Raw genomic sequence first — 1,153,433 nt, 5'->3', positions numbered from 1 at the left:
TAGGTTACCTCTTGCTGATTCCATTTTGTTCACCCTCCCTATTTATTAACTTATTATTGTTTTTCTCTTTCCTGAAGTATTTTGATATTATCTAGATCTCTCTAGATTTTTAAATCACCTATTGACTTATTTAGTTCAAAATTAACTTAATATTCATGAAACTAAGATCATAGAATAGTACAACACTATAATGTCAACCCCGATTTCTGCATTCCCAGTGAGAAAGAGTCATATTGCATGTAAGTAAACACTTATCCATACAGCATGATTTCATTGACTTCTGGGAAGATACTCTAATTCCAAACTAACTTTTCTCCAACCGATATGTGAAATCCCTCTAACAGAGATCAATCTTCTATATGCCTCAGTGAGAAATAAGACTTCAAATGTCTCCTTGGAGAAGTAATATCTTGAGTTCAATTCTTCTTGGACAAAATTAAATAACAAGTCCTTTGAAGACAGTAAGAGCTTGAAAGGGAAAAGTAATGGATCAGATAAGCTGGAAAAAAGTGAACAAAACATAAATCTGGTGTGAAGAAACTTTGAATGTGTCCGAGTTCTCATTTAAAACACCAAATCTATGGCTTTATGAAGGAAAATGTCTTAGAGGTGAAGCACAGAAAGCCAGGTAGAACTCACCCATAGGATGATTGTCAACCACTGCCTGTTAGAAAATCACCAGCAGTACTGAATAGAAATTCAGTAACCATTTCATCACCATAGACAGAAAGAAACCCAGAGGGTAAGGCAATCACCCAATATCACAGAGGTAATTAGTAGCAAATATGGAACTAAAAAATATTCTCTTTTGCCAACATTTGGTTTTGCAATACACAGTAAAAAGTTATTCACTTTGCTGAGATTTTTTTAATCTAATAACAATAATAAACCATAATAAAATCACAAAAGCAGAATGATATAAAATATACTTCTCATTTTAATGTTTGGGCTTTGAAAACTCAAAAAGCTAGATTTGATTTCTGGCCTTGAATTACTTATCTTGCATAAAAACCTATTTCAAGATGATGGGCTGAGCATATAACTCAGCTTTCCCCTGCCTACCTAAATGTGTAGTATTGATAGAAAAAACATATTTTTGAATACCTAAGGCTTTTGTGGAATGCTGGAAATGAAATTCTTAGTGGACAAGAAATTTTGAGGGATATCAGACATAAAGAAAATAAATTGCATATTATTGAATAGTAAAATCAAAGTGATAAGGGCTTGAGAGAAAAGTATGCATAATTAATATAGAGTATCAGGGACCAAATTTATCTTCCCACTTGAAACAATAACAAAATAGACAATATACATAAAACAAATGTCAAGATAATGGACATTAGAAAATAAAGGATAATATTCACTGAGAGAATAAAACAGAAGATAAATCATAGAATTGCTCATGGAGCAGGAAGGAGAAATCCAGACTCTTGTAACTGCTCTAAATTAAGAAGATTGAAGCTGAAAGTCCAAATGGCTGTAGGAACTAAAGTTCACAGTGCAGAGATATGTGAGGGATTCTTCTCAAATGGATTTATAGGTTCAGGCAATCCCACTGAAAAATCTTAGTAGATCAATTGGATAGTATAGAGAGTACAGAAATAGATTCACACAACTATTGTCAACTGACCTTTGACAATGGATGAAGAAATTTCAATGGAAAATTTCTTATCAACAAATAGTTCAGGGAAAGTTAGATTTCCATAAACTGAAGAATGAACTTTGATCCATACCTCATACCTCATAGAAAATTTAAATCAAAATGGATCCTAGACCTATATGTAAAACCAAAACTTTAAAACTTCTAGAAGAAAACATAGGAGAAAATCTTTGTGAGCATGATTTAAGGAAAGAATGTTTTAATATAGCACCAAATACATGATTAATAAAAGAAAAAAATGGTAATTTGGAATTTATCTAAACTAAAACCTGCTACTTTTTGAAAAGACATTGTTAAAATGATAAAGCTATGCAACAGATTAGAAGAAAACTTTGCAAATTTGACACTTGATAAAGGATTTTTATCTAGAATATACAAAGGACTTTTAATATTCAGTAATGAGAAAACAAACAATCCAATTAAAAATGGGCAAAATATTTCAACTGAAAGTGTAAAGGTTAAAGGGCTCACCATACCAACTAAGAAGTGAGGTAATTCAACCTCCGATATACTGCATATGAGAGTGTAACATTGTGCAATGCCTTTGGAAAGCATTTATGTGCCCATCTACCCTAAAATATAGTGACATAAAGAAGAACAGCCATCATCTTAGGATGGAGATCGTGAAGCGGTAGGTGGAAATACAAATGTGAGCAAACTTTTGGGGGTGACGGATGCGTTCATTATCTCGGCTGTAGTGATGGTTTAATATGTACTAAACATCGAAGTGCACATTTTAACTATGTGCAGTTCAATTTATATCAATTAAACCTTAATAAAACCACTTTTAAATAACTGTGTATGGAACTATAAAATTTGTAGTTCGGTCAGTTTGATACGACTCCTGGAAAACAGCTTAAATAGATGAGGGTTTTATTTTTATTTTTTTCCAAGATAAGAATTTCAGGTAGGGTCCCAGGGTGTCATTAATGTGGGAGTTTTCTTAAGGTTTTTGTTCAGCTGTTACTGCTGTTGTGTCTTTTCCTCATAGGCGCAGGAATGTACCTCTATCTCCAGGAATCAAGAGCATGTCACAGGAGTTCAAAAAAGAAAAGTACAGATTTTCCACAGTCCACAATGGGATTACATCCTGAGAAACCCACTGTAAGTTGAAAATATCGTAAGTTAAAAATACACTTAATACATCCAGCTTCCTGAATATCATAGCTTCTCCTAGCTGAACTTACATGAGCTCAGAACACTTAACCTTATCCTACAGCTGGGCAAAATCATCTAACACAGAATGTATTTTATAATAAAGTGTGGAATATCGTATGTAACTGATTGAATACAGTACTGAAAGTGAAAATCAGAGTGGTTGTCTAGGTACAGAATGGTTGTAAGTGTATCCATTGTTTACCCTGTGATGGTGTGGCCGCCTGGGAGCTGGGGCTCACTGTCACCTCCCAGCATCAGGAGAGGGTTTCCTACCACTTATTGCTAGCCAGGGAAAAGATCAGAATTCAAAATCAGAAGTACGGTTGCCACTGAATGTGTATCTCTTTCACATCAGCCTAAAGACAAAACAGTTGTTAAGTCAAACCATTTTAAAGTTGGGGACCATCTGCAAATGAAAAAGGGGATAAGCCTGTGCCAGCTGACATTTTAAGCAGGCTTTCCCGTTTCTGTACAGCTCTTTGGCCAAAAGTTTGTCCGACAGCAATCTCTCTCAAAAGAGAGTCTGTGAAATATAGTTTTCATTTTCTCTGTTTAGCTTTACACATGGCCTCTCCAAACTAAATTGAAGTTTTTATAGTTTCTATTAGTAATGAAGAAAGCGAGAATGGATAATAGATTGCCCACTAGCAGTGTGCGCCAGAGGCACCAGTAGTTCTTTTCATAAGAAGGTGTGGATACAAGAGAGAGAAAAGTTCTCGAGGTCAGGAATATTAAAGTATATGTGGTATGATTCCTGGAGAGTCCAACCCTGCATATTCTCTCCCCATCTACCTCTGTCCTGACAGCAGTGTTACATGTGTGCACCACACACAGTGGGTAGCTGTGTGATTTGCCGGGGAGAACGGACAATGTCTCCTGTAGCCTGCCATACATGGGGGGTAAATGTAGCATCCCATCTGTTAACAGATAGCGAAGCACCCCCCACCCAGTACCTGCAACCCCCCAATCTTATTTTCCATTAAAAAATCCAGAATACTCATCAACTAGAATGCACTACCTTTCCATCCAGTACCCCCAAATTGATGTCAGAGGTCTGAGGGGCAAAATCAAGTGAGACAATGGGTAAGAAGCACCAAATGACTGAAAACAGCCACTACCATGGATAGAACAAGAAATTCAACAAATGGCAGAAATCGGGCATATTGAAGTTGAACTGATTTTCATTAGTTCTTTTTTCCATTATAGGTTATTACAAGATATTGAGTAGAGTTCCCTGTGCTATGCAGTAGGTCCTTGTTGCTTATCTATTTTATATGTAGTAGTGTTTATGTCTTAATCCCAAACTCCTAATTTATCCCTCCCCTCGCCTCTCATAACCATAAGTTTGTTTTCTATGTCTGTGAGTCTATTTCTGTTTTGTAAATAAGTTCACTTGTATCATTTTTTAGATTCCACATATAGGTGATATCATATGGTATTTGTCTTCCTCTATCTGATCCACTTCACTTAGTATGATAATCTCTGGGTCATTAGCTTTCTTTTTTTATTTGTTGGTAAAGTGGAATATTTCCTCACATTGTAAAGAGTGTTAAATATTTATCCTAAAGTCCTAAGGAACATGTTAAAATATATAAGGTATTCAATATTAAAAAGTATTTTATGATGCATTAACAATTTCAAAATCAAAAAAGAGAAAGTATTATAAATAGCTAGATCAACAATAAGATTATAGCCAGAATGAAATTATAAAATTTATACAATCTCCTTCAATTTATGCCAATGTACTTCTAAAAGCATCATAAATGAAATGAGAAATGTTCTCAGAAATAATAAATTATCAAAATTGGACCAGGAAGAAATAGAAAACCTGAGGGAAGTAATGATTGTAGCAACAGTTGGAAAGATAATCAAGGATCTTACACATGCGATCCAGATCATTTTATAGATGAAACTTGCCAAGTATCATCAATGGACAGTTCAATGTTACATAAAATGTTCCCCAATGTCAAAAAAGAAACAATTTTTGGTCCAAGCAGACAAGGTAAATAGTCAATAAACTTATCCACTTTTGAGGTATAAATATGATCAGAATATGATAATTTAAGAAATAATGGTCACATACATATTTCTCACTTTCAAAAATGTCTTGAAGAGATTTTAGGTAAAGCTATAAATAAAAATATTCATTCCTACTTAAATCAACATGCATTTATTGCAGTTTGTTTAAATCTAAAAGTGCAAATGGACTTGGAGACAAGATTCAGGCTAGTTCTGCAGGATAATATGAGCTACAAACATTTTCTCTTGAGATGACAAAGTAGATGTGAAAGAAAATATATATTTGCTTCCAGAATGAGTTAGCTTTGAAATTATTTGTTTTATTTACATGTTGTTAAAGATGTGTAATTTCTCTAACTGGTGTCAATTTGTATCAGGAGCCAATGATAACTGTGAAGTTGGCTGGTATGATTTATAACTAGCAGAGCCTTGCAACAAGCTTTGAGTAAGCCTAAGTGAACCATATCAGATTTGTTCAGTAAAGCTGTGCTAATAGATTTTTGAAATCTGTGGTATGTCTCTGTGAAACCCAGTGCGGAGGATATAGTGCCTGTCATCTATGGTTATAATTTGAGAATAAATGCAATACTGAATCAAAATTGAATTATGAATGCAGAGGTTTTGTATTTGGTGGTACATAAAGATATTTTTAAAGGCTCAGTACAGTTTGCTAGAAATGATGTATTAATGTGGGGAAAATGAAATAATACTAAACAGCAGTGTTTAATGGGCAGTCATGTAAGGAAACAACTGGAGATATCAACCACAGATGTTGTCAAGTCTCAAAAATGAGAAGAAACCAGAAAAATAATGATTAGCAGATAACACATAGAATACTGTAATGGATATCATCATATTTAAACTCCTGATGCCAATGTAAGCTTGCTTTCACTAGAAGCAGAATTGATGGCTGGTAAAATTGGTTCATTTTCCAACTTTATAAATATTTCAGAATCATTTTCCAGATTGCTTTTACCAGTTAATCCTGTCACCAGGCTAGCAATGCAAGAGCGTCCACTTTTCTGCATCCTGTCCAATGCTTGATACTGTTAGACTTTGTGTGTGTGAGCCATCATTATGGTGTGAAAATTAAATCAGTGTTGCTTTTAGTTTCATGTCTTAGAATATCAAGTTAGATGGGCAGTTTTATGCATATGTCAACCTACACAAATTTTTTAGTCATAAAACCTGACTATTTTTCTAACGGTTTGTGGGTATTTTTACTGTTTAAAAAGATCTTCCCTATATTCTGAATACCAATTCTTTGTTGAATTTAATGTAAATATATCATTTCACACAGGTACTTCTATTTTAATTTAGTTTTTCATTTTGTTGGTCATGCATATTTTTCTTTTAAGGAAGATGAATTTTCACATTTTATTTTCTCTCTTTTTTTTTGACAAACAAGTACCTTTTAACATGAAAAGAACTCCTGCAACCAATTCTAAAAGAATGAATGCATCATAGGGATAAATGGGCAAGGACACAAAGACAATTTGCAAACTACAGAAATGGTCTTCTGAGAGCTTTTCTTTCTTTTTTTTTAATTTTTTTCTTGTCATATAAAAAATGTGTAATGTTATAAACAAAACACATTTTTTAATAGCTGTGGACATTTTGCTGAGTGACAATACTGCCTGAGATGCCCCTAACCCACCCATCTCCCCAGATGCCTTCCTCATTAGAGAACTTTCCCCTGCTTCTCAGAGATGAAACAAGAGGCCAGCTCTCCTTTTCCCCCATTGTTTAACTACCATTTTTTATTACTGTTGTTGTAGTAAGAACACTTAGCATGACATCTACCCTCTTGACAAAGTTTTAGGTGCACAATACAGTATTGTTAACTACAGGTACAATGGTGTACACCAGAGCTCTAAAATTCATTCACCTTCGTAACCGAAACTTCATACCTGTTGAACAGTAACTCCCCAGGTCTCAGGTGAGCACCATTCCACTCCGTGTGTCTATGTGTTTGACTGCTTTGGATACCTCCTAAAAGTGGAGTTGTATTGCATTTGTCTGTGTCTGGCTTATCCATGTTGTCGCATATGGCAGGCTTTCATTTTTTTTTTTTTTTTTTTTACATTCCTCTAAAATTCTTTATTTTAGGGCAAAATGGTGCAAAAGGGGACTTATGTTGAATTTCCGAAATCTGGGATAGATTTTTTTTTTAATAGATCTTTATTGGGGTATAACTGCTTCACAATACTGTGTTAGTTTCTGTTGTACAACAAAGTGAATCAGCCATATGCATACATATATCCCCATATCCCCTCCCTCTTGAGCCTCCCTCCCTCCCTCCCTATCCCACCCCTCTATGTGGTCACAAAGCACCAAGCTGATCTCCCTGTGCTATGCGGCTGCTTCCCACTAGCTATCTATTTTACATTCGGTAGTGTATATATGTCGATGCTACTCTCACTTTGCCCCGGCTTCCCCCCTCACTATGTTATACACCTCAGACTAATATAATATTATTCATCAACTATACCTCAACAAAAAAATAATTTTTGCCAGAAGGAAGACCATATGAGGATACAGTGAGAGTCGTCTACAAGCCAAATAGAGAGGCCTCAAGAAAAACGAGCCCTGCTGGCACCTTAACCTCAGACTTGCAGCCTCCAGAATGAAATAAATGTCTGTGTTTAAGCCACCCAGTCTGTGATGTTGTTAGGGCAGCCTGAGCAGAGGAGGACAGACTTTGATACAGAGCAGCGGGGTTCTGCTGTAACAAATACCTAAAAATATGGAAGCAGCTTTGGAAGTGGGTGATGGAGAGATGCTAGAAGAGTTTTGAGGTACGTGTGAGAAAATGCCTGGATTGCTGTGAAGGGACCCTTGGTAGAAATATGAACATTAAAGGTGAGTCTGGGGAGTATCAGAAAGAAAAGAGGAGAGCTGTAGATAAATCCTCTGTCTTCTTTGGCGGTACATAGATAATTCTGAATGTTGGTAGAAGTACATGATGAGTTCGGAGACAGAAATGAGGAACAGCTTATTGGAAACGGGAGAAAAAGGCCGTCCTTGATAGGAGGTGGCTGGGAACTTGGCTGAACTGAGTTTCTGTGTTTTGAGGAAGGCAGAACTTACACAATGAAGCTGGATATTTAGCTGAGGTTTCTCAGCTAAGTGTCAAAACGTGGTCTGCCTTCTCCTCACTGCTTTCAGTAAAGTGTGAGAGGAAAGAGATGAATTGGAGAAAACGTTAAGCCAAAAGGAACTAAAACTTGAAGATTTACGACATTCTCAGCCTATTTATACTGTAAAAAATGTGAGTGTGCTCTGGAGCCTTGTAAGACTTTTGGTCCTTTCCAAAATGTCCATGGACCTATTTGGTCCATGCCCAATGGTTTTCGGCAGGACCAAGTATCAAGGACATTTTGGTGTGGACCAAATGTCTTATGGATAGTGTGGACAGAACCAAATGTCTCCTAACCATTCTGGAGAGAAAGCCTAAGGACTAGCACTAAATAAAGAGATTACAGGATACTACGCATGGAAACACTACACTTGGACTAAAGGACACAGAGACCAGACAAGCGGAGGAAGGCTGGTGGACTTCGGGGGTTCTGTAGGCTGGCATGGTAGAACCAGTTGGCAACAAGTTTGCCTTATTCTTAAAGAAAAGAGAAGAAGGGCCCCAAGGCCACTCGGAGTTTAACAGGTCTAAAGGCCAAGGCTCCTCCATTTGAGAGGGCGGGGCGACCTCCTGCGTTTCAACCTGCAGGCTGTCTCTGGCCAGTGCTTTAGGAGCAAGGCTGCCACCAAGGCTGAGGGGGCCAGGCAGCTGCCCCCATGAGCCTGACAGGCCATATCTTCCCTTCACACCCGAAGGTCACACCCCCCACACCAAAGTCACCCACACGCTAAGGTGCCCAGTTCCCTTTGGTCTTTGCCGGGTACAGGTCACAGCTCTGGCCTTTCCAGGGCTGCAAGGGGGCATGTGGCTGGAGGTGGGTGCTGTCAAAGGCCAGGAGATGCTTTGGTTCCTGGGGAAAGTCGCCTTTCCCAGGCAGCTGGCTCTTTGGCTTAGGGAGTCCCATGGGCTGCAGAATGGGTGCCTCTTAACATCCTAGGCGGCACCCACCTCCCCCCTGGTCTTGCTCGCCAGCACCCACTGCCGTCTGGAAGTCCGAAGCGGGCTCCTTCCTTCCAGGTCGGCGCCCCCAGGTCACAGGGAGTCTTGCAGGGGGTCAGGGCGGGGCGCAAAGGGGGAGGGGTCACGTGGCCGCCCTGGCGCAGCAGGAGAACTTGCGTTTGTCCGGCATCTTCTGGGTGTGCCAGGGCACGCTCGCCCCACCGCCATCCTCAAGCATCCTCTGTACGCGGGAAGGGGCGCCAGGTCCCGCTCGGAGCTCTGAGCGCAGGCTCGGCCCTGTTGCTGGGCATCCCTCCAGCGGGGGCGGCCGTGGGAAGCGGGCCCGCAGCCTTGACAAGGCTTGCTCCCCAGCAGGCGAGAGATGATGCTGCTTCGGTTCTGCCAGGCGGACACCGTGGCCCGTGCTCTGCAGGCAGTGAGAGGGCAGTTTCTTCCAGGCAGGTGGTGGCCAGCCCTCACCCCGCTCTCCAAGTGATACATTAATGCATTATTCCTAAAGGATTATCAAATTAAGAAAAATAAGATAAAAGAAGGTATGTGATTCAAAGTTCTGTAATTAATCATCAAATAACTAAAAATGGAAAAGTTAAAAAATGGTTATCTCTGGAGAATGGACCTGAAGCAGGGGAGGGAGGCTGATAAGGAGGGAGGCTGATAACTTATTTTTTCAATATCCCATTTTTTTAAAATTGTTATTGCCCATACATAAAGCAGAATGAAAGGCAAGTTATAAATAATGGGGAAGAAAGTTTCTCCTCTACTTTTATATACCTGAGTTAGCTAATTTAACTTCACTTTATTTCTTTTTCTTAGGTGTACAATCATTTTATTTATTCTTTTTATTCATCATCCAAACTTTTCTTATTTCCCCTGTTGCTTAAGGAAAACACATTGTTTTAATTATAAGTTTATTTTGCAAGTAACCCAGAAAACATCTAAATCATAAATACATCCTGAACAGCGAAACACTTTTCAGCTAAATGAAAATTATTAAATAAAATTAGGCATGACAATCAGAATCATCACTCTCTAAAAGTTATGAATGATCTAAGCATTTTCATGACGATTTTCAATTAACTTCCATCTAAATATTTCTTCTGAAGCTGCTGTCTTTCACGAAAACAATATTCAGAATAAAATTCAAAATGTTTACTAATTAATGTAAACATTTCTGTCTTATTAAACTAGTTGTTTTTTGTATTTTTCTTTAAGTCCACGAAAGAGGTGTAGTATGCAGGCACCATTACACAGTATATTGATTTTATGGGCTAGCTTCATTTCAAGCACTGGCTCAAAGAGAAAATTCTTTCTGAGCATGAATCAGCAAACTTAAAAATAAGTGTTTGGATCAAATCCATTTCCGAATCAGAGATTTACATATTTTTCTGTTTCTGCATCTTTAAACATAGCTTCACTGAACCTAGAGACCCATATATTATAGTTTCAAATTTTATTTGTAATGACAAAGAAAAATATATTATTACTATTACACTGGAAAGGAGAGAATAAATAGGTTCTGTCTGAAATGTGTATGTGATGCTATATGAAGGATATCATATACAAATGATTAAAATAAAATGGAAGTAACTTAAATTGTTACAGGTCAAGTAACTTATTTATAGATTTCCCAGTAGAAACAATGGTTAAAATAATGTAATATGCATTGACCAGAAAAGCTAAATCAAACTACAAAAGACTGAGATAATGGACTATTTTATATTATTCTGTGCAAACATCATTTGGAACTACCAAAACCAGAGACTTATGCACTAATATAGATATCACAACCACGCCTGCGGAATGGTACTGGGGTTGATTATGTAAATCACAGACGTATATAACAGGATCATAATTATTGACAATTACTTAGGCTGAAGGAGAAACAAAAAAAAGTTGGTTTTAGCAATTACATAAAATCCCAAGGTTTTTGAAATATTTGCTGTAGGTAAGAAATTATGAAACCTGGATTTTATGCCATTGAAAGACATAATAATTAGAAAATATGTTTCTATGGGTGAATAATATTATTTTAACATTTTATTATCAGTGTAAATTATTTTCCTTTACTACTGACTAAATAACTTTCAACCATTTTTGAAAATAACTTTTATCATTAACTATCAAGAACTTGTCTAGTTTCATTTAAGGAAATGGTTCCAATACTTCAGCCTTAAAATTGGTGTTGGCTGTGAAATATTGGTGAAGCACACAGAAAAATTCTTATGAATGAGAGAGGGCATTATGAGGCTATTTTTGTTTTTACGCACTGAGATAATTCGTTTTTCTTTTGTCCTTTAATCTGTTAATGTAACATGTTACACTGATAGTCTTCTAATGTATGTCTGTCTTTAGGATTTTTTGCACCTCTGGTCCTAAGGAAGATTGCCTTTAATTCCCTCTGTTGTTTTTCTTGTCTCTTACTTGGCTCATTTTCTGAGTTTTTATGTTTTACATGTGAATTGATGACTGGCTGAGTTGGTGGTTCCTGTGAGGCTGGGTTGAGGGGTTTTCACTTCGTGGAAACTGGTTTTTGCCTCTGCTGAGCACTTGGAAGAGCTCCCACTGGAATCATTGTAAATTAATGATCCTGCTTTGGTTTTGATGGGCTTTACTAATAGATAATCTCAAACCCCACGTCATTACAAGCACAGGCCTGTATTTACAAATTCTTAAGTAAAAAAAAAATATCCATCCAAACTCAGGCAAAACAGACACGTTTGTATATGTACATGTTTCCATTTGCTAGAAATGAAGACTTTTTTCTCTCACTGTGCTTTCACTGAGCCTGTATTTCTCCAAAGGTCTTGCTTTACATGGGAATGGAGGGGAGTTCCCATCCCCTATTCGTCTCCAACTCCTCACCTTGCATGAGCACCAAAAACCTTGCCTTTTGTCACCCATGTAATTCCCCAAATCCCACGGCTCCATATTAGGCAAATACCTTGAGAGTCCAGGCACACTGTGAGCCTCCCAGCTTCGCTGCACATTAGGAAATAAAAACATTTTACATACGAAGGTAAAAAGTGTCGTAACCTGGCACTGCCATTCCCGAATTCTATCATCCATGTTGAAATTAGTGTTATTGAATTCAGATTCCGCTGCTCACTGCTCAAAAGCCATAAATTGGAGAGACAAATTTTAGTAGAAGGGAAAAGCTCTTTAACCAGAAAAGATGGCAATCTGAGGAGAAGTTGCACTTGTGTCCTAAGATCAACTCTGAAGATTCTGCTCAGCCATGACAGTTTTTAAGGGAGAAAAGGGGGAAGAATGTCAGTGAATCATCGGCAGGAGGTTGAGTTCTGCATCATTTTCCATCGTGTGCAGACTGGCTGACTCTTTCTTCAGATGTTATCTTGCCCACGTGGTCAGCCTGCAGAATTGCTAAGGGGTCTGTTGTGGTACAGATCTACTCCTTCTTTTTCTTTTCTTAACAAATTATTTAATAAATTTAAACAAAAACATGACCGACGAACAAGCAAAAAACTCCATGAACGAATTAGTTCTTCATGTAAGAAAGGGAAATGGTCAGGAGTTTTGCATTCCCCTGATTTAATAGCCAATTCTGAGCTCCCTTAGACAATCATTCATGAGACAGCTTTGAGCACTGGTTCAGCTTTCACAACAGGACCTCTGATTCTCCTGGTCTCGCTCTTGAAGTGAGTCTGATCTCGGTGCTACAGTCACTTGTCAACATCAAATGAGACCCCTGCCACCTACACAGTACCTACCTTGTTCTATGTCTTCTTTTGTTCATTTATTTACTTTTTTAAAATTTTTATTGAGGTATAACTGATTAACAATGTTGTGTTAGTTTCTGCTGTACAGCAAAGTGAATCAGTTATACATATACATATATCCACTCCTTTTCAGATTCTGTTCCCATATAGGCCATTACAGAGTACTGAGTAGAGTTCCCTATGCTGTACAGTAGGTCCTTATTAGTTATCTATTTTATATATAGTACTGTGTATATGTCAATCCCAATATCCCAATTTTTCCCTCCTCCCTCCTTAACCCCCGGTAGCCGTAAGTTTATTTTCTATATCTTTCACTCTATTTAGTCATTCTTTACTTAATTCTTCATTCTTACTTCTTTTAATCTAGGAAAAAGAGTCAACAGGTTAGACAAGGCATGGTGTACGTTCAGGAGAGCAAAAGTCAGGAGTTAAATTGCCTAGTGGTCTCATTCCTATAATTAGGTTCTTTCAAGTTTAGAGGGGAACAGAAATGGGCCAACAGGAAACGGGCAAAAGAGCTGCTTTCATTAGGAAGCTCTGTTCCATGGAAATATCTTCCATTGTTACCTCTAGCTAGATGAAGCCAGCCAGTACCAAACTTCAGAAGATTCTGGTGCCTTCTCGCCAGGTCACCCCTTATCCCTTCATTGAAGGGAGTGATCTCTGGACCTTCCCAAGGAATATAAAAAGTAGAAATTTCTCAGATCTTACCCTGTAAATCCAGTCTAACATCACCTATTCCCTGAGACTTTAGAGACCTTCCTATAATGTTACTGCCAACTAAAAGTTGTCACTTGCCATCTGCCTCTACAAGAATTAGGTCAGTAACCACTGCATCTGCTGACCTTCAACACGCCCTGAAAGGAGTTCAGGGTGGAGATCAGGAAGGGGGCACTCTGTACTCTGGGAAAAACTGGCAGAACTGGCCTTCAGATAGTTAGATATTTTCAGGACACGATTTTAGGAACCCAATTTCTTGCATGTCCTCAAATCTAGAAAAACACTAAAATTATTAACGGAGACATCTGCTTCTTGTGACTAGCAGCAACCTTGTGCCAAAATGTGTGCTTGGCTTCACGTCCCCCCTTCGCCAAAATCACATGTGTACTGACCTCACCCCCACCCCTTTGGAGCAGTTCCTCGGAGCTATCTGAGAAGCTGTCTCCTGGGCTATAGTCCTCATTTTGCCCCAAATAAAACTGAACTCAACTCTCATCTTATGCATTTTTTTCAGTCTACACAACACTGAAGATACACTGATGTCTCAATCTTATTTACCATAGGGCATCGTTTTGTTCAGAGTTCAAGGTGATATCACAGCAGTTTATTAGGCAAATTCTGTCTTTCCTTTCCAGAACACTGAATTTTTAGCCAGGATCAAGTCCATTTCTCAATGTATTCTCCCTTATCTAACCTTATGTATCTCCTACTCTTGTTCAACTTCCTTTAAAGATACATTTCTCCAAACATGTTATACAGGTTCCTTCCAGTACATATTTAATAAGCTTTATTTTTCTCATTTATGGCAGGAGTATTAAGATACTTTCTTTTTTTTTTTTTTTCTGGAGCAGAGACAGTACTCCCAATTTGGGTGATGCTGTATTCTCATGGTGGTTATTTGCACAAAGAAGTGTGTTGGTTTGGAAGATCTTGAGAGGAACAAGCTTTATCATGCAATATGTCTACTTCAGGTGGAATCACTATGCAGTCTGCAGACAAGGAAACCTGGTTTTTTTAAAAAAAATTATTTTCTGGAAAAAGAGGAAAAATGTTACTCTTAGTCAGGAAGTTTTGAGAGGATTTGGATATTCATATTTCCCAGATGTGTGCACTCAGAGGTTATTATTCTCAGACTAAAGGTCCCTTTCCAACCCTAACAGGGATCCAACTTTGATATACTGTATCCTCATGACTTTAGATTACTCTTCATCATTTATAATTAGATCCTGAAGCTGCTATTCAGCAGGGTCTGACCATTAACTCTAGAAGATAAGACTTTCCATTAAAACATCATAAAGACACTCTCATATACACAGCGTGATCTAAGTTGCTAATTAATACTTCTGAACATGACAGTTTCTTTTTGCAAAGCCCCAAGCGCCATCAAAAGCAGCTTTTTTTTTTAACATCTTTATTGGAGTATAATTGCTTTACAATGGTGTGTTAGTTTCTGCTTTATAACAAAGTGAATCAGCTATACATATACATATATCCCCATATCTCCTCCCTCTTGCGTCTCCCTCCCACCCTCCCTATCCCACCCCTCTAGGTGGTCACAAAGCACCGAGCTGATCTCCCTGTGCTATGTGGCTGCTTCCCACTAGCTATCTATTTTACATTTGGTAGTGTATATATGTCCATGCCACTCTCTCACTTCGTCCCAGCTTACCCTTCCCCCTCCCAGTGTCCTCAAGTCTTTTTTAAAAAATTTATTTTATTGAAGTATAGTTGATTTACAATGTTGTAGTAATTTCTGCTGTACAGCAAAGTGATTCAGTTAATATATTCCCACTTTACAGAGGAGAAAACTGATATAAAGAGAAGTTGAGTAACGACTCCTGATTGTAGCCCAGAATTTTGGCGTTTAACACCATTTTACTCAGCTGCCCTGATAGACACTCTCGAATATTCCTCACAAACTCCCAGTATAGTATTTATAGTCTAAATGTGCCCTCACCATGTTGCTTCTTTACTTGTTTTTTATTGATCAGCCCCTTGCAAAGCCTCTCAGCATCTGAGCTGCTAATTGCTTATCAAGGACGACAGATGAGATGATGACATCCGGATACAATTTTCTTCATTCTTATATCAAGACAACTCTACTTCTAAAAACAACTTTATTTTTGTCTTTGTCATAAACAGGTTGGTTAAAACAACTTCACTTAAGTCATAAACAAGTGGATTTGAAATTATATCAAACCACAACACAACAATTTCAAAAGAAGATTCCTTGGCAGACATTGTAGCTGAATGTACTCTTAACTTTCCTCTGAATGTTGAGGCAACAAACGAGGGACAGAGAGAAGAAAGCAGGAAGTAACTGGAAGTGAAAAAGAGAGAAATCACAAAGGGAGACGTACAATCAGGGTCGATTATTATTCAGCCCAATCACTTCATCTACTTTAAAAATAGCCTTTAAAAATAATCTTTTATGTATTCTGTATATTTTCTTTGGGGCTTCATATTGGTCAATATTCTGATGCAAGAGAACAGATTCTACCCTAGACAATTAGAATTGAAGTATTTTATTAGAGCATGTCAGACGGCTTACAGAATTATTGAGATGGCTGAATAAAACTCTGTAGGGTGAGATTCCAGAATCTATTCTCAAGTCTATACTGCAGAAACAGGCTGCTGAAGGAGCTGCTTCTCCTGCCCTCATCAGGAGGCTGTTTGTCAAATCAGGAGATGTCCCTTATTACACACACAGAGACACAGGGCTGCCCTGGTCTGAGCTGCTGAATAAGCTAATTTCTGGTTCCAGAAGGCATCACTGTGTTCCAGTCAGGAAAGCTCAGGTGCAAATTCAGAAGCTGCCACTATAGCTTCAGGGTGCCACACCATCATTTTCTACTATCATGAAGTGATTTCTGCTAAATCAGCAAGACCGGGAGACACGGTATGTCTCCAGAACCATTCCACATTTGCTCTAACACACACTGATAAAATGCATGCCCAGTATTCCATTTATCTCAGCTCCAATTTCAAGCCTCATGTTATTGCATCTGATGTGGAACCTGAATCAAACTTGGATCACCAGCTGAAAATGAATTGGAGGGATTTTTGTTTTAGCTTTCTGCTCTCCACATAAAAGGGAAGTCATAATAGAAGAAAATTGGAATAGATATTCTGAGCCAGAACACCATAACTGCATTAGATATTGCCCTTACTTCTCCCTGTTCCTCTTTGAAATTTTCAAACTTTTTTTTTTGGTTATACAGGAAGTTATATATTTCATCCTCTTTGAGCATGGGCTCCAGGCCTAGCACATTCCTACTGTAAATAAATGCTTAATAAATATTTATTCAATAAATTGATGTGAGTGACATACTCTTTGAGATTTGAAAATGCATTTTTATCATATAAAAATAGGAAAATTTTGGCCTTTCTGCTTACTTTCTTTATGGAATTCTTCTCAATATGAAGAGTCATCAGCTGGAGGCTTTCCTGGAATTCCTATGCATTTGGGAAATTTGTTAAAGGTTAGGGTAGATTTAACAGTATTTAAGAATTCTGTTTGCATAAGAAATTGGGCAGCACAAGAGTAGAAAATGTTCCTAGAGGACAGAATGGTCCAAACAATGCAATTCATCAAGAAATGATCCACAGTTTTCAAAGTGGGATAGTAATTATGAATATAGCCTGGTGGCTATAATTCTAATCTTTCTTTATCCAGCCCTCATGGGCACATAACTGGTTCCTAGGAGGAAGAAAGATTGTAATTAACAGCTGCAACAGCTGTTTTCATAGAAGAGAGACAAGCAAACAAAAACCTGTAAAATTCTGTAGCCCAAGCAATAATGATTCGAAACATAATGTTACATAAAATGCAGAGAGATGCCCTCTTCCAGATCTCCAAACTTCATCTCAGACCTCCAAGGAATGAAGCTCCTTACAAAAGGGAAGAGTCCTGAATTAGAAAAAATATCCAAAAAACGTCCCCCCCAAAAGGGAAATTCACAGTAATATCACTTTTTTCTCTTTTTTGTTTTAATAATTGGTAGCAAAAAAAGTTTGTCTCCCTGGCTTTATCTATGCATGGTTTCATACTGCTGTGGCTAAGAGTTGGTGGTTGCTCCTGGAAAACTGGGTACTTCACAGGGTTTATAACCGAGTTAGCTTTGGTGAGTAGATGCATGTGTTTTTGAACTTATAAGTAACCAGCAACTCTGTCAAGCTATTCACCTCATTGGATCTTTGGTGGAGTCCTCAGTGGGTAACTGATATCCATGAGTGTATTGGGTTTTTTCCCCCAAGTATAAAGGGCATCCTCCAGATTGAGCCTCATTAATGAGACTAATAATGGACATATATACTTGCAATCCTTGAGGGCAATCCTTTGCTCTCTGCTCTAAACTGGCATAGGTCTATTCTAGTTATTTCTCCTTTCAGGCACAATAGGAAAGGAAATGTAATAGTTAAAGTTCTGCCCACTGTGAAGTTTTCCTTCTCCATAGTCATTCTGGGATGCCTTTCAGCCAGAATCTAATACCATGAAATGCTTGGGATTCCTTCTTGTCTGTTAATTGTCACAAAAAAACCTCGCATGAGGTCTTAGATGTAGGTTGGGGAAGAGACAGCAGACGAACAGGATTGGGAAGACATGTTTGAAGCTGGGAAAACTGTTCTTGAAATTCACTTGGGAGTTCAAAATCGTTTTAGGTCTTATCTTGATAATAGAATACTATTGGGCACTCATAATTTATATGGCCAGTCATATAAGATAATGATAAATTCATGACATACAGATAGGTAAATGCTCCTATTTTCCTGAAAACCATTGCTGGTTTTTCAGTCTCTCTCAGAGACTAATAGCAAGAGTTCTTTCTCAAGAGGAGCCTTTTTTTTTTCATCATCAACAATATATTTATTAATTTACTCAATCTTCAAACGTGCGAAGTCTCAATTGTTTTTAACTTTTTATTTTATATAGGAGTATAGTTGATTAACAATGTTGTGTTAGTTTCAGGTATACAGCAAAGTGATTTAGTTATATTTATATATACATGTATCTATTCTATTTCAAATTTTTTCCCCATTTAGGTTGTCACATAATATTGAGCAGAGTTCCCTGGGCTATACAGTAAGTCCTTGTTGGTTATCCAGTTTAAATATAGCATGTGTACATGTCAATCTCAAACTCCCTAACTACCCCTCACCCTCACCCTTCTCCCCCGTAACCATAAGTTTGTTCTCTAAGACTGTGAGTCTGTTTTTGTAAATAAGTTCATTTGTATCATTTTTTTTTAGATTCCCCACATAAGCAATATCATATATTTCTCTTTCTGTCTGATTTACTTCACTCAGTATGACAATCTCTAGGTCCATCCATTTTGCTGCAAATGGCATTATTTCATTCTTTTTAATGGCTGAGTAATATTCCATTGTATATATGTACCACATCTTCTTTATCCATTCCTCTGTCAATGGATGTTTAGTTTGCTTCCATGTCCTGGCTATTGTAAATAGTGCTACAGTGAACATTGGGGTGCATGTATCTTTTCAAATTATGGTTTCCTCTCGATATATGCCCAGGAGTGGGATTGCTGGATCGTATGGTAGCTCTAGTTTTAGTTTTTTAAGGAACCTCCATACTGTTCTCCATAGTGGCTGAACCAGTTTACATTCCCACCAAGAGTGTAGGATGGTTCCCTTTTCCCACACCCTCTCGAGCATTTATTGTTTGTAGATTTTTTGATGATGGCCATTCTGACTGGTGTGAGGCGGTACCTCATTGTAGTTTTGATTTGCATTTCTCTAATAATTAGTGATGTTGAGCATCATTTCATGTGCCTTTAACCATCTGTATGTCTTCTTTGGAAAAATGTCTGTTTAGTTCTTCTGCCCAGTTTTTGATTGGGTTGTGTGTATTGACGATATTAAGCCACATGAGCTGTCTGTAAATTTTGGAGACTAATCTGTTGTCAGTCACATCATTTGCAAATATTTTCTCCCATTCTGTGAGTTGTCTTTTCATTTTGTCTATAGTTGCCTTTGCTGTGCAAAAGCTTTTGAGTTTAATGAGGTCCCATTTGTTTATTTTTGTTTTTATTTCTGTTACTCTGGGAGATGGATTGTAAAAGATATTGCTGTGATTTATGTCAGAGAGCCTTCTGCCTATGTTTTCCTCTAGGAGTTTTATAGGATCCGGTCTTACATTTAGGTCTTTAATCCATTTTGAGTTTAGTTTTGTGTATGGTGTTAGAGAATGTTCTAATTTCATTTTTTTTACATGTAGCTGTCCAGTTTTCCCAGCACCACTTATTAAAGAGAATGTCTTTCCTCCATTGTATAGTCTTACCCCCTTTGTCATAAATTAATTGACCATAGGTGCATGGGTTTATCTCTAGGCTTTCTGTTCTATTCCATTGATCTATATTTCTATTTTGGTGCCAGTACCATATTGTCTTGATTACTGTAGATTTGTAGTATAGTCTGAAGTCAGGGAGCCTGATTCCTCCTGCTCCGTTTTTCTTTCTCAAGATTGTTTTGGCTCTTCAGGATCTTTTGTGTCTCCATACAAATGTTAAGATTTTTTGTTCTAGTTCTGTGAAAACTGTGATTTGTAATTTGATAAGGATTGCATTGAATCTGTAGATTTCCTTGGGTAGTATACATTCTGACTATATTGATTCTTCCAATACAAGAACATGGTATATCTTTCCATCTGTGTGTGTTGACTTTGATTTCTTTCATCAGCATCTTATAGTTTTCAGAGTACAGGTCCTTTGTCTCCTTAGGTAGGTTTATTCCTAGGTATTTTATTCTTTTTGATGTGATGGTAAATGGGATTGTTTCTTTAATTTCTCTTTCTGATCTTTCATTATTAGTGCATGGAAATGCAGCAGATTTCTGTGTATTAATTTTGTGTCCTGTATCTTTACTGAATTCATTGTTGAGCTCTAGTGGTTTTCCGGGAGCATCTTTAGGCTTTTCTATGTATACTATCATGTCATCCGAAAACAGTGACAGTTTTACTTCTTCTTTTCCAAATTGACTTCATTTTATTTCTTTTTCTTTTCTGATTGCTGTGGTTAAGACTTCCAAAACTATGTTGAATAATAGTGGCAAGAGTGGACATCCTTGTCTTGTTCCTGATCTCAGAGGAAATGCTTTCAGCTTTTCACCATTGAGTATGATGTTAGCTGTAGGTTTTTTATTATGTTTAAGTATGTTCCCTCTATGCCCACTTTCTGGAGAGTTTTTATCATAAATTGGTGTTGAATTTTGCCAAAAGCTTTTACTGCCTCTATTGAGATGACTGTATGGTTATTATTCTTCAGTTTGTTGATGTGGTGTATCACAGTGATTGATTTGTGGATATTGAAAAATCCTTGCATCCCTGGGATAAATCCCACTTGATCATGGTGTATGTTCTTTTTAATGTATTGTTGGATTCAAATTTGCTAGTATTGTGTTGAGGAACTTTGCATCTATGTTCATCTGTGATATTGGCCTGTAGTTTTCATTTTTTATTTTTTGGTATCTTTGTCTGGTTTTTTTTTATCAGGGTGATGGTGACCTCATAGAATGAGTTTGGGAAGTTTCCTTCCTCTGCAATTTTTTGGAACAGTTTCAGAAGTAAAGGTGTTAGTTCTTCTCTAAACTTTTAATAGAATTCACCTATGAAGCCATCTGCTCCTGGACTTTTGTTTGTTGGGAGTTTTTTAATCACAGTTTCAATTTCAATACTTGTGATTGGTCTGTTCATATTTTCTCTTTCTTCCTGGTTCAGTCTTGGGAGATTGTACCTTTGCAAGAATTTGTCCATTTCTTCCAGGTTGTCTATTTTATTAGCACACAGTTGCTTATAGTAGCCTCTTATGATTCTTTGCATTTCTGTGGTGTCAGTTGTAACTTCCCCTTTTTCAATTCTAATTTTATTGACTTGAGTCCTTTCCTGTTTTTTCTTGATGAGTCTGGCTAAAGGTTTATCAATCTGGTTTATCTTTTCAAAGAACCAGCCTTTAGTTTTAATGATCTATGCTAGTGTTTTCCTTATTTCTATTTCATTTATTTCTGCCCTGATCTTTATTTCCTTCTAATAACTTTAGGTTTTGTTTGTTCTTCTTTTCTAGTTTCTTTAGGTGTAAGGTTTGGTTGTTTATTTGAGATTTTTCTTGTTTCCTGAAGTAAGATTATATTGCTATAAACTTCCATCTTAGAACTGCTTTTACTGCATCCCATAGGTTTTGAATCATTGTGTTTTCATGTTGAATTCATCAATTACAGTTTTCCTATCCTGGCCCTCTGTTCTGGTTTCTGCTAGTCTCTGCTCAGCAGTATGGCTCAAAATTTCTGAGACAACAGAAGCAAGAACAACTACAATCCTTCAGCCTGTGGAGTGGAAACCACAATCACAGAAATTTAGACAAAATGAAACAGCAGAGGAACATATCCCAGACCAAGGAACAAGATAAAACCCCAGAGGAACAACTAAGTGAAGGGGAAATAGGCAACCTTCCAGAAAACGAATTCAGAACAATGATAGTGAAGATGATCTAGGATCTTGGAAAAAGAATGGAGACAAGGATTGAGAAGATTGAAGAAATGTTTAACAAAGACCTAGAAGAACTAAAGAACAAACAAAGAGAGATGAAAATTACAATAACTGTAATGAAAAAAAAAAAAAAAAAGCACTAGAAAATCAATAGCAGAATAACTGAGGCAGAAGAATGGATAAGTGACCGGGAAGACAGAATGGTGGAAATCACTACCACGGAATAGAATAAAGAAAAAAGAATGAAAAGAAGTGAAGACAGTCTAAGAGACCTCTGGGACAACATTAAATGCACCAACATTCACATTACAGGGGTCCCAAAAGGAGAAGAGAGAGAGAAAGGACCTGAAAAAATACTTGAAGAGATAATTGCTGAAAAATTCCCTAACATGGGAAAGGAAACAGCTACTCAAGTCCAGGAATTGTAGAGCGTCCCAGGCGGGATAAAACCAAGAAGGAACCTGCCGAGACATATAGTAATCAAATTGACAAAAATTAAAGACAAAGAAAAAAATATTAAATGCAACAAGGGAAAAATGGCAAATAACATACAAGGGAAATCCCATAAGGTTATCAGCTGATTTCTCAGCAGAAACTCTGTAGGCCAGAAGGGAGCAGCATGATATATTTAAAGTGGTGAAAGGGAAGAACCTAAAACCAAGAATACTCTACTCAACAAGACTCTCATTCAGATTTGATGGAGAAATCAAAAGCTTTACAGACAAGCAAAAACTAAGAGAATTCAGCACCACCAGACCAGCTTTTCAAGAAATGCTAAAGGAACTCTTCTATGCAAGAAAGAGAACAGCAACTTAAAACAACCTTGTACATATACAGATTGCTATATCAAAATCTCATGGGAGGGCTTCCCTGGTGGCGCAGTGGTTGAGAATCTGCCTGCCAATGCAGGGGACACAGGTTCGAGCCCTGGTCTGGGAAGATCCCACATGCCGCGGAGCAACTGGGCCCGTGAGCCACTACAACTGAGCCTGCGCGTCTGGAGCCTGTGCTCCGCAACAAGAGAGGCCTGCGCACCGCGATGAAGAGTGGCCCCCGCTTGCCACAACTAGAGAAAGCCCTCGCACAGAAACGAAGACCCAACACAGCCAAAAATTAAATAAATAAATACATTAATTAATTAATTAATTTAAAAAATAAAAAAAAAAAACCCTCATGGGAACAGCAAATCCAAAAACTACAATAGATACACACACAAAAAACAGAAAAAGCAACCCAAACACAACACTAAAGATGGTCATGAAACCATAAAAGAAGAGAACAAAAGAGGAAGGGAAGAAAAAAGACCTACAAAAATAAACCCCAAACAATTAAGAAAATGGTAATAGGAACATATATATCAATAATTACTTTAACTGTAAATGGATTAAATGCTCCAACCAAAAGACATAGCCTGGCTGAATGGATACAAAAACAAGACCCGTATATATGCTGTCTAGAAGAGACCCACTTCAGACCTAGGGACACATACAGAATGAAAGTGAGGGAATGGAAAAAGATATTACATGCAAATGGAAATCAAAAGAAAGCTGGAGTAGCAATACTCATATCAGACAAAATAGACTTTAAAATAAAGACTGTTAAAAGAGACAAAGAAAGACACTACATAATGATCAAGGGATTAATCCAAGAAGAAGATATAACAATTGTAAATATATATGCACCCAACATAGGAGCACCTCAATATATAAGGCAAATACTAACAGCCATAAAGGGAGAAATAGACTGTAACACAATAATAGTGAGGGACTTATCACCCCACTTTCATCAATGAACAGATCATCCAGACAGAAAATCAATAAGGAAACACAGGCTGTAAATGATACATTAGACCAGATGGACTTAATTGATATTTATAGAGCACTCCATCTAAAAGCATCAGAATACACATTTTTCTCATGTGCATATGGAACATTCCCTAGGATTAAGCAAATGCTGGGCCACAAGTGAACCTCGGTAAATTTAAGAAAATTGAAATCATATTAAGCATCTTTTCTGACCACAACGTTGTGAGATTAGAAATAAACTACAGGAAGAAAACTGTAAAAACACCAACACGTGGAGGCTAAACAATATGCTCCTAAACTGAAGAAATCAAAGAGGAAATCAAAAAATACCTAGAAGCTAATGAAAATGAAAGGAGCCTTTTTCATTATTGAAGGGAAACATCTTTGCTCCAAGAAGCCAGAAGTCTTCACTGATTATCCTATTGGGATTTGCTGTGGTCTACAAAGAATCCCACACTTTAATGTCCGTTGAATAATTATAAACACTTAGCAATGGAACTCTTCTCTGTGATCCACCTGGAATAGCTTTTCTTGATCTGAGTCCTATGTAAAGTTTGGGAACATATAGGAAATAAGTTAAAACGATAGCCAACTATGACATTTTTTGCATTCATAATTCAAAAAGACCCTTCATATTATGTCTCTTTCTTAGTATTAGGGAACATAAAGTTCATCAATGTGTTCTTTGCTTTATAGGATTAATTCTGTGTTACTTAAGACATAAAATATCCAAACCTTTATAATGTAGCAGGCTCCTGTATTGTGGGATTTATGCCTATTTATTTATGTCTGTGGATAACATAGACACATGGTCTGCCACACATGTGCCTTACTAAGTCATATAGCGTACCTGGTATTTCCAACTTTCCAGGAATGGCATTAAGAGGTTAAAAGCCAATGTGTATTGTATTCTGACACTATGCAAAGGTATTGATTTATCCATGAGATAAAATAGTAAGGTTAAAATTTATCCCTGAATAGGTAAAAGAAAACTACTTCCATTATTTTCTCCTTTACAAAATGGAAGAAAAAAATCAATCATATACAAGACCTGTAACTGCATCAAGGTGCACAAAAAGTAATAAGATAAACAAAATAAGACAAACAGAAAAATCCATCACCTGAGCTCCTTGGCCAAACCCTCACTCTTGCTAGTGAGCCATAATGGTAATCTTGGTACCATGTAATTATTTTGCTCCCAGCCAGTGTCTCATGTCCTCTGAGAATTTGTAATGTCCTACCTTGTTCAGTCGCAATGACTCATACAAAAGGCTAAAAGTCATTTTGAGAATATCTAAAAGGGAGACTCTTTACATCAACTTGTATTGGAATTGTAACAGTCTTCTTTACATAAGTAAAGTGATCCAGCAAATAAGAGACATTACCAGTGAGCTACAGCAACATCTGGTCCCTCTATCCGATATAAGTGTTTCACTCCTGCATGTCAAAGCACGTACAAAATGTCTTCTAGAGCCAACTGTATCTAGACATTGTTAAGGAAGGGTGGTCCTGCCTCATGGTCCAACCTGGACAATTTGATATGTTACAAAGCCACCAGAATGCAAGAGGTTTAGATGGATATGGGATGGTGAGTTGGACCTAGCTACATCCACATTTAAAATAAATTTAAGAATGCTGAAATGATAAAGATTTTAGAAAAAAGAACTCATTGGATTTTTGTTGTTCTTAAAACATTTTACAAGCACTGATACCATTAGAAACTATAATAAAATACCCTTACATGGTGCTGATTTGCCATGAGAGGGGAGTTAGTATACCTGCCTGGTGTCAATGGCAGGGGGTCATGGGATGTTGTTGACTTCATACTGCAAGAGAAATTCTCCAGTTTGGCAAGGGAGTAAATCATATTCAAGCAAGAGAGAAACTGTATTATCAGGTAAGATGGATGAGCTGCCTTATTGGATAAGGAAAGATCATTAGGAGCCTTCAGAGATATTCATGCCCAGGGATGATCTGAACCTTCTAACCCTCTCATGTAGCTCCAACCTCATGACAAGGGTCTTCCTCTTCCATCAGTGCCCCGAGTTTCACGTTAGAGAATAGTAAGGATAGGAGTTGAATTGATAATATAATTCAGCCAACTCCAAGTTTATTTTTGGGCTACCGCAGCACTGTGAGAAGATATAAGATGCTTTCGACACAAGTATAATTTCAGATCATTCCTTGAAATGAGAATTCAGAGGTTGCTACTTATCACTCTTTTGCTTTGTGTCAAAAAAGGTCACAATACCCCATATTTCTCAACTCCTGCATACCATTAATAATATAACAACTCTGTGATCCCCCCAGAGCCTGACTCTCCTTGTTTACAGAGACCACCACCAATAGCTTTGTTAGTTGTTTTATCACAGGGTGATACCACAGTGGCCAGGTATTTTTAGTGTGAATTTGAATAGAGTTTCACTGTCTTCAGCCCCATTCTTCAAAAATACCCCACATCTTCCTGATTTCTTATAAGGACATCCATTATTGGTTTACTTTCTTCTTGTTGTTACTTGCTTGGTTTTGGCTATAAGTAACAGAATTCAACTTGTCTAAGTAAAATAGACTGAGTCCTCACAAACCTGATGAATATTTGGAGAACAGATTTGGAAATGAGGAGCACCCAGTTCGGCTCTACAGACTGAGAAGTAGGAACCGCAATAGTAGTCTCACAGCAGAAGCCATCCTGTCAGAAAGCTGGCACCAGAAAGACAGGTGTGCGAAGCATTTTCAGTTTCTTGATTGTTTTTTTCAGGTCAAGATTCAAATTCAGAACAAAGTCTATGATGGTTCTAATATCAGTCAAATTGTATTTGTGCCCTAGACTGAATTCAAAGGAGCACAAACAGGGCTTCCCTGGTGGCGCAGTGGTTGAGAATCTGCCTGCCAATGCAGGGGACACGGGTTCGAGCCCTGGTCTGGGAAGATCACACATGCCGCGGAGCGGCTAGGCCCGTGAGCCACAATTGCCACAATTGCTGAGCCTGCGCATCTGGAGCCTGTGCTCCGCAACAAGAGAGGCCGCCATAGTGAGAGGCCCGCGCACCGCGATGAAGAGCGGTCCCCACTTGCCGCAACTAGAGAAAGCCCTCGCACAGAAACGAAGACCCAACACAGCCATAAATGGATAAATAAATAAATAAATAAAATCAAAAAAAAAAAAAAAAAAAAGGAGCACAAACAATTCCTTTGAAGTAGCAGTCCCCAAACTTTTTGGCATCAGGGACCAGTTTCATGGAAGACAATTTTTCCATGGATGGGGGTGGGGGCGGGGGGGGATGGTTCAGGCCGTTATGCGACTGAAGGGGAGCAATGGGGGAGCGGCAGATGCAGCTTCGCTGGCTTGCCTGCTACTCACCTCCTGCTGTGAGGCCTGGTTCCCCGGGGTTGGGGATCTTTGATTTAAAGGATATCGGGGGCTTTTAGGAAGTGAATATTGAGTAAAGTAACATTCACTGAACCTAATTTAACTTACAGATGTCACCAAGAATGCATGAATTTTACTTATTTATTTATTTATTTATTATTTATTCATTTATTCATTTATTTATTTTCCAGCCACACAGCTTGGCTTGTGGGATAGTTCCCGACCAGGGATTGAAACCGTGCCCACTGCAGTGGAAGCACGGACGGACTGCTAACCACTGGACCACCAGGGAATTCCCATCATTTTATCTTTTTAAAAATATATGTACTCTATGTGGTTTTCCTAGAGTTCTCAAATATAGTATTTAAAGAAATGGTTTTCAATGATTAGTGTGTATAAAAATAACTGGCATATTTGATAAAAATGCAAATTTCAGAGTTGCATTCTTAGAGAATCTGATTCTACGTGTATGACGTGGGGCATTTTTCTTCACCTCTAATTATTAATTTGAAAAAAACACTCGTATTTGAATTAGCATGAAAAGAGAAGCCATTTTCTTTATTAGGGTGTTCAACTATGATCTTAGGACAAAGATTGAAGACAGCTATTCTGGTCCCCAAAGAATCTTAATGGATATCCTAAGTTCAGATCTTTCATTTTACTGATGCTGGCCTAAGGCAGTAATAAATCATGTTTCAAACAGTACACTGAATAAAAGAAACTACAAATACCCTTGGATCAATAGCCTGGGGTTTTATCATTATACTATAATTACTAACATAATTTAACTCTAATGCCATCTAAAATTGAGTTTAATTACCTAAAGAGAACAAAATGATGGAATACAGCATATGAGCTAAAAATTACAAAAGTTATTTTGACAAATATAGACCTACAGTGGAAACATTTTCCTAACTAGGTTAGACAATTAGATAGCCACTTGAACTTCACATTAGCAATCTGAAATCACTAAAGCATAAAAGGGTAGGCAATAGCTTTGTCAAATGGTAAATATTACTGGGATGTTGTTCCATAAATTTAAAAACAAAAACCTCCTTTTTTATCTTCCATCATCTGGCTACCGCATAATAACCATTTTTATTTTTTAAATTCTACTTTGACTGTATTTAGTTTTAATAAACTTCTTATTCTTTTATTCATCTATTGGCAAAAATCCTTGTTATTTTACCACTGAAACTTTATCTTTACCTGATGCATTTATGTCATCTGCCTAAAGGGAGAATGATTGAGACTACTTAGTAGGAATGGCTGAAATTTCTACAAATCAGTTAAAATATTTTATTTGAATGTTTTTTTATTCCTTGATTTTCAAATATACTGCAAATATTTTCAATAAACTGTATTTCAAGCTAATGGTATCAATATAGTAACCTAAATAAAACAGTAAACTGAGGCAAGCTCCAATTACCTGAAATTGAGGTCATTTGGGGATAGCAGAGGGATTGCAATTTGGGAAACACATGCTGTAGCGAACTACAGGCAAGTTCATTTAAGGTTTGGGTTGGGCTGTATTTACAGGCAGGGAGTGCAAAGAGTGGGGAGTCCAGCCAGATGTCAAGCAGTAAATTCATTGGCTTGAAGATTCAGAGAGATTCTTGGTGGATCTTCATGGGTCAGGAGATAATGCTTGGTCTTCTGTAAACCAGGCATTTAATGGAAATCAGTCTCTTAAGTTCCATTCCTCTGAGGGCACAAGCATGAGATTCTCCATTTCATATCCTCCAGTTCCATTCTGGATTGAAATCCTATTACATTTTCCCCTTTTCATCAAGAGTTTTCGCAGAAAGCATTGCTGATCAACCATTTCGTTTAAGCGTTGTTTTCCTCCTTTTCCCTTCCTTCCTTCTTTCCTTCCTTTCTTCTTTCTTTCTTTCTTTCTTTCTTTTTCTTTCTTTCTTTCTTCCTTCCTTCCTTTCTTTCTTTCTTTCTTTCTTTCTTTCTTTCTTTCTTTCTTTCTTTCTTTCTTTCTTTCTTTCTTTCTTTCTTTCTTTCTTTCTTTCTTTCTTTCTTTCTTTTCTTTTCTTTCCCTTTTATTCTATCAGAGACATTGTTAGATAGAGTACATGTCCCTCGAAGCTGAGGAGGACCACCTTCAGGTGTCTTGCCCCACCAAGGAGGGAAATGACAACTGGATTTTACTGACTTCTTTTGAACAAGAAATTTCAGAAACCAATTTGAATCAAGGTAGCTGAAACAGAAACAAAGAAGTCTAGAGATGGCATGAACAGACTTGGCAGTTGTGGATTGGCTGGTGTCCTTTGCTGATTTCTCAGAAGAGCTGTAAATTCCTGTGAGATTAGGTTGTTTCCTTTATGAGCTTGTGTTGACCACCTATATTTTGTCCCTGATATATGTCACCTCATTTTAGTTTGGTTTCACATTTCCCCTTTTTGAGCAAGTACCTATTAGTGTGTTTGATCACCCAACATATTGCTAAGCATTTCTTCTGCATAGACTTCACTTTTTGACTGATCAACTTTTTTTTTGTTTATTTTTCTACACCACGCCATGATTGGACATCTTTCTTCAGGGTGAGAGAAGATTTTGGAGTTAGTAGCAATCAAAAGGCCACATTTGAGCAACTTCTTATATTGGGTCTAAGTGGAGGGTCAAAGCAGGAAGACTTTGTCAAAGACACAGGTTTTAGATATCATTTCAAAACACAGGACAAAGCATCAGTCTATCGGGCTTCTTATTTTTACAAAGACTGGGTAAACAAAAACTGACTACTTTAAAAATCACAACACAAAATAAAATTACAAATAGGATAAAGAGACCAAACTGTAGTATAGATCTAAACCATGATCCCAATCCTGTAGGTAACCAGCTCAATAAATCAAAATTACAAGGTGAATCAGATTGGATTTGTTGTAGCCAATGAGCTTTGCTCTTAGGTGTTATGTATTTGAACCTTGACTTCCCCCAAAATATTACTTCAAGTACAACCAGTGGTGTCGACTACAGCACAGACACCTCCTTGTTCAGTCAAGAGATAACCAAGGGCTATCCTATTGTCAAGGACAACTTTGGCCAGAGAGTCTATGGAACTTTGTTGGGGAGCTATTACTTTAACAACAGATTCTGTAATATTGTCAAGAGTTAAGAGATTCTTGACCATCACCTCATTTGCAATTACTCATAGCCAGAGGAGTAGGGATCTGCCAAAGGAAGAAAATTTGAATCAGTGATGCCTCCCAGCAATTTCTCTTTGAGTCTGTGGTTCTTAAAACATGACAGTCATAGAAGCCAGTGAAATGTAAGGGTCTGTAGGCCACATGGCTGGTTTTATTTTGATTACACTTGCCTTGTGTCCTGTTGTGCAGAACTTGGATACAATATTCCCTTGGTTTGGGATTCTTAACCAGAAACAGGAAAATAGACTTCCAGAGTTAGAGGTTGACATGATACAGAGGAGACTGAGTTTTTCCAGGGAAACTGAAGCTATAAGATTGCCAGCATCATGGAAAATCCAACAGTCATTTGGATGTTGGATTACCCCTCTCTGCAATGGACTGAGATATATAAAAAATGGAATCATCTTTCCAGGCCAGAGAAAGGCAGAAAGTGGACAAAAGAATCATAAAAGACTTTCATGGTATAAGAATTCAGAAAATAGTTTCAGGGAGGAAAGGAGGAATGGAAAGAAACTTTTTTGTTCCCACATCTTGGGAGGAAGTAGTTTACCTCCATGTCAGCTACTTCTCTTCCTAGTTCATTTGATTTTGAGACTCCAGTGTTTGCATAGGATCAGATGTCAAGTGGAGTGTTCTCTAGTTGTGAAATATATACATCAAAGTACTTTCACCTTGTGATTTGACAGTGGGGTCAGAGGTCAAGAATATTTGGTAGGGTCCTTTCTATGAATCTCACTTTTGCAAAAGCATCAGAGTAAAACAATAACTGTCTGTAAATGACAATAGATGTTAAAATGCCCATAGTTAAAGATATGATGATAAGAATTCACTATTATGGAGTTGGCAAGGACATTTGCTTATTTCTGTGACACACATTTTAAGATTATAACTGGAAATATGACTGATGATGTTATACAGGAACTCATCAGATTTTAGGAACTTTATACAATTTCTACAACACATAATAGTAACATGAATCCATACAAATATAAGCTAAGAAGATTTAGCATCACTTCTATTTTGATAATGCTTCCCATGTAATTTAACATATCGAATAAACCTGATTGGCTTCACATTTTATCAGATGAGAGACATATATTTTGAGATTTTTCCAGGGACTCTCTGGGAAATCTCAAAGCTAATTTGAAGTAAACAAACAAACAAACAACAAAAAACTCCTTTTAGAGTTAGATTTTGGTAGGTTGTCAAAACATCAAAAGGTTTAAACATTTGAATAAATAGGATCACAAATCATTATGAAATAATACTTAATTATCTATTTAACCAAAGTGACAATAGAAGATGTTAAAGGCAAATATAAAAGGTTACATAGTTTGTGAACAAAGTTTAGTTTTTAAAATATTGAGAAGACTGGGTTTCCTTAAGTAATGAAATATCTGATAAAGACAAAATAAAGCACAGGAAATTATTTTGATAAAACACAAAATCTTTGCTTTCTAGGCAGATTACTTAAAAGGTAAAGAAAAACTTTTCACAATTGCTAATCAAAAGCAGATGAATAGTCCTAAAAGAGTTATCCATTAAGCAAATGAAAGAAAATTAATTTCCAGTTTTACATAAGTTCTCTGCTTATATTGAAACTTATTTATAAAATACTTATAATAATTTAACTCAATCTTAGCTAGCTTGGCCACATAGGATTATCTCTCTTTCTTTTCTTCTATCTCTTTCTCTCTCTCCCTTCACAACTTTCTATTTCCATTTAGTTTGTTCTTTGTTCTCCTTATTCTCATTCTGAAATAACCAGCTTTACTTTAACACAACTGTACTTTCTTTTGCAAAAATACATCTCCTTTTCTTAGCCAAAAATATATTCTACTTTTCTTGCATACAGAATTATTTCCCTGACTAGTTCTACTAGTTTTATTATACATGTTAGAATTCTTAACTCTTAGAAATATTAATTTTAGTGGAAAGTAAGAAGCAAGCTATTGTGGACTGACAAATTTATAAAAACATTTTATAATCTTTAAAAATATATTCTTAGAGTAAATTTTTCAATGTGGCAAAAAACATGTTTAATATACAGAACTATCTTTAGTTCCTCTGTAAAAAGAAACCAAATGTGGATAAATCAATCAGTAATTAATATTTTAGTATATTATTTAGCTTGGAAATGATCTAGATATTCAATGAATATGTCACTTAACTTATTTTAGTATAACTTTAAAATTTCAGGAAACCAAAAAGATTTGGAAAGTAATTTTTAAGTAGACATACTGTAAAGCACAATTATTGCTGAAAAGTCCATTTGCAAACTTTCATCTTACATCTATCTAATTTGTTTTTAACAATTATATTTAGATTACTCATGAACTTTTCAGGAAACATGAAACAGCTAACCATCATTTTAAGTTATTTTTCTTGCTGAAAAATTCCATAACATACATAACATGATCTTATTTGAGTTTTAGTAAACCTAGGTAGAATAAAAGTTTCAAGTCTGCATTATACTTAATGCTGATAATTCTAAAGACATGCCTGTTTTAATTTTTAAAAAAAACCCTACATTAGCTTTTATTAACCAAAGATAATTTCAGATCATGTGAACTTGAAAAAACAATTAGGCGAGTTTCAATATTTCTGAGACCCTAGAAATACTTAATTGATAAGCTCTTATTTTTATTTAAGGCAATTAAATAGAGCTCTTTTACAAATTAATTTTTGGCAATACCATCCAAAGGTAGAAAAATATCACGTCTGTGACATGCGTATAAAGATACCTTTGTCAAAATCTTGGCTCTCTGTTCACCAATGCTGAACAGAAATACAGAGACAGAGTTATGGAGGAGAAAGAAAGAGTGGCTTTATTTCTTTGCCGGACAAAGAGGGAACACAGTAGGCTAGAGCCTCAAGAACTGTGCCCTGCTCCCTGGGGAATAGGGAGAGGTTTTATCGTCAGAACTTGTGGTCAGAGGTATGTGATAAGGATCAAGACGGTAACAGTCTTGCATTCTTCTTTCTTCTGCAAAGTTTCAAAAGGGTGGGCTTGCTGATTAGGGTGTGTGCAGGGTCTCAGGTCTCCTGATCTTGATGAGCTTCTCTGGTCCCTTTAATCTTTCCTCAGGTGGTTTCCTGGCTGCTCCTCCCTTGATTAGCGACTGTTCAAATCTGCCCTTTGGAACTCAGGGAACTTCATGGAGGCTGAAGTCTTGCCTACAAGAAATGGGGGACAAAGAGGTCTCCATGCCCAGGAACCCCACCGGACCCTGCTTGGCGTCAGTACATTGAAACATACAGACAGAGGCCAACAGAGATCTCATAGCTTTCATTTAAAAAATTTAGCCATGAGACAAGTACAGTAATGCAAATGTCACTAGTAACAGTTGGATCCAAATCGTGTTTTTGGCAGATGGAATAAGTTAAGTTTACCTGCTCAGCTGGCTTAAACTTCTAACTAATATTTATGGGGAAAACTCAAGATTTTTTATTTGTCTAAATTTCAAATAGCGTTTTTTTTTCTTTCTGATAAGAATTTCCTCCCTGAAGTTTGCATTTCAAAGAGAAGGCCTAGATAAGAGATCCTAGAGAAGACCAGGTAGAATATTTACATCTCAAAGGCATAGGGAAAGAATGAAATTTCCTCCAAGAGGACTTTTGTTTCTTAAGTCCGGATTTTGTATAATATCTGCAAGCATTCTGAGATAAATAGGGGAGGTTTGGGGATTAGAAGAAAGGGTAGGTGGGTTTGAATTGCTTCAAGAGCTGCATTTCTGTTCTTGCAAAGACTAGATTTGTAGGACAAGTACAGTTGTTTTTAATCCCTCAAGGAATTGTGTTGCCATTTAAATGACATTATAGGTTGATCTATCTATCCAACTACATTACCTTCAATTTGCTTCTTTAGATCAGGGAGAAGATCTTCAACTAAGATGAAAATCAAAAGATTCCTATGTTTTGAAATTAGAGCTTTGCCTTTGGAATTCACAAAGACTTCAGAATGTTTTTCTTTCCATCTAGGTACATGGTTTTGAAACAAAGCAGGACCCTGTGGGGCTCCTGGGCACAGAAACTTTTCCGTGTCCCCTGTTTCTTGTAGGAAACAGACTCCAGCCTGCATGACCTTCCCTGAGTTCCAAAGGGCAGATTCTTGAACAGTTGCTAATCCAGGAAGGGAAGGGAGGGGATTCAGAGACAAGGGAGGAACAGCCAAGAGAGGGTCCTGGTTTCACCTCAAGGGATACACATAACAATGTCTTTAAGCTCTTTATAGAACCAAAACCCAACAAATGGAAGATGTTAGCATTCTTCATCCAGAGAAGACCACCTAAGACCACATGAAAGGAACCAGAGAGGCTCATCAAGAATATTACCTGAGACCAGATTAAAGGAGTGCAGACCCTGTGTACACCTTAATTTTATCAGCAATCCCACTCTTGAACATTTGCTATAAAACTTCTCATCAAACTCACCTGGGTTGGGACACATAGTTTTCTAGGGCAAGACCCCACTGTGTCCCCCTTTGCCTGGCAAAGCAATGAAGCTCTTCTTTTCTACTTCACCCAAAACTCTGTCTCTGAGATTCGATTAGGCACTGGTGCACAGAGGCTGAGTTTTGGTATCAGTTTCATTTTGCTTAGGGGAGAATACCTAAACAAACAAAAAAAATTCTATCAGGTTCTGAAAATCAGCTTCCAGTTTAGCTAACTTCTGACCACAGAGCTACTTTAAAAAAAAAAAAAAAAATCTTTCAAATATTTTGTCAGGGTTTAGCTGACAACAGTTAAAGAGTTGACAAACAGTAAATATTTCTGGTAGCAGTGAGTGACCCATTGGTCTCAAGAGGTGTCCCCAAAAGGTGAAAAGAACACTAACCTCTCAAGGCTCAGAGTCACTCTCAAAGATAACCAAAAGAAAGAAAGACTTAAGACAATTCCCCTGAGGGCTGGCAATAATTGGTGGGACCCTAGCTGAAATGGAGTTAGTTCAACCCATATTTCTGTCTAACCAAATCTATTTGCAAATGGGGTACAACCCACATTTCTATCTGGCTATATTTTGGGTCCTCCAACCTGACAGTTGCCAAGCTAAGTTCTCAGGACATGAGATAAAACAAACAAGAAAGCAGCAGCTGTCTCCAGGAGAGAAAGGATCAATAAAAAATAGGTACAGATTTGGAAAGAAGAGTCAATGTGAAATTTTACCTTCTCTTGACTGGGGACTACAGACAATGATTTGGGAGAGCTGACCCAAAGAATTCTCACCCTTCACTGTCTTCTGCCCATTTTCCTAGGATTCCATCTGCAAGCTCTAGAATAAGTAGGGTTTAAAGTGAAGACTGTATCTCTGATATCTCCTAGAATTTGGCAAGATTTTCTATTAATTTTAATTCTAGTTTCCCTTTGGCTGTTTAAGGGAATAACCTGTAGCAGTTTAACAGAGTCTCCCTTGGAGTCTGCATAACCCTGAGAGGACCCATAGGCTGGACTTTGAGAATAGATATGAGGGTGTCTGTAAGGCCATTAACTTGGTGGACTTTTGTTTATGGTCATGTAGACACTTTAAAGTCGAAAGACACTTTAGACAGAGGATTGGTAAAACAAATACTCAAATAAAGGAGAAGAGAGGGGAAGAGTAAGAGTTACCTAGTAGTCTTTTGTTTTAGGTATTTCTAGTATCTTTGATTTTTCATTAACCTTTTGAAATGAATCTTTCGGTGCAACTATGTTGGAATTTTGGAGGCTTTGGATACTTGTACCTGCCCATTAAAATAGGTAGGTCATTTTGTTTGATTTGGAAACCTTGTTTTCAAGTGAACTTCTTAAATAAACAACCTTGTGTAGTTGGAACATTCCTAATAATAGCCATTGTAATTCTAGGTTATATTTTAGTCTTGCTCTCAGTAAAATCCACAAGTTTAAATATAAACCAAGCACTTCCTAATTCAGAAACCAAAAAAGTGCTCACCAGAAGGACAATCTCTTCTTATCTAAATCCTGAATAAAGTTGGAGAGCTTGACCAAAAAGAGGGAGTTCAAACTTTGAGAGGACACTCACCAAACCAGAAGCAAAAGACTCAAAAAGCATTGAGTGCAAGGGTCTCAGTGTGGGTACCTCGCTCAGATTTGATTCTGAGGGTTGTCATCCCCCTGGGGGATCATCTCCTTCAGATCCCACTTTCTAACACCATTGAATGTCAACCTCAATAAAGAGGTAAACTGAGGCAAGCTCAAGTTACATGATTTTGAGATTATTTGAGAATAACAGAGGAACTGGAATTTGGGAAACACATGCTGTAGTAAGCTACCGGTGAGTCCCTTGAGGGTTTGGGTTGGGCTGTATTTACAGGCAAGGAGTACAAAAAGTGGGGAGTCCAGCCAGAGTCTAAGCAGTAAATGTGTTAGTTTGAAGATGGAGAGAGATTCTTGGTGGATGTTCATGGATTAGGAGATAATGCTCGGTTCTCTGTAAATCGGGCGTTTGATGGAAACCAGTCTCTTGGTTCTGAACTCAGAAGTTCAGTTCTTCTGAGGGTGCACGCATGAGATTCTGCATTTCATATCCTCCTGTTCCATTCTAGATTAAAATCCTTTCACAATATTGTTTCTATAAACAGTTTATATATTTTATTCAAACTTCTGTCGCTGAGAGGAATATGTATGTATACACATAACATAGGATTATATATTATAATATAATGTATATTATATGTAATGCAATATTTTAATGTAATATATACACATCATATATGATGATTTTACTGCAAAATATTCCTGTGGAAGGGATGATGCCACTTATGTGTACAGTTTAACAAATAATTACAACTTGAACATCCGTAAAACCCCAACAGAAGAAACAGAATATTACCAATACTGTATAAGTCTCCTGGGTATCTGTCCCTGGAAACAGCACATTTGCTCCCCCCAGAGGAAACTATTCTTTTGGAATTTACTGGCTTAAAATGAAGAACAGTGCTCATTTGCTGCATTTAGGATTTGTAGGCTGTTTTTTAATAGTTGCATATTATTCTTTTAGAAGATATCCATGAAAGTAATGATGGTTATCATTTATTAAGCCCATGGTATGTGTCAACTTATTCTAAGCCATTAACATACAGAATTTCATTTCACTAATACAGCAACTTTCTAAGGTAGGTCCTTATGATCCCATTTCACAAATGAGGAAACTGAGGCTTAGATAATTTGAATGAGTGCCTAAGTTTATCAAAACAGGAACTGTTATGTCTATTGTCACAGCCAATGTGGTACTGGACATGATAATAATGCCCATTGAGAAACACTCATTTTAATTGAAGAATCATTTTGCTGCCTAGTATCACGGGATGTTTTTAGGTAAATTACCAAAGTGAGATATTGAATTGGAAAAAAAAAAAAAAACAGTACTTCATTGATTAGATCAGTAGATAGCTGAGTTAAAATTGATCAACTAAATGTGCTTCCCTGTAATCAATTTAAAATTTTCCACTTAAAATATTCACTCAAAATATGCCACAAAATATTAGAAGAGATTTATTTTTTTAAACTAAACACTTGATTACACTTTGCTTTCAAACAGCTTTTAATTTACCAGAGATAGATACAAATGCCAAGTAGATAGATTTCTTTTAATACATCAGAAAAGTAAAATGATGTAGATGATGTGAGAGGGAGTTTTCAAGTCTAAGTTCAGTGACATTTTATTAGCAGCTTGACATTGGCCATGGTGGGAGGATTTACACCACAGAAACTGGCAAAAACTAAAAAATTGGGCATTTCCCCCATACAGGTGGTTTCCTAGCACTTATTTTTGATATGCCAATACTTTGTATATAATTTTGTAATAATTTTTTTTTTTATATTTACTAAACTGAATAAGGTTTAATTCAAAATTAAATAAAAGGACCTTCCAATGTGTTTTGGTGACCAAAGTAAATTTATATTTTAATGAATATAAAATAGTTTTCTCCTCAGTAAGTAGATGTAAATGACTGATCTCTGTTCGGAGAAACTCAGAAAAAAGTCATTTCCACTCCCTAGTGTCAGCCTCACATTTTTGGTGAAGGAGAAAGTATCTAGTATGTTTTTGGGAATAAATTGTAATTGAATATATTTTTGTCTCTATCTTTTTAGAGCACTTTAAGATTCAGAGCACAATTAAGAAGGCACCCATATAGTCACTGCCCACACATACACACACAGCTTCCCCCACTACCAACGTCCTCACCAAAGTTGTAAGGTTGTTACAGTTGATAAACCTATACTGACACACCATCATCCAAAGTCCATAGTTTACATTAGGCTTCACTCTTGGGGTTGGACATTTTATGGATTTGGACAAATGTGTAATGACATGTATCTATCATTATAATATCATACACAGTAGTTTCACTGCCCTAAAAATATTCTGTGCTTGACCTATTTATCCTTCCCTCCTTCCAACTCCCAGCAACCACTGATCTCTTTACTGTCTCCATAGTTTTGGCGTTTCCAGAATGTCATATATTTGGAATTATACAATATATAGCACTTTCAGATTGGTTTCTTTCACTTAGTGATATGCATTCTCTCTATATAGAATCTTCTTATCCATGAACATGGAATATTTCTCCAACTATTTAGTTTTTCTTTGATTTCATTCATCAGAGTTTTTAGTTTTCCTCATACAGATCTCATACATATTGTGTTAGATTTATACTTATGTATTTTTTTGGTGCTAATGTAAATGATATTGAGTTTTTAATTTCAAATTCCACTTGTTCATGGCTAGAATATAGGAAAGCGATTGACTTTGTAATAAATTGTAATTTTAAAACAACTGAAATTCCTTTAGAGAAATTCTCATGTTTCTGTAGATTAAGTTAGACAGCTTAGAGAGAAGCTGAATCCCTATGTCAGCAGTGACCTGTCCCCATCATCATTGTTATTCCATCAACACAAGGACATTGGGCTGAATGTTTGAGGGAGAAAACCATGCAAAGTGGCTTCTGCCCTTACAATTTATAGCCCCCAAGTTACAAACAGCTAATTTTTTTTAATTGGGGTATTGTTGTTTTACAATGTTGTGTCAGTTTCTACTGTACAGCAAAGTGGAGTTCCCTGTGCTATACAGCAGGTTCTCGTTAGTTATCTATTTTATACACATTAGTTAATCAAGCCCAATGTCCCAATTCATCCCAGCCCCCCTTCCCTCCTTGGTGTCCATACATTTGTTCTCTACATCTATGGCTCTATTTCTGCCTGGCAAACAGGTTCATCTGCACCATTTTTCTAAATTCCACATATATGTGTTAATATATGATATTTGTTTTTCTCTTTCTGGCTTCACTCTGTATGACAGTCTCTGGGTCCATCCACATCTCTACAAATGACCCATTTTCATTCATTTTTATGGCTGAGTAATATTCCATTGTATATATGTACCACATCTTCTTTATCCATTCATCTGTTGATGAGCATTTAGGTTGCTTCCATGACCTGGGTATTGTAAATAGTGCTGCAATGAACATTGGGGTGCATGTATCTTTTTGAATTATGGTTTTCTCTGGGTATATGCCCAGTAGTGGGATTGTTGGGTCATATGATAGTTCTATTTTTAGTTTTTTAAGGAACCTCCATACTGTTCTCCATAGTGGCTGCACCAATTCACATTCCCACCAACAGTGTAAGAGGGTTCCCTTTTCTCCACACCCTCTCCAGTATTTAGTGTTTGTAGATTTTCTAATGATGCCATTCTAACTGGTGTGAGGTGATACCTCATTGTAGTTTTGATTTGCATTTCTAAAATAATTAGTGATTTTAAGCAGATTTTAATGTGCCTCTTGGCCATCTGTATGTCTTCTTTGGAGAAATGTCTATTTAGGTCTTCTGCCTATTTTTTGATTGTTTCTTTTGTTTGTTTGATATTGAGCTGCATAAGTTGTTTGTATATTTTGGAGATTAATCTTTTGTCAGTTGCTTGATTTGCAAATATTTTCTCCCATTCTGAGGGTTGTCTTTTTGTCTTGTTTATGCTTTCCTTTGCTATGCAAAAGCTTTAAGTTTAATTAGGTCCCATTTGTTTATTTTTGTTTTTATTTCCATTACTCTAGGAGGTGGGTCAAAAAAGATCTTGCTGTGATTTATGTCAAAGAGTGTTCTTCCTATGTTTTCAACTAAGAATTTTATGGTGTCTGGTCATACATTTAGGTCTCTAATCCATTTTGAGTTTATTTTTGTGTATGGTGTTAGGGAGTGTTCTAATTTTATTCTTTTACATGTAGCTGCCCAGTTTTCCAAAAACCAATTATTGAAGGAACTCTCTTTTCTCCATTGTGTATCCTTTCCTACTTTGTCATAGATTAGTTGACATAGTTGCATGGGTTCATCTCTGGGCTTTCTATCCTGTATCATTGATCTATATTTCTGTTTTTGTGCCAGTGTCATACTGTCTTGATTACTGTAGTTTTGTAATATAGTCTGAAGTCAGGGATCCTGATTCCCCCAGCTCCATTTTTCTTTCTCAAGATTGTTTTGGCTATTGGGGGTCTTTTGTGTTTCCATACAAATTGTAAAATATTTTGTTCTAGTTCTGTGAAAAATACCATTGCTAATTTGATAGGGATTACATTGAATCTGTAGATTGCTTTGGGTAATATAGTCATTTTCACAATATTAATTCTTCTAATCTAAGAACATGGTATATCTCCCCATCTGTTTGTGTCATCTTTGATTTCTTTCATCAGTGTCTTATAGTTTTCTGCATACAAGTCTTTTGCCTCCTTAGATAGGTTTATTCCTGGGTATTTTATTCTTTTTGATGTGATGGTAAATGGGATTGTTTCTTTAATTTCTCTTTCTGATCTTTCATTGTTAGTGTATAGGAATTCAAGAGATTTCTGTGCATTAATTTTGTATCCTGCAACTTTACCAAAGTCACTGATTAGCTCTAGTAGTTTTCTGGTGGCATCTGTAGGATTTTGTATGTATAGTATCATGTCATCTGCAAACAGTGAGAGTTTTACTTCTCTTTTTCAATTTGTATTTGTTTTATTTCCTTTTCTTCTCTGATTTCTGTGGCTAAGACTTCCAAAACTATGTTGAATAATAGTGGTGAGAGTGGACATCCTTGTCTTGTTCCTGATCTTAGGGGAAATGTTTTCAGTTTTTCACCATTGAGAATGATGTGTCTGTGGTGGGTTTGTCATATATGGCTTTTATTATGTTGAGGTAAGTTCCCTCTATGCCCTCTTTCTGGAGAGTTTTTATCATAAATGGGTGTTGAATTTTTTCAAAAGCTTTTTCTGAATCTATTGAGATGACCGTATGGTTTTTATTCTTCAAATTGTTATTGTGGTGTATCACATTGATTGATTTGTGTATAATGAAAGTCCTTGCATCCCTGGGATAAATCCCACTTGATCATGGTGTATAATCCTTTTTTAAAAATTAATTCATTTATTTATTTTTGGCTGCTTTGGGTCTTCTTTGCTGCATGTGGGCTTTCTCTATTTGCGGTGAGTGGGGGCTATGCTTCACTGCAGTGTGAGGGTGTCTCATTGCAGTAGCTTCTCTTGTTGTGGAGCACAGGCTTTAGGCACATGGGCTTCAGTAGTTGTGGCACATGGGCTCAGTAGTTGTGGCTTGCAGCTCTAGATCACAGGCTCAATAGCTCTAGCACATGGGCTTAGTTGCTCCATGGCATGTGGGATCTTCCCGGACAAGGGACTGAACCCATGTCCCCTGCATTTGCAGATGGATTCCTAACCACTGCACCACCAGGGAACTCCCTGGTGTATGATCCTTTTAATGTATTGTTGGATTCTCTTCTAGTATTTTGTTGAGGAATTTCTGTCTATATTCATCAGTGATATTAGTCTGTACTTTTCTTTTTTTGTAGTAGCTTTGTCTGGTTTTGGTATCAGGGTGATGGTGGCCTCATAGAATGAGTTTAGCAGTGTACCTTCCTCTGCAATTTTTTAGAAGAGTTTGAGAAAGACGGGTGTTAGCTCTTCTCTAAATGTTTGATAGAATTCACCTGTGAAGCCATATGGTCCTGGACTTTTGTTTTTTGGAAGATTTTTAATCACAGTTTCAATTTCATTACTTGTTATTGATCTGTTCATAGTTTTTATTTCTTCCTGGTTCAGTCTCGGAATGTTGTGCTTTTCTAAGCATTTTTCCATTTCTTCCAGGTTGTCCATTTTATTGGCATATTGTTGCTTGTAGCAGTCTCTTATGATCCTTTGTATTTCTGTGTGTCTGTTGTAACTTCTCCTTTTCATTCTTAATTTTATTGAATTGAGTCCTCTTCCTCTTTTTCTTGATGTGTCTGGCTAAAGTTTTATCAATTTTGTTTATCTTCTCAGAGAACCAGCTTTTAGTTTTAATGATCTTTGCTACTTTTTTCTCTGTTTCTATTTCATTTATTTCTGCTCTGATCTTTATGATTTCTTCCCTTCTACTAACTTCTTTTTATTTATTATTTATTTATTTATTTATTTATTTTTGTTGTTCTTTCTTTAGTTCTTTTAGGTGTAAGGTTAAATGGTTTATTTGAGATTTTTCTTGTTTCTACAGGTAGCAATGCATTGCTATAAACTTCCCTCTTAGAATTGCTTTTGCTGCATTCCAGCTCTTGGTTATTTAGTAGCATATTGTGTAGCTTCCATGTGTTAGTGTTTTTTTACAGTTTTTTTTTTTTTTTCCTGTAATTGATTTCTAATCTCATAGCATTGTGGTCAGAAAAGATGCCTGATGTTATTTCAATTTTCTTAATTTACTGAGGCTTGATTTGTGACCCAAGATGCAGTCTATCCTGGAGAATGTCCTGTGTGCACTTGAGAAAATAGTATATTCTGCTGTTTTTAGATGGAATGTCCTAAAAATATCAAGTAAATCTATCTGGTCTATTGTGTCATTTAAAGCTTGTGTTTCCTTATTTATTTTCTGTCTGGATGATCTGTCCATTGGTGTAAGTGAGGCGTTAAAGTCCCCCACTATTATTGTGTTACGGTTGATTTCCCCTTTTATAGCTGTTAGCATTTGCCTTATGTATTGAAGTGCTACTATGTTGGATGCATATATATTTACCATTGTTATATCTTCTTCTTGGATTGATCCCTTGATCATTATGTAGAGTCCTTCCTTTTTTCTTATAACATTCTTTATTTTAAAGCCTATTTTATCTAATATGAGTATTGTTACTCCAGCTTTCTTTTGATTTCCATTTGCATGGAAATCTTTTTTCCATCCCCTCACTTTCAGTCTGTATGTGTCCCTAGGTCTGAAGTAGGTCTCTTGTAGACAGCATATATATGGGTCCTGTTTCTGTATCCATTCAGCCAGTCTATGTCTTTTGTTTGGAGCACTTAATCCATTTACATTTAAGGTAATTATCGATATGTATGTTCCCATTGCCATTTTCTTAATTGTTTGGGGTTTGTTATTGTAGGTCTTTTCCTTCTCTTGTGTTTCTTGCCTAGAGAAGTACCTTTAGCATTTGTTGTAGGGCTAGTTTGGTGGTGTTGATTTCCCTTAGCTTTTGCTTATCTGTAAAACTTTTGATTTCTTTGCCGAATCTGAATGAGATGCTTGCTTGGTAGAGTAATCTTGGTTGTAGGTTTTTCCCTTTCATCTCTTTAAATATTTCCTGCCACTTCCTTCTGGCTTGCAGAGTTTCTGCTGAAAAGTCAGCTGATAACCTTATGGGGATTCCCTTGTATGTTATTTGTTGTTTTCCCTTGTTGCTTTTAATATTTTTTCTTTGTATTAATTTTTAATAGTCTGATTAATATGTGTTTCAGCATCTTTCTCCTTGGGTTTATCCTGTATGGGACTCTCTGCACTTCTTGGACTTGGGTGGCTATTTTCTTTCCCATTTTAGGGAAGTTTTCATCTATAATCTCTTCAAATATTTTCTCAGACCCTTTCTCTTTCTCTTCTTCTTCTGGGACCCCTATACTTTGAATGTTGTTGTGTTTAACGTTGTCCCAGAAATCTCCGAGACTGTCCTCAGTTCTTTTTCATTCTTTTTTGTTTATTCGGTTTCCATGGCAGTTATTCCACCATTCCATTTTCCAGGTCACTTATCCATTTTTCTGCCTCAGTTTTTCTGCTATTGATTCCTTTTAGAAGATTTTTAATGTCAGTTATTGTGTTGTTCTTCACTGTGTATTTGTTCTTTAGTTCTTCTAGGTTCTTGTTAAAAGTTTCTTGTATTTTCTCCATTCTACTTCTGAGATTTTGGATCAACTTTACTATCATTACTCTGAATTCTTTTTCAGGTAGACTACCTATTTCCTCTTCATTTGTTTGGCCTTGTGGGTTTTTACCTTACTCCTTCATCTGCTGCATATTTCTCTGTGTTCTCGTTTTGTTTAACTTATTGTGTTTGGGGTCTCCTTTCCACAGGCTGCAGGATTGTAATTCCTCTTAGTTTTGGTGTCTGCCTCCAGTGGGTGAGGTCATTACAGTGGCTTGTGTAGGATTCCTTGTGGGGGGACTGGTGCCTGTGTTCTGGTAAGTAGAGCATGATCTTTTCCCTCTGATGGGCAGGACCACATCTGGTGATCTGTTGTGGGGTGTCTGTGAGCTTAGTATGACTTTAGGCAGCCTGTTGGCTAATGGGTAGGTTTGTGTTCCTGTCTTGCTAGTTGTTTGGCATGAGGCATCCAGAACTGGAGCTTGCTGGCCATTGGGTGGAACCAGGTCTTGGTGTTGAGATGGAGACCTCTAGGAGAGCTCTCCCTGATTAATATTCTTTGGCACTGGGAGTTCTCTGGTGGTCCAACATCCTGGACTTGGCTCTCCCACCTCAGAGGTTCAGGCCTGTCCCCTGGCCGGATCACTAAGACCCTACAAGCTGCATGGCATGGAAGAACAGGGAAAAAAAACGAACAGACAAACAAAACCTCAAGACAAATGGTAAAAGCAAAACAAAACAGACAAAAACTCACAGACACACACACACACACACACACACACACACACACAAAAGAGAAAAAAGAAGAGAGAAACCAAACAAATAAACGAACCTAGAAACAAAAACAAACATTACAAACTAAACTAACAAAAACAAAAAAAACAAAACAAACCAAAGCAGAAATCAAACTAAACAAAGGCAAAGAAAGTGTAAAACAAATGAACAAAAACGATCAAATAAATATAAAACAAAAGAAAGAAGAAAACAAAAGGAAAAAGCACAAAACAACAAAAAGTAAAATAAAAATAGAAAATATTGTTAAAAAAAGATAAAAACAAAGTAAAACAAAGAAAAAATGAAAAGAAGGAAAAAACACAATATAACAAAAAGTAAAGTAGAAATTGAAAAAATATTAAAAATAAAGGCCTAAAAAGAAAAGAAGAAATAAAAATTAAAAGAAAAATAAAGAAAAGAACAACAGAACAAAATGAAAAAAAATAATAGTAATAATATTTTCCTGGGGCCTCAGCTGTCAGTGTCCTTGCACCCATAGTGAGCCACAGCCAATCCCTGCCTGCCCAGGACGTCCTCCAATATTCTAGGTAGGTCTCTGGACCTGCTGTGGCCACTGAGGGGCCAGCTCAGACTCTGATCTGGTGTTACTCCCACATGTGCTTGCCCCCAGAGCCCACAGTTGCCCCCAGAGTCCGCAGCCTCAGTGGTGGGAACGCTTGCTGTCTATTCAGGTGTTCCACAGGTGCAGGGTTTACCAAGCCAATTGCGGGGATTTAATCCACGGCTCCTGTGGCTGCACGGAGATATTACCCTTCCTCTTCTTTGGTTGCATCATCCCTGGAGTTCAGCTTAGGTTTTGTGGATGTGGGCCACCCTCAGAGGTCTGTTCCCCACCCAGGCAAGAGGGGGCAAAAGCAGTGGCTGGTTAGGGCTTACTTGCTCACTCATCCCAGGGGGAGCAAAGGATAGGACAGTCACAATTGACATGTGCGGGGAATGCCTGAAGTGGCAGAGGCCAGAGGGAAGATGCAATAGCCTGAGGTGTGCCCTGTGTTCTCCTGGGGATGTTGGCACTGGATCATGGGACCCTCGGCAGTGGCAGGCTGCACAGGCTCCTGGGAAGGTGTGGGCAGTGACCTGCGCTTGCTCACAGGACCTTTGGTGGCAGTGGTGGCAGTGGTAGCCATCACACCTGCCCCTGGGTTCTGAGATAGCAGCTATGGCTCATGCCTGGCCCTGGAGCTCATGTAGTTGGTGCCCTGCTGTCTGTGAGTGCACAAAGAAAGAAGCTCCTATGGCCGGCCTGCCCCTCTCCTCATGCACTCCACCACAATGGTCCCTTGCCTCCCTGGCAGTCCCAATGTTCTTCCCGGACTCCCTCAGCTGTGGCACACTAGCCCCCTCAGGCTGTCCTCACGCAGCCAACCCCAGTCCTCTCCCAGGGGTCTGACCTCCAAAACCCGAGCCCCCACCTGCCCCAGCGGGTGAGCAGACAAGCCTCTCAGGCTGGTGAGTGCTGATTGGCACCAATCCTCTGTGTGGAAATCTCTCCGCTGTGCCCTCAGCACCCCTGCTGCTGTGCTCTCCTCCATGGCTCTGAAGCTTCCCCCCAGCCACCTCCCATCTCCGCCAGTGAAGGGGCTTCCTAGTGTGTGGGATCTTTTCCTCCTTCACAGCTCCCTCCCAGAGGTGTTGGTCCCATCCCAATTCTTTTCTCTCTCTTTTTTGTACGTTTTTCTTTTGCCCTACCTGGTTAGGTGGAGATTTTCTTGCCTTTTTTGGCAGTCTGAGGTCTTCTGTCAGCGTTCAGTAGATGTTCTGCAGGAATTGTTCCATATGCAGATGTATTTTTGATGTATCTGTGGGGAGACGGTGATCTCCAATTCTTACTTCTCTGCCATTTGAAGGTTCCCCCGTACTAATTCTTAAATGTTTCTAATTTTATTATTGAAGAACATTTTCTCAGATGTAAAATTAAGGTATAGGTTCAGTCAACCTATATTGATTCAATATTTTTTAAACATTATTGTATATTGAGCATGAGATACTAAAAAACTATACACAAACAAGATACAGATACTGTCTTTCTGTGGTTTAGTATCTAGTAAGAGCCTTCAGATTACATTGTTTAAATATATTCTTATGCATAATGTGTCATGCAGTTTTGTCCAGACCCACACAATTTTGGGAGGGAAGAGTACATTGTTAATATTTATACTGGGGTAATAGATGTAAAATGGGATTTTAAGAAAAAAGAAAGAAGTAGAATATCTGCACAGATACAGTACCAATAAGCAAGACATACATGTCAGATTTGGAAGTTTTCAACTTTAACTGATGCTGTCAATTTAAGCAGGAGTTAACCAGGTAAAAAGTGGCTTAAAGAACATTCTAGAAACATTCTCAGTCAAACAGGAGATAAGGAAATAAAGCATTTCTATTATAATATAAATCAATGCAATAATTCAATACATTCTTCATTGAGAAAGTCTCTCTCATAACTAGGTAGATGTATATTTTTGCGTGTATACGTAACAAAACATATAATATATTTTTAGTATATAGAGTATATATTTTATATATATGTGTATATATATATATATATATATATATATATATATATATATATTATATACAGGTGTCAATATGTATACACATATTATGTCCTGTACTGCAGATGCAGTGAACTCTTCCAAATACTCAAAGAAGCTATTTTCCCTTTAGGCTCTTGGTCTTCAGATATCTTCAGCATTTGGCATGGAACAGTGCTACTCAGAGGTGGTCAGTGAACCAGTCTGCTACCAATCCATCTATGAGGCTATAAAGAGCTCAAGCCAATTGAAAAATTGTTTGACACTTGCACACATCAACACTCACAAGTTTAACATCCAAGCTCTAACCCAACGAGACATCACTTCACTGTCATTGAGAAGAGTAAAGTAACCCTCAGTTCAAAGAGAGACTAGAGAAATATGTCAGCCAAAACTAAAGAATAGGAACATACAGTTCCATTAAAATGTTAATGCTTAAAATCTTAGCTACATGTCTTCTAAGCCTGTCCTACCTATTTGGCTCAGTGCTAAGTCAAAAATGAGCTACCTTTATCAATCTCCCCACACAATTGTTTAATTTCAGGTAAAAAAGAAATAGTGCCAAATGCTTCAGTTTACCAATTCATGTATGTTGTTTTCTTTTTGAGTGACAATTTTTCAATTTCGTAGACTCTTTAGTCTGATTCAAAGAAATAGTTTTTAGAGTTACTGGAATCAAAATCATTCTTACAGTATCATCAGAACAAAGACTCTGGACATCCTTGGTCCAGACTCATTTATTGAGAGCACATTACCTTACTTGTGGGCATGGCAGATAGGTGAACTGATATTAGGGATACTACAATAGTTTTTGTTTCTTTTGACATATAAATTGTTTCTTCTAAAACAAGTTTTCAGTTGGCTAAGGAAGAAATTTCCTCTTGTTTAGCAGAGACATTTGGTTGAGGTTGGTACTTGTATAATTAAATCCAGGGGAAGAAAAGCAAACCTATATAGTGAGAGGAAAGGAAATAGTTTTAACACTAAGATTTGGACATAACCTTTAGGAGATGACCCATGAATAGATCGGAAAGATTTTCAAAACAAACCTATTCTATTAAGATAAATTAACAGGATATCTGGATTAAGTATAAGCTTAATTTTCTCATTGATGGTAATGTCATTACTACAGGAAGGAATCTGTGGATGAAGTTTAAATACTGATGTAAATGAACAAACAAACAAACAAATAATCCAAATATAAAGAATGAGGAGAGGGACACTGCATTGGAAAACAACTGCTTTATAAAGGAAGAGAAAATATTTGGTAGTTCTGGCATGTAGAATCAGCACCTTCAGTTGAAGGAGACAGCACGCATGAGGAAATAGCACTAAGGACTTAGGAAGCAGTAAGAATGAGTATTTACAGTCTTAAGTCTGTGATTTTGAACACAAGACAAAACACATTTAATAACGAAGGTAAATTTACAAAATGTGATCTCACTGGATGCCTCTGCAATGAAGGGCATAAAAAGACAGGGATTTTAAAGCAGAAAACAAGTAGATTCTAAATAATAAATTGAAATTTATCCAAACCTTATGTCCCTACTCCTGAACTCGTAAATATTTGGGAAGGTACTTTCGAATATGAGTTAAGCTTTCACCAATTTCAGGGACAAGATTTACTGTAAGAGGATTACTATTTTTTATTGGTAGTATAATTTTATTTTTATCTTCAAGTTGGATAGTTTGAAGAATCTGTATTACACAATGCTTGAAACAATCTTAATAGAGAGAATGACACCATGGTGTTAAAATCAGGGTGGTGAAATTGTGAAAATTTGGGATTCTGAACAAGTCTAAGAATCTAAGATGTGGGGAAATTAGTGATAATCAAATGTATTAGTAAATGTGCATAACACATATGGTTACTGTGAAGGGTTGAATACTAAAGAGGAAGTAGAAACAAAACGACTGGTTCTACTTTTGAAAACACTGATGAGGAAATATTTGACCAAAAAATAGAAGAGTTAAGTAAATTCAATCCAGAAAAAGTACTCATAACTTGGGCTTTATAGGTCTGACTGTCTCTTTTGTTAAAGAACTTTGCTGTGATGACTTGGAAGAATTTAAAAAGGGTAAATACTTTTAGGAGGAAAGATAATTTGGAAACTGAAGAGAAATTCAGCTGTGAGAAAAATATGGGAAATAATTGTGCAACATTAACAAATAAGTAAAGATCAATAGTAAGACACTATTAAGAAAATACAAAGGTAAACCATGTACTGGGAGAAAATATCCTGACAAAGGAGAAATATTCTGGACACCTTTATCAGAAAATATTCTAACAAAGCTGTCCAGAATATATAATGACAAAATATTTTAAATATGAATCTCATTTTTAACTTAAAATAACTTTTACATTTTGTTTTGTTTGATTTAATTAGTATACTTTAGTATCTGAATTCATACCAAATCAAGCATATAGTGACACTGTTGGAAAAGGCAGTCTTTTGTGCATGCAGACTTTTTTTTTTTTAATTCTTTAAAAAAATTACTTTATTGAGATATGATTAACATAACACTGTGAGTTTAAGTTGTATGATGTGTTGATTTGACACATTTAGGTATTGCGATGTGATGACCACCACCTCTGTGCATGCAAGTCTTTTGATCCTCCCACTGGGCAGCATAAGAGTGGGACTCAGCCTGGAACACATCCTCAGCAAAAGATAAAGAGACCTCACAACCTGTGTGGGATAACCACCTTGTGTGGGATTATCTTTCCCTGTTTCAGAGTCAATGTGTGCTCCTTTTTTCTGCTTAAGTGTGTGTGTCAAATTGCACCTAGCCCACCCCATATACTCTGTCCCCTGCCGGAAGGGGACAGGGTCCTTTATTCTGCTACACAAGAGCCATGTGTTCCTTTCTGCTGCCACTGGAAGAGACCCCATGTCCATGGGGGACCAAGGTCCTCTACTGAAGCTGGTCTTGCTCTGTTACTTCTCTCTGAAAATAAAGCTTTTTTCCATCCTGTGCTTGACTGTGCTGTGTGTTCCTCAAGGACTCTAATACCAAGATGCAGTGGGCAGAAGTGTTCAGACTTCTGCTCCTGGTGATAGACAAAGGATGCCACTTGCATGACAGTTATACTATGATTATAATGAAAAGAAAAGAAATGACTACATAAGAAGAATTACACACACAAAAAAAGTTAAAAATCTAAAGAAAATTTTGAAGGTTTCTAGCCCCCTAAATACATGGCCTCAAAGATTCTGTGGTATTGTATGAAGAACATCTTGTGGTTGAAATGAAAGTTTGGGAATTAAAGTAGAGGAAACAGAAAAAGAATATGTAGATAAACTTAGAAAAGGAGTGATTAATATTTGTGTGTGTGTGCATGTGTGTGTCTGTGTGTAGAATAAACATTTTCTAGTAGACGTAGGGAAGATATGTTTTTCCAGGTAAACTTTGAAATAAAGTTTAAAGTAGCAAGTTTCAACAGTGAAATATGTCATATGATATTTTATAGCATCTAATTATTTAAATAATAATGATGATCATGTTTATCATTAATATAACTGCTGTTATCAATAGAATAATGACATAAAAGTCCTCATTTGGAGAGGAATAGTGAAAGCAGCTTTTTTGCCCCTTTCCTGTTTCCTTATTCTTGTTCCCCTGTAACCTTAAAAGAACCTAATCTAAGACTGAGAACACTAGGTAATGGAACCTAACTCTTGACCTATGATCTACAGAATGCACCCAATACCTTGCCTAACCTGTTGATTCTTTCCCTAGATTAAAAGAAGTAGGAATGAAGAACTGAGTAGTTAAAAATGACTAGCTTTCTGCTTCTAGCAGCCCCTTAGCAATCCTACAGGCAAACCACACAGGCAAGATAGCATCTGAAGAAATCGTGAGGGGTCAACCAGCCTGCACGGGCAAGATAGCATCTGTAGAAATCATGAGGGGTCAGACAGCCTGCATGCAATGGAAAATGACCCAGAGCTTGACCTCCTGCCTTGATGATTCACTGAGATTCTTTCCCCTTATCCCCTTTAAAAATTGTCATGGCTGAGCAGAATCCTGGGAGTTGGTTTTGCGGACATGAGTCTGCTTCTCCCCAGATTGTTGGCCTTCTGGTTAAATCAACCTTTCCTTTCTACTAACACTTGCCTCTCGAGTGTTGGCTTTTCAGTGGCAAGCAGCTGGACTGGAGTTTGGTAACAACAGATTTATAGAATTTCAATTTGAATGTGATCATACACCTAAAGCGCTGCAATATGCCATTTCTCCTATTTGAACAAGTGCAAAATATTTCCAAGTACCGGTAAATCTTATTACATAAGTGAATCTCAAATGTGTCTATATTGTCCCTTTTTAAAAGTAAATACACACTATACAGGTATAAATTACACACCAAAAGCCCCCTGTAAGTGGCGGCTTTTTACAAAGTATATACCCATGTAACCACCACGCAATCTAGTTATAGAACACATTTGTCACCTCAGAGTTCCCTTGCGCTCTTTTGAAATAATTTCTTAACCCAAACAGAGCAAACAGTGTTCTAGTTTCTTCCACTATAGATTTATCCTCCATTCCTAGAATTTTATCTAAATGATTCAACTTTACGTATTGTGTTTTTGTGTAAATAATCATCAATTTTATCTATTTCTTTGACATTTTCAAAGAATCAAGTTTTGATTTTATAATTCCCTATTTTTGTCCATTTATCATTTTATTATTTTCCCTTCACATTTTACTTTTTTTGTTATATATATATATGTATATATATATTTGGTTGAATTCTTATCTGCAAATGTGAAGGGTAAAACCCCAAAGGGGTGGGAAAAAAATAACTAGGGAGCCATATAGTAAACAATTTACAGAGTTCAAAGTTGGGCAATGTTCAAATTTTTACCAGTGAGAGTAAAGAGACCTTATTGAAACCCCAGGGCACTTGGTGGTGGTGTCAAAGAATAACACCTTAGTAATACAGCTAAATTAGCACCAGAATAAAGGATAACCTAAAGCGTCACTAGCAAATCTTTAAAACAAAGTTGAGAATAGAATCAAGCTACTCTGCAGGTAATTTAAATGACTGCCAAAACACACTTCAACCTTCTTTAAATCAAGATGTGCAACACCTTGGCTATAGGATATATAGGATATGATATCCTAGGATATATAGGAAAATTGTTAAAAGAGAAGATCCTGAGTCCTCTTCACAAGAAGAAACTATTTTTTCTTTTCTTTTTATTGTATCTGTATAAGATGATAGATGAAAACTAGACCTATTGTGATAATCATTTTGCAATATATGTAAATCAAACCATCATGTTGTATACCTTAAACTTACACAGTGATGTATGCCAATCATTTCTCAGTAACACTGGGGGAGAAAAGGGACACGTTCCAAATCCAAACATTCAACAACTTGATATTCATTAAGTTACTAAATATTCTAGAAAGCAGGAAAATGTGACTCATTACCTGGAGAAAAAAAAGTGAATATAAATAGACTCATAAATGATATAAATGACATAATTAGCAGACAAAGATTTAAAACAGCTCAAGATTATGCTCAAGATTATAAAGGAAAACATGTACATACTGAGAAAAAAATGAAAGATATTTAAAAAACCCAGATGAAAATTCTAAGGATAAAAATATAATATTTAAAATTTAACAAAAAAATATCATTGGAGACACTTGCTACAATACAGACACTGAAGAAGAAAATATCACTGGACTTGAAGACATAGTTATGGAATTAATCCAAAATGAAGCACATAGAATGAAAAGATAGAAAAAACAATTGGTGTTTCAGTGACAATATTACATGTTTGACATATGCATAATTGGCATCTGACGAGAAGAAGAAACAAAAGAAAGTGAAAAAAAATCTGAAGAAATAATGGCCCAAATGATTCCAAATTTTAGAAAAATTATAAATGTACAGATTCTAGAGACTCAAGATAAAGGAAAATCACACCAAGTCACACCTTAATCAGAGTGCTAACAAAAATGAAAGCAAGAAAACTTTCAAAGCCGCCAGGAAAAAAAAAAAAAGACAGTGTAACAAAGATAAAAATGGTGTTAAACTTCAGAAAAATAGAAAGAGTCAGAATATAAATAAAATATCTTTAAAGAATTGACAGAAGAAAAATACCTAACTCTAGAATTCTAAATTCAGAAAAAGTATCCTTCAGATAGGTAAGCAACTTAAAAACTTTAAAAAAATAAAATAGGAGAGAATCCACTTTTCAGATACTGGCTCTGTAAAATATGTCAAAGTCATTCAGGGTAAAAGAAAAACTATCAGGCGGAAATTTATATTTTCGCAAAGAAATGAAGACTGGGAGAAAGAATAAATACAGAGGTATAAAATACGGTTTTTGTTTTTTTTTAACTTTTAGATAGTAAAAACAACTTTAAAGTTTTAAATGCTGTATAATTTGTATAACACATGTAGAACTAAAAGGCATGCTAATATAACATAAATAATGGGAAGGAGAAGATGGAAGCATATAGTTTGTAAAGTTCTCACATTACACATGAAGTGGTATAGTAGTTGGATCTATAGTAGTTGTTGGCTCTAGATTGTGAAAATTTAAATTTTTATGTTGTAAACCCTAGAACAACCAATACAAATAATACAAAATTGTATAAATATAAATCCAATAATTTAGATTAAATATAAAAATAAAATATGCAGTTAATCTAAAGGAAGGCAACAGAGAGAAAACTAAAGAAAAAGATGTGACAGACAGAAAACATATAAGATAATATGCTAAATGTCAATAATTTTGATACATACATTATATAAAAATGGCTTAAATATTACAAATATAAGGTAGACATTGTCTAAATGGATAAAAATACAAGACCCAACTATATTATGACAAGAAACACAGTGTTAATATGGACAAAGAAAGTTTAATTTAAAATAAAATAAAATACACCATAAAAAAATTAATCATAAAAAAGCTGGAGTGGCTATATTAATTTCAGATAAAATAGATTTCAGAACAAAGAAGATTACCAGAAATAAAGCATTAATTTAGCAATTATAAGAGGGTTAATTTATAAAGAAAACACAGGTATTCAATGCTCATACAACTAATAATGTAGCTTCAAAACACACAAAGCAAAAGATTACAGAAAAGAAAAGAGAAATATATAAATATACACAATTAGAGTTTGAGATTTCAGCCCTCCTCTTTCAGTAACTGATAAAACAAGTAGAAAACTACTAAGTATATGAAGGATAAGGACAACACCATCACCTAAACTGACCTGATTGATCTTTATAAAATGCTACATTCAATACGGGCCAAGAATACAGTTTTTTCAATGCACATTCAATGGGACACTCACCAAAATAGGCTACAGGCTGGCCATAAAATAAGTATCAGCGAATTCAAGAGTTTGAAATCATACACACATTTTTTTCTCTGACTACAAAAGAATTAAATCAGAAATTAAAAACCGATATTTGGAATATCCCCAAATATCAGAATTAAACAACATGCTACAATAACATGAGTTCAAATAAAAATTTCTAAATGAAATTATAAAATATTTAAATGAATTGAAATGAAAACTGACATATCAAAAGTAAATTCTTGTGTTAGTAAAGACTGAAAGTCTCAAGAAGTAGCTAAGAAAATGAAGCTCAAATTACAATTTTTGCAGAAATCTGATAGCTAAATCTAACCACATGGTTAATTAAAAAAAAACTCTTTCTATATAGCCTTTCTTCACAGATATTGGTGAATACTAATATCTGATATTCAAAACAACATTAGAAAGTCATCCAATATTTTAAATGCCCTACTTCTAAGGAGGACTTAAGTATGCCCTGTCCGTCTGGGATTCCTTTGATTTAGCATGAGTTCAGGTTAATAGTGTTTGTCATATTATAAATGTTTTTCATATAAGCCATAGTTGGTTAAATTTGTTTAATGGTAATGCTTCCCAAAAGAGAGATGCTTAACAATGACAACACCACCAAAAAGAAAGTAAATAATTTTATATGCAAAACATAATTTAACTCACGAATTTGCTTATATAGAATGTTTTTAGTCTGTTGATTATTAGGAGAGTTTATTCCTTCTGCTGACTTGATAAGGGATCCTTTCTCTCTCTTATTTTTTCTTTCTTTGTTTCTCTCTTTAAATTTTAGTTTTCTCTTTATTTCCACTTCTACAACATAATTAATTTTGTCAGGTTATGTGAATCTTACTGATAAACCTCACCTTTTAAAATTAGCCAGCAAGCGTCATTGAAACAGATCTGCCTCTATGCTGCCATAGTGGGGTGTGCAGTTCTGGCTGAGTCTCTCAGAGGGGGACTGAGGCTAGAAACCTAGCATACTTTCTACCACTACTTCCAGATTCCTTTACCCTAGATGTGGGATTTTTTACTTGTTTACAATTTAGCAACTGTTACTATCCACATAAATGTAAAATAAAGATGTGTTAACTTGAAAGACCAAGTTTGGCCATTCTCCTGATTTATGGAGCGATCTGGAAGAATAATTGGATGACCACAGCAATAGAATGAATGCCCTGTCAGTGGGAACCAGCATACAAAAATGACACAATGCAGACATTATGGAGGTGGCAGCAGGTAATACAGAGTTCTAGTAAAGCTATTGAGTTCTTCCTCCAGGGCTTTCTCTGATCTGGTTATTGAAAATATATTTAACCCTTTTGGAGTGTACAAATCCCTTTAAAATTTTTTTGCATAGGTAAAGGAGAATAGAAGAAAACCTCAGGAGAAAAATATATTAATTTTCCTGTTAATTTAATCAGGAAATGGATTGAGCCATTAATTTGAAAAAAATTAAGTAAAATGAAATGAAACAAAATGAAATAAAATAAAATAATAAAATAAAAGAGATGACCAGATACACTCCTGGAATTGTAGCAGTGGATCATAGTCTTATTCATCTTTCTTAGTGTTGTAAGGGGCATAGAGACATATTTTAAACATATCCCGATTCTAAATATTATGATGTCAATGTGGGCTTTGCAAATGTATTAATTTTTTAAATCACTGGTAAATGCCTTTCTGTACTGAGCTGGTTGGCTTTGTGCACCTCACTGTATTTTCCTGTGCATTCCCTTCTGTGTTGTGATTCTTGCTCAGGCCATCCTGCTGTTTCTACTGCTATGAAGTGATCTGCTCTAAGAAGACAAATATTTCTTGCACTCTTGTTAACTTTGTTGCTCTTAGAGCTGCTACCGTAAATCACTTTCTTAATCTAGCAGGCAATCTTCCTTGTCTGATCACTTCACTGCTCTTTCTGGGAGCAACACCAAAAACTCCATCCTGCCTTGCTGTAGCTTCAGGATTCTATTCTTAATAAAGAATATTGACAAAAGGAACTATTTCTGCCACAGGAGGGCCAATGTAATAGCGGAAAAGAAAAAGAAAGTAACATATTTCTGCCCTTCCTCTGATTACTAGATGCCATATTTTTTTCTCTCGGATTAGTCAGAAATTAACCCATGATGGTCCTCACCCATTGCTTTGACTTCTGTTGAATTTCAGCTAATATAGGGATTATTTAAATGTATCTGGTTTAGTCATACTTATGTGACAGTGCAAAACATTCATTTATTTCTCATCCGCAATAGCCTCCTTTCTGAGCCCCCAACCCCCTGCCCCTGTCATGCTGCACTGCTGAACGATGTGTTCTCTACTTCAAAGTGATCTTCCAGGATTATCTTCCAAGACTAGGCACTTGGATTATATTAATATATCAAGAAGACACGATGTTTTCCCTGGGGTAGTTCATTTTCTACTTAGGATTGAGAAATGAACTTAAAGGACCAAATAGAATATTTACACATGTGACAAATGCTAATAGGAAACAACCAAATTACTAAATTAAATAATAAAATGATGGGGTGCAACTTCTGGTCAGATAGCATTGAGTAAAGTCCTGAAGAATATGCCTGACTAGATTTAAAAAAAAAAAAAAAAAGAGCCCGCAGGGCAAAGGCACAAGCATGAAAAAAGTCATGAATGCCGTGTTGAGAAACAAAGAAATCGTATGAAGTTTCCTTGCCCCGAGATGTAAAAAAATCCCGTGACAAACAAATAGAGGTTTTAAAATATCAGTCTGATGAAACCATTGTAAATGATTAATTGAAGCACTTTTGCATTGGGGGCTTTTTTACTTCGTTTCTTCTGTGCAATGCGTATTTCTGTTCGAAGTGAAACTTGGCCAGTGTTTGCGTGAACTTAAAGAGAAAACCTGAAGTTGTGTGGGTTAAAGAATTAGTTAAATAAGTTCAACGCTGTTAGAGATAAATCCTGACACTCACTCAGGGCCTTTGGTGAGTTAGTTCATCAACACTGAGAAGTGTGGCTAAGCTTGTCACACAGAAAGTTTATTAAGGGGAGAGTCTCCTCGGTGGAGTTATCAGGAACCCAGACTGACGCTGGCTGTGCCTCTTCAACATTTGACTTCTCAGATCATCTTAGATTGAAACAAAGCAAAACAAAACAATGAAAAGCATTGTCAAATGGATGGAGAGGAAGAGGAGAAAGGAAAGAAGTAAGCAAGCAGTTTTGGGAGGGGCTTGGCCTGGAAGTGGATTTCGTCACCTTTTCCCACATCTCATTAATTGAAAATTCAGACACATGATCACACCTAATGGCAAGGAAGCATAAAATATAGTCAACTGTGTGCTTAAAAGGAAATGTCTCTGACCTAATAAGCAACACTAGTTTTTTGTTTTGTTTTGTTTGTTTGTTTTTGTCTGTAAATGCAGCTGGAATGTTTTCTGCGGCCAATAATATTTTTCAGGATATTCTGTATTAAAAAAAAATAAAATTTGCATGCATTCTTTTAGATTCAGAATGTTATTAAATGCTATTCAAAATCATCAATAGATATGGAAAGAAACAGTTTATGTAAAGTGCCATGGATTAGTCATACAGACATGGTGTGTCATTACATTATGTGACAATGAAAATATGGAGCTTATATCATTTTTTCTTTTCCAGTATAGTTTCTTACAGGATATTGAATATAGTTCCCCGTGGTATACAATAGGACCTTGTTGTTTATCCATTCTATATATAATAATAGTTTGCATCAGCTATCTTTACATGTAGCTGAATTCATTTTTTGTCTCAGTTGTGAGTATCTGTGTTTGTGTGCTCACGATATTGACTCATTTGTGTTATATATAACTGTAAGAATAGAAAGGTGAATACAGAGTAACTTGACAAAGGTAATTTTTCTCCTCCCTCTTTGTTTGTTTCATTGGGACAGACCTTATTGTTTACAGGTTACAAAATTTATATCAGAAAATGTACCACTAGGAAACACTATCAAAGATCCCTAGTTGGGAGAAGGAAATAACGAGTCTTATTCAGATCACGTCCCTAGCAAATACAGTTAGGTATTTCATTTCTCTTCATCAATAGTCTTGACCTGGTTTCCTGTGATATGTGAGACAGTCCAAGTGTTGTATTTAGTTCTATTTATTTATAGAAACCAAATGTGTAATTAACGTGCCTCAAGGAGGTGAAATAAGTGTCAGTTTGAGCATATTAAGTGTCATCTAATCAAATTTCATGAATTAATGTTTTCAATGAGCCATGTTTCCTGGAGGCGTATTGGCTAAGGTGAAAAGTAGAAATGCAGATTAATTGAAAATCAATTTTTGGAACAGAGAATGGGCTCTTAGGTAGTATCCCATTGGCAGGTAAGCTTAAATGCTTTGGAAAACAAAAGGAAAGTAATGATAAATACACAACATTCTTAGCCATCATTCATGTGTAACAGTCTATAATTTCACAATTATTCCTAGGTCTGTAATTATTTGTGTTTATGTTGGCAAACATATTATTTGGTTTTGAAAACTGTGCTACTGATTATGAGGTTTCTGAATATTTATTTTGTAGTATCTATCCAATTGCGACTATTTATCATTTGTAGTTCTGACCCTGTAAATTCAGGATTTCTGTATCCTCTTGGGAGTATTCTCCTTTTCATGAGACATTTACAGTGGAGGGGCATTAAGATGAAACATTTCATTGAAAGGGTCATTAAACATCTAAATTCATAAGCAAGTCTATTTAAATAATACTATAATCTCATGTTCATAAGTACTAGAAAAATCCTCAAAGACGTATTATTACTAGAAGTAACAGGAAATATATGTTTAAAATGAACTATTTTATTCAATGAATTAGGATGTAAGACCTGCAACATAAACTGAAGGCCATCGAGTTTTGTAATTTTCATACCTAGCTGCACATCAGAGTATGTTGGTCCCTGGAAGGTTTTATTCAGTAAGACTCTTTTCGAGGCCAGAAATCTGTATTTCAAGTGATGACAAAAATTCTTCAGATAATTCTGACATAGCCAGTCTGTGTAATTACATTCAAGAATGGCTGTTCAAGAATAAATCTTTCATTTTACCTACAAGAAAGTAATATCCAAAAAGAATAAGACCCCAGGTCAAAAACCTATTTTTAATTTCGACTAATTTCTTAAAGTTTTAGACCTGGGTAGGGGGTGGGGGCAAAGTTGGGTACCAGCTACTTCAACAGGGATGACAGCATATACTCTAAAATACTTTAGTGTGCTACGTCTTTTCTTTATATATTTGTTAAGTCAACATTTTAAAAAAATTTTAAGTGCTTGTTTTAAAGTTGAAAATATGCATTATTAATTTATGAACAGGTGTTTAGGGTCAAAATTATATTATTCCAACTTTACGCTTCACACTTCAGCCTTTACACTCCCTACTTCACACTTCATACTCGTCAATTTTTAGTTCCAACCTCCCAGTTTTGATTTCTCAAATGAGATAATGTTCCAGGAGTATTATTCCTTTTATCTACCCTCATATCTACATGGAAGTGTGGTTCCTAGTATTGTCATGTCTTGTATTTCCACGTGTATCATAAATCACATTTTATATTTTATTAATTTTGGGCTTCTATGGTGACTCAGTGGTTGAGAATCCGCCTGCCAATGCAGGGGACACAGGTTCGACCCCTGGTCCGGGAAGATCCCACGTGCCACGGAGCAACTACGCCCCTGCACTACAACTACTGAGCCTGCGTTCCAGAGCCTGCAAGCCACAACTACTGAGCCCGTGTGCCACAAGTACTGAAGTCTGCATGCCTAGAGCCCGTGCTCCGCAACAAGAGAAGACACCGCAACGAGAAGCCTGCACACCTCAAGGAAGAGTAGCCCCTGTTTGCTACAACTAAAGAAAGCCTGCTCACAGTAACGAAGACCCATCACAGCCAAAAATAAATAAATAAAATAAATAAATTTTAAAAATATATATATGTTTTATTAATTTTATTTTTGTTAGTTCCTTCCTAAGAATGTTATGAAAAGAAACAAAAAATACACAGTCTTTTACAGTTACACACATATTTACATTTCTGGCATCTTTTTTCCTTCCAGTAGATCCACATTTCTGTTTGGTCTTGTTATCCTTTAGCTGGAAAATATCTTTACCATTTCTAATGGTGCAGGTCTTTGGGCAACCAGACCTCTTAGTTTTCATTTGTCTGAAAAGGGTTTTATTTTACCCTTGATTTCAAGAATATTTTCACTGTATATAAACCTTGGGTGGACAGAACCTGGTTTGTTTTCCTTTCTTTCTTTCAACTTTCAAACTATCATTTTATTTTCTTTAGGCCTCCGTTATTTCTGATAAAGAATAAGTAAGATTCTTATTCCTGTGTTCCTGTATGTAATATTTCTTTTTTTTCTCTGAATGCTTTCAGATTATCTTTGATTTTCTACTGAGTGTATTGGATCTACAATTTCATTCATTTCTGTCGTGTTTGGGAAATAATTTTACATTGTTTCTTCAAAAATGTTCTACCCTATTCTCATGTGCTTCTCTTCCTGGAAATATTATTATGTGTGTGTTTTATTATGCCTGACAGTTGCTGGCTATTCTGTTCATGTTTCTCTCAGTCATATCTCTCTCTGGTATTCAGATGTAATTTTTACTGTATATTTTTTACTGATCAGTGATCAAGTCCACTGGCTCTACTCTCACCCCTAAGCTACCGTGAAGCATGGGAAAATTTTTTTAACTCAGTTATTTTCAGTTTTAGAATTTTCCTTTTTTTATGGATTCCATTTCTCTCATGAGATTACATATATGTGCACTCATTATTTTATTTTGTTTAATTCTTTGAAAATAGTTGTAGAACCAGCTTTACTTCTTTGAACTAAATAATAGCGGCTTTAAACTTATTGTCTGCAAAGCCTAGCATCCAAGACATTGTTGATTTGAATTCCATTGACTGATTTATTTACTACTAGTCACATAGACTGGTTTCATTGCATATCTAATTTTTTACATTATTATTTTGTACTAAAATTTTTTTATGATACATAATAGAGACTCTAGATTCTGTTAACTTCCCCCAAAGTATATTTATTTTCTTTTGGTAGGGAGTTCAGTTACTGGTTGGTCACCTTGCCCTTAGATAGGCTCTGTTAACACTTTCCTTAGAAAGATCTGTACAAGGTCCAAGGTGTTTCTCAAGTCCTCTAACTTGTAGCACTCTGTCTCCACACCTTGTCTCTCCTGTGGGACTTGTCAGGGCTTGGTTTTAGCTGTGTTAGGGAAGGTACAGTTCAAGCCCTACTAGTTCCTCATGCTTACTCATAAGCTGTGGTCTTTCTGGTGTCTCAGCTGGATGCCCAAGATGTGAAGGAAGTGGCAATGAGATTCCTCCACTTTCACTGGACTGGGCTACCAACATCTCCCAACGCGGTCACCTCTCCCACCCATTTCATTCTCAATCCTACAGTCAATGCTGTTGAGTAAATACTATAGAGTCTTCCATTGTGTATGTGAGTCTTGGTCCTTGGCATAAGACTTGTTAGGAAACCTCAGGCATGTTTGTGGGAAGCCACTTTGCCTGGCTCCCTCTCCTTCAGTGGTCTTATCTACAGAGTCCAGCTGCTTGAGCACCCATAAATTCTGACCTCTCCCTACTGGTTGCAACTCAGCTATTGTGGCTCCTGTTGGAGACTGGCTTGCTGAGCCATCATAGGGAAATTTTCTGCTGGTAGAGGGATGATTGTGGAGCAAACCTCCTGAATGTCCATGCTTCCAAGATTTGTGGTTGTATGTCCCTGCTGTCCAGTTTATAATAACTATTGCCCTATGTACATTGTCGGATTGTTTATTTGTTTACAGTGGAGGGTCTAATCCAATACTGTTACCTGAAAACTCGTTTCACCTCTTGGTGGGTGTTGAACCAAAAGACACAACCAATCCAAAGTTCAGGAGAAGGAAGGATTTATTACTTGCAGCAAATAAGGAGAACACCAGGGATCTTTCCCAAAGCAGTGTCTCTCCAAACAACAAAATAGGGGAAGATTTAAGCTAAGGGTACGTGCATATTCATGAAAGGGCTTGAGCAGAGGAGAATTCAGCATAGAATTGGGGCAAAGGTTGACAGAGTCTAAGCTTTAGTTGATTGAAGTCATAAGGGTCAACATGCTCATTCTATCCTCCACCTGGGTAGGGGTGTCCTTAGTTCCTGCAGAGCTCAAAGACCTGTATCAGATTGGTTTGTACATCCCTTGCGGGGGAACCAGGACTCTGTTTTATTGCTGAATTATTGTTTCTTGACTGCTTTTTCTTTGTTCTTGTATTCCCTGACTTCCCTTGAGATCATGGATTACTGAGACCTATTCAAGGGCAAGCACTGAGGCCGGGTTTAGATCACAAAATGGCTTAGGTCAAAATGGCTCCCCTTATGTCAAGAAAGCCATTCCTGGTTCCCTTTCTCTGGGGACCCCCTAACCTATCTGCTTGCAAAATCACTCTATTATATTTGGAAGTGAAAACTCTGTGTTGATATGTAATGTTTGGTATTAACAAACAGAAAAAATACTAAGACTTAATTTTAGCTCTAGAAGAAAGTAAAAATTGTTTTCAAATCTCTCAAAATAAAAGTAAAATTATGACTTACATAAATTCAGGACAGAAAGAGCACAGGTCCTTGTATCTTCATCTTACAAGAAGATGTCAATGGATGATGTTTACAGTTATCTAAAATTAATAATGCAATTAAAAGTCAACTGAAGTTTGAAAATAACATAACTATTCTGTATTGAGTGGGATGAAAAAAGGGTGTACAGAATGATTTTAATAAGATAGACTGTCATTTTTTGTTATAACAAGTCAATAGTTGCCATCTAATATTGATATCAGGAACTAGAACTCTGGAATTCTTTCTCATGGAAGTAACCATGAGAATTATTCCTCATTAATTGCTAGAATAGAATATTAGTAAAGGAAGATGGAAAAAATAAAGAGGACACTCTTGCTCTTCCTTATAATGAATTAAAATTTTATAAAACACTGTAAAAACCTATCCAACATTGTATATTGGATAAGCATATCCATTTTGGCATCCATTTATCACATAATAATTTGTTACTTCTGGGTTAGATGATGTAAAGATCCTACATTTATTTCCTATTTTATTTTTTTAAATAATTTAAAATTCTTTGGATGCATGACTTATATTTATGTTCAGAAAACACAGGGTCACACAAATATTAAGCACAGTGTTTGGTTTGGACTTTTTGGATCTCACTTTGTGTTTGTTAACTTGCCTTTTAAGAGTGTATATGCAGGATGTAGGTCTGCCCAAATGTTCCTCAACCACCCCAGGGCCCTGGTAAGTCACTGTTCCCAAAACACCCAAGGGCATTAAACTAATCTCCCAATGCTTCAGCCAAATATTTATTGACGACCTTTGTCTGTTTTTACTGAGGATTAAAAATTCTATACACTGCTAGTGAAATGAAAATGCCTTCCTTGGTGTGGCATCCAACTTATATCCCCAGCTAGCTCACGTGAGCCTCTAGACCTACTTTACATTTCCACGTTTGACTCTGGAGTCATCTTGTAAATGGGACCCCTGGTGGCTGGCCATTGCATCTAACAGAGTGTTGTGAATCTGAGTTCCATCTTCTTTACCACCAAGAATTAAAATTGACACATACAAGAAATATGGTATAATAGGTTAGTGTCTGAGGATACCATAAGCCCTCATTACTTTGGGGATACATTCTGCATCTGAAAAAGGCAGTAAAAAGAGCATTCTCTGTGAAGATGACTTGTGATACCATCTGGAAAACGGCACGCTAAATCATGCTTCAGAGCTTTGTGGATTGGCAATTATTCAATTACACTTGTTCTACTATAGAGTATGGTTATCTTTACACGTGGAGTTCTACCATAGGTTGTAAACATACTACAAAATAAAGTGAACAAGAACATTTAACATCCTGCTCTTTTCTGTTTATTGTGTTTTCTATGTACTTTTGAACTTTATTTCTTTGCAAACGTGCTGACATTGCACATTATTTATAAAATTGCAGCTCCCAAACTTAAATGGAAATGTTCATTTTCAAAAGATGATCATCTTGCTTAATTTCATTTTACACCACTTCACATTTTATGACACAAAATAAAATATCTTAGAATAACACAGTTATGAATCATTTAGTGTCTAGAGTATATGAACATAATTGTCATCTAAGGCAATAGAAAATACATAAAAGAATCTCTCATAACTCAATGGACTTTTCTTAAACCCTACAAATATTTCTGTTTTGGAGAATACTATATCATGCAATAATGAGCAAAAGAATATAGATTGTGTAATTCAAGAATCATTTCCATAAAAAACACCTGAATTCAGACCTGTTTGGTTATTTAGTGGAGGAATAACTCTGATTATTAATATAGGGAATGTTTAACATAGTAGGCAGGTCATCCTGATGTATTCATCTGTGATAGGATACATTTTACTTTGATATTTTCCTGAGTTCATCTCCAAGAGAAAGGTAATTAAAAATAAAGATGCAATGCTTATTCCCATCACAAATCACACTTTATTGTACACACAAAAGTATGAATATTGTACACATACATACTTTTAGATACACATCTAAAGGGTATCCATTATAAATTTTTATGTTGTACATGAAGAAAAGTGGGTAATATTCCAAATAGGTAATAACTTCACAAATTGTATGGAAATGAATGACACAGGTGTGCTTGGGCTCCTTATTTTGGATACACACAGCAGTGAAATTCATCACTTAGGAAGTTCTTTATTCAAATGCTTATAAGTGCAGAAATCTTCAATCAGAAATGCCCCCCCTTCTTTTGTTGGTTTTGTTATTAACATAGAAAAGAAGTGAATAACCAAACCAAAATTCAAGGGGCATTAGTACTTCCCAGTGTATTTTTTTGAAGCCCAAGGTTAACACTTGGAGCATCTGGGGGTCTATAACTCAGAACTTCTTTCTCCTCCTCTTTTTCTTTTCCAGGGTCTCTGTGCATAGATGGGATTAATTGGGGGACAGATAATTCATCCAATAATAATGAGTTGTTTTGGAATTAAGTCTTAAGTGCTGAGGATTGCTGTGGGGAGAAAAAATACCACGATACAATCAGGTAAACATTTTTAAACTGTGTGTCCCTTTCTTCAAACGAATGTTCACTTGTAAGTTCAAAGTGTGCGTCAGCTGCTTTGGCTGAAACACGAATGGGATTTCTTTTACCTTCCTCACTGCACCTCTTAAACTTTATCAGTGTTCTCTGAGCAGAGTAGGACCCATAAGGGAAAGGAATCTGAAAAAGTACAGATATACACATATATATAGATAGATAGATAGATAGATAGATAGATAGATAGATAGATAGATAGATAAACTGAATCACTCTGCTGTACTCCTGAAACTAACACATTGTAAATCAGCTATACTTCAATTTAAAAAATAAATACATAAATAATTTATAAAAAAACAAAATCACTGAAGAAAAACATGAACATTAATTATTTAAATGCTCAGTTTTAGTTCCATAATTTGTAATAAGGAGATAATAATAGCTATTTCCTAATGTTAGAGTAAAAATTAAAATAAAAAATGAATTTTAAATGTCCCCACCAATTCCTTAAAAATAACAAACTCTAAATAAGTGTTAGTTTTCTTCTTCATATATTTGCTGACATAGAAGACTGCCCATAATACGATCACATAGGATCACAAGGTAAAGTATCCTCATTCACTGAAAACAATGAGGTAGACACTAAGAAGTATGAACTTACATTGTCACATAGCTCCAGCAATACATTGTAGTTATTTACTTGAGCAGGCTAGACACTTGGAAGAACTAAGAGGCACTCAGTCATCCAGTTATTCATTCATTTATTTATTCAGTCATTCATTCATTCAACAGCTATTTATGGAGAATCTGCTACATGGCAGGCACTGTGTGAAGTTCTGGGGATAAAACAGTGAACAAGGCAGACTTGCTCACCATTCATAGAAAAATGAAAAAGTAGATTGAACATACGCTTTAAAGTGTGTACTTACTAAACAAAAATAGTGTACCTCATAATTCACAATCTGATTCATGATTTTCAATTTTAAACACAAGTGGTCACATAGAAAGACACAATTGAAATAACTGAAGTCCTTTTCCTTTGTCTTTATAATCACTGTGCTATTGCCGTTTACTGCAAATCCACTGTTTAAATGCAAGAAAATGTAGCACCACAGGGACTAGAGGCAAAATTGTGCCTTAAGTGAGCTCAAACAAATGCAGATCTTGATGAATTTACTCTTTAAAAAATGTGTATACTTTTAAAAAAGAAAAATCTGTGTGATTCAAGCATAACTGTATAACTGACAATTTTCCACATTAACTTCCTTGAAGATTACATGTAAAAGAGAGTGTTTATTAAAGCATTTATAATAAAATAAGTATTATTTTAAAACACATACATATATATATGTATGTGTTTTAAAACAACACATTTGTTTTATCACTGACTTTATTTAAAATCACCAGTCACTGACTTTATTTAAAATCACCAGTGTATGTTGATAACATAAAGACAACCAATGTTCAGTTGGTTTCATTTTTGTTCCTGAATTCTCTATAGGATATGTGCTATCTTGTTGCCTGCACCCAGGAAATATATCTCCCATCACCTCAATCTTGGCATGCCACTGATGACAGGCACTTAAGAACCCCTCCTTACTGTTGGGAAAGATATGGGATTGACTGGTAAATGCTTTAGTATGTCAGAGGGACCCAATGAGCCTTAAACAGCAGTAGGATTAAACTTCCCTACTGACTCTAACCCATTCCCATTAAACTGTAGTGCAGCAAAATGATTTCCTTTTTTAAGCTGATCTAATGCTAAATCATAATTTGATGATCTCATATTGTATCAGTGGTAAGGAAACAATACCCAGTCGCGCTCCTTATTTTCTGTTTATGTTCAGGACGAAAGAAGAAAGTCTCAATACATTCGTAGTCATTTCTAGTCTTCAGGTAATTGTATGTAACACGACAAGGAAAAGTATTCTTTCTCATTCCATGAGTTGGATGTGGGCTGGGCTGAACAAGAGAACTGTCAACTGAAAAAAAATTGCACGACGTGAGTGTTGTAAGTTAAGTTTTATTTGGCACAAAATGAAGCCTATAGCCGGGGAGACAGCATTTCAGAAAGCTCTGAGAAACTGCTCCAAAGAAGGTCAGTATATGTGTGATTTTGGTGAAGGGGGAATACATGCAATAAATAAAGCACACATTTTTTTGCAATAGGTTGCTGCGAGTCTCATGAAGGTTACTGCTAGTCACAAGAGCAGACGTCACCATGAAGGGTTTTAGTGCTTTTCTAGATATGAGGAGATTTAAAAATTGTGCTCATAAAATCTTCTTCTGAAAATATCTAACTATGTGAAGACCTGTTCTGCCAGTTTTTCCCAGAGCACAGAGTGCCTCATTCCTAATCTCCACCCTAAACTCCTTTCAGGGGGTGTTGAAGGTCAACAGCTGCAGCGACTCATAATTTAATATTGTAGAGGTAGATGGCAAGTGCCAATGGCAAGTGCCAATTTGTAGGTGACAGAACCAACCCAAATATTCAAAGAACCCAGTTGACAATCTGTGTCTGTAGCCAGAACTGATATAAATTATGTAACCCTAAAGCACTGTAGATGAGAATGAAGGTTTCCGTCGATAGGGATTACAGTCTGGTGCAGAGGAAAAGGTAGAACTGAAGAGAGTAATGGAGGTATGCATGGGGTAGAACAGCTCCTGGCAGGAAGTTTGAAATGCGCAATTTTAAGTGTGGAAATATTCCCCATAAATACAAGAACACAAGAGATATGCTGAAGAGACCAAAGTAATTATTAGTAATTAATGGAATATTTTGTAGATTTATACTATTCTCTATAAATGGGCTGAGAAAGATATGGGTCATGTTTCAGAAAAATTATCCTATGATCTTAGTGATTATGCAGATGACTTTGGACACTTTTGGAAAGAACAAAAAGTAGAGATTATAAGGGTGTGTTTCTTCTGATCCTGTGTGGCAGCAGATATTCAGACAAAATTTCAACCTGGTACATTCAGAGGAAAGTTTTTCACACTAAGATAGGCTATTTAAAATATTTTCAAACTAAAAAGCTACTAGATTTAGAATGCATCAACACTCTTTTTCCCCCTTTCTTTAAAGAGGCATCAGAACTGTACAGCGTTGGTCTAGGATAGAACCAAAACACTTTGATGTGTTTAAGGTGGGAAGAAAAGTACATTTTCTCTTTGTAGTTCCATGGTTTCAACCTAATCTGATAAAGAGAAGATTTTGAGCATTTGTATTTTCCAAAGTTGTTACAGTTAGCAAGAATCATACATATTCTTAAAGTGAAACTTAACTAGAGAGACTTTACAGACAACATGATGGGAAGTCTGTCTATAAGAGTAAGGAAATGGAGGGTTGTGGTGTGGATCTACCCTATCTGCCTCAAAATTCTCACCCTAATAACCATGCTCAAATTCCCCCTCTGTGCTCCAACGTGGACTAAGAGTGTGGCTCTCCTCCCAAACTCATCCCTCTCACTCTATCAATGGATCAAGTGTGAAAAAGTGAGTGGAAACACCTGAAGTAGCAGCCCAATGGGTCCCACAACTTCAGTATATGTAGGGTCAAGACATGGCAAAATTTGTTGTGGAATGTGATGTAAATATAGAAAAGTGGTCAGTGAGATGGGGGGTATGTGATTCTTGGCATCCAAAGATAAGAAACAAGCAACATCTCCATGAAGAAATCACAAAAAAAATACACTGATGAATTTTCTGACCTGAAATGTGGTGTTGATCCTAGGAAGAGACCTCCCACCATCACCACCACTACCACACTAAGTGGAGAGGCACTCTCTATCCCTCTCTACTCACTAAGCCAGGAGGGAAGAGTATCCTCACTTTAAATCTATTCAAAGCATTCCTCTAGGGAGAGTCTTCTAAAGGCCCGAATGTCCCCTCCCTCCTTCCTGGGAACTTAGCCCACTTTCTTCACTTCCTCCTAACCTCAGTGTCCTAACCTATACCGAGGAAGGAAATAAAAGTTTCAGTTGTCTTTGGTAAGGAAGGGGGAAGAGACAAACCCTTTGTTATTGCAATCATGCAAAGAGTTCAGATGAAAGAGATGTTTGAAATTAACAGGAGAAATGATAATTCACCGTATAGAAGCATTTATTGCCATTGTTTTAAGGGACATGAAAATCCTAAAACATACCCATCATTTCTACTTCTGGTCCACTGTGGGAGAACCAGGATCAGGTAGGTGGGGGAGAGCAGTGTTGTACAAATACAAGAAGACCTTAGGTAATAAAAAAGATAGAGAGTTCCCTGATGCCTAGCAGAGGTAGATATTGTGTGGATTGACAGCTAACTCAAAGGGAGATTTAAAGCAAAGTTGTGCAACGTCCTCTGGACTTGGTTATGTATATATCATCATCTAGTAACAAGATTTCCTTTATGCCTGTGGAGTGTAATTTTGCCTCCAAAGAATTATGTGCATACCCAAGGTTATTCATAAACAAATGGATTATCTTTCTAATAGTCAAGAGATTTTCAAATTTCTGAAGAATCATCACAGATTCAGAAAAAAATAGAAAAATTCTGCATATTAGGAAATAAAAAAAGAACACAGAGCTCTAAAAATTTGAAGAATGGTAAGTCTATATTAAGGGTCTATAGTAAGGGTCTTTATTCAAATAATATCAGTTTTTTTTTTAAAAAAGCCTCCTGGAAGCTTTTCTGAAAAAAGCTCCCCTAAAAGGCTAGTCACCCACCACACACTTATGGTTGATTAATTTATGACAAAGGGGGCAAGAATATAAAATGGAGAAAAGACACTCTCTTCAATAAGTGGTGCTGGGAAAACTGGACAGCTACATGTAGAAGAACAAAATTAGAACACTCTCTAATATCATATACAAAAATAAACTCAAAATGGATTAAAGACCTAAATGTAAGACCAGAAACCATAAAACTTCCAGATAAAAGACATAGGCAGAACACTCTTTGACAAAAATCATAGCAGTAGTTTTTTTGATCTGTCTCCTAAAGCAAAGGAAATAAACAAATGGGACATAATTAGATTTAAAAGCTTTTGTACAGCAAAGAAAACCATTGACAAGATAAAAAGACAACCTACTGAATGGGAGAAAATATTTGCAAATGATATGACTGGTAAGAGATTAATACCCAAAATACATAAACAGCTCATATAACTCAAAAGCAAAAATAATAATAATAATAATTTCCAATTAAAAAATGGGCAGAAGATCTGAATAGACATTTTTCCAAAGAAGGCATACAAATGTCTAACAGGCACATGAAAAGATGCTCAACATCTTTAATCATCAGGGAAACGCAAATTAAAACCACAGTGACATATCACCTCACACCTGTCAGAATGGCTATCATCAAAAAGAACACAAATAACAAATGTTGGGAGGATGTGGAGAAAAGGGAACCCTCGTGCACTGTTGGTGGGAATGTAAGTTGGTGCAGCCACTATGAAAAATAGTATGGAGATTTCTCAAAAAACTGAAAATAGAACTACTACATGACCCAGTAATTCCATTTCTGGGTATATATCCTAAAAAAAAAAGGAAAAGAAAAAGAAAGAAAGAAAAGAAAACACTAATTCAAAAAGATACATGCACCCCAATGTTCATAGAGCTTTGTTTCCAATAGCCAAGACATGGAAGCAACCTAAGTGTCCATCAATAGATGAATGGATGAAGATGTGATATATATAGAAATACAATGGAATGCTACTCAGCCATAAAAAAGAAGAACATTTATTTCCATTTGCAACAATATGGATGGACTTGGAGGGTATTATGCTAAGTGAAATAAGTCACAGAGAAAGACAAATACTGTACAATATAACTTATATGTGGAGTCTAAAAAATAAAACACAAGTAAATGTTAAAAAAAAAAAAAAAAGAAAGAGACTCACAGATATAGAGAACAAATTAATGGTTACCAGTAGGGTGAGGGAAGGGGGCAGGGGTAAGATAGGGGTTGGGAATTAAGAGGTACAAGTTACTATGTACAAAATAAATAAGCCACAAAGATATATTGTACAGCATAGGGAATATAGCTAAGATTTTATAATAACTATAAATGGAGTATAACCCTTAAAATTGTGAAACACTATCTTGTACACATGTAACTTATATAGTATTTACATCAACTATACCTCAATTAAAAGAATTAGATAATTTGTTGTTTTGACAAATGTTTTAGACACAATTTTTTTATATTTACTTTTAAATAATAAACAAATAGTCTGACCAAAATAAAGCCTTGTCAGTTTTGAAGAAGGACTAAATTAAGTATAGACTTCTATGAAATAATTTACAAAATTCTGTGATTCATATTAAAATATTATATTAAATGCTGTGAAGCAGGATGGAAGCTCTCAACATCAGGGTCCAGAGTATCCTAAGTGTTGTGCTCCTTATTCACAACTTAATTAGTTAACTTTCTGTAATTTCATTTAAAAATTGTATAATGATGAGATTAGTAGTGAAAAGTTTGGTTTTGGGAAGGGGAAATTAATGGCAGACATCTGCATTTGTTTATTTTGATCTGTAATAGTCCTAGGATTTACTTGAAATTTATCAACTGAATAAATGCAAATTGTAAGTCTCCTAAATACTGATTACCTCATGAAGACTAGAATGAAATTTGAGACTAAATCATGAGATTTCTGCAGGGTACTCTATAATCCAGCTGGTTTTTTTCTGTCATCATTATCATCACAATGATCGCAACAAGCACAATCAAGAACTACCTCAAAAATAAATTAATTTGCAAGATATTCTTATATTTACAAATCTGTGTTAAGGGCAAAACCCACTAAAGAAAATGATTTTCACTAAAAATTCTTTTGAATCTAATCTTAGAGAAAATAAGCTGGACTATATGCTTGTAAGGTATTTACTATTTATACTTCTAAATCAAGAAAGAGGTAAATTTTAAAAACCCAGAGAAGGTCAGCTTATATTAATAAATTGGCATTACACTTTCCCAGTAGTCTAGTAAATTGAATTTAAGTGGCAACAGGATATTTGAAAAGTGCTGAGGGAGGCCGCATGATAAATAGTAGGCAGATGGGGCTTTTGTGAGGGTTCTTAAAGTGTTCCAAGAGTGTATAACTTTTTTTTTTAGTTTAACATATATACTCCTCACAAAGTATGGAAGTACTCTCCCTACTCACTTAGAACCTAGAAGTGAAAATGTAATTAATGTAATTAAAATTAAATGGCACTATGCAGCATATGATGTCAATAGTATAATACTACTTAAGTTGTTTCATGAAAAAAAAAGTCAAATAAGTTAGAGAAACACACTATGTTAGAATATCATCATGAGGATATGCAATGAACGTGACCATATAAAATGGCCCAGAAGACCTCCAGCTAAAAAAAAGGAAAAAAAATAATAAACTTGTGTAATTCAAATTTTTCCCTGCCCATTTTTTTTTCCACAGTTTTAACTGTTGAAACACACTTTGGAAAATGGTAGTAGTATAATTTAAAAGTTTAACTCTAAAATGTTATGATGTTGGGGAGGAGAACTCACAGCGGTAAACTGAAGGCGTTGGACCCCACTTTGATATAACATGAACCGAATGGCATCATTGTGGGAGTGGAGAACGATTGGATGTAACAGTCACTCCCTTCCACAACTTCTGTTGGTTTTGCCAGTTAACAGAGAAGGCCTCCCCGGGAGACAACTGTACTCTCCCCTCACCTGAATTCCCCACTCTATAAATAGGGACAATTATTGTAGATGTGTCCCCCTTATCTTTAATTTTCAGTTGAGATTGAACTCCTGCAGAAACAAACATAATGGCCCAACGTCACTCCTTAATCAAAAGAAGGTAAAGGTCAGGATAACTTCAAAACTAAATATTATTATTTGAAAATCAAACACACGTGTAAGAATAAACATAAGAATATTTTAATTTCATTTGATCAGTATTCAACTAATCTCTAGTCACTTTACTGTTGTCATCCTGCATAAACATGGGATTTTCTTATACTTGCTTATTCTAGACCAAGACTCACCCCACTTGATTAAAAATAAAATTACTGAAAATCTAGATCACATAAAACCATATAGTTTATTTGTAAATGAAACTTTAATTTGGTTTTGCTTTTAAAAGTCCCACGTGATACTGTTTTGCAAGAAAGAACATTCAGTTTTCCCTGCCCTTAAAAAAAAAACACCACCACCACCACCACAACAAAAAAACAAACAACAAAAAACCCAAACTATTTTCTTCAAAGCTTCTTAGTAGAAAAATATACTATGGTATTTATAACGTAGAGATGGAAATGTAACCAGAGGAAACCACAAACACCTAGATGCCCTTTCCAGGAACCACCTACCTGTAAAGCTCCCAAGGCACAACAAAGGCTGCTTTTGCTTGTCATGCTTAAACCTTCACAAAAATCCAACCAAATGGCCCTTTGATTCCTTTTCTCTAAGTTCTTAACAAATTCTAGACCTATAGAACTTATTATCTCAAAGGTTGAATAAAATAAAAAAATAAATACATAAATAATCTAAAAAGGTATCAGCAGATGAAATGGTATTTATTATAAGGCCCTGAAGCACACTTTTGTGAGTCAGTTAGGAAAAAAAAGGAAATGAAAAGAGCAACTAAATAAAATGAAGGAGAAAAAGCAGAAACAGAAAAATCTCCACACTCCTGTTTACCTCACTAGGAGATTGGAATAAGTTAACCAACAAACATGATCCCAAAGGGAGAGTAGAAACCACAAACAGGTTTAACTTTCACCTTTCTCCTCCTGATAATCGCTCTATCCCTAAGTGAAATAGCAGAACCTAATCATGTCATGGATCCCGGTCATTAATCTTCTGACCAAGAAGGCCTTACCGTTCCCTTCAGTTTGATTAAACTTTAGACAGCTTTGTTCCTGATTATAGGCCCCAGACCTCCATATTCTTAGAGCTTTTACTTTGGAAAAAACTTACAATTGTAAACTGTATTTTAACGCCTCTGTGAGATGTAAATCTTCTCCCAGCCTCCTGCCAGTTGGGTTGGCTTTACAACCCAGGAACGTTTTTCTCAAGAACTTGGAAGCCATCCCTTTGAATGTAATGATCAAGAACATAGGGCCCCTCTCTTCCTATCTTTGTGAGAGAGGAGAACCCTAACTTTGGTCACTGCCAGTTAACAAACACAACTGGCCAATCCCATTGACCAAGCTCCCCACTAATGTCTTTCTGTACTTTTCCACTTACTCACTCCAGTGCTTAAAATCTCTCCTCCCTTTGGTTTCAGCAGAGTTGAGTTCAATCTCTCTCTCCTATTTCAATAGTCTGGAACCATCTCCCTTGCCTGTTTAACTCTACAATTTTTTTTCGCACTTCCTCCTTGGGAATTGAGAGGGGTGTGGCCAAATTTGACCTCCTTCTAAAGCCAAGAATTGACAATAAGTATCTGTGAAACCAAAATTTCTTGTGATAACTTTGAAAGGAAATAGTGACAGAAATGTTCTAAGAAGCCAACGAAACAAAAAAACTCTGCCCTTAGTTTGGGAGTTATTTCAGCACCACCTCTTACTCATCCAGTAGCATGCTCTACACTTGCTCAGAATCAAGCCAGTGGTGTAGATAAAGAGACAAGTTTTCTTTCTGCTGCTATCTTAATTGGCTCATAAGAACATTTTAGCCAAAATAATTGTATGTACATTAGTTCAAATATAATGAAAGGTGTGTTATTGAAAAGCAAGGAGGTATTTACATATATATATGTATACGTTATACAAGTATGTTATAGATATATGTATATGTTAGATATCCATATACAAATATGTATATTTAACTATGCTCATTGGCCAATAACTTAAACAACTGAACCTTAATTATTTCCCCTTTACCCTCATACCAAGTATCTTAGTCCATTTGGGCTGCTATAAGAGAAATACCACCGACTGGGTGGCATATAAACAATATAAATCTATTTCTCATGGTTCTGGGGGTTGGGAAGTCCAAGATCATGGCACTGGCAAATTCAGTGTCTGGTGATGGGAATTCTCTGGCGGTGCAGTGGTTAGGACCCTACACTTTCACTGCTGAGGGCACGAGTTCGGTCCCTTGTTAGGGAATAAGATCCCACAAGCCTCTGCGGTGTGGCCCCCAAAAAAACCAAAAAACAGTGTCTAGTGAGAGCCCTCTTCCTGTTTCACAGATGCCTATATCTTGCTGTGTCTTCACATGACGGAAGGGGCAAGGGAGGTTCTCGGGGTCTCTTTCATGAGGGTTCTACTGTCATGACCTAATCCCTTCCCCAAATCCTACCTCCAAATACCATCACACTGGGGATTAGATTTCAACCTACGTATTCGGGGGGGAAGTAGGCACTAACATTCAGTCAAAAGCACCAAGCGGTCAAACTTCATTATTTCTTTGACTATATTCACGCAAGGAAAATTTAAATATGACCTCAATTATTGAATCCACACCGCTGTATCTGACATAACATTGTTCAGTGTTTTGCATCTTTTTGTTCATTACCACTACTCTACAGAGCGTTTTTAGACATTTTTTCCCCTAATTGTCTAGCTTCCACTGTGAAATTTTAATACCACTGATCTATGGTATATCCGTTTATGTACTCTGATCCTTTGAAGACCACAAGCCATTGTGATACCCAAGATATGTTTGTCCCAAAGAAAGCATTTTTGTCTCCTTGAAGGTGATATGACTCCCTTTGAGAATGCATGGTTTAAATAATTATTTTGATAGGGTGCAAATCACACTGTTCTCTATAACACTACTAATATGAAAACAAAATCTATCTCTGCCAATTAATTTATATGTGTATTATGTATACCTCATTACTTTCACCAATTTAAAATGCCATCTTAGTTTACTCTGGTCAGGCAGGAGGGCTGGTCATGGGGGAGGTGACGGAGTTTCAGATCACCCTTGGGTAGGACATAATTTGGTATGGTTTATGCCTGGAAAATATTATCAAAATGCGCCCACATATAATTGACAATGACCATAATAAAAGCAGTTAAAGGGTCTCAAGAAATATTGCGAGGAATAATTAATCCCTAAAAAGCAGTTTTGGTCATTCATTATCATCTTCATTCACATCTGTTTCATTATATATGTCTTTTTATATGATATTGAAGAAAAACAGATAATTTTCTATTCACCCTGGAAAGTCCCACAGTATGTCAGTAATTTTCTTCAGAGTTGTTAATGAGAGGCTTTAAATTTCAATAAAGAATGTGCTTCCATTTTGGAACTCATGAAGAGTTTGCACCAATTCATTCCCAGACAATATTTTATGACATCATTATACCAAAATTTTCACTAACCTTTACTCAAATAATTCAATAAGAAAATAACTCTGTAAACAGTTTTCTTGATCCTTATAGAGTCAATTAATTAACAGCAGTCTTTTTTTTTAATTGAACCACTAAAATGTTGTGGAATCCACAGGGCTCTTTTTAATAATTTCATTATATCAGTGCTTCAGTCAGAATGAATTAAACTAATGAGCCTATTAATGTCATTTTAAATTACATTGTGATGTACATTTATCTTTTTAACACATAATTTAAAACTATTTTATTTGTAGTACTTTGCCACAATGAAAGTCTGGTCTGCAAGTGAAATGAGATATTTAGAAACTGATTTTAAACGCTTTGGTAAAAAAATCCATGAAACAGTAAGATAACTTAATCAAAGCAATTTTTTTTTAATTTAAATTTTTAGATGATTGTCTTGGTTCTGTATTATCTCTGTATGTACAAAATATGGTAAAGTAATATAAGAGAAAAACCATGATTTAATATTAGTTAGGTATTTATAAAAATGATATGATTTTACATAATATTTAATAATAAAATATTCCCCTTAAAGACATTTACAATAAAATCCAAATCTTAAGGTTCTGATAGTACATTTAGTTATTAAATGTAAGTACATGGAAGTTCAAGCAAGTGAACACTGACATACTGCTAAGGACAGGGATTCTTGGGTCAAGTTGCTGGGTTTGAACTTGAGCTCTGACCTCTACTGTCTAGATGACCTTTGGCTAATAATAATTAGTCACTACTTATTCTCTTTACCTCACTTTCCTACTCTGTGAAAGATAGATACTAATAGTGTCTAGAAAGTAAGAAACCGGACATAAAAGAGTTGCAATTTTATTATTCCATTTATATGAAATTTTAGAGCAGGCCAAATTAAACTGTGACTGAATTCAACATAGGTAACTCTAAGAATTGGGATTGACTGGAAAAAACAGTAAGTTTCTGGAGTGAGGAATATGCTGTAGGTACTGTGATAAGGGTGTGTATTATATGGAAGAATGTATTTGTCAAAAGTCATCAAAGTTTGTCCTAAAAACCTCTTAATTTCATTATATGTAAATGATACCTCAATATTTTAAAAAATATGATAATGGTAAAAAATATTCAATATAAATCCTGTCCAATGTAGAGTGAATGTATCATAATAATCAAACCATCAGTGACCGCCCTGGAGGAAAAGGCTTGGGTGGCCCTGCTTTGCTATTATGATGTTGGCAATTACTAGCTTTCAGCCCAGCCTTCCTTCTTCACTCCACAAGTATTTTTGTGTGCCTTCATGGGCAGATACATCGAAGTTGAACAGGATATAACACCTGGCTTTAAGGAGATAAAAGTGGAGCTAGTGTTGGCATTTCTTAGTTTGCCTCCTCATCTGTAGGAAAGTTTGAAGCTTGTAAGCACTCTTCAAGCTTAAGCTAAGTGAAAGAATTTGTCATTCATTAAATAAAAACAGAGCTAGTCTGGATTTAGGTACATCTGTACCTAGAGACTAAAAATGTGGTATTTTGGCTAATATTGTCCTCCATCCATCTCTCAGCTTTGTTTTTCCTTATACATTCTTTCTTTTTGATCCTTTCATAAGGACAGGGAAAAGTGTGGCAATCCACTTACTGACACACAAGTATTCATTTTAAGGAAAGAAAGACTATTTCTCCCTAGACATATGTCAAAACATGTGTCAGAAACGAGATATCCTGGCTGTCTAGCCCTATCGTATGGATGGTGGGTAGGATTATCTTCACATAAATCATGTGGAATGGATTTCCAACACCAGGAAAATAGATGAAGGGGCACTGATTACACCAGAACAATGTCCAGGTACAGCATCCACAGGGAGGCAATGAAGTGTGGAAAACAGATACTGTGCAGCCTAAATGCCGGGTACAACAGCATGTTGTGTAATTTATTTACTTAAAATCTTGGTGCTTTGGTTTCCTTATTTTAAAAATGTAAATTATAAGGATATTTACCTTATAATTAGAAAAATAAGTTAAAATATAGAATGTTTTAAATGGTATCTCTCACTACAAAAATGTTTGATTGATGTAAAATCAAAATTCCATACTATCTTGGTTAATTAGAATTATTGTTATTTTCTTTTTTTAAAAAAAATATTTTATATTGCAGGATAGTTGATTAACAATGTTGTGATTGTTTCAGGTGTACAGCAAAGTGATTCAGTTATGTATATACATGTATATTTCTTATTCAAATTCTTTTCCGATTTAGGTTATTACGGAATATTGAGCAGTGTTCCCTGTGCTATACAGTAGGTCCTTGTTGGTTATCTATTTTAAATATAGCAGTGTGTACAGGTCAATCCCAAACTCCCAATCTATCCCCCACAGCTTCCCCCCGGTAACCATAAGTTCGTTCTCTATGTCTGTGAGTCTGTTTCTGTTTTGTAAATAAATTCACTTGTATCATTTTTTTTTAGATTCTACATATAAGCAATATCATATGATATTTGTCTTTCTCTGACTGACTTACTTCACTTAGTATGACAGTCTCCAGGTCCATCCATGTTGTTGCAAATGACATTATTTCATTCTTTTTAATGGCTGAGTAATATTCTATTCTATAAATGTACCACATCTTTATCCATTCATCAGCTGATGGACATTTAAGTTGATTCCATGTCTCGGCTATTGTAAACAGTGCTGCAATGAACATTGGGGTGCATGTATCCTTTGGAACCAAGTTTTTCTTTGTATATATGACTAGGAGTGGGAGTGCAGGATCATATGGTAGCTCTATTTTTAGTTTTTTAAGGACCCTCCGTACTGTTCTCCATAGTGGCTTCACCAATTTACATCCCCACCAACAGTGTAGGAGGTTACCCTTTTCTCCACACCCTCTCCAGCTTTTATTGTTTGTAGATTTTTTGATGATGGGCATTCTGACTGATGTGAGGTGATACGTCATTGTTGTTTTGATTTGCATTTCTCTAATGATTAGTGATGTTGAGCAGCTTTTCAATTGCCTCTTGGCCATCTGTATGTCTTCTTTGGAGAAATGTCTATTTAGGTCTTCTGCCCATTGTTTGATTGGGCTGTTTGTATTTATGATATTGAGCTAAGTGAGCTGTTTGTAAATTTTGGAGACTAATCCATTGTCGGTTGCATTTTTTGAAAATGTTTTCTACCATTCTGTGGGTTGTCTTTTTGCTTTGTTTATGGTTTCCTTTGCTGTGCAAAAGCTTTTGAGTTTAATTAGGTCCCATTTGTTTATTTTTGTTTTTATTTATGTTACTCTGAGAGATGGATCAAAAAAGATATTGCTGTGATTTATGTCAAAGAGTGTTCTTCCTATGTTTTCCTCTAAGAGTTTTATAGTGTCCGGTCTTACATTTAGGTCTTATTTTTGTGTATGGTGTTAGGGAGTGTGCTAATTTCATTCTTTTACATGTAGCTGCCCAGTTTTCCAAGCACCAATTATTGAAGAGACTGTCTTTTCTCCATTGTGTATCATTGCCTTCTTTGTCATAGATTAGTTGACCATAGGTGCATGGGTTCATCTCTGGGCTTTCTATCCTGTATTATTGATCTATATTTCTGTTTTTGTGCCAGTACCATATAGTCTTGATTACTGTAGCTCTGTAGTTTGGTCTGAAGTCAGGGAGTCTGATTTCTCCAGCTCCGTTTTTTCCCTGCAAGATTGTTTTGGCTATTAGGGGTCTTTTTTGTCCCCATAAAATTTTAGGATTTTTTATTCTAGTTCTGTAAAAAAATGCCATTGATAATTTGATAGGGATTGCATTGAATCTGTAGATTGCTTTGGGTAATATAGTCATTTTTACAATATTGATTCTTCCAATCCAAGAACATGGTATATCTCTTCACCTGTTTGTGTCATCTCTGATTTCTTTCATCAGTGTCTTATAGTTTTCTGAGTACAAGTCTTTTGCCTCCTTAGGTAGGTTTATTCCTAGGTATTTTATTCTTTTTGTTGTGATGGTAAATTGGATTGTTTCCTTAATTTCTCTTTCTGATTTTTCATTGTTAGTGTATAGGAATGCAAGAGACTTTTGCATCCTGCAACTTTACCAAATTCATTGATGAGCTCTAGTAGTTTTCTGGTGGCATCTTTAGGATTATCTATGTATAGTATCTGTCATATGCAAACAGTGACAGTTTTACTTCTTCTTTTTCAATTTGGATTCCTTTTATTTCTTTTTCTTCTCTGATTGTCGTGGCTAGAACTTCCAAGAATATGTTGAATAATAATGGCGAGAGTGGACATCCTCGTCTTGTTCCTGATCTTAGAGGAAATGATTTCAGTTTTTCACCATTGATAATGATATTGGCTGTGGGTTTGTCATATATGGCCTTTATTATGTTGAGGTAGGTTCCCTCTATGCCCACTTTCTGGAGAGTTTTTATCATAAATGGGTGTTGAATTTTGTCAAAAGCTTTTTCTGCATCTATTGAGATGATCCTATGGTTTTTATTCTTCAATTTGTTAATATGGTGTGTCACACTGATTGATTTGTGTATATTGAAGAATCCTTGCATCCCTGGGATAAATCCCACTTGATCATGGTGTATGATCCTTTTAATATGTTATTGGATTCTGTTTGCTAGTATTTTGTTGAGGATTTTTGCATTTATATTCATCAGTGATACTGGTTTGTAATTTTCTTTTTTTGTAGTATGTTTGTCAGGTTTTGGTATCAGGGTGTTGGTGACCTCATAGAATGAGTTTGGGGGTGTTCCTTCCTCTGTAATTATTTGGAAGAGTTTGAGAAAAATGGGTGTTAGCTCTTCTCTAAATGTTTGATAGAATTCGCCTGTGAAGACATCTGGTCCTGGACTTTTGTTTTTTGGAAGATTTTTAATCACAATTTCAATTTAATTATTTGTGATTGGTCTGTTCATATTTTCTATTTCTTCCTGGTTCAGTCTTAGAAGGTTATACTTTTCTAAAAATTTGTCCATTTCTTCCAGGTTTTCCATTTTATTGGCCTACAGTTCTTGTAGTAATCTCTTATGCTGCTTTGTATTTCTGCAGTGTCCATTGTAACTTCTGATTTTTCATTTCTAATTTATTGATTTGACTCCCCTCTGTCTTTTTCTTGATGAGTCTGGCTAAAGGTTTATCAATTTTGCTTATTTCTCAAAGAATCAACTTTTAGTTTTATTGATGTATGCTATTGTTTTCCTTGTTTCTATTTCATTTATTTCTGCTCTGATCTTTATGGTTTCTTTCCTTCTACTAACTTTGGGTTTTATTTGTTCTCCCTCCTCTATTTCCTTTAGATGTAAAGTTAGATTGTTTGAGATTTTTCTTGTTTCTTGAGGTAGGATTTTATTGCTATAATCTTCCCTCTTAGAACTGCTTTTGCTGCATCCCATAGGTTTTGGATTGTCATGTTTTCATTGTCATTTGTCTCTAGGTATTTTTGATTTCCTCTTTAATTTCTTTAGTGTTCTCTTGGTAATTTAGTAACATATTGTTTAGCCTCCATGTGTTTGTGTTTTTTATGTTTTTTTCTCTGTAATTGATTTCTAATCTCATAGTGTTATGCTTGGAAAAGATGCTTGATATGATTTCAATTTTCTTAAATTTACCGAGGCTTGATTTGTGACCCAAGATATGATCTATTCTGGAGAATGTTTCATTTGCACTTGAGAAGAAAGTGTAATCTGCTGTTTTCAGATGCAATGCCCTATAGATATCAATTAAAACTATCTGGTCTATAGTGTCATTTAAAGCTTGTGTTTCTTTATTAATTTTTGGTCTGGATGATCTGTCCATTGGTGTAAGTGAGGTGTTAAAGTCCCCCAATATTATTGTGTTACTGTCATTTTCCTCTTTTATAGCTGTTAGCACTTGCCTTATGTATTGAGGTGCTCCTATATTGGGTGCATATAAATTTATAATTGTTATATCTTCTTCTTGTATTGATCCCTTGATCATTATGTAGTATCATTTCTTGTCTCTTGTAACATTCTTTATTTTAAAGTCTATTTTATTTGATATGAGTTTTGCTACTCCAGCTTTCTTTTGATTTCTTTTAGCATGGAATATCTTTTTCCATCCCCTCACTTTCAGTCTGTATCTGTCCCTATTTCTGAAGTGGGTCTCTTCTAGACAGCATATATACAAGTCTTGGTTTTGTATCCCTTCAGCCAGCCTGTGTCTTTTGTTAGGGCATTTAATCCATTCACATTTAAGATAATTATTGATATGTATGTTCCTAGTACCATTTTCTTAATTGTTTTGGGTTTGTTTTCATAGGTCCTTTTCTTCTCTTGTGTTTTCCACTTAGAGAAGTTCCTTTAGCATTTGTTGTAGAGCTGGTTTGGTGGTCCTGAATTCTTTTAGCTTTTGCTTGTCTGTAAAGCTTTTGATTTCTTTGTCGAATTGAATGAGATCCTTCCTGGGTAGAGAAATCTTGGTTGTAGGTTCTTCCTTTTCATCACTTTAATTATACTGCGCCACTCCCTTCTGGCTTGTAGAGTTTCTGCTGAGGAATGAGCTGTTAACCTTATGGGAATTCTATTTTTTGTTATTTGTCATTTATCTCTTGCTGCTTTTAATAATTTTTCTTTGTCTTTAATTCTTGTCAATTTGATTACTATGTGTCTTGCAGTGTTTCTCCTTGGGTTTATCCTGCCTGGGACTCTCTGCGCTTCCTGGACTTGGGTGGCTATTTCCTTTCTTATGTTAGGGAAGTTTTTGACTATAATCTCTTCAAATATTTTCTTGGGTCCTTTCTCTCTCTTTTCTCCTTCTGGCACCCCTATAATGTAAATGTTGGTGCATTTAATGTTGTTTCAGAGATCTCTTATTCTGTCTTCATTTCTTTTCATTTTTTTTCCTTTATTCTGTTCTGCATCATTGAATTCCACCATTCTGTCTTCCAGGTCACTTATCTGTTCTTCTGCCTCAGTTATTCTGCTATTGATTCCTTCTAGTGTATTTTTCATTTCAATGACTGTATTGCTCCTCTCTGTTTGTTTGTTCTTTAATTCTTCTAGGTTTTTGTTCTTTAATTCTTCTAGGTCTTTGTTAAACATTTCTTGCATCTTCTCGATCTTTGCCTCCATTCTTTTTCTGAGGTCCTGGATCATCTTCACTATCATTATTCTGAATTATTCTTCTGGAAAGTTCTCTATCTCCACTTCTTTTAGTTGTTTTTCTGGTGTTTTACCTTGTTCCTTCATCTGGTCTTCTGCATTTTCATTTTGTCTATCTTTCATAAATGTGGTTTTCATTCCATAGACTGCAGGATTGTAGTTCTTTTTGTTTCTGCTGTCTTCCCTCTGGTGGATGAGGCTATCTAAGAGGCTTGTGGAAGCTTCCTGATGGGAGGGACTGGTGGTGGGTAGAGCTGGGTTTTGCTCTGGTGGGCAGAGCTAAGTAAAACTTTAATCCACTTGTCTGCTGATGAGTGGGGTTGCGTTCCTCCCTGTTGGTTGTTTGGCCTGAGGTGACCCAGCACTGGAGCCTTCAGGCTCTTTGTTGGGGCTAATGGCGGACTCCAGGAGGGCTTGCACCAAGAAGTACTTCCCAGAACTTCTGCTGTCAGTGTCCTTGTCCCTGTGGTGAGCCACAGCCACCACCTGCCTCTGCAAGAAACCCTCCCACACTAGCAGGTAGATCTGGTTCAGTCTCCTATGGGGTCACTGCTCTTCCCCCTGGGTCCCAGTGCGCACACTACTTTGTGTGTGCCCTCCAAGTGTGGAGTCTCTGTTTCTCCCAGTCCTGTCGAAATCCTGCAATTAAATCCCACTAGCCTTCAAAGTCTGATTCTCTGGGAATTCCTCCTCCCGTTGCCAGACCCCCAGGTTGGGAAGCCTGCCATGGGGCTCAGAACCTTCACTCCAGTGGGTGGACTTCTGTGGTATAATTGTTCTCCAATTTGTGAGTCACCCACCCAGTGGTTAGGGGATTTGATTTTATTGTGATTGCGCCCCTCCTACCATCTCATTGCAGCTTCTCCTTTGTCTTTGGATGTGGGGTATCTTTTTTGGTGAGTTCCAGTGTCTTCCGGTCGATGATTGTCCAGCAGTGAGTTGTGATTCCGGTGCTCTCGCAGGAGGGAGTGAGCGCATGTCCTTCTACTCCACCATCTTGAACCAATCCTGAATCTGTTGGGAGTTTTTTAATCACAGTTTCAATTTCAGTACTTGTGTTTGGTCTGTTCATATTTTCTATTTATTCCTGGTTCAGTCTTGGGAGATTTTACTTTTCTAAGAATTTGTCCATTTCTTCTAGTTTGTCCATTTTATAGGTGTATAATTTCTTGTAGTAATTTCTTATGATATTTGTATTTCTGTGGTGTCCATTGTAATTTCTCCTTTTGTATTTCTGATTCTATTGATTTGAGCCCTCTACCTTTTTTTCGTGATGAGTTTGGCTAAAGGTTTATCAATTTTGTTTATATTTTCAATGAACCAGCTTTTAGTTTTATTTATCTTTTTTTTGTTTTCTTCGTTTCTATTTCATTTATTTCTGTTCCAATTTTTATGATTTCTTTCCGTCTGCTACCTTTGGGTTTGTTTGTTCTTCTTTCTCTAGTTGCTTTAGGTATAAGTTTAGGGTTTTTTTTGTGATTTTTCTTGTTTACTAAGGTAAGATTTTATTGCTGTAAACTTCCCTCTTAGAACTGCTTTTACTGCATCCGATAGGTTTTGGTTCATTGTGCTTTCATTGTCATTTGTCTCTAGGTATTTTTGGATTTCCTCTCTGATTTCTTCAGTGATCCATTTGTTGTTTAGTAGCATACTGTTTAGGCTCCACGTGTTTGTGTTTTTTAGAGTTTTTTTCTTGTAGTTGATTTCTAATTTCATAGCATTCGTGGTCAGAAAAGATGCTTGATATAATTTCAATTTTCTTAAATTTACTGAGGCTCACTTTGTGGCCCAGCATGTGGTCAATCCTGGGGAACGTTCCATGTGCACATGAGAAGAATGTGCATTCTGTTGCTTTTGGATCAAATGTTCTGTACATATCAATTAAGACCCTTTGGTCTAATGTGTCATTTAAAGCCTGTGTTTCCTTATTGATTTTCTGTCTGGATGATCTCTCCATTGATGAAAGTGAGTTGTTAAAGTCCCCTACTCTTATTGTGTTTTTGTCAATTTCTCCCTTTATGGCTGTTAGTAGTTGCTTTATATGTTGAGGTGCTCCTGTGTTGGGTGCCTAAATATTTACAATTGTTATATCTTCTTGGGTTGATACCTTGATCTTTATGTAGTGTCATTCCTTGTCTCTTGTAACACTCTTTATTTTAAAGTACATTTTATCTCATATGATTATTGCTACTCCAGCTTTCTTTTGATTTCCATTTGCATGGAATACCTTTTTCCATCCCCTCACTTTCAGTCTGCAGGTGTCTGAAGTGGGTCTCTTGTACACAGCATATATATGGGTCTTGTTTTTGTATCCATTGAGCCAGTCTATGTCTTTTGGTTAGAACAGTAGTCTGTTTATATTTAAGGTAATTATTGATATGTATGTCCTTATTGCCATTTTGTTATTTGTTTTGGATTTGTGTTTGTAGGTCTTTTTTCTTCCCTTTCTCTCTTGTTCACTTCTCCTGTGATTTGATGACTAACTTTAGTGTTGTGTTTGGATTCCTTTTTCTTTTGTGTGTGTGTATCTATTATAGATTTTTATTTTGTTGTTACCATGAAGTTTTGATATAGCAGTCTATATATAAACAAGATTGTTTTAAGTTGCTGGCCTTTTAATTTCAAATGCATTTCCAGTATCCTCCTCTTCTCACATTTGCTGGTTTTGATATCATATTTGTGTATGGATTATTTCCTACCTTAACTATATGTTTGCCTTTACCAGTGAAATTTTCCATTCAAAATTTTCTCTTTTCTAGCTGTGGCCTTTTCTTTTTTTCCTAGAGAAGTTCCTTTAGCATTTATTGCAAGGCTGGTCTGGTGTTGCTGAATTCTTTTAACTTTTCCTTGTTGGTAAAGCTTTTGATTTTTTCATTTTGATTAATTCAGATTAATTTGAATGAGAGACTTGTTGGGTGGAGTATTCTTGGTTGTAGATGCTTCCTTTTCATCACTTTAAATATATCATGCCACTCCCTTCTAGCCTGCAGAGTTTCTGCTGAGAAATCAACTGATAACCTTATGGATGTTCCCTTGTATGCTAGTTGTTGCTTTTCCCTTTAATATTTTTTCCTTGTCTTTAATTTTTGTCATTTTGATTATTGTTTTTCAGAGTTTTCCTTCTTGGGTTTATCTTGTCTGGGACTCTCTACACTTCCTGGACTTGGGTGACTGTTTCCTTTTCCATGTTAAGGATGTTTTCAGCTATTATTTCTTCAAATACTTTCTCAAGTCTTTTCTCTCTCTCTTCTCTTTCTTGGACCCTTATAATGTGAATGTTGGTGCACTTAACATTGTCCCAGAAGTCTCTTAGACTGTATTCGTTTCTTTTCATTCTTTTTTCTTCATTCTGTTTGGTGGCAGTGATTTTTCACCATTCTGTCTTCCAGGTCACTTATCTGTTCTTCTGCTTCACTTATTCTGTTATTGATTCCTTCTAGTGGATTTTTCATTTCAGTTATTGTATTGTTAATCTCTGTTTGTTTGTTCTTTACTTCTTTTAGGTCTTTGTTAAATATTTCTCACATCCTATGGATACTTGCCTCCATTGTTTTTCCGAGATCCTCGATTATCATCACTATCATTATTCTGAATATTTTTTTCAGTGGGTTGCCTATCTCCACTTCACTTAGTTGTTCTTCTGGGGTTTTATCTTGTTCCTTCATCTGGGACATATTCCTCTGCCATCTCATTTTGTCTAACTTTCTGTGATTGTGGTTTCTGTTCTACAGGCTGCACGATTGGAGTTCTTCTTGTTTCTTCTGTCTGCCCTCTGGTGGAAGAGGTTATCTAAGAGTTTGTGCAGGCTTCCTGATGGAAGGGACTGGTTCCTGCACAGTGGTGGGTGGAGCTTGGTCTTGTCCCTCTGGTGGACAGGACTGTGCTCACGAAGACTTTAAGCTGCTTGTCTGCTGATGAGTGGGGCTGTGTTCCTGTTGGTTGTTTGGCCTGAAGTGGCCCAGCACTTGAGCCTACAGTCAGTTGGGTTGGGCTAATGGTGGCTTCAAGGAGGGTTCACACCAGTGAGTACTTCCCTGATCTGCTGCGGCCCATGTTTTTGTCCCTGCAGTGAGTCAGAGCTGCCACCCTCCAACCTCTAATACTAGCAGGTAGGTCTGGCCTAATCTCTTATGGGGTCACTGATTTTTTTCCCTGGGTCCTGGTGCACACAGGTCCTTTTGTGCTCCCTCTAAGAGTGGAGTCTCTGTTTCCCCCAGTCTTGTGTAATTCCTGCAATCAGACCACACTTATTTTCAAAACCAGATTCTCTGAGAGCTTCTTCTGTTGCCAGACCCCCAGGCTGGGGAGCCTGATGTGGGGATCAGAACTTTCACTCCTGTTAGAGAACTTCTGTGGTATAATTATTTTCCAGTTTGTGGGTCGCCCAACCAGTGGATACGGGGTTTGATTTTATCGCAATTATGCCCCTCCTACCAACTTTTTGTGGCTTCTTCCTTATCTTTGGATGTAGGGTATCTTTTTTTGGTAGGTTCCAGCATTTTTTTGTTGATGGTTGTTCAGTGGTTAGTTGTGATTTTGGTGTTCTTGTGAGAAGCGTTGAGCTTACTTCCTTTGACTCCCAGAATTATCATTATCTTCATCTTCATCTTCACACTAGTAGCCAGAAACTAGAGAAATAAATTCCTCAGAAAACTGTGAAGTTGAAAGCACGTTTCTGAAGAGCAATCATACTGAGCAGACCTTTATTCAAAGTCTCTGTTATTTCTTTGTCATTTATGTTTTTTGAATAACATAAAGATTCTGATGTTGTATCCCCTAAACATTCCAGTTTTGGAAACATTATCAAGCTATATATAAACGAAAGTGCAGTGTGTTGTAACAGCTATGAAACTACAGATATAAAACAGATAAAGTCTTGGTTTGTGGCAGGATGAAGTTTATTTCAATCAAAATTACAAGTTAAAATGTAGCATCTCAATATCAAGCTATATTTAGCTAAAATTTCCTAAAGATGAGTTATTATTAGGGGTTTTAAAATACTGAGATATCATAGGAGTCTTTTTTTTTTTATTCCACTATGGAATATGGTTGTATTTCTAGAGCAATTTGGAAACCTAAATATCTCAGGAAAGTCCATTCTCTCTGGTCTCTTTATAGAGTTGCATAGAAATAGTTGGTCACTGTGATATTTTGTTTTATGTTTTAATAGCAATTGTGAAAGCATATGTATCCCAGCTGACTTCTTGGATTACATCTTGTTAAAAAGCAAGAGTGCTTTACACCCCACTTCATGCCACAGGTAATTTCCTTTGGCTCCTTAGAGAGTCCAGCAATTTTACAGTTTTTGCTTGAGGGAACCACTTCTGGTATTAAATTAAAACAAAAATAAAGCACCAACAAAAAAAGTCCACTCATTTTTCAAAGTTACAGCCATCCAAATACTAGCTCTGGTCAAACACAGACCAGCTGTAAAATCTAAATGAAGGGCTAGAGTCAAATATTTCCTAATTGCCTGTTTTTCAATACCATCTGTTCACTTGCTGCATTTGGTTATGTGCCACTAAATATGTAAAAATAAGTTAGTTACACTATATTACTCCAAAAAGATGCCATGTGTTTGTAAAGATCATGGAAACTGTTTATATTGGCTTCCAGAAATATGTTAAAGAAATAAAAACACATTTATCTGTGAATGAATTTTAAATGTCTCCCATTTCTCTTTATTTTCTGCTTTATTTCAGTTTATTAATATGTAAAGTATTGGAAATAAGGAGGTTTACTTTGAAATACTGTACAATATATGACATTATCTATGATAGAAAAATAATCATTGCCACCACTGTTGCACAATGATGCTTTATTGACCCTCAAAGGCTCTTGTAGTGTTCTGTTCATGGCTACCACTGGGAGAAGAGTCCTTTCCGTTCAGGTGTGACCAACCTCTGACCAGTTGAAGTTGGAAGGTAAACTTGAAACTAGTGTTCATCTCCATGCAGAAGAAATAGTTGATGCTTGAACCACTCAATTAATTCATACATCTTTGTGTGTGCATACAAAACAAGTGATTAAAACAATGTTTATTCAGCCACAGAAATAATGTTTTATGTTGTTCTTTTCTCAAAGTAATGAGAGATCAATTTTGTTGCAACAATCGCAGGAGACTTATTTCCTTTTTCCTGGACATGAAGTTAATTAGGGAGAGGGGAAAGCTAATAAAAATAATTGAGTGCTTACCAAATGCCAGCTACTTATCTAATATCAGGTATAGTGCTAGAAACGTATGGAGGGATTAAACCCACAGGCTTTGGAGCCAGACGCCATTCAAATTAGAGCCAACTTGTATGGTGAACTTAGGAAGTTTCTTATCCTCTACAGGCTTTATTCCCTCAAGTATAAAATAGAAATAATACTGTCACCTGTTTTAAGTGATTTCTGTAAGAATTAAATAACATACAGAAATATTGTGTCTAAAATGTATTCAATAAAGTGTTTGCTGTCATTACTTCACTGTTATTTGGTTTAACTCTCACAGCTAACCTGATATACATACACACACACACACACAATCACACGTGTGTGTGTGTATATATATATATATATCTTTATATACAAATTAAGGAAAGTGAAGTCCAGAAATTAAAATGACTTGACCAAGTTATGCAGCTATAAATGATTTGAACCTGAATCTTTAAAGCCTATTGGTTTTTCATTTCATTACATGTTTGCCCACTTCTCATTTTCTGGTGTCTGTTAGGCAAGGATTGTTCTCCCCACACCACTGTGCAGCTCATTGTGTAGAAAATGAACAGACTGTTCACAGAAGGAACATTAAGCTCACAATTTTAGTGCACCTCACAATCACATTATCATTTTATAGTTACTTCCTCTATCTGCTGGGCACAGTATAGGAACAAAAAGAATTATCCCTACTTAATTTTTAGAACATACTGAAAAATAGGTATTTTTTTCATTTTATTTTACAATGAGGATCACAGAAGGCAAGTGATTTGTTTATGATCAGACAACCAATGTGTAGAATATCCATTACCAGAAGCCACGTCCATCATTTTCTAAAGTTTATAATATAATCATGAAGCAATACTGACCCCCATGTGGGTCTAGCAAATAAAGTCAGATTTGTATTTTCAGAATCGCTTCTGCCACATGAAGTGTCACATTTAACTCGGAGAGAAATTTTACTGGGTGATACAACATATAATTATGACTTCCAGATTATCTGGCTCCAGTAAAAATATTAAATAAATGGAAAGTTTAAAAGACTATTTCCTTTTCTTTGATCTCATTAAGAGCAATCACAGTAAAACTGTGGCAGTTTTCTGATAGCTTTGAAGTAAACTAGCCCTAAGGATTGAGATAAGCAGCATGAAATGCTGGACTTGCATAGCTTCAGAGAAGTATTACCTATAAAAAGCAAAATCTAGGCTTATATTCTGAGATATGATTACATACAAAGAATAAGGCAAGGATTCCAGTCCAGATACAGCCCTATGAATTCTGGATTTGCTTAGCCAGACCTTACAATTGTATATGCCAATTCCTTTCAATAAATACATGTAACATTGTAACATTGAATAACTAACTCATGCGTGTCTTAAATTTCTATGCCATTAGTTCTGTTTCTCTGGTTGAATCCTTCCCAATGCTCCAACCCCCTTTTAACTCAGTTGAGTCTCCCTAGTTAGAACAAGAAAATTATAAAGAAATTTGGTACCAAAGAGAATCTAGATAGTTGTTTATTGTGTACAGAATAGTGGATGGGATTCCCAGTTGATGAACATAGATAACACCCAGACAAACTAGTTACAGATGTTATCTTCCTTTCCAAATGTCTGGTTTCTATTGGGTTATCAGCTATTCTTCTTTAATGGAGAAAACACAAAAAGGACCTTTTTGTTCTAAATAATCATGAAAATGTCATGCTGAATAATATGTCGGCACATTCAATGAGAAAGAATCAAAAAGAGGTAAGTTTTTGGCAATTACCAGATGCAGTGGTGTCATTTTAATTTATACCCATTACATAAAAAAAAAAAGAAAATTCACATTGCTTACAAAAGATAAACCAAAATAAAAGTTAAATTAAGTCGTAATGAATGATTTAACATTTAAAAAAAATTCTAAAAATACATAAAGAAATATATAAAAGTGTAAAATCATTGTGCCTATATTTCTCTCACCTTAAAATTAATCATATTATAAGCGATAAACACACACACATAGTCATATATAACTGCTAGTGAGGGATGAGATCCAGTTATCCACATTTTTTGTCATTTAAAGTAAATTATTTAATAGTCCCCATTTGGTCAGTTATCTACATTTTTATTTTGAATTTTAAAGCAAGCATTACCTCTTTTATGTTTAGACTGTGCAGAGAATAAACTAAACTTCAGTTATTTTCATATGTGTGTTAAACAAAAATTTTCCCATGTTGCATTCTAAGTCAAAGATCCCAGAGAATTCCAATCATTTGACTACTATTTTTTATAATATTATTTTAAAATAACAACCAGAAGCTGCTTAGATCATTTACATCATCTAACATTTCTAGAATAATCTATGTTATAGGCCTATCGCTAGTTCATTGCCTTCTTGTTTAAAATTATTGGGCTTCCCTGGTGGCGCAGTGGTTGAGAATCTGCCTGCCAATGCAGGGGACACGGGTTCGAGCCCTGGTCTGGGAGGATCCCACATGCTGCGGAGCAACTAGGCCCGTGAGCCACAACTACTGAGCCTGCGCGTCTGGAGCCTGTGCTCCGCAACAAGAGAGGCCGCGATAGTGAGAGGCCCGCGCACCGCGATGAAGAGTGGCCCCCGCTCACCGCAACTAGAGAAAGCCCTCGCACAGAAACGAAGACCCAACACAGCCATAAATAAATAAATAAATTTAAAAAAAAAATTGTTGAAAGGTCACGTGGATGACAATTCATATATAAGAAATTACTTTTAATACTCAACATAAGTATAAGCTATGTATAGTACTGTTTTATTTGCATTGTTTATTTGTATTTAGTTCATGATAAGGGGAAACTTTGTGTATCCTACAGTAGTCTGATTTTAAGTCTTTTGATATGCTTAATATTATTTTTATAAAGAATTAATAGTTGGCACAGAATGAAACATCTGGAATCAGCTTTGGCACTGTGATGTCCACATTCCACCAGGTGTAAGATATTTGATAACTTTCTCCATCAGCACACTTTTCCATGAGCCAGTCTGCAAACACAGAGATGCTGAATATTGAAAAGCGTCACCCAGGGACTATTCTATTCCCACTCCAGCTCCTCCTCTCTTTTCTCTTCCTACTAGGTGTTTGTATGATTTATCTTGGGCACTTCTAACAACACTACCAGGAGAAATTTGACTGATCCATGAGAATCACTTATATAAAACTTAGAGACTTGTGAAAGGAAAGAGGCTTTCTGAGGAATAAACAATAAATCTATAAAATTTATGCATATACACTTTCCTTCTAGAAGTAGGCATCTCAGCCATAAGGAGATAGGTGGTTCATGTATCACTGGTCATTGGATAATCTTCTTTACCTCAATAAAAGCAAGAGCAAAACCATCACCAGTCTCCAAAGAATTGATGAGTACACAATGCTGGTGTCCAGATAACTTGGAGTTGATGTGCCCAATAGCTAAATCAGTCCACTGTGGCATCATATCCTGTTTACGGAGGGAAAATTAACGCTCACATTCCCAAACCCCGACTCTTCACTGGTTATCAAAGATTTCAGATCAAGACCATGGACGATGTTTCTTTCCACCCAAAGTCCTTGCCTTTGGGAATCCAATGGGTGAGAGTGGGGGTTATCTGGTTTCTAGTGTAGTTACCCAAGGTCAGCTAAGTACTTAGGCTTTGCAATCCCTCGACAGCTGGGGGTGCTGAGGACTGTCCCTTTGGTAGTACATTCCCACTGTCTTGCCTTAATCCCCACAGCAATGCTCCCCAGGGACTTGTTAATGACTTCCCCTTTGGGGGAAACACATGGGAGCCAATGGGTCTGGAAGGATACATAAGGAAACTGGATGGGCCTAAGGAAAGTTTCCAGAATGATCCTTAATGTGGGAGCTTACCAATAGCTAATTCTCTGGGACAGAGGCGCAAGAAAGCTAGAGAAATAGGGCCAAAACCCAAAATAGAGGTAGCATTTTTATAAGAATGGGACGTGTTGTTGAATATAGTAGCAGAATAGTTTTTAGAAGTAATCAGCTAGGAGATTGGAAAGAGTAGTCATCTGGAGAGAATTGCCTCTTACAGATCAAAACTGTTAATTCTCATTCCAAACATCTGCCATGCAAAGTTCCTTGGACTGGAAGAAGGGTACCGTTTTATTGGCTCAGTGTAAACATGCCAAAATAGCAGTTGAAATTATTTATTGTCACCTTTCCTGATGGCTTCAAAAGACTAATCATTGCAAACAAACATGTGGGTAGAAAAGTCCACCAAAGAAAGGCAATCAACACTCAGTTCCTCCACCCAGACAAAACTAGAAAACTAGGTGTTTGGGAGGGTGGAGACCTTGAGGAATCATGCACCCTCTCTATGTTTTCATAACTGATTTTAACTTAGTAGGCAGATGGGTGGTTTCCATTGCTTAGATGAAGGGCAGCTGGGTGGTCACAAGTGGAACAATGATATCGTTTCAGGTGGTTCCAGAGCTACTCTCTTATGTTTCTAGAGATCACATATGGTGACAACACTGTCTGTCGGGAATGAGAGAAGGTTAATAGTCAATGAGGAATAAAAGCTCAATTGTTAGTTATAAAACAATGCCAACCCCAGGAATTGGATGGAGGATATAACATCTTTATCACTCTGTTCTTATCCTTGATTCAATTAATTATATCTCCTGATAAAAAGGGCTTATATTTGAGTATTCCTTAAGATCAAGGGTTGACTGGGCAAAGACAAAGAGGATTTTCTGCAAGACTAATGACCATGACAATTCTCTCTGCATTGCTCAGTAAGCAGTCAGCTTGTCCTATTACCAGGAGAATCAGTAGGAAAATCTGTGAATAGTCTCAACATCCTTCAAGGTTTTCCAGTGACATCAGTGCAACGAAGGAACATCTGGTGCCCAAGCTCAGACTGTTATTTTACCATTTTTAAGGACACTCAAATACTCTCTGCATAAAAATACAGAACATATTTTGGGAAACTTTCTTTCTTGGAGAACAGCGTTATTTCTAGCTCTGTCTGGTCCAAACATTCCTCTCCAAAGGATGCCAAGAGAAAAGGGAACCGTTTTCTTCATCCTGTTGGTAACTTTCTTCTTGTAATTCTAGTTTCTAAGTATGACCCTGAGGTGTTGTCTGAGCCCTTCCCTCAGCATATGATAATAAATCCATCATTATATTACACAAAAATTGCAATGAATTTCTCTCAGCTTCTCAATTCATTTCTAGACAGTAAGAAGAAGGAGAATGATGATGAACAGTGTAATGTATTCCCTCACACTTTTTTCATGTTCTTTGACCTTAGCAATATGATACACATTTATAGATAGCTATATAGATACATAGATATATAGATATAGATAGATATTTCCTAGACAGTGAGTAAAAGGATTTACATATAAAACACATTTTGTGGCTTTGAATCTATAAACACCCACTAATGTGGTCTTTACAAATTCTCACAGTCAGTAAAATTTTATGCTCTAAATTAGCTCATATTTAAACAACACTAGCATAGTGATATATGTACATACCAATTAATACAATTCATGGAACATGACAATAAAAATTACTCAAATTTCTAATAGCAAATTGTTTATACTAGTAACTTCATCATGATTTCCACAGCAGGCTCGCGAATCCTGGAAGTTTTGGTCTTGACTGTCAGAGCCAGGCAGAGACAATAAAATGATCCTAAATAGTGACTTTCTTTTCGTCAACTAAAAAGAAGCCCAGATTCTCAAGCAAATTTGTGTTCTTGAAGTTGTGGAGAGAAAATATCAAGATTGCTAACTTATAAGAGAAATACTTCAGGTTCCTGAATTTATTGAAAGCATAGATTTAATCAATAGGTTTGTATTATACATGAGTTCCAAAATCTAAGATGAATGCCCAGAGAAAAACCTGACAAATTTGAGAGGACAGATGTTTTAACCTCTATACAGTATTACTTCTAGAGCAGCATACAGAAAATCATTAAAATAGAATTGTATTCTTTACCTGAATCTGTGAAAGATTACTGAAAGGTATCTAATTCAAAATTCATGTCAACAGTTTCCCAAATTTCCTTTTTCCACCCAATTTTCTTGACAAAGATCTTCTGAAGCTTCTCATTGATCTAAATCCCAGCTCAACAATCTACGTCTCATCTCACAAGAGTGCTTTTCCTCTTTCTGCCTCCTAGCTCTTTCAAGACCCTTTTGTTAAGTTAAGCAACTAGTCTCTTTTCCATTAATTAAAATAACTTTTATTCAGAATACCAAATAGTGATGAAAAACAATCAGACTGATACAGTGATTTTAGAGGTCAGTGGTAGGAGGTACAACTCTTAATGTTCACATGCAATTTTTTTTCCGTTCCCACGTATATTTGTTACCTGATAACTCTCTGATACTAAGGAAGGAAGGTGAGAGAGTAAAAGTCTAAGAACATGTGATTATGTGGAAAACCAGCACAGCAATAACCTCTTCGTATCAGCATTTCCCTGCTTCTGCCATACATTGCATGACCGTCCATGACTATTCTGGGAGAGAGATTTATTTTCCTTCCATAAGTGAAACTCAGAAAGTAGTATGGTTTTTATTATCTATATTGAAATTCCCCATGATGTTTTACCTTGAAAAGCAAGAAGCATCTTTTCTCTTCACATGTATTCAGTAAATGCAAGTGCAAAATGGAAGATATAATAAATATAAGTTCAAATTGTTAAAATAATTTTTGTTAATTGAAATAAAATAAGGTGGGTTTAAAATATCTGGAAAGAAAGCATTCCTACACTATTTGTTGAGGTTGTAGGCATAGCTGCCTGGGAATGGGATTCAGTCTGTTATCTGCCCTTCTCTGGGGTTATTGGCGTATTTGGTTTCATGAAAGGTCATGGTCACAGATGTGATTTCCACTGGTATCCATGAATGATACTAGGATTTAAACTGTGTAGTTAGATAACTGTAATGCTAAGTGCATTAGTTTGGACCATTAGAATCCACAAGAAAACTGGGGATACATTCTTAACACCATACTGTGTCTGTTTGCCTTTACCTTTTGAATGAACTTAGATGCACCTCTTTGGACGTTACCCAGAAATTTACCACTCATAGTGTTTGCCATCACTCACCCCATTCCTCAGAAATAAAATTTGATTATACACATGCATTTTATATCTGCTTCAAAGGATTTTAAACAGTTCTAATGTGGTTACCAACACAAAAATTTCAGTATTTTATGAAACTTCAAAATATTCTGTTTTTTCTTGCTTTATATCACAGTTCAGTATTATAACTGTCAATTTGCTCCATGCTTACTTGTACCATTCATATCATCTATTTATTGTCTTTTCCTTGTCTTATAAAACAATTTGGGACAGGTAAAGTAGAAGTCTTACTATATACATTTCTTAACTCCTTCCCTGTGTTTTTCTCATCAACATTTACTGAAACCAGTTATGAAACCAAGATGTTTGTCATCTTGGCATGCTGTCACGTTCATCTATGTCACTCTCTTCTGATAGTGTTACAACCACAGTTTGACTGTCTAAGCCCTTTGATCATATCATCTAAATGCATTATTGCCACAAACATTATATTCAGTCACTAAAAAGTTTTGTGATGCTTTATGTCCAAAAAAATAAACTAAAATTTAAACATTCCAAAATTTTAACAATTTTGAGCATAAGACCATGAAAGATTATTTGGTAAAAAATATTCTAAGATTACAAACAATAAAAATCATCCTGCACTTATATATGAATTGAAGTCAAGAAAGGTTAACATTAACATCCTATGGAGGCCATACTTTTTGGCAAATGTCAAACTTACCTTTGTTTAAAGACAGTCATTTTTTAAGGGAGAGTATTTTAGCATAGAGGCACAACAATGGAATTTCTGAACATACAATCAGAGTTTGCCCTTTGATTAGCTCTTTGGGTGCAAATAAGTTTCTGTTTTTAATAGAAAAGACCTAAATACTATTATTCTTAGAATTCTCATTATTTTAATTACAGAAACTATGATATGTTTTCCCAAAGGTTAATTTGCTTTAGAATTTGTAGCTCAATTCTTTGTTATAGAGTATTCCAATTTCCCCAGAGTGGAAGTGATACTAATAAAAGAAAGGATGAAGAAATTTAAAGTTACAATTAATTAAATATGTAAGTCTACATATTGGAGCTTGTAGAACAGTTACATCTTTTAGCTATTCAAACTAGTTTGAATGGAAAGCTGATTGAATCTATGTGCACATGTTCTAATAATAATCGCTGCTGAAGTCAAATAGTTATTCAAACCCTTTGCTTATCTTTAATTGACTCTATAGTGTGTGATCCACAGATGTTATCTCACCAGGATTTTTTAAGTTCCCAACTCCAGCTCATCCCCTCCACCTACCTAATAATATAACTTGCCTCACACCTAATAGAAAAACCTGAGTTTTTCACATATCCTGATCTCCTCTCAGTATTGCAATAAATACACATGTACCATTTGTAAAATTAACTTGAAATAATATCTGGTCTCTGATCTGCGGTTTTGGTCGAATGAATATGGCCTTTGTTTCTAACAAGTTCAAGCCCTTTTTTTTTCTTTTCTTTTTTTTTAAAATTGAAGTGCAGTTGATTTACAATGCTGTGTCACTTTCATGTGTCCAGCAAAGTGATTCAGATATATATATAATATATACATGTAATATATATAATATTCCATAATATTCTTTTCCATTATGGCTTATTACAAGATATTGAATATATTCCTTGTGGTATACAGTAGGTCCTTGTTGGTTATCTATTTTATATATAATAGTGTGTATCTGTTAATCCCAAAGTCCTAATTTGTCCCTCCCTCCTTCCCCTTTGGTAACCATAAGTTTGTTTCCTATGTCTCTGAGTCTATTTCTATTTTGTATATAAGTTCATATGTATCATTTTTTTTTAGATTCCACATATAGGTGATATCATATGCTATTTGTCTTTCTTTGTCTGACTTACTTCACTTAGTATGATAATATCAAGGTCCAAAAGTGTTCCTTTCTCTATGTCTTTAAATAGCCTCAAGTTGTTCATATTTTTAAATTGATTAACTTAAACATCTTTTAGTAACTAGTTGACCTCTCATTAAAACTCCTTGAAAGAAGGTTTACTCAGAACCTTCACGTGCTCTTATTTTCATACTCTTCCATTTGGCTCCCACCCTTGCACTACTCTACACACAGGTGGCCTGAAATTTACAAAATATTCTCCAATCTTTTACATTATACTACTCCTCCTTGATTCCTCTGAAGCATTTGGTGCCTCAGATCAACCATTACTTGTAAATTTCTCTTTCGTCCTCTTAAGATATTATGCACTTTGGGTGCTCTTGATATATTTATAAACTTCTTTTGTGAATCACTGTCTTTCTTTCCTTTGCTACCCTCTAGATCTTAGTGTCCCTAAAGTTTGAGTTCCTTTGTGTTAAAATTAATCTTCAAAACTCCAATTAAGCTTTTATAACTCTTAAATTACAAACAGATGTTGATTAAATCTACTGTTATGACTTAAATTTACATTGGTTTCTCCTTTACTTTCATGTCTCCAGAACTGAGAAATGTTAAGTATTCAGATCAAAATTGCTCACCAAGTACTTAGTGATGATTCAAAAGAATAACATTAGATGAAAATAAAACAACACAGAAAACAAATGTTCAGGAAAACTTTACAAACTAGATTGACAATGGATTTCTTAACTGTAACATGGATGCTAGAAAATGTAGCAGTAGTGCTTTGAACATTGTAGATAAAATTATTTTCTACCAGGAAAACTCAGCCAAACTATCATTCATGTGGGAGGAGTTTAAACAAGAATGGCAGATATATGATCATTTAGAAAGTTGATCCTTGCAGCTGCCTTTGTTAAGAAATTGTTGAGAATGTATTCTGGCCTATTGAGACTGTTAACAAAGAAGACAAATCTAGAAACCAGGTAACAGTGGCCCTTACTATCAGTAAGTTCCAAGGAGACAGCGTGACTGCAGGTTAGAGAACAAAGTTTTAGTGAAAGAATGGAGATTGAAAGAGGAGTGTCTCAGAGGGAAAACAAACAAACTCAGAAAATGAGAAAGTTTGACTGAGGGAGCAGAACATAAAATGAAGACATGATAAGAATAGTCCCAAAAGAAGATTTTATAAGATGGGCAAAAATCAATAACACTATTACCCCATTACTACTGCTACTACTACTACTGTCTTCAAGACAATCTATGAATAGAGTATGAGACAAATTAAATATGACCATAATAGTATAAAGTTCTCTGGTATTTATTTCAAAATATAGAGTCAACTTATGGAGAAAGAACAAAGGAATCCTACCATGGAGTGTACAAGTAAAAGTGCAGGTGATGAAAGGTGAGATGTGAAAGTGGAAATGTGGGAACTTGTACATCAATGATAGCCTCATCTTATAAAGTGGAAAGACAAGCAATGCCAGTAAATATTGACCTTAACATAATCGGGATTTCATATATATTTTAAAATCAAAAGCGTAACTAAAAGATTAATTAAAATAATATATCATATATATTAAATACCTGTCAAAAATTAAAGTAAAAATATACATTGGACATTTAAATTTTATGGAGCATATTTTTATGTATTGATGTGATACATAAGGTAAGATCTTTTAAAGGAGATAAATATAATAGGACTTATTAAACAGATATCACCATGGATGGACCTAGAAAATATCATACTGAGACAGAGAAAGACAAGTACTATATGATTTCACTTATAATATGTGGAATCTAAAAGAAATCATACAAATGAATCTATATACAAAAGAGAAACAGACTCACAGACAGAAAGCAAACTTATGGCTACCAAAGGGGAAAGGGAGTGGGGAAGAGATAAATTAGGAGTTTGGGATTAACAGGTACACACCAATATACATAAAATAAATAAGCAACAAGAATTTACTGTATACTGTATACAAAGAATATACAAATCAATATTCACTGCAAAGTAAAGGAGCTGTTACAGTGGAGGATTACTGGACTGAATGTCAATATTATGACATAGTATGAGTGTGTTTCATGTTTGGTAATTGCAATCATTGTTGCTTTTGTTGTGGTCATCCATGTACAATGCTTGGTGTCAGTCTATCTCTTGTAAAAATAAAATACAGTGTGTGTGTATGAAAAAAAAAAAGAATTTACTGTATAACACAGGGAATAATATTCAGTATCTTGTAATAACCTATAATCAAAAATAATCTGAAAAAATACATATAAATGAATCACTTTGCTGTATACCTGAAACTAACACAATATTAACTATACTTCAATAAAAAATAGTAATGGCACATTTATTTTGCCCATTATACAGTAGGATATGTTTATTCTCTGTTTTCTTTTTTTTTTTCTAATAATATTTCTCTGAACTGCCTGCAGCCACTGGGAGATCTTGTTTTGGTTTGGTTTGGTTTGGTTTGGTTTTATGTAGTGATAAAATCAAACACGGTCCAATGTAAAATCCACTCTGCCTTGGTGTTCTGCTCTTCTCAAGCCTATAATTATTGATACATTGATTCCTGGTTCAACGTAATGGCAGCACACTAAATACTCTCTCAACAAAAAGAGTCAAGCATAAAATAATTAGGATTTTACTTACCAGCAACAGTAAGTTTTTAGATGTGTAGGAATTAGATCCCACCTCTTCAAAAGTGTCCACCCACTTATACAGCCAACTATTTCAGGTAGAACAGTTATTTGTCGATCAGGTTCTTCGTACCTACAAATGTATCATACAGGCCATCATGCCCATCATTTTAAATCACTCTGTGTCATAAGGATGTCACCATAAGACAAACGTCCCATTCTCAGAGAAAATGGTGTTAATGCACAGAGATAATTTGGATTTGGAAACTGAAGTTACATTTCAAATAGTCAATTTTAATAAAGACATGAGAAAGTCTTTTTTAACTTGGCTGCCCTTTTGTGGTAATTTTTTTTTCTTTTTTTTTTTTTGCAGTCCTGAATGAAGCTCTCTTATTTCCAAACACTTGGTTATTTTCTCACCATGGGAATTTCTGTCACAATCTACTTATAACAGTGACTAATTTAAATTCAGTCCTTTCATCTTTTTCTAGGCTCCTGATGGCCTCCTCTAATATCATTAAACCGTTTTGGCAAAGCTACATATAGATTTCTGTTTTACTGTAACACGTTTCCACATTCTCATCCTCAATGTATCTCCAAATTAGAGAAGGACATCCTATTACTCACGCTTTGAAAATATGATTTGATGGCTGACCAACATTTTAAAATCTTCTCTACAGCCAACAAAAATGATAACCATCATTTTTGCCATCTCTTTACTTTTCTATTAAGGTGAAATTTCATTAAGTGCTTCTACATTGTCTTAAGAAAACTGAAAAGTGAGAAAGTGAAGAAAATCTTTATTAAGAAAGCCTCAGTATCCCAAACGCTACTCCTTGTTGACAGTGTTATGTACAAAGTATGCAGAATATTTAGCACATAAGGTATTTTCATTTTATTTGTTAAGAAGTTTATAGAAAAAATGGAATTTGCCAGAATTTACATTTGCATTGTGTGCCTGCCAAACATGCAGATGGACGAACAAAGTCTAGTTTGTATTTGGACAAGATATCAACAATCTTGTGTCTCATGTTTGGTGTAGTTTTATTATAATCCTCATAGAAATCAAGAAGATTACTTGAAACTCCACATTTCAAAACAAAGAACCTAAAAGCAAGAGGATAATTTTTTAAAATGTCTTCCCTTTTTTTGGCCATGATTCAACAACAAGCCTAATAAACTCCAGGGAACATGGTTATGGGTAAGTCCCCTACATACGAACGAGTTCCATTCAGAGAGCACGTCTGTAAGTCCAAACTGTTCCTAAGTCCAACAAAGTTAGCCTAGGTACCCATTTAACACAATCAGCTAGATAGTACTGTACTGTAATAAGTTTATAATACTTTTCACACAAATACATAAAAAACAAGCAAACACAAAAAATAAACATTTTTAATCTTACTGCACAGTATCTTGAAAAGTACAGTAGTACAGTACAACAGCTGTCATACAGGGGCTAGCATTGAGTGAACAGGCAAGAAATAAAGATACTGTGCTACTGTACTCTATACAGTACTGTACAGTAAAGTACACAAAAGCACAACCACTTGTAGAGGATGCACGCACATGACAATGTATGCCAGACACGTGAACTAACAACTAGATTAGACATGCGGTCGCACGCTAGCATCTTTGAAAGTTCGTAACTTGAAAGTTCGTATGTAGGGGACTTACTGTGTTTGAATTGAGCAAAACAAAATAACAGAATACCTTAATATTTACTAGAAAAGGCATCAGAATTACTCTGATAATTTAGTAGTTTTTATGACTGTTTTTTGTTAGTTTTAATGTGGCTTACATTTTATTAAATGTGACTTTGTTATGGTAGTTCCTTTAGATATTCTTAGTAAAGGCTGACATTTTGCAAATTAAAAAATATATATTCATATAATTATATTAATTTATATTCAAATACTTCACACATATCTATTATGGTATCAAAATATGTTTGAAAATCTTACAAGTGTAGTTGTAATCACCTTTTTCTTTACCATTAATATTATTTTTATTTGAAGAAATAAGTGCTAGCATTTTCTACTTAGTACCTCAGAATATGTTATTTTTACATTGTTTTGTCTTTTCAGTGTAAGCACATTATGTTTTATTGGTTTTATTCATTTATGGGAATTGCAAATGTCATCAATTCTAATTTTCAAAACACATAATAGTGACCTCTTGAAAATTTCTAGTAGATTAATAAATACTTTATTATTAGAGCTGCACGGAATCTATTCAAAATGTTACTGCCATGCAAGTATTCACTACTACAGATTAGATATTTGCATTGTTTTAAAACATTTCTATTCCGTACCTAAGTCAGAAGTTAAAAGTTAAATGATGTCTGTATACTTTTCTAGTAAATTAGTTTGTATTACAGGCACATTTTTCAGTATGTTATGTAAAAGAAAGAAACCTGGTAGATATTTATAAACAGTGGTGCTAAATGCATTTTTAATATAATTTATGGATCATTGTTTAATGTAATTTGCAAATATATCATGTTACATTTTTCATAAGTCGTATCCTTAATGTATGGAAAGCATAAATCCGTGGTATAAGGAGAACTACGGGTGTTGCTTCTGTAAATAATACAAACAAACCTCAATACTTTGATAGATTTATAGACAAATGTCATTGTTCTGAAAGAGAAGAGAAACCCCATGTGCGCTAAATTAGGAGTAAAGTACAGACTGAAAGTGAAAACCTGTGCTTCCTTTGAGATTGGTGAGAAAGATAGCAGGCATAAGGAGGAGGGAATGAGAAGGGACTTGGGATTTGGAGCACGTGATCACAGACAGGAGAGAAATCCGGAGAGATGATGTACTGAATCTTGCATGCTAATCGTACTGATCTGAACATTCAACACGCATCCAATGTCATTCTCTCTAAATGACTGCCCAAACAATTTTTCCTCAAATAGATCATAAACCTTTTCTGCTGAGTGTTTAAAATAAAGATGAGATCAACTTCTTTCTTCCTGTGCATTCTCCCTTTGTTTCCTTATTTTATTTTTTTAAACAACAGCCATTTATTTATTTTTAAATTTACTTATTTATTTTTGGCTGTGTTGGGTCTTGGTTTCTGTGCAAGGGCTTTCTCTAGTTGCGGCAAGCGGGGGCCACTCTTCATCGTGATGCGCGGGCCTCTCACTATCGCGGCCTCTCTTGTTGTGGAGCACAGGCTCCAGACGCGCAGGCTCAGTAGTTGTGGCTCACGGGTTTAGTTGCTCCGCGGCATGTGGGATCTTCCCAGACCAGGGCTCGAACCCGTGTCCCCTGCATTAGCAGGCAGATTCTCAACCACTGCGCCACCAGGGAAGCACTGTTTCCTTATTTTTTATAAGCTTTAATGTTGTGTACAAGAACTATATTCATCGGTAATGACTGATTCAAAGATATCATGGTTTCGTTTTGTTTTAAATGTTATTTTTAAATAAAATTTGGATATATTTAAGGTGTACAACATAATGTAATGATATATATGTATATGTATACATAGTGAAACGATCGTCACAGTCAAGCCATTAACATATCATCTCACAGTTACATGTTTTCTGTGGTGAGAGCACCTGAAGCCTACTATATTAGCAAATTTTCAGTATTCAGTACAGTATTATTGACTGTATGCATCATGCTATACATTAAATCTCTAGGCTTCTCCATCTTACATAACTGCAACTTTGTACTCTTAAACCAGCATCTCCCCATCTCTCCCACCTCCCCTCCCCTGATAATCACCATTCCACTCTCTGCTTCTATGTATTTTTTAGACTCAACATATAAATGAGATCATGCAGTATTTTCTTTCTGCGTCTGGCTTATTTGGCTCACTAGTCCTCCAGGTTCATCCATGTTGTTGAAAATGGCAGCCACTCTTTGTTTTTTGAGACTGAACTATATATATAGATAGATACATAGATAGATAGATAGATAACAGCTAGTTAGCTAGCTAGCTAGCTAATACATAGATAGATAGATAGATAGATAGATAGATAGATAGATAGATAGATGATAGATATAGAGAGAGACAGGATGTTTGGTTGTTTCCATGTGTTGGCTCTTACGAATTGTGCTGCAATGAACATGGGGATGCAGCTATTTCTTCAATGTACTGACCTCATTTCCTTTGGATATATACCCAGAAGTGAAATTGCTGGGTCATACGGCAGTTCTATTTTTAATTTTTTTGAGGAATCTCCATACTGTTTTCCACAGTGGCTGTTCCAGTTTACATCCCCGTCAACAATGTACAGGTTCCCTTTTCTCCACTTCCTCACCAACACTTGTTATTTCTTGTCTTTTTGATACTAGCTATCCTAGTAGGTGTGGGGTAATGTCTCATTGTGGTTTCATTTGAATTTTCCTGTTGATTAGTAATGTTGAGCACCTTTCCATGTACCTGCTGGTCATTTGTATGTCTTTTTTGCAAAATTGTCTATTCAGATCCTTCTCTGATTTTTAATTGTGCCGTTCATTTTTTTGTGCTTGAGTCCTGTTATGTTGCTTATAATTTAAAATCTTAAATTTATTTAAATGTACTCAGTTAATTTTATATGTATTTTCACATTTAATCTGATATTTAAATTACAGAGAAAAATGTTCACATGATCATTCTTTATAGATAAATCACACAGCAATGACTTTCTACTGTATGAAGGGTTTCATCCTATGTTTGCAGTCACTTCTCTTTTGATAAATTGATGGAACCCACAGGTATGATTCAAAGGATGGGCTTGATGAATTTTCCCAGGGATCATTACCTAATTTCTCTCTTATTTTATCACCAATATTTATAATATGTTGTGTTTGCTTTGTCATGATTTTATTTCTTTTGTAAGACCCCAAAGAAGTTAAACTGAAAAATGGGAAAAATGAGCTTTAGCTTGATTCCCTCCAGGCCTGCATTTGAAAAGGAGAGATCCTGATTCATGGGTTACATTGGGGTCTGTTGAGCAGTTTCAGCCTTGCTTTCTCTTACTGAGGGTATGTGATTCCTTTAGAGTCTCAAAATTTAGAATCTTAATCTCTGAATTTGCATAATTTAAAAAAATCTATAGAGTTAATAAGATATACAGTATCACACTACCAATATTACAGAAAACTGTACATAACTCCCCAAACTATTCCCAGAACTTGGAAGGTTAATGCATCAGGAACTCATTACTCAGATCTGTCAAAGGCCACAACAGAAATTCAGTGGTAGCTGATTGAAAAGGGGAGAGAGAAAAATCATCCCTGAGATGTTGATCAGTCCTCTCCAAATGTCCAGAATCCATAACATCTGAACTCAAGTCAACTGGAGAGAAATCAGTAAAATACAGAGATTAATATGAACTCTCATTATACAGTCACCATTTGGGGCAGAAAATTTAATTTTCAGTTCTTGTTTCAAAGTTTTTTTGTTCAGTGGTATTTTCTCTTTGAAATATAAGTAAAAGTGAGAAGGGCAATATCTCAGCCTGGCATGTGACAATCCCACAATTCCTCCAAGCTCTTTCCACCTTTTGGCTTTGTGATACAGCTAATCTCAGACTGACCTTGTGGGAACACATGTTACAGATGTCAGAGTATATGAGTGTGTGAGAGCCCAGACCCTTTGCCATGCTACTGATGAAGGCAAAATGTAAACGTAGCCCTTATATATTTGGGGACCTTTTATGAAAGGAGATTAACTTTTTACAACTATTACAACATTATTCCTTCTTCCAAATGGAAATTTTTAGTAGATTTATTATATTTTTGCTCTATCCTTGTATATTGGGCAGATATGTTTATTTTTTAAAGTTATCGTTGAAAAAGTAGCCACAACATGACCTGATAGAGATTACTTACTGCACATCACTAAGAGATCCTAGAAAGTGAGCTGGTTATAGCACAGAGGGAATATGTAAACTACCTCTACTTGTGGGGAAAAAGTGGAGTGCAGGAATACTAGACTAACCGGATGGCTGATTTTTACCTATAGCCTACTGTCTGATCTTTCTTTGGTTATTCATTTATTTATTATTTTATTTATGTATTGAACTTCATTTTATTGAAGTATAATTGATTTATAATGTATTAGCTTCTGGTGTACAAGAAAGTGATTCAGTTATACATAATTTATATATTTTTTATTTTCTTTCCATTATGGTTTATTACAAGATATTGAATATAGTTCCCTGTGCTACACAGTATTTCCTTGTTGTTTATCCATTCTATATACAATAGTTTGCATCTGTTAATCCCAAACTCCCAACGAACCGTCCCCCCCACCCTTCCCCCTTGGCAACCACAAGTCTGTTCTCCATGTCTGTGAGTCTATTTCTGTTTCATAGATAAGTTCCTTTGTGTCATATTTTAGATTCCACATATAAGTAATATCATATCATATTTGTGTTTCTCTTTCTGACTTACTTCTCTTAGTATGATAATCTGTAGGTCCATCCATGTTGCTGCAAATGGTATTATTTCATTCTTCTTTATGGCTGGGTAGGATTCCACTGTATATATATACTACATCTATATATAGTATAGATGTAGTACATTTATCCATTCACCTGTCACCTAGTGTCTGATCTTATATTCTTTTATTTATACAATCCCCTGAGTTGTAGTTGGTAATGTGGACATCAAAGCAGAGACTACAGTTCCTGGCTGTAGATGTGGCATTGTGCCTGGTGTGAGATGAGGGGAGTGAGGGGGATAAATGTGTGCTTATCCTATGCTTCCTCTTCCCATTTCCACAGACTGAGACCCAGAGCAAGAAGCCAAACATCACACTTAAGACAGCAGAACACATGTATCCAATTGGTCTTTGGAGTAAAACTCAACCTAGACATTTCTGTCCATCAACGTTTGAGGAGAGAGAATGTAATTTCCACCATATTTAATTAGACTGAAAGGTACACACAAAAGTCATTTCAAATACATTGCCTGAAATTAAATAATATGGATACATCTAACTGCAAAAAGACTGAAGAATAGATTGGTGGTCGCCAAGGGTGGGGTGGTGAGAGGGAGGTGGGAATTATGGGTGAAGGAGGCCAAAGGGTACAGACTTCTCATTTATAAGATGAATAAGTCCTGGGGATGGTGAATACAGCTTACAATATTACATTGTATATTTGGAAGTCCCCAACAGAGTAAATTCTAAAAGTTCTCAAACACACAAAACTTGTGACTATGTGAGGTGATGGATGTGCTAACTTTATTGTGGTAATTATTTTGCAATATGTACATATATCAAATTATTATGTGTACGCCTTAAACTTACACAATGTTATATGTCCATTATATCTCAACTAAGCTGGGGGAAAAAAAAAAAAAAGATTGGGATACATAGTCAAGGATCTCCTGGTGCTATTTGCATACTTTAGAGGTTAAAATAAACCCACAAACCACTCACTCTAACATTACATGTAAAATGAAAGTTAAGTTCCCTCTTTATCTTTTTAACACGTTCACTTCCTCCTACCCAGACTTAATTTCTCTACCAACATTGTTTTGTATTCTCACCATGCATTAAAATTTCTAATCAGTCCAAGCTGACAGAACAAAAAAGCAGTTCATATATTTCTTAGATCTGTTTGAACAGATTTAGACTTAGCTTTGAAGTCGGCATACAAAGATATTTTGTTTGCCATATTCCTTTACAGTGTTTCACAGTTACTATCTTATACATGATTAATAATTTTTATATAGAATTATTTCCTGCTTCTAGATGCAGTCAAATGATAAAAATACATCTACTGAATTCCGGAAAATCTTCTAAAATACCTCAGAAAATGATTTATCTGTTTTTATATCTGTTGATCAAAACAATGGTGATGGTGTGTTTTTTTTTTAATTAATGAAATTAGAAAATATTTACTACAAACACATCAATGCTAAATCTTTACTGAAAGAAAAATTGTACATAAGTAAATATATTTAAGCCAGCAGCACCACAGAGTAAATCAACCAGAGTATAGTTTTAGAACATTTCTAAATGGGTAAAGATATAACATTCAGATGCCTAAATCAGGAATAAGAACACTATTTAAAAAATAATCTACATAGTCTCAGAAGACTCTCAGAAGAGCCTGTTTGTAAAGAGGGTTTGTAAGACCAGTTCTTTAGTTACAGAAAAATTGACTAAGATGTCTATGTGACAGCAGGACTTGGTCTACACATTTTAATTGCAAAGCTTAATAAATAAAAGGGAAAAATTATTTTTTATCCCTCAAAACATTTTTGTTTATAGCTGAAATAAGCCATTAGAAGAGGTTAATAGTCACTGATACAATGACTGCAAGAAACATTTAACCTTGGTAATCATAATATTTTACAAAAATAATTTATTTCCCCTGACACAATATTTCTATATAAGCAGCATATACCTGGTATATCAGTGTCGCTTAAATCATTAAGTGTTAGAATAAAACATGCATAAATATTTCTGTCCAATTTTTCTTTCAATATTAAAGACAGTAAGAGAAACAAATAAAAAGCAAAGAGGTGGCTTAAAGGAGGTCTGAATGTTTTAAACTTTGTTATCACGTGTGTGTGGTAGTGAAACAACCAGGAAGCATGACACAGGCAACTTTAATAAAGATGAGTGTAAATTTTCTTAATACAAAATCAGTAATAGCTAAACATTACAGCATTTTAAATAGTCACATTCTAGTAAGTGTAGAAAGAATGTTCACTATAATTAGACATATTACTTTAATATTTGTTTATAACCGTACACAGGTAAGGATTTTGTATCGCACAGAAAATTAAATTTAAACTGGGCTCTTGGGTTCATTTGCATTTTGACCTTGGCCACATTACTGGCTTCTGTGAGACTCAGTTTTTGTTGCTGTTTTTCATGTAAAACGTAGGGAAAACAATCTCTAACCTGCAGCATTTATTTTAAAACGCTTATTATCTGCCAGATACTCTGCTAGATGCTAAGGAGATACAAAATGAAAGACTGATCCTGACTTTAAAAATATTATATCCCAGAGAGAAACTATGACTGCAGCATAGTGTGACGTGTGTCGCCGGATAACACTCCACACTCTGCACTGTGTGTTCAGGAAGGGAGGGAAGATCTGCCATCAGACTGGGTCAAGGCGAGTCGTGGCGGAAGGTTCTTTGAAGTATAGCCTGAAAGCAGTGGGATGAAGAAGGGGAGTGTATTCCAGGTACAGGAAAGAGCATCGGTAATGTCAGGGAGTTATAAAATGACATGGGACATTCTTCTGGAATGAACAGAGAGAAAAGAAGGAGAGGTAAGGACCGATGATGGGAAACAAAGCATGGGGAGAAGGCACCAGCCAAATGATGAAAGGCTTTATGTTCTAAGTCAAGCACTTAAAGATTACCATGATGGACTGCAGTTAGAATATGAAGGCATGTTTGCATTTTACAGAAATGATTTTGGTACAGTGTGGTGATTGTTTGAAAGATTGTGAAAATAAAAGCGAGAAGTGCGATTGAGAATCAAATCTGGATATTTAGGCTGAAATAGGTAGTAGAATAACAGAACTAGGGACAGTGGGAAGGGAGAGAAGATGAAGAAAACGAAGTTGAACAAACAGGAGAATTCTCAGACTCTGGTGGATGATCAGGCGGGGGACAGAAGGAAGGATGGAGTTTTCTGAGTCTTTAGCTTGGCTGACTGCAGAAACAGGGCAATTCATAAACATGACAAATACAGGGAGAGTGGACATTTTGGGGGAAAGATCATCTGGCTTCAGATTTAAACATATTTATTTTAGCTTTTAATGAGACAACTCAGTGGATATGCCAGATGGGCTTTGGCTCAGAGGACAGAATCTGACGTAGATTTGGAGCTGTTGGGAGTTTTGGTTTATATGTGCTAATCAAAAAAATCGTCCGGCTGACGTCATCCAGGACGAACATATAGAGAACGCAGAGCTCTGGGGAGGAATGGTGAATATGAGACAAGTAGAAATAATAAAAAGATTTTTTGTGATGAATAATTTTTTTTAAAACTTGGTTTATATCATAGTAAAGAATAAAAATATCTATAATTGGGCATATATGTAATTGGTATGTATGAGTAAGCATAAAATACTATTAATATATAGTATATTTATTGATAATATATAAATGATATGGTGTGTGTGCCCATGTACATGTGTGTGTATGTGTGTGTATTATATATATGTTATATTTTACATATGTATAATCGCTACATTGCTACAGGTCTAGAGTAACTAAAATTGTGCTTGTAATGGTCATACATTTTTTTAAAACAGAAAACTTTTTAGATGTTTCATTTTATAATGAAATGTAGGAAATATTAATTTAAAAACAAATATAAATTGTATTTGGAGAAATTATTTAGACTCGCCATTTCATTTCTTTAGTTAGCTATAGATTTGCTCTATCTTTACTCTCCTAGCCTCAAAATTATTTTGACTCACTATTCCCTTAAATGGAATTCTCCCTTTCTTCATTCCATTTCACCTACTTCAGACATCTTTGAAATATATGTTGTCGTAAACATCCCATTGATCAGAGCAAATATCAGACCAAATCTGATCTTATCTTACAGAAAATAAAAGAATAATCTGGCATAAATAGAACTTAATAGTCTATTATTAGTTTGTATTTGACTTATTTTTTAAAAAGTCAAAATAATCAAAGAGTTTCCCAGATATCATAACATACAGTGATGAATTTTCACTACATTCACCAAATGAATAGATCAAAAGAAAATAGTATTATTCTATACGTGCCTTTTATGTGTACTGAATGAAGATTTACTGCATGATGACCAACAAATGACTGCTTTGTGTGTGTGTTATGATCTAATAGCCATAGACATCTGAGTGCACAGCTTCAATAACTGAGTGATAAAGGCAGGTTTGCCTGAAGTCTTCAATTAAGGGAAAAAACATATCCTTCAGGTCATTTCTGGAAGAACAGAAAACTGAATTGCAATTAGACCTTTCACTGGGAGAAATAGCTCAATCTAACTTCATTTATAAATAACAAAAGGAGCAATGATAGCAAATTATCATCCATCTGTGCCAAGAAAATACAATGAAGAAGGTGACCAGAGAGATTAAAGACAGCATTGGTGTGTGTTCTAGGATGCCTAAATGAAAACCAAGTACTGTATGCGCTGTGGACACTTAAACTTTGTTTCTTTCTCATTAAAAAAAATCAAAACTTTTTGAGGATACTTTTTAATGACAATATGCTATGGTACATTTACCTTTTTAAAAATATATTCCTTAATTCCTTTGATTTAGCAGAGATATAAAGAGATATCATTACTCAACTCGTGTGACTCAATTTCTGCCTCTTTTTTTTTTTGGTATTACTGATGTACATTTCACTTTTTATGTATGTTGTAAACACCAGTACATTACTACTGTTTTGAGTTTAGCAGTCGATTAACTTTTAGAAAGATTAAAAATTTTAAAAATAAATTTATCCCTGCTTTGATTTTGCCATTCCCAGCACTTTCCATTGCTTGTGTAGATGAAGTTTCTGTCTATAATATTATCATATTAATATGATATAAGTTTGTAATATTCCTTCAGCCTGAAAAACTTCCATTAATTTCCTTGTAGTGCAGTGCAGGTCTGCTGGTAATGAATTCTCTCTGTTTTACTTCATTGGAAGAAGGCTGTTTTTCTCCTTCAATTTTGAAAGGTAGGAAGAAAGTAAAAGATGAAAATTTGAAAGAAGAATATAGGTTGGTAGATTTTATTTTATTTTTCTTTCAATGCAAAATGGTTCAGTCCACTTTCTTCTCATATAGTTTTTAACAAGAAGACTTCTGTAATTCTTCTGCACCATTATTTTTCTATTCTTTCTGAAATTTCAGTTGCATGCATGTTAGACCATTTGATATTGACTGGCAGCAATATGATCTATTATTTTCGTTTCTACTTTATTTTCTCTTTTGTTCTAGTTTGGGTAACGTTTATCTGCATTTCTTCAATATCACTTATTTTTCAAACTTCTTCAGGTTCCCTGATTAAGATTATGATAATCTGAAAGACTTTCAGGAAAAGAAATTGAAAAAAAGATCGTGGCTATTCAATCTTTAAAAAAATAGGATTGAAATTTGATGAGATACAAAGTCAAAAGAAGCAGAATATATTCCAAGCAGAATATAAAATTAAAGTACACCCATACATATTGCAAAATATGTAGAATTCCAAAGACTAGCAGAAGATCTTAAAAACATCAATATAGAAAAGAGAGATAGCATTCCAATAAAAACAAAATAGGGGAAATATTATAGAAATTATTAACAGCACCATCTCAACAGCAACAATGAGTATCTTGCCTTTTATCTCACTTCTATAATATAGATTCTAAATCTTGAGAAAAGACATTTTTGGCTTCGAAGTACTAACAAAAAAAGAACCACAGAGATGAGAAAGCTAAATGTATTCAAAGAAACTTTTTTCTCTCAAATCAAATTTGCTCTGACAAGACTATGTAGTACAGCTTTAAAAAAATGCTATTGTAAATGCGTCTAATGTAATATGACAAGACCAGAGAAACCGGATGTAAATTTACATTTTTGAAAATGTTTGTTGCTTCGCATGATACATTTAGTGTGTACAACTCCATTTGTAGTTTTTATTTTTACTATTTAAGTTTGGAAATGATGTCAAATTTTTGTATTTAATCAGTGTGTTTTCTTCAGTGATATATACTGCATTACACATTGATGTGTATATCAATATATACTGATACGTGTTACACTTACTCATATAAACACATAAATAATAGGGGGTGAAAACCATAGCCTTTGCATTCTCTATAGCCTCTACAGACAGATCTGATCTTAAATGCAAACTTGTAATGTTGTGATGTACAGAAATGGAGAAGAGTATTAAAACAAATTTAAGGAATTTTTTAAAACTAACTTTTAGGTCAGAAAACCTATGTTTGAATAGCTGTGTTGATAGAACATAAGTTGGTACATCCTGCCCAAACAAACCCTCTGGGCCTCTCTATCAAAGAAGCAAGTGGGGTGATGGAGGCTGTAGAGGATGAGGTTGAATAGCTCTTCCAGGATGGACTTTAGATTCATCATGTGAAAAATGAACGTTTCTTTTCCTTTCAAACTTGCTTCTCCTTCCTTGTGAAATATTTTACAAATCCAGACAACCATTCATTTAGTCAATCAAGCTAGGGGGTTATATAATTCACAAACTGTTCCTGACCATTCACCTGCTCTTGGCAAATCTTATCAATTATTGCCCTGTCTACATGTATAATAGGTCTCAGAACTGTTTTCTCCCACTATCCATTTCCATGTATAGGATACTGCTTTAGTTGAGGTTCTGGTCTTTTTCAATTACCCATAGATATCTCTCTATAGTTCAATTTTCTTTCCACAAACATTTAATCTTTATTATGCTTTCCGGGTGAGTTTTCTGAATTAAAATTTTGACCATTCAACTCACCACCATAAAATCTCTCATGGTTTTCTACTATCTACAAGATAGAATGAAAATCTGTAGCATGTTTGGGCATTTCTCTTTTATTTAGATTATTTACTGATATTCAAAGGTTTAATCTCTCCCATTTTGGAGTTAGTTCGTTATCCTAGAGCACTGAGTTTCCTCATTGTGTTTTTTATTTAGAATTCACATTTTGCTGTTGTTAAATTTGAAATGAAAGTCAAAACACCATAGATAAAATTACAGAGAAGAAACCAAGTAGCTGTTAAATGAATGTAGATAAATATCTTCATTTTTCTAATGATGAAAAATGCCTGACTATATGAGTACATTTGTATGGCCATCATTAGGGACCTCTTCCAATGAGGTGCTGTTTTTAGCTTTACCTTATCCATCTCTGCCTGAGGAAGTGGAGCATAAGATGGGAACTAAGACCCCTCAAAGTAGAGTCAGGATGTATAATGTTTAGGAACTGTGTTTCTGGACTAACACTTTTGACGTTTGCCGACATCATTCATTACTTACGTGAACTTCACTGAGTTACTGAAACTCTCCTTATACCTTTGATAACTGTGACAATAATAGTATCCGCTTCATAATGTTGTTTTGAAGATTGAGTTAATACATGTAAGCAATTAGAAGGTTGCCTGGATGGTAATAAGTGCTCAGTAACGTGACGTATTATCATCATTATTATATTTTAAAACATTACACATAGCTACTGTATCAGTCAATTGTATGGGTAAAATAAGTGCATTTTTAAGATTTAAAAGGACTCAAAACAGTTCATTTCCTAAATTTATTGCAGGAAGGTAGTAAGGAGATGCTGCAGCAAACGACAGGATGGACCAAAAAAAAAGAAGACTAGGGTCCAGAAAAGTGTGGAACTAAACTAGAAAAGCATCCCAAATGGCAGCTGAATGGCTGAGAAAATAAATACCATATTGAAGCAGAAAAATGGATGGTGAAAGGAGGTTGGATTCAGCCAATAGAGAAGACTCAATAGGAGTTCATTAGTTGGAAAGTTTGGGGAAATAGTTGGCTAATATGTAGATATGTATTTCATGAAAAAGGAATGTAAATTATTACTTCTAAAAAGTATATCAGAGAAGACATTTCTAAAATATATTACTTGGATCCATGATGAAAACTTTTTACATAAATATATTGTAAATTCTGTTTATATTTTCTTACCTTTACACTAAAACTGAAGATAAAGGTATTGTTATGCTGTGTTTGAAGGGCATGATGTAAGTCACCAACCTAGAAAACATAACATTATAATATGGATTGCAGAAATTAAGAGTTGGGAGCAGGGGAACAAAGCTTAAAAAAAGAGTAGTGTTCATATTGCCCTAATCTTTCAAAATAGGGAGTCAAATGATAATTGATAGAAGTTAAAATATAAATGAAACAAATTATTAAAAAATTTAAAGCAACCAATAAATAAATTAAAATAGGGATATAAATATGATCGGAAGATGGTTGGCAGGAGGAAAGGTGAAAGAGAAAATAAATGAGCTAAGTTCTCATCTGTTATACCAGTAAAGTAATAGCTAGTATCTCAGATTGATAAATCAAGCACTTATGGGAAAGCATATTACTGTGATATATAGTGGTAACTAACAGAAGAGTGACCTAAAAAGTCAAAAGAAGTTGGGGGGAGAACCGTAGAAGGCATTGGAAAGTGATAGTAGCAGGAAATGGCTGTATCTTGTTAAAGCCATTCTGATTTTTTAATGTGACTGTATTGTATACCAAAGGATAATAAAGCAGATAATATATTAAAAAATAAAAAATTAACACCATATGAAAATATATTTGTTCACATCAGCAATCAAATAATTATTAAATTTAAAAAAATTACAGTGAGATTATTTTTGTATGTGTTTAAAATAACAAAAAATTAAATCATAATGTAAATAAGGGGCTGGAAGTGATAAGATGAACATCCCCACACAATCTAGTGGAAACATGTCAAATAATCACTTTCATAAAAACTTAGTATTAAATATCAAATATTTTTAAATTACCTCTATTTAAAAATCTATCCCAAGTAAATAATAGAAACTTGAAGTCAAACTAAAGAACAAATATTAATTGGAGTTTCATTTTTATTGCAGTTTCAATTTTAAAATTTATGCCTTGATTTCAAAATTTTGAAATATAAAAATGCACTATGGAGTCAAGGAATTCAGATTACACATTTGGAAATTGAAATATAATAAGAAGTTAATTTTAACTAAGAGAAAATCCAAGTCAATTAATAATTTGTCAAATATCAATATCATCAACTCTTCCCTCTTCATAATATTTATAACAAAATAAATAAAACCCTATGATTCTTAAGTCATTATATTTCTTGGGGTCAAGAAAGTTATTTGTGTAGATGATGGGTCTCCAGGATGTACTTAAGCCACAGCAAGTAGTTATTAAGCTACTCTTTTTAAGTATGTGGTAGAATATAATCCCACGAGGAAAGAGAATTAGTTATTCTGTTCTCTCTGCTGAATTCTCAGGATCTAGTTAAGTGTTTTCCTTGGCAGGTGTTCATTAAAGACTTGTTAAATCAATGAGTTAATTAACATATCACTTAGAACTATTTCTTATTTTTCCTTTCACACTGGGGAGAGTGTTTTAGCGACCAGAGAAACAAGGAGATGGTCATTCAATGTATACTTTACTACGGCTGCTAAATCATTAAGGACACCTACTGTACCTACAATATTTTTTGAGTGGCTGGCTTTCTTTAGTCATTAATGTTTTAGATGCTAAGGAAGCCATGAAAATGTGAGGCTCCAAGAATTTACTGAAATACGGGGTATGTAATTGACACTTCCACAATCCATGGGCTAGGTAGGAACATGAGAAAATTACATTTACATCTACAAGTTGTGAATAACCAACATGGGTTCCAGGCTGGTTTTAGTTAAAAGGTGACAGACATTTTCCTAATCTTCAGAATAATGGTCTAATAAATTAATGTATTCATTTTATTTTTTTGCCATTTAAATTCTAAACACTTCAAATGTATTTGTTGTTTTTGTGCACATTCACTTAATGTATTAGCAGCTTTATGAAACTCTGTATTATGTTGAAATCAGAAAATTAAAGTCGCCTCAGTGGAAAATGTCACAAGGAAAATTTAGAACCTGCTTAAACTGGGCAGGCTTTGTGAGATATGATGGAAAATAAGATATTTAATGTACTATATGTTAATCAGTTTTATTATTTGTAGTCACATATTGCACATTTACTAAAAATCTCCATCTACATTTACTAAAAGTAAGTTGGAATATTAAAATAAATGTGATTGATGCATTTTGGATGCATGCGTTATTATTTCATCATGATGCATATATATTTGAAAAGTTATAATGTCAGAACTCTGCATTTATCAAAAGACTCTTCATATCCTGTGGACTTTTTATTCCTTTTCTTTTTTCAAGACAGTTAATAAAAAGCAGGAGAAAATTCACAGCCAGATATATCACAGCAGCTAAGGAAAAGCAAACAGCTGGTACATAAACATGGTTGTAGATTCATTAGGTCATGAATATATATTCACACTTATCTGCCATTTCAAGGTGAGAAAACTTTTAGTTATTGTCAATGCCACAGTGTTGCAATAGCTCATTGGGCCTGAAACTGCTTGAAATATTATAAACAAGACATCGAAGGCATCCTTATGGGGAAAGAGGAAACAACTGCAGCTGAAGCCAGGAGAAAATAAAGCTACCCATATGGCTCTATGAAACCACTGCCAAAAAAAAAAAAATTCCCAGAAAATGTAATTTCTTTATTATAGGGGTTGATTATTATTCTAAGTACTCTGAAAATAATTCTCCTTTATCTGGAAATAGTTTAAGAATATACTTCTCTTTATCTGACTCAATATTAAGCCCATACTCATAGAACTTAAGTATTGTATGTGCTAGCATTTAAAGAGGAGGAATAAGCATATTTAACTGAACTTAAGACAACAAGAATGAATAAATATTTACTTAAATGCCCACAAATTTTTGGAAAAGTGGAAAAGACATGGTCTTTTAACATATTATGTACATATATTTTTGTATGCTAAAAATAAAACATTTTTCTTAAATCCCTAACTAATACAAGGTGTACAATGTGCATAGAAATTAATAAGAACATAGTTTTAAATGAAAATATGAATCAGTATTAGTTGCAAATAATGGCTTGGATGACCCTTAGAGAAATTTATATTATAGAGTAATTTCCTGGGAAATTACTTTTTCTGACTTTCCACTGTTTAACAAGAAACAAATCACAAAAATGTAAGTATATTATTTTAATTTATTTTTCAGTACATAAGAGGTTCCATATTTGTTTCTAAACATCTATTGATAAAATACATAACAACCTCATGATTTCTAGAAAAAAATATAAAATACCATGTCATGTTGTTGGATGAAACTAGGCTCTGTCTACAAGTTTAACTGACAAAGCTGGTCTTAATTCTACCATATCTGAAACTACTCCACATTTACTTACGTATTTGTTTCAGTTCCCTCCATGGTTTCATTCTATTCTTTATACCATGCAAAATAGATAAATTCGTTATGATCCTTATTTACTTATATTCTAAAATTGACTCCTACAGGTTTCATATTAACTTCCTGAAGGGGACTTTAACTCAATTTTCTTTTCCTATTTCAAATCTTTAATTTAGATGTTGGTATTCTAGAAACAAAAATTCAGATGATTTAAATTCTAATGCATTTTATTTTGTTGTTAACCTATAGGCAGCTCTGAATACAGGATGTTTTAAAATCTGTTGTTTTCATGTTTAGTGGACATAATGATTTTACTGGTTTTTTGCCCCAAAATATTTAGTTGAGACATATGAAAACTAATATTTTATCAAAATAATACAAGTATGTTTACTATTGAGGAAAAACTTAGTTTTGCATCTAAACCTATTAAATCAAAATATATTTTTCTTAAAAATAAAATTAAACACAATTTTGTCTAATTTTACTCAAAAATTATTTGGCATCTCTTATTTGTTATGGTAACTTTCAAATAAATATTCAATAAGCTATTTTGGTTCAAGCCAATTTTGAATTATAGTTTGTACCACTGTGAATATTATTTTTGGTCCATGAATCCAAAGAAGTACATTATTTCTGGGTCACATTTCAAAGATATAAATTTCATCAGAAGAGTTCATTCTTCTGTTAAGTTTTAAGCTGGTACTAATTTTAGAGTATGTATTTTTAGATAACTTCAGTTTTATTTTAGGTTTGTTTTTTCTCCAGTTGTGGGTTTTTATTTTTATTAGTCAATTCTTCTGGTTTTCTGATTTAGAAATCTTGATACAGCAGTCATTTTCTCATTTATAAAAATTTTACTGAAAGCAGCTTTAAAAACATCTCTTATTTATTTTTTTAACATCTTTATTGGAGTATAATTGCTTTACAATGTTGTGATAGTTCTGCTGTATAACAAAGTGAATCAGCTATACATATACCTATATCCCCATATCTCCTCCCTCTTGCATCTCCCTCCCACCCTCCCTACCCCACCCCTCTAGGTGGTCACAAAGCACTGAGCTGATCTCCCTGTGCTATGCGGCTGCTTCCCACTAGCTATTTTATATTTGCTAGTGTGTATGTGTCAATGTTACTCTCTCACTTTGTCTCAGCTTACCCTTCCCCCTCCCCGTGTCCTCAAGTCCATTCTCTACATCTGTGTCTTTATTCCTATCCTGCCCCTAGGTTCATCAGAACCATTTTATTATTATTATTATTATTTTTAGATTCCATATATATGTGTTAGCATACGGTATTTTTTTTTGTCTTTCTGACTTACTTCACTCTGTATGACAGACTCTAGGTACATCCACCTCACTACAAATAACTCAATTTCATTTCTTTTTATGGCTGAGTAATATTACATTGTATATATATATATATATGTCACATATTCTTTATCCATTCATCTGTCGATGGACACTTAGGTTGCTTCCATGTCCTGGCTATTGTAAATAGTGCTGCAATGAACATTGTGGTACATGTCTCTTTTTGAATTATGGTTTTCTCAGGGTATATGCCCAGTAGTGGGATTGCTGGGTCATATGGTAGTTCTATTTTTAGTTTTTTAAGGAACCTCCATACTGTTCTCCATAGTGGCTGTATCAATTTACATTCCCACCAACAGTGCAAGAGGGTTCCCTTTTATCCACACCCTCTCCAGCATTTATTGTTTGTAGATTTTTCGATGATGGCCATTCTGACCAGTGTGAGGTGATACCTCATTGCAGATTTGACTTTCATTTCTCTAATGATTTGTTATGTTAAGCATGCTTCCATGTGTTTGTTGACAATCTGTATATCTTCTTTGGAGAAATGTCTACTTAGGTCTTCTGGCCAATTTTGGATTGGGTTGTTAGTTTTTTTGATATTGAGCTTTATGAGCTGCTTGTATATTTTGGAGATTAATCTTTTGTCAGTTGCTTCATTTCCAAATATTTTCTCCCTTTCTGAGAGTTGACTTTTCGTCTTCTTTATGGTTTCCTTTGCTGTGCAAAAGATTTTAAGTTTCATTAGGTCCCATTTGTTTATGTTTGTTTTTATTTCCATTTCTCTAGGAGGTGAGTCAAAAAGGATCTTGCTGTGATTTATGTCATAGAGTGTTCTGCCTATGCTTTCCTCTAAGAGTTTTACAGTGTCTGGCCTTACATTTAATTGTTTAATCCATTTTGAGTTTATTTTTGTGTACGGTGTTAGGGAGTCTTCTAAATTAATTCTTTTACATGTAGCTGTCCAGTTTTCCCAGCACCACTTATTGAAGAGGCTGTCTTTTCTCCAATGTATATTCTTGCCTCCTTCATCAAAGATAAGTTGACCATATGTGTGTGGGTTTATTTCTGGGCTTCCTATCCTGTTCCATTGATCTATATTTCTATTTTTGTGCCATTACCATAGTGTCTTGATTACTGTAGCTTTGTAGTATAGTCTGAAGACAGGGAGCCTGATTCCTTCAGCTCTGCTTTTCTTTCTCAAGATTGCTTTGGCTATTTGTAGTCTTTTGTGTTTCCACACAAATTGTGAAATTTTTTGTTCTAGTTCTGTGAAAAATGCCATTGGTAGTTTGATAGGGATTACATTAAATCTGTAGATCGCTTTGGGTAGTAGAGTCATTTTCACAATGTTGTTTCTTCCAACCCAAAAACATGGTATATCTCTCCATCTGTTTGTTATCATCTTTAATTTCTTTCATCAGTGTCTTATAGTTTTCTGCACACAGGTCTTTTGTCTCCTAAGGTAGGTTTATTCCTAGGTATTTTATTCTTTTTGTTGCAATGGTAAATGGGAATATTTCCTTAATTTCTCTTTCAGATTTTTCATCATTAGTGTATAGGAATGCAACAGATTTCTGTGCATAAATTTTGTATCCTGCTACTTTACCAAATTCATTGATTAGCTCTAGTAGTTTTCTGGTAGCATCTTTAGGATTCTCTATGTATAGTATCATGTCATCTGCAAACTGTGACAATTTTACTTCTTCTTTTCCAATTTGGATTCCTTTTATTTCTTTTTCTTCTCTGATTGTCATGGCTAGGACTTCCAGCACTATGTTGAATAATAATGGCGAGAGTGGACATCCCTGTCTTGTTCCTGATATTAGAGGAAATGCTTTCAGTTTTTCACCATTGAGAATAATGTTGGCTGTGGGTTTGTCATATATGGCCTTTATTATGTTTAGGTAGGTTCCCTCTATGGCTACTTTCTGGAGAGTTTTTTTTATCATAAATGTGTGTTGAGCTTTGTTGAGAGCTTTTTCTGCATCTATTGAGATGATCATATGGTTTTTCCCCTTCAGCTTGTTAATATGGTGTATCACATTGATCGATTTGCATATACTAAAGAATCCTTGCATTCCTGGTATAAACCGCACTTGATCATGGTGTATGATCCTTTTAATGTGCTGCTGGATTCTGTTTGCTAGTATTTTGTTGAGGATTTTGCATCTATGTCCATCAGTGATATTGACCTGTAGTTTTCTTTTTTTGTGATATCTTTGTGTGGTTTTGGTATCAGGGTGATGGTGGCCTCATAGAATGAGTTTAGGAGTGTTCCTCCCTCTGCTATATTTTGGAAGAGTTTGAGAAGCATAGGTGTTAGTTCTTCTCTAAATGTTTGATAGAATTCGCCTATGAAGCCTACTTGTCTTGGGCTTTTGTTTGTTGGAAGATTTTTAATCACAGTTTCAATTTCAGTGCTTGTGATTGGTCTGCTTATGTTTTCAATTTCTTCCTGGTTCAGTCTCGGAATGTTGTGCTTTTCTGAGAATTTGTCCGTTTCTTCCAGGTTGTCTATTTTATTGGCATACAGTTGCTTGTAGTAATCTCTCATGACCCTTTGTATTTCTGCAGTGTCAGTTGTTACTTCTTTTTCTTTTCCTTGTTTCTGATTTCAGGGAAAAGCATCTATTTCTCACCTTTAAGGGTGACGTTAGTTTTGTTAGTTTTAGGGGGGTTTTTTGTAGATGTTGTTTATCAGGTTGAGAAATTTCCCCTCCACTCTTAGTTTGCTGAGAGTTATTTTCATGAATAAGTGTTGACAGAATTAATTTTTGAAAACATCAAAAGACTGTGGAATAATGAGTACTCAAATAGACTAAAATTAGATGAACAAAAATGTAATTAAAATACTAGAGAAAGAAGAACTCTTCATAATGAATTTGATCATCAGCAGACATTTTCTCCCAAGTGAGAATTTGCCAAATCTCTCTGTGGTAGGTCGATCAGATTTGCCCAGAAGGACAATCTCTATTAAGGGAAAAAACGATGTTAAAATCTTCAAATTTACTTGGGACTAGCTGGAGAGATTGGAAATTAGTCAGTCCATAAAACAGGCTGAATTTACCCCAGCACATTTTATGAATCCTATGGTGGCACATGAGGTGAGGTGTCTGGGCCAGAAAGATGGAGTGAAATCACCCACAGTGTCACAGTGTTTACCATACACGTTTTCTCTGATCCAGGGGGCAGGGGACTCAGGAAGTGCTGGCCACACAAGCATAATTAGTCTCTCCCTTAAGGCATAAATCAGGTTGTGAAAATGTGTAGGATGAGGCCAGAGAGCTAAACTCAAAACCTGTAGGGAATGGAATGGGGTCTTCTATAATCTGTTAGCTCTGAGGAATCAGAAAGCCACTGTGCAATTAATCCAAATCCTGAGAAGAACCTACCCTTAGACGCTAACTCAGTAATCTCCCACAGGAGTAACATTTGCAGATAGGAAATCCACTCTAGATTAAGCGCTAAAAACAAGAACCCAAAGATACTGAGAGTGAACAAAAGCAGGCAGGCCACGGTTGGCACTAGGATGAAGGGAATGTCTCTGAGTGAATTTCCAGTTTTTACGAATTTTAGCCTCAGGCAGGCTGCTGGCAGTGTTACTTGGATGGCTAAACCTTCAAAAGAAAATGTGAAGGCTTTCTGGCATGAAGAGGAGAACAGGATCTGAGACAATTACAGGGCTGAGCGATGAGAGAGAAATCCCAGAAAGGTTAGAGCCAAAGGAGCACCTCCAATCTGTGTATAAACACTGTCTAAATGCCTGGATCACCCTTGAGCCACACAGATATGGGGCACGCACTGAGCAGCTAAGGATTGGAGAACTGAGCTTAGGTCTGACCTTCGTTATAAGACAGTTTCCTATTTGAGTCGAATCAAGGTAACTGCCTGCTGAAACATACCAACAAAATCAACAAATGTTCAATATTTTGATGCTTCTGGCAGCCTGTCTTTTAACATTTTTGGCTTCAATTATGATGCTTCTTTTTGGTTATATTTTAAGTTTTGCAGGCTCAATTATTGTGAAAAAATATGTAACATTATTCTGAAATCAAGACATACACAAGAATAATTAAAGCATTTTATAATTTGCCACTATGTATTAAGCTACAAAAATGCACACTCAAATGGATATTACCTACATTGATGTATTTATTTATATGTGTAGAAGTTTTGTCACTATAGTATTTGTCTCTTCAGGCTGTTTTGCTGCACCAGAGACGATTTTGCATGCCATTTCTTTTGGGACTGCCAACTTTCATCAGGACAACACATGAAGCATATTAAAATACAATCTGATACATTGAGATGCATACAATATGAAACTTCACATACAGACACATTCACTATTTGAAGTATTAAATGCAGTCTGTGCCACAAACCCATGGATTTTGATGATTTCTATTTCACACAATTCTTGACCGCCCCCCAAATTATCTATCTATCTACTTATGCATCTTGTTCAATGTTAAAACTTGAATTATAGGTATAGTCAGACAAGGAGAAAATACCCATCATAAGGATCAATGAAGTGAATAGTACACTTAGAGTTTATACAGCTTGTGATTAGAGCAATTTTCTACAAAAGCATTTCTAGGTCCATGCAGTTAATTTTTTTCTCGTACACTACCTGCATAATTCCAGAGCCTGGTCCTAGAGATTACATTTGCATGGTGAATGTATTTGGCCCTGTGTCACAATGCTGGGTGAGTCGGCACAGTGGAGGGCAGTTTCTTTAAATGGAGATGGTCAGCCACATACTGCAAATCCCAGAAATAGATCCTACTAAACAAGAAGGGATAGATTTCCCACCTCAGTGTTTCCTCAGTGTGACCCCAAAAGTACCCATGCTTACTCCAATATCAGCCAGTATGGGAAAAAAGGCGATGGTAAGATAAAACATTAAGCCGTAGTAGTCTTTAGCATTTGCATTTAAAATAGCGCTTTGGCAAATTTTACAAAAACGTATGACTTCTGTGAAAATATCCAGAGCTCTTTCTGAGCTTTAAAAGAAGCCCGTGCAAATGAAAGCCCCAAAGTTTGAGTTTCATTAGCTTCATTGCAAATTCATCGTTACATATCCTTTGTAAAGCATGGTCAGAAATTTGTGAATTACTAGTTGAAATCCATAATAAAGACACCAGCAGAATAAAAACAAACAATTTTGTACATATCTTCAAGTAGAGAGCAGAGACTTAGCAGAGGGTCAAAACGTATATTTTTCTCATTGATCAATGGAAAACAGAACAAATTAGAATTCCTAAAAGTGCACCTGTGTGGAAATTATTAATCTGTAAATAGTAAAACCGCACATTTACAGTATTTTCAGGTCTATTTTATTTCAAACATTTTGAAAAAGAAGCAAATAGTTTGGAAACTTAAAATTGTTCCCAGAAAACCTCATTAATTAAAACTATCTTTATATTTTATAGTATTTTTTTGCATTGGCTGAGGGAAAAGGAATAAAATGACTTTGCCTGGTACCCAAGGGTTTCTCCTTAAGCATTCAAACTTCTATTCAACTGATGCCTTTTGTATTTTCTATACTTCAGCCAAATTTGTTTACTTTTTATGTGTGCACCATGTATTTTTCATCACCCATGTTCTTTCTTCTTTTTGGAGTATTTTCATTCTTTTTTTGGAATAATTCCTACCCTCAAGAACCAACTCTTCAATAAATCTTTCTCTCCATCCTCAAGATTCATGTGATACAATGTATTCTTTTCTTTTTTTAATGACAGGGAATTTATGCCTTCCACAAGAAGCTCATCACTCTTACAAATTGCAAACTCATAAAGATAAAAGACTACATATTTTCACTTTCATATCCCCTATTTTACCTTGCCAGTGCCATGCAAAAATATCTAGGTAATTATTTGTTCCACAACAACCAAAATTATACTGTGTATATTAATAAAAATGACATTGTTATGAAAAAACCTAATGTGGACCTTCTGTGCGTCATCTCTGCACCACCTCAGAGGGCCACCTCTGTTCTACATTCCATGAAATCTTCTCTCTTCCTCCTATTTCTCTAATTAGATGCCCTAGTTTACATACTTGAAGATTATTTTGCTATAAGAAAAAAACATATAACTAACAATATTTTCTGCACTGTGCACATTTATTTTCCTTTATTTTTATGTTTAGCCTCAATACACTGACCTAGGTTTTTTTTTTATAAACTCAGTACAAAATAACAACAAAAAGAACCCTTATTTAAAGTAGTAATCTTGCAGAGTATAAATGGAATGCCCCCTTATCTCATAAATCATCGAGTACCACAAGAATGTGAGAGAATGATATACAAAATCCATCTTTAACAGAACAAGATGTAGGGAAGTTGCAAGCAGGCTAAAGAGAACTCCTAGATGATCAGATTTCAGAGATATCTGGCAGAAAGTTCTCTAAAGGAGGCAGCACACGTGGGAAGAAAAATAACCATCCCTTGTTTAGAGGAATGGGACTATGGTCTGAGGGCTGATGTGGGCTTTCCTAGACAGATTTACTATGAAGGAGGAGCTGGAAAAGTTAGGATGAATGAGAAATCCCTTGGATAGGCCATCTTTGTAGGAAGCTGTCTGTTGCTGAGTATGATGAAAGAATGAATTATGAGTACTCTTATATCTGAAGATACCTGAAGGCAGAGAGTGATAAAAGTAACACGAATTCACACATATATCTTGTGTCATAAATAACGTCACTGAGAGCTAAAGAAAACTTCTCTTATTCTTGGAAACTCGTTTAATAAACTTTTCTATCATGGAATGATTTGATTAAAAAACTAAATAGCCTGTTTCAACTCTGTATCAGGCAGTTTTTTCCTTCTTCGTGTGTTGTTCAGCAGTTAGGGGCATGGCCACTCTGTATTTTTGTATATTATTAAGGTGTCCTTCTGACATTTAAACACCATTGCCCCACTCCTATCAAGTGTTTTGGAGAAAATTTTAAAAATTAATTACTGTAAATGGTTAGTACTCTACCTTTGTAAATGAATTTTTAGCACTGTTTATCATCATCATTAGTAGTAGTAGTAATATTATATCAATAGAAGTCTAATTAATAATATAAGCACTAAATAAGTTTAGTCAATAAATATGTTTCTTTAAATTAGAAAGTCACATGCATTTAAAGTAAACCACATATTTGTATGTGGCAGGAATTAGGAAAAATACATGTCTTAGACTATGAGTTATAGTAAAGCAGTCATTAGGTGAATTGAAAAATTGTGTAAACCACTTACTTTATTCACATGACCAAACCTAAAATTTTTAATTCATTATGCTTGATTTCAAACTGTTTTAGATTGCTAGTTGACTTTTGTTCACTACTTGCTGCATTTTAAAACAAAATGTAATAATTTATAGATTATTCTTTTGCATTTTTGTACTTCCGTTAGTAGAGGTGATTTAGAACTGACTATATTTAAGAAGTGAATGTTTTTAATGTTCAAAAGGGAATATTTAAGTTTTGTTGACTCAATCGTTTAATTGTAACAATGTTCATTTTAGAGATATATCCTCGTTTGGAAAAATATCACTGAATAAGACATTACATTCAACGTATGCAATACCTACTATATCAGTAATGACAGCATTTACTGAGCTTGGTAAGTAGCCCTTTCAGGACACAAAGCACAAAGCAATGCTTCCTTCATATTCTAATAAAAGCAAACTTGATTTTGATCCTTTGTTTGGAATAGTGGAAGTGAAAATATGGCCTTTACATTCACAAAAGCCTATTGTGTGCTGGAGAAATAATACCACAGCAGAGCCAATTGCAAATGCAAAGTGAAAAGCAATACGAAGAAAAGCAAAATTCAGCTATGCTTGAAATGTTTGAAATGCAGTCACTATGAGAACATATATTAACAAGTGTGCAATTGATGACTGACAGATTAAATGAATAGTTCTTACACATAAAGGAAAACAAATAAAGCACAATAAAGGAGCATGTGCCCAGTCAAACTATTAGGATGAAACACATGCAGAGTCAGTAGGTTAGTGTAGTGTGTGTGTATGTGTAGTAAAGTTTCCTAATCTAAAGCTCTGGAAATTTTAATCAGTACTCAGGGGATGACATAAAGGAACTCAATTTAAAATAAAGGTTGCCTTCTAATAATGCACTTTGGAAAAATTGGCATAGAGTGAATGTGATTAGTAAATTAACTAAAACTAAATAATCACCTATAAATTGTTGATTAAAATGGATTTTGAATAGCCTTATTCTAATCATGGTACCTAGAGTATAGTTCATTTTACAGGATCATTTTAGTAACTTAGTCAAATATATTTTATCTGTATGGGCTGTATATTTCCTCTCTGCCTCACCAAACCCACTTTCCACAGCTCTCTCCCATGCCCTGTGCTGAGAGAGACTGATTTTAGGGAATACATCAAAGGAACGCTTTGCTCTTGGCATCCAAATGAACTAACAAGGGGTACTAGCAAGAAATCAGCAATGGGAGTGGAGTTATTCCTGGAATGTTTCCTCTCAATCCATCATCCCTGAAACTTTGCTGCAGATTGGCTAAGTTTTTGTTTGTTTGTTTTTAATGAAAGCTACAACTAATCTGCCCAGGTTCTGATAACATCGTGCATAAGAGTGGATTCCCTTATTGCAAGCTTAAGCTCCTGTGCTAATCATTATTAGCTGTCTCTTACCCACACCTGCACCATTTTAAAAGTTTTCTTTATTAAGCTGAAATTTCAAGGTCAGTGTCACTTATTTCCTGATGAATACACTTAAAAAAATTTTAAAAACCTTGTTAGTAAGAATGAAAAAAGTATTTATGGGGCCTAAAAATTTGAATTGCTGAGAAAGGATAATCTGTCAATATATGTCTCGTCCTCTTTGGGTGATGGAGTGCCTGGTCAATTGCTTAAGATGATCCAGTCACGTTCTCTTGGGGGATAGCCTTATTAAGCGATCATTGCTGGAATTGGAAATGCCACTTAAGAGTTTGCTAGTGTCTATGTTTACCAAGTACAATTCATATTAATATGAATTCCAATGTAGGTTTTTTATTACAGAGTATAAGTCATGAAGCAATAGTTAAAGGTTTTCAGGTTCTTTATAATTATATATATGTATTATTCCCTGAGAGTTAGCTTAGTGTGACATGATATCTTGATATTCCTGAGTCTGATAAATTCTCAGTCCACAGTCCAGAGAGAAGTATGAGATTTAAACAGTTAATAATCAAAACTTATTAGTTATGCTTTAACTCAAGTTATGTCACACTACAAAAGACCAACTAGACAGATAAGTTCCCTTGGTGTCATGTCTTTGAACTTTAATCACACTTTAACATAATTTTTAAACATTCAATATTTTCTACCTTTTATTTTTTCTGTAATATAGCAACCTAACTATCTATAGCAAAGGTAATTTACTAGTTTATACAAGCAAGTCATCTCCTGTAATTGTGCTGATTTAAAATAAATGAATAACTAAACTAAAAAAACTAAAAATAGAGTTACCATATAACTCTGCAATCCCACTCTTGGGCATATATCCAGAGAAAACTCTAATTCAAAAAGATACACGTACCCCAATGTTCATAGAAGCACTATTTACAATAGCCAAGACATGGAAACAACCTAAATGTCCATGAACAGATGAAAGGATAAAGAAGATGTGGTACATATATACAATGGAATATTACTCAGCCATAAAAAAGAATGAAATAGTGCCATTTGCAGCAACATGGATGGACCTAGAGATTATCATACTAAGTGAAATAAGTCAGAAAGAGAAAGTTTTATATATATATTATATATATATATATATATATATAATATATATATAAAACTGAATCACTTTGCTGTAAACCAAAAACTAACACAATATTGTAAATTAAATATACTTCAATAAAAATGGTAAAATAAATGAATAATACATTTCCAATAAAGAGTATAATTTCTGTTCAGTAACAAATATAAATTTTAGGAAGTATCCATTTACAAGCGTACATTATAAAGTTAAAAGAATACCCATACAAAGTGGGTCAGTGTTCATTCCATGAGTATTATACTTTTTCCTCAAAATCAATACATCAGTATCTATGAATAATGTGTGGTTGACCCTGCCCTGGACTCTGGGCATCTCTGTGGACTAGATAAGGAAGATGGCTAACGTAAGTTTGTTTTTTCATTAATTTTATTAATACAATTAAGTACTTCCTATGTTCCATACATACATGCCTGAAATATGTTGAAAGCACAAAGATAAATAAGGCATTTTATTTTTACTCAAAGTGACAAAAATCTAAGCACCAACCATCCCTGTAAAAGAAGGCAGGGCTTTAGGGGTATCATTTTATGTCTAGTGACAGTGCTCCTGCATACGTTATGTAAAAGTATAATCAATGTGTGGTGATATAACTATGTACCCTTGATGTGAAATCTCTTGGGAATTCCTTATACATAAGAAAATGCAGTTGTTTCTTTGAAGAAAGTAGTCCCTAACATCATAAAGGTCCCGAACAACATAAAGTGCGTATTCCTGAGACAGAAACAGACTTTAAGCAGATAAGCATGCATCTAATGATGTAATTTAATGTTAAAACATCCTACAAATAAACAAGGGGTGCTTCAAAGCATATAAATTAGAATTAATGTCAGTGCAGGTGTCAGAGAAACGAGTCTGGAAAAGAGCAAAAAGCTAGGGTTGGAAAGATGAAAAAACAACAAATATGTGATGACGGAGGTAAAAATGAAACACGCTACATGCAATAAATATAAGATGTTTGACGTTAGGAGAAATGGAAGATAATTGCCAGGAACCTCAGAGTTCTATTAAGTACTCAAAATAATGACCTCGTACCGTGAAACTTTATCTTAATGGTTCTAATTCCCTCTTTAATTTTCATTTTTAACTGACCCATAGCTTTTACTGAGATATAAAATTTAAAAAATATGTTAATTACTTCCCAGAATTGTGATTTCTCAATGAAATACCTAAGGAAAAAAATCATTTGTTCTCCCAACTGCTATGGTAATAAAAAAAATTCCAATATCAAAAATTTTCATGTACTTTAAAAGTCTCTCTTAGGCACTTTTGAGATTATTTGAAAATCCTTTCAAAGCAGGTGCAAAAACCTAAAGAGCCATTATCTTCATCACTCAGCAAGATTTTTATGTCTGTAACATTGAAAGAAAGCTGCAAATTTGATTTGAGTCTACTTTACAAAATCCTAGGAGAACTCAGTTACCACTCAGTGTCATGCCTAGCATAAGCTATTTTAATCTCAATTACATTGATTATCTCTTTTCTGACTTTGAGGGATTTCACTTAAAGTCATGTCCATGTGCGTACTCTCAAAACTTTCCTTCCTTTTATTGATAAATAAGGGAAATGATGGTTAATGAAAGCAGCATTATTATATAGGGCAGAAGGATTAGTATCTAAAATGTGATACCAGAACTCTACATTGCTCTAACATAATATAGTAAAATTCTGTTTGAATAAAAATTACAACTGTTCTTAGCAATGGACTACAGGAATTTGTCATGAAACTGACAATGCTCAAACATTGCTGTTGTTTATATATTTTTGCCATCAGATTATACTAAGAAGATAGGAAACCAAGAACAACTGAGTCCAACTCTTCTATATGTCACCTGCAGTACCTATAAAGGTCTTTTCTTTCTCTTTCCGATATCTCAAGGTTGTCAATATTCCTGTTCTGCTAGAAAATGACAATCTTTACTAACTTAAGCTTGTGACTACACTAATTATAGAGCAGATAACAGGCCAGTTTCCTGAAAAGATTTTGCAGGTTTTATTTTCAAATGAGTAGGAAAATCCTATATTGTATTTATCATACCTAATTAATGAGATTTCTTACATAGTTTAGTTGTACATTTGATATATCCAATCATGTCCTTTTAGGAAAAGGATATATTCTTAATCCTAAGCAAATAACTACATGGCCATCAGAAGTAAAGAAACAAAATCTAGATAATTTGGAAAACATTTAAATATATGTCTTATCATTTTGAGATATTTTGTAGATGAAGTCAATTAGTATTCATCATTCTTACATAAATTTCATTAAATATTTTCCTGAAAATTTATTAGCTTATAAACATCAATAATCATTTTAGTAAGATAATTTTATTTAATTCTAAGGGCTAGTTGGAAATAAATGTTTTAGTTCTGTTTGTATCATAATAATCAAATATATTGTGGGTTATAGATAAAGAAAATATAAATGGATTTTTTGCATACACTATTAATAAAAATTTTACTGTATTTTAGTCCATTTAGCCATAGGTAATTTATTCTTGTTTTGTCAATCTTGAATTATGCGGTCTATTTTCATGAAATCTGCTTCTGGACTAAAAAAATCTGAGAACACTGTCTCCTAATACTGTCTGAAAGAAGCCAGTTCATGGTGATACCATCTTAGACTTGGAAGCCTGTGTGAATGGTAGAGTGCTTAGGAGGAGATATACTTAATCTTAAAAAATACATGTTGAAGAATTGAAGGTAAAATATTGTGATGTTTCAACTTACTTTCAAGTGGTCCAGTAATGACAAAATATATCTACCATATTTAGATATATACAGTGATAAGGAGCCAATATATTAAAATATGTATTATAATAAAATATACGTGAAACTAGGTAATTGGTATAATAATATTTATCCTATCAGTCCTCAATTTTTTCTATTTATGAAAATTTTCATAAAACACTGGGTAAATAATTAGAAGATAATATAAAAATAAGTTGAATGTTTCATATAAATTGCCATTAGAGATACTTTTTATTTTTTGACTCCATTGAACAACAATATATTTTATTTCAAATACTGGCTCTCTTATGAAAAATCATTTTATCTATCACTGGTTGGTTAAGTTATTCTCATATGCCTTTGTTGTAGAGTTATTTTAGGTCTTACAATAAATGTAATATATTACTTTAAATTACAGCATAAATTTATTTTTGTTTATTTTTTAATTTGTTATTTTACATTGGAGTCTAGTTGATTAACGATGTTGTGTTAGTTTCAGGTGTACAGCACAGTTATTCAGTTATACATATACATGTAACTATTCTTTTTCAAATCCTTTAAATCATGTAAATATTTACTTTTTATTTGTTTACCATAACCTCGTACGCTACATATTGTGCATAGAGAAGCTGGAGAATGTTGACTTAGATTAAGAGAAGACAAAAAATTGGTGTAAACATAAGCTCTGGGTAGTCAAACTGTTGTCTTTTTAAATAACTGGATATAAAAATTCTACTAGAAATAGAGAATTCTAATGTTATATTTTGCTTCCAGGGTTATATATCTTTCTCTTTGATGTTAAGAACTTATACCATTAAAATAATTTAAGATTATCTTGTGTGGTTACAGGGCTAAAGGAAATAGTGGACTCTTTTTTTAAAGTTAAAAATATGAGGATGATTAGGTTTAAATTCCCACTTTTAGGTGTAAATAATATACAAGTAATATAGGTTAGTGTATGCATATGTATATATTTAAAATTATATTATAATTTAATATTATATTTTAAATGTTATATTTTCAAGATAAAAGGTAGAGTAAAATGCAAGAAAAAAAACATTCAGCAATAAGTTTTGCTGAGAGAAAATGCTTAGGAGACAGGTATCCACACTTATGTTGTATTATACTAAGATATCCTATGCTTGTATGTGCATTATGAAAAATCAGTTGTTGGGTTAGGTGATGACTTCTCTCTTTGCCAATAGGACATAGCTGGTAGCAGAAAGAATCAGTAGTTGAAGAAGAAAATATTAGAGAGATGACTTCACCTGCTAGTTGTAAAACAGTTGGTTCTTTCTATCAGGTGAGATATGAAAAGATGTATTTTGGTGTTAGAAGTTGAGGATTTGTAATACATCTATTTGTATGGAATGGTTTTATCTTACCTGAAATTCATTAAATGCCCAGATTTCTGAACCACACAAAGTGAGAGTTTCCATAGTACTGGACTCGAATTCTAAATTGAATTTCAATTGTTTCTATTTATAGCTTAACTTTAAAAAAATGGAAAATATTGCTTTTCACTATATATTAAAGTTCAGATATTTGGTACATTTCCACTTTGGGTTCATTTGACACAAAATCTCATTACTAATGTCTACTTCCTAATTACCCACTTGAGTATTAATTTTATTTATAAATTTATATTTAGAAAATTTTATCTAATAACTGTCTTAAACTTCCCAATACCATGGAATTAAAATATATATTTTCCCTATGTGGCATAGATAATTTTAGTAGAGTAATAATTTTATTATATAAAAGTATACAAAATAATAAGTTAAAACAATTTTTCAGATCCTACACTCACATTCACTAAAAATAAAATAGTAAAAACAGTTAACAGTTTGGAGTTTATACTTCCAGATATTTTACATGTGTATGTGGATGTGGGTATATTTATTTAAATATAATATATAGATAATGTTTAGAGTATTATACTTTAGCCTATTATATTACATAACCTATTAAATAAAACAATATTATTCAATATTAATTTTTCACTTAGAAATATTTCTTGTGACTCTTTCAATGTCCATGGATGAAAATCTATTTTACTCTTTTTAAAAGCTTCATGGTACTACAAAGCATGGAGCAGGACATGCTTTCTCTTTGAGATTTGTTATAATATTTTGGATCGCTGGTTATTCATCTTGTGACTGAGCATTGCCACATAAGATTAAAGTCCATGTTTGGTGTGCTGTTAACTGTTTTGTTAGTCCTATTTTAACTTAAAAATGTGAATGAAGAATGATCATTGGAAATGTCATTAAAATAATGTTTTCATGTGAAGTGAAGCCTCAGTGATGATCATGGTGTACAAATGAAGCTTCCGTAACAATTCAAAATTTTTTTAAAAGGCAGGAGAATTTAGACATCACATGTCACTTATAAATCCAAATATGACAAACTTGAAAAAAGCACTGGTACTATTTCAATATTATAGATAAGCTTCTATTGGGAATTTGGTTTCAGCACATAATTTGTGACATTAAATCAATGAAACAATTATAATTTAACTGTTATATTAGTATTCATATATTAGTTATATTAGTATTAATTTGTAAATATGTTTTGATTTCATAGCTGCATATATACCATAACAGTTTATATATAAAGTACTATTATATTTAATAGTTTAATAAAAATATTTGTAGGATAAGTAATTCAGAGTAATTTGACTATTTTCTTTAAAAGAGGACTTACCTTATTCAACTTTAAGAGATATTGACAGAAAACAGTCTCAACAAAAATTACATGATATCTACTTACTGTGTACTGAACATCTTGTTTCCAAGAATATATGCAACTTTTATAGTTTAAAATTATTTAATATCAAATGTGAAAATGAAGACATAGCTGGACTTTTCAATGAAATGAAAATTAAAAGAGTTAAACATAAGAAAAATTTTCCAATGTCACTGATGATCCACTTGAAATTATAGATTATAAAAGTCATTAGGGCAATGGCAGCATATTTTGTTCACCATGGTTTTGCCAATGTCTGGAATATTATAGTTGCTCAATAAATATCTGCTTAAAATAAATATATAGATGAATGCATATATAAGTAACTAATGGATTATTTCATATTGAATATAAATGTATTGTTTTGCTTGCATAAAAAGTACATTTTGATGAAGAGCAATTTGAGTGGATCCCTGAAGAACTGGTCTTGAAATTAAGACATTAAATTTCTTGAAAAAATCTGTCTAAATTTTATGATAGAGAAAGTTCTTTAAAGCATTTAATTGTATACTTTTGAGCAAACATAAAGTAACCAGCTGCATGCACTTATAAAAAATTCAGGAGAAAGACAGGACTTCCATAATGGCAGAGGAAGGCCCTCCAAAAATCTATATCTCTATAAAAGCCATGACAAACTAGCAAAAAGAGTCAAAATAAACTTTTCAGAACTCTGGATTTAACCAAAGTCTTGCAACAACCTAAGAAGTGGTTATTTAATAACAGCTAAATCTTTATAGAAACAACTAAATTTTTGATATTTTAACTTGAGCTAGTCCCATCTTCTCTCCCAAGGTACATAGTAGCTTTCAAATGACAACCTCACAATCATGAAAGCTATGAAAACTAGCAGCCTAGTAACCATTGGAGGGGGCAGGCCTTGTATGCAGCTAATCCAAAAGCCCCATCCCTGGAGAACTGCCACTATCTGACATTTATGGAAACACACTGTAAAAATCCCATTCCCAGGCCTGATTGTCTGATTCTGCCTTGTTCAATGGAAAAAGTTCTCTCCCTCAGCAGTTGCTGAAAAACTTAGTGACAGTTATTTAACCTCACAGCAGACTAAAGCAATGATACCAATTAGGACAAACAAGAAGAAAGTAAAACATTATAAGGAAGATAAGAGAAATAAGATATCCATAGTAGTTTTGAAAAGTTCCTCATTTTCCTAGGGATCTAAAAGGCCATGTGCTTGTGCAAGGCCGTGTGTATGCCAGAAAATCTCAAAGAAACACTGATGCTTCACTTGTGGCTGACTTTGAAGCTCTATGCAAACAGAAATTAAAGACTAAAGGAGAGCTGAAAACTGCCTACATGATCTCAAATCAGAAATACTACATCTTGACAAAGTTTGGAAGACTAATTGATTCCAGGCATTTAAGTGAATCTCTGTCCAGTCACTACCTAACCACTAAGCAAAATGAGCAGAGACTTCAAGTAGCCATAAATGTTAGGGAATACAGATTTTATGGAATCAGTTCAGGAAGGTCACTAGACAGACAGTAAAAACAACAACAAAATCAGCACCACCAACAAAACATAAGGAAGAAGGAGAGTCTGATATCTACACTTGCCAATTACATTATCTAAGACATCTAGTTTTCAACAAAAATTTTTTTTCAATAAATGCTAAAAATCATTAAATTATGTTCCATATCAAGTAAACAAAGCACTCAATAGAAACTCCCTAAGGAAGAACAAATGTTGGACTTACTAGACAAAGATTATGTTAACTATTATAAATATGTTCAAAGAATGAAAGAGAATCATATCTAAAGGATTAAAGGAAAACATGAATTGATATCTCACTAAATACAGAATACCAGTAAAGAGAAAAAAATTCCAGAAAAGAACCAGAAAGAAATTCTGGGGTTGAGAAGTACATTGCTAGAAGTCCCTACAAAATTCATTGAAACCTGTTCCTACAATGTGATGGAGCCCTCATGAACAGGATTAGTGCCTGTATAAAAGAGGACCCAGAGAGCTCCTTCATTCCTTCCACCAGGTGAAGACATGAGACGATGGTTATCCATCTATGAACCAGGTAGCATGTCCTCACCAGAAATCAAATCTACTATCACTTTGATCTTGGACTTCTAAGACTCCAGAACAGTGAGAAATAAATGTTTCTTGTTTATAAGCCATACAGTCTATCATAAATTTGGTATAGTAGCCCAAATAGACTAAGACATATAGTAACTGAAATGTACAATAATCACAAGAGGAGTTCAAATCTCCAACACAAGAGACTTAAGAAAGAACAAGCATATAGACTAAGACATATAGTAACTGAAATGTACAATAATCACAAGAGGAGTTCAAATCTCCAACACAAGAGACTTAAGAAAGAACAAGCATACTTGAAAATAGGTCAGTGGAGATTATCAATTCTTAGGATGAGAGAGAAAAAAGAATGAAGAAAAAGTGGAGACAGTCTCAGATGTCTGGGGTGCACCACAACATGTACCAACATGCAGACAATGAGAATGACAGAAGGACAGCAGAGAGAATAAGAGAGAAACTATATTTGACAAAACAATAGTCAAAAACCTCCCATATTGAATGAAAAGCATGATTTATACATCCAAGAAATTCAAAACCTCTAGTAGTATGAATTTAAAGATATCCACACCTAAATATATTATAGTAATATATAAATATATTATATATATTATTATATATAAATATATAGTAATATATAAATATATTATAGTCAAGCTCTCAAGAGCCAAAAAACAGAGACTCCTAAAAGCAGCATGAGATGAGAGACTCCTCACTTACAAAGGATCCTCAGTAAGAATAACAGCAGACTTCTCATAAGAACCATGAAAGTCAGAAAGAAGTAGGATGACACATTCAATTTGCTGAAAGAAAAAGATCATCACCAAATCATTCTATACCCAGCAAGCAATCCTTCAAAAATGAAGATAAAAGTAAGATAAATTTAAAAAAATAATGAAGAATATATTTCCAGGAGATTTGCGCTATAAGAAATTCTGAAAGGAGTCTTTCAGGCTCATATGAAAATATAGTTGAAAGTAAGTTCAATCTATTAAAAAAAATACAGATCATTGATAAAGTAATTATAGGCATAGCTCGGAGATATTGTGGGTTCAGTCCAAACCACCTCAATAAAGCAAATATTGCAATAAAGTGAGTCACATGAACTTTATGGTTTCCCAGTGCATATAAAAGTTATGTTTACACTTTAATATACCCTATTATGTGTGCAATAACACCATGTCTAAAAAACTATGTACATACCTTAACTAGAAAATACTTTATTGTTAAAAGTTGCTAACTATCATCTGAGCCTTCAGTGAGTCATAATCTTTTTGCAATTGTAACGTCAAGGATCACAGATCACCATAAAAATATTATGAATAATGAAAAATTTGCAATATTGTGAGAGTTACCAAAATGTGACACAGAGGCATGAAGTGAGCAAATGTTGTGGAAAAAATGGCACCAATAGACTTGCTCAATGCAGAGTTAACATACACCTTCAATTTGTAAAAAACACAATATCTGCAAAGTTCAATAAAGTGTAGTACAATAAAACAATGTGTGCTGTAGATAAACAGGAAAAACAGTATGCATGTGTTTTGATTTTAAACTTTTCTTCTACTCTCTGGCCCAAAAGACAACTGCAGAAAGCAATTACTATAAAGCTATGTAGATAGTTTATAAAGTGTATAAAGATGTAATTTGTATAATAAAGGTAACACAAAGAAAGCAGGTAGGGAATGAATCTATTTTGGAGAAAACATTTTATATGTTATGGAAATTAAATTGGTATTAATCTGAACTATATAGGTTTATGTAAAGATGTAATTATAATCCCAAGGCAACCACTAAGAGTATATCTCTAAATATATAGTAAAAGAAAAGACAAGGAAATTAAAATGGAGGATGAGAAAATGTTTATTTATCATGAAAGAAGGCAGGAATGTAGGAATAGAGGAGCATATAAAACCCAAGACATATATCAAACAAATAGCACAATATCATATACAGTCTTTATCAGTAATTTCATTAACCTTAAACTGATTAAACATTCCAATAAAAAGTCACATATTGGCAGAGGAAGAAAAAATGTTATCCAAGTATATATTATGCCAGGGAAATACCTTAGATTAAAAGTCACAAATAGATTGAAGTATAAAGGAAAGGAAAAGATATACCATGCAAATAATAAACAAAGGTGAGCAGTAGTGGATCTATTAATATAAGGCAGAATAGAATTTAAGAAAAAATATTACTAGGATCAAAGAAGAACATTTAAATGATAAATCATTTTAAATGATAAAAGGGTCAAACATAAGGAAAATACAGCAAGTATAAACAGGTATGCACTTAATAACAAAGTTCTAAGATGCATAAAGCAAAAACTGAGTGACTTGAAGGAAAGGATAGAAGATTTAACAGTAACAGTTGGAGAATATGGAAAATTAAAAAAAAAACTAAATAACTAATGGGTCAGTGAACAAATCACAAGGAAAATTCAGAGAAGAAAATAAAAACACACCCCAAAATTATGGAATGAAGCCAAAGTGTCCCTTAATGTAGAATTTATAGCTGTCAACACCTATATTAAAAAGGAATAAAGATAACAAAAAATAATTCTCCCCTCTTTCACCTAAACAAAATATAAAACACAGAGTAAACTAAACTCAAAGCTAACAGAAGAAAGGAAGCAAAACCAATTAAAGCAGAAATAAATTAAATGAGAAATAGAAAAACAATAGTGAACATCAATAAAACCAAAAGTTAGATCTTTGAAAAGATTAACAAAATTGACAAAATTTTAGCTTGACTAACCAAGGAAAAAGAAAGATTTAAATTACTAACAAACATTGGGAATGAAAGAAGGTACAACTCTAATGACTTTACAAAAAAAAAAAATATATATATATATATATATAACGAAATACTATGAACAACTATATGTTATATATATATATATACACATCTATATATAAAACATCAAAATGAAATGTAAAAATTCCTAGAAAGACACAAAATACCATAACTACATCAAGAAGAAATAGAAAATCTGAATAAACCTACTAAATGTAAAGAGAGTTAATAAATAATTTTGAAAATTCCCATAAAGAAAAGTCCAAGTCTGATGGCTTCAACGGTAATCTCTACCAGACATTCAAAGAATATTTAATACAAATCTTTATATATTATTCCAAAAATATAAAACAAGTAAGCTAATTTCATGGGTTACATGGTAACATTAATTTTGGTGTTATCCTGATACCAAAATAAAACAAAGGTATCAAATGAAAAGGAAGCTACAGAACAATATTCTTTAAGAATATAGACAGCAATCCTCAACCAAATCCAGTAACATATCAAAAGGATCATACAGCTTGATCAAGTGGGATTTATCATAAAATTCGAAGGTCCATTTATCCTAAATCAAGTATCATATTATGGAATAAAGGACAAAATCCACATGATTATCTATATAGATGCAGAAAAAAAATTTTTTGACAAAATACACCTTTTACTGTTAAACACTCAAAAAACTAAGAATAGAAAAGGACTTCCTTTACCAAATAAAGATCATGTATAGATAAGCCACAGCTAACATCAAATTTAATGGTTAAAGGCTGAACGTTTTTTCTGTAAATAGAGAGCAAGACAAATACCTACACTCTCACCTCTTCCATTTAACATTGTATTGGGAATTCCATACAGGGAAATGAGGCAGGAAAATGTTTGAAAAGACATCCAGATTCAGAAGAAAGGAGTAAAACTATAATTATCTATAAAGTGATGCATACAGTCTTGCATACAGAAAATCCTAAAGAAACCACGAAAATACCATTAAGACTAATAAGTAAGTAAATTTACAGAATATAAGTTCAATAAACAAAAATCATTTGTATTTTTATATAGTAGCAATGAAAAGACCAAGAAAAAATCCCATTTAAAATAGCATCAAAATTAATATAGTACTTGGGAATAAGTTTAGCAAAAGAAGTGAAAATCTTGTTTATTGAAAACTACGAAACATGCTTGATTGAAATTTCTGAATTTCTAATTAAAAAATAATTTTAAAAATATCAACATAATGGAAAGCTACCACATGTTTATGAATAAGAAGAGTAGGTATTGTTATTATGGCAAAATTTCCTCAATTGATCTACAAATTCAATGAAATTCTTCTTAAATAATAATAATAACAATAATAGTAATAAAAAGTTTAGGATGAAATCATCTTCTGGAAGATTTTGATGCCTGTTCCTTACCCTGTTTGCTAGGTGAATTTCAAGATCCCCTATTTGCCAATACCAAAATATTACCGTATCTTTACAGATGATATTTATCAGCGTTTCAGTCCTCAAATTTGAACTGAATTTCCTCACACTGATTTTGCTGGTGTAGTCTTGATTCAACAGCAAAGAAGGTAAGATATTCAAAATCATCATAAGACCATTCATCTACATGCAGCAAATTTAGTTTGCCTCTGTGATGAAAACAATGTAAAATCACTGCTTGAAAAGTCCCTTTATAATCTGCTTTAAAGTGTCACTCAAAAAGTAATGATCCATGATAAAAGCAACAAATCCTTTTTAAAATCAGTTGATGCTAAAGACAGCTTTTCATAGCTTGTGGAAAATTTACAAACCACATCTATCATTTTTAAAATCTTAACAAAAAAGAAATAAAAATGATAGGTTGTTTCATTTCTCTTTAATAAAGAGGTTCAGGTAACAATCTTCCAATTGGTAAAATTTAGTCATGAATGTATCATATACTGAAATCTAAAGACATTTCTTATGAGATTATTTTTATTTTCTCTTTTTTTTGTTCAATAATGAGAAGAACAATTCAGTATAAGAACACCTGGAGCTTCTACTGATCTGAGGTTGAAAGGAAAATTGTCTGTTTCTTTAATTAGCTCTAATAGCTTCTAATAGAGGTAAGTTGTGTAAACAGAGGTGCTAGGAGGGGGGGCTAAAAGCAATTTACATCAGTGTCAAACACAAACTATGCCTAAAGGCTTTGCTTTCTAATAACTCAGACTAAGTTAGGAAGATCTAGTAAAATTAAACTTGTATATAAAACCAGATTCAGATTAAAGAAAATTTTATTTTTTACATCAAAGAACAGGCAAGTTTCACACCTGAGAGTGGTTGCTTTCAAAAATATATTTAGGTAAGTTTTATTTTAATAACCACAGTATTAAATACTTTATTTCCTTAATACATAAAACAGTAAGCACATTTCATATAACAGTATATTATTGGATTATAGATGCAAGAACATCCATTCTGCCTGGAGACACAGCTTGATACACACAGAGTGGTTCGTTCTTGACTCTGATGTTCTTTGATTATGAACTCCTATTAGGTTGGTCTTGGAAGTGGAAATTTGAACCCTAATTTTCAAATGCTTTCTTTTAAATGGAATTTGCATTTGCTTCTCCTGGAAGTCAAAATTCACTTCTAAACCAGGACCACATTGCCCCATTACCTTCCCCTGGCTTAATGAGGGTTTTAGATTCTGCACCCCTGCTTATCCACTGGCCAAATGCTTAGTCTTACTGTGGAAATACTGATAAAATTATGTTTTTTAGCAGGCTGTCTTCCTTTGCAGTGCAAATAACCATTGAGAGCATCTGTTTTAAAACATCATTTTGTCACTAATTCTAAGTATTTTATAAACATCATATACTGGTTTTTAATAAATAGGGAACAGAAAAACATAGCAAATGAAACTGTAATTCTATTAATCCAATATACAACTAAAGAGGGATGTTGGTTGTTCTAAAATGACATCACTATACTGTCACTTGCTGGCTTACTAACACCTGTGAGATTAATTGCTTGAATTTATTTCTGTAAGCCTCGGTTTCAGAACTCTGAAATGGGGAAATAATAATACACAATTAAGATTATTCCATCTATGTTCTTAGTTGTTACACCGAGTAAATATTCAATATGCAGCAGCTATTCTTTATCTCTCTTGTGATTACTTGTTACATAATGCAGAGACAGGAGGTGGTTCTGAGAGGACAAGGAAAATACAAGAGTAAGAAAGGTAATTAGTAAAAAATGCAGTTGTATATTGAGTGAGATACAAGGAGAACAGGAAACAAAAATAGATAAAAATAATGGTAAATAGGCAGAGAGACTTTTGGAATAAGATAAAGAAATAAAGAGTTATTGAGGTTTAGATAAATTAGGCAGATAAAAACAAGGAAAATAGAATTCTGGAGAAACAATCTCAGAAAAATAAGAAGTCAGTGAGAGACTATGTAGATACAGAATTGATTTACATTCATAAAGATTAATATTTAAGTGACTGAATTTTAAAAAATTTAATATCACTGATTATACAATTACTTTAATGCAGATTATTTCCATTTATTGTGAGTGATCACAGCCATAAGTCTAGTAATCATCTGTCCCCATACAAAGTTATTAAAATATCATTGACCATATTCCTTATGCTGTATATTATATCCCTATGGCTTATTTATTTTGTAACTGGAGGTTGTATTTCTTAATTCCCTTCACCTATTCCATCCCAGCCCAACTCCCTCCACACTGGAAACCACCTTTTTGTTCTCTGTGTCTATGAATCTGTTTTCATTTTGTTTCATTTGTTTTGTTTTTTAGATTCCAAATATAAGTGAGATTATACAGTATTTATCTGTCTCTGACTTATTTCACTTAGCATAATACCCTCTAGACCCATCCATGTTGTCACAAATGGCAAGATTTAATTTTTTATGGCTGATATTTCATTATATGTGTATAAAATATATGCACATCTTCTTTATCCATTCATCTATGGGTGTACAGTTAAGTTGCTTCCATATCTTGGCTACCATATCTTGGTAAAAAAATGTGACAATGATGGTTGGTTAGCATATAACTTTTTGAATTAGTATTTTTGTTTTCTTCTGGTAAATACCCAGAAATGAAATTGCTGGATCATGTGGCAGTTCTATTTTAGTTTTTTAAGGAACCTCCATGCTGTTTTCCATAGTGGCTGCACCAATTAACAATTCCACAAACAAGGGAGCATCCCTTTTTCTGCACATTCTCACCAACATTTGTAATTGTTGTCTTTTTGATGATAGCCATTCTCACAAGTGTAAGGTGGTATCTCATTGTGGTTTTGATCTTCATTTCCCTGATGGTTAGTGATGCTGGACATCTTTTTATGTGTCTGTTGGCCATTGGTATGTCTTCTTTGGAAAAATGTCTATTCAAACCCTCTGCCCATTTTTTAATAGGGTTGTTTGGGTTTTTTTGTTGTTGAGTTGTATGAGTTCTTTGTATATTTTGGATATTAACCCTTATTGAAGATATTATTTGTAAATATCTTCTCCCACTTAGTAGGTTGCCTTATTGTTTTATTGATGGCTTCCTTCCTGTTCAAAACCCTTTTAGTCCCTTTTATGGTTTCAGACCATACATTTAAGTTTTTAATCCATTTTTAGTTTATTTTTGTAAATGGTGTGAGTTTGATTCTTGTGCATGTAGCTGTCCAGTTTTCCCAACACCATTAATTGAAGAGGTTATTATTTCCCATTGTATACTTTGCCTCCATTATCATAGGTTAATTAGCCATATACTTGTGGGTTTATTTATGGGCTCTCCATTAATCTATATGTCTGTTTTTGTGCCAGTACCATACTGTTTTGATTATTGTAGAATTGTAATATAGTCTGAAACCAGGGAGTGTGGTACCTCCAACTTTGTTCTTATTTCTCAAGGTTGTTTTGGCTATTTGAGGTCATTAGTGGTTCTGAACAAATTTTAGAATGATTTATTTTAGTTCTGTGAAAAATGACATGGGTATTTTGATAGGGATTGCATTAAATCTGTGGATTGCCTTGGGTAGTATGTACATTTTAACAATATTTTTCCAATCCATGAGCATCATACATATTTCCATTTATTTGTGTCATCTTCAATTTTTTTCATCAGTCATATAGTTATTAGTGTACAGTTTTTCACCTCCTTAGTTAGATTTATTCCTAGGTATTATATTTTATTTTTTTGGATGCAATTGTAAACTGGATTGTTTTCTTATTTTCTCTGATAGTTCGTTGTTAGTGTATAGAAATGGATCAGATTTCTGTATATTAACTTTTTATCCTGCAACTTTCCTAAATTCACTTATAAGTTCTAACAGTTTTGTTTGTTTGTTTTTTTTTTTTTTGGTGGTGCATTTAGGATTTTCTCTGAATAGTATCATGTTATCTGCAAAAGGTGACAGTTTTATTTCTTCCTTTTCAATTTGGAGTCCTTTTAATTCTTTTTCTTGTCTGATTGCTGTGTCTAGGACTTCTAATACTGTATTGAATAAAAGTGGTGAGAGTGGGCTTCTTGTCTTGTTCCTCATCTTAGTAGAAATGCTTTTAGCTTTTCACTATTGAGTATAATATTATCTGTGGGTTTGTCATAAATGGCCTTTATTATTTTGAGGTATGTTTCCTCCATACTCACTTTGTTGAGAATTCTTATCATAAATCCATGTTGAATTTTGTCAAAAGCTTTTCCCACATGTATTGAGATTATCAAATTCTTCAATTTGTTTGTGTGGTATGACATGTTGATTGATTTGTGGATATTGAATCATCCTGGGATTCCTGGGATAAATCTCACTTGATCATGGTATCTGATCCTTTTGATGTATTGTTGAATTCGAATTGCTAATATTTTGTTGAAGATTTTTTCATCTATGTTTTCCATAAATGTCATCAGGGATATTGGCCTATAGCTTTCTTTTTTAGTGATACCTTGGTCTGATTTTGGTATCAGGATGATGCTGGCCACATAGAATGAGTTTGGAAGTGTCCCTTCCTCTTCAAATTTTTGGAATAGTTTAAGAATAGGTGTTAAGTCTTCTCTAAATGTTTAGTGGAATTCTCCTGTGAAGATTTGTGGTCCTGAACTTTTCTGTTAGGAGCTTTTTGATTACTCGTTCAATTTTACTACTAGTAATCATTCTGTTCAGATTTTCTATTTCTTCCTGATTCAATCTTGGGAGACTGCACATTTCTAAGAGTTTATCCATTTCTTCTAGGTTGTTCAATTTTTTTGTGGTATAATTTTTATAGTAATATCTTATATATTTGTATTTCTGTGGTATTGGTTATAAGATTTCCCTTTTCATTTCTGATATTATTTATTTGGGTCCCCTCTCTTTTTATCTGGATGAATCTAGCTAAAGGTTTATCAATTTAGTTTATCTTTTCAAAGAATCATATCTTAGTTTAATTTATCTCTTCTATTTTTTAAGCTCCATTTCATTAATTCCCATTCTTTTCTTTATTATTTCCTTTCCTCTACTAACTTTGGGTTTTGTTTGTTCTTCTTTGAAATAAATATTTTTAAGGCAAAATGATATTTCTCAGTATATTTAAAGATTACATTTTCTTTTAAAGCATATATTAATTTACTTAGCTACTTCCAAAATAACTTGGACTATGTCAATAAATAACACATGCTGTAATGTCATTCTTCAGCTTATGTATCTTTGCAATTAAAAATTAAGCCACTTTGATTTGTAATATATAACAGGAATAATTATGACCTCCCAACAAATACTTGTATCTTGTGAAAAATAGTAGCTTCCCCAACAACACTGCTTCACTATCATGCATCTATGATAAATCAGTTCTTGTTTCAGAAGGAAAGGCATATACTACAGTGACCTCAGAGGGAGATAAGCACAACTGCAGTTCATATACCTGACTCCTCTGTGTGCCTACAGATAAACCTCTGCCAAGGTGAAGTAGGAAGGAAATAGAAAAGGAAGAAAAAGGCAGGAGAGACCAATTTTTCTTATCAATTCCATTAACAAAATATAAAGATCAGAATCTGAAGTCAGTAGACAGTAAATCACTTGTTAGCTAACTTCAGGCTCACAGAAGCTCTATGAAAGATTAACATACAAGAATTCCTTTTACTGCACATACACAGATTAGAGATAAAGTAAAGATTTCTTCCAAAACCTTGCTGAAAAATTAATGAGCATCCAGATAATAAGCCCATTTTCCCCCCAAAACCAAATCAGGAAGTTATTTTCTCTCACATTAGGAATACAAATTCAAAGTGGAACCAAATATTTAAACTACAGCTATATGATTCCAATTCTGTAAGTATTCCAATAATTTTATTATTATGAGAAAAAAAAACAACAAAAAACCCTAGGAATATCTCCTTCATATAATGTTTTGAAAGCACTGTTGAATAATTGACTTCAATTCTAACTAAGGGTTAACATTTTTGGCCCTTACATTGAAATATTATGGTTGTTATAATAAGATCAGTAATGCTTATCAATGGAGAGTTAGGAATCCTAGATTTCTTAGGAAATTTTAAAAAATATATAAATGAGGTCAAGTGACATTTAAATAATTTTGAAGAAATTTGAAAATAATCTCGTAAGATTGTCTCCACAGCAATTGTTAAGGAAGTAGAGAAATTCATTGTTTTGAAAAATTTAAGAGGAGAAAAATGTAATGTTTTGAAATCTAAAACTTTGATCTCTGTATTTCTCAGAAACAATTTGATATCTAATTATACATTAAATTTTTGTTACATTATAATCTTTTTACTCTTTTTGAAATATGTAATTCCTTATTTTTTATCTCTTCCTTGAAACATTTGTACTTTATATATTTTAATACTGCATTGCTCATGATAATAGCAAAATATTTTAAAAGAAATTGTGCTCTAATTTGTCCAATAACATAAAGTCTAAGTCTAGATTCTTTATAGGAAATATTATTCAAGTGACCTGATTCTTTCCCTGGCACTAGAGGTAGGCACATGATCCAAAATGGGCCTTTTGTACCCTTGGTCACAGTAATTTTTCAGGGATTGGAATGAATTGGGTCATGGCCCAAAATAATTCTTTGTTCCTTTACAACATTTGGAAAGTGGTTCTCTCTTTTTGATCAAAGATATGAACAGAAAGAGAAATCTAGACCTGATGCCAAAATATTGACCAAAATTCATCTGTACTTGAAACCGGAAAACTGGATTTTCAGTTTAACTAAGTCACTAGATACTCTATTTATGTAAGCAAAATTGATTTGTCTCTTATTAATGAAAATCATTATATAATATAAGAGGAGTTAAATGTGGAATTCCAGGATCATCAGCTGAGGAGTTGGAAAGCTAACTTTCTTGGTTTGTTTTGATTTAAGAAATGGGTGTGTCTCCATCCTGAACCATCTAAATGAAGTCATCTCTATGACAGATAAAAATTTTTTAAACTTGTATTATTTTATAAAAAATTGATTCCCAAATTATCATTCCTGTTAGGCATCATCTATATTTCCAAATGAAGAATGCCATTGTACCTTACATATTTTGGTAAGAACAGCTTCCTTCTTAGAAAAGCAAGAAATTTGGCTCAAAGAGATCATCACGGTCCTTGCACATCTTGGCTTTTGTACAAATGCACTCTTTGTAAAAATAGCATACAAGAGACAAGTTGTATATGTATCTGATTCCTCTGATCAAGAATCTTCCAAACCACTCTTCTCAGATAGTGATAAAGATAGTTGGTGAGCACAGTATCTTCTTTAACTTCCTGTCAGTGGCTTTGCCAACCCACATGAATTGTGGTAGATTTATAGTGTATCAGTAAATGAGCGTAAACGACCATCAGACGATTCATCTTTATGGGGCTGGAGTAGTTTGTTATAAAAATATAACAAAGGCCCTTGACTGATTGCTTAATATTCACTTAGTACCAGTGTGAGCTTGGTTATATACTTTACTAGTAAACTTAGAGATCTCTATGTTACAATTGAGCAGACCATACCCCGTTTATACCGCTTCTACTCTCTTGCAGAAGAGCTTAATATGTGGATCAATGTATTCTTAGAATATTTGTTGTTAATTTCAGCTGGCAAATGCAAGCACCTTTATATCATTAGAAACAAAGTTAAAATAAACATATGCATAGGAATCTTTCATTGTCCCTTAAGCATATCTGTGTAGAAAAGCTTCAGGCAATAAAGAGTTAAGTGCTTTTTTTTACTAAAAATATTAGGCTGTGTCAATAGCAATGGGAAATCAAGCTATGTATATTTTGGTATTATAAAAAAAAAGAGATGAATATTCTAGGTGCTTTTGTGTATAATGATTATTTCTCACTATGCAATTCTTAGAAAGGGGAATGGATTAAAAAGAGAGATTAGAAAAAAGTTAAAAAAGCAAATAAAGAGATAAAACATCATAAAGAAAGTGATCTGATGTTTCTAGAGCTGTCTGTCTTAACTGGAAGTTTCCTTACCATGCTTTATTGTGGAATCAAAGTGAGTTGACTTTCTGAAAATGTTGCGATTAAAGATGAAATAAGTCACTGGGACTTAAGTATCTCTGTATACAAAAAGCTTATATCAATGAAGATGTGAAGTCATTAGGATGAGGCTTATAATAGTCATGAATATAAACAGGTAAGAACAGTTCATGTATATGGTTTGGAGAGAAAATGAGATATATTAGGACATTAATACTATGTTATCACTGCCCGGTTTTTTATCAGGATTCAGTCAAGGAAACAGAGACACTCTGAGTGTTATGGGATAAAGATTGTACTATACTAATTTGACCTCTCCTATTTGTGGATGGAGCTTGGACAGCACAAGGCTAGAAGGGGAAGTAGAGGAACAAAAAAGATTCTAACTGGTCCATGTGAAAAGACTTCTACCCCCATATGTGGGTTTGGAATGGAGAAACTCATGGTGAGATCTATGGGAAGGTGCTGTCTCAGGGTAGCTTTATCTCTGTGGGTCCACAGCTAAGCATATGGTGGTGGGCTTGGGGTCCCTGTTGGTCAGCAAGTCTAGCAGTCAGAAGGAAGGGCTGAAGAGATAATGTAGAGGCTGGAACCCATTGGTGTGTGGTAATCTTCAGTAGCGGCTCCTGCTTCACTCCTCTTTTCCAAATCTCATGCACATTTCTCTTTTGGCCAACTGTCACCTAGAGCCTTACAAGGAAGGGGCCTCTGGAAAACGCACTTCCAGCTTAACCAAATCAACAGAATGCAAATTATGACTAATGTTCTGGTCCCTTAGAATATCAAGTTGTCTAAAACCCAGACTTTAGAACAGGAAATCAAAGAGAGTATACAACCTTGAGAAATGTGTACATAATGACACATATTCAGTAGAGGAGATATACAACATCTTAACTTGACTGAATAAAACCCATTTTGACCAAAATCTTGGTGTTTATATAGGCATGACTTTTGATTGTGACTAAGAAAGGGTGGCCCATAAAAACTGACTCCAATATAGAACAATGTGTAACACAAGAGCAAATTACAAATGATTAAAGGGGAGCAGTTTTCCTAACTAGACAGAGAGAAGCTCTTGCATTTAGCAGTGAAGCGTAAAGGATGAGTGAACAAATACAAGGAGACTGAAATAGATGAAAGATACGATCATTAGCAATAGCAACAGGAACTAAAGAAAAGTAGCAGCCATTACAGTTTAAAGAAATTAGTGCATAGGGAATCCAGGAGGCCCTGGGACCAATAAACTTTTAAATATCACTGCCTCAGGAGAAAACTTCTAGCTTGGGAGGACAATACAAATTCCAAGGACAGAATAACAAAACAGAAAATCGGGACAGAGCAGGACATTGCCTTTAAATACCTTTTGCTAAAATACTTGAACAGTTCTTGATAAAGAGAAATGAGCAACTCAGCAAGAGGAGGGCTATTAATATATCATAAAATAAATATGCATATTAATTAATATACATATTAATCTTTTGGTTAACTTATGATCATTTCATTATAGCGGTATTGCCGGTTACTTCAGAATTTGCATTTAATTGTTAAGCGCAATTTAAGTCATCCATTTGTTGTTAAAATAGAAATCCTTTCATCCAAGTGGAATCAACTATTTGGAAATAATCTTGTCATCCTTATTGGTGACTGCTAAAAAATTGGCACATTTACAGTTTACTGAGCTGACTCTTAAACATGAACTGGCCATAACAGGTGTTTCTCCTAGAAAAGTTTAATTTGTGGTGCTGCATAGCATCAGTTGGAATTTGTCATACATTTTCAACTCTTCAAACCCTGTCCCCCCTTTATCACAGTGGTTGGAAGGCTAAAACTACATTCGTCAATCTCCCTTGAAGCTAGTGTTCAGTGTTTATTTAAATTTTAGAAATAAAGAACACTCTCATGGGATTTGAAAGTTTAGCTTAGGCCATTTTCTTGCATGACTGATGCCTGGCAAGGAAGACCTGACATATATGAATATTCGTAGCTGGTTTCATACTTTTGTATTTAGCTATAAGTTTCATGGATGTGAAGCAAACGTATAAATCTTCAGGATTTATACCTGAAGATTCCTTACATTCTGTGTATCCAACCCTTTAACCAATATTGTAACCACAAAATTCCTTGTATTAAATTTTTCCTGGTTGAAATACCTGAAGTGGATTCTTACACTGTTTTTTACATTATACTCTGACAGATACCAAGGTGCCTCTTAGAACCATTACTTGATCACATCTATACTGGAATCTAATAAAACACCACAGGAGAAACTGAATTATAAATTTTTAATATAACCACTTGATTGAGAAAAGAAAACATGTCTTGTTGGATTGTGAGATTGTGACTATACAGTAATACATTTTAAAAAACAAAGGGACCTGAGATCATCGATACCAGGGTTTGCCTTAAACATTTGTGTGATCTTGCCTTAATTGCTCTAAATCATCTGCACTTAAGAAATAAGATGAGGCATGTGCAAACATATTGGAGCCATCCTATCAGCAACTGAGTTACTTGTAATTATGTTTGAAGTTATATAAAGGTAATGCGATAGTACTTCTCACCCTAAAAAAGTACGACTATTTTGATTCTGAAATTTTTTTAAAAAAGAAAACAAATAAGGAAAAAGTAGTCAAAATAAATCAGTTATTTGTGAAAAACTGATCTATCATCTGTATTTTTCTTATCCCTGTAACGTTTTATTTATGTTTAATGTTAATGACTCACTCATTTTATATTGTGGATAGTCTTATTTAAAGCAGAATATGGTATCCAAATTTGCCTTACTCCCTGGCTTTGTTCAGTTTAAATTAACCCTAACTCTATTCAATATTCTGTAATAAACTAAATGGGAAAAGAATCTGAAAAAGAATGAATATGTGTATATATGTATAACTGAATCTTAAGCTGTACACCTGAAACTAATACAACATTGTAAATAAACTCTACTCCAATAAAATAAAATTTTAAACTGTCAAAAAACTCTTTATTAACTAAAGGTTCACTCTGCCCATATCCTGAGCGAGGTAGTCAATACATTGACAATGTCATACACAGCAGCTGACAGGCTCTGAAATTTGTCTTGCTGATGATCTGGTTACACATAAATGCACCGCCTTTTCCTCCTCTCCTTCATCACTGCCCCTTCTTCATACATGTGGCCACATCAGCATGACTGGATTTCATCCAGCCTTGATATCCTTGCTCAGCACTTATATGCTTAAATTCTGCCACTGCACCAAGCAGAAGAGAGCTGGCTGGAGCCCTGACACACAATCCTTATTTTCCAGTCTCCCCCAAATTTCATTTGTTTGGCAGCTGCACTATTCAAAGCAGGCAGATCCACCAGCTCTTCTCTAATTCCAAGCTTTGCTTGCTGCGTTCTCCCTGTACCATAACTCACCCATCTTAATGGGCCTCTTTAGTTCTCCAGCACTGCCTGAACCAAGCCAGAGATAAGCATGACCGCTTAGAAACAGCACAGCTCTGAAGTGCCATATTGTTCTGCCAGAAAGGGCCTCCTTAGTCAAGTTACCTTCATCTGTCTTTTTGCTACTAAATCCCATCTACTTCAATGTCTCTTTTTCCCCTTCTGTTAACATTGCATCTGAAAGCCAAGGTTTTCTTTGCTGGACATGATGAAAGCATTTTAGTTTTCCTTTTCTGTCACATTCCACAGATCTCATAAATCTTACACTCTTTGAGAGCAACATAAGTGACTTTCAAGCATATTAAAATTTATTTAGGCAGTTTTTTGGTATGTGTAGCTTTTTATTCTGAAGTTTATACAAAGTTAAATAATTATCAACAGAAAATATCTGACTATTTCACATGCTAGGATTAAAAGAAATATGGATTGAAAGGACTTCCAAGCTGTTCTACGACACGCAAACTCTTTATAGTTGTCCATTTCTCAACAAATCTTCCTGCCCTGCTATTTCAATGAAAACAGCCTCTCCAGAAGTTTTACATAGATCAAAAACATGGGATAAAGAAGTGTTAGGTTTTCTCTTGTCTGTAACACCTACTTGCTTCACATATTTTTCTTCTGAAAGGAAAAATCCCCTTATTATATATTAACTGCTATCAATCATAATGAGTACTATTTAAAAGATATATTTTACATACTAGGAATTAGTCTTGCTGGCACATCTATAATGAGTAAAAAATTTAAAGCAGGAAAATATTTATTTAGGAAAAAAACATGCAAAATAAATGAATGCTTATTAGTTGTATATGAATATCCATTACAACATAAATATTTATATAATTTAAAAATAATCCTGTGTAAATTCTACTTTCTTGGTATTCTTTTTGTATTTTTCAAAAGTCAGTAAATTAGAAAAATAATTTATATGGTTGTATACAACCCTGAAATTCTGTAGTTCTATGAGTCCATGATAAGCCCAGATCTCATACACTTAATTCAGTAAGTATGCCTCAAAAGATTGTGTCGTGAGAAACGATCATTTGTTCTCATCATTCCACTCAATTGTGCAATTGTTTTACCTTGAAAATAAACATAATATAAAACTCTCATAAAAAATTTTAAAAACCAAATAAAACATCAGATTATTTTTAAAGGAAAGAAAACTGAAAGTTAAGAAGACTTCCAAAAGGCTGAGCACACTTTGAATGTATTTTTTAATGGAAAATTTCCAAGAATAATTGATCTGTGTAGTGGTGTGTAATGAAAAATAGTATTTATGGAGTCAGGAGCTATTCCATCTTGTTTACCACTATATTCCCAACACCAAGAAATGCATCTAGTACAGAGTAGGTGCTCGATATGTATTCATTAAACACATGAATGAATCTATAACAAAACAAGGGAATCATTTAATATACCCTGCTCTTGAATATCGTTAGGTATATAACTAATGCTTTATAATTTAATTACTTAAATTGCCTGATTATTTTCCCTTCAGTTCTTTAACTTACGTGCAAGTCACGGCATTTTGTTCCTGATTTGCAAAGAATTGACAAAATATGTTGCCAAATACAACAGTGATTGTGTTAGCAGAAGGTTTAGGTAGAATAGATCTAAAAGTCCTCATTTGTCTGCTTTTATAAAGCATCACAGTATTGTATTTCAGGTGAAATGTGTAATCATTTTTCTCTCTAGTTCATGAAGAGTCATTCAGAAGGATAAGAATAATTGACACACTACAGCTTGAAGAGTGGTTCCCTACCTCAGGTATAAAACTGTTTACACAGAGACATTGCTTGATATAAGCAATACTAAAGCTTTTTGCAAAAACCATATTAAAGACGTCTAGGAAAAGAAAACTTGTAGAATAAACCTTTTGAGAAACAGTTATTAAACACAAAATGTACATTTCTAAACTACTTTTATATGATAATCTAACTTTTAATGTGACTAGTGATTTTGAAACAAGGTTAATACACTTAAAAGGAAGTCATGAATGTTTGTTCATATTGTAAAATTGAAAGTTTAAAGCTCCTTAAAGAAGTCAGATTTGCCTCAGTGATACGAAATTAGGGTGGAATGGGAGAAGTAATTATAAGCTGATTCATTTTACATTACTGGCAGGTTCTGCTTTCCATATTTTCTCATCTTCCTTCACTTTATTCTCAGGGAAGCTATAACCGCATTTCCCAAATCAGTGTTGTCCTTACAAAATTTGGATTGCAAGGGTATGAAGCACCTTCACTTATTTATAATATCGTACACGGAATAGAAACATCATTTAACAAGGAGGTTAAATGTAAATAGATGAGGTATAGAAGTGAAAACTAACTTTAAGATGTCACACCAAAAAGTAAGTAAATAAGAGAACCGCTTTCAGATTAAAGAATCCAATAAAAATAAAGCTACTCATTGATCTGTTCAGTCTGTCATTGTTTTATTATTTTTTTGAGACACACTTCATGGATTCTAAATAAAACTCTTCTCTAGCAAACCAGTGTTTAAAGAACAAAAACAATTTGATGAATCAAAATCCTCAGCGTTCCAACAATCAATATAAGAAACCTTCCACATGCAGTGATTGTGTAATTTTGTCAGCTGTTTCAAATGGTCTTATTCAAGAAATTTTGACAGCAGGACAGTCAGTGGGGAGCCACACCAACTGCTGGCAAATCATTCCCACTCATCTAGTGGTGAGAGCTAGTAAAATGAATCACAGCATTTAAAATGATTTAAACAGGGTATATCCAACTTGGAAGACTATAGTTTTTAATGGCTACTTATCATTTACAAGTATCTTGAACTGTCCAAAAAAACTGAAGGTCATTGGATTTTTAATTTTCACTGAATTTTTACAAATCATTACTTTTAGCATAAAGCAAGTTTGCTTGTGGATGACAGCAATGTGGGGTGCTTATCTTTTGGTCATATCACATTATTTATACGAAATTGCATATTTATAAGAAATTGCACTTCCACTTTTAATTAAGGGTCGGGCATGTATAGATTCATTTAAGGGTTATACTATAATGCTAAATGTTATAAATATTACAACTCATGAAAGGTTTCTATAAAAAATTCACTGATTTAAAAAAATAACAGTAGATGGCTTAAAAAACAAATTTATTTTTATAAAACAATAGAGCTGTGAACTTAGCCACTCTGCAACTGTAATGACCTCAAATAACAAAATATTTGACTGATTCATCAACCTTACGTATAGAGCCTGCCACCCTAGGAATAAAAAAGAATGGTTCAATTTCTTGCCTTAACACATGTTCTAAAACAGAGAACTGTTGTGAGGTCTTTAGTTTGAAAAAGTATTAAAACTCCACCAACATTTTGGTGTTTGTTTAACACTGACGAAATATTGGACATGAATAAAAAGTATTGGAAATGCCAGTTTGGGGTTCTCTTTTAATGGGAGGCAGCATCCTATAGTGGATAATGTTTAAATAGCACAAACAACCTTAGTTTAAGAGCAGCTGCAACACTGATAAACTTTGACTTTTTGATCAAGTACTCTTATTTAATCTCTCCTCTTGGTGCCTTCACTTCCCTTGGTTTAAAACAAAATAGGGTCTACCTCAAAATGTTATTTATATAATACTACACAGTGCACTTAGAGCTGAGATAGGCATCACTCTATACACACATATATAATGCAATAGAATTTATAATGTATATGTGTGTAAGTTTATACATATGTGTGTATACATACTTCTCCAGATTATGTTGAACTTTTATAATTTTGATCTTATTTAGGAGAATTTACTTTATTAATAAACTTAATACAATAGACTAAATATTACTGTCATCATCACATCTTTCAGATTTTCCAGGATTATCTTTATTTAAAATATTATTTTCCATCGCTCCCACACTTGTCACCATTATATTCACACCAGTGAGATTTGTAAGCCTTGATTATTACAAACACCAGTGCTATGGTGGAATAAAAATTAAAATTCAGTTGAAAAAATAACATGTAGATAAAATCAATGACTATAGTGTAGTCCTATTTATCTTTTCTATTACAGTTTGTAAATGGTAACATTTTGTTTTCACAGAACACTGAATCATCCAACACAAGGATTTCTAAGAGCTTTCATTTGAAACAAAAAGAGCTCTGCCTATCGCGATTCTAGTGTCTAAAAAGGATTACCGGGATGAAATAAAATTAAACAGCTTGTTCCATTGAGTATTTAAGAATGTCTATCATAGCACTGATAAGAGTTAAGTATGAATAGGAAGAAAATCTCTCAGGTAGTTTTTAGAATAAACAAGAAGGAAAGCCCTTGAGCTGTAGTGCTGAATGCTATCCTAAGGGGCCTTTATTTTTGCTCAGGGACTGTCAGAAACACTTCATTCCTGCACATACGATAAGTCAAATTTAATAACACTCTTCCTATAAGAAATGAACCTAGAGAGTGAATTAAATAAAATAGAGATTTCCTTTGTGCTGAAGTTGCAATGTAAGACAACACAGAAAATATCCACATGCTTTCCTGGATCTTCTACACCTGCATGCTTGGCAGGACATCATATATAAATATAAATGAATATTTAAATCAAATCACAAATTGTGAACACAGTTAATTTAGTTGCTGTCATATCTGTCTCAGAAAAACATGTGGGAATGAAAGTATTCATTGTCTTGTAATTAAATAAAATTAATATTATAACATATTATCATGGAAACATGTTCTAATTATTTGTTAGTAATTGCTTTAAAAAGTGTGTGTTAGAAAACATGTCAGCTTCCACTTGAATTTTTATTTCTAATTGAGAATTATAACTTTCCATTTCTGCTTCTTAGCTGTCTATGGTTCAAAAAATGTTTTACTCTTCTAGTTTGGGTTATACTTGAACACTCTGTGATACAACAGACATTCAAACAGAGTTGAAAATATATTTTCCACTGAGGGTTATCAACTGAAGAAAAAAGGGCAGATCCTATTGAATAATAAAAAAATATTTTAAAAGCCCAGAAAACTAAGTAGGGAATATAAATAACACTGTTCCCCACCTGATCTGACTACATTTAAATTTTAAAAAATATTTTATGACAAAATTTTTGTACCAATTAGTGTAAATGTTTCAAATATTAAAATAAAATTAGAAATAAGAAAAAAATTTTAATTTCTAACACATAACTTAGAAAAATTCTCTAAACAGTTCCATGTACATACTTTTTCACTTTTCTATGAATAGAGATGGCATACAAGAAAAACATAAATTTCAAATGGTCAGGTTAAAATTTGGTTGTTAGTATCAATGAGGTTATCTCCAAAAATAGTTTGCTATGTTGTATATTTGTTTTTCAAAATAGCACTTATAATAAGTGTAAATTATTTAAAATAAGCAAGTATAAAGTAATGAAAATATATAAATTTCAGTAAATAAAGAAATTGAATGCAAATAAATATATTTTACCCGCTCTCAACTTTCATTTAGGAGACTGATATCACTTATATGTGGAATCTAAAAAAAAATGATACAAATGAACTTATATACAAAACAGAAATAGGCCCACAGACAGAAAACAAAGTTATGGTTACCAATGGGGAAGGGGTGGAAGGGATAAATTAAGAGTTTGGGATTAGCTTATACATGATACTATATATAAAATAGATAACCAACAAAGACCTACTGTATAGCACAGGGAACTATACCCAATATTTTATAATAACATATAAGGAAAAAGAATCTGAAAAAGAATATATATGCATATTACAACTGAATCACTTTGCTGTACACCTGAAACTAACACAACATTGTAAATGAACTAAACTTAAAAAGAAAAAAAAGATGCTCTTCTTCTGGGCCACTGGAACTATATAATGAAAAATATTAATTGTCCCTACCTAATTTTTGTGAGAGCCTAGCTTGATAAAATACATTTGAGCTTTTATATGCCTTTGAGACTTGGCTGAGGACAATCTCAAAATAGGTATTCTTAAAGAACTTAGCTTAAACTCTTTGCTTTATGAATAAAATGATATCTTGTAAAGAACACTGAACTATAGAGAAAAACAGCAAGGTGAAATGCCAGAAGTGGAAACGGAGAGGGGCTGTAAGAGAGTTTATGGAAGATGTCATAATCGTTCCCATCCTTCACTGCCTCTCTGTAATGAGTTACACATTCACCCAACTTTTCCATCTGCCTTTGTAGTGGATACCAGTAGAGTAAGCAGGGTATCAATTACCACCCCCTTGACCATGTGACTTGCTTGGACAATAAAATGTTAACAGTTATGATATAAACAGAGGTTTTAAATGTGCTTGTATTGTTTGGCTTAGTCACTTGGTCTTCTACCACCTGCCATGAAAAGAGCATGCCTTGGGGTTAGTCCCCAGAATGAAGAAGATAAACTAAGAAGAAGCCTGGGTCTAGCTGAGCCCAGCTAAGACCAAATGAGCCTAGTTGAGATCAGCCAAACTGCAGCCAACCTAAAGATCCATAAGCCAGAAAAGTGAATGTTTGTTGCTGCAAGCCATTGGGCTTTGGGATTGTTTGTTACACAATATTACCAGAGCAAGAGCTGAGTAATACAGTTTGTACGGCTCTGCCTGTGTTTGAATTCTAACTACACTATTTTCAAATTGAGTGATATTAGTTAAATTGCTGACATTGTACATTAGGGTACTTTTTTAAGAGAGAGAAGCAATAAGGGTATCTATAAATAAGATAGATAAACTTAGAAGATTGTTGTGGTAATGACATGGGTTAAGGCATATAATGTGTTTCAAATAATACCTGGCATGTAAGTGCTCATTACACGTAAATAAGTTACAATTCTTAATAAAGTCTAAAATTTCATATAATTTCACCTAGACTGGTGATCCTTATGTAAAAAAGAACACATATATTAACCTTTATTGTGTAAACATAAATAGAAATGCTAACTAACAGTTTTTAGGTTATAAACATGTGTGTGTGAATCTCTAAATCTCAGCTATAACTGCTAAGTAATTGAATTACCTACAATGGCTCAACATTTTAATATTTTCTGACATTATAATCTTATAGAGAACATTAAATTAGATGGCCACAAATAGTTGGGTAGAGTAGGATTTTGAAAATATGAATGGAAATGTATCCAAATCTGTATTATTTTCCTATTGCAGCTGTAATAAATCACTATACACTTAGTTGCTTAAATAATACAAATTTGTTATTTAATAGTCAGGAGGTAGAAGCCCCAAATGGGTCTGACTGGACTAAAGTCAAGGTGCCCTCAGGGTCACCTTCCTTCTGGAAGCTCTACATCAAAATCCAATTCCTTTCCATTCCATCTTTGAGAGGTGGCCTGCATCCTTTGACTTGTGGCCCACTCTTCCATCTTCAAAGCAGCACTCACAGCCTCCATCTCTCTTCTGATTCCCTCTCCCACTTTAAGGTCCCCTGTGATTACATTGAACTCACCTGGATATAATGCAGAATAGCCTCTGTTTTAAGGTCGGTTGATTAGCAAACATAATTCCATCTGCACCTATTTGCCTTTGCCCTGTAATCTAATATTCACAGGCTCTGGAGGTTAGATATAGATATCTTTGAGGTGGGAGACACCATTCTGCCTAACAAAAATACTCAGTTTAACTTCTAAGGATGAAATAGTAATAATATCCAATTCCACCTATTACCTGTTGTGAAAAACAAACTCATTGACACAACAAAGTGTTCATTTTGTGACAATATAATATTTCTCTGTGTTGCTCTATATTTAAATCTTCATACGTGTTATTTTCTGAATATTTTCATGTGTTATTTTCCACTGGGGTGCCTGTGCATATTTGTCTGAAAAAGAATGTTCCAGTGTGCAAATCTGCACATCTTTTTCTACTAATAAAATCTTTCAGAAAGTAACATTATATGTTTTATGTATTTTATATATAAATATATATATTTTCCTATTGAGAAAACTTCCCCACAAGAGACGTGTTTTTAAATTGGCTGCCTTGGGATTAAAAAATCAGTACACAATTGGGAGATTGGAACTGACAAATATACACTATTGATACTATGTATAAAATAGATAACTAATGAGAACCTAGTGTATAGCACAAGGAACTCTACTCAATGCTCTGTGGTGACCTAAATGGGAAAGAAATCCAAAAAAAAGAGGGGATATATGTATACATATAGCTGTTTCACTTTGCTGTACAGTAGAAACTAACACAAATTGTAAAGCAACTATACTCCAATAAAAATTAATTTAAAATATTAGTACACATCTATTCTTTATCATGGCTGTCCTGTTATACAAGCTTTTATTTTCAATCCAATATTTTTTACCCTCTTATTCTAATACTAACCATCCTACATTGTTGTAATAAAAATCCCTTTTTTATAAACTAATTAAAATTCCATTGGGTAATTTTTGTCCAATTATGGCATTTAGAATAACCCATATGAGCTTCAGTAGAAATGTGAAATCTGTTAAGAACCTATATTTTTATCCTTTTATTTTCTTATTATTAGCAAAGTTTGTGTTTTCATATTGATTTTTCCCCCTTGAATTCTAGATAAAAAATATTTTACAGAGCAAGTAGTGAAATACATTTTAATTTGTTTTTAGGACATAGTTAAATATGAAAGTAAGATAAAATTATTTTTACATAAATGTGATTTGCAGTTCAGCAATATGCAAAGAATCAAGGAAAAATCTTAAGACATAAATCTTTTCTTTCTTTCAATCTCTTAACCTTCTTTTTAGGAATGTGTTATGGGGAAATAAAGTTATTGAAAGTTGGAGGGATCCCTTACTATCACAATCATTATTAGGCTTTTGAGTTCTGGACATCACCTGACAGCAAAATTTTGTAACGCAAAATCCCCTTTTCCTACCCTCGTGTAGATATTTTGCAATATGTCAAAAAACTATTAGATTTAATATGCAGCTACAGTATCATTTAGTTCTGAAATGCTGAGAGAACAGTTGACTAAAAATTATTTATTAACGTGACCATTCCAAACAATGTAAGGATAAATCCTGCTGACAGAGGGGCTTTGCTAAAGAAAATTAACAGTGTCAGCCATGTCACCTCGGAGATGAGAGACAAAGAAAGGTAGCTGTGACTCTGAAGGTCACAAAACACCAGTTATCCTGAGTTCCTAACAGCCTGGGCCCCTGCAAGTGACAAAAACAACATGACTTAAAAAGAACGCTAAAATCACTGAGAGTAGAACAGAGCCCTTTTGAAGGGTTTTAGTGCCTAGGGTGGCAAAATTGGGACGATTATTGCAGATTTCTGTCCTTAAGGTCATTCCACTTATTTCTTTTTAAAGGCAAAGAATAACTTTTAAAGAAGGTGGCTACCAGACAGAGTTCAACCATAACATTGTCGGTCTTCAGGTTTCAAAAGGACAGACCCATTTTAAAAATATCATAGTTCCTCAACTTGTTCTTAAAAACAAAATGCTATAATCATTTAGGTGACTTTGAACTTATTACCATTATCTTCTTTATGCATTTGTTCCTCTTTGCTATTAAGATCCTCTAAGGGAGAGTTTCCTTCCTCTGCTCTCAGCTAGTTCTGATCTATCTTGCAATTTTCAGTGTTCTCAACTTTATAGGGCTTACATTTATGGCTTTAATTTTCAGTGTCATGTTCTTTTCAAATACCAATAAAAACTAGCTTTAAAAACACAAAAGCAGGAAATAGTTGACTATGTTACTTTAACTGACCTATCTGAAATAGAAATAAAGGAGTTACCAATAATTGCTCATTTTTGGACCAGGAAAATAATAAGAAAGAGAAATAGTTCTGATGGTAAGTTGTTCATGCTACCTCCTAATAAACTTGAAAAGATATTTTAATTCCAAATGTATCTGAAGGAAATTTAAGCTTTATAAGCAATGGCTGCCAATTAATCATATTTATTTTCATGAGAAGAGCCTAGACAAAGCAGAATGTAAAATACAGTGTAGATGAAAATGAATAGTCAGAGCGCAAGCTATTTTCCTGTTACTCCCTTGGGCAACCTGAAGTGAATTATGGCCAAAATAACTCTCCAAACATATTATTTTGAGAATCAGAAAACACAATCGCTTGCCATGCCATTGCATGTTTTAGTTGAAAAAGTTTTGTTAGATGACATCATTTGAAATTAATAATGACAGTAACAGTAAATGAAAGGCCCTGGAGCATTCAAATTTTTCTGTAACTTTTAAATGTGCACGATCATGACAGTATTCACATGTACAGTTGGAGGAAGGATGTATTTTGACAAAAGACAATGAAGTGTCTTTGCTTGGAAACTATCCTTCAAATAATACCGCTCAGGCATGCCACCTTGTATTTTTTTGAAATATATGATGAATAAAAGTTTAAGGTTTTGCATGATTTATGTCACAATATCCACACACTCTTTCCATCACTTATTTCAGTTTAAGTCCAGAACCACTCATTTCATCCTTGAGTCAACAAAGCATGTGCATGCATAAAGCAAAGGTAAACTTAAATAGAACTGAGTTCACTTGGTCTAAAAATATGCCTCTTATTTCCCAGTTAATTCTTTAATATTTTTCTGAAATAAAAAAAAATCCAAACCAATTGACACATCTTAGTGTAAAACTGTATCTAGAAGGATTTTTGTTCATTCTTTCCCTGAATATTCACTTTCATTAGTCAAAGAAGTATGTTGATTCTCCTGACACACTTTCTAGACTAAGGATGTAATTTATATGTCCATCAGCACTTGGTCAAAATTTCCTACTTGCCAGTTTCCTTCTCAAGGTGCAGCTGTTGTATCTCAAGATACAATGGCCTCAATTCTTCTATGACCAAAAACACCTTTCCAAAATCACAGGTTTTCCCTCCCAATATTATACAAGTGGTATGTTAGAAAAGCAGAAATCCCTCTCTGCAGGAAATTTGAAACTATATTATCAAATCACAGACTGATGTGAAAATGGACTCAGAACTGTTTATTCTTCTTCCCGCACACACAGCTAGATTACATTGATGTTAAGAGTGGTCATGCACTGTGATTGAGAAACACAATATGAGTGGGAGTGTTGTGTACTATTTCTAGGACTGACCCGTGAAACTTCCTGTACCCCATCGTCCGTGCATTTTCCCTCTCCTTCGGACACAATCCAATGTGCATGAAAGCCCAAGGGTTGAAAAACACAGAGCCTCAAGATAAAAGAAACCCTGATTTGTAAATTACTACTAAGAAGAAAAACACAAGCTAGTCAGGAACACAATTTTGGAATTTACTTGAATGATAAACCTCACTCACGTTTGAGTCTTTGTACATTTATTAGCGCAGCTAACATTCCATGAACTTAAAACAAAACCTTATACCAAAACTTAACTGGAAATGGCTTGCTGCCTTTACAGTCACCTAAAGTGTGTGTCATTGGCTTCGTGGTTGGATGACAGATGGTAAGAAAAGAGATATTGCAAATTGTAAAGCTGAAGATCTGTTATATAATGGCGGAATATTCAGTAAAACTATTGCCCATAAAACGGTTGACAACTTTCAAAACAGACTATGTGCCTACTAAGCCTGACTTCAGGGAAATTGAGTGGAAAACAAAATGTGTATTGGCTATGATCTGAAGCTTGAGATCAAGGAAGAGTTGACTGGTTTTCAAACATAGATAACAATAGAGGAAATATAGAAATAAAGAAATTATGGGCTTGGAAAAGCCACCAACCACTTCTGGATACAAGTCAAAAGATGATATGGAATTGGAAAAGGCTTAGCAATAAAGACCCAATAAGACTCCTTAGTTGAACAAACATCTTAGTCCTGAGACAAAGACCATTCAATCTAATACTGACATACCTGAATCTTTTCCTTCAGTTTACCTCAAATCAGCCAAAATTAAGGGGAAGAGGAAGATAAGATTAACGAATCAAATAAATAAAGCAAACCTGAGAATTATGCACCCAGAGCACTTTGTGTAATTTTACATGCACATTTGAAATGCCTGCAAGCAAACAGATCAGAAACCTACTATGTTTTGAATGACCTGTTTTGGCAAAGGAAAAACTAAACCAGAAAAGAATGCTTTGACATTTTTACTTCAAATCAACCCTTGGTGTTCAGAGTTGCACAAGTAGGAAGAAGGCTGTAAAAACCATACTCTACCAAATAGGTAATTATTCCAAATTACACCCACTTCAGATGTAGCTTTAAAGAGTAAAAAAGAAAGAAAAATCTGTCAGAAAGAAGAAAAAAAAAAGCAAGCAATCATGAAGAACAATGTATAAGGAGGAAAATTAGGGATGGTCTCATTAAGGTGATTTTCCAACAATCAAAGCAGAAGTTTCTACAACACCTGCACTGTAGGATTTTACTATTGCTCTAGAAAAATGATTTCAGTGTGTCTCTCATTCTTCATTGTTCCACATGAGAATTTTTACTATGGTCTTACAGCTCCTGCTCCTCAGGCATGTAAACTGAGACATGTGAAAATCACATAAGATGTGTCTTTGTTTATAGGTTGTCAGACAATCAGTAATTCACTGAGAACAAAGAGACTGCCTAGCGATCTTGAGCTTTGGGTTGGGTGCAGTAATTACATGTCTTTGTTCCACTTCCTGAAAAGAGATTCACTTTTGTCCCATATTTGGGAACAAGAGTGAACCCTGTATTTTGTGAGCAGATGTGTTGACTGTGGCAGAGACAGGCTCTGTGTTTACTGGACCCATTTCCTCTTTGTCTGTAGCTGGAGAACCAGCTACAGAATATATGCTGGCCTCCTTTGCATTCGGATCTGATTAAACTATAGTCAATATCATATAAACAGAATTGATGTGAACTGGCCTCCAAAAACCTCCCATGTACACTTCCCATAATTTTTATCTTCTGTCAGCTTAATTCAGAAAATATGGCAACTTTGAAAACCACACATTGAAGATTCTGGGCCTAAGAGTTGGAACTGCCTTGTTCCTTGTAGTGTCACTTTGAGAAACACCCATTTTATACTTTATATGAGTAAAAATCAATGATAATATAAATAATATAAATAAAATACATAGCTACAATAAAATAATAAAATAAATAATAGAATACACTTCTTCTGTGTTACCCATGTGTTTTGTGTTCTTATATATGTTTATTTATAATCTTCCATTTTTACCTTAGCTGATTTATGGAGGTCACTGCCAGACATATGAAATTCAAAGATATATAATTTGTGGTTATGTCAAAGTTATCTCTTATGATATATGTATAGGTTTAATCCAGTTTGTTATTCCATAGGTATTTTCAAATTAATCTACTCAATTACACAAATGGTTCTGATTTTTTATTTATGTGTGATACTGGGCTAGCATTGGAGATCAGTGAATAAGACCAAAATCTTGTCTTGAAGAAGCTTAGAACCTAATGTAATTCAGATAAATAAAAAATAATAAGAGAATGTGGTAAACGATTGATAGATAAATATGCTTAGGCTGGAAATAGGTAATCAAGGTCTTCAAGTTTCTGTCATGGCATTACTCACTCAGAAAAAACAGAAGGTTGAATTCGTTTGGGGTAGAGACAACAAGTTAAGTTTTGGATGCACTGTGTGGAATTATGTATTAACATTGAAAGTATTAAATGGAAATATTTTGTAGTCTCTCTGGAACTCGGAAATTGGTCTTGACTGAAAATAACTATGCACCAGAAATGAGTGCAACAAGTACATAGAAAACATAACATAAAAACTTGCTTGGGGAGGAGTGACCAAGGTGATGGAGTACAAAGACCCTGAGCTTACCTCCTCCCATGGATACACAAAAATTACAACTATTTACAGAAGAACTATTAATGAGAAAGACCTGAAGACAAGCAGAATAAATCTTCTACAAGTAAGCATATAAAGAAGGAACCACAACAAGAGAAGTAGGATGGGAGGAGATACAGTATAGTAAAGACCCATAACTGCAGGTGGGTGACCCACAAACATAAGGATAATCACAAATGCAAAGTTTCTCACCAAGGAGTGAGGGGTCCCATCTCCACATTGGGCTCCCCAGCCCAGGATTCCTGAACCAGGAAGATAATCCCCTAGAATATTATGCTCTGAAGGCCAATGGGGCTTATTCTCAGGAGAACCTAATGGCTATAAGAAGCAGAGACTCCACACTTAAAGGGTACACACAAAATCTTACATGCTCTGGGACCCAGGGTAGAAGCAGTAATTTGAAAGGAGCCTGGGTCACACCAACCTACTAATCTTAGAGAACCTCCTAAAGAGGCAGGGGGCAACTTAAGCTCATCCTGGAGACATAAATGTTGCCCTGTGCACAAGCCAGGATCTGGCAACTAACTGAAGTGGGACCAGCTGTGCCTACCAGATCATGCAGAGTAGTCAGCCCACTACAGCAGAAGGGCCCATGCAACCCCACAATGGGGCATCTCTAGAGCATATAGCTTTGGTTACCAGTGGGGAGTATATTGCTGGAACACATAGGACATCTCATAAAAAAAGGCCACTTCTTCAAGATCAGCAAAATTAACCAACCTACCAAATATATAGCAATAAAGAGCAAAATAGTGAATTAGGCAAAATGAAACAACAGAGGAATAAGTTACAAATGAAGGAATAAGATAAAACCCTAAAAGAAGAACTAAGTGAAGCAAAGATAAGCAATCTGCCCTATAAAGTGTTCAAAATAATGATCATAAATACGTTCAAAGAACACAAAAGAAGAATGATGAACAGAGTGAGACGTTAGAAATGTTTAAAAAGAGATTAAAAAAATATAAATAAAAACCAAACTGGAAAACAGAGTAGTGGAAGCCACTGAAACCAATAGAAAAATGAAAAAAAGAGTTTTAAAAATTAGGACAGTTTAAAAGACCTCTGGTACAACACCAAGTGTACTAATATTCACATTACAGGTGTTCCAGGAAGAGAAGAGAGAGATAAAGGGGCAGAGAACAGATTTGAAGACATAATAGCTGAAAACTTCCCTAACCTGAGAAAGGAAACAGACCTCCAGGTCCAGGAAGCACAGAGAGTCAGAAACAGGGTCAACACAAAGAGGATCACACCAAGACACACTCCATTTAAAATGGTAAATATTAAAGATAAAAAGAGAGAGTATTAAAAGCAGCAATAGAAAAGCAATAAGTTACGTAGAGGGAACTCTCCAATTGCCATGAACTGACTTTTCAGCAGAAACTCTGAAGGTCAGAAGGGGGTGGCATGATATATTTAAAGTGATGAGACCTACTACCAAGAATACTCTACACAGCAAGATTTTATTCAGATTTGAAGGAGAGATCAAAAGTTTTAGAGAGCAAAAGCCAAGAGTTCAGCACCATGAAAAACGCTTTACTAGAAATAAAGAACTATATCCACTATGTAAAGTGAGGGGACACACAAAATGAAAAGATGCAAAATGTGATGTCAAAACAATAAATAAGGGGGGGTTAAAATGCATGGTTGTTATAATGATTTCAAACTTAATGGATCAGCAACTTAAAATAATCATATTGATAGATAATAGATGATAGCTAGTTAGATAGATAGAGATTGCTATATGCAAATGTCATGGTAACAACAAACTAAAAATCTATAATAGACACACACATATAAAAGAGAAAGGAACCCAAACACAACACTAAAGATAGACACCAAATCGCCAGGGAAGAGAGCAAAAAAGACAAAAGGGACGAAAAGGAACTACAAAAATAACCCCAAAACATTTAACATAATTACAATTACTGCATACCTATCAATTATTTTACCATTTTAGTTTTTGAAGAAGAGTCTTTTTAAACGTTTTTTATTGAAGTATAGTTGATTTACAATATTTCAGGTGTACAGTAAGTTGATTCAGTTATATATATATATATATTATTTTTCAGGTTCTATTCTATTATAGGTTATTACAAGATATTGAATACAGTTCCCTGTGTTATACAGTAGGTCCTTGTTGTTTATCTATTTTATGTTTAGTAGTGTGTATCTCTTAATCCCAAATTCCTAATTTATCCCTACCCCCACTTTCCCTTTTGATAGCCATAAGTTGGTTTTCTATGTATGTGAGTCTATCTCTGTTTTGTAAATAAGTTCATTTATATCATTTTTTTTTAAGATTCTACACGTAAGTGATAGCCAGTGATATTTGTCTTTCTCTGTTTAACTTACTTCACTTAGGTTGATAATCTCTAGGTCCATCCCTGTTGCTGCAAATGGCATTATTTCATTCTTTTTATGGCTGAGTAATATTCCATTGTGTGTGTGTGTGTGTGTATATATATATATACATATATATATATGTATATATATATATATATATATATATATATATATATATATATATATCACATCTTCTTTATCCATTCATCTGTTGATGGACATTTAGGTTGCTTCCATGTCTTGGTTGTTATAAATTGTACTACTTTGAACACTGGGGTCCACATATCTTTTCAAATTAAGAGTTTTCATGCTTTCCAGATATATGCCCAGGAATAGGATGTATGGTAACTCTATTTTTAGTTTTTTTTAAGAAACCTCCATCCTGTTTTCCATAGTGGCTGCAGTAATTTACATTCTCACCAACAGTGTAGGATGGTTCCCTTTTCTCCATACCCTCTCCAGCTTTTATTATTTGTAGACTTTTCGATGTTGGCCATTTGGACTTGTGTGAGGTGATACCTCATTGTAATTTTGATTTGTATTTCTTCAGTAATTAGCAATGTTGAGCTTCTTTTCATGTGCCTGTTGGCCGTCAGTATGTCTTCTTTGGAGAAATACCTATCTAGGTCTTCAGCCAATTTTTTTTTTATTGGGTTGTTTGTTTGTTTTTTTATATGGAGTTGTATGAGATGTTTGTAAATTTTGGAAATTAATCCCTTCCTTGTTGTTTGCATCTTTTGCAAGTATTTTCTCCCATTCTATAGGTTGTCTGTTTTGCTTATGGTTTCCTTTGCTATGCAAAGACTTATAAGTTTAATTAGGTCCCATTTTTTATTTTTGCTTTGTTTCCATTACTCTAGGAGATAGTCATTATTTACTTTAAATGTAAATGCCCTATATGCCCCAATAATGAGATATAGAGTGGCTCAATGCACGTAAAAACAAGACCCATATATAGGCTGCCTACAAGAGACTCACTTCAGATCTAAAGACACATGCAGACTGAAAGTGAGAGAATAGAAAATAGTATTCCTTGGAAATGGAAATGAAAAGAAAACCGGGTGAGCAATACTTATATCAGACAAAATAGACTTTAAAACAATGATTGTAACAAGAGAGAGAAGGACATTACATAATGGTCAAGAGATCAATCCAAGAAGATATAAAAATTTTAAAGATCTATGCACCCAACATAGGGGTACCTAAATATGCAAAGCAAATATTAACACATAGTTAACATAAAGGGAGAAATTGACAGTAACACAATAACAATAGGGAACTTTAACACCTTATTTACTAACAACTAAAGGATCAATGAAGAAATCAATGAGGAAATTAAACATATATCTAGAGACAAATGAAACACAATGATACACAAGCTATGGGATGTGGCAAATGCAGCCTAAGGAGAAGTTTATCATGATACAAGCCTACTTCAGGAAACAAACAAACAAAAAATTTCAAATAAATAACTTAGCCTTACACCTAAAGGAACTAGAAAAAAGAACACAAAATGTCAAAAGTTAGTAGAATGAAAAAATCATAAAATCAGAACAGAAATAGAGACTAAAAAAATAGAAAAGATCAATGAAAAAAAAGAGCTGGTTCTTTGAAAAGATAAACAGAATTAATAAATCTTTAGCCAGACTCATCAAGAAGAAAAGGAAAACTCAAGTAAATAAAATTAGAAATGAAAAAGGAAGTTACAACTGACTCCATAGAAATACAAAGTATCAAAATATTACTATGAAGAAGTATACCCTGATAAAATATACAACTGAAAAGAAATGAAAAAATTCATGGAAGTGTATAATCTCCCAAGACTGAACAAGTAAAAAATAGAAAATATAGACATACAAATTACTAGTAATGAAATTGGATCAATAATAAAAATAACTCCCAACAAGCAAAAGTCTAGGACCAGGCAGCTTCACAGGTGATTTCTATCAATCATTTAGAGAAGAGTTAATGCCTATACTTCACAAACTATTCCAAAACTAGTGCAAAATGCAGAGGAAAGATTATCATCACATCAAAAAGAATAAAATACCTGGGAATAAATCTAGCTAAGGAGGTAAAAGACCTGTATTCAGAAAACTAGAAGACAAAGATGAAAGAAATTGAATATGACACAAATAAATGTAAAGATATACTCTGCTCCTGAATTAGAAGAATTATATTGTTAAAATGACTTTACTACCCAAGGCAATCTACAGATTCAAGGCAATCCTTATCAAAATACCAATTGCTTTTTTCATAGTGATAGGAAAAAAAATCATTCCAAAATTTGTATGGTAAAACAAATAACCCCAAAGAGTCAAAATAATCTTGAGAAAGAACAAAAACTTGAAGTACCACATTTTCTGATTTCATATTATACTACAATAAAACTATAATAATTAAAACAGTATGGTACTGGCACAAAACAGACACATAGATCAATGGAAGAGAATAGAGAGCCCAGAAAAGAACACACTCTTATATGGACAATTAATCTGAGACAATGTAAGCAAAAGTATACAATAGGGAAAATACAGCCTCTTCAATAATTGGTGGTGGGAAAACTGGGCAGCTACATGTAAAGAATAAAACTAGAACATTTTCTCATACCATATACAAAAATAAACAAAAAAATGGATTAAAGACTTAAATGTAAGACTGGAAACCATAAAACTCATAGAAGAAAACATAAGCAGTACACTCTTTGACATTAGTCTTAGTAATATTTTTTGGATATGTCTCCTCAGGCAAGGGCAACAAAAGCAAAAATAAACAAATGGGGCTACATCAAACTAAAAAGCTTTTGCACAGGGTTGGAAACAATCAACAAAATGAAAAGACCTCTTACTGAATGGAAGAAAATATTTGCAAATGATGTATCTGATAAGGAGTTAATATCCAAAATATACAAACAACTCAACATCAAAAAAACAAACAACTCAGTTAAAAAATGTGCAGAGGACCTGAATAGGCATTTTCCAAAGAAAACATGCAGATGACCAACAGGCACATGAAAAGATGCTCAACATCACTAATCATAAGGAAAATGGAAATCAAAAACGCAATGTGATATCACCTCACACCTGTCAGAACGGCTATTACCAAAAAGACAACAAATAATAAGTGTTGGTGAGGATGTGGAGAAAAGGGAACCCTTGTGCACTGTTGATGGGAATGTAAATTGGTGCAGCCACTATGGAGAACAGTATGGAGATTCCTCAAAAGTTTTAAAATACCACTGCCATATGACCCAGCAATTCCACTCCTGCATATTTATCCAAAGGAAACCAAAACACTAATTAGAGACGATATATGCACCTCTATGTTCATTGCAGTATTATTTACGATAGCCAAGATATGGAAGCAAGTTAAGTGCCTGTCAATAGATGACTGGATACACATACATATAATTGAATATTACTCAGCCATAAAAAGAATGAAACTTTGTCATTTGTGAGAATATGGGTAACCTACAGGGTATTATGCTAAAATGCTAAATGAAATAAATCAGATAGAGAAAAACAAATCCTGCAAGATTTAACTTATAGGTGGATTCTAAAAAAAAAAACATATGAACAAACTAGACTTATTGTGGTGGTCATACTGAGATGTATAGAAATGTCAAAATACTATGTTGTGTAACAGGAACTAACATAGCATTGAAGGTCAATTACTCTTCAAAAACAAATAAACAAACAAACAAACTTATAGAAAAAGAGATCAGATTTGCGGTCACCAGAGGTGAGGGTAAGGGAATGGGAGGCAAAAGGTACAAACTTCTAGCTATAAGAAAAATAACTACTAAAGATGTAATATATAGCATGATAAATATTATTAACACTGCTGTATGTTATATGTGAAAGTTGTCAAGAGAATAAATCCTGAGTTCTCATCACAAATTTTTTTCTATTTCTTTAATTTTCTATCTATATGAGATGATGGATTTTCACTGCACTTAGTGTGATAATCATTTCATGCTGTATGTAAGTCAAATCATTTTGCTGTACACCTTAAACTTACACGTACTATATGTCAATGATATCTCAACAAAACTGGAGGAAAACGGACAAACTTGCCCAATGTTGTCTTGTAATACTTGTGACCGCCTCAATACTGTTATAAATGGATATAAACTAAGATGGTTTTCCTTTAAATCTGATACTTGATTCCTCAAGTATCTGACCTTAGTTTCATGAAACTGTCAAAGTTGAACAAAAGAAAGTTTTTAAAGGAACGCTATAAAATTATTTATTTCCATTTGCGTTGTGTACTCCTCGAGACACGAAATACTCTCAGCAGTACTATTTACTACCATCAGCTCCGAAGTTTGCTGGCCTTGGAGCCCACATTGTTCTCCCTCATCCCATCTTCTTTATCTCTTGAACACCAGTTACCGGTGATCTACTAAAACTTCGCTGCAAATTTGTCTATTTTTACAGACAAATAAACATAATAGCACCTAAGAAAAATCAGAGGAAGCGCAGTTTTTCTATCCCTGAGAGAATTACTGAAATTAACAAGGATGCTGATCGGAGACAGTTGGTAAATGTAGTAGTGGCACAACATGTATGTTAAGAAAATGCTCATATGAAATCACATTAAGGAAAAGACAAAATTGTGAAGTTTTTATTGCAGCAAATGCTAACAAGTCTACTTCGATTTGAAATCCAGTAAAGAAAAAAAAAACCGTAGAAAGAGTCCAATATATATTTGAACTATATGTCATGAAAGAGACTGTCCATGTAGAACACAGGCATTAATTTTAAAATGCGAAATGCATTCATCAATTTTGCTATAACGTGAATCTAATCTAATGTCATTGTGAAGCTATCTAATGGTTTAAGTAGAATGAGTCCTTTATAAGGTAACATCTGTGGCTGTATGAATACTTTCAGATAGTTTAGGCAGAAATGTGCTGGCTCTCCTACTGTCTGTTTACTCTTTCCAAACCCAAGGGAAAGGTTTTACTAAGATTTATGCATTTTATGTGGTTCTAAAGGATTTCACTACTTATTTACTACTTGGTGAGCATCATTATACATTTATTATTATCAAAATATGCTCTGGCAATTACATACTGTCTGGTGATATTTGGGGATACTTCATATATAACATGTACTTAGCTAATGACATTTCTCAGTTCTATCATTCATAGAAATTTCTATAACCTCTCCCTCATGAATGGCAAGAGAGCTCTTTATGAAAAGGGGAGAACTGTTTATTTGTACCTCATCAATAGAGTTGCCTGTAATTTGCAGTCTTTTTACTGACACGTTCAATTTTTCAAAATAATAGAATGTAAACTCACACTCTATTTATGCAATTTCAGGATACTAAAAGATTCCTAAAATAACTATTATACTTTCAAAACACATATGAAATATAAAATTATAAACGTTTAACATTTTAAAATAAAAATAGTTAAAAAGCTGTGTGTCACACTCTGTACTTCATTCATATCTGATTTCACTTTGAGGTATGTTAATTGAAACATTACTTTGAGAGCTACAATCATCAATATGGTTTTGGTATTTTTTACTACCAAATCTGTTTCCAATTCTGTCTCTGAATTATCCAACCTGAACTATACTATACATATAAAATTTTAAAATACATATATTAAACTTAGAACAATAATCTGTCAATTTCCGTGCCGTAACTAGTAATTTTGTGTTTTTGACACGGCATAATATTCTGTGATTAGCCAAACTTCAAAGTTATAACAGTCTCCTAATATATCTATTATAAATTAATAAACTGCTATTGAATCTTCATCTCATAATGTTGCACTTACCAATGTTGTAAACATGCATTAATAATTGATACTCAAAAGAATAATAATGTTTATAACTGTGTAAGAGAGGTGGAACCCAATTAAATTAGACCTCTACTCAGGAAGCTTCCACGGTAGCAGAGATACATACGGGAACAGGTACGCTGAAGAAATACATTTATGTTACGTTTGTTGATAGTCTACAACATCTTTTATAATTAGCAGTGATAACACAGAAAACTGAGGTAAAATATGACTGAAATATCTGAAACTATTTTATAGAAGTGATAACTTGTGAGCTGTAACTTGTGGATTGATGGACTTCTGACAGGCAGGGTTCTTGGGGAGAACATTTCAGTGAGAGGAAATAACTAGGAACAACCTTCCTTTGATCTTCCAGTGCCAAAAATACAGTGACAAGCCTCATAAGGTCAAAGTCTCTAATGACCTTTATATACTTTTGCTAATCCTAAGGCATTGACAGACTGTGAGAATGTTAAGATCTGACAAGCTGCATCTAAGTGTACAAAGTTGTTAGACAATTTTCAATGCAGGTAAATAAAATGAATTAACCTGGGAAGGGTAATTCTGAAAATTGAAACATAGGTTATTAGAATTGGGAGGAACCAGAGGAGTTTGGGATTAACAGATACACACTACTATATATACAATAGATAAACAAGGACCTGCTGGATGGCACAGGGAACTATATTCAATATCTTGTAATAACCTATAATGGAAAAGAATCTGACAAAGAATTATATATAAATATATAACTGAATCACTTTGCAGTACAGCTGAAACTAACACAACATTGTAAATCAACTATACTTTAATTAAAATTAAAAAAAAAAACCAGGAAATTCCCTGGTGGTCCAGTGGTTAGGGGTCCATGCTTCCACTGCAGGGGGCATGGGTTCCATCCCTGGTCAGGGAACTAAGATGCCACATACTGTGCAGTGCAGCCAAAAATAAAATAAAATAAAAAAATAAAAGTAAAAATATAAAACTTTATTCTTTACAAAAGTCTTTTCTACAATATCCTTTTTAAGACGTTCTGACAATCCTTCTGTACTTCCTGTGATATCATTTCATCTCCTTCCTTATTGAACATGTATATATTGACATACAGCTATGTAAAGTTGGGCATACAAATAGGAGTAAGATATTGTTTTTGCTATATGCAAACTGGGAGATTTCAAACAAGTTGCTAAAATACTGTTCAATATAGAAAGAATGATGAAAACTTTGCCTTTCTCTGTACCTATTCCATTTAAGCCTGTCACTGAAATTAGCATATGAAATTATGAGTACTATTTCCTTGCTTCTTTAAGGTACAATCTGTATTATTTGAATTTACACCCTCAAGATATAGCATTTGCCTATCACATAGTACATGACCCATAAATATTAGTTACTTGACCTAATCAACCTGCAATAAAATAAGTTTCTATCTTAAATATGATGAATACATATCTTGAAAGGAAAGGAGCAAAATATAGGAGAAGGTCAGTCTGTACTGAAGGAATATTGTGTACAAAAGAGCAGTGGCTATAAGGAGTATTAACAAGTTAACACTGAAGAGATATAATCTGTTAAAAACCTAAAGTAATAGTAAGGATGGCTACTATTCCAACATATTTGGAATAAATTCAACCACAGAAAACTTCAGAACATTTTTTTTCTCCATTCTCAAAGCGTTTAACACAATTTTCTTTTTTAATTTTCTTTTTTGTCTCTCTTTTTTTCCCTTAACAGCTTTATTGAAACATCCCTGACATATGAAAACTGTATATACATAAGGTGTACATAAGTGTATATGTTGTGAAAAGATCACCACAATCAAGCTAATTAACATATCCATCAACTCTACATAGTTACTGTTTTGAGCGTGTGTGTGTGTGTGTGTGTGTGTGAGACATCACCATTTTCCTAAAGTATTATGCAATATACGTAATATGTCAAATGGCTCTTTTATGAATTGTTTCCTCTTGTTATTGTAGAACGGTATTCTAAAAATATTATAAGAATTACTTTGCTAACGCCAGAAAGTTTTTTGTTTCCCCTTAGGGAGAGACAAATTAGAATATCAAACTAATTATGGATTAGAAAATGTAGATAACATGAAAGTTTTGATGTACGGTGGAGAATAACTAGAAGGTTGCCTGTGATCCATAGTTGGTGTTACAGAACATGAAATGTCAAAGAAAGAAAAACATCTTGGAATTGACAAAAGAAATCTTCCCCCACTTTTTATAAGGGTTTGCCATGATGGGTGAGAAGAGTCATTTGGAGGAATCTAGAGAAGATAGTATCATTCTCTGACAAATTTGGTCCTTTATGTGACATTTATGGGTATGGTGCTTAGCAAATGGCCAGTAAAATTTTATTATATTAGCTAGAGAGCCTCTACCTCCATGGTACCACCATATTCTAAGAGTTAGCGATATGGGGTCAGGTGTGGGCTACAAAACAGCATGATATTTTCAGAAAACAGCATGGTGACTTCAAACCAGTTAGATTTACTAGAAAAAAATATGCAAGGTGTAAAGAGTGAGAATATAAGCCTGAAATATGTCAGTTGCTTGATGGGTGTGCAATGGGTGTGCTATGTATGGGTGTGCTGTGGATGCATGTTATGTGGATGGGTGAGTTATAAGTGCATGTGCTGTGACAAGGAGTTTTGTTTAAGTTGACACTTTACCACTGGGTAGGAATTTTTCAGGAAAAGAAGATAGAGACGGGCCACATAGAGAAGTTGCCATGAAGGAGACTACAGACCACAGAAATCTTTAGTTTCTCCGAGGAATTACATGGAGTACTATATAGCCAAAGAGTAAAATGTCCCAAGAATTTAAATAGGTGATAATATGAAATAGGCTATTATTTACTTTCTGGGGATCCTAATATTATTTCAAGTTGAGAGAACACATGTTAATTTCATTTTTTGGAGTAGTCTAAAATTAATATTTTGCAAAAAAGACTAATAACCTCCAAAATATTAGTTCATATGGTTTTCTCCATTGCTGATTGTTGTAGATACACTAAGAGCTTAAAAAATGCTACAAAGTATTTTGTTACCACCAAAGCTTTCTCTATAAAATTTTAAGTTCATTGAAGGCACAGACTCAGGCAGACTATAGCTGTTTGCCCCTTACCTGACATAATATATAGTACATATTATGTACACATATATTAGCATATATCTGTTCAGTGACTAAAACAATGGCTTTTCAACGGTGAGTTAAAGAGAATACGACAAAAGTGTACAGTTTGTCTGTACTTCAGTTTTGTTTTGTTTTGTTTTCTCATCTAAATTCTTGGACCTAGCCTCTGTATTTAACTTTACCTCTGCACTTATAATTCCTTATGGTAATTGTCTGTTAATTCATCTCTCTTCTATTTTAGACTCTAAACTACTTGAGGAAGCCACTATGCATTTTCGCTGTTATAGTTTCTAAACAAGAGAGCTGACATTTATTGTTAAGGTAAATAAATTATAGCTAAGCAATTATAGTTCAAATCATAACTAAGTAATGGAATGAAGGCAGTGAAAAGCAAATAGTTTTTAAAGGACTCTTAAGCTAAACAAATGATTTGATTTCAAAAAACATAACTTAAGGGGGAAACAGTTTTGAGAGTCCAAGGGACAGGAGATTAAATAGTTTGAGTCTTAGTGTATAGTGATCCAATCTACGCTCACATGTCCTCGCCATTGAGCATCCAGAAGTATTTGAGGAATTAGAAAGAATTTACTTTTTTATTTCCTAAGAGAAAATTTAAACCAAAAAATGATAGTAGGAAAGACGTTACAGCAAAAGTACGTGCCATTCATGCATATAAGGCCAGTCCTATGCATACAAGAACACAAGTACACGTACACAAGCACACACCATAAAAACTTCAATGAATCAGATTTCAACTGACTCAGAGGCAGCTGGTTTTAGAAGACATATGGGACTTGGAGTCAGAACCTGATTTAAATTCTGGTTCTACCATTTTTTTCAACTTTATTGAGGTATGGTTAATATGCAAAAATGTGCATATTTAATGTACACATTTTGAAGATGGTTCTGTGGCTTTAAAGAGAGAAAAAAGAAACCTCAATTTTCTCTTCTAGATAATGGAAATCCAAGTACTTCTTGGATATTTATGGGGATTAACTATAGCAATACAAGAAAAGTTCTAATACAGTGGCTGAGTTAAAGAAAGATCTCACTAAACATTAATTCCAATATCTATCCTCAAATAGACTGGCCTATTAGTAGTTGTAGATCCAATAATTTGTTGAACAGAACTTGAAAACAACAAAATTGAAAAGTTGGTGACACATGTGTCTAAGAAAATGTATCCTGATGGACCCCTTAAACTAGGCAAGGTGTGTAGACACTTGTGCACGTATAAATGCCCACCAGAGGCCATCCACTGTGGAGAAGACTGTCGATGTATAATGTGGCTTTCGAGGCAGGGGTGGAGGCTTTGTGTGTGAGCTTCCCTCCCTTGAGCTGTGTTGTCTACCAACACTGCTGAATGAATGCATGACCTTCCAAGGGCCAAGTCCAGCACTGAGCTCCAGATATGCTGCCAGGGGGCTGCCTGGTTCAAGTTGTTTATAGTGAACCCCTCCTGCTCCCAACCCCTTAATACCATAGACAAATATTACAGATAAGAATAAGTCTCCCCTTTCCACAGAGCTTCTGTCAGCTCGATGATCCCTTATCCTTTGCTATATTTTCCAGGACAGCATCCTTTGTGTTCAGGAAGCATGTTGTGTGGCAAAAGAACAAGACAATCACACTGTGCTCTTAATTTCATTGACAGCACGTGCCCCATTACCCAGAAGCAGTAGCCTTGCTCTTGTCAATGAAATCCCGAACTTAATGTCATGTTACCTAATAGGCCTTTATGAATAGTATATAATGGTATAATACATGATAATATATATGGTATCATATAGAATGATATAATAATATGTATATATAATAATATATGATATTTGATATAATGTATATATAATATCAAATTATAAGCCATAAATGAAGGATTCCAATTGTATGCCTTCAGCCCTACTATTTCTTCAAACTGCAGAATACTTACAATACCTATTAGACATTCAAACCTTTATACCTGAATGACCTACCAGCAGCCCACATTCAAAGCTTTGAAGTATGAATCCAAAGGACACTGTAGAGCCACAAGGCCAAGACAGAATTATCAGCACAGGCATGAACCTCCTACTTTTCTTCCATCTGCACGTCCCAGCTACCTCTCTTTTTCTTCTACTAGCAGCCCCAAATGAGTAAACCAGTATAAAATGAATTAGACAGACTCCTGTCTTGTAATACAGAATATTTTGATTCAGAGGGTCACTTCCATCTAAAGATGCTTTCCAATTTCTTCTAAGAATTCAAACAGATATTTTGGGAGATGATAACACTCCATGATTATTTCATGTTTCTACATGGTCTGGTTCCCTGAGAAAAATGTATTAAAATCTTCCTCGGAAGCTAGAGATAGTGTCTCCTTCCAGTTCAAAGGACAATTGTTTGCTGACCAATTTAATAAAGATAGAGAATTTATTATATTTATTGTAATACATAACATTTATTATATTTTATATTTTTTTCCAGGAAAGTAAAGTCTCCTTTTCCTTCTCAGAGAAAATATGTTTACCTTCCAGAGTAAAGATGCCTCTTTTTCTCATTTTTGGGGAGACTGGGTAGGTCACTGGAAGCCCTAGGTAAGATCCACATTTCCTGATTTCCGAGTTCCTCTATGTCAGACCCCCATGGCATGTGCAGGTACCTCCTGCCCCTCACTGTGTGCCTTTGTGGGGATCAGGGATTAGCAAACCACTACCAGATATGGCCCTGGCTGCTGTTTTGATCGTGAGTTATAACTGGTCTTTGATACAAGGTTCTCAAGTTTTTTCAGGATGTGTATGCAACACTGGCAGGCTTGCAAGTTAACTTGCAAGTAAGGAGAACTCTCAGGCCCTTCACAATTTCTGACTCAATGCTCACCTTTAGGAGGCCTTCCAGATCCTTCCAGATGTGATCTTTATGCCCATAGGATTTTGTCTCTCTTAATTCTCTAATCTCTCTCTCTCTCTCTCTTTTTTTTTTTTTTATTATTGTCATTAGCATACTCACCTAATGAGTATCTTAGGCTTATGGCCTAATGAAACTCTTCCAGCAGCAAGCTACCGCACACAGTGTCTGGTCCTTAGGAAACGTTCAATGGGTGCTGAGTTTTATTCATTTAAATCAAAGTAGACTTTGAAATGTTTTTTAAAAGTCTGAAATTTTCTCCTATTTTGATATTTCCCTCATTTTCACTTTTCTTTGAGTTTTGGGCACTCCAAGGTTATATTTCTTTATATCCAATACTTTTCCCCCATACAGTCTGTCATACAGAGTGAAGTAGGTCAGAAAGAGGAAGACAAATACCATATGCTAACACATATATATGGAATCAAAAAAAAAAATTGTCATGAAGAACCTAGGGACAAGACGGGAATAAAGACGCAGACCTACTAGAGAATGGACTTGAGGATATGGAGAGGGGGAAGGGTAAGCTGAGACAAGGTAAGAGAATGGCGTGAACATATATACACTACCAAATGTACAATAGATAGCTAGTGGGAAGCAGCGCAGAGCACAGGGAGATCAGCTCGATGCTTTGTGACCACCTAGAGGGGTGGCATAGAGAGGGTGGGAGGGAGGGAGACGCAAGAGGGAAGAGATATGGGGATATATGTATATGTATAACTGATTCACTTTGTTATAAAGTAGAAACTAACACACAATTGTAAAGCAATTATACTCCAATAAAGATGTTAAAAAAACAAAAAACAAAAAACAAAAATTTTAAGAGCAAGGAGCTTTGTATTTACTAATAGTTATTCCAATAGCATCATGTTTTCCAAATCTTTTCTTGTTTTAAATCGGAGTCAATGGTTTTTCATCCTAATCAGTCTTTTCTGATGTAGCCATAATGTGGAGCTATTTTATCAAATTTTTATTATCTAAACAGGTTATTTTTTCTGATTCATGTTTTTATGCATTGCTTATATGTGTTTAAAGGTATGCTGTGCATAAAAATCCTCTTATTAACAAATATGTTTCTATGAAAGGGTTTGAATGAGGCACCTGGAAGGATTAATACAATATTTATTGACTAAATGTTTTAGTAGTAACATTTGACCAGTAGTTTGCTTTGTATAAAAGATTATGTCATCAAGCATATCATTATACCACTTACTTAGATGCACATTAGACTGGAAACCCTATGAAAAAACAAATATGTGTAGTTAAAAGTATTATAATTTTCTCTCAAGATACTTTTTCTTCTGTTTTAATTTTAAAGGAGCCATTCTTTGTATGTTTGACTTCCTGCTGTTTAAATAGGCTGCTTAATCAAAAGTTTCAAACACAATACACATACTGAAAATAAATCTGTAATAAATCTTTGCACTTCATTCCATTTATGAAATGTTATCCATGCTGTAGTTTTTTCATACAAAAAAGAATATCAATATTCTGAAAATGAACATATTTTCAATAATGATCCAGTTTTCCATAAGTAATATTTCCATTTTGCTTTTTAGTTGAGTTCCACACAAGATACTCAATGAAAAAGCACAGGCATCTGTGATTGACTAAGTATTTGACTATTAAGTGTGTGTTTGTGAGTATGAGTATGTTAGAGTGTGTATGTGACTCTGAGTGTGCTGTATGTGTGTGTGTTTTACCTCTTTAACCAGCAAGGAAAAAATTTCACCTAGAGTTTGTTGTTGTCATTTGGTTTATATATGAGAAATACATTTCACTTTAAGAACAAGTCACTACAAACAATCTTCACATAATCTACAAAATAACTTATTTTTGCTGGCTCAAGAAAAATGTCACATTTACTAATGACACTGCAATAATAATGTTAAACCTTTATTTGGCTGGTTGTACCCTGTGACCTAATAAAACTGTCTTCTCTCAACTCTTTAGGCTGCTGCTGTGTTGTAAGTGCCCTTGTGTCTTCTACACAAGCACGTTCTTTCCTGATGACGTTTACCCAAGCTTAAATGTCCACTACTTCATTTCCAGAAAGAGAAATAACTTACCCTTAAAGTTCAAACGTAAAACTTATCATTAAGTCCCAGGAGGTTTCACTGATTTAAATAATGATCAGATATGAGGTGTTAAATTTGGGTAAGAACAAAGGCATCCACAATTTAATATGAATTAAATTACTATAATTTATAAGAATAACTCACTGAAATGATTTTGATATGAAAATTTATTACCTTACAGTATTTATTTGCTGTCTCCTATACTACTCTTCTCTGGTTTAGTTTGATGATAATATATAGATTTAAATCTCTTCCAAATTAACTTTTCCACAGGGCTGCCATAGGCTTGGGCTATTTTGTTCTGTCCCATTAAGGTGTCATTCTACCCAGCATGCATCCCTTTGGCCAAGGAGTCACCATTCAACCCTCCGGTTCCCATACACCCAGCTCAAACCCATTCTCCCATGCTTAATTTTCCTGTTTCTATCAGTGGCTATTCTCTTAACAATATTTGAACATTTTCTAGGTTGGAAAGCTTAACTGCATCCTTATACCCTATTTCTTAATTGAAGCATCTCTTCCAAGGGCAATTTTTACTCCACCCTCCTTTGGAGTGGACATCTTTATTCAGTCCCCCATCACAAGACCTGGAGAGACTTACTAGCATTATGTTAGTTTCCTGATCCATGAACACGGCGTAAGGGAAAACTCTTCTGTTTCCCCTCTTCTCTCAATGCTTCACTTCTGAAACCAGATGTGTGGATTCTCCCACACATCAAGTCATTCTCTGATATCAGCTGGGTGTCCTATAATTTAACTCAATTCTGACATGATCTCCCTGGAGTTGGCATCAGATTCCGCAGGTTAAGTCAGTCGCACATGACTGCCCCACTGCAGGCACTAATCCAAAGTCCAGCTTGTCCCATGGGCTGCATGATCCCCCACTCTGGCTCATTAATTTGCTAGCATGACTCACAGGACTCAGGAAAACAGCTGACTTATTAGATTGCCAGTTTATTACGTAAGGATACAGTTGAGGAGCAGCCAGATGGAGGAGATGCATAGAGCAAGGGTGTGGGGAGGGGTGTGAAGTTTCCATGCCCCCTCCAGATGTGCCATCTTCCCAGCACTTACATGTGTTCACCAATCTGGAAGTTCTCTGAACCCCAATTTTGGGGTGTTTTATGATGGCTTCATTACATAGACGTGGTTGATTAAATCATTGGCCATTGGTGATTTAATTCAATCTCTAGCTCCTCCCTCCTCCCCAGGGGTTGGAGGTCAGGAGTAAGGCTGAAATTTCCAACCCTCTAATCACATGAATGGGCAACCAAGGCCCCTGCTTAGGGCCTTTCCAAAAGTCACCTCATTAATATGAACTCAGGTGTGACCTAAAGGGGCTTATAATGAATAAGAGAAACCTTAATTGAAATTCCAAGAGTTCTAGAAGTCCTGTGCTAGGAATGGGCACAAGGACCAAATACATATTTTTTATTATAAATCACAATGTCACAGGTGGTATATTTATCCATTTATTTAGGTCTTCTTTGATTTCTGTCAGTAATGTTAAGTAGTTTTCAGCACTGATGTCGCACATCTTTTGTCAGATTTATTCCTCAGTATTTCACATTTTTGAATCTATTCTGAGTGGTATTGCTTCTTTATTTTAATTTCTGATTGTTGCTAATTTACAGAAATACTAATTATTTTTAAAAGTAATCTTGTATCCTGCAACCTTGTTAAATTCACTTAGCTTAAGTAGTTATTTTGATACATTCTGCAGATTTTTCTACCTAGATGATTATGTTGATTACAAATGGAGAGAAATTAACTTCTTCCTTTCCAATTGGACAACATTCATTTCTTTGCCATTCCTTAATGCATTGTCATTAAGAATCAGGCAAGAATCTCCAATACAGTGTGAAATAGAAATGGTGAAAAAGCAAACCCCTTGCCTTCCTCCTGCTCTCAGGAGAAAGGATTCAGTCTTTCATCTTTAAGTAGGATATTAGCTATAGATTTTTAGATGATGCCCTTTACCAGGTTGAGAATATTCCCTTATATTATCAAAACTTTCTCCTTCAGCTGTTGACATTAACATGTAGTTTATCCTTTCAATTTTTTAAAACACAGTGAAATGCATTGATTGATTCTTAAATGTTAAACCAACTTTGCATTTTTTGAGATAAGCCCTATTTGTAAATTGATCTGTATTTTTGTTTCTCGTATGTGTTTGTCTAATTTTGAAATCAATGTAATATTGACCATAAAAATGATGTTGAAATTATTCATTCCTCTTCAATTTTCTGCAAATGTTTAGGTAGAATTCCATTTTTTTATTCCTTAAATGTTTGCTAATATTTATCAGTGAAGCCATTATGGTGTGGAGTATTCTTTGTAGGAATGTTTTAACTATAGTTTCACTGTCTTTAAGAGATGTAAACTTTTGTTTCTTCTGCGAGCTTTAGTAGCATTTGTCTTTTAAGGAACATGTCCATTTAAGTTTCTTAATATATTGGCATAAGGTTGTTCAAAATAATCCCTTGTTCTTTTAATGCCTACACAAGCTGTAATGATGTCACCTCTCATTGTAAATATTGGTCATTTGTGTCTCACCTCTTTGTTCCCTGATTGGTCAGGCTTGAGGTTTACCAATTTTATGGATTTTTTTTCAGTTGGCTATTTTTATTTTCTAATTATTCAATTTCTCTTTGATATTTATCATTTTATTTCTTTTGCTATATTGCTTGCTCTTTGTTTTCTAGTTGCTTAGTTTGGAAACTGAGGTCTTTGACTTGAGACTTTTCTTCTTTTCTAATGTAGGCTCTTATTCTATACCTATCCCTTTAAGTTCTACTTTAGCTTCACACTATAAATTTTGATATGTTATATTTTCATTTTCATTCAGTTTAAAATATTCTGTAATTCTGCTATTGGCTTCTTTATTGACCCATGGATTATTTAGAAGTGTGATATTTAGCTCCTACCTATTTGAGGATTTTCTAGAGTCTTCACTGTTATTGATTTCTAATTTAAATATATTGTGGTCAGAGACCATATTCTGCATAAATTTAATTTTTTTAAATACATGGAGGTTTCTAATGGCTTAGAATATGATCGACCTTTAAGTGTCTCATGTGCAATTGAAAGTAATGTGGATTGTGCTGTTGTTTTTTGGGGTATTCTAGAAATATCAATTAGGTCAAGTTGATTTCCAGTGGTGTTCAAGTCTTCTATATACTTATGATACCCTGATAATTTTTATAGACTATTGTTCTTTCAATTATTGAAGCAGGGATGTTGAAATCTCTAACTATAACTGAATTTTACTATTTCTATTTGTGGTTCTATTGATTTTTTCTTAATTAATCTTAAAATCCTCTTCTTAGGCACATAAACAATTGATTGTTATGTCCTTTTGATGCTCTGGCACAGTTATTATTATGCAAGACCTTCTTTGTACCTGATAATATTCTTTGTTCTAAATTATAATGTTTCTATTACTAAAATAGTCTCTTTAGCCTTCTTTTGTTTAATGTTAGTGTGGTATAACTTTATCCATCCTTTCACTTCTAATCTACTTTTTCTTTATATTTATATGGGTTTATTTTAAAGAACATATATTTGCGTCTTGCTTTATGATCTGGCAGTACTCATTCAGTGTGGTTCTTAAAATAATTTACAGTCTTATGATTATTGATATGATTGGTTATGAATTTACTGTTTTTCTATTCGTGTTCTGTACATGTTCTATTTTTCCCATCGGTCCTTGGTTTCTTTCTTTCTCTCTTTTTCTGCCTTGTTTTGGATTATTTTACTTATAATCTCTTTTATTTCCTTTGTTAGCTTATTAGCTTAACTATTTTTCATGCATGTTTTGTGTTTGATTTGGGATTTACGGTGTTCATTTTAACTTCCCACTGGCTGTTTTCCAGATATATTATCCATAATATAAAAACCTCACAATTGCGTATTTTCATTTCTCCTCTCCTGCCCTCATTGTTATGGTTGTCATATATGTTACTTTCCATACATGATATAATCCCCACACATATCTATTTTTTGCCTTAAGAAGTCAATTTTTATTTAAGAAGATTTAAGTAACAAAAAACTATCTTTCATATTTGTATACATATTTACCATGTCCTTCATTTGTATTTGAAATCTAGTTGCCATCTGTTGTCAGATCCTTTCTGCCTTTCCTTTACCGTTTCTGTAATGCAGTCTGCCGTTGGTGAATTTCAATTTTGTATGTCTAAAAAATGCTATTTATATTAAAATATACTTTGCTGGATGTAGAACACAATGTTAACAGTTTTGTTCTTTTTATAAAAAAGAGGAAGGCCAAAAATAAAAGACTTTGCAGATGTCCCTCTGCAAGTGATGTCTTTTTTTTTCTTTTTTTTAAACATCTTTATTGGAGCAAAATTGCTTCACAATGATGTGCTATCTTCTGCTTTACAACAAAGTGAATAAGCTATACATATACACACAAGCCCATACCTCCTCCCTCTTGCGTCCACCCCTCATCCCACCCCTCCAGGTGGTCACAAAGCATCGATCTGATTTCCCTGAGCCATGCGGCTGCTTCCCACTAGCTATCTATTTTAAATTTGGTAGTGTACATATGTCCATGTCACTCTCTCACTTCATCCCAGCCCACCCCTCCCCCTCCCTGCATCCCTAAGTCCACCCTCTACGTCTGAGCCCCCATTCCTGTCCTGCCCCCAAGCTCTTCAGAACCACTCCTTTCTTTCTTTTTAGATTTCATATATATGTGTTAGCATACAGTATTTGTTTCTCTCTTTTTGACTTACTTCACTCTGTATGACAGACTCTAGGTCCATCCACCTCACTACAAATAACTCAATTTCATGCCTTTTTATGGCTGAGTAATATTCCATTGTATATATGTGCCACATCTTTATCCATTCATCTGTCGATGGACATTTAGATTGCTTCCATGTTCTGGTTATTATAAATAGAGCTGCAATGAATATTGTGGTACATGACTCTTTTTGAATTCAGTTTTTCACCATTGACAACAATGTCGACTGTGGGTTTGTCATATATGGCCTTTATTATGTTGAAGTAAGTTCCCTCTATGCCTATTTTCTGGAGGGTTTTTATCATAATTCTGTGTTTCAAATTTTGTCGAAAGCTTTTTCTGCATCGATTGAGATGATCATATGGTTTTTCTCCTTCAATTTGTTAATATGGTTTATCACATCGATTGATTTGTGTATATTGAAGAATCCTTGTGTTCCTTGGATAAACCCCACTTGATCATGGTGTATGATCCTTTTAATGTGCTGTTGGATTCTGTTTGCTAGTATTTTGTTGAGGATTTTTGCATCTATGTTCATCAGTGATATTGGCCGTAGTTTTCTTTCTTCGTGACATCTTTGTCTGGTTTTGGTATCAGGGTGATGGTGGCCTCATAGAATGAGTTTGGGAGTGTTCCTCCCTCTGCTATATTTTGGAAGAGTTTGAGAAGGCTAGGTGTTAGCTCTTCTCTAAATGTTCAATAGAATTCTCTTGTGAAGCCATCTGGTCCTGGGCTTCTGTTTATTGGAAGATTTTTAATCACAGTTTCAATTTCAGTGCCTGTGATTGATCTGTTCATAATTTCTATTTCTTCTTGGTTCAGTCTCGGAAGGTTGTGTTTTTCTAAGAATTGCCCGTTTCTTCCAGGTTGTCCATTTTATTGGCATATACTTGCTTGTAGTAATCTCTCATTATCCTTTGTATTTCTGCAGTGTCAGTTGTTACTTCTCCTTTTTCATTTCTAATTCTATTGATTTGAGTCTTCTCCCTTATTTTCTTGATGAGTCTGCCAAATGGTTTATCAATTTTGTTTATCTTCTCAAAGAACCAGCTTTTAGTTTTATTGATCTTTGCTATCATTTCCTTCATTTCTTTTTCATTTATTTCTGATGTGATCTTTATGATTTCTTTCCTTCTGCTAACTTTGGGGTTTTTTTTGTTCTTCTTTCTCTAATTGCTTTAAGTGTAAGGTTAGGTTGTTTATTTGAGATGTTTCTTGTTTCTTGAGGTAGGATTGTATTGCTATAACCTTCCCTCTTAGAACTGCTTTTGCTGCATCCCATAGGTTTTGGGTCATCGTGTCTCCATTGTCATTTGTTTCTAGGTATTTTTTGATTTCCTCTTCGATTTCTGCAGTGATTTCTTGGTTACTTAGTAGTGTATTGTTTAGCCTCTATGTGTTTGTAATTTTTACATATGTTTTCCTGTAATTGATATCTAGTCTTATAGTGTTGTGGTGGGAAAAGATACTTGATATGATATCAATTTTCTTAAATTTACCAATGCTTGATTTGTGACCCAAGATATGATCTATCCTGGAGAATGTTCCATGAGCACTTGAGAAGAAAGTGTATTCTGTTGTTTTTGGATGCAATGTCCTATAAATATCATTAAGTCCACCTGGTTTAATGTATCATTTAAAGCTTGTGTTTCCTTATTTACTTTCATTTTGGATGATCTGTCCATTGGTGAAAGTGGAGTGTTAATGTCCCTTACTATGATTGTGTTACTGTCGATTTCCCCTTATGGCTGTTAGCATTTGCTTTATATATTGAGGTGTTCCTATGCTGGGTGCATAAATATTTACAATTGTTATATCTTCTTCTTGGATTGGTCCCCTGATCATTATGTAGTGTCCTTCTTTGTCTCTTGTAATAGTCTTTATTTTAGTCTATTTTGTCTGATATGAGAATTACTACTCCAGATTTCTTTTGACTTCTAGTTGCATGGAATATCTTTTTCCATGCCCTCACTTTCATTCTGTATGTTTCCCTAGGTCTGAAGTGGGTCTCTCATAGACAGCATATATACAGGTCTTGTTTTTGTATCCATTCAGCCAGTCTACGTCTTTTGGTAGTAGCATTTAATCCATTTACATTTAAGGTAATTATCAATATGTATGTTCCTATTACCATTTTCTTAACTGTTTTGTGTTTGCTATTGTAGTTCTTTTCCTTCTCTTGTGTTTCCTGCCTAGAGAAGTTCCTTTAGCATTTGTTGTAAAGCTGGTTTGGTGGTGCTGAATTCTCTTAGCTTTTGCTTGTCTGTAAAGTTTAATTTCTCCATCAAATCTGAATGAGATCCTTGCTGGGTAGAGTAATTTTGGTTGTAGGTTTTTCCTTTTCATCACTTTAAATATGTCCTGCCATTCCATTCTGGCTTGCAGAGTTTCTGCTGTAAGATCAGCTGTTAACCTTGTGGGGATTCCCTTGTATGTTATTTGTTGTTTTTCCCTTGCTGCTTTTAATAATTTTTCTTTGTTTTTAATTTTTGATAGTTTGATTAATATGTGTCTTGGCATGTTTGTCCTTGGATTTATCCTGTATGGGACTCTCTGCACTTCCTGGACTTGATTATTTCCTCTCCCATACTAGGGAAGTTTTCAAATATAATCACTTCAAATATTTTCTCAGTCTCTTTCTTTTTATCTTCTTCTTCTGGGACCCCTGTAATTCGAATATTGGTGCATTTAGTGTTGTCCCAGAGGTCTCTGAGACTGTCCTCAATTCTTTTCATTCTTTTTTCTTTATTCTGCTCTGCGGTAGTTATTTCTACTATTTTATCTTCCAGGTCACTTACCCGTTTTTCTGCCTCAGTTATTCTGCTATTGATTCCTTCTAGAGAATTTTTAATTTCATTTATTCTGCTGTTCATCATTGTTTGTTTGCTCTTTAGTTCTTCTATGTCCTTGTTAAACATTTCTTGTATTTTCTCCATTCTGTTTCCAAGACTTTGGATCATATTTACTCTCATTATTCTGATTAATTTTTCCAGTAGACTGCCTATTTCCTCCTCATTTGTTTGTTCTGGTGGGCTTTTACCTTGCTCCTTAAAAACTTTAAAATAAATATGGCCTAATGTGTTTAATAAAACCACTTGATTAATCTGCTCATAAATTGTGGCTTATAGCCCACCAAATGTTCATTACAAATATGTGTCCTAGTGTAGCAGGCTGTCCTGTTTTGTGTTTTGTTTTTCTCCATGAACCTAGAATATACCATCAATGATAAATGTTAAAAAATATTATTTTTTCTAATATGAACCTTAGATTCATATGAAAACAAGATTGAGATTGAGGATGAGATTTTTATCCAAGTTATTTTGTTTTAGGAAAATATCAGTTCACACATTCAGACTTCAGTAAATAGAATCTTCAGAGGCACAGATCAGTGAGTTGTCACTTGAATAGCAATGTTATTTAAGCTTTCTTCTTTGAGTTTAACAGAATCTTCAGAAATGAGTACTATCTAAGAAATGTCTGCTCAACAGATTTCATACGTAGGTATTGTCAGTTCAAAGTTACTTTTTGAATTTCCTTAGAATTTTAATATTTATCTATTCATTCTCTGCGTACATTTTTTCTTTTTAAAGTGTTTTTCTCTTTCTTGTTTACCCCTCGCATACTTTCATATATTTTAGAGAATTCTATAATAAAAATTGTTTTAGTAATTCACATTTATTGAGCATTTACTATATACCATTATATGTGTATATACATGTATATCGAATATGCTTATTTATTATTTATATCATCAAAGTGGATACTACTGTATTCAGACGTTCATAAATGAGAAAACTGAATCACAAAGAGACTAAATATCTTCTAGCCCATTTTCCTGGCTATGTGACCATTATGTCACTTTATCAGTTCTACTTTGTTAATCTCTACTTTATCATGCTGAGTTTTTGAACTTGCAAACTACATTTCTAATTACAACTGCCTTCTTGTTACATTCTGCTTATAGGGGGCAGCAAAAGAAGGAAATTGCAAGGCAAACAAAAGGAAGAAGAGTCTTTCTTCTTCCTGTGTACTTGCTGTTCTTGTCACCATCATCTCAACAACCACACTGCCCCAAAGTAACCGCAGTTAGTCCCAGCCTCCAGATCATTTTTGTTCTCTGAGCCCCAGCATCACTGAAACCCCTCAGGTAACAACAGCACTAGAAGCACACCTCCTCCTAAGAGGTCTCTTTTCCTGTTCTGCAGGAACACTATTGACAGTCATTATGATAATCCCAACCTTTTTGCTTTATTCTCCAGATGTAAGTGTGACAGATTCTTCTTGCTGTTGTTATTTGTGACTTACCAAATTTTTGTTTTTGTCTTTACTCATTCAGTTTATTCAGCACCTGTATAACCAATTCCCTGCTAAATTCCGTCCCTTCAAATACCTAGTTTGGTTTCTGTTTTTCCTGCCAACTCCCTGACATAAACTCTTGACTCATTTCTTTGCAATGTTCGATCTCTTAATTTAGGTCCCTTGAGGGGTGAAAATGAAACTGTACCTTTTAATATTTTAAATAATTATTTGTATAAATTAAAAAAATAAATTGCTTCTCACATCCTAGGTGAAAATAACCCTTAGCTAAGTAAAGCTATCATTTGCTCATGACTGCTCTGAGAGCTGACAGTGTTGAAGCCATCTAGAATGGAGAATTGGGAGGTAGCACAATGTCTTCATGCTCAGATTTTTGTGGTCCCTGGTCTCCCAGATTCTGAACCAACACTATGTGCGCCCAGAACCTGCCAAAATTTTTCATCTCTCCAACAGTCAAAATCAAAAGCATATCAGTATTTACATTTCTTTCACCAACAATCTTCTCTGCTACTCCATCCCATTTAAAATAATCAGAACCTGTATCCAAGACTCAAAAGAAAATTAGGCATTACCAAGCATATTAATTCATACAAATAAAGAGCATGTGTTTATGCATGTGTGTGTGTGTGTGTGTGTGTGTGTGTGTGTGTGTGAGGGCGCACAAGTAGTGGGAGGAATGGTGATTCTACACACCTAGTAATCCTTAACCAGTCCAGCTGAATCACCCGACTTAACCACACTGCACAGAATTGCTTTGTCATTTCCTAGTCCTGAGATTTTTGAATAAATTACTTAAGCTCCATGGTCTCCCATTTCCTCATCTCTGAAATGGGGATTTTAAAAGTATTCAACTCAAGGATTATGGGAAATTAAGTGAGTTAATAAGTATAAAATGTTTAGAATGGCATTGTCACATGGCAATTGTTAAATGACTAACAACTAGTTTTATTGCTATTATTCCTGCTGCGCCCTAGACTGGCACGACCTGGAGAAATATGTACTAGAAAAAATAATGTATTCTAAAACATACATGTAGGAAATTTCCATAAGCTAGAAATAGTTTTCTCAGAAATATGGAAAGTACAAACTTATCAGACAATTTCTCTTGTATATAAATAGGTTTAGTAATTGTGTGGACCAAGCCTATGCATCACTGCTTCACACCTCTGGAGAAGAAAGCCTCTCAAATAAAGGGTAGTGGGAAAACACTTTCTTTACCTCCCTGCCCCTTATGTCTCTCTTATCAAATGCTCTTAGAAGAAATGCGAAGGCAGATGACAATGCATGTACAACTGTGATACTATCTGTAGAAAACAATTGCAGATTAAGTAAGGTTGCTATATTGTTTGTTTCATTTGGACACATTTCTCAACCCCATGAAGAGTATTTTTCTAGTTCTTTGATAGGAAACTGGCTTCCACCTCCAACATGTATACCTTTGGTCACGCCTTTCCTGTCTTGGATTTCTCTGACACTGTGTTTTATACATGTAAACTGCCTTTTAATTTTGAAATCATTTTTATATAATTTATTCCAACATATCTTTATTTCCCCCTTATGAGTAGTAGAGTTGAAGCCCAGAAGCTAAATGCCTGAAGGTCATGGTTGAGCCAACTCTGAACTAGGTCTCCTGATCCCTGGCCTAATGTATTTCCATTAATGTTTAGGTTAGAGTTATATGTTTGCCCTTTCCTAGAACAAGAATCCACAACTCTTGTTGGATTCACATATGGGTATGTGATAAAAAAAAATTGGTAACAACAGAATCGTAAGTATTACAAGAAGCTGAGTTTGGGACAGTGAAGAGCATGGGGTCCATCACCAGCAGGTGCGGTGGACACATTTCATGTTTATTACATTATCTCTGTTCACCTGTAGGTGGGAAGGATCCAAATATTTCAGGCTAAAGAGGGCATTTCATTTCTTCTCATCTTCTATGCTGTTCCTACTTAGCTGAGACCTCTCTGCGTATAAAAGGACTGAATACTTGGTTCGGAAGAAATCTTTCAGGATGTTGGAGAGACAGAGATTGGAGAAAATACATCACAGAACCTCAACTTTGCCAATCATGTTTTAGTCGTATGATACTGAAATTATTATTATTATTATTTTTTATTTTTTTTATTTATTTATTTATTTATTTATGGCAGTGTTGGGTCTTCGTTTCTGTGCGAGGGCTTTCTCTAGTTGCGGCAAGTGGGGGCCACTCTTCATCGCGGTGCGTGGGCCTCTCACTATCGCCGCCTCTCTTGTTGCGGAGCACAGGCTCCAGTCGCGCAGGCTCAGTAGTTGTGGCTCACGGGCCTAGTTGCTCCGCGGCATGTGGGATCCTCCCAGACCAGGGCTCGAACCCGTGTCCCCGGCATTGGCAGGCAGATTCTCAACCACTGCGCCACCAAGGAAGCCCCTGAAATTATTTTTTGTCTGTTTTAATTTAACATATTTTCCACTAAAAATTATGAGAAATAGTTATCTGAATGTGCTACGTTTTCCTTGGAGTATCGCATGCTGCAGAGAAATATAAAATATGCAGCACTAGTTCCATCCATATCTAGTCCTGGAACATCTTGGACTCTGATTCTCTCTTTTTCAGAAGGTTAGGGTTGCAACACAGCAGGCAGGATACAAAGAGGAAACGTCCCACAGGGAGTTAATCTGACTCCTCGTTTATTATACGAAAAAGGTAAGTGTAGGGACGTGGAGAATCTACTTACATAAACAGTCTCACAATGTGATGTATTCATAACCTCAGTGCCTGCACTTTTAGGGAGCGTGAAATGTAACCATCTCTGGAGATAATGTGCTTCTTCTTTTTCATACTGCAAATCAATGAGGGTGGTCCTAGAAATTTCTCTTTCTTTTTTCCTCTCTTCTTCATCTCCTATTTTTCTTATTCCCTCTTCCCTCCCTCTCTCCACATATCTAAAGCTTTCTCTATAATTTAAAGCACTTTTCGCTCCACAATATTTAATAATATTTTAATTGGCAAAACAGCATGCTCTCAAGACAGAAAAATTTTGCATGCTTACTTATTCCTTAAGAACAGAAACCAACCCCCTCAAAAGAAAAACAAATAAACAACCCAGTGGTAGGAGGAAGTTCCAGGGATGCTATATTTCCTAAATGATACTTATGTTCTTGTTTACTAATTCCTAAATTTGCTTCAGTCCATCCCTGTTGAATCCTCATTTCTAGCAACTTTACCATGAAAAACTTCTGCTCCGGTAAATATTAAAATCAAGGAAACACCAAGAGTTAGTTTTTAAAAAAAAAAACAGAAGAAGTGGTTCTGCTTTATTTTGTTGTGTTTTCTTGTACTTTTTAAGCAAAACTCAATTTATAAATTTGAGAGAGGGTAGAACATAAAAGTAAAGGATGTTGCCATAAAAGTTGGAAATATATCCTCTATAACAGCTTCTGGGGCCGTTCTGCATAGCAAGTTCTTGGTTGTTTATTCAGTGTGAAAGCTAGTAAATCTATTTGTGAGAACTCCTAAAAGGCAATCATTTTCAGAAGAGCAAATTCTGGCAAAAGCTATTGTTTTTGCAAATCCAAATGACAAGAGCTTTAATATGACAACATTTGCAGTTCCGGGGGCACAGTACATTTTGGAATCATAAAAGTAGCAACACATTTCGTGTAGCAAAACATACTGTGTTTAAATCTGTCCTACTGAAATGTGCTGCTAATGGTTATACACACTATATTAAGAAGAGGAAGGATGACAAATTATAAACCAACACAGATCTAGTCATTTTGCAAGAAAATCTTTATTTTCTTTACTTATTTTTTCTTTTTATCCATCTGTTTTGGTTTCACACACCCTCCAAATTCAGTTAGAAAATCTGTCTCTCAAGAGCTTTCTCACACTGTGTTTATCTTTAGAAGGTATGCTTTAGATTTTCCAATAACACTTTTCAACTTTATTGAAAGTATCAAATAAAATATAATTATTATTAAATTCAAGAATTAAAATAAACATTGTATTTTTTTGCTATGTGTAAAATGTAAAGATTCATGATGCCTAGAAAGGTGAAATTCATTTCTCATTTAATTTACTTCTCCAGTTTCTTCTGTTTGTCACTGGGATACAGGGCAACGAACATTGTGGAAAATGAAAAGTTGATAGTCTTTGCCCTGAAGCTTACAATCTTAGAATAAAAACTTGAGACAGGCAGAGTCAAAATAGGAAACCTATAGCAAAGTGAAGTAAACACTGTTAGAGGTAAGGCAATAGGAAGGGAAAACAATATACTGTGAACTTGGAAGTAGAGACAATAATTGTGTTTATTTAAGAACTGCCAGTCTCTCAGGCTGCATGCTGCAAGCTGGCCCCTGTTATAGTGGGCTTAGGTTTTTTTATGTTTGTTTCTTTCTTTCTTTTAGATTTATAGAGATACTTCTGGTTTGGACTCTCTGATTACTGCCTCAATCCATACTTCAGAGAATTGCCAGGAAAACACCAAGTTTTTGAAGGAATTTCTACACACACTGTAATCTGACTCCTTTTTTTCTGTCACATGTCACATTTAATCTAAACCTGTCAATCAGTCTTTTAAAGTTCCCTATTAAGTGAACCCAACATTCTTTTTTTTCTTTCTTTTAATTGTCACACAAAATGAAGTTTTTATTTGTAGCAAATAAGGAGAACACGGGGAATAATTTTCTAAAGCCGTGGCTCCCCAGCAAGAAAGGTTAGGTCTTTTATTAGGGCAGCGGATGAATACTCAAGCAGGAAGGTTTTGTCAGTACAAATAAAGGCAGACATAATCTTGTTCATGCAGTTTTGGAACATGCTTCTTCATACATTGCACGTTACGTTAATGGGGCTTAAGCTCCACCTGGGGAGGAGATCTTAGCACTGAAATTAAGCAAAGGTAACTTCGGGACACTGGTTTGTCTGAGCAGGCTCCAGTTTTGCGGTCGAGCGTAAGGCTCAAACCAGTTCCAGGGTGCTCTTGATGATGTATCTTCTTGGAGCTGTCCATATCGTGAAAAGAAACAACTCAAAAAACAACACCAGGGACTTTCTGCACTGGTGCTACCTAGGAACACAATGGCCTCTTTTGATCTTATTTTTTGCATGAGCTACTCAAGGCCAGGGTCTGACTGATGACACTTTCCCTTCGAAATAGACTTGTGAGAACACAATGAGAATCTACTTTCACCGAAGCACTTTTTTTTTAGGAGAATTGGGATTTCTCATGACTGACGGATTTTCACAAGGGATCCTCAAGTACAGAGATCTGTATTCATTTCAAAGAGTAAAAGAAAATGTGTCTAAGCAATGAGAAACCCAGAGTGTTACTGCCCAGTGGACCCCTGAGGCCCTCGAGTCCTAACTTCGCTTTTCCCAGTTGAGGACACTGCTGTTTAGGAGCTGGTCATTACTTAAAGCGTCCACCTGAAATTGTGTACAAGCCCGTGTGCCCCCTTTTACTTTGAAGTAGACAGCTTTTGCTTTAGTCTCCTAGGCCTCTCTTGGGTGTCTAAAGGCTGCTCTAGAGCTAATGATTAGGAATGTGAAGATGTAGAAACAAAGAATATCTGTTGGGCTGGGAAACTGGTAATGATTTAGACTATAAATCTACAGGGTAGCAGAATCACCAAACTCCTAGTTCCCTGAAAGATATAGAAAAAGGCCTGACACACATTCCTAAGTTGTTTTTACAGGAAGTAGACCCACCAGATGAAAACTGCTGAGCACAAGAACATAGACCCTAGACTGGTTGAAACCAGAAGGTTAATGAAGCATGAAACTTCACCTTGATGCCAACCAATCCAAGAATCGTCCAGGAGCAGACCACACCCTGTTCTTTGAACACTACAAAACTCCTCACTAACCCCTCCAGGGCGGGTCACAGTCTTGAGGGCATTAGCCCCCTGTGGCACCCTTTGCCCAGCAAAGCAATAAAAGCTACTTTTCTTCTTTACACACCCTGCAGCTCCCTCCCTCACCCTGCCTTTAAAACCCCTTCCCTGAAAGCCATAGCAGAGTTGAGGGTCTTTTGAATATGAGCTGCCCATTCTCCTTGCTTGGCACCTGCATTAAATGCTGTACTTTCCTTCACCACAACCCAGTGTCAGTGGATTGGGTTTACTGCACTCGGGTGAGCAGACCCAAGTTTAGTTCTGTAACACACACTTCCAAGCAGATAATCAGGTCAGATTCCTGTGTCCCACTTTCTTGATCTCAGGTGCTCAGCTTTCTCTGCTCCATCCATGCAAATCCTAACTACCAATGGGGTCCAGATCCACCTCTTCCACCATCCTGCTACTATGCTCTTTTACAGATCTCAGTTACTAAGTTATACAAAAGTTTGCCTCTTAGACGCTCAGCTCCTGTTTCTGTGGCTCCCTCAATTGGAAAATGTGCTGCTTGAGGAAATCTATGATGTATTACTTGCCCACATCTTTCAAAATGCCTTGAATAGAATATGTCTTTGTTGTATTCTCAAAACCAATCCTGTGTGATTAAATGACAAATGAGCACACTGTGTTTCTTAGACAAGTTCTTCCATCAATAAATATACTAAATATAATGATGGGTTAATAAAAGTAAGTGTGATTTAATCTACTTTAAACCTTCAATTTTTATCCTTAAAAAAAGTAGTTGGAATATAACATCTGACTCTAAGATAGATTTCCACTGTAATGTTTTTCCTAATTTTTCTCCACTCAATTCCATCCTAATTAACATGAAGAGAAGAATGGGGTTCCTCTCTAATAATTTTCATTTGAAATAACACAAGTGAAAATAACACGTTTTCTCTTGAATACAAGCAGACACACATACACACATATTGAATTCAGCTAAAATATTTTAATGATTAACAGGCTCTTATTGGGTTATAATTAGAACAGCAATTTATCAAGCTCAGCAAACCTTTTCTCTTCGTAAATGACTCTCATATGCAGACAAATGATGGTATTTATTTTCTATGAACTTAAATGATTTAAGATAGTATTTAAGTTGATTTTGGCTTAAATTCGGTAATATTATTTGGTAAGTAATACAATATAGATTAATGAAAGGTTTCCTGGAGTAATTCTACTACTATAGCTAATGTTGTTTCAGAAATTAATACTATTTTGCAATATGAAAGGAATAGTCATAGTTTCCCTAGGTATGTCTAGAGCAGAAAATGTTGTAAAACAGAGTTAAGATTCAAACCTTGATCTCTCTGCCTTCTAATATCATTTTTCCACTCTGCAATCTACCTTTCTGTTTTTATGTGCTCAAAGTGGTGAAGTCATAATAAAAAGTATCTCATGGATGTTGAGGAAGTTCTTACATAAAATAAAATTACCCATAAGCATTTGTTAGGTTATTTTTTTCTTACAGTGAACTTATGTTAAGTAATGAATAATATTATTTATCTTTCCCTAACTCATAAGAATTATTCTTATCTCAAATATATTTCTACAGCAATTCTCACATTTCACTTAGAATACAATTCACATTCATTAGCTGTCTTTTTTATACAACTTTTCTATTGTCATCCTCAAAGGCACCCTCCACTGGACTCAAATTTCTTGCAGCTTTAAAAATGTGACCTGATCTTTCTCATCAGTCTTGTCACTCTTTTCCCTTCTCTATGCCTAGGATTCTTCCCATTTTCCTACTGATTGCTAGCTTCAAAGCTCTGCTCAAGAGTAGCCTCTATTTGCAGATGTCACGATGTACTCCTTTGCTCAGTCTAGCCTCTATCTCCTTCTCCTGGCATCCTGAGGTCCCTGAGTACCCTCTGACACTGCACATAGTGGGCTATGATGTGGGTCATACAAAGAGGATGGCCTTAGTCATCTCTGCGGATTAGAGACCAGAGTCAGTGGCGTAGCAATACTGGGTGCTCAGAAAAAACCTTGCTGCTACTGCTGAATATAAGTTATGTTGACTGTTTGAAGAAGAACAAAAAAAGTTTCAGAAGCTTCAATTTTCAGAAATAGGAGGTTTAGCAGTTATCCTTTGAGTTAATTATAATAGAGATGTGTGGACATTTGTGGTTTCCCAGGACTGACAGCCTCAAAGAAGGTGCTTAGGGAATGGCAGAGGGACACCAAGGAGCCCAGGCAAAGACTTAATATCTGTCCTGTTCCAGTGCTTTGTACATAGTTCTAAAAACACATAGAGTTCTGCACATGTACATAGGCAAATGCAATGCCTACAGAAAACTTTTAGGATTTTTATAGCTAACTTAGTAGTTATAAGATTAATAATTAGTAATATAACGTATAAGTAAATATCATTATGAAGTTTAAAGGTTGAAAAGTCAGGGCTTGGAAAAAATTTCTCCAATCAGAACACTTTATAATAGAAAAAGAAAATTCATTTCAATGAAAAATACTTTCATAACATTACTGGTGGCTAGAGGGAAATAACTGGAACAAGATTTATCAACATTCCCTCTTTTCTACCTACTACTTTGCCTCTCCACTCATCCAACATTTTAATAACTGAAGAAGTTTCTGTCTATACCCAGATTCAACCCCACATCTCAACTAACTTATCAAAACCTAAGTTGCTTTCTGTAGCTGTAACCAGTGTCTCCTACTTGGAAGGTAGAGATGGTCTCAAGTCTACTTGCATTTACTGCAGTCAGTCCATGTTATTTTTCAAACATTCTTTAATGTTTCGATGGCCAGCTTTACCCTTTAGTTTTCACTTCTTCTTGAAGGGTATTAACACCATTTATATGGAATATTTATATTAGTAAAATTAATTTTTATTTTACATTTATATAAAATATTATCAAAATCTTGCTTAAAATTACATATTCTATGCTTATGGATTATTTTTATGGGTGAGGCCACTAGGACCCTCTTCCTGATCCTCACGTTCTGTTGATGATTTCAATGGCTACTTTACCAAGGAAATTGAAGCATTAAAAGAAAAGATTCGGAGAATTCCCTGGTGGTGCAGTGGTTAGGACTCTGCATTTCCACTGCAGGGGGCCCGGGTTCAATCCCTGGTTGGGGACTAAGATCCTTCATGCCAAGTGGTGCAGCCAAATAATAATAATAATAATAAAATAAAAGCCGTTTGTAAAAAAAAAAAAAAGAAGAAAACTTTCAGATTCCCACCACACTCTCCTGCATCTGCTAACATACTCCACCTTCCTCCCATATCTAGTTCCTTCCACTGTGTTCTAGATCCTATCTCTTCTCATCTTTTCAAGCATATCCCTCTAGCAATTTTCCTTTGTCTCTTCTAATTGAAATTAAAAAAAAAAAAATGACTAGATCATTCTACTCAGCTACCATAATGATGTTATTTCTCTTTATTTTTTTAAACATCTTTATTGGAGTATAATTGCTTTACAATGGTGTGTTAGTTTCTGCTGTATAACAAAGTGAATCAACTATACATATACATATATCTTCATATCTCCTCCCTCTTGCATTTCCCTCCCACCCTCCCTATCCCACTTCTCTAGGTGGTCACAAAGCACCGAGCTGATCTCCCTGTGCTATGTGGCTTTTGCCAATACTAGCCACTACCCCAATTCATTACATGCATATCTTTGAAAGATATGCCGACTCCAATATTTCTCTTCTCATCTCTCTTAATCCCAATTTAATCAGGCCTTGAAAGTCACCTCTGCACCAAAATTGTTCTCAAGATGAACAATATCATCCACGTTGATAAAGCCTACTCTCAGTTGTCAATAAAATATCTTACATAACATTTTAGCAAAGTTGGACATAATAACACCATTGATAGCCATTCTTCACATAGTTTACAGAATACTATATTACATTATTTTCAACTAATTCACTTTTCTTTTTCTGGTTCCTTCTATTCCCTCAAGACTGCTTGTTGTTAATTCTTGTCCTCTTCTTTCCTTATTTATAATTAATTTCTTGATCTCATTGGTTCCATGGTTTTAAATCTGGCAAAAGCTAACAATTTACAAATTTATACCTCTAGCTTGTATATCAAATAAACATCTCAAACTCAACAAATCTGAAATTTAACTCCTAATTTTTTCTTACATGCTTGTTCTACCATAGTGTCAGAGTGTTCCCAATTTCTGTTGAAGATAAATCCTCTCAGTTGCTCAATTAGAAAAATCCTAAATTCATCTTTTCTCTCACCTACCACATCCATCAAGAAATCTCATCATTTATGAATGGACAAAGAAGATGTGATATATATATATATCATATATATATATATTTGCAACAACATTGATGGACTTAGAGATTATCATATTAAGTGAAGTAAGCCAGACTCTAGAAAAAGACAAATATCATATGATATCATTTATATGTGGAATCTGGAAAAAAGATACAAACTAAAGTATTTACAAAACCAAAATAGACTCACAGACATAGAAAACAAACTTATGGTTACCAAAGAGGAAGGGGGGGGGGATAAATTAGGAGGAAGGGATTAACAAGTGCATACTTCTATATATAAAATAGATAACCAACAAGGATCTACTGTATATCACAGGGAAATATACTCAATATTTCATAGTAACCTATAAGGAAAAGAATCTGAAAAAAAAATATATATATATATACATTTTGTTTTTCATATGTATATATATAACTGAATCACTGTGCTGTACACCTGAAACTAACAGAACATTGTAAATCAGCTATACTTCAATAAAAACAAAAGTTAAAAATAAAGAAATCTTATCATCTATATTTCAACCATTTCTCTCAGTCTCTTCACCTCTTAATCTCTTAACCCTTGTCTAAACTGCTGTCATTTCATGTTTGGATGGCTACCATAACCACTATATCTCAAGCTCTATTGGTACTCTCTACAATCTGTTCTTAAGATAGTTAGTTGCTTCTGGGGTCCTGTAAAAAGTGAGGTAATTCTTTGGCCAAAACCAAGCAATGATTCTCCATTTCACTCAGAGTAAAAGCCAAAAACCTTACCATGATCTACAGTGCCTGGCAAGATCTGACTCTGCTATGATTTGAATTGTATCCCCCCCCTTCAAAACTCTTATGTTGAATTCCTACCCTCCAAAGTGATGATATTTGGAGTTGAGGCTTTTGGGAGATAGCTGAGTTTAGATGAGGTCATGAGGGTGCGGCTCTCATGATGGGATTAGTGTCCTTATAAGAAGAGACACCAGGGAACTTGCTTTTTGCTCTCTGCCATGGGAGGATGCAGGAAGAAGGCAGATGTTTGGCAGCCAGGAAGAGTGCCCTCACCAGAACTCAACAGTGCTGGCACCCTAATCTCAGACTTTCAACCTCCAAAGCTGTGAGAAAATTAATTTCTGTTGTTTAATCCACCCAGTCTGTGGTATTTTGTTATGGCCTCCCAAAATGACTAATACAGACACCTATTAGCTTTCTGAGTCATCCTTCTTTTATCTCCTCTACTCCAGCCAGAGTCTCCTTTTTCTTTCTAAAACCACCAAGCATGACCCTGCATTAGGATCTAGTTCTACATATACCATCAGCCTGAAATAGTCTCTTGGAAGACATTCATTTGCAAAAGATTTCATCTTTCAAGTCACTGTCCAAATCCCACTTTCTCGGCAGTATGCCCCACCTGTCCTGTTTCAAACTACAGTTAGCCACCACGTGTACACCTGCCCCAGGGTCCCCACCTTCTTACTCTGCTCTATTTTTGCTTATTTAATTTTACATCTTTCTTTCTTTTCTATTTTTTTATTTTTTGTTTTTCAAAAAAAGTTTAATGGGAAAATCCCTATGTTTCCAAAATCTTAAGTGAAAAGAATATCCAAAACCGTGTACACCATTTGATCTCAATTACATATAAAATACACATCTCCATATGTCTGGATGAATAAAAATGTCTGAAAGAAGAAAGACCAAAATAATAACCATGGATCTATCTGGTTTCTGATATTTTTGGTGATTTTCATTGTCTTTTTTCTTATCCTCATGCAGTGATTTTTTAAAATAATTAATATTTTTTTATTGGAGTATAGTTGATTTACAATGTTGTGTTAGATTCAGGTGTACAGCAAAGTGATTTAGTTATACATATACATATATCCATTCTTTTTCAGATTCTTTTCCCATATAAGTTATTACAAAATATTGAGTAGAGTTCCCTGTGCTATACAGTAGGTCCTTGTTGTTTATCTATTTTATATATAGTAGTGTGTATATGTTACTTCAAAATTCCCTGCTCTATTTTTTTAACAGAACATATCTTCTAACCATAATATCATTTACTGATACTGTTTATTATTACATGTCATTCTCTGTTTATTAAACTGTAAGCTTCACAAGTACAGGGATTTTTTTTCCTTTACTCTTTTTTCCTGATGAATACAAAATGTTTATAAGATAATATATATATTTTCCCTTAAAGATTAAACTTTAATATATGTTATACTATCTAAGGTATTTTTTTCCTGAGTGCCCAGAACATTCACTCCATATGATAATTGTTAATTATTAAGCAGATTTCGTATTCTCCTTTCTTCCTGCTATACTTGTAATAAGTGTTTTATATACTCCCAATCCTCACTATTAACATTAAGACCTTTGGGTGGAATTAGCTTCTTTTTTCTTAACATTTCTTTTGATAATGAATAAACATAATCCCATTAGGTTATTTTCATTTGAAACACTGAATTTGATGTTTCCTAATGTGCCTTGCTTACAAAAATGTGTAGTTTGTAAAGACCTAGAATTCTCATCATAAACACCTTCATAATACATCACAATCTGAGACACTTGGCATACATCTGTGATCAAGATAAAAACATCCCTATTCTTGATCTCTAAGATATTCCAGTGATCTTATTTCACATGAGTATGAGTACAAACCCAGCTGTTTGAGTTTCAAACACTACCATTTTCTTTTGACACTCTTTCAATGTAAAAGTCCATTTCATTTCACAGGACTTGTATTAAAACTTTTTCTCAAAGTCTCTGTTTAAACCATTCCCATGGTACTAATCATGTCCTCTCAAACTTATGAAGTTTAACCTTTAATTTTTATTCTTTATGTCAGGATGTTTCTCTGAAACCTCCATATGGTTTATTTAAGGCTTTTCCTATTTTTTTTAATGGATTATCTGTTCCTTTCTCTCAAATGTACAATATCTTGAAAAGTACAGTAGTACAGTACAACAGCTGGCACACAGGGGCTGGCATTGAGTGAACAGACAAGAAGAGTTACTGACTGGAGGAGGGCGAGGAGGTGGGAGATTGTAGAGCTGAATGATCATCAGCAATAGGAGATGGAGGGCAAGCTGCAAAGTTGCTTACAGCTTGGACTTGAAATAAAGATACTGTACTACTGTACTCTATACAGTACTGTACAGTAAAGTACACAAAAGCACAACCACTTGTAGAGGTTGCACACATGTGACAATGTAGGCCAGACACGTGAACTAACTTGCGTGATTGGACATGTGAACGCACGTTCACATCTTTGAAAGTTCGTAACTTGAAGGTTCCTATGTAGGGGACTTACTGTAACACAAAAGTAGAAACAGATTTTTATTAGGAGTCAGAATAGATTCAATCTGGTTCTGCCATTGGAGCCTGGCTACTTTGGACACTTTCTTCTCTTGTTAAGTGTTAAAAATAACATTTATATTAACTACTTTATTGGATTGCTTTAAGGATTAAGTAAACTAATGCATATCACAGTGCCAAGAAAACTACAGGGTGTTATTCAATTATTAGGCCTTTAATCACTATCACTTCTATGTCCCTGGCAGAATTTTGTTTATATAGCTATTATAGCACTCAGGATGTAGCTTCTTAGTATTAAATGTCTCTCTTCTGGTTCCCAGCCCCAAGGTTGTCAACTACCAGAAAGCAGAGGCCCTAATTTACTGTCATGTTCCCTGAATGCAAACAAGTACAGGGCCATAAATGTAATAACCAATAAATAAATGTAGAATAAACAAGCAAATGAAATATGTAGATTTCATTACTGATTATTTGTAATACTAATATAAGTTATTAGCTAAGTTGCAAACAGAAAACAAAGGCATGATGAAAATAGTTCAAGCTATATATTTCCAGATTTTGATGGTAAAAAAAAAAAACCTCATATGATGTAAATCTATACCCCAAATTTTGCCAACACAAATTTTGAAGAGAATATCCACACTTTATTGGAAAGAGATAACACATTCCAACAAAAATTCTGTGTTACCATGTGTTTACATCCGATGGTACCAAGGTCCAGTGCACTTTAAAGAGTGATGGACACCAGAGTTCAGGTACTAGGTGAGCCATATTCTAGCTGTGTGGTCTTGGGAAGCTGGGACTTTAATGGTTCATAAAGGACAGGGATGTCTACTACTTAAATGTAAAATATTGTGAAGTGTTCCCTGCTTTATAACCATCTCAATCCCTTGTTTCAAAGCTTTAGTTAAGCCTGTTCCAAACATTTCTTGGATTGATGTAGGAGACAGATGGGCCCCTTGGCTGGACAGCTGGTGTTTGTCAAGTGGAGTACCACTGAAGCTTTGTTCTCATCCAGACACTCCAAGGATAAAGCCAGTGGCAGAAGCTGAGCTCTGCTGGAATGAAGAGATAAGATGACCACTCCTGAGGTCAAGGAAAACTTCCCCAACTGCACATACACAGGAAGACTCCTTGGGGTCAAAAAGGGAGGGGCTGCCACCCCATAATATGTGTGGACATGCACACACAGGCCTCCGCGGTGGGATCCATCTTAGCCAAAAGACGCGCACGCATGTTGGGGAGGGTCCTGGGACGAGTCAAGTGTGAAAAAAGAAACAAGATATTTGGCCAAAGTTAAACAAAGATCCAGAAAGAGTGTCCTATATGAGTGATTTAAATCACCGCTTTACTGCGGTCCTCCTCATTAGAGGGGACACCCACACCTTTTCTCTCCGGCTGTGTATCTTTGCCTTGCCTTGGTCTTAAATAAACAAACTGTTTCTCTGTGTGCTCCCCCACTTGTTGTACTGTGTCTCTAATAATAAACTTTGTTCCAGTTGTTATAGTTTTTGCCTCCTTGAAATATTCTTGCTTTCAAACAGGGGCAAGAGCCAGTGCTACTTTTCTTCTAGCCTCTAACCCCTGGCGGTCTATTGGCTAGGCTTCCTAGTTTTCGTCCAGGCTACCTACTTTCAATTCCTGGGCAGGGGACTATGCTCTCTCTTCAGGACTGCTCACTGCTGTCTCTCTGAGATCAGAATCAGTGGTAATTTAAGAAATTAGAGGCAGAGAAATCAGCAAAAGCCGTAACATAGTGTCTCATGTAGCTAAAAGGAATATAAGAACGCCAAGGCTCACTTAAAATATTAGAATAAACTCTGATTTTATCACCATACCTGAAAGAAGTATTTATGTAATATTACTTTAATATTAATAAAATAAAAAGTTATGATGATCAGACAGCATGAGTATGAGAATATTCAGATGCTGAAAAGTTATGGTATATAACAGGGGAAAAAAAAAAAACTATGAAGAAGCATAAAGCATAGTCTACTTCCAAAGAAATGAAATTTATCACCTGAAATAAAATGCTTAGAATTTTGGTGAACTTACTGCATAGGATTTCAAAATATTAATTCAGAATAATTTGCCTTGGGCTTCCCTTATGGTGCAGTGGTTAAGCATCTGCCTGCCAATGCAGGGGACACAGGTATGAGCCCTGGTGCGGGAAGATCTCACATGCCACAGAGCAACTAAGCCCCTGTACCACAACTACTGAGCCTGAGCTCTAGAGCCCACGAGCCACAACTACTGAGCCCATGGGCTACAACTACTGAAGCCTGCACGCCTAGAGCCCGTGCTCCGCAACAAGAGAAGCCATGACAATGAGAAGCCCGCGCACCGCAAGGAAGACCCAACACAGCCAAAAATAAATAATTTAATTAATTAATTAATTTTTTAAAAAAGTGTTTAAAAAATAATAATAATTTGCCTCTCATTTAGTGAGTCTACATTAAAATTCTGAAAGAGGATACTGCAATAACTGATATTATTAACAACATACAAGAAAAAGGTACTAAGAATAACTTTCCCTTTTTCCCCTTTTTATACTTAAATATGCTGTTTTCTCCATCCTACAAAAAGGAGAAAAAAACATCCAAAATGTTGAGGAGTCTTCAATTCTGAATCAGACACTTGTCTAATTCTCTGGAAATTTAGGGGTTGGCTAGAAGATATTTAATGCTGAGGAAAAGAAAACAAACACAAGGGAAAGATGGTTCATTCATGCAGGGATGACTACTTTACTGTTTGACTATTTGAAACATTTTTATTATATCTTATGTTATTATGTTGGTTGTCACAAAGTCAAAAGTTTGTACAATTTTCTTCTTTAGATATTTTTAAATGGGTAACTTTATGGCATTTTGTAAACATATGTAAATCTACTTGTAAAATATTTGCGAAGTTTTATTAATATTTTTTCTGATAAAAAATCAGGAGAATTTTGTATGTTCACAGGGGTAGATTTTGTTATTGTAAAATTCTGATTCTTTGGTTTAGGAGGGGGAGAAGTGAAATACCATTTATTGGAAAAGCTTTGGCCAGCCAAAGTAAGCAACAAGATAAATGCAAGTACCAAAGAAAATATTCAAAAGACTGATATCTAAAACTGCATGAGGGAAGTAGTGAAGTAGAATTTCCTTATATATATGGAGGGGAATAAAGGTGGGATGATTAAGAAGTTAAAGAATATCCAAGCTATAGAGTGCAGTCCACTCTCTCACTTTAGAGTCTAACGTTGGGGGTTTCCCTGGTGGCGTAGTGGTTAAGCATCTGCCTGCCAATGCAGGGGACACAGGTACGAGCCCTGGTGCGGGAAGATCTCACATGCCACGGAGCAACTAAGCCCATGCGCCACAAATACGGAGCCTGCGCTCTAGAGCCCGCGAGCCACAACTACTGAGCCCACGTGCCAAAATTACTGAAGCCCGCGCACCTAGAGCCTGTGCCCTGCAACAAGAGAAGCCACCGCAATGAGAAGCCTGCACACCATAACAAAGAGTAGCCCCGCTCACCGCAACTAGAGAAAGCCCACGTGCAGCAACGAAGACCCAACGCAGCCAAAAATAAACAAAAAATAAATAAATGAATTTATTAAAAAAAGAAAAGAAAAGAAAAAGAATCTAATGTTAAGTGATGTGGCCAAGGTCGCATGCCTGATATGAAACCCTAGGTATTAGGATACCCAAGACGGTTTGTTCTACTGTTTGCCCTTCTTTAGAAAGGCAAAGGCTGAATCTTGTTAGGGGACACAGTGTGACACAGTGGTTAAAGAGCGGGGGCTCTGGAGCCAGACTCCTTGAGTTCAAGTGCCATCTCTGCTACTTACCAGCAGCGTAACTTTGGGCATTTTATCAATACTTCATGTCTCTGTAACTTAGTTTCTTTATCTGTGAAACGGTCCTAACAAAAGCACGTATCTCAGAGAGTTTAATTCATAAACAGTGCACAGAGCAGTACTGAACACATAATAAGAGTGTATTAGTTCCCTGTAGCTGTTGTAGGGAAGAACGACAAGTTTGGTAGTTTAATACAGCAATTTGTCCTGTCACAGTTGGGGAGGCTAGAAGTCTCTAATCTGGTAGGGTGCCTTCTCCCAGGAGTCCTAGGGGACACCCTGCTCCTTGCCCCTTCCATCTCTGGTGCCGACCCTCCCCCCATTGCTGGCTTGTGGCCGCATTGCTCCAGTCCCTGCTCCATCCTCACATCTGCCTTCCCCTCTGTGTGTCTCCGTGTAACAACCTCTGCCTCCATTTATAAGGATACCTGTAATGACACTTAGGATAATTCAGGTAATTCAGATAATTCAGGATAGTTTCCTCACCTCAGTATTCTTCATAGTGAAAGATTAAGTATTAATCTTAATACTGCATCTGAAAATATACTTTTCCCAAATAAGTTAACGTTTAAAAATTCCTAGGATTAGGACTCAATATGTTCAGGTGACCATATTCAAATTACTACATAAGGACTTTTCCATTTTTATAATTTCTGGGATTCTGGATGCCCCGATTTTATAACAAAGTTTATCAGAGTCACTTGACAGAAAAGTCTCTATAAGACATTAAGTACCAGACACAAGAGGAGGAAAAGATCTTGAACACATAGGACTGGCTTGGGGCTGGGGGGGCACAAACTCTTGATGAAGAAGAAAGAAAGGCATATTTAAGGTTAAAGAAAATCTGTGCATTCTACAAACAATAGAACAAAAATTCTAAGTAGACTTATGAGAATCCTGCCCCTCTAATCAGTCTATCAGTACTTTAAGCCTAAGTTGGGAAGCATTGTGAGATGAACGATTTATCTTCTTGAAACATCTATTTATTTGGTAGTATGAGTAAAAACACTTGCTGATAATAAAATCAACTAATGTTTTACATAGTTGCCAGTACTGTCCAAGAGTCCTCTTCGTCCTGTTCCAATGACGGAAGCCAAGCTGGAATCTCATCTTGAGTTTTTACTTTCCTAAGGCCATTTCTAATTCTCCTTGAAACGTTAGCCAGGACCTGACAGGAAACAGATATTCTTGGTGTAATTGGAGGAAAGCTTGTGCCATTGGAAAAGGCAGGAGAAGGGTTTAGAAATAGCAGGAAGGGATGGTGTGGTCCTCCAAACTAGGGAGCCTGTCACAGGGTCTGAAGTGTTGCTATGGGGGTTGCCTGGATGGGAGTGGAGGGAGAGCTGAATAGAGTGGTCTCCTGCCTCAACTTGTGTCCTCTGACGGAGACATGCAGCCACCCACGGTGATGCAGCAGAGGGACCCAGGTAAATAAGGACCCGCACTACTCATGTTGATACCAGAAAAGCTCCAGCAAAACTCCAGGCTCTTGTTCAACTCATCCAAGAAAAGTTTGGGCAAGGTACACAAAGGAAAAAACAAAAAGAAAAAGAAAACAGAACACACAAAATAAAAACCACTGAAGCTCAGGAGCAAAGAGAACAAAGAAGCATTTTATTGAGGCAAAAGGGAAAAAAACACACTCAGAGAAGAGTGTGGGCATCCTGGTGAGTGAGGGATACCCTGCAGGTCCTTTTTTTGATCCTCCTTTTATCTTATTTTTAGCCCTTTGAATGGGAGGGGGTCTTTTTGATTATGGGTAGAATATTCATTGAGGGGAGGGTTGAGGTGTGGCCTGGATTGCACCAGGTTGCATCAGCTTCTGGTCCTGCGCATTTGTCTCCTGAAGCCATCGTACATGAAGTCTAAGAGCTGTTTTCCCTTAAATTGTCCCTTACTAGCCAAGTGCCACACGTGGAAGTTTGTACAGGGTCATAAGCAACTTGTGCATCTTTATCGCGCATGCTCCAGGGTTTTCATGGTCAGAGTTTCTTGTTCAGATACTACAAATTTTCTGTTTTAGATGCCATTCCTCCATGCATCATGGCCTCATTAAGTGCAAAACAAGGAGGTGGCTTTGCCTTCTGCCTAATGCCTATGCATGAGGAGGCTGTGCTCGGGCCCTGCCCTGACTTTCCTGCCTCAGTGCTGTCCTCTGTGTGGTATTCTGTTCCTCGTAAGGGATAGCGGAAGACTAGGGAGTCACTGATGCCGTCCACGTGGGTCATCCGCCCCGGACACAGGAGGAGAAGGGGTGATGGGGCCCAAGAGAAGTATCCACCCACACTTTCTTGGAAACTTTGCATATCCTTCTCTGCTTCTCCTTTTTAAATTATATTATTGCATGTATTCTTTCAATGAAAACCACCGGCTTTGTTGAGCAGGGTCCTTCTTGTTTAAATGCATCTTTGATATCACCTAATGCAGCACTGGGACCTCTTTTTACAGAGTTCTTTGATATTCTTCAGTAATGGTGTTACCGACCAGGGTTCCCAGTCTCCTAATCAATAGAAAGTGATAAGATGTCAGACAAGAAATTCAGGCAAGGCTTTATTGGGGCCCCTGGTGCAGCACAGGGGAGAGAAATAAGTAATAGGTTCCCTTGCTCGCTTGCTCTGGGGGAGGGGTGAGCTGGTTCCTTATATGGGGGGAGGGTAGGGGTGTGTCCAGGGGTCAGGCCAGAGGTGTGGCTTAGGTGGTCTGCCCACCCCTTTGGTGGTGTTGAGTGCAGGGGGCATGTGCAGTGCCCTGCTTTTGCTCCGGACTCTTCAGAAGTAGCAGTTGGGTTCTTTTGGTCTTTTTGTATCTTGTCCATAATTTGCCCCAACTCCGCATGCATGCAGTTATTTTTAATCCATTATAGTTTCTTTGTATTTTGTTGCTTGAGGAGACCTTTGTCCAGGTGGCAGCACTGCAGTAAAGGGTCCCAGGTCCCAGGTCCCAGCCTCTCTCAAGGGGACTAATCTCAACCTGCATCAAGCATCAGGCTAGTAACCACCTTTCAAAAAGAGAGTAAAAGATAACATCTGTAGTTCGGAGTCACTGCGTTGACAAACTGTGGGTGCTGCAGTCTCTGTAACTGAGACTTTAAATATCACAGAGCAATTAGGAAGTTTTATTAACTTCTTCAGAAACATCCTTTTTATATGCAATTTGACATATGTGTCCCCAAATTCCATCAAGTTTAAGGATATGGTTTCACCAAAATCCAAATAATTTCACCCCTTGATATGTCACCTTAGGACAGACTTAGAAGTAATCATTTTATAAAGTTGATTTTCTTTCTTCTTGAGCAGCCCATCTTAGTATCTCCTGTGTCTTCTCAAACTGAGAAATCATTTCTTTACTTATTCGTACATGATGTCAACATCATTTATCAGAGTACAGGTGGTGAGTATCACGACCTGTTATGATAGATTACACTCTCTCCTTCAATATTAATATCATGAAAATCAAATCCACCTTTTTCTAGGACAGAGGTGTACTGAATCTTTTCCCAAGTAAATGCAAACTCTTCTGACTGTCTTTTGTAATAGAGAGACAAAAGCTAGCACGAACAAGTGAGTATCAGCACACCATATTCTTCCAGCCAGCTGAACTTCCACTGCTCCAGAGATTAAAAACATGGACTCTGGATTCATTTTATAGCTCCACCTCTTATTAGCTGTGTGACATTGGCTAAGTTCCTTAATCTCTCTGTGCTTTATTTTCCTTAATCAAGAAAGTGAGTTTCAATAGTACCTACTTCATATTTGCCATGAGCCTTAAAACAGTTAAAATACTTAAAGCATGTAATGGAGTGCCCGTAAATACAAAGAGCTGTATCAGTATTTGTTATTATTCTTATATCCAAATACTTCGTATATACCATGTCTTTAAATAGAAACCATACTTCCTGAGGTCTTCCTGAGAGCCATTACTGTTTCCAATTCCCCACTACTTTTAGCTTTAGTGAGATCAGAGGTTTCTACTAAGCGTGTCTTCTGAGAGTAGCATCGACATATATACACTACCGAATGTAAAATAGTTGGCTGGTGGGAAGCAGCCGCATAGCACAGGGAGATCAGCTCGGTGCTTTGCCATGACCTAGAGGGGTGGGATAGGGAGGGTGGGAGGGAGGCTCAAGAGGGAGGGGATTTGGGGACATGTGTATGCATATGGCTGATTCGCTTTGTTGTGCAACAGAAAGTAACACGGTATTGTGAAGCGATTATACACCAATAAAGATCTATTTTAAAAAAAAAAAGCAACTGAGAGGAGGCCAGGCACTCAGCACGTCAGTGACGTTTGAGCATTTGGCTGTATTTCCCACACCCCTGCCCTGTAATCTCAATACGTCATAGAGCAGAGCTCATGCTGAACCTGTTTAGCTTCTCCTTCATCTTTGACTGCTCACCACCACAGCCCCACATCTGGTCAGGGTTACAGCAAGCCTCTTGTCTATGTTTTGAACTAATGGCATAATCCATAGAACCCAGAAGCCTCCTCCATAGTATTCTTGCAGACTCTGCTGTCTCAATATTCTCCAGAGCAGTCACCAAGGAAATGCAGTAATTCTTTCTTTTTAAAGTCTAATATAATCTAATGAGCCAGGCCCCTAAGAGGTAAGTCTTCATACTCTACTGGGAATTCTACTCGCCATCATATATCCTAATGTCTGAGTCACAGAAGAGGATCAGTTGAATCAAGCATTACATTGCTCTTCCCACCTCCACTCCTTTTATCACCCTGGTATCTTTTCATGGAGGTTTGCCCTGAATGGTCAATGGTTTCCAAAGCAAATCATCTAAAAGATTCCTATGTAAGTCTGTGCAGTCAGAATACGTGACAGAGAGAAGCCCCCTTCTTCCTAAGTGATAGTGGTATAAAGTTCTTAAAAATCCTCATGTGCTCCAGGAAATAATAACATGAGAGACAATGTTATATTACATCACCAAGCTATTCAAATGAGCCATCCAAACTCAACTTTATCTCTACAAGACTAGAGCCATGGTGGCATGCAGCGAGACCAGAAGTAGGCTGTGCACATCAGTATCAGTATTGGGTGGTACTAGACACCAGATGGCCACAGAGTGAGGGAATGCACAGAACACAGGCAGGAACACCATCTTCAGTTGTCATTTGTAGCCTCCCAGGCTAATAAAGCCTAGCACTGTTACCCAGTCCAAGCTCGTACTGCCCTCCACACAGCAGGCCAATAAATCAAGAGATGAGTTGTTGGGCAAGGAATAGAGACTTTACTCAGAAAGTGGCAGACTGAAAAGATAGTGGAGTCATGTCCCAAAGAACCGTCTTCCCTGAGTTAGAAGTCAGGCTCCTTTTATACTAAAAGGGGAGGGAGTAAAGTCAAACATATCCTAGTTCCCACCAGCCTCCAGAGGGGATGTGTTAGTTTCTTCCTTCCTGCAGTCATTCACTGGTGAGCCTGGTCAGGATGTTTCCTGTGAGCTAAACTAAGGTGTTTTAGCTTAATGGTCATTATCTGGGAGTCAGGGTTCCCAGAGATGGGACATTATGTATAATTTAAGCATATAGGCAACATCCTTTTAATGAATAACGTGTAATAGAATACAGAGCTTCTTCCCTATTACGGCACAAGTGTGTCCCTGAAGTCAGAGCTGTAGAGTTACAACAAGTCTCATACTCACATGTCTCTGGGTGTCTGGCGCACAGTCCCTTAGGCAATCACATGGCCTAGGTTGACTGCTCAACATTTTAAAGTAAACTTGTTAAACATAAGATTTTCAAACCTGCCATATGTGATCAAATTATCTGTAATGACTCATTTGTGCTGTAATTTGTAAAAATTAAGTAAAGAGTGGAAAGTCATACTATTGTCTAATGATTTTAATGAACTCGGATATGAAATTGGCACTTAGAAGATGCTCAGTGGCTCTGAGTTGCATTGAGGGCAACGTGACCAGCTTAATAAAAAGGGCTTTGTTACCAAACCACACTTGGGTCCACTGACCCATGTGCAGGAAAGCCAATCGACTGACACTGGGTTGTGGTGAAGGAAAGTACAGCATTTATTTCAGGTGCCAGACAAGGAGAATGGGCAGTTCATGTTCAGAAGACCCCAACTCCCCAATGGCTTTCGGGGAAGGGGTTTTAACGGCAGTGTGAGGGAGGGGCTGCAGGGTGTATGATCAGCTCATGCACAGTTCTTGGATTGGTTGGCATCAAGGTGAAGTTTCAAGCATCATCAACCTTCTGGTTTCAATCAGAATAGGGCATATGTGATTGTGGTCAGCAGCTTTCATCTGGTGGGTCTGCTTCCTGTAAAAACAACTTAGGAATGTGTGTCAGGCCTTTATCTGTATCTTCCAGGGAACTGGGAGTTCAGTGATGCTGCTATGTGGCTGGTTTATAGTCTAAATTGTCACCAGTTTCCCAGCCCAACAACTGTTCTTTGTTTCTACATCTTCACATTCCTGATCATTAACTCTGGAGCAGCCTTTAGAGACTCAGGGGAGGCCTGGGAGACTAAAGCAAAAGGCTTTTACTTCAAAGGACAGGGACACAGGGGCTTGTACACAGTTTCAATCCTCCTTTTCTTTGATAGTCCTCAATTTTGAGGGGAACAGGCTCAGGAAAAGAAAGGGAGTAAAGTTTTGGGAGTAAAGTTTTGGATAGAGAGATTAATCATAAACTCAGCAGAGGAACTCAGTTTCAGGGGGGCAGAGTTTCAGCATTGGTAACTGGGTAAAAGTCCCCAGGCTAGGTCTATGAAACTTCATGCCTCCTCTCTAACTAGGTTTTAACTTAACATCAGTATGTTTGTGTACATGTGACATTTCTTTCCCCCAGAAAGTCCTGTACACTGTTATTGAGAGCTGCAGCGATTAAAAAGGAGGGATGATAGAATCACCTGGAAAGGGATAAATAACAAAGCACAGAAAACAGAAATGGGAATTGGCCAAAACACAGCTTTTGAAATCACCAAGAATAGCAGTGGGCACAGGACAAGGAGTCAAAGACTTAGGAGAGAAGAATTTTGTTCTCCTGGCTCCTTGCCTCTCCTCCCACTAGAAAGTAAGCCCCGTTTCAAGAACAGTCTTTGCTTGTTTTGTTCCTATATAACCAATACCTAGAGCAGAGCCTAGCAATACTTGGTACTTAATAAATATCTCATAAATGGATGAACCAAGGAGTAAAATTAGCATAGAAAAAGCAGAATTTGAAGATTAGAAGATCAGTGTAGCTATGGACACAGAGACCTCTTTTACTAAAAGTGTCAAGTTGCTAACATATGCCATGCCCATTTATTCCTAAAGCAAATATTGATCAATTTGGGGAAAGCTATGTTGCTGTATAAAACACAGTAACATTACACTCATATAACACCTTCTTGGCTAGTTCCCAAACTAGCAATGCAGCAAAGCACAGATGCAAATGATTGCATTGAGAAAGATAAAAAGTTGCCAAACAACAACCTAAAAATATTTGTTTTATTTGGTTGTTTAGTCCTCACTGAATTGGAAACTTCTTACGGACAACAGTAGTGTCTCATTCATCTTTGTTTCCTGGTGGTGCACAGTATCTGATTCAGAGAGCACACATTTATTAATGTAATTGAACTAAATCCCAAGAAACTTTCTCAGTAAAGCAGACATCCTGCCAGATCAAATAAACACTGCCTTAATCTCTGCAAGCAAAGGATGCACTGTTGTTACTTCATTAAATTTCCTGCAAAACAGGGAATGCTAGGCAATTCCTCCTCTAGTTGGAAAGAACCACAGTGTTGACACTGACTTGATTTTTTAATGTTTTTCTCTCTATAATCCCATCACTTGAGGAATGCACGGCAAATCTGTCCTGTCTGACAGCTTGCTGCCACCCACAGCCTGTCAGCTCTCTCAGAAGATGGAGGCTCTGAGAGAGAAAGTGCATTCACACCTCTGTGATCCCATGAATTGGTTTAGAAAAGCACCACTTCTAACACAGTACAGCTTCCACACCACAAGGGAGCCCCATTCTCTTGTCCCTTGGGCTTCAATCTGATTTGTGTTATCAATATGAACCAACTGATATGTGGAAAATGGTATACCAGGCAGTACAGGCAGACATAAATATTTTAAATAAAACAGTAGCAGTGGGAGGTGAGATAATATACAGATACATGGGGCTTTAAAGTGTTCTAATTCTTTCCTTTTAAAGATAAGTAAACCATTCCAAAGAGACAATGGACTAATCAGGATTACACAGATAAAAAGTGGTATGAATAAGAATGTAAATGAGAAGCCATATATCCTATGTGTTGCAATAAAAGGATCGTTTCCACTAAGTTAATGGTTTTCAAACTAGAAATTTGAAGAACTATTTCTGTCAAATGTGTAGACACTAGACACATGTAATTGAAACTGAGATTTAAATTAATTAAATATATTAAATTACAAATTCTATTCCTCAGTCATACTAGCCACATTTCAAGTGTCCAATGACCACAGGTGGCTTGTGGCTCTATGTTGGACAGCAAAGATACAGAACTTTCCCTCAGTGCAGAATGTTCTTTAGGACACCACAGCTCTGAAGATCCCATTTGCTGATGGCTGCATACTCATATCAAATTATTTCTTCAAGTTTCTCCAAATTAACATATTTGACTTTGATAAGAAATTTCATTTAAAAATATGCTTTAAAATATAATGTAAATATCGCAGCAACTTCTTGCCTTTGTTTCTGTTCCTCTAGGAACATGGTGACACTTCACAGCAACATTTGTTCCCAAAGTGACATCACAAAATAAGAATCCCTGGACCTGGTTTATTAACCAAGATTTCCATAACTGGCAAATATATAGCATATTCACCACATACATAAAATTGACATTAGTAGTATTCTATTTCAATAAAAATGTGACTTTTCATAACACCTATTTTGAAATAATTATAGGTTCACATAAAATAACAAAATATATACCAGAAGGTCTTACATACTCCTCACCCAGGCTCCACCAGTTTTAACATTTTGCATGCTATAGTACAACACTGAGACAAAGAAATTACCTTAATTCAAAATGTAGAATTACTGCAGATTTCAGCAGTTAAATATAGACTTGTTTGTGTGTGTATGTGCGGTTCCATGCAATTTTACACATGTGTAGCTTAGTGTAACCACCGTCATAAGGATATTTAACTGCGCCATCACAGGACTCCCTTGTGCTGTAGCCACATCCACTTCACCCTCTACCATTGTTACCATGTTTGAGCTCATACTGTTCGCTGCACAACAGGCCAATAAATCAAGAGACAAGTTGTTGGGACAAGGAATAGTGACTTTATTAGGAAAGTCAGCCGATCAAGAAGATGGTGGACTACCATGCCAAAGAACCATCTTCCCCGAGTTAGAATTCAGGCTGCTTTTATACTAAAGGGGAGGACGTGTGGCTGGTTGTTGCAAACTTCTTGGTGTTGGAATCCTTTGTTCTTGCAACCATCCATGAAGGTCAGGTCACGATGTCCCTGTAAACCTCCAGGACAGATGTTACTCTGTGTTCTGCAACTTTTTATCTCTATATGAGTGCAAAAGTGTTACACCTTTAAAGGTCAGAGCCTTGAGAATGGGCTACCCTGTATATTTCAGGCTATGGGCAACATTCTTAACTTGTAGCAAAAGCAAAGGAAAACAAAGGTTAAAGTAAAAGAAACGGATCCAATATGGAGTCAGATTTGTTCTTTCCTGTTACACCATGGCCATCAAGATTCATCCTCATCTCTACAATTATGTTATTTAACAAATGTTGTATAAATGAAATCATGAAATATGCGTTTGTGATTGGCTTTTTTCACTCAGCTTAGTTTTCTTGAAGGCCACTCAAGTTGGGCGTATCAGTAGTTTGATCCTTTTTATTGCTGAGGAATATTCTTCCACAGTTTGTTAAATCATTCATCCATTGAAGAATATTAAATAAGTTTTCTGTTTTGGGCAATTATAAATAAAGCTGCTATGAACTTTCATGTATAGGTGTAAAAAGCTTTCAGTTCTCTGGGATAAATGCCCAAGAGTACAACTCCTGGGTAATTTGTTATGATCATTTTTAGTTTTAAAATAAACTGTCAAATCCTTTTCCTGACTTACTGTACAATTTCACATTCAAACCAGCAATGTATGAGTCATTCAGTTTTGACAAATCCTTACCAGCTTTTGGGGTTATCACTATTTTTTAATTTAGCCATTCCAATAGCTGTGTAGTGATATTATGATTTTAATTTCTATTTTTCTAAATGCTAGTGATGTTGAAGATCTTTCCATATGCTCATTTGTCATCTGTGTATTCTCTTCAGTGAAATATCTGTTCATGTTTTTTGCTTGTTTTCTAGCTAAATTGTTTGTTTTATTAATACTGAGCTTTAAGAATTCTTTACACATTCTACGTATAAGTCCTCTGTCAGATGTAGGATTTGCAAATGTTTTCTCCCAGTCTATAATTTGCTTTTTTACCTTAGAGTTTTTTACAGAACAAAGTTTTAATTTTGATAGTTTCAGTTTATCTATTTTTCCTTTTAAGGATCATACTTTTGGTGTCAAGTGTAAGACTTTTTGCCCCACATATTTTCTCTTATGCTTTTCCTAAATGTCTTATGTTTTTAGTATTATGTTTTATATTTGACCCATTGTCCATTTTGAGTTATTTTTGTATAAAGTGTCATATCAAGGTCAAGGTTTTTTTTGCCTATAGTTGTCCAATTGCTCCAGCACCACTTGTTGAAATTAAATTGCTCTGCCCCTTTGTCAAAATTAATTCTAGTTTCTCTGTTCTGTTACACTGATTTGTGTCTTTCTCTCCAACAGTACCACACTGCCTTGATTACTCTCCTCCATGCTGGGAAAAGTATTTCTTCTCACTTTATTCTTCTTTTCCTTTCTTTTTAAAAAAATCTATTCTAGGGATTTCCATAACATTTTTAGAATAAATTTGTCCATATTTAAAATTAAAAACGTTGTTGATTTTTTGATAGGAGCTTTTGGTGGTGAGCACACTGTAGTGTATAAAGAAGTCAAAATATAATGTTGTACACATAAAACTTATATAACATTATAAGCCAATATTACTTCAAAAAAAAAAAAAAAAAAAACCTTTACAGAAATGGGGGAAAAACCCCTATAGTTCAGTTTAAGGACAATTGATGTCTTTACTATGCTGTGTCTCCCAATCAAGGAACATAATATGCCTTTTCTAGTATTTATGACTTCTTTGATTTTTTCTTCAATATTTTGTTCTTTTCTCCATATAGATTCTATACAAGTATTGTTAGATTTATTCCTCATATTTCATTTTCTCTGGAGCAATTGTAAATGGTATTGCAGCTTTAATTTCAGTCTTCACTAGTTAATTGTAAATACAGAGAAATGCAATTGATTTGTGCATATTGATCTTGTATCTTATGACTATATTGAATTCACTTATTAGTTCTAACAACTGTTTTGCAGATTCCTTGGAATTTGCTACATAGATATCATGTTATTTGAATATTTCTCCTTTCATCTCCATCAATTTTCACTTTTTTATAGAACAGTTTTATTGAGATATAATTCAAATGCCATAAAACTCAGTCATTTAAGTGTGCAATTGAATAGTTTTAGTATATCTTAGCTGTGCAAATACCATCATAATCAATCACAGAACACTTTCATCACCCTAAAACACTTGAATGGGAATATTCAAGCATACAGTACAGGACTGTGAACTATAGTCACCATTCTATACATTAGATCCCCATAAATTTTTTTTCTTATCACTGGAAGTTTGTACCTTTTGACAAATATCTTCTAATCTCCCCCAATCCCCCAACCCCAGTCCCTGGTAAACACCATATAATCTCTGCTTATATGGATTCCACATATATATAAAATCATACAGAGTTTGTCTTTCTCTGTTTCATTTCACTTAGCATAGTGCCCCTGATGCTCTTCTTTTTTTATGATTCATATTATTCCATTGTGTGTGTGTGTGTGTAGCATTTTTTAAATCCATTCATTTGTCCATGCACAGTTAGTCTTTTTCCATACCTTGGCTATCATGAATAACGCTGCAGTGAACATAGGGGTCCATATATCTCTTCAAGACAGTGATTTCATTTCCTTTGGCTATATACTCAGATGTGGAAATGTTGGGTCATATCATAGTTCTATTTTTAATTTTTTGAGGAAAATCCATACTATTTTCTATAGTGGCTGCACCAATTTGCATTCTCACCAAAAATGCAAAAGGGCTCAGTTTTCTCCACATTCCTGCCAATACTTGTTAGCTCTTGTCTTTTTGATAATAGCCAATCTAACAGGTTCGAGGTGATAACTCATTGTGATTTTCTATTGCATTTCCCTGATGATTGGTGATATTGAACACCTTTTCATTTACTTTCTGGCCATTTGTAGGTTTTCTTTGGAGGAAAGTCTATTTATGTCCTTTGCTCATTTTTTTAAAATCAAATTATTTATTTTTTTATTAAGTTGTATGTGTTCCTTATATATTTTGGATATTAAACCCTTATCAGATTTGCAAATATTTTCTTTCATTTTTTGTTGATGGTTCCGTTTGCTGTGCAGAAACTTTTTTTATTTTGATATAGTTCCACTTATTGTGTTGCTTTTACTTTTGGTGTCAGTTTCCAAAAATCATCACAAAGACTGATATCAAGGAACTTACTGCCTATGTTTATTTCCAGGATTTTTATGGGTTCAGTTCTTGCATTCAAGTCTTTAACCTACTTTGGTTAATTTCTGTTTATCGTGCTAGATAGTAGTCTGGTTTCATTGTTTTTGCATGTGACTGTTCAGTTTTTTCAACCTGACTTATTGAATAAGACTGTATTCTTGGCTCCTTTGTTGTAAGTTAATTGACCATATATGCATGTTTATTTCTGGGCTCTATATTCTCTTTCATTGACCTATGTGTCTGTTTTTATGCTGAAGCCATCCGGTTTTATTATTATAACTTTGCAATATAGTTTGAAATCAGGGAGTGTGATGCCTTCAGCTTTGTTCTTTCTCAAGATTGCTTTTGTTATTCAGGGTCTTTTTTGGTTCCATGCAAATTTTAGGATTGTTTGTTGTATATCTGTAAAAATTGTCATTGGAATACTGATAGCAACTGTATTGAATCTGTAGATTGCTTTGTGTACTATGGACATTTTAACAATATTAATTCTTCCAATCCATGAGCTCAGAATATCTTTCCACTTATTTGTTTCTTCTTCAGTTTGTTCCCTTAATGTCTTATATTGATAGATTTCAGTGTATAGGGCTTTCACTTCCTTGGTTAAATGTATTCCTAGGTATTGTTTTCTTTTTGATGAAATTGTAACTTAGTTTTTCTTAATTTCTCTTTCTGATAGTTTGTCATTAGTGCATAGAAATGCAACAGACTTTTGTATATTGATTTTGTGGCATGCAACTTTTGAATTCCTTTATTAGTTCTAACAGTTTTTTGGTGGAGTCTTTAGAGGTTTCTCTATATAATATCATGTCACCTGCAAATAGCAACAATTTTACTTCTTCCTTTTCTACTTTCTCCAATTCTAATAATTTGTTTCAGTGCATTCAAGTTATTGGCTGATTTAATTTCCTTATTCCAATACAGATTTATACAACTTCCTTTTATTGCCATTGCCAGACATATTACAATTCTATGTTATAAGACCAACAATAAAACTACAGCCATTGTCTGATAAAATTTATTTATAAATCAAGAGAAAAGGGAGAGCATATGCATTTATACTGTATTTAATAATTATATGATAACCATTACCATGCTTTTAATTTTTTTCTTGTAGATTCAAATTACTGTCTGGGGTCTCATGATTTTATTCTGAAAAACTTCCTTTAGAATTTCTTTTAAGTTAGTTCTTCAAGCAAAAAAATTATCTCAGTTGTGTTTATCTGAGAATGTTTTATTTTGCTCTATACTATATTTTGAAATAAAGCTTTTCTGGATATAAAATTCTTTGTTGACAGTTATTTTCTTTCAGCATTTTGAATATGTCATACTGTCTTCTGGCTGATCTTGGAGAAGCAAAAGTGAGTGGTGGTGTGGAGCAAGATCTTAATTCCTTGTCCAGGAACTGAACCTGGGTTGCCAGATGAAAACCAGGAATCCTAGTCATCACACCCCCTGGATCTTGCCCCCAGTGGAAAATGCATTTCTCACAGAGGCGAAACTGTAAAAACAGGTACAAAGTTTATTAGAGACATAGCACAACAAGTGGGAGAGCACTTGAGAAACAGTTTGTTTTGTTAAGACAGAGCAAGGCAAAGATACGCACCCAGAGAGAAAGGGTGTGGGCGTCCCCCCAATGAGGAGGAGTGCCGTATGAGGTGGTTAAATCATTTATGTAGGGCAGTACTTCTGGGTCTTTGTTTACTTTTAGCCAATTATCTGGTTTCTTTTTCCGCACCTACCTTGCCCTAGGACCCTCCCCAACATGCATGCGCAACTTTTTTCCAAGATGGATTACAGCTCAGAGGCATATGGGACGGCCTTAGCATCACATATTATGGGGTGGTGCCTCCTCCTTTTTGGCCCCCAAGGAGGCTTTCTGCACGTGTGCAGTGTTTCCTTTGCCCCAAGGATGGGAAATATATGACTTCTTGATCTTTTAACAGTGTTTAGCCCCTCTCTGTCCCTGCCATAAAAGTCTCCAATGTCTGGTTATTTATCCTATTTCTGTTGCTGGTTTTTACATCCAGGTGCAGATCTTGAAATATAGACAGGAGTCCAGCCATAAATATGTAATCCTGGAGTCTGTTTGTCTCTTGCTTCAGGAAATGTAAACAGGGGGCTGGTCATGAATGTCCAGCATGGAACCCATCTTCTTCTCACCCCAGGAGGTGTGAACAGGAGGCCAGTTGTAAATGCCTAGCCTAGAGCCCATCTATCTCCTGTCTCATGGCCTCCATTGTTTGTGATAATGCATCACTCTTAATCTTACGGGTGTTTCCATAAGTAACATATCATTTTCTTCTTGTTGTTTCAAAGTGTGTCTCTTTGTTACTGGCTTTCAAAACTTTTACTGTGGCATGCCTGCATGTGGATATCTTTGCATTTGTACTATTTGGATTTTACTGACCTTCTTAGATGTGTAGATTAATGTTTTCCATCAAATTTGGGAATATTCAACTCTTATTTCTTCATTTTTTTTTCTTTTCTTCTGTTAATACCATTACACATATTTTGATGTCTTTAGTGATGTTCCATGTTTATCTTAGACTGTTCATTTGTCTTTATTTCCTTTTGTCTCATTCTTAGTATTGCATAATCATTATGAATCTACTTTCAGTGAATGTTTTTTTAGTTACTGTACTTTCAATTCCAGAAATTCAGCTTTTTAATTAATTTCTATCTCTTTATTGATATTCTGTCTTTGATAGGACATTGTCACTATCTTTTCCTTTGATTTTTTTAAAGTATAGTTTCCCTTAGTTCTTTGATCATATTTATATTGGCTACTTTGAACTCTTTGCCTGTTCAGTGCAACAGTTGGGGCCACTCAGAAACATTTTCAGTTTCTTGTTTGTCCCTCCCTTTGTATCACATTTTCATTTTTCTTTGTATGTACAATTTTTTGTTGTTTTTAAAAGCAAGGTATTTTAGGTAATATATTGTAGCAAATACATATACCCTCAACAGAATTTCTTGCTGTTTGCTTATTTATTCATTTATGACTTTATTGAACTATTAAAGTGAAACCCACACACGTTAAAGCCTTTGATACTACTACACACAAGATGTGGCCTTTAGCATTTCCACAATCATCCTTGAATGACATTGGTTTCAGCAGGGCTCTCTTAGACTATTTCTTTGTCTAATCTCTGTGTTAATCTGTCTGCCTCCATTGTATCACACCCGGCTATTAAGCTCTACTAATTGCTGGCTGAATTCACTTTTTTTTTTTTTAACATCTTTATTGGAGTATATTTGCTTTACAATAGTGTGTTAGTTTCTGCTTTATAACAAAGTGAATCAGTTATACATATACATATCTCTTCCCTCTTGCATCTCCCTCCCTCCCAACCTCCCTATCCCACCCCTCTAGGTGGTCACAAAGCACCGAGCTGATCTCCCTGTGTTATGCGGCTGTTTCCCACTAGCTATCTATTTTACGTTTGGTAGTGTATATATGTCCATGCCACTCTCTCACTTTGTCCCAGCTTACCCTTCCCCCTCCCTGCATCCTCTACTGTTTCAACAAATTCTGGGGGCAACTTGCTCAAAAGTCTGCTCAAATTACATTCAGGGTTTTTGGCAGAGGCAGTTTCTGATGTTCATCTTTGTGATTTGCTCTGAACCCAGGAGGGCTCTTCTTAGCTGTGCCTTTCTCTGATTCTCTCTAGTAAACTTATTGGCCTACAATTTACCTTGTAAACTTTTTTTCTTTTTTTTAGGAAGAGTCTGTTAAACAAAGAATTTCTTTATTAATACAAACTATTAATACATACCCACAAACTATAAAGTGCTAAGACATTTAAATATCTAAGTTATAGCAAACTGCTGGCAATTCAACATCCAGGGTCCTCAGAATGCCTGAGGGAGACTGCAACAGATGAGGCATCCATGGTGGAGAAGGCATCTTCAGAGGTGATGGGGTCCAGATGTAACAACTTTTCAAGTTCCCTTTCCTCATTGAGGGTCATGAGAGGAACTCCATTCAAGGGGAGGTATGTGATCTGGTGCTCTTCAGGCAGGTCAAAACTCTCGAAATGTAGTGGATTGAAGAGAAAGAATTTTTGTTTCTAGATAAGTGTCATTTGAGGTAGGAAAGGAGATTTTTGCTTTAATGGTCTTCTCAGTCATCTTTTTGGTAGAGAAGTTTGTCTGTTTGTGTTTGAGGGATCCATTACTCTTTACTGACTTTTCTGTAGCCCTGTTGACCATTCCCAAAGCCTTTCTTGCAGCTTTAGATAACGCCGTGGAGCATCAAATATGTTGCCGACATGTGGTGTTGAAACCTGAGGTCTCCCATCTAAAGTTTACTGAAGACCCAGACCCCAGCTTCTCCTTGTAAATTGTAAGTGGGGCTACCAGCCCTCACTAAATGGCTTACAATTCACATCTTCATTGTTTTTAAGAGTGCTCTTTAACCTCAATTTCCTCACACTCTGTTTCAAATAAAGTCCATTCTTTTGTGGGTGATTTTGGAGTTATATCTGTTCTTATGGCCTCCTTCTCCTCTTGTGGCAAATATCTGGTTACTCTCTGGAACTGGGGGTGAGGACAGTAGCTCACCTTTCTTGGGGTGACACTAGGCTGGTGGTATGGTCTCTAGAGTTCTTGAATTCCTTCTCCTTGCCTGAAACTCCAACTTGCAAGTAAGTTGGGCCAGCATTGATCAAGGTCCCAGTATTTTCAACTTGTCTCGATTAGGGTAGATTCTCTGCCCTATGAGTGGCCTCCTATGGACATTCAGTTATTTTGTTCAATATATCAGATAATATCCATTTTATAATATGTAACTTAAGTTGTATAGTAATTTTGTCCAGCATGGTCAAGAGTTTAGTCTCTGCAGCCAGTAGCAAAGAAGAAATTACTTTTCATCTAAAGAATATTTTTCTGGTCCAATATGACATCTATATACTTGAAAACCCAGTAGGACTTATCAGAGGCTCTTCTAATACCACCTTATACTGAAACCCAGATCTTTTATGAATCAAATGAATACCTATCCCATTATCAATAATGCTTATTTAAGATCTTTTACAATAATATTAAGCTCTGAAATTTAAATGTGCTTCCCATAAGGTCTATAGGTTACTGCCCCCCATACCTAGATATATTCTACACACTTCCCATAATATAACTTTTCCCACAGTCTCCTGTGTTATGTGTATTTCTCCTAGACTTGGACTATTAAACATAATTTGACAGTTTTTACAAGTTAAAAAAATACATAGTAATAATAGGTCTTATGAAAAAAAAAAATCCTAGGAGGGTTTAAAGCAGTAAATATTTTAAAGAACAAAAATTGAGCCTAGGCATTTTCTGAAAGAATTCAAAAATACAATTTCTAAATAACATACTTCAGCATTTCAAGTATAATAAGTACATGTATTTATTTTTCTATCATAATTTTCTTTAAACAGTGTAACTTTTTTGGATGGTGGTACTCAGTCCAAATAATTATAACTAATATTAACAAAATTAGGAACTGAGCTAATAATGGAAGGAGAGGTTGACTATAGTTGGATAACATAGTGAAAAATTTATGCACAATACATACGAGTAAGATAAATCAAAGGCATCTTATTTCATGTTGGATGTTGGGGTAAGCATAAATTCATCACACAGTTAACAGAAATTTAAATAAAGTTGTAGATTTTTTCAGCAATGAATGGTATACTTCTGATTTGATGAATTAATCTCAAAACATAAATACAGATTATCCCCAAATACACTGATATTTTGGGGGGATACTATAGATGCAACATCTTTTATTTATTTCATATAAACATACTTCTTGGGACAAGGCTAATATAAAGTGGACAATCTGCCTCTATAAACAACTAAAATATAATGTATATTAATTTAGAGTTTAATTATATGTGAAAGGGATTAATCTTTAACACAACAAACATCATGTTTACATAACCAATTACATTTAATTTGAGATGGCAAATGTTTAAAAGACATCATCTATCCAAATGTTCATTATGTCTATTAACTCTAATACTTTAGAGAATTAGAGAATATTAAATAGAAAACACCTGCCTGAATAGTGTTACTTTCAGTTATCACAGTTTAATAACATTCAAGGCATACATTTTTGCCAGAATGACTTGAGGTTCTCAGAAAGTTAAACATATGCTCTATAGAGACCAAAAACTAGTTTGAGTCCAATTAAAACAGTAATCCAATCATCTCCCATATGTTTATTTACTGCCTAATATGTGCCTACCACATACAAGTCCTTTTTGGTTTGCTCTCCTTGCTCTCACTTGGTTGCATAATATGTATGTGTCAGATGGGGTTACATAGATAATAAACAGAAAATAAATTGTATAGCATGTTAGATATCAATTCAATTATGGAAATGAATATCAGCAAATGTGATAGCCATATTCTGGAAATTCTGGAAATTTTAAATAGGGTATTCAGAAAATCTCACTGGCAAGCAGCCATCTGAAGAATGTAAAGAGACAATTCGTATGAATGTCTGGGGAATAAGTACTCCAGGTAGAAGGACCAGCAAGTGTCAGGAGTGGTCTTTCAAAGGAAAAGACAGTTATGACTGGAGATGAATGGGTGTGAAGAAAAGTGCTCATGTGATGCTCAGGTGATCAGAAAGCTAATGGGATACTACATCATGTCATTTCATGTAGACAATTTAAGAAAGTCTCAGGATCTAAAAGAACAGGGAAGTACCATTTCCCACCCACTGCCCTGCTCACAAAGCTGGAGTCACTCCAAGAGTGGGGAGCAACTGTTTCCAGTACCAGTTCCAGACCTGTGGCTCAGATATTTTGCAGATCATAAGAATAGGGGAAAGACAGATCATAAGAACAGAGAGCAGCAGACCTATTCTCATAAAATTCTGACTTTATTTCCACAGTGTAAAGGAACTTAAAGGCTTTTTTAAAAACAATAGAGATTTTAGTGGTAACCAAATAAGAGGAAGCTGGTAGCCCCATATGGGTAACAAGCTAAATCACAGGTCAGCCAATTTTTCAGAGATAACCAGGAAGAGATGCTAAAGAAAACCAGATCATAACAAACCCTTAAGGCAGGGCTCAAAACTATCCCTGAACAGGAAACTGAATTTAACAGGAGCAGACTGGAGCAATTTGTCTCCCAGGACATTGTTGAAAACAATAACAAATTCAGCCAGCAATTCATGGAGCCTAACAGCTCAGTGTGATGCCAACGGAGACAGACAGCTCAACAGAGAGACCAGGCAAAGAAACAGTCAGAACTAACTCTGCTAAAACAATGTCATCACAGAGTCATTTTGCACATGCTCAGTGCTGTGGTCTCTGAGGAGTAACATCAGTCTTCACACTGTGGGCAATCTGTATTTTACTACAATAGTCCAGCTAAGTAAGTAAACAGTATAACAGTAAACGAAGACAACAACAAGCCCAGGGAGGAAGAGAGAATACCTAGAGTCGATATAATATGTTATCAAAAATGTGCTGTTTTCAACAAAAGCTACAGCAAAACCATAGAACCGAGAAAGTGTGTCTCATACAAAAGGAAAAAAGCAGACACCAGAAACTGCTCCGTAGATGGTCCAGTAATTGCATTTAACAGGCAAGTCTTCAAAGCAGCCACTATAAATACGGTCAAAGAAAGAATGGAAACAATTCTTGACGAGTAAAGGAAGTTATGATGACAATAGCTTGTCAAATACAGAATATAAATTAAAAACTAGAATTGATTAAAAATAAACAAATAAAAATCCTGGAGTTGAGAATTACAATAAAAGAAAATAAAAATTTGCTAGAGTGGTTCAACATTAGATTTGAACTGATGGAAGAAAGAATCAACCAACTTGAAGACAAATGGATAAAGAATATGCAATTCAAAGAGAAGAGCTAAAAAGAATAAAAAGATTGCATCAAGATTCAGAGAAGGATATGACACTATTAATCATATCTATATATAAAATGAGCATGGCAGAGGAAGAGGGAAAATGTTATTTAAAATGATAATAGCTGAACACATGCAAATGTAATAAAAGCAATAATCTACACAACAAAGAAGTTCTATAATGACCAAGTTGTTTAAATAAAAAGAGATCTAAACCCAGGCATGTCATAGTAAAAATAATGAAAGACAAAAAACAGTCAATTTTGAAAGCAGCAAGAGAATAACATGTCACATACATGAGAATCTCATTAAGAATTACAGCAGATTTCTCATCAGAAAAAATGAAGGCTAGAAGTTAGTGGGATGACATGTTCAAATAAATTGCTAAAAGAAAAAAAAAACTTTCAGTCAAGAATCTTATATCTGGCAAAACTTTCTTTCAAAAATAAAGGTGAAATAAAGACATTCTAAAATAAACAAAAATTGAGAGAAGTTCTTGATAGCAGACCCACCTACAAGAATGCTAAACAAATTTCTTGAGGCTGAAATCAAGTTGCAACAGACAGTAATTTGGATCTACACACACATACACACAAACACACACTCACACACATGTAGAGAACCAGTATGGACAATTATGCAATTAAAAAAGATATTATAAATGCCTATATCTTCTCCTGTCTTCTTTTAACTGACACATAAATTATTTATTTAAAAGTATATATACACATGTGTTATATATACACATCATATATAATGTATTGTAGGATCTGTCACATATGCTTATGCAATATATTTGACAATAAAAGCACAAAGGAGGTGAATAGGAGCAAAGCTGTACTGGAATAAGGAAATGGTAACATGGTAACTCTGTTACACAGGAACCAACAAAGGGGTCCAGAAAAAATATATAATTGTTCTTCCTTTTCTGTTTATTTAAAAGACATACATTTACATAAAGTAAATAACAAAAAGTAGTACAAAATGAGGGAAGAGTGGTTAGAGCTTTATGGGAGTAACATTTCTGTATCTCACTAGAATTAAGTTAGTATAAACCTGAAGTTGTTTTAATAAGATGTACCTAGTAAGCCCTAAAGCAACAATTACAAAAACGATTTTCTAAAGAGTGAAAAGATCATTAAAGGAATTGAAATGTTACTCTAGAAAATAGTCACCCAATTCAAAAGTAAGCAGTAAAGAAGAATAGGGGAACAGAAAAGACATGGGACCTATTTAAAAAAAAAAAAAAAAGGAAGATGTAATTCCTATGATAGTAATAATACATTTAAGGTAAATGGATTAAATAATCTAATCAGAATACAGATACAGTCAGACTGGACTCAGATCCAAATATATACTGTTAAAAGGAAACATATTTCAAATTGAAAGATACAAATATAAAATAAAAGGGTGAAAAAGATATTTATTCCAAAAGCAACAATAAGAAGTCTGGAGCAGCTCTACTAATATCAGACAAATGAGAGTTTAATATAAAAAGTGTCCCTTTAAGTGTAAGTGGCATACAGTTCTTTACACGGTCCAGAGGACCAGGTTTCCTGCCCCTCCCCCAGCACCAGAGCATCCTTTCTTCTCTCCTTTATTTACCTGTGTCTTGAGGCTGGGTGCTTGCTACTCCTCCCTCAGAGACAGAGGGTCTGATTTTACTCCTCCTGAAACATTGGGTCCTTGCCTGTTCCGGAGGCGAGACAGATGGCTGCCCTGCCTTAGCGGCTTCATGTTTGGCTTCCTAGGGTACAAGAGTGTCAGCAAGGGGACAAGGCTTGCTCCCCACAGCAGATGGTCACCTTACACACAGCACCAGGGTAGGTGTCTCCAATTTCCTGCCGGCCTTTCATCTTATGTGCTTAAAGGATTCTGAGTGTGGGAACTCCTCCTGTGTCTGAGCCTCGCCCCCTTCACCCCAGCCATTCCAAACTGATAAGGTGCCCTCCACATAGCCTGTAAGAATTTTTTAAACTTTTAGCTGATTTCGTGCCACCTGCTTTTTATGTAGGCCACCTCTTTCTCCCGTGCCGTGCCAAGGGCTAAATAATTCCTTATTCCTCATTAGAAATTAGTTTACCAGTTGACCTTGCACCCCCCAGCTCTATGCTATGCTCAGATGAAATTATGATGTTGGCAATTTTCCAGCTTTTTCTTTTTATTAGAGTGGGAGTAACTTTCTTTGCAGGTTTCTTCTTTCTAAGAAATGTCAGAAGCATCACATTATTTTTGAAGTATGTTGTTTTCATTTTCATTTTTATAAACAGAATCCACAGACTCTGCACCTCTCAATTTGATTCCTTTTTAAAGTGTTGTTTGTGAATAGTTGTATAATGTATATGCTTGCTTATTTACATATTTATAATTTCTTAAGTAGTTGAAAAATTATTTCTCAGTTTATTTTCAGTGAATTGAGAATGCTTTCTATATTATTTTTCCTTATTAAATTTGTGTCTGTAACTGTTTTTAAAATGTACTAGTAATTGTGAGAAAATATTAGAGAACTGATTTTTGCATGTATAAATACATGTATTTATATGCATATGTGTACATATGTATACATTCATTAGATCTTAGTATTACATTGCTAAGTGGTACTTAGTATTGCTATACATGTTTGCATATCTTTATTTACTCCATCTAATAGAGTCTCCAGAATCAAGACACACTACTCTTTCTCTTTCTTTGATTTTCTTACTTCTCTGTAGTTCGTACTTTATACACATGGATGCTAATTAGTAGGTGTTGCATAAATACTTTGAAATTATGTCCTCATTTTGGTTCATTATAAAGAACACATGTATACAGGTGTGTAGAAGATGGAGATTCTGTGCTCTACAATCATTCCACAAACTTACACTAAAATCTTATATATAAAACATTTTATTTAAATCAATCTTGTCCTAGATTTAAGAGAAATTTAAAAGTACTAATGAGGTATGTTTGAATATTAAGATTTAATTCTCCATCCCAGATGCGTCCATTTTTGCATATGCCCAAATTGAGACACACACACACACACACACACACACACACCTGTGTGGTGTTTAACTGCTGCTATGTAAATTTGCACCAATATAGACAAAATGAAATCATGTAATATTTCTGTCAACAATCAAATTTTTAAAACTATACAAAATTAACATACTATATGTTAATATCCTTAATCTAATTGATATACTTACTTTTGCTCAACTTATAATAATTATTTCCCTAAAGGACAATTAATGTATCAAAATGATGTGTAATGACCAAAAGAAAGTCATGAATACTACTTTATTCACAAGATCAGATGTGGAGTGTTTGCTATGCTTTGGTAATAGTTCTGAACAAAGTATAAAACCTTGAATTAGAAGCAAAACTGGTTTGAAGGCAGGTGAATAAGCAGAGGCGTAGTGGAGTAATTCAATGATTATCCATTTGTGATATCTATATATTTTCATGTGTGTAGAGTCCCTTTCTTGATTATCATGGGATTTTTCACTTGGACTTTGTAACACTGACGAAGTATATAGAGCCAGGTGTAAAGGAACAGTGTACTTTTTCATGGAAATGCAAAAAGAATTTATACACATGAATAAAACGAACATATTTCCAATTGAAGGAACCGTATATTCTTTTGACATTGAGACAATTCTGAATCTTCTTTTAAAAGTGGAAAATGTGTGTATAGAGATAGTCTTTGAAATATTTATCAAACATTAAAAGATAAATTTGGTATTTCAGTCTGTTCTTTCTCAGTTTCAGCCAAATTATACTACATGCAAAATTTAGTTATGGACTTGAACACAGGTCTCAAAACATTGAGAATTTTATCATTACTGTACTCTCGTAGAAAAGAAAAATCGTGAAATCTTTTCTAATTCACCAACGGTTAGTTGCACATTACTGTAAAAGAACTGTGCAGTGCCCATTATATTCCACAGAGGCAGGAATATCTTGTTGATGAATATTGCTGAAAAAGCTGTGTGCTTTTCTATTTACTAATAGGACTATATCATTTATTAAATACAGACTAACAAATCACGCTCATATGTTAAGATTTAGTCTTCTCAGAGGATGGAGAAGGTTACCGTGACTCAAGTCTACAATCGTGAATTTCTATAGCATGATTTTCAGAACATATTTCTGTGCATGAAGATTCCAAGGAGAGAAAAATGATATTAGAGTGTGTTTGGAAGAAAAGTGAAAATAGGCTTTTGATAAGGTGCTGCTTTTTTTCTCTTTACCCATTCACACAGGAACCGCTAAATGGTAGATGTATGGACAAGTGACATTAGAAGTGGCCCCTTATGAGTTCGTAAGGTTGTAACATTGGGGTGTACATTTTCATCCTATTTTAGAGTTGTATTAATTTTCATGATAGCCATATTGTTCTTAATTTTTTCTCACTTTTAAAATTTACATAATATGACAAGCTGTCAGATATGATTAAACATATCGTTTCATCATGTAAAATCTAAAATACTTAATGTAAAATCCAGTCAAGTTCACTTATTTTTTAAAAGAAAACCCTGTGAAGAACTTTTGAGTGGGAGTCTTAAAGGTGATAAGGTTCTAAAATTGCACTCTTTAAAAAGTGCTTCTACTTTACTTTTACATCATTAAACAGAAGGTGGAATAATGCCTGAAAATTGTATTGGTTTGCTACATAAACATGATGACACTCCTCTGAAAATATATTCCATGTCCAGTATTATTTAATTTGTCTTTTATCTAAATCCTCCTTCTCACACCCAAATCTGCTTCTCTTTCATGACTTTCTTATTTTTACCACTGATGTCCTATTTGAGACCTGTTGAATTGTTTCTTTTTATCATACGCACTTATTCAGTTGCCATCTCAAGTCTGGTTCCTTAACAAGCCCTGTCTTGTAATATATACTTTCAATTTAATTGTCATATATTAAAGATCACAAACTTACGTTTTTTTGCAGTAGCCTCCCAAATGATACCTCTTTCTCTAATTTCCCTTCAGTCAAATCTTCATTCCATTAGAAAATAATGAATGTTGAAAGTGTTGTTTTCACTGTTATTTCTCTTTTTAAAAATTATTGCTGAGTTCCTACTGTCTGGATTAAGTCTAAACTCTTTAAGTTCGTTTCATTCTTCACTTCCCTCCCTCCAAAATCTGATCATAACACATTTTTCTTGAGTTATGGATATCACATTCTTTACATAAATATTTACTTTTTCTAGTCAGTTTTACTCAAGGACCTCCCCATATCCTATTTCTGTTCTTGGTTTCACACCTTTTCTTACTTCATGCCCTTCATTGCTATCACAAAATTATCACCAGATAATCTGCAACAAAATCATATTATTATTTTTTTTGCTATCACTTCACTATTTTCTCTTGCCTATTAAAAATCTACTCTTTGATGTTATAGCTTCTTTTTAGAGCGATGACCTTATCATTTTATCTTGTTTTTTCTTAACGTTCAGTTTTTATGCATACCCACATTATTGATGAGATCATTATTTTCAACACACTTTTATCAAGATGTGTATAGAGTAATGCTGATGCCCTGTAGGCCAGCTCTTATTCTGTTGAAGAAAGAAATATCTACTTTAGAAAATACTATATTATTGCATTTTCTTCTTTTTTAAAAGAATCACAAATGTCAATATTTTAAATATTTCACTGTTAAAAAAGAGGGCTCAGTATTTGCGTGGTTGAAAGTGTAAGGATGTGGAAAGAAAAGGATTTGAGTCTACTTGTATGTTCCATTCTGATACTCATCTCTTTAATACACAAGAAGGGATTCTAAAGACATAGACACCTTTAAAGGATAAATATCTTGCTTTACACATGAAGGCATAGAGCAACTTAGAATTGATATAATAAAGCTAAATTGTCGTTCCTTGATTGGTCTCACTTTACCTGCCCTCTACCCCATCCCATCACTTTAAAAATAATGGAGAACAACAGACTATGTTTGAAGTACAGGGAGGAAAACAAAACAAAACATGGGCATTTACATTAAAACACTGACTGAACTCTCAAGAGTTAAAATGTAAGAGGTTTATTCTCCTTTTATCAAGCAAAGTCTACAGACAGAGCATCCACATGGTGTAAGGTACCAAAGAAGGATATATGAGACAGACTTACATTAAATCATTAGGTCACGGACACTTTATGTGGTTCATGATCACAAAGGAGAAAATTGCTAAAAAGGAAAACAGATAAGTAGAAACATAAGCTGATTTCTGTTGTTTATTAAATCTACCTCCCATAATGCTTCCTTAAGCTAAGAAGTAATCTACTGTATCACACAGTTCAGGATGCTATATACACATAAGATAATTACACACTATAAAATTTCAGGTTTCTAAGCAGTTTTACACAATTTAAACTTGAGTAAAATTTGTATTTAAAAAAGACCTTATTGGATTACCTTCAGGAAATGGAGGTCATTTCAACATCTCATTAGCATTTTTAGCAACAATTAAACAAAAATAAGTAAAAAGATTCTCCAAACATGTAAGCTATTACTTTAAGCCTGGATAATTATCCGCTTATTTTAATAAACCAACTCGCTAGTTTTAATCCACTTCTACCAGCCTTCTCTTTGCCCTGAAAAAGAAAAGCAATAATTTTTACTTCTATGCAGTGTCTCAAATAAGAGGATTAGTCAGGTTTCAAACTACGGCACATAGTGAGAGAATTGTTTAAGGATTATGTAGGAGTTAAACAGAAGTCATTTAGGAAAGTTATTAAGGAATGAAGTCCTGTGATGGGTTATATTTAAATAGCAAAGGCAATGGAGAAGTACATCTTTCCTCACCACTGTGGTGCTATCCCCTAATTCCCAATTTCTGTTACTAATTCTCCTAAACCACTAATACTCATCAGTTCCCTAGCCAGTTTTTTCTCCCTGTTATTAATTTCCCGATATATGGTTTACTCTAAGCAGACAAAAATAATGCTTCTGTTTTAGAAATGGAAGTTACTGCTGATGCAACACTGGACTACATGAAAAGAAAAAATCTATTCCACTAATAATAGACATTTGTAAGCAGTTGACACCCCAGACAAACTTGCATTAAAAATATAATGCACTCTAGTGATTGAAACCAAAGTGAGTTGAGAATACATTGCAAACATTTCACCATAATTATTTTCCTCTTTTCCTCCCCATTTTCCATAGCATGTTGCAGATTATACAGTGAGTGTCAGAGTTTGTCACCTGTGTACAACCTTAGGCCAACTTATGCCTTCAAACGACATTTCATTGAGGGTTAGACAAATGACTGAAGACTGGGTTTGTTGCAAGAGATATTCAACTTTTCTCTTTTAATGACAAGAAATTTATAGTGATGTGGGCGGTCAGTATGCAGCTTTTAGCCTTCTTTTTCTTCTTGTGACATTCCCTTCAAGGCACAAAAGATTATAAACAGTGGATGGGACAGAATATTTTGAATTAAGAATTTTAAGGTTCCATAACACCTTTTATTTCTGGTGTAAGCATACCAAAAGGACAGAGAAAAAAATAGATAAATCACCCTCAAAATGAAATGATGCTTAAAATCATTTCAAATTCCCTGCAGTTGAGTTATTTGTATGTATTTAAATTCCTATTTTATTGGCTTAAAACATAACTATAGATCTGATTCTTGTAATTGATGTATAATAGCTTCTCATTAAATATTGTGTTAAATATTTCTAATCAATCAACCAATATTACTAATTATGTATGTCTTTGCCAAAAAAAAAAAAATCTATTTTATTTGGGCCACCCAAGTAACTTATGTTTGCCTAGGATACAAACTTGAAAAGTTAAGCAATGTAAGTTGTAAATTTAAACCATGGATTAAGTGCAGTGTACTGGAAAACTCTTCATTTAATAATTGTTTACTAGGGCTCCTAGGCATCTCCAACCCAGACGACTGTATTTCCTTGCTCAACTTCAGTGATCTCACAGTTTAACTTATTGAGTCGTCCATCTAGTATAAAGAGAGAGTCCTTGGAAGGGGTCATCAGGTATTGACCAAACAAGCCACTGTCTTGGATTTGCCTGTTCTTCCGGTTCCAAGGCCATTCCTCTGCCTTGAGTGGTTCCTTAAGACTCTTCATCATCTTAACCTTCCCAGAGGCGAGCTCCACAAAGAGCACATCAGTCTGTGTGCTTGAACTACCGTAGATGTTGTACTGATGGGCTTCCGTAAAGGATGGCTGAAAGGCCAGGTCAGATATGTGCAGGTTTGTGTGAATATCAAAAGCCTCCTGTATTTCTCCTCTGATGGTGATGTACTGGACCCTCACAAGACCTTTCACGTCACTGATGCTGACAAGATAGTGTCCATCTGGGGAGACATATGGAGTGCCTGTCACATCACTGTTGAACCCAATGACTGAGTCGGTTACGCTGTCCACCAAGAGCTGCGGGGGAACCGCCCCAGTGCTGTTGGGTTTACAGCCAATAAAATAATATCCTCCCAAGTGTGTATACGCCAGCGACTGAGGGACACACTTATAGTCCTTCAAGTTAATGGTCTTGACGTATGACATGGTTTCAAGATCAATCTTTTGTAGTACAGCTTCATCTTTATGAAGAATAAATCCAAACCTGCAAAGATGAAAACCAAAGTTAGACAGAAAACTCCGGGGTGGTTACCAGAAGAAAATGCACTGTGGGCAGGTGGAAAGGGCCATCACAGCCCAGGCATTAATTGTCAGGCTATGCAGCAACTGGTGGCCCAATCGTGTTAGAATTAACTTTAAATCGTGCTGCCCTCCTCCTTCCTCTAGGTCATCCTTTCATTACAGCCAAACAGTTATAGCTCATGCTGTAGAAAGCAAAATAATTAAAAGTGATATATCTAGTTAATTGGAACAACACATTTTATTTTTACTCTAGAGGGTCAAAAAGTAAACATTATTTTGCACGTCTCTAAACCTACTGATATTGAATCAACTTTGTTAACTGCAAGAAAGCCAGCAAGAATAAAAGTCTTGAATATATATCGCTTTCACTCACTTCATTTACTTCTTATATTGTTTATGACCTTCAAATAAATCTGACAATCATCACTATTTAGATAATTATCCATATTTTTCTCATTTTAAGCTGCCTCTCTACCCTAATAGATGTAGATTTTTTTCAGGAGGTGTATAAAACTATTATCCTTCTATTTATTACATTTTAGGATCATCTTGATTAACTATCTTTATGCTTTTAACATTTATTTTATTATAAATTTCAAATACAAGTTAAAATTTTCATCCTTGCCAAGCAAATACTATTATAATTTGTAATGATATACCTGCATTGTATCGGTTATTTTATATTGAACAATGATGAACTTTGGAGATTTATGGCATTTTTCTATTAAATTCAATTAAAAAAATAAATTTATTTTAAAATATGTTTTGGTGACCTCTTTGATTACTTCAGTGCTTTTTGTCCTGAATGCTAGCTGTAAATTATCAAAATTCCCTGTGACAAGGGTAAATATATTTTGTGGGGTTTTTTGTTTGTTTGGTTTTTTGCGGGGTATAAATACATTTTGAAACCCTGACCTATAACATCAGTGGCTTCCTAGCAAAAATAAGAATAAGTAGGTTAAATAAGATAAAATCAGGTAGAAACTACTATACACAATTATATCCAAAATGCATATTGGACAACAGAATTGTAAAGGACTTTTATTTTGTTTTTGTTAATAATATTGATTAAAACACCTCCTAATATTTCCAAAAATTCCTTAAAAATAAAGATCAGAAAAGTATTGTTATGTTACATTGACTGTATTCCTAAATGAAAAAAATTAAGATGAGTTTACTGTGAGTATTAAAACAAAGCAAAACAAAACAAACTCTAAAGATAGCCATTTTTATTATTGTCACCTGTGCAATTCATTTTCAGTATACTAATTCTTAAACAAAGTTTAATTTTTGTAAAAAAAATTACCATTTCCACACATAATACAGAAATATGGTGCATTAGTGTAATAATCCATAAAATTTTAAATATAATCACATGGCAAGCTCAAAATATAAATAAACACAGACCTTTAATATCGTAGAAAAAATAAGATGAATGTTTTCAAAGAATCAGTCTTGTATTATGGAAGGCATGAAGTACATAAGCACAAATATTTTACGAAAATAGACATAAGACTGCAACTGCTTCTATGTTATTGTATTACATAGACTTAGGAAACTATATTATAACTTTAGATATATTAGAACATTTGTGAAGAGACTGCTGTCACTGGAGAGAGTACAAATTCTTCTATACAAAAGAAAAGCTACCATGTATATCTACTCCTTTAAAAAGATATCTTAAATATTTACTGAACAACCACTAAACCCAAAGAATTGGGAATATATTGGAGGTGCACATAACTCGCCCTGCTTTCAATGAGTCTAGAAATTTTGAGTGAATTGAAAAACTGTTAGTGATTAATGATTAATTATAGTATTCTGCAATACTACTACTTAGTAACTATTACTTTATATATATATATATATATATATATTTGAAATGGAATAAAGTAATTATTTTGAAAGTAATATTTCTATTGTATTTCAGAATGACATGCACCATTTCTGGTTGACTTACTGGATCTTTATTTTTTCTTGTGTCCCTAATAACTGTGCTTGTGTCCTTTCAGTAAACAAAGCTCATACTATACCTATTCAGGATACAATTTGAGTCCTGATTACAATGGTATGAAGAGACCTTTATATTGTTAACAATCACTTCTAAATGCTCCCATTAAAATATGAATACCTAGTGCAGGTTTTAAATACTACCTGAATGTTAAAGAATAAACAAACAAACAAAAAAAGCCCTCAAACTGAAAACTGAGTCTCATTATTTTTGTGTTATTGGCATCAAAAATATCATAAAATCCTAATTATCACTACCCACTCTCATACTTGTCTTAATAAATAATGAACTTGGGCTATTGGAAAGGGATGTACTTCCATTCATTGACAGTCATTAAGGACATGTAAGTGTGGAGATGTATCATTGTGTCTGGTGTCATTTATGGAATTGTTAATTATGATGGAAGATACTGTCTTTTTTTGTTATATATGGTATAAGTGCTCAGAGGCAAAAGCAATAATTTGCACATTTAATAAAAGCCATAAACCAGTCAAGTCTTGGCATTTCAATTCTCCTCTTAACCTGGTCTTCTGCTCCCGTTAGGCAATGGTATTTGAATGCTAAAGAGGAAGAAGGAGACAAGCTCTAACCACTCATGAACTAGTTTAACTCCGATGCTGAAGAATGCACTCAAGTTTCCTGTGATACAATCCAGCCTCTTTTGGAGGTAAATACAATTTTAAAAAATGGTTCCATTAAAAATGCAAAAGCCCCATGTGGGGTGATAAAATTACATCCCTTTGGCATCCACACTGTATCCTTTAGGACTAGAGATCTAGCTATATAAGCAGATGCATTGAGAAAGCCTTCAATTTTTCACTACTGATTTATTGGTAGGAAGTGGTGTCTCTAATTCAAAATTTCCCCCAGTACAGATTGATATTCTGAAGTATCCCACTGTTCATTAGTCTGTGATTAATATTTACAAGGCTCTCAACTTTCATGCCTGCTTAGTATAATAAAATCCTGCATAGTACTAGGCCTAACATAGTTTGTCTAATGTTTGTCAGAATGTGTGTAGGAAGTTGCAGACTATGAGAAATGAGGGAGTTAAAACTTATTCTTGAAATGACTTTGTGTATTTGGGAAATAAAGTAACTAGGAAATTGTAACCTCTCGGCACGGCATTGTGTGGATTTGTTGTCAGATTTGGTGAGGCGAGTGAGAGCCTTCTTTTCTTTACCAAATTATTTTATTTTTCTGAGTGTTTAATCAATCTAGTTCATTATAAATTTTATAAAAAGATTCAACTTTAATTACTGCTTTTATGCTTTAAAGTGAGGTCATGAGGTGATTCATATTCAGAGAACTTGTTGTTTGGATGAAGTAGGTGTTTTCAATCTGAGCTGATTTAGTTTCATGACCCAGTTTTTCAATATAATAGATATGTGACCTCATATAAAGTCCTTTACTCATATAAAGTGCTTGACTTCCATGAGTTTCAGTTTCCTCATCAGCAGGAAGAGGATAAAAGTACCTTGTTTTGAGAATGAGAATAAATGCGTGTTTATTACCAGTGAAATAGTATATTATCAACAAATAGAGCTTGTCCATGCTTTATACGTTAAGTAGCATCATTTTCCCATTATGTATCAAATATAATATTTCCTATGGGACCACAAACTATTATAATCCATACATGGAAAAACAAAAACAAATGATTAATTTTTTTGTATAGCCAGTATTCCCACAATGTTAAAAAAAAGCATACGGTATTACCCAAACGTGATGAGATTTATCCATTTGTGAATTCAACAGCGGTCACTTTGATAAGAGAAATTCACCTTTTTATTCTTGCTTTCACTTGTATCAACAGTATCTACGTCCAGTGCGCACCTTGCCCAGTCACCAAATTGCTCATATTGTTAGGAACATGGGCAGCCGAGCTCACTCCATCATCTCTTAGAGATGCTGTTTCAATTCCTAGGGAGGGTGTGGAGCAGGTTGCCATGGAGTACTGGGTGACTTTGAACTCTGCACAAACGATGGGATTTGGGATCGATATCTGTCTTACTCAAGGACTTTCAATAAAAGTAACAGAAAATTTTGTGGCTGACTTTAGGACCTGGATCTCTAAGGACATGGAGAGTTGCAGTCAGAGTGTATGTCATGGCAATTCAGGAGCGTTGCAAGGGAAGTGATTTGGCAGAGAGGGGGAAAAGAACAGATACTTTGAGAGAAACATGACTGAAACATCATGAAGCTTAATAAAGATTATCTGTGCCATGACCTCCACATTCCACAAGACCAGGCTACAGTTCTTGCATTTGAGTAATGAATGACTTCCCCAAATCTTTCACTAGACAGCCCCCAAATAGAATCTCACAAAGCAGTTTTTAAGTCACTCACCCCACAGCATCTGTGTTGATATTCTGTTCCTGTCCTGCTTTCAAATCCATGACCTGAGATGCTACTGAAGGAATCTCATAATTGTAATCAATGACCTGTATTAATTTGCCATGGTCAGTGCCAAGAGTAGTGATACCCCAAAGCTTAGAGTGAAAGATGCTCCAAAGATTTGCAGAAAAACAATTATTTTATCTCCTGAATCATAATATAGGACTGCGTCTCCCCAGAGTCCTCACAGATCCCCACCTGGACAGTCCTCATTAAAGCTGACTTCTAATACTTAACCACTAAGGACCCATCCTACAAGCTAGGAAGTGTTTCTTTTTTTTTTTTTAATTTTTATTGGAGTATAGTTGATTTACAGTGTTGTGTTAGTTTCAGGTGCACAGCAAACTGAATCAGTTATACATATACATATATCCGCTCTTTTTTTTTTTGATTCTTTTCCCATATAGGCCATTACAGAGTATTGAGTAGAGTCTCCTGTGCTATACAGTGGGTCCTTATTAGTTTTTTATTTTTTATATAGTAGTATGTATATATCAATCCCAATCTCCCAGTTTATCCCTCCCTCCCTTTCCTCCCTGACCATAAGTTTATTTTTTACATCTGTGCCTCTACTTCTGTTTTGTAAATAAGTTCATTTGTACCCTTTTTTTAGATTCCACATATAAGCGATATCATATGATATTTGTCTTTCTGTGTCTGACTTACTTCACTCAGTATGACAATCTCTAGGTCCATCCATGTTTCTGAAAATGGCATTATTTTGTTCTTTTTTATGGCTGAGTACTATTCCATTGTATATATGTACCACCTCTTCTTTATCCATTCATCTGTCGATGGGCATTTATGTTGCTTCCATGTCCTGGCTATTGTAAATAGTGCTACAATGAACACTGGGGTGCATGTGTCTTTTTGAATTATGGTTTTCTCCCTGGGAAATGTTTCTGATGCTTCTTCTCCATTCCTGTATGATCTCTTTCCTCAAACCCTGTCATCTGCACCTCGCCAGATTTTAAAACTAGTCTTTCCATGTATATCAATGGATGCAAATGGGAAGTAGTAAGTGGAGACTGGGTGTATTTGAGTATTGGTTTTGCCAGACAATATGCCTTATTAGTAAAAAAAAAAAAAAAAAAAAAAAATTGCTGCAATCCACATCTAAATAAAAGAATTTCCCCAAACTTTTCTGATGTCTCAATTGTAGAAAGCATATTCTTTGAAATAAAATCTCAGAACAAGAAAATTTGAACAGCCATAGGAATTTGTTGTATTGAGATTTTACTTGTGAAAATCTAAATGCAAAACATAGGATCAAGTAAATAATTAGTACTTCATAAAAAGTGACGAGCAGGATTATTAATACTTTGTTTTCCTAACTGGATGATAAGTATCCTGTTTTTCCAACTGGAAGGTAAGAAATGCTTAACAGATAAGAAACTAAAATTACAATCTCCTCTCCTTGCAATTAATATATAAACCTCCACACACAATGTGCTGTTGAAATATCCTCCATTGTGTTACAGCTAACACAGAGTTTTCATGGGCACAAACCATAAAGCTGACATGAGCCATCATTCACTAGTTTATGAATTCCTTTATATTTAGTTGTTTTCTATGATCCCAGACCGACCCTTGTAAGAAAAGATTGAATGCTGTTCCTACTCAAGTACCAGAGGATTTAGTTTTTATCTGAATTTCACATAAACAACTCAGTAAAATACACCTGTTCCTAAAGAGTGGTCACATTCACATTCAAAAGAGGTGAATCACAGAAGAAGTAAAATTGACACATTTAGTAAAGATTTATAACGAGAGCAAGGACGGTTTCTGAATTGGCCTAATGCTTAGATGTGTTTGAGAAATGATAATACTTTGAAGTTTTCTGTTTTCAACACACAGGTTGAAAAGCTGAAATGAACACCAGGATGCCCTCCTTCCTGACTTTTATAAGTATATTGTGCGAATTCTATATTAAAGATTTTAGCTACATTATTTCTTCCCTACTTTCATTTTTAATTTTTTTTCTTAAAAAATGAAGTAGAATGTATTACTGATCACTAAATCCCCTATTGTCTTCCTTCTCTGGTATCTTATTTTTCTGTTGTGTAGGGAGTTTGATTCTTTTAGGAAAAACTGAGACATAAATACATAACTTAATTTTAGTATATTCAGGATGTCTAATCGCTTGACAGAATTAATATAGTGTTTAAAGTTCTATCACTTCCAGTGAGTAGCCAGGGCATACAGAAAAAAGCAGATTTATTAAGAATTCTGTGCACACCACATGGACTACAGACCGTATTTCAAACACCAAAGCCGTCCACTTTTTTCTGAAGAGCTTAACAGCTTAGGGAAAAATATGACAACTGTGTATTAAGATGGCATTTTAAAAGATTGGTTGCTCTCCCTAACTTTTTTTGTAAAACAACATGAAAATCTGAAAATAGCAGCTTCCCTGACCTTACCTGTTCTTCTGAAGAGGATGTGCTTCATGTAAGAATTGGTAAATGAATCAGAGGTGACATAACAGAAGTGGGGTTAGTAATTAGAAGAGTGAGAAATAATTTGTGAGCACAGAGGTGGGAAGAGAAAAGGAAGATAAAACAAAGACATGAACAAATTAGAATCTTATTAATCAATCAAAAAATATTACCCAAGTGTCCATTGTGTACCTGTAAGACAGAAAAGGAAGTGAAAAACAGGTTCCCTGAGGTACCAGGTTAGGCATGATTTGGGTTCTAGAGGCTATGTGATCACATTCAGTAATAATTCACAACCTACTGTGTGCAGTACAATTCATAAAACCTTAGGAAGGAAATGGAGAGGAAATAAATGGTTTCTGTGCTTAATGTAATTATGTCAAGTAGTGGGGTGCTTATAATTTTGTGCCTTGACTTGCAAGAGTATTTGGGGAAACTCTTCAAAGAAAAGATGGGTTACAACTACTAATTTGCTACAGCTACTAACTTTTGTTATGCTAGGCTTTCAGTGGAAGAGAGAGCTCATTTCAGTCTGGATCCCAGAAGGAAAAGTGCAAATTCTAATTAGAATAAATCAAAGAGACTGTTTACAAAGCAACGTAAATTGACTACAAGTGATAGTGCAGTAATGTGTGGAAAGCAACAGTAAGGCTGTTGTCACTGCTGTGTCCTGGAAGGAAGGAGTTAGGTGGAGAGGTATGTCTTGTGAGGATCTGGGACTTTCCATTTTAAGAAACAACTGGTTTCCTAGAAATCAGCAGACAAGGTGCTGGGGGGTGGAGAGTGGGGATAATACACTCTGGTCCCACCTTCTGCATGCAACCTCCAGCCAGGCTTCTCATTGGCCAGACCCCTGGGACAGAGCAAGGTGAAGAAGGGTAAAGGTTTTGCAAAAGAGCAGCACAGATTTCCTTGGCTGAGGGGTCTGAGAGTCTCAAGTCTAGTATGTACGGAGCTGTCTGGAGCGAGGATTGTAACATACACAGTTAGTTTTTCTAATTGAGATCATTTGACAATTGATAAGGAAAAAAATGTGTAACTTTGCAAGTTGGGCGAAGGAAAAATTCTTGATTTTTTTTCCTGAAATGATTTATTCTTTGCATAACATTTTCTTCTGGTAAAGTTGTAGAAAATGTCTCCAACCTCCAGTTACTAGTAAAATATTTTTAATAACTCCTATGTACTGAATGTGTGTGCCCCATATCCTTCACCTCCCTCCAAATTCACATGTTGAAGCCCTAATTCCCCATGTGATGGTATTTGGAGGAGACTTTGGGAAGAATTAGGTCATGAGGGAGAAGCCTCCATGAATGAGATTAGTAGCCTTATAAGAAGAGACCTGAGACAGATAATCTCTCTCGCTGTCTCTGCCATGTGAGCACACAACAAGGAGATGACAGTCTGCAAACCAGGAAGAGGGTCCTCACCAGAACCTCGCTATGCTGACACCCTGGTCTCTGACTTCCCAGCCTCTAGAACTGTGACAAATACATTTCTGTTGTTTAAGCCACCCAGGCTCTGGTATTTTGTTAAAACAGCATGAACTGACTAAGACACACCTTGGTACCACAAGTAGGGATGCTGCTGTAAAAGTGTGGAAGCAACTTTGGAGCTGAGTGATGGGTAGAGGCTGGGACAGTTTTGAAACATGTGAGAAATAGTCAATATTGCCATGGAGGGAATGCTAAAGGCAAGCCTCATGAAGCCCCAGAAATAAAAAAGGAGAGAAAGTCTCTGTCTTCTTAAAGAATACACGAAAAATCATGAGCAGAATGTGGAAATATGAATGGTAGAAGCCATTCTGATGAAGTCTCAGACGGTACTGAGGAAACATTATTGGGAACCAGAGGAAAGGTGACTTCTGTTATATGCAAAGAACTTGGTTAAGTTGTGTTAGTGTTCTAGTGTCTTATGGAAGATAGAACTCGGGAATGATGAAATTTTAGATGTTCACCTGAGGAGATTTGTAAGCAAAGTGCTAAAGGAGTGGCCTGGTTCCTCCTCACTGTTTATAGTAAAAATATGAGAAGAGAGATGAATTGAAGAAGGAATCATTAAGCAAAAAGGAGCCAGAATATAAAGATGTGGAGAGTTTTCTGTGTCCATAATACAAAAAATGAGAATGCATGTTCAGAAGAGAACATTAAGTGTGTGGAAGATTGACCATTTGATAAGGAGATTAGTGTGGGTGGAACCACAGAATGAATCAGTCACCAGGAAGAACACGGCTAGTTTGAACTAAAGGAGATGGAGATGGGATGGAGTGAAGGGAGGTTGTCTGACTTCTCGAATTTTACAGGATGAAACCATACAGCTATTCAGCTGTGGACATGCATTATTCTTCAAGGCAAAGGGTAAATGGCTCCAGAGGTGATTCAAGGATTATCAGGGCCACATCCTAGGACTGAAAAGATGTGAGACATCACCCAGAGCTTCAGCGGCAGGACCACCCAGAGCTCTGCAGAGCTGCAGGGGGCAGAACTACTACTCCAGTGGGTCTGGAAGCCATAGCATCTAGCCAGAGAGTATATTCTTGAGACTTCAGAATCTCATGGAGTTTGCCATGCTGCATTTTAGAGTTGCTTGGGACTCATCATCACCACTCCCTTCTCTCTTTGTTCTCCCTTTTGGAATGAAGTGTCTATTCTGTGCCTGTCCCACCACTGTATTTTGGAAGCACATAACTTGTTTGATTTCACAGGTTCACAAAAAGATGGGAATTTTGCCTCAGTATGAACCATACCTTGAGTCTCCACCAAATCTAATTTAGGTGATATTTGGATGAGACTCTGGACTTTACACTTTAAGTGCTAGAATGAGTTCAGACTTTGGGGGCTATTGGTATGAATGAGTGCATTTTGCACTTGAGGAGGACATTAATTTTGAGGAGGTAGGGGTGGAATGCTATGACTGAATAGTGCCCCCGCAACAAATTCATATGTCGAAGCCCTAATCCCCAATGTGATGCTATTTGGAAGTCAAGCTTTTAGGAGGAAATTAGGTCATGGTTAGAGCCCTTGTGAATGGGATTAGTGCCCTTATAAGAAGAGACACTTCTTAGAAAGGTGATCTCTCTCCCTGCCATGGGAGGACACAGCAAGAAGATGACAGTCTGCAAACCAGGAAGAGGGTCCTCACTAGAACCTGACCATGCTGATACCCTGTCCTCTGACTTCCCAGCCTCTAGAAGAGTGAGAAATAAATTTTTGTCATTTAAGCCACTCGGTCCATAGTGTTTTGTTAAATTAATGGAACTGAGATAGAAATATGTAGTAAAAGTTACAAACATGATTAATACTAGTAGTTGTATTATTATTTTCCCATTATGTTTTACATTTTCTTCAGACAAGACTAAAGCTGCATGAATAATTATTGCTTAACAGGTTAAGGGATTATAATATATGTTCTGAAATTTATTTGGACTTAGTATTAAAAAAAATTATCCTGTGTGTGTGTTCTTGGGTATGTAAGAGTAAGGGAAAGACGGAAAGGGGAGAGTTTTGTTTTGTTTTGTTTTTGCATTTTTATTTATATAAATGATGATATGGCATATATCTCATGTTGTGTCTTAGTTTTCCTCTTTCAACACTACATTTGAAAGATATGTCCCCATAGCTGTCTGTAGTATATTTACTGCTTCAGGGTCATTCCCAGGAAGCTGAAGTATGAGCCACCATATTTTACTTACTCCATATACTCAATGAGGTGGCTTCATGTGGCTTCATTCAACTGCTGGGTTGGTTGGTGGCTGAGCTCAGCAAGGAAACCAGGGATGGGTTGGCCTCCCTCTTTCAGTGTGGTTTTCTATCCTCAAGGATGCTACACAAGACTTCCTCGCAAGGTGACTGTGGCGTTCTAAGAAGGGAAGCTCTAAATAGTCAACTCTCTGCTTGCCTCATGTTTGCTTAGGTCCCAATGACATTAAGAAATGATATAGCCAAGCCTAGGGTCAATGTTTGAGGGGATTACCCAAAACCATTGATGCTGGGAGACTATTCACTGGAGACCATTATTATAACAATATACTATATATGGTAATGGTTCAAATGCTGTTGTTTTTCTTGACATAGCTATCTATTAGTACACAACTTATTGAATAGTCCATCACTTCCCACTGATTTGGAATGCCGCTTGTTGGCTGACACGCATTTAGTCTATGCCTGAATGTTCTATTTACTTCATCAGCGTTTCTCTTCACATATCAGTTTTGCACTATTTTATTTATTGAGCTTATAAATATGTATAAATACCCAGGAAAATGAATCTTTCACAATTTTTACTCAAAATTTATTGGCTACTTTTTTTATGTGTGGTGTTCCATAAACTTTGCAGTCAGTTTATCAAGTTAAAACATGATTAGTATTTTTAGCTTACATTTTAGAATCAACTTATCTAATTTAAAAATGTTAATATTTTCAGGGGATTTATTAAATTTATACATTAACTAATTGAATTTTAACATTTTAAAAGGAATACTGTATGTATTTCTATTTATTTGATTCATTTTTAATTGCTATATCATGAAAAAGTCATCTCTTCTTGAACATATACATAGATATTTTACCTTTTCAGTTGTTAATGTTAATCAATTCTTTTTTCCATTACATCTCCTGATTGATTTTTGTTACTATATATAGAATTACTAATTTCTGAATATTACTCTTAGGTCCCTTAACATTCTAAATTATTTTATTTTTATAGTAGTTTCACATCTCATTTTTTAGTGTTACCTACATTTAATAATATCATTTGTAAAGATGGATAACTTTTTACCTTCCCTTTACAATTTCTAATCCAGTTAAGTCTTCATCTTTATCATTATAGTGACTAGTACACTCCTCTTATCTTTAAAATATAAATTTCATAATTGGTTTTGACCTAGTGGTGTTTCAACAGTACAGAAAACTACTGGTGGAATGGAATAAAGATTTCAGAAGCAGACTCATGTCATATGGGAAATTAAAAACATAATAAAGATACAGGATATATAAGGTTGAGTTAATCAGCTATTTAAAAAGAAAATATATGTATATCTCATTTCTGACACAAAATACTATCTAGATGGATGAATGTGTTTAAATTACAGATAAAATTATGATAATATTAAAAGATCAATATTAAAAGTTCAGTATAATAGCAGTATTATAATATTATTAAAAGCATAAAATATTTAAATATTGGAGATGAGGCCTTTTTAAGCAAGACCCCATATTTGATAAGTCGAAAGGTGAAGCTTGATAAAGGTGACTGTATTTTAAAAATAAAAATGGTTAATACAATCTATGAAATGAATAAAAATATAAGAGAAAAAGAATATCTTTATATAATGTATTACTAAAATTAGAAAAAGCAAAAAACTAAAAAGAAAAAATTAGTAAACAAACAAAAGGCTATTCCTCACATGAAGGAGAGCATTAATGGTCTACAAACACCAAATGATTCAAAGTTTCATAAATAATTAGTTGAATATAAATTAAAACCAAGAAGTGAGATATTTATTTTACCAATCTATTGGTGACAATAATAAAGGGTGTTTAGATCCACCATTGGTAAAGATGTGATTAAATATGTTCTCTTGCATGCTGTTGGTAGAAGCATAATTGTCTTAGGCTTTTTGGAGAACAATTTGGTATTATCTACCCAAACTAAAATATGACTCTGCTTTAATGAAGCAATAATATCTCAGTATCTGCCCTTAATAAATGCTCATAAATGACTGCAAAGTAGCAAGTATAAGGATATTCATTGCAGCACTGGTTGTAGTAAGGAAATTTATAAATAATCTTAACTTCAGACAATAGAGGAATGCTTAAATAAACTATGAACCATCCACCAAATAAAATCTGATGCTGCAGTTATAAAAATGATAGTGCATTAGTAATGACACAGGCGAAACTGTTTATTTTTAAACTGTTTATTTTTAAACAAGCATATACCAGATTAAAAAGAATATTGTATTTTAATATACTCATATGTAATTGCTTCAGTAAATGAACTGAAAGATTACTCAACAATCTGTCTATTCTTCTAGAGAGAAAATGCTATGGGTGCTTTTACTTATTACTATATATACTTCCGCATGGTTTGAATATAGCATGTGTGCATCAAAACATTTAAAGGAAATATGAAACCTCATTATTTTCAACTAAATAAAATTAGAGCAGTGAGATGCCATTTTCATTTTACAAATTAGGAATACATAACCTTAAAAATGTTCAATGAAATTGGCACCTTCTTATATTGCTAGTATCAGTGTAAATTGCAGGTAGAAGATAATTAGTAATTAGCACTAAAGATCTTTCACATACTTATGCCCTCTTTAGTAGTAATTCAATTCCTAGTTGACTAACCTGAGGAAAAAACAATAGATATAGATAAAACTTTATTCACAAATACATTTATAAAATTTTTATATATAGTACTGAAAATTTGTAAAGTATTTGTAAGTATTTATGTAAATGATGATATAACCACTTTAGGCAATAGAATACACATGTTGAAAATATACTATAAAGCACTAATTTAGGATTAATGTTTATTCAATAAAGTTATATGAAAGGAGCACAATATTGTATGAACGGTTTAATTAAACAATTAAAAATAAAATAAGCAAAGCCCCTACTTGCACTGAAGATAGATATGCCCAAAGGTTAACTTTGGTCAAGCTTGGAGATTGGATTTAATTAATTTTTTGTTTTGTTTTGTTTTGAAGTTTGCAATCTTTCTCCAATGAGCATAATCTACTTTTGTAATAAGGGTTAACGAGTATATATAGTATTAATAGTAAGCATATACATAAGTATTATATATGTATATATATAATATATGTATATATATATGCTATTAATACATATAATAATATGTATTAATAGTAAAACAATATATAGGAACTCAGATTAAAGGCTCAGGTAGCTCTCGTGATGATTACTGACCATCATTTTAATCTTGAAAATGCACTTACTAAGTGAGTAGATAAATGTACAGACTGTGCTTGGTGTTTCAATAAAAAGATTCATGCACGTAAAGAGTCATCTTCTGAGAACTAAAGACATATTGAAAAAAATTCTTAAAATACCAGAATATGTTTGGATATCAAATTAAATAAAAAACATGTATAAATACAACACATACTTGTACTGAATCAACAGAAGAGATGATGGAACAATGAATTCATTGTACAAGTAGGAAGAATATAGTAACTGAATATTAGACAGAGGACTAACCAGAAATCTTGTGATTTGTAATATAAACAAAGTATTTGAGTAGTACAATGAAACTAAACCTTTTCCAGAAGAAAATGCTTGCAGCTGTGGTTTCAGTAGACAGAGGGTACAGCAGAAAATAATTCCATGTAAAAACTGGAAAAAGGAAAGCTTTCTCCTCTCTACATCATTTTACAATGTTAATCAGAGATTTTCAAAAATATTTCTTTAAACTATTCTATGAAAATCTGCTTTTAAATCCAACCTGGCATAACTAATTATTTTTTTACAACCTCTATATGCTATCAACCTCTATGCTATTTTGGCATCTTTGATGATTGTCTTAACTCTCATTTCAATAACATTGGAAGGTTTTCCATTTTTAAGTCTGTTATAGGTAATTTGGTGACTGAACATCAGAATTTAAAATTTAATAAGATTTTATTGAAAATCTCTGAAAAGGCATATTTATTACAGATACTGAACTAAACACACATATTATGGAATTGAGGACAAACAAGTCTGACGTAGTTGAATATGTGTAACTAGTTTTTCATTTCCACTTGAAAATGTAATGTTATCCACTTCAGTAGCCTTTCGCTGGTAACTTATTTTATTGGCACGATGATGCCATAGAGAAACATCTTGTGAAGTTTTACAAGGAAGAGAGTAGAAATAGAAAAACCAAGTGTGCCTCATACTTATGTTGTAAGTCTGTCCAAATCTTATTGGTTTTATTTCTGTTTGCACAGTGGTGATTATATTGGTTAATTCCCAGAATACTCTGAGAATAAATTAGTTCTAAAAATCTCTGTATTTTAAATCATGGAATTCCTATGAAGGTCAAAGGAAACATATACATAACTAAAATGTTTATAATAACAAACTAAAAAATAGTTGTATTCCCCTCCAATGGAATTTAGATGGCTGCTATCTTTTTGAATATTTAATTAATATTCATTAATTTATAGTTGAATAATGACATTTTTCTTATTTTCTACATCGATTTTAAAATTTTTATAATTTTTTGATTTGCTCTTAGTTTTCAATCAGTTATAAAATTTTTCATATTTCTCTATAAACATCAGACATTTAACGTAGATATAAAGCACAAAGGCACTGTTTTGGAAGAATCTTGGTATAGCTAACATTTCTCATGAGAGTCTTATAGAAAGGGAAATACATGCAGATGCACGCATGCAATTCAAAAACAACATAATTTATTTCAACAAAACCAAAAACATTTAACAAATTATTGGCAAAATGAATAATATATTTTAGAAGTATCTTAAACAAAAATTATTTTAAACAATAATATGAATTATCACTAATAATCTGAATTACTAGTGATATAAATTATTTGACTCTTAGACTGACTCCTCCATTGAAGGCTCTACATAGCTGAGATTTACTGTGTGACACTTAAAATACTAGGAACTGAACAACGCATTATGGAAACAATATCACATCATGTTTTGTTGTTTTCTGAATTTGTTCCTAGTACCCGTGGGTTATATAACTTCTTTTGCTTTGAGTGATAGATTTAGTAAGTTTTTTTTATTTTTTTCTGAGAGGAAAGGACTTAGACCTCTGGTTACATCCTCATCTTAGTTTTCTTCCTTATGTTGACTTTATGTACATGGCACACTCCCTGTGAGCCTGATCTGATATCTCTCTCATATCAGCCACCACCTCCTTTAGTGAATTGTGATGATGTCGATTCAAATCTCACTTATGCCATCTACTGTGCACAAAATCAGAAATCAAAACCATAATCTGTGCTCCCCAGGATTATTAATAATCCATGAATAAAAATAACAATTAAAATATTGAATCAATGTGACAATAGCTTTAAACATTTCAACATCATAAAATGGACTGTTGCTCTTAATTCTTCATGTAGAATTTCTGGGTTTTCAAAATTCTTGAGTACTAGGTTTTCTTACTGTTTTCACAAGACTAACATGGAGTTTATTATTGTTTGAAAAACAAGAAGAAATTTGAAAAATTAACAAATTGAGCAAGTTTTTAAAAATTTAAAAAATGACTAATTATTGCAGAAGTTATGATCTAGCTTATCAATACTGCAATGTATCAGAAGTGGGCTATTTTCTTGTACTACCTTCCTGGTGTATTCCCAGAAAATTTTGTTTTTATGCTACTAATGATCTATGTTTGAGAAGAGAATCCCTTTGATGTTCTTATCTCATCATGAGAAAAAATAATTCAGAATTTACAGTAAGGTATTATGTATACATATACTTTAGCAATAGAGATATGTATAATTTATATTTGAGCCAAAATATTTTTCATGATCTATTTTTCATTTTTCGTGGTTTTCTCTCTCTCTCTTTCTCTCTTTTCTTCTCCAGACATTTAGAAAATGATTGTCAAACCATAAAATGACTATAAGCTAAAGACACAGATATTTCAAAGATGGTATAAAACAAAGAATAAAAATTTCAGAAAATGTTTTGCAAAAGTCACTAAAAAAAAAACCAAAAACCTGTTACCTACAGAAAGCAACAACAACAAACCATGAGGAAGGGAAGGAATCAGATTTCCAGTGTTTCCACATTATAATAATGAACAGGATGAGTTTAAACAAAATGTAATGAGACATATAAAGAAACATGAAATTATGGCCCATTCACAGGAGAAAAGAAAATTAACAGAAATGTAAGAGGCCTTGCTAGATAATGACTTTAATTCAACTGCCTTATTTTATGCAGATCTAAGAAAAGCGCAGGCAAACCACTAAAGGAAACCAGAGAATGACATGAACAAATATAGAATGTCAGTAAAGTGATAGAAATTATTAAAAAGAAACAAAACAAAAATTCTAGAGTTAAAATTACAATAATTGAAATTTAATATTCACTAGAGGGTTTCAATAGAAGATATGAGCCAGTCAAAGAAAGAATAAGCAAATTTGAAGAAAATTAAATGAAAGAAAGAAAAAAGGATTAAGAAAACTAATCAGAGCCAAAACACTATCAAGTGTGTCAACAAACCTGTTACGGGTGTCCCAGAATGAAAGGAAAGAGAGAAAGGGGGCTGGAAATGTATTTAAAGGAATAATGGCAAAACAAAAACAAAAACTTCTCAGATTTAATGAAAATCATGGACTCTACATATCCAAGAACCACAACAAACTCCAAGGACAAATACAGAAGTCCACATCAAGATATATTATAATCAAAATGTCAAAAGCCAAAACACAGAAAATCACAAGAGCATCATTAAGAGAAACAGCCCATCAAACAAAAGTGATCCTCTATAACATTACAAACAGACTTCTCATCAGACATCATGAAGGCCAAAAGGCAATGGGATGACATATACAAAGTGCTGAAAGAAAATATCTGACAACCAAGATTCTATATCCCACAAAACTATCTTTCAAAAATTATGGCAAAATTAAGGAATTCTAAGATTTTAAATGTTGAGTGAGTTCATGCTACTAGAGCTGCTGAATAAGAAATTCTAAAGTGTATCCTTCAGGCTGAAATGAAAGGAAACTGGACAGAATTTGGACAAAATCCCAGAGAAATGCAAACTCTCAAAACTTACATAGTTTGTATGAAGCAATATGAAGACATAAAAAGCACATGTAAAAGAATATACATAGGTAAATATAAAAGTCAGTATTATTGTATATTGGGTTTGTAACTCCTCTTTTTATTTCTAACATGTTTTAGAGAGTTAAAAGACAACTGTATAAACAATAATTATAAATATATGTTTATGGGAACACAATGTATATAGACATGACTCTTGAAAACAACAGTGTAAAGAAGGAGGGACAGAGTAGTATAGATTAAGAGTTTTGTATACTAATGAAGTTAAGGAAGTGTTAACTGGAACTGACTTGTCTTCAGATGTTAATTGTAATCCCCAGGACAACCACTAATAAAATAACTAACAAGGATATGAAAAAGGAAATGAGTAGTATATCAAAATTCTTTACTACAAAAAACCAACACAAACAAAAATATTAATGGAAGAAATGAGGAATAAAAATAATACAAAACATACAGAAAACAAGTAGAAAAATGGAAGTCTTTTATTAGTAATATATTTAAATGTAAATTAATTAAACATTCCAATTAAAAGACATATGTGGGAAAATGAATTGTTTTTAAAAAATAAGCAAATAAACATAATCTACTCTATGCTATCTGCAAGAGACTCAACTTAGATCCAAAGACAAAAATAGGTTGAAACTGATGGGATGGAAAACGATTTTCCATGAAAGGAGTAACCAAAAAAGAGCTGGGATGGCTATATTAATATCAGACAAAATAAACTTTAAAACTGTTACAAGAGACAGGGAAGGACATTATATATTGATAAAAGTGTCCCAAAACATGTGAATCAAATATTGATAGAAATCAGGAGAAATAGACAGTTCTAAAATAATAGTTGGAGACTTAAATACTAAACTTTTAATAACAGATTAAACAACCAGACAGGTTTTCAATAAGAAAATAGAGGACTATAGTGAACAACACTATAAACCAGCTCCACCCACAAAACAGCAGAATTCACATTCTTGTTAAGGACATGTGAGACTTTCTCTATGATAGTCCATATCTTTCAACCTCAAAACAAGCCCTAATACATTTTTAAAATCTGAAATCACACAACGTATCTTTTCCAACAACAGTGGAATAAAACTAGAAATCAATAACAGAAAGAAAATTGGAAGATCACAATATTTGGAAATCAAGCAACACAGTCTAAAGAACTAACGAGTCAAAGAAGTAATTAAAAGCAATGTTAGGAAATATTTTCAGACAGGTGAAAATAAAGACAAAGCATATCAAAACATATTGCATTGAAAATAGCGTTTGAAGGTCATTTATAACTATAAAAATCTACATTAAAAAGAAGAAAGATCTCAAAATAATAATCAAGCTTTGCACCTTAAAGAACTAAAAAATAAGAACAAACTAAGCCTAAAACCAACAGAAGTAAATAATATTAGAGTGGAAATAAATGAAATATAGAAAAACATAGAAAAATAACAGAGAAAATCAATAAAAAGAAAAGTTGGTTCTTTAAAAGTGCAACAAAAGTGACCAACTTTTAAGTAAACTGAGTTGGAAAAAGAAGAGAAGAATCAAATTCTGTGTCTGTAATGAAAGTGAGGATGTTATTACTCAACTTATGGATCTAAAAAGGATTAAAGAGAATGCCATGAACAATTGTATGCCAACAAATTACATAATGTAGATTAAGTAGATAAATTCCTGGAAAAACACAAACCCAAAATTAATTCAAGAAAAAATTAAAAAGCTAAACAGTAATAAAACAAGTACAAGGAATAAACCAGTAACTAAAAACTTCTCAGAAAGAAAAGTCCAAGCCCAAAAGGCTTCACTGGGAAATTCTATTAAAAATTTAAAGAAAAATATCAACAAAGTTTCTAAAGATCTTCCACAAAAATAGTAGAGGAAGTAACACTTCCTAATACATAGTAAAAGGCCATCATTCTCCAGACACCAACACCAATATTAAAAGAAAACTAGATATCAATATCACTTTTGAATAAATATGGAAAAATCCTTAGCAAAATACTAACAAACCAAATCCAGAAGCATACGAAAAGGATTATACACCATGAGGAAGTGGGACTGGTGACAAGAATGAAAAGGTAGTTGAGCATAAGAAAAGCAATATAATTGTTTATATTAATAGAATAAAGGAGGTCATGGTTATCAAAATTGATGCAGAAAATCATTTCACAAAATCCAACACCTTTCCATGATCAAAACACTCAGCCAACTAAGAAGAGGAAGGAATCTCCTTAATATGAAAATATAAAGGACATTTGTGAAAAACCTGCTGCTACTCATACCCGTCACTGAAAACCTTCCCTCTAAGATCAGGGACAAGACAAAGATGACTACATTTGCACTTTTATTTAACATTAAACTGGAATTTCTGGCCAGAGCAATTAAGGATTAAAAAAAAAGTCATTCAAGTTGGAAAGGAAGAATTAAAACTATCTTAATTCAAAGATGACCTGATATTATAGTAAGAAATCCTAAAGAATACACACACATACACACATACACTTTCTAGTAGAGCTAATAAACAAATTCAGCAAAATTGCAGGATACAAGAACAACATTCAAAACTCTATTGTGTTTCTATATGCTAGCAACAACCAATCTACAAATGAAATTACAACAGCATAAAAATAATAAAATGCTTAATAATAAATTAACCAAGGGACTGCAATACTTTCACTCTAAAAACTACAAAGCATTGCTAAAAGAAATTAAATGAAGGGACACCCCTTGTTTATGGACTGAAATACATACATGTTACTAAAATGGCAATATTCCTCAAAGTGATCCATAGATTCGATGCAATCCTTATCAAAATCTCAGGGGCCTTTTTTGTTTGTTTGTTTGCAGGAATAGAAAAGCTAAACCCAGTATTCATATTAGGCAATCAATTTTGTAAGGGAAGAAAAAAGATGCAGGACTCTCATTTCCAGATTTTAAAACTTACCTTAAAGTCTCCTTTATTCACAACTATGTGGTCCTAGCATAAGAATAAAGTTATAGATCTATGGAACAGTATTGACAGTCAAGAAATAAACCAATATATTTATGACTAATTAATTTGTGTCAAGGGTACTAAGACTATTCAATTGGACAGGATAGTCTCTTCAACAAATGGTGCTGTGACAAGTAGAGATCCATATGCAAAAGAATGGAGTTGGTTCCCTTCCTCATCCTATATATAAAAGTTAACTCAAAATAGAGCAAAGACCTATTACTATAAAAAACTTCATGATCTTGCATTAGCAATGGATTATTAGATATGACACCAAAAGTACAAGTAACACAATAAAAAATAAGTAATTTGAACTTTATCAATTTAAAAATTTTTGTGTATCAAAGACCACTATCAAGAAAGTGAAAAGACATCCTGCAGAATGAGAGAAAATTTTTGCCAATCAGATATCTAATATTGTCTAGTATCCAGAATAAAGAAGGAATACTTACAATGCAAGAACAAAAAGATAAAACAATAAGAAATGGACAAAGGACTTGAATAGAAATTTCTCCAGTGAAGATATACAAATGAACAACAAGCACTGAAAAGACATTCAACATCATTAGTCATTAAGAAATGCAAATTAGGCAGACACCAGAAGCAAGAGGAACTATGAGCCTGCAGCCTGCGGAAAGGAGACCACAAAAACAGTAAGTTAGGCAAAATGACATGACAGAGAAATAAGTTGCAGATGAAGGAGCAGGGTTAAAAACCCACAATACCAAATAAATGAAGAGGAAATAAGCAATCTACCTGAAAAAGAATTCAGAGTAAAGATAGTAAAGATGATCCAAGAGAAAGAGAATGGATTGAGAAGATATAAGAAATGTTTAACAAGGACCTAGATGAACTAGAGAACAAACAGTGATGAACAACAAAATAACTGAAACGAAAAATACACTAGAAGGAATCAATAGCAGAATAACTGAGGCAGAAGAATGGATAAGTGAGCTGGAAAACAGAATGGTGGAAATAACTGCCACAGAGCAGAATAAAGAAAAAAGAAAGAAAAGAAATGAGGACAGTCTCAGAGACCTCTGGGACAACTTTAAATCCATCAACATTTGGATTATAGACGTCCCAGAAGAAGAAGAGAAAGAGAAAGTTTCTGAGAAAATATTTGAAGAGATTATAGTCAAAAACTTTCCTAACATAGGAAAGGAAAGAGTCACCCAAGTCCAAGAAGCACAGAGAGTCCCATACAGGATAAACCCAAGGAGAAACATGCCAAGACACATATTAATCAAACTAACAAAAATTAAATACAAAGAAAAAATATTAAAAGCAGCAGTGGAAAAACAAACAATAATATACAAGGGAATCTCCATAAAGTTGTCAGCTGATTTTTCAGCAGAAACTCTGCAGGCCAGAAGGGAGTAGCAAGATATATTTAAAGGGATGAAAGGGAAAAACCTAAACCAAGATTACTCTACTCAGCAAGGATCTCATTCAGATTCGATGGAGAAATCAAAAGCTTTACAGACAAGCAAAAGCTAAGAGAATTCAGCACCACCAAACCAGCTATACAACAAATGTTAAAGAAATTTCTTTCGGCAGGAAATATAAGAGAAGAAAAAGACCCACATAAACAAATGCAAAATAATTACGAAAATGGTAATAGGAACATACATATTGATAATTACCTTATACGTAAATGGATTAAATGCTCCAACCATATGGCACAGAATCGCTGAATGGATACAAAAACAAGACATGTATATATGCTATCTACAAGAGACCCACTTCAGAACTAGAGGCACATACAGACTGAAAGTGAGGGGATGGAAAAAGCGATTCCATGCAAATGGAAATCAAAAGAAAGCTGGAATAGCAATACTCATATCAGACAAAATAAACTTTAAAATAAAGACTATTAAAAGGGACAAGGAAGGACACTACATAATGATCAGGAGATCAATCCAAGAAGAAATATAACAATTGTAAATATTTACACACTCAAGATAGGAGCACCTAAATACATAAGGCAAATGCTAACAGCCATAAGGGAAAACAGACAATAACACAATACTGGTGGGGAACTTTAACACTTGACTTCCACCAACGGACAGATCATAAGGACAGAAAATTAATTAGGAACACAAACCTTAAATGACACATTAAACCAGATAGACTTAATTGATATATATAGGGCATTCCATCTGAAAGCAGCAGAATACACTTTTTTCTCAAGTGCACACAGAACATTCTCCAGGATAGATCACATCTTGGGTCACAAATCAAGCCTAGGTCAGTTCAAGAAAACTGAAACAGTATCAAGCATCATTTCCAACCACACGTTATGAGATTAGAAATCAATTACAGGAAAAAAAAAACTATAAAAAACACAAACACATGGTAGCTAAGCAAGATGCTACTAAATAACCAATGGATCACTGAAAAAAATCAAAGAGGAAATTAAAAAATACCTAGAAATAAATGACAACAAAAACATGATGACCCGAAACCTTCGGGATGCAGCAAAAGCAGTTCTAAGAGGGGAGTTTATAGCAATGCAATCCTACCTCAAGAAAAAAGAAAACTCTCAAGTAAACAACATAAACTTACACCTAAAGCAACTAGAGGAAGAAGAATAAACAAAACCCAAAGTTAGTAGAAGGAAAGAAATCATAAAGATCAGAGCGGAAATAAACCAAATAGAAATGAAGAGAACAATAGCAAAGATAAATGAAACTAAAAGCTGGTTCTTTGAGAAGATAAACAAAATTGATAAACCATTAGCCAGACTCTTCAATAAAAAAAGGAAGAGGACCAAAATCAATAAAATTTTTAATAAAACAGGAGAAGTTACAATGAACACTGCAGAAATACAAAGTACCATAAGAGACTACTACAAGCAATGATGTGCCATTAATATGGACAACCTGGAAGAAATGGACAAATTCTTAGAAAAGTACAACCTTCCAAGACTGAACTAGGAAGAAATAGCAAATATGAACAGACCAATCACAAGTAATGAAATTGAAACTATGATTTAAAGTCTTCCAACAAATAATAGTCCAGGACTAGATGGCCTCACAGGTGAGTTCGATCAAACACTTAGAGAAGAGCTAACACCCATCCTTCTCAAACTCTTCCAAAAAATTGTAGATGGAGGAACACTCCCAAGTTCATTCTACGAGGCCACCATCACCCTCATATCAAAACCAGACAAAGGTATCACAAAGAAAGAAAATTACAGGCCAATATCACTGATGAACATAGACACAAAAATTCTCAACAAAATATAACAAACAGAATCCGACAACACATTTAAAGGATCATACACCATGATCAAGTTGGATTTTTCGCCGGGATGCAAGGATTCTTCAATATATGGAAATCAATGAATGTGATACACCATATTAACAATTTAAAGAATGAAAACCATATGGTTATCTCAATAGATGAAGAAAAACCTTTTGACAAAATTCAACACCTATTTATCATAAAAACTCTCCAGAAAGTGGGCATAGAGGGTTATCTACCTCAACATAATAAAGGTCATATACGACAACCCACAGCAAGCATCATTCTCAATGGTGAAAAACTGAAAGCATTTCCACTAAGATCAGGAAGAAGACAAGGATGTCCACTCTAGCTACTCTTAATCAACATAGTTTTGGAATCCTAGCCACAGCAATCAGAGAAGAAAAAAAATAATAAAAGGAATCCAAATTGGAAAAGAAGTAATACTGTCACTGTTTGCAGATGACATGATACTATACATAGAAAGTCCTAAAGATGCCACCAGAAAACAACTAGAGCTAATCAATGAATTTGGTAAATTTGCAGGATACAAAATTAATGCACAGAAATCTCTTGCATTCCTATACACTAACAATGAAAGATCAGAAAGAGAAATTAAGGAAACAATCCCATTTACCATCGCAACAAAAAGAATAAAATGCCAAGGGACAAACCTACCTAAGGAGGTAAAAGACCTGTACTCAGAAAACTATAAGATACTGATGAAAGAAATCCAGGACAATACAAAAAGATGGAGAGCTATACCATGTTCTTGGATTGGATGAATCAATATTGTGAAAATGAATATATTGCACAAAGCAGTGTACAGATTCAATGCAATCCTTATCAAATTACTAAGAGCATTTTTCACAGAATTAGAACAAAAATTTTACAATTTGTTTAGAAACACAAAGACCCCGAATAGCCAAAGCAATCTTGAGAAAGAAAAACAGAGCTGGAGGAATCAGGCTCCCTGACTTCAGACTATAATACAAAGCTACAGTAATCAAGACAGTATGGTACTGGCACAAAAAAAGAAATATAGATCAATGGAACAGGATAGAAAGCTCAGAGATAAACCCACACACCTATGGTAACTTAATCCATGATAAAGGAGGCAAGAACATACAATGGAAAAAAGACAGCCTCTTCAATAAGTGGTGTTGAGAAAACTGGATCGCTACATGTAAAAGAATGAAATTAGAACACTCCCTAACACCATACACAAAAATAAACTCAGAATGGATTAAAGATCTAAATGTATGCCTGGACATGATAAAACTATTACAGGAAAACATAAGCAGAGCACTCTTTGACATAAATCACAGCAAGATCTTTTTTTGCCCACCTCCTAGTGTAATGAAAATAAAAACAAAAATAAACAAATTACACCTATTTAAACTCAACAGTGTTTGCACAGTAAAGGAAACCATAAACAAGATGAAAAGACAATCCTCAGAATGGGAGAAAATATTTGCAAATGAAGCAGCTGACAAAGGATTAACTCCAAAATATACAAGCAGCTCATGCAGGTCAATATTAAAAAAAACAACAGCCCAATCCAAAAATGGGCTGAAGACCTAAATAGACATTTCTCCAAAGAAGACATACAGATGGCCAAGAGGCATGTGAAAAGCTGCTCAACATCACTAATTATTAGAGAAATGCAAATCAAAACTACAGTGAGGTATCACCTCATACCAGTCAGAATGGCCATCATCAAAATATCTATAAAAAATAAATGCTGGAGAGAGTGTGGAGAAAAGGGAACACTCTTACACTGTTGATGGGATGTAAATTGATAAAGCCACTATAGAGAACAGTATGGAGTTTTCTTAAAAAGCTAAAAATAGAACTACCATACGACCCAGCAATCCCACTCCTGGGTATATACTCAGAGAAAACCATAATTCAAAAAGATACATGCGTCTTGTACATGTTCAAGAATTTTTCTATGGTATGTGTACAGGAGAGGAAGTACTGGATCATAGAGAATAAGCATATTCAACTTTTCCAAAGAGTTCATATCAATTTATCAGCAGAGTGTAAAAGTTTTTGTTGCTCCTCATCTTCACCAACACTTCTTATTAACAGAGTTTTAATTTATTACAAATTTGGTGGTTGTAAACTTCATATCATTATGTTTCTGTTTTGTGTTCCTCTGATTACAAGTGAGGTTGCACAGCTTTTCATGTTTTATAGGTCATTTATAATTCCTCTTTTGTCAAATACCTGTTCATATCATTGGACCATTTTTCTGTTGAACAATTTGTATTTTTCATTAATAGTTTGTAGGATTTTTTTATATCTTTCTGATACTAATGCTTTGCCAGTTAGTTATATGACTTAACAATCGTCTCCTCTAAGCTTGTAAGTTGCCTTTTAATTTCTTTATGGTGTCTTGTGATACGCAACTTGTCAATTTTGATGCTTTAGAATTATCCATCTTTTTCTTTAGGATTAGTGTTTCTCTGATATGCTTAAAGTGTTTTCCCTAACCTGAGATCATAAAAGATATTTTCCCTTACAAAAAAAAAAGACTGGATGGATCAACAAATAAGCCGAGTCCTTCTAGGTGTGAGGAAGATGGCTTGTTTGTTCAGGCCAGCTGGCTCCTCTGAGGGGGGTGGAGAGGACAGGATGTAGGAGAATTAAGAGGGTGCCTAATAAGGACCTACTGTATTGCACAGGGAACTCTACTCAATACTTTGTAATGGCCTATATGGGAAAAGAATGTAAAAAAGAGTGGATATATGTATTACTGATTCACTTTGCTGTACACCTGAAACTAACACAACATTGTAAATCAACTACGCTCCAATAAAAATTAAAAAAAAAAAAAAGATACATGCACGCCAATGTTCACTGTAGCACTATTTACAATAACCAGGACATGGAAGTGACCTAAATGTCCATCAACAGAGGAATGGATAAAGAAGATGTGGTACATATATACAATGCAATATTACTCAGCCATAAAAAGGAACGAAATTGTGCCATTTGCAGAGACGTGGGTGGACCTAGAGACTGTCATACAGAGTGAAGTAAGTCAGAAAGGGAAAAACAAATATTGTATAATATTGCTTATATGTGGAATCTAGAAAATGACACAGATGAACTTATTTGCAAAGCAGAAATAGAGACACAGATGTAGAGAACAAACCTATGAATAGTAAGGGGAGGAAGGAGGGGTGCGATGAATTGGGAGATTGAGATTGACATATATACACTATTGATACTATGTATAAAATAGATAACTAATGAGAATCTACTGCATAGCTCAGGGAACTCTACTCAGTGCTCTGTGGTGACTTAAATGGGAAAGAAATCCAAAAAAGAGGGGATATATGTATACGTATAGCTGATTCACTTTGCTGTACAGCAGAAACTAGCACATAATTGTAAAGCAACTATACTCCAATAAAAATGAATAAAAAAAGAGAAAATAAAGAAATGCAAATTAAACTACAATGAAATACCACTTGATGACCATTAGAATGGCTATCATCAAAAGAGATGACAAATATTGGTGAGGATGCAGAAAAACTAGAACTTTTATACGTTCCTGATGGGAAGGTAAAATGATGCAGCACTGCAGAAAACAGTTTGGTGGTTTCTCAAAAAAGAAAAAGAAAATCTCAAACATGGAATTATCATATCATCTCGAAATTTAATGCTATGTATATATCCTTTCAAAATTGTAAACAGGGAATCAATTACTTGTACACAAATACTTGTACACAAATCTTAATAGCAGTGTTATAATCCATATCCAAAATGTGGAAACAACTCAATTATCCATCAGCAAATGATTGGGTAAAAAATTAATGTGGTGTATCCATATAATGGAGTATTGAGCCTAAAATGAATGAAGTACTGGCACATGTTACAATGTAGATGAACCTGGAAAATGTTAATCTACGTTAAAGAAACCAAAGACAAAATGTTAACAGATTGTATGATTCAATTTATATGAAGTACATTCCATTTATAGGTATATAGACAAAAAACATATTAATGGTTTCCAGGGATTGAGGCAAGGGGGGATGGGAAGTGACAGCTTGGTGGGCAAAGGTAGCTTCTCCTTAGGAGGTGAAGAAAACATTTTGGAATATTTTGAAACTAGATAGAGTGATAGCGGACAGCATTCTGAATATACTAATATCGTGAATTGTACACTTTGAAATGTTTAATTTTGTGTTATGTGAATTTCACCTCAAAAATATTTAAAAAAAAACAAGCAATCTAAATCTAAATGTTAGTTGATGACTAAGCTAAGACTAATTAACAGCAAAAAAGAGTAGGAATTTCTGACAAGTCTAACTCAGTTTAACACTGATGAGATTCAAAAACCCTGTTCCTGCCTTGTGACACATGTGAATACCAGTTTCACCACACCATCAGTCCTTTTATCACATCCTTAACTTTAATTAATGGATGGAAAAAAAAGACAATAAAAACATAAACATCCCTTAGAAGACCATAACAACCATTAGATATAGAAAAAAGTAAAACAAAAATATCATCTGTACAATTTAGGTTATTCACCTTAAAGAAGTAAAAAACAATACAGTTTTTAATATGTGAGTTTAGAGTCTAACATAAGGTAAGGCCTGTGCTTCTAGAAGTCTTGTTGTAATTGTAGCATTTAGTTCAAAGGCGTCATTTATTTATCATGGGAATATCAGTCAGGTGTCTTAAATCTTTTTATTGTTTATATTTTATATAGGAAGATGACCTAGTGATTGTCTAATATTCATTAGTTAAACTCATCAAAAGGGGAAACATTTTAAATGTTACAGGTAGGGAAGCAACAAAAGCAAGAAAAAGTTCAGAAAACAAACACAAGTGGAGAATTACAATAACATACCAATAATTACAGAAGAATATTGACAGAAATTTTTTTGCATCTGGAAAAATGAGCAGACCTATTATTTTCTTCTTTTAAATATTGATATGAATTCCAGTGTGGAGCAAAAATATTCCAATTCATGTTCCATGATTGTTTTATAGTGAAAATGTGTGTTTTGGAGTCAAGTGGATTTGCGTACTGGTTTCCTATGTACTAGTTTGTGAGGTTTTTAACAAGGTACTTTATTTGAGCTTTGGTTCTTTTCTTTGCTACACATTCTAATAATGCATAACCAGTGAGGATTACAGAAATACATGTACAACGAAGTCTGATATATTTAGGTGCTTAGTAAATTACAGCTATTATTATTAATGGTAATTGTAAGACATCAAGAAAATATATTAAAATTACAAATAATGCAAATATCAATCATCAGTTTATTCAGTTCAAGAATTTAGATCGTTTCCCTGAAAAAGGAAGATACAATTTTTCCCCTCAGCAGGTTTTTCCAGTCTGTTCATTTGTTTTTTTAGGTTGACTTGGGACTTTTGGCTTTAAAATAATTCCTTATCTTTTACCTATTGAAAAAGATGCATGTTGAATTATGAGGGCTAAATATCTAGCATTTCAGAGCACCAGCTGTTCATTTGTTTTGATGTTGTTCTTTAATTTAATGTCTACGATGGGTGGGTGAGTGATGGATGGCCTCTATAAACCGTTTCTTTATTCAGAGAACTGAGCACTCAGATATTTAGAAATGCCATATGGAGAAGTATGTCTGCCTAGCACAATTAAATATATGAGCCTATGTTTACTTTAGCCTGGTTTGGTAACATTACTTTCTGCAATACTTTTCATCCTTTTCTAACTTTCTGATTTCCTCTTCTTATGTTCTATTCAAAAAGTGGCTTAGGTACTAAAAATGCATAACTGAATGTCAAACAGTCATTATTCTTAAAGCATTTATAGTCTAGGATTAATAATGTGGGCCTGGGTGACAGGCAATCTGGTTTCAAATTCTACCACATCCTGTTTGTGTGGCCGTCAGTGATCTAGAATGCTCATCTGTAAAATGAGAATAGAAATAACATCTGCTCATAGGGCTTTTGTGAAGACTGGATTAATTCATGTAACACAAACAACTGTGTCTTGCACATACGCATCTCCATATGTTTGTTAAATAAATATTTAAATGTTTACTAATGAATACATGAATTACTTTAATACAATGCATTAAGTGTTATAATTAGGTATGGCGTTCTGTTGGAAAATGGGCAGTTCACAGAAACTGATAGAGATTATGCAAGTCTTTCTCAAGGAAATAAAGCAACTGTTGGAAGTCAGTGGTTGGATGAATAAGGGGGAAAACCCATTTCAAATGTAGGGAACACAATAAGCACCGTAGTCAGTGACAGCGAGGACAAGCTGCCTTGCAATACAAAAGTGAAGTGCATAAAGCAGAGGTATTTATTTCCTTCTGTTTCTCAGCTCCTTGAGAGGTGGGTGGTGAGCCAGCATATCCGCTGTCTTTGTATCTGTAACACAGAGCTTTTTACACATAAGAGACACATCATCTCATGCATTATTCCTGAGATCGCTTCCTAAACTTCTTTCAAATACTCCTCTCAATCACATTTCAATCCACTTCATGTAGAGCTTCCAGGATAACCCACAGCACACACATAATCCCTCAAAAGAAGAGTAGGCAAAAGAACTTCAGTGGCTGCCTGTAACGAACGGCACTGAAGACACACATTGATGTTCCAGCACTGGCCACATTTTTTTCATACCTTCTTTATTCAGCCCCTCTGTTCTTCCATCTCAATTATATGTATTTGCCTACACACATGAAACAAACATAATTTTTCCAACTACAACATATATATTTTTGTATTGCATTCTTTAATCTAGAGGTTAAAAAATAGTGCAATGGGAAAAGCAGGGAAAACATACGAAAGCAAAAAGAAAATACTCCTAAAGGAAAGAGATTAAGTTCCTGAATACTGACCAGTTCTTAGTACCACGTCCTTGAGGACTCACTGTCGTGAAGGATCTGTCCTTGGATTGAACTCCTATATTAGTTTCCTAAGTGTTTTCCACCCCAGTCCGCTGGGACTATAATCTCCACACCCACTACAGTGACATTTTCTCAATGAAAATTAGGATTTCATCTGATTCCATCTCTGATCAAAACTTTTAATGGCTTCTATCGCACTTAGAATAAAATGTAATTGACTCTCCTTCCCCAAACCTGTCTCCTCTCTCTAGAGCTGCAGTGGCCTGCAGACTGTACCTCAAACATGCCAGAAGGATTTCTGATCAATAACTGAGCTCACAGTTGCCTCTACCTAAAATACTTGGCTTGATTGTTCTCTCATTTTTTTCACTTGATATCTTTTCACAAATACCTGTTAAATTTCTCCTTGTCAGTAACTTTACATTCTACTCTTTTCCTCAATCTTTTATGTATTTTAGTGGGCCAGCGTAAGTTACTGGGATTCTGACCATCCCTGGGTACTTGTAGATACTAACCTCTAGTCCCTGAAATTAGAAACCTGGTCCTGAATTCTGTGATCTCATCCAAGAACTGCTTGGTGAGGTTCTGCTCAGTTCCAGCAGGCTGTCCTTTGGTTGGCATTATATAATTCCCATTTTTCATTCTCTATTAACGCCTATAAATTCCTTGTTTGAAGGACTATTGAGAACACTGTAAATGTTGTATATAAGGTACCCAGTAGACTGCCTGGCAGAATACTAAAGACTATCTACTATTACTGTTATTGCTGTTCTAGTTAATGACGTTCATGAGATTTCTGAACAGGAAAACGAGATTTTCCTCCGTGTTAATGAGAATCTTCTTAAGAGTCCAGAACCAATTTTCTTATTTACATTGCCAGAATATTCCAGAAACGAGCTAGGTTTGGAATTACTCCAAAGAAAGTAAAGCTAGGCATCCAAGGAGGCTAAGCAAATATGTGGAGGTACCAGCATAGCTCAGGGGATCTGAGCTTGTACACTTGGCCTTAGGGCAGCCTGTATTGCCTGCTCTCAATTTCCTCTAGCTGACCGTATTAAAAAAAAAAAAAAAGGAGGCAATCTGAGTATAGCATTCCCTGCAGGAGGCCTAGATGCTATTCTTTAAAGTGCCCTAAGGAGTTTATTTAATTTTTTGAAAATACATCACACTATAATGCAACCTGTTTCTTTCTTAGAGAACAGAGTATGAGCTTTCATATGCACAGCTTTTTAGCCATGGTGCTGCCTTGGAAAGGACCTGTGGACTGAAAGCACATTACAGTGTATTACAATCTAATCTCAGCTTCACTTATCTACTTGGTAAAGCATTTATATTGCACTTATTACCCAGTACCTGTTAAATCTGTTTATGGAGACCACAAGGAAGAAATAATTTTTATGCTCCTTTTAGTTTACTATAAACTCAGAAACAATTTTGCTTGAACAGCTGACCTGTGAATTAATAATGAGGGACTATAATTTATTTTCACTACAGCATGTCGAGTCCTTCCTTTGCGTTTAAAAATTGATGAGGCTCAAAACTCCATTTCTTTACAGGAAACAGATTTCACAGGCCTATGGGGCAATCATCACTTTCCTCACATGGAAATTTCCTTCCAAGACCATGTCTTGGCTAGTAAAAGATCAATAAGTAAAAACAGTTTAGCTTTGAGTTCAGTAGGACATAAAGTATTATATTCTTTATTAAGGACTTCCTGAAAATATTCTGTGAAAAACCATGTGAAGAATAATTTCTAGTCAAATAGATCATGCTTTATCTCAGAAATGCTGTCTACCTAAAGAAACAGTTAACTGAGTCTTTTCATCATGTGAATAATCTTCCCAGTTGCTTTCATTGGCTCTATGTTTTTGGATTTTTGTATCTACTGTTGTTGAAGTGGAATCATTCTCTCTTCTATGTTTTTTATTCAGCGTTTTCTTGAATTTGCCAAGACTAAGACATTGGTGAAATGAGCATTTCATCATTGGGATCATTGACCAGATACATGATAGAAATACACTATTCTCCAGATATGATGCCTTAGTCCTGCACACAGACAGCTGTCACAGACAGCTGGTTCACATATGGCAGCTGAACCAAAGTCAACTGAAGGTAAACTAAGGCAGCAAACAGGGCTTCACCTTTTCTAGTATTTTATATTGTTTATCATCAGATGGAAGTAGGAGAGGGAACAAAGATTTTGCTAAGGTTCAAAGATTGCCCAGATTATCCACGTAGTAAGAGTAATTCTTAAAGTACTTTCAACATAATTATTTTGTCATTGGAAATAGATTGTTCATTTATTCAAACTATTTACTTACTCTTTACTGGGGACATAGGACATGACAGTGAATGATATAAAGTCCTGAAGGGAAATAGTCCACCCTTCTTAAGGTTTTATTTTTGAGAAACAGGGAGAATATTTCCTGAATAGTGTCTGTAGAAGACCTGCATTTTCCTTTATATAAAGAAAAGCTTATACCTCTTTTTTCTACCTTCTCTAAATTAAAAAAAAAAAAAATATTGCTTTTATTTTGTTCTATCCCCATTCTATCTCTTTATATATTTATTTTCCTATACAAAGGGAATCTTGCTTCTTTCCTATTTTTTTTCTAGGACTCAGTAGGCAGTTAAGATTTTGTAAATATCCAGTCTCTAAATGCAGAGATTGGAAGTTAGGTCAGAAAGTGGCAAAACACTACTTTGGATTTTTGCAGATAACAATCCACAAACGAACTACAACTTTGAGAAGTTTAAAAATACGAAAAGGTTATATGATGTTGGAAGAGTTTTAAAAGGCAGACACTGATATTAGAGAGAAACTATACCTTGGAAAGAAAATATTTTTATACCATAAAATGTTGCTATCTTGATTAATGTTCAAGTTTTCAATATTTAGATATTAACTATGTCAGGATATGAAAAAGACTAAATCCAATGATCATGGGGTGTATCAGCTTCTGCCTGAATGTCACCCAAACAGGCTGAGTCTGTGGTTTATTTGTAGTTAAGTCTCTACTTGGTAATGTGGCCAACTGAGATGTTACAGATATCATAAGCGTTTGGATGATTATGTATTCCACTTTAACAGCTATTTGTTGCTGAGGAAGTACTTATTTCAAAGAATCTTTGCTTCCTTTGAGAGAATGATTAACACCTTGTAGTCCTTCTATAGGACCACAAGGCAAGCACAAGTCATTAAGAGAAGAAGAGCCCAGACCATGATGCTCTGGCCTGAGTCAGTCTTAAGACTTGAGAGTTTGCTTTGAAGCTGAAGGGACTTTGGAGATGATCTGGATCAGTCCCTTCATTTTACAGATGAAAATCTTGAAGTCCAGTGAGATTAAAGGATATACCTGAAATCACACAGTTCACTTATTGAAGAGCTTGGACTGGATCCTATGTTCTTAAATTCTATTCTGTTCCTCTCTCAGGAAAGAGATCGTCATGAGTAGAGCTTAAAACTACTGTGGGAAATATTTTTTTTAACACCTCGGCTGCACTTTATTTACCTATTTACATTTTTTTGAAGCATAGTTGGATCTACAATGTTGTGTTAGTTTCAGATGTACAGCAGAGTGATTCAGCCATACACAGATATATCTATTCGCTTTCAGATTCTTTTCCTTTATAGGTTATTACTAAATATTGAGCAGAGTTCCCTGTGCTATACAGTAGGTCCTTGTTTACCTATTTTATATATAGTAGTGTGTATATGTTAATCCCACCCTCCTAATTTATCCCTCCACACCCTCCCTTCCCCTTTGGTAGCTATAAGTTTGTTTTCTATGTTTGTGAGTCTATTTCTGTTTTGAAAAGATGCTCAACATTGCTAATTATAAGAGAAATGCAAATTAAAATTACAATGAGCTATCACCTCACACTGGTCAGAATGGCCATCATCAAAAAATCTACAAATAATAAATGCTGGACAGGCCGTGGAGGAAAGGAAACCTTCCTACACTATTGGTGAGAATGTAAGTTGGTGCAGCCACTATGGAGAACAGTATGGAGGTTCCTTAAAAAACTAAAAATAGAGCTACCATATGATCCAGTAATCCCACTCATGGGCATGTATCTGAAGAAAACCATAATTTTTTAAAAAAAATTTTAAATTGGTACATAGAGAAAAAAATAGGTTAACTATTTTGGAGTACTTAAAGATTACAAACCATTAAAAAGTGTCAGGAAAAAATACTTAAAGAAAAATGTACCATCTTCTAGCTAGAATCTCAATCTATATTTGCTTAATGTCATTTGTGTTGTGTAACGTATAAACATTTGTGTACCTTCATATTCTTCACTATATGCAGAGATTCAACTTACTAAAATGAATTAACTATATATAGTAATTTTGTTTACATAATATTTAATAACCTTTGTCTGTTAGGTACTGCACTGAGTGAATGGTTTTACAGATTAGCTCAGGATGCTTAATATCTAGAGTGCAAGGATAAACAAAATTCTCTCATATAAAATACAATATGATTAATATTGCAATGTCTGTAATCATAATCAGTTTTGATACTATAGGAAATGGACAGAGAATTATAGATGCAGCTAGAGGATGGTCCAGGAAAATCTGGAAAAATTCCTAAAAACTACAGGCACAACTTGATGTGGGTTTTAAACAAAAGACAGAAACTTGTAGGCAGGTATGAAGGTGGATATTTTTAGCACAGGAATTATTCCAAGTTCATTTCTATGACATGCCCCTTTCCTTTTCCAAGCTTGAGGACACAAGTCTTTTAATAGAAAAAAGGTACATTTTTATTTTAATTACGAAAAAGGGTAAAACAACCATACTTTCTCTGATGACCTAATGGTATCTAGTGACATGTAAAATATTTGCCAACTGTCTCAGGATTCAACAAAAAGTGGTTTTTGAAAAGACTTAACATTCTTTACCAAAGATCGTGCTAAGAATAAACTATGTCAAAATTCTGACAATAGCTTTTAATGTGATTTAATGGTCTATACCTATTGTTGAGATTAAAATATAAATGATGTATTACTATAGAAAACCAAGCATCACTAATATGTAAACATTATAAATATACAATATATAGTTTAGCTAGAAATTAGAAAACTCCTAAGTTCAATAAATGTTCAATAGTAGAAGTTAACTTTAAAATTTTGCACATGTTACCTGCTGTATCAGACACGAGAATAAGATCATCAGTTCTTCTACTGTGGGGAGCTTAACTGAACAAGGGTCTCAGCTGTTGTGCTTTGCATTCTGTAACTGCGTTTGTGACATGACCATGTTGTCCGCAGGCTGGACAACTGAGCCAAAGGCTGAGTACAGTCCTCATAGTAGTAAAGCAGGCCCATTTCTACTGATGTGAGCCATCTCTGAATGGGGGTTTTGGCTCTAGGATTTCCAATGGCATTGCTAAATCTTCCTTAGACTCTATGTTAGTCTAAGATGCTTCACTTAAACTAACTTCCTTTCTGACCATTCTTCTTCACTCAGGCTCAGACATGCACCATAATGAGACATGCGTCATGGACAGACATCCACCATGGGCTGACCAACATGCACCATGGTCAGACAAGCACCATGGACAGACGTGCATCATGATCAGATATGCACCATGGACAGACATGTACCATGATCAGACATGCACCATGATCAGACATGCGTCATGGACAGACATCCACCATGGGCTGACCGACATGCACCACGGTCAGACAAGCACCATGGACAGACATGCATCATGATCAGATATGCACCATGGACAGACATGTACCATGATCAGACATGCGTCATGGACAGACATCCACCATGGGCTGACAGACATGCACCACGGTCAGACAAGCACCATGGACAGACATGCATCATGATCGGATATGCACCATGGTCAGAGAGCTTTCCCAGCCCTGCTTGGCTCCCTCCCCATTTGTTCTCACAGGAGTTTCTCCTAATATAAATTTCTTGCACAACGCTTGGTATCTGCTTTTCAAAAGACCCAGAATAAGACACATGCATATAAATGATACATAAAGATAATGTCTGATTACAATAAGCCATATCATGAATATGACAAGTTTTCAACAGAAGCAATGTTATTATTATTCAAGAAGCTGTCTTCATAGTAAACAATCAAAACTAGACGGTCCCTTGGCAATCTCAAAAATGCTATTCAAATTGGTCAATGAATATATCACTTTATACTTCTACCATACAGAAAAAAATTGGACTTCCTCAAAGGAATCAGAACAGCTTTTTTAGTTTCTTTTATTTTCTGATTATAAAGTAAGCTTGCCATGTTTTATTATTTACACCTGCTTTTGCACACGTTCTTTCCTCTACCTATAACATCCTCCCTCTCGTTTCTCCCCCTGTTTGTCTGACAACCTACTACAATTCAAGTTTTTGTCAGTCTCAGGGTAACCATGATTAATAAAAATTCTCCACCGGACACAAGCAAAAAGATACGTATTTGTTAATGGAAGTCAAAGATTTAAGAACAAGTCTGTGTGTGGCCAGAACTTCATGCAGAGGACACAGCAGAAGGCTCCCAGTTGCAGGGACAATTCTACCAGCCCTCAGGTCCCCGTCAGAGCACACAATTGCTGGTGAAATTCCTTAAAATAGGATAAAGATCTAGAAAAGTCCTTTCTTCTATTTCTACCTTCCATTCTCAAGGGATCTACATACTTTCGCAGATTCTTCCAAGTCTTTATGCAGTTTTGGCTATTGCCTGCCTGCTTGCCTGGTGTAAGAAACTAAGCATTCCTGAGTGGTTACTGGAGAAAGGGTGAGTTCGTGTTCAATTTTCTGGGCAGACTATCCGCTAGCATTTTCATGTTCCAAGCTTTACGTTCTTATATTTCTTCAGAATCAACTGTACATATCATTGCTACTGCCACATCTTCCCTGACTTCTCCAAAATGTTTGTATCCTTTGTTTCTCTTAGAAATGTCTTGATACTACCTCTATTATAGCACTTACCATAATGCATCGGACTCTGTTTATATATTAAACTATTTTACTAGGTTTTGAAGACTTAAGGGCCAGTCCTCATTAAAACATATGTGTTAATGATTTCTCTATCCACCCCCTCCATCTAGGCCTGTATTTGTCTGCAGATGGTCACATTGAGCTGTCAAAAAGCTGGGACATTTTGATCATTCTTAATAAACTAGAATGATTAACTCTTACTTGAGATAGAGAAGTAAAAGCTTTTCCTAAGTAGTTTCAAGTTTGCAGAGGAATGCTTTTGAAATACATTCAAGTAACTTTTACTGATTACATTCAATCCTTCCCTTACTGACCATTCTGAATTGGCACCATGTTCCAGGCAATGACCTAAGTGTTGGGGTAGGAATATGATACCAGAGTATGATTCTGTTATTCAGGACTTTATTCTGATGGAGAAGACAAATATGTGAACAAATAATTTTTGAAAAATGAGTTCTGCTGTCATAGAAACTTGCATGGAATTCTATGAAAATACAATTTTGAGGGGCTGTAATAGGTTTAACATAGGAGATTAGGTGTGGAGACACTGCCACCTAAGAGGGCCTGGCATAGGAGAGGCATAGTGAGCAGTGTCTAAAGCACAAGATGAAGAGTAAGTAGTAGCAGCTAGTGAGGATGAAAAAATAATTGAAAAGAAGTAGGTCACACATGGCCTTCATCCCATGAAAACTCCTTTTAAAGTTAATGATGGTTAAGTTACCATCTTGGAAGCAATGACTTGATTCTAAATGCAACATAAGTAATTGAGACAATTAGACAAATAAGAATATATTTTTGGCAGTAGAATCAAGAGCATGTGTGGATCTTGTGAAAGTGGGGAGTGAGATGCGGGTTAGCTGTCCACATGGAAGCAGAAGTCACTTGGCAGGACTTAGCCTGGGGAGGAAGGTACTGTGGAGACTTTTCAATAATTAATTGTTGCTCATGGGGAGCTTAGATGCTGTTAGATAACAATAAATAGAACAAGTTGAAATAGATGCAGGATTATACATTGCTAAGTGGGATGCTTTTGTTTTTTTTCTCATGTTGATTTAGGACCAATGGTCTGTAAATGACAGTGTGAGTAAAAATGGCGAAGGCAAACAATTCCCTTTCGAGGTCCTACCGCATCAAGGCTGTTCAGAGTAAGAATACCAGGCATGGCATGTGTGCAAAAGTTGCCTCAATAAGGAGAATGGAGTTTCATTAGAGGCAAGAAGGGTAAAGAAAAATGCCGGTGGAGGTCTGTGGTTGTAAGGAAATTTAAATAGCTCAAATAGCTGTCTATAAAAGTGAAATAACATCAAGGCATCTGAGGTGATTTTCTGCCTGTAAGTCCATCTGACCATCTGATATTTTTCACATTTATCTTTAAGTGGGCCAAAGTCTATACTTACTGTTTTTTTAATGTTCATAATGTACAACTTTGACTTAGAAATTAGTGAGCAGCTCCTTGTACTGAATGCATTGGTTGTGAAAATGAATATACCATTCAAAAAAAGCATTTTATCTAAAATCTTTCATATGGTGCCTTTTAATTGCCCTTTTATCTCTTGCTGATGATAAAGAAAATAGGTTGCCTAATTAGCATCTTATATGGCTATAGAATGGTAATTTTACAATGTCTTATGAAAAAAATATTCATTAAAGTCTAAATAACACCTGGGATTATTTTTCAGTTCTCCAATTCATAAATCTAAACGAACAAAAGATAACTGTGTCGCATTAAAATATATCATTACTGGACAAAGATTCAAAAGTAAAATTAAATTGATGGATCTATGTAATGAATTAACTACTATAATCCAGATGCTTGAATTTTTTACAGAATATTTAATTATCATATATGAAGCACTGTTCTGAAAGAGATAAGCATTCTACTCTGATATAATAGATTAGAAACAAAAATCTATTTTATAGTCATTCCTTTCTCTCATACATGAAATGTATCCTTTCTAAAGTTTATGCCAGTAACTTTTGATAGTGAGTACAAATATTGTTGATCACAGAGTATTTAACACACAGGCAGCTATGAAGGAAGCTCTCAGATGATGATAGAAATGAGGAAATGACTAGGCTTGTTTTCTACTGGAAATGATTTAAGCATTGAAAACACCAGAACATAGCATGATCCAATTATTATTAAACATACCTTATAATCAATATAACTTAATTGATTCAATGTCCTGTAATATAATATGCTATTTTTTGCAGATTAACAATGACATATATCCAAAAATGTTCCATAAAACATGTTTCAGAAATATATCTGATCAAATAATAGTTTCAACATCTCTCCACAAAACAGAACAAGAAAACCTTAGTAGTTAAACCAAGTACAGGCAAACTGTAAATACAGGTCAGTGTGAGTATATGTGTGTTGGAGGAGTGAGTAGGTTGGGGGCTTGGATTGCCATCAGCAGAACCAAGTGTTTAAAAACACTCAGACACAGCATTCAAACAAGACTATGTCCATATATATCCCCGTTCCAAAATTTAATAACAGTGTGACACTGAGAAAGCCATTTAATTTCTCTGTGTCTCTCTTTCTTAATTCATGAAATGGAACTAGTATGGTTGCTATGATTAATAATAGGTTAAAACATACAGAGGATAAAACATTGCCTTGCACAATTAAACATTAATGAAGATCAATTATTTGTGAAGTGATTTAAAAAATATATGACAACTGATAGGGCAAAGGCACCAATCCATTAGAACATGTGACAACCTGTGTACACCGCTTAATACAAGCCCTGATTATTTAATACACACACATCCGTGCATATGTAAAATATATGTACATACAGGGTAAATTGAAACCAACTGACACTTTCAAATTTGTATTACTCAAAAATTAGGTTAGACATGCACTGAGTTGTAGAGATAGCCTTTTGTGCATCTAAGGATTGTGTCAGGAAAGTTCTCCAAGTAATGGCCAGAGTGAGTTGGCTCAGGTATATATTCTGTTAGTGATTGAAGATTATTGCCATATTCAGAAGCTGCAGGTCCTGACAGATACAGATAATGTCAAACAGTACAATAACTGCTCATATTATTAGTCTTGGAGAAGAATAAGATGACTCTGCAGGTCATCTCACAACGATAAGGTTACTTTTTCTTTTATTTTACCTTTTTAAGTAGAAAAAAAGAATAGCTAAATATTCCAGAGGAAGCACTGAAAACAAGCATGTCATTATTGAACGTGTAAGTGATTCACCAACATAGAGATCTTTGCTCCATCCATTTTTTTGCAGAAAACACAGTGAGAGTGACTGCATATCTGGATGTCTTGATAACGTATTTGTTTTCTTTCTCCCTCCACCTACAGAAAGTCTCTGATGACCTCATTTTCCAACAGAATGGGGTTCTGTCTTGTTTTCCTCATGCTGTTCTGAGTTTTCTAATGAACATCTTCTGTGCTGGTGATTTATTCATTTTGTTCAAAACACTGACCTCCTTCTGGATCTGCCAGATATCATATCTTCTTGCTTTTACCACATTTTCCTTTCAGCCTTGAGGAAATAAAGGTCTCTATCATGTCTGTGATTTCAACCACTAATGGCGTTTTATTTTCGGGGTTCTGAGATGACTTACCCTATAGGATTGACGTTTACAGTGGTGCACATTGATCATAACAGAAATAGCTGTGAGAAATTATTTTTTAATTTGTTTTGGGTATATACTGATATTCCTAGTAAACTGAGTAATACATTTTGAGAGTGTTCAAGCATTTACCTGCCTGTTACTAATTAGGTAATAAGCATACAGATTTATCCTTGACTATTTTGATAGTGACATTTCAAAAAATTCTCCAGTAATCCATTTGACAGGTATTTATTTAGAATTCTTCCAAGTCATCTTTGTTACAGAATGTTTTTTCTCTAAATTTTTCTGGCTAAAGATAAGGCCATCAACAGAGCTCATCACAGGAGTTGTGTGAAGCATCACTGCTCAAGACTGACCAAAAATCTATTCTTGGTTTTGAGGCTCCTCCTATATCCTGTTTGCTGAAGAATATGATTTGCTCTCTGTACAGAACCAACATTAAAATTTCAAATTAAAATAAACAAATAAACAAGACTTCCCAAGTTTTATAAGTTCTTTAGTAAATATACCAAATGTCAACTGCAGATGGCTTTGTTCTTCATTGTGTTACAATCTCATAAATTCCATCTTTAAAAAGAATTACACTTTTTGGAAAAATATTAGTCACGGAGTGAGTAGGGTTCTATCTTACTTATAAACCTTACCAATTATTCAACATTCCTGTCAAGTAAGTTGATACTAAATTGAAACTGAGAAGCCTAATGAAATATGCACTCCAATATACATTGTTTTGAACTAGAAAAAAAAGTCACCGAGGAAATGTCTCTAGAGCATTTTCAGAATGGCATGAAAGACTTAATCTCAAACAAACAATCTAGGAGATTTATAATGAAATCTACCAGAGAGAGAGAGAAAAAAAAAAAATCTTTAAACAATAGAAGAATTACAATATTCCCAGGGTTCAAGGTCTTGTTCAATCACAAGTTTCAATCAAATCCTAAATGACATAAAAGTTTCCCTTGGAGGAAAGTCCTAGTGAGTTTTCTCTTCTTAGCACTTAGAGAAGATGTGGATTTGTGCAAGCTGTAGAGATGGATGCCCAGATTGAATAAGCAAATAGTCCCATCTATAACTGTCGTAACTTAAGGAACTCTGAGAAAACTTCTGCAGATGGCAATCTCATAGGTTCGGTATTACCTTGAGCTGACTCAAGTCATCCAAATATCTTGAACTGAGCTGTCTCCATACCATGTTACACAAGTGGTTGATAAGTGGTGACTCTCTGTCTCCACAGCACCTAAGGCCATGGGGAGGTTTTCAGCAAACTACAAACTGGGACTTAGCTCAGGGCACTTTTTTCTTTTATGCGGAAACACTATGCCAGATAGACACTCAGAGAAACATTACTAAGTGCAGTATTTTTTAACAAATATTTATTGAGTGTTAATTAGTGTAACTGCTATAGGAGATGCTATGACAAAGAAAAATTAATCATCCCAAGGGAAAAAGAAAATAACATTTGTTAATCATATATTGTGTGCTAGGAACTGTACAAGATCCTGCAATCAACCAAAATAGGGTGAAGTGAGTAATATGTATATTTTAGACATAAGGAAACCCAATCTCACACTCTTTCATTTTATAATAAGATATCCAATTCAAACTTTTTTAAACAACAAAAAAATGGAGAGCTCATACAGAGGAAATTCTAAAACCAGCTAATTATAGCTGAAATTTGCTCTACAGTAATGTAACAATAACTCATTTTTTCCCCTTAATCTATTGGCTCTGCCATCTCTTGTCTTGGTTTCAGATCTAAGCTTCATGTGGTGTGAAAATTACTTCTGTAGCTCTAGATCCTCTAGACAAACTACACAAAAATCAGAAGTCACTTTCTCAAAAGCCCCAGAAAAATGTTTATCATAGGGGTTCTAAGTGGGTTACATGCCCATGTTTGAACTAATGATTGTGGCCAGAGAGAATTCTGGGATCTATTTGCCTAAGCCTTTGTCAGGTGTTCCACCTTGGCAGATAGTAAGTGAAAAAACTTATGCAAAAGTCTGTATCTAAGAAGAGGGCAGGGTGAACCGTTAGCAGACAAATAAATGTGCTTGGAATCACAGTGTAGTAAGTGTGATTCACTAAATCTGAAACTATGTCCTTACAGTTCCAAAGTATGAGTTCTTTTTAAAAAATAATTTTTAATTGAATTATATATATATATATATATATATATATATATATATATATATATATTGCACTATAGGAAAATAAAGCAAAATATATCCTCAATTTCCTGTTGGAACCTGGAATACTGTCTGGCATACAAATAGTTGATGCTTAATACAACTGTATGGAATAAATAAATAAAATATACTGACACTTGGAGTGAGGTTGAATGCCCTTAACAAGAAGTAAATTATGAGAATGCTGTCATTAAATGACAAAGGAATAGAAAAAGTTGCATGAATTAGAGAGTGTTTGAGTTTGGCCAGGAGATTGATACAAATTAAGAGGATCTAAATCAGAGTCAGCAAGAGCACTTTAGACAACATGAATAGTTAGGTGGAAACTGCAAAGTACAGATCTTTCTCAACTTACAGTGGGGTTATGTAGGTAAATACTGCAAGTCAAAATGTACTGAATACACCTAACCTACCGAACAGCATAGCTTAGCCTAGCCAACCTTAAATGGGCTCAGAACACTTACCTTAGCCTACAGTTGGGCAAAATCATCTAACACAGAACGTATTTTATAATAAAGTGTTGAATATCTCACGTAATTAATTGAATACTATACTGAACATGAAAGAGAGAATGGTTGTCTGGGTGCAGAATCGGTTGTTTACCCTCAATAATGGTGGGGTTAACTGGGAGCTCCAGCATCACAAGAGAGGATCCCACCGTGTATCACCAGCCTGGGAAAAGATCAACATTCGAACTATGGTTTCTACTGAATTCCTATCACTTTCACTCCATCTAAAAGTCAAAAAATCATAAGTCAAGCATTCATAAGTTGGTCTGGATAGGGGTTACTCAGCTTCCCATTGGCTGGGCCATAGGATGTCTTAGATCAGTCTTAGGAACTAAGCGTCCTGAAGGAGGTGGGTTCAACACAGCCTGGACTTAATCTACATGCAATAGAAAATATGTTAAGGTTGTTTTTTTCTTTCCAATGCAGAGTTGTACCAACACAGCCCTAAAGTTAAGAAAAAGAATCCAGTGGTTCCCTGGTGAATTGAAGTATGGACAAAATAAGAAGTATGGAGAAATAGTAAAGGGTTAGTTGCATTAGCAAGGTGAGAGGTGAGAGGGATCAATTTAGGGCTGTGTCTAGAGAATGGAGAAGAACAGATTAATAAAGAGACATTACAAGTTAGACAAGAGCAAAGAACAAAAAACGAGTGCAGGGTCTGTTAGGACTGTAGACACACCATATTTTTCTCTGTCCTTTCAGAAATCATTTACCTTTTCTTTTTCATACTCATAGCCTAGTTTATTTCCTTGTTTAACAGAACTTACATTTCCTTACTCCATTTAAATATCTAATAAATTAAACGACTTGTATATTTGTTTCTGATCTTTTGAAAAGGTGCACAAAATTTTAATGTAATATATATCAATATCATCATGAATGACTTCAAATTTAGATTAAATCAGTTATGAAAAATAAGTATCTATGTCTAATTTGGTATCTTACAAAACTAAGGACAGACATAAAGGTAATCTTGCAGTGGATCTAAAGGATTCTGGTAATGGAAGTAGTAGAAACATAATATATTTAGCTGGTCCTCTTATTAATCATTTGTTGGCCTTTAAATTTTTTTTTTATTAAATTTTAATTTTATGTTGGACTGTAGTTGATTTACAATGTTGTGTTAGTGGAGAATCAAACTAATCTGAATGATATTAAATACTGTGGTCCCAAGGGGCTAAAGAACTAGTTTCCAGCCTAAGTCTGTGTGAATCTCAAGGACAAGTGAAAAATGATGAAAATTCAAAACGTCAAGGGGACTCCAATTAAGGAGATTATAACACATTTTATAAAAGGTGGCTTTGAGAGAAGACTTGAAGTGTTTGTTAGGTGAACAAGGAAGAAACCAGACATTCTGCAAATAAATGCAGATTGGCAAGAAATGTGTAGGTCTGCAGTGAGGAGTCAAGTTTTGCTGTAGCAGAGGTACATAGAAGCAAGAGACGGGAATGTTTTAAAGGTGACATTAGGATAATTTGTAGAGCACACTAGTTGTTAGGTTTTACCCCGAAAGTGAAAAAAGCACTTGAATACTATAATGTACTGAGCTCTAAGACACTGAATTTAGACAGAACTGAGTTTATAGCTGGTTTCAACATTCATTAGTTAAGTGATTCACCATATGTAGAATAGGGATAAAAATTTATGTAGCTGCCAGTTTTAAATGAGGCAGTGCATAAAAATTCTTAGCTCACTGTCTGGTAGAGAGTAAATGCCCAGTGTTTCTTAATTACTATTAGCATATTGTAAAATAACCATAGTAATAAGAACAAAAACTACAACTAAGCGATACAACCTGAAGAGATGTATATGATATAGCAACTCAGACTTGACTTCAGAAAATCAGACTGTAGCTTCTACATTAAAATAAAAAAAAAATTATAGGGGAACACTTTAAATGACTATTGTATGTAGGACAATAGGAAAGTTAGACATTACTGATGAAACTGTTAGACAGTATGAATAAATGGTAGTGAATTTCCTGCATTTCCAGAAATTTTCTCATACTTGGTCCACTTTTCCTTAACATTCTCATTCCTTTATTTCTTGCTAAAATTTGAACTCTTGATTTATTTCTATGCATGTCTTAGGAAATCTTCTGGAGTTTATCAAAATAAAAAGAGTGAATATTTTTAAGTTATTTATATTATAGTCTTACAAGAAAAACTTAAGGTTACTGTTTATATTTCACTTGTATAAATGAATTCCCTGGTGAATTTGAAATTTTAATAATGCCTTTATGAATCAGAAGAATAAATACAATTTATCTCACTCCTGTAAATCCAAATATTATAGTGGTTTGAAAAGTGTTTTCAAGTGCTTTGAAATTTTAAAAGATAGTAAAATGGATCACTTTGAAATTAAATAAGTGGTAGAAGTACCAAAAGGGTTTTCAATATATCTTTTTTTTTAACATATTTATTGGAGTATAATTGCTTTACAATGGTGTGTTTGTTGGCAGGACACAGATTGGATTCAGGATATAAAAAAATGTATTAAATAGGTAAATGTAACTTTAGTTTCATGAGGTCACTGATAATGATTACACTCACACAGTATATTTCTTAATTCACAGAACATAAAATATTAAATTATAAAAATAATATACATCTCAAATGACTGTTGGCAAATGGTTTATCTTCCACTCTATTTCTATTTATTAAAAAGTCATTTGTGTCCAACAAAATCTCTTTGAATTAGATTTCATTATTTCTCAGTGTGAATAAAAATTTGGATGGAAGTACAAGTTTTTATATGTCAAAAAATGGCAAGCAAGTTAAGGCTTATGCAAGAAATCAGGAAGGCATATTCAGTCAATATTAAGATACATGTATCTATGATCTATTAAAATATTTCTTAACATCATCTTTCTACATAAACTAATAATTTATGTTCAAGCCATTGTCATGTATCAATTAAATGAGTTTGGCCAAGCTTTTTTTTAATTAGAAATTATTCAGGGTTCAAATTACTCTGTGTATTTGATATAAATACAACAAAGTTTTTAAGCAGAATTTAAATAATGTATACTTTAATTAAAAACAAAAGCAATGTTTCTTTTCACTCAAATTGATGAATAATCTTGATTTACATTATTAACGAAAAAAATCTAGGTTATTTTAGGATTTTCTTGGCTTAGTTATATAAATCATCAGCTACTTCCATAGCATATGCAAACTCTGATTCCCTTTTGTTTCAAAGAAACTAAAAGGTATATTTATGTATGCAAAATTACATAAGCATAAAAGTAAGTGTCTACATCATGGCAAAAAATGAATTACTATAATTTTACAGTGTTTTTCTTAAAAATCAGTTGTCAATATAGAAAAAAATCTATATATTTCATTATTCCCTCCCCCTGCAAAAAAAAAAAAAAAAAAAAGGAAAGAAAGGTAACGTTTCCATAGTATTGGAAAAAATTCAGCTAACCTCAGCCTAAACAAATACAGAGGAGATTTTAAGCATACCTAACCCAACAAGTAGTTTTAAGAGTTATTTAAGGCAACTATCATTTTTATTTCCCCTGAAGCTATTTCTATTCATTTTGTGAAGTCTGTATACCCTATATCACACTGGTGTAAACACCGAAGGATAAAACCCTGGCACTGTGATGTCTGTTGCCTAGCATTCTTAATATACTCACGGGATTATGGTGAATATGTCTACTCATGACATGACAGATTAGACTTAATAGATTTCTCCGTATATCTACTAATTTGGTAGGTTTTTCCACTACAGTTAAATGTAAAGGTTCTCTGACATCCTTTTCATGTACTTCAGTTTTGCTTGAACGATATCTTAAAGAACTTTAAAACCTGACATGTTGCTGCATGATTGTTTTTCAAGAGATAGAACACTGTAACATAACAAGTGAGCATCCTTAATTTGAAGGAAAAAAAAAGGAATCCATTTGTCTACTTGTTCTTTGATTGACCCGCACTAATCAATTTCTTCTTCCTACATGGGTAGCCATAGTGAGGCTACAGCTACAGATTTACAACTAAATTAAAATGGTACAAAATATTAACTCAGGCAGATTCACAAGGAATAGTTTTTACAACCTCAAATTGCTGTAAAGACAGAGAATATCAGTGCCCCTCATGCTGTCCATCTAAAGAACCCTCACAACTACCACTAATTTTACATTTAAAATAACTTTGCTAGGGACTTCCCTGGCAGTCCAGTGGTTGAGACTCCACGCTTCCACTGCAGGGAGCGCAGGTTCAATCCCTGGTTGGGGAACTAAGATCCCACATGCCACGTAGTGGAGCCAAAAAGAAAAAATAAAGTAAAATAAATTAACTTGCTTATATGGCAAGAAAAAAGAAAAGAATATGATGTATATATGAAATAAGCATTTTAGACACATTCACAGAAACTTTCTGAAATGTTCTACTGACTTCTATCATTAATTTACACATGTGTTCTCAAAGATAAAATTATTTATTTAATAGCATTGCTTTGTAGAGCTACAGTAGGAGTCTTTCATTCAAAAGGGAGGTTTTTTTGGTATGATACTTGTATTTAAAATTTTAATATTTTAATAAAACATTTCTTCAAGAAAAATTCATGAATTCATAAAATTAAATGCTATGGTAAAAAATATCTTCTTCCTCCAACAGAAAAATAATATATCCACTTAAAAATAGAAAGAATTAGAAAGCTCAATATGCATTATTGTTTTCTATACACATTTTATGAGAATTAATATTGCTTTATCTGCTTGGTTCAAAACATCACAGCGTAATCTATTGCATATACATATGAAATAGGTCCTGGCAATGTGCACGTTAGATTCACATAAGAAATTCTTTAAGTTCTCAGGATGAGCTCTGCCCCCCTCTTGTGAAGTAGTGCATTGTATCATAACTTTTGATGTATTTCTTCATGCAACTTAATTGTTATCTTAGTCTGTTTTTACTACTAAACAGAAAAACCCAAGTAATTTAGGCGTTCATATTGTTTACTCGTTTAGGGTAAAATAAGTTTGATTTACCATTTCCAGCAAAATCCCAAATCATATGTGACAGAGGGGAAAAAAGTATGTGGAAATGTGCTATGTATACACCACAGCTGTCTCCTAAGGAGAAGGCTGCCCTGTGTTTTACTGAATACTTTGGTGAGTTAGCTTAAGGATCTCTGAGGGCAGAAGCAAGAGCTATTTTACTTTGCATAATAAAACTCAGGAGGCAGATCTACAATGTAGAGTGTTTCTAAATTACATGTTATTAGTGCTCCATTGATTTCTTCAGTGAGAAATGCCATAGAATGAATCTAGTTAGAGGCTTTTATTAAATCCTAGAGCTTGGAGTCTACTAATAATACCTGTACAAACTTTTTATTTTTTAAAAATAAGGAAATCCTTATATTTCAAACAGAGCTTGCTTTTAAATCCACCCTTATTTCCCATACAACAAAAATATTACATAGCTAATATGGGATAGTAATCTGACCAAGTGAACATTCTGTCAAAAGAGGGGCTGGCATACTTGATTCATCCACTTTGGGCTCTTTCCTTACTAGGCTCATACAGAGCCTGTTAATACTGGGCAGAGATCAAGTGGGGAATCAGACAAGATTCTCTAACTCAAGAAATAATGAAGATAACAAACTGAACACACACACACAACACTAGGCTACAAGCAGTCGGTGATTTTCTGTCTAAGCATTTTACACTCCATGTGTGGTCTGTACCAATATGCTAAAGAAGGTGGGAAGTACTGCTTAAGATAAAAGCAAATCCAGTAACCATAATGAAAAAAGAAGAATGGCATGACAGGTCAAAGCTTGAAAAGTATAATGTGTTTATTTCTTTAGAAATAAGATGAAGAAAGTTAGCACGTGTTATGTAGAAGAAGCTTTGCATCCTTGTAAGAATGCTGGAGGGTTTGCCAACGATGCATTGCATATGCATGTGCATACACACTCTTAAAAATATATAATTTCTTTAATAAACAATCTATGACTGTCTTGTTTTTTAAGATAGTGCACTAGGCTCTGAGAATTTAGGGAACTGAGAGGTCCTGACAGTCTAGAGTTTGTGTTTTCGTAGAGTGGAGAGGGAAGGAAGAAGCTCAGAGAAACTGGAAAAGCGAAGGTCATGGTTTCAGGATTTATAAGTGCTTCAGATATTCACTATTTAAGAGCATAAGTAGATAGAAAAAGTTCCAACTCCTGGGATATTTAAACCCTATTTGTTTGTTAGTTTATTTCTCTGTGGGAGGAATTAGCATATAAGCATGAAGGGAGCAAAAAAATAATTGAACCTCACTGAATTGTGACTTTGCCAGATCTTTATCTAGGAACTGTGTTTGGAAACAATTTTAATTGCTGCTTATCATGCTGATAATATACTTTTCCTAAAAAGACATGAAACAACTCATATTTTCAATTTCTGATGTGTTTGGGCTTCAATGTAACCAGATAATTTTAGTGCTAAAACTGTATCTCCATCTACCTGGCCTGTCCATGAATCAAGTCACAAGTGTAGAGTTGTCTTGATATATGGCCAGCCATATATGTAATTTTGCTTTAACAGATTTGATAAAATATGAGGGAGAATGATATACTTTACTAACTTTCACTTTCACAGAATGTTTATTTTTTCCCTTAGGGAAGCTTTAAGGAAACATATATCAAACCCAATCCCTTCTTAATCATTTTCTTGCTATAACTTATAAAGAAAAAGGAGTGCTAGAGACCTCTCTCCAGACTACCATGGTGCCTGCTACGCATTATTTCCTCTTTCTTCACCCCTTGAGTGGCAACATAGCCATTGGCTGTGCAGGGATTATGGCAGATCTGACCCTGGATAAGCCCCTAGCCACTTATTGCCATATTTGATTGCAATCACTCATCGACTTTTGAGGGTCCTAAAAGAGTAACTTCAGTTACCACCTTCATCTTTTCCAGCTCACCCACATTGAAGAGTATCACTGAGGTCCACTTTCCATGAGATTAATGAACTATACAATCTGAGACATTCACTGGAACCAACTTCACCTCAGGGTATGTGCTAGGGAAGAGAGGAGTATATCAGGAAGAAATTCTTGGAACATTATTTGTTTGTTTTGGTTAGCAAGTCAAGTGCAGAAGACAGAGCGTGGAAACTGACATTTTCAGATTTTTATAGAAGTGCCTGTTGCTTTCAAGGTCTCCTTGTCACTGTGATTTACAGATACACTCTATTCATCTTATTGTTTATCATGTAATCATTGATTGAAACACACACACGCACACCGTCCCAACTATAACCATTAATTTTAAGACACTATGCAATCAACCAATCACACCTAAAGAAAAATGACAATAATAAAAATATCATTTTCCCAACTGCTCCATATTCCTCTCAAGAAAAAGTTGTACTTTAAAGGTAGATTTCTAGAGAAATGTAACCCAAAGGAACAGGAGAAGTAGTTTGAAATTCTAGACAATAAGATCAAATGTGGTATCGGGGGTGATTTCAAGGGTAGGCAAGCCTTTCAAAACATCTCGGATAGCAATAATGTTACCTAAGTTGCTATCTTCCCTTTCTATATATAGAACTAGTCCTGGGGTAGGTACGTAAATCAGAAATGATTGCCTTCTTGTATTTACTATAAGCATCCTCTGTGCCAATTTACACTGACCTACTTGAACTGGATGAGATTAAACTCTAGTTGCACTCCAATTTGAGAGTGGGCAAGAGATGGGAGAGGCATGATTTACAGATGCTATGAGGGTCAGACTGTAAATACATCTTTTTACATCAACTGACACCTGTTTTCAATTGTATCAAAGATATTATTTTAGTCAGTGAAAATTTTAAAGAATTTCTATTTATAGCCCTAAATAGCCCAAATGTTAGCTGTGCCCTTGTATTTAGGTAAAAATATCTTGACGGTAATAGTTTTTCTTACCTTCCAGCTATTTTTATTCATGACAACTCGAAACCTCTAAGAAAGACTTCTGCTAATTGTTTTATTTGTTGTAGCATTACTTTCTGGCCTTCTTAGTGTCTTGCACTAAGCTTCATCAGATTTCCCTGCTCTGAACCACATTGGCCCCTTCTAGTTCTCACTTTCATCCCCCCTACAACCAAAAATAAACCATTTGTGGGAGAATTATCTAAGATTTTTCGAGGGAGATCCAGTAGAATTGTTTCTTCACTCATTGCTTGACTACCTGCTACCCATGTTTCGCTTCCTATTCTGTCGATTTTCCTCACTGCTCCAATCTTCATACAGAAATTTTAAAAAAATATGGTAACATGATAAATTACTGCCAAACCTATTGTTTTTCACTTCTTATAGGCAAATTCTAGTAGCACCTGCACAGAAAGTTGTAATCTTTACGTATATTACAAGAAACTGACATTTAAATTTTTCTCTCTTCAAAATGGTGCCCAAAATAAAACACAATCAATTATGTAAATGTCTTTTCTTTTTGAGATTTGATCTTTAATCCAACCATTGTAACACAACCATTTTTCTGAAAACAATAAACTTATTTTTAAATTATTTTTTAATTTCTGGCTAATTAAAAAAATTGATAACAAAAATCATTAAATTCCCATGCACTGGCCATATCATAAAAATTTTAAGAGTAGTAGAACTATAATATTATTCAAATGTATCTATGTACATGTAATGATATAATAACTTAATTCTTTGGATTCAAATTATGAGTAAAATAATGAAACATTTTGCTTTACATTTGTAGAGCACTTTTGATTAAAAAGATAATGAATTATTTCAATTTCTATGACATTAAATATATATAATTGACTCTTCTGAGAATTACACATGCATTTTTATTTTTAATAGTCTCTTTTAATTTTACCTATCTGGATATTTTTGTACATAGAAGAAGATAAAATTATAAATTAAAATTCTTCATAAAAGAAATTTATATTTCTCAGGTCATTACAAAACACTCCTTTTGTAATGCATAATCTCTTCAACTTTAGAACTATGATTCATGGTTCATTAATGACTTGTTGAAATTTAAGGTTTTTTCAAGAAAATTTTCTATTAACTGCCAGTCTGAAAAATGTCTGTTTAGTATACATTGTGAGTTAACTGAATGCACAATGAGTTATTAATGCGAAAAATACATCATTTATTACATATTCAATGACCTATTTTAGTTAAAAAAAAGTAAGATATAAAATGTTTTATTCTTACTTAAGAGCAAAAAGGCATATAATTGTACAGTGATATAAATCAATGTATTTCAATAAGCATCAGAAAATCATTTGTGTTATTAACTAAATTTCAAGTAATTTATATTTTCTCTAAATATTTAGGGGGTGGATTAGCCAACTCACACTCAGATGTATTAAAAATATCTAATATGGAGTTTTAATAACCTTTTAAAAATAAACCCTGAGTCAATAAGTATTAATCAGTCCCTTTCAGAAGCTCAGGAACTATGGGGGAGACAGGAGTGTAAGATACCCTCTCTCATCTTCCAGGAAGTTTAGTTAAACTAAACTGTATTCACAGTTGGAGCTAATAGACACCAGGCTTAAAGACTGGTTGCATGCTGGCCTCGAGTTTTTCTGCACCATCTCCTGGGCAAGCGCTCATAATCAAGAAAGAGACAAGGATGCCAGCTTGGTTCACTAGCCAGAGCTCAACACTTTAGAGACCATTTTGATTTAGATCAAATGTATGTTGCATTGGTGTGTCTGGTTGAGCTCAGCCTAGGGCTCAGGTAATCTTCTGTTGTCTAAAGAGAAGGAATGTGTAAATATCAATAAAACCCAAAGAAGTTATTTTTACTAATAAGCTCTTATGCTATAGTATAAAATAGAAATAATGGTATGTGGCCTGGACTGTGCCACTCGGAACGGGATGGAATTCAGCTGGGGAGCTGAATGAATGGGTGGTACCAGGCCATCATTCTCAGGCATTTTTTAAGTGAAAATTAATCTCCTGAAATTCAAATTCCTCAGGACACTCAGAAAGGTACCTACATTAGGCTCTGAAGAATTTCTACAGTGCTGAGAACTTCAAACTGTCTTAAAAAGTGAACATCTTGGGCTTCCCTGGTGGTGCAGTGGTTGAGAGTCTGCCTGCCAGTGCAGGGGACGCAGGTTCGAGCCCTGGTCTGGGAAGACCCCACATGCCGCGGAGTGACTGGGCCCGTGAGCCACAACTGCTGAGCCTGTGCGTCTGGAGCCTGTGCTCCGCAACGGGAGAGGCCGCGACGGTGAGAGGCCCGCGCACCGCGATGAAGAGTGGCCCCCGCTCGCCGCAACTAGAGAAAGCCCTCGCACAGAAACGAAGACCCAACACAGCCAAAAATAAATAAATAAATAAATAAATAAATAAATAAAATTAAAAAAAAAAAAAGTGAACATCTTTCCAAATAATGATTGATTAGTTTTTTTAAGCTACAAGTTTATCTTTTAGTATAGATGCGAAGTAATTTTCTCTTAAATTCTTCAGTTTTGATTTACATTACAGACTAAACAAACCTGAAAATTATAGATAACAGAAAAAAAATAAGAAACCAAGCAGAGGAAAAAAAAAAACGTTTAGCAAAACTGTAGTTAATTGCAGGGTAGCCCTTTCTCCAGTGTACATTATGAGTAGTTTCGACACTGCTATTATGGGCAGCTTAATTTTCAAACATTATGGTACTCCAGTCCCTAGAAAGAAATGAAGTAAGCTGGCTTAAGTCACATTTGCCAATGGCAAATGGTGCTGCTGGGGCATTCAGGCTGAGATCTGTCTGACAGGAGATGTAAGTCCTTCTTCCTATTTACTGCTTCCACACACACCATTCCTGTGTGCTTGATGCCGTGCCGGCGGCCTGTCAGATCTTGTGTTAGATGCTGAGAAATCAGGTACGTAAGAAATGCCTTCTTCCCTCAATACTATGTAGTCTGGTTTAGGAAAGAGTGTAACACTTCCTTCTTTATTTTCATTCTTGTGAGAAACATGAATTAAGTGCCTAATAGTTTTGAGGCACTAAGGATATAAAATCCTGACGCAATATAGGAGATATATTTATCTCCTATATTTATATAGGAGATATAAATTATTTGAAATGAGAGAGTAGCAATCTGAGAGAAACGCAGATTAGTCAGAGGGGTTAGAAACGCAGAGGGGTCAGAGGAAGAAAACTAATATTAATTAAATGCATATTATGTGTCAGACCTTCTGCCTGGCCTGGAATATACACTCAACACAATAGTCAGAAAATAGTCTCAAATTCTGTTAAAGACAATTCTTAAAAAGAGCAATCTCAGGACACAAGCCACATTTAGGTAGGAAAAAATGTTCCATGAATTGGTAAGAGAAAAGACCCTATCTATCCTTCAGGTTTTCCTGATGTGGAAAAGATCCCCATTATGTTAAAAATACTTTTCATATTTAACAGTTTAGTTTTGGAAACACGTGCTAATATTTACTCTTACTTTTCACTTTAGCAGGAGGGATAATTACTGTGAAATGTAATAGGAATTATGATGATCATTCACATTCATTAAAATGGGACTCTGTATGCTGGTAGAATTGCTATAATTTAATATAGAATTCTGATAAGTATTGGCACCTATGCATTTGACTATATATCCCTAAAAGAAATAAAGACATTTAAAAATATCCTCAAGCATACTTTTCAGTGTTTCTCACAATATATAGAAATAACTGAAATAAAATTTTGTTTTATTATGTGTTCACATTATTTGTGTTCACATTATTATATGTGTTCACATTATTTGCATGTTCCTCTAATTATTAGCTCCAACTTCAGCTATGTATTAATCATTTCGACCCTCAAGAGATGTTATGTTCTGACAGCATATTATACAATACATACAAGCCCAGAATCACACATGGTGTTCACTGCATCCAGACAAAGTTAAACTCCTGCCTCTAGTAGCGATTTTACCCTAATGATCCAATTACTTGTTATAGGGGAAAAGAAATACCCCAAATGGTATACAATTAACCATATGTGTCATAGATATAGGAATTTTGACCCAAATAATTGTGTTAATAGTGCATTTAAAAAAAAATAAGCAAAGTTGATAATAGTATATTAAATACAGTAATAGGGAATAGGAGAATGAGATAAATAAAAGCAAATGTTACATATTAAATTATTTATCAGTAATAATTTATCAGTAACTTGAAAATAACAAAAAGATATTTATTAAACATAACACTCAATGCCAATTAAATAAAATTTTATCCTCAACAGATAAGTATAAGAACATTATATATTTTTTAGATATCACCTCAAGAGGGGCCATTTTCAGTTCCTCTGCTGATTTCTTCAGTCTCTTAACTATTATAGTGCTTGCACTCGGACCTAAAGATTATTACTTTAATGCAAATGCAAATACTTTTCAAATATGCTGCATTTTCAATAAGTTCTACTTATTTTCCATAAAAACATGTAATTATTGTGACATGTATAAAAGTATATTATAATTTTTAATCACTTTATTGCTGAGCACATAATAGGTATTCTAAAAATAATAATCAGTTGCTTGACAAATACATTAAACTCTTTGAAAACATATACTTGGCTGTCCAAAGAACAGTTTCTATATCATATCTTGACTGTGAGCCCCAATTCTAATTTATGAATCTTCCTTTTTATTTTTGCAAGTTGAATTTTTCACTCTTTCAGAATTCTTACAACTCCAACTTTTAGACAAGATAATTTTCACATTAATTCAAGGGAAACAAATATACACAAGAACCAAATAATGGCTCATATAACATATGTGAAGCAGTTTCCTCCCATCCAAATTCCCTTGAAATAGAGAATAAAATATTAGTTTGGTTCAGATTCACTAACATTGCTAAGCAATACTTTAAATACTTCAATAAATTATCAAGAGACATAGTATTAGAAATTGTGAATATCCAAAGTCTCCCCCTGTTAAGTATTTAAACCACTTCTGTGAACCTTTAGAGTGATGTCATTAGGAGTTATTACTTTTTTACCTCTTGTGAACACAGAGATTAACACGCCCACACATTTTCTCAAAGTACAGATCTCACACATTTCATTTCAACTTACTATACTCCCTGATACAATGTTATATTCATTTCTATATGGGCAAAACAATACAAGAATGTTCTTATAATATGTTGAATAGATTTTGATGCGAGTGGCCCTCTTCTCTGAAAGGAACTCAGGCCAAGTTCGAACATCAGCATTTTGCAAAAGCCTAGTCCGAAGACCTTAAGAGCAACTTGCCAAAATATTAACCGTAAGATTGATTTAAAAATGCAAGCATACCTTTATAGATTCACTTCTCAATTACACATAAAAGGGAAGAGAAGACAGGAAATTCATCACTAATGTTGATCAATGCAAGTTCATCAAGCAGACGAGACAGAGCTACAGCACAATTATGTGTATATTTGTGGTATAACAGAAATTTTCTTTTGGTGATTTCCCGTGGCTTTCTACCAAGATTAGGGAGAAATCTAAAAGTCAATGCTCATCTGAGCACTCACCTCACGTGGGTGATGAGGAGGGTGGCGGTGGGGATGAAGAAGTCATCCGCTCGGTCGAACTGCTTTCCCACAGGCTGGGTGTGGATGGTGTGATGTGGCGCGTCCCCGCTGGCCAGGGTTATCACCTAAACACAGCACCACATTTAGATCTTGGCCATGCAGGCCCTTAATGGGATCAGAGATGAAATAAATCTCTGGTGGTTGTTTGCACAGGCTCTTTGTTTTCAACCTCAAAATTAGTACATTGTTAAGCAAATTGCAATTCTGCATTTGCTTATTTTCAGTGTAAAAGTTTCTAAAAGAAAAAAATGGGAAATATCTTTTTCTTGAACAATTTCTGCCTAAAAGATAAAATAAATATACACATAGGTAACTTCTGCATTATAAAAATGTTATTGCTATAATAAGAAATATGAAAGCAAGCATACACATGATGTAAATGAGATGCTGGCTTTCTTTTCTTTCTTCCTTCTTCCCTCTCTCTCTTTCTCTCTCTCCCCCTTCCTTCCTTCTTTCCTTCCTTCCTTCCATCCATCCTTCACAACTTGATTGAGGAATAAATGATATATTAAAAAAAAAAAAACTCCCCATCCTATACAACAGAGTTGTAAACATAGGACAGAAAACTCTAAAATATATCATTTGAAATATTTTTGCTCTTAGAAATCTTAGAATAGATTACATCATATTTAAAAAATTTTCCTTTTATAAATTGAAAATAATGAATTTGAGTAAGTTTTAATCAAAGAGGTCTCTTCTAACTATTCATCATTAATTGGTTTTTAAAACTTTCATAGTTCATTAAAGAAAAGATCACTACGTTTAAGCTCTTTTATCCCTTATATCCCATTTTGCATGAAATTCTATCAGTTTTTTCTTCTGATTTCTCATACCTTCACAGCTGTCCTATTGTCCCTGCTGCACAACCATTGTTCTGTGTTAGCTTTTTAAAGTATTTTCCTGCCTTTATTTTTACCCCTTTTAAATCCTTTCTACATATGGACACCAAATCAAACTTCCTAAACTTTTGACTGCCTAAGTTAAATAGACTTTCTTCCCTCAAAACTGAGTGTCTTCCTTTGGTTTTTAGGATAGAAGGAGATAGCAGTTTTAGTTTTAGATTTTTTTTTACCCTAAAAAGTTAATTTTTGTTCATTGCAATGAGTGTAATTTTGTTGAGTTACATTGGGAATTGCCAAGTTCAAGAAAATACAGTAATTATTGTAATAGTCAAGAAAGGCTCAGTCATGTTACAGTCACAAACCAAAACAAAGCAGAAACAAATCTTTACTTCTTTACTACTTACTTCTTTATTTTTTAATAATAAAGATTTTTGTTTCATACCTCTTACTTTCCTAGAGGGCTTTGGCAGGATATCTATTGTTTTTAGTGTTTTTAATTCCGTTTTCCATGCGGAAAGAGCAGCCAACTACCTTGAATGTTTCCATTCATGAAAGACCTCTTTTGCCAAAACTAATCATATGGCCTCACCCAACCAAAAGAAGTCCCCCCCACCATGTGCCCAGAGGAAGAGAGAACCAAAGTGTGTGATAACACTTTAAAGACACTCTACCTATTTTATTAATGAGTAACAGTGAGAAAGTCCTCACTGGATTGTAGCCATTCATAATTATGCCTACAAGACTTTAATAAAACTCAACAGGGGTAATAACAATGGAACTCTCCAAATTTTCTTCCCTTTAGATTATATAGAGGTACATAATTCTCAAGCTGCATGTATGTGTATTTGAAATTAATAATAATACTTAGACTGACAGCAGCAATAGTAATACTTACTGAGAGCTTGCTATGGGCCGGGTAACACTTAAACAACACTATAATGTGTGTATTGCATCCCAAACGTACTGACGCAAAAATATTTCACGCCACTGATGGCAGATTAACTGGACCTCTCTTCTGCGCTTGGCACCGTCCTAGGTTGTAAAAAATACAAAGCCACTTCCCCAGTTCCCCTCAGTCTGGACTTTGATGGGTTGAGGTCCTTCTCGCTGCTGGAATTGAGCAGGGAGTGGTGAATTGCCAGGTTCGGGACTGAGCTCACTGAAGGACACAGATTGATCTGTGATGCACCTCAATCAATAAGCCCAATCTTGCAACAATTCTGAACTCATTTCTAACAGCATCCTGCTGCTGGCCTGTCTTCATGTGATGTCTGCTGCAAACCCAGAGCTACCACCTCCCACTGTCACCCCATCTGGCTGGGTCCTACTTCCTGACCAATGGAAGAATGCAAGGACTTTATTCCAAGTTGTTTCCTGGGGATATTTTCTTCTCTAATTGTTGTGCGTTTACAAGACACTACATACAGGTTGCAAAACTGTGCAGATGACAGCCTAATGAGTTTTAGATTTTTACAGAATTTCTTAAGCTTTCACAAGACATAAGTGCCCTTTAAAAAGAAAAACATACTATGATAAATATTCAGACTTCATCTGAGAACACTAGATGGAAAATCATTGTCTTAAATACCTAAAATTATGACAGTTTATGGGTATTAATGAATTAATTAATTATAAATGTCACAGAAAAATAATACATATTGCTTTCATAATCGACAAAGATGTACAGATTTAATTATACTCAACAGGAAAACACAAAGGAGGGCTTTCAGATCCTTGATAAAATGTTTTGCACCTTCAAGGGTAAGAGGGTCCCATTATAAGATATAACACATTAGGGCTAAAAAGTTACTTCCTAGCCCTCAAGACCTGGCGTCAATCTCTCTTTCCAGTCTAATCTTTCACCATCATGGCACAGGGACACTCTAGCAAAAATGACAGCTTGACCATGTTTTTGGTTTCAGTTCAATTTCTCCAGAGGAAAATCTGTTCCCTTTTCAAACAAATCTCAAATCCCATTTCTTTGGAAGATATTTTCTGGTAATCCTGTTGGGAGACAATTATCCATAAATATCTTGACGTTTCCGCAGAGTCAGGTCTTTCTGAGCAAAAAAGCACACCACCTTGGTTAAAGGATGGTGGTGCAGCAAAAATGCCTTCGGAAGCTAGAGATAGAGTATTTCTCCTGAGAGATTTAGAGACTTAATTCCTCTGAGCCAATTACTGAGGTTCCAGGGTACTGACCTTCCCCTCCTCTCCCTGGAGAAGATTTGCATGCTTTCCAGACTAATAATCTCTTCTCTCTCACATGAGATGGTGGGTAGAGGTGCCAGCAGCCTAAAATAACTTAGAGACACATGATTCCAGGCTCCTCCTGCAGTAGGACTGTGCTGGTCATGAAGGGTGACACTAGCCTCTTACCACATCACCCCATAGGGGTTGGGGCCAGAGAATAAATAGTAACAGGCTACATGGGTAAGAAACGGTCTGTTCTCTGATTCAGAGACCCTGTGTTTCCTGTCAGTCTGTCTATCATTTATGATCTATCTATCTATCTATCTATCTATCTATCTATCTATCTATCTATCACCTATTTGTCATCTATCCTTCGTATACATACATAAATACACACACACACTCTTCATGTAAATAAGTCTTGTTGTATGTCGTATTTTAAGAGTAATTCTCAGTTCTTACATTTTATTTTATATTTTCAGATGTGAAATTAACCTTTCACTTCCACCCACCAAGTATTTTAAAAATTCACTAAATCTTATTAACATAATTTTTATTAGACATTCAGAGAAAAAGAACCTGTTTTTAGACGGCTGGACAATGTGTGGGAAGTTTCTCATCAACTCTACAGATAGTCGCTGTCAAAATGTGTATATATGTGTATATACCTCTATCTGTCAATTTCTCATGTAAACAATTTCAAAACATAAGCAAATTTCACAAAAATGACAGTACATATTCCCAATTAGAAATGAACCTGCACCCAGATAGTAAAGTACTATGTGTTTGGAGAACACTGGGGACCTGCTTTGAGACTCTGTCTAACTCTCCTGGTCTCTATCTCACAGGACCCTCCCTCCAGGCCCCATTTAAAGGAGATGGAAACAAGAAAATTCTCATGAAAATTCGAGGGAGGTAGGAAATGTAAATCATAATATTTTTTTTCTTAATGGCTTCAGCTTTGTCATCATAGGTTATTCTTTTTGCATAGAAATCTAATGTTTGGAACGTCTGAACCAAAGTATTTTCCAAGCAAAAAAGTACTTGAGAATCAACATTTTTTTTCCTTACTGTGAAGATCTAGGTGGAAGAATATCATTGTTAAATGGTTATGTGTCCAATTAGATATTGAAAGGTTTAAAGATCATTATTTTCTCAAATATACTGAAATGTACTTACCTGTAGTGTTGGAGAAGTCTTTTCCATGGTACCCCAGCTTAGCACCCAGACCTGATCATGTGATTTGTCGTAGTGTAATTTAACCGGGATGGGGTCTGTGCTTACTGCCTGTAATAGATAGAAGTTGAAAAAGTTTTCAGACCGAAATATTAGCTTAAAACTAGGCCAGAAATTATAGAAAAATCCAAGAGTTTAGATGTCAGATTAAAAATGTATGTTGCCAATTATCTAATTTTCTAAACTTTTATTTGATTAATTTGGAATATGATACTTTACTCAAATATATTTTTGCACAATTTGGTATAGTCTTACATTCATTCATTACCTATGCAAATTGTGTTTAATGGAGAAGCTATTTAGAAACTCAAGATATAAATGATTAATATGTGCATTTTAATCAACTGTTGAATACAGGTAAGAACTATATTTATACTATTAGATTTTTCTATCCCACTGCTGGTTATGGGATTTGACCATTTATAATGTTAAAATGCCGACACTCTGATATATGGTTGTAACTCTAATAACAGATTACCTAATTTAGTTTCCTTAATGAGAAGTCTAATGCCACAGAAAAAGAAGAAGCAATTTTTTGTATCGTACTTGATATGGTAAATGTATTTTTCTGCTAATATTTATAATATCTAGCATTTACCGAAAACAAAACTTCCAAAACACACATTGCTGCCAGGAAGTTATTTCACTCACCTTAATTCCAAGCTATTTATATCATAAGCTAATACCTTTTTGAAGTAATTACCTGTAATATTAATAGTTACACATTTTCTAATTTAATAACATAGAACAAACTGTTTTCAATAAAACAATCTTTATCCAATATTGAAAACATTTCTTTCCAAGCTCTATTGAATATCCTTAGAGAATTTCCCAAGTCCTAGTTTATAATGTAATTCTCTTCTCAGTGGATTAAACGTAAACTATAGTTGTAGTTGAATATATAGAGATTCATATTTTAACTAACACTTTGGCAATTTAGTCTTACTAAAGTATTTCTTTTCTGAAATCTTGCCCTGTATTTTATCCATTTAAAATTCTCAATATTCTTGGATTAGAATTAATTACTGGATTTCTGAAAAGACCTATTTAAGCATTTCTGTATTAGTGTCCTCACCCCTTTCTTTCTGGCTAACAGAGCCACGATAACATTTTGGGTTCAGGTGGGCAGTGATGTTCTCAGGGAAGGTAGCCCATCTGAGGACCAGCAGAAATTTAAGCCAATGACTAATCTTATTCCCCTTTGACAAGTGTGAAATTTCCCAGACTCTCTAGAGGTGAGGGGTAGTCACATGGCATATCCTAGTTTACACATTGTGAAGATTAAGGTGATGAATGATTTCTGAGAGTGAAGCATTTCTATCGAAAGAGACAATAGCAGGAGGAGACTTCCACGCATCACACTTTCTCCTTCTTCCTGCTTTGAATGCTGTCAGATGAGGATATTAAGCCTCAATTTCTAAAGCCATTTTGAGGTCATGAAGCAGTAAGCTTAAGAAGGAAAAACCACCACTTTGAGGATTTAGCAGGAGAAATATGAAAGGAGACTGAATTCTCCGTGATAGTCTTGAATTGCTGCACAAACCTAGAATAACTATCCCGAGACCTGATGTTATTTGGGATAACTGTATGGTTCTATTGCTCGAGGAACAGCTGGTCTGGTATTTGGTGAATCGTACTCAAGGGAATGCCAGATGTTTCATTTCGATTCTTCATGTACCGATCAATAATTTCAACGGGTATATAGCAAAAGAGCCATCATTAATCATTACACTAATAACAAAGCAGTAAGATTCCTCTGATGTTTCATATTTTTCCCTTTATATGTTAAACCTGATCTATGTATGATTATAATAGCCTATTTTGCATGCAACTTAACATGGAATAATCTTTAGGCATTTAAAATATTAAAGATAAAATAATTCAATAGGCAATAACAAAAAGACCTCATTGTTAATCAATTGTTAGGATATGGTTATAAAAATAGCAAAGATCCTTAGATAACTTTATAAAGTAGGGAACAATTTGAATAAAAATTTTCAGTTTGCCAGGTCTCATAAATTTCTTTTCTTTTCACTTGGCCCTTCATAAATATTATCTTGTAAAGGCATACCACAATCCATAGGTTCTGTTAATGTCCCCATAAAATGTGATAAGGAAACTGAGACACTTATCTTACCAGTAGTCATCCAGCCAGTGAACAGCAAGCCTGGGATTTGGGTCTGTGCTCTTTCCCAAAGTGGGAACCTCCCTACCTATGAAAGACCATTCCTCCTAGTTGACAGTTTCATTCCTGACAATGTGTGGATATGCTGCCCTCTTATTTATGCTTCATAGACAAGAAACATTCTTTTGGGTTTTTTTCTTTTGGAAGGTGAAGAGAAACCCATGGGACCCAAGTATATGCAGTATCATTTGTATAAGCAGTACAATCCCAGGGGAAAATCACTGAGAGGCAGTATACACCATGCTTATGAGCATGTATTCTGAAGCTGACTTCAAATCCTAGTGTCTTCACTTAAATTTAAACAATAATAATAATAATAACTTGGGAACTTACTAACGTTTTCTGTGGCTCAGTTTCCTCTATAATAAAATGGAGACAGTAATAACACCTACTTCAAAGGGTCATTGTAAATATTGGGTGAGGTATTAAATATAAAGTGCTCAGGTATGCCTGATGAATGTTAAACATGATGGAAATACCACTGCTCCTACTATTAGAAAAACTAACTGAACTAGAGTATTTTCATGACAGCATTATAGTGTTTTAGAGATGTAATGCCCTTATTTAGCAAATGAAGAAACTAGAAGAGGTTATTTACTTTAATAATCACAGTCTCTGCCCTGGAAGAGTTTATAGGTGAGAGGGTGAAAGAAGAATTTAAAATAACTTGATGCATGTTGCAAAATAAAAATAATGACCAAATGCCTTGGAAGCTCAGAGGAAGAAGTACAGAGCAGGATGGGGGAGAAGAGGAAGTGATGCTTTAATTGAGCCTTAAAGTATAAACATTTTCTTTTATAAATGGCAGGACAGGGACAATTTTTTATTTATCTTATTTTTTTTAAATTGGGGTATAGTTGCTTTACAATGTTGTGTTAGTTTATGCTGTACAAAAGAGTGAATCAGCGATATGTATGCCTATATCCCCTCCCTCTTGCATCTCCCTTCCACCCCTCCCATCCCACCCCGCTGGGTCATCACAGAGCACCGAGCTGAGCTCCCTGTGCTACACAGCAGGTTCCCACTGGCTAGCAATTTGACACATGGTAGTGTATTTTTTAAAGTTAAGTTATGAGAATATATTTCAGGAGGTGTCAGAAGGCAGTTCACAATTAAATCCCTTCAAATACGTGAAGATATACGCTTTTGAAGGAAGAAAATATCAATTTTCAAAACAACTTCAGAATTTGAAAGGAAAATCTATTTACAAGTTTTCAAGTGTGCAGATACAACACATTTTATGGAGGAAATGTTGACATGGTTTTCAGCAAGGAAATCATACAATGACAAAAATATGTGCAAACAACCGTATTCAGGATCATCTTTCCATAACCCAGTTTTCAGTCAAAAACCAGAAATTTTCCTACTTAAATGGCCAACGTTTGAAAGGGATAAATTACAGGTGTTGATTTTTATAAAATATCTGCTGGTCTACTTTGGAAATTACTCTAAACGTTCAATTTAGACCATTAGCTTCTGAAAAAGAGAAAGGCATTATATTTGACACACACAAGAAATTCTTGCCACAAGTAAGCCTGTAAGCCTGTGTTATAAAACAGACCTTATTTTTGAAAAAGACTGTATAGGGTCTATTATCCTTGATGGCCCTCTTTCTCCTCTACTTCCCATCCTCACGCCCCGGCTGGACCTGCCTTCCAAATGCTGAGCCCTTCGCAGCTCCTGCCCTGCTCAGACCACACAGGCGGCCTCTATCACCTCCAACCTCATCTCCTGGTTTCCACCTTTCAAGTTTCTACTCGTCCACTTTCTCGACAGATTTGTCAGAGTGATTTGTTTTCTTTTCTTTTCTGGTGAGCATTAGGCAGATCATGGCACCAATTTGCTCAAAACACAATGTCTTCTCATTTCCCTCAGAGTAAAAGCCTAAAGCCCTTATAATGACCTGTCGATCCTGGTCTTCTTTCTCAGATCTTTCACCTTCCAGGCTCCCCTGATGGTTCCAATCCAGATTCTCTGGCTTCCTTGCTGTTCATCCAACATGCCAATCACACTTCTACTTTTTGGAGGCTTTTCCCCAGAACCAACCGTCTTCCCCAGATAACCCAGTGTCTACTTCTTGGACACCTTTGCTGAGAACTCACCTTGTGGGTGAGGCCAGCATGACTACTCTATTTAATACTGTAAACAACCTGCCCTTCATCTTTAACTTTCCCAATCCCACCTGGTCTGCTCTGCCGTTTTACCTTTTCCAGTGGCACTGACCACTTTCCATATTGTAGAATTTACATATCATTTTTAGTATTCTTATTTTTTGTTGTCTGTCTGTATCCAGTGGGCTCTAGGCTCCAAGAAGGCAGGTCTTTTGTGTTTGTTTAGCTCAATGGTATCACTTACACACTTAGAACAGTACCTTGTAAATTGTAATATTCAATATATAATTAATGAACATCTACATCTACTTCATTGGGAAAAGCAAATTGCAAAATTGAACAACATGACAAAAGGCATTATAATTAAGATCATGATTATTACTTTATATAACAAAAACAACTACACTCTGCACTAGGCTTGTTATGAACAAAGTTTTTCTCTAAATATTTTACAAATACAAATTATTTTTTTAATCTTCTTGACAGTTGTTTTGTTGACATGTGCACTATTGCTATCCCATTTGTATAGATAAAAGTAAACAAAAGACTAAGGGTACCAATGTCCATCCCTCCAGACTATAAAATTCTCACTCTCCTCTCAAAATAACTTCATGCCCACCATCCAATATACAGATAAATTCAGGTCTCCAACCTTGGTCCATATGTTAAATATTTATAACATGTAATATGATTTTTTTAAGATAAAAATAAAAATAAACAATGTCTTGGGATTCCCTTCCCACAACTAGTCATCTTTCATTGCCCTTGTGTTGCATACATTTCGTTTGGAGACCATTAGTGTAAATATTTTTTGTTTCTGCAGCCGTTGAGCATTTATCAAGAAAAACGATGTAAATCAATATGTAATGTTCAAGAATATGTGATTGGGAAAAAGCATTGCACATATGCTTATCTTTCACCTCAAAATTACCTTATGTTCATAGAATGCTCAATTAGTACTTAGCATAATTTGCATTTGACTACCAATATTATTTTGCTAGAAAAATTGCTTTCAAACTTTGCCTTGAGAAGCTTACAGAAATGAGCCTTATTCACAGCAGGCACTTTGAACCCCCCCATAATAGAAAAAGGGGCTCACTTTTGATCTATTGAATGATTCTGTGAGACTTTGTTTAAATAAAATTTTCTGATACTATAGTTTGGAAATTTCTCTCCATCCCATAAACACTGTAATTTTCTGTACACAGTAGCCTTTGCTTGGCCTGGTGATATTCAGATAATTAAGCCACAAACCTTCTTCCAAAGATTTATTGATTTATGAGGCATATTCAGAAATATCTTTTAAATAACTTAATATTTTGTTATTGTAATTAATAGTAGTCTAAATATTCAGATCCTAGAATCATATTTCTTATTTTCCCATGTAAGTACCATTTTCAGTGTTATATTATCATGATGAATTATCTTCTTATCCTATTCCTTTGTAAAAATGTGTAAAATATACTACATAATGTAATAACAAAAAGTTTTTATCTGTTGTAGCTTTATAAAGATATTGATATTTTTTCTTTAATATTTTAAAACATTGTTTCAAACATTGAATAAGGATACAATTTACTTATACAATGAGTTCTTTTTTTTTCTTTGTAGATCTATAAATTTTAACTCCCTCATAATCCCAATATACCTAGTGTGATACAAATTTATCAGTATTAGAGACCTTCAAGATGACGGAGGAGTAAGACGCAGAGATCACCTTCCTCCCCACAAATACATTAGAAATACATCTACATGTGGAACAGCCCCTACAGAACACCTAATGAACGCTGGCAGAAGACCTCAGACCTCCCAAAAGGCAAGAAACTCCCCACGTACCTGGGTAGGGAAAAAGAAAAAAGAAAAAACAGAGACAAAGAATAGGGACGGGGCCTGCACCAGTGGGAGGAAGCTGTGAAGGAGGAAAGGTGTCCACACGCTAGGAGCCCCTTCGCGGGCGGAGACTGTGGGTGGCAGAGGGGGGAAGCTTCGGAGCCACGGAGGAGAGCGCAGTCACAGGGGTGCGGAGGGCACAGTGGAGAGACCCCCGCACAGAGGCTCGGCGCCGAGCAGCACTCACCAGCCCGAGAGGCTTGTCTGCTCCCCCGCCGGGGCGGGCGGGGCTGGGAGCTGAGGCTCGGGCTTCGGTCAGATCGCAAGGAGAGGACTGGGGTTGGCGGTGTGAACACAGCCTGAAGGGGTTAGCGCACCACAGCTAGCCGGGAGGGAGTCCGGGAAAAGGTCTGCAGCTGCCGAAGAGGCGGGAGACTTTTTCTTGCCTCTTTGTTTCACGGCGTGCGAGGAGAGGGGATTCAGAGCGCCGCCTAAATGAGCTCCAGAGACGGGCGCGAGCCGCGGCCATCAGCGCGGACCCCAGAGACGGGCATGAGACGCTAAGGCTGCTGCTGCCGCCACCAAGAAGCCTGTGTGCGAGCACAGGTCACTCTCCACACCGCCCCTCCCGGGAGCCTGTGCAGCCCGCCACGGCCAGGCTCCCGTGATCCGGGGACAACTTCCCCAGGAGAACACACGGCATGCCCCAGGCTGTTGCAATGTCACACTGGCCTCTGCTGCTGCAGGCTCGCACCGCATCCGTACCCCTCCCTCCCCCCGGCCTGAGTGAGCCAGAGCCCCCGAATCAGCTGCTCCTTTAACCCAGACCTGTCTGGGGGGGAACAGACGCCCTCAGGCGATCTAACGTAGAGGCAGGGCCAGATCCAAAGCTGAACCCCAGGAGCTGTGTGAACAAAGAAGAGAAAGGGAAATCTCTCCATGCAGCCTCAGGAGTAGCGGATTAACTCTCCTTAATCAACTTAATGTACCGTGTATCTCTGGAATACCTGAATAGACAATGAATCAGTCCAAAAACTGAGGCGGTGGACTTTGGGAGCAACTGTAGACTTGGGGTTTGCTTTCTGCATCTCATTTGTTTCTGGTCTTATGTTTATCTTAGTTTAGAATTTAGAGGTTATTATCATTGATAGATTAGTTTATTGATTTGGTTGCTCTCTTCCTTTTTTATATATATATAGATATACATATTTCTTTCCTTTTTTTCTTTTTGTGAGTGTGTATGTGTATGCTTCTTTGTGTGATTTTGTCACTATAGCTTTGCTTTTACCATCTGTCCTAGGATCCGGATACAGTCTCTCCTTTTATTTTTTCTTAGTATAGTTTTTAGCGAGTGTTATCATTGGTGGATTTGTTTTTTGGTTTGGTTGCTTTCTTCTTTCTTTCTTTCTCTCTTTTTTTGTTTTTTAATTATTTTTAATTTTTCAATTATTAATATATTTTTTATTTTTTATTTTAATAACTTTATTTTCTTTTTTTCTTCCTTTCTTTCTTTTTATCTCCCTTTTTTTCTGAGCCGTGTGGCTGACAGGGTCTTGGTGCTCTGGCCAGGTGTCAGACCTGAGCTTCTGAGGTGGGAGAGCCAAGTTCAGGATATTGGTCCACCAGAGACCTCCCAGCCCCATGTAATATCAAACAGCAAAAGCTCCCCAGAGATCTCCATCTCAGTGCTAAGTCCCAGCTCCACTCAATGACCAGCAAGCTACAGTGCTGGACACCCTATGCCAAACAACTAGCAAGACAGGAACACAACTCCACCCACTAGAGAGAAGCTGCCTAAAATCATAATAATGTCACCCCAAAACACAACACCAGATGCAGTCCTGCCCACCAGAAAGACAAGATCCAGCCTCATCCACCAGAACACAGGCACCAGTCCCCTCCACCAGGAAGCCTACACAACACACTGAACCAACCTTAGCCACTGGGGATAGACGCCAAAAACAATGGGAATTACGAACCTGCAGGCTGCAAAAAGGAAACCCCAAACACAGTAACTTAAGCATAATGAGAAGATAGAAAAACACACAGCAGATGAAGGAGCAAGGAAGAACCCACCAGACCAAACAAATGAAGAGGAAAAGAGCAGTATACTTGAAAAAGAATTTAGAGTAATGATTGTGAAGGTGATCCAAAATCTTGGAAATAGAATGGAGAAAATACAAGAAATGTTTAACAAGGACCTAGAAGAACTAAAGAGCAAACAAACAGTGATGAACAAAACAATAAATTAAATTTAAAATACTCTAGAAGGAATCAATAGCAGAATAACTGAGGCAGAAGAATGTATAAGTGACCTGGAAGATAAAATAGTGGAAATAACTACCACAGAGCAGAATAAAGAAAAAAGAATGCAAAGAATTGAGGACAGTCACAGAGACCTCTGGGACAACATTAAACGCACTGAAATTCAAATTATAGGGGTCCCAGAAGAAGAAGAGAAAAAAAAAAGGGACTGAGAAAATATTTGAAGAGATTATAGTTGAAAACTTCCCTAACATGGGAAAGGAAGTAGTCAATCAAGTCCAGTAAGTGCAGAGAGTCCCATGCAGGATAAATCCAAGGAGAAACACGACAAGACACATATTGATCAAACTATCAAAAGTTAAATACAAAGAAAAAATATTAAAAGCAGCAAGGTAAAAACAACAAATAACATACAAGGCAATCCCCATAAGGTTAACAGCGGATCTTTCAGCTGAAACTCTGCAAGCCAGAAGGGAATGGCAGGACATATTTAAAGTGATGAAAGGGAAAAAACCTACAACCAGGATTACTCTACCCAGCCAGGATCTCATTCAGATTTAATGGTGAAATTAAAAACTTTTCAAAGAAGCAAAAGCTAAAAGAATTCAGCACCACCAAACCAGCTTTACAACAAATGCTACAGGAACTTCTCTAGGCAGGAAACACAAGAGAAGGAAAAGACCTACAATAACAAACCAAAAACAATTAAGAAAATGGTAATAGGAACATACATATTGATGACTACCTTAAATGATAATGGATTAAATGCTCCAACCAAAAGACATAGACTGGCTGGATGGATACAAAAACAAGACCCATATAGATGCTGTCTACAAGAGACCCACTTCAGACCTAGGGACACATACAGACTGAAAGTGAGGGGATTGAAAAAGATATTCCATGCAAACGGAAATCAAAAGAAAGGTGGATTAGCAATCCTCATACCAGATAAAATAGACTTTAAAATAAAGACTATTATAAGAGACAAAGAAGGACACTACATAATGATAAAGGGATCAAACCAAGAAGCAGATATAACAATTGTAAGTAGTTATGCAACTAACATAGGAGCACCTCAATACATAAGGCAAATGCTAACAGCCATAAAAAGGGAAATTGACAGTAACATAATCATAGTAGGGGACTTTAACACCCCGCTTTCACCAATGGACAGATCATCCAAAATGAAAATTAATAAGGAAATACAAGCTTTAAATGATACATTAAACAAGATGGACTTAATTGATATTTATAGGACATTCCACCCCAAAACAACAGAATACATTTTCTTCTGAAGTGCTCATGGAACATTCTCCAGGATAGATCATATCTTGGGTCAGAAATCAAGCCTTGGTAAATTTAAGAAAATTGAAATTGTATCAAGTATCTTTTCCTACCACAGTGTTATGAGACTAGATATCAATTATGGGAAAAACTCTATAAAAAATACAAACACATGGAGGCTAAACGATACAGTACTGAGTAACCAAGAGATCACTGAAGAAATCAAAGAGGAAGTCAAAAAATACCTAGAAACAAATGACAATGATAACATGATGACCCAAAACCTATGGGATGGAGCAAAAGCACTTCTAAGAGGGAAGTTTATAGCAATACAATCCTACCTCAAGAAACAAGAAACACCTCCAATAAAGAACCTAACCTTACACTTAAAGCAATTAGAGAAAGAAGAACAAAAAAACCACAAAGTTAGCAGAAGGAAAGAAATCATAAAGACCAGATCAGAAATAAATGAAAAAGAAATGAAGGAAACAATAGCAAAGATCAATAAAACTAAAAGCTGGTTCTTTGAGAAGATCAACAAAATTGATAAACCATTAGCCAGACTCATCAAGAAAAAAAGGGAGAAGACTCAAATCAACAGATTAGAAATGAAAAAGAAGTAACAACTGACACTGCAGAAATTCAAAGGATCATGAGAGATTACTACAAGCAACTCTATGCCAATAAAATGGAAAACCTGGAAGAAATGGACAAATTCTTAGAAAAGCACAACCTTCTGAGATGGAACCAGGAAGAAATAGGAAATATAAACAGACCAATCACAAGCACTGAAATTGAGACGTGATTAAAAATCTTTCAACAAACAAAAGCCCAGGACCAGAGGGCTTCACTGGCAAATTCTATCAAACATTTAGAGAAGAGCTAACACCTATCCTTCTCAAACTCTTCCAAAATATAGCAGAGGGGGGGACACTCCCAAACTCATTCTATGAGGCCACCATCACCCTGATACCAAAACCAGACAAATATGTCACAGAAAAAGAAAACTACAGGCCAATATCACTGATGAACATAGATGCAAAAATCCTTAAAAAAAATACTAACAAACAGAATGCAATAGCACATTAAAATCATCATGCACCATGATCAAGTGGAGTTTATCCCAGGAGTGCAAGGATTCTTCAATATATGCAAATCAATCAATGTGATACACCATTTAAAAAAATTGAAGCAGAAAAACCATATGATCATCTCAATAGATGCAGAAAAATCTTTCAACAAAATTCAACACTCATTTATGATAAAAACCCTCCAGAAAGTAGGCATAGAGGGAACTTACCTCAACATAATAAAGGCCATATATGACAAACGTACAGCCAGCATCGTTCTCAATGGTAAAAAACTGAAACCATTTCCTCTAAGATCAGGAACTAGACAAGGTTGTCCACTCTCACCACTATTATTCAACATAGTTTTGGAAGTTTTAGCCACAGCAATGAGAGAAGAAAAAGAAATAAAAGGAATCCAAATCGGAAAAGAGGAATTAAAGCTATCATTGTTTGCAGATGACATGATACTATACATAGAGAATCCTAAAGAGGCTACCAGAAAACTACTAGAGCAAATCAATGAATTTGGTAAAGTAGCAGGATGCAAAATTAATGCAAAGAAATCTCTTGCATTCCTATACACTGTTGATGAAAAATCTGAAAGAGAAATTAAGGAAACACTCCCATTTACCATTGCAACAAAAAGAATAAAATATCTAGGAATAAACCTACCTAAGGAGACAAAAGACCTGTATGCTGAAAACTATAAGATACTGATGAAAGAAATTAAAGATGATACAAACAGATGGAGAGATATACCATGTTATTGGATTGGAAGAATCAACATTGTGAAAATGACTATACTACCCAAAGCAATCTACAGATTCAATGCAATCCCTATCAAACTACCAATGGCATTTTTCACGGAAATAGAACAAAAAATTTCACAATTTGTTTAGAAAAACAAAAGACCCCGAATAGCCAAAGCAAACTTGAGAAAGAAAAATGGAGCGGGAGGACCCAGGCTCCCTGACTTCAGACTATACTACAAAGCTACAGTAATCAAGACAGTATGGTCCTGGCACAAAAACAGAAATATAGATCAATGGAACAGGATAGAAAGCCCAGAGATAAACCCACACACATATGGTCACCTTATTTTTGATAAAGGAGGCAAGAATATACAGTAGAGAAAAGACAGCCTCTTCACTAAGTGGTGCTGGGAAAACCTGACAGCTACATGTAAAAGAATGAAATTAGAACACTCCCTAACACCATACACAATAATAAACTCAAAATGGATTAAAGACCTAAATGTAAGGCCAGACACTCTAAAACTCTTTGAGGAAAACAAGGCAGAACACTCTACGACATAAATCACAGCAAGATCCTTTCGACCCACCTCCTAGAGAAATGGAAATAAAAATAAAAAGAAACAAATGGGACCTAATGAACCTTAAAAGCTTTTGCACAGCAAAGGAAAACATAAACAAGGCTAAAAGACAACCCTCAGAATGGGAGAAAGTATTTGCAAATGAAGCAACTGACAAAGGCTTAATCTCCAAAATTTACAAGCAGCTCATTCAACTCATTATAAAAAAAAAAAAAAAAAAAAAATCCAAAAATGGGCAGAAGTTCTAAATAGACATTTCTCCAAAGAAGATATGCAGATTGCCAACAAACACATGAAAGGATGCTCAACATCACTAAGCATTAGAGAAATGCAAATGAAAACTACACTGTGGTATCACCTCACACTAGTCAGAATGGCCATCATCAAAAAATCTACAAACAATAAATGCTGGAGAGGTTGTGGAGAAAAGGGAACCCTCTTGCACTGTTGGTGGGAATGTAAATTGATACAGACACTGTGGAGAACAGTATGGAGGTTCCTTAAAAACTGAAAATAGAACTACCATACGACCCAGCAATACCACTACTGGGCATATGCCCTGAGAAAACCATAATTCAAAACGAGTCATGTACCACAATGTTCATTGCAGCTCTATTTACAATAGCCAGGACATGGAAGCAGCCTAAGTGTCCATCAACAGATGAATGGATAAAGAAGATGTGGCACATATATACAATGGAATATTACTCAGCCATAAAAAGAAACAAAATTGAGTTGTTTGTAGTGAGGTGGATGTACCTAGAGTCTGTTATACAGAGTGAAGTAAGTCAGAAAGAGAAAAACAAATACCGTATGCTAATACATATATATGGAATCTAAAAAAAAAAAAAAAATCGTTCTGAAGAACCTAGGGGCAGGACAGGAATAAAGACACATACTTAGAGAATGGACTTGGGGACACGGTAAGGGATAAGGGTAAGCTGGGATGAAGTGAGAGAGTGGCATGGACATATATACACTACCAAATGTAAAATAGATAGCTAGTGGGAAGCAGCCACATAGCACAGGGAGATCAGCTCGGTGCTTTGTGACCACCTAGAGGGGTGTGATAGGGAGGGTGGGAGAGAGATGCAAGTGGGAGGGGATATGGGGATATATGTATATGTATAGCTGACTCACTTTGTTATAAAACAGAAATTAACACACCATTTTAAAGCAATTATACTGTCATAAAGATGTTAAAAAATTTTTTATCAGTATTCCTTGAGGGGGTGCACCAACTACGAATAATTTAAAACGGATGCTACACTGGTTATGGACCAGTTGTGTCAACTTATATAAAGATGGGTTATTTTGTCAGAGCGAAGTAGTGAGAATAGCAACAAAGATACACTGAACTTGGAGTTTAGCCTTGACATGAAGGAGCAGTGAAACGCAGCTTGTTTATCAGTCTGACAAGGAGAATACCAGCTGGCTAATTAAGTGAACCTAATTTAAACTAATGATGTAGATTCTCAGGATAACGTGCTAAGGGCTAGAGGAGACTGCTGATGACACTTAAGAATACCCGATGTGTTACCATAAGCCACTTCTGCATCCAAGCAGAACCTGATTTTGCTCCACAGAAGACAAAATGAGGTCAGTTGTTTACTAGTTAATCTTTTACGCAGGAAAATATCACCTGCATGCCATTCTTACGAAAAAGTATTAATGGCAAGAAAAGTAATAAGCATTTGACGTTTAGAGCAACACCAAGGTGAAGATTCCATTAAAAATGTGTGACCTTTTATTTTTAAGCTGCACATAGAAATGATATTAATGTATCCACTGAAAACAAATATACCCCTATGGTAAGAATTTATCGTGAGGTTTGTAAAACATGTTGTCAAGAAAACATTTGTCATTTTAAGAGTAAAATGTAACAATGTTCAAGTTTTTAAAATGTTTCATGCTAAAATTACACATTTAATACCAATTCTCACATTCAAATATATACAAAAGAAAAAAAGAAAGTCTGAAATATGATTTCTTAGATAAGGTCAGTATAAAACACTAGGGATCCACTTTAATTGGACTGAAAAAGAAAAATTGAAAGAGTAAATTTAAATAAGTTTACTGTTCTTTTTTTCTCTCTCTTTTTTTTCTACTTTTTTTTCTGTTCAAAAAGAAGGCAATTTGATTTTGGACTTCACTGTTCCATCTCTCTGTCCACCCTATAAAAAATTCTATACTAGGTTCTATCATATTTTGGAGATGATTAACTAAATTTTGATTATAATTATTATTCTTAGTTGCCACTGTATAATATACTTAGGCTAAAAAGAAAGAAATAAACAGAAGTACAGCACGCAATCAGGAAGTATAACTTCATTTCGAAAAAAAAGGCTGACTTGAGTCAACCTCTGTTGAGAAAAGGTATCAAATTGAGAAAGGATGCTTTACTTTCCACAAAACTAACTTTGCACCTTGCAGGTGACTTGGAGTGTACTCTGTCCTTGGATATAAATAAAGCTTTAAATCACAAATGAAGTAGTTTTATTTCTTTTAAGTAGCTAGAAATATTCTTTCCTTAAATAGTTTTAAAACTTGAATTAATTGGATTATTAATTTATAAAGCATAAGTTTCAATACCTACATCTGTTAAATCTATCATTTACATGTCGTTTTTAAATTAGGAAAAACTTTGAGGGAATTTAGAATTCTAAAAGATGGCCTATTTTCAAGTATAAAAGTAGAGTCATTAGGATATTCCTAATTCACCTTTAAGCATGTACTTTCAAGCATTAAAATTCACATACTCTAAGGTCATGTTAAGACAAATATAGGTATGTGTTATTTCAGCCAACAATTAGTAGACTTATGGAATTTCATCATCTAAAGAGGCTCACAGACTGAAATTATACATGGTTACAAAAAAAAAAAAAAAGAATTTAGACAAATTCAAAGATAGAAAACTTTAATTTTTTAAAAGACATTTTTATGGAGTATATACCTAAAATTTTAGGTTGATATTTATAGTCAACAATAGGCCTCAGAAAATAATGTCCCTTTCAGAAAGATGGCTAGACTGAATATACCCAATATGGAAATTTTCATTTTCTAAACTAATTTGGTCTCTAAATTTCTATAGAATAGATCATTGCATAACATCCCAAATCATTGCAGCTGCTACTTCACTCTACTTCTTTCCAGGGAGGTATTCAAGCACCCCTATAATTCAAATTTTTTCTTTTTATTGACAGAAGGGCAATATTCAATTCCATCCCATACCTCCCCAGAGTTGTGTGGGCAAACCCATGACACAGTACTGCCTTTTTGATGCAAGGATTAAGTGCCCACATTTTTCCTACAATAGGGAAGTCTCTGTTATGTTACTCTCCATTCCTACTATTCGCCAAATGGAAGGCAGCTATAGAAAAATGAGGCAATAAGGCTGATAAATGGTGGCACGAGGCAAGATGCATGAAGACAGGGTTCAGATTTGTTTTTGATAGCTGACAATCTGAGAATATGCAGAGACTATATAGAGTGGGTAGAAGGGGTAAAACAGGAAGTCAGCCATGAAGACAGTGAAAATACACATTTTTAAATTACTAGATCTCATCAAATTGCTTGCTAAAATGTTACTTTAAAGTTTGGAAGAACTTTCACATCTAATTCCATCTGGGACATAATTTTCTGTTTTAGTACTCTTAAATCAGTTCATTTGTCATAAAAGTGTTCCTTTTGGATTACTTCTTGGATTATATGTTATTAACTTATATTTTCTCTTTAATTTGTTCTTTCTCACTACATTTCCAAATTTACTACCATGATGTTTACCTTAATACTTTCTTAGTTCCTTTTACTCTCTGCTAGGATTGTGGTTATTGCTATCTTCTTTTATTCAATTCTAATAATATTAACCATGACTTTTGTCCTTGTTCTTTGCCAAAATTTCCAGTTTCCTTTTAATTAGTCTTTTTTGAATAAATCAGTTTTTAGCTTTTATATATTCATTTCATTGTGTCTTTATCTACATATATTTTTACTTTCCTTCTTTCATTTACACTATTGTGATTTTCTTCAGCTAAATTCTAAAATTATCTAGTTAAATGTTTTATTTTCAATCTATTATTTATTTATTTTTTCATTACAGTAGCAAAATTCCTTCAAAGACAGCCTTACTTGGATTCAACATGTTTAATCATGATTATCAATATTACTTGTTATTGATATTGACATTTTAAATTTACTTTTCAGTTTTTGATAGCTGAGCACTGTGTCAGAGAATCAGTATGAAATGATTTCATTAATATTTCTTGAGGCTAAATTTATAACCCAGCATGTGTTCATTTTCAAAAATGTTTCATTTAGTGAATGCTATAGTCTGAAGGTTTGTGTCCCCCCAGAATTCACTTGTTGTAATCCTAACCCTCAAAGATGATGGTATCAGATGATGGGCATTTGGGAGGTGATTAGGTCATGATGATGGAGCCCTCATGAGTGGGATTAGTGCTTTTATAAAAAAGACCCCACAGAGATCGCTTGCCCCTTCCCGCATGTGAAGACACAGTGAGATGGCAATAGCTATGAACCAGAAAGACGGCCCTCACCAGGTCATGATCATGCTGACACCTTGATCTTGGACTTTCCACACTCAGAACCTTGAGAAACAAATTTCTGTTGTTTATAAGCTATGCACTGTATTGTATTTAATTAAAGCAGGCTGAACGGTGATATGAAATGATATTGAAAAGCTTTAGAAAGTGAAATATTTAGTAATAATGTATAGTTAATTACTGCTAGATGCAAAAATTAATACATGTATCTGTTCGTTCAAGCATAGTAATAATGTTCAATTTGCATATAGTATTAATTTTGTCTGTTGATTTGTCAAGAACAGAAGTATCAAATATTTCTCACTTACATCAGCTTTTTTGTTTTGCTGTTAGTATATGGCTAAATTATCTGGAACTGTCCTTAAATTTCAAATTTTATTTTTTCTTATTTTTGGGGTGTAGCTCATAATCAGCATATGGCTAGATTTTCATTATTCGGTCCATTACTTTTTATTATCAGCTATTACTTTACTCCATTCTCAGTTACTGTAATTATAAACATATTTGGTTTTATTCTATAATTTTGTTTAAAGCTTTTTGTCCTGATTTTTCCATTCTTACTGTTTTCTCTTTCTTATTGCTTCTTTTCCTATTGTATTTAGGAGTAAGTTGTTCATTTAATTCTATTTTTTCATAGACAAATACAATATTTAAGACACAGTTTCTTGAAATATTAATAAACATAATTAATGTGCATAGGTAATCAGTAATTACTCCCATTCTTAATACAAGAAATCTTAATATATATATTTCAAATAATATCAGCCTTTTCCCTGCTTCCATATTGTTGTACAATATTTAAACATTTTTTTTGCTATTTTAGTCCTGTGTTTTCACTCTTAAAAATTTCAAACTTAAATTCAGGGAATATCATTATTATTGACAGTTAGTATTTTAATAGATCCTATGTTTACCAGTTTACTCGCTCACTATACATCAAATTAGACTGCTTAATTTTCCTTATTTCTGAAGCATATAGTTTTCAGTTTCAGCTTTGTTTAAATTTATTTTGTTGATAAAGTCTATTTTTTTGTATCTGATACAGTAAATAAATTACATACTTTTTTCCACTGACCATATAATATCAGAGTATATTTTATTTCCACTTAGTCCTTTAATAATATTACTTCACTTTCTTTTGGTGTCCATTATCACTATTGAGAAAATAGCTGCTGTTCTCATAGTACTTTATCTCCTATTTTTAGATCTTCCTTTTGGCTTTATCTGTGGCTGTGTCATGTTAATATATTCAGGTATTGATTTTTTTCCCATTTGTTTCATTGTCCTTTCTAAATCTGAGAGTTTACTGTATTATATTTTATAAGTTGTATAATAAAGAATAATACATAGTATATTTATATAATAATATATAAAAACATATATAGTATATAATATATATTACATATACACATATACACATGTATTATATATATTATTATATACATATACTATATATTATTCTTTATTATATTACAGAAAATTCTCATTCACTTTGACCAAATTATCAACATTTCTCTTTTCTTTCTATTATCTCCTTCCAGAATGTATCCTTTCTACTGTTAATGTATAAATAAAGTCTGATATTTTTAAATACATTTGCTTCTCATTATTAATGGCATTTGTTCTATAAAGTCACCATAAACACTGGATTTCTGAACACTGAACCACTGCTTCTACAGGAAATGCATAGTTAGGTTCCTATCAGTCTCTGGTCACAAGATTTTCATCATCTGATCAATACATAACCTAATTTCATGAGTGTTTCTGCACAGAGAAATGTTATTTAATACGTATTGTTCATTAATTAACAGTAACATTGAGGACTTCCCTGGTGGCACAGTGGTTAAGAATCCGCCTGCCAATGCAGGGGAAACAGGTTCGAGGGCTGGTCCAGGAAGATCCCACATGCCGCGGAGCAACTAAGCCCGTGCGCCACAACTACTGAGCCTGCGCTCTAGGGCCCGCGAGCCACAGCTACTGAGCCCGCGAGCCTAGAGCCTGTGATCCGCAACAAGAGAAGCCACCGCAATGAGAAGCCCGCGCACCACAACAAAGAGTAGCCCCCGCTCGCCGCAACTAGAGAAAGCCCGCGCGCAGCAACGAAGACCCAACGCAGCCAAAAATAAATAAATAAACAAATAAATAAATAAATTTATATTAAAAAAATAAACCAGTAACATTGAACTCAGGGCCATACAGCGTTAGGACGCATGACTGAATGAAGCCCACCGTTAGGCACACCACGGCCTTCCTTCACAAGCGTTTCAACACGACACTTGCGGGCTGTTTTAAACAGCAAAATTGTCCTTGAAAACTCAATAGTAAATAGACCGTGAAAAAGACACTTGCTCACAGTATGAAAGCTGAACCAAAAAGGTCGGGGCGTCTCCTTGTCCAACCTGAGCTGGGAACATGTACTTCAGGTCATACATTTCTCCCCACTCTGCACAAGTCCCTGAGTGTCTGCAAAACACCACGTGTATTGGTTTTGTGGTTCTAAATAAATTCAAGAGAGTGAGTTTTAAATACAGAATCAACAAACAATGAGAATTAACTGTAATCGATTTTTCTGCAACGAAAAAAAAAAAGAATAACACTAGCTCTATGCAAAAAAAATGACCTCACAATTATCATGTAGCCAGACACAGACAGTGAATACTGTATATTTCCATCTCTGTAATATTCAAAATCAGGCAATACTGACTTATGGTGACAGAAAGCCACATAATGATTACCTTTGGATAGGTAATGGCTAGAAGGAGTAATAAAGCATAATTATTATTTTCATAACAAGATCACAAGGAAAACCCATTTGGACTGAGGCCCAATTTTCTAACTTCTAAAAATGTGTTAGATTCTTATCTGAAAATATCCACAATCATAATTATATTGTAATATTATTTTAATATTTTAACCTTGTATAATGTCTTTTACATTCTGCCTTTTTATAGGCATTATAGGCACTTTGAAAAATAATATAATTGATGTGAATTTTTACCATTGCATGAATGTTTCATTATTGATATTTTCTATTAATTTTAAACTTTACTTCATTGTCTGAAGATGGAAGTTACATGAATAATAAATGATGTTAACTTTTCTCACTTTTGAATATCTAGTAGGTAGTACATATTCAGTCAGTGTAGGTTTCTAGTTTGAACACTGAATTTAAAAACCAGCCTGATTATTCCTGAAAGAACATCTAGTAGCTAACACATGCTAACTAAAGAGTCTTGATAATCCCTGACTGAATGCCTATAATTCACTGGCCTATGTTGCAGCTGAAATCAAAGTAAAATCAACCTGGTCAAAAATCAAGCAGTCTCGGGCTTCCCTGGTGGCGCCGCAGTTAGGAATCCACCTGCCAATGCAGGGGACGCGGGTTCGAGCCCTGTCCGGGAGGATCCCACATGCCGCGGAGCGGCTGAGCCCGTGCACCACAACTACTGAGCCTGCGCTCTAGAGCCCGCAAGCCACAGCTATTGAGCCCGCATGCCACAACTGCTGAGGCCCGTGCTCCTAGGGCCCGTGCTCCGCGGCAGGAGAGGCCACCGCAATGAGAAGCTCGTGCGCAGTGAGAAGCCGGTGCACCACAGCGAGGAGTGGCCCCCGCTTGCTGCAACTAGAGAAAAGCCCACACGCAGCCACGAAGAGCCAAAGCAGCCAAAAATAAATAAATTAATAAAAAAAAAAAAAATCAAGCAGTCTCAAAGACAGACACATAGGAAGCGAAATAGACAGAAAAAATATGTTCTCACAGAAGATAGTGGACCATTAGATTGGGTGCACAGGGAACTGTGTAACCCTGAAGGCCTTAGAATTTTCTAGAAGACAGTTATTCATCCTTCTACTCATGACTCTTCTGTTCATTCTCATATTAGAAACTGAACCACTGGACTAATTATCCATTGTAAATTTGTAACACTGGAGATATCAGAGCTTTCTAATAGAAACACTTTTGATTATTTTATTTGTAACACCAAACACATCTCATAAAAGGCAATTAATGAATGTATATAGAATGGATAGATGGGTGGATGAATTCATGTGAAGCTGTTAAGAACTCTTAGAATGAGAGGCCCTGATTTTGAACTTCTTAACACTTTTTTTGGTTCTAGTCAGGAATCAACATTAGGGGGACTAACAGCTACTTCAAATTCAAACCAATATTGATGCAAAAGAAAAAAAAATCTCTGTAAATATAAGAAATGGTTAGATTCCTGTGTCTGTCAGAATTTTGACAGTAAATAGCACTTCTATATTCCAGACTCTGCTACAAATGCTTTGTATGCATTACTTGGTATAATCCTTAATATAACTTTATGAGATATGTACAGTTATTATTCCCATTTAACAGATTATACTTATCTCACAAAACTATTTTAAGTTTGTTTCCTTTGAGCTGAGAAGCCACAGATCCTAACAGTCAAAGGCTGAGATACTGGAGCCAGACTGCCCGGGCATAAATCCTGCACTGCCCCTTGATTGTTGTAAGACTGAGTTCTAGTAGACTGTCCAAGATGGACAGTCTTAGAAAGAGCAGGGCATATAATAGGTGACGGCTCAAACCAGAATAACTTTTCATAACCATGACCATGGCAACATGGAAAAATGACATGGCAAGGCGTGTTATAGGTGTTTTTCTCTGTCATTGACCTATGCACATATTACTTGTTTTACTACTATAGTAAAACCTACTAAGTTACTATTATCCAGTAAATCTACTATTGTCTCAGCCTTTGTTAAGAATCACATGAGAAAGATATACTACTGTTACTGTGCTGGTAACTAGGAACACCTTAATTGGCCTTGGACTGGGACTCTCTTTGCTCTAGACAGAATAAGCAATTGTGAGGATTTTTTTTTTGTGTAACTGGTCATGTGGGAATTATGAGGTATTCATGGAATCTAATTGTTGAAAACAAAAGCTATTTCAATTACTTCTTCAATTCTTTAGGCTCAAGGAGTGGAATGAGAGGACAGTTTGTAGAAAATGTGTATATTTTCTAGTTATCCAAGTAATGAAACAAGTTATCCATGACAATCAAATGGCAATGCACGAGTTACCTGGTAAAGTCTATTACATTAAATTAAATATTCTTCAAAACCACTTTCAAAAGGAGGAGTCATTCATACCTGAATAACTTTTTGAGACTGCACGTCAACAAGAAGGACTCTGTCCAAAGTTGGCTGGGCTACATAAATGAACTTGTCCTTGACATTGACAGCTGTGGCCCACACACACCTCTGGACTTCATTGCCTTCAGCTTTGGGACAGACTTCATCCTGTAATTTAGAAAATAAAAATCAAATGAATATCTTAAATGATAACATGGATATAGCCATATTATGAGTAACATTAATGTTTGATGCTCTACTACTTTTAGCATCAAAAGTTTTATATATATATATGTTAAATATATATTCATATGTTACATATTTATATATTTAGATTTATGTCAAATATATAAATATATAAAGAGTTAAATAAAACAGTATATAGTGCATATTTAAATTCATTAAATTTGTATAGGAACCAGTGCGAAATAACCCTTAAAATACATTTTATTAAGCCTTTGAATGCTTATTTATAGTAACATATAGTCTTTTCATTTGTCACTCCCTATTCTTAGCTCAGTAACTGCAGAAGTACATAATAAGTCGAATGTTTCCTCCCAAATCCACCCAATCTCAAACTTCTTTACCAGACATTATATGCCACACTAAAGTATATTTAGAGCTTCTCAAAACCTCAAGAGCTGCCCTCACGGCATACTCATGAGCTTTTTTAAAGCTACTAAATCCACTACACAAGACTGAAGGAGTCTTCTACTTTGTGGAGAACCAGAAACTTAGAAAAATGATAATAAGGTAGTTACTCGAAATGGTTATTTTATTTTCAATTTGGTATCAAGGTCAAATTTTATAAAGTCCTTTAAGCTGCCTAAGCCCTTTGCATTCTGCTCCTTCACCCTAGAACTACCTTCTGGTTAATATTGTGTAGTTTGTGCTATATGGTCATAAGGGAGGCAAAAATTATCTTCTATTTCTTCCTTCCAACATTCAGTAAGTGAATGTTGAAGGGATACGTAAGCCTTTCTGATTTGTATGGGCAGACACACGGCGATTAGAAGAAATGTCATTTAGCTTGTTATTTTTGTTTCAAGTTTTTCTTTTATTCACTGGTCTATTGGTTTTGTAATTCTCTCAATTTATTTGTAGTTAGAAAAACCACTGAGAAGAGAGATTTCTTGAATTATACATGAACTATATGTGTAAAGATAAACACTTACTTATATAATGATAATGATATAATGATAAACACTGATTCCAATGTGTCACTTGTTTTATGGTTTACGCCTGATCACTGATTATCATGTCTAATTCATTGATTTGTATACTCCAGTTAGTAACTCATAAACTCAATTAGAATACTCTCTTTAATCTCTAATTCAAACCAAAACATTTATTCTTCAGCAGAGATACCATCCACCGTATATATTTAATAATCATAAAACAAAATCAACAAAATTTTCATTGTCAACACCACCTAAGCATTTCTTTCAATGAAAAGATGATACTGACAGCACATAAACCACATTTGTCTTTTAGTAACTAAAATGACTACCACTATAACTCTTCTCAGGCAACACAACCATAGTAGGTGTTTTTTCTGGCTTGCATAAAACTTGGAAAACAATGTAAAAACCAGAACACTTTGGAATGAGAAGCTTAGTATGTAGTTTGCTGGGGTTTTTTTCCCCCAAACTTCAGATCTAATTCCAGAGGACCTGGAGGATCCACTCATTTTTAAGATCCAGTCCAGAAGTTACCAGGTTCACTAAAATATCAGGGACATATAACACCAGGGAATTGTAGTGTTCTCTGAACAGTACAAGTGTGACAGGCTTCCAGGACATAAGCAAAAAAACTGAAAACTAAACATCAGGTGTATATTTCTGGTAGTTCTGGGGGGTTTGAATGAACTGCATTTCATAGAATGCACCACAATAATACTAAGATGACCACCAGTGGTGTGCATGGCCCTCGTCAGCAGGCAGCACAAACCTGAAGGCAGAAATCTGTCCTCAGCACATGCCCAGAACACAGTACAGGATTGTACCTTCATTCATCAATTCACTGAAACATTATTTTCTACACCAAACATTTTTCTTCAGAAGTATTGGGTTGGTCAAAAAGGTCCGTTCAGTTTTTTCCGTAAGATGCCTCTAGTAGCGCTTAGTTGTCTTTAACTTCATTCAAAACAATTTGTTAGATTGTACTGTGACAGCTGTCATATCAGCGTGCGTTTAAAAAATATTATCAAAATTGGTGAACTTGTGTGGAGCCATTTTAATTTTGAAGATGGAAGAAAAAAAGCAACATGTTTGGTATATCATGCTTTATTATTTCAAGAAAGGTAAAAATGCAACCAAAATGCAAAAAAAAAATTTGTGCAGTGTACGGAGAAGGTACTGTGATGGATCGAACGTGTCGAAAGTGGTTTGTGAAGTTTCGTGCTGGAGATTTCTTGCTGGACGACGCTCCACAGGTAGGTAGTCCAGTTGAAGTCGATAGCGATCAAATCGAGACAACTGAGAACAATCAACGTTATACCACGCAGGAGATAGCCGACATACTCAAAATATCCAAATCAAGTGTTAAAAATCATTTGCACCAACTTGGTTATGTGAATCGCTTTGATATTTGGTTTCCACATAAGTTAAGCAAAAATACCTTCTTGACTGTATTTCCTCATGTGATTCTCTGCTGGAACGTAATGAAAACGTTCCGTTTTTAAAACAATTTTGATCGGCGATGAAAAGTGGATACTGTACAACAATGTGGAATGGAAGAGATGGTGGGGCAAGTGAAGTGAACCACCACCAACCACACCAAAGGCCGATCTTCATCCAAAGAAGGTGATGTTGTGTATATGGTGGGATTGGAAGGGAGTCCTCTATTATGAGCTCCTTCCGAAAAACCAAACGATTAATTGCAACAAGTACTGCTCCCAATTAGACCAATTGAAAGCAGCACTCGATGAAAAGCATCCAGAATTAGTCAGCAGAAAACACATAACCTTCCATCAGGATAACACAAGACCTGATGTTTCTTTGATGACCAGGCAAAAACTGTTACAGGTTGGCTGGGAAGTTCTGTTTCATCTGCCGTATTCACCAGGCATTGCACCTTCGGATTTCCATTGATGTCATTTTTACAAAATTCTCTTAATGGAAAAGATTTCAATTCCCTGGAAGACTGTAAAAGTCACCTACAACCGTTCTCTGCTCAAAAAGATACAAAGTTTTGGGAAGATGGAATTATGAAGTCGCCTGAAAAATGGCAGAAGGTAGTGGAACAAAAGGGTGAATACGTTGTTCAATAAAGTTCTCGGTGAAAATGAAAAATGTTGTCTTTTATTTTTACTTAAAAACCAAAGGCACTTTTCGGCCAACCCAATATCTTGAACATCTTTGACAAGAACCTATTTCACGAGACTCAAACACTACCTAACATAAGTACTTGAGAGGCATGAAAAGGTGGGAAAAAGTGAGACCTAAGGTTGATGAAAGGATCTGAATATAGGAAAATTGTTTACAAATTCTTTGCCGTTGTGTAAAAGCTCCCAACAAAACCTGTCAAAATAACAGAAAACGTGAGTAACCTGACACTAAACTGTCAATCAAAAAACAGCTGAACCAGGAGAAATTTCCACCCCTTTGTTTGCTACAAAACTATTCAACAGTAAAATAAACTGCTCTGCTGGGAATTATTTCCTATTTGTATGCTGTCCCTGACCAGACTCACAATCATTTTTACAAAGCCATTAAAAGTTTCCTGACAGTCACCCTGAATTTTCTTTGCTTTGCTTCAGGCCATTATTTCTGATTATAGTCTATTAGGTCCCATTTTACAATAGCACTCCTCTTTTTTCAGGTTACATAGATTAGTATTTATTTCTGTGGATAGGAATAGTAGGGGAATATTTTTCACATGCATTAGGCATTCAGTGGGATAAAAGGAAACTAAAATATACAAGAGATGCAAAAGAAGATTAAGATAATATGTACTGATGAGGAAAATTGTCAGAAATTATATCAAAGAGTATCACTCAATCATTTTTATAGAAATGTATACTGCCATTGAGAGTTGAAGGATTAATAAGATTTTAGAGCTAATGAAGATGAGTCAATAATAAAAAGACAATTCTAGCTCATAATTAGAATTTATCTATTTCCCTTTGGGTTACTTCCATATTTCATTATGCATTTCCTATTTATGTATTATCTTCTTCCAAAATTTTAAAGGAATATAAGATGTATCACTAGTGATGATGGAAATTTTGATTTAGCAATTAAAATAGGGTTGATGCTTCCTGATTTGCTAAACAGAAGTTATAGTTCAAGTAGATGGATATATATACTCATCTTCTATAGGACTTGGTCATTTTCATATCTTGTATTGATGACCTATTAAAAATACTTTTCCCTTAAATCTCCAATTTCCCATCTTTCTTTCCTCCTTTTCTTCATAGTCAACCTCTGTGTCATTCATGCTGAGGATGAATGAATTTGTCACAAGTACATCTGTTCACCTTGCATCCAACTCAACAAGTTTCTGTCATTATTCCTTCCTCCCATCCTTCTCTCTAATCATGGTTTGTCCACTATCTTTTGCCTGAAGACAGAATCTGCCTACATTTAAATTACAACTTTAGTTATGTCTCCAGGTGTGTTGGAACATGCACATGCCCTTGTAATTTAAGTAAACATTATTTGGATTCATCTGCTTTCCCTTTCAATAATCCATCGAATTCTCTTTAGACTTTGAACAAGCTGTCAAGAACCTTAATTCCATTTCTTGACCTCTCACTCTAAATTGCTCATACTTCAAACTTGCTTTTCAGATCCTGTCTCTTCCAAAAGAGAGTGTTTGAAGAGTCACAAAGAGCTTCAGAATTTGCAATCATTGCTCTTCAGTTCTTGTTGGGGAACATTTATTGAACACTTACTATGTGAAAGATATCATGCAAAGCTCTGTTCGGAAATAAAAATATGAATTTGAGTGAATGCCTGCTCTCAAGTTGCTTATAATTTCTGCCATATTTAGCTGTTTCCGACTCTTGATTCTTCCTGGAATGTTCTTTCATTCTTGTAAGCTGAGGATCAGCAAACCATGACCCCAGGCCAAATTCAGTGCTCTGCCTATTTTGGTAAATGGCCTAGGAACTCAGAACATTTTTTGGTATTTTTTAACAGTTGAAAAAAAGTCAAAAGAAGAGTACTATGTTGTGATGTGTAAACATTATCTGGTATTCAGATTTACATAAATAAAGGTTTATTGGAACACATCTACACCCATTCATTTAAATATTGTCTATCTCAATATCAAAAAAGCAAACAACTCAATTAAAAAGTGGGCAAAGGACCTGAATAGGCATTTTTCCAAAGAAAACATACAGATGGCCAACAGACACATGCAAAGATGCTCAACATCACTAATCATCAGGGAAATGTAAATTAAAACTACAATGAGCCATCACATCACACCTGCCAGAATGGCTATCTTCAAAAAGACAACAAAAACAACTGTTGGCTAGTATGTGGAAAAAAAGAGAACCCTCACGTGCCGTTGGTGGAATTGTAAGTTGATGCAGTCACTATGGAAAACCATATGAAGCTTCCTCAGAAAATTAAAAATAGAACTACCATACAATCTAGGAATTCCACTTCTGGGTATTTTTCTGAAGGAAACAAAAATTATGTTAAATTGAAAAGATATACACACCCCTAGGTTCACTGCAGCACTAAGTGCAGAAATAAGTATACAACAAATCAGGTGACCTAAGATGTACACACCCAATTTGGCTACCACATTGTGGGTTCACCCAAGGGTAGTATACAGATGCTCCTAGATACAGAGTGAACTATTGGGAATGAATGTTGCATCAAAGGTGGAGAGAGAGAAGGTTTGATGTTTGATAAATATGCAAACATATCATTAAATTTGAAAACTCCTAGACGTATTGTCGACCTGGTTCTCTCACTGATTGGGATCAGGTCATTAACTATTGAAAATAAATTGGTTTCAGTAGTTCTCACTGTTTAACTCTACTGCTTCTCTACCTATTAGGTTCCTAAGACTGGCAGGAGAGTCCGCTTTCTTGGAAGTAATTGAGAATTGGGAGGAAAGAGAACTTTTGCAAAAAGGAAAAAATAAAAAATAAACCTTACTCAAAATGTATAACTGTATTCTTTGTTGTTCTCCAACAAATGGCCTGTTCTCCAGCTAGAGTGTTCTCATCAAAATTTTATTAAAAAACCAGTGATTTTCCACAGCAACTAAAGAACGCATCACACATTTTACTAATCAAATTCTTTTTAATCTACATTTGGTAGTCGTATTTCCAACACCTATATGGCTCATCCAAATTACTGTGGGTCTTACTAATTTTCTTCTTGTTTGAATTTTCATAGCATTTATATTTGGTGCCACATAATTTGGCCTTTAATCATGTAGTATCATCCCTGCCTAAAAAGTTAGCCTTTGCTATTCCTGTATTTCTACATTTTACAAACATACTGGGGAAGGTACAATATTTCCTCGGTAAATACAAGTTTAAATGTCACTTATCATAGGAAAAAAAAAATGGAGAGGGGATCAAAAAGTGTATATTTCTCAAACATGTTGTTAAACACTATTTCATGTCATCCAGAATCATTGATAAACCGAATTCTAGAGCATCTTCAAAATATGGTCTGTGGATAGCTGCCTGTTGGCATATCATTCCTTACCAAGCTGAGAATAGTACAGAAATGGAAAATAACCATTTAGAATCTTTTCTAACAATTTGCCATTGCCGTAATATCCATGAGCATGGTCAGTGGACCCATCTCCTTTAATAGGGTTTAGACAAGCTTGGGTGTGTCCGGCATGCCTGGAGGGTTCTTTTCCACAAATCGTTTAAGAAGCTCTGATTTTGAGCTTTCTTTTCTTTTCTAGCTCTCTCTCTCTCTTTCAAATAGCTTTAAAATACATATATATCCAAAACTGTTGCAATCTGAGTCTACTGAGATAAGTAGAAAAGTGAATGAAACACTTGACAAAATAGTGTTCACTTTAATAAATGCAATAGAATATAAATAATTATTCTCAATGAGAATTTGTTCAGTTTATCATGAATCAAAGAAATGAAACAAGGGTTCTTTGTACTGAACTGGAATGTTTAGATTATGATTTCCAGGAAATTTTTTTTATAATCATGAAGAAATATATATATATATAAGGTTGAGCTATTTGTGAATACACTAGATATAATGTATTCTTTTAATCTTGCTTTGAAATATAAAAAAACCCCTAGATCTTACAATAGCATGTTAAACAATTTAATATCCATGGTTATCTCCCTTATTGGACCATTTTTTTTTAAAGGCAATGAGGTTAAATTACTTTTGTCAATTTTTAGTCGAGATCACTGCTTATAACCCAAGTGATACAACTGCTTATTTCTACAGTTAGATATATTCAATTTATCTAATTCTAGTTGCCATTTCATTTATGAAAATGTCATAAACAATCTAGTTCATATTAGTCAAAGCATAGGTAGTCATGGCAATTTAGGGGCTGATTTGCCTTAATTTGGCCTATATGAGAAAACTGTCAGATAGTATGATTTTGATTCTAGGATATCAATGGTACAAAGACCACAGTAAAGAAATTTTCATCCTTTCTTTTAACATAAGGAGAATGCATTTATGTCCTCCAATGTTATAACAAAAATGGAGCCGATAACACTATACAATCATAAATTGAAGACTGATTTCTCTTTAGCAGCAAAGTATTAGAAAGATTAAAAACACAGGCTTTGAGGTCAACCAGAATTAGATGTAATCCAGTTTTACACTCATATTACCCACGTAAGTACTCCTTTTAAGCTTTGTTTATGTCACTGGTATAATATCACCAATCACATAGGATTATTATGTTTGTTAAATGAAATCATGTTTGAAAAGGTCAAATGATCAATAAATGTTACCTGTTATTTTCCTATAGAAAATTCACTATGGGATACATTTCATGAAAACTATAATAGTCTACACATTTTTCATCCAAATATTTCATTTTTCAATTTCTCAAAATGTTTTGGAGGGAAGTTCACTGTGTATATTTAAGAATTTCAAAGAGTTACTTTAAATACAGAATGATGGTTGCATATGTGGTCAGGAGAACTCATTTTTCCCTTTATCACTTGTTAGGTCTATGATATTGAGCTAATTATTTGTCTTTTCTCATTTCCTTATCTAGAAATTGAGAGGATTAAATTAGAACTTGTCCATGGTTTCAATAAAAGAAAAAAACAAAAAACAAAGCTATCTGAATTACTTCTACTCTGGTTAAACAGAAAATATTTTACCAGTTTATAGAAATATTATATTAGGTCCACCCATGTTGTTGCAAATGGCAGAATTTCATTCTTTTCTATGACTAATATTCCGTTGTATAAATATACCACATCTTCTTTATCCATTCATCTGTTGATGGGCAATTGGGTTGCTTCCATATCTTAACTATTGTAAACAATGCTACAATGAACATAGAGGTGAATGTATCTTTTCAAATTAGTGTTTTTATGTTCTTTGGATAAATATCCAGAAGTGGAATTGCTGGATCATATGGTAGTTCCATTTTTAATTTTTTGAGGCGCTTTCTATACCGATTTCCACAGTGGCTGCAGCAATTTACATTCCCACCAACAGTGTAGGAAGGTTCCCTTTTCTCCATATTCTCACTGGCATTTGTTATTTGTAGACATTTTAATGATGGCCATCTTGAGAGGTGTGAGGTGAATAACCAATTTAAAAGTAAATAAATTTGTAGAGTGTTAAATTTCAAATGTCTGCAAAACATGAGAGAAGAAAGAACTCTAGATCTTTTGTCAGTGCAGGACTGAATGATTTGTGTGTCGATTCTCCTGGTTCTTGTAAATGAGCCAGAATCCTGGGTGGGGGTTGGTCCAGGTGTCCCTGAGAATCCAGGGACAGGGACTTAAAGACTTTTGGAAAAGGCATAAACTTGAATAATGGGGAGACAAATTAAATATCAAGACCATAGGTTTCACATTAGGTCCAAGAACCAGTAAATAGAGTTTGGCAAAATGTCCTTTGAATTGAAAGCTAACATTAAGCACTAAAGAAATTAGACAAATATGGGGAATATCAGGAAATGTAAATTATATGGACCCACAAGGTTCATGAAGGATCAACTCAATTAAATGGCAGTTTAGATAGTTGGAATTAAAGAATTAGTTGTGTTTAATTTCACTCCCCAACGTGCTGAAGATTTGATTTGTACAGGAGCAATGGTGCTCTTTCCTAACTTTATTTAACAAAGCACAATTGGTAAGTTGGTTAGATGGGGTGAAAATTTATTATTAAAAAATTCTTTTCTTACCAGAAAACACATGAAGTTAAATGACCACACAAGAAAAGAAGAAAAAAAAAAAAAAAAAGAATGGACTTTAGTATGTAAACCTCTCTTTAAAATGTTGAAAAGCTCATCAAAATTATGACATCACTATGAACACTGATGGATATCATGGAAAGATAGAGGTTACTTCTTCAAATATGTTCTGTACTCTAGTTTCTTTAAGTAACAATAGAGAATACTTGCTTAAATGGTCCTTTCCAGCTATTGATTAATAGTCAAAATTAAGAGGACTACTTTAAGAAGACTGTTTGGATTAATTTACCTTGACACTTCTTCATTTGAAGCGTCAAGGTAAACTAATCCAAATAGATTCATTCAAAATGAGTCATGTACCACAATGTTCATTGCAGCTCTATTTACAATAGCCAGGACATGGAAGCAACCTAAGTGTCCATCAACAGATGAATGGATAAAGAAGATGTGGCACATATATACAATGGAATATTATTCAGCCATAAAAAGAAACGAAATTGAGTTATTTGTAGTGAGGTGGATGGACCTAGAGTCTGTCATACAGAGTGAAGTAAGTCAGAAAGAGAAAAACAAATTCCGTATGCTAACACATATATATGGAATCTAAAAAAAAAAAAAATGGTTATGAAGAACCTAGGGGCAGGACGGGAATAAGCAGACATAGAGAATGGACTTGAGGACACGGAGAGTCGGGAAGGGTAAGCTGGGACGAAGCGAGAGAGTGGCATGGACTTATATACAGTCCCAAATGTGAAACAGATAGCTAGTGGGAAGCAGCCACATAGCACAGGGAGATCAGCTTGGTGCTTTGTGGCCACCTAGAGGGGTGGGATAGGGAGGGTGGGAGGGAGACGCAAGAGGGAGGAGATATGGGGATATATGTATATGTATAGCTGATTCACTTTGTTATAAAGCAGAAACTAGCACACCATTGTAAAGCAATTATACTCCAATAAAGATGTTTAAAAAATAATAATAAAATAAAATAAAGTGAATACTGCAAAAAAATAATAAATAGATAAATAAAATGTATTTTAAAAGCAAGCAATTTTGTTTTGATAGATTTCACTTCTCTATGTTCTGATCATATTACTAAAGCAAATATAGATTTTGAAATAAATAATACCTATGAGACAGATTATCAGGCAGGCAAAGAAATTACTTCTACAAGATAGGATTGAAGTAAAAACTTGAAGTTTAGTTTGGGGGACCATAAACCACATTAACAAACTGTCATTAAACCTTTAAAGGACTTTCATGTAGATTCTATTCCTTGATTCTTTGAAATTCTTGTATTAAAATGGAGTAAATTAAATTATTTCTTATTGGTATAAATCCGTAGGACACAAAGGAAACAAAGATAAACTTTTAAGGAAAAGGGTCAAACAATTTGAATGACATGGAATGCCAGAAACTGTAAGTTCCCCTTTCTTTCTTTAAATGCATGAGTTTTGATAATGCACATTTTGCAGATTTCTCTTTTTGGGGACATTAGTTGAGGACCGAGAGAGGTTTTATTGATTACCTTTCTAAGAATGCATTATGTAATCTCTTGCTCTGAATGGCTTATTGTCTTGTAACTGCTTTAAAAATGCTGACGTACAAGCATGAATTGAGGGAATTTTATGATTGTTGCATTCTCTATATTTGTTCAATACAGTGTAACATCACTTAGGAATTGAACTTTTTTCTATGCAACATAATCTCACAATGCAGATGGCCAAGTGTCATTTTGATGGAGTTCTTCATCTCCCCATATTGTCCGGCAGAGGGCGCCTTATGTGGAAGGCAGGCTTAGTCGTTTTTTCAAGATTATTATGGACTGAAAAACATTCTGAAATGTGGTAGATTCACCTTCAAAAATTATAAGGCTCCTTAGAGGATAATTATACGCATGTGTACTTTTAAACTGTATTGTAATTCACACATTAATTTGTTCCACATAGGAACGCCTACACTGAGAATCATTACACTTTTTCAGGTCAACATTCTTTAAAAATCACTGCTTTATGTTATTAACTAGTTAAGTATTATTATTGAAAATGACCTTATATTCTCTTTCTTAAAGGTATGAAGTGAGCGGATTCTGGCCAAATAATTTATACACATAGGTATTTTGCTATGTTTGTATCAATTAATATAAAAACCATAAAATACACCCATTTTAAAATCATATCTTGTAAACCTTTAGAAATAAATGTTACATAAAAATAATTTACTCCTGTGCCTATCTTCTTTATAGGTAAGAAGACAGACCAAATTTACATTTTCTTTGTCCTTTTTCTTTAAAACTATATCTTTATTTATTATATTGCCTGCAGGATTACATTTTCTCTCATCTCTTTTCACTGACAAATCTGACAGGGGTTCTGCCACACTATCCAGCTCAGAAATGTTCTTGAGTAATAAAGTGAAGACAATATTGAATAAGAATTCACCAAAACTGCCTCTGTGATTTAGTTCAATGTAAATCCTTTATGTATGCAGATTATATAATCCGATATGCTATTTTTCTTTTGCATCTTTAAGCTTTCTAAATAATTTCAAAAGTAAACTATTAGACATAAGATGATATTTTTGTAAAATTATATTCACAAATAACTATGCTGAAAGTTATATATTAAAGAGTGACTTTTTAAATGAAAATGATACTAGTGTGTGGATTTTTAAATATGAGAAAAAAAAGAGTTTTAATGGGCAAAAATTAACAGCTTAAATAGTAATGGGATGAGCAATAATTTTGAGGTTTAAGTTTTGTTTTCCTTGGGATTTTTATTATATAGTTGTATCTTAAATATAGATTTAAGAAATTTAGAAAACATATAACATCATTATATGATAAAGTACATGGAGAAATGCAAAACTGTCATTGTAAACGTTTAGCAATATTTTTTAAAAAAATTTAGTGATTCAAACATTTAATAAAATAAAATAAAGGCATTGATTTACTGTATTATTTTCCTTCCTGCACAGCCTCTCAAATTATTCAAACTGAGATTAATGACCTATCTAAATACGAAAAAGATATTAAAGAAATGACAAGCCTTCAGTATTAAATTACAATTTTGACAACTATTGTTGAAATATAAAATATAAGCAATGAGAAATCAAGCAAGAGATCAGTTAAATAGACATTTTAAGAAAGAAAAGGAAAAGAAAAATAAGGACTAAGATTTAAATAAATCATTAAAATCATAAATCTAATCCTCAATACGATAATTACAATTAATCTTGTTACAGTAAGTTTTCAACATATTTAGAAAGAAGAAAATTTGGAAATTATCATCCTTCAGAGAGGAACATCACTAGAAAATATCTAATATTGATAATTCAAGAAATATCATTCCTGAGCACATTACTTAAAGTGATTAAATGTAATTGGTTGCATGAAGTCAGACTGGGGATAGTAAGGCACAAAGTAAGAAACTACTACTTTTGTATTATTTTATTTTTACAATGTCAATCTATTACCTTGAATAAGTCAACAGGTACTTTTTTTGTGAATAAAACTCAATCTTAGTCCAGAAACTGTAGTTTAAGAGCCCTAGAAGCTAGATTTATGTGATTTTTGTAAGTCTCGAGTAAAATGGTTTTATGTTTAAAGATATTTGTACGAATAATTTTTATGTTAAACTCTTCAATTTTACCCTTAAGAAGTTTCTATTGAAATTCCAAATTACTATAAGTACATTTCTTTCTCAAGTACAGAAAATGTGCTCCTAGGTGTGTATACTGAATCCTTATATTTCATATAAAAAATGTGATGGCAAGAGATTGTTTGAGACACATACATAATTCTGGTCACATTTACCAAATAACTTGGCTGGTTCTTATTAATCATCTCTTGAAAACCTAATATGCTTTCTTAGATAAGATTACTTGATCCAATTAATATGCTATACAACTCCATTAAGATGCTGTTGCACGATTTACATGCTCCCCGTGGCTATCCCCCTAATGTTAGCCTTGCCTACTTCAAGCGTAACAGAAGCACAATGTGAGAATTTCATAAGAGTGTGATTTTTAATGAAAGATTACAAGGCCCCTTTAAATCCAGGGGTTCAAAGACCAATTTCATAAATTTATTTCTTTTAAAATCAACAGCATAATCTTCTAAGGAATAGTTAGAGGTAGTTTGCATTACTCTCTTTAGGCAGCTCTTTGCAGGATATCATTGTAAGTGCAAAGGAAGCTCTTTGCAGGATATCATTGTAAAGAAAGCGTAAATTTTTATCATTCTAGAACTCTTTGTAAGTTAAGCCATGTTTGAATAGAGACCCACTGAGAAATGAATAAGTGGGGAAATATTTCGAGTACCTTTCTGAAATATACAGTGGTATTGAATTCAAAAGGTTGCTTGATGGCTTCATGGAGAAATGAATTGTCTGCATCGTATAAAGCGGCTGGTGTTTTAACAATTATTTTTCTGGACAGAGTTTGGAGAAGTAGTGACTGGATTAGAAACAGAAGGAGATGCTGAAAAGGGGGTTTGGAAGTATTAGCAAGGAAATTGATAAATGCCCTGAAGGCTGCACTGCTTGAGAAGAGGGGAACGCCAGCAGAGAGAGCTGTTTCCCCATTTCTAATCTCACTTTCAATTTCTTGATACCTGAGTATTCTGCACACTATGGACACAACCTGTTCCTATGTAAAAACTCCATTCTTATAGAGTACCAATCATATTCATTTATAAAGTCTAGGTAATTTTCTTATGTGGAAATTCCAAGCCTAGAAAATAGACATTTTAGAGGGGATTCATATCAGACTTTCTGCAGAAACTATGATCCTCTGGAGTTAGCATCATTTAAGTTGCATTAAAACCAGGAACAGAATCTTTGCATCCTAAAATATAAGACCCATGCATGTGAGAATTCCCTGGTGCTCCAGTGGTTAAGACGCTGTGCTCTCACTGCCACGGGCCCAAGCTTGATCCCTGGCTGGGGCACTAAAATCCCACAAGCCAGGCAACATTGCCCCCCAACCAAAATACACACACACACACACACACACACACACACACATCTATATACTTAAGACCCACGCATGATAAGATTTGTGTGATTTTTCTTTCAAGCTCTTCTAGTCCTCACGAAAGAATAAATAACACAATGGTATGTATGGAGAACAGCAGCTGGATCTTAATAAGCGAACAGAGAAGGGAGTGAAGTAAAAAAGCATTGAAGATTAAAAGAGTTGTCGATAAGGTTGACAAAATAAATGAAAACCAGAAGAGTGAAACAGTTGGTAATCTTGCAAAAGCCTAATAATTGAAAAAATTTTCCAAACCCATTTCAGTTTGAGTTCTGAATTTATAAGTCTGGGATAGAATCCTATTTGCTTGAAGTACATACTTACTGTAGGTGACAAGATGAAATCATGTATACAACTAGGATAAATATAGCAAGAATCCTGTATAGTTAGGTTGCATCACAAAAAAAGGAAAAAAGATAGATGAAAGTATAAATAAAAGCATGTTCTATGAATCTTCAACCAACTCAATACCAAAAGCTGAAACCTGATGTAATCTGACATTGCACTAAAATTGAATTTTTATTTAGAGCAAGCAAACAGCATCTTCTGAGAGATTTGATCAAAGATTCTGTATTCTAAATATTTCAGTTTTTATCTAAACTTTACTAGCCAATGGGTTGTACTGGGAATTGCAATTCTCTTAATATCAACAGTGACTTTGAAAAATATTATTTTTATGTTTAATCCTTTTTTGTGGGGAAAAAATGATTCGAAAAGACTCATTTCCACTACTCACAATCAAGTGATTTATCTTCTAAAATCCAGAAGAACTAGCTTTCTTTTTTCTATAATAGAACTCCAAACTATCTTAGACTCGGCATTTGCACAGTATATTTTGACTGTGTGATCTTGAATTAATAGAACCATGAGGTTATGTTTACCCTGAAACAATTCAGTGATCAATTATTCTGTGAAACGTTTTTCACAAGAAGTACACTGTTTTGTGGGAATTGTAAAGCAAGGAGACATGAGGAGAGAATTAGATGTAAACATCTTTAAACTCAGGCAATGCATAAAAGAATGAATAGCCTAAGGCTCTAAGCAGTGGAGTTTTCCTTAATTCATTTCACAAATATTACTTGACTACCTGCCATGTGTAAGTACATTGGGAATAAAAATGCTAATCAAAGTCTTGACTAATAGAGGTAGTAAGATGTGGTGGGTTGTTTCCTATGTCAGCTTGGCTATGACTAGGCTATGTCGCTCAGTTTTTGGTCAAGAACTAGTCTGATAGAGAATGGATAAACAAGAAGGTCCTACTGTAAAGCACAGGGAACTATATTCAGTATCCTGTGATAAACCATAATGGAAAAGAATATGAAAAAGAATATATATATATATATATATATATATATATATAACTGAATCACTTTGCTGTACAGAAGAAATTAATACAACATTGTAAATCAACTATACTTGAATAAAATAATAAAAAAAGAACTAGTCTGGATGCCGTTGTGAAAGTATTTGCGGAAGTGATTAACATTTAAAATTAGTTGGCTTTATAGAGACACAGATGTAGAGAACAAACGTATGGATACTTAGCGGGGAAGGGGGGTGGTGGGATGAATTGGGAAATTATGATTGACATATATACACTACTATGTATAAAATAGATAACCAATGAGAACCTACTGTATAGCACAGGGAACTCTACTTAATGCACTGTGGTGATCTAAATGGGAAGGGAATCTCAAAAAGAGGGGATATATGTATATGTATAACTGATTCACTTTGCTGTACAGCAGAAACTAACACAACATTGTAAAGCAACTATACTCCAATAAAAATTAATTAAAAAGTAAATTAAATTGGTTGGCTTTAAGTAAGACAGATCACCCCCTGTAATGTGAGTGGGACTCATGCAATCAGTTGCAGGCCTTCAGATTTAAGAGTGAGGTTTCCCACGGAAGAAGGAATCCCGCTTTAAGGCTTCCACACAGCAATCTGAGTTTCCAGTCTGCCTATAGGGGTCAGACTCAAGACCCCAGTGTTGACTTGTATCAGCACTCTGCTGGCCTAATCTGTGGATTTTGGATTCCAGACTGAACATCAACTTGTATCTGAATTTCCTACTGCCTGGCCTGCCCTACAGATTTCACACACGTGCGTGCCACTCTACCCACCAGTTCCGGAGCCAACTACTTAAAATAAGGAGATGGAGACAGACAGTGATGGAGAGACACAGATGCAGATCCAGATCCGGACATGGATAGAGATACTAATCCTATTGGCTCTGTTTCTCTGGAGAAAAATGTTCTCGACATAATAGTCAACAATTTTCTCATGAAATTATAATTAGAAATGAAATCTAGTAGAATGTGGCACCAAATAGCTTACACACTCTGAAATGAACATCTTCTGTGTTTAAACAGAAATAAAATAGCTTCACATAAGAAACACATTTAATTCAACATTTATTCTCAAAGCATACTGCCATCAATTTTTCTTTTTTCTACTGCTGTATACTTGTGTATCATGAAAGTGTCTGTGTATATACATATTCCAATTATTTAAGCTTATCTCACATTAAGGAATAACAAAATAACAAAGCAATATGAAATAAAAGTTTATCTACTCTAGCCTTTATTTCATATATATGGACTATAATAACTGCATGAGAAATATGTCTCTCTTTTTTGGTATAAACAAATGCCTGTATTCTGCATTTTACAATGTAATCAGGATGTAGTTTTAGCCAATTATCCATTCTCTGTATTATTCTTAGTGCTTTAACAAATATATTGGTCAGCTAAAATGTATTTGTATTTTAATTTCAACATCCAAACAGTAGAAATGTCATAAATTTAAATACACACAATTCGATAGTTTCTCTCGTCTTAAAAATGCAAATCTAACTTTTCTTATACTTTTTGCTTAGTTTTCCATTAGCATATAGAAATTTTTGTAAATTTTTGTTTTATATAAGAATGCTAACTTTCTATCCTTATATTTCTTTTTATTTTGCAGTATGAATTTCTAGCATAATCCCATGTGTAGGATGGCTGTAAGATTTCCAAGGGCTATGATTTGAAAAATCTGATGCAGTCAATTAGTTCTTAATAACTAATAATCCCTGCCTTGTCATTGTTGTGGATAAGGGTTCTCAGATTGAAGGAAATGAGTTAAGCCTGTCATCACTGATGTTTGGTTTCTATCTCCTCTTCAATTTTAATGTTTTATAGAAAGGTATACATAATTTATATATGTATGTATATAATTTCTCACTATATATATGTGTGTGTATATATGTGTGTGTATATATATATATATAGAGAGAGAGAGAGAGAGAGAGAGATCTACTTGTTTTAGGAGGAAGTCTAAGTAATCAAAGGTTTTAAAAAGAGACATTCAGGTAAGTAAACTTCACATCCCTATTTTCCAGACACGTCACAAAACTATCACATCAATTTTTCCTTGCTTTTTCAGCTTTAGATTCCAAATAGTTAGCTACAATGCTACCAATCCCATAGGAATCAGAAACACTCTTTTGTAAAATGATTTTGCTCTGATTTAAATAACTATTTTGATGCCACATTTCCAATATCTGTGTGTTAGCCCAAATTTCTCATCCATAATGTTTTTATAAAAATATACACATGCCATAAAATTGAATGACTTGCTTTATCAGAAGCAAATATTTATTTTTTTATGTGTGTTTCTTTACATACACACACACCTTATTCAAAATGGATTTAGTCAGTATTGATATCATCTGATTATAAAAGAAAACAAAATTGCACGTACAATTTAAAGTGTTTTCATACTTGTTAAACTTATAGTTTAACAAAAATGGTAATGATTCTATTTAGTAATTTAGCCTTTAAGTGAAATATTTTTAAATTAAAAACAGTTTCTTTTGTTTTAAACACTCATAAACATATTGAGTTAAATCATTTCCTTTATTTAAAGTAGGAGGTCATTAGATTGCTTTGTCCTACAGAGTGTCTGAGAGATGCTGGCCTATCTTATCTCACTCTCATTTTTTTTTTTCCTTCTTCTCATTCTAGGACATGGCTTTAATTTGTAAATTGTTGTCTCCATAATTCAATATGTGGCGACACTGGCTACTGGTAGGCTCAAAATAGGAGTTGAAAGTAAAGGATCTAAACCAGGGCATTAATATCTATTTTGTTCATATCTTGTCGCCATGCCAACCTTAAAATGAATATCAAGACAGGGTTGCATTCTGAGGTCTACCAATATCTTACCTTATTTTGGGTGTCTGGTGCATGCCTGCACTTGTGTGGGAATACAAAGGTAACATGGGTACCTTCAGTATTACATATTTTGGTGTACACATATTTATGTGGAGATATACATAGCCATAGCAATATAAAATTAATTATTATTTCTTATTATCCTGCACAGAAGTACAGTCCCTAATATGTATAAGCAATATGCATTTTGTCATATATTCTTTTATTTTCTGAAAGCTGACCAAAATTTTACAGAAAATAAATATTTCTGTGAAAGGTAAGTACATGTAAATAAATAAAGGTACATGAAAAAAATAAGATGAAGAATAAATGGGCATCAACATTTATAAAGCATCTAATATACCTCAACTTCACATCAGATTATTTATAGGCTATTTTCTTTCATTACAGTAAAGTAACCATTGCCTGCCAAAATGGGAGACATTCTAAATTAAGGAATGGGTGAAGTTATTGTGCTGTGTTCACTTTTGGTATTTCACCTCTAGTGCCTTTATTTTAATTACAAACAAGTCATTACAAATACACAATATATTACCTTCCTCTTTAAGTATAAAACCTGCATAGAGTAACAGACAATATCATAGTTTTAACACTGTCCTACCCACGTGTCTCATATATGTGTAGCTTTCATTGTATTTCCAAAATACAATTCTACTTAAAAAAATTACTGTATAAAACTGTAAAGGAATTTTTAAAATACTTGCCTGAAATCCAAGGAGCTTTTCACTAGGCTTAATGTGCCTCTGAAATTCACATTCTACGGGTTGTATCACTTTGATTCCATCTTCATAGAAAACATAGAACATGTTCCCAATTCCCAGACCTTAGAAGTAAAAACATATTCAAAAGTTCAAAATAAAATTATCAGAAACATTTACAACCAAAACTCAGTGCCCCTCACATTGCTGGTGAGAGATCAATTTGTGAAGTCCTATAATGCTAATAAAGCAAACCGTGTGAGACATTTACCATATGCCCAAGCAACTCTGCAATATTATGCAGACATTCTACTTCATCTCTCTGATCTGCAAGTCAGTGATTTCTTTAACATAATTCAACAAATGTTTCATATATTTAAAAATAATTATAAATGGAAATAAACTCTTTGATACATAGATTATGTCTGCTACCATCCCTACTTAATTTAGGTGCTGATTAAGACATAAAAGTATGTTTTGAAGAATCATATTTATCCTATTTCTATTAGAGTTCCCTAAGGAAAATAAAATGGCATTCTTTGCAGGAATTTAGCTTATATAGAGACTTTTAGAAACAAAAAGACCAAGTCCCCCAGATTTTGGAGAATATGTATTTTCCTAAAATAATGTTTGTAAATATAATCCTACTAGTGGTCTTACATATCAGTTTTCATATTGACAAAGTTTGGGGTCTATTTCTCCAGTTTAAAATTTGAATTAATTTAAGGTCTTGCAAAAATCTCATTTAAATCATACTTTTAATTTCTTTTCACAGTGCGGGTTTGGGTGTGTGACATCTCAGAAATTCATCTCACTTATATTATAAACCCACACCTCATGGGTACGGGATGCTACAGATCGGACATCTGGAATGCCGTGGAGTTAACGGAGGTCTGCACCTGGGGACTTGTCACGTATGATTGCACACCTGTTCTCTTTGTTTCCTCTGCTTCTGCTTTGTTCCAACATGTCCAGACTAAGAGCATGTAGTTCTCCCTTTCCTGATCCTCACCTGAGTACCTCATCCAGGTGTACTGGTTTGCACAATCATATTTATTCAGTATAACTATACCTCACATAGTTCAGTGAGAGCCAATAGATAAACAATTATACTGAAATCTTGATAGTTTGAAAAGCAAAACATTGTTCTTTAAAATGCTTAACTTTTAAAAACATCTACTTTTAATTTTTACTTCAATTGAGGACACCTGCAAGGCCCATGAAGTCAAGCCTGAGGATACAATAAAAGTTTATTGATTTGTAAAAAAAAAATTTGTTTATTCAACTTAAGCCACATTTATTTTTGTTAAATATGTTCCTAGTTAATTTTAAAAGTCACCATCTATTCTTATGATTCAGAGGAAAATGTATTCAATCATAATTATCACTTTATTGGTGTTTATACAGAGTGAAATTATTTCTAACTAATAATGCATATATATTTTAAATGATCCAGATTATTTTGACGCATCTTATTATTGTTTTATAAATATTTTACAGTCCTCATATTTTAATACATGCAATCTTTATCAGTTAATTGTGCATTTTAATTCCAGAGTGCACAATGTTACAATGAGATATTCCAGAACAGTAGCAGAAGTAGCAAGAACTAAATTCAAGTTATGTTTTCATAAAATAAAATTTAAGAGTTGTCAGCTACAATTTATAATTATAGCTTTGAATACAGAGGGATCAATTCCATACCAAAAGGATAAAACTTACAAAAACTGCTTATGCAAAAAATTGATTTGTATTAGCAAGCTTCTGTGTAAACATTGTCAGAAGGTTGATGTGTGCTATGTATCAGTGACTAGCAAATTAACAATACTGGTAGTTGAAACTTGTATCTGATTTTCAGTTGCGTCAGTTACATACAAAGCTCGTAACATTTTTTAATGAACATGACTATCTTCTCCTTCAGGTACTGCACGATTCTGCTCCACAGTCAGGAGTCTGAATGTGTTTGAACTTGACAACTACTCTAAGTCCAGACAGTTTGCAAAGTTTCTTGAAGTATTCCCTGCCCTTATTCCTATGGATATTTTTATTGTGTTATTTTACTATATTCTGTGCACAGTACAGTCAGTGGGATTCCACAGATGAAATTTCTTGAGCTGTATTTTCCTCTAAAACTCGCTTAATCCATCCAAATCACTTTCAAAACTGAAAGTCCATTTTCTTGCTTTTTAAAGTATGAGTTACATACACATCAGCATTTTTACAGAGTATAAGCTACTTTCCCAGTTACAAGTTATTGAAAAATACAGATAAAGTTATGCAAGGTTTAGTTTGCTTTTGCATTTTATTGTTTTTGGTGGGAATATAACTCCCTAGTGTTTATGAAATAGTAATGCCAACAAAGTATCATGTATAAATATATGTTAAAATAATAAGATAAACTGAACACCTATGTACCAATCACTCCGCTATGAAATAAAACTTTATCTTCAGAGCCATCTGTGTCTTCCTGTCTTCCCTACCTACACGAGGGATATTTTGTATTTATTTTCTTGCTAGACATATTTTGTTCATCAATTACTACTTAGGTTTTAGCAGCAGAATTTATAATCTGAATATATGATACAGATATATATCATTTTAAATTTGCTGCTATAATATTATAATTTATTTTGAATATACTAGGCATAGAATGATATGAATTACCTGATGCTTGAGATGTGGTAATTGAAAACACATGCTGATTTTCACTTTGGGGCATTTGTTAGCTTAATCTGTATAGGAAGCAATAACATATCTGTGTATGTTCATTATAACTATTAAGTTTCCATGCCCTAACCTTTTTTTATTTTGGTGTGGGAGAATATAACAAAGAGAGATAAACTTAATTTTCTGAATTCAGACAGCTCAGAGGTAAATCACGACTATAGAACTTACTGTTGTATTGTGGGAAAGTTATTTCCCATGTAATATGTGTGCTGTAATTTCTCCATCTCAAATTGGGGGATAATAATTAGATTTATGCAGCTGTTGTAAGAAGTAAATGAGAAGGAGAAAGGAAAACATGTAGCAGAGTGACTTGAACTCTTACTATGAGTTCAAGAAATGGTAACTGTCTCTCTTTTTATGACTGACATTATGTCTTCTTTGAAACATCAGTGGGAAAAAAATGGTGAAATGGCATCTAACCAAAATGTGATTACTGTCCTCCTGTTTTCCTCAAATCTACTCTGTGAGATATACTACTAGTACATTTCAGTTTTCTACGAGATTGAATTCTACAAATGCGTGAGCCTGCTAAAAGAGCAACTTGATTTTCTAGTAGAGCAGTTCTCAAAGTTGATCCTTTAAGAGGGTCTGCAAAGTCAAAACTATGTTCATAATAATGCTAAGATGTCATTTGCATTTTTCTCTCTCATTCTCACAAATTAGATGCTTCCAAATGTGGAATGTAGTTCTCAACAGGCTACTTGACATATGATGTTATGAGTGATATCACAACAGTTCAATGCAGAAGCAAATATAGGAATCCAGCATCTTTTATTCAGCCAGATATTTTAAAAATTTGCGAAACGTACAACAGTGAGTCTCCTCATTTTTTTTTAATATAACTTTACAAATAATGTGGTATTTATGGCTACATGTAATGGGTTATTTATTATGGTTATTTTAAACAAATAAATAAATACATATTTTAATTTTCTCTGTTTTAATTTCTTATATGGTAAATACAAGTGGATAGAAATAACCCACATAAACAAAAGCTCTTGGAGCTGTGAAGAACTTTGAGTCCCCAGAAGTCTGATAACCATGTAGGTTTCAATTACCATTCTCTCCTCATTGATGCTTTCTATTGCAGTTTATTACAAAGGCTCTTGACTTCAGTAAAAGCTTTACCACTCTAGTCACGGTAAAGATTAGGAGTATGTGCTGTTTTGTCTTTTTTCATCCCCTGTGAAGACAGACACAGGTACTTTGTCTTTTCCAGGTCGATTGTTAATCTAACAAAGTACAGTAGCACAAAAAAGTGATCCATAATTTGTTTTTTCTTTGTGAGCTCTTCTTCTTCTTTGTTTTCCTTTCCATACAGAGAGGACATGGCAAGAATTATTTGCAGTCTCGTAAGAGAGAAGTGTTTCCCAGAGGGTTTTTCAACCAATACTGCACCTTTAAATACATGAGATGGACTGAGAAAAAAATGTACGTAATTCACATTCCTGTCTCAATCCTTTGAGGATTTCTACTCAAGAACAATAGTGTATCATGATAATATAGTTACATTATGTATTATAAATTACATATATATTCCATAGTTTATATCAAGAGTAATATTTGGTTAATGTGTGATTATTGGATGAATATTTAAGTCAATAACAAAAATATTCTGTGCTGATGTTTGTCTTCCTCTGACTTAAACCGCCATTACTTTAGCATTTAAATTATGATCAATGGCAAATTATAATCCTACAAAGCACTGATTTGGTAACCAATCAAAGATAAATCAATGTTTGGTGTTAAAGTCCTTTATTAGTTGATATTATATCATTCTTTTCCCTTTCAAGTGATCCTAAACTTACTCGTATTTTTAATATAGAAGAAATCTTTTTTTTTTAGCTAAAGAAAAATATAGGCAAGAATAGATGGTCTATATTGCATCTCTCACCTTGAATAACTCAGCAGGGAGGGATTTTTGTTTCATGAATGTTCCCATTTTTGTATCTCTGTCTTTGGAGTTAAAATCCTTTTCACACACATAGCAATATCAAACCATCACACCTCAGTGAGATTTCTATGTTATGTTCAACTAAAATTAGACTGACTTCCTCTCTCATTCTTCTAGCAGATATTCTGGGAGTGACTGTGTTAAGCTCTTTATCAGCCACTATTAATCCAGGAAAGTGGGTACTGTCTGAACATTATATATATTGGTCAGAGTGATATTATCTAAAACCAGTCCTTTTAAGTCAGAATTCAATTTCCTGAACTTCCAAAGATATGCTGAAAAAAATTGAATGCATATTTACATGATTCATTTCACATTTAATAATTAACATAGCAAAGGTTATAGCATAATAGAGTATTTGTTTGCTATGTAGTTAATATTAGGTGAAATCATATGTATAATTATATATGTACACATGCATATGTGTGTATACATATATGCATACTTGTGTGTATACACATATATCTGAAAATGGTTATCTCTTGTCAGATTCATTTTTGATTTGAAAACAGGTTTATGAGATAATTTGAAGCGCTAATTTGACATTTGTTTTCATCAGAGAAGGTAGGGAACTTGCAAATGAAAATATTGACAGCTTTCATCACTTTGGCGATGGCATCGCAGCCAGCCATTAGAAGGCGTGGTCTCTGCCTCACCCAATTATATGACTCACTAAGTCTCATGAATTTAGAAGCCTTACCCTCTGAAAACTCTCCTTTTTCATTTTAAGTATTTCACCAATATTATTGTGAGACAGTAATCTGGTCCTGAGAACCTTAGCAAGTTTTTTTCTCTAAAAATAATTAAACAGGAGCCTCAAGTAGCTCATTAAGCCGGCGTGCATGCTCCTATATTTCCAATGCTCCCCTGCAGCATATAATGGTCTGGACAACAAAACGTGAAAAATCTCAGGCTAAAGGAGTTAAGAGCTGATCTGCTTCCTATTATTCTTGTTTCCCCACTTTGGTGATATTATAGTTCACAAAGCTAATCAGATGATGTAAACTTTTTTGCAAGATTTCACTGTAATGTCTACTTGTACCTGGTGTTGGTTGGTGTTAATTAGTCCAACTAATATAGAAATTTATTTGAACCATTTCTATACCATATTTATGTGTGAATAGATTCATAAATATTTACAAAGAATAGAGGAGACAATTTTTATAAATATGGAAAATATCAATATACATATTTTTGCTTTCAAATCATTGGATATCACATCAAGCCAGTATTTCCCAAAGTAGCTTCAGTTAAATATTGATTCTATAGGTATTCATCAAAATAATTACATGTTATAATAAATTTAGAAAATTCTGTGTCATATAATGAACCACACAACATCTCTTCTTAGAGTCTGAAAGTAGTATGTTTAAAAGTTCAGCTTAATCCTGCAGTGAATAAAATGTTTTAAGTTCCTTTAATTCAATGCTTATACAAACATCTACTATTGTTAGACCTTATAACATATACCCAAACTGTTGTCTACTAAATAAATACTAGGAAATACTTTATTAGATTATATTTGATAACAAGATCATAAAAAAATATTGTAGAAGAGACCCAATCCTACTGAATCTTTTAATGTGTATTTTGAAATCATATAGGTAGTAAAATTAGTTGACAATAAGAATGATTTAGCCTTTAATTTACTAGATTGAGAACATCTTTAGAGCAGATACTAGTTCTTATCTTTATATTTCCAGTGCTTTCAAAGTGTTCTACATACAGTAGGCTCTTTAAAATATTTGTCAGTAAATGAGTGAGATACTTCTTCTCTTTGAAAACATTGTATTTTTACACTTCTGCTAACTTGAATCACGGCTAGAAAAGAACTGAAAGGTGAACTCAGAAACAAAGGACCCTTTCATGCTTAAATATCCGTGTGATTAATAAGATAATATACACAAAATTCAGTAAAGTTGATTTAGCTCACAAAGTCCTGGATAAGCCAGATTCTGATGTATACATTTAAAAATAATTTTTCAGTTAAACAAAATTTTATAGATCTTACACTTGCATGTAAGTCATATGATATTATGAGAGGTATTATCATTTTAAACTCTCTTTCCATTATTATTCATCTAAAAATGCTTGAAATTCTTCAATGGGTTCTTCCTGAGATAAATTTCTCTTGGCCATGGTAAGAAGACAAGCATACAAATAGAAAGCACTGCTAGTGTGGAAATAAAAATGGACCACAGAAAAATGTTGTTCATATTAGTTATTATTCTATCTTTTAAAAACAGAGGTAGAAATTTGCTTTGGAAACTTTCTTTATTATTTTAATTATTTTTTATGAAATAATTGTACACACAGCTGGGGTTCAGTGATTCCTCAAGCTGGTCTATTATCTCTGGCCACCATTATTATTACATGCAATCGTTTCTAATTGTAATGCCTTGCCGATAACTGTGGCATGATAAAAAGTAATGTACAGATTCCTATGAATCCGAGTCAAGTATATTATTTTCTCAAACGTATTATTTTAAATCTTTTTATTTCAAAAAACAAAGTGCTCTGATGATAACTGTACCTGAAATAAAAGATTTAAAAACTTTCCCCAAAAACATTTCTTGTATAAGTTTTAAAATTATCTGCAAAATGTACTAAATAGCTCTGATTTCTCAAGCACATATTCTGTGTCAAAGTCATGAGGAGTAAGCACATCACTGATTGATGGAGAATAATTATTGAGAACGTACATCTTCAAAGACCAAGAGAAGAAAAATTTAAATAAATAAAAATGATCTCATATAATGAATCTCAGTGTGATTTTAGTTAATCTGCAGGTCTCTTATACTTTTAAGGGTAGTCTGAAGAATATTATATTATTATTACATATCATTGAGTATTATAAACTAATAATGTTCATGACTGTTATCAAGGTCAAATTATAAGGAAGAGTTGTTTCACATATTTTAAGGAGATATACATATCACAAATGTGCAAGGTGAGTCCCAAACTGTATTTCAAGCATTGTTTTAGAAAAGTCTGGCTCAGAGAGGTAAAATGACTCATTCGAACTTTCCCAGCAATTAGCCAGCAAAGCTAGATCTGTGGTACGTGATCTCTGACTACTTAGGTTTTATTTCTTCATTTTACAATGATAAAATGAAATCAATTTTTAAAATGCCCAGAGAAATATTTGTTTAATCTCAAGAAGGAAGAGAGTATAAAGAAATGTCTAACGCATATGTTAATCATGTCATATCTGTTTCAGTAATGATTGCATTTGTATGTTCAAAGGTGAAATATCCAAGAGGAATAAAATGAGAAGCTAATGTTACACCAGAACCTCTTTAGTAAACTGGAGTTTAAAGGAGCCTTTACAAAAGATTTGAGGAGCAAGAAATACCAAGGACAAAAAAAATAAATAAAGTGTTATGCTCACCTTTTGCTAATTTTAATGGATCTAATATTCTAAGATACTTGGTACAGTATCTAGCACAGTATAAGGGCTCAATAAATGTGTTCTGGTTACTGATATTGTTATTATTCTGCTTCAATAATTTTAGGAAGCTATAACTGGGGAAGAGAAAGTTTTTCTAGGATGGATCCTGAAGGCAGTTATTTCGGCCATTGCTTACCAGGAGTGAAATGATGACTTATCGATAATTTTCTCCTAAGAATTTAACTAAAGCACTTGGGTTATTTGAATACCTGGGCAAACACATTCCTCTTGGCCTTTGTGACTAATTAAGAAAAACAAAGACAATAATAAATGACCGTGGATGGCATTTATTGAGTGCAGACTATATTTAAGGAGTTGATAAAACAACCCTATTGAGAATTAACAACTACCCTTATTTTTGAGATGAGGAATTCGTGACATAAAAAAGCCCTAGGTTACATAGCGGTGCAGACTGGATTTGAATCCATGTCCTTCAAGTTTCTTCTAACCCATTTTCTTAAATAATTTATTATAGTCCCTTCATAAGGCAAATAGTTTTTATAATTTTTCTTTTTCTAATCTAAATCATGGTTTATTACATAAATTATGTTTAAGCTTGCTTTCATTTATTTGACTAATTTTAATTTTATACTCTTAAAAGCATTTCCATATATTGTAATATAACTGCCTGATTATATATCAAAAATAAATCAAGCTGATGAGGAGTTATAAATATGTTTAATGGTAGCAGGTTTACAGAAGAATATTGATTTATGATCAAATAAAAATATTGAGTCAAAATAAAAATGAATAAGGCAATTATTAGAACTGATAGTCAATACATCTAAAAGTTAAGCAAAATAATCACAATAATATAAAAAATAATGGAATTTACTACCTTCTTCTCTCCATAATATGTTAGCTACTGCAGCATGTTTAAAAGAAAAAGGAGAAAAAGAAAAATGAGTAAAGAGTGATTCAATTACATAGTAATATAAATAACTATTAAAGAGGTCACAATCTCTAAGACGGAACATGCACATAAAAATAGTGAGGATGAACTCAACAATCTACATTAATAAAACAGTAAAATGCTGGGAGTATAATAATGTTCTATTCATGTCTTGAAATAGCCAATTCTTCTTTGGAATAAAGATTTTGTTAATAAAAAAAATTTTATGTATCACTGAAAATAATGGGATATTTAAGTTAATTTAATAAAATATATCTTTAGAACATACATTAGTAAAGACTATTTATTTGACAGCTTAGTTAAAAGTTACTAATTGAAACAGTTATAATTTTAGAATTTTCAATAATTATAAGTAATGCTTCAACATAATACGCAATATTCCTGAGCAAGATGAGTTCTTGTAAATACAGGATTTTGAATGCAGAAATAGCCTATTTTTATGTAGTATATGCTTTCACTTTTTAAGCCAGCATAATAAAATATATCTAAATATATCTTGTTTGTTTCAATGTACAATAATGCTTCATATTAAATTATTCCTGGACAATAGGTTTATTAAATACTGTATAGGGACTAAATCAACATAGAGTTAAAATATTAAGACAGAAATGAAAATACCAATTAAAAATATTCTCAACAAAATGCCTGATTCCCTTACTAATCCAAATTTATCTAATTCTATATAATTTCTCTTTTTTTGAAGTATAGTTGATTTACAATTCTATTAGTTGCAGGTGTACTTATATACTTTCAAAGCAGAATAATACTGGCGAAAAGAAAATGTAACTAAAGGAAGAGCTCATCCACATCTAATTACTTCCTGCATATGTTAACCATATTAAACATAATCACTTTTCTAAAACTAAACACTGATCGTCAATGTAGCAGAGCCAAGACTGGAATCTAGCACTCCTAGCTGGAAGGTGGAGGTCCAAGTCATGCAGTTTTCAGCACCATAATATAAAAAATACTTTTTTGTAGAGTAAGCGTTTTTTTGAGATTCTTGGCATTTTTAATTCTTTAGGAATATTTATTCAAATATGCATTCATGGTACTTGCATCCCTTCAGCACATTTTGTGCTGCTTTCTTGTTGCCTATGGTGTGCTTGGAATGAATACGTAAAAGGACAGATCCTAGTCGCAAGGAGAGAACATGGACCTGAGAAAGGAGAGAACCATGCTAAAAATGATTATAAGCATGTGATAAGTGCAATTAAAGAAACAAATATCAGGTTCGGTGGCAAGGGACAGGACGGGATAGTCACCTTCAAGAGGCAGAAACTGGGCAGTGGAGGGACCACTTCATTGGGCTGCCGATGCTCGAGCAAGATAATGCCACCCAAGCTTACAAGGGGATGTCGGGTGCAGGAGGCATGAGATGTTCAAGGTATATCAACGGGACACGTTATAACGTATTCAGCGAAATTTAAGTAATTGGATATATTTGGAGGGCAAAACTGATAGAAGATACAGCTGGAGAATTTGACCCTGACAAGGTCAAGAAAGTCTTTTATATTACATGGTGCACAGGAGATTAAATTTTCTTCTGTAGGCTCAGGAAAGATGGAGCCATGATTAGACTAATTTTATTTTTCCGGCTTATAAACAAAGGTAAGTAGACCTATGTTTCCTCATATCTCCACCAATGGAATATGGTGTGCCAATCGTGTGCCAGGCATTGTATTCAGCGCTACCATACACAGAATAAAACAGACCCAGGCTCTGTGCTAATCGAGTTTATACACTAGTTGAGGGGAAAAAAAACAAAAAACAAAAAAAACTGGATTCAAATCATGTAATTTCAAAATTACAAATTTAATATGTTATGAAAGAAAGGAACACAGTAATGTGAATGCTTTTAATGAGTGGATTAGGCATGATCAGTGAAACTGGCGGAAACGTCCTTAATGGTGATGGTGAAGGTGAAGTCTGAAACATGAAGAAGAGGAACCCAGGGAGGGTTGTAGGAATCAGACTCCCAGACATAGGAAAAACATGTACAAACCCTAGTGGGTATGTCAAAGCACTGCTATTTTATTATTATTCTTATTATTGCGTCCTGCCACTTGTGGGATCTTAGTTCCCTGACCAGGGATTGAACCTGGCCCCTCAGCATTGAGAGCACAGAGTCCTAACCACTGGGAAGCCAGGGAATTTGCAAGCACTGCTATTTTAAAGGACTAACGACAGATATTTTTAAGACATGCAATCATTTTTGAGAAAGTACCAAAAATACATGGTTTGTAATATTAATACCAGATACGGTAAAATTCAAAGTACTATATAATGAATTTAAAATTATATAAACTAAAAACATAGTATTAAAATATGAAGCAAAATTATTAGGACTAGATACAAAATTTATAAACCAACCATCATATTCTGCTTCTTTAACTCATCACCTTCGGTATTTGAAAAATGAAGGGAAAAAACACAAAGTTTCAATAACACAGTTATTATGACTAAATTAGTGTTTTCATAATGAATGTTCTGTGATAAAAACAGGATGTGTTTTCAAGTTTTCTTGAAAGATAATCAAGAGTAGTCACAAAGTAACTGGAAAATAGAAAGTCTTTCTGTATTCTGTAGGTATATTCCAATAATCATAAATTAAGACATTTTCTGACAATAAAGCAAATATGAAAATGTATTACAAGTATTTAAACCCACTAAATTCTTCAACAAATTAAATATTTAAAAAATCAAATATAATCATACTTCATATAAAACAACAAAAATGCAAAAATAAAATTCAATATGTGGACCCAAAGACTTTTGGCCAAATGATAATGCATAGGCTTAATTAATGCATCGCTGAACAAAATATATGAGGGAGGGAGAGAAAGAGAGAGGAAAAAAGTAGAAAGAGGAGGAGATGGGAAGTCGGGAAAGAAGGAAGAAAGAAGAAATGTTTGTAGCTATGATAATTTTAAATTAATGTAGAATCTTTTGGTAATACATTTGATAATCTTTATATCATAAAAATTCCAAGGAACTATAAGTATCCAAACTGAACGTAAAGAAGAAATTTGAATAAAAATAACCGTGGTGCTAATTAAACCACTTTCAAAAATAGTTTCTTCCCAAGATGCTCTTAGAGTCTAAGGCTTCTATAAAAAGTACTTACTTTCAAGAATTATATAATTCCAGTTGTATTCAGTGTTGTTAGAATATAGATCAAGAACGTTCCCATTCAGTTTGTAAAGTCAACAAAAGGGATGCCAATAAGTGATAATAGTAGCAAAGCAAAGAGAATTACAGGATACTTTCACTAATGCCAAAAATGACAAATAAAATGAAAGTGAAATTCACCAGGATATTAAAAGTTTGATCATAGACAGGAATCCTCTTGGAATGAAAAAAGGATTTGGTAGAAATTTAGTTAAGAAATCAATTCATCTGATATAATATATTAGAATATCAAATGAGAATGACAAATATAATTTAAATTTAAAAACGTAATCTGATGAAATGTATCACATATTATTAAGTGTAATATACTCTTAGTAACCTGGCAAACTAAGAGTAGAGGCATATTTTATATTAATATAAATGTGTTTGTTAAATGTTAAAAATTAACTAGAAATTTATTTTGACGAACCAAACACTTATTAAGCCCAGAAACAAATATAAATTATATAAGCACTGTAAACTTGTAAATAAAATAATCAAAATTTGAAGCTAAAATGAGTCACAAAGGTTAAATTAAAATTACACATAAAAATTGCAAGAGAATTCAGTTAGGTGACAAGATATAAGATAAATACCCCAAATTCTATTTTCTTATGTAAGAATTAGAAGATACAACAGAAGATTTCATTTACAATAGCCTCAAAGTATAATATATCAATGATTTACTAAAATATAAAAAATACAGCAAATCAAGTGTAACATTCACTAAAAATACACTAGATGGGATACTATATTATTCCTAGATCAAGAGAATAAATATTATAAAGATAAAATTTATTCTGAAAATACTTAATTTAAAAATGTCATGTATCATTATTGTCTGTTTAGAACATGTTTTATATATTTATTGTACAAAGTCAGAATGTGCATTACATTAAAAAAATACTTTGAATTCAATTACACAGGTAAAATAACCAAGTCTATTTTCCTTATATGACTTTTCATTATTTTTCTAATTTTTACATAAATGTGTACATGAAAGGGGGAGTTTCTGACACAATATATAAATATGTGACAGATAAAAATTCATTTATCATAACCTGGCTAGTCTAATCTTAATCAGTGTGCACTATTCCATCATATGGATTTCTACTTTTTAAAACTACAATTGTTCATTGTTTGTCGCCTTAAACCTAGTACCTAAATCAAAGACTAGTATAAGTGATAGGGACTCAATAAATATTTTTGGTTGATCAGTCATATAGATGTATGCATGTATATGTACGTGTACGTGTGTGTGTGCACTGCAATGACCCTCTTTCTAGCTACTTATTTCCATAGCATACAGCTCTACAAGACGTCTGGCTATGTTTAAAGCCATTGACACCTGTTGCCAGGTCGATTTCCAAAAGGTTGCTGTCAGCACCACCAGCTGTCCAGGAAAGTATTCATCCCACCACACTCAAGGTGGACTATTAATGTGTATGTGTGTATGAGCATGCATGTGTGTGCAAGCTTACCAAGTGTGAATAAATATTATCTCTTACATATATTAGTTTGCTTTTAAATTATATTGACTCTGCTTGCACATATATAAATAAAACTTTCCTCTATTTATATCCTTAATCGCTTATCTATTGGGATGTAACTGATAATTTTTACATTTTTAATAGCTGCTTGTAGATTAGAATAACTCTATTTTGTCACATTAATTTATGCTTCATAAAATATAGACAGCAACCTATAATAAATGCAGGCTTGATGATGCCACTCATTTGCTTAAAAACATAATGCATGTATCTGTGTTTGTGTTTGTGTGTATGTATGTGTGTGTGTGTGTGTGTGTGTGTGTGTGTGTGTAAGCTCAAAACCTTTAGCATAGCACATATGGTCTTCCATGATATGCCTGTGTCATCCTAAAGTCACATTCCAAACATCAAGTCATTTTGAATCTCTTCATTGTTACACATGTATTACATTTGCATGAATAGCCTCAGCAAAATTCTTCACCTAACTTGACCTTAATTGTCCTTTAAGATCCAACTTAGCTTTTATCTATAGTTAGCCTGTCTGGAACCAGGAGTTGGGTTAAATGACTCTTTTTCTCTACATATGGAATCCTGTGAAACATCTGTGGCCTTCCATAATGTACCATACCTACATTATCTGTCCTGAAATCTTTCATTTATAATTAGATAATGAAAACCTCAAAGTTAAAGAACTCCAGTATTCAATACTTATCCACAACTTAACTGAAATGTAAATTTCTTTTTGAAGATAACATATGTCTTATAATGAAAATGTGGTTCAATGGAACAGATGCGTAGACACCAGGAACTTTCATTAATGCTCTTTTCGTAAATTGCTTTATTTTGTAAATTAGGGACTTTCAATTATATTCAAATGATGGATGCCATATTAAGTATGCTGTCTCTATGAGAAAACACATGTGGAGGGTGAATATTACATAAGCAAAAGCAATTACATAGTTAACTACAGAGCAGCATGCTATAGCACCGAACAGCTATTTTTCTTGGCTACTCATGTGTAAATTGCTTGGCCTTTCAACTAAATAAGTTTTTTGCTCATCCTTGTCTTTGTCTGAAAGTGTAAGGTTGGTACCAGTGCAAAACATTTTTTGATAAGCTACATTTATGTAAGTGTAACATTTTAGCTAGATGTCTTATTGACTGTTTCTCCATTTGGACTTAAAAAATTGACTTAACTTCAGAAGGCAAATGAAAAAGGGCAATGGCAAAAGAAAATATAGATAAAAATTTAATGTATCTGAAAAAATGTGTGGTTAGTGTCATGGTAGTTGAAATTTCTTTGAATGTACATATGGAGAAGGAAATGAGACATTAAAACATACTATTTTGGGGATGGAAACTATATAAGATATGCCAAATACACTGCTTGCCATATGCCAAATTCAAAGCCACTTTTAAGTGAAACTGTCACTCTTTTAGCACTGACTGAAGATGATTCTCCCAAGACTACAGATTCCCAACCTAGTGTCTAGAATTAGCTGATTAGGCTATAGTGCCAAGCTTACATTAAAGCATACAACCTGAAACTAGCCATGACTCCACGGTTTTAAATTCTATGAAGTGATGACATAGGATAATAATATTCTTTTGGGGATGTAATTTGAATCAAGAAATCATGTTAGAAAGCCAAGAGTACAGAGAACTGGGATTGTAAGAATGCACAGCAAAAGGCACCATGACATAGAATTAGGGCTGTGATAATTTGTGCTCATGCAGATCAGGATTCAATTAGATGTGAACAGGAGGAAGACCTATGCAACCCATGGGAGAAGCAAGAGTCTCAGCCGTTGTCTGACTATGTAAAGTTGGTTTCTGGGTTCTGAATGCAGATACATCTCTGACTGCTTCACACTGCCAGTTCAACATTCACATCCATTTTAAAATAACCTATACTTAACCAAAGAGAGAGAGTCTACTCCTGGCAACAAAGTGAGTCAGATTGAAACCAAAGCAATGTAAGAATCATTCCCATATCAAGAGGTAAAACTGGCATTATACACAGATGATGTGATAATATATATAGAAAAACCTAGAGACTCCACACAAAATACTAGAACTGATAAATGAATTCAACAAGGTAGCAGGATACAAGACTAACATACAGAAATAGGTTTCATTTCTTTACACTAACAATGAAATATCAGAAAGAGAATGTAAACAAACAATCTCTTTTACAATCACATCAAAAAAAATAAAATAATTAGGAATGAACTTCACCAAGGAGGTGAAAGACTTATATGCTGAGAACTATAAAAACAGATAAAGGGAATTGAAGATGATTTAAAGAAATGGAAAGATATCCAGTGCTCTTGGACTGGAAGAATTAATATTGTTAAAATGGCCATATTACCCAAAGGAATCTACAGATTTAATGCAATACCTATTAAAAAAAAAGTATGACATATTTCACAGGACTAGAACAAATACTCCTAAAATGTATATGGAACACTAAAAGACCCAGAATTGCCAAAGCAATCGTGAGCAAAAAGAACAAAACTGGAGTCATAACCCTCCTAGACTTCAGACAATACTACAAAGCTACAGTAATCAAAACAGCATGGTACTGGCACAAAAACAGAAATACAGATGAATGGAAGAGAATAAAGAGCCCAGAAATAAACTTACACACCTATGGACAATTAATCTTCGACAAAGGAGGCAAAAATATACAATGGAGAAAAGACAGTGTCTTCAGCAAGTGGTGTTGGGAAAGTTGGACAGCCAAATGTAAATCACTGAAGTTAGAACACACCTTCAAACCATACACGAAAATAAACTCAAAATGGCTTCGAGACTTAAATATAAGACAAGACACCATAAAACTCCTAACAGAAAACATAGGCAAATCATTCATCAACATAAATCATAACAATGTTTTCTTAGGTCCGTCTCCCAAAGCAATAGAAATAAAAGCAAAAATAAACAAGTGGACCTAATCAAACTTATAAGCTTTGCACAGCAAAGGAAACCACAAAATGAAAAGACAACCTACGGACTGGGAGAAAATATTTGCAAATGATGCAACCATCAAGGGCTTAATTTGCAAACTATACAAAGAGCTCCTATAACTCAATAACAAAAAAACAAACAAGCCAATCAAAAAATGGACAGAAGACCTAAATAGATATGTCTCCAAAGACATGCAGATGGCCAATAGGCACATGAAAAGATATTCATCAACACTAATTATTAGAGAAATGCAAATCAAAGCAACAATGAGGTACCACCTCACACCAGTCAGAATAGCTATCTTTTAAAAATCTACAAATAATAAATGCTGGAGAGGGTTTGGAGAAAAAGGAACCCTCTTACACTGTTGGTGGGTTTGTAAATTGTTGAAGCCACTATGGAAAACAGTATGGAACAAAAAACTAAAAATAGAGTTGCCATATGATCCAGCCATCCCACTCCTGTGCATATACCCAGACAAAACTATAATTTGAAAAGATACATGCATCCCTATGTTCATAACAGCACTATTTACAATAGCCAAGACATGGAAAAAGTTATATATATATATAACTGAGTCACTTCGTTGTACAGCAGACATTCACCACAAGATTGTAAATCAACTATACTTCAATAATTTTTTTTAAAGAATTATTCCCATGTCAAAGATTTAAGCCATCGCCTGAAACAAATTAAAACGGTACCCATCTTTCCTTCCAATGCCAAACCAAGTAAGCATAGTGTCTGCAGTGGTTATAACATGATGAGTAAGAAAGTATCTCAAACTCAGCGGCTTAAAACAACAAAAAGCATTTATGTCTTTATGGAGGTTTTTTGGCCAGAGGGGGCGCTCTGGCTTGGGGTTTTTCATAAGGCTTCAGTCATCTGTAGGCTTGACTTGGGCTGGAAGAGCCACTTCCATGCAGGTTCACTTGAATGGCTGGGAATTTGGTGCCAGCTGTTGGCAGGAGGTCTCAGTTTACTCCTGGGACTCACCCCAAGGCTGCTTAAGTGTCCCCCTATGCTGGCAGTTGGCTTTCTCCATAATAAGTGATTCAAGAGAGCAAGGCAGAGCCATAATGCCCTTCATGAACCGTCTTCAAAAGCCGTACACCTTCTCCTGTATCCTACTTTATTTACGATAGAGACCTGATCTGTTTCAATGTGGGAAGAGACTACAAGGGTGAGTGAAACAGAATAGGAGGAACATTAGGACCATGTTGGACACCACACAATGTTAGTGTAACAGACTGCTTACTAAGCAAACATCGAGAAAATCTAACTTCCTCTTAGCCAGATTGCCAAGACCTAAGCTTCTCTTAATATAGAAATTCTAAGCCTACTACTGTCGGGAAGCGACTCGATTTTGAGAATTCTTCACACAAATGACTGGCTGTGGTTTTTACATGATAAACAATAAACAGTGACAGTATTAAACAACTGTGGGTAATTAGCTGCAGATATATAAGAGAACAACTTTGCCTTCTAATTCACTTATACACCCTGCTATTTTAGGTAGATGGCAAGCAAAGCTACTTCCTCTTTTGCTTTGACTTCCTCATCTAGAAAATACACCACATGGTGAATTAGAGAATTTGAAAAATAAAATGATTATAACACATTTTAAGTAGTACGTGGCACATAATGTTTTATATATATATATATATATCTCCTAAGCAGAACTCAAGATCATCATACCTATAGAAATTAAATTAACAGAGAGGTAGCCAAAAAAAAAAAAGTTGCATAAAAGTATATTCTAACCTATCATTAGGGCTACCAGAGGATTCTCTTTATTATCATTTGAGAGAACAAAATTATTAGAAAAATAGAAGACTACTTGGATGTTAATTAGCATATGTTCAAAGAAATAATTAAAGATGGTAGACTTTAAAGCTGTAGCAATGAACATCAGTTTTCATAAAAGGGTATTATTTCTAGCAATTTTTATCCCTCCTCTCATATTCTGAACTCCCCACTATTTGATATGTATTCAAATATACATATTTAATATATTTATATTACATACAATGTTAACATATAGATCTAATTATATTTAAACATGGTGTAAAATAAAAGATATCCATTCTCTGAAGGAAACTGGCTACATTAAAAAGTTATTTATCATTCAGATAAGTGAAGATTTTTAGATAAATATTTTGTGAGGGAAATTATACATTACAATTACAATCCACAAATGCATTAAATTTCATGACATTTAAGGCATTCTGGTTAAATATATAGTTTATAATTCGGTTACATTTGCTTATCTCTAAAGACATTATAAAACAGATATAAAACAGGGCAATGAAAGTCAGCAGACACCTAAACAACATAATCACTGAAGTAGGCCATAACCTTAGCATTGGACATTTCTAGTCGTCACAAGATTTAAAAATATATTGGACTTTACACTGCCTGAGAAAGTGTTCATGTAGAAGATGACGTAATGTCTCATAAAACAAGCTGATTATAAGTTAACAGAGGTTAACTTCTTCTTGGAACAGATTTCTAAAGAAATTGCATGACATAGAACAGAAAATCAGGCAGTATGAAGATTTTATGAGCATTCAATGAGCTAAAAATGTTCAGTTGCTCAGAACAGTGCCTGGCATGTGCACACACACACACAAACACACTAGTGTATGTATACACACAACACTTATGTTTATATACATAAGTGCACATGTATTTTTTGAAAATGAATATGTATTTTTGCTAAACATACATATAAACATAACTTCAAAGATAAGAGCTTTATATTATGACTCAAAAATGAAGCAACTTGCAGCAGTAATATGGCTTATATATCTTGTCTTGTAATGCAGAGAAATAGTATAACATTTGAGTGTACACAGTGTGGAGGAACAGATATTTACATGCCCCTTCAGACATTCTTTCTCAAATATGAAAAGCCTTATTAGCAGGACAATGGCAAGTTCCATAGTAAATTCAATTTGCTTTTTAAAATTGGTTCAAGTGTTTACACTGTGTTGATTAAAGTGAATTCCATATTGCTTTTGATTTGCTTTTACACAATAGTTCCAGGCTCGGCACTGTTAAACAATAATGTGAAACCTGACATTCTCAATCTGTTAAATTCCCATCCTATAGCAATAAGGTCACGTATTGTTGGATTAAAAGGATGGCTAACCCTAGAACTGAAATTTTCTTCCCCAAAGTACCTTAAATATGTCTTTGTTCTCATACAATTTTATGATAGAGAACCCAGATATGTGTTATATAGTAAGAATTTTGATGTAAAAATGTTAATTGGAGAATTACAAACTAATAATGACATTCATAAAGGAATTTCAGCTTAGTCATGGAAGAACTTGTGATCTTAAATTACAAAATATCCTGATGGTCCCAAGATGAGTTAGCTGTACACAGCACATCCAACTTGTTCATTGAATCATTTGTTGAATAGGATTAGGCCAATTCAATGTTAGCCTGATGTCTCTCTTACTATTTTTTCTGGGATGATTTTTCCTCTATCTGACATAATTCTGAAAGTAGTATTTACTCAAAAGACATTAGTCTCTTTGTTTTGCTCACATTAGTGGAGAGCAAATGGCAGGTCCTGCCTAAAATGACATCATAAGCTGTTAGGTTCTCAACTTTTCAGGGCACTATCACTTACTACTCTGTTTTCCTAAAATTCTTGATGTATCCTAGTTATTAGGATGTTTTAAACTATTTTTTTTTGATGTGGACCATTTTTTAAAGTCTTTATTGCATTTGTTACAATACTGCTTCTGTTTTATGTTTGGTTTTTTGGCTGCGAGGCCTGTGGGATCTTAGCTCCCCAACCAGGGCTCAAACCCACACCCCCTGCATTGGAAGATGAAGTCTTAACCACTGGACCACCAGGGAGGTCCCTAGTTATTATAATTTACCTACCTGTTTTAAAAACATATTATTTAGATGAATGAAGTGAGACTCATGGTGTTTTAATTTGCAAATGATATGACCGATTAGGGATTAATATACTACATATAAAAATAGTTCATACAACTCAACATCAATACAAACAAACAAAAAACAAAAAGCAACCACATTAAAAAATGGGCAGAAGAATTGAATAGATAGTTTTCCAAAGAAGACATGCAGGTGGGCAACAGGCACATGAAAAGATGCTCAACGTCTCTAGTCATTAGGGAAATGCAAATCAAAACCACAATTAGATATTAACTCACACTTGTCAGAAAGGCTATCATCAAAAAGAACAAAAATAATAAATGTTGGCGAGGATGTGGGGAAAAGGGAACCCTTGTGCACTGTTGGTGGGAATGTAAATTGGTGCAGCCACTCTGGAGAACTGTACAGAGATTTCTCAAAAAACTAAAAATAGAACTACAAAACAACCCAGCAATTTCACTCCCAGGTATATATCCAAAAAAACCAAAAAGGAATTCGAAAAGATACATGCACCCCAATGTTCATAGCACCATTATTTACAGTTGCCAAGATATGGAAGCAACTTAAGTGTCCATCAACAGCTGACTGGATGTGGTGTATATATACAATGGAATAGTACTCAGCCATAAAGAGAATGAAATTTTGCCGTTTTCAGCAACATTGATGGACTTGGAAGGCATTTTGCTAAGTGAAATAAGTCAGACAGAGAAAGACAAATACTGTATATGTCACTTACATGTGGAATCTAAAAAATACAACAAACTAGTGAATATAACCAAAAAGAAGCAGACTCACAGATATAGAGAACAAACTAGTGGTTACCAATGGGGAGAGGCAACATAGGGGTGGGGAAATGAGAGGCACGAACCATTGGGTGTAAGATAGGCTCAAGGGTGTATTGTACATCATAGGGGATATAATCAATATTTTGTAATAACTGTAAATGGAAAGTAACCTTAAAAATTGTTAATTTTTTAAATTAGAAAGTAAAAAAAAAAAAGATTCAATAGTGTATTTAAAGAGGGATGACAATATAGTGAAACCAGAAAAATGTCTGAAGTCATCCACAGGTTTTGTTTGTTCATTTTTGTTTTCTCTATGCTTCTTACGTTGCCCCATTAAAACTCCTGGTCATAATGTTACCTGATTTTAAATCTCGAATCTTTCAGGAGCCTAAAGCCTTCTCTGTGAGACATTGTCATCCCTAGTTTTAAATGCCTGAAGATGAGATTGAGAAACAAAATTCTTCCTCATCACGTTAGAAGGGAAAATTAAAACACGAAGAAGTGACGTCAGTGTCTAAAACCAGGTAAAGAAACCACCATTACACATTAAGATTAGAAATTTGGAGTTACTGCCCATATTACTTTAACATGTATCATCTTCTTAATTTGAAACCTTATTGCTATTCCTGGGAGCTGCCACTTCAAACTGTTACACTGGAGAAACAAATGGTGGAAAATCATAAAAGGAATAAACTAATTTTTTTAATTGGGGTATAGTTGCTTTACAACCTGAAACTAACACAATATTGTAAATCAACTATGCTTCAATTACAAAAAATTTTAAAAAAGGAATAAACTATTCTGTTCTCCTCTAATTCTTTCCTCTCTCCCCTCCTTTCCCATCCCCACTCCCACACAACACAGCTTCTGTATTAGTAAGAGAGAACAATGCCAGCTGCCCTTCTTCCTTCCATTGTTAGAACTGAAAAAAGGCCAGAACAAACAACAGTGATACTCCAGCAGCTGCAGTGACTGCAACAGAGTGAAAGAGAATGGGGTCAAAGATGCTCAGAGAGAAGTGACAGGAAGAGAAATAAACTAGGCCAAGTAGCAGTAGTGTAGCCAGCTGTGCTGTGGGAAGAGTGAACGCTGGCACTGAAACCTGAGAGCATTTTCAGTTGAAGCCTTCTGATACCGCAGGGACTCCACAAGTGTAACATTGCTGATTCACTTTGTTATAAAGCAGAAACTAGCACACCATTGTAAAGCAATTATACTCCAATAAAGATGTTTAAAAAAAAAGTTTCCCTCCTATATATGTATATATATTTTTTACTAACATTCCATATGAAACTTACCTCTCTCACACTCTACAAGAAAGAACATCAAAGGAAAATGATCAGATTTGAGTAAAACTCTGAAATGTTTGTTCCAAGGGCATTTTTTCCAGCTTGAGCATACAATTTTTCATGTGACTAGGAGATTCAAGAAGGGAATTTAGCTTCACGGGAGTAACAGACTATGTAAGATACAAGAGTAAACAAATCGCCAGTTGTGATACATGCTAATAAAGGTATAAGCAATTCCTAAGTAAATCTGAACCTCAAAATAGTTTGCTGTTAAAAACAAATATAAAATATTTAATCTGTAACACTTTCTTGAATAGTCCTATTCCTAGCATTTTCCACTTTTACCCATTTTTACCATTTACATAATTTTTATCCATTGTTCAACATATTTAAGAAAAAATTAAAGCTAAAATTATTGAAGCAGAATAATAGCAGTATCAGTAATCAGAAACATTTACTGAGCCCTTATTATGCGCTAGACACTGTGCCAAGTATCTTAGAATACTGGAGCCATTAAAATTTTATTTCTATCAATATCTCTAATTGAGTTAATTTCTCTAATAATTTTAAAAAAGCAATTTGCTGTGCAGTGGAAACTAACACAACATTGTAAAGCAACTGCACTCCAATAAAAATTAATTTAAAAAAAGCAAAATAAAGCAAGCATGTGCTAAAAATATGAGTCTAATCAAATAGTTTGGAGTAGAATAATAATGTTCTAAAAACAAATTAATGAGCAGAGTATCCACTTATTTATATATCAAACAAAATGTTTTCAGATTAGCTTCTGTAGCCAGAATTGTGTCCTGGCCAACATTGTACCCATTGGTACGAAGTAAACATTGCTCAGGGGCCACAAAAGCATAAGGTCAGCAGTAGATTATCTCTTATCTATTATTAAAATAGAATCTTTTCAGTGTTAGCTTTGCTCTAATTTAATGGATACAAATTAATAGGCACAAGCAGCCTAAGACATAATTTTAGTCCTTGACTATTTTAATATGATTATTTATTAAAAATAATATTTTATGAACGTTTTCTTCTTAGAAGCTCAAAGAAGCTGATAAATCAAGTAACACTATCTTTTGGGAAATGCCATTGTGCAAAATAGTTTTCAAAAGATGAGAAGAGGAAGACGGTCAAACCTCATACTGAACGCTCACATGGGTTGTATCCAGCAGCACAACACGTATTCTGTCTTGAGATTAAATAGTCAACATAAAAGACTGTTGGTCTTATATACCATGTTGGTAATTTGAATTTGGTTAATACTGCTCAGGTAAAAAAAAAAAAAAAAAAAATTATTCAAATGTCTACTATATATTAACAATGAGATACGCAACAAAAAATGCTTATTGTGATACTTATCTAAACACTAGATAATGACTATGTAGAAAAGAATTTTTACCTTTGCAGAAATATAGCATGTAAATGACTCCTCATTTGACTTTTTCTATTCACAAAGTTCAACACCTCCCTTAATCTGGTTCTACCCAATAATTTATGCTCACCATGTATTGCAAATTCCCAGCAAATATTTTTATGAGTATATTACACAAAGTTAATAAAACACACCATGTGGGCTCATGACTCTTCCCTGAGTTGATATACTTTTAAGTCTCCAGCTGTAGAGGTATGGCTACAGCCACCAAATATTAGCTCAAATGTCATCACCTCAATAAAGATTATGCAATGCAACTCAGTTGGAATTTGATGATTCTGTGGTTGCAATCCTATCCCACTTGGCTTGTATGTCTGTTACAACAATTATGTTATTCTACCATGTATTATAGCTGTCCTTTACTTCTAACTGCATTAAACTATAGTCTTTCTGAAAGTACAGAGTTGTCTTACTCAGTACTAGCCATATGCTAGCACCATGTTTGTTTGCATGTTTGTTCTTTCCTCAGTGAATATTTCATAGGTGAAAACACAAATGAACAAACCTATTGTTCCCTGTAGATTTTTTGTTCGCCTTACAATGAAAACTCTTAACTTTATAAATTTTGTAAATATCCCTTTTCTAATAGACATTAGAAAACAAATAAATAAGTTTGGATTAATCTTGAAATAGTATTCACGCACTTGGGAATGTAACAACTTCACACACATTTAAATTACATAAATCAAATTACAGCCATTGTAAAAAGTATTTAAATTAAGTTAGTTCAGTTACCATGGAAATACGGAAGTAATTAAAAGACAAATAAAAATGAAACTAAATTATAGCAAAATATTAAGTACGTGGCAGGTTCTTCTTAAATAACTTCTGAATGTATGGCAATTCAATATTTCTCTAGTACGTGTGATTGCTGGGTTCCAAGGCATATGCAAATCCGAACAGATAATGTTAAAGTGCTTTCCAAAGGGAGGTGAAACTGACACTTCCTCTGGCAGTGGATAATGAGTCCTATTTTTCCAAATCACGTCAAGTCTTGGTGTTTTGTAGCTTTTTAATTTTTGGTATTCTGATAGATGTAAAATGGCATTTCTCTGTGATTATAAAGTGTGTTTCCTTGAAAACTAATGAGGATTAACATCTTTTCATAATATATATTGGCACTTCATCTTTCCTTCTATCTGAAAAGTCTTTTTAAAACTACTGCCTAGTTTTCTTTGGTTTGTTTCATCTATAACTATCTATCTATCTATTGATCAATCTATGATACAAAGTTCTTATTAGTTTTTTAGGTAGGCAATATCTTGAGGGCAAATTCTTATGATTAGAACTTCTTAATTTTAATCTAATCATACTTTTTTTTCTGATGTTTATTCTGCCTTTGAAACATACCCCTAAAATTATATTCTAATATTAATATTAGTATAATCATAAGACAATATTGGATGTGATATATATATGTATATGTATGTATATAGTCTTTACTTGAATATCATTATAATAATTACATTAGAAAATAACACACATTTTTTTCTTTACTGTATGGTATAATCTTAGTCTTCTGAATCCAAACTGTATCTAGAAACACATTTTGACTTTCTATAAGCATATGTTTCAGACAAAAACAAATATTTTATTCACTAATAATTTATTTTCTATTCAAATTGTACTATTGTTAGAATGTTTCCAAAAGTTTTATTAGTATTTATATCAGAGTTTAGTATTTATAAAGGTATGCATTAGACAGACAGTAGATCAATTTAGGGGAAAGATACTGTATTTAAATTGGCACACAATTTTACTGCATGAGTTTAGAAAAGTGACTTTTAAGAAATGTCATATTTAATAACATTTCAAATGTAAAGTAATATTTTGTATGTAACACAAATATGGAAATGAACACAAAGTTGGAAAATAAAGCAAATAAGGAAGATAAACAGTAATCAAACTGTCTGACTCACTCTTTCTGGCATATTCGTACAACAATTAGTTCTTATCAGAACCCAGATATCTGGACAAACAGAGGATAATAGGCACACAGATATATAATCTGGGCTCTTTGTACACAGTTGATAAAAATGTATGGCATCAATTAGATTTCACAAATTGTTAAGAAGGCCACCTCCCTTCAGCCCCTCACGTGGGAGCCTGGGAATTTGAAGAGCACATTTGTTTTATTAACTCTTCACACGTTGACACCATTTTCTGACAGAATCCCTATATCAGAGAACTCTAAGAAAATCATTGAGGGATAATTCTAACCTCCTCTTGAACCTAAGTACAGGTTTCCCCACTATCCGAAAGCAGAAGGTTCCTGTGAAACCTTTCACAAACCAAAATGTTATAAAGTGAAGAAGCAATTACCTTAGGACACATCTTGCTAAGGGATGCACAAAATAAATGGATGCTTACAGACACCGTTCACAGCTATGAGGGATTGATGCTGAGATGCTGAGACGATGCTGGTGTGGTTCCAGGGAAGGAGCTTGGCTGTGCCAGTTTTCCAGCTCAGACGCTCCCAACCTCTATAGGGCTGCTGCAAAGCAGGTTGGACGTGATTTTAGCTCTTCACCTTTCTTACTAAAAAAGAAGATCCGCTTAGGATTTCTTTTGGTTAGCGAAAGCTGATACTAATGTATTTGTAAGTCTTTTGTAAAAGAAAGTGGCATAAATAGAATTTATGAAAATCGGGGGCTACATGTCACAGCTATTTTGCAAAGGACTCACCAAGTGCAATGCCTCTGGAATTATGGATTATCAAAGTGAATCCTAACATTTTCTCCTGAACACCACCAACAAAATATTAGTATATAGATTTTCTGAAAGTTTCATAGAGACCTTATACTCAGCACTGTCACTGTATATAAGCTTATTTAGTCTGCATGCCTGCAGAAATATAAATAAAATATCATCATTACTTGCCTATTTCTATCATAAAATAAATTAGGCAAATTGACATGGTGTAATATGAGATGAGATATAGGAATATTCCACTGAAGGTATATAAGGTCCTGCAGACAAAATGGAGGAAATAAATCAAAATAAGAAAGCTTAGAGTCATATTTTGTTTTGTAGGCAAGGGATCCCTGATTATTGATGATTGTTGTAAACTTGTCAATTTGATGACATTCAGATCACGTAGCATCTTGTTAAATGAGAGACAAGCCTCCATTATTGGGCAAAAATGGCAATGCGTTAGAAACAGGTCTATTTAATGACATTGAAGAGCATGCTATTTTGAAAATATAACCTTCAGATATGGAAATCACAAAGCAGATCATTTCACCATGTTCTGGGTCAACAGATGAAAAGATTCATGAACAAGTTACTTCACAGGATGTGACAATGTCACTGGCCAAATTGAGAGCCTGAATATTAGAATTTAAGATAAGTAATGAAAGTGCATAAAATAATAAATGCTTATCAAGCATGATTAACCTCAACATGAGTCTGATTATTTTAAGTGTGTTTTATTTCACAATAAGCTTACTAATATGTAAATGTCTGTGACAAATATTAACTAAATAGTTTTTTGGGTTTTTCAAAAGAAATATGCATTGTTCACTCTGCTTTAAAGTGTTTTTAGTATAGTATGTCTATTAAATAATAGTCAGGGAATGTTAAACGAAAATTAACAATAATTTTCATTTATTGATTTATTTCATTTTTCTCAAATATTTGTTTTTATTTGGTTCTTTTTGATTCCAGCACTTAGCTCATAACTATCAGGATTAAAATATCACCCTGGCTATGATGCCCACACCATATCTTTAACTATAGATTTTCCAAATTCCTATTTATTCTACCTCACTCATATTGGTTGAGTATAAAAATGATTATTAATTGATAACTGGTGCATTTGGGTCCATCTATACCTGATAGACTATGCTATTCTTTGTTTATACTATCTTCCTAGCCTCTGTAGACATTGATAAGATCCTACGTAAATGATCTCATTAAACCTATACAATTGCTCTTTTGAAGTATTTTCTCTACTCTTTAAAATAGAAAGTAAATGAAGACTAGAAAGGTTAATTAACTTGTTCATATTACCAAAATAAGTTCTATTTCCAAAGTTTGTGATATCATATTTAAACTGCCTTTAAATGTAAAAATACCATATTGTAACCTATTTTAAGACCCTTTCCTCTACTTCTAAAGTAGGCAAATACTTCTTAAACATTCTTAAACATTCATATATGTTTTGAAATATTTAGGTACAAGTGGCTACATTTCACCATATTTCTAAATCCGTGTATTGTGAATTATACTCATCATATTTTTATAATACTTATTAACTTATATCAACATTATATATTTATACAGTTTGTTCATTCTTGTAATCTTGTTGTAGAGTCTAACCCATTTAAAATACTCATTTAAAGAATCATCATGACTTTTAGTTCATAACAGTCAACCAATGTTAATTTATTGAAGTTAATTCTAAAGTAAAGAATGTAGCAATAGCCGAATATTTCCAATGTAATACTGCCTGTGACAATGAAAAGAAGAAAAAAATATATATATACACTAGTCTAACATATTCAAACATTATATTCCAATATTTGTGAGAAGCTAGATTAAACGTATCCTTAACTAAAATCCCAGCAAGGTGTCATAAAACCTGTGTCCAGGGCTTAATGCGCGTAGAGGCTTAAAAGCTTTCCAGAGAAGCCTACATTCACACTGCTTTTAATTTGCCATAATTCTGAAGATAAATTGTTATCATCTGGGAATTGCTTCCCATTGGAAATGGAAGTGTATTAAGTGCTTATGCTATGTGCAAGATGTTTCCAAATAAACAATGTTCTACCTCTACCTAAAATCCCCTCACATTATTTCAAATCGTCTTCTACTCCTTGTTACAAGCACCACTCTAGGGCCCATTTCTACTGTTCTTTGCATTTAAATCCTCCCTGCATACCATTCTATTCAATCTTAGTTATCAAACCCTAAGCCTAATATAGCTGGAGATTATATTATTTTGCAGCACTTTCTTGTAGTTCAATTTGTCACATGAGAAAAATTCCAGTAGGGTTTGCCAACAAACCTGTAACTCAAGGTTTTCCAATTCAAAGATTCAGGTACAACAAAAATCAGCTCCCTGGTCTGTGATGCTTTGCATGGATTTTTCTCTCAACAGCATCATATTGCTGGGAAATATAGTATAAGAAAAAAATGTGATTGATGCCACTATCAGAACTCAATTATACAGAAAATAGCTGGATGATTACTCTGAAGCTGTAGCCAAACAAAATCCGTGTTGTGTCATTTGACCCAAAAGTTGTAAATCTTTCCCTTTTTTTTATTGCTGTCTACATGGGATTCAATACTTCTCTGCATCTTTCAAAAAGAAAACAGAAGAAAATCACCTTACAAAATAATTTTTTAGTATAATGGGAATATAAATTGACCAATGTAAAGGGGAAATAAAGTGTAGCTTTTGCTTTGACTCTGGCAAAAGTGGACCCTGGCAAACAAATACATTTTTATTTAAAATATCTTAATAGCTACATTAAAGGAAAAATTATACTCTTATCAGCAGAGTCAATTTTTTAGTATGAAGATATATAATATTTTATGTTTGGATATATAATACTATAGATGTCAATATACACTCACATCTCCATCTCCATCTATCTCTATACCTATATCTCTGTATATGTATCATTCATTTTGGAAACGCTGATTTCTAACAATTACTAGATTTTCCAGTCTTATTAAAAATGATTTTTGTCAATGTTTCTAGCAAGAAGTAAGTAATTATTTTCAGAAAATTAGTAAGAATCAGCATAATGTCTAGCATTATGGTGAGTGCTTTACAGTATCTGCATAGAAAACCCTTAGTGAGTTAGTATTTATACTGTATTACAGATAAGGACATTAAAGCTCAGAGGGGCTAACTAGTAGCTCCAAATCACAGGACTATTATGTGGTGGAGAAATTATTCTAACTCATGTCTTACTCCAAAGTTCATGCTCTTCTATTAGACCAATCTGCTTTTTAAATATACAGTTGACACTTGAACAACATGCGTCTGAATTGTGCAGGTCCACTTATACAGGGATCGTTTTCAATAAATACATACTACAATACTACACGATCCGTCGTTGGTTTAATCCATGGATATGGAACCACAGACACATAGGACAGACTGTAAAGTTCTACTCAGATTATCGACTACAATGGCGGTTGGCGCTCCTAAACACTGCATTGTTCAAGGGTCAACTGTATGTTGTATCCTAACACAACTAAAAGGAAAAAAGACCTCTGAAATTATTTTGGATAAGTCAGTAATTTTTAATATGTGCAAATAAGAAGAGTGAAGTCATCATTGATGGGTCTGTGACTCTTTTCTCTGGCTTTTTGAGAATATCTGTCAAAATACAAATGTGACTTGCATAATTAATATTATTAGTCTTTTTCCATGGAATTACTAGAAGAGAACCCAGAGCAATTCTTATGTTAGGACTTACAAAAGGCTGTAGTTTTCCCTGATGTGCTCTCCACTTGATTTTGGTATTGTTATACAGAATTCTGACAATTTATTGAGTACTAGGAAACATCCCAAGGAAAACTGCCTTCAACTAGATAGTCTCACATTTTCAGTTCATTCTCTTTTATCACTACTAATATTCTACTCCGTTAGTTTCCTTATTTAGCTTTATTCTGGTTTTAATTATGTGCGTTAGTTTCTAAAAATGGCTATTTTCACATTAACAACTATATATATGATATGTTCTTAATAATGGTGTCGCAAATTTGTGGAAAACAAATTTAACAAAAATTAAATTAGTTTAGGGAATTCTCTGGCAGTCCAGTGGTTAAGACTCAGCGCTGTCACTGCAGGGGCCCAGGTTCGATCCCTGTGTGGGGAACTAAGATCCCCCAAGCTGCACGACGTGACCCAAAACAAAAAAAAAAGGTTAAAGTTGTTTATTTAAATGAGAGGTAAATTTGTTATTGCAAAGAAACTGTATTTACATGCCTACAAAATAGTAGAATATAAACATGAATTAGTGGTGCTTGAGACTTCTGGGTTACAACTAAAATCCTTTTTTTTTTTTTTTTTTGCCAAAAGCAATGTCATGAAGTTTTCCCTTATGTTTTCTTATAAGAGGTTTACATTTTCAGGTTTATACCTAAGTCTTTAACTATTTTGGGTTGATTCTTGTATATGGTAAAAGATGGGAAGTTCAGTTTCATTCTTCCATGTGTGGACACTCAGTTTCCCGGCACCATTTTTTGAAAAGACTATCCTTTGGCAAACATGTATTCTGGAGCCCTTGTCAAAGATTAGTTGACTGCATATGTGTGGATTTATTTCTGAGATCTCCTTTCTGTCCCATTGGTCTACATGCCTGTCTTTATGTAAATATCATACTGTTTTAATTACTATAGTTTTTAAATATATTTTGAAATCAGGAAGTGTGATTCCTCCAGCTTTGCTCTTCTTTTCCAAGATTTTTGCAGTTATTCTGGATCTTTTGTTGTTTCATATGAATTTTAGGAATTTTTTCTATTTCTGTAAAATGCCACTGAGATTTTGATGGAAATAGAATTGGATCAGAGACTCCTTTGGTTAGTATTGACATTTTAAGAGTATTCATTCTTCCAATCTACGAGCACAGAATATCAGAATATCTCTCCATTTATTTGTGTTTTGTTCAATTTCTTTAATCAATTTCTTATAGTTTTCAGTGTACAGGTCTTTCACTTCTTTGGTCAAATTTATTCCTAGGTATTTTATTCTTTTTGATGCATTTGTAAATGGAATTTCTTTCTTAATTGCCTCTCAGATATAGATTGTTAATGTATAGAAACACAACTGATTTTCATATGTTGATTTTATACCCTGCAACTTTGCTGAATATGTGTATTAGTTCTAACAGGTTTTTTTTGTGGCATCTTTAGGGTTCTCTCTATATGAGATCATGTCATCTGCAGAGACAATTTTTCTTCTTTGGATTTGGATGCCTTTTATTTCTTACCCTTGCTTAATTGTTATGGCTAGGACTTCCAATATTATGTCAAATAGAAGTATGATTGTGTATCCTTGTCTTGTTCCTGATCTTAGGAGGAAAGTTTTTTTTCAGCTTTTAGCCACTGAGTATGGTGTTAGCTGTGGGCTTAAAAATATATGGCCTTAATTATGTTGGCATAAATTCTTTCCACACCTAGTTTGTTGAGCATTTTTATTGTAAAAGGGTGTTGTCAAAGTATTTTTATCATGAAAAGGTGTTTCAAATGTTTTATTTGCATCTACTGGATGATCAAGTGACTTTTATCCTGTAGTCTGTCAATGTGCAAGTCACATGTACTGATCTTCTTATGTTGAACCATCCTTGAATCCCAGGGATAAATCCCATTTGATCATGGTGTATGTTCTTTTTAATGTGCCACTGGATTCAGTTCATTAATATCTTGTTGAGGAATTTTGTACCTATGTTCATCAGGGATGTTGGCCTATAATTTTCTCAAAAGCACAAGTAGCAAAAGCAAAAATAGCCAAGTTAGAATGTATCAAATTTAAAAGCTTCTGCACAGCAAAAGAAACAAACAGCATAGTGAAAAAAACTACCTATGGAATGGCAGAAAATATGTTCATCCTTTATATCTGATAAGTATTTAATTTTCAAAAAAAAGGAACTCCAGTAACTCAATAGCAAAAAATAACCCAACTTAAAAATGGGCAAAGGAGTTGAACAGACATTTCTCCAAAGTCATACAAATGGCCAATGGACATATGAAAATTTTTTCTATATCACTAATCATCAGGGATACAAATCAAAACCACAATGAGATATTATCTTCATACCGGTTAGAACAGCTATTATCAAAATAACAAAAGATAAAAGTATTGGCAAGGATATGGAGAAACTGGAACTTTTGCACATTGTTTGTGAGCATGTAAAATGGTGTAGCCACTATGGAAAACATTATGGAAGCTAAAAATAGAACTATCATATAACAAAGCAATCCCATTTGTGGGTCTATTTCCAAAAGAACTGAAACCAGGATCAAAGAGATAGCTGCACTCACATGTTAATTGCAGCATTATTCACAACAGCCAAGGTATGGAAACAACACAAATATCTATTAACAAAACAATGGATAAAGAAAATTTTGTGTATTCATACAATATAATATTATTCAGTCTTACAAAGAAGGAACAAAGTGGATGGACCTGGAAAATGTTATGCTATTGAAACAAGCAAGTCAGAGAAGGAGAAATATTGTGTAATTATACTTACATGAGGTATCTAAAAGAATCAAAATCATAAAAGTAGAAAATACAAGGTGATTGTCAGGGGAAGGGGAGAAGGGAGACATGAAGAGTTGTTCAATGGTTATAAAGTTGTAGTTATGTAAGATAAACAAATTTTAGAGCTCTGTTGTGCAACTTAGTCCTGTAGTTAACAATACAATATTGTACACTTAAAACTTTAAGAGGGTTAAGCGGGTATCCTTATGTTAAGAGGGTAGACCTTATGTTAAGTACCTTTTTGAAATTCATTAATTAATTAAAAAAATAAAATCTGTTAGTTTTCACTCTTTATCCTTCAAAATGTCACATGATTTGAATGCATAATTAATACCTATACATATTTCACTTCCAGAGTTAGAAAACAAAAGTCTCCAAATCTTTCATTTGTACTGTTTCTTATAAGATGGCTTTGAAAATTCTATAACTATAGATGTAGTAAGACCTGAACTGCTATGTCTTGTAAAACTAGTATTTCTGATTTTAACAGCATATTGCTAACAAAATGTCTTTCGGACTTCCCTGGTGGCTCAGTGGTTAAGAATACGCCTGCCAATGCAGGGGACACGGGTTCAAGCCCTGGTCTGGGAAGATCCCACATGCCGCGGAGCAACTAAGCCCATGCGCCACAACTACTGAGCCTGTGCTCTAGAGCCCGCAAGCCACAACTACTGAGCCTGTGGGCCTGGTGCCCGTGCTCCACAACAAGAGAAGCCACTGCAAGGAGAAGCCCTCGCACCGCAACGAAGAGTAGCCCCTGCTCGCCGCAACTAGAGAAAGTCCGCGAGCAACAACAAAGACCCAACGCAGCCAAAAATAAATAAATAAATAAATAAATATTTAAAATGCATTATTTTGACCTGTAAGAGTTTAAGGTGATAAGTAAAATAAACTGAAAACATGATTTCATAAACAGCTTATGATTAAACTAACACATTTATATGACAAAATTATATGAAATCTTCCAGTAAAGTGTTTCTCAAATATACATGCTGGTAGATAGTGATTCACTGACTAAAGAAGCTATAGCTAGGTGTTTCAATTTTGTAATAGAGAAATATATTGAAAACTACATGACCAATATTAAAAGAAAATTAAAATACAGAGCTGAAAGTAAAATCTGTCTCATCAGCACCATCATAAAGGATAAGGAAAACTAAAGTTTTCAATTACTTGTCACCCAAAATTAATTTTTAACAGGAAATGAATTGCAAATTGGGGTAAAGAAACTATGGTGGTCCTTATCTAGGTCATTAAACTCAGTTTTCTTTTCTCTTTTTCCACCTTAAGAATTTTATATTTAAGTATTTGCTTATAATGATGGTTGTCCTAGCCAGACGAAATATAGATACAGATATACCAGTAGTCAGGGCCTGGGTAAGACCCAACTTCCTCATTGGATCCACTCATATCTACATGCACTCACTGATTGAAAGAGGAATAAGAAGATTCCTGGGACAATATTTTAACCTCGTCCAAAAACTGGGCTCAGAGAATTGCACATGTAAATGGTCCTCAAAATATAAGGATCCCTGAAAAAACTTAGACTGATAGGAGGTACAGACAGGTGCAAGACTTTGGAACAAGGAGAATAGCCATTCCAAGTACATCCAGACCCAATCCCAAAACAGCCATCCGTGGCACATGTGCACCAGGGGAAGAAAATGTCTGAGTGTTTGCCTATAGAGAGCTCACTTGATAAATGCTACAAGAGTACTTTGAGTTCTAAATAATTCAGCTGTAACCAAAAATCCATCTTTAGCATCCCAGGCCACCATATCCCTTTCACTAAGTACTACTTTTTAAAAAGGACAGTACATTTTTGTTAAAACTTCATGAAACAACGAGAAGACATGTACAGCAATGACAAAGGATTTCTAGCTATAAACGGAGACTAGCCCATGGGGTGGTGTTGGTGCTGGGGCAGTGGGTGTCTCAAGGTGGCTTACTTCTCTGACTGCTGCAAAGAAGTGCTGATGTACAGCCATTGGGTCATGACTACAACGCAACTTCAAGAAAAAGAATGATTGATGTATTAAAACTATAGAATGCTCCTTGGCTATATTATAGGACCTTGAATTCCAAATCATTTGGGAGAAGGATTTTGCAAAGGATTTAATTTCCTATATGAGCAAATGGGAGGACAGGACCCAACACATCTTATGTACACTTGCCAAAGAAACAAAATCATTTTAGTTGTTGTATTGAAAATTTCACAATCTTGTATTTAATCCTTAAATCTCCTTTTAATATTTCAAGAATTCCAGCCTTCCTACATATGAAAACTGCTTTTGTTTGCTTGTTTTTTCTTTTTATGCATTGCTCATTTCACAGCATTTTCTGAAGCCTTTGTTTTTGAAAAACTTACTTGTAAAGTTGAGTATGGTGTGTGTGTGTGTGTGTGTGTGTGTGTGTGTGTATTCAATACATACGGGTCTTTCTAGCAGAATCTTCCACAAAAAGAGAAGAAATGTCTTCATCCACTCCTGCTTCATTTTTCGCGATACAAGTGTATGCTCCTGTATCTTCATAGCGCACATTGCTAATATGAACCTCACTGCCATTTGCTGAAAACAGAAGGCAAATGCAACCTGTAAACTACAGTTTCAGTTTTGGTACAGTGATTTCTGATTACACAGTCAAACAGTTCTCTTAGCTTATCCTAATTAAACTGTTTCCCTTCATACTTCCATGCTTTGGAGACATGCCAAATTATTCCAAATGCATTCAAGTGTTTCATAAATTGTGCTGTCATTCTATTACAGAGATCCCAATACTCTGTATCAAATGCACACACACCATATTTTATATTCATTTCCTATTTCCTACCTTGCATAAGAAGTGTTACATATTGAAAACTATAATTCCATTTCTATATTTATTTTTAATATTCATAATCCACTTTGTCCTCAGCTTTTACAACAGCTTTAATTAATATCAACATGGTTCATTTACAGAATACTTGTGAAAAGACATGTCATAAAGGAATTAAGTGAGCTACATCATGGAAGTATAATACAATGCCATTTAGCAAGCATATTCTTGAGTCTGAATTATATATCTGGAATTATTAGGTATAGGGGACAGAAAGAAAATAACACATGATTTTTTTGGTAAGATTTGCAGTCGTTTGCAAGAAATATACCTAAAGTAAGCAGTATTATAATATGGAAATTGATATAGTCAGTGTATAACCAAAGAGTTAAGGGAATGATTAATCTAATTTTTAAATTTTGGTAAAATAATATTTGCAGCTAATCTCTGAATGAGTTGCATTCCCCAAAGTGGAAACCAGGGTATAATTAACCATTTACTGTATGTTGGCAATATAGGAGGTGCTTTTACATATATTATTCCTTAATTGTCCCAGATAATAGCTAAATATCAAATGAGGAATCTGAGACTTATGGAATGATCTTATGCAGGTCACTCCCCTCAAAGGTAAGGGCTGGACTTCTATTCTATCAGACCCTAAGGTTCAGTGTTTTAGTGCTCATTTGTTTAGGTTTGCATCTTTTCTTTTACTTTCTTTTCTTTTTTTCTGTATGTCTCTGTGTGCATGTTTGTGGTGTGTTCCATGTTATCAAATCACAAGGACACCATGAACCATGTGCAGTAGAAAGGGGCATGACTCTGTGACAGAGAGGAGACTGAATAATCAGAGCCGCTGTTTAGGGAAGGTAGAAAACCAAGGGGAAAAGAGCTTAAATGTCATCCCTAGGAGGATATGGAGAGGCAGTGAGTGTTTGGGAAAGGCTAATCACTGAAATCACTGGACCCTCTTTCTTGATTTACAAATATCACTGCACTCCTCCATTCCCCCCATCCTTTGTTGAGAATCACTTCCCCAAAACAGTTGGCAGGTTTTTTTTGGCAGGGCCGCTGAAAAAGGCCAGTTGGCTTTGTGGGCTACACAATTTCTTTGCCAACTTCACACCTCTGCCATAGCAGCACGACAGCAGCCACAGACATTATTTTTTTAAATGAATGTGGCTGTTCTAAAAATGAGCAAAAAAATTGCTTTATTTACAAAAATAGGCAGCTTTCCAGATTTGGTCTGTGGTCCTTCATTTGCAGACCCCTGCTCTAAAAGATGAGAAGAAAACAATGTATTTAAGCCCAGATCAGCTTCTTGTTTTATGTGAAACATGGCCCTCTCCAAAGACCACATACTTAAGGTAAATTCTCTAGAACTTTTTTGAAACTTCAATTTTTTCCTTCTTCAAATTCTCTCTTCTCAATATTCTTATATATTCTTCTAACCTATATGTCCCACTATCTTTCCCTCCTTTCCTACATAATCTAGCATATTTAGATGTTTTCTACTCTATGACCAGAACTACCAATTTCCGGGTCCATTTATCATCCTGACACATCTGTTTTCAGAACTAGAAAACATTCCCTGAACTTAAGTTTTTGATTAAAGTACTAGACTATTACATAAGCAAATTTACAAATTTTCAAATTCACGATCTCCAATTTTCAAGTAACAGGATGTTACTTGACCTTTACAGTTAGTTGCATTTCATACCCTACTCCACTTTTATTTCAAATCTTTAGTCTTTGTTTGATGTTTCCCGGCATAATAATAACTTCTCACTCTAAGCAGGTTGTCTTGTTCTTTATATCATGAAATACATAGAAGTGATTAAAAAGTAAACCCAAATCATTTCACAATATATGTGTAAAAAATCATCACCTTGTATACCTTAAGCTTACACAATTTTATATGCCAACTGAATTTCAATAAAAGCTGGAAAAGAAAGAAATTAATCCCCAAACCTCCTGTTTCCATTTACATCTTCATTTTTATTTAATTCTCAAAGGAAATTTTCTATTTCTTTCCAAGGCCAACCTCCCCTCCTTTTTTGTTTTGTATTTGTCCCTCCTTCCCCTGTTGCATTATTCATACATCTTTCTCTTTACCAATATCCTTTTAAACCAACAAATTGTCCAAGAAGTGAAAAATATCTTCATCAGTCCTAAACCTTCCCACCAGCAGCTCCTACTGTTATTTTTTACTCTTTCAAAATTTGGAAATAGGTTTTTATACTTCTTTCCTCCTTTTCATTTCTAAGCCCACTGAGGACTGATTTTCTAAATGTCACAAGGACAAACTAATCACTAACCCATGAATATATTTTAATGATCTTCCTTGACCTTTCTATGCCCCCAGCATTGTTGAACTTGTTCCCATGTCTGGCTTTCTTTTCTTTCATTCTGTAATCACCTTGTTCTCCTGCCTCTTTGCTAATTATTAGTCCCTTCGGATATTTATCTTGATTTGCCCACCAAAATATTTCTGCTTTGTTGAATTTTACTTCTCATAACCATATCATCACATCTATTGCCATAGTTATCAGTTAGTGCCTAGACTTGGACCTCACATACAAATGCTAAATAAGCATCTGATGAATAAATGGATAATTAAATAACTATGTAATTTGGTAATATGTGATCATATACAAAGCCACATGGAATTTCACACTCCTGTGCACCCAGATTTATCTCTTAGGTTCTGCTTCCTACTTACATTTTATTACTTCTCATAGTCTCTCAAAAATTAACTTATTTTCTCTTATTTTAAAAAATGATAATAGCTATTTTACAAATGTCCCAATCTTTCAAATGTTGAGTCTAGAGTGTAACCAACTCCCCAAATTTGCCTTCCTGTATATTTCTAAAACAAAAACAAAATAAGTTCATATAATATGGTTTGTTGCTATCAAATAGGTAAGAGATGACAAAATCAGAAGCTAATTAGACTTTCATTCAATTTAACTTCAGTTTATCAGATCAATCCTCATCTCAGATTATAGACACCATGATGCAATCAATAGACGTAAACACGTAAATTTGTTGGACCTACTTATATTAACATAGAGATTACTAAGATTCAGCTTTGAAAGGTCAAAAATACTTTCATATGTCATTTTTCATTTGCAAAAATAAATAAATAAATGATTTAAAAGATTTTAAGATGTATACTGATAAACTGTATTCACTCTCTAAGTTGAATAATAAGAGCAGTCTATTCTTACATAAATAATTTAAAAAATGAAAATATATTCATTTCTAAAGTATGAATTGAAGTAATTTAAAAGCGTGGAACAAGGAATATAATGCCATGCAATAGATACTCCAGTAAAATGACTGTCCCTGGGCCACTCTTGACAATGGAAATAAGATTTTTACATTTTTTTGCTTACTAGTATAATCAACATATATGAAACTGCTTTTGCATTATTTAGATTATTTGACATTAGAAAGATTGCCTGGTTTGCTTTTCACATACCACTCATTTGTGATTATTATAATCTGTAAAATAATTGATTAATGTCTGCACATTAGACTATTAGAACATATAGAATATTTTATATATTAGAATGCAAGAACTTCATAACTGTAAAACTACATAAATGTGGAACATATTTAGTAGCATTTTGAATTTTTTCTATCTTCATTTCATGATGCAAAACATTTCCTAAAGAATTTCTATATTACTGACACCCTCTGTAATATATATTTTAACATATGATTTAAGCATTTAAAATTGTCTCTTCAGAAATGTATTCAATGAAGAGATCCAATGATTCTGTTCAGTATATCTGCTATAGTTCAGAGGATAAGTTTTTAAAAGAAAAAATTTAATATTTTACTTATGACAGAAATAATGACATAACTAATCATTATGACAAGACTATTATTTAAAACATTAAAAATATTAAAGGACTCTATTTCAAATATTATGTCTTAGGTACAACCATATCTTTTTTCATATTCATGATATTCTTTTGCCACCAAGACTTATTTGCTCTTTCTCATAATAATGTAAAATGTGTTATAAATTTTAGAATAAAATTTTTACATTGTCATTTAAGAGGAAAAATGCAAGTAAAAAGCACCTTGAAGTGTGAGTTGCTTGGACAGCTTTGGTGTAATATCAATTCCATTCTTCAGCCATCCAAGCTGAGGATTTGGTATGCCCTCAGCATGGCACCTGAGACTTGCAGTTACCCCAGGTTCTCTGGCCTGACTCTCTGGATACACCCGGATTACGGGAGGGACTAAAAGAAGAAATGGAAAAGAAAGTGAATGAGTGATCTGTATTTGCCATTTGATTTTCCAAAACAGAGAAAAATTGCAATATGAGAAAATTACAATTATATTATTTTAATGATGATAATTTAATGAATGATATTTCTACAGGTCTTAGTTTGCAAATAATAGCATCCACTAAAATGTACCAGTGTCCCCTGGATAAAAGCTATTCTGAGACTGCACCAGGGAAAATATAAGCTGAGCCTGGGATATCTTGATTCAATAACTAAAGAAGTCCTTAAGGAATGATAGAAACATATCAAAAAATACAAAAACGGCTTAAAGGCAGTTTAAAGGGCTCTCATTCACCAAATCTGAAATAATTTGAGCATTGAGATAATTATCAATTATAAAGGAGTATAAAGAATCAAACAAGACTCTATGAATTCAGTAACATAAATAAATGAACAAATATATAAATGAGAGAAAAGAAAAAACTTTTCCTTACTATAGCATCTTTTAGAAATTAAGATAACAATTCCACTTACAGTACATCCAAAAATAAAATATTTAGGAATAAATTTCACCAAGAAGGTGAGAGACTTTTACATTGAACACTACAAAACATGTTGAAAGAACTTAAATAAAACCTAAATCAACAGAAAGGCACCATGTGTTCATGGATTGAATAATTAATTGGTGAGATAATAAGATTTAGTAAGATGACAGACAATACTGCAAAATTGATTTATAGATACAATGTAATCACTATCAAAATTCCTAACTGCATTTTTTTTGCAGAAATGGAAGAGCTAATCCTCAGAGTCACATGGAATTACAAGGGGCTCCAAAGAGCCGAAACAATCCTGAAAATGAAGACTGAAACTGGAGTTCCCATATCTCCTGATTCCCAATCATATTACAAAGGTATAGTAATGAAAATAATGTGGTACTGGCAATAAGATAAAAATATACTTCTATGGAATTAGAATAAGGAGCACAAAGATAAACTCATACATCTATGGTCAATTGATTTTTGACAAGGATGCCAGGAAATAGTGTAAATACAACTGACAAAACAGGAAAAAATTGCAGATGATATCTGATATGAGCCTGGTATCCAGAACATACAATGAACTCTTACAACTCAGCAACTAAAAGACAAATAGCCCCCTTCTGCACAGCAAAGGAAACCATCAAAGAAGTGAAAAGGCAACTTACAGAATGGGAGAAAATATCTGTAAACCACTATCTGATAAGGAGTTAATATCCAAAATATACCAAAAAGTCATACAACTTAATAGAAAGAGAATTTAAAAATGGACAAAAGACCAAAATAGACATTTTCCCAAAGATATCCATTAGCTAACAGGTTCATGACAAGGTGCTCCACGTCACTGATCATCAGGGAAATGCAAATCAAAACCACAATGAGTTATCACTTTATATCTGTTAGGATGTGTATTATCAAAAAGATTAGAGATAACAAATGCTGGTGAGGATGTGGAGAAAAAGGAACCCTTGTACACTGTTGGTAGGAATGTAAACAGGTGCAGCCACTATGGAGAACAGTATGGAGGTTCCTCAATAAATTAAAAATAGATCTATTTCCGAGTCAATAAATTTCCCCTTTCTGCTTAAGTAAGCCTTAACTAATATGGATTCCTTCTGAACTTTAGCCTCAATATTCTCACCAGGAAAACTGAGATTTGATTTATGTCTCTTCTGGAATATGCATCAGTTACTCTGGTGATAACGTCAGTACAAGTACCTTTAGAGTGAAAACTATAATATATTGATAGATGTTATGGAATGTGCTGAATGCTTTGTAGTCATGTTGATTTGAAGATGAGTCACAGAGAGGTTAATGGCATCCCCAAGTCACAAAGCTTATTAGAGTCCAGAGTTGAGGCTAAAATCAAGGAAGGTCTGACTCCTGGGCCAATGCTCTCTGCATTTCAGTTTGCCCTTAACCAACCTGGCTGATTGTGGTCTGTAACAGCCACTGAATTTAGCCAATAAGAAAGAAAATCTGATGGGTATTAAAAACAAGTATGTTCCAAATTTGACTTGTCAGGACTTCCTATGGCAAAATAATTACATATATATATATAATTCATAGTATACATATGAATATACTATGAATTATATATATTGATATAATATGAATTATTTATATAATTCATATATGTATAATTATATTCATATAATATGAATTATATATATGATTCATATTCATATATATATATATGAATAAATACATATACATACCTTATGATCCAGTGATCCCATTTCAGGGTATATATCCAAAGGAAACAAAATTATTATCTCAAAGAGATAGCTATATGTATGAACATCTTCCTTATGTTTATAGTAACATTATTCACAGTAGCCAAAATATGGAAACAACCTACATAAGTTTCCTTCAATTGATAAGAGTAAAGAAACTATTATATATATATATATATATATGAGTATTAGTTAGCCTTAAAAAAAAAAAGGAAACCTTGTCATTTGCAACAACATGGATAAACCTGGAGGGCATTATCCTAAGTGAAATAAGCCAGACAGAGCACAAAAAATACTGCATGGTATAACTTATATGGGGAATTAAAAAAAAAAAAAAGTTGACCTCATAGAATCAGAGGGTAGAAAAGTGGTTGCCAGGGGCAGGGAGGTGGAGGGAATAGGGAGAAGTTGGGGAAAAGGTACAAATAGTCAGTTATAGGATGAATAAGGTCTGAGGATTTAACGAATAACATGGTGACTATAGTTTATAACACTGTAGGGTATAACTGAAACTTGCTAGGAGAATAGAGCTTAAATGTTTTCACATAGGAAAAAAAAAAAGGCTAAAAAAACCCCATACAATCCAATTCAAATGTGGGCTAAGGACTTGAATAGACATGTCTCCATAAAGAAGGCATGCAAATAGCCAATAAGCACATGAAAAGATATCAAAATTCACTAGTCATTACTGGAAAGGCAAATTAAAATCACAATGTGATACCACTCATATCCACTAGGATGCTATTAAACAACAAAACAATAGGCAGAAATTGGAACTCTTGCACATCCGTGGTAGGAATATAAAATGATGTAGCCACTGAGGAAGACATTGGTGGTTCCTCAAACTGTTACACATGGAATCATCATGTGATCAAGCAATTCCAAGCCTAGGTTTGTATACATAATTGAAACAGGTTTTCCATAACAAACATGTATCTGAATGTTTATGATAACCAAAAGGTGGAAATTACAAAAACAACTATCAACTGATAAACAGAAAAATAAAATGTGGTTTATCCTTATGATAAAATATTATTTGGTAATAAAAAGAAAGAAGTACTGATATATGCTACAATATAATATGCTCAGATATTACCCTAAGTGAAAGAAGTGTGACACATAAGGTGACATATTGTATGAGCCCATTTACATGAAACATCCAGAATGGGTAAATCCACCAGGATAAAAAGCAGATTAGTGGTTTTCAGGGGCTGAGGGGAAGGAGAAATGTGAAATGACTGCTTGATGGCTATGAGGTGTATTCTGGGGTTGATGAAAATGTTTGGGGAGTAGACAGTGAGATGGTTGCATAACATTTTAAAGGTCCTATAAACTACAGAACTGTACACTTTAAAATTGTTCAATGTTATGTGAATTTTACCTTGATAAAAAAGAAAAGAAAGACAAAGAAAGGCCGAAGAACGTTTCTAGCTTAAAAGATACTAAACAGGAATATTAACTGAATGCAATGTGGAATCCAGAATGGATGCTGGACCAGGAAAAATTAGTTATAAAGCTATTATTGGGAAGGTTGCCAACAAGTCAATATGGACAGTAAACTAGATAATGAGATTCTATCAATGTTATGCTTACTGATTTGATAATTGTATTTTGATTGAGTAAAAAACTTTCTTTAAAAAACGTACATGCTGAATTAATTTGTGGTAAAAAGAAAATTTATCTCAAATTTTATATATATATATATATATATATATATATATATATATATATATATATATATATATATATACATATCACCAACTTTAAAAATGGGATGGCTTGCAAGTCCTAGCCAGGGCAATCAGAGAAGAAAAAGAAATAAAAGGAATGCAAATTGGAAAAGAAGAAGTAAAACTGTCATTGTTTGTAGATGACAAGATACTATACATGGAAAATCCTAAATTTGCCACCAGAAAACTACTAGAGCGAATCAATGAGTTTAGTAAAGTTGCAGGATACAAAAAAAAAAAAAAAAAAAAAAAATACACAGAAATCACTTGCATTCTTATACACTAACAACAAAAGATCAGAAAGAGAAATTAATGAAACAATCCCATTTACCTTTGCAAAAAAAAGAATAAAATACCTAGGAATAAACCTACCTAAGGAGGCAAAAGGCCTGTACACAGAAAACTATAAGATACTGATGAAAGAAATCAAAGATGACACAAACAGATGGAGAGACATACCATGTTTCTGGATTGGAAGAATCAATATTGTGAAGATGACTATACTACCCAAATCAATCTACAGATTCAACGAAATCCCTATCAAATTACCAATGTCATTTTTCACAGAACTAGAACAAAAAATTTTACAATTTGTATGGAAACACAAAAGATCCCTAAGAGCCAAAGCAAACTTAAGAAAGAAAAACGGAGCTGGAGGAATCAGGCCTCCTGACTTTAGACTATACTACAAAGCTACAGTAATCAATACAGTATGGTACTGGTACAATAACAGAAATATAGATCAGTGGAAGAGTATATAAAGCCCAGAGATTAACCCAAGCGACTATGGTCACCTAATCTATGACAAAGGAGGCCAGAATATACAATGAAGAAAAGACAGTCTCGTCAATAAGTAGTGCTGGGAAAACTGGACAGCCACATGTAAAAGAATGAAATTAGAACATTCCTTAACATCACACACAAAAATAAACTCAAAATGGATTAAAGACCTAAATGTAAGGTCAGACACTATAAAACCTTTAGAGAAAAACATAGGCAGAACACTCTTTGACATAAATGGCAGCAAGATCTTTTATGACTCACCTTCTAGAGTAATGAGAATAAAAACAAAAATAAACAAATGAGACCTAATTAAACTTAAAATCTTTTGCACAGCAAAGGAAACCATAAATAAGATGAAAAGACAACCCTCAGAATGGGAGAGAATATTTGCAAATGCAGCAACGGACAAAGGATTAATCTCCAAAATATACAAATAGCTCATGGAGCTCAATATTAAAAAAACAAACAACCTAATCAAAAAATGGGTGGAAATAGACATTTCTCCAAAGAAGACATACAAATGGCCAACAAACACATGAAAAAATGCTCAACATCACTAATTATTAGAGAAATGCAAATCAAAACTACGATGAGGTATCACCTCACACCAGTCAGAATGGCCATCATTACAAAATTTACAAACAATAAATGCTGGAGAGGGTGTGGACAAAAGGGAACTCCCTTGCACTGTTGGTGGGAATGTAAATTGATACAGCCACTATGGAGAACAGTATGGAGGTTCCTTAAAAAACTAAAAATAGAACTACCATGTGACCCAGCAATTCCACTACTGGGCATATACTCAGAGAAAACCATAATTCAAAAAGACACATGCACCCCAATGTTCATTGCAGCACTATTTGCAATAGCCATGACATGGAAACAACCTAAATGTCCATCAACAGAGGAATGGATAAAGAAGATGTGGTACATATATACAATGAAATATTACTCAACCATAAAAAAGAATGAAATTGGGTCATTTGTAGAGACGTGGATGGACCTAGAGAGTGTAATACAGAGTTAAGTAAGTCAGAAAGAGAAAAACAAATATCGTATATTAACGCATATATGTGGAATCTGAAAAATTGGTGTAGATGATCTTATTTACAAAGCAGAAATAGAGACACAGATGTAGAGAACAAACGTATGGATAGCAAGTGGGAAGGGGGTGGGATGAATTAGACACAACAGAAGAGAGAATCAGTAAACTAAAAGTGATGTCTGGATCAGTTGAGAACTTTCTGCTTCCAATAATGTTGGATATGTAATTCTTATCAATTCTGTTCAATCATCTTTCTGAATAGAACTTAAAATTCTGGTCACCTGTATACATTATAGTGAAACTGTAGAACAAAGAAAAAGAGAAAAATCGTAAAAAACAATCCCAGGAAAAAAAATGACACACAAAAGAAGGAAAGTCAGGCTAACAGCTAAATTCTTACAGAAATGCTGGAAACTAATGAAAAATTATAATCAACTTCATGCTAATAAGTAACTTTAAATAAAATGAACATATTTCTAGAAACATAAACTTCTGGCCGACCTGTACAAAAAGTATTATAAAATCTAGAAAGTCTTATTACGTTAAAAGAAATTAATACATTATTAAAATCCTTTTTTCAAAGAGAACTGTAGAATGACCCAATCTAAATAAGAAATAACACCAATCTTATATAAATTCTTCTAGAGAATAGAAAAAGGCGTGGGGTTTCTTTGGTAGTTTTAAAATATCTATACAAATCCATTGATACTCCTCTCTTCAAAAGGTGGAGACAAATCCTCCTCATCTTACATGTGGGTTGGATTTAATGACTCACTGTTAACGAAAGGAATATGGTCAAGTGATGGTGCATGGTATGCAATATTATAAAAGGTATTGCGGCATCTTTCTAGCTCGTTGGATCACTTGCTATTGGAGAAGTCAGCTGTCATGTCTTAAAGATATGAGTATCTTTACCAGCCTTAGGGAAATGCTTATATGTCAGGTAACAGAGAAAGGTCCCATGCCAACAGCCAGCAAGGAACCAACAGTCATTTGAAGGGGCCATCCTGAAAGTAAATCCTCCAGCCCTCAGCAAGCTTTCAGATCACTCCAGTTCTGGTCAAAATGTTGACTACGACCTCAGAAAAGACTTCATGCCAGGGCCACCTAGCTAAGCTTTTCTCAATTTTTTAAAAATCTCATTTCTCTATTTATTATCTCATCTCTTTTTATCTCAAAAGATAATAAAGGTTCGTTGTTTAAATCCACTAAGTTTTATGGTAATTTATTATGTGCTCATAGATAAATAAAATCCCCAACAGTTGAGAACAATGTAAGCTTAATACCAAAATATGACACGGGTATTATTAAAAAGAATATTTACTGGTCAATTTCATTTATGAAAATAGATTTTAAAAGTCTCCAGAATATATTGTCAAACAAAATCCAGCAGAATATAAAAATATGAAACCATAAAATATTTGTTTTATATAGATATTGAAAAATTACTCAATATCATTTATCACATAAATAGTCTAAAGGAGAAAAACTGTGTGATCTTCTCAATAGCTGCAGAAAAGTCATTTACTTTTAGCACACAAAAATGAGCAAGTGTTTTCCTTATTATGATAAAGGATTTCTTAAAATATATAGCCAACATCTGTAGATGATTGAGTAAAACAAAATGCAAAAGAATCTACAGATGAATTGTCAGAACAAGTAAATTTAGTAAGCTTGCATGATTCAAGTTAATTATATTTGTAAATATCAGCAGCAAACAATCAAAGTATCTTAAATAATGTGATTTTGTAAAGCAACAAACATGTTACATATATATGAATATATCTAATCAATAAATGCTGTCCAAGTCCCTTGCAAGAAAATTCTAAAATATTCTTTGAAAAAATATTGTTAAGAAAAATGAAATAAGACCTAATTAATGGAGGAATAAAACACATCTGTAGCCCCTTTAGTTATCATCTCCCCTAGTTTTCATTATGTTGATTTCAGCCATCAGAAGTTCTTTGCTCATTTGTCTCCCCATTCCTTAGTCAGTTAAACCAATTTGTATAGAAATCTTCTAAATAGCGTATCTCTTACCTGAATTCTTTTATTTATTTTATTAAACAGTCATAGATAGACTACGTAATATCTGTGACAAACTGCAAAGTGATACACTGATGCAGAATGAGAAGACAAGGACCATACTCTCAAGTATACACTGCTCGATAATGGAAACCAAGGAACAAATAACGCTAAGACAATAATGTCCTGCAGTCAAGCTGATAAGGATGGGATGGCTACAGAAAGAAAGGAGGGATCAACCCAGCACACCTTAGGAGAGTGTTTGAATTGGATTTTGAAGAGTTTTTAGGAGTATAACAAGAGGACAAGTGAATGTGGCTGTGAGGGAGGTATTTATAGCTGAGGCACAAGAGTGAATATCATATATTATTTCAATGAGTGCTTCTTGAACTTGAGTTGTGTCATGGGTAGTTAGATATATGTCATATACATTAGTTTTGAGAGTCAGTTAATCAATTTGCCACCAACAATGCTGTGAGAGAAATTCTGCATTCATTCAATAAACGTATGTGTATCGATTATCTACACTTTGCGGAAGGGTTCAGGGATTATGAAATGATTGACTATTAATTATATAATTCTCAAATGATCTTGTAACCTAGATTTTTGAGAGTTAGATGAGAATGTGAGGACATCAGGACAAATGATTTAGACACTTTAATTCTAATATGCAAAAGCATATTGTTCTTTTCAAGAGAAGCTAATCAATTATCTCTAATATAAATATTAAATGTGTTCATACTGAAAATAAGCTATTCTAGATAGGTAAATTTTCTAAATAATGGCGAGTGAACCTTTTATAACACAATATTTAAGATGTATATTTGCTTTTTATGAAACCCTCAAGTGAATTACAGACCTCATATTTGGAAACTTCTATGATAATGAAAACATTGCTTTATGTGGTATCACTCAAGGACATTTAGACTGAGACAAATAAGTTTGCATTCTCACACTGCTACTCAATATTTAAATGATATTGAGCACATGCTTAAACCTTTTTGAAACTTCTTTTTCTTATATCTAAAACGGATATTGTATCATATTATAAAGGTTTTGAAAATCAAATGGAATAATAAAAGTGAAAAGATTCATATCTTGCAAATTATGTGTATAATATGTTTTATATATACATATGTAAAGAACCATAGCACATGGGAAAGTAGTCCACAGGGTGTGTGGTACAGGTTTATCACACCTATCCCCTCTTCACACTCAGACTTTGACATTTGTTATTCAGAATGACCATGAGAGCACACGTACCCTGCATTTGCCTTAGTAAGAATATGGCTTGGCAAACAAGAAAAAAGATTCTAGTTCTCAAAAGACTTTTTTGCAGGATCTATCTTAGCAAGAGACAATGGACAGAAAGGTTGTGTTCACCATGTTAAAATAAAAAACAAATGGAGACCAGTAGTGGAAACTCGCTGAAAAGACAAAACCACCTTAGTCATACAAGCAAAGTTTAATTTAACATATTTTGCAACACTAACTTGACTTGGATCGTTTCTTGCTTATGCCTCTGGAAGTCATAAGCAAAACCCAAATTGCTTCCCAAGGTTGATATGAGGTAACCACTAACCAATTCCTTATCATTTAAGAAAATTCTAATGTTATAACTAATCACTGTGAAGAATAAACAGTCACTGCTTTCTCACTATATAAGCTGCTTTATAACAATAAACCCTTGAGCCTCATTCCATATTTTGGTTTGAGCGCTCCTGGTTTGCAAACTCTCTTTTTGGTGTGTGTATAATAAACTTTTACGTATTACTATGTTGGTGATTCATTCTGTTATTTCTGAACTTTTGACAGCCTACACCAACCTGCTCTTTGGTTAATGTGTATACTTTGAACTACCTGATTTCGTTTTACCCATCAGAATGCCAGTCAAAGATGCAAAGTCAGTAACCAATCTGAGACTCTCCCTAGGGTCTCAAATTCAGCCCAAAGTTAATTTCACCACTCCTCTGTCTAGTGACTGGAGGAGCTATTGCACACACAAATTTTATTGATTAACCAGTAAATGTCAGAATTTAAGATCTACTGAAATTATAAAAGCAATGCAAACCAAGAGACTAGTTGAAGTCACCAGATCAGAACTATACATAAGCCTATCACTCTTCTGTCCCCTTAGTTCCCTTTGTTGGCTATAGATACTCTAGACATCAATAAGCCAGACTCATGTCAACTATAACACAAAGACAAGAAAGGGTGAGGGAGGGGTCCTCAGAGACCCAATAATCCTTAGATTCCACAGCTGGGACTTGACCATGTGTATTGCCTTTCATAGTCTCAGGAGTGGACAAATAATAGACTTCCAAAGCTATGAGTACCAGAATTCGGCTACATCCCTCTTTCTTCTCCTAAATACATAAAATTCAACACACACACACACACACACACACACACACATACACAAGCATAGGCAAAAACGACAGGGAGTAAAACTCAGTTCTAGTTTTTTCCCTTGATGACTACTTAAATGGCTTATTTTAAAATAGCAAACATATTGGTAACCACCAAAGGGGAAAGGGGGGGAAGAGATAAATTGTGAATTTGGGATTAACAGATACACACTACTATGTACAAAATAGATAAAGAAGGACCTACTGTATAGCACAGGGATCTATATTCAATATCTTGTAATAACCTATAGTGGAAAAGAATCTGAAAAAGAATATATGTGTATATATATATATATATGTGTATATATATATATATGTGTATATATATATATATATATATAGCACAAACTGAATCACTTTGCTGTACACCTGAAACACTGTAAATCAACTAAGCTTCAATAAAATAAAATAAAAAAGAAATAAAAATATAAAATAGCAAATAAAATTTCAAAACTAACTCTCATAGTATTTCTGCACCTGCTTTACTGATGACATAGAGCATATGTTTAGGCTCTTAATATACCTAACACTGAGTAGTTTTTGTAGCATTTTATTTTATTGGAGGTTCAAACAAATAATGTTTTAAGGAGATATTTTAATATACTCCCCAGCAAACCCACATTACTCTAAGATCTGGAGTAAAGAGACTCTATCAAAACTCAGATCGAATCCCTAATGGCTTAACAACAAGGGAGTTAGGAAATAAGCCTTTTAAAAAGACTTATATAGAAAGCCAAAATGGATAAGTACTCTCAATAAATATTTAATACAAGAAAGTGTATCTTGTCAAAACCAAGGCTCAATGCTTCTTGCAACATTCTTTGGAATAGCAAAAACTTGAGACAACCTAAACATATTTGAAAATTAGATTGAAAGGAAGCACATTAATCAACTCAGTGATAACAATAGACACTACATGATTCATGTTAGAATACATAGATATTATATGGGTCATCTATACTGTCTCTGATACTCCCTAATGGACAACTTTTCAAATCAGATGTTCAATTTCCCCCTGCATTCCTGTTTTTACTTTATTGATACATGTGTGCATGAACTGAAAGGAAAACAGTCAACAATAATTTTTTTGTCATATAGAGGTTTTATACTCAAATAGGTAATATATACTTTGGAAAAATAATAATACTCTCATATAATATGGTTCTCATTTAGTGCACTGGTATCAAATGATGGTCTGAAAAACAGCACCTATAAACTTGAGGGATAAGTGATTGGCATAACAACTGTTTAACCTCAGTGACAAGCTACACATTTAGAAGTAGTTTATTTTCCTGGGATACATATTACGAAATATAAATGAGGATTGATGGCAGCCTGAATTAAAAAGTCAGTACTCACCCAGAGAACATTTCAAGCTGTTTGCTACAATCGTTTTTAGTTAGGAAGTGCACTCTATGAGCTTGTCTTTCCTTTATTTGGGCAGTGCATGAACAACAAAATGTAGGGGCCACCAAAGGTTTCCCACATTGTATTGAGAATCCAATTTCATGCACTATCATGATTATCCTTAAAGTTCCCCATATTTTAAACAAAAGGTAATATTTAAAGGTGTCTACTCACTGAAAATTTCCTGATGATATTGGATGTTTCACAAAAATATCTCAGCAATTTAAATGGTTGGCTTTATTTGATATCATCAGATAAAGTCAAATAATATCAATATTTAATAATATAGTATATGTATATGTATATGTATACAAACATGTTAAATGGTTGAGATTATATATTGTTCAGTTTTATTCTATAACTATAACCAAATAAGTTTCTGACATTTAAAATAGAAGGTATACAAGAAGATCCAAATATATGAATTTTGTTCATGAATAAAATTTAAGAAAAGTATAAAATCTGACTTGTTTATTTTGAGTCTTAAGATAATAATTTACAAATATTTACTGAGCAACTTCTGAGTGTAGCACGTTGTTCTAGGTGCCATTTTCTCTCCATCTCTCACATGTTCAGTTTTACATATTAACATGTTGAATGAATGCTGAGACCAGGTTTGGAAATTAGCCTAATAGAACCTGGGAAATAATTGACCTAAATTGTCTTATCTGGTAGATCACAAAATAAGTGGTTCCAGAGAAGTATCTAGTGGAATATGACTACTTGAAATCTAAATATAAATTCTGAATTAGGCTTCACATATTAATAGATAAGGTATATTTGAGATCCTTGAAAAATTGTATTTTAAAATGTAAAAGTCAAATAAATCATCAGTGCATTCATAGTATTTTTGGAGAGGTATTAATAATTCATTTCAAATAGATGTAACTTCTCAAGGAAATGGAATTATTTCTTTCTATCACCCAGTTAAAATAACAGTATCACCATGAGACTAAATTAAACTAATATAGCTAACATTTTATTTAATTTAATAGTTATTAGGGCATAAAGTATAAATAATTGGATGCTACATATGAAGGACTAGTTACTCTAAGAATACATACATAAAGCTAATATTTTAACCAGTTATAGAAATTAGAAATGGAAATGGGGTTCTGATACTAAAAAATATGAAATTAAAAAATTTTTTAAATAAGTTAAAGAACTAGTTTAATTATATTCCTGGAAACTCAGTCTACATAGAATCAGTTATAAACATTTATCAGCTCAAACCATAAAGTATTTAATAATAATAATGGGTGTAAAACTGGGTAATAAAGGTCGATGGATATATTTCTCAAAAGTCCATAATAACTTTATTGAACTAGAATAAATCAGTGTTTTTCTCAGTATTAGGAAAGATCTAAGAGAATCCTTTTAATCTAAAAATCTTTCTAATCTAATGATAGAAAGGATCTGATGGAAAAAATATATATCTTATAGTACTGAACTCTGCCTTTTTTCATCCTTCAACTTTCATTCTGTGATCTTTCTTTAGAAGTTGCTGCACTATAGCACATTGGAAATTATGGCACATCCCGGGTATTTTGGAAGTCTGATTTTAGAGTTAGGCAGAGATCACTGACCCAATACAGTGACTGCATTCTAACTGAAAACAAAAGTGAATTTAAGGTGAATTGTCAGGTCACAGGAATGTAAACAAATAAACGCTGGATATTTTTTTCCTTTTCTTGATGCCATTATCTTGTATTCTTTTGAAGGATTCTATCAGTGCTCTTCCACAAATTATTCACACAGCTGCACTGTTAGAAAAGGTTGTAAGAAAGCTTGAGGGTAAGAATATAAATGTCTCTGAAGTAGTGCTGACTCACAGTGGCATGTGGATTATTCTGTTTGTATTATGACTTCCTTTGTCATTAAAGCAACTTTCCTATGAAAAATTACAGACTGGGTTTAACAAATATTTTAAATGCTACTGAGCTTGTCCATTGCCTTTTGTCTCTGACATTATTAAAGCCATCAATTTCTCTTTAACTTTATCCCAAAGCGATCTTTTTATATTCATGACATTCACACTGCCTCTTGTCAATATTACAAGACTCTCTGACCACATTATTGCAGCCTTCATAAAAGTGTTGAGGATGCAACAAATGTTAGAGGCAAAATATAAATTAACAGCAACACACTTATGGTCATAAACTTTTCTGATTTTTTTTATTATTAGATCTTCCTATTTTCCTACAGTATTGTAATAAATCACAACTGTTTAAGCCATTTTGAAAGGGACAGCAGTTCATCCTAGTTTAATTAACTTACATCTATTATACTAATCCTTAAAATTAGTGGCCCTTTTAATGTCCAATTTCAAAGTCTCAAAAGCCACCATTTTCAAAAATGCTCTCTGAAACACAAAAGATAACTAAAGTATTCAAAATAATAATACATAGGATGCTGTGTTTCTAAATCTATGCAAAAAATAAGAGGAATTAATGAAAAAAATAAATTTAATGCTGTCATGATGGATGCTTTTTTTTCCTTAGACTTTATTTTCTTTGATTTAATATATACATAATTTAAATAATTTGTCCAGAGATCTCAAATTAATTATTTGAGGCAGGGACTGTACAGTGGATATATTATAGTAACCCCACCCAAACTGAAAATTTGAATGCATTTCTAACACTTACTTTATGCTCTAAGGAGGAAAATATCCAGTTTCTGTGAGTCTCACTTTCCCCATTTATAAAATTTGAAACCATTTCTAGGATTACATGGATTAAAGGAAACAATTTATGTCAAGTTCCCAACCCACTGCTAGACCCAAGTGAGAAGGAAAATGTTAGGTGTCTTAACCCACACGCTTCACTTCCCAGAAATCATTTTTTTGCCTGTTACAAATAGAATGACCGAAGCTTCATAGGAGAAATGGCAAATGCATATAATTTCGCTAGTCAATACCAATTGATTGCATTTCTTGGAGATCTAAACTACAGGTAGCCTAAATCCATGTATGAGTTCAATAAGAGTGAAAGCTATAGTCGATCAGCAATATCTGCCAAAACTAGAGAAAAGAAAATGAAAGCAAGACAACATTTTGCCAACTTGCTTAATGTTAAAGATGCAAATATAAACCCTATCTAAATACAATATGTGATTAGATTTATCCAGAAAAATTCTAAACAGATCAGGTGTATCTTCTAAGCTTTTCCTCAATCACATTTGCACCCCGTTAGTCACAGAACTAGTAAGTGTATGCATACCCAGCAAAAAACATTTTTTTTGTGACTGGGAAGTAAAAAACAATTGCATTAGTTAGAGCTTAAAAAGATAAGGAAAATGTATGTCATTCAATATAATTAAAATGTGTGGCAAAAATATATATGATTTTGGAATTTGGAAAAATTCATAATTTTTCTTACAGCTATTACTCCAGCTAGCCTTATTGTCTTCTGTCATTTGTGTAAGAAATTAAAGAATTTGAAGAATATGATAAAACTCTAAAATATAAAGCACCTTGCATCAAACAAGATTACTCAGGAGACAGACTTTAGGTCACAACCTGGAACTAACCAGCTATGTGATTTTGAGAGACTTAGTCCAACACTCAGTTCCTGTTTCTTCATTTGAAAAGTGAACATTATAATAAAGTAATGTGTGATGGTACTTTAAAATATAAAATGCCTTTGCAGATGGAGAAATGGATTCATGATAACATTGTTAGTGCAAGGGTGGATGAAAATCTTTTCAATAGAGATGATGAAAATTACAAATATTAAATAATTTTGTTCAGGGATTTTTATTGAAAACTAATTTATATAAAAACTTAGCTAGTCTATAATTCCATGTAAGCTATATATTTTTACTATAAGTTGAACTCCAGTTTTACCAACATGAAGTAATTTCTTAAGAAACTACCTGATTGATCTTAGAACAATTTTTATATATGCTGACATACTGAGGATTATAAATATAATTTCCTAACTGCAGGATGAGCTTTTGGATAGAAATTGTAAATGCAATCTACCTGTAGTTGGAGATAGTCATGTAAAAGTAAGCCATAATATTAATTTATTAAAAATGTGCAGATACTTCATTTGAAAAGACACTCTTGAATAAAGCAGCAGTAAACTTTGTTTTGAACAAGCATTATGTTATGTATAGTTTAACCATGACAAATGTCAAAAGAAATCCTTAAGTTACAAAATTACAAATAACACTGTAGCCTTAAGAATTATGTAAGAATGATACTGATCATGATGCTTATTAAACAAAGAGAATATACATGACTATTTCTTTTATAATAAGTTATTATTTAATTTTCATCATTTTTCATTGTTAAGTTGAATAGGATTTTTGTTTTAATTTTTCACATGTGTAAAACAAAATCATGGCATACATATAAATTTGCTAACTCTAAACAGAAGAAAATTACGCTCTTTTAGACAATGCCTTTGATAATTTTCAGAATATCCCCTAACTTAATGGACAGTGTCCTAGTTTTGTGTTGTTTATCCCCTAGTCTAAACCTATTGATTTTACTCATAAAGCCACAGTCAAAATCTATCTCTGTCTTATCCAAGTCCATGGACCACATAAAACCAGACCAATCAGGGCTGGAGGTCCACGTTCAACAAGTACAGCCACGTGTACCACGTGTACCTGGAAACTTCCTAAGGTTTCTGAGTCTCAGTTTCTTCAACAATCAAATTAGCATACTAATAAAAATTACCTCCAAAGATTTTTGAGTGGAAAAAGAAAGAGATCACATATATAGAAAAGTCATTAAAAAATGCTGAAAAATATAAATTACTTATTCATGCTAACTATAATTTATCTCTTTTTAATTTCTTCCATATTATTGATTTCCTAATGTACCACATATTTATTTTTTAAATACATAATATAGAGAAGCACGTAAAATATTAATTGTCTCCCTCACCACAGATTTCGGATATGAACAGTTTTAACTTTCCAATGTAGTCTAAGTTTTACTTCTATCCTTATACAATATATATGCACACTTTTGTTTCCTAATATGAACTTATTCTCTAAATATTTCTTTGGATTTCTTTCACGTCAGATATCTTAGACATATTTTAGGACAATATATGTAAATTAGCTCATTATATTTACTATATTAATATTTCACAGTATGACTTTATGATAATTTATTCATCAATTTCAATATTGATGATTCAGTAGTCACAGTTTTACACTATTATATGCAATTGTGCACAAAAACCATCCTTGTACTTACATACTGTTGCTTTCATTTTTTTAGATTAGCTGAATCAAATAATTGCTACATTAAAAAAATACATAAATTTAAAATTGGATAGGTAATGCTAGGTTACTAAACTAATGTTTGTAGGAATCCCATCTCCCAAAAGTAACCAGTGTATGAGGGTTCAGTTTCCACAAATTTATCTTAAGTAGATGCTATTTTTTTTTTAAATCTTTATTGGAGTTTAATTGCTTTACAATAGTGTGTTAGTTTCTGCTTTATAACAAAGTGAATCAGCTATACATATACATATATCCCCATATCTCCTCCCTCTTGAGTCTCCCTCCTACCCTTCCTATCCCCCCCCTCAGGTGGTCACAAAGCACCGAGCTGATCTCCCTGTGCTATGCGGCTGCTTCCCACTAGCTATCTATTTTAATTTTGGTGGTGTATATAAGTCCATGCCACTCTCTCACTTCATCCCAGTTTACCCTTCCCCCTCCCCGTGTCCTCAAGTACATTCTCTACATCTGTGTCTTTATTCCTGTCCTGCCCCTAGGTTCTTCAGAACCCTTTTTTTTTTTTAGATTCCATATATATGTGTTAGCATACGGTATTTGTTTTTGTCTTCCTGACTTACTTCACTCAGTATGACAGACTCTAGGTCCATCCACCTCACTAAAAATAACTCAATTTTGTTTCTTTCTGTGGCTGAGTAATATACCATTGTATATATGTGCCACATCTTCTTTATCCATTCATCTGTCGATGGACACTTAGGTTGCTTCCATGTCCTGGCTATTGTAAATAGTGCTGCAATGAACATTGTGGTACATGTCTCTTTTTGAATTATGGTTTTCTCAGGGCATATGCCCAGTAGTGGGATTGCTGGGTTGTATGGCAGTTATATTTTTAGGTTTTTAAGGAACCTCCAAACTGTTCTTCATAGTGGCTGTATCAATTTCCATTCCCACCAACAGTGCAAGAGGGTTCCCTTTTCTCCACACCATCTCCAGAATTTATTGTCTGTAGATTTTTTAATGATTGCCATTTTGACTGGTGTGAGGTGATACCTCATTGTAGTTTTGATTTGCATTTCTCTAATGATTAGTGATGTGAGCATCCTTTCATGTGTCTGTTGACAATCTGTACATCTTCTTTGGAGAAATGTCTATTTAGGTCTTCTGCCCATTTTGGGATTGGGTTGTTTGTTTTTTTGTTATTGAGCTGCATGAGCTGCTTGTATACTTTGGAGATTAATCCTTTGTCAGTTGCTTCATTTGCAAATACTTTCTTCATTGTGAGGGTTCTCTTTTCGTCTTGTTGAAGGTTTCCTTTGCTGTGCAAAAGTTTTTAAGTTTCATTAGGTCCAGTTTGTTTATGTTTATTTTATTTCTATTTCTCTAGGAGGTGGGTCAAAAAGGATCTTGCTGTGATTTATGTCATAGAGTGTTCTGCCTATGTTTTCCTCTAAGAGTTTGATAGTGTCTGCCCTTACATTTAGGTCTTTAATCTATTTTGAGTTACTTTTGTGTATGGTGTTAGGGAGTGTTCTATTTTAATATTTTACATATAGCTGTCCAGTTTTCCCAGCACCACTTACTGAAGAGGCTGTCTTTTCTCCACTGTATATTCTTGCCTCTTTTATCAAAAATAAGGTGACCACATGTGCGTGGGTTTATCTCTGGGCTTTCTATCCTGTTCCATTGATCTATATTTCTGTTTTTGCGCCAGGACCATACTGTCTTGATTACTGTAGCTTTGTAGTATAGCCTGAAGTCAGGGAGCCTGATTCCTCCAGCTCCGTTTTTCTTTCTCAAGATTGCTTTGGCTATTCGGGGTCTTTTGTGCTTCCATACAAATTGTGAAAGTTTTTGTTCTAGTTCTGTGAAAAATGCCAGTGGTAGTTTGATAGGGATTGCATTCAATCTGCAGATTGCTTCGGGTAGTATAGTCATTTTCACAATGTTGACACTTCCAATCCAAGAACATGGTATATCTCTCCATCTGTTGGTATCATATTTCATTTCTTTCATCGGTGTCTTATAGTTTTTGGCATACAGGTCTTTTGTCTCCTTGGGTAGGTTTATTCCTAGGTGTTTTACTCTTTTTGTTTCAGTGGTAAATGGGAGTGTTTCTTTAATTTCTCTTTCAGATTTTTCATCATTAGTGTATAGGAATGCAAGAGATTTCTGTGCATTAATTTTGTATCCTGCTACTTTACCAAATTCATTGTTTAGCTCTAGTAGTTTTCTGGTAGCATCTTTAAGATTCTCTAGGTATAGTATCATGTCATCTGTAAATATTGACAGCTTTAGTACTTCTTTTCTGATTTAGATTCCTGTTATTTCTTTTTCTTCTCTGATTGCTGTTGCTAAAACTTCCAAAACTATGTTGAATAATAGTGATGAGAGTGGGCAACCTTGTCTTGTTGCTGATCTTAGTGGAAATGGTTTCAGTTTTCCACTATTGAGAATGATGTTGGCTATGGGTTTGTCATATATGGCCTTTGTTATGTTGAGATAAGTTCCCTCTAGGACTACTTTCCGGAGGGTTTTTTATCATAAATGGCTGTGGAATTTTGTGGAAAGTTTTTCCTGCATCTATTGAGATGGTCATATGGTTTTTATCCTTCAATTTGTTAATATGGTGTATCACATTGACTGATTTGCATATATTGAAGAATCCTTGCATTCCTGGGATAAACCCCACTTGATCATGGTGTATGATCCTTTTAATGTGCTGTTGGATTCTGTTTGCTAGTATTTTGTTGAGGATTTTTGCCTCTATGTTCATCAGTGATATTGGCCTGTAGTTTTCTTTCTTTGTGACATATTTTTCTGGTTTTGGTATAAGGGTGATGGTGGCCTCATAGAATGAGTTTGGGAGTGTTCCTCCCTCTGCTATATTTTGGAAGAGTTTGAGAAGGATAGGTATTAGCTCTTCTCTAAATGTTTGATAGAATTTGCTTGTGAAGCCTTCTGGTCCTGGGCTTTTGTTTGTTGGAAGATTTTTAATCACAGTCTCAATTTCAGTGCTTGTGATTGGTCTGTTTATATTTTCTATTTCTTCCTGGTTCAGTCTCGGAAGGTTGTGCTTTTCTACGAATTTGTCCATTTCTTCCAGGTTGTCCATTTTATTGGCATAGAGTTGCTTACAGTAGTCTCTCATGATCCTTTATATTTCTGCAGTGTCAGTTGTTACTTCTCCGTTTTCATTTCTAATTCTACTGATTTGAGTCTTCTCCCTTTTATTCTTGATGAGTCTGGCTAACTGTTTATCAATTTTTTTTTTATCTTCTCAAAGAAGCAGCTATTAGTTTTATTGATCTTTCCTATTGTTTCCTTCATTTCTTTTTCATTTATTTCTGATCTGATGTTTATGATTTCTTTCCTTCTGCTAACTTTTGGGTGTTTTGTTCTTGTTTCTCTAATTGCTTTAGGTATAATGTTAGGTTGTTTATTTGAGATGTTTCTTGTTTCTTAAGGTAGGATTGTATTGCTGTAAACTTCCCTCTTAGAACTGCTTTTGCTGCATCCCATAAGTTTTGGGTTTTTGTGTTTTCATTGTCATTTGTTTCTAGGTATTTTTTGATTGCCTCTTTGATTTCTTCAGTGATCTCTTGGTTATTAAGTAGTGTATTGTTTAGCCTCCATGTGTTTGTAATTTTTACAGAATTTTTCCTGTAACTGCTATCTAGTCTCATAGTATTGTGGTCAGAAAAGATACTTGATATGATTTCAATTTTCTTAAATTTATCAAGGCTTGATCTGTGACCCAAGGTATGATTTATCCTTGAAAATGTTCCATGAGCACTTGAGAAGAAAGTATATTCTGCTGTTTGTGGATGGAATGTCCTATAAATATCAGTTAAGTCCATCTTGTTTAATGTATCATTTAAAGCTTGTGTTTCCTTGTTTATTTTCACTTGGGATGATCTGTCCATTGTTGAAAGTGGGGTATTAAAGTCCCCTACTGTCGATTTCCCCTTTTATGGCTGTTAGCATTTGCCTTATGTATTGAGGTACTCTTTATTTATTTATTTATTTTTTTAATTTCAGCTTACTTTTTTTTTTTTTAAACTTTGGGTTTATTTATTTAATTTACTTATTTATTTATGGCTGTGTTGGGTCTTCGTTTCTATGCGAGGGCTTTCTCTAGTTGTGGCAAGTGGGGGCCACTCTTCATTGCGGTGTGCGGGCCTCTCATTATCGCGGCCTCTCTTGTTGCGGAGCACAGGCTCCAGACGCGCACGCTCAGTAATTGTGGCTCACGGGCCTAGTTGCTCCGCGGCATGTGGGATCTTCCCAGACCAGGGCTCGAACCCATGTCCCCTGCATTGGCAGGCAGATTCTCAACCACTGCGCCACCAGGGAAGCCCTGAGGTACTCTTATGTTGGGTGCATAAATATTTACAATTGTTCTATCATCTACTTGGATTGATCCCTTCATCATTATGTAGTGTCCTTCTTTGTCTCTTTTAATAGTCTTTATTTTAAAGTCTATTTTGTCTGATGTGAGAATTGCTATTCCAGCTTTCTTTTGATTTCATTTTGCATAGAATATCTTTTTCCATCCCCTCACTTTCAGTCAATATGTGTCCCTAGGTCTGAAGTGGGTCTCTTGTAGACAGCATATATACAGGTCTTCTTTTTGTATCCATTCAGCCAGTCTACATCTTTTGGTTGGAGCATTTAATCCATTACATTTAACATAATTATTGATATGTATGTTCCTATTACCATTTTCTTAATTGTTTTGGGTTTGTTATTGTAGGTCTTTTCCTTCTCTTGTGTTTCCTGCCTAGAGAAGTTCCTTTAGCATTTGTTTTAGAGCTGGTTTGGTGGTGGTGAATTCTCTTAGCTTTTGCTTGCCTCTAAAGTTTTTAATTTCTGCATCGAATCTGAATGAGATCCTTGCTGGGTAGAGTAATCTTGGTTGTAGGTTTTTCCCTTTCATCACTTTAAGGAGGTCCTGCTGCTTCCTTCTGGCTTGCAGCGTTTCTGCTGTAAGATCTGGTGTTAACCTTATGGTGACTCCCTTATATGTTATTTGTTGTTTTTCCCTTTCTGCTTTTAATATTTTTTTTGTATTTAATTTTTGATAGTTTTATTAATTTGTGTCTTTGCATGTTTCTCCTTGGATTTATCCTGTATGGGACTCTCTGTGTTTCCTGGACTTGATTGACTATTTCCTTTCCCATATTAGGGAAGTTTTCTACTGTAATCTCTTCAAATATTTTCTCAGTCCCTTTCTTTATCTCTTCTTCTTCTGAGATCCCTATAATTTGAATGTTGGTGCATTTAATGTCCCAGAGGTCTATGAGACTGTCCTCAATTCTTTTCATTCTTTTTTCTTTATTCTGCTATGCAGTAGTTATTTCCACTATTTTATCTTCCAAGTCACTTATCCGTTCTTCTGCCTCAGTTATTCTGCTATTGATCCCGTCTAGAGTATTTTTAATTTCATTTATTGTGTTGTTCATCATTGTTTGTTTACTGTTTAGTTCTTCTTGGTCCTTGTTAAACGTTTCTTGTATTTTCTCCATTCTATTTCCAAGATTTTGGATCATCTTTACTATCATTACTCCGAATTCTTTTTCAGGTAGGCTGCCTATTTCCTCTTCATTTGTTTGGTCTTTTGGGTTTTTACCTTGACCCTTCATCTGCTGTGTGTTTCTGTTTCTTCTCATTTTGCTTAACTTACTGTGTTTGGGGTCTCCTTTTCACAGGCTGCAGGTTCGTAGTTCCCGTTGTTTTTGGTTTCTGCCCCCAGTGGCTAAGGTTGGTTCAGTGGGTTGTGTAGGCTTCCTGGTGGAGGGGACTAGTGCCTGTGTTCTGGTGGATGAGGCTGGATCTTGTCTTTCTGGTGGGCACGTCCACGTCTGGTGGTGTGTTTTGGGGTGTCTGTGACATTATTATGAGCGTCTGTTCTTCGCTCAGACAGGACGGGGTTAAAGGAGCAGCTGCTTCGGGGGCTCTGGCTCACTCAGGCGGGGGGAGGGAGGGGTACGGAGGAGGCAGGGCGAGCCTGTGGCGTCAGAGGCATCGTGACGTTGCAGCAGCCCGAGGCGCGCCGTGCGTTCTCCCGGGGAAGTTGTCCCCGGATCACGGGACCCTGGCCGTGGCGGGCTGCACAGGCTCCCGGGAGGGGCGGTGTGGAGAGTGACCTGTGCTCGCACACAGGCTTCTTGGTGGCGGCAGCAGCAGCCTTAGCGTCTCATGCCCGTCTCTGGGGTCCGCGCTGATGGCCGCGGCTCGCGCCCGTCTCTGGAGCTCGTTTAGGTGGCGCTCTGAATCCCCTCTCTTCGCGCACCAGGAAACAAAGAGGCAAGAAAAAGTCTCTCTTGCCTCTTTGGCAGCTGCAGACTTTTTCCCGGACTCCCTCCCGGCTAGCTGTGGCGCACTAGCCCCCTTCAGGCTGTGTTCACGCCGCCAACCCCAGTCCTCTCCCTGCGATCCGACCGAAGCCCGAGCCCCAGCTCCCAGCCCCGCCCGCCCCGGCGGGTGAGCAGACAAGCCTCTCGGGCTGGTGAGTGCTGGTCGGCACTGATCCTCTGTGCGGGAATCTCTCCGCTTTGCCCTCCGCACCTCTGTGGCTGCGCTCTCCTCCGTGGCTCCGAAGCTTCCCCCCTCTGCCACCCACAGTCTCCACCCGCAAAGGGGTTTCCTAGTGTGTGGACACCTTTCCTCCTTCACGGCTCCCTCCCACTGGTGCAGGTCCCGTCCCTATTCTTTTGTCTCTGTTTTTTCTCTTTTCTTTTGCCCTACCCAGGTCCGTTGGGAGTTTCTTGCCTTTTGGGAGGTCTGAGGTCTTCTGCCAGCGTTCAGTAGGTGTTCTGTAGGGGTTGTTCCACACGTAGATTTATTTCTGATGTATTTGTGGGGAGGAAGGCGATCTCCACGTCTTACTCCTCCGCCATCTTGAAGGTGAGTAGATGCTATTAATCATTTTAATTTGGCAAATGATTCCTCATTTTAAATAAATTGGATTTTATTGATTACTACATGGGTATGTTTTCATATACTCATTAGCTACTTTGATTTCTTCTACAAATGGACTATTTATAGCCTTTGCCCTTACTTGTGCCATAAATGTCTTATTTCCTCTATTAATTTTGAGTAATTACAATACAGAATATTTTAATGTAACCCATCAGATATCTCTTTCAGTATGGAATTTCTTGTCTTGTTACAGAAATACACATACACACCGCCATCCACAGTTATATAAATATTTTCCTAAATAATAAACTCCTAATATTTACTTTATTTTTTTAACACAATTATACTTGAGATTAAATTACAATCTAGTTTACCATCCAATTTCCAGTTAGATTTTTAAATTTTTTTGTGTGTAAAGAAACATAATTGTCTTTAAGTAATTTAAGTTTTTACATATCACAGAGAATGAAGCAATATAGTCTCCAGAATTTGATATTCTTTCTTCTTCTTACAGTTATATATAATAATGCTTCAATCACTATATATATTTTCATAATACATTTTATATGTTTATTTTTATTTGATACATCACATTTACACACACACATATATATATGTATATTCATACGTAAAATAATTTTACACATAACCAAATTGCATCTCTTTCTGGTATTCTAGCCACCCTATGAATCTATACCATATTCTTTCATTAATGTAGCTTTAAAATAAGCTTTAATATTCCTTATAACAAGTTCATTCAAACTAGTGTTCATTTTATCAATTCTTTTTTGGTAATTTTCCCATATTTATTCTTTTATTGGAAGAAAGGGTAGGGGCAGAAAGAGAAAGAAAGGAGGATATGTAGGGAGGAAGAGAAGAAGACAGAAAAGAAACAAAGAGGAAAGGAAGGAGAGACAAACCCTTTGGAATTCTGGCTGAAATGGCCTTAAACTTATAATTAAAGAAGGTGTTATTATTTTAATATATCCCAATCTAGGAACATGGTATATTATTTTATTTATTTATATTATTTTTAAGTCCTTCAATAACATTTTATGATTTTCTTAAGTTAGAGTCTGAATTTTTTTCCTTGTACATTTTCTTTTTTTTTCTGCTAAGTGTGTTTTATATACACTCACAGTTATGTGGCTGAGTCCTATTTTTATTTTAGTTATAATACTTTTAGGTTTTGCTCTCTTGGGTTTCAGAGGTAAACCATCACATCATCTTCAAATATATATTAAAATTTGTCTATTTTGTAATATGTATGTTTTTCAAATCTTAAACAATTTAAATAGTAGTGGAGAGGGATGATAAACTATAGCCTCATCTTGTTTTAATGCTGAAGAAAAAAACATTTATCATGTCAAAAGAATGTCCTTTATGATATTAGTTATCATTATAAACATAAGCATTATAAAGTATAGCCTGATTCCTTTGATACCTAATTTAGAATGTTTAAAATGGTATTTTAATTTTATCAGATACTTTCAGCACCTACTATTGTAAGATTTTTTAAAAACCAGTCTTATTGTGGTCAAATATATGGTGTAAAAAAAATGGTAAAAGGACAGCACTAATGCTACAGCCATCCAGCCATCATCTGTCTGTAATCTAAATACAACATACATACCTCAAACATACTGAATTATTAAAATCTTTTTTTCTTAGATTTTATTCAGTTTATCTGTCAAATTATTTTGTAAGTATACATTAAAGTTCTCACCATTGTTATAGTTTTATCAGGAAATCCTTTGATTCTTAAATTTTGCTTGATGCAATTTTATTCTATACATTAGGTGCCTAAAAGGTTTTGACACTTACCTGATCTGTATATGTTCGTTACCATCAGAAAACATTTTTCTTTTTTCCAGCCAATAGGTTTAGCATAAATAATACTTTAGCTAATATACAGTACCAGTGATTTTATTTTTATTTTCTACATATGCATTGACTTTATTACCAATATATTTTTAGGCGTTTTTTGTAACTCTTACACAGCTATTTTTTTTTTTTTTTGTACAAGAGTTTTTGATTGATGCAGAAATTCCACCCACTTATATCAATTGTGATAAACATATTTGTTTTAATTTTTCCATATTATTATATACTTATAATGTATTACACATTGTTGCTGTTTACTCCTTTTTTCTGACTTTTTCTTTACTGCACTCGTAAAGTTCCTTTGTGTTCCTTCCACTTCAATTCTGCTATTGTGAACAGGAATTAAATAACAGGTACTTGCAACTCAAGATATGAAAACATCTCCATCCAAAACAGAATTTTAGAATGTCTTTGCTTCCTCATTTCTTTTTGTTCCCCATATCCACTCCTAACCTAAATGTGGGAAAAGTGAAACAGGACCAGCAAAAACTCTGACTCAATTACATACTGGAGCTGAGAATCCTTTTATTTTCCTGTTCTACCGAGGGCTTAGAATTTGGAGATCTACAAGTTGTCCAAGGCAGAGGCAAATATGTGACTGTACGGAGAAGTGATCAAATTTGTAATCACACTGACTTGTGTCATCCCTCACATCTCCTGCTACTTATATGGTCACACCCATGAATGGAGGCTTCTATTTCTCCTCCACTCATGGAAGAGAAATTATATATTATCCTTCTGTCTTAAAATTATTGATGACTTACATATCACACCTTATGAAAATTAACTGAAAATGGATTGTAAACTTAAGTGCAGAATGTAAAACTATAAATCTTTTAAGAAAATATATAGGCAAATTTCTTCAGTATTTAGTACTCAGCAAGTAATTCTTAAACTAGACACCAAAAACACTATCCATAAAAGAAAAAATTGATAAATTGGACTTTAGCAAAATTAAAATCATTTGCTCTGGAAAAGACTCTATGATGTAGATCAAAAGATAGGCTGCAGAGTGGGAGAAAATATTTATAAACCAGACACGCAACAAAAGGCTAGTATATGGAATAAAGAACTATCAAAACTCGACAGTTAAAAAAAAAAAAAAAACACAACTAGTCCAATTAGAAAATGGGCAAAAGACATGAGAGGACATTTTACTGCAAATGATATCAGATGGCAAATAATCATATGAAAAGGTGTTTGTTTAATTAGCCATTAGGTAAGCGCAAATTAATATGACAATAAGACATCATCACACGCCTATCAGTATGGCTAAAATAGAACTAGTGATAATGCCAGATACTGCTGAGGATGCAGAGAAACTCAATCACTCATACATTGCTAGTGAGAATATACAATGGTGTGGGTGCTTTGTTAGTTTCTGAAAAACATCTAAACATGCAACTACAATATGACTCAACAACTAACCATCTGAGTCTTTATCCTAGAGAAATGAAATTTATGTTCACATAAAAAACTGTGCATGAATATTTTTTGCAGCTTTATTTGTAATAGACAACAGCTGGAATTATCCTAGATGTCCTTCAACAGGTGAATAGTTAAAGAAACTCTAGAACATGCGTATCATGGACTACTATTCAGCAATAAAAAAGAACAAATTATTGATACACACAACAATGTAGATGAATCTATAAATACACAATACATTCGCATGATTGAATGTTTAAAAAGATAGAAAAAATATACCATGAAAAGTCTCCCTCTCATGTCTATCTCTCAGGTATCTAGTTTCCCTCTCTCCAGAGGCAACTAATAAATGTTACCAGCTTCTCATGCATTCTGACAGAGATATTACATATGTGTGTGTATATATATATGTGTGTGTGTGTGTGTGTGTATAGAGAGAGCTATCTATATATATAGATATATAATTATATACATTATATGTAGATTCTATCTATCTATCTATCTACCTGGATTTGTTGCAGGATTCTGACCTTACACAGTTCAATTGTATGAGCTGAGTAAACAGCCTCTGTTAGACTGTTGTCTTCCTCTCTGATTCTGTAGCTTAAGTTCACAGGGCAGACAGTTAAGAAGGGAAGATAGATGTAAAGTGTAAGAATAGGCAAATCCATAGAAACATAAAACAGATCAGTGGTTTTCAGGGGCTGGAAAGTTGGGGGTGAATGCCAAGTGCCTGCTAATTAGCACAGGGTTACTTTTTGGGTTGGTGAAAAAGTTGTGGAATTAGTGATGATGGTTGCACAATTCTGGTGATACCCCCAAAACATGCTAAATTGTACACTTTAGAAAGGTTAATTTTATGGGATGAGAATTATAACTCAAAAAAATATAAAGAAAAAAAGGAGAAAAGAAGGGAAGAACAGTGAGAGCAATATATTACATTTCTGTGGGAAAAAAAGTAAAAAAAAATATTAATAGTGGCTTCGTAATGTCTCAATTTGGCTGGGCTGAACTTCATTTCCAAGAATTCTTTCTTGTATGTTTCCAGTTAGGGTGTGGCAAAAGAGTAACTATAATTTTAGTTTTGTCCAAGGTTTGGTGGGCAGAAGCAAGCAGAGGCCATTTTGAATATTGGAGCAGCACACTGTGTGATCTTGTAGCTCACACACGGGGCAGCAGACCTGGGGTGCGTGTGGCTAGTGTGGGGTAGTAGCCAGACGTGCCACTGCTCGACCCCCCTCAGCTTCGTTGGTTCCTGGGCATGGTGTGCATTTGGTTCTGTACAATCTCGGGACACTCACCCCATCAAGGTTGGAGCAGTGAGCATTGACGTGGGTACCAGGCCAGTATCCTGGGTTCCCCTTCATGCTCACAGGTGTGTATTTTCCTTGCTCTTCCCAACTTTACATCCATTTTCCCTTCTCCAATTCTCTCAGTTCTGTTCCATTGATCTTTGTGTCTATCCTATGCCAGTATCACACCATCTTGATTATTGTAGCTTTGTAGTACCATTATATTTTGCTCATCATACATTTCTCTGTTTAGGATAATATCTGACCAATGGCAGCAAAGTGTTTTGAGGGAAAGGCAGGTTGTACTCAATATATGGGAGGCTGGATATCAAAAATGATAGTAAACTCCTCTAGGAAGAATATAACTATCATTTGTTCACTACTGGGTCCTCAGCATCCAGCATGGTATATAATAGATCTCAACCTGCAGTCATAAATTAGATAAATTCATGCATGTGAGTCAATGAATGAATGAGAGCTTGGTATCAGCTTTATGTTCTAACTGTCACCATCATAACATGCTGGGGGAGGCAGCTAATGTCACCTCAGCCTTCATCTTAATTCCTCCCTGTTAAGTCTGTGCTTGACTTTATTGTTTCTGCTCTTGTCAGTCACATTGCTTCCTCTGCTGCTGTTAATCCTCGGGCAGTTGTCACCTGCAACATATAATCTGACCATACCCTAGAGGTCAGTGGGTATCAGCACTGCTTTCTGCTCCTTTCTTCTCTGTAATCTTGTCACTTATTAGTGATATATATTTTAACCTAACTCTTCTAAACTATTCAATTTCACCCTAATAATTTAGCCAGACAGCATATAGATTGTTCTAGTCAGTTGTACTGTATTGAGAATAGCCAATCTAATTTAAGAGTTTTCCAAATAGTAGGCTATTATTATATATAATAAAATCAAAATTATAAAGAAAAATAAATGTTAAAATGGTCAGAGTGCGTCCTAAGAAGTACCTATGCAAGTTTTTACATCTTAAAAATATTTTATGCATATTAAAAGAGAATAAAGACAATATTTCCTCTTTCACTACATAGGTATTTCTTGTTTAAAATTTTTAGCAGAAAATAAATATTTAATATTAAATTTAATTTTCTTCAATGATTAAATGAATAACAACCCAACTACACTTAAACCCATAACCAATATTTATTATCAAAAGTGTCACATTATTAACTATATATACATACACACACATGCATATACACACACGAACGCACATATGCAAACACACATACACACATATTATTTTAACACAGTTCCAGTATTTGATGTGACACAATAATAATTTTAAATAGTTATAACAATAAGGAATTATTATTTTGGGAGATATATATTCCAAAGTAAAAGTTTTCATTTTCTTTAAGAAGAAACTGTAGTTTTCAGTTTTATCAATAGATGGCACTACTATTTACTGTATTTTTTGGAAACACTATAACAAAACACTTGCTAAAATACATCAGTTGATTAAATAATATATTTTCTTCCTTCTGCAAAACTTACCTTCAATAAAAAAATGTATTATTTCCTTGACATAATGATGTGTTATTTTAAAATATTCACTTTCAAAAGTGATACAATTTAATGTAATTTTATTTTATTTTTTAATTAATTTTTATTGGAGCATAGTTGATTTATAATGTTGTGTTAGTTTCTGCTGTACAGCAAAGTGAGTCAGTTATACATATACATATATCCACTCTTTTTTAGATTCTTGATACTTATAATTTTAATACATGATAATTACTGTCAGATGTATTATCATCCACAAAATATACCAGATATTTTCTAAGAAATTCTTTTTATTATTAATTTTTTAAGACATTCTGACTTATGGTGGCATTTGTGGGGGAAATGTCTGTTGTAGTTGTCAGAGTGGGGTTATCATTGGATGTTTTGCTTGCTTATTACTTGTTTTTATTTTCAAATAATCAATGGTCTTAAGTCAAAAGTTAGTTGGAGGAAACTCTTAAAAGTTAATAGCATAAATTATCTATTAATAACTATAGAGCACGACTGATGGTCACAAATGATATATTTTCTATGTTTAATCTATTATGCAACTATACGACAGGCAAAATTATCTGTATTTTGTCACGAAGCATACTTCCATGTCACTATTATAGTTGCCGGTATACTGTATAGCAAACTTTCTACTTGCCTTCTGGCAAAGCTTATTGAAACGAATTTGTGTTAACTGGAAACGTGGAGCTGGAAGCAGAAAGAGCTTCTCAGGCTGCCGTATTGACAATAAAGTAACCAGAGCTCTCCAGTGCACGCCAGTCTCTCATTTCCTTTCGGCACACCTTGTCTGTCCTCCTTATCATAGTCATCATAATTAGCAACACCAATGACAACATCTTTTAGCACTTGATCAATATGGAGTCTTCAGTGGCATTAACTTTTAGACGTATGCTTGCCTAGTAATCTCCACCAAATAGAAACTGCCTTGTACTTAATATAATGTCAATAAATACGTTTAAAAAATACGTATGTAGGTTTTTGAGGAAAAAATGCTATTTGCAGGACCACTCTTTCTCCCTGACTCTCACCTACAATTATCTATCTACATGAGTGGCAATCCTGGTATTAAAAGAAAATTTAAGCAAACCACATGTCTCTTTGGCCTGCACTGAAACAGTTCTTCCTTTGCATGCAACTTTTTTTCGCGTACAACTTTTTGGATTTGTCTGACACCTCAAATTTCAAAAAGGCTGTATGGGTAAGAGCTATGTCCTTGCTTATGCCACCAGAACATTTAATTAGCGACCTAAACTGCTGTGAGATTAGTCCAATGGCTGATTTCATCATTGTGAGGGTGGCATATCTTGAGAAACAAATCTCATGGTTACAACGCAGAGTGGCTGACTTTTACCAGTCAATGCACCATTTAGTTGATCATTTAATTTAGTATATTGAAACATTTTCCAGTTCAGTAAACAAAATAGATCAATAAATATGTGTTTACTTTTACTATTTGCAAAATACAAAATTATGCCTATAGAGAAAGCAAAGAATTTATGAAATATGGCTCTTGTTCTTCAGACATCTAACTACAATATTTCATATACATTAAACACCTAAAGGAAATGTGGTACGAAAATCAAATTAATAACTTCTAATGAAAAATAACTAGTAATGCAGGATGCCTGAGGTGGAATTGATTATTGTGAGCTTCAGTGTTCATTGGTACCTTCATGTAAAACATGGAACATGATTTGAGCCTTAGAAAAGGATCTGATTTAGATCAGCCAGAGAAAACGAGAGACCCCTGTCATGCTAGTACTCCTGTCTTGATGGTTTTAAGATTAATACGCTACAGAGGAAACTGCGTTTAAAAAGGAATAAGGAATGAGCAGTAAAAATCATGTAAATAAATTGTATATCTGCGGGAAATTAAATAAATTGTAGCATCTTCTGACAATGTCAGAGGATACCACTGTTAAAATGACTTTAATAGAGCTACATTTATCATCGTGGATAAAGTTTCTGAAGGAAACGTTGATTTAAAAGTATGGCTCATAAAAAGAAACGAAATTGAGTTATTTGTAGTGAGCTGGATGAACCTAGAGACTGTCATACAGAGTGAAGTAAGTCACAAAGAGAAAAACAAATACCGTATGCTAACACATACGGTAGCATGGAATTAAAAAAAAAAAATCGTTCTGAAGAACCTAGGGGCAGACAGGAATAAAGACACAGACATAGAGAATGGACTTGAGGACACGGGAAGGGGGAAACGTAAGCTGGGACGAAGTGAGAGAGTGGCATGGACATATATACACTACCAAATGTAAAATAGATAGCTAGTGGGAAGCAGCCACATAGCACAGGGAGATCAGCTCGGTGCTTTGTGTCCACCTAGAGAGGTGGGATAGGGAGGGTGGGAGGGAGATACAGGAGGGAGACGATATGGAGAGATATGTATATGTATAGCTGATTCACTTTGTTATACAGCAGAAACTAACACACAATTGTAAAGCAATTATACTCCAATAAAGATGTTAAAAAATAAATAAATAAATAAATAAAAGCATGGCTCAAGTATGTATTGTACAACATGGGAGTATAGTCAATATTTTATTTTAACTGTAAATGGAAAGTAACCTTTAAAAACTGTATAAAACACTTCTAAAAATTAAGAAAAAGGATAGAGGAAGATTATCATTTCCTTCATGTACCTCTGAATCGCTTGACATGATAAAATAAATATGCATTACTTAAAAAAAAAAAGCATGGTGTAATATACCACTTATATAAAACTTACAAGAGATAGTTTATAATTATGAAAAAGTAAATTGTAATAATCACTTATAAGTATAAACAAAGCATAAAAAGGTATTAATTTGGAGAACTCATGAAAACCTATATGCAGAATGTGAATGTATAATTCTTTATTTCCCAGAGCACCAGGAAACAACATACTGTTGATTGAATTGCTGCTACAAATGAATGAATGAGTGAAATGAATGAAAAGAAATGATATTTTCTTTCATTGTTAAATTAATTTCTAAAATGTTCTTTCCATTTGGCCAAGTTTAAAAATGACACAGGTGGCAGATAATGAAATCAAATTTACTGATATATTGTATGGTGCAATAAAATGTGCTAAATGACTTAAAGATTAAAGAGTCACATCATGACTCGTCATAACTGCCTGAATTACCCTAAGGTGTTGTTTTGCAATTTTAAAATGTTATACTATTTTGAAGTGAGCTACAACTTAAGCATAATATAGAAGAAAACAATCATAAATAATACACATTAAGTGAAAAACTCAAGAAAACACCATCACTGATAAGAGTAAAACAACACAGGGAAAGAGATTAGATAAATTCCTTAATTTAAATGAAATGTATTTTTAGAACATATGGATTAACAAGTACACATGCAAATTGCAAAAGGTGCTTAAAACCTAATTAAGCTATCTTGAGAGTGCCCTCATGCTAAATCTTTAAGATCAAATAAGCCTCATTATCACATTAACCTTCTTTCCACTCTCTTGTTATACAAGTGTCATTACATTAATTAGTCGTCATACAGTTCTTTAAGTGCTGGCTACCTCATGAGTGTTTTGTAACATTACCCAGTCCTTGTATACACAGAAGTAGTCTAAGAAATATCACTCCTATCGACCCATGTAAACTAGTCCAGTAAACCATGTCAGACTAATTTAAATATGCCAGTAGATATAAGCAGATTGAAATTTTATAAAGAAAAATAATTTTGCAATATCAAAAACAAGACTTAGTACATTCATTTACACCTAAAAGTACATAAGCATGTTGACTTATACCATAAAAGAATTCTGGCTAAAGAATCTAGATCTGAGTCAATCGTAAGTGAATACAAAACAACAGTATCTGAGAATGAGTCATCTACCTGAGGAATTTGCCCCATCAGCAAAAGACTGCACACATCTCTGCTTCATGTAGAGAGGGCAGCATCTCTCCCTAGCCCTTACTAAGTCACCAAGCGGAAGGAGGACAAAGGATCTGCTTGGTGTGCTTTGAGAATGACTGGGCACAGTCAGCCTATCCCTTTTCATATTGTGGGTCTGTTCTGCTCTCTTGGCAATAGGAGATCGTCAGGGGCCTCAGCCCTGTTTCCGTGCTGAGGTCTGGTGTGGTGTTATTTACTGATCTCCTAAATGCTCCACATCTGATGCTTTAGGAAACCTTGAGAAATTCACAGAGTACCTGTGATTGACACAGTCATATGAGGAGGGATCACAGATTTTGAAATGGCTCTAGTGTGTAACTTAGCTCTGATGGTATATGCCTTGGAGCTGATTGTTTAAAAAATATACACTAGTGAAAAAGGTGGTTTCTATATGCTGTAGCCTCAGCAGGTAGCTTTAGGTCTTAGCTTTAAATATATGGGCTAGCTGGATTTGATCCCATTGGATGACTTCCTTCCATGAGTGAATAGCTGTGTTTATGCGGGAGAGCTGTGTCTCACAAGCACAGACATGGGGAGGCAGGTTGCCCTGTGTATGCGCTGGCATGGTTCAACTTTGAACTGCACAGGTGCACTTTGGTCTGAAATTTCAATCACAGTGGAAGCAGGGGTGGGTCCTTTTTTATGGATCAGCAAGTGATTTGCCATGTTTCTCAACCAGGTCTGTGGGCAGCATTTTCGTGGGGTTTTTCCTAATGCACAGGCAGCTAATTTCCACTAGTGTTACAAAGCATTAAGTGTAGGTTACTGCTTTAAATTATGAGTAGCAGCCCTAGGTAGGCAGTACTAAACTGCCCAAATGCCATTAACTACCTTTATTTACAAAGGAGAGCTCTTGTAGGGCTAAATTCTGTAAGGAAGGGTTTGTTCAAAGGCTCCCAAGGACCAGCCCACTACTATGTAGTAACAAGTACTCTGGTTTCCTTATTTGTATAAACTCTGGTCATGACTTTAGATTGCAGAGATCTACAATGTGTCTTCAGCCTAAGAAAAAGTATATATTCACAAAGAAATACAAAGTAAAAAGTACCCTATTTTAGAAAAATAAATATCAAGGGCTGGATAGGGAAACAACTCAATGAAAGCATTAAAAATGAATGCTTTAAAAGCAGTTAAAGCTTCATATCTCCACTGTGTCTAAGAAGGAGTTTTGCCCAGGGTGTCAAGGAGGACCTGACGTGCTTTAAAATACATACTTTAATGTTTCATCAGGGCACTAGTAGTAGAAACTGAAAACAAAATAAAGGAAGAAAGTGATTAAGTTGGAGAGAAAGATTTACTTAGGAGAACATCTTAGAGGACAGAGGAGCCACCAGATATGAAAAGGAAAATGAAATCTTAAAGTCCATACACACACGCATACATATACACAGAAACACACACACATACATACACACAGATACACATACACACACATACACACACACACACACACACACACACCGTGGAGAGGCAGCTCTGAGGACTAACTTCTCTTAAAGTAGGTTATCATTAGAAAATGAGGAAATGATTTAGTTGTCTATTTAATAAAACCATTGGTGGTCTCCAGCAATCTGTCAGCAGAGGAGAGTGGAAAAATCTCAGAGAGCAAGCTAAAGTAACTTTTCAAAGGAATCCAGAACCAGGAACTAATGAGAAACAGTTATTCATCTATTAATGTGCATTCATTCAGCAAATATTTAGTGAGTCATAACTATATTCAAGGCACAGTGTTAGGCATGTAAAAGGAGAGAGAGAGAGAGAGAGAGAGAGAGAGGAAATCTCCAGTGAGGGAAGAACAAAAATGAACTATAAACATATTAGATAAGTATTTACCTTATTTAATTAAATTTAACATGCTATTATTTATATACCATTAACAAAGAAGAAAATGTTGCCCGTTAATAGACACATAGTTTTTATAACCATATATCGTAGAATGTATCCCTATTTCAAATATGTTGAGATATGAGGAAAAAAATCTGTATTAATAGTATGCTAGGATGTACACAACTTTTTAGAAAGTAATAGTGCTGTCAATAAATAAAATTGAGAGGGACCAAAAGTGTGGGAAGGCGAGGACTAGTCATAATCTTAAACTGTGTACTTTGAATAAGTCTTCCTTGAGAAAGGGACATTTAACCAAAGAGATGAAAGTGGTTGAAACTAAGCCTTGTGGGAATTTGGCAAAGTATCCTCAGGCCGGGGGAGTAGCCAATTGCGAACTGGTTTTATTTCAGGACAGAAAGGCAATGAACATTAATAGCAGCTGAGTGGAGTTTGCAAGAGGGAGAGGAACATGACAGGAAGATTCTGCAAAATCAGAACACTTATGGTTTTGATGTGCATTCAAGAGACTGGTTTTTAATCTGAGTGACACTGGGAGTCAATTTAGCATTTTAAGCAGAGACGGGATGTGACTTAACTCGTAAATGTGGAGCTGGGGATACACAAAAATAGGAATAATACTGTTAGGTAGGGTTACTAAAAAATAAGAATAATAGTTCATAAATCTCTATCAAGTGTTTACACAAATCGTGGAAAAATATGTTAGAAAGACAGAGGAAAAGTAAAAAATTCTCCTGGCATCCCTGGATGCATTTCAAAGTGACAGCTATTGAAGGTGCTCATGGAGCTGTCCTCTGTACCTAAGGGCACATGACCAGGCAATCTTTGGAATTAGGACCCTGAGGGAAAACACAGCCGAGATGAAACATACTAAAAGGACTCTAGGGAAGATAATGATGGATCATGTCTGGGCACAGGTTAGATACCATTCTAATGGAAGAATAGCCCCTGGGTGGGATTATTCAAATCAGTAAGGAGAAGGTGGGAAATATTTGTTTGAACTGTGAATGCTTTTTTGGCAGACCCAGATGCAATATTTTCAAATCTCTCATGGTGACAGATGCCCCAGGACTATATATAAAGAAATACATGAGAACAAAAGTGTGTGGGCCAGAAAGCAGAGAGCAATAAAAAAGAAGGAAGACCCTTGTTTCTAGCACACTGCCCTACCAAAGGAAAAAGGAGAGAGCCAGATGAAGTGGCTGATCCTTCCGGAAAGAAATAATGGAACAATTAAGAACAAGAGAGCATGAGAAACAGGGAGAAATGTAGCAGAAATAAATACAGCACAAGGTCTCAAAACTTCCAAACTGAAGGCGTGAAACAACATGGAGCCCACGGCAGGTTTAGGTCGACAGCAGCCCCCAAAGGCACAGTCTCCAAACACATTCATTTCAGTTTTTGTTCCAGAATCAGCTAGAGGATATACGTCAGCTAAAACAGTGTGGGGCTTTGGTGTAATCCCTATGGATCCGGTTTCACAAAGGCAAGTAATTCCATCAGGGTGCTGGGTCCCAAAACGCCTGTTCCCAAGGGCAATATGATTGTCTTAACATTGTTTTTCTGAGAAAGGGGACCCTGTACAGTTTGCTCTTTCTCCCAGAAAGTTTATATGAGTATTGGGCTCTTGTGGCAAAATCAGGCTTAGATATACGCTAAATGTACTCCCTCTTCGTCCTGAGCCCAGTCCGAGTTTACCTCTCTCAGACTCCTCTACAATAGAACGTACTAATTGTGAGTCCTGATAAGCAGCAAAAGTACTGTCTGTTACCACAAGGCCCGCCCTGTGAATCTCCGACATGATCCTTCACATGTGGTCTCTTTCACTGTCTGTTAAACACAGACGATCCAGTGGAGGACTCCAAGGCCTTGGGGAAGTGATTCTACAACTATCTGTGGTGCTGAAGATATTTTCCCTCTTCAATTTCTATAGTTACCAGAAAATAAGACCCCTTTCATAGATGATGAATTTACTGGAAAAAAAATTTAACGATTACTCATAATTTCTGTACTTTATCTCATCACCAGGTAACAAACAGTTTGCAGACTGAAGCAAGGACATTCAGTAGCACCGTCTTATATGATATTATGGACGGCAGCGAGACTGATCCTGGATCACTGGGTGTCTGCATGAAACAGAGCCCCCCATAAACCCACAGCTGGACTGCAGTAGAAATGAGAATCTACGTGATAAATAAAGGTAGGATGTTGGTTAAACTACTGGAATAAACAGAGCAACAGTACTGTCAGTGGCTTAAATAAGATATAAATCCTGACATGTGGTCATAAAGGGGTATGGTGGCTTCATAGTGTGGACATGGATTAAGCTGTTTTAACACAGAACCAAATACTTTGGCTTAAACAGGATATAAGGCCTTGTAGGTGGCCACATGATGGTTGGGTAACTTGCTCTCATTGCATACATGATGTATTCATTTCCTTTTGCGGCTGTAACATGTTACCATAAATTTTGTGGCGTTAAGCAACACAAATTTATTTTCTTACATTTCTAAATGTCAGAAAACCAAAATAAGTTTTACTAAGGTACCAGTAGGGTTGGTTCATTTTGGAAGCTCTAGGGGAAACTCCACATCCTTGCAATTTCTCGTTTCTTGGGCCACTTATATTCCTTGGTCTGTTACTCACTCATCAAATCTCTCCAACTTCTTGCCTCTGCCATCACATCTCCTAATTTCTTCTTTGACTTCCTTGCCTCTCTTGTATGAGGACCTTTATAATTATACTTAGAGCCTACCAGAATAATATCCTTATCTTGAGAACCTTAACTTAATCACGTATACAAGTCCCCTTTGCCATTTAAAGTAGCATTCACGTGTTCCAAGGCTTAGGATGTGAATGGCTTTCGTTAAAACATTTTCAGCCTACCACACCCAGGCACCTTCTATTTTAGTTCTTCTGCAAACATCAAAGCATGACTTTCTCCAAATTAAAAATAGCTCCCCAAGCTACCACCACCAGACCCATATTCCAAAAAAGCAGAAACAGTTAAAAGAGGAAGGGAAGGCACATAGCTTTCCTATTTTGGTCATAATTCAGACAGTAAATGCATTAGTTACCCTCACATTTCTTTGGCCCCAAATGTGTCACAGGACAACATCTAGCTTCAAAGAGATCTGGGAAAGGTAGATTTTGGTGGGTGGCCTTAGGCCTGCTAAAACTGATCTTTTATTACTAAAGAAAACTAAAGAGAATTATTTGGAAGATAAAAATCAAGTTTTCTCCACATATAGTGACAAAATTAACCTATTTATGTGTGGGTTTGATCAATTAAATATAAGTTATTTAACCTTGGACAGTTGATACAGAAAGAGTCGTATCTTTCCACAGCAAAACCAACTTTTTTTTCCTGTCATTCTCCTTCCTTCATATACTGCTGAGTGCCTGCTGTGGTTTTGGGCAGAATTAAAGTACTGAACTCTGAGAACAAAGAAGTATTACTTGTAATTTCTAAGTTTATTTGATATTTTCTTGATGTTGTCTACATTAACCATATCCACTAACTTTCAGAACTTTTACAAACGAGGGTCATAAGAAAACATGCCTTTAACTAATGTAACCAATCAGGTTTTTAAGAATGGTTCCTATGAGATATAAGATCATGATGGAAATTAATGAGATTAAACCCTCTGCCATAGATACATAGAATACATAGGAAACAACAGTTATCAAATATTGGAAACCAGCAGCAGAGGACTATGATTCCTGAAATAAGGCAAAAAAGAAAAAGTGGGATGAGCTGTAGACTTGCCTCAACTATCAGCCAAAAGGCATTTGGCTGATATTGATGCAGAGAAGGGGAATCGAAAGGTCTCAATGAACTAAAGACAAAGATATTGGAATTCAGGAAAGCTTGGCAGCTGGAATTTGCAGGACAGAGTACCAAAAGGGAGAGAAATACGTTGAGAAAGAGCTACAGGAATCTGAATAGGGGTCTTTGGGGGCTTTGGTTCCATGCATAGCATAAAACTTCACAAAGTCAGGCAAAATTCAATTACTATAGCAAGAAATAAAACCAGGGAGCTATAATTCTAAAAGTTCCAAGAGCTTACATAGTGGTAGGTGACATATGAGTTGGATTAATCAGACTTCAGACTGGAGAGACTTAACTGAAAAACCAGATTGGAGAGCTCATAGAGACTCCAGAAATAATGCATCTTAGAAGGTTAATGAAAAAATTCTAGTATAAAGGCTACTCTAGAAATAATCAAATAGAGTTTAAAAAACTCTAAAATATAAAACTGATACACAGGTAAATTAATGTCAAAACAAAAATCAGTACTTCTCAAAAGTATCCAGCAAATCTCTCTCAACAATTTTCACCATCCAATTTAAAAATACTTTAACAGACATGAAGAGAGAAAATTAGACTCACATGCAAAAAAAAAATTAGTCAATAGAGACATACAATTTCAGAGATGATGAAATTAGCAAAAAATTTTTAAAAAAATATGATATGAAAAGATTGAAAGATCTAAAGGAAAACATGAAAAAATGGGGGATAAATGCAGATCATAAAAAATAAATGGTAGTCCTAGAGTTGAAAATACAATATCTGAAATAAATTTTAAAAATACTCTGGTTGGGATTAATAGCAGACTAGACACGTACAAAAAAGATTTGTGAACTTGAAGTCTAAGCAACAGAAACCATCTGTACTGAAGCACAGTAAGAACAAAGATTGAAGAGAAAAAATGAACAGAGTTTAGTGGTCTATGTGAAAATAGTAAGCAATAACACATATCGGTAATTGGATTCCTAATGGAGGGAGAGAGCAGAATCCTGTTTGAAAAGAATTGACAATTTATTTTTCCAAATTTGTTGAAAAATGTATACCAAAAATTCAAGTTGAGCAATCCCTGCAGGATAAATCTAAGTAGAGAAAATAAAACCAAGGCATATCATAATCAAATTGCTGAAACCCATTGAAAAGGAGAAAATTGCAAAAACAGAAGAGAAATAGAAAAAAAAAAAAACTAGAAGTAAGAGAGTTTTCATTAGAAATCATGCAAGCCTGAAGGTAATAGAATAACATGTGAAAAGTGTTGAAAGAAAACAAAAAGGAAAAATATCTTCTCCAAATTCAATATCCAGCAGAAATAATTCTTTAATGAAGAAAAAATTAAAATATCTTTAAATAACAAGGGCTGAAAAAATGTATCAGGAGGAGATCTGAATTTCACATTGTTAAATGATGTTTATTAGGCTAAAGGGAAATTCAGAAATTTGGATTTACATGAAAGAATGAGGGGAATTAGAAAGGATAAATGTAAAAGTCTTGTTTTCTTGTGCTTTTTTAAAATTCTTTGAAAGATATTTAACTATTTAGAGCAAAAATAACACAATGTATTATGAGGTTTATAACATATATAGAAGTAAAATGTTTGACAATATTACCACAATGAATGGAAAGAAGAGAGATCAATGTATACTGTATTAAAGTTCTTATTTTATATGTGAAGTGGTAAAATATCTGAAGATACATGGCAATATGTTAAAGTTGTATATTGTAAACAAAGCTTTCACTTACACCTTAAAATATCAACAAAAAGCCAGAGCTAATAAGTTAATAGTGGAGAAAAAACAGAATTCTAAAAGTTGTGTAATCCAACAGAAGGCAGAATACAAGGAAATAATGAGTAGAGAACAGATGCAACCATTCACATAGCATGAGGGTACACTTAAATCCAGTGAGAATCAGCCCAGGAGAGAGATGCTGAAGTTCTCCCAAAACTATGAACTTCAAGAAACTCTTTCACTGAAAGGAAGCAAAATAAGAAATTAGGGAGGGACATGACTGTTTAGATTTTACTTGTCCTTAAAAATTTCAGACTTTCTTTAGACTTTATGTCACAAGGGCAGAAGAATTTAATTTTGGATATTAATTACTTTGGACTAATTTCATTGTAACTTTAATCTTTGAAGTATTATTTCTGTCTGGGAATTTAATAATTAGATTATCTATTAAAATGTGACCATGTCTTTGCTCTCACTATTGCGTAATTGGAATATCTTGATATCATGATTTAATCTAATTGCAGAAGCTCTGAAGAGCTCTGTTAAACAGTGTAACTGCACATAATTTAGCATGGGAAATAATAGAAAGAATCTTTAGGCCTTGGAGTTAAGGAGGTAATGTACTGTTCTATCATATTTAAAAACCTTCTGGAAGCAAACATATAGTGCCCACCAGTAGCTCTCAGGGGGGGAGATACAAAAGGGAAGCAACAGTCATTAAGTTAAGGACACCCCTTAAGTATGAGTGTCCCCAGATTCAGCTCTGAGAAAAGAAGTTAGCTTCACATGGTTGATTTGGGAAGTGATCCCAGGAAGCACAAGTTAAAGAGTAGGAAAAGTACGACAGAGGAAAGCAAAATAGCACAAAAAAGGGTTAATTCCGGTGAGACACTCTGAGGAATCAGGTACAATGCACCTGAGAATCTTCCCACTGAGGAGCGGGTGCTGGGCTTCTTACCCATTGACTCGTGTCCCTCATTGGTTAAGGACTGTCCCTGGGGGCATTCAATCCCTGGCACAACTGGGCTACCTGAAGTGAGGCTGATAAAGCTTCCTGTGCCAAATAAAGCCCTAAGGAGAGTGGAAGAGAGACAAACTCCTGCATGACCAGCTGTCAGGGGACGTCCACCACAGCTGAGGAGGCCCGAGTGGGGCTTGGCGCAAATCATCAAGATTGAGGGCAAAACTGATTTGATACATGTCTGATCTCAACCCCTGAAGACATAGCCACTCCCTGAGATCCCTATATGCTTATTTTAAAGTCAAAATTAAGAGAATAAAGCTGGAGAATCTGAGGAAGGACACATACCCTGCTTCACATGTTTCTGGGGAATCAAACTGCTGGACCAGTAGTTCTCCAACTTTATCATCAGTCATCAGGTGGGTTTATAAAACACAGGTCATCCTACCTCATGACCAGATTCTCTGATTCAGTAGGTATGGGTGAAGCCTGAGAATTTGCATTTAAAAAAAAGAGACAAATGAACTTATTTATAAAACAGAAATAGACCTACAGACATAGAAAACAAACTTATGGTTGCCAAAGGGGAAAGGGGATGGGAGGGATAAATTAGGAGTTTAGGATTAACAGATACACACTACTGTATATGAAACAGATAAACAACAAGCACCTACTGTATAGCATGGGGAACTATACTCAATACCTTGTAATAACCTATAATGGGAAAAGAATCAAAAAAGAATATATATGTATAACTAAATCACTTTGCTGTACACCTGAAACTAACACAACATTGTAAATCAACTATATTTCAATAAAATGTTTTTAAAAAATAAAATAAAAATTAAAAATAAAATAAGTTGCTCATGCTACTTGCTCAAAAACCACAGTTAGAGAATCACTGAGCCAGAGTGACCCTCAAAACTTCTCTCTCTCTCATCCTTTAGTAACTCACAGAGGGAAGAAGAGAGAGGAGGCACTCGGCCTTTTGCTTCCTGCTTTCCAGACCTTACTGCCTGCAGGAAGGTTATATTCCCATTTGTGCTTTGTCCTGGCTGAAAGCTTAGCAGGGAAGGAAGGCTGCCTGAAACTGGAAGTTCAGTTCTATGATGCATGAAGAAGCAGGCCACTGTTGCTCCAGACTTAAGCCACTTTCTCTAAAAAGCTTTATCAGTAACGAAGATGATGCTTTGATGTCTATATGGCTAGCTCCAAATGATGTTTCCAAATTCTGAAGGAGAAAAATAGAGGTGTTCTACATAGACATCCTATAGAACCAGAAATTTTGTGCAGAAGTTTCTGACATGAGTAGAAAAACAAATCCACTTGATATTATGTGTGAGGTCTTAAACAATAAAGGAGGGAGAAATAACGGCATGCATATGGGTTTTTTTTTTTTTAATATGGACGAGCTTTCTGCCCAGAGGGTAGTGTAAACACTGAATGACTTTTAAAATTTCATACATTCTGTATCCGAAGCTGAAGATCTAAAGCCGATTTGCTTTATGTAAAAAGAAAAAGAAAAGCATGAAATGAATTCCACTGGTAGAGTCAAGCTCCTTTGATTTATACATAATGTTTCTTCTGACAAGGACACAGAAGCACTCTCATATTTCAATAATCTAATTTTGCATTGCTTGAAAAGAAAAAAGGGCTATTGATAGACTTTTATTTGGCTCACACCCAGGGATATTTAAATAGACTTTGCACTTCAAAAACACTCTTTAACAAATTCCAATGACTTGTGGTATTTGCAGAGCTTTTTATGGTAATCAATAATATATTTTATTTGTATAGCTAATTGACAAATTGTTAAGATAAATATGTTAAATTCCCTGTGGAAACCTGATTTTCTAAAGGTCTTTTTAACCTTTTCTGAAAAGTGGATAGAGTTTGAAAAATGAGTTAAACTAGTTTTAGAGATTTATTGGGTCCATAAATGTGCTATTTGTCTACCTAATTTGCATTTTCTCGCATGTTCATTGTATTTTTCAGTGTCACAGCTCCTTCTCAACTATTCTTTTGTTATTGGCCTATAACTGTTCTGAGTGACCTCAAGTTTACTATACTTATTTATACACAAAGCATACATTTAAAGTTATTATGCCAAATATAAACAATATAAAACCAAAGGAAAGGGAAACACCAAGAAAAGCGACAAATCATTTATTTAGCAAATGACTCGTAGGGCTGCTGTTTTATAGCTAATTCTACCATTTCTAAACATTTTATTATGAAGTGATAAACACAACTAGTTACCTACCCAGTATTTATTCTCACCTTCCTCCCTTCCTCCTAAATAATTGAACGTTTCATTGTTGTGAAGGGCAAACCCCAAGGTCAAAGAAGCATCTAACAATCTCTGCATTTAGAGGGTCAATGGCAGTTATTGCCGGCACTTCCTTTAAAGTTCTTTAAAAAGTGGGCTCTCAGGTGTCAGGCAGTATTTTTCCTTCCTCTTGATTACTTTTTCCCTGCTGAAATGTGAAAATGATGGCTGGAATTTTCACCTCCATTCGGAAAACATTGAGAAAGGAAACAATGTTCTAACCACAAATAGTGGAAGCATAGGATAGTGATGACATATTGTGGAGTTGCCATCCTGAGCCACTTCATCTGGGCTTCTTTTATGCATAAGAACACCACACCGGTATCTTCTTTATGCCCCTGTTATTTGGGGTGTCTGTTACAGCAGCTGAAGATAATCTCTTACCGATCCATGCATAATACATTTTCTACCCAGGTTTTTGGCTTCTTCAAATAGGTTTAAATATTAAAAATGATCCTTGAAATACAATTATTGTCTTCCCTAGTTGATAAAAATGCAGTAGAACAAGGTTGGTTGTTTTTTATCGGTTGTGGTTGAATTTGATGAATTAGTGTTAGTCTATACTTCATTTCTCCCTCTCAGCTAAGGCAAGAACTGGCAAGTTAGATTTAGAAGAACAGCTGGGCTGTCTAAACATCTATCAAATCTTAATGGTCCATATACTCCTTTATATATGCTTGACCTAAATAAAAGTATTTCTTATAAACAGATATTGCCAGATGCCTTAAGAAAATGTTTTGAGGGAAGGTTTTGCATTTCTTTCTCTCTAGTACCCCATTCTAGTAGTATTTAACCAACTTGGATAACCCAGTCAGTTTTTCACTTCGTTTCTCATTTCTCATGGTCTCACTTCTTTCCTTACCTACAACTTTCCTTACCTTACCATTTATTCTGTGTTCCATCATTATAATCATTCTCTTGTAAATGTACTTAAATTTATAATGTCTGTCTCTTTCCTACTTACTCATCTGACAAAATAAGATGTTGGTAAACCCAAATCTCCTCTTTCTATGATTACAAATTCACAGCCAACCACAACGGAAAGAAAACATACTAATATATATCATCTCAAGAACACCCAAAGATCTGCCCAACATTCCAACTACATACTGCTATTTTTATAACCCCACCTCTGTACAACTTTTCTCCTCAAATCACTAAAGCTCTCACAAACTGCCCACTTTCAATAGTTGGTACAGTAAGTCCCCTACATATGAACCTTCAAGTTATGAACTTTCAAAGATGTGAATGTGCGTTCACATGTCCAATCATATAAGTTAGTTCAGGTGTCTGGCGTACATTGTCACATAAGTGCATCCTCTACAAGTAGTTGTGCTTTCATGTACTTTACTGTACAGGACTGTATACAGTACAGTAGTACAGTATCTTTATTTCAAGATCAGGATGTCTGGAAGCAAGTGTAAAAGCAGCGGTGAAGTGGCTGGTACTGCTAAGAAGCACCGGGAATAGGAGGCCCAGGGAGAGGATGAAGAGAGACAAGAGGAAGAAGAAGTAACCGAAGAACTGAAGAGATTCATGATGCAGGAAATGGCAAGGGGATTTTCTTTATCTGAGGAGATACTGTTAGTTTTTGAGGCACGGGACCTTAACGTAGAACGGTACATGAAGGTCGCAGCAGCCGTTCAGAATGCAATCCAGTGCTACCGTGTCATCTATGATGAGAAACAAAAGCTACTACCCAGACATCACTGGATCGTTTTTTCAAGAGGGTAGATAGAATTGAATCCAGCAAGGAGCCAGAACCTGTGCCATCAGCATCAGGCATGAGTGACATTGCAGCTTGCCCTCCGTCTCCTATTGCTGACAATCCTTCAGCTCTACCATCTCCCACCTCCTCTCCCCCCTCCAGTCAGTAACTCTTCTTGCCTGTTCACTCGATGCCAGCCCCTGGATGCCAGCTGTTGTATTGCACTACTGTACTTTCCAAGGTGCTGTACTGTAAGATTAAAACATGTTTTCTATTTTTTGTGTTGCTTTTTATGTATTATTTGTGTGAAAAGTATTATACACCTATAAACCTATTACAGTGCGGTACTATATAGACGATTGTGTTCGTTGGGTACCTAGGCTAACTTTATTGGACTTACAAACAAACTGGACTTACGAATGTGCTCTTGGAATGGAACACGTTTGTATGTAGGGGACTATTCCTCATGACACTGAAATAATCCAAGCAATGAAAAGAGGATTTCCTCATGCTCTCACCCTGAGCATCTGCTCCCAAACTGTCTGTCCTCCTCCCCATTTCAACAGATTAACTATCAATCTTCCAAAGAACAGCCCTTCCACTTGTGTACTAGATTATATCAACTTTTTAAAGACTTGATTACTGCAATTTTCTCCTTTTTCTCTTATATGAGCTGCTTTTCATTTTTATTGGATTATTCACATCAACATAAAAGATAATCAAATCTGCAAAATGAAATTCTCTCTCTTGACCCCAAGTGACTCTCCACTTACTGCACAGTTCTCTCTATGTTCACTTTCAACAAACATAATATCCTTGTTTCTCTTTCCAAACCCCATCCCTTCACAAACACATTTATACCAAGGATTTCAAAGCAGATTAAATGTAGTAGGAGGTAATAGGAAGAGACTGGTTTTACTCCCAGGTTTAGGAATCTTTGTTCCTGGGAAAAGGAAAGCATCAGTGCTCAGTCTAGGCAATCACTGTTAATATTGAATTCCTCTTAATTAATTCATAATGCTAAGCCTGAAGGTGGAGGAGAGGCAGCACTGTTTCTGAGACCTCATTATTCCTTTATTCTCATATTCCATCTTCAGAAAAACCTGAGATCAGAGTAAATAGTTAATGCACAGGAAGGATGAAATAGGGACACCGCATTTCCCCAGCACCACTCAAGGCACATCTTACAACATAAATGCCTGAAGTTTGGCTCAAAACCTTCTTCCTGGGCTTTCCAGCTGGAGCATGGCAAATGAGTGAGTTATGTAAGAAAGCTCCATCAGACGTGAATGGGGAGCAGACCCTCAGAAGAGATCCATTTAGAATGGTTCTGACGCTCTACCATGCATCACAATTACCTGAGAAGCTTATCAAAATGCAGATTTCAAATCAAATTTCCAGAGAGTGCTGTTGAAGGTCAGGTTCTAAATTTTTGATATTTTTTCCTGTGGTTCTGATGCAGGTAGAACATGTACCCTGCACTGCTCTACAAACTAGCTAGAACTCTAGTGTGCTAGGTACTTAGACTGGACAAACAAAGGCTAGAAGTGAGGATGAGAGATAAAAGACAGAACTTTTGGTTAGCCAAGCACAAAATTGGAGAATCTTTCTCCCTAACTTAAAATAAAAAAACCTCAAAGCATCAGTTTTGTCAATTAGGCCATTAGCCAGTAAAAATCACTGCAAAGAGGGAGACAAGGGCCAGGCTGGCTACAACCACCAGTTCGCCATGGATGCAGCACCCAGATAGGGAACAGCCCACACACACTCCTGTCCTGTCCTCCCAAGACTGTGAGTCCTCTGGGACAGTTGCTATCTCTGAACATCCAACTCCAAACATCTGGGACCACTGGGAACAAGCCTCACCTCCTTCACACTTTGTCTGTTGTATTCATTGGTTTCTGTGAAAGCCCGTTTCCAAGCCTTGACCCATGTCTAGCTGACAAATGGGTTTGCGCCAGAAACCAAAACCTAAATCTGCTTCTGTGGAGTGTCAACAATACTCAGACTTTGCCAGAGCTGCTCCAAGTCTTTGCTCAAAACGCTCCAACCCCACTCTTAGCAGAAGTTAACATAAATCTTTAAGTTAAAGGGTCCAGAGATAAGAACGGAAGCTGCCAACAACAACAAAAAAAAAACAAATGGAACTAGCTGGGACCAAGATGGGAATAAATCTGACCTCCAACAGACCCTCAATCCCATTGTATGCTGATTTTCCTACATTAGCATATTAAGTGACACGCCTACCTGGTGGCCATGACTGGACACTAAGGACCAAAAAAGGATAAAAAGGGGGTGGCACCCCTCTCCCTCAAAAAAGCACTGCCCCTTCCCCAGTAGACTAATGCACATAACTCCCCATCATTAGTCTCATTCCTCCTCCGTTTGTCTTCACTCTTTAAAATTAAATTCCTCTTGCCAGGTAGGCAAGAAGTTGATCTGGGAACTTAGTTCCTGCTTCTCCATTCTTTGGTCACTGAATAAAGCTTGTGCTTTGTCAATTTCAGCTGCAGCTTCATTACTGGCTGCTTGAACAAAACAGAAAAAGAACCTTCCCCTAAAGAATCCAAAAAAAGAGTGGATATATGTATATGTATAACTGATTCACTTTGCTGTACACCTGAAACTAACACAACAATGTAAATCAATTCTACTCCAATAAAAATTAAAAAAAAACCAAGAACCCTGCCCTGCCAGGTAGGGGCAGCAGAGTCTATATGACTTAATTCAGTAACAAAACCATAAGCTCCTCAACTTTTTCAAACTTGTTTTCCAACATTTTCTTACTTGATTTCCAGGACACCTATTTCCCATCACAGGGTGCTCATTCTAAGTTTTCTTTACTCCGACTGTTAGCCTCAGCTCCAAAGCTCAATTCTCTAACTTCAAATCCATCTATACTCATCCTAAGATGACTTCATCAAGCTCAGATTTATGGCTTTAAATACAGTCTATGCAAACTGATATTATCAAAATATTCAACTTTAGGCTGTCACTCTGATCTCCAAACTTATAAACTAAACTACATACTTGAACTGCATCTGGATAATTGTACTGAAGTTAACTTGTTCCACAAAAAGAAGAAAAACATTAATCTCACTCAGTCTCTAAATATGCTTCTTCTCCATTGCAGTTCACGTCATGGCCATATATCTAAATACTTCCTTCATATTCCTTGGGTTCATAGTTGTAAAGCTCTCTTCTCAAACTCACATGCCATTCTTCAGATCTCATTTCAAAATATATCCCAAATGTAACCACATTTTTACCTCTTCACCAGCCACATTTTAAGCCATCTTTATCTCTTCTCTAGACTATTAAAATCGATTTTTAAAAACTGATCTCAGGGTTTCCAGTCATTTTAAAACAAATCAGAACCTGCCACTTCATGTACTAAATGCTTTGACGACTTCTGGTTACAATAAGAATAGGAATCCGAGTACATAACTAGGTTTACAGGGTTCCATGTGATCTGACCACAGGCAGCCTCTTCAATGTCATATCCGCCCCTCTGCTCTTAATTCATTCCAGTCACACTAGCCACCTTGCCGTTCCTACAGAAAGCCAAGAAAGTTTCTGCCTCCTTTTTGTAAACCATAGAGTAAATTAATGTATATATGTGTATGGAAATTAATTAGTGTGTATTAATGAATCATACATACAATCCTATTATCAATTCAACTAAATAACTAAAATGTGAATTAAGTCAGAAATAAAACAAAGCACTGATTGTAAGATTGATATCAGCCTACTTGGCCAATGCTCATAGCCATTAAACTAATTACTGAGATTATAAAACTTTGCAAAGTTTATAAGTTTTCTATATCACTAATAAGATCAACTAAACATCTGATCTAACTAAAATTTTTAAATGCTTAAGTTTTTCAGTTTCTGAAATTTATACCGTTGCCTCATTGTTTATATTCTAAAGTTGAAAAAATAATTTAAATTTCCTATGCTTTAATTTTCCAGTCAGAATGAATTACTCTGTAATGTTTCATGATGAGAAAAGTGGTACAAATTTATTATATTTACTTACTCACTTTTTTTTAATTGGAAAGGTTTTACATTAACAGTAAGTCCTGAAACTCAAAATGAAGCCTTCCTAGTCAACTGTGATAGTCTTTGAATACCTACTGAAGCAAAAAGCAATTAAAACACCCCCACATTTCTTACCATTAACTTGAAAGATGTGAGTCTGATAGATGTGTTCATAGCCCTCTGCATAGCAGGTGTAATTGCCCATGTGAGTTGTGGTGACCTTGGTAATATATAAGGATCCATCATCTCCAAAGTCCTATAGAAAAAAAGTAAAATTAAATAAAATTAGCTGTTTTTACTTAAAATGTATTTCAACAATTCACTTTTTAAAAAAATGTACTCAGGAACAAAGTAAATTAAAATATTGTCTTTAAATTATCAAAATGATCACTGTTAGTTCTATAAAGCTGCAAGATTTTATAGGCTGTAATTACTATTTTCTCAAGACAAGTTTTGTTTAAAAAGTATAATCTCAGTATTTATTTGAAATATATGAGCTTATATAAAATAACTGAATTTTCACATATTTATTCTAATTCAGTTTACATTTTAATGAATAAAGGTATAAAATATTTTTCTTATTTATAGCTAAAACAAATAGCTCTTAACTACATTCTTCACATTTTTAATTGTCTATTAAGTTTTATATCCTTTAATTATAGCTTTACCTAGGAAAAAAATATTAAAACAGTGTGGTTTCAGACATAAAATTTATAGCCATATCAGTAGAACAGGATTTTTTAAGCCTCCCAGAAATAATCAGTACATTAGCTAAAATAACCACGGCATTTCAAATTTATGGGGGAAAATGCATAACCATTTTAGAAAAAAAGATCAAAAAATCTTGTGCTGTTTATCAAAATCAAATCCAAGAAGCACCTCTGGAAGAGTAAAGACCAGAAAATCTTCTCTTTCATAAAGGGAATGAATACACTGGCAAAAATTGTCATAATCAACTTATTCAGAACTTCGGAAACAGACAAAGGCTCACACCAGCGCACACAGCATTACTGGAAAAAGTGGCTGAATTTCAGCAAGGACAGCGAGGCTGGTGGCTTCCCTCTCTTCAGAGCTGCCTGGAAGCCTTGGACCACCAGCTTCGTAACTCTGCTAGCAGTGAAAACTATCATCCTAGCAGACCCTGGAGAGAGAAGAATGGGTTTGAAGCTCCTCCAAGACCCCATCCTCAGAGAATCATCACAATCTGACCTACATAGCAGCTCTCTGAAAATTTCCATTTTCATGAATTCTTTTTATTTGAGCAAGACTTAGAGTTGAGTCCATATGTTTCTGACTCCATATGTTTCTGACTTTACCTATATTCACACCATGTGTATTTCTGTTAAATAGCTTCCCTCTAACTGATACTCACTACAGATTAATTACAATCAAAAAAATGACTATGGGGCTATTGAACCTGGACCTCAAAATAATGAAAATGTTCTCGCCGTCAAGAAAGAGAGAGAGAGAGAGAGAGAAGAAGAGAGAGAAGAAGAAACGGGGGAGAAGAAGAAGAATGAGAATAAGGAGGAGGAAGAGGAGAAGCAGAAAGAGGTCGGGAGGAAAGGGGAGGGAGCTTCGGGGGGGGAGGGGGAAGAGAAGGAGGGTCAGGAGGGAAGGAGAAGCATACTGTATGTTCTGGACATCAGCTTATTTAGCTGATGAATAATATTTTCTTAATGATTATCAAATAAAAGAAAATTCCTCAACATCATATTATATGAGATTGATCATACCACATTTCTGCAGCTCCCAGGGGCATCTCATGGACTTACAGGAAAAGCCTCATGCCCTGCACGTTAGGGGAGAATTTGGACATTAAACCCTAACAAGGACGTCACTGAGTGACACCAATGTGTGATAGCATCCCTGGCATCACCACGGGCTACCGTTAGAAACAGGGCTCCTGGGTGAGCACTTAGGCTAGAGAACAGAAACACCAAACAGAAAGGCCAGGCTGTCCCTCAGGTTAACATGAAGGCAGGTAGTTGACACACAGCTGGGTATAATATGAGAAAAAGCCAAACCTCTGCAGAAATCAGTTCAGGATGATTAGAGTTAAAGAAATTTTGAGAAAGACTATGAGCCAAAAATAATTCTTGATAACCTGAAATATAATAGTAAGATACCTAATGAGCATAAGGCAGACAAGCACACAGGACGTGCATGTACCAGAAAGACTCCTCACGAGCAGAACAGACCAGGGAGGCCAAATCAGAACAGAGATGAATCCCCTCACGGGACAAGAATAACTGGAAATAATCATAAAAACCCGAAGTATATCTCATATTTGTAATTATGTTTAAATTCATTTATGCCAAACTGCACATAGGTCTTTTAAAGTCTATTTTCAAATAATACTTTTTAAATTATTCATAAAACTTGAAATAAACAACTTTTCCACGTGTTTTCCTGTATAGCTACCTAGAAAGCTTGGTCCTTCCCAATCTACTATAATCCAGATTCCTTCACTGAATGATGTGAAAATTTTCCGAGAATATAACCTTGAGAATGTTTATTAAAGTATCTTATTTTGCTATCTGTGTTATTCTGTAATATGAAATCCTTTTAATGTAGATATGCTCTAAATTAACATATTGTGTGATCCCTTCTAATCTATATATCATTTCTTATTTTTTCCTCTTTCTTCCAAGTAGAAGCAAAATCTTCCACCCTCAATTTCTTTCAATACACAACTTTATAATCACCTTTTCAAACAGCATTTCTGAATAAGCAAGATAGTCTCACCACTTTGAATGAAGCATGGATTGTTTCACTATACTTATAATAAAACTCAATAAATATTTATTGAGCACTAAAATATGTCAGGCACTGTGAAAAATAATTTAAATAAATTATCAGATTTTATCCTTTAAGCAACCTTTTTAAAATGCGCTACGATTAGCCCCATTTTATATATAAGAAAACTGAAATATGTTGATGTTAAGCTTGGGCTCATCTGAGGTCACCAACTGCTATGGTCTGGATGTTTGTGTGCCCCACCCAAAGTTCATCTGTTGAAATACTAAAGCCTAATGTGATAGCGGGCCTTAGGGGGGTGATTAGGTTGTGAGGGTGGGGGCCTTAAGAACAGGATTAGTGCCCTTATCCTACAGAGATTTGAAGACATGGGAAAAGATTCTGGCTATGAATAGAGAGGGGGGCCAGCACCCAGAATATTAATGTGCTGGCACCCTGATCTTGGACTTAGCCCTAGAACTGTGAGAAATACATTTTTGTTGTTTATACCACCAAGACTTAGTCTTTTGTTATAGCAGTCCAACAGAGTAAGACACCAACCAAAGTAAGGGATCGGAGATTGGCATCCACACAAATGGTCAGACTCCAGAACTGAACCCTTGTTATTATGCAATTCTTAACCCATCTTCATCTTTCCTGATTCTCCATTATTTTAGCTAAACATAAAACTTACCTTTTGAGTTTATTTTTTTAATATGGATACATCAATCCTATGCCTTACCTCCATCCTGATTCAGCATTTCTAATCTTTTAATCTTTCATTTTCTCAGCATTTTTCCAATCTTAAATAGATTAAACTAACTGTGTGATTTTGATGCTCAGCCATGGTTGAGACTTATGTCCTTATATAACAGATGCTCCCTGAATTCGGGGACAAAATCTTGCACTTATTCGGAACCCCCATTACACCTTTATAATCTTGCTGCCAATAGATTTTCCATAAATATTTCTTCAGTGATTAAATCTTTATGAACCTCTACACCATTAAGAAGTTGCCTCAGGGCACTAATGTCTGGAAATTCAATAGAAAAAACCTAAAACGGTTTATTTTGTTGAGTTGACTACCTATATTATTTTCAAAGCAGTACATAAGGGAACTGTGGAAAAAAGGAAAATCTATAGCACACTTCTAAAATTTTGAAAATTGTATGGCTACTACTAATTGACTATAATCAGTGGTGTAAGAGTAATAATCACAATGTTTAACAACCTATAGAGGATAGGCACTGATCAGTCAGAATGTATAAGACAGTAAACATCAGGTATGACTATACCAGAATAAAACAGCTGAATTTTAGGCCTGTATTTACCCATAGGCATTTGTTATGATCCAAAAGATAAATCCCATCCATTAGAAAATGGTAAATTTCAAACTTAAGTTTATTTTCCTATTTCATATTATGTTCTTATTCATAGTTTTAAATTACATGGTCCCAGTATTACTATACTTTAAATGAGGTTTTCTATGTAATACACATTGCTTTGATATACACTGACATTAATTTCCTTTCTAATTTTGATTATGCTAGTATGCTTTTACTTTGTAATATTGTGAAAGCTATTTTCCTAACTTTATATGTGTATAAAATATATTTTCATAAAATAGCAATAAAAGTAATTTAAGCAAGCATCTACATATTGAAATTCACAAAAAATACCATTATCTCATAATTTATGTGATTTTCTAAAAATTATGGAAGATTCTCACTAGTCCATTTTCTTAGATATTTAATCTATCATCAATAAAAAACACAGTGAAGTATAAAATTAAATAATATAAATCCGATTTGGTAAATTCATTACTTTTAATACCTTTTTTCCTAAAGTAAAGAATTTCATGTATCAATTGAAAGAAATACAATAGAAAAGTAAACTAATATGAATTGAAATTTTTTTCCAAATTGATAAGCAAACAAAAAGTCAAGCAACTGCATTCTTTGGTAGAAAAACAAAATTATGAAAACTATGTGCAACAATATTATTTGATGGTATATGTAAACAGTTAGACTAATTATATTTTATTTCACTTGAGAAAATAACCCTGGCAAAAGTTTCCATTAATATAATATAATAGTAATAAAAATAAGTAAAAATATCAATCACTTTTATAGAACAACTCTTCAAAATGTTTTACATATATGCTGAGTCAGATTTGCCCAGAAGCTGATAGAGTTTAAGTTTCAGAGCCCCTCATCTGTACAAGCCCTTTCCAAGGGCCTGGAATGTGTTTACATGGTCATATATTTCTGTAAAATTTAGAAATATATTTATAATTTTCTGCGACTTCTTTTCTTATTTTAATTAATATCCTATTTTATAGCTAATTGTTATTTATAATTTGTATCCTATTTCTTAAATAGAACACCTTCAATATGTAGGTACTTTAAAACATCAAGATCTATATAACTTTGAAATATATTAATTAACCACATTATTTATATTTTGACAATATGTTTTACACACAAAGAAACAGAAGTCAGAAGAGTTAACTTTTCTGTGGAGGCTAATAAGTTAATGATACAATATTCAGAACTAGGCTGTCTGGCTCTGCTTCTGAAGGTCCACACTTACAGACCCAGGTGTTTACATGGATGGATCTCCAAGCTCAATGTCACATATATATAGAATGCAGTATGGCTCAATTTACATAAAGTTCAAAACAGGCAAAAATAATCTGCGTGTTTTAGAGACAAATACATTTATGGTAAGAATAAAAAGAACTGGTTAACATACGACTCATGGTAGGAGTTATATCTAGAGTAGAAGGAAAATATAGTGGGGAAGAGCCTACAAGGGCTTCAAGTGTGTTTGTCATGTTATAGTCTTAAATGAGTATTGAGTCTATAATTATCCACATATTATTTTACTTTAAATTGTACCTATCTTATAGATACCCTCAGGCATGGGTAATATTGAAATATAAAAAGAAATTCAATAAAAAATCTGCTAGACATTAAATTGTGTATCTCGAAGTACATAGCTTCCCCTAAGTATATATATCAATAGAAGTCTCAAAGTCTCTTTCTCATTACTTTAAATAGACTGGAATTGCACTTCTTGATTTAATGGAATAAAAATAAAACATTTAGATTTTAAACTATATTTTTGTGTATTTCAAAAGAGAATAAATCCTTATTTTGGTTTTCTTAAAAATATTTTTAACATAGTAACCAAAGGTACCCGGAATCCTGGTAACTTTTATGGAATTGGTTAATTAATGACAAGTATTACAGAGTTCTGGCTCCATTTTAGGATAGGTAGATGGAAAGAGTGTTATCCAAACAAGAAGAAGCTGGGCAATCTGCAAAATCACCCTGTTCTTGAGCCCATCAGTGCGCTGACTTTGAAAGGCAATAATGAAAGTAAAATCTGAGGAAAGCTGGAGTGAGCCTCCAGACAGACAAGACACAGGCAATCACTCACGTCTAACAGAGCACTGGAAGGAAACAAGGCGGCCGTTCAAACAGGTACAAAAGATATCAACTAACTTCTTAAGGAACTGCTAAAAGCTGAGCAGCCACAGTTGTGAGAGTACAGAGCCCTGAGAGCACAGACACCAGCGGTCCCTTCTCCATGGACCCCACTCTTTGCTTCTGAAAAGTCTGGGGTCAGGAGAGAGCTGAGAAAGCATCCCTCAGGTAATGGCGCTGCTGAGGGAGAAAACAATTCTTACCTGGATCCTTCTCCCCAGTGGAGCAAAGTCTTAAGCTGCTGAAAAAAAAAGGCAGCAAATCCTGTCAGTTTCAGTGGGTGAAAACTGACAGAGCTTGGGAAAAGGAGAGAAGCAAGAAATCCTCCTAGTTTCAGAGAATTAAAGATCCTTTACCACTGGAGGCAGGGTAGCATCATGGAGAAAACCTGGCTCAAAAGACTCAGAGACACATGAGCTGCCTAAGGCTGATGCTGAATGAGGAACATGTACAAAGCTTCGCTCCTCACCACCCAGGCTAGCGAGGATCGAAAAGCCAGCAACAGCGGACTAACAGAGGGACAAGAGCATGGAGAGACAAAGGTGCAGGCTCACAGGGAGCACCTAAAACTGAGGGTGGACGAAGCACCACCTGGGAGATGCTCAGATATCCCATCAGTCTGGTTCTTACCCTAACCACAAGGTGGCGCTGAAGAAACCGAGGCTGGCGGCGCACTGAAGGTAATCACAGCAACCAATAAAACTGAAACGCAGCACAGCCCCTCATTAAAGGCCACGCAGAGAAAGAGGCATGCTTATTTCCAGACATGAATACTATCTACCTTGGTCTCTGCTACCCTACACAGAGTATGTACATTTCAATGAAAAGTTATGAGACATAAAAAATGGAAAGGAAAAATAATCCACTGTTGAGAGACAAAACAAACAGAGGATTTAAAATAACTATGATTAATACGTTACAAGCTCCAGTGGAAAGACTTGAAGACATTCATGAATAGATGGGTCATTTCAGCAGAGAAATGGAAACAATAAGCAAATGGCAAAGGGCATGCTGGAAATAAATGTACCCTCCCCACAGTAGCAGAGATGAAGCATGACTCTGCCAGGATCATCAGTAGACCTGACACATCCAAGGAAGGCCTCGGTGAACTTGAACATAGGTCAATAGACAGTACTCGGATGGAAACAAAAGAGGAAATTATTGAAAACAATTTTTTTTTTTTTATAAATTTATTTATTATTTATTTATTTATTTTTGGCTGCATTGGGTCTTCGTTTCTGTGCGAGGGCTTTCTCTAGTTGCGGCAAGTGGGGGCCACTCTTCATCGCGGTGCGCGGGCCTTTCACTATCGCCGCCTCTCTTGTTGCAAGGCACAGGCTCCAGACGCGCAGGCTCAGTAGTTGTGGCTCACAGGCTTAGTTACTCCGCGGCATGTGGGATCTTCCCAGACCAGGGCTCAAACCCGTGTCCCCTGCATTGGCAGGCAGATTCTCAACCACTGCGCCACCAGGGAAGCCCGAAAACAATTTTGAAAGAACAGAGTATCCAAGGCATGTAGGACGATATTAGTCTAAAATATATTTAATTGAAATCCCGGAAGGAAAAGGGAGAGAATGGGGAGAAAACATTTGAAAATGAATGGTCTAGAATTTTCCACAAATAAGAATTATAAAATAATCTAGAAATATATTCATACTGCTGAAGACCAAAGGTAAAGAGAAGTATTAAAGTCTGTCAGAGAAAAGTACATAATCATCTTCAGGAAATGGAAAGTCTCCCAGGTTTTTGAGACCAGGTATAACCAGAGTAAAGGTATCAACATGCCTGACAAAAATTATTTACCATTTAGAGGAGTGAACATCTACCAAAGAGGTTAAGAAAAATCAGAGAAGGGAGGTAACAATGTCAAATCTCCAGCATAAAGTATACTTTTCCTGGCTAGGAGAAGTTGGGTCACCCAGTCATCTATAGCTTTATTGTAAAAATTAATAAATCAATTAATTGTATGAGCATATATAAATAACAAGTAAATACAATTTTTAAAAAATAACCAGATTTTGATGTTACTATCATTTTATCAGTGATAAAACTAACCATTTCTTGATATTTGTACTCAAATAATATTCATTTCTGATGATTTTCTTTTCAGTAGCATTTGCTTCTTACTTTCAACGTAATTTCGATCATTATCTTTCCAATATCTTCTTAGGTAGATTTTACTATTCCGTTGCGTTTAATATTCATTGATAGATATTTTAAATATCAGGGATTAAATTGGCAAATAATATTATGCAAAACCCACTCAGCATTACTACCATGAATCAACAGTCTTGAATCAGAAGAACTCTGGGACCCTGAAGAAAGCAAGCACATCATTCAGGAACTAATCAAGAGTCAGGAACCACACGGTAATCTGAACATGGAAATTTTAACTGGAACTATTAACGTAACAGGGAATTGTCTACTAACAAATAAAGGATAATATAAAGAACATAGGAATAACAGATTTAGGAGCAACCAGAACCCCTAGGGATGAGATTGTGAACCCAAGGGAGAGACTCCTTTCCTTCACTGTGGACACCCAGACCTCTTTGTAGAGGGAAGGTGGGTGTATCTCTGGCTCATTGGAGAGTAGAGAAATTCGCAGAGGCTGCAAAGCCTCCGCAGCAGTACAGAGGCATCCTGCTGGAAACGCCCACTGAGAAGCCACTGTGGCATTGCTGGAGGAATCTGCCCACGGGGACTATCCTGAGTTGCTATAAATCAGGCACTTTTGGAGCCAAGGAACTGGAGGATCTGTGTGCTCTGCTGAAGCCTAGGTACTAAGAAATGTGCACATAGTGCAGGAGCCTGTCTAGAAAAACACATCAGACTTGGAAGAGAAACTCCTTTCTTACTCCAGTGTCTCTTTGTTACCCTCTACACACAAAGCATGCCGTCTGCCACAGGAGAAACATGCACAGGGTCCAGATATACTATTCTAGGGTATTCATTTAAGAGTGATTTGCAGCAGAGAAGTGATGTGTCAATAACTGGTACATCAAATTTTAATGTCTCTCCAGAAAAATGCCAATTTAGAAAAGGAAATATCAGCTATCTGGTCTACTGCAAGCCACATGATTTGCACTACGCACATTTTCTATTCTAATCATTTGCCAATAATAAGGGAAAAGAAAGAGAAAATGCACAGAGAATAAATTCAAAAGTATCTTAGATCTGGTTACATCAGTGTTTTCAATTTCCGAAAACTCACCAAGCTGTAAAGCTAAGGTTTATACACCTGTCTTTATCATTTTTAAATTTCAATAAAAACTGTTAAAATAAGCCATACACGTTGCAAAGTTTAATTTCTGATGACATAGCTTGTACATAGCACTCCATAGAATCCATGTATTTAGCCCTATTGACACACTTATTTCTTTATGTTGTAATTGCCTATTTAACTGCAATGACTCTGAATTGAAAATAATTTTATTTCCAGGCTCTAAATAAAGGTTTTTTCAAAAGAAATAATTGAAGAATGAGCTTATTTTGGAAGTAAAGACTTGTCAATCATTCAAAATATGTTTTTTCTATGACTTCTTACAGGTTCCTAGTTTATCTCTAAATGAAGGTAATTGTCATTATAAATGCAATCAGAAAGCTGACTCCAACAGTACTAATTACTTTATGTCAAAAATCAAATGCCCCCCATTTCATTCACTAAGTTCTTTTTTTAAAAAAAATGACATATATTTGATTTCTATTACTTTCAGGTGTATAGCATAGAAATTTAACATTTTTATAGATTACACTTCATACAAAGTTATTATAAAACATTGACTATATTCCTTGTGCTGTACATTAGATCTTTGTAACTTATTTATTTTATACATAGTAGCTGGTACTCCTTAATCCTCTTCACCCATTTTGCCCCTTCCCCCATCCCTCTTTCCTCTGGAAACCACCAGTCTGTTCTCTGTATCCATGAGTCTGTTTCTGCTTTGTTATATTTGTTCCTTTATATTATTTTTTTAGATTCCACATATAAGTGAAATCATGCCCTTCAATGAAATTTAGTTGGAGAGCCAATCTTGCCCCCAAACTGAAAATTGAACTCTCTTCACCCTTCAAGGGAGAATCATTCCCTGTCTTAGAAGACAGGTCTTTCCAACAGCATTGTTAACAAATGAATCACCTTTTGCGGTGGACAGATTTCATTGATGGTCTCAATTAATTCTTTTCCAAGCCATGCCATTTGCTTTGTAACTTTCTAGTCTTCCCTTTGACTGTGGACTTTTCTATGTTACATGCTCTGGCCAAAGCGATGTTAGCAAATGTGATGCAAGCAGAGAAGTGAAGAAAGGAAAGTGCACTTCTGCTTGCCCTGTTCGTGACATGGCCTGCTGTCTCCTGGATGCTCACCATCAACATGAGAACGAGTGCTCACCAGCCTGGTGGCAGGTGGGAGTCCACGCGAAGCAGAGCTGCATCACCTCAGCTGAAGCTACCAGAGGCTGGTCAGTTCAAAGCATACCCTTAAGCTTGTTACACAGGAGTGGGAACACTCAGCCAAACCAGCCCGGTTCAATCCAGAGCAGCAGGCGCCCCAAGCTGACCCAAAACTTTGCAAAAAGTAATGAATTGTTGTGATTTTAAGTCACTAAATTTTGGAGTAATGTGTCATGGAGCAATATCTAGCTATTTCTATAACTTTTTACCTCTGGCTAAAGTTTTCTCTCTCGATGATTTTTAAAAATTTTTTAGAATGTTGTTTTGTTTTCTTAAGAAATAATATTCATAGCACTTCACTGGAGCTATTGCACAGGCAAACTAAATTGAGAATCAAAAAGAGCACTGAGATTCTTATACGAGGTGGTCACTTGGATTTCTCAATAGCTAGAGACCATTTTTCTTCATACCAGCAAGAGAGATTGTGAATCCAAATTGCATTACAACTAAAATACAGAATATTACGTACCATGAACTTTTTGGGTTACTTGGGAAGAGTTAAAAGCTTAAATTTAAAATCTACAAATGTTGAGTCCACCAAATGATATAATTGGTAAACAATAAGAATTATATTTTATAAATTGTTTTTGGACCTAGAAATTATCATACTAAGTGAAGTAAATCAGACAAAGACAAATATTATATGATATCACTTAATGCAGAATCTTAAAGATGATACAAATGAACTTATTTACAAAACAGAAACAGACTCACAGGCAAGAAAACAAACTTCTGTTACCAAACGGGAAAGGCATGGGTGGGGGAACAGGGGATAAATTATGAGTTTGGGATTAACATATATACACTATTATATATGAAATAGATAACCAACAAGGTCCTATTGTATAGCACAGGGAACTATATTCAATATATTGTAATAACCTGTAATGGAAAAGAATCTGAAAAAGAATATGTATATATGTATGTATAAATCGCCTCTTAACTAATCACAAAGAAAAAGATATAATTGATGTTGAGGACGTGAATAAAGCCAGCTGATTTTTATTCTGCTCCTAAACTTAAATAATTTTCAACTCTCCAATTCAGTGTTTGCATATGTATATGAATCACTTTGCTGTACACCTGAAACTAACACAGCACTGTAAATTAAAGTCTATGGTAGGAGAAGATGGCGGAAGAGTAAGACGCGGAGATCACCTTCCTCCCCACAGGTACATCAGAAATACATCTACACGTGGAACTGCTCCTACAGAACACCTACTGAACACTGGCAGAAGACCTCAGACCTCCCAAAAGGCAAGAAACTCCCCACGTACCTGGGGAGGGCAAAAGAAAAAAGAAAAAACAGAGACAAAAGAATAGGGACAGGACCTGCGCCAGCGGGAGGGAGCCGTGAAGGAGGAAAGGTGTCCATACACCAGGAGCCCCTTCGCGGGCGGAGACTGTGGGTGGCGGATGGGGAAGCTGCGGAGCCACGGAGGAGAGCGCAGCCACAGGGGTGCGGAGGGCAAAGCGGAGAGATTCCCGCACAGAGGATCGGCGCCGAGCAGCACTCACCAGCCCCAGAGGCTTGTCTGCTCCGCTGCCGGGGCGGGCGGGGCTGGGAGCTGAGGCTCGGGCTTCGGTCGGATCGCAGGGAGAGGACTGGGGTTGGCGGCGTGAACACAGCCTGAAGGGGCTAGTGCACCACGGCTAGCTGGGAGGGAGTCCAGGAAAAAGTCTGCAGCTGCCGAACAGGCAAGAGACTTTTTCTTACCTCTTTGTTTCCTGGTGCACGAGGAGAGGGGATTCAGAGCGCCGCCTAAACAAGCTCCAGAGATGGGCGCGAGCCGCGGCTATCAGCGCGGACCCCAGAGACGGGCATGAGACGCTAAGGCTGCTGCTGCCGCCACCAAGAAGCCTGTGGGCGAGCACAGGTCACTCTCCACACCACCCCTCCCGGGAGCCAGTGCAGCCCGCCACTGCCAGGCTCCTGCGATCCAGGGACAACTTCCCTGGGAGAACGCACATCGCACCTCGGGCTGCTGCAACGTCACGACGCCTCTGCCGCCGCAGGCTCGCCCCGCCTCCTCCGTACCGCTCCCTCCCCCCGCCTGAGTGAGCCAGAGCCCCCAGTCAGCTGCTCCTTTAACCCCGTCCTGTCTGAGCGAAGAACAGACGCCCTCAGGCGACCTACACGCAGAGGCGGGTCCAAATCCAAAGCTGAACCCCGGGAGCTGTGCGAACAAAGAAGAGAAAAGGAAATCTCTCCCAGCAGCCTCAGGAGCAGCGGATTAAATCTCCACAATCAACTGGATGTACCAGTATCTGTGGAATACCTGAATAGACAACGAATCATCCCAAATTGAGGAGGTGGACATTGGGAACAAGATATATTATTTTTTCCCCTTTTCTTCTTTTTGTGAGTGTGTATATGTATGCTTCTGTGTGAGATTTTGTCTGTATAGCTTTGCTTTCACCATTTGTCCTAGGGTTCTGTCCGTCCGTTTTTTTTTTTTTTTTTACTTAAAAAAATTTTTTTTTCTTAATAATTATTTTCTATTTTAATAACTTTATTTTATTTTATTTTATTTTATCCTATTTCTTTCTATTTTTTCTTCCTTTTATTCTGAGCCGTGTGCATGAAAGACTATTGGTGCTCCAGCCAGGCATCAGGGCTGTGCCTCTGAGGTGGGAGAGCCAACCTCAGGACACTGGTCCACAAGAGACCTCCCAGCTCCACGTAATATCAAATGGCAAAAATCTTCCAGAGATCTCCATCTCAACACCAAGACCCAGCTCCACTCAACGACCAGAAAGCTACAGTGCTGGACACCCTATGCCAAACAACTAGCAAGACAGGAACACAACCCCATCCATTAGCAGAGAGGCTGCCTAAAATCATAATAAGGCCACAGACACCCCAAAACACACCACCAGACGTTGACCTGCCCACCAGAAAGACAAGATCCAGCCTCATCCACCAGAACACAGGCACTAGTCCCCTCCACCAGGAAGCCTACACAACCCACTGAACCAACCTTAGCCACTGCGGACAGACACCAAAAACAACGGGAACTACAAACCTGCAGCCTGCAAAAAGGAGACCCCAAACACAGTAAGTTAAGCAAAATGAGAAGACAGAAAAACACACAGCAGATGAAGGAGCAAGGTAAAATCACACCAGACCTAACAAATGAAGAGGAAATAAGCAGTCTACCTGAAAAAGAATTCAGAATAATGATAGTAAAGATGATCCAAAATCTTGGAAATAGAATAGACAAAATGCAAGAAACATTTAACAAGGACCTAGAAGAACTAAAGAGTAAACAAGTAATGATGAAAAACACAATAAATGAAATTAAAAATACTCTAGACGGGATCAATAGCAAAATAACTGAGGCAAAAGAACGGATAAGTGACCTGGAAGATAAAATAGTGGAAATAACTACTGCAGAGCAGAATACAGAAAAAAGAATGAAAAGAACTGAGGACAGTCTCAGAGACCTCTGGGACAACATTAAATGCACCAACATTCGAATTATAGGGGTCCCAGAAGACGAAGAGAAAAAGAAAGGAACTGAGAAAATATTTGAAGAGATTATAGTTGAAAACTTCCCTAATATGGGAAAGGAAATAGTTAATCAAGTCCTGGAAGCACAGAGAGTCCCATACAGGATAAATCCAAGGAGAAACACGCCAAGACACATATTAATCAAACTATCAAAAATTAAATATAAAGAAAACATATTAAAAGCAGCAATGGAAAAACAACAAATAACACATAAGGGAATCCCCATAAGGTTAGCAGCTGATCTTTCAGCAGAAACTCTGCAAGCCAGAGGGGAGTGGCAGGATATACTTAAAGTGATGAAGGCGAAAAACCTACAACCAAGATTACTCTACCCAGCAAGGATCTCATTCAGATTTGATGGAGAAATTAAAACCTTTACAGACAAGCAAAAGCTGAGAGAGTTCAGCACCACTAAACCAGCTTTACAACAAATGCTAAAGGAACTTCTCTAGGCAAGAAACACAAGAGAAGGAAAACACCTACAATAACAAACCCAAAACATTTAAGAAAATGGGAATAGGAACATACATATCGATAATTACCTTGAATGTAAATGGATTAAATGCTCCCACCAAAAGACACAGACTGGCTGAATGGATACAAAAACAAGACCCGTATATATGCTGTCTACAAGAGACCCACTTCAGACCTAGGGACACATACAGACTGAAAGTGAGAGGATGGAAAAAGATATTCCATGTAAATGGAAATCAAAAGAAAGCTGGAGTAGCAGTTCTCATATCAGACAAAATAGACTTTAAAATAAAGACTATTACAAGAGACAAAGAAGGACACTACATAATGATCAAGGGATTGATCCAAGAAGAAGATATAACAATTGTAAATATTTTTGCACCCAACATAGGAGCACCTCAATACATAAGGCAAATACTAACAGCCATAAAAGGAGAAATCGACAGTAACACAATCATAGTAGGGGACTTTATTACCCCACTTTCACCAATGGACAGATCATCCAAAATGAAAATAAATAAGGAAACACAAGCTTTAAATGATACATTAAACAAGATGGACTTAATTGATATTTATAGGACATTTCCACCCAAAAACAACAGAATACACATTTTTCTCAAGTGCTCATGGAACATTCTCCAGGATAGATCATATCTTGGGTCACAAATCAAACCTTGGTAAATTTAAGAAAATTGAAATCGTATCAAGTATCTTTTCCAACCAGAATGCTATGAGACTAGGTATCAATTCCAGGAAAAGATCTGTAAAAAATAAAAACACATGGAGGCTAAACAATACACTACTTAATAACGAAGTGATCACTGAAGAAATCAAAGGGGAAATCAAAAAATACCTAGAAACAAATGACAATGGAGACACGACGACCCAAAACCTATGGGATGCAGCAAAAGCAGTTCTAAGAGGGAAGTTTATAGCAATACAATCTTACCTTAAGAAACAGGAAACATCTCAAATAAACAACCTAACCTTGCACCTAAAGCAATTAGAGAAAGAAGAACAAAAAAACCCCAAAGTTAGCAGAAGGAAAGAAATCATAATGACCAGATCAAAAATAAATGAAAAAGAAATGAAGGAAATGAGAGCAAAGATCAATAAAACTAAAAGCTTGTTCTTTGAGAAGATAAACAAAATTGATAAACCATTAGCCAGACTCATCAAGAAAAAAAGAGAGAAGACTCAAATCATTAGAATGAGAAATGAAAAAGGGGAAGTAACAACTGACACTGCAGAAATACAAAGGATCATGAGAGATTACTACAAGCAACTCTATGCCAATAAAATGGACAACCTGGAAGAAATGCACAAATTCTTAGAAATGCACAACCTGCCGAGACTGAACCAGGAAGAAATAGAAAATATGAACAGACCAATCACAAGCACTGAAATTGAAACTGTGATTAAACATCTTCCATCAAACAAAAGCCCAGGACCGGATGGCTTCACAGGCAAATTCTATCAAACATTTAGAGAAGAGCTAACACCTATCCTTCTCAAACTCTTCCAAAATATTGCAGAAGGGGAAACACTCCCAAACTCATTCTACGAGGCCACCATCACCCTGATACCAAAACCAGACAAAGATGTCACAAAGAAAGAAAACTACAGGCCAATATCACTGATGAACATAGATGCAAAAATCCTCAACAAAATACTAGCAAACAGAATCCAACAGCACATTAAAAAGATCATACACCATGATCAAGTGGGGTTTATCCCAGGAATGCAAGGATTCTTCAATATATGCAAATCAATCAACGTGATACACCATATTAACAAATTGAAGGAGAAAAACCATATGATCATCTCAATAGAGGCAGAGAAAGCTTTCGACAAAATTCAACACCATTTATGATAAAAGCCCCGCAGAAAGTAGGCATAGAGGGAACTTTCCTCAACATAATAAAGGCCATATATGACAAACCCACAGCCAACATCATCCTCAATGGTGATAAACTGAAACCATTTCCACTAAGATCAGGAACAAGACAAGGTTGCCCACTCTCACCACTATTATTCAACATAGTTTTGGAAGTTTTAGCCACAGCAATCAGAGAAGAAAAAGAAATAAAAGGAATCTAAATTGGAAAAGAAGAAGTAAAGCTGTCACTGTTTGCAGATGACATGATACTATACATAGAGAATCCTAAAGATGCTACCAGAAAACTACTAGAGCTAATCAATGAATTTGGTAAAGTAGCAGGATACAAAATTAATGCACAGAAATCTCTTGCATTCCTATACACTAAGGATGAAAAAACTGAAAATGAAATTAAAAAATCACTCCCATTTACCACTGCAACACAAAGAATAAAATATCTAAGAATAAACTTACCTAAGGAGACAAAAGACCTGTATGCAGAAAACTATAAGACACTGATGAAAGAAATTAAAGATGATACAAATAGATGGAGAGATATACCATGTTCTTGGATTGGAAGAATCAACATTGTGAAAATGACTATACTACCCAAAGCAATCTACAGATTCAATGCAATCCCTATAAAACTACCACTGGCATTTTTCACAGAACTAGAAAAAAAAATTTCACAATTTGTATGGAAACACAAAAGACCCCGAATAGCCAAAGCAATCTTGAGAACGAAAAATGGAGCTGGAGGAATCAGGCTCCCTGACTTCAGACTATACTACAAAGCTACAGTAATCAAGACAGTATGGTACTGGCACAAAAACAGAAACATAAATCAATGGAACAGGACAGAAAGCCCAGAGATAAACCCACGCACATATGGTCACCTTATCTTTGATAAAGGATGCAAGAATATACAGTGGAGAAAAGACAGCCTCTTCAATAAGTGGTGCTGGGAAAACTGGACAGGTACCTGTAAAAGTATGAAATTAGAACACTCCCTAACACCATACACAAAAATAAACTCAAAATGGATTAAAGACCTAAATGTAAGGGCAGACACTATCAAACTCTTAGAGGAAAACATAGGCAGAACACTCTATGACATAAATCACAGCAAGATCCTTTTTGACCCAGCTCCTAGAGAAATGGAAATAAAAACAAAAATAAACAAATGGGATCTAATGAAACTTCAAAGCTTTTGCACAGCAAAGGAAACCATAAACAAGACCAAAAGACAGCCCTCAGAATGGGAGAAAATATTTGCAAATGAAGCAACTGACAGAGGATTAATCTCCCAAATTTACAAGCAGCTCATGCAGCTCAATAACAAAAAACAAACAACCCAATCCAAAAATGGGCAGAAGACCTAAATAGACATTTCTCCAAAGAAGATATACAGATTGCCAACAAACATATGAAAGAATGCTCAACATCATTAATCATTAGAGATATGCAAATGAAAGCTACAATGAGATATCATCCACACCGGTCAGAATGGCCATCATCAAAAAGTCTAGAAACAATAAATGCTGGAGAGGGTGTGGAGAAAAGGGAACACTCTTACACTGTTGGTGTTAATGTAAATTGATACAGCCACTATGGAGAACAGTATGGAGGTTCCTTAAAAAACTAAAACTAGAACTACCATATGACCCAGCAATCCCACTACTGGGCATATACTCTGAGAAAACCATAATTCAAAAAGAGTCATGTACCACAATGTTCATTGCAGCTCTATTTACAATAGCCAGGACATGGAAGCAACCTAAGTGTCCATCATCGGATGAATGGATAAAGAAGATGTGGCACACATACACAATGGAATATTACTCAGCCATAAAAAGAAATGAAATGGAGTTATTTGTAGTGAGGTGGATTGAGTTAGAGTCTGTCATACAGAGTGAAGTAAGTCAAAGAGAAAAACAAATACAGTATGCTAACACATATATATGGAATCTAAGGGGAAAAAAAAAAAAGATCATGAAGAACCTAGAGGTAAGACGGGAATAAAGACACAGACCTACTGGAGAATGTACTTGAGAATATGGGGAGGGGGAAGGGCAAGCTGTGACTAAGTGAGAGAGTGGCGTGGACATATATACACTACCAAACGTAAAATAGATAGCTAGTGGGAAGCAGCCGCATAGCACAGGGAGATTAGCTTGGTGCTTTGTGATCACCTAGAGGGGTGGGATAGGGAGGGTGGGAGGGAGGGAGACGCAAGAGGGATGAGCTATGGGAACATATGTATATGTATAACTGATTCAGTTTGTTATAAAGCAGAAACTAACACACCATTGTAAAGCAATTATACTCCAATAAAGATGTTTAAAAAAAATAACTAAAGTCAATAAAATAATAAAATAAAATAAAAATTAAAAGAAAATAAAAGGCAGCATCCTCTGGGTGCTTGTCATTGACAAAAAAAAAAAAAAAAGAATTACACATACAATAGGGGTGGTCTGATTTCCACATTAAGAGAGATTGTTTCAAGGATTAAATAAAAGGTTTTGAAAATCATTTGGAAATGTTTTACAATAAAATAGGTGCTAATTCAATAAATGTAGGCTTACTGACTGTTTCACTAAGTGTGCATGAGCCCATGGGTTGTTATTAAGGAATATAATAAGTTTGATGACTTTGTCAATTAAACAATAATGATGAACAGCTGCACAAAATCTGTCTCCTGGTCTGGATCATTCCAAAAACTCGGGGAAAGAACCAGTGACTTGATGAATAGTCAAGAAATATAGTTTATATGAGAAATGTATTACAAAATATCATGAATATTTTTTCTGTGTGCAGCTAGATGCTACCCCTGGTGTTGGCTCAGCTGTCTTTGATGAGTTGGGAGAGAATTAGGAGTATTGTTCTGCTAATTGCATATAACACAGCTAAAACATATATCACATTCCAAAACAATTACTCTTTTCTATTTATGCTCTCTGTTTCAGAGATAAGAATAAATAAGAATTTAAAACATGAAGAACTTTAAAACCTTCTCTAAGACAATTTATTTTTCCAGGAAATGTTTACTGGGCACCTCTTCTTTACCAGCCACTGTGAATCTCAAACAAAGACTGCATGACTCTCCTTTTGGATGTCTAATGGTAAGAAATTATTTCCTTTTAACTAATCACAAAAAGAAAGATACAATTGATGTTAAGGATCTGAAAAAAAGCCAGCTGATTTTTTATCTGCTCCCAATCTTAAATAATTTTCAACTCTCCAATTCAAAGTATGCTTAGGTAGAACAAAAGATATTCACAGTATTTACAGCAGAACAATTATTTATCATCTTTCAATGTTTGTTTTTCTTTCTACCTATTTCTGTTTCCTTCAGCTCTGCTGGATGATATTGTATATCCACACGTGTATTATACTTTTCCCGTGAAAACTGAGCTTCTTAGACAAGACTTGCTGTTGCTTGTGTTAACTTTACAACACTTCATCCAATTATTTATTTAGGTCATCAAGTTTTCGAAAAATAAAGACTTGAATTTGAAACCCAGCTTTGTCATGTATTGGTTTCAAGAAACTGTAGAAAGTTATTTCATCTCTCTAGGCTTTGATTTCCAAATATACAACATGGGAATTAAAATATTTGCTTACTTTACCTCACAAATAGATGTAAGGAGCAAATAAAATGCACTTTTGGAAAGCGCTTTGCAGTTAGAGTAAAATGTGAGACATATTCTCTTAATCATAAGGAATTAATAGTTTGTACATCTGATTTTGCATGCATTGGAGATTTCTAAATGGGAATAAACTTGTTAAAGTTATAAGGACTAAAATTTTATAATTGCTTCTAACAGTTCATCCCCACATCAACAATGACTATATTTTTCATGTAGTTGGTAAAAGTAAGATGTTCTGGAGTTCCTTTAGAAGTGGAGCTGGATATTCTTGCTTCCTCAGGGAAGGACTGCTTCACTAAGGGTTCCTTTTCTCTGGGCCACATGGGCTCAGATAGCTTCATTGTTCAGATGATAGTTTTACACTCAGAGAAAAATGGGAAAGAAAAGAGTAACTGGAAATAAGGCTATATTCACAATTTGGAAATTTTCTACACTTTTCTAAAATCATGAAAATGATAAAGTCATGACTATGAGTCTTAAAAGAGTAATCTAATAGGTTTCTAGAGTGAATGTATTAGGATGCCTTTCTAATAAATCGTAAATACATATCCCTTAAAAATATTTTATACCTCAGGCTAACATACATAGGGGGGAAAGATGTCTGGCACAATAAAAGAAAATGTTGTAAGAGAGTTTGATTTTATTTTTTAAATTAATTTTTATTGGAGTATAAACAATGTTGTGTCAGTTTCTGCTGTACAGCAAAGTGATTCAGTGATACATATACATGTATCTATTCTTTTTCAAATTCTTTTCCCATTTAGATTATTACAGATTATTGAGCAGAGTTCCCTGTGCTATACAGTAGGTCCTTTTCGGTTATCTATTTTATATATAGTAGTGTGTATATGTCAATCCCAATCTCCCAATTTATCCTTCCCTACCCCCTACTTTCCCCCTTGGTAACCATAAGTTTGTTGTCTACATCTGTGACTCTATTTCTGTTTTGTAAACAGGTTCATTTGTACCATATTTTAGATTCCACATATAAGTGGTATCATATGACATTTAGGTTTCTTCCATGTCCTAGCTATTGTAAATAGTGCTGCAATGAACATGGGAAGAGTTTTAAATTTTGTATCAAAAAATAATATCTGATTGCTTCCCCAGGCTTGTCTCCTGCCATCAGGCTCTGTCAAGAGAGGCCACTTTCAGACCCTCCAGCAGCCCAACATCCTTCCTCCCACATTTTGGTCCTCATCTCCGTTGCCAGGCATACACTTTGCAGAATATCACCTATGTATCCTTGAGATATTACATTAGTCTCCTGTTGGATAACATAAATTAGGTCCTCTTTGTACAATCTATCATATTACTCTAAACTCTTTTATTCTTAGTTTTCAGTATAATTGTTATTAGCTTTTAATTTTTGTGTGACTATTTGTTAATCAACTATCTCCATAGTCTTACCTATGAAGGCAGGTACCGTGTAGTTCACTATGTAACCTACAGCGTTTAGCACAGTGCCTGGCAGATAGGAAGTGTGTGATGGGCATTTGAACGAGTTAATTTAAAAAATGAGGAAATAATTATAACCACTCAAAGCTCACAGGCATTTAGTTGGAAAATTATTTCTTAGAAACAACACTTTAAAAATATATAATGCTGAAAAGTTTAATTTTACCTTTGACTAGACTTATATATGAAGTGCTATATCATTAAATGTTGCCAATTAGATTTACCAGGCATCCTTAGATAACACTTCTCTGGATGTTTGTGTTTATTTGTATTATTATATCATGCTATGCTGTAGCATCTCAGTTTTAAACTAACAATTACACTGAAACACTTATTTATTTCATTGGATTACATAGCAAAGATTTTATTTAAAGATGGTATCGAAATTAGATTCAACCTTGATACATCATGCGGTTAGTTTGCTGGATGAATTCAGTTAAAGCTGTCAAAAACTGTGAATGGTCTGATATTTTTTCCTACATACAAGCTGATAAGTAAGCCTGCTACAGTTTTGTGAATGCTGGCAGAAGACGAGATATTCCTGGATCAGAGACAAAGGGCTTTATTACTCATGGTACAGCAAGTGGCATGAGCTTTGGACTTGTATCAGCTCCCTCTGTCCCCTAAGTCCAATGGGAGCCTGGTGAATGCTGCAGACAGTAAACAAACCTGCAGTCTACTTTACAGGGAGGCACTATTTCTGTCTTCAAAGACTGTATCTTTACAAATATAGTCCAGAACACAAACGGTCAGGGCCTCTGCTCACAGACATGCAAAAATATAATACATCCATGGACGACTGTTTCCTAGTGTATTCTTCTCTTATTGATGCAAATCTTGCAGATTACATTTTGAAATAATCATTTTATTCATTTTATCAGGGCAGTACATGTATGTGTCAGAAAAGTTTGATTTCGATAGGTAAATTTATGCCCACTAAATATTATACCAATTAAAAATATACTTGTTTATTGAAACTCTTCTTGCTAACAAAACAATGGATAACAATCTGAGGTTTTAAAAATATTAAATGTGTGACTTCCCCTCTTTTGGGTTGTATTTCTAGGTTCAATCATGTTGCACAATTTTAAAGTGATCCTTTGGATGTGTAAGAATTACGTGTAGTCCAATCTCAAAACTATAGCTTTATTAAGAATCCTTAAGCTGGCAACAGTGATAAAGATGTTAGTCAGAGGTGTATATCACATATAACATCCAAAGTCAGTTATATCCTTTTTCCATTCCCAACACGTGCTGCTGGTTTCAGAAGAAACCTGATTCTATCCATGTTATACCCCAACTTTGCTTTAAAATTGAGAAATCTGAGGTGACTGCATGACTGAGGTCATTAAATAGAATTCATGTTTCTGAAATCTAGTGTAGTATTGCTCTAAACAAGAGAGAGGGGAGGACCATTTCCATGGGGAAATCTCTGCTCCTCCCATGGAAACCTACACGAGACATCACAGGAGGAGCCGGAAACCCAGGATTCGGCGCAAATCTCCTTCTTGAAATGATTAGAGAGTTGCCTACACACTAACATGGAATTATTAACATATTAAGTTGATTTCCTCTCTAATATACTTCATTTATATTTTGGTTGTGAATTATGATTTTATAATTTCTATCTGCTAATTTCAGGTGCAGATATAGTAAGAACGGATTTGATTTTCTGTAACCCCTTTTCTCATGCATAAGACAAAATAGGTACCCTATTTAAATTTAATGTTATAAAAGGAAGATATAGAATTACTTGTAAGATAATTCAGCATACTTACTCTATGAAGGAATAAGCTGAAACAGAAGATCTGAATAATTTGCCCAAGGTCTCAGAGAAGGTGGCATCAAGAAATAAAAATATATAAATAAAACTTCCTAAACCTGTTGATTATATTTCATTCATCATCTTAAGGTCTTCTTTGTTTGTAATTTAAGCATTAATACTCTATCAAGAAAATTGAGATATTTGTATTTCCTTTATCTATTTTTTTAAGACCCCTGCCAGACACGGAATATGTGACAGACATTCTGATCGACCTAGCCAAGGATCGTGCTTTTGGACAAGAAGACATAGATAAACCACTTCCTCTGTAGCATCAGACGGGATAATGGACCCCAAGTGAGGGCCAGGGGCCACTCAAGGTGCTGAGTGAGAACAGTGCTTTGGACCAGAAAAGCCTTGATGCCAGGTGTGGTGGGTTTTCAGCCAAAGGTGAAACAGCAGCAGAAACACCCCCAGGACAAATTGTGGGAGCAGAGTCTACAGAGGGGACAGAGAGATAGAGGAGGGGTGTCTGGGACTCTTGGGGGTACCATGAGCAGCCCGAGATGCCTGTGACCCTGGGTTAGGGAAGATGGTATCCATACACCAGGAGGTAAATGTCTCCTCATAGCTCTCTTTGAGGCTCACGAGGTGGGATGCCTCATGAAAAAAGGGACCCTGCACCTAAACCCGGTGCAGGTGAGGCAGGTTTGAGAAGAAGTGAAAGGCACGGTGTACCAGGCAGTGCGGGGTGCTGGGTGCCAGGTGTGAATCACCTTACTGCACCCTCACAAGGTCCCGGGAGGTGGGCAGGATGATCCCATTTTACAGAATGAGAAAACTGAGGCTCAGAGAGGCGAGTTCCTGCTGCTAGGAAGTGTCAGAACCCAGAGCGTGAGCCAACCTTGCCTGGTTGTCTTGGTCCTTTTTCCGAAGGCACTCAGCTACAGCCGGGTGCCTGCTGTTGGAAGAGCATGGGTGCAATAAGAGGGGCACCAGACGGAAATGACATTGTAGCGCATCTGAGAGAGGACGTGGGAATGGTTTCCTGATGCAGCTGAAAAGGTGGGCACACGTGCAAGGTGTGAGGAGGATAGCAGCCTCCCAGCTGTTGGCGGACCAGGGGCGAGAAGCAGGGCACCTAGGGAAATCTTGGCCTGACCTTCCCCTGGAAGCTGGATTACCCACTTGCCCAGGAAGCAGGAAGGAAGTGATTTTCCGTTTCTTCTCAGCACTGGTGAAACACCAGGTGGTTGATAAGTGGGATGAAGTAGAAATGGGGAGAGAGAAAGAGATATCTTTTCTTCAGTGATCAGAGACAGGCTGCCTCACCTCGGAATCGCACTAATCAGTCCTGTGGTGCTGCGATCACCCACCACCCGTATAGCAACGCACAATGCGGGGTGCTGGGGGGCAGCCACTGGGTCCTGCACACAGGTCACAACACACCACGGGAGTCAGGGGACCAACTGAACTGTCTTTCGTGCATGGTCTGTCTTTCCATTACGGTGTGAACTCCAGGTGGGCAGGAATGGTATCTTTTTTTAAAGCTGTGATCTCAGATCAGATTTTCCCAGAAACAGCCTGTGAGGCTCACTTGGGATGGTTCTGAGGAGCAGTACCTCTGTGAGAAGCAAGACTGGGCAGAAGGAGAGGGGGGGCTGGGATGTTAGCATGAGAGAGCTCTCGGCCCACCCACGGGGAGCTGGGAACGTTCTCGGTTGTCCCCAGAAGCAAGGGATATCTATTTGTATTTCTTCAAATTTCTTCTTTAATCTTTTATGTGTTTATCTCACTAATATTTGTTTATAACTTAGTATATACACTATTACAGTAACTATAGCCTCTAGCCCTCATTAACTAAAAGCTAGCAACATGTGATATATTTTCATTTACTCGAGTTTTTCTCCTCCCTTTATAAATATTATGAAACACCTACTAGGGGATAAACACCATTCAAGCACTGTGTATATAACAGTGAACCAACCAACCAAAATTTGACATCAGGAAGCATAATTACAGCGAGGGGAATCAAAAAGTAAACACATGAAGAATCTCATCTCCAGTGTAAAATTATGGCAGGGAAAAATTAAGGTGGGAAACTGACTTTGGATGGAATGGCTATGAAAGTTCTCTCTACCAGGGGATGTCTTCCTCACAGAAAGGTGAGACTTGGAAAGAAAGCAGCCATGGGAGGAGCCAGAAAGAGGAGGGAGGTCCCCACAGATGAAAGCTGCCAAGTTCTGAGCTGTTGGAGGTGTCCTTGCAGTGTCATCATCACTGACTCTGGGGCTGGATGGGGTCACTGGGGGAAACGGAAGAGGGTAAAAGCCCAGATGTCGTGCAAATCTAGAGGCAGTGAGTGATGGATTAGTTGGCAAACAGGAAGGCCGAAGAGCAGCCACACGTGCGAAAACAAAATCAGCAACATGTGGGAAGGCAGGAGGGAGAAGAGATGCTTCACGGTTGTGTTCCTTCTAATAATTAACAGCAGCAAATTCAAAAAATAAAGTTGAACTTTAATGTTACTTCCAGATGAAGGAAAAGCAATCAAATAATATATACGTAAAAGTATTTTGAGTTAAATGGAAATAGTGTATTCATACTCACTAAGGAATGAAAATGTTCTATCCTTACTAACTTTTAGGATAATAACATGTAGTTCAATAACAAAGTGAAAAATGAACAAGGGTTTTTTTCAGCTTCCGAAGTGTGTTTTTGCACTAAAGGAAAATAAGATTAGTGGCAGTTCAGAGGGCTAGAAAAGTCAGATTTCTCTACTTTGTCCTTCTCCAGAACTATTCTATGATTATGGTAGATTAGTTTGGTGCTTGAATCCACACTATTGTGTTCAGCCTTTGTGATATTCAGTAGCCCATAGACTTGTAACATGATTCTCTAGATTCATTTAACAAAGATAAAAGGGTGGAGATGAGAAGTATAGAAGCCACCATGCCTTTCTGAGAGCATTACTTCAATTAGGCATAAAAGGTTATGAAGCTTCAGAGGGAATTACTGCTCATGAATTGATAGGCTGGCTAACACGGGGGTTAGGGATTGGAAGATGTAAGGAAAGGTGTTGAAGTGGGATCTGTAACAGAAACAAGAGTTATGTGATGAAGGCAAATCCCATAAACTCTTGTCCCAGAATTATCATCTATAAAATTGGGATATGAGTGATAACTACCATGTTACAAGACTAAACACTTTAATTTGTAAAAAATACTTACGAATGTGTCTGCAACACTACAATTTTAATATAAAGGCTTGTTGTTTTGTTATTATAATTTAAATAGCTTAATAATTACAGCTTAAGGTTGAATACTGAAATTTAAACAAGCTTGAAGTTAGTTAAGGTAGCAAATCTTTTAACCAAACCTGAGGGGTACAATATCTATTGAACCCAAAATATAATCACAGAATTTTTTGGAAACTAGAACTAATACATTACAATTCACTAATGCAGCACCTAATATAATGTCCCCAACATTTACCGTGGTGGTCTAATCATGTAAGTATCAGTACTTAATAGGTGGTGATGCTGATGATGTGAAAAGAAGGGACAGGAGCATGGGAGCTAGAGGACAGAGTGGGAATAAGGGAGAAGGTCACAGGAAGACCAGAAGCCAAAATCCCTTCAAATATTATCCTTTAAGAAAACATTCAGGTAAATCCATATGCAAAAAGTACTATTTACATTTCAGAAATACTCACCTGAACTTTCCTTTAAAAAGCACATTCTCTTACCATCTTTTACATTATAAATTACAAGTTTTGTTCCACATGTAACTTTTCTGGAACATATCTGGCCTGTGAACTGACTAACAACATAAGTATATAGAGTACAGAAAATATAATGAAGTCTGAAGGTCATGTTTAAAATATTTATTTTCTGCAAAGACTTTGATTGAAACAAACATTATAACGTATGCAAAACATGAATTCCTAATGCAGTTCAATTATATTTCATATGTCATTGACAAATTAAAACTTGTTTGTGTTTTACTTTTTAATCCTTACAGCACTATATATATATAGATATAGATATAGATATAGATATATAATATTCCCAAATTATTTTCATGTTTAAAGAAAGAAAATATCTAAACATTTAAATTTAAAAAGTGATACGAGCTTATAACGGATTATTGCTAACAAGAATTGTGCTTCCAATTTACTTGAACTCCCTAAAGAGGGAACTTTACCAAGTTGTTTTATATTAGAAAGGACCAGTCTCTTCTGTCATACTTGACACTCTTCTTTAGTAACTGTTTTATCTCAGAATTATAAAAAATAAATCTAATAAAATTGGCATGACTATTAAAGCTTAATTATCTATAGGGATTCTGTTAGAGTTCTCAGTCTTTTTCTATATGAACTCAGAGATCTGATGTTTAACAATTATCTGATTCTGAGACAGTAAGATGAACTCCTTGAATCTCAGTTTCCTCACCTTTAAAATAAGGTTAGTAAAACATTTCATCTGATTAAATAAGTTTGGGTTAATGTTCTAGTATACTATCTGTCACAAAATAGGCATTCATTAAACCAGAAGTAACTTGGAAGGAATTTACCAAAGGGGCAAAAGCAAGGATTTTGAAATCAGAACCTTGGAAAGGATTTTGATTCCATTCTATACTTGCTGTATATGTTCACAAGTTAACTGGCCTCATTGATTACTAAGAATAAAAATGGTTATGTTTATGATATATGCATATGAAGATTCTGGTAAAGTGCAAGTAATCACTATCATTGTCATTTATAATTATATTCCAACTGTCTATTCTCATTAGTAAATCTTCCTCCTAAACTCTGATAGAAAATCATTCCTATGTTCCATCCATTATAAAATGTACTATATTTAAAATAATTTTATTCTCAGAGACTAAGTATTTGCAATCAACAAAAATTCATCAATCCTTCTTCATCATTTGATGGTTGATAATCCCAAAACTAGTGAAGGAAAACCTTAATTTAAATATAGGACTGTATTCAGGTATCCATTATTATCTTTTATGGGATCTCAATTAGAGACATTTATTGAGATGATAGAAACTGTAATCAATTGTGGATGAAGAATGTCACCTGCCGTATCAGTAAACAAAGGAGGCTGGGCCATCAAGCCCTCACCCACTGCAGTTGCCCCCAACGGTGCCCCCTGAGGGGACTCAGGATGGGAAAAAGCAGGATACTGACCCCAGAGAGTTAAGGTGCACATCAAAGGAATGATGTCAGTGAGCCCAGACTCTTGCCTCTTCCCATACATAGAAGAGCTCTAAACTCATTAACAGGAGATGTCTGGTTTTCTTTAATTAACAGTAATCTTTTGATGTTCTGACGACTGCTTTATTTATTTATTTATTTATTTTTGCAAAACCCCTCTATATCCTGGCTCCTCCCTCACTTCTTTAGAGCCGTCCCTCGGAGCATCAGAGAGGCTGCCTCCTGGGCTTACATCCTCAGTATGTTGCCAAATAAAACCTAATCCTCAAACTTTAGGTTGTGCATTTTTTTTTCGGGTGACACAATCAACAAGGATCAGGTAAAATAAATAAATAAAAGATAAAAGCCTCCTGAAAAATTACGAATTTATGTAGTTCCACCCTCCAGATTTATATTCAAGGGCAACATAACAAAAAAGGTACCTTTATCAAGTGTTATAACTATACCTAGGTTAAAAAGAATCTGAATTTTTTGCCTCTTTAAATATCAAAATCTTGAAACATGAAAAATACTTAGAGTTGTACAATCCCTTTGTTCTTGAATAGAAACATTATTAATTGTTTCACTGAAGTGTATCACTCCCTGTAGCACCATAAGAAATGTTAGAGTGGCAATGGGATTGAATTACCCTCAGTAGATCGAATAAACATCAAAACGAAATGGTACAATTATTCTCTATTTCTCCCCGTGCTTCTATATTTACACTATCATTATACTTCTGGTGCCATCAACATTTTCCATAATAGCATGCGTAGGAACTTTTTAACAGGCTATTGTAGCAATACATTTTAAAAACGTAGCACACAATGAAGTGAATCAGCTATATGTATACATACATCCCCTCCCTCTTGGACCTCCCTCCAATCCTCCCCACCCCCGCCATCTAGGTCATCACAGAGCACCGAGCTGAGCTCCCTATGCTATACAGCACGTTCCCACTAGCTGTCTGTTTTACACATGGTAGTGTATGTATGTCAACCCCAATCTCCTAATTCATCCCATCCCCCCATCCTCCCCACCCGTCCACATGTCTGTTCTCTATGTCTGTGTCTCTATTCCTGCCCTGCAAATAGGTTAATCTGTAAAGCAGTTATACCCCAATTAAAAAAAAAATGAATAGGTCATAAAAAACATTAATAATTTAGTGTTACAATATCTCTAAAATTTTCAAAGTACATTCTCATTTTAGGGGACTCTACCCTACAACAATGAAAGCATCAGTATATAAGGATATATTCACAAAGATGTGTTTACTTCAGTATTGTTTGCAGTGGGGAAAAAACAACCCTGAATGTCTATTAGTAGAGAAATAGTTGAATAAATTCTGGTACATTCATACTGTGGAAAAAAAAAAAAAACATAGCATACTTAGTTTTCCTTCTGTCAAAGTTATTTTATTATGCCACACCTTTTGAAATTGTTTGGATTCTATTTGCTTCTTAACAATCACATTCTCTTATTTCTCCTGATAATCTGACTTTAAGAGCAACACATTCTTTTTTCCCCCTAAAATGTATCTTCAGACTTTATTCCTTTATTAGTAGAAAGCGTGGAGACACTTTCAAAGCTCATCTGGTAGAAAAGTTTATCATCCTCATTTTACAGTGAAGAGGCTCCAAATCTCAGTCCAGATTCCCATCTATTTAAGGGTAGAGAAGGTCTTTCTACAGGCAAAGACCATGGCCTTCATATAGCGTCATTCTGCCTTCCTATTGCCTGGCCTATATTACCTTAGCTCAACACTTAAATCATGATTACAAACAAAATGCTACTTTACCAAACCAGTTTTTTGCCTTTTTCACTTATCATTTTATAAATATTATAAATATTGAATTGTGCTTCCCAATATTTCCTATAATTTACTTCTTTTGATTTTGTTTTCTAATCCTCAGGGGATAAGCCCCAAGCTTGTATTTGTGAAGTCTTGTTGAGATCATTACATATTCATCACTATTTACAATTTACCTAGTTTTCAGGGCAAAGAATACATTAGGAATTTACATAAAACCAGTTTAAGTTTAAAAGCTATACATCATCCTATTTGTTTTATATTTCTTAGAGATAGATCACCTGATATTTAAGACATAAAGTTTGCATTATTATAGTCTGACAAAGCCCTAAGGCTGAGTTAGTTTGCTCTTGTTGTTGGGATAATTGACATGAGATTGTGGCCTACAGCTAGAGAAACATGGAACTGGATGTCTTGTGCACCATAAATCCAACCAAAGCTTATATTAATCTTGTGAATTCACTGACACAATGTTCACAAAATTAAAAAAAAATTTTTCTCAAGTCTCACTCATTAAATTCTCATGATAGTCATAGAACTTTTTAATCTACTTTATAGAGAAAATGTGGGAACTATTGTATCTTTTCTCCTCTCTTATTTAAAATGTACAGTTTTGGGGAATTCCCTAGCAGTCCACTGGTTAGGACTCTGAACTTCCCCCACAGGGGGCACAGGTCCCATCCTTGGGTGGGGAACTAAGATTTTGCATGCTGCATGGCGCAGCCAAAAAAGAAAAAAAAAAAAGAAAAATGTAGTTTAAAATATATATACCCTTTTTTTAATGTAATCTGCACATCACTTGTATTAGAATCCCAATGGATGCTTGTTTAAAAATATAGATTACTTCTCCCAGCCCATCTATTTATTAGATCATGAGAGGGAACAAAACACATAATTAAAACCTTCCCAAGATGATTTTTAACATATATTAATGTTTGAGACCCACTACACATGCTCCTGCTTTTTTGCCTTTATCAGTGAAAAAATAAAGCTCTCCCTCATTTCCAAGAACGAATTATTTAGTTTTCTTAACCATTACCTCACATTTTCCTTTTGTCATTCTTGCTAGATATCCTCCTTTATCTCCAGCAATCTGAAAAGCTACTAACACTTCTTTTATCTAAAAATTTATTCTGATTTCCGCTAATAAAAACTTACTTGATCCAGCTACACTGCCTGACATTTCAGCCCCAATATAGTTAAGTTTTGCCATGAACAACCTTCTGGAAGTAAAATTTTATGCCTATACTATTTTCTATTATATACGGTTCATCATTTTTTTCATCTATATTGTTCACACTGGTATTATCTTATATTTCTTGGCTAAGGTCCAATTTCAAACTTTAACTGCCCTTATTGATAGAAAAGTTGACACAAGAATCAATCTGGGAATCTGAAATTGTGTAGGGCATATGCACATGGTTGTAATAACCATTACAAAACTTACTATACACAGATACTTGGGCCATAGGAATATCACCCCTTTGGCTTAGTGACCAGTATATGATGGTGGAAAATGAGAGAATGTTGCTGATTGTAGAAAAAACAATTTATTGGCTCACACAATGTTCATGCCATGCCCTTCTTGACATGACACATCTGCTCTAGAAGGATAAGGTAAAATTAGCCAGAGAGATTTGAAGATGCTTTACTGCTGATTTTTAAGATGGAGGAAAGGGGTCATGAGCCAAAAAAGTTGGCAGCCTCTAGAAGCTGGAGGAGATTTCCCCTTAGTCTCCGGAAGGAATGCAGCCTTGCCAACACCTTGATTTTAGCTGGTGAGATCCATCTTGGACATCTGATTATACTGAAGTAAGCCACTTGGTGCGTCCCGCACACAAGGAGAAGGCATTTTTCAACGGTACAGATACCAGGAGGTGGGATCAGTGGAACCATCCCTACCACAACTGTACTTTTGATGGGTGACAATACTTCAAGAAATTCTGAGTCTCCAGGGGCTGCAGGCGATGAGAAGATCCTGGCCTATGACAAATTGACTGGATGGAATTTTCAGACTAAAATGATGCTGGCTCCATTAAACCTTGGGCAGTCTCTCCTGAGCTCCGGTCTGTGAACATGTCCTGCACAGTGGGGTATAGGAAATGTGTTTGGAAAAGCATCTCCTACCATCCCTCTGCCTTTTGTGGCTGTGGATTACAAAAGCAGCTGTGAGCCAGGGGTTAAGACTATGGAATTACTTGGCTCCTTTGGTTGATACTGGTTGCTTAGGTCTGCTTAGCCCCTGAACTCTTGCTGGCTAAAAGATCTCTCTCCACTCTGTCAGGGTTTGTAAACATACTCCAAGAAACTCAGGAACCTTGGAAGAACAACTTTTGGGGACAATGGCTCTTTAGTTTTCTGTTAGACAAATGGTTCCTTAACATTTGATTTCATTAGGAATAAAGTGCTCATATCAAGATTCTAAACAAGAAAAAAATTAGCCAGAAGACTCAGTAATGCAAGTGGGATATTAGGAAGTTAGCTGGCCCTGCCTTGTCCACTTTCTTTGTCTGCCTAAAATGCTTCCATGATGTCTGAAGTGCAACAACCGTGAAAAAGGAAGGTCCAGGATGAGGGTAAAGTAACCTGTTTCCAGGCTTGTTTTGTATCTATTCAACCACTCTATGTCTTTTGATTGGAACATTTAATCAATTTACATTTGAAGTAATTATGAATAGGTATATACTTGTTTCCATTTGTTAATTGTTTTCCAGTTATTTTTTCACTTCTTTCTTGTTCTTTTGCTATCTTCCCTTGTTATTTGATGCCTATCTTTAGTGTTACATTTGGACACCTTTCATTTGTGTGTGTGTGTGTATCTATTACAGGTTTTTGGTTTGTGGTTATTATGAGGTTTAGATATAGCAACATATAGGCATGTGTACATATATATATAACATATATGATTATTTAAGTTGATGATCTCTTAAGTTTGAAAGCATTCCAACAACACTGCATTTTCACACACCCACAGCATGTTTAATCTTTTTGACATCATGTTTTGAATCTTTTAGTTTTGTGTATCCCTTTACTACTTATTGTGGATATAAATGATTTTTACTACTTTTGTCTTTTAAACTTCCTACTAATTTCATAAATGCTTGATCTATATTACCTTTACTATATATTTGCCTTTATCAATGAGATTTTTCCTTTTATAATTTTCATATTTCTAGTTGTGGACTTTTCTTTTTCACTTAGAGAAGTCCCTTTAGCATTTCTTATAAAGCTTGTTTAGTGGTGCTGAACTCTTTTAGCTCTGCTTGTTGGTAAATCTCTTTATCTCTCCTTCAAATCTGGATAACTTGCTGGGTAGAGTATTCTTGGTTGTAGGCTTTTTTCCTTCTGGCCTGAAAAGTTTTGTTGAAAAGTCAGCTGACAGTCTTCTGTGAGTTCCCTTGTACATAAATAATTACTTTTACCTTGCTGTTTTAAATACTGTCTGTTTATTTTTTGCCATTTTAATTACAATGTGTCTTGGTGTGGTCCTCTGGGTTCATTTGTTTGAGACTCTTTTTGATTCTTGGACATGGATTTCTATTTCTTTTCCCAGGTTAGAGATATTTTCAGTTATTATGTCTTCAAATATGTTCTCTGACCCTTCCTCTCTCCTGGGGTAGCAATATTTAGATCAGACAAATTAGACTTTAAAACGAAGACTGTAACAAGAGACAAAGGAAGACGTTACATACTTGATAAGGGATCATTTCGAGCATCTTTTCCAACCACTACACTACGAGATTATAAATCAACTACAAGAAAGAACTGCCAAAACCACAAACATGTGGAGGCTAAAAATATGCTACTCAAAATCCAATGGGTCACTGAAGAAATCAAAACGTACCTAGAGACAAATGAGAATAAAGCACAATGATCCAAAATCTATGGAACACAGCAAAAGCAGTTTTAAGAGGGAGGTTTATAGCAATAACACCTTAGTAAACAAGAAAAAAAATCTCAAATAAATAACCTAAACTTCCACCTAAAGGGACTAGAAGAAGAACAACAAACAGAACACAAAGTGAGTAGATGGAAAGAAATAAAGATCAGAGCAGAAGTAAATGAAATAGAGACTCAAAAAATAAACAAATAAAAAAGATCAATAAAACTAAGAGCTAGTTCCTTGAAAAGAAAAACAAAATTGATAAACCTTTAACCAGACTCATTAAGAAAAAGAGGGAGGGGTAAAATCAATAAAATCATAAATGAAAATAAAGAGGTTACAACTAAAAGTACAGCAATACAAAGAATCATAAGAGACTACTATGAATATTTATGCACCAGTAAAATGGACAACCTAGAAGAAATGGACAAATTCCTAGAAATGAACAGTCTTCCAAAACTGAATCAGGAAGAAATAAAAATTGTGAACAGACCAATTACCAATAAAGAAATTAAATTAGAAAAACAAACAAACAAACAGAAACCTCCCAACGAATAAAGTCCAGGACCAGACAGCTTCACAAGTGAATTCTACCAAATATTTAAAGGAAAGTTAACACCTATCCTCCTTAAATTATTCCAGAAAATTGCAGAGGAAAAATTGCTTCTAAACTCATCCTACAAGACCAACATCGCCCTGATACTAAAACCAGAGGAAGACAGCACATAAATAAAATTATAGGCCAGTATCACTGTTGAACATAGATACTAAATTATACTCTATAACTATATATGAAAATTGTTAAGAAAGTGAACAGTAAAAGTTCTCATCACAAGGAAAAATATTTTTTTCTTTTATTTTGTATCTATATCAGATGATGGATGTTCACTAAACTTATTGTGATAATCATTTCATGCTGTACGTAAGTCAAATCATTATGCTGTGCACCTTAAATTGTACAGTGCTATATGGCAATTATATTTCAATAAACCTGAAAGAAAAAAATGGAATTGATGACTTCATTCTCATTAGAAAAAAAACAAGAGGCCAGAAAACAATGGAATGACATCTTTAAATCATGAATGAAAATAAAAATAAAATTTTGAGCATGGGATTATATAGCTAGTGAAAATAAATTTTATAGATAAAGAAATGCTCAGATCAAAAAAACAGAGAATTTATTTCCAGTTGACTTGCACTACAAGAAATGCTAAACTGGGTTCTTTAGGAGGTAAGTAGCAGATAGATAGATAGATAGATAGATAGATAGATAATTTATAGGCCAAAGAAGAAATCATGAGTGAAGTTAGAAAATATTTCAAACTAAATGATGGTTAAAATATAAAATTTCAAAATGTGTGGTTGAAGCTAACATGGTGCATATATATTTAAATAGTTTATAAGAAAGTAAACAAAGTTTAACCTAAATTAGCTAAGAATAAATAAGCAAAATAAATCCATACTAAATAGAAGGAAAAATAATAAAGACCACAGCAGAAACCAATAAAAAACAATAAAAACAGAAATATTAACAAAACAAAATTTGGTTACTTGAAAAGGTGAATAAAGTTGATAAACCGCTCACAAGTTTCTTAAAGGAAAAAAAAAAAAGATGACCTATAGTATATCAGAATTGAAGTAGATGCCATTACTACAGATCTTAAAGAAATGACGATAAAGTCATGCTCTACGTAATACTCGTATGTCAATACATTTGATGATTGGAATTTAGAATTATGGACTAATGGCTGAAAACACTCATATTAACCCAATAAACATGAGATGAAATAGAAAATCTGACTAGCCCTATATGTCTTAAAAAATTGTATTTATTATAAAAATCTTCCCCCAAAAATAAAATTCAGAGTTTAGGTGTTTTCACTGGTGAATCCTATACAAACTCTACCACAAAGTAGAGGAAAAGAGCCACATAAACACATGTCATGATTACAGGAAAACCTGATATCAAAACATGACAGAAACATGACTAGAATAGAAAATTATAGCCTTTTATGAATATCATGAAAATATTTAATAAAATATTAGCAGTTAAAAAAAAACAATATATGTAAGTGATCATAAATAAACAATAATATATATTTGACCAAATAAAGTTATCCCAGGAATGAAAATGTAGTTTAATCCTTGAAAACTGAACAATGTAATATACTAAATAACAGAATAGTATAACCACCTTAATATATAAAAACAAAACAATGGACACTTTTCAACTCATATTAATGATGAAATTCATGGCATATTAATGTAGAAGATAATTTTTCAATCTAATAAGGAGTATCTTGGCCATGACAATATATCATGGCCAAATTTGCTTTATCCAGGAAACCAAAGTTGGTGTATACTATAAAAGTCAACTAACTATATTAAAAGATTGAAAGAGAAAATTCTTAAGACCATTCCAAAAACTGCAGAAGAAATAACACATTTGATAGGAAAGAATCATTGATGATAACAGTTTTTGGCACATTCAGAATAAAATAAACATCCTTTATCTGCCAACAAGTATTCAAAACTAGAATAAACATCATACTTAAGGGTCAAACCCTTTTGAGACCTGTAAGAAGAGAAAAATTCCCATTTTCATCACTTTCATTCAAGATGGCACTGGAGTTTAAAGGAGGTTCAATAAGTCAAGGAAGAGAAATAAAAGCATAGAGATAGAACAGAAAGGACCGTGTCAGTATTCAACAACATTAGGACAAAATAATGGAGGAGTTTCAACAAAGTGTCAAGCAAGAATACATCTAACTAACACGCCTCTCATCAACATGGGAAATATTTGTGTCAACACATAAAGATTTATTTTTTCAATTTACAAATATATTTTGAGGCAGAAAATCTCAGTTTCATTCCTAGTTTTATTTCTAGAGTTTTCCAGTATCCTCAACAGAAATACCAAGCATCACAAGGAAGCATGGTTAAGATTGTATTTAAACAAAAACACACTGTTGTGCTTTGGGTTATATTTGGTACTGATTCTTCACTATGGGAATTTTCTAAACTTTTTGGTCCAATTTTTATTTTATAATATATTGAATCCAATTAGAGATTATGATATCAATGAACACCATTGTCATTTCATTCTCAAGTGCACTAACAAAAATGACAAAAAAGTAAATGACTATAAAGTAAATTTTATTTTTTTATTATTTTTTAATTAGCACTATTTGTAAAAATACATTCATTCCACTCTTGTCAATTTTTATTTCAATATTTATGTGGCATTAGATTAAATAAATGACTACCAAATGATCAGGTACTTAAATTTTTTAACTTGAAACATTTTGGTTTTTTTGTCTTATTTTTGTTTGTTTGTTTGTTTGTTTTTCAGCTGTGCCATGCAGCTTTCAGGATCTCTGCAGCTTTCAGTTCCCTGACCAAGGATTGAACCCTGGCCACAGCAGTGAAAACCTGGAATCCTAACTACTACGCCACCAGGGACCTCCCTGAAATAGTATATTTGGAATCTTTATAAATTATATTATAATTATTGCTGTTTGTGAAGATTATTCACCCTTTTCATATTTAATAAATGGGGCCCCTGATTGTTGGAATTTTACAGTGAAGTGTTACATTATCAATAAAACCATTCTATAATTTTCGATAATATTTTACTTTAGCTTTAGGTTCAGATTTTACCAGTACATTCTTTTTTTTTCCTTTGACACATTGTTTATGAAAGAAAAATAATAAAATTATGGTTTTGTATTTCCCACCTAAAGTGACTGATTTCTGACATGATATGGTAATTCAAGTCAATGACAAATATCTGTTATTTCTATTAAGAAGGCTACCACTTCTCCTCATCAACTGGAATCTCTAATTAATAGTAGAATTGTGCAGGATATCTTGCAGTCTTTGCTCAGAGCGCTTTAATTTAATGTATCTGAGATATTTGAAATGGTAAAACTCCCAAGGACTTGCTTATACATTTCAAAGTTATTATTTCTATTTAATTAAATTTACATACGCTCTTAAGCAATTAAGTATTCAAGAGAAATTTTTAAGTGATGAGAAAGATAATAGGGATGGATGGACAAAAGTGAAATTTTCCAATACTGTTTTCATACTATTGTACATAAAACAAAGACAATGGGGAAAATAAATTCTTCCTCATAAGAGATGATAGCTATTACCAATTAAAAACTGCATTTGAAGTAATTACTAAAGAATAACAGCAGTCACTCTATTCCTATTTTGAATTTCCCATGCCTGCCAAATCGAAGTGTGGATCTCTACTCCATAACTTATGCACTCAATTTGTTTTATTTTTTCTTTTTCTTATATTAATAGGACCACATGCTAATTTTTGAAAGCCTAAATGACTCCCAGTTCTGAAATCCAGAGATAAGCATTTTACTTTGATATTTTAATCTTTCTCTGCATGTATAGACATAGCAATGTAATTTGTTTTAAAGATTGAAATTGAGGATACCTTTGGATATAATAATTTAGAGAATAATTGAAAAACATAAAATTGTGAGCATTTCAAATGTAAAGACTGTATACTTTTATGATTCTCAAATATAGATACTAGTAAAAGTTGCTTTATGTTATAAATAGAGGTAGAGATTTACAACAATAGGTGTCCAATTTTTTAACCATAACGCCTTAAAAACTTTCATCCTTCAATGTAAATTAATTACTTTTTTTATACTCATTTTAATAAAGTGCTCATAGAGCTCTATTTCAAAATAGAAACTTTGTACTTCTTGAGAAAACAAAATGTCACCTAATACTCTGCAATAAGTTAAATGTCCAGAACGGAGTGTTCTTGTAAGATTAAAATATATGTAGAATCTAAAATAAATGATACAAATGAACTTATTTACAAAACAGAAAGAGACCCACAGACATAGAAAATAAACTTATGGTGACCAAAGAGGAAGAGGGGGAGTTTGGGATAAACATATACAAACTACTGTATATCAAACATATAACCAACAAGGACCTACTGTATAGCACAGGGAACTCTACTCAATATTTTGTAATAATCTATAAGGGAAAAGAATCTGAAAAAGTATATATATATGTGTGTGTATATATATATGTGTGTGTGTATATATGTGTGTGTGTGTGTGTGTGTGTGTGTGTGTGTGTGTATAACTATAACTGAATCACTGTGCTGTACACCTGAAAGTAATACAACATTGTAAATCAACTGTGCTTCAATAAAAAAATAAAGAAAATGAATAAAATATGTATTCTCTCTTCTAACCTGTTTCACACCTTAGTGCATATCTTTTAAAATCTATATCAGTTTTTCCCCTGTAGATATTGTTGAGTTTGGATATGTTTGTTGTATGCAAAACTTTAGTGTCAACCCTACACAGAAGTGTGATGCAGTGGAGGTTGGAAAAAGCAGAGAAGCCAGTGTCATGGTGAATGGCATGTAAATTGAGTGGGGCCTCTGGCCAGCATCACAGCAGCCACCATTGGGTCTGGAGAAGACCAGCTTGCCCTTCTAGCTCTTCTCTGATTGCCAATAGCATGCAGTATTTTTCATCGGTGGAATAACAGAATGAAATATCCATCATACGGAAATAATAGCCTTCTGGAAAGTTCTTTTTAATCACATGCAAATTTAAGGTCTTCATAAATTGACCATTTTCAATGTTTACTAGTTTTTAATACCAGTATTTCACAATAATTTTAGAAAATGGATTTTCACCAGTGCCTTGGTGGAAAATACAGAAGCTCAAAAATCATAATGGTTAATTATATGGAATTTATGTTTGATATTCACCAGATTTTTATTTCTACTACTATAGTGATGAGTAGTGGACAGCCAGATGATTTCCCATGGATATTAGCAAATAATTTCCTGGAGTATTAAAGTGAATTTGACTATGATAACAGCATTTCTACCCTATGTATAAAAAAAAAAAAATGACTTCACATTTGAAACACAAGTTATTACTGAGAAAAAAAATTGAATTTATCTTGATATTATCCTATATATATGGGCTTTGGAATAGTTTTATGATGGCAATATGACAAAATACCTCATTTTTAATTCAAACCTAATACACAAAGAAGAATTAGACAAATGGAAACAGTTCTACACAAAGTGGTACAACTTTGGAACCAACAAATCTGCCTTCATTTCTGGCTTTACTTCCAGCTCTATTTATATGATTTTGGTTAATCAGTCACATAGCCTCATTTTCTCATACATAATTAGGGGAAAAAGCACCTTTCCTTACAAGATTTTTATCACGATTAAATGAGCTAGTTTAATATAACGCATTAGCACTGAGTTCGTCATGTGATAGGCACTCAAGAATGTTAATTCCCCTAACATCAGTTTTTATTTTACAGATTTGATTTGAAAAATCTATAATCTCTATGTTTTGAGATATGGAAAATATTGTAGTTATGGGAAATTGTAACAAAACAGCAAAAAATTGAACTTAAACTATCAATGAGTCCTGATGAGTCTGAAGGTTTCCTTAGTAAGGAAACATCATAGTCTAAGCAGAAATATGACTGCAGTGATAAAACTGCTTATACGAAACACATGAATGGAAACTCCATGTTTAAAGTTATGCCTAAGGAAAAGTTAATATATATAACAATATCAGGGTATAATTATTTTACTTGTTCATATTAACCAAAGACTGATGACAGCCATATTACTTTCGATGTGCATAGTGATGCCAAAAAGGACATTTGAAATCAGTCTACTCCATTAAGTGTAACATCAAATCCCAATGAAATTTAAGTTTGAAGTTTATAATGCATCTCAATCTGAAACCTCCTTTTCTAATTAGTAATTTATTCCTTTTAACTTCCTATCAGGTTGGCTTTGCCAATCTTAAACCCAGATCACAATTTGTCATTTCTAACATCAAGATTCAAACTACTAATCTACAGCCAGGCTATCCTGCTGCCTGAATGTACAAAAAAAGTCACTGATCTCCAGGAACAGCAAAGCTCTATGTTTTATTGACTGCTTAGTATATTCAACTCAATAATATTTACTGGAAGCTTCTTATCCAGATATAATTTTGGTATTTGTTACATGGTTATAAAATAAGAATTAAGAAAACACTGCCAGTGAACACAGCTTGACATTTAGTGAAGGAGCTAAGGCAGCATGTATGAAGACAAAGCAGAAAGAATTTATAACAATGAAACATTAGTGAAACCTAAGTTTGTCTTATTTCTGGAGATCAGCGACTTTTATGGCATATCCAGGCAAGCAGAACCCTCTGGCCGTCTAACAGAAATCCCAGCACAAGTACTTTCTGTCTCCTTCCTTTTTTTAAGTGGCCTCTGGGTCTACATCTCAATCTCCACCTCTGTTTTCTATCCCAAGTTACAATAAACATTTCCAAACATATATCTTATTAGTAAAGAATAGCAAAATTATAAGAGGTGAGAGGAAGATCAATAAAGTCATAGGTAATTTACTAAAACTGTTTTTAATGAGACCAACATCTTTGAACAGAAGAACATATGATTTTTTTTCAAGCCCTACAGGTATACGTTTTGGTTTGAATCAGTTTATGCCAAAATTATTGAGGAGTCTGGCTCCTGGTCAGAAACCTATGTGTGCTCTTTCAGATCTGACCACAGGCAGTTAACTGGGCAGGCCTAACAGTGGAAAGCTGCCTTCCTCACACCAGCCTTGGTGCACAGCCCATCTCTGAAGGGAGTAGCACTCAAGGTCTCCGGATGCCCTGGCCAGCTGTGCTCTTATGCTCTCTGTATCAGGAGCCCAAGCATCTGCACTAGGAGACGTCTTCATCAGGAACCACCTACAGCAGAGACTTTCCTGAGACCTCTTTATGGGGAAAGAAGAGGGGATGGTGGAGACACCTTTTTCCTTTCTGGCTCAGTATTAAGTTTTTTGCTCTCCTAGCTCTTACCCTTCTCTCCTCTCCTCCCCCAGGTCCATAAAACTTCAGGATCCTTTTGTTCAGCCTGTCTTAGCAGTGAGCAATCCACCTGACCCTTGACCATTGCCATTGACTGGGGAAAAAATGGAACAATGGGACAGGCAGCCCTTTTGCTAATTTAGCCTCTTGCTTACACTTTTGCACTGAGGTGACTAAAGTATTGTATATTACTTTCATTTTGGCTTTTTCTGTCAATCAGCTGCTCTGACACTGCAGCTCAGCTCAGCTCAGCTCAGCTCTTGAAGTTATCTACCTTCTTTGAGCCTTTCTTATGGACAAACAGGGATAGCAATACCTTTCCCATCATAAGCATGAGATGATATAAGTGGATTTCTTAGGATAAAACTGGTAGGATTGGCAATCTCAAAACCATAATGATAACTGGAAACTTGAAGGATCTCCAAAGTGGTAAATAACAGTGACTTGTGAATCATTTTACACTTGCTATGAGTTATTTTACACTTGGGTTAGATAAGTTTTTATAGATGGATAATAAATCTTTTCTCTTTAAACTATGTCTATTTTCTATAGGATGTCATTTGAGCACTTCAAAGTCAACACATTTATGTGTAAGCTATATTCTAATTTGAGCAAGAAACCAACTCACAAGATTCCTCTGCTTTTACCAATAGTTCTATCATTTTTGAGCTACTAAGACTCAAGCTTTTGAGTCATATTTTGTTCCTGCTTTTTCCCTCATCTGTTGACAGAGTTGTTTCATGTGCATTTGTGAAAACAAAATAAAACAAAACAAAAAAGACACTCACCTGCTATCTACCTGTTCTCTTAATAGGAATCTGATGCAAAATGCCATGCGGCTTTATTCCCAACATTTCCGTAACACATTTCCCCAATAACAAACAAGCAAGCAAAACTTAAACAAATAATTCCTAACAGGCCAAGTTAATAATTAATCAGATGTACCCCGGCATTTATCAGTATTGATTTAGTCAGGAAAACCTCATTCCCCCCTAGCACCTTATATTAAGAGGCAGAACAGCACTGGGGTTGGTTGATTCTGTGCCTCCTGAATATTATTTGTCCATTTCTACCTTCATAATAATGTCTCTACAATTAAAGTTTCCACATATTTCCTTAAAATTATCCTGTTTCTTCTCATCCTTCAAGTCTAAATTCTGAGCTTCCTCATGAATGTTTTTATGTCCACTAATTCATCATCTGTTCTACCAATAATGCATGTGACCCATAACACTTATTTGGTGCTTGATGCTCTTATTATACTTATTTAACAATATGACTAGTCTTCACATTGCCAAGTAGCCTCCTTTGACATACACAATTACTACAGAATTTTGACTAGACAACTTTAATAACAAATTAAAACTTTTAAAGTATATCTTAATGACTTATTTAATAAGTATAGTTTCAAATTTGAACTGGTGCCTGAAAAAATTTGGTAATTAAAGCAAAATTTGGTAATAAGACATTTCAGTATATTATTCAAGTGGGAATTCAGGTAAGGAATTCCTTTTGAGCCTTGATTTATTCTATCCCACTTCTTCTCATTTAAGGTTACCTCCAATTTAGAAATATGTTGAAGCTGTAGTTGGTTTATATAAGACTTACTTTAGTGTGTGGCAAGATCACCTCCAACTTCAACAAAAATGACCCTCTTTAACTTTTTGACATTACATCGCACAGGGGTATTTTTAAATAATGCACAGGGGTATTTTTTAAAAATGGGGGAAACAGATTCAAGTAAATATGGTGGCAATGGTATATTTAGACATTGGTGTGTACATTTTCAAAGTCCTGAAAATTTGCATCATTTAAAGACTAATAATTTTTTTTCTAAGTAAATTACATGACCACGTATACCTTTTTTGGTTAATGTAATGTATTATTTTGACTAGTCTTCTACACATTGTAGCTTGTATTTCTACCTGGAATTTGTGTCAGGGAAAATATATTTTACGTAATATTAGGAGTCTGAGATATACAAAACATTTTCCTAGCAATTGTTTTGTGTTTTTAGTTATAAGATGAATATCACATATTCCAATGACATATTCAGTGGAGTTGTTTATTTTCAGTCTTTTGAGTAAAATAATATTCAAATATAATAAGATACAATCTTTTAGCAAAAGAACAAAGGAATTTAACTGAGGTCAAAAGGAATAGCTTAAATTTCCTGGGAGGGACGTAGCAATAAATCTTCTTAAATTGTAACTGTTTACCTGATGTTAGTCTAGAGATGTATGTTCCCTTTAATATAATTTTACTACAAATCTGTTAGGCAAGTTGCTTAAATGTCTTTTATTTTCCTTGTAAATAAGAAGGTTTTGAATTAGAGATATATCATGTCTTTCCAGCATCCACTCACCTAGGAAATAATAGAGTGATGACTTAAATGTTTCTGGGGTACAAATCTCTGTTAGGCCAGGGATTACATTAAGGTCTCTAAACATCCTAAAATAGTAAAAATATTTAAGATCCTTCCACCTTTATTCCACAAAAAAGCTACCTCTAATACCTATTTTATCACTACATTGTAAAAATAATAGCTTCCTCTTTTATTCAGTTACAGAACATAAAAAACACATCTTACCACATCTTATCAAATATCACACTGGCATATTAAAGAAACCTTAAATGTATGGAGCTTAAAACATAGTTGAGGAATAATTTTAAAAGTGTTAAAACACAATTCACATACAAATATAAGGTAAGCATGAGGCAAAGTTTTATTTATCTCATTAATGAGAGAACCAGCAAGTCGGTAAAGCTAGTTCAAAGTCCATTTGAGGAGAGGAGATTCTCATACTTTGGTTCAGGCATGCTGAAATAAGTTTGTTAAGTTAAACAGAAACTGGTTAATGTCCTACAGTGCAATAAAACAATTATTTTGTAGCTGTCTTTTCTACAGAAATCATTTGCCTCTTCTTTGGACATATATGCAAGTCAACATGCATATTGACAGATTCTGTGCCCTAATCATCAGTTAATGGACAAGCAAAGGTACATCCTAGAGAATTAAATAATCCTTAGGTGGGAGTGTTAGACCATACTCCAATATGACTTCAAAAGATATGTTGTCATTATATATATTTGTAATGTCATTGATACATCATCTCAAGCAATTGACTCTACAGCATTAGCCAGAAGTTGGCCCTTTAATTACCCTAAGCCAGAATAGGAGCCAAGGTCATAATATATCATCACAACCATGTTTGCCCCAGTTTGTTTCTCTATAAAAAATAAGTTCTTGTTCACCACATACACATGGTGGCAATCCATTGACGACTGTCTTTATTTTTGATGTCACAATATTTCTTGCCATAAGTCAAAATAAATCTTACAACTATAAACTCTAGAATTAGAGATTATAAAATATCTTTCCTGCCATAAACTCATACAGATCTGCTGACACTTTGTAAACACTCACTGATAAAGATTTTGAAGAAGCATATTCAAATTAAATCATTAAAGTTAAATATGCCATAGTGGAATAGAAATAAATAAAATAAGAGAGGGATTAATATATTCCTTCTGAGCAATAGCTGCTTTATTATTTTTAGACAAAAGTAGTAAAATTACAATGCATTTTTCCCATTGAAATAAAATTTTATGAATCATGATAATGTCCGTATAAATATGTTTGAACATCTGTTATATAAATTTAAGAATGTTTTCTAGAGTTATCTGTTATAAATATAATTCATTTTCAGGAAGAAAAGCCGTAATTTATAAGAAATGGCCAATCAACATGCTTCACTAACATAAATTGGAGTTGTCACAACTCTGCATGGGGTTCCTTCAGTGAACAAAAAAAATATATATATTAATTATGTTTTTATTCCCTTGTCTAGCATTTGATAGTATATTCAGTTAGGAAGAAAATATATGTCTCCAACCTTTGCCAAAACTCTGCTAATTGAAGAGAAATAAAATAACAAATCCTTGAAGAAACAACAAAGCTGGATGGTATTTTAGAACTTCTTTTCTGTTTGGTTAATCACCTCTAACAGCCTTCTTAAATTTCTCTTTCTAAGACGCTGAGTACTCAGACATGTAGCTAACTTACATGGATACTGTTACATCCACATAAGAGAAATCTCTATAATACTGCTTATTTTAAATCAAGCTGTTAGTTTTGCTTCTTGCACAAAAGGACAAAGATAAGAAAAATGAGAATCAACAATTAACCTTAGAGTGATTGGTTGTCAGAAATCTTCCATCTATTTTGCATTTAATTATGCAATAAGATTTTGATTTTAAGCCCTATGATTTTTGGTGGTTGTGAAGCAATTATCCCACTATAATTTTCCTTACTTTTGTTAAATGTAAGTTTGTAGCAGTAATATCTCTCACAAGCTGGGCATTATTTAAAAGGTCAGGAATAAAGTTAACTGTAATTAAAAGGGCAATGAAGGTCTGTGAAATTAATGGTATATACTTTAGGGTGTTTACCTTTGAATGGTGCTTGCTAGTTTCTTTTGCTATAGAACTTAAAAATTGCTTAAAATTGTATGGATGTATTATTTGTTTAAATTATGGTTCAATCTGCATATATGGACCAAAGTGAATGGGGAAAGGTAAACTACAAAGGGAACCAAAGTTATTATTGAAATTATACCATTAAAAATCAACTTAAGCATCATCCTGTATGGGTATAAATATGTTGGTTTATGTAGGCCTTGTGCTGAGAAGTAAATGAGTTAATACGCCTTTTAAAAATGACAACTTAGAATGGTTGGTAAATATTTAGTTTTCATCAAATGTTATCTTGTGTTATATGTTATAAATGTAAGTGTACAGTCTAAAATCAAATGCAAAAACCTGGATTTATTTGATATATTCAAGCCTTTGCTTCCTCTAAAACATAACAGGGACAGTCACATCTCTGAAGGCACCATGGTATCTCAAGCCCATGTACCCTTTCTCAAGGATACCTATCCACCACTTCTTCATCTATTGATAGCTATCATCTCAACTGTAAGACTAGTGTATTCTTAAAAGTCTTCTATGACCCTGAAAACCTAAATTTGACTTCTCTTTTCTATTATTTATATATTTGTGTACAAAATATACAAAGGTATATATTTATGACACTGTTTCATATGCATTATTAAACTTAATTCAGTTATTTTCTTTTTTGATTCCTTCTGTGAACTTTTGAAGACTGAAATGGTATCTTTTATAGGTATATCCTCACCATGTAGGTAAGTGCCTTGAAAAGTATAGCAGTTAAATCAATATTTGGGGATGCAGAAAGATTAAACAATGACCAAATATGTGTTTCTCCTCATCATTTTTTTTTTTTACCCACCTTATTGCATATGATAGGAGATTAAATTGAAACTGTAGTAAAAAATCAATATGCTTAATGAGAAATGTGTTTAAAGTAATTGAATACAGAAATTGGTGAGCCTTGCTAGGTTTAAATGATTGACTGCCAATAAACATCAGTTGACTGATAATCCTTGATGTGGCTAAGTAAGTAAATAAAATCCCTAGCAAGCTGTAAATATAAAAAGCCCACAAACTCAATAGTGCAAAATTACAAATATAAGACATGTCAATATGTCTTTTGTTATTTGAGCATTTAAAAATTATTACCTTCTTTGTCCGTATAGTGCAAACATCATAACACACAACTGAACAGGTAAAGGTCCTTGCGTTCAGAGTTTCTAGTCCGGGGAAGAAAGGCAAGAGTATTCATAGTTTTATTGTGATACAATAAGTATCGTAGTTACTGGACAAGAAACTTAAAAATAACTCAAGTTTAGGCATAACAAGTGTTCATCTGTTATAAAGGAGAACAGGATTTAGGTAGATGCAAGGGACAAGGAAGCGTTTTCCAGATGAGAGAAGAATGTCTGTGACAGAAGTAGTAATAACACAACACAGAGAACAGCCAGTGTTTTGGAAAGCTTGTAGTAAAGAGTGAACATGTGTGAAATGTAGGAAGAATTAATAGATAATAGGCTTTTTAGAATATGTTAAATAATTTTAATCTTTTCTTTTTCCTGAAACTCACAAGAAGACATTAAAGGGTTGTAAAGAGGAAAGTGAAATGTCCAGATGTAAATTTTATGAAGCTATGCCTGGCTGTATTATGAGTAAAAGGGCAGTCTCAGTGGGCAAAGATAAAGTTTGAAGGTGAGAATTGATAAGAGCTTAAACTAAGGCAGCCGTAGTGGAAATGAGATGACAGAATAGATTTAAGATAAATAAAAAGTTAAATTCACAAGGTTTTGTGACATATTAGATTTGAGGGCAAAATTGAGAGAGAAATCCAGCAGGAACTCAGTTGTTGACTACCTTTACATGGAATAGAAAACACACAAATGTTGTAGGTTTTAGGGTAGAAATATTGCCTTGAATTTTGCACATTCAAATGAAGAAAATATTACTCAAAAGAAAAATTGAAAGTAGAACTATAATTTGGAATGTATCAGCTTAAACATAGTAATTGAAGCCCTAGATTCAGAGACATAATAATGAAGAAAAAATTGAAAAAACAAGCTTCATCACGTTAAGAATCTATATAGTTATTTGGCCATTGATCTTACTGAAAGGAAAAATGTCACAGTGAAGTCCTGTTTCCATATTACTATTCCTCACAAATTTATTTAAATAATGTGATCTTCTATAATTTTGAAAACTGAACCTAAAATTAAAAAATATATATATCAAGTACTCAGCAAACTGCTATGTGAATATCCATTCCACTCATTCAGACATGGACATTTTATCTTTATACCTTGTTATTTGCAAGAGTAAGTTCCAAAAGAATCTGGCCAAATATATTCAAAAATATTTTTTTAAATGACTGATTTTAAGATTCTTTGAGAAGTGAATTGTAAAATGCAGTGCTCTATTATATCAGCAGAAAAAAAAGTAATTTAGGAGCAATATTCTTTTGAAAGCAGCATACTGTTAGGCAATATTTATGATCACAGGCAATTTCACCAAGTTAACAATTAGTATCGAACCTGCATAACATATGTTTAAGTGAAAGATGAATGCATATTGCATGTTGTATGTTTGTGGAAGAAATTCAATGTCCTCAGCCATGCCAAAACTCCCTGCTTGATTTGGCTTAGAAGATTTTGAATCATAAATATTCTCTGATTTTACTTGGATTTTAAGAGCCACAATGTCCTCAGGCTTATATGAAAAATGAATTAGTGATTAAAAAAATTACATGATTAATGATGTATTATATTACAAATATAAATGTCTACATTTTTAGTGAAGGGGGAAAAAGAAATGTATTGTTTATAGTCTAGAGAAGAAAAAAGTCAATTTCTTTCTTTTCAAATAACTAGTTTAGATGTTATTGTCTAATATGTCCCATATTAGAACACAACAATTTAGAGTTTTAAAAAGTTATAAAGAAAACTTACTAATTAAATTATTTTAATTGGTGCTATATAATTTGGGCTCTGTTATCAATGAATAGCCTAAAGGGTAAAATTGTCCCTTTCATATATATAAGAACTTTAAAAGTCATACATTTAAAGGAAAAATTTGTATTTTCACACTGCTTTAGACGTTAAAATTAAGTAACAGCATCTTTTCCGTCTCTGGGGAATAAATAAGATTTAGGGATTTTACTTGTAAATTTGAAGTACAGTACATATTATGAAACATTTTTTACCAGAATAAGGTATAGTATTCCTTATTAAGCATTTAATGGCTTTTAAGAATCCAGACATATAGAGAACATTTTATTTATTATGCTTTGAAATGTTATCTTCCAGTGCTAGTTTTGTCAGCAATGTACTAGAAAATCTAGCATTAAAAAAACCTACTCTAGACCAAGGTAGGTGTTTTTTTTCTCACAACTTATTTATCTATTCTATTTTTTTTTTTCAGAGTAGGTTTTTTTTAATGCTAGATTTTAGAGTGAAGTAAGTCAGAAAGAGAAAAACAAATACCGTATGCTAACGCATATATATGGAATCTAAAAAAAAAAAAAATTTTCATACTGATGAACCTAGTTGCAGGGCAGGAACAAAGAGGTAGACATAGAGAATGGACTTGAGGACTTGAGGTGGGAGAAGGAAACTGGGGCAAAGTGAGAGTAGCATCGACATATATACACTACCGAATGTAAAATAGTTGGCTGGTGGGAAGAAGCAGCACAGCACAGGGAGATGGGCTTCATGCTTTGTGATGACCTAGAGGGGTGGGATAGGGAGGGTGGGAGGGAGGCTCAAGAGGGAGGGGATATGGGGACATGTGTATGCATATGGCTGATTCGCTTTGTTGTACAACAGAAACTAACACAGTATTGTGAAGCAATTATACTCCAATAAAGATCTACCAAAAAAAAAAAAAAAACTACTAATATGACAAGCTGCCACACCAGCAATTGTATCCTGATTTGAATTAAAATGTTCATTTTAAATTTTTTATTTTCCATGATTTTTTTTTTTTTGCATGCTTTGCTTTAAATGGAGATCAACTGTACATGGTGAGAATCACCTCAAATAAGTTTCAGGGATAGAACAATCTTAAGGATGATCATAAGGAAAAATCATCAGACTGAATGCAAAAAAAAGTTAGTAGAATATTTAAGGAAGGGGTAACAAAGCAAAACAATCAAAGAAATAAATTGAAAGCTGATACAACTACAGAAGGAACTTAAATGGTATACAGAGTTGTTCAAATTTGAATTCAGAGGGATAATCATATGTAATCAATGCAGAAAGACAGAGTGTAAGTAAAACATCTTATATCCTCTTAGATGGACTTGTAAAGAGAGTTGGAGATTGTTCTCCTGGTCCTCCTTTGTAACAGAAGGCTGAGCAGTATGCCCAGCTAAACAATTGTATTTACCAGCCTCCCTGGTATAGTTATTGCAATTATGGCACATCAGTGACCTATAAACAGTGTGGGACTTCCAGGAATAAGTGCCATTCATCTTTCACCTGCTTTGTACTACTGTGAGCCTGAATTATAGGTTGATAGAATAGAGATTGGTGACTGGAGCTCCTATGGCCCTCTTGAATCCTGAAATTATCTTGGAGACAAAAGCCATGCTCTTGGAATGTCAGAAAAGATAGGAGGTTGAGTTCCAGATGCCTCAAGGAGCAATCATGTCAGCTGTGGACAGTATATTTTATTAAAGAATAAACTGCTGTCCATTTAATCCACTATTTTTTCCAGTCTTCTACTAGGTGCTGGACACAATTACTAATACAGGTTAGATAGATGTATAAAACAAAAATCCCAGAACAAATACTAAAAATGAGAGAACGAAAGGAATCTACAAAGTCCGGGTTTTCACTTCACATGAACTTTCAGCATTTCAAACATTTCATATCAGTGATATAAGCCACAGTAACATTTATAGGAGAGTAGCCTAATGCCATATTCAAACCAATTTGAGTTTCATGTGAATAAAGTGCCAGACTTCACAAATAAAATATGACCCCCAATTAAGGTTGAATTTCAGAGAGACAAGAATGATTTTTATATAAGTATATCCCATGCAACATTTGATACATACAGTAAAAATTGATTTATCATATATCTGAAATTCAAATTAACCTGGAAGTTCTGCATTTTTTCTAACAAGCCTACCTATAAAGTTGTTGAAATTCAAAGTAATATTTATTACATTAGGTTATTTTCAAAGAAATAATATTTTCATGGGGCTTTGTTATTCAACATGATCAACAATGCCATATTGAATCAAGCTACTCATAGTGACATGAAAATAGCATGTATTTTATTGAGCACTTGTTATTTTGTAATAATAATTTGAATAAGCACTTGAATTTTGTAATAATCCCTTCTTTATAGATGAAGAGACAGAAGCTTAAGCTTCAATCAGTATGTTGTGAACATACAACTAATAAGTAGCAAAACTAGGAATGGAATCTAGGTTGGTATGACATAATTTGATTTTGATGTGAAATATAGACCAGATCAGATTGTAATATAGTTTAAGGAATGGTGAAAAACTACAGATAGTATAAATAAGATACAGACAATAATTTTTAGACCTATTTTTTTCTCAGGTAAAACAAAAGGAAAGCAAAAAATTTTGCTTTACAAAGATCTACTGAAAATTTTCTTGGTAAAGTCAAGACATCCAAAAAAGTATTGTATTTCGACTCCCCTCTTTCCCTCACTTCTGACTACCAATCCTGTCAGTGAATTCTATTTTCTATCCACTTTTCTGTCAATTCTATATCTTTGTCTCTATGCACACCTTGTCTTCCTTAACTGAGCTTCCTTAATAAAAGGAAATTGTGAACCAGGAAGCAGCTGGAGAGAAGTAAGTTTGATAGAAGAGCCTTACTCTGTAACTCTTGTCCTCATCTTCATCATAACCTGGTCATAGCTGATCAGACCAGGATTAGGACTCAGGCTCAGTCACAGTAATAAGAGAATTGAATCTTGTGTGCCAAGCTCCACCCAAAACAGGATGATCAAAATAAGCCAATTATCTTTTTTCAAGAATTGGACAGAAAGAGGATTGAAGACACACATACCAAAAAATGGATAACTGTATAATAGCTGAGTGAGTTTAATGGAATATCTTTAAAGTAGGGACTAATACAAGATTGCTAATATGGAGATATAACAGCATGATCTTAAAGCTTCATTGAATAGAAAAAATCTTCCAATTTCAGAGGCTATAATTGGATACAATTTTGTTCTGGCAGTTTCTGCAAGTTTCCAAACTCCCTTATTGCTATATGTAACTTACATGGAATTCACATTCTTTCAGGCAGGTTGGGTGTGTCTGTGCTCCATGAAATATATATTAGGAAGAAGAGAAGAAAGAGGAAGAGGGAGGAGGAGGAAGAGAAGGAGAGAGAAGAAAAAATGTTCAACTGAACATTTACAATGTACTTCATCTAGTGTTATCAGCTGTAAAATACTTTATCTCATTAGCTCTCACACAAAAATGAGTTCATTTTATTGGTATGTTCAATTCACAGATAAGGCAGCTGTGGCACAGGGAGGTTAAATAAGTTGCTTGAGGGCACATCATTCCCAAGAGACTTTATATCCAGATAGTCTGAATCCCCAGCCCATGCTGCAAACCTCTGTATAATCCTTCCTCCAGTAGTTCTGTGGTGTCCTTTTTAATCATTTGGTGCAAAACAGAAGACAGGCAAAATGAAAGTCTTCAAACATCAATTGATCATGAATCAATCCCACACAAAATAGCAGAGTATAACACATCTATTTGTAATACATAGGAGCCAGAATTATTTGGGATACATTTTATAAAAGGCAGCAGAAAGCTGCAGAGTGTCTCACTTACATGCGGTGGTTTAGCTCATGATCTAGAGTACATCAGGCCTTGTAAATATCCCAGGTGTACCACTTAATAGCTTACCAACCTGCGGTGAACAACTCTCAGCATAAATCCCCACATGTGTAAATGGGGACTTATTTCTTGCTTCATGGAGTTGTTTTTAGCATTAATGAGATAATGAGGTAGTGAGGTAATAAGAACTAATATGAATATATCCTATTAAATAAACAAAATTATCTTTGCAATGCATGGGAAGGGGATTCAAAATGTACTCACAGGACTCCTTCACCTGAGAATACGAGTAAGTGGATATAAAAGGTGAGGGGTAATTATGCTTTTTAAAAAAATATGTCTATATTATTTTAATCTTTTGCAATCAGAAGGTATTCAAGCATTGAGTAGGTAAATAAATACTAAATTTTATCTTATATATATTAAGTAATCAGAAAGAATATTGCAAATTGTTACTGATTCCCTTTGACTTAAAAAGCACTATAAATTTAACTTTACACAATTTAATAGACATTAAACCCACTTTTGTGAAAACAGACAATATACTAACAGGGTATAAAAACCGACTCATATCTGAATTTTTGAAAGTCTTCTTTGCTTATAAACAAAGTAAAATGTATTTTACTATAGTAAGATTATCTTGATCTTTCAACATGTCATAAATCCACATAGAACAATTAAAAATACATTTTAAGGTGATATAATAACAGATGTTTCTTAACATTAAATTCAAAATATAATTAGACAACATTCATAGTGGCAAACAATACAACATATTTTTCTAGTTTTAAGCAGGAAAGGGGTTTAATAAAGATACTAGGAAGGTCATAGAATAAGCAGGATATCAGCGTGTCAGCTTAGGGAATGAGAAGCCAGAAAAGGTGCACAAGCCACATAATGAGACTGGCCAACTGGAGACCCTGCTGAAGCTGAACACTGACCAAGTGCAGAGCTGTTGTCACTGATGTCCTTGCAAGTGGGATCCTGCTGCCACAACACTCACCAGGCAGGATGGGTGGAGAGAGTGGATTCTGAAAAGCACCTGCATTCCCCTGTTCTTGCTTATAAAAGGAAATCTTGTTCAGCATCCTCTTTATTAGAGCCTTATTCACATATCTGCTTCCTAACTGAGAGACGGTGGATTAAGTAAGATTTTGGTTTCCACCTTGGGGTTAGCAAAAATCAGAGCATTGCCAGAATATTCAAAGAGGTGTTCAAAAGGTGTTGGGTGACCAAAAATCACGTCAGATGTCCACCAGAGACAGTGCTGAATATATGTATATAATATATAGTTTCTTTATATGCTGAAGTCTTTATTTTAGCAGACTTTAAGCAGAAATAAATATAAAGAAAAACACAAGTGAGATTTTATAACTGTTTTATTTCACATTTTAGTTATATTGGTAAATGCAATTAAATGTATTCAGATAATTTGACAGGCGATGGCATAGCACTTAATGAAAACACCAGAAGCATATTGGGAAGTTGAAAACATATCCCTGTTTTCAAAGACATCTTTGGATATTCCGTGCAGCTTTACTTGAAAGGCTGGTAGTTTTGTGTACACTATAGATTATGAATGCTTGTTTAACTTAATTAAGTATGCCTTGAAATGAAATTGAAACTTTCTAAATATTGGAAAGGTGATTTTTTTAAGTTCTCAATATTTATCTGCTCTATGAAATGTGTCCAAAATAACGTCATCCAGTAAAAGTTAATTTATTGATGCCAGAATTCATCTAACATTTACATATATTTTAGAGCTCTAACTTATTTATAATTATTTTTTTCTGGAAATTTCAAGATTCTAGAACAGTTAAGAATAAGAAAGTAAGCAAAATAATTTACATGATCCATGCACAAGAATATGTCCACTTTTACAAGTTGTCCACAGACTATAGCTCTGTGAATATCATCATATTACTTACATAGTATGTACTCCCCCTTATTCTTGGAACAATTCAAATGAGCTTATTTTGAGGTATTCAAACCAAAGCATCATAGAATACATAGGCTTCTTTAAAATAACAGTGGTAAGCTTGATAGTAAGGATGAAAATAGAAAATAAAAGATAAAATGCAGGCAGTGGTTTAAGATGGTGGCATAGAACTTACCTCTCCCCGCAAGCATACCAATTCTATAGTTACAGATTGATCAGTTCCCTGTGAAAAACAGCTGAAATCTAGCTGAAAAGCTTCTCTACAACAAAGGACCACCTCAAGATGGTAGAAGAGGCAGAGACAGTCTCCCACAAATGTCACACACCCAGTGCAGCAACCCCCAAGCAGGAGGAAACTCACAATTACAAACTTCACCCTGAGGATGGAAGGGCTCGAGCACCATCTCAGACACTCCCAACCTGGGAACCTGCACTGGAGAGATGAGCCCCTAAAAGCCCGGCTTTGAAAACCAGTGGGGCTTATGTTCAGGAGACCCAAAAGGCTCTGGGGAATGGAGAGTCTGTTTTCAAAGGGCTCATGTACAGACTCACTTACACCAGGACCCAGTGCAAAAACACCAATTTGAAAAATGCCTAGACCACATGTGAAGGAGATTTACTAGCTAATCTTAAAGTGCCCCCTGGGGCACAGGAGTCTGTTGGGGCTTCCTCTGGGGATAGAAGCAGTAGCGGGTGCCATGTTTGCTCTCTCACTCCAACTTGGTAGAGCCGGCACTGGTGGGCACCAGGTTCTGTACTCCCTCTATCTTGCTAGTGCTGGCTGGCTTGCCCCACCTAGATACTCTCCCAAAGCCTCACTGAAGGCAATGATCTCACCCCACCCCTGAGCCTAAGGTGGCCCTGTTGCAGGCGGTGGGCTTACCCAAGCCCTGCCCCCCTCTAAAGTCCCACTGAAGTTTGTGGCTATGTCCCACCCACAAACTCTCCTGTGACCCTGCTGAAGCTGGCTGCTGACTCCAACCCCAGGCTCCTCTGTGGCCCCACTGAAGCCAGCGGACACACACAGTCCACACAGGGGACACCCCTTGAGTACCAGGCTTGGGTGGCCAAAGGGGCCTATATTTCTGGGTCCCACAGGACTGAAACAATTGGAGGAACAGTTTTTGGCAGGCTACAGCCCCCAGGTCACAACACAGACACCCTCAGACTTTCCGTGACAAAGGCCTCTTTACCTGTCCTGGAGCTTGAGGGACAGGCTTGAGGGGGCAGGCTTCAGGTTTACCACACATGTAGAGGCTGCAAAGGAGCTCTCAGGGAATGTAGGCTGGGGATGCCATCTTTGTGCCCTCCTTTGGCCTTGCTACAGCTCACTGGTACTTTCCAGAAAGGACCTTATACACTCATCTGGAGCCCTGGTTTTCTCAACTCTCTCCAAGGGAAAATCACCTAATTTGGAGGCCAACAGGTGTTGTGAGGTAGTCCTACAGGACTGTATATATTTGCATATTTTAAAAGCTGCTACCTGAGTGTCTAGTTTTCAATTAGCCTAAAACTAGCGGCTGACAAAGATCCCTTCATGTGAAACACTGACAAGGCTTGGCATGACCTCAACAACTGAACCTATCAAGAATAAATTGGGCTGATAAGACAGCCACAAAGGTTCTAGAGACAACCAGAGCTAGGGCAAAGTTGAAGAGTAACATTGCCTACACAAGGCTATACCTTCAAGACTTGGAGAGGTAGAGGTTTCACCCACTCCATAGAAACAAATAAAATAAAGAGAAACAAGAACATGAGGAAACAAAGGAGAATGTTCCAAACAAAAGAGCAAGATAAAATCCCAGAAAAAAAAAAACTTAAAAATAGAGATTAATAATTTACCTGATAAAGAGTTAGAACTAATTGTCCCTGAACATGGCAGAAGAGTGGATGAACACAGTGAGAATTTCAACAGACATAAAAATTATAGGAAACTACTAAATAGAAGTCACAGAGCTGAAGAATACAAGAACTGAACTAAAAATACACTAGAAGAATTCAAAAGTGTACTTGATGAAGCAAAGATGAAGCTTGATGAAATCAGCAACCTGAAAGCCAGAACTGTGGAACTCACCCAAACAGAGCAGAAAAAGAAAAAAGAATTAAAAAAATAAAAATAGCTTAAGGCATCTATGGGATAACATCAAGCAGAATTACATTCAGATTATAGGGTTCCCAGAAATAGAAGACTTAAGGAAAGGGGCAGAAAATGTATTTCAGGAAATAATGGCTGAAATCTTCCCTAACCTGAGGAAGAAAACAGACATCCAGATCCAGGAAGCACAGAGAGTTCTAAAAAAGATGAACTCAAAAAGATCCACACCAAGCACATTATAATTAAAATGTCAAAAGATAAAGGAGACAATTTTAAAAGCAGCAAGAAAAAAACTACATTTTACATACAAGAAAACTCCCTTTAAAATATCAGCTGCCTTCTTAACAGAAATTTGACAGGCCAGAAGGAAGTGGCATGATATATGCAAAGTGCTTAAAGTGAAAAACAAAAAGAATCTAACTAAGAATACTCTACTTAGCATAGTTATCATGTTATCATTCACAATTAGATTGAAGTAGAGGTCAAAAGCTTTCCAGATGATCAAAAGCTGAAGGAGTTAATTGTCTCCAAACCAGCCTTATAAGAACTATTAAAGGGACTTCTTTAAGCTGAAAATACAAGGCACTAACTAGCAGTAAGAAAATATAAAGGGGAAAAAATCTCACTGGCAAAGGCAAATATATAGTAAGTATAATGGACTAACCACTTATAAAGCTAGTATAAGTTTAAACACAAAAGTAGTATAATTATTAACTATAACTATTATAATTAGCTAAGAAATATGCAAAATAAAACAATGTAAAATATTACATCAAAAATATAAAACATGGGGAGGTGCATAAAAATGTATATTTTTAAAAATGTGTTCAGATTTGAGTTGCTTTAAACTTAAACTTTATACAGGCTCTTATATGTGAACCTCACAGTAACAACAAAGCAAAAACTTATAGTAGATACACAAAAGACAAAGAGACAAGAATCTAAACATAACACTGAAGAACATCATCAGACCACAAGGAAAGAGAGCAAGAGAAGCAGAAAATAACAAAGAGGAACTGTAAAAATGGCCAAAAAACAAGTAGCAAAATGGCAATAAATATACACCTATTAATAATGACTTTAAAGCAAGTGGACTAAATAAACTAATCAAAAGATATTGAGTGACTTAATGGATTAAAAAAACAAAAAAACAAAAAAACAAGACCCATCTATATACTACCAACAAGAGACTCATTTCAGATCTAAAGATACACAGATTGAAGGTGAAAGGATAGAAAAGACATCCCATGCAAATGAAAAAAAAAAGAGAGCTGGTGTAGCTATACTCATATCAGACAAAATAGACTTTAAAACAAAGACTGTAATAAAAGACAAAGAAAGGCATTACATTATGATAAAGGGGTCAATCCAACTGGAAGATATAACACTTGTAAATATGCAATCACCCAACAAAGGAGCACCTAAATATATAAAGCAAATATTAACAGACTTAAAGGGAGAAATTGACAGCACTGAAATAATTGTAGGGAGATTTAATATCTCACTTACATCAACGGACAGATCATCCAGAAAGAAATCAATAGGAAAACAATGGACTTAAAAATACATTATAGCAGTTGAACTTAATAGATATAAAAGGAACAATCAACCCAAAATCAACAGAATACACATTCTTCTCAAGTGCACATGGAATTTTCCCTAGGGTAGATCACATATTAGGCCAGAAAACAGGCCTCAATAAATTTAAATAGATTGAAATCATATCAAGCATCTTTTGTGACCACAATAGCATAAAACTAGAAATCAAACACAAGAAGGAAACTAAAAAAGTTACAAATACATAAGATTAAACAACATAATACTGAACAGCCAATTTGTCAAAGAAATCAAAGGAGAACTCAAACAAATACCTGGAGACAAATGAAAATAGAAATGCAACATTCCAAAATTTATGAGATGTAGGAAAGTCAATTCTAAGAGGGAAGTTCACAGTGATATAGGCCTACTTCAAGAAACAAGAAAAATCTGAAATAAACAGTCCATTCTTAAAAGTAAAAGAACTGGAAAAAAAGGACAAACAAACTCCAAAGTTATTAGAAGGAAGGAAACAATAAAGATCAGAGCAGAAATAAACAATATAGACACTAAAAATAAAAAAAATAGAAAAGATCAATGAAACTAAGGGTTGTTTTTTGGAAAAGATAAACGAAATCAACAAACCTGTAGCTAGACTCACCTAGGGAAAAAAAGAGAAAGAGTTCAAATAAATAAAATCATAAATGAAAGGGGAGTTGTTACAACTGATACCAGAGATATACAAAGGATCATAAAATACTACTATAAATAATGATACAACTAACAAATTGGACAACGTAGAAGACATGGATAAATTCCTAGAGACATACAAGGTGAAAACAAACATAAAATCTCTCAACGAAGTGAATATAGAGCAAATATATCTCAACACAATAAAGACCATATGTGACAAACCTACAGCTAACATCATACTCAACAGTGAAATGCTGAAATCTTTTCCTCTAAAGTCAGAAATAAGACACGCATGCCCACTCTAGCCTCCTTTTCTCAACAAACTATTGGAAATACCAACCACAGCAACTAGGTAAGAGAAAGAAACAAAAGGAATCTAAATTGGAAAGGAAGAAGTAAAATTGCCATTATTTGTAGATCACCTGATACTATATATAGAAAAGCCTATAGACTCCACTGAAAACCTGTTAGAACTAATAAATGAATTCAGTAGTTTCAGGATACAAAATCGATATACAGAAATCTGTTGCTTTTATATACACTAATAATAAAATATCAAAAAGAGAAATTAAGAAGAAACCAATTTACAATTGCTTCAAAAAGAATAAAAAAATTATACTGGGCTTCCCTGGGGGCGCAGTGGTTGAGAATCTGCCTGCCAGTGCAGGGGACACGGGTTTGAGCCCTGGTCTGGGAAGATCCCACGTGCCGCGGAGCAACTAGGCCTGTGAGCCACAACTACTGAGCCTGCGCGTCTGGAGCCTGTGCTCCACAACAAGAGAGGCCGCGACAGTGAGAGGCCCGCGCACCGCGATGAAGAGTGGCCCCCACTCGCCGCAGCTAGAGAAAGCCCGCGCACAGAAACGAAGACCCAACACAGCCAAAAATAAATAAATAAATAAATAAAGTGTAAAATTTATTTAAAAAAAAAATTTATACTTAGGAATAAATTTAACCAAGGAGGTAAAAGACCTGTACACTGAGAACCATAAGATACTGAACTTAAGGCATGTATAAATAGAAGGATATTTTGTTTATTGATTGGAAGAATTAATGCTAAAATGACCATACTACTCAAGGCATCAACAGATTGAATGCAATTTCTATCAAAATACCAATGGCATTTTTCACAGAAATAGAACAAATAATTCTAAGATTAGTTTGGAACCACAAAGACCTGGAATAGCCTAATCACTCTTGAGAAAGAAAAATAATTCTGGAGGCATCATGCTCCCTGATTTCAAACTATACTACAAAGTTATAGTAATAAAAATAATATGGTTTTGGCATAAAAACAGACACATAGATCAATGGAAAAGAATAGAGAGCCCAGAAATAAACCCATGCATATGTCGTCAATTCATTTATAACAAGGAGCCAAGAATATGCAATAGGGGAAGGACAGTCCCTTAAATAAATTGTGTTGGGAAAATTGGACAGCCACATGCAAAAGAATGAAATTAGACCACTATCTTATACCATACATAAAAATAAACTCAAAATTGATTAAGGACTTGTATATGAAACCTGAAACCATAAAAGCTCCTAGAAGAAAACATAGATGGTAATCTTCTTGATCTCAGTCTTGTCATGGACTTTTTGGCTCTTACCCCAAAAGCAAGGCAACAAAAGCAAAAATAAACAAGTGAGACTACATCAAACTAAAATGCTTCTGGAAAGCAAAGGATACCATCTGCAAAATAAAAAGACAACCTACTGAATGGGAGAAAATATTTGCAAACCATATGTCTGGTAAGGAGTTAATATCAAAAATGTATAAATACTTCAAGCATGTCAATAACAAAACAACAAACAATCAGATCAAAAACATGGGCAGAGGATCTAAATAGACATTTTTCCTAAGAAGACATACAGATGGACAACAGGCACATAAAAAGATGTTCAACATCATTAACTATCAGGGGAATGCAGATCAAAACCACAGTAAGATATCACCTCACACCTGTTAGAATGACAGTTATCAAAAAGACAGGAAATAATAAATGCTGGAGAGGATGTAGAGAAAAGGGAACCCCTGTGCACTGTCGGTAGGAATGTCAATTGTTGCAGCCACTATGGACAACAGTATGGAGATTCCTCATAAAATGAAAAATAAAACTACCATATGACCTAGCTATTCCACTTCTGTGTATTTATCCTAAGAACATGAAAGCACTCATTCTAAAAGATATATGTGCTCCTATGTTTATTATAGCATTATTTACAATAGTCAAGATATGGAAGCAAATTATGTCCCCATCCATGGATGAACGGATAAAGAAGACGTGCTATATATATACAGTGGAAAGCTACTCAGCCAAATAAAAAGAAGGAAATGTTGCCATGTTCGATACCAGACCAGAGGGTGTTATGCTCAGTGAAATAAATCAGACAATTTCACTTATATATGGAGTATAAAAACAAAACAAACAAACCAACCAACCAAACAAACAAAGCTCATAGATACAGAGGACAGATTGGCAGTTATCAGATTGGAAAGGGTAAAGGGGTTGGGGAAATGGGTGAAGGGGGTCAATTGTATGGTAATTGATGGTAACTCGACTTATTGTGGTAATTGCTTTGTAGTGTATACAAAGATTGATTTTGTTTGTTTTACGGCTGAAACAAATATAATATTATATACCGTTTTTACCTCAACTTTTTAAAAAGCATAAATGTAGACACAACAACCCATAATGCAAACCTAAGATGATTTTGTCTAGGGCCATACCTCTCAAAGAATCTTGAATGCTCCTGAAATTATAGCTGTTCTATGGCACAATGTTCTTGATATCTTGGAGAATTAAAAATTATTCTCCGTATACTTTGAGGAAATTTCCCAGATGTAAGCAAATTTAGAAAAATTTTATAGAAGTAAAAAAATCTAAAATGGAGAAGTTTTCTTTTTTAAAGCATTCAAGGACGTTAAACAAGAATATTAGTAAAATGTAACAAATAAGAGTGACTCTCTTGGGCTTGTGTTTTAGGGGTTCTTTATGAAGCAGCAAAGAGTAAGTGGATAGGTGATGGCTTTCTTGAGTGAGAGTAAAGAATATCTAAAATTTATATGCAAAGACGTCATAGAACCCCAAGATCACTAAGGTAAAGGATTCTCCCACCTCATTTCCACAGACAACCCATAACATACGATTTTTACTTCTTTTCATTATCTAAGATGATGCTCACTTCTTCATGTTCATTTTCAACAGAAAGCATGGAAGGAAGAAATTAATTCCCTGGAGTTTGTTCAGCCTTTGTTTCACCTTTTGGGCTGTACACTCTTTGAGTTTAGATTCTGATTCTCTAGGAATAAACGTGAGTGACGAACACGTTCCTTCATTCCAGAAAAATAAATCATTTATTTGTTTTATTAATATTTATTGTTTCTAATACATTATGAAGTATTTGAAGCAAAAACTTCCTTTACCCACTTTAACACTTCATAAGCTATAGGCTGTTGCTCAACTATAATAGCAAATACGTAGAGATTCATTGTTGGTAATTATAGAAATTCTTGGAGCCAGACCTTTATGGTTTAAGTTTCTGTGATCCCACCAACACAATGGTATATAACCTGCTTACCACGCTTAAACAAGTGATTTGAATAATTTCAAATGATCTATAAGTGCCTCCCAGACAGTAGAATGGATATGAAAATGTTCCAATAATTCTCTTCAATTCTACATCCTATTTCATTAAGCTCCTCAGACCTCACAAAGTCTAGAGTATATCATGTCAAATGCACAAATTATACACAACCTCTATTTATGTACTCACATTGATGTCTTCCAAATCTAAGTTGTTTAGTATAATATTGTTCCGTTTCCAGATGATCGGAGGTCTCAGTGCTCCCTGAATGGCACAGCTCAGAACTGTACTCTGTCCCCCAGTTGCTGCTGTGATGCTTAGTTTCTGATCTTCAGGCAGACTCAGCTGGATAACCTCTGTAAAGATAGTATCAGGAATGTTGATGAGCATGTAGTTTTGTAAAGTTAATTAGTATAAAGTTTCTGAATACAAGTAATTAAGGCTTTTAATTTGTATAAGATGGGAAAAGCTTGTGATGAAGTGAAAAAAGAGTAAATTGTTTCCAATAAAAGGTCAGAATGACATTTCAATTTAATTGATTGACAGGCACCCTCATGAGGCAAAGCACTATTAAACGCGAAATGCACATCAGAGGTAGAGTTATAATAAGCCTGGCAGATTGCACCCAGAAGAGAGAGAAATTATCTAACTGCTAAATCAACACGTAGTGTGTCACTGGCATTGAAATAAAAATGATGTTGCTTATTCACTGCTAGATTTATATTGTGGGTGAGGTGAGATCATTGCTGGCTGGCTTCAGAGAACACTAGCATAGCTGAATGGGTAAAATGCATCACTATGCTGGGAAACATAAACTGACTCTAAAGGAATAAGATCTATTTGGGAAGTTGAGGGAGGAAAAACTGAAGTTCACCAACCAAACAGCAAATTCCTGAAATTCTGTCAGCTGCCTTTATCAGACAGTGTGGGTCCAGTACAGTGTGGGTCCAGTAAATATATTTTTAAATAACCATTAAATGCATTTCTCCTAGTAATGATGCCACAGCAGGAAATATACTTTGTAATCTGGATCCTCTTTCCTGTTTCCAGACGGTCCTCACCAATCTTGGGAATGAACCATGACATTTACATGATTGTCCAAGGTCACCAGAGATGCCTGGGATAATCCCACCAGTCTTTACCCATGTGACAACTGCCCTCTAGTTTTCAACTGACACTCGCTGACACACTATTGTTTCTATATTATGCTGAAGTCTTGCATTGTGACTTTGCTCAGTCTTGGCCAGGTGAGAAATACCAAAATCACTATTCTCACTGAAATTTCCATGTGGGTGGGGAGACCATACTTGTCCTTTGTTCCTTTGTTGTGGTTGATGATATTTTTCATGATGGAGGGGTTGACTGTCCAAAGTGGTGGCTTTTAATTTGCAATAAATATGATCAGGTACAATCAGAGCTGTATCCTCCACAAACCCCTCTTCTTCCCTTTCATCATTTGACCTTCTTTTTCTCTCTTTCTGAATCCTATCTTCCTCTTAAGGAGGAAGAGAAATGTTAATCAAATGATTTTTATAGACTATAACTGTTCAACAAAAAGTTCTTTGAATTTTTGGTAACACCACAAACTGTAATGTCAAAAAATGACACAATTCTTTGTCTCAGAAGACCGGGATTGAACATATAATCCCTACATGCACTTGTTAAGTGCTGATGTTCCACACCATTATCTGATAAAAATAAGCAGAAGGAGATTGACCCTTACATTCTGTTATACAGGATCTTGTCTTTAAGAGCCAAGTTATTTAAGTCATCATTGGTTTGTGTTGTCAAAGAGTGGGGTAGGCAATCTTTTGAAATTTCAAAATCCTATGAGAGAGACTCAGTTCAATGTGTTCTTTTGATTTTACATCATTAACAGAAATAATAGAAATGGGGAACAAACATCTTGGTCAGTCTTTTGTATTGACAGTTTAATTTTTCCTAATGACATTTCTCCATATTCACATTGTATTTCAATGTTTCCTGAGTAATAAGACCAAAGGGAATGTGTTCAATCTTCTTTTCTTTAATACCCATTCTGTTATATATATTTATACAAAATTACTAAAGAAAATATACTTGACCAATTAGGCATAGGAAATTTTTGAAATTTGCAGACACAGTGTTTTTTATGTCTTTTTCTTTAATATTACAAACTTACAGGAAGAGAGAAAACTATAAAAGTAATAACATCATGTAGGGTAGCAAATAAGAATTATTAATAATTTCCATTAACATCCCGAATTTCAGCTTCTGGTTCCTCATAAAATCACGTACAAGATAACAAGGCATCTATTCTAAAAAATGGCATGTTAGCATTGGCTATTCTGACATTTAGAAATACAACTGGTACAAAGTCACCTTGGAATGTTTTCACTAACCTTCTGCATCTGGTATTAGGTCCCAGGCCTTTTAGATTAGTTGTGCTTTTGGTAGTTATACATTACAATGCTAATTAGATAATATGAACATCTTAGAATAAATGCTGAGATTTGGCATAACATTATGTGGGGCATCCTTGTAAAATGGACATCCTTTGAGAGGATGCCTAATTAGAAATAAGAATTACTATTCACCCGGGAAATATTAACATGCACAGTAAAAACTTATACGTTAATTTGGAGGTTACATTTTTAAATGATTTTTAAAATTATCTCAGTAATACATGCTATTAAATAATATGTATTTCAAAAAGTCTATAGAATTTTTTTCCTGCATGCTTCACCTTTTCTTTAATGTATTATATTGAGCTACATCTACAAAACCAATTAAGTTTACCTGTTATTCTTCAAAATCAAGTGGTCCTTTTCTCAAATAAATTTAGCTGCAAGATTTCTTTTACTTACAAAATTGTCGTGCTCATCTTTACTAGTCTTTCTGATAGTTATTACCAGACTAAGATTTAGTCTCACAAAATCACAAATGTTAAACATTTTTATTCCTATATTCTAATGTCATTCAATATGCTTTAATGGTGATTAAATGTTTATAAAACATGTCACATTTATAAATTTCAGAGAGAAATTGTGATCATTTCTAGAAATACATTAACAACCTGAAACAATAGCTATGAATTAATCTGTAAACTAATTTAAAACTGAATTTAAGAGGTAAGATCGGTTGAATCTGAGCATTTGTGTATATTTGAGTGATCATAGTTGTTAGTTTAGAAATAAGAGTTTCAAAGAAAAGTATTGAAATTTAATTCATTATCAATTATCATTAATATAGAATTTTGTAGATATACATTAAAGGTAACATATTTTAGTCTATAGCACTCTATTCACAAACATCGTATGCTAGTTATGTACAGACAAATAACAGTTATGTGCAGCAAATAACATCTATCATTTTAGTACTCTATCTCTTTAGCTCCAATGATATTGCACATTTGAAAGTCTAAGTAAAAACATGTATCATATGACATCAAGAGTCATCTAATGTCCTGACCAAACGTAAAAGCATATAGGTTAGATATAACAGATATTGCTGAGTTTTTTGAAACATGTCAGTACTTCTTTTGACCTATAAATTATTCCTCTTATTGGAGGCCCTCTCAAGTATCCAAGGAAAGAAATCAGAGCTCTAGTTGTGGTGCTTCCTTTGATCTTGTATTACGAAGACTATTAATGCCATTTCCAGACCAGCTTCTTTTGTTTGCTCACTTGGGAAAGCTAAGAGGCAAATAAAATTGTTTCTTTCTGTGGATCCCTTTCTGCACTTTCTCACCTTCACAACTTGGCTTAGAGGAATATAAAGAGTTTGTTTTCAAAGAAATGAAAAATTGTATTCTCCTCTAGCAGAATCTGAAGTTGGAGAGACAAGTGTAGTTGAATAAAATTTCAAGCACTGCACATCAGTATTTATGAAGTGTTTATTCCAATAGTAACTAGGTGGTGGAAACAGCAATAAAAAAGTTTGGTAAAAATAGTATGTAAATTTAAAATAGAACAGAAAGGGAATAAAATATTTCGAATATTTGTGAAACACCAGTTTATAAAAGAAGATGATTTCAGTAAATTTGTTTGAAAATCAGTTCTATAAAATCACAAGAAGAAAATAATGTATCATAAACAGAATTCTGTTCTTCTAAATACCTACATCTTTTCAAGTTCTAAAGTACATACTTATGTTGAATATTTTATTAAATTTATTTAAATACTAGTCTCATAATCTTGTTGATCTGATCATGCTTATAATTTCTGTTTTAGGAATGATACCTAGAAGAAATTTTATCAGTGATATTTTCAAATAGCATGTATGTTCCCTGCTCCACTCCACTAAAATGAATTACTTATTAAAAGCAGATAATAATTAAAATAAAAAGCAGATAATAATTAAAAGAAATACATCACAATAAAAGACATTTAGGAATGCTAGAAGGAATAAATTAATTATTCTCATAATAAGAAAATCACAATTACTTAATGACAAGCTCTTTAACCAACTGGGAAATTATGATGGTGTCTTCCATCAAGAAATAGGTGATATCCAAATAAATGTTAGGTCTGAACTAAGTTAGACACACCAATATATACAATAACTTATTATGATAAAATATCTAGAGTTTTTTATGCTAATTGCTTATCTGTAAAGTATTATATACTTATATCATAATATGTATTATAAAAATAAAACAAAATAAATTAAAAAGAGATTTAGAAACTTCTTCAATAACAATGCAGTAGATAATTTGGACTAACTCTTCCACTGAAGAAATAAAACAACAGCAAAGGATAAATAACCCTGAATTAAATACACATATTTTAAAGAATAAATGAAAGAGATAGTCTTTCTCATTCTTATCTATGAAAGAGACAAGAAGACAGTAAGGAATTTCCCAGCCTATGTCCTGAAGAGAATTGTAACTTAGAGAGATGGGATTGCACCTGGAGTCACATTGCTTTGGGAATTTTTCCACCTTAAGAAAATGATTGATCAGCCTAAATGCCCTATATGGCTTCTTATTCCTAGAGACATTGGATAGATGGGATAGGTACAGTACTAGACCACCTCCGTCTCTGTGCCAGGACTTTAAAGCACCTCACTCTGCAAGTGAATGTGTGGACTGCAGGCTATTTTTGTCTGGGTGTCCCATAAAACATAAAGTCTTCCTCTCTATAGTAAGATAACATCATCCTAGTTCATCTAATTATTGTTATCAAAAATTTTTAAATAAAATATCCAGTACACAATGAAGGATAATATAGAAAACAAAGAGAGACAACAGCATTAAGAGAATGAGGAGAAATAACATACAAGCATAACAAAGTCACCAGGATTGTAAAATTTAGGTTTATGAAAATAAAATCAGCTTAGAAATTCTAAAAAAGAACTTAAATATATAATCTGTGAACATTATAAGTTTATGAAAGAGTTATATAAGTAGAAAATATGATAACTGAAATTAAGATTAAATTGATGTCATTAAGAACAGATTAGACACAGTACAAAAGAGAATTAGTAAACTGAAAAAGAGATTAAAAGAAATATTACGGAATAAAAAGCAGAAGAATAAAGATTTAAAAATGCAGTTGAGGTTAACAAAAATAGGTTTATGTGAAACCCAGAAGAAGGAAACAAAGAAAATGGGCAGAGGCCATATTTGAAGAAATAGTAGTTAAGAATTTTCCATTAATGTTGAAAGACATCAATCTATAAGTTTAAGATTATTAAATGTCAAGCAAAGAAAACGAAAAGCTAGAATAACCCACATCTAGACACTTAGTAGTGAAACTGAAGAAAATCAAAGACAGAGAAACCTTAAAATTATGTAAATGAAAAAATACAGATTGCGTTTACAGTAAGGAGAGTTAAGCAACTGATATCATGAGCAAAAATAGGAACAAAAAGCTACTGGGATTATATTTTATGTGATGAAACAAAGTAAAGTCAATCTTAGAATTTTATACACATACATAAAAATTAAAATAAGTATATTTTCAAAAAAACAGTAAGAAAATTCATCTCTAGTAATTCATCTTAAGATAAATTCTGAAGGATGTTCTTCAGGCAAAAGGAAAATGATCTCAGATGGAAGCTTAAAGATGCAAAAAGAAAAGGAGAGAAAAAATGTGTTTAAATATGTGTTAAACTTTAGCATTAAAAGTTGATACTTCAAGAATGCTTGATAATATATGATTATATACAATTATAAACATTTATAATAATAATAAATATATTTATAATAATATATAATGGAGATATAATATCTTCATAATCTTATGGTAGAGAAATATTCTTAAACAAGGCACAAAAACTCACCATTACAGAAATGATTTATAAGTTTTACTACATTATAATTTAGAGTATCTTTTCCTCAAAAGATACTATTAGGAGATAAAAAATGCAAGCCACTGAGCAGGAAAAGATACTTGCCATCTACAAAGCTATCAAAGATCTTATACGTAGAATTAATAAAGATCTCCTAAAAGTAGTTAAGAAAAAGACAGCTCCAAAGAATTACCAACAGGAAACTCAAACAAATGTTCCATGAATGAGTAAAACCATGTGACTAAGAAAAATCTAGAAAAGTGCTCAACTATATGTATAATCAGGGAGATGCAAATTTAACCCAAACCTTTCAGATTAGTATGAATCACTAGGTCTAGTGTCAAGAAGAATATGAAGCAACATGAATTCTTATATGCCTTGAACAAGAGTGTAATTTCACATACAAACTTTCTGTATTGGTAAATGAAGCCTCACCTAGAGAAAATTGCCCTGTCAGCTCCTGTTTCCAAGGACCCAGTTAGCCATATGCCTTGTAGAAGCCTAGAGTATGACACAGAGATGGCAGAGTATTCAGGTGTTATGAAGACAAAGCAGAGGTAGCGATGCATATATTTTCAAGATACCTTTAATATACTGGACAAAGGAAAAAAGAAGAGAAGTCTAAATGTGGAAAGACAAATCTGATAAGGAATAGGAAAAAGGAATCTCAAGTTTATCCTGAAGAAAAGAAGCCACTAGTGAAGAAATTCTGAGAATTCAAGTGAGAATGGAATGATTTGTCACAAGTTCTGAAAGAAAGGACTTATAATCACAAGCATAAATAAAAATATTTAGTAGTTTAAACAAAAAGGTCATTTCTTCCTATGTCATTGCTGGGATTTAAAAGTTATGGGAAGAAATAAAAAGACTTTTCCATAAAAGATTTTTCTGTAAAACAATGAAGCAATATGTTCTTGTGTAAAATTAGAATTTCATTTTTTATTCACCTCATAACTCTGTAATAAGGGCAATACATTATTATAGACAGGACTGTATTTTGATAATACTTCAAGCAGTTTTACAAGTTAACAATAATGAGTCTAATTTTCCTTTTTATTTATTCATGATTTTGATACTCCTTCTGTGGTCTTACAAATAAATTACAATTGCCATTCAACTTTTTGTTCCATTTAATTTAATTTCTTTCTTTCAAATAATTATATACAGTTGAATTTTAAACTGGAGTATGTGAAGAACAAGGTTATTCATTCAATGATATGTATGACACTAACAACTTGAAAAATAATTCTTTCTTTATGAAGAATAGTTTTCATTTGAAACCTGACCTAACAAAAACTGTATCCAACAGAGAATTTGGTGGCCACCCCAAGTAGTAAGGTTAGTTTTAACTTTATGATTTGGAAAACTTCAAGAGTGCATACAACTGGATGATTTTCACATGATAGGTATATAGGCTGGAATAATAAGGTATTGATATTTCAAGGTATGTTATACCAAGTTTAATGTTTCTTTACAAGTGAATTGCTTCTTGTAGGACTAGGATAAAAGAAAACTGTCAGCATTTACTCCATGATTAATATTTGCCAGGCATTGTTCTAAGTGGTTGATTCATTTAACCTTCACATCTAAGAGTTAGATGCTATAATGACCCTAATTTTTTTTTTTTCTTTTTGTGGTACTATTAGGTAAGGAAGAAGTAAATAATTGAAGTTTCACCAGACGTCTTGTGATCAGATAGGAACTTTCCCCACAAAAGGACACAAAAAAGGAGTTGAGGTCCTTGATCACAAATGGTGAGAAGAAAACACCCTATCATTGGATAATGTGTAAAGCAATTGTCTTAAAAAGATGCATGCTACTGACAAAGAAGCCTGCATAACATGGGGATGAAAGCATGAACTATATGACCAGCAAGACCCAGATTTGAGATATGACTTGATGGCTGCCCCAGTTTGATTTCTAATGCACACTATTTAGAAGACTTTTGACAAGTGACTTAAACTCCAAGTCTCAATTTTTCCATCTTTTTAATAAAGATGGTACTTAACTCTTAAGAATATTGTGAAGATAAGATATGATATTTTAAAATACTTATGACTGTGTCTAGCCTTTAGCAAATTCTGCATAGGCTGCAGCTGCTATTACTAGTGAAGAGCTAAAAAAAGTGCTTGTAGGTTAAGATAGGCGCCATTTCACCCAGCTTATAAATAGAACCTTGCGATCACTTTGAGAAAGGTACTGCTTATGTAAAATCTCATTGGTTTAATTTTCATAGATATGACTTAAGCATGAGAGAAAAAATCCCAGCCTCATGACCCATTAGGCTGCTATGCTCTAGTTTTACTTTCACCTACATACTCAGTGCCCTTGAGGTTGAACTTATATATATGCATGTTAAAACAAAGAGGCTATGGAACATAATGATAATCACTCTTCTTTTTATAAACAATTGTGAAGAATATCAATGAAATGTTGACGTCATCAAGTATCTTTTCCCTGTATGATTTATTGGTATAAATAGCATATGATTTGAGAACATTTGATATTGAGATCCAAATCCCTGAATGCATAAAATACTGAAGTTTCTTGCTGTCTTTAATATTTCTTTTAAAGTTTCAGTATGATTACTTATATATGGAATTCAATGAGGTGATCTGGGATGAGAAATTGCGTAGATATATGAAAGAGACAATCCCACATGAAGGGTTTGCTGTGAATCCTCATTTGTCAGTCTGAGGAAAGCAATCAGCTAATCAATACACATTTCCTGTATGTTATCCATGTGCTCAGTGGCCTGTTAAAAAGCTATTACAGATACAAGGAAAGAACGTTAACCCGTGTTCATTCCCTCCGTTTATCTCTGGGAAACCCCAGGATGATAATGCAGGAGAAGTGAATCAGTCAATGCATTATTTGCTCTGTCTTTAATAAGCTGAAAAAAATTCACCATTTTTTAATATTACAGCCAGGCAGACAGAGCTAAACAAATGAACTATTCATTCCACACAGCGAAAGAGAATTTGAGCATTTCCCACTGAAAAAGACTTTAGCATTGTTTGTCTAATTAAAACAATCCAGGTAAGAAAGACTGCTCTTAGTCATAATGCACTGCTATTACTGATAAAACTGAAACTGGGATCCAGAGCATTTGCCTTCACTACGAAGTTTTACAGAGTTAGAGCCTCTCTAAGATGTTACAGCAAATGGATGTGAAGGATGGGGCACTGAACGCTGGCTGTTCATTTTGGCAACTCTTCGCAGCATCTGAAGACTGGGCCTCAGCTATGGAAATCCAGAAACAAATTTAAACAATTCATCCAGAATTAACTGGACCATTGGGGATTGATTGAGCTAATCAAAACCACTGGATACTTTTGTTTATCCTGGAATACCAATTTATTCATTTACAAATGGGAAAGCCTCAGGTTTAGGAAGTAGTGTCAGCTGAGAGCCTGGGAATATCCCTTGTAATGCACAGGTCAAAAAGCTTCTCAAGATTGATGAATAGAAAATTACAAAAAAGGGAGTTGGCTATTCCCTATCCAGTCAAGCTCTAATCACCTAATGAATTGCCTTTTTCAACTCTAAAGGCATTTCTGTGTAGAGAGCCTTTCTTTTTCTTGTCACTTTCAAGTTTATTGACAAATTCTTAGTTCTTGGTCTCCTTTTCCTTTTTTTTTTCACACCACGCATATCACCATATGTTTGCAAGTAGACCATTAACTCAGGTAGGCTATAAAAGAGTTGAGCTATTAGAGCCTTCTTCGGATAAGCAAATGTTCCCATAGTTGTGGGCTTGGCAAACTACATCCATGAACCAAATCTGGCCCACCACCTGCTTTTATAAATAAAATTGTATTAGAACTCAGCCATATCCATTCATTACTACTGTCTGTGCTATTGTCTATGGCTGATTTCTGCTATATAGGCAGAGTTAAGCAGTTGCTATAGAAAATTTATGGTATGCAACATCTAAAATATTTCTGCTGGCCCTTCATAGAAAGTTGCCTACTCAGTTGAAACACTACTTTGATGGTTTTACTTTCCTTCAACATGTTTTACTTATTTAAATGTGATCTATTGGATTCTGCTCAATCTCTAGGTCAGAAGAGTAGTGAGAACGAAAATATTGCCTGCCATATCAGTAAACAAAGGATGTTGCAGCCATGAAGTCATTACATGAGGGCTGCCCGGACGGACGGTGCACCCTGAGGAAACTCAGGATGAGAAAGCACAGGACACTGGCCCCAGAGAGCTGAGGTGCATATCAAAGGAATAATTTCAGTGAGCTCAGACTCTTGCATCTTCCCATACATAGAAAAGCACTAAATTTCTTACCTTGAGATGTCTGGCTTTTGTTTAATTAACAGTAATCTTTTGATATTCTGACTCTCTGGTCTTGTTGCAAAACTCCTGTATATCCTGGCTCCTCCCTGACCTCTTCCGAGCAGTTCTCTCAGAGCTATCTCAGAGGCTGTCTCCTGGCTTGAAGTCCCAAGAATGTCCGCCGAATAAAACATAACTCTCAAATTTTAGGTTGCGCATTTTTTTTCAGTCGACGCTAAGCATAAAATAATTATGCAGAGAATACGTGAAAATTGTGCCCATTAACAATGGCTGAGTTTGTAAAGTACCAATGTATTTTTTATCTTTGAGTCCTCTGTAAAAATCAGAAGGATGAGTTTCTATTATAACTCCAATAGTTGCTCCTTTTAGAGTCTAATGCAAAATGCAAATGTGAGTTAAATTTTTCTTGCCCAAATGCAATTTCGTAGTCCCTGATGATGGCGTCCTACTGGGTCCCCAAGTTTATAAACTTCCCCAAGTTTATAATGTAAAACAGTGATCATTTCTCCCCTCTTCTTCTAATCGAAATACGAATTCCCAGGGCACATTCTCAGCCAGAAGGAAAGCTATCTGATTTTCCCATGTAAGTCATTCACAGTACTAGTCCGTGAACAAACTTGATTGCCAAGACAGTATTTACATTTTAATAGGGAACATTTAAATTCAAATGTATTTTTAACCAAAAAGATGCTTAGCAGAATTGCTTTTGAGATGAAAATCTTCCCAGGAACACTTGTCAACACTGCTACCACTTTCTTTCTAAGAAATCAGAGGGACCTAGATCTGACTAGGACTGCCTTCCTGTTTATCTCAGTTTGACTAACCTTTAGACAAAACCTGTCGAGATTATAAGCCTTTGACTTCCCTTTTCTTAAGAAAGTTGCAGTGTATATTCTTTCTCTGTCCCTTTGAGATGTAAGTCTTCTCTCAGCTTGCTGCAGGTTTTATAATCCAGGAATGTCTTTCTCTAGGACCTAGGAGCTAACCCTTTGAAATGTAACCGTCAGGGAAGATAGTACCCCAATTTCAGTCTCTGTGAGGATGAAGGAGTTTAAATGCAATAAGTGCCAATTAGCAGACACACTTGTCCGAATCCCATTGACCAACTTCATCTCCCTCCCCCCGCCCCCATTGCCCTTCAGTACTTTCCCACTTGCTCACCTCAGTACCTAATAACTCTCCTGCCTTTTGTGTCAGGGGAGTTGAATTCAACCTCTCCCGCCGTTGCGATAGTCTTGACTCCTATTACAAAATTCTTGATTAAAGTCTCCCTTGTCTTTTTAACTTGTCTGGTGCAGCTTTTCACTGACAATCAAAAATCAGGTTTCTGTTTCTGAAAAATTACCAATATTTACTTACCTTCACTCTTTCTCACTCATGCTTAAGAGAGAGAGAGTTTACAAAGTATTAATGGAAGAATGAGTAACACTTATTTATGATCTATAATTATAGAGAGGATGAGAATTGAAGAAAGATAGAGATTGTCCTGGTTTGTTTGTAACTCTCCCCAAAATAAAAATTGATAAATTTAACGATTTTTATAAACCTATGATTTGTTACCATACAATGATTGTTCCTGACCACTTATAAAGCTTGGAATACATCTTCTCTGCATATGAATGTAGTTTTAATTACTTTAAATATGTATGTTTCTTAGGATCTTCTAGGCATAATTTAAAATAATATCACTACCTCAAAACTGCAGGTCTTTACAAATCCCATGTAAATGCAGTACAATTGGAAGCTCTCCAGCAAATTAAATGCCTAAGAACTCAGATTTAGGGTTATTTATCTTCATCATCAAAACAAAGAAAAGATGTGAACAATTTTACACTTAATTCAATAACTGTGAATGGATGTTTAGTACACTGATTGCTAAAATTAGCGTACTACATTTAAATAATACATTTGAAAATTTTAAATTCTAGAGATATAAATTTCAGAACTGCCAAAGCACATTTGATTATTTGAAAAAAGGGGTACAGTACAATAAGCGCCAGAATTTACATTTTAAACCTTTTCTTTTTTCATGCAGAATTCTCAGTTTTTTATGTCAATTCAATAATGTTTCTCAATTCTGTGAAGATTTTACTAGCTACTATATCTTTATCCTGCTCATTTGAGCAAATTTTGTAAACAGTACGAAAAAAAATTAAATACGGCAGATTCCGGAAGATGGCAGAAGAGTAAGATGCGGAGATCACCTTCCTTCCCACAAATACATCAGAAACACATCTACACGTGGAACTGCTCCTACAGAACACCCACTGAACGCTGGCAGAAGACCTCAGACCTCCCAAAAGGCAAGAAACTCCCCACGTACTTGGGTAGGGCAAAAGAAAAAAGAAATAACAGAGACAAAAGAATAGGGACGGGACCTGCGCCAGTGGAAGGGAGCCGTGAAGGAGGAAAGGTGTCCACACACTAGGAGCCCCTTCGCGGGCGGAGACTGCGGGTGGCGGAGGGGGAAGCTTCGGAGCCACGGAGGAGAGCGCAGCCACAGGGGTGCGGAGGGCAAAGCGGAGAGATTCCCGCACGGAGGATCGGTGCCGACCAGCACTCACCAGCCCGAGAGGCTTGTCTGCTCCCCCGCCGGGGCGGGCGGGGGCTGGGAGCTGAGGCTCGGGCTTCGGTCGGATCGCAGGGAGAGGACTGGGGTTGGCGGCGTGAACACAGCCTGAAGGGGATAGTGCGCCACAGCTAGCCAGGAGGGAGTCCGGGAAAAAGTCTTCAGCTGCCTAACGTTAAGGCAAGAGACTTTTTCTTACCTCTTTGTTTCCTGGTGCGCGAGGAGAGGGGATTCAGAGCGCCGCCTAAACGAGCTCCAGAGACGGGCGCGAGCCGCGGCGATCAGCGCGGACCCCAGAGACGGGCATGAGACGCTAAGGCTGCTGCTGCCGCCACCAAGAAGCCTGTGTGCGAGCCCAGGTCACTCTCCACACCGCCCCTCCCGGGAGCCTGTGCAGCCCGCCACGGCCAGGGTCCCGCAATCCGGGGACAACTTCCCCGGAAGAACGCACGTCGCGCCGCCGGCTGCTGCAACGTCACGACGCCTCTGACGCCGCAGGCTCGCCCCGCCTCCTCCGTACCCCTCCCCCCCCCCCCCCCCCCCCCCCGGCCTGAGTGAGCCAGAGCCCCCGAAGCAGCTGCTCTTTTAACACCGTCCTGGCTGGGCGGGGAAGAGACACCCTCAGGTGACCTACACGCAGAGGCGGGTCCAAATCCAAAGCTGAACCCCGGGAGCTGTGCGAACAAAGAAGAGAAAGGGAAATCTCTCCCAGCAGCCTCAGGAGCAGCGGATTAAATCTCCACAGTCAACTTGATGTACCTGCATCTGTGGAATACCTGAATAGACAATGAATCAGCCCAAATTCAGGAGGTGGACTTTGGGAGCAGGATATATTAATTTTTCCCCTTTTCCTTTTTTTGTGAGTGTATATGTGTATGCTTCTGGGTGAGATTTTGTCTGTATAGCTTTGCTTTCACCATTTGTCCTAGGGTTCGGTCCGTCCTTTTTTTTTTTTTTGTAATTAAAAAATTTTGTTTTCTTAATAAATGTTTTCTTATTAATTTTTTCCTTATTTTCTTTTTTTTTAATAAATTTATTTATTTTTGGCTGTTTTGCGTTTTCGTTTCTGTGCGAGGGCTTATTCTAGTTGCGGCGAGCGGGGGCCACTGTTCATCACGGTGCGCGGGCCTCTCACTGTCGCGGCCTCTCTTATTGCGGAGCACAGGCTCCAGACGCGCAAGCTCAGTAGTTGTGGCTCACGGGCCCAGTTGCTCCGCAGCATGTGGGATCTTCCTAGACCAGGGCTCGAACCCGTGTCCCCTACATTGGCAGGCAGATTCTCAACCACTGCACCACCAGGGAAGCCCCTTATTTTCAATTTTTAAAAATTAAAAAATTTTTTTCATAATAAGTTTTTTCATATTTTTTATTTTAAAAAATTAAAAATTTTTTCTTAATAAATTTGTTACTTAATAATTTTTTCTTATTTTTTATTATAAAAAATTAATAAATTTATTTTAAAAAATTAAAAAAAATTTTTTCTTAATAAATTTTTTCTTAATAATTTTTTTCTTATTTTTTATTATAATAGCTTTATTTTATTTTATCCTCTTTCTTTCTCTCTTTCTATTTTATTCTCCCTTTTATTATGAGCTGTGTGGATGAAAGGCTCTTTCTGGTGCTCCAGCCAGGCATCAGGGCTGTGCCTCTGAGGTGGGAGAGCCAACTTCAGGACACTGGTCCACAAGAGACCTCTCAGCTCCACGTAATACCAAATGGCGAAAATCTCTCAGAGATCTCTATCTCAACATCAAGACCCAGCTTCACTCAACGACCAGGAAGCTACAGTTCTGGACACCCTATGCCAAACAACTAGCAAGACAGGAACACAACCCCATCCATTAGCAGAGAGGCTGCCTAAAATCATAATAAGGCCACAGACACCCCAAAACACACCACCAGACGTGGACCTGCCCACCAGAAAGACAAGATCCAGCCTCATCCACCAGAACACAGGCACTAGTCCCCTCCACCAGGAAGCCTACACAACCCACTGAACCAACCTTAGCCACTGCGGACAGACACCAAAAACAATGGGAACTACAAATCTGCAGCCTGAAAAAAGGAGACCCCAAACACAGTATGTTAAGCAAAATGAGAAGACAGAAAAACACACAGCAGATGAAGGAGCAAGGTAAAATCACACCAGACCTAACAAATGAAGAGGAAATAAGCAGTCTACCTGAAAAAGAATTCAGAATAATGATAGTAAAGATGATCCAAAATCTTGGAAATAGAATAGACAAAATGCAAGAAACATTTAACAAGGACCTAGAAGAACTAAAGAGTAAACCAGTAACGATGAACAACACAATAAATGAAATTAAAAATACTCTAGACGGGATCAATAGCAAAATAACTGAGGCAGAAGAACGGATAAGTGACCTGGAAGATAAAATAGTGGAAATAACTACTGCAGAGCAGAATACAGAAAAAAGAATGAAAAGAACTGAGGACAGTCTCAGAGACCTCTGGGACAACATTAAACGCACCAACATTCGAATTATAGGGGTCCCAGAAGACGAAGAGAAAAAGAAAGGGACTGAGAAAATATTTGAAGAGATTATAGTTGAAAACTTCCCTAATATGGGAAAGGAAATAGTTAATCAAGTCCTGGAAGCACAGAGAGTCCCATACAGGATAAATCCAAGGAGAAACACGCCAAGACACATATTAATCAAACTATCAAAAATTAAATATAAAGAAAACGTATTAAAAGCAGCAATGGAAAAACAACAAATAACACATAAGGGAATCCCCATAAGGTTAGCAGCTGATCTTTCAGCAGAAACTCTGCAAGCCAGAGGGGAGTGGTAGGATATACTTAAAGTGATGAAGGCGAAAAACCTACAACCAAGATTACTCTACCCAGCAAGGATCTCATTCAGATTTGATGGAGAAATTAAAACCTTTACAGACAAGCAAAAGCTGAGAGAGTTCAGCACCACTAAACCAGCTTTACAACAAATGCTAAAGGAACTTCTCTAGGCAAGAAACACAAGAGAAGGAAAACACCTACAATAACAAACCCAAAACATTTAAGAAAATGGGAATAGGAACATACATATCGATAATTACCTTGAATGTAAATGGATTAAATGCTCCCACCAAAAGACACAGACTGGCTGAATGGATACAAAAACAAGACCCGTATATATGCTGTCTACAAGAGACCCACTTCAGACCTAGGGACACATACAGACTGAAAGTGAGAGGATGGAAAAAGATATTCCATGTAAATGGAAATCAAAAGAAAGCTGGAGTAGCAGTTCTCATATCAGACAAAATAGACTTTAAAATAAAGACTATTACAAGAGACAAAGAAGGACACTACATAATGATCAAGGGATTGATCCAAGAAGAAGATATAACAATTGTAAATATTTATGCACCCAACACAGGAGCACCTCAATACATAAGGCAAATACTAACAGCCATAAAAGGGGAAATTGACAGTAACATAATCATAGTAGGGGACTTTAACACCCCACTTTCACCAATGGACAGATCATCCAAAACGAAAATAAATAAGGAAACACAAGCTTTAAAAGATACATTAAACATGATGGACTTAATTGATATTTATAGGACATTCCACCCAAAAACAACAGAATACACATTTTTCTCAAGTGCTCATGGAACATTCTCCAGGATAGATCATATCTTGGGTCACAAATCAAGCCTTGGTAAATTTAAGAAAATTGAAATCGTATCAAGTATCTTTTCTGACCACAATGCTATGAGACTAGATATCAATTACAGGAAAAGATCTGTAAAAAATACAAACACATGGAGGCTACACAATACACTACTTAATAACGAAGTGATCACTGAAGAAATCAAAGGGGAAATAAAAAAATACCTAGAAACAAATGACAATGGAGACACGATGACCGAAAACCTATGGGATACAGCAAAAGCAGTTCTAAGAGGGAAGTTTATAGCAATACAAGCCTACATCAAGAAACAGGAAACATCTCGAATAAACAACCTAACCTTGCACCTAAAGCAATTAGAGAAAGAAGAACAAAAAAACCCCAAAGCTAGCAGAAGGAAAGAAATCATAAAAATCAGATCAGAAATAAATGAAAAAGAAATGAAGGAAACAATAGGAAAGGTCAACAGAACTAAAAGCTGGTTCTTTGAGAAGATAAACAAAATTGATAAACCATTAGCCAGACTCATCAAGAGAAAAAGGGAGAAGACTCAAATCAATAGAATTAGAAATAAAAAAGAGGAAGTAACCACTGACACTGCAGAAATACAAACGATCATGAGAGATTACTACAAACAACTCTATGCCAATAAAATGGACAACCTGGAAGAAATGGACAGATTCTTAGAAATGCACAACCTGCCAAGACTGAACCAGGAAGAAATAGAAAATATGAACAGACCAATCACAAACACTGAAATTGAAACTGTGATTAAACATCTTCCAACAAACAAAAGCTCAGGACCAGATGGCTTCACAGGCGAATTCTATCAAACATTTAGAGAAGAGTTAACACCTATCCTTCTCAAACTCTTCCAAAATATTGCAGAGGGAGGAACACTCCCCAACGCATTCTACGAGGCCACCATCACCCTGATACCAAAACCAGACAAAGATGTCACAAAGAAAGAAAACTACAGGCCAATATCACTGATGAACATAGATGCAAAAATCCTCAACAAAATCCTAGCAAACAGAATCCAACAACACATTAAATGGATCATACACCATGATCAAGTGGGGTTTATTCCAGGAATGGAAGGATTCTTCAATACACAAATCAACGTGATACATCATATTAACAAACTGAAGGAGAAAAACCATATGATCATCTCAATAGATGCAGAGAAAGCTTTCGACAAAATTCAACACCCATTTATGATAAAAGCCCTGCAGAAAGTAGGCATAGAGAGAACTTTCCTCAACATAATAAAGGCCATATATGACAAACCCACAGCCAACATCGTCCTCAATGGTGAAAAACTGAAACCATTTCCACTAAGATCAGGAACAAGACAAGGTTACCCACTCTCACCACTATTATTCAACATAGTTTTGGAAGTGTTAGCCACAGCAATCAGAGAAGAAAAAGAAGTAAACGGAATCCAAATCGGAAAAGAAGAAGTAAAGCTGTCATTGTTTGCAGATGGCATGATACTATACATAGAGAATCCTAAAGATGCTACCAGAAAACTACTAGAGCTAATCAATGAATTTGGTAAAGTAGCAGGATACAAAATTAATGCACAGAAGTCTCTTCCATTCCTATACACTAATGATGAAAAATCTGTAAGTGAAATTAAAAAAACACTCCCGTTTACCATTGCAACAAAAAGAATAAAATATCTAGGAATAAACCTACGTAAGGAGACAAAAGACCTGTATGCAGAAAATTATAAGACACTGATGAAAGAAATCAAAGATGATACAAATAGATGGAGAGATATACCATGTTCTTGGATTGGAAGAATCAACATTGTGAAAATGACTCTACTACCCAAAGCAATCTACAGATTCAATGCAATCCCTATCAAACTACCACTGGCATTCTATACAGAACTAGAACAAAAAATTTCACAATTTGTATGGAAACACAAAAGACCCCAAATAGCCAAAGCAATCTTGAGAAAGAAAAATGGAGCTGGAGGAATCAGGCTCCCTGACTTCAGACTATATTACAAAGCTACAGTAATCAAGACAGTTTGGTACTGGCACAAAAACAGAAACATAAATCAATGGAACAGGATAGAAAGCCCAGAGATAAACCCATGCACATATGGTCACCTTATCTTTGATAAAGGAAGCAAGCATATACAGTGGAGAAAAGACAGCCTCTTCAATAAGTGGTGCTGGGAAAACTGGACAGGTACATGTAAAAGTATGAAATTAGAACACTCCCTGACACCATACATAAAAATAAACTCAAAATTGATTAAAGACCTAAGTGTAAGGCCAGACACTATCAAACTCTTAGAGGAAAACATAGGCAGAACACTCTATGACATAAATCACAGCAAGATCCTTTTTGACCCAGCTCCTAGAGAAATGGAAATAAAAACACAAATAAACAAATGGGACCTAATGAAACTTAAAAGCTTTTGCACAGCAAAGGAAACCATAAACAAGACCAAAAGACAACCCTCAGAATGGGAGAAAATATTTGCAAATGAAGAAACTGACAAAGGATTAATCTCCAAGATTTACAAGCAGCTCATGCAGCTCAATAACAAAAAAACAAACAACCCAATCCAAAAATGGGCAGAAGACCTAAATAGACATTTCTCCAAAGAAGAGATACAGATTGCCAACAGACACATGAAAGAATGCTCAACATCATTAATCATTAGAGAAATGCAAATCAAAACTACAATGAGATATCATCTCACACCGGTCAGAATGGCCATCATCAAAAAATCTAGAAACAATAAATGCTGGAGAGGGTGTGGAGAAAAGGGAACACTCTTGCACTGTTGGTGGGAATGTAAATTGATACAGCCACTATGGAGAACAGTATGGAGGTTCCTTAAAAAACTAAAAATAGAACTACCATACAACCCAGCAATCCCACTACTGGGCATATACCCTGAGAAAACCATAATTCAAAAAGAGTCATGTACCAAAATGTTCATTGCAGCTCTATTTACAATAGCCAGGACATGGAAGCAACCTAAGTGTCCATCATCGGATGATTGGATAAAGAAGATGTGGCACATATGTACAATGGAATATTACTCAGCCATAAAAAGAAATGAAATGGAGGTATTTGTAGTGAGGTGGATGGAGTTAGAGTCTGTCATACAGAGTGAAGTAAGTCAGAAAGAGAAAAACAAATACAGTATGCTAACACATATATATGGAATCTAAGGGGAAAAAAAAAAAGGTCATGAAGAACCTAGTGGCAAGACGGGAATAAAGACACAGACCTTCTAGAGAATGGACTTGAGGATATGGGGAAGGGGAGGGGTAAGATGTGACAGGGTGAGAGAGTAGCATGGACATATATACACTACCAAATGTAAAATAGATAGCTAGTGGGAAGCAGCCGCATAGCACAGGGAGATCAGCTCAGTGCTTTGTGACCACCTAGAAGGGTGGGATAGGGAGGGTGGGAGGGAGGGAGACGCAAGAGGGAAGAGATATGGGAACATATGTATATGTATAACTGATTCACTTTGTTATAAAGCAGAAACTAACACACCATTGTAAAGCAACTATACTCCAATAAAGATGTTTAAAAAAAAAAATTAAATACAATTATTTTTGAAAGAAACTGCTGAAGCAAACCTGAAAGGATGTTTAGTAAATTCTTAAGTAATAAAAGTCAAAACTATAGCATCATACAAAAAACAAGTAAAACAGATATTTCTGGTTAAGTAAACAAAAAAGTGACCAAACACATATACTAATGAATTCCAGCATCTGACAATATATATTTTTGTAATAAATTGTCAAATGTCCCTGTTTTTACATTTAGTCTGAGTTTTGTATTATTAATTTTGTATTATTAATTTGTAATAAAAGTACATAATTTTTATCAGATGACATTTGTTTACATTTTTAAATTATTATTTTTGAGAATAATTATACTTATTTTAAATTCATGAAAAAAACTTTATAATTGGTTTTAATTATATATTTAACAGGATATTTCAATGTACGTTTATAAAATGTCATAGGAAAGCTTTTTAAGCTTTTTAACCTGTTTCATGTAGAATTAAGTCTATTTTAAGATATGATCAAACACTGTACTACATATAAAATTCTAAACAAGAGTAATTTTGTTTCAGCTGGGTACTATTTCGTGTACAATTAAAGGAAACTGAAGGATTAATGTCAAAAAAAAAAACACTACAGGTTTTCACTACAAATAGAATTTTTTAATACAAATACATATTTTGGCAGGAAGCTAAATTGTAAAGTTTTACAGCACTGACATTGTTACAAAAAGAATTCCTTTGGAAAGAAAGCAAAGGTGAAAAAGAATAGAAATGAGGAAAGAATAAAAGAGTCGGTATAGCTGATTCAGTGGAAGAAATGTACAGAATAAAAGGCACCAAATAAAAGATACCAAAACCAGACAAGGACACTACACATATAGACACAAAATTACAGGTTAGTATCCCTGCTGGACAGAGATGCAAAAGCCCTCAACAGAATGTTAAGAAACTGATGTCAACATACACTAAAAGTATCATACATCATGATCAAGAGGGATTTATTCCAGGGTTGCAAGAATGGTTCAACATCTGCAAATCAGTCGATGTGATACACGACATTAACAAAGTAAAGAATAAAAATCATATAATCATCTCAATAAATGCAGAAAAAGCATTTGGCAAAAATTCAACATTACTCTCAACAAAGTGGAGATAGAGGGAACATACCTCAATATAATAAAGGTCCTATATAAAAAGCCTACATTTAATATCATACTCAGTGGTAAAAAGCTGAAAGCTTTTCCTTAAAGATCAGGAACAAGACAAGGATGCCCACTCTTGCCACTTGTATTCAACATAGTAGTGGAAGTCCAAGCCAGAGCGATCAGGAAAGAAAGAGAAATAAAAGTTATCCAATTTGGAAAGAAGGAAGAAAAACTGTCACTATTTGCAGATAACGTAATATTATATATAGAAATCCCTAAAGACTCTATTAAAAAACTGTTAGAACTAATAAATTCAGTAAATTTGCAGAATACAAAATCAATATACAAAAATCTGTTTCATTTCTATACAATTATAGTGATCTAGCAGAAAAAGAAATTAAGAAAATCTACATTACAATTGCATCAAAAAGAACACAAAACCTAGGAATATATTTAGCCAAAGAAATGAAATAACTGCTCACTGAAAATTATAAGGTATTAATGAAAGATATTGAAGAAGACACAAATAAATAGAAAGATATTCCATGCTGGTGGATTGGAAGAAATAATATTTTTAAAATGTCCTTACTGCCCAAAGGAATCTACAGATTCAATGAAATCCCTATCAAGACACCAATGGCATTTTTCTCAGAAATAGAAAAAATCCTAAAATTTGTATGTCACCACAAAGACCCCAAATAGTCAAAGCAATATTGAAGAAGAAGAACAAATCTGGAGGCATCACATTCCCTAATTTCAAACTTTACTACAAAACTTTAGTAACCAAGAAAATATGGCATAGGTATAAAAACAGAAATATAGCTCAAAGAGAATAGAGAGCCCAGAAATAAACCAATGGACATATTGCCAATTAGTTTCTGACAAAAGAGCCACGAATATGTAATGGGGAAAGGACAGTCTCTTCAATAAATTGTGTTGGGAAAATTGGACAGCCACATGCAAAAGAATGAATCTGGACCACTATCTTCCACTATATGCAAAAATTAACACAAAATGGATTAAAGTCTCGAATGTGAGACCTGAAACCATAAAATGCCTAGAAGAAAACATAGGCAATAAGCTCCTCCTTGACATATGTCTTGGTGACAATTTTTTGAATCTGGCACCAAAAACAAAAGCAACAAAAGCAAAAGTAAAAAAGTGGGACTATATCAAGCTAAAAAGCTTCTGGACCACAAAGGAAATCAACAACAAAATTCAAAGGTACAGACTGAATGGGAAAATATTTGTAAATCATATATCTGATAAGGGGTTAATATCCAAAATATATAAAGAACTCTTACAACTCAATACCAAAAACAATGATCTTTTAAAAAATGAGCAGAAGATCTGAATAGACATTTTTCTGAAGAATACTTAGATAGTCAACACGTACATAGAAAAGTGCTCTACATCATTAATCATCAGGGAAATGCAAACAAAAGCACAATGAGATACCACCTCATACCTATTAAAATGGCTACTGTAAAAAAGGCATATATATATATATATAAATATATATGTATAAACATGTTATATATACACATATAAATATATATATATTATATACATACAAATATGTGTTTAAATATATATGTATATCTAAACATACATATTTAGATATGCATATATGTATGTGTGTGTGTATATATAGATATAGATATAGATATAGATATAGATATAGATATAGATATAGATATAGATATATATACAGAGATACAGAGAACATATTGGTGGTTGCCAGTGGCAGGGGTGGGTTTGGGAGAAATGGGTGTACTGTTTTTGTGTTTCTTTTTAGTTTAAATAAATTTCATTTTAAAAATAAAAAAAAAGAAAGTCAACCGGGAAAATATCTTAGGAGGACTCTTATAAACCCATTGGCTTCTTTACTCCATTGCTACCCTAGCCTTTGATGTAAATAATACTCAAAATAAAAAGTAATCCTTATCCTTTTATGTTTGCATCACTTCTCAGACAACAAAAAAAAAATCAAGACTCAACAACTAGTGCAGCATGGTTCAGCAGCATCTTTTGGACCACCTCAAGCCACAATGAGAGCATGGCCCTGCTGTCATATGGGTATGTCATCATTCCCAAGGGCTCTGCTGTAGGCTTGTTGGATTGGGGTATCTTAAGAAGTAGCTAACGACTAACTTAGGAGCTCAGGTCTGCAACTTAGCAGTTTATCTGGAAAAATGTAACAAGGGCAGTCAATATGCAGGAGGCACAAAGGGGGACTGTTAACATTGACAAAGAAACATTTCAGTGAAGACATGTCTCATTCTGTTTAACAGAGGAATGTGTCAGACCTCATCCCTGGGAGAACCCTTCTGGACTTGAGCGCCCAGTGTTGGCACTGTGCTTCTGGAGTTTCCATAGGAGTTAGACACCCACTGTCCCATACAGCAATCTCATGCTTCAGTATCAGAGTTCTGCTTTTTAATCTCTGGTTTGACTCACTTGAGATATCTGTTTCAATTTAATATGAATAGATTTAAAGGCAACAAAACAAGATTATAGATAATGTGGGATACTTCATAAACATTTCAGCTTAGTAAATAGATAACAACTCTAAATAGACATGCTTCTAATCACTTCAATAAAAAGTTAAAAATACACCAATGGATATATGCTTATTTATTTGTTTATTATCAATAAAATAATAGCAGAGAGAGTTTAAAATTATGTGAAAACATTTCATTAGTAGTATTATTCTCTTCGTGAAAATTTAATAAACCAATACTGGTTTTATTTTATTTATAAATTTGGTCCTTAAGGAGTGTCATATCATATCTCTAAGTGCATATTTGCTAGTACCTCATTTACTTAGAAGTAGTAATACAAATGAATTCACAGAACACAATGTTTCCCAAGTACTTCTTAATTATCAATTTAATATTAAATAACTCAGACATTAAGCTCACCATTTTGTTAAAATAACAGCCCAGGAACACACTAAGATCCTTAAGTAATTCCTCTTATGCTCATAAAAACAAAACTCTATAATTAGCACAGTTAAATGGCAAGTGCTTTTATATAATCCATATTTGTTATTCATCAAAATTCTAATTTTGTAGTTTTAAGAAGCAGGGATTTGCTCTATTATCATTAAAGCATAAACTTCCATGTAGTAATTTCCTCAGAAGTACAAATATTAAAATTCTAGAGAGACAAAAAAATAACAATAATGTCATTTTCCCTCAAAATTATATTGCATAATCAGATTTTAATATGTTGCAAGAAATGCTTACATAAATGTGCTTCTAAGAAAAAACAAAAAACAAAAAAAACAGAAGGGAGGTGTCAAAACGGTGCTGTAGGAAGATCCCAAACTTGAAGACACAAGTCTTCAAGTACACATGGAATAATTCCCTTGGAAAGAGACTTGATAACTGGATGAACAGAACCTCCACAACAAAGAATAAAAGGACAACACTGAGATGTATAATAGAGGCAGAGATACGGGCTAGCCAAGAAAAAGTCCACATCCCAGCTGCAGCAAGCCACAATCGATCAGGATCACAAAGGTACGGATATTTTAATCTGGGGATCAAGAGATTCGAGCTCCACATCAGGCACCCCAACCCCTAGATCCTGCACAGGAGAGATGAGCCCCAAACAACTGGATGTGAAAACCAAAGAGGAATACACCCTGGAAAACCATAGAACTGTAGGGAATGAAAAAAAAAATACTCTTAAAGGGACTGTGTGCAGACTCACTCAAGCTGAAAACCAGCACAAATACACCAGAATAAAAAGTGCATGGACCATAGGTGAAGGGAACCCATTTACAAATATTGAGAGACTCCAGAGAGACTGGAAAGAGTTGGGATGCTCCCAATGGAGCAGCCGCTGGCAGGAGCCATTGATGTGAGGTCAGGTACGCTGTTAACACCAGCACTGGGAGGTGCGATATTGGAATTCTCCATCTAACCTGCTAGCACTAGTGGGCATGCCCGGCTAAGAGCCCCTGCAACTTGACCAGGCCTCACAGCCAGCTGAGTGACAGCCACACCCACCAATGCCCCACAGCAGCCACGGTCCCACCACACAAGAGGGCACAGACAACCCACATATGGGACAGCCATCGAGTGCCTGGCCTGGGTGGACAGGGGAGATTGCACTTCTGAGCCACACAAGACACCTGAATAAGGCCACTCCTTCAAGACTGGGAGAGATAGCTGATATACCTTATACATAGAAAGAAACAAATTAAGCAAAATGAGGAGATAGAGGAATAAGTTCCAATCAGAAGAACCTATGGGGGGTACCTAAATGAGCAGAGCAAGCAACCTACCTGATCATGAGCTCAAAGCAATGGTCACAAATATGCTAATCTAACTCGGGAGAAGAATGGATGAACACAGGGAAAACTGTGACAAAGAGGTAGCAAATATAAGAAACTACCAAACAGAAGTTATAACTGAATGAAAAATAAACTGAAGGGGTTCAACATCAGACTGGATGAGGTAGAAGAATGAATCAGTGATCTGGAATACAAAACAATGAATCTCACCCAGAGAGAGCAGCAAAATGAAAAATGAATTTAAAAAAGTGAAGATGCCTTAAGGGACTTTTGGGACAACATCAAGTAAAATAATCTTTGCATGATAGGAGTCCCAGAAGGAGAAGAGAGGGAGAAAGGGCCAGAAAAGTTATTTGAAGAAATAGTGGCTGAAAATTTCCCTAATCTGGGAAAGGAAACAGATATCCAGGTCCAGGAAACCCGAGAACTCCTAATGAGATGAACCCCAAAAGACACACACCAAGACATATTGCAATTAAAATGGCAGGAGTTAAGGATAAACAGAGAATGCTAAAAGCTGAAAGAGAAAAATAACTAGTTATGTACGAGGGAAACCCCATAAACATTTCAACAGATTTTTCAGCACTACCTTTACTGGCCTGAAGGGAGTGAAGTGACAAATTGCTGAAAGGAAAAACTTCCAAACAAGGCTTCTCTACGCAACAATGTTATTATTCAGAATTGAAGGAGGGGTGAAGAGTTTCGGAGGTAGGCAAAAGAAAAAGGAGTTCACCATCACAAAAATGGCTCTACAAGAAATATTAAAGACATTTTAAACTGAAAAGAAATGGCACTAATTATTAATAATAAAATATATGAAAGTAAAAATTTCACTGGAAAAGGTAAATGTGTAATAAAGATAGTGGGGGGGGGCGCCTTCAAGATGGTGGAAGAGTAAGATGCAGAGATCACCTTCCTCCCCACAAATACATCAGAAATACATCTACACGTGGAACAACTCCTACAGAACACCTACTGAACGCTGGCAGAAGACCTCAGACCTCCCAAAAGGCAAGAAACTCCCCATGTACCTGGGTCGGGCAAAAGAAAAAAGAAACAACAGAGACAAAAGAATAGGGACGGGACCTGCACCAGTGGGAGGGAGCCGTGAAGGAGGAAAGGTTTCCACACACTAGGAGCCCCTTCGCGGGCAGAGAATGCGGGTGGCAGAGGGGGGAGCTTCGGAGCCACGGAGGAGAGCGCAGCCACAGGGGTGCGGAGGGCAAAGCGGAGATTCCCGCACGGAGGAGCGGTGCGGACCAGCACTCACCAGCCCGAGGGGCTTGTCTGCTCCCCCGCCGGGGCGGGCGGGGCTGGGAGCTGAGGCTCCGGCTTCGGAGGTCAGATCTCAGGGAGAGGACTGGGGGTGGCTGTGTGAACACAGCCTGAATGGGGCTAGTGCACCACAGCTAGCCGGGAGGAAGTCCGGGAAAAGGTCTGGACCTGCCTAAGAGGCAAGAGACCATTGTTTCAAGGTGTGCGAGGAGAGAGGATTCAGAGCACGCCTAAATGAGCTTAAGACAGGTGCGAGCCACTGCTATCAGTGTGACACCAGATATGGGCATGAAATGCTACGGTTGCTGCTGCAGCCATCAAGAAGCCTGTGTGCAAGCACAGGTCACTATCCACACCTCCCCTCCAGGGAACCTGTGCAGCCCGCCACTGCCAGGGTCCCATGATCCAGGGACAATTTCCCCGGGAGAACACACGGCACGCCTCAGGCTGGTGAAACGTCATGCTGGCCACTGCAGCCGCAGGCTCGCCCCGCATCTCTACCCCTCCCTCTCCCTGGCAATTCTCATATCAGAAAAAATATACTTTAAAATAAAGACTATTACAAGAGACTAAGAAGGACACTACATAATGACTAAGGGATCAATCCAAGAAGAGGATAGAACAACTGTAAATATTTATGCACCCAATATAGGAGCACATCAATACATAAGGCAAATGCTAACAGCCATAAAAGGGGAAATCGACAGTAACACGATAATAGTAGGGGATTTTAACACCCCACTTTCACCAATGTACAGATCATCCAAAATGAAAATAAATAAGGAAACACAAGCTTTAAAAGATACATTAAACACGATGGACTTAATTGATATTTTTAGGACATTCCATCCAAAAACAACAGAATACACTTTCTTCTCAAGTGCTCATGGAACATTCTCCAGGAGAGATCATATCTTTGGTCACAAATCAAGCCTTGGTAAATTTAAGAAAATTGAAATCGTATCAAGTATCTTTTCCAACCACAATGCTATGAGACTAGATATCAATTACAGGAAAAATTCTGTAAAAAATACAAACACATTGAGGTTAAACAATTCACTATTAAATAACCAAGAGATCACTGAAGAAATCAAAGAGGAAATGAAAACATACCTAGAAACAAATGACAATGAAAACACAGCAACCCAAAACTTATGGGATGCAGCAAAAGCAGTTCTAAGAGGGAAGTTTATAGCAACACAATCCCACCTCAATAAACAAGAAACACCTGAAATAAACAACCTAACCTTACACCTAAAGCAGGTAGAGAAAGAAGAACAAAAAATCCCAAATTTAGCAGAAGGAAAGAAATCATAAAGATCAGATCAGAAATAAATGAAAAAGAAACGAAGAAAACAATAGCAAAGATCAATAAAACTAAAAGCAGGTTCTTTGAGAAGATGAATAAAATTGATAAATCATTAGCCAGACTCATCAAGAAAAAAAGGGAGGAGTCTCAAATCAATAGAATTAGAAATGAAAAAGGAGAAGTAACAACTGACACTGCAGAAATACAAAGGATCATGAGAGATTACTACAAACAACACTATGCCAATAAATTGGACAACCTGGAAGAAATGGAGAAATTCTTAGAAAAGCACAACCTTCTGAGACAGAACCAGGAAGAACTAGAAAATAGAAACAGACCAATCACAAGCACTGAAATTGAAACTGTGTTTAAAAATCTTCCAACAAACAACCCAGGACCAAATGGACCCGCAGGTGAATTCTACCAAACATTGAGAGAAGAGCTAACACCTATCCTTCTCAAACTGTTGCAAAATATAGCAGAGGGAGGAACATTCCCAAATTCAGTCTATGAGGTCACCATCACCCTGATACCAAAACCACACAAAGATGTCACAAAGAAAGGAAACTACAGGCCAATATCACTGATGAACATAGATGCAAAAATCCTCAACAAAATCCTAGCAAACAGAATCCAACAGCACATTACAAGGATCATACACCATGATCAAGTGGGGTTTATCCCAGGAATGTAAGGATTCTTCAATATACACAAATCAATCAATGTGATAAACCATATTAACAAACTGAAGGAGTAAAACCACATGATCAACTCAATAGATGCAGAAAAAGCTTTGGAGAATATTCAACACCCATTTATGATAAAACCCTCAAGAAAGTAGGCATAGAGGGAACATACCTCAACATAATAAAGGCCATATATGACAAACCCACAGCCAACATCATTCTCAATGGTGAAAAATTGAAACCATTTCCACTAAGATCAGGACCAAGACAAGGTTGCCCACTCTCACCACTATTATTCAATGCAGTTTTGGAAATTTTAGCCACAGCAATCAGAGAAGAAAAAGAAATAAAAGGATTCTAAATTGGAAAAGAAGAAGTAAAGCTGTCACTGTTTGCAGATGACATGATACTATACCTAGACAATCCCAAAAATGCAACCACACAACTACTAGAGCTAAGCAATTAATTTGGTAAAGTACCAGGATACAAAATTAATGCACAGAAATCTGTTGCATTCTTATGCACTACTGATGAAAAACCTGAAAGAGAAATTAAGGAAACACTCCCATTTATCATTGCAAGAAAAAGAATAAAATACCTAGGAATGAACCTACCTAAGGAGACAAAAGAACTCTATGCAAAAAAGTATAAGACACTGATGAAATAAATTAAAGATGATACAAACAGATAGAGAGATATACCATGTCCTTGGATTGGAAGTGTCAACATTGTGAAAATAACTATAATACCCAAAGCAATCTACAGATTCAATGCAATCCCTATCAAACTACCAATGGCAGTTTTCACAGAACTAGAACAAAAAATTTCACAATTTGTATGGAAACAAAAAAGACCCCGAATAGCCAAATCAATCTTGAGAAAGAAAAACGGAGTTGGAGGAATCAGGCTCCCTGACTTCAGACTATGCTACAAAGCTACAGAAATCAAGACAATATGGTGTTGGCACAGAAACAGAAATATAGGTAAATGGAACAGGATACAAAACGCAGAGTTAAACCCACGCACATATGGTCACCTTTTTTTTGATAAAGGAGGCAAGAATATACAATGGAGAAAAGACAGCCTCTTCAATAAGTGGGACTTGGAAAACTGGACAGCTACATGTAAAAGAATGAAATTAGAACACTCCCTAACACCATACACAAAAATAAAATCAAAATGGATTAAAGACCTAAATGTAAGGCAAGACACTATAAAACTCTTAGAGGAAAACATAGGCAGAACACTCCATGACATAAATCACAGCAAGATCCTTTTTGACCCACCTCCTAGAGAAATGGAAATAAAAACAAATATAAACAAATGGGACCTAATGAAACTTAAATGCTTTTGAACAGCAAAGGAAACCATAAAAAAAATGAAAAGACAACCCTCAGAATGGAAGAAAATATCTGCAAAAGAAACAACTGACAAAGGATTAATCTCCAAAATATACAAGCATCCCATGCAGCTCAATATCAAAAAAACAAACAACCCAATCCAATAATGGGCAGAAGACCTAAATAGACATTTCTCCAAAGAAGATATACAGATTGCCCACAAACACATGAAAGGATGCTCAACATCACTAATCATTAGAGAAATGCAAATCAAAACTACAATGAGGTATCACCTCACACTAGTCAGAATAGCCATCTTCAAAAAATCTACAAACGATAAATTCTGGACAGGTTGTGGAGAAAAGGGAACCCTCTTGCTCTGTTGGTGGGAATGTAAATTGATATAACCCCTATTGGGAACAGTATGGAGGTTCCTTAAAAAACTAAAAATATAACTGCCATACAACCCAGCAATACCACTATTGGGCATATACCCTGAGAAAACCATATTTCAAAAAGAGTCATGTACCACAATGTTCATTGCAGCTCTATTTACAATAGGCAGGACATGGAAGCAACCTAAGTGTCCATCAACAGATGAATGGATAAAGAAGATGTGGCACATATATACAATGGAATATTACTCAGCCATAAAAGGAAACGAAATTGAGTTATTTGTAGTGAGGTGGATGGACCTAGAGTCTGTCATACAGAGTGAAGTAAGTCAGAAAGAGAAAAACAAATACCGTATGCTAACACATATATATGGAATCTAAAAAAAAAAAAAAAAAAAAAAAAGATTCTGAAGAACCTAGGGGTAGGACAGGAATAAAGACACACATAGAGAATGGACTTGAAGATACGGGGAATGGGAAGGGTAATATGGGACAATTTGAGAGAGTTTCATTGGCATATGTACACTACCAAATGTAAAATAGCTATTGGGAAGCAGCCACATAGCACAGGGAGATCAGCTCGGTGCTTTGTGTCCACCTAGATGGGTGGGATAGGGAGGGTGGGAGGGAGACACAAGAGGGAGGAGATATGGGGATGTATGTATACGTATAGCTGATTCACTTTGTTATACAGCAGAAGCTAACACACCATTGTAAAGCAATTATCCTTCAATAAAGATGTTAAAAAATAAAAAAGTAGGCAACATGCCAGGACAGATAGATAATGTAAGTAAAGCGGTGGATACTCTAAAAGAATAAAAAAAAAAAAAAAAAAGATAGTGAATCAGTTACTCATAAAGCAAGCATGGAGGTTAAAAAACAAAAGTAGTAAAAACTGAAATTGCAATATTTAGTTAAGGGATGCATGAAATAAAAAGATGTAAAATGTGTCATCAAAGTATAAAACAAGAGTAGGTTGATAAAAGATATAGCTTTGGAATGTGTATGAATTTAAGTTGCTACCACTTAAAACACACTACTTATTACAAAGGATGCCGTATGTACCACCAAGGATAAAACCTATAGTAAATATACACAAAAGAAAAATGGGAAAGGAATTTAAACAAAATACTAAAGAAAACCACCAAAACACAAGGGACAAGAGAAAAAGAAGAAAAGAAAAAAGAGGAACTAAAAAACCAACCAGAAAACAAATTAAAAAGTGGCAATAAGTGCTTAACTATCAATAATTATTATACTTTATATATAAATGGACAAAATTCACCAATCTAAAGACATAGAGAGTATGCATGGATTTAAAAAAAAGAAGACCCATCTATATGCTACTTACAAGGGACTAGCTTTGGAACAAAAACACACAGGCTGAAAGTAAAGGGATGGAAAAATATATTCCATGCAAAAGGATATGAAAAGAAAGCTGTAGTAGCTATACTCATAACTGACAAAATAGATTTTGAAAGAAAGACTGTAATAAAGGACAAAGGAGAGAATTACATAATTATAAAGGGGTCAATCCAACAGACACCTTTATATTTTTCTTCCTGAATTGATCTATAAGTGTAAATTTCCTTTTATTCATGTAAAATATGATTTTATAAATGTTATATATCACTTTTAAATTAAAATGTAATGAAGAATCAGTCTCAACTTAGGGAATTTATATATACCTGACACCTAATTTTGATCATAGCTATATAGTAACTAGACTTATCATGTTGATCATTTCACAATATATAAAAATATCAAATCACTATATTGTACATCTGAAACTAATATAATATTGTAAGTCAATTATACGTGTTAAAAAAATCATAAAAAACTACAAAATGCTCATTTCAAACTATAGAATATAGTTGTTTGAGAAATATTCATTTATTTATACCATATAACTGACATATATTGCCATCTAGTAAGAAAAAAATAGAAAGAGAGAAAGAGACAGACAGGCAGACAGAGACAGACAGAATCATAGAGAGACAGAGAAATACAGAGAGCCGGCCAAAAGGGAGGCGATTAGAGAGATTGAGAGAGGAAGAGAGGGGAGGAGTTAGGGAAAGCAAGAAAGTATTAACAACGTATTGTATCTTGGGGAAAAATTTATGATCTAAGATGAAATTAATAGCTACCACTTTATAATATATTGTTTTTCTTTATTTCAAAATTATTATTCATCAGTTTTTAATGTGTGCCTCTTAATATCGTACATTTGGAAATGTCATCACTTCCCTTCTAGAACCTATTAGTATTCTTGGGGAGTCAGAACAGAAACAGCTACAAATTTTCTTGTGTCAGTTCTGATCTCTGGTCCCTGCAGCTCCCACGTGAGAACTGAGTGGGTGTGCCCTTTCACTAATAATCTGGAGTGTTCACTATAGTTTTCTTAAGACTAAGAAGGCTGAAATTTAATGCCAGACAAATAATAAAGAAAACATGGATTTTTATAAGCAGATTGGTCAATATCTGTGTTGGATGCAAATGTATAATATATATAAGGGTTATTATATGTAATATATACCAAGTATATATAACACTATTTATAATATAAATAAATATATTATGTATATGTGTATATATATCCCACACACTTGGATATAAATCCCAGTGACCAAACTACCCTCATGAAAATTTATTCCTCTGGGAAGGGAATATGAGGGGGATTGAAGGGAGTAATTTAAAATATGCTGTTTTGTTTTTCACTCATCAAGAAAAATAGATTATTTGCAACAATCTTTGGCCCCTTTTGTTAGGCATTTGGGCTCAGAGAAATGCAACAAAGAACAGTGAACCAATCTCTGTAGTTTCTAAGATCCAAGTACTTTCAAGTTTGTTTTCATCATTATTACTACTACTACTGATAATATAAATTACAGAAATAAATTATTGAAAATATAGAAAAAATATGTTATAATTATATGAGTCAAGCTGAATCCAGAGAGGGGTCTATCATTGCATTTGATCAACAGAAAGAAGAGGGTGTGTTTATCAGAGCTACAGATAGATTTTCAAAATAAACGGCAAACCCAGTGGAAAGTGAGAAAAGTTTCAGAGTGATGAAAAGTGAGAAATGGGAAAACAGCAATACAGAATGAGATTTAATTTAGATAAATATAAAGTAATACACAGAAGGAATGCTGAAAGAAAGAGACAAGTTGAAGTGTACTGGTTAGAGAACACCATTTGGAGATTAACTGTATACTGCATGGGAAAGAATTTTGGTACATGACTGTGAAGTAAAATCTAAATGAAATATGAGTTGTAGTATATGAAGGGCATTATTAGCTTTTGACCCATACACTTAGAATCCATTTTTAGCAAACAATAAAACTTTAAAAACAACAATAATAACTGAACATTGTTGAACACTAATTATGTGCTAGACATCGCACTAAATTCTTTTCTCGGCATTGAACATTCAAATATTGAAGCAAATATTATTATCCTCATTTTACAGATGTAGTATTAGATCTTAGAGAGTTTAAATAATTATTCAAGGTTGTACAGTTATAAGCAGTGGAGCAAGGATAATATAAATGTTGAAAATTTACAGCATAAAACAAGAGAAAATTAAAGGAAGCATAAGAAACACTGACTAATAATATATAAGAATAAAGATTTCAGTAAAACATGATTTTCACAATAATTTCTAACACACATTAAGTACTTACTATGTGCTACACACTGTTTTCCATGCTTTATTAGGTTTTATTCACTTAATCCTCCAAAATCACATGAGTTACAATGATTATTGCATTTTAAAGTTAGGAACACTGGAACAGGGAACAATTGTGTAACTTTCCTAAGGACATATGACTATTAAGTGGCAGATCTGGGGTTGGAATACAGCACTCCCCAGCCCCAGCTCCAGAAATACGGGCTCGTTATCATTATGCTACACTGGTTCTGCTGTAGCAGAGACTAGCTGAGACACCCGCATTATGTTAGCCCTTATTCAGCCCTTATTCTTTCCTCCCATTCAACCAGTCTCCTACAGATGGTTTTCCTGCCCCTTCTTTCTTGCATAATTGCACTCTGATAGTGACTGCCCTCTAGCTAAAGTGGTACTATGCACCTGATGTTTACTTCTCCAAGACAACCCTCCCTAGCACTCTTTTCCTTTGTGAGCATTCTTCATTCCAGAAAGAAGGTCATGGAAAGATAACCTCAAGGACCACCAGAACCTGTTCCGGAAACACCTGACACCAGCCCTAATGATCTCAGTGCCACCAGGAGGAGAAGAAGAATGCAAGACGGCATCAGCCCCGATCCTTATCTACAGCCCTATTTTCCACCTTGAAACTATAAGACCCCTTCTTATTTCCCAGGAAAGGGGGCACAGTCATACGATCTTCTGGGTAATACGTGTGTGTTAAGTACATTTTTGAAATGGGCAGAAATAGTCCTGTCCTCACAGAACTTATATTCCGGAAAGTATAAAATAATATTATACCAAGGCCCAAATATTTACACCTTTATTCCTAATTGTATTCTTCCAGTTAGTTTTGAATCAAAATGTAATTACATGATATAAAGTTAAATCCACTATTATATCAAGGATATTAAAGATGCAGTTTTAACTTAAAAACTTTTCTTCACGTAAATATGTCTTTATGTAAGGAGAAAATATTGTGTTAAAAATGAATATAATCCACATTTCAATTTAGGAACTGAGAGCTTTGAGGTACAAATTAAATAGATGAGAATATGTTGGAGTTAGACGTAATGTTATACATTATCCTTGTCACATCACATTCTGAACTCTGAATCTACTTAATTAGATCAATGTTTAACCACCTACCCATCTCGTGTGCATAGTGTCCTAATTCTAAGCTGTTCTTTGTCCCTTCAAGACACTTTTTTCATTCCTCAACCCTTCCATCTCCTTTGAGCTTTACATCTGGTAAGGTTTACATGAAGACTCATTATTTAATCTGCTTGATGAAGGGCTACCTTAAAGCTTTAACTTTTCTGCTTTTGTTTGTTTTGTTTTCATCTTTCTCTCTCTGGCATCTTCATATGGGAGGGAAAGGATGTGCTATAGACACTCACATTCCAAGTGATGTGACTTATGCCACCTTCCTTAGAGGTTAGAGTTTGTTTTTATTTTATTTATTATTATTATTATGTTTTATTTATTATTTTATTTATTTTTCTTTCAATTAAATGAGGAAAATATTTAAAGAAAAAATTATGATAGAGTGTATGTTTTCAAATGTATTTCTAATTTCCCCTTGGAAAAGGAGGTATCTTGTCAAACAAGAAATTTACAAAAGATTAAGTAAAAACTTTAGGCAACACATTAACAGTGGCATTATGAAGACTTAAAAATAGGAGGTACTGAAAGATTGAAAATAGGAAGATCTTTGAATTCCATGCTTTCTAATCTATCCTGTTTGTAAGGCCCTCTGGAATAAAGAAAAATACAGTAAATCATTCAGTTCAGTGAAGTGTAGCACTGAAAATGGTAATAGTATGTAGATGCCATCCAGAAATTAAACTGAATTACAGAGTCCAAGAAAAAGTTTCATTATATGAGAGAGTAACTATGGAAATCAATTAATGAAGCAGATAAATCCAGCCCAGGGTCATGTCAATCAAGTAAAGACAGCCTCTGTGTGTGTGTGTATGTGTGTGTGTGATTTGAAAATGATCTTCATAAAATAGAAATGATTCCACTAAAAATGTGTAAATACTGGTATTGCAAACAAACACTTTGATGCCATTGCTTTTTTTTGTTTTCTCTTTTATAAAAGTAAAATCTGCAATAACAAAAAACTATATCACAGAAAATATGAGAAATATAAAATCGAATTAGGAAACAATCTAGCACATATCAGAGGCATTTTGGTACCATTTTTCAAGCTATTTTTCAATGAATGGATAGATGTTTGTGCGTTTCAAGACATTTATGTTTATTTTCCATCCTTGTAAACAGAAGTACCTCATAAAGTATCACATTGGCACTGACCAATCAGAAGAGGCTGTACAGGAGATACTAGCACAACTGTCCGTGACAGATGATTATTAGCCCTGGTGATGATCAGAATTTGCACAAGAACTGATTTCTCATTCAAAATCATCATTTAAAAAATGACTAGAGGGGTTTCCCTGGTGGCGCAGTGGTTGAGAGTCTGCCTGCCGATGCAGGGGACACGGGTTCGAGCCCTGGTCTGGGAGGATCCCACATGCCGCGGAGCAACTGGGCCCGTGAGCCACAATTACTGAGCCTGCGCGTCGGGAGCCTGTGCTCCGCAACAAGAGAGGCCGCGATAGTGAGAGGCCCGCGCACCGTGATGAAGAGTGGCCCCCGCTTGCCACAACTGGAGAAAGCCCGCGCACAGAAACGAAGACCCAACACAGCCATAAATAAATAAAAATTAAAAAAAAAAAAAGACTAGATTTTATCATGTGGACTAGATATAATTTCATTAATTATTCTTTTTAGTGTAATAAACACAATACAATAATGTACATGTTCATGATTATATACTTTCCCCCTTATTTTATATTATCTTGTCTTAATTTCAAAAGAGGAATTAAAAGGTTAAAATTAAAAATATTTCTTAAAATTCTTGGTACATATTGTTAAATTGCTTTAGAAAAGAAAAATGAATTGTCCAACTCATATGTATGTGTATATATACATATAAATCTGATACTACTTCCACATTTTAATGTTACATATTAAACTACTTAGTATGCAATTTTGTAATATTTGGGGGGAAATAACCAGAAAAAAAGCCCTAAGTATTGTATAATAAAGGTCTCCCATAATTCTCCTGCACTGAAATATTTTTATGTACATATCAAGTAATTATATAGTAAGGTTTAAATTTTGATAAATATGTGTGTATGTATGTTTGTGTATATATATAAAACATTATTATATAAACATATGCATATATATGGTAACATAAGACATACAAGTGTAATGTTGTATCTGTAGATTTGTATCCTTTTTCTCAATTATATGTTAGGCATATTTTTATATTGTTACCCATATTTCTTTATTATTTTTAGTAATTACACTGTTTTACATTATGTAGATGTAAAACATTTATAATTTATTTATTCAGTCTCATCATTTTGGTATCATGGTCATTTCGATCTCCATTACTATTTATTCTAAATAAATCATATCTTGTATACACTACACACTCCTTTTTAACAAACTGTTTATTTTTAGAATAAATCCTTAGAATATGTGAAACAAATTTTGTTAACAAATTTAAATTTTTCATTCATATTTGATATTTGAGCTGTCAAAATGAATACCAATTTTCAATCTAATAATTTGGACTAAGAATGTATGTTGCTCTGGCCCCTGCCAACATTATGTATTATCACTAAACAGCACACATACACACACACAGACACACTTTGGCAATTAAAGAAGTAAAAATGTGTGTCTCAATTTAATTTGCTTTTTCGTAATTATTTATAACAATGAAATATTTGAAGCAAACTAAAAGTATAATGACATGCTAATGGTGAAATAAATGTATACTAAATTCATCATGATTTCGTACAATGTTTAACATTTATTTATCTGCCATATATGTCACAAATACTTTTTTATGGCAGTGTATGCTATGGAGTCATATTTAATTATGTGCAGTTCAATTTAACAAATATGCTTCAGTATTTATTCCATTAGTGTTCTTACACAAAGCTTTCCAGAACCTGTGATTAAAATGTATTTATTATTTTCTATTAGTTCACTTATTTCTTTTTATCATTTGGAGCCATTTTACATTAACCTTCCCCTAAGATATGAGTTAAGATTGTAAGAATGTATACCATTTTCAAATAGTTAATAACTGAAACTTTCATATCACTTTGAATAGTGTAAACACAAAAGATTTTATTCTTTCTCAGGGGAGAAGTCCAGAATTGGTGGCTTGACAATATCACTAGAAAGCTAGGATTCTTCTCTCTTCTTCACTCCTTCTGTTTTCCATCCTCAAAGCTACCTCTTGATCCAAAATAGCTATTACACAGTCTTAACATTCTACACAAACTGAAAGGAAGAAAGTGGAATGAGAGAAATGAGCCTTTCTGGAAATTCCATATCCAGTTTTAATCTTATTTTTGAAAGGTAGTCATATTTGGATTGATATTGGAATGCATTAAATTCATTAATTAAACCCTTCCTTATAATAATACTTTTTTTTGGCATAACAAACTATCTTAAAACTTAATGACTTGAAAGAAAAACATTGTGTTCACTCATGATTCTGTAGGTCAGTATTTCAGCCTCAACTCAACTACTGAATTATTCTTTTCCATGCCATTCACTTTGTTGCATTCTGCTGCTCAGTGTTCTAGACTAGAAGTTTCCAAGAGTCTCTGCTCACATGTCAATGGGGCATGTGCATCAGTGCTCTTCCGCAGGACCATTCTCTCACCACCTTGGCCTTTGGCTTCCTTACAGAACAGTAATCCATGAGTATTTGGACTTCTTACACGTCACTCAGCTTGCCATTTTTATTTCATCACATCTTTCAAAAATGTTATGACTTCCCATTTACAGACAAATTCTTATGTACTTATAATTCTACAGGGTTTTTCCTCTTACAGCTGATACATTTTTATGGGTAAGTTAATTATACAGTTGATACAGTGAATGTCATCTTTCATTGTATTTTCTAAATGCTTATTGATGGCATTAGGAGTAGTCCTGCTTGAGTATTCCTCCTGAATCCAAAAGATTTCTCAATTATAGTGCTTTTTAATTGAGAACTTTAGGTTTCCTAGATATACAATTACATCATTTGCAAATAATAATTGACTTTTTCTATCCTTGTCTCTTACTGATTTTATTAGTCCTATTATGGTTAGTTAATTTCAAAATAAACAAGTTACTTGAAGTCATGAACAACTTCATTTCACGCAGCACTGGATTTTGTTGGGAAGCATTTACGTCACTACACACAGCTATATATATATATATATATATATATATATATATATATATATATATATATATATATATATATATATTCTGTACATATTATTTCCTTTTAAGTATTTTATAAGTTAAGACTACACAATAGGAGCGACTATTTTGAGTAAAATTTAAAAAATGTTTGCTTGAGAAAGTCCTCTTCACTTGCTTGGGATAGGACAGACTTTTCTTCTTCCAATCATAATGAACTCTGTACAGAATAAACTCTATAAGAATATTTTTTTCGGTTTGTAAGAAGGTGACTTTTGTTCAGTTTTATGGAAAGGTCCTGTAGTTTCTAATGCAGCACACTCTATGACAAAGGTAGCAGGCAGGTGTGATCGCTGAGAATTTGCAACACGGTTAGTTTGACTTGTGACGAACTGAATCAAATACACACTCTATTATAGGCAGTACAAAAACCCAAAAGATCTTATTAACAGTCTTTATATTTACCATACATTAAAATAATGTTTTGATATATTGATTTAATAAAACATATTTTAAATTAAATCTCATCTCTTCTGTTTTATATTTTTCACGTAACTACTAGAAAATCTAAAATTACACATGTGCCTGGCATTAGAGTTCTATTCAACAGCACAATTGTAGAGGGCTTATTTTTTTAACTGAGATCATACTCACACAACATACAATTAAACATTTTAAAGCATACAATTCAATGCATTTAGTGCGTTCATAATGTTGTGCAACTACCATGTCTCTGTTGCTCCCAAATTTTTTATCTCCCCAGAACACTCCTTATCTTATTCCTCCTTTCCCTCATTCTCTGGCAACCACTAATCTGCTTTCTGTGTCTACAAATTTGGGTGTTTCATATAAAAAGAGTCATTTAATATGTGACCTTTTTGTCTAGCTTATTTCAGTTATCATTGTGTTTTTGAGATTCATCCAGATTGTAAAATGTATCAGTATTTCATTTATTTTTAAGGTTGAAAAATATTCTATCGCATGGATATACAATTCCTTTACCCATTGACTCATAGTTCAACATTTGGTTTGTTTCCATCTTTCGGCTATTGTGAATAGTGTTGCTACCAATGCCCATGAACAAGATTTTTTGAGTACCTATTTTCAGTTCTTTGGAGTGTCTACTTAGGAGTGAAATTAATGGGTCATATGATAATTACAGGCTTAACTTTTTGAGGATCCACCAAACTCTGTTCTGCAGTGGCTGCACCATTTTACATTTTTACAACAATGTATCAGGATTCCTCTTTCTCTGCATCTTCTCCAACACCTTTCTGGTTTTTGACTATAACCATCATAGTGTGAAGTGTTACATCACTGTGGTTTTGAATTGCCCTTCCTTAATGACACCTGATGCTGCACATATTTTGATATGCTGTTGGCCATTTTCATATGTTCTTTGAGTAAATGTCTATTCAAGTACTTTGCCCATTTTTAATAGTTTTTTATTTTTGTCTTTCTGTTGTTGAGTCATAAGAGTTATTTACATATTCTAGATGCAAAACTTGTATCAGATTCATCATTTGAAAAAATTTTCTCACTTTCTATAGGTTGTCTTTTTACCTTCTTAACAATGTTGTTTGATGAATAAAAGTTTTTAATATTTAAAGACATCTATTTTTTCTGTTTTGCTCATGGTTCTGTGTGTGTGTGTGTGTGTGTGTGTGTCAAATGAAAGAATACATTGTGAAATTCAATGCCATGAAGATTTCCCCTTATGTTTTCTTCTAATAGTTTTAGAGCTCTAGATCTTATGTTTAGCCCATTGACCCATTTTGAGTCAATTTCTATGTATAGAATGAGGTACACTGTCCAAATTCATTCTTTCACATGTGCCTATCCAGTTGTCCCAACACCATTTGTTGACATGATTCTTTCCCCCATTGAATGGTCTTGGCACACTTGTCCAAAACGGATTGGTCATAGAGGTTTGCCTTTATTTCAGGACTTCTAATTTTAATGTGTTGGTCCATATATTTATCCTTATGCCAATACCACACTATTTTGATTCGTGAAACTTTTGAAACTGAGAAATGTGAGTCTTCTAAAGACTCACACTGTTTTTCCTTCTCAACACTGATTTTGCTATTGGGGGAACTTTGACAGTTCTATTTCTGAAAAATAAAAAAAAAAAGCACACTGGAATTATCATAGGAATTGCAATCCAAGAATAAGGGATGTCTTTTCATTTCCTAAAGTCTTTAATTTCTTTTGGCATTGTTCTATAGTTTTCAATGCACAAGTCTTTCAGATCTTTGGTTAAAATTATTTCCTAGATATTTTATTCTTTTAGATGATATCATAAATGGAATTATATTCTCAATTTACTGCTTGGATTGTTCACTGATGGGGCAGAGGAACACATCTAATTTCTGTGTATTGATATTTTAACACGCAACTTTGCTGAATTTGTTAATTAGCTCTAGTAATTTTTTGTGATTCCTTAAAACTTTTTCTAGATAAGATCATAGTATCTCAAAATATCAGTGGTGACAATGGGCATTTTTGTCTTGTTCATGAGCTTAGGGGGAAAGCTTTCAATTTTCACCATTGAATATGATTGTAGCTATGTGATTTTCTTAAATGCTTTTTATCATGTAAAGGAAGCTCCATCGATTCCTAGTTTAGTGAGTATTTTTATCATGAAAGAATGTTGAATTTTATCAAATGCTTTGTCTACATTTGTTGAGATTGTTTTGTTTTTTTATTTCTTTCATTCTGTTAATGTAGTGTATTACATTGATTGATTTTCTTATGTTGAATCACCTGTTTGGGGCTGAATTATGTCTCCTCTAAGTTTATATCTAGAAGACTTTACCCCCAGTATCTCAGAATTGGACTGTATTTGGAGATAGAGCCTTTAAAGTGTACCCCAATACGATCTGACTGCTGTCCTTATAAGAAAAGGAAATTAGGGTACACAGAGAGACACCAGGTATGCACCTGCACAGAGGAAAAACCACATCAAAAAACCTGTAAGAATAGCAAAAGCCCAAGAAGAAAGGCCTCAGAGGAAACAAAATTTTCTGGCACTTTGACCTTGGACTTCCTGCATCCAGAACTGTGAAAACATGAATTTGTTAAGTAACCAGTCTGTGATATTTCATTATGGTAGCTCTAGCAAATGAATATAGTACCCTTGCATTCCTGAGATAAATCCCATTTGTCATGGTGTATAATCATTTTAATATGTTGGATCTGGTTTGCTAGTATTTTACTGAGAGTTTTCCTGTCAATATTCATAAAGGACTTTGGTCTATAGCTGTCTTTCCTCTTGACATTTTTATCTGGCTTCGTCATCAGATAATGCTGTCCGGATAGAACCTGTAAGAACATGTTCCTCCTCTTATATTTTTGGTAAGTGTTTGAGTAGGATTGGTGATAATTCTCCTTTTAATGTTTTGTAAAATTCACCAGTAAACACATCTGTTCTTGGAATTTCTTTGTTGGGGGTTTATGATTATGGATCCAATATCTTTTCTTATTATATGTCTGTTGGGATTTCCCATTTCTTCTTGGACTAATTTTAGTAATATGTGTATTTCTAGGAATTTGTCCATTTTATTTAAATTATCTACTTTGTTGGCAAGCAAGGGCTCCTAGTATTCTACAGTAGTATTTTTCATCCATGTAAAGTTTGTAGTAATGTCTCTACTTTCATTTCTTATTTTAGTTTGCACATTTTCTCATCTTTTCTTAGTCAATCTAAATAAAACTTTGTTAAATTTACTGATCTTTTCAAAGAACCAACTTTTGGTTTCATTAATTCTCTCTATTGTTTTGCTATTCTCTATTTCATTCATCTCTTCAATCTTTATTACTTCCTTCCTTCTCTTGCTTTAGGTATAGTTTGCTCATCTGTCCCTACTTTCTTATGGTGTACAGTTATTAATTAGAGACCATTCTCCTTTTTAAATGTAGATATTTAGAACTATAAATTTCCCACTGAGTGCTTTTTTTTACTACATACTACAGCTTTTGGTATGTTGTGTTTTTGCTTTCAGGCATCTCAAAATATTTTCTTATTCTCTAGTGTGATTTCTTCTTTAAACTATTTGTTGTTTCAGAGTGTATTTTAAAATTTTCATGTATTTGTGAATTTAGTTTTCCTTCTTTTATTGATTTCTAGCTTTATTCCATTGAGATTTGATGTCTTCAACTAATATACTGTTTCCAACTGTATTATTGTAGAGTTTCCAACAATACTGTAGACATCTGTTGCATAACTGTCTATTTCTTTCTTCAGTTCTGTCAGTATTTGCTTCATATATTTTGAGGTTTATTGTATATATATATATATATTTATAATTGTTATTTCTTCTTGATGAATTGACACATTAGTATATAATGCCCTTCCTTATCTCTCATGACACGTTTTAACATTTTGTCTATTTTGTCTAATATTAGTATATTTTGTCTAATATTAGTATAGTCTTTCAGCTCTCTTTTGGTTACTACTTACATGAAATCTTTTTTTCCATTCCTTAACTTTCAGCCTATTTGTTATTGAATTTACAGTGAGTCTCTTGTAAACAATACAGAGTTGATTATGTTTTTTTAATCCATTCTGTCAATCATCTCTGCCTTTGAGAGTTTAGTCCATTTTCATTTAAAGTAATTACAGATAAGGAAGGACTGCTTCTAAAGTACTAATTGCTTTCTGTATTTCTTATACCATTTTTATTCTTCATTTCTTCCATTACTGTTTTTCTTGTTTTTAGTTCAGTTTTTGCTGTGAATTATTTTGACCCCTGTTCATTCTCTTTGATGTGTTTTCTAAAATATATTCTGTTAATGGTTACATTGGTGATTACAAAGAATATCTTACATTTATAACAATCAATTTGAATTGATACCAACTTAGTTTCAATACCGTAAATTAACTCTATTCCTATCCAAGTCTTTCCCCCCACCCTTTTATGCATTTATTGTCACAAATTGCATATTTACACATTCTCTATCTGGTAACATAGATTTACACTTATTGCTTCATGCATTTGTCTTTTAAATAATTTAGGAAACTAAAAGAATAGTTAGACACCAAAAATAAAATAATTCTACTTTTTATATTTATTTACAAATAAATAAATATTTATTTATCTTTCCCAGGAGTCCCTTTATCATTTATTGTGGAGCAGACGCCAAATGGCCACAGCTTTTGTTTATCCGGGAATGTCTTAATTTTCCCCTCATTTTTGAATGATAGCTTTGCCTCTTATAGAATTCTTATTTTATAGGGTTTCTCTTCTTGAGCACTTAGATGTATCATCCTACTGCCGCCATACTTTCTGATGAGGAATCAGCTGATGAGAAACCTCTGTACATGATGAGTAACTTCTTTTTTTACACTTTTTAAAGATTCTCTCTCTCTCTGTCTTTCAAAGGTTTGATTATAATGTGTTTTGGTGTAGATCTCTTTGTTGTACCTTGCTTGGAGTTCATTCAGCTTCTTGGATATGCAAATTCATATATTTCTTCAAATTTGGGAAGTTTTCAGACATTATTTCTTTAAATATATTTTCTGCTCCTTTTCTCTTTCTCTTCTCTTTCTGAAATTCCCATAATTGCTATTTTGGTACGTTTCTTGGTGCCTTAGGCTCTGTTCATTTGTCTTCGTTCTTTTAAAATTTTTTTTTCTGCCAAAGACTGATTTCAATTGCCCTATCTTCAAATTTGATGTTTTTGTTTTTTCGGGGGTTTTTTGGTTTTCTTTTTTGTTTTTTTTCCCTGCTTGCTAAAATTGCATCCTCACTGCATATGTTGAAGCCCTAAACCCCAGGACCTCAAAATGTAAGTTTATTTGGAGATAGGGCTTTTAAACGGGGTAAATATGGTGATATGAGGCCATTAAGGAGGGGCCCTGATCCAATATAACTTGGTGTCCTTACACAAAGAGACACCAGGGATGAATGTAAACAGAGTGACAACTGTGTGAGGACACAGTGAGAGGGAGCCATCTGCAGACAAGGAAAGAGACCCAGGAGAAACCATACAGGCCTGCACCTTGATCTTGGATTTCTAGCCTCTGGAACTGTGAGAAAATACATTTCTATTGTTTAAGCCCCCAGGCTGTCTATTTTGTCATGGTATTCTGACTTTCCTATGTTCTCCCTGTTGCAACAGGTTAATAAACCTAAATTTGTTTGACTTCAGGTTTGTTCCTGGTGGTCTCTATCTGATGGACTTATCCTCCATTTCCTGAGGGTCAAAACCATCCCGGAGCTCAGGTAACACTGCTTGAAGCAAAAAGCTTTATTCTATGGCACCTGTGGAGACTTAACTGCCAACATCTATAAAAAACATTAGGTAAATACAGTAGTTTAAGAAGACAGCATGTATTAGCTTATAGTAAGTGTAAAGAACTCACAATAAGCAGCTGTGTGGAGTAGATGATAATTATTTAATTTTATACATAGAAAATATATGATCATTATTATTTTTCATCATTTGTTATTTAATAAAATTATCTTACTTTAGGAACAAACTAATTTATCACCATTTCATAGTTTTTTATTGAGAACGGAGTTTATATCTAAATATGTTATTGACTTATTCCAGCTTGCAGACGTAATTAGTACTAGAAAAATATTAGAAACTAAATGTCCAATTGTCAATCTAATGCTTTTTCTGCTAAAATACCTCTTACTGGCAGCTCTCACCTTTTGAGATGGATTGCATTCTGTCTATGAAATGTGTATCTCTCTAAATAAACCCACTTCTTACATATCAAAAAATAAAATGAAATACCCCTTACTGTAAAAAAGAGAAGAAAATTAGTAGGAGATATTACAGGGTATTTGCTAATACTAAGGTGTCTTTTCTGCTTTTATTTTTCTGACTGTATTAATCATTTAAAATCATATTTTTGTAGATTAAGTATGGTTTATAAATATTTCCACTGTTTTAACAAAAGTGATTTTAAAGTTAAAATGAGAAAATGTATATCTAATGAATTTTTGGAATGTCACAATTATCACTACCTAAAAGAGATAAATCTGGATGAACTAGCTTATTTAAATTAATAAACTAATATCATCAAGCACAGTCCAAATCCTAGATTCTGAACAAGGTTCTCAAAATTAATCTTTGCAAATTGAAATCATCTCATTGCCAACATCACCCAGCTATTAGGACAATCTTTCAGTGAAAAGAGATATGAGATAACAGTAAAAAATTTGCACACAATTGATCATCGATTCTTAAATTAACATTACTTTTATACAGATTATAATTAGTGCTATAATATAAATTATCTTACTGTATACCTATTCTAATGTATTTAAGCAAAAAATCATCTCAGCAAAAAATAAATTTGTTTCTTTCTATAAATTAATTTGTTCAGAGAGAAATACCTTTCTAGAAAAATTGACTATAGTTACTAATAATAATAAATAATAATAATAGTAAATTGATTATAATTAGCTATTAATAGCTACCTGTACTTTTCATTTCTTTAGCAAGAAATTTAATTTTCACAAGTCAGAACAACGTAGTACTGAAATGAATTTTAAATCTGGTTTCCTGGCCAAATTACTATTGTAAAAATATGACACACATTATTAAGAAATGATGTTTATATGGTTAATGACTAAGTTATTTTGTTAACAAATGTAAAAATTATTATGATACATTTATTAGAAGATATAAATATGTATGAGTTGGAGAGAATATGATCAAAGTTTAAAATGTTACATCATTCATTATGCTACAAATGTCTCAATAGGATAAAAAATTTTAAAGAATAAAGATTGAAGTATGTACTATGCATAATATTTCTATATAAATTAACACAGCTTATTAATGAAAATGAAACCATTTAATATGTCTATTCCAAAATTTACTTCAAAGTTTCCTCATAAAATATTATTTCAATATCATTCTGCCAAATATAGTGATATATGAAAACGTTTAATTTGCTAACACATTTTGTTCTCCTGAGTTTGTAAATTTAATTTTATAACATAATGGAAAACAACCATTACTAATCATCATTTAATGGTGAAGTAAAATAAGAGAATATGTTCCACAGTACAAAGGGAGTAGATAAAAAATCTTTGACAAAATTTGCTCTCTAGACAATGCCTTTTTTCATTGATACCTCGCATCTAAACCCAATAACACTGAAACAGAAAAATATAAAAAGAGGAACAAGCATCAGGAACTAATAGATATTTATTTCCTCCACCAAAACATCTTCTAAGTTTAGTAAAGGTACAGTTTATCAGTTGTAGAACTCTAATACCTGCCCACAAAATTCCAGATTATAGAAAGTTCAAGTGAGCACATCTTACTGCCATGTAAAGGTAGGTTAGACACTTCCTATCTCCATTAAAACTTCAGCCCAGAAATTACCCAGGTCCTCTTCCCAAATTCAGAGGCAAAGAAAAGACTGTAAATCTTGTCTCACCTGTAAACTGTCTAGATCTCTTCTCTATTACATTTTTTTCAACTTTGTCTACTTCAGAAAACTGCAGACCCCTCAAAGCTTAAGCTTATATAGAATAAATTAATCTTCTGCACTGTATTTCTTCTTTTACTTTGAATTTACCTAAAATAAGAGGTTCTTGTTTGATAGTTTACGTTTGCACTCAATGTTTTATAAAATAACACTGCTCCATCCTTAATGCACAGTTGTACTTCAGTTTATTAAAAAGCATTAACCAATAAAACAATGAAAATATGAAACTCACAGAAGTGTTGAGTCTTGAGTCAGAAGAAAAACTATTTTATCATTGATGTTCCCATAAAGCTCTTTTATACCATATGCATCATTTAGAGACTAAGATTTTCCAGTCTCTGCTTACACCAAAAGAAGTCATTATGTAAATTATCTTTTAAATTTTCCAAATAAAAAATACCATCATTTTATGTTTGTTTTCTTTCTGTGACTATGACTTTGTTGTCTAACTTCTTCCTCCATTTCTAATGATTATGTATTTTTTAGCAACTGGAGAAAGGGAGATGAATTGTAAAATAGAAAGAAAAAACAGTTCATCTTATTATTTGCCTACCAGGCACGCTGATTGGAGATCTATGGAAATATATATTAGGAATACTTCTTCTAAATATATTTTTTCATATGTTGAATTTACATAAAAATGTGTACAATATTATACAGAATATTTTTGAAATGTCAAATGTAAGATAATGTTAATAATTTGCTAATTTGCTTTTTCTTAGTGCAGTTTATCATAAGTGCTGTAGTTTCATTTAAATCTAAAAAATTCAGTATACATTGATTATTTATCATCTAATGTGTCACAAAAATTTGCCACTGTTTTGCTTCCAACATATCTTGCTGTGTTTCGTAACATAGCTTGAACAATTTCAGTGACCTGAAGCAACTTTTATTATTTTACATATACCTATTTCATTTTTAACAGATTTCAGTAAAACTTTAAAAAATCCAATTTGATACACAATTCCAAAAACATGGGTGAATTAATATAAATTTGAAGAACACATACTATTTTTAATATAATCTAATTGCATCATCAACAGAATTATTTAAACTATATTAGCTTCTATTTATTTAAAAGACTTCTCGGAATATGTGTTCAGAAAAAATAAGAAATCAATAAGAGATACAGTAAATTCTTAAATATATATGCTATAAATGATGATAATATTGAATCAGAAAGTAAAAATTTATTATATTTTATTGATATATTCTTGAGCTTTTAGAGTGGAACAGGAAATAGAAAACAACATTAAGTTTTTTAAAGGGAATAATAGTGACAGAATAGAGATCATTTCCATATTATTTATTTCAAAAATTTTTATGTCATATATTTTTTAAAATATATGAATAAATGATAATTATTTGGTTATGTTAAGAACATTAGCATACCAGTATAGTTAAATAGCAAACCTAGCTCAAAATGGCTTGGAAAAAATTGGGAATAAGTGCTTTCTACAAGGCAGTTCAGGACTACATCTGGTCTGGCTTTAGATGTTACTTGTTCAAAGGTTCCAAACCATGTTATCAAACCAGGTTTATTCCATCTTATGGCTCTTGCTTTTGCTGTATTATCTGCATTATCAGGCCATATCAGTAGCTCCAGGCTAATGGTATTCTTAGCGTTAGAGGATTCCTCAGAATCCTTGCCTTTCTCCCAAGGGTGCAAAATAAATCACCAAAGACCAAATAACAAAGACACAGACAAAACCTCAAGCGTCCTTGGTCCTTACCAAGTCATGTTCCATCACTGTGGAGGAAGAATGTGATGCTCAGACCTGAGTTATTATATATATGCCCCAGAGACTAAGAATGGGGAAAAGAGCAGTTCCCTGGAACAGTGGTTCTCAGTTTGTCGAGAAATGCAAATTCTTAGCCACACCTCACACATGCTCAATCAGGAACTTTAGTGGTGAGAACTAAACTTTAGTGGTGAGAACAAGCTGTCCAGGTGATTCTGATGCCTGCTCAAGTTTGAGAACCCTAATAGAACATATGGATTTTGGAACTAGAAGAATACATAGATAATGGATGGCAAAAGTAACAGATATCCATAATAATTTCTTCAATGAAATAGCTGTAAAATGTAAATCTGTGTGTTTGTAGTTTTATTCTTAAATGAATAGTTTGTTAAATTAGCCGATAGTTAGATAACTGAATACTGTATTCATTTATATCAATCTTCTGCAGAGAAATATTGAACTTTATTTCTACATTATTATAACTTTAAGATAAATTCCTATTGCAAAAATAATGAAACATATTTACTTCCTTTCTTTTTGTGTTTTCCTAATTAATTTTCAAAAATGCTGCAAGAAACAAAAAACAAAAAATACAAAAAGATACAAAAACAAAAAACAAAAAAAAAGAAAAAAAATACTGTAAAGAAAGCACTTCAGGAATAAGAGTGTGAGAATTCTATACCCCTACCTAGCAAAATAATCATAACTGGTAAACATTGTTTAAATATATATATAACATTTGGGAATTGTCCTAAGAGCATATAGCAAATGGGGACACATTCATTTTAGAAGAGCTACTAAATCTTAGTAAAAACAGAATCTGTGGCTTTTGAGCCAAGACCTGCTCCTCTTCCCTGACCTCATCAAGATGGAAGCTAGACATATGCAGAAAGAAAGGGTGACCCCTCCTTCCCCAACGACAAGTCTAGAGCTACAGTTGCTTCCTGGGAAATAGAGATTTCCATCATTTCTCCTCTCCTTCAGTTCCATATTATGGAGGCTCTTTTCCAGGCAAGCACTGATGAGAAGTCTGGGGTTCCTTCTTTTACCCAGTGCCCACTTGTAAGGTGCGTGAACACTGGGCTCAATGGTACTCATTCCTACTTACCCAGAAGAGTCAAGACAAGAAGACTAGAGGCAACAATGCTTACCCAATATACCTCTTATAGAACAGAAGTATCACACAGAGAGAAATGGGCTGCTATTCTCACCACAAGGTCCAGAACTGTGGCACAGAAATTCTGCCCAGGGGGAGAGGCAGGCCATAAGGAAAAAAGATCTCCACAGCACGCCCTAACAGGACTAACATTCTTTGGAACAGATTGTGGGAAAGTTCAAGCCTAAGGGGACTGCTGAAAACAGTGGAAATTTTTGTGGTGAACAGTTAAAGTGAGGCTGGTAGTTCATGATAACAACACATGAAACTGTGTACAATCTAGACATTTAACAGAGAGGACAGGGAAAGAAATAGCTAAAAAGAGCCCTCCTAGGATGGGAGCAAGCCTCAAATAATGCATCAAAATTACTCTTGCATAATTACCAAATTTAACTGGATCAGACTGTGGAATAATGATTGCTCCAGAGTGTCATCAAACAACAGAACTATCAGCTAACAGTTAGTGGATAGTACCAACTGGATGGGATGTCAATAGATGCAGACCAGTTAGAAGCTGAACAAGGAGGTCAGGAGAAGAGACAGTCAAAGAGAAACCAAATATAACCACTGACATGCCTGCGTGGAGGGGTCCAGGGTGAATGTGTGTATGCCCAAGATAAGTCCTTTGAGTTGCAACATCAGAGGCTGAACATTTTCTGTGGAGAAAATAGACTTCACTGAAATATTATGGCCAAATTACTAAACAAATCATAAGCAAAAATGCAAACAACAAGAAGAAGTTCTAGAGTAGGGGAATCAGTATTCAGGTTTGCTAAAAGATCGTGTCCAAAATGACCAGTTTTCTTCCCAAGTCATTCTATAAAGTCAATATTTTCCTAATGTCAACATTAGATAAAAGCAACACAAAAAAGAAAAGCACATAACAGTATCTTTTATGAATACGGATGCAAAAATTCTCAACAAAATACAAGCAAACCCAATTCAGCAATATATAAAGAGGACTGTTCATTATGACCAAGTGGAATTTATCTTATAAACCTAAGACTGGCTCAACACCTGAAAATCCATTAATGCCATACACCATATGAGTAGAATAAAGAAAAAAATACACGATCATTTGAATAGATGCAGAAAAAGTATTTGATATATTCCAAAAGTCTTTGTGATAAAAATACTCAGTTTCTAGAAGTTAGAGGGTAAATTCCTAACCGTGATAAAGGATATCTGTGAAAATCCGGCAGCTAACAGCATGCTTAATTTGAAAGACTTAAGGCTGTCCTCCTAAGATCAGGAAAAAGAAACAATGGTTTTCAATGCTTCTTTTTGATATTATAGAGAAGGTTGAGGTAGATGTGGAGCAACTACTAAGGGGTATGGGATTTCTTCGGGGATTTTAGAAATGTTCTAAAATCGATTGTGATGTAGGTTTCACAGCTCTGTGTATATACTAAAAAACTAATGAATTATACACTTGAAATAAGTGAATTGAATTGTAAGTATACAAATTATACTTCCATAAAAGTATTTTTTAAAAGTAATAAATATAGGACCAAGACCTGCTGTTATGTAGGAAAAAATAAGTGCTGGTAAACATTCTTAAATTCATTTGACCATTAGGTCCACCTTCCTAGTAGTGACTGCAAGAAACCTTACAGACTCACAAAGACAATAGATGCCTTACCACAGAATTAAATCAAGACTGAGGGGCTTTGAAAACATTGATTTGCAAAGTGGCTGCCTGATATGAAGACACTCGGAAAATATGGTCATTTGCAAATCATACACAGTTCCCAGGTCCAAATGAACAAGTGTTCAGTAGTGTTATGCATACTTAATGAACCCAGGGAATAAGTCCAAACTTGCCCTCAACAACTATGTGGTTTAAAGGAGTACCTCTTTCTGGTCAAATTGTTGTAAATGAGAAATAATTGAACAGTAAATTATGAATAATAATAATTAATAATGTGAGGGAAAAAACCCAAAGCACCCAAATGTATTTTACCCATGTACACTTTATTAGGAGTTCTGCCTGGGTGTGTGGAGGTGACCTTGCACAAAGAGTTGAAGTGTGAAAGCTTCAAAGAGAGTTTCTCAGACCACATGCAGTATCACTGGTTCTTGTCAACTGGCATTTCCTGGGTAAGTACTTTAAGGAAAAGTTAGGTAATACAAGGTCAAATGTGTTTCTTTGCTCTGTGACATTACTTTGAAAAGCTAATATTCACCATAACTTTCAATGTTTTCTTTTACAGAATACCCTTAAATTATATTAGAAAACACCTGATAAATTCTATCCGAGTGTAAAAATAATGCCCGCCTTATAAAAAGAATGAAAGAGTAATTATCACCTGAAATCCCACAAAAACAGTGATGAAAACATTTGATTATCCATTTAAAAAAACAACAGACACACACACACACACACACATACACACTTCCCTACATCTATCTCCACAGATGTTTAAAATTTTCCATTATTTATATTATTCTCTCCATTGTGTTTCATAATTTACTTTTTCTCCTAACATTACAAAAATAGGCATAATTTCATGTAAATGCATTTTCATTTATGATAGCCTTTGTTTTTTCGTATACTTTATTTAACTAGTTCACTCTTGATGCGGTTTGTATTATTTTACATTCTCTGTACTTAGACCTGGAATGTTTATTAAAGGGTATGCATTTTAACTTTTTTAATTTTAATGCTAGATTGCTCCCCCAAAATATGTCCTTTTACACTCCCAAGGGATAACTTTTATCCATAATCCTGTGGGATTGTGTTGACACTTTTTTCAACCTATTGTATTTGTAAATATTTAAAACAATTTCATCATTTCAAATTTTCTTTCTCTATTGACTAGTGGGATGAAGAGTGCTTCCTATTGGTTGGTCACTTGCATTCCTACTTTCAAAAATTGCCTCTATTCCCAAAACATTCTTTGGGAAAATCTGTTTCAGGAGCTTCCCATCCAAAGGGGGGACCCAGGGGGCAGGCACACATTCATTAAAGTGTGTGAAATGGTCTGAGGTCACCACATGACACATTCTCACACAAAGGAGATGTAAATCACAACCTGCAATCCTTATTCAATTTACTCAGAACCAGAACGCAACGTAAGAACTTTACATTCTGAGTCCTGTTTTCTCAGCTAAAAAGGGAACTCCATCTTACTTATTTCCACATTCATTCTCTACTTAATGTTCAGACATAAAACATTTCATAAACAATATACACAATGAGGGCTATGGTGAGGAATAAAAAGGGAAAAGAAAAAACATGGGATTCAAATCTCCTAATCCTTTAACAAATCTTCTAATCCACTCGCCTGCCTCCTGTAATGAATGTTCACTCTGTCCGCAGGATTTGCTGTGCTGTTGACTGGATTCTCGCTTCCTGCCCTCAGCCTGACTGTGTCATCTGCCTAGTTTTGTAGTTATTTAAGGTCACCTTTACATACTAACCAGTCTCTTCTAGAAACAAGGAAATAAAAATACCAGCTCTAGTATGTAATTGTTTTACAGACAAGCCATACTTTCTGCCCAGGGAGAAATAGAGTTTGATTATAGAGGCAAAAAGATGCAGCTTTATTTTAGTAGAAGAGTTGTGACTTTTTTTTTTTTTTTTGGGCAAAAAAAGCCTGAGGTTATTTTCTCTATCCAATGTGTAGTAGGTATAAGACTCATAATTTCAATGTCAATTTAAATATATCTTTTTCATTCTAGGTTTGAAGCTAATATAATAAATTTAATGGTTTGACTAGTTATATAGTAACAGTATTTCATAGTAAAACAGACTAAATAAAATGTTTAAACAACTAATATTTTTTTATTATTTAAAATACTTAATGTAGCTATATTATGACTACAGCCAGAATTGCTACCATGAGAAACAAATATTTTAAGGAGTAGGATGGTGGAGAAAAGGGAAAAAAATGCAATGAGAACCTAACGCTTGTGAGGCATTTAACACGTATGTAGGTTTCTCCCTCCATCTGCAAATAGAAACCGAAGTGCAGGAAGGGCATTAGGCTGAATTATGGGAAAGTGATGATACAGGACCAGTCAAAATCCTTTTGTCTGGTGCCCAAATATTTGATAAGTTATTGAAATAGTCTCTTCATTTGGCTTCTCAAATAACACGTTTGGTAATTGTTTTTTTGTTGTTGTTTCCAGTTTCACTGGCTACTTGTTCTCACCTTTTTTGCTGGCTGTCTCACCTCCCTGACTTAGACAGTAGGGTGCAGAATATTCACCCTAATATCTAGCTCCTCACTCTCCTAATATGCGAGCTCCTCACTCTTCACGGTCTAAAGTACCACCTATTCGTACTTCCAATGTCATTCTCTCTTCTGAGTGCCAACTTAACGTTTCTACTTGAATGTCTATAGGTACCTAAACATAACATACACCAAATTCGCTCCTCCCATAGTCTTCCCCCATCTAGGGAGGCAACAACCCATGGATCCAAGTGTTCTGAGAAAAATTCTGAGTCATCCTTGATTTTCCTTTCTCATCCACTCTATACCTGATCAAAAGATATGCTCTAACTATGAAATATATTATGAAATATGTATCTGAATAATCTCCAGCCTGGACCAGAGCCAAAACTACCTTTCAGTCCATCACTTGCAAACTTTACCTCTCTTATTCAGTAGACTTCTCTACTCAGCCATCAGAAAAAATCCATTAAAAAGTAAATAACTGGCTTCTTACCACATTTGGAATCAAAGCCAAAATTCTTATCAGGTTTCTACATAACACAATGTCTGTTAATCTCCTAATGACACTCTTTCTTTCTCACCCCCTCCCAAGATAATGGAAGCTCTTTGAGACTATGTATTTTATTTACTTTTTTGTCCTCAGTGCCAAGTGATTGATACACAATCTTTGTTAACTGAATGAGCGAATGAAGAGTTTATTGCTCATCTAGAAAAGAGATAATTCTGATTTTATTCAGGTCATAGCATTAAGGATAGACAAAGAAGTTAGATGAAAATATCTGTGTAGCAGTTTCAGTACAGACTTCAAAATGGTTTGAACATTTTTATGGCTAGAATGGAGAAAAACTACCTGGTTAAAACTGCGAATATTGTTTTCATTTTTATCTGACATTGAAATTCACTTTTTTGGAACAGACTTTCCTTTTGTTTTGGAAAATTGCCTTTAGTAGAATTTTTGATGCTTGGTTAAGACACGAATGTAGTGGCATGACCTGAATGTCCATTTTTCACACTGAGAAGTTAAATGGCCTTTTTATTAATGGAAATTTGCAGGTCATGTTTTCTTTAGAGATTTCATTTCCTAAACAAATATTTAAACTGTGTTGAGTCAAACCGTGGAGCTCCTACAGCTGAGTGTTTCAATCGGAAAGGCAATCACTTCCTCTTCATTATGAGAAACTATTACTGACTTTAGGGCAGTAACTTGCGTTTGTTCATGTAGAGCTTCGTGTGACAGCAGGCCTTACCCACTCTGGTTTATGCCCCAGTGGACAGACCCTCAAAGTAGACAGACATAACATCAAAAGCATACCTCTTGTGTAAATGTGTAAATGAATACATTTTCCATTATCTCCACCTCAAAACCCCCCATAGGGTCAAGTAAACAAGATTGACCTCTTCAGAGAATTGGGTTCTAAGATTCTTAGAATTGTGCAAAGGGAGTCCACTTAAGGGAATGAATGCATTTCTTGTGATATGTGATATGTGGGCTGTTAAAAATGATTTTTATATAAAACTATGTAATTATTTTATCTTAATTTAACATGAAGTTTAAAAGTGTGTTTTTTATTGTAAGCAAAATGTATTTTGTTTGGCATTTTGTTAAATTATTTCCTGATAAGGATGTAATTATAAGAAAAATATGCTTATTATATTTCTGTATAGGTAAAAGTAACCAATTATATATTTACATATGTAAAGACATCAATTTTTCCCATTTAATAGGTTACATAGTTACTGAAAACATTTTTAAAATAATTTATTTGACGAATGTAATACAAAGTATGTGTTATATCAATTTGATCTGGGAAATATTAATGCCAAGTATTACAGACTTTTATTATGTGTTATGACATCTAGCAGAGAAAAATAGACATTTATTACCTGATATTTGAAATCACTGCATATTGTACTTTTAAAAATCAACTGGTATACTATTAAAATAATTGCCATATCTTATTTATAAAAAATGATACAAATTTTGGAAAATTCTTGCTGTTGTTTTAAAACACTTTTCTTTAAGTATAGTAGATTTGACTGATCTATAATTCCATAACTGAAAAGGGAAATTGAAAATATTCTTTACCACATTTTTATTTTATTATCAACAATATTTGAAGTCTTAGCGATATCTTTATACACTCAGTAAGGAATTCATTTAGATTAATGTCTTTTACTAATCTATGAGCAGAATCTTGGGGAAATTTGACAGAATAATTATCATTTTTATGTTCCTCATTAAATGTTTTATCTCAAAGTTAGTATTTCCTATATACCCCATCTCTAAATTATGGTTCTTAAGGTGTAAATTATACAATATGCATCTATAAATAAAAGCACATTAAAGCATTAGCACTACGGCAGCTATACTCTACCAAGTAAAAATTTGAAGGGAGATCTGTATCCCTATATGCTTATTTTATTTCCACTGCCACAGATGTTTACTTGCTATTCAAATTAGTTACTATAGTTTTGCTTTAAAAAGGAGTAATTGAGTCCACACTCTTTGAAATACCTTTGGAAGCCACTAGAAATCCACAGTTTGCATTTGGGAAATATTGACACCAATAATTCATAGACAAACCCTCATCTATAGTGACATCAAAAATAAAACTCTGGAACTTTAATGGTTAAAATCTGAGCTACTTATGTTGAGTCAGGAAGTGGAAGTCCAAGTCCCACATGCCAGGTTTTTCCCTCACTCCCTGTAATCACCTCTGAGCTTTTCTTGTAAGGCACGGTCTCCCAGAATCACATTTTGAAGACTATCGCCTTGTGGAGTAGGATTAAAATACATTGTGCCAGAAAAATAAAGTGAGGAAAAAAAATTAAAAACACCATCCCCAGACAAGCTTATCTTTGGAATAAAGCTTATCTTTGGAATAAAGCTTATCTTTGGAATAAAGCTCCTTAATAGAAAATTTTCAAACTCTCCCTTTGGTAAAGATTATACAAAAAATAGTGAGTGAATTTTAAAACAGTTTGCAAAGAGTCTTAAGAAACATAATCAGGTATCATTATACTGGTGAGCCAGGGGTCGAAGTAATTGAATTTTTAAAAAGGCACAAAGGATATCTGGTGAATTAAATTATAATTAGAGTATGGTAACATCTTATACATAATGTGAATGCAAATATACATGAAAAAAATACTTGAAGCTGTCTTTTTCTTTCATTTCTCTGGAATAACATGCCTAGCTTCTACTGCATTGTTTTAAGGATTATGTGGGTGCCTGAGATTAGTTCCCAGAAATGTTAATATTACTTTTTTTTTCATCCTCTCGCTGATGTGAAAACACAGCTGGGAAATTAAATGCAAATGCAAACATTTCCTTAACAAAAGTCTTCTACTCTTGTAAAAATATTTTGTATCTATTTGTTTTAATGACAAATCCTATTCAACATTTGTCACTATTAATTAACAACATGGATTTCATTCAAAAATGAATAGTCAGGTCATCTAAGTCTTTTTAGAATATTGCTTTCCAGGCTCTTCTTCGCTCTAAAATTATTGAATTTCAAATAATTTTCTCACCTACTCTGCAGATGAATCTCATTTGATGTTCAGCTCAGATTCCATATATCTCCTTTTAGTTAGCTTATTTTAGGTGATTTTCCCTAACTGGTATTTCCAGTTCCTTTAAATATTCTGATGTATGTAAATTGCAATGATGTATTTTCCCTATAACAACACTGTTGATCTATCTATATGCATAACTAACCCCATGGTACTTAACTAGCTACATCCTCCTTCTAGACAATTTCCATTTTAATCATTCTCACAACTTTTATTCACTTAAATAATATTATTAGCCAAACTACTTTTTAAATGGCATATCTCATAAGGCATGATTGATTAGCTTTTCAGGCTAAATATACTAAATGTCACTAGAAGGGAATCATGGAGGCATGTTAATCCTTTTGGGCCACTAGAATGCCACAGAGGCTTCTGGGACCTGAATAGCTATTGTTAAAGCATGTCTTTATTAAAAATACTCAGTTAGAGCTATATAAGGCTTTTTCTAAGGGTCACCCTCACATTTACAGAGGACCAGCTACAATGCTTTCTAGAGAATATTTGATTTTATAAAAACAGAAATCTGCGAGGCCAAGTCATCCAAGAGGGTTGCCAGGAAGTGCATTTCTGAAACAAGAATGAATCTTTATAATTAATGTGCATATTTAAGGCATATTTTCACCTGCAGAAATGCCATTTGTAAAGAAATGAGGAAATATAAAGACTTGTAGCTAGAAACATATTTGATTAGCAGCTTCCTCCTTCTACTAAAATATGTGAAAATAACGATATCTAAACCAAAACTCAGACGATAAGCAATTTGTTGGCAGAGTATAGAGGGATTATCCACTAACTATAACACTGATTGAGCTTGACAAGAAAAAACATCAGTGGACAATTTAAGTTTTTTTAATAAAATAAGCAATTGGTTTCCTTCTCTCTCTTTGTCTTTAAGTAGGAGGTCAAGAATCTGTACTAAACAATATAGGCAGGGTGAGACGCCTTTAGGGCAGCCTAAATGTTGAAACTATTCTTCCCTTTGGTCTCTACTCATCTTTTTGTATCCATTTACACAAGGTACATTTAAAAGACAACAACTGGGAATTTAGGGAGAGGAATATTAAGTGTGCACTGAATCCTTGGAGATGGAATGGCTTAGAAAAATTAGAATAATGCCTGGCAAACTCAGATAGGATTCGAGGCATGGACATCAATATATACACCTATTTCTCTGCAAGTAGGAATTAACCACTAGCCAGTGTTCACTGCACAGGACAGATGTCTGGATTATAAAGAGCATGTTGAAGAACGAGACCAACAACAAAAAAAACCAACACCAGATTTTGAAAATAGTCTATAAACAAAGAGGAAAGATACCCCCCCAAAAAGGAAATATACATTTGAAGCTATTTCTAGAGAAAAAAAATGTTACTGTTTAGGTGGTCACTGAAATTCAAAATAATATTAAATCTACGAAGGAGAATGAAAGGCTGTGAGAAGAGTAAAGTATTTTTGAATCGATTTAAAGGTGAAATAAAATTAAAACTGAATGAGATTCAAAGGGATAGGCTCTTGGAAAGAAAAGATCACAATGAAGGCAAAATAGCAAAATAGCATTAGCAGAATTAAAAATTACAGTTGACCCTTGAGTAACCCGGGTTTGCGCTTTGAGGGTCCACTTATACATGGATAGTTTTCAGTAGTAAATACTACACAATCCATGGTTGTTTGAATCCACAGGTGCAGAGGAACTGTGGGTACGATTCAGGTGCCAACTATAAATTATACACAGATTAACTCCTGTGTTGGTCAAGGGTCAACTGTGTATTTAAGGCAATAAGAGCAGACTAGGTAATGCAAAAATCTAATGAGAGGTGCTGAGAGAAAACTTGAGAAAATTTTCGTAAGGATGTAGGAAAAATAAAATGCAAATGAATAGAGGTGTAGATAAGGACAGAGAGCAGGCCACACAAATATTGTTCATGTTCTTGAGTAGATGCCAGAACAATCAAATGAGCACTGTCAGTAAATAATGAGGTATTTTAAAATGAAGAATGGTTACTTATTATTTTATTTTTTATATAATTTTAAAGGTTACTTTCCATTTACTATTATTACAGAATACTGGTTCTATTCCCAGTGTTGTACAATACACCCTTGAGCCTATCTTACACCCAATAGTTTGTGCCTCCCACTCCCCACTGGTAACCACTAGTTTGTTCTTTATATCTGTAGGTTTGTTTCTTTTTGGTTATATTCACTCATTTGTTATATTTTTAGATTCCACATATAAGTGATATCATATAGTAGTTGTCTTTTTCTGTCTGTGCACAATGCCCTCCATTGCTTCAAATGACAATATTTCATTCTTTTTATGGCTGAGTTGTATTTCATTGTATGTATGTGTATATATATGTATATAATGTGTATATATTCTTTATATATATATTCTTTATAATGTATATATATTCTTTATCCATTCATCTGTTGATGGACACTTAATGTGCTTCCATATCTTGGCAATTGTAAATAATGCTGCTATGAACATTAGGGTGCATGTATTTCTTTGAATCAAAGTTTTTTGCTTTTGGGGGGTTTTTTTGGACATATACCCAGGAGTGGAATTGCTGGGTTGTATGGTAGTTCTATTTTTAGTTTTTTGAGAAACCTTCATACTGTTTTCCACAGTGGTTACACCAATTTACATCCCCACCAACAGTGTAGGAGGGTTTCATTTTCTCCATATCCTCGCCAACATTTGTTATTTGTGTTCTTTTTGATGGTAGCCATTCTGACAGGTATGAGGTGATATCAAATTGTGGTTTTGTTTGCATTTTCCTGATGATTAGTGATGCTGAGCATCTTTTAATGTGCTTGTTTGCCATCTTCATTTCCTCTTTGGAAAAACATGTATTCAGTTCCTCTGCCCATTTTTTAATCTGGTTGTTTCTTTCTTTCTTTTTTTTTTTTTGATATTGAGTTGTATGCACTGTTTATATATGGTGGATATTAATCCCTTATTAGTCATATCATTTGAAAATATCTTCTTCCATTCAGTAGGTTGTCTTTTGGTTTTGTGGATGGTTTCCTTTGCTGTGCAAAAGCTTTTAAGTTTAAATAGGTCCCATATGTTTATTTTTGTTTTTATTTCCTTTACTTTGGGAGATGGATCCAAAAAATTATTTCTGTGATTTATGTCAGAGTGTTCTGCCTATGTTTTCCTCTAGGAGTTTTACAGTATCTGGTCTTACATTTAGGTCTTTAATCTATTTTGAGTTTATTTTTGTATATGGTGTTAGAGAATGTTCTAATTTCATTCTTTTTCATGTAGCTCTCCAGTTTTCCCTGCACCACTTATTGAAAAGACTGTGTTTACTCCATTGTATAATCTTGTTTCTTTTGTCATAGTTTAACTGAGCATAAGTGCATGGGTTTAATTCTGGGCTCTCTATCCTGTTCCATTGATCTATATGTCTGTTTTTGTGCCAGTACCATATTGTTTTGATTACTGTAGCTATGTAGTACAGTTTGAAGACAGGGTTCTTCTTTCTCAAGATTGTTTTGGCTATTTGGGGTCTTTTGTGTTTCATATAAATTTTAAAATTATTCTTTCTAATTCTGTGAAAAATGTCACTGGCATTTTGATAAGGATTGCATTGAATCTGTACATTTCCTTGGGTAGTATGCTCATTTTAACAATACTGATTCTTCCAACCCAAGAACAGGGTGTATCTTTCCAGCTGTCAGGTCATTTTCAGTTTCTTTCATCAGTGTCTCATAGTTTTCAGAGTGCATGTCTTTGCCTCCTAAGGTAGGTTTATTCCTAGGTATTTTATTCTTTTTGATGTGATGGTAAATGGGATTGTTTCTTTAATTTCTCTTTCTGAAACTTCATTGTTAGTGTACAGAAATGCGATGGATTTATATATATTAATTTTGCAGCTTTACTGAATTCATTGATGAGCTCTAGTAGTTTTCTGTTGGTGTCTTTCGGATTGTCTATGTATAGTATAATGTAATTTTTATTAGGAAAAAAATAACTTCCTTTTTGGAACTGAAAAAAATACCTATATACATAGATCAAGAAAGTTCATCATATTCCAGACACAATAAATGGAAAAGTTAGTGAAAAGATATCCATATACACTATAGACAAAACATGCATACACATATGTATGTGTGTAAACACACATTCCTGTATATATGTGTATATACATTAATATATGTGTATATATATGAATTATTTAAAAAATTTCCTCTAGAATATAAAACATTAAAAGACATTGTAAGATGTACAGACATTGCCTATGATGCAAAATTTTTTATGTATACATGTTTGTTTGCTTTTTTTTAGTTTTTATCCAAAAACAATAAAAAAAAATCACATATACACCTTTATTCAGAAAAGTTACTAATTAATGTCCTATCTATAAAAATTTCTTGAAGTTATATCATGGATAAATGACATGAATCAAAATTAAATGCTAAGCATTTGGGCAAAGGCATACAAACATTTTTTTTTTTTTAAAAAGGTAGAAACATAAGATTTAACATGAAACATCTATATGATATAGTTAATGGAAAAAAACAAACTACAGACCCATGAACGTCATATTCTACCAATTCATAATTGCTTGCACATGTTTCAAATAACTGGAAATTCACTTAAGTGGTTTGTGAAATGGATGCTTCCAGGGAGGTGGATTGTTTTGGGGAAAAGGGAAAGGGCAAAACTCTTCTGTCCCGTTGAGTCTATAAATTCCTCAATATTATTTATTTTGTACCATGTGCATAAGAAAAGTTACTTGAAAGAGAAAATACAATATATAAATAAAATATATGAAAATATTACATAATACATAATTAATAAATAAACATATTTTTGAAAAATATATTATGTTCATAAGATTTAGTGATAGCAAGCATTTTTGGTAATGTTAATTCAGTGCATCTGTGAAAAGACAAACTTCGTAATATACTTCAATGTTTGGAGTCATCTGGATATTCAAGGAGAAAGATTACCTAAATCATAGGAACCATGATAAGAGTGGCTAAGTGTACTGGGCCGTGTTCTAAGGACTTTATACATATCAAGACATTTAATTCCCATTACCACCCTGTGGGGTAGCGTGAATTATAATCCCCATTTCACAGCTGAGGAAATAATCAATTAAGTAATCTACCCAAGGTAAAAACATGAGCAGCAGGGTCAAAATGTAAACACAGGCCATCTGACCGCACAAAGCAATGCTGCTTCTACAATGGACTCAAAGTAAAAAGACTATTTAGTGATATGGATGATTTTGATGTGATGATAATTGAAAGAATATCAGAATGCAACTCAAATAATCTGAACATAATTCGGAAAGAATAACTAAATGTATACTATACACACAAAAATAAGCTGGAAGGAAATATGAATAGAGGTTTAAACTCTGCCGGCATCACCTATGATTATTATTAAGAACACCACATTTTATAAATACTAAAATGCACTGTCATTCCTTTCATTATCATAAATATTAAAAGTACACTAGTTGCACATAAGTAGTTAGCTAATTAGCTAATTTACTAAGTAAGTATACCTATAGAACAGTTCCTCTGGGAGCTGATATCCTCAAAATGCCACAGATTAAGGAAGTTATTGTCAATTAAGGAATTCTAACCTACGAAGAGGCAATCAGTGCTCTGCCAAGAAATCAACCCAGAAAAAATACTTTCATGTAATTTTTATTGTTTCTGTGTCAGGATGAAGAAAAGCATTAAAGTACAATGAAAGTATAATTTATCTTTTGCATATCTTTATCTTATACAAGTTTTCATTTAAAAATTGAAGAGAAGTGAGTTATTTTGAAGAGATATTCTGATTGTTCAGAGACATTGCCTGCCTATTATGATGCTGAGCTAGGAGTCAAATATTAATTTAATGCTTCTTTCCTGCATCAAATGTGAAATTTATAGTGGCTGAAGATGTACCCAAGTGAGGGATCCTGATGTTGCTGAATTTGTAAACAGATTTGAAAACTGACCTCTTCATTTACCTCATAAGACTATATTTTGAGATAATAGTGGTCTTTGGTTATTTTTGTCTCCATATATTTTAAAATGATTTGAATTATTGTTTATTCTTCACAAATAGGGAGCCAAAATTAGAGAGAGGTTGTGTATGAACATATCTGCTCCTGATTGAAATTCCACCAGAATCAGATATAGTTCTAGCCCCAGGTAGACACATGTCATTCTGTTTCAGTAGTTTCTTAAGGGTGGTAAATTACTGAATAGAGAGAGGCTGGCCAATTTGCCAAATACCATTTCACTTTATTCATTTTACTGAATGACTAACCTTCCAAATTGCTGAATAGTTTTTTGAAAGTTGTCATTTGTTCTCTGACAGCTCTGTCTCTGACCCTGGTCCTCTATCTTCACGTGGAGCTGTGTGGAACTTTTCTCTAACCTAACATGTAGCTTACTGCGTGTTGAAAACATATGCCTTTATCCACTTATGCTCCTCCCACTGTCCAGCAGAGCATTAGACTATTTGTCATTAAAGTAGCAACAAATGATAATTGTAAATGTAAGAGAAGAATTTCTGAAAAAGGTGATGTCTTAGTTTTGCAAAACTTGCACTAGACAAAGGAGAGGAAAATGTGTTCAAGGAAAAGAAAGTAGTTTTTTTAAAACCATGGTTGAAAACAAAGCAAGGCAAGTTCCAAATATATTGAGTCAAAATCTATGAGGATGGAAAGTGATACAAACAGGAGAAAGAGGGAAGCAACTAAAATGATGCTCAAAAGGGAAGCAGAGAACAGATCCCAAGAAGTCCATCTTGATCCCTGAAGCCAGAGAGAGCCATTGAGAGACTCACAGCAAGACAGCAACATTTTTAAAAGTTAGAAACATCATCTTGTTGGCAGCTTAAAGATCAGAAATTAAGGTGAGAGTTTTTGAAACAGAAATATTAATTAGGAGACTTGCAATAATCTAGGCAATCAATGCTGAAGGACTAATCAATTAGTACAAATGTGGATGAAGAAGGGGCATTTTTGAGAGATATTTAGTTAAACAGATTTGTAATGTTGATGACTAATTGTCGGTTTAGGCACGGGAAAAAATACACGAAGTGAAAAGAATTGGGCGTGGAATATTGGTGCTTACCTCATAGAGGAAATAAGAGATTGATACTAGTTTGGAAGGGATGATGATAATGTTGGTTTATTTTTGGACTTAAGATGCCATTCAAGGGAACTTGTATGGTAATTTATCAAACTGTGTGTGTGTGTGTCTGGATTTGAGCTCAGAAGGGAGAGAGATAAAGATTGGGACTTACTCAGTATAACTGAAGCTATATATCACACAGGAAATATGTATCAGTAAAAGAAAAAGTAACAAGTATTGGTGGAAAAAGGAAGGTACATGATGGAGCCGGGGAAGAACTCACATAATTCTATGTACTTTATTCTCTTCTGCTGCAAAGAATTTATTGGAAATGGCAGCTGCAACAGTCTATTACAAATACATACATATATATATATGTACATATTTGATTCTCTCTGTCTTTCTCTCTTTCTCTGCTTCCCAGTTAATAATTGTGGAGAGAGAAGATTTGGCCAAAAGAGAACTTCAAGATACTGAAAACCTTCCACCTCTAGGAAAGAAGACTTTTCACATGCTCTCTAATTGCAGATATCTTTCCTGTCCTTCTATGATTTAGCTGCATTACTGCTTAGATTTCCACCATTACAGAGTCCACATTAATCTCTACAGTGTGTCACAAGGAATGAGAAGGGTACCTAGTGATAACAATGCCCAGGGAGGTATTAAAAAAACAAACAACAGCCATTGAACACTAGCAGACTAATGGTGAAAGTTACCAGACACTTCTTCCTAAATGGAGATGCAGACAGTTGCTGAGGAGAGTGGGTAAATTGGCACAGGAATTAAGAAGGGAACTGACAAGAAAGCAATTAGCTTGTTAGACATTTCTTACCTGAAAGTCAAGGTATTACAACCTCTGAAGGATGTGAATGCCACTAACTGTGGTAGGCTGTCGCAAAGGGATCCAAGAGAGGAATGGATATTCTGTGCTGATGACATAAACTCATCAAAGCCTGGGATTTTAGGAAACTGTCTGCATCTGCTACTGTGATGTCTAAATCTGGAAGCTCCTCTGGACATAGGCAAACTAGCGATGGGGGAGAAATCAGCAGACAAACCTACAAGCATTATGGAGGACTCACTTTGAAATGCTAAGCACAAAGCATCACTGCAGCAGATGGGACATGCACGATTAGATGTGGAGAAGAAATCTGTCTGTAGTAGAGTCCAAGTTGGTGGAGTGGGACCTACTGCTTACACAGTAGATGCACAAGATACATTTAAGACTTGGATTAGAATGTTCTCTCATACCGTAGTAGGCAGAACAGTGGCTTTTCAACTATGCTTGTGACCTAATCCCCAGAACCTCTGAATATGTTATGTGGTAAAGGAGACTCTGCAGATATAATTAAGGTGCTGTCCTTAAAACAAGCAGATTATCTTGGATCCAGGTGGGCCCAATCTTTATTCACATAATTCCTTAAAAGCAGTGAACTTTCTTTAGCTGGTGTCAGAGAGATGCCTCAGAAAGAGAAGTCAGAGAGATTTGAACTATGAGAGGGACTTGGCCGGCCATTGCTGGAATTGAGACTATCTGGAAAATACAAAATGAATGCGGGCAGCTCTAGGAGCAAAGATGGACCCACACTGACAGCCAGAAAGTAAACGGAGCTCTCTGTCCTAAAACTGCAAGAAACTGAATTCAGCCAACAATCCGAATGAGCTAGGAAGCAGATTCATCCTTGGAATATCCAGAAAAAAACACAGCATTCCCTATGCCTGATCTCAGCTTGTGAGACTTAACCTAACAACTCTGAACCACGACTTCTGACCTACACAATTGTGAGATAATAAATGGGCTGTTATAAGCTGTTTCATTTATAGCAATCTGTCACGGCAGCAACAGCAAACTAATAGGTGGGTATTAACGTGTGATATTGCTATGAACTTAGATCACATTAATAAAATTATGATGTCAAGATAGCACAATAGAAAATTCTTAAGTACTCCCCAAAGTCAATCTGAGGTGTATTTTATTTCATCTGCATATCCCTCTCTAAAAAAGACAGTGAGCAAAATGATGAAAAAAGAAAAAATTCAGATGACAAAGAAATCAACCGACTTTAAAGCACCTTACACATGTGATTCAGTAATATACACCAGGTGACTGATTTCCTGTGAAAACTACACAATGAAATAAAAATTTTAGGTGTGACTAACATGTGAAATATAAAGACGTGTAGAACTTCTCTGTAAGTGGGCAGAATATGATAAGTCTGTGATGGTAAATAATGTCCTTTCAGATCTCCTAATAACACTTAAACTAACAGACATTAGTTAAAAAGTCTTCCCCAATATTATGAGATAAAATGCTGTTCAAATTCATTCATAGCTGCCCTGTGCAGCCACCCAATCATCCATTTGCAAATGACCTTGAAAATTCCAGAAACCTGCCACAAATGCATGGTCCACCTGCCATCACTTTTAGGAAATGGTACCCCAGAAGCCAGCATGTTAGGAGGTCGACAGAGTCTGCCTCTCCATCTCAGTTCTCAATTCAGGGAGCGGCATGTATATGCCACATGTGCTTTCCTGTTGTTTAAATAACACTGAGCCCCTGCTGCCTCCTTTTAAGCCCAGATATCCTGTGAGGGAGTGTGACCATAACACCAAAACGCATTTATAAAAGTTAAGTTTAAGAAAGTTTTAGTGCCTACTCTAGCCCACCCCCTCTGCTTTATAACCCCCCAAATAACTCTAATAAAATGAATGTCTTGCCCTCCTCTACCCATCACTCTCTTGTAGTGAAAGTTGAGAAACATGGCGCAAGAAGCAGAGACAGCGGAGAATATTTTACGTTGCTGAGCATGTCAGATTTTCAGCTTCATGGATTTTAAACACACACTTCTGAATAAGTCTGCCCTCAGACCTCCTCTTTCTACTCCAGCAGTCTTTAAAAAGATGGCAATTACCACTTCATCATGTTCAGTGATATGTGATTTGTCTCCTTTTTATTCTTGTCAGTGATTTAAGCATGTGAAAGGAAGAACAAAAATAGGTATTTTAAGCAAAGGCAATTCTGAATTATAAAAATCTACTAAAAATATGCAAGAAACCATGTCTTCCCGACTTGAAATAAAAGCAAACAAAATCTTACTATTCTGTGTATAACCATTTATTTCCACAGGCATTTATGCTGAGGTTAGGGGGTAGCAGTTGGTCAATGATTAAAACTGCCTTCCAAGGACTTTCAGGTACAGGATATGGCAGTGATAGAGGGAGCCTCATATATTCTACACAGAGGCTCAGGGGAGAAAGTAGTGATGGGCTCCCAGAGTGTGTGGCCCGCCAGCAACACGGAGCATTGCCTCTACCTATGTGTAGATGTAACAGTGTAGTATTTTATTTCTGTATATATTTACTTCTCATGAGAAATTAGAAGTATTTTCAGCCTAGAATATTCTAAATCAGAATTTGTTGGAATTGTGTGTGTGTGTGTGTGTGTGTGTGCACCCATGTTTGTGGGTTCTATTCAGCTTTTCCAAGAGGAATGCTTTTGTTATTTTATGTCAATCTTATTCACTTCTGTTCATGCCAATCTTACTCAAATTCCGTGTTTTGTGGCTTCAATTCTTTTTCTGTGTGTTTGCACATATTGAATTATATGACAGAAGAACTTTGCATGCAACTAATATTCCTTTGAGAATTATAAAGTATTCATATTATACTGGAAACTTTGTTTCTAGAATACAATTGCAAAGGAATTATAAATGAGTATTTTTGAGATGTTTTTCAGGTATATAGTACTTTTCTGAACCCATTTACAACAAATGAGAAATAGGAAACATCAAGTATCTAAATCTAAAACAATTTCTTAGAGAAGGAGATATTTTCCATTGTATTTGTATTTTGTTTACTTATTTAATATAAAATAACTATTTAAAATTAATTCTAATTTTATTTTTTTAAACATATTTTAAATAACTTTTCGTAAAGAATGTACTGAACCAATCAAGATTCTCCTACAGTGGTGTCCTTAATAGATGGACTCAATCAACTCTTCATAGGAAAAGCTAGTACAGAAAGTTTGCTGCTGTCAGAATCTATCTTCAATTGTTGACCTTTCACTTCCCCTTTCAGCCAGGTTCTCACAAATCTAACCCTTTCCCTGAAATGATGCATTGGCTCATTAACCAGAATACTGAGCCTACTGTCCATAAATTTTGAATCAACACTAATTTACATTTTCTCGCTTGCACTTGACTGTAGAAGCCACAAGAGATTTGGAAGGATTTCAGATTTGCAACTGAACTTTGAATTACTCAGAATCTTATGCTAGGTAAATGAAAGTTGTTAATGAAAACACTAATAATCTCATATCAGAATAAATGGAATTTGGGGGATATAAGTATCCATTGTAAAGAAAGCAAACAAATAAACAAACATGTTCCAAGTGCCCAAGTGAAGCGAAGAATGAGTACATAAATATATGTATATTAATTTTTAAGATCATCTATTATTTTTATTGGACAATTTTTTTAGAGCTGTTTTAGGTTCACAGAAAAATTAAGATGGTATAGAGATTTCCCATAAACCGCCTGCCCTTCACATGCACAGCCTTCTTCACTATCAACATTCTGCACCAGGTGGTATATCTGTTACAACTGATGAACCAACATTGACACATCACAATACCCTAAAGTCCATAGTTGACATTAGGGTTCACAGCATGTTGCACCTTCTATGGGTTTGAGATAATTTATTTTTATTATAATTAATTTTTACTTATAGTTACCAGTCACTATCAAGTGAGGTTTCTTGTCTATTACTAATATTTTTAATCAATATGTTAATTCTTACATCATTGAGATAAAATTGGTGTAGACTAAACTGCATATATTTAAATATATGATTTGTTGAGTTTTAATATACATAAATACCCATAAAACATTACTACACTCCAGATGATAAACATATCCATCACCCCAAAATTTTTCTGTATCCCTTTGTAATCTTTTACTTGCATTCCCCCCATCCCAGCCCTGCACCACCCCCAGACAAAACACTGACTCTCTTTTTGCTATGGTAGATAAGTTTACATTTTCTAGAATTTGTATAAGTGGAATCTTGTACATGATATTTTTTGTCTGGCCTCTTTTACTCAGCATAACTATTTTGATTTATCCATTTTGTTGTGTGTGTCAATAGTTGGTTCATTTTTATCATTGAGGGTCATTCTATTATATGGATGTACCACAATTTGTTCATCCATTTACCAGTCAATAGGCTTTTGAGTTGTTCACAAATTTTGACTATAACATATAAAGCTGACATAAACACTCATGTATAAAATTTCGTATGGCACATCCTTTCATTTTTATTTTGTAAATATCTAGGATGACTGTATGGCAGCTCTATGTTTAACTTTTGAGAAACTACATGATTCCAAAGTGATTATTCTATTTTGTATTGCCAACAGCAGTGTATGTGAATTTCAATTGCTCTGTATCTTTGTCAACATTTGGTATAGTCAATCTGTAATTTTAGCCATTCTAGTGGGACTGTAGCAGTATCTCACTGTGGTTTTAATTTCCATATCCCTAATGATTAATGGTGTTGAACAGTTTTCATATGAATATTTGTCATTTGTATATCTTCGTTAGTGAAATTTCTGTTCATGTTTTTGCCCATTTTCAAAATTGAGTTTGTCTTTCCATTATTAGGTTGAAAGGATTTTTTATAGTTTCTAGGTAATGTCCTTTGTAGAATATATGGTTCTAAAATGTGTTCCTATTCTGTGCTTGCCTTTTCATTTTTGTAGTGGTGTTTTTTAATGAACAAAAGTTTTGATTGTTATGAAGACAAATTCAGTGATTTTTTTTTCTTTTGTAGTTGGTGTTTCTTAAGTATATTTATCTAAGATTTGCCAACACAAGGTAAGTGAAATTTTATTCTATATTTCCTTTCATAAATTTGATAATTCTATCTATAATTCATTTTGAGTTAATTTTAGTCTGTAGCATGTAGTAATGGTTAACATTTATTTATTTACTCATTTATTTTGCCTATGCATATCTGTTTTTTCCAGTACCATTTGTTGAAAGATTGTACTTTCCTCATTGTATGGCCTTAACACCTTTATCAAAAATGAATCGACCTTATACGTATGCTATTTCTTGACTCTTTTTTTCTATTCCATTGTTCTATATGTCTATATTTATCCTCACAGAATTCAGTCTTTATTCTATAGCTTTATATTAATAATATATCTAAAAACTAGATGTAAGTCTCCCAACTTTTTTCTTCTCTTTATTCAAATAATTTGGGCTATTCTAGATACTCTTCATCTTCATATACATTTTTGATCTTAACTCAAAAGTTTCCTCGGATTTTGTTTTCAATTTTATCTATCCATAGACCTATTTTGATAGAATTACCATGTTTTGTTTCCTGAACATTATGTACTTTTCTATTCATTTAAGTCTTCTTCTTGATCTCTCATGAAAATTGTCATTCTAAGTGTACTGATTTTGCACATTTTTGTCAGATTTATCCCTAACAGATTTCACGTTCTTTGTTGCTACTGTGGGTGTTTAAAAAATTAATTTCCAGTTTTTCATAGCTAGTTTATTAAAAGCAGTTGAGCTTTGTATAATATACATTATACATTATGTATAATGTATACATTATACATTATATACATTATTTGCATGATATCCTGTGTCTTTGCAAAACTCATTTATTAATTCTAGCAGCTGTTTTTCATATATTCATTAGTATGATAGTGCTGTTTTCAAATAGACACTTTGACTTCATTTCTAATCTGTATAACTTTCAGGTCCTTTTCTTCCCTTTCTGCACTGAGAGAACCTCTAGGACAGTGTTAAATATAAGTGGAAGGAGCAGACAAATATTTTTTCCTCAATCATAGGAGAAAACATTCAATCTTTCAACTTTAAGTATGATTGCTGAAGGTCTTTTGTAGATGTCTTTTATTAGGTGATAAAGTTCCCTCCTATTTCAAATTTGTGAAGGTTTTATCAGTAATATATGTTGGAATATTTTAATTATTTTTATATTTATCACTTTAGTAAAATTACCAAGGCTTGTTTCATGTTTCCTTAATTTTGTAATTAAAATTTGTGAAAACATGATTATATTTTCTTGTATATATGGAAAATTGGTATTTCGTTTAGAAATGTAGGCAGCCACAGGAATTATCTAGACTGACTCTATATTTAGAGATACAGATTATAATTCCCAGTTTGTTTAAATGACTGTCTCAGGGTTACTCAATGCACAAAGTAAATATATAGAATTTCCTTCCTTGTCCATTGTCTCTCTTCTTTAAAATACATGAATAAAGTTTTTGAATTAAATTTTCAATCTGTTTACTAATCTACATTGTACATTCAATGAGAAAATAGGAATAGATCTTTGAGAATTAAATAATACTATTATAAATTCATTTTAATGGATGAGAAATATTTTGTCTTTTAAACATTATACCATATATAAACACTTTCATAAGTGTGTATTTTATCATAAGTATTAATGATATTTTCAGTCAACAAAAGGAGAAGTAAAATTTAGTTACCAATAATATAAACAAAATTATTTAGTTACTTTTACAATGACAGTAAAGTATTTCTAAGTAGTTTTATTTTTTATTATTTACGATAGATATAGACAGCTAAGGCCAAGTTTCAGTGAATTAATGGCCTTTAAAACCTTGGACAACTTATCTCTTATCTCTAGGCCTTTTTATTTTCTGTGTAAGTATAGGTATTAAAATAAATGATTTTTTGATTCAAATTTTTTGTGATCTCTCATTGGCCTGATAGGTGATGAATATATATTAATTAACTTTTTGAAATGTGCTTTACTGAAGGTATCTCATTTTATGTGTATCTCAAATCAATGTGGCTGTTTCAATATCTACTAAATTCCCTGTGATTCTATGAGAAAATAAAATATTTTTGTTTAACAAGTAGTCAGTCTTTCGAATTGAATCTAGAAGAATTAAGTTAAATATTTAAGAATTAGGTGATTTCCCTATCTTTTATTATCATCTGCTTCTTCCAAGATCAGTAAACTGAAACCTAATTGAGTCTGTTAATTTTACGCAATTTTTAGTTACGAAAATTTTCTATTTGATTCAGAATTTAAAATTTGTAGAGTATAAGTAATACTTTTACTTGTTAATGTATGGATACTGTCAGCAATAATGATCAGAAGGATAATTTTAAATTACTGGTCACTGAGAATTTAATAAGAGACAATAGTTTGTGTTTACATTTAATTAAATATACAGACTTCCCAGTATAATTTATAACAAAGTAATAATTTATATAGTATATTCATTCTTAGAAGGAATGTGGGTCAAAAATCTTATTTGTTTCTTTCCTTAAAACTCTCTATTTTCTTTTTTTAAAAAAATATGTATTTATTTATTTTTGGCTCTGTGGGGGTCTTTGTTGAGGCACACGAGATCTTTTGTTCTGGTGTGTGGGCTCTTTGTTGCAGCGCATGGGCTTCTCTCTAGCTGTGGTGCGTGGGCTCCAGAGTGCGTGGGTTCGGTAGTTGTGGCACACGGGCTCTATAGTTATGGTACAGGCTCCAGAGTGCATGGGCTCTGTAGTTGTGGCACGTGGACTCTCTAGTTGTGGCGCGTGGCCTCAGTAGTTGCAGTGTTTGGACTTAGTTGCCCCGTGGCATGTGGGATCTTAATTCCCTGACCAGGGATCAAACCCCTGTCCCCTGCATTGGAAGGTGGATTCTTAACCACTGGACCACCAGGGAAGTCCCCCAAACTCTCTATTTTCTAATAGAATAGTTTAATCTAGGCTTGACTTCAACACATAAAGAAAAGTAAGGAAAAATGGAAAACAGCATACTCTGAGGAAGAGATTATCAGTTTTTTACTTCCACATTCAGGAAACATAAAAGCCAGATTTCCACAATTATGAGAGTAAGGTTCTCTCAGTAAGCTTAGTATTTGAGTGTATGTGACTTTGTAAAATCAAATTTAACATATTTGCACCCTCAAAAAACAATCATATCAATTTTATAACAGTACATCTGATTACAGCATGTTATTTGCTTGCAATCACCAAAATAAAAATGTTTAATGCTGTAATAATCTTCAAAGAATAGTTTACTTGTGTCATCTAGTTCATTGTTTTGCTACCATTTTGTTTTAGTAAAAACACACATTATTAAAAATTTTGTTTTCTTAAGAAAGAACATTATTAAAAATTTTGTTTTCTTAAGAAAGAACAACATTATTACATAAATTTACTGTGCAGATTAAATGGCACTCCCCAGACAGTTATCTATTTAATGGAGTGAATCTACCACTTAACAAGCAGTTTTGGCTTTATTATAACACTAATTAATATATCCTGTAGTACATAAAATGCATCTATTTCATTCCCTTCCTAGACCTTATTGATGATAACTTAGTATTGGATAATGGGATGTAACTAAAAAAGTGACCTCATGCACCCCTCCCAGGAGGCAAGTAAAGCAAATAATAATGATCATGCCAAGGAAATTCCCATTTTCCCTAGTGTGTAGCCAAGGAAAAGTAATTATAAGAGTTCTTTTCCTATTTCTACACAGTGGAATGCATAATCTGAACAGGGTTATGAGAGAATTTGTCCTGCAAATTAGAGCTTGGCAGTAATGTCTGTGGCTATAGGAGCCTACTGGTATCTGGTATCTGGTGTGTGTGTGTGTGTGTGTGTGTGTGTGTGTGTGTGTGTGTGTTGGATTAAACTGTGAGTCCTGGAAAATCTAAAGAATAAAGTCATAGCTGCACCTCAAGGTAATGAACAGGAAGAGGATGAATTGGTTCCTCCTCTAAGGAACCAGTATTAGCCCTGAACAATCTTGTGAAATTTAGATTGCCAAAAGCTGAGTGAAGATTGACAAAATGGACCTTAGAAGAAGGAGGAAATTTCCTAGAGAATTACTGGAGAGCAGGCAGAGCAAGCAAGGTTAGTGACCAGGGAAACCCACAAAGGTATCACTGTTAACTCCGTACAAGCTTCAGCCTTGGCTATGGGAAATGTCCAATTGAAAGATCAGGTTTTTGCTTTTTCTAATCCATCTATAATCCCCTTTAATAAATCTAACTTCTTATTATTACCTTTCATGTCCATAAAGCACTGTGTGTTAGCTCTTTGGGAACTAAAGGAAAGGGTGAGGAAAGGAAAATAAAGTGTGGCCATCAGTCACCCTCTGTGATCTCACACCCAGGCAGATGAATGTAGCCATGAGATGAGCTGAAAAGGGAATTTGATCCTGCAATGCAGCAGGAAAAGCCAGAAGGGTCAGAGAATGTGGAACAACTCTTCTACCTTATAAGTTCATTCTGTAACAATAATATGAGACGTTAATACTCTCACTATCTTTCAGAGTCTTTTTAACACCAGTTGGGCACAAGTATGAAGTAGCTCTCAAACATTATTTTTGGCATATTTTTTCATGATAAATTAAATGAATGGAAGGAAAGTTAAGAGTCAAAGACAGTTGAACTTCCAACTAAGTGAAGTCTATATATTTATTTCCAAACTGAAAAACACCATTGACTTTTAATTTTTTTTATGTTTTATAACATCAACTGCTGACCTCTCTTCATTGATTGGTTTTGAAGGAAAAAGAAAAAGAGGGGGGGGATTTTCAGCTTTTTCTGAATCAACTACTTTATAATATGCTTTATAACTTTAAATTTAAAAATGGCCAAATATGATGCATTTAAATATAACAATTATGACTAATGTTAAAGAACAAATATTTAGAACTAATACTTTTTAGAACTTCAGTGCTGTTCTTCTTTTGAGCATATGTTGAGCAGATGATCATATTGATTAAGACTGAATAAAAAATGAGAAAACAAGTTTTTCTGATTCTCTAAATGATAGTGGATATAATATTTTAAAGAGAAAGAACATTATTTATCTAATAATTATTATGTTACATACATTCTCTTATACTGAATAGGAATGTATATATATATTATATATTATAATATACATTATATATATATTATTTCATGACTTACAAACTATGTTTTCAGGACAACACTTAATTTTCTTTTGAGTGTCAATTTTACCTGAGAAAATAAGAGGGAGATGGTCCATTGAAAAAAATCCTTGTGTTCAAAAGTGGCCATTAACATCTAAATAATTCTGTCAATGCAGCAACCTATGTTGCTAGCTTTGAAAACCAAAAAACCTTTATAATACATGTGATTTGGCTCAATAATTGTGAAATAATAGCTCACAATATACTCAGCAATGATTTTTCTCAATGACAAAATGAGAATGGTCAAGAATGAACATGGGGAGATAGCACATTGAAGACAAGTATTATATGAATAAGAATAAAATAAAAATGAGAAAAGCTGGCTTTGAAGCTGATCCAGAGACAGGATAATTAACATAATACACTACGATCAAAATGTAGCTTGCATTATGCCAAAGCTTATCAAAATGAACAAAAATATAATAAGAACACCTAGTAGAAAGGTAACCAAATTAATTGGTGTTGATCAAACTCAAATAATAATGCTTTACCTACTTGAAAAATTATATGCAAAATCAAAACTTTTTGGCTTAACAACATATTAAACTAGAAAATAAGCCTGATTATTTGCATATTTTCTGATAATACTTAAAACACTTGACCTGTTTTTTCTGATTATTCTAATTTATTTGCATATTTTGGTTAAATCACTTGTACAATTTCCTTAATGATACAAGTTGTAATCAAGCTCTCTTATAAGTGCTCTATTCTTTTTAAAATTTACCAAGAAAAACATTTTTGTCCAAATTTCATTTAAGGCAGTATTTGTAAAGGAAAATTCCAACAACTATGCTTCATCTTATTTGTGTATGCATAATTTGTATGTTTCAGTTATTAAAAATGTGTTTGATGTAACTTCTTGTGTTATGGGTTTGTGTCCCTCCCCAAAATTCATTTGTTGAAACTTTAATCCCCAGTACCTGAGAATGTGACCTTATTTGAAAACAGGGTGATTGCAAATGCAATCAGTTGTTAAGATGAGGTCATTGGCGTGAGCCCTAATCCAATATGACTGATGTTCTTATAAAAAAGGGAAATTTGGGCACAGAGACATGTGTACAGGAAAAACGCCATGTGAACATGAAGACGGCCATCTAGGAGCCAAGGAGAGAGGCCAGGAACAGATCTTTCATTCAGTCCACAGAAGGAACCAATCCTACCAAAACCTGTATTTGGACTTCTAACCTTCAGAGCTGTGAGACAATAAATTTCTGTTGTTTAAGCCACCAGGTGTGTGATATTTTGTTACAATAATTCTAGCAAACCAATACAACTTGCTTAATATCATTTTATCTCTAAATTGTTCATTACTGATTTAACTACCAAATTTTCTAAACAGTGAGTCAAACATTTTTACAAAATTGACTTCTATGGGGAATAATTATAAATAGAGAAGAGCAAGAACAGGAGTCTCCTCAGGGGCCCGTGTGACTAAAGGCACACACCAGGACACAGATGCAGACTGAGAGACCAACTTTCTGAATCTGGACAGAAATAAGGTGTTCGAATGTAAACTGAAGGAAGGCCAGGAATGCGAGTAGCTTGAAACAGTGAAAGACAGCTCTGTCCTCTGTTTAAAATGTAAACATGTATTATACACACTACTATATATAAAATAGATTAATAAGAACCTACTCTATAGCACAGGGAACTCTGCTCAATACTCTGTAATGGCCTATATGGAAAAGAATCTAAAAAAAGAGTGGATCTATGTATATGTATAACTGATTCACTTTGCTGTACACCTGAAACTAACACAACATTGTAAATCAACTAGACTCCAATATTTTTTTTTTTTAAATCCTGAAAAACAAAACCAAAACTTCAGTAGCCTAATACACTTTTCTTTATTTTTAAACACTGGGTATAATTGGGCTCCATAGAAGCAAGACAATTGTTGTCTTGTATCTCTTGTAGACTACCCTAAAATTTAAAGCATCCTTAAATTTGAGTTCAAAAGACAAATCAGGGACAAATGATCCCAGATGGTAATTCAGGTATCTGAAACAGGATAGAATCCTTTTTGCTTCAATTGACAATATTCTAATTGTGTAGAGGGTTTAAGAAGAGGTTTTAAATGCACTATCTAATTTGATTTTTTGTTTTAATGGGATAAGAATATCAGGCCCTATTTCAATCTCCATGTTTCAAGGAGAAAACAGAGCAGCACAACACCAAAAACATCTGATTCCTAGAAAGAGAAATTAACTTTTCTCAAATCAAGAATAGGATGAAGCAGGACTGAGACAAAATTCCAGTCTCTTGCTTTTGATTTCCATCTTATTTACACAACAGCATATTGTACTAACTCACAGAGCAGTGCTATGTCTGTGCAGTGCTTTTCATAGACATTGCACAAACCTTATGTTTTATACCAAAATTATCATATTGAATTTGATATCTCTTGAAATACATTCATTGATGATTGTCTCATTCATAAAATAGGTATTCAGAACACTTATCGACTTACTGTGGTACCCATCTCCCCCAAAAAATGTCCTTATCCTAATCCCTGGAACTTGTAAATATGTTAGGTTACAGGGCAAAGAAGAATTTAGGTTACAGTAGAAATTAAGATTACTAATCAACTGACCTTGAGATGGGGAGATTATTCTGAAATATTCTGAGGGGGCAATGTAATCACAAGCGTTCTTATAAGTGGAAGAGAGGAAGACAGGAAGGAGAGAACCAGAAAGATGGCAGCTTGAGAAAGCCTTGACCCAATGTTTCTGGCTTTGAAGATGGAAAATGGGAACCATGAGTCAAGTACGGTGGTGGCCTTTAGAAGCTGAAAAAGGCAAGGAAAGAACTTCTTCTCTATGACCTCCAAAGGGAATGCAGACTTGGCACTGACACCTTGATTTCAGCCCAGGGCTACTTGTGTCAGATTTCTGACCTACAGTACCCTATAAGATAATACATTTGTATTGTTTTAAGCCTATAATTTTTTGGAAATTTGTTAAGGCAGCAATAGAAAGTGAATACAGGTAATATTACTGATTGAACATATCCAAAAAACAAATAGAGAATTCCTAAAAATAAACATGGAATTGCAGCACTGAGTGGTAAGTGGTATGCTGGAGAAATATGAGTTAATATAGGAATATTTAGGCAAGTCCACTGAAGTTCACTAGGGACTGGGAAGGAAGTAGGACATAAAGGAAGAATGGGTTTTCATTAAGAAAATTCGGGGTTGGTGTTATGACTTAAGGTGAATGAAGAGCAGGTATAAAGACCAAAAAGCAAGAAGGAATGTGGCATTTGGGGATAGTATTTTGGTATGGGAAGTCTATAGCTTATGAGTAAAACAAAACAAAACAAAAAAACAACAAAACCAAACAAACAAGCTAACAAAATCTCCAATTACTGTCAGGCTAAAGACAGACTAATGATTTGAGAGGTAAACGTATTAAGGAGAATGCATTTGATATCTTGAGGGGATTGAAGGGCCATTAAAATGACTTCAGGATGAGCTTTGCATTTGAGATAGAAGAAAGAGATTGAGAGGGGGCAGCAAGGGGTGCAGAGAGACCACGTGGAAAGCTGTTGCTTTATGTACTTAGAAATGATGGAGGCCTGAACTGGGAGACTTGTAGGGATGAAGAGAGAATGGACCACATTTTAGACTTTTTAGAAGAAAGATTCAACATGGATTTTTAATTCCTTGAGGAACAGTGGAAAGGGGGAAGAATATATTTTTATTGCTTTAGCCACTGAGCATATGGTGACGTCATGATCTTAAACAGAAACACAGAAATAAGAGTAGACTTTGATGTGAGATAAACAGTGAATTCAGTTTGAACAAATAGTATTGAGAATCCAAGTGACAACGTCCAGTGGGCCAAGCATGTGTTGTAGTCCTGGTGAGAAATCTAGTCTGGAGGTATTAATTGGATTATTACAGCACATAGATTATAATCACCAAAGGACAGTGGGTTAGACAAGAAAAAAGTCATAGGCAGAACTTTGAGGAATTTCAACCTTCGTATGATGACTAAAGGGACTCAATAAAGGCAATTGAGGAGTGACCAGAAATAAATAGGTTTTGGGGAAATATGGCGACTGAAAAACCAAAAAAAGCAAACATTTAAGTGGAGGGAATAATAAGCAATTTCACTTACTTGAGGAGACACTTGACGTACTTGTAAAATAAGAGGTAAAAACATTTCACTGGGTCTAGTAACAAGCAAGTTAATGTTGCCATTGGCAAGGGCAGCTTCGTTAGCATGGTAGCATGGGAATCAGATTGTGAAGGAAGTAGAGGACCATTAAGTATAAGAAACTGTAAAGTTTGGATGAGAAGGGACTACAAGTACAACGGCAATTGGAAGCAAGCATGCTGTTTCGGGGGGAAAGATTAGAAGTCCTTGAAATTATTAGTGCAAGGTGGCCATCATAACGTGAGAGATCAAAGGTAAACCATAGAGAAGGAATCACTTTTAGACTCAGATCTTACAGGATGTAAAAAAAAAAAAAAAAAAATGGATACAGAGAATGAATGTAAAAACATTACAAGGAATTAAAGGTAGACGTGTTTCCTTATATTGTAACTAGAAATAATGAAGAAAAGATGAGTGTAGTGCAGAAAAGGGGATAGATTTGTCTGGAATGTATGACCTTCCTCTATTCATTCTGTGGGGAGTTTTAGCAGTGCATTAATTGATGTCAATCTCCGACAATAATTAAAACGGACTCATAATGAATAGCCAATTGCTTCTTGGGCACCTAGGGCAAGAGTAGATTTGGGGCAATAGTAGATATCCATTCTAATCGTAAATAAATATTGGTAATAAAATAAATGTATCCTTCAATCGTTTGCATTTATTTTATAAAATATTTGCAGATACATTTTTTGTTTAAAATTGTGATTAAATGTACATAATGTAAAATTTACCATTCTTAAGTGTACACTTCTGCGGCATTAAGGATAGTACATTGTTGTGAAACAATCATCAGCATCCATGTCCAGAACATTTTCACCTTTTCACCTTCCCCAGACTCTGTATGGATTGAACACAAACTATCCATTTCCCCCTCTCCTAGCCCCTGACAACCACCGTTCTACTTTTTGTCTCTGTGAATTTGATGAGATATTTCATATAAGCGGAATCATACAATATATGTCCTTTGGTGACTGGCCTATTTCACTTAGCATGATGTCTTCAAAGTTCATCCATTTTGAAGGATGGGTCAGAATTTACCTGCCTTTTAATGTTGAATAATAGCCCATGGTACATATACACCGCATTTTGTTTACCCCTTCATCTGTTTATGGAAACTTGGGTTGCTTCCACATTTTGCTATTGTGAAAAATGCTGCTATGAATATGGGTGCACAAATATCTCTGCAGTCCCTGCTTTCAACTCTCTTGACTATATGCCCAGAGGCGGAATAGCTGGATCACATGGTAATTTTGTTTAATTTTCTGGAGAACCATATACCATTTTCCACGGTAGCTGCAACATTTTACATTTCTACCAGCAATGCACAGGATTTTGATTTCTCCACATACTCACCAGCAATTATTTCCTAGTTTGTTGGTAATGGCCATGCTAATGGGTGTGAGGTAGTATTTCATCATGGGTTTGATTTGCATTCTTTGATGATTAGTGATGTTGAACATACTTTTTATGTGCCTATTGGACTTATGCATATCTTTTTTGGAGAAATATCTATATAAAGTCTTTTGCCCATTTTTAATTGAGTTGTTGTTTTTGTTGTTGTTGAGTTGTAGGAGTTATTTATATATGCTGGATGTTAACCCCTTATCACTCAGCTTAAATGATCCTTCCAAATTAGATCTCACCATTCCGTATCCTTGCCAAGTGCCTTGCCTGTCACAACATGGACTATCTCTGTTTCTCAATGTTGTATTCATGGCATTTCAATATCTACTCCCTACCTCCTCCTCAGCCTCTTTCTTCACTGATTTCCAGTTTGCATTTCCATCTTCCTTGACTCCCAAACTGCTTGCAATTTCCCACACCTAGGTCTTTGCTGATGTGATCTCCTTACCAGAAAAGCACCTGGTCTCTGACTTTCTTCTTAAGAACTACTATTTGGGGATATATTTGATTCAGAAGTTACCTCTGCTCAGAATCCATCCCTGAGACTGCTCCTTTTTTTGGCTCCCTGTGCTATTTTATACACGTGTCTTTTATCCTATTCCATATTATTTTGTAATCGTCTTTTACAGTTTAATTTCCTAGAATTGAGAAGAGAAACCATTTCTTATCTATCTTTATATTTGTAGTGAACAGCCTTGATAATGTCACATAAGAGTACAAAAAATGCTGGTTGTTGTGGATAAAGTTAATAATAGTAACTTGAAATATTAATTAAAAAATGTAAAAGGATGGAATTGGATCTTTGCACAGCTGATAAATTTTAAACTACAAAAACTTAATATCAAATAGACCATACTTCTTTGCCTGGCTTTCTTCTTTCTCCCTTTAAATTCTTTTCTCTCTGCTTCTCTGTTTCCCTCTCCCTCAGTCTCTCTCTCCTCCTTCCATCCAACCTAACTTTCTAACTTTTATTTTTGAAAATAAAATGTTCATCCTTTTGGAATAGACAAGAACAATATATCGTATACTAAGATGTCTAATTTACTTATGTATTTAATGAAGTATTATTATGATTAATAATCAATTATAGCTGCAGTCAGAAGAAACTAATCATTCAATGTTTCCTAGGCAGTCACTATAAATGTGCATTACCTCTCAAGACAATCAGTAATCTATAACTTCTGTAATGCTTTAAACATCACAGATGCTTTGCTTTAGTCCTAGCTGGTCATCAACAACAAGGGTCCATTTATATTACTCGAATGTCTGGTAACAAGTTCACTGCAATTTGCCTCCCTTTTATAGCAACAGTTTCTGTTAGGATGAGCACAATTTACAGTGAGCACATTGCAGATGATATACGGTATTCTGTGCCCCACAAAATCCTCTGTCGGGAGGCAGAATAGCGCTTGGTATGGACGCCTTTTTTCCACTTTTGTTAAGAAATTTATTTAGCTTAAATATATTTTTAAATTGTCACCTAAGGAGATAACGAATATTCATTAAAATTTAAGATAAATCTACTTTTTTATTTTATAGGAAATTTTCATTCCAAATTTACTAAGGATGATAGCAGTGGTAGATCTTGCTGAAAATGCACTCACCAAATAATACTGCAGAGATAGAGGTCTGTTATAAATTAAGGGAGAGAGTTTGTAATTGAATTTCCTTAAGAGATGTGACTTTGTTATTGAATAAAATGGGGTAAAACAATCAGAACACTGAGCATTACCAAATAGAGTGTCAGGCATACATACCTTAAATAGATAATCATCAATTAATTATTTGTATAAAAGTGTGAAGATAAATGTGTGTTAACATTTTATTTTGCTAATTCTTAAAATGTTTGTTAAGAACATTTGTTTTTAACAAATTTGTTACTGGTTTTGGAATATTTGTAAGAGAAATTGCCAAGAAAGTATCGTGCACTGAATTGCTATAAGGCATGGTAATAAGGTATTTTACATATACCTTGTTAACATGGGTACATACATATGTACATGCATTTCTTTTCACTGTGATGTCCCTGAGGCACTACAAAATATTGTGGTGATTTCTAAGCATTAAAGAATTATTAGGTTATTTTGAGTGTCGTGAATTAATTCTCCTAGGGATCTCGGAGGTAACAATAGTCTGATGCTATTTTTGAACCTCCCCAAAACTGAACATAAAACATTAATCCTTGTGGTATATAAGGTTGTACAGGCTCCTTGAAAGTGTCACACTGCTAATTCAGTCTAACGACTGAAATAACTCAGACTAGTAACACTATTATTCCCAGAACATGTTCTCAGTGGAAGGCTTACATAATTGGTCCATTTATTTTAAATCAGAAGAAAAAATAGTCATTAGTTTTAAAATAAAATTATTAAAAATTAGAAAATATATATTTAAAGGTGTTAATTATGGGTAGGAGATATATGACTTAAATGTCAATTGATAAACAACATTTGGGAGACACTGGTAGAAGGTGGTATTGAATACATTTTAGTGAACTCTGTTTTTAAAATAAACATCTTATTTATGTTGAGGATGTATATTTTGTCACTTAGATGATTACATTTATCCTATGTGTGTATTTTTTTGGTTTGCTGAAAAATAGATATGAACATGATTTTCACATTATGTTATCTACAAACTAGAATATGTGCTTAACCTCATATTTATTTATTTATTTATGTAATTTTATTTTTTATTGAAGTACAGTTCATTTACAATGTTTTCTTAGTTTCAAGTATACAGCAAAGTGATTCAGTTATACATACACACACATATATATATATAGTGTATATATATGTAGTACATATATATTTATATTCTTTTTCAGATTCTTTTCCCTTATAGGTTATTACAAAATAATGAGTAGAGTTCCCTGTGCTATACAGTAGGTCTTTCTGGTTTTATCTATTTTATCTGTTTTATATATAGTAGTGTGTATCTGCGAATCCCAACCTCCTAATTTATCCCTCCCCTCCATCTCCTGTTTGGTAACCATAAGTATGTTTTCTACGTCTGTGGGTTTATTTCTGTTTTGTACGTAAGTTCATTTTTATCATTTTTTTTTAGATTCGACATATAAGTGATATCATATGATATTTGTCTTTGACTTACTTCACTCTGTAATCTCTGTTTAAAATACTGGGATAAAATTTTAGATAGTCTTGTTTTTAACACTTTAATGTTAGCTCTCCAAGATGGTAGCCAGTACTACATGTGGCTATTAAACATTTGGAATGTGGCTAGTACAAATTGAGATGCGTTGTACATATAATATATATAGTAGATTTCAAAACTTGCTGAAAAAAAGAATTGAAATTATTTCCTTAACTTTTACATTGATTATATGTTGTGATAATAATATTTTGGATATATTGGGGTAAAGTGTTATTAAAATCAATTTCACTTCTTTCTTTTCTGTTTTTAATGTGACTGCTAGAAAATTTAAAACTATGAGGGTGGCTAAAATATTTTGCTTGTATTATTTTTCAAATGGGCCAGTGTTAAACTCTAAGGAGAGGAATAATAATTTGAGGGTAGTAATAAAGTGTCATGATTATAATTTTTATAATTATGGTATCTTTACACAATGCAAGTCATTAAAAACATGATATTAAACTATATTTGTTGATGTTGAGATATGTTTCCAATATCTAATAATTAAAAGAAGTTACAATTAAAATAAATCTTAAATATATAAGAATAATATAGTCATATATGTATATATGTAGATCTCAAAGTGATTGTAACTGAATGATGTAATTAAAATTGATTCCAATTTTCTCTTGCATTCCTTTCTGTTTTATTTAACTTCTACAACAAGAAAAATAAATAATCATTGTTAAAAAAAAGTTATGGGGCTTCCCTGGTGGCGCAGTGGTTGAGAATCCGCCTGCCAATGCAGGGGACACGGGTTCGAGCCCCGGTGTGGGAAGATCCCACATGCCGCGGAGCAACTAGGCCCGTGAGCCACAACTACTGAGCCTGCGCGTCTGGAGCCTGTGCTCCGCAACAAGAGAGGCTGCGATAGTGAGAGGCCCGCGCACCGCGATGAAGAGTGGTCCCCACTTGCCGCAACTAGAGAAAGCCGTCGCGCAGAAACGAAGACCCAACACAACCAAAAATAAATAAATAAATAAATAAATAAAGGAGTTCCTTAAAAAAAAAGAAACAAAGTTATGGAAATATAGTAGTTAATACAAGCAAAAAAGCAAAGTCTTTGGCAGACCCTTTATTAACACGCAATTTGGCTTAAACTTTAGGAAAATTCAAAAATCCATTTCTCTAGTTTTGATTCATTTCTTCCGTTTTTTCAACAAGATACACTGGATTCAAACTAATATTAGATACTCAATGTAAATCTTACAATGTCTGTATACATGGATAAGGCCTGTTAAAGCTTTATGTTTTGTCTGGTTATAACCATAGAACCACTCCATAAAAGCAGTAGAACTCACTTAACTGACAGAGTAGACCTTTAGCTGGATAAAAATATATGAGGCAATAATAACTATTCATTAAAATAAATTTAGCAAAAATGTATTTTCTGAGTGTTAACTATCAAATTCTTTAAATAAATATTTTTAAAAGATTAAATGCTTAAACACATATTATCTGATATTATAAGTTTAAAAAGCACTTTATTTTATATTTCATAATAACACTCACTTGTTAGATAAATGCCTCTCTAAAGGATCACTTGACAGAGCAGAATCCTATAAAGAAACTTTCAACTGGAAGATTTAGATAAAATGCATTCTCTCAGAATAACCTAGAGAAGGGAATTTAGAGAACAGCTAGTAATTAAAACATGACAGATTCCATTCCAATTGTTTTAAATTGTTGAACAATTTTGGCCAGTTAAAAATTAAATCCCATTAGTACGAACTCAGTTTGGGAATCTGAGATACTTTGAAATGAAGCAAAGGCTTTGGTGCCAATCTGCAGCCACTCAGTCATGTCCAAATGGCTCGGATCTGGGCAGCAGTGTCCACAGTAAAGCCACTATGAAGACGCCATCCGGATAGGGTTTCAGACCACACAAGGACAACATAAGCCTCAATTCAAGGAGTTTCTGAGAAGTTGGTATTAAGAACATGGGGTTAACAAAGCCAAAGGACTAGTGAATTATAGAAATGATTGTGAAAGTCCATAAACAGCCTCAGGCAAACTCCATCTCAGAATATTATGCTGAAATCAGCAGAAAGTAATTTTAAGTCAGACACACTAAATTATGATTGACAAGTGTGGAAAATAAGAAAGGTTGGTGAGTTACCATTTTATTATTTTTTATTTCAATTTCACTTTGCCAGGCAAGTCCTTATTCTCAATATCTATGTGACAAAAGAGTCAATACTTCAAGAAATAAATAGAAGTGTTTCACCTGAAATAAAAGAAGCTAAAATATCTAATTGTATGTGCTTTTAAAAGTTACAAACAGTCCAACAAGCAAAATTTACCAGTGAGAGATCAGAGCGTGTAAAAATCAGAGTGTGTAGAATGCCAGTGGATATAGGTAAAAAGAGGAACATAAATGTGTACCAGCTACATCAGATTAAGGTAACCTTAGCAATGGTGAGGACAAACTCATCTTCAAATGGGAATGATTTAAGGCTTTTATTGTTTTTAAAAGTATAGTTCAAATCTATATTGCCTTAACAGTTGTAATTTTATTTTTTATTTTTTTAGGTTTATTTAAAAAAATTTTTTTTAACGTCTTTATTGTAGTATAATTGCTTTACTTTGTTGTGTTAATTTCTGTTGTATAACAAAGTGAATCAGCTTTATGTATATATATATATATATATATATCCCCATATCCCCTCCCTCTTGCATCTCCCTCCCACCCTCTCTATCCCACCCCTCTAGGTGGTCACAAAGCACCGAGCTTATCCTCAGTGTTATGGAGCTGCTTTCCTCTAGCTATCTATTTTACATTTGGTAGTGTATATATGTCCATGCCACTCTCTCACTTCTTCCCAGCCTACACTTCCCCCTCCCTGTGTCCTCAGGTCCACTGTCTACGTCTGTGACTTTATTCCTGTCCTGCCCCTAAGTTCTTCAGAACCTTTTTTTTTTTTTTTTTAGATTCCATATATATGTGTTAGCATACAGTATTTGTTTTTCTCCTTCTGACTTACTTCACTCTATATGACAGACTCTAGGTCCATTCACCTCACTACAAATAACTCAATTTCGTTTCTTTTTATGGCTGAGTAATATTCCATTGTATATATGTGCCACATCTTCTTTATCCATTCATCTGTCGATGGACACTTAGGTTGCTTCCATGTCCTGGCTATTGTAAATAGAGCTGCAATGAATATTTTGGTACATGACTCTTTTTGAATTATGGTTTTCTCAGGGTATATGCCCAGTAGTGGGATTGCTGGGTCCTATGGTAGTTCTATTTTTAGTTTTTTAAGGAACCTCCATACTGTTCTCCATAGTGGCTGTATCAATTTACATTCCCACCAACAGTGCAAGAGGGTTCCCTTTTCTCCGCACCCTCTCCAGCATTTATTGTTTGTAGATTATTTGATGATGTCCTTTCTGACCAGTGTGAGTTGATACCTCATTGTGGTTTTGATTTGCATTTCTCTAATGATTAGTGATGTTGAGTATCCATTTTCATGTGTTTGTTGGCAATCTGTATATCTTCTCTGGAGAAATGTCAATTTAGGTCTTCTGCCCATTTTTGGATTGGGTTGTTGGTTTTTTTGATATTGAGCTGCATGAGCTGCTTGTATATTTTGGAGATTACTCCTTTGTCAGTTACTTCATTTTCAAATATTTTCTCCCATTCTGAGGGCTGTCTTTTCATCTTTTTTATGGCTTCCTTTGCTGTGCAAAAGCTTTTAAGGTTCATTAGGTCCCATTTGTTTATTTTTGTTTTTATTTCCATTTCTCTGGAAGATGGGTCAAAAAGGATCTTGCTGTGATTTATGTCATAGAGTGTTCTGCCTATGTTTTCCTCTAAGTGTTTTGTAGTGTCTGGCCTTACATTTAGGTCTTTAATTCATTTTAAGTTTATTTTCATGTATGGTGTTAGGGAGTGTTCTAATTTCATTCTTTTTTACATGTAGCTGTCCAGTTTTCCCAGCACCAATTATTGAAGAGGCTGTCTTTTCTCCATTGTATATTCTTGATTCCTTTATCAAAGATAAGGTGACCATATGTGTCTGGGTTTATCTCTGGGCTTTCTATCCTGTTCCCTTGATCTATATTTCTGTTTTTGTGCCAGTACCATATTGTCTTGATTACTGTAGCTTTGTAGTATAGTCTGAAGTCAGGGAGCCTGGGTCCTCCAGCTCCATTTTTCTTTCTCAAGATTGCTTTGGCTATTTGGGGTCTTTTGTGTTTCCATACAAATTGTGAAATTTTTTGTTCTAGTTCTGTGAAAAATGCCAGTGGTAGTTTGATAAGGATTGCATTGAATCTGTAGATTGCTTTGGGTAGTAGAGTCCTTTTCACAATGTTCATTCTTCCAGTCCAAGGACTTGGTATATCTCTCCATCTGTTTGTATCGGCTTTGATTTCTTTCATCAGTGTCTTATAGTTTTCTGCATACAGCTCTTTTGTCTCCTTAGATAGGGTTATTCCTAGGTATTTTATTCTTTTTGTTGCAATGGTAAATGGGAGTGTTTCCTTAATTACTCTTTCAGATTTTTTGTCGTTAGTATATAGGAATACAAGAGTTTTCTGTGCATTAATATTGTATCTTGCTACTTTACCAAATTCATTGATTAACTCTGTAGTTTTCTGGTAGCATCTTTAGGATTCTCTCTGTATAGTATCATGTCATCTGCAAACAGTGACAGCTTTACATCTTTTTTTCCAATTGGGATTCCTTTTATTTCTTTTTCATCTCTGCTGTGGTTAAAACTTCCAAAACTATGTTGAATAATAGTGGGGATAGTGGACACCATTGTCTTTTTCCTGATCTTAGAGGAAATGGTTTCAGTTTTTCACTATTGAGAACGATGTTGGCTGTGGGTTTGTCATATATGACATTTATTATGTTGGGGTAAGTTCCCTCTATGCCTACTTTCTGGAGAGTTTTTATCATAAATGGGTGGGGAATTTTGTCAAAAGTTTTTTCTGCTTCTATTGAGATTATCATATGGTTTTTATCCTTCAATTTGTTAATATGGTGTATCACATTGATTGATTTTGGTGTATTGAAGAATCCTTGCATTCCTGGGAATAACCCCACTTGATCATGGTTTACGATCCTTTTAATGTGCTGCTGGATTCTGTTTGCTAGTATTTTGTTGAGGATTTTTGCATCTATGTTCATCAGTGATATTGGCCTGTAGTTTTCTTTCTTTGTGACATCTTTGTCTGGTTTTGGTATCAGGGTGATGGTGGCCTCGTAGAATGAGTTGGGGAGTGTTCCTCCCTCTGCAATATTTTGGAAGAATTTGAGAAGGATAGGTCTTAGCTCTTCTCTAAATGTTTGATAGAATTCGCCAGTGAAGCCCTCTGGTCCTGGGCTTTTGTTTGTTGGAAGATTTTTAATCGCGGTTTCAATTTCAGTGCTTGTGATTGGTCTGTTTATATTTTCTATTTCTTCCTGGTTCAGTCTCGGAAGTTTGTGCCTTTCTAAGAATTTGTCCATTTCTTCCAGGTTGTCCATTTTATTCGCATATAGTTGCTTGTAGTAATCTCTCTGATCCTTTGTATTTCTGCAGTGTCAGTTGTTACTTCTTTTTCATTTGTAATTCTATTGATTTGAGTCTTCTCCCTTCTTTTCTTGATGAGTGTGGCTAATGGTTTATCAATTTTGTTTATCTTCTCAAAGAACCAGCTTTTAGTTTTATTGATCTTTGCTATCATTTCCTTCATTTCTTTTTCATTTATTTCTGATCTGATCTTTATGATTTCTTTCCTTTTGCTAACTTTGGGGTTTTTTTTTTTTTGGTTCTTCTTTCTCTAATTGCTTTAGGTATAAGTTTAGGTTGTTTATTTGAGATTTTTCTTGTTTGTTGAGGTAGAATTTTATTGCTATAAACTTCCCTCTTAGATCTGCTTTTGCTGCATCCCATTGGTTTTGGGCCATCATGTTTTCATTGTCATTTGTTTCTAGGTATTTTTTAAAATTTCCTCTTTGATTTCTTCAGTGAACTCTTGGTTATTTAGTAGTGTAATGTTTAGCCTCCCTGTGTTTGTATTTTTTTCTGTTCTTTTCCTGTAATTGATTATCTAGTCTCATAGCATTGTGGTCAGAAAAGATACTTGATACGGTTTCAATTTTCTTAAATTTACCAAGGCTTGATTTGTGACCCAAAATCAGAAATGTTGTATCCTGGAAAATGTTCCATAAGCACTTGAGAAGAAAGTGTATTCTGTTGATCTTGGATGGAATGACCTATAAATATCAATTAAGTCCATCTTGTTTAACGTATCATTGAAAGCTTGTGTTTCCTCATTTATTTTCATTTTGCATGATCTGTCCATTGGTGAAAGTGGGGTGTTAAAGTTCCCTACTATTTTTGTGTTACGGTCAATTTCCCCTTTTACGGCTGTTAGCATTTGCCTTATGTATTGAGGTGCTCCTATGTTGGGTGCATAAATATTGTTTATAAACAATTGTTATATATTCTTCTTGGAATGATCCCTTGATCATTATGTAGTGTCCTTCTTTGTCTCTTGTAATAGTCTTTATTTTAAAGTCTATTTTTTCTGTTATGAGAATTGCTAGTCTAGCTTTCTTTTGATTTCCATTTGCATGGAATATCTTTTTCCATCCCCTCACTTTCAGTCTGTACGTGTCCCTAGGTCTGAAGTGGGTCTCTTGTAGACAGCATATATACGGGTCTTGTTTTTGTATTCAATCAGCCACTCTATGTCTTTTGGTTGAAGCATTTAATCCATTTACATTTAAGGTAATTATTGATATGTGTTTTCCTATTACCGTTTTCTTAATTGTTTTGGGTTTGTTATTTTAGGTCTTTTCCTCCTCTTGTGTTTCATGCCTAGAGAAGTTCCTTTAGCATTTGTTGTAAAGCTGGTTTTGTTGTGCTAAATTCTCTTAGCTTTTGCTTCTTTGTAAAGGTTTTAATTTCTCCAACAAATCTGAATGAGATCCTTGCTGGGTAGAGTAGTCTTAGTTGTAGTTTTTTTCCTTTCATCACTTAAATATGTCCTGCCACTCCCTTCTGGCTTGCAGAGTTTCTTCTGAAAGATCAGCTGTTAACTTTATGGGGACTCCCTTATGTGTTATTTGTTTTTCCTCTTTCTGCTTTTAATATTTTTTTTTTGTATTTAATTTTTGATAATTTGATTAATATGTGTTTTGATGTGTTTCTCCTTGGATTTATCCTGTATGGGACTCTCTGCACTTCCTGGACTTGATTGACTATCTCCTTTCCCATATTAGGGAAGTTTTCAACTATAATCTCTTCAAATATTTTCTCAGTCCCTTTCTTTTTTTCTTCTTCTCTGGGACCCCTATAATTCAAATGTTGGTGCATTTAATGTTGTCCCAGAGGTCTCTGAGACTGTCCTCAATTTTTTTCATTCTTTTTTCTTTATTCTGCTCTGTGATAGTTATTTCCACTATTTTATCTTCCAGGTCACTTGTCTGTTCTTCTGCCTCAGTTATTCTGCTATTGATTCCTTCTAGAGAATTTTTAATTTTATTTATTGTGTTATTCATCATTGTTTGTTTACTCTTTATTTCTTCTAGGTCCTTGTTAAACGTTTCTTGTATTTTCTCCATTCTATTTCCAAGATTTTGGATCATCTTTACTATCATTACTCTGAATTATTTTTCAGGTAGACTGCCTATTTCCTCTTCATTTGTTTGGTCTGGTGGGTTTTTACCTTGCTCCTTCATCTGCTGTGTGTTTCTCTGTCTTCTCATTTGGCTTAACTTACTGTGTTTGGGGTCTCCTTTTCACAGGCTGCAGGTTCGTAGTTTCCATTTTATTTGGTGTCTGCCCCTGGTGGGTAAAGTTGGTTCAGTGGGTTGTGTAGGTTTCCTGGTGGAGAGGACTGGTGCCTGTGTTCTGGTGGATGAGGCTGGATCTTGTCTTTCTGGTGAGCAGGACCATGTCCAGTGGTGTGTTTTGGGTTGTCTGTGAACTTAGTATGTTTTTAGGCAGCCTCTCTGCTAATGTGTGGGGTTGTGTTCTTGTCTTGCTAGTTGTTTGGCATGGAGTGTCCAGCACTGGAGCTTGCTGGTCATTGAGTGGAGCTGGGTCTTAGTGTTGAGACAGAGATCTCTGGGAGAGCTCTCGCCAATTGATATTATGTGGAGCTAGGAGGTCTCTCATGGTCCAGTGTCCTGTACTCTGCTCTCCCACCTCCGAGGCTCAGGCCTGACAGCTGGCTGGAGCATCGAGACCATGTCAGCCACACAACTTTGCTTTCCTTGAATTTGACTGTAGGTGTTTTGACTTGGGGATTTGTACTGGTTTAGTTTTACTCTTGGCTTGTTTTCACTTCCATGAAACCCGAGACCAGCGTGCAGGGCAAAGGCTGAGGCGTCAGCCAGCGGAGGCAACCTCTGAGGGCTCGATGGACTGTGGGAATGCTCTGAGGTGCCCTGGCTCTGCCACCTGTGAAGACATCAAACTCCCGGTTGTCTTTTTATTAACATTTGGGGTATACAAGTAATTTTTTTTTTTTTTTTAGAACCAGAAAACTGTCCTTTTGGAATCTATGTCTATAAGTTGGATCTCAACAATCATGTTTTGCACAGTATGTTTCTATTAGGGATAGAACCCAGACACATCAAAAATAACATACACTACAACCATCTGTAAGCGAGTGGTGCTCTATGTATCCAACGATTAGTGCAATTAGTGCATATCTACACACTCCAACATAGAGGATTATATTCATACACACATGTAAACTAACTTTGCATTCAAAGCATGTAACAAAAGAATGATTTCCCCAGTGGACCAGTCAACTAAACTTGCTGCAAGATTTTATGCTACAATGATCCAGTTTGGGGTTATTCTATAGCAGTTCATCCAATGCAGCATTTCCCAAATCATGTGGGATTTTTTATCTGGATGAAAAGTAGAACATTGCCAGCACCATAGAAGCCCTTCTCTTGCTTTGTGTTCCCACCACACGCCCTCCACTCCCCCAAAGGCAACCATTCATATTAACTACTAAAACCACAGATGAGTTTTACCTAATTTGAATTTTAATGACATATATACTTGATGTATACTATGTGCTCTGCTTTTTTGCTCAACATTATTTTTTCATTTTTTTTTTTACATCCAACTTCTCAACCACCAGCACTTTTGCTTCTACCCCTACATCTCTGCTGAAAGTGCTGTGACCAAAGTTACCAACAAATTCCTTATTGCCAAATCCAGTGCCCATTCATCTGCTATATACTTTCTTGTTTTGAACCCAGCCTTGGAAACAATTCCTTATTAAAATTTTATGATGCTGTACTCCTTTGGCTTTCTTCCTATCTCTCTAAGTGTTGTTGTTGTTTAGTTTTAGTTTCCTACTGCTGTTCTGCCCACCTCTTCTCTCTTCACATACTCACCTTAGATACCCCACTCCTTGCCAGAGTATCAAATTTTGACTGCATGTTCTATGTCTCTACTTGTGTCCCAGAGCTCCCACCTGACTCTAGACCACCATATTCTCCATCCAAAAGTTTCTATTTGAATATGCCAAATTCTGCTATTTTTCTAAATTCTGCTATTAAATTCTAAATTCACTAAATTCTGCTATTTTTCTCAAATAAAGGACTTTCATACACTAATGATCTAATGTCAATGAATGTTAATATAATACTCATATTTTATTGCTCTTCTTATTAGATGATTCCGATAATTAACATTTTATTATAGCAATTGTGATTTTCCCAGAAAAATAAATATATTTTCCTTATAATGTCATTATCAAATTTATATTCCATTAAGAATTCTTTCATATAAAGAGATGACATTTTGAATATAATCATGAAGAGTTAGGTGATTTAAAATAACTGTTCCACGTTTTTTAATATTTTAGAATGTTAGAGTCTTAATTATTCTTTTTAAGAAAGGAGAGACAGATATTGTACAGTTAGTTTCAATATAAATGCTCACAATTGATGCATTATGCTTGCAAAAACCTAATTATTTTATGCATAGTAGAAAAACATCTTCCTTTGGATCTTTCCACACATAGAGATCATTTTGAATTGATAAAGATTTATTTAAGGGTGACATTAGATCTTGAATCACTAGAACACATACACATCTTAAAGTGTATGTATATGGTTTTGGGAACTACAACTCATAATTTAATAGGATTTCAAGAATCTATCAGAGTTACACAAACTCCTCACTTCGTGTAATTTTAAGTCAAAGCACTTTATAGCTTAACTCAGGAAATTATGTACATGGAAAGCATTTACAAAACAAATATCTTTTCTCTGGGTAGACATTTAAACCATTTTGGGTTATCTAGAAAGTCCAAATGAAAACAATTAATTCCTAAAATTAAGAGCCATATAATAACACTTTATCATCTTAATTGAATTTGCAAAAATAAATAAATATAAACATTTATTTGAACATCACTTCTGAAATTAAATGTCTCAGTTCTGTGTATGGTCATCTTGTTTAACGGCAAATCACTTGCATTTACCTACAAATCTGAAGCAAAAATATAGAGTTCCAGACATGTTAAACTTAATGAAACATTGTATTTTAATTTTGAGTTGGAAGAAAACAAAACGCTGAATCTCTGTATTTTAATACAAGTCCTTGTAGTTAATAATGACACTATTAATTTGTTTTTAATTCTAAGTACTCTTTGCACTGAAAAATCTACACATTTTACTATCAAGGCAACAAAATGCAAGTGTGCAGGGTGTCCACTATCTGACGAGAGGATTTAGTATTTCTTTTAAATATTCAAAACTATGTCTGATCTCACTTAAGATTTATTGGATCCCATTGCATAGATTTGCAAGTTTGTTAATCAAACAAAGCATGATTTAAGATATTTGATGTTTGCAGAGAGGATTTATTTTAAATATCCTAGTAAAAATCAAAGGATTTTTGAATAACGTCAAAAATTCTGGAGAAAAATTAAGAATATTATCTGATGCTTATTGTAAAATAATAAAATAATTCATCTTATCCAAAATGAAAAGAAATACTATTTTATGGAAAACTTTATAACTACTAAAATAACACCCTAATCATGTAATAACAGTTGATAATGTGCTGGTTCTTTTTTCTTTACCATTAACCTTTTCCTGTTTGCAAAGTACCCTTTACTTTCTTCCATGTTGTGTGGTGGCAGAAAGGATAATAAACTGGAACTCAAGAAATCTGTTTATCTTTGTATCTACCAGTAAATAAAGACTGGATAAAGACAAGTTTTTTAACTTCTCTGGTCTTAGCTTATTCTTCTAGATTCTATTCATTTAGGGACTTTTTAGTTTTCTGGGATTTCTTTTTAGAAACTCTCTGGGGGAATGAATTCTGGGTGGAAAAACTGATTACTTTTTATCCTTACTATATCTGTCCTTTTTATCATTGTCTGTCTGAGATGATGCATTCTAAAGGAAAGGAAACTTATCTTTTCAAGTTGCTTTAACTGTCACAGCAGTCTATACACATAGGTACTTAATATATAATTTTAAAATAGATTGCCTTTTCACAATTGTTATATTTTTTTATTCATGATAGTAATATTTTATAATAGAGTGACTTTCTAAAATCGTGTCATTATACAACGCCTGTCACTAAACTTCACAAAACTGAGGTGGGTTTAGTCGTGAAGTATTTTAACAGAAGGAGAGAAAGAAATAGACGTATGTTTCCTATTCACGTATAAGTATAAATACATCTTGCTGATACAGACAGTCCATACAAGTTAGTTTTGCTCTCTCCAAAGGGTCATTCTAGAGCTTGATACCCTGTTTAATAATGGCAAAACACTGAAAATATAAAACATTGCAGAAAACTGCTTGGTGAGATCACAATGAATATTAAAACACCCCAGATAATTCCAGCATTACTTAAAAACATTACCTTTTCTAAATGATTATGTTAACATCATTTTATCACAGTTAAGGAAAAGTTTTGTGAATATTCAAAAAGATAAAACCTCATAATATGATTGCTGATTGCCAAGTGCTTTCATTATCAAATATCACTTTATAATTCAAAATATTAAAAATGTATACCTTTTGCATTATACATAATTTTGACAGAATGACAGAATCATTACAATCTTCATTAAACTTCATTGCATTTACTATAAATAATTTCAATAAAATTGCTACCATACTACCTTCCAGTTGTTAACAGAATCATATAGATTTTCTTCTCTCCAAATTCAATAGTTTGTAGTACACTGTAGCTCCTTCAAAAACAATGTTTCACTATGTCTCTATTGAAGTTTGTATTGATGATTCAGATTTCTGAATTGCAAATTTTATTTATCTTTACAACATACTGATCTACCTTGCCTTCCTTAGCAATATCAAATCGTATCCCAAACACAGCATCATTTTCCCCTTGATAGGTGCAGGTAGCAGTATTCTAGGGAAGATTCTTTTGTACTGATATTACCAGGGATCATTATTCAGTCTTTGCTGTGTTACCATAAAAATAACATATTACTCGCACTTTATTTTCATTGTATTTATTAGTTTCTAGCTCCACTATTCCACCATTAACAATATTTTGAATAAAAATCCTATGTAAACATACAATTTAATTCTCTTATTGATGCTTGATAGTTTGTATACCATTAAAAATATTTTCTGCTATTGCTATAGATTTCAACTACTTTTATTTAGCCACATCCATGTATCTTCATATTATGGGAGTGGGAGATAGGAGTTGGTAGATAAGACTGCCTGTTTAATAAGTTAGTAAAATAGTTATGATAATTGATATATTTCCATAGACTTTCAGACCTGGAAGAGATCTTCCAGTTGGACTAGTTTCTCTAAATACTCTGGTGTATCATGCAGTAGAGATTTTATTTATGCTGATGTAGGGGAGCAAAATTGCCACCCCAAAATGTCTCTTTGGTATTAATATTATTTTAAGCTGAAAACAATCAAAGCCCAAAAGACTTGGAAAGTAACTTCAACCTTCCCCCAACTGCCTAAAAGAAAAAGGATAGAGGACCTCTTCCAGGAAGGGAGCTATCACCACAGGTTACCATAGTATGAACTAGGGGTGTGGACAGAAAGGAACTCAGTAAAGTCTGCTTCTTAAAATTACTCTCTGTGTCCCATTGTTTGTGCAGGGCTAAGAGAACATTCATTTACCAAACACTTGTTTTTCCATCTCCATGTGTGTTGCTTTCCTCCCCTTTGAAGTACAAAACCCCTACCTCAACATCCTCTTTTGTCTTTAGCTGAAAATGGTATTTAAGGTGAGGGTTTCAGCCATTTTGGTGAGTTACTCAGTTTTCCTGGGTCTCTCCCATGTATACACGTTATTAAATTTTGATTTTCTCCTGCTAATCTGCCTTATGTGAACCTGATTCTTAGACCAGCCAAAAGGACCCAGAAGGGTAGAGGAAAATTTCTTCCTCCCTGACACTCTTCTCTTTGTCCATCTTCCATCTCTCATCCCCTAAAGTCCAAATCCACTCATCCTGAAGACCCATTCAATTGCTACTACCTTCATAAACTCTCCTTGATTCGCAGTGCTGGAGGTTATATTCTTAGTTCACTTTATATTTTATGTAGGCCTTCCTATGACATTTATCCCCTTGTATCTTATATGATAGTATACAATATAATATAATGTAAACAATTTTTCCTGATAAACCATAATATTCCTGTCATCCTAAGCACACAAATCAATGCCTACTACAGAGTGAAGTTTAGTGGCAAACACATAGACTTCTTAACTGGTTTAGCATAGGTCTGATAATAAACTCAGCCACTTGGTTCTTAACTTCTCTATGTTTCAGTTTCTTCATATAATCATTGAATGATAATGCTGCTTTCTTGTTATCTTTGAAAAGTTGCCTAGCCTTGTGACACACTTTAAAGGATTAACTGTTTACCGAGATATCCCATCTTGTATTCTGCTTGTAATTTAAAGTGGAAATGCAGTTTAATTAAATCTGAAGAGCATACTGACATCTTGCCATAAAGCTTTGTAACATGCAACTATTTCACATTTATTACTTTGCTAGTATCAAATATTACATAAAATATAATTCAGTGTTTTAATATAAAATGATCATGTGGTAATTACTATCCTTATTTATATGAATTTTCAGAGATTTAAGTAATTTTTCCAATATCAGACAACTGATGGACGACAGAGGCATAATTCACAAAGGATATTTTTACACCAAGTACATATCCTATTTCCTGCCTTTTTGGAAAAAAAAAAAATACATATGTATATATTTGGAAAGCCCTATATATGTAAGTGCATATAAAAATATTGAAGATTATCCATCTATCTATCATCTATCTATTTATCTAGCTATCAATCTAAAATCTTGTTTAACTTTGATTACTTGGTGATTTTCAAATGCCAACCAGTTAATTTAATGATTTTTTTTCTCTTTCTTTTACACACAGCTCCAAAACTTTCCCTTCTGTTTTTTGCCTCTTAGTCTTTTTTTCTTTGAATTATTTTTAATGAATAACCTGTCATACAACTTTTTTAACCAAATCATCTTTACAACTTTGCTCTATAAAGTATACTCAATTTTAAGAAGGCTTTAAGCATTTTAAACATATATAATTGATTCCAAAGTATCTTAACATAAATATAATTTTCAGGTCTTATGCTAATTATTGTTGTTAACATATATGCAAACTTAATCTATTAATCAACTTTGGTTTTTCTATAAAATAAAAAAAATTGTCATTATGTAAATAATTAAATTGTTTTTGATACATGGTGAGAGTGACATGCTGTTCCTAGTCTAAAATAACCTTGGAAGCATCATTGTGGAATTGATATCTTTAACTAGAATCAATAGGAACTGATAGCAAATGTTATCAAACATTTCCAGCTCTGCATTTTAGAACTATAACTCCCTTAGCTTTTACATTCGTTTCAATACAGCCACACACTTAAATTATCTCAATTATATCACTTCTCTTAAGAAACAGTCTGTACTTTGAGATCAAGCAAACACACCATACTGGGTAAAGAAACAGGAAAAAGAACAAAGAGGAATTAGAGAATGAATCTTATACTCACGGAATGTTCTATAAAATTCGTCAAGAGCCAGGTGCTTGTCTGAGTTAAAATCATCATATTTCAGTAGATCATACAAAGTACAATCAGAAAGGTCCTTGCCAAGTTCTTCCTGTTTTATCACCTGACAAGAAAATTAAATTCATGCAATTATATCTGTCTTAACATTTCTATAATATAATTAATTATATGTAAATCACTCAATAGGTGATTTAAGTCTGTAGTTGGGCAAAGAACTGAACCTATGAGAAACCTGGATTTTCAGTTACTGGACATTTATTTTCAACTGTTTCAAAGATATAGTTATAAATTTGACTTAGTTGCTTTGACGTTAAGATACGTACTTAGAATTTAGCCTAAATTTTCTAATACAAAAATCTCCCAGTAGGACCCAGAAAATCTGAACACTAAAAGGACATTTTTGTATTTCAGTCATTTCCTTTGCTCCACTTATATTGACTCAAGGAAATACCTGCACATGAAAATTTCCTCCAATGTCTCAGTGACCCATGTCAAAATAGAACAGCTGTTCTCCAAAAAAAATAGTGGGGAAATTTGGTCCAACTTTCATCTTCCTATTATTTGCAAAAAATGAAGTTAGTATTTTTTTTCTCTTCTGCCTAAACTCTTCCCCAGCTGGAAATGAAGGCATTTGGTATTCTGAATTAACTCCCTGGGTCACAAAGGAGCTATTTAACAAATGACTGTTTCCAGGAGCCAGATAGAATTAATGCACCGATTGATGATGGAAACCTACCCAAGCATGGGTGAGGAAAATCACCAGACTGCTCTTCTACTCTGTGCTCTGTTCCATGGACTGGGGCAGTAGCTTTTTTATACTCTGTTTTTTACCAGACAGATATAGCCTGTCTGGTAAAAGAGGTCTCCAAGATTTTTCAAACATTCCTTTTCATTCTGGGTAGCTGCATAGCTGTGTCCACAGTCTTTCATATTTGTCCACAGAGGGAGTGGTTCATATTGCTTGGAGCTTTGCTTCCCCGTGTTTTGTTTTGTTTTTTTTAAAGTTGGTGCAATCAGGAAACACAGACTCTGAAGTAAGCCAGCTCTGGGTTCAGACCATGCCAAGGCCACTTAATAGTTCTATAATATCTGGCAAGTCACTCAACCTTTTCTCAATTAGAAATTAAAGATAGTAACCTCTATCTCTCCTGGTTGTTGTGCAGTCTTTTAAAAACATGTATATGCTTATACACACACATATCGTCAAGTGCAAGACATACGGTATACATTCAGACCTAATCAAAGTTAAAAATAATGATTTTTATTTAATGTGCTTCTCATTATAATAATTCACTGCAGATTTCCACACCAGTTTGTGTACATTATAGTTGTATATTCATGATGCTTTATTATTTCTTTTGGTAGAGCGGGATGATTCAAGCTTTGTCACAGCAATGGCAGATTGGTGATAGGAATTTCTAAAGAGCTATTTTTAACCTTTTATGGAACATCCCTAAGTTAGAAGTTGTTATGCCTGCGCTTGGATGAGCTGCAGAGACAGAGCTGAGGATGGACCTTAGCCGATGGATCACTAGAAGCTCCAGCCCCTCCTGTAGCCACCCGAGTGGTGACATGCAATGACAGCACCTGCACTGCTAAATACGACTTTTACACATGTGTTCTCTCTTCTTGTTTACTAGATTCAAATTTCATTGGCTAAGCTGGCATTTGCTGCCTTAGAAGGGGGGAAAAGTGAATGATTTATCTGCTTTCCATATAAATAGATATTGTTGATAGTGAGGATTAAAGCCCTAGGCTTTAGCAGGGTCCAGCTGGAGGGATTAACAAAACTATCTAATGGTTGAAGCTCTCTCTCCTATAAGCCTAATGGGAAAACAAGTACTGCTTTTCTGTTTAGAAAGCAACGGAGCTCTCAGCCACTCTCCATCTGTTATTTGCTAGATAATGGGAAGTGACTTTTCTGGGTAGCGGAGGAGCAGCGTGTTTGATCTCACCTCACTATACTCTTCCTAAAGACCTGCAGTGCCAGCACTGCGGTAATTTTTAGGATGCAGTGACACCAGGATTTGGTCAGATATTTTAGTACTATTTTTAGTGACCTTTAGTCATGTACCTGTTTGTGAAACGATGGAACAGAAAGTTGGCGGAGAAGCTTTCATCATTGTAGTGTATGTCTCATATTTATTTCTGTTCGGTTTCACTCAAGTTAAATCATGTATAGACCAAGAGAACATACTCCGACTTTTTTCCTTGAAACTGGCTTTGGCATAAGACTAGCTTGCTTTTGATTTGATCTTGATCTTGATTTGATCATGATTATAAAACTCAAGCTGGATATGCTGTTTTAATGAATGTGCTTTAGAAAAGTGCATGGTCCTGGCTAGTGAGATTTTTATGAAAATCCTTGTTCACTGACACTTGGCCATGCCCATGCACGGGGGAGAGGTGATTCACTCCCTCATTCTTCCATTTTTTAAATACACGTTTTCCTCATTTAGTCCATTTTTGGTCAATGAAATAGCCTACTTAAGACATGCTTCCTAGTAACTTTTTCTCTCCTTTGTTTCCTGATGGGAGTATTGGCACACTCTGGGGTGTTCCAAATGCGGAAGATACTTTCCTATAGACCTTTTAACGAGCCTGGGAAAATTGCTTCAGATATTCAGAGTTCTGATAGCTTAACGAGCTGAATGTGTGACTGGGGGAAAGAAAGTACAAAACAAAATAGAAGTGGTAATACATTAAGCACTCTGGTGCTGGGGATCCAAACTTGTAGGACATTTATTTCATTTACCGTCTGGCTCTGGTTCCAAAGACTTCCCACTGTAGCTTCCTCAAAATGCATGTGTTACATCTGAACTAGAGATTCTTCACAAGGCCAGACTCACTGAATATACTGTCATTGAAGTATCTTATGTTGAAGCTTTAGTCTAGGAGGCTAGTCATAGTTTCATTTGCAAAGTACTTTTTAAATTCAGGTAAATACATTGTTTTTTTAGACATGCTGTTGCACACTTAATAAAATATTGTGTAGTGTAAAAATAACTTTTATATGCACTAGGAAACAAAAAAAAATTATGTGACTTGCTTTATTGCAATATTGTGGTAGTCTGGAACCAGACTGCAATATCTCTGAGACATGCTTGCACCCTACACAGAATCTCAGATGACGATAACTTATCTAAAGATAAATAAAACTGGAAGGAGAAATAGAAAGTGCCAGAGGTAGATGTAGAGGATTGTCTCCCTGCTAAGAGATGTATGGTTATTAGATTTCTGGGGATAAGGCATGACTTGGACATCCAAGGTTATTATATTAACTCTCATAAAAGCGATAAGATACGTGTAGTTGATTTTGATGTCTCAAGTCAGGTCATGGTGATGAGACCATCTGTGTAGGGGGTAGGAAGACAGAGGAGTCTAATCTTCCAGCTTTGTGTCTTTTTCTTTCCTCTTCTTGGTGGAGTAGGAGAAAAGATGAACCCATGAAATATACCACTCATATTGCCAACTACTAATTGGCACTTGCCATCTGCCTCTACAAAGATTAAGTCACGAGCTGCAGCAGCTGCTGACCTTCAACACCCCCTGAAAGGAGCACAGGGTGGAGATCAGAAATGAGGCCCTCTGCGCTCTGGGAAAAACTGGCAGAACAGGTCTTCAAATAGTTAGATATTTTCAGGAGACGATTTTATGAGCCCAATTCTTGCATCTCCTCATATCTAGAAAAACACTAAAATCCTTCGTGGTGACGTCTGCTCCTTGTGACGAGTAACCTTCACGAGACTAGCAGGAACCTTCTGCAAAAAATATGTGCTTGATTGCATGTACTCCCTCTTCACCAAAATCACATGTATACTGACCTTCCCCCCAAAATCTTTGGAGCAGTTTCTCAGAGCTATCTGAAATGCTGTCTCCTGGGCAATAGTCCTCATTTTGCCCCAAATAAAACTTAACTCACAGCTCTCACATTGTGCATTTTTTTTCAGTTGATAATATGTTCAAGTAATCTGAGCTCTTCCTCATCCTTTGCAAACTATTTTTCTCAAACTAATCATGCCCGTGTCAGAATGACAATGGTCTTAGTAGAGTTAGAGCTCAGTGATACTCTATTTTAAAGAAAGTCCATCACCTTTGTGAGGTTAAGCAGAGGCAGATATATTCAGTCCTTTACTTGACAAATGTGTAGATTACATTCCAAGGCTCAGAAAATAAATATACTCCTGTGGTAACAATACACATCTCCAGGCACTGGCTTTTAAGTTTCTCCCACATCAATACAGGTTGGCTCTTCTATTACTTGGTCCTCCAGACTACTTCTTATCCACTTTCTTCCTTTCTCCCTCTCTCCCTTCCTCCATCCCTCTTTCTTTCCTTTCTTTATAACCACCATGTGCCAAGAATAGTTCTAGGGGCTGGAGATTAATTAGTAAGTAAGAATGACTCCCTTATGGAGTTAATATTCTAGAAAGGGTGAGTGGGAACATGTAATCAATTGAAAAAACAAGATAATTATGGATGGTCAACAGCGCTTAAAAATAAACAATGTGAAAGGACAGAGGGTAAATAATTAATATTACAAATTATAATGGTTTAATCATATGTAACTGATGCTACCCTGCAATAGGTGTATTAAAAGAAAAGAATTGCATAAAATAATCACATCTTCTAAGTTCTCTTTTAGGTTTTGTAACACGCTTAACACGTTAGAAGACATTTAAAAAATCATTAGGGCCAACATTAATTTTGAAAGACTAGCTGAAGAGATAAAATTATTAAACCATTGGTGGGATGAAAACTATTTTAGTTTTAAGGCATTCTATATGGCTCACAGGGATTCTCTGAACATGAATGCCAACACTTTTAATGTACTTTGACATTCTAAAGGAAAGATGCTACAAACAATATATTTAAAATTTTTTAAAAACAATTTTAATTTTCAAGTTGTCTCATGATACTATGAACAGAGCTAAAGCAAAAAAAAAAAAAAAAGGAATATTTGAAACTACTTACTAAGGTTTCCAGCTACAATTGAAATTACTGTTTCTTAATTGGAGCCCTGAACTACACCTAACCCAACAATACAGGTCTTACCTTTCTGTTTTAAGTGCTAATTGTTGCTGTTATTATTGTGAAATCCTTAGCCCTTGAAAGGAAATTCCCAGTTCTACTAGGATCTACCTACAGGCATTACCAATGCCATTTTAACACCTGGTTTCTGCTGCCTTATTTTGTATACCTGACAGGTTTATGGGGTTTGTAAATGTTGAATAGGATTAATTACTATGGCACTCCCAGACAGTCCTCACTTATCTCCTTCTCTACCCAAACAAATGCTTATTTATTTGCATTTAGTTTGTTTCCACTAAAATAGCATTTTATCTATGGGGTAAAACAATTCTTACCAATCTCATTATAAATAAATATGTTGACTAGCTACAAGAACCCTTTCAAAAATCTTTAAAATTGTCATAGGCTTAACAACTCAAAATAAAGACTAACTGTCCATTCCCTATGTAACAGTTCTAATAAATTTTAAAGAAAATGGATATGTACACAGTCTGCAAAGACATCAGCACCATGCCTATCCTGTTAGCTTAAAAATATCTAGCGTTATTTATTCTTGCTTTTTTATTTAATTTTGTAAATGAATTCACATATGGTGGTCATTGAGCAAATGGCTCTTTAAGTCAAATATATGTAACATAATAATCTAAATCCCGAGAACAAGTAGTTCTTTTTATTATTTTAATAAACAGTTGTCATGTGTGCACATTAAGGAAATATTTCATTCTAATATGTATTCCTAATGTGAATCAGCTTATTAAGATGACAGAATCTAAATGAAGAAAAAAGCTAAATCAATATACTCAATACAGTTGCTAATTTTAACTCAGACTCACAAGGGAATGACTTTGCTTACTTAAACTCCATGGGTGGTTATTTTATGAAATGGGGAGAAGGCTGAGGAACACATTTGCCAAGCCATTAGCACCATTTCAATTCAAGAACTCTATGTTGGCTGCTCTTAAATTAAACAAGGAGAATGTTAGGCTGAGGTTGGCTCTAATGCCTTGGCACATACAATACAACCAAACCCTAAACCTGTAAATGCCTGAAGGTTATGAAATCAAAACCTAAGGACAACCAATCACAAACAACTAGGCTTTAATCTGTAGCCAATTAGTACTTTCCTTACTTTGCTTTCACCTTCTCTCTATAAAAGTTTTCCCTAGCTCCCCACCGCAGAATGCTTCTAACCACTTCTGGTATGGCGCTGCCAGATTTGAATGGATTTTTGCTCAGATAAACTCAACATTTTAATATGCTTCAGTTTATCTTTTAACATTGCTAATAAACTCAAGGGCGCCATTCTGCTGAGTGAAGTCTGCGTATGTATCCCCTCGTTTTACTCTGAGGAGCAAATAGATGGAACCATGATGCAAGAAGTAGTTGTCCTTTCTCTAAGGGACAATTTATACAAATTCCCTTGTGCTTCAAACCCTGGTTTACCTCTGTGATCCTATAAAATCAAAGTCTTCCCATATTGCTGTGCACATTTCCCAATCTGACCTAATCTCATTTCCTTTCCAACTCAAACCCATCATAGTATCCTCTGTAAATCCTGCTCTCTGATCAGAAAATTCTCTTTTGGCTTCTATTTCTTATGAAAACATGTTCTTCACCATACTGACTTTAAGAAAATCTGGCTACCCCTTAAGAAAACCATTTGTCCAATAATTTTAACAATTGGAGACTAATTTTTTTCTCATGTCTATTCTACCTCTATGGAAGGAAGATGGTCAAAAATTAAATGCTTCTCTATTGACACTTCTGGATTTCTTCCTCCTGCCAAATGAGTTTTCTTTCATCAGATAGATAGATAGATAGATAGATAGATAGATAGATAGATAGATAGATAGACAGAAGGATGGATGATAAATAGAAGCTACGCCTTTGAATGTCAGGTCATTCAGTTACATAATTCTTTCCTATTCTCTCCCCATAATTCACCAATGATTTACCCCTCAATTCACAATATTTCTGTCTACCTTAACTCTTTATCAATATCCCCAGAAACTTCAAAATGCATATGAATAAACCACCAGGAAGAGTTCTATGCTTCTTTTCATAGCAAATGATCATTAACCTTCTCTCTTCCAATGACCTTTTCCTACATGCCAGCCTGCCAAAAGGAACGTGATCATACCTTAGGTCACTTCATCCTGAAATCCTTATTTCAAGCATTACAGGTCTGTTTTGGAATAACATATGTTCTTAAAACCATAAATGTGTTACTGTGTAGCTGAGTGCCTGACCACACTAGTCACATACACAATACTTAGGGGAGAAACCTTGTTTGTTGTTATGTTTCAAATAAAGACTATACTTTACATTTGTTAAGGCTTTTTCAGTGAGCTATTATCCTATGAGATACATTTGAATATTAAGCAAATTTGGAGCATATTGCTACAAGGACAATTTTCACTGAAGCAAGCATTAGTAAAGCTCAGATTTCACCATAGACCCAAAGAGAGCCCTGAATTCTTACTGTTGGAGAAGGCAATTTAAGAGAAGCAGGAGAGAGATACAGATAATAGAGATGAACCTCAGACACTTGTTTAGATTTGGGGAATGGAACTAAGAGAGGACACCAAACAAGCAAGGTTTCACACCATCAGCCTGGTCTTTGGGAAGAGCCAGAACATTTGATTTTGCCTTTAGTGCACAGAACTGCTTACCGGCTGAGACCATTCAGTTCTACCACCTCATTCTGAATAGGATCCAGGCAGTATAGCACAGATTTAAGAAAAGATACAGGGCTGCCTAGACCAAAGTAAATTAAATGTCCATTTACTCATTGTCAATAAAGAGAGAATAGACATTTTAAAACAAAAATGCTCAACAAATACTTTAAATGTGATTGAAATATTACCTTTGTCATATAGTAATTAAGACACGTATATGGGAGAGGAGAGAGTGATCATCTGTTCTGTTCCTGCAAAAAAGCTCCCACACTCTCCCCTGTCATCCAACCCCATGGCCCTCGGGAAGGCAAAAATCCTCACCAAGGGTGAAAATGGGCATCATACACACTTGAGGAAAGAGAGAGATGTGGGATTTCACTTGGCTCTGAGGGTATAAAAAATAAGGTAGAAGACAGAAGATAAGAATTTCTACTAGTCTCAGGGACTGAAGACTTATTTGCCAAAGGAAAGACTGTGCCAGATATTGCTTTTTTTTTTTTTTTTTAACATCTTTATAGGAGTACAATTGCTTTGCAATGGTGTGTTAGTTTCTGCTGTATAACAAGGTGATCCAGCTATACGTATACATATGTCCCCATATCTCCTCCCTCTTGCAGATATCGGTTTTTGATGTTGGTGTTATTACATTCTATAACTTGCCATTAGTTTTTAAGGAAGGCACATAGATGTTGGCAACTATTGAAAGTGATGTATTTGGTTATACACATTTAGGGGGAGAATATAAATAAAACAGAACTATATTGTTTTGAGTGATAAGGAATTTGGAGCCCCAGGGAAAATTAAGGAGTTGAAACTGAGAGATAGACTTGGGTCCTGCATCTGTGGTACAGAAAATGCAAGGCATGATCTGGACAGAGCACAAGGAAAGGAAAAGTGTACAAAGTGCTTCATCTAAACTGGATTTCAATGTGTGATTTGCGTAATATGTGATATAATCCCATCCTCTACCACCCTATACATCTTCAGTCATTCAACCAAGTCCATATTGCTTTTTGCAAATGGACTGTGTGTGTGTGTGTATGTGTGTGTGTGTGTGTGTGTGTGTAGCTCAAAGAGAAATGCAAAGGGAATGACAGACATCTGGATTATAGAAACGTAATAGTATTATTACAATTACTACTACTATTATCAGTACTAAGTTACTGTACTATACTAACTGAGGACCTATATACTTTTAAAATATTTAAATTGTAAAATATAGTCAATTAAAGCATATTGTTTCTTTCATAACACATCTATGTCTGTCTTAATCAAGATATTGCTTTCAATTATTTCTTATAACTTGGTTTTATGGACAAGAAAAAACTGCACAAAACTAGGTATTTTACAGTTTGGCAGGTAAGGACATTTTAGTATAATATATATCAGCATCTTAAAAACAAAATATATATGATATTTATTTTAAGTTTAGTTCAATTTAACATCATATCTGTAAAGATAGGGGCACTATATACTCTGGAGAAAAATGCCCAACATCACAGTGGTTGCAGAATGATGCCATGTACTTGTGTCTAGCCTAGAACTCAGGATTTAACAACATTCATACTAGCTATGTGAGATAAGCAGATGAGTACTTCAAATGATATGAGCAAAATAAATAAATGAATAAATAAATAAAACATGCTACCATTTATTTTTCCTAATTTCTTGGAATAACCAAACTATTTTTCTTCTTTTGTAAGAAACATTTTTTCATTGTGAAAATTGGTATTAAAATGTTTGCATATTTAATAATGTGTACATAGATTTCTGGGTTATAATGGCCGATTTGTTCTCACCTATCAGCCGATTGTAATCATTAAAAAACGCAAAGGATGAACTGGATGGACATATTGATCAGTTGCTCATCCACTAACTCAAGCATGTGTGCCCTCTTTATATTTCCATTATCCCCCATGGTATGCACGGGAACCTTAGACTGGAAAATTTAATTAGAGCTAACAATTACACCATGTTTCCTATGTGCTAGTTATGTTTCTAAGAAGTCTACATTTTCAAAATAATATCAATATCACATCCAGTTTACATACTAGGTGTTATTATCATTGCCGATATGTAGAAAGGGAAGTTGGGACACAGAGAGTTTGGGTCATTTGCTAAAGGTTGCACAGGAATTAAGTAGTAGATATGAGTCCAGGTTCTATAATCAAAGTTCTTAAACTGTGATACTATAGATCTTACCCCCTTTAACTATTGCTTTTTATTATCTCTTTCTTCTCTCAACTACCTCTAGTTTCTAATTTACCTGAAAATCTGCAAGAGAAGCTTTAGAATATATATTCATTATGTGGAGTATTAACAGAACATGCGCAGCCAGCTTTTATGCTGAATTTATAAAACCTCAAAGCCAAATTATGTTCGTTAATTTTTACTTGTCATTGGCAGTATCTTGGAATTACAGATTACATTTCTGCTAATAATAGCTTGTAAATTATTAGCAGACATCATTAAGATCCTTTCCCCTTTTACTCTTTTAATTTATTTTGAAACTTGATATTAAATGATGATATTATATGTTTCCAAGTTGATTTTTAAAGTCATATACATTATTGACTTTAATATTATAATACTTGGAATACAAGTTCTTTAAAAGCACCTGTAACCTAAAAAGACACAAGTCAAAAACAATATTTATGTTCATAAGAGCTAGAAATGTATTATATCTTTTCCACGACATCAGTTACAACCTTCTGGTTTTTTCACGGCTGATTGCTGACAGATGAGATGCTAACATTTCCACTCTCTAAAGCTGAAGGAAGGACTGGGGCATGTCTTCAGGGGTTAGTAAATACCACCTCCCCAGATCCTTCCTTGCCTGTACCTTGTGGATGGTCAACATATAAATAGGATTCTGAAGATCCTTTCTGCTCTCACATGATAACTTTCAGATGAATTGGAAGGGCACTTTGCAGATGTAAAAGCAAATCCAAATCAAAGGTAACAGGAAAAACAAAACTAAATGCTGTAGCAGATGACTTTATTATGGGTTGCGCTCTGTCCTCCCCAAAGATATGTTAAAGTCTTAACCCTGAGGACTTCAGAATGTAAACTTTTTTGGAAATAGGGTCATTGAAGATGTAATTAGATACTGTAAGATGCGGTCCTGCTAGAGTAGGGTGGACCCTCAGTCCAATATGACCGGTATCCTTTGAAGAAGGGACAAAATGATGTGAAAACAAATACACGGAGAGAAGCTATTTGACTGCAGAGGAAGGGACTGAAGTGATGCACCTACAAGCCAAGGAACGCCTGGCGCTACTGGAAGCTGAAAGAGGCAAGAACAGACTCTCCCCTGCAAGAGGCTTCAGATAGAGCATAGCCCTGCCAACACCTCCATCTCAGATGCTGAGCCTCCAGAACTGACAGGGAGGTTGTCTGAGCCACCCAGTTTGCGGTACTTTGTTATGGCCACCCTAGGAAACTAATATAAACTTGGATGTAACAGAAACTTGAAACAATTATAGGTGAGTGCTGTCAATGCCATTTTCCAGTGATGAGCAATTTTCTCTTGGGACTCAGAAGTGGGTCCTAGATTTGGTCAGATCATGTGTCATACCCAATCAGTGGTTAAAGTAGTGTAGACATGTTAACGAAAACTAAAAACTATTATAAAATAAAAAAGTAAGAAACAAAACCAAAAACACGATATATTTGAATATGTCAGACATGCATAGATCCAAGTGACGTGCCTTAATTATAAATTCATTTTAACTGAATTACGTCATTTCTTTACTAGAAATGTAAAATTCTAAAGAGTTTCATTCTTGAAAAATAAATTATGACATGTATGACAACATGAATATCTTAATTAAAAGTTTTCTAACTTTACCTTAAAATTCCAGAGTTTCATTCCTTGAATCCCAGGGCCTGGGACTTAGTAACTACTCATTAAATGTAAGATGAATTAAAGAAGATAATGAAAACGGTGTGTTGTTTAATTACCTAGAATGACAAGTCAATTTGCTCACAATGTCACTTTGATATGAAGTCTCTAAACTAAGTTACACTATCCCAAAACTTGAAATACTTGCACAATAAGACCGATATTCCACATTGTTGGATTTTTTAAGTAAGCCATAAAATTAAATATGAAATGTGAATGGCATGATGTTGTGGAAATAGACAATTGAATTTTTTTTTTGAAAACTATATTTTCTGTCAAGCACAGCAGCAAAATCCACCGTAAGATCCACTATAGGAATTACCATGGACTCAGCAACACTCCTCAGGGCTATCACCAATTTCCTAGTCGCCCTGGAGTGGCTTCTTCTCTCCTTTGCTCCCTAAAAACCTATATATATTTGTGGAGAAATCTTATGTCCATCATTTTATATTTCCATCACTATCCACAACTAATTTAGGTTCTTAAATCCGGGTATTTCAATTTCCTTCAGCAGTCTGTCTCAGTAACACACACATTAAAATATTTCTATTTTTCCAAAATGGCTCACATAAAGACCTTTTGTTTATTAAAATATTCTCTTCTCTTTAATAACAATTTGTCTATATGTATCATTTTGGTGGCAATTTTCAAAGAAATGAAATTTAATAATGTTGACATAATATTAAAATCAGATTTAATATACATGATCTTTGATAATTAAAAAAGTACCAGAGTAGGTCAATAATTGAATACCTTCTTAAATCACTTATTTACAATATGTTATAGATGTACTCAATTGCTGTTCAGTAATGCCCTTGAATACCAGATAAACAAGCTTCCATTGACTGATAGAAAATTAAACATTACAAAAGCTCCAGAATATATCTGGAGATATTTTATAAATTCTATAAGAGAGAACTGGCAATTCCTTTAGGTATTTAAGGTATAGAAACCTGTCAAAAGTAGGTATCTCTTTTAAATTGTACAACATCATATAAATGTTACTTAAAATTAATACTGCTGATAGAGTAGTCAAATTTTTCTCTTAAAAATATTTTATGTCTATAGTCAAATTATATGAATAAAAATATTTTTTATTTATATAGCATAAATTCACACAAATGTAAATATATTGCATATGTTATACTTAAATGAGCTTGTTAATTTAGTCATTAATCCTACCTGAGTTAGTTCATTGATATCTACAAGTCCATTACTGTCGGCATCAAAATACTTAAACATTTGATCCACCAGCAACTTCTTCCGAAATACGTCATCACCGTTAGGGTTTTCATTGTCTTGTGTAACATATTTTTGATTTTGTAAATCTAAAAGCATGCTTTTCATCTTGCTGTATTCAGTGGCCTCGCAGTTATCTCCTGTAACAGAAGAACTAAGTTATTTTCAAAACAATATTATTAGAAAGGAATCATTTATTTTATTAATGTTTTAAGCTGATATCTAGTAGATAACATACTTTGTACATAATATTTATGTTTCTACTTGCATACTTTACTACTTGTACAAGGAAAAAAGAATGGGCTATTTACATGAGAGGATAGAAAATTTTCATTAGTATCAAATCCAATAACGACACAAATACTGTGTGTTTTCTTGATGACAAAGTCATTGATTCTATGAATGTACATAGAAAAACATGATAGCTTCAATTGGCTCCAATGTTTAAATACACTACTTTAGTTTAACTCCTCACTATACATGTCTATAGTGATAATTTCACAGGTTTTGAACATGAGGTTCAGGGAGATGAAATGGCTCACCCAAACAAAGGGTTAGACTGTGCTGGATTTTGTGCTTAAACTGATATATATCTGGCTCCAAAAGAGTATAGAAGTTTTTAATTGGAAATATATATATTTTTTACATTTGGATTTGTTTTGAAGAAGTTTGTGTGTGTGTATTTACATTTTTTCTTGATTCTATTTTTAATGATGCTAAGCTCATATTTGTTTTCTTCCAAAAGTTTATTTATTTACTTATTTTTCTGATATTCATCTCTTTCTCCGTTTAGAGTCTTGGTGTATAATATGAAATATGTTTCCATTTTGTATCTTGAAGTCTTCACCTGTCAATTTCATTTCCACAGCTAAAGTATGAGCTTACTGAAGTAACAATGCGTTACAGATTTTCAGTATCTCCCATAAAATAACCAGCAGAGTACTGGGAACTTCACAGTTAATGGAAATAGTCGCTTGGCTTAATATCTTCAAAAATAACTGCAATTGCTCTAATATCTTGACATCATTATTTTACAAAGGATTTTTCTTACAATAGTCCCCATGCTGATGTCTTTATAACACATTGAAATGAAATGTGCTTACTATTGATAGTAACTGTGATATAAAATGTATACAGAAAATGCAATGTGTAATGTAATTTAAAAATGAAAAAGTAGGCATTATATTAGCTGAGAATTTTCACAATATATTTTTTAGGAAAAAACCTAACTTTATAGTTGTGGTTCATTTCGACAATTAAGCTGTGACAGAATCTACAATATTTCTAAAGATTTTAAAATATATTTCTGAGAAGCATGGGGTTGAGGTCTCATTCCTTTTCCAGACAAGACGGAAAACAGTCTCTTCCAGAGAGATGAGAGACTATCTTGTTTTCCAAAGACAGTGAAACGGCTTCTGTTTTTTCAGCAATTTTAGTGTTTAGCAATCCTGTCAAGAACTTCTTTTTTTACAAGATGTAAACTTTGTACCACAAATTAAGTGAATTTTGCACTATTCTGTTCTCAGTAAAGAATAATAATAAGAATATGTTTTCATAATAGAACAGAAATCACTGACAAAAGAGAAAAGTAATCAAGTCCAGAGGGATAGCTAACAATTTTGGTGTCTGTGAAAGATGCATAAGAGGAGCCTTCAAATACGTGTGCATGTGTGCGTGCAGCAGGAAGAGGGAGAAAACCATTCCAACAGCTTTGGAATGCCTGTCCTTTGACCTTGGACCTGCCTGTCCTTTCATTTGACTGATGGGAGGAGGATGGAGTCTGGGGGAGGTGACCTGTGTCCATCCATGATGAGCAGGTGAGAACATGAGAAATAGAATTTAAGTGCTGAACACCTTTTAACTGATATTTGAAATTTGGCATGAGGAGATACAAATTTAGGTTGTTACACTCTAATTTTGATCAAATCAAGTAATACAATCATCATCATGTTCTCTCTATAGATATTTTTTCCCAAATTGTAAATTCCCTGGCAAGTCCAGGTATTGAGGTAGTTGCTGGCAATCCAAAGAAAACAAAAATAAAAGCATTGAAGTTAAGGTATTCACATTCTATGGAAATGTGCAATAAACAGTCCTAAAATTATGTAAAACTTTGTAGAATTTAGAGATTTTAAATAATCGCTGTTACAGATTTTTTTTAGTAATAGATACATCTATTATTAATAATATATAGATTACATGTAGTGCAGGCTTTCTATGTGCCAGGAACTTTTTATGTATTAAATCACTTAACTCTCATGACAATCCAACAAGAAAGACCTTATAATTACCATTATTTTACAGATGAAGAACTAAGACACAGAGAGTTAAATAACTTGTTCAAAATTACAGAGCTAGAAAGGAGCACAGTGATTTTTACACCCAGGCAATATCTCTTTTAGCCTTTATTCTCTACTTTTCTCATCTTCAGAACTGAGTTTAAAACCAACTTATACATGGATTCAGTAAATTTGTCCAAGGATTATTTGGAAAGTGAAAAACAAATATAATAATAAACTCCAGGCAATATCATTGCTTAAATTGCAGGTAGAGAAAAAAGAACTTGCAAAGGGAGAGAGAGAAAAAGAAAAGGAGTATCTGAGAAATAGCAAGAAAACTATAAGTACTGAAGAGGAAGCTAACGGGAAAATAACTTTTCAAGAAAGAGGGTGTGATGAAATGTTAAATGTTTCAGAGTAAAAATAAGATAAGAAATGAACCATGCTCATTAGATTCCTTAAGTTGGAGGTAACTGATGACAATAAAGGGAAATTTTAGTGAATAAATGGAAAAGTCCTATTACAGTGGGTTAAAATGAGTAAAAACAAAATGACGATTTGGAAATATTAAATGTTTACCACCCTTTTAATAAGTATCAATATAAAAAAATAGAATTAATGAAAAAGAATAGATATTTAGAAATAAACATCAATGTATATTAAGAAATCATGGTCTCATCCAAGAATAATTTCAAGAAGGAAGTTAAGAAATTTTAGTTTGTTGATTTGTTTGCTTTGGTAGGATTCCTTTCTCAATACTTAATCAACCTACGGTGCTAGGAAAAGAAACCTGACACCTGCTGGTGTTAGGCAGTGAAAGGAAAGAAAACTTCTCCTGGACTCACTTGGTGCTCTTGGGGACCTGTAAGAGATCACCTTTGCCGTGCCTGTTCTAGACACCGAGGACAAGACGAATGAGGTCACCACCTGATGGTACCTATACCATCCTCCTGCCCATGAATGCAGATTCCAGGGCTGTGCTGACTCTGGACTCAGAGTGATTCTAGGGCAGTTAAAATCCACCTGGTCTTGTGGGGCCCGGAAGAAGGCAGAATCTCTGACTTTCTTTTTTTTTTTCTTTTTTTCTCATTTAAGTAATAAATTCATAATTTTATTCCAACTAAACTATTTTGTGAAACAAAAAACATACTTGATAATGCCACATGGCCAAAACATGCATGATATTCCTGTATTCTTATTATGTGCACAAGTTCTCACTTGTTTTGAGTTTTTAAATTAATTTTTATTGGAGTATACTTGATTTACAATGTTATGTTAGTTTCTGCTGTACAGCAAAGTGAATCAGTCATACATATATACATATCCGTTCTTTTTTAGATTCTGTTCCCATATAGGTCATTACAGAGTATTGAATAGAGTTCCCCATGCTGTACAGCAGGTTATTGTTGGTTATCTATTTTATATATAGCAGTGTGTATATGTCAATCCCAATCTCCCAATTTATCCCTCCCCCCTCCCCCGCTTTCCCCCTTGGTAACCATAAGTTTGTTTTCTACATCTGTGACTCTGTTTCTGTTTTGTAAATAGGTTCATGTGTACCCTTTTTTTAGATTCCACATGTAAGTGATATCCTGTGAGATTTGACTTTCTCATTCTGACTCTCTGACTTTCAAATTGTCGCACCTGTATATTGGCAAGGCTTCTCCAAGACTCTACTGAACTGAGGATAATTACGTTTTATATATCTGATAGTACCACCATCAGTTTTCAGTACATGATAAGTGCTCAAAATTATAGATTCTATCAATTATGCTTAACACTACTTTTTCAAAGCCTGTAATTTGTTCTTATCCCTTTGAAATTACACTTTTATCCTTCCCTTCCATCCATCATTAAGAAGTACCAATTCCTTTCAACATAAAAATAATCAAATCTAAGTATATAAGAATATTACTTGTCTCTTTTTAGCATTTATATTTCAAATTTGATTAATTTGATCCTAATATAAGCTGAAATCTTAGAAATTAAAAGGATACAAATTAAATGTTTTTATTTTAGCATCAATTCTTTTCATGTATTAGAATGCATACTGGAATTGTTTTTTCCTCAAACTATTAAACAACTGCTAAAAGAAAACTTTTACATCTTTTTAATATGTAAACATTTTTTAAAATGTAAATATTTTCTAAAATGTGTTTTAGAAAAATACTTTGCATTTATAACATAAGGAATGTAAGAAAACTTTAGTATGTTGATTTAACATGCATCTATGAATAAATTCAACATGGAAAACTATTATATTTAAATTCATTTGTAAATTGTTAAACTATGTGTTTGAAGGAATTAAAATTATCTTGGTTAAAAGTAGTCTGAACAAAATTAAAATAAACTTTAACTGGAGTATCTACTAAAATATGGAAAATCGAATCGTGTAAATTGTTTTATATTACATAAACTTTACTTAAAAGTTCTTATTAAAACATGTTTACAGTTACACATAAGATTAATGTAAAACTGTTATGTTTCAGATACTATTCTAATTCTGGAAATTTACTAATACAAGCACACCTACACATACCACTTCACAACTTTGTACATTTAAAGAGCCATGATTTCCTCATGGAGAGGGAATTTTTTTTTTAAACAATAGACTTTACTTTTCAGAGCAGTTTTATTTTCACAGAAAAATTGAGCAGAAAATACAGATTTTCCATGTACCCTTTGCCCCCCCATATGCACAGACTCCCCCACTATCAACATCCCCACAAAAATTGATGAACTTACAGTGATGTCATTATCACAAAACCCCTATATTAGAGTTCATTAGTACATAGGGTTCTTGGTGTTATATACTCCATGGGTTTTAACAAATGTATAGTGACATGTGTGCACCTGTATCTACAGAGTAGTTTCACTACCCTAAAGATCCTCTGTGCTCTCTGCCTATTCATCTCTCCATCCTCCTTAACCCCTGACAAACACTGACCTTTTTACTGTCTCCATAGTTTTGCCTTTTCCAGACTGTCATAGATTTGGAATTGTATACAATATGTAGACTTCTCAGGTTGGCTTCTGAGAAGTAAATGCATTTAAGATTCCTTTGTGTCATGGCTTATTTGCTCATTTCTTTTTATCGCTGAATAACATTCCACTGTCTGCATGGACCACAGTTTATTTATCCATTTACCTACTGAAGGACATCTTTGTTGCTTCCAAGTTTCGGCAATTTTGAGTAAAGCTGCTGTAAACAGCCATGTTTAGGTATCTGTGTGGACTTAAATTTTCAAATCCTTATCCTAAGGAGCATAATTACTGGATTGTATGTAAGATTATGTTTAGTTGTGTACAAAATCACCAAACTGTCGTCCAAAATGGCTGCACCAGTTTGCATTCTCATCGGCAATGGATGAGAGTTCCTGTTGCTCCAAACCCTCATCAGCACTTGGTGTTGTCAGTGTTTTGGACTCACCATTACTATAGGTGTGTAGTGGCGTCACGTTGTCTTACAGGGAATTTTTTAAATGAATGAGGGAGTATATTTTACAAGAGACATTGGTTCCATAACCTTTCCCCCACTCTCTGCACACACACAATGTGATTTGGCTTAATTTAACATCTCCTTAAACGTTGTTGACTAGTTAAATGAAAATGATTAAGAACACGATTAATTCAATTGACATGCTTACTGATTAATTTTGGGAATTAGTCTTACTGGAAATAAAAGGAAAGTATTGTGAGTTAAATATTAATTCTCCAAATACTTTGTTCCTTATGATGTAACTTTTTTCAATTATATGCCACATGGTCATTGACAACTGCCTACATCTATACAAGCAGTATTAAAAAGGGGTTTGATTTTCTAGCTTGGCAAATGTGATATTATAATTTCAATAAAGGTGTTCTAGTAACCAGGTCACTTTGCTCTCTTTACCCTGAAAGAACATTAATTAAAATGCTTTTGAGGGATGAGATTAGGCATCCCATGCTCTGTTTTCAATTATATTCTTCAAAGGTGACACACTTTGGAGCAAGTAGGCAGCTTAGCTCTTACTATCCCCACCCTCTCTCATCACCCTCACAAACAGAATCACATATTATAAAGTAAAGATGCAGAGAATGCTGGCAGAAAACACAACAAAATAAAACAGAGCACAATACAATGATGATGGTTATCTAGAATGCTTGGGAACCTTAGTGAAAAATGTATATTTATCTTACCTGAAATAAATACAACTTGTAATATAATTATCACAAATGCTCATGTGTGATTTTAATGTTTAGTGAATTAACAGTCTTTTAAGTCATTATCTTTATAGTTAAAACCAAGAAAATATAGTATGCTTCATATGAAAAGGCATACCTCCTATAGAATATGTGATAAGTAGCTAATGATGTCAAACAGTTTATGAAATAAGATTTTCCTAATTAATTATTGTTTGTTTCCTGGCAACCTTTCTACAGATATTTTGTACACAATATGAAGGCCTTTCATCTTTTCACATTTTTGCAATTGCTGTTAAAGTAGGAGTGAATATTGCCTTAAAAATTATACTACACAGTTCTTACAGTTCTCATTGTGGTAGTCTGTGTTTTATAGAGGTTTTTAATTTTGATTTATATTATCTGGATTTATAATATTTCAAGGAGTGAAGATATATAAAAGATATTCTTGAATTTTTAAAAAATTTGATGAAAGTAATTTAAAAAAGTAATCAGGGTACGAAAAAGTGTCTATCCCTGAATCAAGTAGAGTCAAAACTAAGACTCACATAACTCCATTAAGAGCAGCACTCTTAGTACTTCTGAACACTAAATAATCTTGTCCAATAATTTTATCACAGTACTCAAATATGTGGTTTTCAATGAAAATTGTATTGTTTGAATTGATCTTACAGAAGATATGCTATTCAGATCCGTGAAGCCATAGGCATATAATGATTTTAATCCAATATATACACAGCAATTATTGTGTGCTGGCACTGTTCTAAGTATTTTACAGACAGCTCATTTAATCTTTAAAATGATCCTGTGAAGTAAGTACAATTACTATACCATCTCCATGAAACGTAATAAGCCCAATAACAGGCTTGACATTTGACTTTACATGAAAGATTAAGAAAATTCTGACCCAATAATTGTAAGCGCATCAATTAAAGCTTCTCTATCTTCTCAAGAGACAAATAGATGCAACTTGTGAGTCCTGTGTACCTCATGAGAAATGTCTGATTGTTAAGGGAGGGCATGTGTAAATGTGAAGTAAAGATGTTCCTGGTCAAAACATGACTGTGAGCATTTTTTAGGAGTATTAAGACACTGCTGACTTAAAAAGAGACCACAAAAACGTTGTCTAGTTTGGTGGAAGAAGGAATGAAGATAGATTTATCACACAGCTTTATATGCTAAGGCCCATTCCTTGAAATGGGAAAAATATCAGCTAACTGTAATTGAAAGTAGGGGTCTGGCTGCTCACTGCTCAAAAGCAATTAAAAAGGCAAGGTTGGTGAAAAGGAAAGTGTGCTTTATTTTGGAGGCAAGCAATGCAGTGGGGAGGACTCCTGTCCAAAGGCCAACTCACCCCCACTGACAACCAGTGGGTGAGAGATTTTATAGATGGAAGGAGGGGGCTACATGCAGAAACAGCACAGTCAGCTCTGACGGTCGTCTTGAAATTGGTCATGCGGTGGTCTGACCAGTGTCATCTTGTCATCTTGATGGTTTTAAGTACAGTTAGTCTTTAGTTCCAGGGTCAGTTTGTTACCATTTCTTTGAGGCCAGTTCTTGGAATTGTGGCAGCTTATGTCATGGCTACCGCCTGGTCATCATGTAGTTAAATTCTTTTACCTGACGGGGGTTTCAGTATCTACAACACAGCTCACAGGATATGGCTCAGAATATTATCTGTAGCCCTTGAGGAGGAACTAAAAGTCCTTGACTTTGCTTAACAACTGAACTATTGTTATTATTTGGTCTCGTTTGACTGTTTTCCTTTGTTCTGCTTTTTCTCACTTCTCTTATTAAACTTATTCTTTAGCTAAAAGATTTCTACAGACAAAAGGCAGGCTGAGGACGTCGGGGACAAGGACCATAGGGTCCTGCTCCATTTCATAACTGCTGCAAATTAGATAGAAGAATATGAGGACAAGGGATGTTGCCTTTCTATGAAATGCAAAAGTTTTCTGTGAAATCCAGCTGACATCTTGATTTTTACCATATGCATGGATATGTGTGTGTGTGTAAATAAAACAAAATCTGTGGTTATAGTAATATGAATAAGAACAGTGGTGTAGAGATATATTCCTCTGATATAGTATTGACTTACGTTCACAAAAAGGCTATGGGTTGTTATATCAAAGTCCAAGATAATGTTATATAACGAAAAGTTGCTTTTTCATCAAATTGACTTTTCTTAAGTTAATTTTGCTACAACCTAAAGGTATATGAGTTTTGAATGCGTTTACATAAAAAAATTCATTAAAATGTGTGAAATTTCTAAAGTCAATAGAGAGATGTAAAATTCCCAATTTTCACCTTATGAATAAATAGCAGAAGAGAATGACTTAAGTATTTGTCCTTTCCATGAATTTTTCCAGATGAAAATGAATAACAAACCCCTTGTTTTTAAAGTCATTCATTTTTACAAGTGAGTTGTGGAATTACTTAATAAACACATTTTAAAACGATATCTCGCTTTCTAGTTTCTGGGGAAAGAAGAAAACCAAGATTTTGCCTTTACATACACTCCAAAATTCATATTTGTTTAATTTCTTGGTTGAGTTACCTGTTATGAGCAATGGATGTAAAAAACACCCTCTCTTTGAAGATAACGTACATTAATGCTCATATGTCTATATTTGTATGTTTGTGTATATAATACAAAATATAAAATGGTTTAGTGTTTTATAATATAAAAATATAAAATGGTTTAGTGATATTGTATTCTCTCCAATTAAATTTATTTCTTCTTGGCTTCATAATTAAAATAATGACCATAGCTTATGTAATTTGTGTCTAAAGATTTTCACTTGTGATTTGAATGTCATTTAGGCCATATACTGATTTCTAGTATAGTTTGGTAAATAAGTTTGGAATAAACAAAGACATTATTAGGTGTTTCCAATGGAAAGTTACTCATTATTTATAGCATGACTTTCTGGGTTATATGACTTTAGCCTTTCATTGCCTTTGAAATATTTTACTACCTGGTAAATTGCAGATAACTGATACCAATGGAAAATAATTCTTGCCTATGGACTTGCAAATGAATTTTGTCTGGAAAAGATTCAATTGATTTCTATTCCCCTTTTTGTGGAAAAGGCTAGGTTTACGTCTATTTGTAATTTCATTTCCACAATTGTTTACACCATATAAATGTATGGTTCTTTGACTTCTTTGAACTGATTATAAATCTGCCTAGTTCCCTCTTAAATAATGAGTTAATTAAATATTTAACATGTTAAATTTATATTTGTAAGAAATTCATGATTTTACCTTGAAAAAGTATCCTTTAACATTCTAGATATCTGATTCATTTTTCTTAGAAGAAGAAAAAAAGGATTAATACAAGCTCAAAGTTCTTGTGATTGTTTAAGATATCAGTGATTATATATCACTTATATAATACATAAGTGACTATATATAGGCAAATTTAAATATACTTCCTGCAATATAAAAAAAGAATGTAACAAGAAAAGATACTGTAAATAGAAAATTATAGAACACCTTTCAGTTTTAATTTTTTGATTCTTTATTACTACACAAAATAAGCTTTAAAAAAATAGAACTCACTAACTGAATTAACTCTTGACCTTTCTAAAGTAAACCTCCTATACTTATTCTACCAGTTTACTCTAAATAAATAGTTCTTTTATTGTTTTTAATCATTAAAACGTCCTTTCAAGGAGAAAATAATACAATTTTTTATTTTGGTATACTGAAATAATGCAAAAATATCATAATCTATTATTTCCTGAAGACACGAAATTTTGATTGGTTAGATTCAAAAGAATTTCCAATTACTATGCACTTCTAACAAGGTCCTTTAGACTTTACTGCACCTTCTAGTGAATTAAGAAAAGCACTCAGCTAGGTGGACAAAACTCTGGATACCAAACTTAGCAAGCAAACATTACCTTTGTGGAAAGAGGAAAAAGCTGGTGAATACAACACTTCATAGACAGAAGAAAGCTCTTCTTGGTGAATACACCCCACCTAGGGTGCCTGGCTTGAAAAGTGAGATGTAGTTTATTTTTTAATTTTTTTTTATTATTTATTTATTTATTTATTTATTTATTTTAAATGCAGATTCCAGGGCAATCTGAATTTTTTTAAATTAATTAATTAATTTATTTATTTATTTATTTATGGCTGTGTTGTGTCTTCGTTTCTGTGCGAGGGCTTTCTCTAGTTGTGGCAAGCGGGGGCCACTCTTCATCGCAGTGCGCGGGCCTCTCACTATCACGGCCTCTCTTGTTGCGGAGCACAGGCTCTAGAGCGCAGGCTCAGCAGCTATGGCTCACGGGTCTAGTTGCTCCGCAGCATGTGGGATATTCCCAGACCAGCGCTCGAACCCGTGTCCCCTGCATTGGCAGGCAGATTCTCAACCACTGCGCCACCAGGGAAGCCCAAGATGTAGTTTTAATTTCAGCCTCACTCATTGCCTTGGCCCAGTGCCTTTATGCCCTGGACAGCTGATGGGAACCTTGCCTCTATCATTTGGTACTGGGCATCATTTTTGTATTTTACTTTGAGTAAATTAAGCATTCTATTATAAATTCTAACAAAGCCCTTTTTCATGAACAAGCCTCTATTTTTTTACACCATTATATGCATTACATTATCATAGTGTTTCATATATCATGTAAAGAGATCAGCCAATAATATTTAAAATAATGATAAAAGTACCATGAAAATACTACTATTAATAGATATCTTCTTAGAGATAAAAATATCTGATAGCGACAAGAAAACAAAAGACAGAGTTAAAAGCAAATGGTATCATTATTTAGTCAATAACAATTCTCCTTAAGAGCAGGCGGTTTTCATATTTTTCATTTTTCTCATTCATAGTATACCAACTTTCTGGTGCTACTACCCCTGACACCACTGACTGATTCCTGTTCTTACTCGGCCTTGGCACCCCAAAGAACAGACAGGATTTGGGCTGGTACCCAATACTTGATTCAGGACCAGATCTCTAGCACAGTTCTATCTTTTTGGAATTCGGCCAGGTTGAGAGACTAAATAAAATGTTATGTGAGGTATGACCTGAATTTCTATTTTATGTTGATGATCCTTCAATTCATCCTTTTTATTTTTTACATCTTTATTGGAGTATAATTGCTTTACAATGGTGTTAGTTGCTGCTGTATAACAAAGTGAATCAGCTATATGCATACATATATCCCCATATGACTTCCCTCTTGTGTCTCCCTCCCACCCTCCCTATCCTACCCCTCTAGGGGGTTACAAAGCACCAAGCTGATCTCCCTGTGCTATGCAGCTGCTTCCCACTAACTATTTTCCATTCGCTAGTGTATATATGTCAATGCTATTCTCTCACTTCATCCAAGCTTACCCTCCCCTCCCTGTGTCCTCAAGTCATTCTCTCCGTTTGTGTCTTTATTCCTGTCCTGCCCTTAGGTGTATTAGAACCATTTGTTTTTAGATTCCATATATATGTGTTAACATACAGTATTTGATTTTCTCTTTCTGACTTACTTCACTCTGTATGACAGACTCTAGGTCCATCCACCTCACTACAAAAAACTCATTTTTGTCTCTTTTTATGGCTGAGTAATATTCCATTGTATATATGTGCCACATCTTCTTTATCCATTCATCTGTTGATGAACACTTAGGTTGCTTCCATGTCCTGGCTATTGTAAATAGAGCTGCAATGAAAAGTGTGGTACATGTCACTTTTTGAATTACGGTTTTCTCAGGGTATATGTCCAGTAGTGGGATTGCTGGGTCATATGGTATTTCTATTTTTAGTTTTTTAAGGAACCTCCATACTGTTCTCCATAGTGGCTGCATCAATTTACATTCCCACCAACAGTGCAAGAGGGTTCCCTTTTCTCCACACCCTCTCCAGCATTTATTGTTTGTATATTATTTGATGATGTCCTTTTTGACCAGCGTGAAGTGATACCTCATTGTGGTTTTGATTTACATTTCTCTAATGATTAGTGATGTTGAGTATCCTTTCATGTGTTTGTTGGCTATCTGTATATCTTCTTTGGAGAAATGTCTATTTAGGTCTTCTGCCCATTTTTGGATTCCGTTGTTGGTTTTTTTGATATTGAGCTGCATGAGCTGCTTGTTTATTTTGGAGATTACTCTTTGTTGCTTTGTTTGCAAATATTTTCTCCCATTCTGAGGGTTGTCTTTTCATCTTGTTTATGGTTTACTTTGCTGTGCAAAAGCTTTTAAGTTTCATTAGGTCACATTTGTTTATGTTTGTTTTTGTTTCCATTTCTCTAGGAGGTGGGTCAAAAAGGATCTTGCTGTGATTTATGTCATGGAGTGTTCTGCCTGTGTTTTCCTCTAAGAGTTTGATAGTGTCTGGCCTTACATTTAAGTCTTTAATCCATTTTGAGTTTATTTTTGTGTGTGGTGTTAGGAAGTGTTCTAATTTCATTCTTTTACATGTAGCTGTCCAGTTTTCCCAGCATCACTTATTGAAGAGTCTGTGTTTGCTCCTTTGTATATTCTTGCCTCCTTTATCAAAGATAAGATGTCCATTTGTGTGTGGGTTTATCTCTGGGTTTTCTATCCTGTTCCACTGATCTATATTTCTGTTTTTGTGCCAGTACCATACTGTCTTGATTACTGTAGATTTGTAGTATAGTCTGAAGTCCAGAAGCCTGATTCCTCCAGCTCCATTTTTCTTTCTCAAGATTGCTTTGGCTCTTCGGGGTCTTTTGTGTTTCCATACAAATTGTGAAAATTTTTGTTCTAGTTCTGTGAAGAATTCCATTGGTAGTTTGATAAGGATTGCATTGAATCTGTGGATTGCTTTGGGTAGTATAGTCATTTTCACAATGTTGATTCTTCCAAACCAAGAACATGGTATATCTGTTCATCTGTTCGTATCGGCTTTGATTTCTTTCATCAGTGTCTTATAGTTTTCTGCATACAGTTCTTTTGCCTCCTTAGGTAGGTTTATTCCTAGGTATTTTATTCTTTTTGTTGCAATGGTAAATGGGAGTGTTTCCTTATTTTCTCTTTCAGATTTTTCATCGTTCATGTGTAGGAATATGAGAGATTTCTGTGCATTAGTATTGTATCCTGCTACTTTACCAAATTCATTGATTAGCTCTAGTAGTTTTCTGGTAGCATGTTTAGGATTCTCTATGTATAGTATCATGTCACCTGCAAACAGTGACAGTTTTATTTCTTTTTTTCTGATTTGGATTCTGTTAATTTATTTTTCTTCTCTGATTGCCGTGGCTAAAACTTCCAAAACTATGTTGAATAATAGTGGTGAGAGTGGGCACCCTTGTCTCATTCCTGATCTTAGAGGAAATGGTTTCATTTTTTTCACCATTGAGAATGATGTTGGCTGTGGGTTTGCCATATATGGCCTTTATTTTGTTGAGGTAGCTTCCCTCTGTGCCCACTTTCTGGAGAGTTTTTATCATAAATGGGTGTTGAATTTTGTCAAAAACTTTTTCTGCATCTATTGCGATTATCATATGGTTTTTATCCTTCATTTTGTTAATATGGTATATCACATTGATTTGCATTTACTGAAGAATCCTTGCATTCCTGGGATAAACTCCAATTGATCATGTTTTATGATCCTTTTAATGTGTTGCTGGATTCCGTTTGCTAGTATTCTGTTGAGGATTTTTGTATCTATGTTCATCAGTGGTATTGGCCTGCAGTTTTTGTTTTTTTTTATGACATCTATGACATCTTTGTCTGGTTTTGGTATCCGAGTGATGCTGACCTCGTAGAATGAGTTTGGAGTGTTCCTCCCTCTGCTATACTTTGCAAGAGTTTGAGAAGGATAGGTGTTATCTCGTCTCTAAATGTTTGATAGAATTCACCTGTGAAGCCATCTGGTCCTTGGTTTTGCTTGTTGGAAGATTTTTAATCACAGTTTCAATTTCAGTGCTTTTGATTGGTCTGTTCATATTTTCTCTTTCTTCCTGGTCCAGTCTTGGAAGGTTGTACTTTTCTAAAAATGTGTCCTTTTCTTCCAGGTTGTCCATTTTATTGCTATATAGTTGCTTGTAGTAGTCTCTCATGCTCCTTTGTATTTCTGCAGCGTCAGTTATTACTTCTCCTTTTTCATTTCTAATTCTGTTGATTTGAGTCTTCTCCCTTCACATCATCCTTAAATGATTTTTCCCAGACTTTCTCTCAGAGAAGCAAAGAAATATTTGACACTTGATTTGTGGAAATACGACAATCATTTTAAAAGTCCAAGGAGGTACAGCTTTTAAAATAGACCAAGGAAGATGGGAAAAGTGTATCATAGGAGGAAAAACAAACGAACAGAAAATATGGAGGAGGGAAATGAGGGAGATTATACCGCATTGAGGAATAAACTTATTTCACAAATAAATTTCTCTTCTTTCTTTGTTTATTGCAAGGAACTGTCAAAGAGTAATTTGAGAGAATTAGTAATCACAAATTATTTTAAGTAATAGATTTTAAAAAATCAATCTATAGCAGGTTTGGACTAATTTTCCTCTAAAGGGCCACAGAGTAAATATGTGAGGCTTTCTGGTCTATCCCCTCTCTGTCACAGTGTTATATAGCAACGTGTTATACTGTAAAGGCAGACACAAGCATACGTGAACAAGTGGTCGTGACTATGTTCCAATAAAATTTTATTTACAAAAGCAGGCTTTGGGCCATATTTTTTTGGCCACTGATCTATAAAATAATGGTATAGTGTAGATAGATATCAGTATAAAATGCATTAACATCACGAGTTTTTTTTTGTTGTTGTTCTTAACATTTAAATATACATATGATACCACTTACACGTGGAATCTAAAATATGTCACAAATGAACGTTTTTGTGAAACAGAAACAGACTCACAGACATAGAGAACAAACTTATGGTTATCAAAGGGGAAAGGGGGTGGGGCAGGGATAAATTAGGAGTTTGGGATTAGCAGATACAAACTACTATACCTAAACTAGATAAACAACAAGTTCCTACTGTATAGCACAGGGAATTAATTCAATACCCTATAATAAACCATAATGGGAAAGAATATGTATATAAATATGCATAATACGTGTGTATATGCATGTATATATATATAACTGAATCACTTTCCTGTATAACAGAAACTAACACAACATTGTAAACCAACTATACTTCAATTTAAAAAAAAAAGGTTTAAGTATAGACTTCTTGGGAATCAGAGGAAAAAACATGTGGATATAGCCATATTCAATTATGAATTTAAAAGTAACAATTTTTTGTTATCTCAATTTAAGAGATCCTCTAACGTTTGTCATATAAATGTATTTCAAATAATATGTGAGAAATTAACATTTTATGTAAATTCTAGGGATAGTGTCAGAACAGAGGAAGGTTTCTGTATCACATACATCCCAGCAAAGTCACTGATTTTTCTCTACTCTCATAAAAAAGTGGACTAGACCTTGGACTTCTATTGACATAACCTCTTGGTTGTTTCAGGTGAAAACATTTTGTCAAATACAATCAGGGTAAATTTGGTGTTGTATTAATTGGTGAACATGAGACAGAGCTATCATTTACCTAGTGAGCATGGTCAGGAACACTAGACACACAGGCAATTCGACCCCAAAGAGTATTTTTGGTACAGCTTAAACTTGCTTTTTAGTTATACTGAATGAGGAAATGGGACTCCCAGAAGCAGTAGTTCTTCACCTGTGTTTCACATTACAGTCATCTGAGGAGCATTAAAACAACTGATGTCTGGGCCTCATTATCAGAGGTTCTGATTTAATTGATTGGTGGTGAGGCGTGGGCATCAGTGTTTTTTAAAAGCACATTGGGTGATTCATATGTGCAGCCAAGGTGGTGAGCTACTGTTTCTGAGCTTAAATAAAGTAAATTAAAATCACATCCCTATTAGGGGAAAAACTGAAACTTGACATTAGTTCAGGTGCTAAATCTAGACCATAATCTCACAGTTGCTTCTTCATGTACATAGGCCTATTAGATTATGCAACGTAACAATGCCTTGAGCATTTAGGACTCGTAAGTTGTGTCTATTGCAGTAATTGTAAATCTGAATTAAATTAGTGGAGCTGAAGAAAAATACACTTTTATCAATGAATTGCATTCCAAGTCTCATCCACTTTTTTTTTTGAAATTTAAAGAAAAAATTTATTGAAGATCTGAAAAACAATTTCTAAAAGATTGACTTTTCCAGAAAACTGTAGATACACAATGCATTGCATCTATCATGTTAAAATGTGCATTAGACACAAATACAAAAACCATGAAACAAGCCACCATTCTTTGACAATCAGAGCAAAGATAAAATGCCTAAGGAACAACATGGATGACTTGCAAAGGATGGGCTCTTTACTGTAAGCACCATAAAAAAAAGGGGGGAGCACAAATGGACGAGTGTGTTCAGTTATACACACTGAATTGAACCTTTGGCACTAGGAATCAGAGCATTTTGTCATATAGCATTAACACATATTATAAAAGTGCATAGTGTCAAAGGAATAGAACCACCAGCATTCAAAAGCAGCTTTGTCAACTAAGCAATAAAACACTCTACAGTACGTCTCTCTGTTGTCCATCATTGAATACACTGGTAGCAATTTTGAAATGAAAAAAAAAAAAGAAAAGAAAAGAAAAAAGGAGCTGTAACCCCTTTTATTTTCTGTTTAAAATCAAACAGAAAACAAACATCACTTCTGTTATACACTAACATTTCCAAAGTACATCATTTGTACAAGAGAAGGACTAAGAAACAAAAATGTGTTTACAGAGATCCAAACAAGAGTGAGTATAAGCGCCTCACACAGCTTTCCGATGGTACTCAGGAGGAGCCACTTCATAATCGCTGGCACTAAACAAAGTTGCAGAGTTCTTTGACAGGTATTTTAGGAAATCATGAAGATAATTCAGTAATAAAGCAAGGCTCTTCTCATCCAGAGGTGTATAGGCCAACATTGCTCCAATACGTACAAATAATCTCAGTAGATGTGGCGCTCCATACACCTGGGACATGGGCGCATCAGGGTGATCTGCGAGGATTTCAGCATACTGTGGTCTCTCAAATTTGTAGAGCAGCTGAGTGCCCAACATTGCATTGAAGTATTCCTTTATCCCTGCCACAATTTTATTAACAGCATACTCCTTATTATCTGTGTTTCCTCGAGATTTCTTATAATTTGCAAAATCCTCTAGAATGGAATCCACATTCTTCTTGGCAGGAAGATAAAAGAGCTGTTTTTGCCGGGTAATTAAGTCCCAGTCATCAACAAGCCATGGTTTTAGTTCTTCAGGAATCTTTAACTTCAACTCTGTTCACGAATGTTTCCTCATTTTCAACAGTCGGATCTACTCGGGCCCTTTTCTTGCGAGGAGGCTGAGGTGTCTCACTGGTGCCACCACTATCTCCATTTCCAGGTGTTTTCTGTTTGTTCTTTTTTGTTTTCACTTCAACATTTTTCTGTTGCAGACCAGAAGTCTTCTTTCCAGGGGCAGCCCCTCTCGTCTTCCCCTCTGCATACTGCTCCTGATTGGCTTTTTGAAGTTCTCCTTGTTTCTGCAAATTGGTGTCCGCGTATTTGAGTACTCTGCTTTCTGGAACCCGTTCATCCCAATTTTTATTCCAACCACTGTAATGTATAAAGTATTTCACTTGTTTATCCTTTATGGCAACCTTTACACACTTTGCTTCATAAAGAAGAGGCCCATGGAAGCACAGCACTCTCTCACCCTCCTGGAATTTAGGCTTCGGGTCCTGCTTCGGCGCCATTTATAGGTAATTCGCCGCCGCCGCCGCCGCCTCCTCCTTCTCCCACCACCCCTGACTACCGCCCCCTACTCTCTCATCATCCACTTTTAATGCCCAGTTTAAGGGCAATCTAGGCAGTGTCCCCAGTCCTTCAAGAAGAATTATAGAAGCCCTAGCTGGAGCCTATTTTTATTTCCCCCTTTAGACATCTATAGTACTTTATCTGAATCATATTTATTTTCTCTTTCTCTCTCTCAATTTACCTTTTATTTTTTAGGCATGCCATTTTCCCCCTTCTTTTGGACTATGCTATGCTGATGGTAAGGACCATTTATGATTCATTTCCGTATCACCTACAGATTCTTGAATTAGATTTATACATAATAAAATTTCAATTATTTGTCATAAAATAAATCAAATACTACTATGTAAATGTTGAACCTTTTTCTATTCTCCTACTAGATGCGTATCATTTATAAGATTTATATATGTATAATTGGGGGTGTGATGTGGGGTAAGAAGACATGATAAAGGTATTGCTAGCATATAAATTATGTTAACTTAATCTTATGTAAATGGATTTTAAAAATCTGATATTCTTTTTTAAAATTGATTGGATTAGTCCTCTTATATTCATTATTGCTATGGCCTGAAGGTGTCACTTCAAAATTAATATGTTGAAATCCTAATGTCCCATGTGATGGTATTAGGAGGTGGGGCCTTTGGGAAGTATTAGGTCATGAGGGCGGAATCCTCATAAATGGGATTAGTACTCTTATAAAAGAGGCCCCAGAGAGCTCCATAACTCTGTCTGGCGTGTGCGGACATAGTGAAAAGACAGCTGTTTATGACCAGGAAGCCCTCACCAAACATTGAACTTGCCGATGCCCGGATCTTGAAATTCCCAGCTTCTAGAACTGTAGGAAATAAATGTTTGTTGATTATAAGCCTCTAAGTCTGTGATATTTTGTGATAGCAGCTTGAATGGACTAAGAAAATAAGAATAATTGATATCTTTGGACTTATTTCTATAACTTTTCTTTGTGCTCCCTATTGCCTTTTTTTGGTATGTTTTCTTTTTGGATATATTGTGTTTATTTGTTCTGCTTTTTTTCATTGTTTTCCTGTTACAGACTTCAAATTTATATAATTTTTTCCTTATTTTAGTGCTTGCCCTGGGTATTTTATCATACATGTTTATTGTAGAAATATTTTTTATCCTTTTCTGTGTCTGAGAAATTTCAAATTCTTTTCATTAATGGCCCAAATCTTTTATGGTATTATGCTTTCCCACTTACTTTATCAGAGTCTTAAGGAGGTAAGGAGATAAATGCTTAATCTCAGTTGGCTTTCTTCCATCCTGGCATCTTAATGTCTGTTGTATTTCTCTATCCCTACTAACAGTAGGTAAATTAACTCAGGACTCCTTTATCATTCATCTGAATCTTGCATTCCTTTCCTAACTGCCTAACTTTTAACTGTCTTTGCTTTCAACCTTGCCAACTTCAATCTAATTACTGTTAATCTATAAATTAATATTTTCAGATGTCTTTTCTGCTTTAAACCTTTAAATGGCTCACCATTTCTTTCTGTATTAAGTCCAAACAGAAACATGTGACACAGTCCTTCGGACAAGCTGCTAACTCTTCATTTCTAGTGTAGTTACTTTGGATACTTTGAAATTTCTGAGAGCTGACTTTTCATTGGCTGCTCTACTTCTTTTAGCAAAGATTTCATACTGTCTATTCAGCAGGGTCATGGTACAAAAAGCATACTGAAGCTGCATAGCAAGCATTATGTTTTACTCAAATTGTTTAACTGTCCATACACATATTAAATTATTACAAATTAAGCACTATAACATTCTGGGAACTGCTTAGTGATATTCAGCAAAGCACTTAATTTTCCTAGAACAGTTTGTTTATGTTAATTTGGTTTTAATCAGGTAAAATGCTACTTTCTACCACACTGGCACTATTAGCTATTCTAGTAGGAAAATGACAAGTCTTCTCCAAAATTAGGAACTGAAGTAAATATTCAGCCAAACAATTGATCCATTCTGATGATTATATTTCAATTATAAAGTACATGGAACACTATTAGAAAAATTGGACTTTAAAACAAAAGGTGGACTCTGTATGCTGTTTTATTAAAGAATTTCAAATACATTTTTTAATGAATGCAGCACTCTCAAGAACAGGAAATTACTTTTCTCATAAGTAGCAAAGCCTATTTGTTGCTTTACTAATATGGTATTTTTGAAGGTTTTTCTATTGGAAATATTTCAGTTATAAGCTTCCAAGAGTATTATAGCTAAATTAAAAATATAAAAGCAGTGCAAAACATGTTAAGCTGAGATTTGAATTTCATTTTGACTCTTGATGGTTATGCCCATTATATATTATCAGTTAATAAACCCTCCAAGCAAAAGATTTTACATTATGCAAAGCATAATCTCATCATCAAATAAAAGCTCAAACTCATATATCCCTCACTGTGTATATTTTTAAATGCCATATATATGTATATATGCATATATATAAATCTATATGATAATAAAACTACATAATGAGATAGATGCTAGTATTATTTTCCTCTTTTAGATCAGGAAACCATGGCACATGGAAGTTAACTAATTTCATCAGAGTGACAGATTTAAGAAATGGTAGAGCTGGAATTTGAATTTCAGGTAGTTTGGCTAAGAGTCTGCCACTTTATAGTCTGCCCAGTGATAGTGATCAACCTTAGATAATTATAACTAACAAACTTGACTACAGCCTCATGTTTCACAAATAATTTTTCTAGTCTATGAAATATGGAAACATATCTAAAAAATGGAAAAGAAAAATAGTCTTAAAACCAAAACTTTATCAACCCAAAAACTAATAGAGATATTTTGCTAGTTAGAATTTTGTCAAGGGTTAAAAATATAAAAAAAAATGGTCATAATAGTTTAAAAAGTACTTAGCATTCATGGGAATACAGCAATTGAAGGCATTTTTAAAATGTACTGTGTTAGTCTGCACCAGTGGTCTCACATTGTAGCTCAATTGCAAATTCTCAGCCCCAATCAGTACTTGATGAATCAGAAGCTCTAGGTGTATGACCAAATCATTTGTGCTTTAACAAGCTCTTCAGGTGATTCACAAGAACACTCAAGTTTGGCAACTTGTTGTGTTCAAGTGTTCTGTTGTGTTGTGTTCAAGTGTTGTGTTGTGTTGTTTTACGCACAACAATATGATTCAGTGATGGAGCCCATTCAGAAACATAAAAAACACACAAAGTTTAAGTAGTTTAGAGATGAGCTGAGTCTCATTTTTAGCATGGCCTGGCATGCCAAATGAACGGGTGTTTGTTTTAATAATCTGAGTTAATAAAAAAAAAATTGTAAGTATTTGAACTTCTAAACTGTGTGAAGTGGAAAGAAAAGTGGAAATTGTAGAGTTGGGAAGGGGGGTGGAATTTAGACAGACCAGAGGCAAAAGGGAAATTATGATGGGCTATGAAGGCATTATAGGAAAATCTAATGGAAGTTCAAAAGATGAACGCTAAATTAGGTTAGATATTGAGACCATATATTCAATTACCAAAAGCCAAGGCACCCAGGTTAAGAACCTAACTCCAATGTATAAATACTAGTTGTGAATGCGTTAGTGAATCACTGGATCTTTCTGGGCCTTAGTGTTCTTATTTAATACAGTGATATCAAAACCTAATTCACACATTTTGAAAAGATTAAGTTATATGTGAAGAGCTCACCATAGTTTATGGCACATAACTAAACCCACCCTCCATTAGATTCTCCTTTTAATGTAAACAGAACCCATCCCTCATAGTGATGAGTGAGGCATGAGAAATCAAATAACGATATTTATACTCTACTTACAAATGTTTGGGGTTAGATATTAGTGATATTAATTTAGTTTGAAGATATTATTTTAAAATGTTCTGATGTTTCCGAAGGTAAAATACATGAAAAAATATAAAAGTTTTTTGCCTGAACTCTTTTGATAGTGGACACAAAGAGATATTTGACTCAAATTGCTTTACTGTCTATCCTTATTCTCCACTTGACATCTGTTCACGTAGTCTATACTTTACTAGAATGTATGGCTTGCCTGATTCCAAAATGGAAATGTAGAAGCAAGACCTAATGTATACATGAATGACAACAACTAATGTAATTGAATATTCACTGTATTATAGGATCCAAAGCTGAGTATTAACACATTTAATCCCTGCAACTCTATTAGGAGATAACTTTTATGTCTTTTTCATGGGCGGGTAAACTATGGCAATAGGGAGTTAAGTCTCCAAAAAAGATACATTCAGTGAGTATTGGAGCTGGGTTAGAAAATCAGGCAGTTAAACTCCAGAATCTGTATATTTAACCACTGTGCCATGATTCAAGACACTTGAAATAAGGATGTTTACAAAGTAATATTGATTCATAGCCATAATAGCAATGCAAATATTGACATAACATTCAGGACATCTGTTCAAATTTAGATTTCCATATCATACAGATGTAGTACAGAATGCTAGAGGCGGGCTAAGATTAGACTCGGCTAACTGATTATTGAAATAGTGATGTCTCATCTTAAAGAGCTAATTATACGTTTTATTTTATCACTGAAATAAAAATCCCTTTCCCATTTTCATTCCAACTGTTTGTTTCTGAGCTTAATTTTTAGATGTAATCTCTGAGGAGCTGAAAAATGTTGACCTATTATTTTTAAGTAAATGGTTCACAAGAAAATTTATGTTATAAATCTTGCCTCTCTCTAATGGTTAATTTCATCAAATGGGTTAAACATAGTAAATAATACACAAAACCAGTCCAACTGGAGAGATACACCTGTTAAAGAAGAGGCTGAAAGGAACATTTCCATAGTGACTTTTATTTCCTCTTTTATAATGTAAGCACTAGACCAACACCCACCATCAGCGTCTTTCCTACATGGTCTGGCCAATTTTTGCCTTTCAATATTTATGTCAAAGGACATTTCAGAGCCTTCATGTAGACTAAATTTAAATTGTAAAAGAATCTTATACAAGAAAATGTTTCTCAAGCTGGCAGATGGAAATGAATATACAAAGATCATTTTTTTTTTTTTTTTCTCAATTGGGACAGAATTGCCCTCATTTCTTTACCTCTCAAGTAATGCTAACTTTTAATGTAGATTTTGTTGGGCTAAAACTTTGATAAATTAGCACTTTTAAGTGACTGAAATAGTAAATGGAAATTTAAAGAAGTTCATTTCTATTAAGCTTCAGTCATATTTTAAATCAGAAAATGCCATGAAAAATACTAGTCTTTAAAAATGTGAGCAATAAACTGTGTAAGCATGACTGTAAAGGGCTATTCTTCAGGTAGAATGAATATCTTTAATATAAACCACTATTTTATTTAATTTTCATGAGATCCCAAACAATCCTCCCCAAAATAAATCAGTGACTATTGTGAAATATATTGTGGTATATATTTAAGTAGTTGATAAGTTTATCAAAGTTTATGTGAATACATTGTTTAGTTTCTTTTGATAGGAGTTTGGAAATACTGAAAAAACATTAGAAAATAATGATAAATGACAGTGGATATGTTTCATTAAGCAGCTGCAGGGATTGGTATTAGGTGAGGAAAAATGATACGCTTGTAATATTATGGAGATGAAAAATTAAAAAAGCAGCATTTTTGCAGTCCCAGTTTAAAAACAAAAAAAACTTTTTTGTAAATATCTTAGATTTTAGATTTTTGTTATCCATGCATTTTTTTTCGTAGGAGGGAAAGTGTTTCTGGGAGGACAAGACTGATGCATAAATTATATAATTCCTCTATGAACTATATTATTCCTTCTTCTTAATCTTTTCATGGCTAGTCTGCAGCATCGCTGGCAAATAGTAGGGGTGCCATTTGGTTTTATGTATTAACTCAATGCACATTTACTTTGTGGAGAAATGAATGGGGTCTGACCATCTTTCTCTCATTTTTATGTTTTCTGGGGTCTGGAATTTTCTTTAGAGGAGATCTCCTCAGAGAAATATGAGAAAGAAATCATTTCTGCAATACCAAGATATCCTTCTGTTTTATCCCTCTATGTTCCTGATGGGAAAGCAAAATCCTTCCCTCCTTCCAGACTTTCTAGGGCTCAGATTTCAAATCTCTTATCCAGGACAGTCTTCGGTTTCAAATATACTGTAATCAAAATTTTCAATATGACTGATACATTCTTGTGAAACTGTAGTTGAATATATCACTTTATGACTGTGTTATATAAATATTTATAAGTATCTTACCTAGCTGGTATGGTATGTATAATAAAAATAAAAAAGCCTTTTGAGAAAAATGCCTCTACGTAGCAGGCATTCCATCAAGTTTCTCAAACACCTGATGAGGTTTGATTGAAATGTCTGAAGGACAGATTAAAAAGAGATTCCTGTTGTGCCTCTCTTGCTCATGTCTTCCTTATCCCCAGCAAATAAACTGCAGGATATGGCATTTTTGAAGATCTTTCTCCTTGTGTGCACAGTATTCAAATCTTACTTTGTGGTGGTACTCCATCTATGACAGGAATAAAATCATGCAGTCATCTAAAGGCCTCGTGTGTACACTTTTAAAAATATTTAGATAGTGTGTTATTCTTTACATATAAAGAAGACTCTTTGGGTCAATCTTCAGTGTTTTCTTGATTAGGAAAATAATGGATTCTTTGGATTCTCCCTTCACATGTGCTTAAAGTGCAACCACATTTGTTTCTGTTTGTTACATGGCTAAAATAGGTCAGTTTTGGTCACAAAATGGAAGATGGTTAACTGGCTCCAAACATTAGTCATAGGATATTGATTGTAGTCACATTAGTCTAAGAATTGCTAAGACCAGGTAGTATAAAGGTACTCTGTGTGTGTGTGTGTGTGTGTGTACTGATAATATTTTCTAAATCTAACACAGTGAACCCATTTTTAATTTTCTAGACCAGAGGACTTTGGCAAATGATGAGTGAGGCAGTGCTGTCAGGGGAAATGATGTGGAGCCCTGACTTTGCTCTATTCTGCAGCCCATCCATCTAGTTAGGTAAAAAGAGGTAATAAACTTTACTGTATGAGCAGTTTTCTTAAGCCTATATGTTCCATCCTTCCAAATCTCATGGTATTAATTATCTTTATTATTAGATCAATACCTAGGATGCTATGCTGTATATTAAGCAAAATTTAAAGGCTGGTAGGTGCTATGTTTCAAAGAGTGTCTTTAATTCATGTCTTGCTGCTGGTAAAGTACAGATGACAAATAACACAAATGCTGTTATTAAAAAGAGGAACTCCATTCATATGTGGATGGGAAGACTAAAACATCTCATTCTGTACCATCTCTAATGATTTTCATGGCATTATTGAACAGAAGGATGCCTCCTGAATCCATTCTTAAAGATAGCTGAGTTGTATATATTTTGTGGCAATAGCTTGAAAATAATTTTTGTAACTTAATAATTCACTATCTGTGAAAGGTTATTTTCCCCTATTATTTATACTAAGAATCCACAGAGAGAATTAAGGTATAAGACACATATATTGAGCTTTGATATCCTAGTATCTAGTATATTTTATATTGTTGGTTTACAAATCCAAAAGTGAATTAATTTGCAGCTGTACTGAAGAGAATGCTGCATGAGTTCTGCATAAGGCATTCCAAAAATCACTTAAACCTTTATTCTATTTCTGTGCCTGGGAGTGCTCAGTGTTTATCACTGACTTTGTGATTGATTAACTGGGTAAAATTAATCATCTAGCATAACAAGCTTCAGAGTCATGCTTGAAATCCATAAAAAAAAAAATTGGAATTTAATAGGTTGTAACTTTTTGAAGAGACATAATATACAATATAAAAAAGACAGTATGTGTATTGTCTTTTAATATCTGATCCTTTGAAACACTGATGATCAAATATTCTGTTACTGACTCTTCATAATGGTCAAATTTCAAAGTTTCAAGCTTCAAAATATTCAAAAACACTCACGGTGGTGACGATCACTTTTAAATATAACAAGTAAGTTTGCATGAACAGATGCTTTTCTCCATGCAAAGCTAGTGATCAATAATTTACACAAAAATTATAGTAATCATATTTTAATAATTTCCAATTGCTGCCCTAACAAATTATTACTAATTTAGCCAGTATAAAACAACTCAGTTTTATCATTCCACAGTTTCTCTAGGTCAGATGTCCGGGTCTAGTATAGTTCAGCTGGGTCCTCTGCTATGAGTTTCTCAAGGCTTAAATCAAGGTGTCAGCTGGATTGCAGTCCTATCTAAAGGCTGTATGGATAAATCTACTTCCAAGCTCATGCAGGCTGTTGGCCAAATTCAGTCCTTGACATTGTAGGGCTGAAGTTTCCTTGCTGTCACTTTTAGCTCCAAAGGCCTCTCTGTTCTCAGCACTCAGCAATGGCACTTCAAATCCTTCCGATGCTTCAAATCTCTCTGATGTTCCCTTCTGCTGCTTCTATCTGACTTCTGGATTAAGGGCCCTTGTGACTAGTTAACCCCATCCAGATAATGCAGGGTACTCTCTCTACTTTTAGGACCCTAATTATAACTATATCGGCAGTATTCATTTTGCTGTTTAATATAACTTATTAACAGAGTCCATGGATTAGATGTGGATGTCTTTGGGGGTGAGGGAGAGTTTCTGCCTACCACAGATTTTGGGGGGTTATTTTACATATCCAATTTTTTACAATTGAATTATTTCAATCATATTTTAGTTTCAAATTCCAATTACTCATGGAAGTTTATTAAAAAAAATTATGTGCCAAAATATATATTGAGCAGTTCCTCTTATGACCAGATATTTTCTGTACAATTATCCTTTTTCTTCAAAGTGAAAAACAGCTATCATACTTTCGGTATTTGTGAGATAATTCTTAAAAATATGGGTGGATTTTTATTATTTTTTAAATAAAAATTAATAGATAATAAAGATTTGTTGAGTGGCACAGATGGCTGGAGGGTCTTGAAGAGGTGTGCTTAATGTAAATTGCAAAACTCAAATCAGGTTCTTAATAGAGAAAAAGGTTCATTGTTTACTTGGTTAAATACCAGAAGAGACTGGAAGAGAAAACGTAGTTAATTTAAAAATTATCTATATATAGAAATCTAAGATCCATTGACACTGAGGTGGTCAAAGGAAGGTTCCAGAGGTCATTCTTAAACTTTATAGTTTATAAGTTTGCTACGTGCACAACACTATTTTAGCACTTTACACATATTAACTCATTTAATCCTAAAATTTAATCCTATTAGCTAGGTGTAATTATTAAACTAAATTTTATAGATGAGAAACTAAGCCAAAGAGAAGTTAGTTTTACACAAGTTAGACAATAAGTAATGATAGCACTTGGATAAACACTCAGCATTAAGTCATGTAAAATGTTTCTGTGGGTATGTTTGTGTTTGTGTCCATCTCTCCCACTGCTGTACCACCATTGGCCATTTTAGTCCATCAAGGACTAAGAAGGGCCATGAGTAGATGGAGGAAAACGTTGAATGTATCAGTCCGAGTAAGGACGGCTTGAAAAGGAAAAGTGTCCGACAGTGAAAGGCAGATATTATGAGGAAAAGACTAAAAATGGCTGTCAGACATAGCAAGAATCACATCAGTGATGACCTTAAAAAAGCCTTGGAATAGTGGGAATAAAATCAAATTGAAGCTGGTTGACCCCTGAGTTGACTAGAGGTGGTAAAAACAGTTGGGAGTGGCTATAAAAGGGATTTTTTAAAAAAGTTTAGTAGTCAAGAGAGAGAAGTGTTTAAGGGTGGTCTCATAAATATTTTATATTCCGCAGACTAGATAGATAGACACATGATAGACACAATAATATGTTTGATTTTTAATTGGAAGAAGAGTAGAATAAATTTAAGTAGGGGTTCCAGAAAGGGATGTGAGCTGGCACATAGTTAGAAAGATTATACTTCAGTTAGAGGACTATTTTCTATTATAATAGGAGGTAATCAGAAGCAAGGAGTCTTGATATAGGTTAATCAGTTGGCTTATAGGCATAAAATTGATGACAATGATGTTCACTCTGAATGATAAATCAAGGCCGTTTACTAAGAGTGGATGAAGAAAAAGGAGACAATTTGAAATAGTTGCTGTGGAGTATGAAACCAGAGATAACTTGCAAAATGTAGAAGCATTGCCGCTGGGCAGAATTAATACTCAAATTGTGGCTGAATTTGTGATGTGGATATTTTGTGAGATTTTTTGATACTGTGAAGGCAGGGGTCAGCAGACATTTCTATCGGGGTAATATAGTAAATATTTTATGATTTGTGGGTCATAGGTCTCTGTAGCAACTACTCAATTATTGTTTTAACATGAAAGCAACCATAGAAAATACAGGAATAAATGGGCACGGCGGTGTTCCCATAAAACTTTACTTGCAAAAATAAGTGGTGGGCTAGATTTAGCCTATAAGCCATAGTTTACAGACCTTTGCTCGGCAGGAATGTATATCCATTTGGTTGTAAACAAGGAAGCAGAAACTTGTATTGCACCTGAGCGGAGTGTGCCAATCAGTGGGCAGGACGGGCGATAAGACATGGGGGCTGAGAATATAGGCAAAATTGCGCTAAAAGTGTTGACCATGTTGAATGGACTGTGTTGGAAATAAGAGCTAATTAAATCAGGGGATTATATACAGGGAGAAATTAAAGGAACCAAAAATCAAAGGGGACACATAACATGCATGTTGTGTGTTATTGGGTAGAAGAAAGGGAAACAAAAGGCTACATGAAATAGAATACAGTAAAATCAGGCTACAACAATTTTCTATCTATGTGATTGATGAAACAATTATTTTTTTGGCAGTGTAGTGAAGAAAAAAAATCATCTAAGTGTTATAACTTCCAGAGAAAAGGATTGACGGGAAATTAAAATAATGCAGGCAGAAAATAAAAAATAGTGATAAATAGATGAAAGATAGATAGATTGAAGTGTATGATAGCAATGTAAAATAGCTATATAAAGTCTCCTCCAAAAATTAAGCATCAAATTACCGTATGATACAGCAATTCCATTTCTAGGCATGTACTCAAAGGAAACGAAAGCAGGAACATGAACAGATATTTGTACAGCCATGTTCATAGAAGCTTTATTTACAATAGCCAAAAGATGGAAACAGCTGAAGTGTCCATCAATAGATAAATGGATAAACAAATGAACTGTTATGTCATATACAAAAAATTAACACCAAATGGATCAAAGACCTAAAACCATAAAACTCAGAAGAAAACATTGGGGAAAAACTTCATAACTTTGGATTTGGCAGTGATTTCTTGGATATGACACCAAAAGCACAGGCAAAAAAGTAAAAATAGATGAATTGGACTATATCAAAATTAAAAGTGTGTGCATCAAATAACACAATCAACAGAGCAGAAAGCAAACTTACAGAATGAGAGAAAACATTTGCAAATCATATATATGATATGGCATTAATATCCAGAATTTATAAAGAACTCCTACAACTCAGTAACAAAAATGAAAATAACCCTGTTAAAATGGACAAAGGACGTGAATAGGTATATTCCCAAAGATGATAAACAGATGCCAACAAGCATATGAAAAAATGCTCAACAAACTAATCATTAGGGAAATGCAAATCAAAACCACAATATGGCACCTCACTCCCATTAGAATGGCTACTATATATGCACACACACACACATACACACACAACAACCAAAGTTACGGCCAGGATGTGGAGAAATTGGGACACTTGTAAACTATTGGTGGGAATGTAAACTGGTGCAGCCACTATGGAGAGCAGTATGGATTTTCCTCCAAAAATTAAAAATAGAACTACCATATGATCTGGCAATTCTACTTCTGGGTATATATTCAAAATAATTGAAAGCAGGTTTTCAAAGAGATATTTGTCGCATTACTTACAATAGTTAAGAGGTGGAAGCAGCTCAAGTGTCCATAGATGGATTTATATATAAACAAAATTTTGTCTGTACATAGAATGGGATATTAGCATAAAAAAGAAAGAAATTCTGACACGTGCTATGATGTGGATGAACTTTGAAAGCATTCTAAGTGAAATAAGCCAGCACAAAGGACAAATGTTACATGATTCCACTTAAATGTAGAACCTAGAGTGCTCATATTTATAGGAAAAGGAAGTAAAATGGTGGTTGCCGGGGCTGAGGACAGAGGGAAATGGCGAATTAGTGTCTAATTGGCATAGATGGGGGAAGATGAAAAATTCTGGAGATGGATGGTGAGCGTGGTTGCACAATAATGTGGATGTACTTATGAACTAAAACTGTACACTAAAAAATGGTTAAAGTGGTAAATTTTATGTTATCTATATTTTATAACAATAAAATAAGAATTCTAAAGAGTCTAAATATTTTGGTCACTGACTAATAGACTCTGAAGTTAGGAGATGTAAGTTTGAGTCAAAATATCATTGCTTACAGATTGGTGAACCTGGACAAGTCAATTAGCCTCTCTAAGTCCCAGGTACCATATTTATAAATGAGAATAATATTAAAACGTAAACCACGATGGTGCTGTGAATGAGATAGAATGAGATAATACATTTGAAGTTCTTAGCACAGCATGTGGCACATGGAAAGAAATCAATACAAATTAATTATTATTGGTTATTAGTACTATTATTTCAAGCTCCTGAGACTAAGATGTGTACACTGATGATAAAACTACTAAAATACTTAGAAAATGCAAGAGAAGAAAAATGAATGTTATGCAGAATGAGGGATGCATTCTCTTTTGAGTAGCCAAAAAAGAAAGCTGTAGAGATGTCTAAAAGGAAATTGGGAACTCAGAACCAGGTGTGAGAGAAAGTTCCTGACCAGGGACATTAATTTGGCAGCTGTTATGGTAAAATGTTTCCATTTCCTAAAAAGCGACATTGTATAAATAGAAAGAAATAGATTAAGACTTCTAATTCTACTACTAATGTGACCTTGAGTATTTACTTAAAATCCTAGTGACAGAGATAAAACTTAATAGCTTTGTTATAAAATTAATTTATATACTTAATTATTAAAATACTAATCAAAATATAGTTTATATAATATAATGGTAATTTATTTAAACCCCTTAACATATAGAAGGTACTTAGATGTAGCTATAACAAAAATGATAACTGTTGACACAAGCACTTGATAAGCATCCAATAATAATAACAAAACAACAAGAGCAACAAAATAAAAGCATCACCACCAAGAGTAGCTACCATCTGAAGGCATGAAGCACTCATTGTGTAACTGTGTTAGCCCTGTCCTAAAGATTTCTCATCAATTTTCTCCTTTAATCTTCAAAAACCTCTGTGACCTATTTTTACTCCCCTCCATCATTTTTATGAACAGCACATACAAAGTGACTAAATAGAGAGGGGATGAGAAACGCGAGTGGTGTCCTGAGAAATGAACGGTAAGAGAAGCAAGAGGACTTGAAGAAGGAACAGCTTCGGTGTCCAAAGGAGGATTAACCAAGAGCAACCTCACTGACTCAAACTAGGAGAGAGTTAAAAATCTATAAACCATATGATTTTTTTGTAGGATAATCAAAATATAACATTATTTTATAATGAGATGTTTAAAATGTTTTCCTGTCACGTAGATGCCAAACACTTGAACTATTGAGTGACTTGTACATTGTGACAGCATTTTAATGGACTTTCTATATACATGGCAATTGAATCTAAATTTCCCTCACTCAGCTTTCACTGTAAAAAGCTACGGAGTTAATCTTAAAATGACTCTACTGAGAAAGGAGTGAATTTTGTGTACAACATGTCTGAAAGCATAGAGATGAAATCACAAATGAAACGTTGACCTCAAATTTTACTTGATGTTCAAATCAAGACATGGCGTGAAGAAATAAAAATATGCCATTAATCATGGCTAATCTTCGAAACCACGGAGAGCAGAATAAAGATGCCATTATTCTGTGGCAAATCAGCAAATTTCATGCACAACAATTTATATAAATATTTAATATTACACACAATGTGCCATAGCATCAAATATTTATCTTAGGAATTAAAAATAAACACCGAATTTATCTAAAATAAATAATTATTTCCAATTGGCCCTCAGGGCTGCCTCACTGAATACAAGTTAAAGGCTCTGAGGATCACTATTCGTAACACTAGGTCTACCCTATGAGTATTTCTTTCATTTTTTAAAATTTATTATATTCAAGTATAGTTGATTTATAATCTTAATTTCTGCTAAACAGCTAAATGATTCATTTATACATATACATATATATATATACATTCTTTTTCATATTCTTTTCCATTATGGTTTATCCCAGGATATTGAATATAGTTCCCTGTGCTCTACAGTAGGACCTTATTTTTTATCCATTCTACATAGAATAGTTTGCATCTGCTAACCCCAGCCTCCCAATCCATCCCTCCCTATGAATATTTCTAACTAACCGGTTAAGTATTAAAGTAATACTTGATAACAGTCCCTGGGAAATGTTTGAATATAACATAAATATTAATAAAAAATAGTCCTCTCAGAATCCTATAACCTCTGTTTTGATAAAACAGCAATGTAGCTGAAAATTCAATAGATGTTATAGAGAAATGTGTTACCAAACTGTGTTTTTGGCAACATTAGTTCTATAAAATACTAATAGAGGTTTCATTAAAAAAATAGTTTGTGGGACAGATATTTGGGAAATAATGAAGCAAACATCCTCAAAGAGATTTTTTTAGACCTTTTAAAAAAGACTGTGAGTTTTCAAGTGAGGATCACATAGATGCAGTTTTCACCGTTTTCCTTGGTCACAGAGCTGGTGTACAAGTACTGTGATGCATGGCTAAGAGCTGAACTCTGGGACCACACTGAGTTGAGACAAAACCCAGCCCTGCCATTTTTTAGGTATAAGACTGCAGATTGCTTAACCTCTCTTTCTCTAAATTTTCTCCTAAAATTAAGGAAAAAGTCCATACAAATCAGTCAAACAAAACTATCACATGAGGTTCTAATGAAGACTGAAAATTATATTTTGAGGATTTAAAGTATGATCTGGCACATAGGACAGCCCCATTAACATTTGGTTCTTGTTACAATGGGCTAGGAATTGAATGTCTCTATCCTCTCTCCCCCACATTCATGCACTGAAACTCTAATCTCCAATGTGATGTTATTTGGAGGTGGGACCTTGGAGAGGTAATTAGGTCATGAGGGTGGAGTCCTCATGAATGAGATGAGCTCCCTTATAAAAAGAGAAAAAAGACCTCTCTGTCTCTCTCCTCTTCCTCTCTCTCTTTCTCTCTCTCTCTCTCTCTCTCCCTCCCTCCCTCCACAATGTCAGGCTATAGTAAGTAGGTGGCTGTCTGCAAACCAGAAAGAGGACCCTCACCAGACACCAAATCTGCTCGCATTTTGATCTCGGTCTTCCATGCTCAGAACCGTGAGGAATAAACATTTGTTGTTTAAACCACTCAGTCTTGGTATTTTTGTCACAGCAGCCCAAAAGAAGACACGGATTCCTGGGAGCATCTCTGAGGAGCAGTGCACCAAAGTACACAGTCTGCCTGAACACGTTTCACCAATGTACTCTTCTACATTTTCAACAATATCAGCCCAGCCTTTGTTACCACTTAAGCTGCCCTTGGCAGATCCTTGAATGGGTGATTTAAGGAGTGACCATAGATGTGAATCTTTAGGTGCAAGGGAATAATTTCATCCAAACAAGATACCAAATCTCACCAAAAAGGATTCTGTTCCAGAAGTAGGAAGAGCCACTAAGAAAGTTTTCTCAGGTCAGAGATCCTGTTTAGATGAGTCATGGACTCTATCAGGTATTTTGACAAGATTAGGGGAGTGGGGATATGAGACTACTGGTGCTTTAGAATCACACAAGGCCACGCCAAGGCCACATTTAATAAATACGCTAAACTGTGAACAATGAAACAGCTTACATGTAATAAAATGTTACTAGAAGCAGCATGTTGTAGTAGAAAGAGAATGCAGAACCCAGAATCAGCCACTTACTTATGAAGTGATTGTGAGAATGTTGTTTTATTTCTTTGAATCCTAACTTTCATTTTGAGGTTGTTGTGAGAATGTCTAGTTGGTCTTTCCCCTCTGTGAACCCTCAGCATTTTGTGGGTTACCTACTGGTACATTGCATAGCACAAGCTGACTCTTCAAAAACAGAGCACCTCTGGAAACTGCAATGTTTGTTTTTTGCATTTTATAAATATGACCTCCTTAAAAAACACTGCTACCAGAGTGTGAATAAGATAGTGTATTCTAATTATACATAATAATAATTATGATTTTTTTTTTATTATTTTAGATCAGGTATTGGGAATTAAAGAAAAAGTTTTGGGCAAGATCCTTGGCCCTTACAAAACTGGAGATAAAAAGATAGTTCAAGTACAAGACATCTTGTTTTAGTTCAGACCCTCTTATTCAATTTTAGTTAAATAGAAAATGCAAATTTTATCTAAAGAACCCAGTCAATAAAGAAATTTGTCTCTATGTCATGAAGAGGTAATGGAGCACACAAAAAAAAGAAAAACAGATCAGCAAGTGTTTGGGTAAAGGAAAATGGGCAGAGAGCAACAGAGAAAAAGTAAATGATGCTGAAAGTAAGCAAGAGAAGGAAAGAGAATGAAAAGTTTGGGAAAAAGAAAGACAGATGGGTGAAGACATAAATATTCACTGAGAGGAGAAGATAGAGAAGGGTAAGAACCAGGAAATTACAGAGAAAATCAGCATGTCCAGAAGGCATCTGTGCATTTTCTGTTCCATGAAAGTCTGTATAAATAATCCTGTAGCCTTTAATCTCCAGTCATTAGTTTACAAAAAGTTCTTCAACTAAGCTCTAGCCAAGAATATACTGCTATGATTTATGGATTCATGGATTAAATCCAGAGAAAGGATCAAACTGGCCTAAAAAGGAGGTTATTTAGCTCATTTCTGGATGGATTATTGTTTCATGGATGTTTAAATATTTGGACTGATTGTTCTCATTACTGAACCAAATTTGGGTCTGCTCGCCTCCCACACAGTAAAGCCAGTTTACAGATACCGATTATGGTGAAGCCTTTATTGCAGGTGCCAAGCAAGGAGTTCAGGATGGCTCGTGCTCAAAAAGACTGAACTCCCCAATGGGTTTCAGCAAAGCATTTTTAAAGGCCAGGTGAAGGAGGAGGTCACAGGGTATGTGATCAGGTCTTGCACAATTCTCTGATTGGTTGATGGTGAGGTAACCGGGCAGGATCACAGGGGTTAACATTATCAATCCTTTGGTGCCAGTAGGTCTGGGAGCTATGTACTCATGGTCATCAAGTAGTTAATTTCTTCCATTGGCTGGTGGTTTTAGCATGTGTAAAACAACTCAAGAAATGTGCATCAGATACTATTATCTAGGTTCTTCAGAGAGGAGCTATGGCAGAGGATATGGGGGAAGGGTCCGTCCTGCTAGGTTACATTCTGGCATCACATAATACTTTAGATGTGTACTAGGTGCAAGTTAACCTTAACTCCAGGTGCCATTTCTAGATAATAACCTGGAAACAGGAGAAAACTTCTCACCATTCATGTTAGGTTGCAATGGACTCAGGAAAGTGCGATTGAAACATTTGCATTGTATAAAGGAATTTTGCACTGCATATGGCTTTGGTTCTAACCTCTGGCTTAAAATGGTAAAATGTTTCCCACCTCCAAAGCATTTATACACTTACATTTAGTGCAATTGCTTATGCTCTGGTGACAAAAAAAAAAAAAATGTAGAGGTTTGAGTCAATTACATAATTTTTATTTTATCCACTTTATGAGATCTTTATTTATTTATTTATTTTCTACCATGTGCAAATATGCATGCTTTCATTTATTTCTCACAACCCTATTATGTAGGTATTGTTATTATTTTCATTTTACAGATTTAAAAAAAATGAGGTTGTGACTTATCCAAAGTCACATTGCTGAGATAGACCTTTATTAATTCTCTAAGATGTGATAGTATTTCCCTAATACTATGGGTTTATAATATTTACCTTGTGTAGAACTAGTATACATCCCAGCACAGATACCAACTATACATTTGTAGGATAATATAGTGTTGTTTTAATTTTATATTGAAAATTTAAGATCAACAGTTGCAGATGATCATGACTGTTGTGAAAATAAATGAAGGAAAACCTCATGAAAAATGGAGTCAGGAAGCCCTGCAGAGGGAGCTCTCAGGCAGGTACCACTCAACACCCCTCCATCACCAATGGAAAGAAGGGAGATGAGAATTATTTTAACAAGGTCTCTTTGTGTACAGTTCTTTGTATAAAATTCTCTTCGTCTCAATCCTTGATGATCCTTGATGATAAGAATGTCACTTTTCTTCTGGTCCAAAGGAGGACATTTTTTCACAGGGAAATTTCATCTCCTGCTTTTAAGAAAAGGAAGGAAGATGCCTCCCTGTCCCAGCTACAATGCTCTAGCCACCGCTTGCTTGCAGCCAATAAGAAACCACCACAAGTTTGAACTCTTGTTCTTCTCCAGTGAACAACAACCCTCCCCAATTTTCTCCTAAAATTTAATGAAAGTTGACCTTCCCTTTGTCTCTTCAGGCTTGTCTGTCCTGACTTACAATTCTCTGCTCTTCCTGAACAAATCCATCTTGCTGGTAAAATAACTGATTATTTTTGAGGTTGACACTATCATCTAATAAATAAATTAAAAGATAATTTAAAAATTATTTGTTTGAAACAGTTGTAGATTATGTCTGATGATTTACCTTTTCAAATTGTCCATACTAACCATCAAGGTTAAAAAGTCTGTATCCTTTCTAAGCTTTCAAAGCTATTAAATTTTAAATATAATTTACATGTATTTAAATTTTAATTTTAAAAGATATTTTTATATGTTTATTTATTCTTAAATAATTAAACATTATAATGTTGTAAATATTGTATACCTTATATATAATGGTATAAATAGAATACTGTTGATGATATCATGATAGATAAGAATAATTTCAGCTAATGTTTATTACATATATCTGGAAGATAGTATGTTGCCTTTTCTCATTGAAAACATATCAACTTGGAGATAAAGATAATATTTAATTATGCAAATATTTATACCCTAAGTATAAAAATTACCATATTACTATATATTGTTCTATATACAGCAAAATATTTGTCTAGAATTTTAACCCCATGAATACTGACAGCCATTTATTGCATTTTTTTTTTTTTACAAATAAGAAAACTGGCAATTTGATTGTCCCAAAACAAGATCTATTTATCACTTATATTCATCATAATACAAGTGACTGTTTATTCAGTTCCCCAAATAAATTGTCAGTATAGTTTCCAATTAGGATTATTAAAAATAATTTCCTAACTAGGAGTCATTTTGTAGTACCTTATTGTTTCAAATCTGAATGGTTTCAACATTGTTGAATAACTGATATATGCAGCAAATTATTTAGTATATTTCTTGTTAATGCATTTTTATACATAGTTTTAGAAGATTACTGAATTTCATTATGTTATTGGTTTTGCTACAATTCACATATTTATTGAATGGTAATTTGTTAAATGTATCATTTTAAGTAATAGAAAATCAGCCAAATGAAATCTTCTCTCCACGTGCACCAAGAAGTTGGAAATAAGGGAAAAAACGGTGTCTTAAAAGCAGGTACTTTTGCTGAAACAGCAGCTTATATGGAACAGAAACACATGGAACGTTAGCAAACTGGCATCAGTCCTGTGGGCTAGATGAATGGGAATAATTTTCGCATAGATGAACCCACTGGGATGTGGTCCTAAATCAGGCAAATGAAGGCTCAGGGTGGACGCAGACTCTGGATCCTGCAAATGAACTGAGGTGATGGCATTAGTCAGGCTATCACTCACCTCTGCCCTGATACAGGTATTTATCACCATGCAGGTTGAGATGGGTATCATGTGACATTTCTTCCATATTTGGGCCTTATAGAATATTTAATTTTCAACACTATTTAATTTTAAATTTTAATTTTAAACACTATACATTTAATTATACATGTCTTTATTGAGTATAACCACATCATGTTTAAATAAGGTTCTGTCACTAATGTGTAAAACTTAATTTCCATAGTTACATATCTTTATGTTGTAAAAATTCAAGTAGCCATGGAAGTGTTCATCCACTATACAGGAGTATGTCCACAATCAGAGGAGAGTCTTCTTTCAAATTTATTTTTTGGTTTACAGTTACAAATTTACAATTGTCACATATATTACAATTTGGTTTACATTTTTACTACAACCTAAAGATGATACCATCCTGCTCACCTGGTTCCAGATGAAGCATGGGACGAAATTCAAAGGGCAATGACTAGGCTTCAGACCTTGAGGGAGGCTAAGTTATTCTTTGAGATATTTTTATATGGAGGTTAACGAGGGGTCTAACACTGTGACTATTATATTTCATGGAATTAAGCTGAGTCTATCTACTTACCCTCCTCCACCCTCCAAGTCATAGTGCCCATAGAGTGCTGAGCACTGTACATACATTCTGACTGATTGGCTTTTCATAGAGATGGACAATATTAAATAATTAATTTTATATATCAAGTATATTGCAATATCAAAATAAGTCACTTGACATATCACCTATATTAGCAATAATTAATTTTAAAGGCTCTAAATTACCCAGGATTGTGCTCTAACTTTGCTGATATCCAACTCTGAGTAATCATGTAAGAAGACAAAATTATAATATCATACTAGTGGAGTAATCAGAGCAAAATAGGGTGTGTCTTTGTTGTAACCAAGAGTTCAAAGGTCACACATATGGAACAAGTTAAAGAGTTTGATCAAAGGTATAGATCATAACAAAGAACACACAATATATTGAGGGCCAAAGTTGGAGTTGGAAAAGAAATGTGGAAGATTAAGTTGAAAGCCAGGAACCAATTTGGAGTCCATAAGCTAATTTGAAAAGGCATTTCTTGAGCTGTTCTTTCAAAGGCTCTCAATAATACTGGTGGAGAGGACACACAAATGTTACGTGCATTGTAACCTCAGGGAAGGAAATTTAATAGCTTGTTGGGATCAGTGAAAAGACCTATTCAAGGATTAGGCTTGAGATAAAAAAATAAGTATGCAGAAATATTGCTTAGGTAAAAAAATAGTGAAAAATGCTTTTTAAAAAGGAGGCTTTACGGGAGAAAATAAAGTACAATATATAACTTTGTAACTAGGGGAAGCCAGCCTAGAACAATGGAGATGGAGCAGGAAACATTTAATAGTAGCCTGGGTTGAGCCTCTGCTGGATTCTACAGTGATGAAATGAGGCAGTTGACTGGGATTTCTAAACAGGAAGATAATCTGTACTCTCATTTTGCAAAATATCCTCAACGCTTTTAGCAGTTTTCTTTTATTAAGTGTTTAATAGTATTTTAAAAACAATTTCTAAATTTTATAGAAATTTAAATGGTTATGGCCACACAATATACCTGGAAATTGAATGTAAAGGACTCTCTGTGTGTGCGTGTGTGTGTGTGTGTGTGTACTTTCAACTAAAAGGGTCTGGGATCATAAGTACTTTTAAATTATTTCAATTCTCTTAAATAATTAGATCTTAGTTTGCATTGGAAATCTTAGAATAACACATGACTTTTCTAGTCAAGGAAAAATCCCTTTTCCTTTCAGGGCTTTCTAAATTTCAGTGTATTTTGAGCTAATGGGAATTGTCCCAAAACTAAATAACATCTGCTCAGTAATTACAACAGGCTTTGCTGTATGATTTTTGTGTCTATGGATGGGTGCCTTTTTAATCTGTTTACCTATTGTTTTTGCTGGATATATTTGGTTTCTCAAGAAAACTGTAGCTTCCTTAAATGCTCAGATTTTAATTTTTGAGGGGAAACGCCGTGAATAATTATTTTGCTCCTCACATTCTTAAGGCTTAATAAAAACTTTAGTGATGAAAAGTAAAAAGAGATGCGTATGTTGAAATAAAGAACAATTTATAGTATAATTTAACTATTCTAAATATTAATGCTACGGCTTATATGCATTCATCTCCCTATTGCAATAAAATATACTATTAACCTTAATTTTCTATACCTTAATGCATGAACTAATGCATTTATCTAATAATAATTACAAAGTTAATGATATTTTTGGTCAAATACATATCTTTGTGTTTCATTATAAGTACTGAAAGACTAGAATTTTTCAATATTCAAAGAGAGCTAAAAAAAATGTCTATTAGAAATAAGCAATAGCTTTCTATGTCAAGTAACTTACTTAGCAAACAACAGGCAATTTGAGCTGCTTCCTTTTATTTTATGCAGTAATAGTCAAAATATTTCCCTGACATTTTGTTTTGTATAACTAACATAAAGAGGGCTTAGAGTTTCTCAAATTTAATCTTTGGTTTCCAGTTTTCATCATCTACCTGTCTTTCTCTGTGGATTTCCAACATTCTAAAATGCAGTATTTGCATTTTGTGATATACATAGAATGTGACCTTTTTAGAAAATCTACATCAATCAGATATACTGTAATTTCTTTTCAAGCCATTGCATCAAACAGGAGGAAATTATGAACTAGAAAAAAATCCAAAATTAGTTTTGATCATTTCAAAATACATTTTAACTATAGTAAGCGCCTTTGAAATTTATGTAAAAATGGCATATTCTAATAAAGTTGGCATGATAAATATGTGATTAAACCATAGTCCTCAATAATCGTAATTCAGAGGAAAATTTAGTTCCCATCTTCTGAGTCAATTTGTTTTCAAAATATTATGTCTATATCAAAAATTGATGATATTTTGGAGTTTTTTTGTCATAATATGATGGAAAAAAGTTAAAAAGTCATGTAAGTACTTTTAAAAAAATGTATATAGTGATTTTTTTCTAAAGGACATTGAAGACTCTTTAGTTCCATTAAATTGCTGGAATAATCTTTTACTCTATTACGGTATGTTTTTAAAGTGGAAAGTAATATTTGTTTCCTGATGCTTTCCAAAACTTGTTCTCAATAATACAAAGGAGCAAACCATTTACAAAAATTTACCAGAATTTCCTCTTACATTGCCTACTATTTCAAGTAATATCAATTGACAGAAACATTTTTTAGCTTAAAAAAAATAAGATTAGGAAGCATTATTGGCAGATAAAGATTACAGGAAGTGATTTATTACATAATTTCCCCCCTAGATTCCAGGAAGAACATTAATGGAAGCAATGAGATGAGAAAAAAAAAATCCAAATCGCCATTAAGAATTTTTGGGGATTCTCAGGATTCAAATAGATGTATTTTAACGATGAATTCCAACATACGGCAATCTAATACCACGTATATACATGCGTGCACACACATACATACTAATTTTAATCGAAAAATAGGTAATAGCTGTTCACCAAACCCATTTTCTTTTTTCTTCCTGAATTCACTGTTGTGTGCGGTTTTTCAAGTTTCCTGTAGTGGGTGTGGTTGAGTGACAGCTGATGGGAAATGAATAGAGGTGTTTATGGTGATTCTAGGGGCAGACCCTAAAAGCTGTCTCCGGGTGGTTTCCTTTGCCTGTTACTTTCATAGACCAGCTGCAGATGAAAAGGGGGCACTTTGAAGTCATGCTGAAGATAATGAAGCCCTAAGAAGGAAGAAACCTGAGTCCTTGAAATACCACTGAGAGGAAAACAAGTAACCCTTCAGAAACGTGTTTTTGATTTTATATAAGCAAGAAAAAAATGTCTATCATATTTAATCCATCACAATGTTTTTATTTGTTACAGTGCCCTAGTGCCATTTAATTAACATTTCAAGGACTCTTAATTATTAGAATTCAAAGGGTGATTTACAAAAAAACAAAGACTTTACAAACGGAAAATGCGTATATTTGTAAACACTCTTGAATAATGATATTTGATTAAACACAGGTTTAATTAAAGGACAATGAAGAATTAGGTGATGAAGATTTCCTAGGTTCTTTTGGGCATGTTAAGATTCACATTTTTAAAAGGGATGTATTTGGGAGAAGGGTATTTTTAAACTACGAAAAAGGCATTAACTTTTGAGAAAAGTTATCTGACAGGTTTAGAATCTGTGATTTCTTTCACTATACTATATTTTCTTTGAGAGTAAAGTCATATAGCGTTAATCTTTCTAGGCCAGAGTTAAGTTATATTTAGCAATTGATAGATGCTCAATACATTTTATTGAATGATTGAATAAAAGTATGTATTTTTTTTTTTAATGGAGAGGTATCTTTATTTATTTATTTTTGGCTGTGTTGGGTCTTCGTTTCTGTGCGACGGCTTTCTCTAGTTGCGGCGAGCGGGGGCCACTCTTCATCACGGTGCGCAGGCCTCTCACTATCGCGGCCTCTCTTGTTGCGGAGCACAGGCTCCAGACGCGCAGGCTCAGTAGCTGTGGTGCACGGGCCTAGTTGCTCCGCGGCATGTGGGATCTTCCCAGACCAGGGCTCGAACCCGTGTCCCCTGCATTAGCAGGCAGATTCTCAACCACTGCGCCACCAGGGAAGCCCAAAAGTATATATTTTGTATCTAATTTTACTTTAGCAGTTATGATATTTATTGTGAATCATTAGTACACCACATGTTTGCTAGATTTTACAGTATCTTATGTAGGTGATATGCATGAAAACAGAAAGGAAGATCAACAGAGAGAGAGAGACAAATATTTTGATTCGGTCTAGCTAGGGATAGGGGCCAGTTCTATTAAACTCAAGAGTATGTCAAAGGCTGGAGTAGTAGAAGCAGAACATGAGGTCCTGTCCTCCACAAGGTCTTTTGGAACTCTGCACTTGGAAGTTGTCAATGGTGGGGAATTTACAATAGTTGAGAAATAGATTAACTCCAAAGAAGAAAAATTGGAAGTTTAAAACTTTCAGTCACAAAGCACTGAGCTGACCTCCCTGTGCTATGCGGCTGCTTCCCACTAGCTATCTATTTTACATTTAGTAGTGTATATATGTCCATGCCACTCTCTCACTTTGTGACCACCTAGAGAGGTGGGATAGGGAGGGTGCGGGGTAGGAGCAAGAGGGAGGGTGTGTGGGGATATATGTATACGTGTAGCTGATTCACTTTGTTATACAGCAGAAACTAACATAACATTGTAAAGCAATTATACTCCAATAAAGATGCTAAAAAAAAAAAACTTTCAGTCACATTAGACATCACGAGAAGAAGGAGGCAAGTGGATTCCACCTCCAGGAACAGAGTTCTTTGTGCATTTTAAATTATTTCTTTGGTGATGAAACTGCTGACTAGTGCATTAATGAAAAAATCCTTATAATATAGGTAGGCATTACATGTATCATATCTATAATACTATACATTTTATATGTAAATACTAGCATGTGAGTATATATATATATATATATATATGTAAGTTCTGGTATTTAAAGGCAAAAGCTCTTTAAAATATTAGTTTTAACTCAAAAACAAGCATAGGAAAATATTACAATTTTCCATTTTGGGTGAGAGCTAAAGGAAAAACGAATCAAATAATCATTTTCAGGATTGTCAGTGAATAGAAAGAATTCTGCCTAAACAATAGCAAATCAAAAGATAAACCAAGAGAGAACTAGACTTTTAAGCTGAAAATCAACATAAATTACATTATGATGAATGTATACAATTAACTATGATAGTATGCAATTCAAATTTATACTGATTTTTCTTCAAAATGATCTCATTTTAAGCATTTCTTATGAATGAAAAATAATTTCCAGTTTTGTTTTGAGCCATCATATAACAAGCACCTTGTAAATGAGAAGGAAACAAGAATCCATTTGGCTACTGTGCCAGGATAGACCCTAACAGCAGGGGATTACAATAAAAACCACCTTGATGTTATATAGTTAACATCTGTAATTTGTAAACGGTAAAGTAAATGAACATAATGGATATAGTTTTGGATTCACATTTTGCCACCCGCCTTTACACAAGCGTATGCAGTGTCTTCAAACCACAGAGCCAAAATCTCAGATACATCTTGCCAATTTTCCCTTAAATGAGTGTATGCATCAATGACAAGGAACAAACACGTTTTGCAATTTTGTTCACAAGGAAAAAACAATAATTAAGTTTACAACAGTGAGAGACTAGAATCAGAAGCATTTTTTGAGATGAATAAAGACAGGAAAACAAAGATCCAGTAGAATTCCAGAATCAGCTTATTGTTTTAAGTGGTTTTTAAAATATATATAATATAAATATAACAGATTTAAATAACAAATATTGGTGGACCTTTTGGCTGATGTAATAACATTCATAGGGATTTAACTTAGGTAAACGTATTTGCTATTGTGCAAGCAGAATTCTCTTTGTGGTTACGACTACAGTACAGAGAAAAGTTGGCTACTCATCTTCAGACACATTATTTTGCCTTTTGGAACACCCAGGATACTCCAAGTTCTGTACTTTGAAAGTAAGTAAACATGCTGCCAACTATTTCCAGAGATTCTGTTGCCTGCTAGGATATACTTTCCTAGTTCTTAAGGGGATAGTAAGAATTAATAAAGATATCCATAATTAGATTTTTCTTTAAAATTTGACTGCTTATCAATTTTGTCCATAATATTTAACTTGACCAAAATTACATTTTCCTGCTTAAATTAAAGATTTTGATAGAACTGAAATTGTATTTGCAGGCATACTTTTGTAGAGGCAGAGCGTTTGATTCTCAGGGAGGTATATCCTATCTTCTCTGTTTACTTGTTTTGTGGTCTAGAGACCTTCTTAAAGTCCCTGGTCTTGGGGCTTCCCTGGTGGTGCAGTGGTTGAGAATCTTCCTGCCAATGCAGGGGACATGGGTTCGAGCCCTGGTCTGGGAAGATCCCACATGCCACAGAGCAGCTGGGCCCGTGAGCCACAATTGCTGAGCTTGCGCGTCTGGAGCCTGTGCTCCGCAAAAAGAGAGGCCGTGATAGTGAGAGGCCCGCACACCGCGATGAAGAGTGGCCCCCGCTTGCCGCAACTAGAGAAAGCCCTCGCACAGAAACGAAGACCCAGCACAGCCATAAATAAATAAATAAATAAATAAATAAATAAAGTGGACTCATCAAAAAAAAAAAAAAAAAAAGTCCCTGGTCTTGAGATACTCTGTCTACAAAATGAAGGTATCAGTATCGAACTCAAGATGATCCTGTGTGCTTCAAACGTATAAAATTAAATGAAAGTATTCCTTGATAAAATACTTGGAAAATAATCATTCTCTAGCCTCTCAACAAAGAGACCCTACCAACCTCAGAATATTAAGGACTTCAAGAAATCTTGAAAAAAAAACCCTAAATAAATAAATAGACAATAAATCTGCATTTCCTCAAGTTGACCAGGGTACTTCCATAAATTGGGATGTGGGAAGTAGGATTAGAACATGTGTTAACATCTCTGTGACCCCTAGGATGCTGCATTGTTATTTTGAGGGGAAAGGTAGTATAGGATGACATATGGGTTCCCATCAGCAATAAATTGCTATGATGTTGAACTCATTTGATAATCACAGTTCTTACATGCTCTTCAGAGGTCAAAATGAGACTTTCATGACTTAGCATAAGGAAATATTTTGGCTCTTGGAGTCATTCATAAATATCGAAATTGATAGAAACATTGCAAATTCTTGTTTGGACATTTAAATTCAATTTTCCTCATTGAAATATAGCTCATATCATGTACCTGATAAGACAAGCAAGCACCATCTACCTAGTTTTTAAACTGACATATTCATCACCTGAATACTTTCTTTTGGGCCATTGTGAGGAGGAAATAATACAAACTTTGGAAATAAAATGGAAAGTTTTAAATTTCCAAAGGTTACTCACTATTTTGTTAGGAAGTATATAAATCATATAAAAACTTTAAAAATGTTATCATTTAGTTCCCAATTTCAAATTTTACATTATAATATATTTGAGATTAAAAGATAATTAACTGGGTTTCCCTGGTGGCACAGTGGTTAAGAATCCGCCTGCCAATGCAGGGGACACATATTCGAGCCCTGGTCCAGGAAGATCCCACATGCCGCGGAGCAACGAAACCCGTGCGCCACAACTACTGAGCCTGCGCTCTACAGCCCGAGAGTCACAACTACTGAAGCCCGCGCGCCTAGAGCCCATGCTCCGCAACAAGAGAAGCCATCGCAATGAGAAGCCCGCACACCGCAATGCAGAGTAGCCCCTGCTCACCACAACTAGAGAAAGCACACGTGCAGCAACAGACCCAATGCAGCCAAAAATAAACAAATTTATAAAAAAAAGATAATTAACTAGTTTTTTTCTTTCTTTCAAATTCAATATAGTATTTTATTCTAATGTGTATCTCCACAAGATTTTAGTTTTGAAAAGTAAGAGCTGTTTAGAAATATCTCTTAAAGTAATGTCATTCACTAAGTAACTTCTATTTTACTGTAATATGCATACTTATGAATAGCACATCAGTGCATCATATATATTTATATATAATGTATACATATATACATCATATACAAATAATGCCATTCTGAAAATTCAAAAAAATATTCCTAGGGCTTTAGAGTCAATTTGCTGGAAAACATATTTTAAAAGACTGATAAAAGTAATGACTGGTGACTTTATTAACTTATTAAGTGGTTTGAATAATAGCAAAGGACACGGCCCAATTAAGACCATTAATTCATTCAACAGATACTTATTGCCCCCTGCTTGGTATGTGCAAGGAAAGTTAATACAGAGTTGAAAGATGACTGATAGTAAAGCTAGTGCAGAATTCCTATGCATAAACAGACCCTTATAATACAACATGGGGAGTGGATGACAGTTTTATGCATGGTATACTTTTTCAAGGCGATGAGGGGATGACTAACCAATCATTGTCTCAGGACAAGGACAAAGGAAGAATTCATAGATGGTATGAAAACTGAGCCAAAAAAAATGAGCTGCACAATAGAACAAGATGCTGGTGAATTTTGTGAGGAGAGATGATTATTCCAGAGAGCCAGAACATGAGTAGAGATGCACGGAGTTGGTAATGAGTAAGAACTATTCCTACACCTGCATATAGTGCGTCATCCCTGAGGATGTCCGGTGGGTAATGAGCTGTTCATGGAGACTCCTGTATGTTCCTCCAAGGAGTTTGGACTATATCAGGGAGGCTATTTTAAGCAAAGCTACTGCATAATCAAATTTGGATATTAGAAGGAGCACTCTGGAAGCACTGTTGAGAATAGACTGTTGAGAAGCAATTTAGGATATTGTGAAATTTTGGATTTTTAAAAATTATTTTTCAGATATTAAAATAAAGATTGAGCATGCACATATAAGAAAAGGAGATATATTTAACAGATCATGGATTTTTTAAAAACAAATTTGGAATATCTCCCTATTTCTTGATTTGAATAGTCAAGTAGATGTTGATTTCATTTTTTTTAGACAGAAAAAAGAAAAAAGGAGGGGCAGTTTTTGTGAAACAGTAATGAGTCAGTTCTGGATCCTTTGAGTTGGAGACACATCTGTGTGACCACACATTCAGGTGCTACATGTGTAGCTGAACCTGTGAATCTGGAAGCTCAGGATACATTTTCAACTCAAGAATTAATTAAAATGTAGGTGATAGTTGAAGCCACGGGGGAGAGTATCATTTATTTGCTAATAGGGTGTAAAATGATTAAAAATTTCTTCGGAACTCAACAAAGAGGATGAGGTCATCCAAAGAAAGAGTGTATTGTGGAAAGAAAGAGCACTAAATAAGGGATTCGAGAAAGACCCTTCCTCAAGACCGGAGGAGGAGAAAGGGGAGCCCGTGAATGAGACTAAAAGATGTTAAAACGTTGAGGGAAATTTAGAAAATAATACTATTGAGAATTTCTAGATATATAAAGTGCTCAAAAACCTCAAATAATCTGAAAAGTTATATCTAACCAATCCTGGAAAATGCCTATTTTATATGGTAACTAAGTAGGATGACTGAAATTAGGCAAAGAAGTTTCAGTGGATTTGGGCGAGCAGATGTCATTGTATTAGTTTGAGGTGAAGAGATAGCAAGGAATTGAAATAATGAACTTAGACAAGTTATTTGTCTAAAGATATGAAACACTTGAATATCATTAGTCAAATAAAAAGATTATACTATTTTATCAGTGAGGTCCCACCCATCTTTGTATATGTAGGATTTATGAAGAAAGGAGTCTAATTACACAACAAACTCTAATATTTAAAATACCATAAAGAAAAACCAAAACACTTTGTAAGAGTTAACTTTAATACAGCCTTGAATAAGGTTAAAAATACATCCTATGGCTTATGAGGTAGATGCATCTTCTCTGTTATGCATTTAATACCCTTTAATCTACCCATATAAGCAAGGCTGACTCGCTTGAAATTATGAATACCTCTTCATCTATAAAATACATATACTTTTGACTTTCAGAGTTAATAAAACAAATACTAATATATCATTGTGGAAGTCACAGAATGTTAACCATTTGACTTGATCATTTTATATGCTTAAAAGATTAGTCTTTTTAACATGATTTTAATATTCTATGTGTTATTTTTTATTTTGGCAAGTAGGGGTGAATTCAATCAAATCTATCCAAGATGTACACACATGTGCACACACACAAACTGGTAACAATAGTAAATTATCTTGTGTGGGTTATGGATCCACTACCAGAGTCAAGATAAGAAACAGATCCAATCCTGCAAGGATCCATCATGTTGCACTTTTATATCCACACTCAGCTCCCTCCAGCTTCTCCTGGCACCCCCCTAGCCTTTGGCAACACACCACTAAACTTTCTTCCATTTCTAAAATAGCATACTTTTAAACATGTTGTATAAATGGAATCATGCAGTATGTAGCATTCAGGATTTTTTTATACCTTGGTGATTAATCCCAAGCTTATTTCTTTATTTATTGCTGAGTAGTGGTCCATGTATGTGTAGACCACACTTGGTTTCCCCATTCACCTGTTGAAGGGCATCTGGGTGGATTCCAATTGTTAATTGTTATAAATAAAGCTGAAGTAAGTATTTGTGTATAGCTTTTGTGTGAGCATAAGTTTTCATTTCTCTAGAATAAATGACCAGCAATACAATTGCTAGGTTATATGACAGGTTCGTTGGCTAAAGCTGCCATAATAAAAAGCCACACATTCTGTGGTTTAAACACAAACATTTATCTACTCACATTCCTGGAGGCTGAAAGTACAAGGTCGAGGTAGAGCAGGGTTGGTGTCTGGTGAGGACTCTCCCCCTGGGTTGCAGACGTTCATCTGCTTTCCACGTGCTCACAATTGCGTGTGTGGAAATAGCAAGCTGTCTAGTGTCTCTTCTTATAAGGGCAGTGATCCTATTGGGTCAGAGCCCCACTCTTATGACTTAATTTAACATTAATGGCTTCTTTAGAGACGTCATCTCCAAAGACAGCCACACTGGGGATTAGGGCTTCAACAAAGAAATTTGGGAAGGACAAAAACTTTCAGTCCATAAAGTATGGTAATTGGATATTTTGTTTCATAAGAAACTGACAAGCTGCTTTCTAGAAAGGCTGTACCATTTTATATTCCCACAAACAATGTATAAGTGATCCAGTTTTCTTGCATCTTCACCAGAATTGTATGTTATCATTATTTTTAATTTTCATCATTCTGATATGTGTGGAGTGATATATCCTTGTCTTTTTAATTTACATTGCCCTGATGATTAATAATGCTGAAAATCTTTCCATGTATTTGCCGGTTGTATATCCTCTTTTGTGAAAGTCTGTTCATGTTTTTTGCCCACTTTAAAATTTGATTTGATAGTTTATTTTTATTGTTAAGTTTTGAAATTTTTATATTTCTAAATGCTAGTCCTTTATTGGATATACAATTTGCAAATATATTCTTGCACTCTGTAACTTGTCATTTCATCCTGGTCCAATAAGCTTTCCTAGAACAAATATTTATAATTTTGATGACATTCAATTTATCACTTTTTTTCTTTTCTGAATCACGACTTTGTTCTGATTCTAAGAAATCTTTATCAAATCCTAAATCCTAAATATTTGTGTCTATTTTTAAATTAAGTTCTCTTTCTCTCTCTTTTTTTTTTTTTTTTTTTTTTTGGCCTATGGCTGTCCTTGCTCCAGCACCATGTGTTGAAAAGGCTGTCTTTCCTGGATTGCCTTTGCCTTTTTCTGGCTCTATTTATGGGTTCTCTATTCTGTTCCATTGGTCTATGTGTCTATCTCTCTACTAATACCACACTGTCTTAATCTCAGGTAAGATAATCTTCCCAATTTATTCTTTTTATAAAAACTGTTTTTGCTATTATGAGATTTGTTACACAGGAAGATTATGTATTCCTAGTTATAGAGAAAAAATGGATATTTAAATGTTTATACGAGGATGAAAAATAGGTTTAAGCTCAGTGATATAATTCCATCTTAAGGAGCTAGAATTAAAGATAAAATTAACCCAAAGGGTATGAAATGAATTAAATAATAAAGATAAAAGTAAATATCAACAAAATAGGAATCATATAAGCAATTTAAAAGCCAAAAATAAATAAATAAAAGCTCATAGATACAGAAAATAGACTGGTGGTTCCCAGAGGCAGGGGGTGGCAGTGTACAAAGTGGGTGAAGGGGTCAAAAGCTACAAACTTTCAGTTATAAAATAAATAAGGTGTGGGGATGTAACATAGAGCATGGAGACTATAGTTAATACTTCTGTATTGTATATATGAAAGTTGCTAAGAATGTAGATCTCATTAGTCCTCATCACAAGAAAAAAATGTAACTGTGTATGGTGATGGATGTTAACTAGACTTATTGTGATCATTTCACAATATATACAAATACGGAATCATTATGTTGTACACCTGAAACTAATATAATGTTATATGTCAATTATACCTCAATATAAAAAGTCAGTAGTTCTTTCTTTTGAAACATTAATCAAATGATTAAACCCCTAAAAAACTGACCAGAGAGAGAGAGAGAGAACACAAATCACCACTATTTAAGAATGAAAGATAACATTGGCTGAGAAAGGAGGCTTAATGAGAAAGGGGTATGAAGTCTTTTCTGGAGTGCTGGGCATATTCTATATCTTAATTGGAGTGGTGATCACACAGTATATGCATTTTTCAAGGAGCTAAACACTTAAGTATGTCATTGTATGTAAATTTTACATCAATAACAAACATTTTAAAAGAAAACATAAGGCTGAATGAGCTTGCTTCAAGAGAGCATTTAGAGAGAAAAGCATGGGACAAAGCCTGGAATTTTGAATAACAAGTAGGCTACTTGGAAAATTTTCAGAGTTTGGAGTGTAATTATAAGAAAACTGCTATATTACAAAAGCTAAGGGGCTGCATAATTTTAATATTGTTGATAATTATTTTTTTATTGTTCAGGAGTGTTATTTGTAGAAGTCTCTTTAGGTCGCTGCTGAACAGTATCCACTGTATCAGCAGGTACTGGCTGAACTAAGGGAAAGTGATTCTATGTATTTTTTGGAGCACAAGCGAAATAAGAGAGAATTGATGTCGAGTAAGGATAATAAGGGGATGTTTTTGTTTTCAAGATGTTTAAATGACATGGAAAAGAGGCAGAAATTAAAAAATAAATAAATAAATAAAACTAGGGTTTTAAAAATGTCCAGAAAAGATTGTGTTGGATCCTATATTGACATATCCAAGGTAACTGTTATATTCTGTTCAGAATTTATGTGATAATGTTACTTTTTCAGTGTGTAATAAAGTTTTCTTTAATTTGGATGAAGGAAAATGGAACAGCATAAATAAAAGATCTTCATTCAAGACTAAGCCTCGGTTAGTATTCTCAAGCCATGTTGATATCAGCAGAAGTCGACAGTAGTAAAAAGAACTGTCTCGTTAATCCTTAAATTTAACTTTAGCCGCTCTATCTCCTACTGGGTAATTCCTTTAAAGGAATGTCACTCCGACCTAATCTGAGTTATCTAGCCAACCACATTTTACCAATTACCCCATAAACATTGTTAAAATTATTGTGCAAGATAAACTGGGTAACTAATATCTTAGTTCCCCATTTGGATCATATTTCCTATGCTTGTTCTCTCTTTCCCTGTCCAGATCCTCTCTTGACTTCTATGGATGACTTCAAGAAGCTGCCTTGACTTTTGGTTTCTGGTGGGGTTCCAAAAATGAGGAGTACAGGCAAGAAATCAAAGGAGAAGGGACACTGAGACTGGGAATATGTAAATACAGATGAAAAACTAGCTAGCTAGAATATAGATTAGATATAGATACAGATATAGACATAGATGGGGATGTAGATACAGATGTAGACGTAGATGTAAGTGTAGGTATAGATGTAGAGGTAGGTGCAGGTGTAGGTGTAGAAGTAGATGTAGCTGTAGGTGTAGTGTAGGTATAGATGTAGGTGTAGGTGTAGCTGTAGCTGTAGCTGTAGTTGTAAATGTAGATGTAGGTGTAGATGTAGATGTAGGTGTAGGTGTAGATGTAGATGTACATGTAGGTGTAGGTGTAGACATAGGTGTAGGTGTAGATGTAGGTATAGGTGTATATGTAGGTGTAGGTGTAGCTGTAGGTGTAAGTGTAGATGTAGGTGTAGATGTAGCTGTAGATGGAGGTGTAGGTGTAGATGTAGCTGTAGCTGTAGATGTAGATGTAGGTGTAGGTGTAGGTGTAGGTGTAGGTGTAGATGTGGATGTGGATAGATATCCCTCCTCCTCCCCATCACTTGTGGAATCAGTGGGATTCAGCTACATCACTAGACCTAACATCACAGCTCTTGTCAGGGGCACTCTGCACATGGCTCTTTTCCTGGTAACAGCTGCTTTCTCTTTGCCTTTTAGTCTTAAAATTGAGAAGGAGAACTTGCTTTTACTAGGTCCTTCCAAGCTTCTATAAACAGCTCATTAATTAAACTCCCTTCAAATTGCCCAAAGTGCGTGTGCCATTGGTTTCCTGTCAGAATTCTGATTGCTTTGCCTCTTTTATTGATAAAATTATAAATGAAAGGGAAAGAGAAATGATAGCACTACTGTTAGAGATTCTTACTCACATCTTATATAAAATATTGTATAAAACATATTGATACCATATATTTGTAGGGCTCAAGTGGCCCAGCTGTTTGAAGTGGGCATGAAGAGATTCCAACTTCTGCCAAAAACAAATTGTGAGGGCTGGATATGTTATCTGAATATGTATTTCAGTCTTTTATGAATGAAAACTTTCAAAGTTTCAGTTACCAGATAATCGCCTAATTATTCTAAAACAAAACAGGAAATATAGTAGACTGTATACATCTTCATCTGATGATATTAAAGTTATTTTAAAAAATCAGTTCCATTTTGAATATACAAAATGTGTTCTAAATTAATATTTTGTAATATTTGGGAGCAAAAGTCCATAGATGAACATGTGAGATGATTTTTGTTGACTCAATAGATATTTATAGGGCAGCTTTCTGTGAGACGGAGGTAAATTGTTAAAAGGAAGAGATAAGATCGTTGCGCTCATAGAGTTTATATTTAGGTGAGAGGATACAGACGATTAATAAACAAATAAAGAAATAGATAAAAATCTTACGTAGTATTAATTACTGTTTCTAGTTCTTTAAGGGAGTTACTTTAAGAAGAGAAACGTGACCAGTGTAGAAGCATAGTGAGTAAGAGAATGTTTAATATTTTAGAGTTTATTCTTCAAGTTGGCTCTACAATAACTGTTTTTGATGCTAATGAGGCTTTGGCATCCACTCAATGGGTTTGAAGATCTACTCCCAGCTGGGCTGCAGGTTGGTTCAAATTTGAGTGTGTGTTGGTTCGGATTTGAGTCTGTCTTTACCCTGAGCTTCAGGGAAACACTAAGGGGCTTTTGCATGGTGTCAACTCCATGAAGGACTCCAGCAAAGCTAGGACACCTTGTGACATCAATATAAATAGCTGCAAATAGACAGCTGGCACCAAGTAATCAAAAACAGGTGGCTAAATGTGAACTGAAATGTGATGGTGATTATTGTATTTTGAAGGTACAGTCTGTGAATCTTCCTGTGTATAATCAGGCTAGCTGCTTGTGTTATAAATGCTATAGGCTTATTGCAGCCCCTTATCTATGCTTTCACCACATTAGATTACATACTTGCTTATATAATTTCAAGCATCTGTTTTTTTATAAATTTCATTTATACCAATATGGAGAACCAACTATGATCCTGAAAGTGGTCACCTAAAAAGGAACACCAGTGTAATTGTTCTTTCAGGTTATTTCTGAAGTTACAAATGATACAAAATAAAATGCAAATATCCTCACTTAAAATGAAATTTGTATCTCTTTATATTTGATAAATGGGCTACATAAGAATATGCTGCTGAATAATTACCATCTATCTATCTCAAATCTATCATCTGTTTTAAGTTTAACTTCAAACTTACTCCTAGTTGTCACTAAAATAAACAACAGTATATATCTCTAACAATATACTATGTCTAAAAAACTCTCTGAAAAATTTCTACTAACAAAATGTTATCCTATCAAAGAGAAACAACAATCAGCTATTATTGATTTTTGACAAATCCAAGTGGTTTCTTGATATCATTTATTTTTCCACTAAGCAATTACAACTAGCCATTCTGTTAATTCTTCTTCTAACTCTCCTGCTCTAAAGTTCAAATAACATTATCATAAAACATAGACACATCATAAAACATGATGATCTTTTGAGACCTTAGTCACTTTGATCTATCATGAGTTCTCCATCAGAATCACTAATGCTCTCAATTATTCTTTATCTACTACCCTAAGGAGAGTGGAAGGATTTGAGTACATGTGTGTTAACTTGATTGTGTTTGCTCTACTGTATATTTTTAACAGTTTTGATCATTTCATGTGATTGAATATTTCTTTCTTAAGTTATTAATATGGTACAATATAAACTCAATTCTTTTTTTTTCAGCTTTATTGAGATATTACTGACATATATGTTACTTTACAACATACAGTGTGATAATTTAATACATGTATATACTGAGAAATGATCATCACAATAAGGTTAGTTAATACCTCCATCCCCTCACTTAACTACCGTGTGTGTGTGTGTGTGTGTGTGTGCGTCTGTGTGTGGTGATAACATTTAAGATCTATCCTCTTAGCAACCTTAAAGTATGTAATAGAGTATTGTTAACAATAGTCACCACGATGCACATTAGGTCTGCAGAACTTATTCGTCTTCTAGCTGGAAGATTGTACCTTTTGACCACCATCCCTCTATTTTCCCCATCTCCCAGCTCCTGGAAACCATCATTGTACTCTCCATTTCTATGAATTTAACCTTTTTAGATCACACAAGTGAGGACGCAAAGTATTTGTCTTTGTATGACTTATTTCGCTTAGCATAATGCCCTCAAGGTCCATTCATGTTGTTACAGAAGACATGTTTTTCTTCTTTGTTTATGACTGAATAATATTTCATTATATATTTAGATATATAGATATAGATATATAGTTATAGATATAGATCTCACATTTTCTTTATCTACTTATCCACAGGTGGGCACTTAGGTTGTTCCCATGCTTTGGCTATTGTGGATAATGCTGCAGTGAACATGGGGGTGCAGATATCTCTTCCAGATAGTGATTTCACATTCTTCAGATGAATTATAAGAAGTGGGATAGCTGAATCATATGGCAGTTCTATTTTAAATTTTTTGAGGAACCTCCAAACTGTTTTACGTAGTGACTGTACCAGTTTACATTCCCACCAACAGTGCCCAAGGGATCCTTTTCTCCACATCCTCACCAACACTTGTTAACTCTTGGTTTTTAGTAATAGCCATTCTAACAAATATGAGGATATATCTCATTGCTGTTTTGGTTTGGATTTCCTTGGTGATTAGTGATGTTGAGCATATTTTCATGTACTTGTTGGGCATTTGTATGTCTTCTTTAGAAAAATGTCTATTCAAATCCTTTCCCCATTTTTTAATCAGATTTTTTTTTTGCTGTTGAGCTGTATGAGTTCTTTATGTATTTGGATATTAATCCCTTATTAAATAGTTCACAAATATTTTCTCTCATTCTGTAGATTGCCTTTTCATTTTGCTGATTGTTTCCTTAGTTGTGCAGAAGGCTTTTTTTTTCTTTTCTTTTTTTTTTGATGCAGTACCACTTTATTTTTGTTTTCCTTGCTTGTGCATTTGGTGTCATATACAGAAAAATTGTGTAAAGACCAATGTCAAGGAACTTTCTATGTTTTCTTTTAGCAGTTTTACAGTTTTGAGTCTTATATTTAAGTTTTTAGTCTATTTTGATTTAATCTTTGCGAGTGGTTTAAGATAAGGGTCTGATTTCATTTGCATGCAAATATCCAGTTTTCCCAACACCATTTATTGATGAGACTGTCTTTTCCCTACTGAGTATTCTTGGTTCCCTTATCAGATATTAGCTGACCATGCATGTGTTGGCTTATTTCCGGGTTCTCAGTTCTGTTCCATTGGTCTATGTGTCTGTTTTTTTTCCAATACATACTGTTTTGATTAGAATAGCTTTGTAATAAAGTTTGAAATCAGGAAGTGTGATGCCTTCAGCCTTGTTTTTCTTTCTTAGGATTGATAAACCCAATTCTTTATTTGCTGAGCAGTACCATTTTTTCAGAAACTTCCTTTAAAGATTTTGTGGATATCCACTTAAATGGCTGAATAACCATCTTATTATTTATATAAACTCCATTGTGTTACTATTATTCTCCTTGCCTTGGGTTATTATTAGATGATAATAATGTACCCGGAAATTTGTTGCTTCATTTGTATTACAGAATATAATTAAAAAGAAAAAAAAAATAGAACCAAAGACACTAACAAACACTGTTCTTAGGAGTTCAACCATACTATGTACATTATTTCTTTCCTGAGTTTAATGCACATATCTTCAAATTGCATGTCTGAGAAACTATTTAATGTACTTTAGTAGTACAAGCTCTGAGATTAAGGTACTTTATGAATTATAATAATTGATTCCTAAATATCTTTAAAGCCAAGTAAAATCATTTTTGCTTTTGAGTTTTGTTTTAACTCAGGCTGTTGCTTCTCTTTATTCATGCTGTCTATCCTGATGCAAGAAGGTAATGTGCTCTTAAAACAAGCACGACTATTGTGTGTCTTTTCAAGCTTCAGAGTACTTAGGAGCTGCCTTGCAGACTAGGAAAATCAATCTCACTCTTTAGTAGACAAATTGCATTTGTGACTGCAAATGATATTATCAAGGTTGATTGCCCATCTTATTCACTAGACATGAAAGGGTTCTACTTTAAATAAAACAAATTTACCACCACTGAATATATTGGAAACTTTTGCTTTATAATACAAATGCAATTGCAAAACAGAAACTCAAGATATTTTTTCAGAAATGTCAATATCTTTAGATTTTCATTTGATAATTGAAATATATTAGGTCATAATATGGCCCACTATTTCATTACTTCAAAAATTTGTAATGTTATTCTTTGCCGGTATCTTTAAGTATTTTATCTGATATGAAGTACTGTGTGTATGTGTGTGTGTATTTGTGAGTGTGTATTTGTGTGTGTGTGTATGTACTGAGAAAAAGGACAAGTAAATGCTAGTCCACAGTGTTATTTTGGGGGTAATCTTTAAATTAGTTCCTGTAATCAAGTGAAAATTTTAAAAATAGATATATTTAAAATCAGTCTGTATATCCAAAGTACCTTTTTTGTTCAAAATTGTGAGATTTTACCATATATTAAAATGCTGCTTATAATCATAGAAACAGCAATTTGGTATTTAAGTTTGTGGTACACACTTTTGTCATTGATTATATCATAAACAATATACAACTAAATTCATACTCTTGAATATAAATTTATTTTAATTTACTAGTTAAGATGTAATGCATTTGTAGGCTTTCATTAGTATGGAATTAATAGTAACAATGATTTCAAATGCTATATACTACCTATTAACACTACATGGAAACTAAATTCCTCCATAGATATCTATGAAAAGAATTCACAATGGTTAACCAACCACAATCCATTCTGTCCAGCCTTTATTTTCATTATTTCAATTTACTCGTAAAACCACAATACCAAGTAGTTTTTTTTTTAATTGAAGTATATTTTATTTACAATGTTGTGCCAATCTCTGTTGTATGTTACTGACATTGCACAGATAAAGAAACTGAGGTACTGAAAGTTTATTTACCTAGGTCATTAGCTATTCAAAACTGAATGGAGAATTAGAACCTAAGCACTCTCTTCTCCACGACTAATCCCACTTCACTATACAACCATGAAGTCAAGTATTATTGAGTTCAAAGTCTACTGTGAATTTTTTTGGTAATTGATTAAGAAAAAATATTGAAATGGTTTTTGATAAAAATATGTTACTGTGTGCATCTATCACTTGGAACACATAGTTAACCCTTAAACCTAGATCTAAAGTGATATTTGGGTGTTCTAAAAATTTGTATTAGACATAGCTATTATTTCAAATAACTGGTAGGAGGTATTTTTCAGCATAATAGAATTATACCTTTAAAATCATACAATCTTTAAAACTGAGGAATATAAATATTTAAGGTCAGAAAAGTTATATTACTTGTATTGGTGTTCGGTTCACATAATATACATATTGGATGGAATATTTAGAAAATATCAATATAAAGGGAAAAAACCCCAAAAATATTTGTACAACATTTTATTAGAGAATCATAAAAAGAAAGGATGAATTAGTAACCCTTCTTATGGTTACAATAAATAACTTCTGTTGAGTGATTCCAATGTGCAAGCTATTGTTCTAAGCATTTTTCATGGATCAGCTCAATTAATACAACTCTTTTATGAGGGAGTTACTTTTACTATCCTCATTTCACAAATGAAGAAGCACACAGAGCATGGTTAAGGAACTCACTCGAGGTCACATAGATATTTAAGTGGGAGAGCTGAGATTGAATGCCAGTCAGCAGGGCTCCAGGGCTGCCCTACCAAGCACCATAGTTTATTTACTCTTTAGAACTAAGACACCACTAGCATCACTGCTGGGTGTTTTTCCAGAAAGCAGGGTTTTTTTTGTTTGTTTGTTTTATGTTTTTGTTTTGTTTTAAATTTTGTTTTCTCTCTTTCTCTAAGTGGAATTAGAGTAAAAACCAAAATAACTCCCAGGCTTACTTTAGTATTTGTAGCTATCACTTTAACATTTTAATTTCAGCATAATCTTAAAATCATTTCTACTTTAATATTAGACAATGCATACAATTTTATTTTTTTCTTGATGTTTTGTTTTAAGAAAAGACAATATTTGGTACTATTGCAAAATTACAGTAATGTTAATGTATTAAAATGACTACCATTTATCATAAATGTACCATCTTCCAAGAATCATCCATAAAAATGATCTCAGGTATAATCAGGCTTTTCAGAAATATAATAAACATCTACAATAAAAGGATCATCAGCCTTGTAAGTTTCAGGATCCTGACCTCTTGATTACTTTAGCTTTGATTTAGGAGATAGAAGGTTACTGTCATTTTAAAAATAATAATTTCACTATTTAAGTTTTTCAGAATTATTCTAATTTAATAGTATGCCAAATTCATTTTCTGTAATGGGAACTATAAAAAAGGGAGTCCCATCATAATTTTTAAAACATACTAGGTAAACATTGCTCAATGAATTCTTAGTATTTAATATGCTAGCATGTGTTGTGTAATTTCAAAAATTAATATGGTATGTTACATATTTGCATATTATATATATAACATTATTTCATTATGATATAGTCAGGAATAGGGTTTTCTGCAGTGCAAAACAATCAGAAAAGCCCTTGTTACCTGTTCACAGTGTGTTGGCTGAAACTATTTGGGGGCCCAATTTTGTGGTCCTGCCTCTACCTGGAAATTTTCTGGTCCTTGAAAAAAAAAAGGCAAATAAAAACAAAGAGCAAAAAGAAAAAAAAAAAAAAAGCCAGAGAGAAAAGACTCTTTACAAACATGAATCAGTTCTTAATGTCTGAAAAGTGACACATATATCACTTTTGCTTTCATTAACTTGACCAAAGTAAGTTACATAGCTGTTCTGAGTTTATTAGGATGGGGAAGGGATATGAAGAATGAGCATGACCTCTATAGGGGGGTTAGGGACAAACCTGGACCTAACTGAACATAGTAGTTGCTAAATAAATGTTTTTGAATAAATGTTAAAGTGAAATTGTTTCTGCATTAAAGACACTTTCTTGGGCGGATCTTTAGAAAATCTGAGTAAACTCGAGATAAAATCGACTATTTCCTCAGAAAGAAGCTCTGATAACCACCAGCAACAGGGTTGCATTGCTTGGGTCTCTGCCTCCTAGACCATCCAGCAGTGATGGGCTATCAGCTCCTACGTGCTCTGATCTCCTTGACTCCTTAGCTCTACACAGAATATTATTTCTTAGTTACCCACAGAATAGTATTAAAATTATCCTACTGGTTAAAGTCATAGGGAAAAAGAAAATAACCTCTGAGGCTTATGTACGTCTTCTAGATTAGGAGTATCTGTACTTGATGGACCAAAATTACTTCAAAGTTTCATCAGTGCCTTCAAAGCTATAACACACACACACACACACACACACAAACACACAGAGGATTCTCAAACTTTATTGGATATTTTCTCTCTGTCTCCTCTATTTCCTTCTTTGCTAAACAAGAATAACTCTATTACACAAGGCAAAATACTAATAAAAATTACATAAGCTCTTTTATATACATTATAGGAATAAAAATGCTACAAGTAGGGAATAAGTAAGAGAAAAGCAAAAACCAACTTTTAATAGTGTAAAATATTAATGGTCAATGTCTTTAGTGACACTGTTGGCCTACTTATATTTACACTACATTGCTTGTAAGCGTCTAGGGCTTCTTTCTTTTCATAGTCATAAAATTGTTATTTCTATTTTCTTTGACATGACCCCTGCTGTTACAGATTATCCCTAGGCAAAGGCAGCTCTTCTAGGTCTTAATATGACAAAATCAAGAAAGTCAGTTTCTGTGTCAAAAATATGTACTATTTTTATTCCATTAAAGTTGAATTGTTTGATATCACAAAGACTACAAAGGAAAGGTTAATTTTCCATGAAAGTTGCTATAGTATTTATACCCTGTAATGTCTGTTGAAAATATATATTGTAGAAAAGTGGGCTGTAATTATGAGTATCTTTCAGCATGTAAACTTTTAGACAGTTTCAACAATGCCACATGTATTTCATCATAGTAGTCTATAACTGAGGGAAAGGGATAATATGGTTTCAGGAAATTTTAGCCAGAAAATTGTAGAAGTTGCTACTTATAGATATTAATAGTAATGTATTTTAGAATCAGCACCGTGGGATGAAGATTACACTGTCTGAAGAGAGGAAAACTAAAATGCATTGATTGTATTATTGTGTACTGTCATGGATTTTTAAAACATTAGCCCATTTATGTACCAGGGTGAACACTCAACGTGATAGAACAAGATGGAGAGAATAGCTTTTTCACACAATTGAGTTATCTCATACAAAGGATAGTGAGAACCTGTGCTACGGGAGCACAGAGCTGGTGAGTCTGGGACACTCTTCCCAGTGGAGTAGAATCCTGGGTCTGGCTCAAAGTCATACAGAAGGCATGGAAGATGAGGCAATGGTCACCGGATGACAAAAAGGAATTGGTGTTCAAATCTAAGGAGGGGTGATTATGCACCAAATAAAGTGACCTGTCTCTCCATTAACCCACAGATCCTCAAGGGTTCACCAGAAAAAGAAAAGCTAAGACCTGTGTATTAATATGGGAGGAAACAAACACGATCGTAAGCAAATAAAATCAGAAATTTGTATAAATTTGGAGAGGAGCAAGGATATGAGTTTGGTGGTTTGAATTAATTTCATCCATATCTACAAGGGCAAGAATGACTCAAGCAAAAATCTGGTCTACTGTAGGAGTGTTTATTCCCATTAATTACATATGACAAAGTTGAAGCTTAGAAAGCTTAAATTCCTGCTCACAGTAAATAATTTAGGAAGCAAATGAGAGGGCTTGGATTTGAAAGTTGATCCATAGTGCTTTTTCACATGGAACATATAGAAATGTAGAAGCTACCCTCATAAAATATTTATGACATAAATATATGTGAATTTTTAGTATAGTCTGTGTTGTTATTATCGTGCCACTATTAAACTTATCTGTTTGGAGTAGAGAACCTTCAGTTTTCACTAGTTAGGTACTGACCACACAAGCACAGGTGCAAATAATCGCAAGCAATTTTAGAAACACTGTTTCAATATGTCTTTCTTAATGACAAATTGCCAAAACAAAAGGTATGTGCATATATACACATACATATATACAAATATGTGCATATGATATGTGTATATCTAATTCATAATATTATCATATATTTCTATGATTTTCCCCACATCAGAAATAATTTAATTCTAGATGTTAGGGTAAACACTATTAGAATATTTAAATGTTAGTAAAATATTTTATAGTAACTCAGAAAACAAATTAAATGTATGAGTCATATATATTCCATGTAATCTTTGAATATATTTTGTTTTGCATGTTATACCATTTATAACTTTGGCTTCTCTCAAAGTTATGTAAGTTAGGGATAGTTTTACTTTTATTACAACCATCTTAAATGATAAGAAAAATAGTACAAAGGAAAATCCAATTTATCACACACACACACACACACACACACACACACACACACACACCAGAACACATGATTTTTCAAAGCATTTGATTTACTTTAATTGTATCTTGGTTTTATTAGTATTTTCTCTTTATGACAGTTTGGTTACTTTGTTAAGCTATAACATTATCAGAAAATGCATTGTAAATTGGTTAATTTATGCCATCTTTCAGACTTACCTAGGAAATGTATTTTAAGAATTACCATAGTTTCTCATTTTGTTAAATGAGGTTATAACTTGGTGCTCATCCTTTCAGAATGCTCATTGAATTCACTTTTTAAACAAAGGCAGTTGTAAAATATATACATGTATTAGAAATTATACATACAAGTTCTATAGGAAAATGACTGCCAAATACTAAAATAACTAATTTGAAGATAATGAAGTTGAAAACTAAAGAAAAATTAACAAATAAAAATAAATAAAAACAACAACAAAAATTCAGCATACATCCTACCCTTTAGAATAAAGGTGAAATAATTTCTTGTTCTTTTCACATATTTATATCACTTATGTATTATTTCTATCATTGAAACGAGAGAAAAAATTGGTTTCCTAAATCTTCCCTGATGAATTCTATCAAATTGTGTCTCATTTTTTTTAGCCCATCCATTTTTTATCATCTCAGTAGAATACAATTCACCTTTAAGGAAGTTGTCATGAAAACCGTACAACTTAATCACAGAGATGAATAAGGGTTAAGTGACTTGTTTTTTAAAAAATGCATATTTCACTTCTAAAAAAGAAAGACTTAAACTTTCCTAAAAGTTAATCACTTTTTTGTTACTTTTTCTTGGGTATATGCCAATGTTTGCTAGCATTTTTACACTTTAAATAGTTAACATTATTGACCTGGTCAAGGGGGCATTGTTGTTTCTTCATGGGTAGGTGTTTCTCCCCTTCATCTTGGTCAGAAAAATACAGTAAAACTGATTCCAAGTGTTCCTATGCATTTTAATGTGATTTATCCAGAGTCTGACAGAAAACAGATCAGGGGACATTAGGATTCTGGAGTAGATAAGACTCTCCACTCACTTGCAACGTAGCCTTGGATAAGCTACAAATTTTGAGACTCACTTTCCTCGCCAAAACAATGAAAGTAATAATTTCTACCTTCCAGGTTCAAGATGAGGGTTCAATAAAATTGTCCACCCAAAAGACAGTAAATAAGCAAACTAAGTACCATAAAAATACATATTTATAAACATAGATCATGACTTGTATACATTTCTTTGTATACCTTTGTATACATTTCTTTGCTAACCTTAAAGTTAAACACAAACTTATGCAGTTGGGTTAGTGTGGGGCTGGTTAGGAGAAAGCCTTTTACGGGAATTCTAGGAAGAGTTCCTAGAATTGATGGGAGAAACTCAGGAAGAGTTGGACAGTTATACTTTGAATTATAAAGAGAAAAAAAATGATTAATATTCACTTCCCAGTTGAGAAGAACCACTGTTCAAAAGAGTCCACTCAGTTCTTAGAAGGAGCTTCTGGTCTGGAATGAATCTTCCAGTGGACAATTTCAGCGCTCAGCACAGAGGCTGCTTGCACAGGAAGAAGCAGTATTCGTTCTTTGGATGAATGGGGTGAGTGCCATGAACGACTGGGGATTCCCTACCCTACACGATCATTCCTCTTGACAAGGGTTTTGATTATAAGCATTTGTATACATTGGGCACGATTACGGTAAGTCCCCTAGATACAAACCTTCAAGTTGCGAACTTTCAAAGATTCGACGTGCGTTCGCATGTCCAATCACGTAAGTTAGTTCACGTGTCTGGTGTAAATTGTCAAGTGCATGCATTCTCTACAAGTGGTTGTGCTTTTGTGTACTTTACTGTACAACACTGTATAGCGTGCAGTAGTACCGTATCTTTATTTCAAGCCCAGCACGTCCTGAAGCAAGTGTACAAGCAGCGGTATATGGCCAATTGTGTTAGTTGGGTACCTCAGCTAACTTTGTTGGACTTATGAACAAGTTGGGCTTACGAACGCACTCTCGGAATGGAACTTGTTTGTACGTAGGGGACATACTGTACATGCCTCTTCAATGGCTTAAGAAAACAAAAGATATTTGATTTCACAGTGGGTGATGGCGGTTTTATTTCTCCATGGGAATTACTAATGTTATTTCAACAAAAACACCAATTTTATAGACAAGCATGTACTTCTTGAGTCACAGAGTGTGACTCAAATGAGAAATACTAGGAATAAATGAATTAGGTTAAGCTATTGTGTAAAATAGTAGCTGGCTTTCTTAAGAATAGAGGGGTCATGAGAAATTTTTTATAAAATATGTCACAATGAACTATATAAAATACAGTATATAAAATTCAAAATTTGCTATATAAAATAAATGTCTAAATTAAAAATAATTTCAAAATAGACCTATATTTATCATATGGTATACATTCAAACATATTACTGAAACTCAAAAGGTTACTTTTTAAAAATTCCAAACAAAAATATGCCAAATCATTTTCCTAAATCTAAACCTGATAATAATTACCATGTAAATAACAGTGTAACTATACCTATCTTCACATTTCTTCTGAGGAATACATTTGTGAGTTCTGTTTTGTTTTTTTCCTTCTAGTCTTATTACCACTAAGTTCTACAGCTTGGAAGGAAAGATTGAGAATGTTCTCAAGAATCTGACTCAAGGCAGTAATATTAAAGAGAAGAGAGTCTTGATAAAGCCCTAATTGTGCCATTTGGAGTAAATTAATTATATTGCAATAAATATAAAGATTAAGATTAGCAAAGTTTTATGCCCTGGGCTATGTAAACATAGGGCAATGTTGCCATAAGGCATCTTTGGAGAGCTTTCTAACTGGTATATTCAGAGCTATTCTACATTCCCTTGAAATTTCACAATTGAAGAAAATTATATATTCATGTCTATAAGGAGTACATGGAAAAGAAACAAACTTCTCCTTTGAGCATAAACAGACTCTTTTTTTTCAATATAACGTCAGTGTACATTTTTGCAATCAGAGTGCTGACTCACATTTGTTTCAGGATATATAGTTATACTGGAAATATACAGAAACTCAGAGAAATGTGCTCCTAGTTATTCATTACATCAACGCCAAAATATATAGGAAGTGCAGGAAGAAGACAGAGAAGTATGTATGATGTTTGGTCCTAGGACTATAATACTGTTTACTAGTTTGCTTGTTTTCTGGTCACATAGCAACTTATCATCTCATTATTAGAGACACCAATCATATTATACTGAAGTTAATTTAATAACATTTATTTTCCTCACTTAGAATGGTAAGATAAACACCTCAAAATTAAATGCAATCTCAGTTCATTGGATATTTTTTTCCAACATGTACATATTAAAGTGTGCATAATTTTGGCTGGTTTGGGAAGAACGATTCAACACAGGGGAGGAGAAGACACTAAAGAAAGAGCATTTTGGTCTGAACAAAAAATAATGCTCAACAAGAAGAATGAAAGCAAGATATTTCAAACCTTGCTATTTGTTTTTGTTTGGTTTGTTTGCTTATTTTGTTTTTAAATGCTTATATACATCATGCCATTAAATAGCTTATAGTCTTATAGAGATACAATATAAACCACAAATCTATAATATATAAAGGTCTTATAAGCATACAGTAAAAACCACATGTATATAATACAGAATACTAATTAGTGAAAGCAGGGGGAAATATTTTGATGCTGAGGGAACGGTAAACTACTTCCATTTGGAAAAAGGGGAAAATTCTCATGTATCATAAAGAATATAAATTTTCCTAAAAAGATAATTCAGGCCGAATTTCTTGATTAAGAAATGAGAAGGAACAGCATGAAGAAAGGCATGATGGAGGGAAAATGTTTGTGCATAAGAGGAAGGAGAGTATTGTAACAAAATAGCTTGTTCTTTTCAAAGATATTATTCAAGGGAAATATTAATAATATACTTAAGTATAAAATTAATGATTTTAAGAAGGTCTACATGGCATCAAAGTGTAGTCATTTAATAAAGAAGCCATTTTGAATATATGTATATGTATAACTGTATCACTTTGCTGTACACCTGAAGCTAACACAACATTGTAAGTCAACTACACTCCAATAAAATTAAAATAAAAAAAAAAAAGAAGCCATTTTGAAACACCCTGTGGTTTTCCTATATGCAATCATCAAACATTTATGGAGCACATACTGGGTTAGATACTGCTCTTGATCTGGAGAAACAAGAGTGAACAAGACAGCCAAATTCTCATCTCTCATGGATGAAATTATATTCTAACAAGAAAGGAAGAGGATTTCTATTTATATCTGTGCCTCTATTGTTTATTTGCATGCTGATATATGTATGCATGTGTATGTGTCTATACCCACTCAGGTAAGCAAGTAAGTAGGTAATGTAAATTCAAATATTAATAAGTATCCTGAAGAATAAAACCCAGGTGGGGGATAGAAAGTTTGGGTGGGACTTAGAGATTGAAGACATGAATGCATCCCGAGACCTGAGTGATGAACAGAAATGAGGCTTTGGAAGACCTGAGGGGAGAAGATTTAGGCAGAGTACTCAAGAACCCACGGCCCTGGGGCCAGAAGGAGTTTTGTGTGCTGAAGGAAGGGAAAAGTAGGCCATGTGGACTCAAGTAGAGTAAACCTGCAGATAGAATGATGAGATGAGGGCCAAGATTGGTGGAGAAGCCGGATGTACCATCCTGGTAGATTCCTGTGTGAAGTTTGGAATTCACTCTAAGCGCTGTTGGGCATTCATTGACTGAGATGTTCAAAAGCAGCAGTGGCTTGATCTGACTTGCCTTTTTACCAGATCATTCTGATTGCAAAGCTGGAAGCAGAGAAGTGCTGTTTAAAAAGCCACTGCTGTAGTGGAGGTGAGAAACAGAAGTGATATGGACTAGGTTGTAGTGGAGGACAGATGAGATTTGATCAGATTCTCAAATCAGATACGTACTGTGAAGATGTCGGCTACAGGACCCGCTGACAAATGGGATGTGAGATGTGAGAGAAAGTGGAGTAACCAATATTTTCTGTGTTTTTGTATTAGCACCTCAGTAAAAACATATTTCAATCCATTTAGAATTATTTTTTTCTAACAAGTCCAGAAGACAATGCTTGGGAGCAATTATTTATAATATTAAGTTATTAAATTTAAGTTAGCCTTAACGGCTGCATTATACTCATCTGCCTGGAGTGCTACCCTTCCCAGCCCATCCTCCATTCCTTTCATCAATCTAACTGCTATTCTGCTACTCATTATTTATTATTCAGTATCTTCCTAGAGATTGCTTCTCTGCAAGCCTAAATATCTTTTAACACATTTATCTCAATTTTAATTACTTAATTTTTCATTTAATAATTTAAGGTTTCCATCCCTACTATGAAAGCTCCAGAAAGGCAGCGACTGTGTCTGTTATATTCACAGATTATTCTCAATACTAAGACCTTGCCAGCAGTGGCATGTCAATAAATATTTATTGAGTGAGTAAGCAATTCTCTTTCTTGTCTCTCCTAATTTTTTTCCAGTCCTTTATATGGGAGTTCCTGCTGTCTTTTTCTATCACCTTTTGCCTCTTCTTATTGCTGTCAACTACCAATCAGCTAAGTGTTGGGTGGGGAAGAGGCTTTTTGCCTACTTTTAGCTAACTACTAAATCCAAAGCCCTGGGCAACCATTCATACCCGACTTTGAAAGCCCTTGACTTACTTGCATAATTAACTTTCATAAAAGGTATATTGAGAGAACCCATCAGGCAAATGCAGTTCTGATGGAGGAGACAAGTACTAATCAAACAAGCCCATTAAATACCCTGACCTCCCGTCCATGTTAGCTACCCTCTACCATAGACACTGCCTTGAACTCTCCACTTCTATTGTAAGTCTAGTCCTGGTTCCTAGACCACAAATCTGGTCCCTCCACCCTTTTCATTCTACTCGTCCCACTCTGTGCATATGTTGAGACATCTGGTACATGACCTTGGCTTTTACCCTAGATGACTGCTTTGTTCGTGGGTTTACTCCCTGCTTCTTCTTCCCTTAATATCTCCTGGCTTTTCTCTCTTTCCTGAAGCTTCATCTTCTTCAACTCTGCTTTAAGCCACAGATTCTTGGTAAGCCCTAATCTGTAATATATTTATGTATCTTTCATTCTCTAATTCTGTGAGATCAGTTGAACTTTGCTGGGGAAAATCCCATAAAAATTTTAATTAGTGGCTTTGCAAATTTGTGTTTTCCCATCTCCATCAGGACCAGTGTTGTTCAGTAGACTTGTTATGTGCGCCTCGCCAGGTCTCTCTGATTTCCACTCTCTCCAGGAATCTTTCTTAACACTGTTTCCTAGTCTCTTAGCAGATCATATTGCTTTACATTTTTGGAACATTTGGTCCATCAAAAGTAGACCCATAACTTACTGCTCTGGTGCTGGCACATTTATCCACAGCCACAAACGTTCCCACTGCCTTCATTTCTACCCTAGAGTAATGGGTGGGGACTTCTCACACTCACATCCTATCACCATTCTTATGGTTTATACAAATGCTAATTTACACACCTCCGGAAGGGTCTCTCTGCTCTTGAACTTTTCTTTTTGAATCATCACACATTGTATCACTAGATTAACCTTAGTAAGATATATTTCACTGAGTTCCATCCATATACAAAAACTCCCAGAAATTGCTTTAAGCCTTTAGTATCTTTCCCAATCTCTTCATCTGTTTACTTAAAACCCTGTAACCTAACTTCATGATAACTAATGTTGCTTTCTACAACTCTCACTCTGCATATGGACTCCCAATTCACAGGGCCTTTGTTTTTCCCCCAACACTCTTGTATTTTTTTATTATTTAAAAAATTATACTTCTTCAATTTCAAAAACTTGGGAAGTGAATTCCAGTCAAGAATTCAACTATATTAAAGGCATAGCACTAACTGCTGGGCATAAAATAATAAATGAAGTGGCTGTTCCTTACCATTACTAAGCTCACAGCCCATCTGAAGCAGCCGATGCTTACAAGCCATCAATTAAATGCTATTATATGATGTTGTGGGATCTGTGGACCATGTAGAAGGAAATGGTACCCAGAGTCAGGAGTTAAGGTGGGGTGTCAAGGAAGGCTTTGAACATTAAATACCAATTACATTAAGGGCTACAGGATGAGAAGCATGTATTAAATAAAAGAGATGGCAGGGAGGAAACAACAATGTGTGCCATGCTTTTCTGAGATGTTAAAGAGTACGTAGAGAATTTAAAACCTAGTTTGTCTGAAATGCAGAGCTAATGGTGAAGGTGGGTGACAGACGGAGTTGAACAAGTAATTTTGTTATTGTTGCCATGTTAAGAAGCTTGGATATTGTAATAAAAGCATAGGGAGGCTTGAAGAATTAATAAGGTTAGATTTGATTTTTATATCAGTCTGTCTCTATTCTGGCTTCAGGGAAGAAAAAGTGTCCCAGAGTATAAAAATGCAGGCAGAAAGCTGAACTAAGAGGAACTCATGTAAAAGGTAATGGCAGCATAAATCAGTGTAGAGGCATTGGGCCCCTAAAATACTCTACCCTGTGGATCTATAGAAATTAACTTAACCATTCCTCTAGTTTTGCGCATTTATAGTCTGCCTGGTGAATCTCTTAGAAGGGAATAAAGTATATAACATTTCTTACATGTATTTGCCTTCATTTTTCCCAAAGAACGTCTCATAACACTATATTTATGAGGCTCACGCTACAAGAAACTCTGACAGAGTGTTGTTTAGCAGTGGATAAATGCTTATGCATACACACCCACAACGACACAAGTACTTGTTTCAAGCCCAAGAGATCTTGGATGGATAGTACACATATTACTACAAACAAAATGTAGTATATTATATTTCTCAAAAATACAACATCTAAGTCAATATTACAACCAAGTATGCTTGCGTATCATTTCTTTGTTCAGTGTATTGTGTGTTACATTTGTAAATATTTGTGTTGCTATGAAATCATCCCTGTTACTGCTTATGCTACAGAGTATTCTCTTTTCTTGTAAGAAACGCTAAATGATAGTTAGGTGGCATCACTCAAATTAGCAGAATTATTCTGGCATTGATTCTCATTCAAACATGGTACCAAAAATTCAACAAGCCAATTTTTGGAAAAAAAGTTCAGTTAGTGTTATATTTTTCATGGGTAGAGGTTTTCTCTTCCTTCTGGACTCTTCCTAGGGAAGCAGCTGAAGGATTGAGTGGGAAAACTTCAATTCATCTCAAGCAGTCTCTGGAAGCTGCTTTCTCACTTTAATTCTCCAATAATAAATGTGGTATAATAATAGTTGACAGCAAGATGGAAAGAAAATATATAAATACATAGAATAAACTACTCACAGATAATCTGATCAATGCACATGTCTGTGGCTAAGAAATCATTTCTCCCTTGATGCAAATTTAGTTCATTCTATCCCACTGAAAAGTAATTTAACAACATTAGTCTTTCCTCACCTGGTAAAACTGACACAGCCTATGCAAGAGAATTGAATTTCCTTCTTTAGGAGGAACTGTAATACAGAGATCACATTAACTCTCAAAGGGAATGCATTCTTTATGAAAATACTTCCTGTTTGATAAATACTGCAGAAAAACATTTTAAATAACTCACTTGATTATGTATAGATAAAATAAGTGTCTTTGATAACCTTATAAAATATATTTTTTTATAGTGACATTTCAGAATATGGCAAAGAGAAAAAATAGATAATTATTTCACTCATGGGTAAATATAAAGATAGGCTTGACTCTATAGTTATTGGGCAATTTTTATCTAGTAAGAGAAATTCAGTATTTTCTATTACAATATCAATTTTAAAGAAGCATTTAATATCTTAATATCAGAAAAGAATGATCTATAAGTCAGTGTAAGAGATATGAAAATTGTAAAGAACTTAAGTGATTGTCCCTTCTCTCTTTTCTCAAAATATGTAAAGAATTTACAAATGTGCTTTTACTGTAATTCAAACTATCTGAAAAACAAAAGTGGTAAGGCTATGAATCAATGAAGAAAGTGTGTCATTAATTCTCCATTGAGTACAAACTATTCTCTGTACCAAGTGTCTGTGATAACACTACAATTTTATTTGATTAAACTTGCTCTCAATTGTAATAATCCCTAAATACACATAAAGGTCATTTTATGAAAATCCTTACTACTAAAAAATAAACAAATGGGACCTAATGAAACTTAAAAGCTTTTGCACAGCAAAGGAAACCATAAACAAGATGAAAAGGCAACCCTCAGAATGGAAGAAAATATTTGCAAATGAAGCAACTGACAAAGGATTAATTTCCAAAATATACAAGAAACTCATGCAGCTCAATATCAACAAAACAAACAACCCAATCCAAAAACGGGCAGAAGACCTAAATAGACATTTCTCCAAAGAAGACATACAGGTGGCCAAGAGGCACATGAAAAGCTGCTGAACATAACTAATAATTAGAGAAATGCAAATCAAAACCACAATGACGTATCACCTCACACCAGTCAGAAAGGCCATCATCAAAAAATCTACAAACAATAAATGCTTGAGAGGGTGTGGAGAAAAGGGAACCCTCTTGCACTGTTGGTGGGAATTTAAATTGATACAGCCACTATGGAAAACAGTATGGAGGTTCCTTAAAAAACTAAAAATAGAACTACCATGTGACCCAGTGATCCCACTACTGGGCATATACCCTGCAAAAACCATAATTCAAAAAGAGACATGTACCACATTGTTCATTGCCGCACTATTTACAATAGCCAGGACATGGAAGCAAGCTAAGTGTCCATCGACAGATGAATGGATAAAGAAGATGTGACACATATGTACAATGGAATATTACTCAACTGTATATAGAAACAAAATTGAGTTATTTGTAGTGAGGTGGATGGACCTAGAGTCTGTCATACAGAGTGAAGTAAGTCAGAAAGATAAACAAAGATACTGTATGCTAACACATATTTATGTAATCTAAAAAAAAAAGTGATTCTGGTGAACATAGGGGAAGGACAAGAATAAAGACACAGAGGTAGAGAATGGACTTGAGGACACAGGGAGGGGGAAGGGTAAGCTGAGACTAAGTGAAAGAGTAGTATTGGCATATATACACTACCAAATGTACAATAGATAGCTAGTGGGAAACAGCTGCATAGCTCAGGGAGATCAGCTCAGTGCTTTGTGATCACCTAGAGGGGTGGGATAAGGTGGGTGGGAGGGAGACAGAAGAGTGAAGGGATATGGGGATATATGTATACATACAGCTGATTCACTTTGTTATACAGCAGCAACTAACACAGCATTGTAAAGCAATTATACTCCAATAAAGACTGTAAAAAAAATATAAGGTGATTAAGAGTGTTAAATTCCTCAGCAAGAGCAATCATGGAAATCACTATGCGGAGAAGCTTATATATCCTTCATCTAATTTAAAATTAATTGGTATTTTAAAGATTATTGGACAATTTGTAAACTGGCTACAAAATTATTTGGTGCAAATTATAGGTTAAAGAATAATAACACATATATTACATATGAAAATAAATAGAAACATGCATTCAGTGATGTATATGAAAGCACATACAATTTTTTCACTTTTATTAATCAAATGGTAACCTCAGTAAATTATTTTAATGCATTTTTTATTATAATACATCAGGATGTCAGGAGTCATGATAAGATACAGAACCACTGAAATATCGCCTTGTTATTTTAATGTTACAATGTCCTAATCCGTTTTCTTCACAAGATATTTCCGGAGTCTTTCAAGCATCATGAACCTACTCTGCTCTAATTTGAATCACAAGTGCAAAAAATAGGCTCTTTTGACCTATGAGGATGCACTTTCTGTTTAGTTGCTGTACTAAGTTGAAACCTAACATCTCCAATCAGCAGTTCTAAAACTCAAGTTCCTTTGCTGCTATAGACTGAAGCACGTTTAACATGAATAGGAAATCTTTCCCAAGAACAGTTGATGGACCTTTATCTTAAACTACTGCACATCTCACTTCTAGCTCACAATGTGAAAGAGATTTTTTTTCCCTCACAATGTGTGATTCAGAGAAAATAATTTAGAGAAAGGGCAGCGATCTGCTCACTGAGGCAAATTGTTTTAAGTATTCTAAGTACTCCCGGTAGTGCTGGCTACTGGAATAACGGTGCCCTTCTAGTTCATAGAGAACCTAAGGAAGATTACGGAGTTAGGATTAGTTTATCCCTGGCCTGATGGTTCCCTCTAAAAAACTACATTCCAGACCTTTTCAAGTCCCGTATGTAATATGGCTCCAACATTTCCCACACTATTTTGTCCAGGATATCAGTCAGTTTTTGTGGATTTTCTTTCTGGAACTTTACCAGAATAATTCATTCTAAAAATAATTAAACACAAAAGTATCCTGCCTTCTGCTTAAAACTCATTCTCATCTTGGCTTCTGGGACACGTGCCTTTCCTGATTTTCCTGTTTTCTCTCTGCAGACCCAGATACTATAGCTGCTCTGCCCATTTGGATGTTTTATAGGTGTGTCAGTTTTCCATTTAGACGTTTCATAGTGTTCAAAAATGAACACTCGCTTTTTCCCAATTTCAGTAAAGGATATCACATTCTTATTTGCACATAAGAGAAATTCTGGAGTTTTTACTCACTTTCTCTCCTTCTTATTCTTACGTAAAATCAGAGTTCTGTCATCTCCGATCTCCATTCCTAGTGCCAACAACCTGGTTCAAATCTCCATAATCTCTTACTTCACTTCGTCTTCAATGGGTTTCTAACTAGTCCACCTAGTTTTACAATTGTCTTTCTTATGTTCTTCCAACTTCTTCTGCAACCTAATATTAGAGTGTTCTTTGTAAAAAAAAAAATTCAATTTTCTCATTGAAAATATTTCAGTCTTTGCTGATTGCACTTAGGATAATATTTTAAATTGTTTCCCTGATGTAGCAGGCGCTTTATGATTTTGTCCTTGCCTATTTCTACAACTTTAATGCAAACGTCTTAGATCACTTCCGTTGCAGTGTTGTGTGTGTGTTTTGTTTCTATTCAAATCTGTTGCCTCAGGTTCGTTCTGTAGTATCAACTCCTTAAGACAGAGACTGGGCCTGTTCAAGATTTTGACACTCAGCATGTATTATCTAAACAATGTGTGCATTAGTCAGTGTAGCCTTAACATCAGTTACAATTTAATGAAATAATATTTTTGATGCTAAAATGTAGTGATCAAATTAAAATCTAAAATATATTTAGTTACATATACATTTTTCTTCCTATGTATTAAAGTGTTTTTCTATAACCTTCTAAAATCAAGTTGTTATTTTCTGCCAGTAGGACTAATACAGTATCAACTCATTTTGCAATATAGTGCAGATGGGGAAATAAAGGAACAAAAAGAAGTCTGAGGAAATGGTGAATTTTACATTTATTAATTTGTGTTATGAAATTAAATGGCAACTTTTTCACTTTATCGTTAAGCTCTTTCTGGAAGAGAAGACAACGAAAGCAAGTGTCAAATGTGATTTACATGAGGTTAATAAAATGACTTCTCTCTCTCTCTCTTGCTTGCCTCTGGAAATATTTGTTATATTTAATTCAGAAGAAGAGAGACAGAAATAGAATGAGGTATACTGGGCTACAGTTCCAATCCCAACCCATTGCTTTATCATTCGAGGGCATTTTATCAAGCGGCCTCAGTTCCATACATATATATTTTATATTTGTATACATATACATTGCGTATTATGTACAATATTATTATATTTTCATCCTACTTGATATTTTGAAATTGTCTTTTAATTATAATATGTTTTTCCTAAGTAGATCATACACTCTTTTAATATTAATGCCCTAAGTAGTACAAGGTATTAATAACATATTTAATTTGCCAATGTCTCAAATCATTAATTACACATTAATTTAATGAGCATTTTCTATGTGACAGACACATAGATATTTGAGCAAATTATGCAGGCAACTTAAATGAAGAAATATGAATATTTTAAATATTTTTGAAAAGTATGTTCAAATTTAGAACTAATCAAATATGTTCAAAATCATATATATATATATTATGTATAATGATTTGGATATTATATGAATGAAAAATAACAGAGTTAATGTTTGACAGGCTAAAAAGTAAATACCATGCTTAAATATTACTTGTGTGAAAATAATTTAGTAAAATTCTTTATGAAAGAAAGAAAGTAATAGGATCATTAGATATCCACCAAGTAATGAGACCATAGCCTTAGGAAAGAATTCAAACCACAGGAAAAAAAAGTCACACTGTAAGATGTTTATGTCAGGATTTTTTGGTGCAAAAATTAGAGAAAATTAAATATTGAACAATAGGGATTTGCCTATAGTGCAAAGTAAGAGAAACCTGGTACAAATTTCTGTTAATAGTATGCTCACGACTACATTACAAATAAAAACTACATCAAAAAGAGGATGAAGGGAGCCAATCCAAAATATAACGGAGTATACATATTTTTAGAGCAGCACAGTTTTAACTAAAATAGGTTTTTCTTTAAATTAGAGAGACAATGAGATAAACTTAGTGTTTGAAATGAAACAAGAAAACCATTGTGAGGCTAGTCTTCCATTTCTTCTGTTCTATTCATCATCCACATTCCTTGTGCCTTTTCGACCTTCTCCTCCATTCCATCTTGCTTTCTCTCTGTCTCTCTCTCTCTTTTTCTTTTTCTGGTATTCCTTTATCAACGTACTGTACCAATTAGGTTGTCAAGCCAAACCCTAGGTGTTACCTTCCTTCTTTTACTATTTCAAATCAGTTTACATCTCCTGTAGATCTAATTTTCTAAACCTTTCTAAAACTTCACTTTTTCTTCAAAACCATGGATATTGTTTTACTTTAGATGCTCATCATTTTTCACCCAGTCTTCTCTGAACCCACTTATTCTTCTGTCTCAAATAAGTCTCACTTCCTTCACAAATTTAATTTCTACTACATTGTCAAAGTGATTTTCTAGCAAATTCTTGCTGTTATTAATTTTTTGGTCATATTCTTTCAATGACTCCATATCATTAACTGGATACTGTCTAAACCCATTAGCATGATAAGTACCTTACTTAAAACTGAAATTATTATAATTTCTTAATGCAGCACTCTTTCATAAGTGCATTCATTTGTTAACGCTAGACCCTCTTCTTGGTGTGCCCTCTTTGGATAAGTCTTTGGTTACATCCCAGGCCATACTTATTTCTCTGCTCTAACAATCTATCTTCTCCTTTGACAATCTTCTTTGAGTCTCCTGGACAGATTTTGACAGTGCTACCTTTGTATTCTGAATCATCTCTTGCAACAATTATTTCGCTGTGAAAAGACAATAAATGATGTTGAATTCCCTGGGCAGCTGTGAGGGAGAATGCAGTAATGTGTGTAAATGTTTTAAAACATAAATGATACTCAGTGAGTAACTATTTAGGAGGGGAAGTATATAGAAGCTATTAGAATATTAGATTCACATTAAGGCAGGTCACAGATTACTTGTTGTGTGATCACCACAACCTTTTTTTTTTTTTTCTTGTTTACTTTTATTTTATTTTTTTTTCTTTAACATTTTGAAGAGTGTGGCCCATTTTTTTTTTTATTTTTTAACATCTTTATTGGAGTATAATTGCTTTACAATGGTGTGTTAGTTTCTGCTTTATAACAAAGTGAATCAGCTATACATACACATATATCCACATATCTCCTCCCTCTTGCGTCTCCCTCCCACCTTCCCTATCCCACCCCTCTAGGTGGTCACAAAGCACTGAGCTGATCTCCCTGTGCTACGTGGCTGCTTCCCACTAGCTATCTATTTTACGTTTGGTAGTGTATATATGTCCATGCCACTCTCTCACTTTGTCCCAGCTTACCCTTCCCCCTCCCCATGTCCTCAAGTCCATTCTCTAAGTATGCGTCTTTATTCCTCTCCTGCCCCTAGGTTCTTCAGAACCATTTTTGTTTTTAGATTCCATATATATGCATTAGCATACGGTATTTGTTTTTCTCTTTCTGACTTAATTCACTCTGTATGACAGACTCTAGGTCCATCCACCTCACTACAAATAACTCAATTTCATTCCTTTTTATGGCTGAGTAATATTTCATTTTATATATGTGCCACATTTTCTTTGTCCATTCATCTTTCGATGGACACTTAGGTTGCTTCCATGTCCTGGCTATTGTAAATAAAGCGGCAATGAACACTGTGGTACGTGACTCTTTTTGAATAAGTTTTTCTCAGGGTATATGCCCAGTAGTGGGATTGCTGGGTCGTATGGTAGTTCTATTTTTAGTTTTTTAAGGAAACTCCATACTGTTCTCCATAGTGGCTGTATCAATTTACATTCCCACCAACAGTGCAAGAGAGTTCCCTTTTCTCCATACCCTCTCCAGCATTTGTTGTTTGTAGATTTTTAATGATGGCCATTCTGACTGGTGTGAGGTGATACCTCATTGTAGTTTTGGTTTGCATTCCTCTAATGATTAGTGATGTTGAGCATTCTTTCATTTGTTTGTTGGCAATCTGTATATCTTTGGAGAAATGTCTGTTTAGGTCTTCTGCCCATTTTGGGGTTAGGTTTTTTGTCTTCTTGATATTGAGCTGCATGAGCTGCTTGTGAATTTTGGAGATTAATCCTTTGTCAGTTGCTTCATCTGCAAATATTTTCTCCCATTCTGAGGGTTGTCTTTTCATCTTGTTTATGGTTTCCTTTGCTGTGCAAAAGCTTTTCAGTTTCATTAGGTGCCATTTGTTTATTTTTGTTTTTATTTTCATTTCTCTAGGAGGTGGGTCAAAAAGGATCTTTCTGTGATTTATGTCATAGAGTATTCTGCTTATGTTTTCCTCTAAGGGTTTTATAGTGTCTGGCCTTACATTTAGGTCTTTAATCCATTTTGAATTTATTTTTGTGTATGGTGTTAGGGAGTGTTCTAATTTCATTCTTTTACATGTAGCTGTCCACAAGCTTCTTAATCCATGAGTCTCAGTTTCTTTATCAGCAAAATAGGAACAATACCCCTGTTGCTGTCACTGTGGCTGACTCTTACCCCACGCACCTTCCCAGCTGCCAGTCATGAGTGTTCTAACAGCAGAGGTTCTCAATCAAGAGTGATTTTACTTTCTAGGGAATTGTCAACAATGTCTGGAGACCTTTCGGTCCTCACAACCTGGGAGTGTTACTGGCCTCTAATAGGTAGAAGTCAGGGATGTGTATAAACAACCTACAATGCACAGGAAAGCCCTCCAAAACAAAGAATGATCTGACTCAAAGCATCAATAGAGCCAAGTTCAAGAAATCCTGGTCTAATAACCAATCATGGATATCCCCTGCACTGTGCCAATTTTAAGACATCAGCATGTAGCATTCTCCTACAGGTAGGTATTTGTCTAGAGTGTGTATGGCTTAAGTGGATATAATTGGATTTAAAAGCAAAAGTTATGTTTAAGTGTGGAGTCTCCCTCTCATCCTCTCCAACTCTCTCCATCCACTGTCAAGGTCTCTCTTCCTCCACCTCTTATTTCTCTTTTTCCATTTTCTACCCTCTCTCTGAAGTCCATAGGATAAGTCATACAATGTGTTCACCCTCCTGTGCTTAGCAGAGTATCTGGCACATATTAATTGACATATAAATGGGAATTAATTGTTTTATTGTTTTGTTTTATGTTTATCTTTTCACAAAAGAGCAAGTAACTAGACTATCTTTCCATTACAAATATGAAATATTATTTGTTCAATCATACATATATCTGATTAGAATATATAAATTTATATATATATATATATATATATATATATAAATACTAGAATACCTGGTTTCCAATATGTGCCCTGCTTATTTAATATCACATCATAGTGCTCATGCATCATGGAGGGTTCTTTTTTTTTTTTTTTTCTGTTAAGCCATGTAGCAATGTATCCCAAGTGTCTGGAAGAAGAAATGTCTGGTATATATTCGGCTATCAATAAATTCTCAATGACTGAATAAATATTACTTAACCTTTCTGAGCCACAATAGTTTCTGTAAAATAGGGCTAATAATACTTACCTCCAGGTTTTATTAGGATGCAATTAAATAAAATAAGCTAAGTGTTGGACATATTAGAAGTGTTCGATACATATTACTTCCTTTTCTGTCTCTATTTTTCCAAACAATTTTCTGGTTGTGAAACATCTCAGACAGAAGGATACTAATCAATGGGTCACATAATGAAAACAAGCCCCAAAAGAATGACAGACACAAAACAGAGTAAACCTTGATTCATAAAGATGACTTAATAATGTGAAGATATGTTTTAAATCAGAAATTGTACTTAAAAATAAATTATAATTCAATATACATTTAAAAAAAATACCCACTTCTTTGAAAACCATAGTCTTATAAGTAAATATCATCTTCACATTACTTTTCAAAGTCAAGAAGAATTGACTATTATATGAATATCTGACTACTCTTTCAAACAAGTTATGCACAACTATGCCATCCATAAAAGCAAATACTTTTAAAGAAATTATAATTGTTCGGTCTTATAAAGAATTTTTATAATGAGATTCATTAGCACATACTACAGACAATATAGATTTACCTTACATAGTAAATATAAAACATAACATAGCTGTTAGCTAACTAGTCTGTGTATCTTTACATCCTTATTAATTTTCCATAGCCTTGTTTAGCTACTTTCAATTTTCAAAATCAAGAAAAATTTCTGTTTGTTTTACAGACTAATGAATTCTTAATTTGTGAAAAATTGGTATTTAAAATTTTTATTTGCAACCTTTAAAATCTATTCGATGAATCTCTGCTTAGATGTGATCACAAGATTGCAAATTTGCCACAATTTTCAAAAGGCAATACAGTAAAGGCAAAAGACAGTTAACTAATATCATGTTGTGTAAACCCACATAGAACATCTTTACCCACAGTAGAACATCTTTCAAAATTGGATACAATCCTTCCAAAACTTGCCACTGCCTATATCAACTAAGTTTATGTACTATTCTAAATCCTTTGTTGTCATTTCTACCACCTTCACAGCATCTTCACCAGGCATAGCTTCTATCTCATGAACCCACTTTCTTTGCTCATCCATAAGAAGCAAATGCTCATCCTTTAATTTTTTATCAGTCATATCTTTAGACCCCTCTTCTAATTCTAGTTCTCCTACTATTTCCACCACTTCTGCAGTTGAACATCTCAAAGTCATCCGCAAGGATTGGAGTCAACTTTCAAACTCTAGTTAATGTTGATATTTTAACCTCTTCCCATGAATCAGGAATGTTCTTAATGGCATCTAAACCTCTTTCCAGAGGTTTTTAATTTCCTTTGGTTAGATCCACCACAAGAATTACTAACTACAGCAGCTATAGCCTTATGAAATGTATTTCTCAAATAATAAGACCTGAAAGTTGAAATTACTCCTTGATCCATAGGCTGCAGAATGGATGTTTTGTCAGCAGGCATGAAAACAACATTAATCTCATCATATATCTTCATCAGAGCTCTTGGGTGACCCAGTGCATTGTCAATGAGCAGTAGTATTTTGAAAGGCATCTTTTTTTTCTCAACAGTAGGTCTCAACAGTGAGCTTAACATATTCACTAAACCATGTTATAAACAGATGTGCTGTCATCCAAGCTTTGTTGTTCCATCTATGGAGCACAGGCAGAGTAGATTTAGCATAATTCTTACAGGTCCTAGGACTTTGGGAATGGTAAATGAACATTGGCTTCAACTTAAAGTCACCAGCCTCATTAGCCCCTAACAAGAGAGTCAGCCTCTCCTTTGAAGCTTTGAAACCAGGCATTGACTTCTCCTCTCTAGCTATGAGAGTCCTAGATGGCATCTTCTTCCAATAGAAGTTTGTTTCATTTACAATAAAAATTTGTTGTTTAGTGCAGCCACCTTCATGAATTACCTTAGCTAGATCTTCTGGATAACTTGCTGCAGCTTCTACGTTAGCACCTGCTGCTTCACCTTGAACTTTTATGTTATAGACATGGCTGCTTTCCTTAAACCTCAGAAAACAACCTCTACTAGCTTCACACTTTTCTTCTGCGGTTTCCTCACCACTCTCAGCCTTCATAGAATTGAAGAGTTAGGGCCTTGCTCTGCATTAAGCTTTGGTTTGAAGGACTGTGGTGACTGGTTTGATTTTCTATTCAGACCACTAAAACTTTCTCCATATCAGCAATTTTGCTTTCTTATTATGTGTGTGTTCACTGGAGTAGCACTTTTAATTTCCTTCAGGAACTTTTTTTTTTTTTTTTTTGCATTCACAACTTGGCTAACTGTTTGGTTCAAGAGGCCTAGCTTCCGGCCTATCTTGGGTTTTGACATGACTTCCTCACTAATATTAATCATTTCTAGCTTTTGACTTACAATGAGAGACATGCAACTCTTTCCCATGACCACTTAGAGGCCATTGCAGGGTTACTAATTGGCTTAATTTCGAGACTGTTGTGTCTCAGGGAATAGGGAGGCCTGAGGAGAAGGGGAGGGATGAGGGAACAGCTGGTCAAAGGAGCATTGAGAATACACATAACATTTATCAATTACATTTGCCGTCTTACTTGAGCTCAACTGGTGCCCCAAAATAATCACAATAGCAACATCAGAGATCACTGATCACAGATCACCATAGCAAATATATAATAATGAAATAGTTTTAAATATTAGAAGAATTATCAAAATGTGACACAGATTCTCGAAGTGAGTAAATGATGTTGGAAAAATGATGCTGATAGACTTGCTTGATGCAGGGTTACCACAAACCTTCAATTTGTACAAAATGCAGTCTCTGCTAAGCATAACAATGTGAAGTGCAATAAGTGATGCATGTATATACACACTGTACCAAATCTATAATTTCTATTAGTTTTACAAGCTGCTTGTTTATTTTTATAGGCATTTTTTGTTTTATCACATGTTTAATAACATTTTTCTTTATATATATGAAAAGCACTTATTTAATATTTCTATAGGTGTGATTACTCAATCTCTTGTTTTTCTTGGTTCTCCGTTTCTCTTGTTATTATGTAAAAAATTATTTTTTATTTGAAGTTGTATTTGATGAAACTTTTTTTTTCCTATGGAACTACATAAAGCCCTAAGGTAATAGTTTGTCTGGAAAGAAAACCTTTGGGCTGCTTGCTTTTTCCTGGTGCCTCGTGGGTGCTATCATCCCAAATACCATTTAAAATAAAATATGAGATTTTGCATATTGTAGATATCATATGAATTAGAGCAGAAATCTCAGGGGAGACAGTTTGCAATTATTATTTTTAAGAGTGTTTTCTTCTTACCCTACCTACTGCCAAGATTGAGATAGACAGTTATGGCTTCAACTGAAAAGTAGACTTATTTCTATTTCATTGAGGTCATGGCTTTTGAAAGTCTCAGTGTTAGACAGGGCTGTTCTATCAGGTCCTCCTTTTTACATAAACATTTTGCCAAAAATAACTGAAAATATGCAAGTTCAATCTTACCAGCTTTGGCCAATGCTACTGATCAGCCGGTGGTTTCAGAGATTGTTTACAATTTTGGACTCCCACTATTTCTTTACTTTTGACCTATGAAGACTTTTTTTTTTTTTTTTTTTGCCATTTAACTGATTGATTTACTGAAGTGTTTTGGATTTTATGTGACATTTGGTGGCATTATGTTTTCGTTTGGATGATTGTTTATGGTTTATGTTGCTTACTGCATCATACAGCCACAACTGGAAGTCATTCTTTTTCTATTTTAGAAAATGTTCAATTTATGCATATCTTCTCATTTCTAGTGTAACACTACTCATAAAACTGTAAAGATATGAAATTTGTGATAAATTTGTTGCAAATCAAATGTTTTAATGAAAAAGACAAAATTTTAAACATAAATTCAAGCAAAAATAACTGTCCTATTCCTTGAATGACATATAAAATGTAAAAAGTGGGCCTTGAATTATTAAATAAATTGTCAAAAACATCCTTAATGACATTTTTCTAAGCAAACTTTATGGCTCTATTTTTAATATTTCATAGAATATATATACATCATTCAAATAATTTTTGCATATATTTTCTACATTATCATCAAGAAGAAATCTTACAGCATGCTTGATCAATGAAGAAAAATTAAATAGACAAGCAAATTTCAAATGATGATTAGGGTACCACTGTATGTCTTTGTATCACATTCATGTATTTTGGGCCAATAATTATCTTTCTTTGAATAGCATTCTAGGGCAGCTAAAGTTCATATCGTTCATAATAAGTCCTAATTAAAACCAGAAATGGTTATGCTACAATAGATTTAAATGTGTTGTTTTTTAAAGTGGTTAGTAATCAGATGTTCATTTTTCAGTAATTTAAATATTTTCAAAAATGAGGGTATTTATTTTATTAAAATTTTTATAATAAAACCATCATCACTCCTCCTGTATATTACTGCAAAATGTGCAAAATGTTTTATAAGTGAGAAACGTATATAATGGTGTGTTTATATTTATATTTAGATATAAGCACATTGTTAAAATATTAGAGAAATATATATTTACCCAGTTAGTGGGAAAATAATTCTACCTTCCTTAAGATAAATATTTAAATGTTGTACACTCCACTGTTTATAAAAAATTTGTTTAATAATATTCTTGTGTAACTTACTAAAAATTTAATCTGATGTTCAGTTTTAAGTGCATATATATATTTATTTAAACGTTTCTATATATTTATACAGATTGATGAATCTATTTATAATTCTATAATCAAGAGTAATATGAGGCTTTTTTTTTCCCCTTTCGCTTTCCTAGCTTGATTAAAATTATGACAACAGTTAGTATACATATGAACTCTGGTTTGATGACCTGAGAAACTCTAATCCAAGAAGTAATCATGATTTTGCAACTATTATCAAGAGTTATTTTTACTTTAGCAGTCTGTGTAATTTCCTTGATTCTTTATAATTCATATAAGGAATATCACAGAGAAAGTGACTGTATGACCTCATGATTATAAGCAACAGATATAACCTAAACTGTATAAAGGAAATCATCCTTTTGGTTTATTTACATTTTGCATCTTCTCAAAACAAACTAGGAGACCTAACAAACAAGAACATATATTTTATTTTCACTTTTATTTTTTTAAATCTTTATTAGACTATAATTGCTTTACAATGGTGTGTTAGTTTCTGCTTTATAACAAAGTGAATCAGTTATACATATACATATATCCCCATATCTCCTCCCTCTTGCGTCTCCCTCCCACCCTCCCTATCCTACCCCTCTAGGTGGTCACAGGCACCGAGCTGATCTCCCTGGGCTATGCGGCTGCTTCCCACTAGCTATCTATTTTACGTTTGGTAGTGTATATATGTCCATGCCACTCTCTCACTTTGTCCCAGCTTACCCTTCCCCCTCCCCGTATCCTCAAGTCCATTCTCTAGTAGGTCTGCATCTTTATTCCCGTCTTGCCCCTAGGTTCTTCATGACAATTTTTTTTTTTTTTTTTTTTTTTTTTAGATTCCATATATATGTGTTAGCATACGGTATTTGTTTTTCTCTTTCTGACTTACTTCACTCTGTATGACAGACTCCAAGTCCATCCACCTCACTACAAATAACTCAGTTTCATTTCTTTTTATGGCTGAGTAATATTCCATTGTATATATGTGCCACATCTTCTTTATCCATTCATCTGTTGATGGACACTTAGGTTGCTTCCATGTCCTGGCTATTGTAAATAGATCTGCCATGAACATTGTGGTACATGACTCTTTTTGAATTATGGTTTTCTCAGGGTATATGCCCAGTAATGGGATTGCTGGGTCATATGGTAGAAGAATATATATTTTAAAACTAAAATGAGAAAAGGACAAAACAAGGACTGAGAAATTTAAGATAAAGGAAAAAAAAGAAAATAATAAGGGTAATAGGGTTCTGTTTATAAAATATAAAATAGAATACCCTGGGAGCCAACATGAAAAGTGGAACATAAAGTTTATTGATATAACAGTCTTCCTGAAAAGATCTCATTTTATTCCATTTAAATGTCCATTCCTATGAATATTAAATTTAAATGAAATGAATGATAGTGATACCAAATTCTAGACACTTTCTCTCTATATAAAATCTCATTTAATTTTTCCATCCATTCTTTAACATGGATAGTATAATTCTAAGGTTATATGGGCTCAGAATTGTATACAATTTCTGGTGATTCTTAATTTTTCTGCACCTATGACCTCTTCAATAAATATTAAATTTGTATTTTGAATTGCTCACTCAAAATCTCCACTTAAAGATTTAATACTCACTCTAAACAGCAGAACTGTGGCTTTCTCCCTTTCCTGAACTTTCTCTTCTCCAGTCTGTCCTTGGTCAAGAAATGGCTATTTCTGACAACTGAAACTTTGGTGTTATCATTGACGTCTTTGACTTTAGGGTTACCTTTGACTTTATCTTTGTCTCACCCCACCCTCACCTAGCTGACTAGCAGCAAATCTCATTGGATTTAGTTGTAAATTACAAGCACTGTCCAAGAACTTGCCCTCCCCTCCACCGCTATCATAGTGCTCTAAGCTGGTAACATCTCTCACCCGGAGTCTAAGCACTTTAATAGCCCCCTCCCTGAGCCCCCCCGCTTCTACTCTCCTCAAACTGCAAACTATTCACTGTACAGGAGCCAGAGTGATTGTTTTAAAATGTAAATCTGTTCATGGTACTTCCCTGGGCAAAGCGAAGCACTGCAGTGCCTCCCATAATGCATAACATCAGGCTTCTCACCAAAGTGTACAAGTCTCTGCAAGAACTCATCTCAGGCTGTTCCCAGCATCATCTCACCACACAGTGCAGTAACCTTCCAAAGACTTGCAGTCTGCTACTGCCTCAGCACCTCTCCAACCCCTTTGCATTTTGCCTTGAACTTTCCTTTTCTGTATTGTCACATGGCTAGCATACCTCACTTCATTCAATCCTTTGCTCAAATATCGTCTTACAAGAGGGACCATCCAAGAACTTCTTCTAAAAGATGTATTCTTCCTCCAACCCTGGGATACTTCTCTGTCTGTTATCCCTGCTTATGCTTGTCACTATTATATTTTATATTTATTTATTTCCTTATACTCTGGTCTCTCCCACTAGAATATTAATTTCATGGAAGCAATAAAACTGTTTTTTCTGCCTGGTTCTCTGATTCTGAATACAGTAATTTCTTTAGTGTTAATTTTTATTAACCTTAAATGTTATTAACCATGTCAGCAGGCATCCTTTTCAAGATCGCGAATCACATCGGCAAAGACCTTTTTTTCTGCCTATTGTAAATTCACACTTTCCATAGATTAGGTTCTGAATATCTTTTGGAGGGCCATTATTCTTTCTACCACATTAATTAAACATAAAATGTAAGTATTAAATATAATAGGACCTTTACTCATCTCTCTAATATTTGTCTTTTTAAAAAATATATATTTGGGCTTCCCTGGTGGTGCAGCGGTTGAGAGTCCGCCTGCCAATGCGGGGGACACGGGTTCGAGCCCTGGTCTGGGAAGATCCCACATGTCGCGGAGCAACTGGGCCCGTGAGCCACAACGACTGAGCCTGCGCGTCTGGAGCCTGTGCTCCGCAACAAGAAAGGCCACGATAGTGAGAGGCCCGCGCACCGCGATGAAGAGTGGCCCCCGCTCGCCGCAACTGGAGAAAGCCCTCGCACAGAAACGAAGACCCAACACAGCCAAAAATAAATTAATTTATTTATTAAAAAAAAATATATATATATATATTAAGCTAACACCCATATATTGTTGAACTGTAAAATGGTACAGGCCTCTGGGAAACAATTTGGCAGTTTTTTAATAAGTTAAACATGTACTTACAATATGACCTAGCTAATCCATTCCTAGGTATTTATTTTACAGACATAAAAAGTTATGTCCACTCAAAAATCTGAACACATATGTTTATAGCTGCTTTATTCTTATTTGCCCCAAACTGGAAACAATCTTAACTGTGCTTTGATGGGTGAATGGATAAACAAACTACAATATTCATAAATGGAATGCTACTCAACAATAAAAATAAAGAAACTCTTATTACACAACATAAATGAACCTCAATGGTATTATGCTGAGTGAAAGAAGCCAGTTTCAAATGGTCCTGTACAGTACGATTCCATTCATATAACATTCTGGAAAGGGCAAAACTACAGAGAAAAAGGTGAGATTAAGTGGCTGCCCTCTGGGAGGGGTAGGGAGAATGTATTACTACAAACAGCAAAGGGAATTTTGGGGGCATAAGAAAACTTCTCTGTACCTTGATTATGAAGGTGGTTACACAAGTCTACACGTGTTAAAACTCATGGCACTATACACCAAAGAGATGAAAAAGGTAAATATGATTATGTGTAAATTTTTAAAATATCACCTTACAGTGTTCCGTAATATAGTAATCAGTGATATTGCTGAGGAATTAAACTTAATTTTAACAACTCTGATTGGTTATGAACAAATGATTTAGCAATTTAATATATCCAGCCCATAGTTGATAACTGTATTTCAAATCAACATTTTGTCCTTCACTTGCTACACACACATACATGTTTTCATCTTTTTTCATAGTAGGGTTAAATTGCATACTAATGTAGTATCGATTAAACTTTGGGACAAATAGTTTTTATATTTTTAAGAACATACTGTACTAATTACCTGGAACACCGAATAAAACAACAACAAATGAAAAACAAACAGGTGTACGAACAACTACGCCTCTTATTCACATTTACATTTTAGAAATCACTGTTTAAACAAATGACGAGTTTTCTGACGCTGACATTTGAACACTGGCACATTTCTTGCTGATTATTAATTGTTTCTTCTGACAGCATTGTCCTGATGCTCTAAATATCCTAATGGGGAAAAAAAAATGCACAAGTCCTGGCATTCTACTAATAGCAGGAAAGACTTAGGTCACTGCGGTTTTGGGGGGTTTTGTTTTACTTTTATAAAAAACAAAAACGGAAATGAAAAATTATATTCTCTTACACAGGCTTATCTCAGGCTACTTGGCTTCATTTCAGTCATGATGTGCATGATTCCTTAATTCTGAATACCGGAATTTCTTAAATGTTAATTTGCACTAACCCTCAAAGATTATTTATTAACCGTTTGAGCAGGCATCTAGGGAATTTTATAAAGTGTCCTCAAACTAATATTTGATGTTAATTCTTATGTAGGTCAGACTCTTTCCTTTCTGACCACTTACAATTCCTATTTGATCAAGCAACTTTAAGGCAGAAATATACAATGGTCTTACAAATGATCAAAATAGTTCCTGAATATCTGTTATATTTGATTAAATAGTATTCAATTATATAAAAGTCCTTCTTTTACAGCTTTCTTTCACCCTCATCCTCTGGTCAACCTTTTTCAGATTCTGTGAGCACCAGCAATACTTTTTTCCTCTTATAAGACCTAAACCAACAGTAATGGACTTCAAGCTGATCACCTGTCTTATCTTAAATTGTTCTTTTCTAATTCAGGATTTTCTCAAATCACTAGTGACTTACTACTTGAAAACCACAAATCCTCAACTAATTCCTGACATCAGATTATCCTGAAACTTCATCTGTTGTACCAAAGCAAAATTGTAATACTTGGAAAATGGAAAACATTCACACAGCTTTTGGCATTTCTCTTAACTAAGAATTTTCTTTTCTTACCTGTTTGTTATTTTACACTTATTCGTCCCAATGGTATTATCTTAAAAACCCAGAATGAACATTTCAACCTAATGATATTATCTATAAATCCAAAGTGATCATGACAGTTCTTTGTTAAGGAAACATAAAAGCTTTAAATAACTATGAATAAGAATACTATATCTAGGAAATTTCCTATTTAGATAGATCAAAAAGGCTAATCGAAAATAGAAAGGATTTTAAAGTATGTTTTATCTTCATTTATTTTCTCTACACACTTTCATTTCCATTTACAGTGGAATAACCATTTTACAAAACTCGAGTTATCTTTCCAGTTGAAGAAAGAGCGATAGACTCTTTACATGGTAGAATAGGCAGGAGTATCAGTAGAATACTCTGGTCATCCATGTATGAGGCTTATTGCTAAATGGTTCATTGAAACGTATAAATAGTTTGGTTTCATTTTGCCTCCAAAAGACACCCTTCCAAAATGTCAATGTTTTATCCTATTTGGGTCAATAAGGAATTACTGATTTTCAGTGAGATCATTGCTGAAGAACAAATATCTCCTCTACTTGTGGGTAAAGTCCATTAAAGGTATATTTTAGATGTTTGAAAAGCATGTGATATTTTCCCTGCCTAGAAAACAGTATTGCAGTTTGAAAACAAGAGGTAAAAGATAAACTTTAAAACAGTATATATGGACTTCTGGTTTCCAGTTCCTCACGTAAAGAGCTTGTAAGTTACCACTGTGTCCTAACAACAAGTAAAAAGCTGAACAGATTAAAAAGTCAGCAACTCTCCTTCAATTCATTAGAGAAAGGAGACTACAAGGCAAACTGCTGTCTCTAGGTTGGACAGACAGACAGGTGAATACAGGGAGATAGGGTTTACCAAAGCAGAGTGGAAATTGCAGTGAGGACGTGTGCTGGAAATAAAACCTGAACTGTAATTGCTGAATTGCTGAGGATCAGTGTGGCCAAGGCTGAGAGTTAAAAACTTCAGGGGTACCCAGTCATGGGGGGACCACCACACTTTCGTGAGTTTTACCTCCAGGAGCTTGACCAGATTCTTGCAGTAAATATGAGAGAAAATTCCCCTCATGCTTTCAGCTACAGGAGGGGAAAAGTAACCACTTTAAAGTATGGGACAGCATTTTGTTCTAAAGGAGGCTTGCCCCAGGGAAAAGCTTGAAGAAAAGTCTAACCTGTTGGTATTCTATCAGAGCCTACTTGACCTGGAGGAAAAGAAATACCCAACTCTAGCCAGCGACAGCCATCCAGTCCCATGTAAGGGAGGGGGAAGAATGGAGAAACACATGTGAAGTTCACAGTCCAGAAGCACAGGCGCAGTAATAGTTTGAAACCCAATCACAGGACTATAGAATACTTTCTTTCCCCCAGACCTCACACCACATTACTAAACACCTAATTACAGCAGTTCCTTTTACCTGGTACTTCATGTCTCGCTATCAAGAAAAATTCACATGATACTAAATGGCAAAAAAAAAAAATTCCACACTCTTTTAAGAGATGGAGCAAGTATTATAATCACACATGTCAGGGATGTTTGAATTATCAGACCAGGAAATTAAAACAATTATGATGAATATGCTAAAGACTCTAATGGATAAAGTAGACAGCATGCAAGAACAGATAGGTAATGTAAGCAGAGACATAGAAATTATGAGAAAGAAACAAAATTAAATCCTGGAGATGAAAAACACTGCAACAGAAATAAAAAACTGCCTTTGATGGGCTTATTAATATACTGGACATGGCTGGGAAAAGAATCTTTAAGCTAGAGGGCATATCAGTAGAATCCTCAAAAACTGAAAAGAAACACAAAGGATGATAAAAAAAAAAGCATAACAGAATATCCAAGACTGTGGGACAACTACAAAAGGTGTAATATACATGTAATGGGAATACCAGATATAGAAGAAAGAGAGAAAGCCATAGAATATTTCGAACAATAAATGACTGAGAATCTCCTCAAATCAATGACAGACACAAAATTACAGATCCAGGAAATGAAGAACAGCAAGCAAGATAAATTAAAAAAACAAAAACAAAAACAAAAAACCCCTAAACCTATGCATTATTTTCAAACTATAGGAAATCAAAGATAAAGGAAAAATCCTGAGAGAAGCCAGAGAGAGAATAAACACCTTACCTATAGAGAAACAAATATAAGAATTATATCTGACAGTGTCTCAGAAACCATGCAAGCAAGAAAAGAGTGAAGTGAAATATTTAAAGAGATGAGAGAAAAAAACCTACCAACCTAGAATTCTGTACCCTACAAAATTATCTTTCAAAAGTGAAGGAGAGGGCTTCCCTGGTGGCGCAGTGGTTGAGAATCTGCCTGCCAATGCAGGGGACACGGGTTCGAGCCCTGGTCTGGGAGGATCCCACATGCCACGGAGCAGCTGGGCCCGTGAGCCACAACTACTGAGCCTGCGCTCCACAACAAGAGAGGCCGCGACAGTGAGAGGCCCGCACACCGTGATGAAGAGTGGCCCCCACTCACCGCAACTGGAGAAGGCCCTCGCACAGAAATGAAGACTCAACAGAGCCAAAAAGAAAGAAAGAAAGAAAGAAAGAAAGAAGTTTCATAAAAAAAAAAAAAAGTGAAGGAGAAATAAAGACTTTCTCGCACAAATAAAAATTGAGGAAATTTGTTGTCATTAGATCTGCTTTGCAAGAAATATTAAAGTAAGTTCTGTATTAGAAGGAATATAATACAGGTCAAAAACTTGGATCTACAAAGAGAAAGAAAAGTGTCAAAGAAGGAATAAGTAAAGAAAAAATAAAAACATTTATATTTGGATTCTTAATTTATCTAACAGATAACAGTTTTGTCAAAATAATAATACCAACAAAGCATTTGATTGTGAATGTTTAGATACATATATGTCATGTATATGTACATAAACCTATATATGCATATATACACATAAGGGAATGACAGCAATAAAACAAAATATGGGAGGGAGGAATTAGGATGATTTTATTACTATAACTTACACTACTCATGAAGCAGTATAGTGTTATTTGAAATAGCACTTAGATTGGCTGTAAATGTATATTGCTAACTCTAGGGCAACCACTACAAAAAGTAAGAAAATAAAAAATAAATATAAATAAATACATACATAGTATAACCTAAATACTAAAAATGAGAAAAAGAATAAAACTGTATGAAATGATTATATAAAGGCAGGAAAAGAGTGAAAAACAAAAGGACATAGGACATAGTTGAACTCAACAGCACCATCAACTGGATATAATTGACATCTATCGATTATTTCATCCCAAAACAGCAGAATATGCATCCTTCTTAAGCTCACATGGCACATTCATCAAGGCAGATCACACTTAGGTCCATAAAATACACCTTAACAAATTTAAAAGTGCAGAAGTCATACCATGTTGGCTCTCAGACCACAGTGGAATTAAACTAGAAATCACATATGAGTAAAAGAGGAAATCTCAAAACAAATGTAAAAATATTTTGCACTGGGGGCTTCCCTGGTGGCACAGTGGTTGAGAATCTGCCTGCCAATGCAGGGGACACGGGTTCGAGCCCTGGTCTGGGAAGATCCCACATGCCACGGAGCAACTAGGCCCATGAGCCACAACTACTGAGCCTGCGCGTCTGGAGCCTGTGCTCCGCAACAAGAGAGGCCGCGACAGTGAGAGGCCCGCACATCGCTATGAAGAGTGGCCCCCGCTTGCTGAAACTAGAGAAAGCCCTCGCACAGAAATGAAGACCCAACACAGCCAAAAATAAATAAATAATAAATAAATTAAAAAAAAATATTTTGCACTAAATGAAAATGAAAACACAGCTTATCAATATGTGTGGGATGTAGTTAAAAGTGCTTAGAGGGATCCTCCCCCAGCTTGATTGAGATATATCAGACACATAACATTGTATAATCTTGAGGTATACAATATAATGATTTGTTTCATGTATATATTGTGAAATGTTTACCACAATAAGGTTAGTTAACACATCCATCACCTAAGTACAATTTTATTTTACAGTGAGAACTTTTAATTAAGAGAGTCTCTCTCAGGAATTTTCAAGTATATGACAGAAAGGTTAACTACAGTCACCATGCTGAAAATTAGATCCCCAGAACTAATCCATCTTATAACTGGAAGTTTGTACCTTTTGTCATCATCTTCCCACACACCCTGTCCCCAGACCCTGGCAACCATCAATCTACTCTCTGTTTCTAAAAGTTTGGCTTTTTGTTTTCTTAGATTCCACATATGGTATCATACAGTATTTGTCCTTCTCCATCTGGCTTATTTCACTAAGCATAATGTCATCAAGGTCCATCCATATTGTCATAAATGGCAGGATTTCCTTCTTTCTCATAGCTTAATAAAGAAAATGTGAGTAGATATAATTCATTCACCTATCGATACACAATTAGGTTGTTTCCATGTTTTGGTTATTGTAAATACTGCTGCAATTAGCTTTCAGATGGAGATAATCTCGCGACTTCATTTTCTTTGAAGTAGGATTGCTGGATCATATGATAGTTCTATTTTATTTTTTTGAGGAACCTCCATACTTTTTCCACAGTGGCTGTAACAATTTACATTCGTACCAATAATGCATGGAGGTTCCTTTTCTCCACATCCTTGCCAACAATTGTTATCTCTTGTCTTTTTGATGATATTCATTCTAACAGGTGTGAGGTGATATCTTGTGGTTTTGATTTGCATTTCCCTGATGATTAGTGTTGTTGAGCAAGTTTTCATGAAACTTTTGGCCATTTGTATGTCTTCTTTGGAATAATGTCTATTTAAATTCTCTGTCCATTTAGACAATCAGATTATCATTTACTTTTTTTTTGCTAGTGCGTTATATGAGTTTCTTATATATTTTGGATATTAGTCACTTATCTGATAAATGATTTGCAAATATTTTCTTCCATTCTTTAGGTTGCCTCTTCATCTTGTTGATTGTTTCTTTTGCTATGCAGAAGTTTTTCGATTTGATGTATTTCCACATGGTTACTTTTTATTTTTTTGCTTGTGCATTTGTCATCTTGTCCAAAAAATTTTGCCAAGGTAATGTTAAGGGGCTTTTCCCCTATGTTTTCTTCCAGGAATTTTATGGCTTCATGTCTTATGTTTAAATCTTTAATCTATTTTGAGTTAATTTGTGTCAGTCGTGTAAGATAGGCATCCAATTTCATTCTTTTGCATATGGATTCCAATTTTCCCAGCACCATTTATTGAAGGAGCTATCCTTCTGCATTGAATATCCTTGGCTGTTGCATCAAATATTATCTGACTGTATATGTATGGATTTATTTCTGAGCTCTCAATTCTGTTCCATTGGTCAATGTGTCTGTTTTAATGACAATACTATTCTCTTTTGACCACTACAGCTCTGTAATATAAGTTGAAATCAGGAAGTGTGATGCTTCCAGCTATGCTCCTAATTTTCAAGATTTCTTTGGCTATTTGAGGTCTTTTGTGATTCCATACAAGTTTTAGAATTATTTTTTCCATTTCTGTGAAAAATGTCACTGGAACTTTGATACGGATTGCACTGAATCTAGGAATGGCTTTGGGTAGTATGGGTATTTTACCAATATTAATTCTTCTGGTATGTGAACATGGGAGAATTTTCCATTTATTTGTGTCCTCTTCAGTTTCTTTCATCCATGTCTTATAGTTTTCAGCATACATCTTTCACCTCCTTGGCTAATATTTTTCCTAAGTATTTTATTGTTTTTAATGCTACTACAAATGAGATTATTTATTTTTCTTTCTGATAGTTCACTGTTTGTATATAGAAGCACAGCTGATTTTGCATGCTGATTTTTGCATCCTGCAACTTTACTGAATCCATTTATTAGTTCTAACACCAGAAAACTTAGATGACCTTGGGTATGGCAATAACTTATTAGTTACAACACAAAGGGCATGATCCATGAAAGAAATAATTGGGAAGCTGAATTTCATTAAAATTATAAGTTTCTGCTCCTCAAAAAGCAACATCAAGAGAATGAGAAGCTACAAACTGGGAGTAAATATTTGGAAAATAAATACCTGATACAGAATTGTTATCCAAAATATACAAAGAAATCATAAAACCTAACAATCAGAAAACAAAAACTTGATTAAAAAATGGACCAAACACCTTAACAGCCACCTAACCAAAGAAGATATACAGATGGCAAATAATCATATGAAAAGATGCTCAATATCAGATGTCATCAAGGAAATGCAAAATAAAACAAGAAGATATATCTACACTCCTATTTGAAAGGTCAAATCCAGAACAATGACAACAGCAACTCTGGTGAGAATGTAGAGCAACAAGAACTGTCATTCACTGCTTGAGGGAATGCTAAATGGTGCAGCCACTTTGGAAGACATTTTGGCATTTTTCTTACAAATTTAAACATACTCCTATCATATAATCCAGCCATTGCACTTGTTGGTATCCATGCAAAGGAACTCAAAACTTATGTCCACAAAAACCCTGCATACAAATGTTTATAGCAGCTTTATTTACAACTGTCAAAACTTGGAAGCAGCTAAGACTTCCTTCAGTAGGTGAATGGATAAATAAATTGTGGAAGATCGAGACAATGGAATATTGTTTGGTGCTAAAAATAAAGTAACTATCATCAAGCCATGAAAAGAAAAGGAGAAATATTAAATGCATATTCCCGAGTAAAAGAAGCAAATCTTAAAAAGCCTACATAATGTATGATTTCAACTACATGGCATTCTAGAAAAGGCAAAGTTATGGAGACAGAAAAAAAGATCAGTGGTTGCCAGAGGTTGGGAGGGAAAAAAAAAAATAGAGCACAGAGGATTTTTAGGACAATGAAACTATTCTGTATGATACTACAATGGTGGATACAGGTATTATGCATGTATCAAAATCCATAAAGTTCAGAACACCGAGAGTGGACCCTAAAGTAAACCATGGACTTTGGGTGATAAAGATGTATCAATGTAGGTTCACGGATTGTAACAAATGTACCATCTGGTGAAAGATTTTGATAGTGGAGGAGGCTAGGCCTGTGATGCCAGGAAGTACACAGACATTCTCTGCACTCTTGGCTAAATTTTTGTGAAACTAAAAGTGCTCTAAAACATAGTGTTAAGAAAATAACAGCATTACATGTATTTACCTGCAGTACTTTAATCTCTAGTCCATAAATTCTTCAACTTCCCATGGAAATTGTCATTGATCTGAATAGTATCAAAGACTATTGGTTGAATGAGCCCCAATCACTTAACAACAGTCAGTAACAAAATATTCCTTAAGTTCCTAATTTAATTAATATTTTATTTTGTTGTATTAAGCATACACAAATTATCCACCTAATTTCTAATCTAAGTTCTCAGGTCACATTAACTCTGTCATCGTTATCAGTCTCATATTAGTCTTGGGCAGCTGTTTGCTAAGTAATTTAAAGTTTGAATAAAAATAAAGATTTCTCCTGATTTCTACTGTGATGAGTAGGGGAAGCAAATGTAGCCCTCTGGGAAATTAAAAATGTTTCAATATGAGTAATTTCAGATTTAAAATCATGAACTTTGCCAGAATTTTGTTGAAATCAAATTTTATCAGGAACCAATTACTAATGACTGAAGTAAATTGATATAAAAGTTCATTGATAGGTCAAAAACATTTGCTGGTGAACACAGGACGATACCAAGCTCATGAAGTCAGAGACAGAGCTTCACACGTCTGAGATTCTCCCGGAAGTTAATTAATGATGTTTCCAGTAAATCAGGAGACTCCTAGATGCATTACTTTTTGTTTTTATCATAAAATTTGTCCTCACCTTTTTGAATGTTTCTGTTAGATTTGTTCAATATTTATAAAAGAAAATTTTACATATTTCAGAATGCACTCATTTTTTTCTGTAAAGTATGCTTATGGCACAGAATATTAGAAATTCATTTGAACTTCTGATTGTTTATATCTATTTAAGAAGTGCTTGTCAGGAAGAATTCTATCTCCACTGGAAATAGCATGGTGTCAATTACAATGAAAGATGGGAAGAACAACGCTGATTAAGAGGCTATGGGAAAGGATGTTAGTTCAAACTTGATACTTACTAGGTGAGGAATTTAGGTGAGGTTTGACCTCCACAATTCAATCCATCTCATATACACTGGTAGGAATATTCTGAGGATTAGATGAGAAAACTAATGTGAAAGACTGAGATTAGAGAGCCACACTACATTCCCACTATGAGTTTCAGAGCTGTTTCTTTCTTCTCTCTTCCTCTACTCCACGTTTCCTAAGAAATTTTGATGCACAGTGGAGTGAAATGCAATATAAAGTGGAGCTCACCTTCTATTGAGAGTAAAAAGAGCATAGACCTATAATTTATATACTTGTTTACTTAAACTTGTAAAATGTCACCTAATTAAGTTAGGTTTTGTTTATGGGAGTTATGTCTTATGTAAAATCTAATGTTTTAGAAATCAGATATATTTATACACAAATTACATTTTAAATAAAAGTATCTTATTTTGGTATTTAGATAATACTGCATTTCTCCAAAACTATTTTTTCCATCTCAATTAAAAATCTCTAGACTATTCATTATGTCACCATTGCCTTAAGTCAACTTCATGTCCTGTACTATACAAATGTAAGAAATTATAATATCATGACAAGAGCATTCTGAAAATATTAAAATGTTAACAAAATCTTCCTCCCTATCTCTCTTCCAGTTGCTAAGAACTTTTTTTATTGAGACAGAAATAGTATAATATGAAAATTACACACTAAATCATCATTCTACAAAACAACAATAAAAAGACACGTGCTTGGCTTCTTTGCTTTAACAAAGTCTCAGGTAGAAATTGAAACTAAAATTTTGGTTATATTCCCTTTTGATTTTAAATTACTTTATGTTTGAGAGATGCCAGGATAAATGGAAACTAGAATTTTAATTTTACCAGGTGAATTTAAGGTTAAAGTAGTCATAGTCTTCAAAGATGGTAATAAAACTGAAAAGTCTTTATCTCAGTAGGAGACCACCCATTTTTTAAAATCTGCAACTGATCTTTGTCATATTTTGAGATCTTCGTGACATGGTTCAAATTCAATTTCTACAGTTGAAAATTGAGAAAATTCAGGAGAAAGTTTTAGGTGAATTATTCTGGTGATTGTCTTTGATACTCATCTCAATTCTAAATATCTGAATAATTTCTATAATTGAAGGAGAGAGATCAGTACAAATGATCTAAATTACCATAAGGAGGATATTTTTGATTGACAACTATACCCCAAAATGTACAAGCTACAAAGGTAGTTATTATCAACAAAATTATTGAATATTATAACTGAAGGTGTGCAAAGTAGTCGAAAAAAATGCATGTAGATACACACAAGAATGATTTTTGTAAAATTTGCCATTTATATGTCATGAGCTGGAAATAAAAAATAAATAAATGGGGATAAGATCATATATGATTTATATTTATATAAATTGGAGAATGAATGAAAGTAAACAAGGGAAGATACTTGAGCCATTTCTCTCCTCAGTACATTTTTGATGGTATAACTGAGTTTTGGAAATCTAACTATGCATTTTGAACTGTACAAATGAATTAAATCCCAAAGGAGAGCTTATACAATAACAAAAGTTAAAAAATAAAAGCAAAAAAAATTTTAAAAATCATTGCATTGTTAATATTTTTGTTTTCTTCTTTTTTTTCCTCTGTGTGTGTGTGTGTGCATGTGTGTGTGTATGTGAGCGTGTGTATGTGTTTTCCTTTTGGTAAGAAATCTTAGCTTGGATTAGTTAGGTAGCCACAACTGCTGTCACATGAACTGTCATAATATGAAAGGTATTAAAGGAATGATATGCATAATTATTAAAGGACTTAAAAATAATGTAACTAATTAGCTGGAAGACTCAACCAGTTCCTGTTTTTTTTCCTTTAATCAACAATTATTCCTCAAAAACATGTTACATACCAGTTCTTGGGCTGTACACTGTTGAAGCAACTGGTAACACTATAAAAGTCCTCTCTTTAATAAAATTACTATCTAATTTGGGGAAACAGACAAGTAAATAAAGTTCTCTAATTCATATTGATGGATAGCTGATCTACATAGCTTTTATTAGAAGAAATTATTTTATTTGAATATATAAGAGACATTAAGATAAATATCTTCCATATTCTTTAATCATATTTGGATACAAAAGGGCCAGTGTGAATGGGCTGTGAAGTAAACTACAAATGAGTACATCTCCATATCATCACTACCTTCCTCTGTATCTGAAAGCTATCTTTAATTTTAATTCATTTATTATAAAACTCAGTATGTTCTTAAAGTTCTACCACCTTTGAACTATATTAGTGTTATATGCCTAATACAGAAGAAAAAGAGCACACTTTGTTTTGGAATACACATGCGCTAAATCTGATATTGAAACACATCACGGATATTTGTATGGCAATTCAAGACTCCCTGGGTTGTCAACACAACAATCCTGATATAAGCTATCCTCTACAAAAGGGCTGTAGTACTGATTAGAACTCTAGTGTCCTAAAAATTTGATAAATAAAAACCTCAATTAAATAGAGTTGGGAGACCAGAAGGAAGAGCTCTCATGCCCTGAGAGGATAGCAAAGCGCAACATGAAGGAGACAGACGCGTCTTCTTCCTTGGCCAGGGCTCAACCAATGAAAAGTCATGGACCTTTTTTCTACAGCAGCCCTCCCAGCTTCCTTTTCCCTCCTATAATCGCATTCTCCTCTCCTTGCTGTGAGGGGAATTTGCACATAGCTCACCATGGCTGCAGACCCCAAACTGTAATTCTCTGCTGACCCCAAATAGACCCATCTTTGTTGGAGAAATATCTGGCAGTTGATATTTTCAGGCCAAAATTTGTGTTTAAATTTTTTTTTTTTCCCAGCTTGTTCAACTTAAGCTGTAAAATAGGTAAATTTATGACTGCTACCATTGTATTGGCTTGGTAGTTTACAGGTAATGCAATATTTAATCATTCTAAAGAAAGTCTGTAGAAAATTCTCAAGTCCCAAATCTCATAAAAGCATTAGCACGTAAGGCTGAGAGTCATTTAACCTAAATTAATGTTGCATGTTTTCAAGGGTATCACATAGTTATTTAATCACAGATAAATTAAATTGCTCATTCAGACCTCTGACCAAGAAGGAAAAAAATAACAACAGCAAAAAACTAATACTAGTTTATCCACTATTACCAAGGTTGTCTCATCAAAATTCAGGAACATTTTTTGATCAATTCTTATTTGTTCCATATATTAGTGTTTTCTTCTATTACTGAGCCTCCTGTTATATCTATCATCTACCTTCTATCTATCATCTACCTTTCTATCTATCTATTTATCTTTCTATCTATCTATCGTCATCCTATTCATCATCACCATCATCTATTTAGCTGTTGTATATCTACCTATTCTATCTATACTATTGATTCTCTTTATTTTCCCAATTTTACATGCTTCTCAGATTTGTAATCTTTTGATATAATATTCCTAGCAGCACTATGGCATCTTTCATCAAAGTTTTAGATTCATGTCTCTTAATGTTTTCTAGGATTTCCTCCAGTATTTTTTTCTTTTTTAATACATACATGAGTAAAATTGATGAGAATTTTCATTTATTGATCAAATATTCCCTCATATTCAACTGTTAATCTTCCAATTTAATTCACCTTCTCCTCAAGACTAGTCTTTATAAGATAGATGACCTACAGTTAATCTTGCACAGGTAAATGTTCAGTAGGGACCATACCTAGTATAATTCATTCATTTTACAGGGGAGGACACCTAAGTGCAGAAAGAATAATACTTTGTCAAGCTATTACGGCTCACATAGTCCCTGCCCACCAATATCCACTCAGGTTTATTCTTTCTTTGCCTCTTTTTACCCCCCATTAACCCACTGACTTCACAAAAAGTCAACTGGAAGTTGTCCTAGTACAAATCCAGTAAATTAGATAAAGTCATATAACCACCATTCATCAAACTCACTTCTTTGTCTCTTTGCTGCTTTTCCCAGCCTCCTTTGAAGTTGAGGTACCAAGTGACTGAGTTCTGGTCAATTCCGTATGGTAGGGTAATGAGTTTCACTTCCATCATGGCTCACTAAAATCTCCCAGGGGTGATCCTCATTTTTTCTCCACTCCCCGGCTGAATGGATAGAACTTATAGAACGTGCTATAGACCAGAGCCCTATGATGGAAGAAACTGATCTGTCATGACAGCATGCAGCAGAGCCCATCCAAACCTGAAAAACACATACGGGACTATAGCAGGTGGAAGAAATCACATTTCATCATGTTACATCACAGCCGCTTTAGGAATTGTTGGTACAGGAAGCAGCGCACCTGACTAATAAATACGTACTGATGTTGCACACGGGTTTCTTTGCGGTTTTGTCCTTGATGATATTCAGAAGAGGATTTTGTCAGAAATTTTACTGAAGCCTGCATTAAAGCAAATGCTTCCTTTATTCAAATATAATGAATATTTTAATGGATAATGGGTGACAGAAATGTGAATTTGTATTTAATATATACTTGGAGTTTTATAATCAACTTTTATGCTTTAGGCATATAAATTAAGAACTAGTCATGCTTTGATTCCACCTCTGACTCATTTTATGACTGTAGCCAAACAACAATGTACAAAATATCTAGTCAGTGCTATTAAATGTTTTTGACTTGATATGTTCTGCCACTTTGTTAACTCTTTGTCTCGTCTATACTGACAAAAATAAGACTAAATATACCTGTATTTCTCTATAGATCTTCTGTTTATTTTCCTATATATGTCAACTATTGTATCCTTTATTGAAGGAACATAGTAAGACAGAAGGATGTTAGTAAGCTATAAATATGGGAAATAATTATTAATTTCATAACATTAATTCATTATGATTCATATTTACTTTATAACATGATTAACTCAAGATTTCTTTAGGAGTTATCTGTGTATACAGCATATTATCTTAGTTTTTAATCTTTTAACAAAACATTTCATGAAGAGAATTGAGCTTGTGTTATAACTGATAGGGTCATTTGGATTTCTGGTATTAGTTGTACTAATAATTAGGAATTTATTTATGGCTGTGCATACAAAATGTGTGACTATATTTACAACTGAGAAGAATAAGAAAGTATTTTTAAATGTTTATTTTTCATCCATAATTAACTTCAGTCTAAGTATCTTAGATTTAGCAAACTTTATTTTTTTTAAATTTTTATTGAAGCATAGTTGATTTACAATGTTGTGTTAATTTCTGCTGTACAGCAAAGTGATTCAGTTACACATATATATACATTCTTTCCCATATTCTTTTCCATCATGGTTTATCACAGGATATTGAATATAGTTCCCTGTGCTATACAGTAGGACCTTTTTGTTTATCCATCCTATAAGTAATAGTTTGCACCTGCTAATCCCACACTCCCAATCCTTCCCTCCCTTCCTCCGCCCTCCCCCTGGCAACCACAAGTCTGTTCTCTTTATATATATATATATGTGAGTCTGTTTTTGTTTCATGGATATGTTCATTTGTGTCGCATTTTAGATTCCTCATATAAGTAATATCATATGATATTTGTCTTTCTCTTTCTGACTTATTTCGCTTAGTATGATAAACTCTAAGTCCATTCATGTTGCTGCAAATGGCATTATTTCATTTTTTTAGTGGTTAAAAGTAACCATTAAATGAAATAATGCTATTAGCAAAATTTAAATAGCAATTTATGATTATTCATCACATAGAGGAGATCCTAATGCTCTTCTCTAAGGAAATATTTGGTTTTGTTGAAAGATGATTCTATCTTATTATAATATGACAGATTCATTTGGATATTATTTGGTTAGAGAAATCCAGGACAATAACAATTCATGCTTATCCGTGAACATCCTGGGGAAGCATGAAATAAACATGTTATCTAAGAGGATTATGATAACCTTATTGGAGATGTAAATAATTTTTTTCTGCTCTTATTTCTTATGTGAAAGGTTGTAATCCAGCCAATTGAAAAATACGATTTTCCACACTTCCTACTGCTTTCTCCAGTAGACTTTCCATGCCACTTCTCTCCAATAACCATAAGATTTTTTTTAATAAAAGGAAATTAGGAACTTAGTTGATTATTTTCATTGTAATGAAATTATAATCTTATCTCATAATTTTGAAAAACATTAGCAGATCAGAAAGTCCGTGCCAATAACACAGATATTGAAGGGGAAATTCCAGCTGTCTGATATGGTTCTGAATCATGTAAGATTTACAAAATTAATACCTCTCCATTTTTATTCCTCTTTGCTCTTTGTGTTAGTAAATGGAAATAAATTCATCTATATAACATGTTTAAAATATGTTTTGATGAACTTCACTAAGGTTTAAAGCTAAGGAAGTTCACATGCCACAATTTGTCTGACACCTGATGGATGCCCTTTAGTAAGCTATAAGTTGATAGCGTGTTGAATTTTAGATGTAAGATGATGTCAAATATCACGAATTCAAGTTTGAATGGATCTTAGTATAAGTCCCATTTTTCTATTGACTATTAATGTGAAATAAATAATCTTTTATGCAATTTAGTTATTAAAATTATAGAAAGATTCATGTTAGAAGAAATATTAATATGCACTATCAGTGTCCCTCTGTCTTTTTCAGTCTGTCTCTCTCCTTTGGTTAAACAATGAAACTATATGCTGTGTTTTTAACAACAAAGCCACTGGTATCAACTAGGGACCCTGATAATGCTGAGTTGATACATAAATTAGCTCGTGCTTCCTTCCCTAGAACCTGAGGTATGCATCAGTCTAAAATACTATAGTTTCCTAATTGCTTTACTCAATTTGATTTTTCATCTTCCTAACTATGAATCCATCAGTTTTTGTATTTTCAGTTGTCAATTCTGTTCCTTGCTGCTTCTGGAGTATCTAGTATTCACTTTTTATTTATACTATTTGATCCTCATTTGTTTTATTTGGTCAAAAATATTCCTTTATGTCATTCCTGAAAAACTCACTCTTTTTTTTAAGAATTTTATTATTTTAGTTTTACTATTTTTCTTTTACACACCCATAATAGAATTAAGAAAATTCAGAAAGCTCTGTTCTCTTCTTTAAAGACAAAATTAGTTATTCTATTTGCAGGAATATCTGGGCAAGCTTAGAAAAGACAATTTAGTTGCTAAGATAAATAATCTGGTATAGCAATAATAGTAAGAATCAAAACACATTTGATTTCAAATCTCCTTTTCTCTATTCTAGTTACTAGCTGGTAATCTTGTCTAAGTAATTGATCTCTTATAAATAGAATATGACCTTTCATAAGTAAAATATGGATAATACCCCCTAGCTTATGATGATGTTATGTTTTGACTTTTAAGCAAAATTACATTTGATAGCATATAGTTAGTAATCAATAAATTATAGATGTATTTCAAGTTTTTTGGGGGAAAATTTTGAAAAAAAATTCCTTCCTTATATTACTCATATTATGATTGAATTAGCAGGATACTAATATTGCACAACTTATCCAGTCTGGGAATTCAGTATGTCCAACTTTTAAAGCACTACCTTTGGTAATGTTACAGATATCCAAATGTGTGCTAATGATTACAGACCTTTTTACGTCCAGCAAGAAGAAAAAATGGACTTATCCCTTCTCCTATTTACCTTCTGACCTACTCACTTCCTTCACAAGCCTTGAGGCTTGGGATATTAACATTTCTCTTCCCAACAAGTTTCTGCCCTCAGAGAAGCACATGTGAATGCCCAACTATAACTGACAGCATAGCTTCAGTTTTCTCTGACCTTCACATATCTGCGAAGTTCTACTTCCGGTCCCCATCAGCGGTCCTTGTTCAGGGGTGCGTCTAGGATTTTGTTGTCCTTAAATATCTTACATTCCAGTACCCTGTGATTATAAATCACTGTGCTTTCATTTCAATCATGTCATTATTTGAATAACTACCAGCTTAGACCACAGTGTGACCAGTACCTTTCTCATTTCTACTAACTTTTCAACTTAAATCTGCTTTCATTGGCTTCCCTTTTTAGTGACAGTTCTATACAAGCTGAATGTTCATTTTGTTATGCAGGAATAAAATCCACTAGTCACATTATTTCAGTTACTAAAATAATTCAAAATACATTGATTTTTTTTCCCATTACTCTATACTTCTATTAGTCCTGGCTTCATAAAACAGGGACAAACGTTTGTAAGTTTGTTGAATATTTTGTAATTCTCATTTTATACTCATTACCCTAGGACAACAACAAAGTTTTTTTCTTTGTCACAGAAATTTTAATCCTAGCTGTCTTTAAATATATAAACCTTGTAGAAGTCTATAGGTTCAAATACCTATTGAATATATCTATGCATATATTTTCTACAGCTTTTCAAATTTGAAAAATTAACCCCAAATTAACTCAAAATATTTCAGATAAACTCATAATAAATCTCATACCACATTATACGCTTATTTACTTTTACATGTGAAATACTGTTAAGCATGTATAGCAAATTAAAATACTTCTGAATATCATGATTTCTGAAGCTATCTTTCTAATATTTTAAAGTAATAGTTATAGGAGAATATAGCAAGTAGAAATTCTTCAGGTTTTCTTTTGAAAAATATATCAGGAATTGCATAATATTTTATGCCAATATTTTATGCTTTACTTAACTTTTAATTAGAAGTATTATTCATATATTTAAGTACATATTATAAAAATGTTTGCCATAATGTTGTATTCTCATGCTGCATATATTTGTATCTTTTTCTTGCAATAAACAAAGAAAAACTATTTTTAGTGTGATACAAGTCTGTGTTTTCCCACCACAGCTAACATTTCTGGTTTAACACTTTTAGTCACACAGTAACGAAGATGGATGTAATCCCTGTACAGCCATTTGCCGTCTGGTTAAGCAAATACACTTAAAGACACTTCTGCAATTGTGATCAAACAACAGCAGATATAAGAACAGACAGAGCTCGGACTCTAAAATGATGATCGTACAGCTGTAGTTGGCATCATTAGAGACCAATAAAATCTTTATGTTCCATCTGAAAGGCAAGGACCTTTATCAAAGAGAAGCTCAAACTGCTAAATAACAAAGAAATGATCCGTTTAGCAGTTGTTTTAAATTTAAGACAGATAATAGAACTTCTAAGTCATAATTAGCATATAGAACTGGAAAGGTTGTTTTCAAGTTCTACCTTCCATTCTAACATTTTAAACTTCTCATCTTAGCATAATTCTTTGACTATGGTTTTGCTTCATTTTTCTAATGTCGCCATCAGTGTTGGTTAAAGGCATCACATAATCCTCAACAGCTAAGCCACTGGATTATCAGAATGCTTTCATACTATTTCCAATTACATACACAATAGAAAAAAAAAATCACTAAATGTCTTTTGCCTAGCAACAAATAAGCAGACATACACTTTTGTTTTCTTATCAGGTAATTAGAAGCTGTTTCTAAACATTGGATATTTATTATGTATTCTCGTAACAGGGTAATTCCTAAATAGCTATATAAGGTCTTAAAATACAACACATGAGCATTGCACACTGCTGACTGATTTGCAGTATCAGCAGTAATTCCTTAGAAATCAACCTTAAGAGTTTTCAGAACTCTAAATTGACATCAGCAATTTTTATTAATTGATATATTTTTTTTTCTCTAGAGATTCAATCATCTTCGTGCCTAAATATTTTAATCATGTTCCAGACTAGAGGGGAAAACCTACTTTTTATTTCTGCAAACTTAAATATTAGTCAGACTTTCCTAGGGAATGCCTGCAGACCTTAAATTCTATCCATCGTAGAAAAATATAGGTATGTTTTTAATCCTATATCTATAGGCTATATTATAAAATTATCCAAGTTAGGGGCTGACATACAGTTCTCAGCTTCAGAATTTTACATGAAGAGCATATTACCATTCACCTAACTCAATGTTATGTCCATGGATAAGGAAATGTAAGTCTGAGATGATTGTTTGGATAAAGTCACAGAGTAAGAGGTGGAACACAGGTTACTGTCAGGCTTTCCTGACTCAAGACCCACTTTCTCTACATTACATTAGGGAACTATTAGTCCTAGTTTAGAAAAATCTGGTCTCTTCTTACATGCTCACATAACTACAGGAACCCTACTAATATCCATGTTAATGTAGTATTTGGTCAATTCAAACAAACAAACAACTGTTTGGGTCATTTTAATGTATCTGCCTGTAACAAAGAAACATGTGCTTCTTCCAAATGTACTTATGCAGACACATATGCATACACAGAAATTAATTTGTGTGGTGCATATTTATACTCTATCCCATGTTGGACATGAAGTTTCTATAAGGCAGCCAATTATTTTCAAGAGTGTGCTCATTATTTAGTTAAGCTCTCCTGGCTCTATCAGTGCAGTGCTTGTCAAAAGTAAATCAAAGCTTAGAGAAATCAATCATAACACTAGCTCACGTGTACAGGGCACTTGCTATGTGACAAGTGTGATCGAGAAGAACCTTTGTATTGTATTACAAGTTAATCACTAAAGAGATGTTGCCTATAAGCTTAAATTATACATAATGACCCATCTTTGGGAACCCTGCCTCCCAGGTAATGAGTATTAAGCTAAAACACCTTCGTTTAGCTCTTAGAAAACATCCTGACCAGGCCCACCTGTGAATGACTGCAGGAAGGAAGAAATTAACACATCCACTGCAGAGTCTGACCCGAACCAGGAGTCCCCTTTTAACATAAAAGAATTCTGAGTTCTAACTTAGGGATGATGGTTCTTTGAGACACTAGTCCGCCATCTTCTTGGTCCACTGGCTTTCCAATGAAAATTGCTATTCCTTGTCCCAACAACTTGTCTCTTGATTTATTGGCCAGTCATGAGCAAGCAGTACGACCTTGGTTTCACAAAGACAGGCACTGTGCTTTGAGAGTTACAGTTATGTTCTTTATAGTGTTCAGTCAACACAACAACCCTTTGGGGTAGGTATTGTTCTTACCTCCATTTTGCAGATAAGAAAATGCAGACGTGAATATTTGGCTAACTTGCCCAAGGTCCCACAGCTAATAATAAGTACAATAAATAGCAGAAGCACATCAAGCAGATGTAATCTGACTCCAATGCCTGTTCTCCTAACCACTTGGCCACACTGTGTTTCATTATTATATTTCAAAGTTATATTAGAAATGCCCTTTCTTCTGCATGAATAAAAAAAAAATCTAGGGCTTCCCTGGTGGCGCAGTGGTTGGGAGTCTGCCTGCCAATGCGGGGGACACGGGTTCGAGCCCTGGTCTGGGAGGATCCCACATGCCGCGGAGCAACTGGGCCCGTGAGCCACAGCTACTGAGCCTGCGCGTCTGGAGCCTGTGCTCCGCAACAAGAGAGGCCGCGATAGTGAGAGGCCCGCGCACCGCGATGAGGAGTGGCCCCCGCTTGCCACAGCTGGAGAGGGCCCTCGCACAGAAACGAAGACCCAACGAAGACCCAAATAAATAAATAAACAAATACTTTAAAAAAAAAAAAAGTAAAGTCTATTAAAAAAAAAAAATCTATTGTTATAGTTCTTTCTACATTTCAAAGAAGCAATAATTTAAAGAAAAAGGCTCTTATGCTTCATTTCCTTTTATTCGGAAGGAGCTTTAAATGAGGCTTATGATTCACAGTTAACTGAGGAGTTCAAATAAATAGGAGGACTTTCCATACTGTTAATAAGTAGCAAAGACAGAAATTAAGCCCAATCTTCTGATTTTAAGTCCAGAGCTATTTCAATTAGAGAAATATGAAGCTGAATTTATACAGACATTTTGGATTTGTCTGAGCTACTATCCATAGCAGTTGTAACTGTGATATTATATATGATAATTTAGAGCAGCAAGAAGCTGCAAATAAAATAATAAGGTTAATTATTTTAATTTAGAGTGCACTTAACTTTGTGCCAGCCACTGTGATAAAGGTATAAAGGTTTTTGTAAATCATGCTGTTTAATTTTCACTTAAGATATTAGAATTATTTTTTACAGGTCACAATCATTTTTGCATGTCCTAGTCATTGACCAGAGGATCATTGGCTTCTAGGTGGCAGTGGTGGGATTTAGAACAAGTACTGCGTACTCCAGAGGTTGCACTTTTTAGTAACCACAAACAAGAATACAGAGGAGCATTTCTACTGCTTTCCTTTCTGTTATTTTCCCTCAGATATATGACAATAGTGGGTTTTATCAATGCCACCTGGGCCACAAGAGAGTAATAGTTTCCTCCTCCACCTATATATGGAAATATACAGTTGATACATAGGATCACTACTTGTCTAGACAATTAATCTATCATGTATTAGTTTAGCCTTAATCTTTTTGATATGTTGTCATCACCTCTGAATTCCATAATGATGCTAAACTCTCAAAAATACTGCCAATAATAATTAGGCATTTTTTGTATCTTTGTTGTTTTTGTACCTGAACTATTTCTTTCCTTAATTAATGGTAAAATTGATAGATTAAATGTCTTGTAATTATTGAATTACATACAAATATATTTTGATTTTCAATGACTGAAATACACAAAATTATTTTGTAGGTAAAAATGATTGCATATTAGCAATTTCTAATGCTTCAAACTGATATTTTCTTATTTCCTAAAATGTTCATGCTAAACTTGGTTATTTGGTAATAATTTCTTTAATTTTCTTCCACCAATGTATTAATGCTTTGTGAAATTTTTAATTTAAATGCTGACGAGATGTTTACCACCTCCCCCCAACACACACATACAAATTAGACAGAATTAAAGCAGCTTAATACAACTGGGAAAAGTTCCTATCTTCCATTTTGTTTTATATAATATTAGGAATTATTTCTTATTTATCAATAAATATTAATGGTTATAATATATATAATGGAGTTTGTATCTAATAAAGCTGCAGCTGCGGAAGCTGATAAATTTTAATATCTTAAACCTGAAAAACTAGTACATTTTTCTAACTAGGTAATCAGACATTTACATAATTTCGTGAGAAGAATTTTATAAAAATTAAAAATTGTGTTTTTATTCTCTAAGACCTTTTACATTATAGACAATTGAATTTTGTATACTTACATTCTACATTTTTATTTTCAGTGTGGAAGCATAAATCAATCAATCAATCACACATTCTGTGAAATGTATTAATTTTTTTTCATTAGGTGATTAAGGATTCCACTGACATATATATATGTATATATATATATATATATAACTATACATACATATATACTTTTAAAAACAGTAAATAGGCCTTCTCTGGTGGCGCAGTGGTTGAGAATCTGCCTGCCAATGCAGGGGACACAGGTTCGAGCCCTGGTCTGGGAAGATCCCACATGTGGCGGAGCAACTAGGCCCGTGAGCCACAACTACTGAGCCTGCGCGTCTGGAGCCTGTGCTCCGCAACAAGAGAGGCCGCGATAGTGAGAGGCCCGCGCACCGCGATGAAGAGTGGCCCCCGCTTGCCGCAACTAGAGAAAGCCCTCGCACAGAAACGAAGACCCAATACAACCAAAATTAAATAAATACATAAATAAATAAAAATAAAAAATAGTAAATATATATTAATATTTTGTATTTTTAAATTAAGACACCAAACATTTGAATTCAACTGGATCATGCAGTTTATGAATAAAAACATTATTAGAAGAATAAATTACACATTTCATTCCATTTATTTGTAATAGGCAATTAGGAGAGTATTATGTATTACATATTAAATATATAAAATAAATATAAATATAATTAACACTATATTAAAATTTAATTTATGAATTATGTTCATATTTATATTGCATATACTTATGTATTTACTGTATGGATTTGCCACTCTTTGTTTATCCATTCACCTATTGAAGGGCATCTTGTTTGCTTCCAGGTTGGGACAATTTTGATTAAAGCTGCTATAAATATTTGTGTGTAGGGTTTTTTTTTTGCACCTAAATTTTCAGCAACCTAGGAACATGTTTACCGGATTATATGGTAAAACAATGTTTAGTTTTGTAAGAAACTGCCAAACTGTTAAATATTGGTTTCAGAGAAATTACTCAAATTTTGAAATAGAGGAAATTATAACAGTTGGGGACACTTCTGACTATTCTTAATTAATGTTTTTAAAACCTGCATCTATCAACCCAAAGTATGCTTTCTTACTTTCTCAAAATTAAGCATTAGTTCTCAGGAGACTTTCAACAACTACTAATACATGTTTTAAGTTTTGAATATTTAGAGTGCTAATCTATGATTGAATATCATTACCAGCAATAAATCAGGTCTGTGGTATCTACACAGATACATCAGGTAAACAATTCAATCTCCTTATAGTAGAATGCAGGGAAGTATAATTCAGTCCTGAGATTATAATTACAACAAACTCTCAAATGAAAAGTGTCATTCTTATATTTTTAAACAGCCAGAACGTAAAAGTCACTAAGTGGCAGCAAACAAACTGAAGAGTTCAATTTTATGTGGAACTCAAGTTTGCGTCAAGTCTTTTGGAAAAAACAAACAAATGAACAAACAGAAAAACCCAAAAAACCCCACACCATTTGGTATTGTCAGTTTGGGGATTTTTTTTAGCCTATCTAATAGTTACATAATAGTACCTAATTGTCGTTTATATTTACAATTCCCATATGAAAACTGACGTTGAGTCTCTTTCCATACACATGATTGCATCTGTTTATCTTCTTTAGTGAGGTGTCCATCTCTGCTCAGTCTCTATTACCGTTTTTCAGGTAACAACCCTACAGTTTTCTTTCAAGAAGATACTTTCCCTCCATCCCTTATCCTCTTGGATGGAGTAATTCTATCTTCAATATTTGAAACAGGCCTGGCATAAGAATTAGTTGGTGGGCAAAGAATTAGAGATGGGCAGATGACACAACTGTCAGTCATGGGATTCTAATGGGAATTTGTGTGAGAGAGAGGCTGTCTTTCATTGCACGGGAAACTGGGGAAAGTAAGTCCCATGGTGCTGCAGACTCTCGAGAAAGTCTGCTTTCTGCCACTCAGGTCTGCAGAGCTGATGCAGAGGAGATCAGAGTCAAGCGTGGACAGAGGACACCTTCATGGGAAAGCATCTGAGCCCTGGCATGCAGCTTTACTCTACCCTTGCAATTTTAACTGTACATACAACTAAATGTCCTACTTTTTGCTTAATCCAATTCATTGGATTTTTTTGTCACTTAACAATTTCAAAGCTGCAAACAGATACATTCACACAGAGGTGTCATGAAAAGTCCTAAAATTCTTCTGCAGAACTTCTAGGAAGCTTCTCTCTTCCTATTTATTCAGGATTTTAAGCTATTTCTTATTTACAGAACATCTACTAAGTGTCGGATTCTGTTCTAGGACTTGAGGATACAGTGATGAAAAATCAACTAATGTCCCTGTCTTTAAGGAATGTCATTCCAGTGGGGAGGAAACAGAGAAAACCAGACAGTATATACCAACAAGTAAATAAACCAAGGACAAGTAAACCCCTTCTCCAGAGCAGCCAGGTGTCTGTGAAGAGAACACGAAGGAGCCTGCATGGAAGAGGTTGCGTATTTAGAGAACAGGTTACCAGTGCTACCAAGAAAGCTCTGAACCCAGGACAGCAAAGTGAGACTGTTTTTATATTTATATTCTTATTCATATTCATATGTAAATATATATTTTAATATAACTACTTTTAACAGTGGTTCAAGGCAAGTGAGCATAATCAAAGAACAGTTTTATGAAGCAGATGGTCAAAATCAGCCTTCAAATAGAGGTTGAAGAACATTATTGGAAGAGAAGGCATCTCATCAGAGGGAGTGACCAATGATGAAGTAAACAGAAATTAAAAAGAGAAAACAATGAAGTGCAGAAAGCAGCAGGAACAACAAGAGGAACGAACAAGAAATGAAAGAGCAGAAAACCCTTAATAATCACAGCCATATGTGGACACTACGCCACTGCGAAGACATCTGTGAGCACCTTGAACCCTGAGAAGGTGCAGACACATCCCAGCAGTAGAGCTGTGGCCCTGGTCTGGTCCTACTCGGTCAGTAAGCACTGACCAGTTCTCATTTGTAAAGAGGTTACAGCAATAGTTAAACATGTTTGAGATTGTCTGTATTGTCAAATTCTTTAGAAACCTGTTAGTAATTTAGTCTTACTCTGAAATTGCTTTTCTAAACCACTTTTATTGTTATCCTTCACGATGTCTGAAGGGATATGTTTAAATATTCATTCTTTTATTTATTCCTTCATTTATTTACCACATATTTACTGAGCTGTTACCTCAATTCTAGACTTGGCAAAGATGGTTTATAAGAAAGAAAATGTCCCTGCTCTCCCTGAGTTTACATTTTAATAAGAAAGCCTGCCAAAAACCTGAAGTCATAAATTGCTAGTATCATTTCTGTAATGTTACTAAGGTATACTTAATGTATTTTGTGCTTAAAAATTAAGTATAGAATACTTAATGTATTTTGAAGAAAAATGTCAAAAGATATTTTATAAAGGATGTCCTATGTGGAGCTGACATATGAGAGTTGGAGGAGTGAGGGAATAAGCCACGTGCAGACCTGAGGAACAGCCTTCCCAGCCATGCAAGGATGGGAACATAAAGGCCCTTGGGTGGGAGTGAGCTCCCTGTGTTTCAGTATCAGTGAAAAGGGACATGGGACCGAATAAGTGAGCAGTTAGGGAGAGTGATAAAAAGGATGCCTAAGGTATGGATCCTGTGAAACCTAGATTGTGACGAAGACTGCATTCTGCTTGGGGTATTTAAGAGCACTTGGGGGGTTCTGAGAAGGAGAGCAACATAATCTTATTTGTCTTCTATAAATTTCATTCTAATCTTTGAAATAGATATGTAGTTAGAAAAAAAAAAAAAACTAGCATAAGACTGGGTTTACATCAGTTAAACCCCAGATAAAGATGAGTATCTATGTGCAACATTTTCAATCTCTTTTTTCTTCTTAATTTCTTTATCTAAATATACTTTGTTATATGTATTCTGATAAGTTTCATTGCTCAGTTCTTTAAAATACTTACCAACTTAATATTGTTACCAATTATATGTTATACATAGCAATATTTTGCCTAGTTTTAATAAGTTTAATGAAGATCACAACTACATAAAAACACTCTGTAGGGACTTCCCTGGTTGTCCAGTGGTTAAGACTCCGCACTTCTACTGCAGGGGGCGCCCGTTCCATCCCTGGTTGGGGAACTAAGATCCTGCAGGCCTTGCGGTGTAGCCAAAAAATAAAATAAAATAAACACTCTGTAAAATCAATTTAATATGTAAAATCATATGATATTTAATCTGATAAGTAAACATTTATTCTTTTAATTTCACTAAATGAAGACAGACCTGCTTTTATGTACTAATAATCCTTAGCCAAATTAACTTTCTTAGTATTAACTAAGAAAGTTAATACTAATTAATTAACTAATTAGTTAATTAACTTAGTATTAATTAGTTAATACTAAGTTAATTAACTAATTAACTTTCTCAATGGCTATTGAGACAGGTGTTTTATTTTTTTTTTAATACATAATATTTTAAATGATCAGGCAAGGGAACATACATATATTTAAATAATAGACAAAGGCAACAGGGCTAAGTTGGAATATAGTAGTGTTTCTCTTTATTTTCTTCATCTTCTGTGAATTTGTGTCATTAAAGGTGAAAGGAATTAAAATGTAAAGCTTTATAAAAATAATTTCCCAAAGAATATTTTTGGTGGATATATTTAATCCTTGCTACTCTCATATCTGCTATCCTACCTTTTGCTAGCTTTCCCACCAATATTAAGACTTTGATAATTGCTTTTAGATATTTGAAGGGTGATGTCTAATTAATCATCAAAGTCAGGCTACTCACCCTAGCAATAGTTGACAGTAGACTATATTAAACACCTTATCAGATTTTTATTGTGGGATTTTTTAATAGGTGTTATTCCTACAGGATATCAAATCCCAAGCTCTAACACTTATTTTTTCATGAACTTCATTCATTTTGTTTGATCAGGTTATTAAGTCTTCTATAAGTTTCTCTTATTTTATGTACCACCACTTTTAACAAAGTTTAAAGGATGCTATTGATGTGACTGGCCCCAAGGGTTCTATTCAAATATAATTTTCATTTCCTTCTGGCATAAAGAGATAATTTTTAAAAACCTTTCTTTTCTAGACCCCTCACAAACTATTACACCTTGTCCCATAAAAATAAGAAAAATGAGGAACACTTTTTTCATTCATGTCAATTTTTATTACTCGAAACCATCCTTTCATTTTTTTCTCCACCGTTATTCCTAAGTGTAAATTATTAAAACGTCCTTGTTATAACTATATTATAATTTTAGTAAAATGTATTTTTTAACAATTGCTGACATACAACATAAATCTTAGGTATCTCAAGACTTGTAAAAATAATTCTTATCAAAAGCCTGATAGCTCAATTATTGAAATCACATTGGATTTTCCCCAAAATTAGACATCGATATTTCACTGAGGATACATGGAGCATTTTTAGTGCTTAGTTATAGACAATAAGACCCTCTTGGGGAAACAGTATGTGGATTTTCCAAAGTATATTTAGTCTTTTTTCTCCAAAAGCACACGCTGCATAGATCAATCACTAATTAACAGAAATTCAGGTAGTTCGTGTCCTCGGCCACCCAAATGCTTTCTGTGTTTCTCTGGGCCCCTCCTTTATCTTCCAAGTCTCCAGTCCTTCCTTCAATCATGTAAATATTGAAGGTAAACGGCAACATTATGACAAAGACAGAAACAGTATTACTAGAAAAAATCAAGAGCCGAGCTCATGGGAGAAAATCAGGGCAAAGAAAAATTTCCTGTATATCGCAAAATGCATTAGAATAGTCCTATAAGAAAAAAAAAAAAAAAACAACAACACTCCTTTTTTCTATAATCTCAAATTCTAAAACTTTAAGAAATATGATTTTTTTCAACTCCAACTAGGATTTCCAGATTTAACTTAGGTATTCACAAACAAACACAATTCTGATGGATTCTATCACTTCCAAACTTACAGACCTTGGCACATAAATACCAATCCTAGCGTGGATTTGCAAGTGCACGACATAAATGTGGTGATGCCTTGTCTTAAAATAATTAAGGAATCAAGAGGATTGTTTCTTAAGCTAGCTCACAATTTAGTTTATTCAAGTGCTTTAGGATTTGATAATTAGAAATAGGAAGTTTATTTTCTCAAAACTCAATTCATTATTGATTAACGATGAGAGCTAATCGTTTTAAACATCCCATTCATCTTTTTCTCATAAAATGAAACTTATTGTTGAAGCTTTACTTTAGTCTAAATAATTTATGTTAAACAATACTGATAGTGTTCCATTTTTGTAAAATTCCTTTTTCTTAAAGAGTAAGGGTATGTTTGGCATTCAGCAGAAACTAGACAGTAGAAGATGCTCTTTATGCTATCCTTAGAAAAACAAAAACAAAAAAACACACACAAAACACACACATTTTCACATAATAAAGAAAAAAATGTTAAAAGTAATAATGATTTGAGTACCAATACCAACATTAATATACCTGTACATTTTATTGGTTATTTTATGTTAAAAATCGCTGGATCCTCAGCCAGTTAATTATTGAGGCATAGCTGTACACACTAATGCCAGTCTTTAAAAAAACTCATTATTTTATTGTTAAAATGTGTGGGAAAATAGAGATTAGCATTATTATTGTAAATGTTAAAATTTCATATCAATGTGTATATGTATGTACATATATATTACTATTTTAAAATTTGTATTTGAATTACTTAATTCTTGCCTACTATTATGAATTTATCACTGGCCCTATCACAGTAACAGGCAGTTGGGTGATATGGTGCCTTAACAAACCCAATATATAAAAATTCACTTTTAATAAACTATGAAAAAATTATCTTTTTTGTCAAGTAATTTTCATTTTACAGGATATATTCCTTCCCATTGTAGTTCCTTTAAAAATTTTTTAAATGATTCAAATTAGACATAATTATCATAGAAATTTTGGTGGACAATAAAATTCACCTGCAATGCAATTTTTGTGCTGCCAGGGTGCTTGGTCAGGAATAACTGAATTTTGTATGTTTACCTAGAGATGCTACACCATGTCCCAGACGTTCGTTCCATGCCCAGGAAAGAGTCTGTTGAATGGCCTTTTTGTAGAATATGAATATAAAGCAAATGATCCACATTTACTTTGAGAGGAGATTATGATCAAAGTTCATGAATATGTATGGTTAAGGTAAAGCAAAAAACCAACAAGACGCTTTTTCTTGTGTTTAGGTGAAGGCTCTGGGGATGCACTGGTAGGTAATAATGAAAAATAGAATTTTGACCCTGATGTTCAAAATGAGGGAAACATGGTGCAGCAGGCTGGCAGAGTCCTGGCTGAGATTCACTGACCACAGAGAACACTGAGCAAAGTGCAACCAAGCAGAAAAGAAGGAGAATGGAGGAGTTTCAGAGTGAGGCTTTCTTCAGAGGCAGGAGGTAGCTGAGCCTGCAATCTTCTGGGGAACCCACCTTTGGACAATGTTTTAACCTATGATTTTGGCACGTGAACTCCAAAATTAGAGCCCAACGTGTGCAAACCTGTGATAAGTTCAAAGAGTCAAAACTTCCAGAATGCTGAGTCCATATAAGAGATTTTGCGATAGAAGAATGGAAAAGAAACTTGAGTTTCCTGAGGATGAGACATAACTAAGTGCCCCAAGAAATGGCAAAAAATCAACCAGAGTGAAATCCTATGAATGCTCACTGATATCACGAATAACAACCAGAGTTCCTTCTGTATTACTAGGTGCTGGTGAAGAGACTGCCCAGCATTCAAGAGTAGGAAAAGGACAGCAGCAGACAAAGACAAAGAGATCTGGGTCAAGTACTTTGGTGAAAAGAAGATAGGTTTTTGAAATAGCTAAAGGCTCTAGCTCAAATTGATCCATTCACTCTAATTTGATTGGAAATAAGGTTGGAATAGAGCTTGCTTTTTATGCACTTAACACTTTGGTCCTCCTGGGCTTTTCTTAAGAAACAGGGTCAAGAGATTGGGTTGTAAATGGGGGCAATGCCTTGGCCTCTTCCTAAAGCCACAGTGTAATGACTTATTTCTCTCAAGGTCACTGCTTTCCAGTCTCAGAGGGCAATGGGATGGTCCGTGTTGGGACAGGGGAGTGAGGAGGGCTGGGAGAGGGGTGAGGTGAAAAGAGGCTTTGCCTCTGAGTGACAAACCATTTTCTGTATCTGCAAGTAAAATTTCCAAATATTTAGGATGACCTAGAGTCAAATACAGCAACCTGTTGTTCTCTACTGCTTGTAAGATAATGTCTCGATGTCTAAATATGATTTTTGCTTATTTATTAATTTATTTTGTGTAGTATTCTGATGGTGAAATAATTAGAATTCCATAGACAGGACATGGCATCATCCTTCTCTCATATATTTAAAGATATGTTTAAATGAAACTCCACGCCTGCTGCTTCCAGTAGATGTAGACACAGCAGTAACAAATTCATACAGGAGTCGGTGTGCAGGTTTACTGTGGAATTAATGAACAAAGCTGTCGCTATGTTGTATACGAGCTGTTTCTGAGCTATGGAGAGCGTGCCAACGTGTCATGTAAATGTTTCCACTTCCTAAGATTTTTAAAGGCCAAAACATGTGCTGTATTATTCAAACATATTTTTCTTCAGGAGTTGAAAGTAATTCTGACAAAATTTAATTAAACTCCAACCCCACTCTTATGTTTTGTAGAATGCCATCATAGCTAAATGCCATAGTTATTATTCCGAGTACTGGACAACACACCCAATACCAACCAGCATGTTCTTTTCTATTTCACCAAAAGTGCAGTTGATGTGGGCCTATTAGTATCTTTCAAGTGAAAAATTAAACAATGATCAGTTATACTGGCTATATAATTAATTTACACCCACGTATCTGTTTTGAAAATAAGTAAATCTGGGGATCCAAAAAATGAATTATGGGTTTTGATAAGGCATGGAAACTCCACTCAAAGCTAGAGCTCTAATGTCAATATTCTGTGCTTGTCTGGGAGTAGATGGATATCCAGTGACTAGATAGATACAATGCAAATGAGCAGTTCCAAAAATCGTTCTCCTCCTTATAATATTCCCTGAGTCAAAACAGGCCACGCACTACATACAGGACTTCAGGTTGTCTGAGTTTTTATACATATGAATTCGCTTCAGCACTCACTACATCACAACCATTTTTACTGGTACTCATCTGAAATTCAGATGAATGACCAGTATCTCCTAGGTTGACAGAGTGAACAGAATAGGTTAAAGATGTGAATTCTTACAAAGGAAGACTCCCTTCTTATTCAAAGAATGGGCAGTGACTTTCAAAGCCGCAGGAGTTAACACGCGGGATAAGAAGGTGGAATTTGTTCTCAACACGTTCCTTCTGAGTTCGGACTTCCCCGTTGTTTTCTGAATGTGACCGTCTCATTTCTTTCTGAATACTGTTCTCAAGCATCCCTCCTTTCCTCTTTTAATCTGGACCTCATACTCAGTAATAATACACCGCCAAGAGAAAAAACAAAAACTATACGGCCATAAATAATGTTTGGATGCAATGTGACACACATACACTGATAAAAAAATGTTTCACTTAAACAAAGGGTAGATAGGCTGTTTTGACACAGAATGATTTCAGCATATCTGACTATCAGGTACAGATGCTAATCTAACATAACATGAGATTTTCTGGCAATGGGGAAAAACATCACTGGGCATTTATCAAATGAACTAGCCACTCATTTCCACTCATTTGGCAAAAGTAAGAACTGTGTCATCTTCATCTTTGGATAGTGCCTTTAAAATGGGTCAGCCACAGGATTAGGTGACAATAAACGATCATCAGCGAACAGTCAAAAATTATATTTGCTCATGCATACCTATCCATGGTATACATATGCATATATATTTTCTGTAGATACTTTTATTAATTATTACCTGAAGCCTTTTGACAGGCATGTGACACTTTGAACACTTATAAATTTAATCAAGCATATGTAATATTGTTCCTTTCAATTAATTACACTAATGCTTAATTAGATTCATCAAAAGCTCGTGCATCTCTCTTAATTTTTATTAGCGTTTTCTTCCTTTTTAAGAAAAAAATGTTTCAAAAAGTGAATTAGGGCTTCCCTGGTGGCGCAGTGGTTGAGAGTCTGCCTGTCAGTGCAGGGGACACGGGTTCGAGCCCTGGTCCGGGAAGGTCCCACATGCCACGGAGCAACTAAGCCCATGCGCCACAACTTCTGAGCCTGTGCTCTGGAGCCCACAAGCCACAACTACTGAAGCCGGCGCACCTAGAGTCCATGCTCCGCAACAGGAGAAGCCACCGCAATGAGAGGCCTGCGCATCGCAACAAAGAGTAACCCCCGCTCTCCGCAACTAGAGAAAAGCCCGCGCGTCGTAACGGAGACCCAACGCAGCCAAAAATAAATAAATGAAATAAATAAATTTACATAAAAACAAGTGAATTAAATGTCAAAAACCCTAGAAACATCCACATTAAGTCAATCTATATTCCAACATGATTGGGAGCCAGATTGATTAAAACATATTGAATAAATTAAATGTTTAAATGAAGAAATATTAGAGAGAAAATGTTTGAGCTGCCTCAAACTTTCAGATAATTTGCTTAACCAAATAAAGCAGTTTCATTTGTCAAAGTATATCCTCAGCGCAATGACTGTTCTCAACATTGACTTATAGCTTGCTTATGGAATTAATAATAAAATGCTATTATCTTAGATATATGTCAAGATAATTGCCCATCCACTTTCTGTTTTTTGAGAGTTATCTGTCAACAGTTTTTTCCTAAATAAAAATAGTTTGTGTATGACACAAATAGTTACACATAATGGTGAGTGCTAATTCATCAGAGAGATGGAAAGCCATTGAAATAAAATAGCTATTGTAGACTTATATGCTTTCCAAATACTTTGGAAAGGTGTGTCTTGGCTAACTAGTCTAAACAGATTTCATTATTGCAAGTTTTAACTAAGAGGCACAAATGTAAACTGCATGTTAGCATTAGGAAGTTAACCTGAAATATGTAATAGAATTTCCAGGATTTAGAGATGGTTGGGAATCCATTTTGTTCTATACACAAGCTGAGGCAAAAGGTACTCACCAGGAGAGCTCTGGATACAGAGTAGATATGCACAATAAAACAAAGATAACATAATCATTCTGCCCCTGAGAGAGGTGGAAAATATGGCTTTGGACTCTTTCTTCCTATGTAATTCTTTCCTGGAAAAATTAAAATCCTGGTTCAACCCCATTCCTTATCTTCTCAATGCCTTACTCTAAGCAGCTGACTATATTTGTATCAGTAGAAGAATACACAGCCATGGAAGACTACTCTCACTTTAAATTCATGAGCAAAATATATCACATGGTTTGTCAGCACTACCCAACACCCTATTACATCCCCTGGTCTTTTCTCTCTCTTTCCTTGTTTATTGTTTCACAAATTTTTTTCTTTGTTCTCAAATCTCCGAAACTTTCTTCTCTGCCACTTTTAACTCATGCTTCCTTTTTATTTCATTAAGAAATTATAAGCATCCAGATGAGAACCACACACATCTATAGTATGAAATATGTCCAGCTACCGGCACCAGAAAGGGCCTGTTTTTTCCCTTCCTTCTTGTTAATGGTTGAAGAATCCGTGCTCTCATCTAAAGCCAAATCTGTGCACTGGGTCCCATTCTCTCTAGCTGACCCAAAGGCTCTGCTCTGGCAAGGGCCCCTCTTTCTCTTGCCCCAGAAATTTCCCCTTCTCCGTTTCACTACCCCACTTACATGTCTCCGTTCTGTTCACCATACATGGAGGTGAGAGACAGAGAGATAGGGAATCTCTACATGGATCTGCTCCTCTTCAGAGAAACATGCTTCCAGTGAGCTTTCTGTACTTTATCTCTCACTTTCTCAGCTCCTGTTTTCTCTCTTACCAACTCTTACCAAAGTCAAGCTTGGACTTAATCTTTCGAAACCTGTGGTCATTTCCCGATCCTCATCAGACTTGATCTCAGCCACATTTATTTCAGCTCACCATTCTGACCACCGTGAAGAACTTTCTTACTTAGCTTCTGTTTATCTACACTCTCTAAGTTTTCCTCCTATATCGCTGTTAGCTATGTGTTTGTCTTCTTTGTTTGCTTTTCTCCACTTTCGGACTGCTGAAGGTTGTTGAAGTACAGCAAGGTTCTATCCTCAGCTCTCTTGCTTCCCAGTGTGCACTCATTCATTCTCTAGTTTATCTCAACCATAGAGTTCTTTGGTCTTGACACTTATAATTCTTAAATGTATGTCTCGTGCTCCAAAATCTTCCTTGATTTGCAACATGATTCCCTCCAAATTTGTTTCTACATAACTCTCTGGATGATAATCACATGCAAAGCTTCTCACTTTTCCTATTTGGCTTTAATTTTTATTATTACCAGGTTTTCAAATGTTCTCTGAAATATCTATAGGAACTCCCTCAGAAAGGATTTTCAAAGAAACATAGATCAGACCAATGGAGAATAATTTCCAACTGCATTTTCTAGAACATGTTATCCCCAATTACATATGGTGAATGTAATCAATGGAAAGTTTTTCATTATCTGGTTTTTGCAAAGAAATATCAGAGAGGAAAAATCAACTACATTGAAAAATAATAGTTGTAAAAAATATTCTTCACTTCGTAAGTTGCAGAAATATCACATTTAACATTTGAGAATCAGATAGTAAGAAAATGAACACCATAAGTGTAGGTGTCAGTGAGAGGTAATAACTGATACAATATTTAAACAGCTTCAAGATAGAATCAAAATTATTTGAACTAATAAATTGTTCTCATTTTTTCTGTCATTGTTGAATACTGTGCTCTATTGATAAATATTCATAAATCCATAGAAAACATGAAATAAAATATTAAAATAAAATATTCTTTTTATAACTTGATCCCCCAAAAATGATAAACATTAAAATGTACAAAAATAAATTAAGACTATCCATGTATTTGAAAGTTAAATTTAGCTCCTATATGTCACAAAAAGAGGAAAATTTGACAAAAATTAAATACAATAAGAAGTCCACGTAGTCTCTAAATTTATATGGGGGGGTAGGGGGGTAAAATCACATTGTTATACATCTAATAGATATTCTATTTATAGTATACGGTAAGCAAAATAAGCCTATAATAAGTCAGTGAGAAAGGTGACTATGAGATAGATGTTCAATTACAATCAAGAAACTAATAATAAATATGTTTCTAAACTTGAGTTATTTTTTTCTTTAAGTAGTCTTATTTACAATTGGAAAACTTATTACCTTCAATTTGTTTATTATGATCTGACAGATTTGATTCTGTAATAATTTGACCAGTCTTTTACACAAGACTAATGTAAAACTAAAAGAAATTATGTGTGGCTTCCCAGACCCAAGGGTGAAAATTTATTTCAATCAAGTGTTCACAGTTATTGAAGTTCCAGTCTTTTAAACCCAGTAATTATCTCTTGCTAACTTCTTCTTTTGCCCAAGAACTGTGTTAAATACATTATTTAACCCTTACAAATACCACAGTGAGAAACATTGTTTCTAAATAACGTAAAATAGTCACATGGAAATTACTATAAAAAATAAATTTTTAAAAATCAAAGGCAAGTAAGCTATTATGGTATTAGAGACTTAAGTGGAATGATTTGAAGCATACATGCACTAAAAGAGAGGCCAGAAGCCCTTGGTCCTTATCCAAGTAGCTTTAACTTACAGTGTGAATGTTGTAATCCATTTTAAAAAATCTTAGGCTTCTTGCCTTCTGGCTTGTTATTATAATGAATTAATAATATAATAGTTGTGAAAGTTTTTTGACATAAATAATACTCAATATTTCTCATTTCTCTCTGATAATATTTTAATACATTTGTTGGGTGGTCCTGACATTTAAATCTTCCTCTTTTGGAGCTTTTCATATTATACGTAAAATCTATAACATATCTACTATCTATAAATGGAAGACAAACACATACACTATGTAATGTTTACAAAATCCTTTACAGAGTTTTCAAAAATCAGGGGAGAAGTAAACATTTGGTATGATTTTAGTAGCAACTAGTGCATTTACAAGTGTACACCTAACAACGATTCCTAAAGTATGCTATATAGTGGGTTATACGTAGGATTCTGCAGGTCACAGTTTGATTAGAGAGGAGAGTGACAACAAAACTATATTCTTAACACTGATTAAAATTTCAGTGCAAAATAGATATGAAAAATGAAACACAGCTCAGTTGATCTTGTCATCAAATCAGAAAAAAATAATGTACATCTAATGAAATTCAGGGGACTAATAAAATTGGTTTTGAGGTTGTGGGTACAGGATGCATTCAGAGGAACTGGAACTTCTGAGTGTCAGCATTTTGTCCAAGTTATTAATTTCACCACCAATCTGTAATTCCATTTGGCTAATACTGACTAAAAACAAAATAGAATAGAACAGAACAAACAAACCAACATCTAGGTACCATTTTCCAAAGTTGATATTATCAACATAATTATTTTTCATGAAATGGTAAACAAGCCTGTTTCAACATAAAATAGAAGCTTTACCAACATGCCCTTTCCCAAAAACAAAGGCAATCTAAAAACCCAGGTGGATTATCACAGGGCATTTTACTGATCTATTTTAAAATTGGCAGCCCAGTTTTCTAGCCTAAGTTCTAGAAGTTCTGTCTTAAAAAATAATAATAATCAGGAAAGAGAATCAATTAAACATGAAATATGAATGTCTCTCCAGATTATACCAAAGAAAAAGAACACTATGTCAGATCTCATTCAAATAGCACACACATAGCTGTAAAGAAACATATTTCCCAAGTTGTTACTCTTTGTGATGCACATTCAGGTGCACAGAACATTTGCATTTATAGCAGTTTTAATCTCAGTGCAGTAAATGGCCAAAGTGTTTCTGTTCAATTGACATTCTCATAAAAGGTTTAATTCCCTACTCCTCTTGGCAGAGGTTATATCTTGAGTTTCTTACTCCAGCTTACATCTATACTCTGAGTGTGTAAATTCTGCTGGGTGACCCGGTGTCTGACAGACTGACCCGGCGTCAGGGTGAGAGGACCTTTTATTTGTTATGTGTAACCACATGTATTGCAGCAGTTAGAAAGCCATTTGGGGGTGAGGGATGGGAAATTAAAGCAAAACTCTTATCACAGTGAATAACAAGGCATTATATAAAATGGAAAGTTTGATTCTATGGTAAAGATCATCATAAAGTATTTGATGCCAATAGACAAATACTATAATATTATATATCCTATTGTAGACAGTTTCTTCATAATCAAATAAATGTGAATAGAAATAAATTAGAAAAAAATTTGTGTTCACAGATGTATGTTTTCTCTATAGTTTCAGAAATCATAAATCACTAAAGAAAATTCTTAGTGAATTCATGTCTATGTTTATGAGTCAGTAGTAGTAAATGCTGAGTATACAACAGAGACATTTAAATATTTAACACAAATAATAATAAGAAGATATATATAGATATAGGTTAGATATAAATATAGATATATGTATTGATATAGAGATAAATATAGATATAAATGTTTTTAATCTGGACTCTAATCTTAATTTTAAAATGATGAATAAATATACAGGCTTAATTATAAATACTAAACATAAATCTGATAAATTCATGATATGTGAAACAAATAGGACTTTGCTTAAAGTTCAAGTCATTAATGAATAATGCAAATCTTCCTTTCTTTAACTTTTTAAAAGTTTTTGCTATTATTTTTTCAGTACTTTTTAAATTAAACTCTTTTATTTTATGATAATTATATAGTCATCTGCAATTGCAAGAAATAATACAGAGAGATTCCATGCATCCTTTACTCATTTCTACCAATGGTAAGTAACGTTTTGCAAAACTATAGTACAATATCATAAACAGGATATAGTACAATATCATACACAGGATATAGTACAATATCATAAACAGGAAACCAACTTTGACCCTATCCACTGATCTTACTCAGATTTTCTGTTTTACTTCTATCCATTTGTGTGTGGGTATGTGTGTTGTGTTCTAGTCAATTTTACCACACACGTAGGTCCCTGTATTCACCACCCTAGCCAAAAAGATAGGATAATAAAGATCTGCGAATATGTTTAAAATTGATTTTAAGGCATTAGTAATCTTTTAAATCAGAAGTTAACAAACCTTTACTGAAAAGATGCAGATAAAGCATTTTTTAGGCTTTGCAGGCCATACTGTCTCTGTTGTAACGACTCAATTCTCCTTTTGTAGCTCAAAAGCACCCAACGACAATTCCTAAACTAATAGTGTGGCCGTATTCCACTTAAACTTTGCTTAAAAAAATAAGCAGTGACCTGGATTTGGCCTATAGGTTCCAGTTTGTGGATTTCTATAAGGTTTTCATAATCACTTTTTATTATATCTAAAAGTAGAAAAAAATTTTAAGGAGGAAAACATTCCTGTTATTTTGCTTGTTTTGATTTTTTCTATTTGAAAATATTTAATTAAACATAATTTTCTAGCAGTTCTTGAACATAATATTTTGACTTGCTTCTTCCTTTGGGCCATTATTTGAAACAATATAAATTGCTGAAATTCCACAGAAAGAATAATCCACAAGCACAAGAGTTAATTTTAGCCATCATACTATTAGGCCTTCGGCTCCATAGAATCATCTTTTATGTCCAAAATTTGGCCAATTGCACACTAATAAGACAAGCAATTTATCATTTTATTATATATTATTTACTTCCTTTCTGCTGAAATAAAATCTTCTTATGAGATACATATATATTTATATTAGGTAAAACACCAAAACAAATAAACAAACAGAAGACCCACAAATTCTGAGACCTGGGAAATGTGTTAACCCCTGGTAACTCACCCAGTTAATATAAATTAAATTGTAATACTATGTATGATGACAAAGTATTTTGGAAGCAATCATAGATCTAATAAATATGCTCAGTATGTCTGAAGGACAAAAGATTTTTAAACCATTGTTTCATGAAGTAACTCATAAGGAAGGCAACATTACACGCTATATCCAGTTCATTTATTTCCACGCTGATTTGCATATTGCATTGCATTATGCCTAAGCCTCCAGCAATAGAGCAGAACATTAAATACTCCAGATTTTTTTCCTCACATGATAATTATCATATATTTCCATATAATCAATCGGCTGGGCCAAACCTCAACTTTAGAATATAATTCTAAGTTAATCGCATATTATTTGCATAGTTTTATGATACTATACATCAATGGAATAGTAAAATTTTCACTTACCATTTCAGGTCAAAATGACAGAAAAATATTATTTTATGAGTATTAAAGCACAACGTTAATACAGTTAATTTTAGCTATTTATAAGACAGATTAGATAGAAGAGGATAAGAAACAGAACTTGAAACCAAAGCATCTGTTATTCTTTCGGTAAAAGAAAATAATCTAATGTCATCAATTTCTTCAATACGTGTAATCAAGGTGCACAGATTCACCCTGGTAAAGAAACTATTCTTGTAATTTATCTCATTTATATCAAAGGGCTTCTAGTAGCCACAGTGACTACAGAGCCTTCCATCTTAATTCATTTGAAAAGCTGTGTGTCTTTTTTTAAATCGCCTTGGAAATAATACTTTATTCTACCAAGTTTGAAAAAGAAAACTTAATCGGTGGGCAAATGAACAACATTTTATGTTACCATACATTTAAGCTAAGAATTAAAATATCACATGAGCTTTTAAGTGTAAAAATACTTCAGCAACATTCTGAGAGCTAGGGATGTAGAACCAATTGAAGATTAGAAATCAAGCTGATCACTGACCTGTTTGAATGATGGAAGTTCTATATACTTAACACTTTATAATTTCAGTCTGTGTTATGACTATTAATAAAAAAATATTCTTTCCAGCATAAATAAATAAACAAGAAATAAGTTTATAAATAAATCAAAGGCATTAAAGATGTTTAATGATTTATTTATCCAGCATGTTAAAACAATTTGTCAAATTACTAATTCAGCAGTACTTTTCCATAAACAGTTACCACTGATTTTGAGCACCATGGAAGTAAATACTGCTAACTTTTAAATTTTAAATTATTGTCATCTCAGATTTACTAATTGGGTTTAGCATGAGTTCATAGTTATTTCAGTGGGCATTTACAGGTTCCATATAATTTGAATTATGTGGTACTAGATGAAGGCATCGTTTTTAATCAGGAAGAAATGAGATGTTCTCACAGCATGGCTTGGCATTCATTCTTCTCCCAATTGCACTCCAGGTACATTTCAATGGGTGGAATTGGCTTGTTGACTGAATTGGCCACTCTGTGTCCCTAAGAAAACTGCCATGATTGGGAAGCCATATGGTGCAATGCTGCAAGCTATATTAAATTCTGAGTCATATTTTGGCCAGCTTTGTCCTCATGACTGAGATTCAGAATTGTATCCATGTAAATTTCTATCCACTTGCTGCTCACAAGTGTCATTAAGCTCACATTTTTTTCTTTATTTTTTTAGACACTTGCTATATAAAGTGGTGCTAGAGTTTAAACTTAAAGGCACTAGTTGAGAAGATGGAAGAAACAGAGAAAGGTGACACTTTAGGCTCACCCTGTATTTACCTTTGAAGAAGCAGTCTTCATTGTGGACAATGGTAATCTTGTGTTTTTTCAGGCAAGCAGCTCTGTGCACCTCACAGTGGTTTTCATAGAATTCTCCATCAGATCCACACACAGGTTTGTAGTGCCGATTGCAAAGGTCCATGCAGGCACATTCCGCTTGCCCTGTCTCTCTGCTGAGAACACAGTGCCTTCCCAAACCACAGTATTTGTTTTCACAAGATCCCAGAGGGCCATCCTGAATCAGGAATCCTGAGGACAAAGAAGAGAAAATGACTTGGATTCATATGTCCAAATAAAATGATGATGTTAAAGTTTAAAGGGAAAAGGAAAAAAATAATCTAAGAGAAATATAATATAATCAGAGTTCAGTTGTTCTCAGTGGAGAAGGGACTTGTATTAGAACCAGCAGGTGAGCTTTTTCAAAATACCCTTGACATATTCCCCTTCTTTCCCATTTCTCCTTGAACTCTCACCTCCCTACCCAATGAGTATTACAGTCCTTAAGGACAAGGGCTCTAAAGTTAAACTGCCTGAACTCAAATTCTCTACCAATTATTAGCTTTATGTCCTTGGATAAATTGCTTCTCTGTGCTAAGTTGTCCTATTTGTAATACGAGGTTGATAGTATAGATGATCTCCTACAGTTGTAAGGAATAGTACATATACTGGTCCACAGAAAGCACAGCCTTGGCACATAGCAAATGTTTAACAAATGTCAACCTTTACATTAGCAGAATTCTGGTAGGAGAAAAGAAATGTATGCATATGATGTAGGAAATAGGAGAGAATAGGAATAAGAAACAGTGTCTTGAAAACTTCTTTCTGGGTTCTAACATCTGATCCTTTCTTGTTTTGACCTTTGCCACTTGGCAATTACTGATTAATTTCATGACTAAATGAACAAATCATGAAGAATTTGATTGTCTTGTTACTTGTTCAGTCTAACAATCTACATTTGCATCAGAAAAGTATAGGTGGATCTAGTAGTCTTGTACTAAAACCAAACTAAGCAACTTCAATACTCAGGCTTTTATAGGTAAATCTGGCTTTTCTTCTTTGAGAGCATTATCTGACTGAAAAGTAAAAAATGTCAGTAAACTGTACATACATACGTATATAAATATATATATATATAGAGAGAGAGAAATATATATACATGTATCTCAAGGAATAATATATATTCATATATATACACATGCATAAATGTGTGTGTACATATATTTACCATTGGCGACACTTATATACTGCAAAAAATAAAGTTTTGAGAGGTTATAAACTTAAATTACAGTAATTTTATTAGATACTTAGTGTATATTTTCAGCTGGTTGGTTTAAAACCATCTCTCTACATGGTTGCATCATAATGATTAAGAACATGGTTTCTGATCCAGAGTTTAAATATAACTCCACCAGTTACAAACTTCAGGACCTTGGGTGGGTATGTAACATATCTATAACTTAGTTTCCTCATCTGTAAAATAGGACTAAAAGTATATATCCTCAAATGGTTATCAAGACTAAAGGGTTTGTGAGGGAGAGATCAAGATGGCAGAGTAGAAGGAGGCTGGGCTCAACTCCCTTCACAAACACATCAAACTACAAATCCGTGTAGAGTGACACTCACTGAAATCTACCTGGGACTAACACAACAGGTCTTCTACACCAAGGCTATAAATAAAGATCCACAGAGCATCTGATAGGAAAGGAGAAAAGTGATCAGGCATGAACCCACACCCCTAGCAGGGGACACAGAAGAGGAATGAATATCACAGGCTTGGAGATTCTCCCTGGGAGCAAGTGATTCAAGCTACATATTAGGTGCCCCAGCCTGGGGCGTCCAACACCAGGAAGGTGAGCCCTCTTAGCTGGTTTGAAAACCAGTGGGGCTTACTAGAGGGCTGTAAGAACCCAAGACTCCATTCTTAAAAGAGCACACACATAGACTTACTCCCAGTCATATCATGGAGGCAGAAGATTGAAATTCCCTGGGGCTCTGGCCAGCCTGCCAGGACATGCCCTGCACATATCCAGCCTGCATGGCCTCCTGCTCCAGCCCATCTTGCTCCGGTGCTACTCCCCACTAAGGCAGAGGCTGTCATTGCCAATGAGACTGCACACATTTGGAGGGAATGGAGCCGGCTGAGACCCCAGCCCAGCCTCTGTCCAGTGTGGAGGTAGACGTTGCCAGCTCATGAGTCCCTGTGCACACTTGAGAGTGGACAGGGTCAGTTCAGTGGTGTGGCACCACCTCTGCAGCACCAAGCCAGCCTCTAAAGACAGTGTGCACACCAGGGGGGAAAGTGAAACCAGCACAGAAGTGCAGCCCCAAGTACTCAAGCCCTGGCTACATCCCAAATCAAGGTGGAGACTGCCAACACCCCTGGGAGAAAGCCAAATACCTCAGGGCTCTTGCTCTAGCCCCTCAAGCCTCAACCCTGCCCCAGATAGGGCAGTAATGGTTAGTGAGCATAGACGATGCGCTGACCTTCACCTGGCTCTGGTTGTGGCTCAACGACACCAGTGCTACCACCCACCAAAGCAGGACACCCAAGGGAAGGACACAGCCTGTGCTCTCTTCAGATCCAGCTCTCCCACCAGAGCCACTGAACATACGCAGAGTGTATAGGGACACTCCCACACAAGGACACACCATCAAACCTGGGAGAGGCAACTGTTTCACCTAGTTTCATAGAGAAAAAGAAAGTTAAACAGAATGAGAAGACAGAGGAATATATTTCAAATGAAAGAATAACAGCAGTAATCAAAACACTCCTGACAACTGTAAGTCCAGGACTGGATGACTTCACAGGAGAATTCTACTGAACATGTAAAAAATAGTTAGAACCTTTCTTTCTCAAACTATTCCAAAAAAGTGAAGAGGAGGGAACACTCCCAAATTCAGTCTGGGAGGCCACCATTACCCTGATACCACGACAAAATGAAAATTACATGCCAATATTCCTGAAGAATATAGATTGAAAAATCTTCAACAAAATAAAAACAAACTCAGTTCAACAATATGTAAAAAGGGTCATTCACTATGATCAAGTGGGATTTATTTCAAGGATGCAATGTTGGTTCATAATTGCAAATCAATGTGATACACCACGTTAAAAGTACAAAGGATAAAAAGCACATAATCATCTTGATAGACGCAAAAAAAGCATTTTATCAAATTCAACACACATTCGTCCTAAAAATTCTCAACAAAGTGGTATAGAATAAATATTTCTTAAGCATAATAAAGACCATTATGACAAACCCACAGCTAGCATCATACTCAACTGTTAAAACCTGAAAGCTTTTCCTCTAAAATCAGGAACAAGACAAGGATAGCCACTCTCACCATTTCTATTTAACATATTATTTGAAGTCCTAGCCACCGAAATCAAACAAGAAAAAGAATGAAAAGGCATCCAAAGTGAAAGGGAAGACATAAAACTGTCACTATTTGCAGAGGATAGGATACTATAATAGAAAATCCTAAGGTCTCCACCAAAAAACTATTAGAACTAATAAATGAATCCAGTAAAGCTGCAAGATACAAGATAAATATACAGAAATCTGTTGCTGTTTATCCACTAGTAATAAACTATCAAAAAGAGAAAGCAAGAAAATAGTCCCATTTACAATAGCATTAAAATGAATAAAATACATAGGAATAAACTTAAAGGAAGGAGGTGAAGATCTAGACTCTGAAAACTATGAGACAATGATGAAGGAAACTGAAGATGATACAGTGAAATTGAAAGATATCCTGTGTTCATGTATTGGAAGAATTAATACTGTTGAAGTGTCCATAAAGCAATCAACAAATTTAGTGCAATCCTTATCAATATACCCATGACTTTTCTCACAGAACTAGAACAAACAATCCTAAAATTTATATGGAAGCACAAATGACCCCAAATATCCAAAGTAATCTTGAGAAAAAAGAACAAGACTGGAGGTATCACACCACCTGACTTCAGACACTACAAAACTGAAGTGATCAGAACACTATGGCACTGGCACAAAAACAGACACATAGATCAATGGAACAGAACAGAGAGCCCAGAAACAAACTCATGCACATGTGGTCAATTAAACTACATCAAAGGAGGCAAAAATATATAATGGGGAAAATACAGTCTCTTCAATACCTGGTGATGGAAAATTGGAACTCTACATGTAGAAGAATGGCATTAGAACATTTTCTCTCACCTTATACAAAAATAAACTCAAAATGGATTAAAGACCTAAATGTAAGATAGGAAACCATAAAACTCCTAGGGCAAAAAAAGGAAGCACACTCTTTCACATACATATTAGCAATAGTTTTTTAGATCTCTCTCCTCCTGCAAGGGAAACAAAAGCAAAAATAAACAAATGGCACCTAATTAAATGTAAAAATTTTTTCACAGAGAAGAAAACCATCAACAAAATGAAACAACCACCAACTGAATGGAAGAAGATATTTGCAAAGGATATGGCTAATAAGGGATTAATATCCAAAATATATAAACACCTCATGCAACTCAATATCAAAAAAATAAACAATCCAGTTAAAAAATGGGCAGAAGACCTGATAGACATTTTTCCAAAGACATACAGATGGCCAAGAGAACATGAAAAAATGTTCAACATCACTAATCATGAGGAAAATGAAAATCAAAACCAAAATGAGATATCACCTCACACCTGCCAGAATGGTTATTGTCAAGAACACAGCAAATAATAAATGTTGTGAGATGTGGAGAAAAAAGAACAATAGTTTGCCCCAGCAATTCTACTCCTGGGTATATATCCAGGGAAAATGAAAAAAAAAAACTAATTCAAAAAGACACATGCACCCCAATGTTCAGAGCAGCGCTATTTACAACAGCCAAGATATGGAAGCAACCTCAGTGTCCATCAACAGATGAATGGATAAAGAAGATGTGGTGTATATACACAATGGAATATTACTCAGCCATAAAAAGAATAAAATTTTGCTATTTGCAGCAACGTGGATAGACCTGAAGAGTATTATGCTTAGTGAAGTAAGTCAGAGAAAGAAGAATGTTATATGTTTTCATTTATATGTAGAATCTAAAAAATAAAACAAACTCATGAATATAACAAAACAGAAACAGACCCATAGTCAAGTGAACAAACTAGTAGTTATCAGTGTGGAGAGGGGTGGAGAAGGAAGCAAGTTAGGGGAAGGAGAGTAAGAGGTACACACTGCTAGGTAGAATATAAATAAGATACAGGATGTAATGTACAGCACACGGAATATAGCCAATATGCTATAATAACTTTAAATGTAGTATAACCTATAAAAATATCTAATCACAGTGCTGTACACCTGAGACTAATATAACATTTTAAATCACCTATACTTCATTTGAAAACAAAATTAAAAGTCTTGGCACATGTAAAACTCCATTTAAATGTTAGTTATTATTATTATTACTTTTTAAAGTAACTAATTTTCATAAGAACAGATATACAAATAAAAAAGTATTTAAATAATCAATTTGTTTTTATAAATAAAACCCATTAGGCATTTTGATTTTCATATAATGCATGTATTTCCAAGTGGAATTTAGAAAAATTGAAATAAAAAAAAAGGACCAAGACTATCAATAGTATAATTTAAAAAATAATTTATATTTTTTATAGAACTGTAAATTGGAACAACTGTTCTTCAAAGCAACTTAAAATTATTTGCACTCTTATACCATATTATAATCTTTGTGAAAACATTCTAAAACATTTAGAACAAAAAATAAGAAAAAAGACAATAAAATTTATTGAATCAAGCTTTCCAACGTAGTGTTACTTTAAATAATTGATAATTACTATGAAATATTTAGTAGATTTTGGAAAATATATTTAATGCAGTATTTCTTGAAGTGTGGCACTTTAGAATGGCCTACAGAAGTTTTATATCATAGATTCAGCCTTCACTTTACCTGAGAGTTTCTGACTCAGTAGATCTGAGATTGAACCCCAAATTTATATTTCTAATTTCCCAGGTGATGATGTTATTTTGGTTTCTGGTATCAAACTTTTGGGCCTTTGACTTAATGAAATCCTAATTGCTAATTAAAATAAATACGACAAAAACAAAAAGACTAGGTAAACAATTATGAAATATTCTTAAGTGGAAAAGTGAGAACTTTATGTTATGGTTAAAACCAGATAAAATCAAGCGAGTATTTGAATGAAACTAAGAAAGGCTATGGAAAAATGAACACAATTGATTAGCTAATTGGATATGATATTGGGCAAATTTTTCTACTTTTACATAATTGCTTTTTTAGTGTTCAATACAATACAGTAATAAAAGAAATTCCATAATTGTGTCAATTACAACTGTAAAATAATGACTGATTTCATTTTGGAAAATTTTTTTCTTCATTTTTCTACTTATGCCTATCGTTGATCTTATGTTTATAGGGTCCAAAGAGGGGCTGCCATTATAGCACAGGGATTTGACTCATATAGTTGTATTTTGTACAGTTTTATATCTTATATTTTCCTTATTTCCTTAATATCTTACTAACAACTAGTTTCTTGCTATCAAATAGTTTAAAATTTATGAATGGAGTATTTTATTTTATTTTTTTATTATCTAAGAATGAGTTTAAGGTCAACTGGGTCAAGAGATTATTTTACATTTTGGTCACAAACTGAGGTGGCTAACCAAATCAGTACAATTTCTAAAAAAGAAGGAATGCTTTGCTATAAAATGAGGTCATTTATGGTATATTTATGTCAATGAGTATCTTTCCTTGATTCTCTCTTCTTCAATTTTTCCTCTTTTTGCTTGTACTCCAGTTCAGAGATTTGTACTAGAATGGCCAATAAGCCATTTTCTAGAAGTTAATGAACTATTTTACACTAGCTAGAAGCCGTGTGTTGCATATAGCTGCTACGATTAAAGGAAATTTAATTAATTCATATGCAATCCAAAAGAAAGCTCATATTATGTAAATGAATAACTAGAACATATCCTTTCTGACAGTAATTATCCATGACTAATGCTGAACTTAAGTATCAGCTGAGATTAACTCAATTTAATCTGATCAACATGTCAAAGCTTTCTTTTAAGTATACTCAGTCAGATAACACACTAAATGAATTTTAATCAAGAACTTCTATCTTGCTATCTCGCAACTTGATAAAATAACATGTGTTCCCACAAAAGTGCTATGTATTTAACAAGCACATTATTTTATAACTTCTATGCCTTCAGGGCATTACAAAGATTCCTCAGATTTAAAATAAACAACGAACTGAAACAAAAGATGAAAGACACCAAGTCATAAAGCAAAATCATTCTATATAATTCTAAAGATAGTCTTCTCAGATTCTCAAAGATGATGCAATTCTCTTCAAGTGGTTTATGTATATATACTTTATCAAATAGGTACTTCATATAGAGTGGATCTAATTTGAAATAAACTTTAATAAAATGTATTATTTTTATGTGCAAGGTACTATACTAGATACTATAGAATAGATCAAAAGAGCAGTCACTGATACTTTTTCTAGTGGCTTTAAAAGGGCATAAGGCAGGCTTTGGGCCCAAGGAGAGAGTTAAAAATTTAGGGACATATTTAGGAGCACAAAGGAGCATGAGATGAATAATATCAGGTAAGACCTCACAAATATTATATCATGTCATGGTTGAGGTTATGTTCCAGGAATGGGTTAGGAGTTCAGAAGGCTGATATATGGAATAGACAAGGTATGAATTAAAGATCGATGTTGGATATAAAACAGTAACAGCAGAGGGAAGAAAGAACCAGATTTTGACAAGCTAACTACCTCTAATGATAATAGCGGAACATAAACAAAATTAATTAGAGTGCCAAGTTATTTGAGGTGTTAATTTTCTCATAAAAATGCACAATGTTTTGATACAAAATGTAAGTATTATGTTAACTTTTATTTGTTAAAAAGAACAACAGATTTTGGGGAAGAGAATAGGATTACAGTCTTTGCATTTCCATTACCTATTGGACTGACCTCAGCTGGGCTGCAATCTCTTTGGGTCAGATGTTTAAATGGTAAGATAAAAGGAAACTGATAAACCATCTTTAGATTCACTCTCATCTGAATAAAATCCTTTCATTTAAGAGTGTTTGGCAAAACAGTTTCTAATAAAAGGTCATGTCTGAGAATATATTTAGGAATCTTTCTCTAGAGTGCCTAATAGGTAAACTTCACCTGCAGGAAACAATCATATACTCATAATTCTCTACTTTAAACAATATTTATGTACTCTAGAAATAGCATCAGAGACCTTCAAGATGGAGGAGGAGTAAGACGTGGAGATCACCTTCCTCCCCACAGATACATCAAAACTACATCTACATGTGGAACAACTCCTACAGAACACCCACTGAACGCGGGCAGAAGACCTCAGACCTCCCAAAAGGCAAGAAACTCCCCACGTACCTGGTAGGGCAAAAGAGAAAAGAAACAACAGAGACAAAGAATAGGGACGGGACCTGCACCAGTGGGAGGGAGCCGTGAAGGAGGAAAGGTTTCCACACACTAGGAGCCCCTTCGCGGGCGGAGACTGTGGGTGGCGGAGGGGGGAAGCTTCGGAGCCACGGAGGAGAGCGCAGCCACAGGGGCGCGGAGGGCACAGCGGAGAGATTCCCGCACGGAGGATCGGCGCCGACCAGCACTCACCAGCCCGAGAGGCTTGTCTGCTCCCCCGCCGGGGCGGGCGGGGGCTGGGAGCTGAGGCTCGGGCTTCGGTCGGATCGCAGGGAGAGGACTGGGGTTGGCGGCGTGAACACAGCCTGAAGGGGCTAGTGTGCCACGGCTAGCCGGGAGGGAGTCCAGGAAAAGGTCTGCAGCTGCCGAAGAGGCAAGAGACTTTTTCTTACCTCTTTGTTTCCTGGTGCGCGAGGAGAGGGGGTTCAGAGCGCCGCCTAAACGAGCTCCAGAGACGGGCGCGAGCCGCGGCTATCAGCGCGGACCCCAGAGACGGGCATGAGACGCCAAGGCTGCTGCTGCCGCCACCAAGAAGCCTGTGTGCGAGCCCCGGTCACTCTCCACACTGCCCCTCCCAGGAGACTGTGCCGCCCGCCATGGCCAGGGTCCCGGGATCCAGGGACAACTTCCCCGGGAGAACACACAGCGTGCCTCAGGCTGTTGCAATCTCACTCTGGCCTCTGCCGCCCCAGGCTCGCCCCACATTCCAAATATGACTACCGTACCCCTCCCTCTCCCCAGCCTGAGTGAGCAACAGAGCCCTAATCAGCCGCTGCTTTAACCCCCTCCTGTCTGGGCAGGGAACAGATGCGTTAGGGCAGCCTACATGCAGAGGTGGGGCCAAAACCAAAGCTGAACCCCAGGAGCTGTGCGAGCAAAGAAGAGAAAGGGAAATTTCCCTGTGTAGCCTCAGGAGCAGCAGATTAAATCCCCGCAATTGGTTTGATTAACCCTGCATCTGTGAAATACCTGAATAGACAACAAATATTCCCAAAATTGAGGCGGTGGACTTTGGGAGCAACTGTAGACTTGGGGTTTGCTTTCTGTGTTTTATTTGTGTTTGGTTTTATGTTTATCTTAGTGTAGATTTTAGTTGTTGTTTTCATTGGTGGGTTTGTTTATTGGTTTGGTTGCCTCTTTCTTTTTTTCTTTTTCTTTTTTCTCTTTTTGTGATTGTGTGTGTGTGTTCCTTTGTGAGATTTTGTCAGTTTAGTTTTACATTTACCATTTGCCTTGGGGTTCTGTATTTTTATTTTTTGTTTTTGTTTTTATGAGTGTGTGTGTATGTTTCTATGTGTGATTTTGTCTGTTTAGTTTTGCATTTACCATTTGTTTTGGAGTTTTGTTTGTTCAATTTTTTTTTTTCTTTTTCTTCCTTTTCTTCTGTGCCATGCAGCTGGTAGGGTCTGGTGCTCTGGCTGGGTATCGGGCCTGAGCCTTTGAAGTGGGAAAGCTGAGTCCAGGACATTGAAATACCAGAGACCTCCCAGCCCCATGTAATATTAATTGGAGAGAGTTCTCCCAGAGATCTCTGTCTCAACACTAAGACCCAGCTCCACCCAACAGTCTGCAAACTGCAGGGCTGGAAGCCCCATGACAAACAATTGGCAAGACAGGAACACAACCCCACCCATTAGAAGACAGGCTGCCTAGAATCACACTAAGCTCACAGACACCCCAAAATACACCACCAGACATGGCCCAGCCCACCAGAGGGACAAGATCCAGCTCCATCCACCAGAACAGGCACCAGTCCCGCCCACCAGGAAGCCTGTACAAGCCCTGAACCAACCTCATCCACTGGTGACAGACAACAAAAATAACAGGAAATACAAACCTGCAGCCTGCAAAAAGGAGACCTTGAACACTGTAGGTTAAACAAAATGAGAAGACAGAGAAATATGCAGCAGATGAAGGAGCAAAGTGAAAACCCACCAGACCAAACAAATGAAGAGGAAATAGGCAGTCTACCTGAAAAAGAATTCAGAGTAATGATAGTAAAGATGATCCAAAATCTCAGAAGTAGAATGGAGAAAATTCTAGAAACGTTTAACAAGGACCTAGAAGAACAAAAGAGCAAACAAGCAATGATAAACAACACATATAAATGAAATTAAAAATACTCTAGACGGAATCAATAGCAGAATAACTGAAGCAGAAGAATGGATAAGTGACCTGGAAGATAGATTACTGAAAATAACTGCCACAGAGCAGAATAAAGAAAAAAGAATGAAAAGAAATGAGGACAGTCCCAGAGGCCTCTGGGACAACATTAAATGAACCAACATTTGAACTATAGGAGTCCCAGGAGAAGAAGAGAAAAAGAAAAGGTTTGAGAATATATTTGAAGAGATTATAGTTGAAAACTTTCCTAATATGGGGAAGGAAATATTCAGTCAAGTCCAGAAAGTACAGAGCGTCCCATACAGGACAAATCCAAGGAAAATATGTCAAGACACATATTAATAAAACTAACAAAAATTAAATTTTGAGAAAAAATATTAAAAGCTGCAAGGGAAAAGCAACAAATAACATACAAGGGAAACCCCATAAGGTTAACGGCTGAGATTTCAGCAGAAACTCTGCAAGAAAGAAGGGAGGGGCAGGACATATTCAAAGTGCTGAAAGGGGAAAACCTGCAATCAAGATTACTCTACCCAGCAAGGATCTCACTCTGATTCGATAGAATAATTAAAACATTTAAAGACCATCAAAAGCTAAGAGAATTCATCACCACTAAACCAGCATACAACAAATGCTAAAAGAACTTCTCTAGGCAGGAAATACAGGAGAAGGAAAAGACCTACAATAACAAACCCAAAATAATTCACAAAATGGTAACAGGAACATACACATCAATAATTACCTTAAATGTAAATGGATTAAATGCTCCAACCAAAAGACATAGACTGGCTGAATGGATACAACAACAAGACCTGTACACATGTTGTCTACAAGAGACCCACTTCAGACCTAGGGACACATACAGACTGAAAGTGAGGGGATGGAAAAAGATATTCCATGCAAATGGAAATCAAAAGAAAGCTGGAGTAGCAATAATCAGACAAAATAGACTTTAAAATAAAGTCTATTACAAGAGACAAAGGAGAACACTACATAATGATCAAGGGATCAATCAAAGAAGAAGATATAACAATTGTAAATATTTATACACCAAACGTAGGAGCACTTCAATACATAAGGTAAATGCTATCAACCATAAAAGGAGAAATCAACAGTAACACAATAATAGTAGGGGATTTTAACACCCCACATTCAACAAAGGACAGATCATCCAAAGTGAAAATAAATAAGGAAACACAAGCTTAAAATGACACATTAGACCAGATAGACTCAATTGCTATTTATAGGACATTCCATCCAAAAACAACAGAATAAACTTTCTTCTCAAGTGCTCATGGAACATTCTCCAGGATAGATCATATCTTGGGTCACAAATCAAGCTTTGGTAAATTTAAGAAAATTGAAATCATATCAAATCTCTTTTCTGACCACAACACTATGAGACTAGCTATCAATTTCAGGAAAAAAACTGTAAAAAATACACACACATGGAGGCTAAAAAACGCACTACTAAATAACCAAGAGATCACTGAATAAACCAAATAGGAAATCAATAAATCCCTAGAAACAAATGACAATGAAAACACGATGACCCAAAATCCACGGGTCGCAGCAAATCAGTTCTAAGAGGGAAGTTTATAGTAACACAATCCTACTTCAAGGAACAAGAAAAATCTCAAATAAAAAACAACCTAAAACCTAAAACAGTTAGAGAAAGAAGAACAAAAAAACCCCAGAAGGAAAGAAATCATAAAGATCAGATCAGAAGTAAATGAAAAAGAAATGAAGGAAACAGTAGCAAAGATCAATAAAACTAAAAGCTGGTTCTTTGAGAAGATAAACAAAATTCATAAATTATTAGCCAGACTCATCAAGAAAAAGGGAGAAGACTCAAATCAACAGAATTAGAAATGAAAAGGAAAAGTAACAACTGACACTGCAGAAATACACAGGATCATGAGAGACTACTGCAAGCAATTATATGCCAATAAAATGGACAACCTGGAAGAAATGGACAAATTCTTAGAAAAGTACAAACTTCCAAGACTGAACCAGGGAAGAACAGATAATATGAACAGACCAATCACAAGCACTGAAATTGAAACTGTGATTTAAAATCTTCCAACAAACAAAAGCCCAGGACTAGAGATATTCACAGGAGATATCTATCAAACATTTACAGAATAGCTAACACCTATCCTTCTCAATCTCTTCTAAAGTATAGCAGAGGGAGGAACACTCCCAAACTGATTCTATGAGGCCACAATCACCCAATACCAAAACGAGACAAAGATGTCACAAAAAAAGAAAACTACAGGCCAATATCACTGATGAACATTGATGCAAAAATCCTCAACAAAATTCTAGCAAACAGAATCCAACAGCACACTAAAGGATCATACACCATGAGCAAGTGGGGTTTATCCCAGGAATGCAAGGACTCTTCAATATATGCAAATTAATCAAAGTGATGCACCATATTAACAAATTGATGGATAAAAACCATACAATAATCTCAATAGATGCAGAAAAAGTTTTTGACAAATTCCATACACATTTATGATAAAAACTCTCCAGAAAGTAGGCATAGAGGAAACCCACCTCAACATAATTAAGACCTTATATGACAAACCCCCAGCCAACATCATTCTCAATGGTGAAAAACTGAAAACATTTGCTCTAATATCAGGAACAAGACAAGGGTGCCCACTCTCACCACTGTTATTCAACATAGCTTAGGAAGTTTTAGCCACGACAATCAGAGAAGAAAAAGAAATAAAAGGAATCCAAATCTGAAAAGAAGATTTAAAATTTTCACTGTTTGCAGATGACATTATACTATACATAGAGAATTCTAAAGATGTTACCAGAAAACTACTAGAGCTAACCAATGAATTTGGTAAGGTTGCAGTATACAAAATTAATGCACAGAAATCTCTTGAATTCTTAAACACTAATGATGAAAAATCTGGAAGAGAAATTAAGGAAACACTCCCATTTACTACTGCAACAAAAATAATAAAATACCTAGTAATAAACTTACCTGAGGAGACAAAAGACCTGTATGCAGAAAACTGTAAGACACTGATGAAAGAAATCAAAAATGATACAAACAGATGGAGACATATACCATGTTCCTGGATTGGAAGAATCAACACTGTGAAAATGACTATACTACCCAAAGCAATCTACAGATTCAATGCAATCCCGATCAAACTACCAATGGCATTTTTCACAGAACTAGAACAAAAAATTTTACAATTTTTATGGAAACACAAAAACCATGAAGAGCCAAAACAATCTTGAGAAAGAAAAACAGAGCTGGAGAAATCAAGGTCCCTGACTTCAGACTATACTATAAAGCTACAGTAATCAAGACAGTATGGTACTGGCACAAAAACAGAAATAGAGATCAATGGAACAGGATAGAAAGCCCAGAGATATACCCACGCACCTATGGTCACCTTATCTTTCACGAAGGAGGCAAGAATATACAAGGGAGTAAAGACAGCCTCTTCAATAAGTGGTAATGTGAAAACTGGACAGCTAGAGGTAACAGGATGAAATGAGAACACTCCCTAACACCATACACAAAAATAAACTCAAAATGGATTAAAGACCTAAATGTAAGGCCAGACACTATAAAACTCTTAGAGGAAAACATAGGCAGAACACTCTATGGCATAAATCAAAGCAAGATCGTTCTTTTGACCCACCTCCTAGAGAAATGGAAATAAAAACAAAAATAAACAAATGGGACCTAATGAAACTTAAAAGCTTTTGCACAGCAAAGGAAACCATAAACAAGACCAAAAGACAACCCTCAGAATGGGAGAAAACATTTGCAAATGAAGCAACTGACAAAGGATTAATTTCCAATATATACAAGCACTCATGCAGCTCAATATCAAAAAAACAAACAAACAATCCAAAAATGGGCAGAAGACCTAAATAGACACTTCTTGAAGGAAGATATACAGATTGTCAACAAACACATGAAAGGATGCTCAACATCACTAATCATTAGAGAAATGCAAATAAAAAACACAATGAGGTATCACCTCGCACCAGTCAGAATGGCCATCATCCAAAAATCTACAAACAGTAAATGCTGGAGAGGGTGTGGAGAAAAGGGAACCCTCTTGCACTGTTGGTGGGAATGTAAATTGATACAACCAGTATGGAAAACAGTATGGAGGTTCCTTAAAAAACTAAAAATAGAATTACCATACAACCCAGCAATCCCAGTACTGGACATATACCCTGAGAAAACCATAAATCAAAAAGAGTCATGTATCACAGTGTTCACTGCAGCTCTATTTACAATAGCTAGGACATGGAAGCAACCTTAGTGTTCATCAACAGATGAATGGATAAAGAAGAAATGGCACATATATGCAATGGAATATTACTCAGCCACAAAAATAAATGAAATTGAGTTATTTGTAGTGAGGTGGATGGACCAAGAGTCTGTCATACAGAGCGAAGTAAGTCAGAAAGAGAAAAACAAATACTGTATGCTAACACACATATATATGGAATCTAAAAAAAAAAAAAAAAAAAAAAAGGTTCTGATGAACCTAGGGACAGGACAGGAATAAAGACACAGATTTAGAGAATGGACTTGAAGACACAGGGGGCAGGGGAAGGTAATCTGGGACGGAGTGAGAGAGTGGCATGGACATATATACACTAGCAAATGTAAAATAGAAAGCTAGTGGGAAGCAGCTGCATAGCACAGGGAGATCAGCTTGGTGCTTTGTGACCACCTAGAGGGGTGGGATAGGAGGGTGGGAGGGAGACACAAGAGGGAGGTGATATGGGGATATATGTATACATATAGCGGATTCACTTTGTCATACAGCAGAAACTAACACAACATTGTAAAGCAATTATACTCCAATAAAATGTAAAAAAAAGAAAAAGCATCAGCTGTACAAAATGCAAAATTATTACTACTTATTTTTTTATTTTTGGCCACTCTGTGTGGTTTGTGGGATCTTAGGTCCCTGACCAGGGATCAAACCAGGCTGCTTGGCAGTGAAAGCACAGAGTCTTAACCACTGGACCACCAGGGAATTTCCCCAAATTATTTTTAACTTTGATTTGCTAAATTGTTTTTTTTCCTGATTTTGTCATTATTTATTTTGTTTTTTCAGTGTGTTATCTGTTACAAATTGGACTTTAAAATCAGAGTCCTTTATTTGTATTCCAACTGTCACTACAAGTGTGATTTTAAGAAAGTTAGTTAAAGTCATTTAACCTCAGTTTCCCCATCTAACTAGAATATAGAAGAAACTGTGTATTATTTGAATGAATACATTAAAATGGAGGTAGCAATAATAATCATGGTAGCATATGGTTGTTGAGAGGATTAAGTGAGATGAGGTACTGAAACTGTCTGGCACAGTGTATGTATTAATAAAAATAGTTCTGAAGAATTATCATTTATTACAGATTTGGCCCATAGAATACATTGGCTTAGAATAATTGGAACGAATAAAGAACAGCCTGTCACAACTCTAGCTTTTATTACAGCCCTTGGAAATGTTTTTATTGGTGTGTTGAAACATATGTTTCCAAATAATGCACATAAAATTTTCAAGAGTATCCACTAGATAAGAATTTCCCTCATATGCAAAAAAAAGAAAAAATCTCACATTTATATAATTACATATTTTGTTTTAAAAATAAGAATTTTGGTGACGTTTGCTTCCTATGTATGGAAAAATTGTGAAACTCTTCAATAAATCCAAAATACAATTTTCTGTTGCACACTATAAACTCTAACAAAACACATTCAGCCCTCACAAACTTCATGGCAAGTGACAGTTCAAGTAAAATACTCCAAACCTACAGAAGATTGAGCAATATGACCTTTTCATGACGTTTAATGACTGGGATATGTATTTCCTGCTGCTACTTTGTAACATTGGTTGAAACAAGATTGCCTGACTGTGTTTGCCCAGGGTGCCACTATTGAAAAACAGTCACATATCTGCAGTTAGGTGAATTTGGTATCTTCTTCCCATCATATTTCAGACAATCCACTGAAATTTTGCAACCACCTTCATGTAATTATGCAATCAAATTTATTTTAAAAGAAGTAAATTTGAAAAAGATAAGTACAAAAGATGCCCGGGATTCAGTTAAATTGCATCCATCCAAATTATAGTTTGTTTAATGAAAATTCGTTTTTGACAGTGCAGATGAGTTTCGATGTGTTATTTCAAGAAGTTATATGATTTGAGTTCACTAAGTAATATGGTAACAGTTACTTCTTATTTCATGTTCTCAAATGCAATATGATAATTCTAATTATGATGGCAGAACACTGAAAGAGCTTAAGAAACGCTCTTAAAACGTTCCAACTTCAAACTGTGACCTTGATAACAAAGTACACAAATATTCTTCCTTATCATTAATTTTATCCTGTCCAAGTCTCATCTAAGAGCAGATATTTCTCTATTAATATGTCTAGCCCACAGAGAACTTCGATTAGTACTTACAATTATATACTTGAAAATACTTTCATCATCTGTGTTATTTATTTAGATCATAGAAATGGGACAGAAGCCAAAGAAATCTACTCTAGTAGTTTCAATTAGTGGCTAGAAATGTCTTGACATTATAGATAGATAGAGAGATAGCTAGATAGGTAGGAGACAGATAGATAGATAAAGAGAGAAAGACAAAGAGATAAATCAAAAGTAAATATATTGGTACTTAATACTTTTAGATGCCTGTGATTTTTAAAAGCAAAATATTTGTTCTAAAATGTTTTCGTTTAGTGAAGATTTTGAGTGATATTAAAAGAAAAAAAGTATTTTTTTCACTTAGTAGTTAGGTGCCATTCTCTCCCATGATGTTGATTAATATAATAAGTAAGAAAATTAATTAATTAGCAAACATAACAGAAAAGTATTTTATTTTATATGTCTATGCAGTGAGAGTAAATACATATGCTAAATCATCTGTGAGACTAAAAATATTTCAGGCTTTCGAATAAACCCAAAACTTTGAAACATCATTATTTCTTATTAAGATTTAAAGCAGTAGGTAGATTATTCTCAAATAATATACATACTTTCACAAAGTGAAGAAAATATTATTAATCGATAGCAAAATCAGAAGTTTAAAGTGAAGATCAAACATTATAATAGAAAGGTAGATTTGACTAGGTAATCTTTAGTTTCATTATAATGCTAATCATTACAGTCAGACCAGGCATATGGCTAATAGGAAACTGAGGGAGAAATGAAGACATAGCAATTTCTGTTATAAGTATAGGAATAAATGACTGCTAGAAAAAGATTGCTTTTGGAATTTAAAAGTTTTCATTTCAAAATTCACTTCAATAAGTTATTTTAAAATATTTATTTGAAAAATCATTTTTCTTTGTAAAAAAAGAGGTTTTTAATGACTTGATTTTATGCTTTCAATTAAGGGACTTAATGGGTTTGTTTTTTTTTTGAGAATTTTTAGGTTCACAGCAAAATTGAGTGGAAAGTACAGAAAGTTTCATAAACCAGGCACAGAAAAGACAAATACGGTATGATTCCACTTATATGAGCTACTTAGAATAGTCAAAATCATACAAAATCATAAAGTAGAATGGTAGTTTGACAGGGACCAGGGGACAGGGGTATAGGCAATTATTGTTTAATAGGTATAGAGTTTCAGTTTTGCAAGATGAAAAGATTTCTGGAGATGGATGGTGGTGATGGCTGCACAATAATATGAATGTACTTAATACCACTGAACAGGACACATAAAATAGTTAAGATAGATTTTATGTTATATGAATTTTTCCACAAAAAATTGGAAAAAAAAGTAAGGTGCAGAGTTCCTACGTATCCCCTCCTTCCAAAAACATACAGCCTTCACCACCATCAACCAACTTGAGCATCTACTATTTGCAAAAAAAAGACCTTTATATATTTCCTAAGAATCAAATTATTACCATATCTGAAACACCATACTTATATAAATAAATTATAAAACTTCAGTCTCAGTCATTTTTGAGGCCTTTTCTTTCACTTTTGAGGGTTTAGGCCTATGTTCCAGAGTTTAAACTGAAATAGCAAGGCATGGGAGATAAATACATTGACCTCAGGTTCAGACCACACAGTTCATTACTGATACAATTCTGGGTTTTTATTCTCATGGTCACTCAGGTTCTTTGAACATTAAAAAGAAAAATTAGGACAAAAAGCACTCTCTCTAGGCTCATCAACTCATTTCCTTCAAACTCCCATTTCTGTCCTCCACCATCTGTGGTTTAAAACTATTTCATGTCTAATTTATCCAAAAACTTTACTCATTCTCTGAATCCTCTCCATTCCCCCAGCTTAGGTGTCTGGAATAAAAGCAGGTTTTTTCAGCTTTTCATTGACTTACCTTCCCTGAAGTAACAGACACAGATTCAATCCATTGATTAAACTGGACAAAGGTTAAGTTTATTCATGCTCTTGTCTTCATACGAACAAATCATATTAAGTTTCTGACTGACAAACTCCCAGTCAAATGTTATTTTTCAGAAATCTAATGGTTATGGAGTTATAGAGTATGTATGCATGCATGTATGTGCTTAGAGACATTTAATAATTTAGGTTAGGCTACTGCTTTCTTGCGGACAGCTTTAAGACATCCACTTATCCTGTAACACAAGCACAAGTCTCTGTAGAAGATGTGATACTCATATGCCAAGAAATAAACTAGGTGGATCATTGTAGGTGTGTCTTTTTACTTCTGCCCCTTTTCTTACTGAAATCAGAGACCCACGCTGAAGTTAATTTCTTTTTAAAATTCTGTAAGCCAGAACGTACGGATAATAGAATGCTACCTGAAACGTATTATGTCACCACCATAACAAAAGACCACTTAACCCAGTCTAGTAAGGTTCTGGAAGGCATTCCAGAGGAGAACAAGCTGGCACTATACAGGAATTAGTCATGTAGAGAAGAGAATCATGAGAGGAGACTTGGGACAAAAGTGTGAATTTATGCGCAAAGTGATTGAGTGTTGCCAAAGTGTAGTGATTATGGCTGAGATTGTTAGAAAAGGTGGTTAACAAATTAGGGAAATGATAATAGACTTCCTGAAGGCTATACTAAGGCTATGTTACTGAGGTTGTGGAAGTTACTATTTAATAGGTTTAAGGAGGAGTGTCTGTAGACTCTAAAAAAGAAACAACAGGAGTTAGGAAGCTACCACCCTAGTCTAGGTGAAAATAACCTGTCAGAACAAGGAGAGAACTATAAGAAAATCAATTTTTGGAGCAACATGAAATGAATTAAAAAGGGAGGGGGCAAAAGTGTAGCTTTGAACATAAAGGAAGGAGTCAAATGTGGTTATAAATAAAGATAATTGTGTGAATAGCATTGTCAGCAGTCAAAGGAATTCTTAACTAATATTCTTGAATAATAATAACAACAGTAAGCACAAGAACAATAAATAATTGGCTGTGGATTAAAGTGACACAACTGAGGGTGGAAACCAAATACCTTTAATTGCACTAATCTGCAAAGTCATGTTGTTTTTCATCAATACTCAGCCATCTCACATGGAAGAGTGGAGCTATAAGATTATGGCACTATTCAGAGTAATGTTCCTACATGTTCCATGTGGTGGAAGGATTTGAATGGATGAGAAGCAACCCAGAAGAAAGTACTGCTCACAGGGTACAAGGAACAGGGTACAAATAGGGGAAACAAGGCAAAGTTTCCTAAACTCTTGCCTGGTAAATTGTTTTGTCCTTTAATATCACTTATAGTCAAGGAGTTAAGTCCAACATAGTCTGTTCAGCTGAAATGACAATATCTTGACTTTTCTCTAATATTTATGAAAATAAGAAATTCTCTTTCCATCCACCCTAGTAACAGGAGACTTTTTAAATGTAAAATTGCCAAGATCTTAAATCTTTTTTTTTCAAAATACTGTTTATTATCTCCTTTATGTTCATAAGCTCTGATACTTGCCTGCTGTTTTCATGTGTCTGAAAATTAAGCTCTACATAGCAGAAATATGATTTAAATATCTTAAAAATAATTACCCTAACAATAAAAATACTTACCATATTAAAATGGTTAATGTATTAGTATTTAAAATCCCATTTAGCATAAGTCCCACGGTGATATCTAAGTCTTTGGTCTTACTGATTTATCTCTACTCTGTAGCACTGTAAATATTTTGGTTTTGCCCCATATCACTCTGTTTATTATTTTTCATTTTTGAAAAACCAATTTGTTTTTTTAAACTTATTCCATACTTATGACTTCTACATATTTGGAATCTTCACTTTTCCAAAAAATGAAATTGATATTTTAAAATTCATCACTTAACCAAAGCAAAAGTTTTTCAGTTGTTTTTAAGGATTATTTTATTAATTTTGTTAGTTAATTGCATTGTGTTCTTAGCCTCCTGAATATTTTGGTTTTGGTGTTCTTCCCATCACTGGCTTTGTCATTTCAAACCATTGATAAACTCTCTACAAGTTATACAACAAAACAAAACATTACACTACAATACATAAATGTTTCTTTTTATTTAATTTACATATGATAATCTTCTGCATACACATCTTTATATCACATATAATTTGATTAGATAGTAATACTGTTTTTCTGCTTCACATTGTTGGCAGACAGATACGTCAGGTTCTTTGTAAACTTAGAAGCTATTTCATGACCTGGATCCACTCTCTCCCTACTGTGCCAACATATCTGGCACCGATGCTCTTTTCCAAGGGTTTCTCTCATTTGTTTCAGGCTCCAGGGCCACAGGATCCCACTGGACTGACATTTTATGGTGTTAATAACTTGGTGACTATCACTGCTTGTTCCCTCTGCCCATCTCCTCCTTCTTGGGTGTAGAGGCTGTATTATAGAACTTTCTACATGAAGGTAATGCCCTAAGTACTGAAAAGTATACTAAGATGCTTAGACTTACAAGGGCCTTATATTTTAGTAGGGCTATGATATAACTAAAATGTAAATATTTTAAAAGGTTAAAAAAAAAAAAACTTGTCACATGGGAGACAAAGTGATATGAAATTTTAGAGAAGAGAGATTGTTCTTTAGAGGGAAAGTAATACAAGCTTCCTAATAAACTCAGATTTTATCAGGGATTTTTAAAAAATTGTTAGGCTTTTGACAGGTGGAAATGGGTTGGAAAAGGAAAAGCATAGGAAGACAAAAAAGCAATATTCTATGTTCCAAAAATCTTGACCCTGCTCTCATTTTCTTTACCTGTTATTTCAGAGTGATAATTTCCCTAAGCTGGTAAACCCATCATTATTATGGTCCCAGCAAAGTACAACTAGCAAAACCTACTGTATCTCTTCTTAAACAGTTTTACTTTTAAACAATTAATTACCCTGTATTTTCAAAAATTACATAAAAAGCAGTACAGTATAGCTTTTTCTATGTATTTAGTTCTTTGAGTGGTAGCTCTGAAGTAGAAAAGAAATAAGAAAACATCTCAAACCAAGTTTCCCTTCTAATAACGACCATTTATGTATACTGACTAAAACATTTTCCTAAGCATTTTTCCTCCTTTGTTACAATCCTAGGAAATAATTGCCATGTGTTTCCTGTTTTACGAATAGAGAAGAAACCAACTCAAAATGGTTACTTATCACGTCCTAGGTCACACAACTGTGAGTGAAAGCACCAAGCTTCAAACTCATGTCTGTTGGGACTATTAAAAATTATGTGATTCTGCCTGGATGTCATTCCTACTGATTTGTATAATTCTGGTGGAAAATATAGGAGATAAGTATTATAGGCAACTGGAAATGGAAACTTGATCTTAGTAGGAATCTGAATTTGACAACCATCTACATAAGATGATAGGTGAAGCTATGCGTGAATGTATTACAAAAAAAAATAAAATTATATGGAGAAGAGACAATTGGAAATATTTGGACTTGGACTTAGGCAGTTTTTCAGAGGACTGGGAGTACCTTCACCCTCAGACATTAAAGAAGTGTCTATTTTAAAAAAGGCTCATTTTTCTCACTAGTGGTTGGGAGCCTTGGACCTGGAGTCCTACTGCCTGGGTTTGAAACTTGGCTGCATCAGTAACTGGTTCTTGTAATCTTGGAAATTTTCTTGGTTTCTTTTTGCTTTGTTTTCTCATCAGGAAAATGGAGGTGGTAATGGAAATGATCTTACTGAATTATTGTAAACTAATGCCTATAAAGCCCATGAAATAGTACCTATCAGATAAGTGCAACATTAATGTTATGTATTATTAATATTATTATTGCTGCTGTTATTGTTGTTATGTTATTTTACCCTAAAAAACAACCAAAAATGTAGGCAGTTGTCAAAGTTATATCCCAGAGTTTATGTGATATTTGATGCTCACTGAAACAACACTTACCATGATAGGCTGCCAGGTTAACCCACGAACTTTACTTAACCATCAATGATTCAATAGTATAGGCCATCTTGATGATATTACAGAAAATAATCATTATGTGTAAAACATTCTTAAACCAAATATGGCCAGAGATTTATCTTTGGATCTCATGACCATATTTCTTCTCTTGTAGGACATTTCCTGTCCATGTTGTCAGTGTATCGAGGAATGGAAGTAAGAACTCCTTCAGCTCCTACTTAGTGATTCTGTTTAGCAAAGGAGTTCCAGTTTTTACAAATGCAGGGCATTTGTAAGAGATTGTAAACAGAAGAATGAGAACATTAAGACAGTAGGGAGAGAAAACTATGGAGACCTGTTATTTCTCTCAATTTTGATTCCCAGATAATCTTTGCTTCCAGTTCTTTCTCTGTTCTCAGGTACACAGCATCAATGGTGCAGAACCCTCTGCCTTTCCTCAACAAGGTCAACCATCCTGTAATGTCTTCCTGCAAAGGCCATCCTATACTGCTTCATATCCATCAGCTCACCAATGGCTGTCCTCATAGACCTAAGGAAGTTGGTGTTATCGAATGCATCTCTCTTATGAAAACTCTGATTGATATCTAGGGCTGCATAGTCAGAGCCATTTCCTTAATCACCAGGAAGAGGTAATTAGAGTTTGGACATTTGGCAGGACTGTTCATGGAATTCTCCTGGAGAAGGTGAGGACTTTTTTCAAGCTTCTGTGTATCACATTCTACCTCTTCCTTTGCATGTGTCTCCGTTGCCTTGATTCTCAGTCTTTTTTGCCCTATGTCATTTTCCTTGTAGTCAACTTTTATCTAGTCAGGTCCAATTAACAGATTTTCTTCCTAGGTTTCTCAATGGTCCTGATGGCAACCAATAGGATAAATCTGTACATCCTTCACAAGTAGTCTTACAAGAAAAGCACAGACTTAAAGACCTTCTCCTGAAACTTTTAGTAAATGAACAAACAAGCAAACAAAAAATAGGAACTACTTGCACCCAGCACACAGCTTCCTTTAATGAAATACAGATCAAAGTTTCTTCATCGTTATTCCTTTGGGGAATTGTAGAAATTAAGAAGCAATGACAATTCCTTTATATTTTACATGCATACATGCAATTACATAATCTGAGTATGTGTATGTGTACCTAGATATACAGTACCATACATATATTTTCTTCTTAAGTGCACTTCTGGTTTACTATGGCATATTGAACACAGAAATATCATTTTGCTTTCTCCTTAAATCCTTCAAAGCCACTAAAAATATATTTTAAAAGATACACACAGGATGAGGAGAACTGGAGAAAAGGCCACAAGGAAATACTGGAAGTTTGAAAGCATGTGGTTAAGTGGGACCTGACTTAGTTGCCCTAAGGAAGCTGAACCCCAACCTTGTGGTGGGTAAAACCTTATTTACTGCACAGATTCCTCAAAAAAGTACATAAACTAAAAAAAAAAAAAAAAAAAAAGTAACAATACCAAAAAAACTTAGTAATACCAAATACCTCTGGGAGTGAAAGTGCCGGTGATTTAAAAATATGATGACCTGCTGAAAATTGTTTGAGAAGTTGTTAAATTACTAGATGCCCTCCACCTCACATTCCTGAGAGAATTCATTCAGGACACAACTGCATGGAGTGTGAAGACCAGTGAAGGCTTCCTCTGCCCCATTGCCCTCTCTTCCAGCACCTGCACAAATGCCAACATTCATGGACACAGCCTTCAGGCAGATGACTCAAAGACTTTTTCTGCAGAATCTGTAACCTCATATTGGGGGATCCCTATAAACGGTCCACCCAGGTCACCCACAGTGAAGTTTACAGTTGAAAGCCTTACCCAGTGCTCAGAAATTCCTAGTTAGCTTCTTTTTTTTTTAAATTTTATCCTTTTGTTTATTTTTCCAAGTCAGCTTTTTGATATCCCTGTCTTAATCAAAAGCAGAAAGCCAATATTAACTAGACATCTGAGTAAACAGTGTAACATGGAAAATAAGGCCAAAATACACAAACAGATAAAACAATATGGAATGAGAATATGCAGAGAGAAAAATACTACAAAAACAAAAGAAAACCTATAATTTACATGCTCAAAGAAAAAAAGACAATAGTGAATCCAGGAATTGAGAGTAAGAAGAAACTTTCTAAAACCAAAAGTGCTACTGGGATTTAAAAACCTGATTGTTAAATAAAAAACATCAAGAGACAGTCTGGAAAATAAAGTTAAGAAAATCTTACAGACAATAAATAAATAGAAAAAATAACACATAGGAAAGAAAATACAAAACAACATAGATATCACTTCCAGAATTCCGAAGTACAAATAATAGAATGTCCAGATGGAGGGAGAAGAAAAACAGATGGTAGGAAATAATTAATAAAATTACTAGACTATTTCCCAGAACTGAAGCACAAGAATTACCACATTGGAAGAGGTCACCCAGTGCCCAGTAAAATGAATTAGAATAGATTCATGCCATGACATATCGTGAAATTTATAAATATTGAAAACAAAGACAATTTTCTACAAGCTTCCAAACAGAAAAATGATATGTTCAGGCACACAAAATGGGTTAAGACTCAGAATTTCTTTTGACTTCTCAATAGTAGTGGGGAAAGCACAAAGGCCACAAAGCTGCACAGGATTCTGAAGGGAAGGGACCTTGTGCTGATGTGTCTGTGCTCCCGCTCTCCACTCCACGTCCTGCTCCTGAGGACACTTAGTCCTCTCCAGAGAGGCCTTTCTGCTTTGGTGGACTCCTGAGAGTTGGAGATAGGGAATGTGAAATTTAGAGGTGAAAAAAATTCAGACCTGTCTCTCTGCCCATACATCTGCTGTACTTTAGCACCTGGTTTACACTACAGCCCTGCCAGTTTGCCCTACCTGTTACAGGCTTCCAGGTCTTGAGGGCATCCTAATATAGCGACTACTCCGAAACCATCTCACCTCCCCACCGACACACCTGTTCTCTTTGTCTAATTCCCATTCATCCTAGGTTTCCTGTGATGTGTCTTCCCATCTAAGAGGCTTCACTTACCCTCTTCCTTTCACTTACCCTCTTCCTTTCACTTACCCTCTTCCTTTCCACCCCTCCTTACACTACTTTACTACTGAAGTGTCCATGCACTTTTGTAGAATTCAATGTTTTTCTCCATAGCACCTAAACAAAAGTGTGATTGTAGGAATACTTATTTGAGTATTTGTTTAATTTCTATGTCTCAATAAATATGGGTTCCAAGAGAGCAAATATGTCTGTTAGTTCAACAACTGTCTCCTCAGGAGCTAGCAGATTCTCTAATGAATCTTGATAAGTGAATAAGTGAATGCTCGATATACTAGTTGATATCGTATTGTATGCAAAAAAAGATCAAAATGCATCATCAAATGGTATTACATTGTGAAATGTTTTTAAAAGATGCACACGTGCACACACACACACATACACACACACATATACCATTTAAAAAGCAATATTCAGCCAAAATGATTCTTTTAAAATTCCATAAATTGGGCACAGATTTTTAACCTATGAGAAATATTAGATGAGAACATTTGGCATATGAAAGACTGTGCACATCTTCATCTTTTATGTACCATGGGTCATTAAAATGTATGGTTGGTAGGTTAGAGTAGTAAAATCCAATGCTGAAATATAATAAATTGATTAAATAAGGCTGACAAAAATGTGACATAACTAAAGAAATATCACAATGTATATTACATATCAAAATGTTCGTCCTTGATCTCCATTTAGTCTGAGAACTTTAGATGTAAGATCCTTTTAATAATTTAATAGTTGCATTCTTATGAAAAAGCATTATATTTATTTAAAACTTTGATCTATAACAAATAGGCTATTCTTAAACTTGTTTCCTTTTATTGGTGATGTAAGTCATAGAAAAGTTTTCCAATGATTCATTTTAACTTGAATCAATAACTTAAAGATTTATACTTGTTGCTCCAGTCCTCAACAAAAAGAACAGTTAGTAACATAAGAATATATTAAGGAATTGTAGCCACAGGAAAAAGGAATGACAGTGAGCACAGTATAACACTTTCCTAGTGTTAACTGAGACCCTTAATTACATCATCTAAGAGATGCAAAAGACATTGATGAAATAATTTAATTTTTGCACTGTACAAAGTGTTGCCATTTTATGCAGCAGAAAGTTGCTGAAATATTTAATAATAAGAAAGGTGTATATGAAAAATAAATTGATTTTGTTTGCTTAGAATAAATATAAGAAAACTATGTTTCCATGTATTCAGTTGGAACAGGGTACAGAAGTAATAACGAAGTCCTAAGATACATATTGTTGGTAACACTGGCATACCTATAACTTGAAATTATATGATAAATATTTGTAATATGAGAAGCTTTTTTTTTACTGTAGATATATTACTTTTTTATGACATCTTTTAATCCCAAATGATCAAGATAAGATTTAATTCTATTTTAGGGCTATTCAGTTAATGGTTTCAGTAACTTTTCTTCTTTATTACCACTAGCTGATTCTCCTCTAGTCTGCACGCAGGATCATTAAACTGGTTGACACTCTTCATAACTCAGGCATGAAAATGACCATGTAATGAGAAGGACTGTAAGAGGACTTGGTTTTTATTACTTATGAAAGGGAAACGTAAAGCTATTCTTATTGCCAGTTTGGAGAGTTTGGCTCCATTTGACAAGAAATAAGGTGGCATCCTCAATTATAGAAAAAGCTGTAACACGAGGAAAATAGCCAATCAGAAAGGTTAATTTTAAAGTTTTGTGCAAGATGACATCAGCAATAGCAGTGGAGCAGGAAATTCTAAGGGTACATCCCTCCACAGAAACACCAAAAAAAAAAAAAAAAAAAAAAAATGAACAACTGATTTTTTTCCTCCTTTCCACAAGTCCTCAGGCAGATGGTTGTCTTTCTTTTTTCTACTGCCTTGAGTTGATGGGTGGAAGTCTGGAGCTTTTTTGTTTTTTTTTAACATGCAGAAAAGCAACTTAAGTATCTAGTCTGTCTGCAGGGTTATGACTTCTAGTTTCCAATGTTCTGAGGTGTATATTCATTGCTTCTTTCCTTGCAATGCTGATGCTCAGCCTCTAACTTCTATCTTCATGTGGAACTCTGTTGGGTTCACTACCATCAGCTTGTATTTCATCTGAAATTTTATATATTTCTATCTAGAGGTTGCTTGTTGATAACAACATAGTTTACCATTTTGCAAGAAGATCCTAGCATTTAATTATTTTTATCATTATACCAATACATCCTAATATCAACTGCCAATAATCTTCTGTGTTGGTTCCAGAACACATGTTGAAATATTTTTGCCAGTATAAAAGACAACTGTCTATTTTACATTTATAATTAAAAATTGAAAGGCAACTTAGAAAGCTAAAACTTTATTGTCTTACGTTATTTCAAAAAATGAGACATATTTGACATCATGAAAATAATATAATGGTTAATTGATTAATTACTGTTGGCTAATTAGAAAAGAATAGAAACGGATATAGAGAATGTATTATGTATTTTACTGAAGTAAGGCCAAACGATGTCATAGCATGCTATAATAGTAAGCATTACACTGTCATATAAATAGAGAAACTGGATGAAAAATTTGCAATATAAAAAGTACATATACATATTTTAAACTCAGAGTCATCATTATAGTAGTATGTATCATACATACACTGAAAATTATTATTTAGTTTTAGAAAAATAATATCTGTTAAGTTAAATCAAATTATGATACTGGTTTTATAGTTTGGTAGTATTTAATTGATAATACTCTTTAGGTTTTATAAATGTAAAACAGCTATTAATATATAAAGTTTATAACTAGTTATGGATATATATTAAGATAAAATAATTAAGTGAAAATTTGTAATTTGCAAAGTCCCCTCTTTAATTACTTTAAATATAAAGTAATATTCATATTTTACTTTCAGTTTGAGAAAACCCACCTAGAGAACTTTTAGAATTGGATAATCTCAGGTATAATGTGAGAATAGAAGGATTCATACACTACATATGTTATAATCTCAGGTAGTAGTAAATAGTAAATGGATTAAAGGTGAAAAATAAGAGTCTGCATCTACAACGTTATCTATTTTAGTTTTATTTGCACTGGCCATCAGCTTAATCAGGGAAAAACATTTTTCCTATCCTGCCTACATCCTTCTTCCAGGGTCCAGACTACAGATTTTCCTAGGTTTTACGATGGCATTACATCCAAATAAACCAACTGTAAATTCAAAACATCATAAGTCAAAAATGCATTTAACACACCTAACATATTGAAGATCAGAGCCTAGCCCAGCCTACCTTAAACATGCTCAGAACACTTCCATTAGCCTACAGTTGGGTAAAATCATCTAACACAAACCCTATTGTATAATAAACTGTAGAACATCTCATGTAATTTATTGAATAAGGTACTGAAAGTGTAAAACAGAATTGCTGTCTGGGTCTAGGATGGTTTGTGAGAGCGCGGGTTGTTTACCCCCATGATCACGTGGCTGATTGGGGGCCGCGGCTGCTGCCACTGCCCAGCATCAGGAGAGGATTATATTGTATGTCACTAGTCCAGGAAAAGATCAAAATTCAACGTGTGGTTTCTACTCAATGCTTGTTGCTTTCACACCATCCTAAAGTCAAAAAATCATAAGTCGAACCACTGTAAGTAGAGACCGTCTGTAATACTACAATTTATACTGCATATCAGGTTACTTGTGAATTAATCTCCACATGGGTTTAAGGACAATTTCTAAAGTTGTTTCATGAAAACATGTGTTTCATGTTTCATGTTAAATTTTAGAACACTGTATATAATTTAAGGACTGACTGCATGTAAAGATTCCATATTATGGTAGATTCTCTCTAGATCCTTCTATCAGGGTGGCATGACAGAGAATGTATGCTTACACTAAATGTGTCCATATATATACTGTTACCTACCATATGATCCAGCAATCCCACTCCTGGGCATATATTCGAAGAAAACCATCATTCGAAAAGATACATGCACCCTTACGTTCATAGCAGCACTATTCACAATAGCCAATACATGGAAGCAACTTAAATGTCCATCAACAGAGGAATGGTTAAAGAAGGTTGGTACATATATACAGTGGAAAATTATTCAGCAATAAAAAAGAATAAACTAATTCCATCTGCAGCAACATGGATGGACCTAGAGATTATCATACTAAGTCAAGTAAGTCAGACAAAGACAAATATCATATGATATCACTTATATGTGGAATCTTAAAAAATGATACAAAAAAAACTTATTTACAAAACAGAAATGGACTCACAGACATAGAAAGCAAATTTATGGTTACCAAAGGGGAAATGTCAAGGGGAGAGATAAATTAGGAGTTTGGAATTAACATATATACACTACAATATATAAATGGATAAACAACAAGGACCTACTGTATAGCACAGGGAACTATACTCAATATTCTGTAATAATCTAAATGGGAAAAGAATCTGAAAAAGACACCTGAGAAACAGCAGATGCAGGAAGGGCTCTCTGACATACACTTTTCTACCTAAAAGTGGGGCATACAATTTCCCATGAGAAAGTCGGAGTCCCTATAACAGGAAGAGAATATCCTTATCACCGGAGACTGGGAATCAATGCTGAAATGGGTCTGTACAAAGAAACTAAAATAGCCCTTATTTCCCGGTATTGTCCCCCTTACATCTCCTAGTCACTTCTCCATTATTTATTGCTCCTGGCCCAATCCTTTTGTCTTAAAACATTTCTTCACAAATATATTGTTCCTTTGTCTAAAATACGTAAAAGTCTTCTGCTTCTCTGGTTGCTTCCTCAAGACTTCATTTTTTATGAAAGCCCCCATGTACAAATAAAAAGTTAATAAAACTTGTATGCTTTTCTTCTGCCAATCGGTTTTATATAACTTTAATTCTTAGGCTCAGCCAGAGAACCTAAGAGGGTAGAGAAGAAAGTTCCTCCCCTTATAGGGTGTTCATTCTCCATGATACATAATAATGAGTTGCCACAAAAGTTATATAGTATGGCTGTTCCCCATATCACAACACAAAATTCAGTGAAGGAGAATTAGAACAGAGAAAAATTACCTAGTTCAAAGTTAAAAAAAAAAGAATTTAATTTTGAAGTTTATTCCTCTGACAGAGAATAAAAAGTAAAAGCAAAAAGGACCCTAGTGTAAAGGCCATAGTCCAATGGAGAAACAGCATGAAAAAACACACAGGTAATACATTTCTAAGTGCCAACCTCTACATCTAGACTGTATCAGCCAAATCAAAAATATTTTAATATTTTTTATTCTATAATGTATGTTCTATAAATATATCTTACATGAATTTTACTTCATAGAATATTTTGTATTTCCTAGGTTCATTGCCCAGCTCTTCTTCCCTAAATTATTTTAATTTAAGATTATCTATGTTTATCACCTGTGCTAAATAGGATAGGTGAAAAAATAAAAGTTTATGTTTGCCTGTGAAAAGGATCAAAATATACCACCCCAAAATACGTCTCTTGGGCATATTGGTTACCTTGAGATAGTCATTTTTAATAAACTGCAAAGACAAGAGAAATTCTGAAAACTGAGTAGAAGTTATCCTTTGTAAGAGATACTTGCATTTTTAAGGTAAATCTCCATTTGTAGGGTGACCCCCTCTCTGTACTGGGAAGACAAGGATGACTCTAAAACTCTAGAAACACTTACCAGTGAAGACAAGGACTTAAATCTGCAAAACGATCTTAGTCTTGTTTACTGTGCTTTTTCTGGTCGCCCCCCAAAACTGGCCCAGCATCTTTTTTTTTTCTGTCTTTAGCTGGAGATGGTATTTAAGGTGGTAACTTGGGCCATTTCAGGGAGTTACTCAGTTTTCTGGGGTCTCCCCCATGTATACAGGAGGTGCGTATGTTATTAAACTTCTGTTTGTTTTAATCTGTCTTTTATTAAAGGGGTGGTGGTCTCAGCTAGGAACCTAGAAGGAGAGATGGGAATTTATCTTTCCTCCCCTACACTTGCTTATTTACTTATTTTTTTTCTTAGTTTTACCATGTGGGGATCAAAGTAGATGGGGGAACAAGAGTGTCTGTGCAAGCTAGGTACCAGCAGCAAGGAAATAATGTAGAAGTTCCCCAACACTCAGGGGTTGTGAAACCAAGTAGGACCCTGTGGGGCACCTGGGCACAGAAGCCCTCCATGCCCCTACCCCGTTTCTTGTTTGTAGGTCAAGGGATACACCTAACAACATCTTTGAGCTCTTCTGCAGAACTAAAATCCCTAAAAAATGGAAGGTGCTAACTACGTGTTGAAGCATTCATCAGAGAAGATCAGGAGACCACCTGAGGACAGATTAAAGGAATGCAGGCCCTGCACACACCCTGATCCTTATTAACAATCCCACTTTGAACCATTGCTGTAAAACTCCTCACCAAATTCCCCCGGGTGGGGACACACAGTTTTCAAGGGCAGGAGCCCACGGTGACCCCCTTTGCCTGGCAAAGCAATAAAGCTATTCTTTTCTACTTCACCCAAAACTCTGTCTCTGAGATTCAATTGGGCACTGGTGCACAGAGGCCAAGTTTTTGGCATCAGTCAAATTGTAGAATTGAGGGCAGTCCTATCTTTCCATGGTGTTTCTCTCGGGTGATGATTTCATTTGTACATTAGAAGAACTTTAGTCTGTCTTTCATGAAGATGTTTGTTGTTGCTGTTAAAATAATCTAGTAAAGACAAAAGGCTTCTGATTAATCAAAGGATGTCAACTGTTACAGTGTTTTCCAAAGCCAAATATTATATGTCGAGCTGGACTCTCTTTTCCTCCTAGAATCCACCCACAGTCAAACAACAACATTGCTAGTTTTTAGATCCCCTTTATATGAGGAAGAATTCTATCCACATTTCTTTCCCCTTTCCTAATTCCATAAACTATTGATGAGGCACGAAGAAATCCTGGGGCAGGATGGAGCGACACTCTTAAGTTTGGAATCAGAGAAAACGAAGAACAAAAAAATAGAATTCTGAGAGGAGGCCTCAGGGAGGAGCAACAGAGAGAGAGACAGGCAGACAGAGACAGACACAGAGAGTTAAAGACATTTTAAAAATGCATAACACTTTCATATTATAATTCTAAATTAAAATTTTGCTAATGCTCTTTTCCTATTCTGATCAATGCTACCAAAATCACCTATTTATATGGATAAAATAATTTTTACACATATTTACACATAAAGGATATAACCCAGGCTTATCAATTTTTTTTTTTTTATAGATTCATCATGTATTTCTTTCTGTACACTATAAGCCATATTTCAAATTCCTGTGTCAGAATTAGGTATAAACCAGTCTAATTTGTTCAGTCATTACCTTATTTTTCAAATGACCTTTCTAAATTTTACAGTCTCCATCTTTGCCTGGTCACCTTTGAACTTTGAGTCATGTCATTAATTTTGTATCCATTAATCACTGTCCTTCTCTCACCTCCTCCTATTAAATGGCTTCAGAAGATATAAAACTTTAATAAAATTGTCAAATAACATAGAATTCTGGTGAGAACATTCACATAATGTATGTTGTTAAATTAATTAAACAAGGAGACCTTTAGACTGAGGTGGCTTTAATGCCATGGCAGCTTACATAAAAAAAGAAAAATCTAAGCCTGAAAATTCCTTAAAGTTGTGAAATCAGAATGCTAAGGGCAACCAATCACAAACAGACAACTAGGCTTTAATCTAGAGCCAAATAATTCACTTTTTTTGTTTTCACATTTTCTCTATATAATTATTTCCCTTGGCTTGCTGTGGCTGAGCATTCTGAATCGATTTTTACTTAAATAAACCCTCACAATTTTTAATATGCCACTGTTTATCTTTTAAACAATATGTCCCATTTGTTTCTGTGGTGACCTAGCTGGAAAACCCAGAGTTGGTATAAAGATTATTTTAAGCTGAAGACATTTGAAATTCAACAGCAACAGAAAGAAGTCTTCTCTGAGCTTCCCTTAAATGACTAAAATCAGCAACTTCAGGGAAAGGAGGCTGCCATAAATACTCTTTTCAAGGTGGGTCACCTTGCCCGAGGAAGAACAAAAGTAAACCTACCATAAATCTGTCAAGAAGATCGGAAGACCACTCACACCTGTGTAGAGAAGCAGTCTAAAGACTTTATCTCCCCTGCCTTCTAAAAACCCATGTGTCTTTTCTAAAGAAGCGTCTCTGTTCTTCCTATTAGAGCCTTTTTCCCCCCTTCCCTTTTCCCTACTACCCTAGGTATTTAGACTTCTAACTTGAATTATTTAACCAGCCAGCTACTTCTTTTGTTGGCTCCACAGCACATAACATGCATATATATATAAACCTTTTTCTCCTGCTAATCTCTCTTTTGTCAATTTAATTTGCAGGCCCCAGGTACTGAAGTAAGAGGCAGAGGAAATGTTGTTTTCCTCTTCTCCACTTCAAAGCAGTACTACTATGATTTTATGCTACTCTCATAAAAGATGCTGTGTTTTTTAAAAGTGATTTATCTATTACAGAATATTTGTTGGATTTCAGAAATTTCAATGAAATCAGATTGTTAGTTCAAGTTAGTTGTATATGTTTTGGAATATTGTAATTATAACTGAATAGTATCTTATAATAATTTTGAAGAACACCTGAGAAGATCAAGTAATTCAAATAACTAGGATCTATCCTTTGATCTTTGATTCTTTTTTTCATTCTAAACTTAAAATACTACTAATTGAAAATTCACAACAATAAGTAAAAAAAAAAAATTATAGCTGACTATGAATCATGTTAGCATATCTTCTGTGGCATCCTCAAACAAAGTAGACAGCCATGAGTCCTTTCACCTGTTTGCTGGTTAGTGTTTACTAGGCACGTCTGCAAACGATAGCAAGTATGTGGACTGTGCTATTTACATACAGCTTTAACCAATCTTTGCATTTCGAACTGCATTTGATGGAACCCTTAGTGTGGAACCAATATTCAGAACCTAGCAAAAAACATAAAGTAGGATTATTTTGCTGTTGTTGTTTTGTTTTGTTTTCAGTACACATGATCCGGTCTATAGATTGTGATTTAAGAACATTGGATGTGCCAATCATCAGGAAGGTTTTCAAATAAGAATGCTCACCCCTTGACTACAGCTAACTTAATGAAGGGAGAGGACAGCTAGCCCAAACTCTGTTACTTAGACTTTTCTCTGCTTCTAATTTGGAGTTGGAAGCAAGAGACTTCTAGATGGTTTCAGTGTGTAGTTGGAGAATTCTAACATGCAGGATTGGAGGGTGTGGGGTCATCAAGACTTCCACACAGAACATGGGCAGCTTCGTCCTGAGAAAATAGACAGCTGGAAAGAAAATGCTACCTGGATATTTAATGACTGTGGATCCTGGTGCCTGTCCCTGCCTACAGATTAAACCCAGTTCTACACCATGCCTTCGGTGGGTTTTATGAGACAAACGCAATTCTAAATTCTCTAGTTCTCATTATTACTCAAGATAATTTGAGTTGACTTCTGTTCTTGAAAATACAATTATAAATATACAAAAATTATATCAATGCAGCTATGGAAAAAACAATTCTTGATGATACAATTTAGATATTTGTGACATTTCTTGAGTTCAGTGTACCAACAGGGATATGCAATATATGTGAAGAGAAAAGGTTCATTCCCTACTCCTTCACAGACATAAAGGATTTGGAGTTACAGAGCACACACAAGAACGTTCAGGACTCATGCATTAGCTTTAAGCTTTCCTGTCTAAGCAGTTGTGCTCTTGATGTATAACAGCCATACGTGTTAATTTCTGTTGATATACCTATGTGGTAGCCTAGACTTGCCTTATGCTGTTTAAAAAAAAATTACCTGCTAAGTTCATAACAGACACTGTAGTAATTTAGGATCTACTGAAACATTAAAATGTGCATTTTTTTTATCCAGAGAAAAGCTCACTTTAATTTTTAAGTAATACGTAGATGACAACTGTGTTAATATGTCTTAGCCTTAGATGTCATATTTTTATACTCATAAGACTGTGCATAAATATGCAGAAAATATATAAATAAATAGACATAAATGATTGTTCATACCAGTACTTTTGCATTTATTTTTCTCAAAATTAAATTTTAATATGCAATGTATGCTTTTCTTATTTCAACACTGAATTTATTACAAATAGACTATGATAATTATGATAAAAAAATTATGATTGTGGAAATGCTCGTGGCGTTCCTGCTTTCCCCTTGTCATTTCCCATCTTTCTCTCTTCCTTAAAAACAGGGTTTAGGCTTGTTGGCATGCATGAGGAGGGTTGTTCACGTTATCAATGACGAAAGGATAGAAAAGCATGGGAAAATGGAAGATGGAAAAGCTCCATGGCCAAGACGTGTGTGAAACATTGGCATATAAAGGACCCCAGGGATGCAGGGTGTTGCCAGAAAATTCAAGAATACATAGAATGGCTTTTGGAAAGTGTCCATGTAGGTTATGAATAGAGCTGGGATTAGTCAGACTGCTTTTACTTGGTACTAACAGAAACCACACTCAAACTAGCTACACACAAAAGAGAGTACCTGGACCTTGTAACTCAAAGCCCAGATTTGATTCTGGTTTTAGATGTGGCACTTTTCAGGTACTCATCAATGTCATCATGAATCATCCTTACTCTCAAACTGTTTTCTGTTTTCTTGGCCTCAACTTCTACAATGGCCTTTCCACCCAGCAGCAATGATGATCCCAGGCTACCCTGGATTTACATGGATCTTACCTCAGAAGAGGAGATACCCTCCTCTGGTCTATCAGCTCATTCGAAGGGTTTCTAATTGGCCCTAATTGGATCATGTGCCCATCCCTGGATTAATCCATATGTCCCCCCAAGAAAGGTAATCTCACAGGTCAGGTGGGGTGAATACACGCCTCATTCTCTACACTAAACCATGGGCAAGTTGTTAAGTACCTTTACCAGATTAACAAAGGAAACTTCCAAAAATACATACTGTAGGGCAGGAAAAAAAAGAGTATTACATTTTTTTTTAATGGTGTTGAGAGACAGAAGAGAGGAATCCCTTTCAAATTACTTATTTCTGTTTATCTCTGCTAATTTACAGAGATTGAGGCATTGAGTGGTTTCTCACTTGAGAATAATTATGTCATATACATAATGTCATAGAGCAATGAGAATGAGGAATAAAATGGTCTCTTCGGGAGGCAAGAATTAATTTCTAATCTCACTCAGTATTTTATTTTTCTCTATACATATTTGGGGATATGATATATTTGTATATATTTAGCTTATTTTGAGACAGAATCTATATATTGTAAATGCATAGATCTCAAGTATTCAATTTTGACAATCCTACACACTCAATATAAACATTACCCATATCAAGATGTATAATATTCCATCACCTCATCAAGTTCACTTCTGGATTTCCTGTCAGTTTCCAAGCTCAACTCCCCACCCTGAAAAGAAGTATCATTCTGATTTCTGCCTGGAGAGAGTACTTAGTGCCCATAACACCTTTAGGGGTCCATGAAAATGTTTTAATTTATTTTAAATCAGAAGGAAAAAGTAAACTCCAGGTAGACGGGAATGTTATACACTGTTTTTCAATATACTAGGAGAGTCATAAAGCATAATAATTTTTTTTTTTTCCATAAGGGAAGGAACCCATCAAGGCAAATGTGCTTAGTGCCCACAGTGTCATGATGTAACACTGATTTCTAGCACCATAGAAAAGTTTTGTCTGCTTTGGACCTCATGTAAATGAAATCAGAGTACAGAATGTACTCTTCTGTGTCTGGCATCTTTCATTCTAAATCATTTTTCTGAGAATTATCCACGTTGCTATGCATAATATCTGTTATTTCATTTTTACATGAATATAGGGACATCTGCTAACCTAGTCACCTGTGGATGGTTACTTGAGTTGTTTCCTGTTTGGGGCCATTATGAATAAAACTGCAATGAACATTCACGGACAAATAATTGTGTGGGAACATGTTTTCATTTCTGAATAGTAGTGGAATTTGTTTGTCATAATGTAGATTTATGTTTAATTTTATAAAATACTGCCAAGCTATTATTCAAAGTGATTTAATATATTACACTCTCATGTGCTAGTTCCACATGCTACATCTTTGTTAAATCATGTTCTTGTCATCGTTCTTGATTTTAGCCATTCTAGTGCATGTGGGATGGTATTTCATATTTTAATTTTCCTGATGAATAATTATGTTGAACATCTTTAAATGTACTTATTAGACATTTATATTCTTGTTTTCCAAAGTTTCTGTTCAAGTCTTTTGTCTATATTTATTGGGTCGTAATCCTTATATACTGATATTTAGAAATTCTGTATATACTCCTTTGGCAGTTATGTATGTTCTGTGTGTGTATGTGTGGGTGTTCATGTGTGTGTATGTGTGTGTGTCTTATTCTGTGACTTGCTGATGCCTATTAATTTCCTCGATGGAGACTTTTGATGAACATAAATTTTATTTTTTAAAAGTCCTACTTCTTATTCTTATTTTGGGGTTTTGCTTTTTGTGTGCTAAGTTATCTCTGCCTACACCAAAATTGTGAGCTAGTGTGAAGGCTACATAATTTCTTTTCTTTCTTTCCTTCTTTTTTCCTCTCAAACAGTTTTGCCCAGTCTAGGTGTGATGATTTTCCTTATATGTTTTAGAATCTTATTGAAATTTCTACAAAAACTTGTCTTCTGGGATTTTGATTGAGCTTTATTTAAATCTACAGATCAGTTTGACAAGAATAAACATCATAACAACATTGTGTTTTCTAATTCGTGAATTTGGTGTTCCTCTCTATTATTTAGGTTTTGCATAAAGAGGCTTTTGTTAGATTTGTTAGACTTATGCTTAGTTATTTGATGCGAAAATTATATTTTATTTCTAATTGAGAAAGAAATAAAAAGAGATCAATTAATCTTTTCTGATACTTTTGTTTCTGAAAATCTAGGTTTTAATCTAATACAATTATCCCTCAGCCTGTACACCTTTGTTGTTGCTGCTGTTTTAATAATTCCTAGAGTACAGGTATGCTGGGGAGCAATGTTTCCAGTTTTTGTCCTTCTGGAAGTGTTTTTTATCACCTTCAATTTTTGAGGGACACTTTTTGCTAGAAATTGAATTCTAGGTGGCAGTTTAATTAATTATTAAATTTTAATTCATTTATTTTTTATTGAAAGATGTTGTTCCATCTTAGTCTGACTTGCATTCTTTCTGATGAGAACTTAGCCGTGTTTCTTGCTGTTTTTCAGTGTGTCCCATGGTTTTTTTCCTCTGGTAGTTTATATTACTTCCCTATTGATGCTGCAAATCACTACAAATTAAGTGGTTTAAACAAAAACTAATTGTCCTAAAATTCTGGAAATCAGAAGTCCAAAATGGTCTTATTGGGCTAAAATTAAGGCATTGGCAGTGTTGTATTCGTCTTGCAGGTTCCAGAGGAGAATCTGCCCCTTGAAGCCTCTGGAGGGTGTCTGTGTTCCTTGGCTTGTGGCTTCTTCCTCCTTCTTTAAAGCCAGCCTCACAGCATCTTCAAATCTTTCTCCTCTCTGCTCCCAGCTTCCTCTCTGCTCTCTGTTCTCCTTCTCTGGCTCATGCCCTCTGTCTTCCTTTTTCCCTTATGAGGACCTTTGTGATTATATTGAGGCCCCCTGCATCCTCCAGGATAATCTCCCATATCCATGTACTTCACAGGGTTAATCACATCAGCAATTAATCACATCCTTTTGCCATGTAAGGCAACATACCCACAGGTTCTGGAGATGAAGACGTGGATGTCTTTGCAGAGCTACTATTCAGTCTACACATAGTTTTTATGAATTTTCTTTTTATATTTAATTTTCTTCAACTTGACTTTGATATACTTAGGCATGGCTTTATTTTTTCTCTCCTGCCTAATATTTGCTGAGGCTCTTGAGTCTATGGCTTAATGTATTTTACCAAATTTTGAAAATCTCAGCTTTTATGTCTTCCATTTTTTTCCCTGTTCTAATTTTCTTTTTCCTCCTTGGACTTCAGTTTATACACATAGAACATTTCTATTGTTGCACAGATCACAAACATTCTGTCTATATTTATTATTATTCTGTATTTTCTACACATGTTTCAGTTTAGATCATTTTTAAAATCAGTATTCAAATTCACTGATTCTTTCCTCTCCTGTGTCCATTTTTTGGACACCCATGCTGAAATTTTTTTTTTTCCTAACATCTCATTTGAATTTTGTTTAATAGTTGATGTTCTCTGCTTCAATTCTTCATCTGCTTACTCAAGTTATTTACTTTTCTGCTGTATAAATAACATATTTATTACAGGTTTTTAAAATCATCTGATAATTATAATACCTAGGCCATCTCTACATTTGCCTCTACTAATTTCTTCATCTCTTAAGGAGGTTACATTTTATGGCTCCTTTTCATACCTCATAATTTTAAGCAATTAAGGCAAAAATGAGATAAATAATATTTCCTTCACTAAATGGTACACCCATTCTCTGTCAGAATGATCATGTGGGTGTCTGAGCCAGTGAGTCTGTGCTGAGAAGTTCTAGCCCAGGCTGATGCTTTGGTTAGACTGAGTTCAGTACTGATGTGGTACATTCCCCTTAGCAGGGCTTGGGCTCTTAGTATCAAGGACACTGCAAAAATCCCTTTTTGATTTCCAGCACAGTCTCAACACTCTAAACCATGGGAGATTTGGCTCTCAGCTATTTGGGATACTGAGGAGGTCTATTTGCTTTCTACTCCTGCATCTGTCTTTATGAATTCAGCTGCCCTCTCTCTCTCCCTCTCCTCTGCCCTGCCGCCCTGTGCCCACCCTTTGAAGGGCTGTGGTCCAACATTCAGTGGAAGCCTGGGAAGCCTTGGGAAGACTCCTCTCCACTTTCCTATCCTGTCACCATCCTTAGCGGCAGAGCTTCAGACTATGAGAAGACATAGTGGGCCTCAGCGGCATCATCTTCAGATCATCTGCTACACAGCCTGTGGCAGCCATGCCCAGTGTTTCCCAGGGACCAGATTGCTTCCCTGTAAGGAGTTAGTCTTAACAGTCCTGTCCTCCCCTCAGTGTTCAGCAGCCACAGCCTCCTAGTTAGGGACAGAATGCCTCGGTTTGGTTACTCTCAATTATCCTGACTCCAGCTTTCACTGAGCTCAGGAAACCCTCTCTACTCACTCTTCTGCTCTGTATTTTGCCTTTTGGCTACAAGTGCGTTCTCAGTAAAGACTTTGGAAAGAGTTAACAGGTAGGTGGAGACTGGCTTGGAGGTTAGGTCCCTTCAGGATTCTAAACCATCATGGTAGACAACACTTGGCCTTTATTATTATTATATTATATAATATATTTTCATTTTGACTTAGTTCTCCTTAAGGCGAATTCCTCTTCCTTCATCCACTCCTTCGGAATGGAAGCAGACTTAGCTCTCTTCTCTCCTAGGAGAAAACTGTCACTTCATGGGTTTTAGTTTACTAAGATTTCTGAATGCATCCTCATATCTCTGATGGGTTTTTAAAACGATGAGTTTGTCAGTTATCTGTCTTTTTCTCATTATTATACTGAAGGTAATATTCTCTTTGTCTTATTTCAAAGCAGAAGTCTGCAATGTTGCAATGTTTGACATTAAATGTGTACTAACTAATCCTGAGCTGAAGGTATATCTTCAAAATTAACTTAGCTATTAATGTTTAAATAATTTCATCTGTTAGATACACTAGAAAGTATAGTATACATAAACTTTAAAAGTCATATGCCATAATGTATCAAAATCTATAACTTTAGACTAAAGTATCTAAGAGCACTTTTTTCTGCAAAATTATTGACATATACCTTGAGATTTTAAGTTTATCTATTTTGTGTCTGTAAATTTTCACATATTGTTGTGTCCTTACATGGAAATACAGTTTTATTTTTAAGCTAGAATTGTGTGGTTTTTAGAATAATAACAGTGGGAAAAAAGACGTTTTCATAGAAATGCCTTAACATAATTCTAAACTCAATTATATGGGTAGAAAATGATTTAGATACAGCTACAAACAAATTCACTTGTTTCTTATTTAGTTGAAATATATAGCCTTCAAGGTATTATATGTTTACTCTTTGAAGTAATTAAAACATAAGCCCCTTGACAAAACTTTAAATTAAAAATAATCTGTGAAAAAAGAAAGCTTTACAGAAATATAACTTGATAAATAACTAAGGGCGCTTAAGGGTTGAAAGTGGCAAAATAGTGGATCTTCCTTTTTAATGTGACACTGTCTATCTCACAGCCTTTGATCAGACTCTCAGGTACTCTTCTCATCTTTCTTTTTGATAGAAAAGACTTTTGACATTTGTCAGACACAATCAATAGTTCTACTTTTGACCTTATTGAAAAATATGCCTCAGGGGACCTAGAGATGGAAAGTGAGAGAGAAGATAAAACTCCAGACAAGGGAGAGAAGGTAAGATATAATGCTGTGGTTTTTCAAGGGATTATTGCAGACAGATGTGAGGTCATTGGAAAATAATTTAACCCATCATATAATAAGAAGGAAAAAATACTACATAGTGTTTTTAGCCAAAGCCTTGAAAAATATCTGAAACTTCTCGTTAAGCTTTGTTTTGGATTGCAGATAGCTACTTAGCATAAGAAATCATCTCATGTTTGGGTTTAAACATTATTATGCAGTAAAGGGATCCCACCTGGCTTTGAAAATAAACATGATCAAGGTCTTAGGTTCAATTTAAAATTCAATAAAATAATTAAATTCATTCATTTATTTAGCAAATATCTAAGGAGCCTAGACATGGTACTACACTAGGAGTAAAATGATCAAGGTGGCAGCGGATACATTTGTGCTTCTATCAGACCAGGTTAGTAGAGCTTCAATGTTTAACTGCTTCTGAAAATATTGTTGTACAACTCCAATTTAGCCATTACAGTCATACTTTTAAGAACTATCATTTTATTAAAAACATAACCACGTACAAAAAGATGAAGGGTCTATAGAGAACTGAGCATACATTAAATTATATGACCATTTACCATTGGCTCAGGGCAATGTTCCTTATCTTCATGAATACAGGACACAACTCTTAAAATGATTTAGACATTTATCTGCCTGAAGGCCCCTAAGATAGATGGCTGATCAAAAGATTATTTTAGTTCCCTTTCTCTCCTTAAGAATGTATTATCACAGGCAACCTAAGTGGGTCCTTTAGAGCATACTTTAAAAATATGGCTGTTTGCTCTCTACATTCAGAAGAGTTGTATTCTAATTTACAGTATAATGTGTGAGTCTGTGGATTCAAGTATACAACTACAAGAATAGTGCTGTAAATCTTTCTGTTAACTTTACAATCAACTCATCTAAATCTTAGTAAAATTAGATAACTATAAAATATAAATATTCTGAAACTTTTAAATTTATAACTTAAAATTTAACACTATATTTCATTAACTTGTGACAAGTTATGTGTAAATGATATGAAAAGTATTATGAGATACAGAAACACTTGGTTTATGATAATACATTTATTTTATACAAATGAATGGTGTATAATAAGACATTGCTAACTTCTAAGTTGTATGTGTCCATGTGAATTCAATTCACACATTAGTCTTACATTTTACAGAACTAACATACTTCTTTAAGTAGGTTAAGTTTGCCTTCATAGAGTCAAATAAAAATCATTTTATGTTATTTTAATAAAATTGCACAATTTTAGGTCACCATAAAATTACCAAACAAATCTTTTCAAAAATTGGGTAGAAATATTTTAAGTCCTGAGGGACAAAATTGTTTCACTTTGTGTATCTCAAACCCTGTAGTTATCATACAGAGGAATTTTTCCAATGACTTTTAAACATTTTCTATATAATTATAAGATATATAACTTGGTAGAGTCTGGTAACAGTTTAAAAAATGCATTTAATTTGAGATTGGTTTTGCCAAAGAGACTATGTCCAATATAGGAACGGTAAATTCTTTTATATCTAAGGAACAGTTACAAATATTGATTAGGTACCTAGACACAAAGGAAACCCTAACTAATTCCAGCAAGTAAAATTCCTCCATACCAAATTATTTGACCTCAAAACAATAACAAGGTAAATAAATAATAAAATAACCCCCAAGTAAATAATGTAAATTAAAAAAAACACACACACAAAATCTGTTCTAAATAAATCTTGTTTTAAATAAGAATAAAAACTAAAATTAAAATTTAAAAAAAAGGAATGCAAAGCAATAACATTGTACAGCAATACCTGGAGGATACAGAAATGTCACAAAACGGAAAATATCTACACTTATATGGAATAATATTATGCAGAAACCTTGAAATAAATTAACTTAAAAGATGGCAGATCAAAACTGAGCCACAAAACACATCCTAAGAAAATCTCCAAAAAACAGCCAACTAGCAGAAGACACACAACTAGCTTCCTAGCTAAGAAGGATCGACCTGCTTTTCTGCAAAGAGAGCCTGCATTTGGAGTGTTCAAGTGAGTCCAATGTAGGGTATTCAGCATCTGTAACCCTTGCAGCTAGGTGGTCATGTGATGTGGTTTTGATTAATAATAAGAGAAATATAAGAAGATTAAATTTTTGACCAGTAGAATAGACCTTTGTTCTTTACCCTTATTCATTCTTGAAACTCAGACAGGCTCCTGGGAGTTCAGGAGCCTTGAAACTATAAAAATGAGAATCAGATTCTAAAGACAGCAGAGAAAGAATGAAAAAGAGCTTGGGGAAATGATGCCGTAGCAAAGTTGTTGTACCAGTTACCTACATTGTTTGCTATGATGAAGGTATAAAAATAAAACCTCCTATTCATTGAAGTCTGTATAAGATTACAAATAGCCAATTGAATAAAGTAAAACTAAGGAGCAAATAGTAAAATAGAAATAAATGAATTTCAAAAGTAAATAGTTAAGGACCTACTTTACAGCACCAGGAACTCTACTCAATGTTCTGTAATGGCCTATATGAGAAGAGAATCTAAAAAAGAGTGGATATATATATATATATATATATATATATATATATATATATATGTATAACTGATTCACTTTGCTGTACACCTGAAACTAACACAACGTTGTAAATCAACTGTACTCCAATAAAATATTTTTTAAAAAGTAAATAGAACTGGGGCTTCCCTGGTGACGCAGTGGTTGAGAATCTGCCTGCCAATGCAGGGGACACGGGTTCGAGCCCTGGTCTGGGAGGATCCCACATGCCGCGGCGCAACTAGGCCCGTGCACCACAACTACTGAGCCTGCGCGTCTGGAGCCTGTGCTCCGCAACAAGAGAGGCCGCGAAAGTGAGAGGCCCGCGCACCGCGATGAAGAGTGGCCCCCACTTGCCGCAACTAGAGAAAGCCCTCGCACAGAAACGAAGACCCAACACAGCCATAAATAAATAAATAAATAAAATTAAAAAAAAAAAGTAAATAGAACTAACACAACAAAGTCCAGTTCTTAAAAATAAAAAGGAAACATAATCAAATAAAATTATGATATTTCAGTTACATATATATTAGGCTGCTTGAAGCTGTCCCAGAACTCACTGATACTCTTTTCATTTTTTTTAAACTCATTTCTATTTTTCTTATGTTTTGGATAATTTTCATTAGTATGTCTTCAGTGTTAGCAATCTTCAGTATCTGATTTGCTGTTAATCCCTCCACTATATTTTTCACATCAGACTTTGTGGTTTTCAACTTTAGAAGTTCAATTTGGGTCGTAGTTATATCTTCCATACTTCTAATTAATACATTAAAATTTTCCTCTAGTTTCTCAAACTTATAGAATACGGTTATAATATCTCTTTTAATGCTCTCGTCTACCAATTCTATCATCTCTGTCACAGGTTGGTTTTAATTGATTACCATTTCTTCTCATTGTGTGTGATGCTTTCCTGATTCTTCACATGTCTAGTGAATTTTGATTGGATAGAAGACATTGTGAAGTTTATCCTCTTGGGTGCTTGATATTTTTGTATTCCTATTAATATTACTGAGCTTTTCTTGGAAAAGAAAAGTTACTTGGAAACAGTTTGATCATTTTTTAACTTGTTTTTAAGCTTTGATAATAGAGATCAGAACAGTATTTAACCTAGTGCTAAACTTGACTCATTTCTCAGGCAAGACCCTTTTGAGTACTATACCCAATGCGTCACTTCTTGAATTGTGAAGTATTCTACTTTGGATGATGGACCAGCTAGGAACTATTCCTAGTCCTATGTGAGCTCCAGAGATTATTCCCTTTAATCCTTTCAGGTTGTTCTTTCTCCTGCCACAGATATTTTTCTCACATACTTGTGCTGTTCAGAACTCAGCTGAAGCCTCAAGGAAGAAATTCTGCAGATGCCCAGATGTCCAGATTTTTCTCTCTGTGCAGTTCTCTCCTTTTCAATACTTTGTCCTTTAAACTCTAGTTGTGTTAGTTTCCCCCAAATCCAGCTTTGTCCCCTCAATTCTCTTTCTAAGCTCCATCTCCTTGTGCCATGGTGTAGAAACTTCCCTGCCTATGACCTCTGGTGTGCATAGTTCTCACACTGTTGATTTCCCATCTCTCAGGGATCACTGTGCTTTGTTCTCTGATGCCCAATGTATTAAAAAATTGCTTTATATATTTTGTCCTGTTTTTTGAGTTATTTCAGGTAGAAGGCTGAATCTTTCCCTGTTCCTTCATCTTGTCTGGAAGCACAAATCTTGTAATAGAGTTTGGACTTCTACTTTTATAAAAATATTATTTTATGCCAGGTGACAAGAACTTGTATCATGGTCAGTAAAAACTTACAACTTTTAAATAAATTTATCCATTTCATTAATTTTGACATGCACATTTTCCCACATTTTAACATAGATGTAATAATTTAATTAACTGGATTTCATTTTTCCTTTTGTAGTACCAAAATAAAGTCCTTCAGCTAGTGGCATTCTATATTCAGTGTAATTTGTTACCTCAGATAGTTATAAACACTTTAGGTAAATAGTTCTTTACTTAACACATACTAATTATATTTTCATGTTAAAAATATGTAAACTCATATAACAGAAGTTCAACTAATGATTGAGATAATGCTAACAATGGAAGAAATTTTGTCAAGCTTAAATTAATGTATCTTAGTAGTGTCAACAATTTCTAACTACATTAACAAAAGTAACATGTATGTGTGAGAAATAGCATATATTTAAATTAGATATGTTTTTTGGTATAGAAATGGTTTTGGAGATTTTTTTTCGGTAATGTTTCTACCCTTCAGAGTTGTGTACCTCACAATTCTTTGGGTGATAATTAGCTGTCTGAGGGCATTCATTCAAAGGTGTCCTATTGAATTATCCTTTAACACAAATGGTAATTCATATAATGGTGTTCTGGTTGCCTAGAAGAATGAACTATGCCTTAAATTTACATCTAGGGAACAGTTTACACAGAAGACCGATTCTGGCTTTTTATGTGCTCAGCATGACAAAGCTAACATTGCCAAGTAATCCCAGACCCCAAACTAAAGCAAACTGAAACACCATAGCAAGAAAAATGTTTATTAAAATAAACATTCATTATCTGCAATGTAATTAAAGATACGTTTTGACATTTGAATGTTCAGTTAGCTTATTTGCTTTTTCAATATTTATTCCTATGCTAAAATAGAAGTGGACTGAGATATACAGAATTTTAACATATTCTAACCAATAAAATGTGTGTGTATACATATATATATATGTTTTTTTTTTTTTTTTTCACTACCAACAATTAGTGCTAAGACAGTTCTTGCTAATATGTTTGGTCATTATGTAGACATATTTACATTATATAACTGGCTGAAATAACTAATTTATTTTAAATTACTTAAGTATAATGCTTTTCTTGTACATATCAATGCACGCTATTTATTTCAAGATAGAAGTGAACCTCCTGCTAAACTATCTGCTTTCCACCACATGTAAGCCTGATATCACACTAAAATATTAAGAAGACCCTGAGAAGATGGTTCAAAGCAAAACTAATTTTAGAAGGTTCAGATATGAATGGGAAAACTAAGGAAACTATTCAATATTGGAAAGAGTTGTGAGCCACAATGAAAGTAAATCACGGGATGAAGTGAGTTCACTTGTAAATGAAAAAGCAAATTTTAATTTAAATTCTTGTTCTACATGTATATCTCATTAAATATAATCACTTGGTGATGTTTCCTGATGTATACTCTTTTGATTATGAAGCTTTTAATTTGTCTACTGTGCTTTTTATTTTCAAAAGGAAAGCAGAGAGATCACTTTGGATATAATAGATTTTTGAATTTTAAATTCACATAAAAATTAAATTGCATAGTTAATAACAACTGGAATACTTGTCCCAAAAAAGGTAATGAGCAAATAAATAATACTATATACTTTACCTTGAGAGAAAGAATATATATAATTAGCATCCTTTCATATTAAATTGAAATTCTCTTAACCTAGGAGACTCTGTTTTCATCCCCAAACCAACTGTTAGCAATACATTTCTCCATTACAGAACAATTGCAATGTCTCCAAATTTCAAAATTTGGCACTACACAGTTTTTGTTTTTGTTTTTTTAATTGTAAAACCCAGTTAGTACCTGAATATTAATTTAAAAAGATGTCCTTCCTCCCACCCTCAATTAGCAATTGTATCATGGTCCTTATCTTTAGTACATGACCTAATTCCACCATAAAACTTCTTAAAATTCATAAAATAGACGTAGTCATTATAAACTTTGATTGCTCAAATTAAGTGAACTTATGCAATTTTAAACAAATTCTCTACCAACTAGTTTGATATGTATTTTATTTATGCTATATATAGTAATATGTGTTGATTATATTATTACAAATACGTCAGCATCACATAATGTTGTATATTTATTACAATATAATCTTTGTTTTTTTGAAAATTGAGTCCCACTCACAAAAAAGTCAAATATGAGTAAAATCTAATAAACTCTGAACTTAAGAATTTGTGTACCCAGCTCTCAAATGTAAAACCTTTTTATAGTATTATTGAAAATATTAAGAAAATTACAGAATAAAATTTGACGATTTATATAAACATTCTCAAGTAGACTGTAAGCTCCGTGACAGTAGAGTTCCACTTACTCTTGTAAATATTTTGCCTCAGAACCTAGCATCGTTCTCTATATGTTATTATTTTTATATAAATTAGAAAATATTTTCTGCTTTGCTACTCTAGCAAGGCTGCTCCTTTTTGAGATCTAAGCAGTCTCTTTCCCTCTACTGTAACACCCCAGAACACTCTAACCTGTAGCTTCCTACGAACTAAGAGGAATAATTGTCCATACTGCTCTTTGAAAATGGAATCACAGGTATTGTACAATAGCATCTTCTATTATTACCTTTGCTGTTGATTATCTGTCATTTAATTTTCATAAGTTGATGCCCTATCCTTTAAGTTCCTCTAGGGCAGGCACCATGAATTAAATTTAATTTTGTCACTGAGACAGCTTATTAACTGAGCCCTTAATACTCTTGAAACCACTATTGAGATAATCTCTAAATGTAATTTCAGGCATGTTCATATAACTAAAGAACTTTTATTTCTCAAGGCACTTGAAGGACTATCATTTAAACACATTTATTTCTCAGTTAAGGAACATGAAATTAAAATTGTATATGCTAGATTTGTGATTTTGTGATCAGAATCCATTTTCCTGTCTCCCAACTAGCCCCCTTTTTATTATAATTGTGGATAAAGTGGCTATTCCTCTGAAAACTGTCTTACCAGTAATAGTAATATGTATTTTCATGAGTATATACGTATAATTAGTAAACATTGGTTTATTACTATTTACAAATTATTTGAAATACTATTTGCATATATATAAATTTTGCTATCAAAAATGTTTAGAACCCAGTAAAGGCGTATTTTAATTTACAAGGATATTTTAAGGGAGGAAATAAATGTGTGTGTGTGTGTGTGTGTTGGTGTATACTGTATTTCAAGATGTGAGTGTTATTATGAAAAAGGTAGCATAGTCTTTGGGGTTAAAACTAAGCTTGAGTTCCAGCCACGCAACTTGCTAGCTGCATTTCGTTTAGTCCCAACTTACTCCTATTAGAGAGGGAAAAAAATAACTATTTTGCAGATCTGCTGTAAATTTGAATGAAATTATTTAAGTAAAATGTTATGCAGAACACCTGAATACAATACATGATAGTTTTATTTTTTTTCTTTGAATTTCCTTGGAAATGCATTTTAAATAACTATGATATAGAAAATCTCCCTTTGTTCTACGAAGTTCATATAGAGTCACCCTCAATTCACAAAAATGCTCTTTATTAAAATGATACATTTTAAATCCCCCATATATTGTATATACTTGCAAGAAGAGTATTTTTAAGAAGATGGTTTTGAATTTTTAAGAAATCAATCAAAACAATTAAAACATTCACAGCTAGTTTCCTCATTTGCAGGGTTCTTTATTGTGCATAATGCTTGCAAAACTGAAATACTAGAGTGGTCTGGTTCCTCCTTAGATAATTTAATTCCCCTCTTATATATTTCCAATTTAAAATGACTCAAAAACTTGAAAGTAACAAATTAGGATAAATGCTTGAACACTCATATAAACAAAATCATAGCAAAATATGGGATTTATTTAAACCATATTCTTCTATGAACTGTCCGTTTCTAATGTCTGACCTTTAGTGAGGGATTGATGTCATTTGGTAGAAAGAATTCCTTAGATTTACATTTTACAACTACTGTTGTTTTCAACATAACGTGCATACTTGTTATTAGCAATGAATGGCCTTGCCTAAGTATTAACATGATACTATGCTATGTTGAACAAATTCCAAAAGCATTTTTCCTGCTCATGCCTGACACTTGTCTAATGGTAAAATATACTGAGCAGTGATTTAAATAATTTTTTTTTTTTTGGTCGTCATAGAGATCTTACGAGAGTACTTGTATTTACAATATATCTCCATGAATTCTGAATTTTAAACAGATTTGTATTACTGGGAAAAAGGATTTCAGAATAGATAATAAAGAATAATTGTAAGTAATATCCTTTTTTCTCTATTTTCATTTAAACTTTATGAATGTCAAATACTAAGTATTCACACTTGCAGTGATTTGGGCCCCTGTGGAATTCTAATGTGACCCTGAACTATGGTAGCTGTGAATAAAGACACCACATTGAAGGTGGTCTTCATTGTAATTTGAAGACTATCTCTGAGCATGTGTTCTGGATTGGCAGTCATCTAACTGAGGTGGAAAATTTCAAGTCAGATTTCACCTCTAGCAGAAAATGACATCTTCACACTTCAGCTCACTGATATTGGTTTTTGATTATTTAATTAACAACCAATTTATTAAATTCTCTGTTAGATTCTACAGAGCTTCACAGCAGCTCCTTAAACATGGTTGACAAATTACATGTAGATTATTATGGTTTTCTTCTCAAAACCACATAGGGCAGTCAAGCTACATTATGAGGAATTACATGCAGAATACAAAGTTTTAGCTAAAATTCTGAGTAGCTGTTTGCTATTTACCTCGGGAAATCTCAGGCTCTTGCATGTAGTAAAGCAGGCAATTTAATAACATCAAAGGTTAACTATTTTAAAGACCCTCTGTGGTTTTTATTTTTCTGCTTCTACAGGAAATCACCTGCCAGATTTTTGGTCCATTTATTGTGCTCTTCTATGAAAACAGGTAATATTTAATTTATAAGGTTTACTTCATTCTTAGTCTATAAATATTAATAGATTCCTGTGTTTGCCTTCTAGGATGCAGCATGATAATATTAGAAATTTTCAAAACATGATTTTTGACTTCTAGTTATAACTGTTACATTTTGGAATAAAATACTTCCTAAACATAAATGGTCACAATTCTTTAGAATTTTTTTTTTTCCTGAACTCCAAGAAAAGCATAATAATTTCTCTGTAACAAATAAGACCCTCTTTAATGGTTGGTTCACCATTATTTTGCTTCATTTTATTCTAGAGCAGGATAACGTTTATCTAATTAAGAAGAAAATACTGAATTGATATAAAACTGTTAAAATGTCTTCTAAAACAGTATTAAAACTAAAGGAGAACTGATTATTAGTAAACATACATTAATTTTTTGAATATTTTTGTAAAACACATGTTATTCATGAGAATTTTGAATTTTTCATTATACCTTAATCCGTCATATGTCTAGTGGGCCCATTACCCTTGTTACTTGACCATAACTTCCATGCAATATCCATGGTCCCTTTTAAAACTATGTTCTGAATCTCTGGTCCATGATGACACTCTAGACACTTTTTTAAGTGCCCCAAATTTGTTGAACTAGAGAATGGGTCTACCCTTACATATTTTAGGGAGTTAGATCTTCTAGCAATCTTATTTTGAGCCCAAGAAAGACTAAGTTTTGGTAACTTCAACTCGGCATAGTAAATGGAATTTTTGTCTGGACTAGAGAGGGGGTGAATATTAATCAGTATCTCCTATCTTTTATATTTGATGTACTTAATAAGTCATTTAATTATATTTTTGTGAGCAAATTATAACTCAGAATCTCTAGGAAGACCAGATCACATTTGTCTTGAAACAGGGATTTGCTATGCCCAGTAGAAATAAATCTGGAAGGAATGCACCATACATATCATCTTTAGAGGCCACTATTTTTTTTTTCTTTTGCTTCCTACTTTCCATAGGAATGTTATTTAAAGGTATCAGAAAGTGATAATTCACAACTTGCTTAATATGGAATAAAGCACTTCTCAGGCCTTTGTTCAGACAGCATTGGGCTAAGGCATTTAAGGGGAGAAAAAATGGTGAGGACTGTCATTTTCTACTGGCAAGTATATTTAGAAATTCAACTCAGCTGCCTTAAAAATAATGTTTCTCTTTTCACCAATGATCAGTAGTAGGATGTGGATAATCTGTCATGGTTTATAAAGTTCCCACATACTTGGCTTACTCATTTAAGGCCTGCTGAATAACCAGATTAGATAGATGATGTGCAAAACACCTAGGACCTAATAAATTTTAGTATGTGTCATGTATGTGTAAATTTCTTATTTTATATGTGAGCATGTGGGTATATATGTGTATGTGTGATATTCTTATTGCCACAGAGGTAAGTGAGCTGCCATAAAATGTTGTGGTAGGAAATACGAAGCTATAACAAGAAAACATATGTGTTTTCTTTGACTTATACTAAGCAGATGAATGAGGTTGTGGAAACCTAAATTTCAGTTCATACAGATATTTGGCTTACAGCACTACAGTTTGCAAACATCTATCCTGATTTTGTTGATCTCAACTTGTCCACTCTAGGTTTCACTAAATTGCTCACTTTGTGCACTTAAGTATGAAAGAAACATTAAATAAATTATTCAGGTAATCTTCTTTAAAGATAATTTCATAAGCACTTAAGGAAATATCTAATAGGTGGTTATTAGCTGAATTGTGTCTCTCCCCAAAATTAATGTGTTGAAGTCAACGTCCTGACCCCTAAAATCCAGAATGTGATCTTATTTATATATAGGATCTTTCCAAAGGTGATTGAATGAAAATGAGGTCATCAAGTGGACCCCAATCCAATATGACTGGTGTCCTTTTAAGAAAAGGAAATTTGGACACAATGATGTTTCCCTTTCACAAAGGGAAACCTATGTGAAAACACAAGGAGTAGCCATCTATAAGTCAAGGAAAGATCCCTAGAACAAATCCTTCCCTCATGGCCTTCAGCAGGAACCAACCTTACTGACACATTGATCTCAAACTTCCCCTCCAGAACTATGATAAAATAAATTTCTGATGTTCAAGCCACCTAGTCTGTGGTACTTTGCTATGGCAACCCCAGCAAACAAATAGAGAACCTCTTGTTTTGCCATCATGATCCTACTTGGGTACATCTAGTCTATCTTTATAAAATAACGCTTTAGTTAATGTAAATGAATGACCAACTTGTGGCTTGACATGCAAAAAATCTAGATCTTACAGTGGAAAAATTCTATACAAGATGGACTTAGTCACAACTACCTTAGCCATAATAAACCTCTACACATAAAAATAATGAACTAGAAATGGACTCATTTCCTATTTCCCCTCTAGATTTTTACTATGTAAACAGAATTCACGATGAGCTAAGCCTCATGAGTTCAAAATGTCATTGATGAAAAACTAGAAACTGCTCTTTAAAAATCAAGAATTATGGCATTAAAACACAATAAAACAGAATATGTTCTGGTATGCCCTCTTTTTATTTATATCTGAATGATCTGACAACAACTCAAATTAAATTCTTTAATGAATAGGAAAAATATTATTTTATACACAAACATTCTTGTATTTTATTTCAAGTTTCAAAAAAAATTATTGACTTCTCAACAAGTGACACAGATAAGCTATTTTAAAACTAAAGTTGTTTCTTAATCATTCCACAATTTTTAATTTTTATAAATAACATTTTCATAGAAAGTTGAGTATTTAATGACTTGGGATTTATATTTCACAAAAAAATGTGTCTTATAGGTATACAATGTTATAGCGTTACTCTAATATAAGATTTGAAGTAAACGTTTTAGTTTTTGTTTAGTCTAGCTGAGATAGTTTGTTACGTCTGTCTTGAAATGTTCTGGGCGAGAGTCACAGCTGTTAAAGGACATTTGATGCATTCTTGTCATGCGCTGTTGAGAAGCTCCACTTTAAAAAATTTCCTTTTGAATAATTTTGAGGTTTATTGAACTAGAAACAACAAATAGTCTGCTTCCAGATACCCTCAAATAATCAGCACTTTCCTCAATAAAAAACTAACAAAAAATAAACCCAAAAGAAAGGAAAAAGAAGCAAAAGAGAGAACGGGAGGAAAGAAAAGGAAAAGGACAAGGAAAGGAAAGAAATTAAAGGAAGGACAGAAAAAAAAAAAAAAGAGAACCCTTAAGGAGAGGAAGGTAAAAAGCAGGATGGTCCTACATCTAAGTAAAAGAAAAAAAGTTTTGATTACAGAAAGTAACTTTGTAAGTTGTTGATTTGTTAAATGGTGTGTAGATATGAGACAACCACAGCATGCAGATATAACAGACAAGACACAAAAGACAAAAAACATGTTCACACTAATATTTGGGAATCATAGTTTGTGCTAAGTCAACATTTCTTTTTAAAAATCATTAATTATTGGAAGCAGTTGCTTTAAAAAGCCTCCTGGTTTAAGTGTCTATTCTGAAAAACAATGTTAAAGAAATACCTTCTTCCAGACAAATCTTAATAAAGAGAATATTTTATGCTCAAAATACGGAATTTTCCCAAGAAAGAGTTTGCCTTTAAACATTTTCTATGTTTATGATGTTTCAAGAAAAAAAAATGCTTCTTTCTTTGTTGTTTGTTTGTTTTAAATATACTGTAGTTGATAAGAACAAGTGTTTGGTGTGTTTCTGATTTTTAAAAATACCCTGATTTCTCTCTTATTAATTGTGCAACTATGGTAATTAGTTTATTACCCTGAACATCAGTTTTCTCACCTGTTTTCTCATCTTTCTTTTTTTTTTTTTTTTAAGTTGAATATATGATACAAACAATGTTTAGTGTCTGGGACAAATGTTACATAAAATAAGTTAAGGGAGAAATATACCCTAATTATTAGTTAAGTGGAGAAAATGAAATACAAGTATAAAATGTAAACGCAACCTTTTTGAAAACGTGTCATCCTAACCCTTGAAATATGTTATATTGCCTCTAAAAGAGACATGAACACAAAGAGTTGAAAAGCAGTGTATTTATAAATCAAATATTTATATTATTTCATATATGTAGCACCACACATTCCTTATATGGAGAAATATAAAAGAAAATATGTGATCTTTCTCATAGCAGGAATTTAGAGCAGAAATTTCCCACTGAATATTTGAACTAGACATTTGGGAAAAAGGATATTAAAAAATAGGTTAATCCGGGGTTTACAAGGGCCCTCTGAGACATTCTAAGACAACCATTCATTTGATATTTTAATCTCCTCAAAATCATCTTATCCGAGAAGCCATTCCATCTATGTTTGAACACCTGTTGGGACAAGCATCACCACATACTGCCTGCCAAGACTGTCCCAAAATCCCCATTATTTAAAGCTAATATTTGGCTCATATGGAGCCAAATACATTTACTTTAGCCTCGACTTATTAATCTTTGTGGACATAACAGAGAGGAAAAATGCCTCTTGTCATAACAGACTTTAAATAAGCAAAGATGTTTATTATGCTTCCCACTAACACCCATAACAAACAATGTGTACACACACACACACACACACACAAGACTTGCTCTTCTTCCAGTGAAATACGTAAGGACCAGAAACCTATGAGTTGACTGTGAAACTTTTTACCAAGGGCATCCTCTGTACAAGTTCCAAGGTGGGGCAGGGGTAGGGGACTTTATTGCTTGGAAGTGAAGACCCACTTATATATGAAAAAAAAATACTCCATGTTGAGTTCTTGTAGAGTGCAGTTATCAATATGTCTATTGTGTCATATGACTTATTAATATGGATAAGTAAGTTTAATTGATACATTTTTTCTGACACTTTAATGTTCTGTTTCTCTTCCCTCCTCTTCTCAAGTTGTTTTTTCTATGCAAGTGTTGGAACTACATATTTTAAGTGGTTTTACTAAAACTCTTTGCCAAGATGTTGACAGGATTGAGATTACAAAATATTTACCTAGTTTTCTGTCAGAATTTTATGATATACACAAATTTGTCAAGCATTTCTTCTCTAAGCTAAAATGATACAATAATACAGAGTCACAGACATCTAAATACAATTTATTTTACTTTTATTTTGAAAGGAATGCATTTATAAGTAATTATTTTAATGTATTTGGGTCATATTTATTATTGGGAGAGTTGGACCAAAGCCATAAATATAGAAGATGTGTAGTTGAATAACACAGTTAGTCCTCTCAAGATACTCAGTCCCTAGGAGACAAAAGAATAACATCTACACAGAGGACATATTTCAAAGTATCAAAATAGCACATGGTTGAAGACATAAAGAGGAACATCTGACACAGGACACTGTCGATAGAGACACTGGTAAAGTGGAATAAGCAGTGAAAGTTTGAAAAAACGATTGTTACATCTTATGAATATCTTCTCTCTAATAACAAAGGCTACCTTAGAGCAGTGGTGAGTCACCCAATTGGAATATAGAGTAAAATGATAACAATTAAGATTATGTTAATAGTCTATAGAGCAGTGTGTTCAAAAGGCAGAGAATAAGACCAAAACAATAGATTTCCATCCCAAAAGAAATTAACAATCAACAAAAGACTAACCAATGATATTTGTTTGTGATTTTCAGCATTTAGGGGCACGTAAAAATTAAGGTCAAGACTATATAAATGAAGGCAGAAATCTGTCTATAGAATCACATAAAATAATCAGGTTGTAGAAGGATAAACCACAGAATTTAAGGAGCACATAATGATCAAACTATCAATTTAAGTATTTCATTTTAGAAGAAATCAAGTTATTGTACTTCCCACTCATTGGAAAGGAAAATACAGTGATACAAAGTATTCCTCAAAGTATAAAACGACCTCTTCCTCTATTTCACTGAATCTAAAATACAACCAAGTGTATGACAATGGCACACCTTTATTTCCAGTGCAAATAAGAAAGATAACACCTGCTATTATAGATGTAACATAGGATGACATAGGGAAATAGAAGAGGAGAACTTAGTCTCAGGATGAGTAAGGACTTCTTGTTGTGGAATTGATTCATGAGCCCAATCTCAAAAAACAAACAAACAAATAGGGGGAATGAATAAGGAATGGGAGGTGATAATAAGTACAGAGGAAATGAGGGAGGATTAGAGGAAATGAAGAGGATGGTGTATGTTTGAAAAACTGCAAATAGTTTATTACGCATTCAGGATAGCTTTAATGTGGAGAGAGAGAGACTATTAGCTGAAGAGATTGGTGGGGACCAGACTCCTGTGTTCCAGGCTAAGACATCTGAACTGGATTTGATGGAAATTCAGGGAAAATATGTGATTAAAAAATAGGAAGAGTTGCATTAATGTGGAAGATGTTTTTGAGTGGGGAAGAGTGAAATAAAAGACTGTTTTCCACTATGACAATAGTCCAGATGGAGATCACAAGGACCTCAGGCAAGATCACGGTAGTTGGAATAAAGAGGTTAAGAACAGATTTTAAAAACACTAAGAATTTGCACTCACAGAGTCTATTCTATATTTAGCAAGTTTATCTTGACTATATCGATAATATTTTCCAGTATTGTAAGAGATCCTTTGCAGTTTGGAAATACCTTAATTGATTTTGAATAGCAATGAGTTTGGATTTAGGAAGAAAAGAGTAATGAGAATAATACAGATATATGAACTATAATGTTTTGAAATACGATAATGCAGTTACAACTGAAGTTTCACTTACATTACATATCCTTCAAGACAAAATTTTTTAAAATACTTAATTCACATAAAATTACATTATTTAATTTTTCAGGAATCTGGTGTCCAGATTGAACTAAAGGAAAAAAGCAAAGCTTCACCTTATGGGGAAGGCATCTGTGCAGTGAGAAACAGATTTTTCCACCCTGTACAAAAACTCTCTCAGGCTGGAATATTGAGCAGAAAGTTTTCTAAAAGGCACAAAATTTTAAACCTGGTTTAAGAAAGAGGCCATTAAAACAGAATATTAGAAATAAAACCTCCATGCTAAAGCTTGCAAATATTCAAAAAATAGCCTCTGAAGTGCAAATAGAATAATATGATTGCAATAGATTATTGGACATTAATTTATATTCTAAGAAACTCTGACTGTATCAGTTATATTTGAACAATGAAATTCAAGTGAATCATGTAGAAATTAAAGTTAATACCTGGTATGGATTCTATTTCATTTGTGTACTCTATGTAAAAAATGTAATTACATAAAAGGGAGCTGGTTCATTATAAAGAAATGACTTTTCCATCTGGGCCTGTGAATTATTTTACTAGGAAACAATAAAAATTTCCTACTAATACATGTGTCAATTACTGCCATAATATCATAATAGAAATGGCAAATATTAAATGCTTATTTATTTTTTATCTTCTTTGATATAAAATGACTCAGACTGGAGATTTCATGAGATAAATAGAGTGGTGTTCTCAAATCAGATAGCAGATTGTCAATCACTTCTGATAATGTAGTGTCACATTGAACCATATGAATTGCTCTTTTTAATAGGTCATAAACTATGAAATATCAGACTTCATATAGTTCTACTTTAAAATATGAGAAATTAATTTTACAAATCCCATATTAAAGTATTCCTAAACTACTTTTTAAGGGTTCTAGCATATTTCATATAGTATTGGATGACTTAAGATGTACCTATTAATTTTATTCACAACTCCTCTCTCTAACAAACCCAGAGAACCAACCTCATACATGAATAACTATTAGGGGGCAGTCAGGACACATGGAATAAGAATTGTGATTGCCTCAACATTCTTAGGGAAAACATTAAATCAATAATATGGTTTTCCTCCTTGAAAACGATAAATTTCCTGAGTTTAAATATAAGAACAAAAAAGGCATCATAGTCTATCAATTGACATGAATGAGGCAAAAAACCCCAGTTATAAACTGCACATCTCAGATAAAAAATTAAAAAAAAACCCTAAACAGTAATATAAACACTGATTTATATCTCAGAAATGCTAACATCTTTCCTTCAACTGTTTGTTAAATATTCTTGAAGTCATTCTCCCACCGTTACCTTATCCAATCCATTATCTAGTTGGTGATATTTTCTAATTATCTCAATCATCTTTCTATACTATCTTCCATCACTAGTTGCTACTTCAAGTCAAAGTTACTATGGCGTACAGCTTCCAAGGTGGTCCTCAGTGATCCCTGCCTGCCAGTGTTCACTCACTCGTATAATTCCTCTTGTCTGCCCCCCAATCTCTGCCTGACTGGGGGAGGAAGCTGTGACTTGCTTCTTAAGGATAGAATGTGGGGAAGCAACCTGTGTCCATCAACAGGTGAATGGATAAAGAAGATGTGATACACACACACACACATACACACACACACATACACACATACACACAAAATGTACAATGGAATATTACTCAGACATAAAAAAGAATGAAACAATGCCATCTGCAGCAACATGAATGGACCTAGAGAGATCATACTAAGTGAAGTAAGTCAGATACAGAAGGACAAATATCATATGATATCACTTATATGTGGAATCTAAAAAAATGATGCAAATGAACTTATCTACAAAGCAGAAGCAGACTCACAGACACAGAAAACAAACGTGTTACCAAAGGGTAGAAAGGGGCAGCGAGGGATAAATTAGGAGTTTGGGATTAACATATACACACTACTATATATAAAATAGATAATCAACAAGGACCTACTGTATAGCTCAAAGAACTACATTCAATATCTTGTACTTCAGTTTCTTCACTAGCAATGAGGAATTCTTCATTAGCAATGTAAATAATATTTTATGTTATATTTATATATGACCCATAAGGTTATATTGAAGATTAAATGAGTTTATGTTTGGAAAGCACTTAGTTTTATGCTTATTACAGAGTAAATATTCAAAAACATTTTTAAAAGTGTTCAAAAATATAATTCAGTACAATGCAAAGTACTCTCACTTAGTCCCATAGTGTTAGGAGACTTAGAGCACTGAGGAGGGACCCTCCCTTCAATTCTGATAAAAGAGAGGGGGAGAGAATTTGAACTGTGTGTGCTGTATTGAGACCCAAGTTCTACCACTGAATAATCAGAGAAAGGCAGGGGTCAAATTGGAATCACTAAATTATTACTTCTGTGCATTTTATCTTCATGCACATTCATCTCAAGGGGAAAATCGCAGACCATGAACAGATTCTCCTTTGGAATAAAGATGGAAAAACACATCTAATCATGAAGGACTCTCTTTGATGGTCTTTGTATAGAGTGATTAATTCAAAATAGGCATAAAGGCTGGTAAAGGAAGAATGGAGTAAAGTGGTTCTCCTAATACAAACATCTAAATGTATTGGTATAGGACCTAGGTATGAGTAGTATTTTAATGTTTACAAGGTGATTTTAAGGTGCAGTTAGTTTTCAAAAGTTTGCATGAGTCTAGTTAACCCCAAGGTACCTTTAGAACAGAAGAAAAAGGTCTTTGAGATATATGAGAATTATAAATTCATTCAACACTAAGTTTCCAAGATTCAAACTATCAAGACAGCCAATCTTCCCTGGAAATGGACACCATCTTTTTTTTGTTTTCATTGGTGACTATTATGGCTATCTTCATTTCATTCACTCACAGAAGCACAATTATAAAGTCCTAAAGTTATAAAGTCTCAGTCATAAGTGAACCAATCATCCCTTTACAGTGGACCACAATTCACCAAAACAGAATTAGGCAGACCAGAAGTTTCCTTTGATATAATATTCTTTATTAATCCATATCTTAATTATGGATTGAGAATCCATAGTGCTTATACATCTGTTTACATTACCACAAAGAACTACCATAAAATTCTATGTTATTTTGATGCTCTCATAAAAATGCAGAATCCATTAATCACTCATGTTATTGTGCTGATAGTATCGAAATGAAACTAATAGTGTTGGCCTTTCCACTTTTACTTAAACTGTAAACATCCAAAGGCAACCTACTGTGCCTGTTTAATGTAGTCTGTGTATAACAGCCATTGAAAATAATGGTTAATGAGTTTTTATTAACAATACACAAATCATGATAATTTGCTAGACATAAACTATATTATTCATGTCTTATTTAAGTAAATTAGAATACCAAATATTCAAATATATATTTATATGCATATACTCTATCTTGTGAATCTATTGATAATAAAATGTTAATGTTCTCTAAAGTGTTAAAATAACCCTCAATAATAAAAAGAAATACCTTTTAGTGGACACTTATGGCTATTGAGAGATACTTATTTGTTTTGTCTCAATCACATGAAGCTGATTGATATGCTTTATTTTCATACAAAAAATGCATAACTCTTATTTTATTTACTATTCACACTCTCAGAACAGTTTAAATTTCAACAATGCCCTATTCTGTCTGTGTGTCTATTTATCTATTTATCTATCATCTATCCATCCATCTATTCTACCTATCTATGCATTTGAAGGTAAGCCACAGATGTTATGAACTTTACATCTAAATATTTCAGCATGCATCTCCTAAGAATGACAGACTTCTATATAATACAGCATTATTGTAACACTATATAAAATTGTTATTAATTTAATAATATCATGTAATTGTATAGTCCCTACTTGTTTTTCTTAGGTTGTTTATTTTTTTCCTGTAGAAGAGCATCACTGCCTTTTAGTATGTGTTTTGAAGAATAGCATATATGCCACTTGTCTTCTAGAATATTTTACATCCATATTTGCCTATTGTTTCTCATACTTAAATTTAAATTTACTTTTTTAGATAATGTTACTATGCAGGTGATATTGTGCATCATATTAGGAGATACATGATATCAGTTTGTTTGTAATGACTGATGATTTTGCTTTATCTCTTTTTTAAAAACTTTTTATTTTATATTGGAGTATAGTTGAGTAACAATGTGATAGTTTCAGGTGTACAGCAAAGTGATTCAGTTATACATATACATGTATCTATTCTTTTACAAATTATTTTCTCATTTAGGTTGTTACATAATATTAGGCAGAGTTCCCTGTGCTATGCAGTAGGTCCTTGTTGGTTATCCATTTTAAATATAGCAGCACTGTGACTAAGAAGTCCACATGCCACAACTAAGTGCTGGCACAGCCAAAATAAATAAGTAAGTAAATAAATAAGTAAATATTTAAGAAAATATAGCAGTGTGTACATGTCAATCCCAAACTCCCTGACTATCTCTTCTCCCCACTCTTACCCTAGTAACCGTAAGTTCCTTCTCTAAGTCTATATGAGTCTGTTTCTGTTTTGTAAGTTCATTTGTATCATTTCTTTTTAGATTCTGCTTATAAGCTTTATCATATGATATTTCTCTTTCTCTGACTTATTTCACTCTATGACAATCTCTAGGTCCACCCATGTTCCTGCAAATAGCATTATTTCATTGTTTTTAATGGCTGAGTAATATTCCATTGATATCTGGTCCATTCGGACCATGTTATTCTCAGGATATATGCTCAGGAGTGGGATTGCTGGATCATATGGTAGCTTTATTTTCAGTTTTATAAGGAACCTCCATACTCTTCATAGTGTCTGTACCAATTTGCATTCCCACCAACAGTGTAGGAGGTTTACCTTCTCTCCACACCCTCTCCAGCACTTATTATTTGTAGATTTTTTGATGATAGCCATTTTGACTGGTGTGAGGTGATATCTCACTGTAGTTTTGATTTGCATTTCTCTAATAATTAGAGATGTGGAACATCTTTTCATGTGCCTCTTGGCCATCTGTATGTCTTCTTTGGAGAAATGTCTATTTAGGTCTTCTGCCCATTTTTTGATTGGGTTGTTTATTTTGATGATATTAAGCTGCATGAGCTATTTGTAAATTTTGGTTGTTTTATCTCTTAATTTAAATGGTGACTGCAATATCTCGTCATTCAATAGGCACATTATTTTTATCTCTGAACCAAAAAAGTAATCTGTATTATAATATTTGAGTATGAATACCCTGATGTTCAACAAACTTTCAGACCATTAATTAGACAGATCTATCTAATCTGTGATAGATTAAATCATGGGGCAAGTATTCATTGCTTCTTTTTGGGTCTGTACTTGGTCATGTGGCTTACTTTGGCCACAGAGATGTCAATGGAGGTGATGAAATCACTCTCCAATGTCCTTGCTCAGTTGGGCTTATTCTTTTGCACTCTTACCTTTCACCATGAGAAGAATGTGACTGGAATTGCCCCTTGTCCAGGAGAAAGAGAAACACATGAGATTGATCTGAACCCAATATGCAGCCTGGAGTAACTATACAGGAAGAAGAAATAAATGTTCTTTGTACCTGCTACAACCTAAGACTGTATACGAATGGAATATAGCATACATTGACAATCTTTACTTGACTTAGTAACTTTGGGTCTTGAAAAATAATGATTCTCTAATTTTTTTCCATCCATATTTATTAACTTGCCTTAAAAAATCGACCTCTCTCTTTCTCTCTCCTTGTTCTTTTTTTTTATGAGTCATTATGGATACAATTTTTTATTCAATAGCTTATAATTTATTTAGGGCATTATTCTTTTTAAAATTTAAATTATATCAAACTGTACAAGGGAATACCCTTAACACTATTATGTTCTTTGGACATGACCCTGTTGTCTCTGGGCACTTCTTTGCTCTCTGTAATAAGAACATATTCAATGCTGCCCAGATGTGGGATCACCCATTTCTCAAGGATCTCTTATCCAAGTTAGTGGGGAATGGTACTGAAAAATCAAGATATGGGCTCTATGTATTTTCAGTCTTACTCTAAGTGATTGCTTCTAGTCCTATTGGAAAGATAAGGAATATATATATATATATATATATATACACACATATATATATATATATATATATATATATATATATATGTATTCAATTCATGCTTTCATATAAAGGCCTCAAATGCAAATCCGACATTATGCATTTTTTATATCTAAGGCCAAACTTTTTCTAGAGAAATATACTTCAGTTATTTCCAACCAAAAAAAGAAAGAAAGAAAGAAGAACATTTAAGGAGCTGAATACATTATCAAGAGGCAGATGGATTTAAAAACAAACATTGGGAAAGAAGAAGCAGCTGCTTAAGACCAAAGAACAAATGACAAGTTATATCCACAGACACCTGTTCTTTTGTTTTCTTTATTCCTAAACATGGCAATTTTTTTCCTCCCATTTGTCTCTTTCTTTGCTCATTATAACTCTCTCCCTACATTTTCATCTTCTCTATCTTCTCTTTTTTTTCCTTATAGTCTTCAGTTTAATTTTTTGTCTCTCATTTGTCATCTGTATTATGTGGAAATTAGAGGAAAGTGAGTGGTATTTTTATACTCTAGCTTGTTCTCTAAATTTATCTATTCAAGACACCAATCCCCTCTCTTAAAAAAAGAAGCATAAAAGGAATTTAATAATAAGCACAACATGGTCGTACTTTCTTCAAGTAATTTTTGCAAAACTTAGCATGTATAAAATCTTTGCTCCTTTTTCCTGCCAAAAGCAAAAAAAAAAAAAAAGAAAAACACTTTATAGTTCTAAGATACATATTTTCTGAAAAGTCAGTGTAGGAAAAGATTTGATGAGAGAACCAACATGTGTTACCTCTTTACTAAAATACAGATATAAAATCCTAGCTTCCTCAATTGAAATTCGCTATTGTGCACAGCACACATTCTAAACCAGAAGTTAGATCCATTAAAATATAATGAAAATGCTTTACTGTTATAATGATGATTTTGAATTTTATAGTGTTTCCAATAAGAAATCAGAGTAGTGTAAAGACTTCCGGAGATTACCTAGAAAAGCTCTTTGCCTTTTGATATACTACAACAAAAAAATGTAAAACTTTCATACTCTCAGGACATTGTTTAATTCAGAATTATTTATTTAATTCAGGAGGTGTAGGTAACTGTTACCAAATACCACTTATACTATATATATATATATACACATATATATATAATATTTTCCCCATATTTTCTTCCTTTACTCTAGTGATAAGCCATTATACGTTTTGTTATTTCCATAATGACATGTAATTACAGCCTCACCTCAGAGCACGTGACTAGTTCATCCTGATAATACTTTGTAGCAAATATAGGTTTGGATTTCCCCCTCTCAGTTCTTTGGAATTGATCTTCAACGTGGTATTTTAGTGTTTAGATATATTCTTTACCTTGAAAAGGTATGGAAGCTTTGAATTCTTGACGTTAAAATAATCTATTAATTAATATGCCCTTTAAATGTATACATTTAAATTGAACATTTATATAACAATGGTGAATGAAATTGATTTATATAAAAATCTATAGAAACCTCAAAGTTGTTATCATTTTTGCACACCTCTTTCTCTTAGAATATAAGGTGTTTGCAAGTAGGGAATGAAACCCATCACAGTTGTAACCTTAGTGTTTACCAAAGATCATGGTATTTATAAAACTTAAAAAACATTTGTGTAAAGAATAAATAGTGAAAGAAGCTAGAGGAATAAATGTATGGATTAAATGAGTTTTTAAAATTAATAATTGGGGGATTTCAGAATTGTTTCCAATGTGGAAGCATCTTTGTTTAAATCTTAGTTCCTAGAATGAGATGACTGCATGGAGAGTGGAAGCCAGACTTTTCACCTCAAAAGCTTTCTGAAAAGTAAGCATGAGATGATAGAGACACAGAACACAGGAAGAAGGGTGGCTGCAGGTACCGTGCATTCACGGCTTCAGTCTGCCTTTAGCTGTTCCTGTTTAAATAACTGCTGAAGACAAGAGTCAGATTTAATTAACGCTAGGAATCTGGGGAACTTAACCACAGATCAGTCAATCATCTGTCAAAAATCATAAGTTTTGACAGATGACTCCTAAAAATATGATATTTGAAAACTGTAAGTTATGAAATTGGCTTTGATGCCCAAGGGAAGGAGGAACCTAAACCTGCAGTGATTCCGGGGAAGACACACATCCCACCCCTAGTTTTTCCTTATTAAATCTAATCCGTTAACTGTCATGTAGAGGAAACCTGATTTAAAAACAATCCCAATTCCTTTTTTATTACTTATATCTTTCTGTGTTATGGCTCACAGAGGTTTTGTTGTGGTAATGATTGTTTTTATTTGTGTTCACAAAAACACTTCTTAATCCAAAGGAATGTATCTCTTCTGGTGCGTTTTTGGAAACAGTAACAAAGCAGTGAAAAAGATATTTGGGGATGGTAGGGAAAGGAGAAAAACTTTCTAAATACAAGAGTAGGCTTATAATTCTTAAGGAACAGTTTAAATCCTATATAAAATGAGAATTCAGTGAGTTTACCAAGCCTAATAGAGGAAGTCAGAGTCAGAAGGGTTATTCCTACTCAAGGGCTCCAACAGATTCTAATTGCAGGCTTACAGATCTCAGTGAAGGACTTCGTACCGGAGCACACCATCAATTTCATGACCCCCGGGCAAAAGACTGGCAACGTTCAGCTGGGCTTTGAGAGATCAGTAAGGGTCAAACTACCAATCATAATAAAATTCAGGCTTTTTCTAGTCCAACTTCATCATTTTACAGACTCAAAAAGTGAATCTCAGAGACGTAAAGAAACTTACCCTATTTCAGTTTGAAATTTTAAACTAAAGGGACAAAGAGGGTACTATAAATTTTGTTGAGACTACTTGACTGAATTAAAAACCACTAAAAGAGCAACTTAGGAAATTCATGAGAGTTGAAAGATGCTTCCAGTATCAGATAAGCTGTAGCATTTCTTAGATTTCACAAAATTGGAACAGTAAATAGAATTTGGAGAAAGTACAGAGGTTTGGTCTCACGGAGTAATTAACAAGATTTCTCTATTTTCATAGCCTAGGAACCACAAAACACGGGGTTTAAAATAAGGAAATCACAGGTAGACAAGCAGACAAAGGCGACCCCATTGTATTTCAGTTAACAGAATCACTGAAAACCGAAGATGGATCATTACAAAAGGTGATATAGAGCAAAACAACAACAAAAAATCCAGAATATGTGTAAATAAATTATAGTGACAGTCAATCCTTCTCAAAGAGATGCTAAATCTCAAAAAGAAGAACATTCTATAGAATATAAAGCTCGAAAATTATTTATCAATTAAAAACTGACATATTATAATTTTCAGTGGAAGCTAGTTGGCTTTATTAAAATATGAGAAATACCCAGGAAGACAAACTCCTTCACTGCACACACTTTTGAGATTAACAAAATCAGGACTATGATGAAAATACTGAAACTTTGTTTCCATATATACATCTGACATTTTATGAACAAAGAGGTTATTTCTTAGACATTTTAATGTTTTCCCTTTTCTGGCGATTTATTTTAAATTAAATGATGTAAAATGCTAAGTCAGTTTAATTTAAAGTTGCAGCGGAACTAATTCAAATAATGAAATAACCCCTTAGAGCAAGTCTTTGAATCATTAGAGGATTTTCAGATAATTTCTTGTGAATGCAAACAAGATAATCATACAAGTGCACATATCAAGTAGCCCTTTCTTCAAACACTAATGATCATGCATATTCAACAGAATGCAAATATTGACTTTTCTGATAGATTGGATCAGATTGAAAAGTGTCTGATAGGAAAGTATAATCATTTTGTGGAATGTGGCAATGACCTTCATGCTCCCAATGCCAAAGATGTATTCCACTCGAATCTCTGATTCTGCTAACCTTTAAACAGTTTCCACAACTTGAGAAATAAAATAGACATCTGGGAAAGGGCAGTCTTTGCCAGTACAATAAAGGCTTGGAAGAAATAAACAGGCCTTGTGTCTCATGATGTTTCTCAGGAGACCCAGACCAACAAAGCCTAAGGTTGCAACTGACTTCTCAAAAAGACAAACCAGCGCATGAATATCTTCCTCCCTCTGAATAAACTGGGGAGAGAATAGAAAAGGTCAGCCGACTGTATACTAAATAATCAATATATTCTGGAAATATAATACTCAAATTAGCTTGAAGTATTTAATGTTTCAAGGAGAAAAATATCCTAGTACCTTTCAACCAAGATACTGTTAAAAATATTACAACAGGTTTTACATTTATTGAACATAGACTGATGATGCTCCAAATACCAGTTAAAGCATAGCTATAGGATCAAAACTTAAAAAAAATATGGCTAACTATACATTGACTTTTATACACGTACTCTAATAACTTAAAAACAAATGCTGCCTTATTGAAATATTAAATGCATTAGATAGTGATGTTAGTCTAATGTCAAAAGGTTACAAACTGCATGATTTCATTCATATGTCACTCTGGAAAAGGTGAAAGTATATGGACAGAAATCAGATCAGCAGGGAAGGTTTGACTGTGGAGGAAAAGCATTAGGAAGTATTACTGGTTGATGGATCTGTCTAGTATCTTGATTTTGGTAGTAATTACAAAATGCTAAACAGGTCTTAAAACTCATAGATCTGTGGGCTTTCTATTCTGTTCCATTGATCTATATTTCTGTTTTTGTGCCAGTACAATACTGTCTTGATTACTGTAGCTTTGTAGTATAGTCTGAAGTTGGGGAGTCTGATTCCTCCAGCTTTGTTTTTCTTTCTCAAGATTGCTTTAGCTATTCAGTGTTTTGTGTTTCCATACAAATTGGAAAATTTTTTGTTCTAGTTCTGTGAAAAACGCCATTGGTAATTTGATGGGAATTGCATTGAATCTGTAGATTGCTTTGGGTAGTATAGTAATTTTCACAATATTGATTCTTCCAATCAAAGAACATGGTATATCTCTACAGCTGTTTGCGTCATCTTTGGTTTCTTTCATCAGTATCTTACAGTTTTCTGCATACAGTCTTTTGTCTCCTTAGGTAGGTTTATTCCTAGGTATTTTATTACATTTGTTGCAGTGGTAAATGGGATTGTTTCCTTAACACCTATGTTCACCTAATCTATGATAAAGGAGGCAAGAATATACAAAGGAGAAAACACAGCCTCTTCAATAAGTGGTGCTGGGAAAACTGGACAGCTACATGTCAAAGAATGAAATTAGAACACTCCCTAACACCATGCACAAAAATAAATCCAGAATGGATTAAGGACCTAAATGTAAGGCCAAACACTATAAAAGTCTTAGATGAAAACATAGGCAGAACACTCTTTGACGTAAATTGCAGCAAGATCTATTTTGACCTACCTCCTAGAGTAATGAGAATAAAACCAAAAATAAACAAATGGGACCTAATTAAATTTAAAAGCTTTTGCAGAGCAAAGGAAACCATAAACAAGATGAAAAGACAACCCCCAGAATGGGAGAAAATATTTCCAAATGAAGGAACAGACAAAGGATTAATCTCCAAAATATAGAAACAACTCATGCAGCTCAATATCAAAAAAACAAACAACCCAATCCAAAAATGGGCAGAAGACCTAAATAGACATTTCTCCAAAGAAGACATACAGGTGGCCAAGAGGCTCATGAAAAGATGTTCAACATCACTAATTTTTAGAGAAATGCAAATCAAAACTGCAATGAAGTATCACCTCACACCGGTCAGAATAGCCATCATCAAAAATTCTACAAACAATAAATGCTGGAAAGGGTGTGGAGAAAAGGTAACCCTTCTGCACTGTTGGTGGGAATGTAAATTGATACAGCCACTATGGAGAACAGTATTGAGGTTCCTTAGAAAACTAAAAATAGAACTACCATATGACCTGGCAATCCCACTACTGGGCATTTACCCAGAGAAAACCATAATTCAAAAAGATACATGCACCCCAATGTTCATAGCAGCACAATTTACAATAGCCAGAACATGGAAGCAACCTAAATGTCCATCAACAGAGGAATGGATAAAGAAGACATAGTACATATATACAATGGAATATTACTCAGCCATAAAAAGGAACCAAACTGGTCATTTGTAGAGATGTGGATGGACCTAGAGACTTTCATACAGAGTGAAGTAAGTCAGAAAGAGAAAAACAAATATAGCATATTAACGCATGTGTGTGGAATCTAGAAAAATGGTATAGATGATCTTATTTGCAAAGCAGAAGTAGAGACACAGACTTAGAGAACAAATGTATGGATCCCAAGGGGGAAGGGGGTGGTGGTGAGAGGAATTGGGAGATTAGGATTGACATATATACACTATTGATATTATGTATGAAATAGATAACTAATGAGAACCTACTGTATAGCACAAGGAACTCTACTCAATGCTCTGTGGTGACCTAAATGGAAAGGAAATCCAAAAAAAAGGGGATGTAGGTATACACATAGCTGATTCACTTTGCTGTACTGTAGAAGCTAACACAACATTGTAAAGCAACTATACTCCAGTAAAAATTAAATTAAAAAGTAAAAGTTATAAACAACAACAAAAAACTCATAGACCTGTGCATGAAAATAAGAAATAAAAAATTTCACATATAAGTGTGTGGATAGAGATATAGAAATAGGTATAGGGATTGATATACAAGTAGATAGATATTTATTCATATATCTCTTGATTATGTGGATAATGGTTGTATGTGTCAATATGTTGTCAAGCTCACAGGACAAAACCTGCCCCCATATGTTTACAGCAGCTTTATTCATAATTGCCAAAACTTGGAAGTAACCATTATGTACTTCAGTAGGTGAATGGACAAATAAACTGTGGTCCATCCAGACAATGGAATATTATTCAGCACTAAGAAGAAATAAACTATAAAGTCATGAAAATACATGGAGGAATTTAAATGTATGTAACTAAGTAAAAGAAGTCAATCTGAAAAGCCTAGGTACTGTGTGATTCTAACCATATAAACCTGGAAAAGGCAAAACTATGGAGACACTAAAAAGGTTAGTGGTGGTCAAGGGTTAGAGGGGAGGGAAGAATGAATAGGCAGGAATGAATGCAAAGGAATTTTAGGGCAGTGAAAATACTCTGTACAATACTATAAAGGTAGACACATATAATAATAATTTTAAAAATCTCATACAACCTCTATAATTGAATTATACCTCAATAAATAATTAAAAGTCATTTTAAATAAATGTAGATATATAGGAAATAACTTTGGAGAAGGTACTTCCATAATTTTAAATTAAAGTGAAATTTAAATATTCAAAATAAAACAAGGTAAAATTCAGATGCTACACAGTCCAGTGGATTATATTCAAAGTAGTGAGGCTGAGTCCATGTTTAGTCAACTCTGTTTTAAGACTTTAGGCTATATGATCAATATTAAAGCAGTTTCTAAGTGACTGTCATATCATGATAAGAATTTAATATGTTGGATTTTTGTCAAGAAAGATATATTGGATTATATACAAAATGCCTTCTTTATCAAAACACTCTTAAAAGTACTTAATTTTGTTTATTTTTTTTAGGTTCTTTTGATGCATTTTCAAAGAAAATGATATTGTAAAATCATGATCAATAAAGGTACTTAAATTTTAAACACTTTTAAATATGAATAAATTATTAACACTACCTTGTTATGAAATATGTATAATAAAAATGTGTTAATATAATAAATAAAATGTAATAAAATATACCAATTCTTCTTCTTTTATAATTTTAACATTAATTTACGTACATATAAATTATATTACCATTATGTAAATTTCTTTCTATTCCAACTCATTAAGAAATACAGGGAGAAATACAAATAGATATGAAAATTCATAGGATGATATGATAGGTACTACAATGAAAGGCCATTTAGTTTTTAGCTTAAAGTATAATCTTATTCTTTTCCTGAGTAAACATTTTAAACTTAATTCCCTATGAATCGTCATAACCTTAGTTGAAAATAAATTGAATAATACTCTCACTTCTGAACACTTTCCAATGAATGAAATATGTGAGGCACGACACACAAAGTTTTAAAATTGAATCACAGCTAACAAATAATTATTCCCTCTAGCTAGGTGTTAGATGTACATGCCCAAACTTGCTGGCTTCACTCACCTGGAGATCAGAATATAGCAGCTACTAGCAGGATGTTATTAGCAATGGAATCCCAGAAGTGAGTGAATAGAAATAGACTTCGTAAAAAAAAAAAAAAAAATTCTCTAGATGTGGATCAAGTTGCCAACACTGATTTCCCAACAAAATTTATTACACTGTTACTGATTTGGAAATACCATCAAGGCACAAAAATAAAAGGGCTATTTAATATATTCAAATTGGAAATACCATGTTTTAATTTCATATAATTTTATCTTAATGTAAATTAATTCAAATAATGTATTGTTTTCTCTCATATCTACTGAATAACCAATGCCAATTCATAATCTGCATCTAATTTTATACCTAGGATAATTGAGCTTTGGGAAAGCAGAAAAACTGAGTTCCTGGAGAACTAGGAGTATCAAAGTTGTGAACCTATTTTTGTGGCTCCATCATGAACTATCCTCAACTCTGCATGTTCTTTCTCTTACTTAGCTCAATGTTTCTGTTAGAAGATAATTATTTGTAGAAATTTTTTTCATGTATTCTATCAAATAGTTTAAGATAGAAGTACAAGTCAAGCTCCTGCATTATTAACTCATTAAAAATATTTATCAAAGATCTACTACATACTAATATTCTAGAGATAGGGCATACAGAAGCAACCCAAAAAGATGGAAACCCTGTCCTCACATAACTCACATTTTAGTGAAGGAAGCAGACATTAACAGGATAAACAAATAAAAGATATAGTTCGTTAAAAGTTTATAAGGCCACAGCAAAAGAGAAAGCAGGGTTAGAGGAGAAGAAGTACTAGAATGGGAAGTTTCAGTTTTTAATAGAAGGGTCAGAGTAGACCTCATGGAGAAGTTGGCCTTTAAGCATGGACAGACATCAATGATATAAAAGAATAAACCATGTGGACAAGTGAGGAAGTAAGGAAGAGTGTTTCAGAAAGAGGGAGAATGGAGTGCAAAGACCCCAGGAAGAGACTGTCGGATATGTTCTTGCTCAAGAAGCAGCAAGGGGGGTGAGGCAGGAGCAACATGAGTGAAAAGAAAGTGATACTGGCTGAGGTCAGAGATGTAGAGGCAGGAACACATTTCACAGGGCCATGTGAGTAATTTTAGGTCTTTGGCCTTTAGGCAGGTAGAGAGCCATAAGAGTGGTTTGAGCAGCGTGACTCTGTAGGAATCCTTCTGGCTGCTGGGCTGAGAAGAGTTTGAAGGGAAGAAAATGCAGGCAGGTAGTGAGTAATTGGGATAAACTTCTAAGCGGAGATACAAAAGCAGTAGAAACAGAGGTGTGGGGCATCGTAGAGCTCTGATATAGAGAGAGTGACCTAGTGAAAGAGAGGATTCAAAGTTGATGCAAGATTTGACTGAGCACATGGAAGGAAGGAGAAGAAAATTGAGAAGATGAAGATACCAAGAGAAGGAAGAAGTATTCTGGGTTGGATAGGATAAGTTTGAGATGTCTTAGGTATTCATGTATAGATATGTTTCAATATGTCTCACAGTTTGTGTGTGTGTGTGTGTGTGTGTGTGTGTGTTTTGTTTTCTTTTGTTTTCTAGAAATAAGGCATTATGATGCCTTATTTGATATCAAGTGGTGACTCCATGGCTTGAATGTCAAATGTAAACCAAGACTTCAAAAAAATTGTCAATAATTATTTTTTCAATAATTCAGTGATATGGTTGATGTAAAACTTGAAAAAATAGTCATGACACTCATATAAATGAACTCATTTCCAAAGGCTCTTAGTAGATTATGCTTCAAAAAAAAGAAAATTGAATGGTTTATGAGTTAACTTTATTACTGAATACAACAATATCAACTAAAAAAGAACAAGAAAAATTATGTAAGTTGCATATGAGGCATTTGATAAATTGTGTGATTTCTTTGAAAAATTATAATATAATTTATAACTGGGAAACAGTGTCCTTTTCAAAAGTATGAAATGAATTTTACCTTTGCATATGTTTTAATCATAATGAAAATTACTCAAAAGTAAATGGAAAAACAGTATACATTTTTTTTTTTTGCTCTTGGTGTATATAGAAATCAAAGACTTTAAAGCTGTGTGATTATAGGACTTTCTCATACCTTATTACAGGCTCACAAAAGAACAACTCTTTTCAAGGAATCTGGCTTTTGAATTAAGAATACTCTACCAAGTGACCCAGCAATCCCACTACTGGGCATATACCCAGAGAAAACCATAATTCAAAAAGACACATGCACCCCAATGTTCACTGCAGCACTATTTACGATAGCCAGGATATGGAAGCAACCTAAATGTCCATCAAAAGAGGAATGGATAAAGAAGACGTGGTAAATATATACAATGGAATATTACTCAGCCATAAACAGGAATGAAATTGGGTCAATTGTAGAGACACAGATGGACCTAGAGACTGTCATACAGAGTGAACTAAGTCAGAAAGAGAAAAACAAATATTGTATATTAATGCATATGTGTGGAATCTGAAAAATTGGTATGGACAATCATATTTACAAAGCAGAAATAGAGACACAGATGTAGAGAACAAACACATGGATACCAAAGGGGAAGGGGGGGTGGGATGAATTAGGAGATTGGGATTGACATATATACACTATTGATACTATGTATAAAAGAGACAACTAATGAGAACCTACTGTATAGCACAGGGAACTCTACTCAGTGCTCTGTGGTGACCTAAATGAGAAGGAAATCCAAAAAAGAGGGGATATATGTATACATATAGCTGATTCACTTTGCTGTACAGTATAGACTAACACAATATTGTAAAGCAACTATACTCCAATAAATTTTTTTTAAAAAAGAAATAAAGCTAGAGAAATAAACCAGAAAGAAAAAAGGTATGCTTACACTATATTGTAATGTATTAAATGTGCAATAGGAGAACTTCCCTGGTGATCCAGTGGTTAAGAATCCGCCTTCCAATGCAGGGGGTGAGGGTTCGATCCTTGGTCGGGGAACTAAGACCCCACAGGCCGTGGAGCAACTGAGCCTGCGAACTGCAACTACTGAGCCTGAGCCCTCTGGAGCCCGTGCACCACAACTAGAGAGAAACCCACATGCCGCAACTAGAGAAGCCTGCATGCTGCAACAAAAGATCCCTCATGCTGCAACAAAGATCCTATGTACCACAACTAAGACCCAATGAAGACAAATAAATAAATATTAAAAAAAAAAAAAGAGTACCTTAGTGGAATGCCTTTTTGTGGCAAGGGGGGGGAGGAGTAGTGAATAAAACTAACACTAAATTTATTTTCACCTGATTTTTGGCTTCTGTGAACATGTATGTGTGTGTGTGTGCATGGTATGCACATGCCTGTGTGTCAGACAGTTGTTTTACTTGGAATATATAATTGATTCAAATATTAACAATTTGTGTAATAAGATGACAGGTTATTAAACGTGGCCAAGATGGTGGAGTAGGAAGACTCTGAGACCCCTTCTCCCGTGGGCACACCAAAATTACAACCATTTACAGAGCAATTGTCTATGAAAATGACATGAAGGCCAGCAGAAAACACTTTCCACAACCGAAGGTATAAAGAAGGAATGACAAAGAGATGGGTGGGAGTGTCAGAGACCACATATAGACCACCCACAGGTAGACAGCCCACAAACAAACAGGAGGATAATCACAATTGCAGAGATTCTCCTCAGGGAGAAAGGGGTCCGAGCCCCACATCAGGCTCCATGGCTTAGGGAACCTGCAATCAGGAAGCATGTCCAGCTTTGAAGGCCAGTGTTGCTTGTGCGTGGGAGCTGGGGGGCTGTAGGAAACAGAGACATTGCTCTCAAAAGGTGCACTAAAAATCTCATATGTTCCAAGTCAGACTGCAGAGGCTGTCATTTGAAAGGAACCTGGCTCAGACACACTGGCTGATCTTGGAGAGCTTCCCAGAGAAGCAGGAGACAATTGGGATGCTACCTGAGGGCACAGACTCTGGAGGCAGCCGTTTTATGGAGCTCCTTCTTCCACGAGGACAGTGGTGCCGGCAAGCACCATTTTGGAGTCCTTCCTGTAGCCTATTAGTGTCTGGGGATCAGAGGCCCAACAGAGATCTATATCAGCCTAGGGACCCCAAGGACCCTGCTGCCAGCCATGCTAGGACCCAGCCATGCCCACCAGTGGCCAGCACCAGCTCTGGGACTCCCTACGCTATGCAACCAACCATGCCAGGACTAAGCCCCATCCACCAATGGGCTGGCAGCCACCAAAGACAGCAGGGCTGAAAGTCAACCAGACCAGTGTGCCCACCTTCCTCAGCCCCACCACAACAGAATGACCCCACAGTCCATGTGAAGGGCACCCCTAGAGCATATAGTTCTCAGGATCAGAGGGGAGAGTGTTGCTAGGCCCCAAAGGACATATCCAAAACAAGGTTACTTCACCACGATTGATTGGGAAACATAACCAACCTCTCTGATACATAGAAACAAACATAATGAGTTAGGCAAAATGAGAAGAAAGAGGAATATGCTCCAAATGAAGGAAGAAGACAAGACTGCAGAAAAAATAAATAAACAAAGAAGAGATAAGCAACCTACCTGATAAAGAGTTGAAGGAACATAAAGTTGCTTAACAAACTTGGCAGAAGAATGGATGAACACAAGAGAATTTTAATAAAGATTTAAAAAATATAATGAAAAACCAAATAGAGCTGAAGAAAAGAGTAACATAAATTAAAAAAAAATACACTAGAAGAAATCAACAGTAGACAAGATGGTACAGAGGAATGGATCAGTAAACTGGAAGACAAATTAGTAGATATCACCCAAACTGAACAGAAGGAGAAAAAATAACTTTAAAAAATGAGGATAGCTTAAGAAACCTCTGTGATGACATCAAATATGCTAACGTTTGCATTATAGGGGTCCCAGAAGTAGAAGAGAAAAGAAGAAAATGGGAGAGAATTTATTTGAAAAAATAATAAATAAAAACTTCCCTAACTTGGGGAAGGAAATAGACATCAGTTTCAGGAAGCACAGAGAGTCCCAAACAAGATGAATACAAAGAGGACCACAACAAGATACATTATAATTTAAATGGCAGAAATTATAAAGAAAGAGAGAATATTAAAAGTAGCAAGAGAAATTCAACTAGATACTTAAAAGGGAACTCTCTGACTTTTCAGCAGAAAATTTGCAGGCCATAAGGGATTGTAATAACATAGCCAAAATGATGAAAGAAAAAACCTTCAACCAGGTATACTGTATGTGGCAAGGTTATCATTCAGATCTGACAGAGAGATAAAGAGTTTTACAGACAAGCAAAAGCTAAGAGTTCAGTGCCACTCACCTGGATTTACAAGAAATGTTAAAGGGACCTTCCTAAGTGGAATAAAAAAGACCACAATTTTAATGCTCCAATTAAAACACATAGAGTGGCTGAATAAATTAAAAAACAAAACAAAACAAAAACAAGACTCATATTTATGCTACCTACAGGAGACTCCCTTCAGCTCTAAAGACACACAGACTGAAAGTGATAGGATGGAAAATGATATTCTGTGCAAATGGAAATGAAAAGAAAGCTGGGGAAACAATACTTATATTAGACAAAACAGAATTTAAAACAAAGACTTTAATAAGAAAAAAAGATGGACATTACATAATGATAAAGGGACTAATCCAACAAGAGAATATAACATAAGTATAAATGCACCCAAAATAGGAACACCTAATTACATAAAGCAAAACTTAACAATCATAAAATGAGAAATTGACAGTAACAGAATAATAATAAAGGACTTTTAACACTCTACTTACATCAATGGACAGATCAACTAGACCAAAAATCAATAAGGAATAACTGGCCTTAAGCACACATTATACAAAATGTACTAAATAAATACATACAGGACATTATACCCCCCAACAGAAGAATACACATTCTTTTCAAGTGCACATGAAACATTGTCTAGGATAGATCACATCCTGGGCCACAATACACGTCTCGGTAAACTTAAAAAGACTGAAATCATATCAAGCATCTTCTCTGACCACAATGGTATGAGACTAGAAATCAATTAAAGGAAAAAAACTGCAGAAAAAGCAAACACAAAGAGGGTTAACTATATGCTAATAAACAACCAGTGGGTCAAGAAGAAATCAAAGGAAAAATTAAAAAGTAACCAGAGACAAATGAAAATGGAAACATAATGATCCAAAATCTATGGGATGCAGCAAAAATAGTTCTAAGAGGGAAGTATATAGTGACACAAGCCTACCTCAGGAAACAACAAAAAAAATCTTAAGTAAAAAATCTAACCTTACACCTAAAGGAACTATAAAAAGAACAAAGCCCAAAGGTAGTAGAAGGAAAAAGATAATAAAGATCAGAGCAGAAATAAATGAAATAGAGAAAAAAAAAATAGAGTCTATCAATGAAACTAACTACTGCTACAAAAAAACAAAATTTATAAGCCTTTAGCCAGACTTACCCAGAAAAAAAGAGAGATGGTCCAAATCAATAAAATCAAATGAAAAGATGTTAAACACACAGAAATCCAAAGGATTATAAGTGATTGCTGTGAACAATTATACACCAAAAAGTAGATAGCCTAGAAGAAATGGATAAATTCCTAGAAAAATACAATGAAGAATGAATCAAGAAGAAATAGAAAACATGTATAGATTACCAGTAATAAAATGAAATCAATAATCAAAAATCTCCCAACAAACAAAAGCCTAGGATCTGATGGCTTAATAGGTTAATACTACAAAATACTTAAAGAAGAGTTAACATCTGTCTTTCCCAAAGTATTCCAAAAATTTCAAGAGGAGGGAACACTTCCAAACTCATTTTATGAGGCGAACATCATCATGATAATAAAAAAAGAAAAAAACACCACAAAAAAATAAATAATAGGCTAACATCACTGATAAACATAGATGCAAAAATCCTCAACAAAATATCAGTAAACTTAATTCAACATTACATTAAAAGAGTCATACAACATGAGCAAGTATGATTTATCCCAGGGATGTAAATATTTGCAAATCAAACAACATGATACACCATATTAGCAAATTTAAGAATAAAAATAATATGATCATCTCAATAGTTGCAGAAAAAGCTTTTGACAAAATTTAACATATATTTATGATAAAAACTCTCAGCAAAGTGAGTATAGAGGAATTATACCTCAACTTAATAAAGGTCACATATGTCAAACCTACAGCTAATATCATACTTAATGGTGAAAAGCTGATGGAATTTCCTCTAATATCAGAAACAAGACAAGGATGCCCACTCTCACTTTTATTCAACACAGGATTGGAAGTCTTAGCAACAGATATCAGTCAAGGAAAAGAAATAAAAGGGACCCAATTTGAAAAGAAAGATGTAAAACCATGTCTCTTTACAGATGACATGAAACTATATATAGAAAATTCCTACGGCACCAGCAAAATACTATTAGAACTAATAAATAAATTCACTAAAGTTGCAGGATACAAAATTAATGTACAGAAATCTGTTCATTTCCATACACCAACAATGTTACCAAAAAGAAATTAAGAAAACAATTCCATTTACAATTGCATCAAAAAAGAATAAATTACATAGGGATAAATCTAACCAAGGAACACTTGAATTCAGAAGACTACTACCATATTGGTAAAATAAATTGAAAATGACACAAATAAATGGAAAGATATACTGAGCTCATGGATTGGAAGAATTAATATTGTTCAAATGATCTTAATCCCCAAGGCAATCTACACATTCAAAGCATGTCCTATCAAACTTCCAAAGGAAATTTTCACAGAACTAGAACGAAGAATTCTAAAATAGGTATGGGAACAAAAAGAGCCTGAGTAGCCAAAACAATATTGAGAAAGAAGACCAAATACTTGAGGTGTCACGTTTTTCTAACTTCAGACTACACTACAGAACTACAGTAGTCAAAACAGTATGATACTGGCACAAAAACAGACACATAGATCAATGGAACAGAATAGTGAGACCAGAAATGAACCACACTTAGACTGTAAACTAATTTATGACAAAGGAGGGAGGAATATACAATGAGGAAAAGGCAGTCTCTTCGATAAACTGTGTTGGAACACTGGACAGCTATATATAAAAGAATCAAACTGGACTATTTCCTCACACCATATACAACAGTAAATTCAAAATGGCTTAAACACTTAAATGTAATACCTGAAATCATAAAACTCCTAGGAGAAAACATAGGCAGTACACTCTTTGACATCGGTCTTAGCAATATTATTTTGGATATGCCTCCTCAGGCAAGGAAAATAAAGGTAAAAATAAAAAATTGGGACCTAATTAAACTTAGAAGCTTTTGCACAATGAAGGAAACTATCAACAAAATGAAAAAGGAGTCTACTGAATGGGAGAACATACTTGCAAATGATATAACTAATTAGGTGTTAATATCCAAAATATACAAAGAACTCAGGTAACTCAACATCAAAAATAAACAAATAAAGAAAAACCATTTAAAAAATGGGCAGAAGACCTGAATGGACAAAAACGATGTACAGATGGCCAACAGACACATGAAAAGATGCTCCACTTCACTAATCATTAGGGAAATGCAAATCAAAACCATGAGATACCACCTCACAGCTGTCAGAATGGTTATCATCAAAAAGACAACAAATAACAAGTTTTGGTGAGGATGTGGAGAAAAAGAGCCCTTGTGCCTGTTGGTGGGAATGTAATTGGTGCAGCCTCTCTGGAAAACAGTATGGAGATTCCTCAAAAAATTAAAAATAGAACTGCCATGTGATCCAGCAATTTAACTTCTGGATATTTACACAAAGGAAAAAAAGAGACACTAATCGGAAAAGATATATGAACCCCTATGTTCATCGCAGCCTTATTTACAATAACTAATATATGGAAGCAACCTAAGTGCCCATCCATAGCCAAGTAGATAAGGAAGATGTGATATATATATATATATAGGATATATATAGGATAGGACTGCGCACACTTAGCATTGGCTACTCATAACCACTCCCTCAGATAAATTTGAAATTATTTCCTGTTGCAAAGAAAAAAAGTGACTTGCCCAACTTCGCAGAGTGAGGAAGCAATGGAATCAGGATTCCAAATCAGACAGTCTATCACTAGAGACTGTACTTGGCTTGCTATTATTGGGTCAAATCTTTATGTATCAACAACATCCTTTATGTACCAATCTTCCCTGAAAAACTGCTCTCTTAGTACCCAAAGGGAAGATTGTTCTTATCAGCCTTAAGCAGAGGGACCAGAGTTATTCTCTTGTCAGCACCTAGAATGCAATAATTAGCACTCTGATCAGTGCTTTTGTACAAAAGATAGTGTATCACATCAAAAATATGTTAGGATACAGACCATTAGGTTGCTAACGCATTATTAATTTATATTCTCTAAATATTTCTCTACATATGTTGGCAGTTTCCCAAATATCTATTAACATGTAATGTGCTTTTTCTGTTGGATTAATATTCATTTTAATATCTAATGAAAATGTACTGCTTGTCTGAGTTAGCCAGAACTCTCTGGGGGCCCGTACCACTCTTCAGATCTCCTCAGAGTCTAAAGCCTTTTGCTCTCCCCAAAAGACTGTCTACTACTCAGTTACCTCATGGATATAAAACCACTTTATTAGCAAGATGGGAATTAATGCAGTAACAGGATTATTTGCTAATCAAAGCCCCAAAACACCAGAGAGGTAAAGCCTTGTGCCTAGGAAAAGGTACCTTTTGCTACTGAATTCAATCCTGAGAATAGTTGTATGAACTAGTGATTACAGTCTCCATCAAACATCAAGGGAACTAAGACTCAAAGATATTAAATACGTTGTCCAAGGTAATATAACCTGCATATGGCCAAGCCACACTTTAACCATGAATTATCTGACTTCAGTGAGTGGCCTGCAGGTGCCTTGAACTAAGGCTGCTCACCAGTGAAATCTCAATGAAATTACACTCCAGAACTTGTTTTTCTTTCCAGATCCATCATCACAATGCTTGGCAAATATCCAGGCACCTGTACGTCATCTACAGCATCTCTTCCTGTCCTTTCACATCCAAATATTCACCATTGACTCTAACTTCTTCATCAGTCTTCAGCTCTCTCTCTCTGCTCAAACTTCATTGCTACTGCCATAATTTAGGCATAATTCATATTTCATAATTCATATTTCATATTTCATATTTCAAATAATTCATATTTCACACAACTGCCCCCTCACCTGCTTTCCCTGTCTCTTTGTTTAGTCCATGCTCTACACACCTACTGGCATATAAAATAACATATAAAAATAATCATATTAAAAATAATTTAATAACACTTGCCTACAGCATCTTGTTTTTTCTTGCATCCAAATGCATCCGGTTTGTACCACCTGGTGTGTTCTCTCCCCACTTTGGAACCATTGGCCCAGATTGTTGTTTGATAAATAGGCCATCTTTATTTGCTTCCTACTATTATCGCACTATATAGCTGTATTTTTGCATGACTTGAAGGTTTGATTATAAATAAGGAATACATATTAACTTTGAGAAGAATATCTTTTGCTAATTAGAAAATATTTTTAACATCACAAAAATCACTCTCTTGGGATAGATGTTATGACAGGGGAATCATTTTTACAGTTAAAAATATGTACCATGTTTTAGTAGGCAATTATTTTTAAAGTGTGAAGTCACCACTTCAATAAAAGTTATGTGAATATAGTCAAAACACATGCTAATTAGATCTTTCATGGGATGAGTCAGACAGATGTATATTGTTTTTTTATTTTATAGTTTTACAATGTTTTATTTAACTTTTTATTATTACCTTGGTGAGGAGCAAATGAAGTAGCTATATTAATTTTTTAGAATTATTTTGAACTAATAAGGTCCTCACAGATTTAAAAATATATTTAGAAACACAATTTTCATCATATAATTTATTTGATGAATTAAACACAATATATTTTGCATATAAAATTTTTATGTTTTAATAGATTTTTCCTTATTTTTTTAGAATATATCTTAAGATGTGTAGCATAAATGCATACAGTTGACAGAGAATAGCTTACAGGGATCAATGAGGAGGGAATGCAGGATGAACACATATCCGATATAAATGTCTAAAGAACTTAAGTAACCTTTGTAAAATTCCTAAATATCTTCTGCATATATAGCAGTACTGTAGATAACAGAGTTATTATATACATGCTCCTTACAATGGAAATTTCCTTCAATCGAAGGCAAGTCAAATACACCTTAATACAAATGACAAATATTTTTTATTTAACATATATGTGTATATACGTGTGTGCACACGTGTGTGCATGTATATGTAACTGTGTGAATGTGAATGTGGATCACAGGGTCTGCATCACCCTTAACAGTTAAGATTGAAGCAGCAGTGGCCACAAGTAGAAGCCACAAGACCTCCAGTTAGAACTATACAAGAAACAGAGTTGGATGGCTGTAACAATCCTTCATCTAAAGCTACTCAAAACAAGAAACTCTGTCTACCCTTTGCATAAGAATTTCCACAATGTTCCGTACATCTTTGTGAAAAAGATGGCTTTAACATTCCTGTATGCATGGTGAATTTTAGACAGGTTTTTCCCTGCATATAGGCCTCTGACCTCCCTTTTCTTGCAGAATTTACTTTAGAAAACTTTCAATTATAATTTCTTTCTCTTCTACTTTGATATGTAAATCTACAACCCAGGAATGTCATTCCTAAGGACCTGGGAATCATCTCTTTGAAATGTAATCAAGAAAGATTGTCCCCTTATCTCCCAGTCTCATGTTCTTTTCCACTACCTCACTCCACCATTTAAAATCCTTTTGTTTAGGTGGAGTTAAGTTCAGTCTCTCTCACTTATTGCAACAGGCTTTGACTCCTATTGAAATAGTCTGTAATAGAGGCTTGCCACTTTTAACAAGTATCCACAGCAAATTTTCTTTACAATAAATGTGCAAGTATATAGCTGAAAGGTGATTTGATTGAATTGCTTTTGGATTAATAACCAGCCAATTCAGACAATTGATTCATTCATGCAAATGGGAGCTTAAATAGTTAGGTCTTTGGCTTTTTGTACCATATAAAAGAAATTGCATGGAGAGATTTAATAATAAGTTTGTTTTTGGAGGGTCAACTAGTTAAGTTATATATATATATATACACACACACACATTCTTTATCCTGGAAAATAAATATGTACTATTGTATTCATATATTAAAAAATAGTTTTCTTACAAAAGAATATAAAGATTTAAAAAATGATTTGTCAAATGATCAAGTGACTAAACCTAAACAAAAGTGCTATAGAGCAATATTATTCCATTGCTTTTAAAGTTCAAGACTTATATTTTCAAATATTATGAAATTGGTCTTTAGCTAAGAAGGTAAATGCTGAAGGAGTGGAATACTGGAAAATAATTTTGTGAATTCAAATTTTACAAATATAAGAGAAATAAGTACTTTTTAGTATATTAGTAAAGGAAAGAAATTATAACAGTCTAATTGTTAAGGGGAAATATATATCAAAAAATATTAAACTCTAAATATATATTTACATTGCTCCTGCTTTACAGATAAATTTTGAAATAAATGTTGTTGCTGTATTTTATAGAAAATTTACTTTTAAACATAATACCTAGAAATATTTCCCACCCCAAGTGTCAAGTGTATTATTTAAAACACCATATTCACAACCTGAAGAATAAAAACCATATGATCATCTCAATAGATGGAGAAAAAGCTTTTGATAAAATTCGAAATTCATTTATGATAAAAAGTCTCCAGGAAGTGGACATCACATCAGTTTGTGTCATTTTCTATTTCTTTCATCAGTGTTTTATAGTTTTTGGAGTACAGGTCTTTCATCTTCTTAAGTATGTTTATTCCTACGTATTTTATTCTTTTTGATGCAATGGTAAATGGGATTGTTTTCCTTATTTCTTTTTCTGATGCTTCATTGTTAGTGTATAGCAGTGCAAGATATATGCAGTGCAAGGGAACATACCTCAAAATAATAAAGGTCATATATGACAAACCCTCTGCTAACCTCATACTCAATGGTGAAAAGCTGAAAGCATTTCTTCTAAGATCAGGAATAAGACAAGGACACCCACTCTCACCACTTTATTCAACATAGTTTTGGAAGTTCTAGCCACAGCAATCAGAGAAGAAAAAGAAATAAAAATAATTCAAATTAAAAAGGAAGAAGTAAAACTGTCACTGTCTGTAGATGACATGATACTATACATAGAAAATCCTAAAGACAACACCAGAAAACTAATAGAGCTCAGCAATGAATTTGGTAAAGTTGCAGGATACAAAATTAATACACAGAAATATCTTGCACTGCTATACACTAACAGTGAAGCATCAGAAAAAGAAATTAGGAAAACAATCCCATTTACCATTGCACCAAAAAGAATAAAATACATAGGAATAAACATACTTAAGAAGATGAAAGACCTGTACTCCAAAAACTATAAAACACTGATGAAAGAAATAGAAAATGACACAAACTGATAGAAAGATATACTGTGTTCTTGGATTGGAAGAATGAACAGTGATAAAATGACTATACTACCCAAGGCAATCTGTAGGGATTCAGTGCAATCCTTATCAAAATACCAATGGCATTTTTTTTTTTTTTACAGAAGTAGAACAGATGATTTTAAAATTTGTATGGAGACACAAATGATTCCAAATAGACAAAACAATCTTGAGGAAGAAGAACAGAGCTGAAGGAATCAGGATCCCTGACTTCAGACTATACTATAAAGCTACAGTAATCAAAACAGTATGGTACTGGCACAAAAACAGACACATAGATCAATGGAACAGGATAGAAATCCCAGAAATAAACACACACTTATTGTTAATTAATCTATGAAAAATGAGGTAAGAATATACAATGGAGAAAAGTCTCTTCAATAAGTGGTGCTGGGAAAACTGGACAGCTTCATGTAAAAGAATGAAATTAAAACATTCTCTAACACCATGTGCAAAAATAAACTCAAAATGTATTAAAGACCTAAACGTAAGACTGGATACTATAAAACTTCTAGAGGAAAATATACAACACTCTTTGACATAAATCACAGCAATATCTTTTTGGATTCATCTCCTACAGTAATGGAAATAAAAACAAAAATAAACAATGAGATCTAATTAAACTTATAAGCTTTTGCACAGCAAAGGAAACCATTGACAAAATGAAATGACAACCAACTGAATAGAAGAAAATATTTGCAAATGATATGAACTGATAAGGAATTAATATCCAACATATATAAACAGCCCATACAACTGAAAATCAAAAAAATAAACAACCCAATTAAAAGATTGGCAGAAGAATTGAATAGACAGTTTTCCAAAGAGAAAATGTGGATGGTCAACAGGGACATGAAAAGATGCTCAACATCATTAATCATCAGGAAAATGTAAATCAAAACCACAATGAGATATCACCCCACACTTGAAAGAATGGCCATCATCAAAAAGAACACAAATAACAAATGTTGGAGAGGATGTGAAGAAAAAGGAACACTTGTACACTGTTAGTGGGAATGTAAATTGGTGCAGCCACTGTGGAAAAAAGTATGGAGGTTTCTCCAAAAACTAAACATAGAACTACATTATAACCCAGCAATTCCACTCCTGGGTATATATCCAAAACAACCAAGAACACTAATTCAAAAAGATACATGTACCTCGATGTTCATAGCAGCATTATTTACAATTGCCAAGATATGCAAGCACCCTAAATGTCCTCAACAGATGAATGGATAAAGAAGACTGATGTGTGCATGTATATATAGAGAGGGATAGATATAGATGTATAAATATACATCTCTCTCTCTCTCTCTCTCTCTCTCTCTCTATATATATATATATAAGAAGCCTCCACAAAACTGATCACAAAAATAACACTTAAAAAAATACATGTCATCATTATTCTCACATGGATTCCAACCATGACCAATGACATGAAAAATCATCATTGTCATTCAACTATAAGAACATCAATGACCAACATCCGAAAAACTCACCCACTGATAAAAATCATCAACAATACATTTATCGACCTCCCAGCCCCATCAAACGTCTCATCATGATAACTTTGGCTCTTTACTAGGCATCTGCCTGATGCTACAAATCCTAACAGGCCTATTCCTAGCAATACACTACACACCAGACACAACTGCCTTCTCATCAGTAACACACATCTGTCGAGACATCAACTACGGATGAATCATTTGATACATGCAAACGGAGCTTCCATGTTCTTTACCTGCCTTTACTTTCACGTAGGACGTGGCCTATATTATGGATCCTATGCCTTTCAAGAAACATGAAACATTGGAATTATTCTACTGCTTACAGTCATAGCCACTGCATTCATAGGCTCTGTACTACCATGAGGACAAATATCATTCTGAGGAGCGACAGTTATTACAAACTTACTGTCAGCAATCCCGTACACCGGCACCACTCTTGTTGAATGGATCTGAGGCGGCTTTTCCATAGACAAAGCAACACTCACACGATTCTTCACTTTTCACTTCATTTTCCCTCCATCAGTACAGCACTAGCAGCTGTCCACCTACTATTCCTCCACGAAACAGGATCCAACAACCCCACAGGAATCCCATCCGACACAGACAAAATTCCATTCCACCCTTATTACACAATCAAAGATATCCTATGTGCCCTACTACTAATCCTAGCCTCACTAATACTAGTCTTATTTTCACCCAACTTGCTAGGCGACTCCTACAGCTACACCCCGGCAAACCCACTTAACACACCACCACACATCAAACCAGAGTGACATTTTCTATTCGCATATGCAATTCTACGATCAATCCCCAACAAACTAGGAGGAGTCTTAGCCCTATTACTCTCAATACTGATTCTAGCATTCATCCCAATACTCCACACATCCAAACAGCGAAGCATAATATTCCGCCCTCTCAGCCAGTTCTTATTTTGAGGGCTAGTGGCAGATCTACTAACACTAACATGGGTTGGAGGACAACCCATAGAACACCCCTTCATCATTATCAGACAACTCGCATCTATTTTATACTTTCTTTTAATTTTAGTGCTAATGCCAGTAACTAGCATCATTGAAAACAATTTCCTGAAATGAAGAGTATTTGTAGTGTAACACATTTCCCTGGTCTTGTAAACCAGAAAAGGAGAACGACACACCTCCCTAAGACTCAAGGAAGAAGCCCTAAACTTCACTGCCAGCACCCAAAGCTGAAATTCTACTTAAACTATCCCCTGAAATTATATTAGAAGACATTTACAAAATTATTATGTACTATGTCAGTATTAAAGCAGTCCGTTTTATCACATACTACTATGTACATCGTGCATATTTGCGCCACCACATTAATGAGTACATACATCTTATACATACATATTACATTATATGTATAATCGTACATTACACTATTTACCCCATGCTTATAAGCATGTACATTATATTATTAGCATTGCATAGTACATACAGGTTATTAATCATACACAGTGCATTAAGTCAAATCAATTCCAGTCAACATGCATATCCAGTCCATTACATCACAAGCTTAATCACCAGGCCTCGTGAAACCATCAACCCGCTTGGCAGGTGTCCCTCTTCTCTCTCCGGGCCCATAACTTTTGGGGGTTTCTATTGGTGAACTTTATCAGACATCTGGTTCTCACTTCAGGGCCATCTCACCTAAAATCGCCCACTCTTTCCCCGTAAATAAGACATCTCGATGGACTAATGACTAATCAGCCCATGCTCGCACATAACTGCAATTTCATACATTTGGTATTTTTTTAATTTTTAGGGGGGATGTTTGGACTCAGCTATGACCTTAAAGAGTCTTAACACGGTCAAGCAAATTGTAGCTGGGCTTTAATTGAAGATTGTTTAGCAGCATCAACAATCCATGGTGTGCAATTCAGTCAGTGGTCACAGGATATAACGATATTATACATGTACATATGTGCAATAGACATAGCATTCCACTCTCCTCCCACCCCATCAAAACAAATCAGCCTCAGAACGCCCCCATCGTACCAATAAACTACTTAGATATTCACCACCCATATAGACAGACATCTCCCTAGATTCATCAGCCATTTTATCAAAAATGTAATACTAAATCTGACACAAACCTCACAACACAGCCATATAAACACCACCTATGTATAACAAGTTAATGTAGCTTAAACAACCTCTAAAGCAAGGCACTGAAAATGCCTAGATGGTCCCAGCCTTTCTATTAGTTTTTAATAGAATTACACATGTAAGTATCCACCCTCCAGTGAGAATGCTCTCTAAATCACTAAGATTAAAAGGAGCAGGTATCAAGCACACTATACCAGTAGCTCACAACACCTTGCTCAACCACTCCCCCACGGGAGACAGCAGTAATGAGAATTAAGCCATAAACGAAAGTTTGACTAAACCATATTAATTAAGGTTGGTAAATTTCATGCCAGCCACCACGGTCATAGGAATGACCCAAATTAATAGAATTACGGCGTAAAGTGTGTTAAAGAATAATACAAAATAAAGTTAAATCTTGATTCAGCTGTAAAAAGCCATAATTAAAGTAAAAATAGACTACGAAAGTGACTTTAAGATACCCTGATTACACGATAGCTAAGACCCAAACTGGGATTAGATACCCCACTATGCTTAGCCGTAAACCCAAACAATCATAGGAACCAGATTATCCACCAGAGTACTACTAGCAACAGCTGAAAACTCAAAGGCCTTGGCAGTGCTTCACGCCCCTCTAGAGAAGCCTGCTCTGTAATCGATGACCCCCAATAAACCTCAGCAGTCCTGGCTACTCCAGTCTGTATACCGCCATCTTCAGCCAACCCTAAAAAGGAGCAAAAGTGAGCAAAGTATACTTACATTGAAAGTAAAGTATGCGCAGTGGAATACTACTCAGCCATTAAAAAGAGCAAAACACTGCCATTTCAGCAACACGGATGGACTTGGAGGGCATTATGCTAAGTGAAATAAGTCAGACAGGAAATTCAAATACTGTGTGATATCACTTATATGTGAAATCTAGAAAACACAACAAATTAGTGAATATAAGAAAAAAGAAGCCAACTCACAGATATAGGGAACAAACTGGTGTTTACCAGTGGGGAGGGGAGGAGGGGCAATATAGGGGTGGGAGAGTAGGGAGTAAAAACCATTGGGTGTAAGATAGGCTCAAGGGTGTATTGTACAACAGGGAGAATATAGCCAATATTTTGTAATAACTGTAAATGGAAAGTAACCTTTAAAAATGTATAAAAATAAAAATAGTTTAATGAAAATAAATTAAATAAACAAACAAATAAATAAATAATTATTTAGATAAGGTGGTGGATGATCTATGGCATTTTGAATGTTGATCCTGGCTTTACTCATAATTTGTGTTTTTTCTTAGGTCAAATATCTCCAATGTTTTCTGTGAATAACCCTATTTTTAAGTGCAACGTCCTATAAGTGATAGGATTTTGTGACCTCTAGTCTGGTGTATAAGTTTATTACCACAATGTTATATAATTAGATGAAACTTCCAACAGGCTATATAATCCAAGATAGGCATTTAAAAAATCACTTACATGTAAAAAGTATTTTGAAATACTCTATTTCTTCTGGCCATCTTAATTTTAGGAAAAAAAATTAAAACATTAACAAAATAGCAATGAGAGTAAAATATAACTGATAGTTCGGATGCAAAGCAGATGTGAAGTATTTGAAAAAAATCTTTAGAGAGCAATGTAAGAAAATAAATGAGTCTACAGTTATACTGAAAATATTGTCAAGCTCTTGGTTTTGAAGTTTTCCTGCTTAGTCTCTGAAATAACCCAAGTTACATGAGTTATAACCCTGCATGGAACAGGTAACCATAAGGGATGACACAGCCTGTGATGATTGTGTTACCATAAACTACCTTCATTAAAGGAATCAGACCTCCTATCTAGCGAATTATTCAGATGTTGGAGGAAGAAACTAACATGGGCTGAAAACACTGTTTAAATGACAAACGATGATGCTTTCAGAAATGCCTGGAATAATGTCAAAGATGGCAAAGAGGCCATATCCTTGAAATAATTATGGTGCTTAAGAAAATGAATGAATATAAAATGTGTTGAAAGAGAACTTCAAAGAGCATATGTGTTTTTAATACTGTTTACAAAAAATAGGTGACATATATTGATCAAAATGAACTATGAGAATTCTATAAAAATATGTCCAATACTTAAGTTATCAATAACAAATTTTTATTACATTTCAGGTTTTTAGACCTGTTCAAGTTTTAACAAAGATTGCTTATAAGACATTAATTTGTTTTACTTCCACATTGAAAGAAATATGAAGTTAGCTATTTAAGATAAAGACCACATGCTGTAATAAAGAATACATTATCTGACTATGCAGATAAATGCTATGCCACATGGACCAAAGTTATAAAATATTTGTTCTATTTAAAGTAGTGATAGAAAATAAACAACAAACAGTCCCCTGAAAGTAAAGTTAAATGTTGAAAATGGAATATTAACTTTAATCTGGTAATATAAATTAATATTGATGAGAAAACAAAATTGCTTTGATATTATCTCCTTTTGTGTATAGTAAATATCTTTCTAATTAACTATGTATAGTAAACACTTCATGGTGTCACTAAGGTATTTGTACTCATCAGCAAATAGATTGCCTAAAAAAAGTCTCATAAGAAGAGAATAACCCTCTTCTGGGAAAATGACAATGCGTTATGCATGCACAAATGATCATTTGGATATGACGTTTTAATGTGGCTGAATTACCACCATGAGAGCCAACAAATCTCACTTATGCCTCAATTATATCTTAATTTTAGAAACGAACATTTCAAGTATAATCCATAAGTCTTAAAAATTTGATAGCCTACATAAAATAATGATATAAAAATCACATTCCTTGTAATTCTTCCTTAGACAATTCACATGAAAACCATCAAAGTCATCGCTAAGTCTAGTCAAAAGTCAAAAAAGTTTTCTGAGGTCAAATTCAGCTCCGATTTCACAGGTAAAACACAAGTAGATTTTTAAACACAAGTAATCCGTTTTTGTTGGATTCTTCAGGCACTATAAGGTCAGCCTGCACTAACTGATTGAAGACCGAAATTGATTCTGATGAGCTGATCTGAGATATTGTATTTGAAGTGCTTTTGCTTAGGGGCTATCAGGAGAACAGATGTCAAGATGTTTGACTTCTAGCAGCATCAGCCAAAATCTCTGTGCTTACATTTCTGCCTTCCAGGCACAAAGACTCAAATATCCATCGGGTGAATAATTCATGCTTTAAAATTGAAGGTTGAATATTTTCTTTTTTTAATGTACCACTTACAGACTTAAAAGAACAGAAAAAGCTATATTTCTTACACATTTTTAAAAAATTTAAACTTCTGAGAAATAAAATAGTAAAGTTAAAGTAGTATTTTTGGATGATTGGGCAAAATTACCTCTGTACAATGACCTTTCTAATCTAATGGGAGATTGAAAAATTGTGTTACTAAAATAAATGTTATTATTTTTTAAAGAGGTCATAATTATATACTATCTTACAGGGGTTGTGGAAGTAGTTGTAAAATAGGAATTGCAGAAATATCAGTCCTTGGTACAAAATAAGGAAACAAGAAAATAAAGGGAGAGAGAGAGAGAATATGCCTGGGAATGTTTGGCAAGGTATTAAAACTGTAAGTGTTGGAAATAGATTATTAAAAGTACCACAGAATTATATATAAGCAATGAAATTTCATATCCTATGAATTTAGATTTATTAGAAACTATAAGTGGATGAGCAAACACAATTTTAAATTTGAATTCCAAAAAATATCCAAACAATAACGAGAAGTCCTGAGATTTTGTGATTTTGATTTAGTTTCATAATAACAAACAAATAAGAATTATCAGTTACCAATTATAATCTACCCGCCATGGGCCAGGAACTGAATACAGTACCTACCCCCTTCCATGGGGAATTTGTTCCGAGACCCCCAGGGATGCCTGAAACTGCACAAAGTACCAAATCCTTCATATACTATGTCTCTTCCCATACTAACTGGCGTGGAACGTGTATAGGGTGCATATGCTGGTCAAAGGGATGATTCACGACCCCAGAGGGACAGAGCTGGTGGGTGTGAGATTTCATCACACTACTGAAAATGGCATGGAATTTAAAACTTATGAATTGTTTGTTTCTGGAAGTTTCTATTTAATATTTTCAGACCTTGGCTGACTCTGGTTAACTGAAACTGTGGAATGCAAAACCTCAGATAAGGGGGGAGAGGCGGCTGTACTGTATTTATATCTTTATCTCATTCAGATTGTTAAAAGAGGGAAACTCCTCAGCAAATTCTTCAGTGTATTGTATACAGTGCAAGATGGCAAACCAGATAAGATATTGAAAATGTTGTATTCCCTTTAGGGAGAAAAAGTCAGTATTTTATAAGTGCGTGTGTCTGTGCATCACATTCATTTTTATGATATGCTTATAAGGCAGTTGGTATCACTCTCTCTTGTATAGGTGAAGAACATCGTATATATGGAGTGGAACTGAGGTGATATTTAGCAGCTAGTAAGGACTGTGAAAAGAAGGCATCATTGAATAGAAGTTAAGAGTCACATGGTCATGAGTTCAAATCACAACTAAGTCACTTGCTGGCCACTAGATCTTAGACACATTGCATTGCTTCTGTGAGTTTTAGTTTTCCTCGTTGTATATGAAGGGTCTGGTAGTAAACACATTTGTACGTTGTGAGCTGTTAGTTGGATAATGTACACAAGGGTCCTTCTGGTAAGGATATATGTCTGCGTGTGTACCTTGTACCGTGTTGTACACACATGCATATGCACATGCATAACATTCAAATAGTGTGAGTGCACGTGTTTATTACTTCAAGAAATGATAGTGTTCTTACTGTTAGCACCAGGATTCAAGCCCAGGGTTATTTTTACACCAAAACCCACGTTCTCTCTGCATTAGTGCCAAAACCACAAACTTCTCATTCTCTTGCTTCTGTAATGCAGATTAAGAAAAATGATTTATTCTCCTTTATTTTTATTTAAAATTCTATACCTGATTGGAGGTCTTGTTTCAGACACTGTGGCTAGGTAAAGAGAAACTGTAGGTAAAGAGAAACTGCCTATTCATTAGGGCAGTGCTTTTAGATTACAAGGGCAATCATAATATTATAAGTTTGCAAGATAGAGTTGAAATTGCCTACTGTTTTCTTTAAAATTTATTATTATTTTCATCAATTGAGTTAGAAATTTAGCATTTCATATAGGAATATTGTACCTAAATTGATGATATGCAAAAATTTTACATTTGGACCAATACTGCTATAAACTCAAAGAGACTGATATTTTATGATTTTATGTGCAGCTTTTATAACATATATCTGCTTCATTGCACAGCTTTAACTAGCACACTAACACAGAACTACTGTTTCAAAATAATTTCAGAGGAAAAGATCTACTTTAAAATCAGCAAAATTATTTCCCCCAATCCAGCCTGCCATCCCACGGTTAACCCATGCTCCTATATCAGGTATCAGATTAGTGGTTGCTTTGTCTAGTAAACCCTCCATGAATCCAACCACAGCACAGGGCTCCATAAGGTAGAGACTGCAGCTAGGTGTGTCCATTTCATGTTGTCTTGTCCTGTCAATTATTCAATTACAGTTGTTATTTTCAGTTTGTTAACTATGAGGTTATACCTACTTTGTTGATGATCCTATTGACTAAACAAATGGCTACAAATGCAAAAATCCAATGTATTGTGGTTTGCTTCAGGATATGGTAGTCACCAGATTCTAGTTCTATACACATAAAGAGACAATAGAATCAGATGAAATACTGGAAATCTACCACATAGACCCAAATATACTTATTTTATGTGAAGTCTTTCCTTATTACATAAGAGAGTTTTCTTCTATCTTACTGCAGTATTTTGCTACATTGGTAATCAAATACCACATTATTATTACAGTTATTTGTTTCATGTCTAACTCTGCTTTTCTTCTGTAGACCTTGGGTTATTAAAGGTTATTAGCAGGGGCCATCCATCATCTTGTCTTATCTATCACAATATCTGGCAAGGAGTAATATAATGCTACATTTACATTTACTGTGGGCCAGATGTTGGTCAGTCTATGTGCTTTAGTGATTTCATTTTCCATCAACACTATAAGGTACGAACTGCCATTTCCGCTTTGGAGATGGGAAACTAAGGCACAGTGACCAAAGACATTCAGAATTTACATTCAGATGATTGGCTTTGGAATTTGAACTCTAAATTGTTATAGTATGTTATCTTAGCAGATTTGGTACTAAATAAATGAATGCTTAGAGAAGACAGGAAGGAAAAGAAAGGAAAAAAAGAAAAGAAGAAAAGAAAAAAGACAGCAAGTCAATCAGGAAGAAAGGAAGGTAGGGAGGAAAGAATAGTATTTAACTTACAATGAATTAAATGATGAAGACAGAATGAATGGTATGCTACGATCCATAAGAATGACCTATTTAATATATATACATATATAACATAAATGTAACATGCAGAAATAAAATATTATTTCATTAAATGATATATATGCAAATTATATATAATGTTCTATCCATTTAACACTTTATATGAATAAAGTTCCTTTTCACATATTGCTTCATTTTTTACTGCCTTACTGTTTAGGCTAGGGCATCTTATTTCATATTCTCCTGCCCTTTCAGAATGAATTACACCACTGGATTTCCAGGTTGCAGGCAGCATGTCATGGGACTTCTCAGCCTCCATAATTGTGTGAGCCAGTTTCTCATAATAAAGCTATCTCTTCCTCTCTCTGTCATATCTATATATCTATATCTCTCTCTCTATCTCTATATCTACTGTTTCTCTGGAGAACCCTAACACAAATTTTGGAAACAAGAGTGTTTCTAGGGAAATATTGATAGAATTTAACGATGAGAGAATGAATTTTCTGAATTGGTTCTCGGGTTTCTGGAATAGTCTCCTCAGTCTTATGAGATTTAAAGACACTGATGACTATACTTCCATTAATAAAGAGGACACTGCTTGTGCATGATACGAACCGATTATATGCAAAATATATGCTTATTTTACAGTATACTTCTAATTACTTATAAGAAACAAGGAGCTAAGCGACTGTATATGATTCTTTTGAACACTTTTGGAAAACTGATGAATATGATTGGTTGCTCTTAATGTCACTGGATAAAGTGGTGAAAGAAAAGGATGAGTTCAGGGTTTAGAATTCCCAGATCAAGCACCACATAAATAACCCAAGAGCTTCTATGAGCGCACCACTGAAGGAAACCCTTGTCTCCTGTAACTGCAGGGTTAAAATTGTTAAAAATCAAAAGCAGAACTTTATCTTGTGACTAGCTGAATTAAAATGCAAGCGGAACTCTCAGCCTCGCAGGGTGTCTACTGCTAAAGTGAGGGCATTGATCGGGAAGGAATAGAATCCCATAGGTTGAGATGGGGACATGTGGTAAGACCCTTACGAAGGTGGGAATATCGAGTCCCTAAATTCTGATGAGTCTTCCTTGCTAGTGGAAGAGGTTTCTCCACCCACAGTGGCAGTAATGTCCCTACCCCTAGTGGTATTGCCTTCTCCACTTCCTTATGAGGAGATTAACCCTGCATTGCCTTAGAAAACTCTAATAGTCTTCCCTGAGGAAGCTGACATACAAGACAATCTTAATTCTCCTCAGTACCCATCCCAACACCCTCTTTGCTTCTAGACCTATAATTAGACTCATTTGCCAGCAGGCCCCTAAAGGTGAGGTACAAAGTGTGACCCATGAGGATCTGTGCTACAGTCCAAAGTAACAACTTCAGTTTCCTAATTTTTACAGAAAAATATCTGGGAAACTTCTGGGAATGGATATTAAGGGTGTGGGGTAATGGTTGAAGGAACATAAAGTTGGATCAGCCTGAATTTATTGATATGAGCTCAACAAAAAGAGATTGGGCATTTAATGCTACAGTTGTAACAGAATTGGAAAGAGCTTTAAATCTAAGTTTGTTTGGTTCGTTGACTGAAACATGAACCAAAAGGGGGCCCACTGTGAGTGAACTGGAATTGCTGGATGTGCCTTAGTTTAATTTAGAGGAAGGGGTTCAAAGGCTTAGAGAGATTGAAATGTTACAATGGAGAGGGTCCAGAAGGCATATCTTTCATGGATACTGGGAGGAATCGTTTTGTGAGGGGAGCCCTGGCCTACTTAGAGAGCAGTGTGATCACTCTTCTCTGTAGGACAGACCTCCCAGTGGGGACTGCAGTCACTGAATTGGGAAACCTAAACATGAGGGGAGTAATTCATCCCTGGGGTGACAGGGGCCAAGTGGCAGCACTCAACTGCCAAAGACAAGGTGGCCATGATTATCGTAATGGACAGCAGAGTCAAAGCAGCAATCAGAATAGTCTGACTTGTGCAGATCAATGGTTAGTTGATGATGATATTCCTGGAACTGAAATAGATAGAAAGCCTGTTAAACTCTTACTATATCTGTAAAAGCAGAAAAATGTCAGGTTCAGTGAACGCAAGTCCAGCCTGAATACTGAAAAACAGAGAGTCATGAGACATCAATCAAATCCTAGACTTGAGCCCATTTATAGCCCCAAAGCCCACTGAATAAAGGAGAGGTCAGGTCCCCTTGAGGAAAAACACTACTAAAATATTTTACTATTAATCTTCCTCCAACCCTTTCCCTAAGGAAGCTCTAGTCTTCTACTAGAATAACTATACTTTGGGGAAAAGGAAATAATCAGAACTTTTAGGGATAACTGGACCCTAGCTCTGTACTGACACTGATTCCAGGAGACCCAAAATGTCCATGTGGCCCACCAGTCAGAGTATGGGCTTATGGAGGTCAGGTAATTGATGGATCATCTAAGATCAGATCTACCTCACAATGGGTTCAGTGGGCCCATGAACCCATCTTGTGGTTATTTTCCCAGTTCCAGAATGCATAATTTGAATATACATACATAGACACTGGCAGAATCCCCACATTGGTTCCCTGAGCTGTGGAATAAAAACTATTATGGTAGGAAAGGACAAGTGGAAGCCTTTAGAACTGCACTACCTAGGAAAATAGTAAACCAAAATCAATACTACATCCCCTGAGGTATTGCAGAGATTAGTGCCACCATCAAGGACTTGAATGATGAAATGGTGGTGATTCCCACCACATCCTTCTTCAACTGTCCAATTCGGCCTGTACAGAAGACAGTGGATCTTGGAGAATAACAGTGAATTACAGAAAATTTAACCAGGTGATGATTCTAATTACAGGTACTGTACCAAATGTGACTTCATTGTTTCAGAAATTTAACACATCCCCTGGTACCTGGTATGCAGCTTTTGATCTGGCAAATACCTTTTTCTCTACACCTGCCCATAAGGTTCACCAGAAGCAGTTTACTTTCAGCTGGCAAAGACCAGAAATCCACCTCCATTGCTCTACCTCTGGGGTATATCAACTCTCCAGGCCTATGTCATAGTTCAGTTCTCAGGGGTCTTGATCACCTTTCCCTTCCATGAGACATCACATTGGTCCATTATATCAATGACATTATGCTGATTGGACCTAGTATGCAAGGGGTAACAACTACTCTAGACCTATTGATAAGACATTTGTGTGTTAGAGGGTAGGAAATAAATCTAAAATTCATGAGTTTTCTACCTAGTGAAATTTCTGGAGGTCCAATGGTGTGGTCCATATTAAGATATCCCTTCTAAGGTGCCTTGGGCCATGTAACTGAGCAGATCCAATGGTGCTTGATGTGTCAATGGCAGATGGAGGTGCTGTTTGGAGTCTTTGGGAGGCCCCTATAGGTGAATCATAGTACAGGACTTTAAGATTTTAGTGCAAGTCCCTGCCATCATATGTAAATAACTACTCTCCTTTTGGGAAACAACTCTTGACTTCTACTGGGTCTTAGTAGAGACTGAACACTTAACCATGGGCCACCAAGTTACCATGACCTGAGCTGTCCATCATGAACTGGATGTTATCTGACCCACCAAGCCATAAAGTTGGGTGAGTACAGGAGGACTCTATCATTAAATGGAAGTGGTATATACTTGATTGGGCCCTAGCAGACCCTGAAGGCACAAGTAAGTTATATGAAGAAGTGGCCAAAATGCCCACTGTCCTCCTTCTGCTACTCTGGTTTCTCTCCCACGCAGCACCTATGACCTCACGGGGATCTTCCTATGATCAGTTGACACAGGAAGAGAAGACTTGGGCCTGATTTACAGATGGGGCTGCATGGTATGCAGGCACCACCTGAAAGCGGACAGCTGCAGTACTACAGCTCCTTTCCGGGGCATCTTTGAAGGATAGTAGTAAAGTGAAATCTTCCCAGTGGACAGAACTTTGAGCAATGCACCTGGGTGTTCACTTTATTGGAAAGAAAAGTGGCCAGACATATGATTATATAGCAGCTCATGAACTGTGGTCAATGGTTTGGCTGGATGGTCAGAGACTTGAAAGGATTATGATTAAAAAACTGGTGACAAAAAATTGGGGGGAGTGATATGTGGATGGACCTCTCTGAATGGGCAAAAAAATGAAGACATTTGTGTCCCATGTAATGCTCACTAAAGGGTGACCTTAGCAGAGGAGGATTTTAATAATCAAGTGGATAAGACAACCCACTCTGTGGATACCAGTCAGCCTCTTTCCTCAGCCATCTCTGTCATTGCCCAATGGGCTCTGAACAAAGTGGTCATGGTGGCAGGGATGGAGGTGATGCATGGGCTCAGCCACATGGACTTATGATCATCAAGGCTGACTTGTCTATGACCACAGCTGAGTGAATACACAACCTGCCAACAGCAAAGACCAACACTGAGGCCCCACACGGCACCATTCCCAGGGGTGATCAGCCAGCTATCTGGTGGCAGATTGATTACATTGGACCACCTCCATCATGGTAGGGACAGCATTTTGTTCTTAGTATTTAGAAGAGCCACTTACTCTGGATAAGAATTTCCCTTCTCTACATGCAGTGCATCTGCCCAAACTACCATCTGTGGCCTTATCCACCACCATGGTTTTCAACAAATCACTGTTTCTGATCAAGGAACCCATCTCACAGCAAAAAAGTGCGGCAATGGGCTCATGCTAATGGAGTTCACTGGTATTACCATAGTTCCCACCATCCTTATGCAGTTGCCTTGACAGAATGGTAGCATGGCCTTTTGAGGACTCAGATACAGCATCATCTAGGTAACACTGTCTTGCTGAGCTAGGGCAAGCTTCTCCAAAAAGCTGTTTCTGCTCTGTATGAGCTTCCAACATATGGTGTTTTTTCTCCCAGAACCACGATTTATGGGTCCAGGAGTCAAGGGAGTGGCACCACACACCACTGTCCCTAATAAACCCTTAGCCAAATTTTTGCTTCCAGTTTCCATGACTTTGTGCTCTGCAGGCCTAGAGATCTTAGTTTCAGAAGGAGAAAGGCTTCCACCAGGAGAGACAAGAAAGATTCTATTGAACTGGAAGTAAAAACTGCCATCATGCCCCTTTGGGCTCCTCGTATCTCTGAATCAACAGGCAAAGGGGGGAGTTACGGGGTGACTGATCCTGATAGTGAAGGGGACTACGACACCAGAATGGCGATAAGAAAGAATATGTCTGGAACACAGGAGCTCTCTTAGGGCATATCTTAGTGCCCATACGCCATTATTAAGGCCAATGGGAAACTACAACAACCCAACCCAGGCAGGACTATTAATGGACTAGACTTTGCAGGAATGAAGTTTTGGGTCACCCCATGAGGTGAAAGAACCACAACCAGCTGATGGGCTCACTGAAGGCAAAGGGAAGACAGAATGGATAATGGAACATGGAAGTTATAAATACCAGCTACAACCATGTGACCAGTTGGAGAAACAAGAACTGTAATTGTCATGAGTATTTCCTCCTTATTTTACTATGAATATGTTTATGTGTTTATCTATCTATCCATCTATCTATCTACCTATGTATCATCTATCTTTGCTTTCTTTTGTCTCTTATTACATCATCCCACAGTATAAAATGTATTGATTTTATATCACAGTATTTAAGTTACAGGATATCAAGGAGAAGAGCAAAAATCACTCAATGATTTCTACTTATCTTCTAGGGAAGAAGTTAGTGTGTGTTTTGGCTGAATGCAAGATAGTTGTCACATTAGGTGTAATTATAACCTTATTTGTGTCTTTATTTGTAGATTGAATATGGTTTAAGATGCATATGGCTGCCGAGTTGACAAGGGGTAAACTTTAGGTGGCTAATTTTATGCATGAGCTTGACTTGCTATGTGATGCCCAGATTAAATATTATTTCCAGGTGTGTCTGTCAGGGTGTCTTCCAGATGAGATTAACATTGAATCAGTGGCCTCAGTGAAGTTGATGCTATTATAGATGAGACTGTTTCCTTAATTTACCTTTCTGAAAGTTTACTGTTAGTGTATAGATTTCATAGTGTATAGTGCAACTGATTTTTATATATTGATTCTGTATCTTGCAACATTACCAAATTCATTTATTCTACAGTTTTTTTCTATGTATATTATTCTATATATAATACTATGTATCTGCAAATAGAAACAATTTTACTTCTTTTCTGACTTGGATGCCTTTAACTGTTTTCCTCTTTGTTGCCTAATTGCTCTGGCTAGAACTTCCAGTACTGTGTTGAATGAAAGTGGCAAGAATGGGCATCCTTGTCTTGTTCCTGATGTCATAGCTTTCATCATTGATATTAGCTGTGGGCTTGTCATATATGGCCTTTATTATGTTGAGGTAGGTTCCTTATGCATCCTTCATACAACTTTTAAGTGTATATTTCCCACAGAGCATTCCATTTTCTGACTAAGACCCTTGTGTCTAGGTTTAGTGTTTCCATAACACCCTCTGTTTATATGTTTGTCTTCTGTCTTTATTTCCAAACCATAACTTACATGAGTCAAGTTCTATCTATTACTGTATCCTTGGTAGTCTCCTCCTCTCTGCATCATTGCATTATTTAATGCATCATTGAATAGATAAATTGTAGATAAAATCACGTGATTAAGATCGACAGAGAGTGAATTAAGTGAGAAGCCCATTGAGATGCCAGTGGGATCTCAAGACTTCAGAGCTTGAAAGGAATGTAAAGCTAGTGAAAAAAAGGGGGAGAAATAGAGAAGACAACGGAGTCGGCGAGGTGGGAGGGAATACTACAAACATCTGCTCTTTCTTGTTTCAGCTCCATCACTTCATGTACTGTGTGAAGGTGAGGAACGGATATGGGTAAGTTCCCAGCACAACTCTAACCCCTTTCTATACGTGACCACGTTTAACCCTCGTTATGACACCGTGGGATAGGTCCTAGTTACACCTCCACCAGGGCAGAGAGAGACTCAGTAACTGTCCTGAGGAAACACGTTCCGTAAGTGGATTTAAACACGGAAACCCACTCTCTTACTCCTCTGCATACCGCTTCTTCTCTGACTGTATACAAAACGGTACTTCCCAAGTTGTGCTGTTTTCATATTTTGGTCCTCAGTTGTGTGTATGCACACACACATCCACCCCCCACCCTACACACAAAGTTAAATGGCAGCAGCTATATATACAGCTTCAGCATTACTAGTTTTCATTGCATAAATCAAGTTTAACACAGGCTTTTATTTTTGAATAATGTAAATGAAGACTGTAAAAGATAGTAAGATACTGTAGTGACCTAATATAAAGGCTAAAGTTATAGTTGCATATAATTTATAACTGGGTAGATTATTGCAGCTTTTACCACATTGAATTTTATTATTGGTAATATTTACATCCCCAATACGTGATTTTTTAAGTTTTCCCTCATTTAATCTAAACATAATTAATGACCTAGATGCCCTGTAAATTCTGGAAAAAGTGGAAGAAATTAGGATAATAGTAGAATTTTAAAAATAATTTTCTGACCTTCATTTAGAAAGTTAAACTGGTAAATACCCAGGCATTGTGATGCTTAAAAAATGAGAACCAAATAAATAAATACATTATATAAAAATTTAGACAATACATGTTCTGTTTTTTGTGAAAAAATTTTATATGTTGTTGTTATTATACAAGTAAAATATTTTGTGATTAATGTCAAGTTTTCTGTATTTCTACAGTAGAATGAATTTTCATAGATTAGAACTAGTATTCTTTTGCTAACAAGAATGAAATCATACTTCCTAAGTTCCAGTGTTATTTGTTGTTCTAAGTGGCTTAATCATAAGCCAACACAACTTCTTTTGTTTTGCCACGCTCGTGTTATTTTCTAAGTATATTTCCTGCTTTGAAAATTATTCAATTCCCATGGATCCTATTCAACATTACAATTTTCTATTTTTTATGGTAGATTTATTTCGAATAATGCAGTGGCAAAAACAGCGAAATAGTCTCATGACTGTGGGAAGGGATTGCCCAAGTCTTAAAATTACTAAATCAGTAAATATTATTTTTAAACTAAAAAAATAATAGATACATAAGCCATCTGGTAACATCCCAAGTCAGTTCTTGGGATATTTTGACTTTCTGATAGCCAATAAGAATTTTATTTTCATACGGTGAGGCATTAAGAGATTTAAGGATGAGTCTCTATTTATCTGTAACTTGTTGCCAGATGCACAATTAACCATCAAGAGGTTAACAGTGGTTGACAATATATGAGTTATTATAAAGACAAAAGAAATAAGATAAATTTACCACTCAACATTCTGAAGTTATTAATATGGAGAGGCTGTAAAGAACCATGGTATATGGAAGCATAACACATAGTGAAATATTTTAAAATCAAGAAAGTATATTTTTCAAATATAAATTGTGATATAGAGTAGGTTCTTATTAGTTGTCTATTTTATAGTGTGTATATGTCACACTACTACGTATAAAATAGACAGCTAATAAGAACCTACTCTATAGCACAGGGAACTCTACTCAATGCTCTGTAATGACCTAGATGGGAAAAGTATCTAAAAAAGAGTGGATATATGTATATGTATAACTGATTAAGTTTGCTGTATAGCAGAAACTAACACAGCATTTTAAATCAACTATGCTCCAATGAAAATCAATTTAAAAATTGTGATATAGAGACAAGTACAATAAAAATGTGTAAGAACACATTCACCTTTTGAATGCTTAGATTTCTATGAAAAATATAAGAACTGAAACACTTTATATGGTTGGGTAAATATTGTATTGTGTTTATGTATATATCTCCATGTGTTAACTTTGTAAAACCTGGAACACAATCTTTCACCATATTCCAGTTATTCTGAAAAATAAATAAAAGTGTAGTAGAAATAGTACAGGCTCAAAAGACAGGCAAAGTTGGGATTGACCCCCTGCCTTGTAATTAGTCAAACACTGGTCTGCGGCACAAGGGGTAACTACATTGTGATATATTCTTACAGTGGAATAGTATATAACAATAAAAATGAACAAACCACAGCTTCAAGCAACCTGTTATAAGGGTCTTAAAGCATTGAAGACAAAATATTTAAATTATTTCATTTATGTATCATTAGAGCAGGTAAATTAAACTGATTTTCAGAAGTTGCCTTCATGACTAAATTTTGAAGTTGCAAGTGACTGGGCAGTGGGTGGCAGGAGAGGGAGAAACTTCAGAGGGCTTGGTAACATTCAGTTGAGTGATATGATATACATCAAATCTTATACTTGCAATTTGTTTATTTTCTTATGTGAACTATACTATCATAAAGCATTATTTAAAAAGAACATATTATAGAAATGTTATACATAGTGTATTGTTAAGCATTCTGAAATTTAAACTCTGATCACCTGGGTTTATATAATGACCATGAATGAGATAACAGTTTTGCCAACTAGTTCTCACTGTGATTTTTACAAAACTAAACATTTTACAAAACTAAAACATTTAGTATAAAATAAAGCAAATACAGGTATTCTATGTGGTGATGGTGATCAAATAATCAAAGAACAGTAGTGCCAGGACAGGGCTGAAGCACAGTTGAAGGAGTCAGGAACATAACCTTAAGATGCATGACTTATTTTCCAACAGCATCTTTTAATACTTTAGAGTATTTAAGTTGACCTAATTTTGGTTTTGATTAAGGATGGTTCTGTAGGAAAGTCATCTTTTTACATTTTTAAAAATCTAGAGATGGTTTATAACTCATGCACTATTCTCCTGACAGGGACAGAAAGATCTTATTTGATGTTCCAGTTCTGTAGAAACAATGGCATAATCACTGTGATGTTTGCTCATATTACACAGGAATAAACAATGAGTTATTAAATGCAATTTTCATCTGTGTTCCAGGAGATAGACACCATTACACCAAAGACAATGAAATAGATAGAAAAAACGCTGGTCTCTGATCTCTTTTAACATGAATGACTTTAGGATATTCCTTTTTGTAAAATATTTAATATGGAGGATGAATTGCCTAAACTTGGGCTTGATTCACACATTCCTCTAGGATAGTAATTTGCATTGCAATACTTTAAATTAAACAGGCTTAGTTACTCAAGAAGCTATTAAAATGCAAGAATTTTTCTCTTCTATTTAGCTTACATAAAGGGGTTTGATTTTGCAGAGAAATTAACTGAAAAGAAAAAGTAAATAAAAGGGGGAACATTAAAAAAAATTGACCTTTGATTGACAGAAGCTTCTAACATCCTACAAAAAGCAGCCAATAATTACATACATTTAAACCACTAGTTAACAATAGATGTATCTCTTTTGGCAAAGCCTTCTTTGAAATGCCATGGCTTTAACAGTAATCAGAACTGACAGCCTGGTCCACCTTTTATGATAATGTGGAATGCAGCCTTGTTAATCTGACCCACTGATATAAATGAAAAATGTACTCATGTCCCAGTGTAATTGTCGGCAGCAGAATTTTAGCAGGCTTTGATTTGCACTTCCCTGTAATAGCTCCTCTTAAGTCTGATGGAAACGTTAACCAGAGCTGGCACTGTTCATCGCAAGCTTGGATCTGGGGTAGGAGCAAACCAAAGTACGTGGAGTGAAGCAGAACATGACCTTAATTGTCAAGGAAATGCAGCAGTTCTTTGGAAAGGTAAAAGCACAAAATGATACAATAATTGTTTCATTTAGAACCTGCATAATGCAAAAGGCTACCATTATAAAATATGCCACATAAAAAAGCACTCTTCAGATTCATATTTCAAGGTTATATGAGCTCTAATTGTCCTTTAAATTACCAGTAGACAAGAGAAAATAATACATCTTAATATATAATTAATAATATTTAAAAGCATTAACTCATAGACTTGAAGGTAATAGGTGGCATAAAAATAAAAATAATAAAACTGCTATACACAGAAAATAAGGATTATTATTTTTATTCCTCCATTATTCTGTGCATGCATAAAAAATTCAATATCATTTAGTATTTTGTGTTTCTTCCTATGTACATTACATAAGTAATCTTTCAACTCAGCATATTTCTGACCATTTTCTACGAATCAGGTGTAGTAGTAACAAACTATAAAGATGAAAAGTGGCATGCTATTTTTGGTGTTTGGTTTTTGATGTGAAAGTGTAAACAAACTTTTTTGGTGTTTTTTGTTTATTTTTGTTTTTGTTTTAAGAAATTGAACCTATTGCATCTTTTGACTATTTTACTATCTTTTTACTAGTACAGAATATAAGCATAAGTGGTGAGATTCTGAACCATTTCTTGATGCTTTGTTCCTATTCGTAGGTTAATTTGCTTTTTATAGAGTTCAACACACTGAGCTTAGGAGTTTAGCAGACAACACTATTTCAAAATAACAAGGTTGTATTATGCAGTATATCTCAAACCTTTTTTTTCCATTTTCTAAAGCACTTGTATGCCAATAAAATTATAAATTTGTCATAGCACTGCGGGGTGGCAATGCATTATTGCTAAAGATCATAGGCAAGTTAAATAGGATGTAGAGTCCTGAATAATAATATGCTTTTCATCCTAAGGAAGACAAATGAAAGAGGAACATGTGGGAAACAATTCACATACCATACATTCACCCATTTAAAGTGTACAATTTAATGACTTTTAGTGTATTCATAGGGTTGTACAACAATCACTGCAATCTAATTTAGGAACATTTCCATCACCCCCAAAAGAAGCCACACATCCAGTTAACAGTCAGTCTTCATCTTTCCCCTTACCCTTCCTGCCCTCATCAATCACTAACACACTTTCTGTATTTATAGATTTGCCAAGCTGGACATTTCATATAAATGCAACCATATAAGCTTTTTGTGTCTGGCGTCTTTCATTAGTATAATGTTGTTAAGATTCATCTATCCGTGTTGTAGTATGTATTGGTGCTTCATTCCTTTTTTATTACTGAATACTATTCCACTGCCTTATACCAAATTTGTTCATCTATTCATCAGTTGATGGGGATTTATTTCTCTTGGGTGTATACCTAGGAGTTGCATTGCTGGGCCATATGGTAACTCAGTGTTTAAGCTAATTAGATTTTGAGGAATTCTATATAGTACAGTAAAAGACAGGAACACCAGAACAGTTTATAGACACCCCCAGAAAGAAAGAACACATCTGTTTCACTGCCTTCTTTCTTGTCTATCATGTTATAGAAAATATGCATGACAGTGAAAAGCAGGGGGCAATGATGCCTGGAAGATTGGACTCAGAGTTAGGGGGACTCTCAAGCCAGATATTCAGTGCTACTCTTGTGCTGAGCCATTGTTCTTTTTATCATCAAACCTTAAGATTGAAGATTTCCATCCCCAGGCTGACATACCTGGGTTACATGCCAAAGATCTGACTTGAATTTTTCTGGAATAATGTCCCCACGAATTGGCTCCTAGTCCAGAGACCAGATTTCCAAAGTAAAACCAGAACATATGGTTGACATATGGGCTAACAGCAGGACAGAATATTTAAAATCATAGTTTCCCCAAAATTTGGAGATATAATTCCTCCTGTGTTTCCAGCCTTCCCTCTGTCCAGCCCTCTCAGTGAACCTGTGCTTGTCATTTTACTCTCTTAACTTAGATTTACTTTAAGTTGTGTTGTTTGCTTGGAACATGGGTCCCTTTTATGAATACTTTTCGAGCCTTGTGCGTTTTTCAAGCACTGTATCAAATCTCACTCTTCCAAAAGCCTTCCTAAAATCTGCTATTTGCTATTTTTCTCTAGAGTCTGTTTATTCTGTTATGATATTTCTCCCCCTGTGTATTTTTGACTTATCTAGTGGAGCACAGCATCTAGAAGACAGGCAAAAATAGTTTATGAGTTTGCGTCTTTGGTGTGTCTAGGGTAATACTTTGCACACTCTCAGATGTTTAATAAACATGTAGATTCTAAAGCCCTGTGTGATGCCGGGATTGCATTGCCCAGGACACAACAAATGTTGATATACAACTTACAGGAATCCTCTGTGGAGGTATCTCTGGAAGGCAGCAGACTGAAATGAGACATAAACTCCAATATCACCTTTCAAGTTAGAATAAGGGAAAAATATATTATCCTCAAGGACATGATACCCACAGAAATCTTGATGATATTCCAGGGGTAAAACTACTGAATTGTAATAAGCATTATCCCAACACTTCAGAATATCAGCACAAGATTCTCTTGCCTTGATGCAATCTGAGATATCTGAATAGAACTACAATTCTTCAAGTGACCATGGATTATTAGTAAAACAGAAAATCACAGTTAAAAATTAAATGATGTAACCCAAATTTTGTTTCAACCATAACTCAAAACATTCCAATTATTTCTTCAATCAATGAAATCTGTGGCCAAATATCAATTAAAAGAAAATTAAAAGAAAACAGTTCTAAGCATATAAATTTTAATCTCTACCCTGCTGATGAATTTTGGTAGAAAAAAAATATCATAGAAAGCTTCATTTTATCTTTTAGGTAATCATGTAGGAAAAATTTAAATATATCAGATGCATTTTAAGTGAATATCAAATATCTGAGTAGTTAATCATATTAAATTGGGGATTTATAATAGATTTATTTTTCTGGAATGGTGGGAGAATCATGTTTTTCACCCCCTTCCTCTGTATGATATTATATTTCATTAGAATTTTTGAATCTTATAGTGTTATGAATTGTATTCACTAAAATGTAACCTCTTAGAATAGTTTCACAAGAGTGTATTATAGTCTAAACATTCCCTGCAACCAGTTCAGCATTCAGTCTGTTCCCCTGGGATCTGGGGAAGGGCAGTGCTGAGGACCAGGGCATAGAGATGAGGAGGAGGAAGGTCCTTCCCAGGGAGGAACTATATTAATATAACACATGCAGCTCCTGGTTTCTTTGTCTTCTTGCGTCGGTCCTTTGGGAGAAGGTCAGACTTATGGAAGCGGTGAATTTGGGAGAAAAACTGGGCTTGTTCTGTTTAGTGTCTGCTTTTTTGTTTTTTGTTTTTTGGAAGTTTATTCCCTACTCTCCATGATTTAGGCTTTGCAGGTTAGGCTCATGGCACATGGCTCTATTTCAGGCATTAGTAAACAAGAGTCTTATGTTTCTTATGTTTGTTTTTGTAGAGGCTTAGATTAGGTTATGTAAATGAATTTTAAGTTGTCAACAGCCTTAAATCAAACATTTGTGATTTATTTTTCTGTTGGGACTGGTCACCGCAGCTTATGAAGGACGTCCATGGGCAACTTTTAAAAGAGATGTAAAGACTTACCTGCAGGGTGTGGGAGGGATCAATTAGGAGTTTGGGATTGACATATATACACTACTGTATGTAAAATAGATAACCAACAAGAACCTACTCTAAAGCACAGGGAACTCTACTCAAAGCCTTGTAATAATGGAAAAGAATCTGAAAAGCAATATCTATCTCTATCTGCCTCTCTATACACACACACACACACGTATATAACTGAATCACTTTTCTGTATACCTGGAGCAAACACAACATTGTAAATCAACTATACTTCAATAAAAATTAAAAAAAAAAGAAAAAAGACATACCTGCAAACATCAGGCCTTAAGCAAAGGTGCACTGACCTTTATAAAGACACTGGGCATCCCGGCTTCAAGCATAATAGAAGCCACATGGATCTCAGAAACTGTATGTGGGCAGAAAATTCCGCAACACACTCAAAGCCTTACAGGCCTTGGGAAAGGGGTGAGTCCAGTGAGTCCTGGCTCTGAGCGTCTGTGGCAGCTTGATTGCACTGCCCTCCATACATGTGTGAAGGCAGCAGTGCCTCGGTAGATGCCGTGGACTATAGAGGCACAAGTAATTGGACTTAACTGAAGCAAGAGCTCAATTGCATGGAAAAGGGAATCTTCCTATACACCTCCCATTTAGTCTTTACAGAGCAGAACAGTTATTTCCATTTGCGCCATGCTTTTCAGCCTGGCTGCAGGGAATGGCTTTTTATAGTACAAGGCAGCTGGATTCCAAGCATACTACATAACACTAAAGAGGTTCAGTTTTTATATTATTATTGTCAGCCTGAAGTTTAATGCTTCAAGTGTCATCTTACATTCAGGGCTAAAGAGGAAACTGTGGAAGAACTAAGCTTGAAGTCATGGAGTTAGTCCACAAGCCTGAGATCTGAAAAGTAATAAACAATGTTAGATAATGAAGTGCCATTTAATTAACTATCCAGGAATTTTCTGTGCTTTGAGAGAACATGTTTGATAAATTTGTGGAATTGAGACCATAAAAGAAAGCATAGCAAAAATAGGCACATGACAGGAAGGCAGATGGGATGAAGATAAATTCAGTCCATGCTGTGGTTCAATGGCAGTATCTCCTGGGTGGGATTGTCCAAGCCAAGGAAATGAAGGTACATAAGATTTGTTCGAACAGTGGATGCATCTGGCAGACTCAGAACAAGCAAGCTAAAATATTAATACTCTGGATGGAAACACAAGGATGGTAAAAGGAGCAAGGCATATGGATCCAGGAACTTATTATCTCTTTACACTGTGGAAAAGGGAAGAGACCAACTTTAAAAACAGGTCACTATAGCTTTTCTAAAGAGAGAAGAGAAAGAGTACGAAAATAAAACAACAGAAGTTGTCTTCCATTATTGCATGAAAAACTTCTACTAGAAATACCACTCAAGATCTATAAAGAAGATGTGGTAGATATACATATTAGACTATTACTCAGCCATAAAAAAGAATGGAATTTTGTCATTTGCAGCAACATGGATGGACCTGGAGGGTATTATGCTAAGTGAAATAAGTCAGAGAAAGACAAATACTGTATGTTTTCACTTATAAGTGGAATCTAAAAAATACAACAAACAAATGAATATAACAAAAGAGAAACGGACTCACAGGTACAGAGAACAAACTAGAGGTCACCAATGGAGAGAAGGAAGGGGGAGGGGCAAAGTAGGAGTAGGGGATTAAGAGGTACAAACTACTGTGTATAAAATTCATAAGCTGCAAGGATGCAATGTGCAGCACAGGGAATAGAGCCAACCAATATTTTATAATAACTGTAGATGGTGTATAATGCATAAAAATTTTGAGTCACTATGGTGTACATCTGGAATTAATATAATATTGTCAATCAACAACACTTTAATAATAAAAATGTCTAAAACATTCAAAATATGAGGAGCAATAGTGACTTGAAAAATTCTTGGCTGTATTCTCACTGTGTCCTTAGTGCAAACTTTTTGAAGCATTGATAGGAGGTTAAAGTCAGGAATATTCTGAGTGGGATGTTAGAAAAAAAGAGAAGTAAAACCTTCCCCAGGATGCAGGATGCATAGGTCAGTTCCAGAGCAATGAGCCTCTCATGGCCAGACACTGTAAATGAAAGAAAGGATGGAGGCTTGGCTACTGAAAAGAGCCACCTTCATTGTGGCACTGGTGGGCCACAAACACAGGGCTCACGGAAAAGGGAAAAGTCCTGGATTCAGTTTTATTCATTGCTCCGGATCTGCCTACTTGATTTACTTCCTGAACAAATGCCTCAAACAACAATTTAGCTGTTATCCTGAGTCAAGGAGCCAGTTGCCACTGCCCTAGGTATAGACTTGGTGACTCTCATCTCCCACGTTCACAGACTTGCTTCACGCACTACACACGGAGACCCCAGGGGCAGCTCAGCACACGTGCATGCACGACCCTTAGTGCTTGTCTGGAAAGCGTTGCCGTATGGGAATGGAGGTGATCAATGAACTCAGATAAGTTTTTCTGCCTTCTTTCCCACGGATGGACTGTTTGTGGATGGAGAAGCTTCATACGGTTTCACTAAAAACGTCCAGTGAGACTAAGTAACCTGTTTGTCATGAAGGCCAGTTTTTAAGAGCACTGCATCCATGGTCTCCAATATTCTCTTTTTTCCTATATTATTCTTTCCCTCTCAATCGTCAGGGATATGCTCACCATAAAATGTCAGCACATAAGTCTTTCCAAAGACTCTGCTTTTAGGAGAAATTCAGTTAAGACAGAAAATTAGAAGATTTTACTATGCTGGATGAGAAAGAAAACTACATAATTTAACACTTGCCAAAGCCATTTTATTGTACATTTCCAGACTCCAAAAGAAGCTGGTCTTGTCTCAACAGCCATTATCTGAGAAAGCAGAGTGTTCATAAGAGATTACTTTCTTCTCAGTTACAGTAAACTCTGCACCGTAATTAACCTCTTGATAAGAGTCTTCTTCTGGTTGAAATTACCTTCAAAGATCATGGACTGGTGTAGTTGAACTGGTGTCCTGGAGTGGTTGAAACAAAGCCCATTTTTACTGTATGACCTCCTTTCCTTGGATAGCATTGAGTTTCTGTTTTGGTCTTTGCCAAACCCAAATCCTAGGTTCTGAAAACATCATTCTGAGTGGAATAACTTTGGGTTCTAGAAATGAGCTTCCTTATGAAATTTCTTGGATGAGAATACAGACTGCGATCATCTTCGGACTCTCTAAAAGAGTGGCACACCAGACTTGATGTAGATCTAATGGAGATTCTGAGCCTGTGGGAGAACCGCTTCAACCCTGTGGCACATGGGCTGCTGCTGCTGAAGGAGGGTGTGTCCCAGCCAGGCTCACGCTGATCAGGAAAAGAAATGGGGGGAATTCTATTTTCTTTACATTTAAAGGAACTGGATAATTGATTTTCTTGAGTTTTAATCCCTTTGGCTTCTAGTGTCTTTGGATTTCTACTGACATGGGGACTTATTCTCTTGATTAAATTTCTTTAATGGCTTCCCCAGGCTTCAAATAAGAATGAGATTCATAACTGTATTTGAGGTATTTCTATCTTCTTGGCATTTTTGGAGTATCTTTCAAAAGTTATATAATCTCAATATGGAACTTTGGATGAAATATAGTTCACAACATGGCTGTGCTTAATTTGGGAAGGAAAAGAGAATAGGAATGGATTTTCAGATGTGGAGGGAGTAGTCTTAGAGCTAAAGCTATTTTTTCTGATCCATTTCAGCATCTTTTGGGGACAAAATCCACAGTAGCTGTCAGAACATTAGTAGCTCTGGTAGATACTGAGTTTGTGACTTCATGAAGTCTTATAACTGTCTCAATAAATTCCAGGGACGACGCTCACATTGCCGATTGAACATAGACTTAGTAATTTAGCTCAGTGGTTTAAAAGTCAGTTTAAAAAAATCTGGATGGAGGGGTTGGAAGTCCTCTCTGTTCTTATTCTCTAGTAAATTTCACTTTGAGTCAGTTTTTGCGAGTGCCTGTGGGGTTACCGCGTGCATGTTCCTCCCACTGTGATTTTGATCTTAGGGCCTGTGGCGCACAGACCACATGCCAGATGGGCTGTATGCTACCATCCTGTAGATTATCTGCCAGCATGTTCTTTCGAGAATGACCAGACAACAGCCAAACTCTTTGCAACATCTCTCATCTCTCTCTGGCCTCGTTCTTGTTTTTTTCAGATCAATTCACTAAAGGCTCAGAGCCCTAAAACAAAAGTGAAAGCACTTTTCTCTAATAAAGTGTCTTCTGATATTTCCAAATTCTATTACATCACACTAAAACCATTATAAAAGATATCTGTTACCAAAGACATGACCATGTAAAGGGGAAATTGTGTTGGACGGGCAGGGGAGGCACTGAGATACAACGTACGATCTCCATGGCCATTTTTGAAGAGCAGTTTGAAGCAGGTTAATCTTAGAATACCTATAGCAGCCGTCTGCTGGAAGGCACATGGTTTTCTGCACTTTTTGGGTATTAGTTTATTTTCATACTTCCAGCAGACCACTTAAGTAAGTCAGCATCATTGGATCAACAGAGAGGATGTGGTCAACAAGAACTGTAAAATATGTTAGAGAAGGAGACAATGGTGGACAGTACTTTTTCCTAATATACAAAGATTTGATAACAAGTTCATGAAACTCAAGTTTTTCAAAACGGGGTTGTATCTCATGTAAACCATTGCTCTTCCAAATATAGTCCCCTTTTCTTAGCTTCCCCTAATGCAAATCTCCCTACTCATTGGACCTTCCTTAAGTGGTATTTTCCAGCTCATTACAGCTTCTCAAACAGTATTGAATGGGTTAGGCAGCTGGGTTCCTGCCTTGAGCCCCTGGTTTTGGAGGATGACCTGAAGCCCTCCTTTGAATGTTCCCCTCTTGGCAAGGCAAGAAGTTCAAGGAAGGGACTAAGTCAAAGTTTGTGCCTTGCTACCCTTTGGGCCTTCTTCAGGGGGAATGGACCCTAGAATTCCCTAACCCTGACCCTGAGCCTGCTTCCTGGACCTGCACAGGGCAGACTGTTTTGTTTTCTTTTTTGTTTTTAATTTTCAGAAGAGGTAAAGGGGTGGAATGGTCATGCAGGTAGGTGTGAGAGAAGAGGGCAGACCAAGGTGTATGGGGAGTGGGTGAAGTGTTCTATTTGTACTCTTGGTCCAGGACCCAAAAATGTTAGAATTGGGCCTGTTTAAAACAGGTGTTTATATCCAGAAAAGACCAAAACTCTAATCTGAAAAGATACACGCACCCCAATGTTCATAGCAGCACTATTTACAATAGCCAAGACAGGGAAACAACCTAAATGTGCATTGACAGATGAATGGATAAAGAAGATGTTGTACATATATACAATGGAATGTTACTCAGACATAAAAAGAATGAAATAATGCCATTTTCAGCAACACGAACAGACCTAGAGATTATCATACTAAGTGAAGTCAGACAGAGAAAGAAAAGTATCGTAAAATCACTTATATGTGGAATCTAAAAAAATGATACAAATGAACTTATTTACAAAATGAATATAGACTCACAGACATAGAAAAAAAAACTTATGGTTATAAAATGAGAAAGGGAGGAGAGGGATAAATTAGGAATTTGGGATTAACAGATATATACTACTACACATAAAATAGATAAACATTAAGGACCTACAGTATAGCACAGGGAACTATATTCAATATTTTATAATAACCTGTGATGGAAAAGAATCTGAAAAAGAATATATGTATATATATATGAATCGCTTTGCTGTACACCTGAAACATTGTAAATCAATTATACTTCAATAAAAAATGTTATACAAAACAAAAACATACCTTAAGTAAGACCTTGCAAGTGAATAAAAGTTGAACCAAACTTCGTAGATTTTACATTGTTAGAATATTGCTTTCCATTTAATTTCTCAACATCCTATTGGCATTTAACATTGTAGTTGATTGGTGATGGTAATTTGATAATTGTTTTATATGTGCAAGATTTTTATTCAGCAGTATATTGGGTGGAGCTAACTCTTTTATACTTATGAGATGTTCTTGCTTAGTGCATATACTTAGTGCATCGTGGAAACCACAGTGCAGCTTAGATTATTTCTCCCTTCATGACTCTTGACCCTGAAGCCTACTTACTTTAATTTCTTTTTTGTAGACCTGTATAATATTTCTGTGTTTTACGTTTCTTTAATTTAAAAATGAAAAAGATCAGTGCCATCTGCCCGCTCAGTGTTCCTTCTCAACTTCCAGAAAACTCGACAAAACCTTCTCGGGAAGCTCAGACCCAGTTCCTGTTCTCTGGGACCCACAGCTAACACATACGGAGGGAGCTGCACAGTCCGCTTCCTTATACTTCAATCTGTACAGATCTGTCTTCTTCACTTACTGTCCCCATCCATTCCGTGCTGAATAATATGTTTAATAATAAAGCATGGAAAAAAGTAAACAATCTGTTAAAAGTCTAAATGGCCCACATAGTATTTATTGTGTGGGTGCAGTAATTGATCCACTGACATCTAAACCTAATCAGAGACTAAACTTTCTGTTGTTGGTTCTGTGGCCCTTTGATGACATTACTCAAATTATTTTGGCTTGTACATTTGATTTTGCCAGTCAGCCAGGAGAATGCTTTTTCTCTCTGCATCTGAAATTTGGTACTTTTTATGATATGACACATATTTTTCCCCATTTGAGGAAAATGGAATTTTGGTGATCCATGTATAATCCCTAAAGTGTCTTATAAAATAAAAACAATTTGAACAGATCACAAATTTATGTATCTTACTCATTTAAGCATAACATATGATCCAAATATCAATTCATTTTTTAACTCATAATGAAAATACATGGTTCAACATTTGCAAACTTCAACTCTTGAAATTAAATGAAAATTTTATGTATGTCAGTAAATGTAAAAAGTTAATAATAGACTACACTACATTGCTTTTCTAGATTATACATGTTAACAGATGACTGAAAAGGGAATATATTTGCTATTGTTTAAATATAGAACACTGGTAATAGTAATTAACTTTGAGAAAAAAAATAATATCACATTTCTACTTAGAAATAGTCTAAATAATTCATCGTGGATTGCATTAAGTGCTTTTCTGTGAAAGTATACTGACATTTGTAACTGAATGTGTCTTCTAGTTCATTCATAATGTATTCACAAATATTTTTGGAATAGCTTTTATGAAGAACCCACCTGCCAGGGTTATAAGAGATACAAATCTGGGTAAGTCCTGATTTTAACCGTAAAGAATCTGGCTGTGTGTGTGTGTGTGTATGTCTGTGCATGTGTAATAATGCATAGTAGCTTTTCAAAAGGTGGAAAGTGATTTAATTTTATATCTTTATGTATCTAAGTATATATGTATATTTATAAAGTTATTTCAAATATACTTCATTTATATATGAGCTTATGGAAATTATTATGAATTATATATGATATTTAATACTATTTATAATATGGACATATATTCATAAACTGTAACTTGATTTAGTTTTAATAAACATTAATTGAATACCTATGAGTTTCCAGGTAATGTGCTAAGTACTTCTCATATATATTATTAGATCCACCATCTTATTTGGTCCTAAATATAAAAACTTTAAAAAAAACCCTAAATTATAAATGAGAAATGTAAAGAGAAATGAAAAAATTATACAATTTAAACTTTTTTTTCAATTTGAATAAATAACACTGCACATTGATGTCTTGATTAACCAGTGTCATGGGACACAAGTCCTATGGATAAACTCACACTGTGAATAATACTAACTACTTAAGTTATTGAAAATACAGATTTAAAACAAATCTGTTTAGTGAAAATTAATCCAGTATTTCAAAAAATGATGATTAAGCTCAGTGCCGTGAATGATATGGATGTTGAAAGGTATCCTTTTCCTTACAACAGATATTTTCTGCTCCCACCCAAGATAACTCATGATATAGTTATTAGACAACTCTCCAAAGCTTAGTTCATATGTCAAATCACTCAGTAAATTATAATAATAGTATTTAAGCCAGCCATTTTTGAGTATTAACTATGTGCTGAAACTATTTCAAACACTTCTATTTGCAACCACAGTTAACGCTCACAACAGAACAATCAGGTGGGTCCTATTAGTTGTCTGTCATTTAGGGCAGAGAAAGTCAAGGCTCAGGCTAATGAGGGGCTTGTCGGCAGTCTCATGGCCAGTGAATGCCCAAGCCAGGATCCCACCCATGCATTTGACCCTTGATCTCACAGCACTATGATTTGATTCTGCCTAACTGGGCAGAAGAGGATCAAGTCATTTCACACTCAATTAAAACAACAACAACAACAAAGAAGAAATAAACAAAAAAGCATTTCAAATAAATTTGTGTTTTTTCAGGACATATATCATGTGCTTTTTGCTGATTGAACCAAATGATTATTGCCTTATCAGACTCCTCATAAGAGGTAATTTAATGTTTTAATTTTGTTTATTTTATAATTGAAATTTAAGTAAATAAACTTAATCTTTCACTTGTTTAAATCACAGACCCTTTCTTTTTATTTTAAGGCAAAATTTAAAGTTTTTCTCCCATTTAACCAGTTCACATTTGTATTGGTTAGGAAGCATTAATTTTTCACACGGATTCTGACATTTAAATAATTAAACTATTCAAGTTTTGAAGGTATAGGACTTTTCTATCTTACAATGGATGCAATGTAATTTTTATTGGTTACTAGGCAGCTTCAAACAATGAACACATTCTCACATTTAGACTTACACAAAAATAGAAAGATTTCACTGTATTACACGTGCAGTAGGATGCTTGAGGATACTTGTTAGAATGGCAATCCAAGTAAAAGCAGTAAGTTTATTTTAAATGAAGTTTCAAGCATTTATTAGCTGTATAATTTTGCATGAGCTATTTAATATTCAAGATTCATTTTCCTTACATATGAACTTCTGTCTACTTCTCAGGGTTTTTTGATAGTTATAATAAGCTAAAGAAATAAAAATATGAAGAGATATGTGGTACATGGTAAGAGATTGATATATATTAGTTCTCCTTTTAAGTCTTTGCAACAAACACAAAACAAATGCAGAAAATAAATCACATCTATAATAACCTAATGTTGTGACTGTATTAATTTTACTATTTACGTAAATTTTATTTATTATATGATCTACCATATAGATCATATAATTTATAATATTATATATTATTATGTATTATATATTAATAAATGTGTATATTAACATTTTGTATTAACACTATATATATATAATTTATATAATGTCCTTTATACTAAGATTTTTTAAGGAGAAACTTTAAACACTTTTTTATTAGAAATTATAATGGGATAATAATATTCGATCAATGCCTTTGATAGGAGAGATATTTGCATAATAAAGCAGAAGGATTACCACATAGAAAACCAAGAAACGTGGTGATACTTCTAGAGGTGAACTATAAGCCTGTGTGTTCTAAGTCATCTTATCAAAGCACTGCTGCTTCATTACCCTGAGAAAATAAATTGATGAAGACCAAACAGGACCAAAAAATGATGTAGAGTCCTTTCCTTTTATGGATTCATGGGAATTACATCATGAAAATTACCATTTAATTCCCATGATTCAGAACCACTAGGAAGAGATTTGAAGGCAAGATTAAGAGACATGTATTTTACAGAATCAGAAACGAGTTCTACTGTAAGGTTTGAAGGTTTGGTTGGGGGGATATTTAAACTCTCAGGGATGGAGTTAATCCTTTCATTGTATGCCTGTGCTTTTCATGGGATTTTAGAAGGTTTTTTTGTTTGTTTGTTTTTTAGAAAATAGCAACTATCTTTCCTGTGGCAGGGGCAGATTTACTAGGAGCTGCAGTCTAAAATCCAAGAAGACAAGATATTTGTCCTGTTTTGTCCACTACAGTATCTCCATGGCCAGGTCTGTGATTGGTACATAGTTGATACTCAGCACAAAAGTTTGAATAAGTGACTGTATGAGCCATCATTATATCTGGCTTAAGAATGTCCCACTGTTATGCTTGCCAGCTAGATAGGACCAGCTGGTTTTACATCTGCCTGAACAATGTATGTGTTTGCTCTGCAATTTGATTTTAACAACTTGTGCCTCCTGGCCCTCATTGCCTGCATCAGCTTTGCAGATAGGTTTGCTCCTGGAGTCTTTCCTGAAGATCTGGTAAATAGATCTCTGATAAACCCTTGGCTATTTAGTTTTTCCATACCAGATACCCTAGTTGTAGTCCTAGAGTAGATTTGTCAATGAAAAAATGTTGCCTGCCATATCAGTAAACAAAGGTTGTTGCAGCTATTAAGCCATCTCATTACAGCTGCCCTGATGGTGAGCCCTGAGGGAACTCAGGATAGAAATAGGGTCCCCACCATCCATCAGTCAGCCAGTGTGGCCACCACCCCCGCCATGGTGCTCCCTGAGGAGACTCAGGATGAGAAAACACAGGATACTGACCCCAGATAGCTGAGGTGCGTATCAAAGGAATGATTTCCGTGAGCCCAGATTCTCGCATTTTCCCATACCTAGAAAAGCACTAAATTCCTTAACTTGAGATGTCTGGTTTTCTTTAATTAATAGAAATCTTTTGATGTTCCTACCACCTTGTCTTTGTTTCAAAAACTCCTATATATCCTGGCTCCTCCCTGACCTCTTCCGAGCAGTCCCTCAGAGCTACTGAGATGTTGTGTCCCAGGCTTTCGTCCTCAGAATGTCTGACGAAAAAAACATACTCTCAAATTTAAGTTGTGTATTTTTCTTTTCAGTCGACAGACTTTGCATTGATCAAGGCTCTTTGTTACAGACAATAGAATCTGCACTAATTTAGTTTAGGTTAGAGATATTTGTGAAAGAATATAGAAAATTGTTCACAGGGCTGAAGAGAAGGGATGTATACTAAACTGTTAGAAAAACTTCTAGAACTCACCACAGAACTGGAATATCAAAGGTTTACTGCCTTTACTATAGTCGGGACTAAGCACATAAGGAAGCTATCACCCTAGTTGCTGGGTTCAGAACTACAATGTCTTTGCCATTACATGTGAAAGGAAAACGTCTTTCCCCCAAACTGTGCTTATTTCTCCAACAAGAATTTCATAAAAGGTCATGTTTGCATGAATCTGATTGGAGAAACCTAAAACACATCCAGAAGGCTAACTGCAAGGGAATCCGGGAAATGTACCTTTTCATTTACTAGACGCTGTAAAAAAATCTATGAAAAGAAAGCAAGCTAATTGGTGTTTGAAATGGTTGTTGAGTGAACCAATTTACAGTACCTACTGCAAATCCTTTGCAACTTTTGAGAAAAAAGGATATACATGAACACTTCCAAAAGGAGAATACTGACAGTTATTTTGCAGAAATAGATGCATATGTAAGAAATTTCTGAATCCACATATACCAAAATGTTAATGATGGTCATTTATAGATAGATACATTGCCAATAAAATTTACTCTCTTGTTAGTATATAATATTCTTCTGAGGGTTATGTAAGATAATACATGGAAAGCACTTAGCAGAAGACTTGGCAGTAAAGAAGTAATGTTAACTATTCATATTTATATATATAACTATATATATTCATAACAATATATAGTTACCTGCACAGTAACATTCCAACACTGATCTATATATATATATAGTTATATATGTATAACTATATATATTCAAATATATGTGTATGTATACATATATATTCACATATATATATACACATATATACATATATACTTTATATATACATATATATATATATATATACACACACATATAAATCAAGATAAAGCAACTGAAGCACATTACATAGAGACATAGGGCCTGGTACTTATTAATTACACAGAAACTGTGAATTACTGTAATTATTCTTTTTAAGTTTCTGAATTTGTTTGACTTTTAAAATAACCACACATTAACACTGTGGAGAGAAAGAATATGGTATATGTATTTCTCTATGCATCTATCTACATTGACTTGCACTCCAGAGGATAATCAAGAAAAACAAAACAAACAAAAAAACGACTGTTGAATAATGATGCTCGCGGTGGTGTTGGCGTTTATGAAGGTTTATTGAGGAGGCCCTTTGTGCTGCTACTACTCTAAGTGCTCTGAGAGACAATTCCCTATGGTCTGTTGCATTTCTGTGTGTCTTGAGAGAAGAGATACGGACTGTATTTTATTCCAGACTTTTCTTCTCAGGGATTTTCTATAGTGAATATCTTCAGAAAATAGAAAGAGCACCTCCCTCTGGAGCCAGGGGTAAGTATGTTTCCTTGTCAAGTGTGACAGTCAAACGTCAGGCGTGCTTCCTGCCCATTATAAAATATTTGGTTTTCCTAAGCGGGGCAGGCAGAGGGAGTGGTCCTCTCCTACAATACAAACCGCTGCACATGCATGCATCCTGAGGGCCTTTTCCCATCGCCCTGGGGGTTCAGCACAGGTACTGGCACACTGGCAACTGCTATGGCTATGAGGAAGAAACTTTGCCTCTGACACAGGGGCCTCCTGTCTTCTGCCAGAATCCAGAAAACTGTGAGGCTCCCATGTTGGTTTGTGAAGAGGGTAAAATCTCAGACTTTTTGATAAGTTCTCTGTATTTAATAACTTGTTTAATCATCAAAAACAAACCTATCAAGAAGGAACCATCATTACCCACTTTTTACACATGGGGACATTAGTCCACCAAGGTCAGGTCAGTTTCCATTGTCACACAGATAATTAGTGGTAGACTCAGGACTGAAAGTTACTCTGGTTCTGAAGCCTGAGTGTTAAACCACCAAGCAAAACTGATTTTATGATCATCATGCAGTTCTCAGGTTTTTGTTCTGTTTGTTGAAAGGAAAAAAAAATGGAATAATAATTTCAGAAGAACTTGCAGCTTATCAACTGGAAAACTGCTGAGCTTGTACCCAGTATTTCTCAATGCTATACCTATTAATCAATATCAGCCTTCTGTCTAGCCTGGACAATCTCATCACACTAGCATTATTCCTGCCATCCAATTTGCTACTGATACTTTCCTAGTTTTAAATTCCTCTATGAATCCATTCCACTCTGTACTAATTTCTCCTTTGCTTCTCATCAACCTCACATTAATATGTAAATGTGTATTTCACTAATGCCACAAGAACTGGAATAATCTCCCCTATTCTTCACCTCTCTGATTCCTCCCTGGTCTTCTAGACAAGATCTTGTCTCCCTATAAAAAGAAAAGGTGAACCTTTTCCAAAAGTCCATTCCCAGACCCCCTTCCTACCCCTCGCCTTACCCCCATGCTTGCACAGCATTCCGGCCTTTCTCTCTTAAAGAATCTATCATGCCTTTTTGTCAACTGTATTTACCAGTCCTAGGTCCCATCTCCCAAACTCACAGCCAGTATAACCTGCCTCATAACTTTGTCCTTAATTTCTCTGGCATCTAACTTTGCTTCTAATATTGAAATTAATAAATGTTGGTTGAACTAGGCTTTATTATAGAATGCAGTTGAACTGATATATTCTTTTCTGAATTATTTGGACAGGCTAACATTACCACAAAATTTCTGACATAAAGCAGCACTTTCTAAATGAAACAGTAGCTAACTTATAAGTCAGTGGGTTAAATTATCTTTTTAAAATTTCTCATCCAGCATGCCACCACAAAGATCCTGCATGCCGCCACAAGGACCCCGCGTGCCGCAACTAAGACCCAGCACAACCAATACAAATAAATAAATAAATAAATAGATAGATAGATAAATAAATAAATAAATATTTTTTAAAAATAAAAATAACATTTCTCATAAATTTCTTCAAATTTAATATAAGCCATTAAGACATCAAATTAGTACTCTCAGAGCATAATACTTTACTTTCCAAAGAATAATCTTCTGTTTATGTTTACATCCAAAGCAGTGTCCACTGCACTGTACTGTTTTTTTTTTCCATGAAGCTGAATGCCTCATGCTAGGGACCTGATAAGAATGTCAGCCTAAGAATAAATATCACAGGATTCCTAGAGATTATTTTGTATCAGTAGGTCAGATATCTCAAGTATGGAAAATTTGTGGATTATAATTTAGAATTATGTAAAATAATGAGGCCAAGTCAATGTGTGTTGACCTCTAATCTTACCATTTTATGAAATTGAACATTATTTTTTTCATAAATATGTGTCTACCACTGATAGATTAAAAAATGATTATAGACATTTCAAAACATGTTGAAATAAGAACTCACGTAAACCAAGAGGTTTTCACTCCACTCAAAAGGTTTCTATACCTTATTTAATCCTTACAACAGCACTTTGTCGTATATTATACTTACATTACAGGTAAGAAAAGGAGATTAAGAGTCCTTAAGTGGGGGGATAAATAATTGAGCTTAAGTATGCTGAGGCTAAACCCCATGATATATCTTGAAAAGTGTGATATAACTCAGTGCTTCTCAGAATGTGGTTCTTGTAACTCTAGTTCTTTGAATGGTAATAGCTGTTTCCTGAAAGGTGGTCAATGGGGGAACAGAAATCCTTGGTCAAATACAATTGTAAATGCTTAGTAAAGCAAAGGTAAGCATCACTAAAGGATTATGTAAAAATTTCACAATATCACAGTGCATATTTGACCAGAGTTGTTCCATATTTTCCAATGTCCAGTGGATAAGGAATTCATGCACCAACTTAAGAAACAATTATATTAACTTTAGTAGAGTGATATGCATTATTTTCCAGTAAAAACATTTACATCTTTTTATCTAAGTAATTATTACCCACATAATGAGTTAAAACTATGAAATGCTGCTTAAAAATATTTAAAAGGAAAATTATTTGGTCTTTGACATAATAGGTAAAACTCCAAATTAACTAATCCATCATAGTTAGACAAAGAAATGTATGTCTAATTTGCCTCATAGAAGTCACTGAGTACAGTATCACTTACAGAGTTATAAATCCTTCTTATATAAAATGTATATCCTTCATAATTCAAAACCACCAAACAATTTACGAAATACTTAAATATTACTACATTAAATGTTAGGTTAAGACCTTGGGGAAAAAAAAGAAATATATATTTTAAAAATCCAAGTAAATATGGTTTATTACGTAAAATCAAATTTCATGTTTAAAGTGCCAGGGGAGGCAAAGCCAAAAGGAAAAACTGATAGACCATATAGTTTTTCATTAGAGGATAAGACAGTGTCTTCTGCAAAAAAAAAAGAAAAATATGCTACGTTCATATGACCATTTCAAGAACCCCTCTTTCACAAAGGCTAACCATTGCAAATAAGTGAAGTTACTGTTTCCAGCTAAATAAATGAACCCATCAAACACAGTTTGGTTAATATTACTTGAGGTTTCTTGAGACATGACGTTCAATTATTTCAGGAGACTGTGTGGGAATTTTTTTTAAAAACATACTTAGGAAACCACTGAGCTCTGTTAAAAGTCTAAAATATCTTTATTTATTGGTAATTGAAAGGAAGATCCGTGTTGGGATGTTACTGTGCAGGTAAAAAATAATAAGAAAAAACTATGTAAAGAAAAGCCTGAACGATATTCATTTGATACTCCATGCAGAGTGAAATCATTATTTATTAGTGAAAAATTAAATCCAGTTATTCTGGGTTGTTTTCCCAACAACCTATTACACCTCCATTTCTTTTAGATAGCACTGCCTCCTGGTGGGCAAAGTGAGCTGCAAAATTAATCATCCTGAAACCAAAATAAATGACCCATTGAATGGGATGATTTATGAATATCTTTTAGAAAGCAAGAGAATGTATGCAAAATGGAGGGGGAAAGATGATGTGTTTGGCATAATATAAACTGAGCCTTTCTTGGCATAAATGAGAAACACAATCAGATATTTCTGAAACCTCTTCTGATTGATGAAAATAGCATCATTAGGTAGAGGTGGATGTCTGTCTTCCTGCTGCTGGGGCAGGACGACATGCATCAAGAGCATCTAAAATCGGACCAAGCTGTTAAATGAATCTTTTTAAGAATGGAGGATGAATATTACCTTAATTCACAGAGAAAAGTTATCACTGACATTGAAATCTTTACCACTAAAAAGTTATGTAGGAAACCATTTGGGGGCATTATTTAGATTATTTGCAGTGAATATATTTCCATTAATTAATTTTTCTTTTATGGAGTTATACATTAGAACTTAAATTGTTATATGTTTCAAAGTTTGTCAAAGTAACAATTATTATCTTATGTATACAATGGCTTCCAGAATTTGCATCTATGTGTTATCATTTTTGTTTCCAAACCTCATTCATTTAAAACAAAAACTCACATCACTCACATAAAGAGATATGATCACTCTGTTTAATAGTGAAAGATCAGAAATAGAACAATTTTCAGCTAATGAAATCAGAGAAGACTGCCAATGTGTTTATAATAATTGAAAATTACATTTTTAATTGATTTATCACTGAACAATCAATTTATATTGTTAAGTGTAAAATGAAATGGATTGAAATATTTGAGGTTCTCATATAAGCAATTAAAGAGTTGTTAGTCAATCATACACTATTAAGTTGTGCATATAGGACATTGATACTTTGCTGCTAGGTACTCAATAAGTACTTATGAGAATACATTTTGCCCCCATTTAATTTCAAAAGTCCATTTTAAGTAAACAGAGTGCAAAGAGAATTGTTCTGCTATAATGCAATTGCTATGGCGTAAAATGTATACAAAACAAATATTGTTCCTTCACATTCTTTTACAGCATTTATTTTTTAAGATTATTATCACAAGTCTGCCATAAGTACACTTGTCTGGGGTCTATCCAGCATTGCTCTTTGCCAAAAACAAAAAAATAAACAAGCCTATGGATGATTCAGTTGACATATTCTAGAGGTGAGTTTTCTTGTCTTTTGGTGCTTGGACTTTCTAAGGATTATAACTATTGACTATGATAGAAAGAACACCACAGTTTTCATAAATCCTACAAATGATTATTTCTCTCAGCAATAGCTTTCTAAACTGAATACCGAAGAACCTAACATTCATAATGTATAACGTTGTAATCCATTAAAAATATACTGACTCTGATATTGAGCTCCATGAGCTATTTGTATATTTGGGAGATTAATCCTTTGTCGGTTGTTTCATTTGCAAATATTTTCTCCCATTTTGAGGGTTGTCTTTTTTGTCTTGTTTATGGTTTCCTTTCCAGTTAAAAAATGGGCGGAAGACCTAAATAGACATTTCACCAAGGAAGACATACAGATGGCCAAGAGGCACATGAAAAGATGCTCAACATCACTAATCATTAGAGAAATGCAAATCAAAACTACAATGAGGTATCACCTCACACCGGTCAGAATGGCCACTTATCAAAACATCTAGAAACAATAAATGCTGGAAAGGGTGTGGTGAAAAGGGAACCCTCTTGCACTGTTGGTGGGAATGTAAATTGACACAACCAGTATGGAAAACAGTATGGAGTTTCCTTAAAAAACTAAAAATAGAACTACCATATGACCCAGCAATCCCACTACTGGGCATATACCCTGAGAAAACCATAATTCAAAAAGAGTCATGTACCACAATGTTCACTGCAGCTCTATTTACAATAGCCAGGACATGGAAGCAACCTAAGTGTCCATCAACAGATGAATGGATAAAGAAGATGTGGCACATATATACAATGGAATATTACCCAGCCATAAAAAGAAATGAAATTGAGTTATTTGTAGTGAGGTGGATGGACCTAGAGTCTGTCATACAGAGCAAAGTAAGTCAGAAAGAGAAAAACAAATACCGTATGCTAACATATATATATATGGAATCTAAAAAAAAAAAAAATTGTACTGATGAACCTAGTTGCAGGGCAGGAATAAAGAGGTAGACATAGAGAATGGACTTGAGGACATGGGGTGGGAGGGCGAAGCTGGGGTGAAGTGAGAGTAGCATCGACATACATACACTACGGAATTTAAAACAGTTGGCTGGTGGGAAGCAGCCGCATAGCACAGGGAGACGGGCTTGTTACTTTGCGATGACCTGGAGGGGTGGGAGGGAGGCTCAAGAGGGAGGGGATATGTACATGTGTATGCATATGGCTGATTTGCTTTGTTGTGCAACAGAAATTAACACAGTATGGTGAAGCAATTATTAATAAAGATCTATTTAAAAAATATAGAGTGACTCTGTATTTCAGTTAATGGTAAGAGTCTCCATTTCAGGTATTACTAATTTTGCTGGCTATATTTTGTTTCCTAAACAGAAAGAAATGAAATAATTAGACAAAACAGTCTCATAAAGGGCTCATATACATGAATGACTGTCTTTCAGTTTTACATGATATTTTCATTTGTTAATGTAATATATCCAATGGCCTTTATGAATAAGAATTTGAAGGTCAATTTCTATCCACTCACTGTTCCTGACTAGCTACCTGAGCTTGAAAAAGTGAGCTGACCTCAGGAACTCTGTGAAATTATTCTAATGAAGGAGCTCTGAATATTCAGGCAGCCCAAATGAGGAGTTTAGCATTCCAATCTCATAGCAATGCCCCTTCAGCCTGAGATATAATTCCTGTATATATCAGATTATTTTTAGTGTTCTCAGTTACCAATTTTGTGATGTAGGAAATAAAGGAGAATCTGAACCCATGAGTGTTTAAAAATAAATAGAAGGTAGCTTGTATGTGCATTTATGTGTATAAAGACTGCAGGCTTCATAGTTCTTTAATAGCATTTACTGTCCCAAACACACTCTTTTAATTCAATCAAGCATGGTCTTGACATAATGTTTTCTGTTATTGCTCAATGTATGTAAGAAGTTATGTACCTTAGGAAGAGCAATTGTGCAGCTTACTTTTTTCATATACACAAATGTGTATGACATAATATTTGCCATTTAGAACCTATTGAGTCATAGACTTTTGCATCATAAGTGCTTGTAATAATAGCATTGTCCAATGTCCTTATAGAAGTATAAGCCTTAGAGTTTCAGACACGTAAAGGACTTTTGATATCACAAGGTATGTTTCGCTAATATTTACCATAAAAGAGAAACTGCTTCCGGAGGGGTTAAGTCACTTGTAAAAGATCATAAGTATTTAGTGAACAAGCTTGCATAATTCTTACATATGTCCCTTAGAATATTACTATGTTGCATTTACCATTATCTATTTTTTTCTTAAAGCTACAAAGCACTGAGCAGATTTTATATAAATTAGCAGGAAAATATTTGTGACCATGATGTTAAAGAAAAATAATGCATAAGTAATAAAATTCATATGTATTAAATCCATGAAAATGTAAAAAACATTGCTAATAACAGTATGTTGAATTTACCTAACATAAGTTGGTGATTGGGTAAATAAACTATGATCCCTTTTAAAATAGAATGAGAATGATAATATTGATCTGAATTATTTACTTTGGATGTGATTTCTCAAAATGCGGGCATATTTGGATTCTAAATCTTAACTAATAATGCGTGTTTGACTATTAAAATGAGATAATATATGTAAAAAGCACAGTGTCTGACATCAATTAGATATTTAACAAAACAGAGAAGATAATAATATAACATATAAACGATTATTAGGGAACGGACTTTAGTCCTCAGTCTCCCCCAAATGTAGAGTCTTAACAAAAATATAACTAGTAATGAAAGGGGAACATACTTTATTTTTAACCCTTCTGAATGGGAAGAGCCAAGAATATCCACTTGAGAAGAGAGGAGGGGGGAAACTGTGTGTTAAAAGCAATCGGATCTCTTTGGTGAATGGACATTCTTTTATTGACAGAAGAGGGTGAAGCCAATACTGAGGAGCATGCCACAGCATAACCACGTGCAAACTTTCCACAGTGATTTCATCCTTCTGATTGTAGTAAAACTTCACACTATTTTGGGGTAGTAAAAACTTGACAGAACTTTTAAGCTATTTGTCAAGCATGGCTTATTTAAATTTTCCTCCAAAACTGTTACTGTTTTATCACTAAGAACTCTAGAGAGATGCTCTAAAATAGACACAAATAAACCAGTCACAAATTAAAATACTTACCTGAGAAATATTGGCAGATGATAATTGATTTGTTGTGATCCTTACAGTAGAAATTATTTCTTGATAATATTTATACAATTCTCAGTGGGTTTTAAACACATAATGTGCTCTGTTTAATTTAGCTGTAATGTCACCGGAGAACAGTGTGAAAGATGGTTTCCTGAACAGTTGATCTTTCTTTCAAACTTGTGTAACTGTCTTTATTTCTCTGCTATAATCTTTAATGTAACTTTAAGGAAGGACATCTTAATTGTAAACCTCAAAATTGTGTACTAAATAGAGGTTAGTCTTTGTCTCATTTAACAACAGGCAATATAAAGATGAAAATTAGTTGAGAATCCATACTAACTATTGAACCGAAATTCATCTTGTCACTTGAATTCCATATAGATATAATTTTAGAATATGTAAAATATGGATTTGTATGACATTCCAAAATAATATTAGAATAAGAGCATGTGAGTGTCAAATAATCAATTAGAGATAGAATTGCAAGTTTCCAAACATTTCAATGTATGTCTCTATGTACACAGAAAAATGAGAGATTGGTTCTCACTGTAGTGCTTTGTGAATTAATGTAATTTCAGGTCACTGATATCATGAGGTTGGGATTGTTGCTTCAAGCAGAAACAGGAGCGGAATGCAAGAAATTAGAAGATGAAAGACTCTGTGTATACATTCTTGACAATGTAATAAACAGGTTCTGGCAAATAAGGTTACCAATTAGTCAGGAAGTCAGAGAATTACTAGCTGAGCATTGTTTGCTAAGATCAAATGAGGCCATAGCTCACACTTCAACTATTAGTGACCAAGAAATGTATTTACTATTCAGAATTTTTGTTATTTAATAATGAGTAAGCTATTGCTTCTATGACAATTTTTTTCTTCTTAATATAGATTTAAAAATATTTAAATGACCATTCATAAGTTCCAGTAAGATAATATTGTAAGATGATTCCCATAAGTATTCAAGAAAAAATTTAGAGTTCCTCTAAGCAGAGCTAGGCAACAAGTCCTGATATAACCATATATCTACTTAAAATTCAGTAGTCTAGCAGACATTATGTCAAGGTTCTGAACCATGTGTCAGCCAATAACAATGAAAGAAGTGGCAAGCATCATCTTGAAAATTTTATTACGTTATAAAAAGAAAACATGTTCCCAGTCAATGGTTGGAAAAAAAACTAATTTCTACTATTTCAGATGATATAATTTATGTACTGCAAGGCAATAAAGCATCAAAAAGAAAGCTATACTAAACTTATTTCAACTATAACAGAATTATAAATATGATTTAAGATTATTCTGAAACACTGGGCCCCTCTGTAAGAAGGAAGATGTGCACTCAGTATGCTTAAAATGCAAATATCATTTAAATGAACATCACACTTCACCTCTTAGAATAGAAATTCCCTTTTGCAACACAAAAGTACAAAACTTTGAGTTAATATGAGTATTTTGAGGAAAAATAAATGCAATAATTTCATATATAAAATAACAAGACATACTTCAGTTTGATGAAAAAGAACATAGTTTGGGAATCCCTCAAAGGGCAGTTTTACACAATTCATTTGAATAAAATATACCAAGCAATATTTTAAAAAGTATGTCTTTTCATATTCTTCAGTAATATAGATGCTTACAGATGACCAAACAAGGAAAAAATTGTGTCAGTCAGTTGTGCGAAAATGTGCAGAGAAGATTATATTTGGACTTAAGTAAGCAAAACTACTGTCATCAATCTAGCCACCCTCAAAAGTGTAACAATCCTTTCATCATTTCAGGAATACCTGTAATCTTTGTAGCTTTCTCCACAGTTATATTTTAAAATTTATTTGTGTATAACTCCAAAAAACTCTAAAAAAATTTTCCTGTGCCAATAGCATGGAATCAAACAGGACAATTGTCAACAGGCACAAGAAAAATGCTCAACATCGCTAATAATTAGAGAAATGCAAATCAAAGCTACAATGAGATACCACCAAACACGGGTCAGAACAGAAATCATTAAAAAGACTACAAACAACAAATGCTGGAGAGGGTGTGGAGAAAAGGGAATCCTGCTATACTGTTGGTGGGGATGTAAGTTGGTGCAGCCACTATGAAGAACAGTATGGAGGTTCCTCAAAAAACTAAAAATAGAGCTGCCATATTATCCGGCAATCCCATGGTTGGGCATATATCCGGACAAAGCTGTAATTCAAAACAATACATGCACTCCTATGTTAATAGCAGCACTATTACAATGGCCAAGACATGAAAACAACTTAAATGTCCATCGACAGATGAACGGATAAAGAACATGTGAGATATATATATATATATATATATATATATATATATATAATGGAATATATATATAATGGAATATTACTCAGCCATAAAAAGAATAATGCAATTTGCAGCAACATGGATGGACCTGGAGATTATCATACTAAGTGAAACAAGTCAGACAGAGAAAGACAAATACCATATGGTATCACTTATATGTGGAACCTAAAATATGACACAAATGAACCTATCTATGAAACAGAAACAGACTCACAGAGAACAGACTTGTGGTTGCCAAGGGGGAGAGGGGTGGGCAAAGGGATAAATCAGGAATTTGGGATTAGCAGATAGAAACTACTACATACAAAATAGATAAACAACAAGTTCCTAAAGTGTAGCACAGGGAAATATACTCAATATCCTGTGATACACTATATGGAAAAGAAAATGAAAAAGAATGTACATATATAAATATATATATGTATGTATATAAAACTGAATCACTTTGCTGTACAGCAGAAATTAACACAACATAGTCAATCAACTATACTTCAATAAAATAAATTTAAAAAAAAACAAAACAAACAAATCAAGACAATTGTGCTTTGCTCCATTGTCAGGCTTGGGACTACTACACCTTGGGGAAGGGATAGGTGGGCAAGGATGCCCAAAACATAGAATAAGAATGGAGAGACCAGAAGGATTAACCCTGGAAAAATCTGTGAAGTTCTATCATGATGAGCGGGAGCACACACTAATGGAAACATTTTGTTGAAGGATGACAATCTACTTAGGGTAATTTATTATCTCAGTGAGTGCGTTTCAAAACTTAAGATTGTCTTTATGGTGTAAAGAACCTTCCTATGTCTGACTAGGATTGACTATGCCATACAAAAAGCTATCACTAACTTTTAATGCATAAATAAATATTTTCTTGCTTTTTCAGAGAATATAAAGTGAGATAGCAGTGACTAAATAGTTCAGTGTCTACAAAACATATTTTGAAAAGGTTCATCTGCTAAATCATAGATGGGACAGAACACCAACTCTTTTTTTTTTTTTAATTTTCTTCCTTCTAGTTTATTTATTTATTTTTAAACATCTTTATTGGAGTATAATTGCTTTACAATCATGTATTAGTTTCTGCTTTATAACAAAGTGAATCAGCTATACATACACATATATCCACATATCTCCTCCCTCTTGAATCTCCCTCCCACCTTCCCTATCCCACACCTCTAGGTGGTCACAAAGCACTGAGCTGATCTCCCTGTACTATGCGGCTGCTTCCCACTAGCTATCTATTTTACACTTGGTAGTATATACAAGTCCATGTCACTCTCTCGCTTCTCTCCAGCTCACCCTTCCCCTTCCCTAAGTCCTCAAGTCCATGGACAATGGTTGGTGGAGGAATTCAATGAGAACAACTCAGGGAATAAACAGAAAATTGTGTCGAAGTTTCCAAAAGCACTATTGAAGAAAGGAAATCTTGATAGAGAATCTTCAATGGCCTTGGGGAATTCCCAAAGGGTTCACAATGGTTTTAAAATCATGTTGAAGATTTTGAAGTCCCACTGTTTTCTCATTTTTAACTATAATTTCAAAGTAGCATCGTCTTTTTTTTTTTCCTTCTCCTATACTTACACAAATGTATAAAACTATGATCATAAAATAGTCACTCCTTACCTTTGATTCTTGAACGTTCTTGACTTTTTTCCTGCTGGAAATAAAACAAAAATAGTTCAAAATTTGTAAGCATTTTATCAACAGGCTGATATAAAGTATCACTATAACTAAAGACTTGTCAAAATATTTTCTTGTACATATACCCAGGAGTTACCGTAACACAATTCTCAACTTAAAAAATACTTCTGTCAAATCTTTTATCAAAGCAGTAATCTTTCTAAGTGGACATAAATTTTTCTAAGAAACCAATGCATTGTAAGAATATGGATTTATAAATAAATGCCTAATAAATAATAAATAAATTATTATGCCCTAAAAAGGCCTTGGTTCATTCCATTTAATTCCAATGACACCTTCAGAATTTGCTTTCAATGTCTCTATGTTAATCATAAAATTTTGGTGAGGAAAAAGGTTTAAAGGCAAACAGTGGATAATTCACTAAAAATTAAAAAAAAAACAACACAAGAGATGTTTCAACAGTCTTTCCTTCGGTTCAGCTTAGAATTCGCCCCGTCTCACTTCTCTGAGGCTAAAGTTGACAACAATTCTATTATTTATTCAAAGCTGCTTCAGTCAGACCTGTCTTTCAATTTGACATACTCCTTATTAGTTACCAGGCAACCCCAGAAGAATTAGCTTGCTTTCAAGTTTTTAAGTAGAAATTGTGCACTCTATAACTTCTCGATTCATATTCAGGCACAGTTTACTCTGTCTAAAAGTTTCAGGGTCTCATACTAAAAATAATTTTGAACTATGTTTCTAACAAAATGTCTCACACATACACAGAGAACTGCAGAATTGTATGAATGTTAATAAATTTTGGTAAAATTTATCAACACATTAAAAAATATAAAGAACTTATTTTGCAGCAAGCACTCATCCCAGAGTCAGATTATGATAATAAAAATGCATATTGACAAATGTATATTTACTGAAACAGCCAACCCTATGTATAATTCTATTAGACTAAAACTTTGTACTCTGTCTCTCATTCTAACCCATCCAGGCTTTGTGATTAAATTATGTACTGTCCTGTGTTAATTAATTGATTTTTTTCAGTTCTGATGTATTTTTAATTTAGAGTATTTGTTGTTCATTTAAACTAAAATTTAAATATGAAATACAAATTTATGTATATTACATAAATAAATATAAATTACGTGCTTTAAAAGTACATTATTTTTTCATAATTTTAGGTCAAGCTGGTTTAAATTTTCCAAGTGGGTACTGAGGAAGAGAAAAATCTGTGTGTCTCTCTCTCCTCATCTTTTGCCATTTTCTCATTCATTCTTTCAACAAATTTGCATAGATCACTTCTATGTGCCAGACACTGCTCCAAGTGATAAGACTACGAAGGATGAAAAAACCAAAAATTATGTCCTTTTGGAACCTAATTATTACATAAATGGTAATAAATTATATTTAGAAAAATATATACCCTAAAATGAGTTATTTTGTAGTGAATAACTACAATTTTACACAGGTGTATAATGATAAATAATTTTTGAATAAAATTCTGAGTGAGATGAGATGATATAACTGGGGAAAACATGTTTTAGGAGAGAAAAACAACTGCAAACTTCCTGAGATACAGGAGGTCTTGGCATTGTCAAAAATACCAAGGAGACCTGTGTAACAGGGCAGGCTGAGTGAGGGGAGTTTTGTAGGAAGTTCAATCAAGGAGGCAACGGGGGCAGAGAGACTAGCACAGCGGTCCCTGGTTATTTCTTTGGTTTTTGCACTGAGAGAGCTGAAAAAGACATTGAGAGTTTCTTCTCAGAGGACTAACATTATCTGAGTTACATTTCAGTAGAATCATTCTGGCTATTGAGAATAGTTTGAACAAGGGAAGGACAAAATTAAAGGGACCAGTAGAGAAGGTATTGCAGGAATCCTGGTGGGAGGTGATAATGGCTCAGAAAGGTGTGGTGCCAGTAGAGTTGGAATATCAGTTAGAGCTGGAAAGGTTTGTTGATAGAATAAGTGTTGGGTGTGAGATACAGTGCATAAAAGGGTGATCTCAAGTGTCTAAGCCAGTAGAAGAATGGCATTACCTCTAAGATAAGGAAGATGGCCAAATAAGAAACACTTTTATCCCTTCTTGGCTTACGTTCTGGTACTGTCCTGCTTTGTTCATTTTTCTCTTGTCTGGCTACCCCTGTTCTATCTCCTGTACTGATCCCTTCTTGTCTCCTCAATTTCTAACTACTAGTTTCCTAGACACTGAGCCCTTATCTTTCTTCTATACACCTCATTCCTTTGGTGATCTTTTCTACTCTTCTGGCTTTAAGTGCCATATTTTCCTAAGGACTCTCAATTTATATCACTAGCTAATCCTCAATATTGTACTTCAGATTCAAAGATTCAGCTTTACTTATTTATTTTTTTAACATCTTTATTGGAGTATAATTGCTTTACAATGGTGTGCCAGCTTCTGCTTTATAACAAAGTGAATCAGCTATACGTATACATATATCCCCATATCTCCTCCCTCTTGCATCTCCCTCCCACCCTCCCTATCCCACCCCTCTAGGTGGTCACAAAGCACTGAGCTGATCTCCCTGTGCTATGCGGCTGCTTCCCACTAGCTATCTATTTTACATTTCATAGTATATATAAGTCCATGCAACTCTCTCACTTTGTCCCAGCTTACCCTTCCTCCTCCCAGTGGAATCTAAAAAGAAAAAAAAAAAATGTTTATGAAGAACCTAGGGGCAGGACAGGAATAAAGATGCAGACGTAGAGAATGGACTTGAGGACTCAGCTTTATTTTTGACATCTTTACTTGATTATCTAATAACAGCTTACCTATCATGTCTAAAACTAAACTTCTGATCTTCCCTGACTTCTTTGATCATTTTTCTCATCTTCTTCATCTCTCCATCTTCCTTGTTGTTTAGACACTTAAAATAATCCTTCTCTGTCTCTTAAGAGTAAAGAGCCTGACATTTTCATGGGTTTGACATTTGACTCTGATTTTACTTTGAATATCACTTTGAGGATGCAAAGTAGGATGATGGTCAAAATACCTGGAACTTATGGGAGATATTTTAACAAGTTGCATAAATTTAGAAATCACCAGCCTATGTATAAACCATCAGTACTGCATCTGGAGAACATATAATAGAGTTGAATGATCTAGAACTGAATATTGTAAACAATATAAGAAAAATATAAAGTCGAATTAGCCAACAAAAGAGAATGGAAGGATAGACAAATTATAGGAGAACAAACAGGAGAGCATGGAATCATGGAATACTAGGGAATATATTATGTAAGTGGAAAATTTTCAATAGTATAGAATTATTATGATTGCTCTAGTAAAATTAGATCTAAGGCAATGCCCTTCAGATGAACTGACATATATGGAATCACTGATTTAAAAGAAAGCACATTTTTGATGGTGTTTGGGCTTGGAAGTAAAACTGAAGTTATTCATTGAAGGAGAGGGTAATTGAGACATAAAGGAAGTGGTAAAAGTGGAATGAGAGAAACACAGCTGGGAAAGAAAGGTCTAGGATGGTGTGTAGCTGAAGAGTGAAGGGAGGTCCACAGAGGTATAGTGTTTGTTTTGCTCACTTGTCTTTTTGTTTTATTTTGTATAAATGTATATTATTTACATAAGTGAGAATTGAGAAAGTCTAAATGATAGGAGATACATAGTAGAAATGGAGAGGATTAAGATAAAAGGGAGAGATGATTAGACTAACTTTATAAGGTTATTGAAAAAGTAGATGTGATACAGAACATAATTGGGGACAAAATTTAGTTAGAAAGACAACCAGTTCCTCTAATGTAACCGGTGGGCATAGGAAGGCATGGTTATAAATGCAGGAGTTTTGTAGGTTTGATATGATAAATTAAACATGTTCAATCTGTGATGATTTATTTTCTTTATGCAATAGAAGGAAAGTCTGCTGAGTGGTGAAGTAGGATGGCTTGTCAGAAATTTGTGGAGATAGCGTAGATTTTAAATGCACTGGTTTTTGTGAGGTTAGTTGAGTAAAACAGCTTGGTGTTTTTGAAATCCTGAGTTTTGCCATCATAAATATATAGTGACTTATTTTAACTATAGTCAAATAGGCTTAGCACTCACCGATATTGTATTTTATTTTATTATTTTCTTAACACTCAATTCTCTATTTGTACAATTGTATGTAATTATAAATTACCAATGAAATATCCTTAAAATTTTACAAATGGTAAATATTTAAGAAGCCTGCATTTACAGAAGATAAATTAATGATTAATTTAATTTTATGGACTGGGAAGAGTAGGAACAGACTTGTAATGTAGGAAGGTAAAAGGGATAAACTACCTCGTTTATTCCTGAACTTGTATTAGAACCCTGTCAGTGTAAGTGTGTGTGTGTGTGTGTGTGTGTGTATACACATATATGTATAATTTAGGATTTTCAAAGTAATAACTGTTCCAATTTGTCTCTATCACTAAAATATCGCATTGTTCACTAAGCAATATGTATTATCCACAATTTTATTTTACAAACTATCACTTTATATTTTAAATGTTAATTTTTAAATGAGGAAATGTTAAGAAGAAAACTATAATTATTTAATTATGCGATAAGTCTTAAGAGGTCAGAAAAACTTTCTACCCTGTCTGCACGATAGTTTTGAGAACCATTTTTACGTTATGAAAACTTAGGTCTTGTCCATAATAGGAGAAGTGCCAATCTCTTGGTATATCTCAATTTTAATATTCTTCCAAAAGGTTTTCTGACAAAGTAGTCTTGTCTTAAAATAAGAAATATATATTTGGCTATGTATCAAAGCTAAATCAAAGCAAACGATTCATGTTTTACTTCATACCACACCATTTCTTGGAAGAATCCCAAAGTGCTATCTTTATTACATAAATAGACTACACGAAATCCAGCTCAATAGTAGAAATGGGCAAACAGATCCTTTCAGACAGTATGTTAAAGATTAGCAAAGACAATCTGGACAGAAGTACGGATTCAGAAGAAACACATGATTGTAAGATATGATTTCTTAAATATTAAACAAAATACAACATAATGAGTGGAACATAGCTAAGCCAGGGTAAAATTAAGTCAAGTTGGAAGCAATAATTTTTAAAATGAGATGTGGTGGTCCTAAAATATCTAAGCAAACTAAAATATAGCCAAATAACATCAATGCACAGCAACCTGTGCAGAATTTAAATGGGCAGAATGTTATCACTCTAGAAGATATTATTAAGAATGTTTCTTATCTAGTATTTGGATTTTGGTATGACATTTATTAACATCTGATGATGGCTATATAATAAAAATGTATGCCTTATGATCAAACACTAAAACTAAATATCTGGCTATGACAACTTCAAGCATAATTTATCTTGTTTCTTCCTTCTGGCTGTGAATCACATGCTCTCTGGGAAGAGAAGAAACCACCTGAATCCTGAGTGCATCATGTCCATCATAAGAGCATTGAGTTATAATCATCAGACTATCAGTGACTTGTCCTCCCATTCCGTGTTATAAAGCTTAAATCACTTTAAGGAAAAGGCCTGAAGCCTATACAGGTAATACCCATGGATACCTTTTTTTTTTTTTAATTGCATATGTATGATATTAGAATAATGAGACTCCTTATATGCCCTTTGGTCAATAATAGGAATCCCACAGGCTTCCCTTCACACAGAGGGTTGTAGAATGAAACAGGTGCAGCTAGAATTAAATTGGTTCCTTAGAAAAGTAAACAGATTGTCTCTCTGTCTCACTTAATCTTTCATTGGAATACACATGATCATAACCAGTCTATACTATCAATACATGAAGGAAGTAGGGGTCATCAAGGGTGGAAAATGCAAGAGTCTTCCCTCCTTTAATACAAGAGTAATGAAGAAAAGATTTCTGGGTCGCTATGGTTTTTCCTCAGCCCCATGTGACTCAGTTTGCATTTGGCCATTAATTAAAAGCTATGGTAAGCCCATGCTACCTAGATAATTAACATGATAATATTAGAAAGTTGTTGTCTTCTTAAGAAGACCCCTTTGTTTCAAACATAATGTTTCCTTTGGTTGAATTGGTGGCATTGGCTAAGAGAATATAGACTTCACCTCTTTAAAGTCAGGAGGGAAAAAAGGTATTTTTATTTATTTATTTTTCTTTGCCAATAGTTTGTAATGAAACACACTCAAACTGTGTTTAGGTTGGTCATGTGCTGCAAAAAGTAACTTCTGTCATGGGATGTAAGGCAAATCAAATTTATGGAAGAGTTTTCCAGGCATATTGAATAAAGCCCACAATGAATCAATTAACTTAAAATTTAAAAATTAACAAATGATACAACGAAGTCTGTAGTAACCAAAAGTGATGTGTCCTAAATGAAGTAATCTTCCTCCCGGTTCATATGATCCACACCTGTTCTTGAAGTAAATTGATGTCATCATTCACCAAAGGTGGCTTTACGTATATACACAGTAGTGCTATACAAGCTCAGGTAAACGTATGTAATTTTAAACTCATGACTAAAGGTCAATAGATCCTAACAGTGAAAACAGCCAATGGATGGAAAGGAAGCATATATAAATATAAATTTTGGTGGCAAACATACATAAAGATTATTAATTTTAGAAGGCCGCCTAGTTTAAATTCCTTCTCAGAACTCTTCCCTTCTATTCGATGTAAATAATAATTGTTTCCCAGACAAATACCAATAAACAAAATTTGTGAATTGCTAATTTTCAGTAGAGTACTCATGTTCAATATATATTTGTTTAACATTTCCATGTGCTAGGTGGTAAAAATATGAAATATTAAATGTTTTTATGATATTTATTAGAGCTATTCAGTAATATAGATTGTAAATTCATGGAAATTGGGAATAGAAGACTTTCAGTGGAGCTGGTCCACCACAGTCTTGTAACAAATCGCTTCTATGCCATTCTGATGCATGCATACCCATGAACACACTAGCTCTCTCCCCCAGGCCTTCAATGCACACACTCACGCACACACACATATGTACATACATTCCCTCAAACATATTTTGTTGGTGGCAATTTAATTATAAAATGTCTGGAAAATTAGAGATATCACAATCATAATGCAGTGTAACTAGACTCCTAAATCTTGGGTTTATCAATGTATTTTTAATAAAATGTAATGGTGAATTTTCAGTCTTACTACGTTTAATCACAACCTTCTTACCTTTTATTTAAGATCGTGCCCTTTGGAATTTAAGCCATGTTTCTGATTTACTTTTTTAAGTTTTTTAAAATTAATTTTTATTGGATATAGCTGCTTTACAATGTTGGATTAGTTTCTACTGTACAGCAAAGTGAATCAGCTATACGTATACATACATCCCCTCTTTTTTGGATTTCCTTCCCATTTAGGTCATCGCAGAGCATTGAGTAGAGTTCCCTGTGCTATACAGTAGGTTCTTATTAGTTATCTGTTTTATACATAGTATCAATAGTGTATATATGTCAATCCCAATCTCCCAATTCACCCCAACCCCCCTTTACCCCCTTGGTGTCCATACATTTTTTATCTATGTCTGTAACTGTACTTCTGCTTTGCAAATAAGATCATCTGTACCATTTTTCTAGATTCCACATGTTTCTGATTTAATATCACCCTTGCAACAAGCCCCAATCCCTATCCATTCTTTCTAAAACAACACCCCATTGCTATTTGATTTTCTTAACTTTTTGTTCATTTCTCACAGAAGTTACCACTTCCTGGGATAATATGTATTTATTTGCACATGATATGTTCCCGTTATTGGAGTATATGTCCCACACGTCTTAACTGGTACATCCACAGTGTCTAGAAGAGTATCTAACAAGAGAGTGGGTACCATTCTTAATACAGTGTCTGAACTCTGGAATTTAACAGCCTAGTGAAGAAGAAACAGGTAAAACACAACCTGTGAAATAAAACGTGACATTCAATAGTGGAATTGTGTATAAAATCTAGAGGGAAAGGTCAAGGGAGCAATGCATTCTGTCTTAACTGAGGCAGGTGAAGGGAAGCTTTGTGAGTGTGGAGAACTAGGGATATACAGAGAGAAAAAGAGGTTGTAAGAATAATTACAGAATTATTAATTAAGAATAATTGCTGTAGCTGATCTCTACAGCAAAGGGAAGGAGAAGATTCTGTGCAGAAAACATAGCATGAAAGAAGTTAAGGATCCATGAGGTTGCATGGTAAGACTGCAAAACTGCAGACAATGTTTGTGGTAGTGCAGAGTTGGTATGGTAAACATTAAATACAGTTGGGTAACTAGTAATTTTCAGCTTTTTATGACATGAAAGTAATTTTCTTAATTTTTTAAAGAAATGTCATCAGATATATTAATAGTCTAACAAACATATAACATATGTTAAATTTGATGTTAATAGTCTAACATATATGTTTAACATGTTAAAATTTGATAAAATATTTGCTATGATATATATATATATAATATATATATATATATATGTGATAGAGAGAGATCTAGCTCTATATAGACATTCAAAGTACAAGCTATAAAAGCTATAGACTGTCAATCTACAGCTGTTTCTCTTTTGGCTTAATTTGTTAGTGTGATGTCATTAATTCCGAAGTCAAAGAATAGATATATATAACTGAATCACTTTGCTGTACACCTGAAACTAACACAACACTGTAAATCAACTATACTCCAATATAAAATAAAAAGTTAAAAAAAATTGTAGTAGCTTCTTATTGTAGGTTCATATTATATTTGATATTTTTATGGGATTTTAAGGAAAAAAAGATAGAGAACTTGTTATTGGATTGATGGATAGCAATATAAAACTTAGAAAGACTGCCAATTAATAACTACCATTTATTACTGAGAATATACTTTGTCAATAAACTATATCCTGCAATGAAGAAACTATAAATACTTATAGCCAGGTATCCCAGATAACCCCATCCTAATATGAGATACTCTTGGCACAGCTAACCATGGGGCGTTTTGAGGAAGATAAGAACAACAGTGGTCAGTAGCATGGAGTCTAAGCATCAACACACCAGTTGCCTCCCAATAGGCAGAGAGACCATTTGCAAGTGTCAATGAAAAGAAGATTGAGGCTTGAGGAATGCAAGTAGAAGAAGGAGAATTAGTAGGAGGAGGAGAAGGAGATGGAGAGGAAGAGGAGGGATAGGAGGAGGAGGAGGAGAAGCGGGGAGATTAAAACACTCATATCAGTTTTACTAGGTGGCAAGCAATTTTTAAGTCGTTTACATATATTATCTCATCTGAGGCGACCAAAAGTCACAGTCTAGCTTCCCCTACTTGCATTTTCAAACTGTAAGTTCATGAAGTTCTCTAGGGGGTGATGACCATGACATGTACAGAAGTATTTTCAAGCAAATATGATTACATGAGACCTGAGCCCAAACCTGAGTTAAACTGCCCTTATAAAAAGATGAGCTGCCCAACTGGGGTCTTTCTAGAATAGGTAGAAGAATATTTGATAGGATTTTCATTCATGCTTAGCCAGGTAGGTGATAACAGCTATTGTAATATCAGCTTAATCTTCACCAAAAGGTAAGTGAGATCTATGGCATTATGTTTACAATTGTTTACTTTTTTCAACTTTATTGAGGAATAATTGACAACAATAATTGTATATATTTAAGGTATACAACCTGATGGTATTATAAATATTTTCAAAAACACACACAGTGTGGAATGATTACCAAAATCAAGATAATTCACACATTCATCATATTACATGGTCAATTCTTTTTAGGTGTGGTGAGAATGTTTAAGAGCTCTCAGTAACTTTCATGTACAGTCATCAGTTGGTATCTGCAGGGATTGGGTTCAGGACCTCCAAGGATACCAGAATCCATGGGTGCTCAAGTTCCTTATATAAAATGGCATAGTAGAATTGGCCCTCCATATCCATGGGCTCCACATCTGCAGATATGGAGAGACCACTGTATACAATATGGGGTTGTTATTATTAAATATAGTCAATGTACTGTACGTACGCTTAGACCCTCAGACTTATTCTTCTTGTAACTTCTTATGACTTCTTTTAAATTTGTACCCTTTGAACTGCATCACCCCATTTCCCTTCCCCTCAACACTTGCAACCACCCACCATTCTATTCTTTGTTCTATGAAGCTGACTTTTTAAAAATATTCCACATATTGGTGATACTATACAGCATGTGTCTTTCTCCATCTGGCTTATTTCACTTAGCATAATGATCTCCAGTTTCATTAGTGTTGTCCCAAATGGCAGTATTTCCATTTTTTAATGGCTGAATAATATTTCATTTTCAATATCTATTCATCTGTCCATTGACACTTAGGTTGCTTCCATGTGCTGGCTATTGTCTAATGCTAAAAGAACATAAGGGTGCAGATATCTCTTCCAGATAGTAATTTCTTTTCCTTCAGATATACACCCAGAAGTGGGAATTCTGGATCATACTGTAGGTTTATCTTAATTTTTTTGAAGAAAAACTCTACCATTTTCTATAATATCTGTAGCAATTTACATTCCCATCGATAGTGCAATAGGGTTCCCTTTTCCCCACATCTTCTTAAACACTTGTTATCTTTTGTCTTTTTGATAATAGCCATTATAACAGGTTGTGAGATGATATCTCATTGCACTTTTGATTTGCGTTTCCCTGATGATTAGTGATGTTGAGCACATTTTTATGTATTAGTTAGCCATTTGGATATATTCTTTGGAAAAATGTCTATTTAGCTATTTTTCCTATTTTTAATTGGATTATTTGCTTTTTTGTTATTGAGTTGTATAAGTTATTTATATTTTAAACTAACCGTTTATCAGATATATGATTTGCAGATATTTTCTCTCATTCTGTAGGTTGCCTTTTTAATTTATTGATTGTTTCCTTTGCTCTGCTGAAGGTTTTTTGTTTGATGTAGTCCGACTTGTTTATTTTTGCTTTTGTTGCTTATGATTTGGAGTCATTTCCAAAAAATAAATAATTTTTTCCTATGTTTTCTTCCAGTAGTTTTACTGTTTCAGATCTTACAAGTAGGTCTTTAATCCATTTTGAGTTAAGTTTTATGAGTGCTGTAAGATGGAGTTCCAGTTTTAATCTTCTGCATGTGGATACCCAGTTTTCCTAGCACCATTTACTGAAGAGGCTATCCTTTTCCCATTGCATGTTCTGGGTGCCCTTGTCAAAAATTAGCTGACCTTGTATGTGTGGTTGATTTATGGGCTCTTGATTCTGTTCCACTGTTCTACGTGCTTCCTTTTATGCCAGTACCATATTGTTTTGATTACCTAAGTTTGAAATATAATTTGAAATTAGGTGTGAAGCCTCCTGCTTTGTTCTTTCTTCTCCATATTGTTATGGCTCTTTGGGGTCTTTTGTGGTTTCATTCAAATGTCAGGACAGATTTTTTTCCATTGGTGAAAAATGTCATTGGAATTACAGGTATTGAATCTGTTATCTCATTGGGTAATATGGACATTTTCACAATATTAATTCTTTTAATTCAAGAACGTGGATATCTTTCCATTTATTTGTATCTTCTTCAATTTCTTTCATCTATATCTCATCGTTTTCAGTGTATAGGTGTTTCACTTCCTTGGTTAAGTTTATTGTTTTTGATGCTATTGTAAATGGGATTGCAAACTTTCTGTTGAGGAATCTGATGATAGCATTTCTCTTTGGGGTTCCCTTGTATTTGATGAGTCTTTTTTTTCTCTTACTGCTTTCAAAATTTTTTCTCTGTGTTTGATTTTTGAGGGTTTGATTATAACGTGTCTTGGTGAAGATCTCTGGGTTGAATCTATTTGGGGATGTTTGACCTTCATGTACCTGGATGGCTGTATCTCTTCCCAGATCTGGAAAGCTTTCAGCCATATTTCTTTAAATAAGTTTTCCGTCCTTTTCTCCCTCTCCCTTTTCCTTCTGGGACTTCTATAATGCAAATATTGTTTTTCTTAATGGTGTCCCATAATTCACCTAAGCTTTCTTCACTCTTTTTCATTCTTATTCTTTTTTCTCATCTGATTCAATAATATCAAGAGATCTGTCTTCAAATTCACATATTCTTTCTAATGCTTGATAGAGCCTGGTATTTAAGCTCTCTGTTTCCTTTTTCATTTTTAGTCACTGTTTTTTTTTTTTTTTTCAGCTCCAGATGTCTGGTCAGTTCTTTTTTTTTTATGATTTCTATCTCTGTGTTGAACTTCTCGTTTTGTTCATGCATTCTTTTACTAGTTCATTGACTCCTTTGTCTGTGTTCCCTTAAATCTCACTGAGTTTTACTCAAAATAATTATTTTGAATCATTTTTTAGGTATCTTGCAGATCTCCATTTCTCTGAGGTCAGTTACTGGAAAATTATTGTGTGCCTTTGGTGGTGTCATGTTTCCTTGCTTTTTCATGTTTCTATTGGCTTTACATTGAGGTCTGCTTATTTGATGGAGCAGTCATCTCTTCCAGACTTTTCAGACTGGATTTAATGTGGAAATATTTTCACCTGAAGGTATCTACAAGAGTGCTGGCTGGGTGGGGTGCAGTGTCTTTGGTTCCAAGGAGGTCACATGAAACTCCATCAGTCTAGGCTAATGTTGGCAAAGAGAGTGGGTGGTCTTCTGTGGCTGAGACTACAGAGGTTCTGGAGTGGCTGTGGCAGCTAGAGCTATTGCAGTCCGCAGAGGCGAAGGCTGTTAGAGTCCTTCTATTCTTTTTTGCCTGTTGGAGGATGTTCTCACCAAGAGATCCCTTTTGGTGCCAGGTCTGACACATTACTCTCAGAATAGCAGTGGAGCCAGGACCCTGGGATGAGGTGCACATTGAACTTCCACAGTGCCTGGATCCTGGGGCACAGATGCACTTGCAGCAGTGGTGGTGTCAGTGTCTGAGTTGCAGGAGTGTGAAAATCTCCTATGGAACTGGGGTCTGGGTCTCTGGGGCTCACTGCAGTGACTCAGTCTGCAGAGGATGGGAGAGGATGCAGCAGTAGCAAGGCCCTGGGTTGATAGAGTGCAGTAGCTGCATGCTCTGAGGGTGGAGGATCAAAGTCCTGACTCTAGTCCCAGGAGAGACTGCAAAACAGCAGCAACTCAGCGCCAGTGATAGCAAGCAAGTCAAAGTCACAACTTACAACTCTGGGCACAGAGCCGTAGCAGTGCAGCCTGGTGATGGTGGGTCAAAGCTGAAACATGACCCGGGGTAGCCACAGAACAGCAGCAGCTTGGACCCAGTGATGGTGGGACAAAGTTGCAACTTAGAAGCCCAGTGGCCACACAGAGCTACAGCAGTGCAGTCACAGTGATGGTGGATCAAAGCCTTGACTTAGAGCTTGGGCAGCGGGTGGGGGCAGAGCAGCAGCAGCTCTGGTCCTATAGATAGTGAGGCACTGTGGTGTTCCAATCCTGGAGAGCAGGGCAAAGCAGTGAGGCAGTGGGTGGGGCCCCTGTGTGTAGGTCTCACTACAGACATCTCTAGCGCCAGAGGAGATGAAGAGGCAGGAACTCTGGGCAGCTCCATCAGCTGTGTTTAGTGTTCGTGAAGACTGTGGAGGTCTTCAGTAGCAAAGGCTGCAAACATCCATGGCAGTGAGGCTTTCATGGGCTAAAATACCTCCAAGGGATACCTCTTGGTGCTGAGCTGCTCTGGAATGGGGTAAAGGGTGATGCAGGTAAAATGTTCCCTATGTTTTTCTGTGCAGTGATCCTGAGATTTTTAGCTTCACGGGATTTCTGCTGCCCTTTATTATGATCCAGAACTTTCCCAGAGCTACTTTCATCAGTTTGCAGTTGTTATTTATTGGTTTTGTTGTGTTCCTGGGGGAGACTACCTCTAGCCCTCCATCTTGCTGACAGAACCTACTGTTTACAATCGTTGTCAAAGCCTCTTCCCTCAAAAAACTTACAATATACACTAAGGACTGAAACATATGCAAGATATAAAAAAAGTAAAATCCCAGGATAGGTTACAGATGACATTCAATAACATATTACAGACAAGATACAATTTGGGTGGTCAGTAATTCATCAGATCTACCCACTGCTGTTAATATTGTTTTCACCCCCTTTAGGAAATGCATTTAGTAGTATACACATACATATTTAAATCTGACAATTAAAACCTTATTGAATCTATAAGCATGTTATTTTCTTTCTTTTTTTTTTAATCGATCTTTATTGGAGTATAATTGCTTCACAATACTGTGTTAGTATCTGTTGTACAACAAAGTGAATCCGCCATATGCATACATATATCCCCATATCCCCTCCCTCGTGAGCCTTCCTCCCACCCTCCCTAGCCCACCTCTCTAGGTCATCTCAAAGCACTGAGCTGATCTCCCTGTGCTCTGCTGTTGCTTCCCACTACTTCCCCAACATGGGAAAGGAAATTGTCACCCAAGTCCAGGAAGCAAAGAGAGTCCTATACAGGATAAATCCTAGGAGAACCACACCAAAACACATATTAATCAAGCTAACAAAAATTAAATTCAAAGAAAAAATATTAAAAGTGGCAAGGGAAACACAAAAAAATAATATACAAAGAATCCCCATAAGGTTGTCAGCTGATTTTTCAGCAGAAACTCTGCAGGCTAGAAGGGAGTGGCAGGATATATTTAAAGTTATGAAAGAGAAAAACCTACAACCAAGATTACTCTACCCAGCAAGCATCTCATTCAGATTCGATGGAGAAATCAAAAGCTTTTCAGACAAACAAAAGCTAAGAGAATTCAGTAACACCAAACCAGCTTTACAACAAATGCTAAAGAAACTTCTCTAGGCAGGAAACACAAGAGAAGAAAAAGACACACAAAAACAAACCCAAAAACAATTAAGAAAATGGTAATAGGAGCATATATATCAATAATAACCTTGAATGTAAATGGATTAAATCCCCCAACCAAAAGACACATACTGGCTGAATGGATACAAAAACAAGACCCATATATATGCTGTCTACAAGAGACGCACTTCAGACCAAGGGACACATACAGACTGAAAGTGAGGGGGTGGAAAAAGATATTCCATGCAAATGGAAATCAAAAGAAAGCTGGAGTATCAATACTCATATCAGATAAAATAGACTTTAAAATAAAGACTGTTACAAGAGATAAGGAAGGACACTACATAATGATCAAGGGATCAATCCAAGAAGAAGATATAACAATTAAAATTGTTTATGCACTCAACATAGGAGCACCTCAATACATAAGGCAAATGCTAACAACCATGAAATGGGAAATTAACAGTAATGCAATAATAGTAGGGGACTTTAACAACCCACTTACACCAATGGACAGATCATCCAAACAAAATAAATAAGGAAACACAAGCTTTAAAAGACACAATAGACCAGATAGATTTAATTGATATTTATAGAACATTCCAGCCGAAAGTGGCAGAATACACGTTCTTTTCAAGGGCACACAGAACAGTCTCCAGGGTAGATCACACCTTGGGTCACATCAAGCCTTGGAAAATTTAAGAAAATTGAAACTGTATCAAGCATCTTCTCTGACCAGAGTGTTATGAGATTGGAAATCAATTACAGGAAAAAAACCCTGTAAAAACCACAAATACGTGGAGGCTAAACAGTGTGCTACTAAATAACCAAGAGATCACTGAAGAAATCAAAGAAGAAATTAAAAAGTACATAGAAACAATTGACAATGAAAACACAACGACCCAAAACCTATGGGATGCAGCAAAAGCAGCTCTAAGATGTTTATAGCAATTCAATCTCACCTCAAGAAACAAGAAAAGTCTCAAATAAACAGTCTAACCCTACACCTAAAGCAACTAGAGAAAGAAGAACAAAGAAAACCCAAAGTCAATAGAAGGAAAGAAATCATAAAGATCAGAGCAGAAATAAATGAAATAGAAACAAAGAAAACAATAACAAAGATCAATAAAACTAAAAGCTAGTTCTTTGAGAAGATAAACAAAATTGATAAACCCTTAGCCAGACTCATCAAGAAGAAAAGGAAGAGGATGCAAATCAATAAAATTAGAAGTGAAAAAGGAGAAATCACAACTGACACCACAGAAATACAAAGGATTATAAGAGACTACTACAAACAACTATATGCCAATAAAATGGACAACCACGAAGAAATGGATAAGTTCTTGGAAAGGTGTAATTGTCCAAGACTGAACCAGGAAGAATTAGAAAATATAAACAGACCTATCACAAGTAATGAAATTGAAACTGTAATTAAAAATCTTCCAACAAACAAAAGTCCAGGACCAGATGGCTTCAGAGGTGAAATTTATCACACATGTAGAGAAGAGCTAAAACCGATTCTTCTCAAACTCTTCCAAAAAATTGAAGAGGGAGGAACACTCCCAAATTCATTCTATGAAGCCACCATCACCCTGATACCAAAACCAGAAAAAGATATCACAAAAAAAGAAAATTATAGACCAATAACACTGATGAACATAGATACAATAATCCTGAACAAATACTAGCAAACAGAATCCAACAACATATTAAAAGGATCATACACCATGATCAAGTGAGATTTATCTGAGGGATGCAAGGATTTTTGATATATGCAAATTAATCTATGTGATACACCACATTAATAAATTAAGGAATAAAAACCATATGATCCTCTCAATAGATGCAGAAAAAGCTTTTGACAAAATTCAACACCCATTTATATAAAAAACTCTCCAGAAATGGGCATAGAGGGAACCTACCTCAACATAATAAAGGCCATATATGACAAACCCACAGAAAAAATCATACTCAATGTTCAAAAACTGAAAGCATTTCCACTAATGTTTGTCAGGAAAAAGATAAGGGTGTCTACTCTCACCACTCTTATTCAACATAGTTTTGGAAGTCTTACCCATGGCAATCAGAGAAAAAAGAAATAAAAGGAATACAAATTGGAAAAGAAGAAGTAAAACAGTCACTGTTTGAAGATGACTTGACACTATATATAGAATATCCTAAAAATGCCACCAGAAAACTACTAGAACTAATCAATGAATTTGGTAAGGTTGCAGGATACAAAATTAATGCACAGAAATCTCTGGCATTCCTACACACTAACAACGAAAAATCAGAAGGAGAAATAATCCTATTTACCATCATAACAAAAAGAATAAAATACCTAGGAATAAAGCTACCTAAGGAGGCAAAAGACTTGTACTGAGAAAACTATAAAACACTCATGAAAGAAATCAAAGATGACATAAACAGATGGAGAAATATACCATGTTCTTGGATTGGAAGAATCAATATTGTGAAAATGACTATACTATCCAAAGAAATCTACAGACTCAATGCAATCCCTATCAAACTACCAATGGCATTCTTCACAGAATTAGAATAAAAAATTTTACAATTTGTATGGAAACAGAAAAGACCCTGAATAGCCAAAGCAATCTTTTTTTTTTTAAACATCTTTATTGGAGTATAATTGCTTTACAGTCGTGTGTTAGTTTCTGCTTTACAACAAAGTGAATCAGCTAAACATATACATATATCCACATATCTCTTCCTGCCAAAGCAATCTTGAGAAAGAAAAACGGAGCTGGAGGAATCAGGCTCCGTGACTTGAAACTATACTACAAAGCTACAGTAATCAAGACAATATGGTACTGGTACAAAAACAGAAACATAGATCAATGGTACAGGATAGAAAGCCCAGAGATAAACCCATGCACATATGTCACCTAATTTATGACAAAGCAGGCAAGAACACACAATGGAGAAAAGACAGCCTCTTCAATAAGTGGTGCTGGGAAAACTGGACAGCTACGTGTAAAAGAATGAAATTAGAATACTACCTAACACCATACACAAAAATAAACTCCAAATGGATTAAAGACCTAAATGTAAGACCAGACACTATAAAACTCTTAGAGGAAAACATAGGAAAAACACTCTTTGACATAAACCACAGCAATATCCTTTTAGGCATATTATTTTCTTTCCACACCTTTTATGGGTTTCAACAGAATACTTTCAGTGCAGCTCAAGCCCCCAGCTGGAGTGAGCTGGCTGATTATATATTCTTGCTCATGTATTTCTCTACCTACTGTATTTCAAGATCACAAGGATTTATGGATTACAATCTGAGGGCATTACACTTTCACAACACTGTTCCTTTCAAAGGGTTGAAAGGTAAACTTCTCAGTACAGGAGTTTGTGGAACATTTGTAGTACTGGAAAGATTAGAGATGTTTCTTTGGTGCCTAAGGATTTTAACACTGCGGTCTCTTACTCTCTTTTGAATCAAATCAGGATTAACAGGGAGCAGTGCCTAAACATGATTTTGCAGATCAAAACATCTAGGCATCTTAATACAATTACTAGAAGATAAAGGCAAATAGACAACATAAACCATGGGAGATAATTATAATTTTAAAATAAGCATGATGGGCATATTTAAGAAAATGTTTTAGTAAATGAAATGAGAACAAGTAATCATAGAGAGAAACTAAGTAGAAATATTAATCATGAACAGTGTAATAGTTGAAACAATAAAATGAGAAATGAAATAAACTGCAGGAAGAATGAAGCAGAATGATTAGCAAAGTATAAGTGAGATAAGACAAAGAATCCTGGAAAGAGTGTTAGAAAAAATGTCAGTGACATTACGTGATACAAGGCTTCTAATTAGTAGTGCCTTCAACTGTTAATAGGGATTCCTGGAAAATAGAAACCTAAAAACGGAAGTAAGAAAGAGTAGAAGAAATAGTGGAAATACATTATCCACACTACGTAATTAATCTAGAATCAAAAGAGTTTATAATGTATCAATTAAGATATAAGAAAACAAATTATAACTACTTGCATAGAGTGAAATGTAAAGAGATCAGTGACATATGTATAATATATGTATATATTACATATACTGTACATATATATTTAAATTCCAGAAAGAAAGAGTAAATTATAATAAAAAAAGAATTATATTGACATCAGACTTCTCAAAATAGCAACATACTTATAATAAGACAATGAAATGTTTAAATTACTAAAATTTATTTTTTAACATTTATATGTGAGTTCATAATAAAATATCTTTAGGCATAAGGGTGGAAAAAATAAATATGGTTTCAATATTTTGGGCTGTCAATAATTCAGCAGAGTTCTTCACTGTTGCATTGTGACTTTTTCCCCTTTCACTTTGAAAGTCACTCTTTGAGAAAATATTTCATTAAGATGAGAAAAAAGACTCCAGAAGAATTTGACAAGGAAATAACATCATGACAACAAGTATATAATTGCCTAAATAACAAGGACAAAAAAAGAAAAAGAAAAGAAAAGCTAGTTGCATATTAGGTAAAGGCACAGATGTAGACTATCAACTTGTTCTGTTTTGGGAGGACAGACAGTAGAATACAAAGGGATTAAAGTCTAATCTAAGTGAAATATGTGTTGTTCTATGGGTAGATATAAATGTTAAGGAAGTTAATAAATCATAAATAGAATATAAACCTGAGTTTTAAGTATAGATTTTATATGATAATGAGAAAACCAAACTATAACATTTAAACCAATTAAAGGAAATTATACCTGTACAATGAAAGGAAGAAACAAGAAAAATAGAACATAAAAGTAGAGTAAAACACATATGAAATATAAATGGAAGATGTTGAAAACAAAACCAAATGTAAGAGTAATAATAGTAATTAAAAACAGTCTAAATTCACCATTTAAAACTCTGATGGGTCAAAAAATAAGATCTAGCAACATGTTGTCTTCAAGAAGCACTTAAAAGAACAGAAATGTATATTTATATCAATCAATCTATCTATCTATTCCAAATAAGAACAAAGATATTTGGCATAGAAATACTCAAATCTGAGATAAAATGTAGGTAAAAAATATGCAAACATGGTGAAGGAATTAGAGAGAAAATATAGTCTTAATAAGAAGCATAAAATAAGAAGATATAACCATCACCAACATATATTCATCTAATAGACTTAAACTGAATTAATGTATAAATTAATTATATTAAATAATGATTCAATAGAGATATAAGTAGATATATCTACAAATAAACCTACAAGTGGTGTTGTGGTTTTTAACAACCTCTCAGAAACTGAAAATTCAAGCAAAGAGTAATCTGAGCTATGAATTCTAAAGAGAATCAGCTCAAGCTATTAGGTAAAGAATCCTATACTCAATGAAGAAAAAAATGTATTGTTTAAAGCACATATGTAACATTTATAATAACTGAATGTATATTAGGCCATAAAGGGAACTTCATTAAAACCAATGGGAAAATTATACAAATAATTTTATCAGATAATATTCAGTAATATTAGAATAGTAACAAAATGATGCTGAAATTAGCATCCTATATCCAGAATCTAAATAATGGATTACTAAACAATCCTTTGATTAAAAAGGAAACCATAAAGTAATTCTGACATATTTAGATTGAAGCAAAGGAAAGCACTGCATGACAAAATTCATGGAGCTCTACAAAAACAACTTTCATGGGAAATTTATAGCTTTAATTATCAGGGAACAAGAAAGTTTAGAAAATTCAAACTATGCATTCAACTTAAGAGATTAAAAGATAGTAACAGCATAAACAAAAATAAACAAAAAGGATAGGTATCAAGGAAATAGAGAACAAAAAGAAATGAAGAATATAAACAAAGTTTAAACTGGGACTTTCATTTTGTTAAGATTAATAAGACAAACCTTTTGCAAGACTGATTTAAAAAGTACAGATAGAATGTAAAGAAAATGTGGTATGAAAAAAGTTGGACATACAGACAACAGGCGTTTAATGTAAAGGGTATTTAAGCACTATATTCTAAAAGTCTTATCTAATAATCTTGTAAATGTAAATGATGTAAATGATGTATTTCTGAAAAGGTACAAAATATCAAAATGGCATAAGAAGAACAAAGAAAACATGCATAGGTAAGTAAAATCTTAAAAAACAACACAAAAACAAAACAAAACAATAGAAATGCCTGAAATTGCCATGAAAAATCTATCTTTCCAAATACTGAGACCCAAATACTTTAGCAGATAAATTCTACTGTATATTTAGGGAATAAATGTTTTGTATATTAGAAAAAAACATTCAAGAAAAAATAAAATTACAAAAGACACACTACTGTTTGCGTGAGACCAGAGCAATAAAGTAGGAGTAATCCCCTGCAAACCACACATTATAAATGCTTAGAAATTCTCATAAGTTCCATAAAGGAATAGGGTGGGAGGATGACCATCACAGCATTGTTTGTGGTAAAAGGTATTGGTGGCAATTGATGTGGTGATCACTAGGAGAATTGATTTGTAAAGATTGGGGATTCAACAGATAGAAGCAATAATCAAATGGCATGGAAAGATGTTAAAAATAGAGTACTGAGTGAAAAATTAATCAATAGAATGAGAACAAAAGCAGTGTTGTTGATGTGAATTCAAACCACAAAAGCACAAGAAAATACAGTTTTATAAGAATACATACACATAAAACTTAGTCATCATGAGGTAGGAGATAGATGGGCCTCTGGGCTGGACAGCTGGTGTTTGTCAAGTGGAGTAACACTGAAGATTTGTTCTCACCCAGACACGCCAAGGACAAAGCCAGTGGCAGAAGCTGAGCTCTGCTGAAGTAAAGAGATAAGGTCCCCACCCTGAGGTCAAGGAAAACTTCCCCAACCGCCCATGCACAAGAAGGCTCCTTGGGGGTCAAAAAGGGAGGGGCTGCCACCCCATAACATGTATGGACATGCACACACAGCCCTCTGTGGTGGGATCCATCTTAGAAAATTGTTGCACACGCATCTTGGGGAGGGTCCTAAGACGAGTCAGGTGTGAAAAAAGAAACAAGATAATTGGCCAAATGTGAACCAGACCCGGAAGAACTGTCCTATATAAGTGATTTAAATCACCTCTCACGGCGCTCCTCATTCAGGCGCCCGCCCTCCTCTCTGGGTGTGTATTTCTGCTTTAAATAAATAAACTGTTTCTCTGTGTGTTCTCCCATAAGCTGTGCTGAGTCTCTAATAATAAACTTTGTACCTGTTTTGCAGTTTTTCCTCCTTGAAACATTTTTGCTTTCAAACGGGATAAGAATCAGGGAACTTGGCTTCTAGCCTCTAGCCCCTGGTAGACTGGCAGCTAGGTTCAATCCCTAGACAGGGAAATAAGAGCCTTGTTCACGACTACTGTCCCTCTGAGAACAATCAAACAAATTAAAAAGGCTGAAATAATGGAAAGAGTTAGAGGATGAGGATAAAAAGAATCAATGGAATGGTGGATAAATGATTGGTAGATGCATAGATGATAGATACATACATACATACACTCACAGATACATACACATATACACACATACACATAGACATAGATAAAAATAAAATAGATAATTCATGTCACCAGTTGATAACAGGTACTTAACACGCCTTAATTAACTGTCTTGTATAGAATTCAAACAGGAGAGATACATATATATATGTATCTATATAAATTTTCTAAAATAACATTTTTGTCAAATAGAAGCAACAAGGGAATGTGCCGTTTCTAGGCTGAGCTCTAGCTGGGGAGAAGATAATTCCCTTCGTATCTGTAACATTAGGCATGTCCTCATAAGGATTTGGATTGCAGGTTTATACTACTGATATGACCATAAAAACTCAAGAAATAAAAAACTTAAAATGTCTGTACTTTGGTAGTGCTTTAAGGTCATTTGCAGCCGAAAAGTTTTCGTATCTGGAGACTTGTGTTCTCGACTCATGATTTCCAAGGTTCTCAGGGACAGGAATGAAAAGAACACAGCCTCAGAAGCCGAAAGGACAATTACAGCACATGCGAATGTCAGGGGAGGTGGTAGTGGGAAACGTGCTGCCCCACTTTTCAAACACCGAGATTACTGCATGTGGAATATGAAGAGATTAGAATGTTCACAGATTCAGAGAATTAGGCACATCTAAGTAAGTTGTGAGACCCTTTTAAATGCACAACTAAGATAATTCAAAATAACCTAACTAGTTAACACGTTGAACAGCAGCAAGCTGAATAATTAGACTGGAAGACAATTCTGAACAGGTCAACCAAAGAACCTGGAATCAACGCAGGTGACTGTCACCGGACCATCAGAAATACTATTGTTTGAGGACATTTCTAGAGTCATTTGTGAATATCAACTACACTTGGATATGCAGATATCCTATGAGATGGAAACCCACTTTTGATAATGTATCCTAGAGTAATTTCTGCATTTGTGCTCTTGGAAAAATGTATAAGAATGCTCCCAAGCAGCACGGTTTGTAATAAAAATTTGAAACACTTCACATGGCGACCATGGCGTATTTACGAGTGAGGATTAATTATAGAGGAAATAAATAAGTTGAAGCTATTGGAATCATAATGAATAAATAAAATATTATAATTTATAACATTTTATAATATGTAAATCACTATTTATTGTTTGTCATCATATCCATATGTATTAAACTTACAAAGAATATAATGGGAGTGATTAACACAAAATTCAAGAAGAACATTTTCTATTAAAGAGGTGGTCAAATATGGACACCAAGGGGGGAAAACTGCGGTGGGGTGGGGATGGTAGTGTGCTGAATTGGGGCATTGGGATTGACATGTATACACTGACGTGTATAAAACTGATGACTAACAAGAACCTGCAGTATAAAAACAAACAAACAAACAAAACAACTAATACTAAACTTTCATTGGGTTATTTGTATGGAAATATGTTAATATAAATGTTTCACACATTACATGAAATTTCTAAAAATCTTATATGTTCTGGTATAATGTTATGTCATAATTCTAGTTATTACTTTAAAATGTATATCTCAGAAATAAAAAAAAAAAAAAGATTAACTATGAGTTGAACCTGGATGATGGATAGAGAAGAGTTCATTATACTGCTATTTTTGTTTATATTTTATTGTTTTTATTGTTTTCTATAATAAAATGTTTTTAAAAATTTTTTAAAATAAATAAATAAATAAATAAAGAGGTGGTCAAGTAAGAGATATGATTGGGAAGAGATACAGAGGGGCTTAAAGAATATTTTCAATATTTTATTTCTTACTTTGGTGTTGGATTCATAGGGGTTTATTAAATTATTTTATATGTTATTGTATATCAGAAATATTTTCTAATAAATTGTGGGAAAATAGTTTATCTAAATGCCAAATTCCAAAAAACTAAACTAGAATAAAAAGACAACTTAAAACATCTGTTGTTATTTTCATTATCATACAGAAAAATATGTTGATACATGGAGACATTTGATATTGTGTGTCTGCAGAGGCATATGATTTAAACTGCTGCTTAATATAAAAAGACGCGTGCAGCAGGTTGCAAATAGGTCCTGAGGGGATGGAACAACCCAGCTGGAATGTGTGACCCACCTGCCTGATTAGCACCATGGTTGAAAGGGGCTGACAAGCAGCTTCTATTTTTATCTAATCTTTAAATTCCAGGAACCTCATTTCACTAAATCATAGCTTTCTATAGGACTGTAAAAGCTTTCCCTCTGCTTATTCCTTTTTAATCTGGATTTCCCTCAAGAGCACTCTCATAGATGGTTACTATCCTGATAAACTCTCCATATCCTCTGCCATTACGTTATTGGGAAAAAACCAAAACAAAACAAAAACAAACAAAAAACTCCCCTGAGCTGAGATTAAAGCAAAAAAAAAATCTAGAAATAATTTAGAAATTATTCATACTATTAAAACTAATTTTAAGAAGATTTAAGAATTAATAAAATTCTATTATTTTTAGTGTTTTTGCCTTATGCATAACATAGACCAGTATGCAAAGTTAAATATATTTACAACTACTTGGACCATTTTGCTTAAAGAAACAATAAAAATGCACCCATGAATTTATTAAACATTCTTACAATTGCTCTTTAAATGTTAGTTTTAATTTCACTTTATATTCAATACATTTTTATATTTGGAAGATACAATGCTGGGGTATTGGCTATGACAGGGTAGTATGCCACAAACATATTCTGAAATTGTGTGATATGAGAAAATTTAGTATTTAGCCTATTACACATGTTTATGCATTCTTAATTGAGTCCATTCATAGTTATAAAGTAGGTAAGGTGTATATAATCTGATTGTGAGGATTGGTATAGATAATGAGATACATGAGGATGAGGATGGTGACAGGTGAGGAACCCATATGTTTTGTTCTTTGACGTCAGTGATGAGGAAGTTTTTCCAAGAGTTAAGGACAAGGCTGGATTGGAAATATGAAGGGTTCATCCAAATCATTGGCCTTAAAATAAAGAAACGGTATGAAATGACAGGGAAATAGATCAGATTTTTATGCCAGTTTTCCAAAAGTGAGAATAATTCATCAACCTTAGATTTTCAGCTTGTTATCTATTACTCAATTAGAATAATTTTTATGTTGACATACATTTTAAACGGAGTTAGATTTCTAAACTAATACAAAGAGGACATACTACATGCTTTGTGTCAAAGACTAAAGTCAAAAGAAGATGTGGTATATTCACACTATTCACTCAATTAAGAGAGAGAAAAAATCAATTAGCCTATAGGCTTTCAAGGATGCAATTCATCATTACATCCAAAACAATGGCATAATTGTATTGGAAAGCAAGTTCACCAATTTTTGCCCTTTGAACAGGTGTGATTCTATCAATTTCAAATTTAAGAAATAACATTTCAAAATAATTGAGGAAATCTTTTAAAAATAAGGTAGAATTCTTGTAACATTTAAACTTATTAAATAGTTGGAGGGTTATATGCATACCTTTTAAATAATAGTCAAAATTTAAGAGAAAGTATCAGAAGTCTGAGACAATTTTCAACTATTTGATATTTAAACCCCAAGAGGTGCTGAGCAGCTAATACTTGTGATACAACAAAAGGGAGAGAGGAAAAAGAAAACCCACGAATCATGTGTTAATTTCTCATACTTATCGATAGTCAAAATTTTTGAGTTTTTCAGAACAGAAATATTAGCCACAGAACATCATGCATAGTAGAAATCATACATTCTTACATATTAGTGCTATGGTGGCGTTAAAGCATTCAAATTGCAAACTTTTTCAAAGTCAAATAAATATTAAGTTGCAATAGAATGATATTGTTAGATTTGACAATTTACATTTTTGCCTCATATTGGAAATTGAGGATAAAATGGAAAAAGACATAATATCAGATACTGTTTATTTATTAATAGGTTCATGTAACATCATCAGTATTTTCAGCACAATGTGAAAACCACATTCTGTTTCAGATCACTATTAATATCATATTAGTCTGTCAAGTCAGTGCACAAACGATCACAAAGGTCAGGAAAAGTCAAGAGTCACAGTGGAATGGGAAAGCTAATAATAGTCTGTAAATAGCATAATCTATAACTCAGACAAATGAGAAATGATTATATCTATAAACATGAGGAAAACAGGGCAGGATCATGCTCAAAATTTAAGCGGACTGTGGGGAAAGATGGGCTGCAAAGAAGATCAAGGTTAAGAGATCAGAAACATATACACAGATGTCTGAATTCTGGATAAAGGTCACAAGTCTGGAAAAAGTTTCATATTTCTCAAATTATAGTGTGCATCAGAATCACCGGGGAACTTGTTAAACTGAAGGTTTCTTTGGATTCCACTTTAAGAGGAGTGAATTGATTCAATATGTTTTGTCTAAAATATCTTTAAAATAAATTCCTCATAGGAGCCTTTTCTTATAATTTCTCTCAAAACGATATTGGAAATGTGGAATAAAAAAACATCAGAATTGAAGATTACACTCAGTTGGCTTGTGTTTATTGGGGGATTCAATTAATTCCTTATATTAGGTTCTACTATTTGTTTCTTGCCCCTAAATATTTTTCATTCCATAGCTTTCTTAAACATTGTATTTGAAAACTTTTTTTGTAAAATTATAGAACAGTGGGCTCATACTAGATTGATACTCGAATCGGTGGATCAATGGCTGAAACTGAAAACATCATATTGCAGCAGACCCTCTAGACTCAGTATCTTCTTTGAGTTTTAGAACGGTGATTGGATTTTTCTAATATAATTTCAGAACCAGCTAGCTTTATCATGTACATGTCTTCTAAAATCATTATTAAACCCTTTTTTAGATAACCCCCAGTTTTTTTAGATAACCCCCTCCAGTTTTTATACTGTGATATTTGTCTTTTTCATATTTGAGTTATATCTGACGTCATGTCAGGTTTCAATAAGCATTGTTCTTCCGAGCTGTCCTCCATCATAAAGACAGGATAGTATGGGCTATTTAGCACAGCTACCTAACACTGTGACTTCCTATGTCAGAAAATGACTATAAGAAATTCTACGGATGTCATGGGTAGTCTTCAATCATAAAACACATTTCCAACTGGCTAGGGTCCCATATTCGGCCACATTGAGACACTGAACTCGAAAAATTCCTACAATGCAATGGAAATACCCCTCTGGCCACTTTTTCTAAAATATGCAGGATTGAAATACTCCTTTTACATCATCAATATTGGAAAATGTTATAATTAGTTATGATTTTTCTTCCTGCTTGATATGAAATGACTTCATTTTTAATCGATAGCTATAAAGTAATTGTTTTAAGCCACTGATTTTCAATGTCCCAAACAAAAACAAAAATAAAACCTGTGGCCATATGCTATACAAGTTTTCCATTCTACCCTATCCCATCTTGACTAATTTCACTTTTGAAAAGAATTTCTTCCTGATCTTGGAGTTTCTCAGCTGACACTCTAATGCTCTTATTTTATTTCTTAAACCAGTTTCTGGCCCTAGCTTTTCTTCTTAGGCTATGAGAACTCTGGGTGCTACTTTTGTTCTTGTACGGTCTACAGACCTTCCTCCTATTTCATTGTTGAAATCCTCTGGATTGGGATTGGATTTTTATCAGTTTTGCTTTTTTAAAATGTATTATTGCCTGTTTTCTCCATTTATAAGATGCTTCATCAAGAGATATGTCATGTATCTTGTTTAAAACCTTTGACATATTTTGAAAAGATTTATTTAAGAACATTTTTCAACATATCTGACCACACTTTAACAGTATGAAAGATAAGTGCTTTTATTGATAAAATTAAAATTATCTAAATGTAATAAATTTCTGAAAGAGATAGTCTTGCCTCAAGAAAGCCATAACAAATTTCTCAGAATCTCTCTACTCAGTACTCTGTAATGGCCTATATGTTAAAATAATCTAAAAAAGAGTGGATATATGTATATGTATAACTGATTCACTTTGCTGTATACCTGAAACTAACACAACATTGTAAATCAACTAAAAGTAAATAAATAACTTTTGCATCAGATGCTAGAAAGAATAAAATATTTCACTTCATGTCTGTAAACCTATGATTTTTTCTATTGGTGATTTATTTTAAAATAAGGGCCAGTTCACATCATAATAAAAAGTATTTTCCACTTTTTTCTTCCTGTGTTCCTTTCCCTCCTCTCTGTTTATGTTGGCATGTGTAATAGATTGGAGTGTGTCCCCCCAAAATGATATATGTTGAAGTCCCAACCCCCAGTGCCTCAGAATGTGACCTTTAATTGGAAATAGAGTCCTGACAGAGGTAATGAAGTTAAAATGGGGTCATCATGGGCCCTAATGCAATATGACTGGTGTCCTTGTAAAAAGGGGAAATTTGGATACAGACAGACATGTACAGAGGAAATATGATATGAAGGTACAGAGAGAATGCCATCTACAAGGAATGCAAAAGATTGCCAGCAAACCTCCGGAGAAAGGAGAAAGGCCTGGAACAGATCTTCCTTCACGGCTCTCAGAAGAAACCAACCCTGCAGACGCCTTGATCTTAGACCTCTAGCCTGCAGAACTGTTAGATTATACATTGCTGTTGTTCTAAGCCACCCAGTTTGTGGTATTTTGTTATGGTGGTCCTAGTATACTCACATAGCATATGGTCATTTTTATCAAGTGGAACATGTGTTTATTTGAGTCATATCTATTGTGCGGTACCAATATATTGTCACAGAAAAAAAAACTAACAATTTCTGGCATAACTGTTACTGAGAGTTGACACATTCCCCTTTTAATTACTCATAAGCTAACTATTGGTTTATATTTATCTAGGGAAACATTTAAAATTCAATGTATGCCTCTGTAACAAAATAACTTTTCAGTGACTGAATTGGGTCTTGAGTATTTTTGAAGATTGGCACAATGTTCCTCCACTTCTGGATAGGTATTGCACCTGAGTTTATATGCTTTGGTGGGTTTGAGTTGTTATTTTGTTTGCTTGTTTGTTTACTTGCTGGAAGTAAAATGAAGGGTTCTGGTTCAAGATAAAAGGCAAGTTCTAATATCAATAGTTTTTTGAGAAACCTCGTACTGTTTTCCACAGTGGCTGCAGCAATTTACATTCCCACTAACAGTGCACAAGAGTTCCCTTTTCTCCACACCCTCGCCAACATTTGTTATTTGTAGACTTTTTGATGATGGCCATTCTGACAGGGGTGAGGTAATATCTCACAGTGGTTTTGATTTGCATTTCTCTGCTGACCCAGCAATTCCATTCCTGGGTATATATCCGACAAAAAAACAGAAACACTAATTTGAAAAGATACATATACCATAATGTTCATAGCAGCACTATTTACAATAGCCAAGATATGGAAGCCACCTAAGTCTCCATCAACAAATGACTGAATAAAGATGATGTGATATATATATATACATATACATATATATGTATATATATATGTATATGTATATGCATGTATATATATAATGGAATATTAGTCATTAAAAAGAATGGAATTTTGCCATTTGCAGCAGCATGGATGGACTTGGAGGACACTATGCTAAGTGAAATAAATCAGACTGAAAATGATAAATACTGTATGATATCGCTTATATGTGGAAGGTAAAAAATACAACAAACTAATGAATATGACATAGAAGAAGCAGACTCACAGATATCGAGAACAAACTAGTGGTTACCATTGGGGGGAGGGGCAATATAGGGGTGGGGAGTGGGAGGTACAAACTACTGGGTGTAAGATAGGCTCACGGATGTATTATGAAACACAGGGACTATAGCCAATATTTTGTAACAACTGTAAATGGAAAGTAACCTTTAAAAATAGTACAAAAATTAAAAAAAATAATAAAAGATAAAAGATAAGAAAATGCTAGGACAAAAAACAAGGAAAAAAAATTAAAGAAACACACGAAAAGGACAATAAAAGAATAAAGAAGTGGCTGAGGTAATGAAGGAAATGTGACCGAGGACTCGTGGCTGCCCAGCTCCCAGGGAGAAACAAAAGAAATGATGAATCCAAAGGTGCCGCTTTGAGGAGTGATTTTCTGAGGCTCTGCTTTGGAGCACAGGTGACCGGTGCAAGGGGTCATTCTCTCCCTTCCAGGTCAATGGGCAAGAAGCCTCAGGCACCCAGAGGGTTGCAAAGTGATGTGCGGAGCAGCTTCAATTATATCCTTCTTCCTGCCATGTGTGCGCTCTGGGAAAGGCAAAAGCTGCAGAGAATGGACACCAGAGGCTCTGCCACCCTAGGACTCCCTGAAATAAATGAAGGAAATATCTATGGCCCTGAGATAGGATCAGCTACGGAATTTTCAGGGCTTAGTGCAACATGAAAATACAAGGCCCCTTATTCAAAAATTATGAAGAATTTCAAGATAGTGGCAGCATAGTTTAAACTCAAACATGCAGCCCTACTAAGCATGGAGTCTCACTCAATTGCCTAGGTCATATGCCAATAAAACCTGCCCTACCTGGATATGATTCATTCAGAGGCAGATAGGGTAGCAACTGATACGAGATAGTATTATTAACATAATGGGATTATGGTTAAGCACGTATATCAATTTCCTATAATTCCTCCATTTACTAAGTATGATAGCTATTTCAAATCTTAAAATTTTAATTTTCTGCTTTTTAACTGCTTTAAAAATTAAAACGGTGAATATGCTAAGAGTATTTGACTCAGCAATATATTTTGAAGTATTAAACAAATAAATGGCTTACTAGTTTGAGAGTTTACTTTCTAGATTTTTTTAATTAAAATGATCAAGAGGTGTTTTCTAGATTTTATTAGAATTAGGTGCACAAAGTCAAAATATCTGCCTCATTTATATATGGCACATACTATTTCTGATTAGCAACATTAATACAAAGTTTGTGATATTTTCATTATAGATTAAGCATATAGTCTAAATTTTATCTCATCATGAATTTACTGTTCTCCTTGACATGGATTTCTAAATAACAATTGAGTAGTCTAATTTGAAGTGTGAATATATACTAGCCAGGTAGTCTTACAAACAAAATGAGGAATTCTTAACACTCCTTCTTGTTCACAGATTCAGGATATTTATGTTGCTTTTTGTTTAGTTCAATTCCTACTACAATTTCCTAAAATAAATTGATAACTTCTCTTCTCAGCACCTGCTTTACCTTCCTGAGAAAGTGCAGATAATACATACACTACATTATTTTCTCCTCTATGTTTCTTATTGGAACAATTTATACACATTCATACACTTGACATTTCCTATCCTCATTTCATATGGATACAACTTCTAAGTAAGAAATCAATTTGGGATTGATTATTAATTGTTATAATTAAATCTTAAATAATATTTTGTCTTCCTCATGTTCCCCTTTGCAATTAGAAGGTTGGTTACAATAAAGTTTACTTCAAGAATTTTTAAAAAATATATTTTTACTCACACAGCTTAGTTGGATATCTGAGCTTTTCTGCCTACACTGAACTACATTTTCAAATTTTTCATGTTTTCCAAAATAAGAACAATAACAATGATAATAAAAGTCATACAATTCTCTTCTTATAAATTTGCAAATGGTCCGCAAACCAAATTCTCCCTAAACAAAACATTGCCCTATTGAATTCTCTCCAGTGTTTTATACATGATAATGATAATATCCTGTCTTAAATTTGCATATCTATTTATTATGTGTACTATATGCTATTTTAAATTGTGTATTTTCCTTTTTCTGTTCAGATATACCCGGCATGCCCTCTCTTGTGATCCTACTGAGTCCTCCAATTGCATTGTTACATCTCAACATTATTTAATCTCCCATGTGTCCTTAACTCTTCTGAGATTATTCTTTTAACTACTCTGTGATTATTATGATTATTTGCTTTTGTTATTTTGCTCCATTATTTTATCTCCATTCTCTTTTTTCTCATCTGTAAATTATGAACTATTTTTGAAGTACTGGTTTTCTGTATTTATCCTTAAATATACTTAGTTTTAAATAACATAGCCTCTTTCCAATGCAGTTGTTATAAACTTCTTTTATATAAGAATTTTCATATTCCTATTTTCCACATACAAAACAATGATTGCATTTAAATTTCAAAAATCCTGCTTTAATGGTTTCCTGAGTTTTACTGATACCCTGTATTGATCAATGTGCTGTATCAACTAAAACTCTGTACTGAAATGAAAGAACACAGTAAAATCATCCTTCCGAATCTTATACTGCACAGTAAAAATGCTGAACTTAGATGCTAATTTCTAAAAGAAAAACAATATGTATCATTATATATGAGAATTAGCTATCTAAATTTGCCCTGGACAGTTGTCATTGAATTTCTTTTTTTTTCCTAAAATCTTGTTGATTTGCTATTGTTTGATCAAACCAACTGCCATCTATTAAAAAAAATCAGTTTCTGTCCTATTCTAAAATGATAAATGCCTTATTTTAAAAGATTTGAATTTGGACAACTGTGCTTCAATTCATCTCTCTGGAATTAACCAAGGTTCCCATTTCATGCGACTTTTCTAGGAAGTTATTCCTATTACTTATTCACTTACTTATGAAGTGAATTCTTAAAAATTGAGCTATCCTTTAAAGTGTTTCTTCTGCCCTATGTTCTTCTTCCCAGAAACTTGTATAAACTTTGTAAAGCCACCTTTCATTCTGTAGATTCAATGAAAAATAGACTAAGAAATTAAGAAATACATTTTCTTCCCTTTCTCTTGCCCAGTATTTACCATAATTACGTTTTCTATATTTTCTTTCTGTCTTACGAGTTCAGCTATTTCCCCATAGGATAGGATGGTATATTCATCCATAAAAAATTAGGTGAGTATTGGCCTCAGTTATGATGAATTGGCATGGATACTTAGATATTATATATGCTGTTGGTATAACATAACATCAGTATCTACAACAAGTGATCAAGGAATTTTTGATGCAAAGGAATCTTAATAGTTGGAGGGAATATGCGGGAGTCTTAAGTCAAATAGCCTGTATTTGTAATTATTTTTCTCAATAATGTTAGTTTAGTTGACATTAGTTCAACAGATTAAACAATGCATAGTTAATAAAGGACATCTAATCAGAGCTCACAATATTACTTCACATCTAAAAAGTCAAAGTGTAAGTGCTTATTTATTAAAGTATATCCTTTTTTTCCACCACCGATATACAGGGAATAAGGATAGAATCTTACCAAGATAATTCCAATTATTGTTAATCTTCCAAAATATAGAGATAAAGTATATTTAAAATGTTGAAATAAAATATATAATTAATTTGAAAAGAGGATAACCTTGTTCTGAAATCTGTAAGGAATCAAAAAGGGATAAGCTCTTATATTAACAAATGAATTCAAAAGTAATTTTTCACCTATTTACTACTAATTCAATGAATAAATACACTAAATGATTTTGTTTCTAGGTATGAAATTAGTTCTTAAAACAGAGTCAAGTTTAATAGTTATAGGACAAATATAGTGAAAACAATTTTAACAGTGTAATTGCATTCTGATACAACAGCAAACACTTGCTGTGTGTAATGTAATACAGTTGAAATCTAAGATATATTCAATTACAACATAGTTGACATTTTTAAGTTTAGTATGTGGGATGCTTAAATTTATGTGTCAACTTGACTGGGCCAAGGGGTGTCCAGATATTTGGTCCAACATTATTATGGGTGTTTCTGTGAAGATGTTTTTTGGGGAAAACAAACACTTCAATAGGTAGAGCCAGTAAAGCAGATTGTCCTCTCTAATGTAGGTGGGCCTCATCCAATCAGTTGAAGTACTGAATAGAACAAAATGTTGACTCTCTTCAAGGAAGAAAGAATTCCTTCTGCTTGAGTCCCTTGGATCTGGGACATTGGTTTTTTCCTGTCTTTGGACTTGAACTGAAACTTTGGCTCTTCCTGGTTCTCAAGACAGCCCACCTTCAGGCCGGAACCACACCATCAGTTCTCCTGAGTCTCCTGTTTGCTGACTCACCCTGCAGAGCTCCGTTATTATCTGTCCCCATAAGCATGTACATCAATTCCTTGTAAGAAATCTCTTTCAAAATACATGTACATAGATTGGGAGTTTGGGATTGACATGTACACACTGCTATATGTAAAATGGATAACCAAAAAGGACCTACAGTATAGCACAGGGAACTCTGCTCAATACTCTGTAATAACCTAAATGTGAAAAGAATTTGAAAAAAGAATAGATACATGTATATGTATAATTGAATCACTGTGCTGTACACTTGAAACTAACACAACACTGTAAATCAACTATACTCTAATATAAAATAGAAATTTAAAAAACAATACAATAAACATACAATGAAGAAAAAACAAAACAAAACAATATATATGTACATCCTATTGCTTCTATTTTTCCTATTGCTTCTATTAGAAGCCTGACTAATACAGAATATACAAATGTTTGTTATTAATGAATTGCTGTTAATCACTATACCACTGTGTGTCTGTGTGTGTGTTTTATGATATAAACTCAATATAATGATATATTTTTGATTAAAAAAGAATAACTTATTTTACATTGACCATTTTCAGAAACATTTTTCTTTCTTTTTTGTTTCTTTTAGTATTAAATTAATTAATTAATTAATTTTAATTTTTAATTTTAATTAATTAAAAAATTAATTAAATAAATTAATTAAAAATTAATTAAATTAATCTGATTGATTAAATTGCAAATGCCACAGTAAAACTGTTTATATGAAGGCAAATTGATACATTTATTTATGCTATGCCTTTAATCTTTGCAAAAATAGAAAAATTCTACAACAAGAAATATCTCAAGAAGCAGCAAAACAAACAGCTATACTTTGAAAATATGCTTCTGATTAAGAAGTATTTAGATGATATTTGACTGCAATAGCAAATGTAAAACATGAATATTTGTTGTATTATAGTTTGCTTTGGTGAATTAATTTTTGTTGGGAAAATATATAGTGGGCAAAATTATAGGGAAATTAATGGTTATAAATAAAAACTATATTTATTCTAGTACCCTTTTATGTAAAATTGAATATTCCTGCTGTATTCCTCTTTTACAGAAATAAGTTAGGATAGATCAGGCAATGTTTTCAGGGTCTGCAACTTTTGCCAAAGCAATACAGACACTATTTTTAGAGAATTTTGAGATTCTTGAGCCAATGAATTTTAAAAATAAATTGAACAATGTATGTTATATTTGTTACCTTGTAAATGGTGAGTCTTATAAGCTAAAATATACCTTTTTCACTTGCATTTCTACATTTCTCAGGTAGTTCCATGCTTATGAAAACTCTTATTCTACCAAAAAAGGAAGTTAGTTCAGCACAATTAGCCCTTCACAAAGTCAGATGCATTATGCACAGCTACTTTCCAATTTTAGGTGATTCTAAATTGTTCCCTTTGGTGACTTTAAGTGATTCCCCAGGCACAAGTATTTGCTCACCACTTAGTAATTTACAGATTTATTATTTCCCTTTTCCTAAGGAGATTTACAAATCTTTTTTCCTGCCTACTACATTTATTATTTTTATAATCATGGTTGCACAGTTTCCTTTGAATATTTATTACTGTTTAACAGATGGTATTCTTAATGTTTGCTAAGTTTTATTTTTAATTTGAATCTTTTGTTACTTTCTAAATTTATCCATATGGATATTATAACTGTGACCAAAGGATTTTTTTCTTTAAGACTGAAAATTTCAGTATGGAATACCAAGGGCAATATGTACTATGGGTTTAATGAATATCTGTTGAATTGATATTTAATACATATACTACCTTAATTGTTAATATACATAAAATATGACAGACTGAATTGGTCTTCCTACTCTGCACCCCTTTGTATAATCTTTGGAATTAGTATCTGTCTTACCATTATATGAACTTCATATAAACAAGTCCCATATATTTTTCCTTTTATTTTTTACTCATGGAAAAAAGACCAGCATCCAAGATAAACATTCACATTAATTTAATCAAAAGAAGTAATTATTTTCATCTTTAGGTATACGGGAAATTATCTCAATGGAACATTTCCAAGGAATTCATGTTCCAAGTAAGATTTTTAGAGCTTAATCACTGCCTTCCCTTGATTTGGCCCACATCTATGTAAAAATGGTCTAAAGCTGATCAAGAGATTTTTTTCCTAGAGATTGACATCCAAAAATCTAGTAATAAAATTTTAAAAACTTTTTAAAGGAGAGAGCTAGGGGGAAAACTATCAATTTCTCATTAGACAAAAAAAGACTGTCTATAAATAAATAAGAAAAAAGAAATATATCAGACAATGTTTAATGGTGTGAAATGATTACGATATGGGTAATTTGGCTACTAGCTTCAGAAATCTGTTAGAAACACACACACACATACACACACTCCCTCCAAGAACACCTAGAAATTCTGGAAAAAGTATAACATATTTTCAGTTAAATGCATACCTGAGCTTTCAAGAAAGAAGGAGACAAAGGTACTAGAAACAAATAGGAAAACAAACAGGAAAGTGAAAAATCAAGTTGCAAGAGTCAAAAGGAATACTGCACTTTCCATAAAGTGCTGAAATAGTAATTCTGAGGCTTGAAATATATTGCCCACATGAAATATGAACAATTCTTTTGATGTTTCCATTTTTAATTGGAAAAACAAAAATCTTGAAACACATACATACATTTAGGAGCAAAAGGGGGATGGTTTGTCAATATCCATCAGCAAGTGCTAGTGATTGGTTCTATAATTCAGATTTTTTCTTGTTAAATCTCAAGTTTCCAAGTTTATTCTATTTTTTTCCTATATATTTACCCGTTTGAACAACATCAGTAATAAATGACTAAAACAAGATGGTCTACAAAATTCTTTGCACAGGTTCTTGGCTGAAGTATTTGTCTCATTTCTAAAGATGGTACTCCAATGCTTGTTTTACCCATGGTTTACCATAAACTGAAATATTCTCTCTGCACTCTATTAAACTATGTACCATCTTTTCATTATTATTCTTATATTTCTGACATAAAGCATTAAAACAAAACTACCACTTCATGTACCAAAACCCATGTTCACATGACAATATAAGCACTGCCCTCCAGAGATGAAAAAATTGTAGTAATTATCATGTTTAAAAGGTATGTTCTTATTACTCTTGTATGTATTTTGGACAAAAATATTGATCAGCTAATTATGCTCTTCCACACATCATGTTCACTGAGCTTACTACCATGGTTTTTAGTGCAACAAACATCTTTGAAAAGTCACTCTATAGTAATTATGGCAAGGCTCATTAAAATGCAGAGGTAGATTCCATTTGTATAGAAACATAGAAAATAATGTTTGAAAAGAAAAGGTGTTTCATCAGGCTGAATTTTTTGTATACTAAAATATATGTAGACATTTCTTCAATTAGTTTTATAGTCACTTTTGATGTAGTATCATTTAGTGGTGATAAATTTTGAGAAGTGTATGTATAACAAACATTATACTTGAGATTATAGTTCTAGGTAAACATTTAATACACAATACCAAGGTAGTTTCCTTGAACATGAAGGAAATGAAGACTCGGGCTTCCAAAAATTGGCCTGTATGTGTGATGACTGTAAAAAATCTGCACCTTCTATGGGCTGTACCCTTAATGAAAGTTTGAATTAGGTAAAAAATAAAAATATATACCCACTGGAGAAAGAAGAAAGCAAAGCAACTACCTTTGATTTATTTCTGGGGAATTAGGGAAATCTCTGAGAACACATAATAATAATCACGAGCCCACCAGGGTAGCCCACCAGGGTAGACATTGCCCACAGCAATGTCTGTGCTATAGGAAAACCTCAGGAAAGTTATTAACATGAAATTTGACCCTGGCTGGATATATTGCTAAGTAGAATCAAAAGCAAAAGCTTTCCAGAGAGACACAAACTAGGATATACTCCACAGGATTTATCTCTCAATCTCTCGATCCTTCAATCTTGTGTCCATACTGTTGGTTGGATAGACAGAAAATGTAAAATTTATATTTCCCAAATGTCCTTTTCCATGAGGGTTTGGATGTAAGTTGGGTGTTCCTAGTTAGATGCACCTGCATGGGATTTGGCACACAATTCTTGAGGCAGAGGTCATCTTCCTGATGCTGTTGCTGCTAGAAAGCAATGAGGTGACACTGAGTGTTAGACACAGCTGAGGTGGCCAGTATCCAGTTGTCATCTCCATGGGGATCTGAGTCAGGGGCAACAGACAGATGCCACATTCCAGGATCTGGTCAGCAGGTTCATGGGCATGAGAGTCAGCTGTAGCGGCAGCACCAATAGCTTCTTAATGTCAAGAACTATGAAGGATCTGAGAATTCACATGGCTTTCAAGTAACAAGTCAGTCCGCCCCAGTTTTATAGATGTAGCCAGAGGACACCAGGGCTTCATAAGCAAATGACTTTGTTGCTAATGGCACAGCAGAAAGCATGAGCTACTTCATGCTGGGTCTTCTTCCTGTTCAGATCCAACTAGAGCCATGAAGAGATACCCATGTGCCTGCTGCACACCCTCCTTAGGTGCAACCCCATGTGGAGACTGGTTAATAACAGGGTTACAAAGGCAGCCCCCCTTGTCTCAAATTGGGCCATCCCTGAAAGACCATCCCAGCTCCTGAGCTCCCTGTGTGATTGGCTGGGGTCTCTGTTGCAACATCATAGTAGTTTAATTTATTCCTCTGTCCAATCCTTCATTACTTAAAGGTGGTTTCTTCAGAGTATTCCACAATAGTACATCTGCGCCCAAATCTCTATCCCAGCTTCTGTTTCCAGGAAATGAACTTAAGACATATATTGTAGCAGGAAGGAAGCAGAAACTATTCTTGGTATTTCTAGCACAAATATCGAATATAGGTATTAGATGCTTACGCAATAATTGGGAGGTATGGAGGAGTAAGAGTCTGAAGCTACAGCTGGATGATTAAGTCCTGGAACAGGTTGCTGTAGCTAAAATCTCAGTGTCCTGGGACGGAGTTCTCCCTTGGTCTCTGATGTTTCTGCACATCTTGTGAGCAAGGCAATGTCTATCTTCTTTTTCCAAACTGTATTGTCAAGAATGTTTGGATAGTGCATAGTTTTGGAATTTAGAGATACTGTTTCCATCCAGCATAAATGGCAGAATTATTTTCTTTCCAATATAACAACAATAGTGTTTGTTATCTTTAGGCTAAGATTTAATAGGTTTGCTGCAGCCCATTATAAAACATGCAGAAGCTCTGGGTTCCTCAGCTGTGAGACAAACTAACAAGAATTCAGTGACAAAGGATTACTTAAATAATCCCCTGAGATCATATGGAATAAGGTGCCAGTTGAAAGAAAATCTTCTGTGAATGAACTGGTTGTTGGAACATTGTGATGGGAAAGAGAAATACAAAGGTGGGGTTGGAGCACTGGCTGCTTCTGGCTGCCCTGGAATAAACAGTGAAACTTATAAGCTAAGGACTTCCTGCACTCAGATGAGAGGACCAAAGGGTTTTATAACTATCTTAAAATCATATCTTGTTTTGTAGACACAGGATTGATGTGCTACAGAATCTAATCTTATGGATTCTTGAATTACAACATAAATTGAATTTTTAACTCCTCCATGTCTCATATAAGCGTTAATGTACCAAGTGGGAGAACACAGGACCCTGAAAAATAGAATGGACTGTTTCTGATATACCCTACAGAACCTCCACTGCTGGCACAATGAACTCTAAGTCTAATCAAACTACTTCTGTCATTATAATATATATAAAGACATTATAATAACCTCATTTGAAATAGTTACCTTACAATGGCATGCCAATATTTTTCTGCCCCTTTCTATCCCTGACTGTCAGATCCAGGTATCCCAGGGGAAACAAGAATAAAATCTGACTGAGGAGGAAGTAACTAACAAATAAAAATAATTGCAAGATGTTGGTAATTTATACAGGCAAAAATGTGGATAATACATGTGGAGGTGAACTCTAAGAGTAATGAACTATATAGGAAATAAAATAACTATTAGGCCGTATTTATCAATATGGGTGTAATTACGAGTATTCTGGATTTACTAGGATGGAATCTGAATATGACATTTGATTCTTTTGCTTGATTTATTGACCAAAGCTAGTATACTCATCAGTGGCCTATATTAAATAATGCTGAGAGTCCTAAACTTTTTTTGCTATAGTTGAAAAGATTAAATAAAACACTCAAGGTGATAGCAAAGTTAAAGCACACATCTTAAACTACATATTCAGGCTATTTAATGTCCCCTAAAATATCATAGTGTGAAATCTTTATAAAGGCACAGGTGAGTTGATCACCACCACACTTGAAGAGTACTATGGTTATGCCACAGCAGAAGTCACCTCTAAATCCTTGATGTAACACCTGTACAATGTTCCATATCACACTGAAGGACCAGCCAATTACCTAAGCAGGTTGATTACCTTGGTCACATTGCATCATGGAGTAGATATTTTCCACACTAGAATAGACAGCCTTCTGGATATGGCTTTATCTTTTTTGTCACCAATATTTCTGAAGTGGTCACCTTCTTTAGACTCATTAAATGCCTTATTTACTGCTATATACTCCACACAATATTGCTTCTGGACCAAATAGCTATTTTCATGTAAGAGAAGTAATCAACAGGATTACTTCCAAGAGTGGATTATGAAATCCACTGATCTTACCATGAATCCCAATACCCAGAAGCAGTTGGCTTTACAGATAAGTGTAATGGTTTATTTTATGGGGTACTTAGTTATGTTCCCAGCTACGAGGAAACAATTGCTTGTAAATTAGTGGTACAAGATGAGATGGATAGTATAAATGGGTAATCATAATGTTGTTCTTCCATACCCTAGAAGACCAAGGAACAAAGGGATACCATTAGGAGAAGTATTTCTTACTATTACACTTAATAGCTTATACTCAATTTTTTGTTCACACATTCTCCAACTTCAAGTTCTGCTACTTTAGTATTCCAGAGAGGGATGTTCCCCCTAAGGCACAAAAAATTCTTCCACGGAATTGGTTGTCTAAAGTGCCACTTGACAACTGCATATTTTCATGCAGTTGAAATAAGAAGAAAACAGGGATCCTGATTATGATTATCAAGGGAACAGGGTTGCAGATTCAAAGCACGAGTTTGGAACTCAGAAGATCCTTTGGATTAATGCATAATATTTTCACATGCCTTGGTAAATATTGATAAGAGGTTACAGCAACCTAATACAGAAAAAACAAAATCCTAAACTCTCAGGACCTTCAGGAAAGAAATTTGAGCCCATCCTACGAGGGAAAGAACTAATGGTTGAAATATTGTCTAGGGATCGAGAAAACATGAAACAGTTGGTGGAGGAAGGATGTTATAAACACCAGCTATAATTTTTGATCAGTTAAGAATCACAGACTGTAGAAAACACCAGTGTTTTCTGCCTTTATCTATTCTCTATTAACCTACCTTTCTCCTGTGGATTTACATATCATATGTAGGTGGTTGTTAAATTTCTAATTTAGCTTTCAGGATAGAGCATATCAAGTTGAGATTATGATTGAATTAGTGCAAAGAATATCATCCCAATTTGTATTCCACGACAAATGGAACTCAATATGTCTTCTTCTGGGCATATGGATTGGTGTTTGAGACAGGTGGTTGCAGTACACTCCAGGGAAAATGACTTCTGGAGATGGAAACAAGAAGTGGGGAGGAATGGAGAGAAGGTCTTTAGGTATATCTGAGTTTTGTTTTCTTTTTTCTATTTTTTTACATAAAGAAACAGGAAACCAACCTGGAAGAATGTTAATATCTCTTTATATGGTCATAAGATGTGAGTTTCCCTTGTGCTATTTTTCTGAAATATTTTATGTGTTTAAAAGCTTTAAAAATTAATTAAAAATATAATAATATTGCATTTATGTTTATTTGTCCCTAAACTTGCATGTGTAAATATTTGGATATGGTGACAATTACCCTTTTTTTTTAAATTTTTTTTTATTTTTTTAAAACATCTTTATTGAAGTATAATTGCTTTACAATGGTGTGTTAGTTTCTGCTTTATAACAAAGTGAATCAGTTATACGTATACATATGTTCCCATATCTCTTCCCTCTTGCATCTCCCTCCCTCCGACCCTCCCCATCCCACCCCTCTAGGTGGTCACAAAGCACTGAGCTGATCTCCCTGTGCTATGCGGCTGCTTCCCACTAGCTATCTGACAATTACCCTTTAATTAGAAAATTCTTCAGGACAGGAGCAGGGCAACTTCAAAGCATTATAATGTTCAAAGAGACAATTATATAAATGAGAATTGGAACAGGAATTAGGAAGGTTTGATTCATTTAAAGAAAATACAAGAATAGAAGAAAAAATCACCTAAGAAGAACATGCAATACAATCAAATCGAGAATAAATTTTAAGATAGTAAAGTGTACTTTGGATTTGATGTAATGCTAGTGTGTGGTATGAAGATCAAGAAACTGTCAATTTTAGGAGAACATTAGATTTGTTGAAGAGATAAATAGTACAGTACACACTTCAGGAAAATAATTAAGGGATTGTAGCCAACCAAAGACGATATTAGTTAATGGAAAAGAGAATGTGTATCTTTCTGAAGGTACCACAATTTTTCCAAAAGTAAAATGATAGAAATTGCAGTCAGGAAAACTATACCCCTCTACCTAGAATGATGCATTTTGTGCTGCTTCACATGAACCTTTAAATATTCTGTCTGGTTTATCACTAGCTGAGAAACATCTCTTGAAACAATATAGTATTGAGATTATTTATGTGTGTTGAGTTCCCCATGCCACTTCAGATAGGATTTATTTCAATCATCTTGAAGGGTAATTTTACTCACATTTTTATTATATTTATTTTTCTATGACTAATTTTGTAAGCATTTTTTTCTGAGCTAACGTATTTAATGTGTGTCTTAAAACTGACATGAATAATTTAATCTCATGCTGCAGGGCATAAGCTGATTGCTAGAGGGTTTTAAGGAAGAATTTTCCCTCTGTGCAGAATACTGTAAAGACAAATTAGAAGAGAGAGGGGTGTGGGGGAGAGTCTCCTTTTCATTACTCCACCCCTGGTACTGAAGTAAGGCACTAATCTGTAAAATTCTACAGGAGACCTTCATTCTAGACATTTTTGTAAAGTGTTGCAAAGTATACTCTTTTTAAATGTACCACAGATTAGCATTTTCCTTTAAATTAATCATAAAACAATCCATTTTCAAAGTTTTACTAATTTTCTTGTATGATACGGTTCATTGCATTACCTTGTCTCCAAATCATTACTTTTTAATTTGAGTATCAATAATTTGAAATTGATTCTGAACAAAACTCCCCATGCTTCCAAATTTGCTAATTTTTTTGTTATTAAGGTTTACAATGTAAATTTGACAAACTCTGTGCAGTAGATTAAATATAGGGACTTCTAAACACAATTTAACTCTCAAGTCCTAAATAAATTGACTAAAAGCACCCTAGGATTTTAAATTGCCTAAATTTAAAAGCATTGCTGTGAACTAAGCATAAATAAGCCTCACTGTTTTAGACAATTTTATTCTGTACAGATTATGTTCATTGAGTTTTTTTTCCAAAATAAGAATTGAAATTCCAAGATTAAAATATATTATTAGATTGATTAAGCTAGGAAGGTAATCTTAGCAGATATTTTTGTGTCTGCCCTCTAAATAATCTTCACTGTACGAAGCAGTCTAATTTTTAAAAAATGAATGTGTAATCTCTCATCAGCTAATGCCAGCATCTCAAGGTCTAGCAGTGTTGGAATTTATAGAAAATGAGACTTTTCCTGGGTCAGTGGCACAAAATACACTGAAAAGGCAAGTCTCCATCAGCATAGGTCACAAGGGACAGGATATAATGGATCACAGTGAAGCCAGGGTTCAAAGGAACCCTGGGGGAGAGCCCTCTGTAATGAAGCAGATCAGAGGCAGATGCCCAGTCAAAATGATTTAACTCATTTATTGCTAACCTGGCATTTGTTTAGACAAAGGCCAATTTGTAAAGTGATTCTCTTCATGGGCAAACAGAACACAGATAAATCAAACAAGATATGGAAAATGAAACCCAATCTTTTCTCTTGCCTGTCCAAAGGCAAAACACATACAGGTGGGTAGCAAAACTCAGGCTTGTCTTAGGGGAGTTAGATTCTTCTTTTATTTCTAAGGAGGCCACTGAAAACATACCCCATTTATTACTTAACAACACCAGAGGGTCAATAGAACAATTTGGCAAACAAGGGTTCATTTATAGTATGGCATCCCGTCCATAGATACCTTCAACTAGAAAAAAGTTAAATGATATGAAAACAGAAACAGGAAGAAAATCACTTAAGTCTCTCTCTCTCTCTCTCTCTCACACACACAAACACACGCACACACACATTTTCTTAGGCAGACAAATGTACAAGAAAATACACTTCAAAGATTTCTAAACTGAGTTCAGTAACAAATAAGCAGCCTTCAGTCCTAGTGACAGGACATTTCAAACAATGTAATAATATATTCTGGAAAGTTATCTTGATCTCAGAATATTTTATAAAATTTGAATGAATTTCAACATGTAAAAATTGAGTTATTTCTCAAGAAAAAGAGTGGAATTATTTTAGTACCACTGGAATTATCTGGTTTCTTAAAGTTAGATAGTTTAGAAATTGGACAGTTACTTGCAGAGATGGCTCAGCTGTGGAGCCTCTGATTCTAGAGCTTCATCAATGTTGACCTCTAATTTCTTCTCTTTTATAGTAGTTGGAGAATGTTTTCCACTTTCACATGAGCTGATTTTGAAAATAGGCATTTTTCTACAAAATCATTAATTTTGTCTAAATTTCAAATTTCTGCAATTGAATTGCTGTAAGAACTGCTTATGGTTCCTTCATCTTTCCTGGCATTTCCTATTATTGTTCATGTATTTAATCAGTCAGGTTTAAGAGAGGATTATATATTTTTTTAGTAAGTGAAAGAAACAGCTTTTGGATATATTTACCTGTTCCACTAAGTTTTATTGTCTAGCGTATTAATTTCTGCTTTTACTTCATAAATTCCTTATTCCTGATTTTACTTGATTTATTCTTAGGCCAATTTTCGGATGAAAAATTAAGTTCTTTACTTTTTCAAGATCTGTACTAAAGAAGGTATTTAAGGCTATATCTTTTCCTCCAGTTTCTTACAGTTTCCACCAAGCCCAATCTGTTCACTTATGTCACTTATTTAATTCCCAGAATCATTTGAATTCACAACCCTTGAACATCAACACGTCAACTTATGGCAACTCAGCATAATAAATATATAAATTTACATCTTCTGTTGTCAAAATCACATTAAACTTAATCTATATCTACTCAAGACTGTGTCACAAAACATTTTTTTCTTTTCTGAGACAAGAGGAAATACAGTCCCATCTGTTTAACTTCATGTGGCTTCCAAACACACTCAGAAACTAACCACTGAAGAAATACTTCAGTACATACTACAAGTAAATCAGTATCAAATACAAAGATAATGGTAATGTCGAAGGTACCTCATAGTGATAGTTTTATAAGCTTAGTAAATGGGTGATATCAGTAAAAGCTGCTGTCCATATTTAGTGCTTACTCAATGGCAAGCATTTTGTGAGTTGTCTGTTTGGAAAAGAGCTTATCATAAGAATATGCATGTCAGAGATAATGAACTATTTTATCACTTTTTACACTTTGGGAAAAATGGGTGGAGAGGATCTTTTACAATATTGATTTCACATAGTTCTACTGGAAACATGGGCAGAACATATGGCTATTAACATTTACTTGATGATTGTCTTGTATTTAATGGCTAAGCAAGTGTAATGAAAGTCTTCAAAATGTTGAATTCATAAAAAAAACAGTGAGCAATCATTACCACATGGTGTGCTCTAATATCCACAGGGATGAATGTTACATACATCACTTCACTCAAAGTATGATAAAAACTGAGATAGTTCAGCTTTATATTATAAAGTGTTGCCTCCCTTTAAGAGTACAGTTTGATGTCAAATAAACATGTTTTCATTCAAATAGCTTGTGCAAGATAACAGAGCTTTATTGAAAGGAATTAACAAGTTAATGAAGAAAAATGGCATCTTTTTAAAAGAGATTTTCTTTCTGAAGAACAAAAGATCTTCAACTCAAAATATGTGAGAACCAATAGAGTTATCCAAAAACAAAATTAATTACAAAAATCTAGATCATTTTTATGCAGTTGCAAGGAATTTTAAGTCATATCACATGAATATTTAAAATATTACCAAAACAGACCAGTTTACAATAGCAGAACATGTAAAACTCTTAGAAATCAATTTAAACTGTATAGCACCATTATCAGGAGAACTAGGAAACATTAGAATGAGATGTCAATGGAAAGTTAGTTGAGAGACATTTTGTTTCTTCATGGAAAAAGCTAAATTCCTTATTATAATATGATGGTTTTTCTCAAGGTAAAATTCAGTGACATGAGACTGTCAACAAATACAGTATTTGATATAGGAACAAGTTAATTAATAATTTTAATGCAATACATTAATAAATAAGTCTGTAATTTAACTACCATTACTCCAAAGTGTTCATAGAAGAAAGTGCCAGTAAGTAGAAAAAATTCTGAAAAATGAATTATGACAAGGATGATGCATGCCCACTCAGTATTAAAGAATATCATAAAGCTATACTAAATAAAACTGTTACACTTACATCAGAGTGAACAGATACATTAATGGTATAAATTATAAATTATAGACACAGAGTTTTGCAGGACAGATTGTTAGCTGATAAATACATACAACAGTTTTTCTGATGGGTCAATGCACATAACCATGCTTATTGTTAAATATTTTGAATATCATCGTCTGGATTTGTGTTTATTTGGCAATTTAATTTATGACTAAATAGCATTTAAAGAGGTTAGAAAATATTAATCACAAGAATTCTATTTGAAAAGCTAGTTAATAATTTGGAGGAAAAAATGAAAGATTTCTGACCCCAAAGTCAACATAAAAACAATAACAAAATATATTTTACACACTTTGGAATGTGTATTTACACTTTTAAATATAAATTTAAACCATGTAATTATATTCATTCTAGAATAAGTATTTTAGATTAATGGTTTGCCCGTAGTACAATTCCAGCAGAGAAAAAAAATAACTCGATAAATACTTGGCTTGATGACTACAATATTGGGAGTTATTCCTATATAAAATAGAACAAAACATTGGTTAAGAATCCGCCTGCCGGGCTTCCCTGGTGGCACAGTGGTTGAGAATCTGTCTGCTAATGCAGGGGACACGGGTTCGAGCCCTGGTCTGGGAAGATTCCACATGCCGCGGAGCAACTAGGCCCGTGAGCCACAACTACTGAGCCTGCGTGTCTGGAGCCTGTGCTCCGCAACAAGAGAGGCCACGATAGTGAGAGGCCCGCGCACCGCGATGAAGAGTGGCCCCCGCTTGCCGCAACTAGAGGAAGCCCTCGCACAGAAACAAAGACCCAACACAGCCTAAATAAATAAATAAATAAATAAATAATAATTAAAGGTGCTAATAATTAAAAAAAAAAAAGAATCCGCCTGCCAATGCAGGGGACACAGGTTCGAGCCCTTGTCCAGGAAGACCGTGGAGCAACCAAGCCCGTGCTCCACACTACTGAGCCTGCACTCCAGAGCCCACGAGCCACATCTACTAAGCCAGCATGCCATAACTACTGAAGCCTACATGCCTAGAGCCCGTGCTCCGCAACAAGAGTAGCCCCCTCTCACCATAACTAGAGAAAAGCCTATGCACAGCAACGAAGACCCAACCCAGCCAAAAATAAATGAATAAATAAATACATAAATACATAAAAATTAAAAAAAAATTTAAAAAGCATAAAGAAATTCAGTGTGACCCATAAGTATTTTAAATTTTCATCATTGAAAATAATATTCACTAAAAACCTTTGAAGCTATTTAAGACTGGGAAAAATTCTGTAGTAAGTAGGACCAAAGTGTTAATGTCTTTAACATATCAAGTATTCTAATATACTAATAAAAGTTAAAATACCTATAGTGAAAAAAAAAAAAACCTATAGTGAAAATGAGCAAAGTTACGTATCCAATGAACATAACACAACTTTTAATATTACTTAAAATAAATAATAGTACTAATAACAAGGAGATTATTTTCAGCTTCATTATAAGGAAATCTGAAAAATATACTGATTTTAATGATTTTGGAGAAAAGTCAAATCAAAATATTTCTTAGTTTTTTACAATTATATCAGCCAGATACAATATACTCTATATATCCAGAATCCAGTATGCATCCAATGTATCCACATATAATCACTAGCCAGGCACTGAAGCATCAGGTTCATGAACAGGAAACGTTATCAGGGGTTGGTGTAGAAAAGACAGATAAAGTCCTTGTGTAGTGTAGAGGGACGCACCCAGTATTCCTGCCTGGTCATGGTTGCCTGCCATTGAACAGTTCTGTCACTTGCATGATGGCTCACTCTACCTCCAAATATTCAGTCTCCTGAACACTAAAATACAGGGCTTTGGATTTGATACCTTCGAGATACCCAACTCATATGTTAACGTGATTTTTGTTCCACAACATTTCGTAATTTAATTTACATCACAAACTGTCATAGTTAAATTAAGTGGGGCTCCTGAAGCAAGGTAAAAAAAAAAAAAAAAAAAAAAAAAAAAATCAGTGTAATCAGCATTTAAACAAAAATACAGCATTTAGAAGGTGGTCTCTGAAATTGAATCTGTTATTAGCCTCAGGGTGTTTTCAGTGTAGGCACCAGATGCAATATTTAATATTCTTTTTGCTCTCTCCTTTAATATTTAATGGATTTAAAGTGTTCTTAACCCAACCATTATTAAAATATATGCTTTAGGTACCTAATTTCATAATGCACCATGCTGACTCTCAAACTTCTGTAACATAGATTAGGGGAAATATACTCGTTTTTTTTTTTTTTCTTTCCTTTACATCATTTCCACTGCACATATTATTGCCTTTGCTTTTATAGCCTCTTTCTCCTTACTCCCCTCCCTCTTGTTGACCTGCCCCCCCAACCTTATTTTTGCTATTCTTTCTCAAACTTCAATTTTGATAATGGATGTTGTTTACTCAATTACGTCCTGACCTGGTATTCCACTGTTAACATTAACAATATCTGGGTATTTATAAAACTTTCAGTTCTGGCATAACGAACATGTGGCTTGCTATTATTACTATTTTGAAGACATTATGGCTTGTATCTCTGTAGGATGCTTTTGAAAATTGAAACCATCTAAAATGTAATTCCCTTTTTATTACTTTTTTAATGGTGAATTGTGGCAATTTTTGTGGTTTATTCCAAATGTATTTTGCCTGGGAGGGGTTATTTTTCCCCTTTTGGTTTCCCTATGTATTTCAAAATTGCTATTGATCTGAGAGCTATAGATTTTTATCTTTTTTCAAAGAGTTCAAAACTCAATTCCTATGTTCTCAATGGACACTTCCATTTAAGAAAATAATAACATAATTTTAGAGCTTGAAAGATGAAGTTAACATTTCAACAATGTTCTATAAGTTTTAAAAATGGAATAAAGTATATCTGAATATTTGGTTAGATCCAAGTGTGTAATAATGCATTCACATTACAGATTATCCTGTCTCTCAAGATAACTATTACTTGGATATTTTAAAGTGATAACTTGTTTCTGATAGAAAATTCATTTTCTTTGTATCTATAAAGACAATTTACTGATGCACCAAATCTGAAGAAATCTATGAGGATATGCAGTAGTGTGAGTGTATAAAACACAGCGATTCAGAGGTCTGAGAACTCTCTTCAGATTTCCTGTGTTCTTCATCATCATAACTAACTTATCTCTGTTCAGAGGAAATAAATCAAACTTTTACTCTCTTTGAATAAGAGAATGAGAAAAAGTAACAAATGAATTCCACATGAAACATTGCAATGATAATTACTTACAGAGTAGCTTATATAAAACTACTCCAATTAATGAAAGTTAAGTTGAACAAAAATCTGTGTGGCTATTTATTGGTTTATAATTTTACTTGTATTTAAGGAAAATCAAGCAAATAACAGGTCTGTTGTTTTGTTATGATTGCCATGCACGAAGGAAAAATCTTCAATTTGCTTTTGCTTCGTTTTGAAGCAAATAAAACCAAGAGAGAATAAAACCTTAGAAAAACATTGGTAAAAGGTAAAAGCTCAGGAAAACTAAAGGAATTATAAATAGTAAATATTCCTGTTTCAGTCAAATTCAAATTTCATGGTCTAAATGAATTCCATCTTCTTCACTCCCCCCAATTAAAAAAGAGACAAAATATCAAAACAGATTCATCAAATCACAGACAGAAGAATTTTAATTTCAAACAATTTTCCAGAAGCATTTACTGAACAACATGCTTTGTATACCCAGAAGCTGAGAGTCTGATGATTAAGTAAAAGTCATCATATACTAAATTTTTTTATTTTCCCTTTTGAAGGTTATCACAAGTAGAGATAGAGTAGATCTTCACTTCAGCAAAGTATTGAATACATTTCATAGTATCAGTATGGGATGCTGAATTACATAGGTTGATTCTGGACCAACCAAGTGCCCTTGCATCTATTTGAATAATTGTTCACATTTTCTATGCCAACAGCTATATCAACGTTGTCTAAGTTGCAAGCATTGTCTTAGATAGATATGTACAAAATAATATATTGATTTGGGAATAACATGAATCTAAGTGGAAAAAAATAAATAAAACAGGGATTTTGATCTTTAACAAAAATAAAGATAAGATACTGGTTTAATTCTCAATACAGAGAGTTCCCCAATTCACAATAAAATAGCCTGACTTAACAGCATGATAGAAAAGAACATCTCTCCCACAAAAAAAAACAAAAACAAAAACAAAAACAAAAGCATAAAATTAGATTCTAGATTGTAGATTTTAGAGTAACTAATGGATGTCATCTTTAATAAGATGGGGGAAGAAAAGGAAAAGAAACAACTAATTCATTATTAATAACTCAAGTACTTTGATACAAATGTCATATCCAGAAGGAAGTTTGAGTTTAATTGGGGGAAAACCACACCTAGAGAACTGGGTTTTATTCCAAGCACCTCACTTCACAGGGAAGGGATAAAATGGAGTGCATTCAGCAAAGTTAGAAGACAAGTCATATGAATAATAGTTAATAAAATTTAAAAATGTTAGCTTGAGGAATATTTCCAGGGCTGCTCTGTGGAAAGAATATCAGATATTTTATGAAAAAAAGTGACAGAGCTGAATTAGCACCCATAATTGAAAGCTACAAGGAGACAGATTTTAGTTCAAAATAAATTAGCATGTTTTCAAGTAACACTGAGGAGTTTCATCCATTTACAAGCGGCTGCATGTTATTTAAAGTAACTTCCTATAAGCTGAATGACTATTTAATCTCATTTGAATGAGATTATTCAATCAAAAAAGAATAATCATTTGATAAATGATGATTTTTAACACATCCAAAATATGTAGCATACAGTAAGTGAACTCTTATGTTAGAAAAGGAATACTTATGATTTAAATTCTTATACACTTATTAGAAATTTTTATTTGATTTCAGGGGACAAGGGGAGTTATTTTCTTATGTTAAGAAAACTGGAACAATATTATTAAAAATAAAAAAATTAAAAAGTCATAAAAAAAAGAAAGAAAGAAAGAGAGCAACCAAACCAATAAACAGATCCACCAATGATAACAAGCACTAAAAACTATACTAAAAAAAATAAAGAAAAAAAGAAAACTGGAACATTTTGCCTTCTGTTTTTCCCAGTCATTCTCAAATTTTAGGCTGAGTCAGAATTACCAGGAAAGTTGATTTGGTAGATCTGGGTGGTATCTGAAAATTTACATTTCTAACAAGTTCCTGATGGATGCTGGCAGAGTTGATTCTGGGACCACACTTTCTGATCCAATGCCTTAAGGAAGTGGGTTTGTTGTGTTATTGCTGACTTTCAAGCAGGCAAATGGCACCTAGACAACAGTGCAATCTGAGCTCCAGGCTATTATGCAGAAAGGCCAGGCTTTCCAAAATATGATTAAATGAAACATGATAAAAATTAGCTCCTGCACAAAATTATGTTAGATTAAAAATTAGCAAAATATTTTTTTTAATTTTTAAGGTATATAAAGTTACTAACTTTATATTATTTCTTCATCTTATATCTTTTCCATTGGCCTCTTGTCAATACCAGATTAAGATCCAAAAGTTTTACTATTATTTATGGTATCCTCCACTGTCTCTCTGCTCCTTACCTCTTTAAACTGAGTTACTCCCTCTATTTCCCTGTAGGGTAAATACTTTCAATCCTTGAAAATATTGAAATAATTCTCAGGGTTTCTGAATAGTTATGTCTTTCCTCCTGCTTAGAACACTTTTACCCCTTCTTTTTGCTACCTAACACCAACGTTCTTTTTCAAGTATAAGCTCTTTTGTTTCTTCACTTACCCAACCCCCCAAAAAACCAGCTTGAACACCTATCTTATGCATATCAACTGTGTCCTGCAGTTAACTCAAGTTTTTGCTTGATAAATTATCTCCCTGAATGTATAAGTACTAAATACTGTTGAAATCTCTGCACTAATACATACTTAAATAAAAGTATGTTAATATTGGAAGAGTTTAAATATCTAAGCTTTACACAGGCATCTTGCTTCATAATTTTCAACTGCTGTCAGTTGTGGCTTAAACCAAAGATATTTTCTTCATTATGAACAGAATCACCCTGGCCTGAACAAAGGTGTTGGCTCCTTTTGGAATTTCTTTCACCGTAAATTGTCATTAAAGGCTTCCAAGCATCTTTCCCCAGCCAACTCAGAAATTAAAGGATTCTAATTAAAGAGATGATCCAAACAGACCCTCTGGAAGTTCTGTTCTTGTTATCTGTTTGGAGTTCACTCTCCCAGGCCTTGATTGTGGCTTGAAAGATTAAAGGTTAGATTTTCCTGTTCTGATATCAAGTATATATCATAGACAACAACCCACCCCAGGCATCACACATTCACATCCTCTCTACTTAATGTCATTGCATTATTATTTTCTTTGTTCTTACAACTGCAGCAGCAAATACAATTTCTCCCACCTGCACAAAGTTTTCACCAATGTGGGTTACTTTTTATATGGAAACATTTTTCCTTATTAGTTTTATTCAAATTGTATATATATACATATATATATGCACACACATACATATATATTTATACATGAAAGTATATATTTTTAATTTAGAAATATTGAAAATTCCTTCTAGAATATATATCTTTTCTATAACATGTTTTTTTCTAGAATATATATTTTTTCTAATTATATATTATAGACTATATTATATATATTTTGAATTTATTCTGTGTATTCTCCATATATTCTTATTATATGACTTATGTATAATTTCTAAATTTAAAAATGCTTAATATTGCTTTTTAAATAAAAATCAATATTCTTATGCCTTTTTATATTCAACTCTTTGATATGGAATTCTAGCCATTAGTAGAACAGTTGTCTATCCTGACTGCACTTTGGAATCATCCAGGAACCTTTGCAAATATCCATGTCTAGCACCCAATCCCAGAAGCTCTAATTCAATCTTCTAAAGGAATGGACCAGACATCTGTATTTTTATATGATCACAGATGATCCTAATATGCAGTCAAGATTTATACCCACTGTTTTAGAGACCCTAGAGTCAGTTTACACCTGTAATTCTCAAAATATTCTTTAATTGTTCAAAAGAAACAAACTCGACAGAAATATAAAACGTTTTGCTGCAGCTTTGTATAATGTTTCACCATGATGATACTATATATACGTTTTCTGTTGAGAGTCAGTAATATTTGTTACCATTTATAACTGGTAACAGGTAAAACTCCCAACAGATGATCATTTTGTTGCCAGAAATCAATTCACTTTTCTTACATTCCTGATAACAGCACTAACACACAAATGGAAGTAAACAGTTTTGAGATCACTGCTATGGGCTGAATGTATTTCCCCCGGATTAATATGTTGGTGCCTAATCTCCAATGTGATGGTATTGGGAGGTACAGACTATAGGAGGTGATTAGGTCATGCAGATGGAACCCTCATAAGCGGGATTAGTGCCCTTACAAGAAGAAATGTGAGAGAGCTGTCTTTCTCCCTCTCTCTCCCTCTCTCTCTGCCATGTGATGACATAATGAGAAGACTGCTATCTCTGAATCATTAAGAGAGCTCTCACCAGACAACAGATCTGCTGTCACCTTGATGTTTCATTTTCAAGTCTTCAGAATTGTGATAAATAAATGTCTTTTAAGCCACTCAGTCTATGGTATTTTTATTATAGCAGCCTGAACTGATTAAGACAATCATTTTTCTACATTTCGATCAGTAAAAAAGAAATAAGCCACAGTAGCTTCATTTAGAAGCTCAGTAATTCTACCAGTTGGCACATAATTCAAAAAATAGCTGAGCTTATGTCTTCTACTGGTGTAACATCTTATATCCTATAAACTTAGGTAATTTCAGTAAGATCCTAGTCTCAGCAAATCTCTATTATTAATAGTAATAAAATTATTAGAAAAATAAGATAGTCACAAAATGAATACAAAAATTATTATGCTTTTCAGTAGTAAGCACTCTTTCAGAAGAATACAGTTTTCTACAGTAAAATCTGTTTTTGTAATTATCAGCAAATATTAAAAAAATAAAATGTTGAGGTCAACCCTAGTAAGGATTGAGGAGAGATGGAAGCTGCTTCAAAAGCCTTATTTTAAAGAATGTAAATATGAAATTCCATACCTGGAGTATATTTTACATGAAATAATTAAATAAATAATGTCAAAAACTTTGATGTTTATGTTATGTACAAAAGCTCTAAGAAGTTTAAGTTGTTAATCATTAAGTTTCCTAACATATCAAAATAGGTAAATACCTTTAAGAAAAATTTAAACTACAAAGTTCTGTGATTTATCATTAAGGTAAATTCATAATTGAAGAATGACTTTTTCTGAGTCAGATATTGCATACTAATTCACATCATACTAAACTTTCAAAAAGGGACTTGGCAAGAAATTTTGGAGCTTCAGTTTTAGTATTTTTTTTCTCTTGGAGGATGAATATTCAGTCACTTAATCATCCTGTAATTGTTTTATTCAACATTCATCAGCAGCAGCAATAACATTACATCTGCTCACATCTCATTTTTTCCAACTAGGTAGACAAAAGAAAGATCTAGAATTAAAATAATTCCTAAGAATCATGCTAAAATATTTTACAAAAATAAATATGCTGGTACAAGCACTTTCAAAACTCTTTGGAATTATCTATTAGAGCTAAATATATGCCCACCTTACAATTACACTCCAAGAGAAATAAGTGCATATGCCCAACAAAAGCCATACACAAGAACTTCTTAATAGCCCCGAACTGGTAACAATTCAAATATACTTCATTAGCAGAATGCATAAAAATTGTGAATTTTGTGTGACAAAACTTTAGAGTAATAAGAACAATATGCTTCCTCTACATTCAAAAATGTGGATAAATATCACAGACATAGTGTTTAGCAAAAAAAAAAAAAATCTATATATAGAAGACTTCTTACAGTAGGATTCCATTTATATGAAGTTCAAAAGCAAAACAAATTAATGGTGAAAAATGTGGAATAGTAATTACCTACAGAAGGTAGTATGGATTCAAATTGGCAAGAGGAATCTTCTGGATTGCAGGAAATATTTTACATTATAATCTGAGTGGTAGTTCTGTGAGTGGATACATATATAAACGTGTATTTAAATGTACAGTGATGACCTATATACATTACTGTATCTAACTTACCTCAAATTAAAAATTGATGTAGTTCAATATTTTTCCTGAACAACACAGTCTAGTTACTCATAGCAATATTTTGAGAAATAGTGTTCATACATGGCCAGTTTGTGATTTAAATCCTGTCTCATAATTCTTAAATTATCATCAGCATTCTCTTTCTAGAAAAAAATACCCTAAGAGACTGGATTAATAATACTTTACTATTTGTTACTACAACTAGATATTAAGCCAGAGTTTTAACATTGTTAGTTTCAAGAGACGGCAAAGTCAGCTGATGTGTATAGCAACAATTAATTCTAAAAAGCCACTAGAGCAGAGTTCCCTGAATTGTGTTTCCCAGAATATCAGATGGTGTTCAAAATTTTCTATAGTTCATTTAGTTGGGAAATTCTAGGTAAAGCAAAGTTTAGAATATTTCTCAGATTTTAATATGCTCTTGTGCATTGTGGATTTTCACAGAAGTACAATATGCAGTTTTCTCCAAATTACTTGGCCATTAGAATCCATTTTCAGCAGAAAATTTCTCAGAAATAATTTCTCAGGGGCAATGAATGTAGACTTCTGGGAGGTGAATAAGGGATTTTATTATATCAATCAAAAAGAAAAATCCTAAGATCTTCAGGAACAGTTTTCCAGAGAGAGAGAGACACTGAACACAGCAAGAAGTTTTAATCTATAGTGTATAACCCAATTATATTTATCATTTTAAGGGGGTGATTATAAAGATGGACTTAAACAGTAGGCTGATATTTCACATGGAGAATTAAAAGGAATTGCTTTTCTTTTGGGGGAACACATAGTTATTTGGAATCCCAAGTTTTGAAGAAAGAGTTTTTATATAGGAACTGAAAATCTAGTAGAATTGGTAAAAATATTGTTGTGATGGAAATATTTTTACACACAATACACAAAATACATGCATGTAAGTACTTTGACGGAGGGTTTTAAACAAATTTATCAAAAAAGATATCACTAATGTGTAGAGTCCCTACCTACTCTTAGTTAGAAGATGAGAATTTTATTTGCAAATCTATCACTAATTGATTTTAGCAACTTGGGCATTTAGCAATTAGGACCTGAATTTTTCATTAGCCAAATGAAGGTATTAGACTTGTAGACAGATCAGATACACTTCAACTTTTAGTGAAGTTTTTGTAACTTATGTATAAATAAATGCAATTAGGTATCAAAAATTTAATTTTTTCCCTTGGAAAAAAGCTTTTAGAATTGTCCTCAATTAATATATATATATATATATATAAATTATAAAATTTATTCACATATCTTAAATATCTGTATTGTTAAAATAAACTTAAATGATAAACACAAAAAGTGAAAGTCAACAGTATTCAATTGATGAAATGGAATTGATACAATGAGTGACGTAATGTTGAAGCTGTATTAACACTTGGCCACATGCTTATGGTACTGATAGGAATGTAAACACAGTAAGGTTAAATATCTTTTACTTTCATATTCTTCAAAGATAAAATAGTAGTTCATTTTTAAGACTTGTTAAAAGTCTAGTATGATGTGATAAAGCAAGAGATATTTTTCTCGTCACAATAGTTACATGTTCTCTTACACTTTCTTTTCCTAATTGGAGTTTTAATTCCTTCTTTTAAATGCTATATCTGCTATTTCTGGTTTGCATATCATTAATCTTCTCAGAGAAGTGAGTTATAGAGATCATATACTAGGGAAATACTATTTTAGATCTTAAATTGGGTGTGACCGATTAATTTTAGTGGCTCATAAACTAACTGCAATAGATGAATTCCTAAATTTTTTAACAATGAACAATCTATGTTTTGGAATTACATGAATGTTTATATATCACAGTAAATATGTAATTATATATTATAAAATATATTACTATATATAATTATAAATATACAAACATATATAAATACACATGCATACATAAAAATATACAGATATATCTTTAGGTGCACAGTAATAAAATATAGCATTATTTTAGTCATATCTAATTTGTGCTAATAGTTATAGCTTTCAATTATTGTTTACTTAAACATTTAAAACTTCTGCCCAAATGCAGACTCTTTTTATTGTCTTCACATTGTTTTCTATGAAATCACACTGACGAAGTTAACAGTGGCTTTACTGACCTTGAAATTTTACAGTAATATAAATACTTCCATAAAATAATTTATATACTTTGAAGTACTTATGAAATGTACAGAACTTTAAAAACCAAATATTAAATATATGTGTGTGTGTGTGTGTATATATATATATATATATATATATATATATATATAACAATAGGCAAAGAGATTTGAACAGATTTCACAAAATAAAATTCTTGAATGGCCAGTACACAAATGAAAAGATGCTCAATGTCACTAGTCATCAAGAAAACTCAAATTAAAACTATAATGAATAAGACTCCTCAGAATGGCTAAAATTAAAAACACAGAAAAAAGCAAATATTTCCAAAATGTGCAGTAACTGAAATTGTATGCATTAATCTTGAGAATGTAAAATTGTACGTCTACTTTAGGAAAAGTTTTGGTAGTTTCTTATTCAAGGAAAAATACCTACCCTACAAACAAGCAATTCACTGCTATCTATTGACCCAAGGGAAATGAAAATATACAAACATGAAGGATTTATACAGGAATGTTCTTAGCAGCTTTATTTATAAGAATTCCAACCAGGTTTTCATCAATAGGATCTGGATTTAAAAAAAAAACACTGTGGTATATTCATATTCTAGAATACTATTCAACAATAAAATTAAATATATTATGGAGAAGCTCAATAACATAGATGAATCTCAATAACATTATAATGAGTAAGAGAAGTATTACACAAATCTGCACATGTGGCATGATCCCTTTTACATGAGATTTTAGAATGGACAAAACTATATTATGGTAAAAAATATCAGAACTTTGTTTGCCTCAGAGGGAATGGGGTCAGAGACTGCCTGGGAAGCGGTGTGAGGGAATTTCCTTGGGGAATGATGACATTCCAATCTTGATACACCTGTATCTAGATGCCTGTTTCACAAATGTACACATTTGTCAAAACTCAGAGAATGAAGACATAAGTTTTGGGTTTTCCACTGTATGGATAAAGTATTTTAAAATAATAAAAAATATTCTAAATAAATATTAACTCTAGTTAATGATATAGTTAAATCTAGTTAAAGTAAGAAAGAAGAGATTAATGTCTATAATATAATTTGAAATTAATACAACACAAAGATAAATTAATAAATGGAAAGAGGGATGGAGAGGCACACAAACACACACATAAATATGTGAAAATCAAACATAGCAAAATATTCATTGATGTCTTGGTTACACGGGTGCACACTGTAAAATTCTTTCAAATTTGCCTGAATGCTTAAAATTTCATTCTAAAATTTGGGTAAAAATAAAATATAAGGGATACATAATTCCCTTCAATAATTTCCTAAACCTTCATACAATTAAGACAAATGTTTATATTACTTCAAAGCATATATTTTTAAAGTATAAATTGTTGTATTTTTATTTACTTGTTTGTTTTGGTAATGTCAGAACACTTGTTTTTGTTAGGTCTCTATAGAAACTTAGTTGGCAAAATTTCCTGAGGACGTATAAACTGGCAAATAATAGAAATATATTCTTTTGAAATACTGTATCATGTGGACATTTCAATGACTGACCTTCATTACCACAGGAATTTTTCAGTAGATGAGGTAAATATTCACAAAATAACTTGCTGAGAGCTTTATTTAGATTGTGTTGAATCTATAGATCAAGTTGGGAAGAAATGTTATCTTGACAATATTGAGTCTCCTTATCTATGAACATAGGATATCTCTTAATTTATTTAGTTATTTTTTGATTTTGTTTATTTTGTAGTTTTCCTCATATAGATCTTGTACATGTTTTGTTAGATTTATACCTGAGTATTTCATTTTTGTGAGTGCTAATGTAAATGGTATTATGTTTTTAATTTCAAATTCCATTTATTCATTGCTGGTAAAAAGGGAAGTGATTCACTTTTGTATATTAACCTTGTATCCTATGAAATTTCTACAATCACTTATTAGTTCCAGGAGGTATTTTGTCAGATTTTGACTGGAAAGTCCAGACCAGACCCACATATATATAGTCAGCTGATCTTTGACAAGAGAACAAAGGCAGTACAATGGAAAAAGATAGATCACTACTCAAACTTCAGAATTAGTGAATCATTTTCCTACATACTAACAATGAACATGTGGAATTTGAAATTGAAAAGACAATACCACTTTCATTAGCACCCAGAAATATTAAATACTTAGATATAAACCTAACACAATATGTACAAGATCTATATAAAGACAACTACAGCACTCCAATGAACAAAATCAAAGAACTAAATAAATGGAGAGATATTCCATGTTCATGGATATAAAGGCTCAATATTGTCATGATTTCAATTCCTCCCAAGTTGATCTATATGTTCAATGCAACCCCAGTCAGAATCTCAACCACTTATTTTATGGATAATGACAACTGATCCTAAAGTTTGAGAGGAAGAAGACCCAGAAAAGGCTACACAATATTGAGAAAGAAGGAGGTGGGGGGACTGACACGAATGCACTTAGGACTTATCATAAAGCTACAGTAATCAAGAGAGTGTGGCATTGGTGGAAGAATTGACAAATAGCTCAATGGAACAGAGTAGAGTCCAGATCAGACCCACAGTAATATAATCAACTGATCTTTGATGAAAGAGCAATGGCAGTACAATGGAGCAAAGATAGCTTTTTCAACAAATGATGCTGGAACAACTGGACACCTACATGTAAAAAAAGAAAAAATGAATCTAGACACAGACTTGAAACCCTTCACAAGAATCACCCAAAATGAATCTTAGGCCTATATGTGAAATGGAAAACTATAAACCTCCCAGAAGGTAATAACACAGGAGAAAATGTAAATGACCTTGAGTATGGCAATGACTTTTAAAATACTACAAAAAAGGCATGATTCAGGAAAGAAATAATTAAGCTGAACTTCATTAAAGTTAAAAAATGTCTTCTCTGCAAAAGACAATGTCAAGAAATGAGAAGACAAGCCACAGTCAGGAAGAAAATATCTGAAAATAGCACATCTGATAAAGGACTATTATTCAAAATATACAATGGACTCAAACTCAACGATGAGAAAACTAATAACCCAATTTTAAAAATGGGCAAAAGACCTGAGCAGACACCTATACCAAGAGAATATACAGATGACAAATAAACATATAGAAATATGTTAAATGTCATATGTCTTTAGTGAATGGCAAATTAAAACCACAGTGAGATACCACTGTATGTATATTAGAATGGCTAAAATCCAAAAAGTTGGCAACACCAAATGCTGACGAGAATGTGGAACCACTCTCATTTATTGTTGATGAGAATGCAAAATGGTGCAGCTACTTTGGAAGACAGTGTAACACTTTCTTATAAAACTAATCATACCCTTCCATATGATTCAATAATCACACTCCTCGTAATTTCCCCAGATGAGTCGAAAACTTATGTCCACACAAAAACCTGCACACAGATGTTTATAACAGTTTTATTTTTAATTATCAAAATCAAGCAACCAACATGTCCTTCAGTAAGTAAGTAGATAAATAAATTGTGGTACATCCAGACAATGGACTATTATTCAGTACTAAAAAGAAATGAGCTATCAAGACATGAAAAGATTTGGAGAAATCTTTAGTGCATACTACTAAGTGAAGGAAGCCAATCTGTAAGGGCTATATTCTGTACGATTCCAACAACGTGACATTTTGGAAGAGGCAAAACTATGGAGACAATAACATGATTAGAGTTTATGGGGAGTTATGGGAGAGAGAGATAAATAGGCAGAGCACAGAGTATTTTTAGGAGGATGAAATTATCCTGTATGCTACTACAATGGTGCATACAGGTTATTATTCATGTGTCAAAATCCATAAAGTGTAAACACCAAGAGTGAATGCTAAGGCAAACCATGGACTTCAGGGAATAATGATTTGTCACTGTAGGTTCATGAATTGTAACAAAAGTACCATGTGGTGCAGGATGCTGATAGTGGGGGAAGCTTATAGATGTGGTGCCAGGAAGTATATGGGCACTCTCTAGACTCTCTACTCGATTGTGCTGTGAACCTAAAAGTGTTATAAGAAAATAGTCTATTTAAAAATTGGGAAAGAGAAAAGAAGCCCTTTAGGAGAAAATAAAACCACATTGCCACCATTGCTGATAGCATATGTAAGTATCCTTCTGACAGGATGTTGAAAATAGACATTTTTTGTTGGATGGTTCTACCAATTGGTAGTATAATGACTGACAGCCCAATCTTTGAATGGGCCATTTGTTTAACACACACAACTGATAAACTCCCAATCATTTTCAGACAGACTGGTGGCTAGTTCAAATTGTGTGATCTTCAATAAAGACCTTTTCCTCTCAGGCACTCACTTTTCCCATCTGTATTATATGCTTTTAAAGATGGATTGAATATTTTCTACTATTTTATAGCTCTAAAACCACTATCTCTCAGCTCATATACAGGGAACCTGACGCCAGAAATAAGCAGTAAGCAATATTAGTTAAAACTAATCCTATTCTTTTCAGCTGTGATCTATACACCATAGGGTTTTTATGCCTTAAACATGTTGAATGTCAAGCTCATAAATCAGAATATTTCTTTTCATTTATAATACAGAGCTTTGCTAATTGAATTCACAATAGAATTTTAATAATGGAAGATGTACAAAACAACTTATAATTAGTTTACACATTGAAGTAGTGAATACAAATATTAGGTTGTGGTATATTAATATTAATTTACCTCATTTGCCTGTTCTTAACTCATAAGCCTTTTTTCTACATGTACATGTTTAGAGTAACCACACTGAACCCTGTTATAAACTATGACACCTATATTTTTTTTTTAACAGGAGGTAGTATAATGTGCTTAATTAGTGGTAGATCTGGGTCTATCAGTAGTTTGTTTTCCTTAGCAAACTGATGTGTACTAGCACATTCTTTCCACAGAAATGAGGAGAAAAATACAACTATATCTAAAGATAAGAAGGCTTTGGAAGTTAATCAAAAGTCAATCAAAATGAACAGTAATGACAAACCTGTTTAACCGCATCTAGGTCCTAATATTCTGGTGCTTCTTGATCAGTAAAAGAATCAATAACTGTTCAGGGAAACAGGGATAAAGCCACTGTTTTTCAACTATCTATCTATCTATCTATCTATCTATCTATCTATATAAATTTTTAAAATTATTGAGTTGGGTAAGAGAAAGCATTGTGGCTCAGGTCACTTGAAATTCATCCCAGAGTGGTAAAAAACATCATAAGTGCCCAAGACTAGCACATAAACAGAGTTTTCTGGAATCCTGACAAGCTTGGTTCTAATATACTATATGAATTTGATTTATTTGACTACTTTGTTATATTTTATTGAATAGATGTAAGTAGAATGCTAATGCATCCCATTTTTAACATTTCAAAACTTCAAATCTTCAAACGAAAGCAGTTATAACTACTACTTTTAAAGTTTTACAAAAAATATTTTAATGTAGGGTCATAGAGGTATAAAGGGACAGACTTTATGCATATCACCCTACACATCTGTAATAATAGTACTGCTTTGAGAATTCATTCTCAAAAGGATCAAATGACGAGTAGGTTCTTATCTTGAAGATTTTTAAAGTTAGATATATCCCTTTATTGACTTATTTTTGGTAAGGAAAGTGATTTAGTCAACCACATGCCGATTTTCCCCAGATTAGCAAATATTTCCTGGTGTAAAGGAATAAACATGAAAGCAACACATTCGAAGGTCGACAAAACATTTTTTTCCTTAAAGTTCTAGAAAGTACAAAATTAAGCAGTAAAAGGTAGGATGAAGTTATACCTATGCACTTGGTTTGCAAATCAACTTTGAAATACACATCATTAGTTTAGGCCTTAGATACACTTGATGGTGACTCTGACCTCCTGATACAGGTGGTACTCCCCTTGTGTCTTGGGAGACAATCCCCCTCATGTTTTTGCACATCTCCTGAGCAGAGACACTGACTGTCATTTGCTCTGGAATCTATTCAAGGATGTTTGTACAGCAAGCAGCTTTGAAACACAGAGATAATGTCCCCTTCCGGAGCAAAAGCAAGTGTATATACAGCCTTAGAAGACAGAGATTGTATCTCTAATCCAAGCAAAGGGCAAGACTACCTACTGTCCAGTATCCTAAAGATAATGTCTTCTTCTGGTGCAAAGAACTGTCCATATGGTGTCCTTCAATGAACAAATCTTCTATATCCTATGGTGTATGCTGCTGTAACATAACCCTCTTTGCATAGCCCTGTGGAAACTAGGCTTCAGGCACTAGCTCAATTAATAGCGGAACTTCATTTATCAGAAAAAATAAATAAATGTTCTTCTTTTTCAAACATAATTTTTGGATTAAAAAATCTGATTTGCATTTCTCTAATAACTAGCAATGTTGAGCATCTTTTCATGAGTCTTTTGGCCATCTGTATGTCTTCTTTGGAGAAAAGTCTATTTAGATTTTCTGCCCATTTGGATTGGGTTGTTTATATATATATACATATGTAAATATATATATATAGATAGATAGATAGATATAGATATAGATAGATAGAGAGAGAGAGAGAACTGTATGAGCAGTTTCTATATTTTGGAGATTAATCACTTGTCAGTTGCATCATTTGCAAATATTTTCTCCCATTTTATAGGTTGTCTTTTCATTTTGTTTCTGGTTTCTTTTGCTGTGCAAAAGCTTTTAAGTTTAATTAGGTCCCAACTGTTCATTTTTGTTTTTATTTCCATTACTCTAGGAGACGAATCCAAAAAGATATTGCTGCAATGGATGTCAAAGAGTGTTCTGCCTACGTTTTTCTAGAGGAGTTTTATAGCATCTGGTCTTACATTTAGGTCTTTAATCCATTCTCAGTTTATTATTGTGTATGGTGTTACAGAATGTTCTAATTTCATTCTTTTATGTATAGCTGTCCAGTTTTCCCAGCACCACTTATTGAAGAGAGTGTCTTTTCTCCACTGTACATTCTTGCCTCCTTTTTTGTAGATTAATTGATCATAGGTGCATGGGTTTATTTCTGGGCTTTCTATCCTGTTCCATTGATCTATATTTCTGTTTTTGTGCTGGTACCATACTGTTTTGATTACTGTAGCTTTGTAGTATACTCTGAAGTCAGGGATAGTGATTCCTCCAGCTCCATTCTTCTTTCTCAAGATTGCTTTGGCTATTAGGGGTCTTTTGTGTTTCCATACAAATTTAAAAATTTTTTGTTCTAGTTATGTGAAAAATGCCACGAAATGCAAATCAAAACTACAATGAGGTATCACCTCACACCAGTCAGAATGGCCATCATCAAAAAGTCTACAACTAATAAATGCTAGAGAGGGTGTGGAGAAAAAGGAATCCTCCTACACTGTTGGTGGGAATGTAAATTTGTACAGCCAGTATGGAGAACAGTATGGAAGTTCCTTAAAAAACTAAAAATAGAGCTACCATATGATCCTGCAATTCCACTCCTGGCCATATATCTGGAGAAAAACATAATTCAAAAATATACATGCACTCCAATGCTCATAGCAGCACTATTTATAATAGCCAAGACATCGAACAACCTAAATGTCCATCGCCAGATGAATGAATAAAGAAGATGTGGTATATTTATACAATGAAACATTACTCAGCCATAAAAAGAATGAAATAATGCCATATGCAGCAACATGGACGGGCCTATAGATTATCATACTAAGTGAAGTAAGCCAGACAGAGAAGGACGAATATCATATGATATCTTTTTTATGTGGAATCTAAAAGAAAAAGATACAAACAAACTTATATACAAAACAGAAATAGACTCACAGACATAGAAAACACTTACGGTCACTAATGGGGAAAGGTGGGGAAGGATAAATGTGGAGTTTGGGATTAACAGATACACACTATTATATATAAAACAGATAAACAAGGACCTACTGTATAGTGCAGGGAACTATACTCAATATTTTGTAATAAACTATAAGGGAAAATAATCTGAAAAATAATATATATGTATATGTATAACTGAATCACTTTGCTGTGCACCTGAAACTAACACAAAATTGTAAATCAACTATACTTCAATAAAAAAATAAAACATAAAAAGTCAGAGATTTATTAATAATAATCACTAAGATATATATGGAATAAATATATCTATATATTAATTAATTAATTCCTTAACATTTACTTAATCAATCATTCCATCATGATGTCTTTACTTCCCTCATCACGACCATTTTTGCTCTTACATAATGGTCTAAATCGCTTCTTGACCTCTGCAAAATACATTAACATTTTAAAGGGCCTTCCCTTGAACATTCTGGAAGCAGTAAGATATTTCAGATGGAATGGCACAATTTTTAGTCAGTCGGGAAATAATGCTCCTGGGTTTGCCTGAAGGTTTCTATCCTCTGAGCAGTCACGGTTTTGATGTGTTGTTTAATGTTTTTCTCCTTCCCTAGAGTTCTCTACTGCCACTCTTCACCAATCCACATCTATCAATCTTTTAATACCAAAAGTAAAACATCACGTCCCACAAACGACTTCCTTGAATTATAGTGCACTGCCATGCATAGCAACACTCTCTGGACTTATTAAATTATGCAAACTCTTTGCTCCATTTGCACGGTAACTACTTTCATAGACTAACATTTTGATTTAGGAAGTAAAGGGACAGTAATGTAATTTTGGTTTGCTCTGCACTATAAAGCTGGGCATCACATTCTCTGGCCACACAAACATGTAAGCTATTTAAGATCTTTCAGTGGTCCCACTAGGTATACTCAAAGAGAACTCCTTATTGTCCTCATAAGATCTTCCCTCTAGCTTGGCTTTGATTACCAGTATCAGCAAACAATGTAGCAGTGTGATCAGTGCCGTAGGTAAGAAAAAGGACGTAAGATAAGGCACCGACCCTAACAGGATTTACAGTGAACTGACTAGGGTAATATGCTGAAATATTAGTACATGCATATTACAGGTTTGTGACTACAACAGGAGTTTTAATTGTGTTAGGAAATTATGACTCAGCAGGAAACAGAGAGGAGAAAGAAATACTGGATGAAAGAGAGGAAGAAAAGTCTAAGAATGGAAATGAAAAAAAAAAAAAAAAAAAAAAAACTAAGACAGTAGAGGAAAAGGAGCCCAGAATTTGTGGTTAGGTGATAGGAGTTTACATTCTAGTTCTCTCTTTATTGGTGAGAACAGACTATGGTTATGCTGAGATAGCAAACAACTCCCAAGTCTCAGTGGTTTAAAACAGAAGATTTTCCCCTAATTTCACATTTCAATTTTAATAATATCATTTGGATAAACAGGAATAATACTCCCTGCATCACAGGATTATTGTAGAATTAAATTACAACAATGTATATGAAAGTACGTAGTGCAATATAAGTATGCAATGTTCACTAATTGCCAGTGTGTTTCACTCATCCTAGTTGATTTAGACACTTGGGATGATTTAAGCTGACACCACCTTGATCAGATGCTGTTTGTCATGCTAGAAGAAAAAGAGAATTCAGGAAGATTTTACAATTGGGATCAAATGTTCAGCCCAGATGCATTTCATGTCACTTCTTACAATTCATTAGCCAGAAGTAGACACACAGTCACATCAACCACAAAGGGACCAAGACATAAAATCGTGCCTTACTACTATGTGATCAGAATGCAGAGAGAATAGGAAATACACAGCACACAGATCAAATTACTACAAAAATTACTCACTGTGGAATGGGCATTAAGATATATAGACTCTGTATTAAATCCTAAATCCTGCTTCCTAACATTATAAGGGTGTTGCATTAAACAATTACTAAACATTTTTGAAGCCCAATTTTCTCATTTATCAAATGGCAATAAAACCACTTATGACATGAAAATCTTCATATAATTAAACCAATGTATAGAATAAAGCTAACAGAGTACCTGGTATATAGTCAATGCTCTGTGAGACTAAGTTCTGTATGGGCTGCTCTGAGTATACAAATTCTGGAGATGGCTTAAAATTTGGGAGACTTCAGGGAATTTTCTCACAAATGCACATGGCAGCCAATAGTTACTACTAAGCTCAACACCCAGATTCCTAGTAACAGACCAGCAGTTAGGGTGGTGATTATTGCTTCCCAGTGAGACTTCACTGGGAGACTGGCCTAAACCAGAGCTACAGCAACCTTCAGAAGAAGGCATTCAATCTGGCCAAGAAAATGGAGGTGGGAACACTGTGGTTGTGCTTATGGAAAGGCAGGAGGAACAATCTGAACGAACATGAGATGTTTCTCGTTGAAGTTAATGTCACGTTGCTTTACTGCCATCATCATCTTTATGCTTTTCTGGTCCTTCTTCCACATCTGTTGTCTACCTATGCTTTTATCTACCTCTTACTAATCTCATTGATTCTGTCTGTTCCCCTCTCTTCTCCTTGGGAAAGTAACTTTTCCTCTCTGATTTTAATAATATCATTTGGATAAACAGGAATAATATTCCCTGCATCCCAGGATTATTGTAGAATTAAATTACAACAATTAATGTATATGAAAGTACATAGTACAATATAAGTATGCAATGGTTATTTTAAAATAATAATGAAGGAAGAGCCACTATTTGGATTTGCATTTTGTAATTGTATTTTACAATTTTACAGTGCTAATTAATTCCTACTCTTAAGTTCAATAAATACTTGTTGGGTAAATACATTGGATGAAACACAGGATCAGCTCCCTTAGATACATACTATGGACTATAATTAAGATTCTATAATTAGCATGATGGATTTATGTTACTCATCTTTATCTTGAGACAGACAAATATATTTGTAATCACATTTGTGTGTATATAGAGTTGTAAATGATATAACTATGTACATATATGTTTATAATTATATCTACACTATTTCTATGTAATATGACAAATAATTCTCACATTTCAGTTTTTGCTCCCAAAAGGGGATTCATTATACAGTTAACACACAAATATTTGATAAAAATGAATTCTGTATATACATTTGTCTGGATTCAAAGTACAGACACCTCTCTGGGGAAAATGTGGAGATTGGCTAATCAGAACTCAGTATCTATCATATCTATTATTTTATAGTTTTGTAGTTAATAACTAATATTTAATACTAGTGACACCTATCCAAAGGTTTATAGATGTTACTATTCTTTGCAATTTAAATAAAACTATGTAGGTTAAAAAATAAAAAATAAGAGGAAATCAATTTATGTAATGCTATTAAAATAATGTATTTTAAAAATTTATTAAGTATAGCTCTATTGATTTTACTCTGGTAAAATGATAGAAAAAGAAATTATTTCTGACTTATTATTAATTATAATAATATGATATAATTATATATGTATATCATCTTGATTTAAGCCTTATTCTAGCCAACAGATGGAATCATTCATTCTACATATATTTGTTTCTTGTTTACCATGTGCCACATACTGTTCTAGGTGCTGTGTTATAGCAAGATGAATAGTAGCTTATATCATAATGGAAAGAAACATCCAAGAAACTAATAAATAATTAAAAGAGATATCTTGCAAATAGTGATGTATTCTATGAGTGGAAATAAGAAATAGAGACACAGACGTAGAGAACAAACGTATGGATACCAAGGGGGGAAGGGGAGGTGGGATGAACTAGGAGATAGGGATTGACATATATACACTATTGATACTATGTATAAAATAGATAACTGATGAGAACTTACTGTATAGCACAGGGAACTCTACTCAATGTACTGTGATGACCTAAATGGGAAGCAAATCCAAAAAAGAGGAGATATGTGTGTACGTATAGCTGCTTCACTATGTGGTAGTGTAGAAACTGACACAACATTATAAAATAACTATACTCCAATAAAAATTTTAAAATAAACAAATAAATAAATATGAGAGAAGAGTACAGAAGAAAACGTTTTACAAAACTATTTAGAATATCAATAAGAAGACTAGAAAAGGGCCTTCCTATTTAAGACAAAAAAAAATGGACATAAAAAGTTTAGAACCTCTGGGACTAATTAATAAAAGCTTATTTCCCAGCAAAAAAAAAAAAAAAAAAACAAGAAGAAAAAAAAGAAAAGAAATCAAACAGGGGATCTAAGGAATGTCTATGTTTGTCCCATTTTCAATTATGGTTTGGGAAAGCCTAACAAAGTAGCATGTAAACCTAACTGGAATGAAAGCAGTGGAAACGGATGACCAGGTATCCCTGGGATTCAAACAGTGACTGATATAAACAAAAATAAATAGTATAATGAGATTAGTCTTCAAGATCTTGGGGAAGGAAAAGTAGATCCCAGTGGCTGAGTCAGGGGTTGATAGTGTGTGGAAAGTATCTGGTGGGACTTTTCAGGAACTTGCACAGCTCAGGGTGCTTCTGTATTCCTGTCAAATACACATGTTTACACACACACACACACACACACACACACACAAAGTCACAGAATGCCTCTTATAGCTTCATGTCACCTCTGTCTCATGTCATTTGAAAGTTAGGTATTACATAGCATTCTCTGCTCTCTGCTTCTACATACTAGCAATCATGTATTATTTCTAATTATTTCGGGCTAAACACACAGAGATGGAAAAGACTGGGAGGTGACTTTGATCATTTTGGGTGGGTATTAGTCTTTCTAAAACAGGTTTAACTCATTGTGTTGTTTCATTTCCTTAAAGGTTTCTTAAATCACACAGCAGTGCAGGATAAGAAATTTATCTTCAACGTCCAAATTTAATTCAAATTATTTATAAATAATACATAAAAATCTGTGGTTTATATTTAGCAGGGGAACAGTCAAAGCTCCTAGTCATGCATTCTACCTGTCATTTTTCTGCCATCGATTCAATTAAACAGTATCTACTATATTCATGGCACCAGGAATGAAAAGATTAGAAAGGCACAGTTTCTGACCTAAAGACACATAACATAGGGCAGACACAAAGCATGGAATATTCACTGGGTCTGTAACAGTATGAGTCAATACGTTGAATTAATAATGTGTTTTGAGAGCATTCATAAAGGAGTTATTATTTCTAAGTTTGGGGCAGTGATAAAACTTATTGTTAGTCCATGAAGTAGGGGAAACAAATGATATTTGAAAGATAGTAGAAAGAGGCCAATTCTCCAATTGTATTTATCCAGACTGAACACTTTAATAACTTATTTACTTTTACATGAGACTAAATTTCTACAATGATTTTTGACATTGAAGTATATTTTATATTTTACTTATTTTCTCTTTTATTCCTATCAAATCTATCCTGCATGTTATACCCTAGCCTATTCATATATTTAATAAATATATGCATTCAGAAAAAACCTTTAACATTCTAAGAATTTTTATTTCTCATCTATAGAATGAAAATAGATACGTCTTCATCAGTTTGTTTTGAAGATTAAATAAAATAATAAATTTAACAGCTTAGCCTAGTGTCTGGCACATAAAAATCTCAGTAAAGGTTAACAATTTTATCAAAATACAATAATGTGATGAAAGAATTTCAGCAAAAGTAAATGTCACTAGCATGTATTGAATGTAAGGGAGAAAATCAATATAGTTATGTTTATTTCAAGTGGTTTTTAAAAGACAAGTAGCATAAGAAAGTTTAAAATACATATGTTCTTTTCAAAATCAGCATTTTTGTCTTTTTTCAGTTCTCTAGGAAAACCAAAATGTATTGTAAACTTATTTGATTGAATAAAATGTTGCTTTAGTATCTTATTTGCAGTATCATGATCTGTTATTAAAATAAAAACACTAGCTTAATTTATTGTAAGTATATAATCTATATAATTTATAGAATTCCTAAATGTGAACTTATTTTTTTCTTGAAAATATTTAACATAAATGAAGTATTTTCTCAACATTAGACAACACAAAATTATGATTTTTGACAAACTTAAAATGTCTAATGATTATTATAAAAACAAAAACTTTGCCAAACTATATATCTCTAGATGGTACAGACATCTCTTTCTGCTTATCTTTATGACAAATTCAAGAACATAACAGTATTGTTTTATTTTGAAAAGTTCTAAACTTAAAATTAATATCAAAATAATAGAAAGCATCTGGGTGATTAGGTCTTAACATATTTACTGATTTTTATAAATCCTTTACTATTACTTCACGTGAACTTTTAATGACATATTTTTAAAATAGCCCATCTCTATAATTTGTTAAAAAGTATTTAATTTCCAAAGTTGTAAGTTTCCAAAGTACTACCATTTCATGTTTTAAAATGTGATTTTTATGTAGATTATATTCTGAAGGCATATTCTGAAATAAGTGCTCCTAAGTGAGTAATAAACCAGACAACCAATAGTTTAGTTCATAACTGCTAGACACTAGGAGCAAGTCCGGATGGGTACTGTACCTTGTGTCGCAATCTTATTAGAGGCTGATAAGATTTAAGGCCATATCCTGCTTCTTTGGTTGGCCTTCCTTCTGACTCCAGAAAAATGAATGCAAGAATCAAAACAGCTGACCAGCACTTAAACATCCTTATTGCTTTTCACCTGTGAAAATTAACATTTCAAATAATCAGAAAATACATTGTATACTGAATAAATGTATCAAGAAATATTCAATAGCAAATAGAAACCTTCATAGATCTAATCAATACCTGGCAGCAGTCACCAACTGAATCCATAATAGGTAAGCATCTCTGAATAAAGATTATCTTCTTGATCATAACAAATATTGTTTGTTTTACTCATACAGCTTTACACAACATTGAATAAGTAGAAATTTAGGGGCCAATAAAAATGTATTGAGGAACAATTAATAAACACATGTTGAAAGAAAATTTTTTAAAAAGAGAGAAAACATTAAACAATGATAAATTTTCTAAGCATCCATACAGAATACAATTATCAACATATTTTTAAATCTCAAACTCCTCTTTGAGGAGTTTTGAGGAGTATATATATATATATATATATATACACACAAAAAAAGATATATATATATATATATCATATATATATCCCACATGGAAAAGAGTTCATCTACTATAAAATACAGAACAAATGAACAGTTAATTAGGTGAATAAAGATCTCATAAATTTTGGGTGAGTGAACTTCTACACATTGATAATTAGATCAACAATCTGCTGAAATATATTTTCTGCCAAAAAGCAACAGGATAGGAATATCTACTTTAAGAAATTTCATTAGTTGAGAAAAATAAGTCAGTGTGTAAATCTTTGGTGTAGTATTGATATATGCAACCTATTTATACTATTTTAATCTACTTGTTTGATACTTTTAACCATGATTCATTTTTTCTTCAGTGGTAGTCTTATGATTTTCAAGTCTAAAATTTCTTAAAAATACCACGTTATACAAAAATAAGAATGTGTTATCTTATCAAAAACTGTCATACAACTGGAGTGATTTACTTGGTATTACAGATAAAGTAAAGAAGAGTTAATATTAAAAGTCAGATAACATTTTTTTAGGAGATCTCTAATTTCTATTGCAGACAGACATTTGAGCTCAGCAGTGGAGTGTTAGACAAAGGACAAAGACTAGCTTCCGTGTTTATCTTCTGTGAATGGTACCTCATGAGATTTTCTCCATTGAAATATCACTAAGGAAAATACTTGAATTCAATTGTATAGTTATCAAATGGCAACCTAAACATAAAGATGGCTCTTCTCAAAGGATACTCAGAAAATAATTATTAGCTTCTTACTTCTCTTCATCTATAGAATCCAAAGGCGTTATTATTGTATTTTTAAAAGTTCACTTGTCCACAGAGGCTGTTCTGGAAATTTTAATCAGCAATAATTGATCCCCTGATATACTGACTCATGAGCTCACTTTCTCGGTATAGTAACCTCTGACAACCTGTTAGGTTTTCATAATTAATTGGCAGTTTGTTGACAGCTCAGTAAGAACACTGAAAAGCATGTGACAAAAACAAACCAGCTGGAGCAGATGGTGTGATAATGATCCTATGACATTTCCTTCTAACCTCAACATTTATATGGAAGCATCAAAAAACAACCTACTAACTTAGAGAAAACAAAATGCATGTTACCTAAAAGGTATCTGCCTAACATCATAGGTAACAAAGTTGGACTCAAAAATAGTAAGAGGGAAAGCTTGTTTCGGGAGGAGCTTCAAGATGGCGGAAGAGTAAGACGCGGAGATCACGTGCCTCCCCACAGATACATCAGAAATACATCTACACATATGGAACAACTCCTACAGAACACCTACTGAATGCTGGCAGAAGACCTCAGACCTCCCAAAAGGCAAGAAAGTCCCCACATACCTGGGTAGGGCAAAAGAAAACAGAAAAAACACAGACAAAAGAATAGGGACGGGCCCTGCACCAGCGGGAGGGAACTGTGAAGGAGGAAAGGTGTCCACACACTAGGAGCCCCTTCGCGGGCGGAGACAGCCGGTGGCAGAGGGGGGAAGCTTTGGAGCCACGGAAGAGAGCGCAGCCACAGAGGTGCGGAGGGCAAAGCGGAGAGATTCCCGTACGGAGGCTCGCCGCCGAGCAGCACTCACCAGCCCGAGAGGCTTGTCTGCTCACCCGCCGGGGCGGGCGGGGGCTGGGAGCTGAGGCGCGGGCTTTGGTCGGATCGCAGGGAGAGGACTGGGGTTGGCGGCGTGAACACAGCCTGAAGGGGTTAGCGCACCACAGCTAGCCGGGAGGGAGTCCGGGGAAAAGTCTGGAGCTGCCGAAGAGGCAGGAGACTTTTTCTTGCCTCTTTGTTTCCTGGTGCGTGAGGAGAGGGGATTCTGAGCACTGCCTAAACGAGCTCCAGAGACGGGCGCGAGCCGCGGCTATCAGCACGGACCCCAGAGACGGGCATGAGAAGCTAAGGCTGCTGCTGCCGCCACCAAGAAGCCTGTGTGCGAGCACAGGTCACTCTCCACACCGCCCCTCCCGGGAGCCTGTGCAGCCCGCCACGGCCAGGCTCCCGTGATCCAGGGACAACTTCCCCGGGAGAACGCACGGCGCGCCTCGGGCTGGTGCAACGTCACGACGCCTCTGCCGCCGCAGGCTCGCCCCGCCTCCTCCGTACCCCTCCCTCCCCCCGCCTGAGTGAGCCAGAGCCCCCGAAGCAGCTGCTCCTTTAACCCCGTCCTGTGTGAGCGAAGAACAGACGCCCTCAGGCGACCTACATGCAGAGGCGGGTCCAAATCCAAAGCTGAACCCCGGGAGCTGTGCGAAAGGGAAATCTCTCCCAGCAGCCTCAGGAGCAGCGGATTAAATCTCCACAATCAACTGGATGTGCCTGAATCTGTTGAATACCTGAATACACAACGAATCATCACAAATTGAGGAGGTGGACTTTGGGAGCAAAGATATATATATATTTTGTCCCCTTGTTCTCTTTTTGTGAGTGTGTATGTGTATGCTTCTGTGTGTAATTTTGTCTGTATAGATTTGCTTTTACCATTTGTCCTAGGGTTCTATCTGTCCTTTTTTTTTTATTACTTAAAAAAATTTTGTTTCTTAATAATTATTTTTTATTTTTTTAATTTTAATAACTTTATTTTATTTTACTTTATTTTATTTCATTTTATCTTCTTCTTTCTTTTTTTTCTCCCTTTTATTCTGAGCCACGTGGAGGACAGGCTCTTGGTGCTCCAGCCAAGTGTAGGGCTGTGCCACTGAGGTGGGAGAGCCAAGTTCAGGACACTGGTCCACAAGAGACCTCCCAGCTCCATGTAATATCAAATGGCAAAAATCTCCCAGAGATCTCCATCTCAATGCCAAGACCCAGCTCCACTCAACGACCAGCAAGCTACAGTGCTGGACACCCTATGCCAAACAACTAGCAAGACAGGAACACAACCCCATCCATTAGCACAGAGGCTGCCTAAAATCATAATAAGGCCACAGACACCCTAAAACACATCACCAGACATGGACCTGCCCACCAGAAAGACAAGATCCAGCCTCATCCACCAGAATTCAGGCACTAGTTCCCTCCACCAGGAAGCCTACACAACCCACTGAACCAACCTTAGTCTCTGGGGACAGACACCAAAAACTACGGAAACTATGAACCTGTAGCCTGCGAAAAAGAGACCCCAAACACAGTAAGTTAAGCAAAATGAGAAGACAGAGAAACACACAGCAGATGAAGGAGCAAGGCAAAAACCCACCAGACCTAATAAATGAAGAGTAAATAGGCAGTCTACCTGAAAAAAAAATTCAGAATAATGACACTAAAGATGATCCAAAATCTTGGAAATAGAATGGAGAAAATATAAGAAACGTTTAACAAGGACCTAGAAAAAGTAAAGAGCAAACAAACAGAGACGAACAACACAATAAATGAAATTAAAAATTCTCTAGAAGGGATCAATGGCAGAATAACTGAAGCAGAAGAACGGATGAGTGACATGGAAAATAAAATAGTGGAAATAACTACTGCAGAGCAGAATAAAGAAAAAAGAATGAAAAGAATTGAGGACAGTCTCAGAGACCTCTGGGACAACATTAAAGGCACCAACATTCAAATTATAAGGGTCCCAGAAGTAGAAGAGAAAAAGCAAGGTACTGAGAAAATATTTGAAGAGATTATAGTTGAAAACTTCCCTAATATGGGAAAGGAAATAATTAATCAAGTTCAGGAAGCACAAAAAGTCCCATACAGGATAAATCCAAGGAGAAACACGCCAAGACACATATTAATCAGACTATAAAAAATTAAATACAAAGAAGAAATATTAAAAGCAGCAAGGGAAAGACAACAAGTAACACATAAGGGAATCCGCATAAGGTGAACAGCTGATCTTTCAGCAGAAACTCTGGAAGCCAGAAGGGAGTGGCAGGACATATTTAAAGTGATGAAAGAGAAAAACCTACAACCAAGATTACTCTACCCAACAAGTATCTCATTCAGATTTGATGGAGAAATTAAAAGCCTTACAGACAAGCAAAAGCTAAGAGAATTCAGCACCACCAAACCAGCTTTACAACAAATGCTAAAGGAACTTATCTAGGCAAGAAACACAAGAAAAGGAGAAGACCTACAATAATAAACCCTAAACAATTAAGAAAATGGTAATAGGAACATACATACTGATAATTACCTTAAATGTAAATAGATTAAATGCTCCAACCAAAAGACACAGACTGGCTGAATGGATACAAAAACAAGACCCGTATATATGCTGTCTACAAGAGACCCACTTCAGACCTAGGGTCACATACAGACTGAAAGTGAGGGGATGGAAAAAGATATTCCATGCAAATGGAAATCAAAAGAAAGCTGGAGTAGAAATTCTCATATCAGACAAAATAGACTTTAAAACAAAGACTACTACAAGAGACAAAGAAGGACACTCCATAATGATCAAGGAATCAATTCAAGAAGAAGATATAACACTTGTAAATATTTATGCATCCAACATAGGAGCACCTCAATGCATAAGTCAAATACTAACAGCCATAAAAGGGGAAATCGACAGTAACACAATCATAGTAGGGGACTTTAACACCCCACTTTCACCAATGGACAGATCATCCAAAATGAAAATAAATAAGGAAACACAAGCTTTAAATGATACATTAAACAAGATGGACTTAATTGATATTTATAGGACATTCCATCCAAAAACAACAGAATACACATTCTTCTCAAGTGCTCATGGAACATTCTCCAGGATAGATCATATCTTGGGTCACAAATCAAGCCTTGGTAAATTTAAGAAAATTGAAATTGTATCAAGTATCTTTTCCGACCACAATGCTATGAGACTAGATATCAATTACAGGACAAAATCTGTAAGAAATACAAACACATGGAGGCTAAACAACACACTACTTAATAACCAAAAGATCACTGAAGTAATCAAAGAGGAAATCAAAAAATACCTAGAAACAAATGACAATGAAAACATGAGGACCCAAAACCTATGGGATACAGCAAAAGCAGTTCTAAGAGGGAAGTTTATAGCTGTACAAGCCTACCTTAAGAAACAAGAAACATCTCAAATGAACAACCTAACCTTACACCTAAAGCAATTAGAGAAAGAAGAATAAAAAACCCCCAAAGTTAGCAGAAGGAAAGAAATCATAAAGATCAGATCAGAAATAAATGAAAAAGAAATGAAGGAAACGATAGCAAAGATCAACAAAACTAAAAGCTGGTTCTTTGAGAAGATAAACAAAATTGACAAACCATTAGCCAGACTTATCAAGAAAAAAAGGGAGAAGACTCAAATCAATAGAATTAGAAATGAAAAACAAGTAACAATTGACACTGCCGAAATACAAAGGATCATGAGAGATTATTACAAGCAACTATATGCCAATAAAATGGACAGCCTGGAAGAAATGGAAAAATTCTTAGAAATGCACAACCTTCCTAGACTGAACCAGGAAGAAATAGAAAATATGAACAGACCAATCACAAGCACTGAAATTGAAACTGTGATTAAAAATCTTCCAACAAACCAAACCAAGGACCAGATGGCTTCACAGGTGAATTCTATCAAACATTTAGAGAAGAGATAACACCTATCCTTCTCAAACTCTTGCAAAATATAGCAGAGGGAGGAACACTCCCAAACTCATTCTACAAGGCCACCATCACTCTGATACCAAAACCAGACAAAGATGTCACAAAGAAAGAAAACTACAGGCCAATATCACTGATGAACATGATGCAAACATCCTCAACAAAATACTAGCAAACAGAATCCAACAGCACATTAAATGGATTATACACTATGATCAAGTAGGGTTTATCCCAGGAATGCAAGGATTCTTCAATACACGCAAACAATGTGATACACCATATTAACAAATTAAAGGATAAAAACCATATGATTATCTCAATAGATTCAGAGAAAGCTTTTGACAAAATTCAACACCCATTTATGATAAAAACCCTCCAGAATGTAGGCATAGAGGGAACTTTCCTCAACATAATAAAGGCCATATATGACAAACCCACAGCCAACATCATCCTCAATGGTGAAAAACTGAAACCATTTCCAGTAAGATCAGGAACAAGACAAGGTTGCCCACTCTCACCACTATTATTCAACATAGTTTTGGAAGTGTTAGCCACAGCAATCAGAGAAGAAAAAGAAATAAAAGGAATCCAAATTGGAAAAGAAGAAGTAAAGCTGTCACTATTTGCAGATGACATGATACTATACATAGAGAATCCTAAAGATGCTACCAGAAAACTACTAGAGTTAATCAATGAATTTGGTAAAGTAGCAGGATACAAAATTAATGCACAGAAATCTCTATCATCTCTATACACTAATGATGAAAAATCTGAAAGTGAAATTAAGAAAACACTCCCATTTACCATTGCAACAAGAAGAATAAAATATCTAGGAATAAACCTACCTAAGGAGACAAAAGACCTGTATGCAGAAAATTATAAGACACTGATGAAAGAAATTAAAGATGATACAAATAGATGGAGAGATATACCATGTTCTTGGATTGGAAGAATCAACATTGTGAAAATGACTCTACTACCCAAAGCAATCTACAGATTCAATGCAACCCCTATCAAACTAACACTGACATTTTTCACAGAACTAGAACAAAAAATTTCACAATTTGCATTGAAACACAAAAGACCCTGAAGAGCCAAAGCAATCTTGAGAAAGAAAAACGGAGCTTGAGGAATCAGGCTCCCTGACTTCAGACTATACTGCAAAGCTACAGTAATCAAGACAGTATGGTACTGGCACAAAAACATAAATATAGATCAATGGAACAGGATAGAAAACCCAGAGATAAACCCACGCACATATGGTCACCTTATCTTTGATAAAGGATGCAAGAATATACAGTGGAGAAAAGACAGCCTCTTCAATAAGTGGTGCTGGGAAAACTGGACAGCTACATGTAAAAGAATGAAATTAGAACACTCCCTGACACCATACACAAAAATAAACTCAAAATGGATTAAAGACCTAAATGTAAGTCCAGACGCCATCAAACTCTTAGAGGAAAACATAGGCAGAACACTCTATGACATAAATCACAGCAAGATGCTTTTTGACCCACCTCCTAGAGAAATGGAAATAAAAACAAAAATAAGCAAATGGGACGTAATGCATCTTAAAAGCTTTTGCACAGCAAAGGAAACCATAAACAAGACGAAAAGGGAACCCTCAGAGTGGAGAAAATATTTGCAAATGAAGCAACTGACAAAGGATTAATCTCCAAAACATACAAGCAACACATGCAGCTCAATATCAAAAAATCAAACAACTCAATCCAAAAATGGGCAGAAGACCTAAATAGACATTTCTCCAAAGAAGATATACAGATTGCCAACAAACACATGAAAGAATGCTCAACATCATTAATCATTAGAGAAATGCAAATCAAAACTACAATGAGATATCATCTCACATCGGTCAGAATGGTCACCATCAAAATATCTACAAACAATAAATGCTGGAGAGGGTGTGGAGAAAAGGGAACTCTCTTGCACTGTTGGTGGGAATGTAAATTGATACAGCCACTATGGAGAACAGTATGGAGGGTCCTTAAAAAACTAAAAATAGAACTACCATATGACCCAGCAATCCCACTACTGGGCATATACCCTGAGAAAACCATAATTCAAAAAGAGTCATGTACCAAAATGTTCATTGCAGATCTATTTACAATAGCCAGGACATGGCAGCAACCTAAGTGTCCATCGACAGATGAATGGGTAAAGATGTGGCACATATATACAATGGAATATTACTCAGCCATAAGAAGGAACAAAACTGAGTTATTTGTAGTGAGGTGGATGGACCTAGAGACTGTCATACAGAGTGAAGTAAGTCAGAAAGAGAAAAACAAATACCGTATGCTGACACATATATATAGAATAAAAAAAAAAAGAAAATGGTCAGAAGAACCTAGGGGCAAGATGGGAATAAAGATGCAGACCTACTAGAGAATGGACTTGAGGATACGGGGAGGGGGAAGGGTAAGCTGGAACAAAGTGAGAGAGTGGCATGGATATATATAAACTACCAAACGTAAAATAGATAGCTAGTGGGAAGCAGCCGCATAGCACAGGGAGATCAGTTCCGTGCTTTGTGACCACCTAGAGGGGTGGGATAGGGAGGGTGGGAGGGAGGAAGATGCAAGAGGGAAGAGATATGGGGACATATGTATATGTATAATTGATTCACTTTGTTATTATAAAGCAGAAACTGACACACCATTGTAAAGCAATTATACTCTAATAAAGATGTTTAAAAAATAAATAAATAAAGTAAAATAAAATTTAAAAAGTGGTAAGGGGGATGGACAGAGGTTTTTTTTCTCTTTTTCAAAAAAATAGTATTTTTCTCTGAATCAAACTATTTTTTTTTCACCATATGGCATAACTGCTTTTGGCAGTAGGATTTAGAGTACTTACATTATTCAGTAGATTCAAATTTGAGGGATTTTGATTTGTATATGCATTCTCTGTATTCTAATGTCTAATCGTTTGGGAAAACAAAATAAGGGTGTTAAAGTATTGCTTTAGGAACAAAATGCAGAATTTGATATGGGGAAGGAAACTTTGGTATCATGCCTATGAATGAAACGAATGTTAAGGTAAAGCAAATCCCCAACATTAACAAATGTTTTAGAGGAGTCAATTATCCTAAGAGTTTCACCTGGAGTATCCCCACTGCATCTCACTCCACCCTAGAAAACTACCATAGGTCTTTCAAGAAATAGCCCCAGTCACCTCCTTTGTGAAAACTTCCCTGCCAATCTCACATGAACTTGACTGCTCTCTGCTGCAATTTTTATGTATCTCCCTTAGAAGACTTTTTACCTTGCACTGTGGTTATCAGTTTAAGAAAGGCTGTCATCCTCATATAGATATAGAAGGAAGTACACTGAACTGGTTCTGTCACAATTAAACACTTTTCTTAACTTCCACAGACTTCTCTTTGCTCTATTCTGGGTGAGGGAGGTGCCTACATGATCACTAGTGCCTTTTTTCCTTTCTGGTATCCTGAAATCCAATGAGATGGAGAAACGGACTTCCAGACTACCTTGTGTCATGCTGTAAAACCTAAGCGAAACCAATTGCCTTACTTGGACCCCATCTGTAAAAAGAAATTTATGAGCTTATAAAGTCTAGCACCTGTACCAGATGATTCCTACTGAGTAGATTTATTGATCAGGAGAAGATACAGGGAAGAACAGGTTTGCAAGAGAAAATTATGATTTTTGTGTGTGTGTGATGCCTTTTGTAGTCCAATTGGAGATGTTAAATAGGCACTGGGATATTGAACCTGGAGCTTGGCAAAGAGGTATAGGCTGGAGATACCTGTTTGGGGTTGTGAAAATTTATATGTCTTTTACTCTAGGTAGGAAATGGGAAGAAGTTAGAGAGGAGAAAATGTCCAAAGACTAAGCCTTCAGGCAAGTTTAGTTGAAACAGAAGATTAAGTGCTGCTAGGAGGTGGAGGAAATGAAAAGAGTAAACTGGCAATTTTAGAAAAATGATAGATGGGCATTTTTATTAGAATGGAAGGACTAGAGCCCACAGCTCTTATTATCTGACAGCCTGTATTTTCACTGGTTTGCTTGTGTGTACTCTGTATCTAACCAGAAGTCGTCTCATAAAGACAGGACTTTGTTAATCATTTGTGTGAATCAGAGCAGTACATGGCACACAGCATAAGCTTAATAAATAATTTTGATTGATTAATTCATAATTAATGGTGATAAGTAATTAATTTCAAATTATAGCTGTACATAAAAGGATTCTTAATATTCTTCATGTGGTCAAAAATATTCATTAAAACTGACTATGAAATTAATCTAGAAGTCAAATTGCATGTATCACAAAAAGCTTTTCTTTTCCCCCTGGATCAAAACCTTTGAGCTTGGCTTTCAATGGGAAGTTCCTTTAAAAAAGCCTCTCTTGTCAAAGACAGACAACCTTTTCATTCTTTGGCTCAAATGAAATTGGAGCGGCCAGACAGATTCTCCTACATTCCTCAGTCTTGTCTGTTGCAGCAACTGTTTTCATCTCTTAACCCACTTTACTATGACATCCACCACTGTGAACTCTGAGGTTGAGTTTTAATTTGACATTTCTCTTAGAAGGAAATATTATCCAAAGAACCCAGTTTTATTATGGGCAGTGGATTCTCCCCATCAGGGAGGTGGATTCTCTCCATCCAGCAGTGAATTCTCCGCATCAGAGCAATGGATTCTCCCAATAAATGTACTATGTTCAAATACTCATCCTAATGAGTATCATTTGAATACAAAACAAAACCAACTAGAAAACAGCTAAGAGTTGTATAATCACAGGGGAGAGCAGCAAAGGATAATCAGATCATGTATACCCAGCTAGACATACTGGGATAATGCCTACGATGTATTTATAATTATCCAAAAACATTTCCTGATAGGTATTATTGCTCATATTGAATTAATATATAAATAAAGGGAAACTTCTCAAGATAAAATGTCCAAGAATGACTCTGATCAAATTTGACCCATGGTTCTGTTATATAATTCTACTTTTAAGACACACATAATGTTGCAGATATAACGGGATAGCCTATACGAGAAGTAGCCATAGAGAAAAAAAAAAGAAAACAAACTATTTATTCAGACTGCATACTACTGGAAGAGGGAATCCTTCACTTCCATTTGCTTTAGATCAATGTAAATGAAGACTTAAGATAAACAAATGCAGCTATAATGTGAGAGCAGTAGCTATGTGACTTCTGTGTCCAGACTGCATGGGTAAGGGTGGTTCAAATCTATATGGAAACACTAGCAAACATGGAACTTTATTCTTAATCCTATGTTTCATATTGTGAAAGTGTCTAAAACTTTTAAGTGTAATGCTCTATGTTGAAAAATTCTAACATGGGCAATACACTTTTTTTAAACATCTGAGATAAGAATAGAATTATAAGTGTTAAATAATGAGAATTATGACCATTAAATTAATTTCACTCTTTCAAGGAAGGTGGAACTTGTAATGACATCTGAGTCATTAATTCAGATGAACAAAAACTGTAGAGATTCTAATCAATTATACCTTTCAATAGCCAGCTTAATTTGAAGCTGAAAGAAGCTAAATATAGATAAAATATATTCTTTGCCATTTTAGGACTGCAGTCTAAAATGTACAATAATTTAAGCTTGCACTAGGAGAAAATATTCACACTGAATTCCATTTAATTAAAAAATGTGTGTTACTCTGCTTTAAGCAAATGAAAGTCTCACATTATGAAAAGCATGCTAGGTGGTAAATATTGTTTTCCAAAACCATCTTTGCTTTACAAAACTATTTATACTCAGTTATATTAACTATTGTGGTGCACTAAAAAGAAAACATTTTTTAAATAAGATATTCAAGTACAACATACAACAGATAACAGAACTGAAAAACATAGTAGAGACCTAGTGTAACCACTTCTTTTTATTTGTGATGAACATGAGAACCGGTTCGAATAAGGTTTGCCTATATGGAAAGTAGAAGTGGGCGGGAATACAGCTGTCCTGATTCCAAGTACACAGGTATTATTTTTTCTAATAGTATAACACACCTGGTAGTATCCATTCACTACAGAAGAAAAGGACACACAGGTATCAGTGAGGTTTTGTTTAGAAACTGCATCTCTGTGAACCCCAGCATCCTTGTATTTGCTACTTGCTAGAGTTTCCAGAAGCCAGCTGGTAGGCCACCAGAGTCACCATCTCTAGAGAATCGTGTTGTTTGAATAGAATGTTTGGAAAACCTTTCTCTTGTTCCTTTGTTCTGCACAATAATCTTTGCTGCACAATAATGTAGCTGTGGTTAAAGATATACATAGATGGTTACAGCTGTCCTCATATAACTGCAATTACACAGTAGTTTCATATAAACACATATACTGTATATATATATATATATATATATACACACACACACACATATATATATACATATATTGTGGTTTATGTAGTTATATAACTATGTGGATGTCCATAGGTATACATAGGTGGCTATATATAATACAGGATACACAGATTTATAAAGAATGAACTTTGCATCTAGCTGACTTAACACAGGAAATGTTGTAAATTGTATAACATTACAGTAGGCTGGACTTCCAACTGTATACACCAGCACCTCAAATTTAGGCAGAAAAAAAAAATACAACCTTCAGTGACTCATTTTCAATCTCCCAAAAGAAGTCCCTGGACTTTATAATACATTTATGATTCAGTAGTCAAAAAGTGTATTATGCGTAGCCTGAAGTTAAATTAATTCCCTATGTCCATTTTTATGATGACCTCGGTAGACAATACTTAAAAAAATAAACTTTATTCACTTCTTTGTGTTCATCTTATCAAATCATGGCCTGTCAGTTTCTTCTTCACAATGAACAATCTCAGTTACCTTAGAGAAAATTTGATCATAATATTCTGGATTAAATATCTTAGTACGTGCACATAATGGACCACCAGTATCACCTTGCTGAGAGCTGTGGTCCATAACATGGTGAAACATAACAGGTCACAATCCTGTTCGAACACGGCCAAGGTGATGCGACCCAGGTCATCTGCTCTTAGCTTTTCTCTACTCTATGCCCACCTGTCTTATGTGTGACTAGTTCAAAAATAAGAAGCCACTACAATATCATTCCTCTATTTTTCATATAATTTATTACACACTAAATTTCTGAATTTTAGTTCATTTTCCCAGAAGTCTGGCATCAAACAGGCACTTTTTCTTCTGGTGGATGATAAACTGAAGGTATTTATTTCTACAAACCTTACAAAAGTCCTTTCAATACTGAGCAGTGGCACGCTATAGTGGAAATAACAGGAGGCTAGAAGTCGAAAGAGATGGATTCTATTTGTGGCTGTGTTTATAAACTATTTTTTTAACACTGCTTTAGAGTTCTCAACCCAGGGTGTCTCCCCACTAGTCCACTGAAACTGCCTCCAGAAGTGAGGTCTTTATTGACACTTTCACTTCCATCACACAATATTGTCATGATTTCATTTCACATTTCTAGCCATCCTTCTGCAGTCTCTTTCCCCACTTTTCTTTATTCACCTGATCTACTCACCTGATTCATAAAAGAAAAATTGAATCAGAATAATAAAGTTCACTTTCCCTTTGCCTTTTTATTTTTATTTTCAATAATATATCCAAAATATTAAGGAACATCTGTATGTCATGGACATATAAACTGAAAGTTATAAAAAATACCTTCATTCTTTTCAAAGCAAGTACCAGCTGGAAGGGATCATGCAAATTAAAACCAACCACAATGATCTTGGTTTTTCTCTTTTTTCTCTGAAACACAATGGATGTAACTTATTGCACATTGCAAAATGTTACCTAAAGATTAGCAATTGCCTATATGTTTGGTGTGAAAGACCTATTCTCCGACTTTTTATCTAAGCAGTAATAAGTTTAACTGATATGATATGAAAAAATGATGCTTTAAAAGTTTAAAAATAATAATATATTATATGACCTTGAAGATATTGCCCTGGTTCAAGAGAAGAGAACATCATTATAAGCTCTGTCTTCTGAATTCATTGCCTTCTACCTTGACAGGCACTTAAAATGTAAATTAAGGAAGAATACAGCTCTTAGGATTGACTATGCCTAAAATCCCAAAGGTACTATGTTACAGATTTTATTTGCTATTAAAAGAAATCATTGCAATTTTGGCAATGTCAGACATTTTAAATTCAACCTATTCCATACCAAGCTTTCTAGCAGCCTATGTTCTTTAAATCTGGGACTACACTTAGTATACAAGGAAAAATATTTGTCAGTTTAGCAATGAAGTGCTGCACAGGGAACAACTTAACTTCCTCTGTATTTAAAGCTAAAATGCCATGGGGAAAACTTGCCCATTCATTCAGGTCAGCTGAGTCTCAGAGGTATCCTAGTTCATATTCAGGGAAGTATGGGGAGAGTCCAAGGATAGAGCCCCGAATCAGTTGTAGAAGTCACTGGGACCCAGGAGATTTGCCAGGATGACTTCATGCCTCCCCGGAAGGAGAGATCTGAGCATTTTCTCAGACTCAAAACATCCATGTTTTCATGGGAGATATGAAACGCAGAGAGCAAACTGGGCACATAGACCAACTTCAGCTGAGTCAACCGAAGACGAGCACAGTCCTGGTGATCTGAACCCAAGCAGACAAGGGGGTGGAAACTTTCCAAGAAACTCTTAACAGGAGTTAACAAGAACTGTCGTAGCTAGTTATGTGGTCGGTGGCGAACGGTGATCAAAACAAAAGTCATTAGCAAAAAACCGGCGAAAGTCAAGTTGGTTTTCAACAAGTGACATACGAGAGCTTGCATTTTATTTTATACCAGTATTTTTCAAAATTCAAAAATAAACATTGGTAAAATATTGGATGTTTTTACATATGTACACATTATTTTTTAATATCCTTTTTACTATATCACATTTTTATCATGTTTTTAACCATATTACTATGGTTCCCTGTGCTATACAGTAGGACCTTGTTGTTTATCCATCCTATATGTAATAGTTTGCATCTGCTGACCCCAAACTCCCAATCCATCCCTCTCCTACCGCCCTCCCCTTTGGCAACCACGAGTCTGTTCTCTATGTCCGTGAGTAGCTTGAATTTTTTTAAAACACATTTTACCAGATTGGGAAAGAAAGAAGCCTGGAAAAAGATGAAAAACAAAATCAGTAATTTAATGCTTTATAATATAATAATAAAAAGTACTTTTTGGATATTTCATCCAGGCACAAGTATACCATGTGCTTTCACATTTTTGATAACAATCTATCAACACAAAATCCACTAATTTAGGTAGACCAGATATGTGAGTTCAGTCAATATATCCATAACAATTTACTATATTATACAATCTAGAAGCAAATGCTTCTAGGAGAAAATAAAGGCAAGGCACAGGTACCAGTGTGCTCTCTGAGAATCTCACATTTGAGGTATTTTGGGATGAGTCCTTCTCATTAGATTTAAGAGCAAATACTACATGGTATTGAACTACATGGAATTGGAACTAAATTGCAACTCCATCAGGATGCTGCTTTAATCTGAAGGCAGCTAACAAAAATTTAGTAGCATCATACAACCCACAGATGGCCTGCTTCAGGACCCTTGTAATTCTGCAAAATCCACAATAACCCTGACAACCATATTTAATTACATTCTATTTTTATTTAGTTTTTAATTATAATGTATATATTTTTATTTAAGTCACTGAATTCTTTAAGGGACTGTGATAATGTTTTTAAAAAAAACCTTCCCTTAATAAAAATATTTGCACCTAATTTTTTTCTCTTTAGTTTTTTATTTGTTCTGGAAATAATTTGGGGCATGGTATGGTTACAAGATTTTATTTTATTTTACTTGCATTTTAATTTTATTTTTAGTCTACTTTTATTCTATTTAACTACAGTTTTTTAGAAAATTTACTGTTTTTTTTTTTTGCCTCACCGTGGGGCATGTGGGATCTTAGTTCCCTGACCTGAGACAACTCATGCCCCCTACAGTGGAAGGACAGACTCCTAAGCACTGGACCACCAGGGAAGTCCCTATTGGATTTATAATTCTATCTTGGTTAAATGTTGGGATTCGGCTATTTGCTTCCATTAACTTATCTATACCTAGGCAGTTATCACAGATTGTAATTACTAGAGTTTGATAATAATTCTTGATATTCAGTAAGGAAAACCCTTGGTCTTTTTCTCTTCCATATCCATTTTAGAATGAGCACATAAAGTTCTTTATCAGAGCTTGTTGTGATGCATATTTAAATTGCATTTCTCTTTAATCCTTCAGTGCAATTTACTTTAGGTGTTTAATATATAAGCAGCATATGAAATATTTAAGCCATTATGAAAATCTGTCTTTTATAGGTTAATATAACTTTTTTACATTTATTAAGATTGCAGATATATTTTAACATATTTCTGCATTAGTTTTATTTTTTCTCGTGTGTATTTTTGTTTTTTAACCATTTACTACCTTTGATTCTTTTGTTTCCTTTCTTACATTCTATTGGATTGATGTATTTTCAATACATTCTCTTTTTTCTCACATAGAAGCCAAAAATATGTTTTACTGTCTAGTACATTGAATAGATGATCTTTCTTCTGAACAAGATACAATTTTGAGATTTAAACATGTTTTGAAAACATAAGATCTTACATGAAATTAACAAGAATAATAGTTTTGCCTTTAAAAGACAATCAATTATTATATTTAAAGTAAAAAGTTATATTTAAATTCTGTTCTGTCATTTTTTCTTACACACCATACATTTCTAATGGTTTACTTTTATGTTGAAGTAAACATTTCTATAGTTTTTCAGCGTGAGTCAATAAGAAGCAAATTCTGTTGTGTTTTGTGTCTTAGAATGTCTTTGTCTCGCTTTTACTGTTAAATCATATTTTAGAGAAGTTAATAATTCTAGGTTGGTAGTTTCCTCTCCAACACTTTCAAATGTCTGTGGCATGTACTGTTTTGATGAGAAGCCATCTGTTAATCATTTGTCACACCTTTGTAGGTAATGTGTTCCTCCTTGGTAGCTTTTAATACTCTCTTTGTTATTTTTTTTCTTTTCTCTTCTAGCACTTTCTTCTTGGTGAATTTCTCAGTAATATTTTACAATTCATTTCTTTCTTTTTGTGTATAATCTAATGTGTAATCTGTCCACTTAATTTTTTTTTAATTGAAGTATAGTTGATTTACAATTTTGTGTTAGTTTCTGGTGTACAGCAAAATGATTCAGTTATACATAAATATATGCATATATATATATTCTTTTTCATATTCTTTTCCATTATGTTTTATTACAATATATTGAATATAGTTCCCTGTGCTATACAATAGGACCTTGTAGTTTATCCATTTAACTTTTACTTAAATGTCTATAGGTATTTTGTCAAGATTTCAAATTGTTTAGTCTTTAAAAAATATCAAATTATTTTTATTTAATTTATTCTGACTTCATTTCATAAAGTCTTCTTATTTTTGGACATTATACCTTCTTTTACTTATTCGATGATCCTAAATATATTAATTTAAATTTTTTTCAATTTCTTCTGGAACATATCTTCAATTATGTATTTGCTTATTTATTTGTAGCATCAGTGGCTGTGTGTGTGGGGGGGTGCTTAAGTAAGGGTGGGTGTTTGTCTGTGTTTCACCTTACCTCCCTGGTCTTATATTGGCAGATTTGGACTTCTGCCATGTTACTCTGCTGAAAGCATTGCAGAGTCAAGCTTGAGGCTAGCTTGCCTGATCACAAGAATTTTTTTTTTTTTTTTTAAGTAACCATCTCTCTCTACATAATACTTTATTTAAGTTGCAGCAATGACCAGCCTTTTTTCTCCATCTCAGATCAATACTATTCCAGTCCCTGGATTCAGTTTGGTTCTGGCATCTCCCATGAATTTTACAGAAAGTTCTCTTTCCCATTAACCCCAAGTAACTAATTCTCCAGGCAGCTTTACTTACTTCTCTGTGTATCCTTGGCTCTTGCCACCAACTCCTCCTGCTTTCCTGCAAAGTCATGCCTCTTAGATTTCCCCTTTTATGTTTTATCTATTATTATTATATGTTTTATGCTTAGGAATATCCTCAAAGGATAAATAGGGAAATAAGTTTTATTTTGCTTTGCTTTGGGATTGTACTGTCAGGGCTGTGCTCACACTATAGCCCATCCAAGTTATTGGAGCAAATATTAACTATTTATCAGGTAGATCAAAAATAAATAAATTTGTGTTAAGAATTCAAAAAAAAGTGGACCTCATGGAAATGCCATTTGCTGGTCATTTAGTGAGTATATAATTGCTTTTTGAATTTACTTAGATAAATTAATAGAATTTTCATGAACTTTTTTCATGATAAAAGTTAAGTGGACAATGTTTTTGCATTTATAAGCTCCTTAAAGTACAAATGTGGATACAAAATGCTAAAATATATACTATTAAGATATAACTTGGCCTTCATTGTAAAAATCTGGAGAAAAGTAGAAAATGTCAACCTGAACATGGGGTCTTTTATTAATATTACTCAAAAGTAGACATATTATTATTCAGTTCATAAACTAATTTTCTCTTGGGTGGAGAAAATTGATAATATTTGAAAGTCATTAATTTATTGGATCTACAACCATGGAAATATTTCAAATGATGTACTGAGAATATTTTTTTACATTAAAAAATATACATCCATCTTTTCATAGTGATTTTCAGAAACTACAGAGCAAGTAATTAATGTTAAATTTAAGTTAATGCCAACATAAATTCAATGAAACATAAATTTTATAAAATTGATAAAACAAAAATTTTATATTTGAAATACCTCTTAGAATTTATGTAGTCCAAAGTCATTTCTCCACAGATGAGGAACAAAAATCAGTATAATGAGCTGAAATCTGATGGTACTTAGCTAATAGCTTCCAGCAATACGTCTAGAATATTTCTAGACACATATGTAGGAATATGTCTAGACACAAAATTTCCTAATACCTAGAGTTCTTTCTAAGTTTTTATTGAAGTTTTTAATTGAATACCTCCATATGATTATCCTAATATTATAAAATATGTAGGAAAAAGATGTCTAGAATAAGATAACAGGATAAAACTACTGGTATTTTCTTGGTCCTGCTCTAACAATGTGTTTGGTTATTTAGCATGCATACTTCTGTAACAGTGTTTGTAAATGGCAACTTTTTTCATTGTGAAAATGACTTTATGTACAAGAGATCTGTCACACTGTGGCAGTGTGTTATCCTCAGGTTAAATTTAACTTTGATACCGCATTGCTTGACACTTTATTTTTATGTTTAATTAATTGATTTGTTTTGTGAAAATCCACATCTTATATGAAGTAGAATGCTTTGAATATTGTAGTGTAAATTATTATCTTTTGTATTTTAAGTTTTAAGAAAATTTCTTTCAGGGAACACAGCTGGAATTTAATATTTCCAAATAAAATCTGCAAGTTTTCATATAATTTACAAAAATAATAACCCACTTTATTGGTAAAGACCCATTGGTAAAGACCTCGGAAAAAGAATGGAGGCAAAGACTGAGAAGATGCAAGAAAGGTTTAACACACCCCTAGAAGAATTAAAGAACAAACAAACAGATGACCAATACAATAACTGAAATGAAAACTACTCTAGAAGGAATCAATAGCAGAATAACTGAGGTAGAAGAATGGATAAGTGACCTGGAAGACAGAATGGTGGAATTCACTGCTATGGAACAGACTAAAGAAAAAAGAATGAAAAGAAATGAAGACAGCCTAAGAGACCTCTGGGACAACATTAAATGCACCAACATTCACATTATAGGGGTCCAAGAAGGAGAAGAGAGAGAGAAAGGACCCGAGAAAATATTTGAAGAGATTATAGTTTAAAACTTCCCTAACATGGGAAAGGAAATAGCCACCCAAGTCCAGGAAGCACAGAGAGTCCCAGTCAGGATAAACCCAAGGAGAAACACACTGAGACACATAGTAATCAAATTGACAAACATTAAAGACAAATTATTGAAAGCAGCAAGGGAAAAAGGACAAATAACATACAAGGGAACTCCCATAACGTTAACAGCTGATTTCTCAGCAGAAACTCTACAAGCCAGAAGGGAGTGGCACGATATATTTAAAGTGATGAAAGGGAAGAACCTACAACCAAGATTACTCTACCCAGCAAGGATCTCATTCAGAAATCAAAAGCTTTACAGACAAGCAAAAGCTAAGAGAATTCAGCACCACCAAACCAGCTCTACAACAAATGCTAAAGGAAGTTCTCTAAGTAGGAAACACAAGAGAAGAAAAGGACCTACAAAAACAAACCCAAGACAATTAAGAAAATGGTAATAGGAATATACATATTGATAATCACCTTAAATGTGAATGGAATAAATGCTCCAACCAAAAGACACAGGCTTGCTGAATGGATACAAAAACAAGACCCATATATATACTGTCTACAAGAGACTCACTTCAGACCTAGGGACACATACAGACTGAAAGTGAGGGGGTGGAAAAATATATTCCATGCAAATGGAAATCAAAAGAAATCTGGAGTAGCAAAACTCATACCAGATAAAAAAAACTTTAAAATAAAGAATGTTACAAGAGACAAGGAAGGACACTACAGAATGGTCAAGGGAGCAATCCAAGAAGAAGATATAACAATTACAAATATATATGCACCCAACATAGGAGCACATCAATACATAAGGCAAATGCTAACAGCTATAAAAGACGAAATTGACAGTATCACAATAATAGTAGGGGACTTTAATACCTCACTTACACCAATGGACAGATCATCCAGACAGAAAATTAATAAAGAATCACAAGCTTTAAATGACATAGTAGACCAGATACATTTAATTGATATTTATAGGACATTCCACCCAAAAACAGCAGATTACACTTTCTCCTCAAGTGCACACGGAACATTCTCCAGGATAGACCACATCTTGGGTCACAATTCAAGCCTCGGTAAATTTAAGAAAACTGAAATCATATCAAGCCACTTTTCAGACCACAACACTATGAGATTAGAAATCAATTGCTGGTGAAAAAAACCCACTTTAATGGTAAAGTTGATGTTATATAGTGAATTCTTAATTAAAACCTAATAATCAAAAATCACTTAATAATCAAAAATATCAAGATAACATTATTTATGAAAATAAATATTTCATTATGAAAACAAAACAAAACAAAAACCCTATTATATTTGGGTCAAATATTAATTTAATACAAAGTAAATAATCCATTTTTATAGAAAAAGCTTAGGCAAATGCTAAATTTAAATAAATAATAAAACAAATTTTTCCAAATTTTATACCTTTAGAGATAGGACTCAGAAATACATCTGCTATGAAGGGAAGAGAGGAAGAATTTATTCAAACAAAACCAGCAAATTCTTTTAGATTTACTCACCACAAGATTTAAAATGTGCCATTTTTTAAGAGGCAATATGCTAGCACTATAAATATATTTTACAAAGACAATACAGTGAGATTACCAATATGAAGCAATAGAATTCTAAGGACCTAGAGGCATCAAATCCACAAAGGTATTGAACATTTTTCATTTTCTGAAATCACCCTGCCATTTTAAGCAACAAACTGAAGGTCTTGTAAAAATGACTTTATTCTGCTATCCCTGAACACTTGACAAAGAGTTTAGGGAAAATGGTCTGTGTCTGGTCTTTGAAAAACTCTCACTTTGTTTTCTGTTTTCACTGCCTATATGAGTTCACTCTTAGGAAGGAGGAATATTCTGAGATTCATGAGTTCAGAACTACCTGTATAAAATGTTCCATCTCAACTATAAATTCACCCCTCATCAAGTGCACAATAAATAGGTTCATGGATTTGAAAATTATAGTCTTTTAAAATGAGCTCAATCAAGCCTGAACACTGAAAGCACTTTCTATGCAACTGATTAAGAAAGGGTATGAGCTAAATATCTAAGACCTATGTAAACAGAAGCTTATTATTCTTACAATCATATTTTTTCAAATGACTGATAACTACGTTAAATAAGAAAAAGTTCCAAGTGAATGTGATTTTTTTTTCTTCTTAGGTTTTTGTAGTTATACAAGCTGCATTAGCACAAAGAGAACTATAGACAAAGCCCTTCTAGATATGTCAAGGCCTACAGAGTTAAAACATATAATAACAACAGCAAACAACAGCAAAATATTAGTTCACCTTATCAACATTTCCATAATGTAGATGTGGTATGAAGTATTAAATATGGTCAATGATTATGACTTGAACATATTTCTATGCTTATTTACATGATGTATCCGCTTAGGCATATATATTATTCCTTGTGAATATATAAATGTCAGTCCTAATGGTGGCACCTTTAAGCCACATGGCTCATTAGATATATGAATACTAAATGGAAAAGAAAATTGCTTTGAAACCTCTATTATTTTAGAGACCCACATAGTCTAGCCCAAAGACTTATAGGCCATGTAAACATATCATTTGATTTAGAATACAACTTGCATTATACTCATTGCAAATGTGGTGGTCCAGTGGGTTTACATATCTTTGTCTGCTGAGTTAATCAAAATACAATCCCATTAGAAGACTTAAGAATATACCTAAACTAGCAGGACCACATTACTCCACAGTCACTCCTTAAATTAAATAGAATTAGAATCTCAGATATCATTTGGGTGATTTGAGTGATCATAGGCCATGATTTCTCATTGGAAATATTTTATATTATTCATTATTTGTGGGCTAATAAAGCTCTATTAACATTTTTTACTAAACAAACAAATCTGCTACACTATCTGTTAGCATTCACACAGTGAAAAAAAATATGGATTGTGGTTATAACAAGGTCACAACTGTTTAATATCAAAAATAACTAAATTTTACAATGTGGGGACCCTTTGGCCACTTAGGGACAAGTTCACTGATCTCTCAAAGTGGCCATCTGTTGGTCTCATTTCAGATGGAAGTCATGTTCCAAATGATGCACTCTGATCTCTGGAGGACATGGCTAAGCCATTCAACTCTCTTTACAGAGATTATAGTAATCAAATGTCACAATGATATAAAATTATTCTGTGGAACTGGAGAGTTTCTGCTATGGCAGTGGCTTCTCACTGATAGACGATTCCCTGGGCTGGATGGACATGAGCTGCATCAGAATGAAAGTCAAAAGCTTCCGCACAAGGAGAGGGCCCAGTGGTAACCCTGCTCTGTGCCCTTTTCGCCTCACTGACTTTTCCTTCTTCTCTGCCTTTGCTTTCTCTGCACTGAGACCAGCAGACCTGACACTGTTCCCATGGCTATCAGATTTCAGTGGGCAAGAGAATGTTAAATAGAGAGTATTGGTTAAAACTTCCTAGGCCCAACCAAAGAGATTCTGATTTCAGGGTTTTCGGATGAGATCCAAGAATCTGCACGTTAATCAGGCATCCTAGGTGACTCTGAGATAGGAGATAGATGGGCACCAGGCTGAGCTGGAGGCTGTCCCCTGTGGACAGATACTCCAAGATGAAGACAAGAGCAGGAAGATAATAGGAGGAGCTGAGTCCAGCCCAGGTAAAAGGCAAAGAGACCACATGTTTCTCATTCTCACGGTCGAGGAGGCCTTCCTGACTACACATGCGCAGAAAGGCTCCTCGGAGGTCAAAAGGGAGGGGCGCCACCCCATAGTAGGTGATGTCAACCTACTCACGGCCTCTTGGCTAGAATCCATCTTGACTAAGAGATGTGCCCGCACACAGGAGAGGACGCTGTGTTAAATCAAATATGGACTCAGAACCAGGCAAAGCAAGATGATTGGCCAGAGGAAACCCAGAAGAACTGCCCCATGTAAGTGAATTGAACTACAGTGAGGGCACGACTCTCTCTCTGAGCCTGCCCGTGTGAGTCTATTCACACGTTCTCTTTTTCCTCCTAAGAAACACTTTACTTGTTTCACTACTTTCCGTCTCTCTGTGGAAATTCATTTCTACAAAGCTGGCGCCGGGGCCTTATCACTGGTCACTGGCCCTGGGGTATAGTGGTTAGGATTCGGCGCTCTCACTGCCGTGGCCTGACTTCAATCTCTGGCCAGGAACAGAAATCCTGCTTCAAGCCGCTGCAGGCCGAGGCCACCCGAGATCATCTCCAGTGCTGGGACAGTAAGCCCCATACTTGGGAAACACTGCTCTACACTACATACTATACTCACATAAGAAACAGATTCACCTCAAAGCACATGAATTCAACTTGCGTACCAAGGTCTAGCAAAATATTTGCAGGCAATTATTTGCTTCTTTGATGAAACTGAGTGTGGGACTTCAGATGCTGAACGCTGGTTTTGTTCTTTCTAATAGAGGCAGAACTGCATCTATGTAAGTACCTCCACTTACAAGATTAGGGCCAGAAAATATATGGTGCTCCGTAAGAGGCAATACATTGCACACTTTAGAATTTAAAAAATTTAATCTTTCCACCCTGAAATGAACTTGTTAGTGGCATTAAAAATACCTACCCTGCAAATTGTTCCTCAGAGTCTGACAATAGGGCATCTTTGTGTGAGATATGAAATCAACTTCAGAAGCCTGAAAAAAATTGCAATCAAGAAAATTGCAGGCATTTATATTTCTCTTGAGGATTTTGCTATCTGCTCTCTCTAGGAGGAACTAATTCCATCTTATCTTCTAGGGGAGGAACTTGTTTGATCCCCAGAGATTGTCAACCTGTGAACTCTTGTATGCTATTAAGTTATAGCACCTAATTATTTTAAAATCTGACTTTTGTATAATTACTAGAAATAGATCAAAACTCTTTTAGTATGTAGCAAAGAAGTTGTAGTAATATAATTCTAATAGTCTTTCAGAAGCATAGAGTGTTGAGGTTAATCTAAGTATTTTCACATGCATTTGAGCTTTTAACAATATTTGTGGTTCTCAAAAACCCTGCAAGAAAGGAAGGAATGAAAGTCTGGTCTGCAGTACACAATTAAGCAACTGAGGCAGAGCAGGTAAGGACCTTTCCAAAGGTCACACAGAGAGTAAGTTAGAAGATCGCCCCGAATCTAGCTCTGTGGTTCCAACTCATGGTTTCTTCAGCACACAAAGCACAGGAGGGAGACTACACTGCTGTTCACTGATGAAACGTTTTGTCTTCAAGTCCCTGTGCTTTTTTTTTTTTCCTTCTTATTCTTCCTTTTTCTCACCCACATCTTTTCCTTTTTTGGCCATCCATGTAACATCTTATTTTAATATAAATACTGACCACATTCAGATACTTTAAAATGAAGCCCTTCTCTCAGGTCAGATCAGTGTTTCAGCTGGTGCCGGGTATATGGTGGACTTAACAAATATTTGAAAAGTGAAAACGTCAAGATCTATCAGAAGTAGTTCTCTTGAAATTATGAATCTTCCTAAATTTGTGGTAATTAGTGCCATAATGAGATGCTTCGTTTCTTGTGTGTCAGCCTTTAAGGAACATTAAGTAAGCAGCTCTAAAATACAAAGGGCAGAGATCGTGATGTGCATGTACCCGCTTCTGGTCAGTCAGGACTCATTTTTACCTAGTGCCACCACTGCCATCCCAGGTTCTCTGAGGCTCTCTGACTTTTGCCTCTCTCTAAATGAACTGGACTCATGATTCTTGCATTGGAAGCACACCTAATACTAAAAGCCAGAGAACTTATGAATTGGACCCAACTTTGTCTCATGTTGGGTAAATCACTAAATATATATATGTACTTTTTTGTCAATCATGGGGCCTTGAATGAATGACCTTCATGGTTTCTTAAACCTCAGAATTCTGATTTCTAATCCATAGCTTCCATTATTCTCCCTCTTTCCTGCATACAGTTTATTTTATCTGACATTTACCTCTAGGCCATTGCATTGTAAAATGTTGATAAATAAGAATAATTTTAAGCACAGTGGTATCTCAGGCCATGGAGGCTTCATGGAAGTGTGCTGAGGGAGAATAATTTTAGTCAGGTGACCTAGAAGCGTGTTCAGTAATGCAAAATAATCAATTTTAAACTATGTGATTACGCTGCCCCTGAAGTTTCCCATCTGGCAAGGTGTATTTTAATCCGTAATTGGTTGATGGGCTTCAGGCTAGCAATTACACACTCTTTTCTGTCAAATGGCATGGGAGACCACCTGAGAATATTTCAGAAATGTTTTAATTTGTTTGGAAAGGTATCTGAGAGGAAAAAAAAAAAAAAAAAGGATTTAGAAACTCATTGGTTTCCAAGGTGTATTTTTTAACAATGCAATGATGTTGGAAGAAACTAACAATTTAACCCCTTCTGATTTTGCTCCTAGAGACTGTGATCTCACATGCTGGAGGGAAGGCGGAACAACAAAGGTATTATCCTACAAAGGCCTCAGGGGAGTTGTTTTAATAGAATGGAATCATGGCTGTTGATCTCATTTTCCCATACATGTTCACAGCTCAATCTGGTGGAATGGCTGTGTTTACCACCACTGATACTTATAATCAGTGTTAACATAGGGAATTTAGACAGCCAGCCAGGCAGTCCTTTTCTTCTCTTGTTAACTGGGCTTGTTATTACTGTTTCCTCAATTTCCTGGAGGATTCATGTGCATAATCATGTCAGCTGCTAAACTGGTGGGAATTGAAGCCATTCTACATTTTGAAAGCATTAGCACGTGCCGACTTAGTAGCTACATAAATTAATGCTCTGCTTTCCACTTTTTAAAAACTTCTAGCAGCTCAAGCAGCTCTAGATTTTGGTGGATGTGTGTTGTCAGCATAGAAAAAGTTGAGTTTGGGCAATTTTCTGCATAATAATATCATTTTGGAGCCAATCAAAATAATGAAGTCTTCAAAATAGATGTACTCAGGTTTTGCTATTGTTAGTATTTGTTTGAATCATTTTATTAAACTCTTCATGTTTATCATATTATTCAGATAAATGTTATGCCTCTGTTTCATTTATATTTAAAATGTAATTAATAATAATTCATTAGAGCAGAGTAGCTCATTTTTTTCTTTTTTAATAATATATTTTTTTATTATAAAAAAAGGATGTATCTTATTGTAGGCATTTATAAAATACATATGAGAAAAATACAATAAAAATTACTTGTAACTCCACAGTCCAGAGTCAATGCTGGTTAATACATTGGTGCATTTCAGTATTTTCCTTATGAATATAATCTAAAATAAATGTTACAGTATAGTTCAACCCATTTCAATATGGCTTTTTCCCCCACTACTCCAGAAAAGTTATCTCACTGAGCCTTTTGTATCTTCGTTGTTGTTAAATTTAATAAAAACCTCTAAATACATTTTTATCTGCCTTGGCTTTCCCTAAATAATTGAGTATCATTATATATTTCAGTCTCTCTGAGATCAGGAGTGGTACCTGTCTTATTTATCTTTGCAGTACTAGCACAGTACCTGGCACATGGTATGGCTCCTTTGATATTTTGTTGAATAAATGATGATGTCCTTCACCTTCAGACAATCTCTCCATTTTATATTATGGCAATAAACTTTGTCTACTTTTCACTATTCATGTGAAAGAGTGTTCAAAATCTCTTTTATTTTTCTCTTGTTCCTTGCTACATTCAATGCTAGTGACTTTCTTCTCTACATCTTCATCTTTCACAATCTACCTGACTCTCCACACACTCATTTGTTATTTCAGTTGTCATCTGGATGGTTATCTTTCCTAAATCAAAATCCATTATAGATCTTCTCTTTCCAGATTCATAAATGTGACTGTCTACTGTCGTTTTCCACTTTGACACATACATCTCAGAAACATCTTAAGCCAAAAAAAAAAATATCCTCTCACCTCCCCCAAAATAACTTCATCTCTCTGTGAGGTCTTTAGGAATAATCTGACAAAAATGGGCTTGACTGTGGGGAATGAAGAGACCCCAGTTGTAGGTGAAAAAAGAGAGGAATTGAAGACAATCTGGAGGAATAAATGCCCATGATGGTTACTTTTGAGATAAATGTATCAGCAAACTAAACTGTTTATTAAGAGTGTGTCAATTTAGGTTTTACATTTCAAGATTTGGGGAAGTGTGGACATAAAGGTTCCTGTGAAACGGATTGGGATTCAGAGAGAGACTTGGTTAGGGTATTAACCAAGAAACCTAGACAGAACTCCATAGCTGTAGACTGGATTATTAAGCCAAACTAGTTAGAAAAAAGCTATAACTCTGTTCCGGAAAGTCCAACCTGTGAATATAGCCACTTATACACCAAAAGAAAGTCTTATTGAAAAATTATGTATTTTGTAACTAAAACTATATTTTCCAAAATGCATCCTGCAGAACACTAGTGATTTACTAGCTGGATTTATACATAAAGGAAATGGACGTGATAGTCAAATTAATTTAGGAAAGCTGGGATAAAAAATAATTTTATGAAAGAATTGCCAGAGACTTCAGTATGATAATGTGTATTGGAAACTCCAAGAGGAAGCTGTAGTGTGCAGGGTTTCCTAAATATATTTAACATCCATAGTTCATTCTCTGAGTCCATTTCTGTACTGTAAATAAATTTGTTTGTATCATTTATTTTTAGAATCCTCATATAAACAGTATCATATGATATTTGTCTTTCTCTGACTTACTTCACTCAGTATGATAATCTCCAGATCCATCCATGTTGCTACAAATGGCATTATTATTTTTCTTTTTTATGCTGAGTAGTATTCCATTGTATATATGTACCACATCTTCTTTATCCATTCACCTGTCAATGGACATTTAGGTTGCTTCCATGTCTTGGCTATTGTAAACAGCACTAAACAGACTCACAGACTTAGAGAATGAACTTATGGTTACCAGGGGGGAAAGGTGGGGGAGGGATAGTTAGGGAGTTTGGGATTGACATGTACACACTGCTATATTTAAAATGGATAACCAACAAGGATCTACTATATAGCACTGGGAACTCTGCTCAATACTCTGTAATCACCTAAATGGGAAAAGAATTTAAAAAAGAATAGATACATGCATATGTATAACTGAATCACTCTGTTGTACACCTGAAACTAACACAACATTGTTAATCAACTATAATCCAATAAAAAATAAAAATTAAAAAATATATATATTTAAGAGCAATTCCTATTTTTTAAAAGAAGAATATACTAAGGAATAAAGAGACTTGTGAATAAACTTTGAAACATATTGCTAAAAATAGTTGCAGGAAACCCAGTTGTATATCCACGGTACTAAGTAAAACAAGATTTTTAAAGATGCAGTATACTAAACAATGAAAAAAAAAGTGTGTAAAGTATATTCTAACTTTTTCTCAGCTATTTTTCTATGTTGGCAATAAATCAATAGTTATCATCATAGTTCTCCCAGCAAAAATAAATAAAAACTGACGGTTATTTTCTACATAATGAAAAATTATAATATGTGCTCCAAATTTCGACATTACAGTCTGAAGACTATATATATATATATATATATATATATATATATATATATATATATACACACACGGAGTAGATATACATATAAATAAATAAAGTATAAACCTCTCTCTTAAATGTGCTAAGAGATTGTAGTTCAACAACCAGCTCTAATCCAAATATGGAACAGTTTTTTTGAGAAAGCACAGTGAGATGGAAAGAACACTTCAGAATTACAGAAACTTCAGTTAAGTAATTAACTGAAGTAATTAATTTGATTAGTGTTTATTGTAACTTACCCAATTTACAGATTAAAGGACAGGGATACTAAAACGGAATTCATCTTAGTACATGCAGATATAATTCCCTTAATTACATTTAAGATAATGTACGATTAAAAACTCTTAGCAAACAAAAAATAGAAGGGACCTACTAAACCTAAAAAAGGGCATTTATTTTAAAAAATTAAAAGAAAACATATTAAGACCAACATACTTATTAAAATAATCCTTAATAAGACCAGATATAAAAAAAAAAGGTTTGCTATTTTCAATTCTATTAGGATTGTACTGGAGTCCTAGTCAGTGTAGCTGGAAAAAAAAAAAAAAAATCTATGATTGGAAAGGTGAGCAAAACTCTTTGTTTTTAATGACGTGATTGTCTATATAGAAAGTTCCACATGCAGTTTTGTTATTAGAATAAATAAGGCTGACTCAACCAAAGAAGAAGTTGACATATGACACACAACCATAATTCTTTAGGCCAAAATGTTTGGTTAGAAAATGTATTTTTTTTTAAATTAACATTTAGAATGTCAATAAAAAAATATTAAAGCCCTTTATAGAATAAATTATTTTACTGAAAACATTTAACAATTTAAAATAAATGGTGACCTTGACTGTATTTTGGAGAGAATTCTCTATCATAAATATATCAGTGTTCCCCAAACTAAGCAATCAAGTCAGTGCAATTCCAATCCAAATCCCAATGGGGTTCTTTATAGAACCTGCTAAGTTGATTTTAAATTGCATATGGAAGAAAAAAGAACCAAGATGTATGAGAGATCCCAGAGGAAGAACTAGGTGGGGAAATTGGAGAATGAAGAAAATGTTTGCCGTGATGGAATCTAGCAAATCATCTAACAGTTCAAGCAAACTGAGACTAAAAGTTGAGCAATGTTATGCAGCAAACGCAGAACATCACTGACATCACCATAGATCTCAGGGACTGGTGAGGCCCGTGCAAGTGAGGATGTATTTGAAGAGAGGAATTTGGGAGAGTGCATAGCGATTACTTTTTGAGGAATTTTGAACCATACAAAGGAGAGAAATGGAGTGATAGCTGAAGGATAATTGCAGTCAAAAGAGTTGTGCTTGTTCGTTGGGTTTAAAGATAGGAAAACAACAGCATTCTTTTCTGCTGATGAAAATAAACCAGCAAAGCGGAACCAACTGATGGAAGAGGGGAGAAAACCCTTGGACCACTGCCCTTGAGTAGCTAAGAGAAGATATGATATAGTAGTTGATATATTCCAAAGTTTTTGTTTGTTTCCTTGTTTATTTTTAAGTAGAAAATGACAGAACAAGCATGCTCTGTCACATGCATGTACACCTGCAGGAACATTATTGTGATTTTTGTCAATTATTAGCAAAAGGATTTTAGACAGTTTATTTACACTTGAATTCAGCTTTCACCTGTGCAATCATTCCTTCTTGTGAGGCTGTTGAATGAATTAAGCAAAATAATATATGTATAACACCTAACAATTTATTTTCAGATAAAACAGTTAGGCTCTCAAATAATGACAACTATTAGTGTTCTGATTTTTAAATGATAAAATCAATTCCTTCATCCTTGAAATATTTCTGATTGTTATCATCATTTAAAGTCTCAAATGTAATGTCTATAGTTGTTTAGCGGTCTCTTAAAATAGAATATATTCTGCTAAGAAAGATCCCCACTGATATCCAATGATAGATAACATTAGAAATGTTATCTCAAACAACAGCTACACTTCTTTTAATACGCAACAATCTGCAATTTATACTGAGTTGGGTCATTTTGTTTCTAGTATAGGTATTAAACACTAATGTCTGAAAAATTACTTTTAAAAGTTATTAACTATAGCTTGATCTGTATTAAGGCATTTGCATATACTTGCTAAATTTAAGTTAAATCAAATTTAGTTAATTTATTTTTTTACTTTAAAATTGTAATTATGAATTCACATTATCACTTACAAGTGTCCTTAGAATTTAAATCTGAGAGCAGATGATCATCTCTCAAGATCAGAATTTGTACCAAAGACATTCTTGCCTGTGTTTACTGGTCAACATAATAGTTAATGCTCCTTACTAATTGGATATATAATTGGCATCATTACTAATTTAAATGTCTAAAGCATATTATTTTCTTCCCATTTTTCTCTTTTTACTGCAAGTGCTCCTTGGTCTCCACAATTATTATAAGTTGCACATTGGATCATCACACACACTTTAAAATTCCAACAGCTAAAGTGACATTATATCTGAATTTTAACACACACACACACACACACACACACACACACACACACACAAGGAGACACATGCTTTTACAGTTTCTAAGCAGAATTTTCAAAAGCTTTTTGTTTTCTTTCAAGATTACACAACTGGAGTGTGAACATGACTGTTCTCAAGATATTGCATGTTTTAGAGTCAAAATGATTTACTGAGAAAATTCGAGACATTGACATTCTCATGGTGGTGCCCCAATTACAGAGCTTCCATAATTATGTCTGAAACAAAACCTGCCAGCAGAGTTGACAGCTTTAGTGATAGTATTTGAATGCAATGAAGAGCAGTGAAGAGCCTTCATCGGCCTCAGTGGGGAAAAACTTGTCTAGTGACTGGTCTGTGCGAGATAAACAAAACGTCTTCTAATGTGATCCAAAGTTAATGAACTTTCAAGCATGCACAGAAAGAACAAACTTCAAATGCACACATCAGTGATTTATAGAGCTATAACTTAATTATTTGGGAGGAATTTCCATTTGTGTTATATATTCTATTATCGATGTAACTCAATTGGATTGCCTTCTTATATTTGCATTTTAATGCTCTAGGAGGATTTAATTTGAACTTTTCTCCCACAAGGCTATTCCAAATGGAAATTTATTTCCAGGTTGCTATTTGATCTGTATTCCATTCATTATACTCAAACATGTCAGAGTATGCTAGGTTGCATACAATCACTCAGAGTATGTGATTAGTATGGAATCAAACTCAACTTAAATTTTTAAGTAACTTTGTCAGCTCTGGAGAATGACACCAAATCCAAAGTTGTGTTTCTTCGTGATGAGGTTGTAAATATAAAGGACATCATGGTCGTTTTGAAAATTTATATTATCATTATATTATCACTATACAAATATAATGATCAGTGAGAAAAAGGTGAATTTATATTACATCAATTAGCCAGTACAGAAAAGCAAAAAGAATTAAGAAATATCCAATATACACATATTATTGTGATCTGGTATGTTAAATGGACATTTTTAAAAACCTATTTTTTGTTTTGGAATTTCCTTATACAATGCTTATAAAGGTGTATATTTTAGAATGTGAAGCTTGTTCTAAACAGTAGATATTCACACAAAATTATTGTTATAGATTGTAAATTAAGAAGTGAGAATCCTCAAAAATGAAACAAACATAAGTTTCTATATAATACAATAGCATTTTGAATAAACACATATCCAATACCATTATGCACACACACACATAAATGCAAATTCATACAAGCATGCACATTTACATGTAGAGAGAATTATAAACTTATAAAATATGAAATTTATTTTTTTTACAAATAACGGAAGAGAAGTCTTATAATCATCTCAACTTCTTTAATGGAATTTAAGACGTAAAAATAAAAACACATATTTAGAAACATATAGGGCAAAATGCGTATGCAACATTACAAGTAGGTATGATAAAAATAAAACTTTCTTTTCAAAATATCTATAAAAATACAAGTTTATAAAGGGTTTATACAGTTTAGAGTCAAGATTGTCTAGGTTACATAACAAACAATTTGAAAATCTCGGGAAACTATTTTTTTTATTGCATGTTTTTGCCTGTGCTATGCACTCACTGACGGTTGGCAGGAAAAAAGTCTTTTCCTGGAGTCACTAAAAAAAGGAATTGATGGAGAGTCCCCAGTCTTATGACGTTATCTCATGGGCATCAGGATGTGCCATAGAGGGGAACGAAACAGAAAGTATGGGGCACCCGCTCTTCAATGCTTCCAGAGAGGAGTGACCCTGGTGTAGCTACTCTCAAATCACATGACCACAGCTCACTTTAAGGGGATAAGACCGTGTAATCACTGTGTGCTCGGAAGGTGAAGAGAATAAAGAATTGGTGAGAAGTAATAATTTCTACCACACTACAGGACCTTTCATATTGTAAAGCTTATACGATCCTGAATGTGTATTATGATTCTCCAAAGCTGTATTTGAAGCTCCTTAAACTTTTTGAACAAGTGACTTATTTTTTTAAGTGGGATATTTTTGCACTAAATTTCTATGAACATACCTTTAAATAGTAGTTTATGCTGTATTTCAACTCTGTGACAGATAAATAGACAAAAAGTTTTTCACAATTGCACTTTAGTAATTAAAATCTTGATGTTCTTTTATTACTAAAATATATCTAATCATAATAATTTTTTACTCATATAGCGTGATAGGGAAGGAAATAATAATGAATTTTTGGAACCCAGACCTTAACCCATTAAGCACCTAATGTTATTTTCTTTCTAACCCTTGGATGGGGATGTCTACATACTTAATAACACCTATATATCTTTACCTGTATGTATCTATGTATCAATCGATTTATGTATTAATCTATCATCTATCTCTCTAGATAAAGAATACTTCTTCTTTAATTGAAATACCTGTGAAGCTTTGGGGTGAATCTATTTTAATGAAGGGTCAAATATAGAATTTCCTTTCTAGAATAAATTCTTTATAATGACTTTCTGTCATAATTTCTGCACTCCTTATACAAGGGAGTATTAAAATATGTTCAAATCTATGATTTTCTGTATAGCAAAAAAATACTGATTATCCAAAAATAAATCACTTATTAATAAATAAGTTATCTATAGATTAACTAGGTTTCTTATCACATTTTCTTTGTTTCCAGCTCATTTTTAAAGATTTTTATAGTTTTTTTTAAGTTTTAAATTCACAGAAAAGTTGCAAAGATAGTATATATACTGTGCTAGATCATAACTATATACCCTAACACCTAGTATCCCCACTGTAAACATCTTATTATGATACATTACCAACACCAATATATTATTATTACCTAAAGTCTGTACTATATTGTGATAGTTTTAGTTTTACCGAATGTCCCTTTTCTTTCCCAAGATCTCTTTGAGGACATCACATTACATTTGGTGATGTTGTTTCTGTATGCTCCTCTTAACTATGATCTTGCTAGTCTTCTAATCTTCATTTTTTTCCCCAAATTTTGTAAATATTTTTATCTGGGAATTAGTTTCTAAACTTATCTATTTCTTATTAGGTCACTTTCCCTAGCTTAACACAGAAATGTTGCTTTTCAAATGATGCCAATCAAGTCCAAATTCAAGAAGCATTTCACAAGAAGCTGTTTTCACAACAGGCAAAAACTGGATTTTAAATCTACAACAATTCTTTGATGTTTGTCATTTCCAAGTGTGTCTTGTAAAAAAGCTGTATGATTTCTTTGTTGTACAGAATTATACATTCACTTTATTATCATGAGAAAATATTGGGTTGGTCAATATTTTCATTCAGGTTTTTCTGTAAGATCTTATGGAAAAACCTGAACGAAATTTCTGGCCAACCCAATACAAAATAGAGTGATAAATCCAAATTGGATTCACATTTCTGTACACCATTTAAGTTAAAATTCTACTGGAGATCAATTCACTATTCTTTCTCTGAAGAAACTTTCTAGAAGCATTTTTTTAATTGTGTGTCATTTCTTTAGTTTGCCTATTTGCTTAGGTAAATGACAGGCATAAATGACTGATCCATCTTCATTACCTAAATCACAGTCTGAGTTACCTAGAATCTGGCAGGTTGTTGGTTAATATTTAGTGAAGTTTGATATCTGAAACCAATAAATAAACACTTAAACAGTGAAGCTGTCCGAACCTTCACATATATTAGATGAGTTTGTGAACAAATTATACTATTCCCTACTGGGTGATCAGTTCTTCCCTCTGATACCCACAACTAGTTTATCATTAAAAAAATCCTCAAGCGTAATTCAAATTAATGTGAGATCAAAGGCGCTATTGATATTTTTTAGTGTGTTAATTATTGTGTCACCCTAAATTCTGTTCTGTCTTGAATTTGGTATTTTACTGCATTTTCAACCATTATATCTAGTATATACATGATTCTAACAGGACTTCAACTTTTAATATGTCAACATAATACTCTATCGAAAATGTAGTTATCTACATATTTATAATCATAAAAATTCCAACTGATATGAGAGTTTTAGAGGCTATATATATATCAGATGGTATAAAAATAAAATATTACATATTTCAAGTTAAACATGATTAGAGTATTCACTGTCAATAATAAATTATCATATGTGTAGTTCACGCCCAAAAAGATAACTGTGTTCATCTTAAACATGTAAAAAGTATTATACAATGTAGCTCAAAAAATGATATAAACTTCTTGAAGTCCATGTGATTTATTACCCTACTTTGATTTTCTGAGTCAGGCATTATTAAACTGCATTACAAAAGGAATGATTCCACAAACTATTTCATAAATGAATACACCTCATATAATTTGAAATGAATTTTAAGTGCTATAATGCTTACAAAGGGGTAAACTCTTGAGAAGTAACATATTTAGTACTCAGCCTGAAAATAATATACATAAAAATGGAAAACAATCAAACAAAGCAATGTTTGACATTACTTTTTCCAAGTTTGTAAGGAAAAATATTGCAAAGTCCAAATCAAATCCTTTTGTTTGTATCCTTCACCATATATATGATCATAGCTATGAGGCTCATAAATGGAGTTCTAGTATTCAAAACTTATTACAATAACAATCCCCCCAAATTAAGTGGCTGAATATCTCTGAATGGATATAAGGATTATACACAAAAATATGGAAGTGTGGAGTGACAGAATGAGGCCCATACATAGTTGAGTCCAATTACAATTAAAATAAAATGGCTTAATCTTATTTTTCTTATTATTGAATCTGATGAAAATAAAGATTCCATCACTGAAAACTCAATGTGGATTCAAATAGTCTATATATTTATATCTACATTAATATATATATGCTTATATTTAAGTTTATTGGAAAAATAAGATGATTGTAAAAATATTTTTGTTCCTGGTGAAAATGATACCTTGTGATTTTACTTAATTTGTAAGTCAGTTTCAATATTATGTTCAGTTTGTCATTTGTTTTTTCGTTCTTTTTTTGTTTTTTGGCCACACCTTGCAGCATGCATGTGGAACTTCCTTGACCAAGGATCGAACCCGTGCCCCGTTGCATGGAGTCTTATCCACTGGAACACTAGGGAAGTCCTGTTATCTGTTTTTAAGAAACAATATTTGGAGTGTGCCAGAAATAGAAAATTGGATATTCCACCATTTACTGATATGGCTTGAATGAAAAACAGAGATAAAATTGTATTAACAAAATTAGTTTTATTTTCCCGTAATTTAGGGAAAGTTTTAATTCATAGTGCTTTTGCTTTTTGTAAAATTGAGAAATTTAGAATTTCTCAATTAAAAAATAATGGATAATCAGGATTGCATTGGAATAAAATATCTTTGTTAAGAATTTTAGACATGCAAGAGATGAGTTGCTCTGTAGAAATACCTATGTACTTGAGAAATCCAAGTGCTCTCTAGAAAAAATGCTGAACCTGGTGCATTTTTATTGAAAACTTTAGACATTGAAAAAAATCAGCTTGCCTGGAAAATATGAACTAAAACTTCAGTGTTCTTCATATACAGACATTGGGCCTTTAACCTCCCAAGAAGCCTTGGGCTCAGCCTCAGTTCTACCTTAAAAGCTCTTTACAGCTTTAGTAAAATAATTTATATGGTGTCTAAAATTGTGCTTGAAACCCAATACTTGCTCAATAAACTATTATTATTTCATAGAATCCAATTTTCACTGATTCTGTAAAATCAAGTTTCTCTTAGATTAACAGTCAAAGAACATACAGGAGGATTTACAACAAAAGAATTATTTCTAAGAGGTATATTGAAACACCACATTCACTAATAAGCAATTGTAAATAAAAGCTCACACTTAAGGAGGTAGATGAAAGAAATGAACAGAAGTAAGACAACAATAAATATATCTTGAATTTTAAAAGATCTAGAAATTTCAATTTTTATTATTAGTTTAAGAAAATCATAACACACAACACTATAGTCAAATATCTCAAACATTACTAGCATAAATGCATTGATGTAATCATTTTAGAAAATAATATGACATAGGTATCTCTAATCTTAAGAATGACAAGTGATTTTACTAAGTAATTTAACCTCTGGGAAATTTTATAACAATAAAAGCTTTGGATGGATTTCAAATATACATTTCAAGAGTTTGTAGATCGCTTAATGTTCATATAAAAACTGCATGACATTTAGGTCTTTAATCCATTTTGAGTTTATTTTTGTGTATGTTGTTAGGAAGTGTTCTAATTTCATTATTTTACATGTAGTTGCCCAGTTTTCCCAGCACCACTTATTGAAGAGGCTGCTTTTCTCCATTGTATAATTTTGCCTACTTTGTCATAGATTAGGTGACCATAGGTGCATGGGTTTATCTCTGGGCTTTCTATCCTGTTCCATTGATCTATATTTCTGTTTTTGTGCCATACCCTACTGTTTGGATTACTGTAATTTTGTAGTATAGTCTGAAGTCAGGGAGCCTGATTCCTCCAGCTCCATTTTTCTTTCTGAAGATTGCTTTGGCTATTTGGGGTCTTTTGTGTTTCCATACAAATTGTAAAATTTTTTGTTCTAATTCTGTGAAAAATGCCATTGGTAATTTGATATGGATAAAAGACCTAAATGTAAGGCTGGATACTATAAAACTCTTAGAGGAAAACATAGGCAGAACACACTTTGACATAAATCACAGCAAGATCTTTTTTGGTCCATCTCCTAGAATAATGAAAATAAAAACAAAAATAAACAAATGGGATCTAATTAAACTTAAAACCTTTTGAACAGCAAAGGAAACAATAAACAAAACAGAAAGATAACCCTCAAAATGAGAGAAAATATTTGCAAATGAAGCAACAGACAAGAGATTAATCTCCAAAGTATACAAACAGTGCATGCAGCTCAATATCAAAAAAACAAATAACCCAATCAAAAAATGGGTGGAAGACCTAAATAGACATTTCTCCAAAGAATACATACAGATGTCCAAAAAGCACATGAAAAGTTGTTCAACATCACTAATTATTAGAGAAATGCAAATCAAAACATCACTGAGACATCACCTCACACCAGTCAGAATGGCCATCATCAAAAAATCTACAAACAATAAATGCTGGAGAGGGTGTGGAGAGAAGGGATTCCTCCTACACTGTTGGTGGGAATGTAAATTGGTACAGCCACTATGGAGAACAGTATGGAGTTTCCTTATAAAACTAAAAATAGAACTATCATATGACCCAGCAATCCCACTCCTGGGCATATACCCAGAGAAAACCATAATTCAAAAAGACACATGCACCCCAACGTTCATTGCAGCACTATTTACAATAGCCAGGACATGGAAGCAACCTAAGTGTCCATCAACAGAGGAATGGATAAAGAAGTTCTGGTACATATATACAATGGAATATGACTCAGCCATAAAAAAGAACAAAATAATGTAATTTGCAGCAACATGGATGAACCTAGATATTTTCATACTGAGTGAAGTAAGACAGACACAGGAAGACAAATATCATATGATATCGCTTGTATATGAAATCTTTAAAAAAAAAAGGGGGGTACAAATGAACTTATTTACAAAACAAAATTAGTCACAGATGTAGAAAACAAACTTATGGTTACCAGGGGTTAAGGGGTGGGGGGAGCGATAAATTAGGAGATTGGGACTGACATATACATACTACTATATATAAAATAGATAACTAATAAGAACCTGCTATATAGCACAAGGAACTCTACTCAGTACTCTGTAATGGCTTATATGGGAAAAGAATCTTAAAAAAAAAAAAAAAAGTGGATATATGTATATGTATAACTGATTCACTTTGCTGTACACCTGAAACTAAGACAACATTGTAAATCAACTGTACTCCAATAAAAATTTTAAAGAATAAAAAATAAGTAAAAAATTAACTGTATGACAAAGAATAGTAAATAGTAAATTTACACATAGTAAATAGTAAATAAATATAAATTTTACTAAAATGAAAGTTTAATATTTCATAGATGCTACTACTAAATTTAAATGTCCTATAGAAAAAAGCAATTAATTATTAAAATATCATCAGGCAAGGAAAGAATCTATTAATTTAGTATTAAATCAGGACTAATAATACTATCACTGTGAAACCATGTTAAGAAATTATTAGTAATAATATTTATTTCCTTTACAAGAATGCTGTTATGTCATAGCTCATTCTTGCATCTTGGTTAGGTTTTCAATTGAAATATTCAGATATATTTAATACTCTCTGATCCATAGAAAAATATAAAATTTTAATTTTCAAAAAATTTAATTAGAAAATTTTATATTTGCAGCAGAACTTTGAAAAATCATGTAAGGAAATCCCACTCAAAAATAACACAAAATAGTTGATACGTCCAAATTTATAAACTTTATAAATATGGGATATGGCTCTTGGTATGAAGTTGCTAATTAAAAACAGTCTATTTAAGGTTTTCTGTGGACTGATGTCCCTTAGCTTTGTGCCAGTTTTTAAACATTTGGGAGGCTGATGTTACAAGCGCTGGGTTAGAACAAAATTCCAGTGTATTTAGGCAAACCAGTACAATTTTAGGATATGGCCTGCCATATTCTTAGGACTATCACAGATTTAATTTAAGACTACTGATGTTTCATAAAAGTCCCTTGAAAACTAGGCTACTAGTGTCCATGTTCTCTTTCCTGGGTCAAGAGCCCTGTACGAAGATCTAAAACCTGGTGCAGTAAAAGCCTGGAGATCAGATCAGAGTCCTCATTGCGTTCCAATACTTTACAAATCAAACCCATTTACCTTCTGTAATAAATAGCACAAAGAAATTTAAAGAGAAATAGTGCAGCTTCGTTAATTATTTAAATAATTGTGAATTTCCCAACTTCAAAAAGATTACTTTGCACTTAAGAAATCTTTATTTCCCATACGTGAAGAAGATGGTTTTTGAGGAAAAGCATAATGACATTAGGAAGCTAGTATCAAAATATCCTCACTGCCTTCTTGAGCTCCTTCTCCTGATTTTCAGACAGTTGTTAACCTAACTGAAATGTTCAACAAAACATACGTAATTAACAAGACGTCCAGTTGAGTGCTAGCATCCGGAACCGTTTTCATAGATGGACATACACTTCTACTCCAGACATTACCAGTTAAGCTGTACTTTTTGTGCACAGACAGGGAAACAAACTCTGAACGCTATTCCCCTTCCTCAGGCCTCAGGAAACTTGGGAAATAGGACACTTGCCAAAAGAAAACAAACAGTTGTAGAAGATAATTATTTGAATTCTTTGTTATCATGAATTGTAAACACGTAGACTTAAAATGCAAAGAATTTTCTAGAAATTTTTATCTTCACTTTTTTTTTTTTTTTTTTAGCTCAATTAATTATGGCTTCATGAGAAAGCTCACCAAAGGAAATAAGTCAGGCAAAGAACTGGTACAATTTGTGCAAGTTCTTTCAAGCCTTACTTTTTTGTAAACATATTATTTTCTGAGCCTCTGCCAAAGATTTGAGATATTGTACATCTAATTGTTATGTTTATTTTGTTAAATTGTGCGTGCGTTTTTATTACATTTATTTTCTTTTGGTTTTTCCTTACATGGCTCCATGCTGTCACACTTTTTGGTAAGAAGAACATAATTACATAATTAATAAACACTGTGGTTTCTCAAGCATGTACACAAACCCAAAAGACATTCTAAGCATTTCTCTTTCCCTAATAATGCCATAGTGTCTGGGATAATGGATCATTTGATAGAAGTACTAGCCCACTGGATCATTGATTCAAAGGAACACTGATTTTAGAGCACTTAAGTTTTCTATGAAAAAATACAAAGTTCTGAACAAATAAACCGTACAATGCACAAAGAGTACAAACTAATTTTTAGATTCACTTTAAGTCCCAGGATTTAGATGCAACACGCTCTGTATAGTGTGTTTAAAAGTGGAAAGAAAAATTGACCTAAATAACAGTTTAAATATATTGTAGAACCAAACAAAGAAGGAAGCTAATTTTCATTAATGAGAAAATCACAAATAAAAAGAAGAAATTTTTTTTTATGGTGACAGCCTTTGAGTTTTTGCCCATGATTTGATATTAAGAATGAGAGAGAGAAACCCTCCTACACTGTTGGTGGGAATGTAAATGGTGCAGCCACTATCAAGAACCATATGGTGGTTCTTTAAAAAACTAATAGAGTTACCATATGATCCCACAATCCCACACTTGGGCCTATATCCAGAAAAATATTATAATTTGAAGATAGATGCATCCCAATGCTCATTGCAGCATTATTTACAAATAGCCAGGGCATGGTAGCAACCTAAATGTCCATTGACAGATGAATGGAAAGAAGATGTGGTACATATATACAATGGAATATTACTCAGTCATAAAAAAAGAATGAAATCATTCCATCTGCATGGATGGACCTAGAGATTGTCATACTAACTGAAGTAAGCCAGACGAGAAAGACAAATATCATATGATATCGCTTATATATGGAATCTAAAAAAAAAGAACAATACAAAAGAACTTATTTACAAAACAGAAATAGACCCACAGACATAGAAAACACAAAGGTGAAAGGAGGAAGAGGGATAAATTAGGAGTTAGGGATTAACATATGTATATTACTATATATAAAATAGATAAACAACAAGTCCTACTGTATAGCACAGGGAACTTTATTCAATACTTTGTATTGAAACTACAAGGAAAAGAATCTGAGAAAGAATATAAATATATTCAGATATATATATATATATATATATATATATATATAAAAGAAAAAAGAATGAGAGACATATTCCAAAGAAGACATTTAAAGGATCAAAAGGTACATAAATAAATGAGATGCTTAACATCATTAATCATCAGGAAGATGCAAATCAAAAGTGCAACGAGATCACCTCACACCTTCTAGGATGGTTAGTATCAAAAAGACAACAAATAACGAGTTCTGGGGAGGATGTGGAGAAAAGTTAATCCTTGTGCACTGTTGAAAGAAATGGAAACTGGTGCAACCACTTTAAAAAACAGTATGGAGGCTCCTTAAAAAATTTAAAATAAAACTGCCGTATAATCCATCACTCCTACTTCGGGGTATTTATCCAAAAGAATTGAAAAAGATACGTGCACACCCATGTTCATTGTAGTATTATTCACAATAGCCTTAAGTGATGTTAACTTATCAGAAACTACCCAATGACTCTCTTAGAACAGCAGAGTTGGCTCCTATGCTGACCCCTATCTTAGGCAGCACTCTTAGCCCTTAGTAATCTTTTCCCTGTTGTCCTTTTTATCATAACACTGGTCAATGCCAGATATTAGCCTTTGTCTTTATTGGTTTGCTTGTCATCTATCTTTCCACATAAAGAGTAGAGCAGGAACTTTGTCTCTCATTCTTGCTCAACCCCCAGAAACTGAAAGGGCATCTGAAACATAGTAGGTACATAATCAATATTATTGAATTAATAGTTTATTTTATAATAAATATGATCTTACTGTTTTAAGAAAACTATTGTTTATTAAAATTAAAAATTGAATTTATACACTAATTTCCTTTAGCTTTTGTCAAAATAAAATTACCTTAATTGTATACAAACTATAAAAGGAATAAGTCCAATGAAATTTTTCTGTATAATTAATGTTTGTAAAAGTAATTGTGTGATTATTTACCAATCTTCAGACCAAATAAGCAAGAACAAAATTATTGGTACCATATGTGTGACATTCTTTTAAATTGTGAAATTTTTCTTTCAAAGTAAATATAAAATAAATTTCTTGCATTTTTCCTAAATAGCAAATGGAAACATTTTCACCTTTTACGTAAGTTCTATATCATCTGTAAAGCATAATATTAAGTACAAATTCCTGATTTTTCATGGAAAGATCCCATGTTGCACGAAATAAGATAATAATAAAAAACCCTTTGTGTGGTTTTTCAATTAGCCAGGGATCAAAGACAAACACATGAAAACAGAGCAGAATACCTAAATCTAAAATCTAGAAATATTAACCAATTCATGAGCATAAATCTGTTACAGTCTTAGGTGTGCAAAACACAGTACAAATTTATTATAATCTTACATGCATAAAAACACTACATAATAGAAGCAAATGTAAAAAGAATTAACTTCAATGAAGATTAAATAATAATGTGTGTTTGAAATAATTGTAAACCACAAAGTTTTATACACATGGTAAGAACTCCTAAGCTTCTTCCTTTAAAAATAGATCAAGATTAATTGGATAGAACAGCCTAAGACAGATTTAAAAATCCCAAAACAATGCCAAACTGTCCACTGCTTATAATCCAGGTCATACATACCAGGGAAGAGAAAGAAGGACTCAGAGACACCACAATAATGAGGAAAGACTCTAAAGTTCAATAGAACTTGAACTAAGTACAGTAGACAGAATTCTAGCGTGAATCCCAATGACCCACATTCTTGTATAACCACCTCATCTTATGTGTAAGCAGAACCTTTAACGTGCTTTTGACCAACGGAATATGGCAAAGGTGATGTGATATTGCTCTTTTTGTTATGTTCTATGGCAAAGAGGATAGATCTTAAGAAGCAATTAAGGTTTCAAATCAGTTCATTTTATGGATGTCAAAAAGGAGATTTTTCTCTCTTGACCTGATCCAATGAGGTTTCTTTTAAAGAAAAGCAATTCTAAAGGTCAGACCAAAGAAGTCAGTGAGATGCTTTCTCGCCTTGAAGAAGCAACCTCCCATGAGTTCTGAGCTGCAAAGAAATAAACCTACCAACAGCCTGGGGGAGGAATCTGAGCCTCATATAAGAGCCCAGCGCTGGATGAAACCTGGATGTGAGATCCTGAGCAAAGGATCCAGCTAGCCTGTACCCAGACTTGTGACCCATGAAAACTGTGAGATAATAACAGTCTAAGCCAATAAGATTATGGTAATTTTTATGCAACAATCTAAAACAAATACATACAAAAAAATTGACATCTTGGTGATATCCAGGGTGACAGTGACATGTCATTTGTTGCAACAAAAACTACAGAGACTGAAAAGTACACATGAGCACAATATGCTCCTATACTGTGAGAAAACTTGGCTGGAAACAGGAGTGGGTGATAAGTTGGGATTATTGAAAATACAGCAGTCCAGAAAAGACATCGTGCTTATATACTGGGAAGGAATCATACTTTATATTTTGACCTATCTCTGTTTTACAAATGTGCATTGCACATATGAGAAAACTGAAAATCAGATTGATTGCTTGCAGAGTGTAGAACCAATTAGAAGGATCTTAAAAACAAGCAGAGAATTTCAACTTAATACAGTAAAAATTAGAGATCCACTGATGATTTCAGAACACAGTGACATTTGAAAGCTTACTTTAATCAAGAGGAATCTAGGAGAGGTAAGAATTCTGTATCCACAGAGCATAATGATTATGATCATGCAGCTGTTTCAGACAGAGCTCGGTCTGAATCCCAGCTCTGTGGGCAACATAACTCTTGAAGCTTTGGTCTGTCAGTGTCTACCTCATAGGGTGTTGTGCATATAAAATGAAATAATGTTTATAAATACTTAACACCTTTCATGGCCTGTTATGAATCATCAAAACATTTACTTACCATTATAATCATTAATTATTATTACTGCAGGAAGAACCAAGAATTAGAAAGATCAATGTAGAAAATGTCAAAATAATTCTGGTTGACATGCGACAGTCTGGGTCAAGGTAAAAGTGATAAGAGGAGAGAATAGAAAATAGAGAATTAGGTAAAGTTACATTACAAAGGGAAGAATGTCAGAACTTGGAGACTCACTGCATATAATAGGATAGGATAGGATAGAATAGAATAGAATAGAATAGAATTGAATTGAATTGAATTGAATATGAATGATGTAAGTTTAAAATGTGTATGAATTTTCAGGCCTAGGTAAATGGAAAAAAAGTGTGTCATTAACTGACAGGCAGAAAAATTAGGATGGGGGACCATGTTAGGGATGAGGTAATGAGTTCATGGAGTTTGTCCTGTCACCATGAAATCATAGTTAAAAAGTCTAGCAGACCTTTGTAAATATTTACATTTATGGAGTTCAAATGTGGGCCAGAGCTATGTATTTGGAAGATATTTGTGAAGAGAGAATAATTGTAGCTTTTGGAGTAAATAGTCTTCCTGCAGGGCTCCCGAGAGAATGAGGAACAGTGAATAATATACAAAATGGTGTAGAAATTTCAATATTAAAAACTTTTATGACAGGCTTCATTTCAGAAGTAAAACACTGGGTATTGCTAATCAGCATGTAAAATATTTAATAAAATCCCTATAAATCTTTCCACTTTTAAGTTAAACTCTTTCCACAAATCAAACTTTTCTATCTCCTTTGGGATCCACTTAATAAGGACAACCCAAACTCGGATAACAAGGATTCACTAGGGGATCTGATGCAACTGTGGGGCCCTCCTGGGAGGGCCACCAGCACTTACCGCTTCTACTCAGTCATCCTAAAAGCCCTGTGAAAGCAAAGAACCTCAGTTACTGGCCAGCACTTCCCTTTGTATACCTCAAATAGAAGAAACAACAGAGTGAAGTACTGAATGTTTCCTGAGTGTTCAAGAGCCCACTTTAGACTACCTCTTTGTATTGTGCTTCAAAACTACTAATTTTATTTTGATTATTTTATTTCATCTCATAGACTATTTGAAATATTAGCAGCTAACTAGTATGAAAGTTTAAATGTGAGTAGCAGTTTATAACACAAGTGGTGATTGCTTGAAGTAGGTGATTGAACTTCAGTTCAAGATGTATTTGGATTTGAATTTTGTATCCAGGAGGAGTTTTTAGAGAATGAAACAAACAAACAAACAAACAAAAAACTTGAGCTCTTAGGGAAGAGCTCTATTATATTGTTTCTTATTCTATTTGAGATATAAAGGGAAATATTGTGTTGCTAGTATTATAGTCTATGAGATTGAATAATATAGCACCTCTAACATTAAATACAGCAGAAAAACTCCTTAAGACCTTTGGTATTGTACATTCTAAAGTTTGTATACTAGAGAATATACGACATAAAATCATTTCAACATAACTTAATAATTAAGGGAAAGACTTGGGGCAAGAGGGGAAATGGCATTCACATTAAATAAAGAAGGTATCGGAAAAAAAAAAAAACCTAGCTTTAAATAAGACACACCCACTTGAATATTTGACCTAAAGAGAGGTGCTAAAACTGGAGAGTAGATGCAAGATGGATGCGCTAAGCTCGATTGCCTAATCCACCTATTCCTAGTGGTGGGACCATTGGCTGGAGAGGTAGAAAGCTTTCTGCTGAAACCTGTCTGCTTTCTCATATCTAAAATGAAGATAACAGAAACTTCTACATGGTTATGTAAATGAAAAATGTCTTAATATGGATAAAGTGATAATATGAATAAAACGTATATGTACACATATTAATACTTTAAAATAGCATTTTTTCCTATATCCTCCCTCTTCCTGTATAGGCAAATCTAGGTTCACAGACCATATGCTCAGATGTCAATAGGTAATCTATCATGAGACAGAAAAAGTGTTTACTAGTAGTAGCTCACTGGCCCTCTTTCTTTGGAAAGATGAACGAGACCACTTCCTTACTCCTAAATGAGGTAGTCCAGAGTCTGGTTGACATCAGGGCCACAACAACACTTATGTCTTTGAGAAAAAGGTGCACATAACCACAAAGGGCATGGGGGCATTTGTCATTTCATATGTGTAAGAACCTTACTTTGAAGTCTTTAGAAATTAGAAAAAATAAGGCCTTGGTGGTCATTAAAACACTATCTAATATGTTTGGTGGAAGTGGAAGGGCATATTATTTTCATTTCATCATCATCTTTGGGGAACATAGTTCAGACTTGTATGTTTTAATTGCTACTGTATGTATGTTTTAATTGGTACGTTGGTACTACTTGTGCAGGGAAGATATATCGCTAAAGTAAGTTTCTGTTAATTGTCAATTATAATGAATATATTTAAATAAAACTCAATGAAAAAAGGATTTTCAAATCTTCTGCATTGTGCTTTAGAGTTGTTAGCATTGCTATGAACCAGTTATGAGTTGGAATAATAGTCTCTGCATTGACATGCAAATGAATTCACTAAGCAACTACTTTGCTTTAGAGATTTACATAATTTGATACCAAAACCACATTAAATTAATATTAATTATTTGGTTTTAAAGCAAGAAAGTTCAGAGTTGAGCTGCTCTTCTTCCCACATTTCACCACATCTATGTATGAAAACATTGATATACAAACAGCAAAAACATTTTAGGTGTAGGGCTATCCAGGCTCTGTTCCTTAGAAGTTCATGCTTATTACCTGAAGATGTATAATAAGTAAACCTCATGTGCCTTTTTAGAGATAATAACTTTCAAATTATTTATCATTACCCACACTTTTTGCAGAATCAGTGTAGTGCTGGGATCTCTTCATTATTCACACATTCATTCTGTTTCTTATTCCTGCCAATTTTTTGTTTCCAATTTTTCCTTCCCTTGCCAATCAACATGAGAGCTTCTGAATGACATTTTCATGGCAAGAAAAAACAAAAACAAAAACAAAAACTTGTGTGTGCAGAAGCATACTAGCCTAAATAAAAACTAACAATAATTAGAAAACACTTTTGCCACTACAAATTATATATTGTATTATAGATTAATATGTAAATTATTTTTATATTAAGTAGCATTTCTTGAACTTGCATGTTCCAGATGATTCCTATCCTATTGCATGTTTATGGTAGAGAAGAATTTACCAAAAATTATATATATATATATTTAATTAGATAGATAGGTAGATAGCATATATATATATATATATATATATTTATGTATAATACATTCATATATATACATTCACACACTCAGAGTAAGCATTATATTATTGTTTAATTCTTATTCTTTTAGCAAATCCATATTAAGACTCATTAGAATTCTGAATGTATCAAAAGCACTATCTCATCTCTTAATATATCTCATAACATAAAATATTAACTTCTTCAATACCAAGGTGATTAAGGAACAAAGGGACCAGTTGTTTTCTTGTGTGGTGACCAATTTAATGAGGAAATTGGGATTTTCCACAAGGGAATCTACAGCTCACCTTAAGACTAAGCCCAAAGGACACTGGAGGTGTTAGAGCAGAAGGTGATTAAGTTTGTTCTGAAGAAAATAATTGGTCACATGGCTGTTACAATGAGGTTAACAACAGGAAGCATTTTTCTAGCTTATTAGTTCACAAACATCTTCTGAACTTATTATAAAATATATTATATATTCTATTAAGTATACTTTATAAAGTATATTATATAGTAAGTAATAAAAAATACTAGAGATTGTATGTCAATTTGGGGCAAATATAAAAGATTCATAGGAACGTATTATTCAAAGTCCTTTGGTTTCATGGGTAAATGAGTATCAAACATGAGAACTGGCCATCATTCAAAGAAAATTCTCAATAAACTATTAGATATAATTTAAAAGTTAATTTAAAAAAAGTCAATTAGAGTAAACTTTTCAGCATATTTCAGATTTTATCATTACTTGCTTGATTTCTCTACTGTACATGTTAATTAATTTTTAAAAAGATAGCAATATATAGTCTTGATAACATAAAATCCAAATTGTTCATATTTATCTTAAATTCCTCCAGTCATACATAGTCATTAATATTATTTGGAAGGGAAAAAAAGACATCTATCAAGAAATATCATCTTTTAAATTATTATCTAGATCAATGTGCTTTAAGAATTTGAGAAATAAGAAAGAAAACAATTTGAACATATGTGACATTAAATTATTTCAGTAATTTGTCTATATACTTTCTAAAAGTTCATTATCTTGAAATAAAAAGTGCTTTATACAATTTCAGTGCCTATGAAATGAATTAATGGCTGAGCAAGCTATCTGTTGCTATGGTATTGACTAGTCCCTTGAATTTCACATGGACAAGTTATAACTTCAAAATATGGTCATTTCTTTGTGGAGGAAAGAATTAATGAAATACCACCACGTGTGAATATCTTTACTAGAAGTCTTCAAAGTTGGCAGTTTTATTTGTTTACAGTTAGAATTGCATTCTGATCAAATATTATCTCCTATGTGCTGATTTTGGGCTTATTATGGTCACCTAATTTTACCTTACTTCAGAACTAATATATAAAAGCTTAATATGTAAAAAAAATCAGGGGAAAATGCTTTTAGTATTTTAAGTTTGCAATCTCATTGAACCTACCTTACTGGTTTCATTACTACCAATAACACATTTTGATTTTAGTGTTTCACCATTTCATTGTGACAACTCTAAACTTCATCTAAAGAATTCCGGATACTGGTAGTTCAAAGCTTTACTGTTTCTACCCAAACAAAGACATACATCTTGGAAAACTTTATGGAAAAAAAAAGTCAATGAGATACTCATTTGGGTGAATATAGTGTTTATATACGTTACTACTTTTAGAGTAAGTTATAAAATTAAAATATATGTTTATGTTTCCATATAATAAATAAAACTAAAATTTTAAAGCCATAAATCTGTTTAAAATTCCACAGTCTGAATATTTATACCAATATGATTAGTCTTAAAGAGAACGTTTCAAAATATACAGAAGAAAAGAATGATTCTCTATACAATTAAAAGAGGCTGGTATAACCCTCATGGCCCAGTGTTCCATAGACTGTAGTTTGCTTTTCTACCTGCTTAGTTCTTAAAAATTTGTATCACTATTTAATGGAAGATAGCATGACTTACAGGAATCCTACAAAGAACACCTGCTTAGGGTAAAACATGAGAACAGCTAAAGGGGCTTACATTTGACCTCTAGTGTTTGCAATAATATCCATTTCTTTTAACAATCACTCTCATGTAGGACTGTGCCATTAATAAAATGCAAAATCTTTACCCAGAGGAATTATTTTAATCAATAAACTCTAAACCTAAAGTTCATCTTTGTATGTATAATGCAACTATAGTAGAAATTTTTATGATAATTAAAAATATACAAATATTTAAACTTAGTGTACTTTTTAGTTGCTGAAAAACATAGCCCTAGTCAGTTGAATGGTATTTATTGTCTGAAATAGCTCATATTTTACCCATTCCTATTAATAAAGGACATCTAGTTGCAACCTGAACTCTCTTCCTGGAATATAAAGAAACTCCTCCCCATGTTTCCCCGGCCATCGTTTACACTTAATCTAATGCCACTAAATTACATAAATGAAAGAACATAATATCCCTCATCAGACAAACTATCATGCCTATCTAGAAAAGTCATGAATAGTAATAGAAATACATAGAGCACCAGCTAACTTCTATCATTTAATGATTCTTCATTATGAGAAGTACTGTTCAGTGGTTTTCTGCACTGAATTCTTTATACATACACACTCAAAACACACTGCCAATTGACAAAAGGAATGTAGCTTCAAAAGAAAATCTCCCAAGTAGAGAAAAGCTCTCTGTTAAGCATACAAGAGGTTAAACATTGCTGAAATAGCGAGACATTTTCCCAGCCCACGCTTCCCAGTTCCATTCAATTACCAACAGCAGTAGCAACTATAATACAAGCTAATACTGTATTATTAAATCAGAGCTTCCTATTTACATCCACCTCTGACCTGAGGGGGCAGGGAGGGGATGACATTCACTAGTCAAGCAGAACAAACAGCTCCCAACTTGGAAATACACATGACCTTGGGGTGCAGAATTCTGAGAGACCGAGTTTCACAAGTTTTTATTTGGATCTACTGTATAACACATCTAAATGAACCCAGCATGGTATAAATGCTCCTATCCCTACCACCTCCCCTCCAGAATAATGTGAAGAGAGCTCTGCACTTTGCAGTCTAAGCTCTAGATACCATAGGCAATATTGATTAATCAGAGATTAGTCCATTCACATATTTTTAAGGTTACATTTATTTTAAACAACTTGTTGGTTGATTATTTAATGCAATTTACTAACATATTTGAGGACTTGCAGTGAATGGTTCCTGTTCCTTGAGCCATGCAAGAAGTGTTGCTCTACAAAATTTATATTTATAAAGCAAGATGTAACATGATGACATTAACTTCACACACATAAAAAGCAGAGCCTTCAACTTCCCCTCTAGAATTCAGTGCCTAGTCACCAATCATTATTCTTGTAATAGTAATGATAACAGTAATTAGTAAAATAATTGTTGCAATCATTGCCAACTGTCCCGTTTCAAATTATAAAAATAATCATAACTTGGTCTTAAATTTTTGTATGACAGTCTGTATTGCTCCCCCATTTGTAAAAATGTTATAATAATGTTCTTTTTCTTACCTTATTTCAACAGTTGCAAAGTCTCCCAGAAAGATTCTTAAACGGCGTGTATCTGTAAATCACGATAATAATAATAATTTTTAAAAAAAACTAAAAAGATGGTCTTAGCCTGGAAAAGATGCAAATAGTTTGGTCTAAAACTATAGAAATCCCCGAAGTCACGCCTGGCTGGGCGCCCAGGGGGGCGAACGCAGGACTCTCTCCCACGTCCGAGACCACACTCCTTTGTCAAGTTGATGGGGTCCAGCTGGTGAAGAGGGTCGCGCAGGGCGCAGAGGGTGCGAGAGGGCGTCGCCTGGAGGGGCGGGAGCCGCGGGTCTTCCCGCGCCCCGGGTTCAGCACCGGCAGCGCGGTGGACAGCGCCCGCTCTTCTCGCCTCCGGGGTGCCTCAGTCCCGGAACCCGGCTGATTCTCGCGCCTCCTCCCCGAGCCGGGGCTGCTGCCACTCACCCCGGGAGCGCCCCGCCCCACCATCTGACGTAACGACTTCGCATCTCAGCTCCCCGGGCGGTGCGGGGCCGGTCCCTGCACTGGGGTCCGCTGAGGCAGTGGAGGCGACGGAATCCAGGCTGAGGACCGGCGTGGGCATCACTGGACTTCACGATCCATCACAACCAGCCCTGAAGAAACCGAATGCTTTCGGCGCTGCTTGCGCTTTGCCTTCGCTGGGACCGCCGCTCCCGTGCACTCCGGAGACCTCAGCTAGCAGCTCCGGAAGGAGACGGGGCGGAGGGGACAGTGGAGAAGAGGACAGGCTAGGGGCCGGTGGAGAAGGACGGGGGATCAGGGGACCGAAGGAATCCGTGCAACCGGTCAGAAAAAAAAAAAAAAAGTCCTTTTGATCTTCCTGGCCAAACTTCCCTCTTTCTCCCTGCCATTTGTTTACTGGAAAGGATGGGTTTGGTGTTCCGTTTTCTTTCCTCGGTTCAGGAAACTGCTAGAGGGAGTCACTGCAGCAGAAACTTGTTCTGGAGGGGAAAAAAAAAAAAAAATGCTTTGAGCATTGGAGAAAATGTGAAAGCTTGCAGTACTTATCATTCGTAAACAATGCTGTCTTAATTTTTCTTATATGAGTGCTGCGTAGCATATATCAGACTTCATATGTGTTCCTAGAAAATCTGTGGAACCCTCTCTCTCATTGACATGATTTAAATACATTGTCAAGTTAAATGGATTTGGAGATTCCAGGGTTAAAAGCATCATTTAATAATGAAAAAAGTGAGAGTTCTCAAATTCAACTTCCACTGCCAAAATCCTGAAGGTTATGCAATGTTTATTATGTCTAATATGTCAAATTGTTCTATGGAAGATGGGGTAGGCTGGAAGCATTTCATAGCCTTTAGCAATTCTCTCAGTGTATGTGATGCATCTTGTCCCAGTGAGGCTCTAAGGCCCTTGACAGAAAGAGAACCTGGTGGGGGGTGGGGAGGGGACCACGCCAGATGTCTGACTGTTTAACCTTGTAAACAAACACTTTTTGTGAACTGAAATGATCAATCATCCCAAAGGGTCATTATTCACATACTATCCCATGTCCCAGCTACAGCCATCAGGACTTACTTTTACAAAGAAATGAGCAAATAAAATTAAGCCTAAGTTTTCTTAAGTTGGATAAAACATTTTTCATAAAAAGATGTTTATTCAAGAAATTTCATAACATTCAACACCTTGTTTTTCATCCAAATGCATACATATATGTGTCATCATATTCCTGAAGTCTAAAATAATTTTGTGCTGGATTCACTCCTGAGTGTTTTCAGGGACTCTGATGGAATGAATTCACTTGTTTATTTTCCTATCAGGAAAAATATATAATAAATTTGATTTTCTGCAATGTTTAAGAAATTATTTCAGGAAGCATATTTACTTTGTGGGCATACATACTCAAATACCTTCTTAATAGCTATTTAAACAGGAGCAAAATTGAGAGAAAAGAATATATTATTTTTGCTTCTGAGGGACCTTTCTTTTTTCTACTCTGTATCCAATTTATTCCCAAATTTGTCAGTTTCTTTCCCAAATATTCAAGTTCCTGGGAATATCCTTCCAACACATCTAGACCATAATGTTTGTATTCCAGGTAATCTGCAATGTTTTATTTTCCTGTGACGACTATTGATTTTATGTAAATATATAAACACCAAGTGTCATGCCTTCTTGCACTACTCCCTACACACACATACTCATGTACACACACACATATTCTGAAAGCCCCTCAATTCCCAAAGTGATTTTAATAATGGCTTCTGACACCATAGTAGGGCATGAAAGATGACATTTGGGAACAGAGGGTCATTCTACAATTGTAATTACAATGGAACCATTTGAATAGCTTGTTTTAAGGCTGATCAAAGCACATGTGTTTTACTTCTTTGGAAATGTCACATGACATATTTTGGTCTGCTTCATGCCAACCTGCAAAAATGTCAGAGAAGACTTAAAAGTTCACTGTGGAAATATATAGAGTACATTATAAAAAAACTCTTATATAATTCCACCAAAGCCTGTGTCATGTGTTATTTAATAGACACTATTTTTTAGTTCATTTCAGTGATCATATTGCTTTTGGCTATGAATTCAATTAAGGCAAACATAATGTTAAGCAAACCCTGAGGGGATGAAACTGGAAAACAAACCTATGTTTCAAATGTGGAAAGAAAAAACAGACCATTTTTCTCATTGTCTCTAAAAGAGAGAGAAAGAAAGAAGAAAAGAAACAGAAAAAAAAAAATAGAACTATTTTGGTATGCATGCACAGAGATGTATGCATGCAGAAAAGTAATGGGAGGACTGTACTCTTCTAGAGTATTCTAGCTTTTGTTCTGTTCTAATTGGCTGTGTGACCAAGAGCAAGTTATTCTTTCATCATACTCATCACTGGTAAAATCTGGGGATTGTACTAAATTATCTTTAAAGTCCTCTACATATCCACCATTATGGGATTCTATATTAGAATTCAAAAACTTCAGAAATTTTTATATTGGAATTCACTATCTTAAGAACTTTCCCCTCAGGTGGGAAAAACTGACATCTGTTACTAAGACTATGAAAATAGTACCTTAGGGTAATTTGTTTGGGGGGTGTGGAAAGGGGATGAGTGACTAGGGCCAAGGTTGAGGCTAAGAGGTCAGAAAATAAATTTTACCTATCCAAGATGAAACTAAGAGAGGACTGAATGAGTTTGTTAAGGTAGTCACTTATTTTTATATAAGCAATATTACAATCTACTCATATAGTCACATATAATTACTGTTTAGGATATTCAAGGCAGTTGTAGAACAACAATAAGATGCAAGGCATGCAGAAGGTGATTACATGGATTTTTAGCTGTAAATTGTCACTGGAAAGATGACTAAAATATCAAGTAAATACGCTCAAGGAAAATGTCTGTAGGGCTCAATGGCCAACATCTACTAAAGGATTTTAATTTAAATAATTTACATGAGCATATTAAAATGTGATACACAGAAATCATGAAGCTCACTGTGTTGTTGTCTTGTGAGTGTGTATTTATACTTGTATGAGAGATTTACCTTTTAATCATACTGCTTTTCATTTCTCTATTTTTGGACTCCTGTAGTGTCATCAAATTTTACAAGCTCCTTTTCAAATTATAATTATTCTAATGTATTTGTAGTACATTAGAATTATAAATACTCTACAGATAATAACAGTGTGTGTGTTATTAATTTTTCTTTTTGAATCAATTATGCGAAGGTTTGCTGAGAATTAAGAGCATGCTTTTTTGAAAAGCAAAGATTCACTACTTTGTGCTAGGTAATTATCCCTCTTAATTTTGGGGAATCCTAAGAAACCAGGACAGGAAAAAATCATAGGCATAATGACCAAACCTTCTTTAACTAAAGAGAGCAACAAGCTTACAACATAAGCGCATAGAGACCTCAAATCTTCTGCAACGTGGACTTCTCTATGATTGTGCTTTCTCCTGATACATGTTCTAAAGAGTCGATGCTGCCTTTAACAATTAGTCCTCAGGAAAAAAATGAATTTCTGAAATGTACCCTTACTTTTTGGCCTTGTAATTCAATTCCTTATGCTAAATATACAGAGTTTTACAATATTATTTGACTATTTGACACCTGAAAATATATTTTCCTTTCCTTACCTCCTCTTTTGTTTTTCTTATTTTTGTTATTTCCTTTCCTCCCCCTTCCTAACTCTTTCTCCCTTAGGGCCTTTCTCTCTCCCTCTCCCTATCTTTTATTTCCTTAATAAAACATTTATTAGTGATATGTCTGCTGTGTTATAGGATATTTAAATACAATATTGTGTTATGGAATGGAATATTGATACAACTCATTTAAATATAAATGTCTTAACTAACCTGGATTTGCGATCTTAAATGCACTTTGTGTATGGGGTGTGGGAGGGAAAGTATGTGCTGATGAGGATTTTCAAATGTGCTTCTTTAAAATGAGGACATAAGACTTGGGATACATATAAGAATCAAAACCTCAATACCAATACATAAAGCTACAGACTGAAGACCACTTGAGTTACACATTCACATTTTCTACCTAAGCGTTATTTCTGATCAACTACATAGTTTTCATGAGGTTTTATTAGTTTACTTTTTAAAACTCTCATTATATATTGAAAATTGAGATTATGTTAAATTTTTGGTCTCCATTCTCTACCATAGTGCAGGCATTGTGTTGGTTTTGGATAAGAGATTTTTACATTTTTCATGAGTAATATGGAAGATAGTTCTTTTCTTACTAGTATTGACTGTAACACACAGGGAGATACACTAAGAAAGACTATTTTTACAAATTTTAATCATGAACTCACCAACAAAATGGTATATTTCGTAAATGATTACAGATCTTTTTCAGAAATATTATGCTAAAGCTTGTATATAGCTCTTTATCCCTCAAATTCTCAGATCGATGCACTTATGAAATCTTTAATTCCCACCGTGTAAATGGGCTTTACAAATTCCACAAGAACCTGGGCCGTTGTATAACATGAGTAAAAGTTACACGTTTAAGAAATTGGTTGACCTCAATCTGTATTGAGGTAATATTAAATAGAAAAATGATAGAACGTTTCAAGAAAGGCTGTGAAACTAAAAAGCTAAAACCTAGAGCATTTAACAGAGCAATCTATTTTGGGTTTAAAGGAATACATTTATTCATTGTAGTCAATAACCTAAGGTTCATTATTGCCAATAATTAACATCAATAATTTGGGGTCAAATTCAGATTCTGAATTTGAATCCAGAATTAAATACTGATGGACATTAAAAGGATCACTGTAGCCTACAAGGAAAGTATGTGCCAGGGGTGCTGAGTGTGGAAAAACCTGTAAACCTAATATTTCCCTCTTGATAAACATGGTTACTTAACTTTATAAGTTTTATCTTTTAAACTGAAGGGGAAAATGCAACTAGCTCTTTATATAAACATGTCAAGGGGAATGAACATTGACAGACAGATTTGCCAGACTCTGGTTTGTGTTATCTACCCTAGTTTTCAAGCTTTCATGTACTTTTGTCTTCCTAATTTAATAGCTCCTTTATAGACATGCATCCTTTGACTTCCAAGGGGTATAACTATGAATTTCTCCCAAAGCTGTATTTTTCTTTTCTGTTTTGGTGTGGTAAAACAGGACTTTGTATATCTTAGTCTGGGAAAACAATGGGAATAAAACAATGGGAATAAATAAACAATGGGAATAACTATCCGATGGTTAGTTCTTTCAATAAGAACTGTCATCCACCAATATGTCCATGCACAGAATTCTCAGGCTCATAGGGATGGTGTCAAAACGTGTTGCTTTCTAAAGGAGAGTGTAAAACGAAATGATGGATTAAGAAAATATTTTTATAATAATTGTAATTGAATAAGTTAAAGATTATTTTTATATGGCCACATATCTATACAATTTCAGATAAATTCCTTAGGAGGATGACACATAAGGATATAAGCCTAGAAGAAAATAATTTAGTCCTTGGCTTAGTAAAAAAAATTTAGGAGTAATTGAGTAATTTTTTATAAACTAAAGGTAGAGAGAAAACAACATAGTTCTATTTTCCCAGTTTCATATAACAAATGTATCTGTGTAACATTTTTTTCTATAAGTAAACTTTAATGTTAAAAAACCTAGAAGGAGAGATCTATAATTAAAATAACTTCCATTAGTAGACCTTGAAGAACACCACTCTAATAACTATTATAGAAAATAATAGAAATTGTAGTAAAATCGGAAAAATCCAAATATGTGAGATAATACAAGCAAATGCTTTAGAACTCAACCTAATCTTCTATGATTAAGTTAAGCTTAAAGTTATATTTACACTCTATAGTGTTGGCCACATTTATTTAAATTAGAAGCAATCAATTTAAGTGTGTCAGATGTATCGCTATCTTCACTGTAGTTTTAAAAATCAATTCTGGAAACGTTTCCTTTTCTTCTATCATTTTAATAATCAAAGTTTGAGGAGGTGATTTGAAATTTCGTAATCTTAAGAGTCTTTGAAATCTAAAAATATTGTGCCATTTCACGAGTGTAATTGAACTATGAAAATAAAGCGTAAGAACTTACTGATGCTCAAACAGATGATTTTAATTTTTAGAGTTCTTGTGTTTAGGAGATCTCTTAGGGCATCTACTGGCCAATGTTAGTATTGCATATGAGAATTTGAGTACAGAAGTCTGAACCCTAGAGTTCTTTGTATCAAAACAATTATTTAAATGTATATTGATAAAGAGATTTATGACAGAAATGTTTAATGTTTATTGCTGGATTTAAAGTATTAAACAAATACATGAAAACAAATATGGTATGGGAGTTGATCTTATCAAACTTTTATAATACTATATTTACATTTTAACATTTTCAAAATTTATGTTAATTGTCTCTTAGAATCTATGTCACTGTTTGAATTAGCTGCCATCAGTATTTTATTTAAACTTGTGATTTTTTTACGAGTATCAAAATAACTGTCTTTTCAAATTTCAAAAGAGGCACACACAGCAACATATCTTACATTATAATCTTTGAGAGCAGAATGTAAAAGGATGTTGAAAATATGACTGTAAGTCTCAAGTTCAGAAAGATTGTAATGTGTAAGGAAATATACTGCTAGAAGTGGAAATAATCTATGTATCTGGACAGATGGAAAGTTCATTTTGTCAAACATCACAGCTAGTTGCTAGACGTTAGGCCCAGCAATGAGAATGGATGGGAAAGTCTAGCATCTGTGTGTATATAATATATAATACAAATATATTATGTAGTAAAAAATATGTAAATTAATAACTCTATAACTAACATTATGATATAATTAAGATAGAAAAATATTACAAGTTTATATAAAATATCACAAGTAAAAATTAGTAAAATGTCACAGGTACAAAGTGATAAGTTGAAGGAGAAGTAAAGAAGCATTTGGTGAAGTGAGCAATTACTACTGATTTTTCTTGCTCTTTTTAGCCTTCGCCGTGTATAAGATCCCTCCAGAGCATATGGACCGGAGCATCTGTCCCAGTTTGTTCCCAAGAATGGTGTTAGCGCTGTCTCGGAGGAACTACGCTAGGGACCAAAAGAGACATATATGTTCTTTTTCGTGCAGACTCCCTCTGTTAATGTGTATTGCTGTTGTTTATTAACATTATACAGAAATTATTTGAACTTCAGAAAGCAAAAGCTGCCAATAAAGAAACCTGAAAACAATTCTGTGTAACAAATTAGGATTTCGCACTATACTTGTTTTGTATTTACTACTGCTACTCACCACACCCTTCCTCCTGTGACTGACTGTGTTTCAGTCTCACTTCATGGTCTCCGATGGTTGAGTGGAGCCACTTCTGTACAAAGAACTATGAATAGAAGTGACACATGTCACTTCTGGGCTGAGAACTTAGCAATATCCTGAAGCACCCTTTTCTCTCTATCAAAGAAATGGGCAACCTTTGAGATAGTGGCTGCTCCAGTTACCCTAGACTCCTGGGGGACATGAGGAGCTGAGTGGCCTTTGCTGACTGTGATGGTCAATTTTATGTGTCACCCTGACTGGGCTAAGGAATGTTCAGATAGCTGGTCAAACATTATAGCTGGGTGTGTCTGTGAGGGCGTATCCGGGGGAGATTAACAGTTGAATTGAACTGGTAGACTGAGTAAAGAAGATGGCCCTCACCAGCGTGAATGGGCATCATCCAAACCACAGAAGGCCTGAATAGAACAAAAAGGCAGAGGAAGGGCAAATCCAACTCTGAGCTGGGTCATCTATTTTTTCTTGGCCCCAGACATCCGCACTCCAGGTTCTTGGGCTTTTGAACTCAAAGCAGGACTTACACCATTTCCTCCCCCACCTCCGACCCCCCATTTCTCAGGTCTCTGGACTTGGACTGAATTACGCCAGCAGCTTTGCTGCTTACCCAGCTGGCAGATGGTAGATGGTGGGATTTCTTGGTCTCTGTCATTGTGTAAGCCAATTCCTATAACAAATATCTCCCTATTTCTCTCTCTCTCTCTCATCTATGTGCCTAAATCCTATTGGTGCTGTTTCTTGGGAAAACCTGCTGACTCATGGTGGGCATGGGACATGAGCAGGAAATAAACCTTGGTTGTTTTAGGCCACTGAGATTTGAAGATTATTAGTCTGTTATCACAGCATCAGTAACTTAAACCAGTTGGTAAATATCAGCAACTGAGTTGATTTTGAAATAGCTGTATCTGCATCAATCTCTCACAACACCTGTTACACACAGCTGACGTCTCTGGCTTCCTACACGAAAGATGTCATTGATCCCCTCAGATATAGGCTTGTTTTTTCTCTAGGTTTTGCATTTATCTGGAATTAAACAAAACGAATCTCATCCTCTTAATATCCACCCTAAAATAAGCTTACGTTAGGCTGGCAACATAAGATTCTCCTGTAGTGACCTGAGCCAAGGTAACTTGTCTATCATTCGGACCTGCATACATTACTTTAGAGATATGTGTTGGGCTTCTATTCTAGACTTTTTGTAATAGCTCACTATCTTTCAGTTAAGGATTTCATTTCCTCTTACCCACATGTACCCAGAGTAAGAACCAAGCCACTTCCTTTCCAAGTGTTCCTTCAACACATGAGAATCAGGTTCCTACTCTGAAACAGATATGCTGGAGGTTAGAGATACAAAGATAAATAATATATAATGCTGTAAACAAAACCCAACTAAACCATTAGAATACAATGTAATAAGTACTAAAATAGGGTAATGCGCCTAGAATCATCTCAGTCCAGTATGAACCTTATGGCTGTTTCTACTAGGAACTAAACTTCTGCCTTTAGGACTCATTCAGAATCACTGACTCGTACTTTCCAAGGACACTGCTCCCTGATATAAAATATCTGATCTCTACTTTTCCAAATATTGTCAGCCTGTATTCTCTATTTGCTTACTCCACTCACTTAGGTGAGCAACCGCTAGTTAAATGCGTATTATCCTATACTATCTACCTAAAATTGATGACAAATTACTTGCTTTTTTGAGTATTGTGCTTTGCCCAAACTGCTGAATTTCAGAATTGGCCTCCTTGCTTTTTTAAAGTAGTAGTCTGGTTTTGTCAAGCCCTCTGCTTCCTTCCCCAACTCATGCTAGGCCTAAACTGTTATGATGAAAGTAACTACTTAAACAATTTCCAAGGAATTTCACAATTGGCCACCGGAATTTCAAAAGAATTATACAAACTCCATGGAATTTAACTTCAGCAAGGTATGAATAATATCCCATGTGACAACTTTCTTCATAAAATCAAGACTTGTATTGAAGACGAAGTAGAAGAAGAAATAAAACACCACCACCATCACCAATAACAAAAAAAAACCTTTAAGGAGTTACTATTGTCTAGTAAATTAAATGAAAACTCCTGGTTTTGCCTTAATTCCTCTCTAACCTCCCACACAATTAAAATTGGACAGCACAGGTCTCACTGAACTTTGTGATTTATTTATCACTGCTACACACCTTATTCCAACCTACCATCATCTATGGCCTACGAACATCTATATTAGGTATCACCTATCATCTAAGATTATCTGGTTGCGTAACTGATCTCTTTACTTACTCTCTTAACTCAAAGTGCATTTCCCAACATCAGCTATAGTTATTTTTAAAAATATATATGTCACATTATGTCCCTTCTTTGCTTAAAACTTTGCATTCCATTTTGTATTTAAAAAAAACTAAATCCCTTACTGTTGTCCACAGGTCCTCCTATCACTAGGCACACGCATCTTCCAGGTCAGAAACTACTCCTTCCCTTATCTTCACCGAGTTTCAATCATTGTAGCATTCTTGCTCTCTTTCAACATATGAAGCTCATACCCATTTTAATGCCTTTACACTTGATGCCTCTCTTTCCCAAATTCTGTTCCCCAGATTTCCTTATGGGTGAGTCTTTAACATTCATCCCTATGGAATTACCTTTTTCTGCCTAGAAACCCTCTACACTACCAACTCTTAAACTTTATACAGCTACTTTTTTCATGGAATATATTAATATTTGAAGATATATTATTTATTCATTCATTCATCAACATTATGTCTTCTCAAACTCAAATGTTAGCTCATTGAGTATAAGACCCAACTTGTTCATACTTGTATTCTGTGGACTCAGATAACTGCCTTTAGTATAAGTGTTCAATACATTTACTGAACAAATGCATTCATGTATTTAGCAATGCATTCATTTGCTGTACCTTTTAACATTTTCAAAATCTACCCATCCTTCAAAAGCAGATTGAATGTTACTTCTTTCATAAACTTTATCTGATTTGCAAACTTGTGACACATCTTTTCTTTGAACCAGTGTAGAAATCTATCACGAGGCTTTTTCTGACTGTTCAAAGTTTTTTATTTTTTTTAAAATTCCTCTCTCTGATCACTAGATAATTATCACCTCAGAGAAAACAACTAGGCTATACAATTTCGATATTCAGAATGTAATGTGAATTTCTGACTCACAGTAAACACAATCTTGAAACATATATATTTACTTATTTATGTATTTGTTGTCTATCCCTAAAGGAGATTTTGACCTCCTTTTTTTGCTCACTGCTATATCCTCATCTCCTTGACAGGAACTGGCAAGTAAGAGAAACCCAATGAATAGCTGCTGAAAGAATGAAAAAGTCCGAAAATTTTCTCACTGAATTTAACATTTCCTAAAATATTCTTTTACCTTGACAGTCAAAGTATTAGCATCACCATCATCTGGTAAATTTATTCCAAGCCTGCTATATTCTGTTATAATCATTTAAATTGCTTACATGATCAAGCAGTGTTTTAAGATTAGTAGAATTTTAATTATGCCTAATTATTTATCCAACAAATGGTTAATTTAAAATTTTATGAATGGTTAAGGAATAAAAATGATATATCAGCTTCTAGGAATAGTGTGGATAGAAAATGTGTTATCTGAGAGTAAGCAGTATACTCCTTGATTCGTAAGTTTCAACTTCCTGACATGAACTTAGATGTCTTACCTTACTCCGTAAAGTATTTTACTGATTCTCAGTCTATACTTATCCTCGGTAAATGTAGGAGAGACGGATGCAAACCAAGATAACTTAAGAATACATACTTCAAACTTTGACTAAAGTTTAGAACTTTTAAACCAAATTTACACTGACAAAATAATACTTGTTATTCTTACATGGATACATATTCAGTTCCCCTTTGCCACTGTTTTGTTCATGACACAAACACAACTTATAAGATTTCAAAAAATTAAGAAAATATAGACCCAAGTTTCCAGGCTGATATACAAAATATGGCTATTACATAGAAGCTGTTTATATGCCCATTTTAAACAACTAAATAGTAGTGTTTGTGTTGAGTAATATATCAAATACGTAATCACTAGCAACTATTAGTGAGTTTACTATATTTGTTGAGTGGTTTTACTGAGGAGCAGCAAAGAAACTGGCAAAGTAGTTTTTATCAATGTGATCTTCCCTCCTGTCAGTTAAAAAATTACAATATCTTGCTTTATGAAGAAAAACAATCAACAGACACTAATTGATATATTTAAGGAATCTTTCATCTATTAACAGGAGAAAACTGGTGACAAATAGAATAAATATTTCTGTACTATAGGATTTAAATATTATGTACAGAATACAGTTATTTTTCCTAAAAATAGAGATTAAGCTAATGTAATTATCATAGACACAGAAATTTAGAACACATACACTATAGTTATACGTGAAAACAATTATACTTAAGTTATCTTCAATGGTGCATATCAATTATGAATAACAATACAATATTACTAAATTTTGTATAAAACTGTAGCCAAAAAGCTTAATAATATTATTTATTTTACAGAATACTGCTTAAATTACTGAAAATAGTTCTATGAGGACATTTTACACTGAATAAGTAAAAGTATTCTGTTAGCCAGTGAAATATAAGAAAGAAATGAAAAGTTATAAACAAAGAAATAACACATTTTAAAATAAGTCTTAAAGATTAACATGTTCTATTTGCTATGTTTACTATTGAGCATAAAATATCAAGAAAAACTAGTAAAGAAAATTTGTGAAAAAACATTAACGTAATCAGATACCTTTGACTTAAGCAACAACTCAGTGCACACATAATGCAATGTTTTATTTGGTTATTTATTTATTTTTACTCCAAATCAGGCCCTATTACTGGCACAGCATTTTATATACTTACTCCAGGCAAGTGACAATTTCACTCAGTTGTACAATATATGTCTCAGAATAATACTGGTTGACTTCACAGAGCTGCTTCCTCAGTTTCAGGTCACAGACAACCTGCCTTATTACCTATCTTTGTGTACAATTAATAGTTCCTGTCCCCTTGTTTCATTACCATTTTAACATCTAATCAATCCTAATTAAACCGGAGCTGAGGATTCTCAACACTCTCCACCTCATCTATTACAGAAATTCCTATTTTTTTCCTACAAATGTCATTACGTTTGCCCCAACCTTAATATTTTCATGAAATACTTTGACAAAGATGGATGACTGGATACTAATTCAACTTTAACCAAGCTTCAAGTCCATTTGCAAATATGAAAGAGAAAATCTTACTTGACTTGCTTCTGAGTTACAGTTGTATCTGCCTGAAATACACACATGAATTAGATTGACCTGTATTGTCATATAAATGAAGCTAAAATAAGCAAATTTTAGATTTTAGAGGAAGAGTTTGGTATGAAATGTGAAGGTGAAGTTTTATTATTTGATATGTTTATAATTTTAATAATTACAGGAATATATTTTGAGCATCTCTTTGGGTCAGGTGATATAATAGGCACTGAGGATGTGGTAGTGACGGAAGAGAAAATACACACCACATTAACAGAATAAAGGACAAAAACCATAGGGTTATTCCAATTTATGTAGAAAAAGCATTTGACAAGATTAAATATCCTTGCATGATAAAAACTCACAAAAAACTAGAAATAGTAGGAAACTGCATCAATATAATAAAGACCATACACAAAAGTCATAGGTAACGTCATACTTAATGGTTAAAGACTGAAAGTTTTTCTCTAAGATCAAGAACAAGGCAAGGATACCCATTCTTGACACTTATATTGAACATATTACTGGAAGTCTTAGCCAGAGAAATTAGTCACGAAAAAAAATAATAAAACACCCAAATTGGAAAGGAAAAAGCAAAATTATCTCTCTTCACAGATGATGTGATTTTATATGTAGAAAGACCTAAATTTCAAAAAAAGTAAAATCCTATTAGAACAAATTCAACAAATTTGCAGGATACAAAGTCAACATACAAAAATACGTTTGTTTCTATAAACAATGAATAATCTGAAAATAAATTATAAAAGCAATCTCATTTACAATAACACCAAAAACAATAAAATACTTTGGAATGAACTTAACCAGGGAGGCAAAAGACTTGTCCACTGAAAACTACAAAACACTGATGAAAGAAATTAAGATAGATACAAATAAAGAAAAAAATTGTATGCTTATGAATTAGAAGACTTAATTTTGTTAAAAATATCCATATTACCCCAAAGATCTACAGAGTCAATGTAATCCCTATCAATATCCCAATGAAACTTTTTTGCAGAAATATAAAATTTTAAAAATCCTAAAATTTATATGAAATCTCAAGGGACCCCAAATAGCCAAAACCAACCTAAAAAAAAGAACAAAGTCGGAAGCCTCACACAACCTGATTTCAAAACATAATAGAAAGCTACAAAAACCAAAAGACTGTTGTATTGGCATAAAGCAGACATATAAACCAATGGAAAGAATAGAGAGCCCAGAAATAAACCCTCACACATATGGTCAAATGACCTTCAACGGGGCTTCTAAGACCACACATGGGAAAAGGACAGTCTCTTCAACAAATGGTGTTAGGAAAAGAAGAAAACTGAATATCCACATGTAAAAGAGTAAGTTGGAACTTTCTTTACCTTACACCACATACAAAAATTAACTCAAAATGGATTAAAGACCTAAATGTAAGACTGTAAATGCTCCTAGAAGGAAACACAAAGGGAAAACTTCATGATCTTGGACTTAGCAAAGTTTTCTTTTAATATGATGGCAAAAGCACAGGCAACAAAAGCAAAATAGACAAATAGGAATACATCAAGTTTAAAAACTTATGCACAGCAAAGGAAACAATCAACTGAATGAAAAAGAAACATGCAAAGGGAGAGAATATTTGAAAATCATATATCTGATAAGGAGTTAATATCCAGAATGCATAAATAAATCCCAAAACTCAAAAACAAAAAAAGGAAACAACCTGATTCAAAAATGGACAAAAGACTTGAATAGATATTTCTAAAAAGAAAATATACAAATGACCAAGAAGCATAATAAAAATGCTCAACATCACTAACCTTTAGAGAAATGCAAATAAAAACTGCAATGAGATATCACCTCGTAGCTATAAGAGAGTCACTATCAAACAGAACAAAACAAAATAGAACAACAAGCCCACAGAAAACAAGCGTGTTGAAGACGTGCAGAAACTGGAACTCTTGTTGGAAACCTTGTGCATTGTTGGTAGGAATGTAAAATGGTGCAGCTGCTATGGAAAAAAGAATTGGGTGCCTCGACAAATTAAATATGTAATCACGACATTATCCAGCAATTCCACTTTCAGGTACATACCCGTAGTAATTGAAAGCAAGATCTTGAAGAGATATTTGACATCCATGTTCATTGCAGCATTATTCACAATAGTGAAGAGGTAGAAGCAACCCAGATGTCTAGCAATGAATGGATGGATAAGTAAATTGTGGTCTATACACACAATGGGATTGTTTTCAGCCTTAAAAAAGAAGGAAATCCTGCCACATGCTGCAACAGGGATGAACCTTAAGGACATTTTGCTAAGTGAAAGAAGCTAGTCACAGAAAGACAAATATTGTATGATTCCACTTATACAAGATATCTAAAGTCGTCAAACTCATAGAAACACAATGTAAAATGGTGGTTGCCAGAGGCTGGAATGAGGGTTAAATGAGAAGTTGTTCAATGGGTTTAGAGCTTCAGTGCTTCCAGTGAAAACGCACAACTATGCGAATATAGTCAACGCTACTCAACTGTAGATTTAAAAATGCTTAAGATGGTGATTTTTTGTCATGTATTTTTAAACTCAGTTTAAGAGTTTATTCTCAAATTTATCCTTATCTTAGAGGAGAAAACTATTATTTTAAAGTATAGTATCTAGAAAGGGTTAACATTATAGTTCACATCTAATTCTGCCTTCATCCAACAACTACAATTTTTACATCCGTCATACTGATAGTTACAAATTGTGTCTCTCAGGCACAAGCCCAGGCTTACAGACTGGATCAGTGCAATATTTTTTTTTTTATTATTATTATTTTTTTAAAATTTATTTATTTTTATATTTATGGCTGTGTTGGGTCTTCGTTTCTGTGTGAGGGCTTTCTCCAGTTGCGGCAAGTGGGGGCCACTCTTCATCGCGGTGCGCGGGCCTCTCACTATCGCGGCCTCTCTTGTTGCGGAGCACAGGCTCCAGACGCGCAGGCTCAGTAATTGTGGCTCACGGGCCTAGTTGCTCCGCGGCATGTGGGATCTTCCCAGACCAGGGCTCGAACCCGTGTCCCCTAGTGCAATATTTTTGTTGCTTTGTTTTTTTTTGTTTTATTTCCATGGGTGGGGATAGGGGCAGGGTAGCTTGCGATTGATGTGACTCCAGAGGTTTATAGTTTCTCCTACTGTACTGGAGATTTTCCAGAGCCTGTTTCTAGATAGTAAAGATATGCTTACAAGTAATTGATCACCAGCATGTACATATGAGGATCACAAGTAATTTTTACCTGCATGAATGGAGGAGGCTGATGTCACTGGTGTATTTTCTGCCCTGGTGAAGACTGGTTTCTAAACAGAATCTAGAAGATACAAGATACCAATGCACCTGTGTATGAAGACTTAAGGACAACAGAGGCAGTGAAGGAGAGGACATAGCTGACCACAGAAGGTATCCACTAAGATCCAGATTTATTGCCTAGTTTGTAGTAATCTCTATGATTACTGAATCTTGCCTAAATGAATAAATTCTCTCTCATCTATTGTGCTCCCTTCCATGGCATAGAATCCAGCCAACCTTGATTATAAAATTAGGAAAATCCCTGATTTGAATTATTGGGAAATAAAAAGTCATGCTTCCCAGGTTTAGCATCATTTTCCTCACCTTACACTCAATTCATTGCCTCCCCTGAAATTTATTCTTTGCATTGAATTTTTCTCAAGCTAATGTACACATTCCCTTAATCTATAATTTTCCTATTTTCATTTTTCTTTTTTATTCATAACTTTAAAGTTATGTTTTTCTTTTGCTGTCAGATTGTAGTTTTCTCTGTCTCTCCTGATTCAAGCATGACTTCCCTGAACTCCTGACCCTCATTTCATCATCCCTCTGCCTCTTCTGCAGCCTTGTTATCTGGAGTATTTCCCCCGCTTTCACACATGCTCACTTACCTCCTTCCCAGAAGCATGGCATTTAAACAAACATGCAGAGGAAATGGCAGAATAATTGCTGGCATGCTCCAAGAATTAGGACATTTTTTACAATTACTATAAATATTTAGGCTGCATATAACCTTCCTTTTGTCCTGATTCCAGATACAGATGAATAACATCAAGAATCTTGGCAAAACAGAACATAAGGCTAACTACTCTTTTTTCTCTTTTTTTCTTTTTCTTTTCCCAAATATACACTGATAATTCAATATAACACTTATTTTTAAGATATGGGTTGTCTTGGAAGAATATATATAATATAATATAATATAATAATATAATATAATATAATATAATATAATATAATATAATATAATATAATATAATATAATATAATATAATATAATTAATATAATATATGTCTTCCATACATATAATTCCCAAGAAACCTTATTACTAAAAAAATGGGAAAAAGTATCTAAACATCTAGTGGACCAGTTTCTTTAGATTAATTTTCTTTTACATTAGAATGATTGTATTTCCATTTCTACTCCGCATGCATTTCCCTCAGTGTCACCATCACTCCCACTCTGTGATAAACTGATCCTGTTTTTAATTCAACTGGAACAACTTCTCATCATTTAAGAAGTATTGGGACTTCTCTGGTGGTCCAGTGGTTAAGACTCCTCGCTTCCACTGCAGAGGGTGAGGGTTCCATCCCTGGTCGGGGAACTAAGATCCCAAATGCCTCGCGGTACTGCCAAAAGTTAAAAAGAAAAAAAGAAAAAAATTAGTATGATGTTCCCTCCTAAATCTTGGCATTGCCACCCTTTCATGTTTGTTTCACTACGAGTAGTACTGGTAGTACTTGTAGCCCAAGTACTCTACTATACAAAAGTAAGCAGTTATTTAATATTTGCTAATTAATCAATTCTCTGTTTAGTGTTTTGCACAATGTTGATTGTGTGGGAACATGGTAGACACCATAACAACTTTTAAAATTTATTGTTTGTGCTGAGGTATGGGGACTTGCTGTGCAGGATAATATAGAAAAGAGAGAAGAAAAATCAACTGTGAAAATATTGGAGCACATGAGTGTCTATGTTAATAGTTTGTAAAATCAACTGTACTTGTAAGAGTGACCTACATAGCTAGGAATTCTGCAAACAAATATAAATTAACATCTTAGTACTTGAAATGTAATAATTTACAGGAAAACATTTTCAGATAATCCATAATAACTGAAGCAGCTTTCTCAAAAAAAAAGTTTCCAGGCAAAGAACACAATCAGAATATCTTCCACGTATTAGGGCATCACTTTCCCAGTCATGCTGTATCCAAACCTTGTAATCACTGTTAATTCCTCACTCTTTCTCATATTAAGCACCAAGTTCTATTTAGTTTATATCTGTAACATTGCTCCATTCAGCTTGTAATATATATTCTCTCTTCCTTTCCCTTGACTCTCTCCTAGTTCAGATTTTTCAATACATTTCCTGAGATGATTGAGAACCCAACTGGTTTCTCTGCTTCATGTCTTTCCTATCTTCATTCCTTTCTACACATTTCTTTCAAATTAATCTTTGTAAGGCATTTCCCACATCATGTCAGTATCCCACTAAAAGGCCTGCCATTGTTCCCCATTGCTACAGTGACCAGATAATTTGTCATCCAAACTGGAAGACTTTTGAGAGTAAAAGAGGCATGATTAATAATCAGCCTCAGGCTTCAGATGTAAACCAGGATTGTCCTGGCTGGATGGAGAAGTATGGTCATTCTACTCACTGAAACAAGCTACCCATGATCCTCCCCAAACTATTTGTCTATTCAAAAGTTGTACAACCTCTTAAGACAAACTAAATTACTTTATATCTTGACTACTCATCTCAGTTTTACTCACCTCAGTAAAATGTGGACTGTTATATCCTATCTACTCATCTCAGTTTTACTCACCTCAGTAAAATGTGCTCTCAGTTTTTGTGACAATAAAATAAAATAGTATAAGAATACATGGACTATATCAAGTACTCAAGTAATGTTATTTTCTGTCTTTTCCAATAAATTTCCTTAAAAAATACAGAATATCTACTCTCAACAGAGAACACTAGCAATCAATGCCGTGTAGGTAGTTTTACTCCTGTTGACAATATTAAAGAATAATTAATTAGAATTCTGTTTTAAATTGTTTGGATAAGTCTCTGTAGAAATTGTCATCATTTACTCTTACACTTTAACTATGGATAATTTAAACTGGAATCAAGAAAATGATTATTTTGGATAGGTGTATATATAATTTTTTGAGGTATATATTGTCCTTATAACTTCAGGATAGGCACACACATAATACTATTTTCAACAGCTTAGTGTTTATAAGATTAAAATGTAAATTTTTATTAAAAGTAAGTTATATCATCATGTTTTTCTTAAGAATTTACAATTTGGCTCTTGAAGACTTATCTTGTAATTAAGTATGGCATTTGATGTCTCCTTCATCAAACAATTACAAACATGTTAATTTAGATTTTGATTAGGAAGAAAAAAAATACATCACTACAGGAATATCTCTGGCATGTGTCAGAGGATATTCTGCTACTTATCCTATAATCAATTCATTATTTCATTAATAGATTTATTGAAGTCTCCAATGAAATATGGTTGATCTAATTTCAGTTATATTATCACTATGCTGTGAATCTGGTTTATATTCAGACATCATTCTCCACAGGTTAAAATCAAGTTAGTAAGAATCTGTTCCCTGTATTCCAATTTATCAAGTTAAATTTGGCCTTTTTTCATCTTTCCTTGTTTCCTTAGATAATTGATACAGCAGAATAAAACTGACTTATAGTATCTTATTTTTCTCTTTTTAATTTTTATCTCAATATGTCCTTATTGGTGGAGCGTTAATTCACAATGATCTTACAGTTCTATATCTTTGTAGATAAAATGTAAATGTATTTTGTTATTTTATTATTTCAATTATATTTTATGTTTATGATTAGTAAACTGTACAGTAATATTGTAATTTTGTAAGATTTACCATTATTCATCTCATGATGGGTATTCTCCCTCAAATATTCATACAAAATTATAAATAGGTATATTTCATATGTATTGTTTATAAACTGTACCAACCATTAGAGCCCACTCAAAAATGTACTTTGCTTCACTAGAGTAACATATAATCTATCATAAATTCCTTGCAAAATCTCTGATACTGTATATGTAGATAATTTTTTTATATTACTCTTTCAGAGACTGAAGTTTTAATATACTGGAATGCTCTTAACGGTGTACATTTGAGCCATTTGAACACTATATCCAGTCTGTCTTAAATGCTATTTATTTGTTTAGAACCTTCTCTTAATGGCAAAGAAACATGAACCCACTCCTCTCTTCATTATTACAAGTTACAAATCAATAGTGCCTTAAATATTCATCAGTTCCCTGTTATTTTATGAAAAAAGTCAAATATCCCTTGGGTCACACTGTATTCTTGAAACTCCACCTTCACTAAATAAGGGTCAAATCTAGCACAAAAATCTGAATTTGCATAATAAAAAGACCCAGTACTTGGAAATTTATTAGTTGAAATTCTCTATGAGAATTCTCCACTTGCTTATTTTCAGGCTAAGAATTATTGAGGTTTATAATATAAATTCTTAACCAAAGTTGAGAGTTATTATAATAACTACATATGGAATAACATACTTTTTGACCAAAATATAAACATGAGTTTTGATCCGAATACTTTTTAATTTAATGGAACTGTAGAATCCTAGTGGTGGTCAGTACCTTTGAGATCCTTTGGAGGAGAAAGTTCTCTACCACGTCTTTCTTGTATGGTCATTTAACTTTTACTTAAATAGCTAAGGAGCAAGGTCACATAGGATAGTTTCATTTGGGAAAATTTTAACTCTAACTATTGAAGCAACTATAAAAAGTAATAAAATTGACTTGGAGGAATTCCCTGGCGGTCCAGTGGTTAGAATTCCGTGCTTCCACTGCAGGGGGCACAGGTTCGATCACTGGTCAGGGAATTAAGATCCCGCATGGCCAAAACTAACTAACTAAATAAATAATAAATAAATAAATAAATTAATTAATTAATTAATTAAAAATCGACTTGGAGTTCAAAAGTCACATGGCTGGACTTGCTTGGAATTTCAAGTAATAAGGCCATACTTCCTTAGAGAAGTAGTATGTGTATATATTCTGGTCTCTGTCTCATTCTGGTAACAAATAGACCAAATCACTAAACCCACACCAATGAAACATTTCACAAGAATTTCTAATAACAGTTGCAAGATGTCATTACTGATCTATTAAATGTGTAGAAAGGAAGTCTCATTTGGATTGCTTTTCTTTTGTTTTGTTTAGACCCTCAGTCCCACTTTTGGATCTGTGGTCTGTTTTTGCGACATCCCCTGTGGGTCTGATGACATTTTGATATGCCGTGATGCTCAACCACAAAAATTTATTGATAAGTAATTTAGGTATTTGATTCCCTTCTCCACAGAACCAATTACTCAATGAGAAATAATCCATCTTTGTGAATGAAACTGGGCCAGCCAGCCCTACCTCACCTGGCCTTCTCAGGTAAAGGGCATGAAAAAGTCCCTCTTGGAAGTCTGTATATTAATATTTGATTTGTTAGTAACTTCCTACATCATACTGAGTAATACTTTCTAGGAAAGTATTTTCTAGAAATCCATTGTATAGAAAGAAGTTAATATTATTAGTTTTCACCATTGTATGTTCAGAAAATAACTGTGGTTGTACTTTATGCAGGGAGTGAAATGAAAAAGAGAACCAATATTCTGTAGGCAAGACTCTATGTAGACACAGGGGTCTAACTAATTATCTGATACTATTACTTCTTATATTACTACTTTTTACTTATATGTCTTTTACCTCCTTGTTCAGATTTATACCTAGGTATTTTATTCTTGTTGATGCCATTGTCAATAGGGTTATTTTTTAAATTTCTCTACTAATAGTTCATTGTTGGTGTATTGAAACACAGTAGGTTTCTACATATTAATTTTATATCCTGCAACTTTACTGAATTCATTTATTAGTTCTAATAGCTTTTCGGTGCTACCTTCAGGATTTTCTGTGAAGAGTACTGTATCATGTTGTCTGGAAACATTGACAGTTATACTTCTTCCTTACCAATTTGGATTCTCTTATTTCTTTTTCTTGTCTGATTTTTGTGGCTAGGACTTCCAATACTATATTGAATACAAGTGGTGAGAGTGGGCATCCATGTCTTGTTCCTGATCTTAGAGGGAATGCTTTCAGATTTTCACTGCTGAGTATAATGTTCGCTGTAGGACTGTCATAAATGGCCTTTATTATCTTCAGATATGTTCCCTCTACACCCATTTTGTTGAGAGTCTTTATGATAAAAGAATGTTGAATTTTGTCAAAAGCTTTTTCTGTATCTAAACAGGTAATCATATGGTTTTTATTCTTAAATTTGTTACTATAGTGTATCACATTGATTAGCTTGTGGATAGTGAACAGCACTTGAATCCCTGATATAAACCTCACTTGACCATGGTTTATGATCATTTTAATGTATTGTTGAATTTGTTTTGCCAATATTTTGTTAAGAATTTTGTAATCGATATTCATCGCTGATATTGGCCATAATTTTCTTTCCTTGTGGTGTCTTCATCTGGTTTGGGTGTCAGGGTGATTCATGGAATGAGTTTAGAAGGATTCCTTCCTCTTTAATTTTTTGGAATATTTTGAGAAGGATCACTGTTAACTCTTCTTTAAATGTTTGTTCAAAAAAAAAAAAAAATGTTTGTTCAGATTTACCTGTGAAGCCATCTGGTCCTGGACTTTGTTTGTTGGGAATTTTTAAATTACAGATTTCACTTCATTAGTAGTAATCAATCTGTTCATATTTTCTATTTCTTCCTGATTTGTTCTTGGGAAATTGTACATTTCTATTAATTTATTTATTTCTTTTATCTTGATTACTTTATTGGTTATAATTGTTTTTAGTTATCTGTTATGATTATGTGTATTTTTGAAATGTTAGTTGCAACTTTTCTGCTTTCATTTCTGATTTTGCTTGTGTGGGGTCTCTTTTTTCTTGATGATTCTGGCTAAAGGTTTATCTTTTAAAATAAATAGTTCTAAGTTTCATTCATTTTTTTCTATTTTTTTATTCTCTATTTTATTCATTTCTGCATTGTTCTTTATTATTTCTTTCCTCTGCTCACTTTGGGTTTTGCTTTTCTTCTTTTTTGAGGTCCTTTAGATGTAAAGTTAAATCTTTATTTGAAATGTTTCTTGTTTTCTGATGTAGGATTGTATCACTCTAAACTTCCCTCTTAGAAAGAGGGAAGCTTTTGCGGTGTGCCATAGATTTTTGGATTGTTGTGACTGCATTTTTATTTGTCTCCAGATATACATATATTTTAAATTTCCTCTTTGATTTAAGTGATGGATTAGTTGGTTAATAGGATAATGTTTAACCTCTACATGTCTGTAGTTTTTTTTTTCCTTGTAATTAATTCGTAGTCTCATACCGTAATGGTCAGAACAGATACTTGACAGGATTTCAATCTTCTTAAATTTATTGTGACTTGTTATGTGGCCTACCATGTGATCTATCCTGGAAAATGTTCCATGTGCACTTTAAAAGAATGTATTCTGATGCTTTTTGATAGAATTTTCTAGATAGATAGATAGATTTAGATATATTATCCATCTGGTCTAATGTGTTATTGGTAACCAGTGTGTCCTTACTGATTTTCTGTCTGATTTGTCCAGTGATTTAAGTGAAGTATTAAATTACCCTACTATTATTGTGTGACTGTCAATTTCTCCTTTCATGTTTGTTAAGCTTTGCTTTATGTATTTAGATGCCTCTATGTTGGGTGCATATATGTTTACAATTGTTACACCTTCTTGTTAAATCAGTCCCTTTATCATTATGTAGCATCCTTCTTTGTCTCTTGTTACAGTCTTTATTTTAAATTCTATTTTCTCTGATATTACTATTGCTACTACATCTTTGTTTTCATTTCTGTTTGCATGTAATACAGTTTCCCATCCCTTGACTTTCTGTCTGTGTGTCTTTAGATCTGAAGTGAGTCACTTATAGACAGCATATACCTGGGTCTTTTTTTTTATCCATTCAGCTATTCTAGGTCTTTTGATTGAAGCACTGAGTTCATTTACATTTAAAGTAATTATTGATAGATACGTACCTATTTCCATTTTGTTCATTGTTTTCTGGTTGTTTTTGTTTTTCTTTTTTATTACTTTCTTCTTCTGTTCTCTTCCCTTATGATTTGATAACTGTCTTTAGTATTATGTCTAGATTTCTTTTCCTTTTTTGTGTGTATATCTATTATAGATTTTTGTTTTGTGGTTTCCATGAAGTTTATATATAGCAATCTATAAAAATACATAATTATTTTAAGTTTCTGATCTCTTAATTTCAAACACATTTTAACAACCCTGCATTCTTACTCCCTTCTCTACACGGTTACTGTTTTTGACATCATATTTTATATCTTTACATGTTTTGTGTATAACTTAGCTACTTATTGTATGTATATATAATTTTACTACTTTTGTCTTTTAACCTTCCTACTAGGTTTATAAGTGGTTGATCTATTACCTTTACTATATATTTGCCTTTACCAATGAGATTTTTCCTCTCATAATTTTTATACTTCTAGTTGCAGTTTTCTTTTTCAACTTAGAGAAGTCCATTTAACATTTCTTGTAAAGGCAGTTTAATGGTACTGAATTCAGAGAATACATTTTACCACCCAAAACATTCCCTTGGGTTTGATCTTGAAATTCATGCCAATAGGACCATAAAATATTTAATCTTTTTGGCCTGGTTTCTTTTCCTCATCACAGTGTTTTTGAGATTAGCCTGTGCTGATTAGTGTATCTATAGTGGATTATTTCTTATTGATGGGTAGTTATGCATTGTAAATTATATCATTGGTTTTCCACTTTTCTGACCATGATTATTGTTTATGGTTTCCTCTCTGAGGTCTGTCATGAACAAAACTGATAGAAATGTTGTTCAAGGCTGTTTGTAGACATACGTTTTTAGATTTTCTTAGTTAAATACTATATTTGTTTTCTAGGGCTCTTATAACAAAGTGCCACATACTAGGTGGCAATGTATAATAGACTTTTTGAATAATAGAAATTTTCTTTGAATAATGGAACTTTTGTCCTATTTAATTTTTCAAATGTTTCTTTTGAACATATAGAAATGCAATTGATTTTTAACATAGTGACAGTATCTTAAGAACTTCAAAATTCTTTGATTAGTTGTAGCAGAATTGTGTACATATTTAGGATTTGTATATACACAACCAGGTAATCTGCAATTTCTTTATACTCTGTATTCATTCTACTTATTTTTCTTGAGTTATTGTTGGTAAATTACTAAACAGAGGCTGTGAGGATAAATATCAAAGCATGTTTTCACCCTGGAAATGTAGGGAAAGTGTTCAATATTTTACCATTAGGCATAGTGTTGGCTGTAAAATTTTGTAGATGCCCTTTGAAAAACTGAGGATATTCTTGTATTCTTACTTGACTGAAATGTTCTTTTTATCATAAATGGCTGTGGGACTTTGTCACATGATTTTTGTGCATCAATTGAGAGGATTGTGTGGTTTTTATCTTTTATTCTGTTAATGGGATCAAATATTTCAATTAAATGTGAAACAGTAAAATACCACTCAATCCCTGAATAAACTCCATTTTTCCATATTGATCGTAGTTTTGTGTATTGTTGAATATGATTTTTTTATTGTATGCTGAAAAGTTCTATAGCAGCATTTCTGAAAGATATCCGTCTGGCTTCTTCTTTTCTTGTAACTCCCGTCCCAGCTTTGAAAAGAGGGTGAGGCTGGCTTCACAATATGAGTGAGGTTGCTAGTGCTCTTTGCATCTCTACTTTATGAGATTTTTCAAGGACCAAGGATAACGTTTTGTCATCTTTAAATACTGAACAGGAATCAACAGTTGAACCATCTTGGTCTAAAGTTTTAATTGGAGGGAATAGTTTGAATAGTAATTCAATTATTAAATAGATATAGCTCTAATTATATTTTCTATGACTCTTCCTAATTATATTTATCTACCCTTCCTCTTCAACCTTTATCCAAACTTCTTCTGCAATGATAAAAATATTTGGAGGTGGCCTTATTCTTTTGCAGTTTCAAATTTAATATGGCAATAATGTCATAATAAAACAATGGGTTTTTTTTAACCCATCCTGATCATCTTGATCTTAACGCCTTTTGCAAATTTAGGATTGGCAGTATAATTTCTGGGTATACTGGAGTGCATCAGATTTTATCAGCATTTCCTTTTTGACTAAATCATAAACTCATTTTCTTCCTCTTTTGTGTCATGTATTGTTTGAAGTTAAATAGTCTCTGTTCAAAATGAGCAGAAATTTTCTAACAAAATGACATTTATTTTCTTGATGACAGTGATGTATAAATAATAAATTGGTCAAATCAATCTCTCATTGTGTTTGTTGTTTTTTAAATCTATTCCAAGGAATTGAGAATTTCTCTTGCCTTTAGTTGTACCACTTGACTTGTAATAGAAAATCTTTTGGCTCATATATAAATGACAAGCTATAACATAGCTCCATGTTCTAGTGTGTTTCTTTTTTTCTCAGGTTCCCTAGACCATTGTGTTTTTTTCCATGCAAGAAAACATAAAATTGTAGACATTTCACAAATAATAAATATCTGTTTTACTATATCAAATCTAAACCTCCACTACTGTTTCAAAGCCCTTTTGTGTACAAAATATTTTGCTTCGATATCAAATTATAGTATGCTCTTTTTGTTGAGGATATATTAAGTGACAGTTAAACTTAACAGATGGAGTTCCAAAAATATACATAACTTAAGTGAAGTAAAGGCAACATTGAATTTCCTAGCCAAAATGTCACATGCACACGGATTTGCAGTTGTATTGTGACTGCTCTTTCTATGATTATAAAAGTAATCTCATAATTGGTAAGATTGTAATATACAAATTGATTTTTATCTACTTTTTCAAAATTTACAAATTTTAAAATTTTCTTGTCTTATGATAGCAGCTAAATCTACCCAAATACGGTTAAAAGTATTAGTAAAGGCTATTATCAGTATCTTATTCTTGAATTTAATAGAAGTGTCTTCAGGGTTATAATATTTAATACATATTTCCTTTTACTTGGGGTAATTAGACTTTATTTTGTGAAATTAGTTTCCTGAGTTGATTTTGTTTGTTTTGTTTTAATTGTTAGTGAAATGTTGAATTGTAACATGTATTTACTTTAAAGTGTTGAATACTTCAGTAAAGTCTGTTAAAAATACATCAACTGCTCCTTTTCCATTTATAATTCTCCCAAAACACTTTATTTCTACTCTTTCATCTCATGCTTTGGTACTAATTTCCACATCTTTAAATATGTTTATCTTTCTATTTGTTAAATTTTTCTCCATTAAAAATTTTTGTTTTGTTTATGTTTTTTTACTTTTCATGTTGGAAAATTTTACTTGTTGTTTACTTGTTTTACTTGTTTTTTACATGTTTTTTACTTTTCATGTTGGAAGATTTAGCTCTTTATTACCCAATACACACACACACACACACACACACACACACACACAACACACGATTTTCAACTCCTCAATATATTTTAAGTATAATATTTATTTGATCAAAATTCAAACTTCAGTGACTAAAAACTTTAGGTAATTCAAGATTTCAGAGAAGTCCCTCAGATCTGGGGATCAGGCATCTGAGGAGGGAGCAACAACCATGTGAGACTGACACTTTTGAAAGGTTATGAGAGCCTACTTCTTGACAAGCCAGATAAATCTGGATGCAGAGATGAACAAGTGGTGCTGGAGTAATGCTGGCAAGACCAGAAAAAGATGTAAAGAAAGTTGCTTCTGAGTTTCTCCTGCCTTCTGATCTCCTTTGTGCCTTGATTTATAACAACAGCTGGGACCTTGGGGTGCATGTCTTTTCAAATGAGAGTTTTCATCTTTTCCAGACATATGCATGCAGCACTATTTACATAGTGTCCATCAAAAGACAATTCTTTAATAAGAAGTGGTATATATACACAATGGAATATTACTCAACCATAAAAATAGGATGAAATATTGCCATTTGCAGCAACATGGATGTACCTAGAGAATATCATATTAAGACAAGTAAGTCAGATAAAGACAAATATTAAATGATATCACTTATATGTGGAATCAAAAAAATAATAAAAATGAATCTATATGCAAAAGAGAAACAGACTAAACAGACTCACAGACATAGAAAACAAACCTTTGGTTACTGATGGGGAAAGGGAGATGGGGGAGGGATAAATTAAAGGTACGAGATTAACAGATACAAACTATTGTACATAAAATAGATAAGGAACAAGGCTTACTGTATAAAACAGGGAACAATATTCAATATCTTGTAATAACCTATAATGGAAAATAATCTGAATATATACATATATATATTATATATCTGAATCACTTTGCTGTACACCTGAAACTAACACAATTTTGTAAATCAACTATACATCAATAAAAATAAATAATAATGCTATTAAATAATACATATTCATTCAAAAAAAGCTTTAACCACCCTATTGCATCTACCTTCTCTCAGAGTGACTCATAGGACCATAGATGACCCAGAGTCCCATAGTGCTGCAGAGACTTAATTAAGTGGTACAGTATCTGCATTTTAACAAGGCAATCATATAAATTAGGCTAACTATATCCCTAAATATCTGGGTGTTAAACATATTCTAATATGATTTCAAATAGACTTATCTAGTTTCATCAATAGATACAAATAATCAGAAGAAAATACTGTAAAACCTTATTAATAAACTATCCAGTACAAATGTGTCTTTTTTAAAATGGCTTCTGCATTCTTTTCATTCATATCATCATCTCTGCCACTACCCTGCTACATGCTTTTTTCTTCATAATACTTTAAATGTTCTTTTTCATGGCTTTAAACATAACAAGAATACTTTAAAATTATTTTATTTTTTATATTTTTAAAAACTGAGAAGAAGGTACAGAGAGTTCCCAAATACCCCTGCCCCTGTACATGCATCGCCTCCCCCATTATAAACATCCCCCAACAGATGGGACATTGTTATAGTTGATGAACCTCCACAGTTTACACTAAAGTTTACTCTTATTATTGTATACACTATGTGTTTGAACAAATTTTTAATGACAGGTATTTGCCATTATAGTATCATAGAGAGTAGTTTCACTTCCTTAAGGATCCTTTGTGCTCTGCCCATTTATTCCTCTCTTCTCCCCTAAACCCTGGCAATCTGATCTTTTTATTTTTTCCTTAGCTTTTATTATACTTTTCCAAAATGCCACATAGTTGGAATTGGACAGTATGTAGCATTTTCAGATTGTCTTCTTTCACTTAGTGATGTGCATTTAATGTAGTCCCATGTCTTTTTATGGCTTGACATTTCATTTTCTTTTTTAGCACAGAGTAATATTCCACTGTTTGAATGTATCAATACTTTAAAAATACATTCTATGTGTGTATCTACTGGCTTTCATTCAAGGTGACCTGTTTGCATTTTTTTGGTGTGATCCTTGTATATTTATCTGTGGCAATTCTTTCAGGTCTGCATTTAGCGCATATGTAGTTGTGCCATGAGCTTTGGATACTATCAAGCTGAGACCACTTTAAATTTCTTCTGTCTTCTTATTTCTTTGTCAGTGTGGGGATTGCCATGTGGTAAGAAACCTTTTCTCACTTTTTTTTTTCTGTGTGGTTTGTGTCTCATTTGTTTCTCTATTTTTGTTTTGCTTTGCTTTCCATACACCCCCAAACAAAGCAGAAGCTGGTAAATATCTCACCATCTCCTAGTGCACTGTGGAAAATTATCTAGTTATCCCACTTTATGCTATAATATCTGATCCTTTCTCTGCTTTGACAGCTTATCCAGGGTAGTTCATGTATTTTAAGTAAGAACTTATTAAAGACATAACCCTTGACCTCCTGGAGACAGCAAAGAAGACATTGCAAATTGGCGTCCTCCCTAGATTTGTGTTTCCTCCTTCATTAAAAAAGCAAAACACAAAAAACAGAAAAAACTTCGTGTTTTGAATTAATTTTTGACTTACAGAAGAGAGGCAGAAATAGGGCAGAATTTTCCTAAATCGTACACCAAACTTCACCTGGTGTTAACATCATAAATAGCTGTAGTACAATTATCTGAACCAGTAAATTAACACTAGTATAATGCTATTATCTAATCCAGACTTTATTTGAATTTCACCAGTTTTTTCACTAATGTCCTTTCTCTGTTCTAGGATCAGGACATGACGTTCCTTTGTTTCTTGCATTTTATGGGTTACAACCTGAAAACATCTGTATTTATTTAATTATTTTAGGGATGTCAAACTCTTCCACCTTTGGCCAAAAGGAACTCCTGCATGTGTGCTCTTATGCTTTTTTTTTTTTTTTTTACTGTTTCCTTTCTTTTTCCTCTCTCTTCTTCCCCTTTATTCCTCCCTCCTCCTTCACTTACTTCTTCTCTACCTCTCTTCCTCCTTGTTTTTTTTTTCTTCCTTCTTCTCCAGTACTTCTTTCATTATGGCACCACAAAATGCTTCACGTTCATCTTGTATTTTTTCTGAGCCAGCCCAGTAATCAACCACTTCTGCATGATGTTCAGGTTTCTTTTTTTTTTAAGAATTACTTTTTAGGGACTTCCCTGGCAGTCCAGTGGTTAAGACTTCACCTTCCAATGCAGTGAGTGCGTGTTTGATCCCTGGTGAGGGAGTTAAAATCCCATATGCCCCGCACCCAAAAAACCAAAACACAAAGGCAATATTGTAACAAATTCAATAAAGACTTTAAAATGGTACACATCAAAAATTTTTTTTAAAAAAATTACTTTTTAGAAACCAAGAAAGGACCTTAAGCATAACTTTAGCTATGAGAAGTTATTACTTCCAGGTCCTCTCAGTGTTCAGGCTAGGAAATATATGTGTATATCCTAACCACACTTATACACTCATCTGTATTTCTGTACTTGTGTTCATATCCATATTTATATTTATCTATCTATTTCTATCTATCATTTATCTACCAAAAGTCTATCTAAAACATGTGCTCATACTGACACCTTGGATTTCAATCCAACACCACAAGATTAATTTCAGCCTTCCCCTTTTCCTTAATCATAAGTTATCTAATATTGTAAAAATAAATTCCTATTATCTATAATATATTTACTTATTTTTTCAACTCCAGTGTACAAATATGGTGGTTTAAGAAATGCAAGGAACAAAATTGGAAAGGAAGAAGTAAAACTGTCACTGTTTAGAGATGACATGATACTATACATAGAAAACTCTAAAGACATCCCCCCAAAGAACTACTAGAACTGATCAGTGAATTCAGTAAAGTTGCAGGATACAAGATTAATATACAGAAATCTGTGCTTCTATACACTAACAACAAACTATCAGAAAGAGAAACTAAGGAAACAATCCCATTTAAAATCACATCAAAATCACATCAAAAAGAATAAAATACCAAGGAGGTAAAAGATCTGTACTTGGAAAACTATAAGACACTGATGAAAGAAATTGAAGACAACACAAATAGATAGAAAGATATGTCATTTATAAATTGGAATAATTAATATTGTTAAAATGACCATACTACCCAAGGCAATCTACAGATTAAATGCAAACCCTATCAAAATAGCAAGGGCATTTTTGACAGAACTAGAACATATAATTCTAAAACAGTTTAGAAACACAAAAGATGCCAAATAGCAAAAACAATCTTGAGAAAGAAAAACAAAGTTGAAGGTATCACACTCCCTGATTTTAAGTCACACTGCAATGCTACATAATCAAAAATATATGGTACTGGCACAAAAACAGACACATAGATCAACGGCAAAGAACAGAGACCCAAGAAATAAATCCAAAACTTAGTGGGCAATTAATCTATGACAAAGAATGCAAGAATATACCGTGGGGAAAAACAACCTCTTTATTAAATGGAAGTGGTCAGAAGAACCTAGGGGCAAGACGGGAATAAAGATGCAGACCTACTAGAGAATGGACTTGAGGATACGGGGAGGGGGAAGGGTAAGCTGGGAAAAAGTGAGAGAGTGGCATGGACATATATAAACTACCAAATGTAAAATAGATAGCTAGTGGGAAGCAGCTGCATAGCACAGAGAGATCAGCTCGGTGCTTTGTGACCACCTAGAGGGGTGGGATAGGGAGGGTGGGAAGGAGAGATATGCAAGAGGGAAGAGACATGGGGACATATGTATATGTATAACTGATTCACTTTGTTATAAAGCAGAAACTGACACACCATTGTAAAGCAATTATACTCAAATAAAGATGTTTAAAAAAAAATCATTAATTGTTTGTCTGAATGGTGTTGTGAAACATGAATAAATAAAGCCTGTAGTCTAAATAAAAAAAAAAAAAATGGAAATGGGAAAATTGGACAGCTACATGCAAGAGAATCAAACTGACTACTTTCTAACACCATGAACAATAAATTCAAAATGTATTAAAGACTTAAATGTAAGACCTGAAACTATAAAACCTCTAGAAGAAAACATAGGTAATATGCTCTTTGATATTGGTCTTAGCAATATTTTTTTGGTTATGTCTCCTCAGGGAAACAAAAGCAAAAATAAACAGATGGGACAATTTCAAAGCAAAAAGCTTTTGCACAGTGAAGGAAACTATAAAAAATAAAAAAACGAAAAGGTATTCTATTGAAAAAGAAGATATTTTTAAGCAATACATTTGATAAGGTGTTAATATCCAAAATATACAAATAACTCATACAACTGAATGTCAAAAAAAGAAACAACACTATTACAAAATGGGAAGAGGATCTGAATTTTTTTTTTCCAAAGAAGACATACAGGTGGCATACAGGTACATGAAAATATGCTTGCTGAACATCACTAATCATCAGGGAAATGCATATTAAAACCACAGTGCAATGCTACCTCAAACCTGTCAGAAAAGGATATTATCAAAATGACAACAAATAACAAGTACTGGCAAGATGTGGAGAAAAGAGAACCCTCATAAACAGTTGGTGGGAATGTAAATTGGTTTAGTCACTATGTAAAACAATATGGAGATTCTCATATAATTAAAAATATAGCTAACGTATGATCCAGCAATTTCCTAGCTGGATATTTATCTGAAGAAAATAAAAACCCTAATTACAAAAGATATATGCACTCCTATGTTCATTACAGCATGATTTACAATAGCAAAGATATGGAAGCAACTTAAATGTCAATCAATAGATGAAAGGGTAAAGAAAATGTGATATGTATATATATATATATATATATATATATATATGTTATATATATATATTTACACACACACACACACAGAGAAAAAAAGACAGAGAATGAGAGAGAGAAAGAGAGAGAGAGAGTAATATTCCATTATATATAATAGAATATTACTCAGCCTTAAAAAAGAATGAAATCTTGCCGTTTGAGACAATATGGATGGATGTTGAGAGCATTTCAGACAGAGAAAGACAAATACTGTATGATTTCACCTATATGTAAAATCTAAACGACAAAATAAACAAACATAAAAAAACAGAAACAGAGTCATAGATACAATGGACAGAGGGGAGAAGGGTGAAGAGAGGAGAGAAATAGATGAGGGATATTAGGAGTCACAAAATTATAAATAAATAAATAAATACCATTTCTATTTGGGAAATTCTGCCTAATAGTTCTCATGAAACACTTTCTGAGTATGGATAATGATTCTAATTTCTAGACATAAAATCCTGTGTATCTACATCATTAACCACACAGTAATGTGGCTATTTTTATAGACTCATCAGAAATCATAAAGTAGGTTTGTTCCTTTAATTGTGTACCATGCAATTTCTACTTTCAAAAAATTGACAATGAATATTTTTAGTTATTTTAATACTAAGTGTTATTCTCCTACACTTATGACTTATTAAACTTATGAAGTGCTAGACAGATGATGGCCTTAAAGTTTTGCAAGTTATTTTTTTTTTGAGACTGTCTTTATTTCTTAGAAGCTATTCATCTTGTGCCTGCAATTTCTAATTAAAAATATTTTCATCAGGTTGATCAGGATAAAAAGTAGGAAAGAAAAGGAAAGGAAGGAGAGATTTTCAGTTTTCTCACTGTTCATCTTTCTAGTACTTTTACTGCTCTACTCCAATTATAAAGTTATATTCACCACAAATAAAAATAATACACAGCCTCAAAAGTGTAGAATTCACATAGATCTATAGGAATTGAAGTCTACAATTTTAAAAAGCCTGTAAGAGAGAACCATTCTTCTAAATTAGTTCAAGCCTCCAGTTTCACAAAATTATGTTATGGGGTCCTTAAAATGAAGTTTCAAGTGATATCTATCACTAAAACTGTGTTCATTATTGTGGAGAGGTAGAAAAAGTTATGACAGGTAAATATAATATCAATTCTTAAAAAGATAAGGAGAATCAGTATTAATATAAATTTAAGGGTTTCAAAATCGAGTTAAGTTTAAAATTACTTCTGTAGTAATTAAGAAATGTTGCTGCATTGGGAAAGTAAAAGTACTGTTGAATGATGAATAAGGTTCAAAAAATACTAAGAATGTACATTTTAATTGAGTAAATCAAGTGATTACAAGTATTTGTTAGGTAATTGGTTTTCTTTTATAATAGTCTGGTTTATACAAATTTGGGATTTATGCAATGACAGCTGTAGATTAAGCTAATGAAGGTTTTGAAAAACTGATAAACATAGAATTTAAAAAACAGACCATATTAGATTCTGTTCATAGGATTCCTTTTAATATCAGTGCAAAAAAATCTTTAAAGTGTTATCTGATCCTTCAATGAAATTTGGCAACACCATGGTGCCAATGATTGCTTATTTTTCTCATCCATTATAAAGTATTGACTTATTTTAGCTTTGACACTATTGAATAGAGAAATACATAACTTAATAATAATAATTAGAGGGACTTCCCTGGTGGCGCAGTGCTTAAGAATCCGCCTGCTGATGCAAGGGACACAGGTTCAATCCCTGGTTGGTCTGGGAAGATCCCACATTCTGTGGAGCAACTAAGCCCACGCGACACAACTACTGAGCCTGCACTCTAGAGCCTGTGAGCCACAACTACTGAGCCTGGGCACCACAACTACTGAAGCCCATGCACCTAGAGCCTGTGCTCTGCTACAAGAGAAGCCACCGTAATGAGAAGCCCGCGCACCGCAATGAAGAGTAGCCCCCACTTGCTGCAACTAGAGAACAGCCTGTGCGCAGCAACAAAGACCCAAAATATATAATGTATCTAAATGTAGAAGCTAAAACTATTAAATTATTAGAAGGAAACATAAGAACAAATCTTCATGACCTTGAATTAGGCAATGGTATCTTAGATATGACACCAAAAGCACAAGTGACTGATAAAGAGGTCAATTCAGCTCTCAAAATTAAAGATTTTGTACTTCACAAGACAAAAAAAGTGAAAATATAACCCATAGAATGGGAGAAAATATTCACAAGTTATATATCTGATAAGGCTTTAGTATCCAGAATATATAATGAACACCTATAACTCAACAATAAAAAGAAAACTCAATTCAAACGTGAGCAAAAGGTACTAACAGACTTTTCTCCAAAGAAGATAGACAAATGACATAAAAAAAACATGAAAAGATTCTCAACATAAATAGTCATTAGGGAAATGTAAATCAAAACATTTACCTTTTTGTAAATCAAAAATTTTAACTAGGTCAGGGCAAGATGGCGGAAGAGTAAGACGCGGAGATCACCTTCCTTCCCACAGATACAGTAGAAATACATCTACACGTGGAACTGCTCCTACAGAATACCCACTGAACGCTGGCAGAAGACCTCAGACCTCCCAAAAGGCAAGAAAATCCCCACGTACTTGGGTAGGGCAAAAGAAAAAAGAAATAACAGAGACAAAAGAATAGGGACGGGACCTGCGCCAGCGGGAGGGAGCCATGAAGGAGGAAAGGTTTCCACACACTAGAAGCCCCTTCGCGGGCAGAGACTGCGGGTGGCGGAGGGGGAAGCTTCGGAGCCGCGGAGGAGAGCGCAGCCACAGGGGTGCGGAGGGCAAAGCGGAGAGATTCCCGCACAGAGGCTCGGTGCCTAGCAGCACTCACCAGCCCGAGAGGCTTGTCTGCTCCCCCGCCGGGGCGGGCGGGGGCTGGGAGCTGAGGCTCGGGCTTCAGAGGTCGGATCGCAGGGAGAGGACTGGGGTTGGCGGCGTGAACACAGCCTGAAGGGGCTGGTGCCCCACGGCTAGCCGGGAGGGAGCCCGAGAAAAAGTCTGGAGCTGCCGAAGAGGCAAGAGACTTTTTCTTACCTCTTTCTTTCCTGGTGCGCGAGGAGAGGGGATTCAGAGCGCCGCCTAAATGAGTTCCAGAGACGGGCGCGAGCCGCGGCCATCAGTGCGGACCCCAGAGACGGGCATGAGACGCTAAGGCTGCTGCTGCCGCCACCAAGAAGCCTGTGTGCGAGCACAGGTCACTCTCCACACCGCCCCTCCCGGGAGCCGGTGCAGCCCGCCACGGCCAGGCTCCCGTGATCCGGGGACAACTTCCCCGGGAGAGCGCACGGCGCGCCTCAGGCTGGTGCAACGTCACGACGCCTCTGACGCCGCAGGCTCGCCCCGCCTCCTCCGTACCGCTCCCTCCCCCCGGCCTGAGTGAGCCAGAGCCCCCGAATCAGCTGCTCCTTTAACCCCGTCCTGTGTGAGCGAAGAACAGACGCCCTCAGGCGACCTACACGCAGAGGCGGGTCCAAATCCAAAGCTGAACCCCGGGAGCTGTGGGAACAAAGAAGAGAAAGGGAAATCCCTCCCAGCAGCCTCAGAAGCAGCGGATTAAAGCTCCACAAACAACTTGATGTGCCTGCATCTGTTGAATACCTGAATAGACAAGGAATCATTCCAAATTGAGGAGGTGGACTTGGGAGCAGGATATATTAATTTTTCCCCTTTTCCTTTTTTTGTGAGTGTATATGTGTATGCTTCTGGGTGAGATTTTGTCTGTATAGCTTTGCTCTCACCGTTAGTCCTAGGGTTAGGCCCGTCCGTTTTTTTTTTTTTCTACTTAAAATTTTTTTTTCTTTTTTCCCTAATAAATGTTGTCTTAACAATTTTTTCCTTATTTTCTATTTTTAAAAATTAAAAAAAATTTTTTTAATAAGTTTTTTCATATTTTTTATTTTAAAAAATTAAAAAATTTTTTTCTTAATAAATTTTTCTTAATAATTTTTTTCTTATTCTTTATTATAAAAAATTAATAAATCAATTTTTAAAAATTAAAAAAATTTGTTTCTTAATAAATTTATTCTTAATAATTTTTTCCTTATTTTTTATTATAATAGCTTTATTATATTTTATTTTATCCTCTTTCTTTCTTTCTTTCTATTTTTTCTCCCTTTTATTCTGAGCCATGTGGATGAAAGGCTCTTGGTGCTCCAGCCAGGAATCAGGGCTGTGCCTCTGAGGTGGGAGAGCCAACTTCAGGACACTGGTCCACAACAGACCTCCCAGCTCCACGTAATACCAAACAGCGAAAATCTCTCAGAGATCTCCATCTCAACATCAAGACCCAGCTTCACTCAACGACCAGCAAGGTACATTGCTGGACACCCTATGCCAAACAACTAGCAAGACAGGAACACAGCCCCATCCATTAGCAGAGAGGCTGCCTAAAATCATAATAAGGCCACAGACACCCCAAAACACACCACCAGATGTGGACGTGCCCACCAGAAAGACAACATCCAGCCTCATCCACCAGAACACAGGCACTAGTTCCCTCCACCAGGAAACCTACACAACCCACTGAACCAACCTTAGCCACTGGGGAAAGATACCAAAAACAACGGGAACTACGAACCTGCAGCCTGTGAAAAGGAGACCCCAAACACAGTAAGATAAGCAAAATGAGAAGACAGAAAAACACATAGCAGATGAAGGGGCAGGGTCAAAACACACCAGACTTTACAAATGAAGAGGAAATAGGTAGTCTACCTGAAAAAGAATTCAGAATAATGATAGTAAGGATGATCCAAAGTCTTGGAAATAGAATAGACAAAATGCAAGAAACATTTAACAAGGACCTAGAAGAACTAAAGAGGAACCAAGCAACGATGAAAAACACAATAAATGAAATTAAAAATACTCTAGACGGGATCAATAGCAGAAGAACTGAGGCAGAAGAACGGATAAGTGACCTGGAAGATAAAATAGTGGAAATAACTACTGCAGACCAGAATAAAGAAAAAAGAATGAAAAGAACTGAGGACAGTCTCAGAGACCTCTGGGACAACATTAAACGCACCAACATTCGAATCATAGGGGTTTCAGAAGAAGAAGAGAAAAAGAAAGGGACTGAGAAAATATTTGAAGAGATTATAGTTTAAAACTTCCCTAATATGGGAAAGGAAATAGTTAATCAAGTCCTGGAAGCACAGAGAGTCCCATACAGGATAAATCCAAGGAGAAACACGCCAAGACACATATTAATCAAACTATCAAAAATTAAATATAAAGAAAACATATTAAAAGCAGCAAGGGAAAAACAACAAATAACACACAAGGGAATCCCCATAAGGTTAACAGCTGATCTTTCGGCAGAAACTCTGCAAGCCAGAAGGGAGTGCCAGGATATACTTAAAGTGATGAAGGAGAAAAACCTACAACCAAGATTACTCTACCCAGCAAGGATCTCATTCAGATTTGATGGAGAAATTAAAACCTTTACAGACAAGCAAAAGCTGAGAGAGTTCAGCACCACCAAACCAGCTTTACAACAAATGCTAAAGGAACTTCTCTAGGCAAGAAACACAAGAGAAGGAAAACACCTACAATAACAAACCCAAAACATTTAAGAAAATGGGAATAGGAACATACATATCGATAATTACCTTAAATGTAAATGGATTAAATGCTCCCACCAAAAGACACAGACTGGCTGAATGGATACAAAAACAGGACCCATATATATGCTGTCTACAAGAGACCCACTTCAGACCTAGAGACACATACAGAATGAAAGTGAGGGGATGGAAAAAGATATTCCATGTAAATGGAAATCAAAAGAAAGCTGGAGTAGCAATTCTCATATCAGACAAAATAGACTTTAAAATAAAAACTATTACAAAAGACAAAGAAGGACACTATATAATGATCAAGGGATCGATCCAAGAGGAAGGTATAATAATTGTAAATATTTATGCACCCAACATAGGAGCACCTCAATACATAAGGCAAATACTAACAGCCATAAAAGGGGAAATCGACAGTAACACAATCATAGTAGGGGACTTTAACACCCCACTTTCACCAATGGACAGATCATCCAAAATGAAAATAAATAAGGAAACACAAGCTTTAAATGATACATTAAACAAGATGGACTTAATTGATATTTATAGGACATTCCACCCAAAAACAACAGAATACACATTTTTCTCAAGTGCTCATGGAACATTCTCCAGGATAGATCATATCTTGGGTCACAAATCAAGCCTTGGTAAATTTAAAAAAAATTGAAATCGTATCAAGTATCTTTTCCTACCACAATGCTATGAGACTAGATATCAATTACAGGAAAAGATCTGTAAAAAATACAAACACATGGAGGCTACACAATACACTACTTAATAACGAAGTGATCACTGAAGAAATCAAAGGGGAAATCAAAAAATACCTAGAAACAAATGACAATGGAGACACGACAACCCAAAACCTATGGGATGCAGCAAAAGCAGTGCTAAGAGGGAAGTTTATAGCAATACAAGCCTACATCAAGAAACAGGAAACATCTCGAATAAACAACCTAACCTTGCACCTGAAGCAATTAGAGAAAGAAGAACAAAAAAACCCCAAAGCTAGCAGAAGGAAAGAAATCATAAAGATCAGATCAGAAATAAATGAAAAAGAAATGAAGGAAACAATAGCAAAAATCAATGAAACTAAAAGCTGGTTCTTTGAGAAGATAAACAAAATTGATAAACCATTAGCCAGACTCATCAAGAGAAAAAGGGAGAAGACTCAAATCAATAGAATTAGAAATGAAAAAGGAGAAGTAACCACTGACACTGCAGAAATACAAACGATCATGAGAGATTACTACAAGCAACTCTATGCCAATAAAATGGACAACCTGGAAGAAATGGACAGATTCTTAGATATGCACAACGTGCCAAGACTGAACCAGGAAGAAATAGAAAATATGAACAGACCAATCACAAGCACTAAAATTGAAACTGTGATTAAAAATCTTCCAACACACAAAAGCCCAGGACCAGATGGCTTCACAGGCGAATTCTATCAAACATTTAGAGAAGAGCTAACACCTATCCTTCTCAAACTCTTCCAAAATATTGCAGAGGGAGGAACACTCCCCAACTCATTCTACGAGGCCACCATCACCCTGATACCAAAACCAGACAAAGATGTCACAAAGAAAGAAAACTACAGGCCAATATCACTGATGAACATAGATGCAAAAATCCTCAACAAAATACTAGCAAACAGAATCCAACAGCACATTAAAAGGATTATACACCATGATCAAGTGGGGTTTATTCCAGGAATGCAAGGATTCTTCAATATACGCAAATCAATCAACGTGATACACCATATTAACAATTTGAAGGAGAAAAACCATATGATCATCTCAATAGAGGCAGAGAAAGCTTTTGACAAAATTCAACACCATTTATGCTAAAAGCCCTGCAGAAAGTAGGCATAGAGGGAACTTTCCTCAACATAATAAAGGCCATATATGACAAACCCACAGCCAACATTGTCCTCAATGGTGAAAAACTGAAACCATTTCCACTAAGATCAGGAACAAGACAAGGTTGCCCAATCTCACCACTATTATTCAACATAGTTTTGGAAGTGTTAGCCACAGCAATCAGAGAAGAAAAAAAAATAAAAGGAATCCAAATCGGAAAAGAAGAAGTAAAGCTGTCACTGTTTGCAGATGACATGATACTATACAGAGAGAATCCTAAAGATACTACCAGAAAACTACTAGAGCTAATCAATGAATTTGGTAAAGTAACAGGATACAAAATTAATGCACAGAAATCTCTTGCATTCCTATATACTAATGATGAAAAGTCTGAAAGTGAAATTAAGAAAACACTCCCGTTTACCATAGCAACAAAAAGAATAAAATATCTAGGAATAAACCTACCTAAGGAGACAAAAGACCTGTATGCAGAAAATTATAGGACACTGATGAAAGAAATTAAAGATGATACAAATAGATGGAGAGATATACCATGTTCTTGGATTGGAAGAATCAACATTGTGAAAATGACTCTGCTACCCAAAGCAATCTACAGATTCAATGCAATCCCTATCAAACTACCACTGGCATTTTTCACAGAACTAGAACAAAAAATTTCACAATTTGTATGGAAACACAAAAGACCCCGAATAGCCAAAGCAATCTTCAGAACGAAAAATGGAGCTGGAGGAATCAGGCTCCCTGACTTCAGGGTATATTACAAAGCTACAGTAATCAAGACAGTTTGGTACTGGCACCAAAACAGAAATATAGATCAATGGAACAGGATAGAAAGCCCAGAGATAAGTCCACGCACATATGGTCACCTTATCTTTGATAAAGGAGGCAAGCATATACAGTGGAGAAAAGACAGCCTCTTCAATAAGTGGTGCTGGGAAAATTGGACAGGTACATGTAAAAGTATGAAATTAGAACACTCCCTGACACCATACACAAAAATAAACTCAAAATGGATTAAAGACCTAAGTGTAAGGCCAGACACTATCAAACTCTTAGAGGAAAACATAGGCAGAACACTCTATGACATAAATCACAGCAAGATCCTTTTTGACCCAGGTCCTAGAGAAATGGAAATAAAAACACAAATAAACAAATGGGACCTAATGAAACTTAAAAGCTTTTGCACAGCAAAGGAAACCATAAACAAGACCAAAAGACAACCCTCAGAATGGGAGAAAATATTTGCAAATGAAGCAACTGACAAAGGATTAATCTCCAAGATTTACAAGCAGCTCATGCAGCTCAATAACAAAAAACAAACAACCCAATCCAAAAATGGGCAGAAGACCTAAATAGACATTTCTCCAAAGAAGATATACAGATTGCCAACAGACACATGAAAGAATGCTCAACATCATTAATCATTAGAGAAATGCAAATCAAAACTACAATGAGGTATCATCTCACACCGGTCAGAATGGCCATCATCAAAAAATCTAGAAACAATAAATGCTGGAGAGGGTGTGGAGAAAAGGGAACCCTCTTGCACTGTTGGTGGGAATGTAAATTGATACAGCCACTATGGAGAACAGTATGGAGGTTCCTTAAAAAACTAAAAATAGAACTACCATACGACCCAGCAATCCCACTACTGGGCATATACCCTGAGAAAACCATAATTCAGAAAGAGTCATGTACCAAAATATTCATTGCAGCTCTGTTTACAATAGCCAGGACATGGAAGCAACCTAGGTGTCCATCATCGGATGAATGGATAAAGAAGATGTGGCACATATATACAATGGAATATTACTCAGCCATAAAAAGAAATGAAATGGAGGTATTTGTAATGAGTTGGATGGACCTAGAGTCTGTCATAGTGAGTGAAGTAAGTCAGAAAGAGAAAAAGAAATACAGTATGCTAACACATATATATGGAATCTAAGGGAAAAAAAAAAAAAAAGGTCATGAAGAACCTAGTGGCAAGACGGGAATAAAGACACAGACCTACTAGAGAATGGACTTGAGGATATGGGGAGGGGGAGGGGTGAGATGTGACAGGGTGAGCGAGTGTCATGGACATATATACACTACCAAATGTAAAATAGATAGCTAGTGGGAAGCAGCCGCATAGCACAGGGAGATCAGCTCGGTGCTTTGTGACCACCTAGAGGAGTGGGATAGGGAGGGTGGGAGGGAGGGAGATACAAGAGGGAAGAGATATGGGAACATATATATATGTATAACTGATTCACTTTGTTATAAAGCAGAAAGTAACACACCATTGTAAAGCAATTATACTTCAATAAAGATGTTTAAAAAAAAATTTTTTTTTAACTAGAACTACCATATGATCTAGCAATTCCATGTCTGGATATTTATCTGAAGAAAACAAAAACACTAATTTGAAAAGCTATATGCACACCAATGTCCATTGCAACATTATTTGCAATGGCCAAGATATGGAAACAAATTGTCCATAGATGAATGAGTGGATAAAGAAAATGCTGTATAGGTATATACAATGGAATATTATTCAGTAACAAAAAAGAATAAAATCTCGCCATTTGTGACAACCTGTGTGGACCTTGGGGTCATTAATGCTAAGTGAAATAAGGTTAAGTCAGGCAGAAAAAGACATATGCCATATATCTCACTTACATATGGAGTCTAAAACAAACTAACAAAAAAAAGCTCAGATAGAATATATTTGTGTTTCCAGAGGTGGGCAAAATTGGTGAAAGGGGTCAAAAGGTATAAACTTTCAGTTATAAATTAAACAAGTTTTGAGGATTTAATGTTCAACACGGTGACTATACTTAATATTGTATATTTGAAAGTTGCTAAGAGAGTAGATCTTAAGAGTTCTCATCACACACGAAAAAATTTCTTTTACGTAACTGTGTTTGGTGATGGATGTTAACTAGACTTATTTGCAGTGATCATTTTGCAGTATGTACAAATACTGAATCATTGTGTTGTACACCTGAAACTAATATAATGTTATATGTCAATTACACCTCAATAAACAAAGAAAAAGAAAAACCCCGTGAGACACCACTTAACACCCTCTAGTATGAGTTTTAAAAAATAAAGCTTGGTGTCAAGTGTTGAGGATGTGCAGCATTTAGAACGCACATACATTGCTGATAGGAATGTAAAATGCCCAGCCAATGTGGAAAATGGTTTGGCTGTTCCTCAGAAAGCTAAATAAGGTGTTAACATATGACCCAGTAGTCCCAATCCTAGGAATATAACCAAGAGAATTGAAAACATGTACCTAGGCAAAAATTTGTACAGAGTTCAAATCAGCATGATTCATAATAATCTAAAAGTAGAATCAAATCAAATGGTCATAACTGATGAATGGATAAAAAATATAGTCTATCCATATGATAGAATATTATTTGACAATAAAAAAGAATTAAGGAAGGATACATTCTATAAGAAGAACCTTGAAAATGTTATGTTAAGGGAAAGAAACCAGCCACAAAACGTTTATAATTGTATTTATATATAGATATATCTAGAATAGGAAATCCATAGAGATAGAATATAGATTAGTTGTTGCTAGAGCCTAGGTGAGCGGGAAACAAAGACAGACTGCTCTTCAGTATGTGTCCTATTGGAGTGATGAAATGTTCTAAAATCAGACAGTAATAAAGGGGCACAATTCTGTGAACATACTCAAGGCCACTGAATTGTATACTTTAAATGAGTGAATTTTACATGTAAATTGTATCTCAATAAAACTGTTAGATAAAAAAACTACACTCAAAGAACTTCTGATTCTAAGAAATAAGGTAGATTTTGAAACTGAAGTAAGTTTTAACTGTTTATGTGAATAGATTTTTCAGACTAGACAAAGACCAATTTCTTCCTTTTGATCAGGAGGAAATTTGAATCATAGTGATCTGTGTAAGAAAATGTTCAAACTTTTCTATCCTTGCTTTTTGATGCCCTTTTCTGTTTTATTTAAAGCTGTTTACACTAGGATTTTGTTACTGCTAATGAGTGTTTTTCTCATATTCATCTTTTGGAGATGGTATTTTACTTGACATATTAAAGGCCTTATTCAGGTCTTTATGCTCCCAGGTTTGCTGTAATGCAAGCTTGAAAGGCTGGGCATCCTTTATGAATCTCTCTCTCTCTGTTTTTTCTTTTCTTTGCCTGATATAATGTGAATTATGCTTATTAGTGAATTGCATGTATACATTCTTATTAGGCTACTAATTTTGGCATTAATTAGAATTTATTAAAGATGAAAAAAACAAGTTGTTCAGCTTAAAAACACCGATATGTTTATTTAATCATTCTGAAGGAGTAAAATCAGCAGTACAAATGTGCATGAACAATCACTGAAGTTCTTTGATTAAAAAGTTTTATTTTTAGGTATTTTTTAAATGTAATATGTTATAAAGTGTGATGCAATACTTGAATGAGGATATTTTCTTCAACTCAAAGAAAAAAACTTATTTTTGGGAACCTCTATGATTAACATATAATACACTATATATCCACAAATGAAGTATGCTACAGGGAATTTAAAAATTCCATGTACATCAATGATTACCAAATTTTACTCTTTCTTTGTTGTACACCTCATATGACTAACACTAGTGTTTACTTTTGGCTAATAGATTGTCCCCCAAGATATTCATCCTATAGGAAGTCAAACACTTAAATCTGCAAGGAGTGATTATGTCCCATCTTCTTACTTTAAAATAATTTTCCATATTGCTGTCAATTTATATTTTAATGTGCATATCAAAAAATATCACCACATTTAAGACCACCAAAGGCTGTCCATTGTTATGTCTATGAGATAAAGGCCAAAACCCAATCAAGATATATTTTTTTTCAGTCTCCTCATAAACTTTCATCTCCTAAAATACCCTTCCACAATGTTCATATTAAACTCCTTAAGCCATTTTGTATTTACATTGTTTGGCTTATTTCTTTTATTCTAATTTCAGAACGAGTGTACTGCTGAAAAAACCCATCATTGTTCAGTTGATCATAGACAATAACATTAAAGTAGGAAAATTAGTTATCCTAAGCTGTTGAAATTTACAAATGAGATTAAGTTTCAAAGAAAACAAAGTGCTACTCACTGTATTTTTGGAATATATGTTTTGTGTTTTTTTAACATTTTTACTGGAGTATAATTGCTTTACAATGGTGTGTTAGTTTCTGCTATATAACAAAGGGAATCAGTTATACATATACATATATCCCCATATCTCTTCCCTCTGGTGTCTCCCTCCCTCCCACCCTCCCTATCCCACCCTTCTAGCTGGTCACAAAACACTGAGCTGATCTCCCTGTGCTATGTGACTGCTTCCCACTAGCTATCTATTTTACATTTGGTAGTGTATATAGATCAATGGAACAGGATAGAAAGCCCAGAGATAAACCCACACACATATGGTCACCTTCTCTTTGATAAAGGAGGCAAGAATATACAATGGAGAAAAGACAGCCTCTTCAATAAGTGGTGCTGGGAAAACTGGACAGCTACATGTAAAGAAATGAAATTAGAACACTCCCTAACACCATACACAAAAATAAACTCAAAATGGATTAAAGACCTAAATGTAAGGCCAGAGAATATCAAACTCTTAGAGGAAAACATAGGCAGAACACTCTATGACATAAATCACAGCAAGATCCTTTTTGACCTAGAGAAATGGAAATAAAAACAAAAATAAACAAATGGGACCTAATGAAACTTAAAAGCTTTTGCACAGCAAAGAAAACAATAAACAAGAAGAAAAGGAATATATGTTTATTGAACATCTGCTTTGTATTCAGCACTGTTCTAGGCACTAGGCTCATCAATGAACACAACAGATGAAAATACCTGCCTCCATGGAATTTAGATTCTAGTACAAGTAAGGAGGTAGTAAGCAAAGCAACTATATAAAGGCTATAGCAATCCACATTGTATGATGTGTTACTGGGAACAAAATATGGCAAAAAAGGGGGATAGAGAATACTTGCAGTTAATTGCAAAATTAAAATTCAAATGTGGCCATGAAACCAGCACTGAGAATGTGCTGTTTGAGTGATGGTGTGAAGGAGAGTAAGTAAACTCTTCCTAATCCTGCAGAGAGGCATGCCAGCCAGAAGAATTTCAAATATAAAGATGCCAAGATGAAGCACACCTGGTTGTTGCAGAAAAAGCAGGGGAGAATGTGTACAGAAAATAGTGACCCAAGTAGTAGGAATAAAGTAGGCCAGAGATGTCTGATGACATTTATTGAGGCCTCGTAGTTCACTGTGATAATACTCGTTTTTGCCTTAAATGAGTGGATGAAGTCCATGGGCTCTGAGAAGATGACGATCAGTCTTAATGGGAATCAGTCTATCCTTTCTTATATCAACACAGTTTCTAAAAGAACACAGTCAAGTAACACTATTTACAATAGCCAGGACATGGAAGCAACCTAAATGTCCATCAACAGGGGAATGGGTAAAGAAGATGTGGTACATATATACAATAGAATGTTACTCATCCATTAAAAAGAATGAAATAATACCATTTGCAGCAACATGAATGGAACTAGAGATTGTCATACTGAGTGAAGTAAGTCAGACAAAGGCATATATCATATGACATAACTTATATGTGGAATCTAAAAAAATAGTACAAATGAACTTATTTACAAAACAGAAACAGAGTCACAAATGTAAAAAACAAACTTATGGTTATCAGGGGGGGAAAGGGGGAGGAGAGATAAATTGGGAGATTGGGATTGATATATACACAGTACTATACATAAGATAGATAACTACTATGGACCTACTGTATAGCACATGAACTATACTTAGTACTCAGTAATGACCTACTTGGGAAAAGAATCTAAAAAAGAGTGGATATATGTATATGTATAACTGATTCACTTTGCTGTACAGCAGAAACTAACACAACATTGTGAATCAACTATACGCCAATAAAAAATTTAAAACAAAAGACCACATCACAGTTATAAAATAACCACAGTTTCCTTAAGTGTGATTGCTTTCTTACCAGCACCAAATCATTCTTCTTGTTTTCTGAACAAAGATGATCAAGATACCCAATACTGAGCTGTCCTGCTAATTAACAGTATCTAATCCAAAGCAGACCCTTGTTTTTCAAATTCCTCCTTAGAAACTTATAATAATTTCCTCCATGTAAATGCTGTCTTACTGACACTCACAGGCTTTCTCTGATGTGAACTTTCTCTTCATGCATCAATCTAACATTGACTACAAGTGTATTTCTGGTGGGATTAGACAGTTTTGAGTAAAGTGATGATATTATAATTTAAATTTTATAGATCATCCTGGCTGTGTTACCTTCAGACTGCAGTTGTACAAGACAGAAGAAGGGAAACCAATTAGAAAACTAATGCAAGAATTCAAAGGAGAGATAATATGGCTTTGACCACAGTGTTATCACAGAAGGGTTGGGAAGTGGTTAGACAATGGATATATATATTTGAGAGCAGAGCCAACAGTATTTGCTAATGAATTGCATATGAATATACCTAGAGAAGGGTCAAAGATGACCCTAAAATACTGGCCATTTACTGAATTTGAGAAGACTGAAAGATAAGCAGATTTAGAGGGGAGTTCTGCTTTGGACATATGAAATTTGGGATAATATAGAGGGGAAGTTATTGAGTATTTAACTGAATATAGGAGTCTAGAGTTCAGAGGAGAGTTTGGGATGGAGATGTTAATATATGAGTCTTCCCAGTATAGACAGTTCAAAGCCAAGAGACTGGAGAAGATCAATAAGGGAGTGGCTGCATTTTTCTTGTATTCATATTTTCCAAATTGATTTGCTGTATTTGTATTACTCTGATGAGATCTGTCTTTGCATGCTGTAAATGTTGTGGTCCCCATAAGAGATAGTAGGTTTTCAGAATAATATTTATTAAGGTCATGAAATTACTTTAAAATATCCAGAGTATTAGTATAGAATTTTTAAAAGACAAAAATGCAAAACCCAATTTCATAACATCATGTCACTTACTTTTATGTTAATATTTAACTTTATACATTATTCTGACAACAACTGTTCAGCCAAGTATTACCAGAGCTATCTATCATTGGAAAAAATCTAGGTTGGGAAAAATATTAATTCAGTTTCAAAATCTATCTTCACCTAATGTTTCAATTAATGAAATAGTCAACTGCTTTCTTCAATTGGTTATTTTTTGACATGATAATATGCATTTTATTCTTTCCAAATTGCAGATAATGTCTCAGAATATACTGATATTGACTGATAGAAATTCAGCTTTCAAACTTTCTAATCAGTTTTTTAGTAATCAGTTGTTTAATTTTAATAGAATCAGGTTCTGTTTTGACCCATATCTGGCATATAAATTTGATAAATGTGACTTGGGACCTAGGAGAATGTTGAACGCCAGTAATTTACCCTGGATATCAGTAGTGATCATCTTTAGTGCCTTCTGGATAGTCTAATACTACCATTCTATCTGTTGGTTTTGTCTAGCCATTTACCCTAGTAGTTTTATTCTAATTTAAGACTAAGTGAGACTTCTTTAAAATGGTATTCTCCTAACTTGCAAAATAATTGTTGTATCCACGTTTAAGATAAAATAAAGCAAATTAATATCTAAAGACTTGATTGCATAATTATGGGACTTATGTACATATCTCATCAGTTATTTAAATATTTTCGAATGTAATTTGAGCTTTAAATAGAGCATATGAGGAATAGAATTAGGATTCACTCTGTGCCTTGCACATAGTGCAAGGATTCACTCACACCTCTTAACAATATGGACATATTTATTTTCATTCAATTACTTAAAATAAAGAAACTGAGTTTCATAAAATGAAGGCAATTTGTTCTAGGTCAACCTACTAATAATAAGAGCCATATCCAAGTTTTAAATAAAAATCAGCCCAATCAGAAGTCAATTCTCTTTACCTTTCATGAAATGGCCTGCTTCAACTTGTAAAGATCAGGTGCATTGTTAAATGGCTGCATTGATAAACCTAGGATGGGTTTTTTTCCTTCACACTTTTTAAGAAACTAACTTTTCACTGATACAGTCAAGAGGCATTTACTGCGTGATGACCCCCATTTAGTTAGGTGTGAGTAATGTCAAATAAAATAAAAGTGTCCCTAGTCTTAAAGAAAGCACAATCTAGAGGAGAAAGACCTTGTAACTCAATAATACACAATACAGTACGTATAGCTATACGTAAAGTTCTACTCTGGAATCAAAAACAGGATAATTAAGTTAAACTCCAAAGCAGTGGGGAGATTCAGAGAGTACATGAGTCCATTCAATGTTTAGAAATCATCCAGATAAAGAAATGAATGTAGTGTCATTACATTCAGGAGGAACAGCGTGTGTGAAGACGTGTGTGAAGCATTTGATGGAAGGTCTCATTTGGGCAGCTGTGGGTCATTTGCAAGGCTGAGGCATACATAACCATGAGAAGGAGAGGGCCATGAGGCTTCAGATACAGACATGAGCCAGATGATGGAGAGCTTGGGTACTAAGCAACGGGCTGTAAATATGTACTTATATTTTTTATGGAATTGAGCTTTGAAGAATGAAAATGCGGGATATTTAGAACTACAGAATTGTAAAAAGCTGACTCGAGAGCAAATCCTGTGTCAAGAGAAGAGCTTTCAATGATTTATTGAGATGCCACTCACTAAATTGTTCTGCAACTTCTACTTGTTGTTTCCAAACACCTTTATGGAGTAGTATCTGTACTGCGAAAATAAAAATTATGCTAGTGAAATATATTTGGGTTATTAGGTTGTCTTGAGTGTGGATAGGATATTGATTAATAATAAGACCCATATTCTGAATTAGAATTATTACTTCACAGTGTCAGCTAGTCCCTATGTAGGATTTCAGAGACAATAATTTTAAAACTATAGGACTTGTTGTTTGTTTGTTTGTTTCCCCAGCTGCTTTCTATGTTATTTTCTGCTGAGGAGACTCTTACCTTGTATGAGTTTATGGGTGTGATTAGAGGAATACAGAATGCCATATGTAATTTTTTATAGAAAATCATATCATACTAATATCAGAGCATTCATTAGAATGTACTTAAGTCAAACAACTTTACATAAAGTCGAAATACAAAGAGTTAAGGGGAGAGCTCAAGGTCACAAGAAATTCAGTGAAAAATCCAAGTCTGGAACACAGATCTTCTCAGCTCTGTGGTAATGGATTTATTTTTTTTTTCCCACTAGACCTTAGTTTGATGTCTGGATATCTTAACTTAGATATTGTTTTTCAGAAAATGAATAAGATTTCAACAGTCATATGTCAAATATGAGCACTGATGAAGAATAATTTTATGCCACTGAAAAGAACAAGTCTCACCATGAGTTCAAATGCCTAGAATCTTATTTTGCTTAGTTTTAATGTATTCTTGTTAAAAAGGTATTTGAAAGACATTATTAAATGATAAAGTATGTATATTTTTCTCCTTTCTATTATAGAATGATGTTAACAGTTCACTAGGACAGATCTTTATAAACAGAGGGCTGTTACTTGATTAATTTTGGTAGTTCAGTATCAATAATCATAATTTGTTTAGTTTTTCCAAAATGTGGAGTGATATCTAAACAAAATACATAAGATTGGCTGGGAGACATCTCAAGTTGGTTTGCCCTACTCATGTTAGTTAGCATTTCATTTTTAGTTGTAGAAAACCTTAGAAATTTAATTGTGTAGACATTTTAACATAAATACTAGGTCTCTATTTTATTCTTTAAATTTCAAAGAATAATTTAGATCAACCCTACTGAAGTAAAATAATTACAAAATTATTTTTACCCTGCAAAGGACAATTTCAAAATAATGCTAAATGAACATCTTATAAGGATAGTTAAAAAGTATCTTTTTTGCTTTGAAAAGAGTATTATTTTATAATTGCAGTTATTCAAACTTATGATTATTAGTAATTTTTTCCTTTGCTTTTGGTGTAAAAGTACTAGTCCTCTGTATGTGGATTTAAGAATTATTTTAAAATCATTTTTTAATATTAAAGTCTATACAAATATATAAATTGTCCTCACTGAAAGGGATGTAGGAAAAGTACTAATCTAAGTAGCTTTGGATGTGGTTGAACTCTGTAAGACTAAAGACAAAAGGAATTGTACATAATAAGCTACATTGTACTCTAGTTGATATAGTGGTTTTCCACATGGATTCAAGTTAAAAATTCTAATACCATTATACACATATAGTGGAATTGAGCAACCCTGTATATGGATGGTGGGTAGTGGGACCCGGATTTCTCAGTGTTGAACTGAGGTTATAGAAATAAAATGAGAAGAGGCTAGAATAACCTATGTGGTAATGTCTTAGAGTTGGATATATCAATATAAACTCATGTTTAGTTCATATAGATACAAATTATTACATATAGAAATATTAGGAGATACGTGTATATACAAAGATCAGTATACGCACATACTTTGTTTTTCTGTCATCTGAGTAGGTGTAGAAGTATTGACACCTCTCTAGCAATAAGCACATGTAGCATGCAGAGTTTGTTTCCAATACCATTCTCCAGGAAAAGGATCCATTTCTCCTTGGGAAATGGCTGTTTTTAGGATTGAGGAAGGAAGTATACAAGATGATCCTGGAGCAAAGTAGTAGTGCTAGGTAGTAAAAACATCCACAAAACAAAACAAACACCCACAGTTCAGTCCATACTGATATAAATAATGCTTAGATCAACAGATGATTACAGGAGAAAAGACAAATGTCCCATGCAGAATTCTATATAATTTATGTAGGTACTCTGTTCTCAAGAAGGGGAAGAATAACGCCCCTCTCCTTAAGTGTGGGCTTTGCATAGTGACTTTCTTCTAAAGTTTCTGTAAGGAATAAAATAGGGAGTAACTTACAATGAAGAAACTTCCCAAACACCATGCAGCCAGGTGATTGAAGTCAACATCAGAAGTGAAAATCATGTTGATATATGTACCCCTGATACGATACAGTGAAAATGGCACTTTATCTCTGAGCTCTTCCCCCCAAAACCCCATAACTTCAGTCTAACTGTGAGTAATACAGCAGACAAATTCCAACTGACAGACATTCTACAAAATATCTGACCAGCATACTTCAAGATGGTCAAAGTCACCAAAAACAGGGAGGGTCTGACAGACTGTCACCATTAAGAAGAGCCAAAGGAAACACAACTACAGTAAAAGAACATTAGGGAAAAACTAAGAGAAATATTTCAAAATTATAAATTTCAATTAATAGTAATGCAACAATATTGGTTCACTAATTGTGACAGTGTTACCATAGTAATGTACATTTTAACAATAAGAGAGACTGAGTATGAAATACATGGAAACTCTGTGTTATCTTCACATTTTTTTGAAAATCTAAAATATCTCTAAAATAAAACTTTTATTAAAAATATGATAGTCTAGGAGGGATGGGCAATATAAGGGTAGGAAAAAAAGGGTTATTATGGGATTATATAACATCATGTATGTGAAACATTTGAAAATTGTAAAGCATTATGGAATTTAAAGAATCTTTCATTGACTTAAAAAAAGAGGTAAAAAAATGATAGTCCTATCATTTATAAAGTCCTATCAGACTTATAGAAAGTAAGCATGTTTCACTTGAGCAATAATAATGATAATGATTATATTAATAATACAAATATTTATTAAAATATTTTATGTGCCAACCACAGTTCTAAGTGATTTAAATGTATTCCTTCATTTTGTTTATTTCTGCAAAATAGTTTAAATATAGTTTTATATATGACATTTATGAGAGTGTCTTGATATAGTGTCAAATTTTTCCCAAGATTTTGGTCTTTATTACTCTCTTCTTCTCCCACCCCAGCAAAACTGAGCAGTGATATTTACTCCCCAAGGACTGAATCCTCATTTACATCTGATGACATCATTTCAGCATCTAACCCTTTTCTGAAATCCAAGTTGGTACTTACAACTGCCCATGGGATATTTTTTCATTAATATATGCCCCAAATCTCAAGGTTTCCTTGTAGAAAACTAAAAGCAAACTAATTTTATTCTTCTGTATTCTCTGCTCCAAACCTACATTTCTTTGCTTCCCGGGTACGAACATTGCCTTCCACCCACTCACCCAAGCCACACATTTTAGCATCAGGTTTCTTCCTCCTTTTTTTCCTCCCTCCACATAACTCACACATTTTATCACTGTCAATAATATCCTAAGGTCCTCCATGGTATAGCTGCCTCTGCATCCATTTCATTGGTCAAGCTGCCTATGGGGACCTTAAACTAACTCCAGCCCCTCCCACAAGCATCTGCCCTAAAAGGAGCCCACAGTCAAAAGCACACTTTTACCTTATGCTTCCCCTTTAGTTAAGACCCCCATGAGACTTGCCAAAACCCTGCTCTTTTGGTTACAGTTGACTAATCTGGCCTCAGCCCAGGAGCCCCAAAACACTCTACCCACAGACCTTAGCAAAGGCGTATACCACAGGTACTGCCTTTCTCCTTGTGTGAACTCTATCTTGACTTCCCCTCCCTGCGTAGACCTTGGAAACATGCCAGGTGCTTCCTCCAGGACCTGGGAGTAATAAACTGCTTTATTTTGATTCTTCTTGTGGTCTGTTGTTGACCTAGTGTTCACTATCCAACACGCCATACTCCACGTAAGCTGAATTTGACAAATTCATAAGTCACTGATGCCCATCGTTTTCACTTTGTTTCTTCTCTTGCCAGTCTCTGGTAGTCCTTTCTTAGTTTGAGTCTGTGAGTCCCACCTTCCAATTTATCTTTCACAGGTCCAACATTTTAAGCTTTCTAAAACAAAAATTAGCACCTTAGTAGATATCTGGATTCAAAGCCTTGATATTTCCATAATGCCTCAAATCCAAATTCCTTAGTATATTTTATCAGCTGCTTTAAATTTGTTTCCGAAGAATTTTTGGTGGGATTTTGTTATGGGTTAAATTGTGTTCCCCAAAAAGGTATGGTCAAGTCCTAATTCTAGTACCTGTGAATGTGACATTATTTGCAAATAGGGTCTTTGCTGATATAATCAAATTCAGATTCAGTCTTACTATATTAGGATGAGCCCTAAATCCAATGACTGGTATCCTTAAAAGGATAAAGATATTGGAAAATATAAATGGAGAGGACACAGAGGGATGAAAGCCATGTGATGACAGAGGCAGAGACTGAAGTGATGCAGCTACAGGCCAAGAAACGCCAGAAGCTGGAGGAGACAAGGAAGGAAACTTCTCTAGAGCTTCAGAGGGGACATTGATCAATCATCTAGAAATGTAAGAGAATGTCTTTCTTTTGTTTTAAACCACTAAGATAGTTGCACTTTGTTAAGGCAACGCTAGGAATGTAATACAGATTTCCTCCTATGTCCAAAGCATCCTATGTGCTTTACGTGTTCTTGATTCGGGTTCCCTGATAGAAATGCCACCCTTCCCATTCTCCACAGCATAACTCAGTTATTAATCCTGGACAAATGTTCTTCACTCTTTTCGGTGGAATGATTTGCTCGTATCTGTGTTTCTTTGGAAACATTTATAATCATTTACTAAAACAATTAAAAATATTTACTTGTTCATGTATTTCACTGTTGAACTGTAATTTTCTCTAGGAAATATTTCATTCCTAGTGAAACCGCTAGGTGGCTTTTTGGGGGGCTCTGAGGAGCGCCAGTTCTCTATGTCTCAGTGCAGAAAGAATTCAGTGAGAGGCACAATGATAGATAAGAAGTGACTTACTAGAATAGGACTCTGTGAGGCTTACAAGTGGGCAGGCGAGAAGGTGCCATACCAAGAACTTAGTGGGTGACAGTTTTATAATCAAAGGAAAATTGGGGAGGGGGATAAGACCACCTTCTCCTTCATCCTTGAGTAGACATCAAGCTTCCGTCATCACCTCCTCCTCCATGCCAGGCGGGGGAGTTTTCTTGTCCCCACATGGTCAAACCGGGACTGTCGTGGTGCTATGGAAAAATTATGTCAGGTCTCAGTACAATGAGGGTCTTTCAGTTAGAAGTGTCACCTTTCCATAATTGCTGTTTTCTATGTGTACAGAGCAAACGTCCTAGGGGTCATTAACTTACTGAGCTCACTGAGCAGGATGTGGGTTTCATGCTGCCTTGTTTTATTGTTTTGGGGCACATCTCATGCTACTGTTGTATGGTTTTGTTGCTAAGCAAGCCTGCTTGGCTTTGTGGTTAAGCAAACCACTTTCCTGAGTGATAATTAACTTATAGGGGTCTCCCATATTTTTCCTTTACTTACAATCCCTTGGTGAGATTAACTACTTAATTACCTACTTTGTCCCTTTACTCTGTCCCTGTCACTAGCACGTAGCTAAGTATCTGGCACAAAATACTATCCAATAAAGTTTATTAAATCACTTAATGAGTGGCATTCGCCATGTGTTTCATATGCATTGTATAGGCTGATCATATATACAGGTACTTAGCACTTTGAAATAAATACTCAAGTTTAATTTAAGAACATATTCTAGAAGATTAAAGGTAATTGTATAAAATAGTATAATAGTCTATAATTTAATATTTGTTAAGTATTATTTAAATTTTAACATTAAATTTAATCTTTAGATCATTAACTATATCCATCTCATTAACATTAATGAATTTTTTAAAGTCTTGAATATTTTTCTCAGTTTTAACTTGAAATGACATATGTTTGCATAAATAATATTGAACTTCTTATTGGAATTGTCTAGGGAAGCAAAAAGCTTTCTAATCTAAATAAGATACATTAACATCTAACTGTAAACAGATGTTAAGAGAAGCCACAGAAAGATAATTGCACTTTGTTACTAATTTAACAATCTTTCCTGCTCTAATTAAATGAGGAAATAAATGATCCTGTGAGGGAATTACTCATAGCATTAATAGTGCAAATGCCTAATTTAAATTATTTAGATATGTGCTTTATTCCATACCACATTAAAGGATCATCACAAGTTTAGACATACTCTAAATATGCTTAGGAAAATCACACACAAAAGGTAAATATGGTGTACTGTTGATATTAAGGGGGAAAAAAAAAAAAACGAGACAAGTAAATTACATGAAAAATTTAAGTTATCTCCTGTTCCTAATCTAACTAACCATGAGAAAAAGAATGAAACAAATAGAACAGGAACACAGTTTGTCAAATGTTTCATCAACAAGAATAGAAAGTGATACAAGGACATTCTTGAGATAATCAACCAAATGTCAGCTATGGGAGGAGCATGGCAAGTCTCGCTGCTGCAATGTGCAATTGATTTTCAGGACTCTGCAGGGAATTGCTCTGCACAAGGGGAATACAAATTAGATCTCTCCACAGTTCAGACATGTACAAGCCCATGTCTCGTGTGAATTTGAAAATACCTTTGAGCTTGTTATTTCATTCTTTGCTATATAGTGTAGCAAAACAGGGAAACATTCCCAGCACCTGGAGCAGGTAAATAAAATGATAACTGTGGGTGATGCTTAGAGAGTAAATTAGAATGATGAGAGAGACACTGGTAAACAGTGCATAATGGGGATGAGAATCACCAGGATTCCAGGAAAATAAACAGTAACTGGAAGAAAATGCAGAACTCTAATGTGACTTTACTGTTTCCAGATCCAGTTGTTTTCCCTCTAGCCTAAAAGTTAGATGTGTGAGGGAGACACCAAGAAAAAAATAATCGACACTTTCCTGAACAGCTGTTCCTTTCACTCGTGTACACCATAGAGAAAAGTATTAGAGAAAGTATGCCATGAGGTTATTCTCTTGGTGCATTAAAGACAGTAGGGTCCTATTGATAGCTCTGACAAAACCTATAATTGAAAGCAATTTGGACTGTTGGAAAAGGTGTGGTGATCCAGAGAGGGAGCCAGAGTTCATGAATGCCACCACATCCTGCACACACCTGGGAAATTTTGTTTTCTCGGTGTTGTTAATAATATTAGAGAAACTGAGGAAAGCTTTTTGTTAAAATTTTAAATGGTTTTGACTCATATATGCACATTTCCTCTATGTACGATTTAGGATAGTAGCAGAAGATTTGAACACTAATTCCATGATTAACTGGCTGTGGCCCTAGTCGATTCACCTAACTTTGTGGAACTCAATGTCTTCATTGATAAAACAAAGATGCTAAACTCCTGCCTCATACCTGCATTAGATTAGGTGAAGTGGCATTTGTAAAGGACAGTATCCTGCCTGGCTTATTGCTATCACTCAAAAAATATTAGATCCCTTTATGGCTTCACCTAAACCCTAAGGCTGTACAGCACCATCCTGTAGATGACGGATCCTTCCAACGCTCAGAAGCTGTTTAAAATGCATGTGTTACACTTTGTTAAATTCAAAGATCATTACATAATCCAGTAGATAAAAAAGAAAAAAAAAAACTATTAATTTAAGAAAGAAGAATACCGAAAGTCCAGACAAGAAACATTGAGACTAGTTATAAAGCCACCAGGTCTGGAAGAAGACAATTTCACAGTTGTGTTAGTACAACTGATGATAATTAATGTTGTGACCATTATTATTATCTTAGTAATAATGATTTTAATCCAGAGGAGGTATTTGTATTTATTAATGACAAGGGAAGATACGCAACTCTTCTGAACCAAGGATAAGAAAGGGATATTTCTCTGTATGTATTTCAAGATGCAGGCATGATGGGACCCAATGGTTAGCTATGCATTGATTCTGAAGAGGTAGGTCACTTATTCAGAACTCATTTATTTTTTAATATTTTATTAATTTCCAAAAGTAGTATAACATTAATCAAAATTTATTGTAAAATATTAAGAATTATATATGTTGCACATTTTCAATTGTCTTGATTTTTAATGGCTCCGTAATTATTATGGAGTGCTATTATTGGAAATTCAGGTTACTATTTTAATTATAAAAATTTACATATTATATAGAAAATAATATAGTACACTGATATTATTAACTATATCAGGCGGAGACTACCCAATCTTCATCATTATATTTTCCTGAACTGTATTTTATTAATATATTTCTGTTTGTGCTTTCTGTCTTGTTCTCTAGACGAAGCTCACAAAGTCTTCTGTTTTTTGATGCATTTTTATAAAAACATGAATTTAGTTGTGTTCATTATAATTTTCCTTATTTTATGTGCTTATTTCTGATTTTATCTTTGTCACATCATATTTTCCATTGGGTTGCTTTTCTATTTCATTATAGTTGTCCACTATGTTTGTTTAATGTTTCTTTTTGAAGATCACTTGTAACTGAAATTTCTTATGAATTCTCACTTGTCTAAGTCTCATATGTGGCCATATCACATTATCATTTATATTATTTTCTAAGTTTTCCATTTCTGTGCTTTTAATTTCTTCTTTGATTTACATGTTATATAAAATAATATTTTGTTTTAATTTTTTTACTAATTTCTATTTTTTGACACAAAGATTCAAAATTTAAAATTTTGATTTCTCAACACTTTCCTTTTTTACAATTTATTTTTAGAGATAAATCATGAAATTGTAAATGTGTTCTACTTTAACTTTTGTTATATATTGTGTATATTGAATTTACCCTATTCATTTCAATTTTCAGTTTATTCAATTTTACCTATGAAATTTGGTTAAAGAATAATTTCCTTTCCATAAAATTTGAATTTTAAATAGTTTTAAATATTTTATTCTGTGATTATTTATAATTTTATTGGTATCCCTTATATTCTGTGAGCTTTTTGATGTTAGGGACTATGTTAATTTCTTATTCTAAACATAAATTCTCATCAATGTATGCTGAATAACTAAATGAATATGAATTTTAAGCTTTAAATTACAGGAATACATTTTTTTAAACTTTTAAAATTAAAAGAAAATAAGAGAAATTTTAGAAAATAATGTCAATACAAACACTACATAACAGCTTATAAAACACATATATCAAGTAAGAAATTCCCAGAGGCACTTTGTTATTTTTTGTTTAAAGAGGAAGCACTAAGTAAATAAAACAGTCAACCCCAAAACATGGAAATGGAATGAAAACTAAAAATTAAAAAAGAAGGAACATATGATAAATAGAATTGTTTATCTTTTTATTTTCCTTTTCTATAAATTTGACTAAATAATATCTTTACTTTTAGCCTGTCTATATATTCACCTTTAGGTGGCTCTTAAATCAGATATTAAGATGTATATTTGTTTTATATCTTTATTAAATCTAAAGTTTTGTCTACCCCAAATCTCCTCAGAGCTCCAAAGATGTACAGTCCTTGAGAGGAAATATTGGAAATTTTAAGTGAGACCCTTCATGTGCAGTCAGTGATTCACTTATACCTCCTCAATAATGAGCATGGAAATATAATAGCCAGTTTATATTAGAACCTAGACTACCATGCTGCCCTTCTCCCTCTAGCCCAACTGTACCCTTACGTGAATTTCAACTTTCTCCTTAAATAAGGTGAAGGGGATTGGGACATGCAGTACTCTTCCTCAGCTCCCTTTATCTCACGTAATATTATGATGCCATGTTGCATTCACCACAGTGCCGTGAATCTTGAGTTTTCTTTGTAAGAAATTATGGATTGTTTGTGTCTGTGTGTGTGCATGTGTGTGCATTTGTGTATATGAAAAGTATTTCATTTGTGTCAGTTTTAAGTATACTTGTTTTTCTAACATTGTATTCATTTCATATATATTGCTCATATTTATCCCACAGTGGTGTTTATAGAACTATTTTATTAACATTATAGTAACTGTAGGTTCTATAGTAGTGTTATCTTTCTAAATACTAGTATCATTTATGTACTAGTTTAAGTATATCTTCTCTATCCATTTCTTGACTTGTTTCTATAGATATATCAACTTTACTTTCAAAAACCACCTTTTGATTTAACAATTCTCTGTAGTGTGTTTCTTCTATTAATTTCTTCTATTGATTCTATTATTTTATTCTTTCCACACTTTTACTTTAATTTGCTATTTATTTTTCTAAATTCTAAGAATACTTGGTTCATTGATTTTCTGTCTTGTTTTCTATTATACATTTTAAAGAGATTATCGTTACATTAAGATTATCTAGCTGCATCAGTAAAGGTTTGACATGAAATATTTTTTAACACTGTTTCAAAGCGTTATTTAATACCCATTGTGATTTGTTCTTTGACCCATAAATTATATAGGAGTGTATTGCTTAATTTCCAAGCACTGAATATTTTCTAGGTTTTTTTTGTTTGTTTCTGGTTTCTAGTTTACTTCTACTGCAAAGACACACTCTGTAGGCTTTGTATCCTTTGAAATTCGTTGAGAAAATAAACTTTAGAAAACAAAATTCAACAGAAACAGTAAGCTTGAATCTTGACTTCTCAACAGAAGAAAACAAAGTATAGTACTTTTAAAATGCTGAAAGAAAATAAGCTCTTATCCCAGAACTCTAGTTCCAGTGCAAATATCCTTCAGAAAAATGTAAACTGAAAAAAATTGTAAATGATAAGCCCACACTAAAGTAAATTCTAGAGAGAGTACTGCAGATAAAATAATCAGTACCTTTCAGAGTGCCTGATTCATTGAAAGTTGCATGTTTTCCAAATGTTTTTGCTGTACCTATGTCTGGCATTTGTTTAATGGGTAATAAGGCCCTACATGTCTTACTTTTATGCTTTATTCTTTTGCAAACTATTGGAAACAGATTGACGAGATGGTGGCTTATCAATCAGCTTGACTCTGAATGATATTGCTGCATAGGGCCTCCATGATGCCATTGTTTAATAGCTTTGGCAATCATATTTCTTTCCCCTAAACTTAATTTTTTCATAAGGTAATAAAAAGTTTTATGTGAGGAATATAATCGCTGGGTTCATGTTTCTTTTTGCAATTATCAGTGACTTCATGTTTTCTCTTTTTTTAATGTAAAATGTTTCAGTGGTTCATACTTAATACACTTTTCTCTGCATTATTTTATGCTTTCTTTCTTTTTCAAAAAATATGTTAAATATTTCAGTGGTACCTGTTTAGTACTCTTTTCTCTGACATTTTTAATGGTCTCTTTCTTTTCTTTTGCAGATCCCAAGCGAATGGATTACAGGGAGGTTGATGTTGAAGACTTGTTCATATTGCTCACTTAAGGATCGAGGGAAGAAACTCTAGATTTAATAGTTACGTAGTGGATGCATCAATCCTGGGCTATAACTGGAAACTGATGAGACCAAGACACCAAAGAAAGACTATTTCCTTTGTGTTTATATGCCTGAGACTTTTGTCTGTTTCACAGGTAAAGGCATTTTGTTCTGCAAAAATTTTTGATTGTTTTGAACATAAGAAATAAACTAACCCCATTTCCTACATCTTGTTGCTTATTATCCGTTAGACTTTGTTCCAAGAATCAAAACCATTCTAGGTATTTTAAACAGGAAGACCTTTAATCCACAAATTTTACAAAATAATTGGAAAAGCCAAATGAGTGAGCATCAGGCCATTGTTGAACCTGCTGGTCTAGGGATAAGAAAGCCAGGATGAGGAAGCTGCCCTGAATCTGCAATTGCCTTATGTATCCAGGAAGATATTGACTGAAGTAAGGAGACACGCATGTCCTCATAGACTTTTCTTGCTAGATAAAAGAGCAAAACACCACTAAGTTGGCCTTGGCTTCCTTTGTGCCTTATACATCTTTTAAGTTCATAAAATTAGTAAAGCTTAATTTTTATCTAGGACATGTAGAAGAGATTCTGAGAAATGTAGTTTTCAGATATAGAGCAAGGCACACAGGAGGAGCAAATGGATATTGAGAATTAAGCAAACATATCTAACATGATCAAAATGTCTCACTTTTAATGAGTACTTTCTTTTTTAAATTGTTGTTAGTTTTTTTGTTTTTGTTTTTGTTTTTCTCCATTTTGGAGGATAATAGCTTACTTGAGGGTGATGATTTCTCTATTTTGTTAATCACCAGTAAGGTCACTGAACAAAATCTTGCCTTGGATATGCACTGGAATTTCGTTTAAATGCCTGGTACATTTTTATTATATTCTGGTTGCAATATATAATTAATATTTTTCTGAAAATCCAATGAGTGTTTTTATGAACAATAAAGAGAGATTTTATGTGATTTACTGTCTTACTTTACTCGTTTCCTTATAACCCATCTTGCTGGTTTTCAAGCAATTAGTTGGATGACTTCATGGATTTGATAGCTAAGGACATAGAAAGACAGAGTACCTCATTTAGAGGAGAGGTTGGCCCATTGTGCTTGATAATGGTGTGAAACACTCCTAAGAACGCCCACTGTTAACTGGGCTCTATGACTTTTCCAGATAGTTAGAAAATCTTTCTCCATCTCAGCCTTTCAAGGATTCGTTTTGATCTAGGTAGGAAGCTTTATGAACTAAAGGTGATAGCTTTTGGGATTACTGGGCCCCAGTAAGGAAAAGTGGCATAGGGTCAGGCTAAAATTCCCCATAGTATAACTTCACCTGAGGCTTTCATCACAGTTCTATACTTTATCCATCTCCATGAATTCTGAGAAGGGAACTGGGATAAGGGACTAGCTTTCAATTGACTTTCCCAATTTATAAATTGCTCACGATCATACATTGTTTAATAATATTGCATTAGCATATTTCCCATATGAGCAGTTTTATAATAATATTAGAAAAGAAATAAAAGAAGAAATAATATTCTTCCCCCAACTTATAATGTACCAGAATATGCAAGGAATATTATTTGGAACACTTCGTTTTACTTGCTGTATTCCTTTTATATATTCCTTATCACGTTAGGTTTCTTTTTTAGGCTTTCTATCCTACACTAATGATAAATGATAGGAGAGGTAGTAATGGAAATCTGGCCATGACTGTGAATGCACACATCAACCTGGACAAAAGTAATGTGAAGTGACTGAATTAGGGTTGTAATGAGGATGCTATAATTTAATACTATTTCCTAGCCTTGTTAAAAGATACAGATTTTGTACCATACTTAGCTTATTATAATTTTGTCATAAAAATGATTCACTGAATAGTAGTGCCTAAAACATACCCTGTTTTTGAATTATACATCTATTGTGTGCTGTCCCATCTTCAAGTTTAAAATAAAATACCTGGTTGATCTGCAAATAATTCTATATAATTTAAGTAATTGAGAATGGATTTCCTGGGCACAAAATTCCAACTTACATATTTGCTTTAAGAAATCTTCACGCTTTTAAAAAATTAAATTTGATTGAAATGACTTGAAGTGTAGTTTTCCACCTATTTTTCTAAATCTATTTTAAAATACATGCTGCAAGATACCTGTAATTTCTCAGAAGTTGAATATATTCTGTATTATTATATTTTTTGTATTTTGCCATTTTTATGTTTAACAGAGGATGTCTTGTGATTTTTGAAATTTGGAAAGATGAGAGAGAAGACCTTCTGGAACAAATATCTCAAATTATAGGCAAAGTCTTACAGATGGTTAACCTCTCCCTGTTTAGGCTCCTAGTTGCTATGGTGATGCAAGGTGCTAAATCCTTTAAAGTTTGTAAACTAGAACAATAGTATGAGGTTATTTTCTAATTTATATAAAAATCATTAAAAAGATATACTTTAAAGTAAAGCTAAGGAAATTAAATAGCTTCTGCTACCTATGGAGGAAAAGGTCCCAATATAAAAATATATATTAGACAAACAATAATTAGGTGCTAGTAAAGTATCATATTAAAACATATTATGAATTATTAATAAAGCAGAAGATACAGGAATGAATAAATGTATGTTGGTCCAACCACCTTTCCACCCAGTGTAGTCTTCAAATGAGTGGGAATAAATAGTGGAAAAGCAAACAAAGCAGTGGTTTATAAGCTGAGGCTCCAGAGCCAAACTTTAATACCAAAATATAAAAATATCTGAGACATGAGTATGGTTCAGTAAGTTCTCTTTCTTGAACTCATAATTGCCACAATGAAGAATAAATCAATTCAAGCAATATAATTTAACACTTCAGTGGCATGAAAAAGTATATTCACCACTAGTCAGCAAGAAAATAAAAGAAAAAAATCAAGCAACAAAAATAATAAAATCTGTCCTTGGTGCCTACCACAGAATGGGCTGATACTGTATGCTCTAGACCAGTGCTCAGATCATAGCATAAGTCCTTTGTCTTGATGCTAAAGAGTAAGTATAAAACATTTATTCACAGAGAAATCACCCTAAATGAGTAGCAGTGGTCCTTTATAATTTTCATCATAAAAAAGCAGGAGAGTTAATGGAACCAGTCTCATAAGCAATGACAGTCTAGCCTTGTTAAAACTTTTCATACTCAGTCACTAGAATGTCTTTCAAAATTATGATCCATTCATAATAACCCCTCTTTTTTGTGGATAGAGGAATGATATGGCAAGTGACACATAAGATCTCTTTTCCCTAAGCTCAATTATATAGCACTCACTTTCTGTTAGCTAAACAGACAGATATACTAAGTCCTCTAAATGTGTTGAGAAAAACAGACAGATTTCTAATTGTACAAGAAGGCGTACTGCAGTGAATGCTGTAGCAGAAATGGAATGGTAACAATGTTGATATTTCCATTCCAATTCAGAATTGTTGTGTTCCTTGTGCTGTGGATGCACACTAATATTTCAAGAGCTGTGTCAGCTGAAGGTAATAACAACAACCTTAAGATCAAAATTGTGTTTTCAGTTGATGATACTCTTCCAGCAGTTTAACACCTAGAGAATTTTATTTGGACAGCACTCAGTTGTCAGAAATCTGAAGTGCTTTATTTTCTCCTTGTCAAAATCTGATTGCCCACTCCAGCATTCATCTCTGAAGCCCATATATTTAGTAACCTTGACCAATTTGAAGCTTGTTGCATACATCACTCACTGAGGGTGGAATCAAGAAGATGAATGGTAGGTAAGAACCCACTGAAGCTGATAGGAATCATTTATCTTACGAACATGATCACATAATCACATCCTGATAGGACATATCAGATTCTAGAAGATGACTTTAAGGACAAAGTTCAGGAAGAGTGACACTTTCTAAACTCAAGGACCCTCTCAAACTTGTAAAACTTTTCTCCAAATAGTTGATGTTCTTTCTTTGGAAAAATATAAACAATCCTTTGTGCCCAATGACATCTGGGTATGGAGTATTTCACAGAAGTTAACTACTGTAATATGCGGTAATGAAGATTATATGCCATAATGGTCTTCCAAGGTAAGCAATGTGGTGTATAGGGTCTCTACATATATCCATGTTTACAGTAGTATTTTCTGCCAAAATCCTATACTATTTTTTCTTTTTACTTTTGTTTCTTTGTCTATAGAGCATTATAATTCATGTTACAAAATGTGCATTATGATAAGTACATAAAATAATCATATCAGTGAGAGGTTATATTTAATTTACCAAGGTATTTCCAATATAAATTACTTTTGTAACATTCTTACAGTCAAATTATTTGGTCCCAGTCATTTAGATGTGCAGAAGCATGTGACTATCCCACTTAAAATAGCAAATTTTGTTTTTATGAACTGAAGAGCAAATAAATAGAGAAATAGGTAAACATTTAGAAGTGGTGTATAATTAAGTCAAGAGAAGTGAATACTTAAAAGCTTTAAACACTAGAACTGTTTTGCACAGTCTCTCATAGATTAGCAAGCTTTGTGGGTAAGTGTTCATAAATGCAGTATTTTTTTTTTTTTACTTTGGATAAATTTATTGTTCAGTGTCTCTTTGGTTCTTTATTGGTATCAGTTATTTTGAACAGTTGTAAATTATATAACATGGCAAAATAAACTCTGATTTTTAAAATATTCTCACTTAAATTTGTATCTTTTGTTGAGAAAACAATTCGTAGTATGTAATCAGAAAGATTTTGTTTTCTTTTTTCCTCTCCTAACCTAACTTCCAAATGCATAATGTGGAGCAAGTTCTTCTTCTTCCCTTAGTTGAAGACTCTGCCCTTCTCTGGTCACTCCTGATTAGTACAAAGTGGTTTATGATAACTCTAAGACATAGATATGGATCTGATTCAGTCCTTAGAGTTCAGTCACACTTACTATTCAAGGTTACGATCTTATATGACTGTAGCTACTCCTGCTCGTGTAACTGGAGCTTGTCTCACGCAAGAAAATTTTAGAAGACTTCTTTGGTCCATCTAGTTTCCTTACTGAATCACTTTCACCCTTCCTCCCTCATTTGGTTTCTCAAAGTCCCTGAATCTTCTGGGATAGAGCAAGGGAGAGGAAAGATAAGGGGAACTTTAGTAATTAAAATTACTAAAATAATCAGGAAAACATCTTTTTATGCCAACAAGAGGTGAAAGGAATGGAAATGTATTTTGTTAAAGAAAAAAATTAATTCTGTCCTAAACTGATAACAGGAGAGAGAGAGAAAAACAAAAACATAAGACAAAATCTGAAGGTCAAAAAGGAAGTTATAGAATGTTTATGGAAAAGAAACCCTGAAAAAATAGTTTTATTAATGGTCAGGACTGGCTAAGATTACAATACGTTTAATTAAGTAAATGAATTTTGATATTAAAAGTGAGCTGATGCAAAACTAGAATTTGATTTTCTCTATTAGAAAACAAAGTTTTCTTGGATGATTGATCTGCTTTTCATAACAAGTTATAAAGCTTCTTTAACTTTTAATTAATCTGTTGTAACTTTCTATATTTGCATTTGAAAACTTTTATTGTCTCTTTGGTTAAGTGAACAAGTATTGCTTCATAGTGACCTATAATCCTATTTGACAAAATGTTTTAAGACCTTTTGATATCTTTCCCCAAATCAGATTTTAGATAAAGTTTTTTTCACCTCTCGCTAACTTTGGGATGCTTCAGAGAGTCCCTGAAAATTTTCAGAGAGATATTAAACTAATTAGGCTTACTTAGTGTGTTACATGGAAAGCATTATCAAATGAATGATGATAAACCTTCTGAGGTTATACATGATGGGTAAATGTTATTAATATAAATGTTCTTGAAATTATATGAGGTCCCAAAAGTTGTACATGTCTGGGTATAGTGTTATAATTTTAGCTATTATCTTAAAATGTTGTATGTTGCAGATATAACCAAATTTATTTGTCAGTTGCATTGTAGTCAGATCTTTAACCATGGCATTTTAAGTCTTTTGTCATTTATAGACAGTTATTGTTTTACTCTAACTCTTTTACAAAAATGCAAATCTTCAAGAATATTCATAAAAGGGGCTTTTTGACAAATAAAGATTTCTGATAACTTTTAGATCATATCACTAAGTTGGGTAAGAAATTACAGTACTCTAATGGAAAATCTGATGGCTTCATAAACTGCTAACAAAAGAGCAAGGTCAACAGGAATTAGTTACACAGGACTGAATAAACTGATGAATATGGTTATAATTTTTATGTTTTTTGTCTGAAATATAACTGTTTTTTTTTAATCTTTATTTTCCAGTTATGAAAAACATTTCCCTTAGGCTAACAATGACTTTTGTAAACAAAGAAAAATTTCTTTTTCTCTGGCCCCTCCAGAATTTGGAAATTCTTAGTTGAGTATTCTTATTTTCATGGCAATATAGTTATTTACAAAAGTTCAATAAGAATCTGTTCTCCTTATAACAGGACACAATAGGAAACATTCGTTATATTACCAAGGCTCTGACTGGAATATTTTGTTTGAGAGAGACATGCATAGACTCAGATACGACCAGACAGCTTTATAGAACTAAGGTGGACTTTATGGAGCCACAAAGCTCCTTGGAAAAACAGTCTAGTGATTTGCTTACAGGGTTTCCAGCAGCCTTACCATGTGAGTAAGGAAAGAAATTTCCTGACAGATGCAAAAACCCTAAGATATTTTGAGCATCTCAAAATGAGAGAAATCCACCCAAATCTGTAGGTATTCGAGGCAAAATCTGTTAAGTCTTTAGCATGAGTTTCCTGGCCATGAGAGGCCTTTTAAAAGTTCTGAGATTCCTTATGAAAAGTTCCAGCAAAGGCAAATTAAAAGAGCCTATGTGATCAGTTGCTAATTTCATTACACTTATGTAATTAATCAGGTCACATTTACTAAAACCAGACTTATTCTGCAAATAAATTACTCTTAATTTGGCTATATTTGGTAAAAAATAGGTTACTTTTATTTATTTTATTTTTTAATCCATATTTATTGGCGTATAATTGCTTCACAATGCTGTGTTAGTTTCTGTTGTACAGCAAAGTGAATCAGACATATGTATACACATATCTCCATCTCCCCTCCCTCTTGAGCCTCCTTCCCACCTTCCCCATTCCACCCTTACAGGTCGTCACAAAGCACCAAGCTGATCTCCCTGTGCAATGCTGCTGCTTCCCCACTAGCTATCTATTTTACATTTGGTAGTATATATATGTTGATGCTACTCTCGCTTCACCCCAGGTTCCCCCTCCCACCCCATGTCCTCAAGTCCATTCTCTACGTCTACGTCTTTATTCCTGCACTGCCACTAGGTTTATCATTACCAGTTTTTGTTTTTTTTTTAGATTCCATATATATGTGTTAGCATATGGTATTAGTTTTTCTCTTTCTGACTTACTTCACTCACTATGACAGACTCTAGGTCCAGCCACCTCACTACAAATAACTCAATTTTGTTTCTTTTTATGGCTGAGTAATATTCCATTGTATATATGTGCCACATCTGCTTTATCCATTCACTAGTTGATGGACTTTTAGGTTGCTTCCATGTCCTGGCTACTGTAAATAGTGCTGCAATGAACATTGTGGTCCGTGTCTCTTTTTGAATTATGGTTTTCAGGGTATATGCCCAGTAGTGGGATTGCTGGGCCATATGGTAGTTTTATTTTTAGTTTTTTAAGGAACCTCCATACTGTTCTCCATAGTGGTTGTATCAGTTTACATTCCCACCAACAGTGCAGGACGGTTCCCATTTCACCACACACTCTCCAGCATTGATTGTTTGCAGATTTTCTGATGATGCCCATTCTAACTGGTGTGAGGTGATACCTCATTGTAGTTTTGATTTGCATTTCTCTAATAATTAGTGATGTTGAGCATCTTTTCATGTGCCTCTTGGCCATCTGTATGTCTTCTTGGTGAAATGTCTATTTAGGTTTCCTGCCCATTTTTTAATTGGGTTGTTTGTTTTTTTGATATTGAGCTCCATGAGCTGTTTGCATATTTTGGAGATAAATCCTTTGTCCATCGTTTCATTTGCAAATATTTTCTCCCATTCTGAGGGTTGTGTTTTGCCTTGTTTATAATTTCTGTTGCTGTGCAAAAGCTTTTAGGTTTAATTAGGTCCCATTTGTTTATTTTTGTTTTCATTTTCATTACTCTAGGAGGTGGGTCAAAAAAGATGTTGCTGTGGTATATGTCAAAGAGTGGTTTTCCTTGTTTTCCTCTAGGAGTTTTATAGTGTCTGGTCTTACATTTAGGTCTTTAATCCAATTGGAGTTTATTTTTGTGTATAGTGTTAGGTAGCATTCTAATTTCATTCTTTTACGTGAAGCTGTCCAGTTTTCCGGGCACCACTTATTGAGGAGGCTGTCTTTTCTCCATTGTATGTTCTTGCCTCTTTTGTCATAAATTAGGTGACTATATGTGCGTGGGTTTAACTCTGGGTTTTCTATCCTGTACCATTGTTCGATATTTCTGTTTTTGTGCCAGTACCATACTGTCTTGATTACTGTAGCTCTGTAGTATAATTTGAAGTCAGGGAGCTTGATTCCTCCAGCTCCGTTTTTCTTTCTCAATATTGCTTTGGATATTCGGGGTCTTTTTTGTTGCTATACAAATTGTAAAATTTTTGGTCTAATTCTGTGAAGAATGCCATTGGTAGTTTGATAGAGATTGCATTGAATCTGTAGACTGCTTTTGGTAGTATAGTCATTTTCACAATATTGATTCTTCCAATCCATGAACATGGTATATTTCTTCATCTGTTTATGCCATCTTTGATTTCTTTTATCAGTGTTTTATAGTTTTCTGAGTACAAGTCTTTCACCTCCTTAGATAGGTTTATTTGTAGGTATTTTATTCTTTTTGTTGTGATGGTAAATGAGATTGTTTCTTTAATTTCTCTTTCTAATCTTTTGTTATTAGTGTATAAGAATGCCAGATTTCTGTGCAGTAATTTTGTATCCTGCAACCATACCAAATTCATTGATTAGTTCTAGTAGTTTTCTGGTGGCATCTTTAGGATATTATCTATATAGTATCATGTCATCTGCAAACAGTGACAGTTTTACCTCTTCATGTCCAATTTGTATTCCTTTTATTTCTTTATTTTCTCTGATTGCTGTGGCTAGGACTTCCAAAACTATGTTGAATAAGAGTAGTGAGAGTGGACACCCTTGTCTTGTTCCTGACCTTACTGGAAATGCTTTCACTTTTTCACCATTGAATATGATGTTGGCTGTGGGTTTGTCATATATGACCTTTGTTATGTTGAGGTAGTTTCCCTCTATGCCCATTTTCTGGAGAGTTTTTATCAAAAATGGGTGTTGAATTTTGTCAAAAGCTTTTTCTGCATCTATTAAGAAGATCATATGGTTTTTATTCCTTGATTTGTTAATATGGTGTATCACATTGATTGATTTGCGTATATTGAAGAATCCTTGCGTCCCTGGGTTAAATCTCACTAGACCATGGTGTATCATCCTTTTAATACGTTGTTGGATTCTGTTTGCTAGTATTTTGTTCAGGATTTTGCATCTAAGTTCATCAGTGATATTGGTCTGTAATTTTCTTTTTTTGTGATATCTTTTTTGTGGTTTTGGTATCAGGGTGATGGTGGCTTCTTAGAATGAATTAGGGAGTGTTCTTCCCTCTGCAATTTTCTGGAAGAGTTTGAGAAGGATTGATGTTAGCTCTTCTCTAAATGTTTGATAGAATTCACCTGTGAAGCCGTCTGGTCTTGAACTTTTGTTTCTTGGAAGATTTTTAATTACAGTTTCAATTTCATTACTTGTGATAGGTCTATTTATATTTTCTAATTCTTCCTGGTTCAGTATTTGGCAATTGTACCTTTCCAAGAATTTGTCCATTTCTTCATGGTTGTCCATTTTATTGGCTTATAGTTGTTTGTAGTAGTCTCTTATAATACTTTGAATTTCTGAGTGTCAGTTGTGATTTCTCCTTTTTCATTTCTAATTTTATTGATTTTTGTCCTCTCCCTTATTTTCTTGATGAGTCTGGATAAGAGTTTATCAATATTGTTTATCTTCTCAAAGAACCACCTCATAGTTTTATTGATCTTTGCTACTGTCTTCTTCATTTCTATTTCATTTATTTCTGCTCTGATATTTATGATTTCTTTCCTTCTACTGACTTTGGGTTTTCTTTGTTCTTCTTTCTGTAGTTGCTTTAGGTGTAGAGTTAGACGGTTTGAGATTTTTCTTATTTCTTGAGGTGAGATTGAACTGCTATAAACTTCCCTCTTACAACTTCTTTTGCTGTGTCCCATAGGTTTTGGGTCATCGTTTTTTCATTTACAATTGTTTCTATGTATTTTTAAATTTTTTCTTTGATTTCTTCAGTGATCTCTTGGTTATTTAGCAGTGCAATGTTTAGCATCCATGTATTTGTGGGGTTTTTTTTTACTGTTTTCTTCCTGTAATTGATTTCCAATTTCACAGCATTGTGGTCAAAAGATGCTTGATATGATTTCAGTTTTCTTAAAATTTCCAAGGCCTGATTTGTGAACCAAGATGTAATCTATCCTGGAGAATGTTCCATGTGCACTTGAGAAGAAAGTGTATTTTGCAACTTTCGGGTGGAATGTTCTATAAATATCAATTAAATCTACTTGTCTATTGCATCACTTAAGCATGTGTTTCCTTTTAATTTTGTGTTTGGATGCTCTGTCCATGGTTGTAAGTGGGGTGTTAAAGTCCCCTACTATTATTGCTTTACTGTCAATTTCCCCTTTCATGGTTGTTAGTATTTGCCTTATGTACTGAGGTGTCCCTATGTTGGGTGGATAAATATTTATAATTGTTATATCTTCTTCTTGGATTTATCCCTTGATCATTATGTAGTGTCCTTCCTTATCTCTTGTACCAGTCTTTATTTTAAAGTCTATTTTATCTGAAATGAGTATTGTTACTCCAGCTTTCTTTTGCTTTCCATTTGTATGGAATATCTTTTTCCATGCCTTCACTTTCAGTCTGTATGTGTCTCTAGGTCTGAAGTGGGTCTCTTGTAGACAGCATATATATGGGTCTTGTGTTTGTATCCATTCAGCCAGTCTGTGTCTTTTGGTTGTGGCATTTAACCATTAACATTCAAGGTCATTATCGATATGTATGCTCCTATTACCATTTTCTTAATTGTTTCAGGTTTGTTTTTGTGGGTGTTCCTTCTTTTGTTTTTCCCACTTAGAGAAGATTCTTTAGCATTCTTTGTAAAGCTCGTTTGGTGGTGCTGAATTCTCTTAGCTTTTGCTCATCTGAAAAGCTTTTGATTTCTCCATCGAATCTGAATGAGATCCTTGCTAAGTAGAGTAATCTTGGTTGTAGGTTTTTCTCTTTCATCACTTTAAGTATATCCTGCCACTCCCTTCTGGCCATTACTTTGTATGTTATATTTTGTTTTTCCCTTGCTGCTTTTAATATTTTTTCTTTGAATTTAATTTTTGTTAGTTTGATTAATATGTGTCTTGGTATGTGTCTGCTAGGGTTTATCCTGTATGGGACTCTCTGTGTTTCCTGGACTTGGGTGACTATTTCCTTTCCCATGTTAGGGAAGTTTTCCACTATAATCTCTTCAAATATTTTCTCAGACCCTTTCTTCTTCTCTTCTTCTTCTGGGACCCCTTTAATTCAAATGTTGGTGCATTTAGTGTTGTCCCAGAGGTCTCTGAGATTGTCTTCAATTCTTTTTTCTTTATTCTGCTCCTTGACAGTTATTTCCACCATTTTGTATTCCAGCTTACTTATTCGTTCTTCTGCCTCAGTTATTCTGTTTTTCATTCCTTCTAGTTTATTTTTCATTTCAGTTATTGTGTTGTTCTTCTTTGTTTGGTTGTTCTTTAGTCCTTCTACGTCTTTGTTAAACATTTCTTGTATTTTCTCAATCTGTGCCTCCATTCTATTTCCACGATTCTGCATCATCTTTACTATCATTACTCTGAATCCTTCTTCAGGTAGATCGCCTATTTCCTCTTCATTTATTTGTTCTTGTAGCTTTTTACATTGCTCCTTCATCTGTGATATATTATTTTGTCATTCCATTTTTTTTTTTTGGATGGGTGAGATTGTTCCTGTCTTACTGGTTGTTTGGCCTCAGGCTTTCAACACTGGAGTTTGTAGGCTGTTTGGTAGAGCTGGATCTTTTTGCCAAGATGAGGACCTCTGGGAGACCTCACTCTGATAAATATTCCCTGGGGTTTGAGGTTTTCTGTCAGTCCAGTGTTTCAGACTCAGAGGTCCTACCACAGGAGCTACGGCCTGACCCACGGTTCATGAATCAAGATCCCACAAGTTGCGCGAGGTGGCAAAAAAAGAAAAAAAGAACAATAACAAAGAGTAAAAAATAAAATTAGACTAGGAAACTAACAGATATGTTAGAAATAAAGTAAAAATAAAAATGTAGATGAAACAATAACTGGAAGGTAAAACAGAACCACAAGCATAAAAAAGAGGAGAAATAAAAAAGCTGGAAAAGGCTTTGGCTGTGGAGGGTGTGGCCTATTTTTAGGACCAACAGGGCTGGAAAAGGCCCTGGGCGTGTGTGGGGAGTGGGGGTTAGGCTCAATGGAACAGACAGAGCCCAGTCTTACCTCTGGTCTCAGAGGGTTGGGGAGCCTGCTGGGGAGCCCAGCAGGCTTACTGAGCCCAAGTGTGTGGGGCAAATGCCCTCCGCTCCTCTCTCACTCCTCCCATGCTGGGGGTCCCCTCCCGCCTGCCTCTCCTGTTCTCCCCTGGTCTCCCTCCTATGCCCCAAGGACCAACAAAGTCTGGATGGGGCCTCTGGGGGTGTAGGATCTGACCCCAGAGCCAGGCAGATTTCTCCTGCCAATTGGGCAGGGGAAATGCTCAGCACTCTCCTCCCATCCGAGCCCCAGAAGGTACCTCCAGGCGTGGGAACCCCTGCCCCCTCTCAGCCACCCCTCAGGGGTGCCTGTCCTGTCCAGCTTCCACTTCTCCTTCCCCCTCAGTCTCCCCACGTCCTACCAGTTCACTTGGGGGTTCCTCCCATCTCCTTGGGCATCAAGTTCCCCCACCAGCATCCAGCAGGCACCCTAGCTGTGGGGAGGCGCGAACTCTGTGTCTTCCCATGCCGCCATCTTGACTCCGCCCCCAATCTCATTTTAAAACCAAATGATTCAGAAGTTTAATTCAATAGGCAATGTTAATTCCCCTTTGCCATGTAACCTAAAATATTCACATATGTGGGGATTAGGACATGTGGGGGGCAACTATTCTGCCTAGAAGAATATCCCAGCTTCCTCACCCCTGTGATGGTACACCTCTAAGATCTGATCTTCACTGTCTTCATAGGTTACAAGTGGGATTGAGCCCCACTTGCTCTTATTCATATGCTCAGTGTTCTCAAATCAGTGTTTAAAATCTTTTTTTTTTCCTGTTATTGAGATGAAGAGCTTACCTAAGACAATTAGTAGCATAAGTGTCCTTGGGAATAGACTCTTAAAACGGAATTCTACAACTAGATTACTCACTGGTCATATGATTAGCTAGAAATCGATTGCCTGTTGAAACCAGGGTGATAATTATCCCTAATATACATAAGCATCACAAATTATTAATATTTTTACTGGAGAATGGGGGTAAAAGGCAGAAAGGGATGGACTGTTTTGTGGAGTAGATTGAGAACTAGAAGGTGAAGGGAGGAATGGTAATGATAAGGATTGAGAGGTTGTCTGACAGTGGTTCGTGGCCATAAAAACTTTGAAGAAAATAACAGTCTGAGGTCAGCAAACACTTGATCCAAGGCACAGTGTGAAAGTTAAAAGGCTGTCATTGCACTGTTTAAAGGGACACTCATCCCCTACCGGCAAATTCAAACTGTGATGGAAATCAGGCCCAGGGTTTGGTAGCAAAAGCAGTGGAATTATAAAGCAAGCTAAAGTTCAATCACTGGCTCGCATGCTAAAATATTATGAAAAGAGGGGAACTCAGAGACCTGGGATTGGTATTTTGGGAGAAGTGCTAGAGAAATCTGAACTCAAATCTTCTAAATGTTCTGGGTTGGCAGAAATGGCTCCTTTCTTTTTTGCCAGAGGAATGCAGTCTCTCATTACCTGACCATGAAAAGCTCTCAACTGAGAAAGATGTTTTGCATGGTTATGCTTAACCTCTTCCAGATCTTCCACTGTCTCCCTTCATTGTTTCTACATCAATAGCAAGAGCCAAACCTCAGCATCATAGAGCCTAAGGGACTGTCCCTGCTGTGAAAAGAAAAAGTATTCACCAAGGAGCTGAGAAATGTGGTTAGCATACACTGGCAGCAATTGCAAGATAATGCCTGAGTGTGCATCTTGACGGGGCTGGACCAGTGAAGGAAGGATAAGTGAATGGAAGGGGAAGTTTGTCAATATGGGGGAATTCTCTCAGGACTCAAAATTTAACATATTGGCAAGGATGCCTGAAATCATATGTATCTGGAACAGCTATGGTTTATAGTAAATGAGTTAGAGCTGTCATAACTGTCTTGACAAAGTACAGATTTTCAGCTCAAATGGCTCTGAAATGTAGGCATGTTGGAATGAATGTTATCTAAGACCTGAGAACCTGGTGACTGAAAATGATTCCCAGAATGACCCAGAAAGCACTCCTTCACACACACAGAGATAAGAAATGTACTAGTGAGGGAGGCATTGGCATATCTGAGAAAGTTAGTGGCGGCTGTCCTTTGTGAGCAAGGAGTGATGGGAAGACACTCAGCTTTGATTTGTCTACCTAACGTCAGTGGAGAGGTCAGGATTCTTGAATAGCAGACATAGGGTGTCAACATATAACCATTAGGTGCACGATGACTGGCAATCCATACTCACTTTAACCATAGGCATCACTGACGGTGGCAAGAGAACAGGTTGTTTCTGCCTAGAAGCAAAATAGGTGGGCAGTCAATTAAGTTGTTGCTTGACATAAGTAACCAGAAAATATCAAGAGTGAATGATTGGTAAACAAAAGAAGGCTGATGTTAAATGTCACAGTGAACAATCACAATACATTGAAAGTTTTCCAGACTTGAGATATTTCTCAGCCTAGAGTACATTGATTAAACTGGAGGCCAGGTACTCTTGAGGAAGTATAAAATGTCACAGCAAGTATGTACAATCACTATTTTTCTCTCAAAGGGACTTGAGCCCATTTATGAGAGTAGCTATCCATTGGGAAAGGAAAATATACAGAATTTCATGGACTGCTTGATGCAGGATATTAGTTGACATTAATTTCATGGGGATCAAAATAACACAATGCTCTTTCCCTATAAAGCCCAGGTGACAGAGTCAATGCTGAAACTCATCTCATCATAGGTCCAATGGTCTACTGAATAATTCTAAAACTATTTCCCCACACCTGATTTTATCATAAGAATAAATAGACAGCAATGGAATCCTCACATGGGTTCTCTGACCTGTGAAGTCATTCACATTATAATTAAAGAAAAAGACCAAGTGAACATTTCTGAAACTGTACCTCTTCCTCCACCCCAGACTGGGACAAAATAATAAATCAGAAACAATATCTTATTCCATTTGAAATGGCAAAGATCAGAGCCATGTTCAAAGAATTAAAGGATGTAAAAGTGCTAGTCACCATCACATCACTATTTAATTTATAGCTTTGATGTATACAGAAACAAGAAGAATCATAGGCAGATAACATGGACCTAAATTTAACCAGTGATAATTCCAGTCTCAGTTGCTGTCCAAAGTTAGTATACTTTTTTTTTTAATAAAATAAAAATGATTAACTCAGACTCTGGAATTTTCTGCTAATCTAATAACAGGGTTCTTTTTGATTTCCATGAGAAAGGATAATCAGAAAGAGCATTTGCCTGAGAGGCACAGCAGTGTATATTCACACTATTTCCCCAGGTTAAGGTCACTTTTCTGCTCTGCCACATTATCAAGTTGGGTAGTTGCAACCTAGCCCTTACTGCCCAAAGTATACTATTTGGACCTATTCAAAGAAAGCTTTTGCCCTTGTCTAGTGTATGCTGGCACATCCCTTCTAATGTAATGAAAAATTATTTCATCTTGCACATCCTACCACTGAAAAGAGCACGAAACTCTCTAAGCCTCTTTGCCTTTTGAAGGTAATATATAAATCACTTAGTCATACTACTACAACCCACTTATCAGGTGAATCATAAAGCTTCAAATTTTAAATGGGCCTGAGCAAGAGAGTGTTCTGTAGGACATTCAGACTGATGTTCAAATGACTGCAATTTAGTTCATAGGACCCAGAAGATGTCAGAACATAAAAGGAATAAAAGATAGGATAGTGTGTGGACTCCCTGGCCAGTCTAAATAGGAGCTTTGCAGGGGATGAATACACCCTGGGGTGTGATTCAGAGTCATGCTGCTGTAACAAGGAATCATTCATCACTTGAAAATCAGCTCTTGAGATGCTTTTGGGTCCTAGTAGACACTCTATCTGACCTTCACACATCATTTGACGGTGTCCAGAGTTGGGTATCTTGAACTGTACATTGTAAGATCCACCACCTCAAAAGCTTGAGTATGAACAACAACAATCTCATAAAATGGAATTAGTACGCTCAGGGTAGGAAGCAAGCAGGTGCAGAGGAATAATTAATTTTCAGAAATAAGAAGCTCGCACCTCAGGACGTGCATCCTTATTACCTAATGCCTCTCTTCTAGCTAATCCCTATAGGCTTCTGGAGAATTTCTTGCAACCAGAGGAGAAAAACCTGAGACTGGGTCTCAGTATGCTGAAGTGAACTGAGAAGAGACTGCTGCTCTGCTACTTAGTGGGGAATCCAAAAGGCAGAATGAGGGGAAATCTTTCCACCTTTCAGCTGGCCACCAACCTGATACGGAAGGAGAAGTGGTTAAAGATAAGGAGATAAGCAGAGTATATATATTGATTCCTGAATAGTAGGAAATTGCCTGATTGGATTGTCAGGTCCCTGAAAGTAAAGAGGCCTGGAAGGAGGTTTGATGATGGGCCCACGGAAATTAGGACAAAATGTGTAGATGCTTGTGTCTCTTATCAGTGCCCATCAGGCATGAAATTTCAGCTGTGATAGTAGCTGAATCAACTTTCCTGCTGGGGAGACATGCTAAGTCCACCATGTCCCACAGGAGCAGAATCGACGGCTGAGCCTTTGATATGATTGCCTCGGTATCAAGTTGATTTTATTAGACCCCTTCTATCCTCGAGAGAGCAGTCCATCATCTTTTCTGGGATTGATATACGTTCCGGATTAAGGTTTGTCTTCTTTCCCGTCATGGGAGCAGCGCTTTGTGAAGCTTTTAGAGTACCTGATTTACTGACATGATTGTTACCTAAGAACACTTTGGATAAAGATATTACTTCATAACAAAGAAGATGTGACAATTGCCGTATTTCATCAGGATCTATTTTTCCATTTAAACATCAGAACATTTTTCTCTTACTAGTTTATCTGGAAGATGGAAGTCTGAAAGAATGTTCTAATGGACTCTTAAATAAGCTAAGGCTTAGTGGTGACACTTTGCATGAATGAGCAGCCTATGTGTGTGTGTGTGTGTGTATACATACACACACACACACACACACACACACACATACAGTGGTCATTATATGTTTCTTAATTCCAACAACTAAAATATACTGGTCCAGAAAAAAATTTTAAATGTAGAACTATGTGTCGCCCCTCTAACCATTAATGCCAGTGATCTATTTGGAAATTTGCACTGGAAAAGGGTTTCCTGAATTAGAGACTCTGGTCCTTAAGTGATAGCTGCTACAACTAGGCAATAGCAGTGGCGTACCAACCAAGCGTGGAATGGAAGGTGGAGGGAGATGTGGTGTAAGTGTGCGTTCCAGACAGGGATGAGTATTTTATCATTGAAGCTGTTAGTGGTTAGTTGCTGGTGCATGTTGATTCAAAAACAACCACCACAATGTAAACAGCTCATTATTGTTTCTGAATTCTATACAAAGCACACTCTTTTTGTCTGAACCTATGAAAGAATGCTGCCATCTTTGATATACCTCTGGTCAACAGTAAAGTTTCTACTAAACCTGAAGCTATAACTGTCACCTAATCATTTTGCAATCTTTATGCCTCTGGACCGGCAAGCAATGAAGCAAGTTACTATAGAGGCAGTAATAATTAACTGAGAGCTTCATAAGGAGATAGAGATTGATTCTTCATGACCAGGGCTGGAAGAATTACATCTAAAACTCAAGGCACTCACTAAGTAGATGTCTCCTATTGTTTCTTGCTCAATATTAATCATTAACAGACAAACACAGAAACCATGTCCTCACAAGGGCACAATAGCCAGAGGCTAAACTCTTCTGGAATGAAAGTATGAGTTACTACATGAGAAGAGCATCCTGCACTAGACCAAACACTGGCTGGTTGTGAGGGGAAATCTAGAACGTGTAGTAGAGGAGGGAGGTGATGGTTTTTATAAATTCTAGTTTAGGAACCAACTAGAGCAATGATGTCTAGAGGTATAGCTTTTCTCTCTAATTCTTCTTTGGCAAGTTTTTTTTTTTTTTTAATTAAGAGATTCTGACTGACTACTGCCTTGATAAGTTAATGACAGAACAGACGCTATTGTGGAGGCATGGGTGGGTCTGAGTTATGCGATGAAGGAGTGTAAAAGGCAACAGCACAACTTAGCAGTCACATATATGCTGTTCTCAATGCAATCATCTGAGACCTTATAAGAACTACTCACCTTGCTACAGGAGCATGTTCAGCCACATGAGTCATAATGCTTGAGAGAAGCCCCCAACATAATGGCCGGTGAAAATTGGTACCAAACTTCCTCACTGTGATAGGCAGATTAACCCCCCACGTCCATCCCAAGACTTCCATATCCTAATCCCTGGAAACTTTTGATATAGTGTTACTTTTCAGGGAGAAATTGCAACTGAAATTAAGGTTTCTGATCAGCTGACCTTAAAGAGATTATCTTGGATTAACGAGGTCAGCCAGTGTAATGGTAAGGGCCCTTTAAAAATGGAAGAGAGAGGCAGAGAAGTGAGTGATGGAAGAAAGACCAAACATTACTGCTGCTTTGAGGATGGAAGGACACAGCAGAGGAATGAAGACAGCTTCAGAAGCTGGGAAAAGGCAATGAACACATCTCCCCCAAGGCCTCCAGAATCAGGAACACGGCCCTGCCAGTATCTTGGTTATGTGAAACTCATTTGGGCATGTGACCTCCAGAACTGTAAGATAATAATTTTGTGTTGTATAAAGATGTTGTGTTTGTGGTAATATGTTATGGGAGTGTTAGGAAACCAACATACACTCCCTTTTTGTAGGAAAAGTCTGATGCTGACAAATATCTCCCATTGGTACCATTGAGTAAATTTGTCATTTCCTCACTCTCTCTGGCTCCTTCCCCACACATTCTATTTCAGCTCTGCACTATTGATATTTCCCAAGATAACCTGCCAATAAAATAATTGCTCCTAAGTCCATGCCTCAGGTGCTCTTCTGGGACAATTCACCCTAAAACAGGAGTTATTCTTTTCCTATCATCAATGGAAATATTGATGTTGTCTCACCCTAAGCTTGATGCTGACTTTGTGGTTTGGAACCTCAGGTGTTTTTTGAGTCTTTGAACCTCAGATGTTCTTACTGAAACAAATTGCTACCATAACCTGGGTGTTGTAAGTGAGAGACCCCAGTCTGTGGATTTGGCTGAGTTGGCAATCCTTGCTCTGAGGTACAAATAGCTGAATACACTTTAAACTAATATAAGTGGGGAATCAAACTGTGTGTCTACCAAGGTTACAGCAATAGCAGACTTGAAAGGTAAAATGTATAAATATTCTGTCAGCTATTTATTGCATCCTGTAGTGAGATCCTCTGTGTGTATGTGTGTGTGTCTGTACATTTAGTTGCAAAATGAACGAACCTCAGGCCTTTTCAGCAATGTTCCATAATTTTTCAAATTCTAAGAAAAGTTTAGGCATCTCTAAACATATATATAGAAGGTAAACCACACAATAGGTAGAGACTCTTGAAGAGTTATTTTTCTGTTTCCAGCTCATCTCTGGTCATGAAGTATAGTATATACGAGGAAACTTCCCAGAGAGTAAACTTAGAGAAAATAAAAGAAAATGCTCAGAGAGATACAGCAGTGATCACTGTGTTGCTTCCAATTTATTATTCTTTTTTCCAAATGGGTCTGTTCATTTGAGTCATTGTGTTCACTTTCCAACAGAATGAATGGAGTATGTTGCTGGGGGAGAGTGGTTACACCTGCTATTATTCATTGGCTGTTGTGTCCAGATTTATCTATTGATAAATCTGTCTATATTATCATCATCATCACCATCATCACCTATCATTTTTTTTTCTGGAAAATCCCTGAAATATGTGATTTTCTACATTCAGCCTGAGATGTAGGCTAATCTGGGTATCATTTCATTTCCATTTTTAATTTTCATTGTTTCTGTAATAAGTGATGAATATGTCAATAATAAAAAGGAAAGATTTGAAGAGAGAATGGGACAAGAATAATTAGTTTCCTTTAAGCCTCATTTAGCTTATAGTATTTATCAACTTTAGGAATAATATATCATCAACTCTAGACTAACATGCCAGAGAAGGGCAAGAGATTTTTGTTGATATCATCTGAAAGAATTTTTGATTTTTGAAAAAATGTACAATAATGATTGAAATTTAATTTTTCTTCATGTCTTGTGGGCATGTTTTACATTAGTTCCTAATAATGACTAAAACTTTTCTTTCAGAAAATTGAAAAACAATAACGTAATCCATTAAATGATAAATTTAAAACTCTGGAAGATAAATGCATCATTCTTTAATGTATGCCACTGTTTATAATATATTTATATAAAATACATATTAGTTATATATAAAATATAATTAATTAGTTAATATTATATATTTTCACATTGTTGGCCATTGACTTGAATACTCTACATGACATAAAAATGGGGTTTTGTAAATGATCCATTTGTTTATCAAGATTCTACTTGTTACTTTTTTTTTGGTTTAAAAAAATTGTTTAAAGGAAAATTGTTTCACTTTACTGTGTTGCTCAATTAATTAGCTCTTTGCTAAAAAAGAAATCTCATGAAAAAATAGAATATTAAATCAAATCATTGTCCTAAATTAGAAATAGATCCTAGAAAATAATCAGTGTGATCTGGAAACAAGAAGACAGGTTTATTGTTTTCAGGGTTTATTAAACTGGGGATACATAGCCTTTGGCAAAGGCTATGTATACAGTGGAATACTACTCAGCCATAAAAAGAAATGAAATTGAGTTGCTTGTAGTGAGGTGGATGGACCTCGAGTCTGTCATACAGAGTGAAGTAAGTCAGAAAGAGAAAAACAAATACCGTATGCTAACATATATATATATGGAATCTAAAAAAAAAAAAAAATTGTACTGATGAACCTACTGACAGAGCAGGAATAAAGACGTAGATGTAGAGAATGGACTTGAGGACACGGGGTGGGAGGGGGAAGCTGTGGTGAAGTGAGAGAGTAGCATGGACATATATACACTACCGAATGCAAAATGGATAGCTAGTGGGAAGCAGCAGCATTGCACAGGGAGATCAGTTTGGTGCTTTGTGATGGGTAGGATAGGGAGGGTGGGAGGGAGGCTCAAGAGGGAGAGGATATGGGGATATATGTGTGCATATGGCTGATTCACTTTATTGTACAACAGAAATGAACACAGCATTGTAAAGCAATTATACTCCAATAAATATGTATTAAAAAAAATAAGATTATCCTTGGTCATCCACCTGGATCCAGTGTAATCATCAGAGACTTTAAAACCAGTAGAAGGAGGCAGAAGAAGAGCATCAGGTTAGAGTGATCTGTTATGAGAAGAATATAACCCACTGTTTTGGGTTTGAATATGGAGCAAAGAAGGCATAAACTAAGGATGTGGGCTGCCTCCACCAGTTGGAAAGGCAAGGAAATAGATTGTCCTTTAGTCTCCACAAAGGAACATGATCTTGCCAACACATTGCTTTTTAGCCCAGTGAGACTGTGTCAGATCTCTACCTACAGAACTATAAGATAATACATTTGTATTGGTTAAGCTGCTAAATTTGAGGTAATCTTTTATAGTAGCAATAGGAAAGTAGTAATCATCCTCAACAGTTATGCCATGTTCTATATAATGACTGTAGCTATTTCTGCAGCAGAAAATAGCTGTCAAGCAGAGAGTTTTGGGTGATCCCAGTTAAAAACAAACAAACAAACAAAAACATAGATAGGTGTGACAGCAGTGTCTGCTATAAGAATGTCTGCAATTTCTTTTATAAGGTAGCATTATTTTGTAATAACGGCCAAAAATATTGAGCAGGGGAAAATATTTTTAAATGTAAAATAAAAGGCAGAGAAATTGAAATTAAGAAATCAACTGTCTGGAACATTTATTTAAATTGCATTTCTAAAAAGGACATACCAGAAGAATGAATGAATATCTAAACTTTTTGCAAACCAGGGAACTTTTAATTTAGAAGACATGATTGTAATACATAAAAAATTATGTATTAAGTGTAATCAAATGCATCTTAATGTTACCAAAGGCATATAAGCATCAGCCTTTTGAATATGTTTTCATACTTCTGAAGCTTTTAGGAATACTTTATGACAAGGCAAACTTTATTACATCGGTATGATGGGACTTAAGTTTTAATTTGCCTTTTAATCTTCTCTCTTGATAAATTGCTTTTAGCAAATGTAAAATTAATAAACACTGATTTCTGAGCTTTTTATTTAGAAAACATTTAAAAAAAAGAAAAAGAAAAGGTAAATTCATTTTTATTTGCAGGTGATATATTTGCTTGCCTGAAAAACTAAACCACAGAAACTGATATTTTTGGCTAATTATGAAATGAGATCATTTAGCACAAAAATAGAGTATGAAAATAAGTAACTAATAACAAGCTGTTAGAAGATAAAATGATGGATGTGCCTGCATTAGTTTTCTATTGAAGCATAAAAAATTAACAAGAATTGAGTGGCTTATAACAGCACTAATGTATTAGTATACAGTTCTGTTCGTCAGTCCGGCACAGCATGATTCGGTTCTTTGCTCGCACAGAAATCAAGCTGTCAGCTTGATGCCTTCTTATTTGAAGCTCAAGATCCTTATCCAAGCTCATGCCTGTTATTAGCAGAGTTTGTTCCTTGAGGTTGTCCCATTGAAGTCTCTGTTGCTTTGCTGGCTGTAGGCCCAGGACCACTCTCAGTCCCTAGGGATGACCCTCGGGATATTACCCGATGACCCTGTTCATCTTCCATCTTCAAGCCAGCAACAGAATGTCAAATCCTTCTGGTGTTTCCCATATCTGTCTTTCTCTCCTATGACCACCAGGAGGAAACTCTGCTTTTAAAGGGCTCATCTGATAAACCAGGTCTACCCAGGATCATCTCCCTTTAGCCAAATAATGTCATATAGTCATGGTAGGTATAATCATTTGAATCATCAAATTCACAGCTTCCACAAAAATGTAGAAAGGATTACACAAGTAGAAGATAACTGTGGATCATCTTCGAATTATGCCTACCACAATGTTTTTTCATAATAGAATAAATGTTAAAATATCTAATAAAACTAAGACATTTGTAATAGAGGTATAAAGAGACTTTAAAATGTGACTCTGTGGAACAGAAGGGATATTTAAACGAAAAGAGAAGATTCTACCATATTGCTGGGAAAAGATAAAGACCTACAAAAATAAGTGAAGTCTCTGAAATTAGTCTATACATTAAGAAATTAAAAAAAAAACTCACACTTTTTCCCACTTAAAGGGGAAGTAGACTAGTTGATTTTAAAGTTTATAAATAAAATGCGAAGTAGAAATAAGAAAAAATACAACAAAAATAGTAATAATAGATGATGTAGGAATGACACTTGCTAGGTAATAAATATCATCTAATACTACTGAAATAATTAAAGCAACATGGTGTTACCATAACATGAAAAAGAAATTAAAAAAGAAGGGGTAAGTAGCATTTCATACCCATGAGGTATAAGTGGAAATTTTTTAAAATAGTGTTAATTACTGATTAGTCTTCTGGGAAAATAAGTTGAGCCATAACTCCCACCTTTTACTAAAATTATTTCCAGGTATATCAAAGATATAAATGTCCAAAAAAGAAATGATAATCTTATACAATTTCTTAGTAATCTTGGGATGGAAAAGACTTTCAAATATATGTTATAAATTGCAAACATACACACACAAAGATATAAAACAAAGGATGGTAACTTTAAATAAATCAAAATTTTAAAACTTTCATGAAGAAAAAATGCATATACAAAATGAAGAAACAAATACAAAACTTGTGAAAACTTGCAACTTATAACAAAGGACTGATTTCCACAACCAGTTAAAAAATAAGAAAAAAATAATAATAAAGATTAACAATCCAAAGAAATTTGACAAAGGATGTGAAGTTAGCTCACAAACCAAGAAATTGAAATGAAAATTCAATGTTATTTAGAATAAGAAAAAATGTAGATTAGTATTTTTTGTCCTTTAGTTTATTATGTATTTAAAAAAATTTTTAATTTTATATTGGAGTATAGTTGATTTACAATATTGTGTTGACTTCAGGCATACAGCAGAGTGATTCAGTCATACATATACATGTATCTGTTCTTTTTCAAATTCTTTTCCCATTTAGGTTATCACAGAATATTGAGCAGAGTTTTCTGTGCTATACAGTAGGTCGTTGTTGGTTATCTATTTTAAATATAGCAGTGTGTACATGTCAACCCCAAACTCCTAATCTATCCTTCCCCTCACTCATCCCCCCTGGTAACTTTAAGTTCGTTCTCTAAGTCTGTGAGTCTGTTTCTGTTTTGTAAATAAGTTCATTTGTATCATTATTTCTAGATTCCACATATAAGCGATATCATATGATACTTGCCATTCTCTGTCTGACTTACTTCACTTAGTATGATAATCACCTGGTCCATCCATGTTGCTGCAAACAACATTATTTCATTTGTTTTAATGGCTGAGTAATGTTCCACTGTATATGTGTACCACATCCTCTTTCTCCATTCATCTGTTGACGGACATTTAGGTTGCTTCCATGTCTTGGCTACTGTAAACAGTGCTGCAATGAATATTGGGGTGCATGTATCCTTTCGAACCATGTTTTTCTCCAGAGATACGCCCAGGAGTGGGATTGCTGGGTCATATGATAGCTCTATTTTTAGTTTCTTAAGGACCCTCCATACTGTTCTCCACAGTGGCTGTATCAATTTACATTCCCACCAAGAGTGTAAGAGGGTTCCCTTTTCTCCACACCCTCTCCAGAATTTATTGTTTGTAGACTTTTTGATGATGGCCATTCTCACTGCTATGAGGTGACATCTCATTGTAGTTTGATTCTCATTTCTCTAATAATTAGCCACGTAGATTAGTTTTTAATCCCTCAGGTGATCCAAGTTTCCAAAGGTGGATAACACACTATGTCAGGAGATCTGGGGGGGAATCAATATTTTCATACACTGTTGGTAGAAAAGTAAATTAGTACAATCACTGTGGTGACAATTTTGCATTTGTGAGTGTGTGTGTACATACACATATATACTTATATTTGCAACGGTACAAAAAACCGAACAAAACATATACATGGTTATTTATTGCATCATTATATATAGTGGTAAAAGATTAGATCAATTCAACCAGATTTTTCTGGAGGATTAGTTATATAAATCATAAAGTCATTAAACAAAAGAGACAGTCCTTTTAATATGGAGGAATTTCCAAGATACATTTTTTGGTGAAATAATTAAGTAGAAAAGGGTGAGGAATATGCTACTACTTGTGTAGTAAATAAAGGAATTTTAAACATATTGTCTTGTGTATGCATAGAATATTTCTGGAAGCACACAGGCACCCTTAACAATTTCCACCTCTGCAGTGGTAAATTGACTCTGTTCATCTTCAGAGTCAGGAATAGAAAAATATTTACTTTGTACCCTGATACCATTTTTTACCCTTTAAATTTTTATCCCTGTGTATATACTACTTTATAAGTATGGAACATTTAAACATAAATTAATAGAAAATACAACAAATCTGACTTAGACAAAATGGCATAGTTAAATAACAGTAAGTTACCAGTAGTCTGCTCCCTGTTTCTACTCGACTACCACTCACACGTAACATCAGAACCCATGTGATGCTGTCCTACATTGCGATGGAGTCATGTTCAGGTGCTATACAGTGGTAACAACAATTTGTGGCAGAATGCCAAAAAGATACACATCTAAATTTGTCTTTTAAAGAAAGAATACAACTCTGTCTCAAAAGTCTCAGCAAACATCTCAATTTCTCATGGTCTTTGCTTAGAAAACATGCCTGTTTGGATCTCTCTACACTGAGTGGTTAGGACCCATTACTGCCCTCCAGGGTAACAGCAGGATGGGGAAAAGCATGCAGATCAAATGGGTGGTTTCCCAAAGGCAATTCTGGAAACTCTTTAACCAAAATTAGTTTAGGATATTAGCAATTTATTGTTAACACATTTATATAGGACGTACAGTTTTGAGAAATAATGGTATTTATAAAGAAATGTTTGAAAAATATTCAGTAAACATCTACATTGTAATTTAACCAGGCCAACAGAGAGCTTAGATTTTGTCATTTATGATTGCCCTTTGGAAATGTTTTTACGGAACATGAGTCTCATTAACATTTTTTTGAGGGAAGTTAGAAGAAAAACTTCGATGTTTACTATAATCCTGCTTTTAAAGGCATTGCTAATTACAGTGGTGTCATTTTTACAGGGAACTTTGGGATAAAATTAATTTTTCACCTTAAGATGAGCAATTGGTTTGTTTCTATTTTGTTGTTATTGTGCAATATCAATCTACTTAATTCCTCATTTCATTTTAATTTCCAAAGCTTACAGCCAGATCTATGGCCCATTGTTTGTTTATACTGGACTTATACATTTTTGTGGTCCTAATTGATTCCCCATTTTAAATCCCTACTCCTCTTTTTATGATCACCTTATGTTCCCTACATTTTTCTCATATTTTATGATCAACTTTATAGGGGAAAGCAGGATGGAAGAACACAGTTAAAAGTATAGGCTGTTTGAAATCCAAGATATTTTGTTGAATTTGGGCTTAGTTTAGGCTATATTTTGATACATATATCATTCTGGGACACATCGTCTTCCATCATAACTCAGAGGCTGACTAATTACTCCTGGTCTCTGTGACTAACTCAAGATAATGGCATGCCAATTTAGTAAGAGCATATGTTTTCTCACGAATCTAAGTATTTTAAAAGCCCTACAGTGTGTTATTTCCCTAAGAATTTTTACAAAAGACAAAAGCTAAAAATAATGAAAAAGCCAAGGCCTTCAAACTTATTTCCAAACTAACATTATTTGCTTCTCACAGATTTGGCATTATATGAGATTTATAAAAATGTGCTTTCAGGACGGAGTTTGCCATCAAAAGAGAGGAACTTACCGAGGGGACGGAAAGAAACTTGAAAGTAGAGGACACACGCGGGAGGGGTACATGAGAAGAAGGAAATTTTTTTTAAATAGAAACCTAATAGTTAAAAAAAAAAGAAAAAAAAGTAATAAATATATACGTATATAACCCCCACACACACAATGGAAATTTCAATTTGAATGTTTCAGTAGGTATCATAAAATCAGGTTTGTAAAGTAACAGAAGTTAAAGTATTTCAGTACAAATTATAAAAACCCCATCTTATTTCCACAAATAGTGGTGATAAACTGGCATATAATTGCACATATTCATGTTTAATTAGCTGTCAAAAACACGTATGGCTGCATTTATCCAATTCACAAGTGTAAAGACAAAGCATATGAAAGATATCGCACACCACACTTGTAGATCCATGCTGTGCCTGCTTTTGCCATTTAATATTCAGGTTCTTGATAATGAAACTAAAATGTACAATGCTTATTACGGCTTTGTTCCTAAACATAAATAACATACAACATTGTAATCGCTAGTGACTGGAAAAGGGAGAATAATGATCGGGATGGATCAATAATAGATACATTGTTGCTTTTATTTTAAAGAACTTTACTTATTTAATCCTTGGAAAGACAAAGAAAAAGGAGAGAAAGGTAAGGAAAATGAAATGCAGAAAACATAGAACACAGTGAATAAGGGTGAGAGCCTTAAACAGAACTAATATAGTCTTTAGAATTAGTTTACTTGGGTCTTGCATTACTGTTTCTTAAATATTTTCTAAATTGCAGCCTGCAAAATTTGAAATAAATGCAAAAGGACATATTTGTAAACTAAGTGAGAAAAGAGAGTCTTCTCATATGATACTGCATAAGCATTGTAAAATGAAGTGTTACTTATTAAAATATAATCAACTTGAATGATTTAATTATATGCATATTAGAGTTACTTTTTTAAATCCAAGTGTATATGAACTACATGTTTATGTTTATTTAATCACTTAGGCAGCTTTCTCAGTTCATTGACAGTTTCTAATGAAATGTCCTATTTTAAACTATTTCATTATGCTTTTGTTTTTGAGAAACTACTCAAATATAGTGGATATTTTTTGTTGTTTTTGTGGGGTTAATTTTTTTTAACATCTTTTTTGGAGTATAATTGCTTTACATTGTTGTGTTAGTTTCTGCTGCATAACAAAGAGAATCAGCTATACGTATACATATCCGCATATCCCCTCCATCTTGTGTCTCCCTCCCACCCTCCCTATCCCACCCCTCTAGGTGGTCACAAAGCACCGAGCTGACCTCCTGGTGCTATGCGGCTGCTTCCCACTAGCTAGCTATTTTACGTTTGGTAGTATATAGTAGTCCATGCTACTCTCTCATTTCGTCTCAGCTTACCCTTCCCCCTCCCTGTGTCCTTAAGCCCATTCTCTATGTCTTTATTCCTGTCCTGCCCTTAGGTTTTTCACAACCATTTTTCTTTAGATTCCATATATGTGTGTTAGCATACAGTATTTGTCTTTCACTTTCTGACTTACTTCACACTGTATGACAGACTCTAGGTCTATGCACCTCACTACAAATAACTCAAATTTATTTCTTTATTTGGCTGAGTAATATTCCATTGTATACATGTGCCACATCTTCTTTATCCATTCATCTGTCAATGGACACTTAGGTTGCTTCCATGTCCTGGCTATTGTAAGTAGAGCTGCAATGAACATTTTGGTACATGACTCTTTTTGAGTTATGGTTTTCTCAGGGTATATGCCCAGTAGTGGGATTGCTGGGTCGTATGGTAGTTCTCTTTTTAGTTTTTTAAGGAACCTCCATACTGTTCTCCATAGTGGCTGTATCAATTTACATTCCCACCAACAGTGCAACAGGGTTCCCTTTTCTACACAACCTCTCCAGCATTTACTGTTTGTAGATTTTTTGATGATGGCCATTCTGACTGGTCTGAGGTGATACCGCATTGTAGTTTTGATTTGCATTTCTCTAATGATTAGTGATGTTGCCTAACTTCTGGTGATTGCCAGAAATCCCTGGTGTTCCAGGGTTTGTAAAGACATCACTCCAATCTCTGTCTCCATCGTCACATGAGGTTCTTCCTTTTTGTCTATGTTTTTCCTCTATTTTCTTTTAGTATGAAAATACCAATCATTGGATTAGGATCCAACTTAATTCAACATGACCTTGTTAAACTAATTACATCTGCGAATACCTCCAAATAAGGCCATATTCCAAGGTTCCAAATGGACATGGATTTATGGGACAAAATATACAGCCAGTATACATATTTTTTCATTCACCAGTTGATGGAAATGTAGATATTTCCAGCTTTTGGCTATTATGGGTAACACTGTTATGAATATTTGCATGCATGTGGTTATGTAAACATAGTTTTCATTTCCCTTATGTAGAGATCTAGGTGTGGAATTGTTGTGTAGCATAAGAAATTTAAATTTTACTTTAAAATTTTAGGGTATGGAAAGAGCATTTAACTATAAAATGTATCATACTGGCAATATGCTAAGCCCCTATGTGTATTATCTCATTTAATTCCTATGGAAACCACATGCAATGGACTGTTGATTGATAAGAGGCATCAGCCAAGTTCTCTCATTACAGTCCAGCAAAAGAAGAGGCTGAACCATAGGGAGGGAAGCTAAGGCAGAAAGGTCAGGCAACTTTCACAGGCCTGGGCAAGCTGAGATAGAGATTTATATATAAAGCATCAGTGAGAAGGAGGAAGCAAAGTCAGCTCTGACTGAATCAAAGTGAATGTTTCATATTCTCTTTAAAAGACCCAGAGCCCAGAAGTTTATGCTTGCTTCATTTTCAAATAACCTCACATGAATGATTTCCTGCTGATTATGATAGGCTTGAGAAGTACCAGGAGGTTCTTATCATATTAGTCTAAGCTTCCTGGAGACCGGCAGAAAAATTAATGGAAAATTTTTAAAAAGCTGGATTAACTGTACAGTCTGGTGCCACAGGATATAGTCAGGTACCTGATTCATAATACCCTTTGTTTGAACACTTTATGCATGTGCTCCTACTATAAAAAATAATTAGTCTTATGTTATATGATGGCCTTTTATGCTGAAGTTCTAAGATTTCCATTTTCTTGCATAACCTACCTATGATTTCAGCATCATGATTTCTATCTGCATACAATATCTTCATGTTGAAAAGTAGAGAACAAAAGCAAATAAGAACTTTTTATACATTTAATATCAAAAATTCACTGTTTTTTAGGTTTCTCTTATATTAATAAAGTATTTTATTTATTTTATTCTCAAGTTCACTATGCTAAATAGATTGATTAAAGTTACATTTGAATGTCAAGAGATAGATTTCCCGCCTTTTATTAATGGAACAGAGACATGCAGCAAAAAAAAAAAAAAAAAAACACTTAGAAAAACATTTAAAAATTGCAATAATGTCCAGTAGTAGCCTCTTTTTCAAGTTGTCATAGTTTCCCTACAGTCACAAGGGTAACCTTGATTAATCTGATGGAAAAAGTTAAATAATATTTGACTTTAAAATTCTAATTTCATGTTAGCTAGTGTTTAAAAAATCATGTCTGGCTTAACTTTTTTACTCCAATACCTAAAACCTATAAATCTTTTCTTTTCTGTGTTACATTCCTGGCCAGAAAAACCTAGGTGTCCCTCTGATGACAGCATGACCTATACTTGATCTCTGAGCTCCAATACCCTCAGCCTTATCTCTGCTTCTTATTCCCAAAAGGCCTGTGTCGCAAGACCCCAGTGCTTTTTCACTTGGCGCCCATATTTGACTCAGTATCATTTCTCCTCTCAGATTGTGAATTGGTTTTATATTGTAAAATCCCTTTTTCATTCTCTGTACTTATGGATGACTTTTACATGAACCCCCTTTAAATCATTCCACAGAATTCTCCCTCTATTCATATATATTCCTTGAGCCAATATACTACTTGTTAACTGCTAGGACAAGTAATGCCAAAATATAACTCAACATAGGGAATTTCTTACAGATCAGAGTCAATCAATGCTCAATCATGAACAAATATAGGGATTGCTATATGATCTTTATCTTTTGGAAAATTATGTGTAAAAGAACTTCACAAATTGAAATAATCCATTTTTTCATTGGTTGTAAAAATAAATAGAATAGTAATGGTATGTTCCATCAGGCAGAAAATCTACTGAATGAAGTCAATTTGGTTCCACTTCAACACATTCTGGAAAATTACATTACAGACCTGTCAAACACAAATTCCAACCAAAACGTCATGTCTGTACAGTACAAAAGCAACAATCTGAAGGACAAAGTGAACCTTGCCTTACCCTAGAAGCCCCAAGGCCATGCTTCCTGTGATTTAACTGTAGTTTTTCAGGGATGAATAGGCTTTCTTAGTGATTTTAACCTTCTCTGACACAAGGAAGAAATAAATACTTGTACCATGTCATTGATAACTCAGTAGAAAACATAGAGTTGGCAGATTTTACTATTTTCTATAATGGCAATTAAAACTAAATCAAAAGTTCCTTCTCCTCAGCGAAGAAGTAAACTATCTAGAATAACTGATTTCTAAAAGTTGGCTTGAAGGAAGAATGTGTACAAGTTTTTTACTCCACTTTTAAGCATGCCAACCTGACCGTCCCCTTGCCAGACAGCTGCTTCAAACATCTAGGAAGCTTCACAGTAAGCCATGCTTTGCTCTACATTTTCATCCACTGATGGCACAGGCCATCTAGTGTTCCTTACTTCCCCCAAGTACATTATTCCTGTTGGTACAGAACTCATTCCCCCTTTATCGGGCTCCATCATGGATAATCTTTAGGTGCTGACTGTGATGTTTATTTGATTTAGACTCCTGTCTGCTCCTTCCTGCATAAGCTCGCTTTGCATAAGATTGGTTTAAATCACCTAAAACTCACTCAAACTTTCTATACCCAATCTCCTGATTTCTTATTACTTATAAACCCAGATTCATAAGATAATAAAAATAAAATATCTCTGCAGCACTTTAAGGGCAGAGACTTTTTTACACTTTATTCTCTGCTTTATCCCCAGTGTGTAGCAAAGTGCCTGACACATGGATACTTGTCTATAAATATTTGTTTAATAAATGTATTAATCCATTTTCTAGATTTAATTACTGCCTCCACATAAATACATTCCTGCCAAACATGATATGTGCAAAATTTACCCAATAATGTCCAATTCTTGCCTCAGCTACACTTGGCTTGGTTCATAGTAGCCCAACATCATTTGTTATGGACATAGTAGGATAAAATTATTTTCTAAGTGTAAAATACTAGCTTAAAAATCATGAAAGACACTAAAGTTCCAAAACTTTGACCGTAAAACTTAAAATTGAAGAAAATAAAATAAATCACAGAAGAGAAATTCTTGGTGAAGATTCAGGGTATACTTTTAGTAAGAGGTATGAATGTATCTTCTTATAAATTAGCATTTTATCGGAGGGTTTACATTGAGAGGTTAATTTGGAAACAAAAATAGTTCACTTTAGTATTACAGGAACTAAAATCAATGTGAAGTTCTTTTACCTAAAAATTAAATTTCAACTTATCTGGGGATTTAGATATCCATTCTTTCCGTATCCCAATGACATGGATGATCATGTGTTTTATAAAAGGAGGGGATGTTTTTCAGAGAAGAATATAAAAAGGAGGTCTGTGATAATTAACCCTTTATAGTCAAGACCATGCACGCTTGCAGTGCCTTGGAAGTTTTCATGGATAAACACTGGTTTGTCTTAAGTAATATTTTCCTAGCTCACCTTAATGGGATCCTCATTTTATGTGTCTAAGGAGATTTTATGATTTCTCTCTTCAGTGCTGATGACTTTACCTCTTTCATAATTATTCCATATCTGAGAAAGGAAACAGAGTCAAACAAACTAACAAAATGCTTATCAGGGCAGTTTATACTGACTCCCCCTTTCTCCTTCAGAAACCTCGAGACTGGTCTACTTACTCTTATTTGGTCAGTGTCTCCCAAGCTTGCATACGGTTTGAAGTTATGGTTACTTATCTCTCACTTTTCATTTCTCTCTCTTTTTTCTTACCTACAATAAGCATCATTTTTAAAAACTGTGTGTTGATAAAAACAAGTACTGTCAACAATTATTTATATTAATGTTTGTGTGAGTTTCATCCCTGTACTAACTCATTTAGTTTTCATCAGATCAATGTATACTTTCTATCTTACAGAAGAAAACATTGACAATTAGAATAAGAAAGTGACTTTTTTTTCCAAATCACTCACGTAGTAAGAAAAGCTGGACTTGAGTCCACTCAGGCTTTGAACTCTTCTGTCCTTCTGTATACAAGCATTAGCACAGTGCCCAGTGTGAAAGAAGAGATTAAATCCATGGTTGAGTAAATGACTAAATAGATGTATGGTTGAGTAAGTATTTCTGAAGTTGGTACTTTTTTTCAATAAAACATGGTGCATGTCTTTGTATTGCACATATTTGCAGAGATTCATTAAATATGTAAGTGATCAGTTTTGTTACTGTATATTAGAACAGGAAGAGTAAGTAAGTAGAAACTCTGAAAAACAATTTTAACTCAAAAGACTTTGTCATTTTACCACCATTAATCTGTTTACCATATTGACTGATACTTAATGCTGACATTACTAGGTTATTCACTAGTATGCTAAGGAACAACTTTATCGGATGAAATATATGCTCACTATGATTTTATTTTGTTTGATTTATTTATGTTAGTTTTACTTACAATAGCACAAAATAATTTAAAGAAGTACAGGCATACACTGGAAATGTTGCAGGTTTGGTTCCAGAGCACTGCAATAAAATAAAGCCAACAATAAAGTGAGTCACACAAATTTCTTGGGTTCAGTGCATATAAAAGTTATGTTTACACTACTATAGGACAAGTGCAGTCTACAGTCTAACTGCAGTAGTGTTATGTCTGAAAAAGCAATGTAGATATCATCATTTAAAAATACTTTGCTAAAAATGCTAACCATCATCTGAGCTCTCAGTGACTCATAATCTTTTTGCTGGTGGAGCCTGTTGCCTTGATGTTGATGGCTGCTGGCTGATCAGGGTGGTGGTTGCTGAAGGTTGGGATGGTTGTGGTATTTCCTAAAATAAGACAGCTTGGCCCTGTCCTTGGTTATGGCATCCTGGTACGACTAGTACTTGGACAGCAGGTCGTTCAGGCTGCTCTCAGCCTGGGTGACCTTCATCTCATCCAGTCCTCATCTGAGCACCAGTACAGGAAGGCCTTGCTCTCGACATGATTGTGAACTGCTCAGAGATGCGCGTGAACAGCTCCTGGGTGGCCGGGCTGTTGCCAATGAAGGTGGTGGACTTTCTTAGCCCCTGGGGTGGGATGTCATAGACAGCTGCTTTCACATAGTTGGGGATCTACTTGACAAAATAGCTGCTGTTCTTTCTTTCTATTTTATTTTTTTTATTGAAGTATAGTTGGTTTACAATGTTTCAGGTGTATAGAAAAGTGAATCACATATATATATATATAAACATATATATATATACGTATTTATGTATATATTCTTTTTCAGATTCTTTTCCACTATAGGTTATTACAAGACATTAGATATAGTCCCCTGTGCTATACAGTAGGTCCTTGTTGTTTATCTGTTTTATATATAGTACTGAGAATATTCTAATCCCAAATTCCTAATTTATCCCTCACCTTTCTTTCCCCTTGTAAACATAAGTTTGTTTTCTATGTCTGTGGACCTATTTCTGTTTTGTAAAGAGCAGCTCCTGTTCTTGTTTCGGAGTTAGGCACGTGCTCATGCCACCTCCTGCACGGACAAACAGCCTTCGAACTTGGCAGCCACAGTCAGGTAGGACCATAGCGGGGTCGTAGGCGGCCATGATGTTCTTGGAGTGGAACATCTGCTGGGTAAGCCCTGGCACCTTGAAGACCCGGTACTGCTGGCTCCCCTGCTGGTCAGTGGGGTGAAGATGGGCATGAAGAAAGGCAGGCAAGGGAAGAGCCCCCTGTTCACATCCAGCTCACACAGATCAGCATTGAGCTGGCCCGAGGAGCACAGGTGGTGTGGTCAGCTTGAGGGTTCCATAGCAGATGGGCCTTGTTATCAATGCAATAGGTCTCATCTGCGTTTTCTAAGAGCTGGAGGAATGAGAGGGTAAGTTGTAGGGCTCCACCACTGGTGGGACACCTTGCGAGAGGGCTGATCACAGATGACCGTAACAAGTAAGGTTGAAATATTTTGAGAATTACCAAAATCTGACACAGAGACGATGAGCCAATGCTGTTGGAAAAATGGTCAATGCCAAAAACTTTCAATGTGTAAAAAAAAAAACCAAAAACCAAAAAACAACAGTGTCTGTGAAGTACAATAAAGGAGGTATGTAGCATGTATTATATAAGCCAATGGAAGGAGTGAAAAGTGAAAGAATACTATTTATTTGAAATTCTGTAAGTTTTGTAAATGATAATGAATTCAGATTAATTTGCCATTGTCTTTAGAATTATTCTGAGCTTAGAGAGCTCAACTAAATATTGTAGATGATGTCCCGTGGGTGTACAATTTAAATGAACGATGACAAATGTTAGTCATTATTAAGATTATACCTATGGGAAAATTGGCTCTACATAATAGATTACTGAATGAATGTACTTTTTATGTTTTAAATTAAAAAACAATGTTAATGATATATAGTATAATTTTGTTAATGCTCTTCTGCTGGAGTCGGTGCTCTACCTTAACCAGCCAAATATTGATCCCAATGAAACAATAATGTCTAATAACATACATAAATTAGATTATGAGAGGCAAGGTTTAAGATAAAACAGAGTACTGGAAATAGGGAACCCATTTAGGGGACTTAACTGTTACGGAATAAGAACTACTGTTGTGCTGTAAAAATTTAATAGAATCAGATATATGATGTAAGGACGTGAGATCATATTAGACGATCTCTTGAGGACAGCTGTGAGTCTGTAACCACAGGAAAGCAAATAACTATTCTGTAGAATATAAAATAGTGTCCAACCAAAAATGTCTTTTTTCTTTGAGAAAAATAATAAAAAATTCTGGAAAGACTGCGTAGGAGAATGGAATCAGCCTTAAGTAGGAAAACTAGAAAGCAAGGCGTTTGTGCTTAAATGTGTAAGTCAGACACTATTATCAAATGTCTATCTGTTCTGCTTCTGGCAAAGCAATAGGTAAAGAATTAAGACCAGCTGTTAATCCATTAAGGTAAAATTCCACGTACGATCAAATCAGACCGTGCTTTGTTTATTCATATTTGGCATATGACTCTGTTGTTTTATCTGCCGTTTAAGGTAATGAAGTAAGGATATTCTTACCATCAGATTCTGTTACTCCTTATTCCTACAACTGCTATTCTTATGTTCCCCAGAATTCTCTTTATCCTAGTAGGAAATCATGTTACTAGTTAACGGTAGTCTAATCTTTATATTAAATGTTCCTTTTTCAAACTACTGTGTGAGTTCTGTTACTGAATGGACTCAGATTGTTACAAAAATGGACATTCTTTGTTACCAATGAAATCAATACACGAGGCCAGTCTCAGAAGTTTAGCATGATGGAGTTCACCTCACTATAAGTTGTTGGGCTGTTATTCCACAAAAAGTTCTTTCAAATACTAAAACAGCATTAACTACAAAAAGAGTCCTTTATATTGCATTGTTACATTACAAACATCTTCCTAAATTAGATTTACATGTAAATAATATAATAGTATATTTATTATGCAATTTTCACTTATATGAACTTCATTGAGATATGAATTGCCTATGGTAAACTGCCTACATTTAACATTAAAAATGTGATGAGATTTTAAAATTATGTACTTCTATAAATCCACCACCAGAATCAAAATATAAAACATTTCTATGATCCCTAAAAGAACCCTTATTCCTTAATATAGTCCACCATTCCCTCCATCCCCGATCATAAGCAAGTAGTGACTGTTTTTTGATCACTATAGATTAGACGGCATTTTCTAAAATTTTATATATATCTGACTTCTTTCAGTCAGTGTAGTGATTATGACATTCATCCCTGTTGTTGCTTGTTTCAGAGGTTTGTTACATTTTATTGCTGGTATTATTTAATTGTATAGAGATGTCATAGTTTGTTTATTCATCAATCCATACTCACAGGATTTTTTTCAGGCTGGGCTATTATGAATAAATCTCCTGTGAACATTCATTTATAAGTCTTTGTTTGGACTTTTCTTATTTCCTTTGTCTAAATAACTAGGGATAAAATTGTTGCGTTACATGGTATGTGTTTGTTTAACATTTGAAGAAGTTGCCAAATTATTTTCTAAAATCCATGGGTAACTTATATTCTCATCATCAGTATATGAGTTCCTGTTGATCCGCATCTGCATCAAATCTTTGCACGGCTACTCTTTTAAAATTTTCACCCAAACTAGATTTTAACAGACTTTAATAATAAACTTCTTAAAGACAAAAGACATTCAACATCATTACTTGGGAAATGCAAATTATAACTATATCAAGAAACTACTACCCGTCTTTCATCAATGAGTTGATTTAGCAGCTTTGATGAGAACTGACCATATAAGAGGGTCTATTCTGGACTTCATTTTGTTCCATCAATCTATAGGTTGAGGATTTCACAAATTCCACAGTCTTGTTCAGGGTCAGCAAACTATGACCCACAAGGAAATTGGGCCTGCTGCCAATTTTCATAAAATTTTATTAGAACTGAGCCATCCTATCTGTTTACAAAGTCGGCTATGCAGCTTTCATGCTAAAATGGCAGAACTCTGCCATTGGAATGGTGAAAAGACCATATACATAGATGGCAAATGCTAAGGTACTTACCATCTGCTCCCTTTCAGAACAAGTCTGTGAACCCAGAGTCTTGATTATTATAAACTTACATCTTGAAATTGGGTAATGTTTTTCTCCCAAATTTGTGCTTTTGTAAGTTTGTTTCTTTACCAACTTTAGAATCGACCTTGTTATTTGTTTCAAAAAGTGTGCTTTACTTTGATTGGTATATATATATTTGTTTCCTATACAAATATTTGGTATATATATAACATATATTTATATATAAATAAATAATATATTTATAAATATATGTTTATATTCACTCAGATATTTACCAGTTATTACGTTCATTATTCATTCTTTAAGATTAGAATTCTCCTTTGGAATAATTAATTAAATAATAATTAGTTTATTTAACATTTCTCTCTCAGTGTGGGTTCAGTATCAAGTTTGTCTTAGATTTTCTTTACTTAAATCTACTTCATCTTTGTTCTTTTTTTCCCTTAGTCTTAAAAATGTTTCTTCACTCTCTGTTGACCTGCATGGTTTCTGCAGAGAAGTCAGAGAACATTATAATAATTGTTCCTCGGTATTTAATGTGTATTTTTCTAATTGAATTCAATCATTTCTATTAATTTTGGCTTTTAATAGTTTAACTTTGAGGTACTTGTTGTGTGTGTGTCTCTATTTATTCTGTTTGGATTATCCTTCTTGAATCTCTAAATCTATGTTTTTCTCTAATTTGGGGGATATTCAGCAATTATTTGTACAAACACTTTATTTGTTCAATTCTCTCACTTTTCTTCTTTGGCATTTCAATTATCCATATGTAGATAAATGAGTGAATAAAATGGCCAAAGCTTCTGGGGAAAAATATGCCACACATCTCAGGGGCTCTGACCATTTTATTCATTATTTTTTTTCTCTCTTCAAGTTGGATGATATTACCTTTATTAATCTATCTTCAAACTTCCTAAACCTTTCCTCTGACATCTCCTTTCTGACATTAAGCCCTGCTTCTCAATATTTCATTTCAGAGATTGCATTTTTCCATTCTAAATAGTCCATTTAAAATATTTTTTATTTCTTTGGTGAAATTTTCTATATTTAATTTATTTGCCGCAATTACAAATATTAAGAAATGTTTTGAAGTCTTTGTCTGTTAAAACCCACATCTGGGTCATTTGGTGTTTGCTCCTTTTCATTTTCTTGAGAGAATGATTCCATTTACCCTGCTTTTTATATGTCAGGTAATTTGGGATTGTCTCCTGGATACTGTGAACCTTGTGTTGTGGGCATTCTGAATTATTTTATATTGCTCTGAAGGGAGTTGATGTTTTTTGTCTAGCAAAGTCTAGGTTGGACCAAAAGTCTGCCGTACCTTTGATGGCCGGGAGCTCAGATCTCCAATCAGACTGCTTTCAGTTTTTCCTGCACAAGGACACGATCTTACACGGAATGTGGAGTTTCTCTCTATGGTTCTTTTCTTCCCCAGGTTTTCTGGTCACTTTCTGGTGACCCTGATTCTCCGGGACGGGGCACCTTCACTTGTTTCTTCTTTCTAGAAATACGACTGTATTTCCTGTTGATGTTTCAGCCACTTTGGACCTAAAACAGGAAATACATTCATGTGTGTCCCTTCCTTTCAGGCTGAACTTCTCTAAATTCTCCCTGTTTTTATTCACTCATCAGAGCCTTCAGGTAGTTTTATTTTCTATTCTGTCCAGAGTTTATAATTGTTCTTTTATTGTCTAAATACTTGTGACATTTTCAATGTCAGAATAATTCATGATCACTTTCAATAGCAATACAGTTAAAGTTTAAAATAAGTAGCAAACAATCATTGATTTCTAAACAACCAGTAAAGAACATTTACTTCAAAATTGATATTCTTGTTTAATATTAATGACTTAGAATGTTTACAATGACAAAATATTAGATAAAGAATGTTTATCTTAGCATATTTCTATTAAAATCATGTGTAAACTTAATGTAAGTCTGACTCTTGTATGTTTATTATTCATTCAGAATTCCTAGATTTTAGCTCTGAACTTTATTTTTCTTTTGACGATAAAAGTTATTTATTAGTAGTCCTTATAGTTTAATATATAGTTCACATTAGATTATGCAAATAAATTTTATTCAAAAACAATTCAGTTATTAATTAAATGTGCATCTACCTTCCTTTTGAGGAATACAATATATATTGAATGCTATAAAGTACATACATGAAGAATATAATAATATGAAACTGCCTCATTTACTGTATGCTCCATTTTTTTAAAGAAAGACCTTTAAGACTTGTTCTCAATACTGTTTCTGATTAGTACACTCATTTCCATTAGCTTTTCATATTTTATTGTAACTCTCAAATATATAACCTTTGCCAAATACCAAGCTCAGTTCAATATCTCTCAGTGGTAACACTAGATTCTCTGCCTAATTCCTTACACCTTAACCTAATATCCTTATTGCCTTGCTTCCCTGCCCCTGTTGGTAATTCCCAGACATTCAAATGTCAGGTGTTTGAGTTTGCTAGCTGAGAGGGCTTTTCATCTTACTGTGGGTAGTGTTTTGCCCATTACTACCTGTTCTTCTTTTTATGGGCAGGATAATGATATTCATGGGAAACTCTTCTAGAGAACTAGGCTGAATGCTTCAGCAAGTCTGCATCACAATGCACTGCCCTCTTTTTACTACTGTGAGATAGGAGTAGAGCTTTAAGGACATTTCATATGACCTTCACTGTTTAGTTCATGTAGAAAATTGGTTTGGGATCTGATTATTTAGGAGGATATCTCACAAGAATATAAATCAAGTAACAGTAGGCACAATTTGGAACCTGCCTTTTTTATTCCTTCTCAACTCCTCAACTTCTATTTTATTCTTTTTTTAAACAAAATATTTCCATTTTGAAAATGGAAGAAACAGATCAGAAGTATAATGATAACTTTTACAGGGACCTATTGGGTCTGTGCTGACATTTGTATGATAAAGCAGTGGTTTTAGGAAGAGGCAATGTGAAAGAACAGAGAAAACCATTTGCTTATATTCTGACCTGTTATAATCATGGATGAGTAATCTTATAATGATAATTTTGTAGGTTATTTATTTGGGGGTTCACACACCCAATTTCAGAACCACAGTCACTAATGTTATGGATATCACGGTATGTGGGTAGCTGTGAACAGGTACCAAACCAGTAAAAGTTTAAAATTATTTTTCAGACAAAATATTTATTAGTCAACGTATATTTGGTGATTTCCAGACAATTAATTATAGCCAAAAATTCAGTGGTGGAATAAACAGGTATGATTCCAGGCCATACAAAACTTAGAGCTGTGTGTGGCAAACAGAAAGTAATTAAGTAATGCCAAATTGTAAACTGTAAACTATAATAAGTGCAATGAAAGAGACGCATAGGGAACTATGTGGCCGTATAACCAGGGAATCCAATTTAGTCCTAGGCTTAATGAAGGCTCCTTTAAGAAAGTAACATTGAGCAGTGAACTGAAGGTCAGTAGAAATTAACCAAGAAGAAAAGGGCAAAATTATCATCTACGGCAAAGGATGTAGCAGTTTCACAGGGACTTGAAGTGGCACCGGTCACAGCATTTTGGAGAAAGTGCTAAGAGGTTGCTGTAACTGAAACAAAGAGAGCACGTGGAAAATAAATTAGCAAAATGATGCAGGAGTTTGAAACCGTGTTAAGGTTTGACTCTTTACTCCATGAACCATAAGGAAGGTTTGAGGAATGAAAAGAGGAGCGCTGGCAAACTCAGGTTTTCATCTGTGATGTGACCTCTGTGGCCTGAGTGTGGTAACTACATTGAATAAGATGTAGGTGTGAACGAACTAACTAGGAGAGGATTAGTTTCAGGAGATTTGCCTTGATAAAACATTGGACTCCTGTAGTGGTACCATAAGGGGAAAAGACATTAATTATTTGAGAGCTATTTAATAAATTAAATAGAGTGGACTTCATGATAGACTACTTGTTCTATAAGCAGAACATCATCAAGGTTATAAGGTTTCTGACTTGAATAACAGTTGGTTAGGGGTACCTTCATTGAGATGAGAAACAGGCACAGTGTCCCTCAGTCATAGGTGTAATTTTGGCTACAGTGAATGTGAGGTACCACTGAGATAGCCTGGAGATAACTTGGTGGAATCCATTGGCTATGGAAGTATGGAAGTCAAAAGAGAACTCTGGGGCTTCCCTGGTGGCGCAGTGGTTGAGAATCTGCCTGCCAACGCAGGGAACACGGGTTCAAGGCCTGGTCTGGGAAGATCCCACATGCCGCGGAGCAACTAGGCCCGTGAGCCACAACTACTGAGCCTGCGCGTCTGGAGCCTGTGCTCCGCAACAAGAGAGGCCGCGATAGTGAGAGGCCCGCGCACCGCGATGAACAGTGGCCCCCGCTTGCTGCAACTGGAGAAAGCCCTCGCACAGCAACGAAGGCCCAACACAGCCATAAATAAAAATAAATAAGTAAATAAATAAAATTAAAAAAAAAAAAGAGAACTCTATGGTGGAGATATTAATATGAGAGTCATTTTTGTATAGTTGGTAAATGAAGTCATGAATATGAAAGAAATCTGCTTCAACAACCTGTCTCAAATTGAAAAATAAACCAGCCATTAAAAGGGATTTAAAGAAGAAAACCAGTGAAGAGCAATGGGTCCTGGAATACATAATAAATACCTTTATTTTCTTGCAACTATAGTAGGAAACTGAAGAAGTTGATACTAGTGATAGAAAACTCAGACTAATTCTTCCCCTCAAAGGATTGATTTGTATATTTACATATATATGTATAATGTTTTCATTAAGTAATTTCTTCTATTTTCTTAGAAATTATCTGTTTTCAAAACATTGGCCACATTTTTGTAAATTTTATGTTTTAAATATATTTAATCTTGAGATCTTTTTCAAAGAATCATCATATACAACGGGAAAAACTCTGGGTCTTCCTCATGCTATCAGTAACAGGTTTAATAAGTTGCTTACAAATATCCTTAAAGGAGATTTAGGTACAAACTGCTGTTCAACCACATTTTGCAAGCAACTACAAACTTCCAAAGTAAGTACTAGCTACGATATTGTCCCCCCAAAACCCAAGTAATACCTAGGAGTATAGCAGTGTCATTTCTGTGAGCCCTAAGTTTCACAGGTAGTAATGTCCAGGATGATTTAAATACACTGCATTACATATTGCATTTGGCATTTTACCCATGACCAGTGTACTAACAGAAATATCAGGTTGGTTTTTGTGCTGTCAGAAATATCTGTATTCCTAGGCTGCTATGTATGTTTGTATATTAATCCAAAATTAATGTTTCAAGTGAATGAAATTGTATTCAACTCCAAACAAAACAGATGAGTCACAAAAGGTAAGGCAAAGACAGCAACATCTGATTACAGATAGGGGTCTCTGCTTTACTACAGACCTGATTAAACTGATTACCACTGTATCAGAATATTAGAAAGTCAATTTAAGCCTAAAATTGATCTAACTTTGATGGAAATAAAGTGTATAGAAGTATGTGGGGGAGGGAGGGGCAAGATGGCGGAAGAGTAAGACGCGGAGATCACCTTCCTCCCCACAGATACAGTAGAAATACATCTACACGTGGAACTGCTCCTACAGAACACCCACTGAACGCTGGCAGAAGACGTCAGACCTCCCAAAAGGCAAGAAAATCCCCACGTACTTGGGTAGGGCAAAAGAAAAAAGAAATAACAGAGACAAAAGACTAGGGACGGGACCTGCACCAGTGGGAGGGAACTGTGAAGGAGGAAAGGTTTCCACACACTAGGAAGCCCCTTCGTGGGCAGAGACTGCGGGTAGCAGAGGGGGGAAGCTTCGGAGCCACGGAGGAGAGCGCAGCCACAGTGGTGCGGAGGGCAAAGCGGAGATTCCCGCACAGAGGAGCGGTGCCGACCAGCACTCACCAGCCCGAGAGGCTTGTCTGCTCCCCCGCCGGGGCGGGCGGGGCCTGGGAGCTGGGGCTCGGGCTTCGGTGCGAGCCGGGAGGGAGTCCGGGAAAAAGACTGCAGCTGCCGAAGAGGCAAGAGAATTTTTCTTGCCTCTTTGTTTCGCGGCGCGCAAGGAGAGGGGATTCAGAGCGCCGCCTAAACGAGCTCCAGAGACAGGCGCGAGCCGCGGCTATCAGCGCGGATCCCACAGCAACAGGGACACAGAGGGAAAAACGGAGAGATTCCCGCACAGAGGCTCGGCGCCGAGCAGCACTCACCAGCCCGAGAGGCTTGTCTGCTCACCCGCCGGGGCGGGCGGGGGCTGGGAGCTGAGGCGCGGGCTTCGGTCGGATCGCAGGGAGAGGACTGGGGTTGGCTGCGTGAACACAGCCTGAAGGGTCTAGCGCACCACAACTAGCCGGGAGGGTGCACGAGAAAAAGTCTGCAGCTGCCGAAGAGGCAGGAGACTTTTTCTTGTCTCTTTGTTTCACGGCGTGCAAGGAGAGGGGATTCAGAGCGCCACTTAAACGAACTCCAGAGACGGGCGCGAGCCGCGGCTATCAGCGCGGACCCCAGAGACGGGCATGAGACGCTAAGGCTGCTGCTGCCGCCACCAAACAGCCTGTGAGCGAGCACAGGTCATTCTCCACACCGCCCCTCCCGGGAGCCTGTGCAGCCCGCCACGGCCAGGCTCCCGTAATCCGGGGACAACTTGCCCGGGAGAGCGCACGGCGCGCCTCAGGCTGCTGCAACGTCACGCCGGCTTCTGCTGCCGCAGGCTCGCCCCGCCTCCTCCATACCGCTCCCTCCCCCCAGCCTGACTGAGCCAGAGCCCCCGAATCAGCTGCTCCTTTAGCCCCGTTCTGTCTGGGCGGGGAACAGACGCCCTCAGGGGACCTACATGCAGAGGCGGGTCCAAATCCAAAGCTGAAGCCCGGGAGCTGTACGAACAAAGAAGAGAAAGGGAAATCTCTCCCAGCAGCCTCAGAAGCAGCGGATTAAAGCTCCACAAACAACTTGATGTGCCTGCATCTGTTGAATACCTGAATAGACAACGAATCATCCCAAATTGAGGAGATGGACTTTGGGAGCAGGATATATTAACTTTTCCCCTTTTCCTTTTTTTTGTGAGTGTAGATGTGTATGCTTCTGGGTGAGATTTTGTCTGTATAGCTTTGCTCTCACCGTTAGTCCTAGGGTTAGGTCCGTCCGTGTTTTTTTTTTTTTTTTTTTTTTTTTTTTTTTTTTTTTTGGCTTAAAACTTTTTTTTTTCCCTAATAAATGTTTTCTTAATAATTTTTTCCTTATTTTCTATTTTTAAAAAAAATTTTTTTAATAAGTTTTTTCATATTTTTTATTTTAAAAAATTAAAAAATTTTTTTTTTCTTAATAAATTTTTTCTAAATAATTTTTTTCTTATTTTTAGTATAAAAAATTAATAAATCTATTTTTAAAAATTAAAAAAAAATTTTTTTCTTTATAAATTTACTCTTAATAATTTTTTTTCTTATTTTTTATTATAATTGCTTTATTTTATTTTATTTTATCCTCTTTTTTTCTTTCTTTCCATTTTTTCTCCCTTTTATTCTGAGCCGTGTGGATGAAAGGCTCTTGGTGCTCCAGCCAGGCATCAGGGCTGTGCCTCTGAGGTGGGAGAGCCAACTTCAGGACACTGGTCCACAAGAGACCTCCCAGCTCCACGTAATACCAAACGGCGAAAATCTCTCACAGATCTCCATCTCAACATCAAGACCCAGCTTCACTCAACGACCAGCAAGCTACAGTGCTGGACACCCTATGCCAAACAACTAGCAAGAGAGGAACACAGCCCCATCCATTAACAGAGAGGCTGCCTAAAATCATAATAAGGCCACAGACACCCCAAAACACACCACCAGACGTGGACGAACCCACCAGAAAGACAACATCCAGCCTCATCCACCAGAACACAGGCACTAGTTCCCTCCACCAGGAAACCTACACAACCCACTGAACCAACCTTAGCCACTGGGGACAGATACCAAAAACAACGGGAACTACGAACCTGCAGCCTGTGAAAAGGAGACCCCAAACACAGTAAGATAAGCAAAATGAGAAGACAGAAAAACACACAGCAGATGAAGGAGCAGGGTCAAAACACACCAGACCTAACAAATGAAGAGGAAATAGGTAGTCTACCTGAAAAAGAATTCAGAATAATGATAGTAAGGATGATCCAAAGTCTTGGAAATAGAATAGACAAAATGCAAGAAACATTTAACAAGGACGTAGAAGAACTAAAGAGGAACCAAGAAACGATGACAAGCACAATAAATGAAATTAAAAATACTCTAGATGGGATCAATAGCAGAATAACTGAGGCAGAAGAACGGATAAGTGACCTGGAAGATAAAATGGTGGAAATAACTACTGCAGACCAGAATAAAGAAAAAAGAATGAAAAGAACTGAGGACAGTCTCAGAGACCTCTGGGACAACATTAAACGCACCAACATTCGAATTATAGGGGTCCCAGAAGAAGAAGAGAAAAAGAAAGGGACTGAGAAAATATTTGAAGAGATTATAGTTGAAAACTTCCCTAATATGGGAAAGGAAATAGTTAATCAAGTCCTGGAAGCACAGAGAGTCCCATACAGGATAAATCCAAGGAGAAACACACCAAGACACATATTAATCAAACTATCAAAAATTAAATATAAAGAAAACATATTAAAAGCAGCAAGGGAAAAACAACAGATAACACACAAGGGCATCCCCATAAGGTTAACAGCTGATCTTTCAGCAGAAACGCTGCAAGCCAGAAGGGAGTGGCAGGATATACTTAAAGTGATGAAGGAGAAAAACCTACAACCAAGATTACTCTACCCAGCAAGGATCTCATTCAGATTTGATGGAGAAATTAAAACCTTTACAGACAAGCAAAAGCTGAGAGAGTTCAGCACCACCAAACCAGCTTTACAACAAATGCTAAAGGAACTTCTCTAGGCAAGAAACACAAGAGAAGGAAAACACCTACAATAACAAACCCAAAACATTTAAGAAAATGGGAATAGGAACATACATATCGATAATTACCTTAAATGTAAATGGATTAAATGCTCCCACCAAAAGACACAGACTGGCTGAATGGATACAAAAACAAGACCCATATATATGCTGTCTACAAGAGACCCACTTCAGACCTAGAGACACATACAGACTGAAAGTGAGGGGATGGAAAAAGATATTCCATGCAAATGGAAATCAAAAGAAAGCTGGAGTAGCAATTCTCATATCAGACAAAATAGACTTTAAAATAAAGACAATTACAAGAGACAAAGATGGACACTATATAATGATCAAGGGATCGATCCAAGAGGAAGGTATAACAATTGTAAATATTTATGCACCCAACATAGGAGCACCTCAATACATAAGGCAAATACTAACAGCCATAAAAGGGGAAATCGACAGTAACACAATCATAGTAGGGGACTTTAACACCCCACTTTCACCAATGGACAGATCATCCAAAATGAAAATAAATAAGGAAACACAAGCTTTAAATGATACATTAAACAAGATGGACTTAATCGATATTTATAGGACATTCCACCCAAAAACAACAGAATACACATTTTTCTCAAGTGCTCATGGAACATTCTCCAGGATAGATCATATCTTGGGTCACAAATCAAGCCTTGGTAAATTTAAAAAAATTGAAATCGTATCAAGTATCTTTTCCGACCACAACGCTATGAGACTAGATATCAATTACAGGAAAAGATCTGTAAAAAATACAAACACATGGAGGCTACACAATACACTACTTAATAACGAAGTGATCACTGAAGAAATCAAAGGGGAAATCAAAAAATACCTAGAAACAAATGACAATGGAGACACGACAATCCAAAACCTATGGGATACAGCAAAAGCAGTTCTAAGAGGGAAGTTTATAGCAATACAAGCCTACATCAAGAAACAGGAAACATCTCGAATAAACAACCTAACCTTGCACCTAAAGCAATTAGAGAAAGAAGAACAAAAAAACCCCAAAGCTAGCAGAAGGAAAGAAATCATAAAGATCAGATCAGAAATAAATGAAAAAGAAATGAAGGAAACAATAGCAAAAATCAATGAAACTAAAAGCTGGTTCTTTGAGAAGATAAACAAAATTGATAAACCATTAGCCAGACTCATCAAGAGAAAAAAGGAGAAGACTCAAATTAATAGAATTAGAAATGAAAAAGGAGAAGTAACCACTGACACTGCAGAAATACAAATGATCATAAGAGATTACTACAAGCAACTCTATGCTAATAAAATGGACAACCTGGAAGAAATGGACAGATTCTTAGAAATGCACAACCTGCCGAGACTGAACCAGGAAGAAATAGAAAATATGAACAGACCAATCACAAGCACTGAAATTGAAACTGTGATTAAAAATCTTCCAACACACAAAAGCCCAGGACCAGATGGCTTCACAGGCGAATTCTATCAAACATTTAGAGAAGAGCTAACACCTATCCTTCTCAAACTCTTCCAAAATATTGCAGAGGGAGGAACACTCCCCAACTCATTCTACGAGGCCACCATCACCCTGATACCAAAACCAGGCAAAGATGTCACAAAGAAAGAAAACTACAGGCCAATATCACTGATGAACATAGATGCAAAAATCCTCAACAAAATACTAGCAAACAGAATCCAACAGCACATTAAAAGGATCATACACCATGATCAAGTGGGGTTTATTCCAGGAATGCAAGGATTCTTCAATATACGCAAATCAATCAACGTGATACATCATATTAACAAATTGAAGGAGAAAAACCATATGATCATATCAATAGATGCAGAGAAAGCTTTCGACAAAATTCAACACCCATTTATGATAAAAGTCCTGCAGAAAGTAGGCATAGAGGGAACTTTCCTCAACATAATAAAGGCCGTATATGACAAACCCACAGCCAACATTGTCCTCAATGGTGAAAAACTGAAACCATTTCCACTAAGATCAGGAACAAGACAAGGTTGCCCACTCTCACCACTATTATTCAACATAGTTTTGGAAGTGTTAGCCACAGCAATCAGAGACGAAAAAGAAATAAAAGGAATCCAAATCGGAAAAGAAGAAGTAAAGCTGTCACTGTTTGCAGATGACATGATACTATACATAGAGAATCCAAAAGATGCTACCAGAAAACTACTAGAGCTAATCAATGAATTTGGTAAAGTAGCAGGATACAAAATTAATGCACAGAAATCTCTTGCATTCCTGTATACTAATGATGAAAAATCTGAAAGTGAAATTAAGAAAACACTCCCGTTTACCATTGCAACAAAAAGAATAAAATACCTAGGAATAAACCTACCTAAGGAGACAAAAGACCTGTATGCAGAAAATTATAGGACACTGATGAAAGAAATTAAAGATGATACAAATAGATGGAGAGATATACCATGTTCTTGGATTGGAAGAATCAACATTGTGAAAATGACTCTACTACCCAAAGCAATCTACAGATTCAATGCAATCCCTATCAAACTACCACTGGCATTTTTCACAGAACTAGAACAAAAAATTTCACAATTTGTATGGAAACACAAAAGACCCCGAATAGCCAAAGCAATCTTGAGAACGAAAAATGGAGCTGGAGGAATCAGGCTCCCTGACTTCAGACTATATTACAAAGCTACAGTAATCAAGACAGTTTGGTACTGGCACAAAAACAGAAATATAGATCAATGGAACAGGATAGAAAGCCCAGAGATAAGCCCACGCACATATGGTCACCTTATCTTTGATAAAGGAGGCAAGCATATACAGTGGAGAAAAGACAACCTCTTCAATAAGTGGTGCTGGGAAAATTGGACAGGTACATGTAAAAGTATGAAATTAGAACACTCCCTAACACCATACACAAAAATAAACTCAAAATGGATTAAAGACCTAAGTGTAAGGCCAGACACTATCAAACTCTTAGAGGAAAACATAGGCAGAACACTGTATGACATAAGTCACAGCAAGATCCTTTTTGACCCAGGTCCTAGAGAAATGGAAATAAAAACACAAATAAACAAATGGGACCTAATGAAACTTAAAAGCTTTTGCACAGCAAAGGAAACCATAAACAAGACCAAAAGACAACCCTCAGAATGGGAGAAAATATTTGCAAATGAAGCAACGGACAAAGGATTAATCTCCAAGATTTACAAGCAGCTCATGCAGCTCAATAACAAAAAAACAAACAACCCAATCCAAAAATGGGCAGAAGACCTAAATAGACATTTCTCCAAAGAAGAGATACAGATTGCCAACAGACACATGAAAGAATGCTCAACATCATTAATCATTAGAGAAATGCAAATCAAAACTACAATGAGGTATCATCTCACACCGGTCAGAATGGCCATCATCAAAAAATCTAGAAACAATAAATGCTGGAGAGGGTGTGGAGAAAAGGGAACACTCTTGCACTGTTGGTGGGAATGTAAATTGATACAGCCACTATGGAGAACAGTATGGAGGTTCCTTAAAAAACTAAAAATAGAACTACCATATGACCCAGCAATCCCACTACTGGGCATATACCCTGAGAAAACCATAATTCAGAAAGAGTCATGTACCAAAATATTCATTGCAGCTCTGTTTACAATAGCCAGGACATGGAAGCAACCTAGGTGTCCATCATCGGATGAATGGATAAAGAAGATGTGGCACATATATACAATGGAATATTACTCAGCCATAAAAAGAAATGAAATGGAGGTGTTTGTAATGAGGTGGATGGAGTTAGAGTCTGTCATACAGAGTGAAGTAAGTCAGAAAGAGAAAAACAAATACAGTATGCTAACACATATATATGGAATCTAAGGGGAAAAAAAAAAAAAAAAAAAAAGAGGTCATGAAGAACCTAGTGGCAAGATGGGAATAAAGACACAGACCTACTAGAGAATGGACTTGAGGATATGGGGAGGGGGAGGGGTGAGATGTGACAGGGTGAGAGAGTGTCATGGACATATACACACTACCAAATGTAAAATAGATAACTAGTGGGAAGCAGCCGCATAGCACAGGGAGATCAGCTCGGTGCTTTGTGACCACCTAGAGGGGTGGGATAGGGAGGGTGGGAGGGAGGGAGATACAAGAAGGAAGAGATATGGGAACATATGTATATGTATAACTGATTCACTTTGTTGTAAAGCAGAAGCTAGCACACCATTGTAGAGCAATTATACTTCAATAAAGATGTTTAAAAAAAAAAAAAAGTGAAATGATGGGATAAAGGAACACAGTTTAGCATGAGGATATGCAAGAGAGGTATTGGATGATCATGATGGACACATCCTAGAACTTCATGCGGAGGTGGTGAGACCCTTAAAGATTGTTAATGTAACTGCTCATTTGCCCATCTCATTTATCAAGGTGAGCCTCTTGGCCTGATATCTATTAGCTGCTATCTAAGGGCTCAAAGAAATATAGAACTGCTGAAAATCCTTGAGATTTGGCCCAGATTGCTACAGACTGTACTTCTGTCAAGAGAGATTTGTTAGAATTTCTCGTTATTAATTAATTAATTGGTCAACAAGCTGAAAAAGGTCCACATGCCACTCAAAAGTAGAGTTACATCTTTATATAACATAAATTAAGTGCTGCTTCTGATATTTGAGGAAAATGTAGGAAAAACATAAACATTCCCTGGTGGCTTTGGCTTTGAAATAAAGACATACCCAGTGTGGATGCTTAAATATTTCTGCCATGGCATATGGCATAGTGCAAGTTATACAGCAGGTGCTCAATAAATATCTGTTGAATGAATCAATCAATAAATGAGAATTGTCTTTGGAAAAAAAAAAAAAAAAAGTATGTGGACTCACTTTTAACGATTTACATATCTCTTACTTGAATGCAGTTTCCTTCTCTGCAACAGGATATATACCTCCCTGGAATTCGGGTTTCATATATTAATTAACAATGAAAAGAAAAACATATTGAGGTCCTACCTTCATTGTTACCGACATCACCAGTCATGAGACATCATTAGCTGAACAATTTTAAGTTACACCAAGAATAAACGGGAAGTTAAACTGTAGAAATAAACCATTAAAGAAAACACATTTTATAAAAATAAAATCAATCGCCAAGTTTTTTTTTTTTTCTCTTTAGGTATGTGCACAACGCTGTAAGAATAGCAAACGAAAAGTGACACTCTTGAAAGTACAGTAGACAAGATTTTAATCAGTTTAGTTTCTTCCTCAGGGAGGAGTAGAATATGCTTCTCAGACAGTCTTTTTATCTCACATCACAAAATAAAACTACCTAGAAAGTAAGGGACTAAGTCTCCCTGTAGGCACAAATAGATAAATAAAAGGATAGAGAGAAAAAATGTTGATGCTTCCAGCACTTCCAGAGTAATTTTACAAACATTTGAATTGAGGGGCTGGATTTCTAAAATGACTTGACATTTTCAATAGGCTGTTAAACTGTAGTATGAATGCTTGTAGATTAAATGGTTGTGCTGGTAATTGGTAAAAAAGTTTTTTCCATTTTGTTCAAACTTTCCATCAGCTCATTACTTCACATCCCTTTTCTGCCTAGAAATGGCTAATATCCTTTATACAATTAGAGTAAAATTCTACGATAAATGAGTAAATCAATTGGGCATTGAATTCTCTTGATATATTTATATTGTATTTACAACATGCCACTGTTAGTTGGACTGTATGTAAGTTAATAGGCATAGAATCTAACCAGTATTTTTAAATTTTAGTATAAACTGGCAGATTATCTATGTTGATATTTTTAAATAGGTCTGTGGTGTGCCACATAAAATCAAGTAAAAAGTATAATTTGATTATTTTTCTTAATTGTATTTAATTATCTTCAAGGATTTTTACAAGTATACCTAGGTTACAAATATAAAGATTTTAAACTATGTTTAAATATTAAGATTATATTTGCTATAAATATTTGACTTGATTACAAGAAAAAAACAATCTTCACACTGGGCAAATATTTCACACTTGTCAAGTTGTTAAAAGTTTGCTGTGAAACCCATGATTGTCTTCTCTGATATTATACAAAAATTCAGACACAAGGTCATTTCTTTATTAATCTAGAATTGCTTTATCATTTCTCCAAATACAAGTAGACACTTTAAAGTCAATAACCTGCTCCTGAAACCCAGATGCACCACACAGAGCACAACCACAGCTATTTAACATTTTCTACTGATACTTGCAATGTAAGACAATAAGCAAGTAAATTATATAAACCACATAATTACAAGGAATAGTAATTTTACAAGAAAACAGAATTGGTCAGTGGATGAAGGCAAGATTAAGGCACAAATAAATAAATCAACGGGATGTATTATACAACATAAAGAATATAGTCAATAATACTGTAATAACTTTCTACCAGAACAGATGGTTACTAGACTTATTATGGTGATCACTTTGTAATGTATTTAAATGTCAAATCCCTATGTCATACACCTGAAACTAACATAATATTGTACACCAACTATATTTCAATAAAAATAAATAAAATGAAAAATATTAAACAGCTAAATTCGATTTTAAAAATACAAATAATGGTAAAAAAAAAAAAAAGACACAACTGAAGTGCTAGGAGAGAATTTACTATTTAATGAGGAGTACAATTCAGGCTTTTAATCAGAACCATTCTCTGGATTTATGGTACAGCCTTACACATGCTATCTCACTGAAGTTATAAAATATTTGGAGAAAGTGTTAGTTTATAAGTGAGGAAATTGAAGCACAGAGAAATTATGAGACCTTTCCATGTAGAGATCTCCCTCAAAAGACAGGTGTCTTGTAAATAAGATATTGAAAGAGCTGAAAGTATAGCAAAATACATTTAAGGATTCCAGAGGTGGAAACTGCAAAAATATAAAGAATAAGGTCTAGAGTTGACAATTTGGAGTACGCTGTTGAAGTGGAATTGAATTGAAAATGACTGATATTGAAAAAAAAAATCAATGAACACTAGCCTAGTGTCTTTGATGAGTTGTCCCATATATTTTAAAATGTTTCTAATTATGGCAGAAGTTGGTTTTAAGAGGAAGCTGGTGAACCAGATTGCTAAATACTTAATTAGTGTTGGAAATCAGAAAACAGAACACGGGGGAGTAAAACACATGGAATAGTCATTATGAGCATAGGCCCTGAAAACAGATTTTCTAGATTCAGATCCTGACTTCATCATTTACACACTTGACCACATTATTTACTCACTCTATACCTCAGAGTCTGCGTTTACAAAATGGGCACAGTAATAGTAATCATTTCCTAGTAGGAAGTGAATCAATATGTGCAAAAGTGCTTAGACTTTTCCCTAGATTGATATCAGGCACTCGATTGATGGTGACGATACTGATGATGACAAGTTCAGAAGGATTCCAAGGAGAGGACTTTAGTTGGAGGTTGTAATGTTAGTGGTTGGGTAACAGGATGGAAGTACAGATGAAGAAGAATTCTCCTCCTGGCTCTGTGTTAGGATATGTAAGAATGAGTAAAAACTCCTACTGGAGTGGGATGGAAAGGAAGTGGGTTCTTTAGGATAAATTCAGGTATCACCTAGGAATGTACACACATCTTTTAAAAAACTATTGAAAACGTTTAGTACACATTGCTTTAAATGGTAGGAGAACACATAAAGAGGTGAAATTCCCAGGGGCCAAAAATAAAGACAGTGCTAAAAGTTACAGAGCTAAGTCCCTCACAAAACTTTCGCTTCCTCTTGGGAATTTTGCTGATAAAGTCCATGCAGGTATGGAAGACAATGCTTTGGAACCACTTGAGGCAAAACTGTGAACTTCAGCAGCTACAGGTAAGTGAAAGGAAGACTAGAAAAGGAACATCCCACAGGAAAAGAGAAGTGAAATTAAAGCAGCTTCTATCTTGACCTGATATCTTGGTAAGAAAAGAAAAAAAAGTCTCCTCTAAGAATTCAAAATCACAGGCCTATCTTCAAATGGATTTGGGCTTCCAAACTACACCTTCTGTGTGATCACTCCAACAGAAGTTGATGCTAGGACATTAGCATCAAAATGTAGTATTGGACCATTTAATCACTAGATCACCTGCTAGAAGCAAGCAAACATCTCGATTGCCAAAATATACCCTTCAAATGGAATCTCAGAGCATTTCCACAGATTAAAGTAATGAAATACAAGGTCACAATTCCAAATTACAAAATAAGCAATAAAACAAACCACCATAAAAGAGAATCAGGGGAAACAAAAAATAGCTGAATTAGAAAATTATCAGACTCCAGAAAATAAAAATATTGGCTATAGATGAAAAATGTAAATGTATAAATATTAGAGGAAATTGAAAACATGATAAAGTAATATACCATTAACTGGTATATTTTAAAAAGAAATACAATTTCTTGATATGAAATATATAATAATTGAAATTCAAAAAATAAAGATGCTTAACACAGCTGTTTAGGTATAACTTATGTGATAATTAATACATTAGGAAATAGGTCTGTAAACTCTTTCATAATAGATCACAGAGAAATAAAGAGTTGGGGAAAATGTGAGAGAGTTTAAAATAAAGGTAATACAAAATGAAAGAAATAGGAAATTCAGATGAAAGACCAAAAAGCAATGTGTAAGGGAGGAACTATTCAAGACAGAAATAGCATATATCACCAATTCAGGAAGCTTCACAAATCCCAAACATGATAAAGCATAAACTTATTGAAAGTAAACTGCCAAACACCCAAAATAAAGAAAAAAATTCAAAATAAAATCAGGGGGAAGCACACAAATAATTGCAATTATACAGAGTAGAAGACTTTAAAAGAGGAAAAATTGAACCTAGAATTGAATAATGTTGTTCTGAGCAAATTTGCCAAACTAGAATTTTAAACTTGGTAATGTATCATTTAAGAACAAGAAAACGGCTGAACTAGACAGGCTTGGATTGATACAACTTAAAGAATTTGTCACCAATAGAATTTCACTGAAATAACTTCTGAAGAATGCTCTTCTGGAAGAAGAAAACTGAACACAGACAAAGTGAAATATAATAATAATGACTAAATTTTAAAAATCTAAATGTGGAATTAAAATATTAGAAAACAATAGTATTAAATGGCAACAGAGTGATCTCGTTGAATTGATTCTAAGGTTCATATTTCACTCAAGTGGAAGAAAGAAATGGTGATTAACTTTTGATTCTACTGTTGAAGAAATCTTATATACATATTAATAGTGAAATCTAAGAGAGAGAGAGAAAGAGGGAATAATGGATATTTTAGATAAAGCTGGTAAATAGAAAGCACAAAAGAAATGTCACACTATACAGAAATGGGCTAAAAAGTCCTATTTTTTTAAGGTCCTATTTTAAAAATCATCACAATTGGATAAATAAGAGAGAGCAAAAATGAGCAATGTGTGCTTTACTAGACATTCACCCAAGACAAGAAAGACGATTCAGTAGGAAATAAAAGCAACAACCCAAAAGAGCACAGATAGCTTTATTAGACAAAAATAAACATGAAGGGAAAGTGAACATTATTAGTGATAAAAAACTTTGCATAACAATCGTTTTATTAACTAATATTTGTGTTTCAGAATGATAACAATGGAAGGGATGCCTGAAAAAAAGAAAACTAACAAATTCTCTTTCACAATGGGAGATATTAACACACTTCTCTCAGTAAGTGATTGATCAAGTAAACCAAAATGCAAATAAAAAGTTTTTTAAAAAACAAAAATTAAACAAACTTGATGTCCCAAAAGTCAAAGACAGAAAAGTGTCTCCTCAAATTTGAGAATACACAGTTACATGTATATTGACCAGGTACTAAGACTCAAAACATGTTAAAGATAATTTTCAAACTATTTTACAATTATGCAGTTAAATTAGAATTTGAGTACAAAAAGATGACAAACGATAGGAAAGCATGTAGACTCCATACTGGAAGATGCAGGGTGGGGAAGGTATAATAACAACCAGGCAATAACACATCAGAAAATCATAAAGGGTAGGAGAGACCAATATCCTTGTTTTAGGATGTGACAAATGATTATGGAGTGAGAGACACAGCTGGAACTGTCTAGTCTCAAACACCCCAGGTTCAACGCAGGATACTTGGTATCCGAAGTGACTGTTGGATTTGGACAATTCCTAGGAAGGTTTGTTGGAAGCTGGTTTACTCTGTTTTGTTTGTTTAATTAAATTTTTATTTTATATTAGAGTATAGTTTTTTTTACAATGTCGTGTTAGTTTCAGGTGTACAGCAAAGTGACTCAGTTTTACATACACATAACTTATGGATACCAAAGGGGAAAGGTGGGGGGAGGGATATATTAGGAGTTAGGGATTAACATATACACACTGCTATATATAAAATAGATAATCAACAAGGACCTACTGTACAGCACAGGGAACTGTACTCAGTACTCTGTAATAACCTATATGGGAAAAGTTTCTGAAAAAGAATGGATATATGTGTATGTAAAATTGGTTTACACCCTTAGAGTAGTGATGGGAGACAGTATGAGGCCCTGAGGCTCATTGAAATGTGCATTTCAGAATGTGAGTTGTCAAAATGTGAATGAGTGCACCTGGCAAAGAATGGAAGTTACATTTCCGGGTGCATAGATTGTGAGTACTATGATCTCAGCAGGGTCTCTCTTACAGCTGAAGAAAAGTGTCATGAGATCTTTTTCCTGTTCATTATTAAAGGATAAGGAGCTCTGGGTTTTCAGTTAGCATATTTTTCTCTCAAGTGTATGGGCACTAAAAATTTGATAAGCTCCATATATCCCCAGAGTACATAATCAAATTCAGAATCAATTTTATATTTCCTTTGACCACCATTTAGCTGTCTTTAGTCTTATGCCTTCTTGTTATCGTTTAGGACTATACTTTTACTGTCTCTGATTTTCATGCACATATAAAAAGAAAGCATATGGGATATATTATTAAATTAATGCTCCCTACTGCCCTGACAAGCACAAGCTAACACTGAACGTATTTTTTTTTTTTGTAGCAGACTAGATTTATCACAAGACTTTATGTTTGTTAGAAATAAGGTAGACAAGTAATAATCAGAGCTTCGAATAAAACAGCCCTATATTACAGCAAAGAATATATATTATAGCCCAACTCTCCAAATCATTCTGTCCTCTAGCATTCTCTAAAAAAACAATAAAACCAAAATATCATTCCTGAGTATACATAACACATATAATTTCAAAATTCCTGTGAAATATTTAAACCTAAATATATACAGCACAGCATGTCAGTTGTACATATTCAGATAGAGCATACATGATAACTAAGGCTCAAACGTACAGACTAGTCCTCGAAAAACAACTTATTTTACAGTTTTTTAGAATGGAAATTGGCTTAAATATACCGTTTTCAATATATGGCCATGATAAATTTGATTATAAATTTTAACTTCCCTACATTAAAGTAGAAAATAATGTATTTATAGGGTAAAATAATTTCTATAATTAACTTATTTGAGAATTTAAAAACTTGATTTTAATTGCCCAATTTATAATTATTTCCATGAATCTTGGCTTATTGGAAGGTTATTATTTTTTTATTTTACTGCTTAACCCAAAATCTGTGTTTCATAAATTGATTTACATGTTTAAGATATCATACATAAAGACTTTAGGATGGATAAAACATTAATCATTTATATTAATATTTTTTGCAAATGCTTGTTTAAAAGAACATATTTTTTAAAATAGTATGTGATTAGGATTTATGGGCAAGGGTCCAAAATAAGGAAACATTTTCTAACAATAGTTAATATTTTTCATTTAAAATTAATAAAACATTTGGAGAAGTTTAAAGATGAATAAATAACAAATAAACAGTGACTTTTAAAAATATGTGTTCACTATTTGGAGAGACAGCATAGCCTCCATAGGTTAAGGAATTAGGATTTCACATATTCTGATAATTCGTATATAAATATCCTCAGCTGTGAAATGGGGATAATAGTATCTACTTCATGGGCTTCTTAGATGGATTAAAAGTGTTAATGTTTGAAAAAGAATTAAATGGTCCCTAACAAATAGTAAATGCTAAAGTTAATGCCAGATGTAATTAGTGCACAAGTTGTTTTGTTTAAGTAAATTGTTATGTCTTTAAAATAAAAACTCCTGCTATAAAAGGACATCAGAAAAGGAGCTTGAACAGTTTGTGTTTTGGTTGTGGTGGTAATCGCCTGAATCTTGAGGGATAAAATTGAATAGAAACACACACACACACACGCACCACATGCACACACACTGACACCTGAGTTCGGGTAAAAACTGGTGAAATCTGAATAAGGTCTTAGATTGTACCAAGGTCAGTTTCTTGGTTTGAATGCTGCTCTAGAATTATGTAAGATGTTGCCACTGGGGGAAGGGTACACATGATTTTTCTGTACTAATTTGACAACTTTCTACGAGTCTGTAATTGTTTTAAATTTTAATAGTTAAAACATTCAGGGTCTAGAAAAGTTCCCTATAAGTGCTGTGTTAGGACCAAGCCCACTAGCTCAGTCCCAACTGTCTGCATCATCAGGGGTGTGTGTGTAAGGAGTGCGCAGGGCTGACCACATAATTTGCAGGGCCCAGTGAAAAGTGAAAATGCAAGGCCTATGGTTCAAAACTATTCAGAATTTCAAGACGACAACAGCAGAGCATGAACCAGGTGTGGAGTCCTTCCAAAGGTGGATCCTGGTGAGTGCTATTCATCAGGTCACACGACCAAGAAGCTGCCCCCACCCCCCCCCCACCCCCCCCCCCCCCGGGAGCTAGAGACACTGATTCTCAAGTCAGCTTTGTCAGATTTACCTAACAAAATACTGTACTGAATACATGGATGAAATGAAAAATAGGTAAGTTCGCCTGAAACTTACTGGGCATCTAGCTAAAATGGAGAACAAGTATTTATCCAGGAGACAAAGACATAAAGTGCAGAAAACCTCTTTTGTGCTGCAAAATTTATATGACATTTTATAAACTGTCACCCAAGCAGCTTTAACAGCAGTCCCACTGCAGTTTGGGTCCATTTTACGTACGAGGACAATCTTGAACGATCAGACATGTGGTAGCTGCAGCCCCTTTGACTATTCAAATATCTTAAATTAGAACAGATTTAGATAACAAATATTTGATAATTTTGTTTTAAAAATTGATAAGAATAAAGTAACGCCTCCTATACATGTAGTTTTCTCTGGGCTTTCTTCTCACTTTACTTCTCCCATCTTGAAACAGACAGACCTCAGATAGCCTTGATCTTATTCTCCTCCTTTTTGTACTGGACAATGAAGGTTAGTTGTGGAGGATGATAAATATTTAAACTATTTTACTGATAACTACTAGATACATAAAGCCAGGTCACATTTCCTCTAATTCTGAGACATACATACAAACCAGCACTTTCAGTGCACATTTTCAAGTATCAATATTTTAAAAAAGACTGAAACTATGCAAGAATTAATAACTCCCACTCAAACCTTTTTTTTTTTCTTTTGCCTAGCAGCAAAGAATTTCAATTCCACTCCAGAAATACTCTCTTTAAAGTTATAAACTCTACATCACCCTACAGGGTTTAATGAAATGTCAGAAGGCATACAAATGGATATACAATTACTTAACTCATTTACAATATTCAAGTCACTGTGAAATATACTGTAAGGCTAACTCATTTTGAGTATTATCTAAGAGATATTTAACTCCAGAAACATCAGAAAAACCTTATGTTTATGCAAGTCCAAGGAAAACTTATTAACAGTCTGAAGTGTATGTAAGTTTATAAGTGCACATCTTGTAAATACATAAGGCATATAGGATATATTGATCAACATGTAAAAACTATTCATTTTTGTCTAATTTCCTCACAGTGGGTCTAAATTATAAAAATTGTATTAAATTATATAAATGATTTGCTTCTTTTATAACATTTAATATTTTCTTTCAAAATGACCTTGTATAACCACTTATTTGATCAGATTAATTTAAACATGTTTACAGAAACACTTTGTCAACTACCTTACATTGTAAAAGATATGACAGAAAAATCTATGTTTGTATTTTTATAAATGTGTTCGTATGTTCACTAATTGGGTTCTTCCAAAAGTGTCATTTATAGCAATGCCATTTAGAAGAAACAAGCGGACCTGGATCTGGCTCTTTAAAAGTACAGTCAATAAATTACATACAAAATAAATAGAAATACTACTAGCGTCTATTGTATACATTTTTGCTTGTTAGTGAGTATCTACATTTATTGTCGTTATTTTGACCAATGGAACTTTCCTCTTAAATAAACCATGATTAATTTAACCAGTCTCCTGTTGAAAAACACTTAAGTTGTTTCAACTTTTCACTGGTATAAACTGCTCCAATACATCTTTTTAACCACACCTTTATACACTTGCCCGTTTTAGCTGAAGATAAATTGCTGGAATTGAATTGATTGAACAAACGCCATGAACTTGGAAAGCTTTTGATGTTAAATGGGACAAAATAAAGTTGGTGCTTCTGCACTGTAATCTGTGATAGTGTCCCACATCATCTGTAATAGAAATGTTGCAGGTAAATATTATATCTCGTATGTCTCTTTGATTTGCTTTTGTTTGCTTACAAGCATGGTCAAATATGTCACATTTGCTTATTTGTCTTTTACATATTTTCTTTTCTAATTAATCAATTTCATTTCTATGCCATTTTTCTTTTTCACACATAAACTTTTCATGTTGATTTATAAAATCTCCTTATTTGTTAAAGATATTAAACAGATAGTTCGCCTGTGATACTGGCTATGATGCACTTGCTTTCTTTAGTTTTTCGTATTTTACCTTTGACTTCCCTTGTTACATTTTGATTGTAGCTTTTTGCTGTCAAATCTGCCACTTTTATTCTTCATGTATTTTTATTTTTGGTCTTTTGCTAAGAAACAGTTTTATAGCATAGTAATGTTGCCGAAACTCGGCCTTTGTTCACCGGTGCCAAATCGAAACACAGAGACAGAGTTCTGGGTGAAGCAGAAAAGAATAGCTTTATTGTTTTGCCAGGCAAAGGGGGCCAAGACTCAAGACTGTGTGTCCTGCCCTGGAGGTTGTAGTGAGGAGTCTTACAGAGTTCAAGGAGCAGGACATGGTCAGCTCATGGACATTTTTCTGATTGGTTGGTGGTGAGGTAATCGGGAGTCAGCATCATCAACCTTCTGGTTCCAAGAGGTCTGGGATCTACGTTCTTGTGGGCAGCATACAGTTAACTTCTTCCACCTGGTGGGGTTTCAGTAGCTGCAAAACAGCTCAAAGGACATTGCTCAGAATATTATCTATAGCCGTAGAGGAAGAGCTAAAGGTCCTTGACTTTGTTTAATGGCTAAAGTATTATTATTTTTTCTTGCTTGACTGTTTTCCTTTCTTTCTGAATTTTCTCAGTTCTTTGATTAAATTTATTCTTTGACTAAAGTTTTTCTACAGACAAAAGGCAGGCGAAGGACATGGTGGGGGTCTATTCTGGGAAGGCCTCGTAAGGTCCTGCTCAGTTACAGTATCAGTAACTAAAATACATCAACATTTTTTTCTGCTAATTATGGTGTTTTATTTTCTGTTTTATAAATATTCTTTCTCTCACGTTGATTCATACTGAACTCATTTGGTGAAATTGAGAAGGAAGATTATATCCTTGTTTTAGATCCAAGTATCTAACAATTGCCCCAGTTTTACTTTTGAATATTTAATATTTTTTTCTACTAATGTCAGACTCTTTTGTAGATTCTCATTTCTACTTCTTTGATCTCAGTTTTTATTCAAGGGCCAATACCATATTGATCAAATACTGTAGGAGTATTTTATTATCTGCTAGGGCTAGGTCTCTCTCATTTCTCTGCTCGTACACAATAAGCTGGGTGAGTCCCCTCCATTTATTTTTCTAGTACATGTTGTCAGAAAGAACCTCTTTTTGAGTAATATTTCTTCTGAAAGTGAAACTATCAGATTCTAAGAGATTCTTTTTGCCAGAAGGATTTTTAAATTTCATCCCGATGGGACTCAATAGTATAATAATATTAATTATTCCCAAATTTATTTCTGATTTGAATACACGTCTACTCAATATAAAATGAATTATTTTAGAGATAAAAATGAAATTCTTATGTTTATATGAAAGATAAGTTAATATGAGTATTTACTGTGTATTTTACAAGAATGTATTGAGTTTATGCAGGAGTAAAAAGTAGTAGAGAAACATTTAGAAAAATGCTCTGAACTTTAACCCCACGACATTAATCATCTCGAGTAACTCAAGCTCTAATTACATAAACCTCATTGGTAAACATAGCCAGATATATGGAATTAATGTGTATAATTTTCACCTGGTTTCAGATAGGTCACTTTGATACAAGATTACATCGATTGAGGCATTTATTCCCTCTAAGGATAAATTAAAATTTTTGGAGCAAAAATTACTTTTCGAGATAAATTATCAGATGAGGAGTCAGAGGTCTAGAGAATTTAAGTGACTTTCCCCAAGGCATGACAATACTTAAGTGCTCAGCAGAGAGTAGGAACCAGTCCCCTAAACCCAGGTACAGTTTCTCATGCACTTCCCAGGACTTTTCTGCTTGATCTTGTATATTACTTTTTTCCATTGGTTTTACTGCAGCCCTGCTGAGGGTAAGTACTTTTTTTCTCACCAAGATAATTCCGATACAGTTGGGCAAAGAGGGTAGAATCACGTGTGATTAAATGCCTCAGGTACTGTGATAGCACTATTATAATTGTTTGCTATATATTAAAACATTTCCTAGTGAAAAATAGAACCTTGGAGAGCTAGAAGGTCGATCTTACAGAAGGCTGATGAATTCTTTGGAGGCATATGTTAAGAAGACACCCCACTGCACTCATACATCAACACCTTGGATTCTTTTAAAATATATCCCCAGTGTGTTTAAAATGATCAGTTTTTATCAGTTACAATCCCAACAATAGGGAGATAATTAAAGGAAATCTAGTATGTGCATTTTGAGAATATGGTTCTATTTTTAAAATTATGTTTTGAAAAATATTTAATGGTGCAGGGAAGTATTTTTGATAAAAACCGTAAATGAAATAAAGCTTTATAACATGATTTTACTTTTCAAAAATGTAAATATGTATATAATAGTGTATATATGTATATATTTGTACATATTTATGGATATAACCAGAAACATATAGAATATTGTTACCCTTGGTAATTAATGGGTATTTTCTTGTTGAATCTCTTTTTTATGTTTTCTGAGGTCTGTAATTGGCATATATTTTCCAATCATAAAAAAAAGATATTGAAAAAAAATTTCCTCAGTTGTGTCACAGCAGGGCTGAAATAATACCTTGACAATGCTTTATTTTTAATAACATTTTAAAAGTTATAAAAGTTTTCATATATGCTATATATTCCAGAATCGAAGAAAGATTCATCGTTTTACAAACACCACTGTCATTGCTCTAGGTAAATCTGCTAAGCCTTAGTCAATGAATTGAAAATAGTAAGAAAAATGAATTTATATAGGGAAAACTATATCTGACTTAAGAGAGATGGTTTGACAATACAGAGTTCAAACACTAGAAAAGTAAAATTTTTCCTCTCATTGTATACAAATTTTGCATAGTTATTTTATTTTTAACTACCTGATGATGGAAATCAGATTTAAAAAAATTCAGTGAATGCAAAAGCTAGATAATGCTTAACAACGATCATCACAATCAGTTAATCAATTAAAACATTAGTAAGTAAATAGAAAATAAATCAGAAAACCCAGTGCTTACACAAACTTCAGGGGAGTTGGATTCATATTAGTGTATATTAACATAGTCCAGAAAGTAATTCTCCTAAGGAAAATAATTACTTCCTTGTTGCATCAATCTCATGTGATTTGAGGGATAATTAAATGGAGAAATGCATATAAATTGCTTATCAGAGTACCTCGCACATAAGTATTCAGCTCAATACATTGGTCCATGTCTAATATTATCATCAATATTATTATCCCTGTATATGTGTAATCACTGTGCTATTTTTGCTCAAGCCATAATAATCTTGACTGTTTCACTGTCCACATGATACTTGTGGGAGAAGTGAATCATGTAAGATAGACTACATCAAAATATACATTATTTATCCCAACATAGCTTGATTCTTAAATATCAACAGCATCAAGTAAATGTAGCTGTTATTTAAGCATCATCTTTGTGTACTAGTTCTGACAATTTATTTACTTCATTTCTCCCTTTTTCAAACCTGGATTGTTGTCCCACATAGTACCCTACCTAACTGCCTTGCGTTACTGGTGTCATGACTTGTGTGTGCTAATTCCTCTCATAGAGTCTCATTCCCTATATTTCTAGATCTGATCATGGGCAGTTGAATGGTTTTCAGATTTTTCTTCTCTCATAATTTGATTCGTGACTCAATAAGTAATTACATAATGTATATTCCTTGATTACTCAACATTACTTTTTTAAAAATTAGCATGGGTAATTCTGAAGATTATTTTCAAAAGTTTGTCTTTCCATAATAAAATTAATATATTTTAAGAGGTATTCGTTTAAAAACACAAAAACAGATGTGTGTGATATTAAATATGTCTTGAAAGTGAATAAAAAATGTAAGAAGCAGGAATGAGTATGTTATTATCCACTAGAGTAGACTTCTAAGCACAGATAAATTTCGAGACAAAGAGGATCATTATAATGCTAATAGAAACAATCCACCAGGAAGACATAATCAACTTAAATCTGTATGCACCAAACACAGAGCCTCAAAATAAATGAAGAAAGATGACAGAATTTAAGGGAGAAACGAGCAAATCTATAATGAAAATTGATAGAGCTACTAGGCAGAAAATCAGCAAGGATATAAAATACCTGAAAACACAACCAATCAATATGATCTAACTGTCATATATAGTATAGTCTACCCAACAGCAGCAGAATGCACATTTGTTTCAAGTGGCCATGGAATATTTACCAAGATATACCATAGCCTGGATTGTAAAATACATCTCAAATTAAAAAAAAAAAAAAAAAATCATAGAATGAGTTATCTATTATGTAATCAAAGTAGAAATAAAAAATACAAATACAACAGGAAAATCTTTAAGCATGTGGAGATTAAACAATGTACTTGTAAATAATTCAAGAGTAAAGTAAAGAAGACTTAAAGGACATTTTAAAAAATGTACAGAAATGAATATAAAAATAAACAGTATGCAGCTAAAGCAGTGCTGAGAGGGAAATTTATAGCATTACATGCTTATATTAGGAACAAGGAAAGTGCTCAAATGAATAAACTAATTTTCCACCCCATGAAACTATAAAAGGGAGAACAAAATAAGCCAAAAACAAGCAGAAGAAAAATTAAATCAATGAAGTTGAAAATAGGAAAACAATAGAGAAAATCAGTGATAAAAAATGCTGGTTATTTGAAAAAAGTATCAGTACAAATGATGAGCTTATTTAAATGACAAAAATGAAAAAAGAGAAAACATAAACGGCCCATATCAGAAATGAAAAAGGAGATATAACTGCAGATTTTTTTAGCCATTAAAAAAATAATGGCTATAAACAAGTTGGAAGAAATGGGTCAATTTTTCCTTGAAAGCCACGAATTAACAAAATTCAGCTAAACTGAGATAGTCTCAATATCTCTATTACCATCAAATAAATTGAGGGAATAATTTTAAAACTCCAGAAAAATAAATCAATAGGCTCACTGGAGAATTCTAGGAAACATATATGAAAGAATTTACAATTATGCACAATCTCTTCCAGAAAATATAAAAGAAAATAATTTTTAGCCACTCATATGAGATCAATATATTACTGAAACTAGAGACAGATGAAGACATCACAAGAAAAGAAAGCTATAGGTCAACACAGAGATAAAAATCTTCACCAATACACTATCAAACCAAATTTAACAACATACAAAAATAATTATACACAACGGCCAAGTGAGATGTATGCAAGACATACAACGTTGTTTCAACACTCTAAAATCAGATAATGCAATAAATCATATCAATTAGAGAAGAAAAATCATATGACTTTGTCAACTGACACAAGGAATCATTAGACAAAAACCAACACCCACTCATGATTTTTAAAAATCCTGCAGGTTAGGAATAGAAATACATTACAGCAACCTGATAAATAGCATCTACAAAACAAAAACAAAACAACAACAACTATAACCAGTATCATTTTTTTAATGGAACCCTTATTCAATTGGATGAATCATACAGGACTTCATGGTATTGAAGTGTTTCCCACCTGCAGTTATAACATTGGGTTCAACAATGATAACAAAAAATGATATTAGGGTAAAATAACAGTTTTTAATCATCACTTTTGATAATTTCGTGTAATTATCATGGAAAGCTAACACAGATCCCTTTCACTGATTTCAACCAAAACTTAAACTTTTCAATCAACCCTGAAGCATGTATTTATTCACCACCAAGTGATTTTAGTGAAAGTAATTTATCTTTTAGTTCATAAATATAATATATACTCAAATATTTATGAATGAAATAATATGATGTTTAGGATTTAGTTTAAAACAATACAGGAAGGGGGAGAGTTGAAAGATTTAAAGGAGACACAGTAGGACGTGAGAAGTTAATTGCTGAAGATAGAATACTTATGTACCTTACACTAGTTTATATTATTCATGTATATTTAAATTTCCATAGCAAAATATGTAGACAATTCAGACACACATAAATGTCTGTTATATCATGTTATATACCCATCGGACATAAAGAACAGGGAAAAAAGAATTAAAAAGAAAGAATGAAGTAACATTATAAAAATTAATACATTATCTGGGTCTTGAAAAAAGTAAGAATTTGATCTGTTTGCATAAGTCATAAAGGATAAAAAGATGAACAGATGCATTTCATGTGGATACAGGCAATACGGTAATAATGTAAAAATGAAGCTTGAGGGTCAGTATTAACTTATTCATGTAAAACAGCTTTTCTATTTATTTATTCATTCATTCATTCATTCAATTTACTTAAAATAAAACAAAATAGTTCACCTATTTCTCCCATCCCTCCCACCCCCTTCCTCTGGTAATCACCAATTTGTTTTCTGTATCAATGAGCTCAGTTATTTATTTATTTATTTATTTATTTATTTATTTATTTATTTATTCAGATTTCACATATAAGACAGATCATACAGTATTTATCTTTCTCTGTATGACTTATTTTACTTAGTATAATGCCTCCTAGGTCCATCCATGTTGTCATAAAAGGCAAGCTTTCATTCTTTTTTATGGCTGAATAACATTCCATTACATATACATGGCAGTTTCCTTATTCATTCACTCATGGATAGACAGTTAATTATAGCCACATCTTGGCTACTGTAAATAATGCTACATTGAATGTGGGGGCACCTACATTTTTTTGAGTTAGTGTTTTTGTTACTTTGGATAAATACCCAGAAGTGGAATTGCTGGTTCATATTAGTTCTATTTTTAATTTTTTGAGGAAACTCCATACTATTTTCTATAGTGGCTGCACCAATTTACATTCTCACTGACAGTGCACAAGAGTTTCCTTTTCTCCATATCCTTGCCAACACTTGTTATTTCCTGTCTTTGTTAATACCCATTCTGAAAGGTGTGAGGTGGTATCTCATTGTGGTTTTGATTTGCGTTTCCCGATGATCAGTGATGTTGCGTAACTTTTCATGTTCCTGTTGGCCACCTGCATGTCCTCTTTGGAAAAACGTCTATTCAGATCTTCTGCCAATTTTTAAATAAAATTGCTTGTTTTTTGTTTTTTGGGTTTCTTTTGCTTTTGAATTGTATGAGTTCTTTATATATTTTGGATATTAGCCCCTTATTACATATATCATTTTCTCCCATTTAGTTGGCTGTCTTTTCATTTTGATGATGGTTTCCTTAACTGTGCATAAGTTTTTTAGTTTAATGTGGTCCTACTTATTTGTGTTTGCTTTTGTTGATTTTTCTTTTGGTCTCAGAATCAAGAAAGCATATCCAAGACCAATGTCAACAAGTTTACCACCTATGTTTTCTTATAGAAGTTTCATAGTTTCAGGTCTTACATCCAAGTTATTTATCCATTTTGAGTTAATTTTTCTTTATGGTGTAAGATAGTTGTCCAGTTTCATTCTTTTGAATGTAGCTGTCCAATTTTCCCAACACCATTTATTAAAGAGACTTCATTTCCCCATTGTATATTCTTGGCCCCTTTATCATAAATTAATTGGCCATATATACATATATATATATATATATGGGTTTAATTCTGGGCTTTCTATTCTATTCCATTGATTTATGTGTCTGTTTTTATGTCAATAATGTGTTGTTTTAATTACTATAGCTTTGTGAGATAGTCTGAAATCAGAGAATGTAATGCCTCTACCTTTGTTCTTTCTCCAAATTGCTTTCGCTATTCAGGGTCATTTTTTGTTCCATGCAAATTTTAGGATTGTTTGTTTACTTCTGTGAAAAATGCCATTGGAATTTTGATAGGGATTGCATTGAATGTTAAATGTACATTAAATGTACTATGGGCATTTAATAATATTGATTCTTCTAATCCATGAGCAATATCTTTCCATTTATTTGGGTCTTCTTCAATTTATTTCTTTAATATCTTGTAGTTTTAAATATGCTGGTCTTCCACCTCCGGTATTTCTAGGTGTTTTACTCTTTTTGATGCAATTGTAAATGAGATTGTTTTCTTACTTTTTCTTTCTGATAGTTCATTATTAGTGTATAAAAATGCAACTCACTTTTGCATATTACTTTTGTTTCCTGCAATTTTACTGAGTTTTATTATTAGTTTTAACAGTTTTGATGGAGTCTTTAGTGTTTTCTATATATAGTATCATGTCATCTGCAAATAGTGACAGTTTTACTTCTTCCTTTCCACTTTGAATGCCTTTTATTTTTTGTGCCTAATTGCTCTGGATAGGACTTTCAATACTTCATTGAATAATAGTGGTGAGAGTGAGTTTTCTTGTCTTGTTCCTAATTCTAAAGAGAAAGCTTTCAAGTTTTCTGTTAGCTGTTGGCTTGTCTTACATGGCCTTTTTTTTTTTCTTTTTTTTTTTAAAGAATTGTGTTGCATTCTTTTTTTTTTTTAATTAATTAATTTATTTATTTTTGGCTGTGTTGGGTCTTCGTTTCTGTGCAAGGGCTTTCTCTAGTTGGGGAAAGTGGGGGCCACTCTTCATCGTGGTGTGCGGGCCTCTCACTATCATGGCCTCTCTTGTTGCGGAGCACACGCTCCAGACGCGCAGGCTCAGTAGTTGTGGCTCATGGGCCTAGTTGCTCCACGGCATGTGGGATCTTCCCAGACCAGGGCTCGAACCCATGTCCCCTGCATTGGCAGGCAGATTCTCAACCACTGCGCCACCAGGGAAGCCTTACATGGTCTTTTTATGTTGAGGTGCTTTCCCTCTCTACCCACTTTATTGAGAATATTTATCTCAAAATATTGAATTTTTTCAAATTTTTTTTTGCCTTTATTTAGATGACCATATGATTATTTTCTTTCCTTTTGTTAATGTGATGTATCACACTGATTGATTTGCAGACTTTGCTTCCCTGGAGTAAATCCCACTTGATCATGGTGTATGATCTTCTTAATGTATTGTTGAATTTGATTTGTTAATATTTTGCTGAGGATTTTTGCTTCTATGTTCATCAAGGATATTGGCCTGTAATTTTCTTTTCTTGTGGCATTCTTGTCTGGCTAGTATCATTTTTAATGATTAAAAACTGAATATATTCCCTCTAATATTGGAAACAGGACAAAGTTGGCCACTCTCTCCACTCTTATTCAACATAGTTTTGGAAGGTCTAGACATTGAAATGAGGCAAGGAAAATAAATTTTAACAATACAGATTGGAAGAGAAGAAATGAAACTATAAATGTAGATATAAAGATCTGTGTAGAGCATAACAAAGATCTTACCAGACCAAAAAAAAAAAAAAAAATAGGAGACCTAGAAAAATTGTTAGTTCAACTGGTTGCAGAATACATGATCAACACACAATCAATCACATTTCTTTATACTAACAACGAACACACAGAAACTAAAATTAAGGACATAATAAACAATTGCACCAAAAAAATGAAATGCTTTTCATACATTTAACAGCACATATACAAAATCTGTATACTGATAATTACAAAAGGCTGAGGAAAGAAATCAAAGATCTAGGTTAATGGGGAGGCATACAGTGTTCATGGATTAGAAGACTGAACATAGTAAAGATGTCAAATTGGTCTATAGGTTTAATGTAATACCTACCAATAGCCTAACAAAGACTGTTATACACATAGACAAGCTTACCCTAGAATTGTTATAATAGTCTTCATCTTGACAAAAAAAGTGGGAGAACTCACTGTACATAATATTAAGTCTTACAGTAAAAAAGCCTGTGTGGTCCTGTTAGAGGGATAGAAACATATATCAATGGGACATAATATATTATTTGGAAATACACCCAAACAAATATGCTCAAATGATTTTTGACAAAAAAGAAAAATACAAAAGCAGTTCAATAGAAGAAGGATAGTGTTTTCCAAAAAAAAAAAAAAAAAAGGCTCTAGAGCAATTGGACACCCAAAGTGTAAAAAAAACAAAAAACAACTTAGTCTAAATCTTACACCTTATACAAAAATTAACCCAAAAGAGGTCTGGGACTTAAATGGAAAATGCCAAAGTATAAAACTTTTAGAAAAAAAAAAAAACACCAGAGAAAAATCTTTGAGGTCTAGGCCTATGCAAAATATTCTTACACTTGATACCAAAAGTGTGATCCATAAAAGAAAAAAATGATGAACTGAATTGAATTAAAATGGTCATTTGCCTAAATGTAATAACGTAAAACTCACTGTGGTCGCCTTAAAAGATAAAAAACATAGACAAAACAAAACAAAAAACTGCAAACCAGATTGCTGGAGAACGTGGCCTTTGCTGCTGTCACAGTCACACAGGAGACCCTTCAGCTGCCCCCGAGTCACCACACCTGCCAGCTTCATTGGCAGGTGGACCCTGTCAAGGCCAGAGTAAACTCATCATCACTCATCTCAACCCAAACCCTGTCAGGTCCCTGAGGGCAAAGAACATTTGGCTGTTAGCAGTAGAGAGTTTTCTGTAAACATTGTTTTTCTAAAAAGCTGAGGCTGGTGTCTTCAAGAGCCACATTGGGGATCCCACAGATTAGCTGCAGAATATGTGATTCACGTACCTCACTGCCTGCAGAATAACATGGTTTGTGAAAATTGATGTGAAAAGTATAAAAAGAGTAGCTTTAACTGGGAGAAAATATGTGCAAACCACATACTCAACAAAGCACTATTACCTAGACTATATTAAAAACTATCAAAACCCAACAGTTATGAAAAAAATCCAGTTAAAAACTGAGCAGTAAAACACGAACAATATTTCACTGAAAATGATATACAAGTGACAAGTGAGCACATGAAAAGATGTTCAGCACCAGTATCCATCAGGTAAATGCAAACAAAAACCACAATGAGATATTATACACCAATCAGAAGGGTTAAAAAAGTAGCGAAAACCCCCAAATACCAGAAAGATTGTGGAGAAAATAGATGACACATACATTACTATTGGGAAGGTAAAGTTGTATGGCCACCGTGGGAAACGGTCTGGAAGTTTCTTACAAAATTAAAGCTGCAATTCCCATACAACCCAGAAATTGTACTCTTGAGCATTCATCCCAGAGACATGAAACATATGTTCACACAAAACCTGTACACCAAAGCTCATGGCAGCTTTATTTATAATTGCAAAACTGGAAAGAGTTCAGATGTTTTTCAATAGGTGAATAAGCTGGTATTTAAGTAAACTGTTGTGGATATATAGTAAAGAATACTACTCTAAAATAAAAAAATGAAAGGAATCGACACACACAACACCTTGGATGAATCTTGAGACAGGGTGTGGGAGAGCAACACAAAAGATTACATAATGTGAAATTCTACTTATATAATATTGTTGCAATGACACAGTCTGAGAAATGATGAACAGAATAGTGGATTTCAGCAGGTAGGGACAGAGAGAGGGTGTTAGGGTAGGTGTGGTTATAAAAGAGCTACTTGAGAGATCCTTTTGGTGATGGAACTGTTCAGTGTCTTGATGGTGGATATATGGACCTAAATATATGATAGAATTGCACAGGACTTACACAAACATATACACACACATACACAAACACAAGAGAGTACAGGTAAAAGGGGGAAGCTTGAATAAGGTCAGTAGAATGAATCAATGTCAATATCTTGTTTGTGATACTATATCATAGTTTTGCAAATTTCATTGGTGAAAACTGTGTATACGCAGGATCTCTTTGTATAACTTACAATCGCGTGTCAATCTACAATTGTTTCTAAAAATTTCAATTAAATATATACAATCATTCCTTAATATATATAAAACATTTAATGAAATGCTGGTACTTTGTCCAGAAATCAAAATCTATTTCTTAGAGCCCAGAAATTATGAATTTCTTTACAAAGTTACCCAAGGAAACCTCCCTTTATTAAACAAGGAGCACATATTATGTTAATGAATGTACATATACACACACTCACTTTAGGGAAATTCTTCTCCCATTAAAATTCCACAGCTACACAAATCTTGACCATTATAGACTACAGAAAAGTAAACAAATGGGTGGTCTTTGCTACCATCTACTTAATAATAGTAAAATGTCCTAAAAAACCAAGCAATCATCTTTATTAAAACAAGCTTCTTGTCTATGCAGTAGTTTAGAAAAACTCCTTTAAAAGAAAGGACTTATTCTGGGTTGTAAGATAAAGAAAGAGACTTCTAGTTTTTCATTTAAGTTATGCAGTCCTACAAGTTTTCCCATGTATTTGGATACTTCCCAAGCCTCCAGTTGTTTCTGTGAGTTACCTAATAGCCATTAATAAATCCTTGCTGGGCTTTATTATAGGGACTATGTGCTGGCCTGGTTGCTCTAACTGCATTTGAGAGTGTAAAGAAGGAAAATGAGAACTTCAGAGTGCAATGGTCAGAAAGAAAGAATGCCTGTAAAATTTCTAATTAAAAACAATTTTTCTCATACAGGCTCAGGGCCGATGCATGGGCTGAAAGTTTGTGTCCCCCCCAAAATTCATATGTGGAAGCCCTAATCCTCAATACAATGGTAGTTGGAGGTGGGGCCTTTGGGAGGTGGGGCTCTCAAAATAAGATTAATATCCTTATAAGAAGCAGAAGAAACAGGAAAACCCTCCTTCTCTCTCTCTCTCTCTCTCTCTCTCTCTCTCTCTCTCTCTCTCTCCCCAGTACATTCACCAAGGAAGGCCATGTGAGAAGGTAAGAAGAAGACGGCCAAGTGCAGACCAGGTAGAGGACCCTCAATAGACACCAAGTCAGCTGGCACCATGATCTTGGACTTCTCAACCTCCAGAACTGTGAGAAATAAATATTTGTTGTTTAATCCATCTAGCTTATGGTATTTGTTATAGTAACCTGAAGAGAATAAGCCAATATAATCCACATAGCTAAATTTCAAATAGGCCAGTCCTACAATTTGCTGAATTTAAAAATTCTGGCCCAAGAGTAATGAAGGGAATTTCCTGATTAGTAAATTAGGACACAGTGAGTATTGTTCAGATCATCTTCTTATAAATTTTCTTTCTGGAGTGGTACTACTTTCACATTTTGCTTCTCAAGTCAAGGTTTGGGAGAATCTCGTTGGAGGTCTGATAATGATGGGAACCCACAGTTGGTGTCTTATTTATTTGGCACCTTCCAAATGCCCCAGACACCAAAAGGATCACAGGTATTTTCCACTCTATATGGAGAATGCATATGTTATATTGTAGTCTGAAAGTATTAGATCAGGCTGTATTTGCAGGGAAAGTAGCTAATAAAAGAAACCTGGATTCTCAAACGGTCTGGTATTCACTTGTTTGGTTGACCAGCACTTGGACTTGATGTTGGCCTATGGTAAAATCTAATTTGGATGTTAATATTTAATTTTCATTATGTAATGGGAATAATCAAAGGAGCTAGAAACATTAGAGAAGCTGTATCATCTGACTCCTCTTCCATCATCTACGGTGTCTCTCCTGACAGTCCTCATAGGATACCTCTCTGAAAACTGTATTGGTGAGGAGAGTAGCAATATGAGAAAACTTACTTTTAGTAGTTGTTATATGTAGTCTGAGGATACGGAGGGGTGATTATGCCACTGAATAGGGTTTCCTGATTTCAATGAAAATGGTAAGATTCTCAGGTGGCAGAGACCAAATAATTACAATTATACACAAGAGGCAATGCAAAAGACAAAAAAAGGCGATAAAAATGGTCTAATCATAGGAACTTTTAAGAGAGTGTTGGTGGCATCTCTGGAACAATTACTTCTAGATGTATAAATCGAGAAAACTATAAGTCTGGGGATTTGAAGCCTGACTAAAGCCACTACAACAGATAGTTAGAGCCTTTCTTTGTTTTTCAGATGTGAACTACAAACTCTGAGTGCCCTTGGAGGGAAGTGGAGTCTGCATACTGGCCAGGAAGGACCCTGCTCTCAAATCTCATGTATACATGATGGTATACTAATAAGTGGATTTAGAGTCTGAGTCTGCCTCTTGGTCAGAACTGTGGGAGCCCAAATCCAAAGAATGTTTAACTTTCAACTTCTGAGCATGCAGTTGGAATAGATATTTGAAGACAATATAGAATCCATTCATTGGTTCCATTATCCTGATAATATCACCATTTAGCCTACCTATTTGGACTCTGAAAAAGACAGATGGGTCTTAAAGGTAAAAGGGAATAGTTATAAAATTAATAAGGTTTCAAAGTGAAAATTTTGTCAATTATTCTCTCTTTATTGGAATAGAGAGCATATGCCTTAACACCTGATATACAGTCATCTATTGGAAATCACTCAGCAACAAAGAAAAGAAAAGCCTACTTTCTCCTGGAAAGAATAGCAATGTACATTCTCTATCTTGCCTCAAGGATAGGCCAATTCTCTATATGTGTCCCACAATTCAGTTGAAGTAGATACTGATTCTCATCCATCTACAGGACTTCCCACTGTCTCACTACATAAAGTATAAACCTCAGCATAGCTGGGACACACAGTAACGTCCTTGATCATAAGGTAGAGGTGTGGGGAGAAGGATGATCTTCACACAGGATCCAAAGGATCACATTAGTTCCATGCATTCCCAGGGTGCCTATTCCCACCTCACAGCTATAATTCCCTCGATTCCCTTCTAGGGTCTTGTCAAGAAATTACTTACTTGTGTTGACTGAGGATGAATAAAACTGATGACAATTATTAATTATTAATAATAATAATAAAATAATTATTATTAATTTTAAAACAAGTGGATCTGTGTAATATATTGTCAGCAGCCAGAAAGGAAGAGTCTCAGACCTGTTCAGTGGTGGCTTGAAGGGAAGTGGAGAAGATACATTATTATAGGGAATTTAGTTGCATTTCATTGTCTAATTTGTTTGGGAAGGTGAGAACCTAAAGAATTTTTAGACACTAAGCTCCACTCCTATTGGAGACTTTCCTAAATATATTGATTTTGTCATCTTATCTTCAAGAAGTATAGATGGAAATAATATTAAATATGGTCAATTTATGTGTTGAGTTGATACCATAAAGTAGATTATAGGCAATGCTATACTGAAAATATAGATTTGGTTATACTTACTTTTTATTATTACAACAGGTTTTAACCTTTGGTATTTACTGAAAAACTCAAACTGTGTTTAACTTTAGCAATTTTATTTAGCATATATGTGAAAAGAATGTCATTTTAAAATTGTTCTTCACCTACGTTATAAAAGAAACAGAAACATATTAAATATTATTTAAATCTTAAATATTTTTAATATTTGATGTTACTTGCAGTGTGAAGTACAAGTATAAAATAAATAAAGCCAGATAATGAGAGTTGACGAAGGCATAATTTTACCTGATTATAATACTGTGGGTTTAAAAGAATATGAGAGAACAATTGTTTTTAAGAAGGTGATCCAATATAGGAAAAGAAATACACTAATTCATCACTCAGCTTTAATACCATTCACTCTTGTTCAATACTGGTAACAATTTTTAGAATTTTATACCAAAAAACACTCTTTCAATTCTCAATGTGAAAAAGAGAATTATGTCCTTATTGAACTTGGGTTGTTAAGACAGAATTATTCACAGAACATTATTATAATGCACCTCAGGGGCATCTCTGACACACAAGCAACAGGATAAACTGATTCTGCTTGCTTCTGGCTTCTTTGTTATGTTCCCATAGAAGCAAATAAAAAGCTTTCAAATCACTTGCTTTTCAGAACTTATTCAGCCTATTTTATTTTTTGATTTTTATTATTCAGCCTATTTATTTTTCGTAAGTCACATGTAAGAGGCCAGATACTTTTAAACTCATGAAGGAAAATCCTTTCATGGGTTTCCTTAGAGCCCAGAAGGAATCTATTAGTGCCCTAAGTGAATATTTGTTTTATTCCTTTCACATAACTCTGCTCTCACACTAATGATGAAGGTAGGACTAAACACAGGTTTCAATTCCAAAAGCCTCATATTCATGTTCTACATTTGGTCAAAGCATAACTTCAGTTTAAACAAAGAATAACAGAAATCCCTGAGAGAAGGAGATAGGGCATGATTTTTCAGTGAGCAAGCTTTGGAGATAGAATTCCTTCCTGGTGCCCATCTGTGCTCACTGCCAACTAGCTTCATAGCTCAGGGAAGGCATTTATCCTTTCCATCTTAATCTCCTCTTCGGTAAACTAGGAGAATAATAGTCCCACATCAAGTGGTTGTTTTAAGGATTGAATGAGATGATGTATAGTAACAACTTGAGGCAGAGGTCAATACGTATTAGAAATCTGGTTTTCCATTACATTTTGTAGAGTGAGATACAAAGGAAAAAAACCAATATATTTTAAAGAAATATCAGTAGTAAACAATAGTACATTTGTCAGCATTCTACCTAAGAATCCTGATATCGATACAATAAATTGCCACTTCCTTAATAAGATTTTCTGAAAACGTAACATTTAAAGTTCTTTTTCTGTTTATAAGCATGCGTGGTTAAACATACACCGAATTATTCATGATACTTGAAATTGTTGATACTTTGTTAAAATTTGAATACATCTTAGTTTCACAATAATAAGTACAGTTTTTGTTAATTATTAATTTACCTTTGTAAAATGACAAAGTTTTAGCCTAATTGTACAAATAAATCGAAAGAAGAAAAACTAAATAATAGACAATACATATTTCATGTTCCTCAAGACCACAATTACCAAAATATCACTACATTTATAAAGACAGACTCCATTGTCATTTGTTTTTTGTGTTTGTCTCCAGGTCGTCTGGAATGTATGTGCCAAACCTTGAAGTGAAAGAGATGTATAGCAGCCATGAACCCAGTTACACCTCCAGACAGATAGAAGGAGTTTAATGGATTGATAATATCCTGAACTGCTATTCTAATTTACCTCTGCCTAGTTCTGGACTCACTTTACATTAAGGAAAAAAAGGAATATTTAAAAGTTTAAATTACTATTATGGAGTTTTCTGATATAAGCAATTTATATCTTATTTTCTTTTCCTCTTTCTTCCAAATACCTATTTCTACATCTCTCTTTCATAGGGATCAATCTAATGTGTTCAGCGTATGTCCTTAACATGCAAATGCTATTACAAGATATTACTTATTATTTCATGAATGTGTTATTTTAATGTATACAATGGCATTAAGCTTTAAGACCTATTTACTGTTTTTCTCATTCATCTACAGATTTTGGGGATCTAACCATGGTGCTATATGTATTTTAGTCTCTTTCTTCTTACTGCATCTAGCTGTCAATAGAAGTTTCCCATTTCCTATCTATACATACTTAGAGATAGACGCCCTGCCATGACAAAGAAAGTTCCCATAAGTACCTTGTCATTGTCTTCTCAGGTCCTTTGAGAAAAATTTTCCCCCTTTGGGAATGCATTACTCTGGAGTAGGATCAATGTTTAGTTTGCCTAAGTGCTGTCAGGGATTTCCTTTCTTCATAACCTCATCACCAGTAGATTATATCCATTTTTCTAAATTTTTTCACTCTGATGTTTTAATTTGCCTTTTTTCTGGTTACTTATGAAGTTTGCACAGCCATTGGGCTACAACACTTACAAATTTGCTGTTCACTTCTTTGTCAATTTTGCTGTTGAAATATTTTCTTTTTATTGTTCTGTAATTAGAACAATTATCAGCTATTAATAATTTATATTATTAATCTTTTTTTTAGTTTTAGAATTCAGAAGATATTTAGAAATATCTTTCACTTATTGTTTATCTGATTTTGGTTGCAGAGATTGTCAGTGAAGGTAATTTGTGTGTGTGTATGTGTTGTCAAATCTGTTTCTCTATTTATTTTTTGTGCTTTTTATATCTCATTCAAGAAGTTTTTCTCACCCCTTGGCAACAAAAAAGTTCTTCTCAGTTGTGTTCTATTATCTTTATACTTTTTCTTTTCTTGTACCTTTAGTGTATTAATACATTTTGATTGCATCATTATTTGCAATAAAGCAGTGATATAGCTGTGCTCTTCTTTATAGAGCTGTTAGTTTTCTCAACACTGACAACTACATAAACCATACATTCTCCAGTTCTCATTTATATATATATATTTCTGTGACTTCTATTTAGTTCTCTAAGTCAAACTCCTTGTTCTTGTGCCAGTTTAGTACCATGGTTTCTTAATACATAGCAATATTTGTCAGTGATGGTACTCTTACCGTCTTTATTAAAGTTGACTTAGACATCTCTACAACTGAAAACTTTCATTTCCACTTTAGAATAAGATTGTTAAATGTCTCAGAATGCTCATCTGGAAATTTCACATTGATTGTATTGATAATAAGTCTTACTTCGGAAGAAATTGACATGTAAGACATATAAATGTAGCTATTCATTCTTGTGTGTGGTGTATTTTTTCATTTATTTAAATCTACTTTTTACTTAATTTTATTTACATATTTTATTACTATGTTATAGTTACAATTTACTCTATAAAATGTTAGTTCTTTATGTTGGTTCCTAGGTATTTTAAATTTTGGTTATTATGAGTAATATTTGTTTAATATAACATTTATGGGTTGGTTGCTGCTGCTACAGAGAAGTGCTATTGATGGCCATAAGCTGATCTTTATCCAGCCACCTTGATGAACTTTCTCACTGTTGATTCTCTTGAGCTGTCTGTTTATATGATTATATCACATTTTAAAAATATCTTCTCTCCCAATCTCCACGCTTCTTATGCATTTTCTTTATAGCGTTACCCATCCCTTCCAGTAATGTTAAATGTTAGAAGTGATAGAAAGTATCACTGATAATGTACTGAGTTTCATTTATTAATAGGAATAGCCTAAAGTCTATTAAGTACATTATTTACTGTTTCTGTCAGTGCCATACCTTTTACAAAAGTGGATGAGATACCATGTACTCCTAATATTCATAAATTACATGATCCTTTTCTTTTTCTTTATACTTAACTGGCTAATAAAATCAGTGGAGCAGTTTTTCTTATTTCTCATTTTTCCTATAATTAGTTCAGCTCCTTTTACAAGATAATGATTATCTGTTCATTACAAATATTAAAGGTTTTACCTCTAATATCATGTATAGTGAATAATATAGCCCCTAAATATTAAAGAAATGATAAAATATTAAACTACGCTTGTTACTTCTCTTAGAAGTTGATATGAGGTAGACAGTAAGTAAACCAAAATACATAAAATTTGAATAATCCAAGTATAAAACTCTAATAACTATATATAAAACTACATGCATCTAAACAGAAAATCCATGTTTATATTAAACCCTGATGGAAATTTTTTAATGTTCACCATGAAATAATGTACAAAAATGTCTTTTTCCCAAAGAATGAAGAGCATACAAAATGTGCTCTCCATTCACAATGCAATAAAATAGAAATTAATAATTTTTAAAAATACGACAAAAGAAACACCAATTTTTTTCCATTTTAAATAAAATATAACTTACTGAATATTTGACTAAAACTGGAAATTACAAAAGAAATTTAAAAAACTCAGAGTTGAATGCCAATGAAAACATTAGAGGCCAAAAGTTTCAAGGTACAGGAAAAGACAGAGAGAGAAATTTATAGCTTAGATATATGAGAAAGAAAAATTAGAGAAATAAAACTACTGAGCTAACAACCATTTCAAGAAGTTTGAAAAGAATAGAGAAAACCGAAAAAGGATTAAAAATAAGAATAAAAAGAATATAGAAAACAAAGAATATATAAATAAAGCTTAGAGAACCAACAGCAGGTTTTTGGAAAAGATCTACAAGGAGGTAAGACTACTAGTGGTGCCAACCAAGAAGAAAGAAGGGGGAAATATGTGAATTAAAGCGTTGAATGTGTACTAACACAGTAAAAGTTTAAAATAATAATTACAGAATAGTATGTGTATCTATGTGCTAATTAATTTCATAACATAAGCAAATGGAGGAATTTTTATTTAATATACTAGAATTGGGCAAAGAAGAATTAAGAAATTTGAATATACAGATATATAATGAAGAATCTGAAATGAAATAAAATATCCTTCTCTTTACTTTCTTTAAACAAATATGGCAAACGTGACCCATGGTAGGCAGAATAAATGCTTCCCAAAGATGTCCAAGACCCAGTCCCTGGAACCTCTGTATATGTTACTTTAGCCCTCAGAAAGGAATTAAGTTGCTCATCAGCTGACCTGCAAAGGAGAGACCCCTAGATTATCCAGGTGGAACCAATGAGATCAAATGAGCCCAGGAAAGCAGAAGGGGAGGCAGAAGATGCGATCAAAGACGTCACAATGGAAGAAGAGGCAGAGAGATTCTGAGTGTACAGGAACTTGGTGCACCATTGCTGCTCTGAAACTGGAGAAAGGAGGTCACGAGCCAATGACTGCAGGCAGCCTCTGGATCTGACAGCCATCCAGGAAACAGAGACCACAGTCCTACCCCAGCAAGACATGGACACCTGCCAGCGATCTAAATGAGTAGGGGCATGAACCCCACCAAAGCAATCCCCAAAGGGAAGCAGCATTGCCAACTTTTGGAGTTAGCCTCAGTGTCAGACTTCTGAACTGTAGAATTAGAAGATAATTAATCTGTTTGTAATAATATTTTACAACAGCCATAACAAGCTAATATATAATCTGAACTTATTCCAGCCTTTATTTCCTGCTTCTCCTCAAAACTCCTGCCCTCCAACTATATTAATTTACTTGCAGTTTCACAGTCACTTCATAGATAATGAATTTTAAGCTTGGACACTTTTTAGGCAAACTTTTCTCTAGAATTCTCTTCCCAAGAAGTCCTACTTAATTAGCAAACAGAATAAACGTTCTTCTTTGTAAAGACTTCTCCGACTCCTTTCTCTTCAACTTTACTGCATTTCTTCTCTACTCTTTGGTAAAAATAGTAAGACTCTGAGTTTGATAGGACAAGGACTTGTACCTTGTTTAACTCTAAATTTCTGGCTCAGAATCTCACAAATAGGAAGAAGTAAGAAATAGTTGTTTTATAAATGAATAGCCCATAGGCAGGAAAGCCCTTGACTTCATAAATCTAGAGAGCCCATCAGCATACAAAACAGGAACTAAATTTCAGGGTACACAGAGTTTGAGAGAAACATAGAAATAAGGCTTTGGAAACATTTTATAACTACCCAACATGGAAAAAAAAGTCAGAAAGGATAATGCTGTGATGTGCATTTCCCCCTTGGAAATTGTCTTTCTGTTGATGCAGGCTTCAGTCAATTCACTTTGACTAATAGCCTGCTACATCAACAGTGACATATCACTAAACTCTGGTGCACACTTTGGACAAGAGGAAACACCTTTGAAATTATTTTCAGGATTGCCTGACTGCCCACATGTCCTCATCTTTTAAATATTTTATTTTTGATGTCAGCACAAATGTTATCTATCTCTAAATGAAAATTCTCAAAGGTGAACACCAGGTCTGTATTTGATTTACTTCTCAGTACTTCTTTTTTTTTTATAACACGTAGCCGAATACTCTGCACCTTGTATGCATTCAAATGATCTAAATCTTTTATTTTTAATTTCATTTTCTAAAATATAAACATGATTTCACTCCTCACTGGATTCTTCCTTACTAGCCAAGGGAGTCAAGCTGCCTCTCTCTGTGCCTGTTCTGTGCACACAAACCAAAAATCATTGTTCAATACTCAGTACACTCCAGATGGCTTTCCAGTCATGAAACCAGGCTTCTGCTCTAGCTTATCTCTTGCTTACACTTGATTCTGGGCTGCTGAGATATTCAAATGACTGAATGCCACCCAAGTACACCTTGACATGTATCATGTGCTCTATTTTTAATAGTTTCATGCCATTTGTTGAAAATAATATCCTACTTGGCATAGGGAAGAATCAATATTAAGTTGAAAATTATCTTAATTTCTTCCTCCAAGTAATTTTTCTCAGATCATTCATAAAGATTTTTTAAAATAGTTTTTACATGAGTTGGATAAATCACTGAAGAATGGACAAATTAAAAAATCTATTTTTAATGTTAGATGTGGGAAAATGAATTGAAAACAAAGTACTACTGATTTCAAATGAAACTGCCCATCTTAAGCAATGTATTACATTAAAGAAAAAACATCGTATTTCAGAACTTTCCAAAATAAGACCAGATACAAACTCAGAGTTCAGTACAACATTGATTAATATTTGACTTTTTCCAAAGTGTTTCACAATCTTGAATCAAAAAAATAGACTAATTTACATAAAATGCAAATATTTATTTTGACTCTTTATGTCAGTATCATGAAAAAGCAATATTATAAAAATCATTAAAAGCATTTTAAATTAGTTGCTATTATTTATCTTTTGGAAGTGGGAAAACTGAGGCTTACAGAGGTTAATTATTTTAAAATAACCTACTTTATCTCAGAGTCAGAATTCAAATTCTTATCTATTTACCCCAAAACCAAATAACATAGCTACTATCCTGTATTTCCCTTTTCTCAAATTGATAAAAATAAATGTGACTGTCTTTTATTTAACACATGTAAGTTTCAGAGAATAGTAAATCTTTTACACATAACATATTCTTCATTCTTTACAGCATTCTTGTACATGATTATTCCCTACAGAAAACACTGAATACAGTACCTGCTGCAATTAGCATTCAGTGGTAGCTTCTCAAGTTACTAGTATTATTGTTATTAATGTTATCATATCTATTTTAGATATTCGATAACATTGAACTCCAGAGCCAAGTAATTTCCCCCAAGGTCATAACAGATGGTAAGTGGCTGAGTAAAAATTTGAAAGCAGATTTGTTTCTTGCTCTATTTAGTAGTATCTTCTAAACCAAATCGGCCAGCTGCTATGCATGCAAATCCAAATAATAGCATCCTGAAACATTCTTGCTTCTCAGATCTTCAGCATCCTGATAACAACATAGGAAATCACCCTAATGATGTGTTTGCTGTTTGCCTCTTAATGAAATCTTTTGACATGACTTAAAACAAGTTCTCCCCTTATCTAATTAGATTTCACAATTAACCCAATAACCCCAATAACTTTGTTCCGGGGCATATGATTTACTTTAATGTATTCATTATGTCACCAGAAATATGTAAGATTCAAATAATAATATTAATTTTCATCTGTACAAAATACTTAGTGGCTTTCAAAATATGTTGCTATTTGTATATAAATTCTCATTGAATATTTATAGCAACCATCTGAAAAACCCTGTGAAATAGGACAAAAAAATTTTTATAGCATTTGTCGATTAAATAAAATAAGCTTACAGAAGATGGTGAATATGCAAAATTACATAGCTAGGAAGAGGCAGAGCAGATACTAGTATCAGATTTTTCACGTGTGATTCCCCTGGCGTTTTCATCTCATCATGTTCCCCTGATCTCCTCACTATTCCTACTTCACTCCTGTCCCTTAACCTGTAGCATCTAGATTCAAAAAATTCACTGAAGTTGCTCATAAACAGATGATGGAGTTCTGCAGATATTTAACAGTCTTCTTCTTAAATAGTTTTCTTTTAATTTCTCTTTTAATAAGGGAACACATTTACAATAGCCAAGACATGGAAGCAACCTAAATGTCCATTGATAGATAAATGGATAAAGAAGATGTGGAATACATATATATATATATATATATATATATATATATATATATATATATATATATATATACACACACAATGGAATGTTACTCAGCCATAAAAATAATGAAATACTGCCTTTTGCAGCAACATGGATGGACCTAGAGATTATCATACTAAGTGAAGTAAATCAAAAACAAATATCATATGATATCACTTATATGTGGAATCTAATAAAAAATGATACAAATGAACTTATTTACAAAACAGACTCACAGACACAGAAAAGAAACTTATGGCTACCACAGGGGAAAGGGGGAGTGATAAATCAGGAGTTTGGGATTAACATATACACACTACTATGTGTAAGATAGATAACCAACAAGGACCTACTGTATAGCACAGGGAACTATACTCAATATTTTGTAATAATATATAAGGGAAAAGAATCTAAAATATATATATTTATAAATATACATATATATAATATATATATATAACTGAATCACTTTGCTGTACACCTGAAGCTAACACATTATAAATCAGCTATACTTCAATAAAAAATTTTAAAAAATAAAACAAAAAAACACAAAGGAACACATTAAATATTGCAGAATGAATACAAATATTCGAAGAGCTCTTTTTTGTTGTTAGTCATTTATTTCACAGTCATTGCAAAATCAAAATTTAGTAAAACTTATTTAAATTTTGATGAGAAAGATCACTTCTATGAAGTAATATTAGCAACTGTGGAAACTGCTGGTATAGTTTCCTTTTGATGTATATCCTTTCCCCCCTGTAATGTTAAATATGGGAACACAATATTTTGTTCATTTCATAGTGGTATTAAAAGTAAAATTGCTAAAGAAAATGATATCCAATTTTCATTTCTAACTTGTGTTCCTTTAGACCTCTTACTTCACCACCATTGAATCTATTAGTCTTAATTTCAGAATTATTGACATTTTTAGCTTTGTATTTTAGTAGATTGAAAGTCTTACCTTCAAATGAAGAGCATAAGACTTAAACTAAGTATAATGCCATTTGACTTTTATATTGAAACTCATATTAACCACATCTGTATGGAATGGGAAAGAAATATTGTGTATGTCAATTTGTTACTGCTTTACTATTTCCCATTTATTTAAAATGTCAAAAGTAGAGGAAGCAGTTAATCTAAAACACAAAGTTAAGGTCAAGAACCTAAGGAAGTATGACGTGACATTATTTAGAAAAATGTTTTATTATATAAATCTATAAAAGTTTCTGCCATGATTTTAAAACATTTACTCTAAAATTTATAATGCTTTAATTTCCTTAATACTTGGGAGATAACTTTTTTTAAAAAATCAAAATCTTTTTCTAACAATAAAAAAGCATTTTATATTTTACTTAAAAGTTTTCTTTTGCCCAGCCTCTAAAACCAGTTATCCAAGAATGTATGTGAGCCCACGTAGATTGACTACCTGTTCTTTACCATGTGTAGTATCTGTCCTATTCCATGTTATGGCTTCGAGTCTGAGCACACATTTGATTCTTGAACTTCTTACTATCTGTGATTCAAGACTGAGAATTAAACTGTCACTGGGCTCTGATTTGGTTGTATCATTTTTTATTTTGTTGTTGTTATGGTTTGTTTCTTATATAATTTTTTAAAGAAATATTTGATCCATACATAGAAGAAGACAGTATGATGAAGCCCCATATGCCTCCATCCAGGTTTACTGAATGCTAACATATTTCATATTTGGTCAGAACTCCTTTTTTTGAGAACAAAAATATCACAGTCACATCTGAAGACCTTGTAGTGCTCCCAACACGTTTATTCTCACCAGTCTTCATTCCCAGTAACAAACTGCCCAGTCAAATCCAGGAAGTCCAACAGCCTTCCTTCATTTTGCCCCATCTCTGTCCCCTTCAGTTCTAAGTGGCAGTGTTTCTGCTTCTATAATCTCATAAGCTCTTTATCAAGCAACAGTCCAGCCACAACCTTGGTGTTCTCCTCAGAACATGTTTTCTCACTTTTTGCAATATAAATAGACTAAAAGTTTTTCCAATCATCAATCAAGTTTTGTTTCCTTTTAACTTGACAATTTCTTCTTCAATTCATCTCTTTCCTTTCACATTTTACTCTAAGTGGTGAGGAGGAAACAAGGCACTCCTTCAGCACTTTGCTTGGAAATTTCCTCAGCTAAATATCCAATTTCATTATTCACAGGTCCTACCTTCCACAAAACACTAGAACACAGTTCAGGCAAGTTTGTTGCCACTTATTACAAACATCACCTTTTCTTCACTTTCCAATACCTTTGTTCCTTGTTTCTGTTTTAGAACTCACTAGATTTGCCCATAACAACCATATTTCTATCATGACCTCAAAACTTTCTAGCCTCCACCCATTACCCAGTTTCAAATCTGCTTCCACATTTTAGGTATTTGTTACTACAGCATCCCACTCTCAGTACCAAAATCTGTCTTAGTCAGCTTGGCCTGCTGTAACAAAATACCGTAGACTGAGTAGCTTAAGCAACAGAAGTTTATTTTTTTCATAATTTTGGAGACTGGAAGTTCAAGATTGAGGTACTAGAATGGTCTGTTTGTGGTGACGGCTCTCTTCTTTGGTGATAGATGACTACTGTCTGGTTGTGTCCTCACATTGGCAGAGAGAGTGAGCAAGGGCTCTGGAGTCTTGTAAAGGCACTGACACCATCATAAGGGCCCCACCCTAGTGACCTCATATAAACCTAATAATCTTCCAAAGGCCCCACCTCCAAATACCATCACCCTGAGTTTATGACTTCCAACATGGGGATTTTGGGAGTTCACTGTTCAGACCATAGCACTGAGTACTGGGTAATGGGAAATAATTAGACATTTTTGAAATTGTTATATGCTGACTGTAACTTACACAGATTTTTGGACACCAGAACACCACTGTGGTCCATCAGTCAGACTAGGAGCAGATGATGTTCAGGTGATCAATTTAAGTTTTGTCCAAGGTTTGTCCCTAAGTGAATTGAATGCATCCCTGGTCCTATCTTGTGATTATCCTAGTTCTGAAATGCTTAATAGGATTAGATATACATGTCAACTGTCAAAATTCTTATATTAGTGCCTAGACACATATCATAAGGCTAATCTTGTAGCAAAAACCCAGCAGAAGCCACTAGAACTTCCACAACCTATCAAAATAGTAAATCAAGGCAGACCTTCATTCCTGGGGAAATTACAGATACTAGAGCCACCACCAAGATCTCAAAAGAGGCAGGGGGTAGTGATCCTTATCACTTCACATTTAATGTGCCTATTTTAACTGTGCAGAGGAGAGATGTATTTCAGATAATGATGGTGAATAAACTTAAGAAGATGATGAATTCAATTGTGGTTGCTATTTCAAATACAAGTTGCATGGCTTGAACAATGAACATATCCTCTGATGCATAGATGCAGCTACTGAACTCAGAACATTTTTTTCCTCTATACTTGTGAATAAATATCATCAGCGACAACTTACTTTCAGTTGGTATGGCCAGCAATATATGTTCACTATTGTGCCTCAGGGCTATATCAACAGGCAAGACCTATAGCATAATCTAGTTGTAAGGAATTATATCATATCTCTAGTCCACAGAATATCAAGTTGGTTCATTAAATTGATGATATCATGATGATTGGACCCTGATGAGCTGGAAGTAGTAACTACAATAGACACATTGGTATGACACATGCACACCAGACTGCGGGAAATAAATCCCACAAAATACAATGATCTGTCACTTGGTGAAATTTCTCAGTGTCCATTGGTCTTGGACAGGGTTTGGCAAACAGTTTTTTAAAGGGGAAAATAGTAATATTTTAGGCTTTGCCATATGTCTCTATCACAACTACTCAATTCTGCCATTATAATATGAGATAACCACAGGTAATATGTACAGAAATGAATGAGGCTGTTTTCCCAGTAGTTTTCTTTACAAAATAGACAGTGGACTGGGTTTGGCCCACAGGCTGTGGTTTAATGACACTTGGAATAGACCATATTGTGATATTCCTTCAAAAGAAAGAATATGTTGCTAAATCTTCTCCCTACAACTAATAATGCCTTGTGGCCTCTTTGCATCTTTGAGGCAACATATAATTTATTTAGGCACACTCCCATAGTCCATTTTTGAGTAACCTGAGAAGCAGACGGTTTTGAGGGGTTCCAAAAACAAGAGAGTCTCTGCTTTAGTTCTAGATTGTCATGAAAGCTGCTTGGCCCTTTGGACTATATAGCTCAGTAGATTCAGTGCTGCTTGAAATTTCTATGACAGACAGAAATGCCATGGAGTCTTTGGAAAGACACCTGCAGGTGAATCACAGCACAGCACAGACCCTTAAGGTTTTGGAACAAATTGATCCATCCTCTTCAGTTAACTTTTCTCCTTTTGAGAAGGCTTAATACTAGATCTTAGTCGAGACTAAATACTTGGTCAGGTGAGAACAAGCTACAAGGCAACTGGAGTTGCCCATCATGAAAAAGTGGTACCTTACCCAACAAACCATAAATTTGGGTATACACAGCAGATACCCTTATTTAATGAACACCGACTGTATGAGAACAGCATCAAGTATGACCTGAATAGACAGGTAGGTCCTATGACCAAGTGACATGGATGTGATTAAACAGGTAAGAAATGCATCCCCAAAATTCACATATTTGGTTGTGATATTGGCAGCAATCGTTTTGGTATGTTGTCGTAGTTTACCATATTTTAGAATTAAATGACCAAGTTCACGTGACATCTCAACACAAATCTAGTAAGCAGTATAGTTGGAATTTGAAATAAGTTTGCCTTACTGAAAAGCCTCTATTATTAATGATTATACCAAAACTACCTCTGTGTTAATACAAGCTAAGGTTTAGAACTGAGATCATTGTTATGACACTCTCACTGTTTATATCTCATCTTTTGGCTTCAAGATTATTTTGATATTTATATTTAGTTGCAAAATTTATATTTAATTGTAAAAGTATTAATTGGATTATATTGGTTATAAGCAATCATTTTTTGTACTGTCACCCCTGCCTTATTCTTAAAGTGTAAATTTTAATCCATCTCTCAGCCAGCTTATATATGTATGTATGTATGGATGGATGCTTATATATACCTTATTTTCCTGCTTTAAAAATATAAAAGCATGTATGATAAAATTTCTGAATCATTAATTATCTGAATAAGTATTTACATTCATTAGAAACTGAATTTTTAATCCCAAATTCTCTGGCTCGAATTTGTCTACCTTAAAAGTTTATAATAATATTTGATCAATTATAGCAAGACCTCTAATTTTGTTATTATGTGTTTGTTTAGTGTTTGGGTTTTTTTGAGGCTCAGTGATTGCAGAATTTGTTCATTATTATTGTAATTTTAAAACTTTTCTTTATAGGACAGTTCTTGATTGTTTAATTTTCTATTTATTTTTGCTGTAATGTGGTGACACTTTTTTATATGTCTCAGTTTTTTTAGAGCTATCAGTATACATTTTCCTTTTACAATTTTATTGTCCATGCAATTCTTCCTTTTGTAATCCTGTTATCTTTTTACCTCAGTACATCATCTTCAGCTTTCATTTTCCTTATGACTTTCTTTTTTTTTTAATTAAAATTAAGGTTGTTTTTGGTTTTTACTGTAGATGATTTCCAGAGTTATGTTTTTCAACTGACACAGTACCACTGTGTTTTCAGGATGACATGCTGACCCTACTTCTGCCGTATTTTTTCTGTAAATCACATGCTTGGAAACGATCTACCCAGAATCAGCGTTTCAACAGAAAGGAGATGTGGGAAATCACACATTTTTGGTCTCCTAACCTATCTGCTTGAGTGATGTTTTAATTCACTTCTTAGATCTACAGTTTGATGCATACAATTCCCATTAACGAGTCATCACTTATCAAGCATGATCTAATTTCACTGAGATGAGATCGTTGCATCTTCACAGTATCTGCATGTCTGTCAGGGAGAATGATAGATTTTTGGTGGAACAAATAACCCCAGAATTGTATGACTCCTGCTGCATTTTCTGTTTATAGCTTGCTCACAGCACTTTGCTGAGGTGGAGGGGATGTGGTAGATTAAATACATAGAGTGTGCCCTTGGCAGTGCCCTTACTCCTCTTTGTTGCATGATTGCTTTGATCTTAAAAAAATTCTTAATAAAGAACAGAGGTAATTATTGTATTTACCTCAGAATCAAAACCTATAAACCTATGAATTAAGACATTTTATACATTTTCTGGTTGCAACACCTAAGTCTAGAAACAGAGAGGGTGCATAGCATGCAGGTAGGGGATTGGACAGGAAATAGCTTTATGTTCTTTCAGCTGTACAGGGTTTCATACATTTTATCAATATGGAATCTATCATTCCATCATTATAGCATTAAATCATCTCATAGAGATTTATGGTCATTGAAATTACTCTTAGATCTTGACAATAGAACACAGGCTAATATAATTGTCAGTCCCAGTCAGGTCATTTGAACTTTCAGCAGCATTTGTAACAGGAGATTGACAACTTATTCTTGAAACCCTTTTTTTTTTTTAAGTTAGATTCCAGAATACCTCTTTCTCAATTCTCACACCTCATTTATTGTTCCTTTTCAGTCTATTTTTCTCGGTCACCTCATCTTCATGATGTCTTAATTTTGGATGTCACCAGGGTTTGTCCTCATAGCATTTCTCTTCTCTCTGTACCTCAGCTCTGAATGTGATCT

At 34.5% G+C, this 1,153,433-nt stretch overlaps 1 protein-coding gene and 4 pseudogenes across 3 annotated transcripts; 1 reads left to right on the top strand and 4 right to left on the bottom strand.

Moving 5' to 3' along the window:
- Positions 1-227,347: 227,347 nt before the first annotated feature.
- On the bottom strand, positions 227,348-233,142 carry LOC133091864 (securin-like; annotated as a pseudogene).
- A 6,132-nt stretch (positions 233,143-239,274) lies between these two features.
- Positions 239,275-946,972, bottom strand: FSTL5 (follistatin like 5). Of its 3 annotated transcripts, none has more exons than XM_061191763.1 (15): positions 946,847-946,972; positions 874,247-874,280; positions 739,875-740,123; positions 610,460-610,656; positions 597,647-597,767; positions 497,086-497,252; positions 433,679-433,799; positions 383,118-383,279; positions 378,645-378,779; positions 351,848-351,874; positions 342,884-343,002; positions 323,602-323,751; positions 301,769-301,876; positions 297,495-297,619; positions 239,275-239,977 (listed from the first exon to the last, which is right to left on the bottom strand). In XM_061191763.1, the coding sequence occupies exons 1-15, from the start codon at positions 946,970-946,972 to the stop codon at positions 239,275-239,277; spliced, it is 2,544 nt and encodes an 847-aa protein (XP_061047746.1). The 3 variants fall into 3 exon arrangements, with proteins under 3 accessions (XP_061047746.1, XP_061047747.1, XP_061047749.1); XM_061191764.1 differs by having other exon boundaries at positions 874,247-874,277; XM_061191766.1 differs by lacking the exon at positions 351,848-351,874 and having other exon boundaries at positions 874,247-874,277.
- Positions 627,747-628,747, bottom strand: LOC133092443 (mortality factor 4-like protein 1; annotated as a pseudogene).
- LOC133092796 (cytochrome b-like) lies at positions 827,515-828,641 on the top strand (annotated as a pseudogene).
- Positions 946,973-999,768: 52,796 nt separating the features above from the next.
- On the bottom strand, positions 999,769-1,148,585 carry LOC133091863 (tubulin beta chain-like; annotated as a pseudogene).
- Between the last annotated feature and the right edge of the window lie 4,848 nt (positions 1,148,586-1,153,433).

The sequence above is a fragment of the Eubalaena glacialis genome, chromosome 5 (assembly GCF_028564815.1).
Source record: "Eubalaena glacialis isolate mEubGla1 chromosome 5, mEubGla1.1.hap2.+ XY, whole genome shotgun sequence".
In the NCBI taxonomy this organism is placed as follows: domain Eukaryota; kingdom Metazoa; phylum Chordata; class Mammalia; order Artiodactyla; family Balaenidae; genus Eubalaena; species Eubalaena glacialis.
Note: the sequence above shows the minus strand (reverse complement) of the source record. Positions and strands in the feature narration are given on the sequence as shown.

Coding starts and splice junctions, on each gene's coding strand:
- FSTL5 (XM_061191763.1), bottom strand. CDS start 946,972: ATGTTTAAGTGCTGGTCAGCTGTTTTGATTCTTGCATTCATTTTTCTG. Junction 497,253..597,646: donor CGAATTTTATAGAACATTCC/GTGAGTATAAGA, acceptor CTATCTTTACAG/AGGTTATCCAGCTGAGTCTG. Junction 383,280..433,678: donor TCACATCTTTCAAGTTAATG/GTAAGAAATGTG, acceptor TTCTTCTTTTAG/TCCCTCCCGTAATCCGGGTG.